The 901,243-nt window shown below is 40.7% G+C and overlaps 1 protein-coding gene, 1 long non-coding RNA gene and 1 pseudogene across 12 annotated transcripts; 2 read left to right on the top strand and 1 right to left on the bottom strand.

Annotated features, from left to right (window-relative positions):
• The first annotated feature begins 12,012 nt into the window (after positions 1 to 12,012).
• Positions 12,013 to 18,709, top strand: LOC119618327 (uncharacterized). Its single transcript, XR_005234652.2, has 3 exons — positions 12,013 to 12,091; positions 12,381 to 12,433; positions 18,532 to 18,709. It is a non-coding gene; the product is annotated as an uncharacterized lncRNA (long non-coding RNA).
• Positions 18,710 to 28,066: 9,357 nt separating this feature from the next.
• On the bottom strand, positions 28,067 to 730,824 carry TENM2 (teneurin transmembrane protein 2). 11 transcript variants are annotated; one of them, XM_038009398.2, is made up of 28 exons: positions 729,709 to 730,824; positions 422,499 to 422,708; positions 346,265 to 346,499; positions 306,057 to 306,295; positions 251,612 to 251,734; positions 236,926 to 237,131; positions 207,578 to 207,773; positions 190,640 to 190,741; positions 170,399 to 170,593; positions 163,806 to 164,006; positions 161,909 to 162,094; positions 129,252 to 129,398; positions 101,419 to 101,629; positions 96,566 to 96,685; positions 92,753 to 93,014; positions 91,715 to 91,982; positions 88,035 to 88,178; positions 87,267 to 87,516; positions 79,465 to 79,485; positions 75,947 to 76,179; positions 74,284 to 74,438; positions 72,207 to 73,081; positions 65,019 to 65,194; positions 63,165 to 63,400; positions 46,740 to 47,036; positions 43,081 to 44,695; positions 31,821 to 31,951; positions 28,067 to 30,186 (listed from the first exon to the last, which is right to left on the bottom strand). In XM_038009398.2, the coding sequence occupies exons 1-28, from the start codon at positions 729,752 to 729,754 to the stop codon at positions 29,425 to 29,427; spliced, it is 7,842 nt and encodes a 2,613-aa protein (XP_037865326.2). In that variant the 5' UTR covers positions 729,755 to 730,824; the 3' UTR covers positions 28,067 to 29,424. The 11 variants fall into 11 exon arrangements, with proteins under 11 accessions (XP_037865326.2, XP_037865321.2, XP_072866638.1 ...); XM_008015241.3 differs by having other exon boundaries at positions 28,075 to 30,186; positions 161,882 to 162,094; positions 729,709 to 729,856; XM_073010533.1 differs by lacking the exon at positions 729,709 to 730,824 and adding an exon at positions 546,777 to 547,093 and having other exon boundaries at positions 28,075 to 30,186.
• Positions 265,808 to 265,922, top strand: LOC119618343 (small nucleolar RNA SNORA40; annotated as a pseudogene).
• Positions 730,825 to 901,243: the final 170,419 nt, after the last annotated feature.

The following is a 901,243-nucleotide window of genomic DNA, read 5'->3' on the forward strand; positions in this document are numbered from 1 at the left end:
TGAGCTCGCTAGGTTTCTGACTTCTGCCTCTGCCAGGTGCGGCTCGGGCGGTGCAGGTAACCGCGCTGCCCCGGAAACGGGAGGTGGAGCGCCGGCCGCCTGGGTTCCCGGGTCCCCTCCCAGCGCGCAGCGCCACGAGGGCGGGTCCTAGGGCCCGAGACGCGCCCCCTCGTGGGACAGTCCCAGCCGCCGGCCACCCCTACGCTGCCCCTGCCAGGGGAAGGAGAGACCGCCCCTCACCTGCGTCCCAGACCTAGGGGGCTGGGCCAAAAACCGCTCTGCCTCTACTTAAAACGCTCCTGTCTCTCTCCACCCGGAGTAGCCAGGCTCTTGGCACAGGTGGCCCCAAATCTTAAAACTCCCTGCTTTTCTGTGGTGTAGAATCAGGAGTCAGGCAAGAAGTGGTTAAATGGAAACATTCTTGCGAATTGGGAAACATAAGTTTTCCAGGATCTCTGGTCCCTTCCCCCAACACACGCACCATCTGTCTCCTTCTATTCAACTCTCCCTACGACGTTTCGCCCACCCTCCACCCCTCCCCACCATTTGGAAATGTAGCTGGCTCCCCTCAGGGCCCCTAAAATTAGGAGCGCTGTGGATCCGCTTTCCTGGGCGGACTTCCAGAGGGTGTCAGGGAAAACACTTTGTAAAAGTAATAGTAATGCCATTGTTATTGTTAGCTAAATTGAGGACTTACTTGTGACAGGCTGTGGCTAGCAGCTTCAGAACAGGCGTTCTTTCCTGTGATACCTTGAGGTAGGTGTGTTATGGATTTGGGAGAAGTAGGGTTATGAAAACGAAAAAAGTAACCAAAGCAAAATTCCATCTTGAAAAATGTTCAAGAGAATAAAATAATCAGTTTCTTGAGAAATTAAAAATGTAGAATTAGCTGGGCGTGGTGGCTCACGCCTGTAATCCCAACACTTTGGGAGGGTGAGGCAGGCAGATTATCTGAGGTCAGGATTTGAGACCAGCCTGGCCAACATAGTGAGCCCTATCTCTACTAAAAAATAATAATAATTTAAAAATTAGTTGGGCGTGGTGGCAGGCACCCGTAGTCCCAGCTACTCGGGAGGCTGAGGCACGAGAATTACTTCAACCTGGGAGGTTGAGGTTGCAGTGAGCCAAGATCTGCACTCCAGCCTGGGCAACAGAGGGAGACTCTGTCTCAAGTAAATTAATTAATTAATTAATTAATTTAAAATGTAGCATTAAATACAAAAAGCAAGCTAGCATGATTGAGTGAATGATCAGCTGGCTGTTCACTTCCCCATCTCCTCTTACGTCTGTGTACTGAGTGGGAATTTAACCCTTTTTTGCCCTAGGCATATGGCAGGAAGCTGAACTGGTCGAAGGAAGCCCAGTTCGGTGTCTTCTCTTGCCTGAGGCCCACGGTCTTCCAGAAGAGCCAGCACCTTGTGCTGTATGGACCAGGGTGTTGCCGAGCAAGAGAGGGAATCATGTTTGTGGTCTCATCTCCTCTTGACAGAAAAGTCCCACCAGAGTGAGCCTCGCCTGCAAATGCCTTCTGCATAGTTAATTCCTTCCCTGAGGCCAGGCCCAGGGGCTCAGTGCTTGGCCATCCTTCATTCCATAAATACCAGGCACCAGAGTCCAGGGACACCAGCCTTAGACTGGCCCTCAACACGCAAAAGATGGAATTCCCCATTCCTTTTTGGGGGAATTCCCACAGCCCTCTACACTTCCTCTGTGTGGGTCAAGCCTTTACTACATAAAAACCCACTATGGGGCCGGGCGCAGTGGCTCAAGCCTGTAATCCCAGCACTTTGGGAGGCCGAGGCGGGTGGATCACAAGGTCAGGAGATCGAGACCATCCTGGCTAACCCGGTGAAACCCCGTCTCTACTAAAAAATAAAAAAAAAACTAGCCGGTCGAGGTGGCGGGCGCCTGTAGTCCCAGCTACTCGGGAGGCTGAGGCAGGAGAATGGCGTAAACCCGGGAGGCGGAGCTTGCAGTGAGCTGAGATCCGGCCACTGTACTCCAGCCCGGGCAACAGAGCCAGACTCCGTCTCAAAAAAAAAAAAAAACAAAAAACCCACTATGGATTAGAGCAGTAGCCCCAAAGCAAAGCCAACCTGGTGCTAGGTTCTTTGAATACATGATCTCAATTTTCATAACAACCCTCTGGTGTAGGGAAGGCTATTTATTATACCCATTTTACAGATGAGGCTCCAAGATGCTTTGTTGTTGGCCCGGGATACAGAGCTTATAAAACAGACCAGGTCTGACTCCAGTGCAGTGTTCTCAGTCATTAACCTAGACTTTCTTTTTTGAGATGGAGTCTCCCCCCGTCCCCCAGGCTGGATGGAGTGCAGTGGCACGATCTCAGCTCACTACAACCTCTGCCTCCCAGATTCAAGCGATTTTCCTGCCTCAGCCGCCAGAGTAGCTGAGATTTCAGGCCTGTGCCACCACGCCCAGCTAATTTTTGTATTTTTTAGTAGAGCTGGGGTTTTGCCATGTTGGCCAGGCTGGTCTCAAACTCCTAACTCAGGTGATCCGCCCACCTCAGCCTCCCAAAGTGCTGGGCTTACAGACGTGAGCCACCGTGCCTGGCTGGCTGACTTTCTTTCTATTTTTGAGACGGAGTCTCGCTCTGTCACCCAGATTGGAGACTTTCTTTCTCTTTTAAATCACTCTGTAGCCCCAGAACCTCCCGGTGGTTGGGATGTGGAACATGACTGATACTGACAAACGTTCGTCTCTGTTGATGTTTGCTTCATAGTTTTTTGGCTGAGAAGCAAGAGCTGTAGAATCAGGCTGTTTGGGCCCGCCCGGTTTTCTAGCTGTGTGACCTTGGGCCGCTTGCTTCACTGAAGTCTCAGTCTTTGATTTGAAAAAAAAAATCACATAACAATATGGACTCCTTTGGTCTTGTGGTTAGGGCAAAGCAGGAGGAGAAATGTGAGGGCTTGGCACTCAGCAGCATGCCTTCATCTCGGGCTGCAGTGCGGTGCATTCGGAGCACCGTGCCTGGCAGCAGACACACCTCTATGAAATGTGGACCAATTGAAGTATTTTCTGTTCAAAACACAAATCCACGTCCTTTACCCTCCTGAAAATTATGCCTGGTTGCTTGCAACAGTCCTCCTTATTGTTTTTTTTGTTTTGTTTTGTTTTTTTGGCCTTATTTTTCAACCAAGCCTTTTTACTGGTTGGCATTGATTGTGAAGAGAAAACACCTTTTAGACTGCCAAGTCCTGCTTTCGTTTTAGTCCGGCCGCCCAAACCCTGGCATTTTCCAAATGGCTTGCTTCTTTGGACCTTTTGACCTGGCCTGGGAAGCAGGAAAGAGAGACCAGAGCAGGAATTGACTCCTGAATTAAGACCTTGGTCTGTTCGCTCCTTTTACCTCCCATCCACCCCCAGCGAAAGAATCCCAGGTTATCTCGAAGAAGCTGCAAGCAGGGTGAGGTAATAAAACAGATGACTGCCTGCCCCATATGATGGCGTGTAAATCATCCTGGACATTCTGCGAGGCTGAGGGCAAACGTGGAAGAGATTAAAGGTAAAACCGGCTCAGCCACGTGATAGGTTGAATTGGATGTTATTCTACAGGTGACTGAACTGTAGGAATCTGAACTGAAGACAAGAAGCCCAGGTCTCTCCTAGCCATCCTCCTGGGGCTGTGTCTGACTGCCTTTGTGTGGAGTTGAAGGAGACAGGCTTGGGCAGTGCAGAGGTGACCACAGGCCAAGCCTTTCTAATGATAAAGGCCACATCCCGGTGACCCAAAGGAATCACCTGAGCCTGGGACAGGCTGTCTTGTTTTTAAAAACGATGCCCACTTAAACCCTTTTCTCCACTGCAACTACAAGGAAGAAAGGCCGTTTTCCACACGTGTTTTAGAGTGTTTCAGAGAGCTAGAGTCACATATTCCATGAAGATGGTAAAGAGGAGAAATTAAATGTAAAAAAGAAGGAACAAATATGTCAGCAGTCGAGTTTCCTGTTAGCATCTGTATGCTTCAGTGGAAATGGAGGCTTTGAGAACCTCTGCTAAGATTTTGCCTCCTGCTCCATGACTATCTCCCTACCTCATGCCGTCCCTCCCACACATCCTCGGGAATGCACAGTTATGTTCTATGATGGAGCCAATAATGTACCCTTTCTTGAGTCATGCATTATTTGAGGTTCATAAATGTGCTGTGGACTGTTTTTTCCAACGATGGGAAAACACGTCTTAAGCCAGAGAAGATGGGGGTGGAAGAAACCTTGGTAACATGAGAGCCGAGGCAGAAGAGATGGTTTTTTATTTACCTCTAGGTCCTCCATGCTTAATTCAGTGCTCCGAAATGAACTGAAACAAGTCTTGCACAGCCTACTCATTTTACAGACAGAGAAATGGAGTTTGTATGAAGAACGATTTATTGCCCTGGTTCCTGCTGGTTCCATTTCATAGATGAGCAAACTGAGATTCAGAGAGGCAGAGAGTGACTTTTCTATAGTCACGCAGATATCAACTTAGCTACTTCTAGTGGGTTTTTGCTTCTGACTCCCAGTGTGGGCTTTAGAATGCCTATGAAGGAGAGACTTCAGGGCCATGGTCGGGTTGGGAAAGGAGGTGGGGTGGCCAGGAGACTCTCCTTACACTCCTACTTATGTTTGGGTTATGTGTCTATTTGGAGTTGATGGAGGGGGCCATGGAGGTTGATGAGGGCACACTAAAACTGGTCATAGCTGAGCTGACAATGAGAGGACAGAGTTGAAGTGGGGGTTCTCAATTCTAAGAGGAAGAGATAGTGCCCTGAGCCTCCATCGCCTGCCCAGTGCTGTCCACGAGACCCCCAAGGGGATTGGTGTCGGGATTTCACAGGCTCAGCTGTCTCTGTGGAAAGATGGGCACTTTTCTCCCTTTGTTGCCTTTCTTTCCCACTTGTTTCCTTGCTGGTTCTTTTTTTTTTTTTCCTTTGTTGTTGTTGTTGTTGTTTTTTTTGCTGTTGTTGTTTATTTGTTTGTTTGTTTTTTGAGACAGAGTATCACTCTGTCACTCAGGCTGGAGTGCAGTGGTGTGATCTCGGCTCACTGCAACCTCTGCCTCCCGGGTTCAAGCAATTCTCCTGCCTCAGCCTCCCAAGTAGCTGGGATTACAGGCGCACGCCACCACGCCCAGCTAATTTTTGTATTTTTAGTAGAGTCGAGGTTTCACCATGTTGGCCAGGCTGGTCTCGAACTCTTAACTGAGCTGATTTCTCCTCTGTGAGAGGCTGAAGCTGGCAGGAGAGGTTGAGTCCATCCTATTTCTGACTCTTGTCAAGGGATTCTCTGGGTACTGGGAGCTGTTGTGTCTTTCATTGACGAGGAAATGAATTATGCACCAAAGGAGGCGGTGGTGATGAAATCTCAGTTTCAAGGGTGGGGGTGTGCAGAGGGGAGAGCAAGTCCATGAGCAGAGGGCGGGAGTTCTTGCAAAGCAGTGGTTTCCTCTGTTCCTCTACTCAACAGCAGAAGTGGAGCCCTGGTGGGAAACGGGGATGGGGGTACAAGCGCAGTCACCAGCAGACTGGCTGAAAGAAGCCTCTCTCTCGGTATTTATAGAGCTTGCATCGCCATGGTACCCAGGCACTTAAATTAAACTCTAGCCCAACTGCTTGGAGATGCATGGAATGAAATGCACTTTACCTGTCCACTGTACGTAGTCTCACACCTCATTCTCAGAACTTCACCACTGCAAAGATAAGCAAATGGAGTGAATTTTACAAATCACCTGGCAAGAAGGTATAGGGTTGGGTTTACACAACAACCTGCCTCAACAGGGTGGCTGGGTGGAGTAGTAGAAAATACATGGGCGGAAAAAAAAATCCAGATCTGAAACTTGGCTCTGCATCTTGGTCAGTGTGTGACTGTTGGCATGAGACTGCATCTCTCTGAGCCTCAGTTTCCTCACCTGTAAAATGACAGCACCCCAACATCTTAAGAAAAATGAGAGCAACGATGCTGCCTCACTATTGACTTGTGACAACTATATGAGATGATACAAGTGAAGTGCTTAGCTCAGCTTCTGAAATGCAGAAGCTCTGTTAAATATAGGTCCCCTTCCCTGCTCAGCTCTGTTATTCATTTATTCCACAAGAACTTTTTTTGTCTGCCTATTGTCTGCCAGACAAGTATTGAGACACGAGGGTGATTTCTGGTCCCGTGGAGCTTACAGTTTAGTAAAGTAACATATAATAAACAAGTCAACACATGAAAAAGTAATTGCAAGTTGTTGTTAATAATATGAAGGAAGGAGCGTGCTGTAAAGAATTTGGTAGGGTGTGGATTGGTTGAGAATCCACTTTAGACTGGGCCAGAGGAGAAGGCCATTCTCAGGAGGTAACATTTAAGCAGAAACCTCAAGCAGCCCGCAATAGAAGAACCAAAGATCATGCATTGCAGGGTAAGAGAACAGCAGGAGCAAAAGCCCTGAAGACAGTATGTTCACACCCAGGGCGCTGTTCCCATTCCACTGAAAACCACGGGAGGCTGCTCTTGATGGGGGCACCCAAGCTAGAAGGTGGTAACCCTAAAATGCCACAAGATTCTCTGACCTCAAACCCATGGCTTCCTGTACCGCCATCTCCATCCTAATCCAGGTGAATGGAGTCGCCACTCCACAGCCCTAGTTATTCAGCTGCAGTTGCCTCAAAGGTCCAATAAAGCCTAGTGAAGGTTGGATATTTTGCTACTTTGTCTTCAGTTTTTAGATATTTAAATATGTGTCTTGGCATGGATTTCTTTGGGTTTATCTCATAGTTTGGTGCGGGGAGGGGGTGCTCAGCTTCTTTAATCTGTAGTTTCATGTTTCCTGTCAAAGCTGGGTTGTGTTTGTCCATTATTTCCTTGAATCCTTTTACAATCGCATCGTTTCGTCCTCTCTTCTGGGACTCTCGTCTTCGTTACAGTCCCATGGGATCCTGGGGCTCTGTTCATTTGTTTTCAGTCTGTTTCCTCTCCATCATTTAGATTGGGTAATTTTGATTGTTCTGTCTTCCAGTTCGTGGATTCTCTTCCCTCTGTCCCCTCTATTCTGCTCTTGAGCCCATCCATGGAGCTGTTTATTTCATTTGTTGTATTTTTCAGTTCTAACATGTTGATTTGGTTCTCCTTTATGTCATGTATTTCTTTGCTGAGATTTTCTGTTTCTTTGCTGAGGTTTTCTGATTTTTCATTTGTTTCAAGTGTATTCATAATTGTTCATTAAAGCATTTTATTATGACCGCTTTGCAATGTTTGTCAGACAATTCTACCACCTCTGTCATCTCAGTGTTGGCGTTTATTGCTATTTTAATTTGGTTTGAGATATCTCTGGTTCTTGGTATGATGAGTGATTTTGAATTGAAACCTGGACATTGGCCTTCTTAGGTTGTCTGCTTCTCCAGCACTCAGCCTGGGATATGTGAAGCAAAAAGAAAAACCAGGGAACTCACCACCATGTCATTCCTCGGATTGTGAGTTCCCTAGCCATCTGCCTTCTTCTTTGCACTGTTCTGAGTCTTCTCATATTTGTTTTATATATCACATCCAAGGTTTTTAGTTGAACCACTTGGAGGAATAGGGGAAAATGTGCCTTCTCCATTTTTCTGGAAGCAGAAGGTCATTGCTTACTCTGAGCCAACAAGCAAACAAGCTGGAGTTCACCTTTTTTCCTCAAGCCGGTCTCTTCACCCCACTTTCCCCCTCCACTCTCTACCTCCCTATTTCATATTCCCTACAGATATCTAGGTAGGAATTGTCAACATTCTGCCTTCACAGACTCCCTTATGTCTCTTCCTTCTTTTTGTTCTAAGCCCTAGCTCAGGTCTGATTCTTTTGTCTGATTCTTGGCCATTTTAATGATGTCTTCACTAATCTCATAAATTGTATGCTCAGCAATCTTCACCCCTCCAGTGTACCTCTTCTACCTCCTCATCTTTCTTTCTTTCTTTTTTTGAGACAGCATCTCACTCTTTCACCCAGGCTGGAGTGCAATGGCGCCATCCTGGCTCACTGCAACCTCCGCCTCCTGCGTTCAAGTAATTCTACTCCTCAGCCTCCCGAGTGGCTGGGACTACAGGTGCATGCCACCAGGCCCGGCTAATTTTTTGTATTTTTAGTAGAGATAGGGTTTCACCATGTTAGCCAGGATGGTCTCCATCTCCTGACCTCATGATCCACCCTTCTCGGCCTCCCAAAGTGCTGGGATTACAGACTTGAGCCACTGGGCCCAACCACCTCCTCATCTTTCTTTCTCTTTTTTTTTTTTTTTTTTGAGACAGAGTCTCACTCTGTTGCTCAGGCTGGAGTGCAATGGCATAATCTCGGCTCACTGCAACCTCCACCTCCCGAGTTCAAGCAATTCTCAACCTCCCGAGTAGCTGGAATTATAGGCGTCTGTCACTACGCCCAGCTAATTTTTGTATTTTTAATAGAGATAGGGTTTCACCATGTTGACCAGGATGTTCTCAAACTCCTGACCTCTGGTGATCTGCCTGCCTCAGCCTCCCAGAGTGCTGGGATTACAAGTGTGAGCCACCGCGCCCGGCCTACCTCCTCATCTTTCTAAAGCAGGCATCCACAGGTGCATTCCTCAGAGTTAAACATAAACATAGTCTGAGAGCAATTACATTGGGGAAATACTGATTTTAATAAAGTAAATAGATTTCTTTCCTATGGGACTTCTCAGCACTCTCAGGGTACCTCCATCCATGGTGAGTAGCCAAGAAAACAACATAAAATATAGAATGGCCCAAACTTATTTACTTAAATATTCTTTTTCTCCCTGAGGCATCTCTGGAATACAATGTTCTAAGAAGGGTGTTCACAAACTTCTGTAAAGAATCAGATAAGAAATATTTTCAGGCCAGGCATGGTGGGTCACACTTGTAATCCCAGCACTTTGGGAGGCCGAGACAGGTAGATCACCTGAGGTCAGGAGTTCAAGACCAACCTGATCAACATGGAGAAACCACATCTGTACTGAAAATACAAAATTAGCCGGACCTGGTAGCTATCGCAGCTACTCGGGAGGCTGAAGCAGAAGAATCATTTGAACCCGGGAGGCGGAGGTTGTGGTGAGCCAGGGTCACACCATTGCACTCCAGCCTGGGCAACAAGAGCAAAAATCTGTCTCAAAAAAAAAATACAATAAAATAAAGAAAAAGAAAAGAAATATTTTCAGCTTTTGCAGTTTATGGTCTCTGTCAAAACTTCTCAGCTCTGCTGCTGTAGGGTGAAAGCAGGCATAGACAATATATAAACAAATGGATGTGGTTGTGGTTGTATGCCCATAAAACTTTATCTATAAAAACAGAACACTGGCCCTGAGGTTGTAGTTTGACCACACTTCTTCTAAAGCATCATTTTAATTAAAGAGACCTAGGTGTCTTTAATTAAAGAAAGAAATCCTGGGTTTCTTCCTTTATTCACTGTGTCTATTCTAACTAGACATAGGTAGAGATAGCCTCGGCTCCTATCTCCAAAATACATGTTACATGTATTCCCGCCTCTCCATCTCCTAGCTTCTAGCTTAGATCCAGGCCATTGCCTGCACCTTTTGAAGCCTCCTGCTGGACTTCCTCTGTGCACATGCTCCATCATTCCACATGGAGCTGGGATGGTGGTTGTGAAACCTCAGTGGCTTTTCGCTGGTCGCAGGAGGAAGTCTAAGCGTCTCCCCATGTGTTGTAAGGCCCAGTGTGGGCAGCCCTGGCCCTGGCCCAGCCCTCCAGTCTCAGCTTTCATGGCTCCCCCACTCCTGCTACACAGCTGAGCTCGTGCATGTGGTTTGCACACTCAGTTCTCCTCACTTCTGGACCTGCACATGGGCTGTTTCTCCTGCTGAGAATACTCCTCCTCTGTGTTCAGCTGGTGAATTTTCCTTCAGGCTTCAGCTTAGGTATGACTTCTGCCCTCACTCCCAAAGTTAAGTTGCATGCCCCTGCAGCTACTTTATCCTTCAGCAGTCTAATTTTATTTTAGTTCCGTGTTTCTCTCTCTCTGTCTATTTTTCCCCAGCTATACTGTAAACCCTGTGAGGACAGCTTTTCTTTTTTTTTTCCTCCCTCCTTTCTTCTACATCTCCAGCGCCAGCACAGACTGGCCTTCAGAAGACATGGGCCTCCCAAAGTGCTGATCAGTGCCTAAGACTCCCTTGACACCAGCTCTTAACCAGTTTTCCTTCGTGTAGGGAGCAGATGGCATTAATCTATTGGAATAATTGGAAGCCCATATGCCCCTCTAAGAAATAAGTTGCCCATCTGTAGTGAGGGTGAGTGCTATGTGGCATCCAAGGGTCTTTTGTGGAAAGATTTTTGCTTTTTGGTTTGAGGCCAAAGGTTCTTTCTTAAAAGTTGCTAAGAGCTCTAGATCTTTCTTTGCAGAGCTCTATTTTTTTTTTTTTTTTTTTGGACTCTGTTGCTCAGGCTGGAGCGCAGTGGCATGATCTCAGTTCACTGCAACCTGTCTCCCGGGTTCAAGTGATTCTTGTGCCTCAGCCTCCAGAGTAGCTGGGAGTACAGGCATGTACCACCAAGCCTGGCTAATTTTTGTATTTTTAGTAGAGGTGGGGTTTCACCATGTTGTCCAGCCTGGTCTCAAACTCCTGGCCTCAAGAGATCTGCCCACCTCCACTGGCCCAGAGTCTGGGCGTGGTGGCTCACACCTGTAACCCTAGCACGTTGGGAGGCCAAGATGGGCAGATCTCTTGAGGTCAGGAGTTAGAGACCAGCCTGGCCAATATGGTGAAACTCCTTCTCTACTAAAAACACAAAAATTAGCCAGGCATGGTGGCAGGTGCCTGTAATCCCAGCTACTTGGGAGGCTGAGGCAGGAGAGTCACTTGAACCTGGGAGACAGAGGTTCAGTGAGCTGAGATTGTGCCACTGCTGTCCAGCCTGGGTAACAGAGCAAGACTCTGTCTCAAAGAAAAAGCCAGAAAAAAACATTAGGAAGATGCCAAATGCAATGTGGGATCTACGAGTGGATACTGGGTTACTTTTAAAAAACAAAGAGCTACAAAGTACATTCTTGGGAAAACTGGGGAAATGTGACAATGTAATGCATTTTAGATAATATTATTATGTCAGCGTTACCTATCTCGGGATTGATAATGGTATGGTAGTTCTATTAGGAGAATAAACCTTCTTCTTAGGAGAGATACACTGAAGCATTTAGGAGTAAAGTGTCATGATGTCTGCAAATTAATTCAAATGGTTCAGAAACCATTTGAGTATTTCAGAGAGAAGGAGGGAGGGAGAGAGTGTAATGTGGCAAAAATGTTAACAACTGGTGATATGGGAGGTTATTTCATCCTCTCCAAATATCATATTGAAATGTGACCTCCAGTGCTAGAGGTGGGCCTAGCAGGTGGTATTCGGGTCATGGAGACAGATCCTTCATGTATGTCTTGGAGCTGTCCTCCCTGTAATGAGTGAGTTCTCAGTCTGTTAGTTCATGTGAGGTCTGGTTATTTTTATTTTATTTTATTTTTATTTTTATTTTTTGAGATGGAGTCTCACCCTGTCACCCAGGCTGGAGTGCAGCAATGAAATCTTGGCTTACTGCAACCTTCGCCTCCCGGGTTCAAGCAGTTCTCCTGCCTCAGCCTCCCGAGTAGCTGGGATTACAGGCGTGCGCCACCATGCCCAGCTAATTTTTATATTTTAGTAGGCGGGGTTTTCACCATGTTGGCCAGGCTGGTCTCGAACTCCTGACCTCAAGTGATCCACCCACCTTGGCCTCCCAGGGTGCTGGGATTATAGGTGTGAGCCACTGTACCCAGCCTTGGTTGTTTAAAAGAGCCTGGCACTTCCATCTGTTCCCCGTCTCTCTCTCTTGCTCACTCTCCCCATGTGATATGCCAGCTCCCCATTTGCCTTCTGCCATGATTGAAAGCTTCCCGAGGTCTCACCAGAAGCCAAGCAGATGCCACCACAATGCTGCTTGTACAGCCTGCAGAACTGTCAGCCAAGTAAGCCTCTTTTCTTTATAAATTACCCAGGTTTTTTTTGTTTGTTTTTTGTTTTTTTTCCCTACAGAATCTCGCTCTGTCACCAGCCTGGAGTAGAGTGGTGTGATCTCGGCTCACTGCAACCTCCACCTCCCGGGTTCAAGTGAGTCTCCTGCCTCAGCCTCCCAAGTAGCTGAGACTACCCACCCAGCTAATTTTTGTATTTTTAGTAGAGATGGGGTTTCACTATGTTGGCCAGGTTGGTCTGTATCTCTTGACCTTGTGATCTGCCTGCCTCGGCCTCCCAAAGTGCTGGGATTACAGGCATGAGCCACCACGCCTGGTCGGGTATTTCTTTATAGCAGTGCAAATGGACTAACACAACTGGTAAATAATAATATAAAATGTCCTGTATTCAATATTTTACTCAACCCTCATCTCACTTACCACAGTGTCTCACATGGAATATACTCAATGAACGGTGGCTGAACAACAACAACAATTAGTAAGTTGCCTTAAAATGTGCACTGAATTGCTTAAGATGCTCTATTGACTTCCTATCTTTTAACTTCTGATATGGGGGCTTTGAGCGGCTTTATAACCAAAGAGCCCAGCAAACAGCTATCTCTTTCCTGTTAAGCCATATGGCTTGAGTTCCAAATATATTTATAGAGCTTATATTTCATATCACTTAACATTTTTACAGTAAAAGTCTCCATAAAGGAGAACAAAGATAGGAGAGAAACTTGGTATATTCCAAGTGAGGTAAAGTCAATCTGGGTTTGATGTCACTATGGATCATAATTTCTGTCCCGATCCAAAATCAGGATGGACACATTCTCCTGTTTATCTTTCTAAACAACTCCTATGATGTCCCTGCAAGAACTCAGCTGCAGGTGGTTGCTGTCCACCCCATCATCCAGCTCAAGGACCAGAATTTCCTGGAAGGCCAAAGACCTGCACCTGCATGGAATGGCAGGGGTTCATGGGCAAGCGGAGCCCTTTACCTGACCTCTGTCTCTTGGTGTTTTCTGTTTCCATTTTATCATGATCCAAGAGACTCTTGCATTTGGCAGGCCTTAAAGCAGTGGGTGGACTTTAGAGATTAGCCTGCCCTCTGACATGAGCCATGGGCCAAAGGATGGGACTTGATGGAGTGGGCATTTAATGGGTTTGATCACTTCTGTAACCAGGGGCTTCTCTCCAGGGCAGCAATGAGGCAATAATGTCATGAGTGGCGGCTGACTGAGCACTTACTCTCCACTGTGCACTGATGGGGCACTCACACTATACCGTGTGCCAAGGTGGCACTTCCCACATCCAGTATTCATTCCAGCCTTAAAAGTTAAGGAATCTTGGGGATCCAGACCCAGGGGGCCGCTAAAATCCAGGCTTCAGGCGAGGCGTGGTGGCTCAGGCCTGTAATCCCAGCACTTTGGGATGCTGAGGAGGGCGGGTCACTTGAGCTCAGGAGTTTGAGACCAGCCTGGGCAACATAGTGAGGCTGTCTCTACAAAAAATACAAAAAATTGCAGGGCGCAGTGGCTCACACCTGTAATCTCAGCACTTTGGGAGGCCGAGGTGGGCAGATCACTTGAGGTCAGGAGTTCGAGACCAGCCTGGCCAACATGGTGAAACTCCGTCTCTATGAAAAATACAAAAATTAGCCAGGCATGGTGGCGGGCGCCTGAAATCCCAGCTACTCAGGAGGCTGAGGCAGGAAAATCACTTGAACCCAGGAGGTGGCGGTTGCAGTGAGCCAAGATTGCGCTACTGTACTCCAGCCTCAGTGACAGAGCGAGACTCCATCTCAAAAAACAAAAAAATTTAGCTGGGCGTGGTGATGGGCAACTCAAGTAAGAGGATGGCTTGATTGAGCCCAAGAGGTGGAGGTTGCAGTGAGCCAAGATTGTGCCACTGCACTCCAGCCTGGGTGACAGAGTGAGACTCTGTCTAAAAAAAAAAAATCCAGGCTGCTGAGTGGCAGATGTAACAGAAACATGCCACACCCTGGGAAGATGGAAGACTCCAGTGGCATGCGCAGGTCTCGCCTCTGAGTGTTTAGTGAAATTCTGGATTAATTTAAAAGGTAATCAGGAGTACTTCCCTTATTCTGACTGAGCACATACTCTCAGTCAGTAAAAGTCAATGCCCATGCTCTGCTCCAGCACCTCAGAAGAGAAACTAATTTCCAGTCAGCAAGTTGACAAGTAACACGGTTGCCCCCAAGGTGGGGCAAGGTTCGCCTGTGTGCTCTCAGTAAGCGTCCAGATTGGGCAGGGGAATGACTGGAGGAGGTAAGAAGCAAATTGGCCTCCACTTAGAAGCACGCAGTGTGGACACGGTCCACTGCCTGGAGTTTGTTCAGCAAAGTCCTCCCACTGGCAGGGTGGCCAGGAACTCCCTTCTTCCAGGTGGCGGGGAAGCTCGCCATCTGTGCAGCCTCCTCTGCAGGAGAGTGAGCTGGGGCGCAGATCATAAATGGAGTTTCTGAGCCAGAAAGATGGCAAATGGGATGAATTCATTTGCTGAGGCTGAGGCCAACCAGTTCTTGCATCCAGGATCCCTGGCTTGTCCCTTTAGAACACATGATGAGGTCAGGTGGAGCCAGCATGAGCTTGAAGTCAGGAGACGAGCTGCATGCGAGTCTGGCACCTGGTACAATGAGCGTCCATCTCAGACTCCCAGTCAGTATTTGAGGAATGAACAAATGCACGTTGTGAACTCTGAAGCGTTATGGAAAGGTGAGCAGCAGAGTGTAGAGGCTTTGACTGTGTAAAGGATTTGAGTGTGTAGAAGATTTGACTGTGAGAAGAAGCTGACTTCAAGGGCTGAGACTGATTCTTCAGCATCACCTTTTCCACTAAAGGTCAGTCGGGCTCAGTTCTTCCCCTCCTCACCCAAGAACCAGGACCTAGAAGGTGGGTGCATGTTTGGGACAGCATGTGTTTAGTGCCTGGAGGTAGAAAGGATGTGTGTATCTGCGTGCTCACGTCTCTGCATAGACAACAGCACATGTGGCTCTTGCTGCAGAGGTCCTGTGTGTTGCTACATCCAACAAGCAGGGTTTTTCTGTTTTTTGTTTTTTGAAATGGAGTCTTGCTCTGTTGCCCAGGCTGGAGTGCAATGGTGCAATCTCACTGCAACCTCCACCTCCCAGGTTCAAGAGATTCTTCTGCCTCAGCCTCCCGAGTAGCTGGGATTACAGGCACGTGCCACCATGCCCGGCTAATTTTTGTATTTTTAGTACAGGCAGGGTTTCACCATGTTGGCAGGCTGGTCTCAGACTCCTGACCTCAGGTGATCTGCCTGCCTCGGCCTCCCAAAGTGCTGGGATTACAGGCATGTTGCACTCAGCCAACAAGCAGGTTTTATTCTTTTGTCTCCCTCCCCTTGCTGTAGCCTAGAACACAAACACCAGCGCTCTCTCTCTCACACACACACACATTCACACACACACACACACACACACACTTCATTCTGTTTCTCCCCAGACTCCCTGCACCCCCGTCATAGATTGCTTGACATCCCTTTTCCCCAGCAAAACACACTGTGTTGCACCTGTTCTGAGGAAGCACCCTGCACCAGCTGTCTGCAGGTACCCAGCATCTTACAACTCGCACCCCCACCCCTCTGCCATTACAGAGAATGACATGGTGTGGGAGTGGGGAAGGCGTTAGGTCTCCTGGGCAGGGGGTCTCTGCAGCACAATCTCCAGTCAACATCATTTTCCCTTCTTACAGGAGTGGGGTAGAGGGTGTCTGTGTCTTGGGTTTCCCAGGAGACAGACTTTGAGCTGGAGAGTTGCATGCAGGAGGTTTTTTAGAGACAGCAGGAACAATGCTTGGAAGGGAAAGAGTGAGGAGTGCAGGGATGGGCAGAGGGAGACATTGAGCTGTGATGATGTAGTGATAGTGGCCTCAGCTGATCCCCTGGTGAGCTCTGGAGCTGGGACAACTCTTCCGAGATGCCACAAGCAGCCAGGCCTTTGCCTGACTGCTTTAGTGGAAGACTGACCTTTAGTGGAAGAGGTGATGCTGAAGAATCAGTCTCAGCCCTTGGAGTCAGCTCCTTGTCACAGTCAGATCCTGGCCTCCACACCCTGCTGCTGTGTGGACCAGGCATTGGATGTGGGCTTCTCTGGGAAGGGGTGTGACTGTGCCCCAGGCAGTTCCCTTGCGGAGGGTGGTGTGTGGTGTCACCACTCAGCACTATTGGGTAGTGGGGAGCTGAGCACCCCAGGTGTAAAGAAGGGTATCTGCGTCCCCACTGTGTCCCAGACAGGCTGCTGTGACCTGGCCCGACACCCCGGCAGAGTGGAAGAACGCAGAAAACGTTCTCTCGCTGCTTCTCCCACAGTTTTTGTGGGTATTTTGGCTTTTTGTCTGATTATGGTTTTTCATGGTGCCAGGCCTGAGTCCTTTTTTTTTTTTTTTTGGAGACGAAGTCTTGCTCTGTTGCTTAGGATGGAGTGCAGTGGCATGATGTTGGCTCACTGCGACCTCTGCCTCCCTGGTTCAAGTGATTCTCCTGCCTCAGCCTCCCAAGTAGCTGGGATTACAGGCACCTGCCACCATGCCCAGCTAATTTTTGTATTTTTTTTTTTTTTAGTAGAGACGGTGTTTCCCCATGTTGGCCAGGCTGGTTTCGAACTCCTGACCTCAAGTGATCCAACCGCCTAGGCCTCCCAAAGTGCTAGGATTACAGATATGAGCCCCCGAGCCCATCCAGGCCTGAGTTCTTGAGCCTTGTGTGTCAAAGTCCCCATATTTCTGAGGTCAACAGATAACACTTTAACCCGTGGCCATCCTTTCTTTTCTCTTCTCCCAACAGCTCTTTGACGTTTTTATTCTCTTTTGTATCTGCCCCCAACTCTACCAGTCTCATAGAAATTTGCCAATTTTCCTGGTGTAAATGCTTCCACCTTGGCTGATTTCAAGCTACCAGTGTGATGTTACTGAACGTGGGAAGACACGCAAATATCGGTCTTATAGGTGGGTTCCAGCACACCCCTGAGTGCAGGTGGGTTTTTTTTGTTTTGTTTTGTTTTGTTTTGAGATAGAGTCTCGCTCTGTCGCCCAGGCTAGAGTGCAGTGGCGCGATCTCGACTCACTGCAAACTCTGCCTCCTGGGTTCACGCCATTCTCCGGCCTCAGCCTCCTGAGTAACTGGGACTACAGGTGCCCCTCACCACACCCGGCTTATTTATTTATTTATTTATTTATTTATTTGTATTTTTAGTAGAGATAGGATTTCACCGTGTTAGCCAGGATGGACTCGATCTCCTGACCTTGTGATACGCCCGCCTTGGCTTCTGAAAGTGCTGGGATTACAGGTGTGAGCCACCATGCCCAGCCAGGGTTTGAACCCCAGGAGAGGGATTCTGGGGTGAGGACTGGAAGCAGCCGGTAGGGCTCATGGAGTCCCTGGCAGGGATGAGCTTGCCTGCCTCCCTAAGTTCTCAGGGCCTGCATCTATCTGGGTATAGAATGGCTTCAACTGTGTTTCCATCCTGTTGCCCCCTGATGCTTTTTTGTCCATGGGATGTGCCTCTGGAAGTGAATCTCATTCATATTGCCCCAGCTCTTTCCCTCTGTCAGGTTCACTGGAGGTGAATGCAAGGGCTTAGAGAGGTGGGGTTGCAAAGAGGGGAAAAGGTGCCTTCCCAGCAAGGATTCTGCCCTTGGGATACAGCAAGCCTTTGGAAGAGCCCAGCTTCTCTGTCCTGCAGGACTCTTTGAGATGACGCAATAGGATGTCATCTCTGCTCTCCTCCAGTTAGCACAGAGCTGACATTTGGGAATGTACCCCTTTATGTGTTTACTCCTGGATCTTCTGTACTTGCCATAACCACCACAAGCGGTAGGTAGCTTTCCTTCTCCCCATGTTGCTGATGAGAAAACTGGGTCATAGGGAGGTTGAAGATTTGTCTAAGACTTGTAGCAAGTACATGGTAGAGCAGGGTTTAAACTCCAATCATTGATTCTAAAGCTCATGCCAAAAACCATTTCACCATATATCCTGTCAGGAATATAGACTGGTATGTGTTCTGTCTTCAGAGGTCAAAAAAAGAGAGTGATTAAAGTGATCCCTCAGTTGTACTCTTCTCTCTCTCTCTCTTTTTTCTGTTTCTTTTTTTTTTTTTTTTAAGACGGAGTTTCACTCTTGTCCAGGCTGGAGTGCAATGGCGCGATCTCGGTTCACCCCAACCTCCACCTCCTGAGTTCAAGCGATTCTCCTGCCTTGAGTAGCTCCTGCCTCCCGAGTAGCTGGGATTACAGGCATGTGCTACCATGGCCGGCTAATTTTGTATTTTTAGTAGAGATGGGGTTTCTCCATGTTGGTCAGACTGGTCTCAAACTCCCGACCTCCAGTGATCTGCCTGCCTCCGCCTTCCAAAGTGCTGGGATTACAGGCGTGAGCCACCATGCCCGGCCAAGCTGTGCTCTTATACATATAATGCTATGGCTTGAATGTGTCCCTCATAAGTTCATGTATTGGAAACTTAATGGTCATTACAATGGTATTAAGAAGTGGGACATTTAAGAGGTGATTAGCCAGGAGGACTCTGCACTCATGAATGTACTGATGCTGTTATTGCAGGAGTGAGATCCTGAGAAAAGGATAAGTTTGGCCTCTTTTCTCTCTGTCTCTTATGATGGGCATAGATGCCATGTGATACCTTCCACCACAGGATGACCCTCACCAGATGCCAGTGCCATGCTCTTGGACTTCCCAGCTTCTAGAACCACGAGCCAAATAAACATCTTTTCTACATAAATTATGCAGTCTGTGGTATTTTGTTGTAACAGCAGAAGATAGACTGTGACACAGTGAATGTCACATGCTGAGTATTATTCTACCCAATCCTCCCGTCTCTCCCTGGTACAGAGAAACACAGGTGTGAATATGAGAGTGAGTAAGAAACCTCCACTCAGTACTTGCTGCGGTATTTGCTGCAGCTCCTGCACACACATCTTTGCTCTGCATGTTCCATTGTTCCAACATTTCTACTAATTACACATGATGCATCACCCACCGCCCCCGCCCCGCCGCCAACCTGCCCCCAGTATGTCTCGCTAGTCCTCACACTGTGTTACACCTTCAGTTATACCTCGTGTCTTTGCACCTGCACGCATCCTCGCACCTGGTGCCTTTACACCTGCGTGCATCTCCTTGAAGCCTGTGCTATACATTACCCTTGATATTTGTAATGTGTCACACACACACACATTCTTCCTGTCCCTGGCAGATTTATGCTACTGAGAGGAATACCGCCTCCTCCAAGCAGCCCCTTGAAGCCTTACCAGTTGGGGACTGATAGATATCAACTCATATTCTCTCTAGAAAAGCTACTGAGCTCTGTGACTGCATCCCTGGCACCTGTCCAGAGAATATTATTTGAGCACCATAAATTACCATCAAGTTGCTGTTTCAAGGGGCTCTGTGATGGCTGGCATAGGAACAGGACAGGAAGGAGGAAATAAAGTTTTACCCTGTCATCTCAGGGCCTGGCATCCCTCCCCCAGGTACCAAGGGAGGTTGCTTGGAAGTCCCCAGGCTCCTCTCACTTGTCATTTTCTCACGTGAATCACTCTGACGCTCCTCACTGTAGCACACACACAGGGCCATTCCTTACTGCACATAGCCCATCGCTCCTGTCTTAGGATTATCAGCATCTCTGCCTTCCTCCAAGCAGTGGCAGCTCCTCAGGAGGTCTGTGGGGTGCAGGAGGGACTGGGAGGTTGGGGCAGTCAATTCTGTTTTTCACACTCAGCTCATGCAGTCAACTGAGGTAGTTGAAGAGGAGAAGAATCGGGTAGAGACCTCAGAGAAGAAGAGGAGGATCAGGGTAGAGACCTCAGCCTGTAGTTCTAGAACCCTTGGCTTGAGGAGTGTCAAATGGATGAACATAGGAAGTATCAATAAATGTCTCCTTAGGGAGAAGAGGCTCCTTCTTTATGAATGCTGGGATCTTGAGTAGGGGAGAAATGGGTGGGGAGGAAATGCATTAGAGCAGTGGTTCGCTACTGGGGTCCATTTTACCTTTCAAGAGGACATTTGGCAATGTCTGAGAGGCTGTCACGAATCGGCAGGGGTGGGGTGTGAGGTGGGTAGAGGCCAGGGATGCTGTTAAACAACATCTATGCACCGGATGGCTTCCCACAACAAAGCCATCTGGCCCAAATGTCAATGGTGCCACAATTGAGAAACCCGGTACTAGCACATAGGATGGTCCCATGGGCAGGACCACCTCTGCAGAAAGTGACGGGAAGTCCTGCTCCTCATATGTGGAGGGAGGGAGTCAGGATCCAGAGTGAAGGAGCAGCAGACTTCCAGCCCCGCACAGACCAGACCGTTCTTCCCAGGGGACAGGCTCTCCAGGCTGGTGTTGTCTGGTGGCTTCCTGCATTCCCAGAAGAAGGGAAAGGCCATGGTATCCTCAGGGCGGGTAGCTGAGAAACCCTGCAGAGCCGGGTGACTTTTGGCTGTTCAGATTCAATCTAGATCCTCCCAATGCACTATCTGTGCACTGATCCAAGTGCTTTCCACCAAATCCCCATCAAAGCGGAGCTAACTGCCCTTCCCCAGTGTCCCTGCCATGCCCTTCTCTTTCCAGCACTTCCACATTATTATTATTTTGTGAGACGGAGTTTTGCTGTTGTTGCCCAGGCTGGAGTGCAATGGCATGATCTCAGCTCACTGCAACTTCTGCCTCCTGGGTTCAAGTGATTCTCCTGCCTCAGCCTCCCGAGTAGCTGGGATTACAGGCACGCACCACCATGCCTGGCTAATTTTGTATTTTTAGTAGACATGGGGTTTCTCCATGTTGGTCAGGCTGGTCTCGAACTCCCGACCTCAGGTGATCCACCTGCCTTGGCCTCCCAAAGTGCTGGGATTACAGGCGTGAGCCACCACTCCTGGCCACTTCCACGTTATTATTATTATTATTATTATTATTATATTATTTTAAGATGGAGTCTTCCTCTGTTGCCCAGGCTGGAGTAGAGTTGCTCCATCTCAGCTCACTGCAACCACCTCCTCCAGGGTTTAAGCGATTCTCCTGCCTCAGCCCTCAGAGTAGCTGGGGTTACAGGTCCCCACCACCGCACCCAGCTAATGTTTTTTTGTATTTTTAGTAGAGATGGGGTTTAACCATCTTGGCCATGGTTGGCCAGGCTGGTCTCGAACTCTTGACCTCAAGTGATCCTCCCGCCTCGGCCTCCCAAAGTGCTGGGATTACAGGCGTGAGCCACCGTGCCTGGTCCACTTCCACATTATATTGCTTATTTGCTTCTTGGTGTTTCCCATTAGACTCCTCCTGAATGGCTGTGTTTTATTCATCCCTCTGTCCCCATCACTGAGCACCTATGGCATGTCAGGCACCATTTGTGGACAGAATGGACAGAAGCATGATTTCAGTAGATATTGGCAATTAACACGTTTTTGTCTAGGCAGTTATTTTCCTTGTAAGAACCACTCTTTTCCCACTGTTCATGGCTCTGGAAAGGCTGATGGGGTTTGGGCCAATTCATGGTCTTCTGTTGATAGAGGGAGGGTCTCTTTGCCATTCCCATGACTGGTGCAAGGATATAGGTTTGGGCCTGTTGGCAACCATCTTTCCTACATATGGAATAAATCAATGTGAAAATAAGGCCACATCCCAAGGGAAGCGGCATTGAGAGGTGGAGCAAAGACTGTACCTTGTGAACATCTTTGTGCCCCTGGATCTGACCACATCTGAAGCCAGTCCTGCCTTTGGATATCCTGGTTTTTGCTTTGCGTTAGGATTCTGTCACTGACCCCTGCAAGTCTCCTGATTAATACAGAGTTGCTGCCTGGGGGCAGAAGCCAGCCTGTGTTCACATTCTCCATCTTCACTGCAGCATTCTACGTAATACATGTTTCCTAAACGTTCACGTGGTTGACTAACAGCCAGTGGGGCAGATTCCTTCTGGCCAAAGGCTCTAGCCTGAGAACAAAATCTATATGTATGTGGCCGAGATAAGACCATGATAAGGGATTGTTGAGGGAGTGGCCTGGGAATGGAAACAGCCTGAGCTGACTGAGAAGCGAAGATTTCCCAGCCACCTAGGAGCGGCCTGTTCCTGATCCGCAGTGTGGCCTCTCTAAGCCTCAATTTTCACGCTGTTTCACAGAGTGGCTGGGAAGTTCAAATAACAGCAATTAATTGGGTAGAGGGTTTTATGAATGCATGAGTGTAAGGACATCCCTTTTACTGCCCCTGGAATTGGGCTCAGTTCGGGGACAGGGATCATCTCTGGAAGAGCAGCTACTGGGTAGACGGTCCCTAAAAGGGTCTAGGCATTGCTGCTTCTGTCCTCTGTCCTGGAGCCTTCTAGGAGAGCAAGGCCCCAGAGCTTTATGCAGCTCTTGCAGTGGGAGGATGGGGTGGGTGGAGCTCCTTACTCTTCAACAGGTCAAGCTTCAGGCTGGGATCAGCCTTCAGCTCCCACTGAAGGCTGAGAATAAGAAAAGTTAGTCGCCAATCAGTAGACATCCTCTTGAGGCAGGCTGAGTGTTTACAACAGCAACCCTGCCCGATAGCAGTATCATCTCCACTTCACAGGGGAAGAAACCCAGGCTTCGGAGATTAGATAAGCAGCCCAGGTTTAGCTAGAAAGGAGAGTGGTTGGGATTGAAAGTGAAGGCTTTTTTGTTTTGTTTTGTTTTGCTTTTTTCTTTCTTTTTTAAAAAATCTAAAGACGATAACCCCCAAATTCCACTATTTTCCTTCAATAATAGCTTACCATTTAATACGCATTTGTTAAATGCTGGGCCCTTGCCAAGGACTTTACATATATCAGTTTTATTAGGCTTTCCAAATAATCCCATGCAGCAGTTATTTTTGTCCCTGTTTTACAAATGGGAAAGGTGAGGCTCAGGAAGGTAAGTCCAGGTGGAAATGCACTCAGTGGGCAAATGGCGGAGGTCCAGTCTGGTTGGTCTCAGAACTGGTCTTCTTTGGAATCTTGGAAACCGATTCCAGGGGCCTCTTTCAGGAACCCAGGGCTCTCCTCGCAGTCTCTTGCTGCCCAACGACTTCCCTAAATCCCTTTGCGGTGCCGTGCCCAACTCCAGGCAGATTTCATGGGAAATGCTGCCACCTTGTGGCCAGATGGCAAACCCAACATTTGCCGGGAGGAGGCGAGGGCTGGTGAGGGAGGGGCTCTGCAGAGCAGCTGGTGCGGCCTTGCTTTTGGAGGGCGGCGCGCAGCCACAGTGCCCATTGCGGTTGCTGGGGGACGGCGCCTTCCAGGTTGCCCAGCTGCCTCAGGGTGGAAGGCGGGGCTTGGGTGTGAGCGTGCTGAATCAGAACTTTCCTGGAAAGTCCCCATTTGTACTGATCAGAGGATCACTGAAGCAAGCAAGTAATCAGAATATCCCTTCTCCCTAAATGTTCCTCCCCAGTGTTTCACCTGGGTGGTCGTGGAGGAGGGAGAGGCGAAGGAGAAGAATGGTGCACGCCCCGGAGAGAGGATCCTTGGCCAGGATCCTGTTCTCGGTGTTCCACCCTGTATAGAACCTGTCCCCAACTCTGAGCAAGTTACAGAACCTCGTCTTCATTTCCCAAATCCGAGCCGGTTTGAGGAGCTCACCCTCTGTTCTGACCGCCGCAGCCTTCCTTCAAGCCCTCAGTTCAGACTGTTGCAGGCTCCCCCGGGCTCTGGGCCTGCTGCCACTCTTCTCTCTTTGCAAACCCGAAGATTCCCTAATCGTGTTTCTCCCTATATACAAGAGCCACACTGAGGTTCCTCATGACCTGGCAGGAGAATACCCAGTTTCTTAGCCTGACTCTTATTCTTACCTCATTCCCTCCAACAAACCTCATCTCTGGCCTTGCCCTTCCCGCTGAGCTACAATCCCCTACTCCTTATTTCTGGCTGCACGTGAAACTCACCTACTCAAGATCAGATCCTTCTTCCAGAGGTCCTGATCTAATTGGCCTGGGACCCGCGTCTAGAACGCTCGCCGGTGGTTCTAATCCTTAGCACCTGTCCTGGCCTCTCTGAACTTCTCACCTGTCTCTTTGCATATTTCTTCTCCTTCCTGCTGCCCTCTCCTGCCTTGTCTGCCTGGCATTCTCTTACCTGCCAGTGCCCAGCTCAAATGCTCATGGAGGCGGGGCGCAGTGGCTCACGCCTGTAATCCCAGCACTTTGGGAGGCTGAGGCGGGCAGATCACCTGAGGTCAAGAGTTCGAGACCAGCCTGGCCAACATGGTGAAACCCTTTCTCTACTAAAAATACAAAAATTAGCCAAGCATGGTGGTGGGCACCTGTAATCCCAGCTACTTGGGAGGGTGAGGCAGGAGAATCGCTCGAACCTGGGAGGTGGAGGTTGCAGTGAGTCAAGACTGCACCATTGCACTCCAGCCTGGGCAACAGAGCGAGACTCTCTCAAAACAAAAACAAAACAAAACAAACAAAAAACCAAAAACAAACAAACAAAAATACTTGTGGAGAGAACTCACACTCCTGTCCTCTGGACATCACGTGCTTGCTCGTCACTTGTGTGCCAGCCCTGAGCCTCCCGTGCTCTAGTGATTGGCTTGTGAGTTTGTCTCACGCTTTAGACCATGTTTAATTTACCTTTGTCTTCCCGGCTTCTGACAGTGCCAGGGACAAAATTGTGCTTGGTGATTCTGAAAGTAGAATGCCTGAACAGATGTCCCTTGTTCACATGGCCAGTCTTCATGTTGCTGAGACTCTCAGCTTTCCAGATGTCACCCTTTCTGAAAAGCCCTTGAAGCTGTGGAGAAGGTCCACACACTGAAAGTACTTGTTCAAGTTCCCCAGGCCCGGGAGAGGGGAGAAGCAGAGATTGCTCTTGGGGACATGAGATTTGAGGGAAGGTCTTTCTCCATCTCCCCAGCCGCCACATACAAATCTCTCCCACTGTGAAAATTGTCATGCCTCAATTTCTACTTTTAGAAAAATCAGTGTTCAGAAGAAAGATTTAAAAATAATAAAAATGAGGTTGCACACGGTGGCTCACGCCTGTAATCCCAGCACTTTGGGAGGCCGAGGTGGGCAGATCACTTGAGGTCAGGAGTTCGAGACCAGCCTGGCCAACATGGTGAAACCTCGTCTCTACTAAAAATACAAAAAATTAGCCGGGCATATGGGGGTGGGCTCTTGTAGTCCCAGCTACTCAGGAGGCTGAGGCAGGAGAATTGCTTGAAACCATGAGGTGGAGGTTGCAGTGAGCCGAGACTACGCCATTGCACTCCAGTCTGGGGAACAAGAGCGAGACTCCGTTTCAAAAAAAAAAAAAAAAGAACATTTATTAAGTACCACATATCCATGATGCAGGCAATATCTCATTTAATCATCAAAGCAGCCATCCTCATCCCTGACCCATGATGGATCATTATATAAGTGAGAAACTTTTCTTCTGCTAACTCGAGTTTATCTCTTAACACAGCGAATGATATTTACCTTAATTAGCACATGTAAACTTCCCAAGTTCCCATGTTCATTTAGTGAGTGGTAGAGTCAGGACTGCTTCCTAGGTGATCTGACTTCGGAGTGCACGATCTTCACTAACCCATAGGCTGTACTGCCTTTCCAGAATTCTGTATCAAACAGTCTGTTCTGGTCATGCTAGGACTGGCCCAAGGAAAGGTGGGAAAGGATTTCTGCCCCATGTCTGTTTCCTTCTCCCTTAGTATGTGTTCGTGTAGTGTGTTATAAGAGCCTGGTCGGGGTATAGCAGAAAAACCATGGATAATTCAAAGATGGTTAAACCAAAAGAGGAGAGTTTCAGGCCTGGGTGGCATTCTGCTGACATGTGGTTCCCTTTGTGAGACACTATTTGCTCACCCTTTGGGTCTACCTGAGAGGCTGGATGGGGCAGAGAAGCCACGGGCTGAGTGAGATCCCCTGGCTTCTGGCCTGGTGTGCACGCCCTGTCCTGGTGGGCTCTGGTGGCTGTATCTACCGCAGGAGGATAAAACACAGTGACTGGTCCGCATGAAGTTCCCACCAAACCAAGGTTTGAGTGGTCCTCATGGCCCACCGGAAGCTGTTCTGTGAGCCTTCTCCAAGTAGTCCTGACACCAGCCAGATTAAACAAGGCAGGCAGCAGCTGGACCGAAGCAGCCCAAAGACAGAGAAGCTGTCTCCTGTTTCCCATCCTCCTCCTGAAGGGAAACAGCCCAAACTCACATACCTGTTCACACGTGCATCCAGAGGGAAGTGCTCTGAGCCATTTCCGTTGACTGCTTGCTTTACTAAGTCATCACTGGCTCTGCTAGTGGCGCTAGGAGGGCTTGTGAAGCCTGGTACCTGGGTTCAAGCAGACCCGCCCCACCTCTCTCTTTCTTTCCTTCCACCTGTGGGTGATGGGCCCTCAGGAGGCCTCAGACTTCCTGAAGAGGGTTTGGAATTGGCCACAGCTGGGCTTGAATCTGATTCCACCACTTATCTGCTGGGTGATGGTGGCCTCGGATTTCTCACCACCGAAGTAACTAGGAGCTCATCCGCGGCATGCATCCAGTCACTTTTTTAAAAACTAGCTTTAGCTTAGGGTGACGGCCTCCTTGGCCTCCTCCTTCATGTCACCTAGGTGACCACATCGGCTTCCCCTCCCTGTCCTCCACACTGCAGCCACAGCACTTTTTATGAAATCAAAACTCAAAACTGTTTCATGTTAAAAAAAAACAAACAAACAAACCTCTAACTGTGTCTTGTGAACCCTGCCAGCCTCTCCATGCTCCGGCCTAACCACCCACCTTCTGTGTCCTTTTTTTTTTTGTTTTTTGAGATGGAGTTTCGCTCCTGTTGCCCAAGCTGGAGTACAGTAGCGTGATCTCGGCTACCTGCAACCTCCGCCTCCCAGGTTCAAGCAATTCTCCTGCCTCAGCCTCCCAATTAGCTAGGATTATAGGCATGTGCCATCATGCCCAGCTAATTTTTATATTTTTAGTAGAGATGGGGTTTCGCCATGTTGGCCAGGCTGGTCTTGAACTTCTGACCTAAAGTGATCCGCCCGCCTTGGCCTCCTAAAGTGCTAGGATTACAGGCGTAAGCCACTGTGCCCGGCCCATTTTCACTTCTTGATGCCATGCTTTTCCTACTGTCTGTCCCCTCCTGCCCATAGTTTCATGAGGCAAGGGCCCATGGGTGTCTACTCACCTCTCTTACCCAGAACTTAACCCAGGACCTGGCACGAGGGAAGCGCTCAAGAAAATGTGAACGAAAGGTGAGGACAAACTAAAATATTGCATGCTGAGCCCTTAGCATTATGCTGGGCACCAAGTAAGCACCAACAAATATCAACAGTTAATGATGGTATTATTCTAACTTTAGGAGTGATGTAGAACAAAAATTTTCCAAACCAGCAGTGCTTTTCTTATTGGGTTGTCCCAAGTATACAAGATTTGGGGTAAGTTGATGTAGTCTGGAAATAAATATGAAAACACACACACACACACGTCTCCCAATGTGGTGAATGTTCCCCTTTAATTTCTGCCAGCATCTCTCAGAACTAGAATGTGGTTGCAGGGAGGAGCCTGAATGTCCCAGGAGTGCTGGAGGGATCCATCCATGCTTGGGCAGGCTCTGAGGGTCCTCACTGCCCACCCACACCACATGCAGGCTGTCCACTTCTGCTCCATGCAGAGAAGGGGCTGCAGATGCAGGCAGAGTTAGCTATAGAATTGGGGAGCACTAAGATACCTCTAATAAAAGCTCCTCCAGGCAGGGCTCAGTGGCTCATGCCTGTAATCCCAGCACTTTGGGCGGCTGAGGCAGGTGGATCACCTGAAATCAGGAGTTCGAGACCAGCCTGGGCAACATGGTGAAACCCTGGCTCTACTAAATATACAAAAATTAGCCAGGCGTGTTGGTGTGCCTGTAATCCCAGGTCTCCTCTACTCGGGAGGCTGAGGCGGGAGAATTGCTTGAACCCAGGAGGCGGAGGTTGCAGTGAGCCAAGATCACACCACTGCACTCCAGCCTGGGCAACAGAGCGAGACTCCCTCTCAAAAAAAAAAAAGCTCCGCCAGGTGTTCAAAATACCAGCTCAGCCTCTGCACATTTGGGCAGCTCCTCTTTTTCTCCAGTAATGCTTGCCTTTTTCTCATCTCAAAGCATTTCCACACAAGACCAGTGTCCACAGGAGTTTTAGAGACTTTATTTATGTATAAACAATTTAAACACTTTGCCATAAATTATCTTTGCCTGTCCCTAGTCTTTGCTTAGCAGCAAATTAAAATTAATATAAAAACTCGATGAACAATTCATACATGTATATTACAAAAAAGTTCCTGTACCAAAGTTCTTATTAGACTTTTTTTTGTTTTTGTTTTTGTTTATTTTTAAAATTTTTTTTGTTTTTATTTTTATTTTTTAAATTTTCTCTCCTCGTGGTGACTGTCATGTGATTGTCTCAGTTTCTGGACCAAACAAACACACTAATAATTTTAACTCTGAAACAGTGATTGTGCCTTTCGGCTCATGTATGTACAGGGTGATCAGAAGTGGTACCTGTTAGCAAAAGTGTCACGATGCTGCACCTCTACCGAAACTGATACCCACAAACTACGGAATCTAAACAGACTACACCCTGTAACTGCGTATTACTGTCCACAATGGAATCTCCAAAGACGAAAGAGTATGAAATTTATCTGTAGTGATTATAGCCACCATTTTGAATTAAATTTTACACTCTGCCCTCAAATAAATTAGCTCAGGCCAGACTTAGTTGGGACCTGAGAGTTAAGTGCTGGATGGTATTATTTCGCTTTGATTTTTGATAGGAATTTCTTTTATTCCTTCATGTTTTTTTTTTTTCTTTAAAAAGTATTTCCAGTGCTCACTCCTCCTCTTGTATCCCCCCCCTCCCCAGGCGCTACACACAAATCACCCCCAAAGTCGTGTTTTAAATGCACCTGTATTTGCTCAAACGAAAATGTCGGAAGGATTTGTCCCACAAGCAGTCTGAGGGGTTTGTCCCGCAGCTGGTCTGGTGACGCTAGCCCTCGCGGATATCTGCGTGTCGCTCACGTGTGAATGAGTGAGGTAATTGGATATGAGGCCTTCTTTCTCATCTTCGTTTCTTTGTTTATCGGTCCGTGTGTTTGTTTTGTTTTGTTTTTGTTTGTTTTCTTCTTTGCTTTTTCGTTTTTGTTCTTTTGTTCCTTTCGGACACTTTGCGTCTCTTTTCTGCGTAGACCCAGAACAAGTGGGTCATATTTTAGGGGAACTTGGAACATCGTGTGTGTCTGTTCATTCATTCGTTTGTTTTGTTTTCCTCGGAATTTTCAGCCGGGCTTTAGTCTACTTCAGGATGAGGGACTTCTCGCTTGGACAGTAGCATTTGAACTCAAAAAATGTGAGCTTTCTTGCCACTTGGTCTCCTAAAGCAGCCCAGCCTCAGTGCCCCTGTTAGGTCTTCATCTCCTTAGGAGAGGAGATAACAGTTACTCCTGCTGAGCCATTCAGACAAGGAATGGCAGCAGATTATTTTGTTACCTCTTTCCCATCTCATTCTGTCTTAAAAACTGGATGTTGCTGCTACTGTCTGCAAGCTCTGGGTATTGCTCCACGGGAAGCACGTAATATCCCTCGTACCCTTGCACACGCCCGGTGCTCAGAAGCTGCTGCTTCTCACCCTCAGTCCACAGGCGGCTCCCCTCTCTCCCGTCCCTGGCTTTCTGCTGCTCCTTGGCCCAGGCCGTGCCCAGGGCCCTCTGTCTCGCCTGGTCCAGGACGCGGGCCTTCTCTTCGTCCAGGGTATCGGGGGTGAGGCCATAGCGGATGCTGAGCAGCAGCGTGGAGTACTGGAACTCAATGTTCGTGAACCTTCGAGTCCTGCCGTTGACCAGCAGCGTGGGCTGGGACACGGTCACGTTTACCCCGCTCTCCAGCACCTTGCGGCCGATGGTGGTACCCAGTGTGACCAGGTCACCATCGGCTGAGCCAATCTTCACAAAGTAGTGGGTGTCCTTGCCCTCGATGCTGTAGTGCATCTTGTCCAGGTAGTAGGCATTGTTCAGCACAGACGCCACCTTGCGGCTGTCCTCGCTGGCGATGCTGGACACGCCCGTGGTCACCCGCCCATCTTTGATGGCGAACATGATGCCTTTGCCAATGATGGGCGTGGTGGTGGCAAACCAGTGACCCGCTTTCTCTCGGATGCTGGCGTGGAGCTTTTTAGTAATGACCTGCCCTTCCAGAGCCATGAAGGCCTGGTTATGTCTCTCTGTTGTCTGTTGGACACCTGTAATGAGCTGTAGGGATAAGAAAACAGAGAAGGCTGAGAAGATGAGCTGGGCAGCTCACTCAAAAGGAGTCACAAAGAGAAAGGCTTGGAACTCTCCTGCAAGAACTAGTGTTGGGTCTGTCCAGATCTGAGCTGATGGAGTCCTACTTTTTGGAACTATGGACGGCTGGTTGATTACCAGTGCTCTGAACTATGGATGACTGGTTGATTACTAATGCTCTGATGGTGTGGCCTGTCCATCTTGCAATTGCCACTAACTAAAAAAATGGTAAAGGAGGTTTGCCCCTTGCTGGCATGGGCACCCACACCTACACACTTACCAGGTCAAGCCACCACTCGGGAAGAGCCCCGTTCTGCACTCTGATGGTTGGCAACTGCCTTGCCAGCTTCAGACCCAGGAACGTCCTAACACAAAGGGCAGGATGCTGATTTGAACAGCCTCGAACCCCACCACTGTAACCTAGATTTCCCGGAGGCCAATGACTTGGATATTCATTAACTTCCTTGGGTTAAGACCTTGCCACTCAAAGTATAGCCAGTTGCAGAGGAATCACTAGGACCTGTCCTGTTCAAAAAGCAGAATCTCAGGCCTCACTCCAGAACAACTGAGTCAGAGGCTACGTGTGAACAAGATGCCCTGGGTGATCTGTGTGCATAGGAACATTTGAGTAGCATCAGGCTGAGAGATTCAGGCTTCAAGGGCGAGAGGGAATATCCCCCGGCTTTGAGGCAGTTGCTTTGGATCCTTGCCCTGGTTCTGCAGGGGATGAAATCACCATTATCTCCTTGGCCTTGAGCTCTCCACTCGCAAATTACAACTTGTCTCAATTGGTGGTTGGGGGACAGGCTGGGATAATGGGAGAGGCTGCGTTTGGGAGGTAACAGCACTTAGATAAATGAGAGAAATGATGGCTATTCATCCACTGAGTGGTCCCCAAGGGGCAGGACTGAGTGAACGCTGTTCTCAATTACCCAGCAGCTCCTCCTTGCCTCTCTATAGTTACACAATCTGGACAATTATTCAGAGCAGCTGAGGCCTTTCAGACTTTGATAGGTCTGAGCGCCGGTTCTGTAGCAGGGGTTATCTGAACCCCTCCCATCCGATTGCAGCAGAGGTCTCAGCTGCACCCAGATGGAAACTGACCACCCCTAGGTCATCACAGAAAGACTCAAGCACAAATTATGTTCTGAAAACTCAATCCGTATACGTTTGGCCATAAAGCGCCGAGGTTTTATGTGGGGCATAAAAATGTTCTTTAATGGGATGGAAACTGCAAACCACAGTTTTATGATGTCCCATAAAAGCTGAAAGGGTTATGATCTTATAGGCAGTGCAGATGGTAGGTTGCTGCTAGATTTCTCTGTGCTGTTGTTAATCAAGGAGTGACTCAAGGGTATTCTACTGAACAGATAATGATACCACAATTAAGGCAATAATCGAAGTTGGTAAGAAATATGTGCTGTGCCAGACAGGTGACAGCACTGACATTCGCTTTCCTGGGAAGTCTCAATGTGTCCCGCACCTTTTATACCCAGCTCCAATGTCTTCCTGCACTGGCATGCCCTTGGCTCCCATGAGGTTCTGTTTGCAAAAGGGAATGATGACAATCATTTGGATTCTTGGCAGGAACCTCCGCTTACCTGTCCATTCTCACTTGCTTGACTCTCTGACAGTTCATAGGGAGGAGGCACGAAATACATTTTGGCTCTTGGGAAGCCAGGAATGATGTTGCTAAGCTGAAATCCAAACATCACAAGCCAGCTTTTTACATCTATGATGGAAACAAAAAGAAAGGTTTCTGAAATCACGATGGGTGGAAAGCAGCAGCGGAGCTTAAAGAGGGAACAAAATAAAATGGGTGGTTGGGTGTAGGGTCCAAAGGGGAGAGAGGAAGAGTTCGTGACTGTCTCCTGGGTCCAGACCCAGGGCTTCCATACATGGGTTTTAGGAAGTAGATGTCTTTCCAAACTTGGTCAGTTGAGAACCGCTATGTGGTGATTAAGAAGGCCCTTGCTCGAATAAGACAGATCTAGCTTCAAATCCCCTGGCTGTGTGACCTTGGGCAAGTCCCAGGCCCTCTCTGAGCCTCAGGTTCCTCAGCTATGAATTGGGATAATAACTGTGTCAGTCTCGTTGGGTTGTTATGAGGATCAAAGGAGAAAATCCACATAAAAGGCTTTTCACAGTGCCTGGCACATTAACTGCTCGATAAATATCAACTCCATTATTTAGCAAGTATTTAAGGGAGCATCTATCACAGGCCATGGAGCATCTATCACAGGCCACACACTGTGTTTAGAGGCTAGAGATACAAGGGTAGGCTGGAGGGATAAGTGATGCTTATTATCGGTGTGCAAGCCTTTTGGACTGGGGCTGCTGCACTGAGGCTGGCTCACTATAGAAAGGGGTTTTGAAGAGCTGGACACAGATGGAAAGCAGAGTCCTCTGGATCCTGAGAGCCCTTTTCTCCAGCCTTCCTACTCTCTCTCTCTTTTTTTTTTTTTTTTTGAGATGGAGTCTTGCTCTGTTGCCCAGGCTGGAGTGCAATGGCGCAATCTTGGCTCACTGCAACCTCCGCCTCCCAGGTTTAAGCGATTCTCCTGCCTTAGCCTCCCAAGTAGCTGGGATTACAGGCATGCGCCACCACACTTGGCTAATTTTGTATTTTTAGTAGAGACGGGTTTCTCCATGTTGGTCAGGCTGGCTTCAAACTCCCAACCTCAGGTGATCTGCCCGCCTTGGCCTCCCAAAGTGCTGGGATTATAGACGTGAGCCACTGTGCCCAGCCCAGACTTCCTACTCTTTAAAGAGAAACCAAGAGAGGGCACTGGCTGCTCAGAGTAAGATCACCTGCCAGAGGTCAACATCAAGTCCTTGCATTGGGAATTATGCCGCCTGCCCCAAGTGTCCTGCCCTCTGCTGAATGATCCAGGTCCTTAGAATAAGACTCCTTCCACACTGATCAATAGAAGGTCCCGGATGTCTGTGCCTCGAAATGCTCACATCTTCACCAACACCACCACCACGGAGTCCAGCAGGACTAATCTCCTTATGCTCCTTATCCCTGTTTATAATGGGCATCCCCCAAATCATGCCCAACACCCTCCAATCCCTTCCTTTCCTGCTCCAACTTCACCTCTCCCCAGTTCCCCAAATACTTCTATTGGGCCCTCTGGAATTCACATTTGTATCGGAAGCCACACCCCTCCCCCCGCCCTCGCCACCTCATGTCTTCAATCTGTTTTCTAATGGTTCCTTTCCCTTTTTGCTCTTACTGAAACTCTCTCTGCCAAGAACATTGGTCGCCCTGCTTCTTCACCTACAATCACTGGACCTGGAGGTACAAGTGCATTTGTAATACAGGAGGCACTCGCTTGCATTTCTCAAAGCTTTTAGCTTCTGCTCCACTGTCATTCCCTCCATCTGTTTTCCTGAATTAATTCTTAGTGATTTCATTATACAGGTAGTTGCTCCTTCCAACATTCTGGCCTCTTGTTTCCATGACCTCCTCTCCTTTGATAGTCTTTTCCCCACTCACTCTCATGTTTATACTCTGGACCCTGTCATCCCCAATCATTTTCATCCCTCCATCATCTCAATTTCATGCATATCACCCTCTGACCACTGCCTCAATGTTTTCGCACCTACCCTTTCTTGTAACAGGACAACCTTAATCCTTTAATCTCTCCCACACAACCCCTAGTACCTCCAATCCATCCCAAACTCCTTTCCCCGTCCATCCCTCACCTTCCTGGTTTTTCTTCTCTCCTTATCTAGCACATAGTCACTGGCATCATTCCCTTGGTGATCTTCTCAGATCCCTTGCCCCTTTCTCACCTCACCACACTTGCTTGGTGAAATCACAATGTTGGTTACATCCAAGTCTTTGCCTATTCCATATTTGTACCTGTGCAGCCGAATGTGACTGGGGTAAAAATCATAACCATGCTGACCCGTGTCACTTTAAATTCCCCAGGAGAAATTTAAAGCATGCTTCCCTGCTGCCTGGTGAGCTTACTAAGTTCCTTTACTCCATTCAACTATCCTCTCATCCTCCCAGACAATTTTACTCCTTCTTATCTCCTAAAATCCCCAATACCTGCTTCTCCTTCCTCCCAGTAGCTGACCTTACCTCCTATTCTGAGATAACTGATGCAGCCAGGGGACAATTTCCCTAAACTCCCATCACATTTGCTGATGGTGATGTGGCTACCAGCACTTGTACTCATATTTCTGGCTTTTCTCCTCTTACTCTAGATGAGCTGTGCAAGTTCAATCCTCCCCCTATGCACTTGGTCACAGTCTTTCTTGCCAACTCAGGGACATCGCTCCAGCAATTTTCTCTCTTACTCCACATCATTGATTTGCTCTCTCTTCCAGTGGATCATCCCCATCAGCATACAGATGTGCAGCTTAATGTTTAAAAAATTTCCCCTCTTGCCCCCGACCACCCATTTCTAATTCCCCTTTGCAAAAACTTCTCCAACTCAAACTAATTTTCTATTCTCATTGTCTCTCATTCTTCTCCCCTTCTCCTTTGAATCAGGCTTTTGCCTCCACGACTTCCCTGAAACCACCCTTGTCAAGGTCATGAGTGATTTCCGTTTGCCAAGCCCAGTGTTGCTCTTGGTTCTCATCCTCCTTGACCTATCAGGAGTGTTTGACAAGTGGAACTCTCCTGCCTTTCTTTTTTCTTTGCTTTCTGGATGACACATTCTCTTGTTTTTTTCTTCTCCCACATTAGTAGCTGCTCTCTGTCTGTTTTTGGTTCCTCTTCATCTCCCTGATCTCTTAATGTTGAGATGCCCCAGACTCAAGTCAGTCCATGAGCTTCTTCTCTCAACCATCTCCACTCAACAATCATGGTGATCTTAGCTAGGCTTGGTCCCCAAATGCCATCTACATGCAGATACTGACTCCAGAATTTGTATCTCCAGCATAGACCTCTTCCGGAAGGCTAAACTTGGATGGCTAATTGCATTTCAAATTTAACAGGTCCAAAACTGAACTCCTGATCTTCCTCCAAACTTGCCCCACCCACAATCTTCTCCATCTTGGCTAATGACAACCCCATCCTTCCGGATGTCATCCTTGACTCCTTTCTTTTTTCCATTCCCCACATCTAATCCATTAGTAAATTGTTTCCTTTTTTGTTGTTATTGTTGATACTGAGTCTCACTCTGTCGCCCAGACTGGAGTGCTGTGGTGCCATTTCAACTCACTGCAGCCTTGGCCTCCCAGGGTCAAGTGATTCTCATACCTCAGCCTCCCAAGTAGCTGGGATTACAGGTGCCCGCCACCACGCCTGGCTCATTTTTGTATTATTATTAGTAGAGGTGGGGTTTTGCCATGTTGGCCAGGCTGGTCTCGAACTCCTAACCTCAGATGATCCCTCCACCTTGGCCTCCCAAAGTGCTAGGATTACAGGTGTGAGCCACCATGTCCAGCCTAATCGTTTCCCTTTTTTAAAAAAAAGTAATGTAAAATTCATATAAAATTCACCATTTGAAAGTGCACAATTCAGTGGTTTCCAGTACATTCACAATGTTATGCAACCATCATTACTAATTTCAGAACATTTTCATTACCCCCCAAAGCCCCTCATACCCATTAGTAGTCACTCTGCATTACTTCTCCCACAAACTGCTTTCTGTCTGTATGGATTGACCTGTTTGGGACATTTGACATGAGTGGAATCCCACAATACATGGCCTTTTGTGTCTGGCTTCTTTCACTTAGCATGTTTTTAAGGTTTGTCCATGTTGGAGCATGCAGTGTGCTTTGTTTATCCATTTACCAGTTGATACATATTTAGGTTGTTTCCACTTTTTTTTTTTTTGAAACTGAGCCTCGCTCTGTTGCCCAGGCTGGAGTGCGGTGGCGCGATTTCGGCTCACTGCAACCTCCGCCTCCTGGGTCCAAGTGATTCTCCTGCCTCAGCCTCCTGAGTAGCAGGGACTACAGGCACCCACCACCACACTCGGCTAATTTTTTGTATTTTTAGTAGAGATGGGATTTCACCGTGTTAGCCAGGATGGTCTCCATATCCTGACCTTGTGATCCACCCACCTTGGCCTCCCAAAGTGCTGGGATTACAGGTGTGAGCCACTGCACTTGGCCTGTTTCCACTTTTTTACTATTATGAATAATGCTGCTCTAAACATTCCTGTACAAATTTTTTGTTTGAAAGCCTGTTTTCCATTTTTTTCTGAGACAGAGTCTGTCTCTGTCACCCAGGCTGGAGTGCAGTGGCGCAATCTCAGCTCCTGCCTCAGCTTCTTTAGTAGCTGGGATCACAGGCACGCACAACCATGCCCAGCTAATTTTTGTGTTTTTAGTAGAGATGGGATTTTGCCATGTTGGCCAGGCTGGTCTTGAACTCCTGACCTCAGGTGATCTGCCTGCCTCAGCCTCCCAAAATGCTGGCATTACAGGCATAAGTCACTGCACTGGGCGGAGAAGGCCTTATCTTTAGAAGACTCTCCCCATTGAGATCTTTTTCCCCCAGGGATCTCTCTCTCCCTAGCTCAGGATCCCTTGAGGAGGCGAAAGTGATGTTAAGAGCCCTCCTGCCTCTGTGACCAGGAATTTCAGTGGCCATTCCCATGAAGAGCAAAGCCTTATGTCCTAGTTTGTATAGTTCTTCTTCCTCCTTCCTCTTCCTTTTCTTTCTATTCTTCCTCTTCTTCCCCTTCTTCTTCCTCTTCCTCCCCTTCTTCCTCTTCCTCTCCCTCCCCTTTCCCTCCTTCCTCTCCTTTAAATTTTCTAACAAGGCTGGTTTCTGAGTCTCAACCCCTTTGGAAATGTTTATTCTAGTGACTCCTCCTCCATGCTTTGGAAGGCATTTCTGAGACAACACAACACGTCTCCTCCTTTAGAAGTAATTGGTGTTATCTGGTAACAGGCTCCCTAAACAGTCTGTCTAGAGGGAATTGCTTGGGCAGGAGCTGGCACTGTGGCACCACCTAATAGCTCATGACTCTCCTCTTCTCACGTTCTTCACAGCATGTGATTATCCACCGCCAAAGCGCGTTCTCCCTCTGAACACACTGTCAGCGCGGCATCTTCAGGTGTTAAGTGTAAATATGAGAAAAGGATAATGTGAGAAGGAGGTTGTGCCTTCCTCCTCACTTAGATAAATTAAACTCCACAAAATCTGACTTTAAGCTAAAGTGTGCCTGGGCTTCGTAAGCCAAAGACCCACCAGGGAGAAAGGGATGGGGGAAAATATGCATCATCATGGGCCACATCTAGGAGGGTCACTGAACTCAAATTTTATCTGGGGCTTCCACTTTGCTCAAGCAATGCCATTCAGAGCAGGGTTGGAATCTATTTCAAGGTGGATATGGAGACCGTTTTCCACATACCCCAGAAAATAATACAAAGACAGTGTCCTCACTCTTCATCTATGAACTCTCCACCTCCAAGTCCATAGCTGCTTATAAATAACGAGTGCGTGGCTGGGCGCCGTGGCTCACGCCTGTAATCCCAACATTCTGGGAGGCCGAGGCTGGCGGATCAAGAGGTCAGGAGATAGAGACCATCCTGGCTAACACGGTGAAACCCCGTCTCTACTAAAAAAATACAAAAAGAATTAGCCAGGCGTGGTGGTGGGCACCTGTAGTCCCAGCTACTCGGGAGGCTGAGGCAGGAGAATGGCGTGAACCCGGGAGGCGGAGCTTGCAGTGAGCCGAGATCACACCACTGCACTCCAGCCTGGGCGACAGAGCAAGACTCCATCTCAAAAAAAAAAAAAATATATATATATATATATATATAATAATAATAATAACAAGTGCGTTTATTAGCCTTTGCTCTGTGCTTTTGTTAGCCTTTGCTCTGTGCTAGGCACTTTACATGTCGTGATGCCTTTAGTTTTCGCCACCCCATAAGGTGAGTGCTATTATTATCACTATTTTGCCGATGAAGAAACTGTGGCTCTGCAAGGCGTGGTGGCTCATGCCTGTAATTCCAACACTTTGGGAGGTGGGCAGATCACGAGGTCAGGAGATCGAGACCATCCTGGCTAACACGGTGAAACCCCGTCTCTACTAAAAATACAAAAAAAATTAGCCGGGAGTGGTTGCAGACACCTGTAGTCCCAGCTGAGGCAGGAGAATCACTTGAACCCGGGAGGCAGAGGTTGCAGTGAGCCAAGATCACGCCACTGCACTCCAGCCTGGGCCACAGAGTAAGACTGTCTCAAAAACAAGCAAACAAACAAACAAAACAAACAACAACAAAAAACTGTGGCTCTGAAGGGTTGTTTGTCCAAGTCACACAGCAAGTGATTGGCAAGGTTAGAAGTGGTGCCTTTTTCCTTTTCTTTGTTTTTGAGACCGAGTTTCACTCTTGTTTCTCAGGCTGGAGTGCAATGGTGCAATCTCAGCTCACTGCAATCTCCGCCTCCAAAGTTCAAGCGATTCTCTTTCCTCAGCCTCCCCAGTAACTGGGATTACAGGTGCCTGCCACAACACCTGGCTAATTTTTTTTGTATTTTTAGTAGAGACAGGGTTTCACCATGTCGGTCAGGCTGGTCTCAAACTCCTGGCTTCAGGTGATCCACTCGCCTCAGCCTCCCAAAGTGCTGGGACTACGGGTGTGAGCCACTGTGCCTGGCCAAGAAGTGGTTATCTTGAGATGGACTCAGGTTCGAATATCAGAGAGAACTGATCTCAGAATAGGGCAGTGCTGGGGGCAGGGTATAGATCCCAGTGTATCCAAGACAGAAGAGTTTCCTGGGATGCTAAAATTGGAAAAGTCTAGGGCATTGCAGGTTGTTGGGAGGTAGTCTCCCAGTCTTTTTTTTTTTTTTTCTTTTTCTTTTTTGAGACCCTGTTTCAAAAAAGAGTGCCATGGTACAGTCACAGATCACTGCAATCTCAATCTCCCGGGCTCAAGCAATTCTTCTACCTCAGACTCCCAAGTAGCTAGGACTGCAGGTGTGCACCACCACACTTGGCTAACTTTTAAATTTTTGGTAGAGATGGGATCTCTCTATATTGGCCAGGCTGGTCTCAAACTCCTAGACTCAAGTGATACTCTCGCCTTGGCCTTCCAAAGTGCTGGGATTACAGGCATGCCTGGCCCAGTCTTTCTTTTACACTCTTTCTTCTCATATCTTTTCATCACAGATATGTCAATTATCAATATATTACCTTAAAAAGTAACTGTTCAAAAGGGTGCTGCTTTGGAGCCTGTGAGTGAGAAGGAACCACTTCTTGCCCCCTCCACCTGCTCCTGGAGGCTATCTTGTGTTCCTGCCCAGATGTCTCTGAGCTCCTACCCAGTCAGTAGTATTCTGGGTTGCTTTTCTTTGTCCTTGCATTCTTGGGAAGAACAAACAGACCCTTCTCCAGCTTCAGGAGCTGCCACTTGCATTCAGAGAGTTCTGTTTCCAAACAGCCACCATTCTTTTGCTGCTACTGGGTACTGGAGAGAAAAGGTTCTGTTCTTTGTGTTTCTCCTGACTACATCTTAATTACCTCTTCTGCTTAAATTGTGAGCAGTGAGTTCAGCCACTCTGCTAGTCTCCTAAGTGGCAAATTAAGACTAATTTAGATGGGGCTTACAGATGAGCCAACATGTGAACAGCAGAGAATAATTTGGTGTTCTCCACTCGGATCCCCACTCCCAGGTCACTGCCCGGGTGTGGGCTGTGCCTGGTCTGGCTCCTTCTCTCCCTCAACTCCCACTGAAGACATCCATCCTGTGCACGCCGTTTCTCCGACACTACCCTTTATTTTAGACTCTCTAATGGTTTCTGGATTCAATTTTGTTGGACTTAGTTCAACTTGATTTGATTCCCATTTATTGAGTCTCCATGAAGCGCCAGAATGAGAAAAGCAGTATTGCTATTCAGAAAACCCTGCTAATTATTTTTTTTGGCCTTTTCTGGAGAGCCACGTAAGTAGCTGAGGGGGTCAGTGAGGCTGACTGTGCCCTGTGAAATGATTTTGTTTGGGTCTTGGCAGCGGGACATGTCTGTACAGCCCACACTGCGGGTTTCTCTTTATTGCCTCTCTGGCTGATTCATTCCCAAGGTGTCTGATACCAACCGGGCTTCTGGAAGGGACATTCTGTGTGGGGCAGGATTCTCTCCTATGGCTAAGGTGGGCCTAGTCAACCTCCCCATTCACACTGTTTTCTGTCTCTGGAACACTCCTTCTGTCTCCCTGCACTTCATAAATGTCTGATCAACACTACCTGCTCAGAAAGGCCGTCCGTGATCCCCTCCATAAAGGAGACACTTCTCATCACTCTCCATGCCCTCATCCTACTTTTTTCATCTTTATATCATGTATATAACCTAATATCACCTAATATTAATACTATATGTGTGTGTTTTCCTGAGACTTATTTTAATTTGCAGCTGCAGTGATTTCGGGGACAAAAGTCATGCTGAGCATGGGGTAAGCAGGGAAGCCCTAGCAGGGACTCTGATGAGGCACAGGGGAGGAGGACAGGAGGGTTTACAGATGTTAGCCTAGGTCACTTGGCCATAGCTTCTGGGCCCCAAAGGTCCCAGATGTTTCTGGTGTTTGGGGATTCTGGGTTTGACTTCAAAATGTCCAGGGCTTGTCAGTGAAGCAATGCATGGTCACAGTTGATCTTTAAGTTGTTTATTTCTGTGGCATGGGGCTCGGAGGGCAGCACTGTGCTCCAGGTAGATGCTGCTTCCATTCCTGCCTTGGGGATGGACAAGTGGCCCCGGTCACCTAAGTGTCGATGGCTCCTTGGCCCATGGAAAAGAGCTGTGAGTTTTCTGGAACTTGGGGGTTCTGGTCTTGGGTCCTCATTATTGTTTCTCTATACAAAGCATAAACAGTGAGATGGTCCCAGCCTGCTTGCTGGAAATTAGCCCTTTGGAGCCCTGGTCTCTTTGGATCTCTCTCTCTCTCCCCCTCTCTCTACCTACCTACCTACTACCATCCATCCATCCATTCATCCTCCCATCCACACACCCATCCAACCATTCACCCACCCATCCACCTACCCATCCTTCAATTTATCCATCTATTTATCCATCCATCCATCCATCCATCCATCCATCCATCCATCCATCCATCCACACAGCCATCCAGCCATCCAGCCATCCACCCAGCCATCCACCCAGCCATCCAGTCATCCACTCAGCCATGCAGCCATCCAGCCATCCACCCAGACATCCAGCCATCCACCCAGTCATCCACCCAGCCATCCAGCCATCCACCCAGCCATCCAGCCATCCTGATTTCCTTGCTTATTTCCCTAAGCACAGGGACTTTATCTTTCTTCTCACTGTACCTCTAGTATGTAGTACATGTTAGATACTGTACAAATATTTGCTGAATGGGTGAATGGATGGATGGAGAGAGACTCTCATTTCACCAATTTCTTTTTCTTTTCTTTTCTTTTTGTGAGATGGGGTCTCACTCTGTACCCAGGCTGGAGTGCAGTGGCATGATCATAGCTGACTCTAGCCTCCAACTCCTGCGCTCAAGAGATTCTCCCTGCTTAGCCCCCTGGGTAGTTTGGACCACAGGCATGTGCCACCACACGCGACTAATTCATTTCACCAATTTCTCACTTATCACAGAGTAGATGATAATCTGCCTTTCTTGGCCCCTCCTTTCATGCTATTCTCCAAACTTTCTATGTCGTTATGACATTTGTTCATAGCCTTCCTTCAGGCTTGAACTCACTTCTGCTGGCCAAGGTCCCATGAATTCTTCAGGCCCATTTTGACATGGGCCCTTCTGTATATGCCAATCTTGAAAATCAGAATTAATCTGCACACACACACACACACACATCTTGAGAGAATGGTATTTGTCTTATTCACCATTGAATCCCCAGAACCTAGCACAGTGCCACTTTATAAATGTGTTTTGATAAATAACTGAGCAGATGCCTACATGGTAGCAAAGGCTTAATTCTGCTTTGCATTATTGTTGGTTATTTGTATATATCTCTCACCAGATGAGCCTCTGGAGGTTAAGAACTGGGTTACAGTCATCTCAATACTTACATTCACTCATTGCTTCTCTAGTAATGACAATGTTAATAACATGAGCAGATACCATTTCATGAACATCCACTCTCTACTTGCCAGGCACTAAACTATAACTACATAAGTTCATTTACTTCTTCTTCTTCTTTTTTTTTTTTTTGAGACAGGGTCTTGCTCTGTCACCTGGGCTGGATGGAGTGCAGTGGCATGATCTCAGCTCACTGCAACCTCCGCTTCCTGAGTTCAAGTGATTCTCTTGGCTCAGCCTCCTGAGTAGCTGGGCCTACAGGCATGCACCACCACTGGCTAATTTTTGTATTTTTAGTAGAGATGGGGTTTCACCATCTTGGCCAGGCTGGTCTTGAACTCCTGACCTCAAGGGATTCATCTGCCCCAGTCTCTCAAAGTGCTGGGATTATGTGGGTGTCGTGAACCACCATGCCCAGCTGAGTTCATTTACTTGTCATGATCACTCTGTGGGATGGTTTTATCAGTGCCTTTCACAGGGAAGGAGACTATAGTTCAGAGAGATTGGACAACTAGCCTAAGGTCCTTTGGCTTATAAATAGAAGAGAGGGAATTTGAACCAGATATTTCTGACACCAGAGCCCTATTCTCTCTCCACTTCTTACTGCTTTCCTCTGTTGGGGTAGGAAGGGCTTTTAGAAAGTTATTTCAACTGACTAGACATGAAAGTGGCTGGGACATCTTCAAACAGTCCTCAGGACTGCTCTGTACTGCTGTCTCTCTACTTTTCTAGACGCTGTAGTGCTGCCAACCGCATTGCCTGGGCTTTATGGCCCGTGGGCTTCTCCTACCATCAGATGGGAGACCTTCCTCCCAAGTTCCCTACGGCAACAACCACCCTGCAGGGAGCCACTGCCTATCCTTGGTGGTAGAATCCTCACCTGTCATGTAGTTCTTCAAATCTAGCTCACTGCTGAGAGGATTGTTGCTCTTGAACATGTACAGGTTAAATGGGGCCGGCTCCTTGCCCACGTTTTTCCACATGGTATAGTCTGGAGAGGTCCATCGTCCTGCCAGCACATCATAATCACGCTGAGTGAAGTGGACCAGCTTGGTCAGGGGGTCATAGAGTCCCCCATGGAAGCCAATGACCATCTGGAAGTCGGGGTTGGAGTCATAATAAATCTCCCCATAGGCCGTGTACTGCAGCTGTTTGATCATGAGGCCATTGATGCTGAACACAGCCAGAGGAGTCCCTGTGTTATCAGAGGCGACGTAGTACTCCTCCCCACTGCTGCTCTCCATGGCAAAGAGGTGGCCCTGGAGGTCGTAGTACAGCGAGGTAATCTCCGAGTTGGAGTGATTGTAGACATGGGTGATGCGTGTCGGGTTGTGGAGGTCAGAGTAGAAGTACTGCAGGTGGTGGCCCAGGTTGGTCTTGTAGGAAGCCCGCCGTCCTACGCCATCATAGCGGTACTGGACACTCCACCCACTGGCCTTGTTGTAGGCTCTTGTTAGGAGGCCCTTGGAATTGTATTCAAAGATGTCAGACCCTCTCTGGCACAGATAACCATCATCGTCAATTTTGTACTGCACATCCCCGAGTCTGGTTATCCGATCCCGGAGGTCATAGCGCAAGGGCATGAGGCGCACACTGTTGCCTGGGTTCAGTAAGTGGAGATTCCCATTAAGGTCATAGCTGTAGCGCCAGGTCGGGCGGTCATTGACGGCCACACTCTGGAGCTGCCCGTCCCCATCGTAGTCATAGGTGTACTTCGTGGTATTGGCATAGGGCCCCAGTTTTAGCTCCCTCTTGATAACCCTGCCCATGCTGTCATATTGCACTGTCATCCAGTACATGAGGGACCGGAACATCTCATACTGGACCTCCTTGATCCGTCCATGGGTGTCAAAGTGTTTGCTGAGGGTCATCACGGCAGTCGTGATAATCTGGTTGATGTCATAATAGATGACTCCAAACTTACCAAAGTGTTCCACCTTGCCAGAAATCTCATCATAGCGGTAGAGGTCAACGGGGAGGGGAGTCTCACTTATGACGGGCTTGATGCTTGCGATACGGAAGCTGTTGTCATGATAGGTGTAGTCAAACCTGGCGTTGACCATGCCTTCCTCAGAGAACCTGTAGATCTGCTTGTCTATCAGGGGCCCAATCTTCCGGTACCTGATGGTGCAGGAGAAGCCCCCGCTTTGGAGGTTGACCATCTTCAAGACACCAGTGGTCTCGTCATACCCGAAGGTGACGGCGGTACTGTCGTAGACAATCTCTGATAACTTGGAGAGTTTCCCATACTTGTAGAACACCTGGCGTCCAGTGCCCAAAAAGGAGGTCTTCAGGATGCGGCCGTCGTCACTGTAGTCGAAGATGACCGAAGCATTGCTTTCAGGCGGGTTGTAAATGTTGCGGATGTAGCCGATGGAGGTGTGTGTGGACATGCTGTGCCGGGCCACGCTGGGCATGGTGACGGCAAGGAGGCGGTCAGAGGAGTCATACTCAAATATATACTGACGTTGGCTCTGAAGCAGGAGGACCATGGACTGCAGAAAGGAAAGGGGAACAGAACATATCAGCTGGCTTTTGAGGACTAAGCATTTAAACAGACAGAATTTAGTCCATTTCCCCACATGTCAACTCAAAAGTCACGAAGAATGGGAAGCTTAGACCAGATTAAACAGATTGATTTCACTGGACATGCCAATTCTGATGGATCATGGTGGTTGCCTTGACCAGTGCTTCCCAAATTTAATATGCATGCAAAATACTCAGGATCTTGTAAAAAGGCAGAGTCTAATTTGACAGATCTGGGGTGGTCCCTGAGAATCTGCATTTTGCAACAAGCTCCCTGCAAATACTGATGTTGCTTGGATGATACTTTAAAAATTGAGGGCTTGGACAGCTGAAGTGAGAGGCATGAGGTTTACCTCCACGCTTAATAACAGGGAACCCCAAGATTGCTGAGAAATGACTGCCACTGGGTCCAGGAGGGGAGCTGTGTGACACACATACCCTGATTAAATCTAAAAAAGAGAAAACGCATCCTGTATTTTTTTTTTTTTGAAACAGAGTCTCACTCTATCACCTAGGCTGTAGTGCAGTGGTGCAATGTCAGCTCACTGCAACCTACTCCACCTCCCAGGTTCAAGTGATTCTCCTGCCTCAGCCTCCCGAGTAGCTGGAATTAGAGGCATGCACCACCACACCTGGCTAATTTTTGTAATTTTAGTAGAGACGGGGTTTCACCATGTTGGCCAGGCTGGGCTTGAACTCCTGACCTCAAGTGATCAGCCCACCTGGGCCTCCCAAAGCGCTGGGATTACAGGTGTGAGCCATTGCACCCAGCCACATCCTGCGTTTTGAAGCTACTGCAAAGATGAAATAACCTAGAATCACTGATTCTTTGGGAAAAAAATGACTTCAATTAGAGGCAATTGGGAGATTCCTGCTCCCCTGGTCCATCATTCCTGTATTTCAGGCATAACGAGGACAACATTCAGGAAGGACCGAGGGGACAGCAGTTCTGTCTTGCAGAGAGGTAACATCTTTGTCTGTGGGTCACCGCTGTAATGAGTTGGTGAGAAAGGAAGGAGCGGACCTGCACCAAGGGGAGTCTAGGTGAGAGGCCCAGGCTGAGCAAGCCCCTGTCTAATGACTACATGGCCAGGGCAGCCTTCAAAAGTCTTGACACGTGCCCAAAGGGACCTTTTTTTTTTCCATACCGCCACTCCAACCTGACCTTTTTCCAGCACGAAGACCTGAATTTGGCACTTTCAGACACAGGGAATCATGTAGAGAGAATTCATGGGCTGTTTCAGCCAACAGGACAAGTAGGAGAGGGTTGCTCTGTGTGCTTGAATTTTAGGCAAAATTCCCCATCCTGATGGCTTAATTTAGGGTAAGGCAGAAATGAATCACTGCATTTCCAATTCATAAGTAATGATGAGCCGCGCTGCCAGTGGGATGATTTTGTCCGCTTCAATGGCACTTTTTTCTTTTTTGGAATAGAATCAGACAATTCGTCCTTTTTGCCATTACTGAGTGTCTAGCACCCCCGCCCCCTACCCCAGTGGTAATAGTGCTGAGCTATGAATAACATTTGCCTTCAGATTTTTTCCCCCTGTGAGGGTGGGAGCAGGAGGGAAGTCCTTGTAGAGTTGAAGTAAAGATGTTAAGATGTCTCATGGCAAAGCATATCAGGCTAGCTTACAAGAGCAGCAGGAATGGCCAGGTGTGGTGGCTCATGCCTGTAATCCCAGTACTTTGGGAGGCCGAGGTAGGCGATCACCTGAGGTCAGGAGTTCAAGACCAGCCTGGCCAACATGCAGAAACCCGTCTCTACTAAAAACACAAAATTAGCTTGGCATGGTGGCGTGTGCCTGTAGTCCCAGCTACCTGGGAGGCTGAGGCAGGAGAATCGCTGGAACCCATGAGGAGGAGGTTGCAGTGAGCCGAGATCGTGCCACTGTACGCCAACTTGGGCAAGAGAGCGAGACTCCATCTCACACACACACACACACACAAAGAGTGACAGGAATAACAGAAATAACAGAAAGCCCTTGCTGTCAGGGCAGCACGTTCACCTACCTTGTCAAGGTAGGAGTAGCTCCACACTTTCCCGTCGGCGAACATGCGGGACACGATGCGGCCTTGCTTATCTATGTCTGTCCTCTCGCTCATGGCCCCACGCTGAAGCCCAGCCAGGCGCCCATTGAAGAAGTAGGACACGTTGACGGCTGCCAGCCCGCTGCTGGGGAGCCAGAGGAAGGGGCGGCCCACCTGGTCATAAATGATCCTCAGGGTGAACTTTCGGTGGTCATCATAGATCTTTTCAGTCCGAATATTTCGATCATAGTCGATGGACAAGAGATTTCTTCCATGGACCTAGGAAAACACAACAGGCCTGGTTTGAAAGACATCACCCAGGCATGCCGGCTCAGGCTTCTGTGGAGGACATGGCTGGCATGGCCAGGGCATAAGTGTTCACTGGAGGAAGAAATAACCCCAAAGTTAGAGTAGTGCTTTCTAAACTCCTTATCATGGCACAGATAGAAAATAGCAATATTTGGCCAGGCATGGTGGCTCACGCCTGTAATCCCTGCATTTTGGGAGGCCAAGGTGGGTGGATCACCTGAGGTCAGGAGTTTGAGACCAGCCATGGCGAAACCCCATCTCTACTAAAAATATAAAAATTAGCTGGCATGGTGGCACGCACCTGTAGTTCCAGCTACTGGGGAGGCTGAGGCAGGAGAATTGCTTGAACCTGGAAGGTGGAGATGGCAGTGAGCTGAAATTGTGCCCTATCTAAAAAAAAAAAAAAGAAAAAGAAAAGAAAAGAAAAGAAAATGGTAGCATTTGTATGGTGCAATAGAATATAAAAATAAGGCAGCTTATGGACAGAGACAACTGATCTGGGCATGGCTGCGATGGACAGTTAGGTAGGCTGTGCACTGCACAATTACAAAGGGTGCCATAGGATTGTAGAAAGTGTGAATGGTGAAACTTGTGCAGTGTGCAAATTATACAGCAATATACAACAGAGTTGAACCCTGGAGTTTGCGTGGGCTGCCTGGTCACCCTGGGGGCAAGAGAGTTTGCATATTTGCACACTTGTAACTCTTTTTGGCACATCATTAGCTGAAAAGCTAATGATCTTTAAGAACAGGTGCCATGATTTCTTATGAAATCTTTTTTTTTTTTTTTTTTTTTTGAGATGGAGTCTCGCTCTGTCACCCAGGCTGGAGTCCAGTGGCGCGATCTGGGCTCACTGCAAGCTCCGCCTCCCGGGTTCACACCATTCTCCTGCCTCAGCCTCCCGAGTAGCTGGGACTACAGGCGCCCGCCATTATGCCTGGCTAATATTTTGTATTTTTAGTAGAGACGGGGTTTCGCCGTGTTAGCCAGGATGGTCTCGATCTCCTGTTCTTGTGATCCGCCTGTCTCGGCCTCCCAAAGTGCTGGGATTATAGGTGTGAGCCACCGCGCCTGGCCCTCTTACGAAATCTTAAGTAAAGTTACCTAGAAGAGTGGAGAACAGGGCTTAGAAATCCATATTTTACAAAGATTTGGGAATACGAAGCCCCATTCCTATGTGAACTTCTTTCCTTCCAATATCTAGAGAAAAATCCTGCCACTGTCAAGAATGCGAGACACAGTGGGTAGGCCTCAGCAGGGCTAGGGGATTTCCGACAAAGGGATGAACTGATTTACTTAGATTTGAAAGGAATGGGGAACACATCAGACATAATTTAATATTTATTTAGAAGTTGATCTGATCAGAGAAGAAAGCCTATCCCAGAAGGCAGAGCTGGGAGGCTAGACTCTGGTGAGGGGCAAAGGAGAGGGACTCCTGAGATTCAGCTAGCCCTGAGTGGGTGTCTGGAAGTGAATGAAATGAGCCAGATTCAGCCCAGACTCTCACAACTTCACTGACTGCAAATCCAGATATCCCTGGGGTAGCTGCTGAAGGCAAGGGACGATGTAAACAGGCGGAGAGAGGAAGAGGCGTAAAAGGAAGAGACTCGAGAGATGTCTGGTACCTCCTCACTTTACCCTAATAATTCAACAGCACTTACTGGTAATAATGATGATAGTGATGGTGATGATCATAGTAATAATAACTTTTTTTTTTTTTTGAGATGGAGTCTCACTCTGTTGCTAAGGCTGGAGTGCAGTGGTGCGATCTCAGCTCACTGCAACCTCTGCCTTCTGGGTTTAAGAGATTCTCCTCCCTCAGCCTCCTGAGTAGCTGGGATTACATTCATGCACCATCATGCAAGGCTAATTTTTGTATTTTTAGTAGAGACGAGGTTTCACCATGTTGGCCAGGCTGGTCTCAAACTCCTGACCTCAGGTGATCCACCCACCTTGTCCTCCCAAAGTTCTAGGATGACAGGTGTGAGCCACCGCACCCAGCTGATAGTAATGATGACTTTAATATATGCTGAGGACTAATATACACAGGCATTGTATTGGGCATTTTGCATCATAGTTTGAGTTGTTGCTCACAAAGACCATTTGACAAATGAAGAAATAGCTTCAAACAGAGAGGTTACAAAACTTGCTCAAGGTCACACAGCAGTGAAGTGGTTGGGTTGGTCTGGAACATAGGCCTTCAGACTTTAACCAGTTAACCTCTTATACACTTCACCAGCTTTACTGCTTCCTGTATTGTATGTCTACTGAGTGCCCTGAAATGTGTCAAATGATGGACAGACTGTGAAGCCTTTTCATAGCCCTTGAAAGCTCCACATTGCAGCTTTGCAGGGGGTTGGGGGGTGGTGATGGGACAAGGAATAATTCTAATACCACAGACACTTGCATTCTGGGAAACAGCTTTGTGCCTAGGTAAAGAAACACATTTTGCAGCTTCCTTCCGAGACAGGGGTGGCCAACAAAATGTAAGTGGTTGTTGTTGGCTGGTCTTCTGGAAAATATTCTTGAAGGAAATTGACTCAGCTGAGAGGTAGGCAATCTTTCATTCTTCCCTTTCCTCCTTTTCCTGGGTGAAATGTGTATGTGATGGCTGGAGCTCCAGCACTTACCTTGTGACTATGAGGTGACTTTAGGGCTGGAGACCTCCAGGATGACGGCCTATCCAGAGAAAAAGAGTCTAGATCTCTGTTGATCTGGGTGTCATCAATGTTAATCCATACAGCCATGGATTGCTTTCCCTAAGCTCCTTTTAGATCATAGGAAAATAACAAGTGTAAATCCTTTTTAAACCCTTGCTGTTGCTAATCTCTGTTACTAGCAGTGGAAACTAATCTAAATTGATACAAGCCCCTGATACTTTGGCAGGTGCTATGCTAGGTACTTTACACACCTGATCCCATTTTCACTCTCATGACACAGAAACCATTTTACAACAGAGCAACTGAGGTCTACAGGAGTCACATAACCAAACAAGTGGCAGAAGCGGAATTTGAACCCAGTACTACAGATTCTCCAAACCATTGCTGTTTCCATAAGGTTGTCTCAGAGAGAAGATAGGATATTTATCATAGGACAATTAGAAAAGAGAATGCATAGGCCAGGTGCATGTGTCTCATGCCTGTAATTCCAGCACTTTAGGGGGCCGAGACGGGTGGATCACCTGAGGTCAGGGGTTTGAGACCAGCCTAGCCAACATGGTGAAACCGTGTCTCTACTAAAAATAAAAAAAATTGGCCAAGCATGGTGGCGTGTGCCTGTAATCCCAGCTACCCAAAAGTCTGAGGCAGGAGAATTGCTTGAACCCGGGAGGCGGAGGTTGCAGTGAGCTGAGATCATGCCACTGCACTCCAGCCTGGGCCACAGAGTGAGGCTCTGTTTCGAAAAACAAATAAACAAACAAAAGAACAAAAAGAAAAAGAAAAGAGAATGCATCAAAGCATGGGGAGAGGAATAAAGTTGGTGAGTTCTTGGGATTATAAGGAACCCTAACTTCAAGTGGAAGATTCCTATCAACAACTCGCAGCAACTGGGAACAGTCAAGACGGCAAAGGCTGAGTAGTGGGATTTTTGTTTTTTTTAAACAGGTCCAAAATTTAATGCCATCTGAATTATTGGGGGTTGGAGTCATCATTTTCAGAGCAAAACACACAGTGGGGGTCAGAAAGATAGATCATCTCCTCTGCCAACAGAAGCTTGGTCACATTGGGTTGGTTCATCTGGGACAACCGCGGAAGGTCACCATCATTCTTAAACCTATGGGTTTCAGATTTTGGTTCAAGACCTCTCCAACATTTTGTTAGGCAGAATGAATGATGCAACAACAATGAGGAAGGATTTTCAGGGTGTTTGACTTCCAATCATTCCTACTTATTTCCATCCCCTTGGCCATCCTTAGTTTTTCCTCCTTCCCTTTCCTTATTTTTTTTTCCTTTTTCCTTCTTTTCGCTCATATCATAGGGCCCCAGTGCGTTTATTAATTATTGAACATTGAGTGTCGGCTAATGCCAGGCTTGGTGTCTGCTCTGGTATACAAGGAAGAAAAACCCCAGCATAGCAACATGCTGAGCACTTACACAGGCTGAGTGTTGTTCTCAGCATTGCCCTTGTTTTATCTAATTTACACAACACTCTCAGGCAGGCACTATTATCATCCCCATTTTACACACAAGGTATAGATGGGTTCAAGTGACTTGCTCAAGTTTAGATAAATACTAAGTGGTAGAGCCAGGATCCCCATACAGAGCTTGCTGTCTTAACCTCCAGGCTGTACACCTCTAGGATTGAGGGGTGCTGGACCACGGGCTTTCCATCAAGCGTGCAATTCTAAACCACATGGAATGCTCTCTTAAAGCACTGCTGCTCGGCTGGCTCCGCGCCTGCTGAAGCAGCTCCTCGGGGAAATAGGGGTTTGGGGCTTGTGGATTTTTTTTTTTTTTTTTTTGAGACAGAGTCTCACTCTGTCATCTAGGCTGGAGTGCAGTGGCACGATCTCAGATCACTGCAACCTCTGCCTCCCGGGTTCAAGTGATTCTCATGTCTCTGCCTCCTGAGTAGCTGGGACTACAGAGGTGCACCACCACACCTGGCTAATTTTTATATATTTTTAGTAGAGATGGGGTTTCACCATGTTGGTCAGGCTGGTCTCGAACTCCTGACCTCAAGTGATCCACCTACCTCAGTCTCTCAAAGTGCTGGGATTACAGACATGAGCCATGTGCCCTGCTGGGGATTTTTTATTTTTAAAAGCTCCCTGGGTGATTCTGACGTGTACTCTTGGTTAAAATACACTCAGTGTGGTATAAGGCCTTATCTTTAGTTATCTGGGAAAGACCAATGGGAAAATCACATATATAACCATGATATAATCATATGTGTGTATAGATGTGTATATATGTGTGCATAATACACTATAATATGTAATCATGGGAAAGGCCAACATGCAAATAATATGTGTGATCTTGACTATCATAATAATAATGATATTAGTGTGTGAGGGTGCTTAGATTATAGAAAGAACCCTGAACATTCTCATAAGCTAAGCAGGGTCAGGCCTGGTTAGTGCTTAGATGGGATTACAGAAAGAACCAAATACTGGTAAACAAAGAAGAGGGGTCCCTAACCTCTGACTGCCACCCTGGGATTTGCTGCTGTTACTTAGAGCTGAGAGGCCTCTGACCATTGACTCAGGCGCACCAACTGTAAAGAAGTAATGATAGGTGCTAGCCATTAGCCATGGATAACTTAGGGTAGGTTTTTACTTGCAAATTTTCCATGTCCCTGGGACAATGGGATTTTTTGATAGCACAGGTTTGAGTTAACTTTGAAATGTGAAAATTTCTATTAAAATGTCCAATCCTTCTAATAATTAAATCTGAAAAATTCACTGGAAGGTGAGCCAAGGAGTTCAGGCCAGTTGTGTAATCTAATCAAATTTCTTTAATTATGAGGGTGCCATTTATAAAGGGGGGTGCCCTAGCTGTGGGTGCGAGATGCTGGAGGGTCCAACAGGCACGATAGACCCTTTGAGGATATCTGCCCCCCAGTTTAGAGCATGTGGGAGCTTTAATTTAGCTGCAGTGTTCTCTTATTCCGAATTAAATTACCCGGCTAGCAATATTTAAATTAACCTTGAGGCTTCCTGGAGAACATAAAAGTTATTTTGAATTATTTTCACTGCCGGGATCAGCACGATTCCCTTCCCAGTCGGCTTGGTAGGAATTCAGTGATAGAGAAACCAATTTTTAAATTAATACAATTTTGTGTTTGTAAGGAAGCCATTATTTTTAATTATCGGGCATTTTCCTCAGCCTGGCTTCCCCAGTTAATAAAACTCAGCTATTTAGCATGCTTTTTTATTTTTGCAGAGGGCAGACTTTGGGAGGTGGTTCCCCCTGTGGAATATCCCCCCAGAACGTTTTGATCTCACCAAGCATACGCCTGTCACAAGGAAGCTCATAAAAAACCCGGAGAAAAGGAAACGCTGTCGTCAAAATGGCCCTGCTGGGCCTATAACCGGTGACTCTAACTTAGCTCCAGGGGCAATGATGGGAGTTAGTGATTTGAGAAACATGAGGGAGGAAATTACACTGGGCTGGATCCCCTCCAGGAAATGGAATTGTAACACAGCAGGAGAGATTTCAGCTAGACATACAGAAGAACCCTTTGCCCATCCTGCTTTGAGTATGGGAAACCCAAAAAAAATTAGTGAGGGAGGTCATGAGAGTCTCCCCAAACTTCTGGCGATGTTTAGAAACAGAAGTGTTTGCCTTGGAGAGTTTAGTTATTTACCTACCCAGAGGTAAAGCCTGGCCTAGAGGACATCTTCAGTTTCTTTCTGGGTCAGTCCTCTGGGATTTTATTTTATTTTATTTTATTATTTTTTATTTTTGAGATGGAGTCTCGCTCTGTCTCCCAGTCTGGAGTGCAGTGGCGTGATCTGGGCTTACTGCAAACTCTGCCTCCCGGGTTCACGCCATTCTCCTGTCTCAGCCTCCCGAGTAGCTGGAACTACAGGTGCCCGCCACCATGCCTGGCTAATTTTTTTGTAGTTTTTTAGTAGAGACGGGGTTTCATCATGTTAGCCAGGATGGTCTCGATCTCCTGACCTCCTGACCCGCCCGCCTCAGCCTCTCAAAGTGCTGGGATTACAGGCGTGTGCCACCGCGCCCAGCCTGGGATTTTAAAAGTAGCTATCCCCAGCTCCCATACAACAAGACTCAATGCTACATTGGGATCAGTGCTTGTGGAGACAAAACAGCTTGCTATAAATTTAATATTAGCTTAAATAATGCATCATTAGAAGGGTGAGCCTCTGCAAACACATTAAATAATGTATTCCCCAAGCAAACATTATTTTTGGATGATTTGCTGTTTTGGATGGAGGTCAGGTGGAAAGGTGGAAAGACCCGAGTTTGAGTGGCAGTTCTGACACTCATCAGTGCCACTGATTAGCTTTGCCATACCAAAACCATACCTTCACCACTCATGCCTCAGTTTCCTCGTCTGTAATGGCCTGTGAACTGGTGAGTTGGGACTTTATCTTATTTTTCTTAGTGTCTCTATTTTGTTTTGGAAAGTGCTTGGTGCTCAATGAACATTAGTGAATAAGCAGACTGAATCAGACTGGGTACAAAAACCCTGCTAACTCTGATGATCTAAAGTTCCAACATGGAAAATCAGGAATAGAAAATATGATTAGGCTGGGCATGGTGGCTCATGCGTATAATCCCAGTACTTTGGGAGGCTGAGGCAGGTGGTTCGCTTGAGGTCAGGAGTTCAAGACCAGCCTGGTCAACATGATGAAACCCCGTCTTTACTTAAAAAACACAAAAATTAGCCGGGCATGGTGGTGCATGCCTGTAGTCCCAGCTACTTGGGAGGCTGAGGCAGGAGAATGACTTGAATCTGGGAGGTGGAGGTTGCAGTGATCCGAGATTGTGCCACCACACTCCAGCCTGGGTGACAGAGCAAGGCTCTGTCTAAAAAAAAAAAAAAAAAAAAAAAAAAAAAAAAATATATATATATATATATATATATATATGAGATTAGGACATCTGTGGTCTCCAAATATCTGAAAAGCTTCATTCCAAAGACCTATTAGAGTCATTCTGGAAGGCCCCTGGGACCTGAAATTCACAGGCAGAGGTGGGAGGGAGAGGGTTTTCATTATGTCAGTGGAAAGTCTCATTCATTCATTCATTCATTCATTCTTTCTTTCTTTCATTCAATATTTACTGAGCACCTACTATGTGTTTGTTACTGGGACTGTCACTTAAGATAGAACAAGATAGTTATGACTCCTGCCCTAGGGGGGCAGGCCACAGGCCAGAGGGGAATAACTAACAACAAGTGAGCCAACAACAAAAACCATTTTTAGTGTGGTAATGGCAGTAGACATAGGGAAGGAACTGTGGCAATGAGGAAGGACATGGAGCCAGAGCTGGGACTGACGAGGATGATTTCCCAGAGAAAGTGCTACACGGTGGGGGCCTGGGTATGAGTAAGGCTTGGACAGGTGAGGGTGGGAGAAGAGTCAGGGAGAATATTCCAGGTGGGGAGGGTCAGCAGATGAAAGCACAGGGAATGAGCAAGGGCCCTGCACAGGCAGAGCGTGGCTGTTTTCAGGTGATGCTGTGAGTATTCTGGTGCAGGTGGGTGGTCCATTGGTAGGGATGCAGTGAGAAGGGGCAGGGGGTGTCTGGTATGGAGGCTCAGTTCAGATGACCGGAATCAACTATATTTGTTATCCTTTGACCTGAACTTCCAGGAGTCAGGTATGTTGTATATTTCCTAGTGTCCAAAAAGGAGGCTCCTGATGAGGGCTCATTTGCATGTACCGGGTGGATAATCTACAGAAGATTTTTGTATTTCTAAGATCCTTAAAAGGGCCAACAAGATAAGGCTCTACCCCTTGACCTTACCCTCAGCTGGTTTACTCTAGCCACACTGGAGCTATCCTCTTCAGGATACAGGCAGAAGTCTCTTCTGCCTCAGGGCCTTTTGCACATGCTAGAGCTTTAGCACGGAGGCTTTTCCCCTCACTCCATGCCTGGGAAATTCCTACTCAGTTCAAATGTCATTTTCTCAGAGTTCTTAGTTCAAACATCATTTTCTCAGAGATGCCTTAACCTATATCATATATTCCATATTATCTCCACCCTACATTTTTCCCAAAGCACCCATCACAATTTCTTTTTTTTTTTCTTTGAGAAAGAGTCTCACTCTGTCACTCAGGCTGGAGTGCAGTGGTGCCATCTTGGCTCACTGCAACCTCTGTCTAGCACGTTCAAGTGATTCTATTGTCTCAGCCTCCCAAGTAGCTGGGATTATAGGCGCGCGGCATCACGCCTGGCTGTTTTGTATTTTTAGTAGAGATGGGGTTTCACCATGTTGGCTAGGCTGGTCTTGAACTCCTGACCTCAGGTGATCCACGCCCCTGGACCTCCCAAAGTGCTGGGATTACAGGCATGAGCCACCGTACCTGACCCACAATTTCTATATATTGTTTGTACATTTATTTGATTATTATTTGCTTCTCCTGCTAAGGTGTAAAAGCTAAAGACATAAGCTCCATTAGGGTCTTTCCACTTTCCCACATCATCATCCAAAACAGAAGCCAGCCAAAATTAATGTTTGCTTGGGGAATACATTATTTAATGTGTTTGCAGAGGCTTGCCCTTCTAATTATGTGTTATTTAAGCTAATACTAAATTTATCCCAAGTTCTGTCTGCACAAGTGCTGCTCACCATGTGAGGTGAAAACTTTTGTTCACTAATGTACACTCAGTGCCTAGCATAGTGCCAAGAACACAGGAGGTGTTTGAAATGTAAAATATTAGTCACGTGAAGAATGAATGCATTGTAGCAGGAAGGAGCTGTGAAAATTCAGGCTTTCATAATGACTTGTGTGTGTTAACAGACGTGTTTGAGTGGGCTCCACGCAGAACTGAGTTCATGTGTGTGTGTTCACACGCACATAGGCACGCCCATCCCCCCACCTCACTCCTCTGTCACGGTGATTTGCCACATAAGTAAAAGTAACACATGTCAACACATAATTGCAATGTCATATTAATTATATGGGAGCCAAAACAAAATTACCAACTCCCACTTCTTCTTGGAATACTAATAACACTAATACTAATATCATGATGGAAGATTATCTTGGAAGCAATTTTTCTTTTGTTCTGCTACCTACACATGTAGCTGTTTCTTGCTTCTGCAATCTCTATGTAAATCATACTCAGGAAGAAATATCCTAGAGCACGGTTATATGCTTTCCTTTACAAAGAGAATCATCCTGCACAAAATCCATTTTAGGAAAGAGTAGAAGTTTTAAATCTTAATAGAAGGGGTTGATTTTAGCTCTCTCTTCCAAAAGCCTAGAAAAAAGGCTTGTCGGGGTGGGAGGCAATAGTGCCTCAAGAGATCCTCAGGGCCAGGAATTTTGCCTTGTGATTAGGCTTTGGAGGGATGGAGGATGTAGAATATATTTGGGATATTTGTATTTTAACCTTGTATCTCTTTCTTTCTTTTTTGGGTACGGCACCTCTTTTCTCTAGGGCTTCCCTGTCTAGGTACTTTTACTGAGATGTCTATTGTAAGACACAGGTATGGTCATGTGACCTGTGCCTGCCTGGCTCATCACAGATCCCCATGTCTCTGACCAGTGATTGGCCCGGGAATGTGCACTCCCTCTGCCAGGTCAATCTTTCTTCCATGAGATATTTTATGAAAAATAGAAATGCTGGGGGAGATCCCTTCCTTTTTCCTCCGGGTTCACTTAGCTGTGATGATATAAACCTGGAGCCAACTTTGGCTAAGTTTGCCCGACCACCTCCCTCCCCTGCAATGTGAAGAGGACATTAGTCTACTGTAGGAGAAAATTAGGTCAACTGCTGAGAGAGAAACTCTGCCATGGGATGGAAGGGGGCTTTGAGAAAGAGAAAGAGACAGACGTTCATCTGATATGGGTTGGCTGTGTCCCCACCCAAATCTTGATTTGAATTGTATCTCCCAGAATTCCTATGTAATGGGAGGGATCCAGGAGGAGGTAATTGAATCCTGGGGGCCAATCTTTCCTGTGCTATTCTAGTGATAGTGAATAAGTGTCACGAGATCTGATGTGTTTATAAGGAGTTTCCACTTTTGCTTCTTCTCATTTTCTCTTGATGCTGTCACATAAGAAGTGCCTTTCGCCTCCCGCCATGATTCTGAGGCCTCCCCAGCCATGTGGAGCTGTAAGTCCAATTAAACCTCTTTTTCTTCCCAGTCTTGGGTATGTCTTTATCAGCAGCGTGAAAACAGACTGATACACCATTTAATGACATCTTGGAGTCTCTAAGGCCAGCTTCTCCCTTGTGGTGGCCCTGTTAGGTGAGACAGCATCTACCCTTTTAAGTTAGTCTGAGTGCACTTCCTGTCTCTCGCAGTGGAAGGATTCCAGACAGACAGAGGGGCAATGTATTTGTGAATTCATACCCACTTTGGTAGGGGAGCATTTACACATTAAGAAGAAGCCTATAGAAGGCACAGTTATCATATCTTTCTTTGTCACCTGTTGTCTGAGTACCCACCACATGCACTTGTCACCAGGGATACAGGGGCGACCTGGTCCCTGCACTTATGGAGCTTACAGATGCCATGATGTAACTTCCTTTTTTTTGTGTGAGATGGAGTCTCACTCTGTTGCCAGACTGGAGTGCAGTGGCACGATCTGGGCTCATGGCAACCTCTAACTCCCTGGTTCAAGTGGTTCTCCTGCCTCAGCCTCCCCAGTAGCTGGGATTATAGGCATGCGCCAGCACGCCCAGCTAATTTTTGTAGCTTTAGTAGAGATGGGGTTTCACCATTTTGTTCAGGAGGGTCTTGATCTCTTGACCTCGTGATCTGCCTGCCTTGGCCTCCCTAAGTGCTGGGATTACAGGTGTGAGACACCATGTCTGGCCTGCTTCATGTTTTTGCAAGGCCAGAGTGAGTGAAGAAAGGAGAGGAAGACAACGCAGGCAGGACGGGGAGGAGTCTTTCAAAGGAGATTATTTGAGGAGTTCTTGGGAGGCATAAAGAAAATCTTCCCTGCACTGAGTTTGGGCAGGAATGAAGGGACTAACTCTATTACAAAGCTTTTGGTGAAAGGATGTGGTCCTGGACTATCCATCCGCCATCATCTTACATTTCCCCAGGCTGTAAGGAAGAGCCACTGATACTTTCCTCCACTAAGAGATGCCTCCATCTGGAGGACTGTGGGAAGAAATGATACCTAGGTGGGTTGGAATTTCACTGGGCACTGTTCTATCATGACGACTTCACTGAGATTTTTGGTCTTCTCTAAACTCCAGGAATGTTCAGAGCCTTGGGCCCTCACACCCCTCAGCTGACCAGGCTCCCAGGAGCTTGCTGGTCCCAGGGAAGGTCAGGCCATTTGCTTCATGCATGATACCCACGCATTCTTCCCAAATTCCCTGCTGTTCACATGGGGAGCAGTGATTACATGGTGCTGGTTAAATGGCTGCATTTCAAAGTTCACTCAGTTTCTTCCCCATTCCAAGAGGCAGGGCTGGGGCCACCAGAATCTTACATCTCTGGCTTGGGTTTCAGCTCCCAGCCACTCTCCTTTACACAGCCCTCAGAGTGTGGATGGCCACCCAGCCTTCCTGGTCTACATGATCATGGGGAGAGCCTGTCAAAAGGTGAGCATGACACAGCAACCCTGCTAGTTGCCCAATCCTTGTGTGCTAGACAGCTCTCAAATCTCTTCCCCTACCTTCTTTCTTTCCTCGCTGCTAGTGATTTAGTTTCTTGCTTGGACCCTCCTTACTGTCCCTTTCCTCCTGTCTATCTTGTCCCCTCCTCACCTGTCTTCCTCCATACCTGAGGAAGTCAGAGAGTTTTTGTTTTTGTTTTGTTTTGTTTTGTTTTTTTTGAGACAGGGTCTTGCTCTGTTGCCCAGACTGGAGTACATTACAGGGCATGATCGTAACTCACTGCAGCCTCAAACTTCTGTGCTCAAGCAGTCCTCCTGCCTTGGCCTCCCGAATAGCTGGGACTACAGGCATGCACCACCATGACAGGGTCTCCCTATGTTGCCCAGGCTGGTCTCCTACTCCTGGGCTCAAGGGATCCTCCTGCCTTGGCCTCCCAAAGTGCTAGGATTACAGGCATGAGCTACTGTGCAGGGCCATGGTCAGCTATTTAATTTTTTTTTTTTTTGTATGGACAGGGTTTTGCTATGTTGCCTAGGCTGGTCTTGAACTCCTAGGCTAAAATGATCCTCCCGCTTTGGCCTCCCCAAGTGTAGGGAAAACAGGTGTGAGCCACTGTGCCCAGGCTGGAGACAGCTTTCTAACGTGACACATCCTAGCACATCACTCTGCTAATGAAGTCCAGGTAGGGCTCCCCATTGCCCTCAGGATAAATGTTAGCCTGGCACCATGTTCCCTTCCATGTGCAGTCTCTGGCTGCATCTTACTTTTCTACCCCACTCTCTAACACATCCACTGCCACACTGAATTAGTTTTCTGAAATGCCATTCCCTTTTTGGCCTCTTGGTCTTTCCATAGGTGATATTCTCTGTCCTGTCACCTCTGTTCCATATCTCTGCCTGGCTCATTCTTACTCTTCAGAACTGATTCCAGATCCTCTGTGAAGCCCTTCCTGATCCCTTGTCAAACGGGAGACCTGATCACTCTGCTACGTGCTTACCAAGTCTTTGTTCATCATCTTCTTCTTAGGTGCTCAGAAAAGACAACATTTTCCAGGCTTCCCTGAAGTTCAGTTGAGGTCCCCTGACAGTGTTCTCACCAGGGTGGGGGGAAGTGAGGCCTGCCGTGTCCAGGCTGGCTCACTAAGCTCTCGTGAATCACCCAAGCTCTCTTCCCTTGCTGCAGCAACTGCACAGGCCCTGTGCTTAAGATGGCAGGATCGCAAGGCAGAGCAACTGGAGCGAGTCCTCATTAAGAAGAGCTGCCTGATGCATTTGGACCACAATGTGTTAAACCCATGAGATTTCAGGGTTAATTTATTACCCAGCCGTGACCTATCCTCTTGCAGCGGATACAATTAAGTATCCCTTTCCTTGTGCTTTTGGCCTGTATTATAATTTACATCACACCTACTAATATTGCCTTCTCCATGAGACTGTTAGCTACTCGGTGGCACTCAGTTTTCCTTACCTCTCTAGAGTCTACTCGTTCCATGATACTGAATGTAGTGTTGGCACCTAGTAAATATCTTTTGAATAAATGAGGACTTTCATGCCCTCATTTGACAGTGGAGCAGCGATGAAAAGACACAGCAAGACTAAGATAGGGAGAGAGGAGCTCATCTTGCCATTGGTGAGACAGCCTGCTAGCCTAATGGGGCCAATGGGTACCTTTGGCTTAGGGGCTGCAAACTCCCTGCCATGGACTCACGAAACATCTGATGAAATGACCACTCCCTAGTTCCCTCAATCCACATCACACCCAACCTTTCCCTTATACCTTCTTCCAATTGCTCTCCTGCAATTTCCAGAAGTTGCTTTTATTTCATTTACTAAGCAGTTTATGAACTGAATTAAAATAAATGAGATGCAAATAAATTCCAGGCTTTCTCCCTCATTTTCAAATTACATTTTCAGTCCACTCAACCTGTTATAATCTCATAGTGATTTTCATTTAAGAGAGCTAAATGGATATGTGATTGTTGTTACAGGAACTAACACCAGACAATTAAATGTTGAGGTGTTGATAGATAAAGCTGTGTTTTGATTTGCATAAACACGATGCCAGCAAATCTAACCCTGGCAGAAATTCAGTTATAAGACTTGTGTGCCTAACTTGGGCTAATTACCACAAGTACCATTATTAAGAGTTTTAATATTCGGAGTTGGGATTATAGCCACTTTATTTTAGGGCCACATTTATCTTTATTTTGAAAACTTAGTCAAAATGCATAACTGATTTATCAGAGAAAAGGCACGATTACTACTTATAATCAACTTCTACAGTGCAGCATATCAAAAATCAATTACACAGCCCTGAAATTCAGTCATTAAGGATTTAACTACTAATCTCATTCCATTTTTGTCTTTAGGAAGATACTGCAGTTTGCAACTTTGCAGATACCAGCAGAGGAAGAAAAACATGACAGACTGCTGATAACCTAATGTGGAGACTTAAACTTCAGCCAGACAAAGGCGGAATCTTAATATGGAGGGGCCTGACTCTGCAGGGAGGTCACCTGGGCTGGCTGGATTTCAATCCAGTTACATAGCAAAGGTTACGACCCAAGCTTTGCCGATGCTGAGCCTTCTATTCTCAGGGATTCCAAAGCATTTGATAAACTCCTTGTTCCATTGTTTACTGACTTCCCAGTGCTTGTCTTGTTCTGCAGTTATTTTTATTTATGAGTTTACTTATTATCTGCCCCTCTCTCCCATCTCCCTTCAACCTGAACATAAGGTGCAGGAAGTTAGGGCCTTTGCTTTATATGCCATTAGGTGCATAGCACAGTGCCTGGCTCATAGTAGGTGCTCAATAAATATGTGCTGAATTTGATGAAGATTGCGATCCCCAGTATTCATTCCCCCTCCCCAGGGAAGGGGTTAGCATGATGGTAGGAACTGTTCCCTCCTGGTGACAGATAAGTGACTGGAGCAGAATCCACTCCTGTCGAGATGATCTGGATGACCACGGATAAGCAGGAAGGTGTGTGACATACTGGCAAATGAGTCAGACAGAAAGAGAGACCTGGGGTCGAGTCCTGGCATTGCCCTTTCTAGCCATTGTGTCCTTGGACAGGTAATTTAGCTTCCCTGAGTCTGTGTTTTCTCATCTGAAAAATGGAGATAGTAATAATTATCCTCATGGAGCTATTGAAAAAGTTAAAATAAGATAATACAAGCAAAGCATTTCACATAGGGTTTATAGTATAATAATGCTCAATTAATGTTATATATTGGTTTTAAAAAGATGTCATGTGGGGCAAGTTGCCTGGTCTGGGAAAACTAAGGTTGGCTAAAACTCCCCACTGAGGTTCAGTTGTTACTTCCTCTTGGGAAATCTTCTCTGAACCTCTCAAGCGGAGTGACATCCCCTCTGGGATCCCATCAGGCCCTGCATGTACCTCTGTCTTTTCACTTAACCTGTGATCATCCTGTGTCTGCATATTTTATCAGACTCTCGATTCCTTGAGTGCAAAGAACATACTTTAAAAGTTGTGTTCTTCCAGTACTTAGCAAATTGCTCGGCACATAGTAGGCACGAACACCAGTTCATTGGTTGAATTCGCCAGACAGTGAAAATTGAGGAAGAAGACAGCAAGTGTGAAAAGAAGACCAAAGCCGTCTCTAGTTACTGCATAATGTAAATCCCCATAGCAGGAAATGGCCGACTTTTTCAGTCCTAGGAAATGGAGAATGTTTTCCCCAAGGTACGAGTCCCAAAGGGAAATGGATTCCATTTTCTGAGCGAAGAGTTTGCCTTTTCCAGGGAATAAAGGAGTATTAGAGGCTTTGAAGCTGGGAAACTTTCTCAGCTCTGTGAGGAAAGGGTGTATCCCCTCCCACTCTGTGGTAACAGATTGGGTGGAACCACTTACCCGGAGCTTCCTGCCAAAGATGGTGACTTTGCCTTTAATCTGTTCCTTTCTTAGGCGCCACTCAATGGAGTTTAAGCCATTCTCCATAGGCAGGGAGATGTTGCAGCGTCCAATGGTGGGGGTGATGGTGCCTGCTAGGACATGGGGCTCGCTGTGGAAGCTGACACCCATCCCATTAGCATACATCACCCGCAGGGTACCGTTATTACAGAGCTGGTAGCTGTTCCGCACTTGATCTGGAAGAATGTAAGTGGGGGTGGGGATAGGGAAATAAATTATCCACTCTATTAGTCAGAAGAGAATAGAACCCCTATTTTTTTTTTTATAGGTTTCCATGGTACTTTGCAGTCATCAGTCTAAGGCTGCCTTCAATTAGCACACATACCATGTGAAGGTAAGTAGCAGAGATACTACTGATCCACGTAAAGAAAAACATAATATGTGGCACTCCAGAAATAATTATGCCGTGATGTTTCTTTTACTCACTGAAGACTATTAATAGCACGTTTAAACATTTAAAGATGTCTATTGCCTACACAATTTGTGTCAATCAAATTCCCAAACCTTAACATATATATTTTAGCTTATACCAAAAAAAAAAAAAAAAAAAAAAAAAAGAAAAAAAATGACTTCAATTTTTTCCCCCTTTGCCTGCCATCTAACCCAAGGTTGCTGGTCTAGTCACAGGTCAGATCCACTGCAAATCAAAGCCCAGGATTCTTCAAGAAAATAGAGAGAAGAATCAACCTTCCCCATCCTCATGCTTTTACTGCTGACTGCATCTGATGCCACCTCCACTCGAGAACTCTGAAGAGACTCAAACACATGAGGGAGATGGAGCCAGTGGATGCCAATAATGTGTTTATCTTCCCCAGTAGAAACTACACGAGTCAATCAGACTTCTGACCTTTTCCTTTATCGAAAAGTTACAGGAAGGAAATGGGAGTCAGAGACTCCTTTTACAGATACACTGCTTCCTGATTGTCTGGGCAAAGGAGCTGGCCTGGGCTGGCCTCTGAGATGTCAGCTTTTGGGGCAGTGAGCAAGTGTGTACCTGTCGCTCCTGCGACTCCAGCCGTCACACAGAAGGACAGAATCTACATCATTAATCATTTGGCAGAGCAGAAATAGAGTCATTGAAACAGGCTCTGCTGTGGGATAATAGTCCAGAAATGTCACCATTTATCTACAGAGAGGACACTTTTATCCTCTGACAACAGGCTAGCCCACCGACATATCTTAATTAAAAGAAAAATTAATCAGCACAATTCATTTTCTTGCCAGCCCCAGTGCTTGCCCTGGACTGCAAAACATGTCTAATAGCAACAGTAACCACAGGGTGGTCAGAGACCTTTGAGATCCCAGTCTTGGAGAGAGAATGTTAAACAGCTCTAGTCCCAGGGCAACCAACTCATCAAACAAATGCTTAAAAAAGAGAATCAGGATGGAACAAGAAAATATGAAATCTAGTGGTGGGCCAGGAGAATGAATGATCTTTGAGACGATAACTCTGTGTTTCGGATTGGTGGGTAGAGGTGGTGATGGAAGGGTAAGAGGTAGGGAGAGAGTATGGGGGGGGGCAGGGAATGGACATTTTCAGATAACTATGTAGACAGTTCAAATATCCAGACATTTGGTTGGGTGTAGATGACATTCTGCTGTATCTTATTAAGTCATTTTCTACTAGATAGACCTCTTATAGAGTTAGTTTGCTGTTAGGACACTTGAATAAAACAGAAAGCTGAGGGGTACGCTGGATCTCTGGAAGTCATCCCAGCCTGGGTAACTCACACATTGGGCTTGGCTGGGTTCTGGGTCTGTGGGTGAGTTTGGGGGTAGGTTGGTACGGCTCACCTTGTACCACTGTGTAGGAGGCCTCTACTGAAGACAGGTTGGTGATGACAGTGACGTCATCATCACGGTTGGAGTTCTCAATGTCAATGGTAATAGATTTCTCCATTTCCCGGTGCAGACTGGTTACCACCCCCGTGGGGCGCGTCACATTGGTCAGGCGGCCTTCGTGGTCATAGCTGGGGGGAGATAAACACTGGTTAGCAGCAGTCACTGGGGCTGAAAGTATTCCCAAGACTCACAGGGCCAGAGAAAGAGAGAGCTGGAAAGGTGGGTTGGCTGAGTGGCGCATCTCACGGAGGCCCCTTGTCACAGTCAAAACCCCATTATGCGCTGAGAAACAGCGGTGATGCTTTCTTCTACCCGCTGATATAACTGACTTCAGATCCTGGAAAACATTTCATTCACCTGGTCTCAGACTGCCTCTAGTTAAAGAGAACAGCCACTTGTGAGCTTCTCTTGCTTTTCTTTTTCTTTTCTTTCCTTGAGATGGAGTCTCACTCTGTCCCAGGCTGGAGTGCAGTGGTGTGATCTCCGCTCTTTGCAACCTCCACCTCCCGGGTTCAAGCAATTCTCCTGCCTCAGCGTCCCAGGTAGTTGGGATTACAGGCATGCACCACTATGCCCGGCTAATTTTTGTATTTTTTTGTAGAGATGAGATTTTGTCATGTTGGCCAGACTGGTCTCAAACTCCTGACCTCAGGTGATCTACCTGCCTTGGCCTCCCAAAGTGCTGGGATTATAGGCGTGAGTCACACACTCAGCCTTCTCTTGTTTTTAATTTAGGTGTTCTACAAAGCCACCAAATTAATATTCCCAAAATATCAGTTTCACCATGTTAGTTCTCTGCTGAACAAACCACACTCTTTTCCCATTGGTTGCTCAATCAAATAAAAATCTGGCTATTTGAGACCTTCTATGCCCCGAGTCTTCTACTGGGGTCCAACCTTGTCTCCCTCATCACCTTCTAGGCCTCTGGACAGTCAGCCTGTGCCAAATGCCACCTGCACATGTTAGCTCAGCATAGAAGGCCTGGCTGAACGGAACCTATTCTTTGGTCCCCAAACCACCATGGCTCCACTTCCCATGCAGCCTTCTTAGACAATTTCCCAATGACCATTAGTTAGCACCCAAGTCTAGGGACACCAATGATCGTGCCCTACTGCCTGCAAATGGCCTGACATTGGAGCCTCCTTCTTTATGTGTATGTGTCATCTGTCCTCTTTCCTTACACTGTGGAGTTTTCTCCCTGCATCACCTCTAGCAAGAAGCCTGGTTCTAGTTGGGACAGCCTTTCCCCACTTTGGAAGATCCACTGTACTCTGAGAGCTGGGCCCTTCACACATCTCAGACAGGAAAGCAGGCTTGTTTCCAGGTCTGCATGTAGAGGCCTTTGGGCTCTCCCAGATGAGTTTTGTTACTGGAGGAGGAAGGGGAGGAAGAAGGCGGAGCTCTGAAGACATTTTGTTTGGAGGGTGAAAAAGAAGGAAAAGTGGCTCGACCCCTGGGGGTTACTCCCTTTGGACAGGGGAGAGGGAAAAAGCTGGCAGGTTCTGAGGGATGGGAACTCGAGCTTGTGCAGCACATGGGGATGGGGGGTCCTCAGAGAAGCATCCCTGTGGGGACGGCCTGTGAGCAGTGGAAAGGACCGCTGTGGCCTGTTTGACGTTTTTGCTTAGGGCTTAGGATGACAACATCAAAGACAGAGAGCACTCAGGAAATGTTTTTGGAATAAAAAATTGCAGACTTGGCTCAGGCTTTCAGGGATCTGAGAAACTTTGCTTCTGGGAAGAACTGGAAGCAGTGAAGCTCTGCAGAAGTTTGAAAGCTGAGAGTGCAATCACATTAAGCTGGACACCGGGCTGTGTAAAGGTGTTGGGGGAGAGAGGAGGGAGATCTTGGAGCAGGAATCTCTGTGAGCTCAGAATCCACCCTTATCACTTGCTCAGGGCCCCAGGCAGGGGGTGGCGCAGACCATTCACTCCCTGGAAAGCCCTGGTGTTGTAACCAGGGATGTGGACTCAGGTCTGCTAAATAGACAGGGCTCCTCTGTGTTTTCTTACCTGCTAAAGAAATCACTTCTCAGGCAGGGGGACAAAGGTGCTATTTACAATAGTGACTAACTAGAACAACCTAGATGTTCCTTTATGGGAGATTCATTAGGTAACTGACGATCAATCCATAAAGTGGAAAACTACGAAGCCATCAAGATTGACAACATGGGCTTCTATTTATTGGCATAGACAAATCTACACATGTTGAGTGGAAGAGTGGGGTATAAAATATACTCCCCTGACAGTAGCTTTTTTTTCAGGGAGGGGTAAAAAGTATCATTATCTATATGGAGCAGAAATTCTCTGAAAATATAGACATTTAAATGTTAATGGTGGTTTTGCTGTGTGGAATTTTGACTAATCTTCATTTTCTTCTTTGTGTTTTCTCATAATTTAGAAATTACTTATAATCAGCCGGACGTGGTGGCTTGTGCCTGTAATCAATCCCAGCACTTTGGGAGGCTGAGGCGGGTGGATCACGAGGTGAGGAGACTGAGACCATCTTGGCCAACATGGTGAAACCCTGTCTCTACTAAAAATACAAAAATTAGCCAGGCGTGGTGGCACGCGCCTATAGTCCCAGCACTCAGGAGGCTGAGGCAGAATCGCTTGAACCTGGGAGGCAGAGGTTGCAATGAGCTGAGACTGCACCACTGCACTCCAGCCTGGTGACAGAGCAAGACTGTCTCAAAAAAAGAAAAAAAAAAAAAGAAATTATTTGTAATCAATACTTTCATGTTTAATAAGTAGAAACAAAAGGTATTTAAAATCAGAAAACAAAGCAATTCTAAGTATTTGGGTACGGAGTGTCTAGTGCAGTACTCAGTAACAGACAGTTTCTCCTCCTGCTGACAAGTACATTCTCTGGGACCAGGTCAAGGATTTTAATTCCAATCCACTGTAGTTTGGGGACACTTACAATGCATAGGCTTGCTGAGTTTCCTTATGAGAGAAGTAGTAGGAACTGGAGTTTCTACTTTCGGGAACAGAGCTTTAGGGTAGGGACTAGAATCTCATGGACCAAAGGGAGAAAACCAGATTTTTCTTTAAGAAGATTCGGCTGCCTCCAGCTCTACTTACTTCCCCCAAGGAGCGTCTTCAGATGTAGGTCTTTTTGCAAATGACTGCATGTAGGAGTGAAGCGCTGTAAGTTCCAGCAATGGGATCTCAATGCCAACCCAATGGAACCGGCCCAGCTTGGCTGGAGTGGGGCTGGAGGCTGCCTTTGAATTATGTAGTCAATAAATATTCATCAAGTGCCTGTGATATGTCAAACACAGTTCAAGGCACTGGATATATGACTGGGAAGAAAATGGAGCAAAATTCTTGCACTCATGCTAGCTGAAGAGGGCAAAACTAAACCAAGGTAGAAAACAGACAGCATGTCAGATGGTGAGTAATAGGTGCTAGGGACTGCAATAAAGAAGGGAGAGAGTGGAGAAAGAGAGAGTATAGGGAGTAGAAAGTGTAATTTTAAGGACAGTACTGTTCTTTTCAGGAATACAGATGGACCTTCCCTAGTCTGGGAACTTAGCAGGCATGATAGTGTTTCCAAAGAGCATTCCGTATCAGCTCCATTTCTGCCTAACTCTTCACTTCCCAGGACAAAGACGAGAGAGAAAGGCAATTTTTAAAGGGGCCCATTCCAGCCTTCATGAGTTGCATGGCAGCTTATTCTGTAAAATCACTCTTGAACCCCACACTATGGGAAGTCAACTTCCATCTTTTCCTTTGATCTGACATTTGCCCCTTCCCCAGTTGCTGGATTGGGAGAAGTTGAACATGACTAAAGAGGCTCTTTATCATTTCTCTCTTCTGGAGGACCTCTCTTCAAGGGTGATGTGTTTTTCTGCCCCACTGAGCCCCAAGTTTGCTATGGCAGACTCTGCTCCTGCAGGGGATGGGAGACCAGCAGGTAGCACTGGGAGGTAGGAAGAGAGCACGAGAAATGCAAAGTGAGGTATTAAAAAGACCTAATGTGCAAGCTGCATTCTTTAATTCTGCTTTTCCAAAATAAGTCTCTATCTGTCTGACTCTTGTAACCGCTATACAGTTAGTTGAGTGAAACCTGAAGGGTAGGAAGGAGACAGAGGTGTGCTTAATAATTCCTCTAAAATCCCATTAGCCTATACTCTGAGTTAAACTTCTATATGACAAGTGCTTTGCTAATTTCTAAAAATGTATTATCTCAGTGGATTAGCACAGGGCTCCTGTTAATCTGCATTTTTATCCCCATGTGACAGATGAGACATTGAAGCTCAGAGAGGTTAAATAATGTGTCCAGCGTCAATCAGTAAGTGTACGGCAGAGAAAGACTCCTCACCCCTGTCATCCTGAGGCTAAGACCCAGGAGCTTTCTGGTATAAGATGCTGCCTTTTGGGGAAGACTGTGAAAACCTGAGTTCCCTCAGGGATGTAACTAGATCAGGATACTTCTTCTATCAAGACCCAATGGCCTGCATCTGGGGAAATCTTAATTCCAAGGTTGGACGTCCTGGAAGTTTCTGGAACTGGCTGATCATAAAATGGGTCCAGGAAGATTTGATAGGGTTATTTTTTCCTACCTCTCTCTGTCTCTCCTGCCTCCAGAGTCATCGATGGGATGGCCTTATTGAGTTACATCTTCCCAAAAATTCCGGAACAGTTCCCATGTGGAGTCTGAAGGTGGAGTTACAAATTCCATTCATAGCCCTGCTTTATGATGCTGGTGTGCAATACAAAGAAAGCTGGGCTTGGAGATCTGGATTCCAGTTCTGCTTCACTACCGACTCCCTGTGTGGTCTCAGGGGAGTCACTTCAATTCTCTGAGCCTCAATTTCTTTAGCCATAAAATGGGGATAATCAAATCCATATTTAGACAGTCATTGTGACAACAGAGTAGATAAATGGCTTCTCTACCTCATGTTCTATGCAGAAAAAAAGATATGGTCACTCTTCCCACCTACAGGGGGATTTGTTACCTGCCCCCATAACAGAGTTGGAAGAGAGGAATCCCCCTAAGGAAGCTCTCATTGAAGGACACATCGTTTTCTTTCTTTCTTTCTTTCTTTTTTTTTTTGAGACAGAGTGTCCCTCTGTCACCCAGGCTGGAGTGCAGCTGCGTGATCTCAACTCACTGCAAACTCCACCTCCTGAATTCAAGTGATTTTCGTGCCTTTGCCTCCTGAGTAGCTGAGCCTACAGGTGTACACCACCATACCTGGCTAACTTTTGTATTTTCAGTAGAGATGAGGTTTTTCATGTTGGCCAGGCTGGTCTCAAACTGCTGGCCTCCAGTGATCCTCCTGCCTTGGCCTCCCAAAGTGCAGAGATTACAGGCATGAGGCATCGCTCCCGACCAGGACAGACTGTTTTCTAGTAGCCTCACAGCCTCTGTGTGGTTTTCTTCATCACACTTTCTCTAAAGTTTTGGCTAAGGCTATGTAGTGTTGGTCTTGACTGCACTGCCCTGACAGGAGGTGAAGTTGTGTCTGATTTTTAAATCGGCTGTGTGTCTGCCAATTGGCTGATGATGTGCCAAAAGTGCCATCGAACAAAAAGAACTCACCATCTTTTTAGGTAGAAAAGAAAACCTTATACATTTGAACCCCACAATGGAGAATCTGTGGTCATTGGATTTATCATTCTGAAAAAAAGGGCAGCTTATCAAATTAAGATAAAAAATCATTCAGTTTCAATGTAACTTCTGAACATTTTAAAACACATTTATGAATCATGCCTATGTTTTCATTAAACTAGGGACACTTTCTGGAAAATACTTTCTGTTTTAGAGTTCAGACCTGTGGATGCACTTGAGCCCAAGCTTCTTTATGGCAGTCTCTAAACCAGGCCCAGTTCAGGCTGGCCTCCCTGAGAAGGATGTTTTTTCCCCTCTTTCGGGAGAGCCAACAAATTGTTTCTGAAATGTATTAGGTCTTCGGGTGAAACTGTCAGAAAGAGGTTTCCTCAGAAGAGGAAAATCCCGGAGGTGTTTGGGTGAGTGTATAGCTTCAATCTAACTCGGTGTGAGAGCCAAGGACGGCACTCAGATGGTACCCTCGAGGGCAGAATCACTAGCTGGTGAAGTCTGATCAAACCCCCAGTGTCCCGAAGGTATTAAGATGCTTCAGAAGTCTGAGAAAGAGTTGCCCAAAGAAGAAAGTCAGAACCAGGGAAAGCAATTCTTCTGCAATGCAGCAAGTATCCAGCAGGTGGCAACAGCTTCCTTTTACATTCTCCCAAGACCATTGGCATACAAACAGGAAGTAAACATTGCTGGATTTAGGAATGATCAACAATGAGGTTTTCTGTTCTCCCTGTTGTCCCCTATTTTTCTCTGTGCCAACTCTCCCTAACTTACTACATTATCTGCTAGCAGCAGCATCCAGACAAAAAGCAAGCAAGGACTCCAAGTACGTAGGGGTTAACACACTCCTTCATCACCTAGGAGAGCCAGATATTTATAAATTCTGCTCCAGTATCAGCCAGCCATTGGCAGAATCATGCCTAGTAACTTCCTCCAACCAGCATCCCACCATTAGTACCTATAGCAGCAGGCACTTTGACCAAGAACTGCCTGCAGGAACTAGGAAAAACAGCTTTTTGCAAAACAAGCGTCAGGACTATTAAGTATGAGATAATTGTTAGGGGAAATATGACCAGCTCTCGCATCTTTTAATATACCTAACGCTTTATCTGTATCGATCTACTTCTGCTAAGGAGGAAATTCAGAGTTTATCTACCTGTCTGTGCAATCAAGTGTGTTGCTGGACCTATTGGCAAATTACAGGAGCCCCACTGGGATCTTGCCTTTTAGGTTCTAATTTCCGCACCCATGGCAAACATGAATAATCAGCAAAGTTAATCAACGCTTTACCTCCTAGGTGCTGTGCATGTCCAATATCCTGAAATTTGAACGGCAAGCAGGCAACAGGAATTCCCAGCTCTAGTAGGGAGGATGCTCAATATCAGAGACCCAATAGAGCAAATCATTTTAGAGTCAGGGAGAGGGGACATGAATATCTTGAGGCCATAAGACATCATTAAAGTTAGAAAGACAACATGACAAAGCAATTTAAAAAGCTACACGAACGACCAGACCTGATGCCAGCTAGAACAAGGGAAGGGCTCTTCAGAGATGCTTTACAAACCCACTTACTCATAGAAAGTCGTCCATCCTGTTTCATCACTCTTGGTGGCCAGGAGCCCAGTGTTCCCATCATAGGTCATAAGGCCAAGCTCCAGGTTCTGTGTGGACACGACTTTGAGGCCTCCATTAGTGCCCACGGTGAGGGTGATGATCTGATTGTCAGGCATGAGCAGGTGACGGGGCATGCCACTGCTGTCCCGACGGATCTTCAGGGAATTCCCATTATTGTCAATCAATTCAGTGACATCATTGTCAGCACTATATGTGAAATTGTACAAGTACTCCCCTGTCACCAGGCTTACAGTGTATTGGTGGATGCCATCAGCATTGAAGACATATAACTCCTGCTCTCCGGGGGATGCAGCCTCATACTGGTTGAAGGCATTAAGAATGGGCTTGTTCTTGCTGACTGCCCTGATCCGAATATTTCCAAGGTCTGCAATGTAGATGGTACCATCTGGAGCTACAGCTAAGGATGATGGGGAATTCAAGATGGCATCAGTCGCGTAGGCATCATCTCCTGAATAGCAGTTGCAGTTGACATCGTTTTTGCAGTCGCAGTCTGAGGCTGCCCCAGCTAAAAGGCAGATCTCCCCGTTGGTTGTTACCTGGCGTAGACGGTTAATCTTCTTCTCATCTGTCTCAGTGATATAGAGGACCCCAGTGTGAGAAATGGCAATGGCGCTGGCTGACTCCAGGGCAGAGTGAATGGCTAGTTTGCTGAGTGAGTAGTCAATACCAGGAACCTGGCAATGCATGGGGCGTCCTGCAATGATGCTGACTTGGTGGTTCTCGGTAATTCGAAGGATGACATTGTTCTCTAGAACATACAAGGAGTTATCCATGGGATTGACGGCAAGGTCTGTTGGCCACTCCAGACGAACCTGTGGATGATATGGTATCAGATTAAAGAACAGCCTTTAATATGTCCAACGTTTAACTGTAGGGCACTTACTGGTTTTATGTATCTAGGAAAAAAGATAGCTTTTTAATAACACACTGTAATAGAAATGCTCTTCATTGAACCAGCTGCTCATTGCCCATGATGAGTGGGTGTGATGGAGAATAAGAGATAATGTAACACATATTTCCTACCATGTTACCTGCCATGACCAGAACAGGCCATCAGCTCTACCTATGATGCTGCTTCTCAGCTCCAGATGGTTGGACCAGCATCAGAGCTGTCATATATGGTTGCACAGGTAGTTCACTACAAAAGAGACCATGCCATCCAGCCCATACTCTGCTCTCCAAGCAGATGCCTATGGAAGCTATGTTCATTTGGAGGTGGCACCTGTATCTAATTCACAAAAAGGAGCCATGTGGCTTGGAAGGTGGCTCTGATCAAAGGGGAGCCAAAGTGCAGGCTCGCCAGCAAACTACAACTTGAGTATCTGCGTTAAAAAATAAACTGAACCAAACACATCTTTCCTCTGTGGAATTTGAAATAAAAATCTCAGTAGCAAGTTGTCTGCTGTGGAACTTGAGCTGAAATTTATGAGGTTGGCCAAGGGTTGAAAAGGCCGTTGTAGAAAGGCTGAACGTATATTCCAGGCTGTCTGAGAACAAATGCTGTACATTTGAGTGAGCCTCTGTTCTCTGCCTCTGTAAGAGCCCAAACTAAACACACACTTTGGGTGATATTGTAGAGGGCTCTGCTTTAGTTACTACTGCACAAAGTAAAGGTTTATATAGTGAGGATGCAATCATTTCAGATTAACAGGGAAGTTCTGATTGACATATAACACTGTACAGTACATTCTCAAACCTGCAATAATGATGGAGAAAGGAGGTAATTACACAGCAACTTCTACCCTGTAATCTGCCACGGCTGGAGTATGTCACTGGCTCCACTTTTCTTAACAGAATTTTCCCTCTCTTTTACTCTCTCTCTCTCTCATACCTATCTGACATTTTCCATTCCATCTTACTGTTCAGCTCATCTCAGGCTTTCTCCAAACAACCCCGTGATCTGTATCTGTATCTCCCCTTCCTATTCCACTTCCAAACCAATCAGAACGCAGGTAAGAAGCTCAGGCCAAGAGGCAGGTGTTGTTTAGTGAAGAGAAGTAAGAAAGAGTCTCACCTGGGCTACATCCATGCTGGAATCACAGCTCAGTGGCCGGACAGCAGTGAGGTCATTGGAGCCCAGCAGGGTGGAGATGATTCCATTCTGGTCGACCTTCCGGATCATGGTGGCATCAACAAAGTACATGAGCCCATTCTTGTCTACTGCAATACCTGAGCAAGACAAGCAGTGTGGATTTATCTCTTGGAAAGAGGTAGGATTGTGGGGTAGAGGTGGGAGATGAGATGCCTTGCTGAGCACTCTGTGCTTAGACCAGAGACCCTACTGGAACTGATTAGTACCCTCAGATCAGTGGTTCTCAGCCTTCTAAGGCAAGATCCTTTCTCATGGGCACTGTGCTGGGATTTGTGTAGTTCCTAGGGTGCCGGCTATATCACCACCCTCTTCCCTGCAACTGATGAAAGCATGCTTCTTGGACTGTAAATGAACCAAGGCTGCAAATGAATGAAGCAGGAAATAACTTTGCATCTGCTCTCTTTAGAAAAGAAGTTATTTCTGAAGTTCATTACCCTAAACATTATTAGTAGTAAGTTACTTAAATATACTTCACAACTGATTGCAGCAGTAAGGTTGAGAAACTACGATTCCTGTAGTTACAAACTCCTAATTCAAGGTGTATGCTTCAGGAAGTATTCCCAGTTAAGCCTGACGCCAATCAGCACTTCAATGCCCCAGGGGGACACTGCGGCCTAGCATTCCCCTGTTGCAGCAGGGCTGGAAAGGCACAGATATGGCTTCTATTTATTTTGTGTCTTTGCCCCAGTGCCCAAGTACAAGGCTTTGCCTCCTTAATCCATGCTGCCCTGCTGCTTTCACAGTAGCTAAAAATGCTAACAGGAGTTGGACTCTCAGATGATTGCTCCTTAATGTTAAGTAATTTTAGTCCTTTTCAAATAGAGACCCATGGGTTCCCAGAACTTCTCCATCCTGGACTCCTGGAAATTATACCCATTCTTAATTACTACCATTTATTGGGCATTACAACATGTGAGGCAGTGCACTTTAGACTTCATACACATTTGCTGTCTATCACGAAAGTCTGGGCGTGGCCAGAGGCCCCCAGCTGGGCTTTGTTTTGTCTCCAGCCCACACAGCTGGCACTCTGGCTCATGGAGCCAGGATTTCCTCTGATTTTCTGTGACTGGCAGCCGTCAGAAATCTCCAGGCACAATCCCCTTCACTTTCCATTTGGAGCCTATGTGCATGATAAAGTTTACTTCAAATAAATAAATAACTAAGGTTTTCTTTTTCCTTTTTTTTTTTTGAGACGGAGTCTTGCTCAGTTGCCCAGGCTGGAGTGCAGTGGCGTGATCTCAGCTCACTGCAAGCTCCGCCTCCCGGGTTTACGCCATTCTCCTGCCCCAGCCTCCCGAGTAGCTGGGACTACAGGTGCCCGCCACCACACCTGGCTAATTTTTTTGTAATTTTTAGTAGAGACGGGGTTTCCCTGTGTTAGCCTGGATGGTCTCGATTTCCTGACCTCATGATTGGTTTTCTTTGTAAACACCCATCCACACACCAAAGCAATCTATCTGATTAAATCATTATAGGGAAAGCTGTGTTTTGGACTGTTGGGCTTAGTTACGTTCTGAAAAGAAGAAAGCCAAGATGGTGGCAAAGCTTTATCTGGGGCGGGGGACTCTTCCTTGATGGCCTTTACCTCTCGGGCTCATCAGGGTTGCATCTATGGCCTTCCCTCCGTCCCCACAGCGGGCTTCATCAAAGGGCAGACACTGCTCTCCAGTCCCTGCCACAACTTCTGAATTCCCAGCCAGGTCTTTGGCTCCACTCAGAGACTTGACGCGGTAGATTCTCCTGCTGTTGGTGTCGGACACGTAGAGCGAGCCGGACACGGGGTCCACTGCCAAGTAGTACTTGTGTGCCGGGTTGTTGCTTTAGTAGGAGAAGCACAAAGAGAAATGAGGAGGGGGCTATGGAGCTGGCTTCTTAGATCAAAGGAATGACAAAAATCCTAGCAAGACGCTTACCTTCTCTAGTGTCTTTCCACTTTAGTGAACTGGAAAGAATCTAACATCAGACTCAGTGTTCTAACACATCATGATTCTTAGCTACTTCTAATTGGACTTATGCTCCTTATGCTATCAGAGAATTCATTTCCCACCATGCTAAACAACTGTTGCTTCATTTAGCCAGTATGAGAGCTCCCACTCCGATCCCGTTTTTGTTAGCAGGATAGTTATTCAAGACCAGCTACAGTCCATGTGTGTGTAGTCTCCTTAATTTCCCCTTAAAGACTTAGTGTATTCTCAAGTGGGATAGAGGAACACTTCCATGTGACAATGTTCTCATTTTATCCTATGCCTCCAGGGTACTAGACCATGAATACTAGGGCAACCTGGAGTTTTCCTAATTTTATCATGGGAAGCACCCCAGAACCACTCCCAATCTCCAGGCTCAGAGCTTGCTTCTTTACTGCTCTTCAGTGTGGATATGGATAAAGTTGGCATTTAGTGTAAAGACATGTGGGTATCTTGCTGGTACTGTGTCTGGAATCTGAATTACTGGGAGAGGAGATGCACTTTTCAAAACAGTGAGGTCACAGGCATGAGTCAGGGTCTGCCAGGGCCCTCAGCCACACTAGGGGATTAATACCTTTGTATGTGTGAAGTGTATTAGGAAGGTGTGAGCCTCCGAGACCTGGGCTGCTTCCATTCCATGTGTCTAGCTGCCCTGTGTGAGGCTAACTAGGACAGAGTAAGACTTGTAGAAGTGGCTCAGGGCTAAAACGCAGGAAACTCAAAACTCAATTCTGACTCAGCTGGTGGTGACTTTGGTTAAGTCATTTGACTGTGTCAGGTCTTAGCTTTTTTTTGGGTGGGGGGGGGCTGGGGGATTAAGTCAATCATACTGGATATTGCTAATGTTCCCTCTGGCTCAAAACCCTGCAGTTCTTCCCTTTGTAGTACCTATCACTGGTTTGAGGTTGGGACCAGAATAAGTGCTTATGTTATTCCTCTACTGGTTATTACAATCACCACCTCTAGGATGCAAACAATAATTGCCTTTCTGCCTCAGTGTGGTAGACTATGTTTTGAAATGAGCACAGCCCCCCCTTTTTTTCCCTGCTATTTTATTTTATTTTTCTTAGAGACAGAGTCTCACTGGAGAGCAGTGGCACAATTTTAGCTCACTGCAGCTTGAAATTCCTGGGCTGAAGTGATCTTCCCACCTCAGCCTCCCGAGTAGTTGAAACTACAAGTGCATGCCACCACGCCTGGCTAATTAAAAACTGGTTTTTTTTTGTTTCTGGTACAGATGGGGTCTCACTATGTTGCCCAGGCTGATCTCAAACTCCTGGCCTCAAGAGATCCTCCTGCCTTCACTTCCCTAAGTGCTGGGATTATAGGTGTAAGCCATGCAGCCAGCCTTTTCCTATTATTTTTCAATTTTACTTTGGGGTGATGGGAGAACAGGGGCTGGGAGAGGTGGAGGGAAGGTGAGAGAGATGACAGTGTTGGATGCATTTGTCCTGTTGACATTAGCTAGTAAATTACTAATTAAAACACCATCATTTGGGTTCTTCTCTGATTTAAGGGGGAAAAAAAAAAAAAAAAGAACTAGGAAGCTAGTTTTAGGAACAATCTGTGTTGAGTTGAGACCATCTTTCACTCCAGTTTCTATTCAGGTTGCTATTAAGACACATCCCCGAACCAGAAGTCAAAGTTTTTCTGAAATTCCAGCCCAGATAACTAAAACATAGACTACCTGGGTTCCATTCCTTTCCTTTCCTCTTTTTTTCTTGTTTTTTGGCTATTAAGTCATTAGAGACTATCCATATATGCAAAACAAATTAGGGCAGAAAGGGAAAAATTCATGCCATTTTTTAATTAGATGCTGCACTCTGTTACTGAATGAACAGTAGCTGGCATGATCAACAGAAGGATCAAGGCATTGCACATCTGTGCCTATCTATGAGAGAGATAATTAATTTTGGACTTTCTAGGGAGCCTGATTTCAGGAGGCTTTTCAAAAGCTCTGGCAGAAGAGCAGGCTATGGAGGGTGTGAGGTCAGTTCTTGCTTGGGGAGACCAGTCTTCCTTACGGTCTCATACCTATTTTCACTAAGATGCTTGCAGAAAAACTCAGGTCAGAGGGACAGCCATGCCTCCACACCTGTGGCTGTGGCAAAGATCACATGAGGTTGGTGAATTTCCTGGAAAAATGTCCTTCCAAGGCATTTCTACTTATTTTTAAAATTTGACTCAAATGGGGTGCCTATAACCAGCCAGTTTTGGGGTGCCTGAGGAGAAAGCAGAGGACTTTTTCAATGCATGGCCTTTCCACTCACTATTATGATCTTATGCAATTTGACTACTTTTTGTCTAATTTTGACCTAATATCATGAAGGAAAGCTGTCCATGTTTCATTTCAAAAAGTGAGCAGAAGCATTCCGTTGAGTAGTGGTATAGATTGCTTTGTTTTTTCTCTTCTTCTGAATAAAAATAAGGTGACTTTTCTTTAAGAAAGCTCATGCTATCTCCATTTCAGCACAGTTCACGTGTGAATGCACGTGTATGTGTGTTTTACACTTTATCTGTGAATTGTCCTAGTGTGGTTTTAAATGATAACCTTGGATCAATATAATGATCAAGGCGGTTTTGATGAATAATACTTGGTCTCTATTCTTCAAACTATTGAAAAGTGATTTTACTCCATGAAAATTCTCAATGCATCTGACTGTTGGATTCATTCTGACTAGCAGATTGGCAATTAACTTTTTTTTTTAAAGATGACCATATATCCAGGGGAAAAAATCATTAATGAGTTGAAAATGAGTTTTTAACCCGTTTCCAGTTCATTAAAGCTTTTGTGAACCCAGTCCAGCATTTACAAAAGCCAGGAGTTTGCCTCAACTGTTTAGCCCAATTATGGACCGCACTGAGCAGTCGGGATAAAAGTTCGCTGAGGGTTCATTATCTTGCACTTGAATCTCCCGGAAATTCTAATTACTGTCAGCTTATTTGGTTGCTTTTTGACTGCATTTCATAATTGCTAAAGCTTATCATATCCACAACACACAATTAGCACATAAAAAAGTTACTATATTTGGTACACAAAAATATACAACATTACACAAGAAGCACAAAACAAAAAAAGCAAACACAAGGAAGCAAACGAACCATATCAAATTATATGGGAAAGAGTTCTTCATCTTACCTATGTTTAAACTCTTTATTTCTTTATAGACAGAAAACAGAAAGGAAAAAAGAACAAACAGTTAGCGGAAGAATTGATGATAAAGCAAACATAACATTTTTGTTTCTCGTATAAAGGGGCCCAAAAAAGGCAGTCTTTTTCTTTTTTCCCCTGCAACTGACAACTCCTGGCTCAATAGCTTGAGAAGTGCCCCTGATTTTGGACTCCTCCCAGACATTGGACAATCTGGACAAGAAAGCTTGAATTCTCTCATCAGCAATGTGACTGTCACAAGACACAGATTTCTATAGGTGAAATATGCCTCCTGACTAAGGAAGGGATGGCAAACACGTTATGTCTTGGGTGCCAACATGTGTTGACCAGTAATGGCTACTGGGAGTGTGGTGGTAGAAGGATTTTGAAGCCAAATTTAATATCAGCTATAAAGAGTACTGTGACTCACTTGTAATGTCCACTCTGAGTGTGGGAGGGAGGATGGTGACACCTGTACCACTTAGTTGCCAATAGTGCATTTCACGGTATCTCATTAGTGCATTTCATTAGTGCATCTCCCACCCAAGAGGGAGACCCTGCTCAGAGCCTACTGCAGTTGGGCAAAGGCTGTTGAACCCTGAGACTCTGAACCACTTCCTTTCCCTGCTCCATGTCACCTTCATTGTCCCCTTTTCACTTGGGGTGGGACCCCAAATATGCATTCTTTCTAAACGGTAACGTCCAATATTGCAATAAGGTCCACAATGAAATTTATAGGTAATAATATCCTCTTGGAATTGGAGTCAAAGATTCCAGTTATCGTTTCTTATCAGAGAACTAGTAAAAATTTTGTTGTTGTTTTAAGAGAAGAAATATATTCAATTTCAATAGGAAAGTGGCTGAAAGTTAATGTGCCAGAGACGAGAAGATGCTAGGGTCTCAAGTAAGGAGAAGGACTCCTGTTCTCGAGGCTTCTAGGCCAAGGTGGAAGAAACCCCTAACCCCTCTTTTCCTTTCAGTTGAGGAGGAAGGCTTCAGGGAAGGGACAAAGAGAGTTTAATGCCCTGATTTCTGCTCAGGTGTAGCTCAGTCCTCTGCCGGGGGCCATCATTAGTGGTGGGTTTGCACAGGGATTACAATTTTATATTTTATTCCAATGTGTTAGTTTTTGCAAAAAAAAAAAAAAAAAAGTTAATTAAATGATGCTGATAACTCCTGAGCTCTGACTGACATAGTGCAATTTAAGATTCATTCTGCAAAGCCTGGTGTGTCAGGGTGGCAGCCGGGAATTCTTGTGTCTATTTTATATTGCTTAATGAAAGTGAAATGTTATCTGCCACCAGTGGTAGTCATATTTGGCTCTTAATTATTGCAATATCAATTTCACTTTTTAAAGTCAAGATTTTGTAAAAATACTGGATGGGATTTGGGTCCGCAGACCTGACCCACTTCTTTCCTAGGAACATCTGCTTTCAGTTGATTAATATAAGATCTATGTTGGAGGAAGGAGAAGGGCAGGGGTGAAGGATCAAGTCGTTGGAGAGTGTAGAGCCTGAATGATCATATGAATATGAGCTTTGGAGAAAGGCTGAGGTCACTGCTATTCCAGTGCAGGATCACAGCAGGCTGGGTGCTTAGCAGGCAACAAACCAGAATAACAGCATCACCAAGTCAGTCTAAGCAGCTGGGTTCAGATGTCCTACTTACAAGGGATAGGCCTAGGCTTTGTGTGCATGGTTTTAATACCACAGACTCTTTAGGCGAGCCCTTCGAGGAAAAAGTGGTGTTTCAGATGGGAGAACTGAGATGCATTAGCTCTTCTTCACACTGCAGAGTATCAATGATGTCTCTGCAAAGCCTTCAGGGTCTCTTGTGGCATTCTCAGCCTGACTCTCAGGGCTGCCATCATGCTGTCTGGTGATTTATGTTTGTGTGCCTGTCCCCCTCACTTCTTTGTGAATAGGACATGACTCACTCATCTCTGAATTGCAGGTACTTAGTAGAAGGCCCAGGAGAGAGTTAGGGCTGGAAAAATGGGTTCTTGAGTGAAGGAAGCAAGGAATGAGGCTGCTTCCCTTATAGAAGGGGAGATCCTGCCTAGGACTGGCTCCAATCCCTCATGTTCTGCTCAGAATGACAAATCTACAATCAGTGGAGACTGTTGTCTTTTTTCATTCCAACTCTCTCTGTGCCACTTTTTCCCCTTGAGGAAGGTGGACTTGGAGTAGCCCCAGGGTTGTTTTGTTGTTGTTGTTCTAACGAAAGAGAAGTTGACTTGGAGTACATTTGGTTTAGTTTCAGGAGGATGAGCTCATGTGGCTTGTAGTCCTTTGCACCCAGCTAAATGGTTGTTAGCCATTCTTGAATAGGAATGTCTTTCAGGAATGCTCCTTCCCTACCATGTTGATTTGTCTAACATCATTGCAGAGAGTAAAAGGCCCCATGTAGAATTCGTATTTCACTAATACAAGGACATCGATGACAAACTGGTTAATGAGCATCATTTCAAATACTATTTAGATTATTCACTCCACAGGAAAACCTGAAATGCCCAGAGATATTACAAAGGAAACTTGATAAAGATTTTCCCCAATTTTATAACTCTAATGATTTACACATCACCAATAATCAATTATGAACACAAAAGAAAGTTTTCTAATTTATCAATAATCTGAAACAAATTTTGATCAGCCCTACTAGAGGAAAGACTGAAAATTCCTCTGTCACTTCTATAGATAATGAAATTACAAAGTGACTGTGATATTAAAAGATGATCAAAGATATGCAGCCAAAAAGTATAGAAAAACATGTATCGTGGAAGTGTTACAGGAGATAATTAATAAAAATATTAGGTTATTTGTCTGGATTTTGTGACGTTTGTGATAGAATTGGCTTTTCTAAACTTTGCAAGTTTTTGGGTTTCTTTTCTCATCCTAAATATTCCATTTCATTTCTCATTTCTTTTTCTTTTCTTTCTTTTTTTTTTTTTTTTTGAGACGGAGTCTTGCTCTGTTGCCTAGGCTGGAGTGCAGTGGCGCGATCTCGGCTCACTGCAAGCTCCGCCTCCCGGGCCCACGCCATTCTCCTGCCTCAGCCTCCCAAGTAGCTGGAACCACAGGCGCCTGCCACCGCACCTGGCTAACTTTTTGTATTTTTAGTAGAGACGGGGTTTCACCGTGTTAGCCAGGATGGTCTCGATCTCCTGACCATGTGATCTGCTCGCCTCAGCCTCCCAAAGTGCTGGGATTACAGGCGTGAGCCACCGCGCCTGGCCTCATTTCTCATTTCATATTTATAATTTTATTTTTGTCTTCTTAGGGAGAGTCTCTGAAATTGTCTTAGTGTTAGGCTTCATGAAATCTGGGTTCTACCCTTGCTAAAAAGGCTTTGAAAATAGTTCCAATCAGTCTCCAAAATTTTATGGGGACATTGTTTTTACTTTTATTCTGGATTGAGTGCTTCATGACTTTTCTTTCCTGACCCCCATTTTCAAAGCCTGACCACACAAGAAAAGCATTTCCGGTCTTTGAGTGGAACCACATAGTCTTCCCTAAGAGTCTACCTGGTCATCAAGCAGGGTCTGTCCTGGCTGAAACTCTCAGGCAGAGCTTGTCCTTGGTGACACTTCCTTCCAATGTCTGCTGGCTCTGCCCACCTTCCCAGGCTCCCACTTTCCCCCTACCGGGTACTAACACATCTGGGTTGGACAAGTCCCTTCTCTGAAGGTCTCCTCTAATGAATGGTACCCTTGACTCCATGCTGAAAGCACCATCAAAATGTCAACATGGAGAAGCGGTTTAGTTGGAAAAAAGCATGTTTAATATCATAATATTACTTTATGTTTAAAAAATAAAAAGAATTGGAATTTCAAAAATTACGGAAGATGTAAGATTCTTATGTTCATTAAAAGGAGCTAAGCTAAAAAAAGGTAGAGAGATACTGTCCCATCCCATGTAATTCACTGCCTTATACTGAGGTCTAATTCCTAAGATGTTCTAAAGTTGGGGAGGGAGGAAAGATTTTTCTGTGAGAGAAATTCTCCCTATAATGTTAGTGACTGACAAATTTACTCTGCTCCAGGGGGCTTCGGTTTTCCTGAGACCACTTGGAAAGGGTGGTGGGAAATGGACGAGTAAAGATGGGATATCAGGCTTTTATGGGAAAGGAGTATGAAAAATGTCCTAAATGTCCGCCTAATCAGAGCACACAGATGATAACCATTTTACCTAAGAGAAGGCTCTTTGTAGCATCAGAAGTTATTTAAGTGTATAGAACTTGTCCCTGCATGTTTTGAGACAAAGGAAGGAGGAACGGGGAAGGATAGCGAGAGAACCATGGAAACATTTCAATAGGATCCCAATTCAGAGGCTCAGCTCTGGGGTGGGTAAGCGAGATAGGAACGGGCACTGACTCCCGAAATTGAATCATTCAGCTGCCAACTCACAATGGAGAAAAGACATAAGCAAGACAGGTCTCTTCCTCCCCCTCCCTCCCTCTGCTGGTTGCTGTTTTGAAGAGAGGGGATTGACAGCCCTTTGTTTTCAGGTATGTAGTGGGAAGAAAAGAAGAATAAAACCAGTGTTCTTGTAAAAGCTTAACTTCTAATCGGCTCTGGGTACCTGGCTGATGAAAGTAAGAACAAGGCTAAAGGCAGTTAAAAAAATCACACAGCTGTCGAGGGAAATTGGGAGCCATATTCCACCTCAAGCTGTCCTAATGTCACCACGTGGGCATGGCGTGACTTGCTCTGATTGGGCCCTTAGCTTGCACCATTGACGTTGTGACCTCCACAGCTTGAGAGACATGGAGTCAGGGATAACTCCAACAAGAGGGAGGAGATGGGTCTGCATTTTCTTTTTTTTTTTTTTTTTTTTTTTTTTTTGAGACGGAGTCTCGCTGTGTCGTCCAGGCTGGAGTGCAGTGGCCGGATCTCGGTTCACTGCAACCTCCGCCTCCCGGGTTTGTGCCGTTCTCCTGCCTCAGCCTCCCGAGTAGCTGGGACTACAGGCACCCACCACCTCGCCCGGCTAGTTTTTTGTATTTTTTAGTAGAGACGGGGTTTCACTGTGTTAGCCAGGATGGTCTCGATCTCCTGACCTCATGATCCGCCCGTCTCGGCCTCCCAAAGTGCTGGGATTACAGGCTTGAGCCACCGCACCCGGCCAGGTCTGCATTTTCTTTAATTTAAGCAACCTATCTTGAGCACCTAGTGTGGGCCAGGACCTCCTCTAGGCATTAAAGGGACAAAGATGACCAAGGGGTGTGCCCTGCAGAAATTCACATGCTTGGGCCCTAAAGACTTACACAGACATAATGACAACAAGGCATTCAGTGGCATCAACTCTAAGATCAGAGAGTACAGTGACTCAGAGGTGGGTGAGAATGGCTTCTGCTGGGGAAATCAGGCTACATGGAAGAGGGGGCCCTGACGCTGCGCCTTACAGGTGGGTGTGATGTGGTAGATTAGGTAGGGAAGGTATTTTAAGCAGAGCAAGCAGCAAGAATGAAGGTTTGGAGGTCGGACTGTACCAAGTGAGGGCTGATTAGCCTCTGAGCAGGAAGAACGGTGACAAAGGAGGAAGGGCCTGATGTGGAAGACTACAAGGGCCAGATGAAATACTTCCACCCTTTTTTCCTATAGGCAATGGTAAAGCACAGTGCTACCTCCACCCTGCCCTGCCTTCTCCCATGGTTCTCTGATGCCCATAGGGTGCCTGAGAAAAGGAGGCTTTCCTAGGATTAAAAAAACAAACAAAAACAACATCTTGGGAAGGGAATCTATATGGATGGGTAAGTCTAGGAAAAGTGATTTGTCTGATCACCAGTTTGGCAGTGTGAAGGCTACCTGGCCTCCTCCCACGTGTCTCCTTCTTGCTCTCATTGTTCACCCTCTGGTTACCATGCCCCCTCCTCCACCCCAGGCTTGTCTCTAGATCTCCATGATGGTTGGCATTTGGCCCTTCAGCTCAGCTTGAACCGCACTGACTTCCCCAGGTGCTACCTCTCATGCTCACATGGGTGTTTTCTGAGCCTGTGTTTCATCCCCTTTTGTACCGCAGAGCCCAGCACATGCCTGGCTCACCTCCATGCTCAATACGTGCCCACTGGATCCCTGAGGCTGCAACCTCCTCAGGATGAAGCTCTTGTTTTCTCCTCTCTTTTTACTCCTCTCAGTCCCTGGCACACTCTCAGCTCCCAAGAATGCTCAGCAGCAGTTGCTGGGGGCAGGCCACTGATATTTCTCCCAGATGGGGCCTCAGAGACTCTCAAATGCAAGTGCAACCTGCAGCTCCTTCTAGCAGAGAGGCTGAGGCTGCTTCAGAAGATGCCATCATTCACTCATTTGTCAGGCCAAAATCCTAGGCAGGGCCCTTGATTCGTTTCTGTCTTTGTTCATTCCTTACACCTGATCCATCAGCAAATCCTATCAGATTTATCTCAAAATCTAATTGGACACTAATTGGAGCACTCCTCTCTCTTCTGCTACCATTCTGGTTCAAATCACCATTGCCCCAATCCTGGACAATTGCTGCAGCTTCCCTATGGGTTTTCCTGCCTCCACTCCTGCAGTCCTACAGTCTACTCCACACACAATAGCCAGAGTCATCTTTAAAAAAAAAGGAAATCAGATCATATCAATTCCACCCCACTCCCTACTTCAACCTTCATTGCTTGTTCATTGAAATACAATGTACTCTTGTCTAAGTGGTTAGTGAGACTCTGATGCATTGAGGTACCCTTCCCTGAGCTCACCACCCTCCAGCCACATTAGGCTTCTGTCAGTCCTTAAATCAGTCAGGCTCCTGGCTGGTATAGGGCTTTCGAACAACTTCTCTCTGCCTGAGTACTTTTCCCCAGATCTCCCCATGGCTGACGTCTATCACTCAGATCCTAGCCAAACATCACCTAGTACAAGAGGTTTCTCCAACTAATTCATCTTACGTAGCCTCCTCATCCATGTACCCTCCCTGTCCCCCAGTTACTGTTTCTTACTCTGTTATATTTCCCCTAAAGCAATTAAGGATACTGGAGATTATTATTTTTTATTTGACCACATGATTTTGTCTGTGGCGCCTTATCAGAACACAAACACAACAACAGGTACTTTTTTGACCCCACTTTTTTTTTTTTTTTTATAGTCAGAAAGCCCCTGGGACATGGTATACATTCAACAAATATTTCTTGAATGAAACTTTGCCCCTTTCTTATAGATCTTATTTCTCTCTCTAAGTACAGATCTCCTGAGTTGAGGGTCTGAAATCAACTTTCCTGGCAAGAGCATGTCTAAGAGCTTTTAGGGGTCAGTTTTTTCCCAGCACAGAGGGGTACGGCCTTCAGACTTAGTAGCCAGCAATGGGCAGGAGGAATCTACCTAGGCTGGCCAGAAATTACACAGCAAAGCCTACACAGTAAAGGGAGTGCTATCCTAGTGAATGTGCAAAGACCTAGAGAATTTATAGAGAGCTAGCAGATAGAGATGCTCAATACAACATTTTGAATTAGCAAATGAACATTAGTGGTTCTCAAACTTTGATGTTTGTCTACAGAGCTTCTTAAAAATAAAAGATGCCTCGGTTGTTCTCCAGTCTGGAGACTAAAAGCCTTGTCTGTAAGTCAGTTGTTGACTATTGTATCAAATCTGTGTATATTTTTTCAAAGATACACAAAGCATTTCTCTCACCTCCTTATTTGACTCTGGGCCTAGGTTTTGGATCACAAGGACTATATCTTCTCCAGAGAACCCCAAATGCAGCCCCAGTTACCCAATCAAACTCAGGAGTTATGAGGGGGCAAGAGAGCAACAGAAGGTTGCCTGTATGGCCATTTACCGTAACTCCAAGATGCTGGTCACATTTCGAGAGGGAAAGATGCGTCGAATGTAATTGAAGTCGCCCACATAGAGGCTCCCATCGATTCCAACAGCCAGAGCCACTGGGGCCAGCAGCTTGTTGCCTTCAGCAAGGCCGTTGCAGCTGGGACAGGAAATGCTCCGGCGGCGACCGTTGCCCATGATGCTGGTGATGATGGCAGGCTGCTGAGTCAGGAACTGGTTTTCCCCAGTGCCCTTGTGTAGGATTCCTGTGGGGGTTGGAGAATGGGAGGGGTTACTGAAGCCCTCTGGGGAAGACACGTGTATTGGCCAACTGGGAGGGAGGGGAAGAGAAAAATTAGGAATCTTCAGTGCTTGAGGAGCTCTCCAACTTCTTCACGATGTGGAGAGAGCTGCAGTGGGGGAGGTGGACCCCACATGCTGTGGCATTGGGTAAAATGACACTTGGGAGGATAACTAAAGAAGCTTGTAATCCCAGCTTCCTGGTAGACTGGGGCAGGAGACTACTTGAGCCTGGGAAGTCGAGGCTGCAGTGAGCTATGATGGCTCCACTCCACTACACTCTGGATGACAGAGCAAGACCCTATTTCTATTAAAAAAATAATAAAATAAAAGGAGAAGGTAGGAAAATCTATGCATATTTTGAGCACTTGATGAAAAAATGACCAAGGGAAGGGGAGGTGTGACCACTTAAACGCTGAGAAAAGAGACAAGGTTCCAGAGAAGTGGCAAGGCTATGGCTGGGAAAGAAGACGTGTTCACGTACCACTTTTAACATTGAGGATGTGGTGTTTGTCCAGGGACCAGCCACCGAGGTTGGAGGGGTCCAGCTCGAATCCCTGAAGGAGGGCTGTCCTTTTCTCCCAGAGAATTAGACTGGGACAGGTCTCATATTCAAACCCAACAGACACTGAAAGATAAACGGGGTGGGGCAGAGCGAGAGAAAAGAGAGAGTTTACTTGATTACTCCAGAGCTCTGTAGCAAGAATGAGAAGCACGTGTTCGCAGTAATACAGATTCTGTTCCAAAAACTCACTCAAAGAGGCAGGCTGATTGCTTTTCTCCTTGTGATTCTACAATATTAAATTCAGATTTTTGAGTTGAACTCAACCTTGAAACTTTACACAGTAGTACTCTGTGGGGATGGAAAGACCTTTCCAATGAACGACTGGCTTTCAAAAATGACCCTGGTGACATGGAGGGAGGAAAGGAATCATTTGAAAACCTGACACAATTCCCCTTTAGAGATGGACAGGAGACTGTTTCTCTCAGCCTGCTGTTCACGGCATGCATTCATTATATTGTGTGTCATTTATTTCCACTTACTAGGAGAAAGCCCTTTGGGATGGTACTGGCTCATTGACATGGAGATTCTGGGAGCAATAGCTGTGTAAATTAAGACACTTGATGTGTTCACTCAGGATTCCAGAAAGTGCCAGGAGAGGCAGGCACCAGCAGGGGTACAGCCTGCCAGTTACATGGGGATTCAATGGGGAACAGAATCCAAAAGCTGTTTGTAAAAATGCTGCATTTGCCACATGGACAAATGGGAGAGAGAGGTGGAAATGAAGGACATTAGTCCTAGCTTGGCTCCAAGCTCACGCTTCCTTGGGGCTCCATTTTCCCCACGTGTAAAATGGGTTAAGTGAAGCCTCAATTTCTCAGACAGATGTGGTAAGGAGAGATGAGACGAAGCGCTGAGATGCCATACATTTTTAATTGGAACGCTGGTCTAGAAATATGAGGCATTGTTATTATTGCTATTCCTACTGCATTAAACTCTTAACTATGTGTGTCACCTTTGGGGATTCTCTGCAGCTTTAAAAAATTCCTGAGATATAGAAGTGTCAATACGAATGGGGGATGCATTTTTATCTTTAAAAAAACCCTATATATTTCCTAGCTTGTCCTCTGAAAATGCCAAGAAACAAAGGCCAAATGACCAGCCCCAGCAGCAAAGAGAATTGCTAGTGCCTGGCTTGTGGCCTTGATATATTATTTCTCATTAAAAGGAATCAGGGCTTCTGGAAGAAATGGCTGGAGTAAGAAATGAACACAATGACACCAGCCTACTTTATCATACTAGATAGCAAGGAAGGAATCAAAATCTATTAGGGTCATGTCAAAAGGGTTTGGGAATGAGCTTGAAAAGGTGCCCACTGACCAAAGATGGGGCCATTTGGCCATTAGTGAGGATAATAACTTCAATGGATTGAAACATACTAGATGTGTTTCGGCCCACGAGTTCATAATGGTATTTAAGAAACATTAATTTGCCACCACTGGATGATGAATCAACTCATTATATTGAAAACTAGTAAATAAAGGGAAATAATCAAACATTTATCTATTCTTTCCTATTTGAACTGTACTTTAAATAACCAAGTAGTTAAGGAGAAAGCATCTCTGCATAGAAGTATTTCAGCTAATAGATGAAGAAGGAAGTATAGAATTAAAATATCATTTTGCAATCCCTAATGACCAGACAGACTAGGCAATGAACATCAATGGCTACTGAAATCTCTAAAAAATATACAACTTGACTTTAGGCGCCTCTTGACGGAAGGACACAGCCCCACCTATCACCTTGTTCTGCCAAAACAAAAAATCAAAAAATCAAACCTGAACCTGAGAAAGCTTCAAAGCCCAACTATCAATGGTCAGGAGATATAGGGAACAGAGGAACAGGCCAAATATCCATTATTACGCAATTCGAGAACCAACTAATCAATCAACCAACCAACCAACCACGCTATATGGGGAATTCTACAGGCACACAACCCAATTTCTTCAACAAACAAATTATGAAGGTTAGAGAGAGAGAGAAAGATAAGGAAAGATAAAAGAACTTTAAAAAACGGTTTAAGAGAAATCAACCAATTGCAAAAGGTGGATCTTAACGGGATATTGAGACAAAGTATTAATAGTTTATGGTATTTGTCAGGCAATTGAAATACTGAACAATGATGGGCTATGTGATGGTTTTAGGGAATTATTGTGTTTTTTTTGTTGTGATGATAGTTTTTATATTTTTAGAGTGTTTTTAGAGATACATTCTTAAATATTACAGATTGAATGATGTGATGTCTAGGACTTGCTTCAGGAAAATGTAGGAGAAAGGGGAGTGGATGGGGGTATGAAAAAAGAGGCCTCATCGTGAGTTGATAATGGTAGGCACTGGAGTATATGGAAGTGCATTACAATATTTAGTCTACTTTTTGATATTGGCTGTCATTTTGATATTAGCTAAAGACAGATATTTTTATATATATATATATATAATATTTTTATATATATATATATATATTTGATTAGCCAGTGTTGTATATTAAATGCACTAGTTACTCTGGGAACTTCTTACTATCTTGGTTAAGTTAATTCCACTTACTGATGAAGCAGACCCCCAGGGCTGTATCCTAAGCAGGTGTAACCTGTCAGTGGCATGATCTTGGGCAAATTTCTTACCCTTTCCCTCCTGCCCCATATGCACAATGGGGTTATGAGAGTGCCTGCTTGAGGGGTTATTGAGAGGTTACCCAAGACAAAGGATTTAGCACAATGCTCTCTGCATGAAGGGAAAGTCTGATAAACATTGGCTGCCAATTATAGTGAAAATTTCTGAGGTTGCTAGTTTCTTACTTTGGTAACTTATCTTTACAGTTCTTAAAATACACACGACTATTGGTGAAGAGAACACAGGATTCTGGATTTTAATTAATTCCTAGATAGCTTTCTACATGTAGGAAGATACAAGGTAGGTTAAGATTAATCTACAGCTCACAACTCTGATAACGGTAGGACCCTTCTCTTACGAAGATCTTTTGTAAGGAGGGAATCGTGATTCCTTCAAAAGACAAAGCCCTGGAACATAGCATGTGGCTTTCTGATCTCCTCAAACCCTGTTTTCTGATTATTTAGGGGCATTCTGTGCCATTTACAAGTGCTCTGTCTGGAACATGAACTAGCCCCTGACCACCTCTCTCCCATCATCTTGAATATTTTCCTTTTCCACTACACTCCAGCTACACCGGCCTTCTCTCTGTCTATTAAACACACCCTGCTCTTCTCTCTGCCTGAAATCCTCTTTTTCTGATTTTCATGTGGTTCCTTCTTGTCAGTAAAGTCTTTGCTTAAATGCTGCCCTGCGGAGGAGGCTTCCCTAAATACTCACCACAGTTGCCCCTCCTTCCCAATATAGATCATTTACTTTTATTTTCTTATTAGCACTTATCCTTTTTGATATTTCTTTGTTTCATTTGTATTTATTATCTCAATACCTTACCAAAATGTAAAGCCCATGGAAGAGGAATCTTATCTGTCTTCTTGACCACTGTGTCCTTATCTACTGGAATGGTGCTTGGCATATCCTTGGAACTCAATAAATATGGGTCGAATTAACACACGACTAAATCCATTGATCAATAAGTGGTTGAAACCAAAACATACCAACAGCATCTGAGAGTCCATACACCCTTTGGCCATATGCATCTGTCTTGTCCCAGATGAAGGTATAGGCCAGGTTGGGAGAAGCCTGGAATGACTTCTGGAAGAGATGCCCCTCGACAGCCACCATCAGGTGAACCCTGATGAGGTTCAGGGGCACTGTGGACTGGGTCATGGTGATCTTCAGCAGTGACTTGTACCCTGCAGTTCTGGAGCTCAGATAGCGAAGTTTCACACTGGAACCAGGGAGCTGGATTTCTTCATGAAGAACCTGGAAAGGCAACACGTGGCAGACATACACCTCAAACACACCTGTGCAGGTAAACTGTAACGCTGATACTGTCAGTCTGCTATGTCTCTCACTGAGGCATCACATCTTATGTGGGTGCAAGAACCACTTACCACCACTGAGAAAGAACAACAACAACAACAACAACAACAACAACAACAACAAAAACTTTATCCTCCACCATAGAGTGATGGGGCTGAGGTTATGATTTTTGGATTAATAATTATTCTAGGTCACTGTTGTGTTTCTTTTTGAAAAACCACACTGTTGGCAAAAGATGTAAATAAGAACAGCAGGCTTTATTGCTAGCTGCATGCAAGGAGGCCACGAGAGGCTGTAATTATATGAACCTACAACTTCCACTGACAATCCGTATAAAGCAACAGGGAGGCAATAATATAATATGCCCTCTGCTGTAACACCAATGTAGATCATTAAAGTGCCTCTTATCATGTATCTCTGTGACTAACAGGAATAAAAAGCAGTTTGCAGGTGGGTTGCACATATGTATGTTGTTTTTATTTTATTAAAAGCTCTGATGACTGCCAAAGTCTTGAACAACTATCTGCAAACATGCAGAACAGCCAAGAGGGATTCAAACTTTCATCTCTGGTGGCTATAAATGTTATTATGCTCCCACTTTTTTCACTCCCCTATAATATTAGTTTCTGGTCCACTCGGGGAGAGGCAGTGTCCAGTTGGTTTTGGTTAGGGAAGTCCTGAGAGTCCTGCCCTGGCACAGCCATTCCTACCTGGGTCTCAGGTACGATGGGATTCTGCCCAGGGGCAGCACTGAAGAAGGTGGACAGAGGGGAGGAGATGATGATTGGATCGGGCCGGACAAAGCCACTGAGGTCACAGCTGGGGATGGAGTTCTCCTCGGTCTTCATCACCAGGGTGTCCATGGCATAAAAGCTGTTCCACGGCAGCCACACGGTGCGTTCCTGGCTCATGAATGGGGCTCGCTCAAAGTGTAGAGTCAAGGAAGCACCTCCATTGGCGATCAGGTCGAACCTGGAGAGGGAGTAAGTGAGCTGATGAGAGGGTAGACTCACCTTTAGACAAGGCAGGATGCCTCTCCTCCTCCCTTGATGGCCATGGGATGGGCAGAGCACAGAGGAGAACATGGGCTTTGGAGACAGACAGGTGGGGCTGGAACCCAAGCTCTATCACTTACTAGTTGAGTGGCAATGGGCAAGTTACTAACCCTCTCTGAGCCTAAGTTTCTTCATCTGTAAAATGGGAATAATTACACCAATATACATGGCATGGCTAAGAGTGAAACATCACCAGTGTAGAGCAGAGCTCAACAAACTATGACCCATGAGCTAAATCCGGCCCACCACCAGTTTTGCTAAATAAAGTTTTACTGGGCAGGGCACAGTGGCTCATGGCTGTAATTCCAGCACTTTTGGAGGCTGAGGTGGATGGATCCCTTGAGGTCAGTAGTTCAAGACCAGCCTGGCCAACATGGTGAAACCCTGTCTCTACTAAAAATACAAAAATTAGCCAGACGTGGTGGCGGGTGCCTGTAGTCTCAGCTACTCAGGAGGCTAAGGCAGGAGAATTGCTTGAACCTGGCAGGTGGAGGCTGCAGTGGGCCGAGATTGCACCACTGTACTCCAGCCTGGGTGATAGAGTGAGACTAAAAAAAAAGGGTTCATCAGCATACAGTTATACCCATTTGTTTATATATCTTTTAGGCTGTTTTCCTGCTATAATGGCAGAGGTGAGTTGTTAGTGACAAGCCACATGGCCAGCAAAGCCTAAACTACTGTCTGGGCCTTTACAGAAAATGTTGCTGGCCATTCGTGTAAAGCACTTAGCACAGTCCTAGGCTAATAGAGTGTTCAATAAATAGTGTAATCATAACAATACTACGTTAGGACACAGGGAGGAGCTCATTACAGCATTCTTCTAATCAGTCTCTGCTCTGTGGCTGATTTCTTTGACAATGGTTCTTAAGCTATATTTCTGTTTGTTCCTTAAGAGCTGGATGGAGGTGTACTACCTGTAAAGTAGAATAAAGGTAGCTTTTTCCCAATTAACAGAAAACAAGAACGTTAACAGAGACTAGTGTCCTAATTTTAAGCTTTATTTTACCTCACCTCTAGAATTTCATCTCTCTCTCTCTCTCTTTTTTTTTTTTTTTGAGATGGAGTCTCCCTCTGGGGCCCAGATTGGAGTGCAGTGGCGCGATCTGGGCTCACTGCAGCCTCCGCCTCCCAGGTTCAAGCGATTCTCCTGCCTCAGCCTCCCAAGTAGCTGGAATTACAGGCTCCCACCACCACGCCCGGCTAACTTCTTGTATTTTCAGTAGAGACGGGGTTTCACCGTGTTAACCAGGATGGTCTCGATCTCCTGACTTTGTGATCTGCCTGTCTCTGCCTCCCAAAGTGCTGGGATTACAGGTGTGAGCCACTGCACCTGGCCTTAGAATTTCATCTCTTTGAGGGCAGTGGTGCTGTCTGTCTTGCTCCCTTCAGAATCCCCAGCAGCTAAGAGTACTTGGATCACAGTAAAAACTCGGTAAAAATATACTTGACTCGCTGGTTTCATCCAATCTTAGTAACACATTTGGTGTTTTTCAGTAAATGTGAATGAACAGGGAGCATATGAATATTAAGATAAATATCAGAGCATGTACAGCACAATAGTTTACTTATTAATTACTTTATTTATGTGCTTATTTATTGGGCATGCACACTGCTGGGGATAGTTCTGCATAGAGTACAGAAAAGAGTCAAATGTCTTGAAGTCAAATTGTTCCTAGTTGGCACGGTAGAATCAACATGAATATTTGGGGCACATGCCACTATGCAACAGATTGTGGGATTCCTCAGAGCATTCCCAAGCATGTCTTGTGACTTCCACAGCTTTGCAACCTGAATAAGCTGAAGAGTAACTGATCCAGGAGGTTGGATAGATGATCTGGGAAGTGGACTTGGGGCATAATTACTCAGGAAGCAGTGGAGAGGGATGCAGAAGAAAGGGACAAATAGCAAATCAAGGACTCAGCAATGTCTTCTTCTGTTGTCTCACGGGACTTCAGAGCAATTGACTCAAGGATGTCAGTTCTTCAAGAACACTGGCCTGGGCGTGGTGGCTAACGCCTGTAATCCCAGAACTTTGGGAGGCCGAGGTGGGTGGATCACTTGAGGGTAGGAGTTCGAGACCAGCCTGGCCAACATGGTGAAACCTGGTCTCTACTAAAAATACAAAAATTAGCCGGGCGTGGTGGCAGGCCCTGTAATCCCAGCTACTTGGGAGGCTGAGGCAGGAGAATCGCTTGAACTTAGGAGGCGGAGGTTGCAGTGAGCCAAGATCGTGCCATTGCACTCCAGCCTGGGCGACAAGAGCGAGACTCCATCTCAAAAAAAAAAAAAAATCACCACCACCACAACAAAAAACACTGGCTTCTAAGAATGAACAAGGGCCAGAGTAATTTTGCAAGGCACACATCTGCCATCCTGTGCTTTAAAATAATTAGATTTGGCTACAGAAATGTGTGAGTGAGATATCAGAAATTTCATGAATATTGAAGATTTGATATGAATCTTTAGACTCCTTGTTTGGGTTTCAGAGGTGGGAGAGTGAAGGTAGGGCTCCTGGGGGCTGGTAATTGTTGAAACTGCCTGTAAGGCTACCTTAGGGCATTAGAAAGAAAATCAGGCCAGACTCTTTGCCAGAGAAAGGTAAAAAAAAAACCCCTGTTCTTACCTCTGTGATATATCCAAGATTTTCCAGAGTGCATTTTACAGAAAGTGTTGGATCAGATTTGTAGCCACAGCTCCCTTCGCATTTAAAATAGAATGCCATAATTGTGTGTGTGTCTGTGTGATTTTTAGCCCAGAGTAAGTCAGTGTTTTTTCCCTCCCATAGATTTCTTTTCTTCTTCTTATCTTTTTCTTTAAATTTCTACTCTATGCCCAAATGGATTAAGGAAATGACAGAGCTTTCATCTTGATGGGGGCTGAACGGGTACATGTTTCCAATCAGAAGATAATAGGGAGAGGTTGCCTCCTTCACACAGCAGGGTGACTGCTAAATGTATTTAATTAGACTTCTCTGATTACACGCCACCCCCTCCAAACAGTAGTGAAAACAACGCAACTCCTAAAGCCACAGATGAAAGCAGAAGGGGATCACCACAGGACTCTATGTCATGTGGATTCCTGTCACCCTGCACTGCCTTTGATTTAAAACAGGAGTTCGTTTCTAAGAGCTACCTTCCCTTCTTTTTCTAGAATCTGCACCCATCCCAAAACACACACACACACACACACACACACACACACACACACACACACACACACGTGCATTGACCTGACATTAAAAAAAAGAGGTGGCTGTGAGCTGTACTAGGTAAGCTGGCTTTCCTATTTATTTTCTGTTTTTGATGCCACATCAAAAAGCATGAAATGTCTTTGGGGGAATCCTCACTAGGGAACTGGCCTGGTGGACATTCCAGTTCACCAGGGGGAATCCTGTGGTTCCATGCCAACAGCACCGTCTGTCTCTTTGCACACACGTGTGGTGCTGAGTAGGTCCTAGCCCCTACTTACGTGCCATCCTGGCGGGTGATGGTGTAGCCGTATTTTGGGTACTTGACAAAAGACACGTTCACACCGACCAGGGGAGTTCCATCTGTAGTTACTACTTGGCCTCGGATGAGAGAAACCAAGCTGAGAAAGAAAAAAACAGAAGTCTCTGAGCCACATGAAGGAGAACAAAGAGACAATTCCCCACTGCCTCTGCTCCCTCATCCTCATCTGGTTCCTCAGGCAAGGAGAAGGCTTCCAACATTAACTTCTGGTTTCCCATAACCACACTAGTGACATTTTGGGGTGAAATCCATGAGCAGCATCTCCTGTCACCGAGCTGGGCCATGGGGTCTCCTGGGCACCCGCCTTCCACTCTTGGCCTTGCTCTATTTCTTGACACTGTTTGGCTTGAGCTTCAGGTTGTCCCTCATCATTCCCAGGTGCTCCTTAGCCTGGCACCGAGAGTGCCATACTCGGGTGACAGCTTCCACATCTGGCTACTTATTTCCATTTTTTAGCTTTGGAGGATGGCCATGTTACTCTTCTAGAGGCCAGAATGTCAGAGCGGGTAGAGGGGAGCACAGAGAGTTTTATGGCTGGGAAATATATATGCATTGTCTTTTGCTGCCCTCTAAGAGCAAAATTTCTCATAATCTCAGAATGTCAGGGGGGTAGAAGGGAGCACAGAGAGTTTTATGGCTGGGAGATACATATGCATTGTCTTTTGTTGCCCTCTAAGAGCAAAATTTCTCATAATCCATGAGGGTCTGAGGAAAAGAGAACTTTGGAGATACGTATAGCAAAACCCTTCAATATACACATTCAACAAATATACATGTTTCTGCTAGGAATATATTGGATTCTGGATTCTATGTTACTACATACTTCTCTTGTGTCAAGTTCCTGCTATCTTGAAGGGTTTTGAAATCCTACCAATTTATTTCCAGTGTTACAGAACATCTCTCTCTTTCCAGACACAGTAACTAGAACTTTCCCACAAATCCCGGTTTCCAACCAGCTACCCCTGGGAAAGTCCTATAAAGCCAAAGAGATGTTACAATATTCTGCTCAAAGTCCACAGAGGGAGAACACGCATGTCTCCTCTTATCTGAATTCTCTTGACTTCACAGAGAAATGGGACAATGAGAAGCTCCATTTCTGCACCGAGCCCCCAGCCGACTGGGCAATTTGGCAAAAGAAGAGAGGTTCTCAGGCTCCCAGGGTCCTGGACACACTCCCAGTTTCTGAACTAGGTGATCAACTGACCCGTCTTTTGCCAGAACCTTGTCAAAGTTGGCTCGATTTTTGGAATGCACTTACTTTTGCATTCCCAGTTGTCCTGAAAACCGGAGGGATGCTGTCTCCCGTATCTCTCTTTTTATTAGCAATACCCCCAGCTGTTCAACTCCAACCCTTTGATGATCTCAGGAGTGTTTAGACTGTTCCACTGACAGCTCTAATTGTCTGCTACTGGCTGCCTAACAAATGAATGTCATTTTTAGCTGGTTTTAACCACAATGCTAGACTCTTTTAAAGTGGAAAACTAATTTATGAAAATAATCCTTTTGTTCAATTCCATTTTCTTATCGTAGCTCGGACTAAGATTTCTTTAAGACCTTACCAGACACTATTTTAAAATCAGTGATGTGTGTTGACGACCACAAGGTACACAGTGCTCATGATGAGAAAACAAAATTGAAAGTACATTCCTCAGTGGAGTCCCCCCACCCTTCCTTTTTTCTACAACCGCTATTTCTTTTAAATCATTCCTGTAGCAGAAGGCTTTGCAGCGTGCCGTAGGAATAACAGGAGTAGTGCTGCCTATGATTTCTATCCTCTATCTTTCAAATTCTTCCTCGCTGCTGGCTTCCTATCATTTCCAGGCAGTCAATTTGCAGAAAAGATTCAGCTAAGACATACTATCAGTTCATTTCTATTTATGATTATTGATGTGTAACAATTATCACATTATCTAGATAGTGAGATCTGCTCTATAAATTATAGTGGTGGAGTCAAGGCATTTCAGTTATTTTTGTATGCCATTATCTAGGGGAACGCCCTTTTAGAAGTCTTGAATTTTCAAGTTCTTTTTTACTCCTCGCTTTGTCCTTCGTTATTTGTCAGATGATAATGTACTGGAATTCACATGCTTACTGAACTTCAACCTATGTCTTGGAGTTACATTTCATATTTCTGAATTATGTATCCATACAGACAGCTGGAGAGCCTGGGCTCATTTGGGTGGTGCCATTTATTGTTCACATTCAAAGCTTCAGAGAGGCTTTCTCTAAAGCAACTTTCTTTCAGGTCTCCTGGGCTGGCATAGTCTACCAAATATTCTGCGGTTCCTGACTGTTCACCTGTATTTTGGCTCTAGCTCAAGGTGCCTTCTGGAAGTGGGAACCATTGATGAGGAGAATAAGATAAAATTAGAAGGGCCAGGTGAGGAAAGCGTGAAAGGGAGAATATCAGGAAATGACTGGATTTAGGGTAGAAACAATGAGAGGTTAATGAGGAAGCAGATTGAAACAGACCTTCAGAGGATGCACAGGCCTTCAGAGCATGCATTTTCAGTATAAGCAAACTACAAACCCCACTGAAATGCTTATGGCCCAGTGCAAGCTCTGCCCAGTCACAGGTCTCTAGCAAGGTGAATTATGTTCATAATTAAAAGGAAGTATACTTACAGAATCTGTTCTAGAACTAGGATTTAACAAGCGGAGTAAATACTTTTTATTTATCAGAGATCTGCGGTTTTTTAAAAAAATTTTCTTGGGAGATTCTTCTACTAAAAGAAACAGTAATAACACTGTGTATAGTATCTGTTAAAGTCAAATAAAATAGAAAGATGAATCTCTAAATTTAAAACGTTTTATTTGGGAAGGAAGAATTGCAATTCAGGGCATATGCATGGGGTAGTCTTCAGGATGTCTGAAGAACAGAGAAGTTTGGAGGTTTTATAAGGAGAAATGTTACTTACTCTTTTGAGAGAACGTTAGCTGGGACTGGTAAAGTTTTGGCGATCTGGTGAGTTCTGACTGGTGAATGATGGCGGTGGGTACAACTAGTCTCAGAGTCATAGTAGGTTGTTTCAGTCGCTATTAGATAACTGGTTTCAGGTTACAGCAGGCAGTTTCAGTAGCCAGGCCTGGGGAGAATTACATTTCTAGGGCAATGTTATGTGCCCAGAGTGCTTTTTCTTCCTGGTTTCTTGACTCTGCTTTAGTTGGGTATGACAAGAATGACCCAATTCGTCTGATCAACTTTTACATATTTAATAGTATTATCCTAATTTTACTAATCAAGAAAATGAGGTTTATGAGCCCAACACGATATCGTGTCAGGGCTGAAATAGAGGAGGGCTGAGATTATTTTTACTTTTCTATTATTTCTTTTTCTATTTTATTTTTAGTAAAATGAGAACAGAGAGAAGCAAAAGTTGTTGGCCTAAGGTGACCTTGTTAAGACACTCATATTCAAAAGAGCTGCAGGAATTGAGGCTCTCCAACTTTCCAGAGAGCTCTAACAGGCTGTAGAATTAGCTGTGCTGCCACCCATCTCTTCCCTGTCCCACCCTCACAGGGCTCTCTCGGCTGGGGGGCTGAGTCGGAGTCCAGGACTGATGAAAGGCTCATGGCGGGGGCTCCCAGATAATCACTTATAAAGTTAGGGGCTTCTGTTAGAAGGGAAGTCTGGTGTTTCTTCCCTGCTTGGAAGCCGAGAGAAGTAGCATACTTCCAGAGTTGCTCCTGGACCTACCTGAATGAGGATAAAGAGAAATAAGAGAAAGATGGCACAATGGGGGTCGTCAGGGCTGCAAAGGGGCCAGGACCATCCTACCCAAGTTCCTAGTACCTAGAAGTTTTGTGAAAAAGGACCTGACAAGCAGTATTTATTTCTCAATGTGAAGGACCACAGAGATGGGGTGTGGCATCCCCAAGTAGACCATGCCCCTCCTTCTTGCATTAGCATACACCATCGACATCTGGACCCAGACCAATTGAGAGGGAGATGAAGCATGGCCAAGCCATAAGAAGACCCCTAGCCTCTCCTACCCCTCCTCTCTACCCTCAGAATCATACATAGTGCATAGAAAAGAGGAGGGGATGGGGTGGTGGGGAAGTGTCTCCAAGACAAACCTTCCCCTTGCTTTCTTCTCCAGGAGCACAGTTCTAACTTGTCCTAGGGTGAAGTTGAAGACAAAATGAATCTATAACTTGACCCTAGAATATTCATAAGCCTCAAATTAGCAACTAAGAGCAATAATAAACCGGAGAGAATGAAGGGTGAAATGCAGTGGCACAATGCTTTGCACACAGTAGGTAATCAGGAGAGGCAATAAATGGAATTATTGTATGGATTAGAGATAATCTACACAAAGTCTCTGGCTCATCCTAGGTGCTCAATAAATTCTTGCAACTGGCATCATCTTGACTCTAAGATGTCACTGAATGATACGTTATGTTATCAAGTTAATAACAGCTTTCGAAAATACTCTATTGAGTGAACTATTTCAGCAATGCTTGAACAAAAACCACTATCAGAGGCATTATAAAGGGAGATTTAATATAATGACAATAACATCATAAAATAACAGATTTTAAAAATGATCTAAAAACCAGGGAATCAACAGGTTTCTCCAGCAGATTCTGGGTTAAAGATGGTGATATCCTGCAAAGACACTAGGGCTCCGTTCTGGAGCCCAACACAAAGTGAGGAAAGGGCACTTCTCTGAGGCCCCCTTGGAGGGAGGTGCCTCTAGAGGGGCAGATTCCAGGCCAATTGGGTCCCCAGGAAAGCTGGAGCACTTCCTCCGGCTCCAACAGGAAGAAAATCAGTGACTTCAGCAGCTTGCAGGGACAGAGGGTGCCTACCTGCTGTTGAAAGGGTTCTCTCCAGGAATGATGTGGGTGCTATCCTTGCCTGCCAAGAGCTTGATACGGTCATAGAAGGACTTCACCGCGGGCCAATCCGTCTGGCCCTGCTGAATGATGTCCAGTGGGTCCCGGGACCCCCGGCAGAGCAGGCTGTTCTGACAGGCTGACTGCAGGCAGCAGTCAGGGTCCAGGCAATCCACCAGGCCATCTGGAAGGGCAGAGGCAGAGCCAGAGTCAGCGGATTTCATGGCATAAAGCTGTTTGGAGACACTAACACCTTTGTTACCAGCACAGGCATGAGCAGCATCAAACGTACCCAAGGGCCTGAGGTGGCAGGTTTCACACAGCAAGCCTCATCCAATTCCAATCTATACACATAGAAAACGAAAGACTGAAAGGAAATAATTTAAAATGTTGACGAATGGTTATCCTCATGTAGCAGATTAGCGTGTTTCTCTTCTTTATTGTGCTTTTCTGGAATTTCTACTTTTTTCCTACTATGAACAAGTATTATTTGAGTGGGAAAATAAAAACAAAAACTTTGCTTTTAAACAACACAGCACAGTTAATTACCCACAGCTAGTTCCCAGGGGTCTGTGGTAATGGGTACACAAGAAATCAAAATGCATGGAATTTCTGGCTGGGCATGGTAGCTCATACCTGTAATCCTAGCACTCTGGGAGACTAAAGGAGAAGGATCGATTGAGCCCAGGAGTTTGAGACCAACCTGGGCAACATAGTGAGACCCTGTCTCTATTAGAAATACATTTTTTTTTTAAATCAAATTTAAAAAAACTCAAATGCATGGAATTCCTTAAATCTCACTTTAATGGAGAAAAGTATTCTATCCCACTCCCTCTAAGCCAGGAAGGGAACTGCTGACCAATTAGAAACCCAGGTGCTGTGAGTTTTACATTTTCTAGGAAATGTGGAGAAACAGCTTTGGCTTGGGAATCTGGAAATTAAGCCCTCAGTTTCCACAGTAGTTTCTGGTTCCGTCTTCCTGTATGCCCTCAGGACTCGGAACATTCTTATGTACTTGCCCAGAGTCCTGTGCCTCCATCCCTTTACCTGGGCTGATTCCTATTTACTCATCCACCATTCAACAAACATTTGAGTGGTGTCCATGTGCTGGCAACAAGAGAGACAGCAAAGAACCATGGAGACTGTCTTTAAGGAGCTCATGGTAGCATGGGGGAAACTGACAGGACTGACTCATCCTTTAAGATCAAGTTTAGGTGTGGCCTCTTCTTCCAGGAAGCCTTCTAGATGATGCCCCTGGCCAGGTTATTGCTACAAACTGAATGTCTGTGATCCTTCAAAGTTCATATGTTGAAAACTTAACTCCCAATGTGATGGTATTAGGAGCGGGGCTTTTGGGAGGTAATTAAGTCATGAGGGTGGAACTCTTACAAATGGATGAGTGTCCTTATAAATGAGACCCCAGAGAGCACTTTAGTACTCTTTCTGCCACGTGTGGACACAGCAAGAAGACTGCAGTCTATCAATCAAGAATCAGGGCCTCACCAGACACTGAATCTGCTGGTGCCTTGATCTTGGACTTCCCAGCCTCCAGGACTGTGAGAAATAAATGTTTGTTGTTTGAGCCCTCCAGTCTATGGTATTTTTGTTGTAGCAGCCCAAACTGACCAAGACAGTTAGGAATTCCTGTTCTGTACATCCGTGAATCAGAGGTTCTCAAAGAAGCATTCTGCATCAGAATCCTGCAGGAAGAATAAACAGCCCACCCCACATCTCCCCAGGGACAGCCTCCAGGAGCAGGCCCTGGAATCTGCATTTTAAACATGATTCTCAGGTGATTCTAACGCACAATACGATTTAAAAACCATTGTTAATGCCAACTTTCTTACACTAGAATTAATGACCTCTTAATGCTCACCTCCCTATCTGGAAAATGAGCTCTTTGAAGAGAAGAATGATGTCTTATTAATTTTATATTCCTTCCTCTCTTAGTACCAAGTACAGAATTGGGCACTCAACAGACGTTTGTTGAATGAATAAAATGACTGCTTCCCATTCCTCACATGTCTGTGAGGGCTGAAGATGGGAATCTTTAGGGCAGTGTTTGCTCCTTGGAATTTCTGATAAGAACGAATTCATTAGCCAATCCTTATTCACTTGGCTGGGAGCTGATTGAACACACAGTGCAGAATCTTGGAGGATAACTTGCTTGCACCTCCTGGATTTGATAGCAAGGCAGTTTTTTGCACTATAATTAGAATCATGGAAACATGCACTCAAACCCTGGGCTGTGCGTTGACAAACACTTGTACTGGAACGCTGCATCAGAGGCCTGGCTGGGTGCTTTAAATTTACTACAATGTAATTTTTTGGCATTACTCTTTTCGTTTGGTTCCGCTAATGAAAATGAAATATGTAATTTCACCAAAGTTCCACTGTAATTTAGCAATTAATGTGCAATTATTTTAATGCATTACTTTCTTTTTAGCAAACAAACAAATTAGGAGGTTGCATGTTTTGCTTGGCTTTAAATTACTAAAACTAGCCTCTCATTTTCCACATGGGCGAATGTTGCTCATGTGCCTCGTAACACATTTAGATTTACACAATTTCCTAGAAATGCAGACACAGGAGGGTGAGCAGGCATGCACACTTTAAATTGAGAGACTTTCGAAATCAAGGCTCTGAACGTCTCGGGCTGATGTGCTAGGTGAATCAGATACTCCCCAGCTCCACGGAGCCTGGCAAACCTCAGACCCTAGAAACAGCACTAGAGATTGTATCTTAGTAGCAGGATGATATCCAGGCATTGTTTCAGATCCACATTCAGGCTGTCCAATCTGGAGGGCCATTGGCAGAATAAGAAAAATAAGAAAAAAAGTGCGTAGAATTCTGCCTTGAACATCACCTTCCATGGGCTGCCTTCACTAGACAGAAGGGCTCTACCATGGAATGCCTGTTTCAGATTTAAAAAAATAACCTGCTGAGATAGGCTGGCAGGGCTTCATTCAGCAGCCACAAGAAGCTCCTCAGGTGAGAAGAAACCCACTGCTGTTAGCACTACAGATTTCTTTTCTTTTTTTGAGACGGAGTCTCGCTCTGTCGCCCAGGCTGGAGTGCAGTGGCCGGATCTCAGCTCACTGCAAGCTCCGCCTCCTGGGTTCAGGCCATTCTCCTGCCTCAGCCTCCCGAGTAGCTGGGACTACAGGCGCCCACCACCACGCCCGGCTAGTTTTTTTTTTTTTTTTTTTTTTTAGTAGAGATGGGGTTTCACCGTGTTAGCCAGGATGGTCTCGATCTCCTGACCTCGTGATCTGCCCGTCTCGGCCTCCCAAAGTGCTGGGATTACAGGCTTGAGCCACCACGCCCGGCCTGCACTACAGATTTCTTTAAGGTCACCAGCCTCCTCTGATTAGGAGTACCATCCATCTCTGGTGGCCTTTCCCTCCTGAAGCTGGGGAAGTGTTTCCTCCCCTCCAACCCATTCACCACCTGCTCCATGTAATCGCCTTGAAGACCTCTTTGGGCTCAAAGAATAACTTAAGACAGTTTTCCTGTTAAGTATTGAACATTTGCCTCCCCCACCCCCCTCAGCCTGTCACTCTTTCTGGGCTTGTGACTGCTTCAGAACTGTGAACCTCAAATTTCCCCACTGTTTTGTTGATTCTGGGCTTTTGATTCAAGGGCCTGTCTGGCAGGAGATGGCCTAAACACATCAGCAATAGCAGATGACAAATGCCAAAACAGAAAAAAAATGGGATACAAATGATTTCCTCCTACATATTTACATTTACCTGCTCCAGAGATTGTGCATTTGGGGTTCTACCCGTTATTAAGTAGGAGCTACGTTATGCCTATAATGACCTCATCATGCTGCGTGATTATGGGCTGCAGCCGCCAAACACTTTCAGACGACACTGTGAACTTTAAATTGGCACTCCAATCTCCCAGTGGCCTGTCAGTCATGAGAATCGCGTCTTTATGCCAGCAAGCCCCTTGGATGGAGTCTGACATTGCAATCTTCAGTAAATTACCCTGTCACTGACAATCTTGCAGTTATCTCGCAAACAATCAAGCAGGCAATCAAACTGTTCTGAATTGCCAGTTCAGGACCTGAGAGGTGGCCGATGTCTCCATTCAACAGCAGAGGGAAAGCGGCCTGGCCCTCTTATGACATTGGACGATTTCTTTATTTATTTATCTACCTACTTATTTGTTAGTCGGGTTGACTTTTTCCTGGGGAAGGGGGTGAGGATGGTGGGAGAGGTTTGCAGAGTCCTCAAAAAGGACCCAATACTGATTCAGCGGTTATGGGAAAGCAACTTAGGCCTTTCTGATCAGCCCATGCTGCAGGCGGGGGATCATGTCTGCTTAATCTTACTTCACTCAGTGAAACGGGGCCAAAAAGAATTATCTAGGTGTTTTCTGTCAGAACGGACACTAAATCACAGCTCTGGCTCTATTCTCCTCATACACGTCGTAAGCTAATTGTAATGACAATTTCAGAGAAATGTGATCACGGAGAAACTTTCTGGGAATGATACCAAGGCATTCTATTTATTGCTTTTGATAAAGCAAATCAGAGAGATTCTTCCATAACAGTTCTGGCAACGTGAAACAGGTTCATTAATGCTGAATCGAAACCCTTGGATTAGAAGTCCCAAGATAAAAAGCCAAAAAATCTATACAGCATCAGAGGTGAGAGACTGGCCTCTGGAATCAGATGGATTTGGGTTTGAAGCTCATCTCTGCTAGTTGCTGGCTGTGTGAGCTTGGAAAGGTAATCGGCCTTGCTGAGTTGCGGTTTCCTCGCCTTCAAAACTGAGTTATAATTGCACATATGCCATAGGGTTATGTGATGGAGAATAAATAAATTTATATATATATAAATTCAAGTGTGTGTGTGTATATATATGTCAGTCTGGTATATAGTATATGTCCAATGAACTATAACTATAACCAGAAACTCCCTGAAGTCTTCAACTTTTCATTTTAAAAAAATGGATGCAAAAGTGAATGAAATTAATATTCCCTTATATTTAGAGTCATTTACTGGTATAGGCTATGGGCTGGTTGAATCTTGGCAAAAATACTTTATTTCCAAATAGTGATAGGTTAATCATAATAATAATAGTAATAACAAATGCTATAGATTGAGCAGAATTTATATATATTTTTTTGTTTAAAGATTCATGGAAATCCTGCAAAGCAGAATAATGTAACTCTTAAATGTCAGATTATAGAACAGGGTGTCTGGGTTGGAATCTCAGATTGGCTATTACCTAGCTGTTGACCATGGGCAGTTAACTGCTCTGTGCTTCAGTCTCCCTCATGTATAAAATGGAGATGGTGATGATGAGCACGATGATGATGATGATAATGGTGGTAGACAGTGCTGCTGGGAGGGTCAAAGCAGTTATTGTCTGTATAGTGCTCAGAGCAGTGTCATATAATGAGTGCTCAGTACACTGTCTTAGCACCATTATCACCATGCCACCCACTGTATACCCACCTACAGAGGATGCAACTGAGGCTTGGAGAAGGTGAATATCCAAGTGGCTAAGAAACAGCTATGAATAAAAAGTAGAGAAAGGCAACAGATGAGATTATCACCTTTTGTCTTCATTATTAGGAGGATGACACTTCCTTCCCCAAGGAAGTCTGAAGACAAGGCAGTGGACACCCATCAACAGGGGAAAGTGTGGGCAGCTGTGAGATTTCATCACTTCTGAAGGCCTGTCTACTCCTACAGCTGGGAAAGAATGTGGCTGGTTGAAATGAACATCTGAAGAGGAATCAGCAAGAGAAACCAGATGCCTGGGAATTTGTTCCTGGCATTGTAGGCCGCAGAGGACCACACTATTGACCTGTGAGACACAATCCCCTTTTAGCTGTTTACCATTGGCACAAGGTGGCACTTACTTTTGTGCTGGCTATAGGTTTTTGTCTGGCGTTTCAATTCCCTGTGTAGTGTACTCTGCTGGATTTTAAAAGGAGCTCCTAACCAGTGAAGAGATTTAAGCTCAAAGCCTTCATTAAACGCTTACTCGTAAAGCTACACTCAGGAGGAAGGAGGCCCTGTGTCGATGGAGAGGCTGTAAAGCAACCACACCAGAAGCATCTGGATCCTTCAGAGTTGGCTGAACCATGCACACCTTCCTGCCTGGAGGAGGCTGTGTGAGTTCTTGCATCATCATTCTCATAGGAAATGGCTCCAGGAATGAGAAGATGTTGATTTCACTTATTTTCTTCTTTGATCTTCTGGGCAGCTTATAGAGAATGTGAATGGAAGCATTTTGTTCAACTTGTCTCCCTGTTGCTTGGTTTGCAAGTGAGTCTCTCTGCAACCTGCATGAACTCCATGGCTTTCTTAGGTATTAAAGACTCCAGAGGAACACCTACACTTACTGTTCTAAGTTTCATTTTGTGACAGAGTTGTAGAGATGGACTCTAACACATCACTGCAGGTGCTGTGGATGACTCTGCTAGTGTCTGCACACAGCTGCTGGTTGGGGACTGGTCAGACGCTCAGATTTAAAAATAAGCTGCACTCTTTGTAGTCATGGTTTCACAGAGGTACCACCAACCACCAAGTCTACCTTTCCTACTCATTGGGCCAGGAGGCCATAAAGTGGATTGGTTAAAAACATGAGCTTTGAAGAGTACTCTCTGACCCATCGATAGGATGTTCAATAACAGGCAAAGTTAATCAGTGATGATAGAAAGTTAGAAATTGTAGTTACCTTGATGAGGAGGTATTAGTTGGGAAAGGGCACAGGGAAACTTTCAGGGCACTGGGCATGCTCTTGATTTTCATTTTAGTCACCTGGCTCCCCAGGTAAATTGACAAAGTGAGGGCAGTGATGATTATACCCACAGGAGTGCTGGGAGGATCAACAGAGGTAATCCACAAAAGGTCCTCACAACAGTTGTGAGCACCTTGTCACCTACTAAGTGCTTCTGAGTCTTTTCTATGTTTTTTTTTTTCTTTTTCTTTTTGAGTCTTCTTGGCATCATATAGGTTTGTTTACCTATACAGAGCTAGGTGCTTGCCAAGCTGTCACTTCCCCAAGAAAAGTCTGGGTAGTCAGGTGGTGAACCCAGTAACTCAGGGTCGTTTTTGAGATCAGCTAACACTGATGAGGAGTTGAAAAATTAATGCAGCAATAAAAAGGAGGGAAGAAGCTATAAGTTGGGGCAAGGAAGATGAAATCTGGTTGTAGGGGTCCTGGAGGGCACTTAACTGCTGGTCGGCAAAGGCCAAAGGCTCCTGCTGAATTTAAGTTAGAGATGGAAAGTTTCCTGAGTAAAAAGAGGGCAACCATAGGACTGGTTTTGCCTTGGGAGTTAGTTTGTTTTGAGGTAAACTCCTGCAGGGCATGCCTAAGGTGTGTAGCAGCCCGGTCAAAGGGCACTTTTTTTTTTTTTTTTTTTTGCTAGACCCCCGGCTATATAAACAATTTGAGTCACCCCAAACCAGCAGGTCAGCACCATTCTGGAAACTTGATTTGCAAAAGAAATAGTCCTCCAGCCAGTGCTTGCTAGGCTGCCCACTGGAACTGGGACTGGCCATTGGGCCTTAGGATATCCCATAGATGCAAATCCCAAAACAATCTGGGGCATCTTATTGACCCTACATGCACAGGAGTGGGGATGAGGGGTGTTAGAGGGTCAAAGAGCACCCTGAAGGGGAGGAACAGGGATCAGGGTTCACATGAGTCCTGATCTGGACTGGGGTGCTCCTCCCAGTTAGCATTGCTGACCCTGGCCAGTCCCTGATACTGTGAGGGCAACTTAGAAAATTTTAAGGGAGTCACCCCAAAGCTCAGGGCCCCCTGAGATACAATGCTTGGTCCCTGCCCTGCCCCATTTGCCCAGGGTGGTATGGGCTTTTGGCTCAGTTTGAAAAATAGCAAATGAACATGGGCTTTAGAATTAGAATGTTTTGGCTTTAACACCTGGTCTATTATTCATCAGCTGTGCCATCTTGGGCAAGTGACTGAACTCCTGAGGCTCAGTTTTCCAATCTATAGAATGGACTTAATAATGCCGACTACACTGAAATGCAACGAGGTGCTCTAAGAAGGTGCATGTGAAATGAGATGATGAATGTATAGCACTTAAGACAGAGGAAGAGCTCAATACATGAAGGTTATTCTTAATGATATTTCCTGCTCTCCACGAGAGAAAGGTACTGTTCCATTTGCATTTTATCCTACGTCTGCTGACAAGGTAGAAGTGAGGATAATTGAAAGTATTTGGGCTTGATGTAACTAAGAAGTGAAAGGAACGGGCAAGGCTGATTTGATTTAACCTGGCGATACGAGATTAGTTCTTCATTGCCTCTGTAAGGTCTCCTGCATTGCCAACCTTTTAAAGCAATGGATTGTCTGACAGGGTGCTCGTTTGGAAGGTTTCACCTGCCATTAATACCCTGGCTGCCTGATGAACCATCGCTCCTCAAGCATCCTGCTTCCGTGCACAGAGCAATGGCCATTCTCAAATATTGTAAGAAGTAAAACTGGGCAGGGTGTGGTGGCCCACATCTGTAATCCCAGCACTTTGGGCAGCTGAGGCAGGTGGATCACCTGAGGTCGGGAGTTCGAGACCAGGCTGACCAACATGGTGAAACCCTGTGTTTACTAAAAACACAAAAATCAGCTGGGCATGGTGGTGCACACCTGTAGTCCCAGCTATTCAGGAGACTGAGGCAGAAGAATTGCTTGAACTCGGGGGGTGGAGGTCGCAGTGAGCTGAGATCGTGCCACTCCCCTTTAGCCTGGACGACAAAGTGAGACTCTGTCTCAAAAAAAAAAAAAAAAAAAAAAGAAGAAAAAAAGAAGTAAAACTGTATTTGTGCTCCTTCTGGAAGATCTGTTGGAAGTTTTCCTCCTACTTCTTGCCAATTCTTTTGGTCAGACTCTGACTTCCAAGTCCAGAGATCATTGTACCAAAGCACCTTCTGGCCTTTCTTACGACTTAGCCATGGAAGATGAATCATGTCTGACCAGAGATCTGGCAGAGTGGAGGCCCCAGTGAAAGCTGTTTGCTGGCTTTTCTACTCTTTAGGATGGATGTGGGAAAAAAAGCAAGGGCTGCTTAAGCAAATCAAGGCTCTGCTACCAAAGGCAGAAATCTGATTCAGGTAAGACCTCTCTTTAATAGACTGTACCTTGAAGCCACTGGGGGAAATGTTTGACAAGGGGCTTATAGTGTTTGTCCAGTTATTTTTAAAAAATGATTCTTCACCAACAACTAATGGACAAAATCCAAAAACAAATGCCATCAACAAAAACCTTTGAAACCAATGCTTCTCAAATTCTAATGAACATCACAATCACTCAGGTATCTTGTTAAAAGGTAGATTATCATCCCGTGTCCTAAGGTGGGGTTTGAGAGCCTGCATTATTTATGAGCTCCCAGGTGATATCTATGCTGTTGCTCTGAGCACCGTATTTCCAGTGGCTAAGCTGTAAACCAGCGTTGCTGAAGGCGTGCTCCCTGACTACCTGCTCTGGAATGATGTTAAGATGCCGTCAACCCAGACGTACCGAGTTCCTGAGACTAAATATTGGGAACCTGCATTTTTTTTTTTTTTTAATTTTAAGATGGAGTCTCGCTTTTGTCGCCTAGGCTGGAGTGTAATGGTGCCATCTCGGCTCACTGTAACCTCTGCCTCCCGAGTTCAAGTGATTCTCCTGCCTCAGTCTCCTGAGTAGCTGGGATTACAGGTGCCCGCCACAATGCCTGGTTATTTTTTTTTAAATTTTTTAATTTTTATTTTTAGTAGAGACAGGGTTTCACCATGTTGGCCAGGCTGGTCTCAAACTCCTGACCTCAGGTGATTCAAAGTGCTGGGATGACAGATGTGAGCCACAGTGCCTGGTCGGGAATCTGCATTTTAAAGAAGATTCTCGAGAATGATTATTTTGCTCACTAAAGCTTGAGACCCCTGTTCTGAGTGACTGAGAAAAAGCCTTCAAATATCCACTGCAGTACAGCTGAGGGGCTACAACAGCTTTTCCAAACTCTGTCTCCTGCAGGATGTTAATATGCATTCCCTGAAACGCAAAAATGGAGGTGAGAGGGGAGGATATGCTGTCAAATATAATTTTGGAGTCAGTTAAACAAAGTTAAACTGGTTTCTTTACATCAGGACTTCCTGGAGGCTTTGATACATGGATAAAGACTCAATATTATGAGTCTTTAATATTGTCAAGGAGCACGCAGCATTTCCTACCCGTGGACCCTTCTGGCTCCGAGGCTCTCCCCGCAATTGCATCTAGTGCCATACACATTGGGAAACAGTTCATGAGAACACAGCACTCTAGGTTTGGGGGCTTTGTTCTTGGAAGGACCAGCCATACCTCTAGCTACTCAATAGGCACATGTGGCAGTCTTATCCTTGATTGACTTCCCATAAAGTGCAGGGCTTTGGGTGATCAGGCCCAACACAAACCACATTGGTACTACCAGCACTTCAGAGCCTCTGTGCTCCAGCTCCCAGGGTCTCCCAAGGCCAGTGCATTTTAGAGTGGGGACCCTGTGCTAGGTGACAACATCCTAGGGTCAGCAGGACAATGGAACATTAATGGCAACCATGTCTAATGAGAACCAGTGGTTGGTGCTCAGGAGGAGCTTCCTGGGTGCCTGGCCCTGGCTTAGGTACTTTAAATGCATCCCCTTATTAAGTCACCACTAGAATCCTGGGTGCTATTAACATTATTGTCTACAGATGAGGAATGGGAGACTTTGAGATTAAATAACTCACCTATGGCCACCCTGTTTTTAAGTGGTAGGACTGGGTTTTGGACCCTGTTTGCTGTACTCTGGAACGAAATCCTACACAAAGCCGCCATGTAAGGTTATGTGACTGTTATGCTGAGTGTCCAACACACAGGAGCCTGTTGTACCTTCTGCCATGACATGTTTGCACGAGCATATATATATGAGCTCTTTTATCTAAGGCAGTTACCGACAGTAACCATTTACATACCTATTAGAGGGTGATCTATGTTTTGGGAAAACTGCGCTGCAGAATGTTTTGGTCAGCCCTCTGCCCCAGCTCCTAGCTTCACCCAGTTTCCACTTTTGACTTAAGTTTACACTTAAGTGCCTGGCCCTCTGCCAGCCACTTAAGCCCCTCTGTGCTTTCTCAGCCTGTGCTGAGATCCAGCCAGCATCCAGCCATGCTCTCAAGAACCCTTTGAGGTGGGTTCTATGATCCTCATTTTGCAGATAAAGAAACTGAGGTTCATAGAGCTTAAAGGTCTTGCCCACGGTCACAGCGCTAGTAAATGATGGAGAAGTGATTCATGATTCACACGTTGGTTGTCTACCTCAAAGCCTCTTTTTTTTTTTTTTTTTTTTTGGCAGAGCCTCGACTGTGTTGCACAGGCTGGAGTGCAGTGGCTCCATCTCGGCTCACTGCAACCTCTGCCTCCTGGGTTCAAGTGATTCTCCTGGCTCAGCCTCCCAAGTAGCTGGGATTACAGGTGTCCTTCACCATGCCTGGCTAACTTTTGTATTTTTAGTAGAGATGGGGTTTCACCATGTTGGCTAGGCTGGTCTTGAACTCCTGATCTCAAGTCATCCATCCGCCTTGACCTCCCAAAGCCTCTTGACTTCTGGGATTACAGTGCTGGCATTAAAGTGCTGGGATTACAGTCGCGAGCCACCACACCCGGCCTCCTCCAAAGCCTCTTGACTTCTGCTCTGGGTTCTTCACAGGGGGCGGGGAGCAGTCACAGCCATATATAGGTACCCTCTGAATGCTGCAGGACTTAGGAAGGGAAATACTGTAGCTTCAGAAAACATGTTTATTTCTTAGTTGTTTTTTCTTTCTCTTTCCCCTTCCTTCTTTTCCTCTCCCTGCCCCGCCCCTGCTGACTCTCAACCCAGAAAGGGCCTCTGGGAATGATCTCATTTGATCAGAAATTTCCCACCTTGGACAGCCTCTGACAGGCCTCTCTGGCACAGTCTCACCCTTGTTAGCCTAGAGCCACGTGTTTTATACCTGGGGGATTTCTATCCTGGCTGCGGCTGTCTCCCCACTTTGCTGTTACAAAAACCACTGGCAACAGAGAGCAGGGGCCTCTGCTCTTGGCCTCTGACTTCCCCAAATGCTTGCCCTCTGCCTGCTGTTCCTGGCCTCTCGCTGCCTGGTCTACCCCGCTCTGTTCCTCATCAACCTCCATTTCAAAGAGCTCACTGACAGGTCACACAGAACTGAGCGGACGGCCAGCGCAGCCCAGGCCCGGCAGGGGGTGGCAGCCTGGTGCCAGACAGTGACCTGCTGAGTCCCTCAGAAAGAAAAGGGGCTGTCACCACCGACACCTCAGAGCAACAAGCTGGAACAGTTACTCTCCGCCTGAGGGAAGACCTTGTCCCTGAGGGGAAGATGAGAGGCTTGGCCCCAGAGTGGAGAGGATTAGTAGGGGGGCATGATGCTTCTCCTTCTGCTGCATAAAGAAATAGCCCAGACTGCCAGCTGGTAGAAGGGCCTGGACTTGGCTATCCTATGAGCTTCCTGTGGAATTACAGGAGTTGGAAGTACTAATTTCTAAACAATGTCTTTCCTAAACGTGGCCGTTGTCATGTTCCAGGCACGGTGCTTAGCACTCTCTGGAGATGTTCTCGTTTATTTTGTTTTGTACTTATTTGTTTATTTTTAGAGATGAGGTCTTGTGCTGTTACCCAGGCTGGAGTGCAGTGGCGCAATCTTGGCTCACTGCAGCCTCAAATTCCTGGGTTCAAGAGATCCTCCTGCTTCGGCCTGCTGAGTAGCTGGGACTATAGGCACCCACCACTGTGCCCGGATAACTTTTTAATTTTTTGTAGAGACAGGGTCTTGCTATATTGACCAGACTGGTCTCAAGTTCCTGGGCTCAAGCAATCCTTCTGCCTCAGTCTCCCAAAGTGCTGGGATTATAGGTTTGAGCCACTGTGCCTGGCTGTCATTTAATCTTCACATCTACTCTATGGTGTAGGTACTAGGAATTAGTATCATACTGCCAGTTATGATCACAGGATCTAGAGGCAGCTGATCTGTGTTCAACCCCAGGTCAGCAAAATACTGGCTGTGTGACCTTGGGCTAGTTACTTTACCTCTCTGAGTCTTGGTTTCTTCATCTGTAAAATAAAAATAATCACACCAGCTTAACAGGGCTGTTGCAAAAAAAAAAAAAAAAAAAAAAATCAAATAAACCATAAGCAGAAGGACTTGTTGTGTAGTAACCATTTGTTTACTTCCACTTTTCAGATGGAGAAACCCAGTCCTAGAGAGGGTCAGTTACTTGACTAAGGTTGGGCAGCTGCTGGTGGGTGGGGAAGCTGGGATTCATGCGCAGCCGGCCCAGCCTTAGACTTGCTGTTCTTCTCCCCTACTCTATGCTTCTCCAGCAAGCTGTAGTTTGGGAGGTCGGAGTTCACCCAAGAACAATCCGCAGCAGCCTCTGCCTTTCCTCTTGTTTTAAAGCAGGATTATGAGGCTTTCATACCTACTGCACCAACCCACAGGAAGTCAATGGACAGGATGAGGCCAAGTCAATGATACAGATGAAGAGCAGTACAACCCTGTCTTCGTGCCTTACTGAAAAGATGTATTTTATATTTGGATTTTCTTTGCATTGATAAAATGATGTCGGCGGTATATAGTGACGTGGGTGTCACTGTCTGTATGCATGTTTTTTGAAATCCTAAAATGAAATGTATTTATCTCCCAATAATCTATTGAATAAAAGACAATTGCTTCCGATTCCAAACACTTCTCATGAAAGCTTTTATTCATTCAATTCGTGTAACAATGAGTTGACCAAGGCAGACAAGGACCCTGTGATTATGGCCCTAGATTCTAGAGGGGGAGAATAGACAATAAACAAATGAATGCCTGATGGACTTAGAGTGACAGTGTTCTGAAGACACTAAGTAAAGCAGGGTAAAGGGCTGGAGAGTGATGAAGGAGGGGATTTTCTGCTTTAGACAGGGAAGTCAGGGAGGGCTTCTCTGAGGAAGTGATATTTGTGTAGAAACCTAAATGAAAGGAGGAAATGAGTCATGGAAACATCTGGAAGAACACCCCGAGCAGAGGCAACAGCAAGTGCAGAAGCCTAGGGTGGAAGTGTATTTGTGAGTTGTAGGACTGGCAAGATGGCCGGTATAGGGCAGAGAGGAGGAGGAAGAGAGAGAGGAAATGAGATCAGCATGGAAGCAGGGACTCACTTATGCAGAGCAATGGAAGCCACTGTGGCAACCTGGGTGCCATGCTACGGGAGATGAGAGGCCCTGGCAAGGCTTGCACAGGGGTGTGATAGGATCTGACTTCTAAAAGGATTCTTCCAGCTGCTCTGTGGGGAACAGATTAGAAGCTGGAGGACCCATAGTCCGGCCCAGAGAAGTTGTTGGCATGATCTGAGTGGAGGTGGAAAGCTACTAAGAAATCATGGCCTTAAGGATTAGGAGTAGGGAATGGAGAGGCCAGGTAACGGGGCATCCAAAAATCTGTGTGGCAAGATGCATAGACAAACAGAGCATGTCAAAGGCCTATGCAATGGCCACCCTGGCAGACAGTGTGCTAGTTGGGTAGTGATGATATTAGTGTTGCTCATTAAAGGACTAAGACTTTGAGTGATGGACCCCAGGTAGGCTGGGGTTTTCTCCCTGATTCTACACTCCTTGAGCCACAAATTTTCTGAGTGAGCACGGCAGAAGTAAGAGCAGGAGAAGCTTGCTCCGGGGACTGCCGTTTCTCTTTTCTGCATCTGTCTTCTCCATGGATTCCACTTTTCCAGCATGACCCCAGATACCTAGCGGCTTTGGACTCTCTGGCACACCTGGTATAAAATTACTTTCCGAAAAAGGGTCTGAGAGAAGAATGAACAAGGCATTTAGAATCAAAAGAACTGGGCTCCAATCCCAGCTCTTCCACTGTTTGACTCTGGGCAAGTTAACCTCTAGGCCTTCAGTTTCTTTGTTAGTTAAATGAAATCCTCTAAAAGTCAGCAATGAATGCAAAGATTTTTGTAAGCCTGTGTGGCTAAACGGAACATGGTAGTGACCCACCCAGCTTGGGGGTCACGGGTTCATGATCTCTGAGGGAAGACAGCACTCATTCCAGAGCCAGTGGGGATGAAATTGAGGGAAATGTATTATAACAGGGACCAAAAGATGGGTTCCTGATTTTGAAATGTATGCATTATTTGAAATGGTGAGTTTTTGATGGGGAGGGAGTGTATGTTTTTAGAATCTCTGAACTCACATCATACAGGGAGATGCAAACACTCAGAGCAGCCATTTAAATAAAGGGGCATTAAGTTGCTCTGTCTAAACTTTCTAGTCAAACCTTACAACAGGCCAATGAGGTTGATATCATTGTTTCCAGTTTAGATGAGAGAACTGAGTCTCAGAGAGGTTACATCCTTTGCTCAAGGAAGCACAGCTAGTAAGAACCTGAGTCAGAATGTACAGCTAGGTCTGTCTGATTCCAAAGTCTGTGGACCCCAGCAGTAAATGGCACAGCATCACCTGTCCTAAGTGGGGCAGGGGGTATGGCAGAAGCAGCAGAATGTCATAAAAGGCAATGAACCAGGGTCACTTATCACTGCCCTCTCCCAGCAAACTCCTTCCACATTCTTCTTTTATTCCAACAGTCTTGAAGGAGGAGGATGAATGCTGGGAAGTTGGAGCCTTGACTCCTCTCCGGATGACAAGCTTCTGTGAAAAGGACCTCAGTGAACCTAGAAATATACCCAAGGTCCACATGCTAATCAAGTGGCCACTGCCTCAGGATGCAGAGCTGTTTGGCCTGTCTCTCCTCATCAGCTGGCCCAGGGCTGGTGCGCGCGGAGGAATCCCTCTGCCAGCACTTGAGCTTCCCTTCAAAAGGCATGCATTACACTAAGTCAGTGGTTCTCAACGCGTCAGCATCATCTGGACACTTGTGAGAAATGCGCATTCTTGGGCTTCCTGCCAGACCTACTGAATCTGAAACTCTGAGGGTGGGGCCCAGCCATCTGTGCATGAAGCCTTCCAGGTGATTCTGATGCTCACTGACGTAGAAGACGTATACGAACCATTGTGCTGACTGTTCTGCATGCATTAACTCATCTCAGCCTCACAGCATCCTATGAGGTAGAAGTTAGCCCTAGCTCTGCTTTACAGAGGACAAAGCTTAAGCTTAAGCTCATATCTTGAGGAAGCGGAGGAGCTGGGACATGACCTGAAGCTCAGATCCCAAAGCCTCTTGACTACCCTGCCAGGCTGTCTCCTCTCCCTGGGAGAAAGAATGCCTAAGTGCAATGGAGGGAGTATAACAAAAGGCCACGCCTGCTTCTCAGCTGTGGTGTGTGTGTTTATAATAACGCAAGCAGATATATCGGCCTTCTGTCTGAGGGCAGGCATGATTGCAGTTTTGAAGACTGAGATGCTATGTGGTGGGAGGCACAAACAAATATGTTGGCTGTGTTGCGCTCTGCCCAGCACTGCATGCAAACCCCATTCTAGCCTCATCCTCCTCCATTCTCCACGTGGACTAGGCTGCAAGGTACCAGGCTTCTCAGAGGCCCCACACAGGCACTGCTGTTTCTTGCCTCTGTGCATTTGCCGTTTCCTCCATTCACAATGCTTTTCCCTCCTTCCTTGCCTAATTCCTTTACATCTTTTAATATTCAAGCTGTACCTATTTTGGAAGCCTTCAGTGCCTCTCTTGTGAGCGGCCATGGTCTCTTGGCCTTGCTTCTATTATGGACCCTTAATACGTGGCTCTGCAGTGACAGCTTTCGTATGTATTTTACTTCCCACCAGACGGAGGATTCTTTATGGGCAGAGTTTGAGTCTTTCTCATTCACATGCCCGGCCACAGAGTGGGGGCTTGGTATATGTTTGTTGAATGAATAAATGATTTTGGTGGTGAGGGGTCTGTCCAGGAGTGTGGCTGGTGTGGGAGAGGGTGTTTTCTGTCATTGCCATCAATGACAAGAGGTCTGAGCAGGGTTGCAACTAGGAAGAGGTGAATGAAGGGCTGAGGGGGCAAAAGTGAAGGTGGCACTCACTGTGAGGTGCCCTAGGCACCTCCACTCATTCTAATCTAGGTCCCAGGTCTGAGACAGATCTTGGCTCCAACCAGTAGTGGCAGGTACCCATTCTCCTGAGGGTCACTGGATCCTTCTGGTAGTGACATAGCATTGAGAAAAGCACACTGGATTTTGAGCCAGGAAACCAGGACTCCAGTCTCAGGTCTGCCCTACCTGCTCCTTGGCCTTGAGTAGGTGACTTTCCCTCCCTGGGCTTTACAGCTGCTGGGGACTCTATATTTTAGCCTTTTTGCATCTGACATTTCCAGACTCCCACAAATGAAATCATCCTGTGATTCTCATAAATGAAAGCGGTAGTATGCCTCAGTGCACGTGGCCATGGAGTTCCAGAAAACTGAAAGGGGTGGGGAGAGCTCCATGATGACATACCCTGAGGACAGGCAGAGGAGGAGAATCCTCGTGGAAAGGTTAGGTCTTGGTTGTGAGTGGGGAGGAAGAAAAGCATTAGGCACAGCAGTTTGGGGAACACCTTGCAGTTTTCTCTGGATTTGCACTTGGCCACAGAGTTCTGGCCCCTCTCCAATCCCCTAGAGCTCTTGGCTGAGAAGATAGAAAGTCAAAGAAAAGAGCACAGGCCTTGGGCAGCTGCTCTTGCTGTGCTGCTTGCTAACACCTTGCTATTTAAAGTCCAACTGCTCAACTCTCCCCTGCTCACCCCCTGGCATTTCAGTGCCTAAGCACTTTGTGGCAAAAACGCGTTCCAAATCCAAAACTGGAGGGAAAAGCTAACGTCGACGGTATTTTTAAGCATGCTGCAGAATTCGTGTTTCCGCGGGGCAGAGGTTGTTCAAGCCCTTATGCTCTGCCTTGCTCTGAGCCCAAACACAACAAACACTCAGGTGCTGTGAGGCGCCCAGAGGAGGGCTCTTGACCCAGGTTCTGAATCCTGCCTTGGCTATGTTTTTGCTTGGGGAGCTTGGACAAGCCACTTCACCTCTCTGGCTCTTAGTTTCTGCTTCTATGTAAAGGATAATGAGAGGTTCTTAGGGCTCTTGTGGGGATTGTTATGATTTATTTAGGCAATGTGGGTGAAGTTTTAGCATGGGCCTGGCCCTTGGTAAGGGCTCAATGTCTTAGGGTTTTGGACATCACGTCCTTTCAAATCAGGCCCATGGACACTGCCTGTTTTGGGACCATCTGGTCCCTCAGACAGATGTGTTCCTGGGACATTAAATGTCTATATCGGATTTCTCAGCCTTGGCGTTATTGACATTTTGGGTCGGATCATTCTTTGATTTGGGGCTTTCCTATGTGTGTAGGGCATTTAGCAGCAACCCTGGCCTCTACCTGCTGGATGCCAGTAGCACCTCCCCACCTCCCCACCGCCACGACTCATGAATGCTTCCAGTCACTGCCAGATGTTCCTGGGAGAGCGAGTTGCCCCAGTAGGGAACCACCAATCTGGACTGGGAGGAAGACTGTGGGAGCAAGAGCTAGTGATGGCACGAGGACCTTGCCTTTTTATTCAAATGCTGATCACAGAGACTGGGGGGATGGCAGGGGTGTGCCTGCCACCATCTAGGGCAAGACTCTGGCCAAGGCACAAATACAGGAAGCCAACATAACGATATCAACATTACCTCCTTGCCACCAGTGAAATCTGCGTTTTCATCCTTTAATTCCCTAAACTAAGTCCATAGTGACTTACATGATTAAAAATTTTTTTCAGATTATGCATTTTCATCACAATTTCATAATGAATATTTGATTTGTCATCTAATTGGGGGAAAAAAACATAATCCCTTAAGAGACACTTAATAACCATTTAAACTAATAAAGACTTGATTAAAAAAGCCTGAAAGTGCTGTGTTGGGTAAATTATAAACTTTAAATACCTTTTTTTAAAAAAAAAAACAAAAACAAAAAAACAAAAACTAATTCAATGGTCAATTACATGTACCAGGAAAAGGTTTTCAACGGAAAAGTTTTGTCTTTGAGGTGATTTTTTTCTAAGGCTTCTTTGCAGCAACACACATTCTGTACTTGTTTGAATCTTCTTCAGAAACACCGTCCAAAGTTTTTGAGTGTTTTAGAAAAAATGAGCCAATGGCTTTAAAGGAGAAAAGCCATATATCATGATGGTTAGCTGAAAAGCCTATTCTGAGTCTTAACTTCTTGAGCCTTTGTATCCTTATCTGTATAATGGAAATAATATGATGAAGTAGACTCATTGAACTTGTAGTCTAGTGTGAAGAAACAGAGAACCTACAAGAATAATAGTGTGAGAAAATTTAGGAGTGTGATATTTCCATAAAGGAAACACTAATGGTTGATGGGAGAGAGACAGAGGAAGACTTCATAGTAAGTCCTTCTTAGGCATTTGAGCTGAGAACTGAATGACTACAATGAGCCAGTGACACAGTGTGCCTGGATTGGGCATTTCCACCTTACACTAGCAAAGACCCTCAGGTGGAACTAATCTTTGCACTTGTGTGGTCTGAACACCGGCCAGAGTGGATGAGGCTGAGCTTCCGGAGGGGATGGGGGAGGACAGGTCAGAGACAAGGCAAGGGACACACAGAGGGCCCTCTAAGTCAAGGTGAAAAAAAAATCTGATTTTGATTCTAACTTCATGAGAAACCCTTTGAGAACATGGAATGATGAAATTTACAGTGTATTAGGTTGGTGCAAAATTAATTGCTTTCAACGGTCAAAACTGCAATAACTTTTGCATCAACCTACCAAAACAGTCCCTCTGGATGCTGTGTGGAGGAACAGAGAGCAGATAGCAAAAGGAGTAGCAGGGAGACCACTTGCGAGGCTGTTCCTGTAACCCAGGTGCAGAGCAAGCTCTGCTTATATTTTTTATATAATATAAAATATAAATATAATATATATAAAATTATAAATTAAAAATATAATATAAAATATATAAAAATATATATTTTTATATAATGTAAAATATATTAAAAATATATATTTTTATGTAATATAAAATATATAAAAAATATATATAAAATATATAAAATCTGATTATAATTTTTATATGCAAGAGAATACGTTCTATCTTTCTTTCTTTCTTTTCTTTCTGAGACAGAATCTTGCTCTGCCACTCAGCCTGGAGTGCTGCAGTGGTATGATCTTGCCTCACTGCAGCCTCTGCCTCCTGGGTTCAAGAGATTCTCATGCCTCAGCCTCATGAGTAGCTGGGACTACAGGTGTGAGCCACTATGTCCGGCTAATTTTTGTATTTTTAGTAGAGACAGGGTTTCATCATATTGGTCAGGCTGGTCTTAAACTCCTGACCTCAAGTGATCCACCCTCCTTGGTCTCCCAAAGTGTTGGGATTACAGGTATGAGCCGCCGTGCCCAGTTGGTTCTATCTTTTTTCTAAACCTCAGTAGAATAAAATAAAACTGAACCTCTACCTTACAGTTTTCTAAACACAAGATTCTCTAGTCAAATATGCCCAGGAAGTCAAGATCTTATTTCAACTGAAAGAGCCGAATAATTTCAGATCCCTGTTGCTATGTGTTCCCTGAGGATCTCAGTTGAGGCTTATTCTACTTCCCTCCTAAATAAGAGAGACCCAGCATCTGGCCGGCTGGCAGTGTCCTCAAGGCCAAGTTTTCCTTCTAAGCATTAGATACATTGCTTTTCTCTCTGGGAGCTAATCAGGGACTCTGTTTATGGCCCAGCTACATTTGCCACAAGGTCCTTGGACTGCAAAGGGAATCCTCATCCAACCCAATTAATAGCACAATGTTGTACTTTTAAGCTGTTCCCCACCCAACCAATCCATCAACATGATTGGAATATATTAATCAAGGCATTTACAATGGGTTCACCAAGGTTTGTCTCTCACTGGAGGAAGAAACTGGACTATTTGGGCCTGGGAACCAGAACCCCTTTGGAGTCCCTGAAGTCCCAAGCTTGGCTCTGCTAAATGCACAGACAAGGTGAGTTATTAATTAACAAGTGAGATAAATGCTGGAAGAGCATTCCTGAATCGTGTCAAACCAATTTGGATGGTTATGGGATGGGGAGGGAGTGGAAGGAGGCAGTGGGCGAGGGGTGGGTTTTGTCTGTTCCAAGTGCTTTGGACAGACTCCAGTGTTATTTCTCCTCATTTAGACCTGGCTGGAGTGCCTTGGATGGCATGCCTGGAGCTCAGGCCAGCATCCACGTCTCTTAACCCAAGGCAGCCTCTTTTGGAGTGAAGCAAGGAACCAAGCCTTGCAGATGGAGGTAGGGTGGGAAATACTGCTCTGCGGAGAAGCCAGTGTGGAGTCCTTCATTTAGAGAGGGAACTACAGAAACTGCTAGTGATCTGAAGAGCCTCTACCAGGGGTTACTGATCACACAGATCTGTGGCTTTGAGGACACTCCTTGGGAACGAGCTGAAGAGCCTGGCCTTAACACTGGGCTGGGCTTTCTCTCATGTCATGCTCCTGACACCTATACATGTGACAGTCCCTTTGCTATGCTCCCACTGAACTACTATCTAATAAGATGGTCCATCCTTGTCACCTCTCACATGCTGGACTGTAATAATAATAATAACAATGTGTTTATCCACCTTTGTAGATGGATAGTGAGCTCTTTGTGGACATATGTCATGTTTGCTTTAGTATTCTAAAGGCTTATTTTCAGGGTCTAACATTTAGTAAACCCTCAACAAATGTTTGTTAAACCATAAATGAATAAGCTAATGAATGGATGGATGGATGGATGGATGGATGAGTGGATGGATGAATTCGTACCCCAATGACAGAGAGTTAAAGGTTTTTAAACGTTGAAACAAACATTAGCCAACTCTCCACCCAAGAATGGAGAACTTCTAAATCATACTGAAGTCATTCACTAAGGACCTAAATGGAAAAATATCTTCATGTCTTTTTTTTTTTTTTGAGACAGGGTCTCACACTGTCACCCAGGCTGGAGTGCAATAGCGCAATCACGGCTCACTGCAGCCTCAACTTCCTGAGTAAGCAATCCTTCTACCTCTGCCTCCTGAGTAGCTGGAACTAAAGGCACATGCCAGGATGCCTGCCTGGTTAATTTCTGTATTTTTTGTAGAGATGGAGTTTCACCATGTTGCCAAGGCTGGTCTTGAACTCTTGAGCTCAAGTGATCCACTCACCTTGGTCTCCCAAAGTGTTAGGATTATGTGCGTGAGCCACCATGCCCAGACTTCATGTCTTTTCAGCTACTTGTTTCTTCCTGAAATAAAATTCTCCTCTCCTCACTGCACTCCTGTGTTTTGGGGATTTTAGGGGAAAGGGTTTGGGGTGTAAGCACTGTGACATTAGGCTGGGTCAGCCCACCCAGGGAAAGCCATTTTTTAAAAAAGTTTATCTCAAAATGTCACCTGCAGAGCAAACACACTTGTATCAGACACTCTGGGTTGCTTGGTAGAAGTACAGATTCTTGGATCCTATATCTGACTAATAAATCAGAACCTCTAAGGTGGGGACTTAGAAATCTGACTTTTAAACAAGCCCTCCACACAGTCACGCAGCACTGAAGTTCAATAAGCACAAAGTTAGAATCTTTGTGGTTGTGTACACTGGAAAAATTATTGGTTGGGTTCCATCTATATGAATTCGGTCTCCTTTCTAGAAAATAACATTAATATTAATAATGTCAATGCTAGCAGCAGCCAATATGTGAGGGCATCTATGAGCCAGGTGTCTTGTAAAATATATCACATGCATTTTCTTACTTAAACTTCACACCAGCTAGTGGCATTGGCATTGCCATGCCTATTTTGCAGATAAGAAGATTGAGACTTTGAGAAGCAAAGTGACTTGCAGAGCTGGGATACAAAGGCTGACTCTGAAGCCCAAGCTCTTAATCAATTATGATGATACAGTGTCATCTGTTCAGAAACCAGGGACATGAAAGAGAAGGTGCAAAACATCTTTCAATGCTGTGTTGAAACAGAACGGGGAGAAAAAGACATCTCTCCTAGTTTAGTAAGGAAGAAGGTGATGCGGGGTGACTGAGGACGAGCTCAGCCTAAAAAGGGCTTCCTCCTACCCCTATGTCCAGGTGATGTGGTTATGACATCGCCTCCCTTGGTCTCCACTGTCACTGCTGTCCACAGATGGGAGAAAGCATCTCATAGGATTCCACAGGAGCTTCAGACTCACTCCTATGCCAGCTTGAAATGATGGGAGGGCTAGGGCTCCTGACTCTAAGTTCAGGGTGATAAAGGGGAGTGGAGAAGGAATAAGGACTGTCTCACCGGGTCAGACGGTCTAACAACGCCTCCTCACCTTGCGGTTCCCACTTTTAGAGGAACTCTACACCCTCTCTCCTACCCCTGGCTGTGATGAACTAAATCTCGCACCTCTGTCTTGGTGGTGATAATTAAATATTATCTGCCTGTCACTTGGTGCACATGTTGTATGTATTCTCAGACTTTAATGAGCTGGTATTTGTCTTCTGTAAGCAAAAATATTTCTTTGAGTCTCTTCTTTTTCAAATTGGGGTGAGCAGTTCAAGTGAAGATCTCTTACTACTAAAAAGACAGTCTGCTGGCTGCCATGTCTGTCTGAACCATTTCCACTTCTTTTTAGTGGCCATGGGCAGGTAAGGCTTGTCCCTTCAGAATCAGCCATTGCTTCCTGAGGTTACATGAGCGGCGGTCACATGACTAGGGGTGTTTGGAGACTTTGAAAGCCAAGGGGATGAGAAGGCAGGGAATCGGCATAAACTGTTTTGGCGGGGATATTCTAAGGCAGCCTTCTCCAACAGGGATTTTCATCTCAACACTGCTAACTACAGAGCATATTTGAGTGAAAGTTTTCTCAGTTCTTCTAAAGGAGGGACTTTATCCAGTACCATTCTAGATGCACAGGAGAGAAGTTAATTCATTGCATAGATCAGATGGCTTAGGACAGTGGTTCTCAAGGAGGACCTGCATCAGTGTCCCCTGTGTCAGCACTGCTGGGATATTTACTAGAAATTCAAAGTCTTGCACCGCCCTCCCAAGACTTAGAGAATCAGGAGCTCTAGGGATAGGGCTTAGCACTCTGTGTTGAATCAAGGTGGTTTTGCCACATGCTGAAGTTTCAGAACTACTAGTGGCCATAAAGTATTAGGGCTTAATTCTCTCATAGAGGAACCTAGGTTGAAAAAAGACTGTTAAAGGTTTCAGATATCTCTATCTGTATTTGTATCTATATCCATCTCAGTTTAAAATAAAAAAAATATATATCCCTTCAGATTTTTTTTTCGAGTGTTTCTAGATGGAAAAGTGATTTGCCTTTTCCAGTCTACTTCGGTAGATTGCTGTATTATTTTGCCCATTCACGAAATTTATAACAATGTGTTCGTTGCAGCTGCTCCCAGGGTCTGCATTCATGTTCTGCCCGGGTGCCTCTGACCCATTGCCAGGTTTATAAACTCACATAGCCCTTCCTGAAAACTCACAAAGCAGGACAGAGAGTAGGGCAGGACTCCCACCCCCACCCCAACCAAACAAAAAGAGTGATATAATTAGTGTGCTGCAGGATTGAATCTGGAGTTGATGAGGAGCAACCTTAATATTTATCAATAAACAGCAAAGTGCTTAGCACACCTCCTAGGGAAGTCATTAACCACAAAAAGGATACTCTACACCAAGGAATCTCCTCCAAAAAAAGAACTCAGTTAATTGTGAATTGCTTACGCCAGGTGAGACAGAATTGGTGTCTACCCTTCTCACCTGACATAAGCAACTCTGAATTAACTGGGAGTTTCTTTTTATAAATACCACGCAGCCTTCTTTTTTTTTCCCTTTGTGGTTAATTACTTCCTTGGGAGGTTTGCTTTAATAGTTCCCATAACAAGGCCATTATTGTCTTTAGCATAATCACTGCCTCATTTGCTTTTGTGCCCTGCCTTTAGACTGCTTTGTCTCTGCCAGTAAGGGGGGGATCCTGAATTGTGCCTGGTGGGCAACCCTTAGGACTGGGGACCCTGTGAGCCTCTTTTAGCCCCATCACTACAGGAATTTGGTTTTGGCCGGGTGGGAGCTGGGATCAGGGGTAAGGCTGGTGGGGAGGGAGGTGGGTAGTGCAGGGTATGCTGGGGAGATGGTCCCCCAGACTTTCCTCTCTTCCCTCTGTGCAGCATTCCAGCCATTTGTTATGCTTTCAGCTGCTGACACCAGGAACAGGGAAGGGAGCCAGGAGAGCAGCTCCTTTCTGGAAGTAGAAGCTGATCTGTAAGCAACCGCTGTGCTCAGTGAAATCGCCAGGGAGGCAGAAGGAAAAACAGTGAATCTTACCAGCAAAAGTCGTGCGATTCTGACTTGGAAAAAAAATGCATTATGTAGTTATGCCTTAACTTGTTAAAAAATGAATTAAAGTGCTTTCTCTTTTGGCTCTGTTTCAGGAAAGAGAAAATGAATGAATGGGAGCTCTGTAAACCACATCAGGTCTGTAAACTGTTTTGATTGTGTATTCCTATCAGTGTATGTACATCTGTTTATTTACAAATTACATACAGGCACAATGGCAATCATAAATTATGGAAACTGCAAAATATCCATTAAGAGGATGAGAACAAATAAAAATAGAGCATCTAATACTCTCATCCACCACCCTGATGGATTGCACCCTGCCCTGGACATCACTGAAAGGACCTGTTGGGACCAGGAAGGCAGTGATTGACTTTGGTTTGGTCATTCATATTCCTAGGTTTCAATGGCTGGTCCAAGGTGGCACTAAATACATTTTTGTTAAATCAAATGATTGGACTCATGGATCTTCTTACACTCTGAAACAACTTCTGCTCCTAGTGAATTCTGATCAGTTAGTAATTTTGGTGGGGGTGGATAACACACCTGTACTAAAGTCTAGGGAACATTCCACAGTATTCTTAGGAGATCAGGTGGCCCACAGGCTAAGCCAACCTCATTTAGCCCCAGAAACTTAGCACTCCATCAGGAAGTAACATGGGGAAATTCAGCTCAGAGGTTTAGAATTGGGGACAGAAAACTATTCCTGTAAAGGGCCAGAGAGTAAATATTTTAGGCTTTGATGGCCAAGTGGTTTTTGTTGTGACTCCACTCTGAAATGGAGAGTGAAAGCAGCCCTGGACCAAACATAAACAAATGGGCATGGTTATATTCCAATAAATGGAGAGGTGTGGGTTAAGCGGTACAAAGTGTCACTGATGCAAGATAAAGACATTCTGGAGATCTACCACATAGCATAGTGTCTATAGCTAACAAAGTAGTATATACTCAAAATTTGCTAAGAGGGTAGATCTCACATTGAAATGTTCTTACCACAAAAACTTCTAAAACCAAAAAGTCACCCCACAACAATAATCACAACAATAATCACAAAGAGAGCAGTGTGGCAGGCTATGTCTCAGCAACAGCTGAACAGGCGGGCTTCCCTGACAACTGTTTTGGCACTGAATGAATGATTAGGTCAAATATTATAGGCGGAAAGAGCCAGCGCCCTTACACAAAGGCTGGAATGTAACAAAAGCCCACCAAGAGTCTTGCCTAGGCCTTTCCTGGGCCTTGAACCTTCATGAGATAATGAAGGAATTCTTACATTCCTCGTACCAGGACCCGTTTAGGATTAAACAAGTTTTATTGGGAGTCTAAAGGAACTCCCCAGACTTCCACACCTTAGCTGGAGACAAGATAAGGGTTATCACCCCTGGCACCAGGACCCATCTAGATTAAGCAAATTTACTGAGGCTCTGGAAGAAGCTCTCCAGGACCCAAACCTTAGTTATAGATTAGATGGAATCAATCACTTTTGTCTTCAGATGAATGCACACTTACACGTAGACACATAGCTTAGAAGGTATATACGCACTGGAAAACTTTGTAATTTTGTGTTGGCCTGTGAATTATCTCTGGCCTTCTCCCTGTACCTGGGAGAGTTTATTTCTGGTTACTTTCCCAGTTTGTCTGCATCTTGTTATTGGACCTTGAAAACAAGCAGCCCGACCCTTGGTTCAGTCAGTAGGAAGAAACTTTGGGAGGTGACGGACATGTTTATGGCCTTGATGGTGGTGATGGCCTCCCAAAGTGCTGGGATTACAGGCGTGCGCCACCATACCCGGCCATATACACAGCTTTTTATATGTTGATTATACCTCAATAAAGCTGTTTAAAAATTTATAAACATCAAAATTTGAATTCACATAATTTACACACCATCAAATATTGTTCTTTTTATGATTTTTTTCCCCCAGCCATTAAAAATGTTAAAACTATTTTTAGCTTACAGGCCAGGATTGGTCCATGGACCATAGTTTGCTGACAACTAGTTAGAACAGACACTTTGGAGCCTCAGTTGGGTTTGGGTCTCAATTTTACTAATGGTGGTTGGATTATCTCGAAAAAGTTACTTAATCACTTTTCAGGCCTTGGTTTCCTCATCTGTAAAGTGACATCTCAAAGGGCTGTAAGGATGAAGGCAGCAGGCATTGCTTATGACAGCCTAGTGTGGTAGGCATAGATTGTCATCCTCATTGTCACCGACTATTGTCCCCAGCCCTGAAAGGTCTGGCAGGACTGGTCACCCTGAAGGCAGTGCCAGGGTCCAGCGACCTTTACGTGGCAATGGACACTTGGGAATTCTGAGCCAGCATCAACCCCCAGTGCCTCTAGCCGGTGTCTCCCAGAGATGCCCCCTGGCATAAGGATACCTGTTCTCTGCTGCATTTGCTTCAAAGAAAATGTTACAACAACATTTGACAATAGTGCAGGGGAGGTCTTTCAGAAGAAAAATGACTCATGACAAAAGCATGGACAACGCTCTGATCTTAGGGGCTGGGAATGAGAAGACGCGTGCTCACCTCCCTCATTATCCTTGTTATCAGCACAGGAAGTTTCCATGGCAACGTTGCATCCGGGCCCTCTCCAGCCGGTCTGGCAGACACACTGCCAGCTGTTCTGACCCAGTGTGCATCTCCCGTTACCGTTGCACAAGTCAGGGCAGCCATCTGGTTGGAGAAATGGAGAGGATGAGAAGGAGGGACGTGAGGCTGCGCTGGGGAAGCAGGGGAGCCATGCAGAGGGGAGCAAGGCCGCAGGGCAGCCGCTGGGCCAGCCTCACAGTGGGGCCCGCGCCTGCCTTCCACAGAGTCAGGGGAGCAGGCAACGCATGCAGTAGCAAGACAGAGTGGGGTCGCAGATGCAGGGGATCCCCAGTGACAACTGACCTAGGTCAGAGGCAACCTTCCCAAAGCGGGGAGTTCAATGCACATCCCAGACAACTAAACCAGTGCTGAGCTGACAACCAGACTAGCTAGGCTGTGATTTCCAGCCAATAGCTCAGGATCGATGCTACTGAAAAGAAGCTTTTCTTTCTTTCTTTTTTTCTTTTTTTAAGAAGTGCTCTTCCGTAGAAGAGAAAAAATTCCCTATCAACCCAGGATGGAGGCAAAGTGCCCGCCATCTTTCAGAGTTTTAAATATATATTTACATAGGATTATCATGAGCTTCTCATGACCGAAAACTGGATGGTTCTGCTGAGCTATTTTCATATGCTTGTACAGGTAATATTTAGTTTTAAGGGGCACTTAAAGATGTTGGCTGCTTATCACTCAACCTATTTATGGCATGATTTGAAAATACTGCAGGATTCGAAGGCTGTGGAGGGTATAGATGCTGGGTGCCATGAATCGGGGAAAGATAGAAGAAAAAAATATATGTGCTTGGGGGAAGGGTGGTGGGGTAGGAGTAGTTCTTATTTTGTGGATTTCTTTTCTTTTATTGGGGTGTGTGTGTGTGTGTGTGTGTGAGCATGTGCTCACGTGCCTGTGCAGAATCAGCTGCCTGTGTAATTTTCTAATTACTCCAGGTCCCAAAACAATTGCAGCCAGCACTCTCCTGATCTGAGTTTGGACAAAGGGAGTCTGGGGGAGGGAAGTGGAGAAAGGAGGTGCACTAAAGAGAGAGGGGAAAGGTCTCACTAGCAGAGCCTCCGTGACTCTTTATAACAGGTAGGGGAGAAGCAGAGAACTACTAGGATGTGGCCACATTCACAAAACCTTCATGCTGGCAAGAATTCCTAGACATCTTCTCATTTTTCTTTCTTTTCACAGCTTTATTGGGGCATAATTTATACACCATAAAATTCACCTGTTTTAAGTGTACAATGCAATGACTTCTAGTAAATGTGCAGAGTTGTGCACTGGGATATGTTTTCTTACTTAATTTAAATATACCCCAATGACCATTAATTTAATTTTCCCCAGAAAGTAATTTCCTCGAATATCTATCTTGAATTCTATCTCTACCTCTGCCACCATCTCTGTTTCCATCTTTTTCTATGCCTATTTTTAAACTACATAAAGTGCAGGCTGGATTGGGCCATGGCGGAGGATAAAAAGCTTTGTAATGATGGAAGTAATTGATTTGAAACCTTCCTGGCCCAAATCTTGTGAATCAAAAGCATGCATCTCCCCTATTCCTCTCTCCAGTGTTCCAGAGGCCTTCACCTAGCATATTCCTTCTTTTCTCTTGAGTACCCCTTATGAGAATGCTGATAAACCTAGTATGTGCATATGGCACTGGTGGGAATTTGAGATAGGGTCTCACTCTATCACTCAGGCTGGAGTGCAGTGGCATGATCATAGCTCGCCGCCACTTTGAACTCCTGGGCTTGAGTGATCCTCCTGCCTCAGCTTCCTGAGTCGGTAGGACTGCAAGTGTGTGCCACCAAGCCCAGCAATTTTTTTCTTTCTAACTTTTAGTAGAGATGGGATCTTGCTATGTTGCCCAGGTTAGTCTTGAACTCCTAGCCTCAAATGATCCTGCAGCCTCGGCCTCCCAAAGTGCTAGGATTACAGGCATGAGGCATTGTGTCTGGCCGGTGGTGGGAATTTAAAGGCATCTTCCTAAGAAGTAAGGTCTCAAGGGTATGCAATTAAGTTTTACTTCTTTAAGAAGAGGAGTTTCACTCTTCAGTGTTTGCTGCCTCTCATCCTTTCCAGAAGGTGGTATTGGATTGGGATCTGGGTGAGGAGTGCATGCAACAGAGGAGACCTATGTGGGGCACTCCCTAGGGAAGCTGAGCTGTCTTGAGAGGGCAAACAAGGAGACTCTTACCAGGGAAACCGTCTTCTTTTGTTGCACAGCCTGGTGCTAAGTCCAGCAGGCAAGTAAATCACCAGTGTGTGCACACCTGGAGAAAGGCTTGTTTGGTCTACACACCTTTCCTCACAAAGCCCAGATTCACATTTCCATGCTTTTCCTGACTGTGGCCCTGCCTGGAAAACCCCTGTTCTCTTCCTACCGTGAGAGGGTATGTGGAGGGAAAGCCATCCCCAGTTGCAGAGAAATGCCACAAACATTTCTGCAGGAACAAAATGAGCTCAGTAGGAAAAGCCCAAGGGACATTTCACAGATTCTCAAGGAAAAGAGAATTTCTTCAACCTCCAGCTACCTTCAGCTTTAACAATTTCTACTGGTAGAGTTTTGGGGAACGGATCACAGAAAATACACTAAATGACAGACCTATCAACATTTGCTCAGCATGGTATCTATTTGGCGGAGCTTTGTTATTTAGCTACTTTGAGGTCTCATGTCTGACTAAATTCATGTCCAATGTGTCAACAGAAACCTCATTGTATAGGAAACCCACGTCCGCTACATCAGATTTAAATCTGCAAAAAACACTAGCGTGTCAGTCAGAGATACGCACTCAAAATACATATATTTCTAGATTGAATAAGGCTTTTTTTTTTTAACCCCTTCTCTTTCTCTCTTGCTTCCTCCCCACCCTTCCCATGCCGACCAACTGAAGTGAAATAAACAGACCACAGTAGCAGGTTTTCTCCACATCACATGAGGAAGATGAAAACATGAGCAGTAGGAAGCTGGAAAATCTCTGAGAAGTTTCAGGGCAGCTGGGAATTAATGGACAGGACTTAGCTTTTAGCTTGAAGAGGAAGAAAACGGCCCTGGTAGGTGCACGGCGTTGCTAGGCAACCCCAAGCTAACCCCAGCACAAGTTCATTCTACCGGTGGCCTTCTGAGGAGGTGATCCTTTGTGTTTGTAAAGTGCAAAGCCAGATTCTGCTTAAGGAAAAACAAAACCTAGGAAGTAATTAGTCTGGAGGGCAAAACAGGTATGAGGTAGAGGCATTTCTCTGGAGAGGATGCTATAACTGAAGTTGGACTGGGCTTATACTGGGGCATCCAAGTATAAGCTTATACTGGGGCATCCAGGAAGTCTCCTATAGGAAGTCTTCTGGATTTCAGGCTGGTACTGCCTGTCTCCAAGACCACTAATATAAAGCCCCTTAAAGCATACCTGTTTGGTTCCTCTTTTATGGATCGAGAGCTGGCTGCCTGGAGACTGCAGGTTCTATCATGACCCTATACCAGTGGTTCTCAACAAAGGCAATTCTGTACCCCTATTTCTCTCCAGAAAACATTTGGCATTGTCTGGACACTTTTTATTTTTTATTTTTATTTTTTGAGATGGAGTCTCACTCTTTTGCCCAGGCTGGAGTGCAGTGGTGCAATCTTGGCTCACTGCAGCCTCCGCCTCTCAGGTTCAAATGATTCTCCTGCCTCAGCCTCCTCAGTAGCTGGGACTACAGGTGCATGCATGCCACCACATCCAACTGATTTTTTTTCTGTATATATACATATATATACACACACACACAAACAACAACGACTATATATATATGTGTGCATATATATGTGTGTGTGTGTGTGTGTGTGTGTGTGTGTGTATATATATATATATTTTTTTTCTTTAGTAGGGATGGGGTTTCACCATGTTGGCCAGGCTGGTCTTGAACTCCTGACCTCAAATGATCTGCCTGCCTTGGCCTCCCAAAGTGTTGGGATTACAGCACTCCAGTCATGAGCCACCGTGCCCAGTTTGGAGACATTTTTTGATTGCCACAATTTGAGGAGGGTGCTACTGGCATCTCGTGGGTAGAGGCCAGTGATACTGCTAAACATCTTACAATGCACAGGACAGGTCCCACAGTGAAGAATGATACAGCCCCAAATGTTAACTGTGCTAAGGTTGAGAAACTTAGCCCTAGACATAAACCCCCATGAGATCCAAGATTTGGTTGTTTGCTGTTGAATCCCAGAGTTTCGCCTGGTTTTAGGCACATAGAAGGTGCTCAAATGGATAAAAACAATAAGGGGGTGCTATATCTTTTCTGTCTGCCTGCCTTGTATCTATAAACTCTTCTGAGGGTCATGAGAAGATAATAGAAACTTCCTCTCTAAGATCAAAAGTCCTCTTCCCACGGAGAATTTTCAAGGACGCCAGTGATATGAATGGACTAGTTCTGTCATATTCCAACCTATATAGAGAGAGGTGATGTGGAAATTTGGGATTTAAAAAAACCTACTTTGGGAGGCCGAGGTGGGTGGATCACCTGAGGACCAGCCTGACCAAAATGGTGAAACCCCATCTCTACTAAAAATACGAAAATTAGCTGGGTGTGGTGGCAGGTGCCTGTAATCCCACCTACACAGGAAGCTGAGGCTGGGGAATCACTTGAACTCAGAAGGCAGAGGCTGCAATGGGTCAAGATTGTGCTATTGCACTCTAGTCTGGGCAACAGAGTGAGACTCGGTCTCAAAAAAAAAAAAAAAAGAAACAACAACAACGAAAACAACCCACACCCTTATATTCTGATGGCCCCTAAATCCTCAACTCCAGTCTTCTGACCTCTAGACCTGAACTCCAACTTGCATCTCAACATAGCCATCTGTTCCCCACCTGTACACTCATAAGCATCTCAAACTCAAAGGAATTCTGACTCTTTACCTTTCCTCCCCACAAACTCTGACCCCTTGAGTAGTGCATGGCACATCCAGGTATCTACCCTATTGCCCACCACTGAAACGTTGGAGGCATTCTTAATTATTCCCCTCCTCTCCTACATTCTTTTGTCTCTTCTATCTAATTCCAACCAAGTTCTGCCTAATTTTCCTATAAACTGCAAGAACTCCTATCTGTCCTTCTTCCTAAATATCTTGGAATCTGTGCTCTACTTCCACCCCTACTGCTACCACGTTAACCCCAGCCACCCTCCTAAGATGCTTGTCAAAACCTCCTAACTGGTCTCCCTGCCTCCATCTCTCACATTCTGGACACTGCTGGAAACACTTCAGTAGCTTTCCATTGACCCATGGATAAAGTCTGAAGTCCTTAACTGGGCTTGCTGACTTTATATGAACTGGCTCTTACCACATCAGCCTATCTCAATATCCCTTTAGCCTTTGGTTAGACTTAAGCCACTTGGCCTTTCCTTTTCACTTTTCTCACCTCCCTAACTTCAATACATCCTTCAAATCCCCACTCAGAAGTCATCTCCTCCTGGAAGCTTTTCCAAAGCTCCCAAGCTCATGCCAGCAGCACTGGTCATGGCATCTTTATCCTTTCCTTTATGTGGTACTCTCCGCCCCACTGTATCACAATTGGCTGGTACCTCCTTGATGCTTGCTAGGCCATGTAGCAGCCCTCCCTTAAGACATTTTACTGTCACCTGCTGGAAAAGTGCCATAATAAATGTACTCATTGTCATTACCTACATTTTGAATGGTGCCCCTATTGTGAACTGAACAGCTGCCCCAGGCGCTCCTGCTATGGTGTAAAACTGTCAGGGGAGGGACCATGTCTAGATTGTTTACTCTTGGAGTGCCACTACTTAATAAGTACTTGGGGGAAATGATGAGCGAGTAACTCTGGCTGAATCCAATGGCTTTGGCAGAGTGGAAACGAAAGAGTTTCCAAGACTCTACACATAAAATTCCAACCACTACAAAAAAAAAGGCTGTCCACACAGTTACCAGGTAGGCAGGCTTTTTGCCTTCACAAAAATTAGGCATGAACAAAATAATGTCTACAGCACGGTAAAAAGGGAAGCATAAATGCACTTGAAGAAAGCTGTAATTACCATAAAAGGCTTTTCTAAAAAAGCATCAAGAAATGTTCTGCCATGTGCAGCAATTTAAAGGTAGAAATAAGTGGCTAATACTGCATGAGGGGTACGAAGAGAGAAACAGGATTTTAATATTCAACATCAAGCATGCCTAAGAAAAGCATAAAGGGCAATACCCTATCCAGATGGAAATGCAAGTAAAAGCGTAAAACAAGGCTGCATGGAAATGCAGACAGATGACAGGGAAAGCCAGAGAAGTGAGATGTCCCTGCTTGCTTCAAGAGACCATCAGGAAAGCACCTACCCTCGGTTAAACTGAGGTGAAAAAAAAGTGTTTTGTTGTTGTTCTTGTTGTTTTGTTTTTCTTTTTTAATTTCAACTATGGGGAAAACCTTTTTTTTTTTTTTTTTTTTTTTTTTTTTTTTTAAATTTCCACTATGGGGAAAACCTTAGCCTGGTTTGGAGTGAGAGTTCTGGGACTGGAATCTGTGTGTCTCTCTTGCTGTCTGTGTGAGCGTGGACTGGTAGATCCACCTCTCTGAGCCTCAGCCTGTTTGTAAAACTGTGTATTTTACTAGTTAATCTTATTTATTTTCTCTTCCAATAGAATACAGCTTCCAGAAAGGCGGAAAGTTTTGCCTCTTTTGTTCACTGAGATATTCTCAGGGTCTAGAAGAATGGTTGGCACATAACAGACATTGAAGAAATATGTGCTGATCGAATTATTTAGGGATGGTCACAAGACTGTACTTACTATTTTTTTTTTAACAGATGCCAGAGGTATTAAATGGAATGATAAAGCTAAAGATTTCAACCGAGCTTGGCGCATTCTAAGTGCTCAGTAGAGAGTGGCACTCATTGTCAGTGTCTACATAGTTGTTATGACAGATAATGTAATTAGTGGTAAGCTTTCCCTTTAGGGCATAGCCTGAAGTGGAGGTCATTTCTCTTTGCCTCACTCTGAGATCAGGGAAAAAAACAAGAACCTATCCTTTTTCAAGTTAAAAAATGGTTCATCAAGTGTCCTCCGTGTGTGATTGTGTCACAGCCTAAGAAATCCTCAGTCTCCCAATGACCACCAGCCAAAACTCCAGCAATACCACATCGGACTGGCTGAGTGAGAAGAAAATCCACTGAAGCTAAGGGCAATTATGAGGTGTGGAGGACACGAAGGTAGACTACATGGGGGCCCTTTCTCTTGGGAAGAATTGTGCTTTTGAATATTAACTTAATTAGGGACCCCCCTCCACCAACTGTTTTAAATATCGCCATTTTTTTTTTCTTTTTTTTCTCCTGGAGCCGTGTGCTGTTGGAATTAAAGAGCACACACACACTGGAAATTATTTAATAATAGGGTCTGCCATTACATTCCAGAGTTCTTTGTAGTTGAAAATAGCTGAGGTGTCGGAGATCGGGGATCACCAGGGATTCAGGTAGCCATTTATACTGAACAGCAGTGGCAAATGCTCAGACAATTAATCTGATGCTTCAAGGCACTCTGGGGGAAAATGTCCAACTAATTTTGGAAGACTGGCTGCCAAAGAATCACCCTGGTCTCTGGTCTCTGGTCTCTGGAAAACGGCAGGGCTTGTCCCTCTTGCTCACCCATGTGTGCGGGAGGGAGCTGTGCGGAGACTCTGTTTCTAGGCACAAATTGGCGTGAACACACAGCTGTGAACCTGCATGTCCACAGCTGACTCTGCTTTGTTAGAAAAGATGTGGCAAATTGAGAGAGACAAATGTTCCTCTTTGTTTCAACGGTGTCTGTATGTCTTTACGGGTTTGTGTAGATGCAAGTATGGGGGACGCTGGGCTGGGCTGGGCTGGGGTGTTGGGAGGCCAGTGATCCTTTCCATGGTCTATTGCCTGGGTTTTGCTCCTAAGGCAGAAATCCCTCCCCACAACCCCAACAGCAACAGAAACAGCAGAGCTTCCATGAGGTGATATAAATTTGCCTCTAGCTGTCTAGGCTGCACGTTTTCTGGATGCACCTGGATTCTCACTGATCAGCATCATTTCTGTCTGCATGGGACAAGGAAGGCAGTAGGCTCAGCCTTGGCTGCAGAAAAATGATGAACTTGTGAAAACAGTAAAAACAATCCTTTGACATTTGAATAAAGAGGAGAAAGGGGCCAGGCGCGGTAGCTCATGCCTGTAATCCTAGCACTTTGGGAGGCTGAGGCGGGTGGATCACCTGGGGTCAGGAGTTCGAGACTAGCATGGCCAACGTGGCGAAACCCCATCTCTACTAAAAATACAAAAATTAGCTGAGCGTGGTGGCAGGCACCTATAATCCCAGCTATTCAGGAGGCTGAGGCAGGAGAATTGCTTGAACCTGGGGAGTGGAAGTTGCAGCAGTGAGTTGAGATCTCACCGCTTCACTCTAGACTGGGCGAAAGAGTGAGACTTTGTCTCAAAAAAAAAAAAAAAAAAAAAAAAGGAGAAAGGAAGATGTATCTTACTTTTTGGTGTTCTGATGTTTCAAGCTCTTATCAATACTTTATTTTTAAAAGTAGGTGATCATGTGAGGAAATGAGGAAACGGAGAATTTAGGCAAGAGTAACTAAAACAGCTCTTCTTGGGAGGGAAACCCCATGTCAGTTACTCAGCGAATTCAAACTGAATTGTTATCACCCAGTTGCACTGGAGTCCAGCCCGGCCTGTGCTTTCCTTTATCTCCCTGGAACATTATCTTTGCGAGTTATGGAGGTGAATAGCACCGTGTTGCAAAAACGCATCCTAACTCTTGCCATGCCCCTGCTGAACATTCTCCGGGAGTTTCTCCCATTGCTTTGGATTGGAGCAGTGCTTCTTAAAGTGTGGTCCTGGGACCAGCAGCAGCATCTCCTGGGAACTTGTTAGACATACACATTCTTGAGCTCCATCCTGGACCTACTTAATCAGAACCTCTGGGGATGGGGCCCAGCTGTCTGCATTTATAACAAGCCCTCGGGATCCAGATGCCTGCTCAGAGTGAAAGCCTCTGCTTTAGGATTAAGTCCCAAACCCCTAAAAGTGCCTCAAAGGCCCTGCATAATCTGACCCTGCCCATTTCTCTCTTCTCATGTCACATCTGTCTCTGCTCTCTGTAGCCTGGATTCTTCTTGTGAACTTTTCCAGATGTGTCTCTCTGAACTACGCTCCCTGCACCCACTTTGGCTAAAGCCATTCACCTTGTGCTCAGCTGGCCTTTGTTTAAGAATGGCTTTCGTGGCCTCCAGCTCAGGGTTCCTGCCCCACTGCATGCTTGTGCTTTTAGAACACCACCCTCCCCTTCTCTGTAGCGCTCATCGTAATTCTAATGAACCCTTTGTTTAAAGCAATGGGTCTTAACTGGGCCGCACTTTCAAATCACCTGGGAGCCTTGAAAAACTCCCATGTTAAACTGCATCCCAATTAAATCACAGTCTCTGAGGATGCGACCCAGACATCAGTTTCTTTCCTTTTTTTAAAGCTACCTAGGTGATTCCTATGTGCAATGGATGATGAGAGCAAGCGGTTCAATGTCCACCTTCCTAGAAGCCTCCAAACCCCTCAAGTGTAAAGGCTTTGGCTCAGTTGTTCATGGCTGTTTTTCTAATTCTCACCTTACAGCATTAAAGATATCTGTTGAATGAATATATTAAAAAAGCAAAAAAACAACACGAAAAAACCCCAAACCGTGCTTTGTTTCATCGCTGCTTCACTGTGTTCTGGATTCAGCAGCCAGGTAAAAGGAAAAGCTTCCCACAGGCCACACCCCAAGCCTCTGGAAGGATGACACTTCTCTGAGCAAAAGAAGCAGCTGGTTGCAGCCCAGGGTTCAAAACCAAGCTGATGACAGGAGTTGTTTATGAATGTGGATATGGGTCTGTGCCTTTCAACTTGTAAGAAGCAGATACCTCTGGACTGAAAGAGGCAGACTAGGGCACCCAGTGAGTAGAAGAGAAGGCATGTTGGTAGCTTAGGAGGGTGACAAGCATTACACAAAGGCAGGGATAACAATAATAAGAGAGTCCAGTGGTTTAATTTGGTTTCTGGAGGAGAATCAAGTTGTTGTACATTGTGCAGCTTATTCCCACAGCTGTCCAGCAAATAATGAATGTGGTACCTACCAGTATGGAAATAGGGACAAAGCGCGACTTTGATTTCTTATTTGTTATTTTTAACCATCCAATTTCTACACCCACTGAGCATCCTTATAGCCACAGGAGGGTCATAAAAATACAAATAACACCAAGGAGGCCTGTGCGCACGGACTTGTTACTTCTGCAGGGTTGACAGCTCTCTTTTAACTAGTGTAAAATCAGGCCAACCATAAATTGCCATTTTGTTGTTGTTGTTGTTGCTCTTAGTGTAACTTCAGGAAATGTAAGGAAATCACTAAATGTTTCTAATAGATCTTAAGAGAGCTAGGCAAAGAATCTGCCCCAGGATGAAATTCTGGATTTTAGAAAGCTCTTTATATAATAGCCACAAAAATAGCAAACCCTCACAGGGACATTTCTCTATGTGGCACTTTTAGATCCCCTTCATGCATTAGCTCATTTAATCATCACAACAACCCTATGGTGTAGGTACTACTATTATTCCTGCTTTATAGGTGAGGAAATGGAGGCAGGGAGAAGTTGGGTAATTTGGCCAAAGTAGCGGGGTGGGTTCGTGGTGGAGCCAGGATTTGACACCAGCCAATGGCTCTACAGTTCCTGTTCTCAACTAGGGTGACCAACCATCCCAATTTGCCCTGGATGGTCCAAATTTTTGCACTGAAAATCTTGTGTCCCAGGAGGCAGCCTGGGAGCACTGGTCATCATTGGAAACAGGGAGTGAGGACTGGGCTCTTTTCATTGGCTGTCCTGGAGGCAGAGGTGGGGAGAGAGATGAAACCCCCAAGGGCAAGAAAGAGGGTGCAGACTTTTATACCAAGTCACTTGTTTTGGTATGTTAGGGCTTCCAACAGATTCTGCTGTCTCCCGGGACCACTGCGTCAGGTCACCTCAGTCACCATGTGGCAGTACTTGGAATAGTGAAGGTAGTGGCTCTGAATCTGGGCAGCCTGGGTTCAAACCTTGGCTTCACCCTTTGGCTGCATGATCTTGGGCAAAAATCATAAACTTTTCAATTCCTTAGTTTCTCCATTTGCAAAACCAGAGCAATAGAAGTACCTACCTCAGAGGGTTGGTGAAGTTTAAATGAAAGAATCCATGATGCATGGCACATAATAAATATTCTACAACAGATACCTATTATTATTATTATTGTTGTTGTTTATTAAAAGTGTCCTCCAATGGTGGCAGAAAGGTCTGTGCATGGTTTAGGAAAGCCTTTGATTTGCACTTGAATTGGTTATGAGGAGAGCTGAATGCTAGTATTTAAAATAGGATCAGTGTAGTCAGTACAGCAAAGCCCCAGAAAGTGCCCTCCAAAGACTTAAATGAAAATGAGAAACATGAGGTAATTTCCTGAGAGTTACATGAGTAAGATCTGTACATAATGCATGTGACAAGTTATCAATAGAATTCCCCTTAAAACGCAAGAGGTGTGTGAGGTGACACTATTGAGGATTGCAGAGTTTAGAAATCTCAACCAGGCTCAAAAAGACATGCCCACAGAAAGGGGTGGTCTGCCTGGGGTGTGGAGAGGGAGCTGGTGGAGCAAGAGAGAGCCAGGGTCAGTTCAGGGATGAGGGTGTCCACCTCGACAGAGGGGAGGGAAGCAACAGCACCTGCCATTTGTCCATGTTCAGCAATTCACATCCTTGTTATTTCACTGAGCCATTTCAAGGATGGTATGAAGTACATATTATTATCATCATTTGTGGCTGAAAAAGCTGAAGCTCAGAGAAGTTAATTAACTTTCCCAGGGTCATAATCACTGCAAGTGGTAAAGGGAGGCTGTGAATCCTGGCCTGTCCAATTCTCAGCCCATGAACTTTACGCCCCCCTAGCCATGTAGGACTGTACAGGGAGGAGGCAGCCTCAGAATATCATATTACTTGCTTTGATTTCTTGTTCCCCAAGCAATCTTCTGCTTTTAACTTCATTTCCCATATAGATTTCCCTTTAGGGAGAGAATATACTGAGCAGGAGATGTGGAGTTTCCTCACTGTGAATTATTGAATGGCCATTTCAGGTTTAGATAGAATTTGGGTAGTGTGAGGGAGTTAGTCTAGAGCCTGATCCACTCTGTTAACAGAAACAAAATGGGATTTCTAAAGCTGAGAATAGGATCCACGAGCATCCTGCTTGGGGAAGCCCCTGCATGGCGTCCTGCCTGAGTTGTGGGGTGGTCTCCCTGTCAAGAGTGTTGGCTTCTGTCTCCTGCCCTGTCCCTAATCCTTGATGAGTTCAGTGTGTGTAAATCAGGGGACAAATGGACCTCCAAGGGAGAAATACCAATCCCACATCAAACATTTACTGAGTGATTAGAATATGCTGATTTCTGCCAGATACCCATGAGTTTATTCTTTTATTCATTCACTAATTATTTATCGAGCATCTATTATGCACCAGGTAGTTTCTAGACATTGAACGGTGGTCAATGAGAGAGACAAGTTTTGTTCTTAAAGATCTTACATTCTACAGGGAGGAGGCCCACAATAAACAATAAAAATTACTATGGTATGTCAGATGGTAAAAATTGCTATAGGGAAATGTAGGTGGAGGGGACCCCAAGGGGGTTGTGTGTGATGGAGGTCACTGTCTTATACAGGGTGGTCAGAGAAGCCCTTGATGATAAGTTGTTTGAGCAAAAAACCTAAAGAAGGGGAGGAAGCAAATCATGCCAATATTTGGGAGACAGTAGTGCAGGCAGAGGAAACTGCGGGTACAGAGTCCCTAGGCATGAGAGTGCTTGGGGTGTTGGAAGGACAGAGAGGTGGCCTGTGTGGCTGTAGCAGAGTGAGTGAGGGGTAGGACCTCATAGTCCACTGTAAGGATATTGCTTTTATTCTTAATGGAAAAAAGTCACTGGAAGGTTTTGAGCAGAGGAGTGGTCTGATCTGACATGAGTTTTTAAAGGCTCCCTTTGTGCCAGGTGAGAAACAGACAGAGGATAGGGCCAGGGACAGGGCAGAATCTGGAAGACTGACCAGTAGGGACCCATCAGGACCATCTGGATAAGGCAGGGTGGAGGCTTGAGGCTTGAGGCTTGGGCGGGGCACAAATTTGTCTTGCTCTGTGACTCTATGTGGCACCACTAATGCTAGATGTACTTATGTTTCCCTACACATGCCTGGGAAGGGGAAGGCTTTAGAGACACAAAAGCAGACGATTAAACATACAGTCTATAAACAGCACTCCCCACCAACTACCCCTGTTGATGCAGCAAACCAGACTCCTCAGTTGGAACTAGCAGGCAGATGAGGTTGCAGAAGCTGGGTTTTGCGAGGATTCTGCTCTCCTCTCCAAGTTGCTTTTTCATACTAAAAATAACATGTGGAGATGAAGGGAAAGGGTGACAGGGGAGCATAGTGCTGCATCAGGACAGACGTGACTGAAAGTGGAGAAGCGGAGAGAACCATCGAGTCACAGCAGCTCTATCTGCAAGGTCAGGGCAGACAACCTATATGAATAGCTCCAGCAAATGAATGCCTCGCCTTTCTTAACACAGCGACTTCAGACCTCAAGGCTGCATTCATTCAGCCAGCTTCATCTAATTCTTGGCAATAGGGTCTCTTTGAACCACCCAAGCATGCTCCCATGTTATTACTCCTGGTCTTTTAATTCCTTTGTGTTCTCTTTAACTCTATAGGCCAGCTTGACCCACCCGAATGGGACACTCAGACATGCTTAAAAAGCTTGTGCTATCTATCTATCTATCTATCTATCTATCTATCTATCTATCATCTTATATATTTATATTTATTTATTAATCTGTCAAACATTCCTTACCAAAAATCTGTCTAAATCCTATGAAGATGTGGTCACAAAACAGTAAGTGCCAAACGACCTGATAGAGGAGCCCATATTTTATATTGTTTTATGGCACTTTTTACCTTGTACAGAAGCAATAAAACATTCCAGTTTCTCCCCTGCTTCTTCACTTTTTTTCTTTCCTCTAGCTGGCATGGTGTTTCCCCTGCCCACCTTTAGTCATGAATCTAAAGCCATCTATCACTTACCCATCCCATCCACGTGGCCAAGGGAACCCCAAATTATCGTGAACATATCCTGCTCTCTGAAACTTTCTTTTAAACTGTTTTTAGCTGATCAAGGACTTGGTGGGGAAGCCACTGATCATTACAGGGTCTTTATTTACAAATGTTGCAGTAGTTCTGATCAGGAGGTACATTCATGTGTGGCACAGTATGAGAAATAAGAGACTTTTGTTTCTTGAAAGCTTGTAGAATGGTATTCAGAATTCCAACAATCTGGCCTATGCTTTCGTTAGGTGCCACTCTTCAATTTTGCATAATGAGTGTGCCCTTAGGAAGGCAAGAGCTTCTCCTTGGAAATCCTCTCATTTACAGATAAACAAAAATCCCTCCTTTCAAATACATCTTACACATGCAAAACAGCAGTCTGTTTCTGCTAAGTCACATTCTAGCTAAATGGATAATTGAATGGTGAATGGGAGCTGGTACTCAGCTGCTAACCTGCAGAGTTTCCACACATACACACTCCCAAACTGCAGCAGAGCAATTCCCAGGAGGCAGAAAGCATGACTGATTTTTCCAATAAAGCTACAAAAATCGATAATCCTCGTGGATGGAATGCTCACATCTCTAACCATCTCAGAGTTTCATCTTCCTCTGCTATTCCTTCCAAACAAGCCTCTGTCTTTACTTGGCACATGTTCCCGATTCCATACCACCAGCATTTAGCCTGAGTTCTATTCCAGTTCTGCTGAACGTACCTTTTAGAGGCCCTGCAATGCGTCTTGATTTAGGGATGCTTGGGTTTTATGTGGCTCTGGGAAATGTTGCTTAGCTTTTCCGGAGCTCCAATAAGTTCTGATGTATGGCTGTGCATGCCTGCTTGATTAATGGCACATGCAAGGACTTGGAGCTTTCAGAGGTCGCCCCATGTGTACTGAATAATACAGTGCAGAACCAAAAATATCCTTGGATGAGAATCCTGGCTGCACACAAAAGCAGTGGCATTGCCTGCTTTAGTTGACATTGCCGAAGACTCAGTGCTTCTAAGGAAATTCACTTCCCCCAAACAGATAATTTCGAGATAAAATTAGAATCATTTTGGTTTCTTGGCTGTTTCTATGTATAGTGCCATAGGTACAGGATAAGTAGAAGACTGGGAAAGCTAGGAAGCTGCAATGTTTATTTCTGACAGGACTTCCAAGTTCAGGATAGCCAGGCCATAGTGTGAAGCAAATTAAACATCCGTGCAAAATATGCTACCGTGTGCAATGCTGTGGTTGAGAATTTAAATGCACCAAAGTCAAGAGATTCGAAATGATGGTTCCCACAGCAACTATAACTCAGTTCTCTGGTGAATATAAAATTAACTTTATTGCAAAACATGCTGTTCAATTTACGCCTTAATCTAGTCATGGCAGAGTTACAGTTGCTGTGAGAACGCTAACTCTGAATTGTTTTGAATAATTAATTTAATGAAAAGTTGGTGGAAATGTGAACTCTGATAGAAAGTCAACTTAAATCTAGGGAAGTTGGCCAACTATGCCTAAGCAGAGTAGCAGTGAGTCATTTTTGGAATCAGAGATTATTTAGTGTACTCTTTGGCCTGGGGGGCACTGGTAAAGTGAAAAGGGGAATTGTCCTCCATCACCAATGACACACTCCTGCAGAGGATGACTTTCCCGACAGGTGAGGGGGGCCCTCTGATGCCCATATTCTCTGATTTAATTGCTGGACCCCCAAGAAACCCCCTTGCAACTACTTGTGGGCAAAGTGCAATGATTAAGCCTGGCTTCTGTCAAGTCAACCTGGATTTAGCACTCACCAGACCCTCTCATGGACAGATAAGCCTTTCACACATTGCTTAACCTCTCTGAGCCAGTTTTCTCACCTGTGAAATGATGATGCTAATAGTATTCACCTCACAAAACTGACATGAGGATTAGAAGAGAGGAGGCATGCTGAGAACTTAGCACTGGGACCAGCCGGTTCTGTGATAAGTACTTAATAATGTTAGCTGGAATTTTCTGAAAAGGGAATTCAGTAAATCAGTAAATTAAAAACATGCACCAAATCAATTATTTGGCCTGTCTGGTTATTTCAGTCCAAACTGATTTGGTATAAGATGAGCCAGCAGGCAGGCGTGATAAAGACAGAAGCATGAGTTGGCAGAGTCTCCTAAGAAACAGTGTCTTCCCTGAGGATGCTTGAGGCCACTTCTGTTGAAGCTCTAGAAATGAATCAATCTATCATCTCTTCTACCAGGTTAATATTTCTCAATTTGTTTTTCATTATCTCCTATCCTAGAAACCTTTTTAGACCTTTTTCCCCCTAATTCCTCTCCCTTAATGCCAAAGACATGCTACATAGCTGTTTATGTCATATGCACACGTTTTATATATAAAAAGAGTAAGAATTTCACCCACCCCTAGAACCATTTTTCACTCTGTTGGGGGTGATATTATCCCCACTGCAAATTATGCACTAGGTCACAGGCAGAAAAATCCCTTGTTCAAGCCTGAATCCTCCAAAACTCAAGAGAATCCTTTATTTACTTGGTGAGCCCCTTGGCTACTCTTTCAAATGCAGCTCTTGACTCCCTAAAAATGGGCTATTCTAGCACCTAAGAAGCATAGCATTTTTGAAGCTAACTCGTAGTGGATTCATACAATTCCCTCCCCAACTATTTTTAGATGCAATGTGGTTTTTCATTTTCTCTATCTTAAATGACTTGGGCAGTAAAGGGTGGGTGGTGAGGGCTCACACACAGGGAGTCTCAAGCCAGCCAGCACTTACTGAGCATCTACTATATTCCAGGCTTCAAGGCAGGGGATAATTTAGGACTTTTCTGAATAGTATGTTTTGCTGCCAGGCGCCACGTTTGGCCCATCCAAAGGAGTTGCCTCTGTCAGAGACCACGTTTCTTGGGAAGTATTGTCAGGATTTTAAGAGAAAGGGGTAAAGCCACAGCCTGGGAGGAAAAACAAAGTAAAAGGCAGTGCCCCCAGCCATGTGTGTCTCTAGGTTCTAAAGCTATTCTCAGCTTGGCTTTCACTACCTTCTTTATGTATCAGCCTCACGCTGCTTTCGGGGCCTCTGTCCTATCACCTCAAAGCCTTGGCTTGAAGCTTTTTACCTCGCTGTGATCAGTATCAGCAACATTTTAATGTTTCCTAAAAGACATAACTTTATAACACTGAAATTGTTTGTTTTAATGGTTGCATTACTGTTCAGAAAGTATTTTAAAGTTGTATTACTTAGCGTAACCCCATCTCACTGGTGATGGAAGCACAAATTTAAATGCCAAGGTAAAGCCATCCCAGGAGCACTGAGATCAGTTAGACATGACTTACAGTGACCTGTTGGTCCAGCCGGCTACACTTAGCTAAACTAGAATTTCACCTCTGCATCTTCTGAAGCCTGAGCAGAGCTGAAAGTAGAAACTCTAGTGGCTGAAATCCCTAATGATCAGCACCTCTGTCTACTTGGGCCTCCCTGAGTTTCACTTTCTAGTTTCACGAGTTAATTTAACCTGATGGCTAGTTCAGCCTGGTGGGCTTGAATGGGCATTCTTTCTCTGGGATGTCTGTAAACCATGCAACCTGAACTCTTTTGGTTTTACTGGAGTTGGCAGCACTGGGGAGATGTGTCTTCTCTGACTTTTTAGAATTTTTGGAAAATATGCACCTGAGGCTACTAAGACAGAGATGGCTCCAGTACAGTGCTCTATTCACTCCAAAGTAGAAATGTTTGTGTGTGTGTGTGAAAAATACAAAGTATGATTGATTCGTCTGATGCTTTGAGAGGCACGATGAATGAAGATACAGAGAAGCCTCAACTGGCCTTTGAAAGTCTGTACAGTTTTCATTCTGCATAGCCAAGTGGAAAGCACAAGTTGATTTCTCCCAAGGCAACAAAAATAAAAGTTGATTTCTCCCTATATACTTAGGTATATAAAGAAATGGCTTTTTAAATCTATATACCTTTTAAATATTCAATATTGGTTTTGATCTACTGGGAAGAGCTGAAACATCATTCTTGATTCTGGATGCTTAATCAATTCCTCATTCCAATTAGATCAAGAGACATTTCCCAAACCTTTCTGCTGGATCTTTAAGGTCTCATCCCTGGGAAAGGCAGTTTCCTCTGGCTCTAAAGAAGCATGCTCTGATTTGTGGGATCAGATGGGAAGCTGGTAGATAAGTCAGCCTTTGTAGTTCCAATGCCAATAAGTGTAGTTATCTCTCCAACACATGCATTTAAAATGGCCAGGTGTTTCCCTGGTTTTGCATCTGCCTCTGAAGGATGTTTATAGCATGCCTGCATGCAGAGAATGTGAACGATTACAGTAGAATATCATGCTGGGAACTGTTCCCAGAAATCAGTAGCCTGATCTGAGACAAGTTAGAAGGAAAAGCAAGGCAGTCTAGAAAATGCAGAATACTTGTGTTGTGCTGTCCTGTCCTGGGAAAAAGATCAACAGGTTTACACTGCTGAACTGGAGTCTTCTCTCTGGGTCATGCCTGCAAAGCCCAAGGAATTCCTCTGAGTAGAGCAGGACATAGAGCACATATGTCCATCAAGCAGAGGGGACGGCATAGCCCAGGGGGACTATGTGGCAAAGCTCTTGAACCCAGTCATAGAGGGGAAAACGATGACTCTGGAGGAGCCCCAGTCACTGCTGCTCAGTCCAACTTTCTCGGGTGTTCTATCCAAGGCAACTCAGAGAAGATTCTTGTTCCTGGCCTCCACTGCACAGCTCTGGCCTTTATCTCTATTTTACATGGCCACTCCTATGAACCTGCAGGAGCCTGAGAGAGGGCTGTAATCTAGCTCTGTAAGGGAAAGACTTCACAGTTGTAATTCTATAAGCTTAAGGAAGGGAAAGGGACACAGGGTTCCCAAGCAGCACAAATTATTAGGCACTGTTAGCAAAATACAGGTATCCAGAATCCTGAAGATACCATTTGAAATTTTTAGGTCTTAAACACTTGCAAAAGCAGCATTTCAGAGCATGGCATTAGACCAATGACCAATGCAGAGACATGTTGTAATAGATGTGGATGTACTGGGCTGGGCATGCTAAGAAGTCAGGTGGGCGCACACACACGCATGCACACACAGACGTGTATACACTCATACACACAACAGGAATTAGTCACTGGCTCAGTTTGCTGGTATTTGTTGTTGAGATTTGGGGCTTAGCTGCCATTTGGAGCAGATGGAAGGAAGATAAGAAGCTGAAAAGGGTGGCAGGGGAGGCATTAGTGGGAAATCCTGCCCATGCTTCTTGAATGCTGTATTTGCCAATGGTGTAGATGCTGGATTTAAGCCAATGAGTCCACGTAGCTGCTTTGTGTAAAATACTTTCTGCTGCTGCTCATTGTGTTTGGGGGCAATGGCTACCTGCCTGCTTCACAGGCTTGCTGTGAGGTTGACTGAGGCAACACAAAGTCTTTTGAGCTCCTTGGAGAAAATTCACCATGCAAGTGCAAAGTATCACCATTGTATCATGGTAATGAGACTCCCACCAGCTTAAACCAGTCACCAAGGAGAGATGGGGCATCAAACAAGAGAAGCCAAAGCTGTCCCAGTCTCAATCCAGGCAAATGATGCTTCCTCACTCAATACCAATCCTGCCCTGGAGGTAGATGTCAGTAGTCATAGATGGGTGGTCCATTTGGCCCCCAGTCTTGTTTGAATGGCCTGCACAACATTTTAATACATTTTTAGTTGCTTGCCAGCATTTGAAAATTGGGAGACCATGCATAACAATCCCAATATCTGGCCTCTACTGAAAAATTGGAAATCTTGGAAGACTAGGCTTGCATTTCTACATGGCCATGTTCAGCTGGAGCTGGGTCATGTCTGCTCTCCATAGATGGGACATTCACTTTCCAGTTTGTCACCACTTCCTGGCCTCTTACACCCTGTTCAATGCACTCACTTTACGCCATTCTCGCCTACCCTATGTATGGGAATTTGAGTTTACAACTCTTTCTAGAGGCTCTTCCCTTCCTCCCCTTCCCTGAGCCAACACAGATCCTTAATTCATAGTGCCCTCAGTATCCAAATGGAGACGCAGTCCCCTGACAGGGGAAAGGCCTGCCCAACCACCTCCTACTAAGGGGAAATGGGAAGAGAACTGGTTTCTCCCACTTCTAGCCTTTGCCAGTAATTCCACCTTAAAAGCTCAAAGTTTTCCTACTTAAGAGATGTCCAAGCAGTAATCTAACTAAGTAGATTATAAGCATCTGAAGGTTTTCAAAATAAATAAAAATGTAGACATAGCTAAGAGAAGATGAGGTTTCATTAATGAATGTGGTTTAACAGAACAAGTTGTGCCATATACAGAGGATTAAAAGATAAAAAAGGATAGGAAGGAAAATAAAATTTTAATGAGTTGCCACCTTCATTTGATTTAACTAAGTTTCCTCCATGTGGAAGATATTAACACTTATGAGGGAGTCATTTGTGTGTATCTACACAGTTTGATACTTGACTACTTTCTTTTATGCAATTACATTGTGTTGCAAATGAATTTAAACTACTATTTGAAGTTAAAGGCCCCCATCCTTATGTTGATCTCCTTGGGAAGCTTGAGCAAGGATGATGTCAAAAAATTAACCAAAAATTATTGACAGAAACACTGAGAAGGGTGTCTTGGGTTAGAAAACATCGAAGTCTCAAGTGGGCAAAAAGGCAGCTGAGGTCTGAAGTTCCCATGACTACCAGCCTCTGCAAACCACTTCTTTCTTGTCCTTGCTGCCTCGGTGATATTCACACAGAGGTGGCTCATGTATCACACCAAGTATAGTGCTGGCACATGTTAGGCACTCAATGAATGTTTCACAAATGATTGAATATAGTTATCACCGCTCATCTGGAAACAGATGGAGAGCGTGTAGACCCCAGACATGTTACCATGGATGATGTGTGTGGCTTTCTTATTGATGTTTAGAACACCATGTTCTTAAAACCAGCAATTGGATCCTAAGTGGGCCATTTCCATATCCCTTCCTGTTTTCCTCCCACTCCCTGTGCTCCCTTCTGAATGGAATAGAAACCAGGTGTTCCAAGGAGCTTGTCTTGGACAGTGAAATAGGAGGAGAGCCACGAGCACCTGTGTGGACACATGAGGTGTGGCACCCTTGGCTTCTCTTTCTGGAATTTTGGGCCCTTTGGGAAATTTTAGGTTGTCTAATATCTCTACAATTTTCTTAACCATTCACTCTGTGAAGACACATTTGGGAAACTACAGTAAAGCTATGAAAGTGTGGTAATAATTTTTAAGCTAACACTTACAGAGTAGCAAGCATATGTTAAGTGCTCTCCATCAGTGAAATCCTCAATACAGTAGGTCGTAGGTATTATTTATTATTCCCAATTTACAGATGGGAAAAACTGAGGCTTATTGAAGACACATAGCTTGTCAAAGGTCACCCAGCTTGCAAGTGATGGAAGGTGGATTTCAAGGCAGTCCTGTTTGATCCCAAATCTCAGGCATTTAATTTTTTTGCTATGTAATTCCCCATGCTGCCTCAAACTTAGAATGCATAAAACCAACCATAGTCAAGCATTGACAAAGAATGTTAATAGCAAAGAGAAAAGATGTTACATTCATAAACACAACGTGGGAGATGATTGAGAGTTTGGAGCAGGTTGTATATTATGCATTCTAAACTGCTTAATTCTGGGTAGACTGTTGTCTGTGCTAGGCTTCTCTCTAGGATGTGATAACATTTCCTGTATCAGACCTCCAGGGAGCAGGTCTGTAAGTGAATAGATGCTGATCTTTCTTGGCCCCATTAAATAGAAGCAAAAAGTTAAATCAGTTCATATTCGACATATAGCAAGGAGTTGACAGTAACATGCTTAAGGGATCTAACTTGACTTGCCTGCTTTGCTGGGATTAATAGGAAAAAGCTAGTTTCTCACACTGCCTCCAGTATCTTCAATCTCTTTTCTTATTCACCGGGATTGCAATCATCAGTGACATTTAGGCTTTCTGGGCTCACACACACCTAAATGTAGAGAAACAATCTCCTTGCCCTGTTGCCAGGATGCTATCTGCAAAGCACAAGCCACCGTTTTGAGTTTTGTGTCATTAGACAGGGTGTGTTTCAGATGCAATAGCATGACCGGTGATTGACAACTGGCTAACTTGTTGGAATAAAATCAGGTACAAACGTTTCTTCTGTGCTTGTGAGGTGGTTATTTTGTAATCTTGGGTACTCTCTCACTCTCTGGCATTGTTTCTAGACACCTAGACAGGGCTGTCTGGCAATCCCTCTTGAAGTTAAAGCATAATTTTTGAAATAATGAAATGCAATGAACACTTATCAGAGTTTGTCATTCTGCTTACAGCTTTGGAAAGATGACTCTTCTGGGCCAACCTCTAACCAACTTCATTGCTAATTTGACCAGGTGCTGCGGTGGCTAAACTTGGAATGTATAGCCCAGGATTCTCAGCTCTTTTAATTCCTCCTGGGCAGCAATTCTGTGGGGCTTTCTGTCTCTAGACCGTTGGTTAACCCTTTCTTTCTCTGGGGACTGGCAGGACGTAGTTTTTGTGATGTTCAGTTTGCACTGCATGGTGCTGGGTCTCATGCATGATTAAATGGAGCAGCCTCAAAGAGCTGTGCTGAAACTGTTTGGAACCTGGAGTCTAGGGGATATGTAAGCAGTCCCCTCTCCATTCCAACTGGGATGTGATTATTATGAAGGAGGGAAATCACAGGGGCTTTTGCATTTGCAGTTGAGCTGGCTGAAAATGAAGGCAACCCTTAACCTAAATGAAGAGAAAAGGATTTTCTTAAAGAGCCGCTTATCTAAATGGTAGGGGTCCTGACTGAGTATCAACTGGGATTCAGAGACTGGCTGAGCTTAAAGAACTTGTAAGCATCCTCTACTACCCTGGGTTGAGAGCCTGTCTGAGGGTGAGGAGAGGTGAGGATACAAAAAGGACTCTGTGGTGTCTGTTCGACAGCTCAGACCTGGGACAAAACCTTGATGTATGGGAGAGCCACTATTGGCAAAAAGTGAAGTTTGTCTTCTCAAAGGAACTTTGGACCAGCTGATAAAGCTGGGGAATGTGGTGTTCTCTCCTTTACTGTGTAAACACAGCAGGACTTCAGTAGTGTGAGCACCAATGGTGCTGCTGGCACGGGAGACCACATCCTTGGCATGGACCCTGGCAGCAGGGGCAGTGCTGTAGGAGTCCCTGTAAGTGTATTTCTCAGGCAGCAGGTTTCAATGAAGGGATCAGGCTTGTAAAATCGGATTGGGTTTAATATGAGCATGTGAGACACGCTTTGAAACTTCTAGAGGCCCTTGGGGTAAAAGTGCGGAGTGAGCTTTGCAGTTGGGATGAGCCATGAAATTGGTGAGGTGATGTCAACGACTCCTTATTTGTGGGACACGCTTGTAGGGCGTAGGGTGATTTGGGTCCATCTGTCTTGGGATAGCATCGTGAAGGGCTGGAGTGTGTCTCTGTTCTATCTTGAAAACTTCTCGTGTCACCTACCAGTTTCATTTTGACTCTTACCCCAGCTCAGTCGGAATATACAAACATCTTTGTTTGGAAAACGGATATTTGATCTTCTCAACTGACATTTGTTGGTCAAGGGGAGTCAACCACATCATCAGTGATCTGAGAACAGAAAGTAATGCCTCCACAGACTATGGAATGAGGTTATTTGTAGAGAATCCCTTGGTAACAGCAATGGGAAAAGACCAGACTCATTCTTTAAGGACCTTAATAACAAAACCCCTGCCCAAAAACCAAAAACCAAAACAACACTGGCTGGTAGCTATTCAGATGTTTTCAGATGCAACTTTGTAGATGTTTCATCCTGTCACTGGGGACCAAACAGACCTCTCCCTTACTGATTACAATGAAAATATGTTTTTAAAAATAAACACTTTACTTAAAACTAGGGATTTTTTTTAATTAGAGGGAAGATTAACTAAATGCATTTTCTCTTATAATTTAATCCATTCTAATTATCCTGAGACTGTTTATGATGAAATACTTAAATTTTGTGTAGCTGCTATTTTGTGTGGGTTCTTTATTACTCATTAATGGAAAAGTTCAATAATAGCCAATGATGTGGTTACCTTTTGTGGGTCTGATTATAACAATGCATATAAGTGCATGGTGAAAAGGATAAAGAATCAAGCAATAAACCCCATTTTTGACTGGCAGGTTTTCAAGATGATGGCATTCTATTTTCCAAAGGCAATAATGGCAAGCTTTTAAAGAAGAGCTCGTGAAATAGAATGCTATAAAAAAAGAGGGTTGGTAAAGATTGAACCCAATTAGGCAGGAAACTTGGGAGGAAAAGCAAAGTCTGCTGCTTACATGAACATCTGGGATATCCTGTATGGCTCCAGATAACCCAGGAGATGAACCAAAAAATTGCAATGAATCCCCAGATGTTACACTTGGGTCATGCTCCAAAGGAGCCAAGAAATTGCAGCGTGGGAGGAATGAGGGTAATTGTGAAGTTTATCGGGCTGAATGGGGACAGAATCAATGAGGGTCTTGATTTTCCAGAAGGCATGTGTGGTACTTGATTGAGTCAAATTTGGGTGTCCTGAATTATTTCTTGATGTTCAGAGCCCGTGCAAATATAATCTTGGAATACAGAGTCATGAGGAATGAAAAGAAGTAAGAAAAGGACAGACAGGATGCTGTGTTCTAAGACACTGGCTAGGCAGCATCCTCAAACTTGAGAAATGCCAGCTTCCTTCTTCTGTGTACGATCAATCAGGTCATCTGGTAAAATAAGCAGGTTCCATTCCGGGTAAGAGAGGCAGTTTATGTCTGTCTGTAAGAACCAGAAGCCAGCAGGGTGCTGAACAACCTTTGTTTGGAAAATGGATAGTGGGTGGGTGTGATTTTGACCTGCTACTAACTTCTTGATGGATTGGAAGCAAATTTGTGAAAGGGAGGTTGGAAGTGGAAGAAATATCTAATGAGAATTGTTTTTTTTTTTTTTTTTTTTGAGATAGAGTTTTACTGTTGTTGCTCAGGCTGGAGTGCAACGGCGTGATCTCGGCTCACTGCAACCTCCGCCTCCCGGGTTCAAGTGATTCTCCTGCCTCAGCTTCCCGAGTAGCTGGGATTACAGGTGCTTGCCACCACACCCAGCTAATTTTTTTGTATTTTTAGTAGAGATGGGGTTTCACTATGTTGGCCAGGCTGGTCTGGAACTCCTGACCTCAGGTGATCCACCCACCTCGGTCTCCCAAAGTGCTGTTTTTTTTTTTGAGATGGAGTCTTGCTCCGTCACTCAGGCTAGAGTGTGTAGTGGCATGATCTCAGCTCACTGCAACCTCCATCTCCTGGGTTCAAGGGATTCTCATGTCTCAGCCTCCTGAGTAGCTGGGATTATAGGTGTGTGCCACCATACCTGGCTAATTTTTGTATATTTAGTAGAGGCAGGGTTTCACCATGTTGGCCAGGCTGGTCTCAAACTTCTGACCTCTAGTGATCTGCCTGCCCCCACCTCCCAAAGTGCTGGGATTACAGGCATGAACCACCAACCTTGCCACAAAATACTGTGTTCTTAAAAACTTCGTTATCATGCTTGCATTTCTCTGGATCCAAGTGAAGCAGACATGGATGGATGAGCCATGTCTTCTTTTTATTAAAAAATATAAATGGACAAAGTGGGGCCTGATGATTCAACTTATGCAAGGAAGTTTTTCAATGTACAAAAGATTCCTTAGGTAAATCAGACATAAATTGGAGCTGAGGTGAGCAGACAAACAAACAAACAACAAAAGCTCCATTCACTACCCTCAATAATTCAACAATGCCTCATCAGCTGGGCAGCACTCTGCTGTATCTATCCCTTGAATGTAAAGTCTTTAGTGCATATTATGGGAGCCTACACTGAAAACCTGCCTTACAGAAGAGAGAAAGGCTTGATTGCGTTAGAATAGCCCATTCATATGCTTCTGCATCAAAAGTAATGAAATCCTAGAAATGGACAGGTCCTTAGAGATCAGCTCATTCAAGTGTGTTCTAAATTCAGTCAATCACATGCTGCATTTGTGACATTTGCAATATCTGTACTATTTACTTAATATTTTTCTTTAAATTTACTCAGGCCTAATATCACTACCTACTTTTGCCCCCTCCCTAAGCAATAATAGCTGTGTAATCATGAGTTTGATGTGCTAGTTATATTTTTTCCTAATACTGTATTTATTTTTAAAAGCCCTACATGACTATTCAATCAGGTGTATTTGCACACCAATGAAAAGCATCTCAAGTTTGTGTATCATGCCCTGGAAGGCAATGATGTGATCCAACCCTTTCATCTGTGATATAAAGAAATTGAGGTCAGGAAGACTTGGTGACTTGCTCTAGGACGTACCAAATGTATATGGTAAAGTCAAAGCTAGAACACAGATGTCCTACTTCATCGGCCAGTCTGTTGTTCATGATACCATAATGAATTGGCTGCCAAGTGATGAGAAAAATGTCCATCACAAATATCTAAGGGAGCTCAGCTCTCCAGGAACCACTTTGTTTTCCCTTCTCTTTTGATGGAAAGTCTTTAGTGCATATTGTGAAAGCCCAGAGCCATAGACTTGGAAGGCACATGGATTCTCTATAAAAGCTCAAGTGCAGAACACTCACGATACGTTACGGCAATGCATCCCATGTTTTTCAACAGCTATTATTACATGTTCCCCTTTCTTTGAGCCTGGAATTTTCCTTGTGTTAACTCTCCTCCATGAGTTTATGTTTCAAGAGTTCCAAACCGTTCAGTTCTTTGTTCTGGTGAAGTCAGGAAGGAATACCTTATATCAAGCTATTGACTCGGCAAGCTTGGCCCCATCACCGTGAACCACAAGCTAGTCCATCAAACCAGTTCCCCTGAAACACTAAGGGAACAGCGCAGAGGACGACACAAATCACTGTCTCCCCACAGAGCTAAAACACCAAGAATTCTTCTCTTTTCTTTTTTGATGGGAGCTCATAACATGAGGAGATATTACTAAATCACATAAAAATACAAAAAAAATGCTTCCATTTAAACTACAGAATGATAGTCATAAAGTTAGAATGTAATTTGTGTCTATCTTGTCTATTTTCCAACTGACGCTGAAAGCCCTTCAATGTCTAGGACAAGGAAGCAAACGCTTCCAGTGATGAGACTCTCGCTGCTGGTAAAGCAGTTATTTTCTTTCCGTTTATTTTTTTGCAGTGGTGTGAAAACATGTTTCTATAAGTCTGCCTCCCAGTCCTTGTTCCGGGCTTGGATAGGAAACCTCTGGCAGACTGACCCAGACTCAAAAAGAACTTCTAGGCAGGTGGTGACTCCTGATCTGCACTAAGGAAGCTCACATTTTGGCCACATTATAGGGGGGTGGTGGGAGAGAATCAGCAATGGAACAGCTTTTGCATTCTGTTAAAAGTTTATCCATCATCTTTATCAGTGAAAGGCCACCACTTTAGGTTTTCACTTAAAATACAAGAAGGAACTCCAAGGATAGTTCTAATAAGAGCCCCTGAAGGAATAGGTTAATTAACCAATCAGAGAATTAGTTGCTTCCACGGGCCTGGTGGTAAGGATGGTTCCACAGTGGCTAATTCCATCTCAACTTGATCTCATTGTAGAGTCATGAAAGCTCAAGTGTTCAAGGACAATAGCCACTAGGAAAAATAAACAACAACAACAAACTTTTCATAACTTAGAATGAGACTGGAATGAGATTCACAAGTAGCTGTCCTCAGTCTGAAGTTGGTTAATTCTGACAGTCACTTTCTTCCCAGCCTGTTCCCTATTGTTCTGAAGCACTCTCCCTCTCGGACTGTGACCCTGTCTACTTCTGATGACAATCACTTAATCAGCACATCGGATCATTGCACGGCTGGTTTTACCTTGGGTAAAGATTCATTTTCCTTATTAACATCACAAGCACCGATTTCTTTCCCCAACCAATTAAAGAGGAAAAATAGAAGGGCCCAGTGCGATACAGGGAAAAGAAAACTGTTCTGACTTGTGGCACCTGGGCAGGTCACTCAGCCTCACAAGGTCCTAGGAATCAAGCCCTTATGATTCTGAGATGAAATCGGAGGTTAGGACCACATAGATAAAATACACAAGTTGAAATAACCATTGCAGCCTTTACTCACTACCCAGATATCAAACAGTTCACTCAGGGTCAGGAAGTGCCCAGTGTGGGCAGATTTAGTCTGCGGGTCAGTTTGTATTATTCAGAGCAGATGTCTGGGTAGCCCATGTTCAGGAGATAATTGCAAGAGTCCACAGTTAGCATGTAGCATCCCTCCTTGATTCCCCAGCAATGCAAATGTTGGCTGCTTCTTGCATTTTGCCCAATTGTTCTGCTCATTAACACAAGCTAACATCTACTTTACCTCTTCATGAAAGGCTGATCTACATTTACTATATATAGTTCTTAGTGATTTTGACCTATTATTATACAAATTCTATGGTTCCTCCATGCTCTGGTGTTATAGCCTTTGCATGGCCTTTTGATGTTAGTTCCCAGTATTTTTTTTAGACAGGATCTCGCTCTGTCACTCAGGCTGGAGTGCCGTGGCGTGATCTTGGCTCGCTGCAATCTCTGGGCTCCCTTGAGCCTCCCTGGGCTCAAGCAATTCTCCCACACTGGCCTCCCAAGTAGGTGGGACTATAGGCATGTACCACCAAGCCCAGCTAATTTTTGTAGCGATAGGGTTTCACTATGTTGGCCAGGCTGGTCTCAAACTCCTGATATCAAGTGATAAGTCTACCTCAACCTCCTAAAGTGCTGGGATTACAGGCATGAGCCACTGCACCTGTCCTAGTTCCCAGTATTAATAGGGGGTGATGGTGGTGGTGGTGGCAGAGACAGGAACAACAACCCATTTTAAAATTATGCTTAAAGAATAAACCTCTTCTAACCACACAATATGCTGTCTGATCTAGTCATAAGAGTAAACCGCATACTATACAAAAAATGTTAATATATTCCAAAGATACACATGAATTGTGGCTGATATGTATTCAAAGTATATTTTTTATCTACACAATTCTGTCGATTTTAGCCATGCCATATATTTAACTTTTAAGGAAAAGGTTATATAACAATCATTGCTTGGTAGAATCCAGCCTGCCAATAAGTTAGTTCTAATAGTTAACATTGAAGTGTTATACCTTATATTTAAATCTTTAGCAATCTCTACTAAATTGCCAAATATAAATAATTTGGTTGCAAATTTCAGAAAGGCATTAACCAAACATGGATTGATCCTGGGGCTTCCACCTGACTATGTTTTAGAAGTCTGTCCTTGTGTCCTCATCTTTTCTCCCTGTCTCTCTTTTTGACTCTTTTAGTACAGTAAATGTAATCCACAAGGACTGATGTGAACTGTTCACTTGACTATTTGCAATGACCCCAAGAAAACTACCTCACTATGACCTTTTGAAAACAGGCCACAGACAACCCAAGTGTCCAACACTAACTCCCACAATTCTGCCTTACGAGATATTTCCCTAGGCATTGTTTGCTGACTTGGTATCATTTCACTTTTATGTATTTTCTATTTTCAAAATATAGCATTTGAGGCTGCGCTTGCAAAGGACCAAAGAGCCCCCATTTCCTCTCTGTCAGTATCCCCAAGGAGGAGAACTGATGCTGGGCTTGTAAATTGTGGCATTTACTTTAAATGAAATGACAGGAGTGTCTGCTCAAACTAGAAGACTAAAACTCCACACAACAGCTCTGGGGGCCAGAGATAGAAAAGCAAAAGTTGCAATTATGCATGCATGAACATCTCTCTGGTTTTTGAATGGCAAATCTCACTGATCAAGGTATGCTTGGCTTTTTTTTTGAGAAAACCACAGTGAACATAACTATGAGGAGATGGCACATGTCCTACTAATAAAGCCACAGAGCCCTAATTTCTCACAATAAACGGCTTTGGTAGTAAAGATCTTTATGACATACAGAGCACAAACTCTAAAGCCACAGGAGATCATCATTCTGAACAAGAGATTGTACTGGACCAGCATTCTCTTCATTTTGGGAGCTTTACCTGGCATATCAATTTACACTTTCTGTACGCCTCTCCAGAACACCTGTATGTCATCTCACAAAGACGGGAAACCTGTACCAAACACTTCAAGTAGCAGAAACACCTTTTTTTTTCCAATTTACCTCACCCAAAGGGCTAGCTTGACCGAAACATCTATGTTCTCTTATTGGCCAATATCCTTGCTGTTCTCTACTGAGACCAAAGTTGTCATCTTCCCATCTCTTTTTCAAGGGCTCCGGAAGCATTTTAGTACATCTATTGTTTTCTCTCCACTCCCACTCTGTGATATCTGGAGTAGAACCCTCAGATCCTTCAAGCTGTAATTGGTGTCCTTTTCTTAATGGGGGTGTGGACCTGCCTTGCTTTTCTCCCCTCTATCCATCAAGATTTGTGCAATTCAGGAGTCAGATTTTTTTTTTTTCTTTTCCCCGTAACTGGCCACACAAGCAGCTTTGTGGGCCATGCAGTCTCCTAATTACTCAGTGCTGACAGGTGGCACGGAAGCTGACGAGGCATCAATGAACGGGTGTGGGTGTCCTGTAATAACACTTTGTTTATGGTCACTGAAATGTGAATTTCATATCATTGTCACGTGCCAGGAAATAGTTTTCTTTGGATTTGTTTTCAACCCTTAGAAAATGTAAAAACTACTCTTAGCTGGCAAGCCACAGAAAAACAGGCAGCAGGCCAGATTTGGCCCTCTGGCCGTAGTTTGGCGACTCCTGCTCGAATCCATCTGGACTGCCCTCTTGTGAGCTATTTCCAAAGTAAAGACAGATTGTAGGTAGGAGAGAGCCAGCAGGCATCATTGTGGAAACACTAACCCTGCCCCTCTGTCCCCTAGATGTGGGAAGGGGCAGCAAAGGGGAGGTGAGGTTGGATTGTATGAATTAAAAGGAAGTAGGATTATCTACCTCAATGCTGATGATTGGCAAGAGCTTTTGAGGGGAGGATTTGGGGCAAAGGAGATATGGGGAGGGGAATGTTTATTTAAATAACACCAGGCATGCAATAGTACAGCAAAAGGAACGCCCCTGATGAATGGATGCTATTGTAAGAACTGTCTCAGTACTGGGCTGTGCACAGCCCTCCCTTGAAAGTCTTCTGAATTATTCCTCAGACTCTGCAGGGAACTGAGGATAAAAGCGGCTGCAGGGGAGCAAGACCTGGAGCGTCATCGAGAGATTGCAAAAACAATTCACTGCCAACAGACTGTCCCAGCAGGGTCCCAGTGCTACGGCTGTGGCCCTGATTGGCATGCTGCCCCTCGGATGCCCAATCAGATGGAACTGGAAGAAATCGAATACAGAGTCAGTCCACTTTATCTCTGTATAACCACTCAAATGAACAGCATGGGAAACTGAGTCTGATCTCATGAATCAGCCCTGCACAAGCTCTTAGCCCTGTCTCTCACTCCAGGTGGCCCATCTGTGACTGGGGTTGTTAGGCTGGGACAGAGGGGAGGGTCTCAAACTTGATGGCTGGGATCAGAGGTAACTTCAAGGGACCAAACTGTAGTTTGGCTGGAAAAGTCTTTGAGAATTTCCATGCAGGCAAGTAGATTAGCCAGCTTGCTATAAAAATGTATCCTAGGCTTAATACAATTAAACAACAAAAGTAAAAACTGGAGGTAAAATGATGCTCAAGTTGACAACTTTGTCATCCCAACTGTCTGAGAGATGTGGAAAGCCAAAGACCATTGGCTCCCAGCTCCTCTACGAAAGGGATGATTAGGTACATTTAATCCAGTATAGTCCTACCCTAAACCACAATTGTCCCAAAAAAGACAGAAAAATAAAAATGAATAATCTCCAAAACTATTTCTTCTTAACAAAGAAAATGACCTTTAAAATATTCTTGGTCAAGAAGCTTTTGTAGAGAGGTGGCTCAGCGAGAATAAAATGGGACCAGAAGAGGAGATATTTAATGATGGTGGTGGTGATGGGGAATCTCAGGACCTTATGGTGGTACCCGCTACGGAGGGAACCCTGGAGTCCTGCCTGTCTCTAACCTGGCCTAAAATTAGTGAGTTCACCTTGTTGCCAGCAAGCAGGGATCCAGTGATCCAGCCAGCTGAGAGAGGATTTAAAAAGGGGAGAGCTGCAGACCACAGTGATTCGGGGTGCTTGCAACCCCCAGACAACAATTTCCCATGCGTGTGCATTTCTCCCTCCCCGAGATTGGAAGTTTGGAGGGGTTTTCTTATCTGCTGTGGTCCCTTTCCTTTCAACTCGGAATCCTGGAAAGAAGGAAAAGCCCTTCCCAATTAGGGACCTCATTTTTCTCCTTCCCTATCCCCTGGGAGATTTAGAGAGGCAGCAGGAAACATGGGAGAGCACTTGTGTCCCTGAAGGAACAGCCAGTTGCCATGCGCGACCGTCACTATAGATCTACGATTTATGAAAATAAAGCAATATGTGCCTGTTTCGGTGCCTGCCGTTTGCCTACCAATGGTGCAGTGTTCACCATTCCAGCCCTCTCGGCATTCACATTTGCCATCTTTACAGGTCCCGTGCTCAATGCAGCGGGGGTGGCACACGCGCTGGTCACACGCTGCGCCTGTCCAGCCCTCTTCACAGCGGCAGGCTCCCCCGATGCAGACGCCGTGAGTGCCACAGTCTACTGAGCACACTTCTGGAAGAAAAACAATGATTACAGCTCAACACCACAGCTGGTGAAACCTTCCATGGAGTCCAGACCACGCACATGGCCCGGACCCCTGGAGCAGGCCCTGAGGCCCAGCGCTCTGTCATCTTTGGAGGCTTGTCTCTCCTTGGCTGGGTATCAGTTCATTGTTACATCTTTTTTTCTAGAGAAGTGGTTCTTAAAGTGTGGCCCCTGGAACCAGCTGCATCAGTATCACCTGGGAACTCGTTAGAAATGTAGATTCTTGTGCCCCAGTTGGACCAAGTGAATTAGAAGATCTGGGAATGAGACTCAGAGATTTTGTTGGAACAAGTCCCCCAGGTGGTTTTGATGCTCACTAGAATGTGAGAACGAGTCTTCTAGAGATTGAGACTGTTTTAATCAGTTTGGCAAAGCTAACTGGGAAGTACCCACCTGAAAAGATCCATGTATGGATCCTGACTCTCTAGCCAGCTAGGATTCCTCCCCCACTGACAGCCTGAACTGACCAAGTCCAAGAGGTCAGTTGCGGACCCCGCTGCTCCATTCCCATGATGACTGCAGATACCCCCCTTACCCAGATCGGTACCTTGGCGGCGATAATGACCGCTGTAATTATGCTGCATTTACACAGCTTCGTTCTCAAAGGAGCTCAAAGTCTTTTGTGCTTGGGGAGGAGACAGACAGACAGATATGCACTCTCTGGTATTCCAGACCTCTCACGCGAGGACAAGCACATGCCAGACATTCACCCTTTCATCAGTCTACTGAGGGAGGCGTGGCTTGGCATGCCAGGGGAAGGAACACCAGGCCGGGGAGTGGGGCCGGTGACTCACTCAAAGTCACGCAGCATATCTGCAGCATAACTGGGTTTTGGGTCTAGGACCCCACCTCCTCCTATCCTCTGCACAGCCTTGCCAGGACCACCAGCATCAGAGTTGAAGCCAGAGTCGAGTGGGCTGAGAAGACATCCCAAAATAGCCCATTTTAACTGACTCTTCTCCTTTTTTTTTTTTTCTTTTTGGAATGAAATATTCATTTCTTTCCCATTGTCGGCAAAGCTTCACATCTATTCTCTTCCTGATTGCCATGGCAATCTGACAGCTGTCTCACTACCCAGAGGAAGGGGGTGGAATGATCGCTTGCTTGGATGGGGACTTGTCAGTGTGAGCAGAACCTTTCTCAGGAAGGTTGGGACTGGCTTGAACTGTTGAACTGTTCCATTTTTAAGGTCACTCTGGAGGGAAGACACACACTCTAAATTTTAGGAAAATGAAGTGTACAGCGCGACTTCATTATTTTCCTGTCACTGGAGTATTACAGAGCTTTAGAACATGTTCACGCAGCACCCCGAGGGAGCCTCTTTTCTGTTTTATGGGACGTTCCATTTAGTTTGTCTGGGGCTGAATTGTTCTGTTTTGTTTTCTGGTACCTTTAGGGAACGTACATAAGAAAACCTATAATGCAAATGGAAGCATCCCTCCTGGGCCCCACATCCATTTGCGGTGATGGAACCAACCCAGTGCTTTTTGTTTGTTTGTTTCTCAAAGATCACAGACTCCACGACTGAGGAGAAGAGAATGAGAAAGACACATTGTGATTCATCAAAGTCCCCTTATCCCAAGCTAAGTGTTAAGAGTAGATTCCCATCCATCTGAGAATGGAATGGAACACAGGGCAGGAGTGTTGGAGAGAGGAAGGAGAAAACCTTGTGGCTTACCAACAGAGCAGTCGGGACCCATCCAGTTGGGATCGCAGCTGCAGAGGCCCGTGTCAGGCAGGTACGTGCCGTGCCCGCTGCACTGGTCTGGGCACTGGACCCTTGCCAGCTCACAGTTCAGACCACCCCAGCCAGGGCTGCACAGGCATTCTCCATTCACACAGACCCCGTGGCTGGAGCAGGTGGGATCCAAGCAATCAACTGAAAAAAACAGAAACAAAAACAGAAGAATAAAAGCATTGATCACCCGTGGAGGATAGGCCATGAGACATTCGCTTGCTGCTGAATGGACCAGTGGCTCACCAATTCCCATCCACTTGCTAGCAAGTAGAGCAGCCCAAGAAATACTTATGTGGTCTCCTGAAGAACACCCATAAAAAGTAAAAGGCTTCTTATTTGTCAAAACACCGAATCTCAAACTTGAAGAAGATGCAAGAGAAACAAAAAGGGGATTTCTCAAGCAGAATTAGGAGAAATCAGATATAGAAGTATGCCGTTCCACCTTTAGCATCTTGTGCTTATAAAGATTAGGACCTCGACTGAATCGTATCAGAGCAGCTGCAATAGGAATGTGAATACCTGCCATGTTTCTACATGCGTTGCCAAACTGCATTGCCCCTCACTATAAGAGAGAAAAGTAGAGAGGCTCATTGTAACTTTACTAATACTTGACTTCAAAAGGTAACAAAAGATGAAAAGGAAAAACCAATGAAACTTATAAATGAGTCACTTTCCTAATGAGGTTTCACTTAGGCTAAGTCTAAAATTAGTATTCATTCTCTGAGTACACACCCACTGAAGGAGTTAGTAAATGTGCAGGATAGAAGAGGCAAAGTTGGGTGTGAAAATGATTCAAAAGGGATCACCTTCCTATAGGTAATCACCAGGGGACTGGATTCCTATCTCTGGCCGAGGCACTGACCTTCTACCAGTCAATCAGATGAGTTGATGGGCAGAGTCCAGTCATTGTGGTTCTTGCCTGTTTCACTGTCTGATTGTTTGGCTATCTTAATAGAGTGGATATACATCCAGTAGGTAACTTGAATAACCTCACAGTGAGGAGAGGAGTGAGCTGCAAAGGCCAGTTCTTGAGGACAGGACTTTTTGCAAGAGAATGTGATCTCAAACCTGGGACCTCCATTCAATCTAAGGGTTGAATAAATAGGGCCTTTTAGAGGAAACCCAGCTTTCTCATGTATTCCTATGTATTCTCAGGAAATGATGCAATGTCATTTGGAGAAGAGGGTTCTTTGTGTAATATGTGGTTTGAATGAGAAATGATGGTCTAGCAGAGGGCTCAGATGTTGCTTTGTGGATCAGACAAATGTGGATGTATCATCACCTTATTTGATTATGACATATTTCTCCTGTTTTCACGGCTTCCAAATCAGGCTGTTGGCCCAGATTAAAGGATTTCTTCTTCCATCACCTGGGGGTACAGCTAGCTTGGGACCACTTTGAATTCTCTTCTTGAGGTTTTTACCTTCTTGAGGTTTTTATGGACCACACTGACAGTGTTATTAAATCCTTCCTGTGTATGCGTGCCATCTTATGGTTTAAATTCTCAGAAAATTTTGTTTTCTTTCCTTGCACAGTGCCAAGATTGAAATATGCAAGACTTTCGGTCTCTAAATAATTCACTATTACACTAAGATGGTAATTCCTCAGGGTCTCAGCTTTCTGTAGGATCTCCTAAGACATTTTTTATGCTGAGTGTCTTTTTTTCTTTCCCTATGGGGCACAAAATAGTGTTTTTTTGTTATTTTTTTTTTTTTTTTTTTTTTTTTCTGAGATAGGGTCTTACTCTGTCAGCCAGGCTAGAAAGCAGTGGTATGATAATAGCTTATTGTAGCCTTGAACACATGAGCTCAAGTGATCCTCCTGCCTTCGCCTGCCAACTAGCTAGGACCACAGACACACACTGCCATGTCCAACGAAGCTTTTTTTTTTCTCTAGAAATGGGGTCTTGCTATGTTGCCCAGGCTGGTTGTGAACTCCTGAGCTCAAGCAATCCTCCTATCTCAGCCTCCCAGAGTGCTGGGATTACTGGTGTGAGCCACCATGCTCAGCCATTAGTGTATTTTAATAGTGTATTTAAATATGACATTATTTAGATTATCCATGCCACAAACTAACCAGTCCTGAGGGACATCAGACTTGAGAAATTTGGACTTATTAGAAATCACAATATTCCAAGAAGTTTCCAAAGGGCAGCCCTCCCTTGAGGCAAAAATAATAATTTTCAGTGGTAAGAGATATTTCTCACAATCCCATTTGCATATTCTTAGGACGGTATTATTTATGGAAGTCATTTCAAAACCATTTCAGGCATGGGGAAAAAACAGTGGTTAAAAAAAATCAGGGGTACACTCCCCCAGAGGTGAATTTTAGTTGCTTATTATTATTATTAGTTGGAGATATTTATGATGATGTTACATAATCTTGTTACTATCACTTTACAGTTGAATTCATTGTCTCGGGGAATATAACTCCTGATGACATAAGCCCATTTGATACCTTCAGATTTGCTCCATTTAGGGTGGTGGAGCTCATCTGAACGTAAACTTGAGCTGAAAGCATCAAACACATAGGAGACAAAGGGCGGGCCAGGCGTGGTGATTCACGTCTGTAATCCCAGCATTTTGGGAGGCCGAGGTGGGTGGATCATGAGGTCAGGAGATTGAGTCCATCCTGGCTAACATGGTGAAACTCTGTCTCTACTAAAAACACAAAAAATTAGCCAGGCGTGGTGGCCGGTGCCTTTAGTCCCAGCAACTCTGGAGGCTGAGGGGGGAGAACGGCATGAACCCAGGAGGCGGAGCTTGCAGTGAGCCAAGATCATGTTACTGCACCCCAGCCTGGGTGACAGAGTGAGACTCCCTCTCAAAAAAAAAAAGAACAAGAAAAAAAAAAAGACAAAGAGCTGTGCAGGGCCTTTGGTGTCTCATGCCTAGCACAGGTAAGGGAATATACTAGGTGTTCAATACACAGTTGCTGCAAGAATGAAGGACAGACTGTGCTATAAGCACTTGTCATTGATGGGACAACCTTCCTGTGTAGAGAAAGGACTGATGGGAAAGAGAAATGGTGCTAACGATTTCTTGTTTTTGGAAAAAATTCATATTTGGGGATCTGTAAATTACGAACAAATTCATTCAGAATGCATCATGTTTATATTCTTCCAATAAAGGAAATTCTGAAGTTCTAGTTTTTCACTCTGCCCTCATTTCTAATAAGGCAAATATCAAAATATACACAAAAATATCTTGTGGCTTGTTGCTTCAAAAATTGCTCTCAACCTATAGTTAGCCATTTAAAATATTTGGTGAGGTGCCAGCAGCTAGGAGCTTTCCAAAAAAAAATCACAATCTTTTTCTTAGAAGGATGAAATAATAAAAAGTAATACACTAAAAAAAAATGAAAATGGCATTTTTCTTCCAGATAAATTAGCTCTCTCTTCTCTATCCTGAATTATGGTATAAAGGAAGGAGGAAAATCCACAGAGATTTATTAGCACTGGTACTAGAATGCCATAAAAAAAACCATTTATTGTATCTAAAAATATGAGTTAACCCTTTCTCTGGTCAGTGATACCAGTAAATATGCCCTTTGTGCTATATAATTACAGCAGTGGATGGAATAACTAAATTCAAACTTCAAGAGGAGCAGTTTTACTACGAATTTTAAATTTGGTTCCAATTTTCTAAGATGGTCTTGTGGCCACGTCCTTAGAGTCTTTAGCAGGCAGGAGGGACTATGGCATTTTACGAAGCTTTATAAATAGAAACAGTGTTACACTTAAAAGGGGACAGTGGCCTTTACCAGCTAAGTACCATGTGCCTCGAAACACCAGCCCCCTGGCAGCTGAAATCATTAGAACTCATTTAGTCTTGGGCCCTCTGTAGGTTTGACAAAAAAGGGTTGTGAATGCAATTTCTATCCCTAAGGATAAAAAAGGAGGTCAAGGAGTTTTACAAACAATATGTACTATAAGCCCCTGAAGAACCATGAATTACATTTATGAAGTTAAATGTCATTGAAAAATGACTCAACCATGAAACTGACATGAAAACATGGCTGACTTAAACTAATATGTCAATTCCTCTCTCATCACCTTCCCACTCCCCCAGACATCATTGAATGAAACCTCACGAACACATCCTTTAATTTTCTTGTGCAAATTTGTTAATAGTACAACCATGTTTATGCAGGAAAAACGAAGGGATGGCAACTATTGATTTAGTTGCCATGGCCATTTCAGGTAAATTGTTTGAATGTTAGGACTATGATGAATATCAGAAATAAAAAAGCTAAATTGAAGAAAAAGTGCTGATCCAGACTTTCTGATTCCATTTCCTATTTTGAAAACAGCGTATGAATCACCTCGGTTCATTTTTTTTGGGTAGCAGAAATCAATAGAGGAGATTTCATCCTTTCATAATGATTCACGTGGCTTGTTTGGTTGGATGGTTAATTCACTCTGAACATTTAAATAAGACTGGGTGGGATAGTGAGAAAGTTGAGAAGTCACTTGAGATTCCATGCATACAGCTGTGTATAATCTTTACTGGAGAGAAAAAATTCGAAGACTGGCAATGTTGTTGCCCTAGCACTTTCCTTTCTCCAAATGATGCATGCAAAAGGTCGTTTTAACCTTTCTTGTCATATTATTGGCCTCTCTTATGTTTTCAGCGAATGCAGCTTTGCCTCCTGCAATCCATTTATCTTTAAGAACTTTAACCTTTCAAGCAGGGTTATTAAATCAGTATTTCCTCCATCCAAACTCCCAATTTTTTATGATGCAGACATAGGGAGGCTACCTTTTATAATAGAGGAAAAATTATATAGAGAACTGAGCAAGTGAAGATCTGGGGGTCAGACTTCTGGGCCCCATTAAGGGCATTACTGCTGATATATTGAAAAATCTTAGAGGAATAATGTTATAGAAGCTGACTTTTGGTAGCCATAGTTCTAAAAACGATGAAATACGGGGTTTCATAAGGGAACCCTGTGTGGGTATATCTAAGTATAAAGCACTGTCATTACTTTGTGGTGAGAGCTGTGATGATTGATTATTTTGTATGGAACTCTGGAGATCCACTGTTGTGGGGATGAAAGAATCAATCAATTAGCATCTGAGAACCTCATAAAACCTGAGATCCCTTGTTAGCCTGGCCATGAGGAACACAGAATGCATATGGCATCCAACAGGATCTTTTTTTATGAGGACATCTTGGGTGGTTACCTCAAGTTCATGCAGAATAGGCAGGGGCTTCACTTTTCCCCCTTAGTTTATTGGGCAAGTTGATACTTCTATTTCTATTGGGGACACGGGAGGGAAAAGGGCTGTTTGAGTTGTGTGAGGACATTTCACTGGGAGATTGACTTAGACAAAAGGAGCCTCAGCTGGAAGACAATGATGAAGCCAATTCAGAGATTGGGGAATGGGCAAGGGGCTGAGAGGGTCTATGAGCGTACCTTCCTACCAGCTGTGGCCAATTCTTTGTATGGTGAGAAGTAATCAATGGGCAACCAGAGACCATATTGTGCAAGGGCAAATACAGAGCAGGAAGGCTGACAGGCAGCATGGCTTTCTCTTGCCTTATAGCTACTGCAAATCAGTCCCAACATTTTGGCACAAAATAATTTATCTCAAATAACTGATCAAGGTAACTAGGACTAGTTAGAGCTGCTTTTGGATCCCCTCCAGAGAGGTGCTCTTTCTCCCTGTTCCTGGATCCCCTCTTCTATGTCCCCCTCTCCTGATGTCCAGGCCTGATCTCTGACCATATTGTCAGATTAGATTCAGTTTATGATATCCCTGATTTTCACCCATGTGTGTGAGAGGCCCTTACGTATCTGCCAGGGTGAGAGTTTCAGGATCCATCAAATCCCATCCCTCTTGCTGCACTCTCACTCTCCTCTAGTTTTGTGCAATTGTAGGTAAACCAGGCTAATTTGCCCTACATGGTTTTTCTAAATGACATAAAAAACCTATAGTCTTTCAAGCCTGATTGCTGTCTGTTGATATTAATTTTTGGTGAAATATTTACACAGACATAAATGGGTCTTAGATTACCAGGAAGAGTTAGTAACAGCAACAACAACAACAAACAGCTTTTTGTTTGGAATGGAGGCAAGGGGCTTAGGAATTCTTGTTTCTTTTCTCTGAATAGCTTTAGTAATTCCCAATTACTAAATAAAGCAGGAGAAAAGAGGAAGAAAGATAGGGCGAGGGAAAGGAACAAAAGAGGAAAAGAAAGAGAAGGGAGGGGAGGAAAAGTAGAAGGAAACAGAAGACAGAAAGACAAAGGCAGAGAGAGCAATTGAAAGAGAAAAAGGTGAAAGAGAAAAGGAATTAATTTCTATAAAGGAGAGTAAAACAAAACGTTTCTTCCTGAACCATCTCCAGAGGCCTTTCTTGTTCTACAGCTAAAGAAGTTTATCAAAGCAAAAGAGTTTGAAGCTTTTTGTGCAAAATGTTGAAACTTCTCCTGCAAAACACGCAGCCCGGGACTGGGCTCATTAGCAAAGGTCGGGCCCTGCAAACACCTCCCCCTACTGCGGCCTAGCCCAGAGACTGGAGGGCTTACCTTCCTCACAGTGCTCGCCTTTGTAGCCAGCAGAGCAGACACAGTTCCCATCGATGCAGGAGCCGTGGCCCCCGCAGGAAGGATCGATGCACTGATTCATGGGCACGTCGCACTCTGCGCCTTTCCAGCCACTGTAACACTGGCACGTCCCTTTAGAATATTGTCCATTCCCACTGCACAGGACAGGGCAGGCAGCTGCACAAACCAAAGACAGAGCACCAGGTCACGAAGGGTCAGCATCTGAGGGGCGGTGGCAGTCTAAGGAGGTAGAGCTGTCTGGCCTTGGGGCTTGGCTTACAGTGTTCTAGGTTGGGGATTCTGGCTGTGGAGGTGCAGAACCATTGCCAGATAAACAACATAAGTGCTACTGATAACAGCGGCTACCACCAGTTAAATGCTTGTTATGTGCTGGGCACGGTATAGAAAGAAGGCTTTATGTGCAATTCATGATTTCATCATCATAATCACCCTATGAGGTGGAGGCTACAATCGTGGTTCCCATTTTTGCAGGTGAGGCTCAGACGGGGGAAGTGACATGTACAGTCACACAGCTCACAAGCAGGGATGCCCAGCGGGGAACCAGGTTGGCCCAACTTTGAAGTGGTGTCCTTCACTAAGTGACACTGAAGTACTTATTGTTGTTCTGTTGTTGGTATTGGAGGTTAGAATCCATTTTGCTGATTATTTCACCCTCAGATCAGTCGACTCTTACTCCTAATAAGTTTATGCCTATTAAAAAGGAAGGGGAGATGAGACACAGCTGAGCCACTAAAAGTCTCACTGCCTCAGTGTTCTTATCTATACCATGAAGAAATGAAGTAGTTCCCCCTTTATCCGCAGTTTCACTTTCAGTTTCAGTTACCTGTGGTCAACTGCTGTCTGAAAATAGGTGAATACGGTACAGTAAGGAATTCAGAGAGAGAGAAATTGCATTCACATAATTTATGTTACAGCTACTGCTTTAATTGTTCTATTTTATTATTATTGTTAATCTCTTACTCTTATAAGTAAGAGATTAACTTATAAATTAAACTTAATCCTAGAAATGTGCGTGTAGGGAAAACATGGTATGTGTAGGGAAAACATGGTATGTGTAGGGTTTGTACCATTTGTGGTTTCAGGTACACACAGGGGGTCTTGGAATGTATGCCCTGAGGATAAGGACAGACTACTGTCATTGTGCCTCCTTCAAAGTGTAATATGTATAATAAAGTATAATGATTAAATATGCTTGACTTATTAAAAAAAAAGGAAAGGGGGCAGGTAGGCTGAAGACATGAAATTTCTAGCAGTTCACCCTTCAGCTGTACCCTCTTCCATCTGTTGGTGGGAAGAAGGTTGGAAAATCAGTGGGGATTGTCTGGGAGGAGACTACCTACAGCTTTAATCAGTTTGGCCTCATAGGTGCCAACTCCCGCCTTTCAGAGTTCATCAAGAATGGGATTTCAGTGGTCAGTCTCCTTCAGGTCTTGGACTTCTCACTTCCACATCAGTTTGTAAAGAGCCTAACTTCCTAGTCTGCCTTCAAATTTGGGCCTAAAATCCTGCGGCTATGGAAGTGGCATTTGGAGGCCTTCAGAAACGATGGACACAGGTGTTTCAATGACTCCTGGTGTTATCCATGGTTTGGAATGCACAGGTCACAGGAATTCTGCATGTGTGTGTATACACATCTACAACCTGGGTGAGCTCCCTGTGCCACGCAGCGATGGCATACCTAATCATGTCACTTCCTAGTCACCTGCCCCACCCAGCCTCATGAATCCCCTTTTGTTGTCATGTTTCTATGTAGTTTTTATGGAAATTAACTTTCCTCTGTGCATATCTAATTTCCCAAAGATATAGTCAGCTATTCAAGACAGGGAGTATGTTTATCATTGTTGATTTCCTTCTGTTGCTACATTCATCAATGGTGGCTTGATTAGGTAAACATTTCTCCTGTGTTTCTGATATTCAGAGATTTCCCAGTGGTAGGGGGTTGTGGGCAAGCACTAAATGGCCATTTATGAAAGACGTGGGAAGAACAGTCCCTGGAGTGAATCTCATGCTGTAAACACAATGTCTTTTTCTGGGGAAGTGCATGTTTGACCTTAATTGCAAACTGATTTGAAATAGAACTATCTCAATAGTTGACATACAATGAAGGGGATATTTCCCCTCAAAATGCTTTATAATAGGACAGTTGCCAAAACTATTGGGGGCGCTATTTTCTGTAGAAATCTTATCCTTATGAATGTACCAGAGAAGAAGAATGAGTTCAAAAGTGAGAACTTTAAAGCTGCACATTGAATTTAGATGAACTGTCTAAATGTAGGGATCATACTCTCTATCTCCAGGATGCTTAAACAGAGGAGTTTGTACAGAGTTGCTACAGAGGCTGATTGTCTAAGAGAGGGTAGAAAGAGAGCTTTGAACTCAGGGTGCTCAAGATTTAAATTAGGGAACATGCAAATATGAAGTAGCATGAGAAACTCTGGACTCTCTTAAAGTTTTGAGAGGGATTTAAGACAGTAAGTTTGTTCCATGCCAGTTCCTCCTGAGACTCATGCTAAGCTCTAGGTCAGGGATGGCAAGTGTGTGCGTATGAACTACAGTACTACCTTTCCACACCACTGCAGACATCACTAATTGATCACGGCATCTTGTTCCCCTGAGCCTAGACAGAGCCTCAAAACTGTCAATGCAGTGCCCAGGCTGAGACCGGCAGGCAGGCAGAGTTGGTATTCAAGAGAAAACCTACTTGTCATTTCTGATCTAGGTAACAGTGAAGGTATTTCCTGGTGGGAAGACTAGAATCAACATCACTTCTCAGCCCCCTTCCAGCCCTGCACTGAAATAAAAAACAGTGAAAAGTATGGTTGCACAAAGTGTACTTAGATGAGCTTCCAAGGGCTGTTTCTGACTCTCTGACCTAAGGGTTATATATTGGATGGGCTGTCATGGATGGTAGAGAAAGTTACATCAAATCACCAACACTAGTCTCTGATTACATCCTCCTTCCTCCCAAAAGGTGGAGGAGGGTGGAAAGTAAGGTGCAAAAGTTTTGTCTTTTTTAATTGATAAAAAATATAGATAAAATTCTTTCCTTCCTTCCTTCCTTCCTTCCTTCCTTCCTTCCTTTTCTTTCTCCTTCCTTCCTTCCTTCCTTCCTTCCTTCCTTCCTTCCTTCCTTCCTTCCTTCCTTCCTTCTTTTTTGAGACAGAGTCTTGCTCTGTCACCCAGGCTGGAGTGCAGTGGCATGATCTCAGCTTACTGCAACCTCTGCCTCCCAGGTTCAAGTGATTCTCCTGCCTCAGCCTCCTGAGTAGCTGAGACTACAGGTGCCTGCCACCATGCCCAGCTAATTTTTGTATTTTTAGTAGAGACGGGGTTTCACCATGTTGGCCAGGATGGTCTCGAACTCCTGACCTCAGGTGATCCACCCGCCTTGGCCTCCCAAAGTGCTGGGATTACAGGTGTGAGCCATTGTGCCTCGCCGAATTATTTTCTTTATTCATAGTGACACTGTTCCTCTTCTGCATAAACTTCAAATAGAAAAAAAATAGGATTGTCTAGAAGGTAAGAATGGGTTTTATTTAAAACCAGGTGCTTGGGAAATCAAATTTAAAATTTGACCTACTTAAATTACTCAGTGAAAAAAATAAAAAATAGGTCAGAGAGTTCTCCACCTTCCAAATGCAGCCTTCCTTCAGGGTTTGCTGCATGCTCACTGGGAGTGTGGTCAAAAATGCAAAACACTGTGATGTTCACTGGAAAGCAGGACACTCGATGGGCTTCGCTTATGCCATACAAAGAAGTGGAAGGCGGCACATCAGGGGAGCGAGACTTTCTAGTAATCCAGTTGCCATGGGGCAGAGTGCAGAAACACCAGATGAGCTCCCTCCAGTGGCGGCTGGGGTGTCCTGCATGGAGAGCACCTTCCCTCTGGGGCAACTGATTCATTCTCAGACATAACTCAACCCAGGGCATCCCAGTATCTGAGGCTCAGGCTGATCTTTATTCAAGAGGCTGGATGTGAAATGGGGAAGCTCTTGTACTAATAAGTCTTATATTTTTACTATCACACAAGCTGCATTATTTTTTATGACAGGTTATAGAAAAATGACACTGACTGCCTACTCTGTGCCAAGAAGTATTATGGAGCAGAAGTGGTAGTAGCAAGGGTTTTGGTGCCAGAAAGGCCTGAGTTCGAAACCAAGTGTGTACCTTACCAGCTGTGGATTTTGGCAAGATTACTGCACCTCTCAAAGACCCAATTTCCCCTTCAAAAAATTGTCTTTCAGCATTGATGGAAGGATTAAGTGAGATAACATGTATGGTTCACAGGAGTAGCTGACACTTGGTAGGCAAATGAACAGATGCTCCCTTATAAAATTTCCATCTCAATCTCCAATATGACTTCAAGGGCTAATAAAATAAAGAAATGCCATAGGTCTTAAACAAGCACACACAAACACTTGCAACCACCAGACGTATGTCAAATCATACTAATGGAAAGATTTCATTTTTTCTTCTTCCAGTCTTTTCTGGTGTGGGAGGAAGTTGGTTGTGATTGGTCAGGTATGAAAGTGGAGCGTTTTGTGTCTCCGCATGTCTCTCTTCTTCCTAAGGCTTACGGGAGCAGAATATTGTGCATTCAAGCTTCTATGTAAAATTAATTAAAATGTTTGTACAAATTGACTCTTCCTGTTTTACTAAATCTAGTAAATGGAAGCTCTAAGACTCCCACAGAAGAAAAATAAATTACCACTACCACTAACAACTGACAGGTTAACAGGCTGATGACAAAAAAATGACAGAATTTAGATTCACCTAAATGGTATAAAGCTCATTTTAATGATCCAGCTGAAGCTCCCCCGCCCACCCCCCTGCCCCCCAGCCTCCACGAAGTTCTCTGTAAGGGATGAGATGAATGATCAGTGTTATATACTCGGTGGGAAGTAACAGGAGAAGCCACCTGTCCACTTGGAGCTTGCAGTAGAGAGAATACATGGAGAAAAGTTAAGGATATTGGAGAGGCTCAGTCATAAAAGCAGAGCGAAAATGACTGCATCTTGACAAATAATTTGTGGGCTGGACTAGATGTGTAGAGGGAATTTCAAATAATGTATTTAAAAATTATTTGAAGTCTGTTTTATACTTATTTCATTTTATTTTTATTATTATTATTATTATTATTATTATTATTATTTATTGGAGACAGGGTCTTGCTCTGTCACCCAGGCTGGAGTGCAGTGGCAGGATCACTATTCACTGCAGACTCTACCTCCCTGACTCAAGCAATTCTCCTGCCTTAGCCTCCAGAGCATCTGGGACCACAGGTGTGCACCACCATGCCTGGCTAATTAAAATAAAATTCTGTAGAGATGGGATCTCTTTATGTTGCCCTGTCTGAACTCGAACTCCTCAACTCAGGTGATCCTCCTGCCTCAGCCTCCCAAAGTGCTAGGATTATAGGCATGAGCCACTACACCCAGCTGAAGTCTGTTTCAATATTTCTTTGGAAAAGAGAGGTGAGAATACTTGAAGCTAGTACTCTAAGCGAATTGTCAAAATAGCACTAATAGTTGGTTGCCTTATATCCCAGTTAGTCAGCAACAGTGATGAATAACTCACATGGGTTAGTAGCTTGGTTAGGTGGTAGAGGATAAGTGATGGAAAAAAGAAGATGCATTGTTCCTCCTGAAGCAATTGAGGATGTAATATTTGGGTCACGGAGGCCAGGTAAACAAAGATCGGTGACCCCCCAAACCAAAACTCCAAAGGCCACCCCATTGGCTTTTGAGGTTGTGGACTTAACTTGGTGCTGAGCAAAACAGTGTCAGAAAGGTGAATTTCTCTTCTAGCAAGATCCTTGCAACTGGCAATCCATCTGGTAGAAAATTAAGTAATAAAATTTGACCCCCACTGCACACTGTATTCAAAAATAAATTCCATACTATGCAGCCATAAAAAGGAATGGGGTCATGTCCTTTGCAGAGACATGGATAGAGCTGGAGGCCATTATCCTTAGCAAACTAATGAACAGAAAACCAAATATTGTATATTCTCATAAGTGGGAGCTAAATGATGAGAACACATGGACATATACAGGGAAAAAACACATACTGGGACCTTCTGGAGGGTGGAAGGTGGGAGGAAAGAGAGGATCAGGAAAAATAACTAATGGGTACTAGGCTTAATACCTGAGTGATAGAATAATCTGTACAACCCCCCACGACACAAGTTTACCTATGTAACAAACCCACACTTGCACCCCTGAACTTGAAGTAAAAGTTAAAAAAAATTCCATACAAATTAATGACCTAAGTAGAAAAACAAAAACTACAAACGTATTAGAAAAAATACTGGAGACTAATTTTATTTTCCTGGGAGGGAGATATGTAAGACATAAATTCTAGAAACCATGAAGGAACAGAAGATCAGATTTGATTACAGAGAATTAATATCTTCTCTGTGACAAAGGACACCCTAAGCAAAATTAAGGGACAAGCAACTCTGAGAAGAAATATTTTTTCTCATGTTTTACAGCATAACGTTTGATATCTGAAATACGCAAAGAACTCTTGCAAATTAATAAAAAGATGAATGAAAACCTAGGCAAAGCACATATCAGAAATAATATAAGTTGCCAATAAAGGTAAGACAAGATACTCAGCTTCATTCAAAATTAAGTAAGTACAGATAAAAATGATGAGAAATATTTTTGGCTTATCTGATTGGGGAAAAAAATAAGGCTGCTTACACCCAATGCTGCCATGGCTGAGGGGATAGGCTCTCTCCATCCCAGTGGATGGGTGCAAATCAAATCTAGTTTTCAGGGAGATGATTTGTCACTCTGTGGACAGCTCCCTGGCTCACCATGTCCAAGCGGGAAGTCTGTTGACCTTGGCATCTCAGTTTTCCTGACCTATTAAATGGGCAGAGCTATAAAGGTCTGTATATGTAGGGAAGGAGAGAGAGAGACGAAGTTGGAAAGAGAGCTAGCAGTGATTATGAAATACAAATGAAAAGATCACCAGCCATCCTAAGTGTGATGCTCACCTCTGACCTGAACAGCCCTCTCCCCCACCCCTGCCACCTTCCTGCCCAGAGTACTCAGACACTTTAGTTGGTTTCAGTGGGGGCAAGAGTTGGCAGGACCCCCGTAAAGAGAGGAAACCAGATGGTGCATTGTGACAGATGGGGTCAGAGTCCCTGGCTCAGAGGGCCAAAGTTCAGCTACACCAACTTCCTCATTCCCATTCTGTCAAATGGCACATTAATAAGCAAGAAAGTGATTCAGGGAAGAATTTCCAGAAGGACAAAAAACTCATCAGGTGTGTCAAATCTCTGACATTCAGGAGCCATGTGGGGAAAGAAGCACACGCTGACTTAAGCACGAAAGTATAGATGCTTTAATTAATCCGGGGTGAATTTAATTGCTTTAGTTAAGTGGAAATCGGGTTAAAAATGATGCAGAGCATGCTGGGGTGTGTTAAAAACATGACATATGAGTTGGATGAATCGATAAATTAAAAGTGCACAGATGTTTTAATTAAACCCAGGGAAGTTAACGAAGATCGCAAGAGACTTTTAAGCCTATGATTAATTCAATTCATTTAAAATACCTGTAGAGCTATGGGGATGCCTCCATTTTGAGAGTTATAAAAGTTCTCAATCGATAAGTACTTAAGCTGTTCTTTAGAAAAGTCTCCGTTGTTGTGCGTATGTGTGTGTGTCACACTGAACAGCATTATTACATAATGAATATTTAGATTCTTCAGAGTACACAGTAGTAAGCTTTTCTGCAACTCAAGTCCAGACGGAAGTAGGTTTACGCTTCTGTTGTACTTGGAGCATCAAGATGAATTTGCAAGTTGTTGGCGTCCTATTACCTGCAAACATGGAAGCTTCTTGAAGGCATGAGGGGTCTGTTTCATCCAATGCTGCCTCTCAGCAGGCAGAACGGTTCTGGACGTGGTGCAGGCTTATGAGTTAGACAGCCTGAATTTCCTTTCCTCTTTCCCTTGTTTTTGCCAGCTGTGTGACTATGGATACTTTGCTTTCAGCCTTGATTGCTTTATCTTTGAAGTAGGATAAGAATTCTGCAGGACTTACCCCATAGTGTTTCCAAGGGGAGGAAATGAGATAATGATGTGAAGTGCTGTGCACAGAGCCTGGCACACAGACATCACTAGATAGGATTTTATTATCACTATTCTCATTGGGAGAAAACTGTTCCAACTGGTCACTTTGTAAAGAGACAAGATAGGGTAAAGCGTCCTTTCCCTGTCCCCCATCCCAGCTGACCTCTTTCTAAAGACTGGTTTATTTCCCAGCACAAAAGATTTTCCCATAAACCACAGGATTTGCCCAACTCTGTGTGCATCACGTCTCCCTAGGGTTAGGTATTCTGACTTCCAGGGCTGCTCTGCTACTCATCTAGTAGTTTAAAAAGGAAAAAAAAAAGAAGGGTTTTTAGTCTCAGAAGCAATTTAACTTCGGGGAGGGCTGACGGACTGAAGCCCTGCGAAGTGATTTCTGTTTGGTAATGCAACAGCCGCGAGAAACATCACGGGCAGCCGTGTTTTGGAGCTTGCAGGCATGGACTCGCATGTGGCCACCAAATAATGTGCACTGTAATTTCCAAACTGGGGAAGAAAGGGCTCCTCCATGCCTGCTTGGCAAGCCAGGGGGATGAGAGGTCAAAAGTGATGTGATTGCCTCGATCTCTGTTCTCTTTGGGCAGTCTGAGCAGAGTTCAAGGGCAATTTATCTAGACTCAAACTTGAATGTGCATGGGAGTCATCTGGGACCCTGTTAGAATGCAGCTTCTGACTCAGAATGTCTGGCATGAGGCCTGAGCATTTGGATATTTAACAAAATCCTGATCTAGTACCCCAGACCTACTGGATCAGAAATTCCAGGTGAAGCCCAGCAATCTGTGTGTTAACAGATGACTCCAACAAGGGCTCCAGTGTGGGTATCACTAATCCAGTGGGTAAGAACATAGTTCAAAAACCATACCTGGGCAAGGGTCTTGAATCTCTCTGAGATTCAATTTCTTTAGCTGTGAAACAGAGATGATCATGACGTATGATATAAGGATGAAATGAGAGAATTCACTTAAAACCCTTTGCACAGCACCCGGCATGTAGTTGATCTTCAATAGGTGGTGGCGATTCTTCTTATGCTATTTTATCAAAGGTGACTTTGCCAAGGGTGTCTGCTCAGTCGCTTTCTGCAAAGCATATACCAAGTGCACCTGCTTCAAGCTCCTGCTCCTGGGCCTTTGTTGCCAAAGAATCCCTGTACGTTTCTTCAGGTCAGGGGTGGGAGGAAAGAGAGGTGGGATTTGGCCATCCAGCTGTGGTGGGCTGAGGGACATTCTTTTGGGCAGCAGCTATGGCCCATGGCCTGTCTGCATTAATGAGGATTTCAGGGCACGATGGGGTGGTAGAAGGAGATGGGTATGAATGATGGAAGGTTTGAAGGAGCTAGGATGCAGCCCTGGCTGTCTCAGGAAGGACAGCTGGGACTTGAGCCTCCTTCATGGAGAGAGAAGGAAGCTCTGAGGGAGGCATTCCTGGTGATGGGGAGGACCATCCACCCTCAGGGAGGGGACGAAGACCTTTGTCATTGTTCTCCACGGTACAGAGGAAGATGTCTATTAATGGGAGACAGGAGAGCATATTGTGAGGCAGAGTCAGAGGGGGCTCAGAGAACCCCAGCTGCTGGCAGTACTTATTGTTGAGGACTTCAGGAGTGGTCACACTGCCCTGGATTCAGGGGGTCTTCCTGTCATCTCTCTCTCCTGGATGGCTATCAGGGCACGAGCTTCAGAACCAGGCAGACATGGCCCTGCTATGTAACCTTGGGGACATAGCTTACTTTCTCTAAGTCTTTGTTTCTTTTACTGTAAAATAGGAATAATAATAATGAATTATTTCAAAGGCTTGTGAAGGTGGATACTGGCTAACATTTAATATATGCCAAGCATGGTTCTACAAAGTTTCCATGTATTTACTTTTTGGTCCTCACAGCAAGGTAATAGGAAATATAGCTGTTGTCTCCATTTTACAGATGAGAAAACTGAGGCTCAGAGGGGTTAAGTAATTTTCTGAAATGGGTACGGTTAACTAGAGCAGCAAGAATTCAAACCGAGAAAATTCCAACTCTACAGCTTTCCTTCTTAATCACTTTGCTATTATGAGGCAATGCATGTACATTGTGGAATAAATGGCATTTCTTTTCTGTAAACTTTTCCTTTCCTTCTTTTTTCATTCCTCCTTCTTTCCTTCCTTTGCTCATGCCCTCCCTCCGTGCCTCAAAGGTGACTGACTTATTGCTGCATAATTGATCTGACAAATTAGAACCTTGTTCTTTAGCACTAGCTTTGGTTCTTGTGACATTTTCCAGTCATATTTCATCTTTATAAGCCTTGCCTCCTCTATTCAAGTAACCAGACATTTAACAAGCACATATTTTGTCCTGGGTACCAAACTAAATACAGGGAGGTACCAGGGGGACTGCTGGAAGCTTGTCATGAGCAGGAGAACCACCTGGAGAGGAGGTGGCTGGCATGTGGCAGGGGCCGCTGCTGCAATGTTGCCAAGCCCAGGTGACTGCACAGTCATATCTGAGGGTGCTTCAGGGAGGTGGCGACTGTGAGCATGGCCTTCCATGAGGAGCAGCAGCTTGATAGGAAAGGCTGGGATTGATGCGAACATTCCAGCTGAGAAAACAGCCTGAGCAAAGAGGAAGAAGCAGGGCCTCACACTTTATGAGGGGTGACTATCGGGAACTTAGAGTGAGTGTTCAGGTTTCAGTGGGAGATGACAGTGTGAGAGTAGTTCAGATCATGGATGACCTTGGATATCATTCTAAGAAATGTGATTTTCATTTTCGGAATGTGGCCCCTGACCACCTGCATCAGACTCCCCCAGGGGACTTGTTAAAAAGGGGCATTCCTGAGCTGCACACAGTCCTACAGGTCAGATTGGCTGGCATGGGGGAGGAACCTGGAAATACACACTGACAACAATCTCTTCAGATCCATGTCTTTAAACCAAAGCTTTTATAACCATGTGAGAGGCGACTGGGAGCCACCGAAGGTGTTTGAGGAGAGTAGTGACATGCCCCTAAGAGCTTTGGGAGAACTCTGGAGGTGGGGAGGAGAAATACTATCATGGAGAGACTGGTGGCCAAGTGAGCAGGGCAGTGGCTCCCACAACTTAATATTTATATAGAAAAATCCAGCTGTAAGGATAGAGAGGAAAAATGGAGCAGGGATTGTTGGAGGTCGATGGAACAGGAGTTGGCAGGTGATGGGAGGAGAGAGGGTAAGAACATCAGGCTCTGAGGTCAGAAGATTTCTCTCTCTCTCTATCTCTCTTTCTCTCACTCAGGCTGGAGTGCAGTGGCAAAATCTCTGCTCATTGCAACCTCCACCTCCCAGGTTCAAGCAATCCTCCAAACTCACCCTCCTGAGTAGCTGGGACTACAGGCTTCACTACCATGCCCAGCTAATTTTCATAGTTTTTGTAAAGATGCAATTGCACCACGTTGCCCAGGCTGGTCATGAACTGCTGGGCTCAAGCAATCTGCCTGCCTTGGCCTCTCAGAGTGCTGGGATTATAGGCGTGAGCCACTGCTCCTGGCCAGGAGCTTTTGTTTCAAACCCTGGCTCTGCCACTTTCTACCTAGGAAACTCTTGTTTCCTCTCCTGAAAAGTTTACTTGGGTTCCCACTCAGAATTCTAGTGTGTAACCATCCCACAAGATGCCTGCAAAGACAAAATTCCTTTATGCCTCACCTCTGAGGTCAGTCTCATGGCTAGTCTAGTGTTGAAAGTCCAGGCCAGACTGCCTGGTTTGAATCCCAACAATTCCACTTACTTGCTGAGTGATTTTGAGCAAGTTACTTAAACTCTGTGTGCCTCATGTTCCACATCTATAAAACGGGATGATAATCATCTATAAATTAGGGCTACTGATGATGAAATGATATAATTACATAGTTGTTCAGCACAGTGGTTGGCATATATAGTAAGAACTCAATAAATGTCAGCTCTGATGATGATGATGATTTGTTTTTAGTGCCGGCATGTAGCCATGAGGAATTGGGTGGTGGGTACTTTTGCCAGTTAACAGGAGAAGAATGGCAGGATTCCTGTTTTTTTCTTTCAAAGCTCCACAGAAGCTGGGTAGGAGCTGAAACCAACCCCTAGAGAGAAGACTTTATGTTCCTGTGGTTGTGGCATTTCTGGGCCTCCACTGACAGCTGTTTAGCAGCAGGAGTTGTCATTTCTAATAGCTATTAAATACGCATTACCTAACAACTACGGCTCTGGTGTGTTAAGTTTCTGCTGCAGGTTGAGGCCTCAAGCTCAGCCCAAATAATCCATCCGAGAAGCCAGTGTCAAAACAAAACAAAAAAACCCCAGACACCTCAGTTCTCTTCTGAAATGCAAGGCTGCTTTACAAACAATCCTAGGAAGCACCTGAAGTTAAAGCCTTCACATAAAAGCAAATACAAGGGAAAGGAATAATAATTAAAAAACCTCTAGCCCACAACAAATAGCATTACAGTAATAAGAAAACCGTGCAAGGGGAATAGTAATAACAAAAAAACTGTAGAATAAACAATAACTTCAATAATAAACACAATTATTGCTGGACAGGAGAGGTGCCTGATGGAAAATGGTACAAATTGCTGGGAAAGAAATGCCACTTTTCCTGAAGTTGTGGATCTGAACAGCTTGCCTATTAAGTTGCTCAATTAATGCAATTCTATACTATTCAGTCTTCTTGGTCACATTTTCTCCATATTCCCTGATGCTAATGGGTTATGTTTGTTGATTCACACCACTGTTCTTTGGTTTATTTGTTTTTGCTTTTACTCCTATGCTACACTAGTTTGCCATGTAGCAATTGCACTGTGCAATATTACAAGAAGGACTGGGAAAATTTTATGGATGTAATGTCTATTACGGTTTGCGATAGTATTTCTCTCTAGTTCCCAGTGATTTAAATGTGACCAAACCTTCTGTACTTTGTCACAAAAAGCGGGTTTTCCAGGTGACTATTTTGGTGAGTGTCAAAATAAGAATTTACGGTGTATTACTGTCCATTCACTTTGAATTAAAATATATATATTGCAGCAAAAAAAATTTTTTTTTTAAAACTTTGAAAACTTCAAATGTTCATGATGCCTTACAGGTATCCTTACAACCCAGTCTCTCAGGGCCCAGGAGACCAGGAGCACCTGTGTGATAAGGCCGGCCTCTGCCCCAGGTTCCCCTTCCGGCCTTCCCTGACTGTGATCTAGTGACATTCAAATGCACCAGTAAAATACCCTATGCCTTTTGCTCCACCCTGACTCGGCAATAAAGGCACTTGGCCACCAGCCCTCACTTTTTCTCAGCTCCCACCTGCCAGGCTGAACCCGATCCCTTGAAGCTGGTCCTACACAGCCCTCTGCATGTGTGCTGTGGCTCCCTCTCTAGAATCTATGAGTATAATAAGTCCCTGAATTTCATATGTCTCTCCCAGCGTGAGTTCCACAGTTGGAGTGATCCTTAAAGACCCCACTAGGGGAACTTACTCCCCCATTTATAACACGCACATTTTATTGCTTTCTAAACTTTCTTATTTTCTCCTTTGGAATGTCTATAGCATTCAAAGTCCGCATCACAGCATTTTGAGCTCCCATTTACGTTACCCCATTGCTTTTAATATGAATTGATCAGACCAGAAGCTCTCGGAAGGCAGAGCCTGTGGTTCCCTCGCTTCTCCCTCTAGTCTGGCTCTTAGTGGGCACATCACAAGTATTCGCTGAATGCACGAGTAAGTTCAGTCCCCTAGACTGACTCAGGACAATGTGTTAGATCCATTCCATGTTATTTCCATGAGCGGGTCAGTTTCATTTTGCCTTTGGAGCCTCTCAGGGCCCCCGAGATGGTGGGGGCTGTGGAATGAACACTCTTGCAAACGCATGCCGACTGATTCCTCCATTCACTGCAAGGATGTCTTCAGATGCCTGATGCAGACTGGCAGGTTTATAAGAACACAAGGAGCTGCCATTTGCACTGCACATCTGAGGGCACGGGAGGCTCAGTGTGAGGTCAAGAGAGTAAATCCGCATTTCTGTCACTTGGACACATACTCAGTCGCTTGGATGTGATGGGAGTCTCTCTTGCTAACATGGCAAGTTCTCCCCCTGGCAGGAGGGCCCGAGTCTGCCGGCTGCCTGCAGTCACAGAAACTGGCAGAGCTCAAGGCATCCTGGGCACAGCTGTCAGTGAAGTAACAAAGGTCATTGGGAATTTGTGATGAGGGAGGACCTTATGTTTGGGGCTTCTTAAAGAGTTTTCATCAAGAAAGAAGGACAGGCCTGGCTTGGTGGCTCACACCTGTAATCCCAGCACTTTGGGAGGCCGAGGCAGGTGGATCACCTGAGATCAGGAATTTGAGACCAGCCTGGCTGACATGGTGAAACCCCATCTCTATGAAAAATCCAAAATTAGCTGGGTGTGGTGGTATGCCCCTGTGATCCCAGATACTCTGGAGGCTGAGGCAATAGAATCGTTTAGACCCTAGGAGAAGGAGGTTGCAGTGAGCTGAGATCGTGCCACTGCACTCCAGCCTGGGTGACAGAGCGAATCTCTGTCTCAGAAAACCAACCAACCAACCAACCAACCAGAAAAGAAAGAAGGACACTGATTATGGCCCACAGCCAGAAGATGGGCGTCCTGTTCTGGGGAGCAGGAGACTCAGGTGCACCTGTCTTTGCACTTGCTAGCTGAGTACCTCATTCTGTTGGCTTGGGGTTACTCCCTGCCAACGGTCAGCAGCTTCTTAAACTCGAAAGTTGTTTGTGAGTGGCAACTTGTCGCAGCCACTGCTAAATTGTGCAGGACCAACGGGATCGAGACTTCCCACCTCCCTGCCTTATGTGTGAGGGGGAACAAAGGCACACACACACACACACATACACACAATCACATTTTACTTTTTTTCTTATTAAAATCAGAAGTGCATCTCTGATGTAATGCACTGAGTAGGGCATAGCATCTTGCTAAAAATGCATAACCTCAATCCAATCACCGGAAAATATCAGACAAACCCATACTGAGAGACACTCTACAAAATACCTGACTGATGCTCTTCTAAAAGGCCCAAGTCATAAAAGGCAAGGAATAACTGAGGAACTGTCACAGACTGGTCAAGTTAAAGAGATGAAGGAGATGTGACAATTAAATGCAATGTGGGATCCTGGATGAGAAACAAAGGGCAAAATTAGGAAAAGTCTGTAAACTAGCTAATGGCTTTGTATGGATGTTAATGTCTTAGCTTTGATCTCTGAGTTACGGAAATTTAAAATGTGGACATAGGGGAAGCTGGGTAAGCTCTGTATGGAAACTCTGTGTTCTATCTGTGCAACTTGTCTGCAAATCTAAACTGATTTCAATATAAGGTTTAAAAAATTGTAGGGGGGAGGATTGGTTAAAATAGAATTTACCTCATATCATTGATATGAAGACAAGGGTACATATTAAGTACTTTACACAATATCTGGTGCATATTGAGTACTTAAAAGCTATTAGTTGTTATTTAAAAACAACTGGAAGTATAGGTTTAACATTTCAGAAGCAAGTTCGGTGCTAATCATTAGATTTTTGCACTTGAGCCTGGTGCAGTTAAACCTGTGTGCTTGTGTTGACTTGTTTCTCATTTCATCCCGCAGGTGTGGTCAAGGAATTTTGTTATTTTAGGAGCCAATAGTTATGAATTGGGGTATTCAAGGCTTGAGTCTCTCCAGATCCCAGGCTTATGTGTGCTCAAGTCCACTTTTGAGATTCTTGATGTGAAATAAGTGTGTAAGAAGCTGACTTGGCTTAGATGCTAATCAAAGTGAAAATGTTACTCTCTAGATAGGGTTCATGGGGGCACTAACATTTCCTATAGTTTTCTCTTTTCCAGTTTTCTGGTTTTGACATTGTTCTTTTTAAAATAAATTTATCGCTGGGCACAGTGGCCCACGCCTGTAATCCCAGCACTTTGGGAGGCCGAGGTGGGTGGATCACCTGAGGTTGGGAGTTCAAGACCAGCCTGACCAACATGGAGAAACCCCGTCTTTACTAAAAATACAAAATTAGCCATGTGTGGTGGTGCATGCCTGTAATCCCAGATACCCAGGAGGCTGAGGCAGGTGAATCACTTGAACCCGGGAGACGGAGGTTGCGTGAGCCAAGATCGCGTCAGCCTGGGCAAGAAGAGCAAAACTCCGACTCAAAAAAAAAAAAAAAAAAAAAAAAAAAAAAAGAAAAATCTACAGAACTATAATGAATTGACTTAAAGAAGTATGTTAAGTGATTAATAATACTTATGTTCCATGAAACTGGCAGAAATAATAAAGGTGATACATGAAAGATCAAAGATTGGGAAAGAAGGTTTTAGAATGAGGGGAAAGTTCTCTTTGTTAACAATGAAGTAGCTTAAACTGTGGCCATTTAAAAAACACTAAGGCAAAAACATCTATAGGGCAAAAAGGTAGAATCTTACTCCTAACACTCTTCAACCAGCTTCGCCCAGAATAAACAGAGAAATAGGGGGAAAAGCAATTTTATTCTTTAAACACTTCAATTTTGTCCACTGTGTGCATGAACAGCTAAATTAAAGTATACAGGTTCAAAGTCCGATTTCAGGAGCAGCGACTGAGTATGAAGGAGTCACTATTCTTAACATCCACTCAATATTTGTTTCACAAGGATCAATTATATACCATGGCTAATGCACACTTGCAGTGTGCGCCCAGCCACAGTGCAGGTGGTGAATGCAAAACACACACTGAGAGTCCTTTTAAGCAGCTAAATGGACACCCCATTACAGATCCATAATGCAGAATGGACGCTCATCTGCAAATGGATTTAAAGCAAAGGGTTCTTAAATGGCCAGGGTACTTAGGTTTAAAAGGCCAGTAACTGGATGTGCAGTCAGAGCACACATGGTTTTTAGGATTAATAATACATCGATGTGTGTCAGTGTTAATATACATTTACAGCTCACAGGCCGTGCGGCTGAGTGTTCAGCCTATTTGCAGCCACATATAAAAGGACGACTCTGTCCTTCTTCTCATTAATGCTTTCACTCCCAGGAAAATTAGATTACGCAAGGAAAGCCATTCAAATGACACTGAGGTTTTCCTTCCTTTAAAGCCTCTGCTAGGAAAAGCGCTCAGCCTGGTGATGCATGTGCTGTTCTCTGTTCTCCCTGCTCCATCAGTGACACTCAGAGCCTGAGGGAGGCGCTGCGAGGAGGTCCAGTCTCCACTGTTCACTTTGCTGATGTGCTCCCTGCCATTGATAGAGTGCACTAAGCCTGGCACAGCCCAGAGAGCTGTTGGGCGGCTTCCCGCCTGACACACAGCCCTGAGAGCTGTTGGGCGGCTTCTTGCCTTATGTTTAAAATTATACTTGAAGTTCTGGGATACATGTGCAGAATGTGCAGTTTTGTTACATAGATATACATATGGTTTGCTGTACCCATCAACCTGTCATCTGGTTTGCCGCATCCATAATAGTTTGCTGCACCCATCAACCCATCATCTACGTTAGGTATTTCTCCTAATGCCATCCCTCCCCTAGCCCCCCACCCCCCAACAGGCCCCACTGTGTGATGTTCCCCTCCCTGTGTCCCTGTGTTCTCGTTGTTCAGCTCCCACTTATGAGTGAGAACATGCGGCGTTTGGTTTTCTGTTCCTGTGTTAGTTTGTTGAGAATGATGGTTTCCAGCTTCATCCATGTCCCTGCAAAGGACAAGAACTCATCCTTTTTTATGGCTGCATAGTATTTCATGGTGTATATGTACCACATTTTCTTTATCCAGTCTATCATTGATGGGCATTTGGGTTGGTTCCAAGTCTTTGCTATTGTGAATAGTGCTGCAATAAACATACATGTGCATGTGTCTTTATAGTAGAATGATTTATAATCCTTTGGGTATATACCCAGTAATGGGATTGCTGGGTCAAATGGTATTTCTGGTTCTAGATCCATAATGTAGATCACCACACTGTCTTCCACAACGGTTGAAGTAATTTATACTCCCACCAACAGTGTAAAGGCGTTCCTATTTATCTAGATCCTCTCCAGCATCTGTTGTTTCCTGACTTTTTAATGATCGCCATTGTAACTGGCATGAGATGGTATCTCATTGTGGTTTGCAGATGACGTGACTGTATATTTAGAAAACCCCATAGTCTCAGCCAAAAATCTCCTTAGCTGATAAGCAATTTCAGCAAAGTCTCAGGATACAAAATCAATGTACAAAAATCACAAGCATTCCTATACACAAACAACAGACAAACAGAGTGCCAAATCATGAGTGAACTCCCACTCACAATTGCTACAAAGAGAATAAAATACCTAGGAATACAATTTACAAGGGATGTGAAGGACCTCTTCAAGGAGAACTACAAACCTTGTCTTCTTTTTAAGTTTATCGAAGCTTTCACCATACTGCGTGATGGAAGAGATGCCTATAAGTGGTGTCATTTAGGAATTAAGTCTCATGCACGTGCCATCAGACCCAGAACTTTAAGTACAGAAAGCCCCCTTCACTTGTCAGCATTTGGGAGGCTGGAACCCTCACATCTTTGAAACAGTGAGACTATTTGAAATAGTATTTTTCAGAGCAATTGTGATGAGGGTGGGAAAGGAGAGGTACTATTTAGCATTTACAGAGCAGCTTCACTAATGATTGTCTTGCAGAAAGTCAAGGCAGGAAGGTCTTTTAATAAAGCACACATAAAAATAATGGGAAGATTAGTTACATATATAAATACATAAAATAATATGCATAATTAAATAAGAAAGTCAAGGCCTTTCAGGCCTTATTGTACCCTGCTAAGAGCTTTGCGTGTGTTATCTTACACTATCCTCACAATAAACCTAGGAAGTAACTCCCCGCTTTTCTAGATGAGGAAACCAAGGTTCAGAAATGTTAAATCAGTCACTTAATGCCAGACACCCAATGGCAGAGCTGGGATTGGAACCACTTGCTGACTCTGCAGCAAGTGCACTTAACTGTCCCTTCGCTATTTTTCAGACTCTGATATGGCCTATTAGTGGGTGCAAAATCAGTGTAATGGGTCATAACTGGTATTTAAAAAAAATGAGGCCTGGCACAGTGGCTCATGCCTGTAATCCCAGTGCTTTGGGAGGATGAGGCGGGCAGATGACTTGAGGTCAGGAGTTCAAGACCAGCCCGGCCAACATGGTGAAACCCTGTTTCTACTAAAAATACAAAAATTAGCTGGGTGTGGTGGCACAGGCCTGTAATTCCAGCTTCTTAGGAGGCTGAGGCAGGATAATTGCTTGAACCCGGGACAGGGAGGTTGCAGTGAGCCAAGATCACACCACTGCTTTCCAGCTTGGGCGACAGTGAGACTCAAAAAAATAAAATAAAATAAAAAACAAAATAGAATAGAAAAGAAACATGGAGTAAAATATCATTTTGTGAGTTTTGTTTCAATTTCCTACTTGTATTTAGACATATGCACTTATGTGTCTGTGTATCTGTGTACCTGTGTCTGTGTCTGTGTGTGTGCCTGTGTATAAGTGTGAGATGCTCTGCTCTTCATTACAGCTGCCTCTGAGAGAGCCATTGAAGGTCACACTGAAGGTCTCTTGCAAGCAAGGTGTGTAGCCCCTAAATTCTCTGTTATTGTGAGAAGCATTTTCTTTCTTATATTACCTTTCCCCCAAGAATCTCAGGGCTCCAGCCATTCTGCGCATAGCAGTGTAGATAAATTAATAATACAATTTAAAACCGATTCCACCAAGATAAATAGCGCTTCCTAGATTAAGAGTGTAGCTGGCCAGAATGAATGAAATTTACTAACCCTGAGATGCTTAATCTTCCATTACATAGAAGTTAATGATTATAAGAAAGGAGTGATGGTAATTCACTTCTGCTTTTACAGGAAATCCGACCATCTCATTTTTAGCACATCTTTCTTCTCAGCACACCTCAGTGCCAAGGATAACTGCCCTGCTCCTGTAGGTACATTGGCCAATGGTCATAAATCAAAGCCTACTCTTTACCAAAGGCTTATGCCTTCTGGCATGCATGGCCTTGCAAGATGTCTCCAGGGAATTTGTTGGGAAGGCTACTTGGGTGCCCCTTCTGTTACCCACTCAGAGAAGCCTAGGGAGGGACTGTTTTCCAACCATAGCAGGGAAGCAGTGGCACATACCTTTAGCACAGTCTGCTCCTAGAAATCCTGGGAAACAGTGACACACCCCGGACACACATTCACCATTCCCATGGCAGTTACGTGGACAGTCCTGCACTGAATCTGAAAAAGAGATAAATGTAGTGATTACCTTTTCCTCTGCCTACTGGTGCAGTAATTTAACCATTAGTAACTTGCCATTTTTAAAGACCAGTGCTAGCAACCTCAGATGCCTATAATAGGGGATTGGTCAGGAATATGAATGAGTGAAGAAAGGGAATAGGGAGTGGTGGGGACTAGGACAGCTTGAACAGTGCTCTCCAGGCGATGGCCCCAGGCAGGAATGCAGGGCTAGTAGTGCTGTAACTTCTGCTTTTTAAGAATAAACTACCAATCTCATCCATCACAGTGGCTCACAGCTGTAATCCCAGCACTTTGGGAGGCTGAGGCAAGTGGATCACATGAGGTTAGGAGTCCAAGACCAGCCTGGCCAACGTGGTAAAACCCCATCACTACTAAACACACACACACACACACACACACACACACACACACACACACACACACAATTAGCTGGATGTGGTGGTGCACTCCTGTAATCCCAGCTACTTGGGAGGCTGAGGCAGGAAAATAGCTTGAACCCAAGAGGCAGAGGTTGCAGTGAGCTGAGATCGCGCCACTGCACTCCAGGCTGGGTGACAGAGCGAGACTCAATTTCAAAAACAAAACAAACACACAAAACAAAACAATAGAAAGAATAAACTATCAGTCTGGGTTTAAAAACTATGAAAGCTCCTGTGTTTGAATGTTGACAAGTTTGTAAACACTGTACCCGCAAGACCCCCGCCCCAACCTTCATTGTCCTAGCCATTTAAGATTTGGTCTGATAGGCAGGGTGTCAGTTTTTAGCCTTAGGTATAGAGAGTGATTTTTCAAAATAGGAGCAGTTAGTGCTAACCTCAGATTTGTCGAGTAAAAACATTCCTTGCTTTAAGGAATTCTAATAAAAGAAAAACCCAAATGTATAAGACTGCTTAAATTCGGCATGATTTTGGAATTCTTTAAGTATGAGGTTTGGGGTTATACAAACGTCTTTTTATGCTTAGCTTTTGAGGATGTTATTTTTCCTGAAAATGAATTAGTTCACATTTGGCTCTAACCTGCATCACCGTCTTATCTTGTGATTTACCCTTCTATGTGTACTCGCAAGTAATACCTTCAAAGGAATGATTTTGGAACTTTTTAATGTTGATTTGGGTCTGCACAGAAATAGTCATATTCTTTTTTTCTATTATACCTTAAGTTCTAGGGTACATGTACACAACGTGCAGGTTTGTTACATATGTATACTTGTGCCATGTTGGTGTGCTGCACCCATCAACTCGTCAGCACCCATCAACTCATCATTTACATCAGGTATAACTCCCAATGCCATCCCTCCCCCTCCCCCTCCCCATAATAGGTGCCAGTGTGTGATGTTCTCCTTCCAGAGTCCAAGTGATCTCATTGTTCAATTCCCACCTATGAGAGAGAACATGTGGTGTTTGGTTTTCTGTTCTTGCGACAGTTTGCTGAGAATGATGGTTTCCAGCTGCATCCATGTCCCTACAAAGGACACGAACTCATCCTTTTTTATGGCTACATAGTATTCCATGGTGTATATGTGTCACATTTTCTTAATCCAGTCTGTCACTGATGGACATTTGGGTTGATTCCAAGTCTTTGCTATTGTGAATAGTGCCTCGATAAACATACGTGTGCATGTGTCTTTATAGCAGCATGATTTATAATCCTTTGGGTATATACCCAGTAATCGGATGGCTGGGTCATATGGTATTTCTAGTTCTAGATCCTTGAGGAATCGCCATACTGTTTTCCACAATGGTTGAATCAGTTTACAATCCCACCAACAGTGTAAAAGTGTTCCTAGTTCTCCACATCCTCTCCAGCACCTGTTGTTTCCTGACTTTTTAATGATTGCCATTCTAACTGGTGTGAGATGGCATCTTGTTGTGGTTCTGATTTGCATTTCTCTGATGGCCAGTGATGATGAGCATATTTTCATGTGCCTGTTGGCTGTATGCATGTCTTCTTTTGAGAAATGTCTGTTCATATCCTTTGCCCACTTTTTGATGGGGTTGTTTTTTTCTCATAAATTTGTTTGAGTTCTTTGTAGGTTCTGGATATTAGTTCTTTGTCAGATGAGAAGATTGCAAAAATTTTCTCCCATTCTGTAGGTTGCCTGTTTACTCTGATGGTAGTTTCTTTTGCTGTGCAGAAGCTCTTTAGTTTAATTAGATCCCATTTGTCAATTCTGGCTTTTGTTGCTGTTGCTTTTGGTATTTTAGACATGAAGTCCTTGCCCATGCCTATGTCCTGAATGGTATTACCTAGGTTTTCTTCTAGGGTTTTTATGGTTTTAGGTCTAACATTTAAGTCTCTAATCCATCTTGAATTAATTTTCATATAAGGAGTAAGGAAAGGATCCAGTTTCAGCTTTCTACTTATGGCTAGCCAATTCTCCCAGCACTATTTATTATACGGGGAATTCTTTCCCCATTTCTTGCTTTTCTCAGGTTTGGCAAAGATCAGATGGCTGTAGATGTGTGGTATTATTTCTGAGGGCTCTGTTCTGTTCCATTGGTCTATATCTCTGTTTTGGTACCAGTACCATGCTGTTTTGGTTACTGTAGTCTTGTAGTATAGTTTAAAGTCAGGTAGCGTGATGCCTCCAGCTTTGTTCTTTTGACTTAGGATTGTCTTGGCAATGTGCGGTCTTTTTTGGTTCCATATGAACTTTAAAGCAGTTTTTTTCAATTCTGTGAGGAAAGTCATTGGTAGCTTGATGGGGATGGCAGTGAATCTATAAATTACCTTGGGCAGTATGGCCATTTTCACGATGTTGATTGTTCCTATCCATGAGCATGGTATGTTCTTCCATTTGTTTGTGTCCTCTTTTATTTCACTGAGCAGTGGTTTGTAGTTCTCCTTGAAGAGGTCCTTTACATCCCTTGTAAGTTGGATTCCTAGGTATTTTATTATCTTTGAAGCAATTGTGAATGGAATTTTATTCATGATTTGGCTCTCTGTTTGTCTGTTACTTGTGTATAAGAATGCTTGTGATTTTTGCACATTGATTTTGTATCCTGAGACTTTGCTGAAGTTGCTTATCAGCTTAAGGAGATTTTGGGCTGAGATGATGGGGTTTTCTAAATATACAATAATGTCATCTGCAAACAGGGACAATTTGACTTCTTCTTTTCCTAACTGAATTCGCTTTATTTCTTTTTCTTGCCTGATTGCCCTAGCCAGAGCTTCCAACACTATGTTGAATAGGAGTGGTGAGAGAGGGCATCCCTGTCTTGTGCCAATTTTCAAAGGGAATGCTCCCAGTTTTTGCCCATTCAGTATGATATTGGCTGTGGGTTTGTCATAAATAGCTCTTAATATTTTGAGATACGTTCCATCAATACCGAATTTATTGAGAGTTTTTAGCATGAAGGGCTGTTGAATTTTGTCAAAGGCCTTTTCTGCATCTATTGAGATAATCATGTGGTTTTGTCACTGGTTCTGTTTACATGCTGGATTACGTTTATTGATTTGCATATGTTGAACAAGACTTGCATCCCAGGGATGAAACCCATTTGATCATGGTGGATAAACTTTTTGATGTGCTGCTGGATTCGGTTTACCAGTATTTTATTGAGGATTTTTGCATCAATGTTCATCAGGGATATCGGTCTAAAATTCTCTTTTTTTGTTGTGTGTCTGCCAGGCTTTGGTATCAGGATGATGTTGGCCTCATAAAATGAGTTAGGGAGGATTCCTTCTTTTTCTATTCATTGGAATAGTTTCAGAAGGAATGGTACCAGCTCCTCCTTGTACCTCCGGTAGAATTCGACTGTGAATCCATCTGGTCCTGGACTTTTTTTGGTAGGTAGGCTATTAATTATTGCCTCAATTTCAGAGCCTGCTATTGGTCTATTCAGGGATTCAACTTCTTCCTGGTTTAGTCTTGGGAGACTGTAAGTGTCCAGGAAATTATCCATTTCTTCTACGTTTTCTAGTTTATTTGTGTAGAGGTGTTTATAGTATTCTCTGATGGTAGTTTGTATTTCTGTGGGGTTGGTGGTGATATCCCCTTTATCATTTTTTATTGTGTCTATTTGATTCTTCTCTCTTTTCTTCTTTATTAGTCTTGCTAGCAGTCTATCAATTTTGTTGATCTTTTCCAAAAACCAGCTCCTGGATTCATTGATTTTTTGGAGGGTTTTTTGTGTCTCTATCTCCTTCAGTTCTGCTCTGATCTAAGTTATTTCTTGCCTTCTGCTAGCTTTTGAATGTGTTTACTCTTGCTTCTCTAGTTCTTTTAATTGTGATGTTAGGGTGTCAATTTTAGATCTTTCCAGCTTTCTCTTGTGGGCATTTAGTGCTATACATTTCCCTCTACACACTGCTTTAAATGTGTCCCAGAGATTCTGGTATGTTGTATCTTTGTTCTCATTGGTTTCAAAGAACATCTTTATTTCTGCCTTCATTTCGTTATGTACCCAGTAGTCATTCAGGAGCAGGTTATTCAGTTTCCATGTAGTTGAGCAGTTTTGATTGAGTTTCTTAGTCCTGAGTTCTAGTTTGATTGCACCGTGGTCTGAGAGACAGTTTGTTACAATTTCTGTTCTTTTACAGTTGCTGAGGAGTGCTTTATTCCAACTATGTGGTCAATTTTGGAATAAGTGTGATGTGGTGCTGAGAAGGATGTATATTCTGTTGATGTGGGGTGGAGAGTTCTGTAGATGTCTATAAGGTCTGCTTGGTGCAGAGTTGAGTTCAATTCTTGGATATCCTTGTTAACTTTCTGTCTCGATCTATCTAATGTTGACAGTGTGGTGTTGAAATCTCCCATTATTATTGTATGGGAGTCTAAGTCTCTTTGTAGGTCTCTAAGGACTTGCTTTATGAATCTGGGTGCTCCTGTATTGGGTGCATATATATTTAAGACAGTTAGCTCTTCCTGTTGAATTGATCCCTTTACCATTATATAATGGCCTTCTTTGTCTCTTTTGATCTTTGATGGTTTAAAGTCTGTTTTATGAGAGACTAGGATTGCAACCCCCGCTTTTTTTTTGTTCTCCATTTGCTTGGTAGATCTTTCTCCATCCCTATATTTTGAGCCTACGTGTGTCTCTGCATGTGAGATGGGTCTCCTGAATACAGCAAACTGATGGGTTTTGACTCTTTATCCAATTTGCCAGTCTGTGTCTTTTAATTGGACCATTTAGTCCATTTATCTTTAAGGTTAATATTGTTATGTGTGAACTTGATCCTGTCATTATGATGTTAGCTGGTTATTTTGCTCATTGGTTGATGCAGTTTCTTCCTAGCATTGATGGTCTTTACATTTTGGCATGTTTTTGCAATGGCTGGTACCGGTTGTTCCTTTTCATGTTTAGTGCTTCCTTCAGGGTCTCTTGTGACAAAATCTCTAAGCATTTGCTTGTCTATAAAGGATTTTATTTCTCCTTCACTTATGAAACTTAATTTGGCTGGATATGAAATTCTGGGTTGAAAATTCTTTTCTTTAAGAATGTTGAATATTGGCCCCCACTCTCTTCTGGCTTGGAGAGTTTCTGCCAAGAGACCTGCTGTTAGTCTGATGGGCTTCTCTTTGTGGGTAACCTGACCTTTCTCTCTGGCTGCCCTTAACATTTTTTCCTTCATTTCAACTTTGGTGAATCTGACAATTATGTGTCTTGGAGTTGCTCTTTTCGAGGAGTATCTTTGTGGCGTTCTTTGTATTTCCTGAATTTGAATGCTCGTCTGCCTTACTAGGTTGGGGAAGTTCTCCTAGATGATATCCTGAAGAGTGTTTTCCAACTTGGTTCCATTTTCCTCCTCACTTTCAGGCACACCAATCAGACATAGATTTGCTCTTTTCACATAATCCCATATTTCTTGAAGACTTTGTTCATTTCTTTTTCCTCTTTTTTCTCTAGACTTCTCTTCTCACTTCATTTCATTCATCTGATCTTTAATCATTGATACTCTTTTTTCCAGTTGATCGAGTCAGTTACTGAAGCTTGTGCATTTGTCACATATTTCTCATGTCATGGTTTTTATCTCTGTCAGTTCATTTATGGCCTTCTCTGCATTGATTATTCTAGTTATCCATTCTTCCATTCTTTTTTCAAGATTTTTAGTTTCTTTGCACTGGGTACATAGTTCCTTCTTTAGCTCTGAGAAGTTTGATCGACTGAAGCCTTCTCTCAACTTGTCAAAGTCATTCTCTGTCCAGCTTTGATCCGTTGCTGGTGATGAGCTGTGTTCCTTTTGAGGGGGAGATGTGCTCTGATTTTTTGAATTTGCAGCTTTTCTGCCCTGCTTTTTCCCCATCTTTGTGGTTTTATCTGCCTTTGGTCTTTGATGCTGGTGACGTACTGATGGGGTTTTGGTGTGGGTGTCCTTTCTGTTTGTTAGTTTTCTTTCTAACAGTCAGCACCCTCAGTTGTAGGTCTGTTGGAGTTTGCTCGAGGACCACTCCAGACCCTGTTTTCCTGGGTATTAGTGGCAGAGGCTGCAGAAGATAGAATATTGCTGAAGAGCGAGTACTGCTGTCAGATTCTTGCTCTGGAAGCTTTGTCTCAGGGGCGTACCCCGCCATGTGAGGTGTGAAGTGTCGGTTTGCACCTAGTGGGGGATGTCTCCCAGTTAGGCTACTCAGGGGTCAGGGATCCACTTGAGCCGGCAGTCTGTCCATTCTCAGATCTCAGCCTCTGTGCTGGGAGATCCACCGCTCTCTTCAAAGCTGTCAGACAGGGTCATTCAATAGTCACATTCTTTAAAAATTATTACCCCATCATCCTAATTTTTGTCCTTAAACAAAATACATTTAGACTTTCAGGTTCCAAATTACTAAGATGATGAAAAGGAAAGTATAAGCCACTATTCCCAAAATGTGATGTTATATCACCCTTGGAGAGTTGGGGACTCTGACCTGGTGACATAGTATGAAAGGCTGTGAAGTCTAATTGTTCCTAATGGAGTTACCTGAGAGTGATAAAGGATGTGTTTCCTTTAAACCTGATTTCCCATTTACTCCTACTCTGGATTGAAACTCCGAATCATACCATTTTGTTTTCTTCCTACAGTGTTTCCTTTCTCAGCCCTCATCTTCCAGAACTACACTGTAGTTGGTTTCTGGCAGTCTGAGGAAAACTCAATGAGTATATTTGCTTTTTCAAAATCAGACAAAAGACTATAGACCCCATCAAGCCAGTTTCCTTAATGTGTAACAATAATTAACATTTCAGACTGAAACTCCTTGAGGTTGGCTGTGTAAATGTCGGCTGAGAAGCATCCAGGTGGCTACTTATTTGTTTCATTTATTCATCCTCATTCAAAAAGCGTTAGGTGCTTTTGTGGATCAGCAAATCCGTAATTTCACAGGGTGCTGGGAGACCATTCTCCCTGGGTCTCTCATGTTTCTGAATGTCTTGAGAGCACAGGCATTGACTGCCTTAGTTCTGAACTATCTTTTCAAGGCTGTCTGTATTGGGAACAGCCTTGGGAGACAGCAATAGTGTCTCTCTTCTGAGTAAAGGGCAGGTTTACTTATTACCCAGTATAGTAAAGACAATGTCTCCCTCTGGAACAAAGAATAAGCACGCTTACTGGCTATTCTAAGAGACTCGGGTTCAGTAAGCTCAGGGTTTTTCTTCTGCAATGCAACCCACGATATGTACTGGCATCACCCGACCTGAAGGAAGCCCTGAGGAGTTACTCTGAGGGAACTGGGGCTTGGGGAACCAGAACATATGCTGACACTCTGGATATTGCATTGCTCTGAGTAATAAAGTCCCTTATCTCTGATCCACGAGTCTCATGTCTTCTGATGGCATCCATGAAACTGTGTCAGGCTAACGTGTTAGCTTGCAACTAGGGTAAGGTCTCAGATCTGTCACATTCTTACATATGATTCAGTCTACTAACTGAGCACTTACATTATGCAAGGCACTATATAAAAAGGCATTGGAGATACCACAGTGAAAATGACAGACATAGTCTCCTCATATGCAAAGCCCTCATAAAACTTTGCACAATAATAGAGAATACAAGCCAAAAAAAAATCAAGCAAATTGAATAAGTAAAAATTACAATAAGTGCTTTGAAGAGAATAGGATACTGAGAGAGAGTAACAGGAGGAAGCTACCTAAAGAGAGTGTTCAGGGAGGGCCTCTCTACTCTATGCAGGTGACTCTGAAGGATGAGCTGAAACCAGCAAGCAAAGAGCTGAGGGAAGGGTATTCCAGGTCAGAGGAACAGCTTATGCAAAGGCTCTCGGGTGAGAAAGAGAGGAACTGAATCCAATATGGATGCAGGGTAGCAAACAAGGGAGAGTGTGACATTAGTTGAGTTTGGAGAGATCCAGACAGGGAGACGGATCATCCAGGGACATGTAGGCCAGCAGTCTCCAACCTTTTTGCCACCAGGGACTGGTTCCATGGAAGACAATTTTTCTACAGACTGGGGCTTGGGGATGGTTTCGGCATGATTCAAGCACATACATTTATTGTGTATTTTATTTCTATTATTATTACATTGTAATATATAATGAAATAACTATACAACTCACGATAATGTCGAATCAATGGGAGCCCTGAGCTTGTTTTTCTGCAACTACATGGTCCCATCTAGGGGTGATGGGAGACAGTGACATATCATCAGGCTTTAGATTCTCATAAGGAGCACACAACTTAGATCCCTTGCATGCACAGTTCACAATAGGGTTTGCCCTCATATGATAATCTAATGCCGCTGCTGATCTGACAGGGGGCGGAGCTCAGGCGCTAATGCAAGCAATAAAGATAAAGCTTCACTTGCTCGCCCACTGCTCCCCTCTTGCTCTGTGGCCTAGTTCCTAATGGGCCACAGACCTCATTGTGACCTGTGCATGCGAGGGATCTGGGTTGCATGCTCCTTATGAGAATCTAATGCCTGATGATCTATCACTGTCTCCCATGACCCCCAGATGGGATCATCTAGTTGCAGGAAAACAAGCTCGGGGCTTCCACTGATTCGACATTATGGTGAATACTGATCTGTGGCCCTAGGGTTGAGGACCCCTGCTATAGGCCATGTGGATGACTTGGGTTCTATTCTGGAACTTCTGGGTATAAATGAAACATTTAAACAGAGGAACATCATTCTCCAGCTTGCATTTTTTGAAGTCCTTCCTACGGTGAAGTAGAGATTGTTTCTCACTGAGCATCTGGGTCTGGGGATGGTTTGGTGGAAATTGACATTCCTGAGGTCAAGGCTCCCTGTTCTCAAAACTTACGTCTTTGGCAGTCAAGCAGCAAAGGTCCAGAGAGCTCTTTGCCACCACAATCCCATGGAAAAGGCCTGAGATCTTTGCACAGTTTCTTTGCTTGGCTGGAGGGTTTCACTTGAGGTATTTTTCATTGTGTCTCAGCTCCTGGATGTCTTCCTCACTTTCCTCGATCTGGGCTTTGTACCACTTCCTCTTTGCTCTTGTAATTCTTATATATATCTATCTTCTCTCACCAAGCTCTCGATCTGAACTGTTCATTGAGGTATTTTCAATGCTTGGTATACAAGAGGTCCTTGGTAAAAAGTTGTCCAAGTGTGATTATGTGTGTGTGTGTGTGTCTGTGTATGTCTGTGTGTGTGTGTGTCTGTGTGTCTGTGTATGTCTGTGTGTGTGTGTCTGTGTGTCTGTGTATGTCTATGTGTGTGTGTATGTGTATGTCTGTGTGTATGTGTATGTCTATGTGTGTGGGTGTCTATGCCTATGTGTGTGTGTGTCTGTGTGTGTGTCTATGTCTATGTCTGTGTCTGTGTATGTGTATATGTGTGTGTGTCTGTGTATGTCTGTGTGTGTGTGTCTGTGTATGTCTATGTGTCTATGTGTCTGTGTATGTCTATGTGTCTGTGTGTCTGTGTGTGTGTCTATGTCTATGTGTGTTTGTGTGTCTGTGTGTGTGTCTGTGTGTAAGTGTATGTCTATGTCTATGTATGTGTCTGTGTGTCTGTGTATGTCTGTGTGTGTGTCTGTGTGTGTCTATGTCTATGTGTGTATGTGTCTATGTCTATGTGTGTGCATCTGTGTGTGTATGTCTATGTGTGTGTGTGTCTGTGTATGACTGTGTATGTGTGTCTGTGTATGTCTATGTGTGTGTGTATGTCTATGTATGTGTGTGTCTGTGTATGACTATGTATATGTGTGTCTGTGCATGTCTATGTGTGTGTGTGTCTGTGTGTATGTGTATGTCTGTGTGTGTGTGTCTGTGTCTGTGTGTCTATGTCTATGTGTGTGTGTCTGTGTGTATGTGTATGTCTGTGTGTCTGTGTCTGTGTATGTGTGTGTGTGTGTCTGTGTGTCTGTGTATGTCTATGTGTATGTGTCTGTGTATCTGTGTATGTCTATGTGTGTGTGTGTCTGTGTGTGTGTCTGTGTATCTGTGTATGTCTGTGTGTGTCTGTGTGTGTGTGTGTATGTCTGTCTATGTGTGTGTGTATCTGTGTATGTCTATGTGTGTGTGTATCTGTGTATGTCTATGTGTGTGTGTGTCTGTGTGTCTGTGTATCTGTGTATGTCTGTGTGTGTGTGTCTGTGTGTGTGTGTGTATGTCTGTCTATGTGTGTGTGTATCTGTGTATGTCTCTGTGTGTCTGTGTATGTCTGCATGTGTGTCTATGTATATCTATGTGTGTGTGTCTGTGTATGTCTATGTGTGTGTGTTTCTGTGTGTCTGCGTATGTCTATGTGTGTGTGTGTTTCTGTGTGTCTGTGTATGTCTGTGTGTGTGTGTCTGTGTATGTCTATGTGTGTGTGTCTGTGTATTTCTATGTGTGTGTCTGTGCGTATGTGTGTGTCTTTGTGTGTATGTTTCTATGTGTGTGTGCCTGTGTGTCTGTGTATGTCTACGTGTGTGTGTCTGTGTATGTCTGTGTGTGTGTGTCTGTGTGTATGTGTGTGTCTGTGTGTGTGTGCATGTATGTGTGTCTGCATGTGTATGTCTGTGTGTCTGTGTATGTCTATGTGTGTGTGTGTCTGTGTGCATGTGTATGTCTATGTACGTGTATTTCTGTGTGTGTGTCTATGTCTCTGCATGTGTGTCTGTGTATGTCTATGTGTGTGTGTCTGTGTATGTCTATGTGTGTGTGTCTGTGTATGTCTATGTGTTTGTGTGTCTGTGTGTATGTCTGTCTATGTGTGTGTGTCTGTGTATGTCTGTGTGTGTGTATGTGTGTTTGTGTGTATGTGTGTCTGTGTGTGTGTGTCTGTGTGTATGTCTATGTCTATGTGTGTGTCTGTGTATGTTTTTGTGTGTGTCTGTGTATGTCTATGTGTGTGTGTCTATGTGTTGTGTGTCTATGTGTGTGTGTCTCTGTGTGTATATGTGTGTTTGTGTGTCTATGTGTGTGTCTGTGTGTAAGTGTATGTCTATGTGTGTGTGTCTGTGTGTCTGTGTGTGTGTGTCTATGTGTGTCTGTGTGTGTGTATGTGTGTATGTGCGTGTCTGTGTGTATGTGCATGTCTGTGTGTCTGTGTATGACTATGTGTGTGTGTGTGTCTGTGTCTGTGTGTATGTATGTGTGTCTGTGTGTCTGTGTATGTCTATGTGTGTGTGTATGTGTATGTCTGTGTGTATGTGTATGTCTATGTGTGTGTCTGGGTGTCTATGCCTGTGTGTGTCTGTGTGTGTGTCTATGTCTATGTCTGTGTGTCTGTATATGTGTATATGTGTGTGTGTCTATGTCTATGTCTGTGTGTCTGTATATGTGTATATGTGTGTGTGTCTGTGTATGTCTGTGTGTGTGCGTCTGTGTATGTCTATGTGTCTATGTGTCTGTGTATGTCTATGTGTATGTGTGTCTCTGTGTGTCTATGTCTATGTGTGTTTGTGTGTCTGTGTGTGTCTGTGTGTAAGTGTATGTCTATGTCTATGTATGTGTCTGTGTGTCTGTGTATGTCTGTATGTGTGTCTGTGTGTGTCTATGTCTATGTGTGTGTGTGTATGTCTATGTGTGTGCGTCTGTGTGTGATGTCTATGTATGTGTGTGTCTGTGTATGACTGTGTATGTGTGTCTGTGTATGGCTATGTGTGTGTGTGTCTGTGTATGACTGTGTATATGTGTGTCTGTGCATGTCTATGTGTGTGTGTGTCTGTGTGTATGTGTATGTCTGTGTGTCTGTGTCTGTGTGTCTATGTCTATGTGTGTGTCTGTGTGTATGTGTATGTCTGTGTGTCTGTGTGTGTGTGTGTCTGTGTGTATGTGTATGTCTATGTGCGTGTGTGTGTATCTGTGTATGTCTATGTGTGTGTGTCTATGCATATGTGTGTGTCTGTGTGTGTCTCTGTGTGTGCCTAAGTCTATGTGTGTGTGTCTCTATGTGTCTATGTCGATATGTGTGTTTGTGTGTATGTCTATGTCTATGTGTGTGTATGTCTATGTGTGTGTGTCTGTGTGTCTGTGTATGTCTATGTGTGTGTGTCTGTGTATCTGTGTATGTCTATGTGTGTGTGTGTCTGTGTGTGTGTCTGTGTATCTGTGTATGTCTGTCTGTGTGTGTCTGTGTGTATGTGTGTGTGTGTATGTCTGTCTATGTGTGTGTGTATCTGTGTATGTCTATGTGTGTCTGTGTATGTCTGCATGTGTGTCTGTGTATATCTATGTGTGTGTGTCTGTGTATGTCTATGTGTGTGTGTGTGTATGTCTATGTGTGTGTGTGTTTCTGTGTGTGTATGTCTATGTGTGTGTGTGTGTCTGTGTATGTCTATGTGTGTGTCTGTGTGTCTGTGTATTTCTGTGTGTGTCTGTGCGTATGTGTGTGTCTATGTGTGTATGTTTCTATGTGTGTGTGCCTGTGTGTCTGTGTATGTCTACGTGTGTGTGTCTGTGTATGTCTGTGTGTGTCTGTGTGTATGTGTGTGTCTGTGTGTATGTGCGTGTATGTGTGTATGTCTGTCTGTGTATGTCTATGTGTGTGTGTGTCTGTGTGCATGCATATGTCTACGTACGTGTATTTCTGTGTGTGTGTCTGTGTATGTCTATGTGTTTGTGTGTCTGTGTGTATGTCTATGTCTATGTGTGTGTGTCTGTGTATGTCTGTGTGTGTATTTGTATGTGTGTTTGTGTGTATGTGTGTCTATGTGTGTGTGTGTCTGTGTGTATGTCTATGTCTATGTGTGTGTCTGTGTATGTTTTTTGTGTGTGTCTGTGTATGTCTATGTGTGTGTGTCTGTGTATGTCTGTGTGTGTGTATCTGTGTGTCTGTGTGTGTGTGTCTGTGTGTCTGTGTCTGTGTGAGTGTCTGTGTGTGTGTATGTGTGTATGTGTGTGTCTGTATGTGCGTGTATGTGTGTCTGTGTATGACTATGTGTGTGTGTGTCTGTGTGTGTGTATGTGTGTCTGTGTGTGTGTGTATGTCTGTGTGTGTGTATGTGTGTCTGTGTGTCTGTGCGTGTGTCTGTGTGTCTGTGTGTGTGTCTGTGTATGTCTATGTGTGTGTGTGTCTCTGCATGTGTGTGTATGTGTGTCTGTGTGTGTGTCTGTGTGTCTGTGTGTGTGTGTATGTCTGTGTGTGTGTATGTGTGTCTGGGTGTCTGTGACTGTGTGTGTGTGTCTGTGTGTCTGTGCGTGTGTCTGTGTGTCTGTGTGTGTGTCTGTGTATGTCTATGTGTGTGTGTGTCTCTGCATGTGTGTGTATGTGTGTCTGTGTGTGTGTCTGTGTGTCTGCATGTGGGGGAGGAGAATCCTAAATAAACAGTAATTGTCATAAACAGTATTTTTCATTTAACTTTCCCAGCAACTCATATTGAAAGTATTTTGATAGTTTCTGAGGGAGAAACAATGATGTGGCAAAGCTCAAATAAAAAGGAACTCACAATCCCCTTTCTCCAACACTCAGTTAAATATTTTTAAGATATTATCAGTTTTCCTTTTTGTTTACATTTTCTTGAGGAAGACGTGGCCTCCGGAAGTGAGATCAAGCCCAGGAAATGGGATTTTACCCAAGTGGAGGCTAGCATCGTGCTTCCAGAAAGCCGTTCTGTTGTCTTGAGAAGAAACTTATTTCTGAAAGCAGGCTGCTTCTCTCCAAAACACATCAAAAGACTTCCCCAAGTCAAAGGTATATTTAGTGTGATCGCTGGTTGACACCTGTCTAACATTTTCCTTCTGTTTCACATCACGGGGGTTTACAGCACTCCTGGCTGCTCTTGATGGAGAACGTTCTGATGATAGTTATGTGGGGGAGAACCTCTGAATCAAATAAAACACTGTTCTTTTCCCTGCACTTCAGGCCAATTACTATCATTGCTCCATCAAGATGTCTGCCCAACTATTAGGCCGATTACCTTTGACTTTCTCTTTGAGATACGGTCCAGACAAGAGAAATCCTCTTGGGAGAATTGCTATTCCCAGTTCCAACAGGCCAGGGTGGATGATGGCCTGTGGGAAGGGAATTTCACTACCACAATGCCTGTGTCCATGTGAATAAAGGAGAAGGAGGACAGAAGCTGTTGGGAAATAATCTGAACCCCAGAAAATGTGCTAAGTTTAGAGGGAAAAGGATTTAGATGGCTAGAATACAAAGAAATCCAGTGGTTAAGAGCACAGGCTCTGGAAAGTATGAATCCTGATTTCACCTTTTCCTGGCTGTGTGTGACCTTGGGCAAGTTTTCTAACTGCGTTCAGCCTTGGCTTCCTCAGTTGGAAAATGCAGAGAATTGTGATAGTGCTACCTCATGTGGCTACTCCATGGGTTGAGGAAGCAAGAGACACGAAGGCATAATACCGGGGCTAGCACACTGTTGACGCTCTATAAATGCATAGCTGTTCTTGTTGTTATGAACCACTTCTCTGAATTCTTGTAGACCCCAGCTGAGCCAGCTGCTGTGCAGGGTGTGTGCTGTCACGTATGTGTCAAGCCTCTTGAGTTTAAACACAAAGCGACACAAAGGAAGTCATTTCTCATCATGTTCTTAAACTAAAGATTTAAAAAAATCTCAACATCTCAAGCTGGTTCCAAATTTGTTTCTAGTTTTTTCCTTTTGTGAGCTAGTCTCTACCCTATTACTTTTCTTCCCCATTGGTACCTAACCTAATTCTGGGTATTTTCCCTTTGTGGAACGCTTCTCCACTGACTTTCATTATACAAAGTTTATGACATGACTTTAGAGTAGGGGCTGGCAAACTTTGTCTGTAAAGGGACAGAGAGTAACGATTTAGGCTTTGTGGGCCATATGGTCTCTGCTGCAATGACTCAACTCTGCCATGACAGTGGGAAAGCTGCCATAGACAATATGTAAACAGATGTATGGGGCTGTGCTCCAATAAAACTTTATTCAAAAAAACAGGCAGTGGGCCAGATTCAGCCCATGGGCTACAGTGGAGCCAACTCCTGCTTTGGAGCATTTGGCCAGTCTTGACAGGGTCAGCCTTTGCTTAGCAGAGGGAATAAGGATTGATGTGAATCCCATGGTCAGTACCAAAACTCGATGTGATTTCACACCATTCTGAAGTGTGGCCACTGATGAAGAATTGCCACCTGAATTTCAGGATGGATTACATAGCTCTTTGAAGAATCAGGGAGCCCCTCAGGAAAATCCATGGGGCCAATAGAAAAGTTCTTAAAATGTAATCAACAGAAAAACAGCGATACTAGATGTATTCCTAAAGAAAAAAAAATCGGATGTCCTTTAGTGACCACCAACTCCTGCCACACACGTTTTATTTGTCATGATACTCACATCACCCACTACTTCTGCATGTGGTCATTACCTTTTCACAGACGATGAAACTGAGGCTCAGAGAGAGAAGTGAATTGCCCAGTTAACATGTGGGGAAGCAAATCTTGGATTTAATGCTGGAGCTACCAAGTCTTTCTTTAAGAAGCCACCCTGTGTGGGCTTCCCCAGTGAATCTTGAGATCTACAGCTAAAAGTTGTTGGGACACATGGTGTTGTACAAAGGCGGTGGACAAGACCTAGAAGCCCATGCCATTTCCACTGTTTCCACAGCCTGCGTCTTTGAGAGATTCAGCTTTCTGAATCTCAATTTATTCTTCTGTGAAATAGGTCTATTAATCTCCCCTGATTCACAGAGGTTCTACCCAGGATCAATTATTATTGTCAGGAGGAAGATTAAAAATCCCAATAATGTAACTTTAATGAAAATATCTGCAGCTTCTTTGCTCGTTAACATACTTAGGGTTTGTTGTAGAAAAACTTTATGAAACCTTCCTCAAGCGAATGACCGTTTTTAGAGCTTTGTATTGCACGTATAAGGACATTTTGGTTGAAACTTCGCTTTTCCCTTGGCAGCTAATAGAAGGCAGGGCTACCCTATGCCAAAATGATAAGTACTTAATTAAAACACTTTGAGATTTACCTACTTAAGAATGAAAACATGATTTTTAAATGTCTATATAATTTATCTGATTTAAGGTTTTTAAAAAATCACTTTTTATTAATATTTTGAGGTTCCCTTAATTTTTAAGAAAAATTCCGAGCTGGAGTGAATTGCCAGTAGTTTCTCTACTATATGCTTAGAGATTTATATATTTATTCTATTTAATCCCCACAATGGCCCTATGAGGTGGGCATTCATGTTAGTTCTATTTTACTATGAGGAAACTGAGGCTTATCAAAGTCAAGTGATTTGCTTAGGTTGTGTGGTCAGGACTCAACCCAGGCAGTCTGACCTAAACTCTTAACCTCAATTTCATCCTTAGTGGCTCTTTCATGGTTTAAGCAGCATTTCCATTTAATCAGAGCTAGTTTCAGGTGTGTGACACTATAAGGCCTAAACAAAGGATCCTTGTTGGTTGTCATCTGTACTAGAAACTACCTTAGAAGATGTGTTTTCTGCAGAGAAGCCCAGAACATTTCCATCTTCCCTTCATGGTGTACCATCTCAGAGATCCCACACCTACCTAGGACAACAGTGTTGAAGGAAACCATCTCTTTGTCTTTTCCATCATTGTAGAAGGCCAGATGCCACAGGCCCACATCCAGGTACTGCACAAACACGGCTTCGTTCTGAACCAAGGTCTGTATGCTCCGGCGTTCCCTGGGAGACTCAACCACACTCCACTTCTCCTTCCCGTCCAGACGTTCCATGAAGTCATACTGGGAAAGGAAGAGAGAGTACCATGTATGAGACAAGGTGCAGAGGTGGTCCCATACGTGGCACCTTCCCCTCCGACCCATTTGTTAATGGAGAAAGACCTTTTTTGTAGCACATTTTGCTATCAACTTATTCAGGAAAACAAGAGCCGCAAAACGTGTAACAATAACAGTCATTATTTATTATGCTTCATGATGATCGCTACTATTAATACTTTTATTACTCTGGGTCACAATCTCTTATCTGCTGTCCTGAAATCCAAAGAGCTTTAACCCAAAGTTTTTCTTTTGTTTGTGTGTGTGTTGTGTGTGTGTGTGTGTGCGCGCGTGTGTGTGGTGGAGGGAGTAGTACACGCTGTTGCTCCAGTCCCCCTCTGTATTATATAACACAGAGGATATGCAAAGTATAACTTTTCCATAATCCTCCAAATTATGAATTCCAAAATGTAATTGGTTCCCTGAGAGTTTCAGATAAAGAATTATGAACCCATGTTACCAGCTACCATTTTATTGATCATTTACTGGGAGAAATGGCATAGCAGAATGGCCATGATGAGGGCTATGGAGCCTGAGAGAATCCTGAATGAGGTGCTTACTAGCTTCTCCTGTCTGTGCCTCAGTTTCCCCATTGGCAAAACTGCAAATAAGAGTATCTATGTTACGGGGTTGTTGTGAGGATTCAGATAATATTTAGAACAGTGCCTGGCACCCAGCAAACACAAAATACATGTTAGCCATTCATGATCATTATCATCATTTTATTCAGTTCTTGAAGAAACCCTGATTTGGTACCTATCTTGGTACTATTTACATCCATATTTTACAGATAAGAAAGCTGAGGCTCAGAGAAGTCAAGCAACTTTTCCGAAGTCACGCAGCTCCTAAGTGGCCAAGCAAGAATTCAGACATAGATTGGCTTGGTGTTTATGTTCATGCCCTTATAGTGCCTGGCCTTGGATAAACCAGCAATTAAAGTTTAACTTTGCTTCAGTGGAAACCAGGTTCAGAATTGGAAGTGATTAATGAGAGACAGAGTGGTCAACTAAGGCTACCAGAATAAGGGGATGGGGAGGTCAAACGGGACCCAAGAGAGGCCTGTTCTAAATAATAGGTGAAATGCTGTAGCAGGCAAGTGGGAGCCATTGAAGTCTCTTGAGCAGTGACTGATGTGATGAAAGGGATGTTTTGAAGAATTAGTGTGTAGGAAGGATATGAGATATTCTAAAGGGTGAAAAACTGAAAGCAGGAGGACCAATTAGGAAGTGATTGCAGAAACCCAGGGGTGAGGTAAAAAAGGGTTTGATTAGGACAGTGAATGAGAAGAGGGGGACAACTTTGGAGGAACATTTCTAAGGAAGAGGTGACAGGGCTTGACCGTGGGCTGGACAGAGAGGATGAAGGAGAAGGCAAAGAGGACACCAGTGTTTCTTACTTGTTGACAAGAAAATCGATAAAACCCCAGTAGAACTGGACTAATCTTGTGAGCTCTTGCAAAATCACTGCATAGAAAAGTCACTTGCATGCTGACTTCCAGAGAACATTCAAAGTGTAGGTTTTAGCCAATGAAAACTACCACTGTAGGATTAAGCAATCTCTCCACTTTCCCTTCCATAAAAAGGTTTTTATGGGTTACAGACATCAACTATAACCCCTTTTACGAACTTCATAGAATGAAACTCCAGGAATCTCCTAATGTGCCTTTCCCGTCGTCAGAATCGCCAGTTTTTCCACCTGAAATGTGATCACTGAAAACAAAAGACTCTATAATCTTAAACACAAAGGCTTTGCCATCAGACACACCTGGGTTTGAATTCTGACTCTGTCACTTACTATTCTTTGATGTTGGGCACATCTACTTTTACCTTCTTCTTGGTTTTCATACCAGGGAATTAATCACACCTAACATTCAGGGAGGTTATAAGGATGACATGAGATAATGCTTAGGGCAGGGCCAGGAAGATAATAACCATTTTATTAAGTACCTAGGGACTATGAGTCACCTACTTGCAAATCATAATGATCATGACGAGCAGTGCGTGGTTCTAGTTTCACACGTGGGGCGCTGGCAATGGCCACTGCTTAGAAGTTGAAATTTTCTCCATTTCTCAAGATATGAGTGTGTTTAGCTTCTCTCTACCCCATATCCCATTGGTCCCAGCTGTCTTTGTGGGATAAAATAAATGATTTAAAGTGATATGACAAACTGATGCTGCTTTTGGAGACCTTTCTAACCAAAGCATTTGTTCCTTAGCAACCTCAAAAATGTCCAACTGCAAAGACCCACGTCTACAAATTGCTGTCAGCCAGAGGAATGGCTGTAACTTCCTTGGTGCCGAGGTGAGAAGGATCTACTTCATTTCAGGTCCAAGTAATCACCCCCATGAGGAAGAGTTTGGCTGAAGGTGATTACTTGTGTGGGGCCATTGCTCATTACTAATTTGGGCATTAGTCATCTCTTGCCGAACCGCCTGACCAGCCAAGGGACACGGAAATGGCTTAGGACTAGTGGCAGTGCTCACCATCCAGCCCAGTAAATTACTCTAAGAACAGGCATTTTTCAGGGGAAAGAGAAGACATCTGTTTTGGCTGGCTCCTCAGAGTCCCCCCTACAGAAGCACAGAGGGCAGTTTTCATTTAAGGAAGAATTGGCTAGCCAGGGGCTCTTGGAGAAGATATTGACTCTGATATGATATGGTGTTTGATGTGTCTCAATCCTGTAGCCCTTTATTGTGCTTTATTATCTTCAAAGCACTTATTACCCCCTAAAATGATATAATTTATTTTTATGTGTGTTGTCTTTCTACTCAGAAGAACATAAACTCCAGGAAGATAGGGGTTTCATCTGCAGGGTAGAGTGGTGAGGAGTGAGGACTTCAGAACTACTGCCCTTCTTCCTTCCCAGGACAGGCCAAATGATCCTCAAGATCATTTTCTCTCTCTTTCTCTCTTTTTTCTCTCTTTCTTTCTTTCTTTCTTTCTTTCTTTCTTTCTTTCTTTCTTTCTTTCTTTCTTTCTTTCTTTCTTTCTTTCTTTCTTTCTTTCCTTCTTTCCTTCTTTCCTTCCTTCCTTCCTTCCTTCCTTCCTTCCTTCCTTCCTTCCTTCCTTCCTTCCTTCCTTCCTTCCTTCTTTCCTTCTTCCTTTCTTCCTTTCTTCCTTTCTTCCTTTCTTCCTTTCTTCCTTTCTTCCTTTCTCTCTCTCTCTCTCTCTCTCTCTCTCTCTCTTTCTTTCTTTCTTCCCTTCCTTCCCTTCCTTCCCTTCCTTCCCTTCCTTTCTTTTCTTTCCTTCCTCCCTCCCTCCCTCCCTTCCTTTTTTTTTTTTGGAGTCTTGCCCTGTTGCCCAGGCTGGAATGCAATGGCTTGATCTTGGCTCACTGCAACCTCCACCTCTTGGGTTCAAGTAATTTTCCTGTCTCAGACTCCTGAGTAGCCAGGATTACAGGCACCTGCTACCACACCCGGGTAATGTGTTGTATCTTTAGTAGAGACAGGATTTCACTATGTTGGCCAGGCTGGTCTCGAACTCCTGACTTTGTGATCTGCCTGCCTTGGCCTCCCAAAGTGCTGGAACTATAGGCATGAGCCACCGTGCCTGGTCAAGATAATTTCTTACAGGACAACAGGACAGGATCGCCCAGGAAAAGGCGGCAGCATCTTCTGTTGGTAAAATTCCACTCTATTATGTGTAGGGTGTTTGTTTATCACAATTTCCCAGGAGTTTCCCTGTTTATACCTCTTGTTCCTCCTTTCTATCTCAAAGTGCTCTAGAGTAGAGTGTACATAGAGTCACTATACATAGATTAACATGTGTCAAGCAGCATCACACAGCATCACTCACTGCTGCTATAATTTGGGCAAGGGCTGGAGGCTAGAAATGCAGGGGGAGGATAAACTGAGCCAGCCATGGAGACTGCCTTCCAGGATAGGGAGCCTGGGAGCAAGTGAGAAGCTGGTTTGCAAGAAGGCCATCTGGTGTAGGGGAGCCTCTGCTCTCTAGGATTCCTAGGCTACAGCCTGGCCAGCTTGCTTGGCAGACTGACTGTCACTAGAAGGAGGGCATTTTCCAAAAGCTCAGGCCCTGGCCAGAGTTTCCTTTTCATCCCTCAACACTGGGAATTGATAACTCAGGCTTAGTATTGGGAACATCTGGCTCCTCTGTTCTAGGACCTCATTGTGATCAATCTGGGACATGGGGATGCTTGGGGGACCAAACTGTGCCTGGTTGACTAAAGAGGTTACTCTGTAGCACGTCCTACCCATTAGGTCTGCAGAAACTCTGGAAGGGGTTTAGGAGGCACATGACCAAATCCCAATAGAAGGATGTGTCTGTGCACGGGCTGGCTGCGGGAGGAAGTTTGTCTCCCTAAGCTGCTTGTGTCTCTTGCAGCCACCCAGAGGGTGATAGCACAATAACCCAAAGTAAACACCACCTCTCCCCGCCCAGTTCTCTCCTTTTCCCTGGTCTCTGAAAAATAACCCACTTTGGCATGCAATGTGAGGGCTGTGCCTTTGAGTCATCAGTCATACCCCAAAGTGGCATGAAAATGCAACTTTTACGAGAGCTCGAGAGGCAAAGAAATAAACCACAGCAAATATTTGACTGATCCAATTATAAATCTCCCCACTTCTTGGCAGAGACCGAGGAGGAATGGTAATTAAGATAACTTAGTGGGTTTCCAGAGGAGCGGGAGGAGAGCAGCAGAGCCTGGACCGTGGAGCGGGGGCTGTTACTTTCCCAGAAGGGAAGGCGGCCACAGGCAGGGAGCGGGCAGCCCAGAGATTCTTCTAGAAACCACACTGATACACACCTGCCAGAGAGGGCAAGGTTAAAGACAGACTCATTGCCCTTCGGGACGATGTTATTACTGGGTCCAGGACCCCCCAAAAAGGGGGGATGACTTCATCGCTATTTGGAACGTTTTCTTGCTGAGGGTCAACGCGAATGGGAAAAGCAATAAATGCTGACATTTCCCGGGGAAGCCTGCCACTCCCCTCGCTCTGCGCTGGCAGCATCACCGGCCTCCTGACGACGTCTGATGTTGATTCTATCTCAGATGGCAGGGCACGCTCAGCAGTTGGTGGGATGCAGGGGAGCCGCACGTGTGAGCTAGGGCTGCTTGAAGCCACATGACCACAGGGTCTCTGGTCTCATCCAGCGACCGCGGGAACGACTTAGCTGCGGTGGGTCGCTCACTCATGGGGGCCTGTTCATCTCTTTCTGCCTCCAGCCAGGCCTGTGGCAAAGTGCGCCTGGCTGATTCCTCATTAAAGCTCAGCACAATTTCTTTGCTCTCCTTCAAAGGGGCTGAGTGCTCAGGGAAGGGGGAGGAATGACAGCGTGCTCCAGTGGGGGCTGGCTTCCCTGAGTGTGGCCTTGCCTGTCTTTTTCAGGACTCCCTGCTCAGTTCCTACTTACAGTATCTGAGTCACTTAACTAAATGCAACAGGCCCAGCTGCAGGCACCACTGCTCGGGCCACTGTGAGAACCAGCCCCTGAACTTCCGGACATGAAACAGCATCTGCATTACCAGACTGTAGCAGCTCATCATGCCAGGCTCCACAGGCAAGAATCAAGCAGATGGAAGCTAGAGAGGAACCAAACAGGGTTCCCTAAAATCAGCAGCTGGGGAGAATTTATCTTACAAGGGCAGAATTCTTGATTCTTTCATTACATGTCCTCTTGCAGCAGCAGCAAAGGTAATAATAAAAAATAAGAGCCTATTTTTGCCTGAGCACTTGCTACATGCCAGGCATAATAGCAAATGCTGATGTGTGTTATTGCATTCCATCCTCCCCAAAACCCTAGTCTCATCTCGGAAGAGAACAGTGGTTTCTAGAGAAGTTAACGAACGGATCCAGTGCCATTGAGCTTGGTTGGTGGCCAAGCAAGGATTTGAAGTTGGATTTGCATGAATTTTAACAATTATGGGGGACAGATCCATCTTTTCCAAGAACCTAGTTGTAGCTGCCAGCATATCTGGTGGCTGGCCTGGTTTGTAAGTCCCCTCACGATGCCACTGAACGGATAAGGAGGAAGGAAGAGCTTAGCAGTGCTAGGGTCAGACCTGGGCAGAGCACGCTGGCCTGAGGACAGGGAGACATCCCACTGGGGCAGAGAAAAAAGGGTGCCTGGAAAGGTCTGGATGGCTTTGCTGGGTGTTGGCTGTACTTGGTCCATAAGTGGCTTTGGGAGCCGGGCCCTTCCCAATTCCCTAAACACCATTCTGCCTGTATGTTTTCCAGTCACACTGCTCTTCTCTCTGTTCCCGGAAGATGCCAAGCTCATCCCAGTCTCAGGGCCTTTGCACCAGCCATTCCCTCTGCCTGGCCTATTCTTTCTCTTGATCTCTTTTCATTAATCCTGCCTTTGCCTAAATATCATGACCTGAGAAAGGGCTTCCCTGACTACCCATTCTGAAATACCTCTATCAAAATGTAAATCAAAACCACAATAAGATACCATCTCACACAAGTCAAAATGGCTATCATTAAAAAGTCAAAAAACAACATGCTGGCATGGCTGTGAAGAAAAGCGAACACGTACACACTGTTGATAGGAACGTGAATTAATTCAGCCACTGTGGAAAACAGTTTGGAAATTTCTCAAGTAACTTAAAACAGAACTACCATTCAACCCAGTAATCCTATTACTGGGTACCCAAAAGAAAACAAATTGTTTTACCAAAAAGACACATGCACTCATATGTTCATTGCAGCACTAATCACAATAGTAAAGATGGGATCAACCTAGGTGCCTATCAATGGTGGATAAAGAAAAGTGGTACACATACACCATGGAATACTACGCAGTCATAAAGAATGAAATCATATTTTTTTCAGCAACATGATGTAGTTGGAGGCCATGATTCTAAGCAAATAAATATAGGAACAGAAGACCAAACATGGCATATTCTCACTTATCAGTGGGAGCTAAGCATTGGGTACTCACGGAAATAAAGATGGAACAATAGACACTGGGGACTACTAGAGAGGTCAGAGAGGGAGGGGGCAAGGGTTGAAAAACTATTAAGATTTTCACTGTTGGGTAACCATTGAGTGCTATGCTCACTACCTGAGTGATGGGACCATTTGCATCCCAAACTTTAGTATCATGCAACATATCCAGGTAACAAACTTGCTCATGTACCTCCAAGTCTAAAAAGAAAGTTGAAATTATTTTTTTAAAAAACCTGTATTACTTCTTGTTTCTATCCTCAGCAAAAACTCATGATTCTTTGAAAAAAAACCTTGCTACTAATTTATAATTAATCTTCCTCCTTTTGGATATGAACTTCCTCCAACACTTAAGAGTGGGAGACTTGTCGCTGGAGTTCCAAGATAGCCAAATAGGAACAGCTCCAGTCTACAGCTCCCAGCATGAGCATCACGGAAGATGGATGATTTCTGCATTTCCAACTGAGGTACCAGGTTCATCTCACTGGGGCTTGTCGGACAGTGGGTGCAGCCCACAGAGTGTGAACCGAAGTAGGGTGAGGCCTCACCTAGGAAGCTCAAGGGGTTGGGGAATTCCCTTTCTTAGCCAAGGGAAGCCATGACAGATGGTACCTGGAAAATTGGGACACTCCCACCCTAATACTGTGCTTTTCCAATGGTCTTAGCAAATGGCACACCAGGAGATTATATCCTGAGCCTGGTTCAGAGGGTCCCATGCCCACAGAGCCTTGCTCACTACGAGCACAGCAGTCTGAGATCAAACAGGAAGGCAGCAGCAAGGCTAGGGGAGGGGCGTACACCATTGCTGAGGTTTGAGTAGGTAAACAAATTGGCTGGGAAGCTCGAACTGTGTGGACCCCACTGCAGCTCAAGGAAGCCTGACTCTGTAGACTCCACCTCTGGGGGCAGGGCATAGCTGAACAAAAGGCAGCAGAAACTTCTGCAGACTTAAACATCCTTGTCTGACAGCTTTGAAGAGAGTAGTGGTTCTTCCAGCATGGAGTTTGAGATCTGAGAACGGACAGACTGCCTCCTCAAGTGGGTCCCTGACCCCTGAGTAGCCTAACTGGGAGACACCTCCCAGTAGAGGCCGACTGACACCTCATATAGCCAGATGCCCCTCTGAGATGAAGCTTCCAGAGGAAAGATCAGGCAGCAACATTTGCCACTCTGCAATATTTGCTGTTCTGCAGCCTCCACTGGTGATACCCAGGCAAACAGGGTCTGGAGTGGACCTCCAGCAAACTCCAACAGACCTGCAGCAGAGAGTCCTGCCTGTTAGAAGGAAAACTAACAAACGGAAAGGACATCCACACCAAAACCCCATCTGTATGTCACCATCATCAAAGACCAAAGGTAGAAAAAACCACAAAGATGAGGAGAAACCAGAGCAGAAAAGCTGAAAATTCTAAAAATCAGAGTGCCTCTTCTCCTCCAAAGGAACGCAGCTCCTCGCTAGCAATGGAACAAAGCTGGACAGAGAATGACTTTGATGAGTTGAGGGAAGAAGGCTTCAGATGATTGGTAATAACAAACTTCTCCGAGCTAAAGGAGGATGTTCGAACCCATCGCAAAGAAACTAAAAACCTTTAAAAAAGATTAGACAAATGGCTAACTAGAATAAACAGCATAGAGAAGACCTTAAATGACTTGATGGAGCTGAAAACCATTGGGCGAGAACCCACATGACACATGCACAAACTTCAGTAGCCGATTCAATCAAGTGGAAGGAAGGATATCAGTGATTGAAGATCAAATGAATGAAATGAAGTGAGAAGAGAAGTTTAGAGAAAAAACAGTAAAAAGAAATGAACAAAGCCTCCAATAAATATGGGACTATGTGAAAAGACCAAATCTATGTCTGATTGGTGTACCTGAAAGTGACAGGGAGAATGGAGCCAAGTTGGAAAACACTGTTTAGGATATTATCTAGGAGAACTTCCCCAACCTAGCAAGGCAGGCCAACATTCAAATTCAGGAAATACAGAGAACACCACAAAGATACTCCTCAAGAAGAGTAACTCTAAGACACATAATTGCCAGATTCACTAAAGTTGAAATGAAGGAAAAAGTATTAAGGGCAGCCAGAGAGAAAGATCAGGTTACCCACAAAGGGAAGCCGATCAGACTAACAGCAGATTTCTCGGCAGAAACTCTACAAGCCAGAAGAGAATGGGGGCCAATATTCAACATTCTTAAAGAAAAGAATTTTCAGCCCAGAATTTCATATCCAGTCAAACTGAGCTTCATAAGTGAAGGAGAAATACAATCCTTTACAGACAAGCAAATGTTGAGAGATTTTGTCACCCTCGGCCTGCCTTACAAGAGCTCTTGAAGGAAGCACTAAACATGGAAAGGAACAACTGGTACCAGCCGCTGCAAAAACATGCCAAATTATAAACACCATCGATGCTAGGAAGAAACTGCAACAACTAATATGCAAAATAACCAGCTAACATCATAATTACAGGATCAAGTTCACACATAACAATAGTAACCTTAAATGTAAATGGGCTAAATGCTCCAATTAAAAGACACAGACTGGCAAATTGGATAAAGAGTCAAGACCCATCAGTGTGCTGTATTCAGGAGACCCATCTCACGTGCAGAGACACACACAGGCTCAAAATAAAGGGATGGAGGAAGATCTACCAAGCAAATGGAAAACAAAAAAAAAGCAGGTGTTGCAATCCTGGTCTCTGATAAAACAGACTTTAAACCAACAAAGATCAAAAGAGACAAAGAAGGCAAAGGATCAATTCAACAAGAAGAGCTAACTATCCTAAATATATATGCACACAATACAGAAGCACCCAGATTCATAAAGCAAGTCCTTAGAGACCTACAAAGAGACTTAGACTCCTACACAATAATAATGAGAGACTTTAACACCCCACTGTCAACCTTAGACAGATCAACAAGACAGAACGTTAACAAGGATATCCAGGAATTGAACTCAGCTCTGCACCAAGCAAACCTAATAGATATCTACAGAACTCTCCATCCCACATCAACAGAATATACATTCTTCTCAGCACCACATCACACTTATTCCAAAATTGACCACATAGTTGGAATAAAGCACTCCTCAGCAAATGTAAAAGAACAGAAATTATAACAAACTGTCTCTCAGACCACAGTGCAATCAAACTAGAATTCAGGACTAAGAAACTCTCTCAAAACTGCTCAACTACATGGAAACTGAACAACCTGCTCCTGAATGACTACTGGGTACATAACGAAATGAAGGCAGAAATAAAGATGTTCTTTGAAACCAATGAGAACAAAGACACAATATACCAGAATCTCTGAGACACATTTAAAGCAGTGTGTAGAGGGAAATTTATAGCACTACATGCCCACAAGAGAAAGCTGGAAAGATCTAAAATTGATACCCTAACATCACAATTAAAAGAACTAGAGAAGCAAGAGCAAACACATTCAAAAGCTAGCAGAAGGCAAGCAATAACTAAGATCAGAGCAGAATTGAAGGAGATAGAGACACAAAAAACCCTCCAAAAAATCAATGAATCCAGGAGCTGCTTTTTAGAAAAGGTCAACAAAATTGGTAGACTCCTAGCAAGACTAATAAAGAAGAAAAGAGAGAAGCATCAAATAGATGCAATAAAAAGTGATAAAGGGGATATCACCACCGACCCCACAGAAATACAAACTACCATCAGAGAATACTATAAACACCTCTATGCAAATAAACTAGAAAATCTAGAAGAAATGGATAAATTCCTGGACACATACACCCTCCCAAGACTGAACCAGGAAGAAGTTGAATCCCTGAATAGACCAATAGCAGGCTCTGAAATTGAGGCAATAATTAATGGCCTACCAACCAAAAAAAGTCCAGGACCAGACGGATTCACAGCTGAATTTAACCAGAGGTACAAAGAGTTACTAGTACCATTCCTTCTGAAACTCTTCCAATCAACAGAAAAAGAGGGAATCCTCCCTAACTCATTTTATGAGGCCAACATCATCCTGATACCAAAGCCTGGCAGAGACACAACCACAAAAAAAGAGAATTTTAGACCAATATCCCTGATGAACATCAGTGCAAAAATCCTCAATAAAATATTGGCAAACTGAATCCAGCAGCACATCAAAAAGCTTATCCACCACGATCAAGTGGGCTTCATCCCTGGGATGCAAGGCTAGTTCAACGTACACAAATCAGTAAACATAATCCATCATATAAACAGAACCAAAGACAGAAACCACATGATTATCTTAATAGATGCAGAAAAGGCCTTCAACAAAATTCAACAGCCCCTCATGCTAAAAACTCTCAATGAACTAGGTATTGATGGGACGTATCTCAAAATAATAAGAGCTATTTATGACAAACCCACAGCCAATATCATACCAAATGGGCAAACACTGGAAGCATTCCCTTTGAAAACTGGCACAAGACAGGGATGCCCTCTCTCACAGCTCCCATTCAACATAGTGTTGGAAGCTCTGGCCTGGGCAATCAGGCAGGAGAAAGAAATAAAGGGTATTCAATTAGGAAAAGAGGAAGCCAAATTGTCCCTGTTTGCAGATGACATTATTGTATATTTAGAAAACCCCTTTGTCTCAGCCCAAAATCTCCTTAGGCTGATAAGCAACTTCAGCAAAGTCTCAGGATACAAAATCAATGTGCAAAAATCATGAGCATTCCTATACACCAATAACAGGCAAACAGAAAACCAAATCATGAGTGAACTCCCATTCACAATTGCTTCCAAGAGAATAAAACACCTAGGAATCCAACTTACAAGGTATGTGAAGGACCTCTTCAAGGAGAACTACAAACCACTGCTCATCAAAATAAAAGAGGACACAAACAAATTGAAGAACATTCCATGCTCATGGATAGGAAGAATCAATATTGTGAAAATGGCCATACTGCCCCAGGTAATTTATAGATTCAATGCCATCCCCATCAAGCGACCAATGGCTTTCTTCACAGAATTGGAAAAAAGTACTTTAAAGTTAACATGGAACCAAAAAAGAGCCCACATTGCCAAGACAATCCTAAGCCAAAAGAACAAAGCTGGAAGCATTACGTTACCTGACTTCAAACTATACTACAAGACTACAGTAACCCAAACAGCATGATACTGGTACCAAAACAGAGATATAGACCAGTGGAATAGAACAGAGCCCTCAGAAATAATACCATATATCTACAACCATCTGATCTTTGACAAACCTTACAAACACAAGAACTGGGGAAAGGATTCCCTATTTAATAAATGGTGCTGGGAAAACTGGCTAGCTGTATGTAGAAAGCTAAAACTGGATCCCTTCCTTACGCCTTATTCAAAAATTAATTCAAGATGAATTAAAGATTTAAGTGTTAGACCTAAAGCCATAAAAACCCTAGAAGAAAACCTAGGCAATGCCATTCAGGCCACAGGCATAGGCATAGGCAAGTACTTCATGACTAAAACACCAAAAGCAATGGCAACAAAAGCCAAAATTGACAAATGGGATCTAATTAAACTAAAGAGCTTCTGCACAGCAAAAGAAACTACCATCAGAGTAAACAGGCAACCGACAGAATGTGAAAGAAATTTTACAGTCTACCCATCTGACAAAGGGCTAATATCCAGAATCTACAGAGAATTTAAACAAATTTACAAGAAGAAAATCAACAAGCCCATCAAAAAGTGGGCAAAGGATATGAACAAACACTTCTCAAAAGAAGACATTTATGCAGCCAACAGACACATGAAAAAATGCTCATCACTGACCATCAGAGAAATGCAAATCAAAACCACAATGAGATATCATCTCATACCAGTTAAAATGGTGATCATTAAAAAGTCAGGAAACAACAGGTGCTAGAGAGGATGTGGAGAAATAGGAACACTTTTACACTGTTGGTGGGACTGTAAACTAGTTCAACCATTGTGGAAGACAGTGTGGTGACTCCTCAAGGATCTAGAACTAGAAATACCATTTGACCCAGCCATCCTATTACTGGGTATATACCCAGAGGATTATAAATCATGCTGCTATAAAGACACATGCACAAGTATGTCTATTGCAGCACTATTCACAATAGCAAAGACTTGGAACCAACCCAAATGTCCATCAAAGATAGACTGGATTAAGAAAATGTAGCACATATGAACCATGGAATACTATGCAGCTATAAAAAAGGATGAATTCGTGTCCTTTGTAGGGACATGGATGAAGCTGGAAACCATCATTCTGAGCAAACTATCGCAAGGATAGAAAACCAAACACCACATGTTCTCACTCATAGGTGGGAACTGAACAATGAGAACACATGGACACAGGGTGGGGAACATCACACACTGGAACCTGTCATGGGGTAGGGGACGGGGGAGGGATAGCATTAGGAGATATACCTAATGTAAATGATGAGTTAATGGGTGCAGCACACCAACATGGCACGTGTATACATATGGAACAAACCTGCACGTTGTGTACATGTACCCTAGAACTTAAAGTATAATAATAATAAAAAAGAGTGAGAGACTTGTCTGTTTCACTTAACACAGCATCCCCCGTGCCTAGAACAGTGCTTGGCACATAGTGGGTACTCACTAAAGATCTTTATTGCATGAATAAAAAAGATTTAAGCCAAAAGGAAATAGTATCTAGAGTGAAGGGTGTACCAACAAGGTGGAGTTTTGGTGACACAACTACTTAAAGGATCTAATCTCTTCAGGAAATGCCTTTTGGAAATTTTAGTGGACACTAGTTTTCTCTTATTTTTGCTTCCTTACCGTTCAGATGCTACCATGAGTTAACATTTAATGAGGCCAGGCACTGTTCTAAGTGATTCATGCTCATAATAACCCTACTGAATACAAATTATTCCTGTTTTGCATATGAGGAAACTGAGATACAGAGAGGTTACATAGCTTGCCCAACAGTTAGTAAGTGGTGGGGCTGAGATTGACACACAAGCAGCCAGCTTCAAAGAGGACACTCTTAATCCAGTGTATTACAGTCTTCTCAATATGCCTAATGAACAGGCAGCCAGTAGGGGGTGCTGGCACGCCTCTCTCATTTGCACGTGTGTGTGTATTCACAGGACCACAGGGTGCAGGCACACTCCACCCCATCTTTGATGGGCAGGGGAGCGCCAGCCAACATCTGGTTTCACTTAGAAGGCCTCAGGGTCCCGAAATTGGAGTTCATAGAAAAATCTGAAGCATGGCTCTCAAGCCTGTTACGCTGTAAGGGCAAATGAATGTAAAACTGTTTGTTCCTTCAACAAATATTGAGCAACTACGATGTGCCTGGCACTGCTCTCCGTACTGGGGATACAGCAGTGAATGACACAGACAAGGCCTCTGTCCTTCTGGAGCTGACATTTCCAAGGAGGGGATACAATGTCAGGGAGGGAAGAGGGCTGTGAGTAAAAAGTAAAGCAAACCAGCCAGGTGCAGTGGCTCACGCCTGTAATCCCAGCACTTTGGGAAGCTGAGGTGGGCGGATCACAAGGTCAGGAGTTCAAGACCAGTCTGGCCAACATTGTGAAACCCTGTCTCTACTAAAAATACCAAAATTAGCTGGGTGTGCTGGGGTGCACCTGTAGTCCCAGCTACACAGGAGGCTGAGGCAGGAGAATTGCTTAAACCTGGGAGGTAGAGGTTGCAGTGAGCCAAGATCACGCCACTGCACTCCAGCCTGGGCGACAGAGCAAGATTCCATCTCAAAAGTAAAATAAAATAAAATAAAATAAAATAAAATAAAATAAAATAAAATAATAAAATAAAATAAAATAATTAAAATAAAGCAAACCAGACAACCCAAATGTCCATCAACAGGTGAATGGTCACACACATTGTGGAATATACTTACAATTGACAAGCTACTCAGTAATAAAAGGAATAAGCCATGGAAACTGATATGGTTTGGCTGTGTCCCCACCCAAATCTCATCTTGAATTGTAGCTCCCATAATTCTCATGTGTCGTGGGAGGGAGCTGGTGGGAGGTATTTGAATCATGGCGGTGGGTCTTTCCTGTGCTGTTCTCCTGATAGTGAATAGGTCTCGTGAGATCTGATGATTTTAAAAAGGGGAGTTCCCCTGCAAATGCTCTCTTGCCTGCCGCCACCATGTAAGATGTGCCTTTGCTCTTCCTTCGCCTTCTGCCATGATTGTGAGGACTCCCTAGCCATGTGGAACTGTGAGTCCATTAAACCTCCTTTCCTTTATAAATTACCCAGTCTCGAGTATGTCTTTATTAGCAGCGTAAGAACAGACTGATACAGGTACAAACAACACCATGGGTGAATCTCGCTGACATTCTGCGAGTGAAAGAAGGCAGACACAAGAGCACATGATTCCTTGCATATGAAACTCTAGTGGAGAAAAATCTAATCTCCAGTGACAGAAAGCAGATCAGTGGTTGCCTGGGCCTGGAGGTGAGGTTGGCATGGGGCATAGGGGAGCAGTTGGGTGGTGGCATTGTCTTCTAGATGGCTGTGATGGTGCTTACTGAGGTGGATACAGTTTTCAGATTTTAGGGATCCAAGTGGACACTTAGAAAATGTGTGCACTGGTGCATGTTTTAGCAGCACAATTAGCAATTGCAAAAATATGGAACCAGCCCAAATCCCCATCAATCAACAAGTGGATGAAGAAAATGTGGTACATATATACCATGGAATACTACTCAGACATAAAAAGGAATGAAATAATGACATTCACAGCAACCTGAATGGAATTGGAGACCATTATTCTAAGTGAAGTAACTCAGGAATGGAAAACCAAACATTGTATGTTCTCACTCGTAAGTGGGAGCTAAACTTTGAGGACACAAAGGCATAAGAATGATACAATGGACTTTGGGGCCTCAGGGGAATGGGTGGAAGGAGGGTGAGGAATAAAAAAACTACACATTGGGTACAGTGTACACTGCTTGGGCGACGGATGCACCCAAATCTCAGAAATCACCACTAAAGAACTTATTCATGGAAGCAAACACCACTTGTTAACCAAAATCTATTGAAATAAATTTTTTAAAGTGTGCATTGGGTAGTTTTAACTTTATACCTAAATTAAGTTGATTTAAGAAAAATAAAGCCTAAAGCGTGAAGGAGTATTCTGTTGTAGATTCACTTGTCAGGAAAGGGCTTATGGAGGGCATGAGGTGTAAAAATGTCAGGGGAGCCACCTGAATATCTGGGGGATCATTCCAGGAAGAGAGGACATTCAGTGCAAAAACTTCGGAGGCAGAATGAGCTTGGCAGGGCTGAGGGAGAGCAAGTGAGCTGATGTGGTAGAGTCCAGGGAGTGAGGAGGAGACTGGTGGTTAACCAGACTGCAGAGGGACTGGCCAGCCACAGAGACTGATCTTCCGTCAGCTGTTTACTGAGCACCTACTGTGGACGGCCACAGCTGTGAGTGAGGGAGACGCAGCAGGGAACAGAACAGCTGCTGCCCTTCTGGAGCTGATATTCTAGAACAACTTCAGAATTTCCCTTTGCATGATTGGAGGCCAGTGGAGGGTTTCAGAGGCTGAAAAGATGAGACCAGAGCTTGTTTTTGTCATAATAGGAAAGCGTCTTGCCTGGTGTGTTTACTGAGCCTGGTTCCTATGAAGGCCCTCCGGGGTTGGCACGGGTTTTGGTGGTTTGCTGGTTGAAGATAAGCAGATTATGGGTTCTGCCAAATTTCCTCCCTTCATATATCAAGCCTAAAATTGTGGTTTTCAAGTTCCAAAGGAGTGTATTTTGAATGTCTCTGGTATGGGAGGGGGGTGATGTAGGGGAAATGAAAAATGAATAGAAAAGGGTAAAGTGTCACAACGGAAGGATAAAGTAATATGATCACTATGAATATTTGGCACATTCCAGCAGCCCTTCTTCTCAGAGCTGCTTCAGAATGGGATTCCCAACAGAAACAGTAACGAGGCTGGGCCAAGCAAAGGCAGGGACAATTCATTTCCTGATAGGTGAGTGACTTCCCTGGACATTCTGGGACAGGTATTGGTGCTGGTATCCACTAGCCACACGAGGGCAGGGCTAGCTCTGCCTTGTCCCTGCCTGCAGCTCCTTGACATGTGGCATATAGGTGCTCAGTAAATGTTGGCTGAATACAACGTGATGGCCTGCCTCTGGCAGAATGGTGCATCTGTCTGAACACAGGGTCTCCTTCAGGGAATGTTAACCCTTCTCATATGAAATTTCTGAGAACAGGGGAAACAGAAGCCATAAGTCTTGATCTCTTATTTTCAACAAGATTTTCTCCAGGTACATGAAGGTGTGCATTCCCAGTGAGAAGGGTAACTCATAGCTTCAGGGCATTTGGCCACTTTTTCCTTTTATTTAACATGTGTTCCTAGCTGGGGTTGTGTACACAGCTGCAAATATGCAACAACTGAACACAGGGACACAGCCATTAAACCTCCAGAGGGGCTGCCCCCCTAGGTCACTGTCGGAGCCAGTTCTAGAAGGAAAAGCTAGTCGCCATTAGCGAAGAATGACTAAAGCAAAGCAGAGTTTCTAAAAAGAAGTCAATTGTTACGTGAAGCTTCAACATAGCCCACACAACAAGGGGTGTCTTGGTCCGCCCTCTGCTTAGAAAGGCCCTCTCTTGTCTTTCTCTTTACCTGCTTAACTCACCCTCAAAGATTCACCTTGTGTAGCCTCCTCCAGGAGGGTGCCCTAAAATCCCTCACAGGTTAAAAGTGGTGGCCACTTTTATGCTCCCAAGGCTCCTGTATCCAACCCTCTAGTAATAACAATAGCTGATATTTGTTGAATATGTTATGTGAGGGACAGGAACAGATCATGTAAATGACATACAGTAGTGGCTCTAGGAAACATACAAGAGCATAGTGCTAGCAGGGTGAATGTTATTTAACCTATCCCACCCCATGAAGAGCTGTGCTTGGGCTCCACACAGGTAGATGCAGTGTGCACTGTGTCCCCCTGAGAGGCACCCCAAACCTCTGCTACCTCTCCTATTCATAGAAGGATAGGGAGGAGACAGGAGTCACTTGACTGAGTAGGAAGACTCTGAGCTTTGCAGTTTATACTAGAGTTTTGACAACCAGCTGAAGCGCAGTTTGCATGTCGGTATTGGTATCGGACAGCGTCCTTGCTGTTCTGGCTGGAGAGCTGCCTTGTTGCTAGGCTACCTGAGAGTGAGCTATAAGGGTTGTAGACCAGTTAGATTGATTGATTGATCTCCATGGGGTGCTTACTATTTCCTGGGCATTATCTCATTTATTCTTACAATGGCCTGATGAGGGATAGTCCTCATTTTCTGAATGTTGAAACTAAATCTAGAGTGACTCATCCGGAAACACTTCATAGGAGAGACAAGATTCAAACCCAGACCAGGATGATCATAGAGTGTCAGCTGTTATTCTCCACCCTGGACTGCATCTCACGACCCTCCGTACTTGATGTTGTCATCATTTCTTAACTTGTCAGGTCTCCATCTCCTTAAAGGCAGAGCCGATGCTTTTAATCGCTGTATCCCCAGTACAGACATTCAATGAGTATTTGTTGAGCGCATGAATGGATTGATTTTATATTTCATCTTCTCACGAGGTCATGCCCTCATCATGCTGCCTTTTGATCCAACCCAAGAGAAGGGTAGAAGGTATTGTTCTGAAGACCAAGTGAGCCATAATGTTGACCTCACAGAGCCACTGGTCAAGGTCAGTGAAATTGATGAGCATTTCAAGGCTCTTCCAAGGTACACAAAGGAGAATGAATGTTTTACCTCTCAGTGCTTTGCTGATGTGATTTCTTATTTACCGCACATTCCCATCTAATTGTCTTCAGCCAATGGTTTATCAAAAATGTCACATTTGGCTCCTTGCCCTCCCAAGATCAATAGGAGGGCCCAATGTGGGTTGGCCGTGAAAATATTTCAAACATATCACCAAGAAAAGGGAGCAAACTGGGGATGTGTACAGTCACAAGATGACTTCCCAAGCCCTAACGAGGAACAGAAGCACAGGCACTGAACAGCTTCTCTTGAAGCATGAGCTGCACCTTTCACCAGGCTGCAGTGTAACTCTGCACAAGTCTTCAGCTCTGAGTTCTGCTCTCTCATCCCCAAAGTGGGAATAATAAAAGTCCCCACCCCTGAGGGACACTGTGAGTTCGGCTCGGCTCATGGTAAGCACTCAATTAATGTGAGCTGCTCTCATGGTTATTGTTGTTATAACACCTTGATGTATTATAAATCCTTTGAGCTGGCAATTCCACTCCAAGAATTCATCACAAGGAAATTATTAAAAAATATAAGAACATAGACCTGAAAGAATGTTTACTGTAGAATGATTTATCATATTGAAAAGGGGGGATTGCTTGAAAAAAATTTTATTCAAGACAATGGACTATTTTGAGGCATTTAAAATGAGTTTATGGAAAAATATTCAGACTTGGAAAGATGTCCTCTATCTATTATTAAGCAAAGACTCAGGGTAAAAATAGTGTGTGTGGTATGATCTTGTGTTTGTAAAAATGATGACTATATGTGAACAGAAAACAGTCTGGAAAATGTACTCAAAAATGTTAATGTTTTCTGTTTATCCTATCATCACCATGTCTTACTTTATAATGAGAAAAACATAAATAAAAGTTATCTTATAAAAATTGAAATCTGTTTTTTTGTTTGGTGGTTTATGTCATGAATGCTTTGAAACCATAATAATAATAGCTTACACCATTTCTATGTGCCAGCGTGAATCTAAGTGCTTTACAAAGATTACTTCATTTATATCCAATATTGCTCTGAGCACATAATATTATCTCCAGTTTATAGATGAGGTAACTGAGGCACAGAAAGGTTGAATGACTTGCCCAAGGTCATACAGCTTGGAAGTATTGGAGGTTGGAGTTCAAAGTCAGATAGTTTAGACTGATCTACACTCCTTCTGCCCAGGCTCTCCAGCTATTCCTGTCTGGAAGAGCAGCGTAAGAATTTCACAGTGGTTTCTTTTTCTTTTTCCTTTCCTTTCCTTTCCCTCCTTCCCTCCCTCCCTCCCTCCCTCCCTCCCTCCCTCCCTTCCTTCCTTCCTTCCTTCCTTCCTTCCTTCCTTCCTTCCTTCCTTCCTTCCTTCCTTCCTTCCTTCCTTCCTTTTCTTTCTTCCTTTCTTTCCTTTTTGAGACATGATCTCACTCTTTTGCCCAGGCTGGAGTGCAGTGGCACAATCAGGGCTCACTTCAGCCTTGACCTCCCGGGCTCAAGCAATCCTCCCATCTCAGCCTCCCAAGTAGCTGGGACTACGGGCAGATACCACCATACCTGGATAATTAAGTTTTTCTTTTTTTTGGTAGAGATGAAGTCTCACTTTGCTGTCCAGGGTGGTCTCGATATCCTGGGCTTAAGTGTCCCTCCCGCCTTGATTTCCCAAAGTGCCAGGATTATAGGCATGAGCCACTATAGCTGGCCTAAAGTTTATTTTCTAAATAAGTATTTAGATATTTTAAAAATTATAATTCAACCTCACACTGACTTCATTTATATGGTAGGCTCTAGTTATCTGAGGATCATTGGAATTTGTCAGAGGCCACTTAAAATCAATACACTTAACAAATGGAAAACTGTTTGATTAGAACTTCATCTTAGAAAAGGAAACCCTGCCAAAAAGTTTATTTTATCTCATATTTAGGGAAATTCAGGTTACACTTGAAACTATACTCTAGTTGTGAGAATGAACATTGAATTTTCATACACACACAAAAACACGACACCACACATTTCGTTCTATCAGCTTCATCAATAGCAAAACACATGCTGTTTTCAGAGATGTCAAAAGAGGAGCATTATATGCATTGTAGAATTGATGAAACACACAGGACAGTGAAGCATCACTTAGTGTAACGAGTGCAATAGAATAAAAAAGAGCATTTCTGTAAGCAGATGGGATATCTTCATCAAATTTCCCAGGATCTCTCTTTACGTTTTTTATAATCACCCTCTTTGATGTGCCGATCTTATCACCTTCTTTGTTAATTTTCTCTGCCACCGTGTTTAACTGTGCTACCTCAGCCAGATCCATATTTACCAAGGCTTTCCTCTGACACATTCAAGAAGATCCCCACCACCATTTTCCTTGACTTGATAAAATTTCTGTTTTTGGCAGTAGGTGTAATTTTACTCTGTAAACAATTGTGTTTACGTTGTACTGTAGATGCTCCTAGAAATGACTGAGCACCAGAGAGAAGGAAGAGGAAGGTGTCTGGCTGCCAGATCCACATCCCAGCTTTGAGCCCCTAGCCTCTGTCTCAGTTCTTCCATCTGTAAAAGGGGAGTGCCAATAATGCTACCTAGCTCATACGGTGTTGTGAAGATAAAACAAGATAATGCACATGGAACAATCAGTCCCTGTTACATTGTGGTCCTCTGAGAGTGCTGGCCATTATTCTGAGTGGGTTTAGACACCATGTTAAATGGAGAGGGATCTCTGAGTGCAGGACATTTTTATAAGAGCTCGGATAAATGATTAATGATTACTGTCGTCTCAGAACAACTTTAGCTTCCCTACAAAGCATCCTTACTGAGAGGGGCTTCAATGAACATTTTAGAAGCCATTAATTTTTGTGAAGATCTTGGAATAAAGCTTTTCCTAACATCTCTGAGCATACATTGAACTTCTGTAACTGTCGTTTATCAGGAAGCTTAAAGATCTGTACTAGGCTTTCTTTGAATCCAGGCCGATGTGTGTCTGCTCAGATAAAGTCGTACAAGCAATTGCACTGATGGATCCTGTTCAACCAAATGCCAGGCAGAGCAGAGGCACATGTTTGATTCAGGATGTAAAACCAGGAGCGGAATTCCAAATGAATGTGTAATATGCCCAATAATGGTGATTTTATTTTTAAATAAGGAGAGTTTCAAAGCTTGGGTGCAACTCCCCTATTTTTATATCTAAGGCAAGGGACGTGAGTAGTTGTTCAATATTTTAAGTGATTTAACCTTGAAACAATTATTTCCTTTTCCTCCTCTTTCAAGCTTCTGGATCAATTTAATTGAAGAGTATCTACAGTCTGTAGGGGAAATGATTAAAGGAAATACTGTTGCTATTCACAGGTATTTGTATAGATTTGTTATGGTTTTTCTCAAAACTGCAAAAAACACATAGTATATAAATAAATGGAATCTTGAGAAAGTGATTGGAATTACAGGTGTCATCTATAACCACTCTTTGTTTTACTGAAAATAGGCTCAAACCTGTTACAGATTCACTTATTAAACACACACACACACACACACACAGAGAGAGAGAGAGAGAGAGAGAGAGAGAGATTACAGAAATTAAGAGAAGTATAAAAGATAGCCATATTACAGCCCCTCAAATGAATAGATGTTAAGGTTTTGTGGAATTATATCCAGTCTGTGTGTGTGTATGTTGGAGATTGGGGGGTGGGGGACTTGCCTTACCTTTAATATGTTTTTACAGATAAAAGGAAGTACTCTTAAAACCTAATTCCCAGTACTATTCTTCTTGACTATTCCTAGAGGTGACCATTCTCATGGGTTTAGTCTCTCTCTCTTTCTCTGGATATATCTCTGGATACATATTCACACATATATATTATACATGTGATTTATTAATGCACAAACATACATATACAGAGATTAACATTATAATACTAAATGTAGATTTGAACTGTAAACTCTATGCTAATAAAATTGTCACTTTCATCTTTTTATACATAGGGTTCTATATAAGATTTCACTTGAGGATAAAGGTCCTTTGCTTAGAAAATTTGCAAACTCCTGAATTACAGCACCTCCAAGACTCTCCTCAGTCTAAATATGTGATTTGGTGCTGCCCCTTCAAGCTCATTCCTGTTTTGTCTGTTGCTGCCTTCTCTCTGAATTCCATGAACTCAAGCCTTGTCCTTCTTGTAAAACATCCACAGTGTCCTCCTGTGCACCCTTTACACCGGTTCTCTTTCCAGACTCAAGCATTCCATGAGATTTCTCCTTGCTCTGCTCAGTAGTTGTCCAGGAGGGTGCCCACTGACTCAGATGGCAGTTTCAGTTCCTCTCTCCTGTTAGGATGCCACCAGCTAACCAGAAGGGGCCTCTCAGGAAAGTCCTTTCCAAAAGCATTTTCAGTCCAATGCGGAAGAAACCAAGATTCTCTTGGTTTCACACAATCATTCACTACACCTTGAACTTCTTTGGAAAGGAAGGTTCTGAAAAATATGCCTGTAAAGATCTGGCTTCCTCCAAAATGAAATGAAACTTCGTATCAGGGGCTTCTGCAAAGCGTGATTTGATGTGCTATGCAAGCCGACAGCCAAACCCTGGCACTGCCTCCACATTTCAGCTCCATGTGAAAGGTGAGGCCCAGTGAAGCCTATCTGACTGGTCAGTGGGCACTGAGAGGGTAAAGAGAGAGTGGCAAGATGACAGAGCCAGGGAGCTCCAAACAGCCAGGCACCCCAGCATCCCAGGAACGCAGTTAGTCCACATCTAATTGAAACCATGTGCAGGTTTGCTTACTCGGGCAAGAAAGAAGGGGACAAGGAAAGACAGAGTTCATTTTCAAATAAGGATCTGAAATGAAAAGGAATAAACTCGAACTGGCAAAGACTAAAACCACTAATCACCATCGATAAATCTGCTTTTAAAAAATGTCATGCCAGGCGCGGTGGCTCACGCCTGTAATCCCAGCACTTTGGGAGGCCAAGGCGGGCGGATCACAAGGTCAGGAGATCGAGACCATGGTGAAACCCCGTCTCTACTAAAAAATAGAAAAAAATTAGCCGGGCGCAGTGGCGGGCGCCTGTAGTCCCAGCTACTTGGGAGGCTGAGGCAGGAGAATGGCGTGAGCCCGGAAGGCGGAGCTTGCAGTGAGCCGAGATTGCGCCACTGCACTCCAGCCTGGGCGACAGAGCGAGACTCCGTCTCAAAAAAAAAAAAAAAAAAAAAAAAAAAAAAAAAAAAAAAAAAATGTCATTAGGGGCATTCTGCTGAGAAGAACAGATAGAAATGTTTGCTCAGCTCATTTTATCTTGGTCCACATATGCCCAATCTGCCATATTTGCATTTATTTGGTATGATCATGGGGCAATTTGTGGTCTCTTAAACTGTTCCCCCCCATTGGCTAATGAGTTTAATGTGAGGATAATTTTACTTCCCATCCCATAGATACCTCTCAGCATAAAGCATTAGGGGGTGCCAGTATCTGCTCCTGTCTTACCGCCACTCAATCCCTAGAATCTCTTTTATTCAACTTGCTGGAGCTGTAAGCCCATCATATACTTTTAAGTTGCCTCTGGAAGTCACTGGGCTCCTGGCTCCATCGGTCTGAGTGATGAAATAGGCATTTTTAATATTTGCTAAACAGGATTGTGGAGAAGGTGAAGTCCCAGCAGGGCTCCCAAGCGGTAACTGCATCTTGTTGTCTCCGGTTAATCATGTACCTAATTTGCCAATTATTGACTTGTTCTCGCAAAGGATTTTACTTGACTTGACGTATCAGTAGCAATCAGTGATGAACTGTCAAGCAAACTTGCTCACTGCCTTAACCACCCAAGATTCTGACTTGCTGCAACTGCCTCTGAGATTTCCTTGGATGCCTAGCACTATAGCCAGTTCAGATTATTATTTTTCTTCAGTCTGCTACCTTTCTAGAACTGGGGCTGAGAAAATCTGACACAGTTTGTAGGATTTCAGATATCTGGCAAGGTGCATTAGGCTTAGACTGGACACAAACCATCCCCATAAGAGTTCAAGTTAGTAGGCTAAGAATGACTTAGATTGACTTTTTTTTTTTTTTTCCTGTCTGTGTCTTTAAAAACCCAATGCATGATGTCAAAACTGCTGCATTTAAAGCACAATATAATACCTACCTTTAAAATTGGCAAAGTTTTAGAAACAATAATATTACATTTATGCAAGTGTTCAAGTAAATAAAATGGGCATTTCCACAATGCTGCTGGTGAGTAGGAGTGTGATTGGTACACATTTTCGGAAGGAAAATTTGGGAATATAAATAAAATCCTTAAGGGTTTATTTTCAAGACAAGCATTGAGGATACACATGAAGACCAGTCACCAGGGCAGGCCTCATAACATTTTATGTTTAAGTCATTAGGGATCTTCATTGATATTTCTGGTGCTCCTTCCAGGGGACACCATCTGATGGTACTTCCTCTTCCACTAAAGTTATGATGTGACTGCTTTGGTTGATATGAGAAGGGCTTAAATGATATGTGTGACTTGCAAGCAGAGTTCTGTAGGAATTGGTACACAATTCTGCATCTACTCCTTTCTTTGTTCCTGATAGTAGAAGTTTCATAGGTCTGTGTCCGTGAATGAGGTTGACATTGAGCAAAGGCCTCGTTAACCTAAGAGGGACATGTGAAGCAGGGTTTTCTAACCTCAGCACTGTTAGCATTTGAAGATAGTGTTAATTCTTTGTGTTGGGGCTTCCCTGTGCACTGCAGGGTGTTTAGCAGCATCCTTGGCCTCTATCCACTAGGTACTAGCAGCAACCTCCTCCCAGCGTACCAGAACTATTTCCAGGCGTTGTTAAATGTTTCCAGGGTGGGAGTGGTGGCAGGGCAAAATCACACCTGTTTGAGAGCCACTAATGGTGTAGCATAAACAAGAAGAAAAAAAAAACACCTTTGTTCTTTGAAGCTACCATTATTCCAAGGTTCTTTTTTTTCCCACTGCAATGGATGTGTTTTATTATAGCAAAAATAATATATAAGCATTTAGCAAAAGGGGGCTGCTTTATATTAGGAGTGTTTTTACTTTTTCCTTTGTTTCTCTGTTTCTGAAACTTCTGCAATGAAATGTAGTTTTTTTCTTTAGAAAGAAGAAAAAAACTAGAAAATTAATTTATTAAAAAATCGATATTTGCATAATTGCCTATCTATATACAGGATTTGCTAGGGCTATACAGAAATTCTAAGTATAATAGAACACTCATACATTATAGCTTTCTATTGTGCTTTAGTTTACAAAGGGTTTTCCCATCTTACCTTTGTTGTTATTGTATAATTACAACAAAGTATTATGAAGCAGATTACATAGGTAGAAAAGGAAACTGAAGCTAAGAGAAGTTAAGGGCTATGCTCAAGGTCCCCTGGTTAATGTGTGGCAGAGTCTACATTCTGGACTTTTTCTCCTATGCCATGTTTTCTCTGTATCTCTATAAAAAGCCAGTTTCAAAAAGTCAACTGGGACAGACTCTGATTCTTGGGAAATTTAAGCAGGTATGTAATATCCTTGGACAAGGATACTAAACCTTGTAGGCTCTTGGTCAGAGCATGGCACTCAATAAAATTTAAACAACCATTTCATGTAGCACAGCCAATAGAATTTCATATTCTCCCCCCACCCCACCTCTTTCACTTTCTCTTTTTCCAGCTCAAATGAGTCACCTTGGCTTGACTGCCAATCCCCATAGAACTTATGTTCCTTGATAGGATGTACCAATAAAAATGAGAAATCCTATAATGGTTCGAGACGTCAGTCGCCTATTCCCGCAAAGAGCTAAGCACTGTCTCCTTGAGGAAATGTATCTCATCAAATGGACATGAATGCATGTAATGACAGCAAATGAATGTAAGAATACATACGGAATCTTTTTCTTTCTTTCTTTCTTTTTTGAAAACAGCGCCCCTATATTGTACCTGTCTTGTGAATTTCTAAGCATCGGCACGGTGCCTTGCTTACTTGACCCCTCAACACACAGTGAACTTTCAAACTGGCAGCTGGACTGAAACCTCAGCACACATCAGCCCATGCCTATTCATTTCCCTTCCCTTGAAATGTGCGATGGGGCTGTCTCTGGAGTGGAGCTATTTTGAGAGGACAATCACTAGAACAATCACAGTCTAGGCAGGAGATGGACAGTGCAGCATAGTCACAAAGGAAGAAAAGACATTGTCATTGAGGATTTGAGTCCTGAATGTCAGAACAGCAGGAAAGCACGGTAAAGTATGTTTCTGCCTGCTGTCCACTGCCACTCAGTTACAGAGAGTTACCAACTTGACTTGCCATGATCATTGGCTTTTCCATGATTCTGGTTTCCTACAGCATGCAAGAGAAGAGGGCAAGCAGAGTTTTGGGGGTAATGTAGGGAAGAAGCAGTTTTCTTAGCAAAGCTCTTTGCATGCAACTGGCTGAGAGGAAAGTTATGCTCAGCTATGCCCGGAGGCATGCTCACACTTACCTCAATAATGCCGATAAATAGATTTCACTACTATAAATCCTTCATTTTGCTACAGGAGAATTAGTGGAGCCTGAAGGTCAAGGACACCACCTAACAATTTGCGTAATTTCTCAGAGCAGCACCCTGCAGCCTGGCCAGAAGCTACAGAAATGCGCCAGGGATTCCTTTCAGCTGAACTCCTCTCCTTGTCTTGATGAGGATCTCTTTGAAGAGCAGATATGATTTCTGTTATCAAGAGTTCTGCTTGGTCAGGGGTTATGTTAACTCATCTCCAAATAATCAGTGTCTAGCCCTATAAATATTTTTTCTGGGTGGATGGATGGATGGATGGATGGAGGACTCATTGATTACCACGTTACATATTGGTCCCTATAGCACGGGCTGTGTATGATCATAAAAATCTACACAGCTTTCCCTGCTCAAAAAAGAAATAGTCCTTTTAGTTCTTATATTGATCATTTTAGGCTGTAAAGATGGGATTGCAAATCAGTTTCATCTTGAGAGTCAACAATGGTCGATTGGTAGTGGCTGCCTTGAGAGTTATATGGGAGCTATGTGTGCACTGGGCTCAGTAAGGAAAAGTGCTGCCATTGATTAGCAATGTCTGCTGTGAGCTAAAGGTAAAGAAATGGTAGCCTGACTACTTTGCATTTGCCAATGGTTTTTTTTTTTTAGTTTTAAGTTCTTCCAATTGAATTTTCTAGATGAATTGCCTTTCCAACACATTTCAAAGTCAGCTTTGACTGGATATATGCATGTTTTGAGTTTTTTCCTAATGTACCTTATGTTCTTCCTGGATTCGAGGGCAAACGAGGCAGGAAAAACCAACTTGTTTTTTTCACAGGATATACAATTCTTATTGGAAAAGAAAACCAAACTAGGTAGGTGTTAATTTACCCCAGGTGTTATGTATAATAATAGAACTTCTACCAGAACAAATTAAGGGAAGAATGAGAGAAAAAATAATGAAATCCATAATGTAATCCAATCTCTTCATTTCCAAGGCTGTGAATAATCTCACTTTCATAGCACCAAGGACTTCCCAAGGAACTTAGTACAGGGAAGCCAGAGAGAAACATCTGCTGAATTTTGGTTTATGTTACATTTTTCTTTCATATATAGTGAGATGTCTCCCAGTGATATTTTAACAAATTAATCCAATAACCAGAACATCTGAACAGAAAGTACCAGTGATTAACCCCTAAACCTATTTAAGCTGTTTTCATCAGGTTGGGATATTAGCATTTATTTTTTGGAGATAAAATTCACAGGACACTGTGAATAACTGTAAGGTAGCTTTTGTGATTTTACAATGCCGTGGTTTGAGTGTATTCACTATGTTGGGTAAACCATCACCTCATTTCAGGCCATTACTATCACCACCCCCAAAAACCCCATGGCAGTCAGCCCCAATTCCCAGTTCCTGGCAACCACTAACCTCCTTTCTGTTTCTGTATATTTGCTTATTCTGGACAATACACATAAATGGAATCATGCAATATGTGGCCTTTGGTATTGGCTTCTTTCACTTTGCATAGTGTTTCATCCATGTTGTGGCATATAACAATACTCCATTCCTTTCTATATCTGACTAATTTTCCATTGTGCGGCTGTATCACATTCTGTTTAGTCATTCGCCAGTTGGACATTTGGGTTGTTTCCATTCTTTGGTTATCATAAATAAGACTATGATGAACATCAATATATACGTTTTTGTAAGAAGATGGTGTTTTCAATTTTCTCTGGGTATACACCTAGAAGTCGAATTGCTCAATCATATGGTAATTCTATGTTTAACTTTGTGAAAAACTCTTTTCCACAACAGCTGCACCATTTCTCATTCCCACCAGTAATGTACAAGGGTTCTCATTTCTCCACATTCTTGCCAACATTTTTATTATCCATCTTTTAATTATAGGCATTGTAGTGGGTGTGAAGTGGCATATATATATATACACACACACACACACACACACATAAAAATATATATACATATACACACACATATATAATTTTAAAAAAATGCTTGATTACATCAAACATGGTCATACCTGGGCATGAGATGGTGGAAGTCCTCTTCTTATGTAAACACCAAAGAGAGCATCCTTCCCGAGGGAGATGTTGAACTTTAAGAACTGGGGCTGACTGATGTGAATTTGTGACCTCCAAAACACCCCCGGTGGGACTTCTTGTGTTACCCGCCGACCCACTTCTGCTTCACCACTGTCTATGCTGCTGTTTTTCAATGACCAGGGCACTGAAAAAAAAAAGAAAAAAAAAAAAAGGAATAAATACCAGTCGGTGACGTGTATACATTAGTTCGTTCTATATTTCTGTTTAATTACATGCCAGGTTTTTTTTTTTTTTTTTTGCTGTTTTAATATTAAGATTAAACTCATGGCGAGTTTCTTTTTAAGTTACAGCTAAAACATTTAGGTTTCAAATAACAAAGCTATAAATGCACACCCCAGGACATCTGAAATCTTGGCACAATGCTTTCTAAAATTATGTGATTACTCTTTACTGATCAAATATAATCAGATCTGGAGCCTGATAAATACATGTAAAGCTTCCAACTATCCCAAATGTGACTGGGATGTAAAAATTACCAGCAGGGGAGGGGAGGGTGATGTTAATTTGGCACTAAATTTAATTCTTGTAGCCTTTCATTATTCTTTCTAGACACAAATACACTCTGACATTTTCAACAAAAATCAGCCCAGAATAAATAAAACAACTCAGTAGAAAATGAAGACTTGAAACTCAAGCAGATCTTGAGTTAGAGGGAGAAGTCTAAGAACCTCAGGGAAACAGCATCTCTCCTTCATTGATATTAATGCATCTCTGTTGCATTATTTAAAATTGCTTATGTTGAAAATATTGGTTGCCCACACTCAGCATCCTTCAGAACTGTAATAATTGGAATTCTGAAAATATCTATTTTTAAAGTGGAGTTCTTAAAAACAATGAACCAGTCAGCACCTCCTATATTTCACGTGTGGTTTCTCTTGCAACCACAGGATTAAGGAAAAGCTGAGCGTGACTAGCAGTTGCCCAAGAAAAGCAAGTTAATCAATCTCTGAGAACTTCATTTTCCTTATCTCTAAAATGGGGGAAAAAATCTCATAGTATAAAAGTCATTTGTGATTCCTTCAAATCGATTCTGAACTTGGTAAGAAATATAAAATAGTATTCTTCTCTATTCCTAAGAACTTCTGAGCCAACTGAAATCAAACAGAAAGAACTGAAGTCATTTTTGTTTTGAGAGGAGTATTTTCATTTCTGGAACCCCAATCACTTTGGTGACCTTGTAGATCCAAAAGTTTCTTCAGCTTGATGGCCCCAGGATGCTCCCCTCGACATTCTGTGAAGGACTAACTCTTCTAAAAATATTTATCTGTCATTTGGCCACCAGATATTGCAAAGGTTTCAGATGATCTGGAGAAATGAAAAATTGCTAAAGACCGGCCTAAATGGTGAGTGAACCTGTCTGACTCTGTCTCTTGGTCCCAGTTTCTCTATGTGTAAAATGGAGAGATGAGACTTTTGGTTCTCTGAAGGTCTTTCACGTCTAAATTATAAAAGAAAACCACAGAGTGATTTGAAGATATAAAGTTTTTCCCTCTTATTTTCTTTTACATATGAGGTGATTGTTTTTTATGCAGCTCAATACAAAGCCAGCAGGGACTTAAAATAAAGCAAGAGAAACACTGGTTTGGATCTTAAGAATAACCCTTTGACCTCTAGGAAAATAAAAGTAGGGAATGAGGTCAGAAAGGGAGTTTGGAAGCCTCCTTCACATCTCATCTTTAAAAAGAAAATAAACAGCCAGAAGTCCTGAGTGGTTCAGACCTTCAGATGGGGACTAGATGGTTTATTTATCAAACATTCTGAACTTTTGTTTTGTTTTGTTTGTTTTTTGAGACAGGATCTCGCTCTGCTGCCTAGGCTGGAGTGCAGTGGCATGATCTCAGCTCACTGCAGCCTTGACCTCCTGGGCTCAAATGATCCTCCTGCCTCAGCCCCCTCAAAGTAGTTGGGACTATAGGCATGGACCACCATGCCTGTCAGCTTAATTTTTTTTTCTTTTTTCTTTTTTTTTTTCTTGTAGAGACAAGGTCTCACTATATTGCCCAGGCACTGGTCTCAAACTCTTGGGCTTAAGTGATTCTTCAGCTTTGGCCTCCTAAAATGCTGCGATTACCTCTGTGAGCCACCACATCCCGCAGGAACTTTTAAATGTTGGCTAACCTTTCTAATGGATACTGATTACTTACCTGCAGGAGGAGGAATATGGCATTGTGTTTAAGAGCAGAGACCCTGGGCTGAAATTGCCATGGTTCAAATCCTAACTTTGATACCGGCTAAATGTATCTTGCTGTGCTTCAGGGTCCTCATGTGTATAGATGGGACACTATTTATTTCACAGGATTGTTATAAGGTTTTACTGAGTTTAGGCTGTGTAAAGCTCTTAGAATAATTTCTGGCACAAAATAAGTATTGTTACCTGTAAGGCCCTAAGCCTAAATTGGGTGTTGTTTATTTGGGGGTTTTGCTGAAATAATGGCATGTCCGGGAGAAACACTTGTTATCACAACAAGTTGAGTAGGAGCTCTCATTAGTATACACTGGAAACTAAATTTTACTTTAAAATGCTGCATTTGACACCCCTTCCTTGGGGAAGGGATATAATAAAAAGGAGCTGGTAAGGAAGGGACATAGTAAGAGAGCCGCCTGGGGAAGAAGAGTGTGTGGGTCTCTGATAGGTACCAAAAGAAACCCCAGCAATCGGCATGGCAACAAGTTAAAGAAATGTTTTATAAATACAAAAAGAAAACTTTAAAAACATGATTCATCTTTAACTTAATAAGCTGGGCTTTCCTTTATGTCTGTTGGGCTTTCCGGCATTGCTGGTTAATGACAGGATCTGAAAAAGAGGCAGGAAATCAGCACCCACGAGTGTTCTAATCTACTGTGGAAACCTAAATGGATCGTGATGTCAAGCCAGATGCAGATGCTGGAGATGTGCAAGGGAGATTGTCTCCAGAGAGCAGCTGTTATGGAAAATTCAGACAAGGAACCCCAAAGCTTCGGTTCTTATAGCAGTGAGGTCCTCTTCCTTTACTACACCCTGGCTTCAGGACACTGAGTAAATTAGCTCCCACTACCAGCCAGCACAGGCTACTTCTCAGTAGTCACAGTGCCTCCTAGGGTTTTAGATCCTCCCTTCCTCATCCCATTCACTAAATAAAGGAGTGCACCTTGGGGATGACAGAAGTCAGAAGTCAGACAGAACTGGGTTTGAATCCTGGCTCTGCTTCTTTCATGTTGTGTGACCTCTAGCAATTTGCTTAAACTCTCTGGATTTCCAGTAGCTTTTTCTGTAAAATGGGAACAATAGTTCTAACTGCCTTAGAGTGTGTGACAAGTAGAAGTACACAAAAGAGACATTAGTATAGTGCCCAGCATGAAATAATAGTGCAATAATTGCTAAGTTCTTACATGGAATGAAAAAAAGGATGCAAAACTATGTGGGAAAGCATGTGGCTTTCTTTACAGAGTAAGGAATTCTCTAAAAGACAAAAAATAGTGTGTGCACATGTAATATACATGAATGTCTATGTGTCTATTTGTATATATCTAGCTCTCTATCAAGAGTCTAATTCTTCTGGAATAGACTCATTTATGGGGACAAGCTTAAAACTGGGAGTCACGGCCTGGTTCAGGTCAAGTGCACCTTCACACTAAAGCTGTACGTTCCTTTACAACACCACCCCAACCACTCTCCTCAGCCAGACAAATTGTTTTCTCTGTGTTTCTATAGCAATTACACTTTTCTGCTGCCCACAGCAGTTGTTGTTAGGTATTGTACTTGATTTTGCATGCCTGCCTAAGTCTCTGTCTCTGGGTACTGTGCTCCCTGAGGTCAGGCAGAGATGCAGATTCATCTCTAGGTTCTCTAAGCTTTGCATCTGGCAACTGTAAGTGATCTATAAATGCTTATTGAACTGGATCAAACTCTACAAACCCATCTGGTGGGGTATCGTAACCAAACCCCTATGATGACAGGGTAAAGTGAGAGCCTTAACAAAGATTTACTTTGAAAATCTACATGCGTAAGGAAAATGGATATGCTGTCATCAAGAATAGGCCAAGGGATACATCCTGCCATGCATGACTCAGCAAGTTTGGAGCACAGGCGCACAGCTCCACTTATTATGTAATCATGCCATGTGAAGTGCATTAGGTAACCACTCACGTGAGCTTGTGCTTGGCTGGGAGCTACTACTGCCTATAAAAGGTATAACTACCCTGCTGATGCTGTACATACAGCTTGCACCCAGGCTTGCACCCAGACTCACTTGTGCCCGGAGAGAGAGAGTAAAGCCGTGTTGAAACTGTCTATGATTCTTCAAGTGTTTTTCCAGCTACCCACCACTCTCCCACTGACTCCCTTCAGACCTCAGTTAGAACCTGACTACATGTAAACTGAATTTTATTTATTAAATAAAATAACCTTTTGGAAGCTCTCTATGAAATTTACTACTGAAAGAACTTTTCTTGTGGATCCTTTTGAAGAGTCATGAGTAAATGCTTAATTTGCCTTTTGTGTAAAATCTTACAACAAACAAACAAACTGGGAGAGGTGTGATATAGGGAGAAAATCCTTAGATTAAGAACCAAAAGTCAAGAGTCCTAGTCATGACTTAATGACTTTGAAATGTTTGTAGAAGGAACAGGTGTAAATGAACGATTCTGTTGAAGTTCCATCCTTGTTACTAGGTGTCTAGCTAGTTTTAGGCAGGTGTATTTCTCAAAGTCTCAATGTCCGTATCTATATAAGAGTGGCTTGGACCCAAAGATATCTTAAATGGCATTCCTCATTAGCCTATTGTGGTCTCTAGAGTGGGTCAGGAGGATCATTGCTGGGTATATGCTATGAAGAAGTGTGAGTGTGTGTGTGTGTGTGTGTGCACGCGCACGCGTGTGGCGAGGGGACGGGGTAGGGGTTCGGCAGGAGGGAGGAGGAATTATTAGAAAGCTTTTAGGCTTTGTTGATTAACAGGTGACTTCACTTTCACAAGCTTGATTTATTTAACAGAAGATATCCATATTGTTAAACAAGCTAGTGTTTGCTTTCAAATTAAGTTCTTCAGGTGTGCAACTGAATGACACTTTTGCAAAGAGGGGTTTTCACTTTTTACTCACATATATGTACATACCTATATATTTTTACGTGAAGTCTTTCTTTCTCTCTATGTATACAATCATGAGTCACTTAACAACAGGGATACATTCTGAGAAGTACATTTTTAGGCAATTTCAGAGTTGTGTAAGTATACTCACACAAACCTAGATGATGTAGCTTACTACATACCTAGGCTATATGGTATAGCCTACTGCTCCTAGGTTACAAACGTGTACAGCATGTTACTATATTGAATACTGCAGGCAACTGTAACTCAGTGGTACTTGTGCATCTAAACATAGAAAAGACAGTAAAAAATATGGTATGAGATATATAAAAAAAGAATGGTACACCTGTATAGGACACATACCATGAATAGAATTTGCAGGACTGGAAGTTGCTTTGGTTAAGTCAGTGAGTGAGTGGTGAGTGAATGTGAAAGGCTAGGACATTACTGTACACTACTTTTGACCTTGTAAATACTATAGACTTAGGCTACACTAAATTAATAAAAAAGTAACTATACTATAACATTATGACAGCTAAGATGTTGCTAGGTGATAGGAATTTTTTAGCTCCATTATAATCTTACGGGACCAGTGCTGAATGTGTGGCCAACCGTTGACTGAAACACTGTTTTGCCATGCATGACTATAATCTACAGGCCTTATTCAAATTTGTCAGTTGTTACAGAAATATTCATGATAGCAAAAGAAAAGTTTTTAAACATACTTTTAAAAAATCTTGAAAATGAGTGTGTACAATTTTTATAATTTTAAAAACAATGAAAAAGAGAAAAATGTACAAATACTTCCTCCAAAGAGATAAAAAGAAAAGGTGTTTTTCTGTAAATTGCTACAGCCAGCATGGGGAACCAACTCAGTGACTCTGTTCCTGGAGGTCAAATATCTGGGCCGATGTCCAGGAGGATGGATCTCTGTTGTTCTCTAAAGTCAAAGAGAGCAGCATCAAAGCTACGCTGAGTCCCATGAAGGAGGACTTGAAGCTGGGTTTCCCTGAGTCATACCAGCTGTTTCAGGACCACCAATATGGTGAGTCCCTCACCTGACACCACTGAGAGGCAGGCAGCAAGGAAACAAAGTAGTTAAGATTTCTATCTTTATCTTCAAATGTCTAACGCCTAGCTAGACATTTTAAGGTCTAGCTGAATATCCTCCTATTGAGAAGTTCTGAGGCCTTAAGGAGGCGATGTTACCCCGTGGAGCTAGTCAGCCTGGGTTTGAATCCCAGCTCTGACAGCTACCAGCTGTGTGCCTTTAGGCTAATCACCAGCCCTCTCTGAGTCTGTCTACTCATCTGTATGTTGGGTGCTTCTGCATGTTGTACCTAACTTGTAGGTACTTCTGCATCTTTCTATCCTGTCTGTTGTGGTGCTACCTAAAAACAGCTATAACTACTTTTTTTTCAGATGGGTGGGGGGTAAATTTGTGATGGCCTAATAAAAAACATAGGCTGCCTACTGTAGGCACTATTAATGAAAGAGGGACAATGGGTGGAGTGGGCCTTCATAAAACTGGCAGTCATTTTCCAGAGCAGCTGAAATCAATATACAGTGAGTGGCTGGTACGTCTGCAGACTGGGAGGGGCAGATAACAGCTCACATGTATTAAGATACAATGATCAGAGAAAACTGCATCACCAGTTCATTCTCTGCAAATTGCTGCTGTTGGTGTGTGGTCTAGCTGCTTCTCACATGGGCAACTCTGTGCAGTCTGCTTTATTGAAAAGTAACCAGATTTTATTTATTTAACAATGATTAAGAAATGTCCTAAGCAAGGTTGGGTGGGCCATACATTCATACTTCCATGCAATAAATATTTATCAAGCATTGAGTATAATAATAGGTATTCTTTGGTCAACATCAGAGTTGGGGTGTATGTTGTATTTCCATTATCTCTTATCTAGGCAGCCTGTTGTCCAGGGTCCTGTGAATATACTTTGAGATTGAATTAGGGGCATCAAGAGAAGAGGCATTAAACAGCATCCTGTAATCATTCTGTGAGATCTCACTGGTATCCTTGGGTTCTAGGCAATGACTGGGCCTGGCATCCTGGCATGCAGGACCCAGTCCAGTTCATGTCTCCCAGAGCTGGGGCTTCCATGGCAAATCTTTCAGTCTATCCAAGAGCTGCACAATGAAAAGTGTAGATGATGATCATTTTGCCCTAAGAAGCATGTGCGTAAGATACAATGGTTCTGGCTAGTTCATCTTTGGCTTAGAGATGAGATTTCTGGGTTTTTAGAGGCAACATTCTAATGATCAATTTTACAGGATAGTCCAACTCTATAACTCCACGGAAGACTGCTCATGTAAATGTGAAACTATTACCTATATCTGAAACATGTAACTAAAATTTCAACCAGTTAAATAAGACTGATGTTGAGCAAAACGACAGCCTTCCATAGCCACATTAGGAGCTAATCATTTCAGAAAATGTTGCCATAATTCATTTACAGAAACAGCGAAACTATTCCCCAAACAAGTGATAAAGGGAATGGACTCATAGTCATACCAGGGAAATGAAGCCGCATATTAATACTTGCTAACTTAACCGAACTCCGGAGGCACCTCGGCATAAATCTGCCTTGCAGATTATTCTGCCTCACATATTTTTATCTATTGCAAATAAAATTGAATTCAGAATATTGCTACAGTCATTACACCTCGTTTCCATTTATTTGGGAATCAGGACAACCATCTGAGGGTTCCGTTTAACCAACAGATAAGTGAAAAGATTCTTCCAAGGACCTTAGATTCACTGCCCAAGAATACAGCTCATCTGAGACATCAGCAACCCATCAGCCTTCACCCTGCTGCTGACTGGCTATACTTCAGGAATGTAATTCCATCCTGAAAGTCACTGCTTCTGTGATGGTGTTCACAACATCACACAATAATGACTTTTAGAAAATGTTTAGCTCTTGGGACTACATGTGGCTTTTACATCTTTTGAAATTTCAATTTGTTGCGTTAGATAAAAATAGTCAACTCTTTGCCGCTGGGAATGTTAACAAGTATTTATACCTATGACTCTCCAGGTGAACTCGCTCCTGCATTAATATTTAGTTTAGTTTACTGTTATTGACAGTAGCTAAAATTTATTGAGCGGCTGCTAATCACCATATAATCTCCTGATACTCTTACAATTTTTCCTGTTTTTCAGATGAGAGAACTGAGGTTCATGGAAGATAAGTGACTTGCTTAGGGTCATACAGCTTTTTACTGGTAGATCTGTAATCAAAACCCACAACTGACAGACACTAAAACCCATGTGGTTAACCCCTGTGCTGACTGCATTAAGGCCCACAGTCACCCCTTGGTATCCACAGGGTATGGATTCCAGGACGCCTGTGGATACCGAAATCTGTAAATGCTCAAGCCCCTTATATAAAATGGTGTAGTATTTTCACATAACCTATGTACATCCTCCTCTATAATTCAAATGATCTCTAGATTACTTATAATACCTAATACAATGTAAATGATATGTAAATAGTTCTTATACTATCATTTTTATTTGCATTTTTTGTATTATTATTATTCCAAATATTTTCAATCCAAGGTTGTTTGAATCTGTGGATACCTGTGGGTATGAAGGGCCAACTGTATATCAGAGGTATACCAGAGGTGCATACTTAGAGATCACAGACCAGATATCTGGGTGTAGAAGTCAATTCAGAAAGAGAAGTGTGGCCAATGAGGATATGGGAAAATGGACGGAAAGGGAAATTGGATTTCATTATTAATGCCCATGTCAAGCCACCATGATGCTATGTACAACAGAAACTATGCAATTTAGCATGGGGCTATGGATGGCAATCAAAAGCAAAAGTCCACCAGTATAAGTGCATGTAAGTTGTACCCATCCGCAACAATGGAGAACAGCATGGCCTCCTAAAGGAGGGGAGTTGTTGGGTTGGTAATTAGGATGTTGGTATATTTGCCAGTAGACGTGCAGTAATGGGGTGTTTGGCTCAAACATAATGACCCTTTGCCCTTCTGGGAACTTCACTGACTTTGGAAAAGCCCCATATAGGGAAGTGATCATTTCAAAACCCTGGGCTGTGTTCATTGAGAGACTGATGAGAGCCAGCGGAAGAATTTACCAACCTCCCTGCTAATCTGGCTCCTAGTACCATGCATTAAGCCAACTAGTAAAAATCATTATGAAGTTTTTGCTGAAAGGGCAAGTGTAGAAAAACATGTTTCTAAACAGAATAACAGTCTTTGCCATTTTTTTCCAACTTGCATACCATCTGGAAATTCTAATTTTTTTTTCAAAGGGTAGGAAGGAAATGTGCTCCAGGCACAAATAAATGTTTACAGCTGAGTTATAAACCGAGAATGGTAGGGCTTAAAACAGACAGGCTGGCAGTGATGGAACTCAAGCTGCAGTGAGACAAATAATGCAGTGTGCAGGGGGCCAACTTGGTGTACCCTTTGGAATAGGAAGACTTGCTTCCTACTGACCTCATCAAGCCAATATTGGGAAGAAATCCTCATCTGGGGCTTGGTTAATTCTTAGAAGGTAAAGGAAAAGGTGAAGTGGTATTGTCTATCTTGATATTTTGAAGGCAGTCTTCACCTTAGTTTTATTTTTTATATATATATATACACACACGTATATGTATGTGTGTATATGTGTGTATATATGTATTTTGATACGGAGTCTCGCTCTGTCACCTAGCCTGGAGTGCAGTGGCATGATCTCGGCTCACTGCAAGTTTCGCCTCCTGGGTTCATGCCATTCTCCTGCCTCAGTCTCCTGACTCTCTCCTGGGTCTATAGGCACCTACCACCCCTCTTGGCTAATTTTTTTTTTTTTTTAATTTTTAGTAGAGATGGGGACTCACCATGTTAGCCAGAATGGTCTTGATCTCCTGAGCTCATGATCGGCTTCCCAAAGTGCTGGTATTACAGGCGTGAGTCACTGCACCCGGCCTATTTTTATATTTTCAAAAATAGAGACGAGGTCTCACTTTGTTGCCCAGGCTCGTCTCGACCTCCTGGCCTTAAGTGATCCTCTCACTTTAGCACCCCAAAGTGTTGGGATTACAGGCATGAGTCACTGCACCAGGTTGGTCTTCACCTTTGGAAAATATACCCTCTCAAAAGATGTGACAGGCCATGGAAACTTGTTAAATGGACCAGCTGAGAGATGTAAAGATGACATCAGTGACAACAACTAAGACTCGTGGATCATTTATTACATGCCTGATGCCACAAGCAGTGTTTTATAAGGGTCACATCATTTATGATGGACAGCAAGCTTATGAGGGAGTTGCATTTCACAGATGAGGAATTGGAGGTTGGGAGAGAACAAATGACCCGCTTACAGTCATACAGTTGCTAAGTGATGGTGCTGGTGTTTTTATCCACCAGACCAGCTCCAAAATCCTATATTACAGAGCAACTTCCAATGCAAATTTACCAACATATTATAACTAGGGCTTGCTCAAGAAGGAAGAAGTGATGTTTTGGGAGTTTGATCTTCCTCTTCTGGTCTCCTATAACTTGGATAGTTACAGGGAAAGTTCTAGAAAAGTGGAAATGGGATTGGGAATGATACAGAGTGGTCATCAAACTTTTTTTTTTTTTTTTAAAGGGTCAAATGGTGAATATTTTAGGCTTTTTGGGCCATATAGTCTCTGTTGTACCCACTCAATTCCACCATTTTATTCTGAAAGTAGCCATAGATAACAGGTAGTAGTCATGGTGGTGCTCCATTAAAACTTGATTTATAAAAACAGGCAGCTGGCCAAATTTGGTCCATGAGATGTAGTTTGCTGACCCCTGATATAGAGGGCAACTTGAATCTAAAATGAGTGATAGGTTTTGAGAATGATCCATGCAGTTCTATACTTGAGAGTTTATTCTTTCTTAAAATCTGTGCACAAATTGGGTACGTATGATGTGCCCTTTAAAATCTCTTGTATACTTTTCCTGGGCCTGGCCAATCAAACTGAATTCCCTTATGTTATCTGACCAGGTCAGAATACTGTATTGAATCGTCTTTCTCAAGGCTTATCTAATCCCAGATCTACAGAGAAAGTTCTCCATGCCCTTGTAATGAAGATGTATGAGTTCATTCCTTTTAACATAGAAATACACACAAGATGGTGAGTGATTCTGGCAGACTGTGTGTTCCCTCTTCTTGATGTGAAAGCCAACAACCATTCATGTTAAGGTTTAATTGAAGGAGAGCGGAAGAAAGAAAAATAAGGCTCGAACAACAACAAATGGAAAAGGGAAAGGCAAAGACCAAAGAATGTACTCTCCCAACTAATTAATCAAGTGCTTTGTTTCCACTAACATATCAGAGTGTGTAGGCTGCCCTGTCTATTAGACTTGTTCCCAAACCTGAAGAATGTAAATACTCCTAAAGACCAGGTAATGAAATCTCTATCGATGTGCCATCTTAAATGGGACTCACATGCCTGTGTTTTGCTTACATTTTAATTTGCTTCTGCTGGATACTTATCCAGTAATTGCTTAATGAGATTATCCTCCTTGGCAATGTGTGGTGTATCTTGATTAAAACATTGGAGTGAAGGAATATCGTATACCAAAAAAAGGAGGGGGTGTTATTTAATTAACTTATTGCCAATATATCTTGATTGTCTCTTTGAAACACTGGAAAAGTAGTCAATTGGAATTGATTCAGGTTATCTAAATGTATAGAATTGGGGAGTGGGGAGCCAGGAGGTCACTGGGTATACAAATTCAAACCTAAGTTCACTTTTGATCAAAGAAATAGGCGAGTAGACTGAGAAAACTGAAAACATTTTAGTCATTTTATAAGTCAGACCTTAAAACAACTTAAGAAGAGATCTGATCTCTTTTTAAGTTTCAAATTTTATTTCAACTCTAAGCAATTTTAAATTCTCACACTTTTTTCTTGAGTATTCTATTGATAAAATTCACTGGACAATGATTTGGCAAACATTTTGTCTGTCTCTGCTGGGTACGGTGGCTCATGCCTGTAATCCTAGCACTTTGGGAGGCTGAGGCAGGAGGATTGCCTGAACTCAGGAGTTCGCAACCAGTGTGGGCAACACGATGAAATTCCATATCCATTAAAATACAAAAAATTAGTCAGGCGTGGCAGCACGCACCTGTAGTCCCAGCCACTCTGGAGGCTGAGGCAGGAGAATCGCTTGAACTGGGGAGGCAGAGGTTGCAGTGAGTCAAGATTGCATCACTGCACTCCAGCCTGGGTGACAGAGTGAGACTCTGTCTCAAACAAAACAAAACAAAACAACAAAACAAAACAACATTTTGTCTGTCACATAACTTGTCTGGAAAATATCTGAACTAGTAATGTTATATGACTTATACAACAACATTTTCAAAAGCATGTTGCACATAAGGGGAAAAATTCTGGTCTTTCCAAAGACACAATGGAAAGTGTTTCTTCATTTGTTAATTTAGAGACACATAACTCTTGTACTCTTAAGACTTGTTCTCTGGGTGTGCAATGCAAAAGCTGGTGGGGAGCAGAGGCAGAAATAGAGGCTTATCACAAATGGGAGGAGTGCTTGATCTTCACCTTAATTTATGGAGGCCAGTAGAGATAATAAATTCCCATTTATGAAGGACACTACTCAAAAAGCATTGGTATATAATTTCAGAATGTATACACATATAAACAATTTCTCTGTGCCCAATGATAGAATATGCATATTCATTTCACATGTGTATTCTGCATTCTTCTGAAGGGATGAGGTGCTGACTTGTGGATTAAAGGACATTTATGGATAAAACGTGATGGAGACCCCATAAAGCAGAGTTTCCAAGGGCAGCACTACTGTCATCTTGAAAGGAGATAATTCTTCATCACAGGGGGCTGTCCTGTGTATTATAGGTTGTTTAACAGCATCTCTGACCCCTATCCACTAGATGCCTGCCATGCCCCCTCCAACTGTGACAATCAAAATAGTCTTTAGACATTGCCAAATGTCCTCTAGGGGTGCAAAAATGCCATGGCTAAGAACCATTGCCCTAGAGAAAACTGAAGGAGCAGACAGTGTCAAGTACTGGAGGTGACCAGGTTTCAAATCTGAGGTCAATACATTTGGCTCTGGGCTTTTGGTCAGTTAAGGCAGAACATGGTCAGTTAAGGCAAAATATATTTTTCAGTTTTAGGTCTAGTTTAACTTACCCGATAATGGAAAGCATATAATTTCATCCTCAGATAAAACTTTTTCATGCTTACTTAAAGGTAATTTAGTGTTATGATTATGACAGATGAGTACAGCGATTCTTAAAGACTGGATAAAAAGACAAAAAAGTCATCCTCAAAGCATTAGGACAGCTCTGGGGAGGATAATTGAAGCAGCATTAGCATCTCAGGATGACTAATGTGCACCTCTGGGGGCAGATGATTTCTGGAATCTTCTCTGTGGAAAATGACTGCTTGAAGGAAAGCTCCAACCTCCTGCCCAAAGACACACAGGGCACAACTCGGAGTCCAAATTTGTACCTATTTGGGTAAGTTCCTCTAACCTTCTGGGCCCGAGTTTCTCAGAGACATTTTTCCTTCCTTTAAAGGTGTTAAAGTTACACAATGTTAAGCCTGGCATGCAATAGATGCCTAATAAATGCTGCTTCCTTTTCCTTCTTTGAAATATCCCTGTAGGGTGTTTCCAAAATGTGGGGGTCAGGTGGCTATAGATGCTAAAAGGCAGAACGGAAAATTTGCATGTTGGAGAAATCCTTTCATACAATCTCTCCCTCGCCATTTCCATCCCGAATTGAGCGTATCTCACTGCGTGCCAGCCTGGCTAACCATTCCATTGGCTGCTCTGTCTTAATTGCTCCAGTCTCCCCCACCCCCACCCCATGGTTCTGTTTTCTCTCCTCCTTCTTAGCACCTTGTTAGCACTTTTTCCCTGCAAGGATACAGTTGCCTGATTTCTTCAATAAACATTTCTATTGTCCCCTTCACTGTTCTGAGAAGAGAAGCTTTGTTGCCGAGTTGTCAAAACTCCTTTCTATTCTCCCCCTTTCTATTCTCCCCCAAAGCAGAGCAGCTCTGAGCCTTTCTCTTTCATGCCAAGCCAGGCAGCTTCCTCCCCAGGGAGGCTGCATCTCTCCTCCTGGGAGAGAGACCCAGTCTGATGGCATGTGCTGCCTGCTGCTCTCTGCCTTCTGATTAGGCAGGACTTTCTCCTGCTGCTGCTGCTGCTGCCACTCCAGCTGCTGCTGTGGCTGCTGTTTCTGCATAGGCCTTGGGATGCTTTCAAGTAGCTCTGGACCATGCCAGTTACTGCAGATAGCATAGGTATGCACATTGTTCTGACCAGGCACCACGCCAGCTCTAAGTGATCCAGCCAAACACAGCTAACAGACAGGAACAGCAAACAGCTTTTAACGGGGGCACCTATGAAAGGCAACGATTTTTTCCCCCCTTTTCTTTTCCTTTTTGCATACCTTCCAAGATTTGGGTTAGAAAACCTGAACCAGCTGGCGAGAGCTCGGAATTTTCCTGTGACCTCAAGAGGGCAAGCAGCAGCTGTAACCTCACCTTTGCCTCCAGATGGCATTGTTGCCACATCATCGTTTCCTGGTAAGCCGGTCCTTATCCCATTGTTAAAGGTGTGCCCATCTGCAGGCTGGAGTTGCCAATTGAGTCCGAGCAGATGCATTGCTGCAGGAGAGACAAAGTAATGAAAATATGAATAGATAATTCAGCAATGCAAATGTCAAGGGGGAGGGCCAGGTGCCTTTTTCCAAGCGATTGCCTTTTAAGGAAGCTGTGTCAAAAATGGCTTGCCCCAGGCCGCAGGGATTAGCTAAATACAGAAAGCAGAGATCCGAGTAGTTAGGTCTCCCCTTCTGGTGCTGCTGCTCCCAGTCTCAGGGGGAGAGGATCCCTTACAGTGGGCGGAGGAGGGAGGAGAAAACACAGCCCAGATCTTCCAAATGGTGCCACAGTGGAAGCGAAAATAGCCCTTTCGAATCACAGTAAAGAGTGCTGCTCGACCACATCCATCCTTTTCTACACGCTGGACACAGTTGCTTTTAGACTGTTAGTCTAGGGGCATTGACAAGCATTGTTTTCCCCAAACTACACATTCACAAGTAAGTCAGCTTCAAAGGAGGCTACCCAAATAGTACCTGTTTGCTGGTACCTGTTCTGAACTACCAGTGCGGCCAGCAGCATCTATAGTGGTACTGGTCCACCTCCCTATTTCAAACTTTAGAATTTTTTTCCTTTCCACCCCTCTTCATGATAAGTGGATACCTTTCAGCGCATTGCAGAAAAACCTTGGCGGGTTGATGGTGGAATGGGGTCCTTTTCTGAAAACATTACTATTCCTTCTCTCTCTGTCGCTCTCACTTTAGCAGAGTATGGAATGAAACAGAGTTCTGAAGTACTGCCTGTTCTGTGCTAAGGAACTGAGCACATCCGCAGACGTCTTGACTCCCATGGGCACCCCAAGCCTCCAAACAAACTTCTGGTCTTCCCTGTCATCCTGCCTATGTCAACTCCCCACCATGAGTTTAGCAAACGTAACACAGCCCTATCCCTGATGGTTCTTGGTGAGTTGTTTCTACTGAGTGGAATGAAAAGCAAACCCTAAACACCTGTATTGTTTCAAAGCCCTTATCTAGGAGATGCTTCATTTGAGAATAAGCAAGGAATTTATTCCCCTGCATGTCTCTCATCCAAATGATATCTGGCATTTCAACTGGACACAGGTTGACGCTGTTGCTGCATTCCTACCGCTGCGGGAGAGAAAGGGCTGTTGACAGGGAAAGGTTTGGAGTCTGATGTGGGGATGGGAGAAACAATTAACCGTAGGAAACACAATTAACAATGCTTAGGAAATTGTTCACACAGCAATTAATTCTGCATGCCTACCACCACTTAAAGTCAGACTGCATTCTATTAAGGTTAAAAACCTATCTTCAAACAATACAGCTCAGACTGATGGCCACAGATGAAGGCGGCAAGGTGTCTGCGTGTGTGTGTGTGTGTGTGTGTGTGCTTTTCATGTACACTCTTCTCCATCTAAGAACCATGTTTTCTTTCCATATATTCCTCTAAAGTGAAAGGCCCACTGTTACAACTTCTTGAGATGATAAATAGTAATAAGAGTAAGTGACATTTACTGTACACTTTCCATCAAGGTAACACCTAATTTTCTCCTGCAGTTTATCCGTTATATGTAGGTCACTTACTTGAAGAGACCAGATTCCACTGCCTCCAATAATGACATATTTTCACTGTACAGAGGTCAGGAAATGAGAACTAATCGTGGTGGCTTCAAGATAACGATAGCTTCTGATTTGTAATTACCAGGTGAAGGGAGCCAAGGAATTAGCTATTTTAAAATAATGTTTTTTTTAAAACGATACTATTGGGTTATTGAAGCTTGCCTTGGGCCAGCTGCAGCTGCACTGGAGATGCAGTTCTTTCAAGGAGAGTCTTAAGACAGACACTGACAGGTACTGCAGGTGCCGCTGGAACCCAGGCCTAACAAAGCTTTGATTTCACATCTACAGAAGTAGCGGTGGGTCCCATCAGGCAAAGATGACAACCTCCCCAACACCCCATCTCAAACTCTTGTCAAAACTGCTCTGCTCTTATAGCACTCAATCTTGCCATTCTAAGGTGCAGAACATATTGCAACCGTCAGCTTTGGGAGAAAAGCAAGCAAGCAATCCCCTAATGTCACTGAACAGGAAGAGACATCCCTGCAACTGTGTTTCCTCTGTTTCCAAAGATGCCTTCCCTCCTGCCTCCCCTCCCCACATTTTTCTTTGTTTTGGGTTCCATAGCATCTTTTTATTTTTATTTTTTAAAAGTATCCTGAAAATAAGAAAACGACAGATGAGGTGAAAAGGGTTAGGGTCAGAGTACACCTGAAACTTCTCAGACAACTCCCAGGAGTGAGAAGAAAAATAAGAAAGTGAGATGGAGGTGGAGAAGGGGAAAAGCCAAATCTGCTGAATATGAGACCTGTCCTTCCAGAAGAAGCAACGCAACAAAAATGAAACTCAAGTTTGGGCATATTTTCTGTTGTTGAATTGAACATTAAGTAAATAAGTGAGAATTATATCGGAGGTATAACCACCTTCTCTTGTTTTTTGGGAGTGAGTGTCTGAAATAGGTTTTTGTTGGCACTTTTTTTTTTTATCAGCCATTCCTTCTCTCTCACTTGAGTAAGAAAGCGAGATGTTCTCTCTGGCCTGTGGGGAGGGACTAAAGTGTCCTTAGGATAAAGACCCCAGGGAGCTGTGAAGTAAATGAGTTACCTGACTAATGAGAGCCCTATTTCTTATTCTGCTACTGATTTGCTCTATGGCTTGGGCTGAGAAATCAGTCTCTCAATCAATCTCTCCCTTTACCTTTTATAAAGGTTTCCCTGTACAGGTAGAATAATGGCTCCTTAAGGGCCAGAGAGAGGTTACACATCTGCAACCCCCAAAAGATCTGACAGTGTCTTGAATATAAATGGCACTCCATCAATATTTATTAGAATAGATAATGATACACGGGGGGCAGATTTGGGGGGTTGGATTGTAGGATGTTATATGCTTATAAATTAAAAAATACATAATCAGAGGCATAGAAGATGGGATAAAACAGTGCTGGTAGCAATATGGACTAGTTTGCAAACGGAAGGATATTTTAGTTATCAGTATATCAACACCTGCTGCCAATCATTGCACCTTTTCTTTTAGCGCAGTGGCGCGATCTCCGCTCACTGCAGGCTCTGCCTCCCGGGTTCATGCCATTTTCTTGCCTCAGCCTCCTGAGTATCTGGGAGTACAGGCACCTGCCACCACACTTGGCTAATTTTGTTTTTGTGTTTTTAGTAGAGACAGGGTTTCACCGTGTTAGCCAGGATGGTCTCGATCTTCTGACCTTGTGATCCACCCACCTCGGCCTCCCAAAGTGCTGGGATTACAGGTGTGAGCCACTGCGCCCCGCCACCATTGAACCTTTTCTACGGCCAGGTACCATAGTAGACATTCTAAAGGCATTATCTTAAGACTCACAGGTAGGTACTATTATCCCCATTTCACAGATGAGGAAACTACTGACTGTGAAGTTTGAGAACAGGGGGATTTCAGAATCAGAAGGAAATTACTGTGGGAGGTGGCTATCTGCTTCATATTTCACAGTGATCTGGTTACAGATTCTATGGGCAATGGAGTCTCAGCAAGCCTCATCTTTGTTTCAAAACTCATAATAATCTCATTGGGGTTGGTGAATGACCACACTCCTTCCTGAGAGAGGTTAGATATCTTTATCCTGTTGAATTCAACACATACTTTATCACACAGTCATTCTGGGTCTTCAATGAAGATGACGTGGGCTACAGCCATGGCTGACCAGTGATAGAATACAGCATGTGCGAAGACATGAACTGTTACTGTTTTTTTTTTTTTTTTTTTTCTTTTTTTTTTTTTTTTGAGATGGAGTCTCGCTTTGTCGCCCAGGCTGGAGTGCAGAGGCACGATCTCAGCTCACTGCAAGCTCCACCTCCCAGGTTCACGCCATTCTCCTGCCTCAGCCTCCCGAGTAGCTGGGACTACAGGCGCCTGCCACCTCGCCCGGCTAGTTTTTTGTATTTTTTAGTAGAGACAGGGTTTCACCGGGTTAGCCAGGTTGGTCTTGATCTCCTGACTTTGTGATTCGCCTGTCTCGGCCTCCCAAAGTGCTGGGATTACAGGTGAGAGCCACCGCGCCCAGCCGAACTGTTACTGTTGTAAGCCACTGAGAGTTTGGGGTTGTTGTTACAGCAGCATGTCTGAGGCTACTTTGACTGATACTTTCACCCATAAGGAAACTAGGAAATGGCATTTTTATACAGCAAATCTCTGTGCTTTCCTTTAGGTTTTATTGGATCCTTTCTGAAACTCAGCCAGAGAGAATTAGCACATACTTTGGGCCACTGTATTTGTTTCTATGAAAAACAACAAAAAACAGCACTTTAAATGTGATGCCATAATACCTCCAATTTTAATTTACTCTCAGAACCAGACTTAGAAAGCTGAGCTGGATGGGGTGGCTCACGCCTATCATCCCAGCGCTTTGGGAGGTTGAGGCAAGAGGATTGCTTGAGGCCGGGTGTTTAAGACCAGCCTGTGTAACATAGGAAGACCCTATCTCTAACAAAAATTTAATTAATTAAAAAAAAAAAAGCTGAGAAACCTCAGAGTAGCCAGAGTTATTGCTGCTTCATATCAAGATTTCACATAAATGCTGGACTCCTCAAGAGATCCTGGATGCACTGGGGTGGTTCCCTCTCCCGCCCTACCTTGAATGCTCTAGCAGTTCATCCCAAAAGGTCTGGTCCAGATCATCTGAGGGTCAAAAGTGAAATGAGTTTGGGAGGACCTCTCCCTAACATTCCTCCCCGTCACTGACAGCCAAAATGTACAATTCATCATGATCTGGCAGGCTCTGCTTCAGAGAGACCCTCGGGCTCCATGGGTCACTAAGGATGGGATGGGGAAGGACTCTGAGTGGAAACTCACGGAATCCAGGTGGTAGCTGGGAAGCCAGCCACTTAAAACACAATAGGCAGCCAAACTCTGAGAGTATCCCTCTGGCTAACCGGAGAAAACTTTCGTGGCATTCTGAAAGGCAACCAAGACAGGATGGTGGGACCACACACAGATCCTCGATTTCAGTAAGGATAATAAACAGACCTACATGGAGTGAGGGTGTGATATTTTCTTATTGAAGTTGCTGTGTTTTTGTGCCAGGTGGGTTCCAAAGGCAATACTCCAAGGGAGTGACGCCCGAGAAAGGGAGCGGGGTTGGTTGCAAGTAACTGAGGATTCTCCAGCAATCACAGGACAGGGAGATTATAGGGCCAGAAAAGTGGCAGCTTGGAATGGGGGTTGTCTGAAATAGTAATTAGGGAATGTGTGGGCCCTGCTGGGTGCCACTTAGAACCTTCTGTGTTCATTGGCTGGCAGAGGATCAACCTGACAAGAGAGTCAATCAATATGTCAGCAATACTTCCCAGAGAGCTGCTCAGCCCCCGCTTGTCAAAGAGGGCAAACATGGAGGCCACGGATGCTCTGTGTTTGCTGAGCAGGTCCCCAGGAGCAGGGGGTGCCTTTAAAGATCAGGCTTGTCGATACATAACCCGAGGAGGAGATTGGGCTTTCCCTTTGAAAATGGAAGACTTCAGGCCACGCAGAGCTTAGGGAGCAGGAGGAGAAAGCCATGCCTGCTGGGTCTTGGGGCTCAGCATGCCATCAGATTCACAAGGGCCTTAGAGATGATGACAGAGCTCATTCAGAGACCAGGTAAGATGACAGAAAGGGTCAGGGCTGGGTCTCCCTGCCTCTGCACCAGCCAATTAAATCAACAATGTTGGGGCTCCTGGGGGAAATATACCAATTCCAAAAGTGCCACTGCTGGGAGGAGAGAACCACAGTGGAATAATCAGGGCTAACATGCACAACTGCTTACCCTGAACTTGCACAGGCAACCTGCAAAGGCCCCTTTGCAATCAGCAGTGAAAATTAACACATGTGAGTAAGTCTACTCAATGGTGATAGTGACAATTAACATTCATTTTGACCGTGTGCCAGGTATTGGTTTCCTTATTTGCATTCAGCATAATGTATTCATAATTTACCAGTCAGCACATATTTACTAAACACCCACTGGGTGTCAGATGCGTCCTAGGCACCAGGAGTAAAGCAGTTTTAACAAGACAAAATCCTCACTATCACGGAACCTACATCCTAGGGGCAGGTGTAGAAACTAAACACGGAAGTGAAAAGCCGGGTTTAGGGTTCAGAGGCACTTGGAAGTGGGGGATGAATTGAAAATTTCTTCTTTTTTTCATTTAATGTAGTCTGGTCAAGGATGGCGTTTGTGATAGGTAACATTTGAGCAAAGACATAAAGGAGAAAGCAGTTTATGCTAATGTCTGGGGAAGAGCATGCCAAAGGGGAGCGGAGTTAGTGGGAAGGGGCAGTGGCAGGTGAAGGCACAGGTAGGGTGAAGGAGTAGCTGCCTTTGGGGAGCTTTGCCTTTTGTTTGGAAGAGAAGGGATGACACTGGAGGATTTTGAAAAGGATGAAAACTCACTTTTTCTTCTTCATTCTCACTCAATGAGGTGGTAATATAATCTACATTTTATAGATAAAGAAATTTAGGCTTAGAGAGGTTAAGTGACTTGCCCAAGACAACTCATCCAGTAAGTGGGAAATCTGGGATTTAGACCCAGACACACGTAACTTCAGAGTCAGAGTTCTGAATTCCCATGCTGCTCGCCTAGAGACTCCATTCAGAGTTCTCACTGGAAGACATTGGCCCTGTGAGGTTTCCAAGTGAACCACTACTTAGCCAAGACTGAACAGGACAGGCAGGCTACAGAATCACTTACTTACTAAACATTGTCAAGGTTCACTCATGAATACACACTTTCCTTTGTAAGCAGCCTTTAGTCTCTATGAATATGTCCTTGGTCAGCAACTAGTTTGCTATTTAACTTGAACCACCATTGTCAACGTAAAATAAATCTGCTAGGCAACTTCAATTGCCATCAGGCCAGTCAACAACACGTTTGGTGATTTTTTTCCTTGTCAGTTTGCTTGTCATCCTTTGGGGATGCAGTTGATACAGTGCTTCTTCCTCAGGCAGGAGGGGGCCCACTGCAACGTATTAATGATATTATTTTTAGGAATGCTGTCAGTGCCAAAATTACCTTCAGCCTGAAAGAAGCAATGCAAACAAAACCATGTGGGATAACATTCTTGGAAATGCATAAGTCTTAAAAGGAATTTAAAAATTTAAATCTTAAAGGGTTACCCAAAATCCTTTTCTAACCACATTGGTGAAGTGATTTCTCTTATTTTTCCCAGACAGTGTTGCAATACACTGAGTGAAATGAATTTTCAAAGCACCGCATGGAAGTTACACCCACAAATCCCTTTAACGGTAATGGGATTTGTGCACCTATCTCCTGAGAATGTTCTGAAAACTTACTAGCCTCCGTCCAACTTCCAGGTTCCAGCTCCAAATGGTTGCAAAGCTTACAGCTCAGGAATTACAGAGAAGAGGAAAGATGAGAGGTAGATACAATCCAAGAATCGTGGCAGGATCATCAAAATGAGAGGGGGCATTGGAGAAACTCGCCTGCATTCATCTCTTTACAGGCACTCAAATCTTATAGCCACAGTCCCAAAACTGTCCTCAGCAGGGATTTTGCCTGCTGCCTTCCTAGTTCTAGCCCCTCACAAAAGTAGCAAGGCTTTCTGTCCCCTCCTTCTTGTCTGCCATGAGAACAAGGTGATAGTTGCGTGAGGCAGCTCTGGGACCAGGGAGCAGTGTGTTCTTGAGACAAGAGGAATCCACAGGGAAAGACCAGAGCATTAATGTATTTTCATGACAGGCTCAGGATGGTACAGTGAGTGGGAGGTGGTACGAGATTAATCAATTGCTGTGTTTGCAGAAAACAAACGGGGCTCCTTGCAGCTTCAGGATGCGTGGGGCTCCCCGACTGGCGGCATCCCTCCCCTTGTCTCCTGGAACCCGCTGCTGCAGGTGCACTGCAGGTGGGTGCTGTTGACACTGTGAGTGTGTGGCGTCTGGTGTGCAGAGGTGACCTCTAACCACACCCCTTAGCTCTCATCATCACTGGGCAGATCAATACACAGGACAGACCCATGCGCTCACAGCCACTTTCTTTTCCTTGTGCGGGGTGGCCAGGAACGTACCTGACTGGCAATGCTAGTTAGGCACCCTATTGTCCACCAAGTCAGCTCAGCCTCATGCAGATAAACACATGCCTGGAGCCGTTAGCCACACAGGGTGTCATTTCCTACCGCAGACCACCCCGTTCCTGCTGCGATTTTTTCCTGGGTAAGAAATAAAAGCCTTTCTTTCTCCAAGAAAGGAGCCATGTGATCAAAATACCTTTAGAGAATGATAATATCGGTAGGTTTTATTCACCAAATAAATCATGGTCTGGGATTTTAAGAGCTTTTCTGATAACGAAACACATCCCCACAATCCACACATCTACACCTAAATGGATCTTTCTCCCCTCCGAGCTTGTCATTCACTGTTGACAGCCCAAACAATATTTGTCTTTCTTCAGAGAATGGCAACCAGCAGCCCCGTTAAAGAGAGGCAGATCCGTGAGACCACCAACTACAAAGGAAAGAAGATGCAGGCTGCACACGGCATGCGGCCACCGGAATCCTAGGAAGCAGACATCATGAATGTTTTAGAGGATAAGATGTCATATTGATCGGTAGATGTGCAATGCGCGCTGGAACAAAGAGAAAGAACTCTCTCGTGAAAAATAGCCTTCTGCGAGGAGGAGTGGCAAGGGGGTCAGAGAGTGCCAATTAGGACACCCGAGATACTCCATTCCTAGGGCATGTTTCTCCCCTCAGTGGCAGCAAGCAAGGGAGGAGAGGGTTGGGCTTCATTTCCCTTCCCAAGTCCCCAGCAGCCCTCAACAAACTGCTCCCAGTGAGCCCTCTGCTCTGAACTCTGGAGTCCACAGCCAACCATTCTGAAACTGGGGGAACAGGCCAGGAGGGGCCATAGGAACCAGGTAAAAGGAAGAAAGAGCTCCCTATCCTGGATCTCTGGGATATATATGCTGGGTTCATGTCAATCAGAGTTCACATTTCTGCACTACTACGTACAAGCGGATACCTTGGGCAAACAGATTTACCTCTCTGAACTTCACTTTCCTTAGCTATGATAACAACTAACATTTTTGTGACGTACTGACTCAGTGTCAACCACTGTTCTAAGCCCTGTATACGCATCACCTCATTTGCTCTTTACAGTAAACCTAGAGGTAAGAACTATGATTCCCATTTTACAGAGGAAGGAGTGGAGGCATAAAGGTTTTGACAGGGCTGGTAGGCGGGGCAGCTGGTTTTAGAGCCAAGCATGTGTTTCTTGCTCAGACTGACCTTAGAGGGTCAAGAAGCTGCAAAAGTGGTGACGATCTGGGGGTAACCGGCACACAGGAGGCACTCAAGAAACATCTCACCTCCTGCTGGGTCTTGGGTTGTTTTGTAACAATGGCGATCTTATTGAGCCCTTAGCATGTGCCAAGCTCTGTGATAAGCAATTGTTACCAATTTTATGAGATATATATTGCTCTCCCATTTTGCAGATGAAGAAACTGAGGCTCAGAGTGCTGAAGTAACATGCAGCTGGTAAGTGTTAGAGGTGGGATTTGAACCTGAGCCGTGTGACATCTGAAGCTCTTGAGTACCACTCCATCCGCTGACAACCATCAGCTCAACACCGAGCATCAGTGAAGACTGGGATTCTATTCACCTAGGTATTCTTCTCTCATTTGCCCGAACCCCCTCCTTCAGAGAAACCACTGTGGTTTCCTTTTCTGTGTCACATTAGAATGGCAGAGGCACTGTTAAGGTGGCCCTCAAAGGCCATCTGGTCCAGACTTTTGCTGTATAGATAGATGGTGACCCTGAGCCCTACTTAAGTGAAATGACTTGTCTAGGGTCATATCAGCTAATGGCTGACTGAGCCAGGATTTGAACCTTGATCTTTGGACTCTCTGGTGCTCTCTCTACTGTCCTCTTCCATCTCCTTAAAGAAAGACAGAGAATTCAGGTGTCTATGTGCAATGCAATGCCTTATTTAAGACAAAATGAGGTGGACTTCAGAGAAGCCTCCTCCTCTCACCCACTACTATTTTTATTACTACTCTTTGCAAGATAAGGCATGAACAAAATAACCTGTTAATAAAATTATGGTCCTTTCTGATCCTAAATTCATTAAATTGAGTTTCTATGACAAACGTCTTCTACTGCAGAAGTTTATTCACAGCTAGAATCTAAAATCACCATTTTTCTATTTCTACCTGGTCTGACGCCATTGTGGTCAATGTAGACATGCTCCCTCCTGCATGTGAACTTGGTGCTTTTTTAGGAGTGAGAAATGAGTTGAAGAAGTAAGGATGTTGAGCAAATCCTGTATGTAATTCTCATTCCAATTTGGTCATTTGTTCAGCAAAGCCAAATTAGGCACACGGGGAGGCTGCCAGAGTCCTTTTCAATTTTTAATTTCTGACATGGTTAGCTCAAGATTTTTTTCAAACTCAGAAATAAAAAAAGTCCTGTATTAGCAAATTGGGTTTGATCTTTCTTGCAAATGGTTTTCAGTTAAGTGGATTTCACATAGCTAACCTGAAACATTAAAAACTTGATTCTGATGGAAAGAAACATCACGTTAAAAAAATTAGTTCTATCTCCTAGGGCCGGATTAGGTAGTAGAGAATGAAAACCTGGGCAATGGGCCAGTCTTCCTCAGCCTCTGATATGCTTAATGTCAATATGGTCAACTTCTTGTGAGGAAAGAGCTAATCTAGGGTGGGGTGGGGGAGGATAATTTCTTTTTGGAATGTAAACTACTTGCATCTATAAGGGACTGCATTTTCATCTGTAATTAGATAAATGACACAATTAGACTTATTTTGAATTTGTGACAATTTACTTAACAGAGCTATTTTTCTTTTTTCTTTTAGATGGAGTTTCACTCTTGTTGCCCAGGCTGGAGTGCAATGGTGCGATCTCGGCTCACTGCAACCTCCGCCTCCTGTGTTCAAGTGATTATCTAGCCTCAGCCTCCTGAGTAGCTGGAATTATAGGCACCCACCACCATGCCCAGTTAATTTTTGTGTTTTTAATAGAGACTGGGTTTCACCATGTTGGCCAAGCTGGTCTCAAACTCCTGACTTCAGGTGATCCGCCTGCCTTGGCCTCCCAAAGTGCTGGGATTACAGGCGTGAGCCACCATGCCAATCCCAAGGGAGCTAATTTTAAGGGTTTTATGTGACACTCAAGTCACACAAATTTCTTTGGTGCTAAAGGCACATGATTCTGTCAATTGGCAGCAGCACTGCAGACTGCTGTGGCATTTCTGGCTTATACAAGGCATTGTGATGACATTCGACATGGTCATGATGTGTCCCCCTCCTCCTTATGGCTTATGCTGCCATGCCTGATCCTAACTCTAAGGAAGTCCCCAAGCCAGGCCTAACCTACTACATCTCCCAGGTAGGGGCTGGTGTCTCCCTCAACACTGGCCTGGGAGAGATCTCCCTTACCTGCATGCTCAGAGCTAAAGAAAGATAGGCACGTTTGGAAAGTCCCCCAATTTGTTTTAATTTCTTAGCTCTTTTAGGTTAAACTTTCTTCATGCATCTCTTACTAGTCTCATTCGATTCATGTAAGCTTTGCAAGACACTCACGAGGCAGTTACTTTTTATCCCAATTTTAAAGATGAAGAGAACGAGGCTTGTTGCAGTTCTACAACATACCCAAGGTCTAGGGTTGCCAGGTTTTAATTTATAAGTTTGCTAAATCTGGCAACTCTAGCAAGGTCCTGTAGTTAGGACGAAACCTCAGAGGCACTTCTCTTCTTCCGCAGCCCCAGAAACAGCCTTTGAATCCGTGCCTCAGATCCTTTAAGCTTTGCTCTAGATCTGTCAGAAAGAATTGTCCAAGGTAACCGAAGTTGGGTCTCTTCTGAAATGTCTACATCATCTGGAGTTCTCTACTGTGAATGTCATTTGCATTCTGCTCTAATCAGCACTGTCCAATAGAAATAAAACACAAGCCACTTATGACTTTTTTTTTTTTTTTTAAAGAAAGGGTCTCCCTCTGTCACCCAGGCTGGATTGCAGCAGTTCTATCTCAGTTCACTGCAACCTCTGCCTCCCAGGTTCAAGCGATTCTCATGCCTCAGCCTCCTGAGTAGCTGGGATTACATGTATGCATCACCATGCCCAGCCAATTTTTGTATTTGTAGTAGAGACAGGATTTCACCATATTGGCCATGCTGGTCTCAAACTCCTGACCTCAGGTGATCGGCTCGGCTCCCAAAGTACTGGGATTACAGGTGTGAGCCACTGCACCTGGCCCACTTATGAAATGTAAAATTTTCTGGTAACCACATTAAATAAGTTAAAAAAATTTAATACTATGCCTTTTACTCAATATATCCAAAATATTATCAACATAAAATCAACATAAAAATCTTTAATGAGACAGTAAAAAGACTTTTTTTTTGCACTAAGTCTTCAAAATACGGTTTATATTTTATACTTACAGCACATCTCAATTCAGATGCTAAATTTTCAACGGTTAAATGTAAATTAATTCAGTTCTTCAGTTATACTGAACACATTTCACAGAGCAGGTCCTAGACCACAGTGGCTGACAGGATTTTTCTAGGCTGATATCCTCCTGCATGCTCTCTGGGCATTTTATCATATTATTTATTTATTTATTTTCTTTGAGATAGAGTCTCCCTCTGTCACCCAGGTTGGAGTGCAGTCGTGCAATCATAGCTCACTGCAGCTGTCTCCCTCCTTGGCTCAAGTGATCCTCCCACCTTAGCCTCCCAAGTAGCTGGGACTACAGGCATGCGCCACCATTCCTGGTCATTTAAAGTTATTATTTTTAAATTATTTTTATTTTTAATTTTTTAATAGAGATGAGGGGGTGGTCTCACTATGTTGCCTAGGTTAGTCTCAAACTCCTGAGTTCTAGTAATCCTTCCATCACAGCCTCGAAAAGTCCTGGGATTACAAGTATGAGCCACCACGCTTGGCCTTCCCTGGATATTTTATAACCTCACCACTTACAGAGTTTATGGTTTTACATGGCAATCACTTATATATTGATCATCCTACTCCCCCTCCAGTTTTTTTTTTTTTTTTTTTTTTTTTTGAGACGGAGTCTCACTCTTTCTCCCAGGCTGGAGTGGAGTGGCACCATCTCAGCTCACTGCAACTTCTGTCTCCCAGGTTCAAGTGATTCATTCTCTTGCCTCAGCCTTCCAAGTAGCTGGGAATATAGGCACGTGCTACAACTCTTGATTAATTTTTGTATTTTTGTATTTTTTTTTTTTGAGACAGAGTCTTGCTCTGTTGCTTAGGCTGGAGTGCAGTGGCGCAATCTCAGCTCACTGCAAGCTCTGCCTCCTGGGTTCACGCCATTCTCCTGCCTCAGCCTCCCGAGTAGCTGGGACTACAGGTGCCTGCAACCATGACTGGCTAATTTTTTTGTATTTTTAGTAGAGGCGGGGTTTCACCATGTTGGCCAGGCTGGTCTCAAACTCCTGACCTCAAGTGATCTGCCCACCTCAGCCTCCCAAAGTGCTGGGATTACAGGCGTGATTACAGCTACCATGCCTGACTTCCCCCTCCAAATTTTGAGCCATGAACACGTTGAGAGGTGAGAGTAGGTCTTCCTTTCCCTCTTTCAAATCTTTCCCCACAGCTAGCATAAGCTTTAGAACACAGTAGTGTTTAAGAAATATTTATTTGAATGAAAGAATGGCTTGAAAACTTCTATCTAAAAAAACGACAATTAATTGAGGTCTGGGAGTGTGCCAAGCTAATAATAATGATAATAGTCATAAACAGTGTCTACTGAATTCTTACTACCTGCTTTTAAGACATTTCTCATTTGATCGTTAAAAAAAATCACCTTTGAAGTAGCAAGTATCCTCACTTTACACATGAGGAAACTGAGACTTAGAGAGATTAAATAACTTGCCCACTGTCACCTAGCTACAAAGATCCAGAGCCAGGAATACATAGATGTATCCTAACTGCATTTCTGGTGCTTCCCTAACCATAGTCATCATTTACTGCGTTCATGGTTTTCATGAAATCTAAACTCCACTTAGACTGTTATTTCTTAACTACATTTTAAAATCAGTCTCCTTTCTAGCACTTGTGTTTGCTTTTGTTTGACTTGTGGACAAAGACTTATAGTAGACAGGTATGAAAAAATAAATCCTCTTTTGCAACCCGTAAGTTGTCATATATGCAACAAGGAATATTATTAAAAAAGAAAGAAAAAATAGCAATCTATTTTTTAAAAACTTTAATCCATTTAGCCTCATCCCAAGGTAGTATCTGTGAAGTAAAAAGCTTAATGTGTTAAGATTTTTGTGATACATTGAAATAAACATAACTATTGTAGTACAGAATTGTCCACATGCTACACATAGCCATGTAGTGATATGACTGCCACACCTGGGTAAATATTACTCTGTACTCTGTTACATCTAACCTCTAACATTGGTCTTTCTGTTCCTAAAGATCCACCATTATTTCTGCGTTTTCCCCTTCCTCTCACACAGTGGTCTAGGAAGGAAAAACACCAGCAGCTGAGGAAAGGCTGGAAGGGAGGCTCTCCCTTGTCTGTCTTTTCTCATTATTTCTAGCTGTAAAAAAAGCAAGACACAAGCAAACCATAAGACCTAACTCCCCACTGCCTCTGCCTTGAGGGTTCTTCTTTGCTTCTTTAGAAGCCAAAGGACAAAAACTTTAGGGTGACTGGACCTATGGGATGGGTCCTTCTCGCTTTGAGCTTTCCCGCCTTATTCCAGGGGAATACTAAGAGAGTCTCAAATCTATTAAAATCTAAGAACCCTAACCTCCTCCCCTGCCCTACCTGCCTTCCTCCCGACCCTGGAGGGTCTTCATAGCCCAGACTACCCCAGATGTTTCCTGGGCATCCCAGTTTCTACTTCATTCAATAAATTCGCCAGCAACTATTGAGCCCCTACTATACCCCAGATACGGCAAACCCTTGGGGCAATTTTCAATAAGGATAATAACTAACACTAATATAGTGCTTGCTGTGTGCCATGCACTATTATAATAAGCACTTTAAATATTTAGACATGAAATTGCCCTTTCTGGAGATTAAATATGGTAGAATATTACCAGTTTCACATGGTTCAGCTTAATGTATTAGTCACTTAATATACTAGTTTTAGAGGCAGATACTTTTATCATACTCTTTTGATAGCTGAAGAAACTATGGGAGAGAGAGATTAAGTATCTTGTCCAAGATTATTCTGCCAGTAGTGGCAGAGCTAGGCTTTGAACTTGGGGACTCTGGCTCAGAACACTTGATTACCATGCTTTCTGTCTCTTATAGTGAAAGTGGCAGAAAAAAGAAATCCTACTTCTCTCCAAAGCCAGACTCTACATTTCAGGAGGTGCATTGTGGGTAAACTAGACTTTTGTAGGAACAATAGAATATGGTGATTAGAGTAGCTTTGGAAGCAGCAGACCTGGCTTCAGGTCTAGGTCCCAGCCCTGGTTTTCAGTAGCTGCGAGGCTCTGGGAAAGCTTTCTTTTCTTTCTTTCCCACCCTCCCTCCCTCCCTCCTTCCCTTCCTTCCTCCCTCCTTCCCTCCTTCCCTGGTTCCCTCCTTCCTCCCTTCCTCCCTTTCTTCCTCCCTCCCTCCCTTGCTCCCTTCCTCCCTTTCTCTTTCTTTTCTTTCATTTTTTTCCTCACTCTCTCTCCCTCACTCCCTCCCTCTGTCTTTCTTTCTTCCCAGATCCTCAGTTTCCTCAACTGCAAAATGGGAATCATAAAATTTCCTACCTCCCAGGGGGTTGCCACATTCAATGAAATAAAGCATGCAAAACATTTATCTCAGTGCTTGACACACAGTTAAGAACCCGATAAAGAGCAATTTTTGTGTGGACCATCCAGAAGGAATACGGTCTGTCTGGAGAAAAATCTCTAAAATTCCAAACAGCTGGGTTACAAGCAAATAGCCATTCCTAAATCTGAGATGGCTTGCCTTTTGAATTAAAATAACAGAAATTAGGAAATATAGGAAAATACTAAGTGGTCACTTTCTCCAGACTCATTTTACAAAAGAGGTTCTGGAGACCTGGAAAGATTAATACCTTGGCAGAGAGGACATTCATCTCTATTGAAAAGCACAGATCCCCGATCCCATTCACTTCCACCTTACTGCACTGACTCTTGAAGCTGCACTTTTGCAGTGAAGCTTGACAGAGGAACCTCAGATCAGCTGACCTGGTGCACATACCTCATGCACATGTGAAATCAGTGGTGACACTAAGCAGTGGTTGGGGGGTGCAGTTGGGGTGGAAAAGGAAGGTGAGTAGGAAAATTCTAAATGATTTCCATCAGCCTTCTCTGAAGTTACCACAAATAGAGTATCAGTAAAAACAGTGTCTTTCCTGTGCAAGTGGAGTTTTAAGATGAGCCCCCAACCTCCCCTTTTCCACCCAGTCTGGCACCTTTAATCCCCTCCTGTATGTATTCTGGAGATGCCACTGTGCAAAAAACACATTAGATGGCAATAGTATTTTCTTCTTTTAGTCTGATATCTGAAAATTCAGGGTGTTTACATGATTGCTGCAACAGGGTAAAGCCTTGTGTAGCTTGGTAGAGCTCCACTAACAAGCATTTCCTAACCTTCAACCCTGTGCCTGCTGTTGTGCTAGGCTCTGGGGATACAATGATTCTGAAGATGCCACTCCTGCCCTCAAGAAGCTCACTGTCTAGGCCAGTGGTTTTGGGCTGTGGTTTCCAGACCAGTAGAATCAGCATCCCCTGAGAACTTATTATAAATGGAAATTATTGGGCCCTACTCCAGACCTGCAAATCAGAAACTCAGGGCTGAGGTCCAGGTATCTGTGTGTTAATGAGCCTTCCAGGTGATTCGGATGAATGCTCAAGTTTGAGAACCACACGTATTGCACAAGGCTTGGCTGACAGCAATTAATGAAAGAGAACAGGAAGGGAAGTAACAAGCTCCTCTTGTCTGTTTCTATGAAGGTGGAGGAGGTGAGAGAGCCCAGACATCTCCCTCCAGGTCTAGGCACTAGGTGTCTGCCCAAACAGGTAGCGTGTCAGAAGCAGCTGCGAAGATGCAGTATGGAAAAGAGATGTTCAAGCTAGGGTGGAAAGATGAAAAAAAAAAAAAAAAAAAAAAAAAAAAGAGCCAGAACCAGACTTGGGCCAAAGTGACATGGTGAAACAGGGACATTCTTTCTCAGCATGCCTCCTCTCCATCCAGTACCTGCCCTGTGTCCATTCTGCCTGCTGCAGGTGACCCATGATCAGAGGGACTCAGTGCCCCCCTCCAAACTCAGCAGTGCCTCTTGTATGAATGCTTTTCCACCACTTCAGAGGCTTCCAGGACTCCCATCCAACTCTCTCAGAACTCTGCTTTCCAAACTATCAGCCACATCAATGGAACTTTAAAAAATCTGTTGGATCTTGATATTAATTATTAATTCATCCACATCCTCCCCACAACATCACATATTCTATCATTAATGGATGTGCAATTATAGGGAAGACTAACGATTTAAGCCAAACATATAAACTCTAAAGGTGGAAATTTTAGGCACAGTGCCAGTTAAGGATGAGAGATATGTTCAGACAGAAGATATTTTAGACAGTGGCTCAAAGTGGCATGACAGGAAGGCTCCTTTCTCTATGTTCTGGTCAGCCCTGACTGTGGAGGTACTGACCTGAGGCAGGTGCACCGTGGGGGATTTCTGCTGTGTTTGGCAGAGCAATTGCCACCCCCTCCCCACTATCAGGCACTGGGCTACCCAAAGCCAGAGGATCCACCAAGGATACATTGTGGCTGGGGCATCTGATTGTAAACATCTGTCTATAAGCATTCCTAGGGTGAATTCCTCTTTCTTTAGTCCATCATGCCAAACTTGGGAGTTTTGACTGAGTAGCTACATACTAGCATAGGATCTTTAGGGTTCACCTTGATCTACCTCAAGCAGGAAAGAGGAATTTTTTTTTTGAAGGTGATGAAGGCAGCTTGTGAAAGTGGAAGAGTAGCTGACCAATGGTTTTTGCTATGGCTTGAATGTCTATCCCTCCCCAAAATTCGTATGTTGAGATTCTAACCAAGGTGATGGTATTAGGCAGTGAAGCCCTTGGGAAGTGATTAGGTCATGAGTGGGATTGGTGTCCTTATACAGCAGCTAGCTAGTCTCTTCCACCATGTAAGGACATAGCTAGAAACTGCCATCTAGGAACCAGAAAGTGAGTCCTCACTGAATCTGTAGGTGCCTTGATCTTGGGCTTCCCAGCCTCCAGAACCAAGAAGTAAGTTTCTGTTCTTTAAAAGCTAGTCCACCTCTGGCATTTTGTTATAGCAGCCTGACCAAATTAAGAGAGGGTTTATCCCTGAGGGGATGACCATGGGCACAGAGGGTAATATTCCCATGCCCTTAGGCTACCAGGAGAAAAAAGAGCTCCACTTTTTCAGTTTCACTTTTAGGGACCCTAGTTAAGGACTCTAATTGGCTCAGCTGAGGTCACAAGCCCCTTTTTTTTTTGACAGTTGCTATGGTGAGGAAAGTAAGATAATAATATCAACCCTGCTCGATTTAGGGACCCAAAAAGCGTGTTGGATACAGACACAGCCACCAAGTAAACTTGTTGAACTTGGTGAATAAAAACTCAGGAAGCCAGTTACATTTGAATTTTCCACGCAATATTTGGGACATACTTATATTAAAGGCATTTTCATTATTATTCTGAAACTCAAATTTAACTGGGCATCCTACATTTGGCAACCTGTCACCAAGGGAACTGGTGTGAGCCAGGCAGACTCCTCTTCATTTGGTGTCCACCACACCTTGTTTAAAGCTTGAAGAAGTAGAGTTCTTTGCGGAGAAAAGCACTGCCCATGCCTAGAATCGCCCCTGAGCCCCTTCTCTGTGTTGCGCTGGGATAGGTCTCTGCCTAGATAAGAATCCATATCAAGCCTCTACACTTTCCACAAAGTGTCAAAACTGCCTGGCTGTCTTGTGTGTAAAGCATATGGACTCCTCTTTTTATCAACCACAGTGATTCCTGGGTGGGACCTGAGGATTTATCAGGAACTTCAGCTAGGATCAAATTGTGATTCCACTCTTGCCAAAGCTCCTTAGAGACATTTGATATTGAGAGAGGCGGCAGAAGGCTGACTGGCTGGTCCAACCCTGTCGCTCAGGCTGAGTGCTAGTGCCCTCCGTAGAAGGCATACACGATAGCCACCTTCTAAGGTCTGCTCCTCTCTAGAATGGGCAGAAAACTTGGAACCCAAAGATCTCTGCACCCTCCATTTGTGCCAGTGGTGTTGATTTCCGTAAATGCTCACTAAACTTGTTCTGCAGTTAGGACACAGCCATTTTTTTCTCTTCTTGCTGGAAGGAAGTTTATTACACAAAGCAATAGGTGGACGTCTTCTTACTACCACATAAATCTGCTGTAGTACCTATGTGCTCTATTTCTTAGACAGCAAGAACAAACAGTTGCTACTGGAACATTCCACACAAAGGAAAACAGTAAAGCTAGAAACAAAAGCGAAACAGTAAACAAAACATATATAGAGATGTATTCTCTGTTAGAATCTTTAACACAGATAGAGCCACGCAAAGTTGAGGTTCCATTATGTTTCCAAAAGTAGAGGAACCAGACAGTTCAACTTGACTTTTCTTGAGACAACGCCTTTCATCCTGGTCATGAGGAGTGATGTTTTCAGCACCAAGCATCCAAAAAAAGAACCCTGAGCACTCACATGACCCAGGACACGGCACTAGAAAGCTAGAGGCAAAAACACGGAGTTCAAATTTGGGATACACAAAAGGCAGTCCAGGGCCGAGGTCAGTTCCAGGCAAGATTTGGAGCTGAGCACTTTTTTCTTTGTGTATTCCAGTCTGCTAGCAGAAGCTATGATGCCTGAAAAATCCTGGGTGAATTATCTGACAGTGTTAGTGAAACAAAAAGCCATTCTAGGGGCTTCTGGGCAGTATGTTTGGATGTAAGGGGGAGGCTGCATTTCCTCTTCTGGGAAAGCCCTGCGCATTTAGAACAGACTCCTTAATGAAGTGCCAGTGATCTCAGAGTTGACCTTCAGAGTCCTTGCCCCACAGCCTCCTGCTCAGTACCTCAGTCGGGAGCCAAGTCTCAGAGGGTGAAGGTACCTTGGCTCTCCACAGCATGGGGAGTGTGCTTCTGTGTCATTTCACAAGCACGTGTGTGTGTGTGTGTGTGTGTGTGTGTAGCTAATTTCCTGACAGGTGCACATGCAAGTGCCTAGGCCATGTGGAGGGATTATCATTTTAATAAGTAGCTTTAGCTAATTAGTTTATTCTTGCTGACACGGTCACATTCCTCCTAATTTGATATTCTTATTTCATATAGAAATCAGGAGGCTGATAGACCCTGGAATGGTTGTGAAGTGATTAGTTTTCCTTGGTTCTATCTGTGTATGCTGGTATGTCTTCTGGAAGGGGAGAACCTAGGTTTGTTTGGTTCACTATGGTATAAGCAGAACTTGTCACAGTAAAAATCTATTTTATTTAGTGCTTACCTTTGGCCAAGCACTGTGCTAAGGGCTATTCAAGAGCTATCTTGTTTAGTCTTTATAACCTCCCCTATGAAATAAGTGCTATTATTGTATCCATTTTACAGGGAGGAAACTAAGTCACAGTGAGGTTAAGTAACATACCTGTGCTCCTGTCGTCGGTAAGTAGAAAAGCTGGGATGTGAACCCAGCAGCCTGTATTCCAGAGCCTGTTCTCTTCCCTAGTACCAGGAAACATTTGTTGTGTAAATTAATAACTATGTGGATAATTTGCCATGTATGATTTAAGTGCTTCTGATGACAAATCCATGGTTTCCATTCTTAGTTATCAGGCTCAAAATTCACATAATAAGTCCTAAAAATACTATTGCTTTCAGGATTTCTCTCTGCTTCCATAAGTCAGCATCTCTTCTGCTGCTCATTCTAACTTCACCCTCCAGAGTGTGTGCTATTCCCACAATTCTATTAAGCTAATCCCCATAATGAGAGGGCTAATTGCTAATCCCTACGTCAGTGGATAAATGTTTAGGTGGACACCGCTTCTGCCTGTTATTTGCACTGCGAGAGGGGTCCCCAACATGCAGAGGAATGGTGGGTCAAATCTCCTTAGGGAAGGAAAGGCTTCTTGTGGCTGTAGCTACTGTTCCTGGGAGACCAAGAAGAGGCCAACTTGACATCATACCTTGAGAAGAGCAAACAGATTATGTCATACCTTGAGAAGAGCAAAGAAATATAAGCACTCCCAACTATGATCTTCCCCAGACAGTTGTGCAAACAACACTGAATTATTAATAGAAGTTATGTTTTTCCCAATTCCCCATCGCAAGTGAGCCCCCTTCATAGTCAGGGAGATAGGGGTTCTGCTCTTGGAGCTCAAATAGGCCCTCTCCCACACAGAGAGATCAAATTCCAACCTCAGGATGCACTGGCCAATGAAGCCTTTATTGCTAGCCATTGTAGCTCAGGTGGCAGTTATTTTAGTTTAAACAAGTTGTGGGTGGTCTTTTCGTGTTCAAGAATTTGCCTCCATCTTTCCATGTTCCACTTATACCAACACATCTTCAATGGCGGCATTTCTGGCAACCCCACAGGACACCTCCTCCTCTAATCTCATACTTGAACCACACAGTTGTGTTTGCTCTTTGGAACTCAAGTCCATGTGGTAGTCAAGAGAAAATGGAAGGAAACTCCACCTATATCCTATCCTATTTCCCAATGTAGACACATAAACCTAACACTTAAGCTTCTTCTTGCTACTTGGATTTCAATTTTCAGTCCCTGTTGGAGATATCAAGTGTTCTTGCTATCACATCATTTATTAATGTCTGTTGTCAACAGAGAACGATTACCCAACACTAACACATATGAAGAAAAAAAAAAGGATTCTACTTTCCAAACTAATTTCCAAGAACTACTACTATAGAGAAGTGTCAAATACTTTTCCACTTTAACCATTCTCAAAACTTTTAATGAATCTTTTCTTTTAAACAAATCATGCCATTAGCATGGATGCTATGCAAATGAAATGCAGAGCCTGTATTTGTTTGGCTTCCTCGAAATTGTTTCAGAAACCTGATCACATCAAATATTTTTCAGTTTATGCAAAACAGAACCTCCCAATACATTTTTTTTGAAGAGTATGTAGTTTTCCATTTGCATGTGAGTCCCAAGTGGTAAATTTACACTTTGAATGTAGGATTAACAAATTTCCATGTGTGTACTGCATTTTGAAACTTAAATCATAAAGAAGTTACTTTTGTATGCCAAGGGCCTTACGAATCTGAAATCAAATGACCTGATAAGCACCTGGATGCTGGAGTTTAGCACAGAGGTAACACCAAGGAAACCTGTTTTCCTAGAGTAACATCGTCTTTGGATTTCACATAGCCTTCTTTCGAAACGTAATCTCAGGTCATCTTGGAGAATTCAGGGACAAGAATATACTTTTTGCAGCTAAGGAATCATTCAGAACCAAGGACTCACAAATCCGCACGTAAAACCCTTTTCCAAACTGCTCTTTCCCAGCCTGGCGAGTGGGCCCTGGCAGTGACCCTTCCTTACTGCCAGGAAACAATGTTATGGCTTGAGAGAGCTATGCATGATCACACTTACTGTAGCATCAACTATTTTTTTCTTAATTGTCCTGAGATCCTAGAAAGGAAACAAGCGTCTGTGCTGACAGAGGAGCTCAGCGTGAACTCTCATTTTTCACATGGAGCTAATTAAAAACTGAAATTAGTTAAATATGGAAATGACACTTGCAAGCACTTTAGTAGAATTCTGGCAAAATCCCTCTGGAGTGCTGTGACATTACCTGCTGCTTCGAAACTCCCCAACTGAATTTCACAGTTAAAAGGCTGAGCAAAGAGAAAGTTATTATTGAGATTTCGGATTCAGAACGTGTCTGTAAAACTCCAAATTAAATTTCATGGCTGGCCCTTGAGTGGCTGGTGAAATGTAACGCAGGCCAATGGAGTGGGCCGCTCACAATGTCCCTGCACGCAGGAGCTCCAATTACCCCTCTTTAGGTATGGTACTATAGGTGGCATAGGTGCGACAATCGGAAGGCTAATGGATATCTTTCTCCTGGAATTTGACTCAAGACAGTTCACATATGCACAGATTCCAACAAAGAAAAGAGACTGAACTCATGCATGGGGTATGATGAGCCCAATTATTAAAATTGAGATTGCTTAGGGGTAATAAGAAACACTTCTTGAATTTGGAGTCTATCTGTATATGTCGGTCTATCTATTCATCTCTCTATCCATCTACAAATGCATATGTATTTATATAAATGTGTATAAATATCTCTCTATATATACATCTTATAGATACGTCACAGTTTTTATGCATAGTTGTGATACACCATCGCAAAGCAGAGAGATCAAACAGCTTGAGACTTAGAGGAAAGTGAGAATGGTCTTCTCTTAAAATCTCTAGCAGAATTGCCTTTCCACATAAACAATGATGAAGAGGGAGCTCCCAGGGCAGGTGGCGAGAGAGCACCCTCCGGGATGTCATGTCCCCCTTTCTAGGCAAACGCAGTAGTGTGTGCTCAAGGGCAAATTATGATGTTTGCTTGCATCTGCATACAATTTAATTAAACCCACCTACGTGTCTGATGGCTCTGGATCTGTGGCAGAGTGTTTGAGAAGTCCAGCTGCTCTCTAAACAACTGGAGTGTTGTGATTTTATTGTTTTTCCGACACCCCATCCATTTGCCCTTGAGGCATCCCCTCCCCCTGGACCCCGGCCATGACGGAGGCAGGCCCCGCATCCCCGCCTGGGCAGGCCAGCGAGAGGAGCCACTTAGTGCCAAAGCCAGCCCTGCTCTGCAAGTCAGCTGGCAGGCAGCCGTCGGCGGACCGGGCTGCCAGAGAGAGTTCTCTGGCAGCTCAGGCGCTCATCTTCCCATCACACTCGGGCTTTGCTAGTCCGCGGCCTGGAAATCATCACGGCTTACCCAGCTGGATGGGGGGAATGCTGCAGCTGTACCATCAGGCTGGCTTATTTTTATTGAATTTTGAATATCCAATTTCAAAGCAATTCAAATGAATTTGCCCAAGGCCTCGGATCAGCGTGGCTGCCGACACTCTCTGCAGCAGGGTTTCGAAGTTCATATTTCTAAACAAAGGCAAGATTACAGAAGCTTTCCTTGTCAGAACCAGTGCCTCTAAAGAACCCTGTCTTCCAACTCTATTAGGCCACATGCTGACAGTAGCAAAAGCTGTTGGGCTAATCCAAGTCCCTCCTCCCCGAGCTGTGGTGGCCAAGCAAACTTCTTCCATTGCTTAGAGAAAGACAGGCGAGTGGGGTGCGAGGTGTTTAATAGCCTGGCACATGTACCCTTGCCTAGACAGTGCAGGCAGGATGGACATGGAACACCACAGTGTGGTGTCGAGTGGGGCAGAATGGGCAGGTGTGAGAGACACGGCTGCCCCTGAGGCCCCAATCTCAGAGGGGTAAAACAACCACTTGGACAATCAGGAACAATTCTAAACTTGTTCTGTAACCACTGTTCTCTGCCTCCTCCCATTAAGATGGAAAATAAAAAGAAACACTACACATGATTTTGTATAACTAGGCTGAGTTTGGTACAATGCTCCATTTCATAGAGCGTTTCTACCAGTTTCCAAAATATCTGCTTTCCTTCACCCCCACTATTTTATTCTAATCCTGCAACACCCATGCCTGGCAGGCACTTATTGTAAATGCACAAAGCAAAACTTAACCTGAGTGGTAGAAGGCTGAAGAGTTGTGGCGAAAAAAGGACCTCCTGAGAAAAAGCCAGATGCAGTGCCTCATGGCCAAGAGTGGCTAGACAATGAAAACATAACCTGCTCTGATTTTTTTCAGTAGGATTTGGGAGACATTTAGGGCCTCACACTCATTGAAAAGTGTTTTTAAGAAGCCTTGGGACAAAACCAATTCAATAACTATTGATGCTCACAATCTGTCAGCTTCTCCCCCAGGGGTTAAAAAAGACCCTCAGAGCAGACAGCAAATTGGGATGTAGAGACTCTCGGAGTGGTACCAGACAGAAAGCTCCAGAGGAGCGGAGCTCCTGGCTGGTCTTCTCTGAGCTGCATCCCCAGCCCCCAGCACGGTGCCTGCTCATGCATGGTGCTTAGTGAATGAATGGATGAGTAAACGAATAAACAAAGGTCATCTTTATTTACACCACAAGGAGTACAATATGGTTTTTAAAATGAGACAGATTCCTAAAATGACCACTTAATTGTTACATCCCACTAGACAAACTCTAGGTCTCAGCTTTTCCATCTATAAAATGCAGTTGACGACCGTATCTTGTGACCCAGGATTGTTTAGAAGATTAGATGAGAAGATGAACAGAAAGGGCCTGTTACTATTTAGGAGGGGGCAGATCTCACCCCTTCCCTTTCTTTTTTGAAATTGGATAGGTCACAACTCTGTTCCTAGTCATTTCTGTTACTTTTGCAGCATTCAATGGAATCTGTCTTTAAAATAGAAAAAAAAAAAAAGATTTCAAATATGTAGGACAGTCTGTCTCTCAAAAAATCTTATGGTCCTTTGAAAATGATTGTTTGACCTGCTGAGTGCAGTCAGCATTGGGATCTCTTATGAACCCTGAGTGTGCACTGCAAAAGGGGGAGCCATGGTTTTTCTTGAGCATGAGTTCTATAGATTCAGATACAGAGTAAAGATATGAAAACCAAAACGTAGAATAAATATTCAGATACAGAGTAAAGATATGAAAAACAAACCGTGGATACCAGGATAAAGCAAAAACTCCAAATACAGAAGTAAAGGAAGGCCTTGGGTGTCAAGAACCCAATGACTTGAACCTCGGGGAGCTGGGTAGATGCCTCTAGAAACCAGAGGTAAGAACAGCCACCCACGGGTCACTCCACTTTGGTGTGCAACCCAATCAGTTTTAAATCATTTGCTCCTTTAAGCAAACACTGCTGCTGGTTAGTTATCCAGTACATGTTTTTAATTACAAGCTGAAAAAGTCATTCTGTAGCCCTGAAACCAGTGCCCTCATGCCTAAGAAGTGCTTTTTAATATTTATACATCTAAAGAGGGTTTGCCCTTCCAGACATAGAAAATCATTAGGAAGCATTCTCAGGAGGATATAACTTTGGTCAAGGTCATGCACAAATCTAAACTTCAAATTTAAGCCAAGGCTTACCAGTAGGTGCCACTTTTGTGCCACAAACGATTCCTAGCCTGCTCCTGACTTTCTAGGTTATCAATTTTTTAAATAGAGGAAAGGAACAAAAATATGCTTGTGAGACAATTCTGAGCATATAAAAGTTGAAGAAACTTTTCTTTTTTTCCTCGTTCCTTGGCACATCTATTTAATAGAGCTTTTTTGATTTCACTTTTTTCTTCCAGCACAGCAGATGAACGGGTGAACCAAGGAAACTGCACTCAAAGAAATGTCTTGTAACGGCTCTAACTTTGGTTTGGCATGTCACCTTTCTAACGCTATCAGGCAGAGGAAATATTCCGTCAAAGCTGTGAGTGTGGAAGGAAACAGCCTGGAAGGGGTCCAAAGACACACTGTATCTTAGCAACTTTGGAGGTTCAGAAAAGCCAACATTTCAGTTTGGGAAGCCGGCGGGTGGAGGTTCCATCTTACCCAACCACGCATCACTGAAAGACACTCCCCAAGGTGAAGATGCAACTGTCTTCAGGATCTGCTATCTAAGCTGCTGAAAAATCAAATGGCTGTCAGCGGGCAGGGAACGATATTCTCATGAAAACCAGACAAAATGACGATGTCAAAAACCCAAAACAGGAAACAGTCATACCCAGGTAAAGTCAAACATGGAATGACTGAAAAATGCCTCGTAGGAGCATGTTGGGCCAATTAAAAATGTTAAACAAGCACAAAATTAACTTCCACAGGAAGCAAAGGACAGCAGGAATGTAACTATCTATTCCAAGACCTTCGCTTGAGGTCTGAGGGTACGGGTTTTGGAGAATCCTTCTTTCTTACTTATATCTGGAGAATGGGCGAACTCCAAACATCCACTAAAGAAGTCTCGGGTGTCACCTTGTAACCCCTAACCTTGTCCTTTGTAGCAAAGTGGCGAGTATATATTTGGGTCGGGGGAGGTCTAAATGAACTTGACTGATATTGACCTACATCCTCGACATTCTCTTCCCAATCTGATGCTGTTAATCCTAACAATCGAAACCCTGGCCCCTCTAAGCACAATCCTGAAGTCCAGTGTAGATCCTAACCCTCAGAGAACATAGTATATAATTGCCATATAGGTAGAAATCCATTCCCCACTCTAGAGCCCAACTAAGGTTATCTTTAGCTCCACTCTTCCTTGCTCTTAGGCAATTAAGTCACCAGGTAGGTGAAACACATCATTTCAATGGAAGAGAAGAAGTGGGTGCTTTTAAAGCCTTTTCTTTCCTCTAAGTACTTATTATCCTTAAAACATCATTCAGTGACAATTAAAAATAGGAAAGTTTATTAAACCCTATTCTGCTGTCTTCTAATTTTTTCGTTACATGCATGAAAATAACTTAGGAAGTGCATCTTTTGTCCCAGAAACTCCAGCATCATCTAGCCCAGCTGACATCCACTGAAATTGTAACTGATTATTCATCGTACATTACAGGAACAGGAAACTTTCTCTTACCCTCTACCCCTTTTACCCGGGGGCTGGCTCCAGGTTACTCTGTCCAGTATCGAGCAAAAGGCTGATCAATGGACTGAATTATGTCTGATGTCTCCTTTCCCCTCCCACCAGATTCAGTCAATGATCAAACCAGGACATTCAACCTCTATGATGTCTCCCTCATATTTCCTCTCCTCTCTGCCTGCCCTGCCATTGTTCTTGTTTTATTCACAGTCTCCTCTTCCTGGGCTTTGGAATGGCCTCCTTTACTCTCATCGCCTCTAGTTTCCATCCCATCACTTCATCCTGCACGGGGCTACCAGACCACTCCATGCCCTCTTCTACTCAGAATTGTTGGCGGGTTTTGCATCACTTAAGAATCAAATCCAAATACACATTCTTATGGCATGAAAGGTTTGTTGTCATGCTGCCCTCCTCCCCAATAGTTTCTCCATCAATACCCTAGATCCCTGTATATTTTTTCCTCCAGTGTTAATGATATGTGGCATTCTACTTACCATGATTTTCCAGGCTTTCATCACTGCACTTGCTGTTCTTATTCCTGAAAGGTATTTCTCCCCTCTTTCCCTTCTGCCAAAATCCTATACACCCTTCTAGCTACATATCAAATGCCACCTCCCCTCTAAAGTACTCCCTGATACCAACAGACTAACGACTCCTTTTCTTCTCCCCATGCTCACTTCCATGCTAGCATAGGTGTGGTCTCCCTGGTCTTGTGTTATAAGTGATAGTTTGCACATCTATTTTCTCTCCGTGTGTGATGGAGATCTCCTCGGGGATAGGGACCTTAGTCACCCATTTCTGCATCACTAAGGTCTTAGAGAGAAGGAAGTTTTCAGTGAATGCTTGCTGAATTAATGAATAAAAGACAAAGTCTGTCCTTAGGAGGCACCCCAGAATCAACCCAAATGTGAGAATGCGTCTTAAAATTAAAATACTGATGTAGGGAATCTCTCACCTAAAAAGTCATCAGTTTCCAGACTAACTCTATTTTCTGAATTCATTTACCCTCTCCTCTCTCCTCCCTCTTACTCTATTCCTTCCTGGGACTTCCTGAGCAGGAGTCTGAATAAAACTGCCCTCCTCCTCCACCCCAGGTGGTCGACAAGTCAATATCTGCAGTTACTCCAGCTCAAAACTGTCATCAACAAAAGAGATCCAAGAAGAGAGTGAAATTCAATCCTTTTCTCCCCCTAAAGCTCATTTCCCTGGAAATACTTATTTCCTTATGAAAAAAAAGAAAGAGGGGGAAAAAAGAGCTCACAACACCATGTTAAAGCAAATGCTTAGAAAATATTTTTGAAACATTTGGAAGTAATTTCTATTCACAAATTATCTCCATTCACAAAATGAAAAGGCAAATTATGTAAGCTGGATAAATTCAGAGAGAGAAAAAAAATCAGACTTAATGTGGAGAGGAGAAGAGGAATAGGGAGAAAGGGAAAGAGAGAAAGATTAGTGATTCTTGCATTGCTATAGTAAGGAGAATTTTTTAAAACAATTAACACGTATGAACCTATGAACCCCACAACAAACTCCAAGATGTTGGTAGGCAGTTAATTTCTCCATTTTGCCAGAAGATAAAGTTTCAGCTTAAACAAAGACAGCTCTTCTGTTGCCCAACAGTGGAAGTGCAGAGGCCGGAAAGTACGAGGTGTAGAAGAGGGAGATATGAGAAAGAGCAGATGTGAAGATGGGGACGGAACAGAAGAGTCAAGAAGAAAGTGACAGGAGAAGGGGGCCTGAAGTCTCATCTGACATCAATGATGAGGGGCAAAAATGGCATGAAGATCTATGAAGCCAGCCTCTGTTTTGTACTCCTGACATATGAAACCTCTTTCTCAAAGAGCCACAACTGAAAAAACAATCAGGTTATTATTGAGCCAGTGAAGCCCCTTTACTCTCAGGAAGGTGACCTGCAATGGCCAAGAGACTCCAATCCTAGGCTAAGTGCAAGAAAATGGGCCCTGAGCATCCCAACAGGACATCCTGCTTTCCTTGTAATACTTCTTTCTTTCCCCCGTACAAATTAAATAGTCACAGATGTTATTCAAAGGTGATCTGCTAGCCACACGCTGTAAGAGACTGACCAGCCACAGCCAGAATGGGGAAAGTTCACCACACAAACAGTGTCAAATAAAGTGAGCAAAGGGGCCGGGCGCGGTGGCTCACGCCTGTAATCCCAGCACTTTGGGAGGCCGAGGCGGGCGGATCACAAGGTCAGGAGATCGAGACCATGGTGAAACCCCGTCTCTACTAAAAAATAGAAAAAAATTAGCCGGGCGCAGTGGCGGGCGCCTGTAGTCCCAGCTACTGGGGAGGCTGAGGTAGGAGAATGGCGTGAACCCGGGAGGCGGAGCTTGCAGTGAGCCGAGATTGCGCCACTGCACTCCAGCCTGGGCGACAGAGCAAGACTCCGTCTCAAAAGAAAAAAATAAATAAATAAATAAATAAATAAATAAATAAATAAAGTGAGCAAAGGACATTTGTGGAACTCAGGTCTCAATGGTCTGCCACAAAGAGCTCCATGTGAACAAGTTGGCCAATCTAAAAATGATAGCCATTGTCTTATTACAGGTCACAGCACTTTATAATTTTCCTCTTGTTTATTCTTAATAGCTCTGCAAAGGTGAGCATTATTATCCTCATGCTGCCAGTCTAAAATGATAACGTGAAACTCAGGGAGGTTTAAGTGATATCCAAATTCAAACCTGGATCTGAACAGATCTGAAGCCCACATGCTTTCCACCCCTGTCCCCTGCTTCTAAAATCAATCATCAATTGTCTCTACTTCCTTTCACTTTAGTGAAATGATGAGTGGTCCTTCTAGCTGACTCAGTACAAAGGAAGTGAAGAAACCTTGAGGGGCAAGAGAAGCTGCTAACTGGTCAGTGCAGATCGTAAGGACCAGAGCAGGGTGCCTTCTAGGAGACGAAGCCCATTGCAAGGTTGAGTCCCATCCTGGGTGGTTCAGTGTGGCGATCCTATGAGGTCAACTCTAATCTCTTCTAACAATCATTGAGCACTTATTTTATACCAAGTACTTTGCAACAAGCTGTGCATACAACATCTAATATAGTCTTTGCAATGACTCTTGGAGATGGGTGCATTTATTATTACCGTTTTATAGATAACAAAACTATTTCAGAGAGGTGAAGTAACTTGTTCATAGTCACGCAGTCACTAAGTGGAAGAGTGGGGATTCCAGCATCGTTCTATCCGATTCCAGAGGTTTTGCTGTTAGCTACCAAGCAAGCTGCCTCCTTCACCTCCCACTGAGAAGATGCTTGGGAATTATGATTTCACTGCTCATATGAGGTCAAGGCCAAGAGGCAGTAAACGTGGTTTCTGAGTGCCAGCTCCACAGAATCTATGTTAACATGGGTGTTGGAATTCGGCAGGTCTGACTTTGAAGCCACTCTTGCTCTTCACTAATTGTTTTACTCTTAGTAAGTTATCTGATTTATGCCTCGGTTTCTGCATCTGTAAAGTGGGAATAAAATGAAGATAATGAATGCTCCTTGAAATGTTGCAGGAACTCACTATGAAGCTGTTACTTTCGGGAAGAAAAAGTATATACTATTTGTCAGATAAAATAATGGAATGATAGTAAGACAGAGTTGAAGGCCTTGGGGACTCCCAATGGGAGGTGAAGGAGCATTATGGTTCAGTGCACAGGTGTTTTGTTAGGGTAGTTCCTATCTGTACAACCCTGGACAAGCTGCTTAACATCCCTAAGCCTCAGTGTCCTCATCTGTGAAATGGAGATAAAAAGAGTACAATCCCATAGGGTTGTTGAGGGTTAAATGTGTTGATGCAGGTAAAGCCTAGTGACCAGCATAGAATGAGTGTTGCATAAATGTTATGATGGAGGAACCAAGGCTCTGGAAAGGTGCATGCTTGTCCCTGGTTGTAGCTCGAGTTAACAGTGCAGAAGGAGGGGAATACAGCCCTCTTGATTTCGAGTTTGTGCTGCTTCTCCCCGGCGATGCAACCTTGGGCAAGTTACTAAAACTTTCTAAGACTTGGTTTTCCCATCTGCCAAATGGGAACAATTCTTCTTATGGAGAGAAAGACGAGGGATTCAAGGAAAGCCCTCAGCTCGAAGCATTATTAATGTTCACCATGTGTTAGCTGCTATCATGGTACCTTCCCTTTTGATCTGAAGGACAGGTTTTTTTTATCCCCAGGAACGAGGATGAGAAAAACTGGAGGAAACTTTTCCTCATGGTTGTTTGCTGACTCAGAGAAGGAGTGGGAAACATCCACCACAGAAAAGAAGCAATCATGAAGTGGACAAATCCCAAACTCAAGAAAGCCACTGGGGAGGCACCACTTGAAGCACTCTGGTCTCCCAAACTAAACAGACTTCTCCTTGAGGCACAGCACATGAAATAAGTGTCTTAGTCTTCTTTGTGGCGTTCTTTCTCTTTCTGATTCTAGAAGCTTCTGTCAGTTCAAATCAGAAGCACTTTATTCTCGTTCTCTGCTGCAGTGCCGAATATCACTGTGGAAAGAGCATATTGTTTGGAGTATGACTACCCGGGTACTGGCCCTAGACCTGCTATTTGCTAGCTGTGTGTTGTGGACAAGTTCTTTCCACTACCCAGGACTGTTTCTGCCATTGTAAAATGCAGCTAATAATGCCTGCTGTCCACCACAGAATCGTGAGGTGCCTCTCAAACATAAAGCATGATTTGTTTTTCCCCATCATTTCCTGCACTGTCTGTCTCCAGTCAGGAGGAAAGGGGGAAACTGTGCTATTGCCTACAAAAAGCAAAATTTCCCTCAGTCTTCGGTCCTTTACTTGAGAGGAAGCAGCTTTCCTTTCCATCTGTGGTCCTGCTATAGAAGGAGGAGGGTAGCAGAGTACTGGCTGATGGTAAGAGGCTACTTACGCTGTTTTATAGCAGGAGGGATCAGTTACGGGCTTGTTTAGCCAAAGCAATGCCTGCAAAGCAGATGAAGCTTCACCAGCCTACACAGATCAATGCCAGGCTCCCAGCGGCTGATCCAGGCCAGAGGACAGTGTGGAAACAGCACTTCAGTCTCATGAACTGCTTGGCTGGAAATGGCGCCATTATGCTCCCCAAGAGCCCTTCCTCATCCCTGGGGCTGTCAGAACAGAACCACTGTCACTCGTGAGACCCTGGGCAGGGGTTGCAGGCAGGAACCAGAGCCTCTCATTTTCAAGTCATTTGCCTTCAGTTTGGGAATCCTTCCATTTCATTGTTCCATTAAGGGTGATTTCATCTTTTAAGTGAACTTCAATGAATGATGAAATAAAATACTTTGCACAGATGGCCCTGCATTTGAATAAGAGGAAACCATTACGCCTAGTGCAGAATGAAGTGTTTTATTTGCGTTTCTAAGGCAGCAAAGAAAGCCTTTGTGGAAATTTTTTCTTAAACTTTAAGGAAATCAACTTGTCTACCCTTATTTGGCATTGATGAGCAGGAAACCTATTATACCAGAGATGAAGATAGCTGTGGTTAAGAGAGTCTAGATGATAATTAAATGCAAGGACTCAGAGGCCAGTCCACTTGGGGCTGAGACCTGACCCTATTACTTACTAATTACATAATTTGGAGAAGGTCACCTAATATTTTTGTGCCTCCATTTCCTATTCTGCAAGATAGAAATGATAATAGCACCTATCCCATGTAGTGGTAGTAAGAATTAAATGAGAAAAATCTATATGAACTGCTTAGCATGTAGTAAATGCTCAAAAATATTAACTATCACCATTACTATTAAGATATAAAGAAGGATTTAGAAAAATCTTGTATTATGTATAGCCAAATTGCCCCCCTCCTTCATAAATGTTGAAGTTCTAACCTCCAATAGCTGTGAATGTGACCTTATTTGGAAATCAGGTCTTTGCAGATAATCAAGTTAAGATGAGCTCAATAGGGTGAGCTCTAATCCAATATGACTTGTGTCCTTATAAATAGGGAAAACTTGGATGCAGGGACAGACATAAAGGCAGGGAGAATACCATGTAAGACTGGAGTTGTGCTGCCACAAACCAAAGAACTCCTAGAAGCCAAGACAGAAGTCCAGAACAGACCCTTTCCTAGTGCTTTCAGGGAGAACATGGACTAGCTAACACAGCGATCCTGGACTTCCAGCCTCCAGAACCATAGGAGACAATAAATTTGTGCTGTTAGCCCCTCAGTGTGTGGTCCCTTAATATGGTAGCCCTTGCAAACTAATACACTCTCTTTCAGAGTGCCACACTGGACAAGTATATAAGAGAGATTTCCTAGAAGTAGCTGTTGCATCTATTTCCAGAAAAGCAGAAACTTGCCTTTTTATTTTTTTGAGACAGAGTCTTGCTCTGTCACCCAGGCTGGAGTGCAGTGGCATGATCTTGGCTCACTGCAGCCTCCGCCTCCCGGGTTCCAGTGATTCTCCTGCCTCAGCCTCCCGGGTAGCTGGGATTACAGGCATGTGCCACCAGGCCTGGCTAATTTCTGTATATTTAGTAGAGATGGGATTTCACTGTGTTGGCCAGGCTGGTCTCAAACTCCTGACCTCAGGTGATCTGCACGTCTCAGCCTCCCAAAGTGCTAGGGTTACAGGTGTGAGCCACCGTGCCTGGCTGAAACTTGGCTTTTGAATATTCAAGTACTGTAATCAGACACTGTTGATTTTTGGAGGCATCAGACAATTCCAACCCTTGTTTCCCTTATCATCTTCAAAGGGTCTAGAAAAGCTTTCCTAGGTTATTTTGAAACAAGGGATAGACGTGTAACACAGTTCCGATTAACAAGATATAAGTAAAATTTTGCTGGGATGTGTATGTGTGTGTAAGTATGTGCTGGGGGCTGGGAATGGTTTAGACTTTTTCTGGTAAGCGGGGCAAAGAACTTGAATCTTTCTCCTCCTCTATCTCCCCCCTTTGAAGCTCGTGGATGTGATATCTGGAGCTGCATCAGCCATCCTTAGATAATGAGGCAGCAAACCCAAGGAAATAAAACCAAAGTGCTGGGAATGGCAAAGTGGAGATGGGAAGACCCAGTGTCCTGGATGGCATCACTGAGCAGCATAAATGTTGCCAGGGTTGCCAACCCTGGATATCAAGCTAGTGAGGTCAGGAAATCGAGCCTCAATATAAACCACTGTTAGAGTTTTTTACAGTTGTTCTAGAAACACTAACTAAAACACTGCCTTGACTAAACATCCTCAGAAGGACTTTGGAATTGTCCCCTCACCTTCAGTTTTTTTTTTTCTTTCTTTCTTTTTTTTTTTTTTTTTTGAGACATGGTCTTGTTTTGTCACCCAGGCTGGTGTGCAGTGGAATGATCATGGCTCATGGCAGAATCAACTTCCTGGGCTCAAGCTATCCTCCCACCTCAGCCTCCCAAGTAGCTGGGATTACAAGTGTGCACCACCACACCTGGCTAATTTAAAAAATTATTTTTTTGTAGAGACGGGGGTCTCATTATGTTGCCCAGGCTGGTCTCAAATGCCTGGGCTCAAGCAAGCTTCCCACCTTGGCCTCCCAAAGTGTAGGGATTACACGTGTGAGCCTCTGTGGCTGGCCTCACCTTCAGTTTTGAAGTGTATTTCATTTTATCTACCAATTCCTTCAACCTGTTTCCCATCTTCCCATGTGCCCTGACATGGATTGTTTTACAATAGAGTACTAGCTAAGGAATGTGTCATCTTTCAGCTCTCAGGACAAGGCTGATGGAAAGCTGACCAGTCTTTGGATGATCAGAGGGACTGTACATTTCTTTTCTTAGAAATATTGTTATTAGGGGTGGTTCTGAGGATTCCTGGGGCTTGGGGGATGGGAACACATAAAGTCAAAGTCACTCAAGCATATATTTACAAGTTGATGGCAATACACATAGTAGTGAGAACGTAAGCTTTGAAGTTAAACAGAACTGTATTTTCAATTCCATATCCTAACCACTGACTATGCATGACTATGCATAAGTTATTTAACCTCTCTGAATCTCTTTCTCTAATTATAATTAGGAATATTGAGTCACTGGGACATTTAGGTCAGATATTAAATGTGAAGTTTCTGCACATAGTAGGTTTTTCATATGGTTGACTTTATTATCCTTTTAGAGGAGAGAAAAACCAGTGAGTCACGCTTTAGGAAGATTTACATTCAGGGGTACTTCTCATTATACCTCTTCAGTTGAACCCTGTTTACGCTGCATAGAGCTGAAGCTGACCAGTTCAGTCAAATAACCTTTTGGAACTTAATCCCACAGCTTGTTTCTATGAAGGGGACTAAGGACCATGAATACAAAAATAATCACCAAGAGGAATGAGAGGCACAGAGTCAAAGATGACCTACACAGGGCAAGATAAGCTCTTATTTTAGTTATAGTGGTAAAAAAGAAAAAACATATCTGAAGATGTAATTATAAATCAATTAGAGCAGGAATTTTCAGCCTTGGCACTATTATCATTTTGGGTCAGATAATTTTTTAACTAGGGGCTATCCTGTGCATTGAAAAATGTTTAGCAGCATATCTGGTCTCTGCTTGCTACCTACTAGTAGCATTTCCCAGTTGTGACACACAAAAACATCTCCAGACATTGCCAAATAAATGTTCTCAGGGCTGACGTGAGGGTGCACTGACTTAGAGAAAAGGGCAGAATCCTGATGCAAGAAGAGAATCTTGCTGGGTGAATCTCACTGGAGACTATCTGCACATCATTCCCAAAGCACTGTAATCCTGCATAATGTGCAAAATAGCAAGAGAGAAAAAGAAATAACTTTGCACATCTTAGGGCCCTGACCACCTCATTAATGAGCAAAGGCTGAGGCGACCGGTTATTACTCTATCCGGACTGCAGAACAAGGAGTGATAATATTTGGACTATTTCATCAATCTGTGCCAAGGACCTCTTCAAATCAAGTCAGCTTAATGGGCAAAATGTTTGATATTCTGTAAAAAGACCTAGCGGGTTCCCATCCATCCTTTTCACACAAAGTGCTATTACAGCCAAAAGGATCACTGCAAGAGCAGTTATGAAAAGGAAGCAGAGCCTGAGAAGGAGCCTCATTCCATTTTTTAATAATGCCCCCAAATTGAATATGTGGAGGGGCATTTGTTCCTAATACATGGACAGTGCTTGCCAAGCCCCTGCTCATCTCCCAAACGGAGACTATAAAAGATCTGCTAATCAGCGTAGTTGCAGAATAGGAGTGTTTGCATTTGACTCTCATTCTCTACGACTTCCAATAATTTTCAGGGCTCTTCCCCATGAACATCTCTCCTTATCCTTCATTATCATTTACTTACAAAAATGCAGTCTTAGAGTTGCTACTCATTTACACTTCTCTCAGGATCTTTTTGGGAGCCCTTGGTCTGGAGATTGTAAAATACTGTACTAAAAGATGCTGTTGTATATATTATGAAGCTCTGAAGAGGGCAGAACTTGAGGGAGAGGCTGCTCTGCATGAAAATATTCATACACATTATTTCATTATACACTTGAGAAATGACAAGTTGGTTTGCAAGAACAGTGTAAGCTGTTCTCTTACAATTTTACCCATGGTTAAGAGCCTGTTCACTTTATTCCAAACTCCACTTTAAACTTCTCCTGGATGTCTTACAACTCTCACGCAATCTTTGTATTCCCAAGGGCGGGTTTCCTTTATATTTTAAAGAGGCTTTCAGAGCGTTGTCAGCTATAGGACCACCATTAGACAATAACACTATAGCTATCCTATGATTATTCTAACCTGGCTGATAAGTCAATTACATTTAAATGCCATCGAAAATAACTCCCCATATGTATGTTGAGCTATAGACTTGTCGGGAATGCACACCATAATTAATTCTTCCATAAGATGTGACATTCCTCTCCAGTAACTTCTCTCTCATGGCAGGGAAGCAGAAGGAGGCTGCAGGCTGCAGGGATGGATTCATCTCAGTATCACGGTATTGCCTCTCTTGTGGGCTGAAGTGAAGAAAGCAAGGGCCTGACCGTGGCCTTAACCTAACTGAGCTTAGAAATGGTTACTGATGTAGGATTCCCTAAAGACCAGCATCATGGCACAGGGTCAAAAACTCCGCAGAAATGGGATGTCTGGCTTCACGGCCAAGCCCTATCTCCTGCTCCTCTGCAGCAGAAAGGAGACTTGAAAGATGAGAGAAAGGATGAAGATTAAAAGAAAGCATAGAGACATAATTATCTCCCAAATTTAGGCTCATCCTCACAGACAATCCAGATAGCAAGAACTAAAGTGCCTTTGGGGCCTAGATTACCTTAGTTAGTTTGGAGGCTAATTCTAAATTCCCCAGGTGAGCATGCTATTTGATGCTTTCCTCTGGGCTCCTAGCATCTGACAGGGTATTTCATGCACTTCAGTCAAATGTTAAAGCATAGAAAATAAATCGAGACTTCAGTGTGGTGGAGAGAGAGGGCGGGGGAGGAGGGCAAAGGCTCATTCCCTGATGTCTAGCCCTCTCTGCCCAATCCATAAACCCATAACTAACTTCATCCATCTCACCCTTCAGCCTGGTACAGTAAGTCAGCCTCATTTGCGGATATACAGGCAGATGCATTAGAGTTTAAACCTGCTCATAGAGTGAATATGTAGCAGATTTATCATAATTTCAAACCTGCCTCTACCCAACTGATCAAAAGGCAAGTTTCTTCTTTCAAGATTTTCATTTGTAAGCTTCGCTGCTCCAAACCAAAAAGGGCAATGGTACAGACTCCCAGGACCACATCCCACATCTGTACAGGCAAGTGCCTTCAAGACCCGGAGTCTGGTTTTCTATTCATAAACGGGTATGCTGAGTCTTAACGTATATTCCAATGACTCTTCTTGGTTCGCCGAATTTGCAGTACATGTAAGCACTATGTTATGGAGGAATTTTGTTAGCCTTTTAGAGTCTAGTTTTAACCCAATTTTGCTCTCCTTTTTCTCTATAGACTTCCATACAAAATCCAAAGTGAATGCCTCAGAAGGGGTCTTGATAGGTTTTATTGGATCAAAGGCCCTCTCATAATAAAGAAATCGTGCAGAGATTTACTGAGTGCATTAAAAAAGAATGGCTTCTGGCCAGCCTTGGTAGAATTACATACCAATAAAAAATGTTTTGGCCAACCATGCTTTTAGGGAAGTGAGTGGTGATTTAAAGATATGGGGTAATTTTTAATTTTTCAGTTCTCCCATTATGACAACAGAGAAACTTCAAGGCCATATGAGGTACTTCTGTCTTCTTTGTCTTGGTAGTCGACACAAGACAAATTGTATCACAAATCTGTCTTTTCTTTGGAAGAAATCTCTTGCAGTTCACTCTGAAGCTCTATTTCCATGGCTTCCCCTTTCATCAGGGCCTCGCCAACACACACCCACTGATTATTGACAGGGCCTTGGGAGGAGTCTCGCTGTCTCCTGTCCCATCTCCCAATCTATCCTGAATCCTCAATCAATCAACAAATAAATATTTATGGAGCATCTACTAGGTAACTGACATGATATCATGTCATAATTTTATCATATTATACTCCTGCTTATGAACTTGAAGCACCTCCCTATTGCCAAATTAATCAAATTAAACCTCCTGCTAGATTTCAAGGCCATCTATCATCTGGTCTTGCTCTACCTCTTCCACTATTTTTCACTGCTCTTAGCAGGCGTCCCTCTCCTTATCATACCCTATTAATTCTGGCTTCTCCTCTTACCTTTCCTGTTGCTAATTCCTCCATCTGGAATGATTCCTGGCCCATTCCTAGTTCAGTTTCTAACCCTCTTTGCAGGTCTGGGTCAGCCTAGAACCTTCTCCATCCAGTTATCCTCAACTATTCCAGCCCTTGGGGGTTTCTCCCTTCTCTGAACTTCAATAGCCCAATTGCTGAATTGCAACTTAGCATCTCTGCATATTTTCTCTTGAATGAATACACAAAGAACAAGAATAATATTAAAAAATCAAGCCCTACTTTAAACTTTACATAGAGTGACTATGAAAAAGGTATTATCACTATAACTGTTATCAACCATTTCTTATAGTTGAAAAAAATTCAAGGCTCAGGAAATTTAATCGACTTTCCCAAAAGCACTCAATTAGAAGTTGAGAGTTGAACCTAACTTCTAAACTAAATTCAGGGTTTCGTCACTGAACTACCTGAATACCCAGATAGCTCTTAAAATGAGGAACTGTTAAGACTACAAATCAGGTCTTCTGAGTCAAGTAAACAACCATCCTTGAAGTAGATATTTTCAGTGAGTCATTTGTTTCAGTGGGTCAAGAAAGGAATTCTGTGTTAAAGTGTAGAAATGAGAACCTATCTCAAGTTGATAATCAGCTCTCACGTTGAGTGCCCTTCTATACTGAGCCCCCTCACCTTTCTCAGATCATGACTGAAGCTCATCTTTGAAGACCCCATAGTCTCCTTGGTCCCAAGGGGCAGGGTGGTGTAGCACCAAGCTCACATCAGCCTCTCCAATACACATCTCACTCCTTTGAAAAAGGAAGGCCTGGCTGGGCGTGGTGGCTCACACCTGCAATCCCACCACTTTAGGAGGCCGAAGTGAGCAGATAACCTGAGGTCAGGAGTTGGAGACCAGCCTGGCCAACATGGTGAAACCATGTCTCTACTAAAAATACAAAAATTAGTTGGGCAAGGTGGCGGGCGCCTGTAATCCCAGCTACTTGGGAGGCTGAGGCAGGAGAATCACTTGAACCCAGGAGGCAGAGGTGTTGTTGCAGTGAGCCGAGATCATGCTGTTGTACTCCAGCCTGGGTGACAGAGTGAGATCACATCTCAAAAAACAAACAAACAAAAACAAACAAACAAACAAACAAAAAAACGAAGAAGAAGAAAGAAAAAGGAAGGCCTGGAGTACACGTGCTGATTTGTGAGTTCCTGAATTGGGAAAAACTCAGATAGCTGAGTGAGCTTGAAATTAAAAAACAGAACTTCATACAATCTTCAAAAGAAATACGCTTGGGCCTGTTGATGAGCAGAGGTGAGTAAAAATAAAACAGCCGTAACCACGACCCCAAACTATCCTGATTTCTTCATCCCTGGCAGGCACCCAGGTGGAACCCAGCTGAAATTGCAGCTCATTAGCACGGACAGATAGAAGTTTAAGGGAAAGTGTGTAGTAAACAATGGTAATCCCGACTTAAGCAGGAGAAAGCGACCTTTCTCTCTTCTCTAAAATAAATCGCTGTTTCGGGCAGCACGTCGCTGTTTTACTATTACTGGTTAATACGACCGCAGGCAGAAGATGCAGCTGTGGCTCCGTGAACAGGCTCCACAGTCAGGCTGAACATAATCCCTCATGTAATGAAAAACCTATTTCTATTTCTGAGGCCTCACTACTCTTCATACTGAAGAGCCTTGTGCCTGTCACACATTTATTGAAGCTTATTACTCATCTAGGCAGCGGGCCCCAGTTAGTATTTGGAATTATATTTTAAATCACACTTTTTCTATTATTTATTTTAGGATTCCAAGGCTATGGTGAAAGCGTGTCAGTGTTATTCTCAATGCACATTCAAAGGCATTAAAGCCCCAAATCAAAATTCTTTTCTACATGGAGAATCTATATGCACATGTGGAAAACCTTCTGTCAAGACCACACGACAACTCTCCCGTGCTAGAACCTCAGGACCCTTCCAGAGTCACGTGGTTAAGGGTAGGGATGTGAAGTCTTCCCATTCAGCTTTACGGTAATCTTTTCTGGGCTACCGGCTTTATTCCTCCCTCTCACAACATGCTCTTTTCTTTGGCTTTTAAAGATAAATGGATAGAGTCTCTTAGGATGCTGGGGACAGGGCTGTGAACAGATGGGCTAAAACTGTAGCCTCATCATCCAGTAGAAACATAAGAACTGGCTTAATCTAAGTCAGAGGATTTTCCTAACTGCCCACAAATCTTGAACTTCTGTTTGTTCACGAAGCCAGTGATGGGCATGTGGTTCTCCCTTGTTCTGTAGAAGCCAATGGAAACCATAATTCTCTTTAGCTATGCATTTGGCCTCCTCTTTTTATATTCCCGGGAATATATACCATATATACCACAGTGATGCAAAGGAATGCTTCTCCTATCTTTTCTGTCTTGTGCATGCTTGCTTTTTCTTATGGTACTTATTTTCCCCTGCACACAAAAAATACTTTCTGCCATTAGGGTCTGCACCCCACTTGGCCTATCATGTGAATGACAAATTAGGCAGCACTTGACACCATTATCTATACAATTCAAATAATTCTTTCTATGTTTCTGCAATTCACACCTGGTAACTTTTCATGTTGGGGGTCTCTCTCTACATTTCTACCAAGAATTCCAGACCAGCTCTTCCAACAAAATCCTACTGTATAACCGTCCTAGTAAGTGACTTTTGAAGGGCATGATAACAAGCCAAGAGCCACTTTAGTCCAATCTGGGTATCTTCTCAATCAGCCGGTTTTTCGGTTTTGTTGTTTTGTGGAATTGTGGGAGACACAGGTACAGTAAAGTTTTTGGTGAGGGGTGAGGCAGTGGTAGCGTGTTATGAAGAAAGAATTATAAAGGGCGTGGGAAAAATTAGCAAGGTATTCAGACATGCAATTATAAGAGTTCAGACTTGGCTTTCATGTGATCTCTGTATCTTTTTTTTTTTTTTTTTTCATGTTTTGACAGCATTCTCCCTGGGTGGGGTACACAGCTTGTTTAAGAAATCCCTTAGTCATACAAACACGACAGACAGCTCTTTTTCTTCCTTCAAGATGCATTTACTCACAGATCATTTCATTGTATCCACTCTCCTATTTGCCTCTGACATTAAAACAAGTCATTGGTGTTTCACTACAATATGGATATTACCATGGGTCAAGTGACCTTTCTGAAAAGCTTAATTCCTGACAGTTTTGAAGAAAAGAATAAAACACTATGCAATCAGCACTCACATTCCCAGAAAAGAAATACAGACATTTTCTCCCAGACAGGGCCAAGTCCATGAGACCTTAGGCAGCACCTTCAACCAATGACCTTCCACCCAAGGAACCGAGGGCAGAGGTGGGGATGAGGGGATGGGGACAAGAGTCGGAAAAAATCACAGATCCACAGACTGGTAAATTTTTTAAAAGCCTAAAATGAAATTACTTTATTATTGTTTATGTATATGACTTAAAAAAGTTATATGACTTAAAAAAAATTAACCCTGACAGAGCAGGATAAATCTGGACTTCCCCTAAGGCTATTTAAAGGTGGAGCATATAGGGGAGGAGAGAGGAGGAAAAAGAAACAGTGGCATCCATATCTGTGCAAATGAAAACATTGTGAAAGATTAAATCTTTGGAATCAGTACTAGAAGTTGGTTTCCTGAAAGTCAAACTAAATCCACCCCTCCAAATATTTTATTAAGATATGCACATATTAAAAGAGGTTCCTGACTGGCACTTCTGAAGCAGGGTCAGTGGGGATAGTGGTGTGTGTGTGTGTGTGTGTGTGCGCGTGCATCCCAAATGGGGGTTGACCTCCCTTCCCTTCTCTTTCACTGCTCCACTCCCAAGTCCCCACTACCATTAGCCATGGCCTGGGCATATCTATGTCCTGGTCTAGACCAGACCCTGTCCCATTGGGATTAAGAGACTCTCCTAAGTGTGGGCAGTTCATAAATCCACAGAATTTGATGGGGAGCTAACATTGCAGGGTAATCTCAAATATCACTACTGGATCTTTCTTCACACTATGAAGTTAAGCAAAGTAAGGCAGGGGAAGGGTCTGGTATAAAATAATTCTCCTCCCTCATGTAGATTTTTTAAAAAATCAGGATTGAAAAGAAGATGTTCAAGAATGCCCTCGCTTGATTAAAAAATAGACTTGCTCTCTGGCTTCAAGGATCATTCCAATGACAACACACTTGAAGACAAAGGCGATTTGGAACCCCCAACTTGCTATGCTCTCTGGAGAACCAATGGTCATGTTCAATCTTTCCATCTCTTACATCATTTTCAGTAGCAAGGGTTGTAGCTGAATTACATGGAGATCAATTAGACACAACAGAAGATAAACCACCTCTAGTGCAAAGTGATTTTGTAGCATAAGTTGTTTCTCGAGGCCCTCCTTCATACTATACTTGAAATATAGATTGATGTTCAACATTAGACACATTACTCTCGTCTATTAGGCAAGAGTCTGCTGTGTCTATAAACTCAATTTCCTTTATCGTGGTAGCTTTCTGGTTTATTTGGATAGATGTTGAGTTGCCCACTGTTGTTTATCTAAGTAGTTCATGAGGGGACTGAAAGTTTAATGATGTAAGATGAGGTGGCGAAACAGCACCTCCAAGCAATTCACAACGATTGCTTTTCATCTCATTACCTTGGTTGGACTTATAGGTTCAAGAAATTGTGCAGAAGATATTTGTAATTTGGTACGCTGGGTGCCATTTTCCCCTCCTATTTTTGTCCTTTAATTGTTCCATATTTTATCCCGATTGATGTATGGCATTTCCTAGTTTCCCTTGCTAGTTAATGGTTCTAATTACTCTATTCTCAGCATCTTATGCCTTTTTCTTTCTTCTTGACTTAATTTCATCCCACCCTTTTTGGTATTAATTCCTCTTTCCTTGGCTCTTGACTCTTCACTGTTACGCCAGCTTTTTTGTGTGCGGGTTTTTTTTTTTTTTCTTAAAAACTTTATAAATTTAAACTCGGGAAAAGATAACGTCATCATTTGATGAAAACAGACTGGATAAAAATAGACACAAACATCCTCAATTTCTTATTGCACATTGGTTAGACCTCTCTACATATCCAGGAAACAAAAAGGATGGCTGATCATTGATTTATACCAATCAGGTAATAAAAAGCTTTTTAGTATAAAAGCTTCTGTTCCCCTGACGGTCCCGGGAAAATGAAACTCAGATGCCTTCTATCGCTGCTGTGTATGCCTGATTAACACCAGGACAGGAGATGCTCATGCAAGACATAACTTACCCCAGGCTTTTTAAACTTTCCTGGTAACTGCACTGTTTCATTTGTTGCTTTTTGGGATCTGGGTCCAGGAAAAAAATTTCAAGTAAAAATGTCCTGGATATTAAGGCTGGCCTGCAGATTTCAGCACACAATGTGACCAGCCAATCACATGCCAAAGTCAAATTTCTTGCCCAATGGAAAAGCATTGAATGAATATACAGGAACCTATTCAAGTACATTTAATAAATTGTAAATCAATTAGCATAAGAATAATATACAGAGTAACAAGTATTTTCTTCATGGGAAAAAGAGTCTTAACTCACAATTCTCTCGGGATTCAGGAAGTCTACAAATCTTGTTACTAAAAGAAAGTTTAAACACACTACTCTAAATTTAGCTAATGTCCCAGAAGTCTATGTTTGTAAAATTTGGTGCATAAGGCAGCCTTAAAACCAGTTTCAAAGATGCATCTAATTCAAAGGCACACTGAACTTCCTTGAAAGATGTCATCTTGTTTATCATGGCCTAAAGAACAGAATGCATTTGACACACTGCCACTGACCTTTCCCTGTGGAATATAAGCAAGTCTAATCTAAACTTCATTAACGTGACTTTAAAATGCTCGTGGTGTAATATAAGTAAGCAAACTGAGAGAATTGCATCATGACTGCAAAGGCAAAAGCAAGGTAATATGCCCTTCTTTTATAAAGACAGAGTCCCTAGGGGAGGGCCGAACATGTTTGCACAAATCTCCACACAAATGACCTAACTCAACTGAAAACCCATCCCAAGGGAAGGGCCTTCCCTAATAACTGCAAAGAAAGTCATGATGAAAGAGATGTAAAGGTTGGAGGCAAAGTTTCTCCTTTCTTCTCATCCATAGCTTTGGTTTTCAGAAACAAACGAAAAAAAAAAAAGGCCTTTGAAAGATGACACATATTATGTATCTAATAATTTTTCTCTCTTTCCAAGAAGGGAAGATAGTATTTTCTTTAGCAAAACTCTTCTTACCAACATGTAGCTTAGTGCTGTTATATTTTCTGATACAGTGTGATATTTACTTATTAATGCCAGAAGGCTGATGACATAAAAAGCGAAATTAGCAGAACATGCAATGCATTATCTTCTTTTTTATGGTAATGTTAAATGTGTTAATACAGTTGATGGACTATTTGCTCTCTGAATGCAGAGAATCTTATTATGAAACATCAATTTAATAAATGACTTGTTTGATAAGAGAAGGGCTCAGGCAAACATTCTGGGTGTCTATTCTTAATAATAAAAACATGAATTTTCTATAAAAGAATTTTCAATGGAGGACACAAAAAAGTCTGGTTTTAGGTGACCTTAAGAGAAACATGTATGTTTTAGAAGTTTGCTTTGGGTTAGGTTTCTGTTGTATGAGGCTATGTAGCTAAGAAAGGCATTTCAGAGCACAGAAGATTCTGTGTGGGTTGTGTACACAGACCTAATTTACCATATAATAGTTCTTTACTTGGTGCCTTGTAGCGATTGCTTTCTTTTCTTAGTACATCCTCATTTACAGAGAAACAGCCAACAGACTTTTAGATTTATGCCATTATTTGCTTCTTCACCTTGAACTCCAACTAAATTCTGCTACACTTTTGTAATATGAGTGCCAAACGATGGCCTTATGCCAGACACAAACACTTCCCAGTTTCTCTCAGCCAGTTCTCTTGATTTCAGGAAATCACAGATTCCTACTAAAGGGCTTAAATGTGGTGCTTACATGGCCCCCTAACCATTCCTTTGCCTAAGTGCTTTCTAACTCAGAAGTGCAATTTGGGAACAGAGGCAATTACCATATCAAGAAACCGAAAACCTCCCCTTACATAGGGGAACAGTGAAGCTAGGGATCGGGGATTCTGGGTATTTGGAAAATATCTTCCATAACCGGTACAACTCAGATGTAACCCTAATCAGCATTCATTAGTTCAACAAATATGTACTGTTGCCGACGAAGTGCTGGGCAGTGCAAGTCACTATTTTGGGCATACTCTTCTCATTGGACCTGGCTTAGGTGTGCAGTGGCTAGTACAACAATCACCATAGCTCCATTTAGTTGAGCTTCTATTGTGTGACAGGTACCACCAAGTTCCACTGACTATAAGATTCAGAATTTTTAAAATACTTCCACAAGTCTGGGATCAGAATGCACCTTATAATTGGTGTTGTATTACAGGGCCTTTGTGACCTACCTATGCACATGGTTGTTACATCAATCTAGAATGCCTATGCCTATCTCTTTCCAAATATATAAAATAAAAATTACAAATGCTAAGAAATCACGGCATAGTTTAATTGACAACCTCTTTCCCCCTTAGGGATGCACAATGAGGATATTTCTTATAATTGATGACATACTGGATTTGAAGAAGAGTTGCATGCATCTACCATTTCAATGAACGCTTGAGGCATCTTTACAAAGTAGGAATTCTCCCCATTTTTCTGATGAGGAAACTAAGGTGCAGAGATTTTAAATAGCAAGCCCATTGTTACATGGACTTTATGTATACAGGCCAGACTTCAAACACAGCCCTCTCTGACACCAAAGTCCATATACGTGCTTTCTATGACATCAGGCTGCTTCTTGTCTAATTACCAAGGCAAAGCAAGAACCTGAAGTTGTGTTCCAGGTGAAACACAGAATGAAATAACAGTAATTTACAGTCCATTAGAAGTTGTGCTCAGAATCCTCAATCAGGAAACCCCAAGCACAAATAAATGAACCAAGAAAAGACTTCAGAAATGGAGAATTTAAAAGCATGCTGTGAAAGCTGAAGGGCCTGTTGGCTTGGCCACTACCCAAAGGAATCCAGTCAAATAAGTAGGGTGTGCGAAGAAGTCAACACTGATGTTCTAGCATCCTATTACTGCTTCTGGACAGATTACTGCTAGAGAGATCATTGTTACAGACAGAAAGTCCGGGGCAAGGCTTGAATGGTGATTCAGGGATAGTAGGTGGAGAACTCTCCATATTCACTTACTCAATGTATACTCTGTGGAGGCATGAAGTCCTGGACTGGCAGACCCACTATCGTTTCCTTGGCGCCCTTGAGGTGCGCAGGGTTGTGGCACCTATCACTTCTCTCTGGTTCTGTATTATGATGTTCTACAAAGTCAAGATCAAAATCTGCTTCCTGGCTCTCATCGCCAGCATCTGCCCACGAGGGCGGGAAAGCCCTGCGTTGGCCAATTATCCTGATTTCTCATGGGAATCTCGGAGAGGAAAGCAAAGGCATCTCCCCACAGCTGCTGACCCTCCTGAAGCACTTCAAGTCCCCCAGATTGCACAAATATGTTTTTAAAGAGGTCACATCCTCTTCTGAAGCAGAGGGATTCATTTTTTCTGAATGTCAAACACAAGGTACAAATATTGCCACATGGCCACTAGGTGATGGAGGCCTAGCTAATGAATGATGTAATTTTCTTTCCATAAATTGACAGGCCCTCTGAAATCAGATGTGCAGTTATGAAATGGCAGTCCCTCTGCCAAATCAGATGTGCAGTTATGAAATGGCAGTCCCTCTGCCAAAGACTCACCAGTGTGTAAGCACTGACAGGACTTTATTATCAGGTTAAGAGCACATTAGCATATCTATTAGATAAGAAGTCTGCTACTAACACTGGCATAGATAATATAACTGGGTCTCCTGACTTACTTGTGGGCAGATCGCTTTTTCTCAGTTTGACCATCTGGGCCCTGGGAGTTGGGTGGAAATGTTATTTGCTGGACTGTTCAGATTTAATCATTAGCATTTTGCCCTTTAGATGTGGGAGGTAAGTACACAACTTGGAATTCATACAGGAGGATGAGGTTTCCCATCGCTCCAGATAGTCAAAGAGCAGTGAGTTGGAATGAGAGGGCTGACATTTTTCCTAGTCTGCGCCCCCACAAAAGATGCCAGGCAAGTGTACCATTCTCATCATTTTCTGTCATTTTCTTTATGTTTTCTCCAAACCTGCTCTGTTCAGTGAGATGAGAATACACAAAATAGCAGCAGAGAACGCAAGATTCATCAGCGTGAGTCTCAACATATCAATTTTCAAGTGTAGCAACTTTAAACACATGGTAGGCTTTTAGTTTCCATAGAAAATAATCTCTCATTGTTTTCAAAAGAAACTGAAAGCACCCCAAATTACCACACTTTTAACATCCTGACATGTTGATGGCCCGTGTTCTTTCCAGATCAAAGTCAGAGTGGCAGAAGACAGAGTGTTGAGCAGCTAACTTCAAACATAGTATTTCATATTTGGCAGGAATTACTGTAGTGAAAAAAGACAAGGTGACTTTCTAATATATATATATGTATTTTAGTTTGGCAGAGATCTGAAGAGCTAAGAACTAATTTAGGATGACATAAATGTTCTTATCTTTCTCTCTCCTGCCTTCCCTTCCCAACCCCATGAAGTGTCTTTGGCAGAAGCTCAGTGTATGTTGTGTATTGTTTTAGCTCAGGGGTGACAGTCTGAGTCCCATGTCACGCCGAACTCTTGTGTTGACTCTCGCCTTAGAATTTCTAAGATTATCTGGAGTTAAACAACAGAGTCACACATGAGAGGCATCTTTCTTCCTTGATGTGGGGTAGCCCCGCAAGAATTTTGATGCCTTTTAAGGAAACTAGATCTATTCCAATGTTAACCTAGGACAAGAAAGCAATGATGTCATTCCATGACACAGCACTATTACAATCTGTTGGAAAATCTCAACAAGGAAGGCATCAGAAACTGAGTAACTTCTAAAAACCGGTGATAATTTTCCAGAGGAACCTGGGATAATCAAAGATTGAGGACAAATGAGTACTAGGCAAAATGGCCAGGCAATTCCACTCTATCCGTGGATTGGAGCACTGTTTCAAGCAGTCTAGTTAAAAGCTATGCTTTCAGGATGAAGTGTCCCAAAATTCCTAAAATTTTCCTTGGAAAAATTTATCCTGTAGAAAGCATTTAAAGAGAAATGTGACTTGCTTTTACTACTTTTTGGTTTGGGCCAGAAAGTCAGATGCAATTACTCATTATGAAATGGAGTTGCAGTATCAGAAAATGTCAGTCACCTGCTTCATTGACAGTGGACATATGGTTGGACTCTTAAAGATAGTTGGAAAGCAATTTTTTGTAATAGAGATGTGACACCCTGAAAGGTATTCTTAGGAAATAAGTTGTAACGTAATCAAACAAGGGTTGACAAACTATGGCCTGTGGACCAAATCCAGGCTGCCACCTGTTTTTGTATGGCATATAACCTAAACAATGGGTTTACATTCTAGATGGCTGAAATTTTTTTAAAAGAAAATAATATTTCATAACACATAAAAGTACTTAAAAGTCAAAAACCAGGCATAATTAAAGTTTTATGGCTGCACAACCACGCCTGTTTGTTTACACACTGTCTATGGCTGTTTTTAACATACAAGAGCAGAGTTAAACAGTTGTCACTAAGTAGAACATGAACCAAAAATATTTAGTCTCCAACTTTTTGCAGAAAACGTTTGCTGACCTCTGTAACATAAGACAACTGGAAAGCAGAAATAAAATACTGAGGAGATTCAATACTCTATATTCTATAATATAGAATAGCTTCTATCCACTGTGTTAGAAGATGATTCAGGAAGGAGGAACCAATTACTCTACCTTGCTAAAGAGGGCAGAACTAGATAAGGTGAATTAATGCTACTAACGAGACCATTTATTTCAGTTTCATACAGTATGTGAGACACTGGTTAACTGTAATCTTGAGGAGAAAGGAGTGAAGAGAAAAACCTTCAATGAGACATCAAGAGACCAAGGGCCTAGTGCTTGCCCTGCAACTACCTACCTAGCCAGGAGACTTTAGACTCTCTGGGCCTCAGTGTCAGTGCTTGTCAAATGATCATAATATGCAGATTTTATGGGGATATGATCCAAATTGAATAGTTATATAAAAGTGCTTCAAATGGGCTGGGTGTGGTGGCTCATGGCTGTAATTCTAGCACTTTGGGAGGCTGAGGCGGGTAGATCACTTGAGACCAGGAGTTTGAGACCAGCCTGGCTAACATGGCAAAACCCCGTCTTTACTAAAAATACAAAAATTAGCTGGGCGTGGTGGTACAGATCTGTAATCTCAGCTACTTGGGAGGCTGAGGCATGAGAATCCCCTGAACCCGGGAGGCAGAGGTTGCGGTGAGCCGAGATCATGCCACTGCACTCCAGCCTGGGCACCTGGGCAACAGAGTGAGACTCTGTCTCAAAAACAAACAAACAAACAAAAAAAGTGCTTCAAATGGAAATGCTTCTAGTTCTAAACAGGTAGAAGGTTCTAACTAGTGATAGCATACTATCAAGATAACACACCACATCTAGTATAAAATAGGTGAGGTTGGTTATAAAATACTTTGGTTACATGATTCAGAAACTTAGGGACTTCTGGTGGTGCAGGCAATGAAAGTACTTGAGCTGCCTAAAGAAGAAAGACACCTTCCTGAGAGGAAAGTCTCTTGCGTTTCACAGAAAAATTCTCCTAAACCAGTATTCCCTAGGAATTGTTTGTGCCAGGGCCTGAGTGACGCACAAAGTGGTCCCCTGGTGGTTCATGCAGCTTTTCAGAGTAATTTATTCCAGGATGTTTGTACACTGAGAGAGTTTGGCACAGAGAGGGTCTGATGGAGGAGCAGATCGTAAAAGTTCTCTAACCCCAGCTGTGTGGGTAGGAACTGGGCATCTTTGCTGAATTGGTAAAGGCCTGGGTCTTCGAGTTTGCACAAGGGCTGGCATTCTGCTTTTACACTCACCCACAGGCCTGGATCTATGGAAGAACTTGTCAGGGGGCTGAGCTATTCCAAATTGCTCATTTCTGGAAAGTCTTCTTTCTTCGGGTTCGAACATGCAAGGATGATAATTTCACTTATTTATCACAGTGCCTGGCAAGCCTGAACCCACTGCCTGTCCATAAAGGTCGTGGGGCTGATGCATCAGTTTCAGGACCTGTCATGTTCTAGTGGAATGCAGAGTCATGTGTGAACCAGAATGGATTCAGCCCTTAAAAGCACCGGTCTCCTTAACAGGAGGGCCTCGGTTTTTATGTTGTCTTTCTGCCCTTCCCTGATAGCTTGTTTTCCAGCTGGGCACAATCATTGGTTCTTCCAAAAGGCACTTTTCTCTGTGTTTGCAATGCACTGTTTATGCCCCTGCAGCTTGCTAAGTAATAATATACTGCTTTTCATCTTCAAAGTGATTTATACACATTAATTAATCCTCACCATACTTCTGAGTTTCTGCACGTAAATAATCATCCTGCTCCCATGATGTACTTAGGAAACCAAGACCCAGAAGGCAAACAAGTTTGCCAAGGCTAAGGAGAAGGGAGTCACTGGGGCCAAGATCAGCACTTCAGATCCTGACCCCTTACCATGCTTGCAGACCTGCAGTCACCTCTGGAGAGTGGCTGAGAGTAGCCCTATAGCTGCATGCTCACTGCCATCACTGCAAGGTAAATTGGCCTATTATATCACTCATTTTGTGTCGTAAACTATTTTCTGATACTCCAGGGTCAAAGCATAATCTTACCTAAAGAATACATAATAAGAAATGATGGATTATGAATTAATAAATGATGCTAAGATGCTCAGGTCCAGCTTCCAGCAGCCTGCAGACTGAAAATAAACGTATTTCCTAATCTATCATTTACAAGTTACATACCTGATTAAAACATTAAACTCTTATTGTACGGTTTCCCATGTACATGATTGCCCTTACAGAAAGCTATTCTATTTTAACTATCAAGCCCCATAAATCAGGCAGTAGCTATCTACCTCTCTCTTGCAAGTAGAGTAGAAGGTGCACTGGGGATGCTATTGGCAGAGGCAGGCAGTACCTCAATTTCTGTATCTGGGATCCCAGTGGTGCTCAGTGGCCTCGCAGAACATTAAGCCTGAGAAGTAAGCGCATGAACCCTTTCTGAAGTTTCTGACACAAAGCCAAATCATGAAAAGACCCCGAAGGCACATTCAATTTGCTTCCACGGAGCCCCCTGAACAGCCACCTGCGGAAGCACACAAAGCTACCTTTAGCAACACACAAGGGTCTACTCAAGTTATTCAACGGGGCAACAGATATCCTTCCGCCTTTCTCAGGTCAATCCATTACTTCATCCTTCATCAAGAGGTAAGTGAGAAGAAGACATGACTTGAAATTAGGGTTGGGTGGGTCTCAGGCCTCTGTTCTGGTATAGAGCTGTGGTTTAGAGTGCAAGCTAGACTTTTGCAAAGCCCCAGATGAACACGGCACCTTTCCCTGGAGGGTCAGTTTTCTCACTTTGGGAGGGCATTCCTGAGAAATGCAACTGGTAAGGAATATAAATGCTTATTTTTCCATATTAAGACAATCATAGCTATAGTGTGGAAGAAGGTGAAAAATTTATGTCAATTGTTGGTTCGTATTGGTCTGCCTTAGGCAGGGCCCCAGATCTGTGGGGGTGCACAGTCATGCCCCTTTGCCATCAGGCAAGCTTAGGAGAATGGGGCCAGTTCCTTCTTTGGCAGATACCATGCTTGCTGCCTGGGGATGAAGGAAAGTGTGGGAGCCCCCAGTGCTGAGGGAGAAGGGAGGGTTTATGCGGAGGGAAGCGGCAAGGCCAACACAGTCAGGGTTGCCTTTTCTTTTCTCTTAAATGGGAGGAGTTTCAGCATACGTGTTGGGAACTGTTTTGGAGTCAGCTTCATTGAGCTAGTGTTTTATGGGTTTGCTTTGCAACATGGCACAGCCAAACTGGGCAGGTCTCTCATAGCTGTCCTGAAACCAAGCCAGAACCATCAAGTGTTTCAAATAAACTTTAACAAACATCACCATGGCCTCTTCCTAAGCCAGGAGATCTGCCTTTGGCAGGCTCCACTGACAGAGCAGCAGCATTGGGGCTCTTTGTTGGGGCCAGGAACTGTGAGCAGGCTTTGTGTGCAGCCCGAGAAGCTCTTATGCACGTGGCACCCTGCCTCTGGGCGCTCAGCATCTGCCACTTTCCGTGGTGACGTGGCTACACCCTATGGCTGTAAACCAACACCTTTGGCGTGCGGAGAAAGATACTCCAGCAACCTCACCTATGTGTCATACACTGAGTCACTAGAAGCTCACTTGCCAGGAGAGGTGACCCTGATTCAGATTCAGCTGCCCATGGTGAGGAGAGAATTGAGGCTGAGAAGACAGACTGTGGAAGGGATATGGGCAAGGCCAAGTGTGTCTGGGTAATTCAATTCTGTATAAAGACCTGGATGGATGCTCCAGCCTGTCAGTCCTGTTTCTGTTCCACGGCTCTGAAAATAAGCTAGCTACTTTGGCTTTCTCTCGAATCAAGATGTTCTCAGGCATGCCAACCACTATTCCTCAATTCGGTTTTTGGCTGAAGTTAACCAATGTTGCATACGTCTCCAAGCACAGACCTGGGTTAAAATCCAAGGATGGAGAAAACTAGAAGGCCACTCCGAGAATGAGGGATAGGTTTGCGGGAATGACAAGTCTCAGCTCATCTCCAAGAAAGGATATAGTAAGGATGCTTAATTTCCCTTCTGATGAATGTCATTTAGAAACATGAAGGAGAAACTCATCAGATTTAAGTAGATTTCAGGAGGGAAAAAATCACCTCCATCCATCACTCATTATCACATCTTTCAGGAGCCAAGAAGCAAACTGTACAGACATCAGAGGGCCTCTAGATTCACAAGTCCATGGCCTCTCCCCCACGTTGTCACCCCCAGCGTTGCTGAATGAGGCCGCCCTGACTTACCTATGAAATACGCCAGCAAAATAGCCAAGAGGAGGGCCGCGGCGATGGCAGAGAGGGCGGCACATTTCCAGCTGCAGTACTTGGAGGGCTTCTTCAGCTTGAAAGCCTTCCTGGAGAAAGTATTCCTGGGCAGCAGGCGGGGCGGGGGCGTGTAAACCGTTCCTGAGGTCAAAGGATATCCTGGGGAAGAGCTGCTAAACAACGGTGTGCTCCCCGAGGAGGTCTTGAAGAGGAAGTGCCTGCCAGGAAAAGGGCAAGAGTCAGAGTGGCCGTGGGTAGCCAAGGAGCAACCTTTAGCTGTTTTTCTTCCACCCTGCTCTGTCTAGTCCTAGCATAATCCTAGTTAACTAAGTTTACGCTGGAGTGAAGAAGGGGCGAACATTACATTCAATGATGACATAAATTAATTCCACAAATATGCATAATTTGCTCCTTTCACATATGCATCTAGTTGTTATCTTCCACAACAACCTGCAAAACATTCAAAACAAATATGGAAACTGAATGACTGTCACCTCCTCAGAGATGATGAGGTTGAGGATGCTAAGCATTTTCACATATTAGATACCCACTATTTAAAAAAAAAATACTTTTATTTTGGGTTCATGGGTACATGTGCAGGTTTGTTATATAGGTATACTTGTGTCACTGGCATTTGATGTACAGATTATTTTGTCACCCAGGTAAAGAAAATGTGGCATATATACACCATGGAATATTATGCAGCCATGAAAATAGTGAGATCATGTCCTTTGCAGGAACATGGATAGAGCTAGATACCTACTATTGAAAGGTACTTGAAATGTATTGTCACAACTATTGAAAAACTAAATGTTTTAATATCTCCATTTTATTTTATTATTTTTTAAAATATTTAATTTTTTCTTTCTGTAATCCAGATATATTCTTTTTAAAAATTTCAATAGTTTTGGGGGTACAGCTGTTTTGTGATTACATGGAAAAGTTCTTTAGCGGTGATTTCTGAGATTTTGGTGCACCTGTCATCAGAGCAGTGTCCACTATACCTGATATGTAGCCTTTTATCCCTCGCCCCCTCCACCATTCCTTCCAAGTCTCCAAAGTTTATTATATTAGTCTTATGCCTTTGCATCCTCATAGCTTAGCTCCCACTTATAAGTGAGAATATATGATGTTTGGTTTTCCATTCCTGAGTTATTTCACTTAGAACAATGGCCTCCAGTTCCATCCAAGTTGCTGCAAAAGCCATTATTTCATTCCATTTTAATGGCAGAATATCTCTATTTATTAGGCTTGAAGAAACCAAGCAACTGTCTGAGGACTGAGACCCAGAGCTCTGTCTTTCGATAAAACCTGTGTGCTTACATGTTACCCTACACTGTCTCTGACCCTTGTTATTCTATTTTCACCTCCCCTGAAATCCTGATTCCTGTTCTGAGATGCCTTCTCCAGGTCATGTGATCATGATTAGTTCTTTGGAATCGTCTTTGCCTATCGATTGAATAGGTGTCCGTGTTAGCCACAGCTGTGGTGTGACAACCACACCACAGAACCATATGGTAGAACAGGCAGTGTAGAAGAGGATATAGCTCCTCCTCAGGGTCAGGAGTCTGTCACTCCACGGGCACTTTAAGGAAGGACCATTAACTCTCTGACGATTCTTTCTTATACATGCCACTCCTAAGACTTCAAATGTGACTTGCTAGACCTTGTTTAAAACGATGACTTGTCTTCCAGGAAATACGTAGCGGGGTTTCAGGCAGGAGTTAAGTAAATGCTAGAGTCTGAGCAGCTGGAGGCCACGGTCTATGTCTTATTTTGTACCTTGTTTGTCCTATGTTCCCAGTACCCACATCGAGCCCAACATGCAGAGGGGGATTTTAGTGAATGAATGAATGAGTCCTCTTATTACCTTGTAGTTTTACTCAGCCGCAATTCTAAGGTTTCAAAATGTTACTACAGTTATTTCCTTTCTTTTCACCTCTTCGGTAGGTGCTACTTAGTTTATTGGCCACTTACAATGTGTCAGTTACCATGCTACATGTTTCACTTGCAACTAAACCTCACATTAACCCCAGGAGGTGGGTACTATTATTACCTCAGTTTTACAGATGAGAAAACTGATGCTCGGAGTTGGTAAGCAGGGTCATTAGGGCTCAAGCTCTAGTCTGTCTGACTTAAAAAAAAAAATTTATTTACATCCAGTTAGACCCTTTGGAAGCTCTAATCAGACCTACTACACCACACTGCCTTGCCTCTGGGGGCCAGCAGACTTTCCCAGTGGGCTTCTAAGGCAGGATTGCTGTCATTACAAATATTTGTATCTTGGTTGCTTCCAGATAAAACCTTGAAAGTATTTTAATCCTTCACAGAGATCAAACAAACCCAATACGACTGACAATCATGTCAGAAAATGAGTATCTGATTAGTGAATTATTTAACATAGCTAACATTAAAATAAAGCTTAGAAGTTTGATTCCGTAACTAAGACTTTGGACTCCTTTTCCAACGGCTCTCTTTTAATGCTCTATTTTAAAATGGTGTTTTGGAAGAGGAGGCAGTAAGCAAGGTGTTCATGACAGCACTGTATCACAAGACAGACCTTGGTAGTCCTGGTCGTGCCATTTCCGACAAGTATCTGACACTGCTTTTGAGAACCTCCATCTCCTCGTTTGTAAAACAGAGGTAATAAGAGTACAGGTACCTCATAACTGCTTACTGTGAGGATTGCAACACTGTGTAGGAAAAGCATCACTAATCCTATAATATCATGCAGGATTACGTAGCAAAAGCACTTAACCAAGGTGTGTCTCATAGTAAGTATCAGCCCATGTGAGTAGCTTTTATTATTAATTCTTCAGAGCTACATAAGGAGCCTGAAATGTAGATTTTAATTTAAAGCTTGGCAAATGTTGAACAAACACCTGAAGAGTTCTCTAAGGCACTAAATAATAGTCTGCCGCCTTATAACAACACTAGAACATATCCACAGCAGAAGGCCAGGGTGACAGAGAAACCTCGGAATTTGATTTAGGACTCCTTCAAATTTATTTCTTACACAATTCTGCCAGAGTAAGTGTTGAAAATAGGAAATCAAATGAAAACAAAGGAACGTAAAGGCATTGTAAGGAGTCACTAATGAGTGAGAACATACAAGTTCCAGTTCTCGCATCCTCAGTGATCTTGCCAATTTCTAGGGCTTCAGCCACCACTGATGGGTCTGGAGTCTCCAAAGCTCCATTTCTATCTAGCTCATGACTCCTTAGCTCCTGACCCACATCCCGTTGTGCATTGGGCAGCTTGTCTTCTACATTTCACAGCTATCTTGAACAAGTCACAACCAAACTCAGACTATATTCCTTTACATGCCCAAGTCCACCCCTCCTGGACTTCCTTTACTCCTAGTTACCCAAGGAACTTCCTCCTTTTCCCTTGCCTTTTCCCATCCAATAGCTTAACGAATCCCATCAATTTCATTTCTGAAAACCTCACCCACCAACCCCATCCTTTAGCCTTCCTGCCTTTTCCTTCCCAAGTCACAATGCCAATGTGCTCTGGCTTACAAATCCATCGTTATCCTTCCGTACCTGAAAGGGGAGACCTAAGTTTCAACATGGAACCAGCCTCTCTACAACCACTACCCATTTTTGGACCCTTGTTTCTAATCAGTGTTCTCAGCTCCTGTGCACTCATGCTTCAGCCTTACAAAAAGACATACTTTCTTTTAACAAGCCCGTTCAGTTGAATCAAATGGCTTTTTCTGTTCTGTCCCACCTAACCCATCCTAGCTAACTCCTACCCAACTTCCAACCACCTACCTGGGAAATCTATTCTAACATGGCCCCCATCACTTTGTGCACTCAAAAATCTATCTGTCTGTCTGTCTGTCTGTCTATCTATCTATCTATCTATCTTAGATTCTATTTATAAATAGAAACTTATTTCTCCCATGATACAGTTATATCCTGGTGTTATTAATCTCTCTCTCTCTATATTATTTTAAATGTGTCTATCCCCAGCCAGAATGTGAACTCCTGGACACTTGAACTGGTATATATTCCTTACTCCTGTTGTCTCTAGAGTGGAAACACTAGTGCCTGGGTATCAGTCACGTTTGTGAACAGAATAAATAACTTGAAAATAGAAATGTTCTAGGAACATGAGAGCAACACGGTGAAGATTAAGAAGTTTAAATTGGCTTTAATGTTATTTTTAATACTCATTTATAAGAAACATACAAGGCTATGATTATATCTTGCATATGGCACCGCTTCATGAAATCCTAAAAATGTTCCCTTGACAATTTAGTCCATTTTCTACACTTTCTTCTAAAAATAAAGTCAGCTTAGGTCACATGTCACCAAACAAAGCGCCCTTTCTCCCTGACAAAGGCTTCTAGTAACATTAAGAATAAAATCAGGTATCTTTCTCATGACCTACAACTCTGCATGGTCTGCCCTCTGGCTACGTCTCCCACTGAAGCTTCCACCACTGTCATCCTCCCTTACTCCATCCATCATATTGTCCTTTTACTGTTCCCATCATATCACATCTTCTTGCCTCAGGGTCTTTGCACTTACCGTTCCTTCTGCCTGGAAATAGCTGCACAACTTGTTCCTTCAATCTCTGCTCTCATAGCACTTTCTTAGAGAGATCTTCCTGGACCCCTTCAATTTCTTTTACTATCTGCCCTGTCATAACTGCCTTATTTTTCTTCATTAAATGCATATGTATATTTGCATATTACATATTTTCTGTCCCCCTCGTTAGAACTGAATTTCAATAAAGTTTAAAATAATTATTTTTTTCATGCTGTAGCCTATCACGTAAAATAGAGCCTGGCTTACAGTGGGGGAACTCAACAAATCTTTGTTAAATAAATAACTTACAACCTTTTCCAAGACCAAAATAATGAATGCTAAAAGAATAGTGCTGTGAACATTTTTAATTTTAAAATAGGCTCCTCCTGCCGTGTTGATGCCTGTTTGCCAAACAGATTTACAAGTTTGCATATGTACGTGCAGGCAAGAGTCTATATTTACACATGCAAGGCCAGATCCCTCCACAGAAAAAACAACCTGCATACTTTTCAGCACTGCATAAGCCCTCGCAGGATGTATCTCTCAGGCCGCTCATTGGCACTGTGGTGTCTGTGATGATCACAGCTAAAAGAAACCCGTTTAGTTATCATCTCCCTTCCTTCTAGTTTCTGGGGTTTAAAATGATTAAACAAAAAAACAATGATAAGTAGAATCCTATTTCTCCCATGATACAGTTACACCCTGGTGTCACTAATCTTTAGAAGATTAAAGTTAGCAAACAAAAAGAGAAAGATTCGATAGAAGTGATCTTCAGACTGTGTCCCATAAATACCTGGAATTTGTACTGTTTTTAACGCAGTACTCAAGTGATCACCTGGTCCCAGGAATTTGTACTGTTTTTAACGCAGCCCTCAGTGTTAAAAACAGTACAAAATCCTGGGCCCTATCCAGGTATGAGGATAGGGTCTGGGAGTATATTGATTAAGAAGCTCCCTAGTGGCTGGGCACGGTGGCTCATGCCTGTAATCCCAGCACTTTGGGAGGCTGAGGCAGGCGAATCATTTGAGGTCAGGGATTCGAGACCAGCCTGGCCAACATGGTGAAATCCCATCTCTGTAAAAAATACAAAAAAAAGTAGCCAGGTGTGGTGGTGGGCACCTGTAATCCCAGCTACTTGGGAGGCTGAGGCAGGGGAATTACTTGAACCCAGGAGGCGGAGGTTGTAGTGAGCTGAGACCGTGCCATTGCGCTCCAGACTGGACAACAAGAAGGAAATTCTATCTCAAAAAAAAAAAAAAAAAAAAAAAAAAAAAGGCAGCAAAGAAGCTCCCTGGCTGATTCTAGCGTACATTAACATTTAAGAAATTCTACCTGAATCATTTTTATGCCCTTCCAAATGCATCTTACTTGCAGAGGACACACCAGATTGTTAGTAGATATATATTTTTTAATATAAGCTTTGAATGTGGGCATCTTTAGGTGAAGTTTCATGAAGTCTGCAACTTCCTTTCAAAAGATTCAGCAAAAAGATCTCTATCTCTTAAGCTCTATAAAAATAGATAAGGCAAATGTGGCAAAATGATAGCAATTGTTGAAACCAGGTGGTTATTCTCACATGGTACTATTCCAAGTTTTCTGTATGTTTGAACATTTTCATAACAAAAAATTGAAAAAAAAAATGCAAGGTTTGATTCACCCAAGGATTTCAGTCACATGCTGCTAGAAAATCAAATAAAATGAAGCAAGACCCAAAAGGTAATGGTCTGGCCAGATGGTCACAGGGAGGACCAAGAGGGCTTAGGGGACTTCTCCTGATTTTTCCCTGAACCAGCTATTAAGACAGCTTCTCCCCCCTCAGGGGCCTGCTCATTGTGTTCAGATGAATCATTTGTGATGCCCCAACTGAACTTCTTCCCAGCGGTCGGTCGTGGAAGTAGCTCAGCTCGGGACTCCAGGCGTCAGCAAAAATGTGTAGTTTCCAAATGCACTTGACATTTTTCAAGCACAACTCAATTGCTCTCAGAATTGGCCACTTGTGCCTTGGAAAGGAAAGGCAAATGAGGGGCCCCCAAAGTGCTGTCCTTGGAGTTTGCTAACACTCCAAGAGATAGAGAAAACCAGTCCTTGATGTCTTACAAAAAAATAAAAGAGGAGCTCACACACTTCTTTCCCTTCCCAGTCATGTCATGGTGGGGGATGAGAGCTTTGGTCATAGCACCGAGCATTCTGTCAGGCACAGGTTAGGGGCTTGGGATGGAATAGTGAGGCAAAGGCTCTGCGTTCTCAGCTCTGTATCCTGCATTCCTGTGACTTCTTAAGAATACAGGGATCATCACTTCACCCTAAACTATCAATCTTTTTGGTAAATGTCATCACTTTTCCTCATGTGAAAACAAAACCATTTAATAAAAACTGAGAAGCACACCTAAAAGCTGAACAGCCATTCTCCCATATGCTTTACATGACAGCAAAGATATGGATTTCAGGCAGAATCTTGGTTAACCAGGCTTCTACTTCAAATTGGCTTAGAAAATTAAGGGCATGCATTGTCTCTGATTAAACAACCATGAAAGATTTTAAAAAGAAACCTAACAAACAAAAAAACCTCATGCATAAGATCCATGCAAGAAGAGCCCCCACCAATTCAAAAGGCTGTGAATTTTTATTTTATTCTTATGATACAGGAGGAGCTTGATGAATCTAGAGTGGTAGCTTTGAGAAGCGGAGGCTGGCTAAGCTACCTAAGGCTCCAACAAAAGATTTCTTTTCTTTTTCTTGTTTTTCCCTTTTCTCTGAGTCAATCACAAGTAAACTTAGTCATTAACCTTAAATCACACCAAAGAAACAATCAAACACATACATAAAATTCCTTTACACCAAGTCCCATTTTGCAGCTTGCAACCAAGGGGATCCCCCTATTTTCTGTTGTTTTGGCTTTATTCCCAGGGGAAAATCCTAGCAGGGCTGTGAAACAGAAACGTACTACACAAATAATCGTGCTGCCTCAACTCCAAAGGTCAACGTTTTTTTCCCGTTTCTCTCTTCGTCTCTCTCTCACCCCCTATCCCACGATCTCATCACAGTGTACCACTCAGCTAACCAGGACAACTCATGACTAACAGAGCAGACCGACATGTTGTTCTTTGCTCACGAAGTCTGCGGCAGCAAATGTTTTTGAAATACAGCAAAAGTCTTAAATGATCTCAACGTAGCACTGTGTGCAAAAGAGCAGCTCTGGTTATCAGGGAAACCAGGTGTTGACTGTTGTTCTACCGAGAAAATTGACCTCCCCAGTAAATAAACTCACGGGTATTCAGAGGAGCGGATGAAAACATTGATACACAGTCCATTAATCCCTAAAATATTCTGACTATCATACATACAGTGTCTGAAATTTGATAAAAAGCCAGGGGAAGGATAGAGGCACAAACACCCCAGGAACGGAGGCGTGGTGCTCAGTGAGGGAGATCAGGTGTGCACTAGAAAACTCCAGATTTCATTACATTTCACTGGTTCTGGCCATGCCCTTTGAAGCATCAGGTTTATTGTCTCTAAAAGAGTAAGTTTAATAAAGAGGCAGCCTATAAAGGGTACTGTAGCATGTAAAGTTACTGTAATTAGGTTTTCAGGAGTTATAATAAAACATTTAGCCGGAGAGAGGTTAAATAACCACCACCCTTTCTGGCACCATTAATATGCTCTCCAATATGAAAAGGAATGGTGCCGGTTGAGGCAAAATTCAAGGGGCAGGGTCCTGAGACAGACAGACAGAGACATGGAACGTGGAGAGAAAGCAAAAACAGAAGGAGAGAAGCATAGAGCATGAGGTAAAAGAAGAGATAACGAGAAAAATGATGGATACTGTGCCACTGAGCCCTACTTGAGTAGCAAAACTAAGTGATTGCTTAAGCATTCTGTCTTTATTTTCCTGTTTGCAAATATAAAATGTACACATTACCAAAAAAAAGCGCATATATATATATATATATATATATATATTTTTTTTTTTTTTTTTTCCCCAAGACGAAGTCTTGCTTTGTCGCCCAGGCTGGAGTGCAGTGACTTGATCTCCACTCACTGCAACCTGCCAGTTCAAGTGATTCTCCTGCCTCAGCCTCCCAAGTAGCTGGGATTACAAGCATGTGCCACCATGTCTAGCTAATTTTTGTATTTTTAGTAGAGACGGGGTTTCACCATGTTGGCCAGGCTGGTCTCAAACTCCTGACTGCGTGATCCACCATTCTCAGTCTCCCAAAGTGCTAGGATTACAGGCGTGAGCCACCACACTGGGTCAAGTATATAAATTTTAAAAATAGAAAGTAAACATCTCCTATACTTTAGAGATAGATTGGGAAACATCTGATGTTTGTAGTCAGAAGACTTCTTTTTCTACATAGAAACATTTCTTTGTTGTCATCATCATGATTATTATTCATTTAATTATTTAAGAAATCCAATAGGATGGTACCTAGAAGGCAGTTTTAAGTCTGCAAATTCTAGACTGAGACAACCAGGGTTTGCATCCTGGCTCCTATATTTGTCACTGTGTGATCTTGGACAAGTTACTTAACCTTGCTAGGAGGCTGAGAATGATAGTCGCTACTTCATGGGCTTGTTAGGGGGATTGGGTGAGTTTATTTGTGAAATGCTTAGCATTGAGATTGACATCCAGTGAATGGTCAATAAATGCAGATATTAATGGCTTGAGGGCAGGAGCCATGTATAGTATATTTTAGCCTTTACTAAATCTCCTTGACCTAGCATAGTGCCCAGTTGATTTAAAATATGTGTTGAATGAATGAGTTGTTCTAATTAGCCTGGCGATTGGAGAATTGCAGGCACCCCCATCCACTGTCCCCTAGGAAGAGAAGGGACTAGGGATGTGACTAATGTGCCTCTTCTCTTCTTCCAGTTGAGAATTTATGCTTAGGTTGAGAAGTGGATTGTTTCCTTTAAAATAGGACTTAAAATTTTTAAAATTGTTACTTCTCAAGTTTGAAAAACAAGAAGCCAATAATCCAATTAGTGTAGTCAAAAGTCCCTTTTATATCCTAGTTCCCTAAGCTTCGACTCAAGTCAGTCTGATTCAGGAAAAAATAGGCTTTCAAAGTTTCTCATCCCTGAACCTTGCGGCTCATAGGGGACTGCCACTACATTTGCATATGCCATGAACAACAGGAAAATCCTCTGTTTTGCCCTCTTCAAAATTTTGCAGCCGTACCAAAAATATTCACAGCTGGAATAATTAGCAACTCAATTTATTGCCTTCCGTTTTCTAAATAGAAGCTTCAACTCCTGATATTTAAATAGTGTCACACTGTGATATAACATAGCATTTTTTCATGGTAAAACTTTTTTTTTTCCCTCCATGAAATGATATACTGCTCAGTGTGACAGGCAAGGTCTCTCGAGGTCACTAAAGAAACCTGGTGTTTTGTGAGCAAATCCATTTCAGAGTCTTTGGATGAGATGAAGAGGTTTTTTTTTTTTTTTTTTTTTTTTTTTTTTTTTTTTTTTTTTTTTTCTTTTTCCCCCTCTGGAGTTGTTAACTTGGTGACTTTTTTCAAGTTAATTGGTAAGAGTCTTGATACAGTAGGGGAAAAAAAACAAAGACGTCTGACTTTGACTTCAGATTTGACCTTGAATTCGCTATGCACTATCATATGGGAGTGTCCAGACAGCCATTCCGAATGGACTTATATTTGTGTTCACCAGCAGTTAGAGGTAGATGAAGAAAAAATGCACACCCTCAGACACAGCCAAGGAGCAGGATGATTTCTCCCATCGCGTTTAGTGTCTGGACCATTCAGACAGTCAGACAATGTTCAGGCTGGAATGACCCTCTGGGTATGTCCCTATATCATATTCTGCTTCATGTGATTACATTTGTTTTTGTCTTGTTTCTTAAGTCAAATTACAAAGCCAGGCTCTCTCTCTTTTGCTTTCTGGTATCTTTCCCTGTTCATAGTAGGTGCTCAAAAAGTCTGCTGAAGGAATTCACTAATTATGGTAGAGGGGAAAATGAACGGGCTTGGAGCCAGGTGCACCTGGACTCAAATCTCAACTCCACCAGGAGCTGCATGATGTGGGGAAAGCTAGGTATTCTCCCTGGGCCTCGGATGCCTCCTCTTAAAAAAATAGAGACAACAGCAATATTTACATCCCAGAACTATTGGAAGGGTTGAAAGAGAACATGAATACAATCTGAGAGCACAGAAGCGGGCCCACAGGAAGTGTTTAATACATGTATGTACTGCATTGCCTCCACCTCTGCAATGAACACAATATCTCGAATATGAAATCACTGCCCAGCCAGTATTTATTGAGCATGCAATATGTATCACATGGTGCTAGATGCTTGGATGCATTGATGAATAAGTCCTTATCCTGATAGGAAATTTCCAATCTGAGAGACAGAACAAATAAACAGAACTCACATCCAGGTAAACAATAAATACATGAAATGCTTTCAAAATGTCAGAAGTACCATGGGATTGAGAAATCTGAGGATAAGAAGTAATTGACCATATGAAGAATGGTAAAAAAGAGCATCCCAGGCAGCAGGAGCAGCATGTGCAAAGTCCCTGGGGTGAGAAAGACTGAATTTTTGAGGATGTGAAAGAAGGGCAATGTGATCCGGGCCAGTGGCAGGAAGAAAAGGTAGCCAGTATTCACAGCTTGAAGGCATGGGATCTGGATTTTTGTTTTTTGTTTTTTTGGTCTGAAACACAGCTTCACTCTTGTTGCCCAGGCTGGAGTGCAGTGGTGCGATCTCGGCTCACTGCAACCTCCGCCTTCCAGGTTCAAGCAATTATCCTGCCTCAGCCTCCTCAGTAGCTGGGATTACAGGTGCACGCCACCATGCCTGGCTAATTTTTGTATTTTTAGTAGAGATGAGGTTTTGCCATGTTGGCCAGGCTGGTCTCGAACTCCTGACCTCAGGTGATCCACCTTCCCAAAGTGCTGGGATTAAAGGCGTGAGCCACCATGCCCAGCCAAGGGGATCTGGATTTAGACCAAGTACAAAGGGTTCTAACTATGCCATCTTTTTGAGTTAACGAAGCACATTTAGGAACATTCTATCTGAAAATTACTAGGATAGGACAGACTCCTGAGGAATTCAGCACAGGCCTTTGTGATGAAAGAGCTCAGCTGTCTTCTTTAACTTCTGCCTTGAGGGTTTTGGTTTTTGTTCAGACTATTCTAGCCAGCCCTCAATATTACACCCATTACCCTGTCTACATTTGGATATAGGTAGGCATCTCAAGTTTAGCATGACCAAAACACAACTTTTGATTTCCACTCCAAACTTCTCTTCTCCTCCAGGCTTCACTGATATCAGTTACAGATATCATCACTTCTCTAGTTGTGCAGGAGCCACCCCCAGGAATGGGAATATATTGCATGCAGGAAGTGTATTTGAACGTGCTCTTGTGAAGACCATGTGTGAAGGAGTGAAGGAAGCAGACCTCCCTGGGTGGGGATGGAGGGGAGCTGAATTGTGATGCTGTTGCAGAGGGGCCTATGGCGATTCCATGGAAAGCTCTGGAGCAGGGACGGCTCTGCTGAGTTGTTCCAATTTGGGCAAAGGAGGCTGGGCCTTCATATCCTTACTCAGATCAGTCACTGGATTTGGACTGTTCCCAGAGGAGGTCCTTGGAAGAGGTGGCTCTCCTCTGCTGAAGGTCAATCTCAGGGAGGGACTTGGCTGAGCTCTGTTGGCTGCCAACATTACCAGCAACTGCAAGGACACCTGCTCCAGTCCTGAAGGGTGACATCTGGGTGGGCACCATGCCATCTACCTCACTAGGCTTCGCCATGGTTCCTGTCCTTCTCTCACATCCAGTCCATCATTAGTTGATTTCCTCTCTGCCTCCAACACATCCCCATCCTTTTCTTACCACTCACACCTCTACATCACCTTGCACCTGGCCTGCTGCACACAGCAATCTTTAAAGAGGTCTCCCTCTTTCCACTTTGCCCGTGATGCCACTTCTCCCCATAGGAGTCAGTCATTTCCTACAAACATAAATCAAAACATATTTCAAATCTTCCCATTTCCTTACACTTAGAAGTTATCCTGCTCTGCATCATGGCCTACAAGGCGTCTTGTGTCGGTCGAGGTCATCTCTTCCTAACCTCTCCAGGCTCTGCTCCCAAGGCACCTGCCATCCTCTTTCTGTTCCTTAAGGAGGCCAAGCTCCTCCCCACATCCAGGTAGTCACACCGTGTTTCCCTCAGTCTGGAAACTTCTCTCCTCCTCTCCTTCTCTCTTCTCATTGCATGGCTCCTCTTTCTCAGGTCTTTCAAGTCTATCCTCAAAGTTCACTTCCTCAGAAAGGCTTTCTTGATCAGCCTTTCCCATCCTAGCATCTTGCATCCCTACCTTGTCCAATGTTATAGCTGGGAACAGTCCACATCCAGAGATGGGGGTGGAATACAAAGGCCCATTTACTTCACCCTGCATTGAGATATGTCATTTAACATGCATCACCTTGGGCAGCTATCTCCTTCCTTCCTTGTTTGTCACATGCTTTTCCCAATGGCATGCACATTCCAGGAGGGCCAGTATTTCATCATCTTCCTCACCATTGTATCTCCAGCCCCTGGAAGAATGCCCAGCCCATGCTTGGTGCTCCAACAATTTTTAGTTAATGAATAAAGGCATGAACCAACATAGATGTTGAAAAGATCTTGAAAGATCATCTTATACTGCCTGTAGGAGGTGATGAATGTAAAAAGTTTCTGTCTGCTCTCAGATGCAACACTTGTATTTATTTTCCCTGTAGTGTCCTTGTCAAGGAATCCCCTGTCACTCTGGTTTTCAAGATTTCGATAAACAACATCATGTTCTTATTATTCCTACACATGGTTATTTTTAAAAAATCCGTTGTGAAGTCTTTGTCTTTCTATTCGAAGGAGCACTTTGGTGTGTTTTGTGGGAGTCTCTTCATTTTATTGATCTTTTAGATTGGAATTATCCTCAAGTTTTCTGTCATTCTTGAGGGATTCAGCTATAATCATGATGATTTCCACTGTAGATACCTAATGATTTTGGAAAATCGTTGGATAATGCATTTTTGATAATTTCTAGTGTTTCTATAGGGATGCTGTGTATTTTGCAGCCCTATCCCCTCCTTTCTTCCCACAGGAACCCAGTGGACGTATATCTTCAGGCATTACTTACACAAATTGCCTGGCCAGTTCCCAGTTTGTAACTGGGACTTCAGAGATAGTCTTCCTATAAGTCTGGAAGAATTTTCGGTAAATGTACATGCTCCTTATCTGTCACTTCTCTGCCCACCCACACAGCAGTTTATCTTCCTAGGTTTGGTATCTCTGCAAACATGAAGATTTCATGGTGCATTTTTCTCCTCCAAATCACTTTTAATAGAATATGACAGAATGGTTTTCATCTTGAAAAAATCCTATGTTGACCCTCCTCCACCTAGAGAAGAATCCATTTAGCATTCTTTTTCCTCTACCTGTGTAACAAAGCAGTCCTGCCCGGTGCACCTTTTTTTAAATTTCCTTATCTTTGGTGCTTCAAGATGTCTGTGTAAAAAGTTGCATTTACCATGAGGTTGAATGGGGATCATGTCTTTCAGATGTCAACGTATTACACACTCAGATCCATTTACCACTATTAATCAAATCACATGTACTGGGTATTTTGCGCTGTGGCTTTTAGGTTAACCCTTTCAAGGAACGTTTTGAGGATAGACTTTTTTTTTTTTCCTGGCACCTTTGTAGGAGAAGACTGGAGCAAGAGACTGGTTCTGTAGCCTGACTATCTTGTTGTGTCTCGCTTGAGTAGACGTTTTATACAGAGGGTGACACGTTGATCCTCCGGCTACTTTCTCTCATTAATTAATTAATTAATTAATTTTTTAAATGAACTCTTTTTTTTAATACTTTAAGTTCTAGGGTACATGTGCACAACATGCAGGTTTGTTACATATGTATCCATGTGCCATGTTGGTGTGCTGCACCCATTAACTCGTCATTTACGTCATTTACGTTAGAAGGTAAAATTCACATGATACAAAATTAACCATTTCTAAGTCTACAGTTCAGTGGCATTTACAGCATTCACAGTGTTTAAATTCTGCCTCTATTTAAGTTCCAAAGCATTTTCTTCACCCCCCAAAAATCCTCAAATTCCCCCCAAAATCTATTAAACAGTAACTCGCCATTCCTTCACTCTCTCACTCGCAGCTCTTGGCAACCACTAATTTGGTTTCTGTCTCTATAGATTTGCCTATTCTGGATATATCATATAAATGGACTCATACAATATGTGACCTTTTGTGTCTGGCTTCTTTTCACTTAGCATAATGTTTTCAAGTTCATCCCCGTTGTAGCATGTATCAATATTTCATTCCTTTTATAGTGGAATACTGTTTCCTTTCCTTTTGTGTGTGTGTGTGTGTGTGTGTGTGTGTGTATGTACTCTTTTTCTTTATTTACTCATCCATTGGTGAACATTCGGGTTGTTTCCACCTTTTGACTATTGTAAATAGTACTGCTACAAATCCTGGTGTGAAAATGTCTGTCTGAGCACCTGCTTTCAAATCTTTGGGGGTTCTCCCTAGAAGAGGAATTGCTGGATCAGAGGGGTGCCTCAGTACACTTCGTGTTGCTATTAAGGAGTCCCTGAGACTGGGTAATTTACAAAGAAAAGGTGTTTATTTGGCTCCTGATTCTGCAGGCTGTAATAGAAGCCGTGCATCAGCATATGCTTCTGGTAAGGACCTCAGGAAGCTTCCAATCATGGCAGAGGGGAAGGGGAGCTGGCGTCACATGGCAAGAGAGGGACAAAGATAGCAGGAGGTGCCAGGCTTTTCTAAAATAATCAGATCTTGCAGGAACTAATAGAGCGAGAACTCACTCATTACCAGGAGGAAGGCACCAAGTTGATCATGAGAGATCCACTCCCATGACCCAAACACCTCCCACCAGGCCCCACCTCCAACATTGGGGGTCACATTCCAACATGAGACATGGAGAGGACAAACATCCTAACTATATAATATGGTAATAAAATGGTTAATTTTTGAGAAACTTCTAGCTGTTTTCTAAATGTAGAAAATGATAATCAACATTGAACTCTTCAGGAAGCTCAAATTCTGGTTGACAGTAAACATTTTGCCAGTCTCTTTGCATCCTATCCATATCCTGAGTTTGCTTTTGAAAACTGTTAATGAATTACAAAACAAGAAGTATCACCAAGGAGCCAGGTGGCAGCAGTAGTAGAAAGAGTCAAAATATTTCATACCTTAGTAAATGTCTCAGCATCTCCAAGTCAGCAGGCTCTCATTTCAGGAAAGAGCTTTCAGGGAGAGCCTAATGGGGTTTACATTCTAGGAAAGCTATCTATCCATGACACCTTTTTTTCTGTTTTATTGGATGTATTATATAAAGTATTTAGAGGAACTCATACATCAGCTTAAGTTCTTCAATTTTTTATATATTCACTTGTCTTATTTTAATATGTGATAGATAATACTTTTCTTTTTTCCCTTTTAACTTTTGTTTTAGGTTGAGGGGAACATGTGCAGGTTTGTTATGTAGGTAAACTCATGTCATGGGGGTTTGGTGTACAGGTTATTTTGTCACCCAGCTTCTAAGCATTGTACCTAGTAGGCATTTTTTCTTCTGATCCTCTCTCTTCTCCCACCCTCCACCCTCAAGTAGGACCCAGTGTCTGTTGTTTCCCTTTTTCTGTCCACATGTTCTCTTCTCATCATTTAGCTCCCACTTATAAGTAAAAACATGTGGTATTTGGTTTTCTGTTCCTGTGTTAGTTTGCTAAGGATAATGGTCTCTAGCTCCATCCATGTTCCCACAAAAGACATGACCTCATTTTTTTATGGCTGCATAGTATTCCATGGTGTATATGTACCACATCTTCTTTATCTAGTCTACTGTTGATGGGCATTTGGTTGATTCCATATCTTCGCTATTGTGAATAGTGCTGCAATGAACATACACATGCATCATCTTTACATAGAATAATTTATATTCATTTGGGTATATACCCAATAATATCCATTAAATTTTTAAACAAAAGTTTTTATTGTTAGCCTACACTCTAAGCACTGTATTATAAACAGTACTTTTGTACCAAGCCCAAATATTGCCTGACTTGATAATTGAGTTTGGGTATAAATTCATTTTAAAAATTTATGCTGAGAGAAAAATTATGTTTTATTTTAGAAGGCAAGATCACAAAGTCCTTCCTAGTAAGGGCTTGAAAAAATTCTGGCTTTTCCACTTCTGTCATAAGATCAGAGAGGATCTGAATCTGAAATACAACATCTTAAAATGTGCTTTTTGGATCAACAAGTATATTTGTATATTGCTAGTGTTAGATAAAGAGATGGTTCCATGATATTTGGGAAATGGAATAAACAGAATTCAGAAGATTAGTGCAGATCTTCACAAACCTAATATTTAAATATAATAAATATCCCAGTACTCTACACGATTTATTATTCCAGTTGTTTTTGTGAGTTTTATACCAAACCTTCTTCTCAGCCTTAAAACTGGTATTCCACGGCATCCCTCATTTGAGAAATGAAGTTCTAATTCATTTCTCTCTGTTTCCAGATCAGTATCCTAAGGCCCAGAAAGAAGTTAAAAAACAACCGACCAACCAACCAAAAAACCCAATAGTGGTTATTTTGTAGGTGCTCAAGATGCATTTGCTGGGTCGATGAAGCAAATAAGCAAGGAAAGAAAGAAGAGAAAGAGGAAGGTATATAAATGGTGTAAAAATTAACGGGGACAGACAAAGTATCATATGGGATTTCCTCAAGGCAGAGGAAGGAAAATAAAATGATTTATCTGAATTCTTGTATAGCTACCGACAATTCTTAAGTCATCAAAACAATTCTAAATGTAGGGGCTGGCAGAGGTGAAAGAAAACAAAAGAAAAATAAAGCTGCCACTCCTTTTTGCTTATTATAGATTTGCTCCTCTCACATCAAATGTGTATAGTAATTTCAAGCATTTAAGTTTGAAATGCTTGAAAAAAAGCACTGTTGCTTTTTTTTTTCCCCCTCAAATAAACAGTGGTCATCTCTATTACTATTTTCCCACTTAAATTTACATCAGACTCTTTGAGGCATGAGCAAATAGAAGAAGACCTATCGGCGTATTTACTCACATTTCTTTGTATGTGTAATAGCTATAGGTATGATAAATGACACAAGAACTCTTCAGGGATATTAATTAAGCTTTATGGCAACCCCTGTGACATGTCTGCCTGCCTACAAATATCTGTTGGATACTCAGAAAGGAATGTTGTGCAGAAGTGTGCCATTTAAATGTGTTTGTAGGCCAGCCACATACCCACTGACAATGCACAGAACAGATCCATACATTTCAGTAGTCAAAAAAAAAAAAAAAATGCCATTAAGAAAGGTAACCATCATTTAGTATCAACACATAAATATCGCCATGGCACATAATATACTCTAAGGCAGACCCTGCAGCATCCCTATCACAAAACAAGTCCCAGGGCAGCAGGCTCTGAAAGCTGGGTTTCCTTGAAAGGTTCCTAGTTTCTTAAATGCTGGGTTTCCTAGGGCCCCAGGCAAGGCTTTTTAAAAATGCAAGTGTCAAGGAAAACTGTCATGCAGGTTTGCCTTAAGTACCCGAAACGCTTGTCACTGCCATCTTGGAAGTATTAATGAAGATACAGTTGGACAAGCCGAGGCATGGTAAATTGAAATTTGCCTGACAGGGAGGTGGCATGTTAGACTAAAAGGCAGGTGCCAGCCTTCAGGCATTTGCTTTGCAAGTGGCAGAATTAAACAAAACCTAAAGGCAAGTCTGGTAGTGGGGAGGCTGCCTTTCCAGACATCTTGAAGGCTTGGACTTGAACTGAGCTCCTTTCTGGCTCTCAGGTTTTGCTTGACAAGAAGTTAAGTGGTTACGTGAAAAACGAAGCAATGTCTGCATTTCTGTGGAGGGAAGTGAGGAAGGAGGGGAAGAGAAGTGATAGGGAGGAGGAACAAGGAAGAAGAGGGAAGGTCAGGGTCACGGTCAGGTCGGGACAGCCCTGCTGATTAGAGGAGGCTGGATAGGGCGATGGTTAATAAGGAAACTGTCAGTAGCAGGTGGGGTCAGAGCCTGGTTGCTTCACCTTAAACCTGTGCAGCCTAAGGCAAATGACTTATTATTATTACATCTTAGTTTCCTCATATGAAAATAGTGAAAATGATGGAAAGTATTTCTTAGGAATGTTGTGTGGATTAAATGAGCGGCTCAGCACACACCTGACATTGAGTGGATCCTCAATAAATGTTGGCTATTACTGTTACGCAGATAATTATCAATGAATCCCATAGGCTGCCTACTTTAAGTATATATCTCTTTCCTTTTAGTTCCCTTTCCTTCCTTCTTTCTTCCCTCCTTCCTCCAACCCTCCCTCCCTTCTTTCCTTCCTTCCTCCCTTCTTACCTTCCTTTCCTTCCTTCCCTTCCTTCCCTTCCTTCCTTCCTTCCCTCCCTTCCCTTCTCCTTCCTTCCTTCCTTCCTTCCTTCCTTCCTTCCTCCCTTCCCTTCCCCTTCCTTCCTTCCTTCCTCCTTCCCTTCCCCTTCCTTCCTTCCTTCCTTCCTTCCTTCCTTCCTTCCTTCCTTCCTTCCTTCCTCCCTCCCTCCCTCCCTCCCTTCCCTTCCCCTTCCTTCCTTCCTTCCTTCCTTCCTTCCTTCCTTCCTTCCCTCACTCCCTCCCTCACTCCTTCTGTCTCTCTCTCATTCCCTTACTCCCTCCCTCCCTCCCTCCCTTTCTCCCTTCCTTCCTTCCCTCCATCAGATGCATTGGTTAACTTCAATGTACTTTTAGTTTCTTCCCTTTCTGGTGTATTCTCCCTTTCCACCTCCTCATGGCAAATCTAACCATAACATGCCTTTGTGTACAACCCTTTTGGGCTCCCCATCCCACACTGAATAGACCTTAGGGTGTTTGACTGCACCCAGAAGGTGACCTTGTCTTGGACCATGAGACCTCTCTACCCTGCCTCCTGAGTCTCACTCTGGTTGGTCCGGAATGCTGGCACAGTCTTGCTCTTCCAGCCTTTTCCTATTCTCTCACCTTTGCCTGGAATGCCCTTTTGCTGGGGCAGCTGTAACTATTCCACCCAGATGGAACTCAGACCCCGTTCCTGCCAGTCAGGCTTCCCTGACCAGGTAGGTTGGATGCACTCCATGCTCCATGCTTCTGTAGAGTCCCCTGAGCTCATGTCCAGCTTACAACATCCTGTATCTATACAAATGATCTGCTCTGTGGCCTTTCTCCCTCTAGACTGTAATTTCCAGAGGTCAGAGGCCATGTCTGTTCGATCTTTCATTATCTATGCCGTGGTACTCTGCTGCTAGTCGGACCCCTACAAATGTTGGCTGAATTAAGCTGAATTCCTGTGAACACAGCTGGTAATGGGATTACCAACAGGAGGTGGGAAATACAAAAATACTTATTTAGCATAAAATCAGAGTTTCAGATAAAGTAACTATATAAGTTTGGCCTGAGGGCCTCCTATTGACAGAGCCCTCACATACTTATTTCACAAAAAAGGCTGTCTTCCTTGCCAGATATTCAAGCCCTTGATCATAAAGCTTTTCTGTAATAGTTAAACAATAATACCACCTTACTAGGCATTTCTCTTGGGATTCAGAAACTTGACTAGGTCTTTTTAGACATTCTTATAATCTCCCCGTTAGGTAGATAGAGGCAAGGTGGATGAGAGAAGAGGTAAACTCAAACATTGCCAAATTATAATGAGAAAGGAAAGGCAACAAAGGTTAGGAGTTTGGAATCACGTAGGCCGTGCTGTAGCACAGTCTGGGAATGAAGAGAAAGGGCCCTACAGCTAGAAGCAAGGGGAGTGAGAGAGTCAGATTTTTCCCTACAGCTATGTCTGTTTTTCATACTACATCTGGCATTAAGAAGCGGTATTGGCATTTCTAGGGTATTTACATATTATTTATTACATTATTCCTTGAAAAAAAAAATCCTCTGAATTCTATGTCTGAAATCTAACACCATAAACTTCTAGGTTCTTATTTTAAACCCACAAAAGATACGCAGGCTATCAAATAAGGGGAAGTAAAGAGAGATCGTAACATTTGAATGGAGACAGAAACAATTTGGCACAATCTATCAAAATTCAAAATGCACATTACACATACCCTTTGATCTAGCAATTTCACTTCCAGGAATTTAACTTTTGAATATAATTATATAAGTATGCAAAGAAAGATATATACACATGACGTTTCATTACAGATTTGTTTGTAATAGCAAAATTCTGAAAGTGACCTAAATGTCCATCAAGAAGAGACTGGTTAAATAAATTAGAGCATTATGGAATATTACACAGACTTTAAAAAGGAATGAGGTAAGTCTACATAAAATTACCTGAAAATGCTTCCACAATATCTCAGTAAGTGATAAAAAGGAAGTTGACAAATGATATGTATATGATTCCATTTATATTAAACTTAAAATATACATGCTCAGACTTCCACAAGCATTTTTGAAAGCCTAAAATAATCAACCTTCCAGTGAAATTTCCTTGAAAATGGAAATTGAAAAGCAGGGAATATTCCTTTCTACTTTCTGTCTATGTGTTGAATATTTTACCAAGAGAATGTGCACATTCTATAATAAAATAACTGAGAAGACAAAAGCTGTTGCAATATGTGCTCTAATTCTTTGCCTTAAATTCATGACCTTTCCTTTACTGAAGGAAATGGAGATAAATATTCTGTGCAGGATAAGTAGGCACCAACATTCCCTAATCATGCAGGAAATAGTGAACTGTGCTGCGGAAAGCTCTAGCTAGAGGCCTGGCTTCCAGCCCCACTCAGGCATTTGGAGTGGAAGGTGCTGGCGTGTCATGGAACTTTCTAAGCCTCACTCTCCATGTCTGTAAAAATAGACATTGGACTATACTAGGTGATCTTAACCTGGTTTCCAGTTTGAAAACTCTACCTGTGTGCAGCCAAATGGTGACCCCTTCACTTAAATGATCAGGGCTCAGGGTTTTTTTTTTGTTTTTTGTTTTTTGTTTTTGATGGAGTCGTACTCTGTGACCCAATCTGGAGTGCACTGGTGCGATCTCGCCTCACTGCAACCTTCGCCTCCTGGGTTCTAGCAATTCTCCTGCCTCAGCCTCCCGAGTAGCTAGGATTATAGGCATGTGCCACCACGCCTGGCTAATTTTAGTATTTTTAATAGAGACGAGATTTCACAATGTTGGTCAGGCTGGCCTTGAACTCCTGACCTCAAGTGATCTGCCTGCCTCGGCCTCCCAAATTGCTGGAATTACAGGTGTGAGGCACTGCGTCCAGCAGGGCTCAGTTGTCTTGGCCAACCCAATTCACGATGACCTTGACTCCTTCTTCTAATATTTTCTAATGTAGTGGTCAGAATCAAGGGCCAACCTCCCTGAAGAGGGCATCTGTTTTTTTCCACATCTGCATCACCAGGTCCTTTTTACCCCTTTCTTTCTCTCTCTCTCTCTGCCTCCCTTTATCTCTATCTCCATCTGTCTCTGTCTCTATCTCTATCTCTATCTCTATCTCTGTCTCTGTCTCCTCTATCTGTGTCTCTCCCTTTCTGCCTGAATTAGCCCTTTGGGGTAAGCTCTGTGAAGAATGCTACACTTCGCTCTTTTCCTCAAACTGAACGGTATTATGAATTTGAAGATGCACATTATAGACAGAACATGAGGATGTCCCTGTTGTAACACTGCTTTTATGTTTCCAAAGACAAAGCAAACAGTAGTGAAACTGAAAAAACAAAGTATACGTAGACAGGTACTAAATATGATATGCCCCTTCTAACTTGTTCCCAGCCCACCCCAATGCCACCACACACACGATTATATTGAAATTCTCGGTGGGTTTAAATGCATGTGTGCCACCCTTACACCCTGCTGCACTGACGCTTACAACCTCTAATAATATCAGATCAATTCACTGGAGCATAAACAGCAATGGGCACCATTATTAACATTAGGACATGTTGCATTTTAGGACAAAAATTTTTGTCTAATTAAACACAGAACTATTCTGATGTTACCTATACTCATTATGGAGCTATCTGACCCCTGCAATCTGTCCCGTCTACACACACCACAACAAACAGAATATACTGCATTGCTGACAACATTAGGAGCTTGAAGCATAGAGTTAAATGTTTACCATGCACGGTTTTATTAAAAAGCAAAACCAAAAATTCTTCAGTCATTCAACTTTATAAGGCAAAACTGCTTCTCCAGCCATTCCAAGAGATAGGAAATGCATCGAGATGTTTTGAGTTAACTTTCTCATCATGAGCCCTCATAAAGAGCACTGGTTAGTAAGACAATAAATGAGCATGTTTTAATTAGAAAATGTGGAATCCAAGCACTTTTGCAGGAAAGAAGATGATAGCTTAAAAGAGATGTCAGGGGACTCATAAAAGTTAAAATGCATTAAGTGGCCACAGTGAACTCAGAAGTAAAGTCATGGGACGTTTGAGAAGTCAACCAGAGAGGGTGATGAGTCAGAAGGGGGTGGGAGTTAGTCAGTGAAACTTAGTTTTTCAACTTCTTATTGGAATCAAATGTAAACCCCCTTCTGTGCTCTGACAAGTGAGATAACTCAGTATCCTGCAATTGCCCCACCCTGGCCAGGACTGTGCCTGCCTGGAAGAGAAAATCATTACAATCAGGCAATATGAGCTGGGCTGTGACCAAACTAACATTGAATGTGACCTGAGTTGGTCTGTGGCTTTTGCCTGCTAGGCCTCCATTTCAGGGGCTCCTAATAGCACAATGTTTCGTTATGGGTCACACTCCTTCCTCTCCACTATGAGGCCCCATATGGGCACGTGATCCAGACCCGGCCAATTAATGTGGTCTATTCGCCAAGACTCCAGGCTTGAGGCTTGGGTCAGTTGCAGGCATGTGACTCTAGTTGGATTCCATGAGACTCAATCAAGGAAGTGTTGTTGAAATATCAAGAAGAAGAGCTTCACTTTCTGTTAGGTTTCTAAGCTATGAGAATATAGCATATAGTTACCATAAAAATTCCACAAAAGGAGGCCTGCATAACAGCAAGGGTAGAAAGTAAAGAAGTGCAAGGCTGAGAGATTCCCAATACCTAAGTTTAAGTACTACTTGAATCCTGTTCTGTCCGGATCTTCTCTCTGTCCCAAACCCTCCACCTTCTCAAGTTTCATTTTCCTGATATGTTAAAAAGGTACAATAACATCTGTACTAGTCTGTTCTCACGCTCCTAATAAAGACATTCCTGAGACTGGGTAATTTATAAAGAGAAAGAGGTTTAATGGACTTACAGTTCCACATGGCTGAGGAGGTCTCACAATCATGGCAGAATGCAAGGAGGAGCAAGTAACGTCTTACATGGATGACAGCCGGCAAAGGGTGAGCTTGTGTGGGGAAACTCCCCCTTATAAAACCACCAGATCTCATGAGACTTATTCACTACCATGAGAACAGCATGGGAAAGACCTGCCCCCATGATTCAATTACCTCCCACCACCAGGTCCCTACCACAACACATGGGAATTGTTGCAGCTACAATTCAAGATGAGATATGGGTGTTAACACAGCCAAACCCTATCAACATCTCTCCCCAAGGGCTTTAATTCAGATAACATGATGTAAAGTGCCTAGTATCCTACTGGGCACAAAGTAGGCATTTCAGAGATGATTATGTCTAAAAACAAAGACCAAAAGGAGTGGTCCGTGGTTTCCCACAAGTGAAAAGATTGTCCATAGAGCTACAATGTCTCCTTATACGGATTCTGAGAGTTAGAAGCTGGAAAAGATGACCGAATACAAGAACATCCAGAAAATGCACATATGCATAGCACCACCCCTTGCACAGGGGGCTTGTAAATTTATTCCTTCATTTTCCTGAATTGGTGAGAGTGGGGATGGGGGAGAGTAGAGTTCCTTAGAGTCCCACCAAATGCTTCAGTGGGCCTAATATCTCCCTATGCCTTCTCATCACATGTCCCCAAGTATAGTGGATAGGATCTTGGTTGATAAGAAATTAGAAAATCACTAAGATTAAGTTTTCCATGTAAAATTCTTATCTAAGAACATACCGATGTTAAGTAAAGCAACATTTGCCACCTTCCCTTTAGGGCAGTATTTTAACCCTTTGTTCAAATAATTAAAAAATAAAATAAGAATTTAAATGTCATATTATTGGTGTGCAATACCTTTACAGGAGTACTAATTGTTGAGAAATGGACTCATGAATGCTGGTACCCAGTTGAAGCTCTAGCAAATTGAAATCTGATTTCAGTGCCTTTTAACACATAGAAAATAATTAGTATTCATTCTTTTTTGAACTATAAGGCATACACAGCTTAAGTAAGAATGACAGAAATTGGAGGTATTTCCTGACTCCTAAACAGTTATTTCAAGCAAGAAATGATTTAATAAGGGATTTGAAAAATACACGATTTTGAGGGTGATCCTTTGTATAGAGCTTTGCCATGACCTCTAAGAAGGAGTATTTGCAAAGAATACTCACACAATGGCCCCAAATTGTCTGGTGGGTTTTGGAAGAAAAAACGTAATGTAGGAAAAGTTTCTTAAACATTCGCATAAAATCCAAAGGATGCAGCTGCAGCTGAGCAGAATGGCTGAGTATCCTGTGATGGTTTGCAAGTCTGGGGACACAAGATTCAAACTCACAAAAGCAAATGAGGCCAGGACTATTAAACCAAAGGAACCTTCAGAAAAGTTGCAGGACCTACTTCCCCTGCTTGGGAGGACTGTGGATGCCTTATCTGGCTTCTGTGAAAATAAAAGGATCATCAGAAAGCCAGAATTAGAAAGGACTTGCGCTTCATCAAGTTTCTTCTGTCTGAGCCAGATAAAACATCCTCTGGGAAGACTTCAGGAAGTGCCTCAAGGGAATGACAGTTGGTATTAGTTGAATGGGTGAAAGAACACAGACAGAGATGGAAATATTTGACTTTTTTCAACTGTGAACTTAACCCCAAAGTCTTCGACATTTACACGGACTCAGGGCAAAGTCTTGCTCTTACAACGTACGACCACGGGGTGGCCTCAATTTGTAATTGGGTCCCCATGGTACAGGTTGCCGAGGGATGGATTTTTATTTTATTTTATTTTTAAGTTCTTTCTACCTAGAGATTTCGCTGTGGTCCCCTGCAATAAGAAGTTCAATTCTTCAATAAGTTTTTAATTTTGTAGAGGCAGGCAAATTTAGAAAGGACAGCTTCTCCTTAGGTACCTCCACTTTCCAGGATGCTTCCAAGTTTGCAAACCACGCCAAGAATAGGCTGGAGTGGTCCTGAATAAGATGTAATGCTTGTTTCTTTCTTAATGCACCTTGTAATTTGCACACGTGCCACAACACTTTATTTATTTTCTTATTAATGGGTTCGAGTGTGTTTAACACCACAAGCCATAAATTGCAGAGCAGTGGATTAGACTAGGCTCACTTTATTTTCCTGCCAATTATCAGAAAGTGATGTGGGGAATGAGGTACCCCTCCTAACCAGCTTTTTCTCTGCCACCTCCCTTGCCTCCATCCAACAACCAAACCCCTTGTTTCCATCTGCCAAGAAAAAAAAAAGACACAGCCTGGTCTCTCATTGGTGAGCTTGCCTATTGAGCAGCTCAGTTATTGAGATTAATAAGCTGCCAGTTTCCAAGGAAGACTAAGAAAACTGCAAAATTAAAGGGCACTGCAACATGAAATGCTGCTGGTGGCCAGGCGAGATCGTGGTGTCAAAAAGGCAAGGTAAAGCTATAAAATAGGGTTGAGCTTGAAAGGCTAACCTAAAGGTCTCATTAATTTCCATGTTGCCTGTGATGAGAATTTAGAGAGGGCATAATGTTTCGCAACACAGAGAAATCAAGCTGCCTATTGATTTGAAAGTGCTTCAATGCATTTGGTTCACCCAGAATGAATCCTACCTTTAAACCTCACCTGAAAACATTAAAAAACAAACAAAAAAGCAAACAGGTTGCCTAGGTTTAATATTCTAAAGATCAAGCTTGTCAGTGATTCTGTCAGAAAATTAATCTTTAGGTAGAAAAATCAATCTGAGAACAAGTTTGGAATAGTCTTTGCACTCAGCATGGTGAAGATGTTTCAACAATCTTGTTTCTTCTCTGTGAAAGCCTTGTTTACTGAAGGTCTTGAATCTCGATTCCCAAATACGCACTACCAATAAGGCATCCAGATTAGTCTAAGATTGCTTCTTCTTGAAGACAAAAGTATGTTTTTAACAATTCTGACACCAAAATGAGATTCCTTAGATATCACTCAGCAAGCCCAACATGCTCAGTTCTTTTTCTGAGCACCTGTCATACTTCCTGCTAATGGAAACAAGGATGATATTCAAGGGATGCCCCAAGGGTCAGCCGTGGCACCCATGGCTACTGAGCTTTCTCCCACCAATCTGGCAGAGCTCTGCTTAGAGTGAAAAAGATCCTACGAATTGCAGAGCTTTTCGTAGGATCTTTTGCTGTGCTTCTTAATTCTTCTTTGTCAATCTGCACTCACGTTTTATAATATTCAGGGCATAAAACCTCTCCCTGTAAATCATATGCTATGCTGCCACCACCGTGGAGTGGTGAGGCCTCAGATTTACCGTCGGGGTTGCCACCAATTCCTCAGCGCTGCAGAGAAGGGTCTCTTGCATCTGGCCTGGCTTATGAGTTTGACAATGACTAAGTCTATGTCTAGTAACAAGCTGGAGTTCATCCCATAGATCATTTCTCACCTTATGCCACTTAGAATGCATTGACTCCATTTCATGGCTTAAGCAAATTAATTTGTTGTTTGCCATCAGGTTAGGCAGAGTTTCCCCCCACCCCCTTCCTAGTTCCACAGGCATTATCATATGGTCATTAAGAATATGGGATTTAAAGTCAGGTCAGCCCAGATTCAAATTTCAGCTTTGTCACTTACTAACGGATGACATGTAAGTAACTTAATTCCCCCAGCCTTGGTTTCCCTGTATTTTAAATGTGGGTAATAACGTAAACCTAACAGAAGAGCTTAAGGGATTAAATGGGATCCTGTAGGTAAAGCTTAGTGCCAAGCAAAAAGTATTTGACAAAGAAAAGTTAGTATTCACAGGCCTAGATGATCGTGTGAAATAAATTTAACAAATTTCTGGAGAGAATTTTTTTTTTTTTAAAGACCGAGTCTCACGCTGTCACCCAGGATGGAGTGCAGTGGTGGGATCATAGCTCACTGCAGCCTCCACATCCTAGGCTCAAGAGATTCTTCCATCTGAACCTTCCAGATTACTGGGATTATAGGCATGAGCCACTGCATCTGGCCTGGAGAGACATTTTTTAAAGAGAAAAATCAATCACTGAGGGCTTTGGATATACTACATATGCCATTATTTGTAAATGGATGATTTTCTGTGTTATACATATTATTTTAGAATCAAAATAAAACTGGCCAATAACTGCACTCATTTCTCTTGCCTCATAAGTGTAACATTTCCAAAACTGAACTTTTGTTTTCTGCCACAAAAACCTGTTCCTTCTTCAGCATATGACATTGCTATTCACCCAGACATCTAAGTCAAAAACTTGATGAAGAATCCTAACCTTCATCTTCAAATTCCAGCAATCATTAATTTCTACTGATTCTACTTTCAAACTATACCTCACATCTTTGAATACTCAGCACCACTCCCTAATCAAAGGCATTCCACTTTTTATCTTGACAATTATTTTATTTTCCAAACTGGACCTTTAGTCCCGCATACTTTCCACCTTAACTGCCCCCCACAATCCATTTATCATGGGGCAGCTACCATTATTAAAAGTAAAAAGCAGAGTATATCTTATTATTTTGCTCTCCTGCTTGAAAAGCTTCAATGACTTTTAATTGTTCTCGAGGTAAAGTCCAAAAGTTTTAACATGGTCCGAAGCCTTGATCCTTCTTACCCTTACCTACTTTTCTAGTTTGCTTTCTCTTGCTTTCTCTTTGTGTTTTTTCCCTTAGTGGCTCATTGTTTTTGTGACCATGAGCACTCTTTAAGCCTGATTAACCCCTACTCATCTTCAGGGCTCAGTTTAAATGTCTATTTCTCATGGGTCTGACTTCTTCAGACGTCTGTGGCACTTACTGGATTTTTCATGGTGTAAGGGGCATTTGTTCTTGTTCTGTCTGCTTCTAGTCTGAATCTCCATAAGGACAGGGATTTTGTTTTTCTCCTTTGCTGAATCCTCAGTGCCTGACACATGGCAGGTTCTCATAGCTGTTTCTAGAATAATGAATGAATGACCATTTAAAAAGGCAAATTGCAAACTGTTTTGCAGCTTGAGGTTCTTGATGATTAAAATTAGGGCTTCTAGTATGTCAGGGCAAAAGATGAACTCAGCGAGAAGCTTTTGTCCTGCTTAGGGATTCTCTTTTGTGATCTGCTGCTCAGATGGATCCAAAGAGAGACGCTTGCTTCAGCAAAACACACAAAGGAAGGAAAGTTAGGTTCTGTCACTGAGCTACTTTCTACTGTTTTAGACAAGAGAAGCTGACTTTAGAAACTCCCAAAGAAGCAGCCGACCAGGAAGATTCCTCACCTTGTCACTTTCAGTAGAGGAAGAAGTAGATAGGTGATATTGAACAAGAATTGCAAGTAGACTTTGTTTCAAGACCTTCTGTGAATAGGCTGGGAGGAAGGTGGAGGGTAGAGTGATTCTGTAACACACTACTTAAGAAAAGACAGTACAGACTGCTTGCAATTAGTTCTGCCTTATGTTTGATTTTTCTTGGATTGTATTATGGTTTATACATGAATAGACTGCTTTTGGTAGTAGAAATTTATATGCATTGTTCTTTTATTTAACATTGATACAGAACTTCCCTTATATGCTTTTTTGTCTTTTGTTAAATTCTAAACAGTCCTATTTTCTGGTTATGCCTCCTTAATCAGCCCCTCCAATTTACTCATCATGGGGAAAAATAAAAAAGAAGGATAGTTCAGAGAAGATCTAACATGCTTCATTAAGACCGATGGGGACATCAAAAGAGCAATGCGGAGAGGAAAGGGTCCACTCCCCATTGGTCTAAGGAGATACATTGGACTTGGCTTTGCATTATGGGGGCGGCAGAATGCCTGCTCATTACCTCTTGGAGTTATGAAATTATTCCATCACACCCAGAAATCTGTATTAATGAGAGTAAGGGTGGTCAAGCTGTTTGTAAATTTATACCACATTTTCAAAAATGGTGACTAAATTATAACCAACCTTCAGAATGTCTTGTTTTTGATGGTTCTCTCTCCTGGAGAGAGACCAATTCTTATTTGGTATGAAAGACAGAAATGGAAATACTAGCATGGCATCATGCTCCTAAAAAGAAGAAATCCCATATCTATACTCTCTCATGGCTAAGAAAATGCTACGAGTAAACTCACAATATTTTAGCATTTGAATCAATTAATTCATTTAATTCTCTGTTGCCAAGACTATATGGAAAAACAGTGGTGAATGAGAACAAATAATAATATGCTATCATATCTGACTTTACCTATGTAATAGATAAACTCCTACTCATCCCTCAAAACCCAGCTCAAGCAGCCCTTCAGCTACAAAAATTTTCCTGATCTTTCTCAGATGGTTAATCACTTCTTCCACTATAACATCTCTGTAACTTTTAGACTTCCATTACTGTATATGTTGAACTCTCTTTTGCTTATGTACCTGCATCCTCCTTTAGGTTTGGTGACCTTTAATGGGACAACACATGTTTTAATCAGTATCTTGCCAGTACCTAACATAGCTCTTGGCATACACAAGGGACTCAATAAATATTTGCTAATAAGAGACTGAACTAATAACAATGCAGTTTGACTGGGTCCCTACCCAAATCCCATCTTGAATTGTAGTTCCCATAATTCCCATGTGTCATGGGAGGGACCCAGTGGGAGGTAATTTAAGCATGGGGCGGTTACCCTCATACTGTTCTCGTGATAGTGAGTGAGTGCGCATGAGATCTGATGGTTTTATAAGAGGTTTTCCCCCTTTTTGCTCGGCAGTTGATGCTGCCATGTTGAAGAAGAGAGTGCTTTCCTCCCTTTCTACCATGATTGTAAGTTTCTGGGGGCCTCCCCAGTCATGCTGAACTGTGAGTCAATTAAATCTATTTCCTTTATAAATTACCGGGTCTCGGGTATGTCTTTATTAGCAGCGTGAGAACAAACTAATACAAATAATATTTAAAAGAGAATCATACATTTCATCAGTTCTATGAACTACGACTAGAATTTTCATGCATGAGACCAGATGCATATTCTATGTACTCAGTTCCATGAGTGGATTTTCAAATATTTACCAAGTTTTGCACCTTGTGCTGGATTTCTGCCAACTCCATCCCAAGGATCTCTAATCCTTGGTTCTTGAACATATGGATTGAAGAATACTCAGATGTTGTCTCACTTTTTTTTTTTTTTTCTTCTGATGGACGTCAAGGTTTTGGCAATCTTATCTTCCCACCAAATTTTTTCTTTAATGTGCTTCTTCTGAAATTATCATTGAGAAGTCCTAATCCTTGGAGAAATGCCAAATATTCAAAGGATCTGAAGAAGGACTCTAGATCAGTAAGTAAATTCTGGAAGAACTTACTTTAGGAAAGCAAGACAGTGATCTGCTTGGTTTTGCTGGTCCTCTCTAACAGATATTTGTCAAGAGGACACTTTATTACAAAAAGTTATTCAAAATAAATCTCCTGGAAAACCAACTGATTGAATCAGGAGTTAGGAGATGGGAGATATGTCTATGTGTTGTGTGTATTCTTATCACAAAGGGCAGACTAATTGCCAAGAGCAGACACTCCGGTGGATTTGGTCCTGTAAATGTTAATAAGTAGGGCAATAAACCTAGATTTGTGGTTGGTCACCCATCAGACATTCCACCACTTTATTTTGGGTGTAGGAACTTCCATTGTTTCATCCAACACGGCTCATAGTTTACTATCTTCCTGAAGTTTTAGACTTCTTGCAGGTTACTTTGTCCCTCTATCCCTAGATTCTGAATCTTTAAATGGCCATAATAAAAGTCCCTTCCTACTTCACAGGATTGCTTTCAGGCTTGAGTGAGATAATGCATGTAAAGCATTAATGTTCAGCATATATAATGGTCATGGTGGTCTTCTTCTTTTTCTACAATAGTTATTACATCTCCTCTTCCCTTTCTTTCCTTCCTCTATTCTTCATCTAGTCCATTATAAGTAGCACTTATATCCACAAACTATTTTTCAAGTAATAGTCTGTTAACGTAAAAATAGGTTGACTAATTAAACTCTACGGCAGTTTGTAAGCGTGGACAGGAAAAGACAGAAAATACTATCTAGCCTTTAAGACCATCATCAACTTTGAGAATATCCTGAGTTAAGCCTGGCCACCCAGTCAGCTTCCAGCAAAGCTGTTTATTAGTGGTTTACTATATCAGGGCAGAAGTTTAACTATCTCTATTATATATAGTTTTTATTGACTTTACATATTTTAACCTTTAAAGATTAAGATTGTAGGCATGGTTAAAAATAATCTATAATTCTGCTGGCTGGCAAGATGGCCAAATAGGAACAGCTCTGGTCTGCAGCTCCCAGTGAGATCAATGCAGGAGGCAGCTGATTTCTGCATTTCTAACTGAAATACCAGGCTCATCTCACTGGGACTTGTTAGACAGTGGGTGCAGCCCATGGAGGGCAAGCTGAAGCAGGGTGGGGTGTCGCCTCACCTGGGAAGCACAAGGGGTTGGGGAACTCCCTCCTCTAGCCAAGAGAAACCGTGAGGGACTGTGCTATGAGGAACAGTGCATTCTGGCCCAGACACTATACTTTTCGCACGGTCTTCACAACCCACAGACCAGGAGATTTCTTTGGGTGCCTACACCACCAGGGCCCTGGGTTTCAAGCACAAAACTGGGCGGCCATTTGGGCAGACACTGAGTTAACTGCAGTTTTTTTTTTCATCTCTCAGTGGTGCCTGGAATGCTAGCAAGACAGAACCATTCACTCCCCTGGAAAGGGGTCTGAAGCCAGGCAGCCAAATGGTTTAGCTCAGCAGATCCCACTCCCACGGAGCTCAGCAAGCTAAGATCCACTGGCTTGAAATTCTCACTGCCAGCACAGCAGTCTGAAGTCGACCTCGGATGCTTGAGCTTGGTGGAGGGAGGGGTGTCCGCCATTACTAAGGCTTGAGTAAGTGGTTTTCCCCTCACAGTGTAAACAAAGCCACTGGGAAGTTCGGACTAGGCAGAGCCCACCACAGCTCAGCAAAGCTGCTGTAGCCAGACTACCTCTCTAGATTCCTCCTCTCTGGGCAGGGCATCTCTGAAAGAAAGGCAGCAGCCCCAGTCAGGGGCTTATAGATAAAACTCCCATTCCCTGGGACAGAGCACCTGGGGGAGGGGGTGGCTGTGGACACAGCTTCAGCAGACTTAAACATTCCCCTCTGCTGGCTCTGAAGGGAGCAGCAGATCTCCCAGCATGGCTCTTGAGCTCTGCTAAAGGACAGACTGCCTCCTCAAGTGGGTCCCTAACCCCCGTGCCTCCTGGCTGGGAGACACCTCCCAGCATGGGTCGACAAACACCTCATACAGGAGGGCTCCAGCTGACATCTGGCGGGTGCCCCTCTGGGTGAAGCTTCCAGAGGAAGGAAGAGGCAGCAGTCTTTGCTGTCTGCAGCCTCTGCTGGTGATACCCAGGCAAATAGGGTCTGGAGTGGACTTCCAGCAAACTTCAGCAGACCTGCAGCTGAGGGGCCTGACTGTTAGAAGGAAAACTAACAAACAAAAAGGAATAGCATCACCATCAACAAAAAGGACATCCACTCAAAAATCCCATCTGAAGTTCACCAACATCAAAGACCAAAGGTAGATAAATCCACAAAGATGAGGAAAAAACAGCACAAAAAAGGCTGAAAATTCGAAAAACCAGAACACCTCTTCTCCTCCAAAGGATCACAAGTCCTCACCAGCAAGGGAACAAAACTGGATGGAGAATGAATCTGATGAATTGACAAAAGTAGTTTCAGAAGGTGGGGAATAACAAACTCCTTCAAGCTAAAGGAGCATGTTCTAACCCAATGCAAGGAAGCTAATAACCTTGAAAAAAAGGCTAGGGGAATTGCTAGCTAGAATAACCAGCTTAGAGAAGAACATAAATGACCCGATGGAGCTGAAAAACCAGCACAAGAACTTCATGAAGCATACACAAGTATCAATAGCCAAATAGATGAAGTGGAAGAAAGGATATCAGGGACTGAAGATCAACTTAATGAAATAAGGCGTGAAGACAAGATTAGAGAAAAAAGAATGAAAAGGAATGAACTAAGCCTCCAAGAAATATGGGACTATGTGAAAAGACCAAACCTACATTGGATTGGTGTACCTGAAAGTGACGGAGAGAATGGAACCAAGTTGGAAAACACTGTTTAGGATATTATCCAGGAGAACTTCCCCAACCTAGCAAGACAGGCCAACATTCAAATTCAGGAAATACAGAGAACACCAGAAAGATAATCTTCGAGAAGAGCAACCCCAAGACACATAATTGTCAGATTCACCAAGGTTGAAATGAAGGAAAAAATGTTAAGGGCAGCCAGAGAGAAAGGTCAAATTACCCACAAAGGGAAGGTCATCAGACAGTGGATCTCTCTGCAGAAACCCTACAAGCCAGAAGAGAGTGGGGGCCAATATTCAACATTCTTAAAGAAAAGAATTTTCAACCCAGAATTTCATATCCAGCCAAACTAAGCTTCATAAGTGAAGGAGAAATAAAATCCTTTACAGACAAGCAAATGCTGAGAAATTTTGTCACCACCATGCCTGCCTTACAAGAGCCCCTGAAGGAAGAACTAAATATGGAAAGGAACAACTGGTACCAACCACTGCAAAAACATACCAAATTGTAAAGACCATCAACACTATGAAGAAATTGCATCAACTAATGGGCAAAATAACCAGCTAGCATCATAATGACAGGATCAAATTCACACATAACAATATTAACCCTAAATGTAAAGAGGCTAAATGCCCCAATTAAAAGACACAACTGGCAAATTGGATAAAGAGTCAAGACCCATCTGTGTGCTGTATTCAGGAGACCCATCTCATGTGCAAAGACACACATAGGCTGAAAATAAAGGGATGGAGGAATATCTACCAAGCAAATGGAAAGAAAAAAAAAAAAAAAGCAAAAGTTGCAATTCTAGTCTATGATAAAACAGACGATAAAAAAAAATACACAGAAGGGCATTACATAATGGTAAAGGGATCAATGCAACAAGAAGAGCTACCTATCCTAAATATATATGCACCCAACACAGGAGCACCCAGATTCATAAAGCAAGTTCTTAGAGATCTGCAAAGAAACTTAGACTCCCACACATTAACAGTGGGTCACTTTAACACCCCACTGTCAATATGAGACAGAACAATGAGACAGAAAATTAAGAAGGATATTCAGGACTTGAACTCAGCTCTGGACCAAGTGGACCTAATAGACATCTACAGAACTCTCCACCCCAAATCAACAGAATATACATTCTTCTCAGTACCACATTGCACTTATTCTAAAATTGACCACATAATCGGAAGTAAAACACTCCTCAGCAAATGCAGAAGAATGAAAATCATAACAAACAGTCTCTCAGACCACAGTGCAATCAAGTTAGAACTCAGGATTAAGAAACTCACTCAAATCCACACAACTACATGGAAACTGAACAATCTGCTTCTGAATGACTACTGGGTAAATAACGAAATTAAAGCAGAAATAAATAAGTTCTTTGAAACCAATGAGAACAAAGACACAATGTACCAGAATCTCTGGGATGCAGCTGAAGCAGTGTTTACAGGGAAATTTGTAGCACTAAGTGCCCACAGGAGAAAGCAGGAAAAATCTAAAATTGACACCCTAGCATCACAATTAAAAGAACTAGGGAAGCAACAGCAAACAAATTCAAAAGCTAACAGAAGAGAGGAAATAAATAAGATCAGAGCAGAACTGAAGGAGATAGAGACATGAAAAACCCTTCAAAAAAATTAATGAATCCAGGAGCTGTGTTTTGAGAAGATTAACAAAATAGATAGACTGCTGGCCAGACTAATAAAGAAGAAAAGAGAGAAGAATCAAATAGGCACAATAAAAAAATCATAAAGGGGATATCACCACTGATCCCACAGAAATACGAACTATCATCAGAGAATACTATAAACACCTCTAAGCAAATAAACTAGAAAATCTAGAAGAAATGGATAAATTCCTGGACACATACATCCTCCCAAGACTGAACCAGGAAGAAGTCCAATCCCTGAATAGACCAATAACAAGTTCTGAAATTAAGGCAGTAATTAATAGCCTACAAACCAAAAAAAGTCCAGGACTAGATGGATTCACAGCTGAATTCCACCAGAGGTACAAAGAGGAGCTAGCACCAGAAGCTCCTTCTGAAATTATTCCAAGTAATAGAGAAAGAGCAACTCCTCCCTAATTCATTTTATGAGGCCAGCATCATCCTGATACCAAAACCTGGCAGAGACACAACAAAAAAAGAAAATTTCAGGCCGATATCCCTGATGAACCTCGCTGCAAAAATCCTCAATAACATACTGGCCAACCGAATCCAGCAGCACATCAAAAAGTTTCTCCACCACGATCAAGTTGGTTTCATCCCTGGGATGCGAGGCTGGTTCAATATACACAAATCAATAAATACAATCCATCACATAAATAGAACTAATGACAAAAACCACATGATTATCTTAATAGATGCAGAAAAGGCCTTTGCTAAAATTTAACACCCCTTCATGCTAAAAACTCTCAATAAACTAGGTATTGATGAAACGTATCTCAAAACAATAAGAGCTATTTATGACAAACCCACAGCCAATATCATACTGAATGGGCAAAAGCTGGAAGCATTCCCTTTGAAAACTGGTGCAAGACAAGGATGCCCTCTCTCACCACTCCTATTACACATAGTATTGGAAGTTCTGGCCAGGGCAGTCAGGCAAGAGAAAGAAATAAAGGGTATTCAAATAGGAAGAGAGGAAATCAAATTGTTTCTGTTTGCTGATGACATGACTGCATATTTAGAAAACTCCATAATCTCAGCCCAAAATTTCCTTAAGGTGATAAGCAACTTCAAGCAAAGTCTCAGGATACAAAGTCAATGTGCAAAAATTACAAGCATGTTTATACACCAATAATAGACAAACAGAAAGCCAAATCATGAGTGAACTCCCATTCACAATTGCTACAAAGGGAATAAAATACCTAGGAATACGACTTACAAAGGATGTGAAGTACCTCTTCAAGAAGGACTACAAACCACTGTCCAAGGAAATAAGAGAGGACACAAACCAATGGAAAAGCATTCTATGCTCATGGATAGAAAGAATCTATATAGTGAAAATGGCCATACTGCCCAAAGTAATTTACAGATTCAATGCTATCCCCATCAAGTTACCACTGACTTTTTTCACAGAATTAGAAAAAACTACTTTAAATTTAATATGGAACCAACAAAGAGCCCATATAGCCAAGACAATCCTAAGCAAAAAGAACAAAACTGGAGTCATCATGCTACATGTCTTCAAACTATACTACAAGGCTACAGTAACCAAAACCGCATGGTACTGGTACCAAAACAGATATATAGACCAATAGAACAGAACAGAGGCCTCAGAAATAATGCCACACATCTACAACCATCTAATCTTTGACAAACCTGACAGAAACAAGCAATGGGGAAAGGATTCCTTGTTTAATAAATGGTGTTGGAAAAACTGGCTAGCTATATTCAGAAAACTGACATTGGACCCCTTCCTTACACCTTATACAAAAATTAACTCAAGATGATTTAAAGACTTAAACACAAAACCTAAAACCATAAAAACCCTAGAAGAAAACCTAGGAAATACCATTCAGGACATAGGCATGGGCAAAGAATTCCTGACAAAAACACAAAAAACAATGGCAAAGAAAGCCAAAATTGACAAATGGGATCTAATTAAACTAAAGAGCTTCCCCACAGCAAAAGAAACTATCATCAGAGTGAACAGGCAACCTACCGAATGGGAGAAAATTTTTGCCATCTATCCATCTGACAAAGGGCTAATATCCAGAATCTACAAGAAACTTAAACAAATTTACAAGAAAAAAGCAAACAACCCCATCAAAAAGTGGGTGAAGGATATGAACAGACACTTCTAAAAAGAAGACATTTATGTGGCCAATAATCATATGAAAGAAAGCTCGTTATCACTGGTCATTAGAGAAATGCAAATCAAAACCACAATGAGATACCATCTCATGCCAGTTAGAATGGCGATCATTGAAAGTCAGGAAACAACAGATGCTGGAGAGGATGTGGAGAAATAGGAACACTTTTACACTGTTGGTGGGAGTGTAAATTAGTTCAACCATTGTGGAAGACAGTGTGGTGATTCCTCAAGGATCTAGAACCAGAAATACCATTTGACCCAGCAATCCCATTACTGGGTATATACCCCAAAGGATTATAAATCATTCTACTATAAAGACACACACACACATATGTTTTATTGTAGCACTATTCACAATAGCAAAGACTTGAAACCAACCCAAATGCCCTCAGTGAGAGACTGGATAAAAAAAATGTGGTCCATATACACCATGGAATACTATGCAGCCACAAAAAAGGGAGTTCATGTCCTTTGCAGGGACATGGGTGAAGCCAGAAACCATCATTCTCAGCAAACTAACAAAGGAACAGAAAACCAAACAGCACATGTTCTCATTCATAAGTGGGAGCTGAACAATAAGAACACATGGACACAGGAGGGGAACATCACACACTGGGGCCTGTGAGGGGGTAGGGGGATAGGGGAGGGAGAGCATTAGGAGAAATACCTAATGTAGATAACAGGTTGATGGGTGCAGCAAACCACCATGGCACGTGTATACCTATGTAACAAACCCGCACGTTCTGCACATGTATCCCAGAACTTAAAGTATAATACATTTTTTAAAAAGCATAATACTCGATAGGTAGTTTTTCATTCCTCGATTTGGAATGTTTTTAATATTTGAACCAAACATGCAGTCCAAAACTGCACCTAATAAAATCATAATTATATTCTTAATATCATTAAATACCCAATCCATGTTTAAATTACAGTTGTCTCAACGACAGATTTTTCATGTTAGTTTGGATTAACAGTCAAACTGATGTGGTTGTTATAATGTTTACTTTGTTATGTAACCATTCTTTGTGTGAGAGCCTGGTGTGTGTGTGTGTGTGTGTGTGTGTGCACGTGTGCTCATGTTAGGTAATTTTTTGCAGAGGAAAATAATAATATGCAGCACTCTTTGTATTTTGTTTAGTGCTTCATTTTGTGTTATTTTACTTATTTCCGTACCAATTCTTTTAAACTAATGTCGAAATCAAGGATATTTATTAGCTTAGGTTCATTCTTTTAGTTTCTTTTAATAAAGCAAAAATTCTTTAAAAAAAAAACCCTATAATAGTCAGAAAATAAAATTAAAATTTGGAGTGATTATAGTGACAAAGATGTATAATATATTAATTTTCAGGATCTTATAAAAAAGCAAAAAATTATAGATAAGAAACAACTCCAAATGCTATGACTTTCAAAATTGCTTCCAGCTGTGTGCAGAGAATTCACCGGCCGTTATCAGAAAGATTACAGATTATTTCTGTCTTTCCTCAAACCTAAGTTATTAAAGTTTAAAATCTATTTGGGAACTTTTTGAAGGGTCAGTATGAATTAGCCCTCCTCTCTGTTCAGTCTCCATGGTTCTTCCAGGCAAGGAAACAATAGCATTTAAAACATACCAACCAAGAATGTGCCTGGGGATAGAGCAGCAAGGCTGTTTCAGAGTCTGGCCAACCCACGCACAGCCTTCCCTGTCAATGACATCCCAACCCCTCCATACCCTGACGGACAGGTCTTCTTTCAGGTCACTAAGGTGTGTATGGTTTTGGAGAACAGAACCGAAGGTGAAAAAAGTTCAGAAGCAAAGGAAAACAAAACAAAGCCAGACCTGGAGATCATTTTCAAACTCTTCCCTCCTCATATAAGTGCTGTCCCTTTTTTCTTGTTTGTTTTTATACATTATTGTTTGCCCCACAGGCATCAAGCTGTTAGTGTGTACAGGAGGGATTAAAGTGAGACTGCATGTTGGATGAAATATAAATTTAAATTACACTTCTGTCAGTTTGGAATCAGGGATTGTTTCTCAAGGTCTCCCCAAACACTTAATTTCAAATGAGTCTTCATTTATTACTTCAAGAAAGGCCAAATGCATAATTTATCAGCAGCTTTCAGTCAATATACCCTTATAAGCATGTTTCCCATGAGCCTTCGAGTAAAAATATGTTATGCTAATTCTATTAGTTGGGTACACAAGAGCTATCTAAGAAAGTAAACAAGCTTTAAAAGGAGACACATGTGAACAAAGAAATACCTGTCAACCTACTGCCCAGGGTCAAATTACCAAGGGAACAAGGAGGTGGTAAAGTTGTCTCATTATTTATGCCCGGAGTGTCTCTCCAGTTGGAACTCTGAGACACCCAGTGGCTCTGTGTGGTGACTCAGGGGTAAGATGACACTGAGTGTGACTGTAAGCTGGAGAGGGGACTTACCGGGTCTCCAGTGGCACGTTGCTGTTTAGCACCCAGCTGTCCTGAAGCTGAACAGACTCTGGTGTGGTGGCCAGGTCATTGGGCGCTGGGGCCGGGGCATGGATCTGACTCCGCCGATTGGTCAGTGAGTTCCTGTTGAGGGAGTTGGCAGATGAGTGGTGATGGGACAGCGTGTGGTTGTGAGGGGGTGGGAGAGGGGGCCTCAGAGTCGACTGGCTGTGGTGGTTTGGAGGACCTGAAAAAAAAGGAGAAATGACTGTCAGTGTCTGCAGATTCCAGTCTCAGGCACTCTGCAAACCTCTGGAGGAGAGTTTGAAACCAAAGTCTCCAAGCTGACAACTGCTGAAAGCCACAAGCTAGAGCGACAGATAAGACTGCAGCAGGCATCCCAGAGTTAGTTACAAATAAATAATTGGCTTTGATTTGCATTTATCCACACACATCAAATGAAGAATAATGAGAGACTAGTTTAGCAAAACCAGGTGGATAAGGGCTGACCAGAGGAATTACTTGAAACATATTAATACTGTAATGAAAGTAACATGACATTCAAGGCTGATCACTGCCATAGCAAGTCCCTATTCCCTTTCCAGGTAAACTAGTACACTGTACACATTCTTTTCAAAAATTTTATCTTTTGAAGATATTAAGAATATGGCACACTCTACATCACGGAGTAGCACCTTTAAATACCTGTAGGGACCAGGCAGGAGGGTGGAGTGGCCTAGCTATGGACTGAGCTGAGGTGGAGAGGCTAGGGGGCAGCCCTCACTCAGCACCAGGTCAATCTGGTCACATGGGAATGAGGGACAGAGCTCAAGGCAGCCGTAATTTCTAGTTTCTCTAGAAAAGCTGGAAATCTGGACTTGTAGATAAAATTTCCTAGTTTTTAGAAATGTTGACAACTCAAAATAAGATTTATATATATGTGTGTGTACATACATATTTGTGTGTATATATGTGTATATGTATAATATACACATATACATATAAACATATCTCTATCTATCTATCTATCTATCTATCATCTATCTATCTATCTATCTATCTATCTATCTATCTATCTATCTATCTATCTATCTATCTTTTTAAATGAGAGTGAACAAAACACACCTGTGAGCCCGCTCAGCTCAGCAGGTTGCTAACTTCTCTCCTCTGAGAGATGAACCCTGAGGACTCAGTCTCTGGAGAAGGTCATGGCAGATGTTTTCAAGCCATGACCCTGACTCCAAATGGCATCCTGCGTTTTTTTAAATAACAAAATCCTCTATCCTTGCAGGAAAAACAAAGGAGAGCTTTCCCTTGGAAAATATCCCCTTGTAGATATCGCTGTCTCTGACAACTCCACACAAGGTTTTCCTAGCAACCGATTCTCAATCTACAAAATGAAATATTTTAAGCATAATGAAAATGAAAGTAGTTCGCTATGCGATGAAGCCTATAATTTCGTTTTAATGGATGCTGAAACATGACTTTTAATTTGTGTCCTTTGAGAAAGTTTATTTTTTGAAGCTTCCAGTCAGGGCTGGCAGCTCACCAGGTGACTGCTGAGCCTTGTCATTTTTGGCCCCTGCCAACTTTAAAAATCCTCAGCCCCTGCTGTCCTGGCTTTAAGAAGTTGGCTCAAGTCATTTAAACAAGCAATTTGACACAAATTTCAACTACTTGTCTCCTTATGTGGCCGGGCTACATCTCCAAAAGGTGTAATCTACATTCTGGGGTTCCTGTGCCGGCTGCAGAAACATTCTGAAGAAAAGACAACATGTCAAGAAGATACTAGGTTTGGAGAGCATCCTGACCAACAAAAACAAGAAAGAAACATACGGAGGAAACAGGTTCCTTGAAGTTTGCATCTCTAGGCTGAAATTACTTGGGTATTTTTTTTTTCTTTGTGATGTTTAGAAAAGGACGGTGACAACAAAAACCCAGTGGGAAATACCACTGTACAGTTGTATAGATTTTAAATCGTGTCCTCCAAATGAACCTGTAATTCCTATTTTACATTATGCATCAGTGACATTTTAAATATATCTTTGGGGGAGTTTCATAGCTATAGCAGGCTATTATATTTCCTGGCATTGTTGTCTGTCTAGTAATGTATTATTACATAGTTATTTAGCATTTGTCTGTCTCATATTAGTGGAAAGAGGTGGGAAAGGGGGGTGAAATGATGTAATAATGATCCTTCAGGGATGCTATCCAAGCCCTTCACACACACGGTTAATGAATTCTCATGCCTTTCTTTCCCCCTCTCTCAACTCCCATCCAAGTGGTGTCATTATTCGCCATTAGTTAGGTAATTACGAGACTTGCTTCAGGAAGATGGAGTGGGTCAGTGCACAAGTGAGAACCTGCCCTCCCCAGCCCTAAGTCCTAACTTTCCATCTCCCTCTGTCCTTGCCCCCCACACTCCCCTCTCCAGACCACACACTCTTCTAAAGCACAAAGAGGCCATGTGAAGGATTTAATTCCCTAAATGAGATACCAGACCCTCCTGCTTCCTGTTGATTCACTCTAAGTTCTCCTTGTCTACTCCAGCTTGTGTGGCCCTCGTGAGGTCCATCTGTGTTGTGCGTGGGCAGAATTCCTGTGGTTGCTTGTGTGCTTCTCTTCCCAGGGGGAAGAGAAGCTCCGACCTGGGTGCTATGTGTTGTGTTCCAAATAAAATGAATTGGGAATTTTCCAGTTAACTAGAAGAGACGTCAAGTTCTCTTTTCATTTATCCTAATGAGAAGGCATAGAGCTTCCTGGGGGAAATGGAGAAGGAAGAGTAAGGGAAGATGGAAGAATACTTAATTCTCCACTCACCCAGCCCTCCTATAAAGCAACATGATATTTCATTGCAAGTAAATCAAATTATTGACAGCAACAAAAACAAAAATTATCCAGCATTCTCAGTATTGGAAGACATTCTCCTCCTAACTGTTGCTCATTTTCACCACGGCATTTATTATATTTGCTCATTTATCTATCTATCCTGAAGTCATATTTTCCAGCGAGGTGCAGGAGGCAGAAGGAAAAGACAATTACAATACAGAGTGGTAAATGTGACCCCTGGGATATATACAGAGGAATGTGGGAACATCTAGAAGGGGCATTTAGTTAGAGGTTAGGAGACAAAATCTACAGAACTGGGTTCAAGAATTGAGTCTGCCACTTTCTAATTGTGTGAACCTGGGCATGCTACCTCATTTCTTTCATTCTCAGCTTACTCATCTGCCAACTGGTGAAAACAGCAGTAACTACCCGCTAAGGTTGCTGTGAAAGTTAGAGAGGAAGGATGAATGTAAAGTGCTAAGCATGCTGCCTGATGGCTGGCAAATCGTTGAAAACCAAGTGCAGAGAACAGTGATGGGTTCTTTCAGGGATGAAAGGATGGATAAGACATAACCACAGCTCTCAGGGAGCCCAGATTTGAGTAGGAAAATTAAATCCAAATTTCATCTATCTAGGGCAGATGTCACAGACTGACAGCCCTCAAGCAGAATATTATCAAAAATTCAAAGCTGAGATTTTGCATAGTGTTCCAGATTTCTGACTTCTCTTGAAAGCAAAACCAAACCCCAAATAAGGAGTCTGTATCCTCTCAAAACAACTGGGTAGAGCTGAATGCTGTGAAGGGTGGGGTGGCTTATCTGATTTGCCATCAACCCTAGCGATCCCTGTTCTCTTCACCTAGCTGGCTGTATGCATTTATATTTACTGACCCTAATAGTATGTTTTTGACTCCTAGTTTCACTCAGGTGCCCTGGTATTCGGTATAAGTAACGTACCTCTAGTATGAAACACCTCTGTTACAACAAATGATCACAAGCGACTTTTTGTATTTATCACTTTTCACTACACTCATCCAACACACTTGCTGGGTGGGAAGGTTTTTCTGTTTCAAAAATGCAAACAATGGCTGACAACATGCCTTCTTGCTTTCTGAAAAGTCAAAATACACGAAAAGCTCTTCTATAAAGCAACTGGTATCTTCAACCTACTCTGATGGGAGATGAATAACTCAGCTTGATGAAGGAAGCCTCATGTCCCCTGTAAGTTCCATATGTTTATTGGGTTTAATAAATGTGCATATTATTAAGAGCTCTTCTATTACATAAGTATGAAATCACATAGTAATGCAATTTAAAGATAAGAAACTATGTAATGTAAATTCTTACACAGTATCAACCTAATCAGTATGCTATTAGTAGACAAAAGGCAACTGCCATTAAAATATTACTGCTGACCTGATACTGCACCTGATGTACCTTCAGTCCAGAACCTGGAATTTATTTTTAGGTACTGCATGGCTTTTAGTCCTAGGAAGAAGGAACTGTCTTGTTGTCTCTTTACTAAAAACCAGGGGAGGCATAGGTAAGGCTCCTGGAAAAGACAAGTGAATTTATAGAGAAGGTGTTTCCTGTGTGTTTAAAAATCAAGGGCTTGAATGAGCACTGCTGTTTGTCCTGCTAACGAATTGTCTGTGCTTCTGTGCTTTTAGATTTTCTGTGGGACAGTTGCTGCCAGTTGATTTTGAGAGGGATGACAGTCATATAGTCTGTCCTTCCTAAATGCCTACTGGTTGGCAGTGAAACTTGAGAGAAATGAAGCAGTGCTTCTCTGTTGAGTAACAATACCAATTCCAATAAAGGCAGATGTGGGAAGTGAAAAACCTTGGCATATCAACTTTTGTGTTGACTCCATTAGAGGTGCTCATACATCATGGGGAAACAATCAATATCCACGTTTTAAACAACATATAAAGGAAGAATTTCCGGGGCCCTAAGAAAGAAATTGTTAATAATCGACTATTGTTGTTGCACTCTGCCTAAATAAACAGCTGGAGGATGTGTCTACTGTAGCCAAGAGTCGACAAATAGATAGGGTGGGAAAGCAGAGACAAATTAAACCAGACTTGTCTTGCGCCATAGTCGTCACCAATTTTTCCTGGTGATTAGAAATGATGATAAAATATGTGAAAGAAAAAAATGAAAGTAAGGGCCTGCCTAGCTAATAAATCACTCATTCCTGGGAATGGCATGCCAATGGGTGGTCTTTAACATTTTCAACTCCCTCAGACCCTCGGATGACAAATTAACCACAAACTCTTTGCCTTCTTCTCCTGAACCACCTCTTGGGGCAAGTTACATCTTGATAGCAATTTAAAGATTCTAAAAGAGGAGATGGTGTTGGCAGAAACTTGGGAATCTCTGGTTGATGATAACTGGCACTAGGACATCCTGTTCAAATCTGACCTTGAATTGGCCAGAGGGAATTGGGGGTGAGGAATTTCAAGAATAACAGTGTCTGGTTAGACCTAAGGAGGACAGAGTCTATTGCAGATGTTCAGGCTAGTGATTAGCTTTGAATCTCTGCTTGGCCACTGACCAGATGTGTGGCCACTGGAAAGTGATATATTTTTCTTTCTGAGTCTGTTTATTCACTTGTAAAATGGATACAGTAATTTTACTTCTCATACATGATTGTTAGGAGAATCGAATGGAAATATATTTTTAAGGAGCCTAGCACAATTCTTGGTACATAGCAAGCTATTAATACATATTATTATGATTATTATTATTTGATGTCATTAATCATTCTGATAATAGTAATGGCGGCTATAGCAACTATGACTCTGAGGAAAATGATGAGTACCTCCTAGGGCACGGTGGGCCCTACTCTTCCAAGTTCTTTGAAATGGCAGCTCTTGGAGGGGGATATTCAATGAACATGTGGCTGCAAAATCATCAACCTCTGACCTCTCCATCTTCAAATTCGGCCGGCAGGAGGGCAGAGTGACTAAGTGACGTGGCCAGGAGCTATTAACAGACAGTGTCAAGAGTGTCTCTCTAAGAGCCCGCACAAATAAAACTTGGGATTCAGAAATGCTCCATTTCCATAAACAAAACAGTTGATGCTGATGGTAACAAAATGATAATATTGACCATGACTGCCATGAGTTAAGTTCTCCTTGTGTGTCGGGTACTGTGCTAAGTGTTGTACATAAATCATTTCAATATATTCCTACTTACTCCTAGGGTACAGGTCATTTATCATGCCCATTTCACAGATCCAGTAAGTCAGGTTGAGAGGGGTTAAGTAATGCACCAAATGTCACATAGCTCAGTAAGTGGTAGAGCTGGTACATGATCCCAGGGTCTCTTCCCCTCCCAGCCATATGTAAAGGAACCCAAAGCCAGAACACAGGCACACAGGGAGGAAACAGGTCCCCTGACCTTGCTCATATATGCCTAGCAAATACAGAGGAAAACAGACTTGACTCATTTCTTTGCACATTTGCTTAAATGGCAGAATCCAATCTTGTGAGAAACTGGAGGGAATCACCCACCTCAAAGCTCTGCACCACCTCACGGATGCTGCTTGAATCAGGAGAAATAGGCCAGAACAGCCAAACTGTAGTGCAATCTCTTTTCTATGCCTTCCCAAAGGCCATCCCCAAACTTCCTCCACTGTGCCTCATCCCTGGCTCCCCTAACCAGCGGCGTGAGGGGCGGCATGAGGAATGAGCAGCAATTAGGCCTGTCAGGGGTAGAACCAAGGACACACTCCATCCCAGCTTGTCCTGTCCTGCTCTGACCAGAGGTACTTTGCCAACAGCCCAGGGGTGGAGGGAATAGGTCCAAATCCAGCCTCCTCTCATATTTAAAGAGATTTCCTTATTTGTCTCTAGGTATTGGGCACTTTGGACATTGAGCTTGCTCCCTCCTTCTGTCTTAACACCTACAGAATGACTTATCTCCTAAAGAATGGATTTGCATTTTTTGTTACTGACACATATATGGTATTGCTGGCTTCACGGGGCAGGTGACTTGTCCGTAGTCTTTCTTGGATCTGGTCACTACTATCACAAGCTGCAGCTGCAGCTTTTCCACATTTCAGAGTGGAGGAGAGACAAGAAGGGGGATGAAGGAGTGAGTCAAGGTCTAGCCTCCTCCTCATCTCCCTAGCGGCTGGCTCCAGCTCCAGCCAGTGCCTCTAGCCTAGGTTACACGATCCTGTATCAGGGGGCTGTCCTTGAAGGAAGCATCCTACTCAGCCTGAACAGAGGGCAGAGAAAGAAAGGGCTGTGCTTGCCTGTAAGGAATGATTTATAGCTCTCTTTCTTACACAAAATATATGACCTCAGAGAAAAACATTCCAAATGTATTCGCAATGACACACAGATCAACACTGCATAGCGGAGCATGGGAATTACAGTCACAAGGAGCAATCATTTGCAGGCTCAGAATCCAAAGTTTTCCTCAGCTCTGCTACCTTCGTAAAGGACTAGGGTCTGCAGGGACATCTTAGATCACCTAAGTCCAATAGCTCCCATTTAATAAGCGCCAACTATGTGATAAGCACTCTACATATTTCATCTTATTTAAAACTTACAATAACCTTTAAAGCACTTTAAAGTAGATATTGCTCTCCACTTTAAAGATGAGGAGACCAAGGTGCAGGGAGGTTAAGTAACATAATTCTCTCTCCTTAAATTTTGTATTTAACTGTAATGTATCTGTGCCCCCCTGGGTGCTTGCTTTGCACACTGCTTACATTTCTTTTGTAATGCGGAGCACATGGTTTTATATTATTTTTGGACTATCCTGTTCTCTCCACGAGATCATGAGCTCCTCCATTAAAAATAGTCTGTCTCAGTCGTCTGTATATCCCAGCATAAGGCTACAGTGCCTGGTATAAAACTACTGGGGGTGAATGAATGAATGAATGAATGAATGGACAAATCATGTCCCTGGGGGTTATATTCAGAGTCTCAGAGGACCGGGATCAGAGTAGATTTCTGCCTCTATCCCTTGTACATTCTAGTTGATTGCTGGAATCAATGATGCCCTCCCACTTAATTCCCTCATTCCTGTTACCTGTAAGGCTCCTTTAACAGGGAGATGGTTAGACACAGAGGGAAGGTGACTTCAAACTCCTCCATCTTTGATTGTGTTTTGGTTGTTTTTCCTGGCACTTGCTGCCTGATCACCTACCTCTTCTGCTTTTTAAAAATAACAGTTTTACTGAGATATCATACAATCCAGCTTTTAAAAATACACATTTCAGTGTTTCTTTAGTATATTCAACATGATAGGCAACCATCACCATTATCTAATTTAAAAACATTTTTATCGCCCTCAAAGGATACACCATACCATTCAGCAGTCACGGCCCAGTCCCTTCCTCCCTCCCATAGCCTCTGGCAAATGTCAGTCTACTCTCTGTTCCCACGGATTTGCCAATCCTGGACATTTCATGGAAATGGCAATTCCCTCTGTTTATTATAACCACGACATCTGTCTGTTGCAGAGCTCCATCAGAGCCAGTCAAAGTTCAATCTCAAACGGGGCACACTGCCTAGCACTTATAAAGATCTTCCCCTGGCATCCTGAAGCATGTCCCCTGCAGGCCTTTTTTTTTTTTTTTTTTTTTTTTTTTGACTGAGACCCTGCTGCTGTTCATATTTTTCAGATGGAGATTGTTAGGTGATGGCATTTGAGAGCCAGTTGCACATGTGAATGTCTGAGGGAAAGCCTGGAATTTGTTCTAGCAGTTCAGGCATGGCTGTAATCACCTAGCCGGGCACAGGCAGGGACATTTGTGGGAGGGGAGAGGAGAAAGGAGAAGGGGACTCTTGAACTGGGTACCAAGTCAGTAGCTGCCCTTGGGTTAAGAGCTTAATAGTTATTGTGAATTTGGGACCATTCCACCCCAGTAGGGCACGTTCTTACACATGAGGGTCAGAAAGGGATTTTAATCGTAGGGGCCACATCATTTGACTATTGCCCCTATACTCATTCTTTGCCTTCCTAAATCATCAGGAAAGTATTACTTGAGATCAATGTCAACTCCGTTAGCTACTTTCCAAGTGACAAAGACAAAATAAAAAAGACCACTTGAAATACTTGAGAAGAACCCTTCTAAAGAGAAGATTTTATTACACAGTTACGTCTGAGCAATGCCTATTTGAGCATTTCAATAAATCTACATTACCCTAGGTATTTTGGCATCCTCTGGGAGAGGAAAGCCTATCAGTAGAAAGTAATGATTTTGGGTTTTTCAATTGCCCTAAGGATCTTGACAATACTATTAAGACCCATGCACTCCCTGTCGAGAAGTTTAGGAGTGAAATTATTAATATGCCCAGACGTTATGTTGATTGTTGTGCTGTAGCAGAAACTACTCTTTCTGTTATGTGAGCAGCATTATCACTTTCCCAGGCAGAGAGTTGCATCAAAAATTTAAACTCCTCTCATTCCAGCTCATCACATAGCTTTTCAAGGTCTTATTGTAAAATAGGCTGGGCAAAATTTGGATATTTCCCTACCCATGAAAGATAATATGTTTTTCAAAGACCAGGCTATTTTTTTTTTTTTAAAGCCAAACCTCACGGTGGAAGTCTCTTCCACCAAGATGCCATTCTTTAGGTCTTTAACTAGATTTTCCTTGGAGTTTATTTCATTCTTTCTTTTTCTCTCTCTTTGAGATGTTTACAGTGCTTTTCCCCAAACACAGAAAGAGGATCAAAACAAAGATAAAATATAATTTTGATTTGAGATTGTGCCTCTGATGAACAGAATAATGGAAACAAACTCTGATCTACACCATTCATTAATACCAAGAGTGGCCGAAGCACACCAGTTAAATGGCAAGGATGGGATAAAGGTTCCTGGAGCATTTTCACTTCAAAGCTCAGCAGACTTATTTACTATCTGGGTGACCTTTTCCCAAAATCTCTCCTGGTACATGCCTTATAGGGCAAGGGAACAAAAGTTTCTCCATACTATATAAACAGAAGCCAGCTGAATGTCAGACCTTGAACTGCATCTGGTGTCATGTCAAGTGACAGTTGATGTCATGGGATGTAAAGACATATCGCTGGAGATATTTTCAGAACCCCCTTTTTGCCTTTAGAATGTACACACATACACATGCATGCACCCAGACAAGTAATTACTCAAGACAATCAAATATCTGAAGAAACATCCACTGCCTAAGATTACATGGCTCAAGTGCTGTCAGAGAGAGCACTCTCTGGATTTGGCTCATAATTGTTTACTGGTTTCTTTCAAAGTTGTCTTGGAGTTGTCTTTACCTCCCAATTAAAATAAAGCAGACCTCCCACAGTGCTCAAGACCCTTCTTATGATGCTGCATGAATGATGAGTAGAAGTGCTCCCCTGCTGAGCAGGCCAAGAGGAGAAACCCCTCACCCTCATCTTCAAGATCCCCAGGATGCCACTAACTTTTAGAGAAAACCGGGACCACTGGGAGGCCAGTGTGTGCTCAGCCCTCAGTTTTGCAGTGGGAGGAAGAGGCATTGCCGTTAGGATCACTGGGTGCCACGGTGTTCCACTGGAAAAAAGGTTTCTTTCTAGCAAGGGTTCAGGATGCCATTTCCAGGGCCTTTTCAGTCTTGAAAACATTGATTTCTCCAGTTTTGCCTGGAGGACTTCTGAAGTTAGACAACCAAAGTTTTGAGGTACTTAACCTCTGTATCCTCATCTGTAAAAGGTGGTTAAGAACAGTTCCTACTTGGTAAAGAGAGTTACATGAGATACTATGTTTAAAGTGCTCAGAAAATGCATTACAAATAGGAGGCCCTCAGGAAATGTCAGCATTTATTTTCCCCAGAATAGGCTAATTATTTATTTATTTGTTTTTGAGATGGGAGTCTCACTCTGTCACCCAGGCTGGAGTGCAGTGGCACCATCTCGGCTCACTGCAACCTCTGCCTCCCAGGTTCAAGCGATTCTCCTGCCTCAGCCTCCTGAGTAGCTGAGACTACAGGTATGTGCCACCACATCTGGCTAATTTTTGTATTTTTAGTAGAGATGGGGTTCCCCATATTGGCCAGGCTGGTCTCAAACTCCTGACCTCAGGTGATCCTTTTGCCTTGACCTCCCAAAGTGCTGGGATTATAGGTGTGAGCCACTGTGCCTGGCCTATTTTTTGAGGTGGTGGAGAGAGGAGTGACATAGACCCTGTGATTTAGATTTTTGTGTGTGTTGTTTTTAAGAGGCAGGGTCTTGCTCTGTCACTCGGGCTGGAGTGCAGTGGTACAATCATGGCTCACTGTAACCTCGAATTCCTGGGCTCAAGCAATTTTCCTGTCTAAGTCTTCCAAGTAGCTGGGACTACAGGCACACACCACCATGCCTGGCTGATTTTTTTCTTTTTATTGGTAGAGATGGGATTTTGTTATGTTGCCCAGGCTGGTCTTGAACTCCTGACCCCAAGCAGTCCTCCCACCTTGGCCTCCCAGAGTACTGGGAATACAGGTTTGAATCACTACACACAGCCAAGATTATTATTTCAATGACTTGAAAAACTTTCTGTTGCCAGATACTTTTAAGGTAAATAGCACCTTTAAGAATAAGGGACCTTTTTCCTACTGAGTTATAGTAACTCCAGGCCTTACAGGATATCAAAACAATCAGTGCACTTATTTTTCACATTTGCAGTTTAAATACACTGAAATAAAACTGTCCGATGGTAGATAATGTGAAGTGCCTTATAGTAGATTTTTTCCTTTGATAAATTCTCTTGTTCTTTTATTAATTAGCACAAGGAAGACCTGTGTTTCCTTGAGTTCTAGTAGTCCTGGTAAGCATCAGCCCCCATTTTGCATGAAAAACCTTATAATAAAATCAAGGTTTTCAAGTTTCTTTGGCTCATTTATGAGATATGCAGGTTGCTCTATCATTGCAATCCACTGTTGAACAATTCACTGACGTCCTGAGTTGTTCATCACATTTAGCTGGTTTAAGTCATGAATTAGCAATTTGTTTCTCAGGGCTTCTTGGGTTACTGAAACATTCTAGTATTTATCATCTCAAATGGGATCATTCTTAATCCCATAATGTAGAGAGGGAGTCATCTCTCACGTGAAATAATCAGATTTGGCGGAGAAAACAATTTCCATTTCTAACACTGCCTATCTGACACTTTAATAGTGTAGTCTGGAAAGGCTTCTCGATAAGATGATATTTGATCAGAGACCTGAAGGAAATAGAGAGAGAGCCATTCCAGTGTCTGGGGGAACAATGTTTCAGGCAGAGGGAAAAGCAAGAACAAAGGCATTTTCAATCTGGGACTTGTGTGGTGTATAGGAATTGCCCAGAATATCAGCCTAGGTTCGTATCTGTCCTGCAGATTTAAGTCTAGTCCTTGAAGAAAATATTGCAAGAAATAAGAAAGGCCCTCATCTGGATCCTCAGTGGCCTTTGCCTGATTTGGAACTGGCTGAGCAGGCTTCTGTTTGAGGCTCTTTGCATTTGCTGTACCCTTGGCCTGGAGATACAGATAATTGAGTAGCTCACACCTTCCATGTCTGCAGGTCTCAGCTCAAATGTCATCTTTTAAGACCTGCCTTTCGAGACAGCATCAGTCATCTTATCCTCCTTCCACTGATTTCTTTTTCTCTAAAGCACATATTGGCACCCATTTTTAAAAAACTCATTTGTCTTTCTGCAGCAGAAAGTAAGTACCTTGAAGGCAAAGATGCTATTTTATTCTCTGTTGAATCCCTGACTCTTGGAGTACTTGGTAGACACAATAGATGGTTGTTGAATGAATGACTGAATTAATTAATTAATTATTGACAAATATGGCAAGAACAAAGAAATTGGAGAAATATTCCAAATTCCATCAGAAATGAAAGTATGTCCAAGTATACCGTGGTATCATTTGAGACAAATCTCAAAAGCTTGAACTTCATCAAAGTTCAAGAAGAAAAATTATCATGGGCTTCCTTGCCAAAACACAGCTCTATCTCATGCAAACTGTAGTAATTTTTTCTCTTCCTACAGCAATCCAAACATGACAACAAATGCCTTACAAGCAGAAATCCCCATGGAACTAATGGGAGCAGAGGCCTCCCACATACCCCAAGTGGGAATAGACACATTTCACTTCCAAACTCTGATTAACAGGATCTCCTGTGGCTCTTTCTGCCACCTGAAAATGTTCACTTTTCATCACAAATCTGCTGTGTTAAAGAATCTTTGCTAAAGGCTTCTGACTCAACAGGGTGGGGTGAATCCTGATTCATCTGCGTAGCTGGTGATACAGAAAGGAACTCAGTGTGGCACAGAAAGAGGATGACTTGCTAAGAGTTTGCAAATCAAAAACAAGATATTTGGAATTCTGCTTCTTTCAGGAAGGCTTTTTGGGTTGGATCAGACGAAATCCAATGGCTTCCTCAACCTACGCTGACAAGTATGATGTTTTATGGTTGTGTGTTCTAGGGCTGACACTGGAGCTAACATCAACACATTATATACTGAAAGACTTTATTTGTTGGCCGGGCACGGTGGCTCAAGCCTGTAATCCCAGCACTTTGGGAGGCCGAGACAGGCGGATCACAAGGTCAGGAGATCGAGACCATCCTGGCTAACCTGGTGAAACCCCGTCTCTACTAAAAAATACAAAAAACTAGCCGGGCAAGGTGGCGGGCACCTGTAGTCCCAGCTACTCGGGAGGCTGAGGCAGGAGAATGGCGTGAACCCAGGAGGCAGAGCTTGCAGTGAGCTGAGATCCGGCCACTGCACTCCAGCCTGGGCGACAGAGAGAGACTCCGTCTCAAAAAAAAAAAAAAAAAAAAGACTTTATTTGTTAATTTTTAGCCCACTAAATTGTTATAAGCTTCTCTGATTTATACATGGTGAAATAGAGCTTGGATAGAGTTTCCATTCAACGGATTTTTTTTTTTTTTGTATTGCAGGGGTCCCCAGCCCCTGGGCCACAGGCCAGTACAGGAACCGGGCAGCTTAGTAGGAGGTGAGCAGAGGGTGGACAAGCATTACTGCCTGAGCTCCGCCTTGTGTCACATCAGTGGCAGCATTAGATTCTCATAGGAGTGTGAACCCTACTGTGAACGCACACATGAACGTTCTAGGTTGCGCGCTCCTTATGAGGATCTAACTCATGCCTGATGATCTGAAGTGGAACAGTTTCATCCTGAAACCATCCCCTCTTCCATGGAAAATTTGTCTTCCATGAAACTGGTTCCCGGTGCCAAAAAGGTTGAGGACTGCTGTTGTATAGAACCTAGAAAAGCCATATGCAGGGAGTTACTTGAGAAAGTCTTTTATATTCTCTGAGAGAAATCCAAAGAAGTGACAGTTTTCTCCACAAGATTCCTTTTGCCTTCTGTCCAATTAAATTCCTTACACAAGAACAGTGACACATTAGCCAAGATCACTTATGACAAACAATTCTTTTTTTTTTTGAGACAGAGTCTTGCTGTCTTGCTCTGTCACCCAGGCTGGAGTGCAGTGGCACAATCTCAGCTCACTGCAACGTCCGCCTCCCAGGTTCAAGCGATTCTCCTGTCTCAGCCTCCCGAGTAGCTGGGACTACAGGTGCATGCCACCACACCAGGCTAATTTTTGTATTTTCAGTAGAGATGGGGTTTCACCATGTTAGCCAGGATGGTCTTGGTCTCCTGACCTCATGATCCACCTGCCTTGGCCTGAATTCTTAATCATTGATTTGTTCATTCATTCCTTTATTCATGTCTTCATTTGTTCACATGTTCCCTCATTCAGCAATTAATGATTGGGCACCTACCCTGGGTCAGAGGGCTTTTGGAGGTATAGAGTTCCTGGCCTTGAGGAAGGTAAAGAAAGAGACATGTCCTATGGTGACCTGTTGGGTAAGACACAAATACTTCACCTTAACTCTTTTGTTCCCTTGTGGTTTTTAACCATCAAAATACTTTACTTTTCCATGTATGTTGTTTTCATGTTTCAGCTCATGTATAAAACTTTATAGAAGCCATTATGACACACTGCTTGCTTTGACAGTATATTGTTAAATTCTACATCAATGCCTTTCCCCTCTCCTCACCCCAGCCTTATCTCCCAAGGCTAAGTCACTATTCTGTTGGGTCTACACATATGCACATCCTAGGTGTGGGATGTACAGGTTTTTTGCTAACACACCATTTAAAGGATGCATCATGGCACACAGAGCAATTCACAAGAATGTTAATTATTACCTATGGAGAGGAATTGTAACATTTTGATTCATTTGTGTTTTCAACTGAATGTGGTATTTATCAACTGTCTTTTGTGTTTAATTCTAGATAATAGAGCATGGCAAATTGGAGTCTTCAATTAAGCACACGGAATACATGTGCTGTATTGCTTTCTCTGCAAGTTTCAGAGTCAGAATTCCTGCACTAGGTTCCGAGTTGCTGAGTGGAGACTATGATGGAGAGTAGTGGAGACACGTGACTTTCAGAGTACTCTTTGCACGTATGAAATGGAGCAAGACATCTAGATTTATGAAGGGAAAGTGAAAGAGGAGGATAGGAAGATATGTCACCTCCTGGGTTTCCTCCAATCATCCAGTCCTCACCTCTCTGTATGTCTTTGAACACTCTGAGCACCATCATGCCAGTTCCAAATACTTATCGCTCAGCATTTTTCTAATGAAAACACATGCAGTCTGACCGGAAGGAGAAACCACAAACAGAATTGAGAAAAGAAGGCAGGCAAACTTTGCTTTTTTTTTTTTTTTTTTTTCCGTTAACCAACAGAAAATGTAAGGGCTTCCATTAGGGAATTTAAAAAAATGACTTATAGAAGACTTACAGAATTAACCAGAAGCAGTCATGATAAAATATGTATCATGCTAGAAATACAGGTTTTACTTTTCATGAAAGCTAAACAGATTGCCATGATGGGAACTCTCACACATTGCTGGTGGGGATGCAAAATGGGATAACCCCTCTGGAAAACTGTCTGTCAGTTTCCCATGATGTTACACTTACCATATGCCCTAATAATCCCAAGTCTAGGTATTTACCCTAGAGAAATGCAAACTTAATGTTCAACCCAAAATCTGCACATGAAAATTTGTAGCGGCTTTATATCTCATCACTAAAAACTGAGAACAACCAGATGTCCTACAGCAAGTAAATGAATAAACAAAGTATAGTAATACATATAGTACAAAGTATAATTCATGGAGTACTATGCAGCAAAGGTAGGCATGACTAGAGTTAATAACAAAGTATTGTGTTATTGAAAATTGCTGAGCGAGTAGATTTTAAATGTTCTCACTACAAAGAACTGAAAAGTATGTGAGGTAATGAATATGTTAATTAGCTTGATTTAGCCATTCCACAATGTACTTATATCAAAATGTCGTGGTGTATACCATATATATATATACAAGTTTTATTTGTCTGTTAAAGAAATTAATTAAAGGATGGACTATTGATACACACAATCACTTGGATACATCGCAAAGGTACCATGCTGAATGAAAGAAATTAGTTTCAAAAGGTATAATTTCGTTTATAGGACATCCTCAAAAAGACAAAACTATAGTGACAAGGACAGATTAGTGACTAGGAGAGACCGAGATGGGGTTGGGGTGTGTGAGTAACTACGAAAGGAGAACATGGGAAATTTTTGAGGTGAAAGGGTTGTCTTGGGTTCCTGCAGTTGTGACAGTTCCAGAAATCTATACTTGTGTTAAAATCTACAGAACTATACACAGTGAAGCCAATTTTACTGTATGTTAACTTTAAAAATATAATACAACAATAAAATTAAACATCACGCGGAATGCTAAGAATAGGACAGACTTGCTTCGATCGATGGAGGAAAGACTTGCTTAACGGCAGGAGCCGTTTCAGGCAGAGACATCGAGGCTACTCTGTAACAAACAAGGGAGCATAGCAGCCTGAAAACTTGGCAAATCTGTTTCCAAAATATTTGTCTTGTCCTTAAAATAAAAAGCACACTGGAAAACACAAAAACGGAATCAACCTCTGAGTAAAAGTCCTATTGGCATATCGTTAATCGTTTGTGTATTTACATTCATTTAAATATTGTTTGCTAAAGCTCATGTGATCTATTGCAAGCTGTTTAAGAAACTATACTGTGTAAAAAGGAGAATGAATGGTTTCACTGCACAAAGCTGTCGGCTTCTCTACTGACACTCAGCACAATCCATAACCTTGTTGAGACATTAACAGGACTACATTACTCATCACAATAAGATTATTAGTTGATGGGAAACAAATTACAGAGCTTCCCAATCTACTCTACTTCCTGACTGCATACAAGGTGATTTTTCATGAATGGAAATTGCTACCCAGGAAGAGAAACTTGTTTGTCTTAGGAAATTTCCAATAGTAGAAGGGGTCCATTCTGGGAACAAAAAGTGCAAAGTGGTAAAAGAAAGAAAAAGTTTAAAAATTATTTAGCTAGAAGCCTAAGGGTGCTCACAGCTCGGCAACATATTGGGTAGAGATACAGAACATGAGCTGGGGAAATGGAAAAAAATCATACCTGTTTTGTTTAATGCGATGGCACAGCTCTGCATGTTGCCATGGATTTATTGGAAAAACACCTTTAGGAATGGAGGGGATGCCAAATACAGTGCTGGCAATTTATGGAGACATCTAAAATGACTTGGTCTGTTCTAGTCCCTGTGTCACGAATGCCAGCAACTAGCAGAGGCTTTCTCATCTTTTAGTTCTCAGATCCTCCTGGAGTACCTTCCTGGACCACTCTCTTCCCCTGCAGGTAGAACCAACTTCTCTCCTTCACCACCTCCAGGAACCATGTACAGATGCTCTTTTCCCACCCACCACTCTCGTTCATTACTCTCATTATCCTTTTGCACAAGGGACTGAGCCCCAAGTCCGAGGTCTGTTACATGACTGAAGGGGAGCTACAGTAACGGTTCATTAGATCACAGTTTCCAATAGCAACAGCTTAACCTGGGGAAACAGGTGTGGTGTAATTAGCATAGCTGTCTGTACAGCTTTGGCACCTGTGACCCACATCAGTCCTGTCCATCAGCTTCTAGGGGTTTCCTAAATGATGGGGCTGGGAACTCACAGAAAGGAGAGGGATGTACAGACAAATGGCACTGCCTAGGCTCACAATAGGGACTTTGGCTCACAAAAGCTTGTCCCAGGAAGTAGACTAGGACAACATGTGAGAAGTGTGAGAATCCCAACAAGAGTGTCATCAGCACTGACAGATAATTCATGACACTCCATTGCACTAACGGCTCTTTTCACTCTTCCGTTTCTCTCTCAGTTTGTAGAGCAGTACCTTGTCCTACTGCTGTCTAGCTTTCTGGGGAACACTCTTGCCCTGGCTCTGTCCTTGTCCCCTGAGGTGTTCTGACCTTTCCCGCTTGCACTCATGAGGGCACAACTAAAATGCCACCTACTGTTTTGTTTCCCACCCCCTTTCTTTGCTTCCAGTCTCAGAGAAAGTCAATAAAAGCCATCATTCTGCCTACCTGGACGACTCAAGGGCAGTGCAGCCTGCACACCCGTCCTGCCGAACGCGTGCTAAGCTAAGCCTCCTCCGTCGCACTGGTCCCTGCTAGCTGCCCGTGATGCTGAGCACACACATGCCAGGCCCTGGAAGGCTGCCCTGAATGGGCTGGAGCCGAGTTTCCTTGTGGGAAGACAGGAAGGTTTGAGCGATATAGGCATGCCCTGAGTCAGACAGGCGGGGTGCTATCTTTGTCTTCCCTCCCAGGGATCACACTGCCAGTCTGGTTAATACCCAAAGGCTCTCGACATGTCTCATTGCTCCAGCCAAACTCCCTCGTCCCAATTTCTTCCTCTGAAGCAGCTTTCATCGTGTTACATCAGTGGCTAGGCTTGACATCGGTACTTGTTTTCCAGGGGAAAACAGACCCTTTCAAGTACTTGCTTTTAAAGGTGATGACAAATGGGGATGTCTACACTCCTACCAGGTTACATTTTGGCCATAAGATGAGGTATGGTCTGAAGCCAAAACAATTTTAAAGAAAATTCTGGGAGAGGAAATTGGAATCTTTCCCCTTCTAGGAGGAGGGATGTCTGGCTTTCTGAGTTAAATGCATTTGTTCCACCCTGTTATGATGCTGCTTTCTCTGATAGTTTAGGGATAAAACAATTAACGCGATATGCTGCTGGAAATTCAAAACATTTGAAAGTTTATACAGGATCTAATGTAATATTATGTGGGCAGGTTTTACTCTTCTGCAAAGCAGCCTTTCTCAACCTAACCAAAGAAAGTTGTCCAGGGTAATGTGTGTTCTGGGAGAATCAGTCCCAGTTTAACCTGATTTCTAAAATGGGTTTGATAATTCCAGATCAAGTACCACCTCCTAAAAGGTGTAATCCTAGACGTCTTCGCCATATTAATATTTATACTTTTCTGTCATCTCCTTTAGCACATTGTGTGTGTCAGATTCGTTTTCACACTTATTCATTAACAATATTGATGATAATAATAACAATTGCTAACTTTTTGTTAGCACTTTTACCACCTGCCAGCTTTTGTTTTAAGAACTTTACATAGGTAATGGTATTTAATCATCACAGTGACCATATTGATGTGGAAGGAGATACCCATTATACAGATCAGGAGGCTGAGGTTTAGAGAAGGTAAGTACCTTGCCTCAGGTAGGAAGTGATTGTCAGCCCAGGCCATCCCATCCCTGGCTCCTCACTCTAGTTGGTCCTGGGTCATGAATGCGCCTTTTTTTTTTTTTACAATTTGTTCATAAATGAATTAGTCTAAATGCATGAACTTCCCAGACAAACCCATCTCACTGTCTACAAGCACTTGATATTTTTATTTTAACCATGCTGTGTGGATATAATAATTCAAAATTGGAAGCTAAATTTGGCTGCATTTTTAAAGAGAGCATAATGAGCATAATTCAACATTTAATTGACGACTGAAAACCTATTAAGAGAAAACATATTGTACTATGTAGTCATATAGCTGTGTATTTCCTTTTGATTTATTTTGTCTCCATCCTTGAGGTCACGCTGTCAGTCCTTGGGTTGTTTCTGGGACTGTTACTCACAACATCACACACCCCTTACCATTTTTGCTGTTCATCTCTGAAGTTCTTGTTTTTTTTAATTTTTATTTTTTAATAAACTTTTAAAAGTCATGTGTTAACAAAGAACAAACAAACACCCAGCTGAAGGTCTAACTAAGTATAGAGCAAATGCCTTCTAAAAGCCATTTTGAGAACTTACGGGGCAGTTTCTGAAACTAATTTCTTTACTTGGGGTTATCGTCCAGAAAGTCAAAGTTGTCAAGGGCCTGTCAAGAACACTGACTGTGTTCTGAATTGTTTCTGCACATGACCTTGTTTTCTCAGGTGGAATATAAAATTGGAAGGTGGAGATCACCTTATATTTGAAAAATGAAATCTTGCCACTGCTTAGGCTGGGGCTGCAAAGATATGAACCTTCTTTCTAGGAGTCTAGAGTTCAGCTCTTTTCAATACAATGTGTAGGCTGCTATGGTTGGTGGGGAAGACAGGAGACACTTGGTTTGGTTTTGGGGTTGGCAAATGATGGCCACAGACCACATTCAGCCCCTGAGCTAAGAATGTTTTATACATTTTTGAAGGATTGTGAAAAAGAAGAATATGTGATAGAGACCATGTACAGCTCACAAAGTGAAGCCTGAAATATTGTCTATCTGGATCTTCACAGGAAAAAAAATGCTGACTCTTGGCCTAGTGGATGAGGGAAGGCTTCCTGGAGGAAGAGGTACATGCACTGCCTCATTATTAATTCAACAGGGTCTCCTTCAGTCTTACACACATATGTATGTATGTTTATTATATTTAATATGTATGTTTGAATGAATGAAAGATGAAACAAACAGGCATAATTGGTAGGTTCAATTAGTGTTGACCATGGACAATGATTCGACCCTACTAATTATGCCTGTTTATTTCATCGTTCATTCATTCAAAAATACATATACATATAATGAACATACATACGCATGTGTGTAAGATGGAAAAAGACCCTGATGAATTAATAATGAGACCGCTACTGTGAGCAAATACAGACTGTGAATCAGTACATTCACTTTAGCTCATTGAAGACACAACTGAGGAGAAAAGCCACAGGACAAGAAACAACCACCTTTCCTTTCGCAGGTCCCACGTTACATCCACTCACCATTAGTCTGTATGGGACTGAGACCTTCATGATGGAATTGCAGCAAGAGGCGTGGTGCTAAGCAGTCAACAAATGATGCCCCACAGAAGTTAACACTCTCTCCCCCTCCTCCATCTGCAGTCAGACTCCCGACTTACAACTGTTCACCTAGGCAGCTCAATATGGACCTCGGTGAAATCAGCAAACATATCTTTTTTCTTCTCTGGTGTTTTATATCTCACCTACCACTTGGGCTTTATTGAAACAGAAATGTCACACTGCTATCTTTAGAACACTCATAGAGTTTGAGCTAAGAACACTGTAGCTAGTACCCTACACAAGAAAGTGAGGGGATGCAGATTCCATCTCGGAAACAGCAGAAGTAGACACAGTTTCAAAACAGCTATTAATCTGTAATAAGGGAAAAGGCATAAGGGCTCCAGATCTTCCTTCCAACTCCCATCAAAACTAAAGTTAAATAATCCAGCTATTTCTGAAGCAATTAGCAGTATATATTATTTCCCAACACTCATGAACGAAATCATTTTGAAAACCAGTGCTCTTGACACGTTTCGCTATAAAATCAATTACTTTTAAAGGCAAGAAGCTCATTCTCCACCCGGGGAACATATGATACACCACCTGCCTGCTCCAAGAGATGCTTCTTGTATTTTTTTTTTTTAATGGGTTTATGGGGTTGGGGTGCTTTCTCTTCTGGTATTGTCTGCACATTTCAGCAATAAGGAATTTCAAACCTATCCCAATATTCTACGACTATTATATGGCCCAATTTGCAGGCATTTTGAGTCTACACCATCAGGAGACTTTTTATCTTCTGTTACGAATTAGGGTTTCCCAACCCGATATGATCTTAATTATCAGAAGTGCATTCTCACCCAAGTTCAATCTCTGACCTCATAATAAAGTACAGTAGCTCCATTTCTGATGAGAAAAAGCTGATTCAGGGTGATACTGTATATATCTGTTTGCATAGCAGGAATCAGGCCTGAATTTCTTTTCCTAGAGATTTTTCATGGATAACATTTTCATTTTCATCAAAGGCAAGCAATTTAAAAGTTCCTTTTGCTGTTGACAATCTCTATAGTTGGAAACTTGGGATGATTACAAATGGCAATGCTTTTCAGGGACAAAGGATGTTATCTTATTTCCAGAGCTTATAGCATAAGGCATGGTCAGAATGGTGCTGCATTAGTTTGCGATCTTCTGTTTTTTTGCAAGAATCAAAGGCAAATAACTCCTCTTGGCTAAAGTTGGCACTGACGAAGTTGTAAACCTTACGCAACTGTATGATGTGCATATATTGCTTAATAAGTGTTTCAAATTGGCCATTTTCTATCAGAGCAAAAACAATAACTCTTTTGGGGCTAGTTTAAATGTCATTTAATGCATTTTCAGTTTAATTCAATTAATGGCACCATGAAAAGAAATCATGCTTTGTTTTAGAAAAAAATCTCTCTTCTCTAGAAAGGATTCATTCACTGTTAGAAATTGGCTAAGGATTAAAAAATTTCTACCAGCCTGAACAATGTAGCGAGATTTTGTCTCTACAAAAATAAAAATAAAATGAAAAATTAGCTAACATAGTGGCAAGCACCTGTAGTCCCAGCTACTCAGGAGGCTGAGGTGGGAGGATCACTTGAGCCCTGGAGGTCAAGGCTACAGTGAGCTATGGTTAGCCATTGCACTCCAGCCTGGGCAACAGGGTGAGACCCTGTCTCTAACAAATAAATAAATAAATAAATAAATAAATAAATAAATAAATAAAATAAACAAATAAAATTCTAAGAAAAGCTCAGCTAATTTAAAGTAAACCATAAATCAATTGTCAACAGACACTAAAAATGCCTTTTTAAAAAAGATTCTTCATTGATTCTTCACATAGTATCACTAACTTATTTGTTCCTACAGCAAAATGAAACATTTATGTCTAAGCATTCCTAAGCACCTTGATAAAAAAAAAAAATAAGTGTTAAGAAATCTGTATTTGTGAGGATGTGTCTCAGGCCATGTCACGACCACCATTCAAATTACCTCTAAAAAAGCCCCCTCTATCTGAGATAGGCCAAACTCAATTGATCTTTTTACGTCTCTGGTCTGCTCTGGAAGAAAGTAAAAACTGCGATTTCCCTAGAGTGCAGTAAAGAGATCTGAGCATGCCTCTTCTTTAAGCAATAACCATTAATATGGGTTCCGCTTGTACCAGACATCTGTAATGCTTTGGGCTGTATTTTCTGGCAAGATAACAGTGTTGTCTTGAGAATTGGTGCATGAAGAGGACAGAAGGCAGAGAGGCAGAGCTGAACTGCTCACTTGTGCTCCTATCTGAGGGACAACAACTCTTATCTTGCATGAAAACATAGCCCTGAGCCATAAAGAAAAATTTCATAAGTCTTCCTCTATCAATTTTGTCAGTCTCTATTTTTGCTTGTGGCTCATGGCTGACCTTGATTAGAATCCACTCTCCCATGTAGCAATTCAAGGGAATCTGAAATAAGATCACTGAGGAACATCTCTTAGACTCCTTCAGGTCCAGACTCCAGTTTCTTTGACAAGCCATTCTATGGGCAGTCTTTCCAGAAAATGACCCAGAAATAATACTCCATAAATTCAACAGCCACTTATTAAGCATCTATTGTATGCCTGAGCCTGATCGTGATATTAAGAACATTGTAATATCTAAAATATAGTCCTCATCCTTGAGGAGTTGGTCCTTTAGTATGAGAGAGAGATGACTTTAACAGAACTTGATAAATGGAAAGAAAAGGGAATGTGCAGGGTATTCTGGAACTATCTTCTTCTGATGATAACATAATAGAAACTCATGCTTTTGCATGGACTCAGAATTTTCTAGAATAGGGCAATTTCACTGGCAAGCAAGACAGGCTGTAACATCCTCTAAGAGGCATTTCTCAAATGCTCTTTAAACAGTTGAGGAGTGATCCTGATTTTCAACCCTCCCTCCTTTCCTTCCTCCATCCCTCCCTCCCTCCCTTCCTTTCCCTTTCCCTCCCTCCCTCCCTCCCTCCCTCCCTTCCTTCCTTCCTTCCTTCCTTCCTTCCTTCCTTCCTTCCTCCCTCCCTCCCTCCCTCCCTCCCTCCCTCCCTCCCTTCCTTCCTTCCTTCCTTCCTTCCTTCCTTCCTTCCTTCCTTCCTTCCTTCTTTCCTTCCTTCCTTCCTTGCCAGGGTCTCCCTCTGTCACCCAGGCTTGAGTGCACTGGAGCAATCTCAGCTCACTGCAACCTCTGCCTCCCAGGTTCAAGTGATTCTCATGCCTCAGCCTCTTGAGTAGATTGAACTACAGGCACTCACCACCATGCCTAGATAATTTTTAGTAGAAATGGGGTTTTGCCATGTTTGCCAGGCTGGTCTTGAACTCCTGACCTCAAGTGATCCACCTGCCTCGGCCTCCCAAAATGCTGGGATTACTGGTGTGAGCCACCATGCCTGGCACACACATTCTTTTAACACATATTTTGGTGTCTCTTCTGTGCCAGGGGATGATATGAGCATATTGCCCCACCTTCAGTAATAACCAAATAATTAAATGTGCTGTTTTTCCCATTGGATGCAATTTTGAGAAGACCAAAGCTCTAGCTATCTGCCTAACAATCTCGCTCTCTCCCACAGCTCTATCATGGTGCCTGGGACTACATTAGTAATATATTTTATGGGCCTAGAGGAAATGAATGTCTTCAAATTTGCTAAAGCTTCATGTTATCAAATTAATCTCATTGTCATCCAGTGTCCTATTAAGACTTGGGGTTTTGAGGGTCTTGGGAATAGAATTGGTAGGTTTTGATGTTGGAGTGAGAATGAAATGGAAATCATAGACATTTCGGGGGTTCCTAGAGATGGTAAGGAAATGCCAATAGGAGAGATAAGAAATGACAAAGATAATTCTTACATTTGTCTTACCATTGTTATTATGCCCCCATACCCTAGAAAAGAAGGAAGGAGAGGAGGAAGAGGAGGAGGAAGAGTTGTGATTAACTGATTTTCCTTTTTGCTGAATGAAATAAACTGTATCAACCCACCTCCTGGACACTATTGAGTTAACTGGGATAATGCTGGTGATTCCCTAACAAAATAATTTCACAAAAGCATTTAGTCTTCCTAGAGTATGCCTTTATCATCATTGGCATATGTATTTCAGAACATCAGCCTCTCTATAGCAGGCTCCACCAGGCTAGGTCTGCTTTAGAGTTGGGGTGGGCAGGCACTCAGGACCTGGGCCAGCAATGGAGACTCAAGGGTGATGTCCTGCAAGCCAAGGCAGGCAAGCCTCGTCCCCAGGCAAGCCAAGGCAGGAGCTCTGTTTTTGTCCTGACACCAACCTCACTCCGGCTAATGAATCCCCTCACTCTGAGTTCTGCCCAAGCCAGAGCAGCCTTCCTAGGGGATTTAAATAAAGAAACAAAAATACCCCCAAACTAGGTTCCAATATTGCTTGCTTTCTTTGAATGCAAACCACTTGCTCAAGGAGGCATCCTGCCCTCCCTGCCCATGTGCAGCACACACAAGGAAGCTTTCCATATGGATTGGCATAAAAATAAGGATTGATTTATGCACGTAAGGCCACCAAGGGAGTGACATAAACCCCGTTGGTGTCCCTGCAACCAGGAGACTACATTAGCACTGCTGCATTACCTGGAAGATGTGCAAAATCACATGTGGCTGACATCTCCCCCAACTCAGCAGCCAAGATGCTCACAGGCACCATTCACTCTACAATGTCAGTGGAATAATGTAACATTTAAGAAGAAGGCTCCTTGTCTAGCAAAGACACTTTGGAATTATAAAACATTGGGAAGAAGTAGAAAGGGGCATAGAGATTTTTGACTGTAGACCGACGAACCCAGCCTGATGGAAAGGGTGACTTTTAAATCATGAGCCCCCATCTGTGGGGGAAATCAAAACAAAAATCAAAATAAATTTTAAAACACCTCTGTTTTTCTGTCTCTCCCATGACTTGTATGTGCACACACACACAAATGCAGACATACACACAAATACAATGGGCTGCCTACAAGAAGTCCAAATTAAAATCTCAAGCTGGCCAAAAAATTAAAAATTAAAAATATCAAACTCCAAGCTGTTAATACCAAATTTTGTTGTGTTTTAATTAAAGTTTTTAATTTGAGATAATTGTAGCATCACATGCAGTTGTAAGAAATAAGACAGAGAGATGCCAAGTATGCTTTGTCCAGTTTCCCCCAAAGGTAACACCTTATAAAATGATATCATAATATCACAACTAAGGAACTGACATTGACACAGTCAACATACAGAAAACTCCCAACGCTAAGACGCTAAGGTCTTGTGTGTGTGTGTGTGTGTGTGTGTGTGTGTGTGTGTGGGGTGGAGTCTCACTCTGTTGCCCAGACTGAAGTGCAGTGGTGGTGATCTCAGCTCACTGCAACCTCTGCCTCCCGGGTTCAAGCGATTCTACTGCCTCAGCCTCCCAAGTAGCTGGGATTACAGGTGTGTGTCACTAAGCCTGGCTACTATTTTGGGATTTTTAGTAGAGACAGGGTTTCGTCATGGTGGCCAGGCTGGTCTTGAACTCCTGGTCTCAGGTGATCTGCCCGCCTTGGCTGCCCAAAGTGCTGGAATTACAGGTGTGAGCCACCACACCTGGCAAAGAAGGTCCTTCTTGTTGCTGTTTTGTAGCCATGCCCATTTCTCTCACACCCTGCTTTTTAAAAACTAAGGTGAAGTTTACATATAGAAATCATTTCTTTTACAATTACAAGTTGAGGAGTATTTAATTTTATATATATATATGCTTATATATATGCATATATATGCAAAACATTAGAGGGGAATTCAACAAAATTTATAAAGAGGAATATTTCTGTGTGGGAAGAATACAGGTGATTTTCATTTTCATCTTTAAGTGGGTCTTTCTTTCCTATTTTTATTTAAAAAAATTATATTGAGGTTCATCATACTCAATCTCGAACTTTATTTTTATTTTATTTTTCTTTTAACTTTTATTTTAGGTTTGAGGGTACATGTGAAGGTTCGTTACATAGCTAAACACGTGTCTTGGGAGTTTGTTGTACGTATCATTTCATCACCCAGGTATTAAGCCCAGTACCCAATAGTTATCTTTACTGCTTCTCTTCCTCCTCCCACCCTACTCCCTCAAGTGGACCCCAGTGTCTGTTGTTTCCTTCTTTGTGCTCATAAGTTCTTATCATTTAGCTCCACCTTATAAGTGAGAACATGTGATATTTGGTATTCTGTTCCTGCATTAGTTTGCCAAGGATAATGGCCTCTAGCTCCATCCATATTCCTGCAAAAGACATGATCTGGTACTTTTCATGGCAGCATAGTATTCCATGGTGTATATGTGCCACATTTTAAAAATCCAGTCTGTCATTAATGGGCATTTAGGTTGATTCCATGTCTTTGCTATTGTGAATAGTGCTGCAGTGAACATTTATGTGCATGCATCTTTATGATAAAATGATTTATAGTCCTCTGGTTATATATCGAGTAATGGGATTGCTGGGTTGAATGGTATTTCTGCTTTTAACTCTTTGAGGAATCCCCATATTGCTTTCCACGATGGTTGAACTAATTTACACTCCTACCAGTAGTGTCTTAAGCATATAATTTGAAACGTTTTGACAAATATATATACCCATGTAACTATCGGCTTTCTTAGGATAGAGAATATTTCCACCACTCCAGAAAGTTCCCTTGTGACCCTTTCCAGGTAATCCTCAACCCCCTGGAGGTCACTTCCATGATTTCTATCACCATATAAATTAGTTTTACATGTTTTGAACTTTATATAAATGGAATGATAAGCAAGTACTATTTTATGTCTGACTTCTTTCATTCAGCATAAAGTTTTTGAGGTTGATCCATGCTATTGAGTTGTCAGTAGCTTATTCCTTTGTATTGCTGAATAGTATTCCATTGTATGATGCTATTCAAGTCTGTTCATTCATTCACATGTGGATAGACGTTTGGTTTATTTCCAGCTTGGGGTTACTGAGAAGCAAATCTACCATGAACATTCATGCATAAATCTACATTTGAACACATATTTTTATTTGGGGGGTCAATACTGATGAGTGGGATTGTTGGGTATATGTTTAACTGTACAAGGGAATGTCAAACAGTTTTCCAAAATGGTTGTACCAGTTTACACACCTACCACATGTAGAGCATGTGAGGTACTCTACATCCCTGCCAGTATTCAGTGTTCTCAGTCTCTGTAATTTTAGCCATTCTGGGGCTTATGAAATGATACCTAAGTGTTTTTTCACTTTCTAGAAGTTCCTAGACTGTTCCTGCCTTAGTTTGCCAAGGATAATGGCCTCCAGCTCTATCCATGTTCCTGCAAAAAAACATCATCTTGTACTTTTTTTTTTTTTTTGAAGGCATGGTAGAAAGAGGATCTTGAGACACATTTTGTAATATTAATTAGACATGAAGTCAGACCTCAGTTAAAGCCCCAGGTTTTGCCTCTAGGTGGAACCTTTAGATGAGACGTGCAATCTCAAGCTCTCCAGGTGCTTCTAATGCAGGTGGTCCTCCCACTTCACTTTGACAAAGGGTGCTGAGAAATAAGTTTCATGTGTTTCTGATGTATCCATTTCAGTGGAGTCCCTTTGGTTTTGATGAATGCTTTCTTCATGCTGCTGCCACCTTGGGTTGAAAGAAGTGCTAACCTGTGTCATGAACTCCAGATATTTTACCATTTTAAAGCTATTGCCTGGAGAGATAAAAATTGGCTGACAGGTCAGACACAGCCAGTTGGACATTCTTGCCTACTCTGCATGCTCCTGTCGAGAAAAACAACGTTTGGCCCATCAATGGGCATCCTATTGACTCGCCTGAATGGTTCCTGGCAAGCGCTCATGGACAGAAATGGATCAGAGCTGGTCCCCACGACACTGACAGAGGAGTCAGCAAGAGCACTTTGCCTGTCATCTGTGTTCAGCTAACTGGGCCTTAGAGCCAAAAACTGCACCTGATTTTGCTCACCTGTAAGGAATATGCATGAAGACAGATATGGGACTGATGTTTGGATGTGGGGAGATGATGCAACCAGATCCCTGAGCTAAAATGAAACATCCTGTCCTCCACATGGTCTATTTAAGCAATAAGAAAACAGAAATAAGAACCGGGACTTGGGCACTCTTTGTCAGCACTGACAACTGGTCACACATATAAACACAAAGGCATGCTCACACCATGGGCACGATTGAAAAGCATTAAGATAGACTTTCATGTATGCTTTACGCTGGCATGTTTCTGCTTGACAGTCACACCTTATCTCTTTATTTCAATGCACATGCACCCTGAGAACATTTGACAGAAAGGTAATGGCCAGGAAAAATAGTTCGTTCTGGGTGGGGCAGCATAGGACAGCGGGAGATCCTAGGCTTCCTGCCCAAGAGTTAATGCCCAACTCTCCCACTTTCGAGTGTGGGAGGGAGCTATGTGGGCAGAGTATTCAATAGATCCAGGGCCCTGATTTGCTTATCTGTAAAATGGAAGTTAAAACACTTAATTTACAGGGCTACTAGGAGAAATCAATGAGCTAATACATGTGGCATTCATTTACCATACAGACCAGACATGACTAGGACCTCAAGTGTGGACTGAATCTGACAACTACCCCCTGGGGACATAATTCTGATTTGAAGTCACCCAAGCAGTCTTTCTACCTCAGCAGCAGAGGTTCTGAGATTATATAGGTAATTTAAATTATTTATGCATCAATTAATCCTATTTCTATTCAGATGCAAACAAGGCTGTTGGCACAGAGGTGGCAGGTAGACCAGGTGGTGTGCTTGGATCGTAAATTAAAGCCTGAAAACATTCTATAACCTCTTCCCGTGGTTTTTTTTTTTTTTTTTTTTTTTCTTTTTTGGAGACAGAGTCTTACTCTTGCCCAGGCTAGAATGCAGTAATGTGATCTCAGCTCACTGCAACCTCCACCTCTTGGGTTCAAGTGATCCTCTTGCCTCAGTATCCTGAGTAGCTGGGACTACATGCCACCATGTCCAGTTAACTTTTTGTATTTTTAGTAGAGATGGGGTTTTGCCATGTTGCCCAGGCTGGTCTCGAACTCCTGACCTCAGGTGATCCACCTGCCTTTGCCTCCCAAAGTGCTGGGATTACAGACGTGAGCCACTGCACCTGGCCCTCATGGATTTGATTAGAGTATAAGAGACAGAGGCACTGCGGGGAAGCATCTAAACTGTCTTAAACCCAACAACGGGTTTGAAAGTTCAGGTTTTCAGCCTGTAAGCCATTCTATTGTCTCATTGCCCTTTTTTTGTTCCAGGTACCTGATGGGAATCCACACCCTGGTCTAGGAGGAGCAATAAACAAGGAAGACAAATGCTGATGGATCCGAAAGGGAAGGAAGTGAGTGCTTACACCGAGGTAAGGCTAAGGACGAGGCTTCGCAGAGGGGGGCACAGCTGAGCTGGCCCTTGAAGAATGGGTTGTTGTTCACAGGATAATTAAGGAGGAGAGAACGTCCTGGGCAGTGGAAAGACAGTGACTGAGGAGAAGCAGGAAGTGGCTGAGAGCCAGGTGCTGTGCTTGATTTCTGCTCACCTGTAAGTGATACGTATAAAGACAAATACAAGACTGATGTGTGCAAGCACAGAGAGAGGAAGGTGAAATGGGAGTGGAGTGGTAGACCAGACAGAGTGGGAGGACTTTCCTTGGGCTTGTTGCTTCCTTGAGGGCGGGGTGTGTGTTTTATCAGCATCTAGCACAGAGTTAGACAGAAAACGAACATGGTTGGATTGGGTTCTAGGGAGATTGCAGTGATTCACGGTAGAGGGTCTGGAAAAGGGAGAGTATAGAGCTGCAGGGGCCAATTTGGAGGATGTTGCTCAAGACCCAGCTACTGATGATGAGGTCTGAACTATGACAGCAGGTGCAATTCAAGAGCCAGGGACACAGTCAATGTACACTAAGGAGGGGACATGACGGAAATCAGAAATCTCATGGATATAGACCATGAGGAACAAGAAGAACCAAGGATGGATGCAAGTTTCTAGCTGGGGATTTCAATGGGAGGCATATGCTAGTAGAACCTAAAAGACCATTTTGCCAGTTTTCCTTTTCTCCTTCTATACAAGAGAGTACTTACTTCATGATTCTTTTTTCTTGATATTTCAATGTGTCCCTCCAATATGGTTGACCCTACCCACTAGAGTTTCTGACTCATGAGACTTCACTGAAGTGAATAAGAAATCAGATAGGTGTGATTGTGCATCCTGGCTCTGCTACTTGCAAGCTTTGGTACCCAGAGAAAGTTCTATAATCCTCTCAGCCTTCATCTTTGTATTTGTAAAGTTGGGATAATACTAGTATTCCCACAGGGCTGTCTTCATGAAGATTTCATGAGGTCAAGTAATCTTTGTATAATGTCTGTTCATAAGTACTTAATAAACATTAACCACGATTTTAATTGTTTTATTTTTATTATTAATATAATTTCTGTCATGCCTCCCATTGGGCACCCTCCCTGAGATACATTAAGAACTTCTGTCTTCCTGTCTGGCTTCCTGTCTATCATAGTATGTTCTTCTCGTTTCTCAAACAGTTATGTATCACCTGGTGGTCTTGTTAAGAGCCTGACTTTAATTCAGGGAGTATACATTTCTCAAAAGCTCGCAGGGACTGCCAGTGTGCTGGTTCATGGACAATACTTTGAGAAACAAGGACCTAGATTCTCCTCTCTATGGATATTCTTCACATTGACCAAGAAACTATTTCTTTTACAACAAATACTTTCATTGTAATTACTACATAGTTTTCCCACCTATGCACTCAACTCCTGTGAATGAGGCCAACAGAAGATCAGCTAGTCTTTAGGGACTGTAGAATATTTAGAACCAAAGTAGGCATTAAAACACAAACTCTTTTTTGTTTTTTTTCTGTACACAGCGAGTGAAATCCTTGCACATTCAAATGTAATAAATATATTTTTCAATGTCTGTTCCATAATTTATCACACAATTTCTCTCTCTGCTTACTGGAGCTTATCATCAGGACAACACCAATCGGATAAGATGAAGACGCTGCCAGTAATTTTTAATATTATGGTGAAATCGTATATTTTCTTAGATGGTTGATTTGATATAAGGCCTAAGTCTCAGTCCATAAATCTTTGGGTGCTTGAGATTTGCAGTAATTTCATATTTAATCCATAGCCTATTGACACATCATCAGGACCCGAGAAAAGATTAAGAAGACCTTGGGAGATAAGAATGGGTGAGAGAGGATAATAACCTAATTTCAAACATAATTATAGACAGAGGACCCTGGAATGGGCAAAATATGTCAGGTGTTCATTTTTATTGTTGCTGATTCTTACTTAACTCCTAACTCAGACCCTTGCTCCTCTGGGCTGTTTGCTTAGTCACTGTGGATGCTGTCATGTTGTGAATGGCACTAAATACAGAGAAAACTGTTCCTGTTTTCTGGCACTCTTACCCTGTTAAGCCTGTAGTCAAGTTTCAAGATCTCCCCCAATTATTTATCTCCTTAGAGTTTAGAATTTGCTGAGAGCTGGTTGTGATAATGTGAGTGTCCTACACAGTCTGCGACTTGGCTTTATTTGCCGCTGTGCCCTCAGCATCATAGTACCTGGCCCATGCAATTCAATAGTACCTGGCCCATGCAATTTGTGTGTGTGTGTGTGTGTGTGTGAGTGTGTGTGTGAGATGGAGTTTCACTCTTGTTGCCCAGGCTGCAGTATAGTGACACGACCTCGGCTCACTGCAACCTCTACCTCCCGGGTTCAAGCAATTCTCCTGCCTCAGCCTCCTGAGTAGCTGGGATTACAGGTGCCTGCCACTATGCCCAGCTAGTTTTTGTATATATATATTTTTAGTAGAGACAGGGTTTCACCATGTTGGCCAGGCTGGTCAAGAACTCCTGACCTCAGATGATCCACCCTCCTTGGCCTCCCAATGTGCTGGGATTACAGGCATGAGCCACCGCGCCTGGCCCATACAAATATTTTTTAAGTGATTTAATTTTGGTGTTTAATCCTTATTCATTTATTGGAAGCCACCAGTAGGGTCACTTCTAAAACGTAGCAGTTTTGCTTTTTTAGTCTAAGCATCTACTTGAATTGTGCCTCCCATAGCCTCTCTATTCCCTTCTCCTTTCCTGCCAGATAGACTCATCCCAGAACAATCCTCAGGAACTCCGAAATGCAGATGCCCTGATGTGAGTCCTCTTAATTCTACCACACTTGCCTTTTCTCGTCTGAAAAAAAGAATGTCTTGCTTTATTCCAGTTCTAGTGGCTACACATTCTTGTGGGAATTTAGGAAACACAAATAAAACTGGATGTCATGATGGTTGTGATCCCGTCTTCCTCTAAGAGTGTTCTCCGGTTATTCCACCAAAGCACTCTGATAGGCACTCACACATTTTCAGTTTGCTTCTCTTAAATTCTTCACCACTTGCTATTCTCTATGCTTTCTGTAAGGGAATTTCAGGAAGTGAGACCTAGACACACAGCTTCTTTCCAAACAAAGTGCATCCCCCTTAAGTTTCAGATCAACGCTGCTCTCAGAAAGCATTTTTCCTCTTAGGCCAAGAGGTTACCTCTTCGCCTCCCACTCTGGGAACCCAAGGAAACCTGAGCTCTTCTCCTTTACTTAGAATGAAAGCCAAGGAATAATGTGTCCTTAAACTATAATTTGCTTGCATTCGGAGGCTTCCTACCCAATACCACAATAGTCCTCTATGTAAATCAGATTTATTTATTCATAGGCACTAGCATTCCATTACTTTCATCAAAACCAGTCAAGCTGCATTCAGCGGTTTCTGCATTCTTATAAACTAACTGGAAAAGCAATTAACATTCGCCAGCACTTTAGACAGTGGGGAGAGGGTGAGGGACCCCACCACACTCTCGACAGCACAACCTCTGTAGGCGGATGGCGGTGCAAAATGACTGCTCCTCTGTGTCGAGGGAGATAAGAGAAGTGACACAGATTAAAACAAATTGTTGATCCATACCAGGGAGAAGCTAGGGAAACAATAGAAGTAAAAGCATAAATGTCAATTTGGGATGATAAAGGATACAATCTAAATGTAATATGAGAGGCCCCCAGACAAAAGCAAGAAATAGAGATTGCACATTAGTGAAGTATCAAAGTACTGGAGCATTATAATACACACACAGCGCACACACGGAGTCATATGCTCCCAGCATATGAAAATACAAGCAACACATTGTTGATTGCTCAGCAAACCCAATTATGAATTAACTCGCTATTGCAGAAATTCTCCAAAATTATGCTCATTTCAAGCTGCTCGGAAGAACATTTTGTCCCCGTGGTAACTTTGCTTCCCATATTGGCTCCATTCTCCTGCTCCTTTTTCTTCTAAGTGCCTACAGGCTACAAAAAAAAAAAAAAAAAAAAAAAAAAAAAGGAGAAAAAAATCCAACCCCAAACGAACTGCTCTGGTTGTCAGCCTAACAGGAGGTGCTGGCCAAATGCTTACTGGTCTCTCTAATAGAAAGATTAAGAGTGAGGTCAGCCTGCAAGGTCACCATCTCAGCTTCCAAAACACTGCCACACGGCTCCTGTCTCCCTCCCTGGCAGTGTGCTTGATAAGTCAAGATCTGAGAATTCATTCCTAATTACTCCAGTGTCAATTCCAGTCCTGCCTTTATTGTGACAAAAATCAAACTGCGGGCTCAGCTGTGGCTCTGTCTAACATAATAGCTGCAGCTTGCTAATTCGGCAGGTAAGAGCTTATAGGGAGATGTGCAGGTGGTAACATGTCCCACCATCCTCCCAGACGAGGCGAGCATCTCATTCCTGATGGGCTTCAAGTGTCAGGGTGGCTATTAATTCCCAGAATGGTCAGCCTGATGCAGTGGGCCCCAGGGAACCAGCCACATCCTGAAAATGTTCAGCGCTCGCTCAATACACATCTCAGAGCTCCTTTTTAAGGACCTATGGTAACTGTTTGTATTCACTCAACGCGACCGCTATGCTTTCATAAAAAGAGAAATAAAAATAAACCCATCATGATCGCACAGATGCAAGGCTAAAAACTGCATGTAGAAATCAATGTTTTGAAAAGCAGGCAGTGTTTCTTTCTCACTATTGTTTAACCTTCACGGAGCACTAACTTTGTGCTAAGTACTGTACTAAATGTCATATGTCAGGAAGCAGTGTTGCTGTTATTGTTGTCCATTATAGCCGAAAATAGTAATAAGAATAATAACCAATAATAATAAGAACCAATAATGATAATAACAGAATAATATTGGGGTGGTTACACAGATTCTTTATTTTACACAATACTTTGTCACAAGGTTCCCTTATGGAGACTTCCCTCAGCACGTTGAACTATTACCTTTAAGGTCACTCAATCTAGTCAATGCACTTTGAATCTCCATCAAAGGCAAGGCAACATACTAGGGAGACAGACAAGCGTGAGACCCCTTTCAGTGAAGGCTTCTTGACTCACTCCAACTCACCTATGAACTTGTGGGGCAAGAACTGTGTCAGTTACAGGGAGAAGTGCTTTACATGGATTTTTATCACTCATCCTCACCACAAAATCCCCATTTTCTGGGCAAGGACCCTAAGACTTAGACAGGTGAGGTGGGGTTTTCAGGGTCACAAGCAAGCGGGTGGCAGCACTTTGCTCCTCCTCCAGGCTGTCATGACACACCCTTTCTCCGACTCCCAAATAGGTGGAAATACATTCCTCAAACTTGGTAACTATTATTTAAAAAACTCCCTGCCTAGGGAAACCCCAGGATTCCCAAATCACAGATGAAGCCAGCGTGGCACATCTAGTGGGTTTAGAGCACCCAATCCCTACAACCCCCTGAGACTCCAGCACCACATCCATGCATGAGGCATTTGCAGCTAATTGCCCCTTTCTTTTTGCTCGGCTTCTGAGGGAATTTTCTCTTGGGCTAGAACTGGGATTTGCGAATCACTCCGGAATCCACAGGCATCTTGTTTGGTGAGCAAGTCTCTTAGTGTACCTCAGTTTCCACATTGTAATCTAGGAGTGAGGGAAAGGGAGTGGGTAAAACGAAGGAAAGATGAGCTGCTGCAAGAATTCCTCCTTTCAAAAAATTGTCAGGTGCATCTGATGCCTGACAGTATCAAACAAAGGCCTTTACCTGAAAGGCACTGGTACAGTGTCTCCCCTTCTGGGCAAGCTTTTCCTTCCTGCCCTAGACCTGGGTGATGCTTACATGCCTCCCAACGCAGCTCTGAGTGAGAAACCCAAAGCAGCTCCCTGTTTAAGCGACAACACCAAAACCACGTGAGGGCAACAATGCTGAGATCAGCTGCGGCTGCTGCTGTTCTGTGGAGGGCAGAGCCTGGGCTGGTGGTTTTGTTCACCCCAAGAAGGAACTGAGCTGCCAAGGCAAGGGCAGTGGGCCACAGAGAATAAGTGAGGCCTCCCACGGATTTTCTTTTCTTTACTTTTTTTTTTTTTGGTTCTGGGGCCTCCCTCCCTTCCTCTCAGGAAGATCCGAGCTCTGCTCACAGGCGTCTCAGCCTTTCAAGGTGAACTCTACTCCTGGAGATGCGCTCCTCGGCAAAGGCTGGGGGAGAAGGGAGGGAGGGGGGCCAGATCAAAGCTGGCTTTGAAGTGAGTATAATTTTTGGAATGTTGCTAAGAGTGTAACACACAGTTCAGCAGGAAATTGGCTCTGGAAACAGCTTTGTAGTTGCTCCCCAGGACTGATGATTTCCCTGACCTGGTGGCAAAGGTGCAGCGCCGAGCAGTGGGGGAGATGAAGATTGCTGCTTCTCACCGATCTGATTTAAATTTTTCACCAACTAAGTCCTTTGACTCTGACTCATTGAACAAAAATGTAGTACAATAATGTCTGAAGGTACCAACCCCCTAGAGACACTGGGGGCCTTTCAATGGATTCGGAGCTGGTTCCAAGACTGGACATCCAGGACAGAAAGAATATTTTGCTTCCAGCGGCAGACTGGATAAAGCAAGTCGGGTACTCACAAAAAGAGTGACGATTCTTTGACTCCTGGCGAAGCTTCAGACCCTGTGCTAATGGACATAACACAAAGTCATGCAATAGTCCATGAAAAGTGTTGAGCACAGTACCTGGCCCCTGGCACATGCTCGATATCTGTTATTAGCTTCTTTCATCCTCATCACAAACCTATAAATTAGGTCCTTTTTAAAATCCTCATTTTACAGATAAGGAAACTTAGGCCCAAGGAGACCAAATAGCTTCTTTAAGGTCAGTCAGATAAGATAGCAGTGTGGATGATCAAATATACCTATTGCCCACACTCACTCATATACCATGTCACTTGCATGGACACGATTACTTAACAGCAAGTCTGTTTTGGAAGAGTAAATACCCTCCCAATCAAGGAAATGCAATCTTTTCATGAAATAAAATCCTGAGTATGTTTTCCTAGGGAAAAAGAAAGAGACAACAGATCATCTTTCTTGTTCATACATAAGTTTTCTCTCTCAGGGACGCTATGAAGGCTGAAGGTGTTCTGTTCTTTTGGTTTATGCTTTTAATTTTTGCTTTTGTTTCTGTTGTAAGGGGAGGGACTGGAGAATGGGGATTAGGTGGATAATTGATGAATCGATACGGGGGAACAAAAGATTTTGCTGGGAAAGTGAGACCCAGCCACATGCTTCAAATATCAGCAGAGGAACAGAGGCCAATGCCAGCTGAAGGGAGTTGGTGGTTGGTGGGGGTGTAGGGGAGAAAAGCAATTCAATATGGAGCAAATTTTAGCGAACAGGAGGGGAAAAGACACTTCCAAGAACGGATTCAGACACCTTACATGAAAGCTCAGTTGGGATGAGATCTGACCATATGTTGTAGGGATTTAATTTCTTCCTGTTTTCCTGTCTTTCCATCTCCCTTCCCTACTCCTGTGGACCACAACCCTTTCTGACAATACTGTGTCTAGCTGTGCTGCATGTGTCATTTGGGGTCTACCTTTTCTTGCAGTAATGGACATTGGGATGTTAGCCTCTCGAAGTTGGGGAAAAACATAAGTTTCTCTATCCCCATCCACTCTACACTATCATCTTCTCATCCCAGTCAGGAGTGAAGGGAGGTGTGGTAGGTGGGATAATGGCTCCCTGAAGATGTCCACATCCTCATCCCCAGAACCTGTGAATATGTTAAGTCGCATGATATTATGAGTTAAATTGTGTCTCCCCACCACAAAGATATGTTCATGTCCTAACCCCTAGGACCACACAATGTGACCTTATTTGGAAATAATGTTATTGCAGATGTAACTAGTGAAGATGAAGTCATAACTGAGCAAGTGGGCTCCTAATCCAAAATGACTGGTGTCCTTATGAGAGGACAGCCACGTGAAGATGCAGAGAGACACAGGGACAGCACCGTGTGGCCACACAGGCAGAGAGAGTGGGGTGTTGCAGCCGCAGGCCAGGGAACACCAAAAATCTCTGGCAACACCAGAAGCTAGGGAGAGACAAGGAAGCATCCTCTCCGAGAGGCTCGGGGAGCATGGCCCTGCTGACACCTTGACTTTGAACTTCTAGCCCCTATACCTGTGAGACAATAAACATCTGTTGCTTGAAGCCACCCATTCTGTGGTAATTTGGGATTGCAGACCTGGGAAATGAATAGAGATGGCCAGGGAGAATGAAAGTTGCAGATGAGATTAAGTCTACCAATCAGCTGATGTTGAGATGGGGAGATTATCCTGGATTATCTAGGTGGACCCAATGTAATCATAAGCGTTCCTATAAGGGAAAGAGGGAGGCAGAAGAGAGACAATCAGATAGATAGGAGCATGGGAAAGACTCAGCCTAATGATGTTGGCTTTGAAAACAGAGGAGGGAACATGATCCAAGGAATGCAGGTGACCTCTGGAAGCTGCAAAAGGCAAGGATATCCAGTCCTGCCAACCCCTTGATTTTAGCCCAAATCAAACCAGTTTGGATTTCTCATATCCAAAACTCTCAGATAATAAATGTATGTTTTTAAAGCCACATCATTGTGGTAATTTGCCATAGCAGCCATAGAAAACTACTACAGGGAAGTAATGCTGAACTTGTACAAGTCAACTCAGAGAAGTAGAGATCCCCCAGGTTCAGTCAATATATGAAGACAGGGGGAGACTTTATTATCCTCCCCTTCTCGTTTAAAGCACACAGGTAATTGTCCCTTCTATACACATACAATAAAAAGAGTAGTCATAATAACAACAGCTGCTAACATTTACTGATTGCTCATCAGATGCAGGCACCATTCTTAGCAGCACTTAACATACATGATCTCTTCTAATCCTCGCAACAACCTTAAGTATTAAACTGTGCATATGTCCATTTTACAGATAAGAAGACAGAGGCAATAGAGATTAAATAACTTCACCTAAGTTATACAGCTGGTCAATTGTGCAGCCTGGACTGGAATTGACAGAAATGGCAGTTGGGTGGGCCTCACAGTATTTTCTGGAGTAAATAGGCCTCCTGGAGATGGGATGGCCAGACAAGCTGGAGGATAAGATGTAACCCCTCTGTCTTTTTTATCTGTAAAAGCATCAGGAGAGGAAATGCACACTGCACGTTGCTGTCTATCTCGGTTTAAGGTTTCTATTGTTTCAATTTCTCCACCAGAAACTAGCAGTAGATCAATGCTGTAGATATTCAAAATCTTGAAGCTAGTCTCAATTCAGAAGTTGGCAGTAAAGAGATTGAGAAATGGGAATATGTTGCTTTTTTTCTCCCTGTTTCAAATGTAGTGCCAATATCCTGTCGAGAAAAGGATAAAAAGAGCGTCTGCATAAATAAATATGCTTTGTAACACCACTTAAACGTATTCTTCTTGCCCAATATGAAAATATGATTGGTGACAGTATGTGAAACTTGCTTCTTCTACCGCTTTATCAAAGTTTATAAAACCCACTGATCTTTGGCACAAAGTCAACACACTGAAATCCCATGCAAAGAGGATGAAGTCAGCCCATTAGAATGTCGTCAGAAACTCCAGGTTGTACTAGGAGAAGAGGCAGGTGGATGCAGAGTTAAAATGGTCCACCAACCAGCTGGCCAGGGAGCTTGGGTGAGCTCCCCCATGGTTCTCAACATTATGGCAATACTGCTCTATGTCGCTGAGGTTGCTGCACAGTTTTTTTCTGGAATGCAGGGATGCTATGGAATGAATGCCCCCAGGCGTTTTAAGAGATAGCCCTCTCATCCATCACATCATGCCTGCCTGAACCTTTCTTGCTGCTTGGCTGGTCCTGTTCCATCTGGGAATACCTTCTCCTTTTCTTGCCTTTGCCCAGGGTGTACCAGTGGCTGGCACAGGAATAATGATGGACAAAATATGTACACTAAGTAAATTACCCCCACTCTGTAGTTGCTCTTGGGAGAAGGAAAGGTACTTTGAATTTCTATATTCAAAATCAGTGTTCTAAAAGTTTCTTACGCTTTGACCATTCCCTTTGCTTCACACTCTAACACCTAACTTACCTCTAACTGTTCCCCGGTTACCTCCAAAGTCATTCCACAGACATTTTTGGCATGCCCATGAGATGCCAGGATCTCAGAGCACAGCGATAACAGACTTGTGCCCTTCCCTTCAGGAGCTCATTGTCTGCAAAAGCAATGTGCAAAAGGACTTTTCACTCACCCACTCCTTCCTCCCACTCCCTTTGTATAATTGATTCAGTTAACACGTGTCGATTGAGTGACTACTATGTGCTACCACTGTACTAGCTGCTGGAGACCAACAATGAACTAGGAAAGCCTGGTCTCTGCTCCCAAAGAACTCCATTCAAGAGAAAGCTAAGTCTCCATCAATACATGAATGGGTAAAGAAAAGGTGGTATATATACACAGCAGAATACTATTTATCCTTAAAAGAAAAAATCCTGTTACAGTGGCAATATGAATGAACCTGGAGGACATTATGTTAAGTGAAATAAGACAGGCACAGAAAGACACATACCGCCCCTCTCAATTACACATGGTATCTGAAAAAGCTGAACTCACAGAAGCAGAGAGTAGGGTGGTGGTTACTAGGGGCTGGAAGGTGGAGATTGGGTAGATGTTGGTTATAGGATACAAAATTTCAATTGGAATGAGGAATAAGTTCAAGATATCTATTGTACAACATGGTGATTATAGTTAATAACAATGTATTATATACTTGAAAATTGCTATGAGTATATTTTAAGTGTTCTGACCACAAAAAAAAGTGTGTAAAGTAAGAGATCTGTTAATTGATTTGATTTAGCTGTTCCATAACATTATGGACATATCCATTATATACATATAACAGAATATCATGCTGCATAGCATAAATATATATATATATATATTTTGTTAATTAAAAAAGGAAGCCTATTAAAAAAGAGAAACTTAAAATAAATTATTCATGATAGTAAGCCCCCATCCCCAGTTGTACATATTTCTGTAGTCTGGTAGTGTCCCTGGAGGACAAGGACACTGCCTGGCACACAGCAAACACCAATAAATATTTGCTGCATGAATGACTGTTGGAATTTACTTCTTTCTACACGCCATGGTTAGTACTCCTGCCCCAGTGCTCCCGGAACTAACCCAAAGCACCCCAGGTGTAGTTCCAATGCGTAACCTAGGGTAGGTGCCCAACAGATATTTGCTGATCTCATTTGAGCTTCTCACCTCACTAACCACTCTACAACATGGATTATCATTTTTGTGAAACAACTCCATTCTACAGTAACAATTAAAACCATAGGTAGTCACATTCATCCCAAGTAAAACATGATATGATTGTACCTTACCACAAAAGGAAATATAAAATTACTCTTAATTCTAGAGATTGTTGTTGTTGAAAAAAAATTCAAATCTTCTAATAAGAAGTTTACATTTTTTGAGCTCTTAATAACAGGTTTTTGATGCATAATACGCTTTTTTCCTAGGGTTTGTTTAACCAAAAAATATGTATTCATAAATTGTATAGTCTTCAGTTTAGCAGAGATCCAAAGAGAATCCGAGAGTAATGATAGGTTTTGGGTCTTATGAATTCAACTGTGCTGCCATGGATTTACTTATTTTAATGTAACTTAGGATAAATTATTCCTCTATAAATATAATTCCTTCAAGATTTTTATTCTGTGGAAGGACACTATTTAGTAAGAGTATTCAAGACAAAGAATGCAAAAAATAATTCAGAAACATCTGCTCCATGGAAGAGTGATTTAATAATAGTAAAACTGTAGTATAAAGGTTAGTTTTTTGGAGAAAATAAATAGGAACTGAGCTACAAGTTAGTGGATTTCAATGATGGGTCTTTTTTTTGTGTAAGAACAGTTTGGATCTTGGAGCCACAAAGAAATGCAGATGTTAGAAGTTTTTTATTTTTTATTTTTTCCCCAAACCAAACCTATTTTGCCTGACTATATTCTTTTTCCTTATGACGGAGGGAAAGATAATATTTAATACACATTTTGAAGAGGCAATTATATTAGGTTTTGGCATTTTGGCTACCCCAAGGACTCACATCTGTGTGATTGCCATTTTCTGTGATTATTGCCCTGAATGGCAAGGGCATTTAATCTTGCATGCCAATTCTGATTGATTCGTAGTAGCTGCCTGGAGGACCGCTGAGACATATTGACAGGCTCCATCTGTTCCCAGTGGGAAAGAGGGCTGTGATCGATTAGTGATGTCTGTCCTGGGTGCAAGAATGAGAAGTGGTAGCACATGTGTCTGTATCGGCCAAAATGGAGATGATTCCAAAACCATGAGAGAACATTTTCATATTCTCTCATGAGAATAGACAAGTTACACATCCAAAAGTACCAGATCAAAATCTCATTTTGTGGAAGTCCTAAGGGACAAGTCATAGGTCAGTATTATATAATTATATGCCCACTCTACCCTTCAAAAAAATACTGACACAGAGTCTTACATTTTGTCCAGATGTGTCTGTGCTGGAAAAAAGCCTTACTCACAATTTTAAAGCCAGGTATTAACTTCGGAAAGCATAATTTTTCCCTAATCACATGACTTTAATAGTCTATCCTCTGTTCTATCCATGACATAAGTCTGTTCTATATTTATGTTTTTCTCTTCAAAATAAAACTACTTGTTCAAAATTTTATTTTTGATTTGCATGGTAACATCTAGGCATTTGGGTGATAATACAGTCCTCTAAACTTTGGGTTCAAATCCTAACTCTTCATCTGTTTTTACTTAAAATTGGATTTCTAATCTTTGCAAATGCAGATTTGATGATTGATTGTTAAATAAAGATTAGACCTTAAGGCTGTAAAAAACCTCTTAACCTAAAATGTACTGACAAATAAGAATTAATGACCACACAATTATAAACGAAGGGCAATATCTGAGTACTGACAATGTAGATTTCATTGAGTAATTACAGTGGCAGTGCAACAATACTTTTAGTAAAATTATCATTATTTTAGATTTGGGGGTACATGCGCAGGTTGCAGCAATACTTTTAATAATCCATCATTCCCTGTAGAAGGGAGATTAAACACAAGTGAGTACATTATGCAACAGAACAAAGGAAATGTAGTTAATACCTTGAAAGCAAGGCAAGGATCACACATTTGGTCTACTTCCCTTACAAAAGTCCAGCTGTAAACTCAGACACAGGAGAAAGTAAAAAAATAAATAAATAAAATAAAAAGAAACTTCTGTGTGTCACCAAAGATTTAAAATATATGCTGTAAGTTTCTAGTTTGTTTCCTCTTCTTCCTTTAGAAAAGGGAATTTTCTTCCTTGAAAAAGAATAAAACTGGTTCAATTTTTACTAAAAAATAAAAAGAGAGAGAGAAAAGAAAATGAAAATATAAAACTCAGCAGAAATGTCACACTGAGGAATCATAATAAGCATTAAATATTATTTAAGTCATGCATAACCACTAAAATATATGACCCCTTTCCATAAATTGAAAGGCACTCTATTCAGCAGATTATGGGCCTCAAATGCTGAACTAAGGAAAGCTTCTATGATGCCCATGGCATGCAGACCTAAAGATTAACTCTGATCTGTGGTAGCTTCCTCTTCACACAAGCAATACACTCCGGCTGGAGAACTGCCAAGCTTGGGCTTTCTTTTCTTTCCTCAGGGCATATTTGTTGAGAACCTATATGCCGAGGACTGTGTTGGGAAAAGAGAGAAAGAGAGAGAGAGAAACAGAGAGGGAGGGAGAAAAAGAAATAAAAGAAAAGCAAGGAGAGGAAGTCAGGAGGAAAGGGGAGGGGAAGGGAGAGGAGGAGAGAGGAGAAGGCGGGGGAGGGGAGGGAAAGGAAGAGGAGGGGAAGGGAGGGGAGGGGAGGATCGGATCCTTTTTCCTGAAAGGATTTACAGCCTGCTGAGGTCCTGCCTGTTGTCTCCAGACAACATTTTTAGGCTCATCTGTTACTAACAGAATGTGTGGTTCTAACAAGAGAAAATCTAGGACAGAGTGATTCCGAGAACCAATAATTGGCCAGAAGTATTAAATCTGAAATCAGAAGAAATGCTCTAGTCAAAAACTCACTTTGATTTTACAGACAGAGAGATCATCAAATTGAATGTCCTCATTTTACAAGTGAGGAAACTGAGGCATATGGGCAAGTGACTGGCTCTCTTATGGTTGTCTTTCTATAAACATGGAGTCTTTATGAACCAGAGAACTTTATCTCCCCTAAGAGGTTCAATGTCATCAGCTCTATCAGATTTAATTAAGTTAGGGCATCATCATTTTAACAAATTGGCTGCATGGTTATTAATGCAAAGTTGGTGGAACTTTTATCTCTGTGGTTGGGCTGCAAGAGAGAAGATGGAATAACATAGCTTCCTAATTTTTTAAAAAATATATTTTATAATTTATTTATTGTAGAAATGGAATCTCACTATATTTCCCAGGCTGGTCTTGAACTCCTGGCCTCAAGCAATCCTCCTGCCCCAGGTTCTATAGGCATGAGATACCACACTCAGCCATAAATTCTTAGCTCTCTAAATATGCTTTAAGAATTTACAACAATATATACATTTATTTTTAGGGTGATCTAAAAATTACTTAAGGCAGAAAGGCCATCTTGATCAAGAAAGTTATTATTTTTTCCTTATTACTATTATTTGGATCTTTTATTCAGATAGTGTTATTAGTGACCACATTTAAAATGACAATGTTCACCTTTCGATATAATGCTTTGCAAACAAGGGTCTGCGAGTTTTTAAAGTTGACATGTAAATGTATGGAATATAGTATTTCAGACTTGTATTCTCTTAAGTTGCTATACTACTTTTATTTTAATTTTATTTATTTATTTATTTGTTTATTTATTTATTTATTTTTGAGACGGAGTTTCACTCTTGTTGCCCAGGCTGGAGTGTAATGGCGCGATCTTGACTCACTGCAACCTCCGCCTCCCAGGTTCAAGTGATTCTCCTGCCTCAGCCTCTAGAGTAGCTGGGATTACAGGCATGCGCCACCACGCCTGACTAATTTTGCATTTTTAGTAGAGACAGGGTTTCTTCATGTTGGTCAGGCTGGTCTCGAACTCCCTGCCTCAGGTGATCCGCCTGCCTCAGCCTCCCAAAGAGTGGGGATTACAGGCGTGAGCCACCGTGCCCGGCCTGCTTCCTTTATTTTAGATTTTGTCTGCTGCATCATCTGAGACAGAGGGTCTCTTTTAATTAGATTCTATGGTCAGGTCTCAAAAATATCTGCTCCTCCCCCCCCCTCCTTTTTTTTTTTTTTCTTAGCTTCCCTGACTCTCTTTTTTAATCCAAGGGATGTAATGTAGCCAATTAGCAGAGAGCCTAAAAAAAGAGAAATAAGAAACAACAGGGGGCACCATTCATACTGAACACCCCCCAGTGCACAACTTTACATAAAAAACAACTCGAATGGTGCTCCCTGGAGTTGTGTACCCACCCAGAGTACACTCCTTGCCTTCATCAGATGGTCTATATGGAGTCAAGATCCTGACTCTTAAGCCTCATTACAGACAGGCTGAGGCCAGAGTGGGTAGGAGGTGCAGGTGATTGCTTCAAAATGCTGACCTTGAGTAGTTTTGTCAAAGAAGAAATTGAGGGGTTTGATGGTGGCCACTGAGTTCAGGGTTGGTGGGTAACAGTGCTTTTCTCAGAAAATCAGGGGCTGCACTTGGGCAAACAGGTGCACGGGTTAATTGTCAGCTCCCTGGTGCGGCTTGCTAGTCACTGGAGAGCAGGCTTGCACCTTAGGAGTTCTTTGAAATGTTCACTGATTTGATTGTTTAGCACCACCCACAAGAGGTTCTTAATTGCATTCCTAGAGCATTGGCTTTCTATGAAAATTACTTAAAACACAGCTTAAGTGTTAAATCTGAACTGTGTAATGTGCAATTGAGGGTTTTTATTTTATTTTATTTTTTTTAAAAAAATAACCTCACTCCTGGCTGCCTCCTTGTAGGAAGCTCTGACAGGTTCAGTGGGAAATCTTAGGGCTGGCGCACATTATAAGTTATCTCCTGCAGGGTTGGCAGGTGTGAGCTATGTCAAATAAATTTATTACAGTCTGTGCTAATAATGAAAATTATAGAAAAGCTAGATGAAAGTGCTCTACAGCCAGCTAATTTGAAGCTACCTTACTAGACAATAACAAGCTCCTAACAGTTTTTCCTTTTTTTAAAAAACACTAATTATGCTTAATGTTCCCTGTCGCATTAGCTTTCATGGTAATTATATTTCAAAACTTTTGCAATTAGGGTGCAGTTAATATTGTGGAATATTGCAATTATTTTTCATTGTGACACCTCTATTGAAAGCTGGTGGCATAATGATCACATTGTTCAACTAAATCAGAACTGTAGAAATATGGCAAATGAACCAATTACACATTATTATTTCTAATTACAGATAATGTCATTTTCTCCACTTTTGTCCAAAAGAATTTCTCAAACACAGATATCCCAAATTTTCCTATTTGTAAAGACTCCCTCGTTTTCTCATCCACACGCTGGTATGTTCTTATATCAGTGCCTTGAGTGCTAAATTTAAAAAGGTCTCATAGGGATTTCTTGGATTTTCTTCCTCTACCCCCAGCCCCCTCCTGTGGAGTTTTTAAGCCAGATGCTCTCATTGCAAAATCTCAGCCTTAGCCCAGCTACTGACAGTGTGCCACTGTTACGAGCTGGTATGGATTTAGCTTCTCATAATCATCTTCCATGATGGCTCATTTTTATTCATTCAACAGGTCTAAACTCCCATTCCAATGAAGATTCATTCGCGGTAACTCCGTGTATGCCAAATACCTTCTAAATAGTGCCTATTTCCCCCCTTTAAAACGATGAGGTTGAAAGTTGATGTTTTAGACTACCTGTGTATTTCTAACCGTCGGGAAATGGAATAGACATTGACAGAGGGTTTCTAGGAAACAGTTATGTTCACATTTGAGGGTTTCTTTCTTTTCGCCTCTGATTTTTCCACATATAACCACCCTAGTGATAATAGTTGCAGCCATGAGATCATTTAAGGACTCAACATTTCTGATCATGTGTTTTATGAAATGCTGTCTGACTTTATCCTATAACCATGTCCTGAAATATACATGTCAGTTTTACAGATAACGAACCTGAAGCTTAAAGAGTTGTCCAACATTTTATACCTACTCTGTGGCTATTTAACTGAGAGAAAGAAGCTCTTTTGACTCCACCACAAGCCCTAAAGTCACAGTGACCAACTGTCCTTTTTGCCCAAGACTGAAGTGTTTCTGAGATGAGGCATTTTCAGTGCTAGCACCGAGACAGTCCCCAGGGAACTGGCAGTGTTGGTCATCCTCCTTACAGGTTAAGTTAACTTGTCTATGAATTGGGAGTTAAAAAATGTTTTATACATTGGGCTCTCTTTAAGTTCTGAGTTTTCTGAATACAAGACAGAGACACAGAGGGAAATGGGAAAAAAATCAATAAAAGGCTGGATTTAATCACTTTCTGATGCTGTTTTCTGACTAGCATGTAATCTCTGTGTGGGGCAGGGCTGGGCATTGTAACTCATATAAGCATGCAAGCTCGCTCAGTATCCAGAGTGTGGTAGAGACTCTGTACTTATTATTATTGTGAAATAATATTACTAATATTAATAGCTTCATTTATAGAGCCCTGATTAAATTACTTTGCTAGTTAAGTGCATTTTCTCAATTAACACACACATCAACGTACTAAGGAAAGCAGTGTTGTACAATCTTTATCCCTCCTATACCAATGAAGAAACCAAGACATAGAGTCTAGGTGATTGCTCACCGTTGTCCAGGTAGGATGTGGGGTGGAAGGTGGGGATGCAGCTCTCATGATCCTATAACCCATGCTCCTAACCACACAGTGTACTTCGGCTAATCCAACCCCTTGGTGGTGTTGACTCTCCAAGAGTTCTAAGACAAAGTATCTAATTTAGGGGAAACAATTTTCTATTTTCCTGCCTGGGGGGCAAAAATAGGCATATATTTTTCTGCTTGCCAATAATCACCAGACAGCAGACAAGCTTCCCAGGCACATAACAATGCTTGAAATTTCTCTGTCATCTGGTCTAGATTAAATTGACCACTCAGATGAATTACTACAACAGCCTCCTAACTAGTCCCCCCTTTCAATTCTTGCCACTCTGCAATCCTCTATTCAGCCAGAGTGATATTTAAATATGTGTTTGAGCACAACACATCCCATTTCAAATCCACCAATAACTTCCACTGCAGTGAAAATCCAAACCCAAGACTCTTGCCATGGCTTACATCAGCACTTAGCCAACATGGATGTGCTTTCCCAGGAACCAATTGACAATCAAAATTCAGAAGGTCTAAGGTTGGGATTCTCCATTTCTGAGAAACTCCTAGATGCGGCTGATGCTGCTGGTGTGACATCCACCTACTTTTCTGTCTCCTCTCAAACTTCTCTCGTCTGCCTGGTTACACTGGAGCTGCACACATTTTCTCCTAGTTCCTCAACACAGCCAAGAACTTTCCTACTTCCTGTCTTAGATCATTTTCCCTGCTGTTTCCTTGACTTGAAAATAGCCCTCCCACCCTCCACCCCCATCCTAGCCTCCCAAATCTTGTCACATGGGTGACCAATATTTCACTTTTCAGTTTCAGCTAAGAAGTCACCTCAAAAGCCTTTTTTTCCTCCATTCTACCTGAGTAGGTGGCTTGATATGATTGTCTAGCTCAGCACCCTGTCTGTTTCTGGCATAGCTCTCACACTGGTAATCATTATATTTTTATTACTCCAAAATTTTAAATTTCTCTTTAAAAGAGAAGCTTCATGAGCTTAGAGGCCACATCTTTCTTGGGTACTCTTGAGCCCATAATGCTTATAAGAGCACTGGTTTGGGGCAGGTGGGCTATGATTATTAGCTGAATGGATGTACTATTCAGTCAAATATCAGATGTACTCTTTTCTTGTATGATGGCATCTATTATATATATGTTTTCTAGTTTTTTTTGAAATGTTATTGAATATTGACAAATTATAATTGTACATACTCATGGGGTACAAACTGATGCTGTGATATACATATACAATGTGAAATGATTGAGTCGAGCTGATTAATGTATCCATCATCTCAAATACTTATCATTTATGGTGGATTTACTTAAAGTGCAACAAAACATTCATGGGAATAGCTACCATTTGAACTGCATTTTCCTTAGGCTGTCAAAGCTATTTTTCCCAGGAGTACAGAATAATATGTAAAAATGCCAGATTTGTTTTCCTGTTCAGAACAAATACAGCCAACCTAAATGCCCTGCTCCTTTTATATAAAGTGGGGGAGTACAAAAGCAAACTGTCACACACGATCACTTTCCAGGCAGAGTTGAAGTATTGCAATATGAAAACAGGTTCCCCTTCATAAGATACAGAGAGTGACAAAACATTTAAGTGACATCGGGTCTCATTCTCGATGAGTCGGCTGCCATAACACTTTATTTATACAACTCATTCCATTTCTCCCAGGAGTTTTACAACTATCTTATCAGTTTTCCTCTTGAGGAGGTAACTCCATAGGAGGGATTAATCCTCTTATGCTGGGGCAGCCCCAGGAAGTGAGTTAGGAAGTGAGTTATGTTATCTGTGTCACGGAGGCAGAAGCTAGGGGCCGAGGAGGCTGGAATGACTTTGAATCTGATCCTGAGAAGAGTAAGGTAATTAAAACGACAAGGCATCCAAGTGCACCAATGACAGAAGCAGAGTTCTTTTCTCTAGCCAGCCTTCCAGCTTCCAACCCCAGTCCACACCTTGAGAAGACAGTTTCCAAATCCTCTGTAACAGTTGTCAAGCACTTTTTACACTTTGCTGTGTGTGTTCCGATTTATTGAGGGTGAAAGTCTGGTGCCTTTCATACTCACTGCAGCTTCTCGGGACAGAGGGTACATGCCCACGCACCCCACCCAACTCCCCACCCCACTCTCATGCGCAAACACCCAGAACCTCCTAAAAATCTGTTGCATGTTGGCAGAATTCCTCTTAGCCTAACCCAAGATGGCCTCAAGAAATGGAAGAGGATTTGTGCCTCAAAATGAGCCTGCATAAAATGTGCAAAGGATAGGACCATTACTTAGGATATGGGAAAACAGACTCGCTCACACACCGTTGCTTTCTGTGCTAATACCACATTTTGTTGGCAACATATAAAGTTATAAAAAGATTAATTGCCTGTGATCTTATATTTCTACCTTTATAATTTTGTTCTAAGGAAATAACTATAGATATGCAAATAAACTTTTATGTAAAGAGGATCTATTTAGTATTTTAAATAACAAAAAATTGAAGCAACAAAAATGCCTGCCAAAAGGGGGTAGATTTTTAAAAATTGTGATGTGCCAGCATGATGGAAGAACATTAATAAGGTATTCTAGCATACTATTTAATAACATACTATAATATCAATAACTATTATTTACCAAGCAATTATGACTCTATCAGGTGTGGTGCTAAGCCCATTCAATGCACTAATTTATTCCTTCTCACAATAATGTTGAGATGTGTATGAGTATTGCTCCTACCTGACAGATTAAGAACTGCTGGTTGAGTGTTGGAGTCTGGTTTCCAATCCAGACAGACTAACTTCAGAACCCAAACTCTAGACCACAGTGTCACTGTGTGCTGGTTCATGGTGCTGTATGTTTCCACATGAAAGAAGTGTCCTTATGTAATAGCTCACCCTGGTATTTGAAAACTGTAAAAATATGTAATGATGCAGAATTATGCAATACCTATTATATAATTCTATACCATAAATAATGAATATGATGTAGCTTTTTACATCCTTACATCAACATTTATTGAGTATCTACGATGTGCTAGGAACCATGGTAGGTGCTAACAATTCAGTCAGGAACTATTACGATAAACTAAAAAAGCGCATGAGAGAGAGAAAGAAAGAGAAAGAGGAAAGGAAGTTATATATGAAAAGGGTAACAGTGATCATCTCTGGGTGTTCAATTTTGGGTGGTTTTCATTGTCTTCTTAAATTTTACGTGCATATTCCAATTATTCTCTCATGTTCTTAGAATGTAGGAAAAACATATCTAATTCATGTCATTAATGAAAAAATAATTCAAGGAATTAAAAGGCACACATATTCCAAAAGGCCTTTTTTACACTCCTGTCCCCTGCCCCGCAGGGCTCCTCAGGAGTGCATCCAGTGCTGTCAGTCTCCCACAGAAAAGTCCCCCAGGTGGTCACTGCTGTCTCCTCTCAAGGCCTCAATCCCACCTCACCCCCACCCCCACCATCACTCCAGTCTTCCTGCTTCCTGAGCCTTCCATCAAGACAGGACACGCCAGGCTGACTGAAGGCTTGACCTATTTCAGACAATCTTTCTCTGCCACGGTCATAACTAGGTGGTTATTAACCAACGCAGTGATTAACAAGAAAATTAGCAGTTTGAAAACAAGGCCAATCCTCCAATCCTTCCACTTCAAAAACTAATCTGCATCAGCCTCATCTATCCAGGCTCATTTTCAATGAATTCTCACAGCCAACTTTCACTTCCAAACATGAGAAATGATGTTTTAAAAACCTTGGGCTTATAAATCATTACCCCCACTCCCAACTTTTATTTGGATCATCAGAGCAGCCCTAATGGGAACACATATACAAACAGAGAGGTCCTCATGCCAAGCCTGGAAAAGTTTCTTCTCTTGCCTGCTGGAAAGATCGTTCAACCTCTCAGTACCACAATTTCCACCTTCGTGATACAGAGATAATAATTCCTCCCCCACATAAGTGACGGCAGTTTCATGTATGGAAAGTGCTTTGATAATTTTTTTTTTAATTGCAAGGGAAGTCCCAATGCTGTTTCATAGCTCACCAGCTTCTCACATCTAAGGGCTTCCTAATGCACCAAAGGGAAAACGTTTGCCTCAGTGCAATGTTTCCAGAGAAAGATATCATTCCTTTCTCCCCTATTCTTTTTTTTTCTTTCTTTCTTTCTTTTTTTTTTTTTTTTAGTGGGTTGAGGACACAGACAGAAAGATACTATAAGAAATGGCATGAGGTCTAAGCATTTCAGGTGTGAAATGAATTTTTCCTGGCATCATCCGGAATGTGCTCTGAGCTGCCACACTTAACTAAGCTTAGGGTAGAATAAAAACCTTAATTGAGAACGTCTTTGCGTGAGTGGATTTAAACAAGACCTTTCAAATTAATTTAATATACTTGCTTTTATTTCTCTTTGTTCAGATGTCAACTTTTTGTAAGAGTCGGATGCCGTTCTTTCGCTCCCTCCTATAATGGGCACTTGGTCATGTGCCCAGTGACATTCACTCCAGAAAGGGAATCTGCCACCTGTGCAGTAGAACTCTATCTGGAACAACCAGGGAGATGTTTTCATCCATGTGGGCAGAGATTTCCGGCACCTACTGGTTTTCCCACCCACACTAAGTGTGGACCTCTAAATGGGCCACTCTGGTTTCCATGGAGAGGTCAGGTGTCTCTCAGGAGTTGGATCTCCTGAATTCACTCCCCTACGTTTTATCTGTGTAAACTTGTGCAGGGTACCTGATGTCTCTGTTTCCTCATCTGCAAAATGGGGATACCTAATACTTGGAGGGTTGTTGAATTCATGCAACGCACTTGGCCAAGAGCCTGGTACGTGATAAATCCATTGTGAACACCAATTATTATTATTATTATTGTTATTATTACTATGTTATCATGATGACTTTGCAAGCTTTCTTCTTGCCTGAGATATCTTACCCTCCTTGCCTGTCTTTGGCGTTTGGTACTGCTGGCAATTGACCTTACCTGCACCAATCCCCCAAACTGCTCTTTCTTTAGCTTTGATCACGTGACATTAACGTGACTCTTCTAACTCTTGCCCCTTTTGTTTTCTTCTTCTCTTTCTATTTTCTCCCCTGCACATGTAGGCACCAGTGGAGGCTCAGTCCTCTTTCTCCTGTTTTCTCCTTTCAGCAAATGCTCTTCTTTCAGCAATGGAATTCTTGTCATAGGCTTTAAAAATGTAAAATCTCTCTCAGCATTTCTCATTGTCTTTTCTTCCCCTCTCCCTTCATTCCTGTCTCTCTTCTCTTCCCTTCCATTCTTTTCTTCCCTCTTGCCTCTTTTCCCTGAAATCCAGACCCAAACTTTCAGCTGCCTGTTGGATATGACCATGGAACCAATCCACGCCTTTTCAGATTCAATTTTATTTCCCATTCCCAACTCAAACAAATATCTCCTTCCCTCCCAATCTCCATTCTTGCTTTCCCTAAGAAGGGCCTCATCATTCTAGCCATGCTCAAGAACTCAAAGCTATCTTTGACTCCTCCTTCTCCTTTCCCTCCACTTTCAACCAGCCTATGAGCTCTCTGCCTTTTTTCCTGTTGGTCCCTGGTGACCCCTATACCCAGTGACTCAGCCTCAGACAAGGTTCTCCTTAATGCTGAGAGCCTGGTTTAGGTCTTGCAGTAATCAGCTAAATATCTGTACATCCCCAGTCTCTCTCCCCCAGCTCCTCTTACACTTGCTTCCATATGAACTCTTCCTCAAGAGCATCTGTGCAGCTTTTAAACACTGTGGTGTCCAGGCTGCTGCCTGGCCCTATTACATCAGAGTTTCCGGGTTGGCACCCACCCCGGCATTTACATCGTTTCAAACTCCTGAGGTGATTCCAGTGACTGGCCTAAGCTGCCAATTTAAGCTTAAAGGGATAGCTAAGCAAGTCCAAGCTACTAGATTAGTGCTTCTCAGACTTTAGCATATATTAGACTCATTGGAAAGCTGGTTAAACCACAGCTTTATGGGCCCCACCCCTAGAATTTCCAATTCCCTAAGTCCAGGGAAAGGAGAGAGGTAGAGTGCTGAGGACTTGCCTTTCTAACTAGTTTCCAGGAGCTGGTGATGTTGTTTTTCTGTGGGGACCAAAATTTGAGAATCACAGCAGTAAATTATTCTCTTTATTGGAAACATCCGAAGGTGGTTTATGGAAAGGAAAACCACATTCATTAGGTTTGGGTAAACTAAGGAGTCCTAAGCAATGCTATGGCAAAGGGTTCTTGAATGGCAAACCCAGATCAGCAGGAGATAGGAGGAAGTCATGCCTTCTGTGTGCAAATCCCTTGCCTCTCCAATCACTTTGCCCACCACGAAGGGGCTGGACTTCATGCTGCTTCCAGTGTTTAAGGTGGTAGCAGGTGCCCAGCAGATGCAAAAAAAACGAAACAAAAAACAAAAAACAACAACAACAAAAAAACTATGGATTACCCAACTCAAATTCCCAGGCTCATAAATTTAGTTCTCTGTTTCTTTCTCTCTATACCATCCTACCTATACCTACTTACTTAGCTATCAATCTATATATCTGTATATCTTTCTTCTAAAATAAGGGCCCTTTGACAAACCTGAGACAGCCCTCACAAATGGGGCAACGACTGTGGATGCCGATGAGACTACGGCTGGATTATCCCATTACTGGGAAAAATGCGGCTTCTTTTCTTTCATTTCATTTAGGTTTTAAAGGTAATTGTGACCTGGCAGGCAGATAAGTCTGTATTCAACATCTCCTGACAGGGATCATTGTAAATAGCATCCCTTATTCTCCAGGGTGTATAGCAAGAAAGGAAGATGATGCATGCAAGCTGGAATAGGGTTTATAAATCTTTTTAAGACCTAATTTTTTCCTACTTTTTCTAAGCATCTGTGTTACAACCAGCTCTTTAGCTAATATTGTTTTTGTGCCAAAAAGCAAAGTTTACCAGGGCTGTCTTGATTGTGAGCAGTTTATAATTACAAGAGAAGGACAAGTCTCTGAATTCTGAGCAGGAGGGAAAAAAAAAGGTACCAGTTCAGCTAATGGCACAAATGAGACTTAAGAGCCAAATGAAAGAGTAGAAATAGTGCGGGTCCTCATTGCTTGCTAAATTGGAGGAAAAATCCTACAAAGCTAAACTAAATCGGCTCATCAGTCAGCCCTTACTCATATTCTAAAAGTGTGGATTAATCAGGAAGCGAGGGGAGAATGGAACAGGGCTTCTGCCTCCCATTCTTTGAAGCGTGATAGAATGATAAGCCTCACATTATAAGCCTCTCTGCCATCGTAGACCAGCCGAGTTAAGCTCATTTCGGGTGGTTATAAAGATTCATGCAGCAATTATTTAGAGACTTGCACATGCACCCTTTAATCAGGCTGGGGAAACGCACATGCTAGCTATTTTCTGGACGTTTTAGCAAAGAGGAAAAAGCAAGCATGATTCTAAAGGCAATTCCTCTCTAACAGCTTTTGGAGTTTCCACTTCCCAGCTTCTATCCCAGCACTCTTTGAGGTGACTAAGAGAACCATCTGTAAAAATATCCACAAAGGTATTGCGAGGTTGATAATGGCACCTACTTTGCTTCCCATCTTTGACTCTCTTACCAGAGTTATTATAAATGGAGCGACCTTTCCCTCTTTGCTGTTCCAGGACTTCTATGTCTCCATGCTTTTTAATAAGGGCACATTTCCACGTTTGCATTGAATTTTAGATTGTAAATGTTTTATTTCTCTTCCTAGAGGACAGATTCAGTGTTTCAGTACTCTTTGTACTGCCCTCATCAGCCAATACGGTTGCAAAATTATTTATGAAATGAAAGCATGCCTGAAGAATGGTTGGAAGCCACATATCTTAACCATGAGTTCTCTTAAACATTGCTCTGACTTTTGTATATAATCCATGGAAGGCAGACAAGGGCCTTCTCACAGCCAGATTCCAGCCTTAATTCAGTCATTCCCCTCTGCTAACCTAAATCTGGACACATCTGTGTGCTAGTCTTTCCTTTAGCTATTCAAGCTTTCCCCAAAGGCCCCATGTTTTTTCATCTCTCTATGCCTTTGCACTTGCTGCTGGCATTTCCTGAAATCCTCCACCCCAGCTGACTACTGATCATGATTTAGGATGCCAATCAGGTGCCATCTCTGTGGGAAGGCTTTCCCCAGTCCTAGCTCTAGCCCAGATGGGGAGGGCTGTGATGTGCCATGCTGGCACTGGGTTGACATCTATCAGACCGCCCGACCTGCTGAGTCACAACCATATCTTTGCTTTTGTTCTTCTTAAAGCCTAATCCACCTCATGCTGCTATTAACTAGACTAAAGTCCCCTTAAGGCCAAGTGCCTGGTCTTAATTATCTCAAATTTCCTGTATGTTACATAATGTCTATAACAGTAGATGCTCAATAAACATTTGTGGAATTGAAATGAATTGTTGAGCTCCCTGTTATCTAGTTATCTGCATTATCGAAGGCAGTATAAACTAATTGAAAAAGTCTTCAGCTTCTTAAGCTTCTAATAACATTATTGCAAAGATCATTAAACAGGAATCGCGGGGTTTTAAGTCAATGGTTCTCAAAATGTGGGCCCCAGGCCAGAGTAACAGGCATCACCTGGGAGCCTGCTAGAAATGCAAATTTTTGGATCCCAACCCAGACCTACTGAATTAAAAAAAAATCTGGTATAGGGCCCAGGAATATGTATTTTATAAACTCTGTATGTATTTGAGAGTGAGAACTTCTGCTTTAACTACTTAGAAGTAATATTTTGAAAAGCTGTACATAGCAGTGAGAAGATCAAAGCCATGGGAATCAAGCAGCAATGGTTCAAATCGTAGCTGCTGTGCTTGATTTGATGGTTATGTGCATTTGGTCAAGTTAGCTAAACTCTGTGAGGCTCATTTCCTTCATTAATAAAAGCACCAGAACCAAAGCAAGTGAAAAACTTAAAATGCCTAGTACAGTGCCTAGGGCACAGAAAATGCTCAGCAGATGGTGGTTCCTATTTTATTGTTTCCCAAAATGTATGCCGTCAAAGATTAGTCTCCAAAGTATCAGAGAAAGAAGAAGGAGGGAGAGGAGGAGGAAAAATGCTCTCTGGTCAAATAACTTTGAGAAGTAAAGCCTCTATTCTAATAGAAAGTCTCAGTTCACATAAACATATTAAAGGCCCTGAGAAGTTTTACGACTCTGTTTTTCTTAAACTTTGTTTAATTCAGTCTTTTCTAAGTTTTCCTTTCCTTCCTTCCTTCCTTCCTTCCTTCCTTCCTTCCTTCCTTCCTTCCTTCCTTCCTTCCTTCCTTCCTTCCTTTCCTTCTTCTTTCCATGGTGAGTAGAATAGGCAACCTCTTGGCTTCTAGTAAGTTAAGAGAACAAAACAAAAGAAACATTTTCACCTTGGTTTGGAGTTTTTGATTGCTTGCTTTTTAATTGGAGTTTGGGAAGAAGAAAAACTTCAGTAATTTTTAAATTAAATATTCAATAGTAACATATTAAATATTTGCAAAATACGTATAATAATTTATCAACCACCCAACAGATATTTACTGAGTATATACTAGGTGCAGGGCACTCTTGGGTGTTGAGGATACTGAAAGGGAGGAGGGGAACAAATTTGGATGGGGCAGGGGGATCTAAGGAATGATATTTGAGTCTGGTGAATGACCATACCAGTCATGCAAAGATAGGGAGAAAGATTCTGGGCAGACGGAACAGGAAGTAAAAGGCTGTCACAGGAAAGAGTTTGGGTGTTTCCAAAGAATGCAAAGAAGTCTAGTGTCACAGAGTAGGGAGAGAAAAGGAGAATGGAAAGAGATGAAGTTATGAATGTTAGCCTCTGGCCAAATCACATCACACTAGCCACAATAAATGATCTGAGTTTTATTCTAAGGGCAATGAAAAAATATTTTATTAAACGTGCTGGTTTGGCCTGATTTTTAGGTATGAGAACCTTGCCCTATACTCTGTATCTTCATTGGTAATACCTAGAAACTTCAAAGACCAAAAGAGGAAAGTATTTTTTCTCCATTCATCATCCATCCATCCATCCATCCATCCATCCGTCCATCCATCCATCCATCCATTAATCATCTGTGATTTTTGATGTGCCAGGAATGGTGCTTACTGGGTAACGAAGATACAAAGATAAATAAGAAAGCTTCTTCCCTCAAGGAACTGATCATCTATTAAACTTCCTGCAGTGTGAAAGAGGTTTGGTAGATTCATAAATGATTATGCTGCTGCATTGGACTACCTTGCTATATTTTTCTAGGAGTCATTATTCATAATGGGACTGTGTCTTTGGATGGAAAAACCACTGCAGTACTTTGATTACTGACTACATAAAATGCATGATTTTACTATATTCAAAAGCATGTTAGGCATAATTGCTTGGATCTTAAATTTGTATGAAGCACAGGAACTAAGGTAATAAGAATGCAAGGCTGACACACCAAACTTAGTTCCTCTGTCACCCATAAGACCTAATCTTGCTTAAGGGTGCATCCCATACTTGAATGATTGTCCTACTATGTAGTTTTAAAAGCCTTTGGAAATTATCTCTTCTTTATTTCATTAAGCAACATTCTTTCTCCCTCTAACAATTTCTTGAAATGCCTCTTATGAAAATAAAAAAAAAAACTTTTTTGTTTGTTTCCCATGGCAATGGAAAAAAAGAAAATTCAAGAAAATACTAGCAACGAAGCATATGCTAAGGTAATTTAAGAGTTGTGATAAGCCAAAAGGAAAAGATAAACAGCCCCCAGAAACTCACAAAGTTAAAGAGGTTGTTCCTTTTTAAAGAAGTCTAATTGGACACAGCAGGGGTCTTGATCTGTGCGCCTCGTTGTTTTATGAGAGGAATTTTCTACTACAATATAGGAAGTTAAAATCTGCTCAACTTGTCTGACGCTGATTTGCTCACATCTGTCATCCAACCTTGAACTGGTATGACCAATTTTGGAGGGAGTAAGACTATGGAAATATGCATATACAAACCTTGAACATGAAGGATGTGAATTGTTTTTATGATCTACCAACTCTTTGGCCTGAATAGCTATGGAGTTACCATCCTGTCTGAAATTTCCCTTATTTATCAGAAACAGGGATTTCTGAGCGGCCCAAACCCAGTTACTTACAGGACGTGCCAATGGAGAATAAAAAGACAGTAAGACACATCGCCGCCAGCAAAATCTCAGAGTTAATGTCAGTCGTAATGAGTTAATCGGGACAAAAGTTCTGAGTTCTGTGGGGAAGAGTGCTGATTCCACTGTTCATGTGGGACGTTATTGCTATTAATAAACAAACATGATAACTTGCATGTCCCCTTCTCATTGTGCAATGGAGAGGCATTTTTTTCCCCACATATTATCTTGAAGTATAATTATCTCTGTGTTATAAATGGTGAAACTAAAACACAGAGAAGTTAATTAAAGAACTTGCCCAGGGTAACAATAGTCCAAATGGGGAAGGGAATAAGGCATAGACTTTGGAGCTCTTAAGAGAGGGTTTTTGCAGAGCTATAATCGAGGCAAAATGAGGGCATGGGCTTCCAACTTTTCCCCAAGCCTACTAAGTACACACTTTTCAAGCTACTTTGCTAAGCTTGACCCTGAAACCTACATGGTTTTGAAAATGGAAACACTCCTGTCCCTAAGCAGCTGCACAGTGGATTCTGGATGGCACATGCCATGCCATTCTGTGTAAGCTCTCCCCTCATGATCTATGCTTTGGTATACACCTTGACAATGAAGAGTGCTACATTTTTGGTTCTTCACCCAAGAGAGGAAGACCACTCCTCTGCCTAGAGGCCCTGTCGAAGTTTGGTTGCATTGTAACATGGGAATGTTTCTTAGAAGACTGACCTAGTTTGATTCAGGTTGTGCAAAACATACTGCTCTAGGCCTGCATACAAGTTGGGCACATATCTTCCACGTATTTATAAAGAACCATATTTGACTTATAAGAACCTGCGCACTATAAGTCATCCATCTGGAAAATAACTTTTTCAAGTTTAATTTTCCTGGAATTAGAAGTTTTATGAATAATGTGTACGTTTAATGTAGGATTTCTCCTTTCTTCTCGTGAAATGTTGTAATTCAGACCATAATGTGCTTTCAATGCTATATTACAATAAAGAATATGTTATATCACAAGCTCTTTTCAAGTACTTGTGGCATCTGACAACAGAATACAATAAAATATAAATAGAGTTTGCTTAGCATAGGAAATTTGACTTTGTAAAAGTTGGAATCTTTTCCAAAGCAAGCTAGAACTCAATCAAATCCAGGAAGACTCTGGGTTATTCTGGAAAAAAGGATCTCATGCTGAGTCTGTGCTGCTGTGAGGAAGTGGGCAAGTCAGGGCCAGCAGGTTCTCAGAACTCATCAGTGTCAAACAGAATGCCAGAAGGAAGCCAAGGACCTGACTCAGATGTGATGATAGATCTTCAAACCCAGGCAATGCCCAGCACCTGTGACATGGTGGACACATTATAGGTGTTTAATCAAAATATGCTGACAGTCCACAGCTTCTGAGTACCAATCTCAGAACCAGAGGTGAGGTGACCTCCCATGCTGTATACTCCCGTGTCAAACATAAAAACAGTAACAAAAACTTGAGTTTGAATTCTGCTTCTAACTCCCTTAGCACTGACCTTGGTGGGTCAGCATAAGCCCCAGCTATGTAATAAGGGTATTGGGTACAGGCTCCCTAAAACTTACCTGACCTTTTCATGGCCCATTTAAACTTCCCTTCCTCCTAATTGTATGTACTTGTTAAGAAGTCCAGCTAGGAAAGCATTGAAATGAAGAGTAATTGTAATCGGGAGGCTGAGGCAGGAGAATCACTTCAACTGGGAAGGCTGAGGCTGCAGTGAGTGGAGAATGTGCCACTGCACTCCAGCCTGGGTGGCAGAGGGAGACCCTGTCTCAAAAAAAAAAATAAAAATAAAAAGAGTAATTGTGCCAAGGAATCAAAGAATTTGTCTATTAGCAGTTATGATTGTAGTTGGTAAATAATTTCATCAAGAGTAGAGGTTAGAGGTACCTACCTATCTATATATCTTCATGTAACACAAAACAAGTAAACAACCTATTTTTAAATACATGTGAATAGGGAGACCAAGTCCTGTGAAACACAGAGTACATTAAAAAAAGTTTTAAAAAGACTTTGATAGTGGAAAATTTGAGATCATTAGACTAAATATGGTCCACTGGTAAGTCACTTGAAATTTTTATCCCTCAAATGGATTATCTGTTAAGTAGAGATAATAATACCTTCTATATCTTCCTCACAGATGGTTGTAGTGGGGATTTAAATGGGTAATACACATGATAGTGTTTTCTAAAAGTAAAGATGGTGTGCCAACATGGAGGTGAAGATTATTGTTAATGACATTAGTAGTGGTAACATCATCATCATCATCATTATCATCATCATCACTGTTGCCAACAAGCTAGATAACTGAGATTGAAGATTCAAATGCTACAAAGGCCATGCAAATCTCATACATGAGTAAATTAAAAGATCATGACTGATCTCAAATGGGCAGTCTCTACTGGACTCTAGTGATTTGTGGCCATGACGTAATGCAGGTAGGTATTACTAGTTATGTTATTATTTCAGGAAGGATAGAATTATGAGTGTTTATGTACATCTCTTGGTTTTTCAACATTGTCACCTAAGTAAAGCATAATTAAAAAAATAATACCAAGCAGGACAAATCAATTTGGTTTGCAAGCTCCTTTGACCAAGGGTCAGATGTTTGCAATCTAAAAGAAAGGACATGATCTTGTTCCTTGAAATAGAAAATATTACACAAACATAAGTGATGATGATTACTATTTAATATCATTATCCTCACCAATCCAGAAAGGGGCAAAAGCTTTAGTTTCCTCCCTTTGGGAGGAAAAAGTTGTTTCTGTGTGTTTTTATAGAGAGGCGACAGACTTGGCGACTCAGCACATCACTGGAAGTGGAATAATGTGTTGTGCCTAGTTCTCAGTCTTTTCCTAGAATCATGATATTTGAAAGTTGGAAAAGAACTTTCAAAACATCTGACTCAAAGCCTCCCAACACTACAAAAGACAAAACAGAGGGCCCAACAGGAGGAGGGACTGCCCAGGGGACACCGTGAGTTTTGGGTAGAATTAGGACTCAGACAGATTCTCTGGCTGCCACCATCTCAGGGCCGTTTCTTTCTTCACCATGGTTTCCTTTCTTTGTTTCACAGATTCTTTTTATCTTCTGAACCCTTTCAGCAATTTGAGATCAATAAAGAGCAGCAGAAAAGGCCAAGTCTGCCCAGTGTAATATGACTTTTTCCCCTCCCTGTGAATTATTTTCACAACAGATCCTCCATCTCTTATATTCTAACCAGTTTTCAGTCTTCACGAGAAGGCACGCAGGTTAGTAAAAGAAATCAGAAACCCAGCATCCTAATGTCTTAAACAGGTGGTGTCCCAGCCTCTTTCTTTCCATCTTTAAAAGCAAATTGCTTGAACTGAGCTGTAAGACCACGAGAAGAACCCACACAGAAAGAGGGGGAATCACAAACTGGTAAAGATCACTGCTCCTTCAGGAATAAAGTCACTGATAGGAATGTATCAAAGACAGTGGTTACTACAGAAAGAGCGACAAGTGAAGCAATATTCCAAGCAGATAGAGGGAAAGGGGGGTGGGTAATGGTCAGGCTCCCCAGGGAGACACAAAAGGTCATTGAGATGAAAATAACCTTGGGAACTGGGAATGAGTGCTCCATTACCACAGACGGGAAGAAAACACAGTATCCAATCACATGGAACAGATTGAAATGCGATCCTAGTCAAGTGTGAATGCCATAGATTGCATCGTGGAATTATTCGGGGGCTAGCATGCAGGAAGATAGTCCTGTCCCACAGCCCTCCATCCACAGTGGACATCAACACAATTCAAAAGCAGAGGTTTGCAAGTTTATAACTTATGCAAAGGCATCTTTGCAAATCCTAAGTGAGGGTGAGGGGTGGGAAGTCGTGATAAAGATAAATTTGGGGGTCTTTTTCTATAGGGAAACTGACTGCTGAGGTGTTAAAAAGGTGCTCTATCATCAGTTTTTTATTTTTATTTAATTTAATTAATTAATTAATTAATTTATTTTTTAAGCAAAGGGATGTAATGTCTGCCTTTGGAGTGGAAGAGAGAAAAGAAGAACGATTGATCACTGCATTTTATTGTTAGCTTCCCATGGTTGAGTGTTCACTGATAGAATTGGTTCAACTCCAAGATGCTGTCTTAGAGACAATTATTGTTTTCCACTAAAATATAACTCTAGCAGAAAACATTAATCTAAGTGATAACCGCCTAAATGCTTCAGTATCAGAATACATGTACCCTCTCATCTTTGGCTTTACAAGCACCAGAAAGGAATAAGGATAATAAGCAACAGAAGTCACAAAACAAAAGATCTGATGGAAAATGACAAAAGAGAGAACTGGTATTGGCCCTGGGGAAATCAAATGAAAGGCCTGTGCTAGAATTTTAAAGCACCGCACAAAACAGTTTTTCTATGTTTTAACTAGTTTACTTGGATTCTAGAGTTTAAATATTAACTACATTGGCTTTCTCTTGTTTGCTTCTGGCTTTCTTTGCCATTCATGTTGCACTATGCCATCATCCAGAAATGCCTTCTTCATTCTCTGTCTCTCCTACTGCAGATAGAGGGAGCCAGCCCGTGAGCCAGGGTCTGCGTGCACTATTTTCTTGGACCATTCTTTGGATATTGCAAATAACCTCTGCATATCTTTCCTCCATCCTGTGACTGCATGCACTATTTGTTAATTCACCTAGAATTTATTAAGCATCTGCTATGTGCCAGGCTCAGTGCTAGCTAAATGCATAGAATGAAATGAGACACAAGGGAAATAGGGTTTTTGCCTTCAAAGAACTTAAATCTAATGGAGAATGCAGTCAAGGAGCATGGTGGGTTCAATAATAGAGAAGACCTGGGGAACTACTTCTAGTAGCTCTATCCTGCTGAGTATTCAATTGGATTCTGTTGTGGGTTGAGTTGTGTTTCTCCAAAAGATATGAAGTCCTGACTCCTGATAGCTGGGAATGTGACCTTATTTGGATTTTGGGAAGTTATTTGCAGATTTAATTCAAATAAATTTATCCTCAATTATGGTGAGTCCAAAATGCAATAATTGGTATCCCTATAAGGAGAGAGAGTTCAAGACCGACAGACACACGCAGGGAGAAGAGGGCCATTAGAAGGTGGAGGCAGGGGTTGGAGTTATGCTGCCACAACCAAAGAATGCTAAGCATTGCTGGCAGCTACCACAAGTTAGAAGAGGCAAGGAAGGACTCTTCTCTAGGGCATTTGGAAGGAGTATGGTTTGGAACTTGTAGCCTCTAGAACTGTGACAGAATAATATTCAGTCATTTTCAGCCACCTAGTTTGCGGTACTTTCTTAGGGCAGCTCTAGCAAACGAATCTATACACTAAGCCCATGCATTCCCTAGGATTGTAGCTATACCCCACAAAATATTTATCAATGGAAGCAACTATGACCAAGGCAACATCAACTCAGGATAGCAGCTACTAAACAAATGAAGAAAGAACTATTATTTTGGATTCACATCTCTCTGTCCTTTCCAAGGAAGACGCAGGTTAGACAAACACACTTCTTTTCTCATCATGCCCTATGGTATTTTTTCTGTTCTTTCTAAATGTGATCACACCCACAATCACAGATAGTCTCAGATCTAAAAACATTACAGTGACCTGCAGTCAACAGGCCCAAATCTGAAGGACTTGGTGGGGGCTGCTGCCACCTTTTTGTTGCCCCACTCTAACATTGTCCTACTTAAGTTAGATCAATAAGGATCTAGCTCTTGAGCTTATCTCTACCTGCACCATGTGCTAAGGGACACAAAAAGACCAAAGAAATGACCGTTGTCTTTAAGTGGTGACAATTTGATGTTGACACAAGTGACTTATATGCATGAAACACCAAGAGAATATTACAAATCAGAATGCAATGAGGTGCTAAATTGAATAAGGCAGACTATAAGGCTGTTCTGTAATTCTGCAAAAGGAAAGCTCTAGTTGGGCTGAGTTGGTTGGGAAATCTCTGAGGAAATGATGGTACCTGTGCTTAGATGGACACTGGATTAGAAACGAGGAGAAACAGTAGGTCATGATATCTTCTCTGTTCTCATGCCATCCTAAGCTGTGTTGGGATAAAGAGGTGAAGCCCCAACAACTCCACAGGGCTCCCTAATCAACAGAGGCAGATACAGACAAATCTGCGGGTTTGACGCAATTACTCCAATGCCTAACTACTCAGGTTCACAGCACCTGATGTCATTTCAAACACATCGGCCCTGATCAATACATACTTGTTGAATAAAATATATTTGAGAGAAGTAAATAACTACTATTTTGGGGTTTTAACATTTTATTAAGTGTTTTGCATGCCCAATCTCCTGTAAATGTTTTCTTTTCATCAGAAGAAAAAGTGCACATAGTTTAAAGAAATAAATCATTCTATAACATTCAGTTCAAAAATAGCAATCTTCTTCCATCACTGCCAATTTCTTCCTTCCCAGCAGCAACCACATTTACCTTTTTATAGCTAATTATTTTGGCATTTATCTCTAGTTCTATAAATAACATGCTTTGCTGCTATTTCTTGCATTTTCCATTTTATTTAGTAACTTCTTGAATTATCTAGTAACTTCTTACTATAAAAGATGCAGGTCTTGGCTTTTCCCTCTACCTGCCCAGCCCGCATATCCTCTCATCCTTCTGATTTAATAGCTAAGTCATTGTTCAATGTTTACATTATTATGGCCATGTAAATGCTATTCAGAGCTGGGCCATGCAGTAAATGATGACTACATTTTATTTCTTGAATGTATTTTTTTCTGGAATTGTCTTTCAAAAATTTACTTAAATTTCTACCTACTTATCACTGTGGAGACTAATTTCTTTGGGTCAAGTTCTTGTACTGCTTAATAATTATGTATCCTATGGCAAATTACTTACCCTCACTGTGCCACAGTTTTCCCACCTGTACAACAGGGATAACGATTCCAAATCACAGCATAAAGGTGCCCATGTCCTCCAGTCAAAACACCACCAGGCAGGAGCACACTGTGGCCTAACACAGTTGATTAACTCATGAGGGAGAAGACACACAAGGGGAGCCAGAAGGGTGCTTCAGTAAGAGTGTTAGAAAGGGCTTGTGGACTGGGTGCAGTGGCTCATGTCTGTAATTCCAGCACTTTGGGAGGCAGAGGTGGGTGGATCACCTGAAGTCAGGAGTTTGAGGCCAGCCTGTCCAACACGGTGAAACCCTGTCTCTACTAAAAATATAAAAATTAGCCGGGCGTGGTGGCACATGCCTGTAATCCCAGCTACTCGTGAGGCTGAGGCAGTGGAATTGCTTGAGCCCGGGAGATGGAGGTTGCAGTGAGCCGAGATCACGCCACTGCACTCTAGCCTGGCCAACAGAGTGAGACTCCATCTCAAAGAAAAAACAAAACAAAAAACAAAAAAACAGTAGTCACCCCGTTTTAGCCTAGAGAGACGGGTGTTTTGTATTTTTGTTGTTTGGACAGTGACTTTGGTTTTGTCTGTATGGAGGCAAGATCATGGTGTGGTCTTCTTGTCATCTTATTTCATGTCACCACAACCATGGAGTGGCCTCCTGCTGGTGTTCTGTAAGATTGTTTATGTTCAGTAGGAGAACACCACAACCTAGCTGTGAGTGACAAGCCACCTCCTAATGCACCTAAGCCTAGTTTTTATTATCAGGTCTGTTCCCAGAATCAAGGGCTGCTTTTCTCTTTTTCATTGGTGAGGATTAAATGAATTACCATTTGTAAAAATTTAGAAAAATGGTTGCCATAGAATAAGCCTTTAACAGTATTTGTTGTATGACATCAAAAGCATAGACAACAAAAGTAAAAATAGATATGTTGGACCACACCAAGATTAAAAACCCTTACACATCAAAGGACACCATCAAAGAATGAAAAGATAACCTATGGGATAGGATAAAATATTTGCAAATCACCCATCTGATAAGCAATTGGTATCCAGAATATATAAAGAACTCCTACAACTCAACAATATCAACAAAAATCAAATGATCTGTTTAAAAATTAGGCAAAGGACTTGAATAGACATTTCTTCAAAGAAGATATAAAAACAGGCAATAAGCACATGAAAAGAACTAATCATTAGAGAAATGCAAATTAAAACCATGAAGAAATACCATTTCACACCAGTAGGATAGCTGTTATCAAAAACACAGAAGGTAACAGAGGATGTAGAGAGATTGGAGCCCTTGTGTATTGCTGGTGGGAATGTACAGTGGTGCAGACACTGTACAAAACAGCATGTTAAATCTTTAAAAAATTAAATATAGAATTACTGTATGATTCAGTGATTCCACTTTTGGTGACACATCCAAAAGAGGTCAAAGCAGATGCTCAATTATTTGTAACCAATATTCCTAGCAGCATTATTCACAATAAACAAAAGGTAGAAACCACCCAAGTGTCTAGTAAGCGAGGAGTGAATAAACAAAATGTGGTATATAGGGAAAATGGAATAGTTTTCAACTTTAAAAGGAGGAAAATTCTATCCTGTAGAATTACATGCTACAACATGGATGAAACTTGAAGACATTATGCTAAGTGAAATAAGTCCATCACAAAAGGACAAATACTGTGTAATTTCATTGATATGAGGTACTTAGACACAAATTAATAGAGACAGAAATAAAATAGTGATTGCCAGGGGCTGAGGGAAAGGGAGTTAGTGTTTAATGGGTATAGAGTTTCTGTTGAGGAAGATGAATATGTTTTAGAGATGGATGGTTGTGATGGTTGCATAACAATGAGAACATACTTAAAGCCATAGAACTGTACACTTAAAAATAGTGTAAATGATAATTTTATGTTATATATATTTGCCCACAATAGAACATTGTTTGTTAAATTAAAAAGCAAGTACTCTCAAACCCAATCATTGCTTCAATTGTCTAAGCCTCTTTTAACAGTGTTTAGATGTATCAGAACGTCATTTAAATATTTATAACAGCTTTAGGACTAGTAGACACTTATTATTGTTTTACAGATAAAAATACTGAGGTATAGATTAAGTAAGTTGCTCAAGATTATAGTGTTAGAAAGTGGCTGACCTATGATTTGAATCTATGTAGTGTGGATGTCAGAGTCCACACTCTTCATGATTATTTTGGATATGGGTCTAAGAGATGTACCCAGGGCTGGGGCTATAATTTCTGTTGAAACTGCCCACTGCTAAAATAATGAAATCCTTTGATTCAACCCAAGAATTGAGACATCTCTAACAAGGGACTGGGGACACTTTTAAAAATGACTATTGAATCTTATGCAGGAAGCTAGTTAGAATTGAATCTACTCTTTAAGAGAATTTGGGAGAAGCTGAAGTTCCGGGTAAAAATTACTAGGGCAGGAACTGTTAAGATATCAGTTGTAGTTCCCAGTCTCTGGGCTTGCCTAGGACATCTTTTTGTATGTATCAAGCAGCCAGGGACAGAAATGGAGAGGTAGAATGTACACAATGCCTATCGACCCTGAGAATTTTGTCAATATCAAGATTATTTGCTGAGAAAGAGCAGTTCTCTGCTGTCTGTCACTTCCATGCTGTGCATCTCTAAAGGAATTACCTGTCCATCTTGATTGTGTGCTCATTTGCACCACGGTGCAGAAGAGTGGTCCTGACTCTAGTTGGGCTGGAAATTGCTGGACCTACAAACTACACATATAAGTGTGTGTGTGTGTGTGTGCACACGTGCTCATGTGCAGTGTTTTTCTGTTTCAAGAAGGCACAAAGGAAAAGAAGGAAAAGTCTAATCTCTATTTGCTACATTGCTAGGCAAGTTAACAATGCTGAGAGAGTCCTGAGGACTATTTGTTCCCAATTATTGGGGTGGGAGACCTTGTTTAGGAGGCCAGGGTGAGGGTCTTTGGGAGCCCAGGTTTGTGTTGGTGGAGCTGTGCTTTCTCTCCTTGATAGGATTGCCATCAACATTTTCAGCCAAGTGTTATAACATCCCAAAACCACTCTTCTCAACTTTTGCATGTAAGTTACAAGGATCTGTTTTGCATGACTGTGTAGGCCTTAGTTTTGACAATGTCCCAGATATTGGGATGAAATCCACACTATACAGGGGAGGAGTTGGGGAGTCTCTAACATTGGGACAGCTTGGTCCAGCCAGATACAAGGAGCTTACAGACACAGAATACTAGAACAAGAGGCCTTTTAAATCAATGCTCAATCTAATCAGATAGGGAAACTGAGGTTCATGATGATTGATATGGTTTGGCTGTGTTCCCACTCAAAATCTCATCTTGAATTGTAATTCCCATAATCCCCACATGTCAAGGGTGGTACCAGGTGGAGGTAATTGGATCACGGGGCAGTTTCCTCCATGCTGTTCTCTTGATAGTGAGTGAGTCTCACAAGATCTGATGCTTTCATAGGCATCTGGCATTACCCCTGTTTGCACTTCTCCTTCCTGCTGCTTTGTGAAGAAGGTGTCATTCTTCCCCTTCACCTTCTGCCATGATTGTACATTTCCTTAGGCCTTCCCAGCCATGCAGAACTGTGAGTCAATTAAATCTCTTTCCTTTATAAATTACCCAGTGTCGGGTGTTTCTTCATAGCAATGTGAGAACAGACTAATACAATGATTGAATGACCTGACAAAAATCATGCTGTGAATCAGGAGCAGTGTGAAGAAAACTCAAGTTCTCCAACTTTCACTTTAGAGCTTCCCCACTACATTAATGGTTCCAAGACTTGTCAGAGCACAGGCTTCACCGGAAGGAAATGGTAAATGCAGAGTTCCTTAGCCCCTCTTGAGCTTAGGGAATCAGAATCTCCAGGGAAAGTGTCTGGGGATATGTGTGTTTGCCAAACAGTAGGCGTGAAGGGTATTTTGTGATGCCGTATTTAGTTTTAAGAAATCTTTAAAAAATTGTAACCCGTGCCCTTTAATACAATGCTTTCACTGTCTGTTGTATATCTCAATCAGCCAAACAAATATTCTGAGGTTAACATTTAACAGAGGAGTGAGGAGAAAAGTCTCTGCAATTAGGAAGGTTAAGGTTGAAGCCGAAATCCTTCACTTTCCAGCTTTATGACTTTGGTACGTTACTTAACCTCTTTGTGACATGGTTTTGTCATCTATAAAATGGGTATGATGATAATCCTTGATGCATTGGGAGGTGGGGGGCACCAAATACAAGTACATGAAGAAAGTCATATTAAGTAGTTAGCATACTAACTAGTGTTGAGGGAGAAAAAGGTCCATGAGCTGAGAACCCAAGTCCTTTGTGGTTCTGCATTTGGGGCAAGAGAGATGGCTGTTTCTGTGACCTCTACAGAAAAGATAACATGCTGGACTTAGCCTGTACTACCCAGTGGGCCTAGTACCCACCCAGAGGAGAGGCAGCTGGAACCAGACCTGGATGCCAGGAAGGAGCCACAGGTAGTTCTGAATGTCTGAACCAGACATCCAAGGGACTTGGGGAAGAACCTGGAGTCCAAGTGGCTCATACACAGTACAGATCCAACATGGGAAAGTGAATGATGTTTGCACTTGATATCCTGACCCCAAAATCAAGAGTGAAAACTAAAGGTGGTTACTATAGATACTCATTCATTTATTTAACAAATACTTAGTGAGTGTCTACTATGAATCTGTCACCAGGGAAACTGCAGTGGAGGTCCCTGAAGAATGAAGTGATGCTGGGAGGAGGAAGAAAAGCTGATAAAGAGCACAATAAGCAGTTAAAATGCAGAACATTAGGAGAAGTGGGATAAACAACCACAGGATGTACAATGACTTTTGTAAAAAAAAAGCAAGATAGTATTATCAGCACCGTACAATCATCAATGTGCATAAGAACTGCTGTGAGCTATTCAGGGAATCCTAAATTAAATTAAATTACAATGGGCATAATCTGCTTAGGGAGGCAAGAAAATTTACAACATCTCAGAAAAAAATTTCTTTCTAAAACCTAAGATATGTAAGGAGAAGAAGTTTCATTAAGTTAAAATATCGACTTCTTCCTCATCCCAAATCCAGCCCCATGGATGGATCCTTGGGACCAGATGAGTGAGGCTGTCCTGAAGTTTTCATGAGAGGGTATCAATTCTAACCTCCAAGTGGCTGTCAGGACAGATCTATAACACAGAACATCTGCTTTTCGGGTCCTGAATGGTGACTTTAACCTCAAAGTCTGCTAATTCCCATAAAACTTCAGTTATGAGCAATGATATTTAAGGTCTGTTGCCTATAGAGCATGAAATTTACATGGTCCTTTAGTAGAACTAAGGTTTGTCTATCGATCAAGTTTTGCCCTTGGACTGTGCAAATATTGGACATTTGTAGAATTGTTTTTACATGGAAAGTGTGCTCTATGTCTTATTTAGAGGGAGGTTACAAGGAATTTTGACAGGAAATTAGCGTATGTATTATATGATGTTACTAAGAATCTGGATACACACATGAGCTCCTTTATGACCAACTTCTTTCTGGCCTCATTGTGAGGATTCACAGAATTTCCCTGAAATGACTGATTTGCTTTTATCTCATGGGGTGTTACACATCTTCTTTTCCCTATGTTTCCCTTTTTGCTTTGGTTGCTAGGAAGCTTAAAATCAAGTTCTCTATCTTAAATAATGGAATAAGACTTTATACATTTGAGCATATATGTATACCTTCCCCCTTAAATTTTTCCTTTACCTTTATTGTATCATCTAATTATAGCTTAATTTTTTTAAAACAATTTAAAAAAATTAATTGTTGGCTGGGCGTGGTAGCTCACACCAATGATCCTAGCACTTTGGGAGGTGGAGGTGGGTGGGTCATTTGAGGCCAGGAGTTCTAGAGCAGCTTGGCCAACATGGTGAAAACTCATTTCTACTAAAAATACAAAAATTAGCCGGGTATAGTGGTGTGCACCTGTAATCCCAGCTACTAGGGAGACTGAGGCATGAGAATCACTTGAACCTGGGAGGCAGAGGTTGCAGTGAGCCAAGGTCAAGTCATTGTACTCCAGCCTGGATCAACAAGACTTTGTCTCACAAAAAAAGTAATGATTGTTATAAGCTGTTACATATGAGGGAGGTGCAAAAAAGGAAGGAAGGAATGAATGAATGAATGAATGAATGAATGAATGAATGAATCTCATTTGTTTTATGATGCCAGATAAACTAGACAGGAAACTTATTGATCTTAATCTTAGGCAACCCCAAAGCCTACTGATTTTGATATTCTATTTTCATTTAGAATTAACAAAGACATTGCTCTTTTAAAAAGGGTCAAGTCACCCTTCATATGCTCAGTTACAAACAGAGACTCTCTGATTGGGACAGCTCTTTTGCCATGTAAGCTCTACCAAAATGTCCTGGCTAGGGCATCTTGGTTACTACATTTCTTATGTGTATAGTCTGATGCTACTAATGAGTGTTCAAAGCCCCTTTATTTAAACTTTAAAGAAAACTAAAATTCAATGTTTCACAGGTAGAGGAAAGCCAGTGCTTTTAGAAGATAATGTGGTTGCTTGTATATTTTCTGCATCATATGTTGAGAGCAAACTGCAGACCCTATTCTGATTTGGAAGGTAGTCTCATTCTTCCATCTGCAGGAGCCTCCATTATGCTGCTGCTGGGATCTAGATTTTTTTATCCAGATGAGTTGTTTCATAGGATTTGAAATTACGCTTCTGTATACAAGAAACATCTCTGGAGTAACCTGCTCTGGCAGAAGGTCAGAACACAGAATGAGCCACTCGCTGGAGCTCAGCTATCTGAAAGAAAATGCTTAAGGGGGAGAGAAACATCACTCCTATAAACATCTCACTAACTGTACCTGGGTACCTGCTTGATTGGCATAGATTGAGGGTTAGAGCAATTTGGCTCCAAAGGTGGCAAGGTTTGAGTACCGTCCAGTAAAGAATGCACTGCTGTCATAGAAAATAATGACACTCAAGCCATAAAGATGAAGCTTTGTTGTTGCTTTAAGGAGTTTTTCATGTTGGGGAAAAACATTTTAGTTCCTGTAGTTTATGTCCCGTTTGTTTCTAAAGAGCAGGTGCTCCGTGGGCAGGAAGTGTGTACTGTGACCCTCCTAATGATGGGCTTCACCGACATCAAATAATAACAGCAACTATAAGAGGAGAGCAGGAAACAATGTTTTACTGTCGTGTATCGGCTGATGTGTTGGAAAGTGTTTTATTTCACCTAAGAAAGAGACACAGACCGAAGTAGTACCAGATTCTCAGAACACAGGGTCATTGCCAAGAGACAAATTAAAAAAAATCTGTGTAATTAACCAACTAAACACGACACATCCAAACACACAGCCACTTTGTTTGTGCTGTGACACCTGAAAAATTCAGCCCCTTTCATCAGACTCAATTCAAAACACTCAGACATAGCTCTGCACTTTGCATCTTCCGTGTCAAACTCTATTTTCAATCCTTTATGTCAAATTTAAATTCATGGCAACTGCATTCAGATCTTGATAGAATCCCCAATTTGCCCTTAAATCCATTCCACAAGAAACACACACACACACACACACACAGATGTGAGCACACGCACACTCGAACTTGATTTGCTCTCATTTTAGCTAAGCCAGAGTCCAGAATTTCAAATGACTGCCTGTTGACTGGAGCTTTAACAAACTCTCTGATGATAAGTACCTGCTGAAAACAAGGGTATTGCACAATTGGGTCTTCATCCCCTCAGCTGAAGAAATCATATCAGCACAGCTCCTGTTTGGGATGAAAATGGACCCTTAAATTTTCTGTGGTATTTTCTCCTGTTACTGAAGCTTAAATCGCTATCAGTCTTAAGTGAGCTGAACAAATTGGTATGAGTGATGAAAAATGGATAAGTTTGACTCTGAACACACAGATCTGTTGTGTCCACCAAAATGAGGTCTTGATTAGGCATAAAGCTGACATAAATATCCTATCAACAAGTTTCAATCTGATACACTGTCCAAAAGAAAGGAAATCACTCACTGCATTATTGCTAAGAAAACATTCCAGATGGCCTCAAGATATGAACTGACCTCTCTTATGGAAATCATCATTGCCTGGGTATCCATATATGCATAAAAGGATATAGTTTTTAAAAGCTCATTTTATCCCTAATAATTGTCTGTTTTTAAAAAGCTATCAGCAGGTGCACCTCATTTCAAAAGCCTCTTGTCCTTCATAATACAATATTCATCACGATTACATAGTATGAAATAAAAAGCAGCAAAACATAAGTGAAGGTAGTTCAATTAAATGCAACATAATCTCTGCAGCAAAAAAAAGGGCTCGGTAGCTAAAATCAGGTTCTGATGAAAGTAAAAAGGGAATATATTTCCACATATTTTTAATTATATAGAATTTCCTCAAACATGATTTTTCATAATATATTCCATTAAGTTAACATCATATTTGAAGAAAGAGCATTTTCCGATTTCATTTTAAGCCTGATTTTGAGCAATTACAGTGTCATTGTTCCACGGTAGAAAGGTTGAATTCATTTACTGTGTGGTTATGCTAGTTATGATTGATGTCTCTTCTCCAAATGATAAACCAATCACCCCAATGATGTAATGTCATTTTAAGAGTGCCATAATCACATTTCTCTCAAACTAGAAGCTCTGATGAGTTCTAATAAAGATTTATGGTAGATTAAAGGCCTTCATAATATCAACAATGGATTGCTCATTTGATGAGAGATTTGATTAGGTAATTTTTTTTTTAAAAAGAATATGAGTTTACTAAATATATCAGGCCTGGCTATGAAGAAGGGCATGGGCCATCCTAAGTAGCAGTCCATCATTCCATTTCCAGAATGAGTCATCTTAAATGTATTTGGGAGGTCCTCTCTAATTGTAGAGGTTGGGCCCAGTGGTGGGTGGCATATACTTCTGGATGGAGCCTAAACACAATCTCATCAAGACCCACTCTCGGCATGGAAAGCTCTGTGTTGCTTTGGATGGGATATGCTAATGAACCTCATGAGTGGCCAGTTCAGAAGATAACTCCCAACCCTTTAGGTCAGGAGCAATTAATTTTTGCAAATGTCTCTCATTGGGCCATGGATACTTAAACTCCAGTTATTGCCCATTCCTACGTTTAGATGTTCACGTGAACATAACACCAACAGGAGAAATCAAAATAAGTCATGATTATTTCTGGGTCCAGGGCAATTCCACCCAAGATTCAGAGATTGGGAGCTAAGACAGTGGCCACAAAATCTTCAAAAGTGGGACAGGACCTTGGGTCCAGTCTGTCTGTTCTGTGAATGAGAAAATCAAAATAAGCACTACGGATTTAGAGGCAGTATTTATCATAGTACCACACCATCAACTTGTTAAATTCAAGTGAGGTCACAAGTAAAGGGTTACAGGAGAGGTCATCCCCCCAAACACTTCAGACTTGGCAAGACATTCAGTATTGATGTCAAGGGAACACATTGTAATTTCAAAATCATCGAAATAAGCAAGGACTAGAAGTTAAAAGCCAAAACAAACAAACAACAACAACATCAAAAAACCAAAAAACAAAGCAAACAAAAAAATCCAGGGGATCTGAGATACACAAAAATTGGGCATGTGAGGTTGTCTAAGGTCACTCAGCTATGCCCAGTATCGTAGTAATACAAAATTCATTGTGCCGGTGTCTCTCTGCACTTCACCTTTGAGACCAGCATGCTCACACATGCAGCAATGGGGAAATGCCTTCCACTGAAGGAGGCCCAAACCCTGTTACGATAAGCAAAACCTCTTCAATAACTTTGACCTTCTACAATTGTATCTTGAAAATACCATGCCACAAAACAACAAATGCATTTCACCTTGATGCTCCCCACACCACCTTCCCCCAGTCCTTGTTTCAGCGTTGTCACTTTGCTGGAGAATCAAGAATGTCACTCACAAAACACCACACATTCAGACACCACAGAGTTTCCTTACCACTGCTGGAGGCTTGCTGGGACCCTGAGCATGCTCTGAGCAGGTATGAATTGGGGGAGAATTCCTCATCAGGGTTGGTGTCCATGATTTGATGGGAGGTGTTGCTGTCTAGCAATGGCATCTGGCAGCTAACTGGTGGAGGATTATGGGAGCTAGGCAGCTGAGCAGATGGGAGGAGACTAGGCGAGGATGTAGGTGGAATGGGACGACCTGGGAAAGAGGACAGAGGGGTCAAAGGTCAGCAATGAGTGTCATGAGAGCATCCCAAGAAAGTTACATTGAAACCAGCTCACAATACAAATATTAAAAAAAAAAAAAAAAGAAATGAAATGCTCCAGATGTGCTTTTTTTAAAAGAGGGTTTGATGTTTCTCCTAAATTCATATTTTAGGTAGTTGCATATTTCAGAAAAAGGACATGAGCAGAAATATCCATGTACACAGCTGAAATGGAATCAGTCCAGAAACCATCCAGTTTCTTTTATCGTCTCTGCTACAGTCCTAATCTAAGTCCTCATTATCTCTCTCTGAGCTACCACCTACTCCCCATTGTCCCAATCCTATCTCCGCAGCAGCCAGAATGAAATTTTAAGGTGAGGAATCAGATTGTATCACTCGCCCGCTTAGCACCCTCCAATGACTTCCCATTGCTTGCAGAAAGAAACCCAAACTCCTCATGATGACCTACCTGTCTTGAGCACTCCAGCCCATAGCTGCCTCTCCCACCTCACTCCCATAGTAACCCTTACGACTCTCCACGTGGCCCCTTAGTCTCTAGCCAATATGGTCATCTTTATTTCTGTTGCTTGAACACACCAAGCCATTCCACCTTTAGAGTCTTCACACTTCCTGTCCCCTCTATGCAGGACGCCACCTCCAACCCCCTACCCCAACACCTTGCCAACATTCACAGTCTCACTTCTTCTCTTCAATCAACCCTTCCATGTTTGTCTCCTTGAAATTTGCCCATCTACCTGCTCTAGGCAACTACTCCACTTACATTTCTTCATAGCCCTTACTGCTCTTTGAATGCAGGCATCTTGTTTATTTTATTCACCCCCTGCATCTCCAATGTCTTCCTAAAGAATAGCATCTGCTGAATGAACGAACAAAAATGAGATACTCTAAAACCAGACTCATTAGTTTGAGGTAGAAGTGGAAGAGTGGTGGAAAGGGTGATGCATTGGCATCCCAAAGAGTTGACCAATACCCCCACTCTCTTCATTATGTGGTTTTTGGAACACCATGACTATGGTTTTCGGACAAAGAAAAGCACAGACTCTCTAGCCTTGAGGAGGAGCAGCCAGTCCAGCAGCAGGTGCTCAGTGACATGGAGCTACCCTTGGGTCAAGAAATTGTCCTCCCACACACAGGCTGCTGCATCCTCTCTTTCACATGGTAGGGGAGCTCCTGGCAGCCAAACTGTTAGGTGAGGACAATCACCACCTACACTTTTGCCTGCTTCATCCTTCCATCTTGGGGTCTTTGCAGTTGCTTGCCTGCTGGTTTGCTCATTTGGGAAGTTCAGGAAAATGAGCCAAGAGAAGCAGCCCATGGCATATATCCTAAATCTGGGGGTGTGGAAGGAAGGACAGAACTTTGAGAAAGCAAACTTGAGGACCAGGTGAGTGTCGCAACTCAGGTAAGAAGTATCTGAGACAGAAGAATTGTGTGTTCCTGCTTTTAGATGTACTGCTGATGTAGCGACATCGGCAGACAACTCAAATGAAAGTCAATTTTTATTGTCACTTTTATAATTGTATCTTCTGATTCATTATTCGGTACATTTAATGCTATTTATGGGTTCATTTGGTTCAATAAAATGTATGTGCATTTTGCTAGACCTTGAGGATACAAAAATAAGTAATACACCAACCCTGCCCTCAGAGAGCTTATAGTCTAGTGGGAGACAGACAGGTAAATATGTCATTTCAGTGCCACATGATAAAAAGCAGAATAGTGGCATGTAATGACATGGTGCTGTGGGGGCAGAGAAAAGGGACACTTGTTTCAGCCTGGCCAGGTAGGAGTGGGGGTGTAGAGTCAAATAAGGATTCCTGGGAAAAGTGATGCCTGAGCAAACGTCCAAAGAGGAAAAAAGTGACTTCTGGTGAGAGAAAACAGGATGAATAGCACCAGAGGCATCAAACCCCAGGCCCATTACCCTTTTGAGGATGGGGGTGGCAGTAATAGGAGATGAGATACCCTTAAAACTTAAATGTTAGGGACTCCTGCACAGTAACAGAATAAAAATGGAGACAAATCATTCCTGAAATTGATCAGTTGATAAATGGAGTTTGACTTGAAAAACTCCCTTCCTTCGTGGCTGCTTGGGATTCATATAAGGCATGACTTTCTTGCTGGGTGTTCTGGAAAAGGTAGACTGAACACATTGGAGTTTCATCAGAATCAATGCTAATGTTTAATCAATACATCACCCACCCCAGGTCTCCTTCTAAGCAAAATAACTATCATTATCATTAATAATTTAACTGCTGATGTTTCTTACACAATAACTATCTGCCACTTACTGTGCTAGTTCTTTTATATGTATTATCTCATTTAATCCTCAAAACAATCCCTTGAGGTTAGAATTATTATATAGTCCCATAAAATGAAATAACACATTCCCATTTTATACATGAGGAAACTGAGACACAGAGAGGTTAAACTGCACAGCTAGTTAAGCAGCAGAGGCCAGGATGCAAACTTGTGTCTAACTATTTCAAAGTTCACCCTCTAACCACTCTATGTGATGCTTGCCCACACAGCAGCATAGTGAGAAAAAAGGGAAGAAGTGACATAAAAGAAGGAGAGTGATTTATGGCAGATCATGTTTCCGGGTTCCCATCTCCCAATCCCAAGGGACTCTTCCAATTTCGAATAAGAAACATTTCTTTGAATAACCATTTACAGCACCTATCATCCTACAGAGTTCAAAGTTTTTCTTGTCATTTTGTTATAAAGTTCAAAGCGGCTCCTTCATAGCAATGTTACCCTCTGCCTTCTTCAAGGCTCCTGAACTCAGAGGAATCCTAACCAAGGCACTGTGAAGTTGGTGTTGACGTCCACTTAGCAGCGAGGCTCTGGTAGGAACAGATTTTAACTCACAATCAATAGGCTTTAAAGTTTGTGTTATTGAGTCATATCTGAAACTGCATGTTGAAGAACAAGGATGGCTGGAAGCCAATTTTTAAATTCCTTTGAGTGACTGAGGTGGAACTGAAGTTCAAGTGCAATTTTCCAGGAGCCTGATATGATAGTTGTGTGAAATCATTCTTTACATGAACTTTTTGAAATTTTGTTCAGCATGAATTCGTTTCATATAGTACAGACAGAGCTGCTTTTTAATTTATACAAATACAGACAATAGAAGAGCAGTCATAACACAATGAAAGCATTGGGGTTACTACAGTGTATTGAGAATACACATCACAGAATTGTCTGATTCCTGTTATTTTTCTGCCCACGTTAAGCCCATGTTTTGGGAGCTCCTTCAACTGTGCTTGCTGGTACCTATCATTACTTGGGAAATTTCTCAGTCCCTAGCTCTGACCCCAGCAAATGGTATGCTGTTTTCTCGCTTTCTTTCTTTTCTTTCTCTCTCTCTCTTTCCTTCCTTCCTTCCTTCCTTCCTTCCTTCCTTCCTTCCTTCCTTCCCTCCCTTCCTTCTTTCCTTCCTTCCCTCCCTCTGTACCTCCCTTTCTTCCTTCTTTCCCTCCCTTCTTCCCTTTCTCCTTCCTTCCTTCCTTCCTCTCTCTCCCTTTCTTTCTTTCTTTCTTTCTTTCTTTCTTTCTTTCTTTCTTTCTTTCTTTCTTTCTTTCTTTCTTTCTTTCTTTCTTTCTTTCTTTCTTTCTTTCTTTCTTTTTCTTTCTTTCTTCCTTCCTTCCTTCCTTCCTTCCTTCCTTCCTTCCTTCCTTCCTTCCTTCCTTCCTTCCTTTTCTCTTCCTTTCTCTTCCTTTCTCTTTCTTTCTTTCAACATGGTCTTGCTTGTTGCCCACGCTGGAGTGCAGTGGCGTGATCTCGGCTCACTGCAACCTCTGCCTCCTGGGCTCAAGTGATCCTCCCACCTCAGTCCCTACAAGTAGCTGGGATTACAGATGCAAGCCACTATGCCTGTCTAATTTTTGTATTTTTTGTATAGAAGGAGTTTCACTATGCTGCCCAGGCTGGTCTGGAACTCCTGAGCTCAAGCATCCACCTGACTCAGCCTCTCAAAGTGCTAGGATTACAGGTGTGAACTACCACGCCAGCCCTGGTATGCTGTTTTCTGTCTGCTATGTCATTTGCTAGTTTTGTTCACTTATGCTACATTTCTCCCCCCGACTATTCCAACTGACAGAGACCATCTGTACAGACACAAACAGGTTCCAAAGTACGGGGAGGAAACTGAAACTTCTACAGGCTCACTTTATAAATCGCGATTTCTTACAGAAATGCTTAGTGTGGCATGCGCAGGTAACCAGGTAATAGGCATTCACCTGGTTCCCACTTTATGTACTACAGAAGCCCCTTGACTCTCCAACTATGTTGAAAGTTCCATTTTGAATGAGTATAGTCTCCAGCAAATGCACAGAAAACCAGGTTCAACTGATCTGTTAAAAAACAAAAGGAAACAGGCAAAGGCAGCAATATGTCTTTCATTAAACTCATATGGTCTTGTGTATGTGTGGGTGTGTGTGTATGTGTTTTCCAAGATCCCCATGTAAATCAAAGTCAAACTAATTATCTGTGTGATTGGATTAACCATGACCTTAAACATGGGGACTAATCCAACTTTTTCTAATTTATCCATTTCCAAATGAATACAATTTAGTGATAGTTTGAACTCATGATTTTTTTTTTTTTTTTTTTTTTTTTTTTTTTTTTTCTGATTAACGTACCGATAGCTGGTTTTGTGCTAACTCTGATAGATTGGTAGTGGCTGTGTGGAATGCTGTGTTGAGAAGGACTGTGAGGAAGTCCTGGATTCAGTGGGAAACAGTGAAATCATCAATTAGAAATTTCATGGACGCAGAGTGGGGAGAGGTAGCAGATCACAGTGCTTATTTGACAACCATGCTCCAGGTCCTCACTCATCACCCATGAAAACTTTATCCGACACAACCTGTGGTTGAAACCATAGTGCTCTAACTCCCATTGTCTTAATTACAGAACCATTTTCCTCTCTAAGTTAATTTGGATCCTGACTTAGTTCCCCAAGACCAAAGGGCTACCAATCTCCTCTCCATCTCCAAAGCAGTAAATATTATTAGTGAAATTGCTGCTCTGCCCAACCCTTTTTAATATATTCACTAATTTATGACAGAGGGCATGTTGCAGATCAATTCCCAAAATTCACTTAAAACAACGGGTTCTTTTTTATTCAACAGATTAATGGCAAGCAGACATTAGAATGTTCTGTGTAGGCGATGCATAATTGATTTATGTAGTGATGAGATGTCAGGATATTTGATGAAGCAAAGAGACATGCTCAGATAACAGTAACAAAAAAGGTACTAGGAATAATTGTATCCAAAATAATAAGTTCAATGACCTCATTACCACTTATATATATATGATCTTGCTTTACTCTAAGAACTGAGCTAAGTACTAAGTATTCTACACATATACATATATATACATTCTTTTACATTCACTACTTTCCTTTGAACTTAGTAAGATTATCTTCCCCATTTACAGGTAAGGACACTGAGGCTTAGTTAAACCGACTTTCCTAGCATCATGCTGTTAGCAGGCAGCACAGCTGGGATTTGAACCCAGGTCATCTGACTCCAAAGCCCAAGCCTTGAGTAGTCCATTTGACTATGTTCCACATTAGACAAAAGTGCTAACAAATGAATAAGATGTGAATCCCAAACTCATGAGTCCTTTTCTGGAATGCACAATAGAAGTCATCCCAGAGGAGGTAAGTAATCCTGGGCAGAAACAAGGTTCTTCCTGGAAATAACCATGGTGCCCTTCTCACACAGAAAAAAATAATTTGTAAGGAGAGAAAAAAGAACTTGAGTCAAAACTTAAAAATCCTCTGTGACTTCAAGAACTTAGTAAAAACATGGTTTTTGTGTTAAAGTTGAGTATTGCAAAACGACTTACATTTAAGCAAGAGGATTTAAACAGTTGTCCTAATGATATTTCTTAATACCTGCTATTTATTCAGATGCTTGACTAAAGTATCTACTTTTCTCTAACTCTTTGGGGTTTGTGAAGTCCCTATGTTTGAAGGGGTCAAAAAGTGAGAAAAATTTACATTATTTCTATGCAAATAAAAATATTTTCAATACCTGAGATATTGCTTTTGTTTGCATTTAATGATTTTTTAAAACGTGGCTCTCCTTGCCATTAAGACCCATAAGAATATTTTTCAGGAAAGTGCATCAGGTTTTTCAAGGTCTGCGTAGTTCTGCATGTGCAGCTTTCAGAGGGCTATGTGACAAGATATTCTTCACCAACGCTTCACCATGGGCTTCGAGGGAGCACTGGGGCATGGCAGCCAGGCCTACTACTGCAGAAGCTGCAAGCTGCCCTGATAACAATGCCGGCTAGACTCTCTGTCTCCAGCTCATCGCATTCACCACCACTGGAAAGGTGGGTTAAGCCACAGCACATTTATCTGTTCAGCCTATCTGATGTGCTGAACACCAGCCTCAGTGATTTTGCTTACGCCCCTTCCACACTTACCACCCACAGTGTCAGTTGTTCAACAAGTATAGAGACTCTGGGTTGTGAATAACATACCCAAAGGTAAGAACCAAGATTCGAACTCAGGTTTGTGTATTGCCATAAACTACAATGGGCTATTCCTTAACCTAGAGTCGCCTTACACTCAAATTCACCTGTGAGTTGGTTTCATCAAGCAAACCCAACCCATTCTCATTTTGTACCCTGCTCCAAATGAAACCCTGGACTCCAACAGATGTAATACCTAATTGTCTTTTACAAATGTTTATTTCTCCCTTCATACCTGCCTTTTCTCTGTCTCTGTGCTGTGTAATTCATCCCCAACTTTGTAGCTCATCCAGTTTTCTTCCTCCAAAGCCCAAGGGAGGAATGGATAGAGCACAGACTTCAGAGTCCGGCAGACTGAGCCCTTCCACTTACTCTATTACTTGGGAGTCTGAGCAACTCAGTTCACCTCTCTGAGCCTCTCTGATGATATTAACACCTGCTCTACATGTTGTTGTGAAGGGTGGAGATGTTATATGTAGAGCCCATAGAACAGTGTTTGACAGACAGTAGGGACAAGGGACCCAGATGGAGCTAATGAGACTTTTAGCTTACTGGTTCCAGCTGGTTCACAAGCACCTGCTGTGTATACATGACTATACCATAGGTAGGGAGACTGTAGTATCGATCATTATTGCAGAATGCAAAATGAACCCTAACAAATACAGCATCTGAATTTTTTTTTTTTTTTGGAGACAGAATCTCACTTTCTGTCACTCAGGCTGGAGTGCAGTGGTGCAATCTTGGCTACTACAATTTCCGCCTCATGGGTTCAAGTGATTCTCATGCCTTAGCCTCCTGAGTAGCTGGGATTACAGGCACGCACCATTACGCCTGGCTAATATTTGTATTTTTTAGTAGAGACGGGGTTTCTTGGCCAGGCTGGTCTAGAACTCCTAACCTCAGGTGATCCGCCCACCTCAGCCTCCCAAAGTGCTGGGATTACAGGCATGAGCCACCACACCTGGTCAGCATCTTAAAATTGAAATACAGATATATATTATGTATTTATATTTTATCTCTAATATTTATATTTTATATCTACATAATATTATGTATTTACATAAATCTACCTACCTTCTATATTTCTGATAGCAGGCTGCTAATATTTAGTGCTAATGTTAGACTAGCTCAGTCATTCTCCACTGGGGCAATCCTGCTCCCCAGGAGACATTTGGCAATGTCTGGGAACTTTTTGGTTGGGGTGTTACTGGCATCTGGTGGGTAGGGACAGGGGTGCTGCTAAACATCCTATAATGTATAGGACAATTTCCCACAACAAAGAATTATCCAGCCCCAAATATTGATAGTATTGAGGTTGAGAAATCCTGGGTTACCACGTGTGATGGCTTTGGATAAGTATACTTTATGTTACATGATTAATTTTTAAGTTGCTCTTTTTTCCAGTTTACAAGCATTGGGCAGATATTAGAAGTGAAACATTTGATTCAGTCAGTCTTTTTCCCCCACCCAAGAAAACACCACAAAAATTAACTTAACGTACCACTGGGGAATTTAAGTCAGAAAGAGGCAAAATTTCCTCAAAGCAAGTCTAATTGTCACTGGAGGAAGTTACAGCATGGTTTTCCCCAGAGGTGAGAGAGATCTGTTTGACAAGAGAGGGTTGGGTGGTCTTTATGGAGGCAGGAGATTCAGAGGAGAATGTTCCACCTCAGTTTTAGGTTATTTAACCTCACCTGAGGAATTTTCATTATGACCTCTTATGTCTTCTCAATGAGGCGATATCAGCCTGACTGGGTTTGTTCTATTCCACATCATCTCGCTTGAAGTTTTTATTTTTACAGTGGAAGACCTAATTGCCCTCTTCACTCACACTTCACTGAACCCACGAAAGCCCAGTTAAGCATTTTCTTGAAAACAAATCGTTTTCAGATGGCCCTGGCAAAACTATCCCAATTGTGAACAAGCTCTTATGCATAATTTATTGGAAGGGTGGCATGCTGTTGGACCTGCCCCAGTTAAAGGGCGTCTTGCAGGAGGAGCTCAAGCATGAACTGTCTCCACAGTTTGAGACCCTATGCATTTGGGTGTCATTACTCTATCTCACCGACAACATGCATGTTTATATATCACATCTTCCTGGCAGCATTGCACTTCAGAAAGTGTCAAATATAGATGAGGCTATAGATAGAGAGTAGAGTCTGTTTTTAAAATAATTTCTATAATTTTCTAATGCTAGCCCTTTCATCTTCATGAGGTGAAATGCGGTGTTTCTTTGCAGCTTCCTCTTGCAAAGACACAAACCCACCTTACCTGCAGTGACACAACTGTTTACCAAAAGGCAATGTATCCTCAAATACCTTCTGACCAGAAATTTCTGATCACTTGACACATGCAGCTTAATTACATCTGCCAGATCCTCTCAAAGGGAAAACCATTATTATCTTGGTCATGTGTAGTTGTCCAGATTGATGCTGTCCAGCAGACCTTATTGTGATGATGGGCGTGTTCTATATCCGTAGTGTTTAGTACATGTGGCTCTTGGACACTTGAAATGTGGCTAGTACAACTGAAAAATGGAATTTTTAATTGTATTAACTTTTAGTGACATTCAGATAGCCACATCCAGCTAGTGGCTTCCATACTGGACAGCACAGTCTAGACTATGGTTCTACCTTTCCAGTTACTGGTATCCTTCACTGTGTTCCTTCCCTTCATACAAAAGCCAACATCTTTCTGAATGCACAAATTTGCTCAGGTCATGTTCCTTCTCTCAACTTTCCCAAGACATTCCATTGCCTATAGTATAGTTTAAACTCTGTTATCTTGTGCCAGACTCTCTCATTCCCTATGCTCTAAACATGCCAAAACAACTGTCCTGTTGAATATGAATCATTCCCTTCTCCTATCTCTCCCCGTGCATGAAAGATGCTCTCTCTTTGTTGGCAAATACATTTTTCTTTTGAGATGGAGTCTCACTGTGTCACCCAGGCTGGAGTGCAGTGGTGTCATCTCGGTTCACTGCAACCTCTGCCTCATGGGTTCAACTGATTCTCGTGCCTCAGCCTCCTGCGTAGCTAGGATTATAGGCATGCACCACCACATCCAGATAATTTTTGTATTTTTGTAGAGATGAAGTTTGACCATGTTGGCCAGGCTGGTCTCAAACTCCTGACCTCAGGTGATCCACCCACCTCAGTCTCCCAGAGTCCTGGGATTACAGGCGTGAGCCACCATGCCCGGCTGGCAAAGACCTTCTAGAGACCTTTTGAAAATTTTCTAAAGACTCATCATCTCCAGAACTACCTTCTTTAGAAGTCTTTTCTGATCACCTCACTCACTGGTACCCAGGACATACTTTCATCATTGCTTTTATTACATGTTAGCCTATGTATTTGCCTAAATGTCTGGCTCATTCATGGGACTATGAGTGACTTTGGGTAGAGATTGTACATTATACACATCTTTGTAACCTAGCGCCCAGTACAGAGCCTGTACCTAATAAATAGCCCTATGATTGGTTGATTATAACAATTTACTTCACCAACATGTATGGATATATATCAACTACTCATGGCATTCACTTCACTGTTGGCTGCTATGACTGTTGTCTTAGGTTTTGGGTGTCTCTCTCAGTGTGTAAGTATTTTGCTAAGAAGAGTTGATTTTGAATTTAAATGTATGTTTTTTTTTGTTAGTCAAGTGGCCTAGAATATTAAGACACTACTTCACTTGGTGCTCAAATGAAGCCACACCAGTCTGTCACAACCTTGGAGGAAAGACTGACTGTTAAATTTATTAAGAGACAATGTGTCAGTCTCCAAGAGAAGCAAGGGATTTTCAGGCATGGTAGTGTGACCACATTTTTTGGTTAATTTTCAAAATTTAGAATGCAACCGTTGTATAAAATTTGATTCCAGGCTGGGCATGGTGGCTCACGACTGTAATCTCAGCACTTTGGGAGGCCAAGGCAGGAGGATGACTTAAGCCTAGGAGTTTGAAACTGTCCTGGGCAACATGGCAAAATCCCATCTCTATAAAAAATATAAAAATTAGCCAGTCTTGGTGCTGTGCACCTGTGCTCCCAGTTACTTGGGGGACTGAGGTGGGAAGACTGCTTGAGCCCAGGAGGCCAAGGCTGTAGTGAACCCTGATTGTGCCACCCTGGCCTGGACTGCAGAGCAAAACTACATAAAAAAAAAAAAGAGGAGAGAGAGAGAGAGAGAGAGAAATTTGATTCCACTCTAATTACGAAAGCTTCTCACCTTCAGGAGCTACTTGGGAGATGTAACCCAAGACAATCCAACAATTTCAGATGAAGGTGCTAAACTATGTGGGCAATGCTGTCACTTACTGAGTTGTCTGTCTGTGCTGAGTAATATGCAGAAGATACATTGAGCTGTTTTCTTGCCCTCCTAGAATCTATTTTGTAAGAGCTTAGTTGGGTGTGGGGTGGGGGGAACTGCTAGAGAAAGATTAAAAGGAACTGTATGCCGATGCTGAAACAATTTTCAAAAGGCTCCCTTAGAGAACATATGTTCCATGATGCAAAGGAATTCATCTTACTCATTTTTATGTTCACTTCTTGTGGTTCCTGGTATATAGAAACAATAATATTGCCAATTGCTCAGACTGACTGAGCTCTTATGATGTACCAGGTATTATTTCCAAGCCCTTTACATATATTATTGTATTTAATCTCACACAAACCCTTTGGGAGTAGGTTGTACAATCTTATTCCCATTTTAAAGATGAAGAAAGTGAACTACAGAAGGGATAAGTTCGTTGGGAAGAAGAGTTTGAACCTAGGTATGCTGGTTTTAGACCTCATACCACACTGCACAGATAATTTAATTAGGTTTTATCATAACAACGTACCAAGTGCTGACGTAACAATGTGATTGACATTGAAACAGATTGACGGTCAAATCTCGATTCTGCCACTGATTCTCTGGGAGACCTTGGGAAAGTCATCTAACTTTTCTGTGTTCAACTACTAGATAAGTGAAATGTGTGGAAATGTACTTCACTAATTTTAAATGTATTAAAGGAGACACTTCTATAAACTTTCTGAATTAAATGGCATGTGTTATTATCATGCATTACAAAAGGTAAGAGATAGGTGTTCTATTCCCCTTACAGGACTTTTTGAGGATTAAATAATAACATAGATGAAAGTGCATTGCAAATGGTGAAGTACTCTGCAAACGGTAATTGTTTTCATTCTCATTATTGGAAGCTTTCCTTTTCAAAGGCTTTGTCTGCAGATAGCAAACAGTTCTCAACTGTAAATCTGTGTTTTGCTATGTGCTTTAGGGACCACAAAGATAAAACATGCACTCCAGGCAGCAGATGCTCAAACTATTTCATCTCTATGCTGCCCACGCTCACAGTGCCCCACCCGTTCCTCATTGAATGGTCCTTGATAAGACGCTAAAGATTAGATGCCTTGGGATTCTACCCACCAGTAGCCAATATAAAGCATGGAAAGCTCCCCTCAAAGACATATAAATGTTGTGAAATTAGAATTGAAAATGTAAATGAGAGGAGGACTAGGTCTGGGTTGTTAGGAAGATGTCAGGGCACGGATAACATATGCATTGATTTATACCCTCCCTGAACAATTGTTTGAACATCACTGCCTTGTATCTGAAAAATCCCCACTAGTGTACAATTAGGAAGAGTACTGGGCTAGGAGTTAGGAGACCAGGGTTCTTTATTGTGGCTACCTAGTTGCTAGCTACTTGTCACAACAAACTTCTTATGTTCTGTAAGCCTCAGTCAACACATGCAATTTTATTGTACTATGACATAATGGCACCCGTATTTTTAAAATATTTATTTATTTATTTAGAGACAGCGTCTCGCTGTGTCATCCAGGTTGGAGTGTAGTGGCACAATCTCAGCTCACTGCAATCTCTGCCTCCCAGGTTCAAACAATTCTCCTGCCTCAGTCTCCCAAGTAGCTGGGATTACAGGTGCCCACCACCACGCCTGGCTAGTATTTTTGGATTTTTAGTAGAGATGGGGTTTCACCATGTTGTCCAGACTGGTCTCAAACTCCTGACCTCAGGCAATTCACCTGCCTCAGCCTCCCAGAGTGTTGGGATTACAGGCATGAGTCACTGCGCCCGGCCAGCATCCGTACTTTAAAGAAATGTGATGACATTGTCTCAGTCACAAGAGGGCCCATATTGCCATGGAACAAACTAATATTTACTAACATTTCTTGAGCACTCACACATGTTTTAGGCAGTGTGTTTAGCACATCATAGTTTGTAATTTACAAAATCCTTCCAACAATACTATCTAGCAGTCACTATTATTATTCCTATTTTACAGATGAGCAAACTGTCTTGAAGAGATCATGGGACTTGACAAAGGTTATACAGTAGGTAATGGGCAAAGCCAAGATACGAACTCAGAGCTCTCTAATTAAGCATTGTATGACTACATAGAGTTATTGCAATGCTGGAGATGCAAGGAGAGAAGAGTAATTTTAACTAGGGTAGGGCAGGAAGGCTGACTGGAAATGGTAGCAGTGTCAAGATGACTAGACAATCTGCAGCAAGTTCTCTTCTTCAGCTTTGAATGTCTAAATATTATTCTATTCTCATGACAAGTATGGAGATCAACAATTGGGTCAAGGTTCCATGTGAGTTGTGTCCTAGCAGAAATTCACAACCTGAACTGCATCTTCCCCACCTTCTCCAAGCGTGGCTTACTTTTTTCATCAAGGTCAGAATGAACCTCCAAATATCTCTCTTCAGGCCCCGCAGAGGCAGGTGCCTGCAAGGTACTGTTCTCTGAAGACTCACTTAGGACACTCTCTGGGGAAAACTATGCACCAAGGCAGACAGCTGAAGGCATCAGAAAAATGGCCTTGGGGCACAAAGGAGCATGAAGGGAGAAAACAAGGAGGATGTTTTAACTTTACACTGGGAGAGTGATGATCATGTTGCCTATATACATGAGCCACATGGCTACTCAGCCTCAGGATTGGGTGCAAAGTGACTAATTTTTGTCTGAAATAGCACATTGCTTAGTTATGGCTAAAAATATGTGGATGGAGAGATGTTTTGGGAATTTCCATGATACACAGCTTAGTGGTCTGCTGGATAATGTAGATGTTTTAGTTCAGCTCACAAGAATTTGCTGTTGTGTGTGTGTGTGTGTGTATGCATAAATGCATGTATATATGCATGCACACACACACACACACACACTCTAAATTGACTAGAGTCAGCAAAATTAATACACATCCACAGGGCACTGTTGGCCAAGTCTCTAGTTTCATAAATAATGCCTTCCTCACCTTTTACAAGCCTATTTGAAGACCTGCAGTGCATCCTGGCTACAATTCAAAGCCCATCTAATGAAAATACCTCCACTGTCAGCAATGTTAATGTCACTTTAAAGAGTGTGAAATGTTGCTAAATGTGTCAGGAAACAATTAGATAACATAAGAGGCATGTTTTCTCAGTGCACAGAGAAATATATTATGCAGGCAGGAGATAAACACAAAGTTTTCTGAGCTCCAGCATATTCAGCACTCTCCCTCGCTCTCTTTTTAATCCAACAGAGAAATTGTTTGGCAAGAGTAAGCCCTGTTTCAAATACTTGGAGAAGGGAGAAAGGCTTGCTTTGCCTCTGACTGCTGTCGCTTGAGCCCTGTGCTATCAGGCTCAGCGAGATACAAATAGTCTTCCACTCAAATTAAATGTGTGCCCTTCTAATTAGCATTATAAATATAGGTTTCTCTGAGCCAGAGTTGATAAAATTACAGTGTTGAGCTGGAAAGGAACCGGCAGCTCTTCCATGCTGACACAATGGCCACAGCGTTTGCACGGCTAGAACAATGTCCCCAGAGCCTGTCCCATCTTCATAGGTCAGCCTGGGAAAGGAAGGTAAATGCCAAGCGGGCTGACATTAGGACGGGCACCCGGGCCCAGATGCAATCTGTTCTTTGCATGTGACGATGTAAGGCTTGGCGCTTAGGCTCTGGGGAGAGCAGTTCTTACTGCAAAGCTTCTTTGTAGAGGTTTGTCATTTCCACCACCTGTGGGGCTCCAAATGGTGCCCGAAAACCACCCGCAAGGCTGACTAACAGATTTTTCCCTGGTCTCCACACCCAGCACCGCTCTCGTACTGAAACAGTACTGTACACTAGGAAATGGTTGGTTCTTTCTCCTTCCGCCCCCTACAACCCTGAGAGGCCTCTGCCCACTTTCTTGAGAACGTTTTGCATTACATGAGAAAATCTATGGAGAAGAGAGAAAAAGGAGGGAAGGAGTAAATAAAGAGAGATGTGGGTGGAGACCCTGAAATAGACATAGCCAAGTGAGTGATTGCCAGGGGTGAAAATGAGAACGGATTTATTTTGACATTGTTTTCAAATAATTATAGTTGCCAGGAAAGAAGCCACTACGAACCAGGGTGGAAATGCTGAAAGACTTGAAGTGAGTGAGGAGTTTGCATGTCAGGTGATACAATGATGTGCCATGTCAGACATGAACAAACATGTTCATGTGGCCAACTTGTGAAATCCATCATGGTAGAAGTGATGTGACAGAAATGTCAGCATTGGTTCGCACATGCAAAAATGCCCAGCTTCTTTCTCTTCTTGTGAAGACTTGCCACATGGTGCAGATGCAGAACAAAGACTGTTGTGGCTCTTAGCTCACATTTTCTTCCCGGTCTCTGCAGTTCTGACATGCTAAAAAAGCATTAGAAGATGGGGCTTGGGTTGACCTGCTGTGTCTTGCTTTTGCTATGCTTCTGTTTAGAATTGTTTTATAGTTGATAGCTCTGTCCCCGAGATTAGCAAAAGTCATAGAACGATCTAGATGAAGTCAAAGACAGTTACGGACAAAGTCCATTGAATGTTAGCTGTAGAGAGAACCTTAGATAATATCCCTGACCAACCACTTCACTTTGCTGACGACAAAACTGTAATTCAGAAAGAGAACATGGCTTTTTCTGGACCACACAGTAAGTTAGTAACCTGAGTCTAAGGCTCTATTTATTAGGTAACACTGCTCTCCAGTACTTAAGTTTGGGGATGAGCAGAAAACCCAAAATTCAAATAAGGATGAAGAAAATCTGCCTTCACAGAAAATCATAAATATGGACTATAAATCTACAATTTTAAAGCAGTATGTGTAAAATAATTACTCTGCTCCCCTCCCCCTAATAGAACCAACCCACATATGACATCCCTTCCCTTCTTCCTCCCTCCCTTTTCTCCTTCCTTCCTTCCTTCCTTCCTTCCTTCCTTCCTCTTCCTTTCTTTCTTTTTCTTTCTTTCTTTCTTTCTTTCCTTTCTTTCTTCTTTCCTTCTTTCTTTCTTTCTTCTTTCTTTCTTTCTTTCTCTTTCTTTCTTTCTTTCTTTCTTTCTTTCTTTCTTTCTTTCTTTCTTTCTTTCTTCTTTCTTCTTCTCTCTTCTCTCTTTCTCTTTCTCTCTTTCCCTCCCTCCCTCCCTCCCTCCCTTCCTTCCTTCCTTCCTTCCTTCCTTCCTTCCTTCCTTCCTTCCCTCCCTCCCTCCCTCCTCTCTTTCTTCCTTCCTCCTTCCATCTTTTTGACACATATTCTTTGAGCGTTTAGTACATATCAGGCTTTATTAGAACCCCCTAATAGAACCAATCCACATATGACATTAGACTGTCATCTTCCAAACTATGATCTTTGAAATATTGGGTTTTCTCAAGGTAAAACATGTCCCAGGAAAGAAGGGCTCCATGAACAAATAGTTTATGCAGTACAAGATGGTAGGGGAAGCATGTCCAGATCATAGGAAAGAGAGACCCAATGTACTGTATGCCTGTATGAATACGTCTGAATTGGTTGGTCTATTCCATTCTATGCTGACCTCTTAAGAGCCTAGTTGAGGCACTGAGTTGCCTAGGGTAAGAAATTCAGATTGATGTGTGTACTAGAAATGATTTAATAGACTCGAGGCCCTGCAGTTCTTAACCCTGGAAGAGAGGTAAAGGACGCTGTAGCAACCCTCAAATAATTTAGCCATGTCCTACGAAAAAACAGAATGGACTTTTATAAGCTGGTTTGGAAAGAAACCAAGAGAAAGAGCCAAATTCAGCTTGATAAATCTTGCATATATCTATACCTCTCCTTTATACCTGTTCCACCTGGTATCATTGGCATGTTCTTTGGCATGTTTCTTTGGCATGTTCTGTATCATTCTTGCTAGAATGTAATCTACTCTTTCATTCATTCAATCAACACACATGTATTGAAAAACTACCACCTTTCAGATTCTCTCCCAGGCCAGGGCACTGCTCTAGGTAGTTGCGGAATCTGCATTGTTTTTAATCTTTCCATATCCCAAAGCTCCTAACAAAATACATGTGCACAGAAAGTGATTAATATTTGTTGACAAAAATGGATAAACATGCAAAGATATTTTTAACAATAGTTGTTGAACAACATCAGAATCAGCACGCTTGCAAAGTAACAAGCTCCTCATCCCAGAAATTATTTCAGCAGTCTTGAGTGGCTCTTGTCAGCAAGGTTGTAGAAAATGTTGGCATTCAGTGGGAAGTAGGATTGTAGGCCCTTTAAATTCAGTTCCAGTCCTAAATCCCCATAATTTTGTGAACATTCCTCTCACAGCCCCGTGGGGAAAAGGTGACAGAGGATTATTTATAAGATGTCTCAAAAATAAGCAGTCTGCCCAGATATTCACCCTGCCCCACCAGAAGTCAGAGACACATTTGCTTTTCTGCATTCTGCATATCTGAAAAATTTCAATTCCCAGCTGAAAATCGAGATCCACATAGATTCATGCATCCTTAGAGGACTTAACTTTATTTAAAGGAAACATGTCACTGTGTTGAAGCTTAAGCTCAAGTTAATTATAACAAGTGTAATATTTGGCCAACCTTAGTTTCATGATTCAACATTCCCGCTTGATCGGTTTCCAGAGCTAAATGAGTCTATAACCATTCCCAACATAATAACCCTTTTTGCTTTTACAACTGCTTTCATCTGTGGATCTCAAAGCATGGTGCAAACAGTAATTAATGTTCGCTTGGGAGGTAAGGATGCATTTCCTCAGTTCATCTGGCAAAGTGGGGGCGGGAGGGGTGACTTGTCAATGTCCAGGCAGAAATGGGAATGGTGGCCTCTGTGTTCCCACTTATTTCTCCTATAATCCCAGAAAACTGATCACATTGTTTATTTAAGCAAAGAGGTGGCATGTGTATACCAAACTAAAATACTTTGTACCCAGCCTAAGTGAAGTCAAAATAAGTGACTGTGTGGAAGATAAAACAACTAACAGGGAATTTCCATCAGAGTTCCTAGACCAGCCATGAAAACAGATTCTTGAACAATTCTTCCCTTCTTCCCTCCCTTCCCTCCTTCCTGTCTTCCCTCCTTCCTCCCTCCCTCCCACCCTTCTTTTTGCTTTCTTGCTTTCTTTCTTTCTCTTTCTTTCTCTCCTTTTCCCTTCCTTTCTTCCTTTCTTCCTTCCTTTTTTCCTTCCTTCCTCTCTCCTTTCCTCCCTTCCTTCTTCCCTCCTTCCCTTCCTTCCTTCTTTCCTTCCCTCCCTCCCTCCCTCCCTCCCTTCCTTCCTTCCTTCCTTCCTTCTTTCCTTCCTTCCTTCCTTCCTTCCTTCCTTCCTTCCTTCCTTCCTTCCTTCCTCTTTCCTCCTTCCTCCTTCCATCTTTTCGACACATATTGAGTGTTTAGTACATATCAGGTTCTATTATATAAACTGGGGTTATGAAGTAAAAAGCAAAAAGTCATTGCCTTCTTGGAGCTTATGTTCTGGAGGGTAGAGAGGGGGCAATCAACACATAAATAATGGAAAAAACAACAGCAAATTAAACATAAGTAAATATATTTACAGACACATGTATATGAACATACATGTATGTATACATATATGCGTATGTAAACACAACACATCTGTGTGTGTTTTCAAGGGGAAAGTAGAGAAAGGTAAGGAGAGTAGGAAATGGCAGAGTAGAGGTCAAGAGGTGGGTGATACTTAATATAAGATAATCAGGGAAGACCTCCCAGTTAAGATAACATTTGAACAGGGACCTGGTGGAAGTGAGAAGGGAGCCATGCTGGTGTCTAAGGGAAGCACAAGAAATAACAACAACACAGACTCTGAGCTGGCTGCACCTTTGGTATATTCTAGGAACAGCAAGCAGGTGAGTGCTCCTGGAGTGGAATGAGAGCTGGAGAAGAGGGAGGACTCAGAAGCCACTGCAAGGTCTTTAACTTTTACTCTGGGTGAGACGGAAAGCTGATAGAAGGTTCTGAGGGAGGAGTGACAAGGTCCTATATATGGTTTAGCAAAGTTACCTTTGTTATTGTGTTAAGAACAAACCGAAGGGAGGTAGAAGCAGGGAGACCCATTAGAAGGTGGTTGCAATAATCCAGTTCAGAGATAGTGGGGCTGAGTCTTGGATGAGGGTGATAGTGACAAAAGTGACAAAGATCAGAATCTGGATGCATTTTGAAGGTAATGCCAATATGTTTGACTGATGGGTTAATGTGGGTTTGAGAGAAAGGAGTCCAAAATGGTTCATGAATATACGTATTTAAAGGGGCATCCTTCCTACCGTATTTACATACATATGCAATGTACTTGCTTTAACACATAGCATAAGATATACGACATAACTGGGTTGAAAACCATTCCAAATATTTGAAAATTATGCCAATTGTTGCTTGGAAAACCCTTCTCAGAGACATAGGCAAATTATGGTTGTGTTCACAATTTTACCTCCAGGAAGAAAGAGGTACAAAAAGGGCTTTTAGATATTTTGGAACAGAACTGACAAGGTAGGCAGTTCCTTTTATCTGACTTAATGAAATTTAATAAAAATCTAAGCTGAGAGAGTTGAACTTTCACCTTCATCCAGGCAAGAAGACGTGGCACATATCTCAGAGTTAAAAGTACTCAACATAAAGAGGGATAGAGATGGTCCGAAAAATAAGCCCTTTTTTCCCCCTACAAACTCATATTCACATGTGGTACAGAGTAGTAAATTAATTTTGGTCTTGTTCTCTGATTTCTCCTTTAGCTTGACCTGATTTTCTTGCAAGCCCCAGGCACAGTTAATTTGTAGGGAGGGGTATGTGTATATATTACAGAATATGTTATTTGTGAGTATGTGAGTAGATGGAGATCTTTGCTGAAATATTAATACAGCATGTTTTTATCATTATTTATAGGAGAACTATATCTTCAGGGCTTTTAAAATAAAAAGAAATGGAAGATAGGTGATGTGAAATTATTTTTTAGTGTTCATACCCTTTGGTTGATATATAAATAATACAAATGAAATGGTAAACAGCACTAGGGGTACAATTACTGAATAAGTAGAAATGTAGATTCACAACAGTACAATGTTCCCAGTTGTTTTCATGATAGGAAAGCAGCTATTTATGTCAGGCTTAATAAGACTTCTTTTTCGGTCTTATTTGAATTTTGCTGTTGTTGAGTTATTTTATCACAAAACTGGAAGAAGTATTTCCATCTACAAAGTGGAAAATCTAAAACTTACATAGGAAATGTCCATGAATATACAACTTCAGTCTGCACAGAATAAGTGAAAAGCAAATTGCAATAGTCTAAGGAAAGAAATTGTCGCTTAATTGGTTCTGAGTGACCATTCTAGAAAGGCATGCTGTATTATTGGTGGAGAAACTGCTTCAACCTTTCCAGTAAAATATGCCAAGTCTTGTAAAGGAACATAAACATTTGCCTTAAAATAGCAACAAAGGAAACATCGCCAGAAAATCACATTGCAGCCAATCCACTTAAAAGTATGTTATGAGTGAAATTTCCTCTTCTCAAACTGAGCCTCGATTAAAATGGATGTCTCACCCCTGTAAGCTCCCATAGGGTCATAGAACCTTATTTATTTAAATTGGCTGGTTGTCTCATGAGAGTTCTACCTATGGAGTGATTTGAAAACTCATTAGTGCCATGTTATTTTTAAATTCCACAGAACAGTCTCAAATAGAGCCCAATCACTTTCTTAAGAACCAAAAACTGTGACACACTGAAGAGCCTCCTTTGGGATGGGATGCACACCAGTAAATCATAATACCCATCACTCAAATAGAGGTTTCCATTTTCCGACTTTCTTCTATCACTTTGTGGGTAACAAATCCAGCTCATAATGACACCCACTATTAAAATTGGACTCACAATAGGATGGTTGTGTTCCTTTTTGTCTAATTCTGCAATTTCTTAAATTCTATGAGTACACACAACTTCAAATCCCATGCTAAAGAGAAATATAAAAGAGCTGATCATGCAGATTCGCCTTCTAGAAGACTCATACTCAGCTTATACAGTACATAGAGGCATGAAAGCAAAAATACACCAATTACCATTAAGCCAAGATCTAAAGAGATCAATGCATGGGCTAACAATTGGGTGCTGTCAAATGTTAAAACTACTAAATTCTTGTCTTGTTAAATCATCTGATGGCCGTTTCTTCTTTAGTTAAATAGGGATAAATAATAAAAAACAATTTACAACTAAAAGATGCTAGCGTTTTGCAGCTGCTGAATGTCTTTTGGGGAGATTAGATTCCATAATGAGGAGATATAACCATCATTTTATAAAAGCTGTTGCTGTCTTGGGAAAAACACCACTGAAAACGATTAGAAAAAGCCTTTCCTTCATGAACCTATTACAGTCATGTGTTGATTGCTTGGCATATGCTTAATGATATCTTCATAGCTGAAAAACAATAATTTGTTACTGTAAATCTTGACATAATATATTAAGTTCAATTGTGCTTTTATTAGTTCTACTTTTGACTTAAGTGGTTCAAGCTTGCAAAACCTTACAAACGTTGAAAAGCAAGTCAACTACCTACCATTTTAACAAATATATATACACACATATTTCCCAATAGCTTAATTGGAAGCCTTTCTGAAATAATTTAAAAACCATTTCAAGCATCCTCTGCTACTGGTTTTCTATTGAGTTTATCAAAGATATGATAATGTGGGAGAGAATTAAGGAGTGTGACACATTTCATCTATAATACAGACATAGGCAATAAAGAGCTGATATTATCTTTCTTCCTTTAAAAAAATTATAGGGTAAATTAAGACAGTATCAATTGATGTAACTCTAACAGTCTGAGACATTCCTAAAAGAGACAATAACTCCTTGGCTACTTTTTTTTTTTACATGGGAGAAATGAAGGGAAGATGAAGGAACACAGCATTCCTATTTCCTTTTCTTCCTCCCCATCTCCCTCCCAAACAAGAGAGCTGCAGGAATCTCTGGCTGTCCTCAGCAGAAAAACCCAAGCAAATCTTGGCTACAGGACTTCTTTTTGCTGTTGCTGTTTCCCACACAGACAGAAATGTCCTCAATCAAAGCTTAAGCCCTGGAACTTTTTTATTCTTTATAGTCAAAAGTCTACCCTCAGGCTCTGGTATTGTTACATCCAAGGCCCAAATCAGAGGCTTTCAGGGAAAATTTTTATACCTTAAAACAAGAAGATGAATAACATCTAGAAAGGATATGGATAACAGGCTTTTCTCACCTTACCAAATATTTCAATAGTCCATGAAACCATGGAAAGTCTTTCTTAAAATCCTTGGTGATTATGATAAATTTGTATATATAAATGTATGCAAAATTTATTCCTTGTAATCTGATTTTTTTTTTGAGATGGAGTCTCGCTCTGTCGCCCAGACTGGAGTGCAGTGGCGTGATCTCCGCTCACTGCAAGCTCCGCCTCCCAGGTTCACGCCGTTCTCCTGCCTCAGCCTCCCAAGTAACTGGGACTACAGGCGCCCACCACCACGCCTGGCTAATTTTTTGTATTTTTAGTAGAGATGGGGTTTCACCGTGCTAGTGAGGATGGTCTCGATCTCCTGACCTCGTGATCCACCTGCTTCAGCCTCCCAAAGTGCTGGGATTATAGGCGTGAGCCACCGTGCTCAGCCTGTAATCTGATTTTTTTAAAGTCAATGACTATGCACACAAGCATTAATCTAGCTTCTCTTCCAAGACAAAAAACTCCATTGCAGGACTCAGAATTCATGAGTCAGAGGACAAACTGAGATAAAATTGGCACGCTCTCTCACAGTTTATCCCGTCTGCTCCCGCCCCAGATGATAACACAGATCAACAACCCCCCAGTTAAGCTTCCACTTACTCCAATCAACATAATTTCCAAGTTGGGAAGTAAAAATCTCCAAGAGGGCTGACACATTTCTTCATAAGTAGGTTTCAAGGCTTTGCTCTTTGTTGCTGGGTTCCTTGGAGAAATTTATCTCCTGGGATTAGGGCAATAATTAGTGATTCATACACCCTCAGAGTGATAGTACTAGGTGGAAAAGATTACACCTTCGTGAATGAACCTGAGAAAATTCAGAGTTGTAATTATTTAGCATTTTTAATGCCAAACCTCATCTACGTCACACAAATCCCTGGATCCAGCACCACAGAGCTACTATTAACTCCTTGCAAGCTAACTGGGGGAGAAAATGAAGCCAGCCCTTGGATACTGGTTGAGGGTCCAGGTTTCTTTCCTTCTTGTCACAGCCCAGGTGGTTTGGAGGGGAGCTTCCCTCAAAATATCAAGAAAGTATTAGCTTGGCAGCCCCCACCCTCCAGAGTAGTTCCCAGGAAGTTATTTACCAGTGTTTCCTGTTTCATATTTATTGCTTTGCCTACTCTCAGAAGCTGGGTTCCATCATCCCTGGGGTAAATGTCGCAGAAAGAAAGGAATTTTCTCATTTAAAAATTTCTCATTTTAAATTTCGAACTCAGGGGAGGATTTAAATTTTGAACAATGTCTTCTCTCTCTGCCTTATATTCTAGTACAGCCCTGAGTCTGTTCTAGTACACCTAAGTCCTAGTGGAATTGCCTTCCTTAACGAATCCCCTCACTCCGCCTTCCTTAACGAATCCCCTCACTCCACTCTGTGACAGCCTCACAGAGCCTGTTAGGTCATTTAGAAGCACACATCACAACCTGGGACTTGTGATTAACATCTGAAGTGGGAGCAGTCTTGAGGGACTGAGCCCTTAACCTGTGGGATCTAATGCTACCTCCAGGTAGATAGTGTCAAAATTGAATTGAAGTAGTGGACACCCAGGTGGTGTCCACTGGAGAACTGACTGGTTGCTGGTGGGCAGAAACCCTTGAACATCATGGTAACCAGGAGTGAAGTGTTCTGTGTGTTGAGTGTGAATGGAGACAGAAAAAATAATAGGATTTTATTTTTTCATCAGAATAAGGGGTCAGAAGTGTGAGAGTGGGAAAAATAATTCTTTCTTTTTTTTCCTGTTTTTGGTAGGTAGTGCACATGGTAAAAAGGAATTTGCGGCTGTAATAAGTTAAAGATTTTGAGATAAGGAGATAAGAGGGGGGCAGGAGGGTTAGCAGTCTAGGAGATGTGACCACAGAAGCAGAGGTTGGAGTGATGTGAGGAAGGGGCCATGAACCAAAGAATGCAGGCAGCTTATAAAAGCCGGAAAAAGCAAGGAAATAGTTTCTCCATAGTGTCCCCAGAAGAAATGCCATCCTGTTGACACCTTGATTTTATTTCAATGAGTCTGCTTTTAGACTTCTCACTTACAGAACTGTAAGATAGATAATCCATTTTCATTGTCTTAAACCACCAAGTTTGTGATAATCTGTTACACCAGCAATAGGAAACTAACACAATGTACAATGTGGCTTAGAAAACAAAAAAAAAAAAACAAAGAAAGAAACCCACTTTAAGTGGTCCATCTAATCTAGCATCAGGATCACCCATAGCAGGGGGCTGGGAAAGGGGTAGAAGTGGGGAAGATGTTTAGCCTCCCAAATTTTTTGTCAGGAAACCAATCTCTCTGAGAGTTTTTAAATCAACCATAAATGGAAATAACATTGATACTGTCAGCTCCGGAAAAAAGTCACCAGAGAGTGAACCAATGTCTCAACAACTACCCAAGGAGAAAAAGTGCTTACAGCAGTAGCTTTTCAGCAATTACTGTCCACGAAATCATTAAGAGGATGGGTCTACATAGTAGAAACATACAAGTCTATTCCTTGGTTCTAATGCTGCGCTCTGGAGCAGAGTTGGCCCTGTGGCAGCCCTCTGGCCTCATTTGGCATATAGATGTATGTGTGTGTATATATAAAGATATATAGATATATACAAAATATATAATATGTTATATGTAATATATAAATACATTATATATAATAAATATATAATGTTATATAAAAAATATATAGATATTTGCCAAAACAGTGTTGTTTCTTTTAATTGAATTTTAGTGGCTTTGATTTACATATGCACTCTCCACTTTACCACAAGCCCCACCATGCCCTCTTACTTCATTCATTCATATTGCCTAACTGATCATTATGGACATTTGGGTTTTCAATTGAAGGGTAAGATCTATGGCGACTCTATTATGCACTTACTCTTTAACGCTTTGAAGAATTCTCATGACCTATTCAGTTCTCACGATCCACTCAGCTCTCATGACCTACTCAGCCATTCATTGTAGCCCACTGAAGTCTATTTCTCTACTTGTTCCTAATGATGTATCACAGGGTTCTGTTACTGGGCATGCTCAGTATGTATGCTGAAAAACAACTAAGGATAGAAATGGTCATCTTACCTGTAGGAAACATAAATCTAGAAGAATGAACACATATTCTGGAAAATAATGAAGATCCAAATATGTCCAAATTACCCAAACTGAAATCTAAAGGGTAAGTGTAAAGTGTTGCACTTAGGTTAAAATAAAAAAAAATTAGTACTAGATGGGAAAATATGACTGAATGGAAGCACATATAAAAAAGGCTTTGGAGTTTTATATCACTTTAATCTCTGCATGAGACACAGATTAATATGTTTGGCCCCAAATAAACCACGAATAGAAGTCAAAGTTCTAATGAAGAGAAGCTGTACTTCTTCAACTTTTGCTCTGAGGTTTAGTGAGAACATACTCAAAGATACAGTAACATTTCAAAATGAACATCTGTATTGAAGGTGTTCAGAAGTAAATGGGCAAATGGTGGAGATGTGCTAACTTTGAGTGAGGTGAAGGTCTGAAGGAATCTAGGATTCTCAGGAGAACTGGAAACTTGAACAGACAGGGTCTTGTGTGTACAGGGGAAGGTTCAATCCAAGCTATGCAGTCCAGTCCTGTGCAGGGAAGTTGACATTTGATTTGTTTATTTGCAGAGGGTGTAACAGAGACCAAGGAATAGAAGTGATAGAAAAAATGAGTTTGGGTTAATAGAATGATAGATTTTCTAGTGATTTGATCAGTACACAAATGAAATGGGCTTTCTTGTGTGGAAGTGAGTTCACTGTGGGTGGAGGCATTTAAGCAGATGTTAGATGACCCTTAGAGAGGATGTTAGAAAAGAAATTTATGTGGGATAAAGATAGGGTGAGGCTGGGCACGGTGGCTCATGCCTGTAATCCCAGCACTTTGGGAGTTTTAAGCAAGAGGATCGCTTGAGCCCAGGAGTTCAAGATCAGCCTGGGTAACATAGTGAGACTCTATGTCTACAAAACATTAAAAAAAAAAAAAAAAAAAAGCCAGGCATGGTGGTGCATACCTGTAGCTACTTGGGAAGCTGAGGTGGGAGGATAGCTTGAGCCCAGGAGGTTGAGGCTGCAGTGAGTCATGATCATGCCACTGCACTCCAGTCTGGGTGGACAGAATGAGATCCCATTTCCAATAAATAAATAAATAAATAAATAAATAAATAAATAAAAAAAATGAAATGACTTCTGTGGTCCAATCCAAAAGTGATATTTTCTGCTGCTGTGTCCTTCCTGCCCTCAGGATAATACATAATGATCTTTGGAATATGATTCTGTGGTTTCAATTCACATAACCTTGTTTTAGAGGAGGTAGAATTTTTTATGTGAACCAAAAGTACCACTTAAGGAGAATCCGAAGAGGCTTTCTTGTTCAATGACTTGGTCCTTGGTGAACCTCAGCTTTGGGAATGTTTATATATATAGTTGGGGGTATTAATTTGTAAATCAAAGAAACCTAAAACATTCTAGCATTTAAGTTTTTAATGTTGAAACATTGAAGCATTATTCTCTGTGGCTTCATCTCAACCTTTTATAAGATTCTTCGCATCATAGAAACAACACCTGAGCATTCTAAGACTCCCCAGCACTTCTAGACTTCCTAGGGATAAACATTTTCTAGCAATACGCACGCTGCTGAGTGGCCAGAGCTTGTCTTGCCTTCTCTTTTCTGATTCAGGATAATTCCGAAATGAAATGACTTGCCATTCAGGCACTGTGAATCCATGCAGATGGAGAAGAAATTTAGGATGGGAATTCTGGACTGAGCACTTTTCTAAGTTGTGTTGTAGTGTTTATATACTAACACTTCAAATTCATTCAACCAGTATTCACTGGGGGCTGACTATGTGGCAGGAGCAGTGCCAGACACAAGGAAAGTGACATGGAACCAGACACAATCTGTGTCCTTGATGAATTCACACTTCATTGAGGGAGAGAGACATGTAAATAGGTGGCTGCATTGTCAACCTGGGAGCTACTATGAAAGGGGCCTGCTTTCAGGGACGTGGGAACCCAGAAGAGGGTGCAGTGAACTTTGACTGGGGAAGACAAGGTCAATGACAACTGGAGAGAGAAGGTAATTTTAGAGTTGGGCATTGTGAAGAAGATGGGGTGAAGGATGAGGTTGGAAGGAGCTGTTGAGTGACATCAAGTAGATGAGAGAGTGCTAAAGGGAAAGGTCATGTAGGAGCAGTCAGGCCAGCTGTCCAGGCTCCTTTCCTTGCCTCTATATAACAAGTGTAGTTGACTTTTTGATGCTTCTATTTTCAATGTGAAATGGGGAAAATGGAGTCTCATGCACCTACTTTCCAGGGCTATTTTGAAGACAAAAAGAGATAATCAGAGAAGAGTGTTTTTGAAAAGAGGTTAAGAATGGTAAGTCTAGGCCAGGGATAACAAACCTTACAGCTCTAAAGCTTGCAGAATATTCTGTCTGTCTATTTGTCTGTCTGTAGCTGTGACACTGAATGCCTTCAGTGGGGTACATATTTCCCCTACTATTCCCCTATTTTATTCCATATGCAAGCTGCTTTAAGCATCCATGTGACCTGCCCAACACTGGAACAAGTTAATGTTAAAGGGGTCTGCACAAAGTAATATGGAAATGGTGAATATTTTTGAGTCTGGATCTTCCTCTTAGACAGTGGGAAAGTGACGCATTGTTCTGAGCTGCGATGTTAATGAAGGTGATTAAGAACAGGTCTTGGAAGTTAAGATTTATTTTTCATGCAGCCCATTTAAATGAAAATAAATACCATTCCTGCCCAAGCAAGAATGCACTAATGGTCTGAAAAATTCAGAGAGAGAGAGTGGGGCCATGTTGTGTGTGTGTGTTGGGTGGGGGGGGAAGGGGGGTGCTGGGGGAAGGGGTAATAACGATGGTGAGGGCTTCTACTTGTAAAACATTAAAACAAAAAAAGTCTGTGACAATGCTTTACTTTATACTCTAAATGAAAAATGCATTTTTACCTAATTTGGAAAAAATGACAAACAAGGCTGAAAGTTGGCTTCTGGATGGGTATCCTTGGAAGTCTGGTCCATAATACAGGTCATCTTACAGAGAGAGGTGTAAAGAGGTACCTGGGTGATAACAGACATTCACTAATTCAGCATGGAGGGAGAGAGGGAGAAAAGAGAGATAGAAATACTGAAGGGCCAAAGATAGAAAAGTTTATGAAGGATTTTTTTTATTTTGGCCACTAACAAACTCCTAAAATAAAATTTACATACCTGAAAACCCCCAAACTCAAACCTGCATTGAGATAAAGCCAATTAGATCCAGTATGGCAGAAGAGAATCATGGCAGACAGATGGAAGGAGAGCTTATGCACATGAGTTTGTCTGAAATCTATTGTTAAATGGAAAATGTCCGCCAAGTAATTTGCTATATTTCAGTTGAAAATGCCAGCTTATAGCAGGTGCACCACTTCCCCTTTTCTCCCACAATTTAAAAGCCATTTACAAATGCATCCTGGTGATTCAGACCAAAGAATTACCAAACCCAATAACAGAACAAGGCTGTGTAGGAATCTGAACTTTGTTTACACAATTAGGAGACACTCACGTGCAGATTCCATAAATGACAAGGTTCCTGCAGCAAATTAACAAGAACAATTTTCCCATCTCAAGAGCTGTCAAGATGGGCCCTGTTGGCCAATTTATCTTACTCTAGCACATCTCTGGTGCTTGTCAATCAATATGTGAAACATTTGGTGCTGATTGCCATTTTTCTCTCCACTTCCTTTTGCCTCTTGTATCAGGCAATTTACTGCAAGTCAATCAAGGTCGAAGCCGACCTTGTTTAAATAAAACACTGTTGAGTTCTTTTCACATCAACAATTTCAAAGACAGAATGAGCTGTATCTTTTACATTTACATTTATACGACTTTTTTTTTTTCCACTGGTTCTCCTAAAATGCCATCCTTGAGTCGTAAGTCATAACTAAAGACACCTGGACACTGAGCAAACTAAGCTGTACAGGCAGTAAGGAAACACATACATTCAATGTATATCTTCACTATAAAGATTAACTCAGTAAATAGAGATGCCTCACCAGTGAAAGCATGCTTTTGACTGTTTTGCCTACCATTATCCAGCCTTAATTTGAAGCAGGACCACACAGAAGAAACAATATACCCTAAATCATCAGAGCTTGATAACACAAAGTAGCAATTTCAAGTGTTTTCTCTGAAGATTATGTCCTATGGTTGAAAGAGAGTTTTAGAATATTTTGGTGATAGTCCCTATTGTTATAATGAGTCCAGCATAAACCTTTATCATCATTATTATTTTATTCATGGAAAAGAAAAGTGGAGGAGAGGAAGCAGCTGAGCCTATTAAAGTTCTTGAAAACAATCTGCTCACAGGTTTTGTTTTCAAACTTTCTTTTTCCTGCAACCCATCTATAATCTCTATTTTCCTGAATAAATCAGGCTCTATTTGTTTAGCAAAATATTATTTTGTACCCCTCACCATTCCCACAAACATTAAGAATACACAGTGAAATGAGTCCTGGCTAAATGTGACTCTCAAATAAAGAAATACAGTTGAACAAGTATAGACTTTCTTGAAAATAGTAACAGACAGTTTAACTGCTAAGGTTGTGCTAAGTTCTCAAAATGATTAATTCAAAATGGATGCTTTTCAAGTGTCTACTACGTATATATAAGACATAGTTTGGTGCTTTCAAAAGTGCGATTTCCCTCATTCAAATCTGAAACAAACACATAAGCAAACAAAAACGTCCTCAAATTATCAGACAAGCATGATCCCTATCTTCTTATGCCAAATGTAATTTTATTGGACTTAAACGTATTTTGAGTTAGCCCATGGTCTTATTGTGTTTCATCATTTGTCAGAAGTCACTACTGATGCAGTCACTCTTCCATTAAACAGTTATGTATTGAGTGTCCACTGTGCACTGGGCATTGAGGACACAACGGCAGGCAAAATTGCAGGAGTCTTTGTTTCATGGACCCCAGAGTTCGGTCATGGTACTAGACACCAATACAATCATCTTAAAAATCAAAGTGTTGTTGGAAATAGAGGTAAGTGCTATGTAAGGGCATTTCATGGTGTCCTAAAACAGGCTGGTGAATGAGAAATGCTCCATGGGGATACAAGTCTTCGGTTGAATTCTAACTGATAGGAGCCGACTGTGCTAGCCTAGCACTGCTAAGTGTGCTCCTTTGGCCTCATCCAATCAGCGTTTGCTGAGATAATAAAGGAGATTAGAGCTAAGGGTTAGAAACTTCTATAGTAGGCAAGATGGCCGAATAGGAACAGCTCCAGTCTCCAACTCCCAGCGCGAGCGACACAGAAGACCGGCGATTTCTGCATTTTCAACTGAGGTACTGGGTTCATCTCACTGGGGAGTGCCAGACGATCGGTGCTGGTCAGCTGCTGCAGCCCGACCAGCGAGAGCTGAAGCAGGGCGAGGCATTGCCTCACCTGGAAAGCGCAAGGGGGAAGGGAATCCCTTTTCCTAGCCAGGGGAACTGAGACACACAACACCTGGAAAATCGGGTAACTCCCACCCCAATACTGCGCTTTAAGCAGACAGGCACACCAGGAGATCATATCCCACACCTGGCCGGGAGTGGCCCACACCCACGGAGCCTCCCTCATTGCTAGCACAGCAGTCTGTGATCTACCGGCAAGGCAGCAGCGAGGCTGGGGGAGGGGCGCCCGCCATTGCTGAGGCTTAAGTAGGTAAACAAAGCTGCTGGGAAGCTCGAACTGGGTGGAGCTCACAGCAGCTCAAGGAAACCTGCCTGTCTCTGTAGACTCCACCTCTGGGGACAGGGCACAGTAAATAATAACAAACGCAGCAGCTCTGCAGACGCAAACGACTCTGTCTGACAGCTTTGAAGAGAGCAGTGGATCTCCCAACACGGAGGTTGAGATCTGAGAAGGGACAGACTCCCTGCTCAAGTGGGTCCCTGACCCCTGAGTAGCCTAACTGGGAGACATCCCCCACTAGGGGCAGTCTGACACCCCACACCTCACAGGGTGGAGTACACCCCTGAGAGGAAGATTCCAAAGCAAGAATCAGACAGGTACACTCGCTGTTCAGAAATATTCTATCTTCTGCAGCCTCTGCTGCTGATACCCAGGCAAACAGGGTCTGGAGTGGACCTCAAGCAATCTCCTACAGCTACAACCTACAGCTGAGGATCCTGACTGTTAGAAGGAAAGCTATCAAACAGGAAGGACACCTACACCAAAACCCCATCAGTACATCACCATCATCAAAGACCAGAGGCAGTTAAAACCACAAAGATGGGGAAAAAGCAGGGCAGAAAAGCTGGAAATTCAAAAAATAAGAGCGCATCTCCCCCGGCAAAGGAGCGCAGCTCATCGCCAGCAACGGATCAAAGCTGGACGGAGAATGACTTCGACGAGATGAGAGAAGAAGGCTTCAGTCCATCAAATTTCTCAGAGCTAAAGGAGGAATTACGTACCCAGCGCAAAGAAACTAAAAATCTTGAAAAAAAAGTGGAAGAATTGATGGCTAGAGTAATTAATGCAGAGAAGCTCACAAACGAAATGAAAGAGACGAAAACCATGGCACGAGAAATACGTGACAAATGCACAAGCTTCAGTAACCGACTCGATCAACTGGAAGAAAGAATGTCAGCGATGGAGGATCAAATGAATGAAATGAAGCGAGAAGAGAAACCAAAAGAAAAAAGAAGAAAAAGAAATGAACAAAGCCTGCAAGAAGTATGGGATTATGTAAAAAGACCAAATCTACGTCTGATTGGGGTGCCTGAAAGTGACGGGGAAAATGGAACCAAGTTGGAAAACACTCTTCAGGATATCATCCAGGAGAACTTCCCCAACCTAGTAGGGCAGGCCAACATTCAAATCCAGGAAATACAGAGAACGCCACAAAGATACTCCTCGAGAAGAGCAACTCCAAGACACATAATTGCCAGATTCACCAAAGTTGAAATGAAGGAAAAAATCTTAAGGGCAGCCAGAGAGAAAGGTCGGGTTACCCACAAAGGGAAGCCCATCAGACTAACAGCAGATCTCTCGGCAGAAACTCTTCAAGCCAGAAGAGAGTGGGGGCCAATATTCAACATTCTTAAAGAAAAGAATTTTCAACCCAGAATTTTATATCCAGCCAAACTAAGTTTCATAAGTGAAGGAGAAATAAAATCCTTTACAGAGAAGCAAATGCTTAGAGATTTTGTCACCACTAGGCCTGCCTTACAAGAGACCCTGAAGGAAGCACTAAACATGGAAAGGAACAACCGGTACCAGCCATTGCAAAAACATGCCAAAATGTAAAGACCATCAAGGCTAGGAAGAAACTGCATCAACTAACGAGCAAAATAACCAGTTAATATCATAATGGCAGGATCAAGTTCACACATAACAATCTTAACCTTAAATGTAAATGGACTAAATGCTCCAATTAAAAGACACAGACTGGCAAACTGGATAAAGAGTCAAGACCCATCAGTCTGCTGTATTCAGGAGACCCATCTCACACGCAGAGACATACATAGGCTCAAAATAAAGGGATGGAGGAAGATTTACCAAGCAAATGGAGAACACAAAAAAGCGGGGGTTGCAATACTAGTCTCTGATAAAACAGACTTTAAACCATCAAAGATCAAAAGAGACAAAGAAGGACATTACATAATGGTAAAGGGATCAATTCAACAGGAAGAGCTAACTATCCTAAATATATATGCACCCAATACAGGAGCACCCAGATTCATAAAGCAAGTCCTTAGAAACTTACAAAGAGACTTAGACTCCCATACAATAATAATGGGAGACTTCAACACTCCACTGTCAACATTAGACAGATCAACGAGACAGAAAGTTAACAAGGATATCCAGGAATTGAACTCATCTCTGCAGCAAGCAGACCTAATAGACATCTATAGAACTCTCCACCCCAAATCAACAGAATATACATTCTTCTCAGCACCACATCGTACTTACTCCAAAATTGACCACGTAATCGGAAGTAAAGCACTCCTCAGCAAATGTACAAGAACAGAAATTATAACAAACTGTCTCTCAGACCACAGTGCAATCAAATTAGAACTCAGGACTAAGAAACTCAATCAAAACCGCTCAACTACATGGAAACTGAACAACCTGCTCCTGAATGACTACTGGGTACATAACGAAATGAAGGCAGAAATAAAGATGTTCTTTGAAACCAATGAGAACAAACATACAACATACCAGAATCTCTGGGACACATTTAAAGCAGTGTGTAGAGGGAAATTTATAGCACTAAATGCCCACAAGAGAAAGCAGGAAAGATCTAAAATTGACACTCTAACATCGCAATTAAAAGAACTAGAGAAGCAAGAGCAAACACATTCGAAAGCTAGCAGAAGGCAAGAAATAACTAAGATCAGAGCAGAACTGAAGGAGATAGAGACACAAAAAACCCTCCAAAAAATCAATGAATCCAGGAGTTGGTTTTTTGAAAAGATCAACAAAATTGACAGACCACTAGCAAGACTAATAAAGAAGAAAAGAGAGAAGAATCAAATCGACGCAATTAAAAATGATAAAGGGGATATCACCACCGACCCCACAGAAATACAAACTACCATCAGAGAATACTATAAACACCTCTACGCAAATATACTGGAAAATCTAGAAGAAATGGATAATTTCCTGGACACTTACACTCTTCCAAGACTAAACCAGGAAGAAGTTGAATCCCTGAATAGACCAATAGTAGGCTCTGAAATTGAGGCAATAATTAATAGCCTACCAACCAAAAAAAGTCCAGGACCAGACGGATTCACAGCTGAATTCTACCAGAGGTACAAGGAGGAGCTGGTACCATTCCTTCTGAAACTATTCCAATCAATAGAAAAAGAGGGAATCCTCCCTAACTCATTTTATGAGGCCAACATCATCCTGATACCAAAGCCTGGCAGAGACACAACAAAAAAAGACAATTTTAGACCAATATCCCTGATGAACATCGATGCAAAAATCCTCAATAAAATACTGGCAAACCGGATTCAGCAGCACATCAAAAAGCTTATCCACCATGATCAAGTGGGCTTCATCCCTGGGATGCAAGGCTGGTTCAACATTCGCAAATCAATAAACATAATCCAGCATATAAACAGAACCAAAGACAAGAACCACATCATTATTTCAATAGATGCAGAAAAGGCTTTTGACAAAATTCAACAGCCCTTCATGCTAAAAACGCTCAATAAATTCGGTATTGATGGAACGTACCTCAAAATAATAAGAGCTATTTATGACAAACCCACAGCCAATATCATACTGAATGGGCAAAAACTGGAAAAATTCCCTTTGAAAACTGGCACAAGACAGGGATGCCCTCTCTCACCACTCCTATTCAACATAGTGTTGGAAGTTCTGGCTAGGGCAATCAGGCAAGAGAAAGAAATCAAGGGGATTCAGTTAGGAAAAGAAGAAGTCAAATTGTCCCTGTTTGCAGACGACATGATTGTATATTTAGAAAACCCCATTGTCTCAGCCCAAAATCTCCTTAAGCTGATCAGCAACTTCAGCAAAGTCTCAGGATACAAAATTAATGTGCAAAAATCACAAGCATTCTTATACACCAGTGACAGTCAAACAGAGAGCCAAATCAGGAATGAACTTCCATTCACAATTGCTTCAAAGAGAATAAAATACCTAGGAATCCAACTTACAAGGGATGTAAAGGACCTCTACAAGGAGAACTACAAACCACTGCTCAGTGAAATCAAAGAGGACACAAACAAATGGAAGAACATACCATGCTCATGGATAGGAAGAATCAATATCGTGAAAATGGCCATACTGCCCAAGGTAATTTATAGATTCAATGCCATCCCCATCAAGCTACCAATGAGCTTCTTCACAGAATTGGAAAAAACTGCTTTAAAGTTCATATGGAACCAAAAAAGAGCCCGCATCTCCAAGACAATCCTAAGTCAAAAGAACAAAGCTGGAGGCATCACGCTACCTGACTTCAAACTATACTACAAGGCTACAGTAACCAAAACAGCATGGTACTGGTACCAAAACAGAGATATAGACCAATGGAACAGAACAGAGTCCTCAGAAATAATACCACACATCTACAGCCATCTGATCTTTGACAAACCTGAGAGAAACAAGAAATGGGGAAAGGATTCCCTATTTAATAAATGGTGCTGGGAAAACTGGCTAGCCATAAGTAGAAAGCTGAAACTGGATCCTTTCCTTACTCCTTATACGAAAATTAATTCAAGATGGATTAGAGACTTAAATGTTAGACCTAATACCATAAAAATCCTAGAGGAAAACCTAGGTAGTACCATTCAGGACATAGGCATGGGCAAAGACTTCATGTCTAAAACACCAAAAGCAACGGCAGCAAAAGCCAAAATTGACAAATGGGATCTCATCAAACTAAAGAGCTTCTGCACAGCAAAAGAAACTACCATCAGAGTGAGCAGGCAACCTACAGAATGGGAGAAAATTTTTGCAATCTACTCATGTGACAAAGGGCTAATATCCAGAACCTACAAAGAACTCAAACAAATTTACAAGAAAAAAACAAACAACCCCATCAAAAAGTGGGCAAAGGATATGAACAGACATTTCTCAAAAGAAGACATTCATACAGCCAACAGACACATGAAAAAATGCTCATCATCACTGGCCATCAGAGAAATGCAAATCAAAACCACAATGAGATACCATCTCACACCAGTTAGAATGGCGATCATTAAAAAGTCAGGAAACAACAGTTGCTGGAGAGGATGTGGAGAAATAGGAACACTTTTACACTGTTGGTGGGAGTGTAAACTAGTTCAACCATTATGGAAAACAGTATGGCGATTCCTCAAGGATCTAGAACTAGATGTACCATATGACCCAGCCATCCCATTACTGGGTATATACCCAAAGGATTATAAATTATGCTGCTATAAGGACACATGCACACGTATGTTTATTGCAGCAGTATTCACAATAGCAAAGACTTGGAATCAACCCAAATGTCCATCAGTGACAGATTGGATTAAGAAAATGTGGCACATATACACCATGGAATACTATGCAGCCATAAAAAAGGATGAGTTTGTGTCCTTTGTAGGGACATGGATGCAGCTGGAAACCATCATTCTTAGCAAACTATCACAAGAACAGAAAACCAAACACCGCATGTTCTCACTCGTAGGTGGGAACTGAACAATGAGATCACTTGGACTCGGGAAGGGGAACATCACACACCGGGGCCTATCATGGGGAGGGGGGAGGGGGGAGGGATTGCATTGGGAGTTATACCTGATGTAAATGACGAGTTGATGGGTGCAGCACACCAACATGGCACAAGTATACATATGTAGCAAACCTGCACGTTGTGCACATGTACCCTACAACTTGAAGTTTAATAATAATAAATAAATTAAAAAAAAAAAAAAAAAAAAAAAAGAAACTTCTATAGTAGCTGGACACTGCCACAAGGAAGCAAAGCACTTGCTCAGTAGACTCAGCTCCTTGAGTGGTTGATGGCAACTTTGAATGGGGAGCCACATGGGGTGCAAACTCTACCTGGGTTTGTGCAGAAGGGCCATATATAAATGGTCTCTGAGGAACTGGGGGTAAAAGGTTCTTTCTTTTCTTTATTTTTTTTAGATGGAGTCTGGCCTGTTTCCCAGGCTTGAGTGCAGTGGCACGATCTCGGCTGACTGCATCCTCCACCTCCCAGGCTCAAGCGATTCTCCTGCCTCAGCTTCCCAAGTAGCTGGGACCACAAGCATGTGCCACCATGCCTAGCTAATTTTTGTATTTTTGGTAGAGACGGGCTATTACCATGTTGTCCAGGCTGCTCTTGAACTCCTGACCTCAGGTGATCCACCCACCTCAGCCTCCCAAAATGCTGGGATTATAGGAGTGAGCCACTGTGCCTGGCCAAAAGGGTTTTTTGTTTGTTTGTTTTTAATTTATCACAGGCAGCTTGCAAAGTTCTGCTCTGAGGAGACAAACAGTATCATCCCACTATCTAGTGTCCGTGAGGCCAAATGCTTCATTTAGACTACTACAGATGGCAGTGACTCCAGCTTCTTGGTCTGAGATGGCAGCAAGATGTCTGGGCAGTAACAGCAGTGAGCCTTAGGAATATAGTCATGAGATGTGCTAGGATCACAGGGTTGAATCTGGTCAAAAAGAATTCATGGTTCTTTTGGCTATACAATGTGTAAAATACAAGTTAACTGCATGTATGTGTATGTATATATAGACCCCCAAACGTATCAATATACACACATATATTTGAATATACATATATAAAAAACATATTAATAAAAATTTTTAAAAATGTAACGATCAAAAAAAGATAAAGGCAAAACCAAAAGTGCAGGTGAAGGAACTGTTTCAGACAAAGGGGACTAAAGCAAAAAGATAACTAAATGTAACATGTGATCCTGAAATGAACCCTGGACTAGAAAAAAAGGTCTATGAAGGCTACTACTGGGGCAACTGATAAAAGTTGAGTAGGGACCAAGGACTAGACAATATATGATATCAGTGCTAAATTTATTGGTTTTGGTAATTTTACTGGGTTATGTAAGAGAATGTCCTTGTTCTTAGGAAAGACACACTGAGATATTCGGACGTAAAGAGGCATGATGTGCAGGGGGATGTCACTCTTAATTAGTTAAAAAATAATATACACGCTTGTGTGGGGAAGCCGGGAGAGAACGATACTGCAGATGGCAAAGGGGCACATATACACAAGTGGTAAATCTGGGTAAAAGGCATAAGGGTGTTTTCCCCACCATTTACGTAATTTTGAAATTATATCAAAATGTTAAAGTTACAAAAATGAGAATGACGGATGGGTGTGGTGGCTCATGCCTGTAATCCCAGCACTTTGGGAGGCCAAAGCGGGCAGATCACCTGAGGTCAGGAGTTCGAGATAAGCCTGCTCCAGCATGGTGAAACTCCATCACTACTAAAAATACAAAAATTAGCTGGGCATGGTGGTGGGCACCTGTAATCCCAGATACTTGGGAGATTGAGGCATGAGAATCACTTGAACCTGGGAGACGGAGGTGGCAGTGAGCTGAGATCACGCCACTGTACTCCAGCCTGGGCGACAGAGCGAGACTCCATCTCAAAAAAAAAAAAAAAAAAAAAAAAAAGGATGACAAGTTTTACATAAAAATGACCTATTCTTCCAATGAATGAATGAATGGACAGCCTGCCTAGATGGCATATGGTTGCTCCAACAAATTGGGTGTGTTGTGCGAAGAAAAGTGATGTTGTGAGGTCTCTGCATTATGAGTCACTGGCACAATTACCCCACAAACGGAGGTCCGGGAGTGCTGCACAGTTCCCTAGGCAGCTGTGATTTTCAACCCAGTCTGACATACTCTTATAGAACAAACATTGTTTTTTTGACATTAATTCATTTGTGATCTTTACTGCCATGCTGAGTATCTTATCTCGAGGTGGTCCTTAATGGTGCATGGTATATTTTATTGATGTTTCTTTTATTCTGGTGTTTTTCTTCCTCATGATGATGTCTGTTGTTGCTCTCTGTCTCCTTCAAAATGCTATTCTCTTGTGAGACCAGGCACTGCTTGGAGGTTTAATGAGGCTTCTAGAGGGTTTGCTGATTTATCAGGTTCTCAGTTAACATTGTGGGGGACTGGGGGAGGAAGGAGGGGAGACGCGGTTAGGTGCTCCAGGATGAACTTAGTGAATTCGGTTAGCATCGAGTTCGTTTTTATGCCTGTAGAATTTGCCAAAGAGTGACATTCAGTTATAACAGGATCTGTATGGGAGAAATACACGTGTTCCTTTAATTTCTCCCATCATTTCTCTCTCATAATATTTTTTACAAGTATCATTATTAGATCCATGTGTCACACTGTAGAGTTGGATCCCAAAGCCATTTGTTTGCTTAGCGTTAAAGTCAGGGGCCAAGCTCTGCTTTTTTGGCTCTGAAGTCTCCGTCAAAGTTAAACTTTTATTTCTCTGTTATCAGACCCTCAGATCAAATGCTTACTTACTGCCACTTTTAGCCCTTCCTTATGGGCAAAGCATTTGCTGGATTGGGCTTGAATAAGAAAAGTTTGAGTCAGGTGTGGTGGCTCATGCCTATAATCCCAGCACTTTGGGAGGCCGAGCGGGGGGTGGATCACCTAAAGTCAGGAGTTCGAGACCAGCCTGGCCAACATGGTGAAACCCCTTCTCTACTAAAAATACAAAAAAATTTAACAGGGCATTGTGGCGCATGCTGTAACCCCAGCTACTTGGGAGGCTGAAGCAGGAGAATTGCTTGAACCTGGGAGGTGGAGGTTGCAGTGAGTCAAGACAGTGCCACTGCACTCCAGCCTGTGCAATAAAAGCAAAATTCCATCTCAAAAAAGAGAGGAAGGTTTGTGAATTAGATAGGTAATTTAATTTTTTTCCTAACCTTGGAAAATTTTCTGTCATTAAAAAATAAAACAAACAAGCAAAACCAGGTATTCCTTCCTTAGAGAAACTGCAAACACTGCACGTGCTCATTACTAATAAGGGGTATATTTTCAATATCAATAGAAATTAGGTCATTATATTGGAAGACAGGGCAATATATTCACTTTACATTTTGGTCTCAATTCTTTAAACACACACATACAACACACACACACACACAGACACATACCTCACGCTCTTTCATTTCTGAAATGAAAGCCAGTTTAAAAAATCCATACATCAGGGTCTATCTAACCTCTTCATTTTTTCTTTTCTAAAAGCTACAATGCCTTGGTTTTCGATGCTAACAAATGTTATACGACAGGTTCACCGATTTACTGTTCTGCACCCTTTTTAATTATGGATGTATGAAGGAAAATTTCACTGAGGAAAACAATAAATCATCAGTGAAATTATTTGTTCGCTGAATGAGCTGAATAAACAGTTGCCTTCGGGGCAAAGATTCATCTGGCATCTCTTAAGTCATCCCTTTTTCCTTTGTATTTTCATGAAAAGCAGGACTGGGCCTGTAGGAATCAACTGGGAATGTGGGTGTCATTGAGAAGCAGAGGAACCAGTAAACACCCAACTCACACGTCCTGAGTGTTAAACGAAAGGATTTTTGTCAAGTTTTAATCATAACAATGACAATACTTATAAACACATATTGAGTGTGTTTTGTGTACCTGTGTCATTTCATTTGATTCTCACAACAACCCCATTTCCCTATTCCTATTTCACTCAAAACAACACCCTAAACCAGAAAGCAGCAAGCCGAGAATTTGAACCAATTTCTGACACCACGCCCTGCACTCTCAGCCATCAGGTGCTTATAAATTTCCCCAAAGAAAGCCACACTGCCTCAAAGAAGTCCTCATTCATTATTTAAGCTTAAAAAAAAACAAACAGAAGTTCACGGTTGAAACCCCGATCTACAATTTTGCTTTAAACTTACAGAACTCTCTTTCTTCCTGTTTAGGTGATGAAAAAAGGAGATTTTCCAGTGCCTCCTCTCAGAAAACTGAGCTTGATCAAAGTATGCAAAGTAGGCAAAGAACTGGCTGAGATGGGAATCACAGAAAAATGTGCTATCATTGGAATTTTTAGGAGGAGGCGAGGAAATAAGAGTAATGAGATTATTAGTTTCAATTTGAAAGCGTGGAATGTGTCAGCAATCATAACTAACTGTTGCTATTTTTATAATAAATGTCACCCTCAGAGTTCCAAGCAGTCAGTAAGCAATGGAAGCTTCCAAGTAGGAATTAGTTTAGTGTCCTTCTTTCATGTCCCTGTTGAACTAGTCCAAAAAGTTATGAAGAAACATGGCCACTTTGAATGCATTCATACAAATAGTACTGACAGTTTTCAAGCTAGGACAAATATGTCAGCTTTGGACTTCCTCCCACAGCAGCCAGTCAGCTGCCTGTAGAGAATCCCATAAATATCTCAGCTGGAACATTTGTTTGAAGGTACTTAAATGGACCCTGGAGCTCCCAACATTGGATATAGATTTGAGCCAGATAATGAGATATTCACTGCCGACCATTTCTGTGGCTACTGCTGTATCACAACGCGTCAGATTCCTCGTCATTATATTGATTAGACATTGCTTTATGTTGGAAGCTGCAAACTTGTGTGGAGTGAATTGCTGTGAGTTAGTATTTTACACTAGTGGTTCAAGTCGGTATTTCTCCTGGGCATTTCCCATTTGCCTCGATACTAAACCAGGTGGGGATGCCCAAAGGGATTCACTTGGATGTTCTGAGGGGAACCAAGAGGAGGATGAAGGGACCTGGGAAGTGGAAGACAGATTTTGAGGCCACTGGGATAGTTTTGTTTGTGGTTTCGTATGCTGCACTAAGAGATGAGCTATCCCTCCCAACTACTGCAAATGCATAAGAGCATGAAGGTGGCAGAAAAAAAACGAAGCCCTTCTTCAGGTAGCATGGGAACCAGTTGTGTGGTTGCAGTCTATTGTTCTTTGGCACTGAACACCTACCTGATGGTTTTGAGGCAGAGCAATCTTAAGAGATTTTTAAAAAGCATAGAGAATTTAAAGTTTTGACTGTGCAAATAGGAACATGTGTGTCTTAATAGAAAGTGGATGAGGTAGGGGTGAACATGCCATTCACAATGTACACCTATACTCTCCTTAATACATAAAAATGTTTGCCAGCATCTTTTGGTCAAATTAATGTAACTTTTAGAAATGAATGAATGTGACGTTTTAGACTAAGCAAGGAAACCAACAATTTAATAAATGTTAATATCTAGTGCTGGGAAAAGTATGGGAATTCAGCCCTCTCATATACTGATGAGAGAGCGTATTTTGACCTACAACCTTTTTGGAGGATAATTCAGCAGTATGTTCATACTCCTGAATCACTCACCTTGTAGGATGTTTTCTTGAGGTAATTATCAGCGATGTATACAAATTATGCAGGGTGGCTCACTCTTTCAGTTTTTTGTAATGGTAGAAACCAAGAAATTTAATATCCAACGGGGTGGAATGTTGAAATAACCAAAGGCGAATCCACATATTGAATCACATGTAGTCCTTACAAATAAAATTTTAGAAGAATAGTAAATCATATAAAAATATAAAACACAGGCCGGGCGCGGTGGCTCAAGCCTGTAATCCCAGCACTTTGGGAGGCCGAGACGGGCGGATCACGAGGTCAGGAGATCGAGACCATCCTGGCTAACACGGTGAAACCTCGTCTCTACTAAAAAAAATACAAAAAACTAGCCGGGCGAGGTGGCGGGCGCCTGTAGTCCCAGCTACTCGGGAGGCTGAGACAGGAGAATGGCGGGAACCCGGGGGCGGAGCTTGCAGTGAGCTGAGATCCGGCCACTGCACTCCAGCCTGGGCCACAGAGACAGACTCCGTCTTAAAAAAAAAAAAAAAAAAAAAAAAAAAAAAAAAATTTATATATATAAAACACTATTTATCCATATATATATGTGTATATATATGTACTTAGGTATAAATATACACTATTAATGAAATTATAGGAAATTTTCTTTGCATTTTTCTTTGTACTTTTCTGAATTTACCCAACTCAGAAAAAATGATAGTAGTTTATATAAACTACAAAAGTGCTTTATGATTGTTTTTTCTGAGTTGGGTGTATACATATGTGTGTGTGTATATATGTATATATATGTATATATGTGTATATATGTATATGTGTATATATAGCATATATACACACACACCCCTATATATACACACATATACGTATAGATATATACACACATATGTTGAGATAAATATGTATCTTTACTGGTAATTCTGCCCCCTCCTCTGATGTCACTGATTTTTTTTTTTTTTTTTTTTTTGGTGAGGTAGCTACAAAGCAAAAGTGAGCAAACCCGATACAAAAATCCAAAAATATATTATTCCATAGCTGGACGAGTCCTTAAAAAGATGTCACAATTTGTCACAGAGGCTGCCACCTCAATAGGACCATCCACGAACTCCTAATAGCATTCTCAAGTGGTCTTAGACGTTTCCAGTGTGAGTTCCTGGAGGTAGGGCCTGGTCGGAAACCCTTAGGTGAATGGGACTGTTTGTTAACTCCAATAGACAATTATGAAGGGCAATTAAAAATTTAAATTATGTTAATAAGCCAGAGAAAAATGACTGTTTGCAGAAATCAGTGGCAATTATCAGACATAATGGTTCTCAATTAGGCTGGAGGGGATTTTCAGTCATTCATAATTCACTATCTTAAATGTATCATAAAAAAGTAATTGTCACTTGTTAATAAAACTTACTTAAAAACAACGTTGCTATCTTGTGTAGAAAGTAACTTTCTTCCTTCTCCCTCACCAGTTTTAAAAAAGGTGTATTCTTAATTTTAAAATGTAGTACAGGCTGGTTCAAAACAAAAATCAAACAATGTGGATGTGTACTAAAATAAATACAGTCCTTTCCAGCCCTCTACTTGCACTTCCCAGGGGTAACTGTTGTTTTATCAATTCAGTGAGTGTTCCTCCTCCCAACCACCTCCTAGCTTCCGTTAAAAAGGGGAGGGGTGTTGGGGTGACTGTCCAAGGAATATGTTATATTGATATTTTTAGTCAATTAAAAGTGAAAACATAAAAACATTATCTTGCTGCTTCTGCCATGTTTATTTGTCTTCCAAGGTTTTTGATTTTTTTTTTTTTAGTTATTATATTCATATGCAGCTTCCATTACCCCTAGGAATATAGTCAGCATTCATGCATGTCCTTACAATTCTACTCTCAGGCAATGCAGTTTGCTGCATAAATTGCACTGCTCAGGTGATGTGATTCAAGGACTCTGTCCAGTTGGTTCTAAGCTTTATTTCTGGTTCTCCAGGAAGAACTAAAAATGACTAAAAGAAGAGGGGAAAAGATTCAGGCAGAGGAGGGGCAGAGGGCAACTCTTGAGTAAGTAAAGGATTAAAGGAATTGGTTTATCTCTAGCTGAGTACCCAATCTCTTTTGTCTTCTGTTATGGATCATACTAAAAGAATGACAGCTGCATTCTCAATTTTCTTGCCCAATCAGAAAATCTTTGCTGCAATGTCAAGTCCCAAATTGCAGCTCTGCATTCAACAGAAAGACTGAAGCAAAGATAAATGAATTATCCCTGTCCCCATGGGATGACAGTCTCACTCTGGTGAATCACACGGTTCAGCAACATTTCCAGAACCTTCTCTAAGTAGACACTTCAGGCTACTCAGAGCTAGGCACTTTATATAAACATGACTTTATGTCATTTTCACCATTACTCTATGATGTGGGCATTTTTATAACCTTACCTTGCAGTTGAGAGCACTGCATGCTCAGAGAGGGTCAATACCATGCTCAGGGGCAGTGAGAGGATTTGAACCCAGATATTTCTTGATTCAAAATCTATAATATCTTTCTCTCCAACACTTTGTCCCTTGGTTGAAATTGTACAGACACAACTGTGAGACAGCCCAGTTTATGACAGTTGAACTTATGACTGCCTTATCTTTCTTTCTTTTGTGGAAACAACGCTACTCAGAGCACTAACCAGTACACAACCTTCAAGATATTTAAGCACATGAAATCAGCTTCAAATACACAATTGATCCCAATTTTGCACATTTTTCAAAGGTACTTGCAGCAATAAAGACTGCCTAAGCTTGCTTTGAAATAGTCACCAGAAAATAAGGCATCTACAGTGTACCATTCATTGGACTTGTGTCTTAAAAGGCCTCAGTGGATGCAGGAAAAATCCCCATAAAAGGAGCTAGGACCTACTCTTTGTAGTAAGATCTACACATGGCTGGCTTCTTCCTGTCACTGACATCTCAGTTCAAAAGGTGATTCCTTTTAGCCACTCTAAAGCAGAGGAGGTAAAGAATCTGTCACTCTTTATCACATCCCCCATTTCTTGTTTTGCAAATATTTCTTATCCACTGATATTTTTCATTGGTTTACTTGTTTATGTTTGTCTCACCCTCTGGAATGTCAGCTCCATGAAAGCAAGGTCCTTGTCTGACATGTTTGCCACTGTATCCCCATATCTAACCCATAGCCTGGCATCTAGAACTATTTGTTGAATGAATGAGTATGTGTTTGTAAAATCAAGCAACTGTTTTCCTTAACAGATCAGGTATGGGCTTGGTAGTCAGGGACTTTCATTTACAAGAGTCTGTAAGAAATGAGAGAATTGAGGTCATAAGTAGAATATCATCTGGAATTGGGAAAGATTTGGGAAGGAAGGGGAAACAGAGAACCTTCTTTACTCCGAGTTGTTTATTGAGGCTGATTAGAGATCACACCATGTCAAAGTGGCAAAAAGGAAGCGTCAACTTTTTTTCAATTAGTGACAGACTGGCTGACCCACAAAGATGGTGCACTCCCAACGGGATTGCAGCTCTAGTGTCTGGAGTGTGGTGTCTCTTTGTTAGAGATGTTTCACACTGCTAAATCTAGGCCCCTGATTACCCAAAGACTAATAAGGTTAATAAGACTAATATTAAGACTGTATTAAGACTAATATTAATATTAATACTAATTAATACTATTTATATTACTATTAATTACTATTAATAGTAATAGTACTATATTACTATTAATACTATTAGTAATACTACTATATTACTATTAATACTATTAATAGTAATACTAATTAATTAATATTAATATTAATATGCACAGACAATACTAATACTAAGACTAATAATAAGACTAATATTAAGACTAATATTATAATAAGACTAATAAGGTTAATAAGACTAATATTATGATTAATAAGGTTTGGGTCAACCAATGAGCATGAGGAGATAAGCTTTGGAGGCACCATGTGACTTTCTTCACTAGAATTTGTCATCAGGTGGGATCTGACTTGAACACTCTCCTCTTCTGGACCCAATCTATGTTAACACTTTTTGAATGTTCCCTTTGCTCTGGAAGATTGAGGATATTTTCACCATCAAAAGACACACTTCTGGCTGAGTCTTAAGTCCTTTGGTACTTTGATCCTATTGTTTGTCTGAAATTTGTTTCCTTGTATGAAGGATTTGTACCTGACTCATAAAGTAAAGTGATTAATTCTATTATTACTAAACAAGTTTTAATAACATTTGTGGATACATTTTAATAAAATAAAATATTTTATTATAAAATTGATGGATGCTTAATAATAATAAATGCTTCATAAAAATTACAAATAATAAATAAATATATAAAATAAAGAGGAAAAATGTCGTTTCCCATTCCCAACACAATTGCTTCATCTACCTATCTACTAGAAGGGTATCCTTCTAGTTCTAAAAAGGATGACATGTACCCTTTTTAGTTCTGTACTAAACCCTCTTTCTAGATAGAACCACTCTGAATGATTTTGTATGTGTCCAGTGATGTGTTGATAAAAGCTTAGCAATTGACTCTCCAGGAAAAACAAAACCCTGATCTGTAGCATTTGCTGATTTCTGTGCAGCAAATACTGTCACTATCTACAATTGTAAGTTAAGAATATGACAGAATTGAGAAAATATATTGCACAATGGGCCTTTACACGCCAGCGCAAGCTGGCTCCAGAACACTCCGGTGTGTATCCTTCTAAATTATCAATATTTCTCTCTACATATATGTCTTTCTTCCTCTTTCTTTTTCTTCCTTCCTCCATCCATCCTTTCCCTCTCTCTCTTTTTCTTTATTTTCTCCTTTACTTTTCTTCTTCTTTCTTGTTTTCCTCTCCCCATCCTTACTGAGGTCCTTCCATCCCTCCATGCCTCCATCCCCGCCTCCATCCATCCATCCACACTTGCATATATACACTAACACGCACAGACATAATGAATTAACATCTTACATGAACATTGTGTAGTTTGCTCTGAAACTTTTTGTTTTTTACATAATGTTTTGCAGCTCTGTATTTTGAAACTTGCTTAACACTCTTTGTAACTGAAACACCTTGTGCCAGTTCAACAGCAAAGCTGGAGGTCTTTCACTTGGTCTACACAGACAAGCATGTGGGCCTGTGAGCATGTGTGTGCACACACACTTGCTGTAGTCTATCTATTGTAAAAGGGAATAATTCATCATTGGGCAGCAGGTTCTGCTCAGATGGTTTATTGTCCTGACCTCATTAAAAGCATGTAATCCACGCAGTGCCGTAAATCTTTGCCTCTAAATACTTTCCTCTTTAATTTTTTAATACTGCACACATGAAGGGAAAGGTTAAAGCCAATTAAAAGAGATACAAATACCATTATTACTGCCCTGACAAACAGTTAGTTATTGGATTTGGTCGTTTCAGTTTAGAAAGCCATTATTTTTGTTCCTGAATGAATTAGTAATCAAGCTGTTTATTGACTTGTCTCATCTCAGAGATGCTAAATATTTTTTTTTGTCCATTCTCTCTCTCAATTGGCAACATTCCTACACACATAAAAATTACAGACAACTTAAGATCTAAGTGCAAACAATAACTGCACGGCTGCATGTGGAAATCCACATATGGCCAGGACCATCATTTTCACTGCGGTCCAGGAAGAAGAGAGCCACTCACTCATTTCATTCTTATGCAGCAAATAGTTGTTGTTTCCTCCCATTAAGGCTATTATATGATACTGACAGATGCTTAAAAGCGTTTAGAGCTGAAAGAACTATTGGGAAAATTGCTGCAAAAGGACTGACAAATGACGATCTTTCTATCCACAAGGTTCTTATTTCCTGTGCAAAATGGACTGAAAGAATAAAGGAAAGGAGAAAGATTCATTAATGTGGGAACTTGGTATTGTTTTCTGACATGAGTTTACACTTTTTATTGCATTGGGGCCAAAATGTGACTCTGTTTATGAAAAGGCTGCAGTATTGTTTTTTTTAAAAAAAGTGTTGAACTCTTTTGCAACTGATTTAGGCTTGCTTGGTTGCCATCTTCTTTCCTGGCTTGATCTGCACCCACTAGGAATATAATGTAGGCCCTATAAGACTTGAGAGGACCAAAAGATATGCAGGAGTGGATCTTCCATTTGGTTACTTTATTTAATTGTCTACCCAGAGTCCAAAGTGTTTTGTGAGACATGATCAACTGTGAGGAATAATGCGGACCACAGTGCTGGTTTCAGAATAAACTCACACTCACAGACCTGCATCCACAAGAATGTATGCAATTCAAAATTTATATAAGTCATTCCTACTCATCAGAGGTCATAGTCAGGTACAAGAAGAAGAAGAAGAAGAAGAAGAAGAAGAAGAAGAAGAAGAAGGAAGACAAAAGGAGAAGGAAAAGAAGGAAAAGAGGAAGAGAGCCTGCAGAAAAACACGGAGCTGTATTTCCCACAGAGAGAACAGAAGCACACATATTGACAAGGAAACTCAAAACAAACAGCGAGACAGACAAAGATGAAATGAAATATTTCAAAATGTAAGAGATAAAAAGCTGGAAATAACACAAGCATTTTCTACATTCTTTCCTCTGAGAAGCTAGAACAGTGGTTCTCAAAGTGTTTTCTTCGGACAAACAGCATCATCACCCTCTGAGAGCTTGTTAGAAATGCAAATTCAGAGACCCACTCTGGATACACTGAGTGAGAAACTGAGTTTGGGGCCCATCAATTTGTGTTTTAATAAGCCCTCTGAGGCACTCTGATGTGCTCTCAAGTTTGAGAACTCCTGTTCTAGAGATTATAGTTTTCTTAACTGCTTCTCTAAGACAGTCTTTGCAGCCAATCACAAACTTTGGAGCCTGAGCTGACCACTCTCTTTTGTTTGCCTCCTCTACCACACACCATAGTACAAACATCGATTTGTTTCCATGTCCTGCTCTCCTACTAGACTGTAAACTCCTTGAGGCCAGAGGCTGTCTCTGATGTACTTCATTATTCCTTATGCCAGGGAGGTGCTTAGGATATTAGAACCAAGCAGGTGCTTAGGATATTAATTACAAGATACTAAATATAGCCCAATTAATAGAAAAGAAACATCCAGAGAGGTGTTTAACTTCATTAAAGTTATTAGTTCTAACTTGTTAGATTAGACTCATTCCTAAGTAAAAATGAGCCTGCTCTCTTTAAAAAAGAAAGCAGAAAAAAAATGATCAAAGAAACATTCTCAAGCAAGTTCTAAAGGGTACTATGTATTCTCTTAAGAAATGAAAGAAATAATTGAACACATCTCACTCTAATAGCCTCTCATAAAATAGGCTGACAATCCAATCCATTCTAAATATTCCTGAGAGAGTTTCACATTCAGATAGCACCCATCTGCCCATTTGATGATAGACATTCTTAAATTGAAAGTATTCTGAATATTTGGCTCAGTAAAGTGCCAAGAACTCTCAGCTCCAGCCCAGTGGATTAAGGATGTGAATTCACATGGAAATGCATTTGTTCAGTACCCCAATATGTAGGAGGATAGAAGGCAATTCTTGGCAAGAGGAGGTATCCTGGGACCATCTTGTTGCTTCTCCATGAGGAGCTGAAAGACCTGGAATATGTATTCACCAGCCCTTTGTGGCCTTCACTGATGCTCTGAAGGTGTTCTGTAGAGTCTCTCTTTCCCACCATGGGATTCCTCATGGCGTCACATGCCAGCTGATGAAAGTCTGCTTTAGACAAACTTTCTGTGCCTGCCTTTGTGAGAGGCTCTAGTATCAGACCAACTGGATTCTAATCCAGGCTCCAACACTTTCTGGCTTATTTAGCTCTTTTGTGCCTCAGTGTTCTCATCTGCATAATGGAAACAATTGTTATATCTGAAAGCCAAATGAAAAGAAATTATAATTATTATATATGTCAGATATCTGACACATGATAATTGCTTAATAAATATTAGCTATTATAATTAACATGATTAGGTGCTCTATGCTACCAGGGCTTCTTAAACTGGAATTCATGGGCCTCTAGAGATCCATGAAATTAACAAAAGAATGCCTGTAAGTTCCCTGAAGCAAAGTGCAAACTGCTTTGAGTTTACACATACTCTTTTTCTCTGGGCATAGAACTCCCAACTTTAATCAGATGCTTGGTGTGTGGTTCATGTCTCCTATATTATAAAGAAGTGTGGTGCTAAGGGTTTTAGTAGCCAGATTGTATCCTCAACAAGCTAAACCTGGAACATGAGGCAGTTTCTTTAAGGCTGGTGTCTCACTGTAGGTGTGATACGCAGCTCTGGGACCTCCATTTTTAATTCCACACGATGTGTGTTTGTTTACTTTTCTTCTTCTACTTCATAAGAGGAAATGGCATTTCAAATGCATTTCACCACGAGGATAGGCAGACAGTTAATTTTCACCTTGAACACCCCCAAGATTTAAGAAAATAAGAGAGCTTCAATCCACTGCTCCTGACCTGCCAAGCACGACATTCTCAGTAGCAGCAAGAGCCAGTCCGAAAAAAGCTCCTCTGTTTCTGATAGGCTTCTCCAGATGCTATCAACATAGGCGACAAGAGGCAAGGCAGATGGACAGAAACAACGTGAAACTAAGAGCCAGAGAACCCTGTCCTAACCAGCTCCATACCTTGAACCTGCGGCTTTTCCTCTCGTGTTCTCCTATTTCTTATTTGTCAAATAAAAGTTATCTTTAATTATCAATTCCCAGCCTTCTATGTAAAAGGGCCCAGATTTCATATAGAAATGGCTAGACTGCCACTTTTATATCAATCAGCTAAGAAAATTTTTAATTCCTAAAGAGGATTACCCTTCCTAATAAAATTATATTTTAGTCATCAGATAATTTGAAAAATAAATATATTTTTTTCATCTGTCTATGTAGGTAAATAGATTAAGAATATCATTTATTATTGTCTATAGACACCAAATGGTGAACATATGAGTTCAAGGACTCATTAAACAAATATTTATTCAGGATATATTAAGTGTCAGTTACTTCAACAGGGCTGGGGATGCAGCATCAAACAAAAACAGTTGCTGCCTTCATGGGCATGATCCTAGTGCAAGAGAAGGAAAATTATAACTAAAAATACACATGCAGACAATCACTTGAAATGGTGTGACAGGTGGGGCAAAGAATAAACTGGGTCCTGAAACAAAGAAACTGGGGACGAGGTTGGGGAAAAGGAGAGTTTAGATAAAGGGGTCAGGGACAGCATCGGAGCTGAGATCTGAGGGATGAGAGTAGCCAGTCCTACAAAGATGCAGCAGAACTTGGTGCAGGACCTATGGCAAGCCCCTTAGCCCTTCTCTGACTTATTTTCCTCATCCGTAAAATGGGGATGATAATGGGATCTAATCCATAAGGCTTTCCTGAGGATTAAATCAGATAGTTATTTAACATTTGTCTAGGACAAAGCCTGGCCAAGTGCTATTGAGGTGGTTGCAAAATAAATGTCATGTAGAGGCAAAAGTATGTGCTAAGGCCCTGAGGTGGGATGGATAAAGGATTGTGTGAGCAACTGCAAGGTGGGTATGGCATTTGGGTAGAGCAGGTGTGGGAAGGCAGTGGAAACTGAAGTTGGCAAAGTGGCAGACATCACAGGGATCCTACAGGGCACAGCAGGGGAAGAGGGATTCCATGGTAAGTTCAAAGGGAAAAAGGTGGAGGGTTTTGCTATGACCCCAGTAGACCTCTGAAGTTCATTGCCCAGAGGTTGGAAAATTATCCTGATTAACTTTTTGTATAGTTCTTTCATTCAGTGATTTCATGCAATAACTCAACTCCTCAAAGGGAACAGTTTCTTTAGGTAAGAAGTTTTAAATAAAGAACCTCTATTTCATTCATGCTCATTAAACTGTTTTCCATCCCACCTAGATCCTTGCAATAATAAATATAATTATATCCATCTTTAATGACTTCGGTTCCTTGAGCTGCAGGTGCTGGAATACTGTATTTATTAACATATTTTAAGCCCTTTAAAAAGACTGCATTAATTCCTATGATAATTTAGTACCCGTAATACATTCTCTGTTCTGAATAGATGTTAATCACCACAGAATGACTGATTTGCCTGTGTACAAGTTAAGCCATGCTCTAACTAGTAGCTAGTACCTTTTTAATTCAATATTGTTACTGAAACTGTTGATTAAAATTTAGTTGCAATAATTGTTCCTTGCCCCCTACCAGCCCCACTCTGAGGACTCAAACCAAGAGCAAACAATTGGATTCTGTTCCACTGAAGATGAGAGTGTTAATTCTGAGTGATTGTGTTTCTAGTAACGTTGGTTGGAAAAAAGTTCAGCTAATGCCGGTTATTCCAAACCACCTTGGATTTGTTAGTTGTCTGGTTAAAACAGCAGCAGTAGGAAGGCCACTACAGAGACACATACACGAAACTGAAGACTACTTAGGGGAGGGCAGCAGGTCATTCAGCTTCTGTCTTGAGGATGGAGGATGGATGGAGTCAGTTTCTATGTGGTGGGGCAAGGTGCAATCTGGCTTGTGCCAGACTCCCAGCACACTACCCATTTAAACTGAGATTATTTCAATCATCCCTGTTGGAAGGATATTAAAAATGTAAGGAAATACATAAGTATTATGTGTCAGAAAAAGTGTTTTTGAAAACAAAAATGTAACAAGTTTTCCTTTCTTGGCTTGAAGGTTAATGATGGGAAATGGTGCTTTTCATATCTTTGGGGAAATAAATCTCCATACTATAGTCTTCCTTTTGCAGAGTCTGTCAAGGGGTCTGTGAAGAAGGAAGAAAGCAATGGCTCTTTGGGTGCAGGTGGAGAGTGCTGAGCTGCTCGGCAAAAATATAATGAAATCCACTTGAATTTCTGGCCAGTCAGAAGAGATAGAAACGCAGCAGGGAACTTGAGCCCCAGTTCGTCAGAACTGACCCAAGGACTCTTGAAGAAGAGAGGTGTCGAATATTCTATTTAAACTTCTTTTAATTGCTGGCATATGAAACTCTAAATTCTTCGTTTTCTCCAAACTTTCAGTAAAGTCTGTTCCACACAAGGTTTTGGGTGGATGATTTTGTCTGCCTGAGGTTTTGTTTGCTAGTTTGTTTGTTTTTCGCACATGCTAGGGGTAAGAGGCCAAATTCCACAACTGGAGCAGCTTGGGGTGGAGAGAAAGGGACAGGTACACAACGTGATGGGCTGCGGGAAGGAGCAAGCACTGAAAAATGAACAAAAAGGAGCTTGAGCACAGGAGCTCAGGGAACACCCAGAAAGTGGGAATAGTCTGTGGAACTGGGTTTGAGCTGATACCTGGGTCACATTTTTTTTTTTTTTTTTTTTTTTTTAATTATCATTACCATTATCTCCATGGAGCTGAGAAGTATTAACCATTCACTATTCAGACAGATAAATTAGGGCACTGAGAGCTCAGTCACTTCAACAAATGCTAAATGCCCAGCCCTCTTGCTCAAAGTCACTAAGGCAGCCAGGGCCCAATCCCAGGTTTCCATGGCCAGCCTGACACTTAACTCAAAAGACAGCCCTAGCAATTTGGGACTGCAGAGCCCGTGGGATCGCAAGTCTCTCCTGGGAGGTGCTGCCGGCAGACTGTCCTGCCAAGAGCTAAATGACAGTGACAGTCAAATGGTAGCAGATGAGTTAAGGTCTTAGAGATCAAGATGAAAAGGTGATGGCTACTGCATCCTCCCAGCCTCCTTCTGCTCTTCTAGTCAAACACTCAGTGGGTCTGCTTTCTCAAAAGATGCTCATGGAACCACTAGGGTCTTTTCACAGAAGTGGGGGCAGCTCTGCCATCACCATATGGCATAAAGTTAAATGGTGGGTGAGGAAATTAAACATTATAAAAACCACCAAGAACCCCACCCCCCATGTACTATACACACTATGCAAAGAGGTACTCATTAGCTGTGATCTGCTGGATTATGTGTCTATCTACAGAGTCAGAATTTTGACCTACATTTTGGATTCCACCTCCAGAAGCTTTGACTATAGGAAGGAAGCAGAACACACCCACCATTACACAAATATATAAAAATATAAATCCAGATAGGAACATGAACATATATATTTGCCTCCCTCCCAACCAGATTTCTAAGCAGGGACACTAGAAAATTTGTCTCCAAACACACTCTTTCTGTATTTGTCAAAGCTCTTCTCCAAAATCTTTCCAGATAAGAGGCAAGTTAGTGGTAGGGTGAGATTCCTTTGCAGGCGCCTGTTGACTATTTGCAGAGGTTGCAAACTGGTAGCCCCCTGGCTCCATCTGAAACATGCACATCGGGTTAGTTTGGCTTACACAGTGGTAGCCAGCATTTTTTTTAAATGTTGAATTAGTTGTGGACGTTGTAAAACTTAGATGTGTTCACATAAACCATACTGTTGTTTTTGATATGCTCAACCCTCACTTTGCTTACGGCTATGAGCTGACTGGCTGTTTCAGATTTATGAGGATGTAGCAGATTAGAGAAGACTTAGACTTGATGATATGGAAAGCCATTCACCACAGGGCTCTGCTTATCTTTCTAGTACAATCTTTTGCCTTCCTTATGCCTTGGGTGCCAGCCTTACTGAACTCAGTACTTGAAATTCCTTGATTTGCTAAGCATTTGCCACGTTCTGGGTGTGGAGAGCCTCGCCCTCAGCTTCCAGGAGAATCTGCCAGGCCAGTTCTCTTAACAAAACCACTTCTACGAAGCTTGTTCTGACCTCTCTGAGGGTTGCCAGCTCTCTCCCCTGCACCCACGTAATATCTGTGGCCATACAAGGCTTTCCTCTCTCCGCCTCATGGCACTGAAGATAATGTTTTGTTCCATTTTTGTTCATAGATCTTCTACATGACACTAGGAGATCCTTGGTGCTGGTGGCAGGGTGAGGCATGTCACACTTGCTTTCCTTTCCAGGGTCTTTCCGAGTGTCAGGCACACAGGCAGAGATTAAAAGAGGCCTTACAAAGTGAAGGGACATCCTTGGCAACTTCTGCTACCTCTGTGCTATCTGTGGGTTAGGATGGTGGTCATGAAGGATGACAAAGGCAGCAGGCGATGCCTCTGGCCTCCAGGACAGCACACAGGGCTGAGCTTTGCTGGGTCCTCCTCAGCTCCCTGGGGGAAAGGCAGGGGAGCCATCACAAGCCTAACTAGGTAAGCTGGGTCGCACCATGCTGAATCTCAGCCTTTGGACCCAGAGGCTGAGAGAAGTGTGGATGTAGCCCTGAGAGTAGGGTGTGAGTAGGAGAGGCCATCCATCCTGCCATGGCCAGGGCAGCTTCTCTACTTCCCCAGCCCCCACTGCAGGCTTTTTTCCAGAATGCAACATACAGGAGAATTAGAAAATTATTCAACTAAATAATGTATCTGTGGCTATTTAGGATAGGGTTAAAACTATTTTTTAAGGGTTAAAAAAGCAACTTGCTCCACAGGTCAGCAACTGTCACAACGATTTTTCTCTCACCATATGCTCCTCTGAATTGCTTGAATATGACATTTCTCTCTGAAGCATCTGGTCTCAGCCACTTCAAGGTACCCAAGGAAGCCGCACGTTTAGACTGAGTATATAATAACAGGAGAGCCATTCGCACTCCTGTCATCGCAAAGCAAAACACTGCCCTTGCATAAATCTCCATTGTGCTTTATACAGCATTCCAAAAATGGTGCAGGAGGCAATTCAAATGAATAGAAGGAGAATTTGGTGTCAGGGGGGGTGAGGGGAAGGGTTTGTAGACTTGTACATTGTGTGTCTGTGTGTGTGGGGGGTGGGGGATATAAATGTATAATTACATATATGCACACACACATGCATGCTTTATGGATCAGTAATCGCCTTCACTGCCCAAACATCAATTCTTGTTTTTCATGGAAAAGAGCTAAGCATTCTAAGCATCTGATGAAAATAGAGCTCCATCAATCTGCAAAATATGGACGGAGAGGTAGGGCATATCTGTATTTCAGCACTTTGAAATACAAAAAAGGGAAATTTCCCATCACAAGCCAAAGGCAAACTAGCACTATCAACCTCCAACCACATTTTCCAGACTAAGAAAAAATCTGGCAAGCAATGCAGTACAAAGGGTTGCCTCTCTCACACTGTTAATAACCTTTATCAAACGGATACATTTACCTAATTTTTTCCAAAGATCTCACCCCACCTTCTTAAAGAGTTCATTAAAAAACCCAAATGGATTTAATAAAAAGTTTATCACCTAACAAATGGTTCCAACGTCCGTTCTTTTCTTGTCCTGAAGATCTGTGTGCTTATTTTGTCAGAAGCACAAAAAGTAGAAATGCAATTGCATTTGTGCTGATGCTAAATGTTAATAGATTTGCCTAAATGCCTGCTAATAGCCCCCCTAAAATTAGCTAGACTAGTAGTGCATGCCTAATGTGGTGTTGTTTTTGTTGTTATACTTGCTTTTTTGCTTCTCCTTCTTTTATTAGAGAAGAAAAAAAAAGACCCCTAGAAAAAAGTAAAAGGCCTTTGGATGTGAAACATCTCCAGTGCGATATGTGAATTCTGTAGAAAGAACATATATTCTGAAACCATCCCACAGTTCTGACATTCTGTCATGAAGGTGACAAATCCTAGTGCTCTAATGTTTCATTAAATTAAACATGAAATGTTTAATGTTTTGTTAAATTAAACATGAAGCTGTGACTCTGCGCCCAAGAACCACAGCCTTCTAACAATTCCTCACATTCTTTCAGGTCACTTCTTAGGTTATAAAAACTAAGTTTTGTTTATTAGAAGTATTGTATTTCCCTGCACTTAAGATATACTTTCTTCTAATGCACTTATAAATAGAAACCAACAAGCAACCCAGATTTTGCATGCTTAAAACATGTTTAAACTCAGTCCTATGGAGGCCAGCTTATTGACAACCCCTTAGCTAACCCTCTACAACCATTTTTTTTTTTTCCTTTCAAATATTCACAATGTGACTGAGAGGGCGGGGGTGTTACATTTTTAATCAAATCCCAAGCTCATTTCACAGATGGGCATGCTGTTTCCCAAAGAGTGGAAGGCTTGCAGGAAAACTGTCCCAACAGATTCTTCAGACTAAAGACTAAATATGGCCTGCCCCAATTAAAACAAAAACAAAAACAAAAACAAAACAAAATGAAAAAACAAACAAAAAACTTGTTTTGTCCTTATCCATGAAGATAAAACTTTTCCTGCACAAGACAAAACCACAACGCTAATTTGGGAAGGCATTTGTCCAAGCAGGGAGAAGTACGTGGGGCGTTTGGGACTACTGAATGAAACTTTGGATGAAACCACTTAACGCAGTAGGTAAGCAAAGCACAGACTCTAATGGGGGAGGATCGAATGAAACTCAGACAAAAACGTACTCCTTTCCTTACCAGTCCAATGAAATCATTGAAAGGGACTTGTAGAGTTCTTAGTAATAATACGTTTATAGCAATACATCACATAACACAAAATTTCCAAAAACTATTTTATAAAACACTCCATTTTTAAATGGAGAAAAGAAGAAAACAACAAATCTGTAGCAAAATAAGAGGAAAATACATACTCCTTTCCCACGGTATAAATATCGGATCATGTTTACATTTGTCAAGTGAATTTAAGTGTGCTATAGATGGTTTCCAAAGGACATCCCATAATTGTCAAACCAACAACAACAGAGAACCATCCCCCAAAAGGACGAGTCACACAAAGCCTTCCTTCCCAATCAAACTTGTCATCTATGCTTTTTCTGTGTTTACACAGCAGCTCCTATCACTGGCCGAAAACTGTAAAACAGCCCGGATTTGAACAGAACCTTGCTCTGCGAGAACCCTCTCCCAGCTAGTTTACCCAAATCGGTAGGAATGTAATTGACACTTACCATTCTGAAGCTTCATGTCTGTGAGGCAAACTAAATAAATTAAACGGATTCTGCTTTAATCTTCTTTTCTAGACCCCAAATGCCTTAATCAAAAGGAAAACAAAACAAAACAAAACAAATGTTCCCTGAGGTCCTTTTCTAAGCCACCAGAGTATAGGCAAAGGAATCGCTCTCTTTCACTAAATGCCCAGAGCCTGTCCCTGAAGATCCTCAACAACAGAGAATTATTTCTAACATCCCTCTATGCCTTCCCCATACTCCCCATCTTTTCCTTCACTTCTATCATTTGTGGCCAAGACTAGGCTTAAGTTGCACTGTAAATCAAAATCTGGAAGATGTTTCAGTTGGATATTTGGCTTGGCAGACCTCCTGTGAAAATCCCACGTGAGAACACATTTGTTTCCTTCCTGCAAATGAACTGTGGCGTTTGTGGTCCCTCTCCCTCTCCCCAGTGCACGCTTTGCCTTTAAATGAGCTAAAGCTGCAGGACTTCATTTGGGGTTAGTTGTCCCGCAAAGCTCATTTGGCTCTTCCCATTAAGGCAAGAGGCTCTAAAAGGCTAGCAAGATGCTTTTAACTATGTTTGAGGGGCCAGTCATATCTTGTTAGCAACAGCTGCATACACTTACCCGGCTCTCAGGGCCTTGAAGGAGATGTCCTGTTCCTTGTGGGGTTAGGAATGCAAAATGAAATTAACCAATCTTAGCTGGAGCCATCCAGGCCGCACCAGATTCTCATTCTCCAAAAGCCAAGTGAGGCAGCCTCCTCCGGAGTTCCTCCTCTGTTGGCTTCTCCCTGGCACATCCAGCCCGCCAAGGTCCTGGCTGCAGTTTCAAAAGTACCACTCAATAAAAGGATTTTAAAGGCTGTGCCGGGAGCTGGGAGCTTCAGATCCCAGTTTGGCTTTTTCTCCATCAGCATTCCTCAGCAAGCCTGCACAAAGCGAGGTACGCTACATTATTTATGTCAGCTCTAGGCTCTGGAAAACACACACTGGCATCCTGATTACTAAGAATCCTCATGGATACAATTACACTGTTCCCACATATATTTCTCCCCCTCTCTTCCCTGATTCAACCTCTTTCAGAGGGAACAAAAACACTTTGAGGCGTGTCCCAACTCATCTATTAGAAGCCAAGAGAGCATCAAAATATGGCCACCACGGCAAACGAGCCCAGGGAAAAGGACTCTTTCCCTGGAGTGAGCAGAAGACACTCCAGGGAGGAAGGTTCAGATAACGGTTTGGGAAATGCCCTTCACGTGGCCTCCCTGGGTTGAGGAAATTGACATGGAAGCAGCAAAGTTGAGGCAATACAAAAAACATTTTGATAAATTCATGGAAGATTGATTTAGAATGGGCTGTTAAGGGAAGTAAGGAATATTCGGTGACATGACTAACCTTCCTAGCTGGATGGAGAGCAATCACGCTCACTCCACAAATGCTCCTTGGTGCCCCACTGAAGCCACAGCACTAGACAGGAAGACCACAGATTTAGCCAAGTAGAGCAATGATTCTGTCCTCAAGTCTTCTCTTCAGTAAAATGAACAATTCTCCAAGTCACAGTCCGCCATTTCCCTTCTCTATACTCAACAGCACATTATGAGCTGGGCATATTAGCCACAGGCAGAATGAACTGCACCCTGGCATGGTAAAGGTAAGATGATGACAGGAACTTCCTCTTTTGGAGGAGTAGTGAGAAGTCTATGAAATTCCCCCAGTGTCTAGCTGGAGAGTCCCTGCTTGGCATGCAGAGGTGACTTCACTTTGTGAAAGCCCCAGGCACCGCTTAGTGAAACAACTTTTGGCAGGACCTCACAGTTAAGTCAGTTCATCTAAGCAAGGAGTCAGCTTGGGGAGAGTCAGTTGTCTCATCCAAGAACACAAGGAGGCAAGAGCCACCTGCTTCTCTCAACGGCTTCCCCTGAACATGCATTCCTGTGTTTTGCTACTTTTCTTTCTTTCTTTTTTTTTTTTTTTTAAGTGACTGTCATTTCCAATGACTTTGTCTAACCCAACTCAGATATCTTGGGAGGAAAAGCACTGTCTGAGATGGAAGCAATGGATAGAGAACACAGTGCAGGTCAGTAGATCAGAGCCTGGACAGGGGAAGTCCCACTCTCCAGTGCACACATTAGAAAAGCAATGGGAATTGGGCTCCAGCACAGGAAGAAGCAGGACTTCCCTCAGCAATAAATGAATGAAGCGTAGCATTAGAGAACACACACACACACACACACACACACACACACAGAGTCACACACCACACAATGACACAACATAGCTACCCGAAAACTGGATGAATGGCAAAAAGTAAAGGATACAGATCACCCTGTGGGATGATGTTATGTGGGTGTGTTTGTTCCCTAGGCCCAGAATGCTGGGTTATCCAGCCCGCTAACCTTTAAGGAGGCCCTGGTCACATCTGGAAACAACTGTGCTCTCAGCTTGAAGTGGTTCCTCTCGTCCTCTCCACTAAGAAATCCAACCCACGTTGTAATTTTTCGAATAGGGTTTAAAAGCAACTAACTGCAGTGATGAGAACAAAGACTGTTCCTTGGGATGAAGATTGTTGAAGAAAATTATGTCTTTTTGTAATAACTAAGTCATAATCAACTTAGAAGCTGACCTCAGGCTAAAAGTCTCAGCAAAGATCCCTTGGGACTCCCTCACTGCCCTGAGTGCTGTGATGTGTGAAGGCCTAAGGGTCTGCCAGTCAAATGCTGACCCCGTGGCCTTGGGCAAGTTGTTCATTCTCCTTGAGACTCAGTTTCCTCATCTGGAAACTATGGGTAATGAGACCATATTATTTTCGAGGACTTAGTAAGAAATGTAAAGTACTTAGCTCTGTGCCTAGCATCTTATGAGCTTATAATAACCCTCAGCTATTATAAATTTTCAAAATGTTATCAGTTAAATGGCACAAAACTTACACTGACGAGGTTCACGCATGTATGAACCACATCTCTAAGTGCTCCCCAACCAACCAGATTGTTATTGACAATCTGTGTGCAAAGCACTGTAGTCATCACTATCATTTGTCTTCAATAAACTTGTCTAGATGAGCTGCCCCATGACAGAGATGTCAATAAAAACTAAACAGAGTATAAAAACTGAGAGCATTAAGAGAAGGATCATGAAAGTTACCTTTTTAGAAAGGAGATTCTATAGTTTTCAACATCAACTGAACACCTTTCTATTGATTTAACTGTAAAGTAACACTATTTCAGATTTTTGATACCCAAAACCTGGCTGCTGTATAGGAGATGGGAGGAAGAAAGTGACCATGAGCCGCACCCTCTAGAATCTTCCTCCTTCTTATCTATACATCCCATCTCCCAAGCTACAGGGAACAGAGGCTGAGAACTTCCAATCTAATGCAAAATTGGCATTTCCTAAAGGAGGACAAAGGCGACAGGACAGATGAAGGGACTTGCTCAAATTCATGCCCCCAGCAGAGCTGGGCTGGAACCCACAGGACTGACTTCCTATCAAATGTCCCCACCATTCCCCCACAAGGCTGAAGGCAAAACCAGTGGAACTCATAGCTAGCGTTTCATCTCACTATCTGACAAATTGGTTTTGATTCAATTCAGCCTCTCTACGTTAATAGTGAGCTTACATGACCAGTATTTAACTTTTTACTGAACACATTTTTTTTCAGACAGAGATTGCTTTAAATTTTGATTTTAATGTCCTACTTTATGGAGAAAATGTTCTACTTTCCACAGTTTGGTAAGCCATCTAACTATCTAATGGTTTTGATGGTCACTTCTAAATCTTTTGAGTAAGAAAAGCAATACTTCAAACTCTTCATATTTTATAAAGGCTGTCTTTTCATAAGATGGCATCACACATATAAGTTATTAATATCTTTGAAGACTACAGAAGTTTTTTCCATATATTTTTCTCTAATGATATAGTTAAATAGAAATTGCACGCTTTTCTGTATAAACAAACAAAAGAGATCTTGAACATGCAGTTATTTGAAGTACTAATCACACTTCTTGCTTACATAAACAAAGGCTATCAAAATTATAAATCTTCAGAAGAAGCAGATTCTACAACATTTCTCTGCTAGGAAATATCAGCATACTATATCCCAGTGTTGGACTGCATGAACATCATTAAGATCCGTCTCTCAATTAGAGTTCCAAACAACTCTATCGTTTGCTTCCTGTCAAAACACCTGAACAAAAATACGATATATTGCATCATTCGCTGAAGTTATTTCTCCAGTTGGAACATGAATTACGAGTCCTTCTGAAACACACCAACCAAATCAAGTTGTAACACGGCCCTGTTTTATTCACTGCACAGATCTCAGCTAATCACTTTCTAATACGAGTCATGATTTTGCTTCATTAAGTTCGCATTTCTCTTATTTTTCCCTTATTTAGTATGTACTTCCATGGTACATACTAATAGTATAGCCAGCATGAAGTTGAACACTTCTTGTCTTCTAAGGTACACTTCACCCGGGTCATTCTGACTTTGCTGGGCCATTTGTACTTTCACAATGTGTGGCGTTAAGAATGCTTGTTGTAAAACACAGGTCTTTCTTTGTCTTATAAATAATATGTAGGCACTCTTGGTAGTCTTTAAATTCTAGCGTTTCCCCCCCCCCCCCCATGTGGAAGCTCCCACTCAATTTCTAACGATGAATGTCTCTAAATATGCACTGCTGAGGTAAAGTTGTGTCTCACTGGCGGCAGAATTGAGAAACTTTCATTCCTTCCAACACAGCAACCCAAGGAACTGCCTGAGGCATCCACTTCCGGTTTCCACAGGGGCAGAACAGTTGTTTAAGGCTATCTTTAAATTGGTGGCTTAGAAAATTGCCGGCCGGGCGCGGGCACGGTGGCTCACGCCTGTAATCCCAGCACTTTGGGAGGCCGAGGCGGGCGAATCACGAGGTCTGGATATCTAGACCATCCTGGCTAACACGGTGAAACTCCGTCTCTACTAAAAATACAAAAAAATTAGCCGGGCATGGTGGCGGGAGACTGTAGTCCCAGCTGCTTGGGAGGCTGAGGCAGGAGAATGGCGTGAACCCGGGAGGCGGAGCTTGCAGTGAGCCAAGATCGCACCACTGCACTCCAGCCTGGGAGACAGAGCGAGACTCCGTCTCAAAAATAAATAAATAAATAAATAAATAAATAAATAAATAAATAAATAACGTGGCAGAAAGTGGCAGAGAAGATTCAGAAACTGTATAATCCTCATCTGAATAACTTTTGCAAATGAAGCAGGAGAAAAGCAGTCATCTTGTTTCCTGAAGTTAAAGGTAAGGTCTTTAGAAGGAGGGCTCACAGCATTTCTTGTCTATACAAGCTAATTCAAAAACTTGGTTGATTCTAAGTTGTGGCTGACCAAGAAAGAAGCAGGTAGAGAGCTCAAAGGGAATACAGGAAGGGGGTAGAGTGTGGCTTCATGTTCTCCACACCTTCCCTTCCCTTCTGCTCCAGAAAGAGGTGCCTTCTGTATACTTCTTGGGATCCTTTATGATAATGTGGCTCTATTGTTTTTTTTCTCAGACTGAGTCACCCGTGAAGGTAAGATTTCTCTATTGTTTCCCTATTGTTTTAGCAACCACTCTCCAGGACAACTCCTTCTTTCTGAGCTATTCTACATCAGAGGAGGAAACACACACACACACAGATACACACACACTCACACACACACACACACAGAGGATCATAATGGGACTTAAGTGATCCTTTAGACCAAACCCCTCATACTATGGAGGGAACAAAAAAGGTCAGGGGAAAGAGGAGATCTTCTCAGTGTCATGTAGGGGCTCACTACTCATCTGGGAAGAGCATCCCGGTCTATACATGGGATTCCCAGTGTATACATGAGCATCCCTCTCATCTGTACGAATTCATTATTTTATTTTCCCCCTCGTTCTCCCACGTGAACCATCCGCCCGAGTCTACCACCCTTTTCCAAGAAAAAAGATCATAGTCAATGTTTTCTTGTTCTGTGATGTCCTATTGCTAGGGAGAACAGTTGCTGTGGGCATTATTCTAAGGAAGGCTTTGTAGGATTCACATAGGTTCTGTTGTGGATAGAACCAAAGCTATAGGAGAGGCCATTCCCCAAAAGTGTTCACAGCCTAAGCATGGCCTCTTATTATAACTTGTGAAGAAGTCCAACCTCTTGGTCAGACACAATTGGCTTTGAATCTCTTCCTAGCTGTGTAAGTCTCCCACTTTAGCCTCCCCATAAATACAATGATGAGAATAATGGTGCTTGGTTCACTTAGCTCATCTGAGGATGAGATTTAATATGTCATGCCTGGAAGATACTGAAGATTTGGTAACTCGGAGCTGCTATCCTCTTTCTATCATGGGCTCAGATATATTATGGGAGAGTTACAAACTCTCTCCTTTTACTTGAGTCCAGTGCAGAGTCCACTCTTTTGAGGGGAATCCTTCTCTGAAAGGCACATCTCCTGAGTGTCCTGCAATATCCTACCTTATGGAAGTCACATGCAAAGGGTTAATAAGACATGTCAGATTGAGGGAGCATGAACATGTGTGATTTTCTGCTTAAAACCACAAAGAAAACAAAACTTCAGACAACAGAGAATGTGTGCAGGAGCCACATGGATTCTGTTGCAGTTGACGTCTCTGTAGGGAGACAGACATTCCAGGAAAAGTAGATTCACACTCATCCCACTGACCAGGGCAGCGCTGGCTCTGCCTCCTCTGTTAACACATGGGGAATTTCTCTCCATCAGCATTTCCCACTTTAGCCACTTCCTCACACCTTCTGGGTGTGTTTTCTATCCAATCCTCCGTGATTGGAGCTGCTGGAGCTGCAGTTCCATCTAGTCTTCAATTCTTTCCTTTACTTAGTATTTTTCTGCACTGGATTAAGAAAATGTGGCACATATACACCATGGAATACTATGCAGCCATAAAAAAGGATGAGTTCATGTCCTTTGTAGGGCCATGGATACAGCTAGAAACCATCATTCTCAGCTAACTATCACAAGAACAGAAAACCAAACACCACATGTTCTCACTCATAGGTGGGAACTGAACAATGAGATCACTTGGACACAGGAAGGGGAACATCACACACTGGAGCCTATTGTGGGGAGGGGGGAGGGATAGCATTAGGAGATATACCTAATGTAAATGACGAGTTAATGGGTGCAGCACACCAACATGACACATGTATACATATGTAACAAACCTGCATGTTGTGCACATGTACCCTAGAACTTAAAGTATAATAATAAAAAAAAAAATTTCTGCAAATAGACTTATTATTTCTTACTTTAGTTTCATCTTAGTTAATAATATCCATAAAATCACAGCTTGGATGTGCTAGCTATACATAACTACATTTATATCGATATCTCTATATATGTATATAATATATATTTTCTAAAATATATTACAATAAATAAATATTAAAACTTTTAAAAAAATAAAAACCTTCAACCATGTGCCTCTTAAGGATATCTTGCATACTTGCACCACACAGATTGGTACATGGCACCCATATGTGCATTTGGAAATACTGTCCTATATAACATTTTATTCTTTTTTGCTTTATTGCTTTTCTTCTTCTTCTTCTTCTTTTTGAATCAGAGTGTCTACTTTGTGCCTTTCCCCCTTCAGAATGCAGTGCCTCTGACTGAAATGTCACTAGGAAAAGAAATGCTCTAAAAATGAAGTTTTCATTATGTCCTATAGACCAGCTAGAAAACTCGGAGAAGAGTCTACGTGCTACTTTTCATCCTGGGGACTGATGCTTGAATGTGTTAAAATGCGATTTATTTTCCAACAGGCTACTTGGGCTTGGCACCATGTAAACCCAAAGTGTTTGTGGAGATTCCCTTGAGGACAAAGGAAAAATCATCTGTATAGATCAAACGTGTATTAGCTGCATTAGCAATTGGCCCCTGGAGACTGATAAAGACCTTTTTAGACAGATTTCATTGCACAGCTTTTTAAGAGCTTTCATTGAACTAGCCTTGAGTATCACGGGTATGGAGCTTTCTTCATGTCCTAAGTGTCAGAAAAGAAAGGTGGACGATGAGAAGCTGGGATGAGAACTGCTACCTTCATTGTACATGAACCTCAACACCAAGCCCACGCTCCCGTCCCTATCAATATTTCATGTTGCCAGAACCATAAGAAAACACTTCTGTTGCCTTCCTGCATTGTAATATGTAGGGTGGTGGAAAGATGATTATAGCACAGGTTCAAGGATTTAAAAATTCATCACCTTCTCTATTTAGAAAGCTGATCTGTGGTTAGGACTTATGAAGGCTCCACAGACCTGAAATGATCCACTGGGCGCATAGCCTGTTCCTGAGAAATCTGGGGAGTAAGGGATGCGGTGAGAGGAAGGGAGAGGTTGGAACTGTGATTGCTCAGGCTGCTGACTGGGCCAGTGGTTGAAGGCTTCAGTTTGTCAACATACGGTCAATGGAATGTTTGCTTTGTATCATGGCACGGTATGGGGAACAGAGAGAGAGAACAAAAATGCTGCCACGGTTGCAAGCCCAGAAGCAAAACCCAGGTTTTCAACAGACATGCATCTTCCTGCTCCTCCAACACTTCGACACTCTTTCTGCCATAGCACAGTGGTTTCCAGTGCTGACCTTAGTTCCACTGTGCGTGTGTGAGTGTGTGTGTGTGTGCGCGCAGAACTTGTAAGCTCTTCAGCAAAAGGACCCTTTTTCAGAACCCTGGGCAGACATGTAGTATTTCCCCTTCCTCTGAAAGCCTTCCAAATCATTCATCTGGATTGGTTTGACTTCTTTATTTCACTGCTAGAAATATTTTGGAGACTCATACAATCTTACAACCTCATCCTGTCTCTACTAACTGGGATGCACACATCTCCCTCAGAATGCAGAGGCCCAGCCACTGCTCATGAAGAAACGGAGCTTCCACCCCCAGCAGAGGTGGCCAGGAAAGTCTGGCACTTTCCGGTGCTGGATACAAGTCTTTGTATTTCCAGCAGCTGCCCTACAGAAGCCCGAAGGAAAGCTTAACCTGCAGCAAAATAGTTAGAAAGGAAATGAGTATAACTTTCTGGCCTGATAAATTATTTCATATTTCTTATGCCCCGTAGCCTGCCTTTTTTGCAGTGCTAAGTCTCACTGGAATGAATCCCAGGGATGCGGTCACCAGTCTGCGTGGCATCAGGTCCCTCACTGTGGTTCACAACATATTATTGTTTCTCTTCTGCCCCTCTCCCCTCTCACTGCCTTTCTCATTTGCCTTGTCCCTTGGTCATATCACCTAGCCATCAAAGATAGGCATTGCTCAGAAAGATGGTTCTCCTTGGCCTGTGAGTATAAAACGCAGATATCCTCAGGTGCAAGCCTGGCGAAGAAGGGGTTACTGTCTGCTGCAGCCAACTGTCCAGAGAGGGTCTTTTCCATAGACATAAAAGGATATCAGCAGGATACACACTCAGGCGGGCGCTTAAAGAATGCAACTCTTTCTAAGAAATCCTGGCGCATTTGATTTGATACAGAAGCATTAAATTTCCACGAGCAACATTCACCAATAAATTAAAGAAATAAAAAATCTTCATTCTTCCCATTTAAGTCAACAAATAGAATGCTGGGATGCCTGATCCTGAGGGTTCTACACAGATGCCCCCTCCAGGGGCAGTGCCTGCACTCGGAGAGTGGATTGTCTTCAAGCCAGGTCTATAAGGCAAACTGGCACAATTACCACTTCAGCAGGGACAGAAGCAGTGCCCTAGGATGATCTTTCCGAAATGGAAATCTGAACATCAGCCCTACTTAAAAATTCTCCCTCGGCTCCCGACAAAGCCTTCATTACATTCCATCATCTTCAGCCCCTTTTCTATCACCTGCCTTTTACTTTGTGCTGCAGGAATACTATATTTTCTTGGATGATGTCATCTTATGTAGCACTTTACGTCTTTATTTATGAAGTTTACTAAATTTAGAAAGGTTTTATCTTCCACTCCTCTATTTTTTAAACATTGGGTATAATTCTTATCCATCCTTCAAGACACATTTAAATCCCTTTTTGCAGGGAACATTCCATGTCCTTTACCTTCCACAGCTGAAATGACGTCCTTGCATATGTGCTCTAGGCATAATAGTCTGACCTTTATATTAAATAATTTTTTTTCTGCAAAGCACTTAAACCAGTGACCTGCACATGGTAGCTGCTCAATAATTTTTACAGTTATGATTATCCCACCTTATATATGTAGTATTTGCTCATCTCTCTTAAACCTCTATTAACCCGTATATGCCTAGTGTTCCACTATTGGAACGCTAAGCTGGTGGGAGTTATTCATGTCCTGCTGCTCAAGGTCATCGCCAAGGTCTATTTTTCACACACAAAAATCTGCAACCTCCAGCATAAATGGGTTAAACACAGAACTCTATCCATGACTTCTTTGAATCATTAATGTCTTGCCAAATATTTGGCACACAGTAGGTGTATTAGGTCGTTCTTGTATTTCCATAAATAAATGCCTGAGACTGGGTAGTTTATAAAGAAAAGAGGCTTAAGCGGCTGATGATTCTGCAGGCTGTACAAGAAGCGTGGCACCTGCCTCTGCTTGGCTTCTGGGGAGGCCTCAGGGAGCTTTTACTCATGGCAGAAGGTGAAGCAGAAGCTTGCACATCACATGGTGGAGTCAGGAGCAAGAGAGGGAGTGGAGGGAGTGTGCATGCCACACACTTAAACAACCAGATCTCACGAGAACTCACTATTGCGTGGACAGCACCAAGCCATGAGGGATGCATCCCCATAGCCCAAACACCTCCCATCTGACCCCACCTCCAACAATGAAGATTACAATTTAACGTGAGATTTAGAGGGGACACATATCCAAACTGTATCAGTAGGTTTCAGGTAGGATTTGCTGAACTAAAATGCAGTTTGTGCAAATCCTACCTGAGAATTCGCTACTCTGGGGATTCTACACAGTATCTAGTTCCTCCTTGCAGGGACACATCATGCAAAAATTTGGAGTAAGACTCTTTTCAATTCTGTTCTCAGTAGCATAAGTCTCAGACGTGTCTTTCATTCTTTGTGGCCACTATTGTCTGGCTGCATTATATACCAGGCTGGTATCCAGAAGCCACAAATCTCAGAAACCAAGGAGAAGACGTAAGAAAAGCGCTTGCTCTCCTCTTTCCATTACTCTAATGAAACTATGTGTTACAGTGCCTTTCCTTAATCTGATTTGAGAAGGACCTTAATAGCAGGGTAAAAGCAAAGAATGAAGCCAGTTCTTCAAGGAGCTGCTTGCTTTAATGGCAATTTCTTTGTTGTCCGTTGTGACAAATACGGCCCCTCACTGAGGCCAATTGTTGCACTTGGATACAAGCATGGCTCTCCCTGAAGTTGCACGCATTTCTTAGGGCACAAGTCAGCCCTTCCTGATTTAATTAGAGTTTTTTATTTTTTTTTCCCTCTCTCCACCTCTCTTGACCTTCCACTTGATTTTGTAGTGAAGTATTCCTGGAGAGCAATAATCCTGTAAGCTCGACATCAACCTTCACAGCTCTGAAAATGACAAAGCTGTCAAAATTTCAGCGTTACAGCTTCCAGATGGGGTCAGTACGGAGATGTAATGGTGGAGAAATGGGAAGACCAGGTTCCGATAAGGGGGAAAAAAATGAAGATTTAAAGAAATAAAAGGACCCAAACAGTGACAATTGGAAGCTTTACATTTCAAGTTACACTGGAAACTTTTGCCTTTATGTATGCGCCACTAACACAGTGATTTAGTAATTTCCATGGGAGCTGCCATCACCTCAGAATACTATTAGTGTCAGAGTCAGGGAAAAAGAGGAGGTCTTTTTTTCCTCCTGGAGTATGCAAACAGAAGCTTAGAAACATGTTTGCATTTGGATTGGATGATCTAAACCAACAAAGTTCAACCTTTTCACTAGGAGCTGTGAGCTGTTTGACAAGACCTACTTTTTATCAGGCAGGTTCAAAGTCTACTCACTGCAGAGGCTTCCTTAATAAGAGGGACTAATAAGATTATTTCCTTAAAGATCTAACCTTGGCACCCATCCTCCAACCAGACGGCAGAGCAGATTCATTCTCTAAATTGCTTACCTTCAAAAGAAAATCTCTATTGACTGGAGCATGGGCCTGGCATGGCACACCAAGATGCTATTAGTAGAATTCTCATTTGGATTTGAAGAGCCTATTATTTTTAGTTTCTCTTTCTCTTTTTGGAATTTTTTTTTTCTATCACCAAAATTTAATTCCCCAAACTATATACAAAGAGTGCATTTCAATGGGCTGAGTCAGAATCATTGATGGTACACCTGTCCCCAAAATCTTCCCCTAACACTTTGCCTCCACTCGGGAACATATTTTGCCAACTACTTTAAAAAAATTAGCCAACATAAGCACATTTCTGGCCAAGCAGGCTTCAATGTAAGGAAAGAGAAATGGGGCATATCTGTATTAAGTATATATAGAATAGAGAAAGACTATTCAGAAAACTTTTCCAAGCTTGTATTTTGACCCATTTGGGATCACAACACAAAATCTTCAGTTGAATGGGGAGGTTCAGGGGAAGAAAGATCATGTGATCATCAAATTGAATTCCCTCTACCTTCTCACCTCCTGCTCTCCTGCAGCATGGCTTATGTGATCTGCTGAAATAATGAGAGCCATTTTCACTCTCATCCATGGGTGGGATGACATGCAGCCATTTAAAACTGGCCCTGTTTGAAGAAAAGTGATTTAAAAATGGGACCATTTAAACAGGTCACTGTATTTCTCAAAGGTGAGACAGTGATCAGTGTATGACATTTAATGATCCAAAAGGGGCATGAAAAAGAATTTTCTCTGGATGAAACTGGAGTTGACTCTGTATTTGGGAGCGACAGGGTTGAAGCCAACTGTGGATCTTGGTTCTTTTCTGTCCCCCATCACTGAGACAGCGTCTTGTGTAACTTTGTCTCTTATGCCTAGCATCCTGGAGGATTAATTCCACACTGACGGCATTTTGCTGATGTTATCTTGTACATTTCTTTGCTCAACTTAAGACTTCTGAAATAGGAATCCCTCTTGTAACTGAGGGTGTGGCATAGTTTAATTGGCTGAGTTTTCCCTCTCTTATTCATACATAAAATAATGATACATCTTGCAAATGAGTGCATTTTAGTATTGATGAAATATTGTCATAGACACTTGATAAATATTGTGTGGATAAATAACTGAATGAATAGGACACCTCCTCCTGAAGTTCTCAATATTTAAGGGAACAACTGTATTTAATGACAGACAACTTTTAAGTTTTGCATTATTGACAAAGATACACTTTTTAAAATCCTACATGGACATATTAAAAACAAAACAACCCAAAATAACAAAGGCTGAAAGGCAGGAAAAAAAGACAAGGGGTTTCTATCTCTCTTACAATAAAGGTAATAGCATAAGTAAGGAAGTTGACGTTTGCTATGCCAGGTACTTTCTACGTATTTTCTTTCAGAAGTTCCACATTGGGCTGGGCATGGTGACTCATGCCTGTAATTCTAGCATTTTGGGAGACTGAGGTGGGCGGATCATCTGAGGTCAGGAGTTTGAGACCAGCCTGGCCAACATGGCAAAACCCCATCTCTACTGAAAATATAAAAATTAGCCAGAGGTGGTGATGCATGCCTGTAATACCAGCTACTTGAGAGGCTGAAGCAGGAGAATCGCTTGAATCCAGGAGGCAGAGAGTTCAGTGAGCCGAGATGGTGCCACTGCATTCCTGCCTGGATGACAGAGTGAGACTCTACCTCAAAAAAAAAAAAAAAAAAAAAAAAAAAAAAGAAGTTCCATGTCATATAAATTATCAGTTGTCTCACAGATGAGGAAACTGAAACTTAAAGTGATTAAATTGCTTCCTCGAGGCACAGCTAGTCATGTAAGTGTAAGCCGTGGTTTGAACACATATTTCTCCAACTCAGGTTCTATACTACGTCTTGCGGAGACTCAAGAGCAGTTCTTCTGCCAGTGATTGAATGGTGTCCATTTAATTGGGTAAGGTGGGTCATATTGGAAATTAGCATTCAGATTAGTAGTGTTTGCTGTTGTTTCAGGGTCTACTACAGTAGTTTCCAAATCTCCTGAGGATCTTTAAAAAATACAGTTGCCTGGATCCCATTCCTACACATTCTGATTTCACTGGTATGGGTGTGACCTGGGCATCAGGATTTTAAAAGCTCCCCAGGTATTTCTAATGCACTACAAGTTCAGAAACCACTGCTTTAGGGAGTTTTCATGTTGCCCTAGGGAAACAAGACAAATTCGTTCTCGGTGGGAAATTTGCATATGTGATCGCATATAGAGCCCCTTCATCAACTTGCTATTATTCTGCCTCTTCCCTAAGTCACACATGTCATATTTTAAGAGGTTCTATCTCTTTTTTTTTTTTTTTAAAAAGTGCATTTATTAAGTCACTTTCATTTCATTTTCCTATGGACTTGCTAATGATAGCACATCAAATAAAAATAAAGGGAATTTAGTATTTTAGTTTTGCTATGTAGCCTTCCCATGAGTTAACATAGACTACTGTCTTCTTATTTTATTTACCCCTGAAATATCTTGGTCAATGTCCAGTTTTTTTGGAAAATCATCACTCCTTGCTCTTGTGCTATGTGGTGAGCAAGGTGAATGGCCCCATCCTTAGGCCTAGTCTATCAGCATGTTCATCTCTGTGTCAGAGCGATTGCTTCAGGGATGGGTCCATGAACACAATGCAGGCCAGGCTTTTATTAGAACATTGGAGAAGTGTGTAGTAAAGAATTAACCTTACCCCCCAAAAAAGTTTTTTGCCTTCAGCTACTGGGAGGTGATTGCAAAACCCTTGGAATATCCTGACTGACAAAAACCTCTCCTTCTTCTTCTTCTTTTTTTTTTTTTTAACCTAGGGGCTTTGGGCCAAACTGTACAGTTGAATAATGTGATTTATGATGGGGGCTTTGGACCATGTAGCATTAGCTTGACCTCTGGAGGGACTAGAGACTAATGGTCAGCCACAAGGGTGGTCAATTATGTCTTTGTGACTGAGCCCCAAATAAAAATTCTGGACTCGAAGGCTCAGGAAAGATACCCTGGTTGGCAGTGCTCTGTGTGTACTGTCACACGCTGTTACTCGGGAAAGTTAGCCCTGTCCATGACTACACTGGGAGAGGACAACTGGGAACTTTGTTTTGGGAACTTTCCTGAACTCTGCTCCATGAGTATCTTCTATTGACTCATTTTAATATGTATTCTTTCACTGTAAAAAACTATAACTGCAAGTATAACAGCTTTCAGTGAGTTCTGTGAGCCATTTTGGTGAATTATAAAAAATGAGAGCGATCTTAGGAACCCTGAAACTTTGCAGTTGATGTCACAAGTAAGCATGATATTGTGGATTTCCCTGACTCTGTAGGAAAAGAATCTTCTTTTCCACTGGACTTGATCTTCGAGGACATTAACTTGGAGTTGCTGGGGGCCATCTTCATTACCACATAGCGAAAGGCAATAGGGAAGAGAAGATAACAGGGGAGAGAAGGGTACTGTGATATTACTTGAGTCCCTGAAATCTAACATGTCTGAAGCTATTCTGGACTTCTTTTCTGTCCCAAGAGTAAAAATATTTTTTTTTCTTAAATGCGATCTTAGTTGAGATGCTCTCATCTATAATCCACTGTACTACCTCACTGGGCTCTCCAAAAAATCAGTTATACGACATGATATGTGAAAGGGCTTAGTATATTGCCTTATACATAGTGAGGAGCTTGAAAAATGCTAGCCATTAATTATTATTATTGTTGTCATTTTAATTTTTAATATTTTCCTATTACAAATTTCTTTTAAAGCTCAAGCCTAAAATTTGACAACACTGTGGAAGGTGTGGAGACTCCAGGTGACTCTGTCCCACCTCTACTTTCAGTCCTCTCACAGCCTACCTTGGTATCCCGTGGCTTACCGAAATGCCTGAACCTGCCCCTCTTAACTCCTCAGTTTCATATACATTTGGGAGCAGGCTTTGGACTGTCTGTGATAAAATATGCATATTTCCTGAAACCCAAAGTATTCTCACTGAATGTAATAAGTGGGAAATTATTTTATAGGAAATGAAAATCTAAGATTAATATTCTCCTATGCCATCTAGTCCCCCCAGGACAATTATTCACTGTACTAGAGCAAAATAAACTTGCAAAATATGGGAATTGGTTCTCTTCTCAGATTTTGGATAAATAAACTCCTGAAACTGCTCAAAATCTGTTCCTGGATGCTACGCCCACCACCTCACCTCACTAAATAGGCATCAGGTCTTTTAGAACACAAAACTTCAAGCAAATTCATAGCCATTTGCTCAGAGCTAAGCAAAAAGAAAAAATACAACATAGGTTTAAAACTAATAAATCAGTAAACAGTTATTGATCACTATTTATTGCCACTGTGGGAGGTAAATTTCATCATTGTTGACCTCAAGGAAGCTACAATATCCATTTATTCCCTCCTTCAGTCAACAAGTATCCACTGAATTTCACTCTCTGTGAAGCACTCTGTGAGCTGCTAGGAGACAAAGTGCCCTCATGGACTTACAGTTTTGAAGAGCAACAAATCCCACATTTGGTTCATTCCAAGCATCACAGGAAAGCTTTATAAAAATACAGGCGTCTGAACCTTTTCTCAGGACAATTGTATAAAAAATTTCTCAGGAGAGCCGATGCCTATTCTTTTAATAAGTGTCTCCCACGATTGCTGTACTTTACCAACTTTGAGAACCATGGGGACAGCTAATAAAACAGATACATGAAAACAATCGAATGGGAGGCAGTGTTTATGTGTTCAGTGACACATGAGTGCTACACCAAGGAGTTAGCTGAGGCAGAGACCACTTCAGACAATGGCTTTCTTACGCCCTCCTAATTGCTACATAATCATGACCTATTCCAAGCTTATTCAAGCAGCCAAGTCAGGATGTCTCCCCAGCCTCTAGCACCGATGCCTGGTGAACTTCATTCCCAGGTGCAGAGTCACCAAAGGTGAATCAAGCTGTAGCGTGTCCATGCACTGTCTCACCCTCTCATTCAGCCTCAAACACTGGTGCGGTTAAAAAATGTCTCAAAACTTCCAAAGTCATAAGCATTCTTGCCTTAAATTGCTTTTTACTCCTGCCATTTTGGGGTAGCTGTTAAATAGGATGTTAGCTTACTTTTTTCCCCCTAGGACCACATATTTTCAATTTTTCTTCCTTGTAATAGGAGCAGACCTCTGACAATTAAGCTGCCCCTTGATTGCCATGCCGTGATTCGTTTGTGTAGAGATGTGATAAAGTGTGCTCTTGAAAGTACAGACTGAGCTGTGAGACAGGTCTTGGTTTGATCCCTGGCCTTGACATCTACCATGGAGTGACTTTGAAAACTTTATTTGATCTATCTGAGCCTCAGTTTTCTAATCTATATAAAGGGAGAGAGCCCATGGTGAGGCTTAAATGAGATAATGCACGTAAAGGAAATATAGTCAACAAAGAGCAGAGATTATTACGATTATTGTTCCAATTTACTGGCAACTAAGGGCTTAATAACTACAGTTTAGGACGTATGTAACCCAAGAAGCAGATTCTTCCTTCTACCACCCACAACATGCGCTACATCTTCAGATCTCAGCATAGAATGTCAAAGTACGGGAAAGAGGATCCGCTTTTGCAAATAGGGCTTACAGCAAGAAAAGGTTATCTTTTTTCCGTTTCTGTTTCTGCTCTTGCCGTAGCAATTTTATTATCATAGAAACGAGAAAAAAATAAATTTAAATACATTATTAGAATAAGAGATTGTAAAACATGCTTTCTTGGTGTTCAAATAGAAGAATGTTACCTATGGATTAGGTATCTCTTATTCAAAATGCTTGGGACTAGAAATGCTTCGAATTTGAGATTTTTAAAATTTTGAGCATTTGCATTATACCCATTAAACATCCCAAATTCTAAAATGCAAAATCCAAAATGCTTCAAGGAGCATTTTCTTTGAGCATCATGTTGGCGCTCAAAAAGTTTAGGCTTTTGAAGTATTTAAAATTGAAAATTTCAGATTCAGGATGCTCAACCATATCAGCCAATTTTAAATGGGGTTTTGTATGTTAATTAGAAATAAATTGGGCAAGGGGTATGGCCAGCACTTTGAAACAGGATTTAGGGGATTACTGCACAACTATATACATGCACGAAAGTCACTAAACTGTACACTTACCATAAGTGAAATTTTGGTATGCAAATAGGCCACCATAAAGAGATCTTGCAACTATATATATATAAAAGTTAATAAACAAAGAAAGAAAGGGAGGAAGGAGGAAAGAAAGGAGGGGAAGGAGCATGAGGTCTATCCTCTGAATCACAAGTATTTATGCCTCTGTTCTGAATAGTTATTACTCCCACGAACCCTGAAGTATCAGATCTATGTCCTGGTAACGGAAAATGTGGAGCTCCACAGGAGCCCTACAGGTTTGGTGCTTCCTGACTCCTAGTCCAACATCAACACAGAAAGCAGACCCACTCCCAGAAATAAATAAAAGTGGAGAATAGGAAAGCTGTCACTGGTTCATTTTTGTCTCCATTGAAGACCTCTCTTCTCCCTGGCTCAGTTCTCCAGGGTGCCCTAACCCTCTCTGAAATCTCCCACTTACCAAAACCTACTCTCAAATTTCTATCTGTTCAAAGGAGCAGAGACAGACAGAGCTGATATGCTTAGAATGTCAGTCTCCCTTGAAGAAATCTTGACTGGTGGAATTTTAGGAATGCAGTGGGGCATTCTTTACCCCTCTGTTTCCTCTCATGTAAGTGGCCACATAAGAGAAATTTGGCCCAGGCAGGCAGATTTGGTGTTCACTGTGTAAGAGGTAAAGAATTTGATAAACTCAGAGAAGTGATTGGCCAATTATTGATTTGCTACATTTCTCTGTGTGCCTGAGGCTCTTCCTAATGCCTCCTACATCAGGCATTTAGGTTTTTCTGCACTCAAGTCTCTGCTGGCATCTACCTGCAGCCAGCAACTGTCTTTGCAAATACTCATTTGATTTTCTTTGAATATACAGGGTCAACATGCAATCACTTCTAGGACTCACACAAGTTAAGATTTGGCATCTTAGGAAATACCTGCTAGTCTCCTAGTGAAAGAATGAAGGTTGACAGGTGTGAACCTTGTTCAGACATCATTAGCTGCACTACAATGCACCTACACTTACTCAGGCCAACATGAGTGCTTTATCACCATGACAGGAATCAGGAAGAATTCATTTAAATCATCACAAGATACAATAAAGAAGCCTACTAGTAGAAGCTGCAAAGAAATATGTACACTGCCCAGTGTGTAACTGGTTTAATTACCTCAAGCTGTGAGGAACACCTTGGGTACCCCTCAACAAGATATTCTGACATGACTAAAGGAGGAAGATGTTCCTTTCGTGTTTAAAGCTCAATTCATTCCCATCTAAGAGGATCACACATTTTAAGGAACTAGAATGATTCCACATTATTTAGAAATGTGACCAAAATAAATTCTTTCACATTCTAGGCTCTTAGCAGGGTTATTCCACATCATCAGCTCATTTAACACTCCTAGCAACTGGTAATAGGGAAATGTTCTATTATGGCTGAGTCATGGAAGAGTCAAGGAAGGCATTAGAAGAAATGTGTTAAGTAGGAAAATATGATGAGTTTTTATCCACACTCCACATTGAGGGTTCAAGGGTTTAAAACAATGAAGGGTCCCTCACTTACTGCTATATTTTGAATGTCTGTGTCTCCTCCCCAATTTGTGTTGAAACTTATTTCCCAATGCAACAGTATTCAGAGGTGGGGCCTTTAAGAGGTGATTAGGCCATGAAGGCTCTGCTCTCATGAATGGATTAATGACTTCATAAAAGAGATATAAGAGAGGTGTTTGTTCCTTTTGCACTTCAGGTCTTCCACCACGTGAGGACACCTGATACGGTGCCATCTACGGGGAATGAGCCTTCATCAGATACTAAACCTACCAGCACGTTGATCTTGGACTTCTCAGCCTCCAGAACTCTCAGAAAATAAATTTCTGTTCTTATAAATTACCCTGTGTGTGTATGTGTGTGTGCATGTTTTGTTATAGCAACACAAATGGACTAAGACGCTTCCTGTCATCTGGTCTTACCACTGAATTACCCATTCTCTGCCTATTAGCCCTACCCAGCTCTCTAAACCAGGCTGATGTACCCAAGTGTCATATCTCTACCAGTCCATACATACAAATCAAATATAAGCCTGCATTCTGCATTTCTGGCCATCTCTCAGGAGGCATATCCCCTGCCCCTGCCAATATTTGGTTCTAACCTTCCTTCCTTCACTCTTGCTTCCTTGGATCTCTGGTTTCCTGTCCCCAAATTGAATTAAATTCAATTCCAACTCTTCTTGAGTCTCCTCCAACATGGGACTTTGTTTATCTGTAAACGCTTGTACTAGGCTCCATTCTCTCCATCCTGTAGCCTTCTGTTCATAGCTCCAACAATACCACTCATCTTGTCCATTGTATTTATCTGTTTAGAGGGTTGGCATTCTCCACTGACTGTTAGCTCCATCAGGACATGAAACAGGTATGATATATCTCTGTACTTTCAAAGCCTAACACTCTGCCAGGCATATGCTGGGCACTGACTTATTGATCAAGGAATAAATAAATGCTGCCCCTCATGACCAGTCACCACGAAATTTTTAAAAAGTAATAAAAATAAATTATGCCTTCAGCAGCCAGAAACATTTGTTTACTAATGTGAAATTGCCAAAATATTCTCAGCTCACGCAGCATTGGAACACTTTGACCCTGGGGATTATATATATATATATATATATTTTTTTTTTTTTTTTTTTTCAAGTACAGCACATTCAAAGTATAGGGAAAAAGTACTGTACTTCTATGGTCAAAGGCCTTTATTCAAAAACTGTAATTTGGAATGAGCACATTTTTTTTTAAGGCAGTGGTTTTGAAATGTAGAAGTGAAGTCTAGAACAAAGGAAGATCTAATAAATTCCAGAAATCAGCCTATTCATCTACTGGGACTACTGGGTATATCTTTTGCATTGTCTTCTAAAATTAGTGTGGTTCCTGAAGGAGTTTCTCCACCAGGGGATCAAGAAAGGCTCTGGGATAATTGAAGGGACGCTCAGACAAAGAGAGACTGGAGATTCAAAGAGGGTAGGTGTGCTATTTTACAGTCAGCATGGCCTTGTGGAAAACACACATAAAGACAGCAGCCCTTGGCAAAGCCCACGGGGCTGCCAGCACTCCTCTGCTGATGCCCAACAGAACTGAAATTCAGTGGAAATCAAGTAGCAGATTATGCGTGCTGCAAGACTTGAAAACTAACATGCGGCCTAATGAGCACATTATAACTGCAGGCTCTGCTTGTTAACTGCTGAAAATATTTTCACAAGGCTTTGGGTATGGCAGGGTAATGCTAGTTAGGAAACGTCTATGCTGAAAGGGAACTCTGTGTAAGCTAGGCTTGAGCAAGTCACCTGGATAATGCCAGTGATTAGAAATGAATCATATCACATCTGGTCTTGGGTGTTCCATGACAGACTTCCACTGGTTTTCTCAGAGACCTGAAGTAAACAACATCATGAAGCTTGGCAAAGAGAAGGACTATGGAGCTACTACTAGAGGGACCCAAGATGTTCCTCTGATCTGTTAAATAAAACCCAACTCAAGACTTGCCTCTAACAGGAACCAGGGAAATTCCTAGATGACATCTGTGGCATTCTGTAAGAGCCAGTTTTTCAGGGATTACTTTGTGCATAGAAACAAATGCATGCACATTGTGCAGATAAAAATGACCTCCAATGGATTGTCCAGCCAGATCTGTTATCCTCATATTTTCAAGGTGCAATCACATACCTTTCCTCATTTTGGATCTGCATACAACACTGGGTGGTACCACTGACCAAAGTCCGTCAGTGATTCTCAATTGGGGGTGCTTATCTATGATACGGGATTGTTAGCAAAACACACATGCCTAGGGCTTACCCCAGGCCTACTAAAACAGAATTTCTGGAGATGGGCCCCAGGTATCTGAATTTTGGTACAAAGCCAACATCTCCCATAAGTCTGAAAACTGATGATCAAACTACGATCATCATAGATTATGTGTTGAGACTGGGGATAGACATGCCCAACACAAAATATCCTTCTTTTGATCTTGCCTTTAGGGACCTGAAATGGTTGTTAGACCTAACTTATCACTCTGTTAAGGATCTGCCACAGTTTTCAAGACCCTCTAAACACAGGCATGTCTGGGAGGAGAGCTGCATGAACATCTATCAGTTCACAGGTTTAGTCAGAGTGAACCCTAACACAAGGCATCTTAATTAGAGCTTTTTCTAAAAGTTAGTCCTTGTATTTCTCACGGTTTTCATTTTGTCATGTACCTTTATTATTTATGTAATATTTTTTCTTTAAGCAAATTTGATTTTCCCCCAAGTAGATGCATTTATTTTAAAAGACATTTATGTCACCACCAGAAAAGTGAAAGTATCTGCCATAAATAGAAAGCAAAGGCCAAAATAAATACAGTGAAAAGAAAGGAAGATTACAAAAACACTCAACCAGAGATGTTCTCCCTGATTTCATCTGAAGGATTAAAGAGAGTTGGAAATGGAATAACTTCTTCACTGTGTGATTTGAAGTTGTTTAATGCACATTATTGTGCATTTAAAATCTCAAGTACACCCTCTCCCCTGCATTTACACACCCAGAGGGAGGCTCTCCCACTTACCCTGCTGGGAGATACAGCTGAGTGCCTCTCCAGAATGTCTAGGTCATGAGCCCTGCAGAGGGAGGGTTGGAGGGCAGATGCATGGGTCCTGGGGCAGGAGGGTCACTATAAGAGCTTGAACACGGGAAACCCATGCAGTCCCCTTGGATGTTACAGTTTTGTCCCAGGCCACCTGGGTGCTGACTGTTCCTAACCCCACCAAAGCCTCCTGATTAGGTGTTCACGGACAGCAGTGCAGAGGTGGGGACAATTGGGCAGAAGAGAGAGAATTGTTCTTTTATTCCAGGTTTGAAGCTCATCAAGGGTAGGGTTCAGCATACTAAGTCCTTTTCTGACTGTAAAGATAAAAAGATAAAATAGCTCCCTCAACCACAGTGGAGTTTAGTGTGTCTTTGACAAGCAGCATAATTAAGATCTAGCATAAACACAGAGCCTCCGAGGACAGTAAAAGCTGACTAAATGGGAATTTGTTCTGTTTGGCTTTTCTTTCCTTTATTTAGTTTTCCTGTGGAAGTTTCACTTTGAAGCAGGGCCAGCCCTAGGCAAAAGTGCAGAGTCTGCGATCTGTTGGAATACTACGCCCGCTCTGTCTTACCCCTTTGAGTGCTTCAGCCCTATGTCAGTCAATGCCACCCACAGAAGGGGCTTTCCTTGAACTGCACAGTCCCTTTTCAGTATACTCTGGCCCCGCCAGCCTTCCTCCCTAAAGAGTGGTGTGAAATGCCTGGTACTGTGTCTGCCTCTACATAGTTGGAGGTTCTCATCTTCTTCCTCTTGTCCTAATTCATCAGGAACTCGTTCTCTGCTGTGGGCTGATTGGAGTGGCGAATAGGGGGCTAGCAGTGGCTTCCAAAAAAGCCTTTGGAAAAGGGCTTTTCCAAAGCAGTGACCCACTTGGAATCTTTAAATTATGGAAAGCTGATTGTGATGGGGCAGGGGAGCAGGAGGCCTTCACTTTCAGTGCTGGTAAAGCTGACATCTGTGTGGTAGGGGTGTCAAGACTCTGGCCTGCAGTTAGCTTGCCTGGATGCGAATCCCAGCTTTTCCACTTTCTAGCTGAGTAAACTTGAATAAATGGAACCTTAAGCATCATTTTGTCATCAGTAAAGAGGATTATCAGGATGAGTCATTGAAAAAGATTATGAAACGCACTTTGCATAGTTTCTGGAATTTAATAATCACTTACTAAAATTTCTTGTTATTATTATCCATATTATCAAAATGGTGCCAGAGCCACCCATTGGTCAGGATGAACTAATTCAAGCACATGCAACTTTGATGGAGTCATAAACACATTGTGTTAGATCCATATTTTCCCCTTAAACTAATTCAAAAGATTTTTTTTCCTGCAGCTATCAGTCAGCAACAAGTTTTCTCTCCTTTCCTTTTCTGACAGAGTACTCATTTCTCACATATAGCATCCCTCTTTATTTCCTAGACACTGGCCAAAAGGCAGTGATCTCAAAGGCAATGAGAGAATTAATTGTAACATGAGAAGCATTCTCAACCTTCAGATCTGTAATGACAGGTAAATAGCACAATTTGAAAGGAACATATTTTTTGTCCTCAGAAATGCTTACATGTCGAAGGGGTTTCTATTTACCCACCACACACACTGCGATGGAAATACAATGACTTACAATAGTGCTGCTATTAGCCCCACTGCCACAAATGCTTGCAGGTGCTACCACAGGAAAATGAGCATCTATCTTCCAGTTTCAAATTAGTCCATAATGGGTAGTTTGATGAAGACATTATTTCTAAACAAGAAGTTCCCGAAATGCTAATTGCTTCTAAGAGCTGTTCAGTTAAAGGGGACAAATACTTCCGCTCATTAAAGGGGATGCCATTTAGAATGGGTCCTAGTTAATGCAAGGAAGCTTTAAGTGGGATGCTGAAAGAAAAATGAGGTCAGGACTCCAGGGACCATGTGACATCTCCCACACACTGAGGTGTCAGACTGAAGGACCTTGGGATGAATCTGGCTCAAAAATCAGCAGATGTGACAACATTGAGTGCATATTTCTGCATGTCAACAATTGCTAAGTCCTCACCTCAGCAAAATGGTCAAATGACTGTCAATGTTAGGCTAAGATTACTAGCAAGCAGAGATTCCACTTCCTTATTACCATTAATAACTTATCTGGATGGTATTCAAGAGGGGATTGTAACAAACCAGAGAGTGGATCCATGCTTGGCTCCTGTAGAGCATAGAGCTGTCACTCCAATATTGACAAATGCCATGTTGACAGTATGAAGGAGGAAAGAATAAGAAAAAAAACCATCCTCAAGGAGGACATGCCTAACTCACGCTGCATCAGGACTTTGAAAGCCAGCTAGAGAGAATTCCAGAGAGGCTACAAAAACACTCGAACCTGGACAGCCCATGTTAATAGTAACTCCCAAAATATATGCAACTTTCATATTCGAGTTGCTATTACCAACCTACGAAGAATGTTAAGGCAATCTCCTACGAAGAAGGTATGGCATCCCCACAGCCATGAGCCACTCCCAACTCTATGGGAGAGACAAACATTTGCCAAATAATTCTGCACACACACACACACACACGCACACCAAATGAACTGTGATAAATGTAAGAAACATGCTGACAAGAGTGTATACATGGGAGAATTGACTTAGGGATAACATGAAAGGCATCACTCAGGTATGAATATTAACTGAGTTCATTGCTGCAAGTTGAGTACATGAAGGTACAGACGGAAGAGCAAGGAAGAGTAAGCAGTATGTGCAAAGACCCACAGCAGTTTGAAGAAATAAAGAGCAAATCAGTGCATCTGGAACCAGACGGAGAGAAGATTGAGATAAAGCTGCAGAGTAGATCACGTAGTTCCTTGTAGGATTTTGATCTTGATCCAAAGAACAATTGTATAAAAGACTTTTTTGGGTCACAGGCAGGATAACACATAAGATTCTAATTGAACTGTGAAGAATATATCAAGAGGATCAAGAGTAGATATGACTAGATTAGGTAGGAGGCCACCATGGTGCCAGAGAAGGAGACAAGATGGTGGTGTCAGTGGAGACAAAACCAACTCCTTTGTAGGCGCCCTTGTTTCTATCTCTCTAGTTTCTGGAGGTCACTGCTTCCTTTCCATTGCTTTCTCTAGCATCCATAGTCTCCTACTTCTTTCCCCTTTGCTTTCGCCAAAACCACCTACTCTGTCTTTAAAAAGAGTAATAAAATAGCAACAAGAAGAACAGAATGCATTCTTACTCATAGAGGTATCTCCATCATTTGACATCTTATTTCTAAAGAAGTAATTTCTTATGCACATTGCCTCGAAGTCTTCTCAACGTTTTGAAAATCTGGTTTGTCTTCATCACTTCAGTGACACAGTTCTCTTGACAGTCGTTAGTTACCTACCTGATTATATATGTACAGCTACTGTTTGCCTTGATGTATACTATTTTGCTGCATTTAACAATATTGTTCACATGAATTTTTGGGGGAAATTCTTTCTTTCTTTTACTTTGGGGAGCAATGTACCTTCCTGGTGCTTCTCAAGGCTCCTCCACCTTGCATTCTCCATTGCCTTCAAGACTTTTTTCTCTCCTTTGCAATCCTCACTCTAGATTTCTACTACAGAGAGGTCCTTACATGGGTCTTCTCTGGGTCATTCCCTTGCAAAATCTAACATAATTTAATGTGAATTTCTCCTTTAACATCTTTTCCAAAATCCATTTAGAAGCCTCAAATCACTGAGTTGATAGAATAGATCTGATTTTACGTATCACCATTATTGAATTCTCAGAATGTTAGGGGGAAAAGCAAGCATAAATATGATCTTTTCCCAAAACACTTTCCTGCAAAAGAGCTTCCTCATTTGTCCACCTGTAGGAATCTCTATTTCTTACCTGTGTTTCCTGCACATTTTGACCACATTAATCTTTCTACAACCATACTTCAGTGAGATTACTACTTTGCTTAAAAAACAAAACAAAAACACCTCCCTAAGGGTGAGGATTCTCCAGCCTGGCATTCAGGTCACTCTCTAATCTGACACCAACCCTTCTCTCAATCTCAGCTGTAATTTTCACTCATCTGCCCCAATTTCAGGTAAGTTTAATGAATTGCTCTACTTAGTATTCCTCTTTCCTGATTTTATTTGTAAAATAAAATTTTATTTTGGACTAATTTTAGAGTATAGAAAAGTTATAAAAATAATCCAGTGAGTTCACTAGAAACTTTCTCTGTCTCCCCAGTGTTAACCTCTTACCTAACCATAGTACATTTGTGAAAAGAAAGAAATTAACATCAGCACATTACTAGTAACTAACCTGTAGGTTTCATCAGGTTTTTCTGTCCCAGGATGCACTCCAGGAAACCATACTGCATTAGTAATGTGCTTTAAGTTCCCATTAGCATTACTTTGCCTAAATGTCCCTTCCCTGCACCAGTTATCTTTCAAGGACCTTGCAGCTTTTTCTTTTCCACAGTGTTTCTAACTTTGTGCCAAGAATTTGACTCCTACTCATCTTTCATGTGAAACATGTCCCCAAGACAGTTGCCCACTTCTTTCTCTTTCCTTCAAACTCTTCCAGATCTTACTCTTTATTCCACGAATTTGACCCTTGTCGTGTACGCCCACATCAACTTCAGCAACCAGAACACAGAGGGAATCAGCAAATACCTACTGAGTCATTGCCAACCATGTTCACAGCAAATGCATATTGTAAAGGAACCATCACAAATGTAATTTTTCCCTAACATTTTCCTAGTAGAGGAATTACTACTGATGACTTGACTCTGCTAACCCCTTTCTGCCTAAGCTGCCAGGACCAAAACAACTTATTTCCCTTTCAGGTTCACCAGCAGAAGCCACAGCTTTGAAATAAACATGTGTAATTTGTCATGCCCAAAGTAAATGTTTATTTTTCTCAAACAAGTGTTTTATTTGGCAAACGTGTACCACCTGTAGCATTTGTGTAGTGTGTGTTTGTAGAAGCAGCTTTGGATTTTATCTGGGTTCTGAGTGGACTGGTGGGCGACATAGCTACTGTAATATATTCTTCAATTAAATAGGTGGATAGAAATAGAATTTAAATATTCAGGAATAATAATTGTTGGGGAGAGGAGCCCTAAGCGATATTCCTCACTGTCTATCATTTTTCTATTCTTACTTCTCAAATTTGGGGCTTATTAACATTTTTCTAATATTTCTCTCCAAGCATGCAGAAAGGTGCATACAGAAGTGAAAGTGAAGACTAATAGAAAGTTTGCTATGCTGCAACATAATGCTTTGTACTCTAGTTGCCCATGCTTGCTCACTTCTTGGTGCTTCTTTCTTTTTTTGAGACAGGATTTTGCTCTGCCACCCAGGCTGGAGTGCAGCGACACAGTCATGGCTCACTGTAGCCTCAATCTCTTGGGCTCAAGTGATCCTCCTGCCTCAGCCTTCTGAGTAGCTGGGACTACAGGCCTGTGCCACCACGACTGGCTAATTTTTGCAATTTTTGGTGGAGATGGGGTTTCGCCATGTTGCCCAGGCTGGTCTTGAACTCCTGGGCTCAAGCGATCCTCCTTCCTTGGCCTCCCAAAATACTAGGGTTACAGGCATGAGCCACAGATGAGAAAATAGAAGCTCAGAGATGTTAAGCCATTTGCTCAAGATCATACAGTAGGAAGTAGTGGAGTTCAGATTTGAACTTGGTTTTCTCTTGATCTCAAAGCCCAGCTTGCACTAACTACCTAAAGCCAGTAGGAACTCATAATTTACTAATGGTCCTGGGGAATCCAGGAAGTGTGTGTACAAAAAGAAAAGATTTCCTTCCCTGGCATACTTCGTGTGTAGCAGGATGGGCAGAAGGAAGAACGAGACAAATTGGAAAGCTCAGTCAGGGACGGAAAGCTCAGAGAGACAGGCACCTGCAGAAACCGTGAAAATGTTACTGGACCTAGAGCAAAACTCTTTTCATAACATTGCACATGCTGACACTGATATTATCATGTAAATGCCTGTTAACAGAATAATACCTCCTGGGGTAAAAATGAGTCACCTTTTTTTTTTTTCCATTTTTCAAAAAAGACAGTAAGACCTCCATGCAGATTTATCTGACCTCTGGTAACCGTTCCCAGGGAGCCATTATGTTCTACTGTGTGAAACGCTAGCTCTGAAGGAAGTCCTTAAACTTAAGGATGTATACAACTGCTCTTTGTGGCTCCCGAGGAGCTATTATAGTCAGTGAGGTGGACAGAACACGTTGTCTTCAAGTCTCGAGCAACCCTCTGGAGCCACACGTGACCATCACATCTCCTGATGCACGCTTCTGGTTGGGATATGTTCCAAATATCTTTCCGCACCTGTGCTACAAACAATAATAGGGAAATGGGCCCTGAGCAGAAAGAGTCTCCTCCCAACATGTGCCACCAGGCTCTGTCTTCATCCTCAAGCTGTCCCAGGCTACACAGAATGACCTGCAAGTCAAAGGCAATGGCTGATCCTGCATAGGTTGTAATGACATCATCATGGCCATAACCATATTTTTCCTCAAAGGAAAATTGTGAGCTGGGAAGAAGCTGTAATGAAGGCTCAGGGTTGTTATGATTTACTTAAGGCACAGTTTGCAGATTTATTTGCCTAGACGGCTTAGGAAGATCCCATAAATGAGCAAAGTCAGCTATGTGAAATTGCATCTGTCTTGACCTGCTTTTCACTTGTCCATTTTTGATAGAGACATAGGAATAATAAATAGTTTACTCTCCTCTTTACCATAAGAAAAACAATAGTTCAAGCTTGATCTTGTAAATGGCAAGTGACACTCTTCCTCACTACTGGAGGTGAGTGGGGATGATGAGAGAGTGGATGGAGTATGGAGAGTGGGGATGATGGCTCCCTGGAAAATGTATTTTCAGATGTTCCATCTGAAGAGTCAACTGCCTTTGCACTCCACATGACTCTGAGACACATGGGGATGTGGCCCAGCGGTGAGGCTGTCTGATGTTTCAAGAGCAATTGGAAATCTAGATACATTTTGTTTTTAATTCTAGCCCACTCATTCCAAACTTTCTTAAGCACTATGTAGGTTACACAAGACAGGTTTGCTTCATTAAATGATCAGAGAGGGCTGAAATCAAGACTAGATCTCCCTTCCTGATTCTTAATTGAAGAATTTGGGATTATTGTACTTAGGGTTCCAGTTGTTTTTCCTGTGTGTTACACAACCATTATCCTCATTCATTTTTATATATATATATATATGTGTGTGTGTGTGTGTGTGTGTGTGTGTGTATATATGAATTTACTATATGTGAAGCGCTTTGCTATCCATTCTGTGGAATATTTACATATTTCAATATGTAAGGTGTATATGTATTACATTATACATAAGATACACAGATTATAAAAATACACACATGCATATACATATAAAATAGTTTCTGTTTTTAGGAGTTTACAATGTATGAGAGAAATTAAAAGTACACAAAAATCTGAAATATAATAGCTAAAACATCACTTGAGATCTTTTATTGAAGGCATGGTGCTTTGCTAGATAAATTCTAAGAATATTACCAAGACTCTATGCTTACACACTTGGGGTTTACAATCCAAGCCAAATACATTCTTGTGGGCAGCTATTGAGATACAGAGAAATAGAAACCTCTGGCAGAGACATGCATGGCCATGAGATTTTTGAGTCATATTTTGGGGGTTGGGGTGAAAAATGAAAGGCAAAGAAATTTTTTACTGGATTACAAATAAGGAAAAATCAATGTGGTCACTGAATGCCTACCCTGCCAGTGATAGAGAAACATTTTGTGTTCAATATAGAAAGGATTTGATGGAGAAGCCTTGTTTTCAGACAGTGTTTGCCCATGGGAATATTGCCACCTGGGGACTTAGGGCAAAGGTCTTTGCAGGGATCCTATGGCAAGAAGGTTAGAGAAAGGAATGCCAAAAAGTGACTTGGAAACTGAGCGCCTCCTCTTTCCACAACGTCATGTCTCTGTCGGAGTCTATCTTGCTGATAATATTAGTTCCTACAGAAATGGTGCAAGATGGCGGAGGCACCTCTGAGACTGAGGGGTGATGAGAACAGTTCCCTGTTTTATACTCTGAAGGGTCCAGGCACTGCAACGTTTATGTTTCTAGGTTTGCTTTTGGGCATGGACTATCTGAAAGCCCATTATTCCTCTCTCTATTTTGGTTCCTCTGTGTTAAAAAATGATGTTCTGGCAGTTGGAGAAGGCAAGCGTGTGCATTTTCTAAGTAGGAATCATGCAGAGTCGAACATCGCTTTACCCAAATAAAACTTTTGCTTTCCGACTTTCAGTGGGCATGTTCCTTTTTTTAGCTTAAAAATTTTCTGGTCTGTATTAACAGCTTCTTTCACCAGCTTAGTCTCTCCCATTTTGCCAGCTGTGGACTCAGCCAGTGTGATTTCTTTTGTGCCCTGCTTTAAACAGTCTTAGAAACAGACCGTATTCTGCCATCAATCCATGCAGAGAAATCGCACTGACACGAACGGAGGCTCTGTGCAGGAATCAAAGCCAGGGCATGGCTTCATCATATCTTTAAAAAAAAAGTCTGCTTTTTATTTTGTCTGTTAATAACAAAAAGTACACTCAAAGAACTGAGATAGAGGTTAAATCAAGAAACCAGGCAATGGGAAACTCAACTGTCTTGATGTCATTTCTTTATCTGTAAACTATAATGGGATCTACTCCTGTTTAAAATTGTAAAGTATGAAAATTGAATAACGACAATAAAAATGACGCTGGTTAACATTTATTAAGTACATATTATGTCTCCAGCACTGTGCTGAGTACTATTTTTAAATAAAACCTGCTAGAGAAGGAACTCTTATTAAAGTCCCATTTCATTTTGCTGGTAAGCTGAGCCAGGATTTGAACTAAGCCAGTCTGACCGCAGAGAGTACATTCTCAACTACTTCTCTAAACTACCTTTAGTACCAAAGAATGTTGTTGGCTCTGAAAATAAATGAATGAAAGCACACACTAAGGTGGTTTATTAGAGGAAGCTGGCTGGAATCTAAACAACACGATCAAATAAACAGCAAAGAAAACCAACCCAAATGACTTTATGTGGATGCTATAATAATCATTAATCACAGGACATTCAAAGCGTCCACCCAACCTGCAAGAGGACAGAACCATGGACCGGAAGCGGCCAAACTCGGCTGGGCGACCCAGAGAAGAAATGCTGGACTCTGCCCATTCCACCTGTCCAGGATTACCTCCGGCTCCTCATCCACACAAGTCGAGGAACGAATTGAGTTTAACTTTGTAAATAGGCCAGAAATTCGGATGAGCGTGAAGCAGCTACTGACCTACAACTGGTTCTGGCTCCCAACAATGGGTTGCTCTTACTTAGGAATCCTCTTGTCAGGTGCTTATTAGGGTTACATTACCCTACTTTTACTTCCATAATAGACAAGTTGGACAGAGACCAGGAAAAGAAAAATATGGATTTCAATTGGTTGCGTGTTTTTGCCTAGAAATTATTTTGGAGGCCTAGCCTGATTATCTGTGAGTTTTTTTTTTTTTTAAATTAATACCTTTGTTCAATTAGAAAACATTTATAAACCAGGTACTATGCTGGGCATTGGAGGTAATGCTAAGTAAGACACAGTGGTTCTTCTCAAGATGCTCATAGATTCATAGATCACAGGACTATGCAGTAGGTCTAGCAGGGTAGAGCTGCAGCAGGTGTGGCCAGCTTGACCCGCAAAGATTTTGTAATTCCTACGTGTCATTGTGAAGAGCTGCTATGAGGACTCAATTTCCCAGTACCTGCATCTAGGAAGGGCTACTTGATCATTAATGGAAAGGAGTGACATAAGTCACTTCTTGGCTCAGTAATTGAGAAACAAGGGTGACTTTGCCATGGCTGAATGGAGAGGAAGCTGATGATCTAAGGAAGAGCCCTGAATAATAACAAAGAAGACTGGACCTTTGGCCATTGGACCATGGTGAGAGTGAGAGATACATTTTTCATCTAAGTTAAGTCACTGGAAATCTAAGTTTTTCTGTTACCACAGCTTGCATTGCCTAATTAATACATGTATATAAGAAAAGTGCTATTGAAGACCCATTATATGATGAGTTTTACCTCTTCGACTCTCAGAGGACTAAGATATTTTCCTTATTTCTGAGATCTTCTTTGGCATTTCACTGTGGCTTGTATACGCTGCCAACAATTACTAATGACACTTTTACCACAACAATGAGTTGTAAATCAGGCGTTTTTTTCTTTTATGCAATAGATTTAATTGCAGAAATGTTTTCACAGATTCCTTTACTGTCAATTAATCTATGCATCCCATGTTTTAAGGAATTTTGTAATTTAAATAATCCTTGGGAGTAAATCAAGTTAAGGAAGAGAAAAGCAATACTAGGAGCTAGCAACTGTGCTAAGATCATTTTATATATCATATGCTTTCCATTGATCCTCACAAAAATCCTATGAAGGAGGGGACTGGAGTAAGGCAATTGGCCCAAAGTCACACAAAGTCATTCAATAACAATCAGGATCTGAACCCATTATCTGATGTCAAAAGTAGGGCCTCTAACAGCTATGCCTGTGGCTTCTCAAATAGTGTAGTAAATAAAAACAATCCCACCCACTTCTGGCAAACAGAAAACTCCTTGGGCCACCCATCCACCACTGATTGCCAATGGTAAAATAAAAAGAATTCAGCAAAAACTTAATAGCTGTTATTTTTAAAGGCATATCAAGGACAAAAGAGAAGTAACATGTAGCATTAGAAATAGCATTCATTTGAAATTAAAGATCTATGCTATGGTCTCAGCTCTACCACAGTGGTGGTGGGCAAGTGGACTCTCATCTACCACCTTCCACCTTCACCAACAATCCTCCAGGTGTCCTTTACTGGGGTGACTCACTCACACTCCCAACCCATGTGGTTCCTGAGGGTTGTCTCCATTCCCAGCTGCACAGGTGAATACCCGATTCCACCATAGCCAAAAAAACGTGGTACTTCTCTGGCCACAGAGGTCAGGGACAGCCATGATGTGCAGGCTAGGTCAAAAAGATCTAGTAAGACTCAGTGACAGGGTGTTTGTTGGAATCACTGGAAAAGGAAAGTCTTTTCTCTGCTGAGATTGATAGAAGACAGGATGGATGCCTGGAACTTCCAGGTGGGAAAGGCGGGCTGTGAACAAAGTGAGAAGGGAAAGCATGATAGATTTCCATCATGTTTCCACATGGGGTCAAAGAATGGAACCCTCCTTGAGTAGAAGGAAGCCCAGAACATGAAATTCTCAATTCAGCCAGGCCTGGACCTTTCTATCATCTCAGTCAATACATTTCCTTTTTTTTTTTTTTTTTTTAATTTTTTCGAGGTTAAGTCAGGGTTCTTTTATTTGCAATTGTATGAGTACTGAGCAGTAAAATAACTTAATTACTTGCTAAGTGATTTTCACAAAAAGAATGTAACTATCAATGCCTTTAGAAAAATTAGTACTCAAAACTTAAAAATGTAAGACCAACAAAAGAAGTGCTCTGGTGAAGACCAGGGCTTGGCCTTGTGATCTACCCTTTGGATTCTCCCAGTCCTCCCCTCCTAAGTGTGGAATCTCATGACTCCTTGGAACAGTTTAGAACCTTGAACAGCAGCAGATGCTCCCTATCTGCCCCCTGGGGATAATCATCTCTACTTTGCAAGATTGTTGTATGAATAAAATAAAGCATGTTGTCAAGTGTCTGGTATTTAAGTGCATAATACATAGCAAAGTGACTAGTATTTTAGTAAGTGCTTAGTAACACATGTTAAAGAAGAATAAAGAAAAGTGGAGAAACCTAGAATTCTATAAGGGGTTAACTTTTTGCATTTGAGTCACTGAAAGTTGTATCAGTTCCTAGTGTGTGCCTTCTGATAGGTTCAGGGAGCTCTGAGATGTGGCCCAACAAAGTCCAAACCCCTATGCCCTAAGTTAAAGCTCCTGGGTGGTAAAGACAGGCTCTGAACAAACAGAGTGTGAAGTGGAAGCATGATTGGTAATTATTGCTTTTGGCTGCCTGATTCCCATCCCCTTCTTTTGGAACAAGGTCTCAATCTTTTCTCCTTATTTCCAGGCCAGGAGGTTCAGTGGGGCGTTTCCACCACCTGGTCAATCAGTTTATTCCTTTCTCCTGGCCACAGTCATTGGTTTAGGAAACAGCACATGACCTAAGTTATCCAATGAGATTCAATCTTAGGAGTGTGTTGTTTGTATCCATTAAGAAAGAGAAGCTCTAGGACAATTTGGTTGGGTTTTTTAACAGATACATATGTAAGCCTAGGCATACTGGAACTTATCTTGTCATTACAAATGGAGAGTCTTCTTAAGAACAAGGCCAACAGAGAAAACCAAGCCAAGAGATGAACAGAGGTCCAGTCACTCTGTTAGCTAGAATTTTCTTATTCTTCTCAGTCATGAGGTGATGAATTCACCTTTAGTTTTTGCCAAAGCCAGTTGGAGTTCAGCCTCTGCCACTTGTGAGAGAGAGAATCCTGTCTAATAGTGTAAACAATAGCATTCTACAGAGGCTTGGTACCTGAGACATTAGAGGCTGGTTTTCCAAAACTAGAAGTTGAACTCTAAGCACGGCATTTGGTCATGGTGTCTGAGACAAAAAAAAAATGTGAACACTTTGGAAAATTCTGAGTGTGACACACTGGGCAAGGAGGTTTCATTTCTCATGTTTTGAGTTTCTTCTTCTGTAAAATGAGGAGTAGGATTAATTCAGGGGTCACAAATAGCAGGTTGTAGGATAAAGATGACCCATAAATACGCTTTGTTTGGCTATTTTCCCCCCACCCCACAGTATGCTTTATAACACAAAGTAAGTAGGCAGGTGCTATCTTGAGGGATGGACAGAAGTTATTTAACACTTACTGTCTCACACCAACCTACGTGGTACTTGCGGACATTTGAGCTTGCAATCCCTTGTCTAATGCTTTCTTAGGAAATGTCAGCACCACTGCTCAACGTTTCTACCTCTGATTTGCCAGTTTCTAAAGTCTGAATTTGTAAATTTGGCAGTTTATTATGGCAGGGCAGACCTGAAGAGGGACGAACTACAGGCTAACACACCTGCCTGCTTGAACTGCCATCTGGACCCTATGAAGCTCCTATCCTGGGGATTTTTCTATTGATGAAGGGATTGCACATACATTCAAGACATGGATGATAGCGAAGCATCCCACAGGGCCTGTATCTCAGCGATCAATCCATCTGATTTCTCTACTGCTTCCCCTTTTCCTGCGGGACTAGAAATCAATTGTGTGTTAGCTACTCTCTAGGTCTGAATCCAGGGAGCCTTGGAATTGAAATGCATATTGTTTCATTAGCTACATGAGCAAGGAGGAAAAAAAAGGGAAGAAAGAAACTTCCTTAAAACAGCTTCCCCAAATGAAGTGTATATTAATAGATCGTTGATTTATCTTCCTGTGGCACTGAGGAAAAAGAGAAGAAATAAAGAAAATACAGTGACCACATTAAATCACATCATGTGATATCCAGAACTGAGGGTGTGCTAGGATAAAACAGAATAGGTGAATGAGAGAGGAAAACTACATGTACTTCAAATCTCTATACATACATGCCTTGGCAGACTGTGTAGTAGGAAAAAAAAGAAATTCTGTCTATTTTAAGAATTAGAAATGTAAAAAATTTTCCTGTTAGTTCAGTTTGGCTCAGAATACCATGTAGAGCTGCATTAATGAAGATTAAGCATATTTAGAGAATAATTCAAAAAAAAAAAAACCCTTAATTCAACAGGATATAGATGAATTCCCAGATTTATTGAAATCATTTGGAGTTGAATAAATTGAGTGGGAGTCACAAATCATTTGCCGCTGGTATTTTTGATTCTTTACCTTAAATTGAAACCCAAATAACACAAACTCTTAATTCTGTGTGAGGTTCTGATGAGATACGGGTACACATTTTGATATTTCTTTCCAATGGATGACATTCCTTTTAACCTTTCTTTCACCTCTTTTTGGAACAAAAGAATTACAATGACAAATGCAAATGTGTGAATTCTTATAGTCACTGGCTGGCTGACAGGAAAACATGGTTTTATGTATCTGGCACCCAAAAGTCACATAACTCATTATCCTGGAGAAGGTTAAAAGCAGGTGAGCAGAGACTACTAGGAATATAAACACCCAGAAGGCAGGAACTATGTCATCTTTCTGCTTACGCCTGTATGTGTGATCACAATTAAGGTTCACATGACTATAGTATGCTACTTAGCCTAAAATGAAAGGGTGGATGATTTCTATAAAAATCATTATTCCTACTTTAAATAATTTAATCACAGAAGAGGAGAAGGAGGAGGAGAAGCAGCAGCAAGCATTGAGTTTTCACTGCACACATTCTATGAACTAGGCTCTGTGCTAATCATATTCACACACATTGTTCTATTTATTTCTTTACCCCCCAAAACAACAAAACCCCTTCCGGCCATCAATATTTTTTCCCCCATTTTACAAAAGAGAAAACTAAGGCTGCAGAGATGAAGGAATTTTTCCAAAGTTTAAAAGCTCATAAATGACAAAGTCAGAATTTGAATTAGACAGTGACTCTAGCACCCATGGTTACAACTGTTGCTGCAACTATGACACTACCAGGTCCTTGTCCATTTTTCTCAATTAAATTAAACCTAATTTCATTGCAAAAAATTTCACAAGGTTATCACTAGATGGACCATTTAACTTTGCCTCCTGCTTGACTCAGTGACTTCCAAGCATCCCTCAATCTCCCTCTTATTTAGTCACAAACATTGACCGATACTCCACATATTCCAGGTTAGAATTTGGGTACACTGCACCTCTAAACTTGACCAAGGCGTTGGTCAAGTCCCTCTGGGGGACTTCTTGCCACCTTGGGGTGCCCCCCTGGGGAGAGACACACACCCTGGGTGGGAGCCTGGGGCTCCCACACCATCTGGTAGTTCCTCATCAGGACCAAGTGATTTCTTGGTAGGCAAAGAACGCTTCAGATACTGGTTGATGGTTTCGTAATGTTAAAAACAGCACAATGATTTGGAAGCTTGCCTCTACTAGTTCTCAGAAGGCCAGCAGCATCTCCATAAGGTCAGTATAGAGGAAGAGGCTGGGCTAATGAACAGAGGAGCTGCTTTGGCATCCGTGGAGCTGAAGAGCAGCTGCACTTCTTCCTTGTCTTAAGTGCACACTGCCGTGGCATCTAACTGCATTAACGAGTTTCCTGGGGATTGCAACTGGTGCTGTAGAGGGCTTGTTAAACCGGGGTTCAGAAACCCTTCTTTTTGAAATCTTGTACTCTTGTTCCCAATGGTGAGATCTGCCGCCAGTTCCATGTGGGTCTGCCCTGCAGCATCCAGTGATTGTCCACAAACACGGCTCACTCCTGCCCCTCACTGCCCAGGCCTGGCCCTTACCATCTCCCAGACGAACATGACCCCTTCTCCTTGGACTTGCTAGGTGGGCTGAACCCGGTGTGTGCTGCTGAACACAACCCTCCTGGGTGAAGGAGGAAAAAAGAAACAAACAAAAACAAAAGACAGAGAAAAAATAGCCTGTTTCTAGTTGAAGCCGATCAATGTTTCATCTTCCACAGTGAGAACAAGGACCTGAGCTTTCACTCAAATTCGGATGCACTGTGCTTTGAAAACTAAACAACCCCTTCCCCACTTTTAAGTGACAGAAGCAGCAAGTTGTCAGATGATCATAGAAAATATCAAGCCAAGTGGAGGCATGCATCTGATTATTAGAAATAAGGCTAAGGAAAGCCATTGCTTCTAGATTGGGGACTTTTGTTGCCCAGCATTAACCTGGCCGCTGAGCTGGGCAAGCAGGCCTGTGTTCACGGAGTCTGATAGCTGCCTGATAGTCTCAACTACATTTGCTTTTTAATCCAAAGCAGCCTTCCCATAATGTTAATTTCTTTCCTGCCAGCACGCTTTTAAGCTGAGGTGGGGAAAATTAAAAGCTGCTAATTCCTTGGTGAAAAGATCAAAAAAGTACCCAAAAGGCAGCTAAGGGGACTTTTTGTCTCTTTAATTGCTCTCTTTTCTGTATGACTGCTCCCTTGTAATTTTTTTTTGTTTTTACATCTTTTGCTCCAAGTGCCAAAAACCTCCCTTCTCTTGCATTTACAATAAAGCCAGTTGAAGGATGGTGTGACGCAAACAGCTGAAATTGGAAATGATCTCAATGACTTGACTGAGGGATGGTGAGAGCATCTTCCCATTCCACCTTCCCAGAGCTGCACATGGTACATCTTTATAAAACAAGAGGGAGCCAGCTTGCTTGGGCCGTCGGTCAAATCCTGCTTTAGAGGCCAAGTTTGATGAACAATGAGCTCTATTATTAACAGTATCTCAGAAGTCAAGTTTTTTTTTTTAATTTTAAAATTTTATTTATTTATTTTTTGAGACAGAGTTTTGCTCTTGTTGTCCAGGCTGGAGTGCAGTGGCACAATCTCAGCTCACCGCAACCTCCACCTCCCAGGTTCAAGTGATTCTCCTGCCTCAGCCTCCCGAGTAGCTGGGATTACAGGCATGTGCCACCACGCCCAGCCAATTTTGTATTTTTAGTAGAGACTGGGTTTCTCCATGTTGGTCAGGCTGGTCTCGAACTCCCAACCTCAGGTGATTCACCTGCCTCAGCCTCCCAAAGTGCCGGGATTACAGACGTGAGCCACTGTGCCTGGCCCATTTTTATTTATTTATTTATTTATTTTAGACACAGGGTCCTCATTCTGTCACCCAGACTGGAGTGCAATGATGCAATCATGGTTCCCTGCACCTTGACCTCCCATGCTCAACTGATCCACCTGCCTCGGCCTCCCAAGTAGCTAGGACTATAGATGTGCCCCTTCACACCCAGCTAATTTTTGTATGTTTGGTAGGGATGGAGTTTCGTTATATTGCCCAGGCTGGTCTTGAACTCCTGGACTCAAGCGATCTGGCCTCCCAAAGTGCTGGGATTATAGGTGTGAGCCACCATGACCAGTCCAACTTTTAATTCTAAGGAAACTTAGGGCTAGTGCAGGATACTCCTAATCTTTTCTATGATTTTCATAAATTCTAAGCTCTACAAGGCCTATAGCCTGAGTTTAGAATGGCCATATACTCACCTGATCACTTTCATTCATTCTTTATTTTCTCAGCGAACTAAGTCACAGTACCTCTGTTAAACTTGCTCTCAGCTATAGGGCTAGACTCTAAGGAGGCAGTAAGTAAGAAAGGAGAAGAATGAATGCTCTCTCCAATCCCAGGGATCATAAGCTTATTTCTTGCTTACTTCCTTCACATATTATTTTGGCTTTAATACTGTAATACCAATATTATTATTTACTTAATATTTTTTCTTTGTATTAACACATTTAGCTCCAATAAAGGTATCTGGAAAATTCTGCATCACCATTTTATGACATGGAAGCTTTTTTTTTAGAGACAAGGTCTTGCTCTGTCACCTAGGCTGGAGTTCAGTGTTGCAATCATAGCTTCCTGCAAACTTGACCACCCAGGCTTAATCCATCCTTTTACCTCAGCCTCCCAAGTAGCTGTAACTACAGGTGCATGCCACCACACCCAACTAACGTGCATTTTTTTGTCAAGATGGTGTTTCACCACGTTGCCCAGACTGGTCTTGAACTCCTGAGCTTAAGCGATCCTCCCACCTCAGCCCCCCAAAGTGCTTTGATTACAAGTGTGAGCCACTGCAGCAGGCCTGTAACATAGGGACATTTTAAGTGCTATTTATGACATAAATAGAAGGTAACAGCAAGAACAAATAATAAAAATGTAAAAAAATAAAAATAAAAAAACACAAATAAATAAGTGGAAACATAAGTGTTGACAAATTCTTACAAAAGTACTATTGCCAGTATGTTATGTTAAGTATAGTTGAGTCTCAGTATTTGCAGTAATTATGTTTTACAATGTCAGCAAGGGTGAACACTGAATTAGGGAATACTGAATCATTGCTCCTAGGGGAAACACAGAGTTAGGTTCCTGTGAGTCTCTGGGCACAACATTTTTGTCAATTGATTATTACATAGCTTTGTTGTATGTGAGCTTCTGTTTAAAGACACCATATTTAATGTGCAATGCTGATTCATTAACAGTAAACTCATGGCCAGCAGCACTGCAACTCAGGCCTCAACAAAACTCATCCAACATATGTATTTCCTCCGTAAGGCACATCATGGCTTTCTTGTGCTTAGGATCACCAGATAGCACTCAAGCAATACGCTCAGGGGCCATTTTCAACAGCAAAATCACCAACAAAAGGTACACAAATGTGGAAAACATGGCACTAAATAGACCATGAAAGGACACTTGTTTACGATATGAGAGCTGACACAATAAGGCAGAGTGTTGCCTTGTTTGGCTCCAGCTGGGACTGTGCACGTTGGGTGACTCAAGATTTTTACCACTCTGTGCATGTCTGCAAATGACTGTGAGAGCACTGCGGGTTTTGATTTTGGGTTACAAATAAATGTAAGCGAGTTGGCAAATTAGCAAGTAGGGGATCCAAGAATCACAAGGATCGATCTTATGAAGTAAGACATGCTAGGATCAAATAGAGGCTTTCTCCTTGACATAGTAAGAAGAGCTGAAAGAGTGTAACCAGTGAACAATGTTTGTGCTGTGTGATTCAGTGCTTCTTCATGCCAAATGTGTAAAACACCTAGAGTCACCCGGAATGTCACCAGTGTTGTTTATTCCTTGCTTTGGGAAATTCTCCCTTCTCTCTACAAATTTGGGATATTTAACATTTGCCATGAGGCAAATGGAACTTGATCGTGGCCTTATTAGAACATTTGGTACATTGAAGAATGGCTCAACACTGTTCATGGCCAAGCGTAACAGTGGCTGTGTTTCCTTTCTCCCTCCCCACTAACCAGCTCCAGCTGGTTGTAGCCTTCTCTAAAGTTGTGCTGGGAACAGGACCGAATTTGTGAGCAGCATCCATAGGAGATGACTGCAATGCCAGGGCTTATCTAAAATGTTGCAGAAAGCCTTTCCCTCTGAGCCTTGTTTGTTCTGGTACATTACTTGATTCAAACACGAAGAGGGGAGCCACTGACTGATACATATCCTAAAACTCAGTTATTTAAGTAGTTTTGCCTTAGTTAATGTGATTCTAAGTTAATGAGTGCTAAGACTACAAAGGAAGAACAGATCCTAGTAAAGTCACTGTGTATAGGACAATATGAAGTAACGTTCTCATTTCTCACCCCACCTAATTTTGTGAAATGGATGGTCAAGGTGACTGAGGACCCACCACTCCCCTCACCTAACCCCATTGAAATCTAGAGAGGTTGTTGTTTGGTAGGACAATAAATCTATCTTCTAATATTATCTCTGTTGTTTGGTTGCTTCTTGGTTGCAAGTTGCTAAAGACTTTTTGTCGATGGAGGCTGGAGTAATGAGCAGCCTGTGATGGGTCCCTGTTGCCCAACACACTAGGCCTAAAATACTTTTGTGGCTGTTGGGAAAGGTCTTCATGTTAGTCCCTACTTACAACATGCAGCACAAAACACCCTCCAGGAAGGAGGCAGAGCTGCCGCTCACCACTGCTGGCCCGCTTGGTGTTTTAGAGGTTGTATGTGGAGAATGCTTTTCTTTTTACTTTATGTTTAGGATGAAAATTTTCTTCCTTCCACCTCATTGCCATCATGATGTTCTGTACCACAATAAAGGACTTTAAAGAAACTCTGAACTCTGGGTGACAGCCTGATATGTGCTAATGCTGCTTACACCATTAGCCAAGGGCTAAGTTGAGAGCAAGTCAGATCAGACGTTGACAACTGGCAAGGTAAGATCTTACCATTACAGAAGGCATCCTGATGGAGTAAGATAGTTTTCAGGTTGCTTCCCCAAACTAAAACTTGTGGAGTCACACACACACACACACACACACACACACACACACACACACACACGACTTTCAAAGAAAGGCATCATGAGCCTATTCTACATTTCACCCAGTATCCCATTTTATAGTTATTATTTTAATTCCTTTTGTAGGAAAAATTGTGCTAACAATACTGCTCACAATGATAAATTTTGCTGTTGACTATATACTACTGTACTTATTCCTAGGGAAGACCCCCAAGTGTTTGCTTTGTGACTGTGGGAAATCATTCTTATAAGGATTAAAGGACTATACGGAACTTAATTTTCTATCCCCTCCCACCAACACTCTTGCTGAAACCCTGTTTTCTCACAACCATATGACTCTAGCAAGTACTGAGTTACTCTCCGGTTATAAGTTTACCATCCCTGTGCGCACCACTGTCATATAATCTCCTTTAAGCCATGCTCTGTGTGCATTTGTCCTGTTCAACAACCTGTAATGGTTCCACTGCCCAACACACTAGACCTAAAATACCTTTGTTGCTGTCAAGAAAGTTCTTCATATTAATTCCTACCCTACTTGGCCAAACTTTTTCTTCTTTCAGAACACTTCTCCTCCACATAAATGGCTCTTGTTGGTTTCAGCAGAATCCATGCATCCATGATGTGGATTCATATCTCAGGGTTTTCTTTCCTCCCACCTCTTCAAATCTTCTTTAGCTCACCAAGCTTTCTCTTTTTACTGTAGCCCACAAGGAGACTACCTTGATGGATCCCTTGCAGCAGGGCCAGCACACATTTTCTAGAAAAGTCTAGATAGTAAATATTTTACCTTTTGCAGTCCATGTGGTGCAACTAAGCAGCCAGGAGCAACGTCCACTGTGGCAGCAACGAAGCAGCCAGGACCAGATAATAAATGAATGACATGGCTATGTTCCAAGAAAACATTATTTACAAAAACAGGCAACTGGTGGTTAGATGGCTCATGGACTATAATTTGCCAGCCCGTATCCCACAGAATCTGGACAACCACATACACGCTGTCACTTAATAATTTACTTACTTGCATTTTTTTTTTTCTGTGAATGACATGAAGAGCTAAGCTTTGGCTCACTATTTAGAAACTAAGCCCCTTGCTGACATAAGAAAAATAATAGTAAACAAGACCTAGCTAACATATAAGCACTTAACATATCACATGCTCTTCTAAGATTTTTATATGCTTTATTTGATCTTCACAACAACCCTGGCTGTTAGGCACTGTTACTATTATCTCTATTTTGCAGTTATACAGACTGGGACACTATAGAGAATTTTAAGTGAACTTTCTCAAAATCATACATGTAAAATGTGCCAGGACTGAGATTCAAGGCCAGGGAATCCAAACACAAAGAGAGCATTGCTAACAAATACGTCGTTCCACCTCCCAAACACTGATTGTATCAAATAGCACAGTGCTAGGCACATTACATCTTTTATTTTTAGTACCTATTTATTAAAAATAAATTGATTAAATGAATAATTTGCTTTTGAAAGTATACTTATTCATTGTAATGAGTTTAAATAATATAGGAAAAGAGAAAAAGAATACAAATCCATCATAATTTCCCCTTCCAGAGATAAGCACTATCAACATTGAGATTCCATTCTTTCCATTGCTGTCTTCTCTCTCCTTTGCTAATGTACACACCCAAAGCTGCCTCAGTGGACTTTCATTTGGTTGACTTAGATTAGTTCACACTCTCTGTCCCCTCTGTAAAACATATAAACATATGCACAGCATGCAGCTTGTAGGCCAGTCTTTAATAACCCTCCCCCTTCTACTCCTATAAATTGTGTTTATTCTCAAACTTATTTATGCCAGTTTTGTTATAATCTAATTTCACAATTCAGTTAAATATAGCATGAACTCATAAAATAGTGTAAAAACAAAGTGTTTTCTTAAGTTCAGTCTTTTGAAAAAAATGCAATGCATGCAAATTGCTACAAACAATGCTGTCAAATTAGGTATGGATACAACTGGAAAAAAATGATGGGGAACATGTAAACATCTAGAAGGAGTCAGGATTCAGACTTCTTTGTAAGTCTTTTCATTTCTTGCTCTATTTTAAAGAAGCAAAATAGAAAATCATAGATGCTGCCTAATGGGAGTGGTTTATGCAAGAAACAATCCCACACTCAAAGAGAAAGGTTGGCCCTGCCCCTTAAGATCAGTGTAGCATAAGGTTAATGAAAAAAAATATATAAATATATATTTATACATATATTTATATATATTTTTTCAGACAGGGTCTCAGCTGTTACCCAAGCTGGAGTGCAGTGGTGCGACCATGGCTAACTGCAGCCTTGACCTCCCAGGCTCAAGCAGTCTTCCCACTTCAGACCCCAAGTAGCTGGGACTACAGGCATACGCCACCACACTCAGCTAATTTCATATTTTTTGTAGAGATGGGGTTTTGCCATGCTGCCCAGGTTGGTCCTGAACTCCTGGACTCAAGCAATCCACCTGCCTTGGCCTCCCAAAGTGCTGGGATTACAGGCATGAGCCACCATGCCTAGCCTGTTTTTCTATATTTAAGTTAAAACATTTGATACATATAGTCTGAATTTTATGACCCCTTGCTTTACTTTTTTAGTCAAACTATCACTTGATTTAGTCATATAGGATAAGAGTGCTTCTCTCCTCTGTGTGTGTGGATTTTTTTTCCCTTTCACGGGCCCACAATCATAATTCATATATTAATTTGCAAGCTTCTTTCACTTAACAATATATTTAGGAACTCATTTTAACGCCATTAAATATTCTTCACAAATATTTATTCCTCCAAAGTATTTTACTTGTAGATGTCCTATTTAACCAATCCTCTTTGTTTTACATTTAGAATTTCACATTTCTGCTCTTGAAAATGGTTCAAAATAATATTTATTTACTCAATAAACAGTCATTGAGCACCTACTTAGCTGCCAGTCACCACGATACAATTAACATTCATTTAAACACAATTTTGCACACTGTTTCTCTGGATAAATTCCTAGAAATAAACCTGCTGGGTCTAAGGTAACAGAATTTTAAACTGCATCTGGCTACACTGCATTGTATTCTCTTGTATATGCCTGTTTCTCTCCCAGTCTCTGAGAATAGAGACCATGTCTTGTTTATTTTTTTTAATCCCAGAACACTGAACACAGAATGTGCCCAGAGTAGGTACTCAGAAAATGTTTATTGAATCTTGAATAATGAATAGTCCTTGACTGAAGTACTTATTTACTAGAATTACAGACTTTTTTTTCCTAAACACTTCTAGTAAAGTCAATTAAAAATTATAACTGGCATTTGTAACAGAAGGCAGAATAAGAGTCAATACCAAAAAGCAAGTACTATTTTGTCAGGAAGCTGAGGGTCCCAGTTAAACCTAGTTCTGCGTTACCAGCAGTTTGGAGACTTATTTATCTGTAAAATCTCAGGATATTTTTTTCCAACTGTGATGGGAAATTCTTAAGAGAGAAATTTTATCCGACAGTTTCCTCCTGCTTACTTCTTGCAAGGTGGTCTTGTAAGATCTCACATCCTGGCCGGGCACAGTGGCTCACGCCTGTAATCCCAGCACCTTGGGAGGCCGAATTGGGCAGATTACCTGAGGTCGGGAGTTCAAGACCAGCCTGGCGAACATGGAGAAACCCTGTCTCTACTAAAAATACAAAATTAGCTGGGTGTGGTGGCGCATGCCTGTAACCCCAGCTACCTGGGAGGCTGAGGTAGGAGAACTGCTTGAACCTGGGAGATGGAGGTTGCGGTGAGCTGAGATTGTGCCATTGCACTCCAGCCTGGGCAACAATAGTGAAAGTGCATCTCAAAAAAAGAAAAATAGGCCAGAGGCGGTGGCTCATGCCTGTAATCCCAGCACTTTGGGAGGCCGAGGTGGGCGGATCACGAGGTCAGGAGATGGAGACCACTCTGGCTAACATGGTGAAACCCCATCTTTACTAAATATACAAAAAATTAGCCAGGTGTGGTGGCGGGTGCCTATAGTCCCAGCTACTCGGTAGGCTGAGGGAGGAGAATGGCTTGAACCCCAGAGGCAGAGCTTGCAGTGAGCCGAGATCGTGCCACTGCACTCCAACCTGGGCGACAGAGCAAGACTCAGTCTCAAAAAAAAAAAAAAAAAAAAAAAGAATAAAAGAAAAAGAAAGAAAAAATCTCATACCCAAAGAAGCCCCAGCCCATTCCCTGGACCACTTGCAAATTGGGCAACACTCACTGTCTCAACAGATGCACTGGAGGGAATTTATCATGGACATAGACAGTTTTAAGGAGATGTTTTGAGAATTATTTCAGAGAAAATCATGGGCATGGGGACTCAGGCTTGCTGCTGACAGTCCTCGAAATTCCTCCTCATCCACCATTCTGCACAGAATACATTGGTAGGGCATTTCTGAGACTTTGTCATCCCCTCTTGACCTAGTGTTTGGATATTACCTATAGTTTCTTCTCATTAACTTGGAATTCTCAAATTCCCTTTAATAAACCATCTTAGACCACCTAGGGGTATCCATGTATGAATTAAATGGATGTAATGGATGTTCATCTATTAGATATTTGTGTACCTTTTCTAGAGTTGATTATAAGAAAGACTCTCCCTAATGTAGCTGTTGCGATGACACATGGTGAGATGAAAAGGGTAGTCCGATTAGCACCTGGGTCAGTGTATCCATGTCTAGGTCTAAAGAAGACCATGGAGTAAGGGTAGGTGGCCAGATCTTTGGACTAATTTGGCAATGCAAGTAATCTCTAAGGGGTGCTAACTGTGATCTTGAGCATTGTGAGATAGATATGCATACATCATACTTTATCTCAAGAAGCTGCCTTCAGGATATCTCATCCACCTGAATTAACTCCACCTGAGAATTAATTTTCCTTCCTTCCTTTCTTCCTTCCTCCTTCCCTCCCTCCCTCCCTCCCTCCCTTCCTTGCTCCCTCCCTCCCTTCTTTCCTTCCTTTCTTCCTCCCTTTTATTATTGAGATGACAGTTGTTTCTGGTTGGCAGCTGGAGCAGCTCTTTCTTGCAGCAATGTAAGAACCAAGCTTTTGCTGTTGGCATGTGGGTCACCTGCATCTTCTAGGCGTGCCCTTATATTAGTTAATTTGTTAGCTTGCTTGAATCACAGTCGAGAACCCTTCAGCTTTGGTTTGCAGCAATAAATTCAACTGACAGCTGAAATTTGGAACGCTCACTTAATATTGATTCTGAATGTAATAACAAGCGACATGACCTTTTGGATGGTGTAAAATATGGCCGCCACAACATCTGTGCCACAGTTCTTGCTGTTTAGTAATATGCTGTAACAGCATGGAGCTGGCATTAAAGCTAAGCTTTATTATCAAGCAGATCACTCCATCTCTCTGGCTTCATTTAAAAAAAAATGCTTTCAGCTTCTGGAGCCGAAATCATGTCTAATACTCATTGCCATTTTCAGGACCTAATTTACCCTGCAGTAAGAGAGAGAATGGTATTTGATGACCAAATAGCAGGACAGGAAGGAGCAACAAGGGTAAGAAAGGCCACCTAACACCCTAAATTCCAAGAGACTTGAAAATGACACAATTATCCGTGACAGTAGCAGGGACACTAAGAATTCTCAATTGTATCCTTAGAAAATATATACGAAGTTGATGTCATTTAGTGATTCCTACAAGATAGGAAAAGATATTTTCTTTTCTCAGCCACCCCCCACCCCATAACAAAAACGATGATTACCAGTGGTACTTGCCCTAATGCCTGAGCATCATTCTAATTTAGCATTGCCCTAGGAAATACTAAACTAATTTTGCTAGGATGGATACAGGGATGTTTGCATCTGATTTACTCTCACTGTTTTTCTTTGAAGTCTTGATATCTTTAAAACATTCTCCAAGTAGGCAGAACATCAATTTGTGCACTTTAAAAAATCCAATTTAAGCAGGTTAAAGATTGTCAAAATAGTCTAACCATATTTCTCCAACAGAATTTTCAACCATGGAGCACACACACAAAAAATGCTAAACTTGAAAGCATTCTATCATTTCAATATATTCCATGGCTCAGATTGGCTCTTCCTTGGTGAATAGTGAGAATTTAAATCTCTTTATCACAAGAGACAGATCTTGAGTCTGAAACAATATAGCATCTTTTTTCACTGCTCTGATATTTTGACTCTGTTTGGTTGAGCCATTTCTGGAGGGTACAAGCACAAAGTTTTAAATCCTATTTCTCTGGAGAAAAGAAAAGAATTAAATCATATTTAGGAAGTCTCCTTCCCTGTAAAATATACTTCCAAAATAAAAGACCTGTCAGTAGTTTCAAGGAGGTTAAATATATGGAAAACTGAGAATGGTTTTATTTGTTCTTCTGGTTAATAGAATACTGATTCTATTTAACATGCAAACCTGGCTATTATAGGTGCTTAAACTTGGCATGGTGACAATCTATACGAAGAAAACTATTAATAGGGTGCTTTTTGTATTATAAACTGCAAAAAAAAATGTGGGTCTGATACTTGGTAAGTGTTTTATTCAAAGAAAATGTCGGGCCTGGTATGTAATTGAAAACGTCAGACTTCAAAGTCCTAACATAAAATGAGAGACGCTGGCCTGTACCCTTTCCCCAGGGAAACCTAGGAGACTGCCCACTGGGATAACTTCCAAAATGAATAGAGAGCCATGCTGCCTAAAAAAGCTAATCAAGCCATAAGTGTGATGTCCTGACAGTGATACATTCGTCAGGGAAAAAAGCTCACCCAACTGACATGCTTTCAGGTAGATTTCCAAGACTGACCTGCAGCTTTCACCCATAATCTCTGCCACTTTTCTCCATTAAATTCCAGCAATTATTATAATATTTTTGATATATTATTTTTCTCAAGTGGTATTCATCTTAGGAAAGTTCAGAAATTTTGAAGGCCACTCCTAAATTTCAGGGAACACACATTAATTTATAAAGACCAAGTTTATTATTCATGCAGAATCATGTGGGTAAAATGTGATTGGATTCTTTTATTGACAGCAGCCCACAACAGATGGCTGAAATGCCACTTTCATTTCAGGAAGAAAGGAAGCTTTCACAGGAAAAAAAAAGGAAGCCTGGAGTTGCAAGGTAAGATCATCCTTAATTATGAGTCCCAGGTACTGTATGGCCACCATATTTATATAATTAGAAAGTGCATTTCAAACTAGGGCATTCAGATACGTAGTTCACTGTTAACAGCAAAACACACATGGCACTAGGTTAGAGGGTCTGTGAAGAGGAGCTGGACCCAGTGAATCAAAAACATTTCAGCTTTAAGATGAGTTTTTGGCTCTGAGTTTAGAATGAATCAATCCTTAAACTTGGCAAGCAATAATTAATTCCAGCAGTGTATCACTCATCTGTGTAATGGCTGCCCCCTCAAATAGAGATCTTCTAAAACTCTCCCTGGTGAAATCAGTGAAGCCATCAGATGCAGCCATATGTTCAAAGCTCAGAGAGGATTGGTCATGAGACAGTTGCCTATGAATTGAGATGTTAACTGCCCAACAAAATTTTAGTAACATAGGATGAGAGCCATAGAATTGTTTCAATTGTTACCAAGAATGCAAAGGAACAAACAAGCAAAAACAAATAACAAAAAAAACCCTACTCCTCCTCAAACATTTAAATCTACTATTTTTCCTTCCTTTTTGAATTAGTACTTGAAGGAATTCAAGATACTGGGGTAGCTTTGTTGCTAGCACCTACTGAGTCCAACAGAAAGGATAAAATAACTAGAAAAATAAGTGAACACACAGACAAGGTAAACAGGCATGAATTGGATTATTCCAACATCCTCTGCTGAGGTAGGATTCAAAACTAATCTGATTATATGAATATTAGGAGCCACTAAGTATCTTTCTGCAGCAATTACCAAGCTTTCACACATAAAAGAGGACATTTCCTTTACTGCTGGGCTAATCTATCAAGTGTTTAGCTTCAAACTAAAAGTTGAGAGAGAGATAGAGAGAGACCCACTGAAGTAGCCTTATAATGTAATGATGTTGCTCTCTTTTTCTCTTTTCTCTCCCCTCTCCTTTCTTCTCCTTTCTTCTTTTATTCTCTTCCTTCTCTTTGTATTAAATCTCAGAAAGTTATTTTTATTCCTTAAGTGCATTGAAACTTTTTCTGATATCCAATTTTTGCCTTCTTTAAATTCTAATTTTGGGCTTTACAACTTGGAAACCGCTAAGAAAGCTGTACTATCCTCTCTCAGCCATAGTCCTGCCCAGTGGGACCAACAGCCCTCAAACCCTCATTGTAAGCTTCCCTCTGAGTCTTAGAGACCCAGGATTCAGTGTACAGATAACCAAAGCTGTTTAGAAGTGTACTGTGTTGGATCCCGTTTACTCTTCTAGCAGTTAGTTTGATTTCTTTTTAATGAAAAGCAAACCAATGGCAGACTTATGTAACAGACCCTATAGAAAGACCACATTGACACTGGATAATAACGCTGTGAGTCAAAACTCCTTAAAAATGTTAGGCATTTATCTTACAGAGGAAGTGCAATATGTTGGTTACCAGAGCAAGTTCTGGTTCAAATTCCGCATCTGCCACTTCCTAGGTAAGGAATGAAGTTAGTTTACCACTTTTGCTTAAACATTGGAATAAGAATATCAATAGTACCTATTATGGTACTAAGGTTGGTATAAAAAGTCAATACAAAGCTCCTAACATTGCCTAGGTAGACTGGGTCTTATTGCTTCTCCAGAATCACTTTGGACCTTGCTTTCCTTTGCTGCAGCTATCCATAACTTCTCTCCGTTTCCCACCTGTCCATGTTCTAACTTGCCGTAGAATCATGTATATCCTGCTTTCCTTTGTCTGGAATACTCATTCTTAATCACTAAGCCTTTACTGTTCTGCCCAGTTGATTCCCATGACTACATCACTCCCTCTTCCAATCCATTGAATGGATTCTCCATGAGGTAGGGGCGGTGCCTACCTTTGTTCATCATTCTTTCCACAGCCAGGATTGGAGGGCTTGACACATAGTAAGAACTCAACAAATATTAGTGCTATCCTGATGCAATGTGTTAGTCCTTGGAGCACATGTTGGGAAAATAAACTTCTGGCAGATGGGATCACTAGACACTGGAAAGATAGAAAGTGGCTTTGAATTTCTCATGTGAACATTCTAGCCATACAATTGTGAATTTAGTGAACAACAAAGTCTGTCTTTACTGGGGAAAAAAAACTAGCAAACTTCAGGTTTAGACCCACACCAAGCTCTAATAATCCCACAGGCATCCTGGGTTCACTGGCCATTGTCTTGAAAGCCATGCCACAATGGACACAATCCTTGTATTCATAGGCAATAGCCCGGGTATTAGTATTCAAGTTTGATCATTTCTCTGCAAATCCAGTGGCTAAATACATATTTTAATTGAGCCCAGGAGTGTTGACTTGCAGACATAATATAGAAAAAAAATCACAGGAAAAATGGGAAGTTGAAGAAGCCTTTTACCTTTGAATAGAATATGATATTTACAAAACATCAATAACAATTTTCTATTGGGGAAAAACCTGCGGCAAGAATAACCGGGTTAGTTTTTAAGTGGCAACTGGACAGAAAAACAAAGAAAACAAAACTGCCATAGTAAGTCAGGTAAGGTAATTTAACTGGATAAAATATAATGCAATTGGTTTTCTGTGATGTTAACATACAGAAATTATCATTAGCCAATGAAAAGGCCCCAATGTCCAAAATGATGTTAAATGTAATCACAGTGATTAAAATGTAACTACATACATTCAGTAAAAAATAAAATGACCAGAGTGAATGAGGATGTGCCTTTGAAATAACATCAAATTACTTATGGGTGAAGATTTCGAGTCTCTGTTGAATGGGGCAAAATACTACCAAATCTTCACGAACACCAAACATTCCATAAACTGTAAGGCAATCTCCACACTAATTTCACTGTTTTATGTACATATTCACACAAGTAATGACCTCTATGTATACATTTATCTCTTCATCTTTTTATATATTTCCATACCTATTTCTTTTCATATATAATGTCTTTCTTATGAGAATATTATTTGCAGTTCACTGATGATAATAACAGCTAACCTTTATTGAGAACTTACTCTAAGATACGTATTGTTGCAAGAGCTTTACATTTATTATCTTACTTAATCATCACAAGAATCTCATGAGAAAGGCATGGCTAATCTTTCCATTTTATAGAAGAGGGACACTGAGGCTCAGTAAGTAAGTAAATCCTCCCAGGTCAACAGTCAGTGGCTTTGCTGGGATATAAATTCAGGCAGTCTAACTTAAGAGCTCGGATCTCCACCACCACTCTTTACCACTTCATAACCATTATGTGCTCCTGATGGTTGAGATCATCCTGGAAACATCCCAAATAAATAAAACAAGGCTTCTAGGGCTTTGGAGGCTCCACAGGAAGCCCAAATGTGGCCCTTTCATAGATCATTAAGTCTTATATGGAGTGTTTGCACATAACAAACATTTTCCTAATAATCTACATATTTTTTAAAAATTCCAAGGCACTAATCGGGGATGTCACTAAGTTTGGTGGATGTTCAATTGTTTAAAAATAAACCTTACCAACATTCTTAACCTTTCTAGTGGGCTTTCCCATTGCTTATTTCTATAGCATGCAATTATCACATAAAGAACTATCTATTTATGTGGAAGCAAGAAAGGGAAAACAAAACCAATGGAAAACACAAACATAGGCATGTTTGTTGTTTCATATTGAGGGTTATTTAGCTTGGATAATAAATCATTACAATGAATGTCGACACAGCACAGGGGAACGGGAGTAGTTAGTTGCATATGCTAATGGAAGACGTGCATTACTAATAAGGGAGAGAATGAACAACTCTAGCCACATGCTAGTTATCACTGCAAATCTCAAGACAAGCCACATTCACACCGAGCATATGACTGCTGTATGACAGTGCAGGCAAATATTCACATGTCAACAGCAATAGCTCCCATACTCCATCCAAGAGTACTGAAGAGTTTAAAAATAAAGCTTTCCTTGTCATGCACCAAGACATCAAGCTTAAACACATCTGCCAGTCAAAGGGATTTTGCCAGTCTTTTACCCCCACAAGTGTGGTCTACAGACTTCAAGTGTATCAGAGTTCAAACTACAAATAACTGGAATATGATCCACAAGTAAGTCCTGTAGCCTCTTCCTCTAAAATGTTTTAAATCCTGAGATTCTCTGCCTCTCTATTGCCACTAAATGATCATAGTCTTAATAATAAACTAGAGCAGTAGTCTCTTCTCTTTTTGCTATTATTCTTTTGCTTCCTTTCTATCTAGCATAAAATATGGTGATTTTCTTCTATTGTGTTAAAGTATATGTAAGATTTATATTTCTAATCATATTTAGGTGTACAATTCAATGGCATTAAGTACATTCACACTATTGGGCAGCCATTATCACCACCCATCTCCAGAACTCTTTTGTCTTTTCAAACCAAAACTCCATACCCATTAAACAGTAACCCTGCAGTCCATCATTTCTCTAGTCCTTGGTAACCACCATTTTATCTTCTATGTCAATGAATCTCACTGCTCTAAGATGTCTCATTTAAGTAGAATCATACAATATTTGTCATTTCATGTCTGGTTTTTTGCAATTGGCATAATATCATCAAGGTTCATCCATGTTGCAGTATGTGTCAGAATTGCCTTCCTTTTTAGGATTGAATAATATTTTGTGGTATGTGGATGCCACATTCGTGTATTCTATCATCTGTTGACCAACATTTGGGTTGCTTCCATCTTTTGGCTATTGTGAATAAAGTTGCTATGAACATGGGTGTACAAGTATCTGTCTGAGTCTTTGCTTTTCATTTTGACATACAGTATACATACAGAAGTGGATTTGGATCATATGGTAATTGTACGTTTAGTGTTTTGAGGAACCACCATACTGTTTTCCACAGCAATGATATCATTTTATATTCCCATCAGCTATGATTAAGGGTTCTAGTTTTTGTTGTTGTTGTTGTTTGTTTGTTTTTCAAGATAGAGTCTCACTCTGTCTCCCAGGTTGGAGTGCAGTGGCACGATCTTGGCTCACTGCAACCTCCACCTCCTGGGTTTAAGCGATTCTCCTGCCTCAGCCTCCCAAGTAGCTGGAATTACAGGCGTGCACCACAACACCCAGCTAATTTTTTTGTATTTTTAGTAGAGATGGGGTTTCACCATGTTGGCCAGGCTGGTCTCAAACTCCTGACCTCAGGTGATCTGCCCGTCTCAGCCTCCCCAAATGCTGGGATTACAGGCGTGAGCCATCACACCTGGTCAAAGGTTCTACTTTCTCCATATCCTTGCAAACACTTATTTCCTATTTTTAAATTCTTTTGATAATAGCCATTCGAATGGATGTAAAAATATACTTTGTAAAGACAGAAACTGAACTAAGAAACATCCTTCTATGGCTTCTAATTGCACTTTTGATAAAATGATAAACTCTGCCATGGCTACAATGCCCTATGTGATCTGTTATTTGCAGGAATCTCTTTAATTCCATATCATCCCACTGTGTCCCCTTGTTTTGTGCTAGATATGCTTAGCTCCATTTAATGCTCTAAATATGTAAAATTTTTCCCTACGTTAGAATCTTTGCACATATTAATCCCTTTGCCATGAAAGCTCTTTCCCTCTCTATTTTCAAAGTGAGCTTCGCCTCACCCTGTCTGAGCTTAAATACCACCTGGTCGTCAGTTGTTCCAGTGGCTCCACTCATCGTGATTTCTTCTCTCTTCCTGCTCTTTTTCCACATAACACTAACATAAATATTCAGTTATAATATTTTACTTGTTCATTTATTTTATTGTTTCTCCCTCTCTCTGTTTCTAGGGATAAATCCTATGGAAAAAGAGCCCAGATCTTGCCCACTGTTGCAACAGTGTTTGCTTGATCCCCAGAGTCAAACAAAGTGCCGGACACACAGTAGGTTTTCAATACATATCAATTAAGTTTACAAGTGATTTACAGAAAAATGCAGACCTGTGAAGAGAATACGGTAGCAGGCACCATGATAACATGAGAACATCACTCGGTTCTGAGAAACGGCTAGAAAGAATGTGTCCTGTGCATATATTCATCAGCCCTGGCAACAGGCTCTGTGCATCTTCAGCCTGAAAAAACCACACATCTCAATAACAATGGGATCAATTTTGACATTAACACGAATATTACCAAAGCCCAAGAGATACATTTAAATTCACCGAGCTCCACGGCAGATAATATAAAAGCTCTAACTTGCTCTCTAGAAACAAGAAACTTTCATTTATGGCTTCCCAGCTCGTGCTAATCCTGCCCATTAGGCCAAAATATTGCATTTTACACAGGATGCAAGATCATACAAGAGACTGATGTAATACTTAGGCACAAAACCAGCTGGCAGATTTAACACTGAAATCCCCTTTATTCAGAAGGTACAAATCAAGCCCATGATGCCTTTTTTGACAGATTCCTGCATGTTCTTCATTATGGATATATGAAAGAAGACAACTCCACATTCTGGGGCGCAACTCTAACCCCCTGCATTTGCATACCCAGTCATTTGTAAATGGAAAGAAGCACATCCCAGCATTTGCCCAGAGGTAAATGTTTACTCAGAAAGGTGACTTCTGACATTGACAATAATGTCAGTTTTCCATCTGCATATTTTAAGGTAATGCATCCTCCCTTTAAGTGCTTTCCGTTCAGCTTCTTGATTTTGCTCTTTCAGTGAGCACAGTGACACCCAGACCTCTAGGTCTCAATTTGAATAACTTTCTGGGAGGAGTGAAAAACGCAATAAGGCTTCTCGCCAGCCCAAAGACAGGCACTCAGGTTGCAGAAAAGTGAGCACTGAGACTGTAGTCCTTTCATCTTCCTTACCCCACCATACTCAGCTTGCTAAGGGCTAAAAGGCTCACCCCAGGCTGGGATGAATCCTTCTCTAAAATGTGGTATATCCCTGGAGATCTCTCTGGAACATTTGCTCAGGTAGCTGAGCAGTTCATCAGCATAGCAATTTGCCCAGTCAGCTCCATCCATCAGAGCACAGGAGTGTGGCTGGCAGAGGGGAGACTCAGGGGAGAGCTCCCCGTGGGCAGGTAAGGAAGGCACATTCATTCAGAGATCGTAAATATGCATCTTGGCCCTGATCTTCTCTGCATGCGGGTGATAGACTGGAGACAGTAAAGAGTCAATCCTCACCGGCCCACCATCTCCAAGTGCCGCGGTTCCACCTAAGAATGCGCTCTATTTTGATCTAAAGAGGCAGGTAAATTTGCCATGTGTAACTCAATGCACTGTCTGAAACACAAAGGCAAGAGTGGGAGCTCTCTCTAGCTTCCAGATCACAGAGCTTACAAATCACATTCAATAGAGGTCTCTTTCTTGAGAAGCTACGATTTGCCAGGTGAGATATGACAATAAGACAGGCTTTCTTGCTCCTTGGAGAGCTGACAATCTAGTCAATTTAAATTAAATTGCTAAGTTAATTTAAATAGGATATAAGAAGCACTATGATGGAAAAAACAGATGGCGTTCTCAGAGCAGGGATGAGAAACCTTACTTAACTGTGGGTGGCAGGGGGAAAGGGAGGGTCACTGAAAAATTTTCAGAAGTCAAATCTGGACTAGGACATAAAGAACGGATAGCAGCATGTAGCTTAAAATTGGGGTATAAGCAGTGGAGGGAAGACTCAGCAGTCTCCCAAATTTACCCCTAACAATATATATATTTTTTCTCCTTGCCACAGCTGGAATGCTAAGTTGAGAATTTTTCAGCATCTCCCTGTCTGCCAGATCCTATCTGAGATGCCTACGCTAAGAAGCCAACACAGAGACACGCAATGCAGACTATCAGCAGGAGTGGCTTGGAAATTCTGACTTGTATTGATTGAGACACCTTCCCACGAAGAAAGCTGGGATTAGTAATAAGTTGCTTGTCAGTTACTCATTGGCTTCTTTGCCAGGCAAGGATGAGAGGGCTAAAGTTGAAAAAATAAAAGAAAGAAAGGAAAAAAAAATGCTCACTATAAATTAATGCTTGTCAAGCTCAACAAGTTGGAGAGCCGGAGGAAGGCTTAATTAAAGTAAACAGACAATTTAAAGTGAGGGAAGTTCAGCCTACCCAGAAGAAAAATTCTAGGTATTAAAACAAATTCATGAAAAGTTAGAAGCGTGCACTGCCATTTATCATTTATTCAAGGCATGAGTGGTAATGAAGTTAGCAAACTCTCCCCAGATTTGATGTTAGAATGACTTTGGTTCTTAGACAATGCTGGGCAATTGAAGACAATTGTGCTTGTGTCTGTGAACAGCAACTTTTTTTCTTTTCTTTGACTTTCCTATTCCCCGCCCCACCAGAAACATTATACTACTAATAATACAATTTTCATTCAGCAGGCAGTGGCTCAGTATCTCAGCTGGTTGTGGTGCTTGGGGACATTTGACATTTGCTGATTGCTTGGGAGCTTGAGGCTGCCATTTGAAACTCTCAGCATAAAGAATCTAACGTGCAAGAATGAAATGATTTAGACTTGTGAACTAGGAAAAGCCTCTTGGTAAAAGTTGTGCTCTCTATGGTCCACATAGGTAAGAAATAAAAGGACCACACCAGACAGGATGGAACATGAACCAAGGTATCCCAAGTATTGCTTCTTAAAAGATCTTTTAAAGCATTCACTTGCTTTCACCACATTTTTCTCTAAGCAGTGAGCCTTGCACCAGCTGCCTTCAGCAAGAGAGCTGGAATACACTCTTGTGACTTTGAGTGCCAATATTTAATAGTGTGTGCATTAGGGCCACAGTCCCGGTTTCCGGAATTGCTCTACAGGGAGAAGTCAGGTCAAAGAGAAAGTGTGAACGGGGAATTTATAAGCTGGATAATCAGTGATAATGGAAAAGGAACAAAGGGTGGGAAAAAAAAAGTCTGACAGTTCAATTGAATTTTGGTAAAGTATTTCCTGCACATGGCAGCTGTTCTGTAGCCCCAAAGACAGCAGCTTTTGGAGGTGAAGATGTAGAGGACTTGTAGAAATTCTTCTGGCCACTCCTGTAGGAGGAATCTTGATTGCCTTGCAACCTCTATGTAAACTTAATGAAGTATTTTTTTAAACTGGGTCAAAGAAAGGGGAAAAACACCTTGCTTGCTGATGCTACTTTATAAAAGATTGAATACGTTGTGGTGGTAAATCTGTCAAAGACTTTGCCTAAGCACAGAAGTGAACTAGCACAGCAAAAGCCTTTCTGATAAGCAGACATCAATACCGGGAGAATATTTACAATTGGCTTTTCATGCCTAACCCCACCATTGCCAGTTGACAACCAGAGCACTGCAGACTGGAGCACCTGCTTAAATCACACAGGGTTGCACATGGGCAAAAGAAATAGACAAAAACAATGAGAGGAAGGGAGGGAAGCATCCCTCTGGAATACGATTGGCCATCACAAATGTTATGTGTTCTTTTTGATCCTTAATGTAGTTTAGTCTGCATGATAAAGAAGCTTTGATGCTTTATGCAGTTGAAAAGCAGAAGATTAGACCTAAGTTCTCCCACACCTAAGAGTGAAATAAAGGTTTTTGGGGATGTGCAGAGGGGGATCTTTTGTCCTCCGAAAGAGCCAGGTATATTCTTAACTCACTTGTAGAAAACCTTACAGCTGTGTATCCATGCACGTGCATGTGTGTGTTTATATGCACGTATGCATGAGAGAGAGAGGAGAGAGAAAGAGACTAAAAATTAGTCACTTTGATTTTCTTCCAAAGAGTCATCTGAGAATCAAGAACTATGTGTTTCTCAGGCTAGCCCCAAGTTAGGCAGTGCTTCTGCATCTGCTTAATTCTTTCTAGCTGGGGCGCTGGTTCTGATGGCACTTGTAGCTCACTGGTTGAAGCTTATCGATGATTCAAAGTTGAGAAAACTTTTTCAGTCAGCGATATTGCTGGATGTGGCCCTTCTGGCACTATCTCTGTGCTTCCATCTCTGGCTCAGCAGATACACGATAATTGCTGAATGTGTCTATGGGAGGAGGAATGGCAAGGCCACAAGAGCTCTGTACAGCTTCTCAGAAGCTTGGGGAGTGAAGTGAGAAATTCCAGTTTCCTTGGAAGGTCTGGGGATGAATTCTGTGACTTCTCATTAGGCCTATGGTCCTCACTCCATGGTCTGCAGAGCCATTTGTGGGTCTGTGTAGGTGCTACTTGATGGTTTTCATTTTATGCTTTCAACTTAATAATTTAAAACTAAAACAATGATCAGTTAGAAAGCAAAACTTCCCTTTTGATATTTTCCCTTTTGATATTTGAGATTTTGATAGAATATGATTTTAGGATTTTTTTTTTTTTTTCTAATAGCAGTCCGTATTTCTCAATGTGGAGAAATATAATATTGGGTCTTTTTTGGAGGTTGAAGAATTTCTTGGAGTGGCTTCTTCAGGACACTTGTTTCCTCATTTATTCTGCCTACCATGTATCAGACAGCATTCTGGGTTCATGGGGTAGATCAGTGAACAACACAACCAAGTTTCCTGCTCTGGTCGAGCTTATATGTTAATGCGTAGAGGCAAACAGAAAATCACATAATCAGTAACTACACAGCATGTTAGAAACTCAAATGTGCCACGGAAAAACAAAAGTAGAAGTAAAAAATTAAGCAGGGGAGAGGAAACTGGCAGTGAAGATGGTGGATGAGAAAGAGGATGATCTTCCTTTTTAAACAGCTTGCTCAGAGTAGGATTCATTTTCACAAAAGACAGAAGAGGAAAAGCAGCAACTTTAGATAGGAAAAGGCATTCACTCACTATCTTAGTCACCCATAGACCTGGACATTTGTGCCACAGAGACATTTAGTGGGTCATTGTTGGGCAAGGACATGGACATTGCAGCAGGACATGAACAGAACAGTAAGGCCGGGTGCGGTGGCTCACCCCTGTAATCCCAGCACTTTGGGAGGCCAAGGTGGTAGGATCACCTGAGGTCAGGAGTTCAAGACCAGCCTGACTAACATGGTGAAACCCTGTCTCTACTAAAAATACAAAAATTAGCCAGGCATAGTGGCAGGCACCTATAATCCCTGCTACTCAGGAGACTGAGGCAGGAGAATTACTTAAATCTGGGAGGCAGAGGTTGCAGTGAGCTGAGATCATGCCATTGTACTCTAGCCTGGGCGACAGAGTGAGACTCTGTCTCAAAAAACAAACAAATAACAACAACAACAACAACAACAAAAAACACCCAACAACAACGATAAGAAGGCAGCTGCCTGTGGAACCTGTTGTTGACACTTACCTATTTAGAAGTCTGCCTAAATCACTGGCTGTCCACTCTAGGGACAATTACCAACGATCAGAATCAGGCCAATAATAAAAATTCTAATAAAGGCAAAAGAGAAAACAAGGAGAAAGGGAACAAATGGGAGAAGCCTCGGTTGCCTGCAATTGGATGTTAGGGCCTAAGTCTAACTCACAGAGGCCACAGAGCACCAAGCACTTCCTCCTATGTCCAATGCCTTCCAACTGTGTATTAAATTCTTTCCTTGCCTGACATAAAGTAATAACAGAGAGTTGTCACCATCAGGAACAACGAAAGACAGGATGACTTAATTTCTCTTTCTTTCAGAGGCATGTCACAGTGCCCTATTTAATGATAGGAGAGAAGAAACTTGTTCTAGGTAAGAGAAGTCACAATTTATTGCACCCTTAGGGAGACCAGGAGCTAAGCCATTGAGGATAAAATGCGCCATGCGGAGTTTTAATCAGTGAAGAGCTGGGCATAGCATTCTACCTGAATAAGTCAGTTCACAAATTTAGCTCTCTCTCCAAATACCCATAGTGACTACCCAGAGATGTAGAGCTTGAGTATAGCCGCTGCTTTAGTAAACTCAAGTAAGATCATGCTCAAGTATAGTCAATTTCACATTTCTGAATATTCATCAAATATGCAAAAGAAAGAATCAATACCTGAAAAACAGAATCTATGCTTTTTTTAAAAAATCACACTTTATTTCACACTTTGAAGCTAAAGAAATACTGTCTCCAGGTGGGGTTTGTCAGCACTTTTGTAAACTAACTGTTGCATCATTATTTTTGTAGGAACATCCAGGCTCATGGCTGTATCTCTCAACAATAGATTGATGGGGCAACAGCTTCCATGGCCTCCTCCCAGGTCAACCAGCCAGGAACTGGACACCTACCCTGCTGGAAGGGGGCTGATTCACAGCCCTCCCAGGTGGATTAGAGCTTCCCGGCACATCCGGGCTTGTCCATCATGATGTTGTCTACATTCCTTTCCCATCTCTCCTCACATCCCTGTGATGACTCATACATACCCCCACTTACCTGCACCTCCCCACTTCCCCTGTAACTCTTCAGTCATCCTGGGAACTGATGACTTTATCCTCATGAAACTTTATGACAGCGTGCAAGGCTTGAGAAAATCTGAAAATTTTTCCACTTACAAAATCAGAGTCCTAATAAATGTTTCCATGTACAGAATGTGAATCCTAACAAACAGCAAACACTCATAAAAGCTAACATTTATGGAGCACTTACCATGTGCTAAGCACTTATGAACATTTAACACCCTTATATGTGCTAAATTCTTTGAAGGAACTGATATGATTTAATCTCCACAATAGCTTTATTGTTATGAAAGAGGACACTGAGACACAGGGAAGTTAAGCAACTTGCTAGTTAAGTAATCTAGTGTCAGAACAGGGATTTGAACCCAAGTAATCTAGTATGTGTCAGAACTGGAATTTGAACCCTAAGCAACCTGCTAGTTAAATAATCTAGCATGTGTCAGAAATGGGATTTGAACCCAAGATGTTGAGTCTATGTTTTTAACCACTGCATGCTACTGTTATCTACTATCAAAATTATTGTGTGTTTATGAAACGATTATATATTTATTCAAAGTATCAAGGTATCCATAGTAAAAGCAGTATGGTGGAAAAGCAAATAGAGTAGGGTTAAGGAGACGGAGAACTAACTGGCCTGTAGTTTTAGCCTTAGCTGTTTCTGTATCAATCAAGGTTCTAGCATGAAAGCAGATGACACCCAAACTTGGCAATATGAGAGAGTTTAATAAAGGGGCTATTTAAACAGTTGTGGTCAAGGTTTCTGGAAACCAGAAGTTGTAGCAGTGTATACGGCTCAAGAAAATCAGCGAATTTTTCCACGTACAGAACCAGAGTCCTAATAAATGTTTCCATGTACAGAATGTGAGTCCTAACAACTAGCAAATGCTTATAAAAGCTAACATGCAATGATCTGGGGCTAAAAAAAAGTGGAAGTGATTAGAGGAATCCAGAAAGAGAAGACTGTATGGAGAGGGCTACCTGGGAATGTCTGTCTCAGATACAGAGAAACAGCCAGCTATAGTACAGTGACAAGGAGGAAGCTGGTAGGAAGTGCCCCTGCCTCTATCTCTTCCAACTTCTATCTTCTGATCTTCGATCTCTTCCTGTTGAGCCAATCCAGCCATCAGCTAGAGGATAGAGCACCCACAGATCCAGTCTATAGGGTCGGCTTCCAGGGCAGAGAGCAAGATATTGATGGATTGAAAGAATGTGAAGGACAAACAGAAAATATGCAGCACAGTCACCATCATAGTAAACTGGGACAAATCTCAGCCTCCCTGGGAATTGATTTCTTGGTCATCATAATGAGACTATAAGGACCACATACAATTTAGACTGCCTTCCAACTCTGACATTGTGAGGTTTAATGAACCCATCCTCCATCAATTTCCTAAGAGATTTTCAGGATTACTTTAAAAAGGAGAGTATAAAAGACAACCCCACAGTGCAAACTCTGGTAGTATTCTACATCACTTTGCACTTGTGTGCTGACAGATGCATGAAGGCAGACTGTGGTTGAGGTGGAAGAGCATTTGTCCTGCTACAGGGTAACCAGGGCATACTTGAATGCTCTAAGAAAAAGACTTCAGAATATTAAAATTGTTCCAACAAAGAAATTCTTGTAATGTGAAATCCCTTGCTCTCTTTCTGAAGCAAAAGAAAGGGTATATGAGATTAGAGAAATGCAAATCAAAACCACAATGAGATACCATCTCACGCCAGTTAGAATGGCGATCCTTAAAAAGTCAGGAAACAACAGATACTGGAAAGGATGTGGAGAAATAAGAACGCTTTTACACTGTTGGTGGGAGTGTAAATTCGTTCAACCATTGTGGAAGACAGTGTGGCAATTCCTCAAGTATCTAGAACCAGAAATACCATTTGACCCAGCCATCCCATTACTGGGTATATACCCAAACGATTGTAAATCATTCTGCTATAAAGACACATGCACGTGTATGTTTATTGCAGCACTATTCACAATAGCAAAGACTTGGAACCAACCCAAATGCCCATCAATGACAGACTGGATAAAGAAAATTTGGCACATATACACCATGGAATATTATGCAGTCATAAAAAGAGAATGAGTTCATGTCCTTTGCAGGGACATGGATGAAGCTGGAAACCATCATTCTCAGCAAACTAACACAGGAACAGAAAACCAAACACTGCATGTTCTTACTTATAAGTGGGAGTTGAACAATGAGAACATGCGGACACAGGGAGGGGAACATCACACAGTGGGGCCTGCTTGGGGGTGGGAGGCAAGGGGAGGGAGAGCATTAGGGGAAATACCTAATGTAGATAATGAGCTGATGGGTGCAGCAAACCACCATGGCATATGGATACCTATGTAACAAACCTGCATGTTCTGCACATGCACCCCAGAGCTTAAAGTATAATTTAAAAAATATAAAAAAACATAAAAATATAAAAATAAAATAAAATAAAATAAAAAAGTATAACAAAAAAATAAAAAAGAAAGTGTATATAAGAAAGTACTGCCAAAGCATATTTGGAAAACCCAAATAGAGATGTCTCACATGATTTCATGGGGGTCTATGTCAGGGCAGTTTAAAACCCACCTTGTGTTCTCCCAAAGAACCAGTGGCCAAGTGCAACTGGTCACTGAATGCAGTTGCTTGGTGGTATGGCTTTGGTTGGAGGAAAGCCAGGGGTGGGAGTGGGAGGGGTGACCTTGTCTCCCTGGATCATATGGGGCTTATCTAAATTGTCCTACAATGTATTCCTAGGTGCTTGGTGAGCTGCTGCTCCTAGTTCTCAAGGTTTCTCGTTGGCAGATTCTTGAGAGAATACTATGCTTGTTGAAATAGAAGACACAGAGTCTCCACGAGGGCATGTGTCCTCCCTAGCTTCTGGGGATACATGTCCTTGTTCATCTGAGATAATTGAAGTGTGGGGTTTCAAAGGATGAGGGGATTTCCTCCTGGAGCTTCATATCTCTTCTACACAGATCGAGGTAAATGAAATTACACCAGTGTAGAACCATCACTTTGTTTTCTCCAGACTCATGAGAGGTATTATTAGCTCTATCAGATCTACTGATGATTTTCTCCTTAAATGAGGGGGAACCGATAGCATCTCAGGAACCCGTGTTCCTAAGCCAAGGGAGCAACAGAAGGGTGTGTATGAGCTTGTGTTGTGGGGTTGAGCTGTAGAAAAGAGAGGTGGGGTGTGCTGCAATTAAACTCATTCTGCATCATAACTGTGCCTGGTGTGGCTTAAGGAAGCAAAATGGAAGTGGGATATAGATATAGATATAGATATAGATATAGATATAGATAGATATATAGATATATAAAATACAACATGGAAACAGCAACTCATGTCTGTTTGATTGTGCCTATACTACCCACAGTTCATATACATAAGAAAACAAAGCTTGAGACTTGAAATGGGTTGAAATACCAACATGTCCAGTTCTAATGGTGTGGCCCTGGATGAGTCTTTTGCCTTGAGTTTCCTTGTTTAAAAAATGGAGCTAATTACAATTGGAATGAATACCTACCCCACAAGGCTGATGTCATAATAAAATGAGAGCAACTCAGTAATACAGTGAAGATACTCTGTAAAACATACATTGCCCTAGAATGTGAGAGGTTATTACCACTCCATTTATATTGACGAGACAGCAGCACGCCCTTTGAAGGCAAATGGTACACCTGAAGATTTGTCAACAAACCCAGCCACCTGCAGCAGAAGACACCAGGAGTTTCACAAAAATCTGTTCAGCATACTAAATATCACATAGAAGCAGCAAGACTAATCCACGTTTTGAAGAAAATTCAGCTAATAGAATGGATCATTTCCCCTATCTTCCTTTTGCCTATTTTAAAAATGTCTTAACACCAAGCTACAATAAAGGGTAAAGCCAATCCCACGTTTTCATTAGTACACAGAGAGCTACCGCAAATAGGTCTCTGGAGGGTGAAAAAAATGTGACAGATGCAGACAGAGTCACTTGAAAGAGTATTTCAGCAGTAGACACAGGATGCTTGACTTAACAGATGTTTACAGTTAATAAATTCCATTTTATATTTATATCTATTTTCACAGAATTTTTTTTCTGGTGAAATACCTGGCAGATATCATGAAGGCAGCAGAAAAAATTCAGATCAACAACCTGATAGGAATCAGAAATTAGACTAAGTGAGAAGAATTCACAACTACTGTAAGACAGCTGCGGTGCAAAATCAAATAGTTTCACCATCTAGTCTCTCATCTCTCCCTTGGTACCCACTGAAGGGTTAAAGTAAATACTCCAACTACTCTGCCAGTGAGGACAGGTCCTTGCAAAGCCCCATCTGCATGCACATCCATTATCCTTACCCAGAGACTCCATCACAACCTTCCCATGGAGAAAACTCACAGACTGAGGTGAGGTACTGCCGGGTCTCCATAAGAGACGATCTGGCTTGCATTCAATGATGCCAGCAACGCTAATGATCAGGAGAGGTGGGCTCACCATCAGCGTAAGCTGAGAATGGACTGCTCTTCCTTTTGTGTTTCCCTCTAACTACAGAAAATCACCAGCAGTCCCAGTCTGACACAGCTGAGGCCTTCTCCAGCTGGGAAGGAAAAACATAATAGGCAATATCTGCTCTCCCTCTCCTCCCTTTCTGCTCCCTTCCCTGTAGACTGCCTCAGCATGAGGTTCCTGAGGAATTAGTTGGGGAGGACGCCTCCCCCGCTGACAGCCAAATGCCAACCGCAAGTCCTGCCCATGTAATGTGTCTGACATTTCTGCATCTTTCTGGGTTAACATTGTTTGACACAGACTTTTTTTTTTTTTAAATATCTCTTTAAAAGGTTTGTTCATGTGCATGTGTGTACGGGTGTGTGCAGGAATGCACAATTTCTGTTGTTTTCTGGCATCATTGTGTATACTTAATTTTTTTAAAAAAATTATTCTCTTAGTTGCTGACACATCTCTGCTTTGGCATTTCCATTTAGGCAGAAGTAATTGGTTTCAGAAGGCTGAAAACCCTTATTTGAAACCATGTGCGCATTCCTGTTGACGGATGCCATAGAATGTTCAAATATCATCTTCCCTCAAGTAAAACAAGCGTTAAAATCCAGAAGGACGAGATGTGATTGACAGCACAGCATAGTTACATTTTAACTACCTGTTGTGAAATTATTTTAAAGTACCTGTATGTGAAATAGGGTCAGTTCTCCTTCCTGGTCGGTTACCTTGAGATAGATCTGATCAAGTTTGAAAGGGATTATTTCTCCTTCCTGTACTGGAAAGCACTTTACCTTTTTTTATTGTGTTTCCTAACGTGCAAAGGGCCAATAAAGCAGAGATCTCTCTCCGACACTCATGCAAGGTGCAGTCTCTGATAGGGAAGAACAGAAACAGCTATCCATCATGTCTGGAAGGAAAGTATAGTTGCAGTCTGCATACCCCAAAAGTAGGGCTTTTGGATATTTTTGTAATTTTCTTTCGTGTAAGGGAATGTCATAGTGTAGCTGCTGAAGTGGATATTATCAATATGGCAGACAAAGTAAATTCCACCAGGAAACAATGTATCCCAACTCCAGATACTGTGAGGAAGGAAACAGGATGGCTATGCATGGTTACAGCAGAATGACAGACGGAGCATAACGGCTCATTACCAAAGACTGGCATACCTGCAGGAAGGCACCTCTGCCTGCGTTAGGTACTACCACAGAATCTGTTATGCACCATGAAATACACCACTATCAGTGAGCTCTTCGAAGATCATTCTGGAAACCCAGGGGCAGAAATACTATCCACCTACATGATGGACACCTGGAGGCAACATGGCAGCATGTTTAAGCCTCCCAAATTGACGACAGGACAGGCATGAGTTCGAATCCCAGCTTTGTCACCTACTAACTGTGTGATTTTAGGCAAGTGGCTTACCCACACTGTGCCTCAGTTTCTTCACCTGTAATATGGGGGAAATAATAACAGAAGCAACATCAACAGGTTATCATGAAGACTGCATTAATACATGTAAAAACACAACTCATTGCTTTTCACAATCAATATTATCAACATCCAGTCCCTTCCTAATTACTCTTTGCACAAGGGAAATTAGATCCCATCCTATTCTTGGCTACATATTGTTGTCAGAAATTTCTTCTCCACACTGAGCCCAAATTAAGCTCCCGGCAATTTCAATCGATTTACCCCACGTCTATTAGGAAATACAGAGCCAGGGTAGTCTCATTTCTTTTCCTCTGACAGTTCTCCACAATATTTGAGACAGCTGTAATATATCCCTAAATCTCCTTCAGACCAACCCTTCCCAGTTTTTAGCAACTTTTCTGTACATAGCAATTTTCCTGGGTTTTTCTTCATCCTTATCATTTTTCTTTGGATGCATTCAGATTTGTCAATATCCTTAAATTGCATAATCTCAAATGAAACATAAGTTTCTGGGTGTAGTCTAAGAATGCAAACTCCTAAGAAACTATTATCTTTCTAAGTCCAGATATGCCATTTCTTTAATTGTAGAAACCACAGGGTACAGTCAAAATTCTCATTCAAATAGCCAAACATCCCCTTGGCTCAAAAATGTGTTTCTAGATACTTAGAGGAATTAAGGAGTTCTCTCTACTTTTCTGGCATTGGTATGAAGGACATAGTCAAGTACTCTCTTGCGTATAGACCCATATACTAAATCCTTGCAATACTAGGCTAAACTTGTAAAATCAGTTCACAGCTCTCCTGGATGGAAATCTGTATCTGAAACTAAATTTGCAAAACATCTGAGTGATCAGTCAGCCTAACCACCTTATTTTTCCAAAGAAACTCAGAGAGCTTAGGTGACTTAGCCATGCTCACACATAGGTGGAGCTGAGAGTTCAGCCAATATGAATGAAATCGTGGGCTAAAATATTCCCAATGACTCCCAACATGACCAGCTGAACATTTCTCTTGCTCATGGTTTCAGTACAACCTAGCCTACTTCTTTTCAGCAGAGATTCACCAGTAAAGCTTAGTAGGTTTTCCATCAAAGCAAACTAGTGCACTTTGTTGGCTGTGTGGTCTCACTGAAATACAGCCCTATGTAGGAGTGGTCAGTGGTAGATGATAAGTAGGGTGCTCACACAGGTGTTTCAAGAAGGGGTCCCAATAGGCCAGGTGCGGCGGCCTACACAAGTAATCCCAGAACTTTGGAAGGCCAAGGTGGGTGGATCACCTGAGGTCAGGAGTTCGATACCAGCATGGTCAACATGGCGAAACCCCATCTCTACTTAAAATACAAAAAAAAAATTAGCTGGGCATGGTGGTGGGCGCCTGTAATCCCAGCTACTCAGGAGACTGAGGCAGGAGACTTGCTTGAACCCAGGAGGTGGAGGTTGCAGTGAGCTGAGATTGCACCACCGTACTCCAGCCTGGGTGACAGAGTGAGACTCTGTCTCGAAAAAAAAGAAGGAAAGAAGAGGCCCTAGGAACTGCAGGAGAACTTTGTGTAAGTCCTTCTAAAAGCAATTCATTCTGAATTTCTTAGGATGAAAGCATCGTACCCATATTTATTTGCACAGTCATGCACGCATGCGTGTGTATTATTTTCACAGAAACCATGCATCCTCAGGAAAAGAGACTTGTCTCTAAACTCTTCCTGGCTTTATGGACTGACAGATGACCTGGAAGATATATAGAAGAATTCAGTTACTCCAGTCTAAAAGGAAATTATATATATAACTATAAAACCTGCTTTCTCCTTGCCTGACAAAGATAATGTGAACTGGAATAGAAAATGTATGTGTATGTGAAGCTTAAAAAAAACAAAACAGTGGGAAAGCTACTTTTAAAGCAATTTCTTAATCTGGAAACAGTTGTACCTAAAAATCTAAATAAAAACAAGCCAAAAACAAAACAAAACAAGCCTCAGGCCACTACATTCCTTGGATCCTGTTTGCCATGTAGAAGCTATTTCCTTGATTTTCTCTGCAAAAAATGACCTCTCTCTTTCTCACTTTATCTTGCTTAATTCTCATGGCACTATCACATGCGACACTGTAATAATTCTGTGTACACATGTCCACTCCCTTACTAGATTGTAAACTCCCAAAAGACAAGGATAAATTATCATGCTGTCCTCTGCCATCACGCCGTCTTGCAGTGTGACAACCTCCTATCGGTCCTCTCAATATCACTCTTACTGTCTTTCTAATCCTTTATTCACATAGCAGGCAAGATGATCTTTTAAAAACAAATCTGGTCATTACACTTCCTTCTTAAACATCTGTCACAGGCTTCCTGTTTTGTTAAGGTAGAGTACCTAGGGTTCTTACCTCTTTAGGGTGATCCATGAAACCTTGTAAGGTCTGGTCCTTGCCCAGTTCCTACCATCTATTTCCCTCCTCTCCCCGGCTTCCTCTCTCCATCCTGACAACTCTGTCCTTTCAGCTCCTGGAACACATTGTTTTTCCTCCCAGTTCACATACACTCTTCTCCTTCCCTGTGGCTACCTTCTACTAATCAGTTTACTTCTTTAGGGAAGCCTTTCCTTATATCATATGCAAGTCAAGTCCTCCCGATGTTACAAGCTGTGGTCCTATTCTATAAATTTTCTTCAAGACCTTCCCAAAGCACATTTCCTGATACACAGGTGGAATATGATATAACGGCACCAGAAAAATGTTAAGCCCTAGGTTTTCAGAAACCTTCTGAACAGCCATGTTATGCTATAAAATAATAGTCCTGACATACTTCTGGAGGTTGGGGGACAAACCACTGTAATGCTGAATCAGCTACCCACATCATTTTTATTAAAAAAAGAAGACCCCAGGCTGGAATGTGTACATCAATGGCAGACTGGTTTCTTTGGTTAATGAGTTTAATATTCAAATAGGCTCCCAGAGGTCTAGAGTGAGGATCATAGTGTAGGTGTACAACTATCGTGTGTTCTAGGAGCCCCTTGGCCGTCCTTGTTAACTGCCTCTATGGTATACTAATCACCTCAGCAGAAAATGCCAGGTCACCACCGATGCACCCCATCTGGACTCATCCTCTTCATCACTTGGCTAACAACTCCAGAAAATGCTCAGGTCAAAAGAAGGGGGCCAAGATAGAATGATGAGGACAATACTTTTGTCAAGAATGTCTCAGGACATCAAGAGTCAAGGAGAAACATGCAAACTCTGAGAGTCAGACTCCCTAACCTGTCAACGCCCAGGGAACACCTGCTGCTCTCTCTGTAACAGGCCTATATGGACAGCAGCTGCAACCCATAACAGTGTAGGGCAAGGGAAGGGTGATGGAGAAATTCTATTCATTGAACTCTACTCTGTGCCAGCTCCTCTGCTATGGGCTTTACACGCAGTTTATCATTTAATCCAAAGTGTCATTTGGCTCATTCTTTCCCTCTTCAGAATCCTCGAGGTAGGCAATTAACATTCCCCCCAGATAATGAACCATTCTGCAGTTACCCCGGTATGCCTTCTCACCTGAAAAAATCATCTCCATTGCTTTTGACAAAGTCTAATACACCTGGTCAAAGCAAGGGGAGATGATGATGGTGAAAACGATTTTATCAGAATAGGCAAAGTAGCCAGAGATCAAGTCAGTTCCAGATCCCAAGTTTCTCTCCAATTCTCCTCCCTCAGAAAAAGGGGGATCTCTTTATTGATAAACTACACGTGGTTTAAAAGATTTAGGATGAAAAGCAAAGACACTCATTTAAAAATATAGGTTTCAAATGCCACTACACAGTCACTGACTGATTTAACCTTGCCTCCCCTTCTCTCATGCTGATCTCAAAGATGTGGGTCCCAGGAATCAGTCTTGAATGTGCAAAACTACTCAGCCCATTTTAAATATTGCTATCTTTCCTTTGAATATTTTTTCTTTTTCTTTTTTTTCTTTTCTTTTTTTTTAGAGGGAGTTTCGCTCTTTCACCCAGGCTGAAGTGCAGTGGCATGATCTCAGCTCACTGCAACCTCTGCCTTCTGGTTTCAAGCAATTCTCCTGCCTCAGCCTCCTGAGTAGCTGGGATTACAGGTGCCCACCACACTGGGCTGATTTTTGTATTTTTAGTAGAGCGGGGTTTCACCGAGTTGGTCAGGTTGGTCTTGAACTCCTGACCTCATGATCTGCCCATCTCAGCCTCCCAAAGTGCTGGGATTACAGGCATGAGCCACCACACTCAGCTTCCTTGAATTTTTATTCCCTTATGTTCATCTTATTGTGGATATATGAACATCTTTTTTTTTTTTTTTCTTAATTACTAAAGTGTCAGTCTTTGAAAGGCAGGAATCATGTCTTATTTATCTCTCTGTTCATATCAGTTCTTAGTATAATGCCTTGTATAATCTTTGTTCCAAATAACACTTTTTTAATGTTTTACCTTTTCCTTGGTTTCTCCACTATTATAGTAAAAGTGATGGTTATTCCAAGAAACAGATAATGAAATCAGTATTATGTCTAATTTCTTTTGTTTTTTAAATGAGATACAAATGCAAAAATAGGCTGGACATGGTGGCTTACACCTGTAATCCTGGTACTTTGGGAACCTGAGGGGAGAGAATGGCTTGAGATAAAGGGTTTGAGACCAGCCTGGGCAACATAGCAAAACTCCACCAATATGATTGGGCTGTGTCCCCATCCAAATCTCATCTTGAATTGTAATCCCCATCATCTTCCTGTGTTGAGGGAGGGATCTGCTGGGAGGTGATTGAATCATAGGGGTGGTTTCCCTCATGCTTTTCTCATGATAGTGAGTGAGTTCTCATGAGATCTAATGGTTTTATGTGTCTGGCATTTCCCCTACTTGCACTTCTCTCTCCTGCCACCATATAAAACATGCCTGCTCCACCTTCTGTCATGATTGTAAGTTTCCTGAGACCTCCCCAGCCATGTGTAACTGTGAGTCAATTAAACCTCCTTTGTTAATTACCCAGTCTTGGGTAGTATCTTAATAGCAATGTGAAAATGGATGAATATACACACAAAAAAGAGCCAGGAGTTGTGGCATGTGCCTGTAGTCCCATGTAGTTCCAACTCCTAAGGAGGCAGAGGCAGGAGGAATGCTTGAGCCAAGGAGGTGGAGGCTGCAGCCAGCTATGATGACACTACTATGCTCCAGCCTAGGTGATGGAACAAGATCCTGTCTCTCAAAAAAAAACTGTTCTCTAAGAAAACCATCCTTATTTTAATGAAAAACCAGTAGCTTAAACAGATAGAAAGTTTTTGCACATTGACACCTTTAATATGGGTCAATGAAACTTGGTGCAATTATAAAAACTTTTCAACCCATACCACAAAATAATTTGACCAAAATGTAGGGTGGAAGCAATTTTATATGCTTTTCTTACCAAAGAAGAGAAATAAAGAAAAATAGGAGACAGATGGAAAATATTTCTGTTAATGACTATAGGCAATTGAAAGGAAAAAGGGTAACTAATTCTTCGGTAGAAAGTGGTACAGGAAAGTACATTTTCAAAAAGTAAATTTGATAGGATGTGGAGATTATGAAAGGTAAAACTAGACTTTTATCCTAGAGATCTTTCAGGAAAAACGATCACAAAACTAAAGGTTTCTGACAACTGGAAAGTAACAGAAATTAACCAGAGAAGCTTCATAAGGAACTGTGCAAAGAATTGAGAAAATACAGAGAGAAGGACCTGAAATAAAATTCAGTGTGTTACTTAAGGTCATAAAAACAGAGATAAGAACAGGAAGATACACTTATTTATTCAAATAGATGTCAGAACTAAGATTACCTGCTGTGCCCTAATTCATGAAATAATTGGAAAAAAAAAGTCATAGGATGCTGTTGACATTGATGACCAAATTTATGGCAAGTAACAGAAAAAGCAAATGAAGTCCTTCGTCCCTTCAAATGAAAGAAACAGCATTTTTTTCCCTACAAAGAGAAGACATCCCCACATCCCCACGATCAAATGACTCAGAAAAGGCTCGATCAATGTTACCGAAATTTGGCAAAAGTATTCACATTTCAGCTTGAGGTATTACAACCCAGAGGCATATCTTTGAGAAAGTTGTAGGAGAACATAAATAGATTCTTAGAATAGAAATGTCTCTTTCAGCATAGGTTAATGGAAGATACGTTATCACAAACTTGGGCAGGGAAATGGAGAATTGATGTATGAGGTTACCCAGCCTTGATAGAGAAATAGCCAATCTTTATGGAAGATTTGCAGAATATTTTAAGAAGACCCAGAAGGATGGGCTTTCCATTTATAAACATGTCTATTTCTCTTCATCGCTCCTGCCAGCCTCCTACTCTAAGTCACCAGGATATATCACTTGCCCACTGGGAATTCTTCCTCCCCACGTTGGCTTGAAAGGTTCTTTATTTTTGTTTGGCTCTGGGTTTTTTGTTTTGTTTTAATGCAAAGCTAAATATCAGCTCATCACCTTCTGCTCCTGACACATGTGTAAATGCAAATGTTCCCTTGACATACTCTATTTCTTCATAGTACTTCTCACAATTTTAATAATTAATTTCTTTATTTAATATCCATCTTCTCCATGAAACTGTAAGCTCCAGAAGGGCAGGGAACACCATTTAGCTCTCTGCTAACATGTGCACTGTGCCAGCAAGTAGGTGTTTAAGAAAGACTTGTAAGATGTATAAATGAAACAAAATGTCTAAAAGCTTCCAGGGAGATTTTATGTGTGTGTAGACACACATGCACACACACATACATGCACACACACACATATCTGCAGATTATTCAGGTGCCTTAAATAATGACATTTCCCCAATGTTTCCACCGAATATTTTCTGAGTAGCTCACTAACTGTGTAGAGTTCAGCTCTCTCTCTCTCTCTCTGTCTGTTGGTAATTTAGCTCTACAGTGCCCACATAACTGAAAAAGGAAATAGATAGATGATACACAAGTCGTGAGTGGCTTAAGTCTTGGCACAGATTCTTAAATAATTGAAGCTCTTATTACATGTGCAGTTGGTTCCATGTAATGCAGACATATGTGTGTGAGGCTGGTCGTCCCATTATGCTGACCTCAAGGAGCCATGGCTGTTTGTCATTCGTCTTTTGTTTCCTCACTGTACCCACCTTGGTTCTAGGCATAAAGCAGATAATTGATACATTTACACTGATCTATGTATCCATGTCAAAATTGGGTTTGAAGTGACCATTGAGGCTGCTGTAATTTCGAAGAGAATATTTGTACATGAAGTCCTAGGGTGGATTTGCAAACCTCCAATCCATTTAAGGTGGCCACACTAGGGATTTCTGATATGGCTGGAGGGTGAGCCATTGGGTTTCGTGTGCAAGCTTCGTGGAAATGCCTGCTTTTTTGTTAGGGAGTAATAGAGGCTGCTTGGCATAGTTCGAAGAGTATGGGGTTGAATTTTGGCTCCAGAAACATTGTTTCAAGTGAGTTGCTTCTTTATAAGCTTTGGTTTCTTGGTTAAAATTCCTATCTCAGTAGTTTTTGCAAAGGCTGGAAACAATATGTTTAAAGTGATTAGTATAGTCAGGGGCACAGGAGCATGTAAGAAGTAGCATTTAAGAAGCTTATTAGAGCATATATCCATAGAAGGAAATGCACGTGAATGTCCATGGCATCATAAGAGCCCCAAATTGGAAACAATCCAAATGTCCATCAACTGGTGGATAAAGAAAATGTGGCAAACCTTTATCAGCAGAATATTATTCAGCAATAAAAAGAGTGAACTACTGACACATGCTATGCATAGATGAACCTACAAACTACCATGTAATACATTATATAAGCCTATTGATAAGCAATGCCCAGAAACGTCACTTTTATAGAGATAAGAAAACCAGATCAGTATTGGCTAGGACTAGGGGTAGAGTAGATTAACAGCAAATGGCCAGTAGGGAATTTTTGGATGACGAAAATATTCTAAAAGTGTGGAGGCTGTTGTTGGTTGTTCAACTCCATAAATTTCCGAAAAATTGTAGAAAGCTAAAAATAGCTTCCAATGAGTGGATTTTATGGTATGCGAATTATACCTCAAAAAGCTACTTTTGTTTTAAATTTGTGAGAATACCAAGGGGAACTTCGGCAGTAAGAAATGTCCCTACATTTCATATTGAGAACAGTGTCTCAAGGCTTATGATGGAGCTCTGCACGACAGCCAGCATGGAGACACCGGCTTCTCTGGGCAGAGATGGCAGAGCCAACATTCTCTGAGGCTCTCGGGAAATACATTGCTCCCTTCACAGAGCTTGCAACAAGCCAGAATTATAGAGGATGGCTGGAACAGTCAATGCCCACAGAAATGCAGACCGGGACAACATTGCCTCCATCAGGGGGAGCCACCTGGAAGAAATGTTGGTACTTCACATTCCTGTGTTTTAGCCCCACTTTCCAATTCCATCTCATTGTAACGATTAACTAACAGTCAATCCGCAATTTGAGAAGAATTCGTATGACGTGCTGTTCTGACTAGCATCTATATAGGGGCTGTTGGTTGCTGCCTGTCTAGAAAGTTTATTCAAAGAGAGACAGGTGATGTTGACACTTGGTGCTCAGTGTCATACGGAGACAAAAAGGTACCTGGAAGACCATGAGTCAGTCACAAACATATAAGTTCCCATAAAAGGGGACTAATTGACATATTAAAATCTATAGGTCCTAGGAGGATACTAAACCCATCACTTTTTTTTTTGTTAGAGACAGAGAGAGAGAAGAAAGAAGGAAAGAAAGAAAGAAAGAAAGAAAGAAAGAAAGAAAGGAAGGAAGGAAGGAAGGAAGGAAGGAAGGAAGGAAGGAAGGAAGGAAGGAAGGAAGGAAGGAAGAGTGCCCACAATACATCAATTAAAACCTTCCATTTCCCCGAAGCTGTCAGTGCAGAGTGGCTGCCAGAAGTCCCCCTTCTCTGAGGGTGCCTTGAAAATGAGCACCTGGGGCAGCCAGAGCTATTAATAGGTGGAAGGAACGATATAAAATGTCACAATGCACCTTTCCAAATAAAAACGTGTTCAGACTTCTCCAGGAGAGAAGCAAGAGAGGAAAATGGCCCAAAGTACTTAAAAATTATTGCATTTTCCTTTTTCTGAACTCCTACTATATATTATAAGGGAGAACTTGTCACTTCTAAGGTGTCTGGCCTCTCTCACTGCAGTTCTGAAGAGTCCCATAACTCATTCATGGCTAGGAGGGTCTTTTTGCTTCATTCTTTTCACAACAGGGGCCAGAGAGGCACTGTTCCTGTTCCAACAAGAGACTGTGTGGGTAAGAGGTGTTGACTGTCATCAAGGTACAGCAGTGAGGAAGGATGGGGATTATCTGACACTTTTTCTTCAACTGCCTGATGCCTAGTCCAGACAGGGAGGAGGAATTTGGGACCCTGAATTCTTGAGAGCTTAGGAAGTATGCTCAGAATCTCCAAATATGCTTGGAGATAGATTTCAGGATAATCACCATGAATTTGTTGTTAGCATGATGATTTCATAATAAGGCTGAATAAATAGATTCTGTGTCTGGAGAAAATAAGTTTTAGCTCCCGCTGGTTTCTAGAATTTAACCTTGAAATTTAAAGGCTGGGTGAGCACAGGCAAGTCACTGACTGCTACAGACATCAGTTTCTCCAATTATAAAACAAGAGACTCCAGCATAATGATTATGCAAGCTCACTTCCAGTGTTATCATTCCTGGATTGTATCAATGAGGTAAGAATGTTGCCCCTGGAACAGATTCAAGAATGCTCTCAATGAGGGGTAAGGTCAGTAGACATAACTTCAGTAGGGACTGATTAAAAGATCTACTTTTTCTTCTTCCTTTTTCTTTTTAATAGCAAAGATTTCTCTATTTCTCTCCAACTGAACTATCAAGCTTATAGTTGCTATAATTTAACTTTATTACTCTTTTGTCTTGTCAATAAGAACATAATAGTGTCCTTAAAGAAAATGACAGCTTTTTTCTTTCTCTTTGAGGTTTATTTCAAACAATTTTCTCTTTTCCTGATGAGACTGAGCCATGTTTGCCATCGCATATTGTGTTCTCTTAATGGGAAGGTTTTCAAACACAGGGAAGAAAAAGAAAAGATTGCTTTTTAAAAACTTTATTTATTTATTTAATTTTTTTGATAAGCCTTTTTGTCAGTTTGAATAGTTACCTTAAACATCATTTAAGAATTGTGACCTCTTTGCAACATGGTGCATTTTGAGAATGATGTCTCTTTTTGCCTTTCTACAAATGATGTCTTGCCTAGTCACTCAATGCGCTCACATTGCCCCTCCTTCTGAGGCCCTCAGTCCCCATGTTTTCCTCTGCAAACAGTAGGGGCCAAGCAGCTTTAAAGCTTTTTGATCAGGTTTCATGCGGGGAGACATTATGCATTAACTGGCATATTGGAACTACCACTGAGGCACTATTAGTCAACAACTATTGGACTTTTACACTCTAGCCTCAGCTACTCCCCAGTAAGTGTAGTCCCAGGTCTTATGCTAAAAGACAAAAAACAACTATATGTAGGTGTATGTTGTTTTGTTTGGTGTTGAGAGGAAGTCAAGGATTTGGATTGCTAACGATATGGTGACTCAGAATGGGTGTTGGTGTTGTTTTTTTAAGACAAGATCTCACTCTGTCACCCAGCACCCAGGCTGGAATGCAGTGGCATGATCACAGCTCATTCAGCATCAAACCCCTGGGCTCAAGGTGTGCTTCTGCCTTAGCCTCCTGAGTAGCTGGGACTACAGGCACATGCTACCATGCCCAGCTAATTTTCTCTCTCTCTCTTTTTTTTTTTTTTTTGGTAGAGATGGTAGGTAGGTTGCCCAGGCTGGCCTCAAACTGCTGACCTCAAGTGATTCTTCTGCCTCAGCCCACCAAAACATAGGCATCTTATATTCTAATGATCCAGATGGCAAATTTGAATTAATGGAACACAGATACTCAAATCTGCAAACACGAGTCCTTTTAGTCCAATGTCTCCTCCTTCCCTTTTTCTTCTTCCACAGTTTACTCAACAAAACCTCTCTCTTAATTCCATTTTGTTTGAGAACTTTGATTGGTTTCTGATAGGAGCTGCTAACATACTGGCCACATGGACATATACATAGCAAGAAAAAATGATAATATTTTGGGTGAAGAACTTTAAAAATCAGGAAACACTATTTTTAAAATTAGCTTTCTGACTTTAAGCCCGTGAAATTCAGGTTCTTTTTTTTTTTTAATTCATCTATGAGGAGGTTGAGTTAAATAATATGTAAGATTCCATTCAAATTTAAATTCTGTGGTAAGTACTATAGGAATAAAAATAAAAGTTAAGGGGATAGTGAGCTCCAAATATCTTGGCTGGAAAACTGAGAATTATTGGGGGAATATGGGAATTAGTTAAGAGTGAATGTCAGATTATAAAGAGTTTCAAAAGCTCAGCATAAAAAATACTCTAGGCTTATGACAGAGTTAGTTTAGGTTCATGAAGATAAAGTAGAACCATTAATTACCACTTAGGATATTTCTTTTGGCAATAATCTGCAAGATACAGGTAGGAGGCTGTCCTTGAAGAAAGAGGGACGTCATATGACAAGGGATGGACTCTGGGTGTGCTGTATACTCATTGTTCCTGCATCCAATCAAAACAGAAAAGGGTGGCTTCAAATACCATGACCACCAGGGCCCTGTTTGTCCACAGGCTTAATACAGTTTCTAGAAATAATAACAGGTGCCGAATGCATGAGGGTTGATTTTGTAAAAAGTGGCACAGCTCCTTTTAGATACATTGGGAATGAGGGGCTGACGATGGTGAAGCGTCAGAGAGGTCTGGTTTTTTTCTTCTTGAGAAGAAAGGTGGAAGATGGGTGGTATGTTAACAAGGCAAGTGAGAAGGTAGACTGAGTCGCTGAACTGGAAGTAACAATGATATTTTCAATATGTTGAATCTGAGGTGATAGCAGAATCTGAAAATGAGGGGAGATGCTGTGATCAGGGGCCTCCATTTCTGGACACGTAGATCTGAGAGGAATTTGTGTAGAGGTGACAGTTGAAGACTTTTTGTGAAACCCACGCATATTTGCTATAGACATTGCCCCTTTTCAGAGATCATCCACAATTGGAAAATCAAAGAGAACAACACACTTTAAATGCTAAAACCTGAATCAACAAGGCCATTTCACCACTGATTAATTTTTTGAAGATCATGAATCTTATTTTCCTCTCTAATTCATCCTTTGTTAACCCTATTCTCCTAAATCTATCCATTCAACACGTATTTGTTGAGCATCTAATCTGGGACAGGCAGAGTTAAGGATGCTGCAAAAAAATAGTGGCCACAACGTAAAGTGCCAACCTTCGTGGAGCTCACTCTTGACAGTAACAAGGTTAAGAAGAAAAAAGATTATCACCATGGAAAAGACAGGCACAGGGTGGAGCGGGCAAAATCACTTAACTTCAGGGAAGGCTTTTTCAAGGAGGTAACATCTGAGCATACAGTGAGCTTCTCAGATTGAGGAGAAGGACAAGATGCAGCTATAGGGAAAGAGTGTACAACAAAGAGGAAACAGTAAGTGCCAAGGTTCTGAGATGGGAATGAGCTTGGCACATCTGCAGGGTTGACAAAAGACTGAGGTGGTTGGAGCCCAGTAGCAGGAGGAAGCAATGGGTGCTGATGAAGTCAAAGAGGGCCGAGGGGTCACCAAGAGGGAATTTGAAAACTAGGTTAGGCATATTGTTTCAGTAAGAGGAAGGATTGTCCTGATCATCAATCTTGCAGAATAAAGAAGAGGGCCAACTTCTGATTGAGCTATATCAGATCCCTCTCATGGGTCCCTAGGCCCAGTAACTGAGTCTAAAGTGTTATTCTTATCTTGGCTGTACCCCAATTGTATTTGCAAAGGTAAGATAGGAATCAGGTAGGATGAGGAATAGAAAAGAACTGAGAGGCCTGGCATTATTTCTCAAAGATTGGCTGAGCCATGGTATAAAGCCACTGGAAATAGCAATGAGAAATCCTAGAAGAAGGAGAATTGAAATTATATAGAAAGGGAAATTGAAGAGAAGTAGAGTCAACAAAATGTCAATTGACTGCACAATCCAAGAACACACAAGAGAAGCATTCTATCAGTTGTGGGTGTGTGAGGTTTCCCAAGTTCTATTCAGTATAGTTTAGAAGCTGCTGCCTTAGGCTGAAATGCAAACTGCTCTGAATTTCCGAGATCACAATGATTTGGGCACGTTTCTGCATTTGTGTTTCCATAACCCGATGTGACTGGGTAAATGAAGAGAAGGCAGTAACTGGAAAAGCAAAGACATATAGATTCGGAAAGTCATTGTCGATTTGGAGAGGTGATTTATTGGGCAAAGGGGCGGTAAGTGAAAATGGGAAGAACATATGCAAATCAAAACAACGGCAGCTACAACCCTGCTTTTTGAGTGCAGTAAGCAAGCTGGCAGCCTCCTAGACCAGCACCGCTCACTAATGAAACATCGCAGAAACCCTCGCATCTGCTAATTATCCCAGGGATTTTATTTTAGTAGCATCTGTAGCAAGTTCTTAGACAGAAAAACAACTATTTCCAGGAGATAACAAGGGGAAGAGAGGGTCACAAGTAATTAGTTATTACACATTGCTGGAAAGCTGCACTGGGGATGGGGAGGAAATTCCATGTGTCTATTGTGCCATTTCAGTGCTCAAGGTAATGTCTCAACTATGCACTCCAAACAGGGAAGAATGGGAAACATCAGTGGAATAGGGTGAAAAGTGGTCTTAGATGGGATTTCACCAGTTAGGTATTCTGAGCTTGGGAGCAAGTCGACAGGGGAACTAGGGTTTGACTTCTCGTTTTGTGGATTCAAGGTCCTTACTGCTACCTTTAACACTGTATCTCCTAAAGTCCATCATCACTCATAGAAGACAGATACAAGGCAGCACAGACTTGCTCCCTGCCAGCAAGATGGGAACCAGGAGAATTTGCTGGCTTTTCTCCCATTTAGGGAGTTGCTTATTGCTTCCTAGGGTAGAGATTTTTGCTTCCCTGACTCTCTGACTTACATGTAACTGGAATCCCACTAAGGAAAAGACAAAGTAGACTTTGGGTCTCTTCTCTCCATGAGCCTTGGAGGAAAGAGAATTACTGCAGATTATCACTCTTAGTCAAACAGAAAAGCCATAAGGAATATGTCCATTGTGGTTCGGCTTTTCATAGGATCACTGAGTGACTTCGTGAGCCCAATCCCTTTATTTTGTAGAATAAAGAACAAAAGTCTAGAAATAGAAATAGAGTATTCCCGAATTACAGAACTAATCTACACCCTACCCATGGCTAGAACACCATTCCTGGCCTGCTGACTGCAAAGCCACCCTGTCCTTTCCTAGCCAAGGGAACAAATGAGGGAGAGGGCTACTATTGCAAGGAATAACCTTAACTCATTTTAATGTAGTATTTATGTACATTATTCTCTAGTTTATCCACTTTAATATGATCCAATTTTCTACAATATACTTCATTCTGTTTCTATCATTCATCCCTGTTATAGAATGAATGGTGTCCCCCATTCATATGTTGAAGCCCTAACGCCAGTTCCTCAGTATGGGACTATATTTGAAGATAGGGCCTTTAAAGAGGTGATTAAGTTAAAACGGGGACTTTCAGGTGGGCCCTAATCTAATCTGACTGGTGTCCTTATAAGAAGAGGAAATATGGACACACAGAGAAATGCCAGGGATGAGGAAGGAAAGGCCATGTGAGCATGCTGTGAGGAGGTGGCCGTCTACAAGCCAAGGAGAGAGGCCTCGGGAGAAACCAAACCTGCCGACACCTTGACCTTGGACTTTCAGCCTCCAGAACTGAGAGGAAATAAATTTCTGTTGTTTGAGCCACTCAGCTTGTGGAATTTTCTTATGGTATCCCTAGGAAAACAATATAATCACTTTAATAAATATTTATCGATTATTTCATCACAAATCTGTTTACGACACTGGGGCTGCAATGATGAAGAATCCACATTGTGTCAGAGCCTGCATAACAATTACAGTTTTGCAAGAGGGACAGACATCCAACAAATTATTTTACTAATAATTACTTAATCAGATTTAACAATAAATCTTCCAAAAGCAAATTGCCTAGCTCAAGAAGTCACTCTTCTAGGAGGTGAGAGGATATCAGAAGTGTGAGAAAGCTGATCTAACACCATGTAAGCTCAAGCTCAACACATCACTCCACGCTATAACAGCGCCCCAATGCTACACTCTTATTATATAAACAATTAGAATTTAACACAGCCAGAAACTTCCACCATGCTACTGCATTGCTAGATATCAAGCAGTCACGCACAGCATCCTGTCTTCTGAGTTATGACTCCACTGCCACCCAGGCACTTGCTAGAGTGCCAGGAACCCTGTGGGTGCCCAGCAAATGCTGAAAAGCAAGGACAAAACAAGTATCAGCACAAGAAAAAGGAGGCAAATTGGAGCTGGGAGTTTAGCATGGAAAGGTTGATTAACAACACAGCCACGACAGCCGAGGCCAAGTTAACCTTCCCTTTGACCTCAGAGTGACAGGGATCAGCTCAGTGCCCCCATGGAACTGTCTAGAGAAGAATCTTGTGCATCAGGGGAGCCCCATTCATTTTCATGAGCTCTCCGTTTAAGCAGAGGTCTCATTTTGCCTGATTTTTTTGCCTGTGCCCTAGTGTGAGACAAAGAACCCTGATAGGGCAGAAACAATGTCTTTAGGTCCTTCCTAAATACTGCTAGTCGTCCTTTTGCAGAGGCAGTGCTACATCAAGAGCCCTGAACATCCCTGAATTCCTGTAGCCGTGACTGCAGAGCTCTTAATTATGTAGAGCCTTGATGTATCATCTGGTTGCCTCCTGCTTGTGTCTGGACTCCCCAGCATGATTGTAGACCTCCAGAGGGCTGCATACCCCAAAGGACTGGACCCTCAGCGGGTACACATTAAATACTTGTTAAGTTGAAATGAAGGAGAAGATTGCCTGCAACTGGCAGCTTCCCAGCTGGGTTCTCTCTTCCTGGGAGGTACCAGCATGGACCTTCCTAAGCAGCAGCCAAACAGTTAAAGCCTCTGCCAGAAGACAGATTTTGGACTCCCAGGCTGGGGCAGTGGCTCTTTCGAGCAGGCACTGCTTGGTAGCCGCCAGCGCTCTGTGACAGGCATGTTCTGATCAGAAGAAAGATGCTTCCCACCTCCCAGAGAAACTTGTTGATGAGCAGCCCGCCTCTGTATGAACCACGGAACATTTGCAGGAGCTCACGGGGTGAGCCGGGCCGACCAGACGATGATCACTTTAGGCTCGTCCATTTAAAAACGCTTTGACACACTGGCTCTTGGAACTGGCTAAGTACCCAGAGGTTAACTAATGAACTTAAAAATAGGACACGATCGGCAGCGACAGGCGTTGTCTTTCTGGAAGGCAGAAAGATCTGAATTCCAGTCCCAGGTGTGAGGCGGACTGCTTCTATGGCCTTGGGCAAATCTCAGAAACTCTGCTTCATTTTTGCTGCCATTCAGTAGGGAGACTTGTGCTTTTCTGCAGCCAGATCTAGTAGGCATTTTACCAGGCTAGTTCACTGGCTAGGGAAGGCTGACTTCCCCATCAGAATTGTCTGGTGTGGCTGCTTCAGCCCCTCGTTAGGATGTTCCTTTCAACATCTCTTTCAGCCTCCAGGTCTTCAGATAGGAACAAGACTTCTCAAGTTCCCACCGGGGTTCCCTCATCTGGAAGTATGCATTTCGGGGATTCCTTCCTCTTCAAATTCCTCCCTTCAGACCCTCAGGGGATTTTTTATTTTCCTGAGCCAGGGCTTCTGCGGAGGTCGTAGGTGACTGGCTGCTCATCCAACACATTTATTAGAGCAGAGTTTTTACGGTTTCATAACGGCTTGACATCATTGTTTTACTGTTTTACAGCATTATCTTTTACTGAGACCTTAAATACCTTAACCCAAAGAAGTGAGCAAAATAGGATTTGTAAATTGTTTTGCCAAAATGGATAATTTTGAGGATGTTGCATTTTTGACCCCTATAAAATCACTAACTGTAAGTAAATGGCTCTCCTGTTCAAATTCTGTTTGGTTAGAAGCAGAAATTCTAGATGGATATCTCCAAGTTCCTTTGTGATATGATTTGGCTGTGTCCCCACCCAAATCTCATCTTGAATTGTAGTTCCCATAATCTTCACGTGTCATGGGAGGGACCAGGTGGAGACAATTGAATCACGGGGGCAGTTTATTCCCTCCTGTTCTTGTGATACTGAGTGAGTTCTCATGAGATCTGATGCTTCCATAAGGGGGCTTTCTCCCCACCCCTCACTCTGTACTTCTTCTTGCTGCTGCCATGTGAAGAAGGACATGCTTGTTTCTCCTTCCACCATGATTGTAAATTTCCTGAGGCCTCCCCAGCCATTCTGAACTGTGAGTCAATTAAACTTCTTTCCTTTATAAATTACTCAGCTTGGGTGTGTCTTTATTAACAGTGTGAGAACAGACTAATACACTTTGGTAACATTCATCAAATGTGTAAAACTTTATTTCCCCCCCTAGATTGTATACACTACAAGTACAGTCTTGACCTCACTGCTGCATGGCACTTAGTTGGGTGCACAGTGAATCATGGCTGCATTGGTATGAACTCGTCATAGAACTTTCTTTTCTTTTCTTTTTTCTCTTTTTTCTTTTTCGTGAGACAGGGTCTCACTCTATCGCCCAGGCTGGAGTGCAGTGGCATGATCTTGGCTGAGTGCAACCTCTGTCTCCTGGGCTCAAGTGATCCTCCAACCTCAGCCTCCTGAGTAGCTAGGACCACAGGTGTGCACCACCATGCCCAGCTAATTTTTGTATTTTTTTTTTTTTGTAGAGATGGGGTTTTACCATGTTTCCCAGGCTGTTCTTGAACTTCTGGGCTCAAGCGATCCTCCTGCCTTGGTGTCCTAAAGTGTGAGACACTGCACCCAGCCTGGTCAAAGAACTTCCTGGTCAACAGTTCTCACATCAAGTCCAGCCCCCTCTTTTTATTTTAAAAAAATCTGCTAAGTATTTCTAGTTGTAACAGGTTTTGTTTACCAAATTACATTCATTTAGTATTGACTGATTAGTTTCTCATAGTAACACACAGCAAACTTTCTGATTTTCACACAGAAGCAACTTGACATTTTAGTTAGTCTTTACCAAGCAGGTCACTACTTCTATTTCTGTATTTAAAAATACAGAAATTGCCTTGGATATCCTGACGTAGGTTTTTCATCTGTAAAGTTTCAGACTTCAACATGGGAATCAGTGGGAATGATTTGTTACAGCAAATAGGACCACAATTTTCAGACACTGGACATGGCTGCCAGACATACAACAGTACAATTGCAATGGAACTTCAAAGCAATTGTTTGCTTGTTAGTATTATCTTTCTCTTTATGTATAGACATTTGTTGTTTCCACAGGTCTCCAAAAAGAGCCAGATTCACAATGGAAGCATCTGGTTAATTTGTCTACACCACCCTAAACATCCAGATACTTGGATATTTGGAGACCCTATCTGACTGGCATTTTCAATTTCCAGCAAGATAGCCTGATGCTGTCAGTTTCTCACCAGTTTTGGAGGTTAAAAATTGCATGTGTAGAGTGTCAAGAAAAAGAGATGAAGGAAGGAAGGGAAGATGAAGCAGTTGAGAGGAAGAATGAATAGAATTGATATTTATAATCACCTCCGCTGTGCAGGATCATCTCTGCCCTACAAAAGAGGGCAGTAGGTCAAGCTCAGTGTTTAATTGCCCCCACATTCTTAAGGGTGCAGTATAGATTATGCTAATCATCCCAATTTAATGCAGACCACAGTACTGAAAGCTGCAGACTCACACCAAATAATGTAGATAGAACACACTGGCAAACTATGGGAATCATATAGGAGTGCCATTCGTTTGGCACAAGAAGGATAAAATGAAGCAGCCTTTGCTTTAACCAGCCTTGTTGTCATCAACTATTAATATATTTATTATATATAAATTATATTATATTATATATAACAAATATTACATATATTACATATAATTATATATAATTAATATAGTTATTGATACTTATTTAAAATATGCAACCCTTTTGCCTGCTTTTTAGATTTTAACTACTGATTGTTCACCATTAGTTCTAGAAGTGGATGAATATTTCTCATATTATTTTTTAAAAGGACCTTTGAGATAAGACATAGGTCCTCTCAGGTGAGTCCTCACCAGTTAGCTTTACCAAATCTCAGAGATGAGATGAGGGGCTAAGTAGCAGGGAAAATACTAAAACCTATGAGCAGAACCCCAAAGGGCCATGGATGCTATTTTCTACCTACCTGTTCATCAAACCCTTGTTTGCATCTGCATTTTTATTTGGTACAGTAATTTGTTTCCCACAAATATTTCCTAAATTAGAGAAAATCCCCAAAGTCCATCAGCACATAGTGGACTTATTTCTACTATGGGGGATTTTCTCTAATTTAGGAAATATTTGTGGGAAACAAATGACTGTACTTCTCCAGAACAACACAGCAAGCGCAAGACCAAGTGTTACATGAAGTCAAGCAAACCTGGGGTCAAGATCTCACGACACCCCTTAGTACATATGAGATGTGACCTTGGGCAAGTTTCTACCTCTGAACTTTAGTGTCCTCATATGCAATATGGAGAGAAAGATGATGCCTTCCCTGCGGGTCCTGTGGCACTATGCATGTGGAGTGATTGGCACATATATACTCAATACATGATAGCCGCTTGCATTAAGATACACTGAGATTCCTGTCTAGAAACTGGGCAGCAGAGTCTAAAATACTGACTTTGTGAAACATTAGATAGTTTTCTGGTCTTAAGCAAAGAACCTCAGGGGCCCTTCTGTTTAAAAGAAATACATGTGCTTAAGTTAGCAGCTACATATGTAAACATAAGCAAATCAGATCATCAGCTTACTAAAAACTGAACTTCAGAAGTTGGGGATAGGTACTCTGGCGCTAGTCTTACCTCTGTGTGATCTCAGAAAAGCCTCTTAACTTCTTTAGATCACCGTTTTCTTGTATGTAAAACAGCAGCTTTGGAATAGAGGTAGTATTATGCTGGTATTGAGTATTATGGGCTCATGGGAGTCAATTGTTAGTATTTCCCTTTATTTCCACATTTGATGTCACTTTGGTGGCTTGAAATTAGCCATGGTGAGAATATTTACACCATGGAAATCAAATCATCAGATGTTACAAGCAGATCCACACTCAGGCCCTCAGCGCCTGTTATTAACCATTTCCTGACATAGCATTGACTAGAGATTCTGTCAGAGCTAACTATATTTAGTTCCTTGATCTCAAATAGAAACTGGGCACTATTGGCAAGGAGATGATGAGCTAACGGATGTTACAGAAGGGAAGGGGTAGCGGGTGACCCGTCGACATCCACCACTGCCTGGGAATATGCCTTTCTCTTTGACACCAGCAAGTCAAGCTGAGGAATCCTATTGAGGAGATGCTGGTGTTGGAGAAAATGGAGGAAAGTATTTTGCCCTTTCTGCTCCAGAAAGAAGCATATTTCCTGATAGGAAAATAAAAATCTAGTGTCAAAAAATTCAGACTAATGGAGACTTTTCTCTATCGACCGTGCACCATCCACGTCACTACTTAATGAAAAGTGAAAACATGGCATGGTTAATGTACTCTGTTACCTGTAACCTTTTATACCCAACAATGAACAAGGAAACATCTTCAATTTCAAGGCTCCACATTTCAGTATCAGTTTGTCATATTTGGCACATCTACGGCCTGTTTGTAAATCGGAAAGATTGGTTCAGAGTTTCCCCATTCAATGATGGAATAACATTTTCTTGGAAACTTGAACCATGTCATCTATCTCTGTCAGAAAATCATCCGTGCACAATAAAGTGAAGTGTCACTACATGTCACTAATGAGAAATTTTCTTGTCCCCCCAACACTCTAGCCAGAATACAATAAGAGAGTAGCAGAAGTGGCTCTGACCAACATCTCAAAAAGCTCCACTGCAATTCAGAAAAGCAAACTGTCAACTATTTGGAAGTGAGAAAAAAAAATTCTTATCAGCTTTCAAGTTTTCTTGAAAACAATAATGTATCCAGTTCTTTTCTTCCTCTATAATTGATCTTAAATCTCATCACATTGATTAAACAGGGCCCTAAGTATAAATTTTACACTTTCCAAAGCCCCCAGTGCACTTAAGTTTTACATAATGGACATTGCATTCACAAAGGACACATTTTCTCCCTGGACAACTTTTAAAAAATCTAAAAGAAATCTAATTAAAATAAGCACAAACACAGTAATAGCCTAGTGATTTTTCTATAGCCTGCTTCTGGGAGTACTCCTAGGTGTTGGTAATGACCATCTGATGGAAAACTAACTACAAAGATACCTCACCTAATCGGAATTAAAAAATCTCAGTTTTTGTGGATTTGGAGCTCAGTTGCAAAGCACAAAGCAAGTTCTAAAAGCCACCTTTTAGTAGTCAAAATAACTGTCACAATATCAGTATCACAAAACAAGTGCTGGCTTTTTACTTTCCAGGGGATTAAAGTCCGCATTTATATACTGTTTAATCTTGATTTGCTCACAATATTAACATGTATGCCTACCTGATTTTCAAAACATAAACAAATTAGATAGAAGTAGGCAATTAGAAAAGGCACGAGAAAATACTACCACCTATTCATTTAGGAAATATTTAATGAGCAGCTACTTTTCGCCAGGCATTGTGACAAGGTAACAGCACGAAAGCAACACATGAGAAGGCTGTGCTATCAAAGAAAGACATAAAAACTACATGCAGTAGTCTGGAACCATTTGGGAGGCAAGCAAATAGCCTTAAATATTTCAAAAAAAAAAAAAAAAAAAAACCCTCTGAGAAATTGATGCTTTAGTGACCACCCAGAGTCCATGAAGAGATTCAATTAGACCAAACACATTCTAGGATGGCAGAAACAAAATAGTATATTTTCAAGGGATAAAATAGGTTAAATAAAAAAAAAATGCTTTTGTTACAAAGAAAACTAAACTACCAACAGGATGACTTTCTTCCTGAAGGGTCTGGAGGACTGAGATTCGCCCTCTTCTGACCGGGTTCAACCATTAGGAAGTTCAGAGTAAGATAAAGATCAAAGAATGACCTGGTTTAGATCTCAAAAAGCTGGATAAATGATCATGCACTTGATAAAAGATGTTCTCAGAGCACAGGCCAGAAAAATCTCACTCAGCAGGTGCCAGCAAATTTCAGCTCCAATGCAATGCCTGAAATTCCCTCTGTAACGGAGGCGAACATCTTCCATCTCGCTCAAAACGCTATTGACACAGCTAAAATTGAACTCTTTTCCTTAGAACTAAAAAAAAAAAATTGTCTGGAGGGTAGAAACCCATTTTAGTCAACTGGTATGGGGTTTTTATCTGGTGTTTTAATACAAAACGTGAAAGATTATTTGCAACTTGCAAGGGTGGAATAATCAAGTGTATATTGCCTTGTTCATGGAAACTAAGGATATGTTTCAATCAAAAGAATCCTTGCATCCACATCTACACAGAAATCAGAGTAAAACTAGATGGATCCTAGGTCATATTTCAATAGTGCATGGAGTGTTTTATAACTGAACCGACGATTTCACTGTGAGAAGTATTATGTTGAAACTCTTAGGAACCTAAGTATATTGTACGCTTATTATCCTACAGTTCATGTTGCATAAATTTAGTAGAAGAGAGGATAAATGTAACAGCCAGTTTGGCAAATGCCTCTGGGAAAAATATGAGTTTAGTCTTTTAAGATATCAGAGTTTATGTCACTAATTTTCAGTTCCAGCAATAAAAAAAGTCAGCTTTTGTTCACAAACAATTGGATTAATAAAATCAATACTCTTAGTCATAAGAAGTCCACAGAACTAACCCAAAACATCTCTGATGTGAACAAAGAAAATTGAAACAGATTAAACCCTCTGGTGATTTAGTTCCAAGATGACGGGGGAGTAGAGTGGGAGGCAGAGTGGAGATCTGCGTCTTATCATATAATAAAGGAGCACTTTGTCATCTATTCACGAAAAGCCCTGGAAATTATACATGATCCACCACCTACAACGATTACTTTCAAATGCTGGATGACACCAAAAACTGGTATTTACAGAGAAACTTAAATGTGGGCCTCTCCTCTGGTTTTCAAAGCCAATGACTCACAAACAATATATGATAGGAAATGAGCTTAGAGATCTAGAGTATTATTACTCATACCTTTGTCTTCACAGTCCCAGTCAGAACTATCCCAGCATCCTCAGTTGACCTCAATTCTGTAAATTGCATAAGTGACCAAAAATTCCCTTTCCTACAACTATTTGGAAACCACAAGATATTTTCATAAATAGGTTTCTGTAGTATGCTCCAATGAGAACAACGGCACCGCAGGAATAGCTACCAGCAGTTTTGGGTGAAGGCTACTGCAATGATGATGGATTTTTAGATGGTTTCGTGGCAAGCATTATTGGTTATTTCCAATGGCAGAGAAGCTAAAAAACTCAGATCCACAGTAAGGATACTCAATATCTTATCAAGGGGATGCAATAATTCTTACTATCAAGAGCAGAGAAATAGATCTCTTTATAATCTTAAAACCCTGTTCCAAGAAAAAGGCAAACCATCTCAGGAGAAGGTAATTAGATGTCTTCAAATATTTCTACAAGTGCTCACGGTCTGGTGGCAGAGGTCCCATGTGGCCATTTATTGCCAGCTAGAAATGACCTTCACGGAGGAGAACTATCCTGATTTTCTATAAACTGCCAAATTCAAATTTCTATTATTAAACAAATCTAATTTTGACACACCAAAAAGAAAATCCAACAGATCTAAAAACCAGATGGGAGAAAATACTCATAAACCTTCCTTCAGGCCTTAGATAGTCATTATTACTTTATCAGGACCATTCTCCAAACTGCAAGAGAAAATTGATTGTTTAAACAATATTATTTAACAATCTCTCATTAATTGACATTTCCCAGTTGCTGAGTTCACCCAATTACATTAGCCTTTAAACAGCCAGCATGCTTCCATAATTTTTAATAAAAATGGCCATTTTGCAAGGTTTAACTTGCTAAATAAGGGTATTAATTTCAATAAAGCAATTAGCACATTTACATAATTTGATATTGTTATTTTAATAGAACACAAGAGCTTTAAAAAGCAGCTACTAACACAGGAAAGAGAATAGTGGCCTATTCACATGCAAAAGCTAAACTTTAGCTCCGTGATAAAAACTTAATAATAATAGCTCTTTCTATTACAGAAATCAGTGAAATTAGAGAGTTAAGGGCTTGAAAGTCGGCAGTCAATATGCTTCCACATTAACATCTGGACAAAGAGGCAACGTGGGAGAAGGGAGAAAGGAAGGCTCCTCCTAGGAATATTATAAAGCTACTTATGGGTGGAAAGTAGTGCCTAGGGTTTCTTTCTTTTTTTTTTTTAGACGAAGTCTCGCTCTGTCGCCCAGGCTGGAGTTCAGTGGCACGATCTCCGCTCACTGCAAGCTCCGCCTCCGGGGTTCACGCCATTCTCCTGCCTCAGCCTCCCGAGTAGCTGGGATTACAGTCACCCGCCACCACACTCGGCTAATTTTTTTGTATTTTTAGTAGAGATGGGGTTTCACCGTGTTAGCCAGGATGGTCTCGATCTCCTGACCTTGTGATCTGCCCGCCTCGGCCTCCCAAAGTGCTGGGATCACAGGCGTGAGCCACCTTGCCCGGCCCCTAGGTTTTCAACTATACTGTTGTGATAGAGCAGGCTGGTCAGCAGGATGTGTTGGTAAGGAGACCCAGAGCACAAGGGAAAGAGAAGGAAAATAATGTAAAATGAAACTGGGTTATCACTGGAAACATGCTGCCATATTCAGATGTCCCTTTAAATGACAACTGTTTGCCTTCTTAGGAGCTTGTGTCCACATTTGAACATAACAAATATCTCCTCCTGACAACTGCCTGGCAGGGACATATGGCCAGCCTGGCCTCGACAGCATACATTTATTTTGATTGAATCTCCTCGTCAGTGCCAGAGATTGGGGATGCCCAGGAACCCTTGGGGTTCCCACCAACATTGTCTCCGGGAGCTGATTGGAGGCTGATTTTTGTGGGGGGTGGAGGGGGAGGACCACAGGGTTCCAGGCTTCTCGAGCTGTAGATAAAACACAGAATGAAACACATACTCCCTCAGCTACTCTTTTCATTTCATTTCAGTTCATTTCGGTTCATTTCGTTTCATTTCGTTTCATTTCATTTCATTTCAGTTCATTCCATTCATTCACTCAGTTATTTATTTACTTATTTATTTTTTAGACAGGGTCTCACTGTCATCCAGGCTGGAGTGCAGTGGTGCAATCATAGCTCACTGCAGCCTAGACCTCTGAGGCTCAAGTAATCCTCCCGCCTCAGCCTCCTGAGTAGTTGGGACCACAGGCATGCACCACCATCCCCAGTTCATTTTTTTTTTTTTTTTTTTTTTAGTAGAGACAAGGTCTCCCAATGTTGCCCAGGCCAGTCTTGAATTCCTGGCCTCAAGGGATCCTCTCACCTCAGATCCCCAAAGTGCTAGGATTACTGGTGTGAGCCACCATGCCTGGCCAGCCACTCCATTTAAAATTAGGGAGACTTATCTAATGCTTGTGTGTAGGCAGGACGGAAGACCTAGACAAAATAAAGGGAAGGAGGAGAGGTAGCTTGAGTTCATCTTTCCTGGATACCTGAAGATAAATCTTGCCAACAACAAGGGGTAGGGGATGAAGTGGAGTGGAGGAAAAGAATTTCAAGAATAGTAACAGCATACTCCTCCATCATAACACTGGTCCCAGCTCCCACCAACCTATTCAGCCTTCTTTTCAAGTAACCCAGGCTTGAAACTGTTACCTGGCATGTTACTTGAGGCCAGACTGTTGACACAGGCTATAAGCCACACTTGCATAAGCTAAGTGACACTCTCAGGACCTCACAGCAAGTTCCCAATGAGACACAAAGACCAGAAAAATAATGGTAATATTTGTCCCAAAAGGGAAAAGGGTCCCTGAGATTTATTTGGTAGCGCAATATAAAGGAAAGAGATGGTATTGAAGTTAGAATGACTTAGATTTGAATTCTTGATGGCTGTGTGGCATTAAATAAACATTTGAACCTTTCTGGGCCTCAAGGTCTTCATCTGCATAATGGTACTATAGTAAATAAATAACTTACCTAGAGTTGTGAATATTTACAGATAAAATACATGTAAAGTATCTAGCAGTGTTCTTAGCACAATGTGTGCATACAAAATGTTAGATGAATCCAGATTTAAACCTTGGCCAGTGATGTTGAAAAGTAGATCAAGGTGAACATGACAAACGTATATCTACATTACAAGAGTTGTAAGCTTCTCCATTTCTCTACCTCAGCTGAAAAAATTGCAGATGTATGGAGTAGTCTTTGTTTTAGTTGGGACTCAGTAGATGCCTATGGGAGCCGACACAAGACATGTAAAAAACAATGTCAAGAAATTATAGATTCATTACTGATTTTGCAAGCTGTAGTTTGAGTAGAGTTGGAGGCTTCATTTTGGTAACCATTTAAAATTTAAAACACACAAGTTTTGCATTTGCACTGCTGGGATTTCATCCATAAAACATATTTATTGACCTATCATGAAGGCTTATTCTTTCAATTAATTACTAACAATGGAAATTCAAAGCAATCAATTTTACAGGATGAAACAGAAAGCTAGGGGAGTTTAGGATTGTTGCAGGCATCCGTGGCCATTAGCAAGCTCGTGGAATGAAAGCAAGAGTTTGGGCATACATTTCCAGGGTTTGGAAAGCTCCTGCTAAGAATAAGAAAAGGGGGCCCAGTGTACTGGCTCATGTCTGTAATCTCAGCATTTTGGGAGGCTAAGGCAAGAGGATCTTTTGAGGTCAGGAATTTGATATCAGCCTGGTTCACATATCGAGACCCCATCATTACAAAAAATAAAAAAGTTAGCTAGGTGTGGTAGTGCATGCCTGCAGTCCCAGCTACTTGGCAGGCTGAGGCAGGAAGATCGCTTGAGACTGGGAGGCCAAGGCTGCAGTGAGCCATGATCGTGCCACTGCACTCCAGCCTGGCCGCAGAGTGGGACCCTCTCTCTAAAAATAATAAATAAGTAAATAAAGAAAAAGGAAGGGAAGGGAAGGAGTGAGAATGGGCTTCGACTATTCACATGCAAAAACTAAACTTTAGCTCCGTGATAAAAAATGTAACAATGATAGTTCTTTCTAGTATAGAAATCAGTGAAATTAGAGAGTTAAGGGCTTGAGTTAAGGGCGGTCAGTATGCTTCCACAGGTAGGACCAAACTGGATGTTTGGTGGGACCAAATTGGATGTTTTTGACCATAGATCATGAAGCTAAACTTCAGGTAGTGAGGAGCATTATCAACTCCCTTTTCAGAGGCATCTGATTTAAAGCCACCGTCTAAATTCAAGAAACATTTCTTGAGTACTTGCTGTATGCCGTGCAGTGTGCCCAGCATTGGGATTTAAGAGGAACCCCATAGTCATGATGCCTGCCCCTACCATCTGACAATCTAGTGGGATGGCTAGGCAGGCAGTCATAACAATGGGGTGTGATAATTCTGATACCTCTAGAAGGTGTGTGAGCACAGGTGAGTGCTAATAACTAGACATGTGGGGGCGGGGTTTGTGGAGTGCAGCCCTTGGGAGAGGGCTGAAGCGGGGTTTAATGGATGAGTAGAAATTAGTCTGGTAATGGTGGAGGGGCTGAAGTAGAGTGGAGGAAGGGGATTTCAGGCAAAAGGGACAACATGAAAGCAAGGGAGTAAGGCTTCTTTGAGGAATGGGAGGAGCTTGAGTGTGACCCTGACCTGTAGGAAGTGGTAAGAGATGCACTTAGAAAAGTCAATAAGGGGTAAAAGCTAAGAACCCCTAAACAACTCAGGGCACCGGAAAGCCATACAAATATTTTAAAGTAAAGAACAAAGGATCCGATTTGCCCTTAAGAGGTCCAATTGGGAAGCTGTTGCAGAAACAGGGAGGGAGGGAGTGTGATGGATAGTGAGGATGAAAATAAGGAAATTCATTAGAGGTGTTTAGCCTGACAGTCTACAGAATTTGGTGATGAATTAAGCATTTAGCATGAGATGCAGCACGTGGTCAGCAGCATTTGGTAAGTAAGTGCTAGGAGAAAAACATGCCAGATTGATGAAAATAGATTTATTACGTAAAGATTTCCAAAAAAAAAGTTCACATTCCCTTAGTATTCACATAGACTTTCAAAGATATGCATCTATACATACATATGTTTAGGATCCTTCTCACAACAAATTTTTCTTGAAGATAAAAACATCTTTAAAAAAAAGTATGATTCATTTTATACCATATCATAGGAGCTATGCTTGCATAAATCCAGGGTAAAACACTTGACCACATTTGGGGTTAAAAAAAAAGTTTATTGAATTTTAATAAGAATCCATTTCCCATGTATTTAATTAAAATCACGATTGGTGATAAATGTAAATTAGCACAAGCATAGCAAACTATTTGAACATAACTTTGCTCATACCCTTTATTTTACTGGAGAATAAATATAATCCTTCTTCTAATTAGAAAATTGAAATTTGGAAAAGAAAGGACATTTAAATTTATTAGATAATTATGAGGTGCCAGGAACAGTGGTAAGATGATTTCTGCCAGAACTTTTTGCACAGCTTACCTGCCATAATCCAGCCTGTGCTTATGTCTCTGAGCTCCCTTAATACCACTCTCAATACGACTGCAGCCTCGACAGTCTTCCTTCTGTTCCCTGAACCATCAAGCTACTGTCCGTCTCGGGGACTTTGAACTTTACTTTTACCCTTGCCTGTAACATTATATCCTAGGATCTTTGTGTGTTTGGTTTCTTCTCAGCATTTAGATCTCAGCCACAAAGAAATGAAGTCTTCTCTGATAACTCAACCTGAAGTGGTGTCCCTATCTCTTCCTTTTCTATTTCATCTCCCTGGGCCTGTTTCTTTGATAACACTCATTGCTCATGAAAAATACCTCACTGAATTCATCATCTCCTTCCTACTCTACTGTCTTCCCTCCTTCCCACCCAATAGAATGAAAATTGGACATCTTATTTGTCCTGTACATCCCTCTTTCCCTAGCACCTATTGACCATACTAAGTGCTCAATTAAATATTTATTAAATGAATACATGAGGACTTCATGAAGTAGAATTTTTTAAAACCCTGTTTTATACATGAAGACATTCGGAGATGTTAAGAAACTTGCCCAAAGTCACATAGTAAGTACATGAAAAAAAAACAACAACTAGTAATTTATCCACAGATTATCTTTTTCAAAATGATTTACAAGGCTGATATTGGAGAAGAAGGCAAGTCAAACTGAGGCCTAAGGGGTGTGCTACATAGAAAGTTTGCTATTTGTACTAGTATTTCCCGATAGTGTACTGATATAAGATGCAATGAGATATATAAGACAAGAATGGGCAAAAGCAAAAGAACCAATCTCTGGTCTCACTGCAACAATTGTCCTGTAAATTACAGAGTACCCAGTAAACTAAATTCTCATCAAGCAGGTACTGCCAGCTGCACAGAAAGTCAGAAGGGCTGTGGAACTCATATATTTATACCTCACTGTGTCTGAACACTAAAGTTCACAGCCTTCTGGGACACCATCTTTTACATTAGATTCATGTTCCTTAGCAGAGTTCAAATCCCATTTTGCTAAATAAAGGGTTGTCAGAAAGGGCTCCATGAACAGTAATGCCTGCTTTTGTTCATTCATTCATTCAATAGATATTTACTGAGCACTAATACATGCTTGGTCTAGAACCTGAAAGTACAGTAGGATGCAGGAAGAGAGGGAGGGAGCCTTGTGTACATTAGGAGGAAGACCATTAGGACAGGGAACAGCAGCAGCAGAGGTCTTGAGGTGGGAGCATGTCCATCATATTTGAGGGTCACAGTGAAGTCTAGGGGTGCAACCAAAAGAAAGTGGGCAGAAGAGGAGGTCAGAGGAGAAACTGAGTTCAAATGGTGGAGAGCCTTCCTACTACATGTAAGAGCCTTGGCTTGTATCCCGAGTGAGATGGGAGGCCATTGAAGATAGAGCAGAGCTCACGTGTCAGGCGCCCTCTGGCGGTTGTGCTGAGAATGCACTTATGAATGAAGGAGGAGGCAGGAAAAGACGCAGCCTCAAGCGCAAGGGTGGAGAGACTGGTGAATTCGGTACTTTCCAGAAACAGAAAAAGCCCAACACGACTGCAGAAGAGTGAGCAAGGGAGAGACTGGCACTAGATGAGGACTCAGGGGCCAGATCAGGCTGGGCATTTGGATTGCACTCTGAATATAAGGAAAGTCACCATGCAAGAATCTGTTAATAAAATAAGCCTGACACCTTGGGCAAAGAATCAACTAACTCTTTCCTTAGCCAACAGTGGGACCTAAAAATGTGGTTTTCAGGCATGGACTAAAAAATAGCCTTAATTTTTTAAAAAAAGCATGCCAATAGAGTTATAATCACTGAATACACAACCTCAGGTGTATTTAATGATAGACACAGTGGTTATTATGTTAAAGTCCTTCAGGGATATAGAAATCGAACACTATCATTGTAGCTCCAAAGAGGGATTCTGTAGTTGGCTGCCTCATCACACTCTCACTACCAATAAACTGCCTCATTTCTCCATGACTACCCATATTGGACAAAGACATTTTCTGATATTTAGGAGAAAGAGACTTAAGGCTGAAGTAGAAACATACTCGAGAACTTAGCTTAAAAGTTCTTTTTTTTTTGAGATGAAGTCTCACTCTGTAGCCAGGCTGGAGTGTAGTGGCACAATCTCCACCCACTGCAACCTCCCTGTCCTGGGTTCAAGCAATTTTCCTGCCTCAGCCTCCCTAGTAGCTGGGACTACAGGCGTCCACCACGCCCAGTTAATTTTTGTATTTTTAGTAGAGACTAGGTTTCACCATGTCAGCCAGGTTGGTCTTGATCTCCTGATATCGTGATCTGCATCCCTTTTACTTTTTCACTCTCACCAGGGGTCTATGAATTCCAAAATCTAGTCTATTAAAAATCTCTATTTCTACATATCTATATCTGTATCTAAATCTATAGCTATATCTCTACCTATATCTATGTATCCATCTATTTATCTATCATCTATCTACCTACCTACCTACCTACTTATCTCTTAGAAAATGAGCAACATTTTATTCTGACCGTAGCATCCTTTACATTAGAATGCCTGGTTTGATATGCTGCAAGAACAGCTTATCTCTGATGGAGTTCAAAACCAAATATTAACGGCTAATCATGCAGCGAGCCACAGGCACATGCTTGCTGACACCAGTAATTGTCTGCTTGTAGGAGTCAGTGCCTGAGGGGAGGCAGAAGTGACTCAGTTGAGCTTCTCTAAGCGAGGCGTGCAGGCTTTGGGTGACACATGGGGATTTATAGCTGGAAGTGGAGAGGGGAGATGCTCCACCAACCTCCACCAGCCATCACTGGCCCTGGGACAGAGCCTACTCAGCACCTTTGGGAGGTTTATTTCTATGGCATGAGTGGGAAGGAAACAGAGCTGAGGATTTCTTGTCTGGGTTAATTTCACTTCAAAGCTAAAGAAGTAACAGCTAATGTGTTATAAAACACTTTGAAATAGGTTTTTCTGATTTTTGGGGGGAATCATTTGGAATTTCTGTCAAATCGCATTGGAAATGGATGGAAGTAAAGCACAGTGGGCAGAATCATGAATTCCCAACAATGTCTATGTCCTAATTCCTAGGACTTGGGAATATGTTACTTTACATAGCAAAACGGACTTTCCAGATGTGATTAAGGTTAAGGGCCCTGAGGTGGGGAGAATATTTTGGATGATCCAAGTGAGTCTGAATTCATCCACATGTCCTTCTAAGTGGGGACATTTTCTTGGTTGTGGTCAGAGGGAAATGTGACAACTAAAGCAGGCTCAAAGAGAGGCTACACTTTTGGCTTTGAAGATGAAGTAGCCATGAACCAAGGAATGGAAACAGCCTCTTGAAGCAGGAACAAGCAAAGAAAGAGAATTTTGCTACATGCTCCAGAAAGAGACGAAACCCAACTAACACCTTGATTTTAGCCCAGTGAAATTCAGTCGGACCGCTTACCTACAGAACCGTAGGATAATAAGTGTGTGTTGGCTTAGGTGTCTGTTTGTGGGAATCTGTTATGACAGCAATAGAAAAAAAGAATACGTAAGATTTTTAGCTGCATTTGATACAAAATTAAGCCACTCCAAAAATCCTCATCATTTTTTTTTCAAATGAGGTGGTACGTTTTTTAAAACCTGTTTAATAATGATAGCTGATTCTATTAACTGACTTCTCTGCAAATGGAAATGGGGATTAGGTATAACATCAAACTAATGAATGATTGAAGGACAAAAGGTCTTAAGGCTGTGAAATCCCTTAATATTGTAGTAAGTAGGATCAAAAGAGAGATGGGATATAAGTTTTCTTTTAGAAAATTAAGTAATTGGGCAATAAGAATGCAGGACTTTATTATGCTAAATACACATGCCTATTTCTCAGTACACTGGTATCTGCAAAGATGACTGCAGCTTTCATTCCAGCATAACACACACCCAACTTCATCTTCTGCATAGAGCTCATTCCAGATCCTCTTCTGAGTAATACATTTTACATTCAAATAGTAACGAAGGGAACCTAAAGCTGCAGTGTAATATGTAAACAATAATAAATTGTCCCCTTCCTTCCTCTGGGCTTCCACTTTCACTCAAATCTCTGATGTCAGTCCAATACCTCTATTTAAATTATGGTCTCACATTCAACCACGAGTATATATTATTCTTGCTCCCTCTTGAATACATCTTCTAAGAAGATGCACTGAAATAAATAAATGCAATATTTCAGAGAAAAACATGCAAATGAACAGAATCCTTTTACAAACACAGCAATCTGATGTGAGCATCTGCTCTAACTACTCACTTATAAACAGGGGTGGGGAGAATCACTTAAGCATCTACAATAAATTCAAATATAGAGTGCCTACTAAGGAAAAGGTTGTATTAGCATCCCGGCATATTGATGAGACATCAGACTCTTGTCATTCTTAGTGCTACAGATGGTAGAAGGGAACTATGTACTGGAACATCCCTTGGTTTCATCACTGCCTGGACTATCTGGATGATGCATTCTCTGTCAGCATGCAATCTTTTTGTGCTTTTATGTTTTTTTCATATGCACAGCTAGGTTTTTTGTTTAACTGTTTTTGCTTGTTTTTTATTTTTAACGACTTAATGTCAACTAAGTCTACTCTTTTTCAAGTAGATAATTAATAATATCCTATCAAAAAGTAATTAATATGAAATACTAGATCAGTGTTTCCTGTCCTATGTTTTGTGGAACACTTGTAACTTACAAAGTTATTTCTTAGAAAATTGTTTTTGGAAATGCTTTTTATTTTTAAATACTCAGAATCATTCTATAATAAAGAAACTTGTTTAAGTTTATGAGACACAGAACTTCCTCAGTGTAGAACCTCTGAGGAAGGTTCCTCAGTGTAGAACCTCATTGGATCTTAGAACCTCCCTTCCCCAAGCCCCCACTTTTTTTAACCCACAGAAAATGTGTTATTATCCCTCGCATGCAGTGGAGTGCAGTTTGGAATATGCCATTCTACAGCAAGGGTTCTCAACCTGCGTGCTTTTGACACCTGGGCCAGGTAATTATTTGTTGGGGGTGGCAGGAGGGTGTTGACTTGTATATTTCAGGATGTTTAGCAGCATCCCTGCATTCTATCCACTAGATGCCAGTAGCACTCACCCACTTGTACAAAACAAAAATGTCTCCAGACAGGGCCAACATCCCTTGAGGTGGCAAAATCACTACTGGTTGAGAACCATTGTTCTGGAGGATCTGCTCAGTCCTGGAGAAGACTCTCTTGCATGTACTTTATTACAAATATTCTGATTATTTAGATTTTACTTTCTTCTTGCCATTAGTCCTAACTCGAACATCTTCCACAGCTTAGGCTATTAATTGCCTGTCATTCTACACTCTTTCTCAGTTCATCAAACATGCACTTCACCTTTCACCTCCTTAGAAACACACATCTTTTCCTGTGGAAACCCCACTCCATCTGTTCGAAGCTTCCTTCTGGTCTCCAGGATCTCTGAACTCAAACCCTTAGGAATTTTTCTCACATCCTAGTGTTGTCCTAAAATCTCAATTCTTGTCACCAAAGAGCTACCTTCTCTCTCTAGTCCTCTGTGCTATGTCATTGAAACCAGGGGTATTGACTGAAGAACAGGACTTGGTCCCGTGGAGTCTTCACAAGTATGTAGGTCAATCCATTTCAAAAAGTGTTTCTATTCTGAAATTTATCTCGAAAGGTTATACACGTTCTTGTTAGGAATGGAATCAATTAGACAAAGAATTTCCTTCTTCTCGTCTACTTTAACTATAATCCCAACCTGTCTTTGCTTTTTTGGGTAGATGTCTTCTTGTCTTTCTTTTATTTACATATAAATGTAGAATGATGTTTTATACCTAAAAAACCTTATTAATATATGGATTGAGTTAAACATCAGCTTTAGTTGTATACCTGAAAAACATAAAAACTAGAAACAATAATAAATACGTCTTTTGGGCATGTGTGTCTTCAGGACTATGCTCAGTGCTTTATATATTTTCTCTCTAATTCACACATAAGAAGCTGAAAAATGGGCAGTAGTATCATCATTGTGCTGATAAGGAAACTGAGGCTCAGAGAGGTTAAATGATGTGTCAGAGATCACCGAACTGGTGAATTCTTAAGAAAAGAAAAAAAAAAAAAAATCCAACCCAAACTATTGACTCAAACTGGACTTTCTTAACTGAAGCCTGCTTTGTTGTGCTTAGAAATTGGCTTATTTTTAATTTGTATGAATCCTGATCTATAATATGACCTCAAAACCCATATTCTTTTCATTATACAATGGATAAAATAATTCAGATATCAAGTCTCACTTAACCCGTTTTGAACTACGTATTTGACTTCGGCCCCCTTTAGTCCCAGAGGGTTCTGTAGGATCTGTGCTTTTCAATACTACCAGTGGTTCATCCTGAACTTGTTCATCCCAGGAGATTTTTCACACTGCTTTCACGTACATTGTCTCCAGGGAGGCAGAGAGGACAGTGGTGATTACCCTGTTTTAGAGATGCAGGCACTGAGCTACACAGAAGCTGTAAGTTGCCCTGGTCACCAGCTCCTCTGTGAGTGGCCCAGAAACAGGACCCAATTTGTCAGACAATAAGCCCAGCACATCCTTTCTACACCACACAGCTTCAGGTGAGGTTCTCGGAGCAGGGCCAGTTCCACGGCAACAGGATGGGGAGTGGAGTCAATTAGGAAGACATGGAAAAACATTCATACAAAAATAAATTGGGTGATAGATCCCTCAAGCTTGACTTTGCAAAAGGAGTTGGAGTTCCCCAAGCCATGTTGGAGGAAGCCTATAAATCCTTTTGATTCCAGAAATAACAATGACAGTACAGCTAAAATCCAATTCATATATGCATGCTAGATATTCAGACTTTCAGAACAGCAGAGACCTTAAAAGATCACCTATTTAAAATAAATCTCCTTTGGGAATTAGCAGTGAGAAAATCTCAAAAGAGAAGTCAGGGTATTTGACAAAGGCAGAACTACCAACTTCGAATTCCAACAGGAAGTACACTGGTATTTTAGACAAAGTTCTGCTTGGCCGAATCATTTCCTTTGGGGTAACACCTGTGAGCAAACAGTTACAGTTTCTACCCCACAGAGGTTACAGTCTGTATTTATTTTAACCAATCCCACTTTGCAGATTCAAAAACAGAGGCTCAGAAAGGTAAACCAAGGGCACACAGCCTCTCAATGCAGCTTTGATTGTACTGAAGTGCTTATTCCAAAGGTCATGCTCTATTCCTTTGCTATAAGTCCTTCAACCAGAAAGGGAAAATACTTCTTACTCAAGAAGCCAGAAAAAAAAAAACATATTTCAAGCATTAATAAAATTTCAGAAGAGATGGATGGTATAAAGGGTATAGCATCCTAGCAAAAGTTAATAAGCATTCAAAGAGACAAAGTGTTCAGAGTATGAGATGCCTATGTCCATCAAATCTTTCACATACAACCCAGGTTATTTTAGGATACTTGAGAACACGTCTGACCTATTTCTAAGTCATCTCATTTTGAGAACTTACAATGAGGCGGGTGGGGGAGGGTCAGTTTATAGTTGAGGATGAAGCATTCAAAATACTTAATTGAATGCCAAGGTCAAGAAAGCAGGATAGAGTGGTCTTGGTAGAGCTAGAAAGGACCAAAGTTGACTGGGCCCGGTAGCTCACATCTGTAATCCCAGCACTTTGGGAGGCTGAGATGGGCAGATCACTTGAGGCCAGGAGTTCGAGGCCAGCCCGGCCAACATGGTGAAACCCCATTTCTACTAAACTTACAAAAAATTAGCCAGATGTGGTAGTACGTACCTGTAGTCCCAGCTACCAGGGAGGCTGAGCACTTGGACCCGGGAGGTGGAGGTTGCAGTGAGCCGAGACTGCACCACTGCACAACAGCCTAGGCAACAGAGCAAGACTGTCTCAAAAAAAAACAAAAAGGAAAAAAAGAAAAAGGAAATAAAAGAAAATGACCCAAAGTTGAGTGAAGATGGCTTTATGTAAATTTTAGTCACTTGAAAATAAGGTTATAAAAAAGACTTAAAACTGATTTTTCCCCCTTCAGATTTCTGTATTATAGGCACAGTAATGCTTGTGCCGGAAAGTTTTTACCCAGCTCTCAAATACCACTTCTTAGTATTCATTTGGATTCCTAAGACTTGCATAAAACAAAGTCTTCTATTTTATTTTTGGCTAATCTACTGGAAGCTGTAAAGCTCATTTTATTTATTAAAAACAAATAAAATGCAACACTTTTTTTCAAAGAAAGAAGCAACTCTCTGTGCTTATTGACCTTGGCTCATTCTGCATTCCATTGGCCTCCCTACCCAAAAGCCACAATCTGGAAGGTGTGTAAATATTAACAATAAAAGCCAATGAGTGAAACTGCCGTTAATTCTAACTGACATGAACCCATTGCCGATGAAAACTTGAATCTTGGTATAAACTCTCAGATGAAAGGCATGGGAATGATGCACATTTCACAGACACGATGCAACGGTGAGAACTAGGTGGTATTCCAGGAGATGAAAGCTGAAGTCGGCAGACTAGCAGATTGTGGTAGAAGGCATGAATGTTAAAGAGATACCTTGGGATCCTTCAAAACACAGTTTTCAAGTCATCATCAACACCCAAGTGACTTGTTTTCAAGGCTTCATGACAGGAGTTACTGTTTCCACTACAAAGGACCTCATCACTTTCCTGCACTCCCGAGCTAATGTGGGCTGAATGGGGGGCCATGTTCCTCCGTGGCCTTGAAGAGCCTCGGGCTCCTGCCACACACTGGCAGATGCCTGTGGGTCTGCGCAACGGTCGCAAGGATTATACCTTCACTCCAAACTCCACCGCTTTCAGAGTGATGGCAGCAAATAAAGTGTGCCTAATTGCTGGACTTCTACTTTTCCTCTTCATAAAAGTCCTATTTAAAACATATACAGTTGCTTAGAAAAATAGAATTTGTTTAATCTCTAATAATGGAAACTTCTAAAATAGCTGAATCCTCAAACTGAAAAATAATAGAATGCAGTGGGAATATATTACGTATTCAGAAGCTTGCATGTTCTATATAAAATGAGAATCCAAAGAGGGAAGTTTTGAACCCACCACTCTGCTACTTGAACTTTTTCCTCTGTCAATTTTGATTCCAAAGAAAATGTGACCTTATCATTTACTCTGCATAAATGACACTATATGGAAAGGTATATGAAATTGATTGAGAAATTAAATTGGCTTAGTCTTATTGTCCCTAGGAAATCCTGTCTCAATAATAATTTATCAACCTTGATAGAATTCTGTTGAACATATCTTTGTTCATAAACACAAAATCAAAACATCCCAGGGGTCAAAACAATTGAAAATTGTATTTTAATTCCATTGCTTTAAACCCTTCAGTGGTTCATTTTGGATAAAATGGGTTGTCATGGTCTCTATAGCCCCTTCATCTGGGCCTCTACAGTAGCCCATGCCACCTGCCACCAGCTGAAGACTTCTTAAGAAATCCTCAAAGAAACCAGATGTTCACCATTTTTTATAGGTATTTTCTCCCCTGCTTGTATTTTAGATTATTTTAACTAACCTTACTCTTTCTCCTGACACATAGTTTAAAATCTATCTCCTCTGGCCTATCATGCCAACACACCTTCCCTCTTACGTTCTTTGCTTGAGCCTTCCCAATCATTGTCCATTGATTATGTACACCAGATAAGCCATAATACTAATTTCTCTGCCTCTTCCTTCCAAGACCAAGAGATTTTTGAGGTCAGAAGCTATGTCCTGTGTTTCTTGGCATCCTTTGAGCCTCACACTAAAATCAGTATGAAGTAGATACTCTGAGTTCTATCAATAAGAAAGAGAGAGTGTTCCATTTAGAGAACCTAAAAATAAAAAAATGGGAAGAAGGTTTTCAACTGATTATCTACATCAGTAGTTCAGGCCTTCTGAGCTAACATTTGGAAGCCATTTCCTCACCTATGATGCGTTTCCAGGCCCCACCAATCTTGGGGAGAAATGCTTCGGTGCAGGGCTGTGGAGATAGACCCAGTGGTATGAGTTTTGGCACAGGGTCTGGGTTGGAGTGATAAGCAAAAGACTGGAAAAATATCCTAAGAACCTCATAGGATTGGTGCTCATGGACATTTCTTAAGTCTGGCTAACAAATGCTTTCAGTAAGTTTGTTTCTTTCATTTGTATGATTTTCTTAGAAAAGCCAATTCCTATTATTTGTTTATTGTTCAAGGGCTTCCATGCCATTGGTTTGTTGGGCCATACACTGGCAGGTTGGAGAATCCTGAGCTCAGAGGCTTGGGAAGCCCAAGTGCATGCAAAACAAGAAGGCAGGATTCAATAGACTTGGGTAATTCAGCTAAGAGATGCCACCTTCCCCTTGCTCTTGTTTCCAGCGTTTTCTAGACACTTAGCAGAGATCAGACCCACCAATGCCATTCTCAATGCATGAAACAAAAAACAGAAGAAAGAGCAGAGATAAGATCTGTAGGGAAGGGTAAAGCCACTCCTCAATCCATGTGACTTCTTGCCCTAGCCGAAGAAGCAACTTAAAACTCTCTTTCTTCAGTCTAGTGCAAAGAAAACTGCACCAAGGGGGTAGTGCTAGAACATGAAAATCAAGATCCCTTCACAACAAAGTAAGAGGGAAATGTGTCAGGAAATACATGGAAATCCCCACTTGTGATCACACTCCTGGCTATAAAGAAGGCTTTGTGAAGTGCTCAATTCCATGTCCCTCACTTATTACAACATGAACAGCCTGAGTCAGAAGGCAAGGCTGAGGTGACCCTCACTTCTTTAGGGTTAAGCTTCAATGATTTGATGTTTCATCTATTCAGGCAGGTTATGAAAACTTCCATAGCTGGCACACAGGACTGTTCAATGATCTTGTAAAAAGATAAATCCAGACCTTGTGAGTAGAGATAGCATATTCTTAACAATGATGAACTACATAATAACCTCAAATGTGTCAATATTGGGAATGCTGAAGGGGATAAAGAGAAATGAGAAAATGGGAGCAAAGGAAAAATTTTAGGTGCTAAAGAAAGGAGAAAAAGGGCATGAGGTCTATGTGTGTATGTGTGTGCATGCACGCATGTGTGTAAGTGTGCATTGTACATGAATATGCATATGCATGTATGTACATGTGTGCTCACCAAATTGTGTGCATATGTGTATAAACACGTGTATGCATGTATGCCTGTGCTTGCATGTGTGCATGTGTGTGAGCATGGAGGCGCACATGTATGTGTGTGTCTGCATATGCACATGAGCATGGTGGGGGGGGGTCTGTGCATGCCTGGTGCTTGCATATGCAAGTGTATGTGGTCAGCATTTATGGAGGTGTGCCTGAGTTTGTGTGTGCATTGTATGTATGTACTTGTGTGTTTGATGTATGAGATCAGTACCCATGCCCAAATTCATGAAATGATTCACCAGGAAGAAAGTACCAGCCAAGTTAAATAGGAAGCTGAAACGAGAGCTCTCTCAGCCAGCTTTGGCACAGAAACCCAAGGGGAGTACTACAGGATGGGAATTAAAAAAGGAGCTTCCCGATTTCTGGGCTGTTGATTTGGCACTTCTCTCCAGCGTTATGTTTTAGAAGAGGGGAAAACAGAATCTTCCTAGGGGGTAGGAAACATGGCAGAGGCTCAAGGAATTTAGTTCATTCTAATAAACATAGATTATGAACTGGCACACTCACTGCAAAATACAAACACTATTGTATCCTTTCCAAAATGTCATTAAAAATATAGATATATATATACATACCATACACACGCACACATGTGTACACATATATGAATGGATGTTCATACACACATATACCTGCACAAACTGTGAGCCCACCAGGCAGGAAAATACTTTTGTTCGGGCTCTGTCTTGGGTTTGACAGGTACAATCAGTTGCTTCTAGCAAGAAGATGCCAAAATCCAGACCTAGCATGATTTTTATCATCTATTAAGAAAAACATGCACACACTAACACATATGGATGTTTGCCGAAAGAAATACACTGCATTTGAGAGCAAGTCAATTCTTTTCTTCTCTAAACTTCTACTGGAGTAGAACATGGAAAAATGTGTTCCAAGTTTCTAATGCCTAGATTCATATTTTATTCCATATTCAAAAAACTCCCTCAGATATAGGCTTTTCTTTCCTTTTGATGTTTCAACCTTTACTGAAGCTATGCTTATATTTCTGAATAAGATTATTGAGCAATAGTACTACAAAACCAATTCCTAAACTAAGAAAGAAATGGTTACCAGGGGTCTCAGATAGTTCTTCCCTACAAAACAAAAAATGAAGCAAAACTTTTTAACAAAGGGGATTGTGACATGAATAGGAATGTTGTAAAATGACCGAGTTAGACAGCGACATACTAGACAGAAACATAATTCTAGGGAGAAAACTTGCTGTGTTGTCTTAATTATAAGATCCAGTTTGTTTTTCTCAGGTTTTCATATTCACATTTCTGAAATCTGATTTAAATTGACATTTGTACATTTAATTTTCCCCCAAATCCTCTTATTAAAAAAATCTCTCACAATTGATGACATCTTAAAACTTGTTAATGTGATATACATTAAAATACCTCATTTTTACAGATATTCATGACTTTTGCCTTTCTTTACTTGTTAAACTTATTTTTTATTATGTCAGTCCCTAACTAAGGCTTTAGAAATGGAAGTAAATCATCATTTGGGGCTAATTAAGATCAAGTTGATTGGAGCTTAACCGACTTCATCCTGTCCCGAGATAAAGATGAGGAAAGTCAAGCCCTTCTCATAGTTTATTTTAGGATGATGAATGCTCTGCTAACAAAGACACTATTTTTCATAGATATGATAAGGATTAAAAATAAGTTTAAATTTGTACCATGAATAAATTTTAAACAATGTATTAAAAATAATTTGCACACAATTGATAGATCAAGGTTCAGTTGGTGGCAAGTTACTCTGAAATAAGTTACTCTGAAATAAGAGGGTTACTCTGAAATAAGAGAGAAGAGAGAAAAATGGGTAAAGATAGAGAAACGTGTAGAGAGACCTCAACTTGCAAGACCTTGATATTCAAAGGCACACTGCAAAGAGCAGGTGGCTGGTTGGGTCTAAGGAGATGCGTGCAGTGCAAAACAGGAAGGGGGGCTGATGGGAGAAGAAGGAAAAGAGAAGACTGAGTAAAAACACTAGCACCTGGCTGAATTTTACAGATATCATTGAATGGCTGCCCAGGAGCTGGCATAGATAAATAGTGGGTTTGATGTAAGGGATGTGATTGGCAAGGTGGGCATTGTGAAAGGTCAGGGGACAAAGAGACTGAAGTCATTGTAAAGCAGATTGCTGATTTACAATGGTTACAACCCTAAAAAGGATGGGAAGATTGACTAGCTACAGAATGTGGAAGGGCCAATGGGCTAGCGATGTTGCCAAATGACTGGTTTTCCTGGTGGTGCAGTGAATTGGAATTAATGTCAAACATTTAAAACAGTTTTTCTGCACTGACTATCCCAGACACCCATACTCAACGTATGAGAGTTATCCTTGGTGCCTTCTTCTCCCATATTCCCTGAAGCTAGTCAGTCACCTAGCCTGGCTAATTTCATCTATGTATTTCTAACCTGTATTCCTTCCTGCTTATAGCTATTAGTATTGGATTGGTGGTTGGATTACTAAAGTTTGTTGTCAGACTTGGATTTGAATACTGCCTTTGTTCCTTGTTAGTTTTGAACCTTTGGTCAGGTAATTCAGCCCTCTGAGCCCCAGTTTTCTCACCAACAATACCAGTACCTGGCTTCATAGGCCTCTGGGGATTGAGTAACATGATTCACGTAAAATGCTTAGCACAGTGTAGGACACAGAAGACATGTTAATGACTACTTGTTGAATTCATGAATAATTGATAGCTGTATTGTTACTATTTCTGCTTTAGTTAGATCTCCATCATCTCTGCCCTAGATTACCGCAATAACTACTTAACTAGTCTCCCTGTCTCCCAGCTTGTCTTCATCTTAAACCCGTTTTATGCATTTCTGTCATACCACAGTAGCAGACACAAGTTTTGACTGTGTCATTCCTTTGCTTAAAACTTTTCAATGGTTTCCAAATGCCTTCAGGTTAATGTCTGGATTTATTAACTTGGCCAAAAAGGCTCTTTGAAATCCGCCCTTTCCTCTTTCCCTACTGCTTTACTAGTTTTACTTCCTAATTTATGTCATGACAATTCTGGGCTGACCCTTTCCAGAAGACACCATACTATTTCTCATTGTCACACCTTCATTCACATTATCCCTTCTGCCTTGAATGTTCTGCTCTCCTGTCCTTCATCTGGCTACTTCCTGTTCAGCCTTTCACAGCCAGCTCAGGCACTTGTTCCTCTGGGAAGACTTTCTCTCATTCTCCTTTCCTAGGTTACTTAAGTGCGCCCAGGGCTCCTCTGTCCACCAGACATAAGAGTGTGACTTCTCTGTTTGTGTGTTGTTGTTTTGTTCCCCCATGAAATCGTAAGTCACTTAAAAATAAGGACTATTTTCATACCTGGTGTAGTTCATGTCAAATAGTATGTATTCACTGAATATTGTGTGTGTGTGTGTGTATACCTGTATGTTTGTGTACATATGTATACACACACACACCACCATAGAGTCGAACAGAACCCAACAGAATATGTTAACAACATTCTTCTTCGCATAGAGTGACTGTTACTGGTAAATTTTATGTTCAAAGGAAGTTAAACCATTACTTCTTTTTCTTCCTTTATTTATCTACCTTCTAATTTCTCTACTACCATCACTAGTAGATCTTTTGGGGGTGGTGCCTAAATTTATAATGATATCCCTCAACTTACCCAGAAGTCTGAGATCCCAACAGCCTCAGTTTTACTCCATAACTCTTCTCTCTTTTCTAGAATTTCTTAGTCCAAATGTAGATGCTTATCAAGTTAAACCAAAAAGAGTCTTCATCTCTCCCCGTCTCTCTTTTTCTCTCTCATTCTTCCCTTTCCTCTCAGTCTCTCTTACTTTCACTCTTGCTTTGGTTTCTCTCTGGTTTTTTGAACCACTCCTAAAAGTCAGAGCCATTTTCTTGAAGAGACAAGGTGTAAAACTTGGGGGTGTCAACAGCCATGTTCTTCCGTGTGGTCAAGGAATGTGGTTCTGAAGAGAGGGGAGATTGAGGATGATAAATAGAGACAAAGCTGTCCTAAGAAAGAGACAGAGAACCTGTCCTAAATGTCAGTTCTCCATTTGCTCCCGCTGCCCTGTTGCAAGAGCAAGGACCAATTGGACTGGGCTCCTGGACTGCCACCATCTCTTCTTCTGACTTTCACTCTAGTTTTTCTGTTATAAGTGTTGTGGACATTAGAGCTAAGTATATATTTGTACTCTACAATGAATACCCAGCTGTCAGGGAAGAGACAACACGTTTAGAATCCAAAATGGCCTGGATGCACTAGAGGGATTACATGAAATGAAATTCAAATAAGATAGATACAAAAAATTACATGTAGGGAAGGAGAAATAAATTCTATAAAAACTAAATAGAAAAGTGCTGGTGAGAAAATTAGAGTAAAAGATCAAATAACCTGGGGATAAGAGAAGACCACACAGTGAACTCAGCTTGGAAAAGACAGGACTACAAAGCAGGAAACTGATGCAGTGGAGGATGCACGCAGCTGCAGATGGGGCGGTGGGGGAGAAGTATCCCCTGTCTGCCTACCACTGAGATTTCCTCCAGAGCTCTGGCATAGTTTCTGTGACTACACTTGGATTTAGATGCTGACTGTCATTATCAGGTAGGACTGTATTGGATAGACAGTTTGAGGCATCGGTCTGATTTATGCAGAGGGGAGGGAAGTGTTAGACTTGCCCAATTCATAAAAGAGGAAGAATGCTTTGGGGAGGCTTCTTAGCACACATAACAATATAGGTTTATATAGAAAGAGAAATGGTGTTTTTGCTACCTTGTATTTACAGTCTATTATATACTTCTCTTGTGCTTTATATTTTTATAAAATACTTCAACATATATAGTATTAGTCAATTAGAGCAAACAATCCTAATTCTGTGGCACTGTAGGGTAAAAGTATAGTTCTTGTTCATTGTATGACAATGCAGGGTGGCAGGCAGAAGGGCAGGGGCTGAGAGGAGGCCTCAAATCCAAACAGTCATTCAGGGACTCAGGCGCCTCCTTGTGGTTGCTCTCTTCTCGGTGCTCTACCCAAGTCCTCTCCATCCCTTCTGCCAGCGAATGGAGAAATAGAATTGGGACTCACATATGGAAAGATTTATTTTCCATATAGGCAAGTGATCAATGCCATTTCTGCATATGTATCTCATTGGCTAGACCTCAGGAATATGGCCATGTCTAGCTTCAAGAGAGGATGAGATTGTAGTTCAGCCATCTTGTTTGCCTGGGAAGAAAGGGAATAATTTGGTGGGCAACTAGACAGTATCTGCCATATGTATGGTGTAGTGTCACCCTAATAGTGACACTCTCAATGTTAAAAGTGCATATATTACTTTGATAATACAGTATATTTGTATCTAAAAAGTATGCAAATATTATATAGCCTATCTATCTATCTATCTATCTATCTATCTCCACCACTTTCTTCCCTGTAGCATACACTCTTCAGTTGTGATAACTCTTCTTTGTACTGAGTCCAGATGTCATGACATTATAATCTTCTTAACTCAACATCTTAGGCAGCTACTACCAATCAATAGGAATCCAAATTTGAGATAAGATCGATTTGTCTATCCAATCCTGGACTGTCTCTTAATATCAATGAATTTAAGTACAGCAAGGCAAGAGGGAAATCCTGCTCTTATTCATTGATTCGACAAATGCTTGGACCAGAAAACTCTGAGCACCACTCCATTCCTTTTCACTTCGGTAAATCATATCTAATATCTGACTTTGACATGCCTCTGGCCACCATTTTTCTATGTGATGGAGAGTCTCTACTAAGCAGAGTTACTTAAAGATCTTTATTAAAGTGGAGGCAGCTTAGAATCTACTGAAGAGACAGTACAGGTCTCAGATGTTTAAATGTGCTTTCAGTCTGGTTCGGGATCTGAGACCACAGCTTAATGAAATACAAAAGGTAGACTTCCCAGGATTCTAGACAGCATTCAGGCATTGGGTTCTAAGATTTCTAGAACTACACTATGTACAATTCATGTTGTTTTCATTGGTGCATTTTTTAAAACCACTTTATTGAGGTATAATTGAGGTATTGACATCCAAAAGCCGCATAACTTTAATATATACAACTCAGTGAGCTTGGAGATGAGTATACACCCATGAAACCATTACTATGATCGATGCCACAAACACATTGGAAATGGATTCCCTGTATACGACAATAAAGCACAGGCAATAGAACCAAAAATAGATAAGTCAAATTATATCAGACTAAAAAGCTTCTGTGCAGTAAAGAAAACAATGAAGAAAACAAGTAGCCTATCTTTGGAATGGAAGAACATATTAGCAAACCATATATCTGATAAAGGGTTAATATCCAAAATACATAAGGAACTCCTATTACTCAAAAGCAAAACAAGCAAAAACTCTAACAATCTGATTTAAAAATGAGCAAAGGAATTGAATAGATATTTCTCCAAAGAAGACATACAAATGGAAAACTGGTATATGACAAGGTGCCCAGTATTGTTAATCATCATGAAAATACAAATCAAAATCACAATAAGATGTCACCTACCATCTGTTAGGATGGCTACTATGAAGAAAACAGAAGAGAACAAGTTTTGGAGAGGATGTGGAGAAACGGCAACCCTTTAACACTATTGGTGAGAATATAAATTGGTTCAGCCATTATGGAAAACAGTATAGATGCTCCTCAAAAAATTAAAAACAGAATTACCATATGATTCAGCAATCCCACCTCTGGGTAAATATTCAAAGGAATTGAAAACCAGCTCTTGAAGAGATATTTGCTCCCATGTTCACTGCAGTATTATTTACAATAGTTTAAGACATGGAGGCAACTTAAATGTCCACCACAGATGAATGGATATGTAGATATAGATATATATATAGCTACACACAGTATCACATTTTCTTACATATATACAGTATCACATTTTCTTATATATACAGTATCACATTTTCTAATATATATTTTTCTTTTTTTTTTTTTTTTTTGAGACGGAGTCTCACTCTGTGGCCCAGGCTGGAGTACAGTGGCACAATCTTGGCTCACTGCAAGCTCCGCCTCCCGGGTTCACACCATTCTCCTGCCTCAGCCTCCTGAGTAGCTGGGACTACAGGCGCCTGCCACCACACCTGGCTAATTTTTTGTATTTTTAGTAGAGACGGGGTTTCACCGTGTTCGCCAGGATGGTCTCGATCTCCTGACCTCATGATCCACCTGCCTCAGCCTCCCAAAGTGCTGGGATTACACGTGTGAGCCACCACACCCGGCCTATTTTTCTTATATATACTGTGATATATATATAATATATACTGTATCATAATATATATATCACAGTATAAATAATATATAGGATACTATATAATAATATGATTATATACTATACAATTATACTCTACATGATTATACTATGCATAATAGATAGTATAATTATATATGCACACCATCTACATACTGGTATATATACTGGTATAATTATATATATACACACACTCGTATATCTATTGGTATAAATATATATAATATATAAATATAGATAATATAGATAATATAAATATATAAATGTGTGTGTGTGTATATATATGTATAAAACCCAGCCTTGAAAAAGAAGGAACTCCTGCCATTTGCAACAGCATGGATAAACCTGGAGAATATCATGCTAATTGAAATAAGCCAGATATAGAAGGGCAACTACTACATGATACCGCCCATATGGTAAATCTAAAATAGTCAAACTCCTGGAAGCAGAGAGTAGGAATGGGAAATGGCAGGGACTGGGAAGTAGGGGAAACAGGGAAGTATTTGTCAAAGGGAGGAAGTGTCAATGCTGAAACTCGATGTATTTTTAATAATGTCTCTCTGCTTTATAAGCCTCAATTATCACTAAGTTTGGAGCAGAGGGAGCACTTGGAGAACTGCCCTGAACAGGATGTAACTCTAATTGAGTGTTATGATAATCTTTACTTCCCCTCCCCACCGCAGCCAATAAATAACAAAGCTTTTCTGTACATCCTCTTTTACCTCTATATTCAGAAATAGATAGCAAAGGTAGACAACTGGTAAGGAGGATTCTAATAATAGAGCCACAGGCAATCATAAATAAAGAACATCTTCTGAAGTTCCATCCAGATCAACCAAGCTGGGCAGGGTGGGTGGTGTAGGCACACTCAGGTTTCTATCAATTACTCTACCTTTCCAATAATATAAGAAGTTGAGATCTTGAGAATTATTTTGTTTCACTAAATATTTGCTCATCCATTAGCTGGTTATATATTGATAATAACTGATCACCTCGTTTGAGTTCAGGACAGTCCCAGTCATATGCAGCGGGAACATGACAACCATACTTGCTAAAAGGGTTACTATAGGGACAAAGTTTTCCCTTTAAATAGTTACCATAAAAAGTTCCAGTCTTCTATCACTTTTCATAATCCAATGCACAAAAAGCCCAGGGGTAGTCAGAGCACAGCAAGGGGTTTGTCTTCCTCTCCTTAGTTATTTCTGCAAACTCAAAGCAACACAGTTTCTTGATAGTGACTTTTACCAACTTCAAACTATTCAATCTCCACTGTCAATAATGCATGCCAAGAACTGACAAGAAATAAAGAATCAATACACTCCAGCTCCATCTATCCCTATTACACACACTCCAGCAGACCTAACACATGCTCTCTTCCTATACCCAAGGTGCCACTCTTTGGCATCCCAGAGAAAAGCCTCGAAGACATCATATTTCTTTCAACATCAAGAACCACAGCCTAAAGATAATGCAAAAAATTTGAAGTACTCAAGTAAAAAGGGCTGATTCTTTCAACTCCATCAACACAGCCAAAAAAAACGAAACCAGTTAACCCAATAAGGTTACTGCAACGCAGTCACTCTGTGCAGTTCTTATTCAAAGCCTTCTTTTTCCTTGATTTTTCCGGCCTGTACTGCCCTTCTTCCTTCATTGCCATTTCTGTACTCAATCCTATACCACCTAATATTGGTATTTAACTCTTCTGCTTGAATACATTTTATTTTCTTAATTATGATGATGCGTGAGGGTGAAACATTATTTTATCAGAGGCATTTACTTTTCCTCACAAGGAAAGACTTCACCTAACACACTGATTGTGGTCTTATGCATTTGTATTAAATGAATGTGTAGGAATGGCTCCTATTGGATAAGATGTGCCATGGTTGTACCTCTTGGAAAAACAAAATTCTTAAAGTAAAAATTAAAGTGTACACTAAGATTACACCCAGAAGAATTATCTGTATTGACAAATAAAAGTCCTCTGTTCAGACAGGAACCCAGAGTGTGAAAAGCTGATTGGGTGACCCCATGAAGGTAAGTGGAGGAGGTGCATCCTCCCTCCAGCTACCTCTCAATATCCCACACCAAGGTGAAACTCAAATGAGTGATTAAAAGTTTTAAGCAAGGTAATCCAACACAGGCTTGTACCATGGCCAATTTCCACCACACAATTCTCTGAGGAAACCAAGTTCAGAACTACCTAGAAATAATTTTGCACCCTTAAAAAAATTTCTTCTCTTATTCTGCCAAAAGATTGATTCCTTCCTTGTTCCTCTCTATTCCTTCTGCCTCTTCTTCAGGTTAAGAGGGAGGGCTGGAAAGAGGGGTTAAACAACCACTAAAACCAAAGCACAGACTTTTGAAGCACAACAAAAAGCTAAGCACAATAATTTGAGGAACAAATCCTTGCCTCTTTTTACTTTCTTCTATCAGCCTAGCAGAAAACTAATTGCTACATCACACGAAAAGACCTAAGTTGCTGACATAGTTTTTCTGAAATCAGTACATCAATGAAACCACACAGTTTTGAAGACTAGTACTAATTTAGTATACTACCTCTTGGGCTCTACTGTACATTTCCAGAAAAAAAAATAAAAACTGTCTTTTTCTAAATGATATAAAGTAATCCTATGGATAGTCTTCTTTGTTTAACAAGTAAGAACACACCCAATTCATTTGCTGCCTAAATCAGAAGTTAATGTAGTCTTTTTTTTTTTTTTTTTTTTTTTTAAGATGGTTTCACTCTTGTCACCCAGGTTGGAGTGCAATGGTGCGATCTTGGCTCACTGCAACCTCCACCTCCTAAGTTCAAGCAATTCTCCCACGTCAGCCTCCCAAGTAGCTGGGATTACAGGGGTGTGCTACCATGCTCAGGTTGGAGTGCAATGGCACAGTCTTGGCTCACTGCAACCTCTGCCTCCTGGCTCAAGTGATTCTCCTGCCTCAGCCTCCCAAGCAGCTGGGATTACAGGCACGCACCACCGTGCCCAGCTAATTTTTGTAGTTTTAGTAGAGACGGGGTGAAACCATGTTGGCCAGTCTGGTCTTGACCTCCTGACCTCAGGTGATCCTCCCACCTCGACCTCCCAAAGTTCTCAGATTACAGGCGTGAACCACTGTGTCTGGCTTAATGTAGTCTTTTTAAGGCTGTATACCACTTACTGTAGGTGTCATTTAGCATATATGGCTACGGATTAGAAATTTCCGGACTAGTTGTAGCAAGGCAATTGCGGCATATGAAATAACACTATGAGAAGAAAGACTAAAAGACTAAAACATTCTATATGAATGTGGGTATGAGTCCCTCTGCTTGTGCATATGTGAAAGAGAGAAATCAAGAACACAACAGAAATAGAACAAGAAGGAGACAGAGGGAGAGAGGTTGTTTGTGTTGTATGTGTAAGCAAGGACTTTTGAAGAAAATAAAAAACAGCGGCCAGGAACGGTGTCTCACGCCTGTAATCCCAGCACTTTGGGAGGCTGAGGCGGGCGAATTATAGGGTCAGGAGTTTGAGACCAGCCTGGCCAACATGGTGAAACCCCGTCTCTACCAAAAATATAAAAATTAGCTGGGCACGGTGGTGCGTGCCTGTAATCCCAGCTACTTGTGAGGCTGAGGCAGGAGACTCGGTTGAGCCCGGGAGGCAGAGGTGGCAGTGAGCCAAGATTGTGCCATTGTACTCCAGCCTGAGAGTCTCATGACAGAGGGAGGCTCTGTCTCAAAAACAAACAAGAAAAAAGAAAAAAGAAAAAAAACACCCACAGCAGTTCTTGGGAAAACTTTTACTATGTAAAGGGTCATATATATATTTTATATATATAATATATATGTGTATATATATTATATATATGTATACACACATATATAATATATATATATAAATTAGCCCTTTATTAAAATAAAGTGAAATTCAATGAGTAATCTGGCCCCACAGAGACATGCAAGACCCAAATCATAACATCAATGTATAAGCAAGTGTGTTGGCAAGACAGAGATGAATTCAGCTAATGAAGAGAGCACCTAGACACACATGAAAGGCAGAACTTTCCCATGGAAAGACATGATATTAAAACCCAAGTGGTTCTATCCTTCATTACCTTGTGTATGGGATTTGGTCACCCATGCATGGAAGTTCAGATATTATTTCATTTGTGTAACTGGATGAAGGGGTGGGCAGAGTTAATAGGATTTGCTCATTAAATACTTAAATCAGCATGTCATCAGTTATTATATTTGATGTAAACCTTTTTTTAGTGTTTCAGGTGATTCCTCTTCTGTATAAAAAGATGTCAATAATCCTTTCCCAGATCTCTTCAAAGGCAAGGAACACATTTTATAGTTCTCAATAACTGTTGCAATCTTCCAAATGGTTGAAAATTCCTTGAATTGAATAAGCCTGATGGGTTGATTAAAACAGGATATACCTCTACTTGCCAAAACAAATATTCTCTAGAAGGAACTGATAGAAAATAACATTTAAAGAGACGTATTTACTTTTAGAATAGTTCAAGTTTATCACAACATGAACATAAATATCAATAAGGAAAGGTCACCTGAAAAGTTAGAAACTACCATTAAAATAACAAAATATTTATACAGCAATGCAGGCAGATCCTTTCCCAGCGCAGACCAGAGAATAATATAATACAATAATGATAACTACAATTTAGAGTCTCACTAACTAGGAATTGGGCACTTTGCCAAACACTGTATGTTTGTATCTTTTTAATGAATCCTTAGAACAATCTATGAGGTGGGGGCTTATTATCATTCCTATTTCTCAACTAAGACACAGAACCAGAGCTTCAGTGACCTGCCCAAATTCTCACATGCGGTTAGTGAGAAGCAAGGTCAATGGTCTCAAACATTACATGTCACGAACCTATGTTGTTTTCTTCTGCTCACTGGAACATGAGAAGGTATACAGCAGTTCATATATTCATAACTTCATGTTCATACATATTTAGCCAAGTCCAAAAGGTGCCTCATTTAACTGTGAATTTGCAACTTATGCAAAAAACCCACATCCTGCAAGAGTTGGGGGAGATGTAATGACTGGAAAAAAATGTAATAGCTAGAATACAAAAATTACATTTTCCATAGACCTCACACATTTCTTGTGTACATTTTTCTAGCAGCTGTTTAGAAAGCGCTAGTGGTCACACAGAAAAAAATGTGGCAGTTGTAGCATATTAACATAAATATTTTTACCTGAATAATTCCTGCTGTTCTTTTGAAACTAAAATTAATTCCAATATTGTTTTCCCTGGAGTTCCCCAAAAACTTGCTAGCTTTTTTTTTTTTAAAGGAATATAACAACTGTGTGTACTGGGGCTGAACTAAGTATTATTTCTGAACAGCAATTTTATTTTTTCAGTGCATGTTATACTAAGAGGAAGAAAAATGGTACTGAACATATAATCGATGCACATTTAAATGGAATCAGTTTATCAAAACATATCCCTTCAAGATGGACTGAATTGTGATATCCACAATCAACTGCTAATGGTACCAAATCATTAACTGCTGGCTTTGAGATTCTTACAGGGAATAATTTCATATAACTCAGAAAAGCATGGCCATGCTAATTAAGTTAGCCTGATTCTCTCCCCTGAGAGAGGATGTTTACAGGGGCATGGGTGTACCAAGAGCAGCGAGAAGCAAGGACTGTGTGAGTAAAACGTTCTGGGTTCCAATTCCAGCTCAGTCCCTTCCTGGCTATGTGAAATCTGAACTAACCACTAAACCACAACGTGTAACCATCTCAGGTCAGGTCACTGCACCACCTAAAGCTACCATGCATGTTATAGTTTAAATAAACGGTGCCCCTTGGAGTTCTGCAGTGTACAGCCTGAACATGCAGGCCTCTGCCCAAGGGTTGTGGGGATTCAAGTGATAATGTTTGTAAAACACTTGGCCCAACCCCTAGTACTTAGTAGGTCCCCAGAGAATGCTAGCTCTTAATTATTTTCATCTTAATGTATATCACGCATGACCTCTATCTTCACATTTCAATTCTTAAAGGACTTTTAAGGAAGTACTTTATTTCATGTTCCATCTGATCTCCCTACCAAGGGAGCAGTGGGATTTTGTAAATTTTCTGAGTCAAGTACTCTTTAAGCCTGTTCTATCTTTTCAGAGACACTAAGTGTCTTTGCAAATTTTGTTCTGTTTCTATGATATAGCATGTCTGTGAAGAGGTCTGAAGAACTCAAGATGTCCTCAAAAGTGCTGTGTAAAAATTTTCCCTAAACCCCAATGTATTATTGCATTTACAGACGTGAATTCAGAGTCAGACTGATTGGGTCAAAGTCCAGCTCTCTCCATTTCTAGGTATGTGATTTTTCCAAGTCAGTTAATCTTTAAAGCCTCAGGTTTCTCATCTGTATATTGGGAAAGCTAATACTTTCTACTACATAGGATTGTTGGGGCTTGTGGGGAACATACTGCATAGTAAACTGTTCGGTAAAAGCCTGGCTCGAGGTTGATACTAAATATATCATTGCTGCATCGTTACTAAGTGCTAGTCTGCGTCTCTGAACCACTGGAGGAAGGATGTTCGATTCAGAAGACACTTAAGCTGCAAGTCAGGCCATAGGAATATTGGCCCATAAACTCAGCAGGGTTCAGAATTCTTAGAAAGATAATCAGCAGGGCAGGGCATTGTTCTAGTTCTATCTGACTACAGCAGAGACATGCTCAGCATACTTATTCTGAGAACCTTAGCTTCTTCAGCCGAAAGTAAGGTGATGCAACTGTGAAGTAAGACTTGGGGATGTGCAAAGAGGTCTTTTCAAGTACACAATTCTCTGATTTGAAAATAAAGTAAAATAAGCAGAGATTTTGTTTGGGTGTTCCTTTTACATTTTCACTTACCCCTTTAGTTTTAGATACTAAACCTGTGGCCTTCCCTGCTTGATATTCACAGCACACTTTGCTGATGGATCAAATTATTCTTTTTATTGGGCTTGGACAAGACTTCAGAATACTACTTAATACTGCATTCTAGTGTGTTGAGCCACTGTTAATCCTTCCAAATTTTAATTTTAAGGATAGCACATACTCTTTATCTCTGTTTTGTGAAGCATCTTACATATTTAGACCATCTTCTGTTACAGTCATATATATTTCTTTTTACTAATCAAAGCCAAAAGATATGGCTGTCTTATGTTCCATTTTCTCCAGACTCTTATAACTAGCTAACTATAGAATTAATTCTCAGTTCCAAGGGATTTACACTTTAAAAGGAACTTCATTAATTCTTTTAAAAGTATTTATGGGACCGGGTGCGATGGCTCACGCCTGTAATCCCAGCACTTGGGAGGCTGAGGTGGGCGGATCACAAGGTCAGGAGATCGAGACCATCCTGCCTAACACGGTGAAACCCCACCTCTACTAAAAATACAAAAAATTAGCAGGGTGTGGTGGCGGGCACCTGTATTCCCAGTTACTCAGGAGGCTGAGGCAGGAGAATGGCATGAACCCGGGAGGAGGAGCTTGCAGTGAGCAGAGATTGTGCCACTGTACTTCAGCCTGGGCAACAGAGCAAGACTCCGTCTCAAAAAAAAAAAAAAAAGTATTTACGGAAGTCATTCTCTGTTCTTCCCACTATGCATTTTCAAACAATGGAAGGGACAACCAAATAAACAGGCAACTGCAGTCCAGTGTGTCTGTGCAATGGCCACCCAGGGGATGAGGACCTGGATAGGCGTGTCAGGGAGACATGCAGTTAATCTTGGGGATTAAGGGGCTGTTTTTAGGAGACCATTATGGATGACAATATTCTAGCACAGGGAACAGTGTGGAGCCTGATGGAGAGAGACACCATGGTCTGGTCAGAGAATGTCAAGTCACTCAGAATAGTAAAGCATGGTATATGACAGTCTGGGCTTGTGGGAAAATGGAGACACATTTGAAAATAAATGTGAGAAAAATGAGAAGGTGATCTGAAGCCATCATCTTATAGAAAGAGATGCAGTGCTTTGACCAGAAAGGTAGTTACAAAGGTTAAAAACAACCAGGGAGTTACTGGTAAAGGAAAAACTAAGGAAAAGAGCTCAAGTTACTGCACATAGAGGTTGCCTGTTAAGGGTAATCAGATCTGAACACAAGATCAGTACATACAATGAGGAAAGGGGAGGATAAATTTCTCTCTGTGGCATTTGGAGATAGATTTATTTTCTTGTCAACACAAAGGCAAATACCGAGCACTTGTTTGAACCCTAATAAAACAGAAATTTAATCACTTAGAGGGATACTTTGTCAGGCTATTATATTTCGAGTTCCTGATGACTTATTTTTCTTTGTTAAATAACCTAAGCATAACAGCTAGGGATGGTGATAGAATAGCAGGTCAACAAGATTATGAAATACAAATTTGACTTAAAATTGATAACTCTTGGCTGGGTGCAGTGGCTCACACCTGTAATCCAAGCACTTTGGGAGGCCGAGGCAGGCGGATCATCTGAGGTCAGGAGTTCGAGACCAGCTTGCCCAACATGGTGAAACTCCGTCTCTACTAAAAATACAAAAATTAGCTGGGCGTGATGGCGGGTGCCTGTAATCCCAGTTAGAGGGTGAGGCAGGAGAATCGCTTGGACGTGAAGGTAGAGGTTGCAGTGAGAGGAGATGGTGCCAGTGCACTTCAGGCAACAAGAGCTAAACTCTACCACACAAAAAAATTGATAACTCTTGCGTTCAAAATGTATGGGTTAATCCACTGCAATGTGCCAGGCACTGTGATAAATGCTGAAAATAAAGCGGTAAACGAATTAACATGGCTTCAGGGAGCTTATAATCTAGTTAACAGATATTAAACTAATAAACACTGAATGCATACGTGATTACAATTAGAAATAAGTCCTTATAAGGAAAAGTGAAATATAGAATGAAAGGTTCAAATTGGAGGAACTATTTCTAAAAGTGGGAGCCAAGGAGGGCCTTCTATGGAAGGGAAGTGCATGCTGAGCTCCAAACAAGGAGCAGGTGCCATTGTGGACAGTGTTCCAGACAGAACAGCCTTTCTCAGGCAGATGGCGGTTTTACCCTTAAGGGGTCATTCAGCAACATCCAGAGGCATTTTTGGTTGTCACAACAGGGATGACTGTGGTGCTACTGGCATCTAAAGACAGGCAAGAACCAGGCAAGTGTGGGAAACTGGAGGAGGGTAAGGGCTGGAAGGAAGAGGAAGGATGTGCAGAGGCCGTGGAATGGCAGGGCTAAATCGTGCAGGGCCTGGTTGACTGCCCCAGATAGAGAGTGTAGATGCTTGTTTTCCCAAGTTAGGTGATGGGCTTCTTGATTTTTTAAAGAAGGACTGTTAATGGGTTGATTTACTTTTTAAGGTCTTACCGGCTGTTGGGTGAGAATGGAAGAGGAGGAGGTGGGAAGTAGGGAATGGGTCCAGGGAGGTGCAAGAGGAGCAGCTGGGAGACCCTCAGGAGGCTGTAGCACGAGTCTCGCTGACAAAGTGTGGTTTCGAGTGCAAACAGGGCCTTCGCGCTAACGGAGACATTTGCGATCAAAGAGCAACTGGTCATTCCAGCTTAGAAAATATAGCACAATATCTTTTCAAAGAATAGCTCATAATCCTTTCACCATCTGTTTTTCCGATTTCTGTTGATTTGTTTAAATATATATTGAGTATTTTCCTACAAAGAAAAGGGAGGCTCACTATTTTAGACAACGATAAATAAGTGAGCTCCCGATCCTTCAGTAAAAACATGTGAAGTGTAGAGATAAAAGGTGTGGCAGAGAACTACATGAAATCCACAGACTGTGAAGGAAGACAATGGAACTACTATTGTTCTATGTATTTCAGGAGTCATCACAAGTATTAACCTTACTTTACTTTGGTTTTTATACCTTGGCTGGCTTTGATGAAAGTATCAGAGGAAATGTGTACGTTTCATCAGGGACTCTTTTAAATTTTTATAATATCATAAGTTGTAGTGGAAAAAATAATAGGTTATTTTTTTTTCAGAACTACAGATACTCGTCCCAAGGAAAAAAACACTCACAGGTAATCAAACCTAGACAGCAGTTTCCCAAATACCAACCCTTCAAATATAATATCACCTCATGATTTTCATCATAGCCATGTATCACCTGGCCTCTTCTTTACTTAATATTTTTGTTTGCAAATCAATTCTTTTTTAAAAAAATCACCATTCTAAGTGGAAATTCACTTAGTAGGCACAAATAGAGGGTAATGTTTAAAATAAAATGTAAAAAGTTCAACACAATATGCTTCAATTCCAGCTATTTTTGTCTGATTCAGAGACAAACCTGAACGCTCTCCCTCTGTTAAAATGTGAAAATCACACGTTTTAGAGAGGCCATAAAGTCTAGCATCCCACTGAGACTCCTCCAATGGCAGGAGTCTGCAAACTGGCCCAAGGATTGTTTTTATACAAAATGGAGTTAAGAAGGAGTTTTATATTTTTTAATGGCTCAAAATATCAAAAGAAGAATAACATTTCACATGTAAAATTATACAAAATTCCAATTTCAGTGTGCATAAAATTTTTTTGGAACCACACCCATTCCTTATGTTTTACCTACAACTGCTTTAGTGCTAAAATGACTGAATTGAGTAGCAGCAACAGAGACCTCATGGCCTGCAAAGCCTAAGATACTTACTATCTGGTCCTTTATAGATAAAATTTGCCTACCCCTCATTATGTGACCCAACTTATTTAACGCCACTGCAGGTGCTGTGCCTATGGTATGTGTAGCTCCCATACTCTGGAAAATTCTGCTCTGTGAATAAGCATGACTAAAAACTGGGGTTCTGAATCCCACAAAGGAGGAATAAAGCTTCAGAGACATATTTACCCCATTGGGAAATGATATTGGAAGCAAGAGTAGATGAATGTTGTCTGAGAATATACATCCACATGTCTCTAACACCCACATGTCTCTAACATCCACGTGTCTCTTACATCCACATGTCTCTAACATCCACACGTCTCTAACATCCACATGTCTCTTATATCCACACGTCTCTAACATCCACATGTCTCTAACATCCACACGTCTCTAACATCCACACGTCTCTAGCATCCACATGTCTCTTACATCCACATGTCTCTAACATTCACACGTCTCTAACATCCACACATCTCTAACATTCACACGTCTCTAACATCCACACGTCTCTTATATCCACACATCTCTAACATTCACACGTCTCTAACATCCACACGTCTCTTACATCCACACGTCTCTAACATCCACACGTCTCTTACATCCACACGTCTCTAACATCCACACATCTCTTACATCCACACGTCTCTTATATCCACACGTCTCTAACATCCACATGTCTCTTACATCCACACGTCTCTAACATTCACACGTCTCTAACATCCACACGTCTCTAACATCCACATGTCTCTAACATCCACACGTCTCTTACATCCACACGTCTCTTACATCCACACGTCTCTAACATCCACACATCTCTTACATTCACACGTCTCTAACATCCACACGTCTCTTACATCCACACGTCTCTAACATCCACACATCTCTTACATTCACACGTCTCTAACATTCACACGTCTCTAACATCCACACGTCTCTAACATCCACATGTCTCTAACATCCACACGTCTCTAACATCCACACGTCTCTTACATCCACACGTCTCTAACATCCACACGTCTCTTACATCCACACGTCTCTAACATCCACACGTCTCTAACATCCACACGTCTCTAACATTCACACGTCTCTTACATCCACACGTCTCTAACATCCACACGTCTCTTACATCCACACGTCTCTAACATCCACACGTCTCTAACATCCACACGTCTCTAACATTCACACGTCTCTTACATCCACACGTCTCTAACATCCACATGTCTCTAACATCCACACGTCTCTTACATCCACACGTCTCTAACATCCACATGTCTCTTACATCCACACGTCTCTTATATCCACATGTCTCTAACATCCACACGTCTCTAACATCCACATGTCTCTTACATCCACACGTCTCTTATATCCACACGTCTCTAACATCCACATGTCTCTTACGTGCAGCTTAACTGGAATGTCAACAGAAGTAGTTTGGTGGCTGTTTGCTCCTGCTGTACCAACTCAAGTGTAAAATAATGGGCTATTTATCTACTTGTGATGACAATTTTTTTTCTGCATGTAAACATTAAAATCCCTTCTGATGAACAATGTGATTACACGGTCCAGTTTCAGTGAGCTTCTATAGTTAGTTTCACTTAACGCACTTACCACAACTAATGAGAACTATTCATGCACACCAAGAGATTAAGAGCTGGGGCCCGATTCTCAAAAGGACGGGAAAGGAAAGAAATGATTAGCAGGCTCACAATGCAACAACCAGACTTTTTCCACTAAGCTCATTTAAAAGACAACATACTAAGGAAGCAAAGAAATGACAGAGTGGATAGGCTCAGCATGAAGGAACCTCCCATGAAAACATGACTGTTTTAATTACTATGTAAAAACAGGAGTATAATTTGTAACTAATTCATCAAACTCAGGTGCAGAAAATACAGCTGAGTCACCTGTAGTCCTGGGGAAAGGGATGCTTTGCTATTTTAAGGGATGCTCTGCTGTTTTAAGTATTGGTTCAGAACCTGGGCTGTAGATGAGAATCACCTGGGAAGCTCTTAACAGCCCGAGTCCCAGGCCACACCCTGACCAATTCAATCAGGATCCCAGTTTTGTAGAGATCCCCAGGTGCTTCCAACATGAGGCCATAGTTGAGATCCAGCACTCTCTTACTGCCTTACCTTGTAAGTTGATAGCCACAAGATGTTAAATGGGCTCACTTGGGACGAAAAATTGAGCTGGATAAGCTCAGAGGAGACAGAGTGAATAGAGAAACTCCAGCAAGATGTCGATTTAGGAGGCTAATGATTTTTGTACATTTCTGATAATACTAAAATCTCAACTTGAGATTTCTGGTGCCCTTCTAAAAATCTTAGTTAAATAGAATTGTGAAAAGTGCATTCAATCAATTAGTCTGTTGTGTATCCAAAATATATTTTAAATAGTTAATAGGAATGATTGTGCTGCGCTCTTTAGTTCCACCCTTAAGCTAAATCTTTGGGGGACACTTACATCCAGTAAGGAATATTCCAAGTAATTAGCCTTCATATACAGTAATGGTGGCACTACAACATCCTGAACATGCTAGGCGAGGCAGTGGACTCTGAACTGTAAATGAAACACAGTATTACGATCTATCAGCATATTGGTTTTGCTTCTGGGTATGAAATTACCCAAGCTATATTTTTTCCACTATCAACTCCAGGGCCCTTCACTCTTGCCCATACTTAATAACCTCTGCCTTAATCAACATTTTTTTTTTTTTTGCCTAGGAATTTCTTAAAAGGTAGGTAACAATGAGGGAGAGGAGCACTGATGTTTGGCATTATGACAGTTACCCAGTCTTCCAGTAACAATGCCTACGTTTATCCATTGAGACTATTCCTTAGGAAATAAATTTTGAATAGTCCGAATCAAGCTAAAATTGAATCAAGCTAAGCATTCTTCTGGAAACCCAATGCATCTTACAGGAAAATTATGTAACTCTCTAAAAAGGTATTCATTAAATCCTAACTATTCATATAGCAAGTGTCAAACGAAATTTAGAGAAGGAATTTTTTTAACATATTAAAGTTCCATTATCCTCAATTTTCCCATGCTCAACCAAACGCTTTTGCCTAGCCCCTCTCTTGACCAATGGGGGCAGATTTCTTAGACTTTGGAGAGTTGGTAGGGCAATTCCCAGCAGTGGAATGGTATGAGTCAGTCTTCCCAGAGGTTATGATATTTGCATTTATTGGGCATCGTATATACAGAATGCCAGCCACACTCTACTAATAGCTCAGCACAAACCAATGAGTTAGAGAATAGCATTCCTAATTACAGATGAAACATACGAGGCTCTCACAAAGGCTATGTAAAATGCCCTTTAATCAGTGGCCGTTCTGTGATTCAGATCCAGGGCTGTTTGTCTCTAAAGCTTGGGCTCTCAGTTGCTACTCCCTACTGCCAACTCAAGCCATCAAGCCGACCAGGCAGCTCTTTGAAGGACCAGTGGAGGAGCTCAAAATGGCCTAATTCCCAGCATGAGTGCATATGCAACACTATCGTCCATCTGCCACAATTCTACTGTGTATTGATGCCATTCTAGAAGAAAGCCCAAAGGCCATTTGGGCAACCTCTTAACAGTTCACCACTTTATTTGTTAATCTAATCGATCTATCTTTTTCTTGGGAAGGAGGCACCTGCTTGAACAGTTGGGTCTCCCTACCTTATTGGATACAGGGTATGAATAAATACAATTGCTTCTGCCAGAAGCAATTGTTCTGCCAGAAGCACATACACAAACTGGATGTGGCTTGGAGGTATATATTTTTAAAGTCATGCATATATATTTAATTAATAGTCTGTAACATAAGAAATGTGGTTTAGGCGATGCTGCTAACAACGTTCTGTTTTCAGTAATATTTCCTGTGGCAGTAATACCTACATATCAGTCCAGGCACTGGCTGTGTCTAAAATGCCTGAGATGTTAATTAAAAATACAGATTCCTCAGGTTCACCCAAACCAAATGGAATCAGACTATCCAGGGGTGATGATCCGGAAACTGTGTTTCCAATAAAGCACCAGGTGACAGTAGTGCACAGCCAGAATTAAGAACTAATTTACTAAGTTAGAGTGAATGCGGGCAATTGCCTTGGGCCAATTCATTTGACCTTTTTAATAATTATTGACCTAATACTATTTGCCAGCACTATTCTAGACCCCGAGAACAACCTGTGAACAGTGCAGATAAGGTCTGTCATATGAACTTTATAGTATAGTGAGGGGAGACCAGCGGCAAGCAAGTAGACATATGCAGAAATGAGATCATTTCAGGTAGTGGCATTCCAGGGTGGCAAAGAGGGCAGGAAGAAAGAGAAGGCTATCAAGCAATTATTCAGGAAGGCAGATGGTTTGGTAGCAAGGCAGAGGGTCAAGAAGGAGGTCCTCCTCTCCTGCAAATGGTGCTAAAAAAATGGGCGCGACATTAACCACATGGGCAACTTCAGATCTCAGATCCAGACTACTTAAGATAGTTTTTTTGTATATCACTTACCTCTGCAAAGGCCAACTGGTTTGGGACCAGGCTGTGCCCTCAACCTCTCTTCCTCTGACCCCTCTTTCTCCTGCCTGTGAGATCCCCCTTGCCCATCAATTTCCTGAAGACTCTCCGGAGACCTCCCAGTTCTCCTAACCACCAGGAGCCACAGCGTCTCTTCCCTGAAGTGAGGAAGAGTTGGGATTTGAACCCAGTTCTGTGTGAGCACAATGACCCTACTCTTTCTAAAATACCATCAGGTAATACGTAGTAGAGGACTATTTTCTGGTAGTGATTGCTGAGGGACGGAAGTGGGGAAGGCAAACAGGTACAATAAGATTGGAGAAATGGGATATAAGGGAAAACTCCATCTTCATTTGCACACTATTCAATTTAAACTGATCTTAACTGGGTAAACACCTGCTGGTGGAAGACACAGTGTGACTTGCCTCAGGCTTTATCCAGACTATCCAACTCTGTCTACTTCCTTCCCTTGAACTGGGAAGCCAGAAGAACAGGAAGAAATTGTTCTTATTTGTTCTAGGTCTTATTTTTTTCCACTCATGAGCCAAGATGCAGCGAGTATTTCTGCAGTCAGAGGAGAGGCGGTCCTTACAAATTTTGCAATTGGAAGGATGAGGCAAAACGGGGCCAAAGGTAGGTGAAGGTTGGGGTGGGGCAGGGGAGGAAAATCACAAGTGTGTGAGACAGAATATATGTTATAAGTCATGTTTTTCCAGTGTCTGACACAGCATAAGACACTGGTTGCCCAGAAAATGATACTAGGTGTGACAAAGTGTCAAACAACTTTGGGTCTCCAGAACATTTTCATTAGAAATACTTTGTTTTCAATTTGTCTTCAAAATTTCTGGTTATATTAAGGACAAAGTCTCAGTTTGTTCCTAGCATTTCATTGCTTATATTCCTCTCTCTCTCTCTCTCTCTCTCTCTACACACACACACACACAGACACACACACACACACTTGTATATATGAATATATATACAAATATATACGTATATATACGAATATATATGTACATACATATATATACACAAATATGTGTGTGTGCATATGTGTGTGTGATTTTACTTGTTTATACTGGTATTTCCTTTTAAACAGTGATGAAATGTTTTTATTTTAAAGAGACTTAAGTTGCAAGGAGGAATTATTTTAAATAAAATATCAAGAATATATTGTAGGTGGCACTAAAGATGGGACAGAAATCAAGGTGATAGAAAATAGAAAATGGCTGAAGTTTGATAAATGTTATCTAACCCAATCTCTTTTCTTTATAGATGAAAAAACCAAGGCCCGGATAACTAACTAATTCACAGCCACACAAGTATTTAGTCACAAAAAATGGTAATAGCATGCAGCTCTCTCTGTTCAGTGCCCTTTTTAGGATGTGAAGAAAGATATCTGTACAAATATGAGAAGTCCTTCCCAAATAAGTAAAGTAACTGGCATAACAGAGGAACTCTTTGGCAAATCTACTCTGTATACCGACTCAAGAAAAACAGGGAAAAAACCCCAATCTGTTCTTTCTAGTTGTGTGCCAATAAAAAGTCACCAGATCTTTCTGAACCTCACTTTCCTCTTCTGTTAAAATGTTTTTAAAAAATCCATCAACATAAACAAAAATATAACTTTACTTGTGTCAAAAGATTTTAAGAATTAAGGATGATAACAATATAATGGCTTGACATTTAGGAAGTGATCATATACAGCATTAATTATTTTTCCTTTTGCTCCGCAAAATATGTTTTGGGGTTTGAATTACTAAAAAAAAAAAAAAAAAAAAAAGTGTGTTTTTTTGTAAATTTCACCTCTTTCATTCCCAGATGACTTTCTTTTCAATAGGAAGTGAAGTTCCCGGGTCATGGGCCCAAAATAATGGCAAACCAAAAGAACCCTTCATACTGAAAGCAAAATTAATAGCAGCAGCAAAGTCTCTGAGAGTTTAAGAGCAGATGAAAAGGCTGGGCATGGTGGCTCACGCTTGTAATCCCAGCTATTCAGGAGACTGAGGCAGGTGAATCGCTTGAACCCAAGAGGTGGAGATTGTAGGAGCCAAGATCGCGCCACTGCATTCCAGCCTGGGAGACAGAGCAAGACTCTATCTCAAAAGAAGAAGTAAGAACAGTGTTCAGGACTCTCCCCCTTCCCTTCACTGATAGAATTTAGCAGAAACGGGACCTACTATTCCAGCTACGCTAGTCCTCTGCAGCGCATGTGATGCCTGCTAGACCAATGCTAGACCCATTAGGGGCGAAAAGGCCATTTTAAATACTGCATTTTCTTCTTTAAAAAGACATGCAGAGATAAATGAATTCAGTGATCATTTCATCTTTTGTGTTGATATTTTTGGTGACCATGAAAATGCACTCCTCGGATCTCTGGCTGTGGGAATAGAGTTGATGCACTGGCTATCCCCTTCAGATCCACTACTGTGTGTGTATACTGAGATTCCTAGGGCTGTTCTCTGCCAATGACTGGGCATAGTGAAGAAACTAATTCATGCCCATTTATGCAGGATGCAGAAAAGCTCAGATGGGCAACTGGGGCTCCAGGACCCCCCAGTGTCCTGGCTGACACAGTTTTAGAATGTGCTGCTGCCTGGGGCTCTTCCTGTCCACTCCTCTTTCCTTCCCACTCTCCCTTCACTGGTGTCAGACTCACATTGCCATCGGTTGTCCTCGCCTTCTCCTGCACCTCTGCTTTAGTTTTCACAGGTGTTTCCCTCAATAAATCGCTTGCATACTAATCCTGTCTTGGTATCTGCTTCTTAGAAGACTCAAAATAACGTAACGTTTTTCCAGAAGTTCAGCGACCGCCAAACAGATAATCCTACACAAGATTTAAAATGAGTAGCCAGCCAGGCACTCCGATGTGCCCCATTGGTTAAAATGGAAAAGAAAAAAAAATGTTCTGTCAGCATTTTGTGTAAACTTATGACCACATTTAATCACCCAGAGTGTACCTTCACTGACTACCAGATGTGTCATTAACCATTTCTGAAAAAAGTGAAATAAAATCACCCAGCATGAGAATGCTGTGGAATAAGTCAATACTAACAGATGGTGTTTATTTTGTCACTGCTTGTGTTAAAAAATTACCACCTAGTCCCATCAAATCCATTTCTTTAAGGTGGAAGCTTTATGTAAAAACTGCTACAGAAAATGCAATATTTTATCAGCTGTCATTGAGTTCCTTAAAATATGAGCACTTGTTTTCATGGTTTTCAGTTTTCTAGGACATGGTGCAATACACAGGAGATGGGTTTGTACAAATCTGACACGATGGAGTATTTTGCCAGCAGCTCTGTCTTGCAACATGCAATCTGTTTTGTTTTTCAAACAAAGTTGGTACATGAGTTAGTTGGAACACTAGTGTTTTGAAGATGAAGATGGAAATTTCTCAATTAAACAACCTCTGCAATGTGGTGCAGTCTACATGCCCAACAATAGGGGATCATTTAAGGATATGATCACATGCTCTTTTAGATGGAATCGCAAGGAGAATCATAAAAAATGATGCCACAGAAGAATACATAAAAACATGGGGGAAGTTCACAATACAGTAAGAGAAAAACACTATAAAGCAATAGTAAAACGCCATGCCATTGCTGTTTCAAAATACACACAGTGAGAAGCAGTATGACAGAGGGGTAAGAGGAGGTAATCTTGAATCAGTCTTCCTGAGAACAAACTGGGGTCTGTGTTTACTCTCACTGCCTTTATAACATTGCTGAAATCACTTGACTGATCCCTCCCTCAGTTTCTCCATAAATCAAGAATGATAAAAACAATGCACATAGTTCATGGAGGATTAAATGTAAAATGCCTTTCAAAGTGCCTGTCACAGAGTAACTGTTATATAAATACCATTAATGTTGTTGTAAATTTTATTACATATCATTTTAGAGAAAGTCCTGGAAGTACGTTTCTCACAATGTTGATAGTGATTCTTGCTAAATGGCAAGATTGCAGTCTATTTTCAAGTGTTTTTTTTTTCTTGGCTTATTTGTTTATTCTAATGTTTTCTCACACATACAAAAATGTACCACTTAAAAAGAAAAAAGGGAAAGAGAGAGAGAGAGAGAGAGGAAGAAAGAACAATTGTCATTTGCTTTTGCTGTACCAAATTCTGCTACTATAAATAGTGTGGAATTGGCTGGATAAAGTAGCTTTTCTTTTTAAGTTTTAAACTCAAAGTACCTTGATCATTTAGAATTTATTTTTAAACACCTGAACTGAAACATCTGTGAACTCTCAACGTCAATGCTAGCACAGTAAGTGAGCATACTTGCATATCCATCAACATAAGCCTGGAACAAAATGAAAACACTAAGTAGGTAGATAAATAGTTTTTCCCAGATAAATAGTTTTTTCCCAGATAAATAAGTTGGACATGTATGTGCTCCCTCTCCCAATGCTTCCATTTCACCTTCCTCTACTTGATGATGAAAATTCAGCCAGCTTTTTTTTTTTTTCCTTCAGAAAATAAGGGTCTCCATAATCTCTGTGCATATGCATATTTTTAAAAATATATACTGACAATTATACTGAATACTTATATCATGTATGTATATATTCTCTAAATATGCAAATAAATCAAATGTAATGTGACATTGGTGCCATTTTGATTTAAAATCTTTGACTTAAAGAAATCAAACTTAAATTTCTTGGTGCCCTATAGTACAGCCTGAGTCAATTTTCTCTGAGGTAACCAGAGACCACATCACACAAGGTCAACAGCAAAACACCAGATTATCAAATTAAGGCAGAGATATAACTTCCCCCATACTCTAGATCTCCTTTTGTTAATTACAAGTGTTTGGCGATGTGTTTTTAAAGATCTGAGAATAGCTGTTTCAACAGGTGGGAGTCTGGGGATGAAGCTGGGGCTATTTTGGACGATGCTCCTCCCTCTCTCCTCCTGGATTTCAACATGCGCTCAGTGAATTATTTCACCAATTTTACCTTCAATGGCAAGAAATGTAATTACTTTTGCATTAACCTAATAGAAATGGGCTCCTAAGCTGAGGGAACTCCTGAGGTGTCAGAAACTTCATTTCTTGAGGTTTCATATTCATCTAAGTAATCTCTAATGGCTCCAGGCATTCCAGCAAACCTCAAGGGGTCTACCCATCCTTTTTGGTTCCTTAAATCCCAAATAGTTAGGTTGGCAGTGAAGAAAATTCCAGAACATATCTCTGAATATCATCTCATTCTATGAGATTGACCCTTGTGATATGGAATGAGGTTACCATAGAAACACATCAGGCCTCACTTGTGCTGATCCCTACCTGCCTTTCTAGTTTGTAAACGTTTCCATTTTTAAAGCCCCCAGTGAACCAAAGTGACTACTATGCAGACACTACCTGAAGAAAATAGGTCCCCAAGTAAATACACACCAACCTCTGGGTTGCATAATAAGATGCCTGAGAATAAATGAATCTTTAAAAATGCTCTACAGTTCCTTTGAACTTTTTAAGTCATAAAGACATGCATCATTATTCACCTAAGACAGCAGACTTTTCCAACTCTAATCTAAAACATTAAGGAGAGGAAAAGTCATAGGCTCCACAAAAATGGTCTTTTTGATCATTAAGCATGAATCTGTATTGCTTTAAGCATTTAGGAAGGAAATAGCCTATCCTTCTCAAATATATCCTTACAAAGATGTTCTTTGCCACGGGACAAGTATGGTAGATCTTGGAAAATAATAGTAAATGATCACTACACTCTGTCGTATTATGTGTCAGACACTAGCCTAAGCTCTTCAATGCATTATTTTATTTCATCTCTATGTCAATCTTATGAGAAACATACTTTCATTATTCCCATTTTACTAATGAGAATGTGGAAGTGACTTGCTCAAGGTAACACCACCACTGCGGGTAGTGCTAGATTTAAACTCAGGGTATTTTGCTCCACACACTGATAACTGTCTGCTTCTACAAGCTGGTACTCAACCATACACTGTTGAAAAAGCATATGAGGCCTCTCACCCAGCCTTGGTGCTGCATCCCCTCTATACCCTTCAATCATTTTTGTAAAGGCAAATGTGCCCTATAGTTAGCAACAGGAACATCGTGTACTTTTTTACCACCTAACACAGACTATATTATATCATCACAGATAATCTATTTATCACGAATTGCAACTACATGATTCTCTTGATGATGTTTAGGGTAAACTCTTATAAAGATTTTGCACTTCTACACACATTGGGAATAGGTAGACACTCCTAAGTGCAAGACAGGAGTAAACATTCTCTAAAAAGTAATTACCGATATATCAATGAACCAGCAGTATCAATCACTGAGATATGAAAATACATTTCCTCCCAGCAGCATTTGAAAGATCACATCGGGGATTCTTTAGGAAAGAGTACAATTGAATAGAGAAGGAAAAAGAAGTCCGAGGAAGGCTGAGGAAGGTGAGGAAAAGGATAAAAGGATATTGCTTAATTGATTGATTCAAGATGGCATATGCAGACCCAGGGTTTCATGGTTTGGGGTCTGAAAACAGGAGGGCAGAGTTTACTCTGGCATGGCAGACATGTGCTGTGTAAAAATAAAAGGCAGAGATAACTTTTAATGTTCACAGATGATTTCATTTTCTCCCTTAAACTATACATTTGAGTCACTTTTCAAAAATAGCACTTATATTCAATGATACAAACATTCCACCATTCTCTTTTTAAGTTGCCTTCTGAAAAGGTCAACAGTAATGAGAAGAAAGGCTTAGCAATATTGATGACTAACAATTCCACATGAGGTCCTCAGAGTCTGTTTCTAAAATGTGACCCTAGGATAGGAGCCACCAAGGCAGCACTGAGTACCAATTGAGAACTGGTGGTCCAGATTCCATAAGATCTTATTTGAGTTCCAATGTAGCCTTTCCACTTACAAGCAACATAACTTTAGGCTCACGGCTTTAGCTTTGTATGTTGCAGTCTTCTCTCATCTACGATATAGTGATATTAATAGACCCTGGATATTTATTAACAAAATGTTCATAGATCAACTGAGATAGTGCATGTGAAGACGGCTCAATATAGTAGGTGCTCAGTAAAGATGAGTATTCTTATTAGGACAGTTATAACATTATAACAAATACTACTGTTCATATGAGTAATGGGAAAAAGACTTCTGGCGATGGAAGGAAATAATTTAATAACCTTAAAATAGCCTATAGCATACTTTATTCTCTCAACAAAATGTTTTAACTAAATTATCTCTTTGTTTCCCATCTAGCAATGTGGAAAAATAGACAGAGATTTAGGCTGAAAATCTTTCTGTACATATTACCCAAGCTCTATCTGAGAGCGCAAGATTTCTTTATTTGTTGCATGACTCATTCTCCCCACGTACTTACTCATTTACACCATGGATAAAATGTCAGCATGTGCCCTCAATCTCGATCAGGTAGATACAGAAAGTGGTGCATTTTTCATGCTGAAGGCACAGAGAATGAACTGAGAGTTTCCAGAATGCAAAAGCCTCCTGCTTTGTGCTTATGTGAGACAAAGACTACCCCTGTGCTCACCCACATGAGAACCAAGAGCCAGGTGGCATCATTTGGAAAGACCACCAACCAGTTGGGATGGGTAGCCAAGGCTGAGACCATCTGTCTCATGCAAAAGCACCCAGTGGCTATTAGAGACCTCATCAACAGAGGCCTGGGTATGTACTTTCTGTTTCTCCCCGTCAAAATAAATTTTGGTGTGGGTCTGGATCCTTTTACTGAACGATGACTGGAGAAGAGAAGCTGGCACTGGTGGTTTTTTCACTAGCTGCAGGAGGAGACCTTCTGGTTTCCCCACTGCCACATCCACATAGAGTGTGCAATTTCTTCTTTTTGAAATCTTGGGGAGCCATAGGCAAGTGCAATGGCCACCCAGCCACCTAAGATGCATTCCTTTTATCCAAGTACTACATGCATTTTTAATTGAAAAATACTTCCAATTACATTACAGTCATCATAAATAAGAGTACAATGTGTTGGAGAGTGAAGCTGGCAGGCCATTCATAGATTGATTGTTATTAAAATTAGCATTATTATGATTCCATCAATTATTTCTACACTTCAGAACATTTTGTTTTCTTCCAAACCTCTTTCCATGCTTTTGTGAGTTTCATTATAATGTCAGGTGCCCCTTTCATAGAAACATAAATTTCATGTCTGACAAATATGGTTTTCCCTATCTCAAGAAACCATGCTATTTGGGGCATGGAGAAAATGACAGTGTTATTTCTAATGCTGCCTATGTTTATTCTCTCACATATCAGCAGCTTTTGGGATTATATTACATTCAACCAGGTGTTTATATAATAACACCACCACCACACTCTAGTTTTTAATGATAAGCATAGTGGACATTATTCTATTTTACATGGACAGTATTTTTCACTTAAGAGGTTAGTGACATTTGTGCAACCGGGGGAAGGATGACATCATAGGAGCCATCTTTCTTTTGAGCAACTAGGACAAAGTAACATAAAAATGGCAGCCAGGGCCATATCTACTTTCTTGACTTTTTATTTCTGATGCCCAGAAAAAAAAAAAAAAAGACATGGTCCTTCCTGTCACAGAGCTACTAGAGGATACAGTCAATAAATCTCCAACTCAAACAAATGTACACAATTAATACAGATTATAAATGCTGTGAAATAAAGAAGTGTAGTTGCTATTATTATTATCCATTAGTGCAGGAGACTATGGTAACAGACATATCCAACACATTAAACAGACGTCATGTGCTTTAAAAGCAGTAATGTCTTAAGATATATATTTTTAAAGAAAGTCTCATTATAGGTAATTTGAAAGTTTTTCCTTGGGAAAGAAAGGTGTCATTATTGTGTTTCCTCTTTGTTAATTATTTGTCTCCCCAGCAATAAAACAATGAAGGACAAAGCCTAAGTATAATTATTCTGTGTAATGTAAACCATGAGAAACTCTGATTACATTTTATCAAGCATCTAATACCATAAGTCTTGCTGTTACAGCCAGGGTCCCCAGTTTGCCTGACAGTTTGTGCCTATACCATCTAAAGAGTTGGGAGTCTCTAATCCCCAGGTGGTCTGTTGGGAATCAGGCCACACAGCAGGAGGTGAATGGCAGGTGAGTGAGCAATACAGCCTGAGTTCTGCCTCCTGTCAGATCAGCAGTGGCATTAGATTCTCAAAGGAGCACGAACCCCATTGTGAACTGCATATGCAAGGGATCTAGGTTGTACACTCCTTATGAGAATCTAATGCATAATGATCTGAGGTGAAACAGTTTTGTCCCACAACAATCCCCCTGCCCCCAGGATCTGTGGAAAAATTGTCTTCCACGAAACCAGTCCCTGATGCTAAAAAGGTTGGGGACTGCTGATCTAAAGGGTATAGGAAGTGCCGTCACTGAGCACTGAAGTTCATGCTCCCATTCCAGGGAGAGGTCTCCCAATGAAACAGAAGTGCATAGATGCTGATGACAATTGGCTCTTCACATTGATCAAGCAAACCTGTATATATAAATATGAATGGTTAACAAAGAACTTCCATATAAAAGGAACACCAATATTATGAAAGAAGAGAAACACCTATCCCAGAGGAGTCTGCCAGAATCCAGAATCCAACAAGAGTAATTTTTTAAAATTATTGATAATTATTTTATCAAGAAAGAAATGCAAGAGAGTATTGCATCCATACAACAAGTTTCTATGAAAAGGCATTCTCAGCCAGGCACGGTGGCTCATGCCTGTAATCCTGACACTTTGGGAGACCAAGGCGGGCAGATGGCCTGAGGTCAGGAGTTCAAGACTAGCCTGGCCACCATGGTGAAAACCCATCTCTACTAAAAATACAAAAATTAGATGGGCGTGGTGACACACGCCTGTAATCCCAGCTACTCAGGAGGCTGAGGCACAAGACTCACTTGAACCTGGGAGATGGAGGTTGCAGTGAGCTGAGATTGTGCCACTGCACTCAGGCCTGGGTGACAGAGCAAAAGAAAGAAAGCAAAAAAGAAGGAAGGAAGGAAGGAAGGAAGGAGAGGAAAAGGAAAGAAAGAAAAAGAAAGAAAGAAAGAGAGAAAGAGAGAAAGAAAGAAAGAAAGAAAGAAAGAAAGAAAGAAAGAAAGAAAGAAAGAAAGAAAGAAAGAAAGAAAGAAAGAAAAGAGAGAAAGGAAGGAAGGAAGAGAAGAGAAGAGAAAGAAGGAAGGAAGGAAGAAAGAAAGGAGGAAGGAAAAAGAAAGAAAGGGAGAAAGAAAGGAAGGAAGAGCATCCTCTCTGTGTGTGCTTTTTTTCTCAAGGAACACAGAATGCATGTGCACACACACGTGCACACAAACACACACACATACACACATGCCTAAGAGTAGGGCTGGATAATAGAATGGCAGAATGAACATAGTTAAAGAGAAAATAGGTGATTTGGAAGTAAAATCCAGAAGTCACCCAGACACATAAAATTGAAAGGGATAAAAATGTTTTACCTACCTTGGCCAGTTTTGATGAGGATATGGAGAACTGGGTACTCCTACACTAATGGTGAGATAACAAATTGGTGCAATCTTTTTGGAGGGCAATTTGGGCATGTGTACATATATTTGTGCATATTATGTATATGATATGCATACATATATACATAATTAGAACATGAGTATATGTTTATAAACAAATACATAGTTAGAATATGGATGTATATATACACAAATACATACACATACAAGCACACATATTCTTAATATGCATATATCCTGTCATTCAGCAAGCCTAATTTTAGGTGTCTGTCTAGTAGAAATTAAATATATGTACAAAGTTACTCATTCCATCATTGTTTATGACATCAAATAAAATAGATATAACTTAAATGCCCATTAGTAGGGGAATAATAAAATCATTGTACTTCCATCTCTGAAATTAGCTGCAGCCGTTCAGTGAGCTAGGATATATGTTTAAAATGGAAATATAGCTATGATACACTATTAGGGAAAAGCAAGGAGCACAACTATATGTAGTATATAATTCCTTTTCTATTTAAAAATAAGAAAAGAAGAAAAACAATGTGTGTGTCCATGTGCATATAGATGCTAGAAAAATTCTGAAATAATTGAAACAATAATATTGAAAATGTGGTTTGAACTATGGGGTTTAGGGAACATATTAAAACAACTCATAAGCATATATAATTATAGAGTAAAAATTCTCGTTTTGAAGGTTGACTTCGTAATTGTTTTAAAATGTAAAAACAGAAAATTAAATTTGAAAACCATTTCGTAGTTAGCAACTCAAATCACAACTTCATTTCTCTTACAATTTCAGTGAAACTGTTTTCTAGAGGCATGGATACACTAAAAACAACATCATTCAAAGACAGTTTACGACACAGAAACAATCAAGGTTTATTCCTTAATGTGCACCAAACACTTAAAATGTGTTAAGCAGTGAGTTAGGTTCCAGATTTATAAAAATGCCTATACAGTTACACAGGGGATCTAGCAAAATAAGCAATTGTAATTTGGAATGACAAGGATGTGTGGTAGATAGATGTTTTTATCTCGAAGTCCTGCCATTTCCTAAGCATTACTGGCCTGAGTCCAGTACTTTGCATCCCTACACTCTTCTGCTAATCTGGGCCACCGTCCTCTCTTATCCAGTTTATAGCATCTACAGCTTCTCAACTAGGTCCTGTCTATTTATTTTCTACAACTTGGCCAAACTAAGCTTTCTAAACTGTGCATCTCCTCGTGTCACTCCCTGCTTAAGATATTTCTCGGTCTTTAAGATAACATTCTAACTGTAACTTAGAGGACGTCCCAATATCTCACCCTTTTCAATCTCCCCACTTCATTTCTAGCCTTCTCCCTCTGGCCTGTAACTTCTGATTTGTGAACCACCACTCCTTCATTTGCCCCCAGTCTTTATAATGCCTTTTTACCTGGAAACCTTTCCCCCAACTCTTTCTTAGGGATTTTTTTTTAAACTTATTCTATGTTAGGGCATAATTTTCCCCAAAAGTCCCTACTTATGGCTATTTTTTTTCCCTGAAAGTCCATAAGTCATATAAAGGCAGGCATCATTTTTCATCACCATGCCCAGTGCCAAATACTGTATCTGGCATTAAATGGGCTCAATATTGGTTGGAAGATGGACCGATGAATTAAATAGTTCAGCTGCAAAGCCTATGGGAGCACTGAGAAGGAAAGTCCGCTACAGGCTGGGAAATACTTTCTCCAAAGACTGTGTCATAAAGACACAGGGTAAGGAGTTAACAAGGAAAAGAGGAGGCAATGCAGAGACAGACGGATGACACTTAACCAGGTGGTTATAAAAAATGTGTTACTTAAAAATAAAGGTTATCTTGACCAATGAAAAGAGCTGACTTAAAAAAGCACCACCACCATGATGGAGCATAAGCCGTAAATGCTTCATTTATTCTAGAAAAGCTCCCAGCCTATTCCAGGTGAACATTGCAAGAAGGTTCAGCCTTCCTTTTTCTACACATAGGGACACTGACTATACTTTAGATTTTTCATCAATATAAGTAACTCTTTCCACAGAATACTGATCCACAATAGAAATCTACACTGCTTGTAACATCAAAGTATCCATTTCTAATAACTGAAACTGCCTAAGAAATTAGTTTCAAAGATTTTCCTATTAAATTACCTTTTTAAAAATAAAGATTTGCATGCAGTACCAAGTGAGGAAACTGGTTGAGAGTGGAATTATGAATATATTATGTTGAAATTAATCACTACCACATACTCGCTTAACTCTAAGTAAATCAAATTACTCCTAATCTAAAGTGAATAAAAATAATGTACATATTTTCAAAAGAAGTACATCTATAGTGCTTGCTGATAACATATGAATTCATGCCAGGATTTCTGAATTGAGAAAATGCTTTTATTTTAACAGCCAGAGCTTTGAAATCTAATGAATTACCTACTTTATTTTTATCATTTGAATTTTACCATATGAATTTGGAAAAATAAGAATCTTACAGCAATACAGCTTAGAATGTTATTAAAACTATTTATTCCTAGGTAGATCTTGAAGACTGTATAAGTAGATGATAACAGGGTAAATCACATTTTAAAGTTAGAGAGAAGTCAGAAAGTCCTGTGGCAGCTGATATGAAATTATGGGTACTTCATCAAAACCCAGCCAGCCCCAGCTACCTCATAACTCATGCTTAGAGCTTCATAATGTGATTAGGTTTTCAAGAGGGTGCATTTGTGTTTTGGTTTTCTTTTAATCACTTTATGTTCAGCTTGGCTTCCAACTGACTCCTGATTGACTACAGTCATCATGGCGAGAATAAAGAGATCGTCAACTTTCCCGAAGAAAAGTTATTAAATTTTAGTTTTCCTAAAGGGGAACATTCTCTGCAACAGTAATTGAAAAAAATAAAATCTTTATTGACATTCTTTGAGGGAAAATACAATATTCAACATTTAGGCTGAAGCTAGATAGGTAGAGAAAATACAGATTTGAAGCAATTATACTGACAAAGTCAGCCAAGAAAATTGGCTGTGAGAGAAGGCATCTTGTCTGCTGCTATTCTGGCCTGATTGGCACCAAGGGTTTCTTCTTTTTTTACTTTCACTCAGCCACACACTTACTCACTCCACAAACATTTATGGAATGCCTAAAAATGTGATTCATCTTTGCCCTCAAATGAAATGCAGTCTAATGGGTGGCTGGGGCTGGAATCAAACGATAATAAGCAAATAACTGGACTTCAAAGTAACAAGTGCTGTGACAGAAACACAGACTCCAGTGGGAGGACAGAGGGAAGAAAAGGATAAATCTGTGCACGGAATCTGCTTATTAGCTATTTTTACCAATCTTCAGGCACTATACCATTGCCACTGAAGTAAAAAAGGCCCTGCATTGAGTATATAAGAATCCTTTTTAATGACTTATTTTAAAAGGAAGAACTAATCTGCTATATGTGATAACAAAAAGTGGTTCATATCTGGCTTTTTCAGACTTTTACTTTTCCCTGATTACAAATATAACTTGTGTTCATCATAGAGAATTAGGAAATGCAAAATAAAAATCACAAAAATAAAATAAATAGAAAAATCACCTGTAATTCCATTATCTAGAGATAGTCATAATTTTATGGCAGATATTTTTAATCTTTTCTGCATGTATTTGCATATGTATTAAAATCTATTCCTGTGCATAACAGAAACAGTCATAGACTACTCTGTGACCTGTCCTTTTTAAATTTATGATATACCACAAATATCATTCCTTATCTTTAAATATTATTCTATATCATCATTTCAGCAGTCACATATTATTTTATTACATCAATATATCAATTTATTTAACCAATTGCCTACTGATTAACTTTTAGACTATTTCTAGTTCTTCTATATTATAAATAGTGGAGTAGCTTGGATCTGTTAAATTTGGAGAAGAGAAATTAATAATTTGAACTATATTCTACTCAAACTTATCTTAGAATCTCTGATATTTTAATAAAGTGGTTTATAGCATTTTCTGTAATTATATATAAATATATTAAAAATCATTATATAACTATCATACATAATTATCATATATAAATATCATATTCAAATATATAAACCATATTTTAGAATTAAAGATCCCCAAAACCACTTGATACTTCCTATGGAAATCTATGTTGAAAGCAAAATTTTACAAAATGATGATGCTTTATGGGTGGTGAATCAAAGTTGGAAAAACCAAAAGAAAACAGGTAAGGTTAGTACACAGAATACAGGCCACACTGCATTCTGTCAGAATGTCATGGAAGACAGCAAAAGGTTTGCCCTAATTTGCCTACCAACCGAGAGGAATCAAAAAGTACTCTCATGCTAATGAATAATAATGTCTTAAAAAGAAAAAAAAAAAAAGCAGTTGTTCTTTACCTCATCTATTCCAGTACTGTCATAAGAAATGTTTCCTTGCAGATCTTTGTAAAGAAGATCTTTATGTGTGGTGTAATAAGCAATATGCTTAATAACATATTCAAAGCAAATGCAATTCTTTGTTTTAAAGAATCATTTGGTAAAATTTTGCTTATCATTAGGAATAATTAAAATCAGTTCTGTTTAGGGAATCATTTCAGGTTATATTATTCCCTTGAGGTAACTAGAAACACTGGGATATTATTAAACAAGTGTTCGCTGTTAGACTAGGAACTGAAAAAGAGACTTGATGACATTCCTTTGTCCTCCACGTGTGGAAAGGCAGATGGAAGAGTCTGCATGGAGTGCAGAGGGAAAGGCCACTGACCGCCTGGTGCCCTTATTGTCCAACATGCATACATTTAGTTAAGAGAATTACCTATAGACAGCAGCTGACTTCAGGAGGTCATTTTCGGGTGCACTGTCCTCATATAGTTTAATTAGCTTGACTTTTTCTTGATGACAAAACACATAAGAGTCACAAAGAAAGACCCAGTATAATCACATTGCTTTCAAGGGCATTTTGAAAGTGTGGGAAATGAATGTTTAATTCTAGGAAGCATTGTTGCAACAAAAGATACATTGGCTTATTAAAAACATATTATTTATGAGAGATGAATGCAGAATAAAGCAGCAGGTAGCAGTCACTGTTCATAAAAAAACTGTCATCCCAAAGCTTCCTTTTTAGCTTCTGAAACAGATGCATTCACTCTTTTTCCAGGAAGTCTTCTTTCTCTGAATGAAACCCCTTAACCATGATCACTCTTCTCTGGGGCAGACACAAATGTATATATTCTATATGTGACGGGATAGCTTTATACTTGCCATATTGCTTTGTACACATTTTCAAGTTCATTTTCTGATTTGTCAAAGTACTCTTGAGTACCAGGCATTAGAAAATAATTATAAAGAACAGGTATACTGAGTTTTCTCTTTTCACCCAGACTGTGTGTTCCTAATTAAACCAGGAACCACATCTTGTCTTTTCATTTTTTACAGCTGGTTTATGGGATAATTGTTTAGCAATGGATAAAGAAGAAAGAGTAAACAAAGGGACTAACGAGTGAGATAAAGATGGTTAATTTCAAAGCAAAAGAAATCTGGGTAAAGAAACAGGCTGCAGTATAAGTTGAAGATAGCAGAGGTAGAAAAATATATTAATAATCAAAGATTAATAGCATGGACTGCCTCTAAAACAGTGATATCTATAATATCCATATTCTGGAAAATGTGTCCATGTGTGGAATGAATGTACTGTGTAAATGAAGAGTTGTTACAGTGATTCAGGGCTTAGATAATATGGCTTTAAAAAAATCTGGCTCCTTGAATGGGCTTGAGAGTTCACATTGCCTGTTCTAGGTCATTGTCAGGCTTCATGGGTTAGGTACATTTTCCTACAGTTTTGAAAGTCAGACTGATCTCTGACGTTCATGTACTACCCAAGTAATCTGAGGAGTGTATAGTAACTGGGATAACGTGGGGAAGTGGAGGGAAGATGAGTTTCCTGTGTAAGCATTATTTGGATCTAATAATACTTTTCTGGTACTGTCTATATGAAAATGTGACTCTCTGACTTAACATAACAATTGCTTCTGTTTTCATTCTGGACGTGTACCAGAACTCATTTACTCCCTTTGAGCTAGGTACTGTTATTTTTCCCACTATGTTGATAGAAAGATACAGACCCTGAAATGAAGCCACCAAATTTTAAGTGGCAGAGCTGGGATTCTAACCTCCTTATCCACTGTTCAAGATTACCTCCCATATAAAGTCATTAAATCATGTGGTCAAGAAAATGTCGAAAGTTTCTGTAAATGGTTGTTTTCAAATGACCCCAGGGATGCTTTGATTAAAGCTAGGCAGTCTTGGTGACACTTGACCACTGCAATAGCAAGTTGTTGAACACTCAGACCTAGCCTCAACCACATGGTACAAAAATGTACTGTGGGTTCACATAATTTTAGAGACTCCAAGATTATCAATGGAAGCAGAGGATCACTGTTATCTGAAAATAGATTCTCTTCTTGAGCACTTCATGCAACAATTTACTATCAAATTCTACATCCTTGGGTTCATTTAAATATCAGCAGATATCAAAAGTCCTTGTGTATCACACCAAATCACGGGAAACAAGGCATTTTGTCTTCCCAATTCGAAAGAGGCACAGCCCATTAATAAACCATGCCAATCTTGTTAGACTATAAGCGCTTACAAAATCTCATTATATTATATTGGCATTGGGCTTACTTGATATTTTTGGAGAGCTTACATATTCCTGGGGTGTTGTGTTTCTTTTTTTCTCACCATTCATCAGACAGCACATCAGTTTGACAGAATGGGTGTTCTAAGTTGAAGATTTACTTTCTTGCATTTGTTTTTTGAGACAGTGAAATGAAGAAGGCAAATGTGAGAAATGCAAATTTGGAGTTGTCTGGGGCTAGAGCTCAACAGAGCCCAACAACGTAAAAATTGTGGTGTTTTGCTAGAAGACATTTATAAAAGCTTCAATGCTGACAATGTGACCAGCTAGTATAAAAACACAACCTAAATTCTGGGTTTAGAAAGATAACATTTCTGTTAACTAATGCTCCTCTGATAAAGTTCACGTACAGTTACTTGCATGTTCCACATTCTGAATACTTACTAAGTACTTTAAATCTTTATCTCACTTGATCCACCCCAAGAGGGAGGTGCTATTAATGCCCCCACTTGACAGGTGAGGAAATTGAGACATATAGAGATGATATAACTTATCCAAGTTCAAGTTATAAGCAGTAAAAACTTGGTCTCAAATTTTTAATGTCTGTTAAAAATTATTATTATTTTCCTTTACTGCAATTCTGCCTTTCAAATAAATGTTTTTGACTGTCAGTTTTGCATATCTGCCTCCACGGGAAAAAATCTGAATGTGTTAGAGGCATCAGTTGTGGGTTTCTGTATTTGACTTGCATATGTACTTTCACAAGAATAAACATTTTGGGGGCGCCAAATCAAAGGTGAGGACCTAAAGAATAAAAGTTCAAAGATATACCTAGGTAGAACAAAGGTGATGGCATGACTGCATAATCAGTTTTTGACCTCAGGTGACCTGACCTGCATAATCCTGGAAATTCATTTGTCTTCATCGAAAGGGCAGCTGAGTTGACTAAACTGCATGCAAGAAGGTCAGCCAGTTTCAGCAGAGTGACTGGAGGCAGCTATTCAATGTCAATACCCACACATAGCTACACACCCTGGAGTTTATTCCTCTTTTAAAGAGAATGTAAGGGAGAAATTCTAGTCAGCAATAAGTTAGCTTTTTCAGGAGTCTAATGACATCATTATAGAACATTCTAACTTTGCTCTGTGGATACAATGTCATTAGTGCCCCTGGGGTTTAGCCCATGCTATCTCAGTTATTCTACACAGCCTCTCACCATGTTGTATCCTCTCTCAGTAGCTGGAAAAATAAGAGCTGTTATAGACACAAAAGAGTCTGCAGTAGCCCCAAGAGCACACAATATTATTTTATTCATTAGTTGTCAAGTGCCTGCAGGGTTCAAAGAGACAGGTCAATAGAAGGGTTTATATAATATGAATTGTTCTACACTAAAAAAAAATAAGGTATTGGAGAAAAGGTGTCCCTAGGGTTGAAATTTAATAGAAGCTGTAGATTCAATTGGGGTCTCTAAACTTGACCCCCTTTTCTGAGACCACTAGCCTGAAAGTGAGTATTTGAGCAGTGATTTGGATTTTCCTTTCAATCATTGACTATTATCCTCCGATGCTCCTACAAGCATTTGGTATGCTAAATACTGAACCTGGTCATCACATTCTCAAGTACTTGACATAGTGTACATAGTGGATGTTCTATACATCTTAGTTGAAGGAACAAATGTCAAGGGCTTAGTAGAGACAAATGATGTTTCAGACAACTTCCCCCAGTGGACAACTAAGAGGACCAGCATCCTTCTCACTGAGTACTGAGCAAACTTATTTTGGCATAGGGGTCAGGTCAAATAAAAGTGTTAATGGGAACCATCTTTTATGCTAAAATTAGAATCACTTTATTATTTTCATGATTATTGAAACAGTATATACACATTGCAAAAATTGAAACAATGCTGAACAATACATAGTAGACATTTTCCATCACCCCAAACCTGAAAGATTTTAAATAATAAAATATAATCTAAATTATTTTATGGAGTCTTACCTACAGGTACATGTATAGAAATGGCCATATAATAAGTGGCATCTACACATTGGTAGCACTGCTATAAGCCATAACAGACATGATTGTTTAAAGCTTTTTATATAAAGCCTTAAAGATATTGGAATCTTTTGGAATTCTGGGTGTGTGGGGGGGGTTGGAGGGTAGGTTGCGCTGGTATCTCCAGAGAACTGGCATGGCTCCTCTTATAAGTTATTAAGAGTTAGAGAAATCATCAGTTTTCTTTTCTTTTCTTTTCTTTTTTCTTTGCCTGACAGAGAGGGTAGAAGGGTAAAACTAACTAATTTTTGGCTTACTTTTCATTAGCTTTCCTTAGCAAAGATTTTCTGTTGGAATGATTTGTCACACCACTCTTGTTCTTTTGTCCTTGGGTCAATCATTTGTCAAAAGTCCTTTTCCAAGAGAAATAGGTGCCTGCGTGAACACCTGAACTCACATCTGTGAAAGTAAACTTTCGTTTAGGAATCCACCGTGTTAATACCCAGTTTGATTTTCAGATCACGCAGATCTATTTTAAATAACCAGTGGAATATATTGCAATGCCAAACCTTCTTCGGAGAGTATCACATAAGATTATTTGATTCTAAGCTTCTATTGAAAGCCTAAGAGGAATGATGGGTTAGGAAGCTTGCCTGTGGGGTATGTATGTGATCCATTCACCCCTCTAGTACTTGAGGTTAGATCACCAAAAGGCCACATGCTTGGATCTCAGTTTTATGTCAAGGGGAGTGAATCTATATTGAATCAGGTTCTAATCAATTTATCTTTATTTCGTTAGAGGTATATATTTAATCAGGTTCTAATCAATTTATCTTTTTTAATTAAAGGTATATACATAAAATAAAGGTATATATATATGTGTGTGTGTATATATATACACACCCACACAAACACAAATGAATCAGAAATTTATGATACTCTGTCAGTGTGTTATCTTATAAAATTGTCTTTTGTTATTTTATAAAATTGTCTTTCGTTTTGTTGATGCCCTAGTTACCAGTTTGTATAGGTTTTGAATGGTCTGCTCTAACACAGATTTACTATAAATCATCTTCGTTTGTTTTCACTGCATAATTTTGCACATTGCAAGATTTTTAAAGGATGCATATATTACACTGGAGCAGAAATGCAAGCACTAGTTTCACAGGTTTGTTGTGAGGATTAAGTGAGATAATGCATGAAAAACATTTATCCCAGCACACTGCACATAGAATGAGTTCCGTAAAAGATCATTACCATGACTACTGAAATGTTTATATCCCAGAAAATTCGTAACTTCCATATTATAAGCAGAATGTATCATTCAGGAATTGTGTATAATTGTTAGGAAAATATCTGTGCCCATTCTATATTTCTGGAGATCTATCTATCTATCTATATCTATATATAGATAGATATACAGATATCTGCTGTTTATATATAGATATAGATATAATCTGTAGCTATAAATATATATATATATCTGTAGCTGAAGATTTCATTTATATAGACTATACCTATATTATAGGTGTTCTAAAGGGATTAACATGATAAATGGATATTTATAATAGACACACACTTATTCATAAAGACATACATAACAGATCACTATAAAATACAATATTTATTTTTATAACTCTAATTTCATGGTTCTTATGCCTAACTCAATGTCAAATCACTTGGGAAACTAAAAATATCGACCAGCTTGGGCCTGACTCAAGCTGTTAATGAGTCTTGCAGTGGGGCCCAGTCTGTGTAGTTCAATAAAGTCTCCAGATGACTCTGACTTTAGTTATGCTTGAGAAAAATGTTAAAACGTCAGGTTATAAAATTCTACTGTTCAAAATAATAGTGTGAGTGACTGATACCTAACCTGTTTTATGACTATGCTAAATAAATATGAGCTTACTCCTTGGCTGATGGACTTTCAAATGCTTCTCCATTTATGTCAGGGCTATTATACAACAGTAAAATAGTCTCAACATAAACTTCATTATAATTCACATTATCCTCATAAAGCAGTGCTACAGAACTATGGGGTGGGGTATGTATGTGTCAGACCAAATCATATTAGTGATGCCTTTCTTCTATATCCTCCATACTTTGATAACTATGAGTCTAAAGGCTTAATTCAAATGGTGGGGAAAAAAGAAAAAAGTTACAAGATCACACATTTATTGTCATATTTGGGTGCATGTAGACAGGCAAATGAAAGAGTCCCTTTAATTAATTTGGTGACAGGGGACTTTATAAACCTACATACTTGGGATAGTGCCAGGGTTTCCCAGTCCCTCCTACATAGCTGAGTAAATGCAATGGCTTGGGATGCAAAAAAGAAGCAAGGATGAATTGAATGGGGAAGGAAAAATGGCAAGGAGGAATGCAAAACAGACAACTTCTTTGGAACATAATAGATTTGCCCAGCAGGCTGTTGAAAACAGCATGTGTAATCTAGAGGGTACTGACATCGGAAAACATAAAAGAAAATACCTTCCAAGGACAAAAATGGAGGGGTAGAGACATGAACTGGAAGGCAGGCTCACTGTGAACGTGCATGTCCCAGGAGGTAATGAAGACTCTCAGTATTGTCTGTGCTATCCTATCTGAAGAACATTCTTGGGTAGTAACATTCATTGCGATTTGAATGACCAAGTCTGTGAATGAGTGTTTCCTGAGTCTCATACGGGTCTTTTAGTGCATGGAAAAAAACGTGATGAGACAGAGAGGGGAGAGAGAGAATTGAGAGAGAGAGGGAGAGACTGAGAGAGAGAGAGAGAAAGAGAGAATAAATATCTGGCCAAAGGAATGAAATTAATAAAGTGAAACAAAAAGGACAGGATATGGACACACTTTCATTGACATTGGATCACATTGCCCTTTATAATGTGTATATGTTTAGTAAAATTGCAGGGCTCCCTTTGTCCTTATCTCTGGACACCTTGGGAGTTTTGATCCTTAAAATTACAAAGAGGACAGAGAAGGATCACAAAACTCTCCCTCTTGGATGCATTGCCATCCATCTTTTTGATGTGAAACATCTGAAACCAAATTCTCAAAAATAATTTTCCACTGAGCATTTATTCAGAGCTCTGTTTCTCTGGTGATTCTTAACGAAGGTTTTGTTGCGGGTGCCCAGAGGAAAGACTAATTTAAATGTAGAAAGAGACACTTAAAAAATAATGTCATCTGTTGGCAAAATCTCTGAGGGTATTACCTTCCTTTCACGCATGCAGGGAGCTACACCTGATTGCATTTAGGGTTATCTTTAGCAGCTATACTCAGAATGAAAACATTCTCATGAGGACTATTGTTCTAACTAATCTACTTATTAAGCTTTTATTCCATTTTAATAGTCTTTTATTTAAAAAAAAACCCTCAAAAATGGCAGCAATAGATTTTGCAATTATTAGCAAGTAAAGAGCAGCTATAACTTACAACCATTGGTTTGTCTAAGAAAGCTACACTTTAAACCATTTTGCTTAATTACAGGCACTCACTCCCCCACCTGCCACCCTGCCCTCTGTCCCCAGTAAAGTACTATCAATATGAAGCCAAATTTCCTCTAATTTGGAGTTGAAGGTGAAAAAGTTCAGCAGGTGTGATGTGTCATTGCTGTTTACAGGAATGAGAAGTAGAAGCCAAGGGTGGGATATCAGAGAAAAAAAGCACAATATATAATATTTGTGAATGAGAGAGTCGTAGCTTTGTTTAAGCTCATTCTTTGTGCCAATACTAATTTGTGTTTTTCTTTTTCTTTATGCTTCCTCTACCTTAACTGTCTTCAAAGGATAGAACCATCATTCTGATGAGTTTCCCTCTTAAATGCTGCTTTTCTTGAGCATGATATGTTCACACATTTGTTTTGAACAAAAGCTATATACACCAAACCAATTAAATGAACATTTTCTAATTTTTTTCTTATTAAGAATTTTCTCCACAATCTACAAGCAGTATAATTTTAAAATGCATAACTCTTTTCCCATATCTATTATCCTTGTACATCTGAACACAAACACAAACTGCTAGAGAAATGTACAAAGCAGCACATTTAAGGATGCATGTAAACACTGAGAACCGTGAGCCCACCAAAGTCATACTGGATTCCTTAGAAATGCTCCTCCTACTTTATTTTTAAAGTTCGGTTTGGAAATTCCAAATAAAAGAATCAGCTTATTGTTACGCCAAGTGTGTGCTCAGTTAAAATGGCGCACCTTCTGCAGCTAATTTATTCTCTGACTCCTGATTAAGTATTTTATTTATTTATTTATTTATCTATTTTTGGGACAAGGTTTCACTCCCGTCACTCAGGCTGAAGCTCAGTGGGGGATCTCGGCTCACTGCAACCTCTGCCTCCTAGGTTTAAGCGATTTTCCAGCCTCAGCCTTACAAGTAGCTGGGACTACAGGGGTGCAACACCACACCCAGCTAATTTTTGTATTTTTATAGAGATGAGGTTTCACCATGTTGCCCAGGCTGGTTTAGAACTCCTGATCTCAAGCGATCCACCCGCTTTGGCCTCCCAAAGTTCTGGGATTACAGTTTTGAGCCACTGCGCATTTATTAAGGCTTTACTATCAGAAATTTCCACATCATTTTCATTCAGGGTCTCTCAGAATGGTTTTAGGAATCATCTAAAAGCAAAAATGAAAATGCAACCTCACGCTGCACTGGTATCTGTTTATTCCTAAGTAGACAGGGAATGTCCCAGGAATCTGCTTCTCCATTACAGCACATGAATGATGCAGGAAGTTATATTAAATGCAAACAGGGAGTGACCCGAGGAGTAATAGCATTTAACATTTGTGGAACATTTCTAAAAAATATTAAACTCCATAATCATTAGATCACGAAACCTCATAACACCCTCACAGGAGTCATAAGCAGTATAAATCAGACAACAAACCTTGATATCACAAGGTAAGTCTCTGTTAAACAAGGATTTGATCATTTACACAAGAGCTAGATTTCTGTTTTTTCATAAGGGGACTCTTGGTGGAGCTGAGAAAGATTTTCTTCAATGACCTTGAACTCTCATCCTTAAATAAACAAAGCAGCCCCAGGAAAGAGGGAAGAGTATACACATTCAGCTCACTTAGAGGAAGCAACTTGGGGAGTGCAGGAGATTTTCAAAGGTGAGAACACCAGATTATATTTTCTTTGTTGGGGACTTTGTTATGAGAATTGCACCATCAAAGGGCCAATGAAAGACTTTCTCCTGAGATGAAAGATCAGTATCTTATTTGATTTGCAGGCAAGAAATAAACTTCAAAATGAAGAGTTCTTTACTGTGCTTTCCTTGATTAGATGCCTCTTCTAGTTTAGGAGGCTGCTGGCCATATCTTAAGTTCTCAGACAGAGAAACTGAGATATGTAGAGGTTTCATGTGAATTCCCTGGCCCTCACGACCCATGCCATTCAATAGGAGGTGGCACATCTGCCATATTCCCATTATACCCAGGCATGCGGGAAATCAACAGCAAGAAGCCCTCTTATCAGTGAGATAAACGGCTGCCTAAAGAACAAGCGTGGATATTAGTGAGACGATGGTCTCCTCTCCACTGCCCCTGGCAGATCCTGTTGTTTGTCTGCTCAGTAGACAGCAGTTGTTTCTCCAACCTCCCCCCTTCTTTCCTGGCCAAATCTCACTTTTGTTCATATTAACAGGTGCTCAGAGAAGCTGTGCCCCTCTCTTAGCCCAGAAGATGACCTGTGGTTTGTCTAAATATCTAATAATTCCATGCACTTGGTTGATTGACTAATGGGTGGACTGATGACCTGCCTTTGTCTAATAAACATGAGAGAAATTTGAGTGATTCTTAGAATAATTTTAGTCCCTGATGAAAAAAGAGATGCTGGGGGTAGATTCTCCCCCGACTTGCCTTTCCTGGTTTGGATGTCATTGTGGCAGTGAGAGGTGCTTGAAGATGAAGCCTAATGTGACTTCAAGGGCAAATGTGGCCAACACCAATACAGAGATTCTGTAGTCCTCAAAAGCATTGTGAACTACTGAATCAAGCCAGAAAGTATCCATCTCCAGACCCAAGGGCCTTATTTTTAAGGCAGTTTTTGCTCAGTATTGAGCTATTTTTGCAACTGAAATCAGATGTAAGGATGTATCTCTCTCCTTCTCCACCAAAGAATGTTTTGCATTTACAAAAGACCTGTGTATTTTTAAAAGCTCATCATATTTGAGAGTCTTACAGTATTTACAGGGAGCTATAATGTATAAGGTAACTCATAGAGTTTGCCTAGGATTGTCCTAAATTATATTGCTGAGAAGTGCCATATCCCAGAAACCCCTTTCAGTCTCAGGCAAACCTGGATAGCACCTTAAATGTGTTAAAAAATCCAACATAGGAAATTTATTCTCCCCCAAATTAAGGAAGTATTCAGATAATTCAGTATATTTTCCCCCTCAAACACTGGGCATATCAAGTGCAAATAGCATTTGGACTGAATTTATATAATGTCTTTAGTAGGCCACTTTGCTTTCCAGATACAGAAGAATGAATATTTCAGACCATCTGTGAAAAGAAAACTAGAATAGGCTTACATTAGGATTACTATTATGAAAAGCTAGTAATATATGAAGAGTACACGTAAATATGCCAGGCCCTCTAAAATAATACTTTAAAAATAAAGTAGGAGAAACATTTCTAAGGAATGCAGTATGACTTTGGCGGGCTCACTCACTGTCCTTGAGTGATCTCATCCAAATCTCAAATAATTCTAAAAATATTAATATTTAATATTAGTAATTTTGAATTTTTAACTTAGCACATGTAATAATGTAATGTTTTTATTCAATACCATAATTAATGTTTGTTTCCATTCTGCAGATGAAGAAACTGAGGCTTGGAGAGCTTAAGTAAACTGGGAAGGTTACTCATATGGTAAGTTTTTGAAAAACGATTCCCTACTTTTGCCAGTAAACATGCGTGGATTTCGTTTGGGGTTGAAACTGTCATAGAACACATCAACACTTATGTGAACTGAGTTAGAACATCCTAAATGCTCATTACCATTTCTAAGAAGTTTCACTTCAGTTCCTTTCAACCTGCAGATTTAAGCACAAGTCCCTGGGGAAAAATGTTAAGTGTGTGCCTGGGAAGGTCCCTGCTGGCACAGTCTCCAGTTGGTACAAGTCACCCTCAGGGACCTGCCCATTCACAGAGTCCCTGCACCCAGCAAGACGAAAGTGCAATTAAAGGCAAATGCCACATCTTGCATCTCTGCTGATGGGAATTGCCTGTTTTACACAAATACCTCTGCCTCTGGTCCAGTAGAAAACCACACAAAGCATTTCAAGTAGTGGAATCAGAGGTTACTGAAGCGGAAGTTATCAGCTAGACCCTGTCCTGTATTATCTGCTTGAAGGAGAGGAATGGGAATGATGTTGGCGATTTTTGATCTGATTGTATTTAGAAGATAATGTCAATGAAAATTGAGTGTTCTTACTAGTGCAAAGTAAATGTCGGGGCAGACTGGGACATTTAAGAAAGAGTGGAGAGGCCACCTTCCAGGGGGAAAAAAAACATTCAATTTTATTAACATTAGAGTTATTACATGCCACATTATTTTTGTTTTGTTTTTTGGCAAAAATAAAACAATTGAGGAAACGCAGCAACCAAATATCAGAGTCAATTTATGTAACGGTAAAATCCAGAATGGAACCGCAAGTGACCTTATTTACTTGGTTAGTTTATATCTCTCTTTTTCAATATTAAGCACTCCCACAACGGCACATCCAAAGATATTTTAACAATTGTTTGCTGAAAAGTTGGTGATTTGTTTAGTACATACTGGAATCCAAAAACTTGAAAATTCTTTCACAGTATAAGAATTCATTTTTTTGCCCTCTTATATCCTCTTCTGCCCTTGATCTCCAGATGTTTTAAAACATATGAAATGGGATCACAGGCACTTTTTTGGTGAGGTCTGTGAGCAGGATGAAGATATCCATCTACTGACACTAATGACAATATCACTAATGGTAATATTGAGAATACTTCCATTTGTTTACTGTATACCAAGCCTTGTGCTAAGTAATTTTATATGCATTGTTGTGTTCATTTTTCCCAGTAACCTTATGATAACCCTACAATCACTGCCCTTGTCCAGGAGAAGAAACAGAGATTCAGAAGAGTAAAAGATTCTGCCCAAGGTCATACAGTTAGGACACAGGGATAAAGCCTGTATTGAACACAGGCTGTTTGACTTCAGAGCTCGGTATCACTCTACTATATTCCCTCCACTTGCAGAGTCTACTTATCCAACAAGATTTATGATACTTGAAATCATATTTTAAAAGGACTTCAGGGTTATTTAGCCCATGTCCTGACTAGGATAAGATCAATTCCTTATAAAGCAGTGCCTTAAGGTTGTACAAACCAAAAATATAATGAGAGTTCAAGAAAGCTTTAGAGAAATTCTTGGATGATAGATCTTTCCCAGTTAGGGATGCCCCCTTTGAGGACAATATCACGAAGGGCAACTATCATCATGTCACACCAATGTCCCTTGGTACTACTATAAAAGACAAAATACTGAATAGTGGGGGCTATAAGTCTTAGCTCATATGACTTTTTTATGTTCTTATGATTCTTAAAATATATCTAAGTAACCTATTTCTATAATTCATCAAACTTAACCATGAGGAATAACTGAATCTGGCTGTTACTTGTCTAACTGAAGGCAAAGGTGAAGCCATTCTTATTAGAAGAAGGTGATGCTATTTTTGTAGCTTGTTTTGTTGGAGGAGAAAACAACTGGACGATGAGAAGATCTGGGCCCTGTTTTCATGTCTGCTTTGGAGAAGCTGAGTGTGACTCCCAGCAAGTCGAACTCTGAGCCTCACTTTTCTCATTAACAAAATGAAAAATTGAAAGCTGGGCATTTCCCCTCAGGGAAAGATTGTACTGAAAAAAAATGTTGACAGTCAACAAAGACCTAGGTAAGGGGATTTTGTTTATCTAATGCTGAATTCTAGAAGGAGAAAACATCTCTTCTGAAAAATACATACCCTCAGGCAAAGAGGCTTTGAAATTTACATAACCAGCATATTTCAGGAAACCCCAAGACAAGAAATCAAAGTGGTCTTGACTCAATTGTACTTTACAGAGTCTGGCAGAGGTCAACATAAATTTCTCTACAAGGATGGAATGCGCCCTCAACTCAGGCCTCACAAAATATCCACAGATCAATTCCAGATAACATAATTTCACTCTCCACTCAAATTGCAAAACAAACAAGGAAACAGGTGTTCATGAGTAGTATTCAGCAGAAACAACAGAAAATATCATTACATAGTGAAATTATGAAATTCAGCCTATAACATAACTATATTTAAATATTTTTAAAATAATTTTCAAAATGAGCAAGGGGCAAGACAGTCTCAAGGAAAACCAGTCCGATTATAAAATGAACTTCTAGAAATGATATGTTCGAAATGGAAATTTAAGTGAAAAAATAAAATCATGAAATAGAAAAAGTCAACGTATATATGTTCACTAACTGATTAGAATTGAAAGATATAATTTATCCATAATACTGAAGACAGATGCACAGAGATTAAAATATGAAAGAATAAGAGACAAAATGGAATAGAAAATGAACACATCTTGTGTAAGTTCAATTAATATTCTAGATAACAAAGAATGTATAGAAGATGGGACAGTAATGTTGCTAGGACTTTTTGAAAAACCTGAATCCTCAGATTTAAAAACCGCAAAAAATCCTAGATATAATAAGAAATAAGAAATACAAATCTAGTCATAGTGGAGTAAAGCTGTGTAACATTGAAGACAATGAGAATCTTAGTACCAAGCAGAAATTTAAAACTCAGATTGCCTACAGAGAAAAAGAGTTTATTCTCAACAGATAGCAATAAAAAATGAAGACACTCTTTTCAATCTCTAAAACACTGAGGAAAAATAAATAGCAACCTAGAATTGTATAACTGGCTAACTATTATGCAATAATGAATCATAAGTATTTTTTAGACAAACACAAAAATGAGAGTATGTCACCAATAAATCCTAACTAAAAGAGCTCTTGGTGTAGTGGTCCTTACCCAGATTCTAATTTAGATGGTCTGAGGAGGAGCCCAGGCATTCTCTCTCTCTTTCTCTCCTTCCTCCCATCTCCACTCTCTCTGTCTCTCTATCTCTAAAAATGTATATCCTGGTACTTAGTTTTTAAGCCACCTAGGAGATGACCATGAGCAGACCACATTGAAAGATATAATTTATCCATAATATTGAAGACAGAGACACAGAGATTAAAATACGAGACAATCAGAGACAAAACGGAATAGAAAATGAAAACATCTTGTATAAGTCCACTGTTGTACAACGAGCTTCTCAGACTTGACTGTGTCTACTGATCACCTGGGAATCTTGCTGAAGTATGGACTCTGACTTAATGGGCCTCAGGTTCTGCATTTCTGATAAGCTCTCAGGTGATGCTGATGGTGTTGGTCCATAGACCACACTTTGAGTAGCAAACTCCCAAAGGAACAGTTCAGAAAGGTAAAAATTTATCCCAGGGAAAAGACTGATATTCAAATAACAATGGTGAACAAAACATTTGTTAAATGTGGGTAAATAAAAACAAATATTAATTGTATCAAATGATAATAAGTTTCCTTTTCACGGGAAACAAGTAAAATGAGAGGAAATGAGAGGAGATGATGGGTTAAGCTCTTCCAAGTTTTCATATTATTCAGATGAAACACAGAAGCATGATTTATCAAAGTGGATGCCTTGGTGTAGATCAAGAGTTTTACAAATGTTTGTGGTGAATAACTAATAAAGCTTAAAGAATCCCCACGATCTAGTGACCATAAAATCTATTAAGCAAACCAGGCCACTTTTGAGAGTAAAAAAGGGTGTCATTAGTAATTAAAATGAACAACACACATAAACCAAGATCATGCCAGGCAAATGAGGATGGGGGTCAGTTTCTCTAAAAAGTTGTGAGGTGTGGCTGAATGAACAGATCTGTGAGTCTCTCTCCACCCCAACTCCCCATACCCAACCTAGCGAGAAACTCCTCTTTTTGTTTACCTTGTACCTCATGGTTCTATGTTGATACTCACTCAAAAAAATAAATATAATGGGCACCTGTTGATTTTGTCTGCCAAACATCAACTTCTTTGGGTGGTTGCACCTTAATTTCCTTTGCGGAAAAGCACACCACCTCACTCTCTATCCTTTATCATCAGTCTCTGCCTACTCCAGAAACAGAAACGTTTTCCAAACCTGGCCAATCGGGCTGTTCTATTCCCATGACCACAATGATTGGTTGCAGCATACGCATAAGACCAGGGCAGCCCAAGGAGAGTCAATCCTGAGGATAACTAAGAAGGTGAATACTTTTTCTGTTGGATTTCTAGTTGTAAGGATTATGCAAGCCTGCAGCTTCTGGGAACCAGTGAGTAGACAACCTGTTTGAGATCCATCTAAACCAGAGGGAGAGAGACAAACATGCCTAAGCTATCAGTGACATGGTTTGCACCATTGACTCTAGGCAAGCCTGAAGCTAATTATACCTCTGCACTCAGAGGTGAAGTGAAACAATATCTTCTAAATCACTTTTTAGTATTTATTTATTAATTCTTATTTCTGTTGTCCTTATTTACTTAGGTCAGTTTGAACTGGGTTTAGACTAGCCAATGAAAGGAATAATTAATAAGATGTATAGTTTGTGAAAACCACTTGACCAAATTAACTTGGCAATCCCTTTCAGCTCCAGGGACATCACTCATGTGGCACCAGCTACGTAAGAATGAGAATTAGAATTACTGTTTTCCAGGTGCTAATATTCAAATCTATGGCTTGAAACTGCTGTGAACTTTTCAATGCTTTCTACTTCTTCTAAAAACAGATTTTTTAAACCCAGCTCACTCACTTTACAATTGGAAAAATGAGCTAGAATGTGAATGCTAAATTCACATCCTAAGATAGGAAGCTTATAAAATGTTGTATATGATCTGATTTTCAAAACATTTGAAGGGGCTGGTTTAGATAATAGAAATTCAGCTAAAGCAGGGGGCTGGAATTAATGCTTTCAAATTTATTTGCTTCTGATTCTAAAACTCGTAACTATAAGCTATTTAAATGCATCATTGTTAGTATTCCAGGGACAGTCACAACAATAAATAAATAAGGTACATGCTCAGCTCAAGGTGCCCTAATGGCATCTAAGGAAAAATGTCTACCATTTTGCATTTCTTCTGAATGCTTGACTTAAAATTCTAAGAGTCTATACACTGTGATACTTTTATTTCTCATATAATTTGTTATTTATATTAGCAACTAAGTTTTTCATATATTTTGAAAATAGAATAAAAATATGCTCTTAAAAAGATGAGTCCCCAGCACCCAAAAGTTACTGGCACAGAGAAGTTCCTCAAATACTTGCTGAATAAATAATGAATGAATGAATATGGCTAATACATATAATATGTTAAGGAATATAAAATATGCAATAAAGACAGGAGAATGTACTTTCCTCTAGCTACTAGTTACTACTTAGGTCAGAACTTTGGAACATGCATTTCCAGAAATACAAGTGCCAATGCAAGGTGTTAGATTTTAAAAAATAGTAAGTTACTGTCAGCAAACGTTTGAAAAAATAAAGCTATAGACTTTTTTTTTTCTCATGTCTTAGAGCCTTTAATATGTCAGTATACATTATCAATATCCAAGAAGGGAGAAAAAGGAAGCAGAGGTTTTTAGACATAATTATTCTAATTTGTTCACCACATTTAATTTTGGTGTAACATCTCTTTTTTCTTTTTTTCTTTTCTTGAGACGGAGTCTCACTCCGTTGCCCAGGCTGGAGTGCAGTGGTGCAATCTCGGCTCACTGCAAGCTTCGCCTCCCGGGTTCATGCCATTCTCCTGCCTCATCCTCCTGAGTTGCTGGGACTACAGGCTGGCTAATTTTATGTGTGTGTGTGTGTATTTTTAGTAGAGATGGGGTTTCACCGTGTTAACCAGGAGGGTTGCAATCTCCTGACCTCATGATCTTCTGTCTTGGCCTCCCAAAGTGCTGGGATTACAGGCGTGAGCCACCATGCCTGGCCCAACGTCTCTCATTAAGGGTATTCTACAGCCCTCCCTTTAAGGAATGCTTCCAGGCTGTCACTGCCAGCATGCAGAAAAGGACTTGACTTATGCTTCCTTTGAGAAAAGCACTGTAAAGCATGGTAAAGTCAGAGGAAGTTTTGCTTATGAGTTCAGATACATCATATAATTAACTCTTGTCATTTAATTGTTAATTTTTACCTTATTTCAGGTGTATTTACAGAAATGAGTGTGTGATGTTTAAAAAATGATTTAAATAAGTTCTAGGCACTCCTATGCAACTTAGTAACTTGGGAGGAAGAAGTAACATTATCTCATTCTTCTTCTGAAATTATTTATGGCAAACACATCATATGGGGAGGCAGATGTGCTTTTTGTATGGGTAGAGGAACCTTATACCCAGTCAGTAACTAGGAGGTACAATCAAACTCTACAAAAAAAGATTTTTTTTTCCCTGTGATCCCAGCAAAATAGCTTAGAGGAGCAAAAAATATTACCCTGGATGTAGAACTGATCTGCATAAATTCATCAAAGGACCATGCTGTGGATGCACAGATTATTTGAAAGAGGAAACATATCAAGCATTGCTTTAAAGGAATGCCTGAAATAAAAAGAACAGTGTTTCAAAACTCATTGCAGTTCTACATTTCTTATGTATCAATAAAATGTGGATAAATGTATAAAGGAAAGTATTGAGTATTTCATTTGCTTCTTGTATTCAACCACATTTTCAGTTATTCCTTATTGATTTATGATTTTATGAAAGCCCCAGGGATATGTTTTCTTGCATATTTCTAGTTGACGATTGAAAGTGTATTTCATGTTTTATAAAGGACATGTGGAAGGCTTCCTTGCAAAGCTTCACTCTCCTTTAAAGCAATACTTATAATAGGAGTTCAATACAACAACAAATAAGCATCATTTGTTTTCCTCTTTATCTTATCTTTGTTCCACAGGAATTTAAATGCAAATGTGAAATAGAATGAACACCAACAAATGCATCAACTGCTCCCGCAATATAATCATTGCAATCTATAAACCATAACAGGCTCTCTTGTGCTGGCTGCTTACTGTCACAGTATTTTGTGGTTGGAAATACATTCTGTGGGTGTTATTTTGCAACCAAATTTGAATAGGAACACTCTGAGGAATCATCCCAGTGTTTATGTGAAAAGAGTGTAATGTTTGCCTGTGCATGTATGGAATGGCTTTATTCTTTATTTAACTTATTTTCACAAAACAATTAAGGGAAATGTATATTTAGCATCAATAATTAAAACCAGGGAACTCAAAGGGAGGGTTGATCTGCGCAGTCTTATCTAGTAGAGCTTTCTCTCCTTGCTACTATTCTTGCTACATGATCTTTCTTACAGTCTCCTGGAACAATCTATTCTGAATTTGAATACAGGTCATCCAAACATTAGTCCTTCTACCCTGAGAAATTACCCCATGGGCTATCCTAGGTTATTCAGTTACAATTTTTAACACCTTAGAAAGGGACCTAGGTGAATGGACTGGCTTCTAGACCAGTGGTTCTCAACTTTCTCAATTTTGGCATTGCTATGGTCTGAATATCCTCCAAAAGTCATGTGTCGAAACTTATTCTTCACTGTGATAGCATTAAGAGGTGGGGGCCTTTAGGAGGTGATTAAGTCATAAGGACAGAGCTGCCGTGAATGGGATTAAGACCTTGATAAAAGAGGCTTCACTACTTTGGAAGGCCAAGGCGGGCAGATCACCTGAGGTCATGAGTTCGAAACCAGCCTGACCAACATTATGAAAACCTGTCTCTACTAAAAATACAAAGTTAGCTGGGCATGGTGGCATATGCCTGTAATCCCAGCTACTTGGGAGACTGAGGCAGGAGAATCACTTAAACCCAGAAGGCAGAGGTTGCAGTGACCTGAGAACGCACCACTGCACTCCAGCCTGGGTGAGGAGAGTGAAACTAGGTCTCAAAACAACAAACAAACAAACAAACAAACAAAGGCTTCACACAGCATTTGGCCTTTCTACCATCTGCCACGTGAGGTCACAGCAAGAAGGTCCTCATCAGACCTCAAATGCTGTTGCTCTGATATTGAACATCCCAGCCTCCAGAAGCGTGAGAAATAAATTTCTGTTCTTTATAAATAACTCAGTCTCAGGTATTCTGTTATAGCAGCACTAACAGACTAAGACAAGATGCAATAATACTTTCTTCAGCAACTTATTAAGCACAGACTTTCAGACTTCAAACCCAGAAGGTTAGCTTCAGTGCATCTGGAAGAGGACACAAATATCTGCATTTTTAATGTGCATTCTCGGTAATATAGATGCATGTGGCTCCATGCTCTGCTAGATCAGGGATTGGCAAACTGTGGCTGATGGGCCACATTTGGCCTACTATCTATTTTTCTAAGATCTGTTGAAACTCAGCAACCTCTATTTAAGATTATCTATGTCTACTTTCACCCAAAGTATAGTCTATGTTTACTCCGCCCAGTGAGAGAGTTGAGTAGTTGTAAGAAGTTATAAGAGCCTGTACAGTTAGCAAAGGCTAAACTATTTACTATTCTTTACAGAAAATGTTGGCCCACCTCTGCTCTAAATGATATTCTATTAAGCTTTATGCTTCAATAGCCACTGTGAAGGACAGTATGGAGATTACTGAAAAAACTACAATTAAAACTACCATACGATCCAGCAATCCTACTACTGGGCATTTATCCAAAGGAAAGGAAACTAGTATATGGAAGAGACATTTGAACCCCCCATGCTTATTGTAGCACTCTTTGCAATAGCCAAGATAGGTGAATCAACATAGGTGTCCACCAACAGATGAATGGATAAAGAAAATGTGGTGCATGTACACAATACAGTAGTATTCAGCCTCAAAAAAGAATGAAATCCTGTCATTCACGGCAACATGGGTGGAACTGAAGGACATTATGTTGAGTGAAATAAGGCAGGAACAGAAAGTTAAACATTGCATTCCATGTTCTCACTCATGTGAAAGGTAAAAAACAAAAGCAAACAAAAAAGTGATCTCATAGATATTAAAAGTAGAACAGAGAATACCAGAGGCTGGGAAACGTAGGGGAAGAAGTGGATAGGGAGAATTTGTTAAAGGATGCAAAATAACAGCTATATAGGAAGAAATATGTTCTAGTGTTTTATACCACTGGCAGGAGGACTACAGTTAACAAAAATATAGTATATAGCTTCAAATAGCTAGAAGGAAGATTTTGAATATTTCCAATGCAAAAAAAAAATGATAAATGTTTGACATGATAGATACGTGAATTGCTCTGATTTGATCACTATACATTACATGTGTCAAAATATCACTATGTACCCTATAAATATGTATAATATTATGTGTTCATTAAAAACAAAGGTTTAAAAAGGCAAAAAAAGCCTTTTGATATTAAAGAAAAGGGCTGTTGATATATAATGTAACCCAGTGAACTGAGATTTCTTTAATTTGGAATCTGTAACAGAGAAAATATAAAATGTGTTTTCCTTCGTATAACTTGTTTTAAAAACCCTATATATTTAATAAGAATATAATAAAAATGAAAATAAGATAAAATTTAAAAAAGGTTTCATGCTTCAGACTTAAATTAATGTACCAAAATACTATGATGTTATAATAAGTAAATAATCTTCCCATGATATTTACTTCCCTATCCTGGCCTAGTAGCCCTTACTTGATATGATACCTGGGTCCCTCATAAACTTCATTCTTTTCTTCTTCCACCATGCCTTTGCTCACTGTGTCCCAGGCATACTGGCCTTCTTTCTGGTCCTCAAACATGCCACGATTATTATTTGCAGGTCCTCAGGGACCTACAAACAGGCCATGTGTGCTTATGCTTTTATCTTTTTAAAGATTCAATGAGTATTTATGTAACATTCACATGTGCTCAGGAGACACGATAAGTCATTGGCATCCACTGGTTCTTCTATGGTTCTTCTCTACCATTATGGCCCATCCCTTACCTTTGCTGCCCTTCCAATGAAGAAAGAGCATTGAATATGGAGTGTGCAAATTCTGGGATTTTTGTACCTTGTTAGAGTGTTAAAAGATGGCATTTATTTAAAGAGATTCAAAGTTGCAGCACTTTGTGGCCTGAGTATTCCCACTAACAAGCAATTCTGGCTTCCCCTGTTTCTGTGTCTTTCAGGATTAGCTGTATAATATACAAGGCCCAGTGCAATATGAAACTGCAGGTCTTTTGTTAAAAAATTAACAGCTTCAAGAGAGTCCAGAGAGGACAGAAGGGTGTTAAACTAAGTGGGGGGGTCCTTCTGAGCACAGACAACTGCATAGGTCACATATCCAAAAGGTGGCCCTGGCAGGGGAAAAGAGCTAGTTTAGAATAGTATTTTGTGTTTAAAACTTGTGTCTTAGACATTCTCCACATCTACTGGCAAAAACATTTCAACAAAACTCACAGTAAGATCAGTCCAATTTGTTTGCTGATAGATGACACCATGTGCTTTGATTAGCCAAATAGTCGAGTTAACATACAGCAAATATTATTTCCTACCAAATTCACCTACACATCTATGAATATTTTGGAAGCTTCATGCTTCCCAATTTGAGCAAATGTGATGTGACTGATACAGCAAAGCGTCATGATAAAATGATTCTGTTCATGTTCAACACAAGTTGGCAATTGGCCTAGAATATGTGTAAATAGCACAGTTGAAGGCTTTCAGATCCTAACTGAACCAAAGTAATGGACACCTGCTGTTTGTGTATAGTGTTGGTAGGACTTTCAATCAAGGTGGCCTGCTTTTCCTTGGTCAAGAGGTGGCCATATCATCATAACCAGGAATGAACCCACTGTCTTAGGATTTGGTCTTGACTAGAATAATGCAATGACAAAAATTTAGTGGAATCATATAAGGAAAAATTGTTGGTGTAGATTCATTTTATTTATGCCTTGAAGAGATTACTTCAACATATATTCCTGCTACCTACTTCACTGGAGCTGTCTTGCTTCCAGTCTGTTCTAGTGTTTTTCTTTTGAATCTGTTCATTGATTTGATTCTGATATTTATTTGTAAAACCTTTTCTCTATTTGAAGTCAGTTTCTGTTGCTTACAACCAGTGAACCAACTCTATCACAAACACGATGTGGCTATCGATCGTCTGTAATCTTAAATAACTAACAAAATTGCTTATATAATGAAGACATAATGTTTATAACCTATTGCACTTATCGTGTAGGCTTCATTGCTTCGATTGTTTCTATAATTTATTTATTTAACAATTTTATTAATAATAGGTGCCAGCTTGGAAGCAACTTTACCACTGAGAATTCTACTGCAAAAGTAGCACATCTGTGCTGACAGGATAGCTCACTAGATTGACCTAGATAATGAGTTGTATAATTCAGGCTCCACAACAGACACTGAGCTAAGAAAATATAAGTAAATGAGTGAAAATGAAATTCACTACCCCGTATTTCATGTTATGCATTGCTTAGCAGAGCTATTAGTTTGTCTTCTTGCTGGGAAATGGGATTTAGAGGTTTCTAGAGTCATACCATCAGCGAACCCTCCCTGCAATCTGCATATTGCTAGATGACTTCAAAACGAAGTAAATGTTAAAAAAAAAAGTGAATGAGATATGTCAGATGAGTATAATGGTAAAGAAAATACAATTCTGGATAATCTCCATCCCCACGCAAAATGTGAAATTCTTTCAAGTTCGCCCAACACGTGTTGAGTAGTTACTCCACTAGCAGGATCAGAAATAGATAAAGCAAGTGAGGTGCCCAGGGAGCAAACGATAAGCAGGCACTCACTCTCCAGACTGCTAAGCGCAGACTTGGTACCTGGAAGTGAGTGCTTCTTCATTGTGGACCCCTATGCACCTCATTTGTCTCACTTTTGTTTAGGCCCTATTTACTGGGCCAATGAAGAGCTTTAAAGAGAAATTTTTATCCATTCAAATCTGGTAGGAGGCAAGTTTACCAAGAACTCTAAAATAAGGTTGAACAGCATATATGGCATAACTGAGAGACACAAAATGGTAGAGAAAAACTGCATTGAACTGGCAGTACCCATAAAGGTAGTAAAAAAAAAAAAAAAAAAAAAAAAAAAAGTAAAAGTACTACCACTATTTGAAATTGGATGGCTGTATTTGTTTTCTCTCTTAGAAAACATGACTCAGACTGATGTAAGAAAAAAAATTATTGACTTAGGTAACTAAAAATTCCAGAGGCACAGTGTGACTTGATTTGGAGGAGAGATGGTGTCAAGACTTTTATTTCTTTTTCTCTATCTCCTTTTAGATTGGCTCCATTCTCCAGCAGACAAAGTGGATGTGGCAACCCCAGACCTTCCAGCCTTTCATCTGCAAGTTCAACAGGAATAAAGACTTCTTCCTAGTGGTTTCTTCCAAAGCCCTCAGATTAGTGGTTTGCCTAGCTTGTCACATGCCATCCCAGAACCAATCCCTACAACCAGAGAAATGTAGTGTATTGATTGGTTTAGCCCTAGTTCACATGACCCACCCATGGAAAAGGGCTCAATCCTCATTCAAACTACTTTGGCTGAAGGCTTGGAAGAGATGGAGCCAGGGAAAGTAGACACTGGGGAGGCAAAAATAAAGGCTCAATAAGTATGCCTTTACATATGGACCAGATATTGAATATTAAAAACCAGCACATTCTGAAAAGAAGAAATATAAGCAAAAGAAAAAAAAGTGGGAAATACAAGGTAATATTTAGAATTAGTAAGCTATCCAACTAAGGTCAAGTGCAAGAATGTTTTAAGAGTTACTTAAGTATATAGAGATAGTCAGGCACGGTAGCTGTGCCTGTAATCCCAGCTGCTTTGGAAGCCAAGGTGAGAGGAATGTCTTAAACCCGGGAGTTCAAGGCTGCAGTGAGCTATGATTTCAAACCTGCACTCCAGCCTGTGAAACAGAGAAGACCCCATCTCTAAGAAAAAGAAAAATAAATAAATATATAAAATTACTTCCCTGTTACTCTATTTTCCATCACATTCTTTGCTTCTATTATTCCACTTAATACTTGTGTGTGAGTGTGTGTGTGTCTGTGTGTGTGTGTTTGGCCTCTCTTCCATTACGCAAAGTTTCATGTTTGTATTGTTCAGTGTATCACTAGGATGTTGTACACTGTTGGTCCTCAATCATTTTTTTGTTGCAAAAATAAAGAGATGAATCAATAGAATAATATATGAAAAGCCGTAAGCTAGCCTAGAAAAGTAATCAGGGTCAGATTGCATTAGACTCTGAAAGTCAAGCCGAAGAGTTGAGACTTTATCACATAGCTAATGTTGGGAGCCCAGACATCAAATTATCAGAGTTGTACTCCAGAAAATTAATCTTGTAGCTTTTTAACCTGTAATGAAAGAGAAAGAGGGAGAAGTTAGATGACTCGTTGGAATATTATTTCACTATTTCAGGTCCAAAAGATCTGATGTGAGTTACAACCGTGGCAGTAGAAATGCAAAGGGAAGTAAAAATAAAGGCATACATAGAAAGGATAGAAATTAAGGAAAGAGAGACATGGAGAGGAGTCAAATGGAATGAGACTGTGAGGCTGGTTACCTGGAATAATAGGAATACTACTAACAGGAGTCAGAAGCTATAGTTGCTTGGTGGTTTGGGGGAAGTCTAAGATGAATTCCAGCTTGGACATGCTGACCAGGAATTCAAGGGGGATGTGTTCCCCTCACTGTTGCAAATGCAAGAAGGGACTGAGCACACATTTGGAGTTACAGATTTCTCCTCCTGAAGGCAGAAGAGGAGGAGGAGGAGACTGAAATTATAGAAGAGGATAAAAATAATAAAGAAGAAGAAAAAGCAAGGAATAAGTCCAAAATTATTGTTAAATGTGGTAATGAGATTGGATTTTATGCTAAATATAGTATAGTGAGAAACTATTGATAGTTTTTAAACAAAGGCATAATGTGATTTGATTTACATTTTTAAAAGATGACTTTGGATGCTATAGAGAAAGTACATTTAAGGTCAAGTAATTTCCAGTCCCAAAGATGAATCCATAATCCATGACTCCTCGCTCTTGGCATAGTCTAGTTTATCAAGGTCTTCTGTCTAGATCTTTACAACAAAAGAAAACCCTACCATTAAGAACTGAAAGGAAGAGGATAAGACAGCAAAGGAAAGAGAAAAAGGTTAGTGAAATAAGATCATTAGTCCATGTCACAGCTGTAGAAATTAAGGCTAAGACAATTAAGTAGTCGGAGAGAGGTGGCAATGATGAAAACCGAATATGCCATCTGCATCCTGTGCTCTTAACAACTGTGCTATACACTCTTCTGGTGGGCTCAGTATATCTTGTTCAAGAAGTTGGAGTGACTAGGATTTCTTGGGGTAATGCATATGATAGATAACAACTTGGAAGCTACGTGTGTTCAGGACAGAAAGAACCCCTTTGACCTATATTGGACCAAAGAGATTGGATAATTTGTCCAAGGTCACAAAAGCACTTAGAGTTAGATCTGGACACACAGACCAGGGATCCTGAGTACCACAGGGCAGAGTGATATTCCCATTCTACTGTGTAGCCTCTTTCTATGCTGGTACTTAACAGGATATTAAGTTAACCATTAGACTTGGAAGTAAAAACTAAATTCTGGAGTCACAACTTCCACATATGTCTCAGATCACGTTACTTATTATGAAAGGTACAAAATAGCATGCATGTGAGGAGAATCGGCACCAATATTGCACATTGACAAAAGAACATCCTCATTTTATAGGAAATCATGTCATCCTACTTGAAGTGTGGCTCAAGAAAAAAAAAAAAAAACTGAGATGGCTACTCCTCAGCAGCCTCCAAATAACAAATACCTTGCACATGAATTTCCATTGTGCAGAACCTAGAAAGTAACTTAAAGAGGGAGTCAAGAGTCAGACAAATATTTTTTCTGAGGTTGAGTATCACTTACCTTTAATCATCATATATTCAGCCTTACACTTTGTTCTTACAGTTTTTGCCTAGCCCTGACATATACACGAATGGCCAACTCAAATGAGGATATTGACGCACAATAGAAATTAGTGTGCAAGGTAGTTCTTATTTGGAGGCTGCTGAGGAGTATTCATCTAATTGTTTTTCTTCAGCCACACTTCAAGTAGGATGACATGATTTCCCGTAAAATGAGGATGTCCTTTTGTCAATGTGCAATATTGGTTCCTGCTCGCCTCACATGCGTGCTCTTTTGTACCTGTAGTAATAAGTAACATGATCCGAGACATATGTAGAAGTTGTGACTCCAGAATTTAGTTTTTACTTCGAAGTCTAATGGTTAGCTTTACCTTTCAACTTTTGTACTGAAATCAAGAAACAGACTGTTTACATGCATTGGTTTATACTGGCTTGCCTTCACAGATCAGAGGGTGTTGAACCATAGACTCAAGTTCTCTATAACAAGTCACAGAATATCCAGGTGACGGACTCATACAGCTCATACCAGATTTAGTTCTACTTGTATATTCACAGTAAAAATATTCACCTTTTAATCTTCAGGGTCACCTCTGCTTCTCAAGTATCAGTTCAATGTTATTTTGCCTCCCAGTATCATCTGGTTTTATTTTCTGCAGTTGTTACTTGTAGTTGTCTAAATACCCTTCGTGTTGCCAAAGAAATGGCTTCATTTTATTTGAGCAACGATTACAAATAAAATCAACTGTATCATAATGAGTCTTAAAGCCTTAGTTAGCACTCTTCTAACAACCTTTCAAAGGTAGATCAGCATTAAAGATGTATTATGGAGATCTCATAAAAGTTAAATATATTTCCTAAGAACCTTAGCTGAATTAGGGGCAAAGCCAGAAAAAAAGAATTATTACCTCTCCTTTAGCCTTTAGGCCATGTTATAAGAACCGACACCCCATCAAACAACTTCATAAATGTGAAGAACCTAATTAGAAAATTAATTCCCAATTATGCATAGAGAACAAAGTATGCTAAATGAGGAAGGGACCACAGCAGGGAAAGTCAAAGCAAAGTGGAAATTCTTTCAGTTGAGAAACCTGCTTCCTACAGAAGACTACAGATATTGAGACCCAGGGAATGCAGCTTATTTTATGGAAAAAGACCCTGTGGCTTTATTTCTCTGGCCTTGGGAACTGACATTTTTACTTACAGAAGGTCAGGAAGTTCTAAAACTCTTAGATGTATAGGCTGTCTATCTTCCAAAGTGGAGGTGGGAATAGTGAAACGACCACAATAACCAGCTTATCAATCATTCTTTTCAATAGGTAATTCCAGAGTCTCAATGTATGCATGCTTTATCTATATAGCTCAATTTCCATTTGAAAAACTAGAAAACGTACATGCATAAGAATGCATATTTTATCTTTGAAATACTGAGCAGTACTCTGTTGCCAGAGACTTTGATATGAATCTACTACTTATAGGAGGAGGACAAGGGATTCACATGTAAGAGGATCAAATATATCACATTTGCTTAGATACTTAATACATTGTTAGCACCCTCAAGGCACACAATGATGACAGTCTGAGTAACTAATGGACCCCTCAAAAACACATCCATATCACTCCTGTCTGTGTTTTCCAAGGGAACAGTCCCATTACACCACCGCTATAAATGGGTTTCATGTGCAATTAAAATGAAAATGCCATAATGGGCCATGACATGAGAAGAAAAGACAGTCTCAAAAGATTTTCGTGTGTGTGTGTGTTTTTTTTTTTCTTTTTCTGAGCACTGAAAATTATCTCTTTGTCAGCCCTGTGGTTTGGTCACAGTGCAAGAGCCTTAGACTAGGGGAACGTGTTCATTATGAGAATTCCATTACTAGGCAAGGTGCCAGGTGTGTTGCCTTGTTTGGAAGAGAAAAGAGCGCTGAGTTCTCCAGCACCACCTGCCCATCAAACCCCTGAAGCATTTAGCAGCCTTTTAGGTCAAGTTGGGGGATGTTAACTTGCACCAGCAAAGGAAAGGCAGGAGATTAGACTTCTAACCCACTAATTTAATATAGTGCCTTACACATCAAGGTTGTGTTGTAAGAGATGGTAGCACTATTCAGGTGTTGCTCAGAAAAAGTTCATGGTACCGTTAATCCAGTGTTGCTCAGAAAAGAGAGGTGGTGGTTTCAAATTAAGACCTAAAGAGGGAATTATTAAACTACATACTCTTTGTGGTGTGACAGATGTTTAACAGTCTCATCCTAAAAGTCATTTTACTACCAATGAAACCACAGGGCTCTGAAGAGAAAAGAAGTCTGCTGCATCAGGATGGTATCATGGTAGAACAAGAGGATCAAAATCTGGGCTGCCGCTAGGGAGGGGCCACAGACCGAGCCCTTCTCATTTGCCTGAGATGCTTCAGAAAGTTGCCTGAAAGTTCCTCAGATCAAAGTACAGGCATTTTGAGAACAGAGCCTTCAAACTGTTTCCTAGTCCCTCAAACCAATTTTGACTAGTAATTAACTGATTCCCAACATCAAAAGGTGAGATATCCCAGGAGGAGTCAAGGGAGATCAAAGCCTGTGGTGAGGGGTCCGCCTGCACCCCTTCCACCCTCCGCCCTGTTTCTCAGACAGACATCCCTCTGACTGCAGCAAGAACAGTCGCATCGCTTCTCACTGGAGACCGACATCAAACAGACTTCCAAATAACTTGCTGGTGTTTCCAGGCCCTGTTAAGGGAAAATGAGGAAGGTACAGGTCCATGACCATATGGTCCAGATTTTCTAGGATGATCCAGGTTTCTAATATTCAGTCCTGTTGTCCCCATCACTGGAACAGATCCCCAAACAGGGTCACTGTGGTAAAGAAAAACTGAGCAGTGCCTCACATATAGTGAGCAAAAGATAATTCCCTTCTTTTGCATATCAACGAATAGTAGAATTCCTAATTATTATATTTTTAAAAATATGGTTTTTGTGTGTATACTTTTGTAATATAAAAAGAAAAGGCATTACACACTGGCTTTGCATAATGATAAATACCCATGTGTATTTGTCTAAGCCTTTGTCTAAGCCAGGTGCTGGGCACAAGCCTGACAAAGTTGGTCAGTCTCTGTGCAGAAGGGGTCATTTCCCATGATGCTCTTACTAAGGCATTTTAATATGACATTCAAAAATGCACTTGATTAGTTCGGCTCCCCATGTTTTCATCTATACCACTGCTTGGCTTCTGTGTCTTTCCACAAAGGTGTGGGCACATAGGGATGCTGATCCTAGCAAGTCCTGAGGACTGCTTTTTGGACAGAGAAAATCTGTACCCAAAGCTTTTACAGAGCTTGTGCCCCAGGCACTCTTTGAAACATAACTTCAGGGGGACTTGCAGTGAAACTGTGCCAAAAGATTGAACGAAGGAGATAAGTGAGAGGGAAAGTCAAGACAAGGCTGAAGTTTCTAAACTGGGAAGGGCTCTGCCAGTGTCTTGAGCTCAGACTATCTAAAACTGAACCTACAAGCACCTCCTACAGATGGGGGTCAGACCACGGGGCACCTCCAGGGCAGTCGTGCATTATTAATTTCCCTGTTCCTTGAGAATGTTTGTCCTTGTGAAATAATTCAGTAAATGCTGAATGAACTCAGCACCTTCCCTTCGCAACATCCTCCTTTTCTTTTTTTTTTTTTTTCTTTTTTTTTTTTTTTGAGGCGGAGTCTCTCTCTGTCGCCTGGGCTGGAGTGCGATGGTGTGATCTCGGCTCACTGCAACCTCCTCCTCCCAGGTTCAAGTGATTCTCCTGCCTCAGCCTCCTGAGTAGCTGGGACTACAGGCACATGCCACCACCCTCGGCTAATTTTTGTATTTTTAGTAGAGACACTATTTCACCATGTTGGTCAGGCTTCTCTCGAACTCCCGACCTCAGGTGATCCACCTGCCTCAGCCTTCCAAAGTTCTGGGATTTACAGGAGTGAGCCACCGTGCCCGGCCATCCTCCTTTTCTTATGGTCCTGCTTTGTCAGTAGAGTCATCTGTCTCAACAGTCTCAATGGGCTATTTTCTTGGATCTTTAACCCCACTGTGGATCCATCAATTCCACCAGCCTCTCCTCTGTCTGGTCGTTTCCAACGCTATTGTGCTAACTCCTATATTTATGTCTCTTCTGCAGTCTACTGTAATGTCTTAGGACTGGTTTCCTTATTCCAAACCACCTTACATAGCATTATCAGAGTCATTTAAGTCCCATCTTTGGTATCACGCCTCAACTCCTGGAACCCATGAAAGTTCCAAATTACCTACAAGAAATAAACAAGGTAGAGAAATTGTCCCACATCTCCAAATCCTATCCGTGTATTTAAGGGCCTTTCAATTGCTGCATTCTCTCCTTTCAACTGTGAACAACTGTTATCCTGCTTTAGAATTTGACCCAAACTTTCAGAAAAGATGGAATGAGCAATTGGCTTGAGTTGAATTATAGCTGCGTCCTTTTCATGAGCCATATGGCTTGCCGTAGTCCTTCCACAGCCACTTATAAGTCTAATGCTGGGCTTGAATGTCTCTTACTTTTTAAACTGTACTACTGTACTTGTGCTGTTATTTTTCATATGATAAGATGAGGGGACATATGGAATTCTCTCTAGGTCCCCAGGTTGCTATCACAGCCAGTCTGGTTCACGCATTGATATTACCTGCCTAGCTGAATTTGTGTATCTTGCCCCATAGCATTTGTCCAACCGAAGTGAAGCAGGATCGCCACCAAGAAAAAATTAGTCCCAATAACACCTTTTAGTACCAATTGTTTCATATTCTGAGGTTCAGCTTGGTTTCCTCAGAACTACCTCTTATATTTTTATATTTCTCCTTCCTTTTGGTATTTGAATGGAAATAACCGTATTTCCACAGTGTTTAATAACATCTTTCATAAATAAGCCAGTGCTTCAATAATGACCCATTTCACTGAAACCATCAGAAAATAATACCCAAGGATAATAACACAAACCTTTTGCAGAAAAGAATAGTTACAAAGTGAAACCCATTACCTGCAGTGATGCAGGAAAGGATTTTTGTTGTTCATATATATAACAAATGTATATGTTCTTCATATATATAAGAAAACAACATATATATATACACGAAAATATATATATGCACATATATGTGTGTGTGTGTGTGTATATATATATGTTGTGTTGGAGCAAGAGACACAAATTCAGGTGTGTACTGGAGCTAGGCGGGTAATATAAAGTAAACCAAGCTAGCTCTGACAGCAATCTGGGGACCTGGAGAGAACTCCATATTTCTTCTCATTTTATTATATAAAAAATAATAGCACAAGTGTAGTTTAAAAAGTAATAGACACTCAAGTCCAGCATTAGGCATATAATTAGGAGTGGAAGAACTATGTTGTAATATATGTATCATATATCCATATATATGTGTGTGTATATATATTTGCCTTTTGTTTTTCCTTTTACATATAGCTCCTTCAGAAATAACCTTTGTGAAAAGATACAGATATCAAGGTTTAACTTTTTGACCTTTCCTTCTCCAAACTAACATTGATAACATACTATGAAACTCTTATTTACTGGATAACATCCACTGAAAGACTTATGAAAAAGCATCCTTTAAAAGTGCTGTTGTGTATTTCCCTTTAATCCTTCATGTTTACTGAAAAAAAAAGGAAAAATAAATAGAAAGAAAAAATTCTCTGCTTTCTAAATTATATGTCCCTGACAAAGGGAAAGGAACACGTAAGTGTTTCCTGTAAAGAACATGAAAGAAGCCTCTGAGATGCAGAGGGATTTTCTGGTTGATTTCCAAGCTGGATTTTATTGTTGCTTGCTATGAGTCCCTGTGGCAACTCCACACCTTTCCTCCTCCACCCTTCCTTTGCGTTCGAACATTGCTTTTTCCTCACTTCTAGCACCTGTTTCCATCCCAACAAGCAATTTGCACTGATTCCTCCTTCACCCAGTCATGAGTCATTATAAGAGATTGGGAAGATGAAAATTTGATTGTGCTTAAGAAAAGACACCTGATGTAGAATGTGCTTCTCATTCTCTAGATTAATAGACTAAGTCCTAAGAGGTCACTTGACTTGTTAGTGTATAGTCATGCACCACATAATAATGCTTCAGTCAACTTCAAACCCCATGTATGACAGTAATCCCCTGAAATTATAATACTCTATTTTTACTGTACCTTTTCTGTGTTCAGATACACAAATACTTCCCATTGTGTTTCAATTGCCTCCAGTATTCAGTACAATAACATGCTGTACAGGTAGGTAGCCTAGGCTATCCCATACAGCCTCGGTGTGTAGTAGGCTATACCACCTGGATGCATGTAAGAGCACTCGCATATTCCCAGAATGATGAAATCGCCGGATGATGCATTTCTTACAACATATTCTTGGTGTTGAAAGATGCATGACTGTATGTCACTGAGTACCAGCAGGAGTGAAAGGGACAGGTCTTGTGCCTGTCATTTTGAAAGACAGTTTAGTATGATTGTTAAGAACGTGGGCTGTAAGATTACACAGAGCTAGAGGTAAGTCCTGGCTCTGACCCTCAGTTTTGTGATTTTGGATAAGTTAGTTGACCTCTTTGAGCCTCAGTTTGTTCATCTGCCATATGGGAACAATGGTAGAAGCTACGTCATGAGGCGTTTCTATTATTTCAGTCTCCTAATGTCTGTAGCAGAGTGCCTGATTCAAAATAGTAGCTACCATTTACTGAGTGCATGTCATCACCCTTACTATTATTGTTTTGTCATTACAAAATCTACCTACTGACCCCTTTTCAACACTCTGGAATTGCTTCAGTCTTAAAATCCACACTATCTTTGGAAGAACTTCTCCCATCCCAGGGAAAGAAAGAAACATTTGCTTCACTTAGAAGAGAAATTGGGAAAAGAGAAAAAGGAACATGTTGTGTGAGAATAACAAGGGCCTCAGGTTGCAAAGTACATTTATGCTGCTTCAGGAATTTCATGTGAAACACCTTTTACCAAGCTTGTTTAATTTGTTTAGTTAATGAACTTTATAGGACTCATTTTTATTTAGCATGTGTACTGGAAGCTTTTTAAATGTAATTTCTGAGTCCACAGTGGCATTCTTTCCCTGAACATTTATGACATTCCACAACTCAACTTCCAAAGAAGCCCATTATGAAATTAAATGGATCCAGGTGGATAATTTGAGAGGGTAACTATATTGCATGCAGCAAAGACAATACGTAAATATTGCAGTAATCCTTCTGATACAATATTAGAATATGAAAAAAATGAAATCAGCAAAACTATGATACTGAATTAATTTACTTCCAAATATTAAAAGTAATGAATCTTCTACTTATTTTCAGATTCCTGTGACTCATCTTAATACTATGATAATGTTTAACTCAATTGCATTACTTAACACGTATTTGCATCATAGCACCCTCCAAATGAATGCCTAGAACTTTGTTTTTTAACCACAGTTGGCCAGGAATTGCTTCTATATTTCCACCATTTAGGGTTTGAATAACCTATTGTGAAATTATTATTTTTAAGTGATGTAGGGAAACCAACACTGACATGATGTTTTCTTCATGAGATGAACAAATAAATGAGAACGAAAGTATAATCAGGCAAGTCTTCATGTGCGATCCAGAGAACAAAACTTGACTCTGAATCTGTATCTTACTCTTCACTGGAAATGTGTTACCCTTCAGTTTTTATAGAGATATAAATAAATATTCATTTATTTATACCCCTTTTTATTTTTAACAGAAGCAGTTGGAATATTATTCAGCAGTGGAAAAAAAAATGAACCACTGACGCAGGCTACATCATGTTTAAACCACAAAAATGATTATGCCAAGTGAAAGAATCTAGACACAAGCGACCGCATATTGTATGATTCCACTGGTATGAAATATCCAGAAACGGCAAATTTATAGAGACAGGAAACAGATTAGTCATTGCCTAGGGCTGGGTGTGGGAATGAAGATTAACTATAAATGGGCATGAAGGATCTTACTGGGGGGACAAAAATGTTCTAAAACTGATTTGTGGTTATGGCATTTCAGTAAAGTTACCAAAAATCATTGAATTGTACCCTCAGATGGACAAGTTTATGATACATAAAATATACCTCTATAAAACTGTTAAAAAGAAATCCCAGGAGCTGTAATTAATACATAGATGATTTAACAGTAATTCCAGGGCAGGCTGTTTGAGAGAAGCTTTCTGCTGTGGTGTCATTACAAAGTCACATCCCCTTTTCAGTGAGGGGTGGGAACATCCGCTGAGTACTGTGGCATTGCCGTGTCCTGTAATTTATGTGTAGGGGCAATTTCCAACACTGTCCTCCAAAGAAGACATGATCCCTGCACCGTTCCCCTTTCTCACATACTACATCCATACAAACATGCTAAGAGGGGCTGGGTATCTATGCAGAAACTTAGTGTGCACATACAAATGGTATCAAGATTAGTCCTTAATTTCTTCTCTGAGTTCACTGAGTTAAGCCAAGCATTGCATTTCCTTCACTGAAGAATTCTGTATGTCCAATCCTTTTACAGTTCTACTACACTTATTCTTTCTCTCTTAAATCTTTTGATTTTAAGCTCGGCTATGATACTTGTGTTATACTTCACAAGAATGGTAAGAAACAATAGCTTCACATCATATAGGTAATAACGGCTCACAATAGATTCAGTTTAGTGCGCATGAGTGTGTGTGTGTATAAAAAACATATGTACATGTTTGTGTATAGGAAGATGAGGAGCAGGAGTGAAAAGGAGTCTACTTGTGTGTCACATGTATCTTTGGAATAGCGACTTAAGTCTGTCTGTCAACTGTATTCTGTCATCTCAGCAGAAAAGGGCTCATTTTGTAAATACCATCTATGCTGACACTTAAGTTGCTATATGTTGAGATCATGTCTCTCTTCTCACATTCATTGTCTCCTTCTCATTCCCCGAATACCTGATATTTCAGAAAATGGAGAGTAAGCAAAGAGAAAAAGCCTTAAAGAGAACTATTTGCTGCTTTTTACTTAAAGGTGGATGAAAATGGGAAGCCACCAGTGAGTGTGTGTATATATATATATACACACACACACACACACATATATATATATATTTTTGAGACAGAGTCTCACTCTGTCGCCCAGGCTGGAGTGCAATGGCACAATCTTGGCTCACTACAACCTCCGCCTCCTGGGTTCAAGCGATTCTCCTGCCTCAGCCTCCAGAGTAGCTGGGATTACAGGCGCACACCATCATTCCTGTCTAATTTTTGTATTTTTAGTAGAGAAGGGGTTTCACCATGCTGGTCAGGCTGGTCTCGAACTCCTGACCTCATGATTCGCCCACCTCGGCCTCCCAAAGTGCTAGGATTACAGGCATAAGCCACCGGGCTCTGCCATGAGTATTATTTTTGTGCCAGGCATGGTGGTATGTTAGTGAGTCCTTTAAATGCATTTTTATTTAGTCTTTGCAACAAGTTTCTGAAGCAGGTTTTATAATTCCCATTTTACTGACGAGGAAGCTGAAGCTCAGAGAAAGTTAACTAACTAGCCCAGGTTCAGTGAGTTCTAAGTGAAGTGGACAGATTTGACTCTAACACCTATTTGTTTCATGATTAAAATCGATTTTGATGCTCAGTAACTTTTACTGTCTTTGTAAGATTTAGTAAGCCATTACAGCCGTACATTCTGTTCCCTTGTCAATTCCAAAAGGATTGTTTGAGAAATGCAACAAGAATTCTGGGAGAAAACACCAGTGACCATCTTTTCACAAAAACCAAATGTGGTTTTTGCTGTTGTTTTTCCTGAACCATCTTGAAAAGTTCCTTACTTCCTCACTGAACTGCCTAATTAGAAGGAGTGTCTTTGTAATTATAATGACCTCCTTCTGCAATCAGCCATGATATATAGGTGATAAATTATTGGTCTCCCATCTCATTATGGATGACTACTCCCCGTGGTTTATTTGGTTCTGCGAGCCTTCTGTCATGAAAATAAGTAGGCGACACATATTGATGCAATTTTAATTTTTCAGATTCTGAGGCAGTATTAACTTTTAGGTTTTGCAATGAAGTTCTATAAACATATGCATGGATACAGTAAGGCTTCATTAATTACAAAAGTTATTTTGTTTGCCTTATTCAATAATATAAGGCAAAGGTTCTCAAACTTGAGTGGGCATCAGAATTCCCTGGAGGGCTTGATAAAACACGGATTGTTTAGCTGACTCCTAGGGTTTCCACTTCAGTAGGTCTGAGGTCGGCTAGGGTTTTTGCATTTCTGACAAGTTTTCAGGTGGTGGTGATATGCTGATCTGAGGACCACTCTTTGAGAACCATTAAGCTGGGAGGCCGAGGCGGGCGGATCACAAGGTCAGGAGATCGAGACCATGGTGAAACCCCGTCTCTACTAAAAATAGAAAAAATTAGCCGGGCGCAGTGGCGGGCGCCTGTAGTCCCAGCTACTCGGGAGGCTGAGGCAGGAGAACGGCGTGAACCCGGGAGGCGGAGCTTGCAGTGAGCCGAGATCCAGCCACTGCCCTCCAGCCTGGGCGACAGAGAGAGACTCCGTCTCAAAAAAAAAAAAAAAAAAAAAAAAAAAAAAGAGAACCATTAAGCTTAAGAGAGAGAAATACATATATATATTTATTATATAGATATAATATATATACCTCTATTTCTATTTTTGTATATTATATATATACTTCTAAGTATATATAATAAGTATATTATATAAATAGAAGTATATATAAAATATACTTACTATATATGTACTGTATATATAGTATATATTATATATAACTATATATAGTATATATATAATAAGTATATTATATATATACTTCTATTTCTATTTTTGTTTCTATTTCTCTATAGGTAACAATGCCTTACGTGATATCTATGGAATTTCAGTGTCAGAATCATTTTTTTTTTTTTTTTTTGAGACGGAGTCTTGCTCTGTAGCCCGGGCTGGAGTGCAGTGGCCGGATCTCAGCTCACTGCAAGCTCCGCCTCCCGGGTTCACGCCATTCTCCTGCCTCAGCCTCCCGAGTAGCTGGGACTACAGACGCCCGCCACCTCGCCCGGCTAGTTTTTTGTATTTTTAGTAGAGACGGGGTTTCACCGTGTTAGCCAGGATGGTCTCGATCTCCTGACCTCGTGATCCGCCCATCTCGGCCTCCCTAAGTGCTGGGATTACAGGCTTGAGCCACCGCGCCCGGCCCAGAATCATTTAAAGGTGTATGTAACAAGAATTAACAACAAGAATTAATTTCTGCTTTATACCGTGTTACTAAGTGGTATCTGGGTCTTAATTATTATCATTGCAAGGTATATTTTTCCAGTTTACCACATAATTTTTTTGTTTTTGAGACGGAGTTTCTCTCTCGTTGCCCAGGCTGAAGTGCAGTGATACGATCTCGGCTCACGGCAACCTCCACATCATGGGTTGAAGCAATTCTCCCACCTCAGCCTCCTGAGTAGCTGGGATTACAAGCATGTGCCACCACACCTGGCTAATTTTGTATTTTTAGTTAGAGGCAGGGTTTTGCCATGTTGACCAGGCTGGTCTTGAACTCCTGACCTCAGGTGATACACCCGCCTCGGCCTCCCAAAGTGCTGGGATTACAGGTGTGAGCCACCGCGCCCGGTAATACCAAGCAAATCTGCAATTTGGTTTGTTACTTGGCTCTCACGATCACTTACCTGATGGGGCACAGCTAGTACATGACTACTATCCATATTAGAAATGAGATAACCAAAGCCCAGGGAGGTTCAGAGACTTGTCCATACAGCTAGAAAGAATTGAAGTTGGTATGGTTTTGATTCTCAAAATCTTTAAATGGTGCCCGAGTACATATCGTGTGTAAATATATACCTCAACAACTACAACCAGACAGATGAAAAAAAGTGAAGGCAGGCAGTAGGATGACGAATACATTGGAGTCAGAAAGCTTGGGACATAATTTCCTAGAACTGCACTATCAGGCTGTGTCATTTTGGTGGCAAATCATAGATGCAAATATACCTCAGTTTAGTCATCTATAAACTGAGGGGTAGATCAGATAGCTGATATTCCTTCCTGCTCCAGCTATCCATTCAGCAAATCATTCATTGTAAAAATACTCATTAAGAATTTACCATGGACCAGGCACTGTCTAAGGAAAACAGTGCCTGGTCCATGGTAAGGAAAAAGAAATGAAGGAGATCTAGCACATGCTGTCCTTACATATCATGAAGCTTAGATTCTAGGTGTACGAAAGAGGAGTGAATAAACCAACTAGCTCATTTAAAAGAGTGATGGGTTTTTTTTAAAAAAACAATAAGACTGGGTGAGATGATAGAGAATGGCTGGCTAAAGCTCTATTGCTGCTAAAAGTCAAGGTTTTCCCTGATGAAGTGATATCTGAGTGGACCCCTTTTGGATGATAAAAGGGAACCATCTACATAAAATGATGGGAAAAGGATATAACAGGCATGACTGTCCTAAGTTCAAAGACCCTATAGTATAAACCAGCTTGGCCTTTTTGTGAAGTAGGAAGGAGGTCAGTATTCTGAAGCCAATTATGTAGCAAGTGGTAAGAGACAAAGTCAGAATGGCATTTGAAAGCCATGATAAGAACTCGGAGTTCTTTAAGCAGGGAAAGGCATGACCTGATTTAGGCTAAGATGACTCATTTGCTTCATGGGTATTGAGTAAGTGTATAAGAAATGAGCATACACACACATAAAATCCTATTCCAAAAATTTTGACCTTTAAATGAATGTTTTCTCCTAGTTTATTTAGCACATGAATAATAAAATACAAATTAATACACCAGCCAAAATTGTGTCTTCACCATTGATACTTTAAGGATATTACTAAGTATTATAAACATGGGCAACTCAAATAATAATTAGGAGGAAAATCATATGGAAATTACTAACAAACTCATTAGAGTGTGCTTAATTATTGCAGTGAAGGGTTAGCAAGAGGATTGGAGCTTACCGAATAAATCTGTTTGCACATGGATTGATATGCTTGTATCATAATTACTCACAGCTGTTGGACTTTCTAAGTTTATTAGGAACTTAATTCCAAAACTTTCATGCTGAAAAGATTTTCTGAGAGACAAGTGTTAGCCCAGTGCCAGTGATGTGAGCAAGGAGTATTTTTCTAGCAATTCTTTTCAGCGATTACTTAGAGTAACTACAGATCTCCTCATTATACATAATGAAGTGGATCTGCTCATTTTTGATTTTCACACACTTTGCAGAAAGAGCAAAGTCTCCTGATTGAAACTGCTTGAGTCCTGTGATGAGAAGTTGTGTGTAATATGTATTCCAATTACAAAACGATCTCAGAAAAAAAGGCTTGATGCCTGATGTATTCATTTGAAAGCAATTCTTGGCTAAATTGATCTTTAAATAATCTATCTATATGCTTGTTAATTTAATAGATCAACTGACATCAGGGGAATACAGAAATGCTTCATCCTTCACACTCTGTCTTCTAGCTGACAACTAATCCTTCTTGGTAATTCATTTATTATACTTTATAAATTAGAAGAAATGTACAGGTTCCCTGAAATACAGCTGAAGCTCAGCCCAATAGTTTTCTCTTACCATCAATCAGAAAATTAATACTGTGCTTGGGCTAGTAATTTTGATTTCAGTCTAATTTTTGGTCTATTTAACTGATAGCTGCTCTCCTGACTTGGGGTGCTATTAACATAAATGAAGTGATTATTTGTGCCTAGGCGATGTCCTTTGTTCCTAAAGCTCCTTTTCAGATCAGCTTTTGACAAGTGCTAAGATTATATGAGGACAATTAAATAAAGAAAATAATAACTTGAGAGTCAAACTGTTATCATGGTCAATGAATTTTCCAGTGTGCATGGATGCATGTTCACTTGTATATGCATGTCTACACACACACACACACAGACACCTGCCCTGCTCTGTCTTTATAGTCCAAACCATAGTACTTTATACTCTGGTCTTCGTATTCTTATTGCTATATATCCTACATGCCAGACTGCCAAGTTCTATTATTTTTTTTTTTTACTCTAAGTTCTGGGATACATATGCTGAAAATGCAGGTTTGTTACATAGGTATACATGTGCTATGGTGGTTTGCTGCACCTATTAATCCGTCATCTAGGTTTTAAGCTCCATATGCATTAGCTACTTATTCTGTTGCTTTCCCTCCCCTTTCCCCCCACCCCCAATAAGTGCCAGTGTGTCATGTTCCCCTCTCCGTGTCCACGTGTTCTCATTGTTCAGCTCCCACTTATGAGTGAGAACATGCGGTGTTTGGTTTTCTGTTCCTGTGTTAGTTTGCTGATGGTTTCCAGCTTCATCCATGTCCCTGCAAAGGATATGAACTCATTCTTTTTGTGGCTGCATAGTATTCCATGGTGTATATGTGCCACATTTTCTTTATTCAGTCTATCTTGATGGGCATTTGGGCTGGTTCCAAGTCTTTGCTATTGTAAATAGTGCTGCAATGAACATACGTGTGCATGTGTCTTTATAGCAGAATGATTTATAATCCTTTGGGTACATAACAATAATGGGATTGCTGGGTCAAATGGTCTAAATTCTTTTTTTTTTTAAATACTTACTTTGCATTATCACATATCAATGCCTATACCCATTTCATTCCTCCTCCCTGGAATGCCTTTTCTTACTTGAATTGAAATCCTACCCAACCTTCAAGGACCAAATCGCATTTTTTTCTATAAAAAGGCTTGCTTTACTTCATCCCAAGCAAAGTTAATATGTAAATAACCCTATTTTTAATACTAGTATATTATTTCTTGTCAATTAAAAGACAAATAGCAACAGCAACAATCATAGTGACAACAAACACATCGTTCTTAGTGTCAAGTGCTGTTCTAAGTTCTTTGCATATTATCAATTCATTTAATATTTACAGTAGCCCTATTTAAATCATAGATGATTTTGTTTCCCCTATATTGTGCATGAGCAACAGAGGCAATGAGAGATCAAATAATTTGTTCTGGGTCACTCAGATAACTCAGATTTCAAGAGAACCGAGCCACATTTTCTGGGTTCTGAGTCCAGCCCGTTTCTTAGCTCCTACACTGTGACACAATGCCAACTTGCAGGGTATTTAAAAGCATGAGAGAAAATCTAAAGGGACTAGCATAGGACCTCAAACATAGCTCTAGAAGTTGTGGTTATTTTACTGGTACGTGCAATAAAATTATTATAAAACAAATTATAAGTAATGATTAATAAATGTAATAGGATATCATTGGTATTCTTATCAAATGTCAGTCTGTCATTTGAAGTTGATACCCTATAAGTCAGCAATCACAACTGTTATGCATGAGTCTACAGCTCACATACATGACTGTGGTGCAAAATAAGCATTCAATAAATGTTAAGTAAATGAATGGATGAAATGAATGAGCAAACTAATCCAAGAAGCTTCTAGATGGGCTCTTTTACCTTTCCTCCATGGTTCTCTGAGGAACAGTGCTAAATCCTTCAAAAATCAGACAAATATTAAGCATGGATTAAATCTACTTTTCTACTTCCATTTCAATGAGTTATTATTTAAAATAAAACTCACAAAGCAATATTTTTAAAAGTCTACATCCCGAAGTAAAACATGGAAATTATCTGATTAATGCAGATAGCCACTCACCAATTTATATTCTTGAACTCAAGAGAATCATTTAGCTAATTGTATAGGTGATTATTATGCTTTTCATAGAAGTGTGTATCATGCATTTAGAATTTTTAAATTGCATCTCCAAAAGAATCCTCTTAAATCTAATTATTATATACTTAGAATGTTCCATAATCAGCTAAAAGATTTATTATTTCTTTTTGGAAAAATTGCTTTTAAATATGTGAAAATCCTCTTGTGAGAAGGTGAACTAAACATTTTTAAAATAATTAAATAGACTTTTTGACTTTTTTAAAAAAATAGGCTAGAAACGTATTAAAATAACTGGTCAATGAACAAACAAAAACAAAAACAAAACAACAACAACAAAAACTTCCTCCTTATGTGTTTCTGGCCAAGTATATAAAGTTAAGGGTGTGATCTTAAAAAACGACTGCATTGATCATAGCCAGATTCTTTGTATTTAGGGAAATTAGGGTGATATTTCAGAGAATATTTTGAGACAAAGTGGCAATGCAGCTGTTGAGTTTGGCTAATGGCTAAAATGCTTACTCACTATTATAATTGGTGATTGGTTTAATTTCGTAAGTGGTACCTTTCTGAGTTTAGTTTATTGAAAATTCAGATCCACCCCTGGAAAACGTTCTCAGGAAGAAAAAAAAGAAAGGAAAGGAAACGAGAGAAAAGAATGGAGGGCAGGAGAGAGACAGGGAGAGAAGAAAATAACTATGTGGTTTGCTACTCTCAGTAGTCTTAGGTAGGTACAATAGAAAAATTAGTTTTCAGAACTCTATCAGTGGTCTGAAACTTATATGTATTCATATCCATTTTTAAAGGCACGAATCCACATGTGTATACTTGTTTATAAATTACATCTCTGTGTACAGATTATATACACATACTATTATTGCATGTACTATTAAAAGTACACAACATTTTACAAGGATGTGATAAATGAAAAGTTCAATAGCTCCTTCCTGCACCGCATTTGAGAACCACTGCTCTAGATAATGGCAAAGTCAACATTTAAACCTGTAGGGGTACCCAGTTGAGACCTCAACATGCTAGGATCTCATAACATTCTGCTCTACCAAAAACTTAACCATGGACCCATCAACTAAAATCAATGCTTAAATTTTTAGTTATGTTCATGAATACTTATTTTCATGAAATTATCCCTGAATGTCTTCTAAAACCTTTCCTCTTATTGTAGTCATAAAAAAAGTAAGTAAAAGGTTTTTGAGGACAAATGAAGGACTGCTCTGGGTAGACTGAAGGTTTGTTTAACACTTTCACCCTGGATGAGTAAGCTAGGGAACTAAGGGGATTCAGGTGGGATTGCTTAAGCTTAAGTACGTGGTTAAAAAAAAAAAAAACAAAACTTTATTTACAGAGCCATCAATTTTCTTTATGGAGCTGGTACTGCAGAGAGAACACTGGACTATGAATAAAAAATGTGAGTCCTAGCACAGCAGTGGTTTCTGCATCTAAGTAGTTGAATGACCTTGATTGAGTCATTTAACTTTTCTGAATCTCTCTCTCAAAAAAAAAAAAAATCAGTTAAATTCTTCAGATATTTATGGAGCCCCTTCTTTGTGCTTGATATAATAAGAAATACTAACGTAAATAACTGCAATTCTTTTAAGTACACCCTAAAACTACAAATAGAGAATTCCTAACTTTCTTTTTTTTTTTTTTTTTTTTGAGACAGAGTCTCGCTCTGTCGCCCAGGCTGGAGTGCAGCGGTGCAATCTCGGCTCACTGCAAGCTCCGCCTCCCGGGTTTACACCATTCTCCTGCCTCAGCCTCCCGAGTAGCTGGGACTACAGGCGCCCGCCACCTCGCCCGGCTAGTTTTTTGTATATTTTTAGTAGAGACGGGGTTTCATCGGGTTAGCCAGGATGGTCTCGATTTCCTGACTTCGTGATCCGCCCGTCTCGGCCTCCCAAAGTGCTGGGATTACAGGCTTGAGCCACCGCGCCCGGCCGAGAATTCCTAACTTTCTAGAACTCTTCTCTAACTTTATGGAATTTTTAAATTGAAGTTACTTGCAAATTCTATGCCAAATATCAGAAGAATTCCTTGCTTGTGATTGTAAACTGTACATGCTTCCTGGGGCTGTATTGGAATGCAGTCACTGGCCAAACAGTCATTACAAAACTGTGTCTTAAAAACGGAAACAAAAGCCGTGGTTTTTAAGTTCATTGAATCATGAGCATCACTTGTTGAGATTTTTTGAATCCCTTGTCCTAACCCTGCAGTTTATGATTCAGTACATCTGAGCCACAGATTTGTTCCCAAGCCCAAGTTTTCCACAACTAATTTAAAGAGGAAGCATACACAGTTACAACACCCATGGTATTCATAATACAGAAACAAACCAGTTGCTCAGGAAACGCCCAACCATTCCTGATAACAGAAGGAAATTTCTTGGGTTTGAACCAATGAACCAAAGCAAAATGGCTGTTGGTAATAAAAAATGCTGCCCTTCACATAGGGACTGCCAAGTAATCTGCTACATTCTTTAAGATATATTTCCAGGCACAGTTCTCTATTGATTAATTTCTTTCGTAGAATTGCACCTATATAGGAGGGTTTAGTGCCTGGGTCACATAAGGTGATTAGTCAATATTATTGTAAAACGGAAGGAAAAAAGGAAAGAGAAAGAAAAGAGGGAGAAAGGGAGGAAGGGAAAAGAGGGGTACAACTAACCTGCGAGGTTGATTGCTTCTCCCAATTCAATTCTGCTTGAGAAAGATCCCTTAAGCTAACACTTGGAGAGCTTCAGATGAAACTCTACCTGATATTATGAAGTAAAATTAGCTTGGATTAAATCCAGCATTTGCCATGTGTTTTCAAGAATATTTTGACTGATTTGCTCCAATTATCCCTGAATGTCTTCTAAAAATTTTCCTCTCCAAATTCCACTCCGTTTTCAAGGGCTAATTCAAGTCTTATTTATTTATTTATTTATTTATTTTTCTGGAAGCTTGTGGCAACTATTCTAACCTTAATCATTTATTCTCCTCAAACCTTTGAACTTGCAAGTGTTGACAAGTATATCTTGTCAACCTGAAAGGAATGTAAACTCCTTGAACAGAGGGGCCATGTCTGATAAATTTATACGCCTCCAAATTACTTAGTGAACCTCTTCAGGTTCTGCATTGTTAGTTTTGCTGTGGCTGTATTTACCACCCACTCCGGCATCTCAAATATTTAACTCTATCTTCTAACTTAAGCCACTGCCTCCCAGACATCTCCATATAGGTATATCACCAATACTTCAGACTCAAAATATCCAAAATTAAACTTTCTCATAGGTTTGCTCTTTCACTGATGTTTAGTACAAAATCTAGAAGTCTTGCAAGTGTTCTCAATGTCTCCCTCTGCTACTCCTTACTCATAATATAGCAGCTCTGTTCATTTTACTTCAGAAAATATGAAATCACGACAGAGAAATCTCACTTTAAAGCAATAAAATATGTTTGCCAAATCATCTAAACTTCCTTTTTTTTTTTTTTTTTTTTTGGTCAGTGTGATCAAGAGCAGGGCATTTCCTTTCACGGAGTATTTTTTTTTAAGATATATTGAATAAAAATAGCTATATGGTGCCTACTTTGTGCCAGATATTGTGCTGAGTACTAAAACTGCCTCACACACACACACGTATTCTATGTGTGTACATGGTGTATGTGTGCGAATTTGCCTAGTGTGTATACCAGTCACCTATACTGATGTGGTCCAAACGAAGTCCAAAGTAAAGCAACAAAATAAATGAACTGCTTTGAAATTAAAGGGTAAAAAGCTTAATCGCTATGGGATTCACAATTGACCTATTTCTCTCAACTGGGTAGATTTAAATATGGCGGCAATGGCTGCCTTAGAAATGCCTACTAAAGGGCTGATTTAATATGTAGTGCTGAGTAGATTTATTGATTTTTCCGGTGTCACTTTGGCATTTTATTACATTTATATATATTCACATATTTTGTAATAGGCCAATTTATCCCCAAAGCCTGCAGAACGATTTTCTGTTAGAACTTCCTTTTTCTTAAGGAGTAACCTGATATATGTGGATGCAAGATGCTTTGCTCCATAGACACTGTCATGGCCCAGGGAACTTGTAATGCTTATTGGGCAGACTTTCCGTGTCAAGCCCAACTCAACAGGAAGCCTCTAGAGCCCTCTCCAGTGGGCCCCACTGGGGCGCCGAGAGGCTGGGTAAAAAGCAACATCTACAGGGACTGTTTAAAACCCTCAGAGGATCGCTGCAGATGTGCAATGGCAGAATCAGACCCACTGACATTCACTTCCTTGGGGCAGTGAACATACCTCCGGGATCACCAAGTGCAGTATTTGCTGACTATGTTCCACGTGCCAGGCATCACGGCAGGGACTGAGAGAGCAACAGTGACCAAAACTGACCCAATTCCTGGCCTCACAGTGCTCACAATCAAGAGAGAGAGGCAAATAAATAATCAAAGACAGAATCATAATCCACAATCTGGGCTATGACTAAAAAGGGCAAAGTATTTATGACAGTGTGTGGCAGGTATCCTAGCCTGGCCTGAGGGTAGGGAGTGGGGAGATCAGGGAGGGCTTTTCTAAGGAAGTGAAGTTAAAGCAACATTTGCAAAATAAATAGAATAGGCAAAGCCCAAGGGCTTGAGGTCTAGGGAGAGCATGCTTAGATGAGGTGAGATGAGTCTTGTGTGGAACAGTAGTAGGAATATGGTACATGCTCAGTGAAAGCCAGCTCATTTCTGTGCTTTTAAGAACTCCTCATTGGAGGAGCAGTTATGAGTTCGCTCACATTCCATGCTAAGGCCTGCACGACTTACATAAGCTGGCCCCTGCCTGCACCATCTACTGTACTCACTGCTCCTTACTCCCTACACTTCAGCCACATCCAACTTTTATCTCTGGATACACCCAATAGGTTCTATCCTAAGACCTTCGTTGTAGCTATTTTCTCTGCCTAGAACACTCCAGGTGTTTATATGGCTGGCACCAAGTTCAAGCCTCGTCTCGAATGTCACACTCTCAGTGAGTGTGCTGTACCCAGACCATCTTCCATGAAATAGCCCCATTTGCCTGCCTCTCTTCATTGTATTATTTCATTATCTTTTTATTACAGCTCAAATCACTAGCTAAAGTAATTGTGTTCACTTATTGCCAAGCTTACTGACTTTCTTTCTCAACTGTAATGCAAGCAACAAGCAGGCAGGGATCTCATCTATCTTAAATCTTAAACTGTCACGAGCTCGATTCCAGATTCAACTGTGGCAGGCCCAAAGGCACAAGCATATAGTACACGGTAGACACTCAACGTATAACTGCCGAATGAGTGAATGGATATATATAACAACCACATATCCTACATAGAGGAACGATCTCTGCCAGTGGTCTAAAACCCTGTTGGGTACATGAGGACACTGGGGAGCACTTTCCTAGGTGGACTGAAAATAAATCAATCTTCTGTATAGTTTTGCCTCAGGTGACAATTTCCCACTCTGGGGTTTCCCAGGAGAGAAAAGCTATGCACAGATATAGCTCCATGTATCTCTGCTGTGTTAATTTCCCTTCTGAGTAGTGACACTCTTAGATGTTTTATTCCTAGATTACTGTTCCAGTTTGGCTTTAAATATATTATAAATGGTTATTGCAATTTAAAGAATAAATGCTTTGAGAAATGTGGGAGTTCCACTGGAGACTTTTTTGAGATCAACAGTCATAAAAATCACCATATATTGCCCAGACCCTCAAAATCACTCATAGGAGTGTATATAACTCCCCCATTATTTGTGGCAATTTCACTTTGTGCAGTATCAGTTACCTGTGCTCAGTTGTGGTCTGAAAATACTAAATGAAAAATTCAAAAAATAAGCAATTTATAAGTTTTAAATTGTGTAACATTATGAATACTGTGATAAAATCCCATACTGTCCTGCCTCATCCCACTGTGGAGGTGGGTCATCTCTTCGTCCAGCATATCCAAGCTGCTGATACTCTCCACCCATCTGTTACATAGTAGCCATCTCAGTTACCAGATCCACTGTAGGGTATCACAGTGCTTGTGTTCAGGTAACCCTATTCTACCTAATAATGGCCCCAAAGAATAAGAGTTGCGATGCTGGTAATTTGGATATGCCAAAAGAAGCCATAAAGTGTTTCTTCTAAGTAAAAAAGTATAAGTTCTCTACTTAATAATGAAACAAAAAGAAAGGATGCTGAGGCTGCTAAGATGTAATGTAAGAATAAATCTTCTATCCATAAAATTATGAAGAAGAAAAAAGAAATATGTGCATTGTACATATAGGGCTTGGTACTGTCCATTTCCCACACCCACTGGAAGTCTTGAAACGTACTTCCTGAGGGTAAGGGAGGACTGCTGTACTTGGATTTCCCACAGCATTGTCCCATTTCCCCTCTTCCTCTTTCTCCTCCTCCTCCACCTCTCTCCCCTCCTCCTCCTCCTCCTCCTTCTTTCTACTAGATACTGAATCACACAACAAGATACAACAAGCAGTGCCTTTCTGGGTGATTATAACACACTCTGGGTGGTGTCATAAGGCACAAGAAGTGCAATAATATCTCCAAATCCCAGGGAGGTGTATTGCTTTAATGTAGTTGACTCTCTCTATAACACTTAGAAAACCAAACATATGTATTTACTGGACACTACAAGGTGAGTTTGGAATGTTATTATCACTCCATCAGTAAGCCTTGAAAGTGTTCCGAGTTTGAAAACACTATCTTGCTTTATGTTCTACTGTGAAGTCAATTCATGTACCTGCTCAGTCCTGGATTTTCTATGAATTATTTCAACTATTTTGGTGCAGAGGGACAGTGATATAAAATAATCAATTGGAAAATGTGTACCAACATGGCATTGTGCTTAAGATTTAAGTGTACAAGTTTTATAGACATAATAAATAAATACTAATGAATAGCATTTACAGAGCCTTTCAAACATGCCAGGTACTTTATCATGGATTATCTCATTTAATCTTCAGAAAAACCCCAGGAAGTAAGCGCTATTAATAGCCTCATTTTACAGATAAGAAAACTGAGGCATGTAAACATTAAGAAATTCACCTAATGTCACAGATCTAGAAAGTGGTAAACCAAGATTTGAACCTAGGTCTCTCTCTCTTTTTCTTCTAGAGGTCAAAATGTTAACACTAAACCTTTTGACCTGGTTCAACATCTTACTCTACCACACATACGCTATGAAACCTTGGATTTCTAAGTCTAACTTTTCTAATGTGGAAAATGGTGATGATAACAGAATTTGCTTCAAAGATTGTTTGGGGGTTAATATAGCTGAGTACTTGACTTACAGTAAGAGCTTAATAAATTATGATAATTATCATTAATTTATGTAAAGCTCTATTCCAGATTCGACTGTGGCCAAAGGGACAAGCTTCTTTTAGGTGGTTGCCAATGTATTTGGAAAACAATGCAAGCAATACACAGCTAAAAAGTCAATGAGTAATAAAGAAAGGAAGAATGAATGGTCAACTGCAGAATATTAGCAATAGTAACACTGTGCTAAAGTCTTTCTTTATCCTCAACTGCATGGTATTCTTAAAAGGCAGGTATTACCTTCTGCTCACAAATGAAACTGAGGACAGAGAGGTTATTTGTACAAAAGTATACAATTGTCAAGTATTACAGGCAGGATTTGGATCAGGCCAGCTCATCCTAAGAGCCACATTCTCTATACCACCTTGTACTGTGTCATCCTGATTCCCACTGCCATAGGAACTCAGAGGTGGAGGGGATCAGAGGCTATGCCAGGAGAGAAAGGAAGAGGTACTGACAGGGGCCTATAATATAGTTTTAGGAGGTAGAACACTATCACAGTAAGAGAAATCCCTGATCATGAAGAAGGAGGAGTCAACATGCAAAGCATAATACCATGAGGGAAGAGAATGGAACCCAATGTTGAAAATGCGAGGAAAACTAGACAACAGAGGACCTTCAATGTTAAGCTGTCGCCTTTAGGTCACACTTACAAGGAACTGAAACAACCGGAGATTTTTGAATAGGGCAGGGAGAATATGACCACGATGTCTTTGGAATGATCCATATAACAGGAACACGCAAGATGGAGACATCACTGACCAGCTTTCGGAAGGAAAAAACAACAACGACAAAAGAGGGCTGAAGACCTGAATACAGTGCCAGGAGTAAGAGCTGGAAGATAAATGCCGATGAGCTCTTAGAACTCAGGTTCCAAGTTGGTGACAGCAACCTTCTAAGGACTAGGACTCGGTGTTAAACTCCTTCTGATGCCTGGACACAGAGATTTGATATGTGAAGCATAATCTGGAAAGACACTGCCGTTCTACTGTAAAGTGCTTTACAAACACAAAATATAGTTGTGATCATCCCTACTTTATGTAATACCCATTGAGGTTTTCCTTTTAGCAGTTTATTCAAAATAATGTGGATCTCTCTGTATGTAACTAGGATAATTTAAATGAATAAGAAGTAGAGTCGGGCCGGGCTTGGTTGCTCACACCTGTAATCCCAACACTTTGGAAGGCTGAAGCAGGTGGCTGACTGGAGGCCAGGAGTTCGAGACCAGCCTGGCCAACATGATGAAACCCCGTCTCTACTAAAATACAAAAATTAGCTTGGCGTGGCGGTGGGCACCTATAGTCTCAGCTACTTGGGAGACTGAGGCAGAAGAATCACTTGAACCTGGGAGGTGGAGGTTGCAGTGAGCCGAGATTGTACCACTGCACTCCAGCCTGGGCAACAGAGTGAGACTTCATTTCAAAAACAAAAAGAAGTAGAGTCAAAACAAAAATGAGCTTCCTGTCTTAAGGAATCAAAACCTTGTATTTATAAAGATTTACTGGGTGTATCAAATATACATCCTAGATATCTCGAGGTTATTGGGAGAGTGGTTGTCAGAATTATCATCTTATCATCTTTTTCTGCACTTTAATATCAACAGGTGAACTCCAGTATCTGGTAGCTACATTGATAATAGGACCTCACATTCTCTCTTTTCAAAGGGAACTCATATACTGAATTATCAGAGCCCAGATGAAATCCAGTTAATAGCTGAAATTGCTGTTTTCTTTAGTGTGTTGCCTTATCTCTTTTTAACAAGCCTTACTTACTAGGGTAATTGCACTGAATTCAATCCATTATCTATGGATTAATTCATTAGAGTGGTTTAAACTTTTGGAAAATGGATGGGTTTTAACAGTCCTCCCCTCCATTCCACAAATTGACACTGTAAAACACGTCTTTGCCATTTTTATAGAGGCTCCAATTCATGAAATAAAAATCAATGAAGACATTTCCTTTCCAAGCCCTCATGTCATTGTTATGCTCCCTTGGTTGCATGGAAAGCCTTTGGGTAAAAGGGAGGACAACTCTAATCAGAAAGAGAGTCATTGTCTTCGGGAAAGCATGAACAAATGCATTTCCGGGCCAGTGACCTTACCACTGTGGCGGCCCCCAGTGTTACTGCCTTTGGGGATGCAACTACAGAACCAGACTGTCCTTGTCAGTTGGGGCTGGTGTGGGAAAGTGCCTAGAAACCCAACCCAGTCTTTTCTGAAAGCAAAATAAGGTTGATTATCATGAGAGTGCCAATGATTTCCCTTTTGCTTGATGTTGTCCTTTTCAAGTGCTTTTTAGATTTCGTCGTGTATAGCAGTGGTTTCAAAATACTGTTCCAACTTTTCTAACTGGCTATATCAGAATCACCCGGAGCTCAAAAAAGAACACAATTCCCGGGGATCCATTCCCTAGAACTCATGATTTAGTACATCTGGGCTAGTGCCCAGGAATGTTTGTTTTTTAAAAAGCTTCAGGTGAGTCATATGCAAAATTCATGTTTATAAGCTACTGACCTAGTCATGTTTCTGTTTTCTTTTTAAAAATGACCACTTACCCAAATGAATAAGGAAGACTGGAATTGTTTTATGTATGACACCAATCAATCAATGGTTTTAGTTCTATTAAATGTATCAGCCAATTTGGGAAGCTAGGACAGAAACACATAGCATGAAAATCCAGATAATATTGTCCAACCTGAGACCATTCTATGTACCTGAAGAACCTTGCCTCTCTCGGTGGCCTTCTGATCACATTTTGAGAATGGTAAAGACAAACATTGATAATCCACCTCAATTTGTGGAATATATTGGTATCATAAAAGTTAGACATTACCGAAATATGGTGTAGTCATTTTTAAATATGCTCACAAATTCTTTGACACTTCCTCCTTCCAAAGGCAGCGCCTAATCTTTCTCTCCTATAATGTGGGCTGGGCTTAGTGGGTCTAAGGATGGGTCCCAAGGCTGGGTCATAGAAGAGATGTCTTCTTCTTTTCTCTTGACTCCACTGCTTTGGAGGATGCAAGCTATGTCATAAGGACATTCAAACAACCCATGGAGGAACTCCAGCAGGGAAAAACTTAAGCTGCCTGCCAACATCAACTTGCCAGTCATTTTAATTAAGCTACCCAGAAAAATGAATCTCCTGCCACAGTCAAGCCTTCAGATGACCTCAGCTGGGGCAGATGTCTTGACTGTAACCTCATGAAAGGCCCTGAGCCAGAACTGCCCCATTAATCCACTCCCAAATTTCTGACCCACAAGACTGTCAGAATTATTAAATGTTTATTGTTTTAAACCATAAAGTTTTGGGGTAATTTGTTATAGAACAATAGATAACTGATAACATCTGAGCAGACTTTCCTTATCTAACTTATAGCGGTTTTTACTTCTACCTTTGTTTATTCCTTATCTGGGATACACAGACACATAAAAATTGATCACACTTACACATCAGCAAATATTTCATAATTTATAAGCATTGTTTTAAGTAAAGTCCCTAAAACTCTTGGTAAGTAATGGTTTATTAATAATAACATTTTGGATGACTTCAGTGAGGTAGTATGTGATAATAAAATAATGAAGGTAAACATGAACTGAAAAAAATCTGAATAGTAGGGGAGAGACTGTAGCCAGGGAATGGTCTTGTATTTTACAAAGCCATACCATCACATGTAAAATTAAACGTATTGGTAATGACAGAGAGCTATTGTAGGCAGTATGTAAAAAGTCATCTTAGTCCTAACTTTGCAAGTATTGTTCAAAGGGCAAATTCAGAAGAGGAGTTGCTACGATGAGAATATATCTGATGATGATAGCCCTGAAAGTCTAAACATGTCTCCCTGTGAAAAGGTGAAGTGACAGCTCTCTGCTTGGGGGTAAAACAGCCATGATTTAAGGAAGTGATTTGTTAAATGAGGCCTCAAGGAATGGAATAATGAAAATCAGCCAACAACTCAGAACTAGGTGATGAAAGAACAGGATGTGGACCTAGTTAAGAGAGTGAATAGTTTCTTAATGAAACAGAATGGGTATCAGTGCAACTAGTACCTTGTTTATAGCTCTCTATATTATGTATCTACAGATAAACACTTCAGCTAAGTGTTTGGTAAGCATATTATAGACTATATTTTGTCATTACCGACAACTCTTCCTGTTATGAAGCCTCAAGTTAAAAGAACACAGTTAGTTCTTGTTAAGGAAAAGTTCTTGAATCCTGAAGTCATAACTGGCAGAGCCAAAATATCCAGGGTTCAGAACACACCTTTTAAGTGGACGAGTAACTTGCTATATGTCAGGATTTTTGTCTTTGGGAGGATAAGATGTAGTACATTAGTTAGATGGTAAATATTGGCAAATAAAACATGAAAACCCCCTAACTTTCTTTTCAACTTTTATTTTTGATTCAGGTACATGTGCAGGTTTGTTATAAGGGTATACTGTGTGATGCTGAGATATGGGGTATTATGGAAATGGTCACCCACGTAGTGAGCATAATATCCAACAGGTAGTTTTTCAAGGCTTCCTCCCTCCCTCCCTCCCCACTCCTGTAGCTCTAAGTGTCTATCATTCTCATCTTTATGTCCACGAGTACCCAATGTTTAGCTCTCAATTATCAATAAGAATATGCAATATTTGGTTTTCTATTTCTGCATTAGTTCACTTAGAATAATGGTCTGCAGCTGCATCCATGTTGCTGCAAAGGACATAATTTTGTTCTTTTTCATGACTGTGTACTATTCCGAGGTATATGTGTTCCATAGTTTCTTTATCCAATCCACTATTGATGGGAACCTAGGCTTATTCCATGTCTTTGCTATTGTGAGTATTACTGCAATAAATATATGAGTGCAGGTGTTCTTATTGGTAGAATGATTTATTTTCCTATGGGTATAAACTTAGTAATGGAATAGGTGAGTCAAATAATAGTTCTATTTTTGATTCTTTGAGAGATCTCCAAATTGCTTCCCACAGTGGATAAACTAATTTACATTCTCACCAACAGTGTATAAGAGTTCCCTTTTCCCCGCAGCCCCACCATCATCTGGTATTTTTTGACTTTTTAATAACAGCCATTCTGACTGGTGTGAAATGGTATCTCATCATGTAAACACCTAACTTTTAAATACCTTATTCAAATCTCCAAAAAGAGATAGATTTCATTTTACTATAATGGGAAAAAAATTTAAAAAGGAAACAAAACCAAAACAATCAGCATCTCCACTAGTATTCCACACACTCTCTTTTGCAGTTGTGCAAGCAGAACAAAAAAAAGATCAATACAAGAGTTGTTCTTGCTAGATTCCTTCTTCCTGGCAGGATTCCTTCCGAGGCCAATGTGAAGCAACCAGGTGTGAGGTAGTTGTGCGTAGTGGGAAGCTCGCTCATCTAAAGCCATTCAAATTCAGTAATAAAAAAAAATCACTGTGCAGGCTAAACAAAATCCTGTTGGCTGTGACGTAGCATTCAGACAGCAAGACTGTAAGAATGACTGGTTTGATGGTAAGCTTAAAAAAGAGAGTGAAATTGCACCGGCTAAATTGACTGGGGGTGGGGAATCTGAAAGAAGGTAAAAAAAATTATTATGTGTTTTTTGAAATAATAGAGAGAAACCCAACAAGTTGGGAAAAGAGAGTTCAGTCTTCCCTGGTAATTTCTGTCGAAATCATGTTACTGAACAGAACAGGACAACAGAAATAGTAATAGCTAGAACCCAGTATTAGAAAACAAAACAAATGCAGTCTCCTTTTTTTTTTTTTTTTTTCCAGAGGAGGGGGACTTATTCAATGATGTACATTCAAAGCAGTTGGCCTCGAAACAAAGAATAGCAGCCCTATTTCTTGAGCTAAGGGCCTAAAAAACAAATATCACTCTTCTGCTATCTTATACAATGTCTTACTGCAACATTTTATTTGGGTGTGAGGGAACAAGATTTTAAGAGATATTTTAAGGAAATGCTTAAAACAACAAAAGTGCCTTTTCTCTTTTCCCTGCCACAAGTAGAAACAACTGTATTTTGTTAGGAAACAGGTCAAGCAGCAGCAAGAACAAACTGATAATAACACAATGCAGCTTTGAGAAGACTGTGGAAGAAGGAATTATCAGAAAGAAGCAAACAAAACAAAAACTCTAAAGGTGAGATGAAGGAATCCCCACCCTCCTGTTCTCCTCTTTGGCTGTTTGAATTAGAATATGCATCCAGCAAAATAGTCCTCAAGCCTCATTCCTCCTTCTGGCTGAGGGTTTGTCATTTCCATCCCTGGAAATGCTACTTTAAGCAATTGTCATGTCTACAGTGTATGAGGGATTTTCAAAAACACGATGTACCTGGAGCTGGAATAATACTCACCCCTGAACCTTGTGGAATGGCTTAGTGCTGATTCTTTTCCTCTGCTCTATATTATGGAAGAAATAATGGTGGGTCTAAGGACAGGTCCGAAGGCCCATTTAAGTATTCTATATATTCTTTCCTCTTTCTAAAATATGAATCAGTGAGTGAGGAATCTATACTTTTGCCACTATTTGGAAAGAACCTGGCCAGAATTAGTTTACCCTGAATCTCAATTCATTGTTTTATCTGAGGCTTCTTCTTTTAAAAAAGTTGGTTTATGCAGGCAACATGAGCTTTTAAAGCATGGCATGCTTTATATTGCTATGCTTTTATGCAAAATTTTCAGTCCTCAGCTCTTGGATTTCAGAGGTTTGGTGGTATGAATAGCCCAGAGGGGTGCTTCTCATCACGTCTCCCTCAGCCAAGCTGCTGTTTACTTTTTGATAATAAAATCAAATAAACCAAATGGAACAAAAGTCAAAATATAATTAATTTCCCAATTTCACTCATTTTGCTTGCATTAATAAAGATAAATTGCAAGTATGTAAAAAATTGAAACACTTATGTAATCTTATTAAGATCCAGTATATAAAATAGTGTAAACACATGCAGCTGTCAGCAGGAGTCTCTCATGAATATACACACATATTAGCCTAAACATGTTTGCCTTTAAGATTTTTATAATGTAGTACGAACTTCTTGTGAGAAGTAAAAATGAGGCCAAGTCTCAAATTTCTTGTGCCTTAGAATTTGTTGGAAATGCATGTTAACAACTCTACTCTCAGAAATTCCAAATTCATAAGCCTGCAAGTGAGGCCTTGGAATCTCCATTTTAAATAATCATCCCTAGATGACTTTGATGCAGGTGGGTCATGACCATGCTTTGATACAACCCAGCTCAGTTTATCCAGTATACTTGTTAATTGCTTACCTATGTTAGGTATTATAGGGGTTCAGGGATGTGATAATGAATGAGGTAGTGTCTTCCTGAGCTCACAGAGCAGTGGTAGTTGCATGAGTCTGCTTGTGTCTATATGGCCTTTCGCCATTTCTACACCCAATCAGGGGGAAGGGGATGGGGAAGTTCTCATCCCCTTAGAAATATTACAGGCAGTGAAGTAATGGTTCTGAATTATCTTTACCACAGCACAGAAGGTCCTGAGTGACCTGGCCCCTCCCTACCTTTCCCTGGATCCTGCCATTCTTCCCTCTCCATGGTCTTTTCATCTTAGTGTATTTCAATTTGACATGCTCTCCCCAGACCACACTGTAACCTCTTTAAAGTCATTTAGACTTCAGCTCAAATGTCCCTACCCCTGTACAGCTTTCTCTGACAACCCTAAATAAAGCAACAACAGTAGATTCTCTCCAAAGACATTATCTTGTTTTATTTTCTTCACAGCAAGTATCATTATCTGAAATGATCTTATTCATTCATTTATGTAATTAATGCCTGGTCCTTTCAACAAAATGCATGGAGACCTTGTCTTTCTTTTTCATGTTGTAGACTTTGCTCCCAGTATAATATCTGGCACACATCATTACTTATTAAATATTTGTTGAATGGATGAGTAAATCAAAGTATAAATAAATGTTCAAAGTCTTTTCCATCCTGTCTCTCTCCTTAGTTCTTAGTGTTGATATTGGGATCCGCAAGAAAATGGATGTAAAAGGGACTTGAAAATCTAACGCAGCCATAAATGCAAAATATTCTCACATCATTACCATCATTAATTATTCAGAGCTGGTTGTGAATTGAAACATTATCTTTTATAAGGAGAGAAACCAAGGAACTGGGTTTGTTATTTAGGTGTTTGGGAAAATCGGGGATGGGGAAGACCAAAAAATAACCTGAGACATGAAAGGAGACCAGAGCTCTAAATCTCTTTCAAAATCAAAGAGGAGTCAAAACATTTCTCCTCCCAAGATTGCTTCTTTAGAGCACCGAAAGAGGAGAGGATTGTAAGTGTAGAGTGGGAGCTCTGTCATTTACAAATATCAACATTTCAAGTGAGGCAAAGCTGAATTGATATATGTTCTCAAAAGACAGCTTTTCTATAGCACATTTTGGGCTCAGGTCTTGAAAAAAACAAAAAAGCCAAAAAGCAAAGTTTCAGCCAACAGGGTTTAAGTTAGATATTTAAATCCACAATAGCCTTATTAAAAAGGAAGACATATAATCCCAACCCATTCACAGTTAAAAAAAAAAAAAAAGGAGCCATGAACAGTCTTTGATTTAAGAGTCATGCACTTATTTTTAAAATGCTTTTCAGTAAATTATGATCAAGAGCAAATTGAAAGGTACTGCAGACTTCTACTGAAAAGGGATAGCTTGAGGCTTGCTTCTTGGGAATGTATGAATTGTTCTGACTTCCCCCTCCAAGTGCTCCCTGCAGCTGTGCCCTGTCCTCTTGGTTTACACCGATTACCATTATTAGGGAGACATTTTCCTAATTGCATGCACCGTTGTCAGATCTAAGGGCAGGTCTGAATTAGACTGCAGATGCTCAGGCTGCCCTGCATAACTAACCACATGCCGACTATTGACCTCTGAGAAGGTTAACAGGCATTTATTGACTCTTCACATTTAACACAACCCTACTCTTAAAATACATACATATATTCATTATTAATCACACTTTGCTTCTAATCATCCCAAAGAGATTTCCTCTGGTTCTACAGCATAACCTCCAGATCAGTATGGACCACGTTAGTGGTGGTAGAAAAGAGTTATGCAACTTGAATTTTTGTCCACCTACCATGAAGCTGTCAGTTCTATTAATTTTTTTAAAAGGAGGAGGAACAGAGAGAGGTCTTGAAATGCCAATGATGGAAGTAGCAAAGTCAGAGTAAGCAGGTTTACCCAATGCTTAAGGCTAACAAGAGCCACAGGACAAAGTCATAGGCAATGGTTTACCTCACTGTAGTCCATTAAAAACATTGCATGCATCAAATATATCTTTTGTTAGTAGGAGGGGCAGTGCTTTACTAGGTCTAAGCACTTTAATGCACAATTTATTTTAATCCTCAAGACAACTGTGAGAGTCAATGTCTCAGGTCTCCATTTTACAGATGAGGTAATGTAGGGGATGCTAAATAACTTTCTTAAAAGAACAGAGCTGGTAAGTAGTAGCAAGAGGATCCCATCCCCACCAGTCTTACTCCAGAGACCATGCCTTTAATGTGCCCTGTAATTCCATAATGCCCTCCTCTAGGTTCAGTTTCACAGATGAGGAAACAGGGTCCACCAAATTTTATGCCTTGTCTAAAGTCAGAATGCCAATCTCTGACAAAGACTGGAACCTGGTGCACTTGGTAGTTAGTAAAGAAAGCTCAACTCTTTACTTAAAAATGTGAAAAGGTAGCAGAATAAAGCTGCTACTTCCTTTCAGTTATATATAAGTCTTTTCACATTGTTACTGGTGACACAATATTGACCTATACAGTGATGAGAAAACATATGGAACTATCTTCCAAGCCAGTTCACAAAAACCAAGCAAAAGAAATGGAAAATTATATTTCTGTAATCTCCAGAAAAACCGGAAGATCTAGAACACTGGGCAGTGTTTCCACGTGGCTATGTCATGGAATTTGAGTAGTGAGTGCTCCTAGAAATGAAATATACACTCCCCAGTTTGCCTCAGTGACAACCACCCCACTTGTCTTTCTAAAAGGGGGTACTCACTACTCAAAGACCTGTCTTCACTCATTTACCTGAACTGCCTAAACCCCCTAATTAGGTAAATTTTTAGGACTCCTAGTATATAACCTCTTTTTGGGGCAGAGGGAGTGGAGAAAATAGACACCTTTATACAGGTAAAATGGTACTCAAATGAACGTCAGTGACAGATGGTAGGGGATAGACATGGAAAGCCTCTAGCTGAGAATATAAAAAACAGGTTGCTTAACAAAACATGAGGAAATTTATTACAAAGAAGGTTGATGGACTCCCAGCTTCATCTCCCCAAACACAAGTGGATGGGACAACTATTTTGCTTTGCTATAGTTATACATAGACGTAATGAACTTATAAGTAGAATAAGTAGCTTTCACTGTTCACAGACATTGAGTGGGTTCTGACATGCAGCTAAGCGAATGATGTTCACCATGTCTGTACATTAGAATCACTTTGGAAGTTTAACATGTCTGGTCCAGACAAAATGAATAAGTGTATACGGAAGTAGGTCCACGAAGAAGCCCTCAGAGGATTTGATTCTAATGCATCTCCAGTGTTGATAGCTACTCACCATTTAACAGGACAAGGGCACAAGCCTGAAGAGGAGGGGAGAGCTTATAGGGGGTGGTTAAGAGCATATCCTCTGGAGTCAGGCTTTCTGGGTTTAGCCCTAGCTCTGCCACCACAAGCCAACTATGAGTGACCCTGGACAAGTGGTTCTGCTCAACTCTAAGCTAGCAATGGAGTAAAATTAAAGCGAGGGAATACATGCAAAGTGCTTGGAATACTAATCACTCTATAAATGATAACCATTATTATCACCATCGTATGTTGCTGATGGCTTTGATTCCCATTTGAGGGGCAGGTAATTAGTGATAAATTTTGTCACAGTCCTCCGAAATTAGGTATCACTTCAAGACCTCCAATCCCAAGCACAGCACCAAACTGAAGCAATGACACTTAATGAGCAATTTCAGAATCCAAGTCCATCACAAAGTACTTAAAAGAACAGATGGCTCAGCCGTCACTGGGTCCCATCTTGCTAAGGTACAAAATTCATATGTGAACAAAATTAATGAATTAACTTATTCCTTCATTCTGAATACACGCAGAGAGTTTACGGTGCAGCAAGCATATTGTGCTAGCACAGTGATTCTTTTTTTACTTAACCATTCGTCCATGACTTTTCTTTCTTTCCATCTGAATATTCCCCAGTTAAATGCATGTGAAGACAATGTTTAAAGCACAGTGTTAGGCTCGGTGGCTACAAAGAGTGTTCAAACATGAAGCCTCTACTAAGGGATATTAGAGTTGAGTGGGTAGGAAATGCTTGCAAAATACACAGAGGCAGAAAGAGAGAATATGAGTCTGCAAAGGGCTGGTGACATCTGAGTGTCAGTTATTAAAACAAAATTAATTTAATGTAAATCAAATAGCGATCAATATTTGCTGGTAGCAGTTTAGTAGTTAATGGACTAAAACAACACATTGAATTTTTTGACTTTTTGTTTTGAAGTAATTTAAGATACGCAAGAGGTTGTAAAAACAGAGAGTTCTCATGTAGCTTTCACTCAGCTTTCTCCAAGATCATTTTACATAACTATAGTATGTTATCAAACCCAGAAAACTGTCACTGGTGTAACACTATTAACTAAACCACAGACCTTACTGGAATTTCACCAGTTTTCACATGCATGCATTTGTGTATGCATGTGTGTGTTCAGGTGTGTAGTACTACGAAATTTTTACGACATGACTATACAGTCATTTTAAAATGCAGAGAAAATATACAAAAAAGTTGCATCTCAAGATGACACAATTTAAAGAAGGGAAAAAGCAACTCTTAGAACTAGGGCATCTACTGGAAAAAATAAAGCATCATAGTTTCCAACACAGAAGCTCTGCTCCAACTGGAGTTCTGAGCAATACTTGTGTAATGTTTACAGCAGATGATATCACAAAGCTTTAAACTGAACATTGTATTTGTATAGGCACAAGGGAGAGAGGTAGATATGCAAAATGCAAAACCAGATAATCATCATGGACGGTTTCCCACAGAACAAATGCTCAGTCTAAGTCAGAAGTATGAGACACCTACATTTTCAAATATTTTAGTTGTGGAAGTGAATTAAAAAAACAAACGTAACTGGAAAAATCACTGCCTCATATAAGCATGCATTGCCCTTTTTATGTTTGAGTAAATCAAAAGAAGAAGAAAACAATTACACTGTTTGTTTCCTCACGTTTTTCATCACAGCAAAAAGCAATGCAGCCCACTATTCCCTCCCTTTCTCCTTCTCTCTCTTCCTCCCTTCCCTTATTTCTTCAGAAATAATTCTGAAGAATATTGAAGATTTGATTTCCCTAATACCCTTATAGCCTTTTAAATGAATGCATACATGCTCATAATTACAAGTAAGGCATTTGCTATTTTGCATCAGTGGAATTTAAGAAATTAAAAACCAAAAGGGGGTTTTCAGGAACACAGCAGAATTGCCTTTTTAATAATAGATTTGGCTTCTCTAATCCATTCTTAATCTAATTAAGACAACGAAGAGGATTGGACTGCCATCTCAAAAAATGGCAAGAATGCTTTAAACAGAGTGCAATAAAGTGAACAGTTCACACCCCATCAAATTTACTCACAGTCTGAATGACTGCTCTTATTTCCTGTTACATTTTTACAATTTAACAAATGTTTTCATTTGATTTCCACCACCTCATCTTTAGATCAAGCACAGGCTATAGGACTTCTAGTTCTGGAAACTGCATCATATCTGGTGAAGCAACAACTAGTGTGTGATTATGGAACCCTACAAATTGATGCTAACATCTCCAATAAGCAAAGATAATAATTAAGTGGTAAACCTCTGGCATTAAAAATAGCAACGGTGTTATTAATACCCAAATGGGCACCAAAACAAACAGCATTGATGGAATTTAATTAAATGATTTTATGATTGTGTATTCTTTGCAAGCTCAGCTGATTACATGGTTATTCTCAAATAAGCATTTAAATCTGGAAGCTAAAATTCTATCTAATGGCCTTTTGTTCAAATATTTCTTAGGAGGAAAAAAGATGGATTTTTTTTTTTCAAAAGTAGAAATGGATTAACAGAGGTAAAGATGAGTTGGTTTTGGTCTCTATTTCCACCACAAGCAAAAGGAATATTAACATTCAAACTAATTGGTGATTGCTTGCCTTTTTTTTTCCTTAGGTGATGAGTAACTCTGGAACAAAATGGGCTGTTTGCTGTCCCCTTTAATTATAACTACAATATTCTGATTGTTTGTTCAATGATGGTACTAAAGGTTCAAAAAAAAATCTGCCATGTCAGAGGTCGTAGTCCCTCCCCGAATGCCCCACCTGAAATCTGTGGAATGCCAGCTAGAGCATTTATCATATTCTGAAATTATAACACAACTAAAGATATCTCATTTACTGTGTAGTTTTGCAGAAGTAAATAATACAATAACTCACAACTAACAAAGGGCAAATGAGTCAAGGAGTGTCAATCTCAGGTTCAAAGATCTACAACTTGCTAATTACTTTGTTAAACACAAAATGAAATATAAACAACCAACTAACAACAAAAATAATGTCTGCATTCTAAAAGACATCAGCAGTCAATTTCTCCATCAGGAAGACTTAATAAGGGCAATATTTACTGCCCACCACTTCTTAAGGAAGAATGATCATGAACAAATATTTCTAAACATATAGAAAAAAAATTGACCCCACCCTATATTATTCACGGTAACAGGACAGTCCAGAATAGAAATATTGTTATAATAAAAATCCTTATTAGGTGACAAAAACGTATGTTTTGTTCTGAATCGAGATAAAGCTGTTTGGAATGTTTATGAGTATTGTCAGGAGCTCCATGCAGTTCTCATAAGTTATAATTTCACCCTTAGATTCCTCGTTTACATAAACATAACTTATATGAAGAATGCCAAACCCCCACAGTGAGATAAAGGCAGCATTCGCTTCCAGTCAGAGCCGTCAATGACGATGAAGTGCACAGATAGGTGAGATCACCCTCTCTCACGCTCTAGGAGGGTTTCCTGCTTGCCCTGTGGAAGAATGGGAGAAAAAGGGGATGCAGGATTGATGTGCTTGAAGAAACTAACTGCCAGGGGACAGAGATTGCATGAAGCTGGAAGTGACTTGCCTTGATTCTCCCGGCAATCCCCATTTCTCCTTGTTTATTCACCCATCCCTTGGGGTAGGCCACACATTCTTGCTCATTTTGATGTGCTTCTCTCTTCCTCATGCAACCAGAAAAACACAGGCTGGAAAGCCTTCCTTTTATTTCACACAGTCCTTAGCCTATGAAGCTACCCTAAAAGTGTTTTCTACTTTCCAAATATAAAAGCGAAGAAAAAAAAAATTCCTCTCTTGCTCTAGTTAACAGACCACACAACTTTACACTTGTCTTTTAAGAAGTGAAAGTAGCAGAATAATGCAGTGAAGCTAACCAGGCACAGAGGCCTGGGGCCTGGGGCTGTCTTCCTATGTTACTACCACCTCACTAAGTGACCCCAAAGGAGCCAAAAAGTGACCTTGACCTTCTTGCTGGGTGAAGGAGAGGATCCTTTGCAAAATGTGGGGAAAGGGATGAGACTTAGGATGACAAAATTATCCACTAGGGGCCAAAAATGGCTTGCAGACAGATATTGTTTATTCTGTTATCATGTTCATACATTTTTTGAATTAAAGACATTCAAAGAATAGGAAATTTCTCATAAAAGTGAGGTACTACGTTGTAAATCAGAAGACTGGCATACCCTCAGGTATAATCAGTTGAGCAGTGGTGTGTACCCTCCAGCCAGGTCCAGTTATGTAATTTATTCGTCCAGACAAAAGCAAGTAAATTTGGATGAGCTAGAAATGCAAGAATACTCTGGATGCTATGATTTCTAAAGATTCCTAAAATTTAAAAATCCTGATTTATTATGAAAATCTGGTTGATTTTCAAATGGTTTTCTATATACTAAAGCCAAGAAAAAGAAAACAAACAAACATGAATAATTTTTTTTTAACTTAGAGAAATATAGGGTTTTAAAATTAGTGATTTCTACATAAAATTTCTTCCACCGTTGCATTTTAAAAACATACTTAGCAGGTTATTTACCTATTGGCATTTTCTTTATAGCTGTTTTAAAATATGACACTAACACTCATATATAGCCTGACTTATTTTCTTGAAAAGGGAGCAAACAGGAGGATGTATATGTTTTAAAAACCAACTGTCCTGTCCTGGTCAAGCATAAACTTGGCTTTCTGTGACCTGGGGCTTGGATTTATGTAGCTCATCTTTCTCAGTGGGTGACACTGGGCTGGTTCCTAGTGTCATCGCATCTAGTAATGGTTGATATCAGGGGACCTTTACATTCAATTACCAACCTTTACAGATGAACAGACTGACCTACAAGATGTCCTCAGTTACCTGGCTCCTTGCCTCTACCTCTTACCAGGTGGTTAATTCTGGGCAAAATAACCCTTGTAGACTTCATTTCTTCATTTGTAAATGAGCAAGATACGGGTAATAGTCATCTCACAGGGTCCTTGGAGAATTAGATGAGTATGTACAGAGCACCTAGTACAGCCCTGGTTTGTGATAATGATAGCTGCCATTTATCAAATGCAGATTATCCTCATAGTAACCCCATGAGCTAAGTAATTTTATTATCATGATTTTACACATTAGAAAATTAAGACATCTAGACGTTAAGTGACTCGCCCAGTATTACCCAGTAAGTGGTGGAGCCAGTGTTTGAACTCACAGGATCTGACACTGGAATATGGGTTTTTAAGCATTACGTTCTATGGATCACGCTCTTCATATAGCACTTGATAGTTGCTAGTTGTTATTAATTTTAATAATGATAACATTTTTATAATCAGATCTGACTCTTCCATGCATGTCTTTACCTGCTTAGATCTGCCAACAGAAAATTTTAATTCATGACCCCGTTTCCTTAGCTGGAATCCAAATTGTGCAGTTTTGTACCTAAAGCAAATATGTCTATTTTTGTTACTGGAAACTCTCCAGTGGACACTTCCATTTCTGAATAAGCCTCTTGAAGATTTTCCAAATGCCACCATTTGGAAAATCTTAGAGTTAAATACTGCCACATTTGTCATTTGATGGTCTCATGTCATCTAGGAGGTCAAAGAGAAGTCATATATTAAAGTTTCCCTCAAAACATCCCGTACATCAGGTCCGTGCTACATAAATGTAGCATGCTTGTAGTCAACGTATGATAACAGTTTGTCAAATACAATTCACTGAGTCCAATTGAAATTAATGAAGGGTGTAAAAATGACAGCTATCTGACATATTTCAAATCTCAATTTGACATTTACAACCTTTTAAAGTTATTTTTAAATGCAGCAGTGTTTAAAATGTATTGAATATATCATATGCCACCAAGCCACTGTTGGATGATTGGGTATGTAGCCAAGGAAATTAACACAGGGTCACTTTCCCGAGCCTTAAAAAAAAAATCGTGTAGTGTGCCTAGATGTAAAGAAAATAAGGCAATGTAACTTATGAAAATTAAATAAACGCCACATTAACTTATCTTTGGGGGGTGGGTGAGTTCGTTTCCATGGAAATGTATCTTGATGGAAACTGTCCTTGCTACAGGTAGATATGTGCGTCTGTAAGGTTAGTAATGAAAGGGTGGGAGCAGAAAGCAATGGATGGCAAGAATCAGCTCTATTTAGGACATATTATGCTGCTGTGAGCTGGGGGTTGTGGTGGGCAAAAGAGGAGAACAGAGTCAGACACTGGAACTCTGGTTCGAATCCTGGCTCCAACAATAAGTCGCTAAATTTTTACCTTGCACATGACTTTGTGAATTCATTTTTTTTTTTTTTTTGTAAACTAAAATGAACAGTGAGACAGATTGTAGGGTGGAAATATGGATCGATGGAGGCAAATATGTATGAAATTGCTTCAGAGTATTTGGAACATGATATAAAATATAATTTATCATTTGCTATGGTCTGAATGTGTCCCTTAAAAATTCATACGTTAAAACCTAGTCCCGAATATGATGGTTCTGGGAAGTGGGATTAGGTCATGAAGGAGACACCCTCATGAATGGAATGAGTGCCCTTATGAAAGAGGCCCCAGAGAACTGCTTTGCCCCTTTCACCAGGTAAGACACAACAAGGAGGTGCCATCTATGAACCAGAAAGCAGACCCTTACCAGACACCAAATCCGACCCGATTTTGGACTTTCCAGTCTCTAGAAATGTGAAAAACAAATAACTGTTGTTTATAAACTACTTAGTTTATGGCATTGTGTTATAGTAACCAAAAAAGACTAAGCCATCATTTAATCTTCCTGTTAAATATCCTCTAACTACCTCCCAATCTGAACTTTCTTGAAAAACTCTCCCTTCCTCCTGGCATGAACATCTCAACCCTACTTTGCTCAAGTAGGTATGTCCAAGCAGAGACGATGGGGGTCCAGGGAGGGATGCAACCTTCTTTTGTGGCACTTCCTGGATGCAACCTAGACCAAGGGTTTTCCCACCTTCTAGCAGGACTGTATATTCTAGGGAGGTACCCAGGGGGCCAGAGCCCATGGGTGCTGGGCACCTCACACCTCTGTTTCACCTATGGTTGCTCCTCTTTGGCCTGTTTTATATATTGCAGCATGAAAGGAAACCTGGTATTAAAGAAAAAAGTAGAGATATTGATAATGTCAAATGTTAGTCTGATCTAAAAAGAAAAAAGTACACTATAAGTGGTAGTTTATTGAGAATAAGAATGGGAAAAAGTAGAATCCAATAAGTGAACCCCTGGGGAATAGTCAGAAGGTTATTATGAAGGTGAATATTTTGCGAAGGTTTACAGCTATAGTGGGCATGCCCAAAGTAGATGACCATTTCTGCCTGTAAGATAATCTACATTAAACCAGCAGGAGATACAGATTTCCTTTGGTTTTCCCAGGGCTTAGTCTAGTGCTGGACACAGAGAAAGTGTGTAATAAAATTTGATGAATGAATGCACTTATAAGGGACTGTCTCCTTTTGAATCAGAGGGCTTAATACATTGAAGCTTCCTGGCTTATGAATCTGAGAAGAATGTAATGAAGAGCCAATCACAGATCATATATTTTCCCCTGAAAAGAAAATTGATGGTAACTAAAATATCCCGTGGAAATGAACCAGCCTGATCCTCCAGAAACATTTATCTAAGACTTCTGGAATAAAACAAGAAAGGAATCAAACATTTAACAAGTTTTTTATTCAACCTAGCCCATCTCAAGCTTATCACTCTAGCTTATTATAGTACTTGGAAGAGTGAATTCAAAAGAAGCCTGTGATATGATATAAGAAGTAATATATATTTGCTTTCTGTCCTTGGTTCCCAGCACACAGCTCCTAAAACCCCTAGAATCTCTGGAGTGATGAGGGTCTTTTTTATGCTAATGAGATGAACAGGGTCTGGGGGCCCCTAGATTATTTCAGGTTGGGGACTGTTCAGCCTCACCCCCAACCCCTGGAGAGAGGAGAAGGGCTAAAGGTTGAGTCAGTCAACAATGGCCAATGACGTAATCAATTATGCCTACATAATGAAGCCTCCAACAAAACTCAGAAGAACTGGGTTCAAGGAGTTTCTAGACAGATGTACACATGGGGTTCCTGGAGGGTGGTGCTTCTGGGGAAAGCATGAAAGCTCCACACCCCTTTCTTCCTATACGTTGCCCTATGCTTCTCTTCTGCCTGGCTGTTTGTCTGTATCCTTTGTAATACCCTTTACAATAAATGGGTAAATGTAATTAAAGTGTTTCCATGAGGTCTGTGAGTCACCCTAGCAAATTAATTGATTTAAGAGAGGGGCTTGTAGAAATCCTGATTTAAAGCCAACCGAAAGTGTATGTCACAATCTGGGGCTTGTGATTGGCATCTGAAGTGGGGACAGTCTTGTGGGACTGCGCCCTTAACCTGTGGGATATAACACTATCTCCACGTAGGTAGTGTCAGAATTGAATTACAGAACTCCCAGCTGGGGTCTGCTGGAGAATTGATTGGTTGCTGGTGGGGAGAAATCTCCACACATTTTGGTGACCAGAAGTTAAGTATTCCGTGTTGAGCATGTAAGACTAGGAAAAACAGTTTGTTTTTTTTCTGTCTCATCAAAGAGCCAAAGGGACTTTTCATGGGCCTACAAAAGATAGAATAAAGTATAGCAAGGATCCTCAAATTCTAATGCAACAGTCTACTTCGTGTGCCCTACCAGAAGTTCACTCCCTCAAACCACGATTTAGAGTCTTGACTTGACCTTATAAAGGGCAGTCAGTTGGAAGTTCGCAACCCAGCACTCGTTTTTGCTTTCTCTAATTTCTAAAAAATCTCCTAGGTAAAGTTTTTTTTGTTTGTTTGTTTGTTTGTTTGTTTGTTTTTCATCATTGGGCAAAGAAAAAAGGCAGAAATCAAATTCATACTGACTGGTAAAGGAACTTAAGAAGAAGAGAAGAATGGCTTGGAAACAGAGTTATGACGCAGCCATGCGTGGCCCACACAGGCCACATTTAAACAAGTTGTATACTTTTGATTGGATATCCAAGTACAATCGATATGTGCACTTGAGTCAACAGGCATAGGCAAGAAATGCGACTCTACCTTTGTAATCCTGGGCAACAACCTTTCTCATCCTCAGTTTTGTTGTCTATAAAACAGGAATGGTAGTGTGTGACTGGCCCACTTTGAAGGTTCTTATGGCCAGACTATGAAACAAAGTGTATGAATCACACATGAGGCACCTACATGCTAAAGGAAGTGATAATAGCAAGAAAAAAAACTATTCTCTACCTACTTCAAATGACTTTATAAGATTTCAAGATGAGGATAGCATGCTTACTCATGAATAGCAAACAATCACTCCATTAATTTTTTGACTTATTTAATTAAAATGTCTAGGGCATGGATTTCCTCAACTGACAAACTTGTTATTGCCTTGTTTGGCCACAAAGAAATGACAGCAGTCACTTAAAAAATTAGAATCTGTTTCCCCTTCCAAGAAGAGGCGTTTGGGTGTCCCATCTGACAAGCTTTCAGTACCTCTCTCTATCAAAGCACAAAAGCATTTTCAAGAAACACTGGACAACCCTCCAAAAAAATTATGTTTTGTTTTTTGCAAATCTGTAGGCTCCTGTGAGACACAAAGCAACAAGCTCTAGCCCATTAGTATGACAGGTAGCGCTCTTACTAACAACTGCTTTTTACTCCCTGTGACAAATGTGCTTGGTGCCATGGTTGACGTCTGTGTGGTAATCAGGAGTGATGGAGAGGGGACGTCGGCGCTGCCGAAAGTGCCCCCCGATTTAATGTGAACGATTTGTCAAACGTGCTGTGATAGCAATGCTGTCAGACCCTGGCAGGGAAGCACTCTGTCATCTTTGCGCCAACCAAGGTCACTTTGGCAAGGAAAGGAGGGCTCTTGCCAACGAAATTTTCGTGTTTATCAGTGATGTGCATGGCCTACTTTCGCAACTTGTCTTTCCTTCAATTAACAGATAACCATCTCAAAGTTCAGGAGACACTCCCCTGGAGAGATGCCTGCTACAAGAGACAGTCCCCAAGATGAGCCACTTGGCATCTCTGAGCACCAAAAACCAGAATAAGAAATATGAAAGCTAGGGCCTCTTGTTGAACCAAACACACCCAGGGGCTTTGTTCCTGGCTGACAGTAGCTTTTCCATATTATGCATTTTAAGTAAAATATTAACAATATTAAGTATTGGCACGACATTGGGTGATATGACTTTTAGTTTTATACCATGACCTTCTGGGCACCAAATATTTCCTAAGCATCAAAAGAGCCAAAGGATGTGGCTTCACACGCTAGGATATGGTCTTCACACACCAGGCTCAATTTGTTGGCCAAGTGCTCTAAAACAAGAGGGAAAAAAACTGGGTAAAAGAAAAGGGAGTACATTTTCTGTTATTAATAAAAATAACCAAAAGCAATGGGCTATGTAGGGGCAGGCGTGTTAGCTATCTTCATTCTGTATTCCATGATATTCTTTGAGTCCTCATCATTACACTGGGCATATCGCCTAGACTAGACTGGAAGCAACACAGGGCAGGGACTCTGTCTTACTGAATTTTGCATTCTTATCTAGCACAGTATCTGCTCAGTAAATATTGATAGTATGAATGACTATCATCCCTAGAAACAAATGCAAGACAATTCAGTAAAAGGAAATAAGGATCCATGCCAGAAATCGCCAACTGGGTGCCAGCACAGCAATGCATTTTGTTTGTGGATAAACAATGTATGTGAAAAACAATGGCTTAGTTGATGGGTGAGGTAGAGTATAAGGCCCAAAGTAATGGTCATTGACTGACAGTGTGAAGGCCAAATGGGGCACACAGGAAGCATTCAAAATCCACATATGTGTTATTTATGCCAGTCAATGTTAGCCTGCGAAATGCTCACTGCTTTGCTTTTGTTTTTTATATTAGCTACTAACACTTAAGTATCAGGAGCTTTTACATAAAAGCCTGGATTTTGGATTCTTTGGGAGAACAAAACTCAATGATCAAGCAGGGCTGGGATGAGTATAAACAGCTGCCTCTTTCAGTGGGGCATTCAGCCTCTGTTTTCCCAGTCTTGAGAGGCAAATGCCAGCTGCCATTTGTCACCACGTTGGCACTATTACTTTCTAATAGTGAGAGAGAGAGATTTCTCTCTACTGTATTGCAATTAGAAGTTACTTAGAGCGCTGAATGAAGCAGTGAATGATTTTTCTATAACCAGCCCTCTGTTTCCTCATTTATATGACCTGTCTGGGCCCTGTAGATATTTAAATTTGTGACCCTTAAGCTATGCCTTCTTGCTGAATTGCCTTCCTGATATATTCAGGAGAGCAGCAGTTCCAATTCAAGGCTACCAGAAAACCTGGTATTTAAAGCTCTGATATAAAAATCTTGAAATACTGATTTCACCTGAAGCTGCTCATCAAAGAAAGAAAGTGGGTTAATTAAGGTGAAAATGATATTTTTACAATACTTTAGAGATGAGCAACTTTTTTGATATCTATAATCTCATGTAATCTGCAGCATAGTTTGTAACATCATTCCCATTTTGAAGGTGAAAAAATTTAGGGTTTAAGTAAAATTACATCACTGACAGGATGAAGAGTTAGGCCTGGCAAGCATTAAATGCAAATCTCGTGGGTTAGGCCCAGAACATCAGTATTTTATTAAAAGTTCCCAAATGACTCTAATGTATGATCGGGTTGGGAACTACCCTCTTAGCATTATTGACTAAATGCTGGTGCTTCCCTCAAATTCATATGTTGAAGCCCCAGCCCTCCAATGTGATGGCATTTGGAGGTGAGGTTTTCTGAGGTGATCAGGTTTAGATGAGGTCATGATAGTGGAGTCCTGATGATGAGATTAGTGCCTTTGTAAGAAGAGACCAGAAAGAGTTGTTGTTTCTTCCCACCCCTCCTTTCCCTCTCTGCCCTTCCCCTCCCTCCACATGTCCCCTTCTCCCCCAACTTCCTTGCCGTTTGAGAATCAAGGGCATCAAAAACCTGACCATGCTGGCACCCTGATCTCAGACTTTCAGGCTCCAGATCTGTGTGAAGTAAGTGTCTGTTGTTTGAACCACCCAGTCTATGAGCTTTTGTTACAGCAGCTGGAGCTGATGAGTGCACTTAGATTGCAGTTTTCCTCCTGCCATCACCATCCAGATTAAAGGAGTGCAAACACAGATGTCTTGGCTCAAGGTCCAGGGCAGCCTGGATGAACACAGGTAGAGATAATATAACAGAAATTGCTCTGGGTTGGGCCTCAGGGAACTGGAGTTTTAGTTCGGGCTCTAACAAGCTATGTCTTGGTTGTGTTGTAAGAGATATCTGATTAGAATTAGTGGTTTTCCAAGAGGGTAAATGCATGAGAAGCCCCCTGAGGAAGCTTTTAATGCTACAAATTTCCCTGGGCTCTATCCCTAACCTGGGAGCCAGACTCTTCTGGGCAACACCCAAATATGCATATTTTTTAAAAGCTCCTTTTGTGATCCTGATGTGCATTCCCAGGAAAGAACCACTTCAGGAGATGATGAGGACTCTCCAGTGCCTATAATCTACGAGAAACAGTGAGGGAAGAAAACAGCCAATCAATTTACCTAGTACATGATCAGATGTAATTACAGTACAAGAGTGTGGATGTACTAAATATATATATACATGCAGTTCAAAATTGAGTTCCCATTACAGAGTTATGCTGGATTTGATGTTGAAACTGACCACCATGTGCTATCTACTCTACCCAATGAAAATAAGGACTTGTGTAACACATACTCCTCAAGTTTGCATGCAAGCGGCCTAATTATGCTCGGCAGCAGTGACTCCAGGGGAACACTTCTCACTGGGGACCTGAGACTATATTTAAACAGAGAACTTTGGGATGAACAGTTATTCATTGGCCCTTTTTGGATAATGTGATATTTCGTCTGATATGTCTGAAGGTCATAGTGTGCTCAACATTGAATGTTTATTCTTTGTTCATATCCCTGTACCATGCATGTAGTCAAAGGCTGATTCATACTAGGTTCTTAGTATTCAGTGATAAATAAATATAAAAAAGAATTTTTAAATGACTACTGCTCTTTTCATGCTCTAGTTTATCAAAATGGTCCTTAAAAATAAAAATGAACATAGAATCGTACATTCTTCTGCTTAAAGCCCTTCAATGACTCCCCATGGCCTGCAGTCATGGGGAAAGTGGGAAATGCTCAGTATGTTTTAGGAGCATATGCATGATCTGACCTGGACAGCATCTTAGGTTTCATCTTTCATTGCACTGACAAGGGATGACCTTGTCATTAATTGCAGTTCAAGAAACACATCTCGCCTCATACCTCCAAGTCTTTGATCAAACCATAGCGCTTTGTCTAGAGTATCATCTTCCTGTTTGTTTCCACAACATCTTACAAAGTTTGGCTGTGTGAAATCTTTCTTAATCTGTCCAGGTAGAATCAATCATTCCATCTCTGTTTGCAGTGTTGGCAGACTTCATTCATGGTGCCTTTACTGCCTTATAACACTTAATAGTTTTGCATTTTTCCTTCCTACTAGTCTGTAAACCACAAGATGCCTGATCCTAGGTTTGCTTATATCCCTGGCATCTGCCAAAAGACCTGGGTCACTGCACATGCTCACCAATGACAGTTTGAAGGAACACATTGATGTGTCTCATTTCTATCCTGATGCCCTCCTGATGCTCCAGGTATCAGAAACATACTTTCTCAGACAGAGAAAATAGTAGGGAATTTTTAAATGAGAAGTCTTATAGAAACTCTTATCCAACATAAGAAATTATTTGTAGACAAGGAGATCTACTAGACACTTAGATCACAAGAAAGTTACCCCAAAAGATTAACAGTGATTAAGCTACTTAAAATAAAGCCTCATGATGATGATCCAAACCCACATCAATCTTCCGTATAGATTTATAATACAAAGGAAGAGATTGAAAAAAAAATACCCCACTGCCCCATTTCATCAACGAAATGGTAATTTACTAATTAACTATTCAATTCGAGTTTCAAGTCTAAAAGTGAAGGCTTATGCTATTTTACGTGCTACAGTTTTCATTGCAGAGAACAGACTCATTTCCTACCTACACCTTCTATCCTTCTTGATAAATATTTCTGATCATCTCCTATGTGCCAGACATTATTTTAGTAGTAAACAAGATTGAAAGATCTTACTGTTAAGTTTCAAATTTTTATTTTTTTCTTTTACTCTCACCTACCTCTTTTCATCTTTTTAAATTTAGTTATTTTAAGAAAATCAGAAACAAGGCTACTATTGTTTTATTTCACTCCAATCAGGAGTCCCAGATACATTGCCCTACTACAGCAAACAGCTGTTTATAAAATGGGGAAATTTGTACCTTATCGCTAAAATAAACTCCAAAACACAGACATATGCTACCTGAAACTCCAGATCAATTAAATGAGGCGCTTAATGAAAAATCAAGCACTTCTATTTTTCATTTTCACTCTCTATTGTAATCATTCCTTCTATGTCTTACCAGCAAGAGCTCTGTTCTCAGCATGGCTTCAAGATTCAGGCACTTCCTGTCTCCTCAACATCATCACTGATGAGAAAGTTCAACTTTATTGCTATTCCTCAAACTGATTCTATGATCTTAGCGACTACTCTTATTTTATTTTATTTTTGAGACAAGGTCTGACTCTGTTAGCCAGGCTGAAATGCAGTGGCACGATCACAACTCACTGCAGCCTAGAACTCTTGGGTTCAGGCGATCCTGCCACTCCTGCCTTCTGAGTAGCTGAGCCCACAGGTGCATGCCACTACACCCAGCTAATTTTATTTTTTGTAGAGGTGGGGTTTCACTGTGTTGCCCAGGCTGGTCTCAAACTCCTGAGCTCAAATGATGCACCCACCTCGGCCTTCCAAAATGCTGGGATTACAGGTGTGAGCCATTGCGCCCAGCCAATAATACTTTTAAACATCCTGTAAGTATCTCTTAACCTGGACACTATTTTTAACTCCCAGAAATGGTCTGTGATATCTGAAAGCCAACACGGATTTCCTCCCAAATAGATGACATTAAACAATTCAAGGAAACACCTCTGGGCTTGAGTTTCACCAATGAAACCTCACCATATCTAATGGAATTTAGGAAACCCGGTGTCCTATTAATTGATTACTAGCCCCTAACAAGAACAAATGACATTCCAGGTGCTTGAGGATCTAGTGATGGCTCAGTTTCTATAACCTTCTCTCACACCATTCTTCCTCTTCTTGTCAGTTCAGCCAGCTGGTCAACTGGTTACTTTTGTGTTATTCTAACTGAGATTCTAAAGTGTCAGAATCATATCCATCTTATAATTCTTATTCTTGATATTCCTTGGAAAGCTATTCCCATGGCAGGCTTCTTCCATTACCCACAGTAAGTTCAAATGTTCCTGTTTTTAAGAGAACTTTCATGACCATTCTCTTTAAGGAAGCCCTCCTCATGACCACTTACTACCATACTACTCTGTATTTATTTTTAGTCTTTATCTCTATAAAACTTTCTTTTGTCCCTAGTTTATGTATTTATTTTCTGTCTCCTTCCATGCTCCACTGCCTGACAAAATATAAGTTCCACTTATTGAAGTTTCCTTGTCTTTTTCTCTCTTTCTTTCTCTGTATCATCAGAATCTTGAAAAATCAGTGTATCATCTATATAACATTTATATCAATTGAAAGAATAGATGGATTTTTGTGAGTTTAAATGCATTCACAAAGAAGTAGTTTCTTTTTCAATGGACTTGAGCAAGTTGTCTAAAATAGTCTCAACAACATCTACTCTCCAACCCCAAAACCCCCAAAGCTTACTGGACCTAACCATGACCCAAAACACTCAATCTTCAGCAGAAATTGATAGAGAAATATTTTTTCTTTGCTCTGCCCTCATCAATAAAAAAAAATGCAGATGATGAGACAATATGAAAGCATGAACCCCGAGTGGAGAGGTGACACACACACGTCATTGTTCTGTCTTGCAGATGGCCAGCAGTGGGTTTCATATGAGGCAGTGAGCTAAAAGGTCCTGGATACCAACTGGAAAGAGGAAGGAGCAGAAAATTGTTTGGCTCATTTTTCCTTCTTTGGCGAGAAATAGATGAGAAACAAACAAGAAGCAGCTGAGGAACGTAGGGTCTAAAAACACTCTATTATTCTCAGTACTACAAAACTGTAGGGGAAAGGAATCCGGAGATTTAAATGCTAGAGAAAAGAAATATGACAGCAACTTTAATGATCACAGCAGTATTCATGGCCAAAACCTTCCCACGTTTCCTGGCAAGAAAAGCTACCTTCTCTGTGTTGTTTCTATCCAATAATACCCCATCTTCTTCCTTTTCTTCTCCCTCCCTTTCCTTCCTTTCCCCTTCCTCTTCTTCCTGCCATCCTTCACCATCCCCAGTTCCTTTCCTCTCTCTTTTCCCATTATTAAGCAATAGATATACCCTAGGAAATGAGAATCAGAAATTGGTTGCAGTGGAATGATATTGAATACAACTCTGGGGAAAATGTGTTTGCAATTTTCACTAAGCACTAGCATAAGCAAAAGCAGAAGATTTATAACAATAAATTATATTAATCAACTAAGCGAATATGTTATCTCAGTGATTCATAGGGTAACAATAACGAATAAGAAATTGGACTTTAAAATATCCCAACCAGGTACAGTATTCCAGACATAAATTAAAGATTAATTTGTAATCTATGAACACACTAAAATCAAGTACATTATTTCACATTTCTCAGCAAATATCCAAAAACACAGTTACTTTCTCATGGATCCTCTTGCTCTTTGAAAGCTCTCCTTGAAGCTCACAGAGTAAATGCTAAATTAAACTTGTATACACTTCGTCCTGTTTTTATGCTGTCCAAGTACCGTTTTCAGGTGTAAAATATATGTTAGGAATAAGATGATAAATTGTAGACCAGCATTGTCCAATATGGTAATCCCTCTCGCCACTTGTGGCAGTTTAAATTAGTTGAAATTAAAGAAAATTATAAATTCAAGCCCTTAGTCACATTAACCACATTTAAAGTTCTCAATAGCTAAATGTGGCTAGTGCCTACTGTCTTAGAAATGTGAGTTTAGAATGTTTTCGTCACTAAGGGACAGGACGTTCTATTGAACACTCTCCAATGGCAAGCATCTATTATACCAGGAGTAAAGAACAAGTACCAGTAGCATGCAAATTATCTAGTGGGGTTTTACATTTTTCTGTTAATTAGGTATGTTGGTGCAATTACTGCCCAAATGAACTGAAAACTTCACACAGGCAGGACTTTTCTGCTTTGCTCTTGCTGTAACCTCAGAGCCTGGCAAAAGGTCCTGCATAAAGCTGGCACTTGATAAATATTTGATGAGTGAATAAATTATGCCATGAATGTCAAATGGCAATGCCAAATAATTTGAACAAAAGTATGTTTAAGGACTAACGAAAAAGAGAGAAAATGCCATTTAGTTACATATAAAGATAAATGTCTATTTTCCACATTGTTTCATCTGTCTAGGAAAAACCCAGAAATCAATTCTACCCTTAACATATGTGGATCTTCTTGCCCAGATGAGCAAATGAACCCTAACTGTATCAGTTGAGGAAACTGTGAAATTAATTGTGTTGACATCTACTTGGGCAGAAAACAGTTAATCCAGTGTGACAGGGTTATGATAGTGACTGAAAACGCCTCTGAGGCCCTAGAGAAAGAGTTGTTTTCATCTCATTATGTCTGCCTTGATAATTATAACCAACTCATCAGCCCCGAGTTGAACACCACATATAATCACTTTCCTGCATATTTTTTGAAGGAAGAAGCATAATAAGGTAAAATCTGCAGACTAATTTATGACATTTGTGGATCTATTTTCAGGAAAAGAAAAACTACAAGGCAATGGGGGATGTTAAAACTCTCTTTTAAGTAGTGTAGATTTTATTTAGAACTGTCCTTAAAATTAAGAAAATCATTCTTCTTTCTATAGAAAAGAGCAAGTACATCACACTCTATTAACAAATGCTTTCTCTATTAACCAAAAAGTTTCTAATTTGCTGCCCAAATCAATCTTCTTTAATTTCAAGAACACATTTTTTAAAAATGTAAAAATCCTATATTCAGTTAAATGCATAGAATAAAACAGGAAATATAGGAACATACCATTAGGGAGAACATATAGGGAAAAAGTTATCAGCCTAGTCTGAACATGAACATATTTGTGCAATAAAATAGCCTTGGGAAGACTTTTCCTCCTCTGAGTTTCACATATCCTACAAATGAAACAACATAACGAAACATATATATATATATATATATATATATATATATATATATATTTTTTTTTTTTTTTTTTTTTTTTTTTTTGAGACAGTCTCACTCTGTTGCCCAGACTGGAACGGAGTGGCACAGTGTTGACTAACGCAACCTCCGCCTCCTGGGTTCAAGCGATTCTCCCGCCTCAACCTCTTGAGTAGCTGGGATTACAGGTACCCACAACCACGTCTGGCTAATTTTTGTGTTTTTAGTAGAGATGGGGTTTCACCATGTTGGCCAGACTGGTCTTGAACTCCTGACATCAAGTGATCTGCCCTCCTCAACCTCCCAAAGTGCTGAGATTGCAGGCGTGAGCCACTGCGCCCAGTCATGAAACTTTTAATGATATTCTCTGTTACTTCACTGTGCTTTTATACTCCACAAGTCATCTGTCAGCTATCATAGAGCATTTCACTAATCAAAAAGCAGTGAACAATTTTCTAAAAAATCACCAAATCTCTGTGCTAAACACAACACAAAATCAATCAAATAAACAAATAAAAAACCCCAACAAAACCATCTGGCTCTTCCACTTCAGGTCATACCAGCTAAAAACGGCATTAAATAAGATTATGAGCAACATGGTAAGGGCTCTTACCCAGAGGGATTCAAAACAAGAAAACAGGTTTCTAAGTTTTGCCATGGGGGCCGCCAAACTATTTTTGCTGGCAGTATCTTCCCAATGGAATCAAACTGATCCATGGAAAATTCTTCACTTCCAGTTGGTGATTTGTTCAGATATAATCAGATTTGAATTATGTGGAAGAAACAGCCCTTGAAAGTTATATGGTTTATTTTTAACTCTGAAACATTAGGTTGTAGGTGGTTTTGTAAAAAATCAATTAAAATGGCCATCTGCAAATTGGGAATCTGCATTTGTTTGTGAAGTTCCTGATTTAAGAGGATTGTTCCACCCTTTCTCTTTCCATATCCTACCTAATAAGACAACACACACTCAGCCCAAAAAGTATCCCAAGCCCTACCTTAAAGTGCTGATCCATTTTCAGCTATAAATTCTATATACAAAGTTATGCCCAAAGATACAAGAAGGCACTCTCTTTCCGCCTGGGAGCCTGGGTTTCTCTCCTATACATTGTTTTGCCTTTTAATGTTTGCTTCCATGTTCATTTATTCCAAGTATTCATTTTACAGCTCAATACAATGCCTAAAAACATTTCCACTGTCTTCTCAAGTGATACAAAGCCCTTTAATCTTTGCGACTTTGCTAGGAGAGTGTCGTTGCTCAAATGAAGTTCAAAAGAACTCTTAATGTAAGAACTTTCATGATGGGGGAGGGAGTGATTAACCTGCAACATAAATTATGTTTATCTAACTTAATTTCCAGTTTAAGAGAATCATTTTTTTCCCCTTTACTTTGATAACTGACAACATTTACATTATTATGCATTGCCTCTGACATTAAAAAAAAAAAAAAAAAAAAAAACTCTGATGATCATAGCTTTAAGTTAAAATACTAGTGACTCCAGGAAAGAGAGTAGCTGTTTGTAGGAAGGTTGGGATTAGACGTAGTTTAAATTTCACAGTAGGTTTCTGAATTGCCATAAATACTCTATACATAACTTTCACGACGGTTTTCATTTTCGAACACGGGGTCACCCACGTAATAAAGCACAGTAATACCCTTCTTCTCTAGACATCACTTGCTATCCATATTTACCCAAGCTGGCAAAATGTAGAAAGATTATTCCTTACAGCCTTTTTAATTACCAAAATTCAAGTTGCTTTTAAAATATCATAGTCCCCCTTGAGATTTCAGGAGAGCTGGAGATCACCATGGCAATAGGAAAATGGTGCCAGCCTCATGTTGGCACCGACTTGCTACACATCTCAGGAGACTTGCACATGGGGGAGAATTGAACTTGTGTAAAAAGCAGGCACTCTCCCTTCAATCCTTTATTTTGGGAATAAAATGACAAATTTCATGTTCCAGGAGGTAAATAAGAGAATGTTGTAACCATATGCCTTCCTCTAATATACACAATTAAAATGCAATATCAATCTGCTCTCCTGGTATGTAAAGTAAAAATGGAAAGTTAACAGACAGTGGCCCACATATGATGTCCATGTGCCAGATTTGCCTCACTTCTTCATGCTTCGCTGGTCTCCCATGGACCAATCTCTGACTCCAAGAAGGGTTAATGCAGTTAAACTCATGGAATGTGGGTGTGATTACATTGTATCCTGTTATTCACAGGTTTGTTCATTCATTCTTTCAGTCAACATTTCCTGTCTACTCAGAATACGCCAGGCAGTAAAGAACTATAGGTGAATAACACAGCCCAGTGGAAGCAGTATATATGTGTGCACATGCATGCACCTGTGTGTCTGTATGTGGGTGTGTAATTATGAGAGAATGTGGTTAGTGTGGTGGGAGAGATTTGTACAGAATACTATGAAAATATGGAAATATGACAGGCATACATAAGTTTAAAAGTGATATAGCATTCAGATATTAAAGTGTGACAAAACAAACCTTAATAATGTTATAACATAAAATTACATATATATTAGTAGCATTGTAATTATCATTTCTCTCTCTGCTCTCCTCTCACCTGCTCCCCACAACCCTGACTCCTTATAGTGTCAAATGCCTCTTTTATCTGTTCTGTTTAAAGTGAACCATTCCTAGTATCCAAGGAACATTTTAGATGTTCTCAAAAGCTTCGTGAAAGTTATATATGGGGATGGAGCATGGTGGCTCACGCCTGTAATCCCAGCACTTTGGGAGGTCAAGGCAGGCAGATCACATGAGGCCAGATTGCCTGAGGTCAAGAGTTCGAGACCAGCCTAGCCAACATGGTGAAACCACGTCTCTACTAAAAATATGAAAAATGAGCCAGGCGTGGTTGCGAATGCCTTGTAGTCCCAGCTATTCAGGAGGCTGAGGCAGGAGAATCACTTGAAACTAGGAGGTGGAGATTGCAGTGAGCCCAGATTGTGCCACTGCACGCTAGCCTGGGCAAGTGAGAAAAACCTTGTCTCAAAAAAGAAAAAAAATATATATGGGGTATTTATGGCAAATTTGCCCCAGCAACACTTGTCCTAGTGTCAGTATTTGGACCAGGAGAAATCATCATAACTCCATGTGTCTGAGGACTGAAAACTGAAGGACTGAGCTCATGAACTTTTCCCGTAAGCAGCCGGATTTAGAAAAGTCAGGCTCTGAACTGTCCCCTTCAGGTGCTCTTGGGACCTCCAGTTCTATCCACGTTTTGCATCCCCTGAAGGTGAACTGATTGCTGGAGAAAACCTTTCTTCGAAACCGAATGCAGAAGTACTGAGGAAGAAGACTTATCTCTTGATGCCTCTGTTTTTTTATTTTTTTATTTTTTATTTTTTACCATTAACACAGAAAATTCACTGATGAAACAAGAGAAAGTAGTTCAAAATAATTAATGGGAATTGGCCCAAGACATTCTTGGAACTGAGAGTTTGTAGGGGGGTCCTTAGGGGGACAGTCCAGTAGGATGGAGAGAACAGGGTTAGACAGAGTCAAAGCCAGGCCTTGTACTTCCGACTGTGGGGCACCGTAGACACTATTTAGGCTCTCGGGGCCTCTGTTGCTTTATCTAGAAAAGAGGGACAATATTTACTTTTCAGAGTTGTTGATGTTTACTTCAGATAATGACAGTAAACAGTCTGACACCTAATTAGCACTAATCAGTGTTGCTACTCCTCTCGCACCCCCAATAGTTGTTGAACCATCTAGCATAGAACTTGCCATCACATGAAGAGGACTGGGGCATAATGAACAAAGTAGCGTTAGGAGAAAAATTCAAGTCTAAAGGGCAAAACCAAATAAGGGGGGTTAGATTTTGCTTCTATTAACAATATCCTTAGGTAGATGTGAACATTTACACACTGAAATTACATTTAAACCAAACAGTCACTCTGTCTTTCCAGTAATCCCCATGCTTAGTGACTGCAATGAAGTTTTTCTTCCTTTATTTTATGGGGGAGGAGAGGGAAGGGAAACACGGTGGATAAAGCTTTACACAAGGCTGTTCTTGCTGAGGATTTAAACAAGGATCTATTTGTACATTACAAACATTAAGCTCAAATACTCTTACCAACCCTAGATCTGAAGTTCAATGTCAAAACCAGCTGTTAGTTTGTGTGTCATGTTTTGATATGAGGCTTCCTTCCTCAGACACAAATAAGTCTGAAATTGCTAAAGGAATACTAAACAACTAACGAAATCCAAATGGCTCTCTATTTATTCTCCTCAATGCAAACAGCAATACAAGACGTATCTCATGAATACTTGAGGGCTAGTAGTTTTTGAGAAAGTAATTGGATTGAAAATTAATCTTTTGTTTCAGAATAGGTCTGTTTGCTGTGAATCTTGCTGAGGTTAGACTTCATGTCAAAAATCTTGATCATGGGACAAAATCCAGTCAGTTCCATCTCCTCCACTGTCACAATTAGCTGAGTAAGTCATTTTCCTTCTCTGGGCCTCGGTTTCCTCTTATTTCAAAAGCCAGCTTTGGGCTCGATATTTTTTGGCACCTTAGAGTTTCTGTGATTCTAGATGACTAACAAAGGTAAAAAGTAATTTTACATCATAGAGTCTTTTGATTCAATTTTACTGACATTTCTTCTGATTGTCTCTTTCCCTGGTAGCTTTTCCCTCCTTTTCCCTTTTTAATAAGTGAGAGGTTGTCTTGAGAGATAGTAGCTGCTCATGTAAAAGAAGATTTATCCGATAATAAGGTGAGATGATTATCTTAAAACCTTGAAATTGATATTCTCCAAATGAAGGACTCAGAAAGGGCTGCTCGATTTTGCACTGATCAGTCCTGGCAGTTTCAAATGAGTAATTTTAGTTGCAGGACCATTAGAAGATTTGGAACCATTCTATTTTCATTTGAACTGGGGTCAGGACAAACATAATGCATTTCAAACTGCCAGAAACAATCAACCTTTCACTTCCTAATCTGTGTTTGTAAGTAAAATTGCAAGGGCTTTGGTGTATCAAAAATAGTGTGGCATAAATGAACAGATCAGATTTTCCTCTCAGTCATCTGGGATAACATATGATCGAAGACAGACAATCCCTGCTTGAGGTTAGTTCTTTCTATTTGAAAAGACACCAAAGTGCACAATTCTCTCCCCTTTACTATCTAAATCTCTGACCCTATAAAAATAAATAACAAAGCATGCCTCAAAATTACAATTACATTATAAGCATTCAATTCTGATTCTAGGCTTTAAAGATTATTCTTTTTAACAAATGAAAACATTGTAATTTATATTAAATAAAACATGGAAATTACATATCTGTACAGAAGGACAGTTGGATGCAAACACTATTTCTAAATTGAATGTCCTGATAGAACCTGATTTCCAATATCTAGAAGAGAGACTTGTTTCATGACAACCCACATTTCTAGAGCCATATTCAGCTACTACATTGCCATGTGGGTTAGACTAAGCATTATATTTTTGTAGATTATATGTTTTAAAGATTAAAATAAAATACCATGTGCTTTCTCAAATTTGCATCTCACATATTGCATTTAGGTGCAAAGTCTGATGTTATCTATCAATGGGAAATACAACTTCTATGGCTAAAGACAGAAGGAACAGAAAGCTGACACCTGGCATTGTATGATGTGATCTTAATACAGTTTAATTTTAGTAGTGGGTGCATCAAGCCAGATTTCCAATCCACTAACATATTTAAGGAATTTGAGTTTTTCTTAAATACTGTATATTTTTAAATTGCTTCAATTTTATACAATGTTCATTTCCATCAAGCAGGGAACATACAACTTAAAAAATGTTCATGAAAAGAGTCTAAGTGTACATGAGGAACGTCACATTTAAGCAAAGACAGGTACCCCAGTCATCTCTAAATCTACACGTGGTTGTCACCCAATGACGTTGTGCCCACAACATGGATATTTCACCGAGGTGAGAGAGAAGAAAGTAGCAAGCACTCTTGCTTTATGAGGATCCATGCCAGGAATGCTTGTGAAAAGAAATGTGAAGATCCACAATGGTGGTTTATCTCCAACACCAAGAAGGAGTGCTCATAACCAGAGACATTCTTCCCAATTTCAGGAGTATTTCTATTAACAGAGTGGACAGACCAAAAGAATGGACTATTTGTGTTATCATCTAAAGGCAAATCCAGAGCTTAGAGTGAAGATAAGGATAAATATTTGCAACTTTAATTTAGTTCTCAGTTCCTAACTTCTCTTCCCAGATAGGTAGAAGCCTAGAGCAATGGACACAGACTCTGTGGTCTTGGGCTATGCTGGTGGCTAAATGCAATTTGGCAAAGGACCAAGGTTTATAGGGCTTAAAATCTCCAAATGCAGTTCAAAGACAGTTTTATTTTGCACGGCCCAAGGGGAAAGGCAGACTTTATGTCCATAAAAAAATGACTCAGCCAGGGTACATGATCAGAAGAAGAAGGTCAACAAAAGAAGGCAGAACATGGAAAGCTTTTCCAACGCGATGACCCTTTTAGAAAAACAATTGTTTTCTTAGCACAAATGAACAGAGAGGATCAGATCAAATATTCTTCAGTGACTTGATTAAAACTCAAAGTCATCTTTTTTGTACTAATACTCCAAAATGAAGAGAGAGTCAATATTCAACATTAGAGAATTAATTCCGCAGGAAGTGAGCTGTATCTATCTTTATCTGTTACTACACCTTCAGAAGCTACTGGCAGGACCATGGAAAGCGAGAGTACTTGATAAATCTTACTTAAGGAATAATTTCCAAATGAATTAAATGAGTTACACAGTTTGTAAGAGAAAATATTAGGCAATTATTAAAATAAAGTTTTTAAAACATAGAAAAAGACCAAAAGCTTCCAAATTTAAGTCTTTAGAAGTGACCGGGGTTTGGCAAAACAAAAATCAGTGAGACAGGCAGAATGAAATCACATCTCGGAGGTACCATTTGTGTGAGTAAAACAACTTCACAATCAATGTAAAATTTTATGGGTAACCAATATAAGGATTGAGTTGATGGTTTAAAATATGCTGAAGGAACAAAATGCCAGGAAGACCCTGAGCTGCTTTATTCTCTGAAGTTGCATCCTATAAATAACCCAGTTTAGAAGACCCACAAATGGAGAATTACAGTCATCTAGACTTAAAGTAATAAAGGAATTACCAACATTTCCACACCACTCTTGCTGAGCTGGGGCTTCTCTTCCAGGAGGATAAAAGAGAGCTCCAGTAACAATAGCAGAATGTTTGCCCACTGATTAATCAGATGTCAACACGACACAAAGGTACTTACAACTTTGGGATGCTTTTAAAATCACATTCCATAAAAGGGTTACCAGAGAAGAAGCCAAATTCAGCAAGCACTTGGAGCTGAGGAACTGAACTTTGATATCGTTTTGATTCAGTTCCATCCAATTGTGTGACAGCCTTCACTGCCCAACCTAGGTAAAGTCCTCATTAGAATGAATGGACGCTTGTCCTCATTCTGTATTGGTGTATACTGTGGCATGGAATAACCACCTCCTGGCAAATGCCGTATCACTTGATCTCAGCTCCCTCACTGTATTTTCCAGTTTTCCTATTTTATTTTGATGCTTACGCTCTCAACAGCAAACATAAAAATATGTGTAAATTGCACAGCATTATGAAATTGTTGCTTCTTATTGCACCATTGTTTAGATGGATCAGAGCAGGGGATATATCCTGCTCACTTTTCTTGTCAATGATTATTAAGAATGCCGGCTATCATTATGTGGGTGGCTGTTCTATGCAAAAATAGCGTTAGGGTTTTATATATGCATCCTTTCTGTGGTACACAAGCTCCTGCAGGATACTGTTCCCATTTTACAAAAAATTAAAACTGATATATAAAGAGATTAATTTATTTGCAAGATGTTATACAGCTACTGTGTATGATGATTGTGTAATACCGCCTACTTCAACTCCAACCACTACTAATCATCAAATAAATGGCCAATGAGTGAAATGCCTTGAGAACTGTCTCTTAAGATCTGATTAGAATTATCTTCCATTGTACACTGAAAAGAAACAAGACTCACTGGAAGCTGAAATTAATTGGAAGAAAGCCTGCCCGATTTGAATATTCATTGTAAGTTCCTGGGTTGAGTAATAGATTGTATATTTACCCCTCAATAAAATACAAACCATCAAACCAAATAATCTTCTCTGCCTTCAAAAAATAGCAAATGTTTATGTCATAGATTAAATCTGGGAGAAGATGGGTTCAAACAAACCAAACAAGTCTTTATTGTTGAACTTGTCAGAGCTTTTAATATGATAATAGTTATTCTAAACTGGCAAAAAAAATGGCTATTGTATGAATTAATTCTCAAATTTACTCCACCAAGGAACCCTTTCTTTGCAGATCTTTGCACTAGACTGGTTTTCTATGGGTTACATCTTACAAAATTTTATCATGGGAAAGCTACAGCAGTGAGAACTCTCTTGCTTGCTTAGTGCACTTATTGCTGACATAAATGTATAAAGACCAACCACATTAGATGAGCATTTTATTTTGTGCAGTTAAGTTTCAAAAGATGGAATTTGGCCCATGATAGATGAATATTATGAACTTTTTTAAAACAGATATGCATTGTTTTCTCAAGAAGAAAAGAAAGTAGATGTGGGAGAAATTTCTTACATCATTGTATGCAAATACATAGTTATTTAAAATAAAATTCCAGGAAGAAATGCCTGATTAAGACAAATTTAAGAGAAGTGGGTCAAAACACAAAACCCACATATTCAAAAGGGAAGACATGTTTTATTGGAGATCAAAGAAACAAAAATAAGACTAAAAAAACCTTACCAAATTAAAGAGACTCAAGTTAAAGAGAAAAAAATACTACTGAGGCATGGCACCACTTTTCTGCTTTTCTACATACACATACGGATACAACTGAATAATCAAGATGAAAGACATTAAGCAAGACATTCCTGGGAGAAAAAAAATAAAAAGGAGTGACTCTTCTATTACATTAAACTTACTATAAACTTGCAATAACAAAACAGTATAGTAATAGTGCAAATATCTAGTAATGGATTAACCATTTAAGAAAATAGATCCTCATATCACACACCCATACATACATGCATATATGCATTTCAAAATTCACTTAGCAAGTTAATGACGTTATGACATTATTTTCTAATTGCTCGGAGAAAATACAGTACGCATTTATTGAACCTTATAATGAGGATTTTCTTAAAAGCTGAGAAACAATTCAAGATATCTGAAACAGTAGAAGACCTTAGACCTTACTACATCAAGATTTAAAATATCTTCATATAAAAACAAAACTGATTTTCATATGAAAAACAAAAAAAACACTATTTGGAAAAAATATTAGCAATGAATACAACAAGCAGAAGTTTCTTATATCCTAAAAATATTGCAATCTGACTTTTCAAGAAAAATGTAATCAAGCAGAGAATTCAGTGGTAAGTAAACTGTGTTAGAATAACTAAAATACAAATCGAACAAAATAATTACTATTATTACTTATTACATAGACAAAGATGATAAAATGATACATCAAACTATTCAAGTTTTTGCCTTTTAACAGCAGCATTTCAAAATAATTTTACTTTTGTTTGTATATTGTTTCCAAATTACATAAATATATTATTAGAGTTTCATAATTAAAAAGTTAGTGAAAGTTATTTTTAAGTATCATGATATTTGTAAGGTGTACACATTGACAGAATATTAATGTAATCTTCTTGAATTCTATTTAATGCATAAGAGAATTTCCACGTATAAGAATGAATGCAAGAAACAATCTTTATTTTTTAAATATTCACCTGTTTAAGTGGGTTAAAAACAAAAAAACTTGGAGGGGATTATGAATAATTTTTATTCTCTTCAATTTTTTTCTAAATTTTCCAAATTTTCTGAAAGAGCTATTCTACTTTTATAGTTTAAAATATGTATTTTTAAAATATGCTAATTTCTATTGCTGTCATAAACTTATTGGGGAATATTTCCACCAAGGCATTGGATGCAATATGATACATAATGTGGTACTTAGCATTCCTGTGTGTTCTACACAATTCACACTTAAATATTTGAATTCTGACACATGTTTAAAAAATAAAACTATTAGTCTTATGCAGAGTCCAATTTCATTACTAGTTTGATAATATTCAACAATTGTTAAATAATTTGTATATCGCATGTTAAGGGAACACTGTACAGAGACAAAACATGACAGGTTGTGTGGCTTTGTGACAATGGTAAATATATCACTCTCTAATGGAGACAGTAGTATCGTCTAATTTTTTTTTTTTGAGACAGCCTCCCTGTGTCACCCAGGCTGGCATGCAATGACACAATCTCAGTTCACTGCAATCCCCACCTCCCAGGTACAGGCGATTATCATGCCTCAGCATCTCAAGTAGCTGGGATTATAGGTGTGTGCCAATAGACCCAGCTAATTTTTTGTGTTTTTAGTAGACACAGGACTTTGCCATGTTGGCCAGGCTGGTCTCGAACTCCTGACCTCAAGGGATCTGCCCACCTCAGCCTCTCCAAATCCTGGGATTACAGGCGTGAGCCACCATGCCCGGCATGTCATCTGATTTTTATATTTCTTGGAGATCTGAAGGAAAGTCCCAAGAACAAACAGACAAGATGAATTAAATGGGGCCCAATCATAAATGGAAAACAGAAAGCCACATTCCACTTGTTGAGTAACCAGAATCCCTCATATTGTCCTTTGCAAAACAGTAATTCTACATAGGTTCTATCTACATGTCATTTCCATGAGTTCAGTAATTTTCTGCTAATGGTCTTGTGTATATGTGCTGTTTTTTAAAGATTATTATGTCAGTATATACTTACAGTAGATTTTATTTCTTTTGTTGTTGTTTTGTTTTAGCTTCCCAAGTGATTGTGGGAACAGAAATGGATTTAAAAAATAGTCTGTAACTAACAAACTAAGTATCAAAAGAAAATAACATCCCTTAACAATGCTTATTCATATCAATTCATTTGGATGAAAACTAATTGTATTGGTCACTACATAATTACATTCTAAAATGAATGTCACACAACACACCCAATTGATGGAGAGAAAGAAATGCTCTCACATTCTGAGTAGAAATATAAGTGATAACTCAAATTAAGGAGAAATGTGATACACGAATATTCAATGCAGATACGCAAACTACTGTTATATATAAACCTAAGCACTGTCACCAGGCTTAGTCTATTGGCCATAACCAGGTGGACAATCAAGATATTTCGAATATGGAGACAAGGAGAATTCCTCTCCAATCCATTTTTCTACTATGTTATGCAGTGGACATTTGCATATTGCAGTTATGTTGCATGCTCATGTCATTTATGATGAAACATTTGGAAACTTAATTCTCTGAGAAGGTGAACAACAAGCCCAGGGAATATCACTCACTTTCAACAGATTGAAATGGTCTGATCACCTCCTGCCATTTCCAGTCTTTTCTGAGTGTGGTTGCCTCTTTGGATCTCAGCATGTGATTCCCACTAATGGCAGTAGAGGGAGGTGCTGGAGCTCTAGGTGAATATGCTTGCGAATTAAAGCAGACCTTTGCAAACCACCAGGCTCATGGGCTAAGGGGGGAAAAGGAGGAATTTCCCAGTCCCAGTAATGCTTTCTGACATATAAAAAGGGAAAATAGTTACACCTTTCACTGCATCACTGTGGGAAACTAATTTGTTTTGACATACTGAGAAGTAATCTGATGTTCGTATTTATTCCCAAAAAAGCTGTATTAGCTAAAAACAAATTTCATGAATAAAACCACGGATACATAATCAAACATGTACATCTCCTGAGCATGTCAGAGATGTAGGGAATTAACTATTGCTCATAAACTTCTCTTTAAAGCAATCTAATTTCTATCACTTTGAAATCTTTTCCAATTCTTCTCTCTAGCACCACCAGCACCCAGGACACAGCTGTGTCCAGGAACACATGGAAACATTATACCCAGAACACTAGGGTGCATTGATCCGACCCACTGGTATCAGGCTTCTCCTTCCAAAAGGCCTTATAAATGATCTTGATTGAAGAGCCATTTCAATACTATTCTTGGCACAAGGACAGTCACTGAAAACCTTTCTGAGCGACAGGCTGTTTCACAACAAGCAGACATACTACCTTATTTGTTTATCTTCAGTTTGTGAAAAGCTAATATTGAAAATTCTATTTAAACCCAAGAATCATCAAAATACTCCCCAAACTCTTCTGGCTGGGAGAGGTATATAGAAATATATTGGGCCTTAAAGATATAGAAAGAAAGGGGAAAAACCCAAAGAAACCACAGTGAGTGATAAGGGAGTTGGAGTTACAAGTATTAAAAGAGATGAATTGCATTAACCCCTGCCCTTCCCCATTATATTCACTGCCCACTGGAAACAACAACAGAATTACTAAAATCCCACACTCTCTAATGGGATGGTAATAGGATTCAGAGGCCATTAGGGTAAAGGCAATCCATATTTTACACTGTAATAAGCTCAGACTGAAGATGCTGCACCCCCTCAGAGCCCAACAATTACCAATCTAACATTAACAAACTTACAAGCACTTTCCAAATTGAAAAAGAAGCCCAAGTTAAAAGTCAGAGGTCCATTTTGTAACAACTTAGATATTTTTGTGAACAAAAATCATCTAACTAAATTGAAGAAAAATTCTTTCTTTACTCTGATATTGATTATTACTCATTCCAGAATGCTTTGGAAATGAGGGATACTGTGATTGTTATAAGGTGGTTATAATTCTCTACAAATAGAATATATTTGCTCATGGCAAGTACATTCCATTTTTTAAATTACCTTTTTCCCTAAAATATTTTCTTATTCAAGAATAAATATAATAAACTATCCTGGGTATTACGAGTTTCCACATAAGACACAGGAGTGGATTCAACAGGACACCCTGGAGAAGGAAAGGGAGAGTGAGACAGAAATGAACAGTCTGCTACCATCCTCAGGGAACCAAAGTCAATTTTTAATAAGAAGGAGGATATGTCCCGAATTAAAAGAGAAATTACAGTTACACTGAAATCATTTAACATGCATATTGTCAGGGGAACAGTTAACTGACCAGCCTTTCATGTTTATTATAAAGTAGTCCCTCCGTATCTGTGGGGCTGGCTTCCAGGACCCCCATAGATGCCAAAATCCACAGATGCTCAAGTCCCTCAAATACACTGGTGCAGTATTTGCATATAACCTACATACTTCCTCCCATATACTTCAAACCATCTCTAGATTACTTGCAATACCTAACATAATGTAAATGCTATGTAAATAGTTGTTATATCACTTTGGTTTTTTATTTGTATTATTTTTATTATCGTACTGTTACTTTGTGTTTGTTTTGTTTTGTTTTGTTTTCTTTGTCTTGTTTTGTTTTGTTTGAGACAGTCTCGCTCTGTCACCCAGGCTGGAGTGTAGTGATGCTCACTGCAACCTTGACCTCCTGGGCTCAAGCAATCCTGTGGCCTCAGCCTCCTGAGTAGCTGGGACTACAGGTGTGTGTCATCATGCCCAGTTTATTTCTTTATTTTTTGTAGAGATGCGGTTTTGCCATGTTGCCTAGGCTGGTCTCAAACTCCTAGACTCAAGTGATCTGTCCACCTTGGCCTCCCAAAACGCTGGAATTACAAGGTGAGTCACCATGCCTGGCCTGCTTTTTATTATTCTTATTTTAAGTGTTGTCATCTGAGGTTGGTTAAATCCATAAAGGTAGAACTCAAAGATACAAAGGGCTGACTGTATAATTAAAATAAAAATTTTATTATTTGATTAGCATTTTTATTATATTATTATATAAATAACTTCTAGCATGACTCTAAGGTTGTTTATGTCTTTGTGTAATATAGAAATAAAATATTTTTAGGAAAATATTTTGATTGATAAGTTCTTAAAGTTTCACCAGAGGTTTGGAAAAGAAGCAGAGAAATTTGGGAGTACAATATTCTCACATAAAGTGACATGGTCCCATAGACCTAACTAAAAATAAATGAACATATATTTATTCTGCATCATCATTTCTGACTCTCCAGTTCCTAGTAAAGTGCCTGATATTCAATAGACAATCTGTATTCATGATCACAATGCTTAGAGTCCATGGTCTATTTAAGCAGTTCTGATAGCCAAGGTTCAAAATCTTGCAATCACCACTACAGTGGAGAGAGGTAGTCACCCCTTTTAGACTACCCTTCAAACAAGTGTACCTTTCATCATAAATTACATTATCAGAGACTAAAAAGAAAACATCTAAAGAGTGTACACCTTCCTCCAACTAAAATAATGATTCTATTCTGGGGATCAAGGATCTGGATCTACTTCAGGGTGGAAAATAGAAGCAGAAGAAGGATGATGCCCTAGGACATTTTGAACCTGCCCTAGACTAAGACTTGGGAACAAACACAGAGGTTAATTAATTTGTGGTCTTTTGGAGATGGATATCTTCTTTTAATCCATACATTGTAAGTATTTATATATTTGCACATTCATTCAAGAGTTATTGACGAAATTAACATTATGCTGCCAGATATTTTTCTAGGCATCAGTGATACAGCAGCAGATAAGCTAGACACACATGGCTCTGCCCTCACTGAGTTTAAAAACTTAGGTGTAATCCCGTCTCTACTAAAAATACAAAAAGTAGCCGGGCCAGGTGGCGGGCGCCTGTAGTCCCAACTACTTGGGAGGCTGAGGCAGGAGAATGGCGTGAACCCGGGAGGCAGAGCTTGTAGTGAGCCGAGATTTGGGCCACTGCATTCCAGTCTGCGCGACAGAGCGAAACTCTGTCTCTGGAGGCAGGGAACCTAAGGCCGATTGATGCTGACTTCCTAGAACTGAATGAAAAGGAAAACCCCACCTCTTCATGCCCAGATAACAAAAGGATTAGTTGGCTACTCCCTTTGCAACTCCCCTTTCCATGCCTCACAGATGAAAAATGGAAAATGCCTCTGATTGGTCACCTCCCCCAACCAATCAGACTGGTCATGGGCCAAGTCTTCATTTCCATAGAGTGTAACGTGGTAACTTCACTTCAGCCTCTGATTGGTCACCTCCTGCAACCAATCAGACTGGTTGCTGGCCAAGTCTTCATTTACATAGGGTGTAACCAAGTAACCAATGGGACACCTCTAGAGAGTGTTTAGATCCCAGAAAATTCTGTAACCAGTGCTCTTGAGCCACTTGCTCGAGCGTGCTCCCACTCTATGGAGTGCACTTTTGTCTCAATAAATCTATGCTTTCATTGCTTCATTCGTTGATTGCTTTGTTTGTTCATTTTATCCAATTATTTGTTTAAAACGCCAAGAACATGGATGACTTGTTGTCAAGATCCTCCACCAGTAACGAGTGAACTATGAACAATTAAACCAGCAGTTACATATAGGGAGGATACTGTTACAATAAGGTAAGTGCATTGTTATAGCATCACAGAGTGGGAGCCCCTAATTTAAACTTAAGGATGAGGTAGTCGAGAAAAACTTCTTGGAGGAGGTGACATTTAATCTTCAGCCTAAAGATGAATAGTATTTAGCTAGGGGCAAACTGGAGTGTTAAAGTAGACAAAAAAGATGAGCATTTGCAAAGCCACAGTTAGGAAAGCAGGAAAGTCTGGAAGAAATCCTGGAGAGATGGAATGGAAAATGTAGAAGTTTGGAAGAGTAGAAGTAGAGGCTCAGAGGCAGGGGAGATACTGTATGGGGAGTATCCAGTTAACACTGTGAACCCCTTGAGGACAGGAAACACAGCATATCTTCTTGTTTTAATAATTGCTAGATTATGCATTGTAAGTGCTCCATTAATATTTATGGAAAATCTACTGGAAACCTTGTGGTAGTGTAAACCTCAAGTTCTTCTAAATTCTCCATATGGTTATTCTCTAAAAATGTTTAGTAGGTTTTGTTTTGTTTTGTTTTAAGGTAGGTTGAGGGTGGGTGTGTGGGGGGTGTGTGTGGGTGTGTGTGTGTTTACATATACTCATAATGCCTCTTCACAGTTCCGTAGGCCCCCATCACCTCCTATTGTTTTATTTCTTTTTTTTTTTTTTTTTTTTTTTTTGAGACGGAGTCTTGCTCTGTCACCCAGGCTGGAGTGCAGTGGCCGGATGTCTGCTCACCGCAAGCTCCTCCTCCCGGGTTTACGCCATTCTCCTGCCTCAGCCTCCGGAGTAGCTGGGACTACAGGCGCCCGCCACCTCGCCCGGCTAGTTTTTTGTACTTTTTTTTTTTTAGTAGAGACGGGGTTTCACCGTGTTAGCCAGGATGGTCTCGATCTCCTGACCTCGTGATCCGCCCGTCTCGGCCTCCCAAAGTGCTGGGATTACAGGCTTGAGCCACCGCGCCCGGCCTGTTTTATTTCTGACTACTCACCTTCAGGCACTTAGGCTGCAATACTTGGTTTGGGATTTATCCTGGAGGAAACTGAACTAAGAATACGATCTACGCAAGTGTAAGTAAACAAATATGGGAATAGCTTATTGATAGATTAGTTTCAAGTGTGAGTGATATTAATGTGTGCAAGGCATATTAAGTTCTAAGCCAAGGCATGCAATCTCAACTTAAAAGATAATCATTTATCCCCAAATTCGAATGAAATCTGAATTCCTGCTGTGCTGTTTTTTCTTGCATAAAATGGTGTGTAAGAGGCATTGACAACTCCACTATCAAACAGTTCATAGCTACATTATGTCATTTTCTACACTTTTTGTGCATGAATCTTCCAGAGAAAAACTTGGAAAACATGCTCAACTGTGCAGCAAGTGCTGGACTGTCAACAATTTTAGCTTAATATATAAAATAAATCACAATTTTCTGATACATTTTCCAACATCAGGGACATTTAGTTTATAAGAACAAATAAAATTGCAACGTATAAGGCATGAAATGATTCATTTCTAAGAGTCAGGGGGACTGAATTGGCAGCTAAAATAAAAATAGTGTTTTGGATGTAATAGTCAAGTGTTTAAAAACAAATTACCTTTTTGTTCTGGTAACATTTTTAAAAAACCCTCAAAAAAGCTTCTGGAGAATCACAGCCTATTATAATAAACCATAATAAAGTAATTACAGTTTGGTTTCTGTAAAGGTTCTTGCCATGTAAATGTTCATTTATCTGAAATTTGCTTAAAACAAATAGATTAGATTCATTTCAGGAACAAGAATGACATGACTTTTTTGTTAACACTGATTAATGATTTCAGTTCCTAATGTCATTAGTCGACTATCATCATTTCACCATTTGAAAAATGGTCTCCAGGATCTCTGGGTCTCATCTCGACATGAATTTTTGCCTATTTCTTATATTCTACTGACCTCTAGAGACTATATGTGTGTGTATATAAATCACATAGGATATGTGATTATAAACACATAAAACATATGCATCATAAATTCCATATAAATCAAGAATAAAATGATTTTTGTCACAGAAGCCTATTTAAAAAAGTATGCTCAATTACATACCTTTTCAAACAAAACATTATTTGTGCGTGTTTAATACTAAGCAGGTTGACAACACTTTCCCTCACGTTCTTTGCTTGGTCGAATGCTGTATAGAACTCAGAGAAGCGTGAATATCAGACAAACTACTCCTATCTTTGGTTTGTGGCCTGCATCAACAGTAAGTGGTAACAGAGAATTCAGAAACCCTGGCCTGGTCTTTCCATAAAGCCAGATTTATGTTTAGTTGGGACAAGATTATATTATGTGAGAATCTTCTTTCCCCAGATCATACCTGCCTATATTTATTTTCCAACTCTCCTGATGAGGCAAGACATGTAAAATGTAGAGGTACCTAGTGTGGGCTCCAGTAGCTTTGTAACACTTGATTTTTTTTTTCTCTCTCTCAATGTTTTTGATTACTAAGTATATCCACAACTGAAAATTCAACATGAAAATAATATCTAATTTCAGATGAGATCATAAACTCCTTAAGAATTGTGTCTTTTTTCATTTTGGCATCTTTGGTACCTAGCATACTGTGTGTCAGATTGTGGGAAATTAATAATGTCAGCTGGAAAAAATGCAATATTTTATCAGGAATGTACTCATACTGTATCTTATTAGGAATATACCCATTTATTCTCTCTGTCTCTCTCTCTCTCTCTGGAAATAGATATAGATAAAGATATATGCACATACATATATTCTCTATAGTACATATGTGTGTATATACATGTATGTACATAAATGTAAACAAAAATATGAATACTAAGAGGAATCATTTACATACCAAATATGTGACTAGATTTGTCAATGATTTTTCTAATAGTTGTTTTACATTTTCAGTTTATGTACTATATTGCTGCTTAAATTCTCATTTAAAATATGGGTTGAAAACTATTGTTCATTATACTACATCATCAACTGCACCTGAATATTTAACAACTTCAAGTATATTTCTAACAGACTCAGTTTTAACCCAGTGATAAAAGGATATTTTTTAAAGTACCACTGAGGCAATACCACTTTTTTGCCTTTTAGCATATTGTGTCAATTATATTATACAGTACATATTTTATTGCTTATGTTATATATTAAGAAACTGAAACAGCTTGTGCATTTGTATTAAGCACCTCAAACTGCTACCGATTATTAAGAAACATGTTTGTCAAGTAGAGATGACAGAAGAGTGCATTATTTGATGAGACATTGGCAAAAAGTGCCAGATATAACCACAGGATTATGAAAGTGTCCAAGCCACAACTGATGTACATGAATATGACAGGAAATCAAGGTTTTCCTTTTTGGTTCCTGTTTTTGTTTTTTTGAGACAGGGTTTCACTCTGTTTCCCAGGCTGGAGTTTTGCTGGCACCATCTCTGCTCTCTATAACGTCCACCTCCTGAGTTCAAGCAATTCTCATGCCTCAGCCTCCTGAGTACCTGGTATTATGAGCTTGTGCCACCATGCCCGGCTAATTTTTGTATTTTTTGTAGAGATGAGGTTTCACCATGTTGGCCAGGCTGGTCTTAATTCCTGGCCTCAAGCAGTCGGCCCACCTCGGCCTCCCGAAGTGCTGGGATTATAGGCATGAGCCACCGCGCCCAGCCTCAAGTTTTGATTCTGTAGTGATATTCAGTAGACAGAATCCTGCTCCCTGTTCTGCAGACTTGAAAGGTGGTCTGGTGACTCCTCTCCTATTCTGCGGTAACAGCGTTTCTGGTTTTTCACTATTTCAGCCTCCTTGTGGTATCTAAGAGGCTTTCAGTGGGTGGGTCAAATCCTAAAAGCAAATAACTTATCAAGGACTGACTGACACCCAGTTAATGACTAAAATGAGAATGGTGGAGAGTAACTAACTAGGGTTTGGGTAGGAATAGCTTACTTTTATACTCAATCCTAGACATGCTAATCAGAATCCTGATCCACTGCAGAAGGTACACTTGCTTGTTCTGTGTGGTCTTATAGTAAAATTCCAGCTAAGTCCGATTCCCAACTAGCTAATTAAGAATGGTGGCTGGTCTGGTGAGAGGGGAGAGGAACGTTGTAGCCAATACAATGAAAGCATTACTTGGCATCTTTAATTTACTTTTCTGCTCCTTAAACAGGTAGTAAGATGTTGACATATATGCAGCTACAGTAAACCATCATTTGTAAATAGAAAGATGTCCCCCCAAATTTAAATTTATCCAGTCAACTTTAGTGAATAGTTACAAAAACCAGATTTTTCTACATAATTCCCTCTTCTGAATGATAATTCGCTAGTTCAGATTTTGCTGCTCAAATGTGCCCTTGCATAGCATTAGCAGAGGTGCCAATGATTAGAGAAATGATTCACATCAGGTAGTTAGGAAAAAGACAGGGGAGTCAAGGAAGAAATCTGGATAATCCCCATGCTGGAAATTCAAACCCTGGATAATCAGAACCGTACTCTATAGGCAATTATGATTCTGTCCAGTTAAGAGAAATTTGTAATCTATTCAGTTTCAAGCCTATAAAGGCACATTTCTCAAAAACTTGTATTTTGGCCTCCGATGGCTTAAAAAGTTCTCCTTACTAGATTGTCTCCAATTACAGAAATCCTTCCCAAGTACAAGGCTGCAGAAGTATATTAAACCTGCAGGATATCATGTAGCTGGCTGTTTTACAGAGCTTTACAGCACACGCGATCTTGATGCATGATGTAATATGACTGAAGCAATTCACCACAACCTAATGCTATTTATTCAGGTCACAAGTGTTGTCTTATGTATGGGGGCAGAGAGGTAAACTGTCTTCGACTAGCAGGCTCGGAGTAGTAAGCAAAGGGAGGTACAGATAAATTTATACTAACTTTAAGAATTCTCCCCACACACACAAAGATTAGAGCTACTGTGGATTTCAGTAAATCTCTGCTTGCCCAGCAATAATAAAGGAACTGCAGTGAGCACAGATCTGCGAGTCAGGACAAGGCTACAACTGGCTACAACTGTTGGACTGTCAGAAGAACCGAAGTCAATGATGAGAAGGTAGCTCTGGTGCAAGGTGCAACTTTGGAACTGCATCAAAATGCGGTTGGTGCCTAACAAATAACAGATAACAAAGATATAATTATAAATTTCTATTGTACTAAGACACCTATGTCCAGTGAATATAAAAATGTGTATGTTGTGGATTTGTGAGTGTTGATTTTTGCCGGGTTTTTAGAACCCTTTGCAAACACACAGTAGCAAAACAGTCAAATGAGGCAGGCTGGAGGAAACAGACAAGAAAATCCACCTACATTCAAGGTACAAGACAATAATTTCTAAGCCTTTGGGATCTATTTTTTTCCTTGCATTGTAATGCAGTCAAGTGTATGAGTGATGCCTTTTGTGTTTGATAATGTCAAGTGTGAATGTCATGGGCAGCCCCCCATCTCTGATAGTATTAAAATTGTGGGAAGATGAAAAGCTTGGAAAAGTAAATGGAACAAATTAAATTAAAGTGGTTGGAGGACAAGGAAAGTCACTCATCTATAGTTTGGTTTTGAGGTGATGTTGGTGACCGTGTCCACCTGAATAGGCTGGTAAAATCTGTGTTACTGAGGAAAAGCATGACACTCTACTTACTTAATTGTACTAATAATTATTTTTGCTCCTTCTCATTGTGAACTCTGTTGAAAAGAAAACAGCTTATATGTTCACATATAAACTTCCATTATATAGTTAGGGTAGTCTCCGCAGCTGAGCTTGTCAGTCAAATACACTAGACATCAAAGAGTTCAAGGTAAGTTAGTCAAGGTTTATAGAAAGTAACTGACAACACAGGCAATTCAGAGAGGAAATTAATTCTAATAAATAAAGTATATATGTTTTTAGAGAGATGAAAACCCTCAAAGATCATAAAAATCCATCCTAATCAATGTCAAGAAACCAGAGATGAATATAACAGTAATTGATTGTACCGAAATAGCATGGAGAGAACGTCACACCTTCTAAACCACGGGTCTGATCTCCAATGAATGGTGAAGGTTTTTCTTATGAAAACATGAAAACAAATGCATATACACAAAATCCCTGTCTAATGAGGCCATGACATCTGCAGTACAAACAAGAAATTGCAATAATTATAATAAGAAGGTGTTTCTCATAGCCAGTCTCCCTTCCCCAGCGTTTCTCAACCTTACTGCTGAAGTCTAGGCTAGTGCAACAGATTATTCATGGGTTTCCACTCTCTGGACTAGGAGTTCTCAACAACATTGCTACAAGGGAAAGATATAGGCTACTAGTAGCAATACCTCCGTAAGGTTGCAATTCAACCGAAGAATAGATGTTCTATAGACAGATGTTTCAGAATCTCCTGGGAAGGGTGTGTTATATGGTGGGACCCTATATTCCAGTACTTCCCCGTTCACATCCAGAGCCTCAACTCCCCTAAAGCTGCCAGATCACCCCTCTCCAGTGGCTATCAAATACCTTGGCTTGCCGTTCAAGACTCTCCATCATACTAGCATCAGTTACTCCCTTTTGGCATGTGCCCCCTGTGCCCACTCTGATTTTGCTGATGGGGATTATTTTGTGTTTTCACATTCCACTCCTAATTCAAAGACAGGCTCCTCAGGGTCCTCTCAACCTGCAGCGACCTTTTCTCCCCTGCTGTCCTAAGGGAGGGAGTTAAGAACTGGCACTTTTAGTTCAGTAGGCTGTTTGGCTCATATTTTACATCTTCATTAGATTCTCAGTGAGTGGAGAGACACCTCTTCTTGTTGTTAGGGGTGCAATCTGGCACACTTAACTCATGGTATTTTGAATATAGTCAGTGCTTGATAGCTACTATTAAAAAAAAAGAGAACAAGAGGCAAACAGCAACAAACTTTACTAGAAAGTAAAATCTCCCACCAAGTTGTGAAGCTTTCCTTATTTAAAGACAGAATAAAAAAAACAAAAACAAAAAAACAAAACAAAACAAAAAAACTCTATGGGTCAAGTCCAAAAAAAAAAAATGTGTTTGAATCAAATAAAAATACAAAACCGGGAACATCCTTAGCCCAGTGGACTTACAGCGCTAATTACAAAATAGAAGTAGCTGACGCTTACGCCTCCTAAATATAAGGTTTTTCCTCCCAGAAAATAGAAATAAATGGGTGTTAAATCAAAATATCCTATGGAGCATTTTACAACTCAGGAATGAAAGCTGACAAAGAAGTGATTCAATGCCAAAGAAGAATCCACCAGCAAAGAACTAGGTCTGCTTAAGGTAACAAAACCGAAAGCTCTCCAACATAGGTTACACCCTTGTCCTGTCTGCAAGTGCTTTTGTAATACCCAATATCCCCCTCTCATTGGAAAAAAATATATACACTTCCCTTTCACTATTGAAATCAGTTAATTGATCATTTCCAAAAATAAATACTCCCATAGATAGAGGTCATTGGTCCTGAAATTGCATCAGTTCGTGTCTGGGTACGAGATTCCTGGGCTCCTCTGGGACGTCTTTGTCATTTTATCACAGTGATTACAAGCGGAGTAGTTCCAGCGTGGGTCCCCTCAGTTTCTAGTGCTGATGTTGGCTCTCTGCGTTCCTATTTTCTCCATCAAGCCTTATAGCTTTTGCTTTGGAAATCTGGCACTTAATATCCAATGTTAATTACATTTCCTATTCTGAGGAAAATCCTATTGGGCTAATTTTTCAAAATCATATAATGAAAGAACTTCAGTGACAAATCATGTAGGTTTTCGATTGTTTTTTACGGGTAGATCTATTAAGCACTTAATATTCAGTGGGAAAACAGTCTCAGAGCAATGAAATTCTATTACTTTAGAGGTTGCATGCTTTTAATTTCTTAATATTTCATTACATGTTGGCAACTGGTGCATATTTTTATAATGCGTTTGATCATTACTCTTCTCAGGGTATTCTATTTCAGTTCTTCCTCTGACATCATATTTGCATGTTAAAGGGTTTTAGCATTCAGGGATGAAATGTTCTGAATAGTAATGTGCAGTTAAGTTGATTTTTTAAAAACGGAAAACAGCAAACAGACATTATATATAGGGACTAAAGAGAACAATCTCATAATTTTAAAATCGAACTCAAGTTTTAATAGCTTTCTATGGAACATCATAAACGGTAATGATTCAATATAATTCATTAATTAGCAAATTATGCAAAATGCTATCAGCAGAGTTTGGGGAGAAGGATCTTTCTCCTTGGCTTTTATAAGTCTACTGCATTTCTTTTTTTCCTGTTAAAAAATGCTCTTTTCTTTGCTCTCCAGCAACATCTACTGGAAAATTCAGAAAAATGCTATTTATATGAATCAAATAGTTTAAGGATAGCTTTGATTACCATCTGCCTAAAAAGTGCACGCTGAACTACAAAACAGTTTACAATGAAATTATTTCTGCTTACTTTAGTTCTATTTTGTTCTCTAAGAAAAGGATTGTGGTTTGGTGATGCAAATAGCCAAGCCGCAACTTAAAATTTATCATCGCCTCACCTGGAAGAAGTCATTTTCATAAATAAAAGCAAAGCATATATGATACAACATATTTCTCTTGGCCCATCTTTTCAACATTGCCACTTATTTGAGAAATCATCATCATTATCAGCAGCAGAATAACAGCCTTCAATAGTTAGGTATAGCTAGAGTCAGAGAAAAATTTCACGCAAGAAAAAACGATGTAGACAAAAAAACAAGATTGAATTTGAGAAAAGCTATTTCAAGATTCTGCAAAGTTTCTTAAGTTGAAAAAAAATTACATGTGATGTGATTTTAAAAACTCACTATGCTACCACCAGCACGATTACATCAAACATTCGACAGCAGTGTCTTTTTCACTTGTCTACATCTTTCCCTATTCTTTTAACCATGAGGAAAAATTAAGTTTCCCCACACCTGTATCAGGGGCTTCCCAGGGAACTTCCACCGGAGATTATCTCTGGATGATGAAGTATGATCAGACCCATAGTCCATTTGGTCTCCACTCCCCACTGCTCAGCAGTTTCTGATGTCCTCATAAAATTGAATTCATAGGCTGCACCCACAAGATGCCATTAGATGGTCTGGCAAACACAAGATACGCCAGGGTATGATATTGAGGAGCAAGTCCGGTTCGGAAACTTGGGAAGAAAAAATCTGATCTCCAGACAAATATATAAAATATCCTCCCTTCTGTGGCCGCTGAAATCAACAATGCCATAGTATAGCAGTTCTTTCTAGGACCAAACCTAGTACAGGCATTGAAGTCACCCTTGTATATATCATTCCAGAGGAGCATTCTTTTAACTGAATTTTGTACTTTTAATATTCAGATTTTCTCATAAAAACATTGAAAATGAATTGAAACATTCTATGCTATCTCTTAGCTAAAATCTTAGATATCATCTGGATTTCTATTATCCTTAATTAGAAACTTGGCTAATTAGAGGTGGGTTTGGTTTTTTTTTTTTCTTTTTTCTTTCTCAAATCTCAGTTTATTCATGTCAGCAATAAATTTTAGCAGCAGAAGCAATGAACACAGAATCAACAAAGACTGAGGTTAAAAACACATAATCAAAACTTTAAAACAACAGTAGTAGCAACAAAAGTCAAGTTCTGGGAGATCAACGTCTATTACATTTTGTGTTTGTTCAATGTTAAAATAGATATGAGCCTTTTAAGCTTCACCCCAAAGCTCTTTAAAGGAGAAATGCCATCAAATATAATCCACAACTCTCATTCAAAGCACACAAAAGGGACATATTCCTAAAAGCTACCTACAGTGAAAATCCATATGTATTCCACATTTAGGATCCCGATGCAAAGTTCCGACTCGAGGCTGGTAATCAGCCCCTCCATTATTGAACCGCTTAGAATCCAGAAAGGTTTAATCAAACAGCACCTCCAGAGTTAACTCCCATTTCAAACTGTCATAATTCAGTTATCCTAATTATTTACCAGATCCCTTCCTACCACATGCCCTAACCTGATGTTTTAACTTCATATTTCATTTGGGACAACACTTAATCTCCATTTATGAAACATCAACCTGACACAGGTTAAGGAGATATAAAAAGCGCTTCACCCACAAGATCCAAGCCAAACAAACCCCAGCAGCTCGACTTAAATAAACTCTACCCTTGCTTAAACCTCCAGTGAAAAATTATTATAACACATCAGAAGTTCAGTTAGAAGAAAAATTTCAAATGCCAGCTGTCTCCTAGGGTTTAAGTCCCGGAGTTCAAAAGCAGTATCAATTGGATTATTTTTCTCTCCGTTAGCTGTTTAGAATTTAACGTAATGCAAAGTGCTATTCTGATCAAAATCATCTTTCTCATCTCTCTCCTTAAATAAAACAGAGGAGAAATCATTCAGTATAAATGCATTTACTATACAAATCTATTTTCAATTGAATTTGCTGCATGCTCTAATTCATCAAAATTAATACAGGTACTTTCTATGTTAAACAAAAGGAAGCCGACTGAAAAATCGGCTTCTGCTGCGGATGCCTTTCTCAATTACAAAACGGTGAAAACAGAGATTTAACTAAGCCACTCGGTCAAACCCTCCGATCGGCGCTTACCTGCCTCAGCTGAAGGCTTCCTTCCCTTGTTAGCAGCGTGCAGCATCTCTAGCTCGCTCCAATCCTTACCACCGGTCTCAAATTACACTGCTAAGTCCACCCCCCGCCTTTTTTTTTCTTTCTTTTTTTTCCTTTCTTTTTTTTTTTTTTTTTTTTTTTTTTTCCAGCAAGAAAATGCTTATTGAAAGTGATTAGTTTTTGTTGTCCCTTTTAAGTCCCTCCTGCGGGAAGGAACAGGGGAGCAATGTGACGCCACCTTTTAATCTTTTGTAAGAGTGAAAAGGCAGAAAAGGAACGCTCGATCAAACTGAGCTGCATACATGCCTAAAACTCGCAGGAGAGGCTGCTGCTGCCTGGCGAAAGCACCGCTAGGCTTGAGTGTAAGAACAGAGAAGAGAAGAGAGTCAATGAATTGTGACAACGTATGTGCATCAAAGGCAGGAGGAGAGAGAGAACAATGAGCAAGGGAAAGACAGCGAGGAGAGAGGGAGAGAAGCAGAGGGAGAGAGAGGGGGAGAGAGAGAGAGAGAGACAGAGAACATCAAGAAAAGATAGAGCGGGTTTCAGGCAAAGGATTCTCAGAATAAAGCCACAGTGCAGTGTCTGGCAGCTTCTGTTTTTATCTCAGCGAGCATGATACACTGCCTCTCTCATTTAGAAACACATTCGTGTATCTCCCAGGTTTGAAAACTGAGATAATCGCAGTGTGTCTCTGGTTTTGTCTGATTGGCATTTAACTGTGTGGTGTACCTGTGATTTTTTAGGATGCATTTATGTGCAATTTATTTCGCATATTTATTTATGTAGACAAAAATGAAAGCTGCTAATTTCTACGGCAATTTGCAATGTAGTTTTACTGGCAGATGGAACTCTACTTATCATAACTGCTGACAAACTGCCATGGATAAACAAAAGAAGAAACAAATGCTTCGTCTTGATAATTGTCTTAAAGAAAAAAAAAAAAGAGCCCACACCAAAATATTAGCACTACAAAACCTGTGTTTCCTAGTTCAAGTTGAAACTGTATTTCTCTTCATTAGTTTTCATTAATAAAGGCAAAATAAAAGGGAGGGCATGGTGTCTGAAGGAAAGGTATTGGAAAAGAAGCTATTAGGAAAGTGAAAAATCTAAATTATTTCTGGTTTCCCTCCAAATGTGACAACAGGATTGCTTTCTTGAGTCCGGGAACAGAGTTTTTGAGTCACTACTGCTACAGACTTTTACTGCATCCTTCTCCCTTCCTGTACCATTTTAAAGTAGGTTCCATTTTTAACACAAAGTCGAAAAGAAATGATTTCCCAATTCAAATTGTTTCAAATGGTGTGTCACCAGCTTTGTTCCATTTCTACTCATCTCCTGCCACATGGGGGCTAGGATTACACAGTTAAATTCCCTAAGTGACCTCTTTTATAAGAATGTAAATTGCTGGTTCCAAGGTCAAGTATTTGGTATAAGTTATTGGTGAAAATGACTGCTTACCTTTCATGGTAAGCAGAGCTAAAACAGTAGTAAGTGAACAGGAAGAGATGCCCAAGCTTTTGACTGGTCATCTCTTCGAAATTAAGCAATTCCATTATCTGAAAGTAAATTCTTTGTGCCCTACTTAGAACGATTATCATTTTAGAAACATCAAAACTAGAAAAACCCAAATACACAACCATTTCAACTATCTTATGTCCCAACAACATATCCCTGGACCCTAGGAATCTTGTAATTTGGAATTCCTATGTAAGCCACCAGATATAGAATGAGAAATGGTCCAAGAAGAATAACACTCTCTTCCCCCACACTGGCCACACTGCTGTGCCCAAAGAGGGATTGCTTAATCTTGTTAAACTCAAAGTGTCATACTCTTCATGGTTTGCCAATAGGAGGGTATGTTTTCCCCTTGGACCCAAATAAAGAAGTAATCCCCACCTCCACCCCAATGTGCTCAGGATGAAACTCTACTTATCATTAAGGCAGAGCAGAGAATGGAGAACACACAGGGGCTGAACAGAAGGCAGCTGGCCAGAGAACAGAGAGTGCTCAGATGTAGAAGGGAAAAGAGAGCTGCAAGGACCGGCTAGCAGGGAGGGAAGTGATGACTGGGAAATCCGGAATTCTCTGCGGACATTTTGCAGAGTGTATTGGAAGCAGCCTCCTTTAAATGACATTATTGATACAGGTTCTATAGTTAAAATTTACTTTATACAAGGGAATAAGTAGACTGAGAATTTTCTGCCAATAAAAATAAAGACCCAGTTACAAGGATGCAACTATTTCAGCACGCAACTATTTCAGCACAATAAAAACAGGGGAAGGGGCCCCAGGTTTATTGAACAGGATTGGCAAAACATCGTCAATGAAAGATAAAAAGAAATCAAAGCAGACAAAAAGAGAGAATTTTTTTAATCTACAAATGGCTATCAGCGCTGTTGTTTATTTTTACCGCTTCCTTAGTGAGGAGGTGGGTTCCCTGAGTGGTTATCATTTGTAGTGGAGTGGATGTATATGATTTAAGGTATCTTTGAGTGGGGTAGGGGGCCAGCTGATTATACTGGGGTGACCAAGTCATATTAATATTTCTTACTGGAATGTGACTTTTATGTGACTTATTTCTCTGCGGGAGAGCTTTACATTCATATGCTTATATGACAGCATATGATACGGTAGTTAAGTGCTCAGTTTTTGGAACCAGGTTACCCTGCCTAAGATTGAATCCCAGCTCCACTACCTACTGCTGTGTGACCTTGAACCAGTTATTGTGTCTCACTGTGGGGCTGTGTCCTCTTCTTAAGATGGGTGTAAGGCTACCTGTCTCACGGGTTGTCATTAAGAATAAATGATGCCTGTGCCGCGGTGAGTCCTGCTCCCAGTACATAACAAGCACTTCCATAAATGTGAACTTCTATTGTTAGGAAACCCACTCAACAGCTTTTTAAAATTTTTAAAAATGGATAACATGGACAATATTTCATCACCTCAGAATGGATGACTCATAAAGACTTCTTTCCACTCTGACCTTCTTTACAAGCTCCAGTTCTTCAAACTCCCCTCTGGGTTTTTCCACTTGGATAATATGCGTAAAACTCAACGAGTTCTACCACCCAACGCGTGAACTCACCCTCGAAGCAAGCCCTTTCTCCAAATCGCCTCACCAGTGTAAAAATGTAAAATCTTTCAAGCCATTCAGGGCTCAGTTCTTCCCCCACCCCATCATTCAATTACCAACAACTTAAATACCAACCCCATATCTCTTAAAGTTACTGTTTTCAGACCTCTGACATTTCTTCATTTGTGTACTTTTGCCTGGACTGTTGCAACAATCCTTTAATGCAGCACTTCTTTAGGCTGTTTTATCTGTGCTGAAACACACGAAGGGCGGTGAAATGCAGCACCCATTCCAGGGGGCATTCCTAGGGTTCTGGCAAGGACTGCACCAGAGATTGTAACACCGCCTTTCCCCTTCTCAAGAACGCACTTGGAATCTGAGTGAAAGGAGAATGACATTATTCTACGTATGACCTTGACTCTGCCCTAATGTATAAACCAGCTAATGTTTGGCAAACTAATACTTTTCTATTAGTGCCTCGTTCGTTGTGACACTTCTCTCAACTGTCGTGACACAGCTATTGAAAACAGCCGTTTTAAGAGTTTTTTTTTTTTTTCTTCTCCAATTCATCCTTCTCAAGCCAGAATAACCTTCTTAAAATGCCACTCTGAATGACATCCATTCCCAATAGTTATTGATTGGTCAATTGAAAGTCTGTTTTATTTCATTATCTTATGTATCGGCTTGCAAATCATCTAAGGTTCACAATTCCTTAGAGAATCAAGTGCAGATTTGTTTGCCTCAACTTCAATCGCCTCTGTGGTTTGACACCAACCTATCCATATAAGCAGTGGTTCTATCCTACTGCACAAGAGTTTGCTGTATGCCCAGCCTGATGCATATGCATCCCTTTCAGAGCCTCAAGTACATTATTCGTTCTCTTTAGAACATCCTCTTCTCTTTCATATCATCAACATATTTAACTCCAATCTTTTATCAGAGACCAGGACAGGTTACATGTCCTCCACAAGGATATCCTTGACCTTCTTGGTTTACATTGATGAAACTGTTAATTCCCCTAGCTATCACAGTGCTCTGGGATGTATCATAATTAGGAGCTAGGCTTTGGGGTTAGTACTGGGTACAAATCCCCACCCTGAAATTTGTTTCCTAATTGTGGAAAACCTGGGTCAAATTCTTTTACTCTCTAAACCCTGCTCTCCCCATCCGTAAAATATTGTGAAAACTTAATAGCTAATATATGTAAAGTGATTAGCATAATAGCTAGTATAGCTAACACCTACACAATAATGAAATAGTTCATAGTAATGGGAATGCTTTTTAAATGACAGGGACTTATCATTGCCTCTAATTTCTAACCTTGCAACAATTCACCAAATGGCTGTTACTAGAACCATTTTACAGACAACAAAACCGAGATTTAGCAAAATTAACTTACCTGATGTCACACAAGGAGCAAATGGCAAAGCCAGGATATTAACCCTTGTCTTTCTACCTTCTAGTTATTTTTATCCATGTCAGGCATTCAGACTTAGCTTATGCCATATTGGTTCATTATTACTTGACTTTTCAGGTTTGTACCCCATTCTTCCATATATATTTAAATTAAATGAGAACAATATTCACATTGTAAACACTCTGCATCTTTAGTACCTCCCACAAATCTGTAAACAAAGTAGCTTGCTTACTCGGTAAATATTTGTTGAGTGTTTGATCATCTACGCTCATGGGGATTAAGTTTTTAACCACATTTAAATTCAGTGACACTGTTTTTTGAGGAAATTTTTTCATCATGTTTTCTACAAAAATCATCAAAATTATACAAAATAATATAAAAGACAAACATTACATATGAATGATGTAGCTATAACTGGACAAATAGAAAGAAATGCAGTTCTCTGCAAAAAAAAAAAAAAAAAAAAAAAAAAGGCTTTAGGAAGGTGATACTCATTGATTTGGTCCCTCATACTTGACATTTACATTCTGCTTGAAGATGGGCCCCTCACGCCACCCATTCCATGCATGGAAAAGGAAAAGTTATTAGCTGAAAGTCCTCCTTTTAAGGTTACACAGAAAGACAGAAATAACCACATAAATACCCACAGCGTTTGATCACCTTTAATTCTTTCTTTTTAAGTAAATGCATTAATTATGTTCTCTTTTATTTTCTCTCTGGCTAAGTCTATATAGTACTAAAACATTCTGGAATAACATAAAAAATTCCATCAACCTATATGATGTTTTTCTGTGTACATGGTGATGAACAATATTGTTGAAGTTTCAACACGTTGAATAAATGCTTTTATTTGAAATATATATTTATATAAATATATATACACACACACCATGGTCTCTGCCTGTCTGTGCACAAATGAAAAGCAATAGAACTAAGATAAGGAACTGCCTGTGCTCCCCATATTAGGATAATTAATGGTGTCACACACTTACTGTCTTGAAATATTTGCACAAACTTCATGAAGTCAACGTATTTTTATTGTTGTTGTTGTTCACTGCTATATTCCTAGTAGCTAGACCAGTGCCTAACATATGTTGAGTGTTCAGTATATATGGGTCTGATAAATGAATGAGCCATTCAATTCTGCCTACATTCATCTATTCCTAGTAATGTTTTAAAATCTGGTCTATATACCTCCAAACGTATTTTTGTACCCTGCTATCTCCTTTTGCATGGAATGATTTGTTAAATGTTTGCTATCCTTTGTTCAAAATAAGATATTTCTCCATCCAAAAGTATTTTTTCTACATTATATTAGCTCAGAGTAAATGCTCTTTTCTCCCATTTCTAAGCACCCATTGCCAAGAACATTTTACTACATAAATTTTTCAATTAATCTTGTCCAGCCTTTAGATATCTCATACTATTGGTGAACTGTTATTCTTCTAATATCACTAGGTCTTTTTTAGTCGATTTTTATCTTACTTCATCACATAGTTTTTAAGTATACTGAAGGTTACACGAGCGAAGTATCTTTTTTTTTTTGTATAATATATATTGCTATTCCTTTGAGTACTACCTTGTACCTAGAATGCACTTATTTAAAAAGACATGTTGATTTGGTGGGCATGCAATTCTGATGGGCATGCAATTCTGTCATTCAGAAATTATGTGAAAGAGCTTATAATACAGTCCCTGGCCTTTTAAAAACTGTTGTTAAAATACAGCTAGTATAGTGCAAAAGTGCATAATTTTTTGTGTAGCGTTTTTACCCCTGAGGTTGTATGAAAGGCTGTGTATTTATTTACTTTGGTATGTGTTTTTTTGTGTAGGCACATGCTGTGCATCAACCAGTGTTCAAGTTGGTGTCAAAATTAGCTCATCCCAACAAATTGAGATTCTTGTAGTAGGAAGAATTAACAACTGCCCTCTGGAAGAATATCGTTTTCTCCTAATCATTTATATATGAGTTGGAAATCAGCTTGTGTTGACCCATGGGCAGCTAATCCTCAGAGAGAGAGTTCTCAATTCTATAGGGTCTCTTCTATGAGGTCATTTCAGGCCCAATTATATATCTCTCTCTTCTAGGAGGTTTGTCTTCCCTTAGGGTGAGTATGATAGGAAAGAACATTGTGGAAGAAACCTCATCTTAATAATCCTTTTACCTTGGACAAAAGGAGTTTTCTTAGGAAAGATTTTTCACCCTCATAATGCTTCTTTCTGGATTCACTAGAGATTCATGCTCCTGAAATTGCCTCTATTTTTTTTTTCCAAAAAGAAAAAAAAGTTCTCCAAAATAAGAAAAGAACATAACCTTTGAAGTTTCAAAAAAGCCCTTAATGCATCTTTCTTATGTGTAAAGATGAGATAATTCGGGTCCATTTTTATATCCATTTCCAAAATTGCAATGAGTATATAATGTGATTAAATGTTTGTGATATAAATAGTTTTCTGAAATTAGTTTATTGGCTATTATAATTATATCAGATCTTATTTAGCCAATTAAAACAAATTATTTTGCTTATAAAATTTCTCACATTAATTACCATGTTCTGGCATTTTGGTTTTTGTCTGCTGAACAGAAGTCTATCTTGTCTGTTTTCCATTTCTGTTTTGCATAGTAATTGGAACAACCCCTTAAGTGAAAACCAAAGTAGCGGAGCCACCTTATCATAAAGTAAAAATGGAAAGCAAATCAAGAGAGAACCTCAAATCTCTGCTTCCCATGGTGGACCAAATAGAGTTGGCCTCAATGAAACTCTAAGTAAGAATTTACGTTCCTCTCCATTGAGTTGAATACAGGCTTTGGTGGACTGTTTGGTTCTTGTTACTGATGTTTTTCAATATGGAACATTTGAAAGCATCCAACCAGAAGTTGCACAATGATCACAGCCTTGAACGTATTCAAGAGAAAAACGCATTCACTGCCACAGGTTTTATTTTTACAGGAACCAGTGTGCTGCACTGTTTGCGAGTTTCTTCAATACTCTTACCCATGACAATCACAAAAGCAATTCACAACCTTACTTATCAGATAGTTCTGTTTTACAATAATCTGGTTGCTATTTGTAAAATCCAGGATAAAACAGTGCAATTTCTGATGCTGAATTTCTGAAAAGCTCTGGAAGCTGCTAGGAAGAGATATGCACTAAAATATGTAATGTGATGGAATTACAACAAACAGACATTCTAGAGGGTGTACACTCTAGTGCATCTCAGAGTACGTGACATTTAATGGTGCTACTTTCAAGATTTGCAAATAAATTCTGCATTTAAACTGCTCCCTTCCATGCACAGTTTTTCTTAGTTCCCATATTTAACTCTTTCATTAAAAAAAAAAAAAAAGATAGGACTCTCTCAAAAAGAATGATCAACCAAAACAATCGCCATTGAATGACTGTTTCCAGAACAAAATGAAAGTAAGGATCTCAATGAGATCATTTATTTCATGAGGCTAGTTCCTAAATCTCTAGATGTACCATAAAAGCAAAAACATCTTTCTGATGAGAATTTAACTCACACAAAAAAGTGGTGATTTTAACAGCTGACAAATCCCCTATAATAAGGGGCTTAAACAACAACAACAACAAACAAACCACTTTTCCAGTGATTAGTCTGTGCAGATGTCAAAGAAAAGTGCCACACACTCCCTTAAAGAGTATAGACACCAGTTAAATCTTTTTGGGTGTTTTCATGACCATATATTAGTGTGAGAGCAAAATGGGAATAACATACACCACTGAGAGGCAGTATAGTGCAATAGATAAAATGACTGCATTTCGATCCCCGATCTGTCACCATCTCAACACACAGCATTAGCTAAATCACTTCACCGCTATCTACCTCAACTTCTCCATCTATGAAATGGGACCAGTATCTTCCAGTTTCTGGTAATAAGACAAACAGAAAACATTAGCATATTTGTAAAGGCAGACACCCTATCATTTCTTTGTGCAGTTAAATTCTACCAAAGCTAAATCTACTCCAAGAGAAAAAGGAATTGCGTTCTGGAAGCTAAATGTTGTTCTGGAAGATGCTGGGGCACCAATTAATAGACTGATGTAATAAACCACTCAATAATCCCGCACTGACTGAAAGAACTAATGCAGCTCACCTCTGTTGCTATGAGTGCAATACCATGTACTCAGAGGGTGCTCGATAAATATTAGCTGATGATGATATTGACAGCGTGCCGTGTAGTCACGGCACTAAGTGAATTGCTAAGTTTACAATTGTTCAGAAAACTCGTTGAATAATTATTGGCAATAAAAGAAACCTATCCCTGACCTCATTTACTTCATTGTGACATCATCTTATGCATAATAAGATCATCACCAATCCCTGGAAGCTTAATAGCCTTGTCCGACTGACTTGAGACAATAAAAATAAGGTCATCCTGTAAAACATATTTAGAATTTGGGCACTTCTTAAAACTTTCATTGTTAGCACTCTGTTGCAATCTATCATCATTTCTTTTCTGGATTTTTTAGAGCCTCCCAATTGCTTTCCATGATTTCTACTTTAGGCCCCTGTGGCAGTCCCTTACGCTGGGGATTCCTAATGTATCTTACCTCCATGTATTCACAGTCTTGTATAGTTCTCTCTCATACTGACTCTGGGATTGGCCATGACTTGCTTTGGCCAATAGGCCATTAACAAAAATGATGCAAGAAAAGGCACAAGAAGTTCTTGAGCATAGGGGCTTGCCCTGCTGGAAGAATGCCACCCCAGTGAAAGAAAGCCTTTTCTGGCCTCCTAGAAGATGAAAAACCAAGTGGAGGGAAAGGCTCAAATATTTCATGGAGTCCAGCCCTCATGTAACCCACCAGCTGGATGAAACTGTACAAGTGAGTACAGGCAAGTCCCCCAAAAGAACTGCCTGGTGGACACACCAGAATGTGAGAAACAATCATTTCCTCTTGTTTCAATCTGCCAAGTTCTGCTGCATTTGTTATCTGGTTATAAATAACTAATACATCCCCTGCTGATTATTTCCAACTCTGCTAATCAGGGGGATTCTTTTTACAATGTAAGCCAGATAATCTTACTCCTCCACAAAGCCATCTATGAGCTCCCTACCTCAGAGGAGCCCAAGTCTTCCTAAAGACTTGACTTTCTAAAGACTTGACACGCTCTGCCCTTCCCTCAATTTATCCGATGTCAACTCCACTAATCTCTCCCTCACTTTCCTCTTTTCAAAGCTGCACAGGCCTCTACCTCGAGGGTTCTTCTTCATGAACATGGATTACTCTCACACCCTATTTGGGTATTTTCTCCAAAATCATTTTTTCTCAGCAGGGCCTGCCCTGATCAAACTGCATCATCTCCTTGTCCTCAATTCCCCATCCTCCCTTTCTGTTCCCTCTCCATTGCACTTAAGACTTCTAAATCATAATATGGTTTACTTATTTTGGTCACTGTCTGACTTGTTTTCTCAGAATGTAAGCTTCAAGAGGGTAAGGAGTTGTATTTTTGGTCCCCACACTTAGAACGATGGCTGGTACATAGGATAGACTTAGTAAGTACAGTTGTGCACCAGTTAGCCGTGGGGATACATTCTGAGACATGTATCCTTAGGCGATTTTGTCACTGTGCAAACATCATAGAGTGCACTTACACAAACCTCCATGGTAAACCCTACTTCACACCTAAGCTGTATGGCATAGCCTGTTGCTACCAGACTTCAAAACGGTACAGCATGTTACTGTCCTGAAGACTGTAGGCAATTATAACACATTGATAACTATTTTAATATCTCAACATGTCTAACCATAGAAAAAGTACAGTAAAAATACTGTACAGCTTTGGAAGGCCGAGGTGAGTGGATCACCTGAGGTCAGGAGTTCAAGACCAGCCTGACCAACATGGTGAAACCCCGTCTCTACCAAAAAAAAAAAAAAAAAAAAAAAAAAAAAAATTAGCTGGGCTTGGTGGCAGGTGCCTGTAATCCCAGCTACTTCGGGAGGCTGAGGCAGGAGAATCACTTGAACCTAGGAAGCAGAGGTTGCAGTGAGCCAAGATGGTTCCATTGCACTCCAGCCTGGACAACAAGAGTGAAACTCTGTCTAAAAAAAATAAAAACAAAACAAAACAAAACAAAATACCATACAGAAGATAAAAACTGGTACACTATACAGGGCAGTTCTATTATAATCTTATGGGACTACTGTTGTATATGAGGTCCGTCCTTGACTGAAACATCATTATTTGGTGCTTTACCGTATTTGCTAAATTATAAAATTAATCCTTCCTGTTAGGGTGCCCAGGGCTACAGATTGGGTTCTATGTTTAATGGCAATGCTGAGATTGGGTAGACTCTGTAAGGACACACAGTTGGTGCAACTTACAAAGATTTACAAGACATCACTTGGCAGAACACAGAAGTAGCCTTGTGGTCAAGGAGAAGAAAAGGTCAAGAAGGTTCTTTGGGAAGCATTGCATCAAAAGGTCTTTTCACAGGTGGTGAGAACCACAATCAGAAGCAAAGAGAGGTGAGTACTCACCAGAATAGCCACCCTGGAAAGGCTAACGAAGAACCCAAGGGAAGAAAAGGAGACTCTCCAAGCCTGCTTGAATTTAAAAGGCAAGTGGCACAGGGAGAAAGGTGCCTCCAAAGGGTAAATCTGATCTTTTTTTGGAAGACAAAGTTTGTGATGTGCTTGTACCTTTTTCAGGAAAAGCCTAAAAATAAAGCCAAATATATCTGAGGCTTGGTCTTTTCATGCTGATATCAGAGTTGAGAATGCACACCGAGCCAACATTGCTACAGATGTGCCCAGGGATGTGACACACTGGCATTTAGGCTCCATAAACATGTAGATCACAAGTGGTAGGCTTGCATTTTTGTTTTCTTTTTTTCTTCTCTTTTTTCTTTCTTTTTTTTTTTTAAGACAGAATTTCGCTCTTATCGCCCAGGCTGGAGTACAGTGGCATGAACTCAGCTCACTGCAATCTCCACCTGCCGGGTTCAAGCGATTCCCCTGCCTCAGCCTCCCAAGCAACTGGGACTACAGGCACCTGACAAAACGCCTGGCTAAATTTTGTATCTTTGGTAGAGATGGGGTTTCACCATGTTGGCCAGGCTGGTCTTGAACTCCTGACCTCAGGTGATCCACCTGCCTCAGCCTCCCAAAGTGCTGGGATTACAGGCATGAACTGCCACCATTTTCTGTTTGACTGATCACAAGGTTGGCCAAGCAGCAGTCACAGGCTTCCATTTGAATACTTCACGTTCTGAGCTCTTCTCAGGAGAAAAGGTTCATCTTACAAACGCACAGTCTGGGCTGGCAGTGCGGCCTCCAGCTTGCAGTACAGGTGTGTGGACAATAATTTACCTTGGTTAGTGCAGAACAGACAAGACCTAGGATGACTTCACCTCACCAACTCAATCTTTGTGCAAATCTTATTTGAAACCATCCATTATCCTCCTTGTCCACACCTCATTCTCCCCATTGTTCTGCAATTATTTATTATCTGGGTCCATCATTGTATTGTTTCTAGCAGCCACACAAACTCTATTGTTAGGTGGGAAAAATGCGTCTTTGCCCAACTAGATTCTCTTGTGTGGGGAATAAGGGATGTTAGAGCTCTTAATATACAGCTCTCTATGTTCAATTTTCCTTAAAATGAAAATTGCCAAAAAGCAAAGCATGCAGAAGACGTATGGATGGATGCCATCGCAGCCTCACGCTCCTGCTGACGGATGGTGCCCCCTGAATGACTGGGAGCACTCGCTAACTCACTGCCATACCTCCTGCTTTCAGGGAAGCCAGCACAGACAGCCCTTCCGAGAGCGAATCCCTCCGCGCTCACCATCTCTTTAACTGCCTCACTTAGTCATACCCGGCCTTTTACAAAACCAAAGCACCAACAGGCACAGAGAGTATCCCAGCCCAGCAAATGACGAAGCTGAAAGGTGGCGCTAGGACTCTATCTCTCTCTCTTTTTGTTTTTATGGTTCTAATGTATACATGTTAGCATTTGATCCCACTTAAAATATTTACTTCATGATTTGTGGTAGGGGAAATGTCATTTAAAAAATTCCTTTAGCTTAATTACAAAAGATGTAAATGTGGTCTCACTTGCAGAAAAAAGTTACTCTTAACAATGAGGTGTAAATTGGTGTCTGCTTAATCTGTTCACAGTAGGAATAAAGCCTAACACTCGCCTCCTCACCCTTATTTTTGCAGTAGTACCTGGGAAATTAATACCTTCTTGGGAGCTCTTGCAGCATCTCTGATTTTTTAAGGGAAAAAAACCATAGATGTTTCATCTTGATCTTTCTACCAGCTGTAAGGACATTTATTTTGCTCCATTTTGGGCATCTATTTTGAACCATGGACCACAGTTACATTGTCTGACCTCAGTCATGGGCAGCAAAAGTCCAGCCTTCTCTGGCTTCTCCTCTCCCTCTAACAATTATGGCCTCCTGCACATCCCAGAATGGAATGAAATTAATAGGGGAACCAGAGTGTTATTTATACAATGACCTTGGGCTCCTGGGGGAATTGCAGGCCCTATTCTTTCACTTACGATGTTTTACATTTCAAAGAACCTAGCTCTCTTTGATATTAAAGAATGAAATGTGCAATGTAATTGTTATTGTTTTATGACCTTTAATAGGTTAATCAGGCTGCATCGGGTTTTCCAGCGTGTGATTTTGTACCAAAGGAAATGATTTGCCTCACAGTAGATGGATTCCGACAAAAGGGCTCAACATTAATATTTGAGAGGATGAATGTACCAAGTACCTAAATCCTCAAGAAAAAATGGTGATTTTGCTTACCTCAGTTCCTCTGTGGATAATAGCGGTTTCTCGGTTGGCATGATTGACATTTTGGGCTGGATCATGGCTGGCTGTGGGGCTGTCTTGTGCATCACGGGCTGTTAGGTAGCATTCCTGCACTCTACCCACTAGATACACACAGCCCACCTTCTCCCCAGTTCATGACAATCTAATGCCTCCAGGCAATGCCCAGTGTCCCCTGGGGACGAAAATCAACCCCAGTTGAGACCTATGAGGTGATTTTTTAAAAGTTGAGGTGGGCACGTTCTTTTTGGAATTATGATGTAGTATAGAACCTACTGGCTGAAATGATAATCCATATAATAGTAGCTAACGTTTCTTGAGAACTCTCTGTGAACCGATTAGCACAATGTTAATTGCTTTATAGGTTTGATCTCATTTGATCCTAAAAACAAACCTATGAGATAGCAATTACGGTCTGCATTTTACAGTTATGGCAACTGAGGCTTAGAGGAGATAAATAATGTGCTCATGACTGCCCAGCTGTGAAGTGGAAGAGTTAAATATGCTTAAACCCAGAGCTCCCTTGCAGGTGGCACTCTTCCCTTTCTGGTGTACATACTACCACTCTCCCTGTGGTTATAATCTGAGTAACTGCATTAAATTCAGGAGTTGATCAAGTACCACTGTGCTAGTAAAATCACCTACATGCTAAACAGATCTAAGGAAAAAAATAAGGCGATGCCTGCCCTCAGCTATTGCATGCAAAATGAAAAGTATAATACAGAAATAGGGAATAAAAGGTACAATGCAGTAAGAGAGACTAAAGAGGTTAGAGTCTGAGTGCTCTGGGACCACAACCTTCAATGTACATAAGAGTCACCTGGGGTGGTGTTAAAATGCAGGTTTTGATTTAATAGATGTGGACTGGAGATTGGGATTCCGTATTGCTAACCAGCTCCTGGGTGATGATGGCACTGGTCTGAGGACCTCACTTCAAGCAGATCACCGTTACTGTGCTGGGAAGTGTAGCTTCCATGCATTTGAGATGTGAGGCATAACAGTATGGATCTGAGATGCCAAGGAAGCATCGTCACAGAGTGGGAGGGGTGGGAGGAGAGGTGGGGATTGCCTTCATCGTGAGAGCCACCCTTGTCTGTCAGCCCTGCACTTGGAGCAAATATGGCGTGCCTACATTTGTCGATCACCCACATATACAGCTAAACATCTGCTATTTTTAAAGGACAGATATTAATTTGAAGCACGAAAACACCTACCCATTGAACATAACTGATTTCTGTAAACACATTATATCCTCAAGAGCCGTTTCATACTTTTGGAAGAGAAGGCTTCTTTCTCTTCAACATGCTATGATATGGGATACATAAGAAATATCTCCATGCCCCCTCATTCCCACCCCTACAGACACTGAGACATGAATGGCTGTGGAGCTTCAATGGGCCACGCATTTATTTAACAAGGAAAAAAACTACACATGGGAGGCCAAAAACAAAAAGAGATTTTTTTTAACCCAGTGAAAATCACTATTAAAATGACGGTTCTGAGGACTGCACACTGCATTACCATTTGTTTAGTTGTGCTCGGAAAGTCAGAAACCAAGTCCTGTAATAAAGATTCACAAAGCAATTGTTTGAGAACTGACCTCCACTAATGATTGTAGCGTCTTCACCCAGACCACAGTGACCATGGCACATCACAAACTGTTTTGTGACACTTGGAGTTGACTGGGGGTCAGAATGAAGGGGATGAATTTTGAGTCACTTGACTTTCTGGACACATTCAGCTAATTCTCCATCCACATTGTAGGGGGACACAACACAGGGATGATTTGCTGGGATGTAGAGATGGACCATAGTTAATACAAAGACTGAGACTCTGAGAAGTGGAACCAACCAGTTATTGCAGTATTCTACTCAGATATGAAGTGGGAGGTCTGAATCGTATGTATTTGAGGTTATGGGTATCAACACCATGCAAATTGCATTGTACACTGATGGAGTAAGATTGTGAGTTTATGTTCATTCATTAAGTTCCCACTATGTGCCAGGCTGCCCTGGGATGTATGGATCAACACGGTCGCTCCTGTCCGCAGGGGCTAGCTGAGATAAAGTATTCCCCATTCATGAATCATTTGTGTTATACCTTGATGATTTTTACTGCTGACTGTACCTAATTGATATGTACTCAGTTTTTTTTTCCTTGGACCAGCAGTCCCCAACCTTTTTGGCACCAGGGTCTGGATTCATGGAAAACAATTTTTCTATGGACCCAGGGGATGGTGGTGGTGGGGATGGTTTTGGGATGACTAAAGTACATTACATTTATTGTACACTTTATTTCTATCATTATTACATACTTACCATAATGTAGAATCAGTGGGAGCCCTGAGCTTGTTTTCCTGCAACTATATGGTCCCATCAGGGGGTGATGGGAGACAGTGACAGATCATCAGGCATTAGATTCTCATAAGAATTGCACAACCTAGATCCCATGCATGAGCAGTTCACAATGGGGTTCATGCACCTATGCGAATCTAATGCTGCTGCTGATGATCTGACAGGAGGTGGAGCTCAACTTCGCTCACTCACCTGCCACTCTTGCTGTGCAGCCAGGTTCCTAACACTACTGGTCTGTGGTCTGGGGTTTGGGGATCTTTGTTTTAGACAATTTCAGTTTTTATACTTTCAAACTGGTCTCATCTTAAGTAACGATATCTGTGAAATTATGTGTTTGAAGTACTTCTCAGGAATGACCAAATCAGTTGCTAAAATATTAAAATATACTTCTGTGACTATTGGAAGACAAAGCCTACCTCAGCCTCGGGAATGTCTACCACCACCCTGGGACTGTGGCCAAGCCCCGTGGACTTCCCCAGGATCCAGGAAATTCAAAGTCAGGCCCGGCACAGGTTGGAGCCTCTAGTATCCTGATACCATACTCCAGACCGTGTCTGTTCTGACGGGGGCCTGAACCCATTTCTTAGTGGTTCTGCTTCCAAAAAGCACTCAAGGTTTCTGTTTCATGGTTTTTAGAGGATCTTCTATGCAATTACCTTAAAAACAAAATAAACCCTCCTGCTCCAAAAGCCTGTTGCACAGCAGTTCCAGTTACTAAATCTGCAATATGAGAAGTTATATTTTCTCCAAGGTTCAAATTCTCTCTTCTTTAAAATGAGTATAATGTAAACATTTCCTACTTCATGGATTAAATCAAGATTTTTTTCAACCTCAGCACTATTGACATGTTGGGCCAGATAATTCTCACTTGTGGGTGACTGTCTTGCGTGTTGTATGACGTTTAGTAGCCTCCCTGGCCTCTATGACGAGATGCCAGTAGCATCTTGCAAGTCATGGCAATCAAGAATGTCTCTAGACATTGTCTAATGTCCCCTGGAGGCCAGAATCGCCCCCCCGTTGGGTATGACTGAAATAAGTGAAATAAGCCATGTAAAGTCTCAGGCTAGGATCGGGCTCATACAACCTCAGTAGTATTCAGTGCACTTATTAAGCATTTCCTGCATGCTTGGCATGCTTCTAAGCACTTTAAATCTATTGCTTCATTAAACTGTCGCATAACCTTGTGAGCTAGGCCTTGTTATTATTCCCATTTTATGAATGAGGAAAATAAATGCAGGAGAGTAAAAGTAACTTGCTTGAAATTCCACAATGAGTCATTGGTAGAGCTTGGATTTGAACACAGGCAATCCATCTCCAGAGCTCATGCTGTTAGCCTTTTTGCTTTGCTACCCTTGGAGAAGAGGAAGTCTCCACAAAATAGGCATCATGATGACAACCGTGATGGTGATGATGGAGAGAATATTGATGAAAATTATGTAATCACACAATAGGCTAAGATTTTTAGGTCAAAATTATATTCCAAATTTTAAAAACTCACAAAGAAGCATATAAGGTACTTACTTGACAAGAAGTTCAAATATGGATCACCCATAATTAAAATTTCACATGCCCATGTTTTGTGTATACGTACACACACTCTTCTCAAAATTAGAAACCTCTTAAATTTCCCAAAGCCGATAATGATTAAAAACAAACAATAAAAAACTTAACATTTCAAATAAAGAAATGTGCATTCTGGTAGAATCCCTAATTGGCATTATAAGGAGTTCAGAGAATTCGGAAACTGTTCAAACAAGCAGGGCTGTCCCACTGCTGTGAGAAGACCCTTTGGAAAATGAGATGCTGTGATCAACATGGGCACCTAAAATACACGTGAGACCAAGGGGTGAGGGACACTTGCTGCACTCCCCATTGGTGACTGAGCCTTGCATCTTTTCCCAGGGTTTCTTCTCACCCCAGTGTCCTAGGCAGCCAGTATCCATCAAAAGCATTGACACAGACAGAATTCTCCTTCTCAAGGGTGGTCTAAGAGAGCTCAGAAAAGCCCATTGACCTACTATGGTGGCTAGAGAATTATCTCCCTAAGCTCTCTTTCCACCTACTAGCAACAAAAGGAAATATTTTGTGACATTAAATGCCCCTGGAAATAAAGTGTGGGTTTACATAAGTACATATGTATTGTTTCCTCTGACAAACAAAAAGTCATACCCCAAAATCAAAATCAACACAACTAGAATAAGCAAATGTACACACTGAATTTTGATGTGACAGATAAATATATATATATGTAAGTATACATACATATATATGAAAGAGAAACTGAAATGTAGACTAAGAATAACAATTCAGAAAGATGCCATTATTGCCTTCCTCTAAAGTTTTAGAATCCAGGCTACCATTGAATGAAGTTTGTCATTGTTGAACACAGAAAAATGAGAGCTTTTCTACATTTGACTGAAAATCTTTGCATTTCTACCAGTCTGAAATAGAAACTTGCAATTAAATCAATTAAGCAATGAAAATCAAATATTCCATTAAAATCTAATTTTCCTCATATCTGATTGGTTGTAACTCAACTGAGCTGGAAACAGATGAGAGAGGCAAAATGACTCAAAGTCTGAGACATGGAGACAGGAGAAAGGGAAAATATTTAACATGTTCATGGGAAATTTAATAAGGGCATTTTATTTTCCTTCTGCTTGTGTAAGTTTAACCATTAGGGGTTCCCCAAACATAGGATTTGAGAACTAATGTGGCTGACTGAAATGAAAACAGCAAGGTTCCTTTCTCCTCTATCTTCTTTTTGCAATCATGTCATTGAAGTTTCTTTGTCCCCTATGGAATTTAAAAAGGCTCGACCAAGCTCATTTCAGAGGGTGCCGTGCAGCTTTGGAGCTCTCCAGCAGGCCCAGAATTTAGTTGCCACGATCGACAGTCAGATTGAAATTGGCTGTGTTTACTGATTCCAGGAGTTAGAGACCCAACATGTCAGGGAGGGACTTATTCTTTTTAGTAGCAAAATGGAGGAGTTGTCTGTGGGGGATTTAGGGGAAGACCATGCCAACTGACTTACACATTCTCTTCCCCTCGTTCTTACAGGTGACACAAGCTAGCTACTTCCATACCGGCAATCCCTCTAAGAATGGAAGGCCAAATCTCCAAATATGATGTGGAAAATGACTTCTTATGCTGTACAAAAAGCAGTACAGTGAGGAGAAGACAATAACTTACAAGTAAGATGTTTTTCCAAGGTTTAACGGACAGCAGGGTATCCAACCAAATTTGAGTTAAATATAATATTGAATATGAATTTTTGAAATATATAAATGAGCACAAAGAAAAGTGAAAAATTACCATAGTAAGTTTCAAATGTTAAACACAAAGGTGCAGTTGGTCAGTATTTCTCAGATGGCTTTTTAAAATTCAATCGTCAAAACTATTTTTAAGGCCAAACTGCTGAGATCTCCCAGAAAGCAGCTCATGTGTTTGGTTGTCGTAGCCAGCCCCAAATTAGGTAGATCTGAGAAGTAGAGAGAGCTGCAAATCCTTTTCCAAGTGCTGCTGGAAACAAGTGTGTGTGTGTCTGTGTGCATGTGTGTGTGTGCACGCACGTGCATGACTGTGTGCTGGGGCAGAAAGGAAAGTGTTTACTTCAATTGGTACCATTGCTTTCCAGAGAGATGAGTGATGGGAAATGTGTGTTTTTAATCCTGACAATTGAAAAAAATTAATTTATAAGGATTTTCTTTGCTTTCCTACTCACACTCCCCCCAAGCATCTGTCTACTCTGAGCAATTGGAACAGGTTGGAGGAGGAGGAGGAGGAGGAGCAGAGAAAGAGAGAAGCTCCTTTGAAAGTAAACAACTGCTCTTGAGTTTCTTATCTTTGCCACTCTCTTGGCCCAATCCATTTCTTGGTCACATTGATAGTGGTTAGGAATACAGGCCCTGCGGTCAAACTGCTTGGGTCTGAATTCCAGCCCCTCTGTGTACTAGCTTAGTGACCATGGGCAAATTACTTCACCTTTCTGTGCCTCAGTTTTCTCATCTGCAAAGTGCAAAAAATAGCGGTACACATGCCCTAGGGTTGTTATGAGAATTAAACATAAAAGTCACTTCGAATGGTGGCCATTGTGAGTGTCTTTTCTCCCCAGCTAAGTATTCACAGCTCTGAATGTACCTGTCACTGCTCCATCTGACCTCAAAACAGGACTATATGACCCACAATCTCCTTTGCCATTGGACTCCTTTAAATGATGAACACGGTATCGCGAGGTCACCGAATCTAAGCAGTTGATCAGAACAAGTGTCAGAAAACGAATGAAAATAATCATCACTCCCTTTAAAAACACATATGCTCAAGTCTTTCCAAGGAGTCTGGCTGGGTTATCATCTTTTCTATTTAGAGTATAATGCAGCCAGCTATTGCAACAAGGCATGGTAACCTTCCTTACTTCAATTTAACCATTGCTTTGGTCCAGAACAAGGTCACTCCTATTTTAGAGTCAAGATAAATCACAACTTGTTGTCCATAAAATTGGAGGGAGGTACTGCAAAATAAGTGAGAAAATGGATATTGCTGTGGTGGAAATTCTGGACAAAAAATTAAATTGTGCCAGGGGAAAGCCTATAGAATGACCCTCAGACACTTCCCACGAGAATCAAGCCCTGTTTGAGAAACTCCTCGCCATGTGCCATTATGTTGTGAGACCTGAAGAGGACCCTTCCATGCTGACAGGAGACCCCCATCTCGCCCTCCTCCTCCCCTTCTCAGGGAGACACTGGACTCTGTCCAGCCTGCCTGGCCCACCTGGGATCTTCTAGGTCTTTCTATCACAATACTGCTTTAGAAAAGTCTGTGTGAAGGAGGGGGCTCTGGTATTTAACTCCATCCATCAATGTCAACCCCTCTTTCCCCTCTACCCCAACAGCTTGGTCCATTTACCTAAAAGCTGAATAGTCTAAATGGATGGATTTTGTGCTGGTCTCATTAGAAAGGGAAATTAGCCAGGCACCATTCAGCTGTGCAGAAGGCATGCTGATCCTGCAAGCCCTTTCCAACCCCCACCCCCAGTCTTTTCTTCATCACATATGACGTCCATGATTCCCTTAACATTTCTTAAAGCTTTCATTATCCATCACTCTAGTTTGTAATGAATACAAAGCTCCGAGTTCCCATCTCCTAGTCTTGTTACCCAGCCCAGAGCTAGGCACAGATCAGGACACGATGTAAGAGTAGGTGACTTCCTATGCTGTCCTGCTCTTTGACACCTGTTTATACATTCATAGTTGGCTTTGATAAATCAGCTCTATTTATTGACACAGTACTGTCAAAATTTTAGGTTCTGCTGCCCCTCCAGCCCTATTTATACTACCCTCCTCCCAGCCCTGTGTTCCTGACACACTGGCCTGCTGTCAACTCTTGGGGACTGTAGCCTCCCTGTCACCGAGTCCGTGCTCATGTCTTTATGTGTCTGGAATGGTCTTCCCTGCTCCTCACATAGTTTACTATTCTTCGCCCTTTAGTTTCAGCACATGACTCATTTCCTTAGAGAAATCTTCTCTGATCCCATCAAGCTTGGTCAGTTTCCTTTGCTGTGTGTCCTCTAGAACTATGTCTGTCTATCAAAGCATTTTCCCCAGCTTGTAATTATGTTTTTATTGTTTGCTTATTTGATTAATGTCTTGTTTCTCTACTAGACTACAATTCTGTTCCAGGGGGCAAGAACGATGTCTCATTCATTCATTCATGATTAACTTACCATTGCACATCAGCACCTATCATAGTGCCTGGCAGCTAGTAGGTGTTTACTAAGTATTTGTCAAAAGAATAAAGTTCATGCAACCATGAGGGGCTATGCCATTAGGATGTTTAAGACTGTAACTCCTCTAGTTATCTATTACTTTTTATCTCCCTAGAGACAGCAAGAGAAGAAATCTCACTCATACATACAACAAATCTTTATGGAATACCTCCTATGATCCAGGCTTTGCAGACAAGCCAGTCGTCTTGCATGCCCAAAGCAGCAAGCTCCTCCAGTGCTAATGGGCATTACTTCCAGTGGTAATGAGCATTACTAGGCTACAATGTCAATAGGTGTCTGCACAATGCTAACATAGTCCCTTTTTTGTAGGGGGGGAAGAGGGATGGGAGCTCATCTTTGGTTCTTAGTAATCTCAGTGGCATTCAGCCTTTACTAAACATGGTGGTTTCCTAAGAAGTGTTCAGAAATATTAGATTAATATTAGCAGCTCCAGAGAATCAAGGTAAAAATCATGGGAAATAATTAATATTCTCAAAATTAATACTAAATAAAAAACAAATGATGACAAGTGAAGTTTTCTGATGTATTGAAAAAGGACTACAGCACCCACTTGACTCTGTCTAATGTGTACCCGAGTATATTTATGCAGCTTGAACTTTAGGATTTTATGGAGTTCTGATTAATAACACAGCTATTCCAGGCTATTTGGTACAAGTGCACCAAGAATTTTGCCGCCTTGCCTAGCTCATTCATTTGTGATAGCTTTGCAATGACAATGGCCTAGAGATACTTTCCAGGGCACTTGAGAATTTCGATTAATAAGTAATAGACTTAAGTGATTTATTGCAGGTATTATGCTTTTTCTCCCCAGAAAACCCACAACCTAGCTGTTCAGGGAATGAACTATTTGAGAACAATTGCCAAGGAGCTGTTAACTTCTGTGACTGCCTGGCTTGAAGGAGTTCAGCCACATCCCCCTGTTCCCTCACCAATAGCCTTAGAAGTCAACCCCAACTTGGGAGCCTTCATGATTCAAGTCCCCCAGAGATTGCCATTAGCTGTCTCAAAAAAGAGCAATCTGGGGACCTTTCAAATTACATGGAAGTGAATTAACATATGAACACTGCGCCCCTCAAAGGCACACAGTGGAGTAAGTTTGTCCAATCATTTAACTTACACAAAATTGATGCCAGGCTTTTGGCAAAAATAAACAAATGAATACATAGATAGACAGATTAAATATTTCAAAACTTATATTTTATGGATTTATATTTATGTGTGTGTGTATGTGTGTATGTGTGTGTGTGTGTATCCCCATATAGAGAGATTGGTTAAGTGTTATGGAGAAATAAAATAACCTATACACTTGTGTGTGTATGTGTGTATGTGTGTGTGTGTGTGTATCCCCATATAGAGAGATTGGTTAAGTGTTATGGAGAAATAAAATAACCTATACACTTCTATTTTCTTATGGATTTGCTCATTAGTTTAGTGTAAAAGACATATATTTATTGTATACTTCTTTATTGTTTACTGTTGACAGATGTATAGATGGATAAATGGATAGATAGATAGAGGAGTGGGCAGATGGATGACGAATCTCTAGCCTATGTTTTCCTTACAGGACGCTTACTGCCCATGCATTTACTGGGTCTCTTTCCATGGGAAAGTGAGTGCACTGACAACAGCTATCTTGTATGTCTTGTTCACCACTTCATTCTCAGGGCCTAGAAAACAGACTGACACAGAGTCAACACTATTTTCTGACGTAATAAGCACTTTACACTTTACCATATATAAATACACATACCTCATGGATGGTTGAAGGGATTTTCATAAGTAATTCTGATTACGTTTAATCTCTCATCTCCATAATGACAGTGACTTTAGAATCTCCTCCCCTACCAATAAGACAGCTCCACTATATGAGAACGTTATGGCTGGGCACAGTGGCTCACGCCCATAATCCTAGCACTTTGGGAGGCCAAGGCAGGTGGATCACCCAAGAGTTCAAGACCAGCCTGGTCAACATGGTGAAACCCCCTCTCTACCAAAAATGCAAAAATTAGCCAAGCGTGGTAGCTCATGCCTGTAGTCCCAGCTACTTGGAGGCTGAGGCAGGAGAATTGCTTGAACCTGGGAGGTGGAGGTTGCAGTGAGCCAAGATCGCACCACTGCATTCCAGCCTACGTGACAGAGCAACACTCCATTACAAAAAACAAAAAAAAAGGTAATTGATTGTGTAGAAAGTACTGTAGCTGCAGGGATGCACATGGTGTCCGGGTGTTGTCAGTGTGTGAAAGATTCCACTCCTCTAGAACATACTGCCAGGCCACAGATCAGCTGGCTGCTATTAGCAAATTCTTGGATGCAGGAGGGGTGTGAGAAGATGTCTGCATAACGAGATTCCTCTTTCTCCCTCCCTGAAATATTAAAGCCATAAATGCCCACCACTTAACCAAAGTCGAAAGTGATTTCTGACTCCTTGGAGGAACAAGGATATTTATACTAATATTTTGATCCTAAAAGGCAAGAGTTGTGAGAAACTGGCACTAACGTAAATCAGCGCTCAGGGAATCCAGCAACATAATAAAATCTATGCTGGGCACAATATGCTTCAGTAGTACAGCGAACCAGCAGAACGTACATTTGCCTCTAGCTTGTAGCTAGGTATATTCACTGCACCATATGCTGGTTTCTTTAAGTAACCCATTACACAGAAATTAAATATCTTGTGACAGATTGTTTTGACAGTGGAAAAAAAAGAAAGCGAAGAGAGTGGGAGAGATTTAATTTTTAAAAAATGCATTTGACTGAAGGCAAAACGTTAGGTAGATGTTAATTTAACAGATGTCTAGTTTTGCATCATCAGCCTGAAACAGGCAATTTCTGGCAAGCCTTCTCGCCACATCGCAACACAAAATCCTCTCAATTCCACAAGGATATGCCTTTCACAACCTTCCAAGTGAGCCATTTTCATTCAAAGGAAATGCCTGAAATTACTCGGGGAAGATGCTAACACCTGGCAATAGTTTTGAAGGAGGAATCCATGAATGCATAGAAGTATAATGGAACGAAAGTCAGCTCACAGCAACGTTTTAGTTGATAGAAAAAGCAGAAGGAAATGTATTCACACTAAAAAAAAAAAAGAAAAAAAAAGAAAAAAAAAACAGCTAACACATCACAAAGTTACTGTGTATGGTAAGATAACCTCCATCCCCATGGTGGTAACGGGTAGAGTTCTTTTTTTAAATCTGTCGTACAGGTACATCAAATCTCTGTTGCCGTTATTGAGATGTTGTTTGAAAACAAAAGCATCCGAAGAGGGACACTTTAGGTCCTCATTGTTTTTAGGCTGTTTCTTTTTGAAAAAACCCCACTCCTCCATATTAGGCCAATATGGAAATCTAATAGTTACAAGACATATAAATATCTGATTTATATATAACTGCGTAACAGCTGACTTGGATAGCAGTTCACTAGCTGACATCATGTTAGGTTTGTTATTCAGCAGACATTTAATCAAACTTAATTAACTTGGATTTTGTAATTTTATTTTCATTTTGGAGCCAGTACATTTTATTTTTAGGACACAGATATTTTCATTAGCCTTATAAAGTTCAAGTGTACTAGATACAGTACAGGCAGTGACCAAGAGGGAAAAAAAGGCCTTTCACATAAAATATAACAAAGCTTATAGATTTGGGGTTGGTGTTATCCTCAGTCTTTTCACACCAAAGATATGTTGAAATTCATTCCTGGGTGGAGTCCATAAGATTACTCTGCTATGATTGGCTGAGCTGAAATACCACCACAAACACAGTCCTAGCACAGTTCTTTTGTGATAGATACTTCTAGAAAGAAGGAAGAAAGGCAGGAGAGGCAGGAGGGAGACAGAAAGGAGAAGGAGAATTCTACTATTGATACTAAGGATTAAGAATCTCGGCCGGGCGCGGTGGCTCAAGCCTGTAATCCCAGCACTTTGGGAGGCCGAGACGGGCGGATCACGAGGTCAGGAGATCGAGACCATCCTGGCTAACACGGTGAAACCCCGTCTCTACTAAAACAATACAAAAAACTAGCCGGGCGAGGTGGTGAGCGCCTGTAGTTCCAGCTACTCGGGAGGCTGAGGCAGGAGAATGGCGTAAACCCAGGAGGCGGAGCTTGCAGTGAGCAGAGATCCGGCCACCGCACTCTAGCCTGGGTGACAGAGTGAGACTCCGTCTCAAAAAAAAAAAAAAAGAATCTATTCTTGTTGTTCAAAGGCTGCTCTACAATTCTGCAGGATTATTAATTAGCACTACTTATTTTAATAGCAAAGAGCATTTTACACCTAATGCAATAAAACATTTCACTCTCAATAAACTGAAAGTTCCATTGCTCTCCCCACCCAATGCACACAGATTTCCAACAACTGTAAAATACATTAGAGAGCTCTGTGTGTGTGTGCATGTGTGTGTGCATGTGTAACCATTTGATTCAGCGTTTTTATTTTTAGGTATTTAAAGTAAACGGTCTATATCTTGTTTTTTGACAGAATATGGTAAGAGGCCATCTTGAAGGGCTGAGAGAGATTAATGATATTATGGAAACCCTTGTAGAAATGAAACAAAATTGGTCTGGTCTCCAAACAATTCAATACAGGGAAGTGTATGTATATGTGTGTGTGTGTCTCTGTGACTTGTAATAAATACTGACTTACAGAACGCTGTCCCCAGGTGATTCCACTGTACTTTACAAACATTGCAACTACGGGAAATGAGGAAAATTAGCCTTGTGAATTCAAAGATGCTAAAAGGCTTATTAGAAAAAAAATATACAGGGAGCTAGACCGTTTACACCAACCACACATTCCTTCTCACGAGGGCAGTACCAAGTCAAGGACATGATCTGAAATTGAAGAAATTGGTATGAGAAAAAAATTTTAAACCACTATAGAACTGCAAAAAGAATAAGAAAAAATCTGTCAACACAAAAGAGTCCTTTCTCACTCTCTGAAATTCTAATCCAGTAATCATGTCTGCCTTCTAAAGCACCTTTCATCTGACTATCTCAAAGTCCTTTATGGTATTAAACACTCACTGAATCCCTGAGGTGGGTAAAATTATTCTAGTCATTTTACAAATGTATCTATTCTCTCAAACCTCTCATCCTGGGGAATAAGTCTGGGAATAAAAATCAAGAATCGATGAATGACCAGAGTTCTTATTCCTTTAACCTGTTTTATAATTACTTAAGGGAAAACTCCTTGATTTGCTACGAGAAAGTGCCCTGATGGATTGTATGTATGTTTCTGATTTGGTGTAAATGATCTTAATAGATGCCAATGTGTTCTTATTGCTATCCTTGTCTCCACCTTTTCCTTTGTCCCTTAAATTGGAGGGTTGAAGAATATGTTGGACAGGTGATAAAACAGAAAAATTGAAGTAATTAAATGTGCAAAGCGAAAACAAGCTCATTGCATATTTTGATGTCTTCAGGTCTTAGGGACTATTATGAGGCTATACTCAGCTAGCTATGTAGCCTTGGGCCAGGCATAAGACCTCTTTGAACCTCCATTTCTACATCTGTAAAGAGAAAGTTAAATTGTGCAAACTGTAAAGTCCCTGGCAGCTCCACTGTTTGTTATATGATTCCACATTTATAGACAAAATAATTTCTGCATTTTGGCATGAATCTCCATTATGATTAAAAAGAAATAAATTTAAGATAAATATTTCAAAATATTTCCAAAAACAAAAGTGTGGTTGAGAAGCATTTGTAATGCCAAAACCATTCTTTGCCCTTCATGTGCCACTGCTCTTAATGGATCCTGCAGAGCAAATATTCAGATTCCACTGCCAAGGCGAGGCACCGTGGCTTATGCCTGTAATCCCAGCACTTTTGGGGGGCTGAGGGGAGTGGATCATCTGAGGTCAGGTGTTCAAGACCAGCCTGGCCAACACATACTAAACATACAAAAAGTAGCCAGGCATGGTGGCATGTGCCTGTAATACCAGCTACTCGCGAGGCTGAGGCAACAGAATCGCTTGAACCCAGGAGGTGGAGGTTGCAGTGAGCCGAGATCACGCCATCATACTCCAGCCTGGGCAAAAAGAGTGAAACTCTGTCTCAAAAATAATAATAATGATGATAAGATTCTACTGCCAGACAGATGCTGGTCTACCAAAAAAAGTGGACTTCAAGTTTAAGTCGCACTGGAATGACCCTGTGCTTTGGGCTGACGTGTTAGGAATGTGTCAGTGCAGGCAACGGGACTGCCCCTTTGAAGGTGAGATAAGCAGAGTCTCTATACTGAGAGTGCCCAGGAGAGGAGGCCAGCATAATGATTGAGGTGTCAATTATGGGGAAAGGGACAGAAATACGGCCTAAGGGTGTTAAGTTGTCAATTAGCCCATTGAAGTTGACCGAAAGGTTAGTTTAGTCTTTTGAGAGTGGAAGAAAGCCAAGGGCCCACGGAATGTCTGATGCTTAGCCGTCATTATTTCTGCCTCGCGGAGCGTCCCCTCCCTTTTTTAACTGGAGTTGCTGCCAACCCTCTCTCCGTAGGACACCTAAATCATGAGACTATCAAATGTAAGCACCCATTCACGATCAATCCTACCCGCTTTTTCCTAATTTAGGCTTACATCGCAAAGAATATTTACCTTCTGTGCAACCTTCTGTCACTTAAATGTTCAGTTCAGCAGTGAGCAAAGACTTAGCGTCAGTCATCAAGGGGAGGTCTGGGCTCACAGAGGCACCAGGCACCATTGCTTGAATAAAGATTTCCTTTCAGGTCTAGGATTGAAAGCTCAGCAACATAAAGTTCACAGTCTAAGGTTCCTAGGGAGATCATGCCATTTATGGGAGATAATTCCAGTAGACAATGACTCATTCAATATAGGAATAATTTTAAAGTCTGGCATTTGCTTATGATCATTAAAAACAAACAAAAAAAGAAGACATGGTATGTCTAGCCTCACAACAATTGAGATGAATCACTTGGCCCAGATGTGTTCTACATTAGTTGGTCCACACAGCATGGCACCTAAGTGTATAAACTCTGGAGGAAGACTAACAAGTTCACATCTCTGCTTCACCACTTTCTAGACTATGAATTTGGATAAATTATTTAATTTCTCTGGGTCTCATGTACTCCATCTATAAAATGACAATAATATTTTCTGACTTGTACGAGTGTTCTGAACTTTGAATGAGCTGCTTCATATGTGACAAGCGTCCAGTAATTTTTTTCTAAAGAACTATGTTATTATTTGCAAATCATTATTACTAAACTTGGAGATGCATTCTACATGATGCTGCCAAGTTTGTTCCTTACCAATATTATTGCCGTCATTGGTATGTATGGCCTGTCAAGTCTATACGTATGGTCAAACTTACTCATGGAGGGCACGAGAAGGAACCTTGTCCAGCAGCCTGTGCAGTAGATATAATTAAGATTATTATGCCCAAATTAGGAAGATAAAATGCAGTCTTAGAGCAGAGTATTTAAATAGGGCTTTGTAAAGGTTCACAAACTTTGGATGTACCCATAAAAGCATAAAATCATGTATATTATGTGAAAGCATAAATCAGATTTTAGTGTACGTGGTTTTTGTTAATACCCTTTTTATTGTATTTCATGTATAATGCACTATCAGAACGCCATACATACATGTTTGAAGATGTAAAAATCAACCATGATTGTTTTATTTGGGAGCCATAACAATTAATTATGTTTAAAAATATGTTTATCCAGCAAGACTCTGCTCCTTAATGTTGGACTTTCATTGTGTGCAGATGCCTGAGTAATATCATTATAGAGAAGAGGATCTTTGACTGATCTGTTCTCATAGACTATTTTTATAAGTGGCCATTTTAAAAGACCACCAAAAAGCCCAAATTGCTTGAATGAAATTACGGAGAAAACTACGTACAAATATGTGTTAAGCAGTCATCTGTGGAGGTTGTGGTTGGTAGGGTTACATATGTCACCTCGTGTAAGCTTTAGGACAACCTAAGCACAAGGCATTATTATGTTCATTTAGTAGGGACATTTACCAAGCTCAGAGAGAATAAATAACCAAACCACCAATCCTCAGTTCAAACCCAGGGTTCTCAGGATCCAAAATCTCCGCTCTTTACATAGCATAACAGCTGTCCCAACAAGCTCAATTATTGAAATAGATCAGCAGCAAATAGAAAATATTTTCAATGACTTGAAAGGGTCACTGAGCAGTAACTATGCCATTCTCAGGGACAGTGGGCTATGTATTTGGATGCTACTATATTAAAAAAAAACAAGCCCTTATAAAATATACCCTCACATGAGGCCTAGAGTTATTTAAACAAATGTTAATTATATTCCCCAATTACATACATATTACTTCATAGTACATTTTATTGCCTGAAATTGTATTTTTGCTTTTTGTTATTTTAAACTTTTATGTCTCTCTTTAGAATATCAGCTCCATGAGGGAAGGAATTAGTTTTATTATTTCTGATTCCCTAGTGCCTGTCTTCCAGGAGGGGTACCCAGTACACATTTGTTGAATGAAAGCGTGAATGATGAATGGATGAATAAATGAATGAATGAATGAAAAGTAGATGAATTAATGAATAAATATATAAATACAGCTAGACAAAAACTCTACGTAGATAGGCAGTTCTAAACATTCAAAAAGCATGAGTCTCATTACACTAGAGATATTATAGAATAAAAGTGCCCCTAATAAATTCCAGGGAAGATAATGTAAAAACATCCCTTTAGACAATTGAAATCCCATCGTAGCTATCAATATTTCCAAGCTATAACATGATATTTTAAATGTGTTCCTGGTATTATTACGCTAAATGGCATCCCGTGATTTTTATGCTATGTAATAGGATACTTTAAAACGCACAGCTCAGGAAGATACCATCCTCTGTGACTTTTCCATCATAGCATACGTAAGTATCACATTCTGTGCTGATAATTCTCTCCAGGACCCCACATCCAGAAGATTACTAAACCATCAAGCATTTATGTATGTATTCACATGAGACGGTCAACCATACACAACCAAGCGGTGACTTCAGAGGTGAGTTGAGGTCTTAGAATCCACTCCTCCTCCCAGTACAGTTACTTCTTGATTTCAAATATGAACAAATATAGTCAGCCATATGACTGAAATCCAGGTAGATGCTATGGATTGAATTGTGTATCCCAAAAGATCTTGAAGTCCTAGACCCCAGTACCACAGAAAGTGATTTTATTTGGAAATAACAGAGGCAGTTAGTTCAATAAGATAAGGTCGTAGTGGATTAGTAAACATAGTCATGTTTATCCAACATGACTTGTGTCCTTATAGGAAGATGATATTAAGACACAGGAAGAGAGTGTCACCCAGAGATACACAAGGGGAACTCTGTTTGACACAAGAGGTAGAGACTGGAATGCCTCAACTGCAAGCCAGGAAAACACCAAGAATTGTTAGCAAATCGCCATAAGCTAGAAAGAGACAAGGAAGAATTCTCTCTTACAGATTTCAAAGGGCTCAAAGTCAAACTGATGCCTTGATTTTGGACTTTTAACTTCTAAAACTATGTGAAAATAAATTTCTGCTGTTTCAAGACACCCAGTTTGTGTTACTTTGTTACGGTTGCTCTGTAAAATGGATAAAATAGGCATTGTCTTTGCACAGAAGAGAAAAATCCTTTAGGAAAATATTGGGGAAACTTGATGAGAATAAAGCATTAAGTCTATTATATTATTGCTCAGTATGGAAGGTTGTTTACCAAGGTGGCCAAAACAATTATTCCCATCCCTATATCCACACACCTTGGCTGTGTGACTTCACCACTCCTCTCAAGAGAAAGAAGTCTGTTTTACTTCCCCTTGAATTAGAACTGTCCTTGTGATTTGCTTTGATCAATAGAATGTGTCACAGATAACACAGGACAACTTCTGGGCCTAGGTCTCAAGAGGCCTCTCAACATCTGTTTTCAGCCCAATGCAATGTGGTACCACTGTTTGAGGAAGCTCAGGCTAGCCTGCAGGATGATAAGAGTGCCACCCCCTCTGATGCTCTCTAAACTGAAGTTCTTAAGCTCAAGTGAGCATTGGAATCACCTGGAAGCCAGCTTAGAGCAGATTCCTGGGCTCCACCTCTAAAGTTTTAAAATCAGTAGTCCTGGGATGGCACCTGAGAACTTGCATTTCTAACAATTTCCTAGGTGATACTGATTGTGCTGGTCAAGTGATTACACTTTGAGAACCAACCAGCTTCCACTGAAGCTTGGAGACAACTATAGTCATGTGACTTATCCCAGGGGAGTCCAGCAGAAGAACTGCTCAGTTGACTCACAAGCTCCTAAGTTTTGGGGTGGTTTGGTTCATAGCACAAAATAACTCTGACATCCAGTTATTCAGGCCACCTTGTGTGACTGACTCCTAACTCATTATCGGTTTTATAAAATCTTCTGAGTTTCTACTGTAGAAACCCTTTGTAGTTGACAGAAAGAAACCAGAAAATATAATGGTAGGCAAAGCTAAAGTTCTTATTTGGGGGTAAAACAACAAAAACTTCATGAGAGATGGTTTTATGTATGTAGGAACTGGTAATGACAATACAAAACCTATGTAGAACAAAGAACTGACTGCTTTTCATATTTGGCAATGACCCAGGGATATTTTTCTCACATTTTAAGGTAGATAAGAATCACTTGAGAAGTTTGCTAACATTTGGATTTCTCGGTTTGACCCCTCTTGAATTCAGGAGGCAGACAGGGAGACAATCTTGTTATCTGTATCTTTTGAAAACACCCCCATTCATGGTGATTCTTATTCACACACTTGCCAAGGAAAGACCTGATAGTGAGCTCCTAGGGGCAGACCATGTTTATAAATCTTCATGAAGTTCACATGTTTTCAAGAGAAGCTCTTGAAAGGCATGCGTTAAATCATCCTCCTTGTCTTCAATACAAAGCGCCTTCTTAGTGACTGATTTATGGCATTGTTTGTTATAATCACTTTCTTCCTTCTCTTCTGGCTTTTGGAAGATGGAGGGAAAACCTCCTGGTGAGAGAGCTCAAGGGCTTCTGGCTTACCTTATGCATTTGACGGCAAATCCTTCCATCTGATTCAAGGTCATTCCCCATGCCTGGCCCTTCCCTTAATACAACTTGCCCACTGCCCAGGGTACTGCCAGACTGAGTGGACATATTGAGTACACAGAGTGACCATTGACTAAAATGGCAGCATGACCATTTAGTCAATGACCGTTGATTAAACTTTCAGGACACCAGCTTTTCCTGTTCTGCTCCAACTCTAACAATCCCCTAAAGCAATTGCTATTTATATTTCAGGATATATGATTATATGCTTTCTATGATTGTGATTTTATTTCTCAAATTATTGCCTTACGTATCTGTCATGTAAAATCAATAGATTTCAAAATATTTCCCTAATGCACATTGTTTCAGAGGAAATGCATTAATGCTCCTTGAAGGTATCAGAGATACATTGGAGGCTATTATATCTTTGGTTTAAACCTCACGTTAAACCCCTTCAGTAGTTTTTGGTCTTGTCTCCAAAGAACACTTAAAGCAATTTGAATTATGACCAAATTTCAGTGCAGATATATTGATTCTAGAAGCCAATCCTACTATTTACATCACTGAAGTGTGATGGCTATCTCTCTTTATATGTGTGTGTGTTGATTAAAATTCCTGCTTCTTTGAAACAGAGATTTTTCAGCTTGTAGAATAAATTGTAAAGTTTTTAATTTACTCCAAATCTCTCTCTCAAAAAACACCTCACCCTCTAAAAAAAATTTTTTTTAACTTATAAACTACAGACTTCCTGTGGCATTTAATGAGTTACCCATCATTAACTCTGCAGGATGTAGTCAATAAATTTAATATGTGTGTACTTAAGTGAAAGATTTGACAGCTATGAATTGTAAATAGGAATTTGGAATGAACAGAGATTTTTATGAGTGAAAAAATAAGAACAACATCATTGAAACTTGCATTAACAACAAATTTTTGCTAGCTACTTGCTTTCTTCAGGTTTTATTAGAAGAAGGAATTGATGCTTAAGGGCATTTGGGGACAAGATGGGGACAAAGTCTTATAATATTAGAAGCACAAATCTCTAGTGAGATCATTTTAGTTTAGTACCTATACCCTTTCCATCTTATTCATGAAACAAGTGAAAATTAGTACTGTTCCCAGTTCTGGGTCACTTTCCTTTCTATTTAGGAACCTTTCTAAGGAAGGTGAGCGGGAGAATTCATAAAGAAACCTAACTTTGTGTTGTATCTTGGAAACCATAGGGACCAGGGCAGTGACTTTTACTGTTTGTCTACTATAAGTCAGAAAACAGATGAGGTACTTTACGTAAGTAATCCCATTCAACTTTTTAAAGCCTCAGTTTCTATAGATCTGTGAAGAGATTAATAATTCCTACACTATAAATAGAAGCTTAGAAATTTTAAATCACCTGCCAAAGTCACACAGGTAACAAACTACGGAACTGATATGGTTCTACCTGACTCCCAAAGTTGCTCTGCTCTATCATCTAGATATTTATCTTTAATTTTAGGGTGGCAAATTTTTCCTTTAAAGGGCCAGAGAATAAATATTTTAGACTTTGTGGACCATATGGTCTCTGTTGCAACTGCTCAACTCACCCTGTTTGGGTGTGAAACCAGTCACAGACAGTACATAAACGAATGAGCATGGCTATATGCCAACACAATTTTTTTTATGGACCTGAAATTTGAATTTCATTTAATTTTCATGTGTCGTGAAATATCATTCTTTGTTCATTTTCTTGTCCAACGATTTAAAAATGTCAAAACTGTTCTTAGTTTACAGCTGTACAAAAACACACACGTGTCTAGCTGAATTTGGCCTGGGGTCCTTGGATTTTTATCCCCTATGGTAATTCCCTAAGTATCTGCAAATCAGGAGCTATACTTAATGATTCTCTAAATTTGTGATGATTTCCCACAGTGCCTAAAACAGAACAGGCCCTTGCCTGACACTTGGAGATTTGACTGAATATATGGCTCTCCACAGTGTCATTTTAATTTTTCAATTGTGTGTTCCTTGCTTCCTTTTTGCTTGAGCCTAAATTTACTCCAACGCTGTAATTTAAAATTTTTTCGAAGAAAAATAAAAGTTGTATCACTTAAAGTTACTGTACCTTAACAAATGCACCTAAAGTGGCACTGTTTTTGCATGCATGAAAGCTCAAAGCCTCAACAACTCCCATGAGCGATTAATCTTCTAACACTAATTAGATATTTGCTAATTAGCGTCTGATGTGTGAAATGAAAAAACATTTTGAAGCTGAAATGAATAGGGTCTAGAAAGATAGGGCTGTATTCCAGTTCCCCCTTTTCCATATTATTATCATATTTCATAAATATTAATAAGATCACATGATACCAGCCGCTCTATAAAATTATCTCTCTGAATGAAGGCTTTTGTTTGATATAATAGGGATGTGTCAATATTTTGCATATGGAAGAAAGCACTCAATGAAGGAAAACATTTTTTTCTCAATGTTAAAGAGATGTCATATTTCATAAATCACTTTTATGCTTGATCAACCAGTCCTACTTTTTAAACCTAGGTCTCATCTTCCCATAAGAGAAGGTAGGAAACCTTTCTCCAAATCATCACTTCTCTTCCTTTCTTATACCTTAATCTTATCTTGGTTTAAAAGAAAATTTAACAGAATGGAAAATATTTTAATCTTATGCTTCTGTGCAATGAAAGAGTAGAAATCATTACAGAATGGTCAATTTCAATAAGCATTTTTACTGGTAAAAAAGAAGCATTTGAATTTCATTAATTGCATGCATGAGGACAATCCTAAAAAAACCTCCATATGCCATCTTAATAAAAAAATTTATAGAGAATGGGATAGAGATTTCAGTGCTTCCAGCTCACACACAGGCTATAATATTCAAGTCATAAATATTAAGTCATGTATTCTTAAAATGTAACATTTTGATTTGAAATATTTCTCAAATGAAAGCACACATTAAACATACCTGGTTCTGAAAGAATAGACCTATAATAATAAAGTATTTCAGTTGGTGTGAGTTTTTTTTTTTAACTACTCACCTGTGAATGCTGGTCATATCACAAATTATATCTAATTGCCACATTGATACAGTAATTTGAAATGATAGCTAAGCACAAGTTGACAAAGGTGACATTGAAACACAATGACGATGAGATTATCGTTTTCTTAGGCTGACATTTTGTGATTATAATAATGCTGATCGGAATGATTAAAACCATAACGATGGGAAAGGTGTAAGAACCAGAACAAAACGTACTGAGCCTAGAGAGAGCCTAACTCTTATTTTGCCTCCTGCGTTTCGACATGGTTTCTTCTTCCAGTGTAAAATTAGGCATATGCACTAGTCTCAGAGACTGCTGGAAACTGCAAATGACAGACAGCTTATTCTACCTACTCACAGAAGGTTCTGTTTTTCAAAGCTGGAATGAGAGGAGAAGGTCATCTATGACAATTTATCCATTTACCCTGGGGACTGTTTTCCGACTGGCTTTGAGGTTGATAGTCAGTTCCCAGGTGCAAAACACCAATACACTATCTGTACTGAAAGTTACCTTCAGCTTAGAATTCATGGTGCTCCAAGGCTCTCAACTGTTGCAAACACCAAGTGAATGGAAAAGTCTGCCAGACATTACCCTTTCACTTATTGTTAAATGAGAATAAAACTAGACAGCTTTTAATTACCAGCAACAGAGAAATGAGTCAAGCGGAATCATACCCAATCAAGACATCACCAGTCAATCCAGCAGGCTGACGGAACCTGGGAAATGAAGGATGTTCTGTACTCTGCTCAGATGAGCCTATTTAAACTGTATCAAGTTCAAAGTGTTTGATGAGCCTTGTAATTCTAGCTGAATTCTGAACCTCATTTCAAAAATAGAGGATAAGTGTGTCTCGATTATTTGAAATCGCCTTTCCAACTACACATGTGTTTTCAAATTTGCCTTTCATTTATTTATGAGAGTCAGTGTCTTCAAGTATCATCATAGATTCATGGATATTCACCTGGAAGCAATTCATAAAAACTCTCTGGCACACACTCTGTTAGGTCCAATTGCCCCATTTTGCCGATGAGGCAAGACATAAGCTAACAAGTTTGTGATATAAGTACTGTCTCCTGATTAGAAACTCCTCATTATCCTACAGTGTCCCACATTCTGCAGCATTCAAAAAGTTTCCTTCCTCCCTTAAGGTGTAAGCTGACTGCTTGTTTGACAGGTAAGTCGAATATCATGGCTTCGTAACCACCACTTACTTTTCTACAAGAAGTGTATTGAAGAAATACCTTACAGCATGAATTGCCTACAGGCATCCCACTCCTTAATAAAGTCTCTATTTCATTCAAAATCTTCATCCTTCTACATTTCAAGCTAATGATACCCATGTGGGTTGTAACAGCACCTTTCCCCAAGGAGCATCTATGGCTTTAATCTTTGCAACATACCTGGGAAGATGGAAGAAGACAAAGGTCATGAGAGTTAGTAAAGGCTCAGATTCGTCCACAGTCAGCATCAGAGGTAGAAAGCCATGACTTTTGCTGAAGGTCTTGCTTTGTTTTGTTTCCAGAAGAACAAATGATCATCATTCTGAGATAACTATACTCTTCCTGATAGACTAGATTTTTGTTTCTCTACTTCTACTCAGCCTATCCTTAAAATTTTTAGTTTCTCCTTTTATGCCAAGTGATGTGTTTATACAGTAATTTAAAATGATTCCTAACCACATATTGACAAAGAAGATACTGAAACATGATGAAAATGAGATTATTGTCACTATATGACTAGCATTGTAATAAATACACTTTATAGAGTAATTCATTTATTCCTGACACCATTGTTCTCTTAGCTTTGCAGATGAAAACACTAACTGGCCTTTTTTTCTTTTTTTTTTTGGTAGAGATGGGGTCTCACTATATTGCCCAGGCTGGTCTCAAACTCCTATACTCAAGTGATCCTCCCACCTCAGCCTCCCAAAGTGCTGTGATTATAGGCATGATCCACCATATTCAGCCTCAACAAACTTTGAAACGTTTCAATCCATTCCCTCAAAATTATTTACTGTACTTGTACAGCATGCTAAACTTTGTGTTGGGATGTGACATCTAATCTTTTTTTTTTTTTTTTTGAGATGGAGTCTTGCCCTCATCACCCAGGCTGGAGTGCAGTGGCACGATCTTGGCTTACTGCAACCTCCACCTCCTGGGTTCAAGCAATTCTCCTGCCTCAGTCCCCCAAGTAGCTGGGATTACAGGCACCCGCCACCATGCCTGGCTAATTTTGTTTTTATATTTTTAGTAGAGACAGTGCTTCACCATGATGGCCAGGCTGGTCTCAAACTTCTGACCTCAGGTGATCTGCCTGCCTTGGCCTCCCGAAGTGTTGGAAATATAAGCATGAGCCACCGCGCCTGACCTGGACATCTAATCTTGAACCAGACAACTAGGCTCTCATCAACTGTAAGCCTGAGGCCTTAGGGCAAGCAAGTCATGAGTTCTAGCTGTTTGTTGCCTGACTCCATGCTAAAATCATAGATATCCCAAATTTCTGAACTCACAGACTACTATTCTCTTTGAGTTCTAGGAGTGAGAAAACCATAGTACATGATCCAAATCTAGTCTGCTGCTGGTTTTTTATTTCCCACAAGCTAAGAATGGTTTTTCTACTTTTAAGGGGTGTTTTTTTTTTTTTTTTTTTTTTTTTAAGTATATGGAACAGAGAAGAGAGATTATGGCTCACAAAGCCTTACATATTTACTATCCGGTCCTTTATAGAATAAGTTTGCTGATCATTGATCTTTATAAAGTTAAATCTGCCTTCAAGGCATTTTACTTGACTTCTAAATAGCTTAGTACACCCTTTGGGTTTTTTTAGAGTTTTCATGGTAGTGATTATTATTTATTTGTAGCCACATGCCAGTCATTATGATAAAAATTTTGTATATTATAGCTTATCAATCTTGTTAACCCTCAGAATGAGCCTAGGTGGGTATTATTATTAGATCATTTACAGGTGAAGAGACTCAGGTTCAGGATGATCAAGTATCAGAACATATGGTTCAACTACTAGCCAGGATTCACACTCTGCATGGTGTAATCCCACCACTAGCCTATAGAGTATCTTTATACTAATAAGATAAAGCTGTCCCTTTTTATTGGATGCAACCATGTAGACTGCTTGGCAAAGGGATCCTAAGCTAGATTTCAGTGCCTCTTGCTCCCTTGACCCAAGTGCCCTGCACAACCATAAGCAGGTTAAGCTTATGAACCACTCTGACTTCATGCATTTGATTTGCGAGCTCTAATTCTATGGCTTGTCTTAGTCCATTTATGGTGCTATAACAAAATACCTGAGACTAAGTAATTTATAAAGAACAGAAACTTATTTCTCATAGTTCTGGTGGCTGGGAAGTCCAAGTTCAAGATACTGGCAAGCTCAGTTTTTGGTGAGGGAATGACACCTTGATGCTGCATCCTCCAGAAGAGACAAATGCTGTGTCTTTACATGGCAGAATGTGGAAGGGCCAAAGCTAGTTTCCCCCAGCCCTTTTATAAAGCACTAAGCCATTTATGATGGTGTGGTCATCATGTCTGAATCACTCCCTAAATGGGCGCACAATGGGAACTAAGTTTCACCATGAATTTTGGAGAGGATATATTAAAATCACGGTTTAATCTTAGTCTTCAGTGAACAGCTGCCTGTTTTGTGTCTTCTCCCTGCCACTGTTTTTTCACCTATCACTTTGGCTTTTCTTCAAGCAGGACATGGGTTTCCTTTAGGCAGCATCACCACAGTCACCTCTGCTAGACTTCTCCTTGTCTCTAAGGTCCCATTTCCCTCAACCCTTGTATTTATGCCACCCCTTTGAGGGGCAGAAAAGGGACAAAGGGGAGCTTGAGTATCTCTAACCTCCTACCTCTGTTACAGTGTGGCTAGAGTGTCATATGACCAGATACTCCCCCACCCCAAATGGTCAATAACTTACGTTGTGTACCCTGTGGACATCTTACTGGAATCTTCTGAAGAGATTCATTGAGAGGTACAAGAAGAAAAGGAGACTGAAAAGTTATCTCAACTTGGACTCACAAGTTTTACAACTTGGTTTGAAAAGAAAACAGACAACTATTTTCATCTCTGAGAAATGATGATTTTACTTAACCTAGAACTACTGTGTTAACAACATGCTGCCAATTGACAAAGACAGAAAAACAAAAGAAAGAAGGAATCCTATTAAGGATGAATTTTAACCTCAAGAAGTACAGGTCATCGTGTGTTCTGCAGGAGATGTAGGTGACATCAGGAATAAGGGACAACTGGAGTGACAGGACAGAATGGAAACCCACGTTGAGAGATGATAATAGAAGAAAGGGGAGTTCTCATCAACTCTCACCTTGTTATCCCTATGTCATCACAGCTGTCTTCTTCTTCGAGGTCTTCTCTATCCTGCACACCAAATTAATTATCCTACGAATTATTTTATCTTGTCACTCCATTGCTCAGATACCACTCAAATGGTTCTCACTGAATATAGTCCAAATGCTTTCCTGTGACACTCCACATCGAGTTGCCAGATAAAATATAGGACACCCAGTTAAATTTGGATTTTGGATAAACAATTGATAATTTTGCTCGGTGCATACTTATGCTAAAAAAAATTACTTGTTGTTTATTTGAAATTCAAATTTAACTGGCTCTCCTGTATTTTTATTTGCTAAATCTGCAATTCCAAAGGCAATTTGCACAGGGCCCCAGCCTTCTTTTGGAGTCTTATGTTTTTGCAGTCCATTAAAGTGGTTTTCATGCTCTTTGAAATGCAAAGGGAGCATTCTTGTCTCCAAGCCTGACTCACATTGGCATCCTCCCTTAGAACGCCTATTTTATTTTTTCTCTACCCAGCTGAGGACTACCCACAGTCCCTTATGAGTATTCTTAGCCTCTGAGATCTTACATCTATGAGACATCAATGTAATCCTCATTTGACACTTGGTAAATAACCATTTTGGGTTTTATCAACACATTTTGACACCACTGGCAGGGTCGTATCTTTAGTTATTCAGCTCTTATCCTCACCTGATCGCTCTGTCATGCTCCAGATATGTCCTTCCTTATGGACACATTCATTGACTCAGCAAGGCCTAAACCTCAAGCTTGTTGCTTCTTCAAGCCTCTGAGAGGTTCAATAGGTTGTCTACAAACCACAAGTCTAACAAGTGACAGAAGTTTGAAAACTAGTTAAGAACCAATATGTTGGACTCCAATACCATGCTGTCAATTTTTGTTGATTCCATCCCTTCATATATCACACATCTAGATCTTCCTTTCTGCTTCTGTGCCCTCCCCTGCCGTGCTATGTTACTTAACAACTGTAAAAGAACAGCCAACCAGGCATGGTGGCTCACTCCTATAATCCCAGTACTTTGGGAGGCTGAAGTGGGAGGATTTCTTCAGCTCAGGAATTCGAGACCAGCCTGGGCAACATAGCTAGACCCCGTTTCTATAAACAATAATAAAAAAAAAATTAGCCAAGTGTGGTAGTGCATGCCTGTAGTCCCAGCTACTTGGGAGACTAAGGTGCGAAGATCACTTACTTGAGTTCAGTAGGTCGAGCCATGATTGCACCACGGCACTCCATGTGCTCCAGGCTTGGAGACAGGCTGAGACCCTGTCTCAAAAAAAAAAAAAAGAAAGAAAAAAAAGAAAGAAAGGTAGGAAAAAAAAAAAACACCTGGCCAATTTCTCTGCATGCTGTACCTCTCCCAACCTTCTGCCATAACTCATTGCTCTCAAGCCTGTGCAAAGAAATCTTTCTAAAACCACTATGAACATAGTACCTCCAAGTTCAGGAACTTCATTCTTACCAAGTTCATTGGCTTGTTTTTCAGGTTACCCATTTCCTCACCCCAATCCACTGTTTCACTTTAACTCTTACTAAACGTTTTCATGAACACTTTTACCCAAGCCATACTCTCTTTAAATATTTCCATGTAAGACGTGACTTGCTCCTCCTTGCCTTCCACCATGATTGTGAGGCCTCCCCAGCCATGTGGAACTGTAAGTCCATTAAACCTCTTTCCTGTATAAAATACCCAGTCTCGGGTATGTCTTTATTAGCAGCTTGAAAATGGGCTAATTATATATCTATAAATATATATATATATAAAATATCACACATAAATATATATATATATAGAGAGAGAGAGAGAGCATGCATGAGAGAGTTGTATATATAAATTCTAATGACTTGTGACTAAACTTTTTGTATATCTTGTCTAACAACACTTTAAAAGTCTTAATGAGACAAAGAACAACTTTCATGGTCCTAAGATGTCAGGCAATTTATTTGCCTTTTCTGACATTCAGTTTCCTCACCTGCAAATGGGGAGGGTATTAGCAGAAGCCTCATGGTGTGGCCATGAGATTAAAGATGAGGCCACACAGACCTCTCAGGGCAGCTTAAAGTCTGTGTTTGAAGAAAATTCTAAGTAAAGATGCACTGAATAATGAATGGTATTAAGAGAAACTCTTTTTCCACTATACCTAGGAAACAATCAAATCCACAGCATAAATCAGGCTGTGAAAAGACAACGTGCTGGGTAATAAGGTTTATAGGAGTTCAAGTATGAAGAGAGAAATGTCTGAGTCCTAATGCCCATTGCAGAATAACTAATTGGCTATTATTTATTACAAGAAAGTGACAAAACCCTAACAGCTTTGAATCTTAGTTTATTTATTAATAAGTGAAATAAGCCAGACACAGAAAGACAAATGCCACATTATCTCACTTACACGTGGAATCTGAAAACGTTGAACTCGTATAAACAGAGAGCAGAAAGGGGTCGGTGAGAGGTGCAGGGTGAGAATGGGGACATACTGGTCAAAGGGTACAAAGTTTCAGTTAGAGAGGGTGAGTAAGTTCTGGAAATATATTGTACAGCAGGGTAACTGTAGTTAACAAAAAGCACAGTATACTTGACAATTGCTGAGAGACTATCTTAAATGTTGCAAAAAAAAAAAAAAAGATGAGTGTGAAGTGATGGACGTGTCAGACTGATATAATCATTCCACAATGTATGCATATCAAAACACAGCTATACATTGCAAATAGATACAATTTTAATTAGTTAATTATACCTTAGTAAAGCTGGGAAAACAGAATACAGTGAAATAAAATAAAATAAAATGATAGAATACTCATTAAAAAAAGAAATAGTAGACTGCAGCTTTTGAAAACAATAAAGCAAGCCTACAGTTCTTGGCCTAGTGCTTCGGAACCACCAGCACAGGGCATTCCTGTACATACAGAAACAGCTCTCCGGAGAATCTGAGAGGTATAAAGGGGGAATAAAACATTAGAAACCCCTCAAAAATACAGGAAGTCACTGTTTCAGCCACTTCAGTGCTTAGCAAGATTTGTCAACAGAATATTAGATGTCCTGTGACACCCTGGTGTCATTCATTTGGAGGCAGTAAGTGAAACCTCTTTAGGCGCCGGTGCTGCTTGCAGTCAGGGACTGTGTATTGTTCTGTTTTCTTCACTTCAGCTCGGTCCAGTTCTGTACCCTCTTCAGCTTCCTCCACTCAGACGGAAGAGTTAATGCAGTTAGATTGCTCCTGGGCTTCTAGCGGGACTACTTCAAATGATATTACTTCCATTTGCGACGTGCATCACCAGCAGTGCTCACATTTGAGGGAAACAGTAAACACACATCTAAGTCCGCTTGCTGGAAGAGAAGCCGCGCTTGCCCATTGAAAGGACGGCAGCGACAGGGCTGTAAATTTGTCAATTTCCTAAACAGCTCTGCAGCGCTGAGGGCTCCACCTGAATGGGACTCTTGAGCGGGGGCCGATGGCTCCGTGCTCACAGGATCTGGGAGAACCTTGTTTCCGGGATCAGGAGCCCATTTTGACAGCAGGGGATCGATGTAATGAGAGTGAAAACTTAAACCAGGGCTTTCTGCTGATAACTACCATTTTGTGAGAAAATCCACTTTGGGACCAAAAAAATAAGGGTCTAAAAAACATCCAGCACATAGTTTCTCAAGGATTAAAAGACATAAGAGAAGGAAAGTATTAAGACCAGGGCCTTACACACAGAACTAAAGAAAGGGTGCCTGCAGTTTGCACAAACACACTCATACTTATAGATGGATAGTCACATGAAAATTCTTGGGTGGCCCACCCTATCTTTATTCCTTATTCTTTCATTTTTTAAAATTGTATTCCTTCTAGAATAGTCTTTCTCATGTTGAACAACTGATTTTATTTTTAAAATCCAATCTACATCACAGATGTAAAATATAATAAAAATGAATTAACAGAAAAATTGATATCCTGGTTATATCAGATTGCTCTAAAAAATTTCTAAACACTCTCACTTTCTCCATGTATCTTATTGTGGATTGGTAGCAGTTTGTTCTGCAGATTAACTTTGAGCAGCACTGCTTTGGGATACATTTTATATTCCTTAGTACAAAGGACTTTTCTCACAAAAATGGTCAAGGAACATATATTTTTCTTTGTGATAGATAATGTATATAACAAACTTGTTACAATACTGCACCCCAATGAATTGAATTTTGAAAGAGTAGCCATTCCTTTCTTCTCTATTCCACTCACCAGCTTCAAACACATTGGTATGAGGTTCCCAGAGGACCCACAAATGCTGGGTACAGTGATGCTGAAACCTTTTTTGCCTGTGTTTTCTGTCATCTCAAGAGGAATTTAGGAACTTAGGAGAGTTAAGAGAATATATTAAAGAATCTGTAAAATTTACCTTTACATTTGTTATTTGTGCCGTCATAAGCTAACCCAGTCAGTCACTTATTTCTGCACCAATCAACAGAACCCCATCAACTGTCTATGTGAGCATACACGTGACTTCACTGTTTTCAAGGTTACCCTTCATCTCATCTCACTCTTTGTATTTACTCATGTGTTCAGACATTCTGGGCTTAAGATATAGGCTGGTTACTCTACAAAAGAGAGGAAAGTTATCCTAAGTGCAGAAAGTGAACACATTAAGTTGCAATACAGAAAAGACTAAACCGAGAAGCATGGCAATGGATTCTAGTTACAGCAACATTGCTGAAAAGTCATAATATTACAGAATGTTCAAGGACTTAATGTAGCTCCAGGAGATCACACCTCAATCTCCTTATTTATAAATGTGAAAACTACAACAGGGACTTAAGAGTCATTGTTCTGCAGCAGGACCAAGAGTCTGACTCAGATGGAAAGAGGGGCTGCAACTCAACAGAAACCATTTGCTGAGTGATTTGCTTTTTCTCAACCTTAAGATTCCAATTTATAAAATTGAAAAAAATATATACTTCACTTATTCACTCAGTTATCAAGATCTACAATATGTAATACTATATGAAGAACAGAAAAGAGTTCTCCAGATAAAAGGAGAGAAGCCAAGTCAAGGCTTTCTTATTGATTATTATCTTTACCATTATTAGATATAGATTTAAAGCAGACTATTAGAGAAATCATTTTCTATTTTGCTTAATCTTTCTTCTTCTACCACTCCCACAATACTTACTGGAATAAACTAAAATGAAAGAAAAATCATGTGGGAATATATAGTATAGAATTTCAAAAAGCCTAAAGATAGTTCTTAGTGACAAAGGACCACCAACAGGGGGCTACTGTCTTTCTAACAAACACACAGCAAGGAGAGACAAGGATGTGAAGAGGTTATGGGAATTCATTTCAATGAGTTCAAGAGAGATTATTTTAAGATATGAGTAGAATAATATCAGTCGTCGAGCAGCTACAAACGCTGAACACTTAAACATAATCATATCTTCTTTGCTAAGCACCGTACAGTGTATGGTGGATTGGAAGGATAAAATTTGAAAAAGTTGAAAAATTTTCTCCATTTATGTAGCTAGACAAAAAAAAAAAAAAAAAAAAAAAAAAGGGACCTAAATCCCAGCTCACTTATGTGGCAGATACTATGGTAAGAATTTTATATACATGACTTTATTTAAGCCTCCCAGATGCAGATTGAGACATTTAACTACGCCCCTTAGTAAGGCAAAGAGCTGGGATTCTGAATGCAGTACCCATGCTTTATTCACAACACCACAATGGCTCCCCAGTACCCTCTTCCATCTGGCAGCAAGAGGTAGAATATTCAGCCAAATACTGCACATCCCTAGCCCAAGAAATCTTGCAGTCCATTTTGACTTCCAAATGAGCTAGGGGCACTGGAAGGAATGACCTTTCTTATCTAAGATGAATACATTTCCCATTATTGCACACGATTGTCACACTGCATCATTCAGCATTGCTGCCTAATTTGCAGCCTCCAAATCATCAGGCTTTCACTGGACACTTTAATAATTAAAATTTATCTTAAAAAAAGGCAATACGAAATTTGTCAGAAGACTGACTTTATACAGCTATCAAAGCAAAATACTGAATACCTTGTAAGGCCTTATTAAAAAGAATTTAATGGACTTGAGCTCAAACTTTTTTTTTATTCCCCTCCTTTCCCACCAGAGGATAGAATTTCTCTAGAGGCTTCAGAAAAGCTACATAACGTCTTGGTGCAGTTACTCTGATAGAACAAAAGATGGATTTGGCCTTGTTAGTACATTGAAGGTTAACTCTACCTGTCTTCCTCTCCTCAGAACAAGGAACCCCTAACACTATGTATTTGATTAAATCTTCATTCAATAAGCACTTAATAAGTGCCTGCTGTTTGCTAAGGTTGAAATACAGGGATTTATGGTCTCTACCCTCACAGAATTCTGAATTTACAAGTCATAACGTGCAAATAATGTATTCAATCAAAAAATAACTTTAAGAGAAGTATCTACAGAATATCATGAGATTACAGGTGAATAAGAAGTATTTCTACACTGAAGTCAAGAAATGCTCTAGGAAAAAACAAGGAGCATTTTCTCCTGTCTTTGGGGTATTAGCATCTGTTGACCAAGGGGGACAAGGGCTAGGGCAACCTAGGCAGAGGGAACATTGTAAATATAGACAGAGTCCAGAAAATGCAACACATAAGGAGTAAAACGGTAGATTAGAAAGGATGTCAAGCAATTATATGAAAAAAAATCATAGCATGAAATTCTGATTGTTCAAATATTTGATATCCTGTGCACATACTTTATAAGTATCTGCTGAATTTTTTTCTTTTGTAGTGGGTGGGGGACTGTTCTTAACTTTTAGTTCTAGCAAACCCAATCCTTGAGCTTACCTGTGCATAAGGGCCTATGCCATATTTCAGATATATCCTTTTTGCATCAAAAAGTTAAACCCAAGAATCTCTTTTTTTTTTTTTTTTTTCTATGTGGGAACACAGTTTCAGTTGTCCATCTTTATAAGTAAGAATTCTCTCCCTCCATCGGGATATGGGGGAGTAGGGTTGGATAAGAAGGGAGTGTTGGGACAGAGTGCCGAATTTCTGATCAAAGATTCTTTATTCCAGAGAGTTCATTCTTCATGCCAGGAGACAGGGATTGATTGAATTTGAATCCAAATGGACTCCATGCTTTTCTGATGTACTGTGGATCAGATAAGGGTACAGCATACGCCCTCAGAAATATACCTGCGAATATTTCAGCAAGACTCCTTAATCTTATTGCTCTACTTAAAAGATCTGTGAACATCTCAGGAGCAGATTTCCACAGACACTGAATGAGATTTTATTCAAGAAATACAAAGACTCCAAATATACACTAATGGACAAAGCATTATCTATGGTAGAAGGCACAATGAGCCAATTAGCCAATGAATAGGAATTAGAAAGAAGGAAATCTAACTTCCTAGGAGTAAAGATCCAGAGAAACTTTTTTAAAGTATTAATATACTGGTATGTATAAAATAACATTTTAATAAGAGTGATAAAAATATATATTGATTCTAAAGTAATCATAAAGTGCAAACAAGAAAAAAGAAAAAAAACAAACTGCACTTCAAGTCAACCCACAGTTGTTATTGTTTCCTGATTATACAAGTAGTAATATAGGCTTCTTAGGAAACATTAGAAAAATAGAGAACCATGTATTCTCATTACCCTACTGTTAGCAATCTGTTGCAGAATATTCCATTTATCTTTTCTAGATGTGTGTGTGTGTGTGTGTGTGTGTGTGCTATTTCTTAAACAGATAATGATAGGTAGTTTTTGACATAGATAGCTGACTGTATGCATTCACATCTTAGATTATTTTTCAGAGATGACCTCTATTATCCCGGTTTTAAATATCCTTGCTAAAGGATTTAAAATAGGGATATTTAGTCATTTTGAATATCTGGATCTTTCAGTAGAGGTCTCTTTTTGCTGTTCATGAAGGCACTAGACACTGCTATGCAAATATTGGGTACCCTTTATATTTTATTCTTGTTTTTATGAATGCATAAATGAATATATTTCTTCCTTTGTTAGGCAGGTCTTTCTTCTGTTGTTAAGTGGGCTGGCCATTTACAAGGAGACCCATTTCTGAATATGCATAAAGAAAAAAGACATTCGCTAGCCAGTTTTATGTCCTGATAATTGGGATATAATAGATAGAGATGTCTTAAAGTATATAATAATGATAAAAATACTTTTAGTAATAAAAATAATACAAGCTATATTTTCCTAATAGTGTCAACCAAGTCGCATAACAAATGAAGATAAGGCTGGGCACAGTGGCTCATGCCTGTAATCCCAGCACTTTGGGAGGCCGAGGCAGGTGGATCACGAGGTCAGGAGATCGAGACCATTCTAGCTAACACAGTGCAACCCCATCTCTACTAAAAATACAAAAAATTATCCGGGCGTGGTGGCGGGTGCCTGTAGTCCCAGCTACTTAGGAGGCTGAGGCAGGAGAATTGGCATGAGGCGTGAACCCAGAGGGAGGAGCTTGCAGTGAGCCAAGATCGCACCACTGCACTCCAACCTGGGAGACAGCAAGACTCCGTCTCAAAAAACAAACAAACAAACAAACAAAAACAAATGAAGATAGTTGTTGGGAATGCAGGTTTTACTACTTGCTTCTCTATTTTCCCCTCATACTTCTCAAAGAGAGTTATAACCTGCTAGAAATTTCAAATCTGAGGTGACTCCTACAGTAGAGTTCCTGATCTGAGAATATAAAATGATCACAGTTTAAAAATAGATACCTGGTGAGAAATCACCACAGGAACACATAGAAATGGAAGAAAGATTAAAATTGGTCCTCTAGGTCCCAGGTCAATAGGACTTTAGCGATACCCAGAGTGTCTTCTATAAAGAGAAGTCAACCATGTTGAAATTTCCATGTCATGGGCATGTGATTTTCCTTAGTCTTTGTTAAGGAATTACCAGCACACTCACGCATTCTTTGATGATAACAAATCTCAGTAGAGCTGAGCCATATGTTGCTTCCTCGTTCTTGGAATACAGTGCTTAGGTTGGTAGTTGGAGCCTCAAGACCTATAAATAACTTCTCTAGGAAACACCATTATATAAAGAGAATCTGACCTTTAAAAAAGACTGACATTTGGATATTGGTCAAAATATTACTTCTTAACATTAAAATTTGTCATCACAGTGTCATAATATTGTGACACATGATCATGTCGCATCAGACCAACCCCACAAAGTATCAGTCTAAGCAATCGGCTTACACAGATTTGGGCATTCAAAGGAAATCCTTTCTGATGTTCTGCAGGGTGGGGAGCAGCTTGGAGAGAGGGCAGTGTGTAATTTATGCACTTGATTTGGCAACTGGCCAACACAGTTTGGGAAGATCAACACAGAAACTGCTCATCAAGCTGATTAACAAACACAAACAAGGGATGATTCTTGTTAACAGCACCAGGTTGGGAAATACCAAAATATTGTGTTTCCCATAAGAAGCTTGCAAGATTAACTGTGGGCACCACTTCAGATGTGTTATAGTTTATGCTGCTAACTTCTTCCAGGTGGGATGAGGGTTTAATTTGTAATAGAGAGAACTGGCATTTCTTTTTACCCCATCATTTGTGAGCATGCAAAAATTCTTACGTAGTAAGATAGGGGTTTAATCCTGGCTGCATGTTAGATTTTCTTGGAGAACTGTTTCGAAAATAGCAATGACCTGGGGTTCCCACCATCAGTGACTTCGATTTAATTGGTCTGGAGGAGGAGGGTACATTTATGCATCTGGTATTTTTCTGAAAGTTTTCTAGAGGATTATGACGTGCAGCCAGTTAATCTTCACATAGGTAGCACCAACTTTACTTGGGAGCTTGTTAAAAAGCTGAATTAGGCTTCACCCAGATCTAAGGAATCAGAATCTGCATTTTAACATGATTCCTACTTAGGTGAATCATACACACATTACATTTTGAGAAACGCTGCCATAGAGAAAGGAGATAGAATAATAAAGATATTTACCAATGTTTGGTAATAATAAAGATAACACTGATGAAAATAATTGTCATAGCTAATGCTTATTAGGTGTTTACTGTGTGCCAGACACTCTTCTGAACACTTTACATGCATTAACCCCCTTAATTCTCAAAACAATATAGGGAAGTAGGTATTGTTATTATCCCTATTTTTCAGATGAGAAAATTGGTGTTTATGAACTTGTACAAAGTCTCATGGCTATTGATGGCAGATCGGGCACCTGCAACAATTTTCTCCCTTTGTATTAAAGAAATACGCAGTTTATCAGCCAATAATGAATGAAATTGAAGGACTTGGCATTCTAACACACTGGCCTAATTCAGAGATGCTGACTCAATAGGGATTATGGTCTATATGGAACGTGAATGGCCTTGCTTTCTTTACCTATAAAAGAATCATAGGCTAACTGAGATGAATAACCAGTAAGTATGAGATATTAGACAACCTGGTGTACCATTATCTCCAAGGTACTCAAGGATCAGACCCCATTTACGACTTTGAATTTGGATTTTAACTTTATTCCAGGATCATGAAACTCAGTTGATCTCAATGAAGGGCACAGAAACATAGGCAACATTTTCAGAAGAGAAAATATTGGACCAATTAATGCTGTCTTTTCTTCTTAAGAAAAACTATGAGAGTTGCATTTGGGGGGATATTTTCTGAAAGCAGCAAGCTCTCCCCTGGTCAATCTAAAATAAATATTATTCTATTAGGTGCTAAAGAAATATTTGTTGAGTTAATGAATATGGTTACAAAGTGCTCTCTCAAAGGTAATTTTATACTGTTTTTCAGAGATTGCAGCCCTTGCAGTGAATGTGGTGCATAGATGAGTTTTATTTGTCAGGAGTAGACTCTTTTTTTCAATGAGCAAACATCAAATACCAAAGGATTTTACACATAAACACGTAGACACAAAATCCAGATTGTGTCTACACGTTCACATGTAAAATCCCCTGATATTTGACGTTGGCCCATTGAAATCTAGCTTGTTGAATTGAATTGAAACAAATCTAGCTTTTCCTTTAAAATGGGAAGATCCTACAACACGGAGCCCACATTCCTGGGTGCAACCATCAGCCACACTGCATGGTGCTGCCTGCAGAAATGAGGCACATGCTCACTAGTTACCTGCTGTCCCACCTGTAGTGGGCTAACTGGTGGCCTCCAGAAACAGATGTCTATTTCCTCATCCCTGGAACCTGCAAGTCTTACCTCCTGTGGCAGCAGAGTGGCTATCACATTAAATGGCAAAGGATGTGATCAGGTATGATCTTGAGAGGAAGAACTTACCCTGGATTACCTGGCTGGGCCCTAGATTCTATCACATGTATCCTTATATAAGAGAGGCAGAGGAAGACTGAGACAGATGCACAGAGGAAAATGGAGCAGAGGGAGATGTGCCCACAAGCCAAGGAATGACAACAGCCTTCAGAAGCTGGAAGAGGCCGCTGCCTCTTCTCCCCCAGTTTTTGCTTTTGGCCTCCAGAACTGTAAACAAATGAATTTTTGTTGTTTTAAGCCACCCAGTTTATGATAATTCATTACGGCAGCCCTAGGATAGTCACATAATACTAACACACATAGATGCCTAGGTGAAATCACTTGTTTTTTTTTAATAGGGCAGAGGCATATTTGCTGGGTAAAGTGTACAAAGTAGGACATAGTAGTAATATTAATAGCTCCCATCTCCCAGGGCCTGCTACTCTCTAAATCCAGGCATTATCCCTTAGAATGAATCTAGTTCGATCCACTCATTTTTCCTCCATGCTATCTTACTATAAAAATGTGCCTTTTAGATAGATTTATATTTTTATATGATAACTTTATAAAATTCCATATAGAATGTATTTCCCAGCAGATATGAAATAAATAATATAGGCAAAAGATCCTAAAGGACTGAATATTCTACAGCCCTCATTTCACAAATGGGAAAACAAGACCCAGAGAAAGAAACTGAAGGGTCCAAGATTACACAGATAATTAAGGCAGAATGAAGAACAGACCTCCTCACTCTTGGTTCATTACTCATTTCACATCCCATCCAAACCCTTTTTCATAATCATCAGGGTGCGACTTTTACTTCTTTGATGATTGAAATAAGACTTACTGTGAGGTCCATTTAATAAAGTGCCATTTTTGTTCAAGGGTAACATTGTCATGCCTTGAATCTATCAAAGGAAATGCTTTAAGTCCATCTCCAAATAGGACTTTTTCTAAGCAAACTAATTTATCCAGAACATTTAAGTCACTTCATGTTTAACTATAAAAAGGTCTTGTCATGATATAAGTAGTGTTGAATGCATTAAAGAGTAGGGATATTTTTAAAAATTGGATAGGGACAACTCAACTGGTCACTTTTTAAAGAGAAGGGAGAAATGAAAGAGAATATGTCTTAACCCATGTATTAGAAACATTTTGAAAGGTCTTAAGAAAACCTGAAAAATATAATTGTGCTTTATAAATTAAGGATTAATATAGAGTTCAGCAGTCAAAGGATACCATAAATTAATATTGTACACTAATGTTCTTCTTGGTAAGAGGAAGATAGAGAATCTTTTAATTAAATTTTATTTCTAAAGGTAATTTTTCTGCAGTAATCATAGATACTCCAATAAGGGAAGAACTGGCTAACATAGTGCTGCATTAGCTAACTTTTACACCTTTCTAGGCCTTAGGTGGTCAAGTCACATTTGGACTCCATTCTGCATAAATTTCACGCTCCAATGCAACAGCAATATTTTCCTTAATGCTGATCCCAGAACTCCCTAAACACATGGAGTCTGAATTTCTGGAACTCATTCATGAAATAATAAGGATTTCTGTAACCAGTCAGAAGGCATATTAAAATGCCATGGCAATGTATTTGGCTATGCCAAGATCCCACCAGACACAGTGACAAGCTTGATTCACCAATGCCCAAAATAAACCTGTGTATGATGAATGTTTCTGCAGTGTTCCTGGGTAAATTTAGTGGTTTTCACCATGTCTAATTCTAGCCACGCCACAGCCTATTTGTTCAAAGTCAATGGATATGCCCTAATTCAAAATTTGAATCTCATTTCATATCTTTCTCTTCTGGTATGCAAAAGGGCTAAAAATTAACCAATCTTGCCTTAAGGAAAAAAAATGTGAAAATTTGAGTAGTGATATACTTGCCTTTTATTGGTTCAAGCAATGGATCTCGGATAATCCACTAATCTAAGACACTGAAAGTTAATTTTCGGCAACCTTTGTCTCTGGCTATAAATGTCCTGAATGTTGTTTATTTATTTCTGAGACCTATGTATCATGGCATATGTTTGCCTATAACAACCTCTGCAATAACAACCCCAACCTCAGTCTCTCCAGAATGGTCAGTTCCATACGACCATGTTATTGGCTCTGTGACCCATCTATTACCTCCATCTCATCAAGTTTTGGCCAATTAACTAGGAGCGAGCCCTGATTTATAGGCAGTTTGTGGCAAATGTGACCTGGCACCAAAAAATAAAAATTAAAAAAAAAGGGAAGAAAGGAAAAAGAATGAATGGAAAAAGCTGAGCTGAGCCAGTATGTCAGGATTCTGAACTGGTACCTGGAAAGAATTAAATAGTTAAAAATTGGAGCTGAAGGTGAAAGGCTTAACTGAGAGAAGTCAGACAAGCATGAGAGGCCATGTGGAAGTTGAGTTATGAGGAAGCAGGAATAGGGAGTAAGCAGCGCCATGATGTGGAGAAAAGATGAAGAGTAGAGAGAAGAACACACACCTAGAAGCTAAGCCGCACACTTCACAGACAAAGCAATGGAATGATGAATCGTAAACTCTATTCTGCAGAAGTCTCTTCAACTTTTTTGTATCGGGAGCAATCTATTTTTAAACAAGTCTGTTCATATCCAAATCAGCCCTCTCTTTCATCTTTTCTAAGCATGATGGACCAAATCTTCACTGGTTTCTGTGCATCATGATCCTCATACAAAAGCCTTACCCTCCCATCTCATACTGAAAGAACATGAATGAGCCTGTTTCTGGCAAGCAAGAGGAAGATTAACTAAAAATATTATATAGGCCTAGTCATTCATCTGAAGATGTTACACCATTTGTCAGGTTTGATTAGGTACCTTTGAGATATCTCTTTGCTTCCTGCTGAGATCCTACTGTTTCATAACTACTTTGTTTGCTGTTATACAGCAACCTACATTTTAGGCATCTTGATGTGTACTGCTCAATGCGACCTAGACTAACGCAGACATATACTGGTTACAGAGAATACCAAAATACTTTAAAACTGAACTGCACCATTCCTCAACTGCTCCTTGCTGGGTTGTTTAAGGCATTAAGACATTGGGTGATTAAATATCTGGTATCATTAACTCTAATTTTAACTTCAATTAAATGTTTAGGCCCCATTTAGCCTATGCTCACGAAGTGTTGAATCAAGGTTCTAATTTCCAACATTTTGTGACATGATTCTTCAGTTTTAGAATGTTTTCTGTGTTTTCAAATACATCTTAAAGTACTCATTTGCTACATCTGAAATGATTTGTCTTGTAAACATCTTATCAGAGTTACAACTAACATTCACTCAAAATTTAGTTTGACATCGGTTCTTGGAGTGCCAATGTAAATCCGAACTGATTGTGTGTGTATAGATGTTTGTGCATGTTTTAAAAATAATCACAATTTGATTGTGAATTGTAGGTCAAAAATCATTTCTAAGAAATAATGAATTCAATTTTGACATCTAGCCGAATTGGTTACATTTTTCAGAATCTCCATAGCCTTCTCTTAGTGAACTGTAATTTCATGCTTTAGTTAGAGGTATACAAGATGAAACAGTGATCTCTGAGCACCTTGGTTTTTTCCTTTCTTTTGACAATAATACAGGCATAACCATTTCAGCTGTTGAGTTATTGACTCCAATATATAATAAATGTATACTACAAATCTAGAATCCTTATTTTTTAAAGTGCATGGTTTTGGCATAAGCACCAGTGCCGTTAGTTTAATGATTCAATGTCTGAAAAAGAACTTCTGTTTTGTGTTTAGTACCCTAAATATTCCTAGTATATAAAGGGATCAATGGTAGATGTGGAAGTAAAATTTAGAATCAAAGACCTTAATTGATCAACCAGTCGACACATATTTAGTGACCTGCTATGTGCTCAGTGTTGGGATAAATCCTGTAGAAAATGTGAAATAAAGACAAGATATTGATGATTTCTGTCTTGGAAAAAGTTTTAACCTGGATGAGAACATAATATTTAAGCATATGACACCATGAGACAGCCATGCAGGATAAAATGTAATGAAATGTTTGGTTGTTTGTTACAGAGTGTTAGATGTCAGAACAGAGAAATTACTATTGTCTGTACTAAAGGGGGAAACATTATGGATTTAAGCCTTGCACTAAAAGAGGAAAGGATATGGACTAGGTAAGACTTTGTTCTCTTCACAGTCTCTCTACAGAAACATCGCTGCATAATACTTACAAGAAATAAGTCACCGTAGTAGGCCATATGACTTCTCTTCTCCAAGACTGAATCTAAACACAGACATTGTGGATACTGCGTACACATAAGATTCTCAAGGCCCAAGAAGCCTCTCTACCCCCATCCTCCCAAAAGGTCCTGCCACTGGCCCCATCTAAATCAAGCATACCATTCAACATTTGGGCCTTTTGGAGACAAAGAAAAAAATGATCTTTAAAATCATAACAATTCTAGCCTAGTACTGATCTGGCCCTTTGACTGTCATGATGTGACTCTGGACTGATAACTCAGTCTCAGTTTTCATGTTGTTAATAGGACTGATGATTAAATGATACTGCCAGGCACATGCATGCAGTATTGAGAAGAGTGCATGAACAGTCACATGATCATCAGATGTTAGCTATTCCAGTCGCTGTCGCTAAAACATCAGTTAACCTGTGCACATTATCTGGACATTTCAGATTGTACCATATACAATTACAAACATTCAATTGTTTTGACTTACAAAAATGACAATTATGTATGATTCAATCTAATGATAGAACATAGTCTAATTTCATTCATTAACATAATTTCTCTAATCTTATAGTCAAATCAGAGAATGAAGGATCTCTTGGAATGCAAAGGAAGGAATTGAGACAGGTAACTTTTGATTTGGGGATGAAATAGAGGAAAATCCAGGTTTGGGAAGTTAGCTTTATTGTCACCTGTCATGGTGCCATTAGACAGAAAGTGAATGTCATTGCTGAGTACCTGGATTTGAACAAGGGATAGAAGGAGATGACACATGAACTTAAACTATTGAATTTTTTTTTTTTTTTTTTTGAGACAGAGTCTTGCTCTATCACCCAAACTGGAGTGCAATGATGCCATCTTGGCTCAGTACAACCTCTGCCTTCCAGGTTCAAGCGATTCTCCCGCCTCAGCCTCGCGATAGATGGGATTACAGGTGTGCACCACAGCATCCGGCTAATTTTTGTATTTTTAATAGGGACGGAGTTTCACCATGTTGGCTGGACTGGTCTTGAACTCCTGATCTCAAGTGATCCGCCTGCCTCAGCCTACCAAGTGCTGGGATTACAGACATGAGCCACTGTGCCCGGCACCTACTGAATGCTTTTGAACAGGGAAGATCTGACTCTCTCTCGACTCCATCAACCCCTCATCACCAGGTGCATATAATTCTCTATCTAGGGGACACAGCAAAAGTCAGTTGACTGCTGGGTTGATGGTATCAGTATTTGCAAGATAGCACAAATCTGAGAAAGGATCCAAGCAAGGCAAGAAACTATAGGTTTGTTTACTGTTTATGCTTTTAAATATTCCCAGAGAAAAACCTCCATTTGTCAATGACCCAGCAGGGAGTAAATGAAAATGCTTATTCAGACCCCTCAGCTGAGAGAGCTCCCTTAATCCGCTCACTGATGAGATAACGCTGTAGGATTACAATAATCAACTTGCAGTATGTCCTCTATTAGCGCTGAAAACTATAGCAGTTCATAAGCACTAGGAGACGTTTCTTCATTTACATAATATAGTGACAGAATTTCACCCTTCTGAGACCATCCATTATCTCCCTATCCCTCCCTTGAAGTATTTCAAATAGATACAATTATATTGAGGGCCATTTAACAATCGCATTTGTAAATGCACAAACTTTAAAGAAAAGAGTGTTTATGTATATGTATGCAGTGCCCATCACTGACTTAAGTCACTAAATTATAAACATATCTAGATATTAACAGTGACATTAAGCTTCTCAGCTTCCTCTCAGAGTGAGAATTACAATGAAGTGTCTGTGAGACGGGTATGTAAATAGGGAAAGTAATAATGCACAGGCTCTTCTTAAAATACTTTCGATATCACTATTAGTTTATGCAGTGACATTTTAAAGTTATTTCCCTCTACAGCCTTTCCTAGTTAGCCAAGGTAAGGCCCACTGACAAAGAGAGAAGGCACTTTCTGGTATACATTTTTTTAAAAGTTGGTTAAAATTCACGTTATGAAATTGCAAAAGTTTAGATAATTCATTCAAACTTGGCTTTTTTCCATGCACTTTTCTAAAGAAAATTTAAAGTGTCAAAAATACATATCTTGTGCTCATTATTAAATGCTAAATACCACAGTGTTTTGAGCTGCCTCGTGGCCATTGTAAAGAAAACAGGTGTTCTGATAGATTATAAAGTGTGAGTCAGATGATGTGTAGGACAGAATTTTAATGAAGCCGCAAGCACAGAACTCTGACTGGCCTCTTGAATATGATGCGAAAACCCTGAAAGTAGTGTTAAAGACAAAATAGCAGGAACACAACTCAGGAAGTATTCATTAATAATCAACAAGTAAATGGGATGTGGAAAATCATTATATTGAGGTGCTTTTGCATTTCAATGCAATTTAATATAGCATTAGCCTAGGGAGAAGGTGGGTGTAATTTAAAAGGACATCCACGTCTTTGTATATATGCAAATATATGAAGAATGTGTCTTAATCGCCACATTAAGTTACTAGTCAAGACCACAAGCAAAAGCTACAATTCTTCTAGGTGCAGAGATTCCATTAGAGATGGAAAAAGGAACACGAGCATGGCATCAAAGAATGATTATTAATTTCTTTAATTAGGTTTCTATTTAGAAACCTTCTGTGAAACCTAACTTTTCTACTCTTTGTTTTTCATTAAAATGTCTAGAGAGGTTATGAAAGTGAAAATACACTTGAAATTTTAGGTATGTGATGAAGTCTATGCTACAATCCAGAAGTGTTTACAATGTCTGGAAGTAAAGACTACATTTTAAATTAGATTATATCTTTCATTAACAAGTATAAATTTGGTAGCTAGTGTCTTACAGAAATCTAGATTATATTCGATTATCCTAAATTTTTCCTTTTACATTTTTCCTGAGTATTATATATTCAACAGTTTTTATACAAAAATTAGCATTTTGCTATGTTTTCTGGCACTCATATGCAATCATTATCAAAAGAAATTTCTGAAAAAAATCTGTGTCCTCAGGCTAAAATTTTAACTACTTCACAGTAAAGACTGCTAGAGAGTTCATCAAATAGACAGAACTTTCACATGAATAAAATTTCCTTTGGCTAAATGAGTGTAATTAATAAGAAAACTGGAAATGAACTTATTTTCATTTGCCCCAAATATTTATAGATTAAACTAAATATTGCCCTATGAGCGTGGTGGCAGGTGCCTGTAGTCCCAGCTACTCAGGAGGCTGAGGCAGGAGAATGGCATGAACACGAGAGGCAGAGCTTGCAGTGAACCGAGATCGTGTCTCTGCACTCCAGCCTGGGTGACAGAGTGAGACTCTGTCTCAAAAAAAAAAAAAAAAAAATATATATATATATATATATAAACACACACACATATATATACATATATATAGCCCTATGATTCACTATCTTCACTACCTATCTTCTTCAATTGACATTAAGCTCTTTGAGGACAAGGCTCTGAAGGCTTCTGCTTTGGTATGCCCAGGACTTAGCATAGGCCTTGGCCATTGGAATCCATTGGCAATGAAAAGGTGATCTACATATCTAAACAATATGTCTTTTCATTTAAAAATTATACAAACTCTGGGTGAAACAACATTGTATTTAACCTATGAGATTCTTTGTGATATAAATATAAAACACTACTTTCTTATTATTTGCCTTGCAAAGACACAGATATACTCTACTTGTAGTCTACATCTTGTAGACAGTAGAAACATTGTAACTTTTCCAATTCTTTTATGTCTATGTAGTCTGAAGCATATATGGTTGTTACGTTTCATGCTTAAATGTCATTGGCAAAGTGCATTTGCCAATGACATTATCTATCAGATTAAAAAAGAACTATGTATCATATGGACAGGAGCAAAAATACCTTCACAGCTCTCACTTTCAGTGTTTACTTTCATGAACTTGATGACTCAGACAGTTTTCCTTTCCATACGTGCAGTTTACATTTCTTTTTTGTTTGTTTGCTTGCTTTTGAGATAGAGTCTCACTCTGTCACCCAGGCTGGAGTGCAATGGCTTGATCTCGACTCACTGTAACCTCCGCCTCCCGGGTTCAAATGATTCTCCTGCCTCAGTCTCCCAAGTAGCTGGGATTACAGGCACCTGCCACCACACCAAGCTAATTTTTGTATTTTTAGTAGAGATGGGGTTTCACCATGTTGGTCAGGCTGGTCTCAAACTCCTGACCTTAGGTGATCCACCCCTCTCAGCCACCCAAAGTGCTGGGATTACAGGTGTGAGCCACTCAACCTCTGCAAATACTGTTCCTTTGGTAGGCAATGCCCTTCCTCTGGCTTGCTACCTGGGTAGGTTTGACCTGTGAGTCATTCAGGTCCTACATCTCTTCCACTAAGCACTTGGGAAGCTTCCAGTGGGATCACTCATTCCTCTGGAATCTCTAGAACTTATTTTCTAACAATTGCTTGCAAATTCTTACTTATTATGGGGATCCTGGTATTTCTAACCAAGTTTCGAACCATGAAAGACATTTTTGTGTGTTCTTCTGAGATGAACACGGTTACTGGGCAGAGCCCTATTAGTAACATGACTGCCATAGCCATGTCCTAAAACTAATATGGCAGCATACAGCTTAGGAATTGCTGACCCATTTGTGGTCTCATTTACCTGACAATTCTAGGAAGTTGATGGGGCGTGTTCATAACTGGCTCTTCACTTCCCTGTTTTCTCTGTAATATGGTTGGCTCCTTAAGGGCAAAATAGGGATGGCATGTTTTTGTATTTCCAGTATTTTGAAAACTAGGTAGTAAATATGGATCGATACTCAATGATAGCTTTTGGAATGAACAAAAGGGAATATTGAGATTCTGTAAGTGAAAATGTCCTATGCAAAGTCATGGGGACACTGAGTTGAAGAGAGCAGGAAGAACTCTGTACTGTGTGCTTTCTAGTGAAACACTGATCCATTCAGCACTGCAGCCTAACTCACTGGCAATCTGGGCATTGAAAGAAACAGCTAAGAGAAAAGAAGACTAAAGAGGAGACCCTACATAGATACCTTATCATTCTTCCTTCCCAGAGATTAGAGCATTGATCTGACCACTGTGAGACCCAGGAGAATGGGGTCTTAGTCAGCAAAATGATGACTGCCCGCCAACTCGATAGCACAGCTAACAATAGGATGTCAGTGGAGGATAAACTGCTTTTCCTTCCATAGAAGTGGCTCCTCGATGTCTAGGGTGAGGTATTTTGAGAAACAGGAAAGCTTCTGCTGGATGGATATAGAGAAATCACAGAACATCACTGACTAGGCCCCAGGCTAAGAATAAGTGCACTTCATTAGAGCAGATAATATGTGTGTTCAGTTCATCCTGTCAAGCACACCTGCTCTAAAGTGGCTATTCCAGCGGATCCTGCAAATGGCATGTATAGCAAAGATGGCACCACATGCCAAAACAAACATTTAGAAACATAAGTAATGAGGCTTCACAGAGGATCTACATATTTAAGTGTTTCCTACCAAACAGGCTCATAAGGCATTTATATGCCCACTATAAAACCAGGCGCTTTAACTTCTGGCAAGCAGGCTTTACTTCATTACTCCAGTTTCAGCCTGTATTTACTGTTTACTTTCCTTTTACTGAATTTTACTCTATTATTAAAATGATATTCTATATTTTATTGCCTCTGAACATCTCCAAATAAAACATATTTTAGTGCCCAAATAAGTGCAAGCAGATTTTAAAGAGGCCTTTTCAAAAACCCTCAGAGAGTCCCTGGGTCATATAAGTGACATGTTACTAAGGAAGATAAAAGAGAGCTCAAAGTAAACCATTATTCCTTGCTTTCTATCCAATTAAATTAAAGCCAACAAATGGCCTAAACCCCAATGGAATGAGAGTTACAGATTTTATCTCATGTCTATGAAAAATGAGACTTTGGGGAAACCTTTGTGTTTCAACTCTCCCACAATAAAATCATATCTTCAAACCAGTTACACCTAGTCCCATTTTCTTTCAAAATCCAATCTCCTATCACTCCTTTATTCGTGTACTAATCAATTATAATTTAAGGGCATTGACAACTAGAAGTACTCCACGACTGCTCTTATCATCCCTGCTTCAAGGAAAGATATGCTACTGCAACTTACCCATTTAAAAATTATAAAAGGAGAAAAAAAAACACAAGAAAACTACTTCATGAAAATAGACACCACAAAGGCTCAGACACAGGAAAAATTAAATTGCTTTCCATGGAGTTCCATAGGTAATTCTGACATTTGTGTCACTTGAGGGCAATGGACAAGCCATATTTTAAAAATAATTTTGTAATAAATCTGAGTTCTCTTCCAAACCTAAGAGGTGTAGTTAGGAGGCTAACTATAGTGCCAAAGAAACATCAGTAAAAGAAAAATAAACATACAAAAGATGCTATTCTTTTTTTCCTTATTCAGAGGAATTGATAGTACCATGCTATAAATTCATTACAGCAAAAGATTCCACTACATCCCTTGGAGTGTAGGGATTGTAACCTGTATAATGTAAAATGAAAATTATGTTTTATTATGCACTGTCATGCACCTTAGCATCAGTGTTAGGGTATCAATTTTAAATGAACTGTTTGAAATAGTGCTGATGAAACTCAATTTTAAAAAAGCAAGAATCAGAGTTACCCATTAACAACTGTGCGGGCCATGCCAAATTCTTTTACTGACTAAGGCAAGTTACTCAATTTATACCCAAGATTTCTTATTGGTTACATCCAAGCATCAAAACATGCAGTTTATATGCTGTTCTCAAATACTTTTCATGGATCTGCGTGTCATATTCCTTACATTACCTAGGCAATCCAGTAATGAATTCAAGGTGTCTTTTGAGTATTTTTGTAGTCAAATCTTACTGATATTCAACTGCTTTCAAATCTAGAGCTTCACAATCCAATTCTGACATTCCCTATATGTTCAAACTATCCTTAAAACAGAACATCACACAACTCACATGCTCAGTATTTCTGCTTTGCTTTAAAATCCATGTGTTCTGCCTATAAAAGGCTGACAATGACTTTCTAAGACTGCTTCCACAAATAGCTTAAACTAAGAAATTCTACTTCAAATTTCATCTCTCCTGGGGAAATAAAGGTATTCCTTGTAATCTGGTGACCCAAAATGTGGAATCTCACCTTAGTTGAACTGACTAAATGTGTGGTTGTAAATATATGGCAAGCATATCATCACTCCTTATTTTTATGCCCTTGACAGACATACTTAATTGATCACAAGTCTCTTTCAACTTAGCTTAGGCTTGTCCTTGCAATGCTTATGGCACAGCCTGCCAGGCGTATCAGGCAGTCATAACTATTGATTGGAGCTTGTAATCACAATTCTTGTCCATTTATCTCATTCATGGGGAAGGAAACTGAGATTCAATAAGGATAAGTAAATTTCTCTCTGCCACAAACCTAGTTAATTGCAGCGCCCTTAAGATTGTATTTAGGTCAAGTCATTGTATGATAAAATAATGCAAATTTCTTCTCTCCTGTAGGAATTGGTAGCAAAGAAACGTTAAGGGTGACTGGTGCTTGGTAGTGGTTAGAATGAGGTTGGTTCTGTCCTAGGAATGTTCTTGTTCCTGACATCTCCATTTCAGAAGCAGCTGATCTCTACCCCTTCCTAAAGGTCTCACGTCTTACTTTCTCAGTGAAATTTTTTCTTACCCTATGAGCCTCTCCAAAATTGAAGACAGTTTCTTTTACTCTGATTTCCCAATCTTTTATCTGTCCTCCTTGGAGGACAATCAACATTGTCTTTGTGCATGTTTTATCTCTTCTCTACTAGATTGCGATGAGTTAAGGACATGGAGCTATTCTTATTTATCTTTGAATTTATGCTAACCCCTTATTGCAGTGCTTTATGTATAGAAGGTATGTAATACATGTGGGATAAATGGCATAGGATAGAATGTAGAAGAAGAAAGGGATGGTGTTAAGAAGGAATTGATGCCATGTTCAAACAGGACTTCACTTGTCTCCTTCCCTAAATCCATTTCTCTCTCTTTTTTTTTTTTTTTTAAATTATCTCACAATGTACTTAATTTGGAATCCATCTCATTACAAAATGACAAAAGGCTATGATTTAATATCTGTGTTTGGAAACATAATGAGATGGAAGATTTTGCACATGATACGCAATAAAACGTCAGAAGTATTGCAATTGCAAGTTCAGTGACGTAGATATAATCATAGGTGGAGTTCCCCTGTCCAAACAACAAAAAACTAAACTCAACTAAAATGTCAACTTTCTTTCTTTCTTTCTCTTTCTTTCTTTCTTCTTTCCTTCTTTCCTTCCTTCCTCTCTCTCTTTCTCTCCTTCCTTCCTCTCTCTCTCTCTTTCTCTCTCTCTTTCTTTCTTCCTTCCTTCCTTCCTCTTTCTTTTTCTTTCTTTCCCTCCCTCCCTCCCTCCCTCCCTCCCTCCCTCCCTCCCTCCCTCCCTTCCTTCCTTCCTTCCTTCCTTCCTTCCTTCCTTCCTTCCTTCCTTCCTTCCTTCCTCCCTCCCTCCCTCCCTCCTTCCCTCCCTCCTTCCCTCCCTTCCTTCCTTTCCTTCTTTCTTTCTCCTTTCTTAATAAGCATTGATTTTTTTCTATAGTAATAGTTTGGGAAAAAAATTCCTGAGACATATTTACAGTATAAAACAAACTGCTGACCCTCCACACTTATTTTCCTTTTCACTCAAAGTCTTCTTCCAAGAGCAATGGCATTTTCAAAGGGAATAAGGTGAGCTCTACAAATGGGTGCTTGCTTGCTTCAATAGAACTTGGAAATTCACTAGTAGCATCACAAAATGCCACCAAAATGGTCACAGACATTACTTCAGGAAAATTCATCCTAGTGGGAGCATGGCAAATTGCTTTAGAGATGTTGCAAGCATAGTGTTGCACTTAGAAGACATAAGAGAAAGTCACTAACTTGAAAACTTCAGAGATTAAATGAACTGCATTAATACAGTCACATTCCAAACCGTATATTCATTCCAAATATACTGAAATGTATATTTCAGTACATTTAAAACAAACATCAGTCAAATTCAATTGAACAAGTATTTATTGAGAGCCTATCTGTGCCAAGTGCTGTGCTAGGCTTCCGATGCAAATCTATGAGACAGATGGAGATTTGTTCTTAAGAATTTAGTAGATAAAACATTGATAGTGAAAAGACAGTCAGATATGATGATAGCTACGTATCATTCTTTAGTTATCCTCACTTGTAATTTAGGTTTAACTGTGATATATTGTTCTATCACTGAATTTATCCCCACCATATGGGTTTGGGAGTCAAAAGAACTTAGGTCCAAAACTTGGCTATGCCACTTAATTGCTTTTAAACTTCCTTGGGTTATTCAGCATCCCTAAGCCTAGAATGGCATAATAAATAATGGGAATAACTCCACTTAACAGCATTATTGTTAAAATTATGTGAGGCAATGCCTCTGAAATGCTTAGCGTGGGTCCTGGCACATGGTAAGTGCTCAATAAATGTTCACACTTATTATCACTAATAATAATGACCTCTGCTAGAGAAGTCGAGTAGTTTTAATTGCCCATTAAACCTCAAATTATTAGATTCCTGAGTGTGTCATCAGTACAAATAACAATATCACAATTGAGGTAAGAAATATAATTCCAAGAAATAATCAAACAAAAGTAAACATATTAATTGTCGATTAAAGGCACCTACCTTAAAATTTGTACTTGAAATAAATTTGTAGCGCAAACACAACTTTTCAAGTTAATCCAATAACTTTGGCATTTTGAATGTCCTCAATTATTTCAAGTGAAGCAAAACTATCTCTAAATAAATATCCCATGTGAGGAAACTGATTCAACAGTGACTCAAGAGAAAATGCAGCATTGCTTCTCACCACAATTAGAAATTTTAATATATTTAATTTAAGGACAATTAGTCTACCATCAACAGAGCTTACACAATCTGACAGTTATGGATAATCCCCTGAGGTAGCAAAAATATAGACAAGAAGAATGACCTTTATTTGTTACAACAAGAAATAGCACACACTAAAATATTAAAAGATCGCTGGGCGGGGTGACTCATGCCTATAATCCCAGCACTTTGGGAGGCCCAGGCTGGTGGATCACCTGAGGTCGGGAGTTTGAGATCAGCCTAGCCAACACGGTGAAACCGTGTGTCTACTAAAAATACAAAATTAGCTGGGCATGGTGGCACGTGCCTGTACTCCCAGCTACTTGGGAGGCTAAGGCAGGAGAATCACTTGAACCTGGGAGGCAGAGGTTACAATGAGCTGTGATCGCGCCATTGCACTCCAGCCGGGCGACAGAATGAGACTCTGTCTCAAAAAACATATATTAAAAGATACGTCACATATTAGGGAAAAATTGAGCTTGAGGTTCCAGTTCACACACAATTTTGAGGGAGAGGGTTATGAGACCACTATTTTGTAAAACGGACAAAATTTTAAAACTCTTCTACTATAACTTTGTTCTGTCTTTAAATTTGTGGTAAGTAACTCTTAACATTAGTGTATTTCTGTTGCACAGTGACAGGTTACAATTCAGTATACACCACCTTGCATGCATGCCTCACAGTGGCATTTGGGGGATGATAACATACATAGAAAAGACAGCTGAGATCCTCTTTTGTCCTGTCTGTATTCTTTTTGTTTTTCCTTCAAAGACTGTGAATATGTGGAGCCATCAGGATCTGGTTTATAATTTAATTGAGCTGAGGTTTACACTCATAACTAAACAATAAAGTTAAAGTAATGAGTTTCAATCACAGGACTGTGGCACATAGTTTAATTTACATAGATAATTAAAATCACCACCCCTACTGTCCTTTCTTTGTGCTTGGTGCTGTACTAGCAAGATAGCTGGATATTACCAGGATCCCTTTTCCATTAAAGGGAGATGGAGGATAAAAAGGGGGTGTGTGGAGCTTTTTTAATGTCATTCACCAACCCCCTTTCAAAGCTGAAAATGCTTAAAGTGAAATATGTGTGAGCCAATTGGTTTTAAGTTTCAAGTGAAAATTATTCTGATAATTAAGGGAAGTTTAACAAACTGGCTGGGTGCTTCAATAGATAGCATTACATCTGCCTTTCGTTTCCACATGTTCAGTGGGGTTTCCTTGGTAAACTTGAGTTGTATATCTTCATCTGCTGAGTCACAGAGCTCTTTCTGTGGGCAGTAATTCTCATTCCGCTAATCATTTGTGAACTATTATTTAACTGTCAGAGCCCCATAGTGGAGTGATAAGTTCTAATTTTATAGTAGAAAGAAAAATAAAATCTATAGAGAAAGAACCTCTATGGATTTCATTTAAAAAAAAAAAAGAAAAGAAAAGAAAAAAAAACAGAGGAAAAAAATTCACATTTCATGGTAATTCCTATGGTAATTGTTATTTATTGGCAAATAACTTTACTAACCCATACACAGCAACCTGGTAATTGTTTTTTTTTCTTTCTTTTTTTTTTTTTTTATTTTAGTTTTCATTAAGCTCTGCAACAAAAGTTAGAGCTTAGCAACCTGATATAGTTTGACAGGGTTGAAGGGGGAAGCCATTATTACTCATGACACTAGTGCCACCATTTGCATGATGTCACTTGGCCCAGACCAGTGATGTGAAGCCTACATTCATCTCGAATTGAAGGTGTGCGGTGGTGACAGATATTTCTAAGAGTAGTGCTTCAATCTGTGTCCTAATTTTTTTAGAAGTTGGAAATTTTATATAAAAGATATACTCTTCCATATAAATCTTAGGTATCTTTGCTAGATTACATGGCATTTTAAATACTTCTTTAAATACATTAGCCTTTGATATTGACAAAACGTTATCCAAGAATGAGAAATCCTATTTTTAATGAATTGTGCCACACAGAGTTGATTTTCTATCCCACGGCTAATGAGATGCTTCCTCTAAAAAGTTAAATAACTAAAATTACTTATGGGTAATGCAGTTTAAAAATAAGATTGAATTTAAAATAATTTTTTCTTTTGATTTCTTGAGAGGTAGCTAAGATTCTATTTATCTGAAATCAAGGCATGTTTAACAAGATTACAATTGGTTTACCATTATAAAAGTCGATAGTTGCATTCTTAAGAATAACATACAGAAATCCAATTACAAATTCAAAAAATGCTTCTGGCTACTTGTTTGGTTTTAATAATATGTATTCATAATTAACTGACATTTTACATTAGAAAAGTTGTTTAAGTCTGTTGGGTAATTATGTGAATGAAGGTGGAACTTTCACAAACAAATTAATTTGGATTTATTTAATTTAGACACATTTAAAAAGTAGGTTCAAGATGATGGAAATTTTTCAAATCCAGAAACCCACTTCCAGAAATACCTCCAAATACTATACAGCAAATCTATGTGTCATCCATGAATGATACTAAAAACAATCACTCATATTCGGCAACGAGAAATTAAACAAGAATTCAATGAAGTGAAACAGTTAAACTGATAGTTTTAAAGAGTCACCCTTTTTCACAGTTGCTTACCTTAATAATGAGATTGGGCACCAGGAAATGGAATAGAAGTCAAGCAACCCTTAAGTGTCATTATATCAAATGAATTCTATGCCAGCAAATCTGACTTGATTGCTGAGTCTTATTTACTAAAAATATCTTTAAATATAACCTCAGACATCAGCATATTTGTAACAGTAAGATACCAAATTATTTTCCTTTTCTAAAAAGTATTGACATGTGGTTTCTGATTTCTTTTTTTCCTGGTCTGCTCTGAAAACCAACTTTCACAAAGTTAGTTGTAGTTAAAGCAGTTACCTCCATGTTATTCATAGAGCCATCTTCTTATAAGATTCATTAAAGGGTTAGCATATAGAAAGTGTAGGTACAATTGCATGAAATTATTTGCACATTTCTCATTCTTCTGACCATATAATAATCAATTGCAAGGGTTCTAAAACAACTTTTTTAAAACATCCATGTAAAATATTATATGCTAATGGAAAACAAATGATGGAGCAAGTACTCTATAAAAAAGTTAGCATTTTTTTAGGTACTTCCATCACAGCAAATCACTGCCATGTGTCATTTCTGTGTTGTGGAAGGCTCTTCTCTTCACTTCCTTCCTGGTTAACTCCTACTAATGTTTTTATGCCTGAGCTGAAATAACTATTTTTTTAAAAAATTAAACATGGGGTCTCACTATGTTGCCCAGACTTGTCTCAGATTCCTGGGCTCAAGCAGTCTTCCTACCTTCGCCTCCCAAAGTGCTTGGATTACAGGTGTGAACCACCATGCTCAGTCAAGCTTAAATACCAATTCCGTAAGACACATTTCTTTCATCCAAGGTCATGACAATTACGATCCCTTGAATATTTTCTTGTCATCCACTTCATTTTCCTTCATAGAATCTGTCACAACTTGTAATTACACATCTTACGTGGTTTTTCAATTTATGCCTGCCTGTCCCAACTCCATAGAGGCAAAACCTGTATCTATTTTATGTGTTGCTATATCCCCTTAGTAAATGGGTATTTTTCTAGAGAAATGAATGAATAGGTATTCAGTTTGTACTACTCGCACTTCCTATTTTACTTCATAAAATATCCAAACTCCATACAAATTGAGTATTTTAGAACAACAAGTTTACCTGCATTTTTCAATTCTCCTCCTATTTCCATTAGCTTTTATGTAATAACAACAGTTCAGTGGACAAAGCAATCTTTTTCCTTGTATCCACATGCATCCTTTGTTTTTACTAAGGTCTCTGTGCTTTAAATATTTAAACTCTAAAAAACTAAGTGGTAGCTAAAACCTTCACACATTCTTTCCTCTGCTCTTGTGTGAAGCCTCAAAAATCATATAAATGGAGGAATAATAACCATGAATATTATAAACATGTTTTGCATTTGACTAATTTGCACATGTTAAAGATTTGATGTAACTAATAATTCATCAGTCTTTTCCACATGAAAACCAAGAAAATGATAACATCGGTTTGAATATCAAACATAATGATACCAAGGCAGCTTTCAATCATTACTAAGAAAATGATAGCATCAGTTTGAATATCAAACACAATGATACTGAGGCAGCGTTCAATCATCCATGTTAATGGAATAGATACAATCCATCCCCGCCAATAAACGCAAAGCCTCACTTTACCCTTAATTTGTTTTCCTCTTTAACCCATTATAAGATCTGATAAGAGGCAGAAAGAGGGAAACCACCACTTCCTTTTGTGCTTCTCCCCAGCTCTTTGAATGACGATAACTCAAAAATAGTATATTGCCCTTTAGAAAAAAAAGAGAAGGAAGCAATGAAGGGGAAGCAGGAGAAAGAAAAGAAGAGAAAGGAGTGATGAATAACTCACAAAAAGAAAAACAGGTCCCTAGATATTTTGTGGGGAATCATATTTTGGAAGACATTCTATACTATCTGTTGCAAATAACAGGAAAAATAAAGCAATAACATTACTTCTGGATCAAAACTAAAGACAGATCTAATCTCAATACTGTCGAGGGACATAACAAAGTTCAGTGAAGCTATCAGAATTTCACATACCCCATCCCCAGCTGCAGAGCCACACAGCTCTTCCTGGTCTTCCACCTCCAAGTGGTTAAAGTAATATTTCTTCCAATGAGATGCATGTAATTTTTCATTATATGGTTTCAAATCAAGCTCTAGTCTTAGAAAACAGAAACAGAAAATCAACATTGTGAAGTATTATAGATTTTGCATGTCTAAACAGCTGTGATGAATTAGTTACAGTTACAATGAACTGTAGGAAAAATCTACAGGCAATATATTGCTTTTGCAAGTTTTATATTAAAGTAAAAGAAAACCCTCAAGTAATATTATATAATAAATTATTGTAACAGTGGTTGGTAGTAGGAGTAATTTAAATAAGATTAATTTAACAACCTTTAAATATCAATAAGTAATAAATATCTTCATGCATGGGGGTCCACGTTTCACTTCAGTTAGAAATAATGAATAATGCCAGTTGCCTAATATAACCCTAATAACAGAATCAGAATATTTGGCACTTTAACAATTTTCATTAGAGGAGCTCAAGTATCACTTCCATTGGACAAAAACTGCATCTGTTCCATATTAGGCATGCAAAAAATAAGTTCTATAAAGAAGTTCCCAAGTTAATTTTGCTTAAAAAAATGCAAAATGCATCCAAGCAGTAAACCAAATCCTGTGATCAAACTGACTGTCCCTATTTTTGCAATGATCTGCTCCTAACTCTAATGGAAAGAAGTTGTCAAACGTCAGAGATATCTGGCTTTTATTTTCAATTTTATTTATTTATTTTATTTTTTGAGACAGAGTGACACTCTGTTGCCCAGGCTGGAGTACACTGCAACCTCTGCCTCCCGGGCTCCAGTGATCCTCCCACTTCAGCCTCCTGAATAGCTTGGACTACAGGCATGGGCCACTAGGCCTGGCTAATTTTTGTATTTTTTGTAGAAATGGGTTTTTGCCATGTTGCCCAGACTAATCTGGAATTCCTGGGCTCAAGCAATCCACCTGCCTCATTCTCTCAAAGTGCTAGGATTACAGGCATGAGTTCCCAGGCAATGTCTGGTTTTTAACGGTGAGATTCTGGTGCCTCAGATAATTCATTATAGAGTTTTTCAAGTTACTTATTTCCAACCACACATAAAAAAGGAAGACATTATTCTGACATATACTTTAGATTAACTTTCACATTGCCATCATCATCCTAATCTCCATCTCTTCCTTCCTTTTCTTCCTCCCTTCCTTTCTCTGCACTCTCCTGTACCATTTTTTATCCTCCTGCTTTCCAAACACTGCCTTTCTACAAATGCACTAAGTTAAGCATTAGATTTGTTAAGTGAGAAAAAGGAGAGTGTATATACAGCATAATCTTAATGGTTTTTCTTTATGTGCTTCCAATTAAAAAAATCATAATGATTGTAAAGATCTTGCATTGTGGGATATTGAATTATTTTTTAACTCAATTGCTTACTGTATTTCCAAATTTTGCACAATAAAATGTATTACTTTGATTAGTAAAAAATAACAATATGGGCCAGGCACGGTGGCTCATGCCTGTAATCCCAACACTTTAGGAAGCTGAGGTGGGTGGATTACCTGAGGTCAAGAGTTTGAGACCAGCCTAACCAATATGGTGAAACTCCATCTACTAAAAATACAAAAATTAGCCGGGCATGGTGACGTGCGCCTGTAGTTGCAGCTACTTGGGAAGCTGAGACAGGAGATTTGCTTGAACCCAGGAGACAGAAGTTGCAGTTGGGCAGTTCTCAAAAGCTAGTGTATACAGATCCTGGAAGATTGTTAAAAATGCAGATCTCTGAAACCCCGTCTTACTAAAAATACAAAAGAAATTAGCCGGGCGTGGCGGCGGGCACCTGTAGTCCCAGCTACTTGGGAGGCTGAGGCAGGAGAATGGCATGAAATCGGGAGGAAAAATAAAGAAGTAGATCTCTGCTCATTAACAGACATTTTTATATATTTGGCTTTAGAATTGCCACAGGAATATGCATTTTCAGCATGAATCCCCACCTGAAACTGACACAATTATCCCAGGACCACACTTTGTAAAAACAGTAGATCCCAAAGGGACTGCAGTGATTTTGACTAAAATCAAACATTTAACCAGTATGTCTTTCTAAACTGATATTCTTAAACATCTTAGAAAGAAGAGAAATAACTTATCCATGCAAAAAGGAGTGTCCTATTATAAGTAAACACTCCATTATAGATGGTGAAATATAAAAATAAGTTAGAAGGAGCTCAACGAAGATTTGAAATAACCAAGCTTTTCTATACTGTTTATCCAATGAATATTAAAAGTTGTAGTTGAGTGAAATAGCAGTTAAAGAAAATGAGGCAAATAAATAGATTGGAAAAATTGTAATCTAAAAGTGGCATTTTATTTGTGTCTTGAGCATATAATACATTTCTCTTTCATTAAATTGTTGCATGCTGTTTTCTTGCATCTATTCATCCTATTATTTCCTGATTCATAATTTGGCTGCTTGTAGTCCTCATTCTCAAACAAAAAAGAAGAAATAGGTCACTCAAGTTAGTTCACTACGGGCTGCCAATGCACTCAGCTCAAATAAGTGAGTCAAATCATTAATATGGCCACAGTGCATCCCACTATTGTTATCACAAACTCTATCCTGTCTTGAGTAAATAAATGTATGCTGGCCATATTACAAGTGAAAAGTGGTCAGAGTTCATGTCAAAATGAAATATTCCTAGCACATCTTAGCCATGCCAAAAATATCTAGAGCAAGCAACATGACCTAGTACCTTTTTTTTGTTGTTGTTATTTTTCATTTTTGCTTCCAAGTTTCCTACTATCGTTGTCAAATGTTAATTTTAGAAAAATAGTTTCTTTTTAGGGTTGTGGCAATTATACAAATAATAGCAAAAGTAAGTTTTCTCTTGATATATTTCTACTTTACCTACCACCCCCTCTTTACTTGTCCTTCTGTTGCAATAATTGATTCATTCAATAAATGTTAATTTCTAAGACTGCCACCAAAAAATAAGGTAGCGGATATGGCAAAGTACAACTACCTACAGTGTCTCCAAATCTTCTAACTAAATATTCAGGGACCAACTGAGGTAACAAGTGCTCACACTTTCTCAACCTGATTCATGGTAACTAAAGAGTCCTTACTATTGGTCCTGATGGTTCAGTGGGTAGTGTGAAAAGTAGCAGAGTTTGGGAGAAACAAGGAGATATTTGGGGATACAAGAAGGATTTGGGGAGTGGGGACAGGGAGGGAGAAGTCAGTACAAATCCATCACTAATAAGATGTAGACTGAGGCAACATTGTGAATGCATCTCTGCCAACCTCACAATCAACATAAATAAGTCACCAAAGCATGAAAGGGTGACTCAAAAAATGTGTCTCGTTGGGTGCCTACTGCTTGATACATATGGTGCTGGTTGCCGTGATAGAGAAGATATACAGAGGTGAAGGACGTGCTTCCTGTTTTCAAGCACCCCACCCTCCAACTTGAAGAGAGGGCTGTGCCCTCACTGACCATAACACCACTGGAAAGGCCAGCCCATAGAAATGCAGTGTAATGGGAACACGGGTCATGTGATTTGGATTGAGAGGAACAAGTATTTGTAAGGCAAAGAAGAAAATCAAAGGAAGTTCAGGCAGAAGGAGAATCTCGACCCAAGGCATCTGCAAATGGACGAAAGCAGCATGTTTCAAGAAAGAAAGCATTTGTGTGACTGGTATTTGTAGCCTGCAAGTGGACTAAAAAGGCCAGAGGAAAACAAAAAGCGTAAATTGGGGCTGTTCCTGAAGGCCCACACTTGGTTGTCACACTAAAGGAGTCACAAATTTGTTCTTTAAAAGCTTGTTAAAGATTTTAAAGCTAGAGAAAACAATGAGCAGTTGTGAGTCTTGCAGTCAAACTAAGGAGGACATTTAGTACTGGGGGTCACCAGTATTGTTTTTCCCTCTCCAAACAGCTTGCTAATTTCCCTTTGAGGAACCACCTCTCTTCCCTGGACCAGAAGTCCTTGGCCCTGGTGAATTCAAATACCCATTGCATCTCACCACACCTCTAGAGGATCTCATTTTCTTCCAGAACGTTCCTCTCATCTTCTAGATACAGCTAGAAAGCAGGCAGAAAAGAAAGCTCATTCCATCAGACACTTCCTACCTGGAATTGGAACTTCAGTCCAGTGATAGATGAAAATAAGGTAAGCGCTCATTTTACCTGCAGTGCCCTTATCAGGCAGTTCTTCACCATCTCACGATTTTCTCCCTTTTCTGCTTCCTAACCATCTAGGTCACCTTGGTTCCTACCCCTTTCTTCTTATTTTTTTAAAAATTTTGAGATACAATGTAGAAAATTTATTGACAATAAGCTACATTGCAGATTATGTTTTTACGTTATACTGCACTGAGTGACAGCATACAAATCATGCCTTCATAATAATGAAGCGTACTCGGTTTGGGGAAAAGGACATTCATATTTTGGGGTTACTATTCACTGGATGGAAACCTCAAAGGCTGCAGTGATTATCAGACAGAACAGTTGTCAACTAAATACAGGATGGACCCGCTACAGAGGACAAAGGCACTTGAACTCTGCCACCTCTGCTCTCAGGACTTGTGCTTTGGCAGATCTATTTCACATTCACACCCACACAGCCACACACACTCCTATACCCACACACATACACACAATTCAGAATGCAGGCACTCATATATTTACACTCACATCTTGTAGAACACACATTCACACACACATATATACACCCTCACATACACACACACACACACCCTCACCTACACATACACACATACATATCCACTCTCACATACACATACACACATACACATATACACCCTCACATACACATACACACACATATACACACACACGCTCACATATACATACACACACATATACACCCTCACATACACATACACACACACACACACCCTCACCTACACATACACACACATACATATAAACCCTCACATATACACGCACACATATATACCATCACATACACATACACACACACATATACCCTCACATACACACACATACATATACACCCTCACATACACATACACACACATAAACCCTCACATATACATGCACACATATATACCTTCACATACACATACACACACACACACACCCCCTCACATACACATATGCACACATATACACCCTCACATACACAAACACACACATACACACATATACACCCTCACATACACATACACACACACATATATATACCCTCACATACACACACACATACATATACACCCTCACATACACATACACACATACACCCTCACATACCCATAAACACACACACACACACACACACCCTCACATACACAAACATGCACAGACCCCCCTGACTGAATCAAAGTGGGGCAAATACCTATGACCCGAGTGTGTCTTCCTTAGCATGCATCTCATATCTATGGGAGAGTCACGACATCCATCTCTGTTAATGTACAATAGTGGGTAGCTCTCAGGACAACAAGCCTTGGATACATCCTTTAATTTTGATTGTCTTCTTCCATGGGAATTTTAAACATGCCCCAAAGTAGTGAGGACAGAAAATGAACTCAAATGTACCCATCATCCGGCTACAAAACTCATCAACTCATGACTATTCTTGTTTCTTTTATAATCCTATCTACCCCCACCCTACAATGGAGCAACTTCTAGAAAAAGCGTCATTTTAGTCATAAATATTTCAGTATGCATCTCTAAAACAGAAGGACTTTTTTTGGGAAACATTCCCCATGCCCATTTTTAGCGCTGGTGCTCTAGCCTGCCTAGTGATTCTCTGAGCTCCCACTCTCCTTCCACTAAGTTCCCCTCTGCTCAAGTTCCCCAGAGTTTTCTACGCTACTTGCAACCTTGGAAGGATATCTGATACAGTACAAGGAAAAAGTCCTTTACGGTGGGGCAATAGAGGATACTTTCTAAGAGAATGCTAAGAATACAAGGCCATATCATGGCAGTAGAAAAAGGTCCCACAGGACACAGAGGAAGGGACTAGAAGGTGCACTGGGATGAAGCTAGGTGTGAAAGGGGATGAGCTCAACTGAGGGAAGGAAGAGAGTGCAAGAAAAAGCACATGGAAACAACGTCACTAGGTTCTAGTAGCTATGGTATATTTTGGTGTATGTTAGGATTTTTTTAAATGCTAAATCTTATTACAACCATTGTAAATACAGTTCTCAACCTTGGTTCTGTAATAAAATACAAGCAATTGCACATGTTTTTACAAGATAATTCCCCTATACAGAGAATATCGTCATCGTCTCAGTAATCCGCTCCCACACACATCATCCTTTCCTGAAATAAAAAAGAGGAAAGTGTTGAGACATTTGAAAATTTGAAATAAAATTTTAAAAATAAACATAAAAAGTGTATTTTTTTTCTTAATTCATATTTTGTCATCATCCTTGAGAGAGCCGAAAGGATGCATCTTGTGTGATGCTTCATGGGGTGGGGGCTCTCTATTCAGTGCTGGAGTGCAAGCTCAAGGAGAAACTGCTTTGTTTATCTCCTGTATCTGCTGGCACCTGTGCCCAGGACGTGTGAATGTACACCTGTGCAGAACAAAAAGGTTTAGACCAGAGGGTCAAGGTCGATGCCTCAAGTAGAGGGATGAGACCTTTTTGGTTGAGCAGGGTCGTCCCTGAAATATTTCCTTCCCCTGGCAATATCACACCTTCTTGGAAGTTATGTCAGAAAATATGAAATCCTGAGAATCTGAGCATAGTAGGCACAGGGCAAGAAGGAAGCATGATCATTGACGCAAGAAGTCATTCACTAGACGGGTCTCCAGTCTACAAATCAAGACAACGTTTGGAGAACTGAAAAAGGAAACACTAAACCCAATTATTTCTGAGAGTTCCCGGTGCCTCTGCATCCTGTGAACAGAGCTAGATAGAAAAAAGAAGAGCAGATGGCACAGACGACAATGTAATCCTAGAAACACAGAGGTCTTGTTTCAACATTAAAAGCATGCTGCTCATTAGGACAACAAACTCACCCCCTCCCTGCCCTGCAGAAGAGCAGATATTTGTAATTTGCAATTGGTCGGAGCCAAAAGGCCAACTTATACTCTTTGGTCAGTCCCCACAAAGAGCTTCTCGACATAATTCTGAGGCTATTAGGATCCAATGATGTGAAAAATAGTTTTGATTAGAGGTGTACCAGATGGACAGATATCAGAAGCGAGCGAGGTAGCACCATATTACAAGGATAGATGCTATTTCTGTGATAATGAATAGACTGTTCAAACTTTGGTCCTCCACGTTCATTCTCGGAGGGGACAACTGGCGTTCGGGAACATTTAATTACCAAGTCGCCTTTTCCCAAGTCATTCACCCTATGGTACCCAATAAATATTAATTAAGGATGATGATAAAGAGCAGTTCCTTCTGGGGTGAAACAAGTTTGCTGTTTAGCAGTGCGATACCTACCCTCATATAGCTCCACAGGTAGAGGAATGAGGCACAACGATTTTTTCTAATTGAAACTGTGGGGGGTCTTTAGGTAACAGAATGTGATTACCTAACCTGGAATTTGGCCAGAGCAATGGGGTGTATGCCTCCGGTTTTCAAAGAGAAGGTCATGATTGTTCAAAAGCAGGAGATCTTCAATCCACATTGACATTAAGTGACAAAACTGACCAGGGTGAATGTCAAGTCATCAAAGGTAAATAGTGCTGCTGCAATAACGCATTATTGAGGTACCTCAGAGAGGATCTATTTTGCCAGAGAACATCTTTTTAGAATAATTCATGAAAAGAGTCTGAGAAATTAAACGCTGCTGCAAGCCAGGTAGCTTTCCTGTTCTGTTTCTTTATTCTGATAAGCTGCTCTATATTGGAAGTATCAGCATATTTGGTACCGTGAGGGAAGGGAGTGAGGAGCAGGTAGCATTCTTCCTCTCCTAAATGTCCTGTTAGGAATGGTTTGCCATTCATGCATCTTCTTCACCTGGAGAAGTTATAGCCCACTTGATTTTATCATCTTTCTTAGTCACTCTCTTTTAACATTATAACATTGTCCTCCACTTAGCCAGAGAAAAACATTCTGACATGATAAACTAGTACCATTTCTGATCTTACTCTTCTTCAGATATGTGATCACCTAGAATGATTAAAATGTCTAGTGATTCTAATTATGCAAACACTTTTGATAGAATCTTCAAATTTAAATTTTACACTGTCCTTGTTTTTAAACCTGCAACTGATATGCTTATGTGCTTATTTTATTTTGCAAGTCTCTCTAGCAGTGCTGAAGTAAATTGCTCCATTTTTGAGGACTATGAGGGGAAAAAAATCAAATCTACAGATGGCTAGCATCCGCGGTTCCACAGTGTTAGCATGTACAATAATACACAGTCCCTAATTGAATACAAGAATGTAACTCAATGGAGGGTCTGTGCTAACATCATCAACCATGACAGTGCAGACCGAGCAATTAATAAATAGCAATAACATCTCTCAATTGAATTCTATCAGAAAGGGGCATTGTAATGGAGGTTTCTGCAGTATACTTTTCATGAATTACACCTGCTAATAAAAGAAAAGTGGATACCCTTCTAAAATCATGTAACAGCCATTAATTTTTAATATGTACCACTAAAGCAAGAAACAACAACAAATAAAAGGAGGACGTGTAATGGAGAAAGAGAAAAGGATTACTAACTAATTGTTGTTGTTCAGGAGGAGTTTTAGTCTCTGTGACATTGAGTTTCTCTTAACAAAATCCATCTGAACCTACAGATCCTCTCAGTGTCATTTTTAAAATTGAAGTAAACATCAGAGTTGAAAGAAGTAATACAAAGAGACAGGGCAATCTTCTAAAGCTACCAGGCATTTCTTCCTGCTGCTGATAAACATATCCTTGAACAGTTCAGAGAACTAAATGAGGAAGGAAAATTTTGCGAATAATTCGAGCAATGGGCTGAAATGAATCACATCCAAATTACAACAGTACCCTGGAAGTACCACTTTCTGCCCTAACTTCATCTCTAAAAGGACTTGTCCTAGTTTTGTTTTAAAATCTATTCCAATTGATTTAGAGTTCAAGATAACCTATATTTGCGGCCGCATTTCCTTTGCGTGCACTAGGAATTTTCTTTACTCTGGGTTTGTATATGGTAGAGGAAAGCATGAGAGAATCTATGTAATACTTTGCAAAATCTTAAAATCCTCGTAAAATTAAATGTGGCTTCAAAGTCATGAGAATCAGTTTTTAACCAATAACATAATTTCTTGAGCTGAAAAATACTTTATTCTGACTATACAATGTTAGGGTAATTTAAAACATTTAAACCTTTATTGACTGCAATTGTAAAATGACTGTTCAGATTAAAGTCTTTTTGTTTTGTTTCGTTTTTAGGTAGCACACCATGAACACTAATTAAAATTAACCTGAACAAGACAAATTTTACTGCAGAGATACTGGTCATCTAAAAAAATCCACACAAGAGAAGAACAATCCGGATCTCAGAAAGCACAGAAATCAAGACACCACTACGGTATATTGCCAGTAATTACTTGGCACTTCCTTAATATGCATTATTTTCCAATGCCTGTTACCAAAATTTCCAGAAGAAAATCTGCTAGAATTTGCAAAATCCAGTTTAGATCATGGATCTTGCTCCTGCTGTAATTATTCATGGCTGGGTTGGAGGTTGGATCATACAACACACCTCACTACTCTTGTTCAACCCTTGTGATCTTTTGACTGGAGACTGAGGCTGAGGAAACAGCCCCAAAGAATTTTCAAGCATAATTCCCATTTTGCTGTTGCCAAATTTGTGTCCATGTGTGTATTAATTCTGGTTGTCTATAGTCTCAATTATGCAAAAAAAAATTAAAGGAACATTATTTTGGGTCTTAAAAGGAAACAGCATGATTTCTTACTAGTTATTTAACTAGTTTATTTAACTACAAGTTTGCATTAGGTTACAAAACTGATGGTGGCATTTGAAAATTTTGACCTTGAGGCCTTCTCAACAAATGTGTGTGGTGTTCATTTTAAATTATTACAATAAAAACTTTATATTAAAAAGTTCCAACATTAGAAAGATTGTATATCATCTAAATACATTCATTTGCCTTTGTGAATTGAAAATGTCATCTAACTACAGTTCATAAATTTTAGAGGCTGTATATTAAAATTATTCATAATAGTCTAAATGAAATCTTAAAAATATGAATTATTGCAGTTGGTTGAATATATTAGGTTTTTCTTATCCTACTGTTTTTATCTGGGGTCATCTGTTCAGTCCAACTTTAAGTCTTGCTCATAACAGACTAAGGTAGACAGTTAGAAAAATGGCATAATTGGATTTTTAAAAAGAATATTCTATTTTTCTAACAAAGAATAGAGAAAACACATTTACAGCTATTTCTTTAAACTTTTACTTCACTTGAAATTATAGTCTTCTTCATGTGGTGGCTTCAGACATGTTTGTTTCATACTTGATTATATATGTAACTCTTTTTTTCCTGTTTCTCCTATTAATCTTGCATTGGACTGGACACATAGGATCAGTGCTTGTTGAATGAATGAGTGAGTGAATGGATGATTGAGCAATCAGTTCTGTAATATCACGCATAAGTACTGAAAGAGTTTTCTAACTGCCCTTGGGTTGATTTTTTTAAACATTTGATTATATTACCTCCTTGCTCAAAAGGTCTTTTAACAACTCCCTGTTGTCTACTGACAAAGTTCTATGTCCTCAGGCTAGAAATTTTAAACCTTTCAACCCTTTAGGTAAGTTTCTTTTATGTCTTTTCTTCCATCAATTAATTGTTATATCTTCTACAAGAAGTGTGCTTATTATCTTTGTTACTATTGTCGCTGTCTTCCATTTGATGGTGATAGCTGTCATCTTGTGTTCTCCATCTGAAGTTCCACGTGAGAATGCTCTCTTGCATTTCCAGTACTGTTTCCACTGGCTGTCACATACTCCTTAAGTACTAGCTAAGTGAACCAAGTAATGGATAGATCATTAAATTCTACCCATCCTTCAAGAATCAACTCTAATATTACTTTTCCCCATGAGGGCTACCTTAATGATTCCATCTGGAAATTGTCTTTCCTCCCTCTAAATGTCTTTTCATCATCCAACTATATGATCATATCATCCCCTTAGCCAGGTGGGTCTTGACCACACATGCTACACCTATGCCACTCTTTATGCCTACTACCCTACTTTATATTGTTTATGCGTTTGTTTGCCATTCTTTTTTCCAACACAATATCACATCAACTCCATGAAGCCAAACACTCCTTCTTTCCTGTTATAGGTATATAAACATATATGCCAAGTAAAGGAGTGGACCCCTACAGAAACGTGTGTATGTGTTATCTCCTACCTTGGATTCTAGATATGGGTGTTCAATACTTTCTCACTGACTAAATTATTATGAACTAAGATATCAAGTAATTCACCTTCAATCCTCCATATCTCAGTACTTTCATTCATTCACTATTAATAGTAATCATAGAAAATATTTATTGAGTGATTACTTGATGCCAATAATGGGGCTATGGTTATTCCATTCTATGTTTTATTCGATACCCACAAAAATTCTATGAGCCGAAACTATGATTAGTTCCATTTTTATATGAATCAATGAAGGATTCAGATAAATTTAGTCATTTGCATAACATCACAATAAATTAAATGCCAAGGCCAGGGATGAACTCAGGCATATTAGACTCCATGGTCCATTCTCATAATAAATGTGGTCTGATGGTGTTTCTCATTGTACCAATAAAGGTTTCTGTTCTTTTTTTTTATTTTATTTTTAGAGACAGGGTTTTACTCTCTCACCCAGGCTGGGGTACAGTGGCAAGATCATAGCTTATCACATCCTTGAACTCCTGGGTTCAAGGAATCCTTCTTGGATTGGCCTTCTAAAGTGCTGGGATTACACATGTGAGCCACCAAAGGTTTCTTGAATGAATGATTCAATGTATATGAACCTATCAGGGTTAAAAAAAAAACCGAACTTTTATTTATGAATAAGAATCACAGAATCCCACAGCAGGAAGGGTTCCTAACAATTACCTCACCTAACCCATGCTCAAACTCTATTCCTTAAATGCATCTCCTCTATGATTTCCTGGCTAAAATTTTGCCCAGCTTCTGCTTGGAAATCCTTAAAGTAGGTGATTTTGTCTAGCAGTATACCTTAGCATTGTAGACCAGTTCTGAATTTCAGGGTCAGCCATTCCTTTTTATAATAAATCAAACTCTGCCATCCTGAACATTCCATTCACACATCTAGTTCTTTTCCCTGTGATGGCACAGGATACATGTAACCTCTTCCTCACATTGGCCATCACCATGTCACCACTGAGCCTGCTCTTCTATAGGCTAAGTGTCCCCAGGTTTTTTGACTGCTTTTTTGTCTTACTCTTGCATGGCGCCAAGCACAGCAAAATGGAAATATGTAAAGCATTATACAAAGTATTAAAAATAGCCATATAAATTCTATAAATAGCCATGTAAATTCTATAAAATAACCATATTAATTCTATAAAACTACAGAAGTCTAAATATAAAAGAAATTATTTGCTCACAACCTCCTTAATAACATTGGGCATTATTTAATGAATGCTAACATCCATTGATTCTTTGTGGAAAGTTTGTACTCAGCCCATTGCATGCATTATCTTATTGTATCCTTGCCAGATGCCATGGCATAGGTGCTATTATTAATAATTTTCATAATTTCATTGTATAGATCATGAAACTGAGTCCCAAAAAGGGTTATGCCCTCCTCAAGGACATTCACATAGCAAGCAGGAATTATGATAATGATAATATCTCTCTTAGTCCGAAGCCTGTGTCCTTAACCACTACCCTATACAGCCTCATAAATTTAGAAGTACCTCTATAAAAATAGACATTTACTAAGTATGTAATGTAATTTAAATTCCAAGTATTTCTATAATTTTATATGATATACATGCTTTTCTGCTTGTCTCAATAACTTCTCTCTTGCTCAACATAGAGCAAGAAGTTTTACATTGAAAACACTCTTTTAACCTTTAAAATACTAATAATGCAATAGTTATAAAATTGAAAAAGTGTTCTTCTTTCCATTGCTCTCCTTTTATTTACATCTTTTCAATCTGAGTTTATTCTGCTTTGTTAGGGCAGCAATTATCTGAGATAACATTGCCATGGCTATTATGTGATACCTAGAGATTCCAAGTATTTTGTTCATTCTCTTGATGACTTTTGACCTGTTGGTATTTTTTGGATCACGTAGTTGGTTGTGTGTGGGTGGGCAACGGAGTAAAGAGATGAATGTACAGGTGAATGGCTGTACACGTTTAATTGGGACTTTTAATAGAACACCTTGTGGACTGTTCAAACAAGAGAGTGGAGAGCTGGGTATCCTTGACAACAGTGTAGGTATATAGCAAAACAAAAGAAAGACCAGAAGATTCACAGTAGGAGATCTAAGCAGTAGTTCATTGGGTAACAGCTGACAACCTTTTGGTGAAAGCCTCAAAAATTTTCAAATGTGTTTGTGAAATGTACTGTGGAGAGTGGGTCATTAGAACATTTGAGCAAAGGGCATTAATAATTGGCATAGTGACTGGTGGATCACCGTAAAAACTGATGTTGAGTGTTAAATTTTCTGTTACAGATGGAAAGAATGATCAGTGAATAAAGATAAGAACAAGCTTTTAGCACCAATTAACTGGACATCATAGAGCTGACTTCCCCATAGGAAAAACAAGGTAAAAAGATTTATGCTATTTATTTCACAGGTAATTGGAAGCAGTGCTCAGATCAGTTGTGGAATACTGTATGGCTTCATATGGCATTAAAATGGATTTCTTAACAATCATGTGTGAAATCTAACAATACTAGATATTTATTGTTTGCCTCCATCGTGTGCCTAACTTACTCCAGTAATGGTTCACGATTTTAATTTAGAGATATACTTTCTACCAATCTCAGTACATGAGATTCCATCTGTCTGTGAGAGTGGACACTTGCCTCTGGAAAAGGCCAATCATCAAAGCTTAGCTTATTCCTTGTGTCACTGTGATTGATTCCTAGACAAATAAATGGCCCATGTGATTTTTACTAGAAGCTGTTTTTACCATCCTGAAGATTCTGATAAATGAAGTCAACATGCAGAGTAGAGAAATGTAGAGTTGCCAAAGCTTAAGGACAACGTTGGATTCCTGAACTTAACTACCTTACCTTGGGACTTATCCTATCACATTAATTCATTACCATTGATGGTTAAGCAAGTTGAGTTAGACTTTTTGTCACTTGCAGTAGAGAGGCTTAACTAATAAATCAATAAATAACTTGAATTTAATTAATCTTGGTTAAAAAGCCATGTTTGTCCTGTATTATATATCAATGTTCGCTCATTTATGATAATGCATTATTTTGTGGCATAATATCTACTAATTTTAGAAAAATTATCAATAATATGATAGACATTTTAAGACACATGGATATAAATTATTGCTTCCTTCCAGAAATCTGTGTACCATATATAAAACAGACTATATTAATTCATCAAAAATGCATTATACAATAAAAATCCTGGCATGCAACATATAAGTGCATCTCATGAAAGAAGACACACAAATGACAAATGAGGACAGAGATATTCAACTAAGAAAAACTGTAAAACAAAACATTATTAGATGGAGTTAGTTAGTAGTAACATATGGATATTAATATCTTTGTTTTGACAAATGTACAAAGATTATATAAGATGTTAAAATTAGGGAAGACTCTATTCTGTCTTTGCAAATTTTATAAATCTAAAGTTATTTTGAAATAAAAAGTTTATTTAAAAAACTTATTATATGCATTTTGTGGATCAAGTTGACGAGAATTTAATAACAATATAAAATGTGGCTTGGTGTTCTCAGAAAAGGTTACTCTTGCAACTTGTAACTTGTAACTGTGGGGTTGAGAAAATGAATGCTAACTCTCCAGAGGTTAATTTGGGAATATATATCTAAATCTGTAGAATCAGCACATGCTTTGGTTCAAATTTACCTCTTTTAGAAAAGTAATACTAAGATAATAATCTGAAGGTTGTACAAATATTTATGTAGGTGGATATTTACGTAGGTAGTAGTCTTTATCTTGGTTAAAAATTCAAGTTATGTATATATCCAGTAATAGGGAGCTAATAAATAATGGAATATTAATATTATTGAAATGGAATATTATTGTATCAGATACAATCTTGCTATCAGAGGTCAGATACTTAACAAAATAAGAACTTTCTCAGGTATTACTAAGTTGTAAAAATCATGTCAACACAACATATATAGTATAATGGCAATCATATTATTCATTCACTTTTAAAGAGTATATATGTCGAGTACATACTGTGCTTAGCACTGGGGATATAGACAGCAGTGAAAAAAATGCATGAAAATCCCTGCCTTAATGAAGCATATAGTCTAGAGTAAAATTACAGCAGTAAACCAGCATACTGTAGAGTATTTTAGAAGGTGCTAAGTGACATAAAAAATAATAATTACTATTATTAGGGTCATTTTTTACAGAGAAAGTGGGATCAAGAATCGATTTTTAAAAAATAATATGCGCTATAGCAGCATACACTATGCTTACAGTTAAGATCCAAGAAAGAGAGAATAATTTATGATAAAGGAGAGAAAGAGTAGAATTTCTGGAGAGACATATTAGAGCAGGAGAAAGAGTGTTACGTGATCTAATACTCAATTCTTATTGATGTGGGTGCAATTCTATCTACCTGTTCAAATATTATCTGAGGATACTGTGGGTTTCAGGTAATCTCCATTTTCTCTATTTTTCAAAACAGTTTTACAATAATTTTATAAATTTTAACTTCTATGACCAGAAAATATGAGGTAAACAATTTGTAAGACAGCATGAAACATTCCTTTAAATTTTGCATTATATACTGACACAATAAACACGAAAGAAAAAAGACTGAACTCAAAATTGGCAACCCAGACTTGGGAGCAGTATTCCACCTGAAGTTTGCAAGAGTGACAATACTAAGGAATGATCCTGAGCTTTTGTCTCACATTTTACATTTAACATAGCTCTTTATTTGATACTTAACCAGCCAAAAGATTTAACAGAATTGAATTTAAATTAGTGAAAGTAGATATTCCATTAGTTAATTACAATGAAAGATCAAAAATCCAAACCCACAAACCTTTGACAGCTAGTTGAAAAGACATCAAACCACATTCATACACAAAAAGTTCACTAACAAATATATATATAAACTAAACACACACACAGCATGTGGTATAAACGTAAACATGCACATATAAGACACACAAAAAATGTGTATAAACACATAAATACAAACATACATATGCAAATGGACAAATGGACACACACAAATACATGTAAACAAATGCACACGAAAACACACAGGCACATACTCGTATACACAAACACATGCAAATCTATCTAGTTCTGGTTTAGATTAAAGGCTTTTTGTTTTCTCCAGTGCTTTCTCTTCCCACAGATAATTTCCCTGATGATTGTGCAAATTCAGATATCATCCTGGATAACCAAAATTCTCACAGACAACTCCCTAAAGTGACACAAATACCAAGGCCCCAAACCAAAGATAACTAGAGTTGGTCTAGATTATGGCCTGCATCCTCAAAGAAAATGTCCACAGACCACTACACTGCACCATTATGTAAAACAAGATGCCTTCAGGTCCCCCTATCAGAATTCTAATCTATCTCGTATGTTATTCTGTTCCCCCACTGAGATAGGACAACAAACAATCTCTTGATATTTATATCTGTACATATGTACATTTTTGCTGTACTTTTACATAAAACCTTAATTAAGCCTAGATGTGAAACATAATTGCTCACTTGATTTTTCTCCCTACCCATTTTATATCATAGAAAATAGAAACAAGTGTCCATGGAACACAGATCTGGTCCTTTGATTAAAGTTCGTCTTTCCAGAGCAAGTATGTAGTGATGGGGTTGTCACCTCCAATCTGTACAGGTTTCTCAACCAAATGCCATGTAGTAGTTGAGTAGCAGAGAAAAAAAATCGTTACATTGCATTCTTCCATCTAATGATGTAGTCTTTAGGCATATATCTATGCGCTGGCGTGGTGGCTCACGCCTGTAATCCCAGCACTTTCGGAGGCCGAGGCGGGTGGATCACCAGGTCAGGAGATCGAGACCATCCTGGCTAACACGGTGAAACCCCGTCTCTACTAAAAATACAAAAAATTAACCGGGCATGGTGGCGGGCGCCTGTAGTCCCAGCTACTCAGGAGGCTGAGGCAGGAGAATGGCGTGAACCCGGGAGGCGGAGCTTGCAGTGAGCCGAGATCACGCCACTGCACTCCAGCCTGGGCAATAGGGCAATAGGCTTTTGAGCCTCCGTCTCAAACAAACAAACAAACAAAGAAATGACAGAAATAACTACTATTATTGTCAGACTGTTGTCTCCCTGAGGGCAGGAGCAAAGTTCTTTGGTTTTATTTACATCCCCAATGCAAGCACCACTTCTGGAGTATGGTAGATGTTCTATGTATGCTTATGTTTATTCAATCTTGGAGTAGAATCGTTACTTTTATTTTGCACTACATTGGAACAGGCTCTGTGTGAAATCATTCTGAAAATAAGACATGCTTCCATAATTTTTTTTCTCAGAAACTTGGAGAATACCTTACAGAAAACACTATTAGGAGGCATTTCTACCAGATACTGGGAAAAGGTCTAACAGGAGCATGTGGTTACAAGTGTGTATGTATAATTTGTGTGTGTGTGCACATAGATGAAGGCAGGAGGCCCTATCGAGTTCCATATATGTGTGCGTATATGCATACCCCTAGGTCTGTGTAGGTTTTCAGTGACAATACTTTTCTACATGAAAACAGAACAGCATCTTGATTCAGAAGTCAGCTTTATTCAGCCAAACATGTACTAAGATACAAAATTGAACCCTCTGCCATCCTCTATTGGCTGTTGTCTTTCCCCTGCAACTTGTTGGGATATTTAGGCATTTGGCGTCATAGTGGCACGGTTCTTCATAAGTATTGCTGTTTTGTTCTTCAACCCACTGCACTCTGAACCACCTCCCAGGGAGCTGTGAGAGAATCTCTCAGTAGCGAAGGTATGTTTCCCTGCCCCCCTCCTGCCCCAAATTCCACACTCATGACACAGAGGCACAGTTAGAGATGAAAAATATGGTTCATTACCTTGGTAGCGCAGAGAAAAATGTTATGGCTTTATTTAGCAGTTGCTTTTATGCTTTTAAAGACATGTTAATTTCATTTTTTATGTAATTGTATATTAAATCATCGCAGACAATTGTGTGATTTGAAAATAAAAGTCCAACAAAATAAGTAAAAGCTATAATGTGGTTTTTTCCTTACTGCTTTTTGTAGTCTGTTTTTATGTTTCTCAAGCATTAGTGTCTCCGCTTCTTCCTGGGAAGATTAATCTGGAGGCTTCTAGAGCCTCTTACCTTCCTGTCTTCAGTTCTCCCAGCACTCTGAGCTTCTCCCTGTGGTTTCTGCATCTACTACTTGTGAATTACCAGCCCCAACAACATTACGATTTATAAAGCCTTATAATCCTCTAGTCTACTTCCTAACAGGGCCACCAGCTGGATGAAGACCTCAACCCTTGGGAGATATTTTAACAGACCTAAGCTGCCTAAAGTAAAATTTTGAATTCTGGGCTGCAGAATATATCACTGTACTTACACAGAATACTGGTCATCATTTTTTTTTTTTTTTTACTGGAATATATGCAATGGAGTGTATGTAATGTAATTCAGCATGTCTGAGAGATAAGTTTTTCATTTTATTTAAAGACAAGTTCGTCCACTTAGCATGCAATGTCTTTCTCCCATTTTAAGTATTTTAGGAGGAATTTGATTTTTTCTGATGGATGTTAATGATGAATTGGTACTCTTGAGAGAAGCCTCTATGTTATGAGTTGATTCAAGACTAATTTCCCATGTATTAGATCTTTTCAAATGTCAGTGTATGTGAACAATCAATCTCCTTTTGTGTCTTACTTTCTTTAGTGTGTTTTAATGTAGTTCATTGTTACAAGGCACTGTATGAACTTCCTTTAAGGGAATGTGTACTAGTTTGATAGAGCTGTTGTAACCACAGACTGTGTAGTTTAAACATCAGAAATGTATTGTCTTACAGTTCTGGAGGCTGGAAGTCCAAAATCTAGGTGTCTGCTGGGTTGGCTTCTGAGGGCTGGGAGGGAAGTGTCTGTTCTGGGTCTCTCTTGTTGGTTCATAGATGGCGATCTTCTCCCTAGATCTTTTCACATTGTCTTCCTTTCATGCACAGCGTTGTGCCCAAGATTATCCTTTTTATAAAGACATCAGTGAGATTAAGTTCCGCCCTAATGACCTCACTGTAATTTGATCACCCCTGGAAAGACTGTCTACAAATGAGGCCATATTCTGAGGTAATAAGGGTTAGGACTTCAACCTGTGAATTAAAGGGTGACACAATTCAATCCACAGCAGGACTTAAAAATTTTGTTTCTGTTTTCTAATGGTATTAACCCAGTGTAAAAGTATACAGTTTTGCAAGGATTAACATTCTAAAGAATCTCTAATGATTAACTTCTTTCACAATTCTAGAATAAATTATTATGATACAGACGTGAGTATATTTAAAAAACAAAGCAAACAAACAAAAAAACCACAAATGACTCTTCTCTCTTTTTTTTTTTCTTTCTTTTTTTTTTTTTCTTTAGAGATGGAGTCTCACTCTGCCACCCAGGCTGGAGTGCAATGGCACCATCCCTGCTGACTGCAACCTTCGCCTCTGGGGTTCAAGTGATTCTCCTGCCTCAGCCTCCCAAGTAGCTGGGAATACAGGTGCCCGCCACCAAGCCCTGCTAATTTTTGTATTTTTAGTAGAGACAGGGTTTCACCATACTGGTCAGGCTGTTCTCGAACTTCTGACCTTGTGATCCGCCTGCCTTGGCCTCCCAAAGTGCTGGGATTACAGGCGTGAGTCACCACGCCCAGCCACACAAAATGACTCTTAATTTAGTTGTATTGTAAACCTCAAGACAAATATATGTACATGTATGTACACTCCCACTAACCCATACAACAACTTAAGTATGTACACATAACTAGCAACGAAATTAACTTCTGCTTGAGGCTACCATGAAATGTCAAACTGCCAGACTTTCAGAGCTTGGTACTCTATCTTCCTGCCTTGGGGAGCTTTTGTATTCAATTTATTGTTAAATAAAACAGCCAATTTGGCAGCAGAGTCAGATTAACAAATTATAGTAAACTTTTTAAATTTTTGGCTTAAAAAATAAGGTGAGTTAATATTTCTGAAAAATAAATTCCAGAGAGAATAAAGACTTTGAGACAGGTTATTTGTTTGTAACCTTTTCAAGATGAGCAGAAGAGAAAGAATGTATCCATCAGCTTGTTTGAATTAAACAGAAGCACACACAGAATTTGACCAAAAACTAATGGTGGCTTTGTTTAAACATTTCTTTTATTAACACTTAATAATTTAATAGGAGGAACTGATAATATAAGCCAAGAGGACCCATGGAACAGCTATAGGCTTCAAATTTAAATGGCTTCCTTTTGGCCCATTTAAACTCTTTTTGGCTCTTTTATGTGCACACTCACATACCCACACGGAAAATACACATAGCTAATTTAATCAGCTGTTCTGCATGGTCCATTCATCTGATTATGTATCTGAGACTGTCTTTTTCTCCAGTAAAAAGGTGCAATACTGCTATCCACAGTGGGGTGAGGGAAGTTTTCAAAGGCTACTAGGGGCAAGGAAGCATCCTTTGCCTAATCATTGATTTTCGATGTCTGTTTTTATCGCAGTATACAATAGGAAACTGGCAGGCTAACTCTGTACAGGGGCTGGGCTAAGCGTTTTACATGTATGTTCTAATTTCATTCTCACAACAATCCAATAAAGTAAGTGACTTTGATCTCCTCTGTTACAAGTGAGGAATAGGAGAATTCAATAGAGATTAAGTGACTGGGTCAAGGACATAAATATCGTAAGTGGTATAGCTGTAGCTTTCGAAAATCTGATATTGTGAAAAGTGAAAGAAGCTGAATTTAATGTAGTGAAAGAAAGATTTTCTTCTCAAAGTCACAGGTATTTCTGAAGAAATGGATATTCCTCAGTTTGAGGAAGAAGAAAGGGCTGGATATTTCTACTTTATTATATTGCTGCTAACAATTACTGAGCTTTTATTAGTTGTCAGAAACTGAGTAAGCACTTTATGTATATTATCTCACTTAATATAACTATTGCCCTATGCGACAGGTTCTACAGGTGTTTCCAATTTCCAGAGTTTAATGACTTAAGTCGCACATTAAGATTTAAAGCCTCCAGGCTTGCTGTAGAGTGTGTGCCATAAATACTGTTGTACGATTAGGCCGTTATAAGATAAAGCAACCTCTGTTTTATCAAGCAGCTAATGAGTAGCTTGACTTACCCAAAAGGATGTATTTATAAAAATTAGGGCATGTTATCCAACTTCTCAACTGAATTACATATGGAATAAAAGTAATGTATCATTTAAAGGAATTCTGAAAAAAAAATCTGAAGGTTGGGTAAATAAATTATTCAGCATAAGTGTTTTTAATAATATTATTAAAAAGGAGGGGGTTCAAAACCTGAAAACTTCAATGATCCCACCAAAGGAGACTCAGATTATGGCACATCCACATGAATATGTAATATTCAGCCATACAAATAATGTTTGCAAAGATTTGTGAATAATATGGGAAACTACTTCTCAAAGCTTAAGTGACATTGATAATTGCTTTTAGAATAAGGTTTCAAATATATGCAAGTATTTTTAAAAAAAATCTAGAGAAAATACACTAACATGTTAGCAGGGTTTATTCATATCCAGGTGATAAAAATTAAGGAGCATTTCCAATTATATCCTACAGCATTTTAAAAATTTTCTATCAGTTGTACATATGACTTTTGTAATCAGGGGAAAATTATATTTTTGAAAGATAACTCTATAGTGATGAAACATTTTTTACAACTAAAATACCATCTCATAATTTACATACACTCAATGCTCCATCACAGGGGTCAGCAAACTTTCTCTGTAAAGGCCTGGATAGGAAATATTTCAGACTTTGCAGGCCAAGCTGCAAAATTGAGGGTAATATATGCATACTCACATAACAAGAAAGAAAACAAATGCCCACAGTTTTTGATGAAATTCAAAATATACTACTAACCATCTAGCATAATTTTTTGTAATACCAGTCCAGTAATGAAAAGACTGAAATTCTTTTTGTAGGTATATGCTAACATTTTGCTTAATTGAGGTTCAAAGTCAGTGTTACTATCATTGGCATTTATTGTACATGTCCACCTGTGAATGCTGATCTAGAGTGAGCTTCTAGTTCATACTTATTTCATCTTTGAAAATGGCTGTTCACACAGGTATGTGACACATGTGGCACTTGAAATGCTGTCGAGTTATAACTGCTTCACTGTGACTTATAGTGTGCCGAGCAGGGAGCGTCACATATGGTCTCTGCTGCAGCGACAGAACTGCGCCTTTGTAGTGTGGAAGCAGCCATAGACAATGCCAATGGCGTGGCTGTGTGCCAATAATACTTTATTTAGGGAACACTAAAATTTACATTTGAAATCGCTTTCAGATATTACAAAATATTATTCGAGTTTTGATTTTTCAGCTATATAAAAACATAAAAACTTAACATTTTTCTAAAAAAAAGATTCTAAAAAAGAGGTAAATCTATTTTCAGCTGATGGACTGTACAGGAACAGGCGGCAGGCCATATTTGGTCTGTGGGCTGCAGTTTGCCAATCCCTGATCTAGAAGTAGGCACACATCTCTTGTAAACTTCAGCAGCAACCATGTGACAGCCCTGGATGTAATTATACATCCTTTTTAAAAAATTGAAATACCTTTCTATAAAATAATATCTTTAATTTCACAAATTAATTCTTTTATGGGTGAAGAAACTACACAACCAGACAGTAAAAAATATTGAAAAGACATTCTGAGGATATGCTTGTAGAATCAGAAAGAAATTAAGGGTTCTGATATCCAAAATGTGTTATATCTTTCAGACTTGTGAATTTTTTCTGGGAATTCCTGGTTGTCAGAAACTGTGCTGCTAAACAGACTTATTATATTAACCTTTCAAGAAATAACATCAAATATTTAGAATCTTAAAAATAAAACTACCAAGCCTACTCAAGTTCCATCTCTCTGTCTTATGTTTATGTGTTATTTCTCCCCTGACTGGCTACTTGAGGCCTTTAGCTGAACATAAAAGATACTCTAAAGGGTTAGGGAGAATGTTGAGCAAGAAAATATTTGATAGACGCTTAAAGAAGCTGAAAAGTGTTTTAAAATAAATTAACTACCTGCTTTGACCATATCCTTGGTGCAAAGTTCATTAAGAAGTGATGTATGAATCATTTACATCGTAATCATCTAGATTTTGTGTCAAAAATGCAGATGTCCAGGCCTAAGTTATTTCTAAGAGCACTAACTTTGGCGCACTAGAGTTTCAGAAGTTGTTCCAGGAAAACACTCAATGGCTACCATTGCAAAGCATCCCAAGTCCAGATTTCCTCTTTAGTAATTTACATGCATAATTCTGCATCTTTTGCTCACCTCATTATGAGATAGAAATTTCTTCAAAAAAGGGTCAATACTTGGAGAAAAGATTTTGTACCTGATAAAAGGGGGTACAGTCTTTATAAAAATATGACAAGCATTAACCAGTGCTTATGCCAGGCAGCCATTTGTGTAACTCCTATTATGGTAATGTCTTAATCCGTGAGAAAGAGAGAGGGGAAGTAAGCAGTCAGTTAAGAGGGGTGCCAGGGAAAGCCTTAGGTTGGGATGGAAAAGAAGACATAAGTGACTATTGGATCAGGGATTCCAAATGAAAGCTTACCTGCCGGAAGATGGGATTCAAATATGCAAAGCAGGGCACAAGTCAGAACCATTCCCAATTACTTTTTAAAACTGTAAACAATTCAACCACATTCCTTGAAGTGTGGTTGCAAATGCCTTAGGTGCTTTTATAAAATGCAGATTCCTGGACCTTTCTCAGACCTATTGACTCAGAATCCCTGCAGTGTGTCCAGACATCCGTATTTTAAACCATTCAAACAATCATGCATTAAAATGTTAAAATGGCCCACGCCCTAGACACATGATTCTGTTCTTTCTTTTGAATTGTTAAATGTCTTTAAATTTTGCATTTCACCAAACATCTTACTGATCTTACCATGCTTCAGGTTTCCATATACCAGGGGATGAACTTGCAATGATGGCTTCAAGTTTACAGTCTAGTAAGTAAATATGCTACCACATGCAGAGTAAAAAACGTGATGCCAATAAATCTAAGAAGCTATGAAAACACTAAAAAGTGAAAACGAAAACTTTATGGTCAAGTAAAGGGCCCATTTTTCCTTTGGGATATTATAATCTGCTTTTTTAAAGATGATTTTCCAGGTGATAATATTTTAAATCCTAAATTCCTTATTCATAATTAAAATCTATTTGTTTAGACTATAAACTTGACAGTGTTTCTAAAAAGTAATCTATGAAGAATGTATATTAAAATAATCTGGATGCCAATGAGTTTGTCCTTTAAAAATTCTTAGTTTGAAGGCTTAATCTATTCTATTACATTTCTGTTATTCGATAGTTTGGGATAGTAGGACCCCAAATCTTTCACTTTCACATAATTAGGTACAGATCTATAACATACGAAGGAATTTCCCCTGTTTTGTATGCAATTTAATTGAGTTGTTTAGGGGTTAAGTAGAATAAAATCCAGCAAAAGTGTATATTTCCAAGTATTCTGGTCTTTACAAAAAAACTGTGATATCTCAGAGGTTTAGATAAATCTGGCTTTGGTCCAGTGTCTAACTTTTTAACTGTGTGTCCTTGGACAACTAATATAACTTCACAAAATTTGTTTCTGCTTATATCTACTATACTAAATTTAGTTCCAAACTGGTAATATCACTGTCAAACATACATGATACACACACACATGTACACATGTACCTGTATACACACTCACACACACACATATATATAAAGTAGTCACATGCAATCACGCTTATTTTGCAATATTGTGAAAATTAAATAAAATAATACATACAAAGTGATTAGCAAAGAACTTAGCCCATGGCAGATACTCAAGGAACATTAAGGGGTGGGGCTGAGAGAAAGTAAGAGCAAGAGAACAAGGCACTTGAGGTTGGAGCAAAGAAAACCACAAAACGGAGACGTCATATCATAAAAGCGAGAGAGGAAGGTGTGAAATGTTTTAAAAATGGTTTGCTACTAATATCTTCAATAGCTGTGCTTTTTTGTAGTGAGATATAACTTTTCTTTTGTGCTATTTAAAACAGTGGCCATGCCAGCTTCTCATTGATGGAATGGACATCATTAAAATAAGTACAATATAGAGTAACCCCAGAAAGGTTACAAGTATTTCATCTGAACTCTGAAAATGTCAAGCCATATCCGGCTGGTGGATGGTGATAGGAAACCCATTTCCAGTTATATGTTAATGAAGGCAAACAATGCACGAGCTACAAGGGGGGTAAAAAGACCAGAATGAGCAGAGTCCAGAGTCTATGCCGTTTCCTACATTTCCAGCCTCATTAAAATATGCAGATTGTATCATTAGGAGACAGTTTCCTGGCAGAGTTTTCTCCTGGAGTTCAGTAGGCACATGTTTGGCAGTTGTTATCACAATGAGTTAAACCACAACTATATTCTTCTATGTAAAAACAAACAGAAAAGAAGATGAGGAAACAGAAGCAGCTCCTGCAAGCCATGTTTTCATTTGGATTGTTTTATATTCTTCAAAGTATTAGTCAGTATTTTTAAAGAAATGGCCACTGAGGCTTGTTTGTTTCAGTCTTTCAATGATATACAAGAACCACACTGCAACTTCATGTTTTCCTGGAATTTCGCTCTTCCCAGTTCACACCTCAGTTTAATTTAGCAAGGTGATTACGAGTAACTACTAAATTGAATGAGCAGTAATTCAAAGACCTTCCCTAACTAAACTTCAGCTTCAAAGCAAATAAGCATTTTATTGTTCATCTCAATTCCTTACTTCTTTCATATTTTCCTTTTCATTACCTCCTTGGTTTCTTTTTTTCTTTTTTCTTCCCTTCTTTCCCACCTATCGCCCTCCTTTCCTCCTTCCATCTTAATATATTATCTATCTATCTATCTATCTATCTATCTATCTATCTATCTATCTATCATCTATCTATCTATATATCCTCTATTTATCTATCATCTTTCTATTTTTTTGGTAGGCAAAGTGGAGAGGGAAGAAAAAGTGATATTAAAAATATATCTTACCAGTAAGCCTAATAGAACCTCACCAATCAACACTTTTGACATGAAGGTCCAGTGCAGATTTTTGAGAAAACTGGTGACTGAATAGGAATACTAAAAAGGTGACTGGTAATCAAATTTATTTTGTAGATTACAACATTTAACAATGCAATAATGTGAAACTGTATGTAAACAATATGTAAACAATAGATGTCAGCTATTTTTATTACATAATACTATTTATTCAATTTCCTCTGTTAATGGTTCTTCAAGCATAGTCTGAGACCCCCACACACACAGGGCCTGGAGGTCATAACTATTTTTATTATAATGTTTATGCATTTTTTTCTTTTTTATTCTGTTGACATTTGCACCAGTGGTGCAAAAGCAATGAAGAGGAAAACGGCTGGTTCCTTAGCACGAGTCAACGGCATAGCAGAAAATTGTTTTAGTAGTCACTGTATTTTTTTACTTTTTGCTATTATTCACTCACAGAAAAAAAAAAAAAATTCTAGTTTCACTGAAAAATGCTTTTGGTGAAGCAGCAAAAATTATTAATTTTATTAAATCTTGGCCCTTGAGTATATTTTAAAAATAAATTCTGTGTGATGAAATGTTAAGTATGCATAAAGCATTTTAGTTTGGAAACCAAAGTATCATAGTTGCCTTGAGGAAAAGTGTTAGTATGATTGTTTTAATTCTGAGCTGAACCATCACTTTTTTATGGAACGTTATTTTTATCTAAAATAATCTCTGAAAGACAACTGTGGCCATTCAGACTAGTCTATTTAACATTCTTTAGAAAATAAATCAAGTGACTTAGTCACTTTAAAGAAATCAGCTATTGGCTGGGAGAGGTGGCTCACGCCTGTAATCCCAGCATTTTGGGAGGCCAGGGCAGACGGATCACCTGATGTCAGGTGTTCGAGACCAGCCTGGCCAACATGGTAAAACACTGTCTCTACTAAAATACAAAAGTTAGCTGGGCATGATAGTGGGCGCCTGTAATCCCAGCTACTTGGGAGGCTGAGGCAGGAGAATTGCTTGAACCCGGGCGGCGGAGGTTGCAGTGAGCCAAGACCATGACATTAAGCTCCAGCCTGGGCAACAAAGAGTTAAACTCTGACTCAAGAAACAAAAAAACAAAAAACAAAAAACAGCTATTTCAGTATTTGTTGTCAGTGATTTAATTCAAGCTTTCTAGCAAAAATTCATCTTGTGTAAGACTTCAGTTTGCCATCATGAGCAGAATAGTTTCCCAACACTTCAAGACCTTTCTGATAAGCTTGATGGTGATTCGCAAATATGATTTTTTTGACATTTTATAATGAAATATGTCAACATGTGGAAGATCTGCATATCTCAATGAAACAATATTTTTCCAAATGACCAAAGTATAGTGTTAGAAGAGAATGCACAAGGAAAAAGACCATTGAAACTGCAAGAAAAATCAATGGATTTTAGTACAAAAAGTTCATTGATATGATTTCAAAAAGATTCTACACTGAAAATAGTCTTTAAGAAACTACCACTAGGCCGGGCGCCGGTGGCTCACGCCTGTAATCCCTGCACTTTGGGAGGCCGAGGCGGGCGGATCACGAGGTCAGGAGATCGAGACCATCCTGGCTAACACGGTGAAACCCCGTCTCTACTAAAATACAAAAAAAAATTAGCCGGGCACGGTGGCGGGCGCCTGTAGTCCCAGCTACTCGGGAGGCTGAGGCAGGAGAATGGCACGAACCCGGGAGCGGAGCTTGCAGTGAGCCGAGATGGTGCCACTGCACTCCAGCCTGGGCGACAGAGTGAAGACTCTGCCTCAAAAAAAAAAAAAAAAAAAAAAAAAAAAAAAAAGAAACTACCACTAATGGAGTTTTTGTAGACCAAATAAGAATATCCATAAATACCTGAAAATGCTATTTTTAAAAATCTCCATTTTCAATCTATATATCTGTATGAAGCTGGATTTTCTTCATATACTTCAACCAAAACAACAAACCCAGTTGTATTAAGTCAGATATTAAAGATATTTGGGAAATAATAAACTAATGTTATTCTTCTCACTAAAATACTTTAAAAATTTTATATGCTTTTTTCTACTACAAAGACACATGTACATGTATGTTTTTTGCAGCAATATTTACAATACAAAGACTTGGAACCAACCCAAATGCCCATCGATGACAGACTGGATAAAGAAAATGTGGCACATATACACCATGGAATACTATGCAGCCATAAAAAAGAATGAGTTCATGTCCTTTGCAGGGACATAGATGAAGCTGGAAATAGTCATCCTCAGCAAACTAACACAGGAACAGAAAACCAAACATTGCCATGTACTCACTCATAAGTGGGAGCTGAATAATGAGAACATATGAGTACAGGGAGGGGAATGTCACACACTGGGGCCAGTGTAGGGGGTGGGCAAGGGGAAGGAGAACATTAGGACAAATACCTAATGCATGCAGAGCTTAAAACATAGATGATGGGTTGATAGGTGCAGCAAACCACCATGGCACATGTATACCTATGTAACAAACGTGCACATTCTGCATGTGTATCCCAGAACTTAAAGTAAAAAAAAAAAAAATTATATATTTTAAAATCAATTTTTAAATATGTTATTTAAGTTACTGTGTAATGGGTTTATTGCTATTTTAAAATAAATAAAATATTTTCATTTCTCAGTTTTAATTTTTAATCAGTAAATATTGGCAGGTATAATGTAGATAAACAAAACTTCTTTGGGTCAGTAATTTTTAAGAGTGTAAAGATATCTTGCAGCCCAAATTTTGAGGAAGGCTGTTCTAGGTACATGTGATATTCTTCAATGTATTTAATTCTTCAGTAGTTAAGGTATTACTCAAGAATTTTAAGTATAAGTTATGTTACCTGCATTAAACATATTTCTATATATACCTAAGTATAAGGTAAATCCTTCTCAAAGGAAATATCCCTTAGAAAACAAATATTGCATATACTTGTGTTTTCAATTTTTATGGTTAGCTCTGACCATTTTTATTATTTTTCACAACATAATATGCTTGGAGGAGATATATTTGCCTGAAACATCTCAAAATATACTAGGTTTGCAAACTTTTGGTGGTTCACTGATTAAACTGAAATCAGTAAATAAAAATGAAGAAAGGCAAAATTTTAAAACAGTACAGATTTTGTTCTTCATCCTGGATTTATACGTCCTTCAAATAAGCATGCCAATAAATCTTTTAAGTATCTCTTTTTAGGCCAAGTGCTATGGCTCACGCCTGTATTCCTAGCACTTTGGGAGGCTGAGGCAAGCGGATCACCTAAGGTCAGGAGTTCAAGACCAGCCTGACCAACATGGTGAAACCCTGTCTCTACTAAAAAATACAAAAATTATCCAGGTGTGGTGGTGGGCACCTGTAATCCAAGCTACTCGGGAGGTTGAGGCAGGGAGAATTCCCTGAACCCGTGAGGCGGAGGTTGCAGTGAGCTGTGATCGTGCCACTGCATTCCAGCCTGGGTGACAGGGCGAGACTCCATCTCAAAAAAAAAAAAAAACTACTTATTTAAAAGAACAGTCTGGTATAATACTTACCATGGAGATTAATATTTGCTTATTGGGGGAATGCGAAAAGTAAAAGTCGTAATAGGTTCTTGTGGGTTGGAATAAAATTGATACCATACATGAATTCATGAACTGCTATATGCCCAAACCCTCAGATTGAAGTGAAGATGAAAGCTCTGAACATCTACATTAGGTAAAAATGTTGATATTGAATATGAATATAAAATTAAACAAAAGTATCTCATTAAATTTGGGTTACAGTTTGAGCAAATATATGATATAGTTAAAATCTTGTATAACTATACTAATAAATTAGACTGTAAGTAAATACTTGACAATTTCATCTACATCTCTAAAAGTTTTCATAATGGACTTGACGAAAAACATTTTTATTTAAAAAATTTCATCATTGGGTAAGTGGGGTAGGCTTTTCTTTGAAATCGCTTTACCTTTAGATTAGATTAGATTTTTAATCCCATAAATCCTGCTAGGAAAAAATCATTTTACAGATGGAAAACTGAGTATCACAGAGTTTGAGAACCTGCTTACAGTTAGTAAGCATGCTAACTGGGATTAGAACCCAGGCCCATTGCAAAGCTCACAGTTTTCCCTTGAGTTGATGATGCTTACTGTTCCAGTCCCCGAACCACAAATTCTCACGTCATTACATTTGCACATCAATCCATAAGATAGGTACCATTTTGACTCAATTTGCTAAATAAGGCAACAGATGTGTCCAATATCACACAATTAGTAATTAGGAGCACTGACATGTGATCCTGTTCTAGATTCAGTGTCCTTACTCTAACCCCCTACCCTGCATTGCCTCACAATCTATAATAACACTTCTATGATCTGCTTAATCTCACCACCACTATATAGGCATTTCTATGAAACAAGTAGTAGATCGAAAACTATAAGCTGCTCTTTCCTTTGCAAAGATTCAGGTACAACATACAGCAATAAAAGCATAGCTGAAAATATATTTTCAAATGCATTTTTAAAAATTCAGAATGAGAATGAACTTTCCCTCGTCCTTGGTTCTTTAAAGAAATTTGCTATTTAGCTCAAGTTAAAATATGTTTAGGGAAAAGTTATATGATGCTGAAAGGGCCAGGCCATGCCTGGGACTATGAGATTCATTTCTCTCCACATATATAACCAGTAAAAAGACGACGATAAAGAACAGTATTGTTAACATCAATAAGAGTGATTACATTTGTCAAATAATTTGGATGGCATGATATTCAGATCTAGATAATATGTAAAACCTAAAAGGCAGTTATGCTCATGATGATAAACCTACATAGAAGGTACACAGCACAAAAATTAATCATAAAAATATCAAAGTCTTTTTGTGGAAGAAATCACTACACAGAGCTGGGAAAATGGCAAATGTCAACACACATATGATAGTGTTATCATCCAGGAGATGAAAAAGTTTCCAGTTTTTTTTTTTAAGTGAGTGTATTTGTTTTTAGTTTTTCAATTCCCACCCCAATTTGTTTATTGTCCAGTGGGGACATAGAAAAGTTATTAAATTCCTCAAGGTCACACTGAAAGTCACAGCTGTTCTTGGGAAAGGGGCTGATGTATTCCTAAGGCCCAGCTAGATCCTTTGGCTTCCTGAAGTGCGTGAGTCCATGTGGAATGAAAGAATGCTCTTAAGCAAATTCCAATTATGGTTTATTAACTTCACACGTAACATTTATCTTCGAGTTTCCAAAAATAGCAGAACCAATTAAACTGTCTGTTTAGCAGGAAGGTTTTTTTTTTTTTAACTTTCAATTTTTCTTCAGATAAAGCCTTTATATAAAGATAAATGGAACACTAGAGATATGAGGGAAAGGGAAGAAGCCATTACTTCCCTGTCACCACCACCATTTTCTTTCCCAGTCACTCTAGGGCAACCAAGGCAAGACCTTTTCTGTTCCTGAACTGATGTATAACATCCTCAGCCAAGCAAACCAGCCAATTTTAGGCATGATGGATAGCAGTGAAAATTAGTCATTCAGGACAGTCGCTAATTTAAAACAAAAACCCAAGAAATTCTAGTGTTCTATCCACTGTCAAAACAAGATTAAACAATTGCGGCTAGAAAAATAGTAGGCTCGTGAAAGGAGGCTTAAGAAGAGTATTTTACTTTACACTTAAAACACCAGTTATAATTTCCAATCACGGGTATAAAAGGGAAACTTAACTCAGTGAAAACCCTTCAGGGAGCTAACTTTTAAGATGTTTCCTTTAAGGTTCTCTCTCACAACTCTCATTTTAAAAAAGTGCATGCTCAAATGAGGGCCACAGAGAGTTGGAACTGGAATTTCCACATTGGATGTCTTCAGTGGAAACAAAAATTGCAGGAAGTTAAAGGGAGAATAGTGAAAAACAGGAGCCTCTACTCTCAATTTGGCTGAATTACTGTCAACTTCCAGAAACCACTAATGGTCAAAGGAGCAAAAGATAGGCGAGCAACCCGGGGCTCAAGCCAGCTTAACTGGGAATGGCATTGCATATCAAGGAAGAGATTCTCGAAAAGAAGGCTCAGAGAAAGAAAAGGATTTACCTTATACCACACTGCCAGGACTCAATCCACAGCCTCTTGACATCTAATCTAGTTCTTTTTCTACTACACTGCAATGCTGTGAATTGGAGATTACTTTTTTCCCCTTTCCAGATTTTCAACATAAAGCCTCTCTTGACTTTTTTCACTGATGTAGATACCATACTCCTGCGTCTATCACCACACACCTACCTGTCTAACAAGAGCTGTGGGAACGTCATAGGACATATTCGTGCTATATAGTCTGCCACGCTGTTCTGTTGAATGTGTATGGTAATTATTTGACACTTCTAAGAGATGACAACTATCTTGAAATAATAAAATTGCAATTATCTTATCAAATTTAATATTCTGTATTCTTCAGAACTGATTTTTTTTTATTGAAGATTGCCACTTCAGCGTGGCTGATTGAACTTGAATTCTTAGATTATTGTACCTTTCATTACTTTTATTCTTAGAGTTTTGTTATTGTATTAACTCCTTCTTCTCCATTACCATGCTTTTTATTTTTATTTTATTCCTTTTTAGAAAACCGCTACAGATTATTCCTCCTTTACAAATATTCAGAGAACTCTACTTAATTACACAGCCATAGCTTGGGAAAGAATGCTAGCTCCTAGCCAAAGGGAAACAAAATGATTGTATTGTAGATCTAACTCATAAGGACCTTAGTCTCTCTTAAGTTGTACAATAGAGCAAGGAAGACTTCTCATCAATATGTAGAGATGGGAAGCAAGGGCATGCCATTCATAATACACCTTCCTTCATAATATGGACTACTCACTTTGCAAGTTAGGGGATCCTCGCCAGAGAAACCACAGTCTTGCAGATTCAGGATTTCAGATTTTTTAAATTAAATTAAATTAAAAATTTTAAACTACCTTTCATTATTTGACAGATGAGAAAACTAAGGTCCAGTGATTCTAAAGACTGATTTAAAATCACTCAGTTATCTAATGAGGCCGGAGAGAAACAGCATAGACCCTCTGGCTATCATTCAATTGCTCTTTCATCAAATTTCCATACTATGCTGCCAAACCTGTACAGATGACAGACCTCTTCAATGGGTCTCTATAAGTCATTTTTAAAGAATGAACACTTTCTGGATGCTACTGCAGGGTCCTTTTCTTCTCAGTTGTAAATGGCTACCTCGCTTAGGTGGCTTGCCTGAGCCTCCATGATTCCATGACCAGGCATGTGATATGTATGACAGCATACCAGGGTCTTGATTTGGCCTCTTTCAGATCACTGAGTAGAGGAGGAACTCCTTCAAGTTCCACCTCCATGGAACAGACCATTACTTCCAGGGATTAGTCAGAAAATATTATTATAATATAATGCTTTCCTTAATTCTGCAGTTCAGAAAGAATCTCTTTTCTAAATTTAAAAACAAAAATAAAAGCCAGACTAAACTGATTGCAAATAGATTTTGAGGAAAAGAGCCCTCCATAAGCAAAAACAAATAAACAAACAAAAACAAACAAACAAAAGGCAAGCATTGCCCATACTTCTCTGAAGTTTTGAATGCACCAAACAGAATTTCAGAATCATGTTACAATTTCAAAAGTTCTACTGACATATTAGGAAGTAAAATGATGATCTATAATTGAACTGGAAGTAAAATGGTGATCTATAATTGAACTGGAGTCACAAAATATAAGCAATTATATTTGTCAATACAGATAAACATAACTTCTCTGCTTAAGATATAGTAATGTGATTTATGTCTGGGTCATCATCTATTGCTGCAAAACCTTCTATTACTGGCTTACTAAAGCTTCATTGTGGTAGAAATCCTGAATATCCAAATGGTTCCATTTCATTCAGAAATCTTCCTATTCGGAAATGATTGACACAAGTGATCTTTTTCCAGTAAACTATTTGAAGCTTGCTGATCATGGCAACATTTTATTGTCGATATAACAGGACTTTATTTAACTCGTAAAGAGAAATAATTTGAAGTGAGTTTTATCTGGAAAATATTATATGTGCATAGAAAAAAGATAAAGGAAGACAGTGGACACTACTAACATGGCAAATTTATAAGATTATGATGAAACAAAACACATTTGCAATTTTTCTGAAAGGTAAGAAATTTCTTGTTCAGGAGAATAAATAAATGTAAGATGCAAGGTATGACTGCTCCCATGCTGTCTCCATTATTTAGTTTCTTTCAATAAACACACACAGCTAAAAAATCCTCATATCATGTCTTATTTTTCTGAAAAGAAATCTAGGATTTCAATTGCTAATGAAAATGGATTATACATAAAAATGTAAAGGAACAAGAATTAAATAAAATCCTAACTTGCAATCAGAAAAATAATTGCAGAAATGATTTGTTAATGGCTAATGACTCATTAAACCAAACACTTGCATTATAAACTTCATAAGCACTTTAAAAACTGTGGCCCCAATTAAAAGGTTATACACAATAACAAATATTCTAGAAAATGCCGGAAAAACCATAATTTACTATAGCAGACATCCAGAGTTGTGTCTGACATATTGCATTTAAACTAAATTTAGAAAATTGATTTATAACATTAATTTAATCTTTACTTGGGAAAATAACAAATGCTTATCATAATCAGGCTGTAATTAAAAAACAAATAGTCTTGCAAAATCTCTTTATACTGTAGTTTACAAGATGCCATTTCTGCATTGAAAAATATGTTTTTTAAGTAACCATCAAACATGTTTATTAAAACCTAATTACATAGACATGAAAATGTGCATTTTGATGCGGCGTTAGGACTAATCCCTAGTTTGATGATCTTCCTATCAGCCTAACTTCAGATTAGAAAAAAACCCCACAAACTTTACTTTTTATCTGTTTCAAGATTAAGCACTCTGCGTATCATATCCAACAGAATATTTTTTTTAAGATGCTGTTTAAAGTTCTATGCAAATCTAAAGGTACTTCTTTTAAATAAAGAAAAACAGAAAGTTAGAACTAAAATACATTTAACTACACATTATTCAGGAAGACAGAGATGTTTACAAGTGGCATCATTTGAACATGGGAAAGGTAGGCCTTCAATTGAGTACAATAGAAATGTCTTCTAACACAGAAGTGTCACATTTTTTAAAGATACTTTGCTTTCTCTTCCTGTGCATATCACATGTTAAAACTGCTGAATTATTTGAACACTACAAATAAAAAGCTGGGATGCATACAGCACATATTTCATTTGAGAATCAATGATTCCGTACATAGGTTCTTATAAATTGCCTGAGAGACAGTGGTATCAGAGAAGTACATATCGATATATGATGGTTGGTTCCATCACAAAAAGAGAATTGCTATAAATTTTAGAATAGAATTAAACACAACTTTGCCTGCTAGCTTTCTAAGCTCTGTAGATTTTTGGTTTCCCCTTTCTAAGAGCTATGGAAAAAATAATAATGATGCCCTCATAGGCAAATTATTCTTGCTATCAAAAATATATGTAAATGTATTACAGAGCACTTCATTACTTCATTCACATTTTCAACACACGATGGACAGTTTCTGAACACCTGAAGTTTTGTTTTTCCTCCTTTTCCCATTTCTAATTATTAAAATTCACCTTATGCTTAACTTCTAAGAGTAGCATGCACAGACATTCTAGTGTTGCAAGGTAGAATAATATTACTGTTCCCGAAAACTCAAGAATTCCTAGAAGCTCTGTTTGTGTTTATCATGGGCCATCCTTCCAGAAAACTTTTTGTAACAAGATGTGGGCTGGGCATGGTGGCTCACGCCTATAATCCCAGAACTTTGAGAGGTCGAGGCGGGTGAGGTCTGGAGTTCAAGACCAGCCTGGCCAGCATGGTGAAACCCTGTCTCTACTAAAAATACAAAAATTGGCTGGTCGTAGTGGCACACACCTGTAATCCCAGCTACTCGGAGGCTGAAGCAGGAGAATCGCTTGAACCCAGGAGGCAGAGGTTGCAGTGAGCTGAGATCGTGCCACTGCACTCCAGCCTGGGTGACAAGCAAAAACCTCGTCTCAAAAAAAAAAAAAAGAAAAGAAAAATGTGAATAGAATACATGCCAGATTATAGGTTTATACTTCTGATCAAGGTGCTAGTGAACATTTCTCCAGAAATATCCACAAATATATGAGTTAACCAAATACTTAATCTACTATAATATAGATACCTAAATGTTACATTGTATGAAATTTTCTACCATATACATAAATCAATCAGGGCTAGTAGACTAGCCTACCACATAAAATTTTAATTTAGTTTATTCAGTATCATGGTGTTCTACAAAATATGTTCTTATTTTCATCGTAATTCCAGCCCCATTTTCACTGTGACAAATAGGAAAAGGAATAAATATTTTTCTCTGGGTTCATGAAATTTAGAAGGGGTTCTATGTGGGATAATTTAAAAGGTATCTTTGAAGATCCCTTTGAAATGGCATAAGGTTACTGTTTTTTTTCTCAAACAAGCATAATAATGACCTATCTTACCTTCATTTCTCTTTGTAAATTTTATTTTACCTAATGTGAGTGCATTAGTCCATTCTCACACTGCTGTAAAGATACTGCCTGAGATTAGGTAATTTGTAAGCAAAGGAAGTTTAATTGACTCACAGTTCCACATGGTTACGGAGGCCTCGGGAAACTTTCAATCATGGCTGAAGGGGCAGCAGGCACTTTCTTCACAAGGCGGTAGGAGAGAGTGTGAGCATGTGAGGGTGGAACTGTCAAACACTTAGAAAACCATCAGATCTTTTGGTTTTTTTTTTTTGAGACGGAGTCTCGCTCTGTCGCCCGCGCTGGAGCGCAGTGGCGCGATCTCAGCTCACTGCAAGCTCCGCCTCCCGGGTTTACGCCATTCTCCTGCCTCAGCCTCCAGAGTAGCTGGGACTACAGTCGCCCGCCACCTCGCCCGGCTAGTTTTTTTGTATGTTTTAGTAGAGGCGGGGTTTCACTGTGTCAGCCAGGATGGTCTGGATCTCCTGACCTCGTGATCCGCCCGTCTCGGCCTCCCAAAGTGCTGGGATTACAGGCTTGAGCCACCGCACCCGGCCACAAATCATCAAATCTTGTGAGAACTCACTCACTATCGCGAGAACAGCATGGGCAAAACCACCCCCATGTTCCAATCACCTCTCGCCAGGTCCCTCCCTCAACATTTGGGGATTATGGGGATTAGAATTCAAGACGACATTTCAGTTCCAAACTTAGGATTCATTTCCTCCAATTTGGCTGGGCAACTTATGTTTTGTTGTATGCTGCATGCCTTCATTTTGGTGTATGACATATGGCTAAAATCAGCAAAGCACCGTAAGGCCAAACTACTTCAGGTGAATCACTGTGTGGTTGGAGCCTCGTTATACACAGTAATAGTACATGGGGAGACCTTGCTCACATGAGAAAATCATTAATGACAATTTACAAACTAAGTCAGAACTTGGCCAAAACTTGAATAAGTAATTTATGTTCCCACAAAAGAAAGTTAAACTTTGGAAAAATCATTTTCCATTAAAAATAACGTTTTTGGAATATTGAATGTCAACACATTTATAAATGAAAACTTTCCCATATTTTAAGTATTTTTAATTATCAGGCATAATAAAATATATTTAGTTATCAGTAAATTTACATTCCTCAAAAGATGTTATCATGGTGCAAGATATCAATGACTGTGATAATTGCGATAAATGAAAAACTTCAAAAACAGTAGCATACATAAATTTGTTTCATTGTATGCATTGAGAAACGTAGATTTTTGGACTGCCTTAATTCACTTTTCTGTTATGTATTTAGACACTGTGGGACTATGAGGTTAGCTATGGGTATGACATGTCTTTCTAACACCCAATTGAACTTGAAGCAGCGAGGCTGTGTTTGACAACACAAGTAGGGAGGAGATTTCTTGAGCCCAAACTCAGGAAGTGTGCTGTAGAGGAGTGAGGAGTGGAGGAGGAGGAATTCAGCTATCTCTGGACATTGAAATAGCAAACTATCCTTAGGACTTTTCAGAGTCCAGTGGGCCACATAAGGGAAACCATATTGGTAGGAACCAGCTCTATCTCCTCTTCAAGAAGATTGTAATGACTTCATAGTGTGAAGAGTAGATGATAAAGCCAGACTGGAGGCAGGGGGTCGGCGGGGGAGGGGCGGGAGGGGGACGGGGTCTAACTTGAAATCAGTCACCGTTAGGTCTTTTTTCTTAAGGAAGATTACATTTGGGTCAGTATCATCAGGAACCAGAATCAATATTTAGTCATGTGTCCTGGACGTTCATGGACTTTGGACTAAGACAGATACTGATACATCCCAGCTTTCTCATATTGTAGTTTTGTGACCTTGGGCATGTTTCTTATCCATGCTGAGCTTCATCTGTCGAATCAGATTAATAATCCTTTCATAGGCTGGATGGAGAGTCCCAATGAGATCATGGAGATTGCAGAGCATGGTGCTTGGTGAAGAGTGGAAGTTCAGCTCATGATTCTCCTTTGCTCCGTCTCTCCCCTTCACTTAAGGATAGGAAGAAAAGGTGCCTTCGAGAGAGTGTGTGAGTTGTTGATTGTTTTAACGAAACAAAACAAGATACATTCGTCTTTAATAGCATCTCGCACTATTCCAGCAACTGATCTACATGGGGAAAAAGCCATATTAGAATACTTAAATAGTCATATATGTGAACATTCACCAAATCAAGTTCTGGCTATGCATTAGCACCTAACATCAAATGTGCAGAACATCTCTGCTTAGGACTAATACTAGAGAAATTGTACTTGACATCACCTGCAACTTAAACACCTCTAATAATGTGTGAATATCCAAACTAGAGAGATGTGAAATATTTTTTGAGAAAGGTGCTTTAAAACTTTCCCATGGTAAACACATCAATGTCATGCAGCGAACTTGAGACACTTTATTGGAAAAGTTATGGACCATAAGTTAGATTTAACTGTACATACTATGCATGCTGATTATCTCAATTAAATTGGAATAGTTCAGCACATTTTCAGCAAATACATAGTTATGTGCTTTTTTTCAGAAAATTTACTTAGAGAGAAATTAGTCTCTTGCTAATACTAATGAAAGAGATTTGAAAGCTGAAACAATATCCAATTTTTTCCTACAATGGAAATTGATTATAATCGCTTATAAGTTAATACAGTCAGGCCTGTTGTGCAGGTCCAGGGGTCTGTCTTTCATTTCTGAAAGTAAATTTATAAATATTTTGGTTTCCTTTGCTGAGGTGAGTGCATTTATAGCTCTTCACCCTTAATATTATAATGAAAATTCAAATACTTCTATAAGTAATAATAAATAGCAAGAAACATTAAAAAGAAAAAACTAATATGGTATTCGTGATACAGGCTCACATCAGCAATTCATCATTAAGGGATTTTACTTTCTGCCCCTTCCTACTTTCTTCCCTTTCTACACATATAAAAACTGTGTATCCAGATAGATGATTAGATTGCAACAGATGTGAATTTCTTTATTACTCATCTGTACAAAGAGGCTGTATACTTGTCGAAGACGTATTCTATGGTAATACGAGGTTGTAGATGGTATTAGGGTTTACCAGCTTAACATTGCGCTACTCCCTTTATGAGAGAGGGTGAAAAAAGAAAAGAAAACAATGCACATTCTCTTTCTCTCTCTCTCTCTAAAGCGTCTTTTCTTCAGTTCACATAAACTTATCCTCATGGCTAGAACTCTTCAACTCATTCCTGATAGGCAGTAAGTCTCCCAAGAACAAACATTTCCTGTGAGTCAGCAATTAAATCTGACACAAGCAATGAAGATGAAAAATTGTCATTAAGTCCCCTGAGGCAGCTCTGGTTCCCATTTATCCAGCAGTGAATTGGAGCATCTTTCTGGAAATGTATACACAGCCATCTTCATCCTCCCACCTAAGATTTCAGTGAGACTCAAACTCAGAGAGCTCTCACACACCTGCCCAGTTCCTCATTAGCACAGCAAACATTCTAAATTCAAACTTCAAATTTTTCCTTCTGTGAAATGAATCTCTTCTACCTTCTACTAGTTAAGAAACAAACTAAACAACTAACACTCTTGTAAAGTTTAAATAAAACTAATATCCCATTTATAAAATTAAATATCTTTGGCCGGGTGCAGTGGCTCATGCCTGTAATCCCAGCACTCTGGGGAGCCAAGGCGGGTGGATTACCTGAAGTCAGGAGTTCAAGATCAGCCTGGCCATGGTGAAACTCCATCTCTACTAAAAATAGAAAAAGTTAGCCAGGAATTGTGGTGCGTGCCTGTAATCCCAGCTACTCGGGAGGCTGTGGCAGGAGAATTGCTTGAACCCGGGAGGCGGAGGTTGCAGTGAGCCAAGATTGCACCATTGCACTCCAGCCTGGGCAACAAGAGTGAAACTCTGCCTCAAAAAAAAAAATTAAATATCTTCTAGTATTCAAAAATACTCACACACACATAATTGCTGAAAATATATAGCTTGCTTTTGAGTACGAGACAGTTACTCTGGGGTAAATACTCTTCTCTGGGCAATTACTAGCCAACTGACAATGGTCACAAACCATCTGAAGAAGATGATCCAGAATGAAATAATAACGTTGGGTTGGAATTCTGATTCTGCTGTTTGCCATCTTTATGACATTAGACTAGTCTAATGACTATTATCAGTATTTATATTTGCAATTTATGACAGTGATAGTGAAAAATAATTATTGTTTTGAAACTTAAGACTCAATCTGTAGATACTGAACTAGGAAATATGATATGTTTATATGCCTTATAAACATCTCTATTTACATTTTTATCTCTACTTACATTTCCATGAAAGAGTAGCACTTTACGATATAGAAAAAGGAGGAAAAACATCCAATATCCTCTTGAATGTTACAACTAGTAACTGCTATGCTTTTGGCTCATTGAGGACTACAGACTTCACTGCATTTGTCGTTTACTTCAGTACCCTATGGAATTGATACAGACAGGAAACAGGGAAATACTTGGTAGAAGAAGGCGGTTCTCCAGCAAAGGCTCCACCCTCAAGCCTGGAAACCTGCAGCTCTAAATGAGAACAGGCCTTCCTGTTTTGTGCTCAAATGTTGCCTTTCAGCCCTCTGTGCCCCATAATCCCTAACCCCAAACCCAAGACTCCACAAGCAGATGAACAGAAGAACAGAAGAGCAGCAGAGCGGTGTGACGGAGAAGGAGAGTAGAGAAGGAACGTCTGAACTTTGAGAGGAGTTCTGCTGGGGACCGTTGGAGAAGAGATTGGCCATGGGATGGCCAAATCCAGGGGAAGATCATATTCCCACTCCATCCCCTTTCCAATTCCCCATCCATCCCAATGGTGGCTGAAAGCCATCTCCGTTGGCAATAATATTCCCTACATTTACCATCCTTCAATATGTCTATGTGACCTGATTCTTCCTGGACGCTGGACAAGAACCCAAGTACCAAGAGGGAATTGAGCTGATTAACACTTAAACCGTCTGTGAACAGAAGAGCAGAAAGAGCACCGTAACATGCCCACTGGGGCTTCAGGTGTCATAGGCACCCACCTGTAGGTGCTACCATGGGGCCGGAGCCCAAAAGCACTTGCCCTGGCTCCTGCACCTACCTGTCTGCATGTTCCTGTAAGGGGTTTGAGTGCATGGCAGACAAACAGACAAGCCACAACCCTGTCTCACGTCCTGCAATGAGGGGGGGGGGTCAGGGAACTCTCCCGTTTCAGAATGCATTAGTCTGAAGAAACTTTAAGGAAGAGGTTTGTGTGCGTGTGTGTATGTATGTATGTATGTGCATGTGAAACTGATCAATCAATTGGCTCTTAAACTTCCTTGTCAATCTGTCTCTTGAAGATCTACCGATTTTGAGTGATGTGATTTATTCTCATCTCTATCTTACAATCATTATGTTTTTCACAAACTGTTAATCCATCAAATCTCTTGAGATTAAATTAGTATCACATATACTGTAAAACACTGTATGATTGGTCAACAATAGTCACCTAAAATTAGCGAGAACATTAACTTTTAGGTGAAACAAGCAAACAAAATACATATAAATTAGACTCATGTTACCAGAACTAGTTAAATTGATTTACAGTCTACAATAGTGATGCATTTGTTTATGTGTTATACCATATGTTTATTTATCTGACATAGAGCCTTGGCTGCTGATTTTAGAATACTGTGCTTAGGATAGAAGTAAGATACATACCTGAGAAGGACACTGTTTATTTATAAAGCTTTACTGAGTGTCCATCTATGTAGATATGTTGCTAAATAACCCAAGTTCAGGACAGTATAATATCTCTTATAAACATTAAATAAAATATCTATGAAAGACTGTTTGCTGGAAGGTAACCAGCATATTGGCATCACAGTGTCAGACCATTCTCCATCAACAGTGACTTCAGTAGGCTTTGCTGTGAGTCTTCAAAGTCAGGGTGGGGGCTGTGCACTATTAAGTACTAGAAGAACCTCCTGGAATAGGGGTGTCTCTTGAGGCCATCTCGTACATGGACCACAAGGAATGAATTATAATGTGGCTTCTATAAAGGAAAAGAGTTATTCTCTCCCTTTTATTCTCTTCTAAACGTGTGAAAAGAGCAATTGTATCCCTGAAGGAATTCCAAGTGCCCTAAAAAAGAAAGTTAAAAAAAAAAAGCCCACGTTTCTGGACTTCTACATATCTTAATATTTAAAAACACCACAGTATATATGAATATGAACAAAATAATTTTAAACCCTTTCCATCAAAACAAAACCTCAAAAAACCAATATTGACACATAATGCTTAAAACAGTACCATGGCTCTGTAGTGAGTCCCATGTTATACTACTAAAAATTACACTTAGTTTAGCTCTCCTCCTATCAAAAGATGCCTTGTGCTAATTTATTAGTCACTTATTTGTGGTTTGAAACTAAAGTGGAGTTTACAATTTCATTTCTTTGTGAGTAGATCAGCAACTGCAGGTCATTTTAATAGTGTGAGTTGCACCAATCATACAATCCTTAAGTGATAAATCTGAAAAACAAAGGGGATTAAAATAAAAGGAGTCCCTTAAAAGCCCAGCCTGGAGGCAAATGAAGTAGACATTTACCCAACTGAAATTCAGTAGATTTTTTAAAGCACATTTTTCAGTGGTGTAGGGAAACTGACATTGTCTTTGTTAGTGTTTTACAGAAGCATTTATTTTTAGTTATACAGCTGAAACTCTCCAGCCCAATGAACTGTGGCTGTCTGTGGTATATTCAGCAGAAGGAGGAAAAAAAAGAAAGATGCTTTGCCATTAGTTCTAAAAATATCAGTGACATGTCAGGGTCATCATCTCTATGTTAAGAACTATGGAGAGTTAGAGAGAGATGAACTTATGTCTTTCACACTCAGCATCTTCAGTGCAAATACAATTTTAAAAGAACCCTTCACAGTTTTTAAGCTGAATACACATCTCAATTCAAAATATTAAAGCCAGTATACCTAAAACAAATGGTATAGCTGGAAAAATAATGGGAGATGGCTTATACTGGAATTCTGTGTGGGATATAAAAATGGTTTTAAGCAAATAGTATTTTGTTAATATCTGTAATGTAATACATAATGCTATTTATTTAATATATTGTAAACATAATGTATTACAAACATTGGATGATACCTTTTAGAGATTGGATGGGCTGCTGCATTGAGAGAAATTTCAGGCTATATCTGGCTCTAACTAAATTTTCAACTTGGAACCAATTATTTAACCTGTCTGGACTTCAGTATTCTAAACTTGGATGTAAGAGGGTTTATCTCTATTGTTCTTTCAAAATTGGGAATTCGACACTTTAGAAATGGAAGAGGAACTATATGTTCCTTCCACTCAATGTGTCCTATTTTTCATAAAAGACACAAAAGTTTATTTGATGTTTGTGTATACGTGTGTGTGTGTGTGTGTGTGTGTGTTTATCTTTATGTACAAGGAAATGCAGAATGGTCTGAGGGCCTATCTAGTTTATAAGAGATTTGCAATCTGTAAATAAAAAGTAAGCAAGCAAATATTTAGGAAATTTACGTATGGGTCACACTGGTTATGTTTTCAGTGTGTGTATTATAGTTTACATGGCCGATTACAAAAGAAAATTTGCCACTGCATACCCATGAGGATGGTTACTTAAAAAATTTTTTAAATAAAGAAAACAACAGGTGTTGGTGAGTATGTGGAGATATTGGCATACTTAAGCACTGTTGATGGGTATGGAAATTGGTATGACCAGTATGGAAAATAGTATGATGATTCCTTAAAAAATTAAACATATTATTATCCTCAATTCACTGATAACATATGGTCTGGCAATCCCATTTGGGGGTATATATACCCCAAAGGATTGGATGTAGAGTATCAGAGAGAGATTTGTACAACCATGTTCATAGCAGCATTATTCACAGTAGCCAAAAGGTAGAAAGAAGCAACCCAGGTGTTCAGTAACAGATGAATCGAGAAACAAAATGCAGTTTATACCTACAGTGGGATGTTCTTCAGCCTTCAAAAGGAAGGAGATTCTGACATGTGCTACAACCTGGATGAACCTTGAGAACATTATGCTGAGTGGAATAAACCAGACCCCAAACGACAGATATTGTAGGCTTCCCCTTACATGAGGTACCTGAAGAGTTAAATTCATAGAAACAAAAAGCAGGCAATGGTTTCCAGATGGTATGGGAAGGGGGAAATGGGGCAGTTATTGTTTGATGGATGCAGGGTTTGTTTTTCAAGATGGAAAGAATCCTGGGGATGCATGGTGGTGACAGTGGCACAACAATGTGACTGTACTTAAAGTTACTGAACACCTAAAAATAGTTAAGATGGTAGATTTTATGTTATGTGCTTTACCATAATAAAAAAAAGAAAATTGGACTTGAACTTGAATGCACTGGTTATTTTTAATGCAAACAGCATTTCATAGCAGATAAGAGGACAGATTCTGGAACTAGATTGCCTGCTTTTGGATCCTGGCTCCAGCTTTCACCCACAGTGTGCTACTTTGGATCAGTTATTTAAACTGTCTGTGACTTCTTTTTCTCATCAGTGAATTGAGGATAATAATAGTATTTTCTTCATAGAGTTGTTGTAAGGATAAAATGTGTTTATATAATAAAGCAGTTAGAAAACTGGCAAATAATAAGCATGCTGTTAGTGTTGTATTTTGTTATTATTAGTGTTTTTGCTACTAATAAAATTCTGTTGTGATGTAGTTTAGTATGCATGATGTCAGCTTTACCTTCTTAGATATGGCCATAAAAATGTTTCTTTTTTTTTTTTTTTTGAGACCGAGTCTCGCTCTGTCTCCCAGGCTGAAGTGCAGTTACACGATCTCAGTTCACTGCAACCTGTGCCTCCCGGGTTCAAGGGATTCTCTTGCCTCAGACTCCTGAGCAGCTGGGATTACAGGAACGTGCCACCACACCCAGCTAATTTTTGTATTTTTAGTAGAGACAGGGTTTCAACATGTTGCTCAAGCTGGTCTCGAACTCCTGACCTCAGGTGATTCGCCTGTCGCAGCCTCCCAAAGTGCTGAGATTATAGGCGTGAGCCACCGTGCCTGGCCCTGAAAATGTTGACTGACCTCAAAGGAATGATAAAAATTGCCAGTTGAATGTTCTTATTTATCGTGTATAACAATGTTCATTTTTAAATAATTTAAAAGTTTGGGAATGTAAAGAACCGTTCCAAAAGAGCAACACTGACTTCTCTGACCTGAAAAACTAGCTATATCACCAAGTCTAACACAATTAGTAACATGTTGTATTAAGAAAAAAGACAAGTTCCCTTAGCTGCCTTTCTTTTTCCCAAATGATGGCACTTGAAGATGCTTGTAGTTATTGGCATATGCATGTTTAGTAAATATTTTGCTTAAAAGATTCTTGGAAAGTAAAAACTCTCACAATGACTTAGGAATGGGACGTTACACTAACTCAGATAAAAGTCTTTGAGGCAAATGTTTATTTACTTACCAGAAAAAGAAGAACAGAAATATTGTCATTGTTTTGGTGTGCATGGCATAAAATAGATTGTTTTCAAAGTTGCTGGAGAGTGGGTTCTTTGGAGAAGTACTTTGTCATTTTGCATAGGTTTGGGGAGACTGAGAAAAGCCTTTAAAAGCAGAAGGCTGGCTGGGTGCGGTAGCTCATGCCTGTAATCCCAGCACTTTGGGAGACCAAGGCAGGCAGATCACTTGAGGTTGGGAGTTCGAGACCAGCCTGACCAATATGGAGAAACCCTATCTCTACTAAAAATACAAAATTAGCCGGGCATGGTGGCGCATGCCTGTAATCCCAGCTACTCGGGAAGCAGGAGCTACTCAAGGCAGGAGAATCGCTTGAACCCAGGAGGTGGAAGGTGGAGGTTGCAGTGAGCTGAGATTGCGCTATTGCACACCAGCCTGGACAAGAGTGAAACTCTGTCTCAAAAAAAAAAAAAGCAGGCCAGTGAACTTAAATTATCTAACTCTTACAAGCTTTTGCAATATGATTCCATATGTTTTAGAGTGACTGGTATGCTACTAACTGAATCACCTGCTAATGTAACTGAGGCTTTCTACTTTTTTATGATTTTAGAGGGAACTGATAGAGATATCAAAGGAGAGAGGAGAGAGTGTTCCAAGATGGCTCTGAGGCTAAGGAGGAAAGAAGCCATCAAAATAATTTTTACATTTTTGCCTAAGGTAAGAAAGGCCGGTGAGAAGAAGCCATCTGCTTCAAACCACAACTGGAAACAGCAGAGTGGACTGATAAATTCTCATGCTTGTATTTAGCTGTGGTAACATCATTCTCCCAGAGAGCAGCCTAAATCAACCACAGTGCTTTTCAGAGCTGCAGCATGACTTGTGAATGTGGATATTCACATATTGGAGAACATATACCTTTAATATTATCTGCCTGAACCTGATGAACAGATGGCATAAACCAAAATCAGCTTACCACAAATAAATACACAAAATGAAAATTAGATGGATGAAAACTAAAATTTGATGCTTTTTATATTAAGTCAAAATTAGAAATAGATAAGCTCATTTATGTGGCTAATAAATTGAAAGCAGAACATCCATCTTGTATAAAAAGAAATACTCTGAAATGGAAATTAATATCCTAGCGGATAAATTCTTTGAAGCACAGTTACCTCTAGCTAGTCTACATTTTGTCTGAAAATGACGTTTTGACTAAAATACACAGTAAAACCTCTAGAAGAAAGGCATAGTACATTTACAAAACAGAAGCGTGTGTGTGTGTGTGTGTGTGTGTGTTTTCATAGCAACAAGAAATGGACTTAGCGAAGATGATTACTTTTGCTTGGAAAAGAATTAGAGGTTGGATTAAGTTCAATTTGATTCATCAGTGCTTCTTAGATACCAACTACATGTAAATTCCTGCTATAGAATAAAACATAAAGACCATTAACTACTTATGGAGTAAGATTAAGTAATGTAAAATACTAAGTTCTCCTCTTCCTCCCCAGAATGCTCAAAGTGGTTTGGGGTTCCTATTGACTGGAGTGTAAATAAGCAACCGGACACGGTGGGTCATCTCTTCCAAGGACATGTCCTGTTCCATACTGCCAATTTTGAGATTTTTTAGAGTCATTAACCAAATAGTGAACACCTCTATCCCTTTCTACCCAGACTTCATGTAGAATCTATTAGAGATGTTGTCTCTAAAATTTAGGGCATGATAGTCCCTGTTAAGGATAGCCAATGTGAAAAAAATTATTAAGACCACTCAAAATTCATTCAAAATTCATGATTTCGTTGCTCTTTCTAACCTCATAAGGACAATAAATTGGTGCCCTCTCATCATCTTGCTACCAGAGACACTCTAGATTATTATATGGACAATCTATGAAATTGATTTGTAATAAATGTCTGTCGGAGGTCAAGGTGCAGCTAAGAGCAGCTGGGTGTCTTTTGAAAAAAGGTCGTGGCTGTTGCATACAAACAAGCTTGAAAACTATAATCACCCTTGAACGGTCTCTTGGGTCAATGACAACTTAAAAGCTATATAAACCCAAGGAGAATTGGGGAGGCAAAGAATAGCCTTTAAAAGCAAGAGCCAAATGAACTTGAATGATCAAAGATAACTGGGATAGCAGATTCAGTTAACTTATTTATCAACTAAAATTAATGTACTGACAAATTAAAAGCAACAGTGAATTACGTGCATTCCGTATCTGGCAGAGACATCACTTGGAAAAAAAAAAAAAGAAGATGGATAATGAAATGTTTTATTTTAATGTTCCCAGGAGATACATTAAAAAAACAACAACAACAAACTACACACACATCAACAACAAGGGGATAAGTCAGGCCAATGACTCCTAGAAATGAAGCATTTCATCATACAATCTTTTTCAGGAAATTTGATATTTTATTTGGATCGACATGAGATACCTGTTTCAAAGAAGAGCTGCATTTTCATTTCAAAGCTCAGAACAGAACCCAAATGATGAACTGTGTATTTGTTGTTTGACTACTTAGAAATGTTATTGTTCTAGTGATCACTCGGTGAACAAGAAACTGTATATATGAAGGAATTTCTCCTGCTTCTCAAAATAAAGAATTAAACATTAATGAGCCTACGCAACACTTGGAAGAATGGCATGAAGACAGAAAGAACAGATAAATTTGAATGTTGGTAACATTAGAAGGGAATCTGTGGATTAATTCTTGATCATATGTTGTTTTGCTTCACAACACTGTGGACCAAAAGAACAAATTCTCTTTTTGGGGGAGGATATGTGTTCTTTCACTACTCTCTCCCTTATTTCTGGTAACAGCATTTCACTTCCCCTTGAAGAAGCATCCCTTCCCCTGGTTTAGTTAACATCATTTGTGAGAGGATAACTCCATCACAGGCTTTCATCATGGACATGTAACTCAGGCTTGGATCGTCGTAGTCATAGTGATTCAGAGGTGAACAGTGTCTAAAACCAAGCCCACAAGAGTCCCTGGATTTTTGCAGGAAATATGGTAGAATACAGATCTGATGCAACTGTTAGCCAAAGATCCTGTGAAAGGCCAACCTGGGAGAAAAGATAATATTGAGGAAAATAGAACCAACAGTTGAGTGGGTAGGGGAGAGACGGGGCAGGGTGAGTAGAGAGAAAAAGACAGAAATACAGACACACACACGTACACATGCACGTGCGCACATACACACAAAGAAATACAGACACACACATACATATGTGTGGGTGCTCATGCACATACACAGAGATGAGAAATACAGACACACACGTGTGCATGCATGCCCACACACAAACACAGACAGGGAGAGAGAGAGAGATTTCTAGTGCTATTATTTTTTGAATTCTGTTTTAAGCCATGCCTGAAGCCATCCATATTGACCCCTTGATCTTCTTAATTACATAAGCCAACAAATTCCCTTTCATGCCTATGCTCATTTGAGCTGCTGCTCTTCTCATTTTAAACAGTAAACATCCTGACTAGTACAGCAATACAGATTTGAGGATGAGCAGTATTATATGCCTGTTGGAAAGGAAAGAAAATGTTCCCATCCCCACCAGCTTTCCAAGAACAAATTCTGTTCTTATATTACTGAGGAGTGACTCAAGGGCATTGTGCTACTCCTCTGCCATTCCTTTAATATACCTTTCTTGGTGATCTCTTGTGACCCCATAATATGATTATGGACATTGATGATTTACAAGAAGTGAAAATTCAATTGGAATGATCCAAAGTGACTTTGATAAACTACAATCTGGGGGACATGCGCATTCTTGAAATACACATTTTCATTGATTACCCATGTCCCTAAGTAGTGAAGAGATGGAAAATTATAAAGCTTAAAAACCATTACAGACAGGAATGCAGGAAGACTTTAAAACATGCTAGTAATTTGTTAGAGTGTGATGCACCTAGCAAATATTCCAAAATGAATCCGAATTCCTGCATACCAAAATAACCACAGAAGAAAATCGAATGTTGAGATGAGTGGATGTCTTAACTGAGTTTGATGTTTACGCATTGGCTCAATTTACAGCTCATGGGCCTAGTCCCAAAATTATCCATTCTTTTGATCTTGAATTAGGACAATTTGAACTCTAGGTCCTGTTGTCTCCCGGGACTATGAATTAAATGAGGATAAAAGAGGTAAAAGAAACTTTGGAAAGTCTCTAATTTAATGACTTTTCCTAAAAATGAGGAAAATGAGTTAAGAAAATGTGCAATATGATTTGTCTACAGTCACACAACCAGTTGATGATACAGTCATTCAAAAGTTTCCTCTCTTTTATTTTGATAATGAGATTCACAGATGTGCACAATGTGATGTCTTCCCATCCAGGGAAAGGACAGATAAGTCTTTTTCACTCAAACAATAGTGACTGGGCATGCTTAACCACTTCTTTCTTCAATTAGAGGAGATGACAGATTGGTGGAAGATGCGCCTTCTGAGACAAAAATTGCACCATTTCAACAAAACAAATGCATTAGAAGGAGGATTTTTGAGTCTCTACATGAACTGGAAGGCTTTTAAAACTCTATTTTTTAAAAAAATCATCTAACCTGTTCTTCCTATCTTCTATTTTACTCAGTTATGTAAGGAACTGAAGTTTCCAAAGGCAGTTACAATATATTGTCAGGTTCTCTCTCTCTGGGCTGTTTTCTATTTCTCACCCCACTTTTCTTGTGCCCTCTCTCTCTCTTTATTCATGGAAATCTGACATGCTGTCAAAAACTTCACCTTCTCATTCAACTACCCACTCAGCTCCAGAAGTTCATTTACATGTCTACAGCTGCCATACTGGTGTGTGTTAATAAGAATCTGAGCTCGTTATCAGTGAATCTGATTGAATACTATAAGAGAGGTGTTAAACTAGATACATCCGTGCATTTGTGTTCTCAGTAACCCAGGAAAGCCATTTTGAGAAAGACATACACTCAGTTCTCCTTTCCAGTTCTCAGAACACTACATTTTCATCACACAACAATTGTCACTGATGCAATGGAAAACTATGGCATCCTTGAGTTCTAGGTTTTTCTTAGCCACAAACTGGCTGTCGCCCTGGGAAGCCCACATCTTTCCTCTGAACTTCTGTTCCCAACCATAAGAGAATAGGTAAAGTTGGGCATTTATTTACTCATGAGTCTGACAACTATATCCCTGACTTGTGTAATGCACTAGTGAGAGAAGACAACAGGGCCATAACGGACCCTCCTCCCATGGAACCTTCCAGTCTAGGACCACACTGATCTCTAACATTCAACAAACATACATTTGTAAAGAGTCAGCTCTTCAGGAAATGTTGAAATAAGCTGTCCATCACCCCACTCAGAAGCCAGAAGCAAGTACATAGCTGACTTGAACCAATATTTCCAATTCTATTAGATCGTTTCTTAAGTCTAAACTTTATTTTTTTAATAAGTCACTATTATTTATCTTCAAAGAACTATGTAGGCAATGTTTTATACTCTGATACAGTTGTTTTTAAGTTATAGAAAACTCTATCACCTTTCTCTCCCAATTTTGAGGAAACTTTCACTCACCACAACCTTTTTAAAAAATCAGTTGCTATTGGGCAACTGCTTCTGAAAGCACCCTTGAGATAGAGAATGTCATCCCAGAAGTCTCAGACAAGTGTGAAAACTAAAGGGGAATAGTATGACAAGATTAGGATTGTGGCCTGGGCTCTTCTTTTCTGTTTCTCTTATTTCAACACAGAATCCCTGACTTCAGAAACTGGTCCTTCACCCAGATAAAATAAATCTGAATAATATTAAGTAGAAGAACATCCTGAAAGCGGAGGCCCAGGTACCTGAAGCATGAAGACAAAGACCCTTCGCATCGTTTTCAATCGTTCCTTCCCGGCACCACACTGTCTAGTCATATAAAGCTGTAATTGAAACCATGTGGTGTGTGCAGAGGGCTCATTACAGGCTCCTTCTGAGTAATCTCATGGCGGAGTCCTGTGGGGAGGCTCTGACAATCTTGGGGTCAAGATATCGTCGCTTAAATATGAGAAACGACACACCAACTTGCCTCCTCAGGGAAAACAGAACTAGCTTGAATTTAGTGTGTGCAGATAAATACTTCTGTTACCAAGTACATCTTCATTATTTTATGGACATCCTGTACAGAAGTGGAAATACATTTTACAAAGCAGTCTAGTGATTCATTTTGTAATATAAAGGTAGCAGTTATAACAATTTTTGAAATAATGATTTTTATGATAAAAATGAGACTGTATAGTCTTGCAAAATATTACATTAACAAGGGATATCAACACATTAAAGAGTCAGAACAGTGAAATATGATGGGATATTAATAGTAATATCCCACAGAGAAACATCCTTAGCTTTTGACTAATAAGTCATACCACCCAGTAAGGTATCTAATTTAGCAGAGAGTGAAAGTCGTGAAAACTAAACTGAGCTGATGCTGACTGAGAATGAGGGGAAAGTTGAGAACATACATGCTGATTTAAACCTGAGCCTTCCTTGTGAGCTGAGATCATTTGGGGCCCTGGAAGTATTATACTTGCTTTTTTTTTTTTTTAATCCTCCCTCCATTCATTATTTTTAAAGAATAACTAACCTAGAACAACCCATGGACCTCAAATATAAGTACACATATATAAAAAAGTCAAAGAATAAAATTATAGAGTTTTACTTTCTATATATACCCATCACAAATTCAAGAAATATTTATCGAGCATCAGATAAGAGATATAGTTCTTGGTGCAAGTGAAATAACGAGAAATTAGACAAAGTCCTTGCTCTTATGAGGCTTATATTCTAGAAGGAGAGAGGTCATTAAAAGGCAAACAAATATGTTCTGGAAATAATAAACAATAAGAGAAATATGATTGCATGTGTTAAGGGATACACTGACACTGTGGAAGAGACTGAACTGTCTATTCAAGGGCTATCAAAACATGTCTTATGAAAATCCAGGGAAGAATGTTCCAGTCATAGGGGAAAGCAGGTACCAAGACCCTTGAACCAAAAAATAAGCATGTATTTTTTGAGGAAAATGAAAATAGTTTTTAAATAGAGAGAAAAAGAAGAGATATGAACACTAGACAGGGGAAAGAACATGAAGATATTTGAAAGCTATGTAAACTACTTTTCCCATCATTCATCCATCCATCTCTCCACGCACCCACCAACTGTATGCCTTATATTCAACAATGGGAAAGCTTCATTTCTTTCTTTCTTTTTTTTCTTCTTTGAGTCAGAGTTTCACCCTCATTGCCCAGGCTGGAGTGCAATGGCGGGATGTCAGCTCACTGCAACCTCCACCTCCCAGCTTCAAGCAATTCTCCTGCCTCAGCCTCCTGAGTAGCTGGGATTACAAGCACGCGCCACTATGCCCGGCTAATTTTTGTATTTTCAGTAGAGACAGGGGTTCTACTGTATTGGCCAGACTGGTCTTGAACTCCTGACCTTAGGTGATCCACCCACCTCGGCCTCCCAAACTGCTGGGATTACAGGCATGAGCCACTGCACCCGGTCTCATTTCTTTTCTTTTCTTTTTTTTTTTTTTTTGAGACGGAGTCTTGCTCTGTCACCCGGGCTGGAGTGCAGTGGCCGGATCTCAGCTCACTGCAAGCTTCGCCTCCCGGGTTTACGCCATTCTCCTGCCTCAGCCTCCCGAGTAGCGGGGACTACAGGCGCCCGCCACCTCGCCCGGCTAGTTTTTTGTGTTTTTAGTAGAGACGGGGTTTCACTGTGTTAGCCAGGATGGTCTCGATCTCCTGACCTCGTGATCCGCCCGTCTCGGCCTCCCAAAGTGCTGGGATTACAGGCTTGAGCCACCGCACCCGGCCTTCTTTTCTTTTCATTGTAAAATTCTGGTTTCACTTAGTATACATCTGAAATTAGAAAGCGTCAAACTATAAAAGACTACAATTATTTTAAAAACTATCTATCTATCTATCTATCTATCTATCTATCTATCTATCTATCTGTCTATCTATCTATCTATCTGCGTATCTTTAAGGTATGCACACTCTGCCACAAACATAACCCAGGTCAGCCATTGTTACAATCCAGAAGGTAACCTTCACTCTTGTTAAGGCATTATGTCTGCAGGGGGCCTGGAGCCACCACACATGGGAGCCTGGAAACATCCCACACACCTTCACCTCCTGCTCACCATGAATCCTCATTATCATGTTGTCAGCACTGGAGTGTGTTAACCTCTTCAGTGCCCAGGCTTTCAGGTAAGATCTGCTTATTAATTTGCCAATGCTTCATTTCATTGTTGTCTGAAATATCAAACAATATTTTTCTCATCCCAAGGACTAGTGCTAAGTACCACAGGAAAGCAGCAAGGGAACATCACACCTGCCTACATCCTTTAGCTTTTACATCTAAATTGGCCACATTACAATTTTAGTTGGAAAATTAATTTAAAAATTTCTATTTTTGCATACCAATTTTTTTTTTTAATGGTAAACATTTAGAAACAAATAAATGCCTTATCATAGAGATAAGAAGGCACAACTAAAATTCCTTTATAGGTTAAAAACAGTAAGAACACATATGAAAGTGAAGTACCTTTACAAGTGTGGGTTCTTGTTTTTCCTTTATATTTTTGCATTGTGTCGCTTCTTAGAATAGGTTAAGAACCACAAGAACTTGGCTTAGTAAATCTTTTTCTAATCATCCTTCAGCCGCGATGTTAATTCATATACAAGTTTACCAGCATGCATTATAAAGTGATATTACTGAAATTAAGGAATTCGAATTCCTATTTATTTGAGCATGTAAACTTTCTTAGTACGTTCCTGCAAAACCAGTTTCTCTGGTAATAAATGCATTTAATTTTCATTCTAACATAGTATGTATTGCTCCCTGGTGCTATGTGTTGGCTGACAGCATCAGCTTTTGCACATCCCTAATCAAATTTTATCTAACAAAAAGCTGAACTAAGCATATTTGTTTTCCTATTTATAGCAGCATGTGCTTACATAACATATGAGATAGCAAGATACTTTTTTTTTTCAAAAACGGATCCAAATCTTAAAATGCATCCATTATGTTTAGTTTAAATAAAAGCTATGTTCTCCCATTAAACAAGAATATTAAAAACAATTGGAGACAGACAGACGTTTATTGCTTATTTTCCAACCAGTATAATCACTGTGTTCAGCCACAATAAAATAGAACAGCAGGCGGAAATTTATTGCTCGTAGGGAAAATTTTCTTCCAACACCCTCACCATTTGCACAATTGCCCTGGCACTAACTCCCCTTTCACATGCACGGTGTCTTTGGTCACACTGGTACAGTAATGAACTATTACAATGCAGCCAGTAGGGGTGGGGGGACATGCCATTGTACTGCATATAAGCAGCGATTTTGCCATATCAATAATTCTGACTGCCACTGGGAACCACTGTAGCTGAAACAGATGTTTCATGTTGATAAGTAGGGACCGGGAAAGGAATTTTTATCCCACTGTTCATTTTTCTCTATTTCCACTACCCATACCTGGCAGCAGCTCCTCCAGTCCAGCTGTCTCTTGCAAGCCAATCTGTTCAATCCAGGCTCCTAGGTCTCATTTCATAAATCAAACTCAGCCCTGGTCAAGCCCACAATCTCAGAGTACCCTTGCCACTTTCCTCGGTGGAAATGCCTCTGTCACAATGAGAGACGCTGGGCCAATTGTACTTAAATTAGTGCATTGTCACAATTCATTAAGACAGACAGCATGGGCAGGGGATCTTTTCTGGTATTCTACATTAACTGTTTAGTAGAGAGAGAGGCACATATGTGGCATTTTTCACAAGGCATTCACCTTCAAATGAAGCATTTGGGAGAAAGCCCAGAATTTCCAGGGAGAAGCAGTTCCGTGTGATGTGAATGGGGTCAGGTGCTACGCTTCAGGTTTGCAGAGCACTCCTTGGCCCCTTTTACTGGAAATAAAACGTTACTGGTTGAGCCTCACATAAGAGATCCTCACCCAAGTCAAAGTTGTAACAACTCAGTAGTTTTGCAAGGATCAAGTAAAATTGCTACATTCTCTGTGGAAAAGAAAAACCAAACAAGCAAAGAGAAACAAACAAACAAAACCCAGGTCCAAACTATTTTAGTATATATTAATGTAGAATAATTTAAATGTACTTTTAACCTATTTAAATAACCAAGCACACATCATACAGTAATAATTTAAAACAGCTACTATTTATTAAGCGCCAGGGCTAGGGCCAGGGTTTGTGCCAGATTCTCAGCACATGTTGCTTTATTTAATTCAAGCAATAATCTTTAGAATGGGATTTGTTATCCGTATTTCATCGGATAGAAAATTCAGGCTGAGGGAGGCTCTGAGGCTAACCTAGAGGCATGCAGAAGCTTCAGACCCAGGTACAGTACGATTTAAAGTCCACACACTCGGTCATTTGTTACACAGTTTGAACATTCCAAATCTGAAAACCCAACGTGAAATGGTTCAAATTCCAAAACATTTTAAGCACCCACATGATGCTCAAAGGAACCCTCATTGGAGCATTTTGAGTTTCAGATTTTTGGATTTGGGAAGTTCAACTGGTATTATACAAATATTCTAAAATCTAAAAATAATTTAAAAATCTGAAAAACTTCTGGCTCCAAGCATTTCAAATAAAGGATACTCAACCTGTATCTAATGCCTAGTAAGTATCTGTATGTATGTCTGTGTGTGTGTGTGTGTGTACGTTTCAAAAATTGAGATGGGGTAGGTAAAAAATTAAGACAGTAGCTAGGTCACAAAAGTTAGACATCAAATGGGTACAAATCCACCCCCCACAAAAGTTGATAGGTGTACTCCATAACTTTTACAACTTTATTGCATGTTTGAAGGTAGTCATAACAAAACGTGCTGGGGATAAAATGTTATGGGTAACAGTTCAGGCAAACTAAGAATAAAACAAAGTGAAGGTGGTTTTCTGGACTTCTTATACACAGCAACGGATCAGTTCCAAGTCACATATTAGAATGGTATAAGAAATTAACACAGTGTAACTGGCCCAAGAAATGTGTGGATACAGCTTTAAATGATAAACTTCCCAAACTAGATGAGGGAGTGATTTAATCAATGCCAAACAGAGAAAACGGGGTGCTGGGCCACTATTTGTGTCTGTAGATCTCTTCCAGGCTTTAGAGGCAGAGGACCAGGAGGGAATGCTTAAACGCACTGATCACAAGTTTTTTCAGCCTGCTCTGGATGGATCTCATCAATAGGTGAGAGATGAGAGACACAATCTTTCAGTGTCCACTCGTTTTTCAGAGTCCAGGAGGAGAAAAACCTTCGACAAAACACTACATTGAAACTGTGTCTAAATATTTTATCCCATTTCAAAGCACTTTTATTTAAATATCAGTCTTTATTTAGTGTATTTGTCAACAAGTGATTACCGGGAAACAAGAAGATAATTTTTGAAGTGGAGTAGCTTCCCTCCCATTGCCCAGCTTATCACTAGAGCAGCAGCTGAAAATGTCCACCAAACCCTAGGGGAGATTAAACATTTCATCACAGCATTATTATCCACAATGACACCATTTAGCTATGGCAATTAGCACGTACATAAGCACCAAGAAGAAACCAGGCCAGATTGAACAGACTGCGGTCAAGAGTCCTACAATGAAATGGCTTCTCTCCCTTTCTCTTTCTGCTCCATTTGTGGTGTCCAGACCAGGAATGGTTTGGGCAGCTACACCATGGAGTAAGGGATGTCCCAGCCAAAGCTTTCCATCTCCCAGACAAGCAATGGCTGAGGGGCTGGAAAACCACAGGCTGTGGACTCTGAAGACCTGGTTCAATCCTGCCTTTCTTACACTCTGCCTATAGGACTCTAGGGTTGTGACTCAACCTTTTAGCTTTCTCATGGGTTATATGCTAATGGTGAGACTGATATTGTAGGGTTTTTGGGAGGATAAAATATATGTACAAGTTCCATTTAAAACAACTTTTAGTTATTTGCTGCTGATTTGTCATAGTCTATAACTTTGCGTTGGATAAAATTGCTATGTAGCTTTGAAATTACTCGCTTATATTATGTTTCCCTTTCTGGGCTGCATGCACATCAAGGGCAGGACAACAGCTACACTCATCTCCAATCTATCTGCCCAAAATAAGACAAAACCTGACTCTCTCTCTCTCTCTCTCTCTCTATATATATATAGTATATATATAATGTGTATATATAATATGTGTGTGTGTGTGTATATATATATATAAAATCATACAGTGTATAATAAGCCTGACATATAATAAGTATCTTCAGAAGGAACAAACATGATTGGCTTACACTCATCTCTGATGATGAATTCTCTAGACAATGCATTTGCTAATATTGGTATTATTTATTTACACATTAAATTGGGAAATGTGGGGATATCAAAAGATGCTTTTGGATACTACTACTATCAATACTACTACTACCACTACAAGGAGTACTACTATTACAAGCAGGTAATATTGATGAGCTATATGCTATATACCAGGCTTTTCTAAGTGCTTAATATATAATAACTCTTAATGCTACAAAATAGGTAACATTATTGTACTTATTCTTCCAAATGGGAAAACAAGCTCACAGACGTAGAGCCTGTGATCACTTTGATATGTAAATGATGAGAAAAATGTGTTCAATAAAGTGTCTGTACTGAGTTTGATCATATTTGTTTGGTGGCCATTTTCTAATCTTATATTCAGTATAATAATCTGTTTTACTACTTGCCCCAATGCTCATTTGTTGCAAAAGTTTACTGAGCTTTTACCCAGTGCCAGGTATGGAGGCTACAGATTAGAAAAGATACAGATTCCCATCATATTTCCTGGTGAGCATATACTCTTGCTAGCATAAAATTACTACAGACAATATGATTAAAAACTAGTGAGAATTGGAGAATTGCAATAAGTTTTGGAAGAGGAATCTGGCTTTATTCATTGTAGGGTCAGTAACCTAGTAACCTACTTCTACAGGTTCTTTCTCTCCATGGAGTATAAGTAGGCATGCATCTTTCAACTTGCATTTGTTTCAAGTGTGATTATTTCTGTTCTTATTTTAGATATTTGCCAACAGTAATTTCTGATTTGCCTTCAAGCAATTCATTAGTTTTATATTGACTTTTAGTTGTCCCCAAATGTCTGCATTTTCTTTTTTTTTTTTTTTTTGAGACGGAGTCTCGCTCTGTCGCCCAGGCTGGAGTGCAGTGGCGCGATCTTGGCTCACTGCAAGCTCTGCCTCCCGGGTTCACGCCATTCTCCTGCTTCTTAGTTAACAGTTTGTTCATTTGTTACACGTGAAAGTCACCAGTGTAATTTTCGTCATGGCAGAATTAAGCACTCTGTGTGTGTGTGTGTGTGTGTACGTGTGTATGTGTGTGTGTGCATGTGTGTATGAGCAAATGTGTATGACTTTGAGACATATTTACTGGATACTGGAAGTGTAGAAATTCAAAAGAAAGTTAATATTGTGTTTCTTGAGACTTTGATGGTGGTTCTTCTTTATGATGAAGACATGCTATTAAAATATGAGGCTGGTAGTATTTTCTTGAATTAGTAGAATCTCTGGAGACTATCTTACTTATCTACCACCATAATAACAGTCACTATGAATTAAGGAAATATAAAATATAATTATTAAACATTTATGTGCCAATGAATATGCTAACATTTTAATGCTATTTTAAGTAAGCCTTTTTGAACTTAATGAATTAACTTACTGGGATAAAAAGACAGATGTTTTGAGTAATCATAAGACATATTTCTTACCATTAAACACTACAAAAATCCATAAACCATAATTTAACTGTCTTTTTTAATTTTAAAAGTTAAAGAGTTACTGTGTAAAATAAGCCCCCTTTTTTCAAGTTAAAGGGGGTAATATTTTAATAATAAATTAGAAAATATAGGAAACAAAATACATGGTTTAAATGAATGTTTACTGTCAGCCAAGACATATTTCAGAAGTACTTATACTATGATCCTCACCTGTTTTAGGACAAACAAAAACATTTTATAAACTTAGAATTTCATTATAAGCTTTCAACCATTATAATCCATCTGCTAAGAGAATTACTAAAGATTCCTTAAATGTTTCAAAGTAATAAAAGCACAGAATTCACATATCCATTAACAATCAAACTTTCAAATGGAATCTACTGCAGGTTCCACCAGGGATCAGTAACCCTTTTCTGCAAAGGGCCAGAGAGTAGAAATGTTAAGTTCTGCATCAGATGGTCTCTGTTAGAACTTTTCAACTCTGTCTTTGTGGGACAAGAAAGCATAGATAAAACATAAACGAATGGAGTTTTCTTAATTTGTTCTAATAAAACTTTATCTACAAAAATAGGCTTTAAGCTGGATTTGGTACCCGAGTCCTAATTTGCCAACCACTGCTAGGTCAGCATTATGAAGTGCATGAGGAAGCCGGCCATACTGCATGCCAACTCCCTTTCTCTGGTTTCATGACTCATTATTTCAAAGGATAAAGCAAAAGGAGAAAAAGTTGTGCTATTGAGATGTCCTCACCACTTGGAAGACTTTCACAGAATAATAAACCTTATCATCATCTCCTTCTTGACATAAATGGCCAATTTTCAAAGCCCATCAATCAGTGTGACCTTTTGTGCATTTGCAAACTTCTGTACACACTGCAACTTCATTTTTAGTCCAGAAAGGATAATGTTTAACAACTCTTTCCTGTATAAGCAAATTGAGCAACTCCAAGTAAATGACTCCTGAATAATTGGAGCAGGGTTCCTGTGTTTTCATAACTGGCCCATGATAAATTCAACAGGAATGCCCACATAAAGAGCAGATCCCTTGTACTAAGGGGGTTAGGGGTGAGAACTCTCACTGAAAATTTGACCATATTATGCAATTTTAACCTATTGAATGAATAATTCCATGACACAGGCAAACAATGCTATTTTTGAAAAATGCTTCAGAGAACTCTCAAATGTCTAATAAATTTTAAGCTCTTTTTAAAATCAATTTTCATTATTTTTATTAGAAAAGTTAACTTCGCCACTTTATATATTTAAATAAAAACGGAATTAAGAAATACTAGTTAAAAGGATATATGTTTTCTGATAAAATTGGCAAGAAAACTTAAACTTTCCTATCAATAATATCAAATGTTGGTAAGATCATGAGAAATGGACATTTCCTCGGCTGCTGGTGGAAACTTGAGTGATATTACTACTGTGAAGGGCATTAGGCAATACATATTAAAATTAAAAACTGACATTTCTATAATCTAGGATCCAGTTCTAGTATTGGGATTAAAGAGCCCACTCACACACATGTGCAAGAATGTTTATCACAGCATTTTGTATAATAAAGAAATATTGCAAATAATAATATGAATAGTAACTGGTTGAATAAAATATGATTCATTTATATTTATGTAATGTAATGCTATAAACAGTTAAAAGTAATCAAACCTAGTTATTTCTCAACATGATATGAACAGATCTCAGGAAACATCATTGAATGAAAAAACAGTCAAAGAAATTATAAAAATAATTTCCCGTTGGGAGGGGAGGAACGCGCCTGGGTTTTCAAATGTAAGGTTTCAGGGTGGAGAAAATTGTTCAACAACATCCTAATTTTAAAAAGAAGAATGCATTTCTTTTCTTTTCTTTTTAGAATTTCTCTTCTTTTCTTTGGCACAAATAAATTTTTAAAGCAAAAACCCAAGGCTCAGAAAGTTTAGGAGGTTTACCCAAGAATGTAAGTGGCAAAGAAGACACCAGATTCTAGGCAAACTCAGCAAGGGATGCTCCAGCTGTGACCCTTTTCTCTATAGCTGCACATCCTTCCAAGAGAGGACATTCCACAATGCCTTACCCTTCATCACAAGAGAAGCACATAAACTCATTTCCAAAAAGGGGAAAAATAAAATTATTATGAAGTAGAGAAAGACTTTTTCGGCCCTTCATCAACATAACATATGAAAGGGGGAGAATAATTTTTCTTCCTCTTGTTTCTATCCAAGAGAAAGGGTTAACACCATACCACAGGACTACATACCAGCAACAGCAACTTATCTGCAGATGAAATAGGAAACAAAATTACTTTGCAATTGATTTTCCTCATTGAATATGATAAAAGAGGATTTCTTGGTTTCAGTTGATAGAAAAGCAGAAAAATAGTTGAATAAACCCAAATTACATTTAATGAAGCACTCGCTGATAAAGTATGCAAGATATTTGATGAGTGACTTCCAAAAACATCTATCAATAGAGTTATAGAGCAACTTTACTTGAAAAATAAAGAATTGAGGGAATCCAAAGGACACAAAATTATCAGCTTTGGCTAACGTAGAGATGGGTAACAGCCAGTGGTTAATGCTGAACTTCCTTGGAATATCACTTTGCCTCCCTTCAAACTGGTATAAAGATTACTTTTTAGCATATGCTCAGCATTATGGCAAAAGTTGCCTTTAGCTGGGCTTGAAAAAAAAAAGAAAGTTAATATTCAGGTAGACATTAGATTAATACCTAGGAAACCCAAAGGACAATTAACTCTCCATGAATGAGAGCAGTCCTAGAAAGATTCTATGCATGGCTGAGCATGCAAGCATTTTCAACGCAGCCCGCTCTCCATTACCTCTAGGAGTGGGGTGGGAAATGGCTGCCTCCTGGGTCATTAGCTTGCTGGGAAGTTGGGGAGGAGGTTAGCAAATAGCAGTTTGGAACATCCATATGCTGGTCAGGAAAAGCCAGCTGGAGTCCTCTATGTGATCAGGACTAATTACAAATGACCGATTGGATACAACCAAACAGTGCTGCCTTTCTAATTTGCCACAGACTGTTGACTTACTTGGGCTCCTGGCTTAGTATCCAAGCACATTGTAGATGCACAAAAAGTTACAAGAAGGAAGGAAAAAGGAGAAAAAAAAGAGAAAGAGACTCAGAAACAGAGCAGAAGAAGGAAAGAGAAGGGAGGATGGGGGAGAGTGGGAAGATGGAAGACATAAGAAAAAAAAATTAAAAGAAGGATCAAAGGTTGCCCAGGATTCATATTACATACTGCCTTTTTATTATCAGGATGTCCAATATTCACTACAATACTGAATAGAAAATATTCTAGTTACTTCTTTGTTTTCATTCTCTAGTTATTGTGGACATTATATATACGTTTCATTTGAACAGAAATAATATGTACAGAGGACCCCCATTTTCAGCTCCCATATTAATAACCAATGTGATACATTTTGTTTCCAAGCCTAGATGATGCTTTATAATCCTTTTCAACGCAGGGATCCAGGAAGCCATTTCCAATGGGCTGAAGTTGGCACATTGGATGAACACTATTTGCCATCTCTCCATTAGGGTCATTGTCCTAGTTCTACATTTCACTTAGCATTGAAGCTTTTATCTCAGGAAACTCATTGTATTATGGAAATTCTATTCAATAACAAAAAAACATTTATTTTCATTACATTGTTATAAGAATGATCTCGATATATTATTTAAGAGACATGAAAATATGATCCTGTTATCTATAGTTATCTCATTAAAACTGGATCTGGTTATAACATATAAAGGGCTGGATAGACCATTTTAAAAATAAAATCTATTTACTGCAAATGAATTATGTCTGAAAACATCAGACTGTGGTAATTTGGGAATGGTTAGGGCTACCATGTAAAACAGAACATTTTTCCAGCTACAAGAGATAGTCAACAGTTTAAATTAAATTATATAATTCATTTATTATGTAACTGAATTTGAATTGGCAATAATGCAGCATAGATAAAATATTATATCTTTAAAAATGTGGACATGGTAGTAATCTATAATTTCATACTTTTCAAAATATATAGCTTGTTAAGAATGCTTCATGACTTTCAAAGTGGTGAATATGGATAAAATGCCATAGAATTCTTCCTGGCTTTGTCTGAGAGAAGGAGGAGTAGCAAACAGAAGAAAAAGGATAATGTTGTAAGTAATAGTATCCACATATTGAAAGTTACTACATGCCAATCTATTATGTAAAGTGTATTATTATTAAATGCAGTGTATTATTCATGCATGTTAATTCATTATTATATGCAGTGTATTATTTATTCATGCAGTGTGTGAATATATATAACATACATATATAATACTGTATTATTATTATATGCAGTATATTATTCATGCATGCTAATTCATTATTATTACATGCAGTGTATGAATAATATACTGCATATATCCTAGAGTCTATGCACAAATTAATAATACTCTGTATATATTAATTTGCATGGACTTTAAGATATTGGCATTGTTATTCCAGTTTTCACAGGAAAACACTAGCCTAGGAAGGTTAAGTAACAAGGTGCAAAGGCAGGATTCAATTTGAGGTGTTCACACCACTGAATTTGGTGCCCTTAACTGTTGTTGAATCACTGAATCACAGATTAGGAAGCAACCTGACATTCATGTATCTAAGCCACAAAAGGTTGAGCATCTCTGCAGAGCAAACCATCTCCTTTCCAAGTCTGCCCATCCAGAGCAGAGAGGTGTCCTATGACTTTAGAGCTTCTAATCATATATGCAAAAAGTTATCAGCCTACATTATTTCATCAAGATATGATGTAGGCCCTACCCTCTCCATTAATGCTAACCTGATCACCTCTGCCTCCTTTGAAAAACTCAATACCAACTCTCTCATGTGGCATGTGTGTAAAAACTGCATGGCCACGTGTGGTGGCTCACACCTGTAATCCCAGCACTTTGAGAGGCTGAGGCGGGTGGATCATCTGAGGTCAGGAGTTTGAGACTAGCCTGGCCAAGATGGTGAAACCCCGTCTCTACTAAAAATACAAAACCTAGCCGGGTGTGGTGGCAAGTGCCTGTAATCCCAGCTACTCGGGAGGCTGAGGCAGGAGAATTGTTTGAACCTGGGAGGCAGAGATTGCAGTGAGCCCAGATTGTGCCACTGCACTCCAGTCTGGGTGACAAGAGTGAAGGTCCATCTCAAAAAACAAACTAACAAACAAAAAACTTCACTTACCTGTTTTTCTCATAGCAGTGCCTGACAAGATTACTTCTTAGATACACTTTGCATGGACGCCATTAAAAATGTTTGTTCAAGCTTCATTTTGTATGTTGATTGTAAAGCTGAACACCTAGAAGACCACCATTTTTTAAGTAAATTTTTTTGTGTATATGTCTGTGAAGTGCCTACATGCACTTTTGGTTTTGAGCATGGAAAGGTAAAAAGGGAAAGGCGATAGGCATTCCATAAAGAGGAAGAAAACATGAACAAAAAGGGCACATCAGAGGAACACTGTGGATCCATGCGGAAAAAAGTACATAGTTCATTTTGGATGGAGTATAGACTTCCTTGTGAAAATAAAGTTGGAAAGAGGGATTGAAAGTAGATTACAAATTAACCTGGATTATCAGTTCATAGTAGGCTATATTTTATGTGGAAGAATCTCAAATACTGCATTATTCTGTGGATTATTAGTAAGTAATGATTATTAAATGGTATTTTGGGAGACACTGTGTTAAAGAGATGCATTCTCCGTTGGAACTCTGAGAACTTCAATGTATCTGTATTAATTGGTTTTCACGCTACTGATAAAGACATACCCAAGATTGGGTAATCTACAAAAGAAAGAGGTTTCATTCGAGTCCCAGTTCCACGTGGCTGGGGAGGCCTCACTATCATGGTTGAAGGTGAAAGGCATGTCTTACATCACAGCAGGCAAGAGAGAATGAGAATCAAGCGAAATGGGTTTGCCCTTATCAAATCATCATATCTTGTGAGACTCATTCACTGTCACAAGAACAGGACAGGAAAGACCCGCAGCCATAATTCAATAACCTCCCACTGGGTTCCACCTCTGACATGGGGGAATTGTGGAAGTTACAATTCAATATGAGATTTGGGTGGGGACACAGCCAAACCATATCATTCAGCCCCTGACCACTCCCAAATCTCATGTCCTCACATTCCAAAACCAATCATGTCTTCCCAACAGTTCCCCAAAATCTTAACTCATTTCAGCATTAACTCAAAAGTTCACAGTCCAAAGTCTCCTCTGAGATGAGGCAAGTCCCTTCCGCCTATGACCCTGTAAAATCAAAATCAAGTTAGTTACTTCTTAGATACAGTGGGGATACATGCATTTGATAAATATAGCCATTCCAAATGGGAGACATCGGCCAAAACAAAGGGGCTACAGGCCTCATGCAAGTCCGAAATCTGGCAGGGCAGTCAAATCTTAAAGCTCCAAAATGATCTCCTTTGACTCCAAGTCTCACATCCAGGTCAAGCTGATGCAAGAGGCGGGTTCACATGGTCTTGGGCAGCTCCACCCCTGTGGCTTTGTAGGGTATAGCCGCCCTCCTGGCTGCTTTCACAGACTGGTATTGAGTGTCTGTGACTTTTCCAGGCACACAGTACAAGCTGTCAGTGGATCTACCATTCTGGGGTCTGGAGGATGGTGGCCCTATTCTCACAGCTCCACTAGGTGGTACCCAGTAGGGACTCCTTGAGGGGGCTCCAACACCATATATCCCTTCTGCACCGCCCTAGCAGAGGTTCTCCATGAGGGCTTGCCCCTGCAGCAAACTTGCCTGGGCATCCAGGCATTTCCACATATCTTCTGAAATCTAGGTGGAGGTTCCCAAACCTCAATTATTGACTTCTGTGCACCCACAGGCTCAACACCACATGGAAGATGCCAAGGCTTAAGGCATTCACCCTCTGAAGGAAGAGCCCGAGCTGTACCTTGGCCCCTTTTGGCCACGGCTGGAGTGGGTGGGACACAGGGCACCAAGTCCCTAGACTGCACATAGCACGGGAACCCTGGGTGCAACCCATGAAACCATTTTCTCCTAGGCCTCTGGGCCTGTGATGGAAGGGGATGCCGTGAAGACCTCTGACATGCCCTGGAGACACTTTCCCCATTGTCTTGGAGATTAACATTAGGCTCCTTGTTCCTTATACAAATTTCAGCAGCCAGCTTGAATTTCTCCGCAGAAAATGGGATTTTCTTTTCTATCACATTATTAGACTCCAAATTTTCCAAACTTTTATGCTGTCTCCCTTTTAAGACTGAATATTTTTAACAGCACCCAAGTTACCTCTTGAATGCTTTACTGCTTAGAAATTTCTTCTGGCCAGTGCCTCACACCTGTAATCCCAACACTTTGGGAGGCTGAGGCGGCGGGATCACTTGAGGTCAGGAGTTCGAGACCAGCCTGATCAACATGGGGAAACCTTGTCTCTACTAATACAAAAATTAGCCAGGCATGGTGGCGGGCACCTCTAATCCCAGCTACTCGGGAGGATGAGGCAGGAGAATCTCTTGAACCCGGGGAGGCAGAGGATGCAGTGAGCTGAGATGGTACCACCACACTCCAGCCTGGGAGACAGAGCAAAACTCCATCTCAAAAAAAAACAAAAACAAAAAACAAAGAAATTTCTTCTGCCAGATACCCTAAATCATCTCTCTCAAGTTCAAAGTTCCACAAATCTCTAGGGCAGGGGCAAAATGCTGCCAGTCTCTTTGATGAAATATGACAAGAGTCACTTTTGCTCCAGTTCCCAACAAGTTCCTTATCCCCATCTGAGACCACCTCAGCCTGGATTTCATTGTCCATATCATTATCAACATTTTGGTCAAAGCCAGTCAAGTCTCTAGGGAATCCCAAAATTTCCCACATTTTTTTGTCTTCTTCTGAACCCTCCAAACTGTTCCAGCCTCTGCCTGTTTCCCAGTTCCAAAGTTGCTTCTATATTTTCAGGTATCTTCATCAGTGCCCCGCTCTACTGGTACCAATTTACTGTATTAGTTTGTTTTCATGCTGCTGAGAAAAACATACCCCCAGAGTGGGTCATTTACAAAAGAAAGAGGTTTAATTTTGACTCATAGTTCCACCCTACTGACGGAGGGGAGGCCTCAATCATAGCAGAAGGTGAAAGGCACATCTTACATCGCAGCAGGCAAAAGAGAGAATGAGAATCAAGCGAAACGGGTTTCTCCTTGTCAAACCATCAGATCTTGTGAGACTCATTCAGTATCATGAGAACAGCGCAGCAAAGACCTGCGCCCATAATTCAATCATATCCCACCAGGTTCCTCCTACAACATGTGGGAATTGTGGGAGTTACAATTCAAGATGAGACTTGGGTAAGGACACAGCCAAATCATATCAGCATCTAAGGCATTGACTGTATAGTATTCTCCAAATCTCTCCAATTACATTATTCCTTTTTCCCCCCCATGAAACTGCTGATAAGATGTACAACAGAAAATGACTCTGCTTAATGGAGAATTGCTTAAGAAAATAAACAGGTGATCTATAAATGAGGTACAGAAAATTAATCTAGATTAGAATGCTATATATATTGCCACTATGTTGGCATCAACTACTAGATAAATTCTCTCCAGCCAAGTGGTTCTATCTGCTATTTTGTTAATTTCTGGACAAGAAAGTAGTTGGATAATTTGACATATTCAACTCAGTATCTAATCTAAATCTGAATCTATAATTTTCTATATTTTTTTCCATAAGGTCAAAGAAACTCACAGAGTTTGAACTACCTGTGTATTATCTTTTCATGAGAATAGATGCTGTCCATAAATAATTACATATTATGGCTGCATATTCTAATATTTTAAACCTCAGCTACTTTATTAATATGGCATCATGAATTTAATGTCCTGTCATATACTTCTAAAGTTTTCATTTTACTAAATCTACGTAAAATTCAGACAAGACATAGAGTAATTATGTTGTGGATTTCTTAATCATTTTTAATGATTTTTAAATGAATGCATGAAGTTCAGAAGTTCCATAATTGAATAAAAATTCATTTTTTGAGATTACATCTGAAATATAAAATACTTATTTTGAAAACAATTCAGTTGAGTATTTTGAGAATAAAATATTAATTAAAAATTTTGTCTTGTAGTTTTAAAATGTTTTCCTATATTATTAAATTATTTAATTGTTTTTTTTTTTTTTTTTGAGATGGAGTCTCACAATGTTGCCTAGGCTGCAGTGCCGTGGCACCATCTCAGCTCACTGCAACCTCCTCCTCCTGGGTTCAATCAATTCTTCTGCCTCAGCCTCCTGAGTAGCTGGGACAACAGGCGCCTGCCACCACATTCAGCTAATTTTTTGTATTTTTTAGTAGAGATGGGGTTTCACCATGTTGGCCAGGCTGGTCTCGAACTCCTGACCTCATGATTCACCCGCCTCGGCCTCCCAAACTGCTGGTATTACAGGCGTGAGCCACCACACCCAGCCCTAATTATGTTAATGAATTAATATGATTTCCAATATATACTTAATAATAGTTATATTAAGATGTATTAGGATATCTGAAATGTAAGCTGTTTATTACGTTAATTAAAACTCATTTTCATATTACATTTTTTTTGTAGAGGCTAAAGGATCTCAGCACAAGATAATTCAAAGATATGTTACATTGATAATTTCATAGTTACATCTATATCTTTTTATAAAAAAAAAAAACATATTGAGTTACCCTGGATGGTTCAAAGATCTGAACTATATTGTGCTTTTTACAAATATATCAATTTAAAGATTAGGAGGCTTTCCTCATAAAAAAATAAGATCATAATGTGAACAAGGATGTTTTATACCAAAATGTTTTTTAGAGTTTATCATTATTTTTTGAATTATGTAAATATTCATACCATATTTTCACTTTAGGAGGAAGAGTTGAATGTGGAGATGAATAGAAAGACTATATATTTGATAGGATGATACCAATAGTACAAACATCACATTACTCTATGCTCAATTATTAGCTATGTTCAGGCTTTAACTCAAAGAAAAAATAAATTTAGAAATATATATCCTTTAAACTGCTTTAACTTAGCTAATAATTAGTAACTCAAAAAAAAAAAAAAATCAAGAACAGCAATCAAAAGCGTAAGAGGGGAAAAGAATCTTTGAAAGAGTAATAGCATAAACAGAAAGAATCTACATATTAGTCTGAATCTCCACCTGACACTGTTAACCTTCTCCAGTCTAAGTTCTGAAATTAATTTTAAAGTCCTTTTTGGTTGTTTCCTTATCACAGCACCTAACATAATACAGTGTGTACAGAAGTCATTAAAAATATACTTAGTAGAGAACTCACACTTTCTAGAACAATGGCCACAATATTTAATCTGTATTAAAATTGACTTGACACCAACAGATGTTTTATAAAAATTCATTTTTGGGGCAAAGTATATGGATTACCTGCTGTTAATAAAGTTTGTTAAGGAAAAAATACAGAAATGCATGTGCCTGTTACTAATAAAAAAATTATTCAATGTTTATTACCAAAATCCAATTAATAATTTGGTAAGTGAAACAACAATGAATTGTTTTCTTTTGGCAGAGCAAAAGAAAAAGAAATTTACTAGTCTAAATGTTGCATTTTAAAACACTCTAATAAATTCTCAGATTTTCCTAAAACATGAAAGCATTAATTTGTATTTATTTCATTTATCAACAGTCTAACATGAAATTCAATCTTTGTCCAAAGTACATACTATGCAAGTCTAAATTTCAGGGCTGGTAGGGGCAGTTGTCAAGAGTTGTATCCATTTAACCACCTTGACATTTGCTGAATACAAAGTTTGACTTTTTTCTTCCTTTACACATAATTCTCAGATGTGTGGCGGAAATGAAGGAGAAAGGTAGCATTTAAAAGTTAACTGGAATAGAAAGGAAAAAATGTTTTTCACTTACAAAAAACAGCACCAATAATTATTCAATGAATTTGGAAATCAACTCCAGCAGAGAAGTATATGAGATTCCTGCTGATATTGGTCATCTGAGAAATAATGATTTATTGCTGTTTGGTATATGCTTACTTATGTGAATACAATTTTCCACTGTGGAATCAAAATAAAATAAGCGTTCCAATGGCTTGCAAGATTTCTTCAAAGAGATGAAGAGAAACAAATTGGGCACTAATGAATGCGTTTAGCAAAGCTGATTCACTCTGTAACTGTGAAGTGTACAACAAGCAGAAGAAAAATATGCAGTGGGGTTACCTTAACCGGTTTTTATTTTTCCGGTATGGAGAAGAAATGATAAAGGCTATATCTATGGAAATGATCATTTAGAGTAACATCAGAAAACATTGCTTTTCAATCTTTTGCTGCCTCACGCTGAAAAACTCAAATGCTGGTAATTCAGATTTAAATAGGAGTTCATGTCAATGATGAGCTGTTTTATGGACGTAAACCACTCACTGTGCTTTCCTAGATTGGGAATCTCTCCTAAAAATCTATGGTGGCAAGTAGGTGATTGACCAGGGGTAAGAGTTTGTTTCCAGGGGAGTTTTTACTGCATTAGAATTTAACGTCCATATATTTTCCTCTTATCTTGACCATTATTTTTCTCAAGTGTAGATATACACTTAAAATTCCAGTTTACAGAAAGCATTGAACTTCCTTTTATTTATTTATTTATACACATACACACACACACACACACACACACACACACCTTGGAATCATGAGCTAAATGTAAAATCATAAAATCATAATGATTCTCACCATAAATACATAAATGATTAAAATTCCTATTTTATTCATATGACACAGTCATGAAAATATTATTTGCAGGTATTCTGTATAAACAGAATGCCTTTTTAAAAAACAGTGGGTGGTAGGAAAAACAAGTTTATCTTGTCATTCCTAAGTTATGGTTAAAATATACATGATACATAAATTGATAAATGTCTGTGGTTGTGTATATAGATAGACATAGATAGTTAAGTATAAACATATATTTCAAGATTGAATGCAATCTATTTTGTAGAAAACATTAGCTAGGCAAAGAGAAAGGAGAGATATAATAGTGTAATGCAAAACAACTGTCTTAAATTTCCTTTCATTCAAACTTTTCCCGGATCTTGGTTGTTAGGAAGCACTTTTAAATAATTTTCTTCACTTTCTATCAAAGATTTTTTTTTTTTTTTGAGACTGAGTCTCGCTCTGTCACCCAGGCTGGAGTGCAGTGGTTTGATCTCAGCTCACTGCAAGCTCCGCTTCCCGGGTTCACGCCATTCTCCTGCCTCAGCCTCCCAAGTAGCTGGGACTACAGGCACTCGCCACCACGCCCGGCTAATTTTTTTATATTTTTAGTAGAGACGGGGTTTCACTGTGTTAGCCGGGATGGTCTCGATCTCCTGACCTCGTGATCCGCCCGTCTCCGCCTCCCAAAGTGCTGGGATTACAGGCATGAGCCACCGCGCCCGGCTCTATCAAAGATTTTTAAGGTTTTTCCCCTTGATATCCAAATCACTTGGGATACACTTTTGTCCCAGGTTTAACATTCCAAAAATATTTTTCCTGCTTTCTTTGCTATCAATCTAAATATGGGGGAACTAACCTAAAACATTTTATAATTCTCTTCTGAAAATATCTTTCCTTTTCACAGGCTAATATTAACCAAGCAATGAAATAAGGTACATCATTTTATTCCCTACGTAATGGTTCAGATAAAAAGAAATTAGTAACTGTCTTAATGACCTACAATCTAAATGTTATGCCCTCACTATGAAAATTTCATAGTAATATTACAGCTAGGCTAACAATAACGCTACATAGATCATTTGTCCTATATTCAAAGGTTTAAATTCTTTCTTTATGTACTCTTTAGCTTCGAGACTCCCCAAATAGGAGGGAAGATTACCAGCCATTCAACTAGATATTTCAAATCATTAAAATTCTTGGATTTTTCAGGTTCCATTAAGTGATTGGCTTGCATAGAAACATTGGAAATATGACATAGCAGTAGATTACCTATTTCTATTTTCTACTCCCTGCACCCTTGAAAATTGTGGAGCAAATTATCTGCTAGGTGTTGTTTGGCTCTGACATTTGTAGGCAGAATGAATGATTTTGGATTAGAAATGTTGTTATTAGAAGAAACTTTTTGAGAGCTGTCACAGTAGAGTTTAACGGATGTGTTATTAATGGGGAAAATGTCCATTTTCAAAACCCCTAAAGCCCAAACCTGTTTTGGGATTCTGTTTGTTTGTTTTGATTTTTGCTGCTAGGGCAGCCCCATGGGGCCCCTTAATAGGCTGCACCACCTCCCATTCTCTCTGGTTATTCTAGTGGTGATGGCACTTCCAGCGGAGAATAGCTAAAATTAACAGACAGCAAACCAGACCCCCTGCCATCTCCAGAAAGCCAAATGCCAGGAATCTCAGAGAAAATTGTCAAAAAATTTCAGATATTCAGGGGGAGGAGGAGAGCACAAAATAAACTAATGAATGGCCCAGACTGGAGAACCAAGGGGACTCTTAAGAAAAACCTAAATGAACACTTCCGTCTGTTGAATGCTTATGGTGGACAAAGCACGTTATGTTGATTATTTTATGTAATCTCTACCGTATGAGTTATGATTGATTGTGACGGCCATTTTACAGATAATAAAACTGAGGTTTAGGGAGGTAAGTGGCAGAGTCAGGATTCAATCCTGGCTCTGAAAATACATTCAAATACTATGTATTTACATACATAATTATTTTTTAATGTAAAGTATATCACATTATTCCCCTCCACACAAACCTCTCCAATGGTTTCTCTGCAACTTAAAATAAAATCAAAACTCCTTAGAGATAGCCTCAGATGATTTTGCCCCTGTACTCTCCCCACCAGTCTAATCTTTTCTGCCCTCCATCTCAGCCACTCATTCCATTCCTTCTACCAGCACTTCGGAAACATTCATTCTTCTCAGGACATTTGGTCATGCTATCTTCTCTGAGGTTTCCTTGTGGCTATCTGCTTTTTGTAAGTCTACTCTCAGCTTACATGATATATTTTAAGGGAGAGTTTCCCCCTGTAATCCCAGCACTTTGGGAGGCTGAGGAGGGTGGATCACCTGAAGTCAGGAGTTTGAGACCAGCCTGGCCAACATGGTGAAACTCTGTCTCTACTAAAAATATAAAAACTAGCCTGACGTGGTGGTGCGCACCTGTAATCCCAGCTACTCAGGAGGCCGAAGCAGAAGAATTGCTTGAATCCAGGAGGCGGAGGTTGCATTGAGTCGAGATTGCATCACTGCACTCCAGCCTGGACAGAGCGAGACTCCATCTCAAAAAACAAAAAAAGAAAGAAAGAAAGAAAAAAAAAAAAGAATTTCCCTGATCTTCCTGAAGACCTCCATGGCTCTCCCCACAAGTTATATTTTATTTTCTATTCTGGTGTCTTCACTTGTGATTTTTGTCTTGTTCATTTTCAGGCTCCCCCCACTCCCGAATTACATTCCATGAACACAGGGACTGGCTTGTTTACACCGATGTCTGTAGTACCTGTAGCGGGGCCTGGCACAGAAGAGATGTGTAGTAAGTAATTTTGGATGGATTAATTTAGTCCTCACAACAATCTTTTGAGAAACATAGGAGGCAAGCTTACAAATGAATTCTCTGCTACTCAAACCACAGAGCTTGCTGCATGGAGAGGAACAATTAAAACAAACCCAGAGGCAAAATCATGACCACTTTTCTATAAACTGATGCTAGACCCTCATCCCTGCCAGAAGTTGTCTTAATGAGAGGCATTGATTTTGAAGAGAAAATGGCTCATTGCAAACCAGGTAAAACTATGAGAAAGCTTTAAAAGATATTTATATCATAGGATTCCATTCAAAAATTCCATTTATAGATTTGCCAGGAGAGAGAGAAAAAAAAACACACATACGTGTATAAAAATACTTTGTGGGAGTGCAGAAAGGGATGGGTTTAACACTTAAAGGATATTAGGATGTTACGGATGAAGAAGGACATTATTTTTAATAGTGATGGAACATGTTCTCAATGAACTACCATGAGCCTCAAGAAGCCTCAAAAGAACAAAACATGAAAACATCCTTGCGTGAGGCCCTGACCACTGTTAAGAAAGAGGAGAAATACATTCTTTTCTATGAACTGAGCTCGGCCTCGATTGAACAATTATTCAAGGTGGTTATCATTTATAAAAGCAACCTGGGATATAGAAAATGCGTTTTTTTTTTTTTTTTTTTTTTTTTCACTGTTCAGAGTTTTATACTAAAACAAGGCTACTCAATTTTAAGATAAGATCAAATACATCCTTCAAGCCTTCAGTATGACACTGTAAAAGCATTGCAGGCAAATTAATCATTTTACTTTTTGCAAAGGCACATGTGAAATTTCAAATTCTTTTTTCTCAATTTCAAAACTTTGAAGTAGTCAAATTTGAATGAGCATATATAAAGTAAAAAAGGAAGAAAGAGGCTTGCAGTTTTACTAGCACGTTTTAGGTATACCATAAATGAATGCTGCTGATTAATAACGTATTTGAAGACCAAAATGTTTTTAAAAAAACACAATAACATTATTTAAGAATTTCAATAATCTGTAGTTTTCAAAAACAAAATTTACCTAACTAAAAATTGGTTGTATTTATTCAAAGGATAGAGTTACTGAGGCACTTAAACTTTATTGTTTTAGAAGCAATTTAGATTCGTTTCCTACTAATCATTTCAATGTAGCCGTAATAGTAAGAGTAATAATTGATTTTTAAAAACACTCATGTATCTATTGAGGAGGCAGCATGATCTCTGTATCTATAGCATTTTCCCTTTTATAGAAAGAAAACATTCATTTTAAATTGAGATAGTAAAAGACTTGCATAAATTAATAGTAACAGATAAAAAACGGAGGGAACAGAGAAAATTCTAAATTAGTGAACCTGAATGGAAAAATACACTAGAATACCAGATGCTGACACCAGGAATTATTACTGTTGCCTGCCTTCCTTTCTTCCTTCCTTCCTTTCTTCCTTCCTTCCTTTCCTTCCTTCCTTCTGTCCTTCCTTCTTTCCTTCCTTCCTTCCTTCCTTCCTTCCTTCCTTCCTTCCTTCCTTCCTTCCTTCCTTTCTTTCTTCCTTCCTTCTTTCCCTTTCTTCCTTCCTTCCTTTCCCTCCTTCCTTCCTTCCTTTCTTCCTTCCTTCTTTCCCTTTCTTCCTTCCTTCCTTCCTTCCTTCCTTCCTTCCTTCCTTCCTTCCTTCCTTCCTTCCTTCCTTCCTTCCTTCCTTCCCTCCCTCCCTCCCTCTCTCTCTCCCTTCCTCCCTTCCTCCCTTCCTTTTTTTTCCCTGAGATGTTTCACTCTTGACACCCAGGCCAGAGTGCAGTGGTGCGATCTCGGCTCACTGGAATATCCACCTCCTGGGTTCAAACAATTCTGCTGCCTCAGCCTCCCAAGTAGCTGGAATTACAGGTGCCCACCACTACGCCTAGCTAATTTTTGTATTATTAGTAGAGATGGGGTTTCACCATGTTGACCAGGCTGGTCTTGAACCCCTGACCTCAGGTGATCCACTGCCTCGGCCTCTCAAAGTGTTGGGATTACAGCCATGAACCACCGCGCCCGGCCCTTCTGTTTCTTTTGGTTGTTTTGTCTTTCTCTTTTTCTTTCTCTTTCTTTCTCCCTCCCTCTCTTCCTTCCCCATTTCTTTCATCCTTTTCTTTTTCTTTGAAAATAAAAACTGAACACATGAAGGCATCCTGACCACATGTTGTTCTTTCACCACTGCCATGTTGCTCACAGTGCCCCAGCTGGGAAATGACATCTAGAGCACATCTGTCCTTGTAGTTTTTATTCTAGGATCTTGAAAGGACAAGCTATTTATGTGACTCATGGAGGTTTTTGTAGTGAAAATAATGTTTGAGATGATCAATTTTGTATTGAAAAAAAAAGTACAGCATATGTTGTTGATTTTTTTTTCTTCTAGAATTCACCTTGCTGCTAGCCTTCCAAATTCTTGATAAACATTCGCTGATAAACACTCAAAGTAAACACAGGTATGATGAAGAAATAGCTCAAATTTTATCAACTGCCCACATTTGGATAGATCTGACAGATTGGTTCAGTTAATTACCAAATTAGTGAACTACAAAATGGATCCCAATCACACCAAAACAGTTAAGAAAGAAGCAGTGAAATGGAAGCATTAACAAAATGCTTAAATCTAGTTTGTTTTTTTAAAGGCAAGGTGTCACTACATTGCCCAGGTTGGTCTCAAACACTTGGGCTCAAGCAATCCTCCCACCTCTGTAAGAATTAAAGAAAGAGGAAAGAAACATGAAACGTGGCTTGACAACCAAGGACAGGTTTATTTTAGAGAAAACAAATCTGAGAGGGGCAGCCTCCTGAACAGCTGGGACTACATGCATGCACTATCACTCCTGGCAAGGTATTTTTTAATAAAACTTTTTTAAGACTATTTTTAAAAATACTATTGTGAGAAGTGCACATATTTGAAGAGATGTTACAGTGCCATTTTATACTGCATGACTCATATTAGAATTCAAGAAAAATATACATTTAAAAAACTTTTAAAATTTATTTTTAATTAGAATTTCAAAGAGAGATTGACTGCAGCATGCTCCTCTGTGGCTTGGTGTCTGGGGTCAGTGTTAGATCCAAGGGAGTCCTGGTTCTTAGGTTTATTTTGAAGCTGATTTCATTCCCAATAACAACAATGAGGAGGGTGGCAGGATATGAGAAGAATGAATGTGATATACACAAAAACCCTTGCTCACAAAATATTCCCAGTTCCTTCAACTGACCCTAATTTAAAAATAAATCACACTACAATGAATAACAGCAAAAGTAATGCTAAAGACAGTACTACCAGCAATAATAATAAGTGATTGAGCACTCACTGTCAGGCACTCTGCTAAATACTTAACAGGGATAATCTCAATTTTCACAACAGCCCTATGAAATAGGTGTCATCATCTTCATAATCATCATCATTATCATCAGCATTGTTATTTTAGAGCTGAAGAAACTGAGACACAGAGCGATTAAGTAATTTCCCATGTTCATACAGTTATTAAACTGTAGAATTACGGACCAGTAGGATATTATATCTTGTGTTTTTTATCTTATTTCTACATAAAATGCACAAATTCTCAGGAAGATAATTGAAAAGCATCTAAGAGGAAAATACAAGAATGCATATCAAATATCAAAAGCTGTATGTTTGATTAAAGAGAGAGATTAAAATTTAGAAATTGAAATATGCATTTAGATAGTACCTGGCATGTAGTAAGCCCTCACTGAGTGCTATTTGTTATCACAAACTCATTTAATCCCCAAGGCCATCCTAGGAGCTGGGTGTTATCTCCACACTTACAGACCAAGGTGCCAGAAGGTCAAGACACTTGTTGACCTCAGAGTTCAAGCTCTTACCAGCATGCTCTCTTGCCTCTCAGAAGACCAATTCACAATTTTTCTTCCAGTTTATTGGATTATTTCCTTTGATTTATCAGTCACGAGAATTGCAGTTTTATACTACCCTCATCTGTCTTGGGAGGAGTTAAGTGGTATTTAGAAATAACTCACAGATACTTGGAACTCTCATATTTACATTTTCAACACTTACAAATAAATTTTTCAAACTGCAAAGCAGGTACTATAACCAAACATATAAAGCCATCTATATTCCACTTGGACATTAACATGAAATTGCACTGTGCAAAACCTTATGATAACTGCATTTCATTGGCAAATATTTATTGCATTTGTGATATACTTATAATAAAACAGCTTAATCCATCATTTCAACTGATATGGATGCACGATTTTTGCTGTAGATTATGATACTTCCTTTATGAAACATTATAACTCCCAGAGCTGAGCGAATGAGGTTAGAAAAAACCCCAAACCTGCAAGAATAATATTTTCAATGATTTTGGAATAAGTAATGTGCTAACAAGTGCACAAACCTTCATGCTCCAAGCTGAACAGAAGATTTTTTTTTTATGTAAAATACCAATTTCATATAATCAAAACATGACTTTCACAAAACAAAACAAGATGTAATTTTACATTTCTGGGGGGAATATTAAGAGCCTTTAAAAGATGTCTACTTTAATTGTATTGAGAGGTTAAGCATTCTTCAGGAATTGTTCTCCCATAATAACTATCTGGATAGAATTCTGATCACAACAATTAAAAATAAAAGTGATGAGATTGCAGCGAAATTATTATCCTTTTAAATATTGGGAACCATTTAATAACCTTAGTTTTATTATAAAATGGAAATCTGAGCAGAGTTTCTTCCAGAGTGTCTTGAGGTGGCTATTTTCTAACATTGATATGATTTCTGAAGATGAATAAATAGCAGGCCAAGCCCTGAAAAACCTCACAATTTCTGAATCTGTGTGTGTGTGTGCAGAATAGGGTTGGGGGGTGCTGGAATATATTTAACTTATTTAAAGTACTCTGGGGCTGCTGCAGAGAGGAACTGATTTATTCTGCCTGGGGAAGCGGGCCGGAAGAATGACTGAGAGAACAAGACAGTTGTATAGGTCCTTGAAGGACGTAGGGTGGGGCGTGATAGGTCAACACATTCAAGGGCATGTGAAATAAAAAAACAAAAACCCAGAATAGAAAATTAGTGGATTTGGGGCCAAAGACAGGTATTTCTGCTGGGACAGAGGCCAAGAAGCAGATTTTTAAAAGAAATATTTTCAGTTGACAATTTATAACCACACAAAGGATTTGTACTAAAGAGATAATCTGGGGCACTACAAAGTACATGGGATTTGGGACAGCTAACATTAGCGCAGGACATTTAAGGGGTTGAGGAGGTTGCTTTGCCGTGGTCGATGGTCTCTGGCGGGAAGAAAGGTGAAAATGGATGCCCCACCTGAGAATCATAAAATAGTTGCCTATGAATTTCAGAACACTTGATATTGAACTTCACTTACGGCTGAGGGTGAATGAAAATGATTCCAGAATTGATAACATAAAGCAAAGTACATCCTAGAGATAGATGTGTCTTGTTTTCTCAGTATAATGCTTAAAGAAGACCTGGACTATTGTTTTCCAGGGTGCACAACATGGGAAATGGTTCAGTGGGGAAGAAGAGCAAACATTTAAGGACAATTATTAAAAGGGGAATTATTTACTTTGTAATGTATCAAGGAGGCATTTTTAACTCTAGGCACATCAATCCTTCAATGTCTCTTTCCCTAATTTGCATAAACACTATAATTGACAGCTTATTAACAGTTCATTAAGAACACTAAAACCTGGTGATAAACAACAGCCTGCCAACAGCACAGTGGACAGAATATCTAGCCATGCATTTTATCCACCTCAGAAGTCAACCCAGTTTACCAACAGTAAGTCCAAAAGGTGGCTTTGCTCATCGATATTCTCATACTGACAAGCGCTCAAACATGGCGCTGCAAAGCCCTCATTAAGTGCCGATTAGCAGTTAATCTGTCTTTCAGCCAGCTAACTTTGCAGAATAAATGTACCCATGACCCCTAAAAATGCTACAATAATTTTATTTAAATAATTGCAAGTCTTAGGAACACCTCTACATCATAAAAAGAAAATGAAAAAATAAAAGAGAATGGCCGACACTAACAATCTGTATTTCTTGTTCATTGCTAAAAAATAAAGGTACTGTATCAAGTCTCATGGGTGGCTTTTTCTTCTTATTCCAAAACGGAACATTTTCATGATTGCAGTTTGAAATATGCTGTACAGGAGTCAACGTTGCACAACATGGACAAAGCTATTTGTGTTTTCCTGGTAAGAGTGCATCATAAAACTACTGGATGTTGTCTTTCCTTATCTTTGGATGAAAGCCTGATTATAAGCTCATTTCAGTTGAACAAATCTTTCTAGACTTCCTGCTGAGCAGGGCATTTAAACTTTCAAGCAGAGAGGTCTTCATTTTCTGTACCCTGACAGTGTATGCTCCTTGCAGCTCTGGCATCAGGATTCAGAAGAAAGCATTGGGATGCACGGGAGTATCTTACGTTAAGGGATTACACACTCCACTTTGCATTTTTCTTTTGGAAATAGACATCAAATAGACTATTGCTAACAGTGGCATGCATCTTATTAACTCTCAATTCTCCTTACCTGAAGTTGTCTTCTTGCAGGGAAGGGAAATGTAAAATAAACATAAAAATCATTTTAGAGAATACTCCGAGATGAACAGAGAGGCTGCCTGATAAATTATTGCTGCAAAGCTTTTTTGCAAAATAAGATATCAAGAGTTGAAAATTCCTTAAAACATTAGGTATATATCTTTTCACCTATTAGCTTTGGGCCATTGAAGTTCCTAAAGGCTCACAGCTTAAGTCATGGATATGTTGATCTACATGAATAACTAGAACTCCTAGGATGCTGATTGGAGAAAATGAGAAATTATTACGTTGAACTGAACATTGTGGACTTCTGAAGTATTTTGAATACTGTAAAATTCCTAGCCACATTATATTTCGGTTAAGATATGAGGTTACATCCTACTGAAACAGAATAACTGTGCTACTTGTCAAACTACCATCACCACGATTACAATTGCCAAACAAATATGACATTTACTTTTAAAAGTCATAAATATAACCTATTAATGGAGAGGGTAGAGATAACATTCTTAAGAATACTACTGACCAGGCACAGTGGCTCACACCTGTAATCCCAGCACTTTGGGAGGTCGAGGTAGGTGGATCACGAGGTCAGGAATTCAAGACCAATCCGGCCAAGATGGTGAAACCCTGTCTCTACTAAAAGTACAAATATTAGCTGGGCATGGTGGTGGGAAACTGTAATCCCAGCTACTTGGGAGGCTGAGGCAGAGAATTGTTAGAACCTAGGAGACAGAGGTTGCTGTCAGAGCCAAGATCATGCCATTCTACTCCAGCCTGGGTGACAGATTGAGACTCCATCACAAAACAGAACAAAACAAAACAAAACAGAATACTACCAAGAGAATAGCGTGATAAGGAATTTTGTATATAATAGCTCATGCTATAGTCACAGGAATCTTATGCAGTAGATGTTCCTATTATCTATTCTATAGGTAAGAACGCTGAGGTTTATTGTGAACTGTCTAGGAGTTCACAGGGCTAATGGACATGGAAGAACCATCTTAAATCCAGTTTGTTAGTCTCCAATGTCCACACTCTGTCCTGTCACATTAAAATGCCCATGGAATATATCTCCACATATTCACTGGAGCTCTCACTAGAAGTTCAAAGAGGAGGGCCACCTGTTGAGCGGAAGCTTGGCTCTCTTTAAACACCCCAGGGACAACACCCATGCCAAGGCTGGGTGTTGATCTCTAGTTAAATGGAGCTCTAATAGGCACTTAATTTAAGTTAGCTGATTGACTGAGGACAAGGTTAACGTGTGTACACTGGAAATGTTAATTTCAATATAAGTGACTACTCTGTCAGAACAATGCTTTGCAAAACAACCATTAATATTCAAATATAATTATCTTTATTGCTATTGTCAGAAAAACAACACTGAGTAACATGGATCAGTGGCCTAAGTCAGACTAATATTTCTTTTGAGATGTCAACAATGTGGAGTTTTTGTTCCATGTGAGGTTAATTAGCAAATACTCTTTAAGTTTTAGCATAGACATATTACTGTTTAACCACGACCCCAAAACACCTTTACAATTTCATAATCCTTTCCCAATTCTTACTATGCTGGTGCCTCCAATTCCAAATGTTAAAGTCCTCTTGTCTCTGATTAATTTAGTTTAGTCTTGTACTTCAAAAATATGTGTCCACATTTTTACTATGGTCTTTAAATAACAATTTAATTCATTCCTTGCTTCACTCATTTCTTTATGCAGCAAATATTTTGAGTGTGTGCAACATATCAGGCTTAGTTCTAAGTATATTAGTAAACAAAACAAAGACGCCTGCCACCCTGGAACTAATATTCCAGTAGGGAGAGGGTGATAATAAGAAGAAATTGTGATAAGGGAGTAAATTCGATAGCAGAGAATGATGGTACTCTCGGAAAAAGACAGGGGTTATCCTGCTAAAACAGGGAGGGGAAGGGAGTTGCAAGTTTACACAATGGTCAGGGTGGGCCTTGTTGAGAAGGTGACATCTGAACCTGAAGGAGACAGCATTAGACATGAAGATACGTGAAGCAGAACATTTCAGGCAAGAAGAATACTAAGTGCAAATTTCCCTAAATTGGAAGTGGGATTGGCTTATTCAGAGACCGCATGGCTGGAAGCGAGTGAGTGAGAAGAATACTGGTAGGAGGTGAGGTTGTAGAATTTCCAGGGCTCCCCTGCTGAAGAGTGTAAAGCCCACTCCACTCCACTTGCCATCATACTTATTGCCAGCTATACATGTCCTCACTCACAGTACAGTAGAGAGGCCACCATCCAGGAGTCCACACAATTTATTTGGTCCCAGAAAGGTTTAACAATTTAAATTTATTTAAAAATCAGATGTTTTTTTGAAAATTGGACTTTCGGATAGTCTAGAAAAATTAAAATGTCTCATAGCCTACAATTTCCTTCACACAGGGTAACAATAAGCTCTCCACTTTTCATGGACATGTACTTTCCAAGTTGCAAAATACTCCTGCTTCTGGCTTCCCTATTCATATTAAGCAACTGGTCCGCAGGAATTTTGGTGACCCTTTGCAATGTATAAAACTCTATACCTGTTTACATCTTTTCCTTTTGCCTTATTTTCTTCTATTATTTTAATTACTATTCTTACTTCAAAGTTCAACTTAATTCTAACTGCGTTTATGCCAAATAAATTCTCATTGAAATGTTAGAATCATGCTCTCTGCTGCTGCAAAATCCTGGAATGCTTACTATATTGGTGGAACTTGCTCACTATTGCAAGTCCCCTCTTATTACTTACACTTTGCCTTTGAACCTGATTTTAGTTCAAATGAGGACTGAGGTTTCCCTTTATAGATAATCTTAGTCTCATAACATAGGTATATTTATTCTTGGTTTACTGCAGAGAAGTTGCATTACTCATTTAAAAACACAGAGAAAGTGATGAGTAAATCCAGAATTGTAACTTAGGTCTGTGGTCTGTCTGACTCTAGAATGGATGTACTTTTCATAGTGTTAGTCAGGGGATGTGTTGAAAATATATTATGTAACTTTCAAATGGCCATCTCTTTGTTTCAGTCATTCTGACCGAGCAGGGCTTTTCAGAAGCCTAAGTGAAATTGGAAAAGATGCTGATGAAATTCTGTCATTCTAAATACCCATTTACCCAACCATCAACATATATATATATATATTTACTTTGAGACGATGTCTCACTCTTTCACTCAGGCTGGAATGCAGTGGCATGATCTTGGCTCACTGCAACCTCTGCTTCCCAGGCTCAGCGATTCTCCTGCTTCAGCCTCCCAAGTAGCAGGGATTACAGGTGTGAGCCACCAGGCCCATCTAATTTTTGTATTTTTAGTAGAGACGGGATTTCACCAGGTTGGCCAGGCTGGTCTTGAACTTCTGACCTCAAGTGATCTGCCCATCTCTGCCTCCCAAAGTTCTGGAATTACAGGCATGAGCCACCTTACCTGGCCTATCAACATATTTAAATAATTATCTATCTATCTATCTATCTATCTATCTATCTATCTATCTATCATCTATCTATCTATCATCTATCTATCTATCTATCTATCTATCTATCTATCTATCATCTATCTATGTATGTTTTCATGTGTATATATATAGTATGTTATATTTTATAATATAAAACATATATGTAAATATATGTATAATTTTAAGTTTAGGTTGCTTAGTATAGTTATCTATTTTAGTCAAATTATGTAATTTCTCAATATGCTTTTATTAGATGATAATGTTTAAACTATCTTGAAGCAATCATAATTTTTTAAGTGACACAGGCACACTTATATATATGATAATGATTTGTATTTATTCTTGATGTCAAGGGATAGGATGTAATTTCGTCACCTCAACCCACATCACTAATTGCTTTTACCAATGTTGATTTCCCCATCCTTGGCTTTTCGAACTTTAATGAAACACCATAAGAATAATGAACTCTTCCTTCTCCCAGCAAACACATGCTTGAGATTTTTTATGGAACAAAATGTTACAAAAATAAACATAAAGATTGAATCTAATATTAATCACATAAGGTTTTAAAAATATGCAAATCTCCATATCTTCCTGTTGGTCACAGATTCTTTATTGTTTATGTCCTGTTCATTGTTCTGGCTACTGCTGTATGGTCAGGAGCTTGTTTGCAAAACTTAGCTTTTCTCAAGTTTCATAGTAGAAGACAATCTAATTTTCCTGTGACTTACCAAATGAAAATGTTAAAATATAATATCGCAACAAAGTCACCGTGACAAAGTGGAACAATTAGGAAGTCGAATGTCCACCTTCATTAGGGACTGTAAGTCCAAAGTATTGTATTGAAGAATGGAAAACATTTGGATTCTATACATTTCTCCAAAGAAGTTTGTTTGTTTTGTTTTGTTTTTCTTTTTTCTTTTTTTTGAGACGGAATTTCACTCTTGTTGCAATGGTGCAGCCTTTGCTCACCTCAACCTCCACCTCAGAGGTTCAAGCAATTCTCCCGCCTCAGCCTCCCAAGTAGCTGGGATTACAGGCATGTGCCACCATGCCCGGCTAATTTTATATTTTTAGTAGAGATGGGGTTTCATCATGTTAGTCAGGCTATTCTCAAACTCCTGACCTCAGGTGATCTGGCCACCTTGGCCTCCCAAAGTGCTGGGATTACAGGCGTGAGCCACTACGCCTGGCTCTCCAAAGCAGTTTAATTTGATTGTGGTCTAGGTGAGGATGTACATGTACAAGCACAAATATTAAGTGACACATTATTCAATGCAAATTAATGCAGTAAAACAAATATGAAAATGCCAAATGAAAGGTGGGGTCAGTCTCCACATGTGCACAAAGGGGAGGAGGAACACAAATTATCAGAAAGATGAATATTGAATGCAAATTCACACCAGGGGAACAGCAACACAACCACATGTAGCCAGGGTGCCTGTGTTGCATGGTAGTTGATGGTATCACTACAAAGTCAGACAGACCTACTTTTGGGCCCTGGCTCTTCCTCTTACACCTTCACTTTGGTGGGCAAGTTGTTTCACACCTCTGTTTCTTTGACTATAAAAAGGGAATCACACCACTTACCACGTAGGAATGCCATGATGCTTAAACTAGATAATGTATGGAAAGCACTTAGCACAGTACCTGGCACAAAAATTTATAAATTACAATTATAATTAGCCAACTATGTGTGCTAGGGAAAGGGTAAGAGAGAGGAGAGAAAAAGCACATAAGTTCTGTAGGCTGGAATAAGAATAAGCAAAAGGCCTCATGTCACATGGAGGAAATATGAGGGGCTATAATAAAAATTTAAGAGATCCATCTGGCAATTCAGTATATATAGGTTCTACTGGTCTGGGAAGATATGGCAGAGAGATGGACTAAGAGGGGAACACTGCACTCCAGGTATAGAATGATGGAAGGGGACAGGGATGGAGGCTGCAGAAACAGAAAAGAAGGGATAATCTAAGAGACTGTGTTGGGAAGGTATCAGCAGGTGTTGGTGTTAAATTAGACTTGGAAGGTGAAAAAGGAGAGACAAAAATAACTCCCAGATAAGAGTATTAGTGAGCTGGAAGGATACAGAAATGCAGAAGTGATAGACACCCTTCTATTACCTTTGAAGTGAAATGTCCAACTACAGAACTACTGAAGACGTGCTTCTAAATGTGTAATTCTGGGTAATTAAGATTAGGGACATGGAGAAGGGGCTAAGACATAAATTAAGATCCTAAGACAATATTTGATTATAGATTCTCTTTGAAATGTTGACATCGAGTTATCAATGGATAAAACAATGACTACAACAACAGAACAGAAGAGAAGAAAAACGAAACAATCTATGCTCATAATCAAATTACAATCCCGTTAGAGAAATAAAAGCGATCGATTATACACAGAAAATTTCTATAGCCAGCTAAAAGAAAAAGAAGTAGTTTTCTGCATGAATCTTGTTTGGAGTTAGAATGTCAGTAAGCATGTTCATTGTACTACTGAATATTACTGTAGCCTGGTAATCATAAAATGAAAAAAACAAAAACAAAAACAGCAAGAGAGTAATTCTCATACAACAGTTGTACTGAGGTGACTTCACAGTTATACATGTTTTGGTAATTCTGCAATAAATTTGCCCTAATGTGGTGTCGTGCCAATATTTGCATTGCCAACTGCTGTCATCATAAGCCTTTTAGAGGCATCTGACAGTCCGTTTATCTTGCAAATACTTGCAAAACAAACAAACAAAAAGTAATGTTATATTTTAAGTTGCTTAAAAACTACTTGCAATTAGGAGCCCTGTATGTATTTAAATCAAAACAACCCCAGCAATGTTTTCAAGATTGCTGTAAATGCAGTACATGGATGAGAATGTACAGTGTTCCATAACAAGGGAAATCGTGATACCAGATTGCATTTACTTTTATCTTACCCAAAGTAACATTATCTTCAGCAACCATAAAGTAACAGCACTATCATATAAATCTGTTTAAAGGAATTGGCACTGTTACAATAAAGGCCTCCACACACTGGTTTATTCCCTGAAAATCATCCAAATGCCATTGGCTAAGAACTGAGACTTTTGATTTCTTCCTGAATTGCCACAAAGCACTCCCTTCACTCTTACACACATATCCTTAAAACTATGTCAAAAGCAGGAACAAATTTCCTAACCCAAACTGAAAAGTCCTTGGCTCTCCAAATGACTATAAATTGCATGGCTAAGTGCATATGGCCACAGGGCTGTCACAGTTACTTCTCCTGACAATTCATCATAGCATACTAATTCTATAATATCATTACTGCGTCTCTTCTCACTGTACTGATCCAGCCAGCTAATTTAATCAACTAATAATAGATTCAGAAATGGATGCAAGGGGCCCTAGCACTTCAAATTATATTACTAGAGATGTACCACTGCGAAGAGGATACATTCCTCACCATTCAACATAACCTCCAGAAGGTAGGTTTTCCCAGTAAGGTGGGTGAAAATCCTGGTAAAGGTTTCAGTTGAAAAACTTCAACCATAGAATTTTTTCAAAATCAATACTTTTTTTTGGCTTCAACGATGTCAACAGAAGGAAAAATATCTAACTTACTTTTTAAGTGCAGGGTTCAATATGGATATTAATGAGACACAGGGAATTCAGAAGTTTTCATAAGAGTAGGAGAAATCAGAGTTCTATGATTAACTGCAAAGTAAGCCATTCAAGAATGGACAATTAATTTTATTAAATTTTAATCTTCTCTGCAAATGTCAATGATAATTAGAAAACATTATTCTTTAACATCACAGTCCATCTTGCATGTCATGAAGAGTAATAAGTTAATTTATTATGAAGGAAAAATAGCCTGAAAACATAAGGCTAGAAAGTATACAACAGGTAAAATAAATGCTACAAATATGCATATATCATTTATTTGAATGTAAAGTTAAAGCTGTAGTAGTTGTTATTTTTTTTTTTTAAAGAGCCACTTACTTGAAAGAATGATACAATTTCCTCCCAGCACCATTTCATGAAAAGGGACTTACCTATCTATCCTACAGTTGAAATGGTGATAGACAGAAACGTTTCTGTGGCAGACCTGTCAGCCAACTTTGCACCTAGATTTGCTTTGCGATTAACACTTCAGTGAGTGAATGCTGCTCTCTGAGTCCTGGCAAAATTCTTTACCTGTAGAGACTTGTGAGGAAAGAGAACCAACTTGCAAAGGAGCTTTTCTCACCAAAGTTTTGATGTTACCACCCACCTGATGGAAACTTATAATACAACAGGGCCCATTTAGTAAAATATTAACTGATGTACCAAGGTGATCTTTCCCAAGCAAATTATGCAAATTTGAATATCGGATTCTTCCACTGATTATTTTTTCCACCAACAGGAAGGATGACTCTTGCTCCTCTGGATGAAGCAATGTTCCCAGAAGCCTGAAGATGAGTGATCTTTAACCAGCAGTGTGGATGCTGGAAATTGACCTAAGATAGGTTACATTTGATCAGTACCTCTTATTTCCCATTTAAATCATCTGTTAATGTTTTAAAATTGGAGACTTCATAGATAAATCTATATGTTTCACTTTTATTTCAAATCCCAAGATGTGATATTTTCATACACCCAAACACAACAATCAGATAAAGGAAGCTGAGAAGTGGGTATACTCTCTCTAGCAAACCAGGGCCCCTAATACCTCTATAAATCACCCTAAATCACGGGCCCAGTGTTATCTTTTGTTTTTCACCTCGTAACAGAATGAGTTTTATCCATTTTGCTATCTACATTACCTGGACACACCTACAGCTATTGACATTTCCTAATATTCCTTATTCCAATCAATTTTTAAAAGATCCTTCTACGGTAAAGATTTTTATAAAATATGTATTTACCATAAGATTATTGTTTATTTTTAAAAGATGCTTTTAGGTTTTCTGAATATGGTAATTTTACAAGATCACTTCATGCACTTAGATCAACCTTAAATTTCCATGTGGAATTGCCTTTATCAGAAAATTTACAGTAAAACGTATTTCCACAAAAAATCAGTATCTACCCGGTATGAATCTTTCCTCTGTTAAAAGAGAAAATGAGAAAACTGTCATCATGATAATGCTGCTGTATAGTTATTTTGAGAAACAAGTATAAATTCAGTAAAATGTCTTTCCAATGTGACCCTTTGCTAAATGTGATTCAAACCATGTTTGCCTAGCCTAAATACAAGGCATCTCCATGAGCACTGTAATATAACAAAACAAATAATTTTCCTTTCATCAATATACAACAGCTTTGTTCATTATTGAGAAACGTTAGGTGGTAAAGTATTGAGTGCTATGCATTTTATGCTTAAATCAATGTACTGTCTTGCAGTTATGCCACCTAATGTGTTTTTAAGTCATCCGCTACAGAGATCAATGTGATTCTTATTTGATATTCAGTGTTAAGTTCAGCCTCATAAATTTAGAATTGCACTCTGTTATTTTGATGGTTATATATTAACCACGTACTGAAAGTTTTATGGTTTTATACTCAGCCCGGCTGTAAATCATACTGGTTCTATACGTAAAGCATAGGGTCTGGCTTGATTTTTATTACTCTGCTCAGAAGGAAACGGATGGATGGCTGGATATTTGAGGGAGGTAAACCTACAATGTGTTTGGATAAATACCTCAGGTATGTGAGCATTAAAGGCATGGTTCAGAAAATTCAAATTAGACATCTCACTGCAACCAGCCTCGTAGGCATGGATAATAATGCAATAGCAAGGTGTCACAAATTGGCAATCTTTTATATTAGTACCCTCAGTGGTATGGGCTTTGACCTCATACAGGTTTATCCATGCTCACTCTGTGGTGAGTTACTCTGACAAACACGGTTCCAGGTAGGCTAAATAGAATAAACTGAATACATGGTATTTCATGACTCAATCAGAGACCTACATATTATTTCAGAGATATACTAAGATTACCTCCTTGAAACAATGAGCTAAGTTGTAATACTGTAAAAGATCGATGCCCACATAGAACAACTTAATTATGTAGAAAACAAATAGAATTGAACTAATAGTGATCATCAGAGCAAAAACAAAAACAAAAACAAAACACTAACAACCCAGGGTAAAGACTTTTGAAAATGATGCTAAAATAGTGCAAAAGTAGATATAATAACAAAAATGTTCCTAGATAACTAGTATTCCTCAATTAAATGAAGATATAGGGCCAATGTACATTTCTAATCCTTCTTTCCATTGAAAGGGATTAACATTTGGCAGGGTCTCAAATACTCATGCTTGCTGAAGATTCCAATTCAGTCCCTTTGCTATATTTTTGTCATAAATTGAAATCATTTTTTTTTTTTTTGCTTTCTATGACATATTTTCAGACTCTGCACTCATCTCCTTAAGTTAAACATGTAACATCTTAAACTATGACTAAACTGACAGACATGACAAAACATTTCAAAGGGAATTATGCAAGGCTGGGCCAAAAGTTTGATCAATGTGGATTTAGCAGTCTTTAGCAGAAATGCAACAGCCACTGTTTTTTCAAACCATTGGGAAATACAAATTGCCTAACTTTTCTATTGTCCCTGCCATAGTTTTTCCTTGATTACTGATTCAAGGGAGAAGTATGCCTTAAAAAGCATTCCATAATTTCTTTTGCGACTTCTAAGATTGGGTAATGGATAATCTTATCATGGCAAAATAAAAAAAGTGTCTTTGCACACAAACCTAGGTGGTATCACATCCTCCAGTAATCATGTTTCTTACTGAAAGGGTATCTGTGAAGGTTTGGGGGAGGCCATCTTTCAAACATTTCAGAAAAAAAATGTATTTGTGAAGGTTGTATTTGGTTAACAAGATTGACATTACTGTAAATCAGTGGTACTCAAACTTGTAGTAAGAATCAGAATCAACTGGAGAGCGTGTCAACACACAGATTGTTAACCCTAATTTCTTTTTTTGTTTCTTTCTTTCTTTTTCTTTTTCCCAGACAGAATCTCACTCTTTTTGTTCACCTCCTGGGTTCACGCAATTCTTCTGCCCCAGCCATCCAAGTAGCTGAGATTACAGGCAAGCACCACCACACCTGGTTAATTTGTGTATTTTTAGTAGAGACTGTGTGTTTCACCATATTGGCCAAGCTGGTCTTGAACTCCCGACCTCAAGTGATCTACCCATGTCAGCCTCCCAAAGTATTGGGATTACAGACATGAGCCACCGTGCCCGGCCTGCTAACCTTAGTTTCTGATTCAGGTGGTCTGGAGAGGGGCCTCAGAATTTCCATATCTAGTCCTAACAATTTCCGTAACAAGTCCCTCTCTTTTCTCCTCAGACCATAATGCTGCTGCTCCCGGGACCCCACTTTCTGAACCATTACTAAAAACACTTCCTAGCTGCTCCTGTTCCTCCTTCTTTCTGAGTCTGTTTCCAAAAACAAAATGTGATTCAAGTCTAAGAGCTTTGGATTTCTAAAAGCCCACTGGAACGAGAGGGATCCTGGTGGTATGCTAGAGTTAAGCAAATTTTGATAGAGTTCCCAGGTGAACCCTTAAATCCCACTTCACCCATTTGATAGCTAGAGATTTCTGTACCAATCCAGCACCCAGAAAACATTTCCTTGGTGGGTTCACTGAAAATGATTTTTATAAAAATATTTGCATTTAAGTAGTAAGTGTTTTTCTGACTTTCACATTTCTATCTTTTGTCCTTTTCCACACATGTATAGTTTGATCAGCAGTCATTCAGTCAACACAGATGTATTTAGACATGAACATGATATTGTAAGTTTGTAGATCTTGTAAACAAATCACTTAATAATTTTAAAGATGGAAAAGTTAATTCCTGATTGTTTCAGGTGCATTCTATACAATGATGATCATTCTTGCCAAAAGGTTTGAGTTTTAATAACATGATTTTGAAGACCAACAGAAAGAGTTATTAACGCTTCCTAGATTACTTCATAACTTAAACTTCATCCAATCTCCTGGAATCCTGTAGAGATATTTTAAGCTAAGTCTTAAATTGACCCTCATTCTCTGTCTCTGTCTCTCTCTCTTTCTCCCTCCACCTACACACACACACGCTCACCTACACACACACATGCACACACAAACACACACACAACCTGGGTAACAAATATCATAGCCTTTGGAGACTGATAATTTAGAGCAGCTTCTTGGTCTCTCTTCTAACAATGATACACCATCTCTTTCAGTTAAAGACTCAACATACTCCAGAAAGGTTACACTTTTGTTTATGTTTCACAATTAAAGTGCAAAGAAAGATTTTCTCGAAGATTATATGTTTATCGGTCAAAGGAATTTGTAATTGAGCTAATAATTTGAAATCCGATACCTCAGATGACCAGACATAGCCACATTGATGTAAGTATAATATCCCATGCAAAAGTCAAGTATACTTTACTTTTAAAATTTAGTTTTGATTTTCTACATCATCACTTTCCTATCCTCTCTCAGCCTCAGGGATTTTATATAATTTACCCAGCATTTCCAAGTTAAGCAAATGGTGGAATCAGATTTAGAATGCATCTCCATCTAATAGCAAAGACCATGCTCTTTTATTGCACAACCATGTGTTTCTAAGTTGACCAAATATGTTCCTCTTTTAATGAAATTTATAATTTTAAAGAATTTTCTAGGGAACAAAGGTACATCTAATCAACCTCAGGTTTCAAGTGATTTTTACTTGGTTGTGGCTCGAGGTTAATAGTTGGGATCTCCACTAAATTATAGGCAGGATTAGCTGCTTATTTTGATAGGACATTCTTTTCGATGCTAAATACAATGCACTGACATATATTTTAAAACACACAAAATTAAAAATTATATGAACTCTGTTCTTTTAGGACCCAGAAACATTGTACATTTCTTCTATGCCCATGGTCAATCTCTACCTTAAATAATAAATAAGAATGACAGGGAAGTTGCATTTCTCTGAGGGATTCTTTCTGGAATAATTTTAGACTTGCTTTATGCATACCAAGGAAGCTGTCAGTTTATTTGATCTTCAAATACACTCAACTTTATGGGGAGAATCTTTGGCAAATCACAGACTGTTCACTTAGACACTTTTTTTTTTTCTTTTGCAAGACACAAAAGCTGAATTCTCTATAATAATTTATTCCTTATTTGGAAGTTTTGCTAATTTTTATAAATGAGTTGCAGAGAATGCAGATATGATAAAGATGCTGCAAAGAAGATTTTTATGTCTATACCACAAAATGGAATAAATCAGTTCATCGAGCATATGGCTTATTAGGCTTAAATAGCTCTTTTCCAAGATGATTCTGAGCACCATATTTTGAAAGATAAGGTAGTGGGTTGTTGTTTTTGGATATTTGCCTTCATAAAGATAGGCCATCTGTCTCAACAAGTGAAAAGAGTTGAATGCTTTGATTGCTATTTTCCTAATCAAGACAAATTCAAATATATTTTAACACATTGATTAACCAGATCTGACATTATGTCTTGGAGGTGTTTGCTGGTATCATCACTGTAAGAATTTCGTGCTGGCCACAAAATTTTCTACATGCTCCATACTCGACAGGTAAGAATTTTATTTTCTGATGGTAGAGAGAAATTCATGCTAAAGCAATGAAGCTACATCATAATGAAACCCCAAAATTTGTAATTTGTTTAGTTGGGTTATTAAATTAATATTAATTACAAATTTCTAATCCCAATTTTTTGGTACTTTCCTTATGAAAAGCTTTTACATTTAAAACAACTAACAAAGAAGATTTTCAACACCACAAGAAAGTTCCACAGTGAAATAGCATCATCAGTGTTAAAAATTTCATCATGGATCATTGATATGACTGGTATTTTGCTATTATCAATGTGCTGAAACCACACACACACACACACACACACACACACACACACCCCACACACCCCTACCTGAATAAAAATGGCATAAGCACATTTAACACTACCAATACAACATACTTTCACTTAAACATATTTTCTCCGTATAAAGGAATATTTTATTATTTAACAAATCAGAAAAATAGAAAAACACAAACAAAATCATCTATAATCCTATTATGTATTCATGCCGCTGTTAATATTTTTGAGCGCATGCTTCCACTCTGCTTTCTGTGTGAGTTTATCTTTGTTTTTTTAAAGCTTAATTGGTTCTATAATGTGTAGGCCAATTTTTAGGCTGCTTATTAACTTAACAATAGATGAATGAGTACTTCCCTATGTTATTAAAATTGCACAATTACTTTTAAAATTGCCCCTTCAGGATATGAAAGTTTCTTGTACTGTTTTACAACTTTTTTGTAAGTTTATCCATCCTGCTTTGCCCAGACATTCTCATCACATTTTTTTGATCACTAAAATCTGAGAGAAATCAAACTCCAGACTTTAGTTAATATTACACCCTTTTTCACTGTACACAGCTATTACTCCTCACCATAAGAATACTTTTAAAAACTATAATTGGTTTAGTTTCTTATTCTTACTGCTATGTTCTTTTCAAGTGGCATTGCTTAGTTTCTAGACAGGGAAACCTAAGTTCATTTTTATGAACAGCATGACTGTCAACGTATTTCCCAAGTGACTTCGAGTAAAGTCATCTTTCAAGTTCTAATCAATAAGGTTACCTTATTACATTAAATAATACACCCTATAAAATGATTGTATGCATATTTGCATTTTAAAAATTGTGTGTGTGTATATATGTATATATACACATACACACACACACACACATTAGATTTTGGGAAAAAATACATGGAAAGCAAACATCTAAAATACAATGACATATATAATAAAATACTATGCCATATATAAGATACTCTGTCATATATATTAGACATATATATACACTATAGATACATATTAAATTTTATATATATATATATATATAAAAGATTTGGGGGAAAATACATGGAAAGCATACAGGTCTAAAATACTCTGTCTTGGCTGATACCTGGCCCAAAAGTAAGTACTTTAGCACATCTCTAATACACTCAATAAGCTTGCTATTATTAACTAAAGACTGAATTTCAAGTACATTATGGCATCACTTGAAGTAATAGCAACTGAAATGTACCTACTTAATGGAATCGATCTTTCATAAAGACCGCAGTAAAGTATTATCAGAAGTCACTTATTGAACTTTATTTCTCAATGATATAATAAAGAGTAACATGTCAAGAATAAAAATGTCATTTATCACCTGAAGCTCTGGCACCTCAGAAATGCTATCAAGAAGTAGGGGGCATTCTCTGAGCAATACAAAAGAGTAAGAATTTGTCATCTACTAGAGCTTCTTGCCAAAGAGATCCTCAGTTCATTCAACACCCAGATCCAAACCCTGAGATGAGTTACACATATATATTCTCGAGAGAGAGCAATATTTATTGCATTGCTTTTACCAAGCAAACTCCTTAACACCTCCAGTTCCAAGCTACCTTCTACTTTTAGGATTTGAAATGATTGGAAAGAAAGCGGATTTATTTTCTCTATTGAGTTACTACAGTTTGCCTCTGATATGTTTGGTTTTCACTGTCAATTTGCTAGATTTGATATCTTCAAATATAACACATAATCCACAATGAGCCACAATGGAATAAGGAAATGCAATGGAGTTTAGATATTTCCCCAGAAGAAGAATGAAAGTTTGATAATTCATTGTATGAACTTCCAAGTATAGATGGGATCAGAATGTATATACTGACACCTCTTTTCACTTTTAGTCCCTTCATATTAAATGAGGATGGTTTTCCTTTCTAGGAGGAAGGTCTATTTAAGTGAAGTTGGAAATAAATGGCCTGTGGGCTAATTTCTGCCAGCTTGTGGTTTTTTGTTGTGGTTATTGTTGAGACAGAGTCTCACTCTGCTGCCCAGGCTGGAGTACAGTGGCATGATCTCCGCTCACTGCAACCTCCACCTCCCGCGTTCAAGCAATTCTACTGCCTCAGCCTCCAGAGTAGCTGAGATTACAGGTGTGTGACACCACACTAGCTAATTTTTGTATTTTTGGTATAGATGAGATTTCACCATGTTGGCCAGGCTGGTCTTGTACTCCTGACCTCTCAGGTGGTCTGCCCACCTCAGCCTCCCAAATTGCTGGGATTACAGGCATGAGCAACCACGTCCGGCCATTTTTTTTTTTCTACACAAAATTCTTTTTCATTAGGTTTAATTAATTCAAATAGTAAGAGACTTCACAATGTTAAAAAAAAATATATTGATATCTGAACTTACTTGGAAAATTACAAGATCTGGGAAATTCTGTGCTAATTTCAAGATAGCAACAACCAGCTGGGAACACAGCTCAGCTCCTTTGACTAGTACCTATGTTCTAGTTCACTACAGATCCCATCATTTGCAGAACACATGTACAGGTATCTATAACCAGCATATACCCAGTCACTTATATTTGTAGTCTGGTTCTTGTAGACATTCGAGTTTGAGATCACTGCTCACAAAATCCCTATAGCTGTACAAACCACATTAATAATCTAAAACAATGACAATGATCCTAAAGAAAGAAAGATGAACTTGAATGTCCCAAAAGCAAAGGCAAAGCAGGTGGCGTATTTCAACTGCACGTAGAATTAATCCATCCTCATTTCTTTTGTTTTCCTGTTTGCATTCTGTGTTTTCTCATATCAATTGCTGCTGCGTGTTTTCCTGCAATGTTTAGTTAACGTTGTAAACAAACACCTTATTTTCTATTAAATTATTAATCAAGAATTACACTAACTCTGGCATCTGGAAATGCAGCATTTTGTCTACTACCAAATGTCCATGTGGTTCAGTGGCCTGGTAATTAAAATGACACCACCATGACACATACACAAGCTAAAATAAAAATCTAAAGTAAGTAGGTACTTCCAAACATACAGAAATAAGACATTCCCCAGGGAAGCAATAGGATGCAGAAAATGTAATAAAGATCTAGAAGTCAGGAAGGTCTAGATTTTAATCTTGCTTCAGTACTTATACAATCTTAGATAAGATATTCTTCTTGGATGACAATCAGTTTCCTCATCTGTAAAATGCTTTTTCGTTCAGAGTTCTGTGAGGAAAAATCTATGCTCATTATAACAGAAGACATTTTGTGAACTATAAATCAAGGGATAATATTGATGGTAATTGTCTTAAAAATCCAACTGATAAAGTAAAGCTGGTGATTTTCTGCTGCTATACATTCACATTTATATTTCAAGGATTTGACCAGGCCCTGAAATACTCAATCTACTCTACTTCAGCATATGCAACTAAGCATGCAATTGCAAAAAATAATTGAGCTCTTTAAGTCCATTGATAATACTTAATTCTATGAATATGCATGTGGAGAATAATACAATTTCCACAGGGTGCCTAATGTCAGGCTGTAAAGAAGGAGAAGCTGATTTCCATTTGGAAACTAAAGCAAACCCATCATTAAACATCCTGGATGAGAATTGACAAGGTAAATTACTACAAACTCTAAGCAAACTTTACAAGTACGTTTAATTAAACAAGAGTCTATTCGTTTTTGCCATCTCATTTAGAAGTATTTATTTAGGTGTAGCATTTCTACTTAAAGACTTGGTTAGTCACTATTTTTGACTTTAATACTGGCAAAACTCTACGCATGCTCTCTGACTTCTCTAAGAGGTCCTATTTATAATCAGTGTATTCTTCTCTGGTTGAAATTAAAATAAGAAAATTTTAACAGATAAACAAAACTTTGGATCTAAAATGTAAAGTGGCTTAGTTTGGGGGTTTTTGAAATCCTGGATGACATGGCAAATCAATTACATTATCTCTGCCTCAATATGGGAAGATTCCTGACAGCTCCTTCTTCGGAATGGTTGTTGGCATCTCTGTGTGTGTGTGTGTGTGTGTGTGTGTGTGTGTGTGTGTGAATTGCACTATATCTAAGGTAAAGGTTTGTGGGGCTTATGTCCTAAAATTACAGAGTGAGGCTGAGTTAGGAAGAGATGAACAGAAACAGTTCTCATGGAGCTTTGCTGAATATTTTGCAGAGCACACTGCCAATACAAATAGATGTCTCTGAAGTCTTCACTTGCTTGATTTAAAATAGAGTGTAAGAGTCTGGCATTACCCAGATTACATTTATTAACAATATATAAGAGCTTCTTGTGAAGGCTCATATTATGTGATTACTCATCCAATCAATGAAAAAAATGTTCAATAGTTTTTTAATCCTCACACTGGGCCAAGGGGCAACATGAGCAGTATCCTGTGGGATGTCCATTTATACAACATGAGAAATAAAGAATCACAAAAGTCACATAACTTGACCAGAGCGCCATTGCTTATCAGTAGCAGAACTGGAGTTTGCACCCAGATGCAGGAAGCTTCAAGGCCTGTTTTGCACCATGCTATTTGGAAATCATGCACAATACCAAGAAGAAAAAATTCAAAGAAACAACCCGTAATGAAAACAACACAAATATCCATCAACTGATGAATGAAAAAAAATAAACATGCTATATCCATACAATGAAATATCATTTGTCAACAAAAAGGAATAAAGAACTGATACATTCTGGCACAGATGAACTTCAAGAACATCGTGCTAAATGAAAGACACCAGTCACAAAATACTACATATTGCATGATTTCATTGACATGAAATGTCTAGAATACGCAAATCTATGGTCACAAAGTAGATTGATGGATGCTGCTTAGGGCTGGCAGTTGTGGAGGGGAATGGGAATGACTGCTAAGAGTTCTGAATTTCTTCCTGGGGTGATGAAAATACTCTAAAATTGATTGTGCTGAAGGTTGCGCAAGCCTGTGATATACTAGAAACCATTAAATTTTGTATTTTAGGTGGGTGAATTGCATGTTATATGGATTATGTCTTGATTATAATGTTAGAAAAAATAAGTCGCAGGAGGAACATGAAGAAACATGAGTAGGGCATGAAGAAGCGGAAAGAGATGACCAACACGCATGGAGAGGGTCATTGTAGATCCCCATTGTATATTTCAATGATATCAGCAGCACTGGGTTTATCTTCACTGGAGACCATGATGAAAAATACAGTTTCATGCAAAAACAATTGTAATAAACTTCCAAGGAAGTCACTTATGGCCTTACTGACGAACGTGGTTAAAAGGGCTTCCTTCAAAGGTTTATCTCTCCTCAAGGGGCTACACCAGGCCTTTCATCCTTCTCACTCATACAAACTCATCTTGCATGAGACCCATGTGATAGTCAATCATGCTATTTGTCTTCAGGAATCCTGTATCTACTGTTACGAAGAATCTTCTGATCTTACCCTATACTGATGGACAGTCAGTCATTTTTCATAACCCCAAATCACCATCATTAGTTTTTTTTTTTTTTTCCTCAGGGAAATGCACCCGGAAATTCCCCAGTTGCACAGGCCTTTCATCTCCCCTCACGCCTCTCTCAAACACTCTAGTGCCTCTCTCTGCCACCCTTCTCTTCTACCCATCCTCAAGCTTAATAACACTCTCTTGGCCTAGAGACAAGAGGAGAGGCACAGATGGCACATCTTGAGAGTTAAATTGGTTTAAAATGTAGGTGTCATTTTCTTCATGAAAGTTAAGAGGAGAAATAATTTACAATTCTCTATGAAACCATTATTTTAAATAGAGGGAAAACAGGTGAGGGTATCATGTTTCACATGTTTTAAAACATGCAGCTGTTCTTGTGTATATCACTTAAGGAAGAAAAAGAAAATCTTTTGGTGATTAAAAAATTACTTAAAAATAAAAACACAGTTGTGGCATCATGCTATAAAGAAACTTGGCCAAGGATGGAAGGAGGTTAGTGTTATGTCTATACTAATTTCAAAGTCACCACCAACTTTCTGTGTTATTCCCTGGTGCAAGCTTGTACATCTTTATAATGCCTTCAGAATAATTTATCACATAGTAAAGATTTTAAAAAATCATTATCCTTTTGATCTAAAAATCCTTATACTTCAACTTTAATATGTTCTTTCTGAAGAAGTTGCCACGTATATTTTACTCCTCCGAGAAATCAACAGCAGAGCACTCAAACAAGGTTTTAGGATCTTCTAATCCCAGTTTTTAAAACGTTATAAAAGTTTTTTGTTGTGTCTATCTACCATGACCCATACGTTCAGGTAGAAGGCGTGAAGACCTGCAAAGCATTGACAAAACTAAGCTGGGGAAATCATTAGAAGGAATATCCAGACATTTCAACTAATGATTTAAAGTTAGTTTAGTACTTAGGAGTATTTCTTGCCTATGGCAAATATATTAGCATAGCATAAGAAAGCTATGAATAACATTGATTTATGTTCAGGCTACTTCAAACTGTTTTTTTTTTTTTTTTAAATACCAAAAATCAAGGGTGGCAGACATTTCAGTTTGGTTTGGCATCCCAAAAAGCATTTTTGAGAAAGAAGTCACAAATGGCCCAAATGTATTAGTATTATTCTCTCAGTATCAGGGATTTTAAGGCAATTTTGCTTTGCTAAAAAAATTAATAACTATCACACACACACACACTCACATAGGTGCACATATACACATTTTCTAAGTTGGTTAATCTTTAGAGAAAGAAACTGTAACCACAACTAAATCCATTCTCTTTTGTTCCTCATAAAGGGTTTACCTCAAATCCACCAAATGTGCACAACTTGGAGCTTTCAGGCCTTCCTATGTATTAGCTATAAGCATATACTTCTTTTATAAGGCCCTCAGAAGACTACAAGACAGATCAAAATTAATTCAAATCATTTCACATTGCATCATCTAAGACTGGTCACCCAAGAATGAATTAGGCAACAAGGCTGCATGTCTCACAGTTCTGATGCTGCTGGCTCTGAAGTCTCTTTAAACCCTTGTTAAGCTATAGAGCAGTTTTTGTTTG

Source organism: Chlorocebus sabaeus, chromosome 23 (genome assembly GCF_047675955.1).
Source record: "Chlorocebus sabaeus isolate Y175 chromosome 23, mChlSab1.0.hap1, whole genome shotgun sequence".
Lineage (NCBI taxonomy): Eukaryota > Metazoa > Chordata > Mammalia > Primates > Cercopithecidae > Chlorocebus > Chlorocebus sabaeus.

Excerpts from the sequence above, each read along its gene's own strand:
- TENM2 (XM_008015240.3), bottom strand. The coding sequence starts at position 546,915 with ATGGTGAGCCCACCTCTCCTGATCATTAGCGTTGCTGGCATCATTGAA. Across the intron at positions 170,594-190,639 it reads AGGAGCAGACTGTGCTAAAG|CTGCCTGCCCTGTCCTGTGC; the intron begins GTATGTGCCACT and ends TGGTTTGTGCAG. Across the intron at positions 79,486-87,266 it reads ACCAGCATCTTGGAGTTACG|AAATAAAGAGTTTAAACATA; the intron begins GTAAATGGCCAT and ends CTGTCTATAAAG.